The sequence below is a fragment of the Lissotriton vulgaris genome, chromosome 6 (genome assembly GCF_964263255.1).
Source record: "Lissotriton vulgaris chromosome 6, aLisVul1.2, whole genome shotgun sequence".
Taxonomy (NCBI): Eukaryota; Metazoa; Chordata; class Amphibia; order Caudata; family Salamandridae; genus Lissotriton; species Lissotriton vulgaris.
The window spans coordinates 504,064,666-505,218,098 of NC_141694.1; the positions used below are offsets into that span (position 1 = coordinate 504,064,666).

The 1,153,433-nt window shown below is 45.1% G+C and overlaps 1 non-coding gene across 1 annotated transcript; it reads right to left on the minus strand.

The window, feature by feature from the left end:
- Positions 1–897,615: 897,615 nt before the first annotated feature.
- On the minus strand, positions 897,616–897,719 carry LOC147707495 (U6 spliceosomal RNA). The gene has a single exon (XR_015296946.1). It is a non-coding gene; the product is annotated as a U6 spliceosomal RNA (small nuclear RNA).
- Between the last annotated feature and the right edge of the window lie 255,714 nt (positions 897,720–1,153,433).

Here is a 1,153,433-nt window from a genome sequence, read left to right on the forward strand (position 1 = left end):
GTATTGCTCACTGATGTAATATCACGCCCCACCTGATTTGTTAAGCGCTGCTCCACCCATACAGGTTAAATCCTATCGCAGATGTCCTTGGCTAGTCGCTATATGCGCCACGACTACCAGTCCCAGGATGCAATATTTTAGAGTCTTGCCTGGTTGATGCTGCGCAGGGTGGAATAACGCTATGTTGGTAAAGGAACCTTACAACCTGCTGCCCCAGGAATACGCCGCCTCGTCCAGTCCCCTGTACCATTTCAACCTCCGTAATTGTGGCGTCTTCTAGGCGGGGGCATGGATGAGACTCATATCGAGCCCAATGTAAAGGCATGTAATCCCAACACCGCCGCAATTTCATCCAGAATAGAAGGTGAGCTCTGACAATTCCGGGACCCCGGATTCCAAACAAACACCACCAAAGTAGTATCCAGCAGACCAGAGCCAACTTGATGAAATTGGGACCTCTTATGTGCGGCACTGGAACCCGCGCTGTAATACGAAACCAATCACCTCCTCCATCGAAGAGAGTAAAGAGGCCACACCAGAGGAACCAGTGAAAACAACATTTATTCCTTTTGCCACAGGTAAGGAAAGTCCACATTACCCGCCATTGGGCGAATGCATTTCGGCTTCTCGTAGCCTTCATCAGCGGCACGGGTGAATGTTAGTCAGGTGGCGGTATTGCTCATTGATGAAATATCACGGCCCACCAGAATTGTTAAGCGCTGCTCCACCTATACAGGTTACATCCTATCGCAGATGTCCTTGGCTAGTTGCTATATGCTAATCAAATGAGAAAGGATCACTCGTCCTGCACAACCTTAGGTATGCAGGAAGAACGGGGGGTGTCCCAATTAAAAGACCGCACTGAATCGGAGCAACGTGTCGCCCATGATGGATGCACAGCTTAATATACATTGCTTTAACAAATGCCAATCCTCTTTTAATTTTTTCTTCCAAATGTTTTTATTTAATCTTCGTAATCCACATTCCTTTGTTTGTCTTTATAATCCACATTTAATCCAAAATGTCATCATTGTGATGCAAGTCACACGAGAGACTCTTACGTTTTCACGATTTTCTAAAAGATACAAAAGTGCTTATCCAAGCTTCATACTGCACCCCGAGGGTGTACCTAAGTCTTAATCCACTAGCATGACTCTTAATTACCCAATGCATTTCGGGCCTTCCATTCGGCCCTTCGTCAGGGGTTAAATTTATCTTAAACTGAAAAACACATGGTTTAGCCAGAGCCTGTGTATGCCCCGCTTTCCCTAAATATTAAAATGCACATTTTCGCCCCGAAAAATCAGCGTCTACCCGCAATAAATTGCTGCTTCCCCCCTAGTCGGATATCTATGTTTTTATCTGTGCCTGTCTCCCCTTGTGCCTCCCTGCAAGTGCAAACATCATTCTTCTTCCACCCGGTTTGCCGCCTGCGTGACGTTTAATGCCTTACCCGTAATCCCATCTCTTTTAGCTTATCTCCTATCCACACATCTCTGTCCCTCCACCTAACTGCCAAGTTATTTAGACTATACAAGACTCTGCGCCTTCCTTCCATGCTCCGTACCTTTCACCATGTCAATACTCTTAATTTTCCATTGTCTCTTGCGAAAGTTTCCAACTCCTTGGCTTTCTACTTCTTGTACCTCCTTGTTGTCTCCGCCTCTCTAACACACCTGTTTCCCATCAAACCGTATCCACTCGATTGTCCTACTTCACTTTCGCCTTTGCTGTTTCCTACCATACCCACAATGCACTGAACCAGTTTTATTTGCCTCCAAGCACCTATACCCCTTTTGTCAATTACATTATTAACATATCCAACATTTATTGCCCGCCCTCCCTCAGATGATAAAACAGACGTTGATTAATATGTATGACTTCCCACAAGCCGGACATTATGTGCTACAAACAGATTTATATATATTGCTGAACTGTGATGTTTACTCTCAGCATGTTAATCTTTAAATATTTAAACATTATTCAAAACCACTGCAAAGAATAGCCTTCTTTCTTATAAGAGCTTCCAGCCCCGCCCTCTGAGGGAGAATTTACCATAGAGCCAGTTCCTCAGACTACGGCGAAATTGCAGCAATACCACTGAGTACAAATCGCAGGCTAACGACCTCTGCAGAGAATTGGAAGCCCGGGACTACCCAAAGAAGGTTATTAACAAATGCAAAAAATGTGCCAGAAACCAGAACAGAGAGGCACTCCTCGAAAATGTACCAAAAACGCCCTCTGAAGAAGTCCTAACGTGTGTGACTGCATATAGCCCAATGACGAACAGCGTCAAAAAGATCATCAACAAGAACGGGCGCATATTGACATCAGGTAACCTCTCATGGCTGAAACCGAGGTTTGCAAACAAGAGGAGTCGGAATTTAAAAGATATTCTAGTCCACACAAGACCTGCCCCAAGGATACCCAGAGAACACACAAATCTATGGGGCAATCCCCAAGTGACAGGACACTATCCATGTGGCTCATGCTCTGTGTGTAGCCTCACAAAACCCACCAAAGAACTACAGCTACTGGCAAAGTTCAAATGGACCCTGAGAAGCAACACAAATTGTAACACCAGCCACGTGGTTTATATGATCACTTGCCCTTGCAACCTTAGATATATCGGCATGACATGCAGGAAAGCTAAACAAAGACTGTGTGAACATCGGAGCAACGTAAAATGCAGAAAGAGTACCACGAAAATGGCCAACCACTATCTAGAAAAGGGCCACACAGTACAAGACCTACATTGGGTCATCCTCGAGACTTTACCCAACAGAGACAGAAATGCCGAAAAAATCCTCTTCGAGAAAGAGCAAAGATGGGTACATAGGCTCAGAACTGACAGTGAAGGGTTGAATGACCATATCCCCTGGCTCAGTCTAGTAAGAAGATAAAGTCTTAGCATCCAGTCTGAACGTTCTACGTATCAATGAGAAGTAAATGAATACTGCTGCTACTCACTGTCCTAAAACCAATAACCTACTGAACACTGTTCATCACATTTAAACCTGTTGATATGTCGGAACCTAAACATCAGACTAAAACACCATGTTTTGAAACAATGTCTCCGATGTGCCCACAATGCGCAAACAAGATATGATAATCATAAACACCGAAAAAACAATGTACCACACGTTGTGTTACAACTATTGTAGCCGAAACATTGATACTATATATAAAGCCCGCAAGCCGTGCTTCATTGTCCCTGCCGTGAAACAACACTATATCACTAATATTTTCTACACGGAGAACTAATTAAGTAAGAAGCTACAAAAATAACATCCAAGGTTCCCATAACAACACATAGAAGGGCCAATGGGATCACTTCCCAACGTAACCACCGCCCTATAAATACCCACCCGGAAACAGAATTGATTGTTTCCGGGTTGGCGAGAGCAGCACGTACACAGAGGACGCCAGGTAAGGACGCAATAGGTAGCGAGACCGAAGGACAGAGAACTCTGAAATCCGCAGGTACTTTGTAACACTTGACCTTAATTCAAGCTTTCTCTCCCTTTAGTCCTCCTGAAGCTCGGTCACCCGACTGGAGCGCGTTGGTATACGCGCGAGGTAACAATTCCCAAATGTCTTTATAACAGACTACGGTCTGTCAGTACCATACTTGATAAACAACACGCGTGAACATACACCATATTATGTCGCCTAAAATACCTTCACGTCAGATTAAGGGAAGGTGTGGATTTGTGTGTTGTTTATGATGCACGATATGAGAAGAACCAACCTTCGTGCACAATTACTGAATCGTAAAAGAGATGAAGCAACTACCTTGATAATACATGCATGCATCACCAACTCTAAGCATGCTATAGCCCTCTGCATGAGTTCGGAGTGTTGAAGAGAGAGTTGACTTTGCCATTTATATTTGTCGGTCCATGAAGTATTGCCATTTTTTAGTTGTTATGAAGTCTATCAATGGATAGACTTGTTAAGCAGATTTCTGCTTTGTTTGTGTCCCTTTGTACCCTCTCCCTTGTACGTTGAATGTTGAAAAGCGATTATGTTTATTCTCTTACAGGTACACTGAGACCTCCAATACAGAGAAACAGGTTAACATCCCTATTTCCTATCACTTGTTTGAAAGCACATTATGTATATCCTTATTTCACGTTACTCACTTAACGGTCCTGATGAATGCCCGTAAGTCCTAATCAAGGCGATCGAGGCAGAAACATGTCGACCAATTTTTTTAATTTTCCCCCACTTTTTTAAAAATGTTCCCCCACTATTTATGACTCCAATACTCTGAGTGCACCTTTTACTCATAACCAAGTTCACGAGATGCACTAATTCAGAGTTTACTAGACCCGAACCCAGATCCAATAAAACTTTCCTCTATCTGGTTTCCCGGGCCTTTTAACACCCCTTATCACTGGCTCACTACTGCATTAACCTAGGGTAAGAACCTCCTGGTGGAGGCTGCATAACCTGATCGACCTTATGATTATGCACACATGTGATTAGATAGCGGAGAAACAAGGTATACCGCTAAGACACCACCATACCCGTCACGTGCATGAGGGTTTTTTAATTGGGACACCCCCCGTTCTTCCTGCATACCTAAGGTTGTGCAGGACGAGTGATACTTTCTCATTTGATTAGCATATGTACCTTGGAAACTGAATGGATCAGCCTTCCATCACCCCCCTCTTTGATTAGAAGATAGTCGCTATATGCACCACGACTACCAGTCCAAGGATGCAATATTTTAGTGTCTTGCCTGGTTGATGCTGCGTAGGGTGGAATAACGCTATGTTGGTAAAGGATCCTTATAACCTGCTGCCCCAGGAATATGCCGTCTCCTCCAGTCCCCTGTACCGTTTCAACCTCCGTAATTCTGGCGTCTTCTTTTCATATTATATTGTTATTAACTAACGATGTGAAACTAGGAAATGTCAGTCCCATTTCTATGTTGATGTACACAAAAACTACAAAGATGGGGAGTGCAAATATGATAATCATGTGACCAAGCCACTTTGTGTGGTGAAACGCTTTGTGATTAAACATCCTTAGACACCTCCTTGGAGTTTCTGTGCCTACTTTCCTGAGAGCGCGCTGGATGGTTTGGATTTTTTGGAATATTAATTAGCCGGTTTTCTCCGCTGGCATGCGCGCCACTCTTCACGGGTCCTAAGAGGTCTAGAAGGAGTAACTTTGTGTTTGGATATATATATATATATATATATATATATATATATATATATATATATATATATATATATATATATATATATATATATATATATATATATATATATATATATATATATATATATATATATATATATATATATTTATTCACTGAAAAAACCATAGGTTTCACACCAGTTATAGTTAGGAATTAGCATTTAAAAAACCTATTAAATTCACTGACAAAACCATAGATTTCACACCATTTATAGTTAGCTGGAAATTTTACTGACATAAAACCATTGAAATTCCCACGTTATAGTTAGTTGGACTCACTATAACTTGCGCGCCTGTAATGCACTGCTGATGACGTCACATATTACATCACTCATGACATGGTCAGTGACATCACTCATGACATCACTGATGACACCATCCAGTGAATGTGTGTCTTTCTGAAAAATAAATTTGTTTTATATATGTATTTGTAAAGGTCGATGGAAGAATAAATGTTTAAATAAGTGTGTAAATGGATGTTTTTTAAAAAAAAAATTGGTTGGGTAACTGGCTTATTACGTGTATCTTAGTGAATACATATATTAGCGAGTATTGTTTAAATATTTAAATGTTTGTATCAGTGTTTCTCTTTGTGTATAAGTGGCTGCAGGGGTTGGTGACTGACTCACTGTTTGTATGTGTTTTGAAGACAGCATATGTGCAGGACTGTATGGGTGGATGAGTGTGTATATGTGTGTGTTAGTGAGTGAATGACTGTCTCACTAGTGTCTTCATTAGTAACGACATATGTTTTAATCTAGTATATGTGAGTATTGATGTATATAAGTGAGTATAGTATATATAGTGAGAGATTGTAGGAGTTCCTGTTTAAATAAGTATGTGTTTCTATAAGTGATTGTTTAAGAGAGTAAGTATGGGTAAGTTTCCTTAGAAGTAAGGTGGTAGTGTGTGTATAAATGTATATGCAAATAAATGGATGTTCAATAGTTTATTTGCATGTGTGAGTATGTGTGTGAGTAACTTTTGGATGACTGCTGATGTGTAACAGGATGTATAGGTGTATCACTACATATGATGAGTGAGTATATATATGAGTGACTAAATAGAACTGTTGGTGAATGAGTGGATGTGTATATAGATGGTGGAATTACTGAATTGGTTGTTGTTACTGGTTTGGGTATCTCCATTTTTTGAAAATGTTTGTTTCTATTTTTGAATATGTGTTTCAAGCGTTACATTACACTGAAATTAGGTCTGTCACTCTGTCACAAGGATGGTGTCATCAGTGATGTCATGAGTGATGTCACTGACCATGTCATGAGTGATGTAATATGTGACGTCATCAGCAGTGCATTACAGGCGCGCAAGTTATAGTGAGTCCAACTAACTATAACGTGGGAATTTCAATGGTTTTATGTCAGTAAAATTTCCAGCTAACTATAAATGGTGTGAAATCTATGGTTTTGTCAGTGAATTTAATAGGTTTTTTAAATGCTAATTCCTAACTATAACTGGTGTGAAACCTATGGTTTTTTCAGTGAATTTCAAAGGTTTTTTAAATGCTAATTCCTAACTATAACTGGTGTGAAACCTATGGTTTTTTCAGTGAATTTCAAAGGTTTTTTTAATGCTAATTCCTAACTATATAACACCTGAAAGCCCACCAGGAATCTCCAGTATGCGCCAGGGGACTGCATTGCAGAGAGGTGTAATGAAGCCACAACCCTTTTTACACCTCTCTGCAACGCAGCCCCCGTGCATGTTTGAAGAGGGGGAACTAATTCCCCTTGCATACTGGGGGCCCCTGGGGGCCAATTAGCCCACCTGGAACCTCCAGTATGCGCCAGGGGCTGCATTGCAGAGGTGTAATGAGACTATGCCCCTTGTTACACCTCTCTGCAACGCAGCCCACTGCCGCGTTTGCAGAGGGGGAACTAATTCCCCTTGCATACTGGGGTCCCTGGGGTCAACTGGTCCACCAGGAGCCTCCAGTATGCGCGAGGGAGCTGCATTGCAGAGAAGTGTAATGAGGCCACACCCTTGTTACACCTCTCTGCAATGCACGCCACTGGCGCGTTTGTAGAGGGGGGACTAATTCCCCTTGCATACTGGGGGTCCCTGGATCATATCTGCCCAAACACCGATATTCCGAACGATTGTAAATTACTTTTCTTGAGAAACATTTGGATTTGGATCATCATGTCCTATACTTTGGAATTTTTGAAAGACTGACTTTGAGGATGCTATAAATTACTCAAGTCTGCCCGAATTGTGTGGGTAAAATTGATACCTAGTCACTTTGAATAAGAATATACTTATGTCTCGTCTAACATTTGGAAGAAATATCTAGTTATATGACAACTGGATACCGACATAACTTGAAGGAAATAAGAACGCCCTGAAGAAGTTCTGTTGTACAGAACGAAACCTTTCGGCTGGCTGTGGTACATAAACTTAAGGAAAATAAAAGCATTTGAATATACACCAAGATTCAGCGCTTCAATAAGGACTCTAAGTGATATGATTTGATTGGACTCATTGTGAAAGTGGTGCTGTGCCAAACTTTGGAATATTCTCCACTACTCTCTACTACTTACTCTCTCCTACTCTACTACTCTCAAATACTCACTGTCTACTACTCATTCTCTACTACTCTACTACTCTCTACTACTCTCTCTCTACTACTCACTCCCTACTACTCGCTACTCACTACTCCCTACTACTCACTTTCTACTACTCTCTACTACTCACTCTCTACTACTCTCTCTCTACTACTCACTCTTTACTACTCACTACTACTCTCTACTACTCACTCTCTACTTCTCACTCTCTACTACTGTCTACTACTCACTCTCTACTACTCTCTCTCTACTAGTCTCTACTACTCACTCTACTACTCACTCTCTACTACTCACTACTATTCTCTCTGCTACTCATTCTCTACTACTCTCTACTACTCACTCTCTACTACTCACTCTCTACTACTCACTCTTTACTACTCTCTACTACTCACTTTCTACTGCTCTCTACTACTCACTCTACTACTTACTCTCTACTACTGTCTACTACTCACTCTCTACTACTCACTCTCTACTACTCTCTACTACTCACTCTACTATTCACTCTACTACTCTCTACTACTCACTCTCTGCTACTCTCTCTACTGCTCTCTACTACTCTCTACTACTCACTCTCTACTCTCTATTACTCACTCTCTACTCTCTACCTCTCTACCTCTCTCTTCTTCTCTCTCTACTAATCTCTACCTCTCTACCGCTACCTATCTACCTCTCTACCTCTACACCTCTACCTCTCTACCTCTCTCTACACGCACACATATACACATATATGCATATATATATATGCATATGCATTTATATATATATGTATGTGTATGTATAAAAAAAAACAACAAAACATTTTTTTTTAAACAGCTACTTTTAAAACTGTCATTCTTTTTCCCCATGGTACGCTCCCCGGTACGCTTACCGGTGCGCGTACCGGTGCGCGTACCGGGCGCTCACCCCGCGAAAATCAAAAAAATGTTTTCTTTTTTTTTTGCTCCGCGGGGCCCTTTTATGGCCCCCACATCAAACCTAGGGGGTCAAGGGGGGTCTACTCTGCCCCCTTATGGTCATTTCCCTCTTTGTTTTGGCCACCTCTCGTGTCTCGATCCTACCGAGACACAAGATGGCGGCCACTCCGGACTGTTTAGAATGTTTACAGACACCCCAGAGCCAATCAGCTTTCTGCGCGCAAGTCGCGGTAAGCGCCCGGTGCGCGTACCGGTGCGCGTACCGGAGCGCGGCTATAGATATATATATTTTTTTGAACCTTAATTACTCAAAATCCACTGGAGCACATATCTTGAGACATAGCAAAGGCACATCGGGCTACCAGTCCCTACAATTTTGCCAAGTTTGGTGGAAATCCATTCAGCCGTTCGGGCTAAAAGTGAAATCGACCGCCCTATGGAAATTAACATGGGGAAAACGCGTTTTGGGACCCCCCTTTTATCTCGGCCCCCGCTTGACGAATCCCCCCAAACTTTCAGGGAAGGACCGGAACGCCGCAAGGCCATTTTGAGGAAATTTTCAGGCAGATTCGTCAACCGGCGCCAAAGTTATTCCAAATAGAATTTTCAGATTTAACATTGAAAAAAATCCTAACTATAACTACCTACTGGCGGTCGCCATATATATCGGCAGCACTATACATGAAGTCAAGAAACGGGTCCTAGAGCACAGAAGAGCTATCTTCAACGAGGACAAATAATACCCGATAGATCGGCATTTTAAGGAAAAGCATAACAAAATGTTGATCTCCTTAAATTCTGTGCATTAGACCGAATTGCAACGGATGAAAGAGGGGGGAATCAACTGAAAGAACTTAGACACAGGGAATCAAAAATGATCATTAAATATGAAACAAGGTTTCCTGTAGGATTGAATAAGGACGAAGAGCTTGCGGTCCATCTAGGATAACGTGTTAACTGTTACATGAACTAAAGTAGCCTGAATTGATTTTATTTGTTTAGTATGACATTTTTAAGAAAACTATGAACTCACTTTATGTATATGTATATTTTATCATAGGAGAAGGAGACACCAGCATCTGTAAAATGGACACTATTGAGGAAGCCAGTATTGACATATACAACAGCCCACAGGGGCAGAATTGTACACAATATTTCTTATTCTGTTACTAAGCATATATGGTCAATGAATTAATCCACTGGGGCAGAATTGACAATTATATACAGTATCAATATTTTTGACCACCACTTGATAAATTGGAAAAAGCTTACTTTTTCTAAAAATTTAACTCTTAATGTAAAGTATATTAATTTACATTGGTCATATTATTTGCTTCAATTAATTCCATACAATGAACTGCAATCATGTTTAACCAAATATGAGATTGAAACATTGCTTTAGAATAGGAAATGTAATACTACTAAATGGCGCCCATGTTTCCTTAACCATTGATGTGGTGCAGTAGTCCTATGCTTATGTTGATTTTCTGTGATGTCCACACTTAGGTTTTTTTCATATATACTTTATTGAAACAAGAAAATAATGACCCGTGACCAAGGAGCTGGGCTCCGAAACGTGTCGGCAGGACTGCGGATTTATGACGTAATAAATCTAATTCACACGCAAAACAGAGTTTGGGCTCGGTTCTTTCACTCTTTGTTTACATATATAGGTCGCCAGTAGGTAGTTCTAGTTAGGACTTAGTTACCATAGGAAAATGGCAACATTCTATTCCCAATAACTTTGGCACCGATTGACGAATCTTCACGAAATTTGCAAAACAAATTATTTGTTGATATCCGCTCCTATTTTGAAAGTTTGGGGGTAATTCGTCAAGGGGGGCTGAGAAAAAGGGGGTCCCAAAACATGTTTTCTCCATGTTAATTTCTATAGGAATCTTTAGACAAGGCTATAGGTTGAACGGATGAACGGAATTACCCGAAATTTGGCAGGGAAAAGGGTCTTGGTTTAAGAAGCATGCTTTTGTTTATTTGGTGTAAATCCGTTCAGTAGTTTTTGAGAAATATCGAAACTTACAGATATCGATATTTGGGAATTCTGCCATTTAATACACTGAGGTGTTACAAGCAGGAGCTTGCTGTTTATTGGCTGTGAGCGGTGCAAGCGGTTGCAACTAGGAAGTGCTGACTGCCATTTTGTGATTCTGAAAAAAGGGGAAAAAAGTGGGAAATAGGAGGGTAGGAGCACTGTAATCTCTGTGGGGTGTTTAGGGTGTGATATAGAGGGGGTGCGAAGTGAAGTATTCACCCCCCACCGGTGTGAAAGTGGTGGGTTACAGAAATTAAATGAGGTATTGCCTAGAGTCTGTTGCTGCTAAGATGAGCTGGTGCGGGACTCCGGGATTAAAGCGTGAGCTCAAATTGTCTTATGCTATGAAGTCATGTGCCGTGGCCGCTGCACTACGCCTGTAGAAGTAGTGTCAACATGTGTTTATACCTACTAGGACGAACTACTGGCCCGTTCTCGTCTGAAAGTCCTGGGGTACAGAACATTTGTGAGGTATTGTCTAGAGTCGAAAGAAAGATTATGTTGTTCCTCAAAAAGTGATGGATTGATAGTCAGGGAAATTGAAGCCAACTATACCCCGGTGGGGGTTAAGAGTTGGTAATTCATATCTTGAATTTTAATGCCCTCACACACCCTTTCAGGTGTCATGCTTCATCATATGGGCTGCTCCTTGTTGGGTCGGCGGTGCAATACCCAACCGGCTCCCAGTAGTAGGGGCACTTTGCCTGAGATCTTTTATCCAATAGCCGTATGGTGAAGTGCGGGTGTGGGGACAGAATTGTGTAGATGTAGGGAAGTGCTTAAAATAGAGTTCAGAGCTCCTAGAGAACCAAACTTTATTCTGGGGGTCTCCTTTCCTAAGTAAAAACAAACAACAAGGCTAGTTCCCAAGTGTAATGTCTCGTGTTAGAGTGTCCTTACTGAGAAGGTTTCGGATAACATGTTTCTCGCTCTCAGTGTATTTTACTTTGTGATTCTTCAGGACCAGAAAGATGAAACTATCTACACCTAAAAAAAATGTTGTGGCATGGAACTTTCATCACAATCAATGTCTACTTATTAGTGTACCTGTTAGAATGGGATCAACCTGCACAGGGAGACAAAAAGTGGCAACATTCAGGCCATTTGTTGTACATAAGAAAAATCAGGTACATTCTTTATGGTGACCCTGACGTCTTTTAATTATTAATGTGCAGTGAACGTATTGCGTTGAGGACTCTACAAACTGTTAAACAGTGACAAGTGGTGAGTTCCCACAGCGAGCTATTGTAAAGTATTGCCCCAGTGGAACTTCAGTGATGCAGCAGTGATACATTAATACAAACTCACCCAATTCTGTAGAAAACCAGGCTTCAACAGTACCCGGTAGGTCACGCATAAGGCTTTCCTCCTATGTGTAACTAACTGTAAGTGGAGAAATACAAACAACAGCAAATGGCTCCAATGGATGTATGACGTTACAACGCATACTTTTACTCCGCATACCATTACAACGCGGTATTTACAACGCATACCGTTACAACGCATAGCGCTTTGGGGTGCTGGATAGTGGTAAGTATAATTTACTATTCTAACTCCAGTCCCCGTGGACCCTAGGGAAGGTGTTGGATAGTAAATTAAACTTACCTCTTATCCTAGAGCGCCCCCCAGCGCAATGCGTTGTAATGGTATGCGTTGTAATGCCTGCATTGTAGTGGTAGTGCGTTGTAAAAATTGCGTTGTAACAGGTGCATACCGGCTCCAATATCACTCAATATTTGGAGAGCTATCAAAATTGTTCGTGTATATTTACATGGATTGAATGCGCATTGGTTACTCCTGGAGGTACGGAAGTGATGGTTCTACCCCCTGGCATGTGAAAAAACATATCAAGCTGTACATTCTCTATTTGTTCTCCGTGTAAGCAAAGGTCTCAACTGTTGGTCATCCTTGCCCTTATATCATTATCATGCTTAGCAACAAGTTATACACCATCACTACACATACTTAGCCGTGTAGCCAGCTCATGTTAATGCTCAGCTGTACATTCTCTGTTTTCTTCAGTGTAATCAAATGTCTCAATTGGTGGTCATCCTTGCCCTTTTATCATTATCTTGCTGAGCAACAAGTCGTACACCATTGTTACACCTAATTAGCAGTGTAGGCAGCTCATGTTACTGCTCAACTCGCTCCATTGGTGTTGCACTAAATGCGTGCTGGTGTGTGTGTTTTGACTAATTGTGGGCCCCTTACTTGTTGTTTCAGCTAGTAACTGGCGCTTTGGAAAAGTAAGCTTTCCTGCTGGTAAAGCACATCAATCTAACAACTCGCCGCCTGTGAGGGACACGAAGTTCGTTGAGGTTATACTGCGCATGGTCAAAATGCACGTATTAAGTTTTACTTTTAGTTCAGTGCTTAGCCGATGGTAGGATTGCATTACTCCAGTGTACGCTCCTCTGCCGGTCAAAGAACCTATTGTGTTTTTATCTAGGAACCTAAATCAATATTTCTATTTTATGCCCTTGTACGGCTATAATCAATAATATCCCTATAATGGCATAGGAATCATATCCATATTTAGTTGTAGCGCATGCAGTCACATTAAGCAAAGCTACTTCCCCGGACTCCTAGAAAGCACAACGAGTTCTCTAAACAAACCAAACCTCCAGCAACCTGGGAAATCCCCATTTGCTTTTGTTTTGATTTCGTCCTAAAACTCCTGTGAAGCACTGTAAGAACGGCCAGTTCTTAGTGACATCTTTATTGACGTCTTATGTCCAAACCTTACGTCTAACCTGGCACCTTCCAGGTATAAATATACCAACGTTGCCTTAAGCAAACACACAGTGGTGGTTTTGGAGCCGAGCAGCTATCTACTTGCCCGAGAGCCCAGCTGATGCGAGAGCCCACGGACGCTGCCCCTCCCTTTTGACGCACTGAGAGAGACGCTGTCTTTTCTCCTGCCGAGAAATCCAGCTCCGGTGTTCTCAGCCGCCTTCGCAGGCTGCTGGGATATCTAGTCCTGAAAGAGAGATACCAGACCTCCTGCATTCTATAATCCAAGTACGGAGCTGACTAAAACCCTTAAAGAGAATTCTTGAGTCAGATTCTTGGCAAAACCAACTTAACTTAAACTGCTACGTACTTACTCCTTCCCACGTATTAGGCTTAGGTCAGGTACATCGGGGTAGGCGTATTTAGAAGCACCAGTTGAGTACGTTAGTCAATGTATATATGTATGTATATATTTTATCCATTTTAAAGTATCTTATGGCTAAGAAACCATATCAATGCTTTTACAGTATTATTTCATAATAGTCCTTTTACTGTACGCATTTTACTTTACATTAAGTATTGCAATTATGGCAATTCATTTCTCTTGCATGAGAAAGAAGACTGCTCAATAAATTACACCTTTTTATTGAAAACGCCCGTCTCTCTTTTCTCTGCACTCTGGTGAAACTAAGTACGCACGATTGACTGAGTGAAATAGCTGTGTATTGTTTTCAAACGACTCTAGAGACACACTCTTATTCTGAGGGAGCAAAGTTGTCATGTTATATGGTTGTCAGAAGCTAATCCCTTCTTGTCTATCCAGGGAGGTTAAACTCCTCCTCGTTTATTCAAGAAAGTTTCTAGTGACCTCTGAGCTAGCTGGCAAACCTTAAGTCTAATATAGTCAGTAGAGACCTAGTCGACCTCAGTCCTACGTCTACACTGCTGAATATATTATTCCAATGCGCAGAGCCTATTGGGAATATAGGAGTTCAAGTTCAAGTTTGTTTATTATGTTTTGGATCTCCAAGGAGGTCCACATAAAGAAAAGAAATACAAGATTCAAAATTTCTCATACAAATACTACAAACATTAACAAGTTTTTACCAAAATACTAACTAATCAGCACAACACAGTTAAATAAAACCTTCTAATAGATGTCTAAGAAACATTTTAAAAAATTGAAAATGCTAAAACAGAACATTTCATTTGAAGGATTATATAAAGCACATAAGAAAGAATTGGCTGTAAGGATATTCAATTTCAAACAAATTTGTCTAAACCACTTTCGACAAATTAAACGAAGTGCAGGACATACAAAAAGAACATGTATAAAGTCCTGAATTGACAAATTACAAGAATTACAAGTTGCAGAGCAACCATACAACTTAGCCATATGCTTATTAAGGGGGAGTAGATCCTGCCTCAAAAGAAACCAGAAACGCCGTATACCATGGGGTATATTCCAGGCGACATAGGGTTGCATGCGTTTTAATACATACGTATCAGTAAAGGGGGATACTCTTTTCTTTGCAAGTATAGATTCCCTGTCCAGCCGAAAGCTAAGATCCCACGAGGCCTGTTTCAAAAGTGATTTTACCTGTACGGTAGACAGAGATAAAAGAGTGCTCTCCTTGAATTGCAAAAGACCAACAGCTTTCCTGAAATTCTTTACAATAGAGGAGAACTCCCTCAAAGTACCGAACAGTTCCGACTTCATTAGATATCTCAAAGTACCCATATCTCCTCTGGCTAGGCAGGTTACCCAACACACCAGCCCTGCCAAGCCCTGCACCCAACTACTACAGATGCCAAACTCAAGTCTCAGGGATGCCACTGTGCAGGCAGTGTTAGTGGAGGCTAAAAACCGTAAAATTTTTCCTTCTGCAACATGTAAGAAACCCCATTGTCCTATATCAACTATTTCAATACCGTACAGAAGAGATGACGGGATTTTTGCCCTAAAAACCTCTAGCATATGTGGAAAATGTCTTTTCCCAGTGGCAGAGTACAATGCACTCAAACTTTTACCCTGTGACAAGGCCTTCCGGGAGTTATTATTGATGTGGACCTTGTCACTTAGGTTATCAGATATTATTTTCCCCAGGAAGACATAAGATTTGACCACCTCCAATTTATGGCCTCCTACGGACCAACAAAAGTTCTCATATTTAGTTTTTTTTCCTCCCTGAGATAATCATAATTTGACTTTTGGACGTATTTATCTTTAAATAATGAAGTTCTGCAAACTGGTGTAGGGCATGAAGACGATTATTTAACCCCTTGGGCGTAAGGTCCAATATCAAAATATCGTCTGCATATAACAGACAGGAAATTTGAGATCCCCCTATTGACGGAGCAATACCTTCACAAGCAGATAAGGACATAGGGAGATCTGAGATATATAAGGAAAAGAGCAGAGGCACCAAAAGACAGCCCTGCTTTAATCCATTATTAGTTGGAATAATGGGAGGAGCTACGTGGGCATCCAAGATGGTCGCGTGAGCAGAGAGCTCCTGAGACCCGCGCCGCCCTTCTTGATCTATCCTGCAGATATCCTGGTCACTTCGACGGGCTTTTGATGAGCTACTCTCACTGATGCGGTGGTTCCTTTCTTGGTCGGAATCGGACCTTGGGGACCATTTCTACACCGTCTCCAACTTTCTGGCCTAACCCCAGACGCGACCGGGGTCTCCACTGTCTAATATGGCCAAGCTGTAAGGCAACAACAACGGCTGCCTGGCATTTGCCCCACCGGTGGAGTGCCACTTTCACTTTCGGTTTCCAGTCCTCACATCTCGGACTCCTTGGGGACCTGCTACTCTACCCTGGTCTGCTGCTCTCACTGCCAACGTTTTCTTTTTCGGTGCCGGCAAGGGGACCTGTGGCATTCTTCCATGAAACTGGACTCTTGGGGTTCGAGACTTGCTACCATCCTGCAGCACCCGGGTCTCCCCGGCTGCTGCTGAACACAATATGGCTACGAAACCTGAGGCGGAGAAACGCAAGAAGACCATGACTCGCGCGGGGGTCGATCCAGTCCAACATGATCGAGCGCTATACCCAACCGAGGGGTTCCCCCGGCGCTGCCAGTCGTGGTTTGGAAGACCCGATGACTGACATGTCGTCTTCTTCAGAAGTGTCCCTTCAAGACCTGCTGGCCGCCATCTCAGGCCTCAAGGCCGATATGAGTCAACAATACGAGGCCATCGTGTCCAAGATAGACACGGTGGCGGTGGATGTTACTCTAATTCGAGCAGACTTGGCTAAAACGAACGAGAGGGTCAAGGCTTTGGACTTAAAGGCATCGAGTTTGGTGACGGACATGGCGGAGGCGCAATCCGAGATAGGAAACTTGCGTTCCTCACACGACCTGTTGCTCAAACGGATGGAAGACTATGATAATAGGGCCAGGCGGAACGACATACGCTTGGTTGGAGTGCCGGAAGACAATGGTGCCGCCTCGATCGATTTACTGGTCGAGGAACTCATTGTCGCCAAACTCGCTCCCGCAGGTCTCAGCAAGTTTTTTGCGGTTGAGCGTGCCTATCGCTTCCCAGGTGGTCAGGTGAAGCCCGGGGGCCCTCCGAGGCCTATCATCGCTAGACTGTTTCATTTTCGGGACAGAGACGCTGTCCTGCAGGCCGCTCGCAAACACGGCCCGTTGAAATACGATAATAACTCTGTCTCGATCTATCCTGACTTTACTCCCCAAGTGCAACGCCAACGTTCTGGGTTCCTTGGAGTGAAGCATCGTTTAAGGGACCTGGGACTAAAATACGCAATGCTGTTTCCTGCTCGCTTGCGGATTGAATTCAGAGACCGAGCCTATTTTTTCGAACAGCCTGATCGTGCTAGTGACTGGTTGGACTCGTTGCCGACTGATGACACCGAGAGTGGAAGACCCGGCGGCGCGGAAGGTGGTGCGACGGCCCAGGTTTAATGTGGCCCCCAGTGGTCCGATTCGAGACTATGAACTTTACAGAGTGCTTTCTATTGTGTGCTTTATGATTGTGCCCGTGGTGGTGCGGGTACGGGTGGTTTCTCCCTTCCTCCTCAGGGGGTTCTTTGTGTAGATCAGATGGGGCGACAGGCACACTGCAGTTTGGGGTGGCTTTCTAGTCAGCAGGGGTGCAGGGTGGGGGGTGTTGTAACGGGTTCTTGGTTGGGGGGTGGCTTTTGGGGCTCTGGTTGTGTTCCTGGTTCTTTGTTGTTTTTCTTTGTTCATGGTACATTACTATTTGCAAGTATTCTGGATCTGTGGTTATGGGAGGGGGTTGGGTTGGGTCGTATTTCCTGGGATGGGGGGGGGGGTGAGATGCAGGTTCTTTCTTGGAACGTCAACGGGTTGGGTGACAGGATTAAACGTGGCATTGTTTTGCAGTTTATTAGGCGCCATGCCCCTGATATTGTGTTCCTTCAAGAAACCCACTTGATCGGTAATGCCTGTAAAGCCCTTGACCGCCGGGGCTACCGATTGGCCGCCCATGCAGGTTTCACCTCCGGGTCCCGGGGAGTGGGCATAATGGTTAAATCCTCCCTGGCCCTTGAGATTGATGATGTTGTCTTGGATGGTTGAGGACGGTATACTGCTATCTCCGGGAGGTGGGAGGGGAAGCCTATCGTGTTAGTGTCTGTTTATATTCCCCCGGGGCTGCAGGCCACCACATACGCCGATCTTGGCAAGACTCTTCTTGGTCTCCCTGATGGTCGGTTGATCATGGGCGGAGACATTAACTCTGTGATGTCGGGCGAATGTGATCGACTGCCCCCTAGAGTTCTGCCTCAGTCCCAGATGTGGCTCAATGATATGGCCGAAACGTTTGGTCTGGTGGATGTGTGGCGCTCGCTGCACCCTACCCAGACGCAGTACACCTTCCACTCCGGTGCGCATGGCAGCCTCTCTCGGATAGACTATTTCTTTGTGCTGGCTTCCACCCTATCCTTGGTACGGGAGGTTCGTCATCTTCCCCTGGGTATCTCGGACCATTCCCCCTTGCTGCTTAAGATATCTGTGGGTGGTCCCTTTGGTAACAGAGTTCCCCCACGGTTCCCCCCTGGCACTTTCGGAACCCCCGGCTCCGCTCAGACTTGGTGAAGGCTATCAACTGTTACTTTGATGAAAATGTGGGTTCGGTGACTTCCCCTACGGTTCTCTGGGAGGCCTTTAAAACGGTCATTCGGGGAGCCGCACTGTCTCTTATCGCTGCTGAACGGAAGGCTAAGAGGGAGGCCGTTCTGGCCCTCGAAACTGAAATTACAGTGCTTGAGAGTGAGCTGGGTGGGGATGACACGCCTGCGCTATTGCATACTTTGGAACTGAAACAGGCAGACTATAGGGCTTGTGTTACTGATGCTGCTAAGTTGATGCGAGAGAATCAATTGGGCCGGCTATATGATGTGGGTGACAAGGCTAGCAAGCTTCTGGCGTGGCTTATTAAGGCAGAGAGAGCGAATCGCGTTGTGCCCGTTATTGTTCGAGAGTCTGGTGAAAGTGTGTCTGATCCCGGTGCGATTGTTGACTGTTTTGTTGATCTTTTCCGGAAGGTTTATACCCCGGTGAGTGACCGTGATGAGGCTGATTCCCGCCTGCTGTTGCGTGATATAGCTCTTCCTTGTGTCTCGGAGGAAGAGGTCCTGGCTCTGGAAGCTCCCTTTACGGTGGATGAGATCGCCCTTGCTATCCGATCTCTGAGATCGGGAAAGGCGATGGGGCCCAACGGTTTACCCATTGAGCTATACAAACTTCGTCCGGACAAGATGGCTGCCCATCTGCGCACCATGTTTCTGGACGCGTTCGAGGCAGGAGTTCTTCCGCTTGAACAGCGCCTGGCTACTATAGTGGTCATCTATAAGGATGGTAAGCCTCGTGATTGCTGTACCTCCTACCGCCCCATTTCATTGCTAAATGCAGAACCTAAAATCCTAGCTAAAGTCCTGACCAATCGGCTGTTGACGGTGATTTGTGACCTGATACATCCGGATCAATCCGGCTTCATACCGCATAGGAACACGGCCCTTAACCTGCGTAGGCTTCATGGTGTTCTCGCGAGAGCTACAACTCTCGCGGAGCCGGCGATGGTGGCCTCCCTGGACGCCACAATGGCTTTTGATACCATTGAATGGCCTTATCTCTGGGCGGCCCTCTCCAAGTTTGGCTTTGGCCCTAACTTTATTGCGTGGGTCAAGCTTCTTTATGAACAGCCGCTAGCCCAGGTCGTGGTAAATGGCAAAAGTTCTGACCCCTTCCCGTTGGGCCGCGGCACCCGCCAGGGATGTCCGCTTTCGCCGCTGCTTTTTGCGTTAGCACTTGAACCCCTTGCGGCGTAGCTCCGGTGGGAACCTTCGTTTAAAGGGATTCGGTGGGCGCCAGATCTAGAGGATCGTGTCTCACTGTATGCCGATGACATCCTTCTGTATTTTACCTCCCCCCAAAAGTCTTTGAATGTGCTCTTTGACGTTCTTACATCCTTCGGTAAGAACTCCGGGTTGGTCATCAACTGGACCAAATCCTGTCTCTATGTCATAGCCGGGGTTCTGCCGCCATTGCCTCGTAGGTTTCCAATTTTGGTGGCGGATGACGGTTTTAAGTATTTGGGGATCTATGTCTCTACAGTTTCTGCGGTGCGTTATGACCGGAATTTGTATGCTCCGCTTCGACGTCTCAAACAAGACGTGAGGCGATGGCGTGAATTGCCCTTGTCTCCGCTGGGTCGAGCAGCCCTTTTTAAAATGATGTCTCTCCCCCGATTTCTCTATGCGTTGCAGAATTTGTTCGACCCGGTCCCTGCACGCTACTTTCGCGAGATCGAAAGTTTGCAGCGGCAATTGATCTGGGATGGTCGCGCCCGTATTGCACTGTCTAAGCTCACCCTTTCCTGGTACGATGGGGGTATTGCTTTGCCAGATATCAGACGTTATTATTGGGCCTCGCACCTGAGCGCCATTAATCACGTGACGTATTCATCAGAACCCGCTCCTGCTTTTGCCCTGGACAAATTTTTACTGCCCGGTGGAAACTTTAATAGGGCTTTGTACTCGAAGTCGCCATTCCGTCTCCTTACGGGTCCTACGAAGTGTACAGTGTGGGCCTGGAGAGATGCAACTGTGGCTACGGGCTGGGGTGGCAAGCTGACGCGAATGACCCCATTGTATGACTCAGATCGACTGGGCAACCTCTGGCAGACGAAAGGGTTTGACAGGTGGGACGTGATTGGGATCAGTACGATTGGCGATCTTTGGGCCAGGGGCGCCGTGAAGTCCTTTGAGGCCTTGAAACTTGAATACCAGCTTGATGATAGGGAATACTTCCGGTATATACAGGTTCGACACGCCTTGTCCTCCACCTTTCCCCCCGGGACTGATATCCCACAATCCTCCCCCCTGGAGGATCGTATCCTAGACGGTCACGTCCCCGATAGTACGATTTCCTTAATATATAAGAAGCTCATCAACAACAGGGCAGACCAACTGGGGAAACTTCGTGCTTCCTGGATAGCTGATGGGCTTGAACTAGATGACGAGGACTGGCAGTCAGCTGTTTCCTCCCCCAAGGAGGTGGCTATTCCGGCTCGGCTTCGTTTTGTCCAGCTAAAGATCCTCGACCGTGTGTATGTGACTGGTACGCGTCTGGTGCGCATGGGGCTTGCGACGGATGGACGGTGTAGGCGTGGGTGTGGTATGGATGGTACTTTTATTCATGTTCTGTGGGAATGTCCGATGGTCTCGTCCTTCTGGTCCAGGGTGCACGATGTAATGGAACGTGTCACTGGGGTCCCCCTTCTTCCTGAGGCACGACGTTGTTTGCTTAATGTGTGGGAGCCCACAGATTGTACTGCTGCTCAGACGTTCTGGGTCACTCTGGGCAACATGGTCGCTAAGAGAGACATAGCTCAGCTCTGGGGCTCCGCCAGACCACCACGACTTAGTGCCTGGAAGGATAACATGGACTGGTGCATGTTTCGAGAAAGGACGGTGTATGAGGCACGGGATCGTTCCGGGAAATAGTCCAGGGTCTGGGCACAGTGGAATTCCTACCGTGGCGATATTTGTTCTCCTCCGCTTGATTACGAGATTCCTGTCCCTTCCTCCCCATGATTGGCGTTCCGTTTTCTGTTTTCCATATCATCTGTCTCCTTCCTTCCTCCATGTTCGCCTCCCCTTACCTGATTTGTTCCTTCTGTATTTACTCCTTTTCCCTTCCCCCCCCCTCTTATGACCCTTGCCAGTATGATACCATGTGTTTGTGTGTTGTTGTTTTTTTTGACAAAATCAAAAAAATTAAACCTTTAATATCCTTCTACCACAATTCTTTGCTCCACACTATAATGTGCATTCAGAGATCGTCCTAACAGTGCACAGTCTTGCTTTATTCTTCGATATGTGTCATAGCGGCCGGCCCTGAGGGGTTGTAGGCAGACGCTGTGTAATGTGCATTTCATAAATAAAGGTTTTTCAAAAAAAAAAAAAAATAGTTGGAATAATTTGGAATAACCCCCTTTCCCCCCCTTGCAGGACTTGACACCAAGTATCCGAATGCAAGGCCTTAACCAATTCTAACAGGAGCGGAGGCATACCCAAAGCTGCTAGTTTTCTACACAGCAACGGCCGATCCACTTTGTCGAACGCTGTGGAGAAATCTATAAACGCCACGTATACTCTTCCTCCTCGAACCCTGACATATTTATCAGAGATTATCTGCAGTGCGGTGAGGTTATCCAATGTACCATGGCTCTTACGAAAACCTGTCTGTTCTAGAGGCAAAATATGATTCCTCTCCACCCAGTTGTTTATAGTATATAGAAGACATTTGGAGAAAATGTTTCCAATTGCATCAAGAAGGGCGATTTGCCGATAGTTCTTAGGTTCATTCCTATCTCCCTTCTTGAACAATGGCACCAAAATGCTCCCTTTCCAGGACAAAGGGACAGATTTATTCAGGAAGCAAAATCTAAATATGATGAACAAAATTTTACTCCAGGAAACTGGGTCCTGCTTCAGAACAGATATCGGGAGCTCATCAGGCCCCATTGCACCTGAAAGACGGAGTTCTTTTATAGCCAATTCGATGTTTTTTTCGGACGGGAAATCTATTAAAGGATCTCTATCATTGCAAAGACTCACATTCTCTGTCGGGGGCCCGTTACTGGCGTATAAATTTACAATATAATTGACCCATATTTGCTCACATATATGGATAGGGCGGGGACTAACTCTTGTTCCACAGCCCTCCCAAATTATAGACCAGAACAATCTAGCGTGCCCGTTCACTGCAGCCTCACGCAGATTGATCCAGAGAGAGTCCTCTTTATCTTTTTTTATTTTAAGCTTGGCCCTTCGTCTCCTTCTTTTTAAGAGGGCTATTTTTCGATATCTTTCGGGGGATCTGAACAAGTATTGTTCCCTCACCAATTTATTTATTTCTTTATTTAAGAAAATGACCGAACTAGGGAGTGTGGTTTTTTTTATAATTGAATTAGATTTCCTTGCAGCCAAAGTAACCTCCTTCATAAAAGCCTCAAAAGACATCAGTTCGGCCCCTAGCCAATTACGGAGATCACTAAGAGCTTTATCTAGAAAGTGTTCCAGACCCTTCATGGCTTTTGAGTTCCAGAAACATCTTCCAGATTTAGCCCCGAAATTGACCAGGTCACTGTTAAGAGTCCAAGGGTCCGTCTGAGGCGGAGTTATAGAGAGAGTTAAAATGATTGCCTTATGGTCACTAAAAGAAGTCTGCAAGACCACTAAATCTCTTAGAAGATAGAAAAAGCAATAATCAACAATTATGTAGTCCAATATTAACTCGCTATTATTGGATTTATGCGTAAAAAGTGCCGGTGTATCCGAGGGAAGCCTTCCATTAGCTATAATACCCTCGGTTTTGGATAATTCTTTTAGGAGCAATTTCCCTCTCTTATTCGTTCTGATTTTTACTGGAAACAGAGCTTGTGGAATCTGAAAGTATTCCTCCTTAAGCCTGTTTCTAAATAGATCCATACTTAAATTAGAAACCTTACAGTTAAGATCACCCAGCAAAATTACATGGGGGGAGGGAACTGTATCCTTAATTTGTTTAATAAAAACAAAAACTTGTTTTAGCACTCCATTAAAACAATCATCAGGGGGGATATATGCATTTATTAATACCAGGGGGTGTTTCTTTTCCATATTGTCAAAATTAAATAATGTCACAGCCTGGAAAAGGTTACTGGGATCTAAGTGGTGTGAATATTTCCACTTTATCTGATTGGATAACAGGCATGCAATTCCCCCTTTAGCGTGTCCCCTCTTAGAGGCTACTGCCCCTCCTTCCAGGACGATATAATCCCTACCCACGATCAGTTTGTCCACACACCACGTCTCCTGGATACAAATCACATTAGCCTCCAAGGAATAAAGATACTGCATTTTTTCAGGGTTGTTCTTGATTCCAGCAGCATTCCAAGAAATAATTTTTAAGCTGCTGCTAAAGATGAGAAAATAGTTTGGGATTGTCCATGGGTTTACCTGATAAAGCGCCAGGTAACCAGTTCCATTGCTGACCATCATCTACTCTATTTTCATTTAAGGATAAAGGGGGAGGGATTACATGTGTTACTAGACGTTTAGATTTAGAAAAGCTGATCCTTAAGTCCTCGAAAGGGAAAGAAGGACCGGCTTGTCTCGAGCCAGAGGACCTCTTATCAGAGGAATCAACTCTAATGATGGAAAAAAAAGGCATTACATCTATCCCACGACTCTGAAGATTCTCAGCCTGCTTCAAAATGAGGTACACTATAAGTTTGGAATAGAACCTTACCCTAGTACAAGAACCTGCCTCAGCATTCAAAATAGAGACCGGATCAATGGGCCCGATTCACAGAATGAACTTACTACTTTTGGCATTCACAGAATGCACTTACTACTTTTGGTATTCACAGAATGAACTTACTCATTTCGGTATTCACAGAAGTTAGGACTACTAACTTTAGGACTCCTAAATTCCTTCTGTGAATACCGAAAGTCTTAAAATTAGGATTTTTCTCAATTTAGTAGTAGTAAAGTTAGGACTACTAACTTTAGGACGCCTAAATGCCTTCTGTGAATACCAAAAGTCTTAAAATTAGGATTTTTCTCAATTTAGTAGTAGTAAAGTTAGGACTACTAATTTTAGGATGCCTAAATGCCTTCTGTGAATACCGAAAGTCTTAAAATTAGGATTTTTCTCAATTTAGTAGTAGTAAAGTTAGGACTACTAACTTTAGGATGCCTAAATGCCTTCTGTGAATACCGAAAGTCTCAAAATTACGATTTTTCTCAATTTAGTAGTAGTAAAGTTAGGAGTCCTAACTTTACTACTACTAAATTGAGAAAAATCCTAATTTTAAGACTTTCGGTATTCACAGAAGGCATTTAGGAGTCTTAAAGTTAGTAGTCCTAACTTCTGTGAATACCGAAATGAGTAAGTTCATTCTGTGAATGCCAAAAGTAGTAAGTTCACTCTGTGAATCGGGCCCAATGTCACTAGTTTGGATTAACTTCAAACTCTCCATCTCCTTAAAACATCTAAGGAGCCAAAATCTATTTATTATTAATTCAGTGTCAAAGAGAGGGAGAAAATCCAACGTCAACGTATCTATACTATCCTCTATTGGGATTCCAGAGGATTTATTGGAGCAGACTGCATCTTCTATCGGGGCAAAAAAGGGGGGGGTGCAGTAGGATTGAGGGCAGATATCAATCCCGGAGCAGAATTTATCATCCTCACTATCGGAAAAGGGTTTGTTACCCTCCCTGATCCGATAGTGAGGCTTCCTAGATTAGGATTCGTACAACTGGAAATAATATCATTGTTCTCAGCAGGGGGAACTAGAGCCTCATCTTTTTGCCTATTGGTGCCCTGCTTCGGGCTTACATCTTCAGCCCCAACAATAACCGGCAAGGACACATTATCATCATTCTTGCCATGCTGATCTTAAACTTCGTCAAAGATTATTTGTCTCTGCCTCTTTTTTTTGATTCTGCAGAGAGGTTTCCTCTTTTTTCCTCTACGCTTTTCTGGTTTTTCCATTTTTTTCTTTTTCCCCCTTCTTCTTAGACTCTTGGGCAAAGATTGGAAAAAACTCTTTACCAGAATTTAAATCAACTCCTTTACTAGTATCTTCTGCAATTTCAAGAGCCACGTCCGTAATACAATTGTATGCTGAAGATTTAGGGACTGACAAAGGCACATTTGATAAAAGCTCGTTTCCAATGAAAACAGGCGGGATGTTCTGGGTTGAATTAAGATGGGAGTCTACGGGCCCCGTTCCAGTCGAAACATCACCACCGGTTTTAGGCCCTTCCAAACCACATCGAGGATCAATACTAGGTATCTTTTCCCAAGTTAAAAGGACCTTCAATATCTGGGTAACTGATTCCAGAACACAATTATTACTACCCACAAATTTACCCAATAGCAGTAATATAGAGGACAACAAATGTTCCAAAACAATCAGGGACTCAGAGATCGGTTTATCAAGCCTCTCTGGGCAAGGAGAGACATTTGTGTGGATGCCAGATATATTCAGCTCAGGGCTATTTGAATTGTTAGATTGGGCGGTAATATCTTGGGATTTAATAGAAGGGGTGCTACTATAGAGTCAGAGACCTGAGGGAATGGTGCCAAGTGGGGCTTTAGTAGCCTCGAGTAGCTTTGAAGATCCATCTAATAAATAGCGCCCAAAAAGATCCAGATCAATATCCAACATTTGAGAGTCCTCATTTCCCAATTCACTTTGGTTGGAACTAACTACAAATTCTTGAATCAGGTTAACCCCAGACATAGAAGGAGTATTATTCTGCAACATACACTCGGCTCTCGGGCGAGTAATTTAGGAGAAAGGGAAGCAGTAGATTTTATTAAATTAATTTCCTCACAAATCAGTGAGCTCATATCTGATTTTTCCCCCATATGTGGACGCTCCAGTGAGAACTTGGGAGACCCCACACGGGAACCTGCTTCATCCATATCCGTAGACATATTCTTATCTTTAGGCTTCTCCCATAATTGGAATAATTGACACTGGCCCTTTAGTTGCAGGTTTTGGACCTCCTTGTTTCTAAGAGGGTTAGATTTGGTTTTAGCACCAGCCCTTCCTACCAAAAGTCTCACTGAACTGAGCTTTTTTGCTGTCATTATTAATATGAAAAAATAACAGAGGCAGTACTTAATGCAAATGCAAAGATATCTAAAGCGGATAAAACAAATAAACTATGTGGAGCTGAAACTAAACAACAAAAAACTATATCTGATACATGAACAAAATTAAAAGCAGTGAGATAACAATTTAAAATGAAAAAGAGTGGGCCCAGCCCAGCCTACTTCGGCCTCTGAGGGTCTAAGAGGGCCCGCCCTTTGCCTGGGCTTCTCCCGGGACGCTCCTGTGCGCTCCCGCGCAGCCGATATGACGTGCGCTATTTATAGGGGAATTAGTTAAGGGGGCATGGCAAACAGGGAGAGCGGCCCAGGTGACTCGGGTCAGGTCAGCAGCAGGGACTCCTGGGAATCGGAGTCCGAGTACCGACACGCTCGCAGCCCTGCTTTTTTCACCGCCCACAACAGTCTTTGAAGGATTCCTGCTCCCTAGCGCCCACAGAGAATAAGTGCCGCGAAAGCGGGACCCGCGAAGCTGGTCCGGCAAGAAGTAGCGCTTCAGGGAAGGTAAGGCGCTCAAGATGTCAATAGCGCAGGTGCACTCCAGCAAGAATGGGGATCCAGTCACAACAGGCAGGAACAAAGGCTGAATGAAATCCACGCAGGTTAGGCACAAAGGCAGAATGAAATCCACGCAGGTTAGGGGTCCGATGATTTTAACAGCGTTAAGGGGGCGTGGCAAACAGGGAGAGCGGCCCTGGTGACTCGGGTCAGGTCAGCAGCAGGGACTCCTGGGAATCGGAGTCCGAGTACCGACACGCTCGCAGCCCTGCTTTTTTCACCGCCCACAACAGTCTTTGAAGGATTCCTGCTCCCTAGAGCCCACAGAGAATAAGCGCCGTGAAGCGCGCTTCAGGGAAGGTAAGGCGCTCAAGATGTCAATAGTGCAGGTGCACTCCAGCAAGAACAGGGATCCAGTCATAACAGGCAGGCACAAAGGCTGAATGAAATCCACGCAGGTTAGGCAAAAAGGCAGAACTACACTACAAACCGTTGATAATACACAGTGGACCGTGCAAAATTGTTGCGTGCATATAGTAATCACGCTGTGATTGCTTCGGAAGGGCTGTCTGAATCTCCCTAATTTGGGCACTCATGATGTGAAGCCGCCGCTTTTTAACCTATTCTAGGTGGTTTGGGAACCCCGCACGTTACTATCTTCAGGGAGGTACGCTTTGTGTCATTCCGTTTGCTATGGTGTATGTTGAAGTGCCTTTGCCTTACCTGAAAGGGTGTGTGAAGAAAGATATGAATTCCCAACTCTAAACCCCCTCTGGGGTATAGTTGGCTCCGATTTCCCTGACTATAAATCCATCACTTTTTGAATAACAGCATAATCTTTCTTTCGAATCTTGACTTTGGGGCTGTTATGCTGAACATCCTACCTCTGTGAGAGAGTAAAAAGCCTTACCCGTTCCTTAATTTGTGTAAACAAGCATTGTCTAGAGTCTCATGGTGCTAAGCTGAGCTGCTGTCGGACCCGGGGATGAAAGCATGAGCCCAAACTATGTGTGCTATGCTGTGAAGGCATGTTCTCTAGGCGCTGTGCCATACCTGTCCAAGTAATGTGAGCATGTAGTTATAGCTACTTGGATGAACTTTTGTTTAGAAACCATATCAATGCTTTTACAGTATTATTTCATAATACTCCTTTTACTGTACGCACTTTCCTTTACATTAAGTATTGCAATTATGGCAATTCATTTCTCTTGCATGAGAAAGAAGACTGCTCAATAAATTACACCTTTTTATTGAAAACGCCTGTCTCTCTTTTCTCTGCACTCTGGTGAAACTAAGTACGCACGATTGACTGAGTGAAATAGCTGTCTATTGTTTTCACACGACTCTAGAGATACACTCTTATTCTGAGGGAACAAAGTTGTCATGTTATATGGTGGTCAGAAGCTAATCCCTTCTTGTCTATCCAGGTAGGTTAAACTCCTCCTCGTTTATTCGAGAAAGTTTCTAGTGACCTCTGAGCTAGCTGGCAAACCTTAAGTCTAATATAGTCAGTAGAGACCTAGTCAACCTCAGTCCTACGTCTACACTGCTGAATATATTATTCCAATGCACAGAGCTTATTGGGAATATAGGAACTACACTACATGGCGCCCAACGTTTGGTAAGGCGATAAATCTAACGCAAGACGTTAGAGTAACTCAGTCGTGCTTTTTCACACAGACCCTTTTTCCCATAAATACTCCAAAAGACGTCTGGAGTGGGTAAGAGGTTAAAATCTGCCGGTACTTAGTAGGAAGAGATTCCTATGTATAGTTTTTGGTTTAGTCAATGTTGAAGGATACAGTGTTCCAAAATATTGTTCACCTACAGCTAGATTCATGAAGCATTTTTGCGGGTGCAAACGGTGGGAATCGCAGAATTCGGCCCGTTTGCGCCCGCAAAAATGGCATTTGGAATTCATCAATGGGTCATGAACTCGCAATTTGAAAAATCGCAAAAAATTGCGATTTTTCAAATTGCGATCGCATTTAAGGAATCTCAATTTGATATTCCTTAAATGCTATTCATGAACCATTAACAAATTGCGATTTCGCTATTTTCTGCCTCCATTTACCGCGAAGTCTGACTTCGTGGTAAATAGCGAAAACTGAGAAAAATGCACTTTTGTGCATTTTTCTCAGTTGTATGTTACACACACACATGTCCTTTGGATATGTGTGTGCGCAACATAAGTCTAAATTTACATTTCAGGGGTGCTTTGGACACCCCTAGCACCCTTGAAATCGCATCCGTATTTGCGATTAGCAAATTGCTAGTCGCAAATAAGGAATGTGTAGGATTCGGAATTCATTTAGCGATTCCTATATGAATCCCGTTTTGCAAGTCCTTAATAGCGATTCCTTAATAATAGCTATTAAGGACTCGCAAAACGGGACTTTGATGAATCAAGGGGCTAATCTTTGTTTCCTTGGAAACCTGCTCTGCAAACTTTCATTAAAACAATGTTAACTAACGGCGACAGCAACGAAACCGGTGAAGCTGCAGTAGATGCGAATCAACAGGGTTTCGATGTTACAGGGTTTAATGAAAATGAACCGGGTGCAATTATCATCCTGGCAAATATAAGAAGAACTATAACTCAAACTTACAGAAAACGGACTGACATCACTAGGTGGTACAGTCATATTCGTGGTAGAGGCCCATGAATATCGTCAGACAGAGGTATTCTATTGGATAAACTTTCCAGCAGCAAACGCTGTAACACACGAATTCCACTATTACAAAATAGAGGAACCTCCGGATGAATACACTCCTTTCGAGGAGGTTGAAATCCCATTAAAATACCAAGAGCACCTGCTCTGGTTTAAAGGTGCCCAAAAACATAATAATCACATCACCAGGCTTGGTCCACTAGGTAGACCAGGAGCAACGTGGCCGGTTCTAGCCAGCTACACACCACATCCAGACATCGAAAAAATGTCAGACCGGGAACTTTTAGCCCAGCTAAAAGTACTAATTAAAATACATAGACAATTAGTCCAATATGTAATGCGGACTTCAACAGTCCAAACAGCTATTAACATTCCACAGCTGACCCCTCATCAGGGAAACACAAACAAAATTACACCACAGAACATACAATCATGTCTTGGTAAAACACCCACAAAACGGGAACAAATTCCATTCTGGCTAGCACAAAAGATAACTCAAATAGAGGCAGTATTTCCGGATACTACCCCTGGTGAGAAACACAGAATTCTGACTATCTGCCTTCCAATGGGGATCGCACCACATGTGGAGGATTGTGACACTTGGGGCACAGTCTTTGCTTCCATTTACACAAAAACACATAGTGTTCCATCCATGGCGGTAATACCAGATGTACTAAGACAGATTCAAAATGAATACAGCCCAGAACCTGCTTTAACTCTGGGTATGAAATTACTGAAAGACTTCAAGCAGGTCTCGGCTATATTATTAGCCAACATAAAAGGAGAAGCATCATCTGTGGCGATCCGTCAGAAACTGAAGGAAACAGATATAACAGCCCAACCATTGGAACTTGCCAGAATCATAGAAAAATCCTATGAAGAACTAGGTAGAGATAGTTTGGGTGGGAAACCGGTAAAACCCCAACTAACTGAAAATCCTTAAAAGATATTTATTAAAAATAATCTAAACACTCCAAAAAAGAGCTGGGATGGAAATAAACAATCCACTCCAGTCCCAAAGAAAAAAGATTCCAGTCCAGAGGAAGGTCTCCTCGGTGGAGAGAAAGATCTCCGGACCAAGGACATAAGCCTCCCCAGAGGGAGCCTCCTGAGAAAAGATACAACCTTAGAAATAGGGATAATTTGAAAAAGCCTGATAGATATCAAGATATTTATACACGTCCCTCTCAATCTTTTCAGACTTTTTTGCAGAAATCAGAAAGAAGAGGACGGTCAGAACACAGGGAAGAGCACGTCAAGTCCAAAGACAAGGAACCTGCTCAAAGTAAAAAAATTACAATTTCCAAGAAAGAAGGTAGCCAGCATTAAAATAATCAAACATGCTGAGGATACTGAGGACACAGCTGAAAAACGGAGAGTGGGCCCAGACAATGCTAGACAGCGCAGCAGAAGTGACAATAGCTCGCAAGACCCTGATGAATCATCTTGAGACAGTGGACACGAATGAATACATTCAGGTGGAAACTGCAGATACCAGAGTTAGCAAACCTCATAAAAATATACGAAATAACATTGCGTATAGAGGGAGATAAGACTAAGAAAGTAAGGGGTCTGTTTTGGGATAACCTTTCAAAAGGCTATGACATCCTATTAGCTGAGAAAGACTGGCCACCAGAGTTTGTCAGGGAGTGCCCTCATGGCGAAGAAATGATTATGCCTGCCTTCTCAAATCATATTCCAATTCATAGAAAATACACATATGCAAGAAAATGGGCAGTAGCTCAAGCTCCTGCATTATATAAAATTCATGTAGGATGGGATGAGGACTCCCCTCCTCACAAAATCCAGTTAAAATGTCAACCCACTGCACAAAGGCAGTACCCAATTAAGCAAGAAGCTAAAAAACAAGTCAGGGAGATCTTAGATCAACTTGAATACCAAGGGGTGATCGAAACATGCACCTCTCAAATGAACAATCCAACAATCCTTTGTTTCCTGTCTCCAAGCCAGACGATTCATATCGTCTAGTCTTGGACTACAGACACCTTAACTCATGTTGCAAGACTTTTGCAGTACAAAACTCACACAGTGCAGCACTAATGAATAACATCGTTCACAAAAAATACAAAACAACATTAGACATCTCTAATGGATTCTTTTTTCAAAACATTGCACCTGAAAGCAGGTATTAAACCGCTTTCTCAATAATGGGGTCACAGAAAATTTCTGTCGACTCCCACAGGGATTCAAGAATAGCCCAGGATTATTCTCAGCAAGGGTAACAGAGTTACTACAAATATATGATGATGAGGCATTATCTTATGTCGATGACATCTATCTCACAGATGATGACCTGGATACTCACTTGAAAAGAGCAAACACCATAATACTTGGGTCCGCTTCAGAGGGTTACAAATTCAACTTTTAAAAGTCACGAATTGCCCACCTAACTGTCCTATTTTTAGGATATGAATTATCAAGTGAAGGCAAAAGCCTAGCAGACAACTTCTTAGAGAAGTGCACTGTACTCCAAGCACCAAAAACGCTGAAGAACTAACAATCAATACTAGGTTTCCTGAATTTCGGAAGAACTTACATTCTAAATTATGCAGAGAGGGTTAAACCTCTCTATGAATTAATAAAACCTGATTTTAAACCAATCAATTGGACTCAGAAACACACAGAAATTTTTAGATCATTGCAAACAGACATGTTAGCTAAAATAAAATTACAAACTCACGACAACACACGCAACCTTGTAATCCAAGTCATCCCAGGACGATGCGGATTCATGTACCTGACCTCTAATGAGGGAGAAACGATACCAATAGCTTACAAATCACATTTGTACACATAAGCTGAAAAAACATTCAGTCTTACAGTCTTACAGAAAATATTGTAAATGCGGTTCAAACTGCTGTAGCAAAAGAAAGAGCCCATGCCCAAGGCAAAAGAAGAACAAAAGAATAACTGTTTATACAGCAGAATCAGCCCTTGAGGCGCTATTAAGCCCAGTTAATCTAAAAACGGTGGCATTAGATACAAAATGGATACAGTGGGAAAATTCTCTTGCTGCAGAAGACGTGAAATACTATTTTGACCCGAACATGAAAAAACTGAAAGATCTAAAATATGAAGAAGAATATCCTCTGCCAATCGAAATTCTGCCTCTCCAACAGTACTCTTGTGTAATCTATATGGACAGATTTGCACAACATTACGATGTGGATAATAAATCCTACAATGCAGCGTGTGCGATTATTAAAGGTTGCTGGCGCTGTGCTAAATTCAGACCAAAAATAACAAAAACTGAATCAATGAGAAACTGTTCGGCTCAGCGAGCTGAAATCAGATCTTCAAAGATGGCACTTGAAAATGCTGATCGTGAATTCCCGACACTAATAGTGTGCGATTCACTTTTCTGCGTCAAATCTTACAATAATGACTTGCAGAACTGGGTTCAAAACAATTACAAAGATGACACAGGTGCCACAATAAAGCATAAGAAGCTTTGGGAACAGGTAGTTCTTCTGCAGAAAGAACTACGAAAAACTCATGTGATACATACACTGAGTCATCAATGTGATGGCGTTCACGTTGCAGGGAATTCATTGGCTAATACAGCCACAGCGGAAGCAGCTCAAACGGCTTCCGTAGCCACAAAAAAGCGTTCAGAAAAATACATAGACTGGGAAACCATGCTGGCGGTAAAAACGTCTTCAAAAGGCGACTGTGCAGCACTACCCGTGAACTATCCACTCAATTATACATACATAATTGATGCAAACTCCGTTCCTTTTGCTCGAATCCCTGGAGTGGGGGATAGAGTAATTCCAAACATGAACAGGAGAATCTTCTTAATAGCGGACGCACACATAGGATTGGGTCTAAGGCACCAAGAGATCAAAGAATCTCTGAAAGAATTACAATCAGAATACTGGTGGCCGGGGATGAGCCTGCAACATTACAAATTTGCAAAGAGCTGTCCAAACTGCAACAGAGATCGCAGAAGCGAACTGACCAGAGTATTGCCATGCCCCTTCTTGCAGTTAGCATAAGGCTATCTATACGTAAAATTCAGCGTCCCATTCATTTCTTTTTAAGACTAGATTCACTTAAAAATACAGACACCAGCGCTCGGCTGACGCCAGAACTGTTATAAAAGATTTGCGAGTCTTTATTGGCACATACGCAATTGGCATGCTAGATTCTGACCAGGGTCCTGCTTTTAGCTATCGAGCTTATAAGGAGGCCATGACCAGCATGGGCATTGCACTGCGGTACTCTTGTCCCTTCCATCCTCAGGGAAATGGGATTGTGGAAAGAAAAAAACGGGACATAAAGCAATCTATAACGGCGAGGGTATTACGTTCAGGTGATAGGTGGGTCCAACATTTAACAAGTGTCCAACGTAGTTTTAATAATCTGCCAAGAAATTCTCTAAAAGGTTTCAGTCCGTACAAACTATTGTTCGGTACTAGAATGCATATTCAGGACTTAGATAGTCAGACTTCAGTGATAGAAAAAAAATGCTTTGATATCAAAGATCGTTTGGCTGTTTTACAGGACTTAAATGAAACAAGAAAAGCCCTGAGCAACATAAAGTTAAAACAGCAGGCAACAGCCACTGAAGATAAACCACCTGTCCCAGCAAGGCCTGTCTGGATTCCAAAGATTGGGAATCTGGTCAGAGAGAAGATCGCGGTGAAGAAGGAATTTGGGCTTTCTTACAGAAAAGCAGTACCTGTCTTAGCTGTCAGCGGAACAAGATCAGTTGTACTATCGCCCCTTGCTGGTAAAAAGGAGAACCAAGTTGTATCCATCGGCCTGGTAAAACCACAATCATGTGGCCAATAATAAGTAGTAGGCCCAGTGGACTCCCAAGAAATAGCAGAATACCAATATTTGCTACAATCCAAGAGGTTCAAACTGAGAGACTAATCACATTTGATAAACCTGCAGTGAATAAAAAAGGACTATGCAACAATGCCATGGAACTTGTGCCTCTTGAAACCCAAATTGCAACAGTTCGTCAAGAAACACCTGTCTACAACGATGTAGCCTCAGACTATGCTAATGAAAGAAAAAATGAAAAAGCAAAGGAAAATTCGGAAGCAATTCCAACAATTGACAGAACTGCATCTGGCTATTTCGATAACTTTTCTGAAGATCCAAGTGAACCTGAAGAAACGCCAACAACAAAAACTTTCAAAGACAAATTAACTAAACTCTTTCATCAACTCAAAGAAACCTATCTGATTTCTTCATGGATTGAATTTTGGATTGTGTTAGGTGTACTTTTTCTCCTGCTTTGGCTCATCATGGCACTTTGTTTGGGAAAATTCATTGAGGGAAAATACAGTACAATGGACACAGCAAGTCAAAACATCAACTTGGTCCTAAAGCCACACAAGTCATCTCACATCAAGAAAAGAGAACTATCATCAGTGAATGTCACAGCCATTCTAATACCCGGTGGGGTAGCTTGGGACAAAACGGATTACGAAATCTATGGCCCGGTTGAACTCTTGAAATATCCACATCAGTTCAAGGTTTCATTAGTGGCTTTGTAAAACCAAGTACATTCTCTGATGATTGGGACTTTGAAAGCATAAATAATATGATGTCAGATTTAGTAATGTCAGCAAAATTTACAGAACATGATTACTTACAGGGTTCGTCGAATTACGAACAATTGTACTGTTACAATCACTTTGCACATCACTATTTACATAAATCTGCTCAACCTAGAAATGTTTTTAAGTATAATCAATGGGAACATTGTGCAACTCCACCTAAAAGCAGTTTGAAAACATTTTATGAGAAATTCCCATACTTCTCAGGGTTTAACACAAGTGATGCAGAAACGTTATATTTTAAACTGTTAAATAAGACAGGGATAAAAACAATGTTGACAAATACTAAATTGATTTATTCTGAAACATTTTATGAAAAAATGATTACATTTGGTTTTGAATTCTGGAAACACAACATTGAAAAGAAAACCATCTGGGGTACAAAAGTGGCAGGTCCAAGGTTTAGAAGCATTATTTAGAGCCTGCATGATCCCAGAACAAATAATATTCTTGAATGACACCATTCAACAGACTACTTGTCTTGGCCTAGCTAAGATTAAAGACTTAAACAAACCATCTATTCCAAAGCCAATACCTGATAGTAATACCACTACAGATGTTGAGATAGACGTATCCCATATTTTACACCAAAACTGAACACATCCTGAGTGGAAAAAGTGGTTGATCTGGCCAACAGACACAAATAACTGTCAAGATAGATTCCTAAACAAAATACAGGGGGTCAAAATGACCAGACCAGACCCTAGATACTCCCAGAGACAACATCCAGGGATAGTAACAACATACAGTGTAGGGAAACTATGCCTTGAGTGGCTACAGAAATCCACACTGGCTGAAATTAAGCAACACTTGACTTTACTTAAAGACGGTGCTGACTTGCGTGATTTCATAATGGGAACACGCAAACAGCGTCAAAAACGTTTCATAGCGGCCGGTATATACGCTGCATACAACGAAGCTTGGAAAGTAACTCAAATTGAGACAGCAGAAACAATACGAGAAATTGATCGTATTAATTTGGAAAAATCACTTTCTGTTGTGGACAATGGGTTAATGACTCTGTCCTCCAGAATATATTCACTGGACAGTATTGTATCATCTGCTATCGATATAATAGATCAGGACTTACTAATGTTACAACACGGTCAGTCCCAATTACGTTTTATTGTACAGCTCGCTGGACCTTGCAAAATCTGCGTTCAGGCTACGTGCCATGGCGTTTGATAAACACAACGTCATTATTCTCTATCTTTAATGTTACTGATAAACAAATCAGTTTGGCACAAAAAGGAGCAGACAATACGATTCTGAGCATTGAAAAACTTGAGAGATTACCATTGACAATGTCAAAAAGACCTGTCATTGAATGGATAATACACGGAATAATTACAATTCCGATAACAACTTTCCAATTCAAATACTGCCAAGAGTATATACCAGCGGGCCAGTATGAAAGGTTGGGTAAAGGGTACATTAAGTCATCTTGGAAATTACCTTACACACACTCATGTTATAGTGAAAAGAAACAGAATGTATTTCTTAGTGGTAACAATTGTAAACAATCACTAAGCGGTATACTTCTGTGCCAAGGTATTAATTTGCATGGGGCCTGTGAGGGGACTTCAAATAACCTTTCATGTCACCAGCACGGCAGACCTGCAACACAAATAGAGCCTTTCTTTAGATGGCTTTCTAACAGGAGCTATATACTAATAGTGGACCACAGCTGTTGTGGCATGGTGCCAGGGAAAGCCTAACTCGTAAGCGTTAGTTCCATGGTCACTTGCTGTATGCAAGTATTGTATCCAAATAGCACTCCAGATACGGAGGCAACGATGTGTCCTTCTTTGAATATCTCTTCTATTCGAATTGATACTTTAAGCAGAATGAAGTCTGTTCTTTTACAGACAACCGTGCCTTTAACGTCATCAAAAGAAACGTATGATCTTCTGGTTGCAAGGACAACGGCAGAGATACATACCCTTTTATCAAAAATTGCCCCGTGCATTTCGTAGAAATGCTAAGCCAAATCCGAAATATGTCTGATACCAGTGGTATCCCACATATATTTAAGACAATTTTTTCGGGGCTGTTAACACCCTTCGAAACAGTTCTGGGCATTTTTCTCAATTTTGTCCATTCTGTCTTTGGCGGCCTACCACTACTTTTGGGACTCGTAGCAGGAATTTTATTTTTGATCCTTCTGCTCCGATATGGCAAGCCAAGTCGCAGACAAGACTCCAGCAACGATGGAAGAAACGATCCTAGCTATATGCTATCGGACCGCATAACTAAAGTCCTTGGATTAGCCCGGCTAAGAGATCTGAATATGACCTGGTTTCTTTCATTCAGACTAATCTGGCAAAATTGCATCCTACCTGTGCTTCGATGTATGCAATGCGGAGAAGAATGCGTGTTGGACGTCTGTCTTACACTACCATCAGCAGTACCATTGGATACAGATACTTTGCTAAGTCCTGTAATGGCTCATGCATCGTGTTGTCCCCAGCGGCTACCCATTCTGATGACAGCATTCGTTGAGACTTCACCACTACGAATAGGTGGCAGTGAAGTACGAGATGAGAGCAGCATCACCCAGGTACGACCTTCTGTGAGCATTGCTGATCATGACATCGATGATAGCAATCATTCTCACGACTGCACTGTTGCGGCACTTTCAAACTTGGTCGAACTTTCACCTGATGTCGTAGACCAATTTTTTGCGAGTCTGTCTGAAATGATGTTCTCCCCTGAACAGAGAGAATAACTTTTTTAAGCAACGAGCACACAGCGTTCCCCTCAACTCTGAATTCGGCCTTCAGCTTTGATAAACAAAAGCTACTAAAAACATTTGGAACTATTTTCTCCCCTGAAAGCGAAATCATTTTTTTCAAACTCCCAAAATATTTACCTTTTTCTGGCACATGTACTCTGCTTAAAGTAGAACTATTTTTAAAGAACAGAGCTTCTATTTTTAGGAACTCTAGAGATAATATATTACCTCAGCCTCGAGCACATTTACAGCAACTGTATTCTTATGTGATGGAATGGTCTCCACCTTCTTTTCTGTATTAAGAGCCATTTCATGTGTAATTTTCGCAAATCTTTCAGCTAATATATATAAGCATATTTAACTGAATGATTACACGGCTTGAAAAGCGTACAGTACCAATAATCATTTTCGTGTATTTCGCATACACCATTTTGAATGAAAAAATGTATTTTGGGGTGGGTTGGAATACACATGCACCTTTAAATGATTACTATTGCTTAGTTTTAGTAATGATGGACATTAGATCGTGGAGTGGGTATTGTGTTTTTATCTAGGAACCTAAATCAATATTTCTATTTTATGCCCTTGTACAGCTATAATCAATAATATCCCTATAATGGCAAGGGAATCATATCCATATTTAGTTGTAGCCCATGCAGTCACATTAAGCAAGGCTACTTCCCTGGACTCCTAGAAAGCACAAGGAGTTCTCTAAACAAACCAAACCTCCAGCAACCTGGGAAATCCGCATTTGCTTTTGTTTTGATTTCATCCTAGAACTCCTGTGAAGCACTGTAAGAACGGCCAGTTCTTAGTGACATCTTTATTGACGTCTTATGTCGAAACCTTACGTCAAACCCGGGAACCTTTCAGGTATAAATATACCAACGTTGCCTTTAGTAAACACACAGTTGTGGTTTTGGAGCCGAGCAGCTATCTACTTGCCCGAGAGCCCAGCTGATGCGAGAGCCCACGGATGCTGCCCCTCCCTTTTGACGCACTGAGAGAGACGCTGTCTTTTCTCCTGCCGTGAAAGCCAGGTCCGGTGTTCTATGCCGCCTTCGCGGGCTTCTGGGATATCTAGTCCTGAAAGAGAGATACCAGACCTCCTGCATTCTATTATCCAGGTACGGAGCTGACTAAAACCCTTAAAGTGAATTCTTGAGTCAGATTCTTGGCAAAACCAACTTAACTTAAACTGCTACTTACTTACTACTTCCCACGTATTAGGCTTAGGTCAGGTACACCGGGGTAGGCATATTTAGAAGCACCAGTTGAGTACGTTAGTCAATGTATATATATAGGTATATGTTTTATCCATTTTAAAGTATCTTATGGCTAAGAAACCATTTCAATGCTATTACAGTATTATTTCATAATACTCCTTTTACTGTACGCACTTTACTTTACATTAAGTATTGCAATTATGGCAATTCATTTCTCTTGCATGAGAAACAAGACTGCTCAATAAATTGTACCTTTTTATTGAAAACGCCCGTCTCTCTTTTCTCTGCACTCTGGTGAAACTATGTACACACGATTGACTGAGTGAAATAGCTGTCTATTGATTTCACACGAGTCTAGAGATACACTCTTAGCTAGCTGGCAAACCTTAAGTGTAATATAGTCAGTAGAGACCTAGTCGACCTCAGTCCTACGTCCACACTGCTGAATATATTATTCCAATGCGCAGAGCCTATTGGGAATATAGGAACTACACTACATACCGTTGATAATACACAGAGTACCGTGCAAAATTGTTGCGTGCATATCGTAATCACGCTGTGATTGCTTCGGAAGGGCTGTCTCAATCTCAATCTCCCTAATTTGGGCGCTCATGATGTGAAGCCGCCGCTTTTTAACCTATTCTACGTGGTTTGGGAACCCCGCACGTTACTATCTTCAGGGAGGTACGCTTTGTGTCATTCCGTTTGCTATGGTGTATGTTGAAGTGCCTTTGCTTTACCTGAAAGGGTGTGTGAAGAAAGATATGAATTCCCAACTCTAAACCCCCTCTAGGGTATACTTGGCTCCGATTTCCCTGACTATAAATCCATCACTTTTTGAATAACAGCATAATCTTTCTTTCGAATCTTAACTTTGGGGCTGTTATGCTGAACATCCTACTCCTGTGAGAGAGTAAAAAGCCTTACCCGTTCCTTAATTTGTGTAAACAAGTATTGTCTAGATTCTCATGGTGCTAAGCTGAGCTGCTGTCGGACCCGGGGATGAAAGCATGAGCCCAAACTATGTGTGCTATGCTGTGAAGGCATGTGCTCTAGGCGCTGTGCCATACCTGTCCAAGTAATGTGAGCATGTAGTTATAGCCACTTGTATGAACTTTTGTTTAGAACATTGTAGCTTGTTTATGGTGCATAGGGGGTGTTATAGAGGGAGTGCAAAGATAAATTTCTGCGTATCAAATCAATTCGGTATTTGTGAAGTGCTAACTATTCACTCCTATGGGTCTGATGGCGCTAGGGGTGTAAGCTGAGATGCTGACGGACTCTGGCCTACAGTATGGTCCAGTAGGTCTTTAAAATGAGACAGAAATGAGACTGAATCAGGTCAGAGATCACATCATTATGCACAGCAATATCCTTTGCTCGCACCTGCACAGCCAGAGTGATGCACCCCACCGGTCCCGTTGCACCTCGCTCAATTGGAAGCTCTGGGTACCCAAGCTGCTCTGCTTACCTGCTGTCATTGTTGTGTGAGCAAACACTAAGGGCAGCAATGCTCACAATTCAGGTGGACTGATGATTGCAGGATAGTGCACACCTCATGGATCCCTTTCGTATTTGACGGGCAGTAGGGCTCACTATTTAGAGCCCGTGTTGATTGCCAAGATGGTGTACACCTCATGGATCCCTTTTTTTGTATTGCGCATTGAAATATGCAAGGTAGATGCGGCCATATTACCTGAGGCAGTGTAAAAGAAGAGGGACGTGCATTGTCGTGATTATCCTATTTATGCGTATGCAAAGTGGGCTGGGCTTGCGTACACCAGGACAGCGTAGGGGTGTGAATAATTATTCCGGGGACCTGGGCGTTGTTCAGTTCCTGTCTGGCCAGGAAGTGTACTTATGTGTGTTTCTTTTGTAGTTTTGACCTTGCAGAGTGTGCAATTTACATAAGTGCAGCATGTGTCGGGAGGGCAGAAAGTATAATTAATGAGATGGTGTTCGAAAAGATTGAATGGTGAACATTACATGTCGTTGTTAAGGTTGTGGATATGTGCAGACACGCATGTCAATGGTGTGCGGTATTATTGAAAGTGTTGCTATCACGAAGCATACACATGTGAATGTGGTTGGATGGAAGGAGGATCAGCAATGAGGCTACGCCATACACAGTGATAACACCTATTACAATCTGGAATACATGTCAAATGTTAATCTGAAAGTCTCATATATAACACATTAGTGTATTGGTAAAACCTGACAACAGAGCGTACAGCAAAAGAAATATAAACATCGCTAATTACTGTTTGTCACAGGTGATCTAGAATGTGCACTCAGCCTGTGGCTCCTGATACTAATTAAAGCTTCGAATACCCAGGCCGAAAGGGAGCACAATAATGTGCACACACACACACACCAGGGGCATCGTGTAACACACGTTTGTTTTTTAATGGAAAGTTTGAGATGCATGGCAATCACACGTGGAAGGCTAATGTACAGACGAAGAATATTGATCAAGATGATCGTTGCATGTTGTGTGTAGTATAAGATATGTGTACACATCAAAAAAACTTTTCAAAAAAGCTCTCTAAACAGAAGAGGAGTCTCTCATCAAACGATGTAGAGAGAAAGAGTAAAATGGCTGGGGTCGTCCAACTGCTACAATGGGAAATGTTATGAAGCAATCAAATGCTTTTTTTTATGGTCACATGGCAATCGCCCACCGAGCGCGCAAGGAGGCCACACCCGACGCGATTTTGACAAAATATATTTATCAAAATATAAGTTTATTAAAGTTAGAAATATATAAATGTTTGAAATATTTTAGATTATCGCTTGCTCTCATATGCTGTTTAAAGTTATTTCCATATACTTTGAGACAAAATAAAACCGAGGGAATGGCATAACTGGCACAACACCATTCCTCTGTGACGTAACAAAGAGCCTGGCAGCCTGTACTTGTCGCATACGCAACGTGCAGCGGGCGCGACCCCATACGTACATAACGTAACACGTGGCTTGGTACTGTGTACCCGTCGGATAGCAAAGTAGCAGCTGGGATGACTTCATGCGTATACGATGTTATGCTGGATGCAGTGCCATGAAGTCGTCGGACACGAAATGCGCATCATTTATGAGTTTAGCAATATTGCGGATAGCATTAGAAATTGGACACATCAGGTGCTAATCATCAAAAAACTACTTAAACAGTCCCAGAAGACCTCAGAATGGATCCCAATGGCAGCACTGTACGTCATGGTGAGGAGAATGAGGCTATGAGCAGCAGCACAGAGAAGAAGGAGGATACAGGAGCGCATTTTCAGAGTGCGCTTTACTTTGCTAGGGCAGACAGAAAAAGAGATCTATTATAAATATAGCCTGAATGCAGACATAATCTATGCTTTCACAGCTGAATTAGATCCACTACTGCAGCGTCAGACTCGCAGGACACATGTCATCCCCACTCATGTGCAGGTTCTATGTTCCCTGCACCTCCTAGCATCAGGTAGCTACCAGGGAGTAATAGCCACAGCTGGAGGTGTCTCTCAAAGTGCACTATTGCACTATTTGTGATCTCATTCCTTGATGCCATGCACTCCACACCACTGGATTCAAGCAAGCCGGGCTGAAGACGTCTGGAATGCCAGAAACCGGTCCTCGGAAGCTTTTTTCCGGTCCAGAGAGGCATGGCTTGGCAGTTCGGGCTGGACTGTTCCGCATGAGGCACAAGATCAGACTGATTTGCATAAGGCCATGTCTGAACTGGGGTGGTGTTGAGTGCAAAAAAACGATGGATTTAGGCCCAGATCTCTGTACTGGGTTAAATCTATGACATTGTTCTGCATTCTGTCCATCAACTGTGGTTTTTGCATTTGTCACCCGAGTGGGAGGGGTATGCTCAGACGTGAGTCCCATGCACTCCACACCACTGGATTCAGGCAAGCCGGGCTGAAGACGGCTGGAATGCCAGAAACCGGTCCTCGGAAGCTTGTTTCCGGTCCAGGGAAGGCATGGCTTGGCAGTTCGGGCTGGACTGTTCCCATGAGGTTACAGGGTCAGACTGATTTACATATGGCCATGTCTGAACTGGGGTGGTGTGGAGTGCAAAAAAACGATGGATTTAGACCCAGATCTCTGTACTGGGTTGAATGTATGACATTGTTCTGCATTCTGTCCATCAACTGTGGTTTTTGCATGTTGCACAACATAGCCACTAATAGGAGCGTACACCTGTACAATCTAACAGTGAGCCTGAGGTAGACAATCAGCCAAGACAACCACCACACACGGCATGCGGTCTAAATGCAACCGAGGGGAGACAGAGACATGCAGAAATCACTCAACATTACTTTTAAGGTGGGTAATCAGAAGACAACACAGTAGGTGCTCAATGGTTTAGAGGAACAACATAGTGGTTGTGTTCATGCACACATACCAGGTGCAGACAACTGTAGTGTGAAGTAAGTACATTATATCCCATTGCAATGGCAATTACAAGTCAGTACAAACAATGTACATACTGCTGGGTACCTCACCAGAATACTACATGTCCATGTTTTCACGTTTTCCTGCCATGCATGTCTGGGGGCTCTCAGTTGGCTCAGTCACATCCCTTGTTGAGCCTTCTGTGCCAGTAGTGCTCCTAGTACTGCACCTCCTGGGATGAGTAACAAGTGCCAGTAATCTACTGAGGCTGGAGGCCTCTTCACTATCTCCCCCTCCAAGAATGTTTTTGCCACCTCTGCAGAAGTCTGGAGTTGTTCCACTGCATTGGTGACCTGGATGAGGCCCCTTGCCACATCCCCGAAGCAGTGGCTCATCTCCACTTGCATGCTGACAGCATGACGTGAAAGCTGAGCTGTTGTTGTACTCATCCTAATAATGGCCATGATGTAACTATGTAGGGGCCAAATCAAATTGTGATGCCTCCTACGATGGGATGCATGGTCTTCCTGCATGACCCTGCACAAGTCATGCATAGCTTTTGTGACATTACCAACGTTCTCTTTGCTTGCCCTTTGCCCTTCCACAACAGCAGTGGTGAGCTCTTTCAGGCAGTCACGTATGTCTCCCAGGTTTGTTGCCATTGTCCCAAGTTGGCCTTGCAGACGCTGGACCTTGAGCATCTTGCCCTCCAGCCCACTCCAGGCAGCAGCCCATTGTCTTCTCCAGCTGACATGATGACTTAGCCCTTAGTATGTGTAAATGGATGAACCTGCACCGCATGGGTTCCTTTGTTGGTGGTGGGGGCAATTGGCTAGCCTGTTGTGTAGGAGTTTTTGTTTGGCTCTCTTCCTCACTCTCCAAATCAGGCCGTGGTGGGACTATTCTCCTGAGTGGTTGCAGGTATAGGTGAGGAGGCTGGCACGTCTGATTCCTTCTCAGACTGTGCATCATGTCCCTGTGAGTCGTGGTAATCAGCCACGTCACTCTCCTGCTCAGCGGCATCTGTGATTTGAAACAGTGAAAGTTCACTATTTTCTGTTGTAAATGTATGTGACAAAGTGCATGCCATTTTTTAATAAAGTTATTTTGTCACAGACAGAGTCTAGTTTGTCACTAGCTTCCTGTATTCTGCTGCACTTAAGCTGTTTTGATCCCTCCTTACCGTACCCTTACATTTGTGTGTTAACTGCTCCTATAACGCCTTAGGGTGTTGCAAGTAAAATGTGGACTGGTCTCAGGGTTACTACAATACGCATGATCTGCATTGGTGGCTATTTTAGTTAGATGTAACATTAAAAGATATTTTGCTGTGATCTTACCTTGTGAGGTTCCAGCCTGTTCATAGGTGTAAATCTGGGTGATGCCGACAACTGCCTCTGGCTGCAGTGTGGATTCTACCATGTCCTCCAGGGGTGTGTTGCCACGTTCCTCAGATGGTCCTCCTCCAGTTTTTTCGCCTCTGCAAGCCTTGCAGCCACGCTCTCCTTTGCTCGGCTGCGCAGGTCATATCAGCACTTGTGCAGGTCGGCGATTGAGCATTGTGTGACCCCCCATTACACTTACCTTATCTTGGATAGCCAGCCAAATCTTTCTTTTTACTGCCTCTGCTACCTGCAGAGACAGTTTTCCAAAGAGTTTGTCGCGGCTCAGCATCACTTCCTGAATGAGGATTTCCAGTTCTTTTTCTCTGAATTCCAGCTTTCTTTTCCTTCCTTCACCTTTCTTGTCCCTTTTGTCTGTAGCCATGCTATTGTTTTCACACATAAGTTGCTTTCCAACAGCTAGTTGCTGCTCAGCTCAAACAATCTGCCTCCCCCTCTGACACTCTCTTTGAACAGGTGTGTGCATTCCCAAATTCAATTCCTGGTTGTGATGTCATCCGAATGCAGCAATATGGGTAAACCGCTATTTATGATTCGGTGTTAGGGGATCCAGTATTAGCAATTGAGTAATAGCGGAATCGCTTTTTGAGATAGCGATTTTTAACGATTCGTAAATGTATTGCGAAATTATTGATGCATTGGTTTTTTACGATTCTGTAATAGCGATTTTTTAAAAGTCGCTATTACGGAATCGCAAAAATGATTCTTGATGCGTGTGCCCCTAAGCCTCTTTTCAAATTAGTTATTAACATATCCTTGTTTTATGTTTTCCCCCTATACACTTTGGGCCCCATTCTCAATTTCCTTTCCTCTCCCCTTTTCCTTTTCAAACAGCAGTAAACCGTAATATGTGTAATCTCTACCCTGATGCTGACCTGACATAATACAAGTTGAAACGCCGTCTACATATTCCAGTGGATTTACGTGATCTGGCACTTAACATGCTTCTGTAGAATGATTCCCTCCGGCATTCATGTTTTGTATCATTTTAAATTACACCCTCTCACTGTTTACTTTCACTTTGTCAAATACCTCGAATGCACTGTTCACTTTTTTCATGAGCACTATGTGTGCACTTAATATCTACTACACATACATAAACTAGTTATGTTATTGCTGTCCATACTTATTCTTGTCAAAGATGACATTATAAAATAATAGGGTAACCCATGATATGCGAAAGGACTTGGGTAAAAGTGATACAGAAAACAGAATCGTCCTAATGGCCCTGTTTAAGTAGCAATAAAGTGAACCCAAAAGTATTGGGTCTATGGGTCTACTATAAACCTGGTTCTTACGAGAGAAAGCTAGATATATGTATACAGAAGACACAACACTACTTTATGAGGAAAAAATACACATTTTATATTTTCTTTCTTTGAAAGAAATAAATAATGCATATCTATACAAACAACAATTAATTAGATGGTATGGACTTTGAATAAAGACAGTTTGTCTCCCGAACAGGTCTGTCTACACTGGTCTTTTCTCCTGAATTATACCAGCCGGTGATCATGTAAAGGATTATACAAAATTGTTCCCTCCTTATTATCTGGATTCTTCTTTCTATTTTTCACTCTGCACATGAGCACTTCTCTACGAAACCTTTCTGAGCAACTGTCGAAATAATTGTTAGTTGTGTTCATATGCATTATTGATTTATTTCAAAGAAAGACAATATAAAATGTGTATTTTTTCCTATATAGTGGTGTTATGTCTGGTGTATATATACACACGTATATCTATCTCGCTCGCAGAAGATTCAGTTTGTTTGATAGTAGACCCAATACTTTTGGGTTCTCTTTGTTGTTAATTAAGTAGGGCTATTAGGGCCATCCTGTGTTCGGCGTCAATGAATACAGACCACGATTGTAAATGTAAATGTAAATTGATACATGTATAGCACACTACTCATCCGCAAGGGTCTCAAGGCGCTTGTACGAATACCGCTGTGGAACCCATCCTGGCTTTCCCTGTGAGGCGTCCACTCCTGGGCACCCCCAAGGTGGAGGCCAGGCATCCTTAGCGTTGTGGGGGCCGTTGTGGAGATTAAGCAAGCTATTGCCCAGAGTTGAAGAGTGGGACTCCATGATTGGAATAGGCACCGAGGCGAGAATTATCAGGTCCGTGGAATTTTGAGCCCAAGACCCGCCGAGGCGGGGAATTGAACCCTGGTCCCAGGCTGGACCACTGCATCAGGGTCTGCCGCTCTAACCATTGATTCAGAAAAGGGCCACACTTCTCCACAACACTTGGTGTTTTCATCTCCTTTTTCCATGAAATTAATTTACTTTGCACAAACTATTGCTAGTGTAATACCTGTTGAAAAATTGTTGAATGCTATTACACTCACCCAGGTTTCAACTGGGTATATTGGTTTTCTCCCGTTGTTGTTTACTGTCTCAGTGTAGTCACAAGCTTGTGCCTGCCCTTGTTGAAGCGTATTTGTGAAAGGCAGACCAGCTATTTGAAGCCGTCGGTCTGCCTTTCACTGTGTAGGCAGTGACCCAGCCAGCTTTTGAAAAAGGGGACAGAGAACCTTTGCAGGCAGGTGCAATGAGTAACCTTGCTTTACCCCTTTCTAATATCGCCCTTGGGGTACATTAACTCCATGCCACCTCTTTGTGGTGTGCAGTTAGTGCATCTCTTGACAGTGCCTATTGTGTAAAGTGGTGTGGGTGCAAGTGTTTTCTCATTTTCATAGGGCCATGCCCCCATGAAAATGAGGGAATACCCCCTTTGAGATCGCACTGGCACATGTAATGGCTGCACAATCTGTACTACAGAAAGGGTACTCACGCATGTGCACCCTTAATGGCCTCATTTATGAGAAAGTCAGTCACTTTGCTGTGCTGCTCTGTGCTGCACTGCAGGAATATGCCATATTTGAGGCAATACAACACTTTCCTGTCCTTTGCCCTTGCGCTGGTGCACTTTTGGCAGCCCAACAGCAACACAGCACCCTTGCATCGTGCAAGGGTACATGTATTGCATGCAGGATTCTTTTTGTACTGAAAGGGGCACCTTCTTGAACAACTCAATCCTGGGAGGCATATTTCTCTTTCCATATGTGCTGCAGAATGCAGCACATATAGAAAGAAAAAGATAAAATCTTTACAAGCTCTTGTAAATCTGGTGATATGTCAAAAGCCATGGTATTGCATAGGAACATCTATGCGACACCCATGAAATGCCTACCCAGGGCACAGTAAAGCAATGCAGTCATTTGCATTACTCCAGATTGTTGAAGCCTCGCAGAGCCTCGCAAAGTGGATTTACATGGTTTTAAAAATGTGATGTATAGGTTATGTCACACATGTACCATGTAGTGCTGTTCAAACATGATGCAAGCCTCTCATAAATGAAGCCCTAAGTGTATTACAGCTGCAGTTGCTCACTAGCAAAGTATGCACTGGTTCAGCTGTTAGGGGCTCAGTTTATGCATGGAGGTGACCTCACTGTATACATTATGTGGTTTCAGTATGAAATGACAATATCCTAACATGTGCTTGCGAATGGAATTGTGTTTATGCTGTCACTAAAAAGTGTTCCTTCCAAGTGTGAAGCAATGAGCCTCTTTCTCAGTTTCACACCTTCTTTTACAGTGTCTAGACTCATTTATTCCAGATTTGATCTTATGCTTCATTTCTTCACTTAGCAGGCATACTAGATTTTGAATGAAGTCCGTATTAGGACATTCAAGCCTGGTAGTTTCTATTTTATTCTACAAATCTTTGAGAGCCCAGCCAACCTTGTTTTCTGCCAATGCACGCCCTGCCATTAATGATGGGATGCATTGCTTTTGTCTTTGTCTTTTTTATTTGAACATGAGGTAAATATTAATATTGTGTTGATTAATTAAGCTTCGAGCGGTCTGCAGTTTTGTAATCTCTGGTGTATGTTTCTGTATTGTCATCTTTTTTCATGCATACGTCCATGAACAAAGCACTTTGAGTACTTAGCAAATAAGAATTTTTTTAATAACAAGTTTTGGAAGGGCCACAGTAAAATAATGCTGGGATGAATTATAAGTGCACCACTGTGCAATTCCCACATCTACGACTGCAGCTGCTTCAAATTAATTAAATGCTCTGTCCAGCAACAGTTGGAAAAAAAACTACTTTGCAGAAATAGTTTTTAACTTGTCTATCCCCAGACTAGATCTCCACTTCGACTTCTCAATTCAGAACGTGACAAAGATTTTAGGGCCAGATTAAAAAAATGCACACAATGCAGCACAGCCCCCAAAACTGAGCTGCATTCCATGACAGGGAGGGAGATTTAGATTTTGATTTGATTTTGATATTTATATAGCGCAACAATCACCCTAGGGCATCAAAGCGCTAGAGAAAGACCGCAGATAACACATCGACCAGAAGAGGCAAGGAGGAGCTTCAGCTCACTGTGTGCCTGAGAACAGCCAGGTCTTAAGAGCTTTTCTAAACCGGAGCAGAAGAGAAATCGATCTAAGTGCCAGTGGCATGGAATTCCAAAGCTTCAATGCTGCCACTGAGAAAGCCCTATTCCCCCACCTTAATGCCATAGTGCTAGGGTGTGATGTGAGTCTTGCATAGGTTTTGTACAGGAATGCTAGCCTTCCTATACAAAATGTCATGCCTAGAAAAGTTTAGAAGCTTTTCCCATTTTGTGTGTGAAAAATCGGAAAAAAGGAGAAATAAAAACATGGCATTAACTTTTGGCTCAAACCCCTCTCTAAAATCCTTAGAAGATGGTGGTCTTGCATCACAAGGCATGGGTGGTTGCATTGGAATGCCCATGTAGCAGCCACGTAACGCCCTCTTGGCACTGAGTAATGCAAAGCAGTGCTCTATGCTGCTTTGCACTTCTTTTAGGGTACTTTCCAGCACAAAACAAGTACCCACAAGATTTTCTAGCCAATCGCAAGAGCCACAAGATTTGCAAGCCACCCAGGAACATCTGTGAGATTTTATAGACGGTCACGCGGCTTTAGGTCTCGCCAGAGATTTCTGACGCTTGTTTTGTGATGTACGCGAGCGCAATTGACCACAGCTGCAACCTGGGAAGTTTTCTCTCCTTGAGAAGAATCGAAATCGCCCCAAAATGGCAATTTGGAGTCAAAAACCTTTTTAAGTGGACCATTCCCATTGATTTTTTGTGTGAGGGTCCTTTTTCTCTTTACTTTATTTTCCAACAGGAAGGACCTGCCCCAGAGTCTCCAACTTCCTTTCCCTGTCCAGCAGGCTCCTCCCAGTCCTTTGTCCATCTCCTGGTCACTTTTCATTTGGATTTGGAACTAGAAGGATCACTCTTTCTGTCTGCTAAATATACTGTTGTATTTAGGGACTTTGTATTCGTGATTTTACAAGTTTTCATTTGGATTTGGAGCTGGAAGGATCACTCTTTGTCTCTGCTGAATATAAAGTTGGATTTAAGGACTTTGTATTTGAGATTTTAAATGTAAGTCAAAAAACTGTTGTATAAGGGTTTTCTTTGTTTAAAAGAAGGATTGCACCAGGATTTAGTTCTATTTTTATTTGATTCTTAAAATGTATTGCAGTGGGGGTGGCCTGCAGTTTTACTAAGGAACTGTTTTTTTTAAATGTTATTTTGCTTTTTTTCTAAAGGAAAATTGTTGCATGGTGTAGTACATTTTCTCCATGTTTTTGTTTATAAATTTGCAATATTCTCTTAATTTAGCATGTGGCCTAGTCTGCCAATCGGCCTTCCAGCCTGTAGGCCCAGTACTAGTCATGGGTGCATAAAACAACAGTTTTTGTGGTGGCTGTTGAAATTGAAACATCATTTAGGCCATGGATGGGATTGGGTTAAAATACAAAATATGTTTTTTGTCGTATTTCACATTTGTTTTTCCCTGCAAACAGTATATAGGTGGGGTAATGTCTCTGGAGGATGTGTGTTATGAAAAAAAAATTGACCTGTTAATTTTCGTTTTCGGCATTGCTGAATTAATGCTGTGTTCTCTGTGTCACCATGCCTTCGATGTCTGACCAGTTTGTGAGTGTGTTTGTCCTAGGCCACCGTTTGTCTTTGTTCCCCATGTCATGTGGCCAAGGGCCATTTTGTATGGTAAGTGTCCTTGGGCCTGAATGTTTTCTTTGTTTTTTCAGGCCTCTTGCTTGTTGTTGTGACCATGTGACTGATGGCCATTTTGTGTTGGCAGCCATTGTGATTTTTCCATAAGCCTGTATGTGTTCTGTGTTGTGGCCATGCCTTCTTCCAGGTTGTTTTTATGACCATGAGGCTGCGGGACATTTTGTGTAACCAGCCTGTGTGCTTTTGCATAGTTCAACATGTATTCTTCATTTTAGGTCATGCCTTCTTGCTTACTGTTTGACAATGTGGCTAGCGAACCTTTTGTGTGTTATGCTTGAGACCTTGTAGCTCAATGCTCATACTAATGTACTGTAAGAACAGTGTTTTATGTATACTATTACGTAGCACACACTTATACACCACTTCTAGTCTCCCAAATCCCAGTGGGTTACAAATTCAATTATTGTGGTAGTAAGTAGTACTCTTCTTCTCCTAGTACATCAGTAATTGAATTATATTTTAAAAATATTTATTTTCTGATTTTTTCCACAAATATTTTTGCTTTTTTGATTTGTTTAATATTTTTTTAATTTGTAATTGCAAATTAATTGCATTTTTAAAATAGTTTGAATATGATTTCATTTTTTTAATTTTTTCAATTTGTTTTTCAATTTGTAAATTTTGTACATTTTTTAAATATATTTTTTAATCAATATTTGTTTCTTTTGACATTTCTTAACATTTTGTTTAATTTTCCCCATTTTCCTAACATCTGGCATCAACACCATGTGCTAGTGGTGCTGCACAGCAGCACTAATTTTTCAAGGATTATTCCATTGTCAGTTTTCTATTGTCACCTGCTCCTCCCTGAGTCTGTCATCTTAGTCAATCACGCAATCAATCAAGTGACTTGTAAAGCTTGACTGCTCACCTGTAAGGGTCTCAAGGCACTTGGGGGTGGGGGGTGAGAGACTGCAGATCTGTCACAAGGCACTGCAGTTCAGTCGAAGAGCCAGATCTTGAGGTCCTTCCTGAATTCAGGCAGTGACTGTGAATGCCTTCTGTGGAGAGGCAAGGTGTTCCAGGTCTTTGCTGTCAGGTAGGAGAAGGATTTTTCTGTGGCCATGGTCTTGCGGATATGTAGGATGGCGGCCAGAGTCAGTTGGGCAGAGCGGAGGTCTCTGGTGGGAGAGTTGAATCAGAGGCGATGGTTGAGGTATGCAGGTCCTGTGTAGTGTGGGGCTTTGTAGACGTGTTTGAGGAGCTTGAAGGTGATTCTTTTGTTGACTGCGAGCCAGTGGTGGTCTCTCAGGTGGCTGATGACATGGCTAAAGTGGGGGATGTTGAGGATGAGTCTGGAGGAGGCATTCTGGATCCTTAGCAGTTTCTTGAGGAGTTTCTGGGTGATGCCGACGTAGAGTGCATTGCCGTAGTTGAGTCTCCTACTGATGAGTGCTTCTGTATTCGGTGAGGTTCCACTTGAAGAACTTTCAGAGCTGGCATAGCGTGTGGAAGCAGGAAGATGAGATGGTGTTGATCTGGGTTTTCATGGTGAGCGAGGAGTCTAAGATGATACAGAGATATCATGTCGGGGAGGTCCAAGATCTGCGGGCCACCAGAAGTCATCCGAAGCAGAGAAGGCGGAGCCCATGATGAGGACTGTGGTCTTCTCTGAGTTCAGTTTTAGACAGCGGTCCTCCATCCAGGAGGCGGCAGCCTTTATGCCATTGGGGAAGATGCTCTTGGGGACTCGGGGTTCGTCGGTGAGGGAGAAGATCAGCTGGGTAACACCGGTGTAGGAAACTATGTTGGGTCAGTTCTTCCTGACAATGGCTGCGAGTGGGTGTCATGGCACCCCTTGATTGACAATAGCAACATGGTTAGAGACTTTAATATGCATGCTCCCATAGATGCGTATTTCCCAAATTGAAACCCACCCCTGTCCTGTGTATCCAGGACACCATGGTCTTTTATATGTATGAGTCTGTTTATTGGATTTGGGCTAGGGTATGTTTATTGTATTTAGACTTTTTATGTATCATGTAGTTTTTGCTAAATGTTTTCATTATAAGGTTTTTGTCCAAAAGTGAATTAATCTATATTGAGCACTGATTCAGTGAAATCACATTATTAGTCAGTATTGAGCAAAATTGCAGTGAATCGCACTATCGAGTGGGACAACATCCTTCCAGGCAAAATGCAGTAAATGTTATGACTATTGCTCGAAGAAATGCTGTTTAATGAATGCGCACGATACGGAACATCCAAATTTTCAGCGGCCATCTTGGGTGTGGCAAGGCTATATATTTATTGCCACACCCATCTTCCGGAAACCGCCTTGCCTTTCGCCGGATTGACGAGAAATCAACCTCGCTTACCTGCTCCTCGCCAAGGGATCGCCGCTTCTCCCAAAGTTCTGTTTTCTTCTCCATTGCAGTCCTCTTGCACAGCCGCATCACCGGAGCTGCAAAGAAAGAAAACAAAAAGCTAGGTGAACATTTTCTTATGTTTATGTTCAGGCACGCAACGCAAGAAAGCAGGAAACAAGTGCACAATACTCACCTTTAATTTTTCTTGGGACAATTTTTGGAGAACCTTACCTGAAAGGATAAAGACAGTATTTAGCAACATCGAACATTGTAATTCCATAGAACTTGGAAAGATAAACATTTTTTTGCGCATTTAGTGGAAAACTCTAGAAGAACAATGTTTGAAAATGATTTGCTGTGAGTTTGGCATATGTTATTTCTTTTCATTAATACAGGTTGTGAAGAATAATAGTGTTGGAGCTAATAGAGAGTAAGTGAAGTATAAAACAGGGTAGAAGTTATCATGTAGTACTAAACAACAAAATTAGAAAATCAGTAACTTATTTGATATTTGCATTCTCAACACAAGTACAAGCAGCTTTCTCCTAAAAAGAAGAACACATCAAACCATCTAACCTGAAACAAACTTCACGACGACTGTAAGGACGCAACGCCCAACATTTCTAGATCCCAGGTAGGAAACCATTTAGTTAAATAGCTAGGGTTTCTTTAAAAAATAGTCTATGTTTAAAATCCAGTTTAGGAAGAAAGTTAGTTACCATTTTTCCTTGTTGCCTCACAGGTTGACAACTAGAAACAGCTAGCATCCACAATCCGGCCCTCCTCCCTGAATCCCTACAACATAGCCTTAGTGTGTAATTACTAAACACATGTTATAAGTTAAGGTACTGGGAAGTCGGTCCATAACGTCTCTGCGAAATCATCTTACAAGCAACTGACAGGTAAGATCGCTTTTGATTCTGACAGCGGGGCCATGTAGATGTTGAAAAGTGTGGAGCTCAGGGAGGAGCTCTGAGGCACTCAGCAGGTGATTTCTGTGGGTTTCGAGTGGAACAGTGGTAGCCTGACTGTGTTCAGCCGGTGAGGAAGGATCAAATCCATTCCAGGGCATTTTTGTGGTGCCGGCGTCATTGAGTCTTGTGCATAGGGTGCGGCTGGAGACGAAGGCGGGCGAGATTTCCAGGAGAATGAGGGCTGCAGTTTTGCCTCAGTCGCGGAGGGTGTGGACATTGTCTGTGACAGCAAGGAGGATGGTCTCCGTACTGTGATTGCTATGGAAAATCGATTGAGAGCGGTCCAGGATGTGGTTCTTGTTGATGATCTTGGAAAGTTGGGCATTGATTGCCTTATTGATGACCTGGGCTGGAAAGGGGAGAAGACAGATGGATCTGAAGTTCTTGAGGTCTTTTGAGTCGGCAGAGGGTTTCTTCAGCATGGGGTTGATCTCTGCCTGTGATGTGGAGGAGCTGATGGGTGCGTTGTTGTTGCTCTTTCTTATCCTTTCTGAGTGCACTTGAAAGTTTATATTGGTGTGGTGTTTAACAAATAGATATTGGATACACTGTATTTTTATTTATAAGAAACATCATTCTTCACTGATGTTCTTCTTGCTTCTTTGCTTTTGGGTGTACATGAGACAACATCACCCACGGTACTGCCAGACAGAAGGCCTATGTACGACATCTCTTCAGCTTGTCATGCTAAGTGCCACTGCCAGCTTCAAGATAGCCCCAAAGAAAGATGCAGCTCAGAAAGTGGACTTTGGTGAGAAGAAGAATCTGATTTCTTCCACTGGTGTGCTGGCCAGGACCTTTTTCAGCAAATGTGTGCCTGCCAATCTGGCCTCCGGGGAACAAGCTGAGAGCAGCAGCACCCCCACAACAGCAGATCCACCCCAACCTAGGCCTAAGTCCATTTTTGTCACAGAGGCATCAGTCTAATCATGGAAACCCTGACATGCAGTGACGTAAACATGGATGTATCTCTTTGGCAAAGTAGTACCCAATTGTTGCAGGAAACTCAGATAAGTGGACAACAACAGCAGGAGCCAGCTATAGTAGTTTCTCCCAAAGTAGGAGCAGTTCAGGAGTTTGAGCTTCATGCTGAGGAAGTAGAAGAAGCAACTCTTTTAGAAGATCAATTGTCTTACAGATCTCTAGCAAGAAAAAGGAGAGTTATCCACTGTCTTGTTCTCCAAGCTCCCCTTCTGATGATCAAGACTTCACTTGGATCCTGCCACAGTCTGAGAGTGTCACACGCCTAGAGAGACTAGGGAAAAGGAAGTTTCCTGAAAGTCTTAGAGTTATGGATGTAGAAGCGTAGGAGGATGTAGAGCCTCTCATTATGGATGTTAGCCCAGCCCCAGTGGAGACTGATATTACCCCATCTGAACCTGCTAGGGAGATGTGGCACAGATACCACCAGCGCTGCCTCCAGATGCCAAATTCGCACAGCCCCAGCCGCAACATACATCCACAATCAGCTCAGTAGAAGTAGGTACTGTAGGGAGGTAAACGTTAAAACGCCCAGCTGCCGCCAGTTCATCCGACATTGGCAATGACACCAGCGTCAGAAAGTGGACTTCCCCAGTTTGGGACTTCTTTAAGGTTAGCAAGAAGGAGCCAAACATTGCCATATGTTCCAATTGCAGAGCTAGTTTTAGTCTACCAGAGGGAGGAGCACCTTAGGGGCCAAAAAACTGCAAGTGATGTTGATGAAGGGGGTGAAAGGCTGAGCAGGAAATCTGATACGATTTTGGTGGAAGGAGAAGAAGAGGAAGGCATGTTCATTATGTAAATCAGCCTGTCCCTCATAGGGCAGTAGTATTGCCCACATCAGCAATATTGCAATGGCACAAGACTCAGGCTGAGACGCCAAGACAAGAGCGTACAGTGACTGCCCCACTGAGATGTAGATTGAGTTTAACACCATCTGCTTTCAAGAAGTCACCTGCATCAGTGGTGCCAGAAAAGAAAGTAATCCATGCTACTATTCCTGGCCGCCATTACAAAAATGGGTTACTCAATAATGGCCACAGACCTGGGTACAAAGTGATAGAAAAAACAATGGTCCTAGACAACTATTTCAAGATTGATATAAATCAAAATCATACAAACGTATTCGGGAACAATTTCATGAGCATCAACAAAGAGTTTTAAGCTCATAGTAATCAATACATTGTTTTAAATTAAAAAATTGCAATAACAAAGGTATACTTCACCAAGAATTTTTTCTCATATCATATGGTGAATAGTAAATAAATATACTCTATCAATTAAGGGGCAATAGGAAAGTGCTCTGGTGTGGAGAGGGTGAAATGGAATTTGAAAGCAGTGGGATAGAGGGTAATTGGAAGCATTCAAATGTTGGACTGGTTACAAATCACAGTCCATTCAGGCCTGGCCACGTAAAAGCAATCCAACTTCTTTATATACAATTTGAATTTACACAGAAATGTATCCTTATGTGGCACGTTGGGGGTAGGCTCATGGTCCGGGCAACTTATGGGGGTGTCGATGTTTCGACCCAACTTAGTGCTATAAGGGTGATTCGGGACCTCAGCCTTGCGGGTCATCTTCAGGACTGTATGGGGTAACCTGAGTAGGTATGACGCTGAGAGAGCGCAATTTGAATAAAACATATATCCGAGTCATATTTAGAGGTATATCGTATAAACGTAGGAATGAAATGTATATCGAACGTGAAGTTGACGCTTATAGCATAAAGTTAACAGACGTAACCAAAGTAATATAGGGAATATAACTGTATTCACTTTAGAATGTATTAGATTTAGAAGGCCCGTATACGTAGTGGGCTAATGTAGAAATGCTTACGAACAGAAGAACGTGCAAAGTAGAATTCATGTACGTGTGTAACTTTAAATGCAGAAACGGCGAGAAATGTAACATGGAGAAATGTGCAGAGAGCATACACATAACGATGTAACAAATGAGAATATAAAATTATATTCTACGTAATTGTATACTATGTAAAATGTATTCACACATGAGCAAGGGATTTGCTAAATGCGTTCATATATAAATGTATGTTAAAGGTTATACTGTGTAGAAGAAGTTTGTAGGAATGTTAGAAGAGTTTTAGGTCATTTGTGATTATAACCTGACAGACCAAGGGTTCGCAGGAGTGTAGTCCGCTGTTGGTAATTTAGTGGGCTCACAGGAGTCGTGAATAGCCTTCACTTGAAGGTGCGAGCCGAAGAGTCTAGTTCTTGTTAGATTTAAGGTGACAAATGTCGAACGAGGTTTATTGCCTAAACATGAGAGGAGACGATTGGAATTTGAGTCTTGTTTTGAAATGACCATTCACAGGACCAAGAAGGGTTACAATCATAGCTGTAAAGAAAAGTTAGCTGATAAGTTGATAGGTTTGTTCCGAAAATGTCAAAGGTAAAGTTGAATGAAGTCACCAGCAAGAAGACGAAGATGGCGTCTAAGGAGAAAGTTCAACTTAACGGACGGCGAAGAGACGAAGCCATGGAAAGAGCTAGAAAATGACATCATGGGGGAAAGTCCGTGGTGGGCGTCGAAGGGGCGTTCCACCCACACTGTGATTGTGTATTTTAGGGACAGCACCCCGGGGAGAAGATAGCGATTAGCGGGAACAGCGAAGAGCTCAGGCCAAGCAAGAGATCAGATGACTTGAGCAGATGCGCTTGGAGAGATCAGAGCGCAAGGGAGCAGTAGGCCGAGGACCCTTAGAAGAGCGGATGGGTAGGCAGAGAGGGTACTGCTTCTTAAACTTAAGTTACCTTTAGAGGCTAAGAGAGTTTGAACTTCTTAGGGAGTCAAACTGCTGACACCTTTTTAGGGTTTAGAAACTTGCGAAGTAGGGATGTCACCTAGTATAGAGTAGGGACAGATTTAACTTGATTATTTTTTTCCTTTCTATAGATGACGCAGAAGAACCACTTCATATCGATGCTTTTTAATTTGCTGATTTTGGAACTGACTAATTGTATTCGTTTGTAGACTGAGGTTCTTTAGGGAATACATGTTCCTATTAGTTCCTGTATATTTGATGAATTTGATCCTGAGAGGATTGTATATGCAACTTTTCTTAATTTTATATTAAACCTTTTAAACTTTATCCGTTGTAAGTGGTTCTTCAGAGTGGCGTCAGTTAATGGGGTTTATCTAACCTATGCAGAGGCTGTCTTTTACTCAATGACAGACAACAACCGATCCAAAATTGACGAATGAGATAAGTTATCAAATTGATCATAAAAGATATTAAAATCTCATTCCCCGCAGTTGGTAGCAGAGAAAGATGGTTTTCTTCTTGAGGAAGACAACCTAGGTCAGGTTTAGTTTACCCCAAGGTCCCTAGTCATCGACGACCAGAAGAAGAATCCCTGCCAAAGAAGGTGCTGACGGTGCGTCGAGAGAAAAACAGCAGAGTCGGTCGAGAGTGAGTATAAGGGTCATGCGTTGTAAGGTTGCGGTGTTTTATGTTGTTCCTGTGTTGTAATGTCAAGCGGAGTTGAATGCCTGTAGTGTGATTGAGGGAAGGTTGTGAGCGCGCGCAACCGGATAAAATCTTATGTCCAGAGGGGGCTTAAGTGGTTCGGGTGTATCGAACACCCAGAGTAATTTGTCTACCATTTAAAGGGGGTCATGAGGTACCATTGATCGCCCGCAGACCGATGATAGGGGGAGCGTTTGAGTGAGTGTATGAGTAACGGACGCTGGTCGTACGTTTACTGTGTGTAAGTAACCTATCAGTTGAGGTGAGCGTCTGACCGTAAGAGGAAGACGTTTCGCCAGTTGAGGTGACAATTACAGTTAGACTGTGGCCGTACAGTCAGAGAAAAGTGATCGCTTGGACGGAAGTAGTCATTTTTCGGCGTATGAATGAAACGGATGTAAGACCGCGAGACGAGTTGAGAAACGAAGGAAACTGCTGCAGAGGGGAGAGTGACGTCAGCGTAGAGTCGCGCTGAGATTGGTCGGTTAGCGTAGAACCGAATTGGGATAGGCTGATTAGCGAGAGTCGCACAGGGATTGGTAGTTATCATCGGGACATAAACAAGGAAGAGAATTAATAAGAGAAAATCGTAGTTTATCAAAAATGAAGTGCTTTAAGGGTTTAAGAAAAATCTTTAGGAGGAATAGAAGAAACTTATATGCTGGAGAAGAAGCTCCACCAGAAGGCACACCAGCTTATCATATGGCAGTAAATGTAGGCTTACACTCGATAATGTGGATTTCCGAGTGGAATAGGCTAACGGAAGGGGAAAAGGAACTGACGTTTCCGAGATTCGGGACATTTAAGCTAGACGTGTTGAACCAACTGAAAGCAGTAATGCTTGCAACGAGACCTCTACCTAGGCCAACACAATTCGAAGCACTTAGTGCATGGTTTAGAGCAGCACACGAAAAGAGCGTAAAGAGGCGCCAAGAAAGAGTGAGACGATCAGTAAAGGCAGTACAGGATGCCAAATGGGATGAAGAAGCTAAGAAGTGGAGAGTGCAAAAGATAGAAGCAGACAAACTGTTCACCATGATAGAAGCTACGGGAGAAAAGAAACCTCCAGAGGAGGAAGATGAGGAAAGCGAGACGGAGGAGGATCTAATAGATAGGCTGTTAACAGTTAGACCACCTCCATATAGCGGTGAATCCGCAAGTCCCATATTACAGCAAGGGGACGGAGCTAGGTGGGGAGAATATAAATCGATCCCAGTAACGGAGTGGGACTCCAACAAGAGTGAGGAAATACCCCAAGCTAGTGCCGAACAGAGAGTAGTGGGAAGATTCGTGGTCCAGAAGGTGCCAGAGACGCAATGTGCAAGGTCGTACCAAATGCCAGACGCTCTACAAGTACCTGTTACCATAGGCCCTATAGTGTCAATCTACAACCCAGAGGGGGTCCAGCAGGAGGAACAGGCACGATGGGACAGGGAAAGGGCAGAGATGAAGAATAGGAATAACACGATGAATCCTCAAAGACAGAGATTAGCACCAGTGAGTCGGAGTACCCCATTAGATTCCGCAACGGGTCCCTGGATCGAACAAGGGGGTCAAAGAGGATCAATGGATTTGAGGGGACCAAAACCGAAATCCTATAAGGAATTAAGGGAATATCTGAAAGAATGGGATACTGCCGAAGAGGCTCGGAATAAAAGTTTAGAAACAGGAGCAGAGTGGAGAGATCAGGATAACAAGATCCTCTCTCATTGTGGAGCTGGCGAAAGCAGCCCGGAGTGGGAGAGAGGGAGTCAAGGAAGCAGGGGAGATACTTGCCCTACTACTAGTGGCAATCGGCAAATGTGTAACGACAGGAGTGCAGGGTGTGGCGAAGTGCCTCGCGTCACCTTTAGTGAGGGAGAACGAAGGACGCAGGAGTACCGAAACACTTTCAGATGCACACACCATACTCCGGATGAAAATGTGCAACATTGGAATCACGGGAACATGGAGAGTCGTGAAACGTCTCGACATGCCTCCGGTGATTACGGACGGAATCACGGGTACATGGAGAACCGCGAAGGGTCTCGCCATGCGTCCGGTGAACAAGAACGAAGTCTTGAAAATGTAGGGAGTCGCGAAACGTCTCGCCATACATCCGGTGATCACGAACGAGATCGCGGGAGCATGGAGGGCCATGAAGGTCCTTATCGGTTGTTGAGTGATACCAGACAGCAAGCGAGTTACAGTGGTTTAGAACAGCATGGAGGATCCTATCTCGTATCTGGTGAAACTGAGCCGAAAAGACAGAATGTAGGGTTGAGGGATGGAGCATTGTTCCACCACACCCCAAGGGAAGATGGAAAAGCTTGGGATCTAGAGAGGTAGGAACAAAGAGATGGAAGAAAATTCCTCATAACTCACCTGTGCTTAGGCGTAGGGCGCATAGTGGAGGTGAGAGGGATGTAAGAGAACAACCTAGGACTGACGTACTGAGAGCTGAAATAAAAGCAAAACGCATAGATGTAATGAGTTTAAAATCAGACTTGGACGAAATAATTGACGGCACAGTGGCAATCGAGAGGTTAGAGCTGTACGCACCAGATGAGATACTGTTCTTATCTAAAGACGTTACTCGGAAAGCGAGAGCAGCTCATGAAAAGTTATCTGAATTGGCAGAAAAGTACATGATAGACATATCACGAACTAAGGCTTTACAGGCCAACCATAGGCTGAATTGCACGGATCAAGATTTAGATGAGCGCAGAACAATTGGGCTAAGAGTACACATAAGGGAATTGGTCATGTGCATTAGGATATGGAGAGATCTGGATAGATGGGAGGAAAGATGGTCCAAGAAGGGATCTGTCAGACGGAGTACACTTATAAAGTCTCAGGATACAGACTTAATGCGAATGGAAGCTTTCCCTTTGCGAGAAATCGCGAACGGAAACTACGTGCATGTACCATGGAGTAGGGGGGATTTAGCGGCATTCACTAATTCCTTCCCGAAGCTCAGAGAAAATCCCGTGGAGTGGTACAAGCAGGTAGAGAGATTCGTGAAGATCTCTAAGGTACTGTGGATTGATTTGAACACATTGTTCGATATCGTGGTACCCGGAGATTTGTGGACGGCATGTAAACTTAGTATTGAATGGCCCACTTGCGAGCCTCCGAGAGATACCCAGACAGGTGGTCCATCAGATAGAGTCATGGAAAAATACGAGAGAGTAATAACATGGCTAAAAGAGAAAGTGCCGGTGCAGGACATGGACTGGGTTAAGATAGATCGAACAACTCAGGAGCCTAAAGAAACAGTTCACGAGTTCCATGAGAGGTTACTGAAAGCATTCAAACAGTACAGTGGATTAGACGTAATGGATCCTAAGGACATAGGACAGTTTGTGTCGAAGTTTGTTCTCGGATTGAGACCAGACATAAGCCTGATGATTCAACAGCATTTAATTTGCTGGCAGAACAAACCTTTAGATGAGATTCTGAGGTATGCAAGGTACTGTAGCGATGAGATAGATACGAAGGCAAAGAAGCTTAAGGAAAAGCTGATGTTAGTACAGATGCAAGCAGCCGGAAAGAGTGGACAGCGGCAGCAGGGAGCAGGAACGCAAGCAAAGAAACAGAATAATCAGAGCAGAGAAGAGGAAGAAAGATCGAGACCGAGAATAGATATCGCGACACTGAAAAGGACAACCAGGTGTCATCAGTGTAACGAGGTGGGACATTGGAGACGCGAGTGTCCTTATAATATTGAGACAGGGGAATTAGAACAGGAGGAGGAAGAGGTACAGAACAACGTGGTTAAGGGAGCAACAGTCCCGAAGGGAAAGTTTATCAAAGGGGGGACTCAGACTCCTCGAGCCCCGTTTCCTCAACCGCCTCGCATTACGAATGGAGGGAAAACCTATAGACAAATGCCATTGTTCGTAGGAGGAGAAGAATGCTACTACGTTGATCCTCTTACAGGGCAACGAGTGAATAGGGAAGAAGACTGTACTTTAGGAGCAGCCCTGGAAGTAGATCAGAGAGGACCATACGTAGAGGCTGAAGTAGCTGGATGTCCTACGACCTTTTTGGTGGATACGGGAGCCACTAGATCCACGTTGAGATCAGCGGTAGTCCCAGGTCTGCCGATATCAGGAGAGATGATTCAGGTGGTAGGAGTCGCAAACAAGAGGATGACGAATCCTCTGACAGAACCAGTGTCAGTAAAGATAGGGAATTACAGTGACGAACATCAGTTTGTGATCTGTGATTCTAGCCCGGTGTGTTTGTTAGGAAGAGATCTGTTGTGTAAACTGAATTGCACAATACATTGCACACCTGAAGGAGTAGAAGTGCAGACCAATGATGAAGATGCCGATTTTAAAGTTGTAAATTCGCAGGAATGAGTGGAACTATATCCTACCTTAACAGTGGAGGAGCTTCCACAGGATTTGAGGGAGAAAGTGTCAGCTGAGGTGTGGGATTTTACTGGAGAAGAAATAGGATTGATCAAGGGGGTAGAACCAGTAAAGATCATGGTAAGACCCAATGCTGAATACCCAAGAACACCACAATACAAGTTGACACCGGAGACGATTGCAGGAATAAAGCCTGTGATCGAATACATGATTAAACAGGGAATACTAAAGAAGATCGTGGGTAGTCCATGTAACTCACCGATTATGGGTTTGCAGAAGCCTAGTGGAAAATACAGAATAGTGCAGGATCTTCGAAAGATTAATAATATTGTTGTCTCATGTTGTCCAGTGGTACCGAATCCATCAGTGATATTATTTCAGATACCGTTCCAAGCTGAATGGTTCACCGTGATAGATTTGTGCCAGGCTTTCTTTTCAATTCCTTTAGATGAAGATAGCCAGTATCTTTTCGCTTTTAAGCTGGAAGATCGCGTTTTAACATGGTGTCGTATCCCTCAGGGGTATACAGAAAGCCCATCGATTTTTAACCAGCTTTTAAAGAGAAATCTTGAAAGTCTAGTGCTGCCCAAGAACTCAGTTCTAGTCCAGTACATAGACGACCTCCTAGTTGCGTCAGAAACAGAGGAAGCTTGCAGAGTAGACACCATCACCTTGTTAAATCACTTGGCCGAGAACGGGCACAAGGTGTCTCCAAGTAAATTGCAATATTGTCTTACTGAAGTGCAATACTTGGGCCACAGGATTGAAAAGGGGAAACGGAAGGTGTCTCCAGACAGAATAGAGGCGATTATGAAAATGAACGCGCCTACAACACAAAGAGAGGTCAGGATGTTTCTAGGCATGGTCGGTTATTGTCGGCAGTGGATAGCTAACTTCTCACTGAAGGCAAAACCTTTATTACAACTGACGCACAAGGGAGTGAGTGATCCGGTACCATGGGACAAAGACTGTTTGATGGCGTTTTTGCAGCTGAGGGAGGACTTATGTCGCGCCCCGGCTTTAGGAATGCCTGATTACACAAAACCATTTTTGCTTTTCTGCTGCGAAAGAGAGGGATGCGCTTTAGCAGTTTTGGCCCAGATTCATGGAGATGCGCGTAGGCCAGTAGCGTATTTTTCGGCTACATTAGATCCAGTAGCCGCAGCGTTGCCCGGATGTCTCAAATCCGTAGCTGCAACGGGTGTCAGCATTGAAAGATCTGAAAGTGTGGTGATGGGACATCAGTTAGTGGTATACGTACCGCATTCTGTGGAATTGTTAATGACCAGGACTAAGACTCAGCATCTGACGAATAGCAGGCTCACACGCTACGAGCAAGTCATACTGGCTGCCGAGAATGTGACCCTAAAAAGATGCTCCGTCTTGAATCTTGCTACGTTGATGCCACTTCCAAATGAGGTGGATGATGAAATTTGTACAGATCATGATTGCCTTGATGTGACTGAACTATGCACCAAACCGAGACCCGATATCGTAGATGAGCCATTGACTGACCCCGATGAAATTTTCTTTGTTGATGGTTCATGCGTAAGAGACGATATTGGTCAGCTGAGAGCAGCTTATGCAGTTTGTACAATTACCAGAGTTGTAGAAGCCGCTTGCCTGGAAGGAGTACACTCCGCTCAGGTAGCTGAAATTATTGCTTTGACGCGTGCCTGTTTAGCAGGTAACAAAATTCGAGTCACCATATACACCGATAGCCAGTATGGTTTCGGGGTAGTTCACGATTACGGGCAGTTATGGTCTCAAAGAGGTTACATGACCTCCTCGGGTTCTCCCATTAGGAATGGAGAATTCGTGAGATTATTGTTAGAGGCATTGCAAGGCCCGACAGCTATCGCAGTAGTCAAATGTGCTGCGCATACAAAAAGTATAGATTTTGTGTCACAAGGTAACCGCTATGCGGATGAAGTAGCGCGTTACTGCGCAGAACAAGGATATTCTCACACTGATGTGAAGGTGGGGGGAATCCAAGAAAGAACTGAATTGACAATGTTGTTAGATACTGTAGATACGTGGGATGAACTGAAATGCGTTCAGGAAAATGCATCAGATGATGAGAAAAAGGGCTGGGAAACAGCTGGGTGTATAAAAAGTGAGATGAACTTTTGGATCTCCGCCGATGGGAGAGCAGTTTTACCAAATGAACTTGTTAGTCCAATGGCAAGGAAATTGCATGGATCAGCACACATAGGGAGAGATGCCATGGTGAGAGTATTCAGACAAACGTGGTTTAATCCTAAGTTTAGAGTAGCGGCAGAAGCAGTATGTCAGCGATGTGCGATCTGTCAGCAACTAAACGTGGGAAAGAGAACACCAGTCACATTGAGTCACATTGGGAGGTCTGGGGGGCCTTTCAATAGGATGCAGCTTGATTTTATAGAAATGCCTAAATGCAACAAACTTAGATACGTTCTTGTGATTGTCTGTATATTTTCTAGATGGGTTGAAGCTTACCCTACACGTAGATGCTGTAGTGTAGTTCCTAGTTTCCCACTAGGCCCTGTGCATTGGAATAACATAAACAGTAGTATCGACGTGGAACTGGCTATATTCCAGGCCTCCACTGACTATGCTAAACTTAATTGGGTTGTGTTACCAACTAGCTCAGAGGTCACTGGAAACTTTCTTCTCTGCATAGGAAGTGATCAGCTTCCCTGGCACAGACAAGAAGGGATTCAGTTTTCCAACAACCGTGCAACATGACAACTTTGCTCCTCAGATCAAGAGTCGATCTCTAGGGTCGTGTGAAACAATAGACATAGATTTCACTCAGTCAGTCTAGTGCAGTTTACTTTCACAGTATGTAGAGAATAGAGAGACGGGCGTTTATCAATAAAGGTTAACATTTATTGAACAGTCTTTCTTCTCGTACAAGAGAAATGTATTGCCACAATTGCAATAACTGTTATTATAAAAAGTACGTACAGTAAGATAAGAATTGCGAAATAGAACTGTAAAAGCATTGATATGGTTTCTTAGCCATACAATGGTTTAAAAGTAATAAAACATATATACAGTCATATATACATTAGGCTAATCATACTCAACTGGTGCTTCTAACTAAGCCTACCCCGGTGTGCCTGACCTAGGCCTAACACGTGAGAAGGGGGAGTAAGTAAGTAGCTTAAGTTAAGTTGGTTTTGCCAAGGTTTGTTTCAAGAATTCTCTTCTAAGGGTTTAGTCAACACCATACCTCTGAATAGAATGATGGAGGATTGGTATCTCCTTCAGGGGTCTCTCTCGATATCCCAGTCACCTGCGAGGGTAAACTGGAAGCGCCGGGACTGGATTTCTCTGCACGAGAAAGGCAGCGGCTTCTCTCAGCGCGTCGGGAGGAAGGAGGGGTGACAGCGTCCGCGGGCAGCTGGGCTAGATGTCTTCGCAGAGGACGGCTGCACGGCTCCTCAAGCGTACTGAACCACAGTTCGCGCTGTAGCGGCGATAATGGTAATCAGTAGCTTCACCACCACAGGATAGCAGGCTGCAGCGACAGAGTGCTAGTTTTTACCAACACTGGTCATGCAGGCAGCTGGCATCAGCAACAGTAGCTCTCGCTCAACAGCAGCTAGCTTCGCTTCTTGCTTAAGGCAACGTTGGTAATATTTATACCTGACAGGTGCCGGGTTTGACGCAAGTTTGCTGGACATAAGACGTCAATAAAAGATGTCACTAGGAAGTGGCAGCTATCAGTTGCTCATTAGAGTTCTATTACTAATCAAAACATAGCAAGCGGGGATTTCCAGGTTTGCTAAGTTTTTATCTTGTTGAAGAACTCGGAGTGTTATCTAGGAATATCAGATAGTGACTGCTGCTCTGTCATTGCACTAATTGGTCGCAAAGGAAGTAGCAGGGAGTCATGCTGGAATGTGGCTCTGTGGCTCTGCTCGTGTGAGGCCAGAGATGACTTTTCAGAAAATCGTACTTGAACGGTTATGCCAATATAGGGAATAAATGGATTTATAGCCGAATAGGGGCATAAGGTCACAGTATCGATCAGGAACCTAGATAAGTACATGACACCCACTCCACGAATTCATGTCCATCAAAATTACTAAAACTAAGCAATTAGATGCATGTGTAACATTGTGTAACATAGCCCACCCCAAAATACATAAATGCATTCGAAATAGGCGTACTTGTATACATGGAATTTAGGTACTGTACGTTTTTTAAAGCATAGTAGTCATTCAAAAGGTATTGCATATAAAATCAATGAACGATTATGCAAAAAGATTTACACATGAAGTATCTCTGACAGAAGAAATGCGAGATAAATCATCACATAAAAATGCATTGTAATAACATGTGTGCTAGAGGCTGGTGTAATGTTGTTATGTCTCTAGATGTGTTTAGAAATAGAAGTGTGAAGCTTCTGTTCTCTTAGAATAGTTTTTACGTTAAGCAAAGAATTGTTCGTGCCGAAAAAGAAAAGGGTCAATATTTGAAAAATTGTCCAATTCAAAGAAAAATCAGTTTACCAAAGCTCCTGGCAGTTTTTGTTGATCAAAACTGAAGGCCGAATCCAGAGTTCATAGGAACGCTGTGTGTCGGAAAGCTTCTCAAAAGTTATTGTTTCTCTATGGGTGAGAACATCGTATCAGACAGGCTCGCAAAGAATTGGTCTACAAAATCAGGTGATAGTTCAACCAAATTAGATAGCGCTGTAACTTGGCAGGTGTGAGAATGATTGCTGTCATCGAAGACAGTACCAGTCCCGCTCACAGAACGTTGTACCTGGATGATGTTGCTTTTGTCACTCGCTCCACTGTTACCACTTGGCTGTAGTACAGGAGTCTCCACAAATGCCGTCATCAGGATTGGTAGCCGCTGGGGACAACACAATGCGTGAGCCGTTATTGGACTTAGCAAAGTATCGACGTCCATTGGTACTGCTGATGGAAGTGAAAGACAGATGTCCAACACGCATTCCTCGCCGCAAAGCATACACCGTAGCACAGGTAAAATGCAATTTTGCCATATCGGTCTGAATGAAAGGAACCAGGTCATGTTTAGATCTCTCAGCCTGGCCAATCCGAGGACGTTAGTTATCCTGTCCCTGTAGCGCATTGCTAGGATTGTCTCTTCCATTCCCATGGGAGCTATGTCTGAGCCGAGGCTTGCCATAACGTAGCAGGAGGGTCAAAAATAGAATCCCTGCGATGAGTCCAAAAAATAGTGGAATACCACCAAAAATGGAGTGCACAAAATTAGGAAAGATTCCCAAAATTGCCTGGAAGGGTGTTAGCAGTCCTGTAAAGACTGTCTTAAATATGCCTGGGATGCTCGTGGCACTAGACATGTTAAGGAGCTCGTCGAGCATTTGTACGAAATGCACGGGGCAATTTGTTGATAAAAGGTCATGGACCTCAGTAGCCGTCCTTGCGACTAGAAGATCATACGTCTCTTTAAATGACGTTATAGGCACTGTTGTCTGTAAAAGCACAGATTTCATTTTGCTTAATGTATCAATTCGTATAGAATAGAGATTCAGACGAGGCCAAATGGGAGTCACTATGTCTGGAGGCCCGCTCGGAAACAATGCTTGCATACAGCATTTGACCATGGACGTTACTTCTACTAGATAACTTAGTCCGGGCGCGAGGCCACAGCACCTGTGATCCGTTCTAAGAATGTAACTCCCGTTTGCGAGTTGCATAAAGAAGGGCTCTATCTGAGTTGCAGGTGTGACTAGCTGGTGGCATGAAAGGTTGTTTGAATTCCCATCACATGCTCCGTGTAAATTAATACCCTGACACAAAAGTATACCGCTTAGTGAGTGTTTACAGTTGTCACCACTAAGAAATACATTTTTGTCGCTGTCACTGTAGCAAGAATGAGTGTATGGTAATTTCCATTCGGATTTTACATATCCCTTACCCAATTGTTCATATTGGCCAGCAGGTATGTATTCAAGGCACTTTTTAAAGCGGAAAGTTGTTATCGGAATTGTGATAATTCCGTGTATTATCCATTCAATGACAGGGCTCTCTGACATTGTCAATGGTAATCTCTCCAGTTTCTCGATGCTCAAGATTGTATAGTCTGCTCCTTTCTGTGCCAAACTGATCTGTTTATCAGTAAGGTTAAAAGTGGAAAATAATGACGTTGTGTTTATCAGACGCCAAGGCACATAGCCTGAACGAAGGTTTTGCAGCGTCCAGCCTAGTTCTATAATCGAGCGTAATTGAGATTGGCCATGTTGTAACATTAGCAAATCTCTGTCTATCACATCAAAGGCAGATGATACAATATTGTCCAAAGAATATATTCTGGAAGACAGAGTCATTAACCCATTGTCTACCACAGAAAGTGTTTTCTCCAAATTAATACGATCAATTTCTCGTATCTTTTCAGCAGTTTCAATTTGCTTTACTTTCCAAGCCTCGTTGTATGAAGCATAGATGCTGGTCGCTATGAAACGCTTTTGACGCTGTTTGCGTGGTCCAAGAATGAAATCGCGCAAATCAGCACCATCTTTTAATAAAGACAAGTGTTGCTTAATTTCAGCCAGTGTGGATGTAGCTAGCCATTCTAGGCAGAGTTTACCTACACTGTATGTTGTTATAATCCCTGGATGTTGTCTCTGGGAATATCTAGGGTCTAATCTGGTCATTTTTAACCCCTGTGTTTTATTCAGGAACCTATCCTGACAGCTATTTGTGTCTGTAGGCCAGATTAACCACTTTTTCCAATCAGGATGTGTTCTGTTGAAATGTAAAATGTGTGACACGTCTAACTCATTATCTGCAGTTGCATTCTCAGCTATTGGCTTTGGTATAGACGGTGTTTTCATTTCTTTGTTCTTAGCTAGGCCAAGACAGGATGTTTGGTGTACAGTGTCATTTAAAAATAACATTTGTTCTGGTATCATGCAGGTTCTAAATAGTGCTTCTATGCCTTGCACCTGCCAATCTTTTGTACCCCAAATTGTTTTCGTTTCAATATTATTTTTCCAATAATCAAAACCAAATGTCATCATTTTGTCATAAAATGCTTCTGAATATATCAATTTAGAATTTGTCAGCATTGTTTTCATTCCTGTTTTATCCAACAGTTTATAATAAAACGTTTCTGCATCACTGGTGTTAAACCCTGAGAAATATTCGAATTTCTCAAAAAATGCTTTAGAACTGCTTTTAGGTGGTGTAGAACAATGTTCCCATTGATTATACATAAAAACATTTCTAGGCTGTGCAGATTTATGCAAGTAGTGATCACCATAGTGGGTATAACAGAATAACTGCTCATAACTAGATGAACCTTGTAAATAATCATGATCTGTGAATCTAGCTGACATTACTAAATCAGACATCATGTCATTAATACTGTTAAAGTCCCAATCATCAGAGAATGTACTAGGTGTAACAAAGTCACTTAAGGAAACCTTTAGTTGATGAGGATACTTCAGGATTTCGACCGGACCATAGATCTCATAGTCTGTTTTCTCCCATACTACCCCACCAGGTATTGGAATTGCTGTGACATTTACTGTTGACAGTTCTCTCTTCTTCACGTGGGATGATCTGTGTGGTTTCAGGACTAGGTTGATGTTCTGACTTGCTGTGTCCATTGTAATATATTTTCCTTCAATGAATTTTCCCAAACACAGTACCATGATGAGCCAAAGCAGGAGGAAAAATACACCTAGACCGAACCAGAACTCTAGCCAAGGGGAAATGAGGTAGATTTCCTTCAGTTGATGAAAGAGTTCCTTTGCTTTTTCTTTAAAAGACTTTTTTGTTTCTGGCATCACTTCGGGCTCATTTTCATCTTCAGAGAAGTTGTCGAAGTTGATGAAATAACCAGAGGCAGTTCTGTCAATTGTGGGGATTGTTTTTTCAATCTGTCTTTCGGTAGCACTTTCTGATGCCACATTAGTGTAGACTGGTGTTGTTTCTTGACGAACTGTTTCAATCTGTGTTTCAAGAGGCACGAGTTCCATGGCATTATTGCATAGTCCTTCATTGTGCACTGCAGGCTGATCGAATGTGATGAGTCTTTCAGTTTGAACCTCTTGGATTGTTGCAAGTTTGGGTATTCTGTTGTTTCTTGGGAGTCCACTGGGCCTACTGTTGATTATAGGCCACATGCTTGTGGTTTTACCAGATCGATGGACACGATTCTGTTCTCCTTTTTACCAGCAAGGGGCGGTAGCACAACTGATCTTGTTCCGGTGACTGCTAAGACAGGTACTGCTTTTCTGTAAGAAGGCCCAAATTCCTTCTTCACCGCGATCTTCTCTCTGACTAGATCCCCAATCTTTGGAATCCAGACAGGCCTTGCTGGGGCTGTTGCGGGTGGTGCCTCGTCAGTGGTATTTGGCTGTTGCTTTAACTTTATGTTGCTTAATGATTTTCTTGTTTCATTCAGTTCCTGTAAAACAGCCAAACGGTCTTTTACTTCAAACTGCTTTGTTTCTTTTTGTACCACTGACATCTGACTATCGAGGTCCTGAACGTTCATTCTTATTCCGAACAATAGTTCGTATGGGCTGAAACCTTTTAGAGAATTTCTTGGCATGTTGTTAAGACTAGTCTGGACACTTATTAAATGTTTGACCCACCCAGCGCCTGAACCTAATACCTTCGCTGTTATAGATTGCTTTATGTCCCGACTTTTTCTTTCTACCACACTTGTGCGACGGACAAGAATACCGCAACCCAATTCCCATGCTGGCCATGGCCCCCTTATAGGCTCGAGAGCTGAAAGCAGGACCCTGGTCAGAATGGAACGTGGTAATTGCGTATGTGCCGATAAAGACTCGCAAATCTTTTATAACAGTTCTAGGCGTCAGCCGAGTGCTGGAGGCCTCATTATTTAAGTGTATTTCGTCTTAAACGTTGTACACTGGGACGCGCTTCTCTTCTTTGATTGCGCAGATAGACCGCCTTATGCTGTCTAGAAGGGATCCTGAAACTACACTGGCCTGTTCATTACTGCGATCTCTGTTGCAGTTTTCACAATTTTGAGCAAAACATTGAATATCTATACTCATTCCTGGCCACCAGTACTCTGATTGCAATTCTTTCAGAGAGGCTTTGATTGTTTGGTGTCTCAGTCCCAACCCCATGTGTGCTTCCAGTAAGAGGAAGCCCCTCCTGCTCCTGTTTGGAATTACTCTATCCCCCACTCCAGGGATTCGAGCAAAAGGAACGGAGTTTGCATCGATTATGTATGCATAATTGAGTGGATAGTTTACGGGTAGTGCTGCACAGTCGCCTTTTACGGTCGTTCTTACTGCCAGCATGGTTTCCCCGTCTATATACTTATCTGTACGCTTTTTTGTGGCTACGGAAGCCGGTTTAGTTGCTTCCGCTTTGGCTGTATTAGCCAATGAATTCCCTGCAACGTGAACGCCATCACGTTGAAGACTCTGTGCGTGAATCACGTGAGTCTTTTGTAGTTCTTTGTGTAAAAGAGCTACCTCGTTCCAGAGCTTTTTATGCTTTATTGTGGCACCTGTGTCATCTTTGTAGTCGTTTTCGATCCAACTCTGCAGTTTGTTGTTGAAAGAATTGACGCAAAAATGAGAATCGCACACTATAAGTGTGGGGAATTCGCGTTCTGCATTTTCGAGCGCCATCTTTAAAGATCTGATTTCAGTTCTTTGAGCCGAACAGTACTTAACTGATTCAGTTTTTGTTATTTTCGGTTTGATTTTACCGCACAGCCAACGACATTTAATGATCGCACATGCTGCATTGTAGGATTTGCTCTCTACGTTGAAATGCTGTACAAAGCTATCTGTATAGATTATACAGGCGTATTGTGGGAGAGGCAGGATTTCGATTGGCAGAGGATATTCTTCTTCATATTCTAAATCATTCAGTTCTTCGTATTGCGGGGCGAAATAGTATTTCACATCTTCCGTTCCTAGAGAATCTATACACTGTATCCATTTTGGATCCAGTGACACTGTAGGCAGGTTTACTGGGCTGAATAGCGCTTCGAAGGCGGATTCCGCTGTAAGGATATTAATCCGTTTGCCGTGTGCTAGTTCTCTTTCATTTGCTAATGCGATTTGCACTGCGTTCACAGTTCTTTCTGTGCGACTGAATGTTTTTTCTGCTTGTGTGTACAAGTGAGATTTAATTGAAATAGGTACCTTTTCTCCCTCATTAGAGGTTAGGTACGTGAATCCGCATCTTCCTGGGATGACTCGGATTACAAGATCACGTGTGTTGTCACGTGTATCTAATTTAGTTTTTGCTAACATGTCTGTTTGCAGTGATCTCAAAATTTCTGTGTGTTTTTGAGTCCAATTGATTTGTTTTAAATCAGGTTTAATTAGTTCGTAGAGAGGTTTAACCCTCTCTGCGTAATTTAGAATGTAAGTTCTTCCGAAATTCAGAAAACCTAGTATGGATTGTAAATTCTTCAGCGTTTTTGGAGCTTGGAGTACAGCGCACTTCTCTAAGAAGTTGTCCGCTAGGCTTTTCCCTTCACTTGATAATTCGTACCCTAAAAATAGTACTGTCAGATGGGCAATTCGAGACTTTTTAAAGTTGAATTTGTAACCCTCCACTGCGAACCCAAGTATGATGGTGTTCACTCTTTTCAAGTGAGTATCCAAGTCGTCATCTGTGAGATAAATATCATCTACGTAAGATAATGCTTCATCATCATAGATTTGTAGTAACTCTGTTACCCTAGCTGAGAATAGTCCTGGGCTGTTCTTGAACCCCTGTGGGAGTCGACAGAATTTTTTCTGTGACCCAAATGCGGAGAAAGCGGTCAAGTATCTGCTTTCCGGTGCAATGTTTTGACAAAAGAAACCATTAGAAATGTCCAATGTCGTTTTGTATTTTTTCCTAACTATGTTATTCATTAGGGCTGCACTATGCGAGTTTTGTACTGCAAAAGTTTTGCAACATGTATTAAGGTGTCTGTAGTCCAAAACTAGACGATATGAATTGTCTGGCTTGGAGACAGGAAACAAAGGATTGTTCATTTGAGAGGTGCATGTTTCAATCACCCCCTGGTATTCAAGTTGATCTAAGATCTCCCTGACCTGTTTTTTAGCTTCTTGCTTTATGGGATTCTGCCGTTGGGCAGTTGGTTCACTTTTTAGTTGGATTTTGTGAGGCGGAGAATCCTCATCCCATCCTACATGATTTTTATACAATGCAGGTGCCTGGGCTACTGCCCATTTCCTGGCATATGTATATTTTTTGTGAATCGGTATGTGATTCGAGAAGGCAGGCATAATCACTTCTTCGCCACGAGGGCACTCCCTGACAAACTCCGGGGGCCAATCTTTTTCAGCTAACAGAATATCATAGCCTTTTGAGAGCTTATCCCAAAATAGACCCTTAATTTTCCTAGTCTTATCACCCTCCATACGCAATGTTATTTCGTATATTTTATGGGGCTCGCTAAGTCTGGCGTCGGCAGTTTCAACCTGAATGTATTCATTCGTGTCCACTGTCTCCAGATGACTCATCAAGTTCTTGCGCGCTATACTGATTTCTGCTGCACTGTCCAACATTGTCAATGCCCACTCCCCGTTTTTCAACTGTGTCCTCAGTATTCTCGGCATGGTTGATTACTCTAATACTGGCTACCTTCTTTTTCTGAAATTGAGATTTCTTATTTTGAGCAGGTTCCTTGTCTTTGGACTTGGTGTGCTCTCCTGGGTCTGACCGTCCTCTTCTTTCCGAATTCTGTGGAAGAGATCGAGAGGGACGTGTATCAATACTTTGATATCTATCAGGTTTTTTTAGATTATCCCTATTTCTAAGGTTATATCTTTTCTCAGAGGGATCCCGTTGGGGAGACTGGCGTTCTCGAGTCGGAGTTCTTTCCCTCCGTCGAGGAGACCTTCCTCTGGACTGGAAAACTTTTTCCTTGGGAGTGGATTGTTTGTTTCCATCCCAGCTGTTTTTAGGAGTATTTAAATTATTTTTAATAAATAATTTTTCAGGATTTTCGAGCAGTTGGGGTTTAACTGGTTTTCCACCCAAGCTGTCTCTACCTAATTCTTCATAGCATTTTTCTATGATTTTTGCAAGCTCAACAGGATCTTTTATATCTGTTTCCCTCAACTTCTGGCGAATCGCCACAGATGCTGCTTCTCCCTTTACATTGGCTAATAATATAGCCGTGACCTGCTTGAAATCTTTCAGTAATTTCATACCTAGATTTAAAGCTGGCTCTGGACCGAATTCATTTTGAATCTGTTTTAGCACGTCTGGTATTACCGCCATAGACGGAACACCGTGTGTTTTTGTGTAAATGGAAGCAAAGACTGTACCCCAAGTGTCGCAGTCCTCCACGTGTGGTGCGATTCCCATAGGAAGGCAAATGGTCAAGATTCTGTGTTTCTCAATAGGGGTAGTATCAGGAAATACTGCCTCTATTTGAGTGATTTTCTGGGCTAACCAGAAAGGAATTTGTTCCCGTTTTACGGGTGTTTTACCAAGACATGACTGTATGTTCTGTGGTGTAATTTTATTTGTGTTCCCCTGATGAGGGGTCAGCTGTGGTGTATTAACAGCTGGCTGGACTGTTGCAGTCCGTATTACATATTGGACTAGTTGCCTATGTATTTTTATTAATGTGTTTAGCTGTGCTAACAGCTCTTCTCTAGACATTCTTGCAATGTCAGGATGTGGTGTGTAGCTGGCTAGAACCGGCCACGTGGCTCCTGGTCTACCTAGTGGACCGAGCCTGGTTATGTGATCATTGTGTTTTAGGGCGCCATTAAACCAGAGCAGGTGCTCTTGAAATTTAAGTGGGATTTCAACCTCCTCGAAAGGAGCGTACTCTCCCGGAGGTTCCTCTATTTTGTAATAGTGAAACTCTTGTGTTATAGCGTTTACCGCTGGAAAGTTTATCCATGAATAGAATACCTCTGTCTGCCGATACTCGTGAGCCTCTATCACGAAAATTACTGTACCACCTTGAGGTGTCAGTCCATTCTCTATAAGTTTTAAAGTTATAGATCTTCTTAACTGGACCGGGATGATAATAGCATCCGGGTCTGCTTGTTCGGGACCTTGCTGAGTCGCATCTACTGCGGCCCCAGAGGTGCCGTTTTCTGGCATTGTAAAAATGCGAGGTTTGCAGAGTAGGTCTCCAAGGAGACAAAGATTAGATGCACAATATTTTGGAACACTGTATCCTTCAACGTTGAATAAACCGGAGCTTTACATAGGAATCTCTTCCTACTAAGGTCGGGCGGATTTTAACCTTTCACCCACTCCAGACGTCTATTGGAGTATTTACGGGTGAAAGGGGTGTGAAATATGCACGACTGAGTTACTCTACAAGTCTTACGTTAGTTTATCGCCTTACCAAACGTTGGGCGCCATGTAGTGTAGTTCCTAGTTTCCCACTAGGCCCTGCGCATTGGAATAACATAAACAGTAGTATCGACGTGGAACTGGCTATATTCCAGGCCTCCACTGACTATGCTAAACTTAATTGGGTTGTGTTACCAACTAGCTCAGAGGTCACTGGAAACTTTCTTCTCTGCATAGGAAGTGATCAGCTTCCCTGGCACAGACAAGAAGGGATTCAGTTTTCCAACAACCGTGCAACATGACAACTTTGCTCCTCAGATCAAGAGTCGATCTCTAGGGTCGTGTGAAACAATAGACATAGATTTCACTCAGTCAGTCTAGTGCAGTTTACTTTCACAGTATGTAGAGAATAGAGAGACGGGCGTTTATCAATAAAGGTTAACATTTATTGAACAGTCTTTCTTCTCGTACAAGAGAAATGTATTGCCACAATTGCAATAACTGTTATTATAAAAAGTACGTACAGTAAGATAAGAATTGCGAAATAGAACTGTAAAAGCATTGATATGGTTTCTTAGCCATACAATGGTTTAAAAGTAATAAAACATATATACAGTCATATATACATTAGGCTAATCATACTCAACTGGTGCTTCTAACTAAGCCTACCCCGGTGTGCCTGACCTAGGCCTAACACGTGAGAAGGGGGAGTAAGTAAGTAGCTTAAGTTAAGTTGGTTTTGCCAAGGTTTGTTTCAAGAATTCTCTTCTAAGGGTTTAGTCAACACCATACCTCTGAATAGAATGATGGAGGATTGGTATCTCCTTCAGGGGTCTCTCTCGATATCCCAGTCACCTGTGAGGGTAAACTGGAAGCGCCGGGACTGGATTTCTCTGCACGAGAAAGGCAGCGGCTTCTCTCAGCGCGTCGGGAGGAAGGAGGGGTGACAGCGTCCGCGGGCAGCTGGGCTAGATGTCTTCGCAGAGGACGGCTGCACGGCTCCTCAAGCGTACTGAACCACAGTTCGCGCTGTAGCGGCGATAATGGTAATCAGTAGCTTCACCACCACAGGATAGCAGGCTGCAGCGACAGAGTGCTAGTTTTTACCAACACTGGTCATGCAGGCAGCTGGCATCAGCAACAGTAGCTCTCGCTCAACAGCAGCTAGCTTCGCTTCTTGCTTAAGGCAACGTTGGTAATATTTATACCTGACAGGTGCCGGGTTTGACGCAAGTTTGCTGGACATAAGACGTCAATAAAAGATGTCACTAGGAAGTGGCAGCTATCAGTTGCTCATTAGAGTTCTATTACTAATCAAAACATAGCAAGCGGGGATTTCCAGGTTTGCTAAGTTTTTATCTTGTTGAAGAACTCGGAGTGTTATCTAGGAATATCAGATAGTGACTGCTGCTCTGTCATTGCACTAATTGGTCGCAAAGGAAGTAGCAGGGAGTCATGCTGGAATGTGGCTCTGTGGCTCTGCTCGTGTGAGGCCAGAGATGACTTTTCAGAAAATCGTACTTGAACGGTTATGCCAATATAGGGAATAAATGGATTTATAGCCGAATAGGGGCATAAGGTCACAGTATCGATCAGGAACCTAGATAAGTACATGACAATGCGATACACTTACAGTAGCAAAACTGTTACTTAGAGAGTTAATACCGAGGTTTGGGGTGCCATCCTCTTTGGAATCGGACAGAGGAACTCATTTCAATAGCGAAATAGTGAAGATGTTGTGCTCAGCTTTGAGTATCGATCAGAAGCTCCATTGCAGTTATCGACCAGAAGCTTCAGGGATTGTAGAGCAAATCAACAGCACAATTAAGTCCAGACTTGCCAAAGTTTGTTCATCAACATCCCTGAGTTGGCCAGACGCACTACCAGTGGTTCTTATGAGCATACGTAGCACACCAGATAGAAAAACAGGTCTCTCTCCACATGAAGTGCTAATGGGGAGAGCTATGAGATTGCCATTGGTTCCGACTGCAGCGTTATTGAACATCACAGACGACTTGATCTTGGACTATTGCAAGGGACTATCTGATGCCATTAATTCTGTGTCCCTCCAGGTCCAGGCTGCAGAGGTTCCATCAGCACAGGACTTGTGCCATGACCTGAGTCCAGGGGACTGGGTCTTGGTGAAAAAGCATGTCAGGAAGAACTGCTTAGACGTGCGTTGGCGAGGACCATTTCAAGTCATACTTGTTACGAACACTGCAGTGAAGTGTGGAGGCCTGCCAAATTGGATACATGCTTCACATACTCGAAGAGTGCCAACACCTCTAGAAGAAACAGCTCCTCTCTCGGATGAGAATCCAGCGGAAAGCGGAGAAGACATAGAGGGGGAAAGCCAAGCTGTAGAGGTGATCGAAGAGGCTGAGATTGTGGCAGAACAGGTCGACGAAGGTCAAGACACCAGTGAGACTGAAGTCGCCTCAGGAGAAGAAAGTAACTGGGAGAGTGAATCGGATACTGAACAAGCTGAGAGTGACTAAGAGACGGGTCCAAGAACAAGGAGCAGGAGGACAAGGAGTGAAGAAGCCAGTTGGCTAGAGAGAAGAAGGAGGCCAAGCTTAAAGGCACAACCGGAGAAAAATCTTGTCCCAATCTCTGAAGAGTCAGACCAAGAAGAGGAAACTACAGACTCAGGAACTGAGAGTCCAAGAAGATCGAGAAGGGTACGTGTGCCCTGCAGAAGGTACGCCACCCCAGAGTGGACTTATCTAGCAGATGTCTTGGGGACAGAAATCTGGGAGAGTGAAGAACGTGAGAGTAATCGATCTCGATCCATTTGTGGCAGTGGAGATATGGATGTTGACTCCTGGATTAGAGACTGAGGGATTACTGACTTTCACACTTCCCATACCCCCATACTTGAGTCAGATCAAAGATTTAGTGTTAAACAGATTACAATTTCCAACATTTGGTCATCAAATCCCGGAAGAAGAAGAAAAAGTCATTCGTTTTGAATTATTGGAACTTGTTGCGAGAGCTGCAGGTACAAGAATAATTGTTGATGTATAAAGACTTTTGTATATAAGCTATAAAGAAGAAGATAACCTAGCGCCGAGTGGAAAGAAGAATAAAATTATGGATTACATTTAGAGGACGGAGAAGGGTTAGGGTTGTCTGTTGTTAGAAATAAAGAGACATTGTTGCGAAAAAGAGACTTTGTTGATAAAGAGCACTTTATAAACTGAGAAGAAAGCAAAGCAAGCCAAAGACTGGAAAGGAAAGGAAAACTTTTTCGCAAAAGAAAGAGTTACGCTGTTTCTGACAACATGGAGAACGGCAACCCAAACAGAAAGGCTAAATGCATAATAGGCACACTTATAGCAGTAGTAATTTTTCTTATAATTACAGTAGTGACAATATCATACATAATAGGACATGAAACTGATAAAGAAATAGCAGATGTAAAGCCTGTAACGACTTTGAAACCTGCTCTTGATGGGAAGACAAAGGAGAGCAATGTTATACGTGAAAAAGCGTTATTGGCAGATGAAGCTCGTAGATTACATGTAGACGAGTCACAGGGAAACTTTAGGTCAAACGCATATGCTAAACTGTTATACGAATATATCGATGCCATGGAGGCCAAAGATTGCTACGTTTGTATGCAATTGCCGGCTTCTGTAGATGAGGGCATCCGATATCATCATCTCCCATTAACTTATGGGATAACATGTAGTTTACTGCTTAGTATATTTTATGGTAGAGAAGGATTTGAGTACTACTTTTCAAATTATGATTCGGTACTGCCTGAAGTTCCGAATTATAAGCAAATGAATAAGTGGGACTATTATAAAAAGGAGGATAGACTAGCTAAATTCTTCCTTCCTTGGGATACATTAGATACATCATACGCACGTAGAAATAATTTGACTTGCAAAGTGTCAGAGATTGAGAAAAAGTTTATAGGACAAGTAGATGACCGATACAGAAGGCAGAAGATTCTAAAAATGTCAGGACAGTGGAAAACTGATTGGACCGAAGAAGAGAAGGCACATAAAAGGAAAGGTAGCAATGGTCCAATAGCATTGGATAGAACGCAGAAGGGAAAGTTATGTTTAACTCGAAGCAAGACATATTATGAGAGTGTATTTGTAGGTGAAGTAAATTGCGAACATGCTTTTCGATTAGAGTACTACACGAAGGATTTCATGAAGGAGATGCAAGTGATTCCTAATGTATATTTTGTATGCGGGAGAAATGCCTATGTAAAACTGCCTGACCATTGGTATGGTTCGTGTTACTTGGCAATTGTCTTCCCCAAAATATACCATGCAAAGGATTTAGCGATCATAGAAGGAAAGGCTTCGACAAGAACGAAAGGAGAAGTAGGAGATGCAGAAGTAGTAGGAGACGTATTTGGAGCAATGTTTCCTATGTTAGGTTTAATACTTAACGATGTTAAGATCAGGAGACTAGCTACAGTCGTAGATAGATTATCTGCAAGTACTGCAAGGTCATTAATGCTAATAGAGGGTGAGATGCAATCGATTAGAGCAATGGTTCTTCAGAATCGACTTGCTCTTGATGTGCTATTAGCAAAAGAAGGCGGAGTTTGCAAGGCTTTGAAGGTCCAGGAATGTTGTACTTATATTCCTGATAATTCAAAACCACTTGAGAAGGTCATAAGAAACATTACACAGATTCATCAAGAAATCGAAGATTTGACAAAAATAAATGTTTGGGAAAAAGTAGGTCATGGAGTAGGAAAGGTTGGAAGTTGGTTTGCCAACCTTGGTAAAAGTATAGTATGGTACATATTAAAACCTGTATTAATAGTACTGATTTGCATAATCACATTGTTAGGATTAGTAAAACTATATAAATGGTATAGGACGAACCGGTTACAAAGGTCTATGAGAGAACAAGAAAGGAGATTAGCTGCTTTACAAGATCAACAGTACAAAAGCTTGAGAGCACTTGAAATGATGAAAAGAGGGAATGATGTAACTAGTTCTGTTTAAAGGTATTATTCAAATTGCATTTAGTGATGACTCCTAAAAGTCATCAAAGGGGGGAACTGAGAGAGCGCAATTTGAATAAAACATATATCCGAGTCATATTTAGAGGTATATCGTATAAACGTAGGAATGAAATGTATATCGAACGTGAAGTTGACGCTTATAGCATAAAGTTAACAGACGTAACCAAAGTAATATAGGGAATATAACTGTATTCACTTTAGAATGTATTAGATTTAGAAGGCCCGTATACGTAGTGGGCTAATGTAGAAATGCTTACGAACAGAAGAACGTGCAAAGTAGAATTCATGTACGTGTGTAACTTTAAATGCAGAAACGGCGAGAAATGTAACATGGAGAAATGTGCAGAGAGCATACACATAACGATGTAACAAATGAGAATATAAAATTATATTCTACGTAATTGTATACTATGTAAAATGTATTCACACATGAGCAAGGGATTTGCTAAATGCGTTCATATATAAATGTATGTTAAAGGTTATACTGTGTAGAAGAAGTTTGTAGGAGTGTTAGAAGAGTTTTAGGTCATTTGTGATTATAACCTGACAGACCAAGGGTTCGCAGGAGTGTAGTCCGCTGTTGGTAATTTAGTGGGCTCACAGGAGTCGTGAATAGCCTTCACTTGAAGGTGCGAGCCGAAGAGTCTAGTTCTTGTTAGATTTAAGGTGACAAATGTCGAACGAGGTTTATTGCCTAAACATGAGAGGAGACGATTGGAATTTGAGTCTTGTTTTGAAATGACCATTCACAGGACCAAGAAGGGTTACAATCATAGCTGTAAAGAAAAGTTAGCTGATAAGTTGATAGGTTTGTTCCGAAAATGTCAAAGGTAAAGTTGAATGAAGTCACCAGCAAGAAGACGAAGATGGCGTCTAAGGAGAAAGGTCAACTTAACGGACGGCGAAGAGACGAAGCCATGGAAAGAGCTAGAAAATGACATCATGGGGGAAAGTCCGTGGTGGGCGTCGAAGGGGCGTTCCACCCACACTGTGATTGTGTATTTTAGGGACAGCACCCCGGGGAGAAGATAGCGATTAGCGGGAACAGCGAAGAGCTCAGGCCAAGCAAGAGATCAGATGACTTGAGCAGATGCGCTGAGAGAGATCAGAGCGCAAGGGAGCAGTAGGCCGAGGACCCTTAGAAGAGCGGATGGGTAGGCAGAGAGGGTACTGCTTCTTAAACTTAAGTTACCTTTAGAGGCTAAGAGAGTTTGAACTTCTTAGGGAGTCAAACTGCTGACACCTTTTTAGGGTTTAGAAACTTGCGAAGTAGGGATGTCACCTAGTATAGAGTAGGGACAGATTTAACTTGATTATTTTTTTCCTTTCTATAGATGACGCAGAAGAACCACTTCATATCGATGCTTTTTAATTTGCTGATTTTGGAACTGACTAATTGTATTCGTTTGTAGACTGAGGTTCTTTAGGGAATACATGTTCCTATTAGTTCCTGTATATTTGATGAATTTGATCCTGAGAGGATTGTATATGCAACTTTTCTTAATTTTATATTAAACCTTTTAAACTTTATCCGTTGTAAGTGGTTCTTCAGAGTGGCGTCAGTTAATGGGGTTTATCTAACCTATGCAGAGGCTGTCTTTTACTCAATGACAGACAACAACCGATCCAAAATTGACGAATGAGATAAGTTATCAAATTGATCATAAAAGATATTAAAATCTCATTCCCCGCAACGCCCTGTCACACACCTATGGGGTGAGGGGTCAGGTTGTTGCACTAAGTAATTGCACACAGGCAACCGTCAAATTGGTGCTAGCTTACCCGCAGACGCTTGCAGGATGTAGATTCCTCACTTAATGTATGATCCTAATGGGCGCAATCATCGTTATGTGAAGATCGTATATTCAACTCCATGCAATGAATGCAATTCCATGCAATAAATGCAAAAACTGTAAAAAATAATAATAAAGAATAGAGGGAAGAGTTAGGGTTGAGTTTTACTTAAGTGTTAAAAACTCGTATTTAAGCCTATGGGAATTACCAAGACTAATGGGGTTAAATACCTTGAATCGGCCAAGCAGGTGTCCGTGTTCCACACAATTCGGCTGGAAACTGAAGGCAGCTGCCACAAGGACGTTCCTTAAGAAGTCCCTCTGGCATGAAACTCATGCCGGCGAGGCATGTCTGGGAAATGGTTGAAAGACTTACATTGTGTGATATAGGCAAGGGTGTATCATCAATTTAATTGTGCCGTATGTAAACATTGACAGAGTGAAGGAGTGACATTGTGGGCTCATTAAACAATCATTCACAATGCGGTAAAAACTGGGTGGTTAGTTCACAGTACATGAAATGGATTGCAGACATTATTAAAAAAATAACAATGGACATGGTGAAATTATACACAATGATACCAGTTTCATTAATACTGTACATGGTGAAATTAACAATGTTATTAAAATGGCTCGTACATTGGGTACTGCTGCAGTCAACAGTCACAACCATATGTGCGCAGTGGTGTATTGTATGTGTTAGGGTTAACTGAAGTTAAAAGACAGCACATAAGAACTGTCAGTTATACATAGATACTATTCCTGGCTAGCAGGAGCAGTACGAACACAACCACCCAAGGGCATATTTGTACAGCGCGAAGCTGGCTAAAATGTTGGTTCTGGAACTCCTCCCTTTTTCTTTTGTGGGAGGAGTGGGATTGTTAGAATTTGAGGCAGCCATCTGCCTAAAATGGAAGGTTCTCAGCCATTCCTATTTTGCCACAGTTGCTGTTCCAAAACTAACTCATGATGTGCTGGAATTGCTTGAACAAACTTTGCAGCAGAGTGCTGTTTTAACTGATGACAGACCTGTGGCCAGTTGTCAAGCCCCTGATTACATGTGCATCATTACATGCAGCAGTCTGTGGTGGAGGTTAGAGAAAGAAAACCTGCAGGGGTTGACACTCCTGAGATTTTTAATGGGGCTCTGAAGCATGCAACAGTAGCCATGTTTGTCATGGAGAAATTCCATACTGTTGCATACATATTGGAAGACTTTAACATCAAGGTCTTTGAATGACTTCAACCAAGAGGGCTCAACATTGGATGTGTTGCCATGGACAATGGCACTAATATAGTTAAGGCCATGGTAGATGGTGGCTATTTCAGGCTCCTGTGATTGGCGTACTGCATCAAAATCATTATCCAGGACATTCACAAAAAAGAAGATTTAGTCAGCAACTTCATGTCCACCTACAGAAGAATCTGCACTCATTTCACCCATTCTTTTAAAGCCCGGGAGCAGCTGAGGGTCATTCAGCATGATAATGGATTCCGGTTAAAGCACTCATACAGGAAGTGCCAACACATTGGAACTTGACTTATTAGATGTTGCAACATATGATTGGTTTACTAAAGTCAGGGCTTAAGTCTAGGAAAGGGCAGAATTTGCATAGTTGCCCTACGCAAAATTCTGCAAAATGGCAAGAAATCTCCACAAGCATGTGGAATGTTGCGTGCTCGCGGAGATTTCTGGTTGCGCCTGTTATAACCTATGCAGGGTCTCAGGGGCAGACGAGCATTGTGCCAGAATGAATCCTGCCCTACATATTTATCCAAGAAGATGCCACCGTTTTGTGCAATTCCTCTACTCAGCTGGAGTACTTTCTGCTGTCTAATTCATTGCTACTGCTACTTCATTGGGAAAATGTATAGCGCTTTTCCTACACAACAGCTGCCTAAAGGGCCAGTAACCATGTGTGTCTATAACATTGCCACCGCGGCGAAATGCGCCGGGGATCCTTGAGTGAGCTGTCCACAATAGTGGTTAAAGGGCGTGAAGAAGTTGCATACCGCTAGTGTGTGTGGGGGTGGGGCTTCTATGCAAGTTCACATGCCTCTTGGTCAAAAGGTCAGAGACTGATCATAGCAGCTGATGAGGAGAAAGAACCTCCTAGTCACAGGAACTACAAGGAGACTGTGCTCTAGTAAGTCATGGATACAAAAACCTCCTTCAAGCATTGCAGCAAATTTACGACGGTAGATATGGAGAGAAAGCACACCCGCCCAGCCTCGACTGAGCCCACGAGGTTTTTGGGCTGATTAATGCGTTACAGAATTTGAGCTTTTACTTGGGCTCCTGCTTTATTTATATCTGTAAGTGCTTCTTGGTGAGGTTAATTAATACCTCATGCCCCCGAATTCCGTTCCGCTGTGGATCGCGGAACTTTCGACATTTCCGTGCGGAATGCAAAAATGTAGAAAGTTTGAAAGTTCCGCAAGCAGAACACGATTTTTCACCCACCCTTAATTAAGTCCAGTGCAGAGGCGAAGGCAAAACATGATGAGCGAGGTGGAGCACCAATAACCATTGAGAGGATGGTCCAGGCCTATCTGGAAAACTGAACATTGATCTATTTTGATCAAAACCCAATGGTGTATTGTATGGGCAGAAGCTCAAATGGCTAGTGCTCAGCAGGCTGGCAATAAAGTATCTGGCTTGCCCAGTAGCCAGTGTGTCCTCTAAGTTTGTGTTCAGTCCAGTTGGTAAAGTTGTCACAGTGAGAAGGGCCAGTCTCTTGCCCCAAAATATAGAGAGATTAACCATGATCAAAATGAGTCATCACTTTATACCACCGAATTACACTGTACCTGAAGTACAACAGGAGGAGGATGAGGGATAATAGTCTGGCTGAACGACCTGAGTTTAAGGATGAACTCTACTTCCCTGACTACTAGGCCTGGGCCACTAACCATAGAACTTTCTATATCTATTGCTGAAGTGCTTTGACAACAAAAAAAATAAAATGAAAATTTATATAGCTAGCTAGAGGAAAATTATTTTATTTTGTTTGTTTGAGTTTGCTGAGTAATGCAGCCCCACTGTTTTAGACACATTTTATTGCAGGATTGGAGTTGGACCAGTGTGCAGTGAAGAAGCCTCCCCCCTATTCACCTCAAGGACATTGGAGGGACAAATTTGTGCCTGCCTTCATCCCGTGCATATCTATCCTTTATTTATTCCCAGAGCCAACTGCCCCATATTATTTGTTTTCCAAGAATAGCCAATGTGTGTTTCATGAAACACTGGTTTGGCAATGTACCACTGTCACCGTGCTTGAATTAGAACAGATAAATGGCATCCACGTACCAAAGGTTGATATATATTAAGAGTGATTGTTGTTTGTGAGTGTGTTGAGATGGTTCAGGTGGCAGGGAGTGAGACTAGGTGTTTATTGTTTAACTATAACTATTAATCTTGATTGTGTATGTGATGATTGATTTACACTGTTGGTAGCCTAACGAGGGATTATCATTCTTTTCCTGAAAGGATTGTTTCCTTTCTCTTTGACACTTAGCAAGATCTTTGCTTTGTTTTCTGCTTCAAACTCATCAAAGACCCAAACACTTCCTTTAGCTAACACACAAATCTAGTCTACACATATAAGTACTCAATGTTTCTCTTGTTGTTCATCAACAGCATTCCACTACAGGTTGAACTATCGCATTTGGGTCAGGACTCAGTCTATATGAAGTTGGACGCGTTACTTGGAATCAGGAGAATGATGGAAGGACTCAGGGGGTGACTATTTCAACAACTGCCACCAGAAGAGAGCAAGGTATCAACTTCACAGAAACCAACATTTGATTATGACTCTAAGATGCCTACTCAACTCAGTGGAGTGGTGGTGATAGAGGTGTGTTGATTTAACTTGATTTAAGAAATGCAATGTTGCTGAGTGTATGTGCTGGCTGGCTCAAATTTGAAACTATGTGCTGGTTTGGTGGGGGACCTTTTGTAGGTAACTGGAGACCGAAATGTGCTGATCATCACATTATGCATGTCTCGGCTACATATTATTATGATGAGGAACATTACATTTGCGAGTTTAATCAGCCTGATACATGCAGCTACTTGGCTGTGATTGCTGGTTTGTCGTAACTGCTCTCACATAATTGATCGCACATCAGTCATAAAATGAATGATTGCAAAAAGGACTGTTCTTCTCTCTTATGCAGCCTCTGAGCCTCCTTGGTGCACTCCTTATGATGTTTACCTCATGTCCTTCTTCTTGATTCTACAATATCAATTTTGTTTCACAATCCACATACCTTCTCTTCTCATGTACAAAATGGCAAAAGCAAAATAACACTTATGCTAACCTTACTGGACTGCATCAGCCAGGCACCCAGGATTGATCAACAATCAAAGAAGAATGCTCATGAACCTCCCAGTTTGGCAATACAGTATCATTTTTCTTTTATTAATACTTTTTTTAAGTGTGTATGTTGTTCGCTTCACTCCTTCATAATTTGTATTTACTGTTTTTCAAACCTAGGTGACTGAACATTTAGATATATAATAATGTAACTTGGATCTCTCTGGGGCTGACAGACCACATTTGGTTTGCATTGCATTTAAGTGAATTGTGTCAAAGTCATTCCGTCATTTCTTTTCCTCCCACAACTGATTCATGATGTCTGCCCAGGTGAATATTGCCTTTGTGTAGTGTTTGTCTTTGTCTCACCTTTCCCCAAATCACCTTTCCCATCCATTATTCAAACCCCTAGTCCTCTTACCCCGGGCTGTGTGATTTATTGAGGTATGACTTTATCATTTATGCCATTAATTGTTCACACATTTGGTGGGGCGGATGTGGTAAAAGCAACACCAACTTAGTGAAAGATCTTCAGCTCTACTTCTCTTAACAAAACAATAGCCCACACCGCTCCCATTTACCCACCCAAGCATAAAAGTGATTGATATTTTAGACATAGATGAACATCATTTGCAAGCATCACCATTTTGGTATTGTGTTGCATAAATGCTTAACCTTATCCCTTCGTAACCCACTGACTCAGTTTGTATATAAATTTATTTGGCTGTGATGAATAATCCTTCTGATTAATCCTACAGTTGGAGTTCACCTAGGTGGGAGTGGGATCTCACTTCTCCTTCACTGTTGGTGTACTAGCCTCTACCACCACCATGGCACCATGGGAAACCATGCAGCCCTCACTGCATCTTTTCAAGTAAGAGAACTATGGAGCTTTGTTGTTTTAGGCAATATAGGCAATGGAAAGTGGAAAGTTGGAAACCCCCCTTCTTATTGGTCAATTTAGTTGCAGACTGTAAGGATTAGGAGAGTAGTAGTAGGTCGAGGGTACCACATAACTAATTTTTCTAGGCTATAAGCGGATTTTAATAACAGACTCCTGCTGAGCTAAATGGTAGCAGGAATGGCGAAGTGAGCTAAAGAACGATGATGGATTCAACCCAAATCTGTGACTGGGGGTGAGAGTCTGGAAATTTTCAGCACTCCATACATCATCTCCTTGTGTTTGCTTTGTTCACCCTATGTAGGCAGGGTATGCCCAGACGCAGGTCTCTTGCTCACTTTGCCACTGGATTCAAGCTAGACTGGCTGATTGGGGTTGTTAGCCTGAAACTGGTCCCAGAATGGCTGTTTCCGGTTCAGCGAAGACATGGCTTGGCAGTTCGGGGTGGACTGTTCCCATGAGGCACAGGGTCAAAACGGATTTGCATGTAGTTGTGTCTGAACTGGGGTGGCGAAGTGAGCTAGAGAACGATGTTGGATTCAACCCAGATCTGTGACTGGGGGAGAGAGTCTGAAAAGTTTCAACACTCCGTCTATCGTCTAAGTTGGCAGGGTATGCCTAGACGTGGGTCCATTGCTCACTTTGCCACTGGATTCAAGCTAGCCTGGCTGATGACGGCTGCTAGCCCAAAACCAGTCCCAGGATGCTTGCTTCCGGTCCAGCAAAGACATGGCTTTGAAGTTCGTGCTGGACTGTTTTCACGAGGCACAGGGTCAAGACTGATTTACATATAGCTGTGTCTGAACTGGGGTAGCGAAGTGAGCAAAAGAACGATGATGATTCAACCCAGATCTGTAACTGGGGGTGAGTGTCTGAAAATGTTCAGTGTTCCGTCAATTGTCTCCTTATGTTTGCATGGCACTGGCAAAATGCCTTGGGTAGGGAGGTGGTGATTGATAATGCGTGAGATACAAATATCTGCCTCACTTAAAAAAAGACTGTGAGTCAATGTAGTAGTAATGAATACCACCCCAACCCTTTGAATCAAATATATGATAAAACTATTCTAAACAGTTGATACAGGAGACCATGTCTCATCCTAATGCTCCCTTGTTTCTTCATCCACGCAATTACCCATTCATCATTTTGTTGTACTAGTAATGCTCACCCTCGGCCTGGAGACACACCATTTAAGCTTTTCATACATTCTCTCATCCAGTCTTTCACCATTAAAAACGATCCACCCACATATATCCATCCCTCCAAACATTGCTCTCAATGCAAATTTCATCAATATCCAATCAACCACCCACACCTCTTTTCATCCATTCACCCATCCTGCTTTTACCCACAGTAGCATTCCTTTCACCCGCCCACGCAGGCATCCTTTTACCCATACCCTTTCACCACCCAGGCAGGCATCCTTTCACGGCATATATACTTTCATACATTCCTCATCCACCCATGCATCCTTTCACCCACCTATATACATCCTTTCACCCACATATTCACTGACGCATCTTTCCTTTTACTCATATTACATTTCACCCATCATTTCTCTTTTCATCCTTTTTTCCCTTTTCCATCAACCCATTGTTGTTAAACTTCATTATCAACCTTTGTCTGTTGAGTTCTAGATAGAAGAGGATATTAACTACTCAGGTCCTGCTGTATCTGCTAAAGCATGATGTTCATGAGTCAACAGCCCTGCAAGCAATGTGACTTTCCACAGCCTGTCCCTGTCGCCACTGGGACCCCCCTCAACTGCCGGTGCTACATCCTCTCCACTGGCTCCGGCACTGGTATTCTGTGTGGCTAGGAAAAGATTTACATGTTTTAGTGCCAGAGACGCCTCTCCCATTATTATTTTTCTTTCAGGAAAATACAACCATAATACAGCACTACAGTTCATTTAAGTATCTTCTATCAAAATATCATGCATTTATTTGGTTAGCAATGTTTGGAAATACAGTAGTCAATTCAACCAAAACCTTTTTGTAGTAGAGGGACATAACTATGATGAATCTAAGTCAAAGAAGAGCAATGAAGGGGTGGACTAATTCATCAACGAAGGTATGTGTTCCTGGTTGGCAAATGCAATGAAGCCATCCTCATTCTTTGAGCAATGCTGCACTGTCATCAACTGCTGGATACTATGATAATAATGCATACACAACATTGGGGAGTGCACCATGACTCTGGCCACTCTCTTGTTGCACTGTATGAGCATCAGAAAGAAAAGGAAAGCCTTTTCAGCAAACATGCATACAATACCTTACTTGGGCATGCAATCTTCACAATAGAGTAGTAGTACCTGACCTTAAATGGTTTCCCCGAGTCTTACAGTGCCACCAGTTCACAATATATATATATATATATATATATATATATATATATATATATATATATATATATATAAAATCACCTCCTGGTTATAAACTCTTCACAGAAACCAGAGTCGAGACCCCAATAGTGCGCAGAAAAGGTTTATTGGCACAAAGAAAAAATTACACTACGCGTTTCGAGGTCAGCAGACCTCTTGCTCACGGGTTTCAATATTTAAAAGTTACTTGCTAATATATGTATTCAGTAAGATACACTTAATAAGGCAGTTAACCAATCAATTCTTTTAAAAACAAACATCCATTTACACACTTATTTAACCATTTATTCTTCCATTGTCCTTTACAAATACATATATAAAACATATATATTTTTCAGAAAGACACACATTCACTGGATGGTGTCATCAGTGATGTCATGAGTGATGTCACTGACCATGTCATGAGTGATGTAATATGTGACGTCATCAGCAGTGCATTGCAGGCGCGCAAGTTATAGTGAGTCCAACTAACTATAACGTGGAATTTCATTGGTTTTATGTCAGTAAAATTTCCCGCTAACCATAACTGGTGTGAAACCTATGGTTTTTTCAGTGAATATATATATATATATACATATATATATATATATATATATATATATATATATATATATATATATATATATATATATATATATATATATATATATTCACTGAAAAAACCATAGGTTTCAGGCATTATATAGTTAGGAATTAGCATTTTAAAAACCATTGCATTTGCTCCTATATAGTTAGTTGTACTAACTATATTTCGCGCACCCGCAATCCACTGCTGATGATGTCACAGATTACATCATGCATGACATAGTCAGTGACATCACTGATGACATCTCAAATGACATCACTGATGATATCACTGATGACATCTCATTTGACATCACTGATCACATCACATGTACAAATAACCATATAGGAGCAATTTCAATGTTTTTTTAAATGCTTATTCCTAACTATATAAGGCCTGAAACCTATGGTTTTTTAAGTGAACTTGCAAGGTTTTTAAAATGCTTATTCCTATCTATATAAGGCCTGAAGCCTATGTTTTTTTAAGTGAATTTGTAAGATTTTTTAAATGCTAAATCCTAACTATATAAGGCTTGAAACCTATGGTTTTTTTCAGTGAATTTGCAAGGTTTTTTAAATGCTAATTCCTAACTATATCAGGAGTGAAACCTATGGTTTTTTCAATAAATTTCAAAGGTTTTGTAAATGCTAATTCTATTAGCGGATAACGTTTAAATATGTTATTATCCTTCTGGGACCACCTGAGCAGCCATCTTGTTTCTCAGGAGAAGTGAGGCACAAGAGAGCTCAAAACAAGAGTGGAAAACGAGAAAAGGGGGCAGTGCTGAGACACTGTGACCCCCTAGCCCTTCTCAGGGGGTCCCAGAAGGACAACCAATTGCAAAAAAAAAATATTTTTTTCAAATCGCGGGTTAGGCGCACTGTACACATACCCTACGCGTACCCCGCGATTTATGTTTTTTTTTCTTTTTTTTTTGCCCTGGGGGTCTTTTTGGGACCCCCTGAGAAGGGCTAGAGGGTTGGGGGGTCTCTACCCTGCCCCCTTTTCGTGTTTTCCACTCTTGTTTTGGGCTCTCTTGTGCCTCAGTTCTCATGAAAAACAAGATGGTGGCCAACACTTCCTGGTTTGGACAGTTTGGAATGTTGACAGTCGACTGCCAGCCAATCAGAAACTCGCTCGCGCACGTAAGGGTACGCACACGTACGCGTACGGTATGCGTACCCTACGTGTACGGTGCACGTACGGTGAGCGCATATAGATATATAATTTGATCAAATTCAATTTTCTCAACAACTACTGGAGGGATTTTCACCAAATATAGAAAAGGCACTACTGCATACCTTTCCCTACCATTTTGCCAAGTTTGGTGTAATTCTGTTCAGCAGTTCGGGCTGTAGCCGTGTCTAAAGGTCCCATAGAAAATGCCATTTGAAAAATTTCAAATTCAATTTTCTCAAGAACTACTGGAGGGATTTTCACCAAACATAGCAAAGGCACACCTGCATACCAGGCCCTACCATTTTGCCAAGTTTGGTGTAATTCCATGCAGCCGTTCGGGCTGTAGCCCTGTCTAAAGGTCCCTATAGAAATTAACATGGGGAAAACACGTTTTGGGACCCCCTTTCGGCCCCCGCTTGACGAATCCCCCCGAAACTTTCAGGGAAGGAACGGAGCAGAGCTGGCCAAAATTCTTGAAAATTACAAACAGATTCCTCAATTGGCGCCAAAGTTATTCCCAATAGAATGTTGAGCGCATATAGATATATCATTTGCTCAAATTCATTTTCTCAACAACTACTGGAGGGATTTTCACCAAATATAGAAAAGGCACTACTGCATACCTGTCCCTACAATTTTGCCAAGTTTGGTTTAATTCCGTTCAGCCATTCGGGCTGTAGCCGTGTCTAAAGGTCCCATAGAAAATGCCATTTGAAAAATTTCAAATTCAATTTTCTCAAGAACTACTGGAGGGATTTACACCAAACATACAAAAGGCACTGCTGCATACCAGTCCCTACCATTTTGCCAAATCTGGTATAATTCCGTTCAGCCGTTCCAGCTGTAGCCTTGTCAGAATGTCCCTATGGAAATTAACATGGGGAAACACGTTTTGGGACCCCCCTTTTTTCTCGGCCCCCGCTTGACGAATCCCTTCAAAACTTTCAGAGAAGGAGCGGAGCGCAGTGAGGCAAATTTAAGGAAAATTACAGGCAGATCCCTCAATTGGTGTTAAAGTTATTCCCAATAGAATGTTCGGAATTTCCTATGGTAACTAGGTCCTAACTATATATACCTACTGGCGACCGCCACTAGGTAATATATATATCTATATATATATATATATATATATATATATATATATATATATATATATATATATATATATATATATATATATATATATATATATATATATATATATATATATATATATATATATATATATATATATTACCTACTGGCTATCGCCAGTAGGTATATATAGTTAGGATTAATTCCCTATGGGATTTCTGAAAATTCTATGTCTAATAACTTTGGCGTTTGTGGACGGAATCGGCTGAAATTTTCAGGAAAATGGCACATTTTGTTTCTGAGCAGCCCCTGAAAATTTGGTGGGGTTTCGTAAAGGGGGGGCCGAGAAAAAAGGGGGGTCCCAAAACGCGTTTTTCCCATTCATTTTTCCATAGGGCCTTTGGCCTCACTTTTAGCTCGAACGGCTGAATGGATTTGCACGAAACTTGGCAAAATTGTAGGGACTGTTAGCCCGATGTGCCTTTGCTAGGTCTCAATATATGTGCTTCAGTGGATTTTGAGAAATTAACGTTTAAATCAAGATATATATCTGTAACAGCGCTCCGGGCAGCGATCCGGTCCGCTTACTTTTCGCTTATCGGAACTTTGCGCGCAGAAAGCTGATTGGCTCTCCGGTGTCTGTCAACATTCTAAACAGTCTGGAGCGGCCGCCATCTTGTCTCTCGGTACGATCGAGAGAGAAGAAGAGGTGAAAAACGAAAGGGGAATTTAATGAAAGGGGGCAAGGTATCCCCCTCTTGACCCCCTAGGAATGTTGTTGGGGTTATTAAAGGGTCCCGTGGGGAAAATTACAAAAAAAAATGATTTTTCACGGTAGAAGCGCTTCCCGGGCCGCAAACTGGGCTGCAAACTGGTAGCGAAACGGGAATTCGCCATTTTGTGCTTCGTTAATTAAATTACTAGGTATAAGGGGGTGCGGGAGACGTATCCTAATCCCCTATATTTCCTGAGGGTGGCTGAGGAGGCTCATATATGTTGATACATCTCTTCCAGCGGCTGTGCGTGAGCTTTTTTTTTTTTTGCTGCGTGACAGTCCGGAGCGGCCGCCATCTTATCTCTCGGTAGGATCGAGAGAGAAGAAGAGGTGAAAAACGAAGGGGGAATTTAATGAAAGGGGGCAAGGTATCCCCCTCTTGACCCCCTAGGATTGTTGTTGGGGTTATTAAAGGGTCCCGTGGGGAAAATAAAAAAAAAATTATTTTTCACGGTAGAAGCGTTTCCCGGGGCGCGAACTGGGCCGCAAACTGGTAGCGAAACGAGAATTCGCCATTTTGTGCTTCGTTTTAATTGTTTAGAGACAAAAATTATCGCCGCACATCGGCCACAATGCATGAATATCGTTGAAAAGTCAGCGATATTCATGCATTATCCAGCAAATGCTCTTAGCCGTGTTATCCACCTTCCATTGGATAACATGGCTAAAAACTGCTCTGTGCGTGTTTTTTTTTTTTTTTTTTTTTTTTTGCTGCGTGACGTTTGTTAACGTTCGATTCGATGGAAATCAGGAAGTGGTGACCACCATTTTGTCACTGCGAGTAAAAATTTTGTTATAAATGAATCCTTATTGATAAACATTGTCTGCGCCATCTTGCGTTTTGTCCAATGCCACAATTTTGTCGTGCACGGCAGCCATTTTAGATGCCTTGACCAGGGCCACTCTCTGCACGCCGCCGATTCTCAGCATGGCTCCCCACCCTCGCACGCATCTCCCCCACGCAATGGTCACCCCCGCTCTCTCTCTCATGCATGGGCCATATACTTCCCCCCATCTGCGCTGCTCTTCTCTGAGAATCACACCCTGTGCCTGCCCGACACCTCCCTTTCACCCTATTCACTACCGCACCCTCTGACACTCCTCTTCCTCTGTGTCCGATTGTCCAGGCCGGACCTAGGCTATCACCTAGCCCTGCGAATGTAGTTTATGACCCCAGCTGTAGAGTATCCAGACATGCCAACCCTCCCGATTCAGGCGTGAGACTACTGATTTCAGTGCTAGTCTTTCGCTTCCTGATTCCTGCAAGGAAAAACCCGGGGGCATATTACCAACAACTAGCGGTAATTTTGTCTCTAACTTGTTTAGAGACAAAAATTATCGTTGCACATCGGCGAATTATATCGCACATAAACTTGCTATTAGCAAGGTTTATCGCAAATGCGATAAAAAACGGCCGCAATGCATGAATATCGTTGAAAAGTCAGCGATATTCATGCATTATCCAGCAAATGCTCTTAGCCATGTTATCCACTTCCCATTGGATAACATGGCTAAAACTGCTCAGGGCAGGTGTTAGGTTTTGGAGATATTCGCTCTTAGCGCGAATATCTCCAAAAGTTGGTAATAGGAGATAGCGATGGTTAGGGACTGTTTCCAGTCGCTAAAATCTTGGCACGCCCACTTTGCATGTCATTAGTGATAAATATCACTGATATGCAAAGCGGGGCTCAAGATGGTCGCTATCTCCTTTTAGCTGTCACTAACTGGTGTTAGCGACAGCTTGGTAATAGGGAGATAATTTTATCTCTTTTTTTTTGGCTTTTAAAGCCAAAAAAGTGGAAATAAACCCCCTTGATAATATGCCCCATGATTTCTCGGGGGTTTTAGCTGACAGGGCTTGGTATTGTGTTACGTGCTAATTCTTCCAGGAAACGTCAGAGGGTCGATGCAGGGGTTATAGAAGGGGTGATAAACCATTTAAGCCTCATGAACAAGCGCATGGTCTTTTAAAGATTTGTGAAGTACTCGGGGCGGCTGTGTGTGTGTGCCCTCTTTCAGGAGCGGGCGGGGGGCACTGCCAGCAACTTGCCAGGCCAGGCAGTGTTCAACACGTGCATCACCCTTTCTCTGCCTGCTATTGCGCTCCATGCTTCGGAAAGGTAAGAAAAAGAATGTGCATTTGAGTTTGAAATGTCCGATCTTGTAGCAGTACACTTGCAAAGCCCACACATGACAATAACCCGATTCAAGGCCCCATTCATCCGATTTTTTAAACATATATAGCACTCCAACAAAGTTAGATTTTAAAACTTTATTAACATTTAACTATAACGAACGCAACAAAAACTGTAAATATATTTAACCATTTTTTGAAATTAACCAGAACTATAACGATAACAACAACAAGAACAATATTATAACTTTTATGCCTAAATTACACAAACATTTAGCTAATCTGCTAAAGGGGGGAGTCGCCATTTCTTTACAATAATCAATAATGAAAAATCCACATCAATAGGGTTGTCCGTTTTCTCGATGCAGCACTATAGTGCAACATAGACAGCACCTGGGGTGTCAAGAGTGAACAGGTCTTTCTTTGTTCCTTAAGATGTTTTTGTGTCAACCTCTTCCGAGAATGCTGATGCGTTAGGGATTTCCTTGTGACAGCTGCTTCATAGACAGACGATATCTTTGTTAAGTCATTAGTGTTAAGTGTGTCTGAAACTCCAGTGCCCTTCTGTTTTACTTTCCACAGACACTACAGAGTTTTGTGTGTTGTTCTTCTGAGCGACAATTATTCCAGAGGTTTCAGGTTTACTTGTTTTGTCCTGCAGTGAGTTAACAGCTTTAGAGACTTCATGTTTATTTGCTATGTCCTGCTGTTCGTCAACTGCTTCAGAGACGTCAGCCTCATTTGTTATGTTTGACTAGATCCTGGACCTGCCCGGCCGCGCCCAAAATGGCGCCGGTGTAAATGGGACTCGTAACTGCTTGTTGTGTACTGGTTGCCCAATCTTGATATCACGAGATACATATGCAGTTTTGAAGCACATGGCGGAGGCTCGTCTACTGTAGTGGGGCGCCCCTTTATCGTTTCAGTCGCCATTCCGCCCGCTTTTGCTACACTGTGCATTTTCCGCCATTCAGCTGTTTACCACCCGCTCTTACGGCTACAGCGTCTCGCTCACCATGTAGTTGAGTTGCTCCCACTCTTGCTGTGCAGCGATAGGCGGCTTCCACAGGACTCTTAAAATGGTGGCCGGCTCTTCGGATTTGGGCCTGGTCCGGTACAATGGCCCTGGGACACCTTGGAACTCGGACGCTTGTCTGCCATGGCTTGGGTTCCATTCTCGAAAGCGTCCCCTCAGCCTTGAAGATTGTACAAAAGTCTTGGGGGCCGTCGACTCCCGCAGGCTTCCGGTGGGGAGCGGCTGCCATGATTGCTTGCGAAATGGCCATGACGGAGCTACGAGATGGTGGTGCTCTCATGGTGACGCCAGCTTCAGTCTGAAACATCCAGAAACAAGGTGGGGCTTTCATCGTTTGGGAAAAAAAATGTTTTAATCCAATGAAAAGTGTTATTTTTAGGTCACATGACCTAGTCTTACATCATTAGGAAAAGAAAAGTAAAATGAACCAATGAAAAGTTTTATTAACAAGTCACATGACCTGTTATGCTTACGTTACGCGCTGCGTGGCGCGCTCTGGATCGTTTCCGGGAAGCTGCGCCTTGCGCACCGGAGCACTTCCGGGTGCGCTAACGCGTCGCGTCATATGACGCATTACGCGACAATGCAGGTCCAGAATATAGTCAAAATGTCTCCACCAACCAGTGGTCGGAATACAACCGCTTTCAGCAGTCCAAAAAGTTCGGTTAAATCTTAAGAGCGGGAGCAACTCAACTACATGGTGAGCGAGACGTTGTAGTCGCAAGAGCGGGCGGTAAACAGCTGAATGGCGGAAGAGGCACAGAGTACCAAAAGTGGGCGGAATGGCAACTAAAACGGTAAAGGGGCGCCCCACGACAGCGTGTCTTCAGGTCAAACGGATTGTGGGACAAGGTCCAGAATGGAAGATTCTTCAAAAGGGAAAAAATTCCGCCGGACCCCGGGAGCCGGCCGCCTATGCCGGGGGCGATCTCAGGCGTCACCAGGGCAACACGACTTGGGGAGGGGGCAGGAGCCAAGCGCCCCCTCTCAGTCCGCGCCATCTCACCGCCTCTCAGGGGCCTCCGTCAAGCGGTTTAGGGAGGCACCGTATCACATTGTTTTCCAATGCAGTCAGGTCCACAAATGGACCCCACTTACTTTGAATAGTGAAGCTGCAGCAGGTGCAAATAAGGTTTAAACAGTGTTACAAGAGCTGCTTCGAACTCTGAAGTATGGCACTCAACAACCAGGACTTATGCCATTTGTGTAAGGCAGTGACATGGAAGCAACTTAGGGACTAAAAGCATGAACGAACATTCACGTATGAAAATCTTATTTGGGGAAGGGGTAGAATCCAAACGCCCCCTGCCAGTTCGCGCCACTACACCGTATGTGGAAAATCTGAAGCCATCGTTCTACAAACTCTCAACGCTTGCTATCAGTGCATGAGTTTCATGCTCGATCGATTGAGCTAGCCGGATCGGGCAATAAAAAGTATAAAATAGTTATGTAAATAGTTATTTAATAAAATGTTTTACTCTGTTTCTTTGCTGGTGTGTTGTGTATATTTATAATATTTGCATAGGGTTTGTCGTTATTTTGGGCGGTGTGGGTGGCGGAGTCGAGCTGTCTTGCAGCCCTCATGGTGTGGAGCTCAGTTCATTTCACTATTTTCGTATTTCTCATGAAGGGTTGTTCCTAATGTTTGTATTTTACTGAGGTCAAAAAGAGATCGAATTAGTGGTCTACTGATTTTGCTCGATTACTTTTATTTTTTTACACGATTTTTCACTATCTGCAAAGATTAAACAGAGTATTGTGACTTTGTGCTTGTTTGTAAATAGAGAATGATCCAAAGAGAACCAATTGTAAAACAGTAAATGCTTGGATAATAATCAATCAAATGGAGAGACAAGCAAGTACGACGGATTACAACGGGGGCAAAGGTCTGCGTTAACTACCGTTCACTATCTGCAAAGAGAGAGTACTACTAAGAGAAAAGAGGGGAGTGGGGGGGGGCGTTCAAAGCACATCAGCGTGCATAAATACGAAATGTTTTTACTGATCACGTACTTGACATTTGACAGCTTTTGATATTAGCTTTTAAAAAACCATTGAAATTCAATGAAAAAACCATAGGTTATAGTCCATATATAGTTAGGAATTTGCATTTACAAAACCTTGAAAATTCAATGAAAAAACCATTGGTTTTAGGCCATATATAGTTAGGGATTTGCATTTACAAAACCTTATTTTACTCGCATAAAACCATTGAAATTCCATATATAGTTAGATGCGCTAACTATATACCGCGCACCCGCAATCCACTGCTGATGATGTCACATATTACATCATTCATGACATGGTCAGTGACATCACTGATGACATCACTGATGACATCACTCATGTGATAATACAATGAACCTCTTCAGACTCTAATATAACCTTACATACACTCAGTATAAACAGACACTCACAGACTGTCACTCATCCATGGAGTTACTCACACACCTAGTCAGTCATGCAAAGAATCAATCACACCTCCATTTCCTCAACTATACAGTTATACACACCTTACTTATTCAAACATATTCTAACACATATTTACTCTCTTATACAATCCCTGATACAAGCTCACAGTGATCCATACAGCCACTCACACATTCACTGGCTCTTATCCACAGTTATTTATATATGTCAACTCTCACATGTATTGTGTTTTACATACGTATTTACTTGCACATGTAGCACTGAGATATCCATTCACTCACCAACACACCCATGCACAGTCAACCGCCCATATAGCTGTTTCCACATGCACTCTTGAACTCATACACCTAGTGAATCAACTGCTTACACATCTATGCAGAGAGTCACACACCTCCCAGCCACCCACACACACACTCAGCCTCCCATTCAAATACTTGGGCAACCAATCAATAACCCATATAGCCACTCTTATAGCTACTGATCAACACATGCAGCAGCTTACACAACAACAGACATACTGATGCACAAATTAAGACAGTTTAGTCACTAACCCATGCACTCAGTGAGACACATTTAATCACTCTTTCATACAGTCAGTCATGCACCTACTAAATTCTTCATCCAGACACTTATACATCCACTCATTCTTCAATATGTAAAACATATTTAAACTTTACAGAAACATAGTCACTGGATGTTGTCATCAGTGATGTCATCAGTGATGTCACTGACCATGTCATGAATGATGTAATATGTGACATCATCAGCAGTGGATTGCGGGTGCGCGATATATAGTTAGCGCATCTAACTATATATGGAATTTCAATGGTTTTATGCGAGTAAAATAAGGTTTTGTAAATGCAAATCCCTAACTATATATGGCCTAAAACCAATGGTTTTTTCATTGAATATATATATATATGTATATATATATCTATGAGGCAAGAGGGAAGCTTACTAACAAAGAAGAAGAAAGGAAGCTATAGAACAGACAGACTAGTATAGACAGTTTGAAGTCAAGTACAGTAACTTGAAATATAGATGTAATGCAGGGATAAGAAGAATTTAGGAAACAAACAAATAGAACAAAGAGGTGCTAGAAAAGAATTCGGAGACAGGCATAGCAAAAAGGAAAAATAATTCCAATTGTAGAGTGGTAAAGCTTTGGGAAATAATCATATTAACAAAAGGAGGAATCACTGGGCCAAACAGAGCCATCGGCCGAGGCACTTGTGGAGGCCATGGAACCTCAGGCTACCTTGCCTGCCTCGCTGGATCCTCCATGCCCATTTCTCTTCTTGCCACTGGATGCTAATGAGAGAAATAAATAACATAAGATTAGTGGTACAGGTAAAAATAATCTGCACAAAAATATTTTGACTGAGACAGACAAATACAGTAACATTGAACATTTGATTGCTAATAGTACTAGTAGCATTGTGGACCTTTTCCTAATTTCCTAATCCTAACCCTATTTTAGATTTCTTAAATTACATTTTGGAATTATTAATAACTTGTAATGAATGATCTTTGCTTCTCATCGCATTCTCAATTTCTCAGTCTCAAACCCCTTTGATGGGCCAACTCAGTTGGCATTTTTTTCCATATGCATAGAGACCCCTAAGAGATGGAAAGAGGCGATCACCATCCCCTTAAAAAAGAAACCGAACGTTAGCATGAGCCAACTGGAAAATATATGTCCTATCTCACTGCTGTCTTACTTTGCCAAAATTGCAGAGAAGGTGGTTAACACCCAACTGAAAGCTCATATCAATAAACATAACCTACTTCACCCCACTCAATCGGGTTTTTGTGCTACATACTCTACTGAATCGGCACTGCTCCTATCTACAGAAATTATTCGCCAACAGAGATAGATGGTTGCCTTAGTCCTACTAGACCTCAGTGCTGCATTTGACACTGTTGCCCGTCAAACTCTACTCCAGCGCCTTGGGAAAGGAGGTATGGCTGGTTGAGCCATGGAATGGCTAAGGTCCTTCATACAGGACCGTAGCTTCCAGGTGAGGTTCCGTGACAATTGTAAGTGGTGTTTTTTGACTCGCACGAATATGGTCGAGTCTGGTATCTATGAACCGCAAATGACGAGTTTAGTAAGTGTGCGCAGTTTCGCTGTGCTAACTAAAACCGTTCGTTTGTTATGTGGGTTTTTCATCTGTACCCACGGGTTCCATCTTAGATACGGCATCCATTTTGTCTCTTGCCCTCAAGTAGCCAGCGAACGGACGATGTCCGCTTCGCGACCCTGGGACTCCCAAGATATTTGTGGAAGACACATGTCCTTTGTAAGTGTCTTTATGACGAGGGGGATGTTACTGTAAGGCAGATGGCGCCGCTCAAGGCTCATCTTGCTGCACGGACTTATTGTCTCAGCCGTGCATCTCATTAGGCACGTCCCTTTGATGCCTGTATCTCGTGTTTCCCGATACCTCCCCTTTTACACCCTTTCCGATCTCCCCACTGTCTCCGTCTTCCTCTGCACCTGTTTTTGTTCCTATTTCGATCTGTTTTACTACCGATTGGAATGCACTAATGTTGGGAAGATGGGTTTTTACAGTTGGGAACCGCCAAATGTTTCCGCACTTATGATCCGGACCTTGTGTGTTTTAAAGTGACCAAAGCGACCCCTCTGGGGGATGATGGTGGGAACCGGGTTGTAAACTTTTGTGTGCCATGTTGTCTTATGGGTAAAAACTGTATAAAAGGAGCGATCCACAGAACCAATTTGAAGCAGTCTCCCCAAGTTGCACGTGTGTTGCTTGTCGTGACTACTGTATTCCCTGCAGTAAATAAACCTTGAATCTTTGACGTCGAAGGAAGTGTCCCGTGTCTCTGTGATTCGTACGCCGGAGCAGGTTACCCACGAAGGTTTCAGGTGTTGTGCCCTGGCACCGCTGGGTCCTACCGAACCCAGTCCTTCAGTTGGCGCCCAACGTGGGGCTGCATCAGTGGTACCGGTCCAAGCCCGACGATCGTGAGGAACTTCGTGTGAAATCTCCGAGGGAAGGTGCACCCCGCTTCATCGATCCTGTTGTCGAAATAAGTGGCCCGAAGACTTTTCCCGCGAAGATTCCCGCCTCCTGACGGCTGCGACGGACTGCTGCCCTGACTGTAGACCTGTTTTGGCGCCTGGCGTAGACCTTGGTATAGCGAGACGATTGACGGGCCTTCCTGGTGACGCCATTGATCTTTGAGTTAAGTATTTGTGGGTCGCTCCCAGAGTTCTTGGTTGTTGACACTTTAGCGAGTGTTTTTGTTGTTAACGCTGTGTGAGTGTTTTTGTCGGTGACACTTTGCTAGCGTACTTTGTTGTGTTGTTTGACGACTGCAGCCGCCAAAAACCGAGGGTTTTTGTTCTTTGCTGGGACTTGGTAAATCCCGTAACCCTTGAAGTTTGTGAAACTCGGCTAGTGTGCAAGATGCCTGGTCGCAGTACTTTGTTTAGTTGTTTCAGACCTTGTGGTACGGATTCCCGACTGGAGGACTCGTGTCCGATACCTCTGGTTGGAACTCCCACTTATGAACTATATAGTAAGCATGGGCTAGGCCCGATTACCTTTAATGATTATTGGATTAAATACACAAAGAAGGACGGTGACCTTCGTTGGCCACCTCATGGTAGCTTCGAGGCCCCGATCTTAGATAATTTAGAGATTAAACTGTTCGAAAGAAAATCAAGGCCGGCCATGTTTGATGCCTTTCGGTTGTGGCGCAAGGAAGCCCGACAGAAAGAAATCAGACAGAATAAACGTAGTCAGCGAGATAATGTTGCTACTATAGTGAAGAAAGCAGAGCAGTTTCAGCGTGATAAGGAGGATAAGGATAAGGAAGTGTTTGATAGACTACAGCGTATGACCGTTGATAAATGTTATCCCGCTCTGCCTACGGAGTCGGAAAAGAAGGAAGAACTAGTTGAGGATCCTTTAATGTCTTATCTCATGAAGTCGCCACCTCCGTACGTACAGGGTACCGCAGCTGCAGCTCCTGTGGTTCCTGCCGTACCTATTCTTCCGCCTATTCTTCCTGTGCCTGTTCCTCAGCCTGTACCCGCTCTTCCGACTGTTCCTGCTCCTTTGCCTGTTTCTATCCCTACTGCTCCCCCGCTTCCACATACTCCTGCTCCCGCTACTGCTCCTGTTTTGTTAACTCCTGCTGTTGCTACTGTTTCTACTCCTTCACTTGTTAGTCCTGTGTCCTATACTTCTCCTTCGATTCGTTCTCGTACTACTCCTCTAGCAGCTAGCTTCTTTCATTCGCTCGGACCTGTTCATGGGTCCGCTAGCTCCGATGGTCCTCAGAGACGTAGTCAGCTTCCTGGAAACAGAGAACGTGTTGCGCTATATAATATGGCGATGGGTTGGATGGTAAACCCTTTTAGAAATCCACCCCGTGTGGTACTCGAAACGTTTTGTCAATTCAATATACCAACCCAAAGATACGTGTTTGATGAAATGTGTAAGTTCCTTCGTGATCAGATATCGGCCGATGCACCTGACGAGGTGCTGACCGCTTTGTCTGATCTTCAGCTTCAGTTCTCGAATGGACTGATAGTGGATACTAATGTTCGACGTGCTGTTGAGCGGTTGCTATCCTTTCGCCCCGCTCCGATCCCTCATGCATTATTTGTTGAGGATATTGAAAGACTGCCAGATGAGTCTGGTCAGTTTCCCATGCGTGAAGTGCCACCGGTGTGGATGCCAGGTAATCCTGCAGCTGCTCCACCCGTTCCGCCTTATTTCCAGAGAGTATGGATACATCTCCCATGGAAACGCTCGGAAGTGCTACAGGTGAAGCAATCTTTGCCTGACCCTCGCAAAAATCCTACAGGGTATTACAAAGAATTATCGCAGCTTGTAGACGCTACGATAATGAATCTTGCCGATATTGATATGTTGTTCGGCAATGTCGTACCGCAACCTGTTTGGGCTAAGATTCGGCAGGAAAATCATCCGAATGAATTAGGTGGTGATTGGGCTGCCATTGTGGCGGCGGATGGGTTACAAACTGGTGGGGCTAAACCTGAGCAGATGATTACTGCTCTTCCTCAGCGAATAATAACGTTAATGAAAACTCTTATGCCAGCCATGAGGGTAAATTGGGACAAATTATCAGCTTGTAAGCAAAAGAAGGACGAGAGTGTTTCCGACTTCTTTACGAGGTTCGAGGAAGCATTCATTGACCATAGTGGACAGGATATGGGTACCGAAGGTGGTCAGCGATTGTTTGTGGATAAATTTGTTTCAAACTTATTGCCCGATTTGAGCAATAAATTAAAGAATTCGGAAAGTGCATGGGCCGTTTCTACTTCAGCTCAGATATTGGCTACAGCACAATATTATGAGAATAGAGAGAAAGAAGAGAGCGACCGTGCTGATAAAAAGACGAAAGAGCTGAAAACTAAAGTGTTGCTTCAGCAAGCATATCCCCCGCGTTCAAATCAGAGTAATTCGCAACAGAATACATCGCAGTCGCAATCGAATAGATCTCAGAATCGTAATGACTCCTCTTCCCAAAGATCTTCACTGGGGTACAATCAATGTGCTTATTGCAGACAAGAGGGTCATATTAAATTCAATTGTCCTGTCCTAAATGAGCGAAATAGTGGCAACTCATCTGGAGGAGGTCGTGGTGGTTCGCAGCAGGCATCACGTGGTAGGGGTCGTGGGACTCAGAATGACCGTTCTGATAACTTCTCTAATAATAATAATTGTTTCGATCAACGTGGATCATCGCAAGGACGATCTGCGCAGTATAATGTAGACGACTATTACGTCGATCAGGGAACTGACGACAGTAATTACTAGGACAGCCGAAGACAAGGAGAGGGAGTGGTATCAGTTCCGGTTAATCAGAGAGGGCCTTACGTCGCAGTTGCTACATCGGGCGTCGTTGAGCCTTTTCTGTTGGACACTGGTGCAGCGAAAAGTTCTATTCAGCATTCGAAACTCCCTGGCGCACCTTTGTCTGGCTTAACAAATGTTTCCGTTGGATTCTCTGGCGCCCCCGTTCGCAATCCAGTTTCGTGCCCTTTGCCCCTTACAATTGGGCCACGTGAGCTTCAGGCTCCGTTAATTTTGACTACTGGTTGTGGTGAAAATCTTTTGGGCCTGGATTTGCTTAAACGTTTGTATGCAACTCTGTATTGTTCTCCGGCGGGTGTAAAGCTTACGTTAGGAGAAAGGGTTGTCTCTCCCATGTACTTGTCTCTCGACAAGCTCCCACCGGAATTGAGTTCTCTTCCTGCGTCTTTGTGGGCAACAGGTCCAAATGATGTGGGCCTACTTGATATCTCCCCTTATGTTGTTCAGTTGAAATCTAATGTGCGATTGCCGCGTATTCCCCAGTATCGTATCTCTCTTGATGGTGAACGAGCGTTGTTAGCGATCATTTATGATTTGATCGAGAAAGATGTTATTGAAGAGACTCGGGGAAACGTGTGCAACAGCCCTGTGCTGCCCATTCTTAAACGCACGGATCCTTCAAAACCACCTGTTTATCGTTTTGTTATCGATTTACGGGAAGTGAATAAAATTGTGGTTCCCCAATTCCCTGTTGTGCCTGACATCACGGCATTACTGACTCTGATTCCGGCTTCTGCATCGTGGTTTTCGGTGATTGACTTGAAAAATGCGTTTTTCAGCATCCCGATTGCCGAGGAGAGCAGAGACCTTTTCGGTTTCTCTCTCGGTGGACGCAGCTTCCGGTTCAAACGCGCTCCTCAGGGCTACTGTGAGAGTCCATCGATTTACAGTCAAGCCTTGAAGGGTCAACTGGATGCGTTTAGGTTGCCGGTTGGTGCGGCCTTAATCCAATACGTCGACGATTTATTGGTGGCTGCCGATACTCAGGACATTTGCAAAATTGCTACGGTGTCGTTGCTGCAACATCTCTGTGAGTTGAATCACAAGGTGTCACCTACTAAACTCCAATATTGTTGTCAAGAAGTAACCTACTTGGGTCACTTATTGTCAAAGGAGGGAAGGAGGTTGACCCCAGAAAGAATTGCAGCGATTGCGCGAATGGCTGTGCCAACAACCCAAAGAGATGTGCGTGCCTTTCTAGGTATCACGTCGTACTGCAGGCAATGGATTCCTAATTTTTCATTGCTAGCGAAACCATTGGTGGCTCTTACGTGCAAGGATGTTTCAACTCCTTTACCATGGACGGAAGAATGTCAGAAAAGTTTTTCTGAACTGCGTGATTCATTGTGTTCGGCTCCTGTGTTGGGTACTCCCGACTACAGTAAGCCGTTTACATTATATGTTCACGAGAGAGAAGGCTGTGCTTTGAGTGTCTTAACGCAACCTTTTGGTGGTAAGCAACGTCCATGCGCATATTTTTCCTCGACCTTGGACCCAGTAGCTAGAGCATTGCCGAGTTGTTTGAGAGCAACTGCGGCAGCTGCGGTCTCCATCCGACAATCAGCAGGATTGGTCATGGATAATATGCTTACGGTGATGGTTCCGCATGCAGTCGATACTCTTTTGAATCGTACGAAAACTCAGCATTTGACGAGTGCGAGGTTGTCTGGGTACGAGTTGACGCTGTTGGCAAGCCACATTCAGATAAAACGTTGTAATGTTCTGAACCCGGCAACTTTGTTACCAATTAGCGCAGAGTCAGATGAAGTAGCAGAACATGATTGCTACTTGAGGACCGAAGAAGAAACAAAAGGTCGAGTGGACCTTAAAAACACCCCATTGGAAGATCCGGATGGTACATTGTATGTGGATGGGTCATGTTTTAAGTTGCCGAATGGTGATGTGACTACTGCTTATGCTGTTGTAACGTTGAATACTGTTGTTGAGACTGCAAGGTTGAATCAGAATTCTGCCCAAGCTGCAGAATTGATTGCTCTCACTAGAGCATGTGTGTTAGCAAAAGGGAAACGTGTGAATGTGTTTACCGACAGCCAATACGCATTTGGCGTCGCACACAGTTTTGGACGATTGTGGAGAGAGAGAGGTTTCTTGACGTCGCATGGTACGAAGATTCAGCATGGCCAGCTTGTGAATGACCTTTTGGATGCACTGACGTTGCCTAAGCAAGTAGCGATTGTTAAATGTAGTGCGCATCGTAAGGTGACGGATGATGTTGGTCGTGGTAATGCGTTTGCAGATGAGATTGCTAAGGAGACTGCCCGGAACCTTAGCACTCGAATGTATGTGACGAGTTCAGTTAGGTGGCCTACAGAATCGAGCATGTGTGAGGATACTATCGAAAGTGTGAAAGAAATTCAGAATGAGGCCACCGAGACTGAAAAGATGAAGTGGAAAGAAAGCACGGGAAAGTTGGATACGAATGGTTGTTGGATTGACTTGTCGGATCAGAAAAGATGGTTGTTACCCGATGCGTATGTGCTGGCCGTTGTGACAATGGCACATGGGTTGGCACATATTAGCGCGAAAGGTATTTGTAAGTTGCTGTCTCCTGTGTGGAAGAATGATGGTATCACGAAATGTGCTGAACGTCTGGTGAAGAATTGTATGGTGTGTATGATGTACAATCCTGGCAAAGGAACCCCAACTCCTCCTGGCAGTTTTGCTCCCCCTTCATGTCCCTTTGAGGTGATCCAATTGGACTTCATCCATATGGAGCGATGCAATAACCTGAAATACGTTTTAGTTGTGGTTTGCGCATTCTCCCGATGGATCGAGGCCTATCCTCTCAAAGACAATACTGCTTTGTCTACTGCAAAAATCCTACTGAAGGAATATTTTCCTCGGTATGGACTGCCTAGAGTCGTGTGGTCAGATAACGGAAGTGAGTTTGTGGGTAGTGTGATGAAGAGTGTGTGTAAGGGCCTTGGAATTAGTCAGAAATTCCATAGCGCCAATCATCCCCAGTCAGCTGGTTTGGTTGAAGGGTACAACGGCACCCTTAAACTAAAGCTAGCGAAGATTCAGGCTACGACTGGTCTTTCGTGGCCTGACGCTTTACCTCTAGCATTGCTGTCAACTAGGGCGACTGTACACTCCCGAGTAGGGCTTAGTCCCTATGAAATAGTGTTCGGCCGTCCTGCGAATGTGTGGGGGATTCCTAGGCCAGGAATGTTCTCTGATCTTGAGTACCCAATGTTGATCGATTATCTACATGACCTGACTGCTAAACTGAGGTTAATTCACCAACAGGTTTACGACGCATTACCGACGCAGACGGAGGGTCCAGGCCACCAGCTCCAGCCCGGAGATTGGGTGGTGACGAGAAATTTTTCACGCAAGAATAACCTGGACCCGAGGTTTACCGGACCCTACCAAGTGTTCCTGGCCACGAGGACTGCCGTTCGTCTCGAGGGACGTAAGAATTGGGTGCATGCCACGCACACCAAGAAAGTCCCTATTCCTTTGCCGGCAGACCCGTGGGTAAGGAGAGGCTTTGCATCATCTGAATCTGAAACATTGCCGGCGTTTGTACCTTTTAGCGACGCACAGCCTGTTGGAGAATCATCGGCGCAGCAGAAAGACACTGTCGAACAATTAGCATCAAAGGACTCAAGACCAGAACACCCAACTGATCAGCAGGACGCTGCCTCTTCAACGGATCCTTTGTTTGACGAGCAGACACGTCCTGGGAAAACCCGATACTTTCTGCGATCTCGTACTAAGAACTAATAAAAGATCCTGCTTTTGTTGTATTGACAACTGCATTATCCCGTTTTCCGTGATCAGTTTTGAACATTTGTATTATTGTAATTATTCTTGTATATATATATATATATATTGAGCTTCATTCCATATACTTTTTGCTTCCACAGCTGAGAGACTTTGTTTTTGCATATATATATATACATATTGTGCATTAAAGGCCGTAGGGCCGCGCGCGTACTTCCTTCTGGATAGTAGGTCTTGACACTAGGTTAAAGGCCGTCGGTTCCTGGGAACTCCTAGGGATTGACTATTGCTACACAGAACGAAGTGCGTCAAGAAACGTTGCGGACGGTCGTAGGGAATGCCATTCTCGAAGCTGAACGATTTGGAAGGAGCACAGGCTCATAGATTCAAGTTGCAGCAACTCAGTCGTACCAAATGTTTTATATTCCAATTGTTTGTATTGTTTCTGACTGCTTCTGCACTTATGGCGGGTGGGGTGTATTACACGATGTCTTACTTCTTACCTTCTGCTACACCTACTCCTACTCCTGATCCTAACCTTACCTCTACTGTTTCTCCTCATTCCTTTCATATGTTACCGGAACATGAGCAGGCTAGACGTGTAGAATTCCGCAACAATTCCTTTATTCAGCTCCTTCATCAACATCAGTTAGTGGTTAACACTACTAATTGTTGGGTGTGTGGGTTGATGCCACATACTACGGATAAGGGAATCCCATATCTGGTGTTACCGTATAGTTCCCAAGGGTCCGCTCGAGCGTTTCAGACAATGTTTCGAAGCGCACTGGGCTTCCACCCCATTCGAGAACCACGTTCCCCCTACTCTGGTCCTACCTCGTATCAAAAACCTTTGTCGATAGCTATAGAGGATTTAGATAGTGATATCTATGATCCCTCGCTTATTCCCAAAGAAGAGATACAAGCTTATAGGGTCCTAAGTAGAGGTGAATATAGTGCGTTCACTAGCGAAAAGCAGCTTAAAAGCTCGCCTCCAATATGGGTCGTACCCCACACTGGTAATTTTTGTCTTATGGGTCGTGGCCGAAGATCACAAGCCCGACTTGGAGCAAGTGCTTGCACTGAAAATTACATACTGCCGATGGTCTCGTCCCCTGTGTTTCTGGCTGCCAAGGGTACATACTTTATTTGCTATGATCGTGGATATGCATGGTTGCCCGCTGACTTCATGGGCTCATGCTTCATTGCAAATCTGTTGCCTCCGACGTTTACTGTAGATGCCGATTATCACAAGACTAGAGTTGTGAGAGGCGTAATTAGCGAAGAGGATACTGCCGGTCAAAAGGCAGGAGACTTTTTCAAGGGTTTCCTCCCGTTTTGGGGACCTATGGTTAATAGTAGGAACCTGAGACAGTTGACTCGAGTGGTAGAATCGACAGCTAATATTACTGCCAGTGCCCTTGGTAATATCACCACTGAACTTCAGGCGGAGAGACTTATGACGTTACAAAACCGTATGGTTTTAGATGTCATTTTAGCAGATCGAGGTGGGGTATGTAAGGTGATCCATTCGAGCTGCTGCATTTTCATTCCGGATAATGCTCCAACTGTTTATCAAGCCATCTCGAGGTTGCATAAGATCTCCGAATCCATACACGTGGATGTAGGGGATTGGACGTTACTTGGATGGTTTTGGGGCCTGATGTCGACGTGGGGTTGGAAGATTCTGATGATCATCGGGGTCGTTGTGGTGTTCCTGTTCACGTGTTGCCTTTGTGTACAGTGCGGTCCTGCCTTATGTGGCCTCTGTGCTACAACGTGTATGAGACAGCCGCCTGTTACCAATGGGACTCGATTGGACAGAGCTATGCTACAGCAACATCTCGATGGTCTGATGAATATCGATTATGATTCCGACTAGTGCTTGCCTACATGAGGGCAAAAGGAGCGTCTGAGGTTCCGTGACAATTGTAAGTGGTGTTTTTTGACTCGCACGAATATGGTCGAGTCTGGTATCTATGAACCGCAAATGACGAGTTTAGTAAGTGTGCGCAGTTTCGCTGTGCTAACTAAAACCGTTCGTTTGTTATGTGGGTTTTTCATCTGTACCCACGGGTTCCATCTTAGATACGGCATCCATTTTGTCTCTTGCCCTCAAGTAGCCAGCGAACGGACGATGTCCGCTTCGCGACCCTGGGACTCCCAAGATATTTGTGGAAGACACATGTCCTTTGTAAGTGTCTTTATGACGAGGGGGATGTTACTGTAAGGCAGATGGCGCCGCTCAAGGCTCATCTTGCTGCACGGACTTATTGTCTCAGCCGTGCATCTCATTAGGCACGTCCCTTTGATGCCTGTATCTTGTGTTTCCCGATACCTCCCCTTTTACACCCTTTCCGATCTCCCCACTGTCTCCGTCTTCCTCTGCACCGGTTTTTGTTCCTATTTCGATCTGTTTTACTACCGATTGGAATGCACTAATGTTGGGAAGATGGGTTTTTACAGTTGGGAACCGCCAAATGTTTCCGCACTTATGATCCGGACCTTGTGTGTTTTAAAGTGACCAAAGCGACCCCTCTGGGGGATGATGGTGGGAACCGGGTTGTAAACTTTTGTGTGCCATGTTGTCTTATGGGTAAAAACTGTATAAAAGGAGCGATCCACAGAACCAATTTGAAGCAGTCTCCCCAAGTTGCACGTGTGTTGCTTGTCGTGACTACTGTATTCCCTGCAGTAAATAAACCTTGAATCTTTGACGTCGAAGGAAGTGTCCCGTGTCTCTGTGATTCGTACGCCGGAGCAGGTTACCCACGAAGGTTTCAGGTGTTGTGCCCTGGCACCGCTGGGTCCTACCGAACCCAGTCCTTCACAGGTGTCGCAGGAACCCTTCTATTCTAAAAAGTATCGAGTTGGACCAAGGGGTCCCACAGGGCTCCACACTCAGCCGTACCCTCTTTATTCTCTACATCACCCCCCTGGCAGAAATTATTGGGAAATTTGGTGTCAGTGTTGTGTCATACGCTGATAACACACAATTGGTGGTGTCCCTAACACAAGATCATGATAAGGCAGCTATTAATTTCTCGGCATGCCTACAAGAACTGGTGCCCTGGATGGCTAATAATTGCCTAAAACTTAATGGCAATAAAACAGAAGTACTAGTGATAGGCAAAGCACCCTTGATCTGGTCCTCAGCATGGTGGATTCAGACGTTGGGACCAACCCTCCCCCTAGTGATCAGGTAAAGAACCTAGGGGTGTGGCTGGATACCAAAGTTGAGATTCATACCAGGTGGGTGGCGGGAAAACATTTTGGGGTTCTGCGAGGACTCCAAACACCTTAGATGTACTTCCTGTCACAGCAAGGAAAACTATGGTCCAGACCCTGGTGACGTCATGCTTGGAGCAAGTATCAAATGTGTACAGAGACTCCAATGCATTCAGAATGCTGCGGCTTGTCTCGTTCTAATGCTACCCAGGAGAACTCCCTCTAACAAGGCCCTGGCTGCCCTTCATTGGCTCCCGGTTAGGGAACGAATTCTTTTTAAAGCTCTGTGTGTCATCCACCACATCCTACAGAGGAAAGGGCCTACCTATCTGCATGACCTAATTACCCCATATGCTCCGACTCACCAATTGAGATCAAGTGGGACAGGGCAGGTCAGCATTCGGACCATCAGAAGAGCAAGGATGAGAGGACGCTCCTTCTGCTTTTTAGGAGCCAAACACTGGAATAACCTCCCCCTAGGGCTCCGGCTGGAGTCTTCGGAGACAATTTTTCAGAGAAAGCTTAAGACCTGGCTTTTTCCATCTGTAAGCCCCTGTCTAATCTCTCATTTGTTTTCACTGCTCTGCCCGAAACTGGGTCTTTTCTGCCGCAGCACATGGACACACTACTTAGTGTAGCCATGCGCTTTATGAACTTGTTTATTATTATTATTAATATTATTATTATTATTATTACACATGCTTACTGCACATCACTGGGAAATTTCTTGGGATTTGGGACTGTACAAGCTACAAAAAAATAAAGACACAGAGAAGTGAGAGAATGCAGGAACCTATAATACTAATGCTACCACTATCTTATCTCTGCATGACTTTTTAAATAAACAGCCCAAATAAGTGCCAACAAGTAGGATTAGGTAGTGTCAGCAAGCACCTGTCTACTCTATGATCACATATTATGTGTAATATAAACTTAACTTACCTGAATGTCATCAGAATGCTTGCTATTTGGGAAGCAATTTAGTATGCATAGAACACAACAAATTAACAAATATTATTTACCGAGCCCAGCAACCTCCAGAGGCACAGCAGGTCGAGCAGGTCCTGAGCCCTATCCAGGATGTCATCCCGCTGGTACGTAAGCTGCTGTTTGGTGCACCGGACCACAGAGCAGTGGCACAGCCCGGCGCACTGTCTCCCAGCACTGCCTATGCTCCTGGAGGGCCTACACACTGCCAGGCCTGTGGCATACTGCCACGATGAGGGAGGGTGATGCTGCACATAAAAGACAAGTTCAGCGACCTCCACTTCTGAGAAGATGGCACAGAGCTGCACCCTTTCATGGTGCGGCCGACCGCAAGGTAGGTGGTTGCAGCAGGTGGTGCTGGTTTGGGGAGGTCTGGTGCTGCTGCTCCTCTGCTCTGCCATCGGGATGGGTGGTAGGAAGAGAATAATAGTGTAGGAAAGAAGGAAAGACAAGGAGAATGTTAAGCAAAAAATCTAAAAAGTACACAAGTCAAAGAAAAACAAGAACAAATTAAAAAAAAGCTTAAAATACATAAAAATACAAAGTAAGATAATAAATAAAAATGAGAGGAGTAGGATAAACAGATAAAGGAAGGATTCAAGGACAGGACCCAACAACATAACAGAGCAAAAAACAGGATGGCCGCACCCATGGGAACTGTGAGATTTCCAAAATGAGAACGCACTTTGCGTGGGGCATATCACACAAACAGGCGCAGCGAGCGACTCCGCCCACTCATGGAACCCCACATTTCGCTGCAGAGTTTTTTGCCACTTTGCTGACTTCCGTGTAGCACAGGTACGCAAACTCCGCCTGGGCCTAGTTACCACTCTTCCCTTTGCAATGTAGTGAAGAATACGGCCTACATCTGCAATGACTCCTGGGCTCAACTAATCTCGCCTTACAATAAATATAGCCACCATATTTCAACAGTCTGTTTCCTCGCTTTGATTGACCGTAGTTCGCCTGCTTAGGGTTTCTATCTTTTAGTGACCTGACTAAAAAAAAAAGAAAAAAATAATTGTAAATGCAATGGTCTAAATCTTTGAGTTATTTTCATTGTGAACAATCTGACTGCTATGGGGAAAAAGTATGCATGGCGATTTTAGATATTCTGTTAAAGGATTTTTAAACTGTTATCTTTCCTGTTGAAAAAGAAAGTAAGTTTAATGCTATTGGTTTTATTTTTTTAGGAGAAAGTTGTTAGATTTGGCAATTTATATTATAGAACGCATAGTAATTTTGTCCCTTAGGCACTGTCCTGCACCTTCACTGAGGTTAGGGCTTAGCAGAGTTCGAATAATAACTTTCACCCAGTCACTGCCCAGCAGCTTCCCTGAGGTTATTATCCGATGGAGTAAGAATAGTAATTTTGCCCCTTGCTCACTGTCCGGCACTTTCCCTGAGGTAAGTACTCGGTGAAGTTAGAATATTAATAGTGCCCCCGAGACACTGTCCAAAACCTTCCCTGGGGTAAATACTTGGCAGAGTTAGAAAAGAAATTTTGCGCCCACTCAGTGACCAGCACCTTTCCTGAACTAAGTACTTGGCCGAGTTAAAATAGTAATTTTGCCCCAAGTCACTGTCCAGCACTTTCCCTGAAGTAAATACCCAGTAAACTTCTAATACTGATTTTGCCCCCCAGCACTGTGCACCCTGAGGTAAGTGCCCAGTGAAGTTACATTAGAAATCTTGCCCTGTCACTGTTCAGCACCTTCCCTAAGGTTAGTACCCAGTGGTGTTAGAATAACACTTTTGTCCCCAGTCACTGTCCAGCACCTTCACTGAGGTAAGTACTTGGCAGAGTTAGAATAGTAATTTTCCCCCAGTCACTGTCCATCACTTTCCCTGAAGTAAGTACCTAGTGGAGCAACAATAGTAATGTTACCATCTAGTCACTTTCCAATACCAAATCTGGGTATGTGACATGTTTAATTTTTAATAAATTATATTCTCATAATTTTCTTATAAATAAGGATACCTTTTTACCTTTCATTTGTGTAAAAGTAGAAACTCAACCAACAATAAGGACTGTAATAACTTTCACAATGTCTGTAAATGATCAAACATTTCTAAATAAATATTTGTTTCTGGGATATCTAGTATTGTTAGAGAACATTAATGGTGAACGTTCTACTTACTTGTCTAGCTGGATGGCAATGTTTTGAACTGGCTGTAGATCTCTCTCTCTCCTTGTCTCAGTCCTGTGAACTGGCTGTAGATCTCTCTCTCCTTGTCTCAGTCGTATGTGGTCATGTCAGAAGGCAGTGTACCACTGGCGAAAAAAGGTGGATGGCTACTTTTAAATGTTTTTAGAGGGTAAACAATAATTTACAATAGAATATCTGTTGAAAAGTGTATTGTTTCATGAATTCAACCTTGGCGAAATGTATAATTATTTTGCTTTTTGAAAAAAATTCATTTTTGACCTTCACAGTATGGGACAGCTATCTTGGCTGGGTACAAGAGAGATTGTATTGGTTGCAATGAAAGAAAGACAAAAGTGTATATGGTGTACTTGTTAATTTGTTGCATACACTGTATACTAAGTTGAGATGCATTTTAATGTTTTATGTTTTGATGTAGATAATGTGGAGAACAGTTTCACAGTGCTGTCTTGGTTTACGTTGTGTTGAGTTGCAATGTAGCTTTTTTTTTGTGATTTGCACAGCGTTATGTTGCTCTGGGATGAGTTGCGTGGCACAAAAATGTAGGAAATTTGTGTGTGGTGTGGTGTGGCGATGCATTGCGTAGTTTTGTGGCACATTGCATCATATAGTGCGCCGGGACGCTCCTTCGCTGGAGCAGCCGTGCGCAATACAAATAGCACTAACATAACATAACATAACATAACATATTCTGTTATGGTTTATGCATTTGCGTCACACATTTTACCAGTTATATTAATTTTCATTCCTTAATATTTATTTTAAATTTATGTATTCATATTTTTCCTACAGAGAATAAAAGTGATTTGTAAATGTTAGCATGGTGGTGGCATGTATGTTAATTGTATGCATGGTAACTGTACTTATAATGTACCTTTATGTATGTTCGTAGTAATAACGTGTGGTAAAGACGTGTGGTAGTGGTTGATGTGTCGTAAAGACTGCATTGAAAAGGCATTAGTAGTAAAGGAATTATTTCTTTCCTTATAAATCCCGCACAGAAATGTCAACAATCCACATCTCCTGTCTGGGAGCTGCCTCCACTAGCCTTCCCATTGCCTGGGCACAGTTCTTTATATTTTGTACCATGTACAGGCTCAAATACATCCCAGCACGCACACACAAGTATCATGTGCTGCCTGGAGCTACACACTGTAACCATTAAGGCTAAGGGTGAATTAAGTACACATTAACTGAACTTTAAAGGAGTGAGCTAGTAGGCACTGCTCCAATGACACTGGTAAAAATGCCTGTTCACAATATGAATTCTTCCTAAACAGAAAATGAGCATGCTATCATCACTGTGTTCGTATCACTTAACTCCTGGCAATGGCAGTAGACATCTACCACTATTAGGGTCGCGTTTGTTGCACGTCTCGGGGTCTAACAAGATCGCATTACCATGAGACAATCCTAGGTCATAGCACACACATATGATCCATATTTGTTCGTGATCATGAATACTGATATTCATGCAGCTGGGTCACTCAGGTAGGTTTGCACATCGTTCACCATGCCGGCAACTTTTGCATCCCAAAAATCTAGGGGTTAGCAGCCTTTTGAGTAAAGGGTGAACAATTTGGTTTCGACAGTATTTAGGTTCAATGAGAACTTCATACAATTCACTAGCTACTCGGATTGTTTTTTTGGGTCATTATGTCTGATGGGTTAGAGATGCTCAAGTTGAGGTTACCATATTACCTTCCATCATCAAATCAAGTGAATCCATTTGGAGATGAAAAAGAGAGAGGGAGAAAAGGCCTCACACAAGACAGCGGTAGACCTGAAGACCTGAAAGAGTCTAACTTTATTTGTTTTGATTAGGATGAGAGGAAGAGGGAAATCCATTCTGTTAGTCCTTTCTATCCTGCCTGTCAGGAGTGAATAGCAAGTACTGATAGAGAATTACTTGCTTTAAAAACAGCTGGTGTCAAGTTCAAAGATGTGAGGAGTGCCGCCATCTAGAACTCCTAGTCTATCACCCAGAAAACAAAATGCTGCTGTTTGCGAGCTGTATCTCAGGAGGAAGTCAGGTAAAAACGGGATTACCTGTTATCAAGTGTGATATAGAAGCTAGGAGTTGTGAAGCTACAGCTTTAATTATTTTCTTCCAGAAACAGAAGCTTTGAAAAAGGCCGAAGAATTTGGAGGTCCAGTGAGGTAAAAGTAGATTTCTTTAAAAGCCTAACATGATGTAAGCTGATTTCAACTGAAATTGTTGCTCTTGTTGCCTGCTATGTATCATTGTATATATAGTTGCTAATTATAATTGATTCTTATATAATTGCTATTTATAATTAAACACTGAGTAGATGAAGGTCCATGTACACTATTGAAATCCTCGTTTGTATGTCTATTCTCCATATGTAAATTTTTTCGTGACAATACTCATATACCATTGCCACAATAGTGACAGTAAACTCGCCTAGGGGCAGCTTTCCACGTGTAGTCCTGGGAATATTTGTGATATCTACAATTTAGTCATTCTCTACCCGTACACACTTAAAACTATGAGTGCAGATTTGTTTTTCTTTCATAAACCTAGCCTAGAATATTAACTTGAAAGAGACACCTATATTTGATAGGAAATATTGGATAAGGCAATGTGCGAAAAATGTCTTGGCATTTTGATTCGCTTGCATTTATTTGATTAGATTAGAAAGCAGCCATATTGTTTATCCTTCATTTTAAGGCATTTACCAAAGAGGAGTGGCAGCCAAGATACACGTCTGAGTTCTCTGCACTTGGCCTGGTCTTTATAAAGTTACCTCTAGACCCTACCAATACCGGACAGGTGATTCGTCAAAGATCAAACTAGTCTTATGATATCCTTTTCGAGTCTGAGGAGAATGAAAAGGGAGCTCTAGAGGGTGGAGCGTAGCAACCAACGAATCTTCATAGAAACATCTTGGGCAGATTCATCAAGGGCTTGCCTTTTTCTTGCCTCACACAAGGTGACGCAAGGCCTTAAAGAGGAAAATGCCTCAGAGGATTGTTTTCGTGCAGAAAGGTGCCCGTCCTGCACAAATAATTCCTTGCTGTTCCACTATGGTGCAAGGGTGCCTGTGTTGGCGTTTTGCAGCTGCAAGTGCACCAGCACAGAGGGAGAGCAGGAATGCACCATACCTTTGTATATATGGCGCACTCCCATCCGCTCCAGTTGACCCAGAGCAGCAAATTGTCTTGCTGCCTTGTGCCAAATATTAGTAAAGCTGCCCACTTGTATTTAGCCATATCGAACGGCTAGTAGATTCTGTAAAAACAAGTATTAGGCCTCATGTTGGCCAATTTTTCTGAGAGACTTTTGCTAATACTCCAGGTCTTATATGCAAGGCATTTTTGAAGATGCACATTGTTTTTAAACCGTTTGCTCCCCTACAAGTCGCAATTGTAGTGCCAGTGCCTTCAGCTCTGGGTGCTATGAAAAAATGCAGAATATTCGAGGATTACGTAATTGGCGTTTCCAGGGGCCCTTGATAGGTTTTGGCTGGTTGCCCATCACACATGACGTTGCAGTAGTCTAGTGACCGGTGCACCATGGACAGACAAGACAGCATAAGAAAGACTTGTTAGAGAGAGCATGGATGCTGAAAGACACACGTTTTAACCTAATTAAGCTCGGTGATGATTCTCAGGTGGTAGTCGAACCTGAATCGATGGATATTAGCCTTTTGGAGTAGATGTTTCCAAGTACTAAAATATTCGATGGAACTGATTGAAATAAATAACATTCATTGCGCCGTATAGTTCTCCTTTCTCTTTGACTTACCTCACGCTGAAGAAATATATCGTCATGGAATGCTCTCTTTACTCCAGATGTGCTTATTTTTGCAGGCTTTGTTCAGGAAATATGCTCTTTTTTTGATTTTCCACTCTCATATTTCCTGGAGGTTGTCCTTTGTATCCCATTCTGGATGATGTATGGGAGACACACGTCAGATGTTGGCACTTTTCGCGTGTGTGATGTGTCCTGCAGCCACATTAGACCGGTAGGAGCCTGTAAGTATTATTCAAAGTGATTTCAATATCTGGTTTCACCGAGATGGCATTCTTGGCTGAAGGACGGTAGCATCAGTGCTTCAAGGGAGTGCTGGCTGGACATGATTTATGAGTGGAACAACTTTCCTATAGAAACTTACTCTCTGCCTCGCACAGAAGACTCCTGGCACCTGTGTGATTGCTGGCGATAAGGAAGCGTGAAGGTGGGGGTTTAAGCATCACGGTGACTGCTAGGTTTATAATCTTTCTGCTCTATTGAGAACCAATCTAAAAGTATTGTGTCATTTTTTCATTGTTAAAGTTTTTTTTTATTTCAAAATTTTTTATTGAAGACATTTTGTAATACAGTACCGTGGTAATGCGGGGGCGATACAGGTGAGATACAAGCGCCTTGTAATCGTTTTCACTTCTATATCAGTATCAGATCATGGTCATCAATTTACCTGTGATTGTGCGTACGTGAATATTTCAAAGGGGCCCTTGCATTTCCATGCCAGAAACGGTTGTATTTTGGCTGTCATTAGCAATTAGCTTACTTCTTTCCCTAACAGAAAATTCAGTGGATTTAATACAATTGACAGTCACTTCTTCCTATAGTACAGTAATAATGGCTGTTTTCCTCTCTCCTAATTAATTATTATGAGTTTTATAGAGCACGTCGTATCACCTGTTACTTTAGAGTTCTACAGCAATAACAGCATGAAATGACATGAAACATAAACGATGTATGAGAGGCTGACGTCCAGTTAAATGTGCATGACCTGCTACTGGCCTTTTTCTCTTTCGACCCCTAATGGTGGTGAAGTCAGTACAATGTCGTTTTGAACAGTTCAGACTCTAATCGCTTCTGTATGAAAACTGTATAATCTTTCTCACCAGCATTAATCAGTCGCTTAATAAGGGCGCCTTGGGCCCTAATGCAAGCAAAGAAAATGGGTTAAGCTATATATTTGGGTTGCAGTGGGCCCTTAACGCCCTGGCTCCAATACCAACGCACCTGCTGCACCACTGATAGCTAAGTACCAGTGCTTAATGCTATTTGACATTTAAACCTAGAGTTTGGAAGCAAGTGCCTAGAGCTTTAGGCTCGCTTACCAGGGTCTCCGCCTCTAGGCACTTGTTTTACAATAGCTTACCTTTCACCTTCGGCGAAGCCCCAGTTAACATGAGAGTGACTTGACATTTGGCAGGTCTGCTAGTCGTAGCCGTGCAGCATGAATTATTTATGACAACTTTACGTTTAAATGATTTCTCAAGTACAAGGATAATACAAGGATAATCTAACTGGTCAAGCAATCAAATACTATTTGTAAGCGCTGATTATCACCCGGAAGGGTATCCAGGCTCTGTGCTGCGGAGTAAGTCGAAGAGCCAGGTCTTGGGTTGCTTCCTGAAGTAGGTAAGTGAGGGTAAGGTACGGTGGTGGCGAGGAAGGGTGTTCCAGTACTAGGCAGAGAGGGGAGAAAAAGAGGGTCCTCCAGTGCGGTAGCAGCAGATGCATCGTACCTGTGCGAGGTGACTGGAGGTTATTAGGAGGTAGATGGCAATCAAGGCAATGGTTCATGTAGATGGGTCCTTGGTTGTGGAGGGCTTTGTAGGCATGGGTCAGAGCGTCTTTCAGGTGCTGGGTGATGTGGATCCTCTTTGTCAGGTTGAGGATCAGTCTGGCTGCTGCACTGCTGCATTCTGGATTGTCTGGAGTCACCTCATGAGTTCGGTGGTGATGCCTGCACAGAATGCATTGCCGTAGTCCAGTTGGTTGCATCACAGTTTTCATGGTGCTGATAAGGAGCCACTTGAAGAGTTTGTGGAGCATTTGGAAAGCGTGGGAGCAGGATGAGGAGACACTGTTTACCGGACATTTCATTGAGAGTGTGCTATCCAGGATGATGCTGAGGTTTCAGTTATAAACCATCTGTGCTGTAATTCAGTGGACAGAGTGTAACATTTTCCCCAATAATTCCTATGTGTAATTTTCCACATCAGAAATCTTTGATGCTTCCTCATGTCTACACTTTGCTAAATTAATTTTAACTTTAAATTCTAGCTTGGTATTAGCTAAAAGCTTTTTTATTGGAATTCCGGATTAGTCCCATTTATGAAACAGCTATTTTGTTTTATAATTGGCAATATAGGTTGGGGAGTTAAATGTTTTATTTTGTATTCAGTCACTGTTTGGAAAGCACACATGACTAATGAAGATTCTGAAGTGAAATCCTGCAATATAAAATGCAGATCTCCGCTTGCCAGTAGCATATGTAATCCTTCAAACTAGGATCGGAAAAAAAAGCAATGGCCAGTTACACAGCGAACAAACATATTGCACATAGGACATTGTTATTTTACTCTTCAGAAATAACCCTCCACTTTAGGGGATTGTTTCTAAAAAGTAATACAAAATGACTAATGGACCAAAAAAAGATGGCTGTCCACTCAGCAGGTACTTTCATCACTGAGAACCCCACTAGTTAGACATGTCACCACTTTCGTATTCAAAAAATGCACAGAAGTTCGGCTTAATAGAACAAGTGTCATGGACAAGTATGTTAAAATATTTATTCTTCATTTCTTTCTAGAACAGTGCAACATGGATATGGACACAGCTAATGCGTTTCATCCCTAAGCATTGGAATTCTTCAGGGCATGAGCACGTTTCTTAGTTATAATTGCCCATTAGATACATCACAAGTTTTACATTCACTGTATGGAAGACACGAGTTCCTGCTTACAACACATTAATCTGTGTACACTGTAATGTCTCAATCCTTCCTCATAATAGCCATCCAGAAACTGTCCCACAAAATATTCTTTGATTTTCGAAAATATAGGTAAATTACTCCAGTGCTTTTAAATCAGCAACCCTCACGTTTACGGCTGTGATTAAGAAAGACCTGAAGTGGGAATGTCATGAACCCTGCCCAGGGGAGTGTGGACAGTGAATATAAAACTAGTCACCTGCCTGCATGGTCCCAGTAGGTAATATAGCTTTGCTGGGTGCTGGCTGAGGAAGTGTCAGAGACTGCGGGGCCTTTGGGCTCCCACGTGACACGCAACATTTTAGAATGTTGCGGGTTCCCGGAATGAGAATAAGTTACATATCTACAAAAATGAAAATGGCGGGCTCCCGTTAGCAACCAGGATGGGTGCTGGCCGGGGAGCCTTCATGGACAATGGGGGCCTTGGTGTTCACCCCAGAGTCGCCTCTATGAGAGTAATCCTTATTGCCCTGATCACCCCCATTGTGTGACTGATACTGTTGGTTGCTGATTCTGTGCCCTGGGCTCTGCTCACCAGTCCCAGGCCCTGTGCTCTGTTTAAAAAGTATATGGTAATTAGGTGTAATTTCAATTGGTATGAAAACCTACTTGTAAGCCCATCATATATGGTAGGAATGTACATTTAAAGGCCCAGCAGATTGTATGCACTTAGGTATGCTCTGCTGTGTGGCCTGCTGTCAATTCATTAGTCAGCCCTGCTTTGTAGGCTGCTTTCAAATTAAAATTGCATACAAATTCAGCTTTGGAATTAAAGCCATTCCAAAGTCTTAAACGACCTTATTTTTACATATAATTTACCCCTTAGGTCTCCCTTTGATTCCCCAGGGGTAGGGTGCCTTGTAACTATTAGAAGGGACATTATAAAAGATGTTTTATATGCTCTGGTGAGGGAAATAATAATAATAATAATAAAGGAGTTTGTAAAGCGCCTGGTGACGCCATCCCGGCGTATCCCCGCGCTGTGGAGAGAGTAGCAAGAGAGAGGGCGAAATTAAAGGGTATACAGGTAGGTTTTTAAGAGTTTCCTGAAAATTGTTTCTGTTCCAGCTAGTCTGATGTTCATGGGGAGGGAATTCCAGTTTTTTGCCGCCAACACACGAAAGGAACGTCCTCCCATCCTGGCCTTCCTTATACGAGGAATTTTGAGGAGGCCAGTTCCCCTAGAGCGAAGTGCTCTATTTGGCTCATAGGGTATGGCTAGGTCCTTGAGGTATTCAGGGGCTTTCATAGAGTTAATCCTGTAGCATATGAGCAGTGCTTTGAAGAGGATCCTTTTTTTTATAGGAAGCCAATGGAGAGCATCCAAGGTGGGTTTAGAAGGAGCTCTTTTGGGTAGCCTAAGGACTAACCGTGCTGCCGTATTTTGAAGGACTTGTAGCTTTTTCATATTCTTTTCTGTTGTCCCTAGAAGTAGCACGTTTCCGTAATCAATACGGGAGGTGACTAGTGCTTGGGTCAGGGTGCGTCTGGCCTCTAGAGGAAGGAGGTCCAGAGTTCGATTTAAGGTTTTTAGCACACCAAAGCACTTCCCTACTACTTTGTGGACGTGGCTGTCAAAGGAGAGTTTGGGATCAACCCAGACCCCCAAATTCTTGGCTTCCTTGCCAGGGGTAGGTAAAGGTCCCAGACAAGGGGGCCACCAATCCTGAGTCCAGCTGGTATCGCTACCACCTATCACAAGAACCTCTGTTTTGGAGCCATTGAGTTTCAGGCAGTGTTGGTTCATCCAACCTGCCAGCTCCTGCATGCAGCTTTTGAAGTTGGTTGCAGCTAAGGTAGGGGCTTGGGATAGCGAGATGAGCAGTTGGGTATCGTCGGCGTAGGATACTAATTTTATGCCGTACGATTGTACCACATCTGCCAGTGGGGCCATATAGAGATTGAACAGGGTGGGGCTCAGGGCGGAGCCCTGAGGGACCCCCTGTTCCAGAGCAATGCTATCTGAGAGGAATGTACCTCTTTGGACCTGAAAGCTGCGGCCTAAAAGGAAAGCTTTAAGCCAACCTAGTGCTGTCTTGATGACCCCAGCTTTGTTTAGACACTGTAGCAAGATGGAGTGCGCTACAGTGTCAAACGCAGCACTGAGGTCCAGCAGGATGAGTGCCATTGTGTGACCCTCGTCAGCTCCTGCCCGAAGAGTTTCAGTCGCTCTCAGGAGGGCTGTCTCCGTAGAGTAGTTCGTTCTGAAACCAGATTGGGATCCATGCAGGGAATTATTGGTTTCTAAGTGGGCCATAAGTTGCTTGTTTGCAATTTTCTCTGCCACTTTCGCGAGGTAAGGAAGGAGTGAAATAGGTCGCAGATTTTCTAATGTATCCTGACTGACGTTAGGTTTCTTTTTAATGGGCAAAACTATAGCTTTTTTCCAATCCTCCGGAAGGCAAGCCGAGGAAAAGGATACTTGAATGACATGCCTAAAATAAGGTTCCAGTACTTGAAGGCTAGTGGTTAGAACTTTTGGAGGAGCTGGGTCACGGGGGGAGCCAGATTTAACGCTTTTGCAAATGTTTATAAGCGTTTCCGTGGGAGGTACCGAAAATTGTTGGAGACACTGCTCCATAGGATCAATTTCTGAGCTTTCCTTAAAGTCGTGACCGGAAGTCAGGTGTCCAGAGAAGTTAGCATAAATGGTGGTGATTTTCCCGGAGAAATAATGCGCTATTTTATTGCAGGTTTCCACCGAATCATTGCAGGATTGGTTGTCATTGGTAAGCACCGAAATTTCTTTGAAAATTTTGAAAAGCTCTTTGGAGGAGTTCTCAGCCTCCCCTATGCGGATTTTATAGTGGAGAGTTTTGGAGGAGCGGATTTTTTTATTATATTGTTTTTGTGCATTTTTGTACTGTGTTTTAATAGTAGGACAGAAATTGGTGCGCCATTCACGCTCCAATTTCTTGCATGCAGATTTAGTAGCCTGAAGTTCAGGCGTGTACCACGGGCTTGATTTCCTCGCAATGTTGGGGTTTTTTATTTTCCGAATAGGAGCGATGCTGTCTAGGGCCTTTAAGATGTGATTCTGCAAGTGACTATAGGCTGTTTCACAATCTGTGCCTCCCAGGGGACCTCCTATTTCGAGTAGCTTTTTAAAAGTCTCATGGGAAAATTTTTTCCAGTTCCGTCGCAGGTAACGGTGATTGCAGGCTGGCTTAGGATCAGATCCAGATAGCTGAATGACAAATGGAATAATAAAATGATCAGTCCAGGGGACCGGAATAGGGGAAGTGGCTTGTACTCCGGACCATTCATAAAGATAGGGTCTAAGAGGTGGCCCAATCTGTGAGTGGGATCATTATTAATAAGGTCGAGCTGTAGAGAGAGAAGTTCAGACCTGATGTCCTTAGCCTCTGTATCGAGGGGATCGTCAAAGTGGACGTTCATATCACCAAGCACCAACAGTCTGCTTTTCCTTATTGCTAGGTGTGCTGTGGCTTCTGTCAGGCTGGTTGTGAAATCATACAGTCTGCCAGGAGGTCTGTATACAAGAATGCCTGACAGGGAGAGTTGAGGTCCGATGACTATAGTGAAAGAGCCTGCTTCACAATGGTCAATTGTAATGGGGGATAGGGAGCAGATTACGGGAGATCTAATGGCTATAGCAATTCCTCCTCCCCTACCATCCTTTCTATCTATTCTGGAGAGGGAGTAGCCAGGAGGCATAGCCTCTATAATGTCAGGGCCTGAAAATTCACCTAACCAAGTCTCAGTTAAGAACAGGATATCAAATCCTTCATCTTCGAGTAAATGATATATTTGAATGCTGTGTTTGCTAAGTGAGCGGCAGTTAATTAGTCCAGCCTTAATCTGCCTAATGATAGGAGCCTTAGTAGGTGACTGAATCGGCGTAAATGAGCACGAAGGGCAGCTGTGCAGGGAAAGTGCCTCCATAGCGTGTTTGCATGGAAGAGGGACATCGGGACATAGATCTAGCAGTGCCTGCCTATCATATCGTAGCGGTGAAGAATGAGGGAAAACATTCCAAACATTCCAATTTCATTGTTCACCATTGTGGTACATTAAATCAATAGGCTAACATAGGAGGGCTTTATTAAACTTTATTAAAGCCTAATTATTGACAGGAGTGACCTAAAATATTACTTCAAAGAGTCTTAATAATAATTAGAATAAATCCAACAACCTGCCAGAGTTGGATTTATTATAACAGAGACAGATAAGAAGTTATAGAACATGTCTTTCCAATGTGCCTAAATCCAGCTCTAGTGTAGCCTCCTATGATTTTCCAGGCTTTGACAGGCTGGGCTGGGCTGCTTTGATGAGGTGTGAAGTGGCCAGAAAAGAAACAAAGAGACATCTGGTGGGAGGATATCTGCAAGCTGCTGCGCAAAAGGCATGAAGGGGGGTGGGTAGCCAAACTGATCTTCAAAAAGGGAAACACACTGAGGACAGGACACAGGCCCACCCCTACTTCCTGCATCCCAAGTCAGATGAGAGCCCTAGTAATTGAATTATCAGTGGGGCTAGAAGGGTAGTGTTAGGTAAAGTTAGCCACACCTGTAGGTTGGATTAGCCAGACCCTAATCTCCAGGAGAGAATTTCTCCATTTAGATTTTTAAAGGACAGTGCTTTCTGGGACAAACATTTGTCACATGTCAGGGGACGTGGTCATCACTGACAGTGGCCCCCTGTACCCCATAGGTCAAGGGTGCCCCCCTGCTTGCCTACCCAGAAGCCTGGATAAATATAGGAGAGCTGCAAAGCGATTCAGGTCCCTGCCTGAAGAATTCAGAAGAAGAAGGACTGGCCTGCTGGAACTACTGGCCTGCACCAAGAGGACTGCATTTTGAATGACTGCACCTGCAGCACACTTTGGAATTACAGCAAAAGAAGTACTTTGCCTTGAACTAAAAGTTTAAGAAGTGGATTCCCTCAAATGGATCATCTCCACCAAGAAGAAACAGGCTGACCACCTTCAGATGGACTTTAAAGGATTTGGCTGGGTAAATTGTGGGAACTGTCGATCCGGTTCTCCATGGAGTAGGGGAGATTGCAGGGGAGATCAGAGCTTCTGGAACCTTGGTTTGTGTAGTGTATCTATCAAGAACCCAAAAGAACCTTCTGGACTCATCTCCAGAATTTTGAAATCATTTGGAGCATTTTGACGAAAAAGGTCTATAAGTTGACCAAACTGTTGTTGAGAGTCAAGCTGGCGAAGTCGATCCACGACGAGGCCTGAAATTCAGCTTTGCCCTAACCCTGGGCGAAGGACTTCGCTGCACCCACGGAGTGGGCGTAGTGTTGCCTACTTTGCCCTTTGCAAAGTTGGCATAGCAGGCAACACTACGCCCACTCCGTGGGCGTAGCGAAGTTGCCCACCACCCGCCTCCCTTCCGCCCTCCCCTACATACCTAATTTTTGTAAATTCAAGAAATAAAAGTAAATAAAAGGCACTTACCTCGTCTGTTGTGTCCCCGGGTTCCCTCTGCTTGTTCGCGCCGCCGTCGCCGCCATCTTGGATACCAATGCGCATGCACGGCCGCCCGCGCATGCGCATTTCTCATGAGAAATCAGAGAGGCTGAAGCAAGAAGGAGACGCCAGGAGAGGGTCTACAGAACACACATCACCCTCTTCCAGCGCACTGAGGAGGACATCCATGTGCACTACAGGCTGCATCCAGAAAGTATCCTGGAGCTGATGGAGGCGCTGACACCCATGCTTGAGCACCCCACCATTCCCACTCACATACAGGTGTTGTGCTCACTGCACCTCCTAGCGTCAGGGAGTTTTCAGGGGGTAATAGCCACAGTAGGAGGGGTCTCCCAGAGTGCACTTTCGCACTTTTTTCACGCTTTCCTCAATGCTATGATGCTGAGTATGCATCAAAACATCAAATTCCCAACACACAGCAGGAACTTGACCAGACCAAACAAGTTTTTTAGCAAATAGCTCAATTTCCCCACGTTATTGGCTGCGAAGACGGAACCCATTTTGCACTGTCCCCCCATCAAACAATGAGTATGTGTTCAGAAACCGAAAATCTTACCATTCTTTAAACATCCAGGTAGTCTGCAATGCTAAACATGTAATCACAGATATAGTAGCAAAATTCCCAGGAAGCACTCATGATTCCTTCATTTTCCGACACTGGTTTACATCGCGGACTCACAAATGGCGAGTTTGGAGAGGGATGTCTGCTAGGAAATTGTATGGCACACACACTAGTATGAAATGTCTGAACTGGCAGTATATCACTAAACATCAACATACTTTATCCCTGCAGGAGACAGTGCATATGCTGTGCCTGACTACATCCTCACACCCTACCTCAATCCATCCACAGCAGCAGAGCGGAGGTACAACACTGCCCACAGGGCCACAAGATCCACCATTGAGAGGACCTTTGGAATTCTCAAAAGCCGTTTCCGGTGCCTCTATAAGAGTGGACTTACCCTACAGTACAGCCCGGAGACGTGTTGCGAAATTGTGGTGGCCTGCGCAATGCTACACACCATCGCTACCAAGAAGGGCACCCCAGTGGATCTGACAGATGCAGATACATCAGATGAGGCTGCAGACGGGGCAGCTGATGTGCGACTGAGACGTGATGACATCACACAGAACTACTTCTAGGTGAGAATAAATAACACAATGTCAAATGTTGATGCAAATGAAATAGGTTTATTCCCTTACCAGCAGGATGTGTAATGTCACACAGTGTGACTGTAACTAAGTTGGTAGCACATGGTATTGCCCTCACTGTGCCATCATAGTAGTGAGTCAGTTAGTCCTTTTGGCATATTTTGCCTCACACACTGCCATAGATGAATGCCACCCCTTCACCTCCGGCGTGCACGACCTGATGCCCCTCCTTCAGCCTGTGCACTTGCCTCACTGTCTTCCCCAGCTATGGCCTGACGCCCACTCCTGCGCCTTTCAGCAGTGATTGGTGGAGTCGGGTGCTCCTGCTGGACTGCCCATCAGTGTCCAAGTTCCCTGGTGTACCAATTCTACCGGTAACTACTGCACACAGTTGATCTAGTGCATGTGTGACCTGCACCAGGCCCGGCCGACAACCTGGCAGCAGAGTGCCATCTCATGTTGCATGCTAATGCATTTCCGAGCGAGCATGCAGATTGCTGTTGATTGGTGGGTGACAGCCCATGTTGTTCCCTGCGCCTGGCCAGCCTATCTCTTCTGCTCTCCCTCAGATTAGCCTCTGAAGCTTGTGCGATGGTAGTCATCCCAAGTCTCAGCTCTGACATGTGGCGGTTTTGTTGTGCAAGTTGGAGCTGGATTGACATTATCCTTTCGCCTTGCAGGCGCTGTGCATGCAACATGTTGCCCTCCAGGCCTGCAAAGACCGAGTCTGTTCCTGAGGAGGCATTGCTACTGGTGGCCCCTGCCCTGTGTCTTGCACCACTGCCAGTTGCGGTTGGTGCGCAGGATTGTGTTCTGCTCTGCCTTGGGATTTGGGTTGGAGCAGCCTGTGAGTCCTCATCAACATCTGTTGACTCAGACGCCATTGGTTGTAGTGCAGGAACAGGTCTGCACCATTTGGGTGGCGCTGATCGTGTGTCCCTTGTTGCACCCTGCCTCTCCTGCACTGCACAGTCCTCATCTGTTGCTGTCTCCCCCACTTCAGCCACTGTGTCCTGTGTTGTTGGTCCAGATAAAAAATTAATAGCACATGATTTGTGTGTCATGTTTTTTTTACAAGACATTTAATTTCTTGATACTAATAATGACATGACTACTTGCCCATTGCTAGTATGACTGTTCCCTATGTCCCCCTTGTATGTGTCACAGGACCAAGTTTCAGTGCATGGGACTACATTTCCCATAATGCAATTCTGGGTGACTCTGAACACATGGACTGGATTTATAATCATGCATGTGTGTTTTGGGTTGTGAGTGGGATGGGCATGTTTTGGGGATAGTGGCATGCATCTTACCTTCTCTGGTGTCTCTATTTTCGCCCGTCACTGACTCAGGCATGAGTGTGCCCTCCACCAACTCCTCGAGGGGCGTCGGCTGGGGTGCAGTTGAGGTCCCACCTCCAGTTGCCTTTGCCTCTGCCAATCTGGTGGCCACCCTCTCCTTTGATCTCTGCCTCATGTCGTACCACTTATTCCTTAAGTCCTCAGTGGTGCAGTAGGTTACGCCTATGGCACTGACCTTTTCTTGGATGTCACTCCAAATTTTCCTCTTCCTGGCCTCAGGAACACGGAGTGAGGCTTTCCCAAACAGGAGGTCATGTTGCCTCACAACCTCCTCTGTCAACACCTCGAGCTGCCTCTCTGAGAACTTTTGCTTTTTCTTCCTGCTGTGTTCCTCAGCCTTCTTCTCCCCACCCTGGGAATCCATTTCAGCTTGTATGAGATGCAGAGACAAAACCAGACTCCCTCCTCACTGTCTGTCAGGCAGCAACTGACTCAGGACCAGGTGCAGGCAATCAGGTAAAGAATGGGCAGTCACACTTCCTGGTTGTGATGTCATCATTATGCACCTGAATGGTTTTTTTCCCGTTTTTGCGATTCCTTAATAGCGAATTTGCTAATAAGGAATCGCTATTTGAGTAATCGCTTTTTTTCTGTGATTTTTTGGGAATCTCTATTTTATTGCGATTTTTTATTTACATCGCGTTTTGCAATTCCGAAAGTGCGAATTGCAGAAAATTGCATTTTCAGAATCGCTAAATTGCATTTACCTACATATGCCCCATTATGTGTATGAGTAACTCTATGAATGAGTGGTGGTGTGTAGCAGGATGTAATGGTGTAACAGTACATATGATGAGTGAGTACATGTATGAGTGACTATATAGGACTGTTAGTGAATGAGTGGCTGTGAATGTAGATCTTGGAATTACTGAATAGGTTGTTGTAACTTGTAATGGTATGTCCATTTTTTGGGAAATTTTAGTTTCTATTTTTGAATGTGTGTATGAAAGGTTATATAGGGTGAGAGGAGGTCTGCCACTCTATCACAAGGATGATGTCATCAGTGAAGTCATCAGTGATGTCATTTGAGATGTCATGAGTGATGTCATGAGTGAGGTCACTGACCATGTCATGAGTGATGTAATATGTGACGTAATCAGCTGTGCATTGCGAGCGCGCAAGTTATAGTTAGCTGAGCTAACAATAACAGTGGAATTTCAATGGTTTTGTACGAGTGAAATGTCCAGCTAACTATAACACCCCTAAAACCTCTGGTTTTTTTACTGCAAATTTCTAAGGTTTTTTAAATGCTAATTCCTAACTATAACGTGCCTGAAACCTATGTTTTTTTCTGTGAATTTCAAAGGTTTTTTAAATGCTAATTTCTAACTTTAACGTAACTGAATCTATGGTTTTTTAAGTGAATTTCAAAGCTTTTTTAAATGCTAGTTTCTTACTATGCCCACAGAGGTAGGACATGTGAAGAAAGAAGAAAAAACACACAGAAAGAAGAAAAAGAAATGCATAAAGAAGCAACAGAAATCCTCAAAGACGAAGAAAAGTGCAGGCAGAAGGACGATGTGCAGAAAGAAGAAACAGAGGAGCAGAAAGAGGATTTGTTTCAAAATCATCCTGTACCCTCTACTTTTTCAGTTGGGTACTACTGATGGTAACTGACTCTGACTAACCAGTCCTAGAGCAAGTGCTATGCTAAAAGACACTTAGAGTACAGTTAAAACACCTACATACATTAGGGAACACTATGCGTTGGGGTACCCCTATTATGAGCATTACCTCCTCTGTGAGCCCCTATTATATAATAGGGCAGGGGGTTAAAACTACCTCTTAAAATGAGCTACAGGGTGCTTTTGCACACTGGTGAAGGGGGGCTGAGCTGACGTGTGCAAACACGCCCTGTGGCCGTTTTATTAGGGGGACAAAGCCCCCTTGAATCCTGGGTGTCCCTTGAATACAACTAGCCCATCAGGTATCTCTAGTTAGCACCACAGAACTGTGTTGTTGACAAAATGGGCAAGGCCTGGACCACCTCTCTGCAACGCAGCGCAGTGAGGCTTCCTGGAAGCACCTGGTGGACTAGTTGTCCCCCATGGACCCTCAGGATTGAAGGGGAATTATATCCCAGCCTAAAACGTGCCATAGGGCGTGTTTTCACATGTCACCTCAGGCCCCTCCCCCTCCCTTCCCCACTGTGTAAACACGCCCTGTGGCCGTTTTAAGTTAGGAGATTAACTCCCCTTGAATCCTTAGGGTCCCTAAGGGCAAATTAGCCCACTAGGTACGCCCAGTAAGCACCATTGCAGAGAGGTGTAAAAAGGGGCATGGCCTGAACCACCTCTCCGCTACACAGCGCAGTGGTGCTTACTGGAAGCACCTGGTGGGCTAGTTGGCCCCATGGGTTCCTCAGGTTCGAAGGGGAATTATTTCCCCAACTTAAAACGCGCCACAGGGTGTGTTTGCACACGTCACCTCAGGCCCCATTCCCTCACTTCACCACTGTGTAAACGCGATCTGTGGCCGTTCTAAGTTGAGAGATTAAGTCCCCTTGAATCCTAAGGGTCCCTAGAGTCAAACTAGCCCACTAGGTACATCCAGTAAGCGCCACAGAGCTGCGTTCCAGAGAGGTGTAAAAAGGGTCGTGGCCTCTGAACACCTGTCTGCAATGCAGCTGCTTGGCGCATACTGGAGATACCTGGTGGGCTAGTTGGCCCTCAGGGACCCTCAGTATTGAAAGAGAGTTAATCCCCCATCTTAAATCGCTCAAGGGGTGCGTTTGCACAGTGGTGAAGAAAGGGGGCGTGGCCTGTGGTGAATTGTCTGCACACAGGCCCTGTGGCGTGTTTAAAGTTAGAGAATTAATTCCTCCTCAATCCTGAGGTACCCTGAGTGCCAACTAGCCCACCAGGTACCTCCAGTATGCGCCAGAGAACTGTGTTGCAGAGAGGTGTTCAGAGGCCACACCCCTTTTTACAACACTCTGCAACACAGCCCCGTGGTTCTTACTGGAGGTACCTGGTGGGCTAGTTGGCCCCCAGGGACCCTCAGGATTGAAGAGGAATTAATTCCCCAACTTAAACCGCACCACAGGGTGTGTTTGCACACATGTCAACTCAGGCCCCACCCTCTCTCTTCACCACTGTGAAAACGCACCCCGTGGTACATTTTAAGTTGGGGGATTAACTTCCCTTGAATACTGAGGGACCCTGGGGTGCAACTAGCCCACCAGCTACCTCCATTAAGCGCCACAGAGCTGCATTGTAGAGAGGTGTAAAAAGGGGCGTGGCCTCAGAACACCTCTCTGCACCGCAGCCCCCTGGCGCATACTGGAGGGAATTCATTCCACAACTGCAAACGTGCCCACCTGCACTATTGGCCCGGGCGTATTTTTGCAGATGCGACATGAAGCCCTTCCGATTGTAACGACAGGAGTGGATTCTGACTCCATTCGGCTAGGGGTGTCGTTGGTAGTTAAACACTACTGTGATCTGATTTCTTAAATTTACTTTTTGTACAGAGATCTCTATGGACGTACGCTTTTTATAGATAAACATGTAAATTCTGGCGTATGTGATACACTGACTGCAATTCCAAGGACACTCACGTGCTCCGGCTGGAATCTGACACTTAACTAACCACATCAGAGTAGTTGACCTTCGCCTTGCTTAAGAAAGTGGGACCTGTTCAATACAGAAGTTTCTTGCCCTGACAAAGTTCCTAAAAAAGGAACGAAATGCGTTGGCTGTTGTCCTGTTGTTTTAACCTAGAGAAGAATAAAGACATCTGAATAGAACATATTGGCTATTGTGACTTCATTCTTGGTGCTGCCTCAATTCATTCACCAGGAAAAAAAGCATTGAACTTCGCCTTGCTTAAGAAAGTGGGGCCTGTTCGATACAGGAGTCTCTTGCCCTGACGAAGTTCCTAAGAAAGGAACGAAATGTGTTGGCTGTTGTCCTGTTGTTTTAACCTAAAGAAGAATAAAGTCATTTGTGTAGAACATATTGGCTATTGTGACTCTATCCTTGGTGCTGCCTCCATTGTTTTAATTTACTCCAGCCCGAACTGCCAAGCCAGGTCCTCCCTGGACCGGAAAAAAGCATCCTAGGACCGGTTTCAGGGTTTCAACCCTCATCAGCCAGGATAGTTTGATTCCAGTGGCACAGTGAGCTCAGGACCCACATCTTGGCATACCTGGCAAACTTAGGGCAAGAAAGAAAAAGACACACAATTGATGTATGGAATGCAGAACACATCAAAGCAATATTCCCCAGTCAAGAGACCTGGGTTAAATCCATAATTATTTTGCTCACCATGCCACCCCAGTTTAGACATGGCATATGCAAATCAGTCTTGACCCTGTGCCTCATGGTAACAGTCCAGCCTGAACTGCCAAGCCAGGTCCTCCCTGGACCAAAAACAAGCATCCTAGGACAAGTTTCGGGGTTTCACCCCTCATCAGCCAGGATAGTTTGATTCCAGTGGCACAGTGAGCCCAGAACCCACGTCTGGGCATACCTGGTGCACTTAGGACAAGAAAGCAAAAGAAATACAATTGATGGATGGAATGCAGAAAAGATAAAAACAGTAACTCCCAGTCAAGAGATCTGGGTTAAATCCATCATTCTTTTGCTCACCATGCCACCCCAGTTTAGACCTGGTGGGCAAAGAAACAATGGAATGAGACCCAGATCTCTGTACTGGGGTGAGTGTATGACATTGTTCTGCATTCTGTCCATCAATTGTTCTTTTTGCATTTGTCACTCGAATGGGATGGGTATGCCCAGACGTGGGTCCTGTGCTCTCCATGCCACTGGAGTCAAGCTATCCTGGCTGATGATGACTAAAAGCCCGAAACCGGTCTTAGGATGCTTGTTTCCAGTTCAGGGAGGACCTGGCCTGGCAGTTCAGGCTGGACTGTTCCCATTGGGCGCAGGGTCAAGACTGGTTTGCATATGGCTGGGTCCAAACTGGAATGGCATGGTGATCAAAAAACGATGGATTTAGGCCCAGATCTCTGTACTGGGGTGAATGTATGACATTGTTTTGCATTCAGTCCATCAATTGTTCTTTTTGCATAGGTTCTGATTGGAGCCAATGATCAAGAGCTGCAAGGTGCTTCATCAATATGCATCACACTGTGTTGGTTGCGGTGAAGCCGTCTATCAGGAGCAGTGAGGTCCTGCATTTAGATCTGTCGTGCAACACCAGTTTCAGTTAGGCCATTGATCAGGAGCAGCAAGGTACTGCAATGCGAGGTCATGCATTGAAATGGGTTGTGCTGCGTTGAGTTGCGCTGTACTGCGTATGTTCTGAGGGAATCCACAGTTGGGCCAGGAAGAGTACACTCTGATGCTGGTCAATGGTCTAGAACCTCAAAAGCACCACTCAGGTATCAGAACTTATTCCAGCAGCAGAAGCAAGCAAAAGGCCACAGGCAGTTCCAATTGAGTCTGGGCAGCTAGGCAGGTTCAGGACAGGTCTCTAGAGCTTGTTATGTCCCTGTAGCTCAGAACAGGAGATCCGTCAGCTAGCCCTTGGAGTAAATTGCAAATAATAAAGGGGAACAGGGACACCTCTGCCTTGTACCTCTCAGAATATTGATTATACATGTCTGAATTCCCATAACCGAAATTTGAGCCGTAGGTTGTTTATACATGCTCTGGATTGCACAGATAAATCTCTCCCCGAGACCATAGTGCCTCAGTACGGCCCATAAAAAAGGCCAGGAGTCCCTATCAAAAGCTTTCTCCGCATCCAGCAGGATTAAAGCCATAGGGTCTGCTGAAACCTTAGAATAATCAAACAATGCGATTGTGCGGCGTATGTGATCAATCGTTTCGCGACCAGGCACGAAACCATGTTGCTGGGGCGACACAAGCTTTTTAATCACCCCTGATAGCCGGTTTGCAAGGATCTTAGCATATCTTTTTGTATCACTATTGATAAGTGTAATTGGGCGATAGGACCCAGTATCTGATGGTATGTTGCCCTTCTTTAAAAATGTAACAATTCTGGCTCTTCACCACGATTCAGGAGGCATATCCCCATTTTGAACCCTGCGGAACATCTCCAACATGGCAGGAGTAAGCTGAAATCGAAAAAACGTATAAAATTTGCCCGGTAGAAAATCTGGGCTAACAGCCTTGCCAGCAGGGAGACAGTCTATAGCTAGCCAGAGCTCTTCGATTTTAATTTCCGCATCTAGCACATCGATCTCTTCTGAGGATAGTGCATCTACCTCAATTTCCTTGAGATATTTTTGGATATCAGCCTGCACTACCTCATTTTCACGGATGTATGACGTTACAACGCATACTTTTACCACGCATACCATTACAATGCGGTATTTACAACGAATACCGTTACAACGCATAGCGCTTAGAGGTGCTGGATAGTGGTAAGTATAATTTTATATTCCAACTCCAGTCCCCATGGACACTAGGGAAGGTGTTGGATATAAAATTATACTTATACCCTATTCTAGAGCGCCCCCCAGTGCAATGCGTTGTAATGGTATGCGTGGTAATGCCTGCGTTGTAATGGTAGTGCGTTGTAAAAACGTAGTTGTAACAGTTGTATACCCATTTTCACTAATATCTTCATTATAAAGATTTTTATAGAATTTTTGAAAAGCTAGAGCTATGGCACCTTCTTTAGTAACTAACCCTACTTCCAGGTCGAGAATGCTTTTAATGCGCATGGCAGACTCTCTCTCTCTAATTCTAGCGACTAGCATGTGTCCCGCTCTTTCGCTATTCTCAAACATTTTGGACAGCCAAGCTACAAATTTACTTGCCGCTTTAGCCTGAGATATTTCTGTTATAGCTGACTTGGCTATAATGATCTGTGTTTGAGCAACATCACTATCCTCACCCCCCAATATAACCCGGGCCAGATTAATCTCAGCCTCTTCTAGATTACTATACAATGCCTGTAGTTTCGCTTTTTCTTTTTTCTGATTTTCCCATCCAAAGCGAGTAGTCTCTCCCCTTATCCAGGTTTTAAGTGTGTCCCACACATTTTGTATACCGGTACTGCCTATATTTTCATTAAAAAATCTTGTGATCCATGAAGCCATGGATTCAATGTACTTGCTGTCCCTTAGCAGACCACGATTAAACGTCCATACATCTGGTTTGCTACCACTAAATTGTAGGTTGACCTCGAGTAAAAGCGGATTGTGATCTGACATTACTCTCGGATATCTAGTGATGCTACAGCCTTGAGCAAGGGATGGAGAAATAAAAAAATAATCAAGTCTGGAATATATTTTGTGAGGTGCAGAAAAAAAAGTAAATCCTTCTTAAAAAAAGGCCCAAGCATCAATCAAGCTATGGAGATTGATCATTTGCCGTAAGGCCCTATAACCCTTTGGTTTTCTACCCGCATATGCTATCTCCGATTGGTTCATGAGTTCACAGTCAATATTTATGTTAAAATCACCACAGACTATAAACAGAGCTGGCCAGCCGACCAGCTCCTGATTCAGCCATTTATATATTTCTGGATCATCGAGCACTGGGCCATATAGTGAACATAATGTAAGATTTTATTCCGGAATTTGCCATGTACAATGACCCAGCGGCATAACTATCGGCAGAAGAACGCACTATATTGACCCTTTCCCGTCGTGCTAAAATGGCAATTCCTTTAGTCTTTGCCTCTAATTTAGTCCATGATACCAATTGAAAACCCTCAAACTCCATAAGTTTATGCCGACTGGCTTCAATGTGAGTTTCTTGAAGGCAGATAATATCTGCCCGCAAGAAACGCAAATCCTCTCTAATCCGACGCTGTTTTAATGGGTCATTGAGCACACAAATGCTCATAGATGCTACTCGAATGTTTGCCATAACTCTAGAAAAGGCATTAGGAGACGCCTAAAACAAAAACAACTAACACTTTGTGCCAATCCTGGCAAGGCTAAACTATTCCCAAGAACAGACCCCGATCCGGACCTTCCCTCCCCCTGTAGTTCATCCCCCACCCTAACCCTCCCTTCCACCATCACCCCCCAACCCACGAAACAGGCAAAAAAGGTCCTTGGACCCATGTGATGCCTCCCACTTCCTGAGTATCCCCTGGTCACTCCCTGTCTGCGTAACCACCTAATGAAAGAGAGAGAAAGAAAACACGAATACAAAGTCCATAAAGAATCAGAAGGAAAAAAAGCAAATGTAGAGAACAACTTAGAGATAAAAAACAAAGCCTCCACAAGGGTATTTCAAGGCTTAAGCCAGAAGTCCATTAGCCATTGGGAAGTTCCTTCAAGTACTCTTCGGCTTGGATTTCAGAGGAGATTACTCGTATCTTGCCGCAAAAGATAACCTTTAACCGTGCAGGGTTCATCAAGAAAACCTTGCATCCCTTTTTTTGAAAAGGAGTAATCAGCAGACGGAGTCGCCACCTCCGTTCCACTGTTGCGTGGCAAAAATTGGGCGCACGAAGAATATATTGCCCTCTGCATATCTCTTTTTAATTCGGGCAGGCTTTTTCAAAGATAGCTTGCCGCAAAAGAAAATTGCCGAAGAATATCAATATAGCCCGGGGTTTAGCTTCAGGGCCAGGGTTTTTTTCAACATAAGGGGAAACCAATGCACTCTCTGTATCTTAGTCTCCCAACACCAATGCTAGAGCTCAGGAAATGCAGATTTAAATAACTTCAAAACAAATCCTCTAATATCCTGTCCCTCAGACTTCTCCTCAATCCCTAAGAGTCTTAAATTGTTCCTGCGGAGCCGGTTTTCAGAGTCCTCCAACTTCCAGGTTATGCCAGCGATCTTTACGTCGTTGGCCGTAGTCTTTGTTTCAGTATTCTGTAGCCCAGCCTCGAGCCCTACGATCCATTCCTCTAGGGCAGCGGTCTTGGCTATAACCTCTGAGCATGCCTTAGTGTTTTTCCGAATAGCCACTTGTATTTTCATCGTGGCTAGCTGAGCTCTCTTATGCTCCTGACGCGCCTCACTTTGAATAGACTTAAGCATGGCATAAATCAGGGTGTTGGAGGGAGGTGTGTTAGTTTCATCCCTGGGCCCCCTCGTATCTTCTTCCTGAGCTCTTGGCACCCCTGAGCCTGCAAGGCTGGTTGTAGCATAGTCCCACTGGAGGTTATTACTTGCCTCAGAGCCATCGCTTTCACAATTCCTTGGCCGTCTTCCTAGATTTACTATATTTACTATGGCGAGGTGTAGCCCTTTTCAGAGTGTCAGCTGTGTTTGGTGGGCTTCCACGCTCTTTGCCCGAGGTGAGATCTTCATTAGCAGAGTCCACAGTAGATTCTATATCACACTCCTCAGCAAGGGAAAAAAAGCTATCGCCATCCTGGACGTCAGATATACTGCCAGCGCCGGATCCTATACCTGATTTCCCTTCAACGGGAGTTTGAAAGACAAAAGTGTCCCCCTGCTCCATCCCCAAACTTTGAGGAAGTTTTTCTACAGTATCTTTAGTCCCTTCAGCCCCGCCGGAGCCAGCGCACACAGTCAGTGAGACCTCAGGTGTCATAATTAGATCAATCCCAGTCTTCACACCACCGTCTACCTCGGGTCTTTCTAACCCGCGAGTATCATTTTCTCCCCCACCGCTGTCTTTTTCTGGCACCTCCCTATTGCCGGTAGCATCCATGCCAGAGAGTGAGGTTTGTGACAGTGTTTTTGCCGCTGCCGCTTTTCCTGCAAACATCCCAGGGACAGTCACTACTTTCCCCCGACCCGTACCCTCAATCGTTAGTACAGTAGTCCCCAACCTTCCGAGATCCTAACTCCTAATCACCTCATTTGTGCCAGATGGAGGCTGCACTGTCTCCGTAAGTTTCCCCTTTACAGTGCCCACTTTTTTAGCACTCACCGCCATTGCTCTGGGTGCGGGTTTCTCTGCCTTGTCCAGCTTCCCCGGCTTCTCCGGGACAGGCGGTATCTTCCTCATCCACAAGGCTGGTGTGTCCCCGGCAGCTTTAGAATTTACTACGGGTGCATTCCCGTTCATACGGGGCGGCATAGAGCTTCGCAAGCCGCAAAGCGCGGCTAGTTCACGCTGAAATCTCTCCGCTAACCACACCCGCCAGGTCCACAGGTGTGCTCGACTCCAGAGGGCGGTTGTTACGAGCCACGCAGACTGCAGCCAAAGTTTCTGTTTTTCCCGGTCCGCAAGCATAGGTCTCCTTTCGCCCAACAATCGTCAGAGTTTACTCCTGAAAAACTACAATAATTACTGATCCTTCATTCAAGAAAAGCTCTCTTTCTCACTTACAAGAACAGCCGATACTGCCAGACTGGACAGGGAGTGACGCTCACTCGGCTCAAGCGGCCACCATCTTGCCTCTTCAGTTTAAATGTAGCTCAGTGAATCACAGAGTTTTTTTTAGAGTTTAGTACAGCCAACTTCTGAAAGTGTTACCTTCCCGATGTGCAAAGCCTTTGGCCAGCCGGGCCCTGTGCCTAACCCACAATTAAGCCTGGGCGGAGTTTGCTTCTGACACTTCTTTATTATAACTTTTCAGCATGCTGCAGACTTCTGTACTTTTTTGAAAAAAGCAGGTGCTGACCATACAAAAAAGTGATCTCCTTCTTTGGAGTGACAAATAGAGAAAATTTCAGAATTTGTCTGGTATTATTTTTTTTATACCCTTTACTTTTAGTTTTTTAGATTTAGAAATGCATTTGTCCGAAAAAGACATACCATGTACATTTAACATACACTTATTCAAAAAAACATGTACAGAAAGACATTAAATGTAAACAACAGAAACAACAGAACATAAATCTGAACATTTCATATATACATTTGAACAAATATTTGTGCATCACCATAAATATTCATTATTTACACTATCTTCCTTGAAAAAGAAGTGTATTAGTACTCAAATAAAGAAGAAATCAGATGGAGAGAACGGTAAATGTTCAAAGCAATTCAAGAAAGACTGAAGGACTAAATCTCAATCTCAGTCAAACAAGGAACAACTCATTGCTAGCTGTCATCAGATACTTGTCTCGATTTGGCCGACGCGTTTCAAACTCGCTATTTTACTTTGCGTGTTCTTGTCAGGGCTTTATGACTTTTTCCTGCAGAGGGTGTGTAAAATATGAATAAGAAGGAAGAGGAACGTCAGTTCCTTTTTTGGTGTAAGATAGCCTTATTAAATAGCTCTAATGTCTGCATTAACTTGGTGAATGCATACCTTACAAAAATCGTCACGGATTGGTGGGGTTCAAAAATTGTCTACGGAGGTCCCCGTCGTAGTATCTAGAAGAGGGGGAGACCAATGGAATGGGTTCAATTGTCTGTTCCAATAACAAGCCTGGTTCCTGATGTCAAAAAACACACTCCTCATTCCTACCTTATTTAAGTGTTCTTTCTTTCTAATTCAGTGATAGCGTTCACCCTTTATTTATGGACGCCCCCGTGGGTCCCGTGTACCTGCCCAGGGAGAGAAAGGTAGGTGACTGTCCCTCATTTTCTCAGTTCAAATCTAATCATATGGCCCGCGAAGCTTAAAAGGTACCTGTGCTTCGAGCTTGGTAGCGTAAGTTCTTGGCTGGGCAGGGTCCGCTTGTTATTTATTTACGCGGTCCGCTTCAGTGGCGTTGGTTCTTGCAGTTTACGGCGGGGGTCCGCTAGGTGCTTGAAAACGCGGTCCGTTTCTAAGAAAATGACACGCGTTCGATTACATACTGCTTATCAATAAAGCTGCAACTAAGCTGGCGGTTCAAAAAGCGGGGTGTGGACCTACCCGGTAACTTCTGGTCAATCTGCAGACATTGCTTGCAGTGGCTTGCCATCAGTGCGCCATGTTTGGAGGGGGCGTGGATATTTCAGTGTATCACATGCTTCTTGGAATTCTGGGATATGTAGTCCATATCTGATATCTTGAATAGGGGTGAATTCGACTTTTTATTTTACATTTTACGTGGCATCTACAGTCAAGAGATTTCGGACATGGAGTTCAACCCAGTTTGCAGGCTATTAAATCGCAATATCAAATAGGCTTCTTTTCTGAGTAAGACATCATCTACATCCTGAACTCTTTTCATATGCCCTATTGTGTACAGGACTGTCCATTTAAAATCCATCTCAGAATGACCTTGTTCAATAAAATGTTGAACCATCGGTGCAGACACAACTTTATTTTTAATGCGTGATCTGTGTTGTGTGATGCGAGTGTTGATTTGCTGGTTCGTTTTACCAATATAAAATTTCTCACAGCTACAGATAATTGCGTAAACCACATTCTTGGTTTTGCAATTGCTGAAACTTTCATTTCTCCATCTGATATTCCTGTGGATGAATTCACTGCCCTCAATTGTTGTCTCGCACGATACACAATTACCACATCTATGGTGACCTCTTATCTGTTTCATGCCCCATATCGAGAGCAGGTCGTGTTTGGGTTTTTCAATCATTACATCTGCCCGCACAATTTGTTGACCTATGCTCCATTTATTTTTAAAGCAAAAATTGGTCGTGGAAATGAGCATTCCAATTCTTCTAATAGGTGCCAATTTCTAAGTATTGTTTGTCGCACCTGATGAGTATGGGGGCCAAACGTTGTGACACAGACTAGTTTGTCCAGATCATGTTTCTCTTTGCGTTCAAGAAGGCACTCACGTGGTGTGTATCGTGCCCTTTTGCGTGCATGTTTCAGCAGTTTAGTGGGGTATTCCCTAGTGATCATTTCTTCGCAAAACCTTTGAGCGTGTAAATCATAATCTCCAACCTCTGAGCAGTTTCTTCGAATACGAAGAAGCTGCCCGTAAGGTAGATTGGTCCGCAAATTTCTGGAATGTGCACTCCGAAGGTGAAGGATGGTGTTTCTGTCTGTCTTCTTTTTGAAGAGAGAGGATTTTAAACAACCATCCACACAGCCTATTTTAACATCTAAAAACGTCATTTTTGAGTTGCACTGTTCAATGGAAAACTTGATGTCTTGATGTTTATTGTTTAGCCAGTGGTGAAATTCTACCAGTTCCGTGTGGCTCCCCTGCCACAGGAGCCACACGTCGTCAATATATCTAAGCCAATGCTTTATGTGTTTTTTGTAGGGGTTGTTGTTCTCCACAAACTTATTCTCATATTCTGCCATAAACAATATGGCCATCTCCGGCGCATAAGGACAGCCCATGGTTGTCCCTTTGACTTGTGCAAAAAACTCGTCATTGAAGCGAAAATAGTTTCTCTTCAATGTCAATTCCGCAATTTCCAGGATAAATGACGTAGGGACCCTGTGGAGTCTCACCCTCATATCCAGGTATAATTCAATTACCTCCAGTGCTTCACTTTGGGGAATTTGTGTATATAGTGAAGTCACGTCTATAGTGACCATGATCTCAGTGGAAGGGTTAAATTCTGTGCCCTCAATTTTGATCAAGAAGTCAGTGGTGTCTTGGAGATACGACTTCACATTGCTCACAAAAGGCTTCAGGAAGTAGTCAACGTACTTCGATAATGGTTCCAAGCACGAGTCACACCCTGAAACGATTGGTCGTCCAGGGAGCTCGGCAGAGTTTTTATGTATTTTGGGAAGGAAGTATAACAGTGGAATTCACTGAGGCCTTTCAATGCTGCCTGTTGACCTTTAAAGGTCAAAGGTCAACAGGCAGCATTGAAAGGCCTCAGTGAGGACAAGACAATTATAGTGAAACCGGCCGACAAAGGCGGAGCAACTGTGCTGTGGCCTAGGGATAAATATCTGACGGAAGGTGAATCTCATGTTAACAACCAAACCTGGTATAGGAAATTATCAGTGGACCCAACCAAAGAAATTCAATCAAAAATAGCTGATTTGATCCAAATGGGATTTAACTGTGGGTATGTGGGACAGAAGGAACGGGATTTTCTTCTCAAAAAATTCCCCCGAATTCCACTGCTATACTTTCTTCCCAAAATACATAAAAACTCTGCCGAGCCCCCTGGACGACCAATCGTTTCAGGGTGGGACTCGTGCTTGGAACCATTATCGAAGTACGTTGACTACTTCCTGAAGCCTTTTGTGAGCAATGTGAAGTCGTATCTCCAAGACACCACTGACTTCTTGATCAAAATTGAGGGCACAGAATTTAACCCTTCCACTGAGATCATGGTCACTATGGACATGACTTCACTATATACACAAATTCCCCAAAGTGAAGCACTGGAGGTAATTGAATTATACCTGGATATGAGGGTAAGACCCCACAGGGTCCCTACGTCATTTATCCTGGAAATTGCGGAATTGACATTGAAGAGAAACTATTTTCGCTTCAATTATGAGTTTTTTGCACAAGTCAAAGGGACAGCCATGGGCTGTCCTTATGCGCCGGAGATGGCCATATTGTTTATGGCAGAATATGAGAATAAGTTCGTGGAGAACAACAACCCCTACAAAAAACACATAAAGCAGTGGCTTAGATATATTGACGACGTGTGGCTCCTGTGGCAGGGGAGCCACACAGAACTGGTAGAATTTCACCACTGGCTAAACAATAAACATCAAGACATCAAGTTTTCCATTGAACAGAGCAACTCAAAAATGACGTTTTTAGATGTTGAAATAAGCTGGGTGGATGGTTGTTTAAAATCCTCTCTCTTCAAAAAGAAGACAGACAGAAACACCATCCTTCACCATCGGAGTGCACATCCCAGAAATTTGCGGACCAATCTACCTTACGGGCAGCTTCTTCGTATTCGAAGAAACTGCTCAGAGGTTGGAGATTATGATTTACATGCTCAAAGGTTTTGCGAAGAAATGATCACTAGGGGATACCCCACTAAACTGCTGAAACATGCACGCAAAAGGGCACGATACACACCACGTGAAGGCCTTCATGAACGCAAAGAGAAACATGATCTGGACAAACTAGTCTGTGTCACAACGTTTGGCCCCCATACTCATCAGGTGCGACAAACAATACTTAGAAATTGGCACCTATTAGAAGAATTGGAATGCTCATTTCCACGACCAATTTTTGCTTAAAAAAAAAAACGGAGCATAGGTCAACAAATTGTGCGGGCAGATGTAATGATTGAAAAACCCAAACACGACCTGCTCTCGATATGGGGCATGAAACAGATAAGAGGTCACCACAGATGTGGTAATTGTGTATCGTGCGAGACAACAATTGAGGGCAGTGAATTCATCACAGGAATATCAGATGGAGAAATGAAGGTTTCAGCAATTGCAAAACCAAGAATGTGGTTTACGCAATTACCTGTAGCTGTGAGAAATTGTATATTGGTAAAACGAACCAGCAAATCAACACTCGCATCACACAACACAGATCACGTATTAAAAATAAAGTTGTGTCTGCACCGATGATTCAACATTTTATTGAACAAGGTCATTCTGAGATTGATTTTAAATGGACAGTCCTGTACACAATAGGGCATATGAAAAGAGTTCAGGATGTGGATGATGTCTTACTCAGAAAAGAAGCCTATTTGATATTGCGATTTAATAGCCTGCAAACTGGGTTGAACTCCATGTCTGAAATCTCTCGACTGTAGATGCCACGTAAAATGTAAAATAAAAAGTCGAATTCACCCCTATTCAAGATATCAGATATGGACTACATATCCCAGAATTCCAAGAAGCATGTGATACACTGAAATATCCACGCCCCCTCCAAACATGGCGCACTGATGGCAAGCCACTGCAAGCAATGTCTGCAGATTGACCAGAGGTTACCGGGTAGGTCCACACCCCGCTTTTTGAACCGTCAGCTCAGTTGCAGCTTTATTGATCAGCAGTATGTAATCGAACGCGTGTCATTTTCTTAGAAACGGACCGCGTTTTCAAGCACCTAGCGGACCCCCGCCGTAAACTGCAAGAACCAACGCCACTGAAGAGGACAGCGTAAATAAATAACAAGCGGACCCCGCCCAGCCAAGAACTTACTCTACCAAGCTCGAAGCACAGGTACCTTTTAAGCTTCGTGGGCCATATGATTAGATTTGAACTGAGAAAATGAGGGACAGTTACCTACCTTTCTCTCCCTGGGCAGGTACACGGGACCCACGGGGGCGTCCATAAATAAAGGGTGAACGCTATCTCTGAATTATAAAGAAAAAACACTTGAATAAGGTAGGAATGAGGAGTGCGTTTTTTGACATCAGGAACCAGGCTTGTTATTGGAACAGACAATTGAACCCATTCCATTGGTCTCCCTCTCTTCTAGATACTACAACGGGGACCTCCGTAGACAATTTTTGAACCCCACCAATCGGTGACGATTTTTGTAAGGTATGCATTCACCAAGTTAATACAGACATTAGAGCTATTTAATGAGTCTATCTAACACCAAAAAAGGAACTGACGTTACTCTTCCTTCTTATTCATATTTTACACACCCTCTGCAGGAAAAAGTCATAAAGCCCTGACGAAAACACGCAAAGTAAAATAGCGAGTTCAAAACGCGTCGGCCAAGTGGAGACAAGTATCTGATGACAGCTAGCAATGAGTTGTTCCTTGTTTGACTGAGATTGAGATTTAGTCCTTCAGTCTTTCTTGAATTGCTTTGAACATTTACTGTTCTCTCTATCTGATTTCTTCTATATTTGAGTGTTAATACACTTTTTTTTCAAGGAAGATAGTGTAAATAATGAATATTTATGGTGATGCACAAATATTTGTGCAAATGTATATATGAAATGTTCAGACTGTTGTTTCTGTTGTTTACATTCAATGTCTTTCTGTACATGTTTTTTTGAATAAGTGTATGTTAAATGTACATGGTATGTCTTTTTCGGACAAATGAATTTCTAAATCTAAAAAACAAAAAGTAAAAGGGTATAAAATAAATAATACCAGACAAATTCTGAAATTTTCTCTATTTGTCACTCCAAAGAAGGAGATCACTTTTTTGTATGGTCAGCACCTGCTTTTTTCAAAAATATTATATATGGTCCAGCTGACCTTACGTCCCAGGACCTATCTCCCGGTTTTACAAAGCAGACTTCTGTACAGCACAGCTTAAAGACATAGGTAAAGTCAGTATCTCTGGCTAAACACCAAAGGCGAGATCTAATGGCTATGCCAATGCTTGTTCTTTCAGCCCCACCTCGCCCCTGCTTCTAAATTTAAAGAGGACTGTAATGGAAATACTCATCTGATAGAGTCACAGAAGTGAGGACTGTACCACTGACCCTCCCGGGGGAGACTCAGCTGGAATTCAAAAAGTGTGTTGCCTAGACAAAATAATCAATTATATATCACTGGTCACCAGGTTGACAAAGTAATATATTTCTGTTTGGGGATTAATTTGCACACAAACAAAGACCTATTCCCCTGCTGACTTTGAACAGAGCCGTCCTGTCATGCGAGGTCGACCTCAAAACTGGTGAACCAGGTTTGCATCTCAGCAGGGATGCACAACATCCTGTGATTCTGGGCAAATCATCTCCTAATGCCTAACAAAAATTAATTTGTCTATCTGTAACAAAACTGGTGGTCATGTGAAGTGCTCTGATACCTGATATTCGGATTTATTTTTTGCTATATATAACTCTTAAAAAAATGATTTACTGGTCTGAACTTGCAGGAACCAGCTGCTAGGGTCTTCGGGGAGCTACGCGCTGCCCCTGTGTAAAAATCCTATTTGTGTATGCCTGAACGGTTGTGGAATATGCTCTCTTATCCAGACCACTTAATAGACACTGTGTAGCCTTTGTGGTTTGTTGTTGACAGGGGATGGAGGCAGTGGGCACCTTAACAGGAGAGGGTCTTGCCAGGTGCCATGCAAGACCTCTCTAAAATATGCCTTAACTGCACTGCTCACCCATTGGTGGTAAAATGGCGTTCTATTATCTGTGACTAACGATCATGCCTAACAGGTGTTGATGGTAATTGGAATAGCATTGTTCCGCGATCTTGCTGAAACAATATGCCTCCTGTGCAGATACCATACTGCCATCTCTTGCACTTCCATGGGGAACTCCTAATATAGGTCTTAAATTTGCTCTATACACTGGACTCATCTATTTGTGTACTATCTTGTTAGAGATTTCACATTGGTTGCTTCTTGGGGCATCTCTTGCTTATAAAATGCTTCATAAATGTATAATATGTTTAGTCCTTTTTAAACAGTGGAAAGGTAAACAAGCTAATAATTCAGTCATTCAGCCTGTTTCTGCAAGGAAGGGTCACCAATTGTAGCCCTGAATTGAGAACATAGAGGTGCTGCTATGGCTGAGAGCAGGAGCCTTGTACTAATGAATAATACTCCGCTGTATGCATACATGGCCATGCCAATGGACCCAATTCAGGCTGTCTCCCGCCTGAAATTGCCTCTGCTTCAATAGACGTAATTGGAGGAAAAACATTCTCCCAAACATTTCTTTAAATAACCCACTTTCCTCTTTTAAAATGTTGGCATGTATGTGTATGCATTTCACTATTCCCAATGTCACATCAGCAACTCATGCCATGTCCCATGCTGCCAGGAACCACACAGGAAACTTCTGTGACACTCAGGTGTAAATTGAATCTCAACCTCAACACAGTTACAGTCAGTGTGTAGCAGACAAAATTACTTTCTGAAGTGTTCTCGCTTAACTCCAACCCTGATCATATTTTCCCATATTATTGTGCGAACCTCTCCGTGCAATCAACAATGGACAGCTTCCACAATGGAGGCCAAATTACTTGTTTAGTTAAACTGAGCAAATGGAATTATCTTGAAGCAGTGTACATAAGATTCTCATATCCATGCATGTGATTTGCTAGTGTCCTCTGTGTGTTCAACAAGTGCTGATACAGTGTTAAAATCTTCTTACAGGTGCTGCTTCATCGCTAAACATCAAAGCATATGTAGCATGGAAACATCTGATGAGGGCAACCTATAGTAGGTAAAGTAGTGAAGGTCTACTACGTGCCTCACCAAATAGCCTTGATAGAAATTGATTCCATAACCTGCTGTGAAATAGACTTGCCATTTGTATCCTAAACATAAGAAAGATAGATCGATGGCTAAACCTTAAGCGGAAAGCCACTGAAGAAATCAATGAAGGGCCATCCTGCTCAAAACAAAGCTATTTAAGTGAAAAGAAAAGGAAGTATCACAAATACAATGGGGAATATTACTAATGGGTTTCACATGTTCAGGTTCAGAATATGAAATGCAACCACAATGCGTGCTATATTCTGAAATTTTGTCAAATGAGACCTTCTAAAGTACGAAGACACTTGGAAACTAAGCATAAAGAACATGCAAATAAATCCATAGAAATCTTTAAGAATTAAGAGCAAGAGCTCCTAAAAAGTAGAAACATAATTAATAAAACTGGCACCAGTTCTAAATGACCTGGTAAATCCCATCCTGAATCTGTCACTCTCTTCCGGGGTAGTTCCCAAAGCTTGGAAGAGCGCCATGATCCTGCCACTCATTAAAAAACCAGCGCTCGACCCTTCAGTCCATGCCAATTACAGACCCATCTCCCTACTCCCTGCTCTGGCGAAAGTCACTGAGAGGTTTGTTCACAGATCTCTAATTTCATCGAGGAAAAGGGTCTGTTGCATAGCACTCAATCTGGCTTCCGTGCAAATTTCAGCACGGAGACTGCGCTCCTTGAAGTCACAGATGCCATCAGGGAGGAGTTGGATGTTGGAAAAAAAGTGTTACTGATTATGCTAGACCTGTCGGCGGCTTTCGACACCGTTCCCCATGCACTTCTTCTTTCCAGACTCTGGGATTTTGGTCTGCGGGGAACAGTGTGGAATTGGCTTAAATCCTTCTTAGCCGACCGCCGGCAGACAATCTGGGCGCCTCCCTACTCCGCCGAAATGTCACCGCTAGAAGTGGGGGTTCCCCAAGGTTCCATTCTGAGCCCCCTCCTCTTTAACATCTTTATGGCCCCCCTGGCGGTGACGGCGGAGTCTTTCGGCGCCCGGATTGTCACTTACGCTGACGACACCCAGCTCCTCTTTGTAAGCAACAAGGATGGCCTGTTTGACGATGTCCAGGTCAGGGGCTGTTTGAGCGCTGTTTTTGAGTGGTTTGGACGTCATGGGCTGAAGTGCAACTCCGACAAGTCGGAGTTGCTCTTCTTTGGTTGTACCTCTGAGCCTGATTGGAAACCCTGGTGGCCGCAAGATATGTTTCCTCCCACTAGTTCGTCTTTGAAAGCCAAAAACTTGGGAGTTTTGATTGACAACGAGCTATCTTTCGGACCGCATATCTCATCTCTTACTGGGAAATGTTTCGGCATCCTTCGGATGCTTCGTAAATTCCTCCCTCTAGTCTCCATCCAGCACAGAAAAATCATTGTCCAGGCACTGATTGGCTCTAGGCTTGATTATGCTAATGTTTTGTTCCTGGGACTTCCCAAATATTTGGTCAGGCGTCTGCAAATCGCCCAGAATTCTGCAGCCCGAGCTATCTTTGGTCTTCCAAGAAAAGCCAGAGCCACTGATCTTCTCTCAACACTACACTGGCTTCCTATTGCTAAAAGGATTCTGTTTAAAACTTTGACCACGACTTTCAAGGCCCACTATGGCATAGGCCCCAAATACATTTCTAAACGATTGTCCTGGTATAACCCCCCCAGATCTCTCAGATCTTCGTCCCTATCGAAAATGAGTGTTCCCATTATCAAGCGTGCTAGAGCAGGAGGACGGTCTTTTATCTACTTAGCTCCTCATGCTTGGAACAACCTCCCAATCTCTTTGAGACAGACCTCTAGCCTTCTGTCCTTCCGAAAGGCCCTTAAGACATGGCTTTTCCCATAATTTGATGCTGCTTCCTGTTGTCTTCACGTCCTTTCAGTGTTATGTTCTCCCTTCTTCGGTTGGGTTTTCCTTCAATAAAGCGCCGGGATACTCCGTGGAGTGGCTGTGCGCTATAGAAGTATAAAAATAACATAACATAACATAACAAAACTGCGACAAGATCTGTTAATGAAAATGCTCTGAAAGCTTCATATGATGTGTCCATGCTCATAGCAAAAGCTGGAAAATCTTGTACAATTGCTGAAGAACTAATAATACCTGCTGCTAAAGCCATGGTGACAGCAATGGTTGGAGAAAAAGTTGCAAAAGATTTACATTTGGTGCCATTATCTAACAACACTGTAAGAAAGCGAATTGACAACATTTCAGACAACATAAAGGAACACTTGATTGAAAGAATTTGTAAAAGTCTGCACTATAGCTTGCAAGTTGATGAAAGTACAGACATAACAAATAAATTGCATCTCCTGTGCTATGTTTGATATGATTTTGAGGGGAACATTATTGAATATTTACTGTTCTGCTGCTATTTGATTCATACCACTGCTGAAGAGGTCTTCAGTAGTTTCAATGATTTTCTGACATCAAATGGAATTCAGTGGTGCAAATGCATAGGAATCAGAACAGATGGGGCACAATCCATGTCTGGGAGACTAACTGAACTTGTAGCACGAATAGGGGAAATTAACCCATCAGTTGTATGGCATCATTGTTGCATTCATTGAGAATCATTAACCCCTAAGAAGATACCAGAGGAATTGAAAAAGGTCTTGAATGAGTCAGTCCATGGATAGCGATCATCATCAGCTTTTGCTGCATACAGATGTCTGATGGCTGTCTTGTGGTAGAGTTTTGTCTCTGATTTTTTAATTAAGAGATGAAATCAGAGTTTTCTTCACTGAACTGGAGTCTCCATTTGTACTTCATGAGTGCTTACATCACTATACTTGGTTAGCTATGCTGGCATATATGGCAGCCATCTTCACACATTTAAATGCACTCAATGTGAGTATGCAAGGAGTAGGTATCACAATTGTTAATGTCGAAGACAAGATTGAGGCAATGATAAAAAAGTTAGACTTATGGGCTCGTCGCATATCCACAAATAAATTTTGATTCTTTTCAGAACCTGAAGACATTCTTGGAATCTTCTGAGGATGAGTTATCAGACAAAGTCTTAGAAATTTGTATCCAGCATATCCAAGATATGTGGTGTAGTTTTCGTAAGTACTTTCCACTTCCGGATGAAAGCAAAAAGTAGATTAAAGATCCTTTTAATGTAGATATTGAAAATTTATTGGGGCTGACCCCATCTGAGGAAAATGGTTTGATTGAAATCTCTACAGAGAGTCCACTTAAACTTCAATTCAAGGAAAAGTCTCTGAGTCTGACAAATTTTTGGCTGCATGTACGAACAGATTACCCTGATTTATCGTACAAGGCACTTAAGGTTTTACTTCCTTTCCCCACCACATATTTATGTGGGAAAGCTTTTTCAAATCTTATGTACCTCAAAAATAAGTGCAGAAATTGCTTGCAAAATGTTGAATCTGAATTGAAATTGTACAAATTGCTTGGGGGTCCCCGGCTTCCAGTAGTGATTCACTGGGGGTCCTCAGGAGTCAAAAGTTTGGGAACCACTGATCTAGAGTGTTCACCCACAGATGGTCCTAGAATTTCCTGCCTCCATGCCCAGGCTCCACTGAGTCTAGGGTCAGAAAATGCAAGTGTGAAGGGTATGTGTTCTGAGGCAGCTCCTTTGAAATGTAAGTGGGGATGTGGACAGCCCCACTCCTCCCATCTTTCCATCCTAGCCCATTCAGTCATCACCTACTCCCTGATTTTGTTACTCTCTGGGAGGAATACACAAAGGTCAATTACACCTAGTCATGTAAACCAGGATACAGGCTGCAGGCATCAAATGGTTTGGGCAAGAAAATGCTAAATACCAATGCCAAAATTATGGCTTAAAATCTGACTTTTCTATTCAAGGGGATTTTAAATTGGAACCCCTTAGACACTAAACATGATATTTCTTCCTGTTCTTAGACAGGTTATCACTTAATAAATGTAATGAGGTAATCCAATGTTATCCTACAGAAGAGGGAGGCCTCCCAGTAGTGAAACACAAAACTGAGTTTTTTAATACAAGGACATGTAAAACTTTAAAGTGCATGTCCCACTTTTTTAAATACAGTGCACCCTGCCCTGTGGGTGGTGTAGGGTATTCACTAGGGATGAATGAGATGCATTAAAAAGGGAGTTTTAGGGTTGGCCAAAGGTTTATTTTGCTAAGTAAAATTGGAAGTTTAAAACTGCATGCAGACTACAATGGGAAGCGTGGGATACATTGTAAGGGTCTTCTTAAGTGGGTGGCATAATAGGTGCTGAAGACCCACTAGTAGCATATAATGTATCAGCCCTGGGCATATGGAACGCGACTTTGCTTTGGAGGCTTTGGGATGTGTGGTGTGTTGATTTGGTACTTACCAACGAGCTGTCCTGTTCCATATGTGCCATCTTGTAAGTCCTGGTTGGTGAAGGACTGTCGGAAGATGAAGGAATCTTGCACAATGCCTGGGTAGTTGGCGAAGACATTGGTGAAGAGTCCCGGGTGGTACACTATTGCCTGCACATTGATCATTGATGGAATGCGTGTGCTTTCTGTTGCGGTAGTGGTGTGCAGTATCCGCAGGGGGCACAAGTTGGACATGTGTGCAGTTCATTGCACCCAACACGTCCGGGAATCCGGCTATGGCGTAGAAGCCTTGCTTTGCCTCCAGCTGTTCCTGCGCAATGTTGGGGAAGTAATGGTACTGGGGCTGGGGTATGAAGCTGAGGATGGCATCCAGTACAGGTTTGATGAACTTTGATTGGGCTGCCTGTGAGACCCCTCCGACTCTGGCAGTTGTTGGTTGGAAAGTACCAGAGACCAACAGGTGCAGGACAGCCAGCAGCTTAGTCTGCGGAGGGATGTTGGTTCTCCGCTGTGTTGGGACTATCAGCCTGTGGGCAATGTGGGTCATGATGCGGTGAATGATTGTCCTTTTGAGCCTGTAGTGGGCAATGTCTTCCAAGGGCTTCAGGCCAGTGAGAGTGGTGCCTTTTCGGTAGGTCTGCTGTTTTACTCTGCGCTGCCTCTGTGGTGGTCTGGGGGGGTGAGTCCGGGTGGTGGCGGTTGGGTGTTGTGGCCCTGTTGGGACTCCGAGCTGCATGATGAGTAGCTCCATGGTGGCATTTGTTCTTCGGGTGTGACTGTGTGCGGAGTTCGTTGCCTCCTGCAGGTAGTCGTCTGTCTTTGCAAATACCTGCGGCTCGTGCGGCTTATCGCCTGTTTTCGTTTCGCATTGTGGATCTGTCAGTTCGTTGTGAAAGTGGTGTTTTTTTTTCATTTGTTTCTGCATGGGAATGCCTGCTCTGCATCTCATTAGCGTTAGTTGGTGGTGTCCGTCGTGGTGTTAGGTTTTTGGGCTGTTATCGTGGGAATTCTGATGATGTCTGGTGTTTGCACCAGCTTGTGAATGGGGTGTTCGCTCTATTTCCACTTTTGATGCGTTAAGGTGGTGATAAATCGGAGGTAAGGCCTTGTGAATATCCCCCTTTATGTGTCCCGAGGCTTGCTCAACGCTTCATCAGCCCTCAGCTGAGTTGTGGGAGCAACTGGTGTTCTATTTTATAAGAGGATTTCGGTGATACAAGCTAGCCTTTCCTCCTGTTCGCTTGGTACCCAGTCTGAAGTAGTTTTGATGGATTTAAAACAACCTAACATAGCTGCCACCTCGGTAGCAACTCTCTCTAGGTTCAAACACATCCCGAGCAGTGTGCAGCATTAAATCTGGGTCTCCTGCTGATCTCTGCCCTCTTAACCAGTTACCACTAGTAGCAAGCATCATTAACGCTTTGGCTAAAAAGCTACTGAACAAATCGCTGTCTACAGCAAGAGTACCCCGCTCCAGGAAGCTGGCTAAAATCCTGACCATGCTTAAGAAATCTAGGCCAGACCCAGGAGAACAATTCAATTACAAACCCATATAATTACTCCCAGCTCTGTCTAAAGTGCTGGAAAAGCATCTCAATCAGCCGCTCTACTAATACTTGGAAGAAAATGACCTGCTCCACCCCAGCTTGTCAGTAGGAGACAGTGCTAGTGGAGGTTTCTTATCACATCAGAGGCACATTAAATTCTGGTGGGAAGGTAGTGCTGATTCTATTAGATCTGTTAGTTGTCTGTGATTCGGTCCCCCATGCCAACTCCTGGCACATCTCCAATCCATCTGAATAGTTAGTTAAGCCCTGGATTGGTTGACCTCGTGTTTGGAGGGTAGAGGACAAGAGCTTTGGATCCTTCCCTTCTCTTCAGAGTCCTGTGAACTGTCAGTGGGAGTGCCACAGGGTTTGAACCTGAGCCCTACATTATCCAATGTATATCTCAGTCCATTAGCTAAACTAGTTGAAGCCTTTGGAGCAAAAGTGATCTATTATGCTGATGACACTCAGCTGTTGTTTCTCCTGGGCAGAGAAGCAGAGTTCCCAGGGAAATCCCTCAGATCTTGCCTAACAGCAGTCTTTCACTGGTTAACCTACCATCTGATTAAACGTAACGCACACAAGACTGAATTATTATTCTTTTGTCTCAAAGCCCCAGAGACATAGCAGACTTTCTGCCCAGTCGAGGCACCCCCTGGGCCCTTAGGGAAGTACAATGAAGAACTTTTGTGTTAAATTTGACGACTGTCTCTGTTTCCAATCTCAGGTTAAAATGGTGGTGGTCACATACTTTGGGCTACTATGTATTCTAAGGAAGTTTTTACATTTCCTGTCATTCATAGCATGGAAGCTGTTCATCCAGGCACTTACAATTTGGTACTGGATTACGGAAATGCCCTTTATTTAGGCAATCCTGACTACCTTATTATTAGATGACAGGTGGTCCAGAATACAGTGGCAGGCACGTTTCTGGGCCATCCTCTGAAAACGCTTGTGTAGGCTCTTCACTGGCTCCCAATAAAGAAGAATTTTATTTAAAACACTTGTGTTGATTCACAGGGCACTTCATCACACATATACAGGCTATCTCAGGGCAAGTATTAGCTTCTACATCCCCCCCAAGAAACCTGTGATTAGCCAATAGCCTACTGGCTAGAATTCCCAGGATTTACTGTACCAGAGTTAAGGGAAGGTTTTTCTCTTTTCTATGGCCATTAGCTTGAAACAAGCTCCCATTAGAGGTGGGGACAATTGATGCAATTTCATTGTTCAGGAAAAAAAATGAAAACATGGCTCTTTAAACAAGAATAGATGGCTTATTTGCACTCTGTATTTGTGGCCTTTGTGCAGAGGTCCAGGACACTCCTCAGAGTAACTGTGAACTATACAAGTCATTTTTCATTCATTCATTTTCTCTAACTCATTTATAGGTTTAGCTTGAGGCAGCTGTGGAGGATTTTGATTCCCAGTTGACTTTTTTCATTTCTGTCAGTCAAGAGGGGTGGCCCAGCCTCCTTCAGGCTCTGATTGGTGGAGATGGGCCCTCTATTGGTCTGGTCTTTGCTAGGGCAATGCCTAGGTGCATCCCTCATTGCACAGTGCTGAGAAACACTACATGTGTGCCGCACCCCACCTTCTCCGCCTTTCTGGCAGGCTTACAGTCATAGGTGGATTATGGGCAAGTGAGTCCAGGCCCCTAGCAGCTGGTGAAGAAGATTCCTGCACTGCAGGATGCTGAGGAGGATCCTACGGTCAATGTCATTCTTGCCTCCTCTCTTCTCCTCCCTGTGGGTTGAGCAGTTGAGCAGTTGTTGAAGAGTCCCATGCTGTGGGACACAGAGGAGAGCTATATGCACAATGTATCCTCACCCACTTTCACCTCCTCCTGACGGACTAACAGTCAGAAGTGGATTATGGGCAAGTGAGTCTATGCCCCTAGCAGCTGTAGAAGATGTTAGGTCATTTCAATTACCTTGATCATTTGTAGGGCTGCTTCCTGCCCTAGTGGGTTGGTCCGTCCAGACTTGGGGGGAAGGAGGGTTGTTCAAAGATGCAGAGCCATGTACTGTATATGAAGACCTTGCAATAAGAGCAGGTCTTCATGGAAAGGCTGACATAAATACATTTTTAGTGTAATATGGACCATGTATAAAGGACCGATTTAGTTAATTTGAGAGGTAGGTGCATGAAGGAGACAATTAATTCCATTTTGTTGCCTGTTTAGTAATAAGTAATATGTGTGTTGCATTACTAACTAAGAAAAGAGGTAGACCCAATCTATCCTAGCTTTTAAGAATCAAGACAAGCAGAACTTTCCTTAATTTTGATGATTTAGATCACAAGGTACCCAAAAATATATTCTTCATTACAGAAACTCTGAATGAACAGTTTAGAGCGCAGGTGGCGCGCTTCCATATTGAAGTTTATTGTTTCCTCATACCCCATTAATTGTGTTTGATTTATGCATCTGATGGGCTGGAAGACATTAATTAATAATATAAGCAGACAGCTAGACACTTAAGATCCACAACCGAACTCAGCATTGGAATCACCTAGGAAATCTAAAATCAATCCGTATTTAACCCAACATATTAGGCTAATCTCCCAGGGTTGTAGAAATAGCTGGGACCACTAGTGAATACAACTCCAGGTCTTACCATGTTAACAGTGGCTCCTTAGTCTTGCACCTTTGAAGACATCTGGAACTCGGAGCTAAGCTTGCGCTGCTCCGTGTTTAACCTTAAGTTAGTCTTTGATGTGATGAAATCTAAGCATATTTCCATTTCCACAAAACATTTGATTTTCAATTCTCTGGAATTTGACATGTGCTGAAGGTTTAGAAATATGTTCTGGGCCTCGCTACCTCCTCATTTGTTTATTTACAACCTGATGTGTAGCCACTTTACCTTAAAATAAAGTTTAATAATTTCACATGTTAGTCAGATGCTAAAGGCACGTTGCAGTTAAATATTATTACGCACCTGAAAATAATTTTTATCCTAAAGACAGTAGGGTGCCTTCAATTCTCATAAATCTACAGAAAATGTGATTTTAAAACAAATGTAGCGTTGCATGTTCCATAATCCAGATATATAGTATAGTGTGTACGTTTATGACTATGTATTCGTAAAGTACCCATTCTACAGTGAAGTACTCTGCTTTGCCATTGTGCTGTGTCCCATGTAATAATTCTATCATAGCCTTTGAAAAGTGGCCAGAACCTATAATAATACTTTTATAGGGACTTATTTCATTATTTTTAATTATAATTAATAAGAACAAAGGACGATATTCACAAACAGCATTTTGTAGTATGTTTAATAGTACTACAATTGTTCCGCAGTTATAGGAAAAAGAACACTGACTGACTAAAAGGTATTTAGAAATGCATGCAACAAACGCTGTATGCTCTGTGAATGTGGAAAGACACAGGAACAAACACTTTCCGGCCTTTACATTTAACCAACAAACTAGTAAACAATAAGGGCCAGATGTAGGTCGGTCGGTAACGACCGAAAATCGGTATTTTCGTCCCTTACCGATCGGTAAATAGGTGATAGGTATGTAGGGGGCATTATTTTACCGAATCGGTAAAATTACCGATTCAGTAATTTTACCGATTCTGTAAAATAAAAAATCGGTAAATTTACCGAATCTGAGCCACCCAGATGTAGGTGGGACTCTTCAGAGTCCCAGAGGCCTTACCGAATCGGTATTTTACCATCAAATCCAATTTGATGGTAAAATACCGATTCCGGTGTGCATGCACATGTGTGCATGCACACCTATGCCATGTGACAGGCAGACCTGCCCTTAGGGCATGTATGCCTGCCACATGGCACCCAAGCCTGTTTTGGGGGTGCCAGAGGGTGTCAAAGTGACACCCCCTGCACCCTTGTGAAAATCGGTATTTACCGATTCGGTAAATACCGAATCGGTAATGCCCATTCATTCCTATGGGCTTCAAAGCCCATAGGAATGAATGGGCATTACCGATTCGGTATTTACCGAATCGGTAAATACCGAAATCATCCGATTCGGTATTCCAGCACATCTGGAATACCTACATGTCCACCCCATAGATTTACTGATTTTTAATTACCGAATCGGTAAAATTCGGTAATTAAAAATCGGTAAATCTATTTCACCTACATCTGGCCCTGAATGACTGAAACTCCCATGCAGTAAGCAAGACGGCAGCAGAATAAAGGAAACGGGTTGCCGGTAAACGCTGAGGCAACTGTATACAGTTACATCAGTGTACTACTTAGGTCAAAAGAGCTAAATGAAGGCTTAATGGCAAAAATTCCAATTCCGTTTTCCTTCAGTAAACACGGATAGGCTCAGCTCGAGCACAGCTCGTAAATGAACAGAAAAAAGTCATCAGCCAAAAAAGGTAACTGTGTCTTGAATAGAGAAAAAAACCTTAAAAGTTAACATTTCATCGATTTCCTCTATTTTAATTTGTAGTCAGAAGCGGCCTTGGTCCTGAGGAGGCGTCCAAACAAAGAGGTCGAAACACTGTGACTTTTAACCGCCCTCAGAGTTATAATCAAGCAAAGAAAAGTCTGCAATTTGAGGCAGCAAGAAACTGTGTTATGTGTCTCACTGTCTAAATTGAGTAGGACATTCAACCCCATCAAAATTGCGGTCAATTATGATACTTATCTAAATAACAAATTGAATCATGGACTCCAGTATAAAAACATTCAAGGCAGGTTTATTTAAAATTATTTAGAACATTTTTCTTTTGTTCATGTATAAGTGTTTTGTGTAAATATGTGGGGCCTCATTTATGAAAGCCTTGCGCCACCGGTGCGTCACTTTTTCCCATGTTAAAAGTGACGCATCGGAGGCGCAAGACCTTCATAAATAAGGCCCGTGATGTCTATATTTGTCGTATAGTTTACTTTAATTTAATCTTTGGAAAATCACTATTGATGGGCATACAAACTCTGACAAATATGTGATCTAATGTGTTGGCTTTTTTGAAAAAGATGGTAAAAATGATCTAAAAAACTGGTAGCAAAATTAAAAAGCAAGGTATCAAGAATTTATAAGTTTGAGCCAATCAAGACAAAAGTATTGTGAATACATCCAGCCTAGGTACATTTATGATTGAAACAAATCGTTTTTTATTTATGTAATTTGACCAACTACGGTCTTCCTTCTGTTCATTGGTTTATTTTTCATTTATTATAACACAGGTCTTAAGGTCCACTCCTGTGTTATACCTTGGTTGACACCAGGTGATACAGGTTTGGAATCAGAAGGTTTGAGAAGGTGGGAATTCGACTCGTGCCAGAGCACAAATGATTTGTTCTCCTTTTTGATCAATAATTGCCTGGCTTGTGCTGCTCCTCTGAACTGCAGGAGCTGCAGCAGCTCCTCCCCAAGCTAACACAGACTGCCAGCCAGCCCATTGTCACATACAACATGGCACTGAGCCAGCCCAAGCAAGCATCTCACGGGGTGCCTTCCTCCTACTATGGCATTAAGGCATGACATTAAGCCCTTATCTCAGAAGACCCTCCTTCTGCACAAATATGTTTACCCTCACCTTGTAAAGGGAAACGGTGGGGGCATTGAGGGAGTTCTGCTTTTGCCTAGGCGGGTGACTATCACTGCCATGGAATGTACAACGATACACCAAATAAAACTCTCGCCAGCCCCTGCAATGGCTCATACTTGTCTTGCTAATGCAGCCACCTGAAGATGTTGCGTAGCATGCAAAGGGTGTAGAAGCAGGCAGATGAGAGTGTGTTGACTTGTTTCTTCATGGATAGCTTGATATCCAGGATGATGCCTGGGTTGGGCAGAGTCAAAGAAGCTGCCATGGGAACACTGACAGTGCGCCACCCAAAAGATCATGCACGGTCAGTGAGCCTCCTGACTGCAGTCCTCTGGAGGGGGAAAGCGGGTCCCATGGACCCCCCAGACATCCCCTTGCAGGCGAGTTGTGTCACTCACTGCATCTACCTGCAAGGGGATCTCTTTTCCCTCCTGAAAGTGCAGGCGGGTTGCATGAACACATGCAGCAGCTACAAAGCTGCTCTGTTTTTACAGGAATACGATTCCATGGTGAAAGTGTGAGTTTTTGGCTACCCTAGGGGCAGCACATTCACAATAATGTAGCGCGTTTTCATTGTTTGTGATGGGTTGAGCTTTTCAAAGGTGCACCAAGCGCACAGATTGAAAATATTCTGTTTACATAATACAGCCCCTGGGTCCATATTCTACAAGTGCCCCAGGGACTCAGCAGCCATTTGCACCTGATTTGTGGAAAGGGGCGACCATTCGGTCCCCCCGAACGTATGGCGGAGTACCACGAGCCCCCCGGGAAGCCATTTTTGGGCGGGAGGCGAGCCTCGGCTGGTATGCCCGAAGCGGCGTAGCCGGGGCACGTTTTTTCCCGCCCTAGAGTGGGCTGGCCTAGACGCTGACGCGGCCAGTCACGCCCTAGGGGCAGGCAGGGGCGGGTTTACGCCCGCCCTGAAGACGGATAAAAGGAGCAACAAGCCAAGAACGCATCCTCTTGTTCCTGTGCTCGGAAGCTGCACCTCTCGCGACACGTGAGCTCGAGACGGAACGAAGAGCCAATTTTGAGTGTGGTAATCTTTCTTGTTTGTCTTACAGATACTCTGTTGGAGAATACCTAAGAAAGTTGGAAAGCGAATGACTACCGACCAGATGCTGCGTGTTCTTATGAAAGAGGTGACCGACCTAAAAAAGCGAATGGCGGATAAAGACGGGGAAGATGGACCGAAACGTCCTCTGGCTGGAGCAGCTCCGGGAGGAAAAGATAAGAGGCCCAGAAGGGGACCAGCTGGGGGAAGCATCCCGGTTCCATGTACCCCGCTCGAAGAGCCAACTCCGGTGCCGGTAGAGGGGAATCCGATTCCCGTAGTCGTCACCCCCGTGTCCGGGGAGGATATGCCGCCTGAGCTGGCAGCACAATTAGCAGCATGGTGGGGTAAAGGTAGCGAGGGCACCACGGCTGACGACGCACGGGTGTTGATGAGGCAACTGCGTGAAACAAGGGAGGCGGCGAAGGCAACATCGCCCGTTATCACGCCGGCTGCGGCTGTAGAAAAACCACCTGGGACAGGCTCAGCGGCAGATACAGCTTCCGGTTCAGGTAAGCGGCCATTGCCGATTGCGAGGGATGAGTCTGCACCTTCACGAAGGGAAAAGTTGGGTCAACATGTCCCTCTGGCTATTAAGGAGAAGATATGGGCAGAGGAGTATGTAAACATCTTCTCGTTGCTTACCGATCATTATGAGATGGAGCATGTTAAGACCCAAAAGGACCTCATGCATCCGAGTGTTTGGCGCGCAAAGATGGCCGCCTTTAAGGTAAATGAAAACATTGGCAACTGGGGCAAGGCGTGGGGGATTTTTACGTCCATCCTGGGCGAACGTAGGCCCGAGTTGCTGTCCGAATTGCCGATTTATCAGTCACGGATCATGGGGTATTCTGTGTCATATGGGGGCAATCAGTGGTTCTGTTACGATAATATTTTTAGAAAAGCGAAAGAACATGATAAAAACTTAACTTGGGATTGTTACGATTCTGTGTCATGGTCAAAAATGGAGGATACTGGTATGTTGAATTTGCCATTGGTAGGGAGTAGTGTGGGGGAATCCTCCCGCCAATATGCTGGGACGCCCTTTCGATCAGGTACGAGTAACGACCACCACTCGAGGCTGAACGCCACCACAGGTAAAAGGGGGATTTGTTGGAACTTTAACAGGGGTAAGTGTACGAGACCCCATGGGTCCTGCAAATTTAGGCACGAATGTAGTGGGTGTGGGCAATCATCCCATCCTGAGTCCATGTGCAGAGCCAAAACGGGTGAAAACGGGGGTAGAGGAGGCGCCAAACAGGTCTGAAATGGTCCGAGGGGCGCCTTTACCTACTCCAATTGATACCATGGCAATGATTCCTTGGCTCAGCGAATACCCGGATCACGCTTCCGCTGGGGTGTTGCGGAACGGTTTTTCGAATGGTTTCCGCATCCCAGTGGGGGAGTTTCAGGGTGTAGCGAAATGTAAAAACCAGATATCAGTCTTGCAACATACGACCGTGGTACAGGAGAAGTTCGGGAAAGAGGTCGCTCGTGGTCGAGTCGCCGGTCCGTTTAACGTGCCACCGGTTGCTAACTTGGTTTGTTCCCCTTTAGGGGTGGTCCCCAAGAAGGACCCGGGTGAGTTTCGGATGATACATAATTTGTCAGCCCCACGTGGTCTTTCCGTAAACGATGCGATAGACCCGGAAGTGTGTTCAGTGCGGTACGCATCCTTCGATGAGGCCGTAGCCATTTTGAATCGCCTAGGGCCCGGTGCGCTGATGGCGAAATCTGATATCGAGTCAGCATTCCGGTTGCTCCCGGTAGATCCAGACGATCAGCGTCTTCTGGGTTTCATGTTTCAGGGCCACTATTACATGGATAGATGTATGCCGATGGGGTGCTCTATATCTTGTGCCTACTTTGAGCAGTTCAGTTGTTTCCTGCAATGGGCCTTCACGAGGAAGACGGGGTTTCAACAGGTTATGCATTATCTCGATGACTTTTTGTTTCTGGGGGCAGCCGGGGATCCGGAATGTGGTCAGGCGTTGAATGACTTTTGTGTTTTGATGAATCATTTTGGTGTGCCATTGGCACCAGGTAAGACTGTGGGTCCTTCGACTTGCCTCGAGTTTCTGGGGATCGAGCTCGACTCGGAGGAAGGTTGTTTTCGTTTACCAGGAGACAAAGTGCTAAGGTTCAGGGCATCCCTGGAAACGTGTATTAGTCAGTCTAAAGTTAAGTTACATCAGTTACAACAATTGGTAGGACAGTTGAATTTTGCACTAAGAGTAATACCGATGGCCCGCCCCTTTTCCCGCTCGATCGCTCAGGCCATGGTCGGCCTTAAGGAGGGTCATCACCGCACGAGGCTCTCGGCAGAGGTTCGCCAGGACATGCGCATTTGGTTGGCATTTCTGGCGGATTTCAATGGTCGAATTGTCTGGAACAAACCGGCGGTGTCCTCCGAGGAGCTGGGACTGTGGACAGATTCGGCAGGGGGTATTGGTTTTGGTGCCATATTCGGCACACAATGGTCGGCTCAAAAATGGCCGTCATGGTGGCATGAGGGCGGGCTGACAAGTAACATTGCTTTTCTTGAACTTTTTCCCATTCTAGTGGCCCTGAAAACTTGGCCCGAGGGGTTCAGAGATCACTCTGTGGTGTTCTGGTCTGATAACATGACCGTGGTTGAGTGTATCAATAGCCAGTCAGCACGATGCAAATGGATTTTGAGACTGCTCAAAGAAATTGTGTTATTATGTATGCAATTGAATGTGCTATTTAAGGCAAGACATGTGCCGGGGGTGATGAACCAAGCGGCTGATGCCCTTTCTCGTTTTCGAATGCAGGCCTTCTGGGGTTTTCTGCCCACAGCGGACCCGGTGGCGGCACCCTTTCCCGAAGCTCTCTGGTCTCTCGGTGCCCCGAACTACGAAACCTCGTGGGAGAGAGTTTAGCACCCAGGACGAGGAAGGCATATGAAGGGGCGTTCCGTTCCTATTGGGCCTTTTTGGGGGCTGCTAGGGGGGAGCTTTGGGGCCAGGAGGAGTTGGTAGTGAAATTTCTGCTGTCTTTACGTCAGGCAGGCAAGTCAGTGGCCACGGCCCAGAGGCATCGGGCCGCCATTTCCTTTGTGGCAAGGGCTCATGGGATCCAGGAGCCAACAGCGTCTTTCGTTGTGCAAAAAGCGTTACGTGGGTGGCAACGCCTTGAGGGTCGCAGAGTAGATGAAAGGCGCCCGATAGGTCTGGATAGGTTGGCCCTGTTATTATCTGTACTTCCTGCAACATGTTCATCCCGGTATGAAACTGTGTTATTCCGAGCCGCTTTTGCGCTGGCATTCCATGGGGCTATGCGGGTGAGCGAACTAGTGGCGAAGAACAAGCAGGATGCGATGGGGGGACTGTGCCGAGAGCACGTTCAGTTCAGAGGGGAGGCAATGACTGTCTCGTTTGTCAGGTCCAAGACCGATCAGGGTGCGATGGGGGACTGCATAATCATACAAAGGATTCCCGGGTCCTCCATGTGCCCGGTGAGTTGCGTAGAGGAATATTTAGCGCAAAGGGTGGCATCATGGGGGGGACCTTGTTGAGACACGCTGACGCCACCCCACTGACGAGGTTTCAGTTTCAGCGGGTGCTTGCGATGTCGATTTCCGCCGCGGGCTTGAACCCCGGCGAGTTTGGGACCCATTCCTTTCGGATAGGGGCTGCTACAGAGGCTACAGCCAGGGGTCTGAATGTCGAACAAGTTAAACGTGTGGGGCGTTGGTCCTCGAACTGTTATAAAAGGTATGTGCGGTTGCACATGTTGTGAAGCTGTAATGATGTACTCACGCTTCTTGTTTTTGTTTGGTTTTCAGTTGCGCAAGCCTACGAGGCGGGCGGACTGTGCAGTCGACCCAACACCGGGCCAGCGGTCAGACATCACCAGCTGTGAAAAAGGAGGTGTGGGTCGTGGGCCACTCATACGTGAGGCGTGCCGCGGACGTATTCAAAGCAGGTGACATGATTCACGTGGCTGGGGAATACGGGTACAGTGTGTCCTTCTACGGAAAGGGCGGGCTCTGTATTGACCAGTTTCAATCATTTTTTGAGGGTTTGTTAGGGCGGACGAGGTCACCGCCGGCTATAGTCATAGTACATCTTGGGGGCAACGATTTGGTGACCACTGGTAGACGACTTCTTCTTGAGGCGATGCTTTCCACGGTAAGTTGGTTAGCGAGAAGAGTTCCAGGGTGCACAATCGCATGGTCCCATATGATCCCACGAAAAGTGTGGCGGGGGGCTCTTTCAGTTTCTGCTCTGAATCATTCAGTAAGGAAAATTAACAATAAAATGAGTAGATTGTTCCGTTCAAGTACACTGCATTCTATTTCGCATGGTTGTATTAAAGGGGACAGTATGTATTTGGGTGATGGTGTTCATTTGTCCCGGGTGGGGAACGAGTTACTCATAGGAGACCTGATAGCTTGGCTGAGGACGTTGTGACATGACCTTTAGGTAGGAGTGTGTGGGGGGTCCGGATAGCCGGTCAACTATCCGGCCTGTGGCGGTAAGGTCATGATCGGTGAGCACTAATTGGTAGATCCCTATGAGTGGGCGTCACCCATTACGGATGGGAGCGCACGAGGGAGGTGGCCATCGGCCCCTCAACGGGTAGGCGGTCCCTTCTAAGGATGGGCCGCCGAAAGGAAAGGAAAGGCGGTCAAGGCCCCTTCCTGGGTAGGAGGGGCTACAGCCCCCTCCTGGGGAATTTCCCGGGGCCAGGATATCTGCGACGGCAGATGTGGTAAGTTGTGTGGGGTTTGGGAGGGGGTCTACGCTACCTTCTAGATACCTCACACGAGTCCTCGGACGACCTTTAAGTGGCGTCGAGTTTATTGGGGCCCCCGTCAAGTCAAGGGAAATTGGTAGTTGCACTTGAGGTACACCTCTGTGCGGTCGCCCCTCACAAGTGAGGGGGATATTTCTGGTTTAGGGATCTTGACACCGGTTACGACCTTGCCGTTGGCCCTTAAACGTTAGGAGGTACAATTTCAAATTTTCAAGTTAATGTTTTGTAGGATGTTAGTTCGGCTAGGAGAACCTTTGTATTAGAGAATATGTTAAGGTTAGCCAAACATCGCAATGTGGTAATGAAATTGTACATAATATGAAACTGTTATTTTTAATGTTTTAATTTTGTTTCATATTTTAATAAATACGGCCGGGAGGGTCACTCCCTCCCGTCTTCCAAAAGTTCAGAACTGTTTCCGGTTTCCCATCCTTGGGGAGTGTGTTGAGAGGGGGTGGCGGGTATCTCAGCCATATGGAAAGGGGCGACCATTCGGTCCCCCCGAACGTATGGCGGAGTACCACGAGCCCCCCGGGAAGCCATTTTTGGGCGGGAGGCGAGCCTCGGCTGGTATGCCCGAAGCGGCGTAGCCGGGGCACGTTTTTTCCCGCCCTAGAGTGGGCCGGCCTAGACGCTGATGCGGCCAGTCACGCCCTAGGGGCAGGCAGGGGCGGGTTTACGCCCGCCCTGAAGACGGATAAAAGGAGCAACAAGCCAAGAACGCATCCTCTTGTTCCTGTGCTCGGAAGCTGCACCTCTCGCGACACGTGAGCTCGAGACGGAACGAAGAGCCAATTTTGACCTGCCCACCAGCCCCTGAGGACAGCAAGTGGTTTTGAATAAAATTTGATGTACTAACGCTATTTCTTCCAGGTTGTGATGATTATCGTGGTAATTCTGATTATGCAATAAAGAATGGTCATTTCGTAGTATGTTCTCAAATAAAGTAATCTTGCACTAGTGTTGATCCATGATCTTGCGTGTCGTTAAGCTGTAATTGTGTACTGTTTTTAGGAATTTAGTCATGTTAGTAATTTAGCATTTTAGTAATTTAGATAATATCGTCGTATTTATTTTGGTCGGGCGGTAAGGTCATGATCAGTGAGCACTAATTGGTAGATCCCTATGAGTGGGCGTCACCCATTACGGATGGGAGCGCACAAGGGAGGTGGCCATCGGCCCCTCAACGGGTAGGCGGTCCCTTCTAAGGATGGGCCGCCGAAAGGAAAGGAAAGGCGGTCAAGGCCCCTTCCTGGGTAGGAGGGGCTACAGCCCCCTCCTGGGGAATTTCCCGGGGCCAGGATATCTGCGACGGCAGATGTGGTAAGTTGTGTGGGGTTTGGGAGGGGGTCTACGCTACCTTCTAGATACCTCACACGAGTCCTCGGACGACCTTTAAGTGGCGTCGAGTTTATTGGGGCCCCCGTCAAGTCAAGGGAAATTGGTAGTTGCACTTGAGGTACACCTCTGTGCGGTCGCCCCTCACAAGTGAGGGGGATATTTCTGGTTTAGGGATCTTGACACCGGTTACGACCTTGCCGTTGGCCCTTAAACGTTAGGAGGTACAATTTCAAATTTTCAAGTTAATGTTTTGTAGGATGTTAGTTCGGCTAGGAGAACCTTTGTATTAGAGAATATGTTAAGGTTAGCCAAACATCGCAATGTGGTAATGAAATTGTACATAATATTTTTAATGTTTTAATTTTGTTTCATATTTTAATAAATACGGCCGGGAGGGTCACTCCCTCCCGTCTTCCAAAAGTTCAGAACTGTTTCCGGTTTCCCATCCTTGGGGAGTGTGTTGAGAGGGGGTGGCGGGTATCTCAGCCATATGTGACCCGGGGGCAGTTTGGTATTACAGAAGGGGCCGCAGATGCTTGTTCATCCCCTTTTGTAATACCGATAGCCCTGGTGCACATAAAGCGTCAGGACAATCTTCAGAGGGCATACCCTTATTTGCATGAAGGCATGGTCCCATGCAAATGAGGAAATCCCTTTGCCTCTACACCTGCATCATATTACCAATGCGGGCGCTGAGGCAAAGAAGCTCTCAGGAGGTGCACCACCTAAAAGATGGCGCACTCTCAGTGAGCCCCCTGATGGCATCCCTCTGGAGGGGGTAAATGGGGTCCGATGAACCACCCACACATCCCCTTGCAGGCAGGTGCAGAAACTCACTGAACCTTCCTGCAAGGGGATCTCCATTCCCCCTTCAAAGTGCAGGGAGGTTGCCGCCTGCACTGTGAAAACACGGAGTGGCTTCAAAGCAGCTGCTCTGTTTTTCACAGGAATGCACTGCCCCCAGGGTAGCACAAGTTTGCTGCTGCCTTGGGGGCAAAGCATTCACCATAATGCAGCACATTTTCATTGTTTGCATCATGTGCACCTTTTAAAAGGTGCCCCCAGCTCAAACAATGAAAATGCATCATTAGCACAATGCGGGCTCTGGAACTAAGAGCTAATCTTGCGCTGCTTGCTGATAAACCTTAAGTTTGCCTTTGATGCTGTGAAATCTAAACATATTTCCTTTCTCACAAAACATTTGATTTTTAATTCTCTGAAATTGGGAATGTTCTGAAGGTCTGAAAGGTCTCGCTACCTTATTTTTTTTCTTTAGAAACTGAAGTGCAGCCACTTTACCTTAAAATAAAGTTTCATCATTTCACATGGTAGTCAGATGCTAAGGCCACGTTGCAGTTAAATATTATTGTACAGCTGAAAATCATTTTTATTCCAAAGACAGTAGGGTGCCTTCAATTCTCATAAACCTACAGAACATGTGATTTTAAAACACATGTTGCGTTCTTTGTTCCATAATCCAGAAACGTAGTGTTGAGTGTGTACGTTCATGCTTATATATTCGTAAAGCACCCATTCTACAGTGAACTACTCTGCTTTGCCATTGTGCTGTCACATATGTATTCATTCTAAGATGGCCCTTAACAGGTGACCAGAACTTAAAATAACACTTATATGAGGACTTCTTTAATTATAATTAATTAAAACAAAGGGGCATATTCGCAAACGGCATTTTGTATTATGTTTAATGGCATTACAATGTACCTACTAATGTATCACAAAATACTATTCAATAACCTGCATGCAGAGATCTAAGTGCCTCCACCTCTCCTATTTTGTAAGTGCAGAGATCTCTACACACCTAAGTATACTTTTAGTGATAAATGTGAGAGGGATGGGGGAGTGGCTGGGAAATGGGGAAAATATGGGAGGGCATAGGGAGAGGTTTTTGGAGGGACATACAAACACCTACAAAGAGAAGTCCATTGCTATTCACAAAGTTGCCATCTATAGCTAATACAGCCATAAAGAACATACATCAGTAGTAAATGTACTCAAGCACAGATCTTTAGTAAGTCCAGCACCACACACGGCCAACCACTGGTACTGTAAATCCCACCCATAGAAAATGATGGAAGTAAGGACTTAAAATAAAAGCGTATATTTCATTTCATGTTTATAAAAACGCACATATATAAACTTGTTTTAAGTGGATTGTAGTCCCATTAGAAAGAAACATTGGCCAAATAAAGTAGAGTTGCAAATAAAGTAAGGAAAGGGAAAACAATAAAATTAACATACAGGGGTAAATAATAATACCATCATGACAATATCAGCATGTACCACAACAATGACTAATACATTCAAGATTGACTAACATATTAAAATAAAAAAACATAGGTCAGAGGGAAGCCTATTAATTGCCAAATTTATCTGCCGGCTATCTGGAGACCACTGGGGTTGTGTATCTGCAACTTAAAGAGGAGATCAGTTGATCTACACTCTGACCTCCAAGAAAAAAGTTAGCGTGTCTCTCTTTCCTAGTAGTGCATACATCAATGTATCAGTATGCTACTACCAAGTTGCAGTCTGATCAGCCAGCTCCATCTGTATGTGTCAATAGATAGACTTGCAGTGGTTGCCATATATTTTTTGCTCTGGCAGTGAGTGGTTGTAACTTGGCATAAGTGGTGTCACAATACATTAAATCACGGAACCATGCGTTGTCTGTTGGACTAGTAGATCCCCCCCAGTGTAAAGAGATCTGTCTTTTAGCGAGGAGCAGTGCAATTGCAACAAATCTCCTCACCCCCATGGGCAATGGTTTTTCATAGCCCAGCAGGGCCCGCAGTGGGGTTGGGTGCAATTCTGTTTCAACACCTGGCTTAGATAGCGACATATCTCCTCCCAATATGCCAGTATAGGGGCACAGCTCAATGCTAGATGTGAAAAATCAGCATTATCTGTTACACATCCAGAGCATCCAGGTGACCTCCTGGGGTCTATCCCCACCAGTAGACACGGAGTGAAATAGGCTCTGTGAATATATTCAAAATGTATTAATTTATGGCGAAGGTTACCTTATATATAACTTGTTTGTTTGCAGCAGTAATACCATGTCCGATCTGGCAAGGGAGAGCCCAAATCTTTTTCCCATGCCGCCCGGACTCCCATTCCAACCGACGGTCGAAGCAAGAGTGTTAAATGATAGAGGCGGGAGACAGGATGTGACTCGCTAGCTAATGTAATAGTCGTGCCGCTCGCAGCAGTTGTTTGCGGGATTGCCAGTGCCATCAGTTTTATCTCTCTGACCCAGTTTTACTGTGTGGGACCACTTCAGCCTCTTTGGAGCTAGGACCCCCGTGCGGGACTGCGAGGGCCAGCAGCCGTAGCGCCTCATCACCGGCCGCAGCTGGGGACTCTTCTTGCCCATTCCTTGCCTGATTCCTCTTAACTGCTCGTGGCACGCGCTCCGCGGGCGCCGCTCGCAGCAGTTGTTTGCTGGTTTGCCTATGCCATCAGTTTTATCTCTCTGACCCTGTTTTACTGTGTGGGACCACTTCAGCCTCTTTGGTGCCAGGACTCATGGTGCAGGACTGCGAGGACCAGAAGCCGCAGCGCCTCATCACCGGCCGCAGCTGGGGACTCTTCCCGCCCATTCCCTGCCTGTATTTAGCTACCCCCATTTCCGCATATCGCGGGACGCGCACGCGCGCGCCTGGGGAAGCCCGGGACAAGGGCCGGACCATCTGAGGCCGTCCAAGGACGATTGAGGCCGGGTGGGCCACCCCCCTTACTCTTGAATTTCTAAGAGTGAGACATTGTGCCTTATAATCCTTTACTATTCATAAACATTTATTTATTTGTAGTGCATGTAGATAAATGGCGCTTCGTTCAGGGAAAGGTGGAAATGTTATGACTAGTACTATCGGGGGGGTCAGTGAGCGGGACTCTTGACCAGTTCATTACTAGGGCAGCAGTAGTATTAGAACACGAGATAGCATTAACTGAAAAAAGAATATCTCTGGATCCTCTATTTACCAAACAATCATTGTTGGGTAAAATCAGGTCTGCTGTTACCCCTGAGCAGCCTCTTACTCACCAACCCAATGATGTTCCTAATATGAGTAATAGCTTAGTATCGGTGGTGTCCGTAGGCTCGATTGTCTGTATCCCATTGAATATTTCTAATGATAGCAATACACCGCCTGATAATAAGAGGGTGGATTTAATCGTGCCAACTTCACCAACTACATCAAGTACAAAGGTTATTACAGAGTTGAACCTAAGGAAAGGCACTAAAGCGCAACAGTCCACTGGTAAAAGAAAGCGTTGGGGTAGTGCTCAAAAGGGTAGATGTGCTAAAGTCATAAAAACGACTAGGCCAACACCCACTACTCCCCCTTCAGTGAAATCCCTTACTCCTGCTATTGATAAAAGAAGTTGGAATCCCAAGCAACCACCTAGCCAACAAGTCATTACAGGAGCTAATGAGGGTCTTTTGGGACAAATTGAGCAGCTCGTGAAATCCCTGATGTTGCCATTACTAGAAAGGATGAAACTAATAAGTGAACATCTGGGGAATTTAGAAAAAGTTGTAACGTCGAGTTCTAGTTTGTTAGAAAAGGCTGTGGAAAGCATGCAGGGCCGAGGCTCCCTAATACATCATATAGTGGCCCCGGGTCCAGTGAGCTCCACTATTGACATCCCTCAAGATTTAGCTGGTAGTGTGGATAATTGCCAAATCCAACCTAGTATTGAGCTCTGTCCTGACTCTAGAAAGTCTAATTTTAGTAGTAGTGAGGGAACAAAAACGGCTGGTAGGGATGATTTATTTTATTTATTTATTTATTTATTTATGTATTTATGCAATTTATATAGCGCACAAATACCCTAAGGTGTCTCGGCGCTGTTCAGATCAAGTGCAGAGAGAGATCAAGTTCTTACTGATTAAAAAGCCATGTTTTTTCTCTGGAACGTGATCAGGGAAGGGCAGGATTTTATATGGAGGGGGAGAGTGTTCCACAGCCTGGAGGCAGTGACTGTGAAGCGCCTGTCCCCCCAATTCACTTTTTTAGTGCAAGGAATTGGAAGCAAATTAGCTGTAGAAGAGCGCAAGGCTCTTTTGGGCATATCAATAGACAAGGCTTTCTTTAAAAATTCTGGCCCTATGCTATTCCTAGCCTTGTAGGTGATACATAGCGCCTTGAATTTGGTACGGCTCCTAACCGGGAGCCAGTGCAGTTGTCGGATAATTGGAGAGATGGACGAGAATTTTGGAGTATGGGTCAGGATTCTGCCAGCAGCATTTTGGACAAGTTGTAGCTTATTCAGAAATTGTTCTTGGGAATTTAGTAGTAATCCATTACAGTAGTCAACCTTAGATAAAACTAAAGTTGACATCAAGGTTTTGCCAGCGCTGGCTGGCAGAAACGGCAGTAGTTTCTTGATCATCCTCAAAGTATAAAAAGATGCTGAGACTACCGCATTGGCATGGCTTTCAAATGACAGCTTGTTGTCAAATAGAACCCCTAAATTCCTGACTTTATTAACCGGTGTCGGGGAGGGCCTAGGTCAGAAGGCCACCATGTTGGAGACCAAGACGGGGTCAAGCTACCAAATATCATGACCTCCGTCTTGTCTGAGTTTAATTTTAAACAATTGTGGTCCATCCAGGAACTGATGGCCATCATACCATCCTGAAAATTGGCCGCAACTGCTCCTCCATTGTTATGAACAGCCAGCACCAACTGGGTATCATCAGCATAGGATGTTAACCCAATACCGTATGATTTAATGACCCTCGCCAAGTCCGACACATAGATGTTAAATAGCGTCGGACTTAGCGAGGATCCCTGAGGAACACCACACGGTAAGGTGAAAACAGGGGAGAAGAAATCACCCAGTTTAACTGATTGCTCACGGCCAGAGGGAAAAGAAGTCAGCAGTGATTTGGCTTTGTTCTGAATGCCGATCTTTCCAACACGGTCGATCAAGATGTTATGATCGACCGTGTCGAAGGCCGCAGACAGGTCCAATAATATCAGGACTGCTGCGCCTCCTTGATCCATGATCACTCTGGCCTCATCTTCCGACCTTTATCAGGGCAGTTTCAGTCCCATGACCCTTCCTGAATCCGAATTGGGTATCATCAAGAAGATTATTCTGGTCGATGTAATTGGCCAACTGATGATTCATAATTTTTTCGAATATTTATGACGGAAAGAGGAGGGATGCGATAGGTCGATAGCTTTTGGATTCTGAGGGGTCCAGGCTTGGTTTTTTCAATAAGGGTTTGATGATTGCTTTCTTCCAAACTGAAGGATAAGAACCTGAATGAAACATAGCGTTACAAATGTTTGTCAGAATGAGAGCTATCAGGTTGGTCACTGGCTTAATGATCATAGGTGGACATGGATCCAGTGGTGATCCTGATTTGATAGTTGTTATAATTTCCTTTATCTGTGTAGGGGTGATTTGAGTAAATTCAGACAAAGCTGTGGAAGTAGGGGTGTGATTTGTACTGGTGGGTTCTGAAGTTAATTTTGTGGAAAAGTTAGAAAAGATGTCATTAATCTTAAGTTTGAAAAAATCTGCCAGTTCATTACACAGATTTTGGGATAGTTCTATGGTAGTGCACATAGGTGGGGTGGACAGATTCGAGACCACTTGGTAGAGTTGTTTGGTGGAATTTTTGGATAACTCTATTTGCTCCATATAATATTTTTGTTTTTCTGTAGTTAACAGCATTCTGTAAATGGCTAAAGCTTTTTTGTAGGCATCTCTATCGTTGTTATCATAGAGTTTACGCCAACGTCTTTCAAAATTTCAATAACGTTGCCTTTCCAGTCTGAGGGTTGCGGAAAACCAAGGAGCAGAGGGTGTATTGCGATTTGGCTGTATAGATTTTAAAGGGGCCAACGCATTGAAGGCATTATTAAGTCAGGCCGTGTAATTTTCTGAGGCAATGTGGGGATCTGCTGTATCCCCTGGTTGGGTGGACTGTAAAGTTAGATCATCCAAATTCTTCCAGTCTCTGAATTGTGTAGAACGGTTTGTCAAGTGTGTGTTTTTTACATTCCTGGTTATAATGGTGAACATTAATGCAGCATGGTCTGTCCATGTTAATGGTTTTACTGAAAGTGAGGTGATGCGAGGATTATTGGAAAAAATGCCGTCCAATGTATGCCCAGCCTGATGTGTAGGAGCGGTAATCAGTAATTTGAGACCTGCTGAGGAAAGGTCAGAGACTAAAGTTGACGAATCTCTGTCATTGAGATTTTCTAGATGAAAGTTGAAATCACCTAATATTGTGTAGTCCGGATTAGCTGCTATGGGCTCTAATAGGGTATTAAGGGATGCTAGAAAGGGGGTTCGAAGGCAGGGTGGGCGGTAAATAAGAGTGCCATTGAAGGATTGCATGGGGGAGAGTCTAATGCAGAAAGTTAGTGCTTCAGCTGAATCAAGGTTAGTTCGTTCTATCCTTGTGACCAGATTGTTTCTATATACAATGGCGATACCGCCTCCTCTTTTCCCTGGGGTCTATCCTGCCTGACCACATAATATCCATCCGGGACTGCTGTGCGGAGATCGGGACCGGATGATTGATCTGTCCATGTTTCTGTTATAAAGAGGAAGATCTAGGTCTTGGCTTAGTATGAGTTCATATATATCCTCTTTATGTTTTGTAAGTGACCGAGCATTAATAAGCGCACATTGGGTAGGTTTGGCCATGGTGTTTAATTCGGGTAAATTTTGTATTTGTTGAGGAAACGGGAGTGTCAATTTATATATGCAGTTTGGACATTGTACGGATTGTAGGTTGAATGAAAAGTCTGCCTTAAAGTGGGGACAGCGCGAGCCTCCCATAGTGTTCCTTATGTCCCTCAAATAATTGCTAGAGTAAGTGATAGCCTTACCTCCTTGATGGGGTCTAGGAGGGCCATGAGGAATGGCGCTCAGCGCGGTCTTAGCGCGGATGGGCGCAGACGGACTTGCCTTAGGCGCGCCTTCGGCGCGCTGCCGGCGTGCCCGCTGCGCCCCCCCCGCTGCGCCGTCGGCATTGGTGTTCATTTGTAGGAGTAGTAGAGGAGGGCGGGAGTCAGCCAGCAACTGGAGCGCTACCCCTGCCTTCCCCCAAGATGGCATAAGCCTTCTTTCGCCCAAGTAAGTAATGTGCTGTGTGAGGAGTGTGTGTAGGTACAAGGGAGAGATTGGGGCTTGAATAAAGTGCAAATGTCAGTTTAAAATCACCAAACAAGAACACAGAGCGTAGTATTACAATTTAAAAATCGATTGTGAGTCACTGGGTTAAAAACGTGGATAGCAGCAATGGTACAACAATGATCCCTCCTAGCCTAACAGCCCCCGGCTTCCGCCTCAGGGGTGTGAGCACACTAGATCTGTGCCTCGCGTCGTTCAATGTGGGTTTTAAATCAGCCGGGAGGGCATGAGTCAGCAGCAACTGGAGCGCTGCCCCTGCCTTCCCCCAAGATGGCGTCCACCTTCTCTCACCCCAGCAAGTAATCTGCTGTGCAAGGAATGTGTGTAGGTACAAGGGAGAGATTGGGGCTTGAATAAATAATGATGAAAAAGAGCCTGGGATTCCGGTTGTGGCTGGGGAGATACTACCCAAAAGGGAATAATGTTTTAGGCAAAACAGGTGTTAATCTCCCCCCAAATCCGAACCCATCACGGTAGTATTGACTGGTGTCCCCGGGTTACAAGATGACATGCTGGAAACCCATAGAGAGTTGAAAAATAAGGTCATCTATTGGTTGAATAGGAACAGATCTCTCCCAGCCTACACTAATGCAGAGATTATTCACGTCAAAAGGGTTAGCTGGTTGGGTTGTAGACCGAAGGACAAAGAGGGGGATTGTATAATAGTGAATTTCAGGGACCCCAGGGTGGTAAGATTTAATTGTAACAGTACAGGGCCGGGTGGGGAGGGTGGAATACAACCTTTTAACTTGAACTATTTTTATGTCCGTACATCTCTCCCCCAGTCTTCCATCCCGCAAATATGGCGAGAAAATAAATCCAGTAGATCTCATCCAGTGTCATGTGCTTATCTAGGTTCCTGATCGATACTGTGACCTTATGCCCCTATTCGGCTATAAAGCCCTTTATTCCCTATATTGGCATAACCGTTCAAGTGCGATTTTCTGAAAAGTCATCTCTGGCCTCACACGAGCAGAGCCACAGAGCCACATTCCAGCATGACTCTCTGCTACTTCCTTTGCGACCAATTAGTGCAATGACAGAGCAGCAGTCACTATCTGATATTCCTAGATAACACTCCGAGTTCTTCAACAAGATAAAAACTTAGCAAACCTGGAAATCCCCGCTTGCTATGTTTTGATTAGTAATAGAACTCTAATGAGCAACTGATAGCTGCCACTTCCTAGTGACATCTTTTATTGACGTCTTATGTCCAGCAAACTTGCGTCAAACCCGGCACCTGTCAGGTATAAATATTACCAACGTTGCCTTAAGCAATGCGAAGCTAGCTGCTGTTGAGCGAGAGCTACTGTTGCTGATGCCAGCTGCCTGCATGACCAGTGTTGGTAAAAACTAGCACTCTGTCGCTGCAGCCTGCTATCCTGTGGTGGTGAAGCTACTGATTACCATTATCGCCGCTACAGCGCGAACTGTGGTTCAGTACGCTTGAGGAGCCGTGCAGCCGTCCTCTGCGAAGACATCCAGCCCAGCTGCCCGCGGACGCTGTCACCCCTCCTTCCTCCCGACGCGCTGAGAGAAGCCGCTGCCTTTCTCGTGCAGAGAAATCCAGTCCCGGCGCTTCCGGTTTACCCTCGCGGGTGACTGGGATATCGAGAGAGACCCCTGAAGGAGATACCAATCCTCCATCATTCTATTCAGAGGTATGGTGTTGACTAAACCCTTAGAAGAGAATTCTTGAAACAAACCTTGGCAAAACCAACTTAACTTAAGCTACTTACTTACTCCCCTTCTCACGTGTTAGGCTTAGGTCAGGCACACCGGGGTAGGCTTAGTTAGAAGCACCAGTTGAGTATGTTAGCCTAATGTATATATGACTGTATATATGTTTTATTACTTTTAAACCATTGTATGGCTAAGAAACCATATCAATGCTTTTACAGTTCTATTTCGCAATTCTTATCTTACTGTACGTACTTTTTATAATAACAGTTATTGCAATTGTGGCAATACATTTCTCTTGTATGAGAAGAAAGACTGTTCAATAAATGTTAACCTTTATTGATACACGCCCGTCTCTCTATTCTCTACATCTCGTGAAAGTAAACTGCACTAGACTGACTGAGTGAAATCTATGTCTATTGTTTCACACGACCCTAGAGATCGACTCTTGATCTGAGGAGCAAAGTTGTCATGTTGCACGGTTGTTGGAAAACTGAATCCCTTCTTGTCTGTGCCAAGGAAGCTGATCACTTCCTATGCAGAGAAGAAAGTTTCCAGTGACCTCTGAGCTAGTTGGTAACACAACCCAATTAAGTTTAGCATAGTCAGTGGAGGCCTGGAATATCCGCAGTTCCACGTCAATACTACTGTTTATGTTATTCCAATGCGCAGGGCCTAGTGGGAAACTAGGAACTACACTACATGGCGCCCAACGTTTGGTAAGGCGATAAACTAACGTAAGACTTGTAGAGTAACTCAGTCGTGCATATTTCACACCCCTTTCTCCCGTAAATACTCCAATAGACGTCTGGAGTGGGTGAAAGGTTAAAATCCGCCCGACCTTAGTAGGAAGAGATTCCTATGTAAAGCTCTGGTTTATTCAACGTTGAAGGATACAGTGTTCCAAAATATTGTGCATCTAATCTTTGTCTCCTTGGAGACCTACTCTGCAAAAACTGCATTCATACAATGTCAGTAGAAAACAACGGCACCTCTGGGGCCGCAGTAGATGCGACTCAGCAGGGTCCCGAATACACAGATCCGGATGCTATTATCATCCCGGTCCAGTTAAGAAGATCTATAACTTTAAAACTTATAGAAAACGGACTACCACCTCAAGGTGGTACAGTAATTTTCGTGATAGAGGCTCACGAGTATCGGCAGACAGAGGTATTCTATTCATGGATAAACTTTCCAGCGGTAAACGCAATAACACAAGAGTTTCACTATTACAAAATAGAGGAACCTCCGGATGAGTACGCCCCTTTCGAGGAGGTTGAAATTCCACTTAAATTTCAAGAGCACCTGCTCTGGTTTAATGGCGCCCTAAAACACAATGATCACATAACCAGGCTCGGTCCACTAGGTAGACCAGGAGCCACGTGGCCGGTTCTAGCCAGCTACACACCACATCCTGACATTGCAAAAATGTCTAAGGAAGAGCTGTTAGGACAGCTAAACACATTAATAAAAATACATAGGCAATTAGTCCAATATGTAATACGGACTGCAACAGTCCAGCCAGCTGTTAATTCACACCAGCTGACCCCTCATCAGGGGAACACAAATAAAATTACACCACAGAACATACAGTCATGTCTTGGTAAAACACCCGTAAAACGGGAACAAATTCCTTTCTGGTTAGCCCAGAAAATCACTCAAATAGAGGCAGTATTTCCTGATACTACCCCTATTGAGAAACACAGAATCTTGACCATTTGCCTTCCTATGGGAATCGCACCACACGTGGAGGACTGCGACACTTGGGGTACAGTCTTTGCTTCCATTTACACAAAAACACACGGTGTTCCGTCTATGGCGGTAATACCAGACGTGCTAAAACAGATTCAAAATGAATTCGGTCCAGAGCCCGCTTTAAATCTAGGTATGAAATTACTGAAAGACTTCAAGCAGGTCACGGCTATATTATTAGCCAATGTAAAGGGAGAAGCAGCATCTGTGGCGATTCGCCAGAAGTTGAGGGAAACAGATATAAAAGATCCTGTTGAGCTTGCAAAAATCATAGAAAAATGCTATGAAGAATTAGGTAGAGACAGCTTGGGTGGAAAACCAGTTAAACCCCAACTGCTCGAAAATCCTGAAAAATTATTTATTAAAAATAATTTAAACACTCCTAAAAAGAGCTGGGATGGAAATAAACAATCCACTCCCAAGGAAAAAGTTTTCCAGTCCAGAGGAAGGTCTCCTCGACGGAGGGAAAGAACTCCGACTCGAGAACGCCAGTCTCCCCAACGGGAGCCCTCTGAGAAAAGATATAACCTTAGAAATAGGGATAACATAAAAAAAACCTGATAGATATCGAAGTATTGATACACGTCCCTCTCGATCTCTTCCACAGAATTCGGGAAGAAGAGGACGGTCAGACCCAGGAGAGCACACCAAGTCCAAAGACAAGGAACCTGCTCAAAATAAGAAATCTCAATTTCAGAAAAAGAAGGTAGCCAGTATTAGAGTAATCAACCATGCCGAGAATACTGAGGACACAGTTGAAAAACGGGGAGTGGGCATTGACAATGTTGGACAGTGCAGCAGAGATCAGTATAGCGCGCAAGAACTTGATGAGTCATCTGGAGACAGTGGACACGAATGAATACATTCAGGTTGAAACTGCCGACGCCAGACTTAGCGAGCCCCATAAAATATACGAAATAACATTGCGTATGGAGGGTGATAAGACTAGGAAAATTAAGGGTCTATTTTGGGATAAGCTCTCAAAAGGCTATGATATTCTGTTAGCTGAAAAAGATTGGCCCCCGGAGTTTGTCAGGGAGTGCCCTCGTGGCGAAGAGGTAATTATGCCTGCCTTCTCGAATCACATACCGATTCACAAAAAATACACATATGCCAGGAAATGGGCAGTAGCCCAGGCACCTGCATTGTATAAAAATCATGTAGGATGGGATGAGGATTCACCGCCTCACAAAATCCAGCTAAAAAGTGAACCAACTGCCCAACGGCAGTATCCCATAAAGCAAGAAGCTAAAAAACAAGTCAGGGAGATCTTAGATCAACTTGAGTACCAGGGGGTGATTGAAACATGCACCTCTCAAATGAACAATCCTTTGTTTCCTGTCTCCAAGCCAGACAATTCATATCGTCTAGTTTTGGACTACAGACACCTTAATACATGTTGCAAAACCTTTGCAGTACAAAACTCGCATAGTGCAGCCCTAATGAATAACATAGTTAGGAAAAAATATAAAACGACATTAGACATTTCTAATGGTTTCTTTTGTCAAAACATTGCACCAGAAAGCAGATACTTGACCGCTTTCTCCGCATTTGGGTCGCAGAAAAAATTCTGTCGACTCCCACAGGGGTTCAAGAACAGCCCAGGACTATTCTCAGCTAGGGTAACAGAGTTACTACAAATCTATGATGATGAAGCATTATCTTACGTAGATGATATTTATCTCACAGACGACGACTTGGATACTCACTTGAAAAGAGTGAACACCATTATACTTGGGTTCGCAGCAGAGGGTTACAAATTCAACTTTAAAAAGTCTCGAATTGCCCATCTGACAGTACTGTTTTTAGGGTACGAATTATCAAGTGAAGGGAAAAGCCTAGCGGACAACTTCTTAGAGAAGTGCGCTGTACTCCAAGCTCCAAAAACGCTGAAGAATTTACAATCAATACTAGGTTTTCTGAATTTCGGAAGAACTTACATTCTAAATTACGCGGAGAGGATTAAACCTCTCTACGAACTAATTAAACCTGATTTCAAACAAATCTATTGGACTCAAAAACACACAAAAATTTTGAGATCACTGCAAACAGACATGTTAGCAAAAACAAAATTAGATACACGTGACAACACACATGATCTTGTAATCCGAGTCATCCCAGGAAGATGCGGATTCACATACCTAACATCTAATGAGGGAGAAAAGGTACCAATTTCAATTAAGTCTCACTTGTACACACAAGCAGAAAAAACATTCAGTCGCACAGAAAGAACTGTGAACGCAGTGCAAATCGCATTAGCAAATGAAAGAGAACTAGCACACGGCAAACGGATTAATATCCTTACAGCGGAATCCGCCTTCGAGGCGCTATTCAGCCCAGTAAACCTGCCTACTGTGTCATTGGATCCGAAATGGATACAGTGTATAGATTCTCTAGGAGCGGAAGATGTGAAATACTATTTCGCCCCTCAATACGAAGAACTGAATGATTTAGAATATGAAGAAGAATATCCTCTGCCAATCGAAATCCTGCCTCTCCCACAATACGCCTGTATAATCTATACAGATAGCTTTGTACAGCATTTCAACGTAGAGAGAAAATCCTACGATGCAGCATGTGCGATCATTAAATGTCGTTGGCTGTGCGGTAAAATCAAACCGAAAATAACAAAAACTGAATCAGTTAAGTACTGTTCGGCTCAAAGAACTGAAATCAGATCTTTAAAGATGGCGCTCGAAAATGCAGAACGCGAATTCCCCACACTTATAGTGTGCGATTCTCATTTTTGCGTCAATTCTTTCAATAACAAACTGCAGAGTTGGATCGAAAACGACTACAAAGATGACACAGGTGCCACAATAAAGCATAAAAAGCTCTGGAACGAGGTAGCTCTTTTACACAAAGAACTACAAATGACTCACGTGATTCACGCACAGAGTCTTCAACGTGATGGCGTTCACGTTGCAGGGAATTCATTGGCTAATACAGCCACCGCGGAAGCAACTAACCCGGCTTCCGTAGCCACAAAAAAGCGTACAGATAAGTATATAGACGGGGAAACCATGCTGGCAGTAAGAACGACCGTAAAAGGCGACTGTGCAGCACTACCCGTAAACTATCCACTCAATTATGCATACATAATCGATGCAAACTCCGTTCCTTTTGCTCGAATCCCTGGAGTGGGGGATAGAGTAATTCCAAACAGGAGCAGGAGGGGCTTCCTCTTACTGGAAGCACACATGGGGTTGGGACTGAAACACCAAACAATCAAAGCCTCTCTGAAAGAATTACAATCAGAGTATTGGTGGCCAGGAATGAGTATAGATATTCAATGTTTTGCTCAAAATTGTGAAGACTGCAACAGAGATCGCAGTAATGAACAGGCCAGTGTAGTTTCAGGATCCCTTCTAGACAGCATAAGGCGGTCTATCTGCGCAATCAAAGAAGAGAAGCGCGTCCCAGTGTACAACGTTTAAGACTAAATACACTTAAATAATGAGGCCTCCAGCGCTCGGCTGACGCTAGAACTGTTATAAAAAGATTAGCGAGTCTTTATCGGCACATACGCAATTACCACGTTCCATTCTGACCAGGGTCCTGCTTTCAGCTCTCGAGCCTATAAGGGGGCCATGGCCAGCATGGGAATTGGATTGTGGTATTCTTGTCCGTCGCACAAGTGTGATAGAAAGAAAAAACCGGGACATAAAGCAATCTATAACAGCGAAGGTATTAGGTTCAGGCGCTGGGTGGGTCAAACATTTAATAAGTGTCCAGACTAGTCTTAACAACATGCCAAGAAATTCTCTAAAAGGTTTCAGCCCATACGAACTATTGTTCGGAATTAGAATGAACGTTCAGGACCTCGATAGTCAGATGTCAGTGGTACAAAAAGAAACAAAGCAGTTTGAAGTAAAAGACCGTTTGGCTGTTTTACAGGAACTGAATGAAACAAGAAAATCATTAAGCAACATAAAGTTAAAGCAACAGCCAAATACCACTGACGAGGCACCACCCGCAACAGCCCCAGCAAGGCCTGTCTGGATTCCAAAGATTGGGGATCTAGTCAGAGAAAAGATCGCGGTTAAGAAGGAATTTGGGCCTTCTTACAGAAAAGCAGTGCCTGTCTTAGCAGTCACCGGAACAAGATCAGTTGTGCTACCGCCCCTTGCTGGTAAAAAGGAGAACAGAATCGTGTCCATCGATCTGGTAAAACCACAAGCATGTGGCCTATAATCAACAGTAGGCCCAGTGGACTCCCAAGAAACAACAGAATACCCAAACTTGCAACAATCCAAGAGGTTCAAACTGAAAGACTCATCACATTCGATCAGCCTGCAGTGCACAATGAAGGACTATGCAATACAGCCATGGAACTCGTGCCTCTTGAAACACAGATTGAAACAGTTCGTCAAGAAACAACACCAGTCTACACTAATGTGGCATCAGAAAGTGCTACCGAAAGACAGATTGAAAAAACAATCCCATCAATTGACAGAACTGCCTCTGGTTATTTCATCAACTTCGACAACTTCTCTGAAGATTTTAACGACCCCGAAGTGATGCCAGAAACAAAAAAGTATTCTACAGAAAATACAACAGGACTCCTTCAACAAATCAAAGAACTATATCTGGATTCACCGTTGATTGAGCATTGGATAATTTCAGGGGTATTCATACTCCTACTCTGCCTAATTTTAGTTTTAATTTTAGGGAAGTTCATTTCAATTGAATGGACACAGCAAGTCAGAACATCAACCTAGTCCTGAAACCACACAGATCATCCCATGTGAAGAAAAGAGAACTGTCAACAGTAAATGTCACAGCAATTCCAATACCTGGTGGGGTAGTATGGGAGAAAACAGACTATGAGATCTATGGTCCGGTCGAAATCCTGAAGTATCCTCATCAACTAAAGGTTTCCTTAAGTGACTTTGTTACACCTAGTACATTCTCTGATGATTGGGACTTTAACAGTATTAATGACATGATGTCTGATTTAGTAATGTCAGCTAGATTCACAGATCATGATTATTTACAAGGTTCATCTAGTTATGAGCAGTTATTCTGTTACACCCACTATGGGGATCATTACTTGCATAAATCTGCACAGCCTAGAAATGTTTTTATGTATAATCAATGGGAACATTGTTCTACACCACCTAAAAGCAGTTCTAAAGCATTTTTTGAGAAATTCAAATACTTCTCAGGGTTTAACACAAGTGATGCAGAAACGTTTTATTATAAACTGTTAGATAAAACAGGAATGAAAACAATGCTGACAAATTCTAAATTGATATATTCAGAAGCATTTTATGATAAAATGATGACATTTGGTTTTGATTATTGGAAAAATAATATTGAAACGAAAACAATTTGGGGTACAAAAGATTGGCAGGTGCAAGGCTTAGAAGCACTATTTAGAACCTGCATGATACCAGAACAAATGTTATTTTTAAATGACACTGTACACCAAACATCTTGTCTTGGCCTAGCTAAGATCAAAGACCTTAAAACACCGTCTATACCAAAGCCAATACATGAAAATGCAACTGCAGATAATGAGTTAGACGTGTCACACATTTTACATTTCAACAGAACACATCCTGATTGGAAAAAGTGGTTAATCTGGCCTACAGACACAAATAACTGTCAAGATAGGTTCCTGAATAAAACACAGGGGTTAAAATTGACCAGATTAGACCCTAGATACTCCCAGAGACAACATCCAGGGGTTATAACAACATACAGTGTAGGTAAACTTTGCCTCGAATGGCTTACAACATCCACACTGGCTGAAATTAAGCAACACTTGTCTTTATTAAAAGATGGTGCTGATTTGCGCGATTTCATTCTTGGACCACGCAAACAGCGTCAAAAGCGTTTCATAGCGACCAGCATCTATGCAGCTTACAACGAGGCTTGGAAAGTAAAGCAAATTGAAACTGCTGAAAAGATACGAGAAATTGATCGTATTAATTTGGAGAAATCACTATCTGTAGTAGACAATGGGTTAATGACTCTGTCTTCCAGAATATATTCTTTGGACAATATTGTATCCTCTGCCTTTGATGTGATAGACAGAGATTTGCTTATGTTACAACATGGCCAGTCTCAATTACGCTCTATTATAGAATTAGGCTGGACGCTGCAAAATCTTCGTTCAGGCTATGTGCCTTGGCGTTTGATAAACACAACGTCATTATTTTCCATTTTTAACCTTACTGATAAACAGATCAGTTTGGCACAGAAAGGAGCAGACTATACAATCTTGAGCATCGAGAAACTCGAGCGATTACCATTGACAATGTCAGAGAGTCCTGTCATTGAATGGATAATACACGGAATTATCACAATTCCGATAACAACTTTCCGATTTCATAAGTGCCTTGAATACATACCTGCTGGCCAGTATGAACAATTGGGTAAGGGATATGTAAAATCCGAATGGAAATTACCATACACTCATTCTTGCTATAGTGACAGCGACAAAAATGTATTTCTTAGTGGTGACAACTGTAAACACTCACTAAGCGGTATACTTTTGTGTCAGGGTATTAATTTACACGGAGCATGTGATGGAAATTCAAAAAACCTTTCATGCCACCAGCTAGTCACACCTGCAACTCAGATAGAGCCCTTCTTTATGCAACTCGCAAACGGGAGTTACATTCTAAGAACGGATCACAGGTGCTGTGGCCTCGCGCCCGGACTAAGTTATCTAGTAGAAGTAACGTCCATGGTCAAATGCTGTATGCAAGCATTGTTCCCGAGCGGGCCTCCAGACATAGTGACTCCCATCTGGCCTCGTCTGAATCTCTATTCTATACGAATTGATACATTAAGCAAAATGAAATCTGTGCTTTTACAGACAACAGTGCCTATAACGTCATCCAAAGAGACGTATGATCTTCTAGTCGCAAGGACGGCTACTGAGGTCCATGACCTTTTATCAACAAATTGCCCCGTGCATTTCGTACAAATGCTCGACCAACTCCTTAACATGTCTAGTGCTACAAGCATCCCAGGCATATTTAAGACAGTCTTTACGGGACTGCTAACACCCTTCCAGGCAATTTTGGGAATATTTCCTAATTTTGTGCACTCCATCTTTGGTGGTATTCCACTATTTTTGGGACTCATCGCAGGGATTCTATTTTTGACCCTCCTGCTTCGTTATGGCAAGCCTCGGCTCAGACATAGCTCCCATGGGAATGGAAGAGACAATCCTAGCAATGCGCTACCGGGACAGGATAACTAACGTCCTTGGATTGGCCAGGCTGAGAGATCTAAACATGACCTGGTTCCTTTCATTCAGACCGATATGGCAAAATTGCATTTTACCTGTGCTACGGTGTATGCTTTGCGGCGAGGAATGCGTGTTGGACATCTGTCTTTCACTTCCATCAGCAGTACCAATGGACGTCGATACTTTGCTAAGTCCAATAACGGCTCACGCATTGTGTTGTCCCCAGCGGCTACCAATCCTGATGACGGCATTTGTGGAGACTCCTGTACTACAGCCAAGTGGTAACAGTGGAGCGAGTGACAAAAGCAACATCATCCAGGTACAACGTGCTGTGAGCATTGCTGGTCCTGACTTCGATGACAGCAATCATTCTCACACCTGCCAAGTTTCAGCGCTATCTAATTTGGTTGAACTATCACCTGATTTTGTAGACCAATTCTTTGCGAGCCTGTCTGATACGATGTTCTCACCCATAGAGAAACAATAACTTTTGAAAAGCTTTCCGACACACAGCGTTCCTATGAACTCTGGATTCGGCCTTCAGTTTTGATCAACAAAAAACTGCCAGGAGCTTTGGTAAACTGATTTTTCTTTGAATTGGACAATTTTTAAATATTGACCTTTTTCTTCTTTTTGGCACGAACAATTCTTTGCTTAACGTAAAAACTATTCTTAGAGAACAGAAGCTTCACACTTCTATTTCTAAACACATCTAGAGACATAACAACATTACACCAACCTCTAGCACACATGTTATTACAATGCATTTTTATGTGATGATTTATCTCGCATTTCTTCTGTCAGAGATACTTCATGTGTAATTCTTTATGCATAATCGTTCATTGATTTCATATGCAATAATTTTTGAATGATTACTATGCTTTTAAAACTACGTACAGTACCTAAATTCCATGTATTACAAGTACGCCTATTTCGAATGCATTTATGTATTTTGGGGTGGGCTATGTTACACAATGTTACACATGCATCTAATTGCTTAGTTTTAGTAATTTTGATGGACATGAATTCGTGGAGTGGGTGTCATGTGCTTATCTAGGTTCCTGATCGATACTGTGACCTTATGCCCCTATTCGGCTATAAAGCCCTTTATTCCCTATATTGGCATAACCGTTCAAGTGCGATTTTCTGAAAAGTCATCTCTGGCCTCACACGAGCAGAGCCACAGAGCCACATTCCAGCATGACTCTCTGCTACTTCCTTTGCGACCAATTAGTGCAATGACAGAGCAGCAGTCACTATCTGATATTCCTAGATAACACTCCGAGTTCTTCAACAAGATAAAAACTTAGCAAACCTGGAAATCCCCGCTTGCTATGTTTTGATTAGTAATAGAACTCTAATGAGCAACTGATAGCTGCCACTTCCTAGTGACATCTTTTATTGACGTCTTATGTCCAGCAAACTTGCGTCAAACCCGGCACCTGTCAGGTATAAATATTACCAACGTTGCCTTAAGCAATGCGAAGCTAGCTGCTGTTGAGCGAGAGCTACTGTTGCTGATGCCAGCTGCCTGCATGACCAGTGTTGGTAAAAACTAGCACTCTGTCGCTGCAGCCTGCTATCCTGTGGTGGTGAAGCTACTGATTACCATTATCGCCGCTACAGCGCGAACTGTGGTTCAGTACGCTTGAGGAGCCGTGCAGCCGTCCTCTGCGAAGACATCCAGCCCAGCTGCCCGCGGACGCTGTCACCCCTCCTTCCTCCCGACGCGCTGAGAGAAGCCGCTGCCTTTCTCGTGCAGAGAAATCCAGTCCCGGCGCTTCCGGTTTACCCTCGCGGGTGACTGGGATATCGAGAGAGACCCCTGAAGGAGATACCAATCCTCCATCATTCTATTCAGAGGTATGGTGTTGACTAAACCCTTAGAAGAGAATTCTTGAAACAAACCTTGGCAAAACCAACTTAACTTAAGCTACTTACTTACTCCCCTTCTCACGTGTTAGGCTTAGGTCAGGCACACCGGGGTAGGCTTAGTTAGAAGCACCAGTTGAGTATGTTAGCCTAATGTATATATGACTGTATATATGTTTTATTACTTTTAAACCATTGTATGGCTAAGAAACCATATCAATGCTTTTACAGTTCTATTTCGCAATTCTTATCTTACTGTACGTACTTTTTATAATAACAGTTATTGCAATTGTGGCAATACATTTCTCTTGTATGAGAAGAAAGACTGTTCAATAAATGTTAACCTTTATTGATACACGCCCGTCTCTCTATTCTCTACATCTCGTGAAAGTAAACTGCACTAGACTGACTGAGTGAAATCTATGTCTATTGTTTCACACGACCCTAGAGATCGACTCTTGATCTGAGGAGCAAAGTTGTCATGTTGCACGGTTGTTGGAAAACTGAATCCCTTCTTGTCTGTGCCAAGGAAGCTGATCACTTCCTATGCAGAGAAGAAAGTTTCCAGTGACCTCTGAGCTAGTTGGTAACACAACCCAATTAAGTTTAGCATAGTCAGTGGAGGCCTGGAATATCCGCAGTTCCACGTCGATACTACTGTTTATGTTATTCCAATGCGCAGGGCCTAGTGGGAAACTAGGAACTACACTACACCAGATCGCTGGCAAGAGTTTTCCCCCCTCTTGTCTAACTGCTATGACATACTTTCTGGCTTGGAGGGAGTGGACTGACTTGGTCAAAATCCCAAAGGTATTCCATTGATACAGGGTTTGGTAAACGTAAAATCCATCTTGTGCAAGTGTATTGCTAACAGAAATAATCACACGGAGGAGGGAGCTGACCCATGTTCGGTGTCCTTCAGTAGAGATCGGTTTCTGACTGAAGAGGGCGTTGGTTCGCATTCGAGGTACCCCACATTGGAAAATGGGGAACCTTGTATTGAGCACTTAGTGTGGGGTTTACCGCAGGAAAGCTGCAATTTAAAAACGTTGGCCTCCGGGCCCCAAGAGTATGGGGGTTCCGGCTTTGGTGGGGTGTCGACCAAGATTCCCCAACAAGTTTTGGACCCCAACCCGTCTGCTTTAATCACTTTAATGCATAAGTGAAAAATAGTCTCTTGGAACATTGCAGGCTTAATGAGTAAAGTTTCGATAGCTGAGTGGATCAAATTTGTGGAGGATCATGATATGCTGATCTTCCAGGAAACATGGGCTGTGGACCCTATCCACCGCCCAGGTTTTTTTAATTTGTATAAAGCGGCTGCAAGAGGAAAAAAAGGAAGACCATCTGGGGGCCTAACTATTTGGGTAAGGCAATCTATTAACTATAGTCTGATGGAAATAATTGTAGACAGCCCGGACATCCTTGCTGTAAATCTCAAACGGCCTGATCAGTTAGATATCTTAATTGTAAATGTGTATATTAGGAGTAAGCCAGGTGGGAGGGGTTCCCCAACCGTCATAGATTTGGACACCTTTTTTGACTCCACCAGGTTAGATTGCTATAGGATTGTAGCTGTGGATCTAAACTGCTCGTTTGAACCTCTCAACACTGATGGCCCAGCCCAGCTTTCCTACGCCGTGGTCCCCCGCACCAGAAAGACCAGATCGGGAGGCCGCTCCTTCTCCTTCCTCGCGGCCAAAGCATGGAATGCCCTTCCGCTCCACCTCAGACAGACAACATCGCTCCCCATCTTCGCAAGAAACCTCAAAACCTGGCTCTTCGACAGACCCCCTCCTTGATGGAATGGAACCTGCACCCCCCCACCCCCCCCACCCCTAGCGCCTTGAGACCCTTACGGGTGAGTAGTCGCGCTTTAACAAACTCCTGATTGATTGATGGAGAAACCCTCTGGGTTGAGGAGGACGTACAATGGAATATTCCTTCACTTGACGTTAAGCCTATTAAGAAATGGACAGAGGCAGCCATGCAGTGGATGGGTTTTTGCCTGGAGCGTGGCTTTAGGGCATTCAACGGACGTTCCACCTCCAACAAAATCGGTAGGGCAACATTTGATAATGGAAAATCTACTAGCCGTATCGATTATATTCTCCTTAAGATTGAATATTGGTCAATACTCGATGACATGGTGATTCTTGACCGCCTTGAGAGTGAGCACAACCCACTCTTGTTGAGCCTAATCTTAAATGGAGGTGAAAGGAGTATTAACCAAATCGAGATAATGACTGCGGATGCCTTGCTAACCAATGATATGCGAAGTATTCGCTGGTCAAGGATCATTGAAGATCCCGATGTCCTAGTAAAGATAAAGTCGGAGGTTTCTAGGATCTTGTGTGCCCTGCAGTCGCTCCCGTCACAGGAAGATATTATTGGTAAGACATCTGTATTTCATGAAACACTCTTCCAGGAGTTAAAATCGTATTTCTCTAAAACTAGAAAACCACAAAAGACCCAATCCCAGGCCTCCGGAAAAGCTTGGTATAACAAATCCTGCCGTGCATCCTATGGTTTACTGGCGGCAGCTATAAGGTCATGTAATATACCAGACATCAGGAAGGCTAGGAGTAACTATCGTAAAGTGCAATGCCTTGCCAAAAAAGAGTGGGATGACCATCATTGAGAGAAGCTTTTAGATGCTAGTAGGTTGAAAAATCAGACAAAGTTTTGGCATATAGTCAAGTGGGGTAACACTTCCCATTCCCAAGATCCAGGTAACCATGTCTCACCTGAGGACTGGGTTGGGTTTTTCGAGGTTCCTGAGGTGCTGGCAGAGTTAGGGTCTGAAATCCATAGCTGGGCACATTGTAAAAAAAGTGTTTGTTTTCACTGCAACAATTTAATTTGTCCACATTGCATTTTGGGCTGTTTCCCGTCATGGCTCCCAGGCCTACTCCCACAAGTCAGGTTCCATTTTTATTGGGAGACTTAGTGGGACACGGAATAGTACAAATGTTATTACCCATTTACTTTCTTTGCATTTTTGCCTTCCAAATGTAAAGGGAGAGGAGGTAGCCATATGGCTAGAGCGGTTGACCTTGAAGCTGGGGAACTGGGTTTGAGTCTTGGCAACAACGCTCTACATACTGTGATTTTGGGCAAATCACTTAATCTCCCCATGCCTAACAAAAATGAATGTGTTCATCTGTAACGAAACTGGTGCCCATGTAAAGCGCTCTGATACCCATTGTCTCGGGTCTAGTTTGCGTTATATAAAACTCTAAAAAAAGACATTGTGCAAAAAAGAAGTCATTTTGAAACATGTCCTAATCACATGATTGTATGGGTACCCACAATTTTGGACATGTGCAAATAGCCAATGCTTCTAAACTGCATATTTTAGTCCAATTTCAGAAATATATAGGTTTCCTAAGTACCTACTTTTCACTCTTTATATTTTACCTAATGAATTTCTACATACCCAGTACATAATGAAAAACCATTGCAAGACGCACCTCAGTTATTGGCTCTGGTTACCTCGAGTTCTTGGTAAACCTGCAAGTCCTATATATCTCCGCAACCAGAAGGGTCCATCGGACGTAACGGTTTATTGCTGTAAAAAATCTGCAATACTTAAAAGAAGTTACAAGTGAAAACGTTGGCACAAATTGCTGTTTTTTTCCAACTCAATTTCAATATATCTTTTTATTTCAATTGTTAGTTTCTATAGAAAAACCTTGAAGGATCTACACAAATGTCCCTTTGCTAAATTCTGAATTTTGTCTACTTTTCAGAAATGTATAGATATCCAGGACTCATTTTTGCTTTCACACCCGTTTCTACCACTAACTGGAAGGAGATTGAAAGCACAAAAAATAGGAAACAGGCAGTAAAATGCCAAAACCGTGTAAAAAATGTTGGTTTTCTGACAAAAGTTGATCTGTTCCTGAAAGATGGGAAGATGGTGCTATTAGTGCCACAAACCATTTGATGATACCTTTTGCAGAGGAAAAAACAGACGTTTTCTTCTGCAGCACTTTTTTCCTAAAAAAAACAAAATAGCTATATTTTTACCAATAGCTCAGCCGCCTCCAGGGGAATCCACTAACCCTGGGGACCTTTAGAATCCTCATGATGTTGGGCAAAAGGGCCACATATATTGGCAGCAAGTTACAGGGGTCAAAGCGCAAACTACTCCAAATAGCCTAAAGAAGGCTTAGCACAGATGGGGGTGGGGGCTGGCAGTCAAGGAGTTAAGCACATATGCATGCTTTTCTCCCTTAGTCTACCGCCCTTGCAGTTCGTTTCATTTTTTAGACTTTCAGGAGACATATTGTAACTTATTATCTCTTTGAGTATCATTTATGTGAGCTCTTCATATCTATCTTTAGAGGATTACAGCAACTCATTATCCATATATCCATGATAACAGTTGTCTAAATAAACCAATTTCCATAAATGTACACTTAAAAGATACACGATTCGGCATTTTCACACATAAATAGGAATTCTATAATGCTAAAAGAGATTTCAGAATTTGATTTCTTCAAGAGCGGATAATGACATCCTTTGCATTAAATAGTGTTCAATAGTTAATTGCCTCACTTTCTTTGCATTGGTAAAAACGCCTCGTGCCTCTGTTCTAGTGATATACATTAATTGACTATTGAAGCAAGTCCAGCATGCATTCAGCCTCTGCTTCAAATAAGTGTGCTTCACCACCCCTCCTTCACGCTTGTATCACTTGTAATTTGCTAAAATCGTATTTTAAAACACGTGAGCCGTGTTCCACAATGTTCCTACACATACATTTCTTAATGAAAGAACAATTGTTTTCAATTTATCTTTTTTCTGCAAACGTTTTGATTTTGTTTTTTCCAACCGCCAGGAAAATGTCATAGGCCGATGCACCCAAAAGGGAGAACCAACCTTTTGGCTGGACGACTCATAAAAACCAAGCTTGTCAAAATATTATATTTTCTTAAAAAATTCAAATTGAATGTAGTGCAAGAGAAAACTAAATAAACATATCATTTTCATTTATGCCCACAAGCATCCATGTTTGTTGCCAATGAGTTTGCCTTCAATTTAAAATAAAAATGTATATCTTGAAAACCGTTGTCCAATAATTATTATGGTATATGCGTGCACCTGCTATACTTATTAGCAATAACTAGGTTAAAAGAGGAGAGCAGGGCTTTTACCTTCTTACAAAACTAAAAAAATAGATGTAAGGCTACAAGATTCAACATTCACAAAAGGATCATTCACATCTACTCAATAAATATTATAAGACATGCACGTTTAATCCTACAGCCACCCTGTCTTGACGTGACAGTACATATACGCCTTGGACTGGAAATGCAATGGAAACTGTACAAATGGACACAGAATACCAGAAGCCAAGCAAAAATCGGCCCTACAACATCAACACATTCACCCAAAAGCAAACTTTGTTTAAAAAATATATCAACTTTGAATCAAACTGAAAAATGCTATTTATAAATATTTATTAAAAATGTAGTGCACATCTGACTTCCCAAAGACAGGCATAGTAATGTTCCAAAACATCAAATCACAGCATAATGCAAAATCAAAACGCAACATCCTTTACAAAATGTACATCTATTAAGACATGTATATGTGAGCCCTCAATTATGAATCCAACAAGCGAGGGGTGGCTCAGTGAGCACAAATGTGCCACAAAATGCCTCGGCTAGAATTGAGTAATAATCTGCTAAATGGCTGATCACACACAGGCGAGGTCCTCCCTGGACTGGAAACACGCATCCTAGGATCAGTTTCATTGTCTCACCCCTCATCAGCCAGGATAGCTTGACTCCAGTGGCATGGACAGCACAGGACCCACGTCTGGGCATTCCTGTCCCACTCGGGTGACAAATATATATTTTTTAATTTGACCTGCATTCCATCCATCATCTGTATGTCTTTTGCTTTCTTGCCCTAAGCACACTGGGTATGCCCAGACGTGGGTCCCAGGCTCACTGTGCCACAGGATTCAAGCTAGCTTGGCTGATGAGTGGTGATGCTTGTTTCTGGTCCAGGAATGACCTGAAACAAGGGCTGGACTGTGGAATCATTTTTGTCCACCATAAGCGTGGAAGGGTATACTCAGATGTGAGTCCCTAGCTCATTGCACCATCAGGATTCAAGCAAGCCGGGCTGAAGACGGCTGAAATGCCAGAAACCGGTCCCCGGTAGCTTGTTTCCTTCCCAGTATAAGAATTGGCTTGGTAGTTTGGTCTGCCCTGTTCCCATGATGCACCGGGCCAGGGTCAGACTAATTTGCATATAGCCAAGTTCTGAGCTGGGATGGTGCAGTGAGCTGAAAAACGGTGATGGATCAAGCCCTGATCTTTGGACTGGGTAAGAGTGGTCTGCTTAATTCAGACACTCTGTTCATCACCACCCCCTTTTCTGAATCATTTTTGTCCACCATAAGCGTGGAAGGGTATACTCAGATGTGAGTCCCTAGCTCATTGCGCCATCAGGATTCAAGCAAGCCGGGCCGAAGACGGCTGAAATGCCAGAAACCGGTCCCCGGTAGCTTGTTTCCTTCCCAGTATAAGAATTGGCTTGGTAGTTTGGTCTGCCCTGTTCCCATGATGCACCGGGCCAGGGTCAGACTAATTTGCATATAGCCAAGTTCTGAGCTGGGATGGTGCAGTGAGCTGAAAAACGGTGATGGATCAAGCTGTGATCTTTGGACTGGGTAAGAGTGGTCTGCTTATTTCAGACACTCTGTTCATCACCACCCCCTTTTCTGAATCATTTTTGTCCACCATAAGCGTGGAAGGGTATACTCAGATGTGAGTCCCTAGCTCATTGCACCATCAGGATTCAAGCAAGCCGGGCCGAAGATGGCTGAAATGCCAGAAACCGGTCCCCGGTAGCTTGTTTCCTTCCCAGTATAAGAATTGGCATGGTAGTTTGGTCTGCCCTGTTCCCATGATGCACCGGGCCAGGGTCAGACTAATTTGCATATAGCCAAGTTCTGAGCTAGGATGGTGCAGTGAGCTGAAAAACGGTGATGGATCAAGCCCTGATCTTTGGACTGGGTAAGAGTGGTCTGCTTAATTCAGACACTCTGTTCATCACCACCCCCTTTTCTGAATCATTTTTGTCCACCATAAGCGTGGAAGGGTATACTCAGATGTGAGTCCCTAGCTCATTGCACCATCAGGATTCAAGCAAGCCGGGCTGAAGACGGCTGAAATGCCAGAAACCGGTCCCCGGCAGCTTGTTTCCTTCCCAGTATAAGAATTGGCTTGGTAGTTTGGTCTGCCCTGTTCCCATGATGCACCGGGCCAGGGTCAGACTAATTTGCATATAGCCAAGTTCTGAGCTGGGATGGTGCAGTGAGCTGAAAAACGGTGATGGATCAAGCCCTGATCTTTGGACTGGGTAAGAGTGGTCTGCTTAATTCAGACACTCTGTTCATCACCACCCCCTTTTCTGAATCATTTTTGTCCACCATAAGCGTGGAAGGGTATACTCAGATGTGAGTCCCTAGCTCATTGCACCATCAGGATTCAAGCAAGCCGGGCCGAAGACGGCTGAAATGCCAGAAACCGGTCCCCGGTAGCTTGTTTCCTTCCCAGTATAAGAATTGGCTTGGTAGTTTGGTCTGCCCTGTTCCCATGATGCACCGGGCCAGGGTCAGACTAATTTGCATATAGCCAAGTTCTGAGCTGGGATGGTGCAGTGAGCTGAAAAACGGTGATGGATCAAGCCCTGATCTTTGGACTGGGTAAGAGTGGTCTGCTTAATTCAGACACTCTGTTCATCACCACCCCCTTTTCTGAATCATTTTTGTCCACCATAAGCGTGGAAGGGTATACTCAGATGTGAGTCCCTAGCTCATTGCACCATCAGGATTCAAGCAAGCCGGGCCGAAGATGGCTGAAATGCCAGAAACCGGTCCCCGGTAGCTTGTTTCCTTCCCAGTATAAGAATTGGCTTGGTAGTTTGGTCTGCCCTGTTCCCATGATGCACCGGGCCAGGGTCAGACTAATTTGCATATAGCCAAGTTTTGAGCTGGGATGGTGCAGTGAGCTGAAAAACGGTGATGGATCAAGCCCTGATCTTTGGACTGGGTAAGAGTGGTCTGCTTAATTCAGACACTCTGTTCATCACCTACCCCTTTTCTGAATCATTTTTGTCCACCATAAGCGTGGAAGGGTATACTCAGATGTGAGTCCCTAGCTCATTGCACCATCAGGATTCAAGCAAGCCGGGCCGAAGACGGCTGAAATGCCAGAAACCGGTCCCCGGTAGCTTGTTTCCTTCCCAGTATAAGAATTGGCTTGGTAGTTTGGTCTGCCCTGTTCCCATGATGCACCGGGCCAGGGTCAGACTAATTTGCATATAGCCAAGTTCTGAGCTGGGATGGTGCAGTGAGCTGAAAAACGGTGATGGATCAAGCCCTGATCTTTGGACTGGGTAAGAGTGTTCTGCTTAATTCAGACACTCTGTTCATCACCACCCCCTTTTCTGAATCATTTTTGTCCACCATAAGCGTGGAAGGGTATACACAGATGTGAGTCCCTAGCTCATTGCACCATCAGGATTCAAGCAAGCCGGGCCGAAGACGGCTGAAATGCCAGAAACCGGTCCCCGGTAGCTTGTTTCCTTCCCAGTATAAGAATTGGCTTGGTAGTTTGGTCTGCCCTGTTCCCATGATGCACCGGGCCAGGGTCAGACTAATTTGCATATAGCCAAGTTCTGAGCTGGGATGGTGCAGTGAGCTGAAAAACGGTGATGGATCAAGCCCTGATCTTTGGACTGGGTAAGAGTGGTCTGCTTAATTCAGACACTCTGTTCATCACCACCCCCTTTTCTGAATCATTTTTGTCCACCATAAGCGTGGAAGGGTATACTCAGATGTGAGTCCCTAGCTCATTGCACCATCAGGATTCAAGCAAGCCGGGCCGAAGACGGCTGAAATGCCAGAAACCGGTCCCCGGTAGCTTGTTTCCTTCCCAGTATAAGAATTGGCTTGGTACTTTGGTCTGCCCTGTTCCCATGATGCACCGGGCCAGGGTCAGACTAATTTGCATATAGCCAAGTTCTGAGCTGGGATGGTGCAGTGAGTTGAAAAACGGTGATGGATCAAGCCCTGATCTTTGGACTGGGTAAGAGTGGTCTGCTTAATTCAGACACTCTGTTCATCACCACCCCCTTTTCTGAATCATTTTTGTCCACCATAAGCGTGGAAGGGTATACTCAGATGTGAGTCCCTAGCTCATTGCACCATCAGGATTCAAGCAAGCCGGGCCGAAGACGGCTGAAATGCCAGAAACCGGTCCCCGGTAGCTTGTTTCCTTCCCAGTATAAGAATTGGCTTGGTAGTTTGGTCTGCCCTGTTCCCATGATGCACCGGGCCAGGGTCAGACTAATTTGCATATAGCCAAGTTCTGAGCTGGGATGGTGCAGTGAGCTGAAAAACGGTGATGGATCAAGCCCTGATCTTTGGACTGGGTAAGAGTGGTCTGCTTAATTCAGACACTTTGTTCATCACCACCCCCTTTTCTGAATCATTTTTGTCCACCATAAGCGTGGAAGGGTATACTCAGATGTGAGTCCCTAGCTCATTGCACCATCAGGATTCAAGCAAGCCGGGCCGAAGACGGCTGAAATGCCAGAAACCAGTCCCCGGTAGCTTGTTTCCTTCCCAGTATAAGAATTGGCTTGGTAGTTTGGTCTGCCCTGTTCCCATGATGCACCGGGCCAGGGTCAGACTAATTTGCATATAGCCAAGTTCTGAGCTGGGATGGTGCAGTGAGCTGAAAAACGATGATGGATCAAGCCCTGATCTTTGGACTGGGTAAGAGTGGTCTGCTTAATTCAGACACTCTGTTCATCACCACCCCCTTTTCTGAATCATTTTTGTCCACCATAAGCGTGGAAGGGTATACTCAGATGTGAGTCCCTAGCTCATTGCACCATCAGGATTCAAGCAAGCCGGGCCGAAGACGGCTGAAATGCCAGAAACCGGTCCCCGGTAGCTTGTTTCCTTCCCAGTATAAGAATTGGCTTGGTAGTTTGGTCTGCCCTGTTCCCATGATGCACCGGGCCAGGGTCAGACTAATTTGCATATAGCCAAGTTCTGAGCTGGGATGGTGCAGTGAGCTGAAAAATGGTGATGGATCAAGCCCTGATCTTTGGACTGGGTAAGAGTGGTCTGCTTAATTCAGACACTCTGTTCATCACCACCCCCTTTTCTGAATCATTTTTGTCCACCATAAGCGTGGAAGGGTATACTCAGATGTGAGTCCCTAGCTCATTGCACCATCAGGATTCAAGCAAGCCGGGCCGAAGACGGCTGAAATGCCAGAAACCGGTCCCCGGTAGCTTGTTTCCTTCCCAGTATAAGAATTGGCTTGGTAGTTTGGTCTGCCCTGTTCCCATGATGCACCGGGCCAGGGTCAGACTAATTTGCATATAGCCAAGTTCTGAGCTGGGATGGTGCAGTGAGCTGAAAAACGGTGATGGATCAAGCCCTGATCTTTGGACTGGGTAAGAGTGGTCTGCTTAATTCAGACACTCTGTTCATCACCACCCCCTTTTCTGAATCATTTTTGTCCACCATAAGCGTGGAAGGGTATACTCAGATGTGAGTCCCTAGCTCATTGCACCATCAGGATTCAAGCAAGCCGGGCCGAAGACGGCTGAAATGCCAGAAACCGGTCCCCGGTAGCTTGTTTCCTTCCCAGTATAAGAATTGGCTTGGTAGTTTGGTCTGCCCTGTTCCCATGATGCACCGGGCCAGGGTCAGACTAATTTGCATATAGCCAAGTTCTGAGCTGGGATGGTGCAGTGAGCTGAAAAACGGTGATGGATCAAGCCCTGATCTTTGGACTGGGTAAGAGTGGTCTGCTTAATTCAGACACTCTGTTCATCACCACCCCCTTTTCTGAATCATTTTTGTCCACCATAAGCGTGGAAGGGTATACTCAGATGTGAGTCCCTAGCTCATTGCACCATCAGGATTCAAGCAAGCCGGGCCGAAGACGGCTGAAATGCCAGAAACCGGTCCCCGGCAGCTTGTTTCCTTCCCAGTATAAGAATTGGCTTGGTAGTTTGGTCTGCCCTGTTCCCATGATGCACCGGGCCAGGGTCAGACTAATTTGCATATAGCCAAGTTCTGAGCTGGGATGGTGCAGTGAGCTGAAAAACGGTGATGGATCAAGCCCTGATCTTTGGACTGGGTAAGAGTGGTCTGCTTAATTCAGACACTCTGTTCATCACCACCCCCTTTTCTGAATCATTTTTGTCCACCATAAGCTTGGAAGGGTATACTCAGATGTGAGTCCCTAGCTCATTGCACCATCAGGATTCAAGCAAGCCGGGCCGAAGACGGCTGAAATGCCAGAAACCGGTCCCCGGTAGCTTGTTTCCTTCCCAGTATAAGAATTGGCTTGGTAGTTTGGTCTGCCCTGTTCCCATGATGCACCGGGCCAGGGTCAGACTAATTTGCATATAGCCAAGTTCTGAGCTGGGATGGTGCAGTGAGCTGAAAAACGGTGATGGATCAAGCCCTGATCTTTGGACTGGGTAAGAGTGGTCTGCTTAATTCAGACACTCTGTTCATCACCACCCCCTTTTCTGAATCATTTTTGTCCACCATAAGCGTGGAAGGGTATACTCAGATGTGAGTCCCTAGCTCATTGCACCATCAGGATTCAAGCAAGCCGGGCCGAAGACGGCTGAAATGCCAGAAACCGGTCCCCGGTAGCTTGTTTCCTTCCCAGTATAAGAATTGGCTTGGTAGTTTGGTCTGCCCTGTTCCCATGATGCACCGGGCCAGGGTCAGACTAATTTGCATATAGCCAAGTTCTGAGCTGGGATGGTGCAGTGAGCTGAAAAACGGTGATGGATCAAGCCCTGATCTTTGGACTGGGTAAGAGTGGTCTGCTTAATTCAGACACTCTGTTCATCACCACCCCCTTTTCTGAATCATTTTTGTCCACCATAAGCGTGGAAGGGTATACTCAGATGTGAGTCCCTAGCTCATTGCACCATCAGGATTCAAGCAAGCCGGGCCGAAGACGGCTGAAATGCCAGAAACCGGTCCCCGGTAGCTTGTTTCCTTCCCAGTATAAGAATTGGCTTGGTAGTTTGGTCTGCCCTGTTCCCATGATGCACCGGGCCAGGGTCAGACTAATTTGCATATAGCCAAGTTCTGAGCTGGGATGGTGCAGTGAGCTGAAAAACGGTGATGGATCAAGCCCTGATCTTTGGACTGGGTAAGAGTGGTCTGCTTAATTCAGACACTCTGTTCATCACCACCCCCTTTTCTGAATCATGTTTGTCCACCATAAGCGTGGAAGGGTATACTCAGATGTGAGTCCCTAGCTCATTGCACCATCAGGATTCAAGCAAGCCGGGCCGAAGACGGCTGAAATGCCAGAAACCGGTCCCCGGTAGCTTGTTTCCTTCCCAGTATAAGAATTGGCTTGGTAGTTTGGTCTGCCCTGTTCCCATGATGCACCGGGCCAGGGTCAGACTAATTTGCATATAGCCAAGTTCTGAGCTGGGATGGTGCAGTGAGCTGAAAAATGGTGATGGATCAAGCCCTGATCTTTGGACTGGGTAAGAGTGGTCTGCTTAATTCAGACACTCTGTTCATCACCACCCCCTTTTCTGAATCATTTTTGTCCACCATAAGCATGGAAGGGTATACTCAGATGTGAGTCCCTAGCTCATTGCACCATCAGGATTCAAGCAAGCCGGGCCGAAGATGGCTGAAATGCCAGAAACCGGTCCCCGGTAGCTTGTTTCCTTCCCAGTATAAGAATTGGCTTGGTAGTTTGGTCTGCCCTGTTCCCATGATGCACCGGGCCAGGGTCAGACTAATTTGCATATAGCCAAGTTCTGAGCTGGGATGGTGCAGTGAGCTGAAAAACGGTGATGGATCAAGCCCTGATCTTTGGACTGGGTAAGAGTGGTCTGCTTAATTCAGACACTCTGTTCATCACCACCCCCTTTTCTGAATCATTTTTGTCCACCATAAGCGTGGAAGGGTATACTCAGATGTGAGTCCCTAGCTCATTGCACCATCAGGATTCAAGCAAGCCGGGCCGAAGACGGCTGAAATGCCAGAAACCGGTCCCCGGTAGCTTGTTTCCTTCCCAGTATAAGAATTGGCTTGGTAGTTTGGTCTGCCCTGTTCCCATGATGCACCGGGCCAGGGTCAGACTAATTTGCATATAGCCAAGTTCTGAGCTGGGATGGTGCAGTGAGCTGAAAAACGGTGATGGATCAAGCCCTGATCTTTGGACTGGGTAAGAGTGGTCTGCTTAATTCAGACACTCTGTTCATCACCACCCCCTTTTCTGAATCATTTTTGTCCACCATAAGCGTGGAAGGGTATACTCAGATGTGAGTCCCTAGCTCATTGCACCATCAGGATTCAAGCAAGCCGGGCCGAAGACGGCTGAAATGCCAGAAACCGGTCCCCGGTAGCTTGTTTCCTTCCCAGTATAAGAATTGGCTTGGTAGTTTGGTCTGCCCTGTTCCCATGATGCACCGGGCCAGGGTCAGACTAATTTGCATATAGCCAAGTTCTGAGCTGGGATGGTGCAGTGAGCTGAAAAACGGTGATGGATCAAGCCCTGATCTTTGGACTGGGTAAGAGTGGTCTGCTTAATTCAGACACTCTGTTCATCACCACCCCCTTTTCTGAATCATTTTTGTCCACCATAAGCGTGGAAGGGTATACTCAGATGTGAGTCCCTAGCTCATTGCACCATCAGGATTCGAGCAAGCCGGGCCGAAGACGGCTGAAATGCCAGAAACCGGTCCCCGGCAGCTTGTTTCCTTCCCAGTATAAGAATTGGCTTGGTAGTTTGGTCTGCCCTGTTCCCATGATGCACCGGGCCAGGGTCAGACTAATTTGCATATAGCCAAGTTCTGAGCTGGGATGGTGCAGTGAGCTGAAAAACGGTGATGGATCAAGCCCTGATCTTTGGACTGGGTAAGAGTGGTCTGCTTAATTCAGACACTCTGTTCATCACCACCCCCTTTTCTGAATCATTTTTGTCCACCATAAGCGTGGAAGGGTATACTCAGATGTGAGTCCCTAGCTCATTGCACCATCAGGATTCAAGCAAGCCGGGCCGAAGACGGCTGAAATGCCAGAAACCGGTCCCCGGTAGCTTGTTTCCTTCCCAGTATAAGAATTGGCTTGGTAGTTTGGTCTGCCCTGTTCCCATGATGCACCGGGCCAGGGTCAGACTAATTTGCATATAGCCAAGTTCTGAGCTGGGATGGTGCAGTGAGCTGAAAAACGGTGATGGATCAAGCCCTGATCTTTGGACTGGGTAAGAGTGGTCTGCTTAATTCAGACACTCTGTTCATCACCACCCCCTTTTCTGAATCATTTTTGTCCACCATAAGCGTGGAAGGGTATACTCAGATGTGAGTCCCTAGCTCATTGCACCATCAGGATTCAAGCAAGCCTGGCCGAAGACGGCTGAAATGCCAGAAACCGGTCCCCGGTAGCTTGTTTCCTTCCCAGTATAAGAATTGGCTTGGTAGTTTGGTCTGCCCTGTTCCCATGATGCACCGGGCCAGGGTCAGACTAATTTGCATATAGCCAAGTTCTGAGCTGGGATGGTGCAGTGAGCTGAAAAACGGTGATGGATCAAGCCCTGATCTTTGGACTGGGTAAGAGTGGTCTGCTTAATTCAGACACTCTGTTCATCACCACCCCCTTTTCTGAATCATTTTTGTCCACCATAAGCGTGGAAGGGTATACTCAGATGTGAGTCCCTAGCTCATTGCACCATCAGGATTCAAGCAAGCCGGGCCGAAGACGGCTGAAATGCCAGAAACCGGTCCCCGGTAGCTTGTTTCCTTCCCAGTATAAGAATTGGCTTGGTAGTTTGGTCTGCCCTGTTCCCATGATGCACCGGGCCAGGGTCAGACTAATTTGCATATAGCCAAGTTCTGAGCTGGGATGGTGCAGTGAGCTGAAAAACGGTGATGGATCAAGCCCTGATCTTTGGACTGGGTAAGAGTGGTCTGCTTAATTCAGACACTCTGTTCATCACCACCCCCTTTTCTGAATCATTTTTGTCCACCATAAGCGTGGAAGGGTATACTCAGATGTGAGTCCCTAGCTCATTGCACCATCAGGATTCAAGCAAGCCGGGCCGAAGACGGCTGAAATGCCAGAAACCGGTCCCCGGTAGCTTGTTTCCTTCCCAGTATAAGAATTGGCTTGGTAGTTTGGTCTGCCCTGTTCCCATGATGCACCGGGCCAGGGTCAGACTAATTTGCATATAGCCAAGTTCTGAGCTGGGATGGTGCAGTGAGCTGAAAAACGGTGATGGATCAAGCCCTGATCTTTGGACTGGGTAAGAGTGGTCTGCTTAATTCAGACACTCTGTTCATCACCACCCCCTTTTCTGAATCATTTTTGTCCACCATAAGCGTGGAAGGGTATACTCAGATGTGAGTCCCTAGCTCATTGCACCATCAGGATTCAAGCAAGCCGGGCCGAAGATGGCTGAAATGCCAGAAACCGGTCCCCGGTAGCTTGTTTCCTTCCCAGTATAAGAATTGGCTTGGTAGTTTGGTCTGCCCTGTTCCCATGATGCACCGGGCCAGGGTCAGACTAATTTGCATATAGCCAAGTTCTGAGCTGGGATGGTGCAGTGAGCTGAAAAACGGTGATGGATCAAGCCCTGATCTTTGGACTGGGTAAGAGTGGTCTGCTTAATTCAGACACTCTGTTCATCACCACCCCCTTTTCTGAATCATTTTTGTCCACCATAAGCGTGGAAGGGTATACTCAGATGTGAGTCCCTAGCTCACTGCACCATCAGGATTCAAGCAAGCCGGGCCGAAGGCGGCTGAAATGCCAGAAGCCGGTCCCCGGTAGCTTGTTTCCTTCCCAGTATAAGAATTGGCTTGGTAGTTTGGTCTGCCCTGTTCCCATGATGCACCGGGCCAGGGTCAGACTAATTTGCATATAGCCAAGTTCTGAGCTGGGATGGTGCAGTGAGCTGAAAAACGGTGATGGATCAAGCCCTGATCTTTGGACTGGGTAAGAGTGGTCTGCTTAATTCAGACACTCTGTTCATCACCACCCCCTTTTCTGAATCATTTTTGTCCACCATAAGCGTGGAAGGGTATACTCAGATGTGAGTCCCTAGCTCATTGCACCATCAGGATTCAAGCAAGCCGGGCCGAAGACGGCTGAAATGCCAGAAACCGGTCCCCGGTCGCTTGTTTCCTTCCCAGTATAAGAATTGGCTTGGTAGTTTGGTCTGCCCTGTTCCCATGATGCACCGGGCCAGGGTCAGACTAATTTGCATATAGCCAAGTTCTGAGCTGGGATGGTGCAGTGAGCTGAAAAATGGTGATGGATCAAGCCCTGATCTTTGGACTGGGTAAGAGTGGTCTGCTTAATTCAGACACTCTGTTCATCACCACCCCCTTTTCTGAATCATTTTTGTCCACCATAAGCGTGGAAGGGTATACTCAGATGTGAGTCCCTAGCTCATTGCACCATCAGGATTCAAGCAAGCCGGGCCGAAGACGGCTGAAATGCCAGAAACCGGTCCCCGGTAGCTTGTTTCCTTCCCAGTATAAGAATTGGCTTGGTAGTTTGGTCTGCCCTGTTCCCATGATGCACCGGGCCAGGGTCAGACTAATTTGCATATAGCCAAGTTCTGAGCTGGGATGGTGCAGTGAGCTGAAAAACGGTGATGGATCAAGCCCTGATCTTTGGACTGGGTAAGAGTGGTCTGCTTAATTCAGACACTCTGTTCATCACCACCCCCTTTTCTGAATCATTTTTGTCCACCATAAGCGTGGAAGGGTATACTCAGATGTGAGTCCCTAGCTCATTGCACCATCAGGATTCAAGCAAGCCGGGCCGAAGACGGCTGAAATGCCAGAAACCGGTCCCCGGTAGCTTGTTTCCTTCCCAGTATAAGAATTGGCTTGGTAGTTTGGTCTGCCCTGTTCCCATGATGCACCGGGCCAGGGTCAGACTAATTTGCATATAGCCAAGTTCTGAGCTGGGATGGTGCAGTGAGCTGAAAAACGGTGATGGATCAAGCCCTGATCTTTGGACTGGGTAAGAGTGGTCTGTTTAATTCAGACACTCTGTTCATCACCACCCCCTTTTCTGAATCATTTTTGTCCACCATAAGCGTGGAAGGGTATACTCAGATGTGAGTCCCTAGCTCATTGCACCATCAGGATTCAAGCAAGCCGGGCCGAAGACGGCTGAAATGCCAGAAACCGGTCCCCGGTAGCTTGTTTCCTTCCCAGTATAAGAATTGGCTTGGTAGTTTGGTCTGCCCTGTTCCCATGATGCACCGGGCCAGGGTCAGACTAATTTGCATATAGCCAAGTTCTGAGCTGGGATGGTGCAGTGAGCTGAAAAACGGTGATGGATCAAGCCCTGATCTTTGGACTGGGTAAGAGTGGTCTGCTTAATTCAGACACTCTGTTCATCACCACCCCCTTTTCTGAATCATTTTTGTCCACCATAAGCGTGGAAGGGTATACTCAGATGTGAGTCCCTAGCTCATTGCACCATCAGGATTCAAGCAAGCCGGGCCGAAGACGGCTGAAATGCCAGAAACCGGTCCCCGGTAGCTTGTTTCCTTCCCAGTATAAGAATTGGCTTGGTAGTTTGGTCTGCCCTGTTCCCATGATGCACCGGGCCTGGGTCAGACTAATTTGCATATAGCCAAGTTCTGAGCTGGGATGGTGCAGTGAGCTGAAAAACGGTGATGGATCAAGCCCTGATCTTTGGACTGGGTAAGAGTGGTCTGCTTAATTCAGACACTCTGTTCATCACCACCCCCTTTTCTGAATCATTTTTGTCCACCATAAGCGTGGAAGGGTATACTCAGATGTGAGTCCCTAGCTCATTGCACCATCAGGATTCAAGCAAGCCGGGCCGAAGATGGCTGAAATGCCAGAAACCGGTCCCCGGTAGCTTGTTTCCTTCCCAGTATAAGAATTGGCTTGGTAGTTTGGTCTGCCCTGTTCCCATGATGCACCGGGCCAGGGTCAGACTAATTTGCATATAGCCAAGTTCTGAGCTGGGATGGTGCAGTGAGCTGAAAAACGGTGATGGATCAAGCCCTGATCTTTGGACTGGGTAAGAGTGGTCTGCTTAATTCAGACACTCTGTTCATCACCACCCCCTTTTCTGAATCATTTTTGTCCACCATAAGCGTGGAAGGGTATACTCAGATGTGAGTCCCTAGCTCACTGCACCATCAGGATTCAAGCAAGCCGGGCCGAAGGCGGCTGAAATGCCAGAAGCCGGTCCCCGGTAGCTTGTTTCCTTCCCAGTATAAGAATTGGCTTGGTAGTTTGGTCTGCCCTGTTCCCATGATGCACCGGGCCAGGGTCAGACTAATTTGCATATAGCCAAGTTCTGAGCTGGGATGGTGCAGTGAGCTGAAAAACGGTGATGGATCAAGCCCTGATCTTTGGACTGGGTAAGAGTGGTCTGCTTAATTCAGACACTCTGTTCATCACCACCCCCTTTTCTGAATCATTTTTGTCCACCATAAGCGTGGAAGGGTATACTCAGATGTGAGTCCCTAGCTCATTGCACCATCAGGATTCAAGCAAGCCGGGCCGAAGACGGCTGAAATGCCAGAAACCGGTCCCCGGTCGCTTGTTTCCTTCCCAGTATAAGAATTGGCTTGGTAGTTTGGTCTGCCCTGTTCCCATGATGCACCGGGCCAGGGTCAGACTAATTTGCATATAGCCAAGTTCTGAGCTGGGATGGTGCAGTGAGCTGAAAAATGGTGATGGATCAAGCCCTGATCTTTGGACTGGGTAAGAGTGGTCTGCTTAATTCAGACACTCTGTTCATCACCACCCCCTTTTCTGAATCATTTTTGTCCACCATAAGCGTGGAAGGGTATACTCAGATGTGAGTCCCTAGCTCATTGCACCATCAGGATTCAAGCAAGCCGGGCCGAAGACGGCTGAAATGCCAGAAACCGGTCCCCGGTAGCTTGTTTCCTTCCCAGTATAAGAATTGGCTTGGTAGTTTGGTCTGCCCTGTTCCCATGATGCACCGGGCCAGGGTCAGACTAATTTGCATATAGCCAAGTTCTGAGCTGGGATGGTGCAGTGAGCTGAAAAACGGTGATGGATCAAGCCCTGATCTTTGGACTGGGTAAGAGTGGTCTGCTTAATTCAGACACTCTGTTCATCACCACCCCCTTTTCTGAATCATTTTTGTCCACCATAAGCGTGGAAGGGTATACTCAGATGTGAGTCCCTAGCTCATTGCACCATCAGGATTCAAGCAAGCCGGGCCGAAGACGGCTGAAATGCCAGAAACCGGTCCCCGGTAGCTTGTTTCCTTCCCAGTATAAGAATTGGCTTGGTAGTTTGGTCTGCCCTGTTCCCATGATGCACCGGGCCAGGGTCAGACTAATTTGCATATAGCCAAGTTCTGAGCTGGGATGGTGCAGTGAGCTGAAAAACGGTGATGGATCAAGCCCTGATCTTTGGACTGGGTAAGAGTGGTCTGTTTAATTCAGACACTCTGTTCATCACCACCCCCTTTTCTGAATCATTTTTGTCCACCATAAGCGTGGAAGGGTATACTCAGATGTGAGTCCCTAGCTCATTGCACCATCAGGATTCAAGCAAGCCGGGCCGAAGACGGCTGAAATGCCAGAAACCGGTCCCCGGTAGCTTGTTTCCTTCCCAGTATAAGAATTGGCTTGGTAGTTTGGTCTGCCCTGTTCCCATGATGCACCGGGCCAGGGTCAGACTAATTTGCATATAGCCAAGTTCTGAGCTGGGATGGTGCAGTGAGCTGAAAAACGGTGATGGATCAAGCCCTGATCTTTGGACTGGGTAAGAGTGGTCTGCTTAATTCAGACACTCTGTTCATCACCACCCCCTTTTCTGAATCATTTTTGTCCACCATAAGCGTGGAAGGGTATACTCAGATGTGAGTCCCTAGCTCATTGCACCATCAGGATTCAAGCAAGCCGGGCCGAAGACGGCTGAAATGCCAGAAACCGGTCCCCGGTAGCTTGTTTCCTTCCCAGTATAAGAATTGGCTTGGTAGTTTGGTCTGCCCTGTTCCCATGATGCACCGGGCCTGGGTCAGACTAATTTGCATATAGCCAAGTTCTGAGCTGGGATGGTGCAGTGAGCTGAAAAACGGTGATGGATCAAGCCCTGATCTTTGGACTGGGTAAGAGTGGTCTGCTTAATTCAGACACTCTGTTCATCACCACCCCCTTTTCTGAATCATTTTTGTCCACCATAAGCGTGGAAGGGTATACTCAGATGTGAGTCCCTAGCTCATTGCACCATCAGGATTCAAGCAAGCCGGGCCGAAGACGGCTGAAATGCCAGAAACCGGTCCCCGGTAGCTTGTTTCCTTCCCAGTATAAGAATTGGCTTGGTAGTTTGGTCTGCCCTGTTCCCATGATGCACCGGGCCAGGGTCAGACTAATTTGCATATAGCCAAGTTCTGAGCTGGGATGGTGCAGTGAGCTGAAAAACGGTGATGGATCAAGCCCTGATCTTTGGACTGGGTAAGAGTGGTCTGCTTAATTCAGACACTCTGTTCATCACCACCCCCTTTTCTGAATCATTTTTGTCCACCATAAGCGTGGAAGGGTATACTCAGATGTGAGTCCCTAGCTCATTGCACCATCAGGATTCAAGCAAGCCGGGCCGAAGACGGCTGAAATGCCAGAAACCGGTCCCCGGTAGCTTGTTTCCTTCCCAGTATAAGAATTGGCTTGGTAGTTTGGTCTGCCCTGTTCCCATGATGCACCGGGCCAGGGTCAGACTAATTTGCATATAGCCAAGTTCTGAGCTGGGATGGTGCAGTGAGCTGAAAAACGGTGATGGATCAAGCCCTGATCTTTGGACTGGGTAAGAGTGGTCTGCTTAATTCAGACACTCTGTTCATCACCACCCCCTTTTCTGAATCATTTTTGTCCACCATAAGCGTGGAAGGGTATACTCAGATGTGAGTCCCTAGCTCACTGCACCATCAGGATTCAAGCAAGCCGGGCCGAAGAGGGCTGAAATGCTAGAAACCGGTCCCCGGTAGCTTGTTTCCTTCCCAGTATAAGAATTGGCTTGGTAGTTTGGTCTGCCCTGTTCCCATGATGCACCGGGCCAGGGTCAGACTAATTTGCATATAGCCAAGTTCTGAGCTGGGATGGTGCAGTGAGCTGAAAAACGGTGATGGATCAAGCTGTGATCTTTTGACTGGGTAAGAGTGGTCTGCTTAATTCAGACACTCTGTTCATCACCACCCCCTTTTCTGAATCATTTTTGTCCACCATAAGCGTGGAAGGGTATACTCAGATGTGAGTCCCTAGCTCATTGCACCATCAGGATTCAAGCAAGCCGGCCCGAAGACGGCTGAAATGCCAGAAACCGGTCCCCGGTAGCTTGTTTCCTTCCCAGTATAAGAATTGGCTTGGTAGTTTGGTCTGCCCTGTTCCCATGATGCACCGGGCCAGGGTCAGACTAATTTGCATATAGCCAAGTTCTGAGCTGGGATGGCGCAGTGAGCTGAAAAACGGTGATGGATCAAGCCCTGATCTTTGGACTGGGTAAGAGTGGTCTGCTTAATTCAGACACTCTGTTCATCACCACCCTCTTTTCTGAATCATTTTTGTCCACCATAAGCGTGGAAGGGTATACTCAGATGTGAGTCCCTAGCTCATTGCACCATCAGGATTCAAGCAAGCCGGGCCGAAGACGGCTGAAATGCCAGAAACCGGTCCCCGGCAGCTTGTTTCCTTCCCAGTATAAGAATTGGCTTGGTAGTTTGGTCTGCCCTGTTCCCATGATGCACCGGGCCAGGGTCAGACTAATTTGCATATAGCCAAGTTCTGAGCTGGGATGGTGCAGTGAGCTGAAAAACGGTGATGGATCAAGCCCTGATCTTTGGACTGGGTAAGAGTGGTCTGCTTAATTCAGACACTCTGTTCATCACCACCCCCTTTTCTGAATCATTTTTGTCCACCATAAGCGTGGAAGGGTATACTCAGATGTGAGTCCCTAGCTCATTGCACCATCAGGATTCAAGCAAGCCGGGCCGAAGACGGCTGAAATGCCAGAAACCGGTCCCCGGTAGCTTGTTTCCTTCCCAGTATAAGAATTGGCTTGGTAGTTTGGTCTGCCCTGTTCCCATGATGCACCGGGCCAGGGTCAGACTAATTTGCATATAGCCAAGTTCTGAGCTGGGATGGTGCAGTGAGCTGAAAAACGGTGATGGATCAAGCCCTGATCTTTGGACTGGGTAAGAGTGGTCTGCTTAATTCAGACACTCTGTTCATCACCACCCCCTTTTCTGAATCATTTTTGTCCACCATAAGCGTGGAAGGGTATACTCAGATGTGAGTCCCTAGCTCATTGCACCATCAGGATTCAAGCAAGCCGGGCCGAAGACGGCTGAAATGCCAGAAACCGGTCCCCGGTAGCTTGTTTCCTTCCCAGTATAAGAATTGGCTTGGTAGTTTGGTCTGCCCTGTTCCCATGATGCACCGGGCCAGGGTCAGACTAATTTGCATATATCCAAGTTTTGAGCTGGGATGGTGCAGTGAGCTGAAAAACGGTGATGGATCAAGCCCTGATCTTTGGACTGGGTAAGAGTGGTCTGCTTAATTCAGACACTCTGTTCATCACCACCCCCTTTTCTGAATCATTTTTGTCCACCATAAGCGTGGAAGGGTATACTCAGATGTGAGTCCCTAGCTCATTGCACCATCAGGATTCAAGCAAGCCGGGCCGAAGACGGCTGAAATGCCAGAAACCGGTCCCCGGTAGCTTGTTTCCTTCCCAGTATAAGAATTGGCTTGGTAGTTTGGTCTGCCCTGTTCCCATGATGCACCGGGCCAGGGTCAGACTAATTTGCATATAGCCAAGTTCTGAGCTGGGATGGTGCAGTGAGCTGAAAAACGGTGATGGATCAAGCCCTGATCTTTGGACTGGGTAAGAGTGGTCTGCTTAATTCAGACACTCTGTTCATCACCACCCCCTTTTCTGAATCATTTTTGTCCACCATAAGCGTGGAAGGGTATACTCAGATGTGAGTCCCTAGCTCATTGCACCATCAGGATTCAAGCAAGCCGGGCCGAAGACGGCTGAAATGCCAGAAACCGGTCCCCGGTAGCTTGTTTCCTTCCCAGTATAAGAATTGGCTTGGTAGTTTGGTCTGCCCTGTTCCCATGATGCACCAGGCCAGGGTCAGACTAATTTGCATATAGCCAAGTTCTGAGCTGGGATGGTGCAGTGAGCTGAAAAACAGTGATGGATCAAGCCCTGATCTTTGGACTGGGTAAGAGTGGTCTGCTTAATTCAGACACTCTGTTCATCACCACCCCCTTTTCTGAATCATTTTTGTCCACCATAAGCGTGGAAGGGTATACTCAGATGTGAGTCCCTAGCTCATTGCACCATCAGGATTCAAGCAAGCCGGGCCGAAGGCGGCTGAAATGCCAGAAACCGGTCCCCGGTAGCTTGTTTCCTTCCCAGTATAAGAATTGGCTTGGTAGTTTGGTCTGCCCTGTTCCCATGATGCACCGGGCCAGGGTCAGACTAATTTGCATATAGCCAAGTTCTGAGCTGGGATGGTGCAGTGAGCTCAAAAACGGTGATGGATCAAGCCCTGATCTTTGGACTGGGTAAGAGTGGTCTGCTTAATTCAGACACTCTGTTCATCACCACCCCCTTTTCTGAATCATTTTTGTCCACCATAAGCGTGGAAGGGTATACTCAGATGTGAGTCCCTAGCTCATTGCACCATCAGGATTCAAGCAAGCCGGGCCGAAGATGGCTGAAATGCCAGAAACCGGTCCCCGGTAGCTTGTTTCCTTCCCAGTATAAGAATTGGCTTGGTAGTTTGGTCTGCCCTGTTCCCATGATGCACCGGGCCAGGGTCAGACTAATTTGCATATAGCCAAGTTTTGAGCTGGGATGGTGCAGTGAGCTGAAAAACGGTGATGGATCAAGCCCTGATCTTTGGACTGGGTAAGAGTGGTCTGCTTAATTCAGACACTCTGTTCATCACCTACCCCTTTTCTGAATCATTTTTGTCCACCATAAGCGTGGAAGGGTATACTCAGATGTGAGTCCCTAGCTCATTGCACCATCAGGATTCAAGCAAGCCGGGCCGAAGACGGCTGAAATGCCAGAAACCGGTCCCCGGTAGCTTGTTTCCTTCCCAGTATAAGAATTGGCTTGGTAGTTTGGTCTGCCCTGTTCCCATGATGCACCGGGCCAGGGTCAGACTAATTTGCATATAGCCAAGTTCTGAGCTGGGATGGTGCAGTGAGCTGAAAAACGGTGATGGATCAAGCCCTGATCTTTGGACTGGGTAAGAGTGTTCTGCTTAATTCAGACACTCTGTTCATCACCACCCCCTTTTCTGAATCATTTTTGTCCACCATAAGCGTGGAAGGGTATACACAGATGTGAGTCCCTAGCTCATTGCACCATCAGGATTCAAGCAAGCCGGGCCGAAGACGGCTGAAATGCCAGAAACCGGTCCCCGGTAGCTTGTTTCCTTCCCAGTATAAGAATTGGCTTGGTAGTTTGGTCTGCCCTGTTCCCATGATGCACCGGGCCAGGGTCAGACTAATTTGCATATAGCCAAGTTCTGAGCTGGGATGGTGCAGTGAGCTGAAAAACGGTGATGGATCAAGCCCTGATCTTTGGACTGGGTAAGAGTGGTCTGCTTAATTCAGACACTCTGTTCATCACCACCCCCTTTTCTGAATCATTTTTGTCCACCATAAGCGTGGAAGGGTATACTCAGATGTGAGTCCCTAGCTCATTGCACCATCAGGATTCGAGCAAGCCGGGCCGAAGACGGCTGAAATGCCAGAAACCGGTCCCCGGCAGCTTGTTTCCTTCCCAGTATAAGAATTGGCTTGGTAGTTTGGTCTGCCCTGTTCCCATGATGCACCGGGCCAGGGTCAGACTAATTTGCATATAGCCAAGTTCTGAGCTGGGATGGTGCAGTGAGCTGAAAAACGGTGATGGATCAAGCCCTGATCTTTGGACTGGGTAAGAGTGGTCTGCTTAATTCAGACACTCTGTTCATCACCACCCCCTTTTCTGAATCATTTTTGTCCACCATAAGCGTGGAAGGGTATACTCAGATGTGAGTCCCTAGCTCATTGCACCATCAGGATTCAAGCAAGCCGGGCCGAAGACGGCTGAAATGCCAGAAACCGGTCCCCGGTAGCTTGTTTCCTTCCCAGTATAAGAATTGGCTTGGTAGTTTGGTCTGCCCTGTTCCCATGATGCACCGGGCCAGGGTCAGACTAATTTGCATATAGCCAAGTTCTGAGCTGGGATGGTGCAGTGAGCTGAAAAACGGTGATGGATCAAGCCCTGATCTTTGGACTGGGTAAGAGTGGTCTGCTTAATTCAGACACTCTGTTCATCACCACCCCCTTTTCTGAATCATTTTTGTCCACCATAAGCGTGGAAGGGTATACTCAGATGTGAGTCCCTAGCTCATTGCACCATCAGGATTCAAGCAAGCCGGGCCGAAGACGGCTGAAATGCCAGAAACCGGTCCCCGGTAGCTTGTTTCCTTCCCAGTATAAGAATTGGCTTGGTAGTTTGGTCTGCCCTGTTCCCATGATGCACCGGGCCAGGGTCAGACTAATTTGCATATAGCCAAGTTCTGAGCTGGGATGGTGCAGTGAGCTGAAAAACGGTGATGGATCAAGCCCTGATCTTTGGACTGGGTAAGAGTGGTCTGCTTAATTCAGACACTCTGTTCATCACCACCCCCTTTTCTGAATCATTTTTGTCCACCATAAGCGTGGAAGGGTATACTCAGATGTGAGTCCCTAGCTCATTGCACCATCAGGATTCAAGCAAGCCGGGCCGAAGACGGCTGAAATGCCAGAAACCGGTCCCCGGTAGCTTGTTTCCTTCCCAGTATAAGAATTGGCTTGGTAGTTTGGTCTGCCCTGTTCCCATGATGCACCGGGCCAGGGTCAGACTAATTTGCATATAGCCAAGTTCTGAGCTGGGATGGTGCAGTGAGCTGAAAAACGGTGATGGATCAAGCCCTGATCTTTGGACTGGGTAAGAGTGGTCTGCTTAATTCAGACACTCTGTTCATCACCACCCCCTTTTCTGAATCATGTTTGTCCACCATAAGCGTGGAAGGGTATACTCAGATGTGAGTCCCTAGCTCATTGCACCATCAGGATTCAAGCAAGCCGGGCCGAAGACGGCTGAAATGCCAGAAACCGGTCCCCGGTAGCTTGTTTCCTTCCCAGTATAAGAATTGGCTTGGTAGTTTGGTCTGCCCTGTTCCCATGATGCACCGGGCCAGGGTCAGACTAATTTGCATATAGCCAAGTTCTGAGCTGGGATGGTGCAGTGAGCTGAAAAACGGTGATGGATCAAGCCCTGATCTTTGGACTGGGTAAGAGTGGTCTGCTTAATTCAGACACTCTGTTCATCACCACCCCCTTTTCTGAATCATTTTTGTCCACCATAAGCGTGGAAGGGTATACTCAGATGTGAGTCCCTAGCTCATTGCACCATCAGGATTCAAGCAAGCCGGGCCGAAGATGGCTGAAATGCCAGAAACCGGTCCCCGGTAGCTTGTTTCCTTCCCAGTATAAGAATTGGCTTGGTAGTTTGGTCTGCCCTGTTCCCATGATGCACCGGGCCAGGGTCAGACTAATTTGCATATAGCCAAGTTCTGAGCTGGGATGGTGCAGTGAGCTGAAAAACGGTGATGGATCAAGCCCTGATCTTTGGACTGGGTAAGAGTGGTCTGCTTAATTCAGACACTCTGTTCATCACCACCCCCTTTTCTGAATCATTTTTGTCCACCATAAGCGTGGAAGGGTATACTCAGATGTGAGTCCCTAGCTCACTGCACCATCAGGATTCAAGCAAGCCGGGCCGAAGGCGGCTGAAATGCCAGAAGCCGGTCCCCGGTAGCTTGTTTCCTTCCCAGTATAAGAATTGGCTTGGTAGTTTGGTCTGCCCTGTTCCCATGATGCACCGGGCCAGGGTCAGACTAATTTGCATATAGCCAAGTTCTGAGCTGGGATGGTGCAGTGAGCTGAAAAACGGTGATGGATCAAGCCCTGATCTTTGGACTGGGTAAGAGTGGTCTGCTTAATTCAGACACTCTGTTCATCACCACCCCCTTTTCTGAATCATTTTTGTCCACCATAAGCGTGGAAGGGTATACTCAGATGTGAGTCCCTAGCTCATTGCACCATCAGGATTCAAGCAAGCCGGGCCGAAGACGGCTGAAATGCCAGAAACCGGTCCCCGGTCGCTTGTTTCCTTCCCAGTATAAGAATTGGCTTGGTAGTTTGGTCTGCCCTGTTCCCATGATGCACCGGGCCAGGGTCAGACTAATTTGCATATAGCCAAGTTCTGAGCTGGGATGGTGCAGTGAGCTGAAAAATGGTGATGGATCAAGCCCTGATCTTTGGACTGGGTAAGAGTGGTCTGCTTAATTCAGACACTCTGTTCATCACCACCCCCTTTTCTGAATCATTTTTGTCCACCATAAGCGTGGAAGGGTATACTCAGATGTGAGTCCCTAGCTCATTGCACCATCAGGATTCAAGCAAGCCGGGCCGAAGACGGCTGAAATGCCAGAAACCGGTCCCCGGTAGCTTGTTTCCTTCCCAGTATAAGAATTGGCTTGGTAGTTTGGTCTGCCCTGTTCCCATGATGCACCGGGCCAGGGTCAGACTAATTTGCATATAGCCAAGTTCTGAGCTGGGATGGTGCAGTGAGCTGAAAAACGGTGATGGATCAAGCCCTGATCTTTGGACTGGGTAAGAGTGGTCTGCTTAATTCAGACACTCTGTTCATCACCACCCCCTTTTCTGAATCATTTTTGTCCACCATAAGCGTGGAAGGGTATACTCAGATGTGAGTCCCTAGCTCATTGCACCATCAGGATTCAAGCAAGCCGGGCCGAAGACGGCTGAAATGCCAGAAACCGGTCCCCGGTAGCTTGTTTCCTTCCCAGTATAAGAATTGGCTTGGTAGTTTGGTCTGCCCTGTTCCCATGATGCACCGGGCCAGGGTCAGACTAATTTGCATATAGCCAAGTTCTGAGCTGGGATGGTGCAGTGAGCTGAAAAACGGTGATGGATCAAGCCCTGATCTTTGGACTGGGTAAGAGTGGTCTGTTTAATTCAGACACTCTGTTCATCACCACCCCCTTTTCTGAATCATTTTTGTCCACCATAAGCGTGGAAGGGTATACTCAGATGTGAGTCCCTAGCTCATTGCACCATCAGGATTCAAGCAAGCCGGGCCGAAGACGGCTGAAATGCCAGAAACCGGTCCCCGGTAGCTTGTTTCCTTCCCAGTATAAGAATTGGCTTGGTAGTTTGGTCTGCCCTGTTCCCATGATGCACCGGGCCAGGGTCAGACTAATTTGCATATAGCCAAGTTCTGAGCTGGGATGGTGCAGTGAGCTGAAAAACGGTGATGGATCAAGCCCTGATCTTTGGACTGGGTAAGAGTGGTCTGCTTAATTCAGACACTCTGTTCATCACCACCCCCTTTTCTGAATCATTTTTGTCCACCATAAGCGTGGAAGGGTATACTCAGATGTGAGTCCCTAGCTCATTGCACCATCAGGATTCAAGCAAGCCGGGCCGAAGACGGCTGAAATGCCAGAAACCGGTCCCCGGTAGCTTGTTTCCTTCCCAGTATAAGAATTGGCTTGGTAGTTTGGTCTGCCCTGTTCCCATGATGCACCGGGCCTGGGTCAGACTAATTTGCATATAGCCAAGTTCTGAGCTGGGATGGTGCAGTGAGCTGAAAAACGGTGATGGATCAAGCCCTGATCTTTGGACTGGGTAAGAGTGGTCTGCTTAATTCAGACACTCTGTTCATCACCACCCCCTTTTCTGAATCATTTTTGTCCACCATAAGCGTGGAAGGGTATACTCAGATGTGAGTCCCTAGCTCATTGCACCATCAGGATTCAAGCAAGCCGGGCCGAAGACGGCTGAAATGCCAGAAACCGGTCCCCGGTAGCTTGTTTCCTTCCCAGTATAAGAATTGGCTTGGTAGTTTGGTCTGCCCTGTTCCCATGATGCACCGGGCCAGGGTCAGACTAATTTGCATATAGCCAAGTTCTGAGCTGGGATGGTGCAGTGAGCTGAAAAACGGTGATGGATCAAGCCCTGATCTTTGGACTGGGTAAGAGTGGTCTGCTTAATTCAGACACTCTGTTCATCACCACCCCCTTTTCTGAATCATTTTTGTCCACCATAAGCGTGGAAGGGTATACTCAGATGTGAGTCCCTAGCTCATTGCACCATCAGGATTCAAGCAAGCCGGGCCGAAGACGGCTGAAATGCCAGAAACCGGTCCCCGGTAGCTTGTTTCCTTCCCAGTATAAGAATTGGCTTGGTAGTTTGGTCTGCCCTGTTCCCATGATGCACCGGGCCAGGGTCAGACTAATTTGCATATAGCCAAGTTCTGAGCTGGGATGGTGCAGTGAGCTGAAAAACGGTGATGGATCAAGCCCTGATCTTTGGACTGGGTAAGAGTGGTCTGCTTAATTCAGACACTCTGTTCATCACCACCCCCTTTTCTGAATCATTTTTGTCCACCATAAGCGTGGAAGGGTATACTCAGATGTGAGTCCCTAGCTCACTGCACCATCAGGATTCAAGCAAGCCGGGCCGAAGAGGGCTGAAATGCTAGAAACCGGTCCCCGGTAGCTTGTTTCCTTCCCAGTATAAGAATTGGCTTGGTAGTTTGGTCTGCCCTGTTCCCATGATGCACCGGGCCAGGGTCAGACTAATTTGCATATAGCCAAGTTCTGAGCTGGGATGGTGCAGTGAGCTGAAAAACGGTGATGGATCAAGCTGTGATCTTTTGACTGGGTAAGAGTGGTCTGCTTAATTCAGACACTCTGTTCATCACCACCCCCTTTTCTGAATCATTTTTGTCCACCATAAGCGTGGAAGGGTATACTCAGATGTGAGTCCCTAGCTCATTGCACCATCAGGATTCAAGCAAGCCGGCCCGAAGACGGCTGAAATGCCAGAAACCGGTCCCCGGTAGCTTGTTTCCTTCCCAGTATAAGAATTGGCTTGGTAGTTTGGTCTGCCCTGTTCCCATGATGCACCGGGCCAGGGTCAGACTAATTTGCATATAGCCAAGTTCTGAGCTGGGATGGCGCAGTGAGCTGAAAAACGGTGATGGATCAAGCCCTGATCTTTGGACTGGGTAAGAGTGGTCTGCTTAATTCAGACACTCTGTTCATCACCACCCCCTTTTCTGAATCATTTTTGTCCACCATAAGCGTGGAAGGGTATACTCAGATGTGAGTCCCTAGCTCATTGCACCATCAGGATTCAAGCAAGCCGGGCCGAAGACGGCTGAAATGCCAGAAACCGGTCCCCGGCAGCTTGTTTCCTTCCCAGTATAAGAATTGGCTTGGTAGTTTGGTCTGCCCTGTTCCCATGATGCACCGGGCCAGGGTCAGACTAATTTGCATATAGCCAAGTTCTGAGCTGGGATGGTGCAGTGAGCTGAAAAACGGTGATGGATCAAGCCCTGATCTTTGGACTGGGTAAGAGTGGTCTGCTTAATTCAGACACTCTGTTCATCACCACCCCCTTTTCTGAATCATTTTTGTCCACCATAAGCGTGGAAGGGTATACTCAGATGTGAGTCCCTAGCTCATTGCACCATCAGGATTCAAGCAAGCCGGGCCGAAGACGGCTGAAATGCCAGAAACCGGTCCCCGGTAGCTTGTTTCCTTCCCAGTATAAGAATTGGCTTGGTAGTTTGGTCTGCCCTGTTCCCATGATGCACCGGGCCAGGGTCAGACTAATTTGCATATAGCCAAGTTCTGAGCTGGGATGGTGCAGTGAGCTGAAAAACGGTGATGGATCAAGCCCTGATCTTTGGACTGGGTAAGAGTGGTCTGCTTAATTCAGACACTCTGTTCATCACCACCCCCTTTTCTGAATCATTTTTGTCCACCATAAGCGTGGAAGGGTATACTCAGATGTGAGTCCCTAGCTCATTGCACCATCAGGATTCAAGCAAGCCGGGCCGAAGACGGCTGAAATGCCAGAAACCGGTCCCCGGTAGCTTGTTTCCTTCCCAGTATAAGAATTGGCTTGGTAGTTTGGTCTGCCCTGTTCCCATGATGCACCGGGCCAGGGTCAGACTAATTTGCATATATCCAAGTTTTGAGCTGGGATGGTGCAGTGAGCTGAAAAACGGTGATGGATCAAGCCCTGATCTTTGGACTGGGTAAGAGTGGTCTGCTTAATTCAGACACTCTGTTCATCACCACCCCCTTTTCTGAATCATTTTTGTCCACCATAAGCGTGGAAGGGTATACTCAGATGTGAGTCCCTAGCTCATTGCACCATCAGGATTCAAGCAAGCCGGGCCGAAGACGGCTGAAATGCCAGAAACCGGTCCCCGGTAGCTTGTTTCCTTCCCAGTATAAGAATTGGCTTGGTAGTTTGGTCTGCCCTGTTCCCATGATGCACCGGGCCAGGGTCAGACTAATTTGCATATAGCCAAGTTCTGAGCTGGGATGGTGCAGTGAGCTGAAAAACGGTGATGGATCAAGCCCTGATCTTTGGACTGGGTAAGAGTGGTCTGCTTAATTCAGACACTCTGTTCATCACCACCCCCTTTTCTGAATCATTTTTGTCCACCATAAGCGTGGAAGGGTATACTCAGATGTGAGTCCCTAGCTCATTGCACCATCAGGATTCAAGCAAGCCGGGCCGAAGACGGCTGAAATGCCAGAAACCGGTCCCCGGTAGCTTGTTTCCTTCCCAGTATAAGAATTGGCTTGGTAGTTTGGTCTGCCCTGTTCCCATGATGCACCAGGCCAGGGTCAGACTAATTTGCATATAGCCAAGTTCTGAGCTGGGATGGTGCAGTGAGCTGAAAAACAGTGATGGATCAAGCCCTGATCTTTGGACTGGGTAAGAGTGGTCTGCTTAATTCAGACACTCTGTTCATCACCACCCCCTTTTCTGAATCATTTTTGTCCACCATAAGCGTGGAAGGGTATACTCAGATGTGAGTCCCTAGCTCATTGCACCATCAGGATTCAAGCAAGCCAGGCCGAAGACGGCTGAAATGCCAGAAACCGGTCCCCGGTAGCTTGTTTCCTTCCCAGTATAAGAATTGGCTTGGTAGTTTGGTCTGCCCTGTTCCCATGATGCACCGGGCCAGGGTCAGACTAATTTGCATATAGCCAAGTTCTGAGCTGGGATGGTGCAGTGAGCTGAAAAACGGTGATGGATCAAGCCCTGATCTTTGGACTGGGTAAGAGTGGTCTGCTTAATTCAGACACTCTGTTCATCACCACCCCCTTTTCTGAATCATTTTTGTCCACCATAAGCGTGGAAGGGTATACTCAGATGTGAGTCCCTAGCTCATTGCACCATCAGGATTCAAGCAAGCCGGGCCGAAGACGGCTGAAATGCCAGAAACCGGTCCCCGGTAGCTTGTTTCCTTCCCAGTATAAGAATTGGCTTGGTAGTTTGGTCTGCCCTGTTCCCATGATGCACCGGGCCAGGGTCAGACTAATTTGCATATAGCCAAGTTCTGAGCTGGGATGGTGCAGTGAGCTGAAAAACGGTGAAGGATCAAGCCCTGATCTTTGGACTGGGTAAGAGTGGCCTGCTTAATTCAGACACTCTGTTCATCACCACCCCCTTTTCTGAATCATTTTTGTCCACCATAAGCGTGGAAGGGTATACTCAGATGTGAGTCCCTAGCTCATTGCACCATCAGGATTCAAGCAAGCCGGGCCGAAGACGGCTGAAATGCCAGAAACCGGTCCCCGGTAGCTTGTTTCCTTCCCAGTATAAGAATTGGCTTGGTAGTTTGGTCTGCCCTGTTCCCATGATGCACCGGGCCAGGGTCAGACTAATTTGCATATAGCCAAGTTCTGAGGGGATGGTGCAGTGAGCTGAAAAACGGTGATGGATCAAGCCCTGATCTTTGGACTGGGTAAGAGTGGTCTGCTTAATTCAGACACTAAGTTCATCACCACCCCCTTTTCTGAATCATTTTTGTCCACCATAAGCGTGGAAGGGTATACTCAGATGTGAGTCCCTAGCTCATTGCACCATCAGGATTCAAGCAAGCCGGGCCGAAGACGGCTGAAATGCCAGAAACCAGTCCCCGGTAGCTTGTTTCCTTCCCAGTATAAGAATTGGCTTGGTAGTTTGGTCTGCTCTGTTCCCATGATGCACCGGGCCAGGGTCAGACTAATTTGCATATAGCCAAGTTCTGAGCTGGGATGGTGCAGTGAGCTGAAAAACGGTGATGGATCAAGCCCTGATCTTTGGACTGGGTAAGAGTGGTCTGCTTAATTCAGACACTCTGTTCATCACCACCCCCTTTTCTGAATCATTTTTGTCCACCATAAGCGTGGAAGGGTATACTCAGATGTGAGTCCCTAGCTCATTGCACCATCAGGATTCAAGCAAGCCGGGCCGAAGGCGGCTGAAATGCCAGAAACCGGTCCCCGGTAGCTTGTTTCCTTCCCAGTATAAGAATTGGCTTGGTAGTTTGGTCTGCCCTGTTCCCATGATGCACCGGGCCAGGGTCAGACTAATTTGCATATAGCCAAGTTCTGAGCTGGGATGGTGCAGTGAGCTCAAAAACGGTGATGGATCAAGCCCTGATCTTTGGACTGGGTAAGAGTGGTCTGCTTAATTCAGACACTCTGTTCATCACCACCCCCTTTTCTGAATCATTTTTGTCCACCATAAGCGTGGAAGGGTATACTCAGATGTGAGTCCCTAGCTCATTGCACCATCAGGATTCAAGCAAGCCGGGCCGAAGACGGCTGAAATGCCAGAAACCGGTCCCCGGTAGCTTGTTTCCTTCCCAGTATAAGAATTGGCTTGGTAGTTTAGTCTGCCCTGTTCCCATGATGCACCGGGCCAGGGTCAGACTAATTTGCATATAGCCAAGTTCTGAGCTGGGATGGTGCAGTGAGCTGAAAAATGGTGATGGATCAAGCCCTGATCTTTGGACTGGGTAAGAGTGGTCTGCTTAATTCAGACACTCTGTTCATCACCACCCCCTTTTCTGAATCATTTTTGTCCACCATAAGCGTGGAAGGGTATACTCAGATGTGAGTCCCTAGCTCATTGCACCATCAGGATTCAAGCAAGCCGGGCCGAAGACGGCTGAAATGCCAGAAACCGGTCCCCGGTAGCTTGTTTCCTTCCCAGTATAAGAATTGGCTTGGTAGTTTGGTCTGCCCTGTTCCCATGATGCACCGGGCCAGGGTCAGACTAATTTGCATATAGCCAAGTTCTGAGCTGGGATGGTGCAGTGAGCTGAAAAACGGTGATGGATCAAGCCCTGATCTTTGGACTGGGTAAGAGTGGTCTGCTTAATTCAGACACTCTGTTCATCACCACCCCCTTTTCTGAATCATTTTTGTCCACCATAAGCGTGGAAGGGTATACTCAGATGTGAGTCCCTAGCTCATTGCACCATCAGGATTCAAGCAAGCCGGGCCGAAGACGGCTGAAATGCCAGAAACCGGTCCCCGGTAGCTTGTTTCCTTCCCAGTATAAGAATTGGCTTGGTAGTTTGGTCTGCCCTGTTCCCATGATGCACCGGGCCAGGGTCAGACTAATTTGCATATAGCCAAGTTCTGAGCTGGGATGGTGCAGTGAGCTGAAAAACGGTGATGGATCAAGCCCTGATCTTTGGACTGGGTAAGAGTGGTCTGCTTAATTCAGACACTCTGTTCATCACCACCCCCTTTTCTGAATCATTTTTGTCCACCATAAGCGTGGAAGGGTATACTCAGATGTGAGTCCCTAGCTCATTGCACCATCAGGATTCAAGCAAGCCGGGCCGAAGACGGCTGAAATGCCAGAAACCAGTCCCCGGTAGCTTGTTTCCTTCCCAGTATAAGAATTGGCTTGGTAGTTTGGTCTGCCCTGTTCCCATGATGCACCGGGCCAGGGTCAGACTAATTTGCATATAGCCAAGTTCTGAGCTGGGATGGTGCAGTGAGCTGAAAAACGGTGATGGATCAAGCCCTGATCTTTGGACTGGGTAAGAGTGGTCTGCTTAATTCAGACACTCTGTTCATCACCACCCCCTTTTCTGAATCATTTTTGTCCACCATAAGCGTGGAAGGGTATACTCAGATGTGAGTCCCTAGCTCATTGCACCATCAGGATTCAAGCAAGCCGGGCCGAAGACGGCTGAAATGCCAGAAACCGGTCCCCGGTAGCTTGTTTCCTTCCCAGTATAAGAATTGGCTTGGTAGTTTAGTCTGCCCTGTTCCCATGATGCACCGGGCCAGGGTCAGACTAATTTGCATATAGCCAAGTTCTGAGCTGGGATGGTGCAGTGAGCTGAAAAACGGTGATGGATCAAGCCCTGATCTTTGGACTGGGTAAGAGTGGTCTGCTTAATTCAGACACTCTGTTCATCACCACCCCCTTTTCTGAATCATTTTTGTCCACCATAAGCGTGGAAGGGTATACTCAGATGTGAGTCCCTAGCTCATTGCACCATCAGGATTCAAGCAAGCCGGGCCGAAGACGGCTGAAATGCCAGAAACCGGTCCCCGGTAGCTTGTTTCCTTCCCAGTATAAGAATTGGCTTGGTAGTTTGGTCTGCCCTGTTCCCATGATGCACCGGGCCAGGGTCAGACTAATTTGCATATAGCCAAGTTCTGAGCTGGGATGGTGCAGTGAGCTGAAAAACGGTGATGGATCAAGCCCTGATCTTTGGACTGGGTAAGAGTGGTCTGCTTAATTCAGACACTCTGTTCATCACCACCCCCTTTTCTGAATCATTTTTGTCCACCATAAGCGTGGAAGGGTATACTCAGATGTGAGTCCCTAGCTCACTGCACCATCAGGATTCAAGCAAGCCGGGCCGAAGAGGGCTGAAATGCTAGAAACCGGTCCCCGGTAGCTTGTTTCCTTCCCAGTATAAGAATTGGCTTGGTAGTTTGGTCTGCCCTGTTCCCATGATGCACCGGGCCAGGGTCAGACTAATTTGCATATAGCCAAGTTCTGAGCTGGGATGGTGCAGTGAGCTGAAAAACGGTGATGGATCAAGCTGTGATCTTTTGACTGGGTAAGAGTGGTCTGCTTAATTCAGACACTCTGTTCATCACCACCCCCTTTTCTGAATCATTTTTGTCCACCATAAGCGTGGAAGGGTATACTCAGATGTGAGTCCCTAGCTCATTGCACCATCAGGATTCAAGCAAGCCGGCCCGAAGACGGCTGAAATGCCAGAAACCGGTCCCCGGTAGCTTGTTTCCTTCCCAGTATAAGAATTGGCTTGGTAGTTTGGTCTGCCCTGTTCCCATGATGCACCGGGCCAGGGTCAGACTAATTTGCATATAGCCAAGTTCTGAGCTGGGATGGCGCAGTGAGCTGAAAAACGGTGATGGATCAAGCCCTGATCTTTGGACTGGGTAAGAGTGGTCTGCTTAATTCAGACACTCTGTTCATCACCACCCCCTTTTCTGAATCATTTTTGTCCACCATAAGCGTGGAAGGGTATACTCAGATGTGAGTCCCTAGCTCATTGCACCATCAGGATTCAAGCAAGCCGGGCCGAAGACGGCTGAAATGCCAGAAACCGGTCCCCGGCAGCTTGTTTCCTTCCCAGTATAAGAATTGGCTTGGTAGTTTGGTCTGCCCTGTTCCCATGATGCACCGGGCCAGGGTCAGACTAATTTGCATATAGCCAAGTTCTGAGCTGGGATGGTGCAGTGAGCTGAAAAACGGTGATGGATCAAGCCCTGATCTTTGGACTGGGTAAGAGTGGTCTGCTTAATTCAGACACTCTGTTCATCACCACCCCCTTTTCTGAATCATTTTTGTCCACCATAAGCGTGGAAGGGTATACTCAGATGTGAGTCCCTAGCTCATTGCACCATCAGGATTCAAGCAAGCCGGGCCGAAGACGGCTGAAATGCCAGAAACCGGTCCCCGGTAGCTTGTTTCCTTCCCAGTATAAGAATTGGCTTGGTAGTTTGGTCTGCCCTGTTCCCATGATGCACCGGGCCAGGGTCAGACTAATTTGCATATAGCCAAGTTCTGAGCTGGGATGGTGCAGTGAGCTGAAAAACGGTGATGGATCAAGCCCTGATCTTTGGACTGGGTAAGAGTGGTCTGCTTAATTCAGACACTGTGTTCATCACCACCCCCTTTTCTGAATCATTTTTGTCCACCATAAGCGTGGAAGGGTATACTCAGATGTGAGTCCCTAGCTCATTGCACCATCAGGATTCAAGCAAGCCGGGCCGAAGACGGCTGAAATGCCAGAAACCGGTCCCCGGTAGCTTGTTTCCTTCCCAGTATAAGAATTGGCTTGGTAGTTTGGTCTGCCCTGTTCCCATGATGCACCGGGCCAGGGTCAGACTAATTTGCATATATCCAAGTTTTGAGCTGGGATGGTGCAGTGAGCTGAAAAACGGTGATGGATCAAGCCCTGATCTTTGGACTGGGTAAGAGTGGTCTGCTTAATTCAGACACTCTGTTCATCACCACCCCCTTTTCTGAATCATTTTTGTCCACCATAAGCGTGGAAGGGTATACTCAGATGTGAGTCCCTAGCTCATTGCACCATCAGGATTCAAGCAAGCCGGGCCGAAGACGGCTGAAATGCCAGAAACCGGTCCCCGGTAGCTTGTTTCCTTCCCAGTATAAGAATTGGCTTGGTAGTTTGGTCTGCCCTGTTCCCATGATGCACCGGGCCAGGGTCAGACTAATTTGCATATAGCCAAGTTCTGAGCTGGGATGGTGCAGTGAGCTGAAAAACGGTGATGGATCAAGCCCTGATCTTTGGACTGGGTAAGAGTGGTCTGCTTAATTCAGACACTCTGTTCATCACCACCCCCTTTTCTGAATCATTTTTGTCCACCATAAGCGTGGAAGGGTATACTCAGATGTGAGTCCCTAGCTCATTGCACCATCAGGATTCAAGCAAGCCGGGCCGAAGACGGCTGAAATGCCAGAAACCGGTCCCCGGTAGCTTGTTTCCTTCCCAGTATAAGAATTGGCTTGGTAGTTTGGTCTGCCCTGTTCCCATGATGCACCAGGCCAGGGTCAGACTAATTTGCATATAGCCAAGTTCTGAGCTGGGATGGTGCAGTGAGCTGAAAAACAGTGATGGATCAAGCCCTGATCTTTGGACTGGGTAAGAGTGGTCTGCTTAATTCAGACACTCTGTTCATCACCACCCCCTTTTCTGAATCATTTTTGTCCACCATAAGCGTGGAAGGGTATACTCAGATGTGAGTCCCTAGCTCATTGCACCATCAGGATTCAAGCAAGCCAGGCCGAAGACGGCTGAAATGCCAGAAACCGGTCCCCGGTAGCTTGTTTCCTTCCCAGTATAAGAATTGGCTTGGTAGTTTGGTCTGCCCTGTTCCCATGATGCACCGGGCCAGGGTCAGACTAATTTGCATATAGCCAAGTTCTGAGCTGGGATGGTGCAGTGAGCTGAAAAACGGTGATGGATCAAGCCCTGATCTTTGGACTGGGTAAGAGTGGTCTGCTTAATTCAGACACTCTGTTCATCACCACCCCCTTTTCTGAATCATTTTTGTCCACCATAAGCGTGGAAGGGTATACTCAGATGTGAGTCCCTAGCTCATTGCACCATCAGGATTCAAGCAAGCCGGGCCGAAGACGGCTGAAATGCCAGAAACCGGTCCCCGGTAGCTTGTTTCCTTCCCAGTATAAGAATTGGCTTGGTAGTTTGGTCTGCCCTGTTCCCATGATGCACCGGGCCAGGGTCAGACTAATTTGCATATAGCCAAGTTCTGAGCTGGGATGGTGCAGTGAGCTGAAAAACGGTGAAGGATCAAGCCCTGATCTTTGGACTGGGTAAGAGTGGCCTGCTTAATTCAGACACTCTGTTCATCACCACCCCCTTTTCTGAATCATTTTTGTCCACCATAAGCGTGGAAGGGTATACTCAGATGTGAGTCCCTAGCTCATTGCACCATCAGGATTCAAGCAAGCCGGGCCGAAGACGGCTGAAATGCCAGAAACCGGTCCCCGGTAGCTTGTTTCCTTCCCAGTATAAGAATTGGCTTGGTAGTTTGGTCTGCCCTGTTCCCATGATGCACCGGGCCAGGGTCAGACTAATTTGCATATAGCCAAGTTCTGAGGGGATGGTGCAGTGAGCTGAAAAACGGTGATGGATCAAGCCCTGATCTTTGGACTGGGTAAGAGTGGTCTGCTTAATTCAGACACTCTGTTCATCACCACCCCCTTTTCTGAATCATTTTTGTCCACCATAAGCGTGGAAGGGTATACTCAGATGTGAGTCCCTAGCTCATTGCACCATCAGGATTCAAGCAAGCCGGGCCGAAGACGGCTGAAATGCCAGAAACCAGTCCCCGGTAGCTTGTTTCCTTCCCAGTATAAGAATTGGCTTGGTAGTTTGGTCTGCTCTGTTCCCATGATGCACCGGGCCAGGGTCAGACTAATTTGCATATAGCCAAGTTCTGAGCTGGGATGGTGCAGTGAGCTGAAAAACGGTGATGGATCAAGCCCTGATCTTTGGACTGGGTAAGAGTGGTCTGCTTAATTCAGACACTCTGTTCATCACCACCCCCTTTTCTGAATCATTTTTGTCCACCATAAGCGTGGAAGGGTATACTCAGATGTGAGTCCCTAGCTCATTGCACCATCAGGATTCAAGCAAGCCGGGCCGAAGGCGGCTGAAATGCCAGAAACCGGTCCCCGGTAGCTTGTTTCCTTCCCAGTATAAGAATTGGCTTGGTAGTTTGGTCTGCCCTGTTCCCATGATGCACCGGGCCAGGGTCAGACTAATTTGCATATAGCCAAGTTCTGAGCTGGGATGGTGCAGTGAGCTCAAAAACGGTGATGGATCAAGCCCTGATCTTTGGACTGGGTAAGAGTGGTCTGCTTAATTCAGACACTCTGTTCATCACCACCCCCTTTTCTGAATCATTTTTGTCCACCATAAGCGTGGAAGGGTATACTCAGATGTGAGTCCCTAGCTCATTGCACCATCAGGATTCAAGCAAGCCGGGCCGAAGATGGCTGAAATGCCAGAAACCGGTCCCCGGTAGCTTGTTTCCTTCCCAGTATAAGAATTGGCTTGGTAGTTTAGTCTGCCCTGTTCCCATGATGCACCGGGCCAGGGTCAGACTAATTTGCATATAGCCAAGTTCTGAGCTGGGATGGTGCAGTGAGCTGAAAAATGGTGATGGATCAAGCCCTGATCTTTGGACTGGGTAAGAGTGGTCTGCTTAATTCAGACACTCTGTTCATCACCACCCCCTTTTCTGAATCATTTTTGTCCACCATAAGCGTGGAAGGGTATACTCAGATGTGAGTCCCTAGCTCATTGCACCATCAGGATTCAAGCAAGCCGGGCCGAAGACGGCTGAAATGCCAGAAACCGGTCCCCGGTAGCTTGTTTCCTTCCCAGTATAAGAATTGGCTTGGTAGTTTGGTCTGCCCTGTTCCCATGATGCACCGGGCCAGGGTCAGACTAATTTGCATATAGCCAAGTTCTGAGCTGGGATGGTGCAGTGAGCTGAAAAACGGTGATGGATCAAGCCCTGATCTTTGGACTGGGTAAGAGTGGTCTGCTTAATTCAGACACTCTGTTCATCACCACCCCCTTTTCTGAATCATTTTTGTCCACCATAAGCGTGGAAGGGTATACTCAGATGTGAGTCCCTAGCTCATTGCACCATCAGGATTCAAGCAAGCCGGGCCGAAGACGGCTGAAATGCCAGAAACCGGTCCCCGGTAGCTTGTTTCCTTCCCAGTATAAGAATTGGCTTGGTAGTTTGGTCTGCCCTGTTCCCATGATGCACCGGGCCAGGGTCAGACTAATTTGCATATAGCCAAGTTCTGAGCTGGGATGGTGCAGTGAGCTGAAAAACGGTGATGGATCAAGCCCTGATCTTTGGACTGGGTAAGAGTGGTCTGCTTAATTCAGACACTCTGTTCATCACCACCCCCTTTTCTGAATCATTTTTGTCCACCATAAGCGTGGAAGGGTATACTCAGATGTGAGTCCCTAGCTCATTGCACCATCAGGATTCAAGCAAGCCGGGCCGAAGACGGCTGAAATGCCAGAAACCAGTCCCCGGTAGCTTGTTTCCTTCCCAGTATAAGAATTGGCTTGGTAGTTTGGTCTGCCCTGTTCCCATGATGCACCGGGCCAGGGTCAGACTAATTTGCATATAGCCAAGTTCTGAGCTGGGATGGTGCAGTGAGCTGAAAAACGGTGATGGATCAAGCCCTGATCTTTGGACTGGGTAAGAGTGGTCTGCTTAATTCAGACACTCTGTTCATCACCACCCCCTTTTCTGAATCATTTTTGTCCACCATAAGCGTGGAAGGGTATACTCAGATGTGAGTCCCTAGCTCATTGCACCATCAGGATTCAAGCAAGCCGGGCCGAAGACGGCTGAAATGCCAGAAACCGGTCCCCGGTAGCTTGTTTCCTTCCCAGTATAAGAATTGGCTTGGTAGTTTAGTCTGCCCTGTTCCCATGATGCACCGGGCCAGGGTCAGACTAATTTGCATATAGCCAAGTTCTGAGCTGGGATGGTGCAGTGAGCTGAAAAACGGTGATGGATCAAGCCCTGATCTTTGGACTGGGTAAGAGTGGTCTGCTTAATTCAGACACTCTGTTCATCACCACCCCCTTTTCTGAATCATTTTTGTCCACCATAAGCGTGGAAGGGTATACTCAGATGTGAGTCCCTAGCTCATTGCACCATCAGGATTCAAGCAAGCCGGGCCGAAGACGGCTGAAATGCCAGAAACTGGTCCCCGGTAGCTTGTTTCCTTCCCAGTATAAGAATTGGCTTGGTAGTTTAGTCTGCCCTGTTCCCATGATGCACCGGGCCAGGGTCAGACTAATTTGCATATAGCCAAGTTCTGAGCTGGGATGGTGCAGTGAGCTGAAAAATGGTGATGGATCAAGCCCTGATCTTTGGACTGGGTAAGAGTGGTCTGCTTAATTCAGACACTCTGTTCATCACCACCCCCTTTTCTGAATCATTTTTGTCCACCATAAGCGTGGAAGGGTATACTCAGATGTGAGTCCCTAGCTCATTGCACCATCAGGATTCAAGCAAGCCGGGCCGAAGACGGCTGAAATGCCAGAAACTGGTCCCCGGTAGCTTGTTTCCTTCCCAGTATAAGAATTGGTTTGGTAGTTTGGTCTGCCCTGTTCCCATGATGCACCGGGCCAGGGTCAGACTAATTTGCATATAGCCAAGTTCTGAGCTGGGATGGTGCAGTGAGCTGAAAAACGGTGATGGATCAAGCCCTGATCTTTGGACTGGGTAAGAGTGGTCTGCTTAATTCAGACACTCTGTTCATCACCACCCCCTTTTCTGAATCATTTTTGTCCACCATAAGCGTGGAAGGGTATACTCAGATGTGAGTCCCTAGCTCATTGCACCATCAGGATTCAAGCAAGCCGGGCCGAAGACGGCTGAAATGCCAGAAACCGGTCCCCGGTAGCTTGTTTCCTTCCCAGTATAAGAATTGGCTTGGTAGTTTGGTCTGCCCTGTTCCCATGATGCACCGGGCCAGGGTCAGACTAATTTGCATATAGCCAAGTTCTGAGCTGGGATGGTGCAGTGAGCTGAAAAACGGTGATGGATCAAGCCCTGATCTTTGGACTGGGTAAGAGTGGTCTGCTTAATTCAGACACTCTGTTCATCACCACCCCCTTTTCTGAATCATTTTTGTCCACCATAAGCGTGGAAGGGTATACTCAGATGTGAGTCCCTAGCTCATTGCACCATCAGGATTCAAGCAAGCCGGGCCGAAGACGGCTGAAATGCCAGAAACCAGTCCCCGGTAGCTTGTTTCCTTCCCAGTATAAGAATTGGCTTGGTAGTTTGGTCTGCCCTGTTCCCATGATGCACCGGGCCAGGGTCAGACTAATTTTCATATAGCCAAGTTCTGAGCTGGGATGGTGCAGTGAGCTGAAAAACGGTGATGGATCAAGCCCTGATCTTTGGACTGGGTAAGAGTGGTCTGCTTAATTCAGACACTCTGTTCATCACCACCCCCTTTTCTGAATCATTTTTGTCCACCATAAGCGTGGAAGGGTATACTCAGATGTGAGTCCCTAGCTCATTGCACCATCAGGATTCAAGCAAGCCGGGCCGAAGACGGCTGAAATGCCAGAAACCGGTCCCCGGTAGCTTGTTTCCTTCCCAGTATAAGAATTGGCTTGGTAGTTTGGTCTGCCCTGTTCCCATGATGCACCGGGCCAGGGTCAGACTAATTTGCATATAGCCAAGTTCTGAGCTGGGATGGTGCAGTGAGCTGAAAAATGGTGATGGATCAAGCCCTGATCTTTGGACTGGGTAAGAGTGGTCTGCTTAATTCAGACACTCTGTTCATCACCACCCCCTTTTCTGAATCATTTTTGTCCACCATAAGCGTGGAAGGGTATACTCAGATGTGAGTCCCTAGCTCATTGCACCATCAGGATTCAAGCAAGCCGGGCCGAAGACGGCTGAAATGCCAGAAACCGGTCCCCGGTAGCTTGTTTCCTTCCCAGTATAAGAATTGGCTTGGTAGTTTGGTCTGCCCTGTTCCCATGATGCACCGGGCCAGGGTCAGACTAATTTGCATATAGCCAAGTTCTGAGCTGGGATGGTGCAGTGAGCTGAAAAACGGTGATGGATCAAGCCCTGATCTTTGGACTGGGTAAGAGTGGTCTGCTTAATTCAGACACTCTGTTCATCACCACCCCCTTTTCTGAATCATTTTTGTCCACCATAAGCGTGGAAGGGTATACTCAGATGTGAGTCCCTAGCTCATTGCACCATCAGGATTCAAGCAAGCCGGGCCGAAGACGGCTGAAATGCCAGAAACCGGTCCCCGGTAGCTTGTTTCCTTCCCAGTATAAGAATTGGCTTGGTAGTTTCGTCTGCCCTGTTCCCATGATGCACCGGGCCAGGGTCAGACTAATTTGCATATAGCCAAGTTCTGAGCTGGGATGGTGCAGTGAGCTGAAAAACGGTGATGGATCAAGCCCTGATCTTTGGACTGGGTAAGAGTGGTCTGCTTAATTCAGACACTCTGTTCATCACCACCCCCTTTTCTGAATCATTTTTGTTCACCATAAGCGTGGAAGGGTATACTCAGATGTGAGTCCCTAGCTCATTGCACCATCAGGATTCAAGCAAGCCGGGCCGAAGACGGCTGAAATGCCAGAAACTGGTCCCCGGTAGCTTGTTTCCTTCCCAGTATAAGAATTGGCTTGGTAGTTTGGTCTGCCCTGTTCCCATGATGCACCGGGCCAGGGTCAGACTAATTTGCATATAGCCAAGTTCTGAGCTGGGATGGTGCAGTGAGCTGAAAAACGGTGATGGATCAAGCCCTGATCTTAGGACTGGGTAAGAGTGGTCTGCTTAATTCAGACACTCTGTTCATCACCACCCCCTTTTCTGAATCATTTTTGTCCACCATAAGCGTGGAAGGGTATACTCAGATGTGAGTCCCTAGCTCATTGCACCATCAGGATTCAAGCAAGCCGGGCCGAAGACGGCTGAAATGCCAGAAACCGGTCCCCGGTAGCTTGTTTCCTTCCCAGTATAAGAATTGGCTTGGTAGTTTGGTCTGCCCTGTTCCCATGATGCACCGGGCCATGGTCAGACTAATTTGCATATAGCCAAGTTCTGAGCTGGGATGGTGCAGTGAGCTGAAAAACGGTGATGGATCAAGCCCTGATCTTTGGACTGGGTAAGAGTGGTCTGCTTAATTCAGACACTCTGTTCATCACCACCCCCTTTTCTGAATCGGACTGTTCCAATGAGGCAGGGCTTCAAGACTAATTTGCATATGACTAGGTCTAAACTGGGGTGGCATGGTAAACAAAAGAGCAATGGATTTAACCTAGATCTCTTGACGGGAGGTGAATGTTTGATTTGCTCTGCATTCCATCCTTCATCTGTGTGTGTTTTGCTTTCTTGCCCTAACTGCGTTGGTTATGCCCAGACATGAGTTCCGGGTTCACACTGCCACTGGATTCAACCTAGCCTGGCTGATGTGGGATGATGCCCCTCAACTGGTCCTAGGATGCTTGTTTCCGGTCCAGGGAGTACCTGGCTTGTCAGTTCGGGCTGGACTGTTCCCATGAGGCAGAGTGTTAAGACTGATTTGCATATTGCTGGGTCCAAATGTGGGTGGCATGGTGAGCAAAAGAATGATGGATTTAACCCAGAGCTCTTGACTGGGGGTGAATGTTTGATTTGCTTTGCATTCCATCCATCATCGGTATGTCATTTGCTTCAACAAAACAACGTACCTACCTTCCAGGTAAAAGTTCCTGGAAATGGGAGACCACTCGGTCACCCCGAACGTATGGCTGGATGCCCCGATCCCCCGGGAAACCTTTGCGGGCAGGGGGCGTGTCCCGGCCGGTATGTCCATAGTGGCGTGGTTGGAGCACGCCCCCGCCGCCTAAAAGGGTTGTCCTAACACCCGCCCGGAAGTCTGTGCACTTCTGGGCGGGATGGGGATGCTGCCCCGCCTTCCCGCTGAAAGATAAAAGGCGCGGAAATCCAGGCAGGCGTCCTCTTGTTCCTGCGCTCTGAAGGCTGCACCACTCGTCGCTCGTGAGCCCTCAAGGGAACAAGCTGCGCTTTTTTGAACGTGTAATCGTTGTTTTTCTGTTTCAGTCGTCAAAGCGTAGCTGGAGTTCGAGTGGCAACTGGAATACAGGCAGAGACAAAAGCAGAACGCAAATATGCCTGGTAAGAAGAGTGGAAAGAGCTCCGAGATGGAACGAATGCTGCGCACACTAGTGAACCAAGTGTCGGCGATGGACAGGAAATTCGGTAAAGTAGACCAGCTGGGTCGCGGCCTAGCGGCCCTCCGGAAACAAGTGAAGGCCCAAGCGGGGCCCTCAGGGCGACCTAAGAGGATCTTGGGGCCTGCTTTGCCAAACATTACCCCAGGGGGGGATAAGGGGAAAAAGAGGAATGGGAAAGAGGGTCCTAGCGAGGCCCCAGTCCCGATGGAGGTCCCGCTGGTCCCAGTAGCACCAGCGTCCAGCCCGGTACCTACACCGGATGGGGGATTGCCAATCCCCGTGGTTATCACACCGCTGGATAATGACCAAATGCCTCCTGAGCTAGCGCTTCAATTGGTGGCTGTGTTACCCTGGTTGAAGAAGGGAGCAGGGGGATCCGCGGCTGTGGAAGACCCAGCCGAAGAAGCTAGGCAGATTGTCGAGCAGCTCAGGCAGTCAAGGGGCGCTGGGGCAGCAAACGTGCCTTCTATTTCTCCACAGGTGGCGACCTTGGCCGCGGTCGAAAACCGGAATAAGTCGACGGACACGACCGGAGGTACAACAGAGACCGGTAAGAGATCGCTCCCAATAATGGGGGAGGGCGCTGTACCCTCAAGGTGGGAATACTTGGCGCAACATGTCCCTATGGCAACTAAAGAAATGGTGTGGGCAAACAAATATATCAATATGTTTTCATTGTTGACAGATAATCGTGAGTTAGAATATGCCAGGACTCAGAAGGATTTATGGCACGCCAGTGTATGCAGGGCAAAAATGGCAGAATTCAGGGTAGAAGAGTCTATGATGAACTGGATCAGGGCTTTTTCTATTTTTGTAGCAATTATAGGTGAGCGATCACCAAAACTGTTGGGAGACCTTGCTTGCTACCAGAGCAGGATTACGGGCTTCCATGAGAAGTATGGAGGAGAAGAATGGAAAGGGTATGACGTGGCATTTAGAAAAGCGAAAGAGTTTAATGAAACATTGACTTGGGATTGTTTGTATACTGTATCTTAGCATGCGCAATTCTTGCCGGGCTCAGTGGGTGGATCAGGGTCGAGTGCAAACGGCTCCAGGGCCTTTCTGCAGAAGCATCCACAGCCCTTTTGACCAACCTATGGGGGAGATACTCAGTCTAGACCGGGCGGGAATGTTGGGTTTCAACAAAGGAACGTGTAGTAGGCCGCAGGGAACATGCAGGTTCAGGCATGCCTGCGCAGGTTGTGGTAATACCTCCCACCCCGAGACTAGCTGCCGATCCAGAGGCAATAGTGCAGGAGGAAAAGGGGGTACCAAACAGGATTGACACGGTACCCCAGAGGTCCAAACAATCGCCCGTGGATATTATGGCTTTGACTCCCTGGCTGAACAAATACCCTGATCATGTGTCCGCTGGGATCCTGCGAGATGGCTTCTCGTATGGCTTCAGGATCCCGGCAGGTGATTTTCGGGGGGCCCCCTCATGCAGAAACCAACTGTCCGATAAGCACAACCCCGCGGTGGCTGCCACAAAAATCGCAAAAGAGGTTCGCTTGGAGCGGGTTGCAGGACCGTTCGGTGAACCACCAACGGCCAATTTTGTGTGTTCCCCATTAGGGGTAGTTCCCAAGAAGGAGCCAGGAGAATTCAGGCTCATTCATAATTTATCTGCACCAAGGGGAGCTTCCGTTAATGAGGCGATCGATGCAGACATTTGCAGTGTGAGGTATGCATCATTCGATGACGCAGTGGTAATGTTGAATCGCCTAGGCCCCGGTGCATTGTTAGCAAAATCAGACATTGAATCCGCATTTAGGTTGCTTCTGGTGCATCCCCAGGATCAGCACCTGTTGGGTTTTGCATTTTAGGGGAAGTACTACATGGATATGTGCATGCCAATAGGTTGTTCAATTTTGTGTGCCTATTTTGAAATGTTTAGCTCATTTCTGGAGTGGGTATTCTCAAAGGCCTCAGGGCACTAACATGTAATGCATTATCTCGATGATTTCCTGTTTCTTGGCCCAGCGGGCTCTCGGGACTGTGCATGGGCATTGCGGGATTTCTGCGTGCTCATGCGGGGTTTCGGGGTTCCGTTGGCGCCAGGTAAGACAGTGGGTCCGACTACCTCCCTGGAGTTTCTGGGTATCGAACTAGACTCCGTGGAGGATTGCTTCCGTTTGCCGGCGGAGAAGATCACCAAATTCAGGGCCTCATTGTTGCAATGTCTCCGGAACGACAAAGTGACACTGCACCAACTACAGCAAACAGTGGGTCAGCTTAACTTTGCATTGAGGGTTATACCGATGGCTCGCCCCTTCTCCCGATCAATTGCCCAGGCCATGGCGGGCCTCAAGGAAGGGCACCATCGTACGAGGCTGTCGGCAGAGGTTCGCCAGGACATGCTCATTTGGCTGGCATTCCTGGCGGATTTCAACGGCCGAGTAGTCTGGAGCAAAGCCCCGACCTCGTCAGCAGAATTAGGTTTATGGACTGACTCTGCGGGCAGTGTGGGGTTTGGCGCGATCACTGGTAACAGATGGTCGGCCCAGAAATGGCCAGCATGGTGGGAAACAAGTGGTCTGACGAGCAACATTGGTTTCCTAGAGTTATTTCAGGGATTGTTTACCCTCAGCGGAGCTAGTGGCAGCGATAAAAGGTGCAGGAATCCAGGCAGGCGTCCTCTTGTTCCTGCGCTCTGAAGGCTGCACCACTCGTCGCTCGTGAGCCCTCAAGGGAACAAGCTGCACTTTTTTGACCCACCCACCAGCCCCTGTGGCAGAAGTTTGGGAGTAAGCAAAATTTGAATTTGTAATTGAATGCAATAAATAAAGCGTCTTGTTGGAATCGTTTCTCTCATCTTCAATGGATGCCAAGAATGTGCATGCAACTGAATACTCGCCTAGAGGCCTTTTTTCCTTTGTAGAAATGTAATGAACTTACAGGCACATGCATCAAGCAATTTAGGAATCGCAAACGGTGCGAATCGCAAAATTCGGCCGTTTGCGATTCCCAAATCACTATTTGGGATGCATAATCCAAAAAGTGAAGTAATCGCTATTTTTGCGATTCTTTTAAGTGCGATTGCTTTTTAGGAATCGCAATTTTGCGATTCCTTAAAAGCAATGCATGAAACTGAAAAAAATTGCGATTTCGCAATTAGAGAGAAAAAATTACCATGAGGTTGGACCTCATGGTAATTTTGCGAAATGTTAGAAATATGCAATTTTGTGCATTTTTCTAACTTTCATGTTGTGCACACACATGCCCTTAGGGCATGTGTGTACACAACATATGTGCATTGTTTGATTTCAGGGGTGCAACAGGGTGTCCTTTAGACACCCCTGCACCCTTGAAATCGCAATCTAAATTTGCGATTAGCTAATTGCGAATCGCAAAATGAGATTGTCTTCCCATTCATTCCTATGGGCCTCTAGGCTCATAGGAATGAATGGGAAGGGATTCCTTAATTGCGATTCGCAAAATGCTAATCGCAGTTAAGGAATTCTAAGAAATCGCAATTTATTTAGCAATTTCTTAATGCAAAGGCATTTGCACATCCTTAATTGCGATTCCTTAAAAATCGCAATTAAGGAATCGCAAATGCCGAGATTGATGCATGTACCTGTATATGCAATAAAAGCGTTCTCTGTTGTGGGACCTTTTTTCCTTTGTAGCAATGTTATAGTTTATTGGATATATCTAGCTGTAATTTGAGATGAAGCATTGTTTTTTTCCCCTTAGTAGGTAACTAACTGTCGTATTTATTTAGTCTTCGGTCGGGCGGTAAGGTCATGATCGGTGAGAAGTGATTTCAAGGTCCCTAGTGGGGGCGCCACCTACGGATGGGTCGCCCAGGAGGAGACGGCCATAGGCCCCTCCCAGGGGGAGACGGCTATATGCCCCTCCCACGAATTTCCCGAGAGCCGGATATTCGCTCCGGCGGAAGAGAGTGCGAGGAAAGGGGGGAGTCCACGCTGTCCTTCTTACGGATACCCCGCACGGGAACTCGGATGACCTTAAGATGGCGTCGAGTGAAAGGGGACCCCCATGACAAGGGAAGTTACAGTTGGCTACGAGGGTAAAGCCCTCTGCGCATGCGCCACTCACACGTGAGGGCGGGAATTTGGTGATAGGGATCTGACATCGGTTAAGACCTTGCCGTTGGCCCCTAACGATAGGATGTACAAAATTTGTATGCAATGCATTATGTCATGATGTTAGACTCGGTTAGGAAAATCTTTGTATTAGAGATTTGTTAAGGTTAGCCTGGATACCTGTCTTTATCAAGTGTAATGAAAGTTGAATTTTGTACATGATACATGAAACGTTTTAATTTACATTTTTACATTTTGTTTCATATTTCAATAAATATGGCTGGGGGGGTAGTGAGGCCCCCCTGCCTTCCAAAAGCTCAAACTGTGTCTGTCTCCTACCATTGGGATTGGTGGTGGAAGGGGTGGCGGGCATCCCTGACCATATTGCTGGCACATTCTTGAAGACCAGCAACACCTGTACTTTTATATTTTTGGCATCTTTTTTTCCTTCCGCATTATAAATGTTGAAGAGTTGACTCAGTTTGAAAACGAACATTTAATATAATACATCTTGATTGATTTGTGTTTTGGCCTCCTTCCTCTGCTAATTTTTTTAACGTTTCATAAGAAAATATTATATTTTTAAGAAAGTGAAAACAAGCAAGAACAATAAATGCAAACTATCATAGCAAAAACATCATGCATATCTTTAATATTATTGAAATAAGCTTATCACAATGTACTAGTTGAATAAAATCAATAAATACATCTAATAACTCAACCGATTTTATTTGAGTGACTCGTACTTTTTGACATTCCAAATAACTTTCCTCTTGCTGTCTCACCTATGAAAAGCATTGCATTTTCAATATAGCTACCTAAAGTGTTCTGTTGTCTGTTTTATGCTTCTTCATGTTAGGAGTGACGTAGTAGGTTTGTAGGTGAGTAAACGGGGAGATAGACACTATCTATCACAGGAAAGGCATTAGAGGATATGACAGAGAAGTTTTTAAAGTTTTATGGGAGTTGGTGGAGAGTTAACAGTACCACATGCCTTCATTAGGTCAGTGCTAATATTCAAGGGATGTGGATTGAAGATGAGAGCTGCCTGTATCTAATTAGGTCATACTGGACAACATCTTTCCAATCACCCTAACACTATCTTTGTACCTATTTACACCATTACTGTCAACCAGTATTTGTATTTAAAGATTATAGTTCATATGTGTCTGATTTTGCTGATTACAAATCAATAAATATAGATGGTAAATGTATTTATGCATAAGAATAAAAACGTTAGTCAGTTAGTCTAAAGACAGTACTGTAACTGAGAAATGTGTGCTGCTAGAGGGGGTCGGACTGGCATTGGACCAGGATCTGATATAACTGTTTGGATATATGCCTTCATGTGCCTAGTCACTTCACTCACTGCCTTGTAGCAAGGTACATTTGGTAAAAGTTGCCTAAAATGCAAGTTCGAAGCCTCCCCTTGTACAACAGTCCAATGTTGAAGGGTTTAGCCATCTCCAAGGAGAGGGAGAGGACAGGGTATAAATTTGGATATGATGAATAGCTGACTCCCTCTGACAAACCTGGGCATATTTATCTCCCAGAGACAATGATGAGCAGGCATACATTTGGTACCAGTCACTAGAGTGGTTTCCTTTGAAGGTCTGTGTGGAAGAAACAGCTTTTGCCGGGAGGAATCAGGCTTTACATATGTAAAAAAATCCTGCATATCCTGTGGTTTGCCAATAATTATCACAGTTATAGTACATGTACTTCTGAAAAACTGAACCAGCAGTAAAGTATGTATTGTTTACAGAATGGCAGGTGTGTTTTATCCTTTTAAATATGATATGATATGTAAATTGCAAATTTTATGAAGCCTTTTCTAAATCAATTTGCCATGTTGATAACAATGATATTGTACTATTTAAATCAACGTAGAAGATTTTGAGCTATATTAATTTTTATTATGAATTTCTTAAGGTTTCCACTAGGCCAATGAACTAGCAATTAGATTCTACTAGTTATTAGCATATTAATAGTATAATCTGCATGACCAAACTGCAGTGCCATATTTACAATTACAATATTCCATTACATGTAAAGAGCATTGATGTCCAGGAATTGTCAAGGGATTCATGATGTTTGCTGAGGTAGAGGATCTACGTCAGTGGGAGACAAATTCACAGGATCTTAATGCTGTCCTTCTTATGGCTCTTTCTTTCTGACCAGCAGAAAGATTACATTTCTACAGAAGCAGGAAGTCATTTTTGTTTCCAGGTTGTCAATGTTAATTAGGCTTGGATTGCACAAGCACAATAGTTTCTAAAGATGAACACACTTCAGGGTGATCCAGCAACCCAACCAAGAATTCTACAATATGCTCTGCTCATCCCGAACATTAGCTATATAACCAACATTCACAGAGTACCTACCCTCTAACATACTGTGATGGCTGAGACTGACTGTGAGTATATTATTGATTGTGGAATATATTTGTATTAATATATTTGATTCCAGGGCCGAGACACCATGGAGATGGAATCTAGTACTGAGCTGTGGCACATGGAACTGCACCTATACTACTGTGTTGGCTGGCTTGGTATAAGGGTTATACAACACCTCCAACTCATCGTCCTGAAGATGGTCTAACGTATGTATATGCCATTAAGACTGAAACGAAAACAACTTCATCTATTTCCCCTGTGATTTATTTTCTCAGGGAATTGTTTTCTGTTTTCATCAGATTCATTTTCCGTTGTGTTATTTGCAAGGCAGACTGAATTTTTCTTATCTCTATATAGCAGGCACCACTCCAAGAGCCAATACAGATCACCAACTGATGATGTCATGATACTTTAAATAAGTAACATAATTTTGCCAACAATGAGGTGAATGTGTTGATATTCAGTAACTTCACTGCTTCTTTCCAGTAGTCAACAAGAACATTTATTGAAATTATACTATGATTTTAGGGGACTATATTTAAAACTACTGGGAGTGTAGTGGATAAGCTCCTATATTGTTAAACAATCTGATACCTAGAAATTAAAAGCAGGTTTCTCTGAGGAATGCAGTATTTACCTGTGTTCTCTGTGACCCACGTGATATGCCTCTAGAAAAAAGAAATGTGAGCAAATATTGTGGCAGCACCTAAAAAATACTATAGTAAAAAAAATAACATTCTAAACAAATTTAGTGAAAGTAAAGAAAGAAAAAACATTTTAATGAACAAAATAAAACAAAAAGGGATGTTGGTAAAAGCGATCAAGAGTTACATGCTTAAAATAAATGGCAAACATGACCCACAGTGAACAGAAGGGGCCAACACCCACTGTAAGTGAATCAGACTCATTAGAGTATTGCATAGGCAGCTCCACTCCTAACCAACAATTGAGCATGGTCTTATATATGCAGCAGGTTTACCCAGGTCAAGTTCACCATCGCCATCCTGTGATTCTGCATTTGAGCTAGAGTAACGTAAGACTGAATGATTCATTCTTGCCAACAGTTTTCCTTTTGACTTAGAAATATTTTTGGAGCCAGATAGTTCAGCAAGGCCAATCAAGATTTTACTGTCTAGAATACCTTCTTTTTGCAATTCCCTTGGACTTCTTGCTCAAATGGTCCAAGCAGGACAAAAGTGGAAAATATTATTAAGAAGATTCCTTGTTTTCAGGTAGGCTTGGGCATATTGCCTTGCACTTTATTAGTTGAAAGTGTCTAAGTCCCAGCTTTACCAAACTTTGCATATCTTTTGCCTGTATTTCTTCTCAAATTTCCCCCAAACTGATTAGAACTTTCCTTGCGGACTCAAGCAATAAATTCTCGGAGATACACTTGTCAACCACATTCCAGGATCATGACCAGAAGTCCAGTTCTCTAGAATACAGTTTTAGTGCTGTACATATCATGTCTGTGATGTCCAGTAACCCCCTAGCTGAATACTGATTTCACTGCTGTCTAAGCTGAGATGGGTGCCACCCACCCCATATGGGGTGAACATAGGTTTCGGGTCCTTGGTGTCACTGGTCACCCGCAGATAGGGATCATTGATAGCCTTCACTTTGCTGAAAGCGATGAAGGTGACTTTTGTAAATTGTTCTTCAATGGGATCTATGTGGGGTTGGCCCTTTTGTATAGCAGGTCTCTATGTATGGCTGAGCTTATTGTATGAAAGTTTGTGGTGACTTTAGGTTGTGTTTCAGGATGGTTATGTGATTGACTCTCTCTCAAGTTCAAAAGGTTTTATTTATTTTTGTATAAAGACAACAAACAGGACAATACAGAAAATAATATTTTATAGCGAAAATACCTACACACAATTCATAAAATACCCAAGTCCTCAAAATATTACAGTACGCGAGAAAAAGATACTTATTCATATGAAACATTGTCAAAGTGCTATTAAATCTTACCGCTACAGTCTTGCGCAAGAGCAGAAGTTGGCGATAAGCTGACTATTCCCAACTCCCTCTCAAAGACCCTGCAGAGCCCGTTATATAACTTGACTCCCCAAGACCTCCACGGGGGAAGGGGGAGTGGATAAAATAATAAATCAAAGAAGAGACTGCTCTGGAACTCTTCCTCAGCTTCTCTTGAGTCGTCCGACCCGCAGACTTCTTATTCAGAGAATACCTAAAGCACAGTGTAATGATTATTATATTCCTACTCTTGTCTTACTTGCTAATCTAAATAATAGACTCCCTATTTACCAATTTGTCCAGAGACTATAGCTCCTCTTCTTGCCTTTAGGTTGTGTGATTCTTTCTCTCTCTCTCTCTTTTCTTACATATGAAGAACCCTGGATAAACACACTAGCAATAATTAGCATAAACGTATCTCTATGCATAAATCTAGGTTCTTATTTTTATACCTAATGTTTTCCTTACCTCATATTTTTTAAGAGTTGATTTTTAATAATTCCTTGCTAATTGAAGATTAATCTTGACAGTTCTAGAATATTATATGTACCTGTCAATAACCTATCTAAACTAATATTAGCCTATAACCCCTAATAACTCTAGCTACTGTGTAAATTAAATTGCTTGTTGTCTGCCAAATATTCTCTCTTCTAATTGCAACTGAATTCCTTTACAGAATGAACTTCCAATATTGCTCATTCTATAACCAAGCAGGAGGATTAATTAAAAAGGAGTGACTAAACCATATTGAACTTTTTTTTAAAATAAAGGCTTTATGATAAAGAAGAAAGTCAGGGATACCGAATCCAGCATTATGTTTAGGTATTTTTAATTCTTTGTATCTAATACAGGGTGATTTGTTGTTCCATAAAAACTTAGATAAAAATGTATCAATATCCTTGTAAAACTTTAACGGAAAGTGAGTAGGAATCATGGCTAGGGTATAAACTTTTTTTGCGCTATTGTCATGTTGATAGAGTCCTTTTTACCCCACCATAAAAGATGTAATGATTGCCAATTAGATGTTATGTCTTTAATATAATTTAAGATGAAGTCACAATTTAAAGTTATTGTTGATTTTATAGAAGAAAATAAAATACCAAGATATTTTAACTTATTCTTTTGCTAAATTATTCCATTCATAGGAAGCATATCAGGAGTACAATAAATATTTAAAGGAAAAAAATCAGTGTTGTTGATATTTAAAGTGAATCCAGAAACAGTAGAATATTTTGCTATAATAGCCATTAAAGAGGGAAATGAAGATATAGGGTCACTAAAAAATATATGCAAGGGTTTCAATAATAACATCCTTAATATTAATTCCTTTAATTATATCACATTTTCTTATAGAGGTAAGGAAAGGTTCAATGCCAATTAAAAATAAAAGTGGAGAAAGGGGACAACCTTGTCTTGTACCCCTTAAAAGTGAGAATTGGTTAGAAACTTGGCCATTGATGTATAAATGAGCAGTAGGGGCAAAATATAAAGCTGAAATCGTACGTATAAAAGAATCCCAAAAATTAAATGATGATAACATAAGAAATAAAAATTGCCAATAGATTTCATCAAAAGCTTTTTTAGCATCTAAAGGCCATAATACCTAAAGGTAACGTTAAAGTAGAACTTTGTTCAATAATGTGCCGCAAAGTTCTTGTATTATTGGCAGAATATCTATTCTTCATAAAACCAGATTGGTCAGGGTGTATAATAGAATCCACTATAGGGCCTAATCTAATAGCAAGTATGTTTGCATACAATTTATAATCTTGATTAATTAAAGATATAGAACGATAATTAGACACAAGAGTGGGATCTTTATCTGGTTTTGGAAGTACAATAATTAAAGCATCAGTAAAGGTACCAGAGATACTACCTGTAGACCCAAAAACATAAAAAGTTGAGATAAAAAAGGTAAAAGGTGTGATTGAAATTCTTTGTAGAATTCCGCTGGGATTCCATCTTGACCAGGATATTTTTTTTAAAGAGATTTTTTGGCTGATAATATTTCATTCTTAGTTATGGGTGCATCAAGTCCAATTTTATCTGATTGTGATATCTTGGGTAATCCACAGGAGGTTAAAAAAGAATGAATTAAGGAAGCATCTTGCAAATCGAGTTTGTTATATAATTTAGAATAAAAATTCTAAAACTCATTAACGACTTCAGTGTGAGATAAAGAAACTTTACCATAAGGACCATGAGTTGCATTGATTTGAGTTTTATCCTGTTTTATGCATAAATATTTAGCCAAAAGTCTTCCAGATTTGTTGCCATTAAAACTAAATCTGTCTTTAGCATTAGAGATCTGACTGCCAGCTCGTTTACTAAGGATTGAGGTAAATTCACAACGTAGCTTTTGTAGCATAAATCTATATTTAGGGTCATTAGATAAAAAGTCGTTCAAATGTTGCTATTTCTTTTTGTAGGTTTTTAATGTTTGCATTAAAGTTTTTGTTTTCGTGAGCCATAATAGAGATTGTCACACCCCTAATATAAGCTTTAAAAGCATCCCATCTATTAATCATTGAAGTGGCACCTTCAGGGTTAAGTACAAAATAATCTTGAATGGCGGCTAAAAGTTTTGGTTTGTTATAGTCATTTAACACTATACCAGTGTTCATTCGCCATCTGGTCTGTTTAGTAAAAGTTAATTCTAAATTCAAAACCAAAGAAATCATAGCATCATCCGAGACATCAATGTTGCCATGATGAAAATAACAAACAAAAGACATAGATGTCATATGTGAAACGCACACACGCTTTACAAGCATGACCGGAACCCCTGGAGCCCATTATAAGAAAATATCAGTAGTGTGTCAGAAAAGACATAACTGGTAGTAGTCAGGAAGCAGAGTCAGTAGTATCCATTGAATGCTGTGACTGTTGATCTATAAAGTGTCTCAAATCTTCAGGACCTTGAAAGGATTTTGAGAAGTTATCTTTCCAAATGCGCCTCTTCGATGGATCAAAAAGTCCATATTTGTATCCAAGACTTTGTATTTGAGGACAAAGAGCAGTGAATTCCTTGCAGATTGAAACAGTTTCTTTGGCAAAATCTTGATGAATAAATATTGTATTCCCATTTACCATCAGGGAAGGAATTTCCTGTGCTGCTTTTCTGAATAAAACCAAATGATGATGCCGAAGAACTTTAAAGATCATCTGTCGCGAATGTGTGTGCTGAGGGTTCCGATGGGAGGGAATCCTGTGTGCGTTATCATTTTCAAACTTTTAAAAACTTGTAAAAGACCAGGAATTAGATTTTCCATATACAATCTACAGTTAGATCCCTCAACATCCTCTGGTAAATTAAATATGTGTAGATTATATTGTCTATTGTGATTTTCTAAGTCCAACAATAGTGAGCTCATATGTGACATTTTTGTGTTCAGTCATACTCAGGACTGCCATATCATTCAATAAAATATCATAGAATTAACAATTTCCAGCTTCAGGAGGCATTTCCGGCCCCTTTGCTGCATGGGTTTGCAATGAGACAGGGTCCACCTATATTTTTTTTAGTTTAGCATGCCATCGTTTCGAGTGCAAAGAAACCACTTGATTCCTTGAAGTGGGTTTCCAAAATGAAGTTCCTAAAATACTGTTACTTGATACAACTGACATGCCTGTACTAAAATCCAATAGCCAAAAATGGGTCAAAGGTCAATATCATAATACACTGCTATTACCATATGAGAAAGAGGTTATGATTTCAGACTATAACACTATGCAATCCTGACACCTTCTGCTAGGTATTGGTTTCCTGCAGCTCCTCCTCGCCAGTCCTAGCTGTTAGCAAGACAGAATTGATCTCAACTTCCTGCCACATGAGCAAAGTAATATATACATATGCAGTATATACATATGGCATCATATGGTATCATTTACATTCTTGCCTAGTGTTGGACCGTGTACGTGGTAACACATAGTTGTTGACATTCGAATAATACTGGAATAATGGACACATCAATTCCACTTGAACCCAAAACTGAACTAGGGCCACATTATTTTTGGTTAGGGAAACTGAGGAAACAATTTGTTAATGCGCAAATCATGAGGCAAAAGAGGATTATTTCAATGGCAAGAATGAGCAAGGTCAGTCATATTAAGGAATACAGTGAGTCACGTGATGCACAGTATATTAACCTTTCCAAAAACCAGTTCAGGCAAAATGGCCACTCAAGAGTGAGGCATACCATGTGACACTCAAGGCTTAGAGCGGATAGGAAACCTCATACACAGAACAGTCCATAGTCCTCCTTTTCTTCCTCCTTTTTGTTTTCTGTTTGTTTTATTAAACAAATCAGATTGCTGAATTGCTGGAGACGTGAATACCTGAACACATCTTGGAGATCAAGAAATCAGGGGCGCTCACCCCTTATCTATCTAGTGCGTGCTGCAGACGCCAACATGATCCATGCCAGAGTAAAATGATGGAAAATTGGTCGTAGAGAAACCCACTTGTTGCCAATTTGTAAAGTAAAGACACTGAAGACAGAGTGCTTATATTATCTTCTTTAATTAGTGAGAACATAATTGACCACCAGCACCTCACCTCGAAGGAACAAATCTTCTTCCACTCAACTGTCACCCTCAGACTTCACACCATGTTCCATATTCCACCTACACCACTAAACATAAAAGACCAAAACCCCACTACAGCATACTGAGAAGAACTGTTGACTCTGTTCTTTTGAAACCTTTACACTGTTTGATACCCTCACAAATTGCAAAAACCACTACATATGGCCGAGATACCCGCCACCCCCTCTCAACACAATCCCCAAAGGAGGGAAACCGGAAACAGTTCTTGAGTTTTTGGAAGTGGGATGGAGTGACCATCCCGGCCGTATTTATTAAAACAAAATTAAAACATTAAACGTTTCATGTTATGTACAATTTCATTACCATAATGCGACGTTTGGCTAACCTTAACAGATTCTCTAATACAGAGGTTCTCCTAGCCGAACTAGCATCCTACAAAACATTTCTTGACATATTGAAATTGTACACCTAACGTTTAAGGGCCAACGGCAAGGTCATAACCGGTGTCAAGATCCCTAACCAGACTTACCCCTCCCACTTGGGCTGGGCGACAGCACGGAGGCGTACCTCAAGTGCAACTATTACCAATTTCCCTTGACTTGACGGGGGCACCTAAAAACTCGACGCCAGTTAAAGGTCGTTCGAATACTCGTGTGAGGTATCTAGAAGGTACCGTAGACCTTATCCCAACCCCACACAACTTACCGCATCTGCCGTCGCAGATGTCACTGGCCCCGGGAAATTCCCCAGGAGGGGGCTGTAACCCCTCCTACAAAGGAAGGGGCCTTGACCGCCTTTCCTTTACTTCCGGCGACCCATCCTTAGAAGGGACCGCCTCCCCATTGAGGGGCCAATGGCCACCTCTCCCGAGCGCTCCCATCCGTGTTGGGTGACGCCCACTCATAGGGATCTACTAATTAGTGCTCACCGATCATGACCTTACCGCCTACCAAATAAATACGACAGTGCTAACTAAAATTCAGAATACAGTGGCCACTATGACCGAAAGGGCATGCATAAAATTCAACACTAAATCTGAATCTCCTTAATGGTAAAACGTACTCAAACAGACCATTCTTTATTAACTCAATATCAACATGATACTCCAACCTGGAAACGAGAACACCAACAAAATGAATCAACTTTATTAAAAACAACTGGCTGTCTTCAGGGGCTGGTGGGTGGGTCAAAATTGGCTCTTCGTTCTGTCCCGAGCTCACGTGCAGCGAGGAGGTGCAGCTTCAGGGCACAAGAACAAGAGGATGTCTTCTGGTCTTGCGTCCCTTTTTATCCGTCTTCAGGGCGGGCGTCTACCCGCCCCTGCCTGCCCCGAGGGCGTGGCTGGCTGCGTCAGTGTCTAGGCCAGCCCACTCTAGGGCGGGAACAGGCGCGCCCCGGCTACGCCGCTTCGGGCATACCAGCCGAGACGCGCCTCCCGCCCCAAAATGGCTTCCCGGGGGGATCGAGGCACTCAGCCATAAGTTCGGGGGGACCAAGTTGGTCGCCCCTTTCCATATGGCCGAGATACCCGCCACCCCCTCTCAACACAATCCCCAAAGGAGGGAAACCGGAAACAGTTCTTGAGTTTTTGGAAGTGGGATGGAGTGACCATCCCGGCCGTATTTATTAAAACAAAATTAAAACATTAAACGTTTCATGTTATGTACAATTTCATTACCATAATGCGATGTTTGGCTAACCTTAACAGATTCTCTAATACAGAGGTTCTCCTAGCCGAACTAGCATCCTACAAAACATTTCTTGACATATTGAAATTGTACACCTAACGTTTAAGGGCCAACGGCAAGGTCATAACCGGTGTCAAGATCCCTAACCAGACTTACCCCTCCCACTTGGGCTGGGCGACAGCACGGAGGCGTACCTCAAGTGCAACTATTACCAATTTCCCTTGACTTGACGGGGGCACCTAAAAACTCGACGCCAGTTAAAGGTCGTTCGAATACTCGTGTGAGGTATCTAGAAGGTACCGTAGACCTTATCCCAACCCCACACAACTTACCGCATCTGCCGTCGCAGATGTCACTGGCCCCGGGAAATTCCCCAGGAGGGGGCTGTAACCCCTCCTACAAAGGAAGGGGCCTTGACCGCCTTTCCTTTACTTCCGGCGACCCATCCTTAGAAGGGACCGCCTCCCCATTGAGGGGCCAATGGCCACCTCTCCCGAGCGCTCCCATCCGTGTTGGGTGACGCCCACTCATAGGGATCTACTAATTAGTGCTCACCGATCATGACCTTACCGCCACAGGCCCGGATAGTTGACCGGCTATCCGGGCCCCCCACAAAACTCCTAGCTAAAGGTCATGTTTCAACGTTTTTAACCATGCTAAGAAGTCTCCTATGAGTAACTCATTCCCCACCCTAGACAAATGCACACCATCCCCCAGATACATACTGTCATCATTAATACAACCGTGCGAGATAGAATGCAATGTCCTGGAACGAAACAACCTACTCACTTTGTTATTAAGTTTTCTAACAGAATGGTTCAAAGCAGGAATCGAAACAGCCCCCCGCCAGACTTTTCGTGGGATCATATGAGACCACCCAATTATGCACCCCGGAACTCTCCTCGCCAACCAACTTACAGTGGAAAGCATTGCCTCCAGGAGAAGTCGTCTACCGGTGGTGACCAAATCATTACCCCCTAAATGTACTATGACTATAGACGGCGGTGACCTCGTCCGCCCTAACAAACCCTCAAAGAATGCCTGAAACTGGTCAATACAGAGACCGCCCCTTCCGTAGAAGGACATTCTGTACCCGTATTCCCCAGCTACGTGAATCATGTCACCTGCTTCGAATACGTCTGCGGCACGCCTCACGTATGAGTGGCCCACGACCCACACCTCCTTTCTCACAGCCGGTGATGTCTGACCGCTGGCCTGGTGTTGGGTCGACTGCATAGTCCGCCCCGCCTCGAAGGCTTGCGTAACTGAAAACCAAACAAAAGACAAGAAGCGTGAGTACATTATTACAGCTTCACAACATGTGCAATCGCACATACCTCTTATAACAATTGGAGGACCAACGCCCCACTCGTTTTACTTGTTCCACATTAAGACCCCTGGCTGTAGCTTCAGTGGCAGCCCCTATCCGAAAGGAATGGGTCCCAAACTCACCCGGGTCCAAGCCCGCTGCGGTAATTGACATCGCGAGCACCCGCTGAAACTGAAACTTCGTCAGTGGGGCGGCGTCCGCGTGTCTCAACAATGTCCCCCCCCATGATGCCACCCTTCGTGCTAGGTAATCTTCTAAACACTTCACCGGACACATGGAGGACCCTGGAATCCTGCGAATGACTATGCAGTCTCCCACCCCACCTTGATCGGTTTTTGACTTGACAAAGGATACAGTCATCGTCTCACCCCTGATCTGAACGTGTTCCCGGCACAAACCCCCCACCACATCCCGCTTGCTCCTTGCTACCAGCTCACTTATCCTCATTGCCCCGTGAAATGCAAGCGTAAAAGCAGCTCGGAACAAACAGGCCTCGAACTGAGACGAGCATATGGCGGGGAGTGTGGCCAGCAACTGGGACAACCTATCCAGACCTATCGGGCGCCTCTCATCTACTTTGCGACCCTCAAGGCGTTGCCACCCACGCAGCGCTTTCTGTACCACAAAAGACGCTGTCGGGTCCTGGATATTATGCGCCCTGGCAACAAAGGAAATGGCAGCACGATGCCTCTGGGCTGTAGCCACCGACTTCCCAGCCTTACGCAAGGACATCAGAAAATGTACTACCCAATCCTCATGCCCCCAAAGCCCCCCTCTCTCAGTCCCCAAAAAGGCTAAATAAGCCCGAAACGCCCCTTCGTATGCCTTCCTCGTCCTTGGTGCTAGACTCTCTCCCACGAGGTAACGAAGTTCGGGGCACCGAGAGACCAGAGAGCTTCGGGAAAGGGTGCTGGCTCTGGGTCCGCTGAGGGAAGGAAACCCGAGAAAGCCTGCATTTGAAAACGAGACAGTGCATCAGCAGCCTGATTCATCACCCCTGGGACATGTTTTGCTCTGAATACCACGTTCAGTTGCATACACAGTAAGACAATTTCTTTAAGCAGCCTTAAAATCATTTTACAACGTGCTGCCTGACTATTGATGCATTCTACAACGGTCATATTGTCCGACCAAAATATGACAGAGTGATTTTTGAATCCATCGGGCCAGGTTCTGAGGGCCACCAAAATGGGAAACAGTTCAAGGAAAGCAATATTACTCGTCAGCCCCTCTTCATGCCACCATGTTGGCCACCTTTGTGCCGACCATTTTGTGCCGAAGATGGCGCCGAAACCCATGCTTCCCGCTGAATCCGTCCATAGACCCAGCTCTTCAGAGGACAAGGCCGGTTTGTTCCAGACGACTCGACCATTGAAATCCGCCAAAAATGCTAACCAAATACGCATGTCTTGGCGGACCTCGGCCGATAATCTCGTGCGATGATGACCCTCTTTTAGGCCGACCATCGCCTGGGCAATTGAACGGGAGAAGGGGCGGGCCATCGGCATCACCCTTAGGGCAAAATTCAACTTCCCCACCAATTGCTGCAATTGATGCAGCGTAACTTTAGATGCAGTAATACACATTTCCAGGGCTGCCCTGAATTTCGACACTTTGGCAGCTGGTAAACGAAAACAACCCTCACTAGAGTCCAACTCGATCCCGAGAAACTCGAGGCAAGTCGTGGGACCCACAGTTTTACCTGGTGCCAATGGCACGCCAAATTGATTCATTAAAACACAAAAGTCAGTCAAGGCCCTGGCACATTCATCATCCCCAGCGGCCCCAAGGAACAGAAAGTCATCGAGGTAATGCATCACATTTCGAAAACCCGTTTCCTTCGTGTAAACCCATTGTAGAAAACTACTGAATTTCTCGAAATATGCACAAGATATAGAGCACCCCATCGGCATACACCTATCCATGTAATACGAACCTTGAAACATGAATCCCAGAAGACGTTGGTCGTCCGGGTGTACCGGGAGCAAACGGAACGCTGACTCGATATCTGATTTCGCCATCAGCGTCCCGGGCCCCAAGCGATTCAAAATGGCTACGGCCTCATCGAATGATGCGTACCGCACCGAACATACCTCTGGATCAATTGCATCGTTCACAGAAAGGCCATGAGGAGCTGATAAATTGTGGATCAATCGAAACTCACCTGGGTCCTTCTTGGGGACCACCCCTAAAGGAGAACAGACAAAATTCTGTACCGGGGGAACACTAAACGGGCCGGCAACCCGACCTCGGATAACCTCTTTCCGGATCTTATCCTGCACTACAGTCGTATGCTGCAAGACGGAAAGTTGATTTTTGCACGTCCCGACACCCTGAAAGTCCCCCACCGGGATGCGGAAACCATATGAAAAACCGTTCCGCAGCACCCCAGCAGAAGTACGATCTGGGTATTCGCTGAGCCAGGGAATCATCGCCAGGGTATCAATCGGGGTTGGTAAAGGCGCCCCTCGGACTATATTAGACCTGTTTGGCGCCTCCTCTACCCCCATTTTCACCCGATTTGGCTCTGCACGAGGACTCAGGATGGGGTGCCCCACAACCACTACATTCGTGTTTGAATTTACAAGATCCCGGGGGCCTAGTACATTTACTTCTGTTGAAATTGAAACAGAAACCCCTCTTCCCTGTATTGCCGGCGGGTCTCGGGTAATCGTCTGTACCCGTACCCGACCGAAAGGGCGTCCCCCCATTTTGGCGGGAGGACTCACTAACAATACTTCCCACCAACGGCACTTTCAACATCCCCGACTCCTTCATTTTATTCCATGTCAAAGAATCGTAACAGTCCCAGGTTAAACTTTTGTTATGCTCCATCGCTTTCCTGAAAAGGTTGTCATAACAGAACCATTGGTTACCTTGGTGCGATGTCGAGTACCCCATAATTCGTGACTGATATACTGGAAATTCAGGGAGCAATTCAGGCCTACGTTCCCCCAAAATTGACGTAAAAATTCCCCAAGCATTACCCCAGTTGCCAATATTCTCATTCACTTTAAAGGCGGCCATTTTGGCGCGCCAAACACTCGGATGCATCAGATCCTTTTGACCCTTAACAGTTTCAACCTCATAGTGATCAACGAGCAGGGAGAAAATGTTTACGTATTCCCCCGCCCAAATCTTTTCCTTTATTGCCAAAGGAACATGTTGCCCCAATTTTTCTCTACGAGAGGGTGTTGACTCATCCCTTGCGATCGGCAATGGCCGCTTACCTGCACCGGACGCTACTTCCGCCCCTCGTGGCTTGTTTATCACCGCATCCGGCGCGGGCACCTTGGCTGCATCACGTTTCTCGCGCAGCTGTTTCATGAGTGCTTGCGCTTCGGCAGCCGTGGCGCCCTCGGTACTGTCCCCCAACCATGCTGCTAGCTGTGCCGCCAACTCGGGAGGCATACCCTCAGCGGATGTCGGGGTGACTACGACCGGAATCGGGTTCCCTTCCTGCGGTACCGGGGCCGGTACCGGGGCTGGCGGCTCGAGCGGGGAACAGGGAACCGGGACGTCTCCCCCGACCGGCCCCCTTCTCGGCCTCTTAGGCCTCCCTCCGGCCGGTGGACGCCCCGATCCCTCCTCGCCGTCTCGCCCCGCCAATTGCTTCTTTATCTCGGACATTTCCTTCATGAGAGCCCGAACCATCTCGTCAGTCGACATTCTCTTCGCGCCTTTCTTGGGCATCTTTCAAACGAAGTATCTAGAAGACAAAAAGAAAGATTAAAACGCTCAAAATTGGCTCTTCGTTCTGTCCCGAGCTCACGTGCAGCGAGGAGGTGCAGCTTCAGGGCACAAGAACAAGAGGATGTCTTCTGGTCTTGCGTCCCTTTTTATCCGTCTTCAGGGCGGGCGTCTACCCGCCCCTGCCTGCCCCGAGGGCGTGGCTGGCTGCGTCAGTGTCTAGGCCAGCCCACTCTAGGGCGGGAACAGGCGCGCCCCGGCTACGCCGCTTCGGGCATACCAGCCGAGACGCGCCTCCCGCCCCAAAATGGCTTCCCGGGGGGATCGAGGCACTCAGCCATAAGTTCGGGGGGACCAAGTTGGTCGCCCCTTTCCATTCTAAATGAATAGTGTCCTGTACACACAGAACTCCTAAATGTTAAATACAATGTACAGATGGCAGTTAGAAGGCAGTGGGGAGCAACAATTGGGGTTACAAGGCTGAGGAATAACCAGTGTTCCACAGTAGCATGAAAATCATGCTTTTATCCCAATACACAGAATGTCAACTAGCTTTTTATTAACACTTACACAGGCGACACATTTGGAGACCACAGTGAGAGCTCCAGTGCCTCAATCCACGTGCAAGAGGTTGAATGCCTGCACCATTGACAAAAAACCCACCAAAGTAGATGCCTACTTGATATAAAAAAGGTTGGCTTGTTCTCAAAAGTATGAATGTAAAGTATGAATGTATTTTTTTTATGTTTTTATTTTTAATTGGCTGTTTGCATATTAACAGTACAGTGTCAAGCAGGTGCGTCATAGCAGCTTACACGATCTTTGTCTCTGACTTGTAGAGATACAAATTTCACATTTAACAGGCTTCTATCCTCAAGGTCTCCTTTGGGACATTAACATCATGTATTTTACATGTAAAAGTATGAATGTATATTGTTCAGTCTTGAGTATTTTCGTAGCACAGTGTAAGCATTTTGTAGAATCCATCTTGCAAGCACAATCTTCAATCAATCAATAATTTTTTATTTGGTCAGATAGGCCATAAAAGAGGAAAAAGACAACATTGCACAGCATATTAATACAACAATGTTAAAAGAAAATTCTGTAATTGAAACAGCAAATTAATAAAATTTCTTTAAGCAGCAAAATATCTTACTCAATGAATATCTTCAACGAGAAATAAACTGTTGTAACTAACGTACAGATTATAAAAAGAAAATGAGTACTGCTACCTTATCCAGAGGTACATGAAGAGGTAGCTTTGCAGCCACAGCATTGAGCCAAGGGACTGGGCCTAGCCCTGCCTCTTCCAGTCGATGACCGTCGCAGGACGGGCATGCCTTGGCCCAGGCTTTTCCCAGGAGTGGCCCACATGTGTCCCGCGCTACTGGAAGAGTGAAGGCACTATTAAGGCTTTACAAGGGTTCCAGCCCCCAGCCTCATCTGGGTCGCCTTGAGGTGCGGTGATCCCTGAGACTACGAGTCCTACCAGGTAGATGTCTGGTGGCAGCAGACGGCAAGAAGCAATCCAGAGGGAAAAGTGAAGGTGCTATAAACACTTTGGGAGCGCTCCTCCCCCCAACCTCAGCTAGATCGTGTTGAGGCGAGGTGATCCTTGGGACTTTGAGTCCCGCCAGGGAGAAGTCTGGTGACAACAAGCAGCAGGAAACAGTTGCAGTGCAATATTGCAAGCACAATCTTATTTTTTGCCATACTAAAAGTAAGACCACACAATATGTCTCCCAATAGATAAACAGAAATTATGTTTTTGTCCAGTTACATTTTCACAAACCTGTTATCATCCAAGCTTCAACTTTAGAGGTGTCAGTCTTCAGGCTGTGAACATCAGCCAAAGATGGCACACAAAGATATAACTGGATGTCATTTTTGAAAGAAGACCCCACAGGCAGTCAACTGATATCCCAGTAGATGCTTAAACATGTAACTGACAATCGATTAAGAAAAGCATATGAGGGCAACCCTTTAGAGCACAGATCATGTAGTGGATCTTAAGATGCCCATCTGAACAAGTCAAAACAAAAGAGGAAAAAGCAGCCAAGAACTACCATGTCTGTGCAGATGTGCTTAGATTAGGTGTTTCATAGTTTGCAAAGCACCCACCTCCAGCAGCTAAAACAAATGTTGCCTTCACTTCAAGAGTGGCTGTCTCTGTGCCATGCGTTGGATGTAAGTCTGATTGATAAGGATGTGAGAGATCTTTTCTTTTACCACAGTGTACTTCATATTTTTAGGACACCTGAGGTCCAAAATATTGCTGTGTTAGAGTTGGATAGCCAGAATCGGCTTGAATCGGCGCCCGCTTGCTGATGGATCCCCACAATCTCCCCAAGGCCTCCCATTGGTATACTGATTCCGAGTGAGGAGCGGGCTTAAGGTGTTGTGGCAGCCCAGAAACCTTACACATTCTAAGACTGGCACAGAGAGGCTGCATAGCACGGAGTTTGCGACCCCCCTCTCCACCCACTACAGGTGAGCGATTCCAGGGGGCCGATGAGGGACAGCTGCAGGCGTCAATGGGTCAATGGAGCTGGGGAGCCACAGTGATACCCATGCATCCTTGTCCACCAGAATACCATTTGGGAATGCCTGACTTTAACATGGCCGCCGGGGCCTATGCCTGATACTTTGAATGTGGCACTACTCCTGGGGCTGCTCTCCCTTCACAGGTCTGAGCAGTGAGAAGCGGTGAAAGCGGAGGTGAGGACAATGGACCTTGCTCCCCGTACGGTGGTTGTACCATCTGAGACGTCTGGGCTGAGGCTCACATTAGGTTCCCCGAGAACAGCTCTGCTTCCATTGGTACCAGGGTGAAACGAATAAAAGCTGCGATTCTTTGCCTAGCATGCCAAGCCTGACACTCTTATAGTGGCCCGCAGTCACCTTTGGGCGCTCTCCGATACCGTCACCCCACACAGTGATCGCTCCTGATATTCTGCCTGTAGCTGCCTAAAATGACAGCCGCAGCAAACCCTCCTGCGTCTCTCCTGACCTTATCTCACTCCTCCCCTAGCCCCTCCGCGCTCTACTCTTCTCACTTTCCTGCTACTGACCTTTGCCCTCACCTGTCCTGGCCCTTAGTTCCCACCCTCTTTATCTGTGAATTTTCCCTCGTCAATTGAGATCTAGCTATTTTGTCTGATGCCCGATGGAGCTACCTGGTTAAGCTATAGGGGAGACAGTTCGGAGATTCCCTCCTTGGACGTCACCTACCAAGTCGGTCTTTAGACAGACTTCCTTTCGTCTCTCTTGTCGTCTCTTCCCGCATCCTTCCTCTATTTATGTCTCTCCTTTCTCTCATCTCTCAATGTATTGAGACTGAACTATTTTGTCTGATGCCCGATGGAGCTACCTGGTTTGGGGGAGATGGGCCGTGGATTCCTTCTTTGGTCGTCACCTACCCAGACGGTCTTTAGACAGACTTCCTTCCGTCTCTCCTTGTTGTCTCTTCCCTTATCCTCCCTTTCTAACCTCCCCTGACCCCTCCACTACTTTTCTCTCTCCTTTCTCTCCTCTCCTAATGTATTGCCTATTTTTTGACGTGTTGTAAAATTGTTGATCTTTTTCTGTTACATTGTTGATTCTCAAGTAAAGCGCTCTGATACCTTTGGGTCTAGCCAGTGCTATATAAAACTCTTTAAATAAATAAATAAAATAAATAAAAATACTCACTTTAGGCACTTGTTTCAATTAAGGTAACCATGCCAAACAGATATGGCTTCCTTGTGCAGTGAGAGTAAATTAGAAGCTTAGAATCTGTAAAAGAGACTAAAAAAGACTCGGGACATCAATATACAACCATTATTTTACTTGAAGAAAAGAAAATGAGTTTATGTAAGAGGAAAGTATATACTTCAGTTATAGAGTAGATACATGTAAACAACAGAAAAGTTTACTAACTTATGGGATTCTGGTATGACCCAAAATGTTACTACAGTGCTTTAGTGCTATGTGCTACATTTTTTCTATAGTGGTCCCCTATGTTCAATGTTATACAACAGGACTTTATTTTTGGATGACACTGGAAATCTCTAATTATTACCCAGAACTACAATCTCAGAAAATTGTCTAAAAATTGGATAAGAGATAGAAGCGCAAGGACTCCCGACCCAAGTAGGTTTTTGAGTACCGTGACTTCAGAAGCTAATCACTGATAAGTGGCCATTTTAACACACTTTCACACTTCCTACTTCTCGGGACAGCCCCATTGCCTCCGAGAAAAGAGTCATGAACAGCCAGACAGAAATCTGAATTTAGTTTCTGGAGAAGAGGCACTTGGCAAACCAATTCTAAACCAGTTTGGTCTCAGGCAGTTGAAGATACATTTTTATAAATCTCATTTATTTTCACTAAAGGTATGAAAAGTCTACTTTCACCATTAATTTAGCATTTTAGTGTCACGTGAAAAACAAGTGTAAAAGAACTTTGATTGACAGTTCAATAATTTCACCCTGCAAAGACAAAATAAAGACGAATTTATTTGTAACTAGGCCTCTTCATGGAAAATGTAGCTGTACCTACACTGTGACAAATAGCTTTGTCTGTGGGCGGAATATTTTTACTTAGTATCTTTTTTATTTATTTATTCATTCATTTATAGATTTTGCAGTTCACTGAATGTTGTCTTTCAGTCTCTAGAGATGTAATAGATTTAACCACCTCTGTCCTTTGGAATGTGAGAGAGAGTTCAATTGATGAAGGTGGGTTCAGTTCTAAATTCTTCATTGTAGTACGTGATTGCAAGAATATCAATGGAAGGTGATTAGGAATGTTTGTGCTCTCAGGTTTCTATTAAAGTGTATGTAGCTGGGCCCTGCCCTTATGCAAAGCAATGTTTGTTAGAATTCCGGAGTGGTTGAGAGTGTGATCACATAATATAGGGCTCCTAACCATTCTCACAGTATTTTGGTCATAATTTAAACTTCTAGGAAAGTGACCGGAAAACGTACACAATTTCAGTAAGTCTATTCACGATTCACCTCCTTTGCTTGAACCTGCTTTTTTACCTTTTATCTTATCATTAGTTGGCATCACTATTAATTCTCCAGAGCAAAAAACGTCATAAAGTGGTGTAAATAAGCGAGTATCCTATATTTGTCTGTGTTTGTTTTCGTAGTGCGGGGACACACTGATTAGTGTAAACATGCGCTGTATAAGCTCAGGATTATTAATATTTATTTACCTCTAGGAATCTGCAAGACCTCTCTTTTGGTTTTTGCAATTTAATTCCATCCTGCTGCTCATCAAAAGTATTTTCAGTCTAGCTTCATTGTGATCCCAGGTAGGCTAACAGGAAACATTGCTTACCCATTTTCAACTACACAAATCAATATAGCAATTTTTAGTTCAACTGTCTCACTCGCTATTCTGATTTTCATATTATTCAGGTCTATTTCAAGTATGTTATGAATGTGTAAAGTGTTAGTAGGAAATATTTGCCTTTTACGTAGAAAGATGTAGACATATGTTAAGGATGCATCTTTACAGTCAGCATATGAACTGCAATTTAGAACCTTCTGCCTTTTCACCTAGACTTGGCTGGAACTTATCCTATTCTTTTTCATCTTCTTGCTTTCAATTTAATTTCATGCTCTAGTTTTAAATGTAATTGACTGATTTCATATCAAGCTATTTTGAGTACGACATAATTTGGTTTTTATTATTCTCAGTAGTAGGTTGAATCTATTTTTTGTGTAAACATAAGTGTTATTGGGAGACCGACCAATAAGCTTTTGTTTTACTATTGTTTGTAATTCTTTATGTTCCTACTTGTACCATTTTCATTTCTCGCTAGACAGCCTTAGTTGTCAACAGCTGTACTGAATCCAATACTTTCTCTTCAATCTCACCACCCTGCTTGTCATTGAAAGGTTTGCTTCCCTATTATTCTGTTTATCCTGCTCAGACAAGCGTTGCTCACATTATGTTGTGACTGCATGTTGCATTGCATCATTCCTCAGTTGATGTCAGGAACTATTTTTTTCTTATTGTCTAGCCTTTATTGTAGCCTGGACACAATAAACATGAGTGCCCTCAGCACGCCGTCACCACCCACTGCATATCATAGTTGGTATTCGCTTTACGAAGTCATTTTGCTTTAAACGTGTCTATTTAGTAAAGTTATACTAGTTCAAGATGGCAGTCAGATTGCATTGTATGCAACTTCATGCCTATCTTGGAATGCTATATCTATTAAATATTACAAGAAAATATACTCTCAGATGGCTTCCATGCTGCATTGCATTGTGCATAGATGCAACATTGTGCTACCAGTGTTGGCTTTATAAAAGCCCATTATATTTATTAAACGAATGTTGGCAGTGGTGAGCAGCCCTCATCATCTTTACCACTAAAACTGCCAAGCAGCTTTTTTATCATTTGGCCATGGGCTTTTTGACAGCTCCGTGTGTATGCTGCTATCACAAAATCACAGTGCAACTCTAAAACGTTTATATCAGCATTGGTGTTTACCAAAGATGTTTAGACTGATGAATGACTACACGAGTCACTGTTGTTATATAGTTTTGCCAGATATCAGATGTCAGAGGCGAGGTGTTGGGAGGTACGGTCAAAATGATGTAGGATTTTGAATGGGATAGATGAGGAATACAAGAGGGCTGCCTCCCACCTAAGTATGTGGGCTGCGCTTTCCAATTTCTCAATAAGGGAATGTCTCTCGGCAGTGCCTCAAAACTACACCATTGCTAGCCTTTTATTTATTTATTTATTTAGTGTTTTGTATAGTGCGAACAAGACCCAGAACTGGGTATGAGAGTGCTTCAAAGTACAAAAGCACTGTAATTCCAAACAGTTTAGTTGAGTCCTATAGATAGTTACCAAGCATCTCCATACATTTAACGAGTAGGTAAGTGTACATTCGATAAAACCGACTAAAAGAAAATAGGTTGTTAATTTATAGTACAGTTGAACATGTTCTAAATAACAATAGATCACATTTAGAAAGGCTGCACTCAAAAGGATATCACAGTACAGAGTTTAGTATAGAGGATTGATCATGGCAAATATTTTTTTATAGAAAGTAGAGCTCCATCCAGGAGTCAGATCAAGTATAAAATTATCAGGGAGTATCACTCCAACAAGAAGAGCAGGGTGAGATATTATCTGTTTGAATTTATAGAAAAAATGTGATTACAGGCTACTGAGGTTTTAATGGAGAAATTTGCTAATCAGAAACGATTTAGCTACCTTTTTTAATACAGAAGTTGATGGGATTTATCTGATGCTCGGACGGGGGAGCGAGTTCCAAATTCTTGGTGCAGCTCCAGAGATTTCTCTATCATATGTTTTATTGCTTAATGTAGATGTAAGGTTTCAGTAGAAGATTCCTGGCACTCAGAGAGAGTCTGCTTCCTCCTGAAATCGTACATTTCTGGTCTAGGTACAGGGGAGTTTTGCTTTATGTGTGATACAGACCATCTTTAGTTGTGTTCTCGCTTTGGATGGTCAACTTTTCTTGATCCTGTTATGATTTTTGCAGCTGCATTAAGACAGGCTTTTAAAGGGGATGTTGAAATCTTGGTAAGACCTGATAGTTGTACATATGTATTCCAACCTCGAGATGGCTAATGCCTGAACTGCTGTTTTGAGGTCTGGTATTTCGATGAAAGGTTTAATATTTCTAAGATAGCTGAGGTGAAAGTGGGCATTTTTCGACATCATGTTGATGTGTATTTGCATATTTAGGTTCTTATCCAGAGTAATTCCTAGCGATTTGATAGAGTCCATTAGGATCGGGGTACAATTTAGTGCAGTGATCAGCTTGGTCCAATCCTTTATCAGCATAGAGTATTTTAGGTGGGATATTAGAAAGAATTCAGTTTTTTGTGAGTTTAGTTTAAGGTGACTGTTTGTTAGCCATTGAACGTTCTTTCTAAAGCTTGTTTTCAGGGCACCTCTAAGAATCTGCGAGACCTCTCTATTGGTTTTTGTAATTTGATTTCATTCTGGCAGTACGATTGCTGCCCAACAAAAGTATTTTCAGTATTTTCAATCTAGCTCTAATGTGATCTCAGGTAGGATTGACCTCTTCTAGGGATGTAATCTTAGTATACAGTTGTGTGTCATCCATGTACATGTGGAAGGAAATATTCGCCTGCTGTAATATTTCAGTTAGGGGTTCGATATAGAGGGTAAATAGTAATGGGGATAGTGTTGAGCCTAGTGGTACTCCTACTAGATAAGGGGATGGTGTAGATAGATTTTGATTCACCACAAACCTTTGCATTTTGTACTCTAAGAAGGATTTGAACCATTGAAGGACTGAGCCAGATAATCCCATCCTGTTTTCTAGTCTCTCAAGTATTTTGCCGTGGTTAACAGTATCAAAAGCGGACAAGAGGTTGAGCAGCACCAGCAGACAAGCTTCATTATGGTTGTGTGCAAGTAGGGTGTTGTCACTGAATGTGGAATTGCAGTTTCGGTGCTGTGCCCAGGTCTTGACTCTTAATCCTAATTTGCAGTTGTCCTGTAGGTTGAATTCCGTGATGTGTTGGCTCAGTTGTTGTAGAACACATTTTTCCATAACTTTGGCTACCATGGGTATTTTGGTTATTGGTCGGAAGTTGTTAGGGTCTGAAGGGTTTTCTGTAGGTTTGGTTAGGACGGGGTTGACGGGGCCAATTTTTAGGCAATCTGGATGAATCCTTGCGATAGCGATGCATTGATATTCTTGGTCCAGAGAGCATGACAATATGGTTCATAGGAGACAGGCATTTTGAAGGGAGAGGGTCATTAAAGTGGTTGTTAGGTTTGATAGTCAATAGGGTTTTGGAGATATCTCTGTGATGGTATAGTTTGAAGGTTGACTTTTGAGCTTTATTTTTGGGCATTGGCGGAGCAGAGTGGGTTGGACAATTGACTAGAAAGTTCTTTGGGGTTGCTGAGTTATCTGTGGCAGTCTTAAGCTCTTTCTCTAGTGAGTTGGCTTTAGCTGTAAAGAAGAAAGAAAATTCTTCATTGATTAATTGTGAATATTAAGTCAAGACAGCGGATTTGCCCATTTTGTTTGATTGCTGTTTTAATATTTTGAAACGTTTATTCGATATGTTTTTGACATTGTCAAGTTTCGATCTAAAGAAGACTTTTTTAAATTTTAGAGTACTTTTGTTATAGGTGTTTCTGGACTTTCTTAGCAGTTTTAGTTGTGGGGATGAGGGATGTTGTTTTCATTTCTGTTCAGCTAGTCTCAGTTTACGCGTTTCTTCATTAAGAGCTCCATTGAACCACAGATTTTTGTCTTTGTCCGGTATTCTTTTGAGTTTAGTCAGAGCTAAATGGTCAATTAATTTAGTCATCATGGAGTTGTAGTGATCCGTAAGTTCATTGACATCTGCCATATTATTAGGAGGATGAAGTTCTTTTTCACAATAAATTGCTAGATTCTCTAAGTTCTGGTTTCTCATGTCTCTAACCCATTGTCTGGATTTGATTTGCTCCAAGGTTGGTTTCTTTTTTGTGGTGGATATTTGAAAAGTAATAATATGGTGGTCTGATCAATCGAAGGAGATGATTGAGATAGTTTCAACCATTTTTTCTTTGGAGTTGATCCAGTCTAGTGTAGCACCTTGTGTGTGGGGTGGTAGAGACCAGGCTTGGACCAGGGATTGGTCTGCTAAGAAATATTTAACACCATTGACCTGCTTATCCTAAGGGTCTTCACAGAGAAAATTGAAGTCCCCATAGGAATATGTAATTGGAGTGAGGGGCAGATTTTGTTGTAATGATTTCCATTAGTTGGTCAATAAATAAGGCATTTTTTCCTGGAGGATAGTAAAACATATGTAGTTTGCAGGGTTGATTATCTATAGATTTTATAGAGAACCCGAGATATTCACAAGATTGAAGGGAGTCAGAGTGAAATTTCAGTATAGGGATGTCGAATCGATGTATACAGGCGATACCTCCACCTGTTTGCTGTGGTCTGCCTAGCCTCAGATTGTTGTAGTTTAGTGGGACAAGCAGGTTCAAGTATGGGGAAGATGATTTCGTGAGCCATGATTCCGTTAGGATGATTATGTCCACTTTCCAGCTCCGAATTTGGTCTGTGATGTTACAGGCGTGTTTCATTACTAAGCGGCAGTTGAGAAGAAGGCAGGAAATCTAATTTTAAGCGTTACACAGAACAAAGTCAAGATTTTTGGGGGTTAAGTTTACTCTTTTTAGGTTATTAGGGTTTATCAGTGAAGTTCTATTTGAATTATTAGAACATTGGAATGTTGGGAGCTCCATTGAAAACAATGGAGTGCTCTGGGCTTATAATGGCTGGTATAAGCCTGGAGCTCCAACATTCCAATGTTTCTTTGTTCACAGCTCTGGCTGTGAACAAAGGCTTCAGGGAGCCTGAGGGGATTCCAATCCCCTCACGCTTCCAAAAGGCTTTGTTTTTTTGTTAGAACATTCTGCCCTCTGGTGACAGAATGTTCTAATAGCCTTATAGCCCTTCGTAGATGGGCTATACCGCTATTAAAGTCCCTCTCCCTTGTTAAAGGCCCTCGCCTTCGGCTCGGGGCCTTTAACGCTGGAGAGGGCCTTTAATAGCCGGTATAGCCCTCTACGGCGGGCTATAAGGCTATAATAGAGACTGCACAGATTGTGAACTCATCCACATTGGTGGGGAAACAGTGTTTATTCGTAAGATTGTAATAAGGTTTGCATTTCAAAGTCAGTTAAGTAACTATGGTGTTTGCGTGTTGGGTATTGACAATTTGACAGAGGCAAAGGAACAGTATTTAGCTTGCTGTGGGATGAGACTAATGATTTTTGAAAACGGTTGATTTTAGAGAGATACTTTTCTGAGAGGTGCGAAACATTCTTAATTTCTAAGATAGCGTTTTGAATGTTCCAGTATATCCTGTCCGTTTGGGTTCAGAGTGTTTTTAGTTCTACTCAGGATGGCAGATGGTTGGAGTAGAGTGCAAGGAAGTCTGGGGATTGGATTGCTAGGAGGTTCAACATCAGGATATGAAGTGAGAAAGGTTTGTGTGGTAGTGATATTAGTTGTCCTTGACGAGTGGGGTTGAGCCGGGTGAGTAGATTTTTTCTGAATTTATTCTAGGAGATTATTGCTGTGTGATCTAAGAGAGGTCGGAGGTGAGTTAAGGGGACCAGAGCCGGATCTAGAGATGGGGCTAGGAGCAATTGAAAAGGGTTGCAAATTGGGTTCTAAGTGTGATGAGTTGTTTCTTCTTTCGGTTGTTCTAGCCAAGGATGTAGGTTGCTGAAACGTCTGAGAAATTGTAGAATCGATCTTATCCCAGTGCCATTTGGGTTTTGTATTGGTTTGTGGAATCCCAAATATGGTGTGTATGATGGGAATAGTTGTAGACAAGATCTTTTAGCGTAACAAAATATTTGTCGAATTTTTCTAAATCCTTATTGGCTGCTTGGATAAGGAATGTGCCATTCTTGTAGGATGTTATATTCAGATTTGTTTCTAAGGTTTTGTAAGGGTGCTGTCAGAATCTTGGTGCCATACGGAATGCTTTTCCTTTCCTGTATGATTAGTAATTTTAGTGAAGGTAGTGCGACATTTAGCCATTATCTGGAGAGTCCTCTTTCTATTTCTTATGGTCTTTTGCTCAACAGTGACTGCAAAAGTGATAGGTACAAATGGTTCTAAGCATACCAGATATAGTTAGAAAATTACTTGACCCAGTTACTATTGACAGGCCTTACCTGAACACTCAGTGAGGCATCCACCCAAAAGCATGGCAAACCAATGCATGCATTGCCAAAGGGTGAGTGATTGGCTTTGCTTGTTTGTAATGCAGTCATAGCTGATCTCTAAAGGCAAGAACTAAATTACATCAACATGTATGTTTCTTGTTATAACCATTGTGAACAATTGTGTTACATATGAGTCTTTGTCTTCATTGACCGGGGGGTCATACATATGGTCACAACGTCCTATTGCGTGAGTCATCCTGGACCAGGGTAGGGCAAACCCATGATCATAGTTGCCATGCTCAGAAAGATGTTTCCTTTCATGGCAGGATCATTACTTGTTTTACTCAAATAACCTTCCACTTTTGAAGTTTTTGTGTGCAACAAACATGTACTGAGGGGGAAAACAACCTTGCATCCACTCAGTATTTCACTGATCCTTACGTGGGGCCACCAGTGCGGCTACCCTCAGGGTTTAATTTGCTGTGCTCGGAAGGCAGGTCAGCGACTTTTGTCCCTGCACCGAATACGAAAGCGGGGTAGTCCTGAATCAACCTCGGGCCTCTTTATTCCATTGCCAGTCACTCTCTTCCCCTTTACCTCACTCTTGCTGGTCCTGCCTCCACCTTAGCTGACACATTTTTCGTCTTTATCTTCCTCCTTTTTTCTCATTTGTGTATTTATCTCTGGGAAATGCTTGCTTAGGATAAATAAGTGTCAGTCCTCAAAAATGAGTGCTGGTGGCCACCACAGGCAACCACTGGCTCAAATTAAGTGCAGACTGCTGTACCATAGGCTTCGAGTTCCCCCACCAGGCAGGAATGCCCACCAGGGTAGGTGTGACAGATGACCAGCCATCCATCTTTGAACCATAATGTTAGCCTTGTCTAGTTGCAGTTTGCAAGGAGATCATTTAGTATAGATATACCATCAATTTGCGAAGTAGGTAGCCCTTTGGAAGGTTGTTCTGCTTCTCTCATCAATCCGGATGGACAAATATATCAGTACATGGTTATTTGCATGTAGTTCTGGCATTAGAATCTTTTGCCTTAACTCAGAGCCTGTGGTTAATACTTAATTGATGTGCTCACTACATGATAGTTGGTGATCATTCTCAGGCGTTTGGCATGTAAAAGAAAAGGTTTTCACTTTCGACGGTGAGACACTTTTTTTGTCCCAGAAATGGCAAAGAAATATGCTAGAAAAAGAGGCCTGCAGAATGTATGTATAGGCAGGAATTGCCAAACCTCCTTATAACATTAGACTGGAATTTTTCTTTAACCTGTACATATTATTACATATTTGATGTCCTGACAGTATATTAATCCTTTGTATAAAAATAGAATGCCTATTTAAAAAAGGAAGCAATTGCCTAATGATGGTCCCAAACTGGAAGTATAACATCTCAACTTGAATAAATTCCAGTATTCATAATTTATTTACTTTAAGTAGGAAAGCCTGTAAACAAACACTGATATTAAATGCAAGGTGGCACTGCAGAAGCTAATGACAAGTCTCTAATCTTGTGTTACATTTGCAATTGGCCCACACCTCGATTGAATTCAGTAAGTTATAACTTTTCTGCACCCTTGTTCAATGATTTGCAAGAACATAAATAATTAGTCTGTCAGACAAAGTATGTGTAGTATATATTCCTTCAAGAAAAATGCCTGCATCTTTTGAGTGAATTAACCTAAGTGTATGTGATGTAATAGACTATTCACAAGTGCCTGGTTTGTATCGGTGCCAGTTGTAATGAGTGTGGTTGAGCTGCTCTCGGTGGGGCATACTTACTATCTTACATGTAACTGTAACTGAGTCTGAAGAGACCTGTTCTTATTATCTACATTACTGGCTGCTGTTCTGATTACCTACAAAGGCCTTAGTTTGTTTATAAAAGTGGCAACAATTGAGAAAAAGTACTGCATGTGAGGAGCTAAGTAACTGCACAAGAAACTAAGAGAAGCTTGTTGGAGTCTGAAGAGAAGTCTGAGTAATGTTCAGGATGCCCCACCTGTGTCTTTTAGAACAGACAGCCCACACAATTGAAGTTTTGGGCATTTAACCTTTATGGATTGAAGTCAGACAGCCTGCAGTCATCTGACAATTGTAAAGGTCAACATATATTTTAAGTCCTGTAACATTAACAGTACAGCAGGCTGTGGAGAACGTGAGCTGTGAGCAACTTTAGGTGTTATGACCTGCTTTGACACAGTTGGCAGCAAGTGAATACTTTCAGAAATGTGTGATCCCGAAATGAGACCGATGGGGCCATTGTACTGTCTGGTTGGATTAGTACTATCAGGATCGTCACGTCACGATTCATGAATTCAACTGCTTCAATTTTGACTGTGGGAATTGGAAGATTCGCTATGTGGCAGTGCAACCGAGGATGTGAGCCAGTAGTTGGGCAGAGTAGAACAGAGTATGTGTAGGGAAAAGTTGATCTACTGTGTACCTTTCAAACTTTGAAGGCTGCCTTCAAAGGCAATGTCACAGATACAAGATCCTGTTGTGATGTGGCAGCGCCCATTCTTGAAGCAGCAAGTGAGTGCAACATTGCAGCTGGAGGACCCTGCTTTCACATGTGTACGGCCATTTTAGTAGCAGTACTGTGGGCACAATCCGACTGCGAGACCCTGCTGGGGCATCAGTGCAACCATGCTTAAAGCTGCATTGTGTCAAATAGCAAGGTCTTAGTGTCTTCCTGAAGATGTTCAGGGCAGGGGGCATGTCTTATGTTGACCTGTAGCTCTCGTTCTTTCTCCTGTTCTGGCTTTGCGGATGCACTGGGTTTCAGAGAGGTAAAGGTCGGCGGAGCAGAGGTTTCTCTTGGGTACGTGGAAGGAGATTTTCTCGTTGAGGTATTGGGTTCCGGTGTTGTGGAGGCATTTGTAGGCATGTGTCAGTATCTTCAAAGTGATTCTCTTCTCTATGGGGAGCCAGTGGAGGTAGCATAGGTGTTGGGTGATATGTTCCTGTCGAAGGATGCAGAGGACAAGCCTTGCTGAGGAGTTCTGTATGGTCTGTAGTTTGTGGATGAGACACTTGTTGATCCTGGTGTAGAGGGTGTTTCCGTAGTCCAGTCTGCTGGTGATGAGTGCATGGGTGACTGTCTTTCTTGATTCGGGGGTATCCATTTGAAGGTCTTTTGGAGGATGCAGAGGGTGTTGAAGCAGCTTGAGGCGACTGCGTTGACCTGTCGGTCCATTAAGAGGGAGGAGTCAAGGATGATGCAGAGGTTTCAGGCGTGGTCCATGGGTCTACGAGGGCTGCTGAGGGTGGTGGGCCACCATGTGTTGTCCTTTGTAGAGGGGGAGGGTCCGAGGATGATGAATTCTCTCTTCTCCGAGTTGAGCTTCAGGCAATTGTTGCTCATCCATGATGCAACGTCCTTCATTGCTTCCTGGTGACGGGGTCCTTGGTGAGGGAGAGGATAAGTTGGGTGTCATCGGCGTAGGATACTGTGCTGAGTTCATGGTGTCTGGTGAGGGAAGTGAGGGGGGGCATGTAGATTTTGAAGAGTGTGCGGCTGAGTGATGATCCTTGGGTACTCAGCAGTTGATATCCGTGGGATCGGAGAGGAAGGGTGGCAGTCTGATTCTTTGGATTCTGCTGGTGAGGAAGGAGATGATCCATTTGAGGGCAGTTCCCTGTATGATGGCCTCGTGGAGCCTGGGGATGATTGTGCGGTGGGAGCCGGTGTCGAATGCTGTTGAGAGGTCGAGTAGGATCAGGGCCGCAGTGTGTCCTTGGTCGAGGAGGTTGCGGATGTCATCTGTGGTGGCAAGTAGGGCAGTCTCGGTGCATCGAAGAATATTGTTAGTTGGGCATTTACAATCTTCTCTGTGACTTTGGCCGTGAAAGGGAGGAGGGAGATGGATCAGTAGGGTCTGCTGACGGTTTCTTCTGCACAATGCCAGGTGTCGGGGAATGTGCTGGTCTCGAAGGTGGTGTTGATGGTGCGTTGTAGTTTGGGAGCAATGGCGGCTCTGTGGTAGATGTGCCGTGGTCTGTAGGGGCTCCAGAGTGGATGCCTTTCAAGGTCGAGGTAATGTACTCAGTAGCGGCTGGGGAACAGAAGGAGATGGTAGGTCTGTTGGTGTTTCTGGAGAGGGCGGTGGCTTTGGTGTCCGGTGTTTGGTCGTTGAAATGATCATAGAGTCCCTTGATTTTCAGATGGAAGTAGGATCCGAGCTCGTCGCAGAGATCCTGGGAGGGAGTGGTGAATTCCTGGATGACGTTGAAAAGTTCTTTAGAGTTGCTGGAGTTGATCTTGTTTCAGATGAAGGTTCTTTTGGTGGATCTGATGTGTTGTGGCTGTCTTCTAGGTGGTGTGGTCTACCGGGTTTTAATGTTTCTCCATTTCTTCCCAAGATGTCTGCAGGTGCGTCTGGATTCTTGGAGGCCGGTGGTGAACGGGGTGGCTTGTCTGTGGCGCTGTCTGTTGGTGTTGCATAGAGGTGCAAGTTCGTATATGAAGTTGGAGATCCATGCGTGGGGTTCTTTGGCTGCGAGGTTGGCGTCAGTCAAGGAGATGGGGGCCTCACAGTTGAGGGTGTGGTTGAGCTGTTCCTCTGGATTTTGCTCCAGTTTCTTCGTAGAGGGCACATTGCAGGTTTGGAGATGGTGGTGGTCAATCCAGGGGGGTTGTGTGGTGTGGCTGAAGTGAGCGTTGTTGCCTCCTGTGAGTTTGTTTGTTTGATTAGTTCAGATGCTCCGTCCATTACCACTCCCTTTTGTTCCGCTTTTGGCCGCCATAAGTGTAGCAGGGTATGTTCAGACGTGGGTCTCTTGCTCACTTTGCCACTGGATTCAAGCAAGCCGGGCTGAAGACGGCTGGAATGCCAGAAACTGGTCCTCGGAAGCTTGTTTCCGGTCCAGGGAAGGCATGGCTTGGCAGTTCGGGCTGGACTGTTCCCATGAGGCACAGGGTCAGACTGATTTGCATATAGCCATGTCTGAACTGGGGTGGCAGAGTGGGCTAAAGAACGGTGATGGATTAAACCCAGATCTTTTGACTGGGTGTGAGTGTTTGATTGTTTCAGATGCTCCAGATGGTCCATTAAAACCCCCTTTTGTACCGCTTTTTGCCGCCATAAGTGTGGCAGGGTATGCTCAGACGTGAGTCCCTTGCTCACTTTGCCACTGGGTTCAAGCAAGCCGGGCTGAAAAATGCTGGAATGCCAGAAACCTGTCCTCCGAAGCTTGTTTCCGGTCCAGGGAAGGCATGGCTTGGCAGTTCGGACTGGACTGTTCCCATGAGGCACAGGGTCAGACTGATTTGCATATAGCCATGTCTGAACTGGGGTGGCAGAGTGGGCTAAAGAACAGTGATGGATTAAACCCAGATCTTTTGACTGGGTGTGAGTGTTTGATTGGTTCAGATTCTCCGTCCATTACCACCCCCTTTTGTACCGCTTTTGGCCGCCATAAGTGTGGCAGAGTATGCTCAGACGTGAGTCCCTTGCTCACTTTGCCACTGGATTCAAGCAAGCCGGCCTGAAGACGGCTGGAATGCCAGAAAACAGTCCTTGGAAGCTTGTTTCTGGGCCAGGGAAGGCATGGCTTGGCAGTTCGGGCTAGACTGTTCCCATGAGGCACATGCTCAGACTGATTTGCATATAGCCATGTCTGAACTGGGGTGGCAGAGTGGGCTAAAGAAGAGTGATGGATTAAACCCAGATCTTTTGACTGGGTGTGAGTGTTTGATTGGTTCAGATGTTCCATCCATTACCACCACCTTTTGTACGCTTTTGGCCGCCATAAGTGTGGCAGGGTATGCTCAGACGTGAGTCCCTTGCTCACTTTGCCACTGGATTCAAGCAAGCCGGGCTGAAGATGGCTGGAATGCCAGAAACCGGTCCTCGGAAGCTTGTTTCCGGTCCAGGGAAGGCATGGCTTGGCACTTAGGGCTGGACTGTTCCCATGAGGCACATGGTCGGAATGATTTGCATATAGCCATGTCTGAACTGGGGTGGCAGAGTGGGCTAAGGAACGGTGATGGATTAAATCCAGATCTTTTGACTGGGTGTGAGTGTTTCATTGTTTCAGATGCTCCGTCCATTACCACCCCCTTTTGTACCGCTTTTGCCCGCCATAAGTGTGGCAGGGTATGCTCAGACGTGAGTCCCTTGCTCACTTTGCCACTGGATTCTAGCAAGCTGGGCTGAAGACGGCTGGAATGCCAGAAACCGGTCCTCGGAAGCTTGTTTCCGGTCCAGGGAAGGCATAACTTGGCAGTTCGGGCTGAACTGTTCCCATGAGGCACAGGGTCAGACTGATTTGCATATAGCCATGTCTGAACTGGGGTGGCAGAGTGGGCTAAAGAACGGTGATGGATTAAACCCAGATCTTTTGACTGGGTGTGAGTGTTTGATTGGTTCCAATGCTCCGTCCATTACCACCCCCTTTTGTACCGCTTTTGACCGCCATAAGTGTGGCAGAGTATGCTCAAACGTGAGTCTCTTGCTCACTTTGCCACTGGATTCAAGCAAGCCGGGCTGAAAATGGCTGGAATGCCAGAAAACGGTCCTCCGAAGCTTGTTTCCGGGCCAGAGAAGGGATGGCTTGGCAGTTCGGGCTGGACTGTTCCCATGAGGCACATGGTCAGACTGATTTGCATATAGCCATGTCTGAACTGGGGTGGCAGAGTGGGCTAAAGAACAGTGATGGATTAAACCCAGATCTTTTGACTGGGTGTGAATGTTTGATTGGTTCAGATGTTCCGTCCATTACCACCACCTTTTGTACGCTTTTGGCCGCCATAAGTGTGGCAGGGTATGCTCAGACGTGAGTCTCTTGCTCACTTTGCCCCTGGATTCAAGCAAGCCGGGCTGAAGATGACTGGAATGCCAGAAACCGGTCCTCGGAAGCTTGTGTCTGGTCCAGGGAAGGCATGGGTTGGCACTTTGGGCTGGACTGTTCCCATGAGGCATATGGTCAGAATGATTTGCATATAGCCATGTATGAACTGGGGTGGCAGAGTGGGCTAAGGAACGGTGATGGATTAAACCCAGATCTTTTGACTGGGTGTGAGTGTTTCATTGGTTCAGATGCTCCGTCCATTACCACCCCCCTTTTGTACCACTTGTGGCTGCCATAAGTGTGGCAGGGTATGCTCAGACGTGAGTCCCTTGCTCACTTTGCCACTGGATTCAAGCAAGCCGGGCTGAAGACGCTGGAACTGCCAGAAAACGGTCCTCGGAAGCTTGTTTCCGGGCCAGGGAAGGCATGGCTTGGCAGTTCGGGCAGGACTGTTCCCATGAGGCACATGGTCAGACTGATTTGCATATAGCCATGTCTGAACTAGGGTGGCAGAGTGGGCTAAAGAAGAGTGATGGATTAAACCCAGATCTTTTGACTGGGTGTGAGTGTTTGATTGGTTCAGATGTTCCGTCCATTACCACCACCTTTTGTACGCTTTTGGCTGCCATAAGTGTGGCAGGGTATGCTCAGACGTGAGTCCCTTGCTCACTTTGCCACTGGATTCAAGCAAGCCGGGCTGAAGACGGCTGGAATGCCAGAAACCGGTCCTCGGAAGCTTCTTTCCGGTCCAGGGAAGGCATGGCTTGGCACTTAGGGCTGGACTGTTCCCATGAGGCACATGGTCGGAATGATTTGCATATAGCCATGTCTGAACTGGGGTGGCAGAGTGGGCTAAGGAACGGTGATGGATTAAACCCAGATAGTTTGACTGGGTGTGAGTGTTTCATTGTTTCAGATGCTCCGTCCATTACCATCCCCTTTTGTACCGCTTTTGGCCGCCATAAGTGTGGCAGGGTATGCTCAGACGTGAGTCCCTTGCTCACTTTGCCACTGGATTCAAGCAAGCTGGGCTGAAGACGGCTGGAATGCCAGAAACCGGTTCTCGGAAGCTTGTTTCCGGTCCAGGGAAGGCATGGCTTGGCAGTTCGGGCTGAGCTGTTCCCATGAGGCACAGGGTCAGACTGATTTGCATATAGCCATGTCTGAACTGGGGTGGCATAGTGGGCTAGGGAACGGTGATCGATTAAACCCAGATCTTTTGACTGGGTGTGAGTGTTTCATTGGTTCAGATGCTCCGTCCATTACCACCCCCTTTTGTACCGCTTTTGGCCGCCATAAGTGTGGCAGGGTATGCTCAGACGTGAGTCCCTTGCTCACTTTGCCACTGGATTCAAGCAAGCTGGGCTGAAGACGGCTGGAATGCCAGAAACCGGTCCTCGGAAGCTTGTTTCCGGTCCAGGGAAGGCATGGCTTGGCACTTAGGGCTGGACTGTTCCCATGAGGCACATGGTCGGAATGATTTGCATATAGCCATGTCTGAACTGGGGTGGCAGAGTGGGCTAAGGAACGGTGATGGATTAAATCCAGATCTTTTGACTGGGTGTGAGTGTTTCATTGTTTCAGATGCTCCGTCCATTACCACCCCCTTTTGTACCGCTTTTGCCCGCCATAAGTGTGGCAGGGTATGCTCAGACGTGAGTCCCTTGCTCACTTTGCCACTGGATTCTAGCAAGCTGGGCTGAAGACGGCTGGAATGCCAGAAACCGGTCCTCGGAAGCTTGTTTCCGGTCCAGGGAAGGCATAACTTGGCAGTTCGGGCTGAACTGTTCCCATGAGGCACAGGGTCAGACTGATTTGCATATAGCCATGTCTGAACTGGGGTGGCAGAGTGGGCTAAAGAACGGTGATGGATTAAACCCAGATCTTTTGACTGGGTGTGAGTGTTTGATTGGTTCCAATGCTCCGTCCATTACCACCCCCTTTTGTACCGCTTTTGACCGCCATAAGTGTGGCAGAGTATGCTCAAACGTGAGTCTCTTGCTCACTTTGCCACTGGATTCAAGCAAGCCGGGCTGAAGATGGCTGGAATGCCAGAAAACGGTCCTCCGAAGCTTGTTTCCGGGCCAGAGAAGGGATGGCTTGGCAGTTCGGGCTGGACTGTTCCCATGAGGCACATGGTCAGACTGATTTGCATATAGCCATGTCTGAACTGGGGTGGCAGAGTGGGCTAAAGAACAGTGATGGATTAAACCCAGATCTTTTGACTGGGTGTGAATGTTTGATTGGTTCAGATGTTCCGTCCATTACCACCACCTTTTGTACGCTTTTGGCCGCCATAAGTGTGGCAGGGTATGCTCAGACGTGAGTCTCTTGCTCACTTTGCCACTGGATTCAAGCAAGCCGGGCTGAAGACGACTGGAATGCCAGAAACCGGTCCTCGGAAGCTTGTGTCTGGTCCAGGGAAGGCATGGGTTGGCACTTTGGGCTGGACTGTTCCCATGAGGCATATGGTCAGAATGATTTGCATATAGCCATGTATGAACTGGGGTGGCAGAGTGGGCTAAGGAACGGTGATGGATTAAACCCAGATCTTTTGACTGGGTGTGAGTGTTTCATTGGTTCAGATGCTCCGTCCATTACCACCCCCCTTTTGTACCACTTGTGGCCGCCATAAGTGTGGCAGGGTATGCTCAGACGTGAGTCCCTTGCTCACTTTGCCACTGGATTCAAGCAAGCCGGGCTGAAGACGCTGGAACTGCCAGAAAACGGTCCTCGGAAGCTTGTTTCCGGGCCAGGGAAGGCATGGCTTGGCAGTTCGGGCAGGACTGTTCCCATGAGGCACATGGTCAGACTGATTTGCATATAGCCATGTCTGAACTAGGGTGGCAGAGTGGGCTAAAGAAGAGTGATGGATTAAACCCAGATCTTTTGACTGGGTGTGAGTGTTTGATTGGTTCAGATGTTCCGTCCATTACCACCACCTTTTGTACGCTTTTGGCTGCCATAAGTGTGGCAGGGTATGCTCAGACGTGAGTCCCTTGCTCACTTTGCCACTGGATTCAAGCAAGCCGGGCTGAAGACGGCTGGAATGCCAGAAACCGGTCCTCGGAAGCTTCTTTCCGGTCCAGGGAAGGCATGGCTTGGCACTTAGGGCTGGACTGTTCCCATGAGGCACATGGTCGGAATGATTTGCATATAGCCATGTCTGAACTGGGGTGGCAGAGTGGGCTAAGGAACGGTGATGGATTAAACCCAGATAGTTTGACTGGGTGTGAGTGTTTCATTGTTTCAGATGCTCCGTCCATTACCATCCCCTTTTGTACCGCTTTTGGCCGCCATAAGTGTGGCAGGGTATGCTCAGACGTGAGTCCCTTGCTCACTTTGCCACTGGATTCAAGCAAGCTGGGCTGAAGACGGCTGGAATGCCAGAAACCGGTTCTCGGAAGCTTGTTTCCGGTCCAGGGAAGGCATGGCTTGGCAGTTCGGGCTGAACTGTTCCCATGAGGCACAGGGTCAGACTGATTTGCATATAGCCATGTCTGAACTGGGGTGGCATAGTGGGCTAGGGAACGGTGATCGATTAAACCCAGATCTTTTGACTGGGTGTGAGTGTTTCATTGGTTCAGATGCTCCGTCCATTACCACCCCCTTTTGTACCGCTTTTGGCCGCCATAAGTGTGGCAGGGTATGCTCAGACGTGAGTCCCTTGCTCACTTTGCCACTGGATTCAAGCAAGCTGGGCTGAAGACGGCTGGAATGCCAGAAACCGGTCCTCGGAAGCTTTTGTCCGGTCCAGGGAAGGCATGGCTTGGCACTTCGGGCTGGACTGTTCCCATGAGGCACATGGTCAGAATGATTTGCATATAGCCATGTCTGAACTGGGGTGGCATAGTGGGCTAGGGAATGGTGATCGATTAAACCCAGATCTTTTGACTGGGTGTGAGTGTTTCATTGGTTCAGATGCTCCGTCCATTACCACCCCCTTTTGTACCGCTTTTGGCCGCCATAAGTGTGGCAGGGTATGCTCAGACGTGAGTCCCTTGCTCACTTTGCCACTGGATTCAAGCAAGCTGGGCTGAAGACGGCTGGAATGCCAGAAACTGGTCTTCGGAAGCTTGTTTCCGGTCCAGGGAAAGCATGGCTTGGCAGTTCAGGCTGGACTGTACCCATGAGGCACAGGGTCAGACTGATTTGCATATAGCCATGTCTGAACTGGGGTGGCAGAGTGGGCTAAAGGACAGTGATGGATTAAACCCAGATCTTTTGACTGGGTGTGAGTGTTTGATTGGTTCAGATGCTCCATCAATCACCACCCCCTTTTGTACCGCTTTTGGCCGCCATAAGTGTGGCAGAGTATGCTCAGACGTGAGTCCCTTGCTAACTTTGCCACTGGATTCAAGCAAGCCGGGCTGAAGACGGCTGGAATGCCAGAAAACGGTCCTCGGAAGCTTGTTTCTGGGCCAGGGAAGGCATGGCTTGGCAGTTCGGGCTGGAATGTTCCCATGAGGCACATGGTCAGACTGATTTGCATATAGCCATGTCTGAACTGGGGTGGCAGAGTGGGCTAAAGAACAGTGATGGATTAAACCCAGATCTTTTGACTGGGTGTGAGTGTTTGATTGGTTCAGATGCTCCGTCCATAACCACCCCCTTTTGTACCGCTTTTGGCCGCCTTAAGTGTGGCAGGGTATTCTCAGACGTGAGCCCCTTGCTCACTTTGCCACTGGATTCAAGCAAGCTGGGCAGAAGACGGCTGGAATGCAAGAAACTGGTCCTCGGAAGCTTGTTTCCGGTCCAGGGAAGGTATGGCTTGGCAGTTCGGGCTGGACTGTTCCCATGAGGCACAGGGTCAGACTGATTTGCATATAGCCATGTCTGAACTGGGGTGGCAGAGTGGGCTAAAGTACAGTGATGGATTAAACCCAGATCTTTTGACTGGGTGTGAGTGTTTGATTGGTTCAAATGTTCCATCCTTTACCACCACCTTTTGTACGCTTTTGGCCACCATAAGTGTGGCAGGGTATGCTCAGACGTGAGTCCCTTGCTCACTTTGCCACTGGATTCAAGCAAGCTGGGCTGAAGACGGCTGGAATGCCAGAAACCGGTCCTCGGAAGCTTGTTTCCGGTCCAGGGAAGGCATGGCTTGGCACTTCGGACTGGACTGTTCCCATGAGGCACATGGTCAGACTGATTTGCATATAGCCATGTCTGAACTGGGGTGGCAGAGTGGGCTAAGGAACGGTGATGGATTAAACCCAGATCTTTTGACTGGGTGTGAGTGTTTCATTGGTTCAGATGCTCCGTCCATTACCACCCCCTTTTGTACCGCTTTTGGCCACCATAAGTGTGGCAGGGAATGCTCAGACGTGAGTCCCTAGCTCACTTTGCCACTGGATTCAAGCAAGCTGGGCTGAAGACGGCTGGAATGCCAGAAACTGGTCTTCGGAAGCTTGTTTCCGGTCCAGGGAAAGCATGGCTTGGCAGTTCAGGCTGGACTGTACCCATGAGGCACAGGGTCAGACTGATTTGCATATAGCCATGTCTGAACTGGGGTGGCAGAGTGGGCTAAAGGACAGTGATGGATTAAACCCAGATCTTTTGACTGGGTGTGAGTGTTTGATTGGTTCAGATGCTCCATCAATCACCACCCCCTTTTGTACCGCTTTTGGCCGCCATCAGTGTGGCAGAGTATGCTCAGACGTGAGTCCCTTGCTAACTTTGCCACTGGATTCAAGCAAGCCGGGCTGAAGACGGCTGGAATGCCAGAAAACGGTCCTCGGAAGCTTGTTTCTGGGCCAGGGAAGGCATGGCTTGGCAGTTCGGGCTGGAATGTTCCCATGAGGCACATGGTCAGACTGATTTGCATATAGCCATGTCTGAACTGGGGTGGCAGAGTGGGCTAAAGAACAGTGATGGATTAAACCCAGATCTTTTGACTGGGTGTGAGTGTTTGATTGGTTCAGATGCTCCGTCCATAACCACCCCCTTTTGTACCGCTTTTGGCCGCCTTAAGTGTGGCAGGGTATTCTCAGACGTGAGCCCCTTGCTCACTTTGCCACTGGATTCAAGCAAGCTGGGCAGAAGACGGCTGGAATGCAAGAAACTGGTCCTCGGAAGCTTGTTTCCGGTCCAGGGAAGGTATGGCTTGGCAGTTCGGGCTGGACTGTTCCCATGAGGCACAGGGTCAGACTGATTTGCATATAGCCATGTCTGAACTGGGGTGGCAGAGTGGGCTAAAGTACAGTGATGGATTAAACCCAGATCTTTTGACTGGGTGTGAGTGTTTGATTGGTTCAAATGTTCCATCCATTACCACCACCTTTTGTACGCTTTTGGCCACCATAAGTGTGGCAGGGTATGCTCAGACGTGAGTCCCTTGCTCACTTTGCCACTGGATTCAAGCAAGCCGGGCTGAAGACGGCTGGAATGCCAGAAACCGGTCCTCGGAAGCTTGTTTCCGGTCCAGGGAAGGCATGGCTTGGCACTTCGGACTGGACTGTTCCCATGAGGCACATGGTCAGACTGATTTGCATATAGCCATGTCTGAACTGGGGTGGCAGAGTGGGCTAAGGAACGGTGATGGATTAAACCCAGATCTTTTGACTGGGTGTGAGTGTTTCATTGGTTCAGATGCTCCGTCCATTACCACCCCCTTTTGTACCGCTTTTGGCCACCATAAGTGTGGCAGGGAATGCTCAGACGTGAGTCCCTTGCTCACTTTGCCACTGGATTCAAGAAAGCTGGGCTGCAGACGGCTGGAATGCCAGAAACCGGTCCTCGGAAGCTTGTTTCCAGTCCAGGGAAGGAATGGCTTGGCAGTTCGGTCTGAACTGTTCCCATGAGGCACAGGGTCAGACTGATTTGCATATAGCCATGTCTGAACTGGGGTGGCAGAGTGGGCTAAAGTACAGTGATGGATTAAACCCAGATCTTTTGACTGGGTGTGAGTGTTTGATTGGTTCAAATGTTCCGTACATTACCAACACCTTTTGTACGCGTTTGGCCGCCATAAGTGTGGCAGGGTATGCTCAGACGTGAGTCCCTTGCTCACTCTGCCACTGGATTCAAGCAAGCCGGGCTGAAGACGGCTGGAATGCCAGAAACCGGTCCTCGGAAGCTTGTTTCCGGTCCAGGGAAGGCATGGCTTGGCACTTCGGACTGGACTGTTCCCATGAGGCACATGGTCAGACTGATTTGCATATAGCCATGTCTGAACTGGGGTGGCAGAGTGGGCTAAGGAACGGTGATAGATTAAACCCAGATCTTTTGACTGGGTGTGAGTGTTTCATTGGTTCAGATGCTCCGTCCATTACCACCCCCTTTTGTACCGCTTTTGGCCACCATAAGTGTGGCAGGGAATGCTCAGACGTGAGTCCCTTGCTCACTTTGCCACTGGATTCAAGAAAGCTGGGCTGAAGACGGCTGGAATGCCAGAAACCGGTCCTCGGAAGCTTGTTTCCAGTCCAGGGAAGGCATGGCTTGGCACTTCGGACTGGACTGTTCCCATGAGGAACATGGTCAGAATGATTTGCATATAGCCATGTCTGAACTGGGGTGGCAGATTGGGCTAAGGAACGGTGATAGATTAAACCCAGATCTTTTGACTGGGTGTGAGTGTTTCATTGGTTCAGATGCTCCGTCCATTACCACCCCCTTTTGTACCGCTTTTGGCCACCATAAGTGTGGCAGGGAATGCTCAGAGGTGAGTCCCTTGCTCACTTTGCCACTGGATTCAAGAAAGCTGGGTTGAAGACGGCTGGAATGCCAGAAACCGGTCCTCGGAAGCTTGTTTCCAGTCCAGGGAAGGCATGGCTTGGCAGTTCGGTCTGAACTGTTCCCATGAGGCACAGGGTCAGACTGATTTGCATATAGCCATGTCTGAACTGGGGTGGCAGAGTGGGCTAAAGAACGGTGATGGATTAAACCCGGATATTTTGACTGGGTGTGAGTGTTTCATTGGTTCCGATGCTCCATCCATTACCCCCCCCTTTTGTACCGCTTTTGGCCGCCATAAGTGTGGCAGAGTATGCTCAGACGTGAGTCCCTTGCTCAGTTTGCCACTGGATTCAAGCAAGCCGGGCTGAAGACGGCTGGAATGACAGAAAACGGTCCTCGGAAGCTTGTTTCTGGGCCAGGGAAGGCATGGCTTGGCAGATCGGGCTGGACTGTTCCCATGAGGCACAGGGTCAGACTGATTTGCATATAGCCATGTCTGAACTGGGGTGGCAGAGTGGTCTAAAGAACAGTGATGGATTAAACCCAGATCTTTTGACTGGGTGTGAGTGTTTCATTGGTTCAGATGCTCCGTCCATTACCACCCCCTTTTGTACCGCTTTTGGCCGCCATAAGTGTGGCAGGGTATGCTCAGACGAGAGTCCCTTGCTCACTTTGCCACTGGATTCAAGCAAGCTGGGCTGAAGACGGCTGGAATGCCAGAAACCGGTCCTCAGAAGCTTGTTTCCGGTCCAGGGAAGGCATGGCTTGGCAGTTCGGGCTGAACTGTTCCCATGAGGCACAGGGTCAGACTGATTTGCATATAGCCATGTCTGAACTGGGGTGGCAGAGTGGGCTAAAGAATGGTGATGGATTAAACCCAGATCTTTTGACTGGGTGTGAGTGTTTCATTGGTTCAGATGCGCCGTCCATTACCACCCAGTTTTGTACCGCTTTTGGCCGCCATAAGTGTGGCAGAGTATGCTCAGACGTGAGTCCCTTGCTCACTTTGCCACTGGATTCAAGCCAGCCAGGCTGCAGACGGCTGGAATGCCAGAAAACGGTCCTCGGAAGCTTGTTTCTGGGCAAGGGAATGCATGGCTGGGCAGATCGGGCTGGACTGTTCCCATGAGGCACAGGGTCAGACTGATTTGCATATAGCCATGTCTGAACTGGCGTGGCAGAGTGGGCTAAAGAACAGTGATGGATTAAACCCAGATCTTTTGACTGGGTGTGAGTGTTTCATTGGTTCAGATGCTCCGTCCATTACCACCCCCTTTTGTACCGCTTTTGGCCGCCATAAGTGTGGCAGGGTATGCTCAGACGTGAGTCCCTTGCTCACTTTGCCACTGGATTCTAGCAAGCTGGGCTGAAGACGGCTGGAATGCCAGAAACCGGTCCTCGGAAGCTTGTTTCCGTTTCCAGGGAAGGCATGGCATGGCAGTTCGGGCTGGACCGTTCCCATGACGCACAGGGTCAGACTGATTTGCATATAGCCATGTCTGAACAGGGGTGGCAAAGTGGGCTAATGAACGGTGATGGATTAAACCCAGATCTTTTTACAGGGTGTGAGTGTTTGATTGGTTCAGATGCTGCGTACATTACCACCCTTTTTTGTACCGCTTTTGTCCGCCATAAGTGTGGCAGGGTATGCTCAGACGTGAGTCCCTTGCTCACTTTGCCACTGGATTCAAGCAAGCCGGGCTGAAAACAGCTGGAATGCCAGAAACCGGTCCTCGGAAGCTTGTTTTGGTCCAGGGAAGGCATGGCTTGGCAGTTCGGGCTGGACTGTTCCCATGAGGCACAGGGTCAGACTGATTTGCCTATAGCCATGTCTGAACTGGGTTGGCAGAGTGGGCTAAAGAACGGTGATGGATTAAAGCAAGATCTTTTGACTGGGTGTGAGTGTTTGATTGGTTCAGATGCTGCGTCCATTACCACCCCGTTTTGTACTGCTTTTGGCCGCCATAAGTGTGGCAGGGAATGCTCAGACGTGAGTCCCTTGCTCACTTTGCCACTGGATTCAAGCAAGCCGGGCTGGAGACGGCTGGAATGCCAGAAAACGGTCTTCTGAAGCTTGTTTCCGGGCCAGGGAAGGCATGGCTTGTCAGTTTGGGCTGGACTGTTCCCATGAGGCACAGGGTCAGACTGATGTGCATATAGCCATGTCTGAACTGGGGTGGCAGAGTGGGCTAAAGAACTGTGATGGATTAAAGCCAGATCTTTTGACTGGGTGTGAGTGTATGATTGGTTCAGATGCTCTGTCCATTAGCACCCCCTTTTGTTCCGCTTTTGGCCACCATAAGTGTGGCAGAGTATGATCAGACGTGAGTCCCTTGCTCACTTTGCCACTGAATTCAAGCAAGCCGGGCTGAAGATGGCTGGAATGCCATAAACCGGTCCTCGGAAGCTTGTTTCCGGTCCAGGGAAGGCATGGCTTGGCAGTTCGGGCTGGACTGTTCCCATGAGGCACAGAGTCAGACTGATTTGCATATAGCCATGTCTGAACTGGGGTGGCAGAGTGGGCTAAAGAATAGTGATGGATTAAACCCAGATCTTTTGACTGGGTGTGAGTGTTTGATTGGTTCAGATGCTCGGTCCATTACCACCACCTTTTGTACCACTTTTGGCTGCCATAAGTGTGGCAGGGTATGCTCAGATGTGAGTCCCTTGCTCACTTTGTCACTGGATTCAGGCAAGTAGGGCTGAAGATGCCTGGAATGCCAGAAAACAGTCCTCGGAAGCTTGTTTCCGGGCCAGGGAACGCATGGCTTGGCAGTTCGGGCTGGACTGTTCCCATGAGGCACAGGGTCAGACTGATTTGCATATAGCCATGTCTGAACTGTGGTGGCAGAGTGGGCTAAAGAATAGTGATGGATTAAACCCAGATCTTTTGACTGGGTGTGAGTGTTTGATTGGTTCAGATGCTCTGTCCATTACCACCCCCTTTTTGTACCGCTTTTGGCCACCATAAGTGTGGCAGGGTATGCTCAGACGTGAGTCCCTTGCTCACTTTGTCACTGGATTCAAGCAAGCCGGGCTGAAGACGGCTGGAATGCCAGAAACCGGTCCTCAGAAGCTTGTTTCCGGTCCAGGGAAGGCATGGCTTTGCAGTTTGGGCTGGACTGTTCCCATGAGGCACAGGGTCAGACTGATTTGCATATAGCCATGTCTGAACTGGGGTGGCAGAGTGGGCTAAAGAACGGTGATGGATTAAACCCAGATCTTTTGACTGGGTGTGAGTGTTTGATTAGTTCAGATGCTCCGTCCATTACTACCCCCTTTTGTACTGCTTTGTGGGTGGGCATGGTGATGAGCTGTTTCAGGCCGATGTTGGAGTGGCTGTCCAGTAGGTGGTGGAGCTGGGGTCGGTGGGGTTGTCGAGGTGAAAGTTAGGGTCTCCGATGAGTATGTAGTCCATGGAGGCGATGGCATTGGATGCAATGATGTTGGGGATGGTTGTGGAGAACGAGGTGCAAGGTCAGGGGGGTCTGTAGGCCAGGGTGCCACGGAGAGTGGTTCTCAGGCTAGTCTGTATCTGGAAGTGAAGGTGCGACGCTGGTTATACAGGCCTATGTGCTGGTGTGTCAGCATGAGGAAGAGGTATTCAGCGGCATGTGACTGCACAGGGGTTGCATCCTGTTACCTATTACTACCCTGCTGGCCTGCCAGTGTGTATGAGATGCAGTAGAATGTTCATGAGTGTCTGGTTTGTATGAGTGTCAGTTGGAATGAGTGGGGCTAAACAGCAGGGGGCTGCTCCTGGTGGAGCATACTTAGCATCTTCTTTGTAACTGTAACTAAGTCTGAATACACCTCTTCTCATAGTCTACACTACTGGCTACTGGACTGATTACCTCAAAGACCTTACTTCGTTTACAAAAGTAACAAATTATGAGCTTGATATTTTTTCAAGAGTTAAGCAGTAGAGAGGTCATGAGTCAGTCAGGCAGTCAGAAGTACTTTATTCGACAGTAATGTGACCGTTGCCTCAGCCCATGACCTAGGGACCTGCCCCCCCCGGAGTAAGACTTCATTAAACAAAAGAGTCAGGACCCCTGCTATCTGCTCTAAAACAATCTTAAACAGCTCCACTGGAAGCCCATCTGGGCCTGCGGCTTTGCCCTTAGCCATTTTCGCCAACTGAGCCCTGACTTCCCCTTCTTTAATTTCTGAACTAAGGTAAGAGCTGTCTGACTCAGACAACTCAGGGAGCTGTTGAAGCCAAATAAGGACCCGAGTAGGATAGAGTCCTATAGGTCCATTTCATTACTAAATGTGGACTATAAAATATTTTCGGGGGTGCTGGCTACAAGATTGGCAAAGGTAGTAAAATCAGTAGTTCATTGTGACCAAAGGGGCTTCATTCCAGACAGGCAGCTCAATGAGTTGACCTTTCAAGTGGTGGCAGCGATTGATGTAGCTCAAGAAAAGAAGCAGCCTCTGACCATAGTAGCAGTAGACGCCGCAAAGGCATTTGACCAGGTAGACTGGGACTATCTTTGGTTGGCGATGGAAAAATGTGGCTTTCCGATGAACTACATAACAGCCATTAAGCTTCTATACTCAGCCCCGACAGCAAAGGTGCTAGTAAATGGTTCACTGACTGAGCAGTTTTTTATCTCCCGAGGCACGCGACAGGGATGTCCCTTATCCCCCCTTTTGTTTGATCTATATATAGAGCCTTTCGTTTGTTTATTAAGAGCAGATCCAATAATTAAACCCTTCAAGATTGCGGATATGGAGATGAAGCTGGCATTGTATGCTGATGATTTGTTAATGTATACAACAAATCTGGATGAAGCGATTCCCAGACTATTAGATCTTGCAAAGAGGTTTGGTAATATTTCGGGGTATTCAATTAATGCCGAAAAGACTGAAATAATGCAATGGAATCAGCAGACCAGCTCGAAGGGGAAGAAGAATAAAATGAGGTATCTGGGAATCCATCTGGTCAATAATATAGAAGAAATCCCCAAAATCAATTTAGAAAGGGTCATGAAAGACACAATCGCTTTATTACATCGCTGGTCCTCTCTACCGTTAAATATTCATGGGAGAGTGAACCTCCTGAAAATGATAGTGCTCCCGAAGGTAACTTTTTTATTTAATGCCATCCCATTATCTTTTCCAGTACCTTTAATTATAAAACTCCAAGGAAAATTGGGCTCATTCATCTGGAATGCTAAAGGCCCTCTAATAGCATGGAAGAAATTAAGAAGAGGTCTCAAGACAGGAGGGCTTGCCTTTCAAGACTTAATGTTGTATTGCCACGCTTTTCATTTTAAGCATATTAGAACTATGGCGGGCCGTATGGACCAATCATCAATGGGTTTGCTATTTTCTGCTCTATTAAAGGAGGTTTCTCAGGGATCAAGTTTCTTCCTTTACAAGTTTGGGGACCCAACATTTTTCAAAAAAGTGAGGTTGAAGATTTTAAGGTCAGCTTTGAAAAATTGGGTATTTGTAAGGAACAAACTAAATATTTCTTATTATGCCCCGCAGGCACCCACATGGGATTCACCGGGCCTTCCAGCCTGTCTAAACGATCAATTATCATTACCTTTGAAGCAGGCAGGGTTGGAGAGATGGGGAGACCTGCAGGGAGATGGCCAACTTTTAAGCTGGGACATACTGTCGAGCCTAACTAGGGGGTCTCTGACGCGGTTTAAATATTACCAATTGTCAGGTTGGTGGGCAACGAGACCTGGGACACCCAATGATAATAACCCCCCTAACCCCAAATTTGATGAGGTAGCCAGAAGGGGTAAGTGGAAAAGTCAAATATCTTTCTGGTATACGGCAATGTTAGAGGGGGAGGATGTGACTGAGGCTGAAATCAGTAAATTGTGGTGTAATGCTCTTACCTTGGCCAACCGGTCCTTTATGGATATCTGGCACAACTCCTTTAGGGTGTTAAACGCTGAAATCAAGCCGGCTGCGCTGAAAAGAAATCACTTATACACCATGTACTGGGTTTATATAACTCAGAAGAAACTGGCAACATTTTCAAATATAGACTACAACTGCCCCAGGTGCGGCCTCTTGAGAGCAGATGATGTACATATGTTTATGGATTGCCCTGAACTGGCGGAATATTGGGGGAAGATAAAGGAATTTTTGGAAGAAGTCCTCTCAATGCCTATATCAGTACCAAAGTTTACAGTAATGTCTGGGCTTGTCACGAACTATCAGGTGAATGACCTTCCCCTGAAATTTGTATTTTACACCATCCTGTTAGCAAGGCGCGAGATTTGCAGGGCATGGAAAGATCCAACTCCTCCTACCTTTGCTAACTGCCTGAGACAGATTATGTTAACTAGCAAATCAGATGTGGCATGTGATCTCAGAAGTGAGTCGAATGTTTGGGCAGCCTTGGTGGCATGGCAATCTCGATGATTGGTTTTCCAATGATTTGTCTGGAGCCCTGCTGGTACCCCGTACTCCTAAGTAGCATGGGGCGCTCACAGATCGGCGAAAAAAAGGAGTTTGGAGGGGAAGGTAGTGGCTACTTGAGGGTACGGGTAAACCAACTTGCATCAGGCCAAACCAACGAGGGTCGGTGCAGAACGGCCAGCAGTGCATGGAGGAGCCAGTGTCCCATCAAGAGTTCCATTTGTGATATATGAGGATTACCAAAAAAAAAAAAAAAAAAGAAGTACTTTATTCGGTTCATAGCAAAAACCATAAAAGTATACAAACATCAGGAGTCAAGACCAAAATGCAATACGACATTAAAAACTAACAATTCATACAATGCATTATCATATTTAAAAACATCCACTAACAGTCATTTTGACACAAAGAAACACAGTTTTAGAAAGAAGAAAACAGGACTTTCCAATACAATTCCTAAAATCCACTATTTACAATAAGTCCACTTGATTTTTTTCCTTAATCTCATAGCTATTGTCAAGAAGTTCGCTACATTAAAAATTTCCCAAGTGTTGGACAGCAGCTGAAGGTACATGAGGGCCGGTTTAACTTGTCTGAACCCTTTGTCTTGAATTAGAGGTAAAATGAACTTTTTTCGTATTAAGTTAAAATGTTTACAGAAAAGACCCTTGTTGAGTTTACATGTATCTTTTACCCATTTCACATCCCCCTTAACTAGTTTAGACGGCTGATCAAACAGTTCTGGGCGACCTAGAATATCAGCTAGTTTTTTAACATAGTTCAGCCATGGGATGGAATTGCTATACTCAAGGGCTAAACAGTCCCTCAGAACCTCATGATTCAACTCCAGTTCGGGGTTCAACCAGACTGTAATCCAGTTTAAAAGCGGTGCTATAGCTATTCGATCTTCCAGATATTCCACCCCACATTACTGATGGACAATATAGCCAGGGGTCGATTGGGGGACCGATAAAATAGTTTTCAAAAACTTGTCCTCTGCCACCTGCAGCGACTTTTTCATTTTTAATGCCACATAAGTCTGCTCCATACATAGCTAAAGAAACACATTCAGGTATTTTAATTAGGTCTATGAGGCTGAGAATCATTGGGTTATGGTCACTATACTGTGACCAGACCACAGAATACCCGCTAATTTTGTTCCCCAGCGTAAGGCAAATAAAGATGTAGTCAACGGTTGAACAGCTACAGTTGCCTTTGAAAGTGGGTGTCTCCTGCTCTTCCCTTAGCGGAAGCATCAAACCATTGTCAGCCAGAATTTTTTCAAGGAGATCTCCCTGTGCAGAATGCTCAAAATGAGTATCACCTTGTTCAAGGGGGCCTAATTGGTCTAATGACAAACATTTATCTCCTGGCCCGTTGGTTTCTGGGCCTTGTAGTTTATCCTCCCTCTTGGCCACTGGTCCTCAACAGCGAGTGTTTCCCGCGGAGCCGGAAATGCGAGAGGTGGTGTAATGGCAAGCAGCAAGGCAAGTAGCAAGCAGGGATGCGGTGTCAGGGAGTATAGTTCACCTCCTTATCGTGGAACCATTTCACTTGTAGCAATCCGCAATTTCCAGTCCTCAATCCAATGTCTCCCGCGATGCGCGGTGCTGGAGCCCGATTTACAGCACCTGTGGAGGGCGTGTCGGGGAGGTGCCTCCTTGCCCCATTGGTTTCTGGGCCTTGTAGTTTATCCTCCATCTTGGCCACTGGTCCTCAACAGCGAGCTTTTCCCGCGGAGCTGGAAACGCCAGAGGTGGCGTAATGGCAAGCAGCGAGGCAAGTAGCAAGCAGGGATGCGGTGTCAGGGAGCCTAGTTCACCTCCTTATCGTGGCCCCACTTCACTTGTAGCAATCCGCAATTTCCAGTCCTCAATCCAATGTTTCCCGCGATGCGCGGTGCTGGAGCCCGATTTACAGCACCTGTGGAGGGCGTGTTGGGGAGGTGCCTCCTGGCCCCGTTTTTTTCTGGGCCTTGTAGTTTATCCTCCCTCTTGGCCACTAGTCCTCAACAGCGAGCGTTTTCCGCAGAGCGGGAAACGCGAGAGGTTGCGTAATGGCGTAATGGCGTAATGGCGTAATGGCAAGCAGCGAGGCAAGTTGCAAGCAGGGATGCGGTGTCAGGGAGCCTAGTTCACCTCCTTATCGTGGCCCCACTTCACTTGTAGCAATCCGCAATTTCCAGTCCTCAATCCAATGTTTCAGGAAGTCAAAGTTCAAATTCCAACAACAAAATGTTCTCAGGTGCTTGAATCTTATCAATGTGACAATTATTCCATTCAAATCATTTGTTCCAAGAAAAAACAACTTTTAGTTATACGCAGCCTGCGCGTTTTGCCCTCCTTAGGACATCATCAGGGCTTGAGATCTCAGTAAATCTGCTAGCTCGGGTTCCAACAGTCTCTGTCAGCGGGTCCTGATACATCTCCTGAGTCATTCTCATGCAAAAGATGCTGTTCAGCAAGACTCTGTGGGGAAGAATTATTAACACTGAGGTTTGTCTCAAAAAAGTGATGCAAACTGGAGCAAAATGTTGTTCTGAGTCTTACTTTTCAGCTGAAATCCTTGCTTTCATCTGAAAAAAGGCATAACATTACGCAAAGTAGTGCTTTGTGCTATGGCACTACTTTGTGTGAAAGGGACGCTCCAGAATGGTACATGAGCATTCCCATGCAATCATCCATCAACGTAAAGCCCTACCTACTAAAAAATATAGACATGAATTTGCCCCAAAAATGAACAACTCCTCTAGACATATATATATGTATGTAGATAGATAGATAGATAGATAGATAGATAGATAGATAGATAGATAGATAGATAGATAGATAGATAGATAGATAGATAGAGAGAGAGAGAGAGAGAGAGATAGCTAGCTAGATAGATAGATAGATAGATAGATAGATAGATAGATAGATAGATAGATAGATAGATAGATAGATAGATAGATAGATAGATAGATAGATAGATAGATAGATAGATAGATAGATAGATAGATAGATAGATATTTATTCCGTATTCTGGGCTCCCGTTTTTTTTTTCTGAAAGCATGGAATGAGTATTTTTCGCTTACATGAGGGGCAAAAACAACAAGAAAATCATAATGTACTTAGTCCTGGAATGAAGCAGGCTATTCTATGTAAAAAAAAGAGGGTTCACTCTTCACTCACTACATAAATAAAGTCAGTTTTTAAATTACAGGCCGGAAAGGCAGATTTACAGTGTTCCTGATAGAAAACCTTCTTGCAAAGATTTGTGAAAGATAAATAACGGAACAACTGTTTCATCTCATAGAATACTATAAAATGTAGGAATGAGCTCTAGGCGGTTAATGACAGTGGGAAAGTATGCAGCGGCCTGTAAACGGTCTATATGTAAACTACAGAACATAAAAACTAATGTAAGGGAGGCGCCAGAGCTCAGATATACAACATTTAGTAACTCAGTAAGATAGTGACTCTGACATGGTGTAGGCTACAAAGAAAGGCCGATGTTTATCTTCTGGATCCTTACAAGGGCATACTGAAATGTGAAACTGCAAATCATCTAGGCCTTGAATCTAACTGGCATAACAAGAACGAACTAGTCAATTACCCTGTAAGGCGATTGTGGTGTCCAGTCCTGATTATTGCTAAACTAATACTAGCTGTAAAAGTCCAATTGTTGTTACAGATAGCACATGTGGGCATATAGCTCCCACGTCAGCTCGTGTGGTCTTATTACAACTATGTTCTGACACTTAAAAGAAAAGAACAAGCAAAACTCAAAATGTCCTGCTGTATTTTGGATTATTATTCCAAACTGACATTAAATACAACTTTCACGTTTGCAAATGTTATTTAAAGTATATGTGTATTCTTTATACATGTTGGAGATACAAAATGATTGCACACGGTAGAGAAAACTATCCACATCAAAACCAGGAAAAAGCCTATCCTTCTGAGCATCAATAAATATAGAATACAATGTGGAAGCACTGGGACTTATTCACAAAGGTAGATTTGGTCAGCAACTTAGATTTATGACCACATTTACATTTGTATGTTTTGCTTGCACAGCGATTGCGCTGTGCTTGTGAAATATATTGCATTCAATGTATTTTTAAAGAGACTTACAGACTGCCTTCACTACGTATTTGTCTTTGTGCTTGTCACTTTTTTCTTTTCCTTGTTTCTATTGGCTGTAGGCTTCTATTTCCTGTTTTTTCGTGTGGGCTTCTCTTATCAGTTTCCCATCTACAAGCTTCTTTTGAGTATCTCAAGCAACTGTGAAAACAAAAAAAACCTAACAAAAGCTACATCATTGTTTTAAAGTTACATCGCTGCCGGAGTGCCGTGGGCTCAGCGCGCTGTTATATATCTTGGTGGTAAAACACTGACCTGCCCTTTATTTCCTCTTTGTGCTCCGGAAGAAGCACACACTACCTAGTGCCCCCAGGGCACAACCAGGAGCCCTCTTGTTTTGCCTGCCAGAAATTGTCAAACGTTTATTTACAGATGTGCAACCATGTATGAGTGCAGATTTCTCCACCACACATCCAAGTCGAATCTTGGTATATGATCAATACAACGCATAGTTAATCAGCAAGTTAGGGAAAAATAACAAACATACTTACACATGCATCCCAAAACCCTCTCCCTTCCCTTTCCGCCATGGAAGGAGTCATACATTTACTCCAACTAGAAGCTGTTCTTATTCCTCTTCCATGAAGGAAGACAAACGGCTCACCCACAGATTTGTGGGAAGTACGGGGGAAGCACTTTCTTCAGAGGGAAGAAGGTTTTCACTGCAGAGAAAAAAGTGTGTGCTTGAACATAGAGCTCCTATTTGCCCATGCAGGCATTTCTGTTGTGGAGGTCTTTACACACCGGGAAGACGAAACATGGGGAGAGTCACCTGGCACTCCCACAGGCTTGTCAGTAAACCTAGTAGTCTAGCTTTACAGGTGTATTCCAAGAGAATGTTGCTGTATGGCAAAACATATTAGATCTGCAGCCTCATGTAGATGTAAATCAAGGTTTCTACAAGAGGAAGGGTGCGAAGAACATATGTTGCATGTTATGCAAAGTGCACACATTTATAAAATTAGGCTTGTTCTTTTTAATATTTGTTAGGTGGCTGATCAATATTGAGAGAGGGATTTAGAGAGCACATTAAAAATGTCATGCAGGGTCTTTTCCTGCACCCGAAAACCACACAATATGATTAGATGTTTTCAGAACAGATGCGCTGGTTCCTGCACCGCAAACCTTTCAGCTCGACCCCTTCATTCAGAACAGTGTCATTAGGACTGTAATAGCTTAAAAAGTGCAATTTGTTAAAAGTAATTGTTTCTTTTGTGGGTGGGTGTTTTTGTTAGCCTTTCCCTCTCTAAACTCCTTACTGAATTTCACTAACCCCCTCCCATTTATTTTCAAGAAATCCCCATTTTCCAGCCACTCCCTACTGTCCCTACATCAATGACTACAAAATGTATTATCCACTATAAGGATCAACAGAGGGAATTACAAAGCAGGTCACCCTCCACTCATAACAACAATATAGCAATAAAGACCTACTCTGGACTCGGATCAATAATCTTTCCAAGGACCCATGTGCAAAGTAGTAAACTCTCCGCCCAAAGAATAGCTTCTAAAAATTGCTACTCATAACCGGGCCTTGGTGTCCAAATTTAAATGTTTGTCAATCGCCCCTGTGTATATCCACATATGTAAGTGCACATGGAAAAAATGTGTGAGAGGTCTGAAAGTGACTCACGTAAGCACCACCAAGGGAGCTGCTAGTAGATTCTCACCAGTCTGCTCACGTTTTATCATCATTGGTGAATTTCTTGAACAGAAAACGAAATCAGTGACAACTTAGAAAAAAAAAAACTAGTGATGTGTAAAAGGATAAACATCGAATGCTTGTCATGTGCTATCCCACTACGACCCCATAGTTATTAAAAAGGAAAACTCACTTCTCCATGCTAAAATGGAATATCGCTCACTCGCAACAATGCTAACTTTATTCGATGCTGGGAGCCCACTCAGATTAAACAAGCATTTGCAATGCAAGAGGTCTCGCATTTGCCAGAGATTAAGCTATTGGCATAGTGAAAGACAATGCCTTTCATTGCCATTTCCAATGCCAATCGCTCAAACTCTAACAACTGCGAGACCTATTGCATTGCAAATGCTTATTCACTTTGCAAGTGGACGTGGCCTCACTGGACTTGCCTGCTATAAGCGCCATAAAAAATACATATAGGAGTCCAATACAAAGATATGCTGGTTGCAAACACAATATGGAGACCGGGACACACCGAATGCACATGCTAATACAAACACACCAGATGCACATCCTGAAACAAGCAAATTATACAAAATTCACACACTTGGGAAAATATTCTACCATTTTCATGTAATATTGTGGATATTTTAAACTTGTGTCCAAAAGACTGACAAGCCTAGATTTTTATATAAAACACCCCGTTTTTGTCACAAAACCCAATTTAGCCATCCTTTCAAACAGCTGACCCGGTGTGAGCACAGTAAATTATACGCTTTTGTATTATTTTTCTTTAAAATCAAACAGATATTGCCTATTATAATTAGAAAGTACCTTTCATTAAGTTATTGCAAAAGCAGTAATGGCGTCTCCCAGATGGAGGTGAAGGGGAGCTCACAGTAAGTCACGGACAGCATAGAAGATATTCAGGGAAAGAGCATATGAACACTGGACACTTGGCCTCGGAGGGGTGGTGAGGTGGGAGGGGATGCACAGGGTGATTAAACGAAAGCAAGCGGCCTGCTAGCAGTATTGCGGAAGGGTAAGGGGGAGCCACACGAAGATACGTGGCCTCATTTGAAACTTCTGGACGTGCTCACTGGACTCGTCTGCTATAATCGCCATAAAAATGAGCAAGTAACTGAATATTCTATGCATACTGCATTGTTAGTGATTTGGTAGATATTAAACTATAAATATTATGTCTTTTATGTTTGTGTAAGTGCTTCACCGTCCTTTTCGAATGTGTAGGGCTAAGAGCAGAGTTGAAGGAATGTGATGATGACAAAAGGGGCAGAGAGGGAGGCCGGGGGGACAGAGAGTTAGCAGGTGACAGGGTGTAGTAAACGCAAACAGAGGAAGCTGTTCCTTTGAACTGGGCGCCTGGACGCTGGTCTTCAGAGACAGCAAAGGAGTGAGTCAGCCGATCCCACCAAACCCGGATAAGTTTATGCTATATTAGAACATTGGAATGTTGGGGGCTCCATTGCAGACAATGGAGTGCTCCCTGCTTCTACGGGCCGGTAAAGGTCTGCAGAGCAACATTCCAATGTTCTACAAAGGCTTCTCGAAGCTCGAGGGGATTTATATCCCCTCGAGGGGGAAACATCATTTACTACGAAGTCTTTACCACGCGTGACGTTTACTATGGTTCACTTACCACGCAAACGTCTTTTCAGCGCAGGTGCATTCCACGACCGTCTTTACCACACAACGTTCATTCCTTCCTGTCTTCGTTCTTTCGTCCTGCATGTTCATCATTAAGAAAAAGGAACTATGAGAAAAGGGGGCTTGTGGTGGCTGGGAGAGTCTCCCCCCCCCAAAAAAACAAGCGGATTGAAAAAATAAAAGAAGTAAACTGAGAAAAAAAACGATATTAAGTGCCTCTGACGATCAAGAAAAGAGCCTCCCCAGCGACGTGGCGTGTACGTCATTATAGTAGTCCTATCTCTATTTTTCAAAACGTGTTTTGACGCTTGTTTCCGTGAAGGGCAGCTTGTGAAAGGCATGGAGAGGTGAGATAAGGATATAATGTTTATACATAAAAAAATATAATTAAAGCGCATTATAAATTAAAAAATTAAAAAAGAAAGGTAATCTGTAGTATTGGTTTGTTATAAACATCGATATTTTGCTTTGTTCGGCAGTTTGGAAAATATTTTTTTTAGCCTATCAGTATCATTATGTACAGGACGTAAGAGGTTAAGTAACGTAAATTTTGCGGTGTATAATCGTGCGTTGGAAAATGCTGTGTGGTAAAGACTCCTGCGAAGTACAATTCACATGGTAATGCCGCGTGAAAGCTTGTAAATAGATTGTGCCCCTCCCCTCCCCTTTGGTAGCATTAAATTGTCGGACTGATAGACCAGAGTATGGTCCCGCCCACAACTAGTCAGAGTTGATTGAAGGTCAATGTGTGTCCACGCTCTGTGTGATTAGGTGAATAGAGATTTTGCCATGGTTGAAGCTCGTTGAGAGCGCGCGAAAGAGGAAGTCTCCTTTGGTATCTGGCTGTTTATGCACGAGGGCCTGCCCGACATGAATGGCGATTAACTAGTAAAAAAAATACTACCTGCAGCTGGGCAAAAAAGGCTGACTACACTAGTAGTACACGACAGGTACGGCGTCTGTGCTATTCATTCGCAGTGTAAGTCTTGTCGTGGCACGTTTCCCAAAATACATTGCACCTGCAGATAATAAGCAGGGCATTAGTGGGCTGGGTCCTGTGTTCTCTAAACCAGGTGCTGGGATGGGGTCCCTGTCAGGCTCTTCATTTTGCCCTCTGTGTAAAACTAGAACTTGAAACAGAGCTGAAGACACAACGTGTGAGGAGCAAGCAGTGTACTGAGCCCGCGAGGCAGCAGAGCTCGGGTGGGCAGGGGAGGAGGAGGGGCAGGCGGTGACCTCACCACAGCGACTCAGAGGGAAGAGAGACTGCGTGCCGTTCTCTCTCTCCATAAACAGAGGCGCGTGATCTGTCCCTACAGGTCCAATCAGAGAGCCGGAGTGGCGCCTGCTCCAGCCATGAAGGCAGTATGATGGAGCCACTGATAACAATTCTTTTTTATGACAGAAGAAAAGCAGGCCACCGTGTCCGGAGGGGCGGTCTAAAAAGCAGACAGGGCTGCAACCAAAGACCCTCCTTTTCAATGGGAAGCCAGCGTTTACCCTAAACGCTGACGCTACCCAATGAAAAGGAGGGGCGGGGCTTACAGTACCCTTTTATCTTACAATATCTCTCGCAGGGCATGGCAGCAGTTTCGCTACTCCGCCCACGCCTCTGCAAGACCTAAACACACAATGTTGCAAACCACTTCAATTAAGGAAGGCCAACATGTTTCATTGCCAAATACCTCATGGCAATTTCATTAGGGCTCAAGGTCAGTCTTCACCTCACTAGTGTTTCATTCTAAACCTAGGGAATAGACAAATAAACAAGACAAATACACTGCCACACAGTCAGGATATCAAAACATTTTAAATGTTAACACGCATATCAGCATAACGTGTAACAATAATTGTTCCGAGGTCATCGTGTATTTGCCAGGTGGTTGCACCCAGCGTTCATACCAGCAACCCACCTTGAGGGGGGTTTGTTCAGCAAACATTGCCACACCACCCCTGTGTGCACGCACGGTTGCTGCCTGTCAACCTGTGGATATATGTGCTATATTAACGGCTTGTGGCTATATGCGCAGTCTCGATTCGCATTACCAAGAATATAATGGATAGGAATTGCCTAGCATTTTCCAATGAGCAGATGGTCCTTATCTTTTCAGGCCCCTAATTATTACCAGATGCCCCGTTAACTAGCACTACGTCAGTTAGAGAGGAGAGGGATACGCTTACTAATACCAGAAAACACCAGATTCGGGCAGCCCTTCATGGTGCATTAACGCCTGAATATTTGCGGGTAGGTGCTGCACCAGCGAGTTTGATAGTAAGGATTTAGCCAAAGATAATCCTTGAGGCCAAGCAGTTCCAGGTGGATTGGAGTTATATTGCAAATAAGTGAACCCGGGATTGGCTAATCTTTATTATCAATACAGCAAAAAGGCTTAGAGAAGAGCTATTAAAGGAAATTGTTGAACTAGAGGAGGCAATTAAGGTTGATACTACCATCACTGACACCAAGGAACAACTGGCATAAATTCAAGGTGACCTAGCTGATTATAAAAACTACATGGTCAACCAGAAAATCAAAGGTTTGAAGCGTAATATATGTCGGTTCACCAACGAATGGGCTTTCCCTTATGTGGAAAATAAATAATGTAATAATAATAATAATAATAATAATAATAATATTAATAAAACCATTTTTAGAGCGCCTGGTTACACTCAAGACAGTGTGTCCCCGCGCTAAAATTTCTGCTGCTCCCAGAGGTCCGGAAACGAATCGCCTAGGTCAAAGGAACCTGAAAGCTTTATGGGATAGTGGTTTGAATGGCGCAGTTGTTAAAACCAGGAGGAAACAGTGATCTAGGTGGGGTTTCCTCCTGGTTTTAACAACTGCGCCGTTCAAACCACTATCCCACTGGTTTATAAGGTACACCTGTTCACCCGCCATAAGACCATTAAACAAGCATGTGCATTCATGGGTTGCCAACTAGAAGAATATTGTTGTAATATTTAAGCATACATGTATGTTTCTTTTGGGTTAGTTCCATATTCTAAAAGTGTTTACAATTACGTTTTCAGCGCTCCTTGAAAAAGGGCTTTTCCTGCCCGAAATGCATTGGAGCATTTGTTTTACGTGAAGCCTAACATCGTTGAATCATTTCACCATATGCATTAATATGGATAATATGAATTTACAAAATGCAACCAAATGAACTATGAGAAACTTGAACAAAAATTAAAAGCAACTCATTTTTGAAATTCAAAGGAGTCTGTCGTATTTTTGACGAACCTGACGGTGTGCCCAAACACAAGGATGAGTTACACACCTCGTAACGCACTCAACCAGCCACAAATCTACGGCGTATAGGGACGGTTACGCCACTTGTTGGAGCACCCTAAAAATCTCACAAAAACTCACCTTCAAATTCAAATAACCACATATCAACCTTTCAAGAAACTACCCACGCTGTGCGCCTTGCCCCTTGTCTACAGTCTGTTAGGAAGAGCACATCAAGGTCCCCCTCTTGCAACAGATCATGCATCTCTAGTTTGTGCTTTTTCATGGATCTGCAGTTTAATAATGTCATTCTTGTTTTAGTCGGCACCAACTCATCGCTCTTCCGCCGTTGGGTGAATGAAGCAATGGCAAGTCCACTGACAGTGTGTGACAACAGCTATCTGGACGAAGGGCAAGTTGTTCATTTGTAGTATAACGAATTTTTTCTCTATTGTTACTATCACTGTCAGTGAGGGCATGAGGATCAGAGGGTCCGGCCCCGCGCCCCGTTCGGCCGCGGACGGGCAGGACTCTGGCACGACTCCGGCGCGATTGCGGCGGGACCGCTGAACGCGTCCGCTGCGCGGAGCCATACCTAGTTCTTTAAGTACTGGCGACTAGAGCGCCTATCGAAGAGTGCCCAATGTAAGATGGCCACCGCTGATTTACACAGCCCCGGAGCCTCAGCCCTTCAATCGGCCGAGGACCGCCTGAGGTGTGTAAGTAAGGGAATTGATGCTAATTATAGGTCCGTGTCACAACAAAGAGTGGTAAGAGGTAAATAGAGCGTGACGCTAAAATCTGTGAGCTCTAAGTGACAGGAAGGGGGGGAGCGGACACAAAGGGGCAACAGAACTGCAACAGAACTGTCAGCCCGGTACTGAAGTTTTCAAAGAGGGGAGCGCCGTCAGATTAGAAGAACCCCACAAACCTGAACCTTTGACAACACAAGTAGTCAAACCAAAATAGAGTCAGATTCAATCCCTACAACAGAACCAACGAAGACCTAGGGGCACTACCGAGGTCTTTCTTAGGCCAGAATCAGAGAGGCAACATAGGGGGTGGCCAGAACGAAAGGGGCTGAGCACACCAGAACACAGACCAAACATGTCCAATGTATTCATCTGGATTACTCACAGCAGGGGCAGAACGCCCCATGAACGATATAGTAGTAAATCAGTCTGACTTTCGACTGACTGCTGGGGAGCGTCAGGTTCTTAATAAAGGCCAGGGCTATGCGCCAACACTTAAACATGACAACTTTAACTTCAGGACAGAGTTTTTTGAAGTAATGAGAAAAATCAAACTACAAATGTTTTTTGCAGCTAAGAGCCATGCTCCCCCTTTGTTGTTTTTGACAAATTTACATCGTCCCTCAGAGTACTGCCCTCCTAGTTTATCTGTATGGCCTGAAGTTCTGGTTTTTGAACAGCTGGTGTTCCAAGATATTGCTGCCCTAGAACAGTCCGAGAGTCAGCACACTTTTAACAACATGAGTGGTGAGGACTGGCAAGCAATAAAATCCCTACAAGATAACAATCTGTTAAATATAAAATCAGCTGACAAAGGCGGTGCAGTGGTGGTGAGGAATACAAAGCACTATGAGGCAGGAGTTTTGAGACTATTAGAGTCACACGAGAAGTACAGACCATTGACAAGGGGGATCTCCAAGACCTTATTATGACCTTGGTGACTAACACATAAGTGAAGAAGTGCATTATATACAAGGAAGCTGATTTCCTTGTGAATGCTAAACCGAGGACGCCGGCATTTTATATCTTATACCGAGGACGCCGGCATTTTATATCTTGCAGAAAATTCACAAGGCACAGCGGCCTCCGCCCGATAGGCTGATGGTATCGAGGAACCAATCAGTTCTGGAGCAGTTGTCCCAGTTCGCAGATTTTAGAGAGTCTATCATAACCCAAGTCTCCTGTGTCCAAGATGCCACTGATGTCTTAAATACCATAGACACTTTTGAGTACGACCCTGAACACCAGTTTCTGGTAACGATAGATATTGAATCTCTACATACCAGCGTACCCCAAGACACTACGCTGGTGACAGCAGCGCATGCGCTTGGGTCTAGAGAATGGTTCTTCGGCACATCGCAATTGATTGTATTACAGTGTGTAGCGGTAGCCTTGACAAAACATGTCTTTGCCTATAAAAAACAGCTGTATTTACAGGTGTCTGGAACATCGATGGTGGGACATTTGCACCCAGTCTGGCCTCCATTTATGTTGGCCAGTTTGAGCAGAACTTCAACTATCATATCTCCAGAGGGAATATTTCCCTCTGGAAGATGTTCATTGATGATGTGATATGCATCTGGACTGGGCCTGAGGTCAGCCTGTTGAATTTTTTGAATTGGCTCAATGGGTTGGACAGATGCCTCAAATTCACTTGGACAATTAGTAGGCATAAGGCCACCTACTTAGATTTGGACATCAATGCATTGGGCAATAAACTCCTTACTACTGTCCACCAAAAACCAACTGACTGGAACTCTCTGTTACACTACCGCTCTTTCCATCCCAGGGCAAAGAAAGGTTAGGAATTCTTGCGATATTGTAGGAATTGTATGACTACACAAATGTATATGTAGCAATCCGCTGAACTAGTGGTCAAACTTGAAAATAGAGCATATCCCGCTCAGGTGGTGAAAAGAGATTGCAAGAGAGCTCTTAACTCCCCTGTGCTGCCGTTTTAGAAAGAAATGTGAGGCAGAAGGAGAATTGCTTGTCAGTGGTTACCACTTGTGACCCAATGTCAACCAGAATTCTCCAGATTATTAAAAAGCATTGGTCATTGCGAAATAGGAGCAAATTTAAAATGCCACCACCTAGGTTTGCTTTTAGAAGAGCGACCAAACTGAGAGATCATTTGGTTCCCACCTGCCCCATCCAACGGATTAAAGACTCTTGTATTCTGTCTGGGTACTATCCATGTGGGGGATGTTCTGTGTGTGACTTAACAGAGCCAACCAAAAGCGTGCAGCTGGCCAATGGTAAAACATGGTACCTAAATAAGTTTAGTAATTGTAACACCTCTACAGTGATATACAGACTGACTTGTGCCTGCGGTCTGCATCATATTGGATTAACATTCCAAAAAATTCAGGTGAGGATCCAGGAACATGTGAGCACACTGAAGGCAGGGAAAGTAACCACCCGCCTGGTCCATTTTCAAGAACAGCGACATAACTTCAGGGATGTTAGATGGACAGTGCTAGAAAGAGTAAATGGTGACGGTTGCAATATGGAAAGTAGATTGGCGCGGATGGAGTCACATTGGATTCAAGTGGGTCTGAATGATTATATTGAGTGGAATAAAGTGATCAGGTAGCTACGACATGGCTGGGGTACAACCGCTTCCTGCTTGCCTATTCAGTAAACAACACAATATTGCCAACGATGAGCATGCAGCCGGATCTTTGGTGACAGTGATGGTTGTTGCCGCAAAGACTAGTGATATTTTTCTCTGTCATTCTGGAGAGACACTTGGGCTGGCCCAGGGGGTGTTGAACCACCTTTCTTTTAGTTTGTATAGATTGAGTTGTTGTAATGGAAGCCTTGTTGGCTTTTGGCAGAGAAACGTGGCAGGAATCGCCTTGTGAATGAAGGCTTATTTGGAGTGTGATGATTATTCCTCCATTCCTACACCAGCAGTCACGTTTTTGTAACCGATGGATCAGAAACTCCATCGTATCATCAGGATAAAGCACCCAATAGGATTTCGGGGTCCATGTTACATAGCCAACAACAGAAATGAAAATAAAAAGTTTTTATTGCCAATTTATGAAATGTACAAAGGGATTATTTCCCTGTCTAGTCTGTCCCTGTGTGTTTGATTTGAGGCTAAATATTTAGTCTATTCCAACAGTAGCAATATATCCGCCTGGCACCGCTTTAAGATGGCGCTCATGCTCATGCTTACACACCGAAATACACGATATAGACAGGAAGACAGTGGGCATGGTCCTGCTGGAGGAGTGCAGCATATGCTCTTGAAATTGAGCACGGCAGTCATGTGTGGGTGTGTAGAGTGAAGTCAGATGCAGTAGCTGAACCGGTAGGAGTGTGAATGTGCCGGTTTTGTTCTTACATAGAATGAGAGAATGTTGATTTCCTTGAGGAAAGAGGTGGGTGACAGCAAAGACTGGAGAAATGTCCGATGAAGGGGCTCAGAATCAGAGAGGCTATCTCTGTTTTGTTACCAACCAACAAACATCTATAAGTCAGTTGGTAATTTGAATTTTCTAAGAATTTCTAAATGGATCAGATGGGACAAATGAGTGGATGAGGGGTGGATATCCTGAACCCTCCGCCTGAATTCTCTACCTGGACTCTACTTGCTGTGAGTGTTGTGTCTTACATTAATATAGCGCTTATGTCCACACATTGACGGGCAGCAAACGTGCGTGCACACAGGGGTGGTGTGACCAACGTTTGGAGAATTCACCCCCTACGAGTTGGGTAGCCAGTATGAATGCTGTTGGCAGCCATCTGGTAAATACACGATGAGCTCTGAACAATTTTTGTTACATATTATACTGATATGCATGTTAACATTTTAAATGTTTTGATAGCCTGACTGTGTGGCATTGTAATTTGTCTTGTTTGTTTGTCTATTCCCCAGGCTCAGAATGAAACACTGGTGAGGTGAAGACTGACCCGGAACCCTGATGAAATTGCTGTAAGGTATTTGGCAATGAAACAGTGAGTGATATCTCATTTTAGCTTAGATAAGTACGTTTTTCATTTTTTGTCACTATGGGGTCGTAGTGGGATAGCATAAAACAAGCATTTGTTGTGCATCCTTTTGCACATCACTAGTTTTCTTTTTTCACAGTTGTCACTGATTTCATTTTCTGGTCTTGACAGTCACCAATAAGGATAAAACGTAAGCAGACTGGTGAGAATCTTCACTTGGTGGTGCTTACGTGAGGTACTTTCAGAACTCTCACACATCTATTCCATGTGCACTTACATATGGGGATATAAGCGGGGGTGATTGACAAACATGAGTAGCTGTTTTTAGAAGCGATTTTTTGGGAGGAGAGTTTACTACCTTGCCCGTGGGTCCTTTGAAAGATTAATGGTCTGAGTCCAGAGTAGGTCTTTATTGATATATTACACATGAGAAGTAATCAGCAGGGTTTTGATCTTTTCCTGGGTAATGCACAATCATGGAATCATTAGGGGTGGGCAATAGACTCCTCTGGCAGAGTTCTCAGAGTTTTGCCACTCCGCTCTCTGCTTGGAATGCAGAGTTTGGTAAAAACTCTGCCATCCAAAATGTAGAGGTGTTTACTGGCCCATTTGCTACAGCCACCACATGTTTTTCCCATCAACACGCCTCAACAAAACATATGGCAGGACAATGGTTTGGATGACACCAGGTATAGCTGATCTTTGAGTGATGACCACGTCAGAGGGCAGACACAGCGGTCATCTTTGAACTGGAGCATGATACAGGTGTAACATTATTCTAGGACATGCAGTAGCCATTTTATAATTAGTTTTGCCACACACACAGTGGAGTATTAGTCTTTGATATACCTGCATATTTTGTTAACAGTTTTACAGGCAATTATGACTAGAAACGAACATTAAAAATAGAGTTATGCATGGATTCACCATTATTCTACTGGTGTGACACTAATAACTTCCAGACAACCAGCCAGAGATTTGTCTTCATTCATAGAAGCATACATATTGATTAGTTGGTCCTGTGGGATTATACAAAATGTAAACACTAGAGCGTATGCCCTACAAGGGTAGGATGCATGGACCTTGCCCGTACTTTTCCATTGGACTTTGACAAGGTGGTGAGTTATGAGATTCGTGTTCAACCGGATTTATGATGCTCTCGGGCTGTCCGAGGTTGGACATGCCAAGCCACCAATATTTGGTAGTTGTTAGCAGAGTATGCACCCTCTACCCAATGAGTGAACAGTTCCCCTCCCTCCATCTTCCCCACTGCACAGTACTGGCAGCTCGGCTGTTGTGAGCAGTGTGAGGAATTTCCAAAACTCCAGAAGTTCGGAGGGAGGCAGGCGCTGATGTCAGCCCTGTGTCTGGCAGGTGCAGATAGCCGGGAGTGAGGTTAGTGAGGGTAAGTGAGTGCCTGCAGTTGGGGAGGGTTTGGTGGTGTGAGGGAGCTTCCCGTACTCCCCACTTTTTTACCAGTTTGAGGGTGGATAGGTGAATAGGCCCCAACGTGGCTGAATGGATCTTTCCTTTGTAAGATCTCAAGATAGGCCCTTATCCACATACCTATTTATTTGTGCTCTCCTTCTCTGGCAAATGATCTGAGGGGGGTCTGGGAATGAATGCAAGTAGACCCCCATTTTAGATCAGCTGTCCTTTGTTCTGCCAGTTATCCCATAGGTCTTCTCAGATGGCTAATCCCAGCAAAGTGGCCACTTGTTGACAACAAATCTGTGTTTTTGGACCCAGAGACTGGGCTATCATGGCAGGAAGATTCATCAACTCTAGCCCAGAGCCTAGTCTGTTCTGAAGGTGTGCTGAGTGGCAGAATTTGTTTTAAGCCAGTTCTGTTTCAGGCAGGGCAAAATCTATTCAAAAAAAAAGTTTGTTCCCCACTACAGTAATCAAAAACCTGATTTCACTTTGAAGTCACATTTTGAAAATTAAGTGATAAATAATTGTGGATTATTTCCTTTGCACATATGTAAAAATAACATTTAATCACGCACTGGCTTGTCTTATGGAATGGTCCCTGAGCCTCCATAGTGGAAATATTTTTTAAATCTTCAGTCAATATTAGGGTATGTACTTCAAATGTATAGAGTGACACTTTTTCATATATTAGGCACCCTACCTTGTGGGCATACAAAGTACACTTTAGAGGTGTTTTATTAATAGTTAAAACATATTTTCTTAAATGGTAAAGGCGCTTTTTAGCTAATGCAGTGTGTTTAGACTGCTGCCCTACCATATATTTTTGTTATAAATGTGGGGGTCGCAAAAACATATTGCTACGCACACATGACAGTTAAAGTCAATGTGCTAATTTTCTGCTCCCTTTACTATGGCTTTACTGGGAAGTTTAAAAAACAAACAGGGTTATCAAATATAAAGCACAAGTTTTAGGTTGAAGGGATGCGTGCTGTACTACTGTTTAGCAGTGACATACAAACAGTGCGGCCAGCAATAAAAGGGCAAGACAAAAATGGTGTCAGGGGTGCTTGAAAAGAATGATGTTCTTTCTGACAGACATTAACATGGAGGGACACACATAGATAGGTACTCATACAGGGGAGTACTTTACATTGGAGCACAGTCACCATAGCTCAACTAAGCAGACACACACCTTTTCAAGGATACTCAGCGACCTTAAAAGGGAGGCAATTACACAGTAGTGCACAGTGGCACTAATACCTAAGGACACATAGGGGCTTCTGGTGACTCTAATACGGAAAGACAATCAAACATAGGCAGTGATATATAGGGGGATGATAAATACAGAAGACGTCATACATGTGAGCATACTTAAGGGAGGGCAACTGCACTGAAGTAGACCTGCAAATAACTTCAATAACTAGGCACTTACACAGGAGTGCACATCAGTAGTAGTATGCAAACACATACCCAGGAGTACGCAAGATTATAAGTATACTGGGCACACATAGGATCACACAACAACAATCATACACATGGTCACACATAAACAGGGTTTTTGAAAGTGGACTACTACCTAGGGACATATGCATAACCACACAGAGGCCCTGAAACACAGTGACAATAATAAAATCACACATTTACTCAGAAGCAAAAAGAGATGCTAATGCAGGAGCACACTCAGAACAATGCAATTCCAATTTCAAGCATTTATCACTGATGCAGACACATGCATGAGTATTAATATTCAGACACACATAAAATTGCTGGTACTCAGGGACAGAAACAGGACTGAACAACGGCACACTTACATAGAAGCACACAAGAGCACTGGTACACATGGACACAGACATGGCTATACAAGTATACTTATACAGAGAAACACACAAAAAGACACACTAATAATGAGAAGTTTGAGGGACAGACCACACATAATCTGTAACATACTTGCGCTGACTAATATAGGAGCTTAAAGATACATCAACACATAGGGAGGTACCTACTTAATGACACATTTATGCAGGGAGACTCTTACACAAGGACATGCTCAAATAGCTTAGGAATATACTGTGCCATAAGTAGGCTCTTATCCTTGATTCAGTCCTTGAGTAATCCACTGCACCATCGAATCAGGTACTGGGATTCCTCCTCTCTAGTCCCTGCTCCCCAGATGATCTGGGCCTTTAGTACGTGGCCAGCCTTGGAAAGCTCAGAACACCTCCACTGGGTTACTGAAGCAAATGGCACAGCAGCTACACATTCACCGTGACAACGCCACAGAGGGCCTGCTGGCCTGCTCTGCATCAGGCTGAGCCCACCAAGCAGGACCTTCATATTAAGCAGAGTACACACCAGAGATAACTCAGGTTGCTTAGCATCCACCTGAGTCTCCTGTATCAGCTGCAGGATTGGTAGAGTGCACCAGACAGTCCATGAAAGAGCAGAAGTGGGAGCTGGAGGTAAGAAGGACAGGGCTGAGTCAGACGATCAGACCACTGGTACCAAGGGGAATTGCCCTGCTGAAGGAGAAATGTCATCATGAAAGAGCAGAAGAGGTAGCTTAAAGGACGATGGAGAGTCTCAAATGGAAATCTAGAGGGAAGGATGAGGGATTAAGGTAGTGCCCCTCTCCAGATGAGCAACATTCTACAATCAGGTGAGCCCCATCAAACATGGTCATCTGGGATCCAGGCAGGGTGAGTACAGGCTAACAAACCTTTCACCAATGTTCAGAAGGACTCTGGGAATGACTATGCCATTTATGTCATTCATTGACACACGGTGAAAGGCATGGAGACATCTGGATGTGCTCTTTTGTCCCTCCAAAGATAACATGTCATAGAAAAGAAAGACAGATCTGGAGTTGTGCTTTGATCCCGGCGAGTGTCCAATATAAAGGAAGTCTGTGCATGTATGTAATAAGGGTTTAGGGTCGTGCAGTGGTGTTTGGGTAGTGTAGGGGGTTGTTCTGGGGGTAGTATTTTTGGGTTCAGGGTAGTGCAGTAGTGTTTGAGTAGTGAAGGGGCTCGTGCTGGTGGTAGTGTTTTAGGGTTTAGGGTAGTGAAGTTGTGTTTAGGTAGTAAAGGGGGTCATGCTGGGGGTAGTGTTTTAGGGTTTAGGGTAGTGCAGTGATGTTTGTGTGGTGTGGGGGGTCATGCTGGGGGTAGATTTTGGGTATAGGTTTGTGCAGTGGTGTTTGTGTAGTGTAGGGGGTCATGCTGGGGGTAGTGTTTAAGGACTTAGGGTAGTGCAGTGGTGTTTGGGTAGTGTAGGGGGTTGTGCAGGGGTAGATTTAGGATTTAGGGTAGTGCAGTGGTATGTATGGAGTTGTGCTAGTGGTAGTGTTTTAGGGTTAAGGGTAGTGCAGTTATGTTTGGGTAGTGTAGGGTGTCGTGCTGGGGGTAGTGTATTAGGGTTTCGGGTAGTGCAGTGGTGTTGGGTAGTAGAGGGGGTAGTGTTTTAGGGTTTAGGGTAGTGCACCAAACAAGCCACAATATCTGTGGACAAAGGGGATCCTGAATCTTTTGAGCGGTCCGCCAATTTAATAATTTGGGTCAAGGACCCTACCACGTCCAAGACCTATCAATTTCTATCTTCGGATCACTCATATACTTGGAGAAAGAGGTACATAGTTTCTCATCAATTTCAGGCGTGTGTGCCCCCTTCCCCTTCAGTGAGGGCCTGGGGCATTCTCCCCTCTTGACTTGATGGATTTTCCCCACCACATACTCTGCCACTTTGGCATCAGGGGTCCACTCCACTGACCTAGGATGGTAAATTTGGGTAAGCTCGAACATGTCCGAATAGACCCCATCCCCAACCGGGAACTGAGAGGAGTGGGACTCTGGACGCCAGGGACGCCCCGAATCCTTATCCTCATCGGAGGAGAAATCGTCCTCCGATACACCCTCTCCTCTAAGGGAAACCCACCGTCGGGGCCTACAATAGTGGTATTAGCATCACAATTTTCTCCAGACTGCTCCTCCTCCCGGCAGGTTGCATGTTTTAGTGTTCACGCACTCTTGAGGAAGGTTTCGTAAGTTTATCAAATGCTTCCAAGTGCCTCGAGTTATGCTTAACGGCCCTTTTATTCCCCATCTGGGAGTTACTAGGACCCGCAACCACCAGATGTGGGTCACTGAACACCCTAGGGATGCTTTTCGCTAGCTTATCAACCTGATCCCTTAGAGGAGCCTGCGCCCTAGAAATAGCCAGAAGAGGGCTTGGTCCGCTGCTGGTGGGAGAAGTTGGGGGGGGGGGCATTCCTTCTCCACTTCCTAATATGAGGAGTCAAAATGGTCTTCTGGAGAAGACATGATAGCAGAGGATGTAAGCACAGAACTAATCCCCATAAAATCCTTAAGGCAGCCCCCTTGCTGGTGCTCCAACAGGTGGGCTTTCCCCGAAGCTGTTATAAGAATAGACTGAGGGGCAATATCAATTACCACCACCAGGTGGCGCTGATCACTAACGTGGCCGTGTGGAGAAATCACCACGTAGCGGTGTCAAAATTAGGAGAGGGTTTGTCGGGAATCAAGCGGACACTAAAGGAGTGACTGGATTCCCAAACGCGCGTAAAGATCAGCAGGAGCGCTCGACGAAGCTGCCTCGCTCGGACCAGACGCGCCTGACAGGGTCTCACTGCACGCAGAGCACACAGCAGGAGAAACTGCAAGGGGAGAAAGCACTCTAGCAAGAGCCTGCTGTGCAGTGAATATGAAACAATAACAAGGCAATAATGGTAATAACGTGCACAAGAAACTGCTATATAAGTAACAACAATGTCAGATTAAGCCAAGAATGTAAGGAATGCACTTAACTGACGAGCAGTGAAGAAATAGGAAGCGGAAGGGACATCACAATATTATATATGATGGACTTTGATATGATTGGAATATAGTTGCCTTGGAGACTACCCACTCTAATGGTTCATGGGTTGTTTAGTCTTTTGTTGAATAATTGTTGTGTTACGTTTTCTTTGACCTGCTATGCAAATAAAGTGAGAAAAGATATGCATATGCCTCGCCTCCATCCTGCCATAGAATTCATTACACTTTATTCTATCTGTTTTAGAAACATAGATCATAAAAGTGTGCATAAAAACAGTACATCCTATTTCCTAATACAATACAGTGAGAACTAATTCAAACCAGTAGGTAAAAACGGGTGTTACAAAGCCCGTTTCAGAGTAACTTCAGCTTAACACAATCCTAAATTCAATGTTTCGCAAGATCAAGCTCATATATTTCGCGCAAAATACGCAATAAGGGGTCCAAGTAAGATGTAACGCTCCAATACTTGACCAGTCTGCTCTATATAAAACTGCAGAAAAACTACAAATAAAAAGTGTTTTCCACACTTCTGTCATTGGGCTATATGTGGGCTACATCTGGGCAATATTTGTGCTACATTTGGGCTCTTGTTTGTTATGAAGTTTCCTAATTTCCTCATTTACTGCAGTCTCCTCAGTAGGAAATGCTTTCAGTCTTTTACTTTGATTCCATCAAGAAGGCATTCAGATGTGTCACACATTTGCCATAAATTTTCTTTCTGCAGCACCAACCACATTTTTTATGGCAAAATGAACCCCCTCATTTTTTTCCTTTTTAACTTAAATGTTTTAAGGTTTACCAGTTTATTCCAATCAAGATGGCTTCAGGTGTGCCATAATGTTGTCATAAGTAAGACTGTTAGTTCTCTAGTTGTTCTTTAGAACACCCTGGGTAGCTGCAGTAGAACACAAAGGCATCAACTGACAGGCTGCTCCTGTTGAAATATAACAGGAAGATATTTGAGATCTCACTTAAAACATGTCCTAATTTTTCTTTCTATAGCACTAACCATAATTTCCATGACAAAATGAACCCCCTCATGTTGTTCCTTTTTAAATTAAATGTTTTAAGAGTTGTCAGTTTATTTCAATCAAGATGGCTTCAGGTGTGCCATAATTTTGACATGACTCATAAGTAAGACTGTTAGCGCTCTAGTTGTTCTTTAGAACACTCTGGGAAGCTGCAGTAGAACACAAAGGCATCACCTGACAGGCTGCTCCTGTTGAAATATAACTAAAAGATATTTGAGATCACAACTGAAACATGTCCTAATTTTTCTTTCAGCACGAACCATAATTCCTATGACAAAATGAACCCCATCATTTTGTTCCTTGTTAAAATAAATGTTTTACATGTTACCAGTTTATTCCAATCAAGATGGCTTCAGGTCTGCCATGTTTTTGTCATAAGTAAGGCTGTTAGTGCTCTAGTTGTTTTTTAGAACACTCTGGGAAGCTGCAGAAAAACACAAAGGAATCAACTGACAGTCTCTGCCCTTGTTGGATATACATGTTTTGCTGGGAATGTCAGACTTTATTCTCACATGACTGAGAAAGATACTGTGAATTTACAGAAAATATACTCTCGTTTTAGCTTCTGGAGCAACTTCCAAAACTCTTTTTTTTCTCAAGCATGATTCATGATATCCCAGCAGAAGGTTTTTCACAGGGTAAAATCCCCTTAGAACACACCACAATTCCTGAAATTAGTATGGTACCATCAACAAATGAATTCTAATGTAACTAAAGTCTGTTATCACCCTTTATAGTTCTCCTCAAAATCTTCGATTCACAATGTATTTCAATGGGGTACTATCATGTATATATGTCCCAAGATGGCTGCCAGCAATTCCAGGATGTAGAGCTGACAGCCAATCAGATCTTGCGATGACATGTGTTGTTAGGCTCCGCCCAGATATCAATATTTTTTTCTTCAAATTCCTCAGCAACTACTGAATGGATTTACATCATTTAACAAGAAGAGGTCTTTCTGAACCAAGGGATACTTTTTTGCCAAATTTGGTGAAATTCCATTCAGCAGTTCAGGCTGTAGCCATGTCTAAAGTTTCCTATGAAAAATAACATGGAGAAAGGACATTTTGCCCCCCCTTTTTTCTCGGCCTTCGCTTGTTGAATCACCCCAAAACTTTCAAGATAGGAGCGGACCGGAGCGCCCCATGAGTTTTTAAAAATTTCGCGAAGATTCGTCAATCGGCGGCAAAGTTATTGGGAATAGAATGTTGCGATTTTCCTATGGTAACTAGGTCCTACCTATAACTACCTACTGGCAACCCCGCCAGTAGGAAATATATATATATACATATATATATATTTATATATATATATAAAGCTTGGAGGCCCTCTCAAAACACAAATACTTTATTTCAGCAAAGCAGCATTTTACCACAGGAAGGTAGGTACAGTGATTGCTTCTGCCAAAAGTCCCAACGCGTTTCAGGCTCCTTTCGCCTTTCTTCTAGGAGATGGCTTGTGAGGAAAAGCAGCTCGCAGGTGTTGTAGATCATGCGTCAGTCAATAGTCCTGCCAAGTGGGCGTGTGCAGGCGATGCACTATCCTTGATGTAGTCTATGCTATATTTGAACCTGTAGTAGGGACAGCCGCTTTCATTTTCCTAAATGTTTGTTGTACCACAGTGGGTTCACTGCATCTCGCCATACCGTAGTTATGCCAGTGTTCACCTTGCTGAGATTGCGATGCTCATTGTAGCCCCGTACTAGTGATGGCGCTTGACCTGCTCGTCCGCAGGGAGGGGCTCTCGGCGACCGTGGCAGGCCGCAAATTATTCCATAAACAAGACGCCAAAAGCTTGCAGGCCCTCTCACAACACGAATACTTTATTTCAGCAAGGCAGCATTTCACCACAGGAAGGTAGGCACAGTGATTGTTTCTGCCAAAAGTCCCGACGCGTTTCAGGCTCCTTTCGCCTTTCTTCTAGGGGATGGCTTGTGAGGAAAAGCAGCTCGGAGGTGTTGTAAATCATGCGTAAGTCAATAGTCCCGCCTAGTGGGCGTGTGCGGGCAATGCACTATGGTTGATGTAGTCTATGCTATATTTGAACCTGTAGTAGGGCCAGCCGCTTTCATTTCCCTAAAACGAGCAGGTCAAGCGCCGTCACTAGTACAGGGCTACAATGAGCATCGCAATCTCAGCAAGGTGAACACTGGCATAACTACGGTATGGCAAGATGCAGTGAACCCACTGTGGTACAACAAACATTTAGAAAAATCAAAGCAGCTGGCCCTACTACAGGTTCAAATATAGCATAGACTACATCAACCATAGTGCATTGCAGCTTCCAAGTACAAAAGTACAGCACTCCCAGGGAACAGTTCACCCAAACTTTATTGGGGATTCAAACAACACAAATATATATTCATTGAAAAAAACATTGGTTTCAGGGATGTTATAGTTAGAAAATAGCAATTAAAAAACCTTTGAAATTCACAGAAAAAAAACAGGTTTCAGGGACGTTATAGTTAGTTGGACATTTTACTCATAGATAACCATAGATATGTGACCGTTATAGTTAGTTGAGCTAACTATATCTCCCGCCCCCAATGCAATGCTGATGACATCACATATTACATCATTCATGACATGGTCAATGACATCACTGATGACATCACAGGAAAAGTACAGTAAGAAGCAAAAGTGGTGCATAAAGAGGCAAGAGAACTGCAGAAAAAGGCAAGAGAGGTGCATAAAGTGTCAGGAGGGGTACACAAAGAGGCAAAAGAGGTACAGAAAGATGCAAGAGGGGTGTAGAAAGAAGTAAGAGAAGTGCAGAAAAAGCAATAGAGGTGCTTAAAGAGGCAAGAGGGGTACAGAAAGAGGCAAGAGAATTGCAGAAAGAAACAACAGAGGTGCCGAATGAGGCAAGAGAGGTACACAAACAGGCAGGAAAGGTACAGAAAGAGGGAACATGGATTCAGAAAGAGGAATACCGAATTTTACAAAAAAGGCGCAGAAAGAAGCAAGAGCAGTGCATAAAGAACCCTTAGAGGTGCAGAAAGAGGCAAGGGGGTGCAGATAGAGATAGGAGAGGTACAGAAAGAAGCAAGAGGGGTACATAAAGAGGCAAGAGGGGTGCAGAAAGAAGGAAGAGAATTACAGAAATAAGCAACAGAGGTGGTGAGAGAGAAAGGGGTGTAGAAAGAGAGAAGAAGGCTGCAGAAAGAGGCACAAGGGGTACAGAAAAAAGCAAGTGAGGTCCAGAAAGAGGCAACAGAGGTACAGAAAGAGTCAAGAGAGGTGCAGAAAGTAGAAGAGATTTGCAGAAAGAGGCAAGAGAATTGCGCAAAAAGAAAGAAATGTGCATAAAGAAGCAGCAGAAAGGGGCAAGAGAGTTGCAGAAGGCAGCAAGAGCTGTTTGCACACCATTAGTACCAATTTAACACCTACATTTAACAATACATTCTAGGTGTGCAAAGGGCCTTCCACCATGCTGTAACACTTGGTGCTGCAATTTCGGTAATGTCTGAGCTAGAACCAAGACGTTTTTTGTTCAAATCTGCAGATTAGGGAGCAGATGATGGATTGTGTGGCTAATGCAGAAAATGTATAATCATGTGAAAGTCGATGCAGCCAAACATTCACATAATTCCAGTGGCCCTGCTCACATCTCTGCCTAGGTCCACAAGTGCTCCTCAGTTATTTCTTATTTTTTTGTCATTAGTTCATAGTTTAGCTTCTATGGAAATGAGGAAGACTAAACCTGAGGTTACCACTCCACAACAAAGGCTGCCATACCACATAATTACTCTCCATAACACATAATCCCACTCTACATAATTTCTACACACTAAATACCACATAATTTCACTGCACAATTTACAACATAATTCCACTACATACAACGTACATCCACTCCACTCCACCAAACATTAGTAAAAAACATTTACATTTACAACGCCAATAGCTCTAACTCTCGCAAATGCGAAACATATTGCATTGCATATACTTCTTTAGCTAGTAGACATGTTTGCAGAGTGGAGGAGAAAGGGTGCTGGGCCTCGGACCAGCACTCAGGAATTCCACTGTGTAGGACTTACAAGAGGTACCAGGAGGGCTTCTTGCCCCCCAAAGTCCCTCAGGAGTAAAGTGGATTTCATCCCCCATCCCGTAGTCTGCTAGGAGACACATTTGCAGAGTGGTGGAAAAAGGAGGATGTGGCCTCCAAAGACGTCTTAGCAATCCCACAGTATGGGATTCACTGGACGCACCAAGATGGGTAGTTGGTCCCAACTACCCCTCCTATTACCCCCAGTAAGTCCCCCACAGCTGGATTGCTAAATTTGCATAGCAGGCTGGAGACTTGAGCGTGTGCCTGTGCTTGCACCTTAAAATATGTATGCAAAGAAGTGGTAACCCTGAAGCTGGCCAGTTTATTCTGTTTGCTTCTGATGACTTTTTTCCTTTCTGTGGGTGGCAATTTGTCTGCTTGCAGCTTTTTCTTTTGCGATGCACAGCCAGAAATAGAAGGTTTTGGGAAGGGCTGCAAGGTTGATAGGGTACAAGCTTCAGGTGGAACCTCAGTGGGAGACAAGTTCTTCTCCCAGAGACCTCTGCTCCTTAATGTATATCTATTAACCCTGGGCGTATTACGCGTAGTCGTGCTATGCGAAGCTATGCAAAGACATTCTCGCACTACGCGAGCTTCGCGTCGCTTTGCGAGCGTGCGTAGTATCTTGCTGGACCCGTTCGTGAGCCGTTTTTCTCGCTCCGGAGCACATTGTGCGTGTTCAGGGCGCTGTCTGCGTGCTCGGGGGATTGTAGCATGCGACCTTACCCATGTGGTGGGCTATGGGCGCGGCCATCTTGTTTTTTCAATTGTCCCGCCCGCTCGCGTCCCCTATTTCCTCTTCCGAGTCGCGAATAACGTATTCGCGTTGTGCACGTCTTGTTCGGGAACACAACTACTTGTTCACGCTGACAAAGTGCGTGTTCGCGTGAAATTGCGCACACAATTACCCACGTGGTCGCGATGGGCGTGGCCATCTTGTTTTTCACACTTTATGCTATGGTTCTGGGCCTAGTTTTCTATCCACCTTTTATCTATGCAATCTTTACCTATTTTCACAGCTTTTTTTACTTATCATCTATCTCTCTCTGTCCTTAAGTTTATATTTTGCATTTCATTTCTACTTTTCCACCTTTTTTTAACTTTTCTACTGTTTTATTTTACTTCTTTATTTAAGCTCCTACTTCTTCCCCCTAACTTTTTTTCCTTTTGTTCTAACTTTTCTTTTCCACCGCCACCTCCACCCCAGAACAATGGCAAAGGGGAGCAGCAGAACCGGCTCGAAGGGCAAGGTGCCTGCGCCCAAGAGCCGGCTGCCTTGCCGCAGAATGCGACCTGCAGGGGTGCAGGCCCGGAAACTTTTCGGGTAGGCGGAGGTGGCCGCCCTGGTTTTTTTCTTCCAGCCTCACCTCCCCTTGACCTTGGCAGCAGGCGGCAGGCCAGGCTCCGGTTACCTTCCAGAGAAGCGTCACCTCCGGTGGGCGAAGGTGCACCGGGCAGTCTTCGCCGCTCGGATATCGGGTGCACCCACCAGCAGCTGGCCCACCGGTGGGCAGACATTCTGGACAGGGAGCAGGACCTGTTGGACCTGCTAGGTGTCGAGGTCATGGGGCTTGGTGAGTAGCTAGTAATATTAATATATATATATAATAGTATAAGTATTGTGTATAATTCTTGGACGAATAAGTAGCACGATTACTGTGGCACTTAGGTACACTGCAGATCAATTCCGTCTCAAAATCTTCTGTTATTGTATGACACAGGTGCTGCTCGCCATTTCTCTTACTAGTTTGTAGCTTTGCGCTAGCTTGGGCTGGTGATTATTGATGTTAGAGTTTTTAGAGAACTGAAGTTAGTTAATGCTATTGCTAGAGTCTAGTCCTTACATTGTCCTTTAGTGAAATAGTGGTGGATGGATAGTATTAGTTCATATTTTTTTAACGGTCTGCATGACGCCTCCTCTGTCACTGAATGCTTAGTTAGTTCTTATTTATCCCACCCCTCCATAGAAACGGTTTGAAGTTTGTTTACTGAGTGGTAGGCTTAGCAGCAATAGCATGGTCGCGTCAGTCAGTAGCAGTTCATATGACGCAAGCAACCAGCAATTCCAATTCCGTGTATGCACAAATTTATGCATTATTATTATTATTATATTCTTATATAGCGCAAGAATCGACCCCCGAAGGGGTATCTCCGCGCTTGCCTTGGGAACCCGTCCTGGTTTTTCCCTGTGAGATAGCCCCTACAGGGCATCCCCAAGGTGAAAGCCAGGCATCCCGCCGCGGGGGGGGGCGTTGTGGAGATTAAGCAAGCTTAATGCCCAGAGTTGCAGATTGTAAACCCATGATTAGGTCAGGCACCGAATCGAGAATTATCGAGTCCATGGACATTTGAGCTCAAGACCCTGCTGCGTCGGGAATTGAACCCTTGTCCCGGGTCTGACCTCTGCTTCAGGGTCTGCCTGCTCTAACCAGTGAGCCACACTTCTCCACTGCATGTGTCCTCCATCTCATCTATGCATGTTTGCGGGCAAAAATAAAATGGAAATGCCGACTTACTGAACAATTGGCCCATCTGGATTCTGGAATAGGTGGTGTAGGTCAGGTGGCACTGGCTTCGTTAGTATATTCTGAAATCAGAATGTTTATGGAACATTTGATTAGTGTTCTATAAGTAGACGGTCTGTGAATCCTGCAAGCCAGTAGTCATTTAGACTTCGAAGTCCATTTTATTGGAATTGTTGTTTCCTAAAATGTTTGAGAGGTTTTTTGAATGATGTATTCGTTTCACAGCACTCAAGGTTTCTCTTTCTTTATTATTTCTTATATGATCAACACCACCCAGGGGCAAGAAGACGGGTTCCGAGTTGGCAGGACAACCACGAGAGGAGCGCTCCTCTACCGAGGATCCTGGTGCTGGCCTCAGTAAGTCCTACAGTGCTTTTTTTTATTAACAATGATATTTCCCTAACTTTTTAATGCACCTTATTTTTTCCAACCTATTAAGCCTCATTCCTAATTCAATGTTAGCAAAACCTTCTTTGGTCTTCAATTTGTTTTCCAAATTTTGGGTATCCAATGCCATCCCTGACTTTCAGTTCCTTCAAACTGCCTCTGCCCTATGACTCTCTGTGCTACTACTATTAGACTGTCTGTAGCTAAGCTTGCCCTGTTGGCCACTCTTTAGTTAAGGTATTCTTTTGAATAAAGCTGTGATAGAATAGCTGTAGCCACTGGATCCACTCCTGTCTCTTGCATTGTCCTCTGTAATCTCTCGTCTTTGTCAATTCCCACCAACAAAATATGAAACCAGATGTTTGCCTACTAATTTTTGTTCGGTTAGTATACTACTACTACTGTTGTGGTTATTATTCTTTGCACATCCACATACAGAACTATGCACAAGAAAATAGGATGTTGGTGATAGGGAGGTTGGACCTTACTCATACCTTACACCCTAGTCACAGAACTCAGTCAGAAGAACCCACAATCCAATGACCGTCTACCTACCTAAGTGTCTCAGTCTTAGTCATTTGTCCCACTCCCGACAACCACACGAAGATAGTTAGGTATATATACCCAATGATTTTATTACAGAACCCAGAACAGAAGAACACCCTTTCACTCACTCACTCGTTTCAGTCCACAACACCTCAGACACTCAAAATATACCACAGAGTCTATGTGCAAGTTCAAAAACTTTATTTTTTTAATAACAAGCTTTGTATTGTTGTAACTTGTAAGTATTTCCATGAAAAACATCCAGCTCTACCATGCAAAATGAAGAAGATTAAATACTATACATTTTGTACATCTAGTGCACGATAGAGAACTGTGGGAATTGTGGGAGACCCCTCACCGTTGAAAGTATACTGGTTACAGATGCATCTTTCGAAAGCTCTGCAAATCTCTGGTTCGTAGAAGGCAATCTTCTTATCTGCCTATGAGAAAAATGTTGCATGTTAGACAGTGAATACAACAATGCCAGTTTTTAGCAGTCATGGTAAAAAGTGCAACATTATGGATAAGCAAAAGGGACTAACAATACTGGTTGTCAACCTCTTTAGTTGTATGCAACACTCATGTGGCCTCGAAGGTGTCTTTCTTACTGTGCAACAAGCTGCGAGGTAACATGGGCAAAACAGTAGACGTGGATCTAAAATGGTTACATGGCTCAGGCTAACTTTCCAAAGACTAGAGTAGGATTAGAGATTAGATGACCCTAGGGACCATCTAATAAATTAAAACTAAACTCTGTCTAATGTGACTGCTGTACAGTAGGACGCAATTTGGACTAGTTACAATGATTTATGTTGTACTTAACTGTTTTTTCAATCTTCCTTCCTGGTGAAAAAAGTACAACTAGTAAAATAGGGGGAGGTGTACAAGCATCTAAAAAGGTGTACTTGCTTTTATAGGTGCACAATCACTACCAACCACCAGTGCCGACAGGGCCAACGGCGATGCTAATGCCATCCAGGGGACAGTGGCTGCGGCACCTGCAGGAGCATCAGTGGGGGAGGAAACTTCAGCGGTGGGCGGTGGTAAGTTATATTCATTACTTATTTGCATTACTAGGTGGAAGGGGAACATTTCCCTCACTGTTCTATGAGACTTATTAAGAAAGTATGAATTTGAAGTTGTACTGGACAACATACAATGGTTGAAGAAGACACCCTTTGCAGCATTACCAGCGTGAGTTGAGTAAACAAGCCCTCTTCTATCAGACTCCAACTCAGCTGTGAAAGTTATGGAGAAGACTAAAAGTCAGATCAGATGACCTTGAGGGATGTGTTGAACAAAAAGGGAAAGAAGTGAACTAGGGTGGAAGGAGGAAGGACTAAAGAGATGTGATAATAAGACTACCATAGAAGGATACTTTGGAAGGTTCATGCAGGTGGCTGATATGAATCCGATGCATGGGTTGTTGAAGGATAGGTAGAACTGGAAGGTGAAAGAAAATGCATGGCTTGTTGGGCAAAACAATATGGGTGCATGGATATAGTGGATAGCAAGAATCATGAGTGGAGTTTGTGTCAATGAAACCCAAGGCAAGGAAGGAGTGGATGCATGGGTGGTTGCTGGTGAAAGTGAAACCAGCTAAGGCGATAATAAAGCATGATAGACATTTACTTTTAATGGGTGGATGCCCCCTAAATGTATTGTATTCATCATAGGTGGAGACTGTCACTGGAAGCAGAGTCTTACTTTGAAAATATAACAGGAGATACAAAAAAGACTAGTGTTCTTCTGTGTACTCAAGTCCAATCATAGTACTAGGGCAAGTAAAATCCCGGAAAAAACTTCAAAAATGCTACAGGCAGGGGAAGCAGGAGGATAGATTAGATAGATACTAAAAGTTGCCACCAATTGTATGTACTGCACTTGGTAGTGCTACTATGCCACAATGTGTTGAATTAATTTTGAAGAGTTTCAGTTACAATTCTGTTTCTTTTTTTATAGATACTCATACTCCTTCCCAAAAACCATCACGGAAGGAGTTTACAGCCAGGGCCCGGCAAAGGAAACTGCAGGCCATTGTGGAGGAGTACCGCCGGCTGGTGGCTGAGGCCGAGGAGGAGGAGGAAGAGGCGGCGGCAGCAGCTGCTACCTCTTACAATACGTCAGGCCCCAGCAAGTCCCTACCTGCAGGAGTACAGCGCCGCAGTCAGGCAGCCGCTCACCACCAGCATTTAACATCTGCCACCCCCCTACAGCATGGATGCAAATGTAGGTGCCGTGCATTTCGGCAACAACTTCTCCTCCGGGTGGCCAAGCTGGAGGACTAATTAGAGGAGCGCATCAAAATAATAGTGGACAAACACCTCAAAGCCCACCAATTTTAATGGACCCTGTTCATTTGCCTCTTTTTTAATACTTTTTTTGGTGGGTGGGAATTGGGTGTTGGGATTATTATTTTTGTGGGACATTCTTTGGACTTGGACATTGGTTGGGGTTAGGGTGAGGATAGGGGTGGGATAGGACTAGGAGGGTTTTTTTATGTACATGAATAAATGTTATTTATTTTCAACGTACACATATGATGTTGTTTTGTGGTGGGGTTACTGTTGTACGTCACAAGGTTTACTCTAGATGCAGGGCAACGGCCAGTGTTTGATTGAAATAATTTATTAATTGACCACATGTGTAACATGCAAACAGATAGATGTGGTACCCCTCACTCAGTTATATTTGTCCTATTAGTACTACCAGCCTCTCCTCCATTATACCTTCCAGCAAACTTCTCTTCTTACCTGTGATTGATGATGATTAAGTTTGGCACCGCAAGGGCTGCATGGTTTCCCAAGACAACGGAGAATATGCTGTGGTTGTGTGAACGGTAGTAGTAGACTAGACATTGGCACTGGCATTGGCAAACAAAAACAAAGAGACAGTCATTTGGCTGAGAGAGAATTTTGGAGAAGTAGGAAAAATACAGTAGATAAGACTGGCAAAAAAATACAAACAATATTGCAACTGCTAAACGAACTCAAAGAAATCAATGGTGTCGGTGACTGCCAAGTACAAGAAGATAACTGCAGTTGTGTTTGGAGTCAGTAAAACACAATCCAATTCGTAAACTTAAATGCTCTAAAATTAAATTCAAACAATGCCAGCAATTATTTAGATTTATTCGTTGGGTCACTTTGGGAAATTAATTGCCTTGCACACTAGTACATAAAGTGAGCAAGCAGAAGAAGATCCTCGCCCTGCCTAGTTGACATTTGATTTCATTAGTGTTGCTTTCACCACATCTGCCCCAGCAAGCGTGTGATCAATTGTTGGTCTAGATTTAATGTAGTAACATCACACCTCAATATAAAACCACACAGCCCTGGGGAAGAGGGTTAGGGTTTGATGAATGGATGGGAACGGGGTTTGGGGAAACGTTTGACAAAGAAAAACAGTACGCATGGAGACAACAAAAGCAAAACAATGAAGACGATGATTGATGATCCACTACCCAATAAATCTAAAGTTCAGAAAAACAAAATGCATGATAAGTTATAACTTGATGGTTACTAATAAGTGGTACTTAACTACTACTACACAATTCAAAGGAAGTATTTCTTATATATGATATGAATATGACTTTTGCCTAGGCTGTATGCCCTCTGAGCAACCGTAATACCTGCTGTAGCGGGCTGAAAGCTAGCAAAGAAAAGTAAGCAATAGTTTAAGTGAACAATCAATTACCAAACACAAGCGTAAAATAAATGAAGAGGAAAAAGGAATAAAAAAAATTACAAAAATGATACTAAAGTTGATGTATTATCCAGGTCCATATGTGTAGTTGTATATCGTCATTCATATTTGTCCTCCCTTCCATGGACACTGTGACTGAATATCATTCTTGTGCGACTCTGGCTGGATGATGAGGAGGATTGGTGAAAGGCCGGCCTGTAAGTATTGATGAAGAAAGAAATGGGGAATTCCAAAATAAGTTAACTGAATGAAAACATTAAAAAAATCAATTACGGTGTAGTGCAAAAAAGAAAAGACAAGACTCGTGAGCGAGAAGATTTTCAGACTGAGGCGGCTTGGATACATTGATTAACTCTACGCTTCTAGTTGCACAGCAGCCAACGAAAAGAACAACAAGATAGGAGCCAGCAGAGAACAGTTACAGGACTACACCACAACACCGGGCCGTGAGTCTGTGGCCCAAACTCCATTTACCTAAATTTTTCACAGTTCCAGACAAAAGGCATATATAGGAACCTAGCATTTTCCAACTCAAGTGATTAAATCAATGCGCCATTGTCAGTCAATCATACCACTATTCTATTCCATCACTGCACACACATGTAGCCTAGGTCTGCTGTGGTTCTTGTTGATTGGTTGTGTTTACCTTATATTCTACTTCCTGAATGTATTCCATCAATAATCACAGATCAAACAGACTGACAGCGTGTAAAGATGGTATGGTGGTCATCATCATCATCCGGTGTGGCACGTGTATGTGTTGTCCAACAGACCACCAACAGCAACTCAGTCTGTAGTGAGTGACTATGATTAAGTCCAGACTGCACCTGCAGTAGTAGGAGTACAATTGGATACATATTATTAAACAACATGGAAACATTAACCATCACTTGAGACACAAGTACTTTGTTATTATATCAAACTACTAGTATAGTTCTACTTCATGCACATTTGCTCTGAGTCAGCAAGCATCCAATGCAATGTATGGCATCATTAATTTCATATACCTGTCTTTCTCTTCTTTGTGGCTGTCAGATCACAGATGCAGCAGAGCCTTCTGAAAGTGATGACGAGTTTACTTTAATTTTGGAGCCCTGCTCAAGTTCTGACATTGAAGAGTTGTGTATGCCAGTGCAGACTGAGGTGGTAGCCTTAAGACAGTGTTGCGTTTCAAATTGGAAACAAAACAGAAGATGGCTATAGTCACGTATGTTTCACTTGTTATGGCGGGACTGTTAGACGCTACATTATTGTACTATTCTCCATCTCCATCCAATGTATGGCAAGATGGAAATTTATTTAGGGTGAGTCAGGAAGATGGAGCAGGACTGTGAGGACCGGAGTGCACAGTTAAATGCACATATGTGCAACTCCAATAGGTAATTAAAAAAGTAAGAGAAAGGATGGTGTTGGTTTTGAAGTTTGAACCACAAAGATAGATACACACAAATAAAGGAAGGGAGAATGTAACAATTTAAAAGCCTAGTTGTCAGGGAAGAGGAGTTCGTCCTCAAACCCTTGTGGCTCTTCTGACAGAAGTAGGCCATGTAACCCAGTAGGTATGTCATCCGACTCGCTCTCCTCTTCCAGCTGTGATTCAAGTATTTTGTGCTCTGGTGGTATGAAGTGCTGATTCATTTTGATCATGGTTAACCGCTCCATGCTTTTGGGGCGAGAGACTGGTCCTTTTCACAGTTACAATAGCACCAGCAGCACTGAAAACACGCTCAGAAGAGACACTTGCAACAGGGCAAGCCAGATACATTATCGCCAGCCTGCTGAGCACTGGCCAGTCACTTCTTTTCCTATACCAATACACCAATGGGCTTTGCTCCATGAACACCTCTGTTGTGTCATCCAGATAGGCCTGGACCATCCGCTCAATGTTCAGTGGTGCCCCGGTTTGCCTGTCTTCTTTTTGCTTTTCCACATCCCTTTCTTTAGAAACCAAGCAGTTATTTTTTTGGTTGTGTCTGATGAATCAGATCCTGTTCACAAATAATTTGTACCGTGGGTCCAAAATTGTGGCAGTGATGTAATGTTGATGTGACACAATCTTATTTTAAATCCTTGTATTCTCCGATAAGCGGCCGGCTAAGGCCTTTGCCAAATAACATGCTTTAAGTTTTCCTTCAACAACTTTGTATGCTTCAGACACCTCTTCAGCTCTTGCTCTAGCATGTACAACAATGGGATAGTTTGGCCCATAGTACAGTCCTCCCTGCTGACTGCACGTGTGAAGACCTCAAAAGGAAGTAGCATCTCTGTCAGGCATTTATTGAGGCCCATTTGCCACATCTCAACGGTCATGGCTTTAACAGTAGGATCCCCTGATCTATTTGTCATGACATAAGCATTAAGTGGTATATACTGCTCAAACAGCCGATTAAGCATGTAATAAGCAGAGTTCCAACGTGTTGGGACCTCCTAGATGAGTGCTTTGACTGGCATTTTATAGTTACGTTGAATGACCCGGGCTGCTTCTGGGCTTTAAAAGAATGGTTGAAATGCGTGTAGATTCTTCTGCAAATGGTCAGTAAGTTGTTGGCTTTGCTTTAATTTTTCAGAAAGTCTTGAACAACAATGTTAATGCAGTGTGCCAAACACGGGACCCTGAAATAGCGACCATCTTGCATGGCCTTAGCTACATTACGGCCATTGTCGGTGGCAACAAAACCAATGTTTAGGCCTCTTGGTCGCAGCCATTCAAAGACCTTGCTGTTAAACTCAGTCAAAATGTTTGCAGCAGTATGCGATTTCTCCATAGCAAACATGGCTATAGTTGAATGTCTGCGAGTATCTTTAAAAATCTCAGCAGTGTCAATGCCTGCAGATACCTTGTCCCTAACACCTGAAAAAGAGATCCAGTGTGCAGTGATGCACAATTAATCAGTGGCTTGGCAACTGGTCCACATGTCTGTTGTCAGGTGGATACTATGAACAGCACTCTGCTGCAAGGTTTTCCAAGCAATTCCAGCACGTCGTGGTGTAGTGCTGGAACAGCAACTTGGCAAAATAGTAGCGGCTGGGAACATTCCATTTTGGGCAGAGGGTTGTCAAAAATTCCAGGAAACCCACCCCTTCAACAAAAGAAAAAGGGAGAAGGTCCAGTGCTAACATTTTAGCAAGCTTAGCATTGTACAAACATGCTATTGGGTGGTTGCGCTCGTACTTTCCCTTCTGCCTAAACATGCTAAGAATGGTACGCTGCTTGGTATTTCCTTCAGTTATGCTCGATGCAGTACTTCGGGTCGCAGACTTCGCACCGGCACTCCTTGGTGTCTTCGGGTTACTCTTACTCTGGTGCCACTGAGATGTTGCTGATGCGGAGGATGGGGGCTCTACCACTGCAGTGCTGGGGACAGGGGTACTTTGTGTACCACTACCAGATAGAATGTCTCCCTCTTCTTCCTGTTCGACCATGAGTGGACCGTTTACTACTTCCCCACCAATATTAATGGTTCCTGCTTTCATGCTACATAGGTGGTCCTCCCACTGGATTGCGTGGTGTTTTTTCAAATGGGTCATTTGGCCTCTGGTACCATAGTTTGTACCAAGCTTACCACGACTAACAGAGGAATGACAAATGGAGCATATAGCAATGTTGTCCTCATTTGCGCTAACTGTAAAGAAGTCCCACACTGGGGAGCTTAACTTTTGTCTCCTGCTAGAGGTGCCACTTCCAATGCCGGATGAACTGGAGGTTGTGTGTTGAATTTCATTATGTGGCTGCGCAGCAGTACCACTACCTACTTCTGCTGAGGTGGAACTTGTGCTGGATGTAGGACGCTGCCGGCCCTGTGCAAATGTAAAAATGGAAGCTGGAGGTAGTTTTGCTTTTGGTGTGGCCTGTGTTGGAGGTATGTGTGCTACATCCCTACTAGTCACAGCCATTCTCGCTAGGGTTAAAATGTTGGTCTCCATGTTCTCAGGCCCAGGAGTAATGCTTGTGATGACTGGGTCTGACTCGTCATCACCATCATTATCCGGCTGTTCAACATCGCACTCCATAAGTGTAAGGCTTCCTGGAACTTTCCTTTTCCCTAGCCTGGTCTTCTTGGGATGTCTCTCCCTCTCATGCTCAGATTGTTGTGGCTCCTAATTGAGATCAAGATCATCAGAAGGGATGCTTGGCGAAGAACTCGAAGAACTAACCCTCCTTTTCCTTGGTGGGGATTTGAAAAACAATAGATCTCCTGCATCAGGTGCTTCCTCTTCTTCTTGCTCTGCATCAGGCTCAATTTCCTAAACTGCCTCGACTTCGCGAGGAACAACAACTGCTATTGCGGGTGGTGGTTGTTGAATAACAACTATTGCAGGCGGAGGTTGTGGTTGTTGTTTTCGAGGAACATCTACTATTGAGGGTGGTGGTTGTGGAACAGCTACTATTGCAGGCGGTGGTTGTGGTTGTTCTTTTCGTTGAGCATCTACTATTGCAGGCGGTGGTTGTTAAACAACTGCTATTGCGGGTGGCGGCTCAGGTTGAACATCTACTATTGCGGGCAGTGGTTGTGGATGCTGTTTGGGAATATCTACTATTGCGGGCGGTGGTTGTTGTTCACCACTTTTCTGCTGTGTTCCCTATTGCATGGATTGTGTATTACTTTGAGATAGTGCTAAGTTTAGGTCAGGCTCAGTATCGCTGCTATCCACCATTAGGCTGGCTACCTCTTCCCCACTAATCTGCTTGGGCCTGGGTTGGTGGCTTGGGCCCACTGATGCGGAGGTGCTGGCCCCAGCTTGGACCCCGGTCACCGATGCTGCAGGCATACTTTTTTTCCGTAAAAAGGTTTTCGGGTCAACACCAGACTTAAATGTCACTTCCTTCTTCTGTTCTTCCCTCTTCTCAGCAACTTTCTTGGTCTTGGAGGACCTGGTACCTGCTTTCTTTGGGCCGATCTTCTTCAGATGTCAGCAGCAGCCCTCAGTTGCACAAGTTGCTGAGAATGATGTCTGGTCAGGTGAGTCACACCACACGTGACGTAGTACAGAAGGACGTCCGTCTGGCAGTAGAACAGGCAATGAATGATGACGGACACCTCCCCTCAGTCTTCAGTCTTTTGTGCACCTTCAAGCAAAAAAGGCAGAATAACATCAGTCGAATGTGGAATTTTTTTAGCTTTAATTTTAATTACTACTAGAAGTATTAGTACACTCAGTAAGAGTAAGAATAGCAAATAACTAAAATGCAAAGGTAGTGGAACTTGTTTATCCTTAATATGTGCATCATTTTGGATGGATGCAGCATCAGTGACCTGCAGCAGATAGCAATGGGAATGTGAACAGTAGTAAGCCAACAGGAACAATGGCAAGACACAGGCCAATTTGTCATAAACAAAACAGCACACTACCACCACAGCTCCCAGCCACATGGGCACATATAACAGGTACATGGGTAAAGGCCAGAAAACAATAAACTCAAGCAGGCCTATATACCTATATTGCCAGAAAAAGGAGGATGCCTGTTACACATCACAGCTTAATGCACAAAAAAGAAAATCCCCATGGCTAAAAGGTTTGAAAATTACACAACAACAAAGGCATTTACAGTTTTTTACACATAACCAAACAGTTAACTACACACCAAACACCACATTTGGAAATTCAATGTATTGCCATCCACGCCCTAAATGATGTTAAATTCAATAGACAAAATGGAAACCGCTACATCAAGCACCCCTGCTGCCCTTACTACCTCTGGGACTCTAGGCCTACAGACAGAAGAAATCACAAGTTTGTAGGCCTGCGACAAAACTAAAGCACGATGGAAGGTCACACAAAATGGTGACCCCCACATGGCCTGGCCATCCCCAACAACATGAAAAGAAAGAGAAGACAGACAATACATGCCTACGGCAAAAGGACAATGCTTGGCTTCACAAAATGGCCGCCCCGCCAGCCACATGGTCAGGCCACCCTCAAACAACAAAGTACATAGAGGACAGAAACAGTATAAGTGGTCCATGCTCCAAAAACTACAACCAAATGACAACCTGAGGACTTTCTTTAGTAAAATGAACAGCATCAACATTTTCAAGAAGGTTTTATGCAACTCGAAACATATTGCTCGCGAGATTGCAAAATCGGCATGTTCGGCAGCGCAAATTGTACAAAACGTCGTTATCGCGAGGCCGAGCACGCACATTGAGCGCGCGAAGAAGACAAAACTGTAAGGTTGCGTTGTCGGACTGTGCAAAGTTACCAAAACTACGCAAGCTGAATTCTAGGGTTACCTAGTGCGCCCAAAAAGCCATATTATTCAACACACACCCAAAACCTGCAATTCAACACCAAACACACATTTGGCTAATCAATCCAAAGCCATCCATGACCTACATGATGTTACACTTACAACTTAAACACCACAATAACAGTTGAACAACTTTCATGCACCCATGATGATGACTCTAGTACTACCCTTGGGCCTACTGGCAGAGTAGACCACAAGCTTGGAGGCCTTTGGCAAAAACACAGTGGCTACTAGTACCAGAAAATGGCCGCCACAACATGGATAGGCGGTCACAAAATAAAATAAGAAAAGGAATCAAAAAAATAAGGAAGGAATAAAAAATAGACAAAGCAGGCCTATGGGAAAAGCAAAATGCATGGCTTCACCAAATGGAAATGGGCACCAGCCCCATGGTCAGCCCACCAACAAGAAAGTACATACAATTTAAATAAACTCAAGCAGGTCTATCTATAATAACCCTATATGGCCAGAAAAAGGAGGATGCCTGTTACACATCACAGCTTAATGCACAGAATAGAAAATCCCCATGGCTAAAAGGTTTGAAAGTTACACAACAACAACACAAACAACAAAGGCATTTACAGTTTTTTACACATACCCAAACAGTTAACTACACCCCAAACACCACATTTGGAAATTCAATGTATTTCAATCCACGCCCTAAATGATGTTAAATTCAACAGACAAAATAGAAACCGCTACATCAAGCACCCCCGCTGCATTGACTACCTCTGAGACTCTAGGCCTTCTGGCAGAAGAAATCACAAGTTTGTAGGCCTGCGACAAAACTAAATCACGATAGAAGGTCACACAAAATGGCCGCCCCCACATGGCCTGGCCATCCCCAACAACATGAAAAGAAAGAGAAGACAGATAATACATGCCTACGGCAAAAGGACAATTCTTGGCTTCACAAAATGGCCGCCTGCCACCCACATGGTCAGGCCACCCTCAAACAACAAAGTACATTGAGGACAGAAACAGTAAGTGGTCCATGCTACAAAAACTACAACCAAATGACAACCTGAGGAGTTTCTTTAGCAAAATGAACAGCATCAACATTTTCGAGAAGGTTTTATGCAACTCGAGACATATTGCTCGCTAGATTGCAAAATCGGCGTGTTCGGCAGCGCGAATTGTACAAAACGTTATCGCGTGCCCGAGCACGCACATTGGCGTGCGATGAAGACAAAAACTGTAAGGTCGCGTTGTCGCACTGTGCAAAGTTACCAAAACTACTCGAGCTGAATTCTAGGGTTACCTAGTGCGCAGAAAAGCTATATTATTCAACACACACCCAAAACCTGCAATTCAACACCAAATACACATTTTGCTAATCAATCCAAAGCCATCCATGACCTACATGATGTTACACTTACAACTTAAACACCACAATAACAGTTGAACAACTTTCATGCACCCATGATGATGACTCTAGTAGTACCCTTGGGCCTACTGGCAGAGTAGGCCACAAGCTTGGAGTCCTACAGCAAAAATTGAATCCAATGCCATCCATGATGTTTTACAGACACCACAGAAACATGGTTGGACCAGTGGGTACCTCTAGGCCTACTGAATGAAATTTCAAAGACATACAACTTGGCCCCTCATGAAAGTATAGGCCTCCCTCAATAATAATTTTTAAGAAAGATTGAGAAGCACAGAAAACTGTAGTTAAAAAAACCCAAACCAAACAAACATTTACAGTACACCAATTCTCAAACTTAATTGTAAAAGAATAGTTCGAATCCAAAATTCCTCAATAAATCCAATCAAATGCTATGATGCAGCAGACATGCACAAAGAGTGATCCTTCCAGCTCCAAATCCAAATGAAAGTGAACACCACCTGGACAAAGCACTGGGAGGAGCCTGGTGGACAGGAAGAGGAAGTTGGAGACTCAGGGGCATTAACTTTCTATTGAAAAAAAAGTAGAAACAAAAAGAGGACTCCTTGCCCAAAAAAATACAGCCAAATCACAATCTGAGGGGTTTTCCTGAGCAAAATGATCATTTTTGAGAAGGTTTTAACATGCTCGAGAGATATTCTGTGCCAAATTGCAGTTTCTGCGTGTTCGGAAACGCTATCTTACCTACATGGCGCTGCAAGGAAGATCGCGCGTCCTAATGACGTGTTCGCGCGTCCGAATGACGTTATCGCGTGGGATTGTGCGGCCGGATTTTAAACATCGTAGCGAACGCGACCGGGAGAGAAAAGCTAGAAAGCGAACGCAGAACCACAGTAAGCCATTACCGCACATGCGAGAATGCTACTGAGCACGCGAGGAAGAAAAACTACAACGCTACGCTGTAGATTGCGAAGTAGTCGACAACTTCACGCTCGCCGCGAAGTACGAAGTTGCCGAAAATGTGCAAACTCCACGAGCGGAGCGTAGTTCTCCGCCCAGGGTTAATATCTATTCAGTTTGTTGTTCTGAATTGTGTTTTTTTCAGGCTCCCCTGATTCTCCCAGTTCTCCAAGCCCCCCGTCCCACCTTCGGTCTGCGGTACTCTATGATCACCCTTTCCCCCTTTGGAGTTTGTCCCGGTGCCCCCTGCCCTCTCTTCCTTACCGGGGTCATTGAGGGGCGCCACAAATCACCTGGAGCCGTGCCACTGCCACTGCTATCTCCCAGCTCTACCTCCCGGTCAAAAGCAGTTGAAGCGAGGAAAGAGCTCCTGCCTCCCTGGAACCCGATCCTCGCTGCTACACGCTGGCCTCTGGCTATCCGTAGTGCAGCCTCCACCATTTTCCGCCTTGTGGTGGGCTGGCTGCTTCTGCTGCCACCACGGGTCGCCTTTCGAGTTCTACTCAAGTAGACAGAAGGACCACAAGGGAGAACGAAAAAACATCAAAACATCAAAATGGAAACCGAAGAAAGACCCTTTGCCTAATCAGTGCACAGCGCTGGCCCCCTGTAATGATACAGCTACATCCAAACAGCGTAAGCATGCTTTTTTTCTGTCTTGAGTAGAGAGAGTCCGCGGCCACTCTAGCTAAAGGCCGCCATGTTCCCCCGTCTCCGAACAATCATTGTTTTCTGATTTTTCCATCCCCACAATGCACTGTTGATGACGTCACATATTACATAATTCAGGTCATAGTCAGTGATATCACTGATGAAATCACTGATGACATCCTAAACAACATCACTGATCACATCACTGATTCCCCTCCTCACACTCTAATATAACCTTAGATACACCACTGTAAAATACAGACTACCATTTTCGAAACCTTCGACACACCAATACTAATTACTACATACACACTCACTGATTACTTGGTCTACACACACATCCACTCATTCATACATACAATTACTCATACCTATGGTCAGTCATCAATAGAACTCTATCATATGCACTCATACACCTATACAGACACTCACGCACCGCCACTCATCCATGGAGTTACTCACACACCTAGTCAGTCATGCAAAGAATCAATCAAACTCCCATTTACTCATCTATACAATTATACACACACCACCTCACCTATTCATACAGATACTAATGCATACTTACACTCTTATACAATCACTGATACAAGTACACACTCATCCATACAGATACTCTCACAATCACTGACTCTCACGTATAGTCATTTATACACTCCAACTCTCACATGCACTGCCTTTTACATATGTATTTACTTGGACATGTACCACTGAAACCTCCATTGACTCACCAACACACCTATTTACACACTCACCCACCCATACAGCTGTTTCACATTCTTGAACCCATACACCCAGTGAATCAACCACTCACACATCTGTGCACAGTCACACACCTCCCACCCACCCACAAACGGCACAGTCTCCCACACAAATACTCAGGCAGCCAATCAATAACCCATTTAGATATTCATGTAGCGACTGACCAACCCATGCAGCAGCTTATACAACAGACACAGGCTGATACAGACAATCACACAGTTTAGTAACTAACCCATGCATTCAGTAAGACACATTTAATCACTCATTTAGACAGTCAGTCACGCACCTACTAAATCCTCCATCCTGACACTTATTCACCCACTCATTCTTCAATACACCTTGGCATATATATATATAAAACATATTTAAACTTTAAGGAAACACACAGTTACTGAGTGATGTCATCAGTGATGTCATCACTGATGTAATTTGAGATGTCATCAGGGATGTCACCAGTGTAGCCACTGACCATGTCTTTTTTTCATTTTTTTTTTTTTTTAGTCCTCATCAAGCAAAAAAGATTTAGATTTTGGAGGAGTCAGAGGCCCCGCCTCTTAGTTTTGACCCATTCTTCTCTCGGGGGGGGGAGAGCGGTGTAACTTGTCCTCCGGGCCCCCTTTTGTCCATATCTAGGCACATGATTGTCGGGGGGAGCTAGTCATTTTGACTACTCTGTTCAAGACTCTGCTTGAAATCAATGTTGCCATTGCCTTAATCATTGGGCCCCCTTTCGGTTACCGAATTATAAATTTCCCAAATACTCCAGAATTAGTTTTTCTTGCTCTGCCTCCCTTGTTTATCCAGTTTGTATACCCTTAAAATTGAATTTAACCATTCGGAGTGACTTGGAGGTGTTTGTTTTATCCAATTTATACATATTTCCCTCCTGGCTAAGAGGATTAATAAAAAAAGGATACTTTAGTGGCCCTTTGACATTGTGATAATATGCGAGTTATTTCTGGCCCCAAAGACAATTAAGTCAATGCTTACCTCGATGTGTTGCTTTAGTACCTCAGAAAGAATCTTACCGATCTGGTCCCAGTAATCCTCCAACATCACGCACTCTTTGAACATATGTAAGTCGTCCGCTTTCTCTGTTCCACGCTTTGGACACTTCTTTACTGTACTGTTTTTAAATTTTGACAGCTTTTTTGGGGTCCAATATGCTCTGTGTATTGTGAGCAAGTGTTTTTTTTTCAATGGAGCGGATTTTACCACCCTGCCAGCAATGATGTTCGAGAATTCCCAAAGGTTTGCAATGTCGAGGTCTGGCATTGATTTTTCCCAGATATCTTGGGGTACTTTGTAATCTTCCTCGCCTGATCTTATCAAAGTCCAATACCAGTAAGATATCTCTTTTTTGAATGGCTCTGTGTTCAAGAGCTTTTGTTCGATGATTTCATCTCCTTGTAGATCCTCTTTTACTCCTTTAAGCCAGTTGCTTAATTGTTAGTATTTAAATCTAGATAGCTTCCCCTGGGTTTCTCTATCCAGGATCCCCCAGTCTATGATCTCGTTGCCTTTTCTCAATTGGCCCCAGAAGTTTATATTGGCTTTCTTTAGAGGATTTATTAGGCTGTCTTTTAGACATTCCGGTGTGCCTGGGGATTCCCAGATTGGGGAAAATTTACTATAATAAGGTATTGCCAGGGTGGTTCTTATGTCGTACGAGGTTCTTGCTGCTGATCTTATTATTTTTAGTTTGATTTTTTTGAAGTATTTTGGGATGGCCAAATTTGTATAGGTAGTGATCTTTTCCAGGTCCGATTAAAACTCTCCAGTGCATAGGCCACTTTTCGCTTTTGCCTAGCAGAATCTTTATGTTTTTGAACTGGAAAGCTTTATAATACTCCAAAATGTCAGGGCTGGCTATGGCGCCTTGCATCTTACTTCTTCTCAATTTTTTCCAGCTAATCCTTACTCTTTTTGAGGCCCATATATAACCAGATATCTCTCCCTGCAGCTTCTTGATTTCTACCTTGTTAAACTCTAGGGGGCGCGAGTTAAACAGACAAGTGCATTTCAGCATCACAGTTATTTTTATTAGGTTGGACTTACCTAAGAAAGAGAGATTAAGGCCCGACTAAGCCTGTAAGAGAATGCTTATTTCCTTGGGTATTCTCTTGAAGTTTAAACAATTCCCAGATACTTTATTTTGTTCTTTACTAGAGGGTTCCCAGGCTCACCATTCCACTCCATCATTTCAGATTTTAATTGATTTACTTGGTAGCCTGAGACCGCCCCATATTTACTTATGATATTTTCTATCTTTGGAAGGGAGGTGGTTAAGTTTCCTGTAAATATCGTTAGGTCTTCTGCAAATAATGCCACTTTCTTCTCCCATCCTTGATATGTGAAAGGAATAATCTCTTTATTACTTCTTAAAAGACATGCTAGGGGTTCTATGTAGAAAATAAATATTAGGGGGGACAAGGGACAACCCTGTCTGGTTCCTCTTTTTATTTGGAAACTTTCTGTAAGTGCCTCATTTACCAATATTCTAGCTGATGGATTTTTATATATGTTCTTAACCGCATTTTCAAAGTTATTCCCTAGATCAAATTTAGCCAAAGTGGCACTCAGAAATGGCCAACTGACCCTGTCAAAAGCTTTGGCAGCGTCAAATGTTATGACTGCCAAAGGTATATTATGTTGGGTCGCGATGTCTATAGTGGCTATAAATTCATGAGATAGTTCAGATATTTGTCTGCCCTTAATAAATCCCTTTTGGCTTGAATGGATTAGGGACCCTGCCACTGCCCCTAGTCTTTTTGCCAAAATCTGTGTATAGATCTTATAGTCACATTTCAGGAGTGAGATAGGTCTATATGACTCGCATTTGGTTGGGTCTTTTCCTGATTTTAATAGAATGCTGACTGTAGCTTCATTCCATGATTTGGGGAGATCTTCATTGTTGACAAATATTTAGTTACAGAGATCTGTGAGTGGAGTCAAAACGCTTTCTTGGAGAGCCAGGTATAATTCATTTGGTAGGGAGTCTGGGCCTGCGGCCTTCCCCCTTTTCAGGGATTTTATTGCATCTAAAACCTCCTTCTCAGTTATTTTTTGGTTCAGACCTGTCTTGTGTTCCTGGGAGGATTTAGGAATCTCTATTTTGTCAAGCAGGCACTGTATTTGTGCGCCGGAACAGGTGGATTCTTCCGTATACAGCTTTGAAAAAAATTCAGCGAATACTTTCCTTATTTCATGGTTTTCTGAGAATTGTCCCTGATGGCCTTCCTTTCGTATTTTGTTTACCCGGTTTCAGGTTCGCTCCGTTCTTGCCTTCCAAGCGAGAATCTTTCCGCATCCTTCACCATATTCATAGTTCGAGAGTTTGCTGACATCCCATCTTTCTCTAACTATTGTTTCCAGGTAATCATTCATTTCCATCTTCTTGGATTTTATCCTTTCTCCTATTTCTTCGCTGTCTTGAGTAGTCCTGGCCCTTTTTATTTCTACGTTGAGCCCTTTCAGATCACTTTTAATATTTTTTAAGAAAGCTTTTTTCTTTTTATTTTTATGGTCCATTATACTCGTAATTTTCCCCCTTATATAAGTTTATATGCGTCTCACGTCATTTGTTCTGTTGTTCCTTCTTTGTTTAGAACGAAGAACTGCTGGGTTTCTTCCACTAGGTTAGCCACAAAAGATTCATCTAGTAGAATCTTCTTATCCACTGTCCACCTTTGTGGAGTGGGTAATTCAGGTAGCATCAGGTTTAGTTTTACAGCGGAGGTGTCTGAGATATGTTCCGGAATGTGTTCCACATTTCTTGTAAGTTCAGCGATGCAACTGCTTATTGGAAAAAAGTCAATTCTGGAGTCGTGTCTAAGCCTTTTGTTTTTAAACATGAATTTGTGCTGTTTATTCCCTTTTTCTTTCCATATGTCTACAATCCCAAGGTCCCTCATACAGATTCCGATCCACTCTCTTATTTTTGGAGCTGATGGTAGTTTTCCTATTGGGTGTCTATCTTCTTTTGAGTTTAATAAGATATTGAAATCGCCTCCCATTATTATGGGTGAATCAACTAACAGTAGATGAGAATACAGGTTTTGAAGCGGTTCAGGGTCGTCCGCATTTGGCCCATAATAGCCCACCACCGTGTATAAGTTGTTATGGATTTTTGCCTTTACGCATACTCATCTTCCCTTCTTATCTACTTCTGATCTCTCAATCACTGCCTTGAGGGATTTCTTAAATATGATCGCCACTCCTTTAACATTGCAGCTTTGATTTGTGCAGATGCAATGTTTTATCCAGCTTTGATTTTTACACAAACGCTACCATTCTTCTTTAGTTAAGTGGGATTCTTGGATTATTATTATCTCACAATCACTGTTTTTTAGATATTCCAAAATTCTTGATCTACGTTTTCTTATTCGCAGCCCATTTACATTCCATGTTAAAACGGTAAGCTTTTTTCCTTTCCCTCCTATTTTTGTATTTGTCATTCTTGGTCATTTTCTTGTATCTTATTTGGCGGCCACTGAACAACTCTTGGCTTGCTTTTAGGACTTTGTTGTTTTTTTTTCCCCAATTTGCTCCCTACCCTGTGAAGAAATTTTTTTTTTGTTTGTTTTTTAAGTTTTCTTGGTGAGAAGATTTGTGGTGTCCCCCCCCCACCCCCTGGAGAAGCCTCCCTCTTCTTTCTTCCTCTGGGCATGATTACCCATGTTTGAGCTCTCTGTCTTTCAATGTTAGTTTAGTGATCCTTGCATTTCCACCTTTATAAAACTACTGAAGGTTATCAGCCCTTTATTTTTAACATGTGCGCCTTGTTATGGGTGAGGGTGTGTATGGGCACGGTCTTCCTGCTGGGTCTTGATTTGCTCCATGAGTTTTTCCACCTCCTTTGGGTCTCTTATATTGAACATTTTATTGCTCCACATGATCCTTCAAGAGACTGGGAAACGCATTTGGATGCTTGCGCCTAGTGACCTTAGCTGTTGTATAAATTGGCCCAACTCCCACTGCCTGTCCTGGGTAGTTCTAGAAATATCCAATCTAATCCTGCAGGTCCACCCATCTTTGGAGAAAGACACCGCTTTTAAACCTTCGCTCAGGATCTTTTCCTTTAGTGCATACGTCATGAAGTTGATCAGTATTTTTCTTGGATTTTTCCTTTGTTTGTCTTTCCTGAATGGGTCACGATGTATCCTTTGGATACCTTCAGCTAGATTTGATGATTTGGTCCGGGGATTAGTTATTCCAGGAGCTGGATTGTAAATACCTTTATGTCCTCCCCTTCCAAGCCTTCCGGAATATTTAAGATTTTAAAATTATTTCTTCCAGCATGGTTTTCTAAGGACTCCATTCTCTCACTGATCTCTGCCTCTCTAGTTTTGAGATTGTTTATTTCTTTGAGGTTCGCTTCTGTTTTTCTGTTCAGAACTATTATCTGTCCTTCTACGTGGGTGACCCTTTCAATCAGAGTGTTACATTTTTGATCTAGCCTTTCACACGCCTCCTTGATCTTGGTCTGGTTCCTTTCAGATGTCGTGAATTTTTCTCTTAATTCTTTCATCATCTCTCCCAAGATTTTTTCTGCTTGAGATCCTCCCGTGCCATCAGTTTGAGACCTGTTTATGTGGATTTGCTCTAGTCCTGGTTCTGCTTTACTAGATCTTGAGGTACTCTTGGGTGGTTTGCCACTTTCGAGGATTCACCACCACCCTCTACATCTTGGGTTTCCAGAGTTTCGAGAGCTTGATATTGGTTACTCATTGGTATTCCATAACCTCCTTCTTTTGATTTCTCTACCATATTTGAACCTTTTTGTATAGCAGCTGTTATTTGAGGATCTTTTGCTCTCTCTTCGCTTGCGCTCTTCTTCTCCTGTACCTTGAAAAAGGATTGTAGTGATGGGGTGATTTTTTGAGCACTTGTACCTCCTGGCTTTGTTAGACTAAGCCTGGTGGCCCGTGATAGGGGTGCAGCACACTTCTTGCTTCTCTTTTTGAATTCTCTCAGGATAACGTGGGTCTTGCCCTTTCCTGTATCTTTGTCTTGGTCATTATCTTTATACTTTTTACCATCCCTGGCTAAGTTTGCAAGAGTGTTTATATCTTTTGTGCTTTTTAACCCCCTGGTATCCTTGGGTTCCTGATGACTGTGTTTCAGACTTCTCAAGCTGTGTCCCCCCAGTGGGTCTCCCTTCTCTCAGACTCTTCTTTTCCGTGAGGGGGCCTTTGGATCTATCCAGTTTTACCAGGTTTGGCGCTACCTCCCCCACTCCTTCACCCTCAGTGCTCACTGCTGCAGTGCTTACATCACCCCCAAACGTACCCAGCCTCCCAACTTAATGTATAAGAGCAAGCAGAGGTAGCACTTACCGGGGGGTCTCAGTGGATTTCCCGCTTTACTACGCCTTTTCTCCCCTTCAATCCTCCTAATTCCTGCAGGCACGATGCTTTGGTTATTGGAAATTGCAAAAACAACAGGTGATGGACCGAATGTGGATCAATGTCACACACTCAACCCAGTCCAAAGATCTGGGCCCAAATCCATCGTTTTTTTGCACTCCACACCACCCCGGGTTAGACAATGGCGATATGCAAATCAGCTCTGACCCTGTGCCCCATGGGAACAGTCCAGTCCGAACTACAAAAGCCATGTCCTTCCCAGAACGGAATCAAGCATCCGAGGACCAGACCGGTTTCGAGGTAACACCTCTCATCAGCCCGGCTAGCTTGACTCCAGTGGTGTGGAGTGCCTGGGACCCACGTCTGGGCATCCCCAGCGCACTTAGGGCGGAATTTGCAAAAACAACAGGTGATGGACCGAATGTGGATCAATGTCACACACTCAACCCAATCCAAAGATCTGGGCCCAAATCCATCGTTTTTTTGCACTCCACACCACCCCGGGTTAGACAATGGTGATATGCAAATCAGCTCTGACCCTGTGCCCCATGGGAACAGTCCAGTGCGAACTACAAAAGCCATGTCCTTCCCAGAACGGAATCAAGCATCCGAGGACCGGACCGGTTTCGAGGTAACACCTCTCATCAGCCCAGCTAGCTTGACTCCAGTGGTGTGGAGTGCCTGGGACCCACGTCTGGGCATCCCCAGCGTACTTAGGGCGGAATTTGCAAAAACAACAGGTGATGGACCGAATGTGGATCAATGTCACACACTCAACCCAGTCCAAAGATCTGGGCCCAAATCCATCGTTTTTTTGCACTCCACACCACCCCGGGTTAGACAATGGCGATATGCAAATCAGCTCTGACCCTGTGCCCCATGGGAACAGTCCAGTCCGAACTACAAAAGCCATGTCCTTCCCAGAACGGAATCAAGCATCCGAGGACCGGACCGGTTTCGAGGTAACACCTCTCATCAGCCCGGCTAGCTTGACTCCAGTGGTGTGGAGTGCCTGGGACCCACGTCTGAGCATCCCCAGCGCACTTATGGCAGCAATTGCAAACAAAACAGGTGATGGACAGAATGTGGATCAATGTCACACATTCACCCCAGTCCAAAATCGGCCCAAATCCATCGTTTTTTTGCACTCCACACCACCCTGGGTTAGACAATGGCGATATGCAAATCAGCTCTGACCCTGTGCCCCATGGGAACAGTCCAGTCCGAACTACAAAAGCCAGGTCCTTCCCAGAACGGAATCAAGCATCCGAGGACCGGACCGGTTTCGAGGTAACACCTCTCATCAGCCCGGCTAGCTTGACTCCAGTGGTGTGGAGTGCCTGGGACCCACGTCTGAGCATCCCCAGCGCACTTATGGCGGCCATTGCAAACAAAACAGGTGATGGACAGAATGTGGATCAATGTCACACATTCACCCCAGTCCAAAGATCTGGGCCCAAGTCCATCGTTTTTTTGCACTCCACACCACCCTGGGTTAGACAATGGCAATATGCAAATCAGCTCTGACCCTGTGCCCCATGGGAACAGTCCAGTCCGAACTACAAAAGCCATGTCCTTCCCAGAACGGAATCAAGCATCCGAGGACCGGACCGGTTTCGAGGTAACACCTCTCATCAGCCCGGCTAGCTTGACTCCAGTGGTGTGGAGTGCCTGGGACACACGTCTGAGCATCCCCAGCGCACTTATGGCGGCAATTGCAAACAAAACAGGTGATGGACAGAATGTGGATCAATGTCACACATTCACCCCAGTCCAAAGATCTGGGCCCAAATCCATCGTTTTTTTGCACTCCACACCACCCTGGGTTAGACAATGGCAATATGCAAATCAGCTCTGACCCTGTGCCCCATGGGAACAGTCCAGTCCGAACTACAAAAGCCATGTCCTTCCCAGAACGGAATCAAGCATCCGAGGACCGGACCGGTTTCGAGGTAACACCTCTCATCAGCCCGGCTAGCTTGACTCCAGTGGTGTGGAGTGCCTGGGACCCACGTCTGAGCATCCCCAGCGCACTTATGGCGGCAATTGCAAACAAAACAGGTGATGGACAGAATGTGGATCAATGTCACACATTCACCCCATTCCAAAGATCTGGGCCCAAATCCATCGTTTTTTTGCACTCCACACCACCCTGGGTTAGACAATGGCGATATGCAAATCAGCTCTGACCCTGTGCCCCATGGGAACAGTCCAGTCCGAACTACAAAAGCCATGTCCTTCCCAGAACGGAATCAAGCATCCGAGGACCGGACCGGTTTCGAGGTAACGCCTCTCATCAGCCCGGCTAGCTTGACTCCAGTGGTGTGGAGTGCCTGGGACCCACGTCTGAGCATCCCCAGCGCACTTATGGCGGCAATTGCAAACAAAACAGGTGATGGACAGAATGTGGATCAATGTCACACATTCACCCCAGTCCAAAGATCTGGGCCCAAATCCATCGTTTTTTTGCACTCCACACCACCCTGGGTTAGACAATGGCGATATGCAAATCAGCTCTGACCCTGTGCCCCATGGGAACAGTCCAGTCCGAACTACAAAAGCCATGTCCTTCCCAGAACGGAATCAAGCATACGAGGACCGGACCGGTTTCGAGGTAACACCTCTCATCAGCCCGGCTAGCTTGACTCCAGTGGTGTGGAGTGCCTGGGACCCACGTCTGAGCATCCCCAGCGCACTTATGGCGGCAATTGCAAACAAAACAGGTGATGGACAGAATGTGGATCAATGTCACACATTCACCCCAGTCCAAAGATCTGGGCCCAAATCCATCGTTTTTTTGCACTCCACACCACCCTGGGTTAGACAATGGCGATATGCAAATCAGCTCTGACCCTGTGCCCCATGGGAACAGTCCAGTCCGAACTACAAAAGCCATGTTCTTCCCAGAAAGGAATCAAGCATCCGAGGACCGGACCGGTTTCGAGGTAACACCTCTCATCAGCCCGGCTAGCTTGACTCCAGTGGTGTGGAGTGCCTGGGACCCAAGTCTGAGCATCCCCAGCGCACTTATGGCGGCAATTGCAAACAAAACAGGTGATGGACAGAATGTGGATCAATGTCACACATTCACCCCAGTCCAAAGATCTGGGCCCAAATCCATCGTTTTTTTGCACTCCACACCACCCTGGGTTAGACAATGGCGATATGCAAATCAGCTCTGACCCTGTGCCCCATGGGAACAGTCCAGTCCGAACTACAAAAGCCATGTCCTTCCCAGAACGGAATCAAGCATCCGAGGACCGGACCGGTTTCGAGGTAACACCTCTCATCAGCCCGGCTAGCTTGACTCCAGTGGTGTGGAGTGCCTGGGACCCACGTCTGAGCATCCCCAGCGCACTTATGGCGGCAATTGCAAACAAAACAGGTGATGGACAGAATGTGGATCAATGTCACACATTCACCCCAGTCCAAAGATCTGGGCCCAAATCCATCGTTTTTTTGCACTCCACGCCACCCTGGGTTAGACAATGGCGATATGCAAATCAGCTCTGACCCTGTGCCCCATGGGAACAGTCCAGTCCGAACTACAAAAGCCATGTCCTTCCCAGAACGGAATCAAGAATCCGAGGACCGGACGGGTTTCGAGGTAACACCTCTCATCAGCCCGGCTAGCTTGACTCCAGTGGTGTGGAGTGCCTGGGACCCACGTCTGAGCATCCCCAGCGCACTTATGGCGGCAATTGCAAACAAAACAGGTGATAGACAGAATGTGGATCAATGTCACACATTCACCCCAGTCCAAAGATCTGGGCCCAAATCCGTCGTTTTTTTGCACTCCACACCACCCTGGGTTAGACAATGGCGATATGCAAATCAGCTCTGACCCTGTGCCCCATGGGAACAGTCCAGTCCGAACTACAAAAGCCATGTCCTTCCCAGAACGGACTCAAGCATCCGAGGACCGGACCGGTTTCGAGGTAACACCTCTCATCAGCCCGACTAGCTTGACTCCAGTGGTGTGGAGTGCCTGGGACCCACGTCTGAGCATCCCCAGCGCACTTATGGCGGCAATTGCAAACAAAACAGGTGATGGACAGAATGTGGATCAATGTCACACATTCACCCCAGTCCAAAGATCTGGGCCCAAATCCATCGTTTATTTGCACTCCACACCACCCTGGGTTAGACAATGGCGATATGCAAATCAGCTCTGACCCTGTGCCCCATGGGAACAGTCCAGTCCGAACTACAAAAGCCATGTCCTTCCCAGAACGGAATCAAGCATCCGAGGACTGGACCGGTTTCGAGGTAACACCTCTCATCAGCCCGGCTAGCTTGACTCCAGTGGTGTGGAGTGCCTGGGACCCACGTCTGAGCATCCCCAGCTCACTTATGGCGGCAATTGCAAACAAAACAGGTGATGGACACCACTTGGAGTCAAGTTAGCCGGGCTTATGAGAGGTGTTACCTCGAAACCGGTCCGGTCCTCGGATGCTTGATTCCGTTCTGGGAAGGACATGGCTTTTGTAGTTCGGACTGGACTGTTCCCATGGGGCACAGGGTCAGAGCTGATTTGCATATCGCCATTGTCTAACCCAGGGTGGTGTGGAGTGCAAAAAAACAATGGATTTGGGCCCAGATCTTTGGACTGGGTTGAATGTGTGACATTGATCCACATTCGGTCCATCACCTGTTTTGTTTGCAATTTTCAAAAATAATGTCGCCATCTTTCATGGCAGCTGTTGCTATACCAATTATAGCATGAAAAGTTCATTGAAAGATTGATTTTACTGTCACACAATCCCACCACTTCCCTTACCTCTTCACTATCACTTCCCTTCTCCTTCCTGGGGCACTGTATGACCTCAAATACAGCTAACTGTTTGCTATGCTATGTGTATTCATTACACTGGATCCCACAGTGAATAAAACTTTGCGGATCAAAATAATTGTTTTTGATTATTCATTGAATTGTGTTATATGTTCGTTGTTCACACTGGGACCCCTTCCTCCTAGTACCTACTGAACCCAGGTCCCAGTGACTACTATTGGGTAACCCCCTCATTTATAACCGAACTAACTATAAAGGCAGAGTTTTTATAGTTTTTGTAATAGTGAAATGTCCAACTAACTATAACGCCCCTGAAACATATGGTTTTTTCAGGGATTTCTAAGGTTTTTTAAATGCAAATTTCTAACTATGACATGCCTGAAACCTATGGTTTTTTCAGTGATTTTTAATGGATTTTTAAATGCTAGTTTCTAATTATAACGTCACTGAAACCTATGGTTTTTTCTGTGAATTTCAATGTTTTTTTAAAAGGAAATTTCTAATTATAATGTGCCTCAATCCTCTGTTTTTTTTAAAGTTAATTTCTATGGTTTTATAAATGCTCATTTCTAACTATGACATCCCTATTAAGTCGCCTTGAATCCTAAAGGTCCCTGGTGGGACCCCCTGAGCAGACCTTGGGGGTCAGGGTGTTTCTACCCGGCCCCCTTGTCTTGATTTTTAACCTTAGTTTTACTGTTACAGTAGAACCAAGTCACAAGTTGGCTGCCAACACTTCCTGGTTTGGAGTGTTGACAGCCAATCAGAGTGAAGCTCGTGCCCGGGAGAGTTTGAGAACCCACTGCTGCCACAGATATTGAACATTTTTCTTTTTCAAATTTCTCAGGAACTACGTAATGGATTTACACCATTTAGCAAAAAGGCCTCTTTCTAAACCAAGGGCTACATGTTTGCCAAATTTAGTGTTATTCCATGCAGCAGTTCGGACTGCAGCTTTGTCTACATTTTCCTATGGGAAATTATATATATATATATATATATATATATTACCTACTGGCGGTCGCCAGTAGGTATATATAGTTAGGATTTTTTCCCTATGGGATTTCTGAAAATTCTATGCCTAATAACTTTTGCGTTTGTGGACGGAATTGGCTGAAATTTTCAGGAAAATGGCACATTTTGTTTCTGAGCAGCCCTTGAAAATTTGGGGGGGTTTTGTGGAGGGGGGGGCCGAGAAAAAAGGGGGGTCCCAAAACGCCTTTTTCCCATGTTAATTTCCATAGGGCGGTTGGACTCACTTTTAGCCCGAACGGCTGAATGGATTTTCACGAAACTTGGCAAAATTGTAGGGACTGTTAGCCCGATGTGCCTTTGCTAGGTCTCAATATATGTGCTTCAGTGGATTTTGAGAAATTAACGTTTAAATCAAGATATATATCTGTAACAGCGCTCCGGGCAGCGATCCGGTTCGCGAACCTTTCGCGTATCGGAACTTTGCGATGCGAAGCTGATTGGCCCTCCGGTGTCTGTCAACATTCTAAACAGTCCGGAGCGGCCGCCATCTTGTCTCTCGGTAGGATCGAGAGACAAGAGGAGGCCAAAACAAAGGGGGAAATTACCATAAGGGGGCATAGTAGATCCTCGTTGACCCCCTAGGTTTTATGTGGAGGTTTTAAAAGGGCCTAGGAGGGTCCAAAAAAAAAAAAAAAAATTTTTTTTTGCGTGGTAAGCGCCAAGTTCGCGAACCGGAAAGCGTTCTGGGCAGCGAACTTTATGGATAAAAGAATGAAAGACTTTTCTAATACTGTATGTTAATTGTTTGTTGTTTTTCTTGTTTTTTTTTGTTTTCTTTTTTTTTAAAGTGTTTTTTTTATTTTGATTCTTTTTCATAATTTATTAAACTTTCTAACATTTCAGTGTCTGAAATGTCATTATTTTCTTGAAATATTGTTTGCAATCTGTGAGGTTGCAAAATGTCCTCATTTGCAAGGAGGACATCTACTGCTTGGACACATTGCAGCAGTTCATTATCCAAGCTTTCATCCATAAATTCCATGTCAATTTGTTCAATTAATTCCTGGCTGCTCTCTTGCAGGTCCATCTCAAAAGAAACTTGCTGCTCGCCTTCCATTTTGCCTGAAATTTGGATTAAAAAAATATATATTAGTAGAGATAGGGCACTGTTGGGATTAATTTTAGATAGGCAGTTTTTATCAGTGAATTTATCTTTTGGCAGTGTATAGTATGAGAGTGGAAATAGGACTATAAAAAAGTGTATGTGATTTAACCAAGACAAGCCTTACTCCATTCATAACTATAACAGAGAAGTCTATCTAAATACATTACTACTACAGAGGGATAGTGTATATCTAGCAGAAAAAGTCTACTATATTAAGTTATAGTGCACAATATATTAAATTATAACTTACCTTCACAAAGAAGTTGAAGTTTTTTGAAGCTATTGAAATAGGAGGTACAACAAGAAGTAGTAGTCAAAATGGCTGTGTTTCCTTCTCTCCCTTTATATATATACAGGTATATAACCAATCAAATGTCAGGTAATAAAAGTAGAAAATGAAAGTAACATTTTCATTGGTTGTCAATTCCAACAATTCAGATGTGTTTTGTGAAGTAATTTACCTCACGGTACTTGGAGAGGTCTACAGGCTAAATGGCTAAATGAAATTTCAATGAAATTTGTGAGAATGGAAGGGATTGTTATGTAGTATGAGCTAATCTATATTTGGTGAGAGTGTCTCTAGTCGTTTTTCTGTAAATTACTTTCCCACCTTTTTTTTTGGACCGCTTTCCGGGAAGCGGCCCGGTTCGCGAACCTTAAGCGTCACGGGAGTCCACCATTTTGTGTTTCGGTCGCATTAAGATACAAGATGGAGGGCAAATAATGTTTAGAATGGGTAGAAGGGGTCATGGTAGACTTATCTTGACCCTCTAGGTTTTCTGAGGGTGGCTGAGGAGGCTTATATGTGCGGAAAAAAACATTTTTTTAAAAAATTCCGCGAGGTTAGCTTTCGGTTCGCGAACCGGGTAGCGCCCCGGGGAGCGAATTTTGTGGAAAATTAATGAAAAAAGGTAGAAAAAAATAATAATTGTGAGTGATCAGATGAAGGGTAGCTCTGAGAAGAGCTTTTGGGTTTATGGTACATTTAGGTACTTATAAGTAGGTACCAATGCACAGTCTTAAATTCAGAATGAAAATTCTGTTGCCCTCATCTGAGAAGTGAACTCCATCTCCTCTGTAGATATCTTGCATGTAGTAACGCAAGTTATTGTTGTACAGAGAGCCCATTCCATGGTCTCTCATGAAAGCTGAAACAGATTTGTTTACATGCTTCCTCGCTTTCTCAATTTGTGGACAAAATTGGTTGGACCACTTCCATTTCTGTCTTTGGCATATATTGGAATATACCAAGGCAGTTTGAGGAAAAAGTGCCATTAATTGCTCAAAGGTGTCCTTTAAAAGCATTTCCAGACCTACCCCTGTCAAAGTGCCCAAATCATTACCTCCACAGTGCACAATTAACAGGTCAGGTTTTGGCAAATGCATAAAGGTTTTCACCAATGGTATCAATTGGTGACATTTTAATCCTCTTTGGCCCAACCACTTAATTTCCACATCTTGTAAATTGAGGTTAGGTAAATTTCTGTTCTCAGCATACCTTTGAGCCCAGTGGATGTAACTATGTCCAACAATCCAGACCTTAAACATGGTGGGAGAAGGTTGTTCTGCAGTCAGATGAAGTGTGGTAATGAAAGGGCAGTTGAAACAGTAGGAGTTTCTAAAGAAAAAAAACTGTGGATTTTTACAATGCTAATGATTCATTAGCAGTGATTGGTGCATTTCCATTTCTGAAAACAGAAAGTTAGGGTGCATGGATGTGTTCTTTGAAACATGTAATTTGAATGGTCAAGGAAGAAACATTTAATGAAAGATTGCACTGGATACGCAGGTGCACTGAGAGTTCAGAGTTCAATTGAAACATTGTTGTGTGAATTTGCAAACATGAGAGGTCTTCCAGGAGGTGGTTGCTATGGAAACAAGGCAGACAGGGCAGAGGGGGGAAGGGTTTTGATTTTAAAAAAGTGAGGGAAGAGGTATGATTGGCTAATATGAGAGATATGTGAAATGAATATCTGTATTTCTGTGCTTTCAATAGCTGCAGCCTTTGGAGTGCATCCTTTTTCTTCTGCTGAAGACAATTTGGTGTATTTCTTAGACTGTTTTCAAAACTCAAAAAATATTTGCTAAGGTGAGAAAAGATTTATTTAATTTAGATAGAGAATAGTATGATTTAAGGAGAAAATGATGAAGAAAGCTGTGTTTTTAAAATGTGGTTTTGTCTCTAGTGATATAGTAATAGAATTAGTTTCATAGAGAAATTGTAATTGCATATTTGGTGTAACATTCTGGCATGCAGTAACACAAGTTATTGTGGTACATGGAGCCCATTCCATGGTCTGTTATGTAAGCTGAAACAGATATGTTGCTTTTAAAAACGATTTAAGAAATCAATTACATTTCTGGATATGTACTGCTAGAGCTTCATAGGTTGTTTTGAGCCATATTTATAAGGTATTTGAGTGTCTAAGATGTTATGTTTTTCTTTTAAAATGTAAAGTGTTCCTCATGGGGCAAGTGTCTTTTAAATACGCTCCCACTTGTGCTTGGCAAATTTAGATTTTGATTATGGGAGTTACCTAGCCATGTTAATAGTGTCCCAAAAATGGTGCTAGGGAATTGCAGAAAACACTTTCATGTGTCTCAAGGACATTTTTAGTCATTTCTTCATGAATGCAGGTATACAATTGATTTATATGCTGTGTTTAAAAACGAATTTTGAAATCAATTAAATTTCAGGATATGTACTGTTAGAGCTTCATAGGTTGTTTGGGGTCATATTTAGAAGGCATTTTAGTGTCTTTGATGTTATTTTTCCCTTTTTAAATGGAAAGCGTTCCTCATGGGGCCCTGAGCAGTTCTTAGCCATGTTATTTAATAGGAAGTGGATAACATGGCTAAGAGCATTTGCTGGAAAATGCATGAATATCGCTGACTTTTCTGCGATGTTATGTTTACCTTTTTAAATGGAAAGCGTTCCTCTTGGGGCAAGTGTCTTGTAAATACGCTCCCACTTGCGCTTGGCAAATTTAGATTTTGATTATGGGAGTTACCTAGCCATGTTAATAGTGTCCCAAAAATGGTGCTAGGGCATTCCAGAAAACACTTTCATGTGTCTCAAGGACATTTTTAGTCATTTCTTCATGAATGCAGGTATACAATTGATTTATATGCTGTGTTTAAAAACGAATTTTGAAATCAATTAAATTTCAGGATATGTACTGTTAGAGCTTCATAGGTTGTTTGGGGTCATATTTAGAAGGCATTTTAGTGTCTTTGATGTTATTTTTCCCTTTTTAAATGGAAAGCGTTCCTCATGGGGCCCTGAGCAGTTCTTAGCCATGTTATTTAATAGGAAGTGGATAACATGGCTAAGAACATTTGCTGGAAAATGCATGAATATCGCTGACTTTTCTGTGATATTCATGCATTGCGGCCGTTTTTTTTCGCATTTGCGAGCAGTTCTTAGCCATGTTATCCAATGGGAGGTGGATAACATGGCTAAGAGCATTTGCTGGATAATGCATGAATATCGTTGACTTTTCAGCGTTATTCATGCATTGCGGCTGTTTTTAATCGCATTTGTGATAAACAATTACATTTCTTGATATGTACTTTTAGAGCTTCATAGGTTGTTTGGGGTCATATTTAGAAGGCATTTTAGTGTCTTTGATGTTATGTTTACCTTTTTAAATGGAAAGCGTTCCTCTTGGGGCAAGTGTCTTGTAAATACGCTCCCACTTGCGCTTGGCAAATTTAGATTTTGATTATGGGAGTTACCTAGCCATGTTAATAGTGTCTCAAAAATGGTGCTAGGGCATTCCAGAAAACACTTTCATGTGTCTCAAGGACATTTTTAGTCATTTCTTCATGAATGCAGGTATACAATTGATTTATATGCTGTGTTTAAAAACGAATTTTGAAATCAATTAAATTTCAGGATATGTACTGTTAGAGCTTCATAGGTTGTTTGGGGTCATATTTAGAAGGCATTTTAGTGTCTTTGATGTTATTTTTCCCTTTTTAAATGGAAAGTGTTCCTCATGGGGCCCTGAGCAGTTCTTAGCCATGGTATTTAATAGGAAGTGGATAACATGGCTAAGAGCATTTGCTGGAAAATGCATGAATATCGCTGATTTTTCTGCGATATTCATGCATTGCGGCCGTTTTTTTCACATTTGCAAGCACTTCTTAGCCATGTTATCCAATAGGAGGTGGATAACATGGCTAAGAGCATTTGCTTCAAAGGTTGTTTGGGGTTATACACCATTTTTGGGAAATTATTAACATGCCTATCTAACTCCCATAATCAAAATCTAAATTTGCCAACCGCAGGTGGGAGCGTATTTACAATAAATTTGCACCATGAAGAACGTAAAATAGCATACTAGACACTCAAATGCCTTATAAATATGACTCAAAACATCTTATGAAGCACTAGTAGTGCATATTTCCAGAAATGTATTGGTTTTCATTTAATGATTTACTTCATTGGTAGGCCTTCACATGTTTTTTTACCTTGGTTTTTTTCACTGAAAATCTTATCTTCAACCATGTGTTGGCCTCACCTCAAATAAACAAAACAGGTGATGGACTGAATGTGGATCAATGACACACATTCACCCCAGTCTAAAGATCTGGGCCTAAACAAATCTTTAGATAGGCTACATCTTATCGTCATCCTGAATTAATGATTTAAAATATTAGGGAGTGATTTATGAGTGTTGTATGCCTGTTTTGTACCATTGAGTGTCATTTTTGTGATGCAGTGCTGGTGGAAAATATTTGCTATGTTAAATAATTAGTACGGCATTAAGTTTTAGATGACTGTTATTTATTTACTGTTTGGTAATAGTGGTTAATAACATTTTATATTATATTTTTCCACAGATTCAACTGCAGATTCTTTCATAGTTTGGAAAATGCCTTCAAAAAGAAGAATAAGAAAGGCTAGAAAACGTCAAAGACAGCAGGATGATGTTTTATTGCAGCAGTCCTCTTCCCCAAATACTTGTCAAAACACCAAGAAAGGTCCGGGTAAGAGCACGAAATCATTCTTAAGAAATATTTGTAGTAAAAAAAGTTTTGCTCAAAAAAATGTTTCAGTTCACAAAAAGAAAAGTAATTTAAATGGAAAGGAGAGACCCATCACAAATGTTACTGGTAGAGGAAGAGATAACTCTGTGCATGATAGTAGAAGGAAACAACAGTTTAGGGACATTCGAAATCGAATGTTCCGTAATAGGATATTAGTTAATTTATTGAAAAATATTAAAAAGAAAGGCCAACAGAAAGCGGCATTTTATAAGAAGAAGAAAAATGTAGAGAAAATTATTGATCATGCTTTTGAAATTAAGCGAAAGTTGTTTATTTTGGTAATCAATAGAATTAGGAAACTAAGCAAGGTAATTTCTGATTTCAAAACAAAAAGTAGATGGAAGAGAGTAGTAAATCGTACTAACTTTTGTGAAGTTTTTTCCGGAGAATGGATGCATAGTTCAAGTTCTGAGGCATTTTTTAATGAGGAGACTTATTTTCAGGATAATGATTTGGTGCATGCAGTTGACATCAGTGGTCGAGCTTATGAAGTGAAGGATGGTTGTCCAGTTGAAAAAGAACAACTTGTGACAACAGAGACAGAAGAGGCGCTAAGTGATGAGGTTTTAGGAAGACGTCCTAAGGGTCCTGTGTACATTTGGAAGTGTAGTTCTATTTGCAGTGTGCGACAGGTTTCCATCAATTTGCTTTGTGATTTTATACGGACATTTAATAAGAAAAGTTTGAAGCAGAAAATGAAGTTGTTGCAAGATTTAGATCCTTGCAGAGTGAGACAAATGACAGGTTTGCGTGGTCATTCACTGGCTTGTCTTTCCAGGAGAGTATGCCAGAGTGTTTTTCATCATTTCAGGATGCTAGCAGTGCATCATAATAAAGTGAGAAAATTAGTGAGAATGTTGTATTATGCTAAGAGTCCAGAAATTATGCTTAAACAATTATGTGCTGCTCTTTTGCATGGTTCTGAAATAGATGTGAAGAATATTTGTGAAGAAATTGAGTTTTGTTACTTTGGTAGTAAAGATGAGAATGTTCAAATTGACCCTGAAGTAGAGGGTAATGTGGAAGATAATGTACAGGTTTCCAGTACAGATAATTTTCAGAAGGAAATTGCCACGTTTCAGATGAAATCAAGTGAGAGGCCTAATTTCACTTGTGTATGTTGTCGACGCACTTATTATAAGAATCAGACTAAGGTAGTGGATTTATATGCAAAAAGTGAAAGGGAAAATAATAGTGAATGGAAGGATTTTGCCACATACTTGATGGTAGAAAATTATTTTGATTTGGGATCGGATCAACGTGTGTGTACTTATTGTTGTAATAAATTAAACCAAAACCAGATGCCTGCTAGGGCGGTTCATAATAATCTGGAATTGGTTGAGATTCCTTCTGAATTGAAGGATTTAAATACTTATGAATCTATTTTGATTCAAAGTATCCATCCCTTTCAGGCTATTGTAAGAATGGAGCCAAAGACAGGGAAGTTGCCTCCAGCAGATTTACAGAGAGGATTAAAGGGAAGAGTTGTTTATTTGCCTCTAGATTTGAACAAAAACATTAACACAATTGGAATAGAAAAAGTGGAAGAGGAACCTCTGGTTATCTTGGTTAATGGGGTTCCGACAAAGAATAAGAAAATATGGCAAGATTTAGTGGATGTTAGGAAAGTCAAAAAGGCAACAGTGTATTTGAAGAAAAATAATAAGTACTATAAGAATGTATATGTTGCAGAAGAGGAAGTAAGTGATGAAGAGGATAGCGATTTGTGTGCTGGCCAAATTGAGAAAGTAGAGGCCTCTAAAAGTGAAGAAATATATGAACATTATAGTGTTCATCCTTTGCATTCCAAGGAAGTCATGGCGAATGCTATTGAGTTGTTTCAAATGAAACAAGCCAAAGGGAGTCCCATTAGTGTTTGGGAGGAAAGTTTGGAAGCTCGGTGTTTCCCACAGCTATTTCCCACAGGTCAAGGAGGAAGATATGATGAGCGACCTCATCAAATTCCTGCGTCTGAATACCGGACTTTACGATTGTATGCAGAAGATCCTAGGTTTCGGCAATGCATTCCCTATTTGTTTCATCTCCTGTTTGAAAGCGATCTGTCTGGACTGTCATATGCAGTGAACCACATCTTAAAAAGTGGTATACAGATGCGAAACATCTCGGCAAGTGACTTTATGCATAAAGTCAATGTCCAAGACAGTATTTTGGATTCTCACTTAATTAATCTCATGGCGTGTCAGCGTGGTACTAATGAGTACTGGTACCGTCGTCATGGTGATTTAAAATGTATGCTGAGGAACTTAGGAACTCCAACATGGTTCCTCACTCTGAGCTGTGCCGAGTATGGCTGGGAAGACTTACTTGAATTTCTACGAGAGGCAAATGGAAATATTGAAAACATTGAATTCAAGACACCTGGAGAACTGTGTTCTTTGGATCCAGTGAATGTATGCAGGTACTTCAATCATAGATTTGAAGCTATGATGTCTTTCATCACAAATAAAAAGAATCCACCTCTTGGAGAGGTGTTGGATTTCTTCTGGAGAAAGGAGTACCAAGCAAGAGGTGCCCCTCATATACATATGTTGTTGTGGATCAAGGATGCACCTAAATTTGGAACAGATCCGGATGACTTAGTGATGAATTTCATAGAACAGTATTCTACGTGTGCTGTTCCAAACGCAACGGAGAAGAAAAGTCTAAGAGAACAAGTTCTACGTTTCCAAAGCCATCGTTGTGGAAAGTACTGTCGTCGTAAATTCAGAAACAAGGACAAGTTCTACACCAAATGTCGTTTCAACTTTCCACGACCGGTGATTTCTAAAGGAAGAGTGAACAGTTTGATGTCTTCGCTGCGACATAATGTGACGAGGAAATCACCCAAGAATACATACAATTTGAAAAGGAACGAAGAGTCCAAGTACATCAATGACTACAACCCAGTGATTTTGTCCATGTGGAATGCTAACATGGATATACAGTTTGTGGCTGACAACTGTATGGCTGTGGCTCGGTATGTGACATCTTACATCACCAAAAAAGAAAAGACCGAACTGAAGGATATGTGGGAGGACATTTCCCATGAAAAGAGCCTCAGCAAGAAGTTGTACAGTTTCAGTCTGAAGATGTTGTCGCATCGAGAAATCGGAGTTTACGAATGTTCTGATCGATTGTCTTCAGCAAGTCTCTATGCCAAATCCAGGAGTCTCGTTTGGGCGAGTCTTGGTCTTGCTGCAACGCGAAATCGAGTTCTAAAACCTGTCCGGGAAATTGAGTATTTGGCAGAAAAGGAACCAAACAGTACCGACATTTTGAAGACCAACATGTTGGATACATATTATCCAAATCGAAGCAGTCACCTTGAGAATGTTTGTCTATATGAGGTTCTCCAAAATTATATATTCAAGAGGAACATCAAAGAAGATATTGAGAAAGGAGTGTATGCTGTAATTGGAAGTGAGGGATGCCTGGTCAAGCAAAGAAAATGCCAATTAGTAAACCATCGAAAATTGAGTGGTGAATCTCCAGAAAAAAAGGAGTTTTTTTATTTAGCACTTTTGCAACTTTTCAAGCCTTGGCGTGCAGAAGAGGAACTGCTTGGAGATTTCCTCTGTTACGAAGACTCTTTCAATGCAGCCAAGGAGTCCATAGAATGTCCTGCTTTTTCTAAATATCAAGAAATGCTAACTTTGGAAATTGAGCAGGAAGCAACGATTGCAGCCGAGATTGCCAGAGACAGTTCTCAGGACAGTCAGAGTTCTGTTTCATTGAGTCAAGATCCACTTGGAGGACCTATTATCGAAAATGAAGCTGCCACTGCTATGAATGAAGTAGAAAGAGCCATGGCACATGCTCAGGAGGATTCAGTTAACTTAGAAGACTTGGAAAAACAACTCAACGTTGAGCAGAGGAAAATATATGATGAAGTTACCAAGGAAATTGAGCACGGATTAAGTCATGAGAAGAACAAGTGCTCATGTACATCGTTGAAGCCTGTCCGACTGTACGTGAGTGGAGAAGCGGGAACTGGAAAAAGTTTCCTCATTAAAGCAATCTCTTGTTATTTGCAGGAAAGGACTGAGTCATCGCTGTCTTGTGTTGTCACCGCTCCTACTGGACTGGCAGCACATAACATTAAAGGTATTACTTTGCATCGTCTACTGATGCTGCCGGTGGAGCATGACAACAAATTACAATACAACAAGTTATCTGGAGATGCTTGCTGTGAAGTTTCAAGAGTCTTGAGGAAAATGAAACTACTTATCATTGACGAAGTAAGCATGGTTTCCAATGTCATGCTTGCCTTTGTGCATTTGAGAATGCAAGAAGTACTTAAAACTGAATATGATGTGTTATTTGGTGGGAAACACATCATTGTTTTCGGAGATCTTCTGCAGCTGACACCAGTAAAAGGTCAACCTGTGTTCAAAATACTCACGCATGAAGATACCAGGAAGTGCCTAGGGAGCATTGGCAACGTCAATATATGGTTAAACTTCAATTATGCAGAACTGCATCAAAATATGCGTCAGGCAAAGGATGAAGATTACAAGAATATTCTACAAGATATTAGAATTGGAAAAGTGACTGAGCATGGGAAAGAAGCTTTAAATGCACGATTACTGTCAAATTTATATCCCAAACAAGAGATTGTGCCTGAGAATATTTTTCAGAAAATTACTGAGAAGAAATCCGGGATATGTCTCATGCCAACTCTTGCAGAATGTGCCATCTTCAATAACAAAATGTTGAATTTAGAAAAGCAAGAGATTGTGAAACTTGAAGCTATCGACAAATTAGAGCATATGGGATCAACAATTATTTTGTCAGACAATTTGAAATCAAAATTGGATTCATTAGAGAAGACTATATCTAAAACAGCGGGTTTTGAAAAGACTTTGAATGTGTGTTTAAATTGCCGAATCATTTTGAGAAGGAATTTACATGTAGAAAGAGGTCTGGTAAATGGATCAATGGGTAATGTTGTTGATTTTGAGAAATACAGAAATAGAGATGGAATAGAATTTTTAAGAATTAAATTTGATGGCATTGAGGAAGTACAGCAAATTGGTCGTTGTTCTGCTAGGTTTTTGCTTGTTAAAGACTTATATGTTCGCCGTAAACAGTTTCCTGTTTGCTTGGCATATGCGGTGACAATCCATAAATCGCAAGGTTTAAGTGTAGACTGTGCATTGGTGAATATTGGCAGTTCTGTGTTCAAGGAGGGTATGGCATATGTGGCATTGTCACGAGTTAGAACTTTATCGGGATTGTACTTAATTGACTGTGATGTCAGAAACATTTGTGCGGATCTAGATTGTGTTAAGGAATACAATAGGTTAAGAAGAGAGTATGCGCCACATTTGCCTCAATATCCTTTGTTTGAGAAACGTGTGGTAGGCCGGAAACGTAGAAATAGCAGTAATAGTAGGGAGGTTGTTGCAAAAAGACTAAAAGTCAATGAACCGAAAATTGTTAGCAGAAAGAAAGTGGATTCTGTTGAAGATGTTGTTGGTTTTCAATTTGAAAACAGTTCTGGTGTCAACTGCTATGCAAATGTAGTGGTTAATGTTCTCTTTTCACTAGAGAGTTTAAAAGAACAGATTCTGTTGAATTCAGAACAAATTTTATGCTGTTTGTTGAATTCTGTTTTCGAGAAATGTAGCACTGATCGAACAAAAGTAGAAAGTGTGTCTGAAGTTCGTTATCTGTTAGATGAATGTTCAGGTCAAACAGACTTCTCTGAAAATAATCAGCAAGATTGTCAGGAGTTTTTAATGTATATGCTTGATGAATTGCAAGATGAGGGTGTAGATGTAGATCAACTGTTTGGGCTTTCTTATCAATGGCAGCATGACTGCGAGAATTGTAGGGTATCAAGTACTACTAGTGTAGACTCAGAAAGATTTATATATTTAACTTTGCCAGACAGTAAATCAGTCTCCTTTAATAAGCTAGTAAATGCAGCTGATCACAACATGGAGTGTAGCCAATGTAAATCTGAAATGATGTCAACATTACTTATACGTAGATATGGCCAGTATGTCATTTTAATGATGCAACGATGTAGGCCTGATGGATCAAAATTGTCAACTTTAATAAAAAAATTTGTGGCTTCTCAGCTTTCAATATCAGGAAGGACTTTTGTAACTGTAGCAATTATCTATCACGATGGTCCTTCAACAACTTCAGGACATTATACAGCTTATTTAAAGTCTCGAAACGGCTGGTCATTCTGCAATGATTCCGTTGTAACTTTCAAAAAAAAATTGCCGTTTGACCTTAAAAATTCTTACCTGGTGTTTTTAAAACCAAAATTTTAAAGAAAGAATCTCGAGATTTCCTGTGAAGAATTGGAAAAGGTTCATCAAGTTGAGGGAATGTAAGTCTGCAATGCTGTCTAGATTATTGGTCCAAAACTTTTAATTATAATGTTATTTTGTAAAATCCGACTATATAAACCTGATGCAAGTAAGTCTGCTTCATAGTAAGCAGTATCAGTGTCATAGGAAAAGGAGAACATGAGTGACAAAGAAGGGTAAGATATTAGTAGTCCAGGATTGTGAAAATTATCTTAAATGTTTTCTTTTTGAAAGTTGCGAATATAGAAAATGACGGGATTTGATTCGAAGAATTACAAGACTTGTGAATAGCTGCAACATGATTTGGCCAAGTGGAAACATGTGGTAGAATGTGAGAAGTCTTTTCTTGTATGTAGCATATTTTTCGAATCGTTGGAGGTTTTCTTTCAGAAAGTGGCGGGCTGACAATATTTATAGCACAACACAGTGGACGCTGTTCATAGGACATCCTTCGACGTCATTGAAAGTAAGTTAATTTTAAGGAGTTTTGAATTCAGATTTCTTATGTTGAATGGGTTTTTTAAACACAATCATTTTGATTGTGTTTTTTTTTCCCCGCTGTTACATGATGAATACCTTCAAGTCACTGATTTAAGTGAAATTTGATACATTCTGAGAACAGCAAAAATAAACCATTTAACATGTATAATTAATGTTTTGCTTTTTGTACTTATGATATACATTTAGAAATGTGAAGTAGATATGGAGAAACTGAGTCTTCTGTAAGTGTCAATTTTAATGCTTACAGTGCTGTACTTCTGGGTACTGATTTTTTTAAAAAAAAAATGAATAGGCCTCACCTCAAAGAAAGCTGTTGAAAGCACACATCTTATTTGCATCCTGAAACAATCATTTAAAATGTTACACACAATTTTATGATGGCTTTACATCTTTTTTGCGCTGCAATTGCATCACTATTGTGAGACATTAGCAGTGCAAAAAAAGCACCATGTTCCAAAATAGGCCTCAGTTCATCAACATCAAGATACAGTTTCTTTAAAATATATATTTTTAGGATTGTGTAGGGGACGTAGAGAAGCAGAGACTTCTGTAAATGTCAAAGTTGTTGAAAAACTGTTTGTTCTTGAACCTTTTCCCTTGTCTTTTCTAATTTTTAAATACATGTTTTAATATTTTTGGAAATGTTTGTTCTCTGTTTTACAGATTGAAAGTATGAAAAAATATTTTAAAAAGGTAACAAGAATTATAAGGTAAATGTTTTCTACTCTTTTTACCCGCAATGCACTGCTGATGATGTCACTGACACTATCTCTCATTTACTCTCTATAGCTGTCTTTCTTTTTAAATTATTCTCTGTTTACTTCCCTTATACTAACTCTTCTTTTTTTTAAAAAAATATTTTTTTTGGTTCGCTTCCAGTTCGCGAACCGGTCAGCGAACTTGAAGCGAACCAAAAGAAATAGAGCTTGCCAGAGTGATAAACATTCTAGCAATTTTATTTGAAAGGGGAGGTAGTTCTGAAAAGAACTTTTTTTTTTGGTTTTTGTTGTTTTATTTATTTTTTTTTTTTTTCTGAACATTTTTTGATTTTTTTGTATTTTTAGAACAGTTTTATGTTTTTTTGTGTTTTTTATGGAGGGGAAACAACAAAAAAACAGGAATTGAAAAGGGCTCAACAGGAGCAAAAAAAAAATTACTGCTGGGTGCATTAGGGCACTTATGGTTTTCGAACACCATATTTATCAAGTTGACACTCATGTTCCCATACGAAAGCATTGCACCACAGTATATACAGGTGAACTTCATATGTTTAAAATTTGGCTGAATGTTTGGCACAGTTTCCTGTGCCTCTCTTCCTGTCAAAGACATTGTTGAGGTAGATCTGGCCACAGGAGTTGTCGGGGGATTGTCTTGTAGGTCCCTTAACTCAGCCCGGCTGTAGTTTAAGGGATGCCACCTGGTCATATGTCGATGCATAGTATAGTTGCCCATACTATATTTTTTCTCTGTGCCTCTAGACAATCTGTAATCACAGATGAGGCAGGTGGCATATTTAGCATTCACCTTCTTCTCTCCTGGAGGGATGGAAAAAAACTGCCAGATGAAACTTGTTTTTCTCTTAGAAACACGGGGCAACTCCGGGATAAATTGTGGTTGATCTCTATCCTCTTCTTCTTCTTCCTCCTCTTCCTCCTCTCTGTTGGAGGTAAATTGACTTGGTGGTCCTCTCTTCTTATGAGGAGGTGGAGGTGGTGGTGGGGGTGCACCAGCTGCAGCAAGTATGGAAGCCATTGTTGAACTCCAGGTAAATGGTCTTTCTCTCACCAAGATGAAAGTCAGAGTGAGGAAAGAAGGAGGGGTTTACATGATTTGGGAAAAGCAAAAGTTCTGAACCAATGAAAAGTGTTATTTTTAGGTCACATGACCTAGTCATACATCATTTGGAAACCAAAAGTGAAATGAACCAATGAAAAGTTTGATAAACAAGTCACATGACCTGTTCCGCTTACGTTACGCGGTGCGCGCCGCGTCCCGGATCGCTTCCGGTTCGCGGTCCGGAGCACTTCCGGGAGCGCTAACGCAGCGCGTCAATAGACGCATTACGCGACAACGTGATACGTCGCGCTTCCGCGACGCGTCACAGTTCCGCTAACGTAACGTTGACCGGTTCGCGGACTAGGTCGCGGCATCAAGATGAGCTAACGGAAAGCTTCCCGGTTCGCGAACTAGAAGCGAAGAAAAAAAATATTTTAAAAAAAATTATTAATAAACATCTAAAATATATTTTAAGATTTAAAGAAGAATACATTTTACAGCTACAGATGTTAGCTTTTAAAAAACCAATGAAATTCACAGAAAAAACCATAGGTTATAGACCATATATAGTTAGGAATTTGCATTTACAAAACCTTGAAAATTCACTGAAAAAACCATAGGTTATAGACCATATATAGTTAGGGATTTGCATTTACAAAACCTTATTTTACTCGCATAAAACCATTGAAATTCCATATATAGTTAGTTGCGCTAACTATATATCGCGCACCCGAAATCCACTGCTGATGATGTCACATATTACATCATTCATGACATGGTCAGTGACATCACTGATGACATCACTGATGACAACATCCAGTGACTGTATGTTTCTGTAAAGTGTAAATATGTCTTACATATTGAAGAATGAGTGGATGTATAAGTGTCTGGATGAAGGATTTAGTAGGTGCATGACTGACTGTATGAGTGAGTGATTAAATATGTCTCACTGAGTGCATGGGTTAGTGACTAAACTGTCTTAATTTGTGCATTATTATGTCTGTTGTTCTGTAAACTGCTGCATGTGTTGATAAGTAGCTATATGAGTAACTATATGGGTTATTGATTGGTAGCCCAGGTATTTGTATGGGAGACTGAGTGTGTGTGTGGGTGGCTGGAAGGTGTATGACTCTGTGCATAGATGTGTGAGCAGTTGATTCACTAGATGTATGGTTTCAAAAGTGCACGTGGAAACAGCTGTATGGGCGGTTGACTGTGTGCATGAGTGTATTGGTGAGTGAATGGATATCTCAGTGCTACATGTCAAAGTAAGTACATATGTAAAACACAGTACAAGTGAGAGTTGACATATATAAATAACTGTGCATAAGAGCTAGTGATTGTGTGAGTGGCTGTATGGATCATTGTGAACTTGTATCAGGGATTGTATAAGAGAGTAAATATGTGTTAGTATATGTTTGAATAAGTAAAGTTTGTATAACTGTATAGTTGAGGAAATGGAGGTGCGATTGATTCTTTGCATGACTGACTAGGTGTGTGAGTAACTCCATGGATGAGTGACAGTCTGTGAGTGTCTGTTTACACTGAGTGTATCTAAGGTTATATTAGAGTCTGAAGAGATTCATCGTATTATCACACGAAGGATGTCATCAGTGATGTGATCAGTAATGTCAAATGAGATGTCATCAGTGATGTCATCAGTGATGTCATTTGAGATGTCATCAGTGATGTCATCAGTGATGTCACTGACCATGTCATGAATGATGTAATATGTGACATCATCAGCAGTGGATTGCGGGTGCGCGAAATATAGTTAGTGCAACTAACTATATATGGAATTTCAATGGTTTTGTGTGAGTAAAATAAGGTTTTGTAAATGCGAATTCCTAACTATATATGGTCTATAACCTATGGTTTTTTCAGTTTTTACTTGGGCTACATCTGGGTGATATTTGGGCTACATTTGGGCTCTTTTGTCTCTGGTGGCCATTTTGGGAGACTGCATGTCAGAATGTTTTAATGAAATAGAAAAGGATTTGAGAAGTCACTCAAAATGTGCCCTAATTTTTCATTCTGCAGCACTAATCATACTTTCTATGGCAAAATATACCCCCTCATGTTGTTTCTTTTTAAATTAAATGTTTTAAGAGTTACCACTTTATTCCAATCAAGATGGCTTCAGGTGTGCCATACCTTTGTAATAAGTAGGACTGTTAGCGCTCTAGTTGTTCTTTAGAACACTCTGGGACATTCTGTCATTGGGCTATACTTGGGCTACATCTGGGTGATATTTGGGCTACATTTGGGCTCTTTTGTCTCTGGTGGCCATTTTGGGAGACTGCATGTCAGAATGTTTTAATGAAATAGAAAAGGATTTGAGAAGTCACTCAAAATGTGCCCTAATTTTTCATTCTGCAGCACTAATCATACTTTCTATGGCAAAATATACCCCCTCATGTTGTTTCTTTTTAAATTAAATGTTTTAAGAGTTACCACTTTATTCCAATCAAGATGGCTTCAGGTGTGCCATACCTTTGTAATAAGTAGGACTGTTAGCGCTCTAGTTGTTCTTTAGAACACTCTGGGACATTCTGTCATTGGGCTATACTTGGGCTACATCTGGGTGATATTTGGGCTACATTTGGGCTCTTTTGTCTCTGGTGGCCATTTTGGGAGACTGCATGTCAGAATGTTTTAATGAAATAGAAAAGGATTTGAGAAGTCACTCAAAAGGTGCCCTAATTTTTCATTCTGCAGCACTAATCATACTTTCTATGGCAAAATATACCCCCTCATGTTGTTTCTTTTTAAATTAAATGTTTTAAGAGTTACCACTTTATTCCAATCAAGATGGCTTCAGGTGTGCCATACCTTTGTAATAAGTAGGACTGTTAGCACTCTAGTTGTTCTTTAGAACACTCTAGGAGGCTGCAGTAGAACACAAAGGAATCAACTGACAGTCTCTGTCCTTGTTGGATGTACATGTTTTACTGAGAATGTCAGACTTCATTTTCACATGACTGAGAAAGATAATGTGAATTTACAGAAAATATGCTTTCAGTTTAGCTTATAGATCCCCTTCCAAACCACTGTGGGAAAATCATGAGATATTAGTTTTCTTTCAAACAATATTCATGATATCACAGCAGAAGGTTTTTTCACATGGTAAAATCACCTTAGAACCCACCACAATTCCTAAAACGAGTATGGTACCATCAACAAATGATTTATAATGTAACTAAAGTCCTAAAACCCTCTATTAACTACAATGCTTTTTAATGAGGTGCTATCATGTATATTGGTCCCAAGATGGCTGCCAACACTTCTTGGATGAAGTGCTGACAGCCAATCAGATCAGATGTGTGGTTAGGCTCCGCCCAGATATATATCTTTTTTTGAACCTAAATTACTCAAAATCCACTGGAGCACATATATTGAGACCTAGCAAAGGCACATCAGGCTAACACTCCCTACAATTTTGCCAAGTTTCGTGCAAATCCATTCAGCCGTTCGAGCTAAAAGTGAGGCCAACCGCCCTATGGAAATTAACATGGGAAAAACGCGTTTTGGGACCCCCCTTTTTTCTCGGCCCCCCCTTGATGAAACCCCCCCAAATTGTCAGGGGCTGCTCAGAAACAAAATGTTCCATTTTCCAGAAAATATCTGCCAATTCCGTCCACAAACGCCAAAGTTATTAGACATAGAATTTTCAAAAATCCCATAGAGAAAAAATCCTAACTATATATATATATATCCGGTCCGGTCCTCGGATGCTTGATTCCGTTCTGGGAAGGACATGGCTTTTGTAGTTCGGACTGGACTGTTCCCATGGGGCACAGGGTCAGAGCTGATTTGCATATCGCCATTGTCTAACCCAGGGTGGTGTGGAGTGCAAAAAAACAATGGATTTGGGCCCAGATCTTTGGACTGGGTTGAATGTGTGACATTGATCCACATTCGGTCCATCACCTGTTTTGTTTGCAATTTTCAAAAATAATGTCGCCATCTTTCATGGCAGCTGTTGCTATACCAATTATAGCATGAAAAGTTCATTGAAAGATTGATTTTACTGTCACACAATCCCACCACTTCCCTTACCTCTTCACTATCACTTCCCTTCTCCTTCCTGGGGCACTGTATGACCTCAAATACAGCTAACTGTTTGCTATGCTATGTGTATTCATTACACTGGATCCCACAGTGAATAAAACTTTGCGGATCAAAATAATTGTTTTTGATTATTCATTGAATTGTGTTATATGTTCGTTGTTCACACTGGGACCCCTTCCTCCTAGTACCTACTGAACCCAGGTCCCAGTGACTACTATTGGGTAACCCCCTCATTTATAACCGAACTAACTATAAAGGCAGAGTTTTTATAGTTTTTGTAATAGTGAAATGTCCAACTAACTATAACGCCCCTGAAACATATGGTTTTTTCAGGGATTTCTAAGGTTTTTTAAATGCAAATTTCTAACTATGACATGCCTGAAACCTATGGTTTTTTCAGTGATTTTTAATGGATTTTTAAATGCTAGTTTCTAATTATAACGTCACTGAAACCTATGGTTTTTTCTGTGAATTTCAATGTTTTTTTAAAAGGAAATTTCTAATTATAATGTGCCTCAATCCTCTGTTTTTTTTAAAGTTAATTTCTATGGTTTTATAAATGCTCATTTCTAACTATGACATCCCTATTAAGTCCCCTTGAATCCTAAAGGTCCCTGGTGGGACCCCCTGAGCAGACCTTGGGGGTCAGGGTGTTTCTACCCGGCCCCCTTGTCTTGATTTTTAACCTTAGTTTTACTGTTACAGTAGAACCAAGTCACAAGATGGCTGCCAACACTTCCTGGTTTGGAGTGTTGACAGCCAATCAGAGTGAAGCTCATGCCCGGGAGAGTTTGAGAACCCACTGCTGCCACAGATATTGAACATTTTTCTTTTTCAAATTTCTCAGGAACTACTGAATGGATTTACACCATTTAGCAAAAAGGCCTCTTTCTAAACCAAGGGCTACATGTTTGCCAAATTTAGTGTTATTCCATGCAGCAGTTCGGACTGCAGCTTTGTCTACATTTTCCTATGGGAAATTATATATATATATATATATATATATATATATATATATATATATATATATATATATATATATATATATATATATATATATATATATATTCCAAGGATAATCCGGCAAGGCACAGACTTCTTCCAGGCTGTAAGTACGGACACGGACCCAAAATCAGTGCAAAAGTTGATTTATTTATTTGCGGTGCTCCCAGTCATCACAACGCGTTTCGCGCTTCCCAGAGCGCATGTTCACATGACACAGATAATCACCCAACATTGGTTTAAATACATACAACACGTGATTCAATTAGCCTACAAATGATATAGACACAGAAAAGTTACCGTGTTACAGTGTTTAAAATTCAAGATTTTTTAGAAATAATTTCTTTACGAAAGTGCAGCAAGATTTTTGATGTTCATATAAACTCATGATCTATTTACAATGCACGCAAATAAATCTGCATTGATTCAATTTGTCCACAGGTGCATAAAATGGATACGATATGGAGCCCCATATGTTGGAAATGTCCTAATGTTATACATAAGCACTCTGGAAGGAGAGAAAAGTGCGATGTGCAAACTGAGTCACCTTATAGGTTAGGGTTTATTGACAATTATTTTGAGTTAAATTAATGTCAGTCCTGGGGGGAGAAAAAATTATATATATATGTAAAATATATATATTCACTTAAAAAACCATAGGTTTCAGGCCGTATATAGTTAGGAATTAGCATTTAAAAAACCATTGAAATTGCTCCTATATAGTTAGTTGTACTAACTATATTTCGCGCACCCGCAATCCACTGCAGATGACGTCACATATTACATCATTCATGACATGGTCAGTGACATCACGGATGACAAAACTGCTGACATCTCAAATGACATCACTGATGACATCATCCAGTGACTGTGTTTCTGTAAAGTTTAAATATGTTTTACATATTGAAGAATGAGTGGATGTATAAGTGTCTGGATGAAGGATTTAGTAGGTACGTGACTGACTCTATGAGTGAGTGATTAAATGTGTCTTACCAAATGCATGGGTTAGTGACTAAACGGTCTGAATGTGTGCATCAGTATGTCTGTTGTTGTGTAAGCTGCTGCATGTGTTGATCAGTAGCTAAATGAGTGGCTATATGGGTTATTGATTGGTTGCCCAAGTATTTGAATGGGAGACTGAGTGTGTGTGGGGGTGGCTGGGAGGTGTGTGACTCTGTGCAAAGATGTGAGAGCAGTTGATTCACTAGGTGTATGAGTTCAAGAGTGCATGTGGAAACAGCTATATGGGCAGATGACTGTGTGCATGGGTGTGTTGGTGAGTGAATGGATATCTCAGTGCTACATGTCCAAGTAGGTACACATGTAAAACACAGTGCATGTGAGAGTTGGCATACATAAATGACTATACATGAGAGCCAGTGAATGTGCGAGTGGCTGTATGGATCATTGTGTACTTGTATCAGTGATTGTATAAGAGAGTATGTGTTAGTATATGTTTGAATAAGTAAGGTTTTGTTTGTATAACTGTATAGTTGAGGAAATGGAAGTTTGATTGATTCTTTGCATGACTGTTTAGGTGTGTGAGTAACTCCATGGATGAGTAGCAGTGTGTAAGTGTCTGTATAGGTGTATGAGTGCATATGATAGTGTTGTATTGATGAGTGACTGTATGTATGAGTGATTCCATAGGTGAATGAGTGAATGTGTGTGTAGACCTAGGAATCAGTGAGTGCGTATGTAGTAACTGGTATTGGTGTGTCAATGGTTTCAAGAATGGTAGTCTGTATTTAACACTGAGTGTATCAAAGGTTATATTAGAGTGTGAGGAGGTGCATCGTATTTTCTGATCATCAGTGATGTGATCAGTGATGTCAAATGAGATGTCATCAGTGATGTCATCAGTGATGTCATTTGAGATGTCATCAGTGATGTCATCAGTGATGTCACTGACCATGTCATGAATGATGTAATATACGACATCATCAGCAGTGGATTGCGGGTGCGCAAAATATAGTTACTACAACTAACTATATAGGAGCAATTTCAATGGTGTTTTAAATGCTAATTCCTAACTATATAAGGCCTGAAACCTATGGTTTTTAAGTGAATTTGCAAGGTTTTTTAAATGCTAATTCCTAACTATATAAGGCCTGAAACCTATGTTTTTTTAAGTGAATTTGCAAGGTTTTTTAAATGCTAATTCCTACCTATGTAAGGCTTGAAACGTATGGTTTTTTCAGCGAATTTGCAAGGTTTTTGGAATGCTAATTCCTAACTATATCAGGCGTGAAACCGATATTTTTTTCAATAAATTTCAAAGGTTTTGTAAATGCTAATTCTATTAGCCTATAATGTTTATATATGTTATTATCCTTCTGGGACCACCTGAGCAGCCATCTTGTGTCTCAGGAGAAGTGAGGCACAAGAGAGCACAAAACAAGAGTGGAAAACACGAAAAGGGGGCAGGGTTGAGACCCCCTGACTCCCTAGCCCTTCTCAGGGAGTCCCAGAAGGACTACCAAGTGCAAAAAAAAATATTATTTTTTTAAATCGAGGGGTACGCGCACGGTACACGTACCGTACGCGTACGGTACGCGTACCCCGCAGTTTTTTCCAATTTTTTTCTTTTTCTTTTGCCCTTGGGGGTCCTTTTGGGACCCACTGAGAAGGGCTAAAGGGTTGGGGGGTCTCTACCCTGCCCCCTTTTCATGTTTTCTACTCTTGTTTTGTGCTCTCTTGTGCCTCAATTCTCCTGAAAAACAAGATGGTGGCCAACACTTCCTGGTTTGGACAGTTTGGAATGTTGACAGTCGACTTCCAGCCAATCAGAAACTCGCTCGCGCACGTATGGGTACGCGCACGTACGCGTACCGCACGCGTACGGTGAGCGTACGGTGAGCGCATATCTATACTACTATTATAAAGGGAGAACTGTGAACCTTTGAGGCGGGTAAACTCGGGAACCACAGCGCCAATCCAAACACCCAATACATCATTGGAATTGTCAGGGTCTGCAGAGTGACATAGGCTATATACCACAAAACAATATACGTTCCTTAAAAAATATACATTCCAAAAAAAAGTAGTCCCTTGGAAGTAGCGCCGGCCGTGGGGGCTAACGACGTGCGTGCTGACATCATCAGGAGCGCTTGGAGGAGCGGCGGACAGGAGCGCGGGGAGGAGCGGTGAACTTTGGCGGACTGGAGCGTGCTGAGGTAGGTCAAGCAAGGGGAGGAGCGGTTAACTTAGAAGCGCAGGGAGGAGCGGTAAAGTTTGGCGGACTGCCAGCGCAAAGCCTGATTGCCCCCGGACAACGTCGGGGCGGGCTGCTAGTAGATATATAATTTGCTCAAATTCAATTTTCTCAACAACTACTGGAGGGATTTTCACCAAATATAGAAAAGGCACAACTGCATACCTGTCCCTACCATTTTGCCAAGTTTGGTGTAATTCCGTTCAGCCGTTCGAGCTGTAGCCGTGTCTAAAGGTCCCTACGGAAATTAACATGGGGAAAGCACGTTTTGGGACCCCCCTTTTTTCTCGGCCCCTGCTCAACGAATCCCCCCGAAACTTTCAGAGAGGGAGCGGACCCGAGCGAAGCAATTTTAAGGAAAATGACACGCAGATTCTTCAATCGGCGCCAAAGTTATTCCCAATAGAATGTTGGGGATTTCCTATGGTAACTAGGTCCTAACTTTATATACCTACTGGGGACCGCCAGTAGGTAATATATATATATATATATATATATATATATATATATATATATATATATATATATATATATATATATATATATATATTCACCACAACTTCCCAGCAGAATGAGGCCGCACAACACACAAGTAAGGAGGCTCCTTTATTTCTGTCAACAGGCAGCTTACGATCCCGTTTTGGTTATTTCTTTGCCTGACGCATTTCAGAGGGTGTCTCCCTCCTTTCTCAGAGGCTCTTGAACAGTCCGTAGCTTGCTTGCGTCCCCACAGGATACCAGGCGTGTCTATGAAACAAAAAAAATTGCTCTCAGGTGTGCCTTTTTAATGTAAAGTTCTTTTGCAATGCACGCTGGTCCCTGTGGTTCTAATCATGCATATTTACACCCTCCAATGGGTCCAGATTGTTCAAGTCTTTTTTGAAATATTTTTTTAACCCTCCATTGGGCCCCCGGATCGTACTGCTGGGAAGTTGTGGTGAATATTTGACGCGGTCCCCAGACCGCGGAGGGAGCGCACCATCCAGAAACTTAACGGATGCTTGCAGGGCCTTCCCCTTGCGCGGAGGCACATGAGGACGTCATTGAACAGGCAAAGTACGATCCGGGGGCCCAATGGAGGGTTAAAAAAATATTTCAAAAAATACTTGAACAATCTGGACCCATTGGAGGGTGTAAATATGCATGATTAGAACCACAGGGACCAGCGTGCATTGCAAAAGAACTTTACATTAAAAAGGCACACCTGAGAGCAATTTTTTTTGTTTCATAGACACGCCTGGTATCCTGTGGGGACGCAAGCAAGCTACGGACTGTTCAAGAGCCTCTGAGGAAGGAGGGAGACACCCTCTGAAACGCGTCAGGCAAAGAAATAATCAAAACGGGATCGTAAGCTGCCTGTTGACAGAAATAAAGGAGCCTCCTTACTTGTGTGTTGTGCGGCCTCATTCTGCTGGGAAGTTGTGGTGAATATTTGACGCGGTCCCCAGACCGCAGAGGGAGCGCACCATCCAGAAACTTAACGGATGCTTGCAGGGGGAACCCTTCCCCTTGCGCGAGGGGCACATGAGGACATCATTGAACAGGCAAAGTACGATCCGGGGGCCCAATGGAGGGTTAAAAAAATATTTCAAAAAAGACTTGAACAATCTGGACCCATTGGAGGGTGTAAATATGCATGATTAGAACCACAGGGACCAGCGTGCATTGCAAAAGAACTTTACATTAAAAAGGCACACCTGAGAGCAATTTTTTTTGTTTCATAGACACGCCTGGTATCCTGTGGGGACGCAAGCAAGCTACGGACTGTTCAAGAGCCTCTGAGGAAGGAGGGAGACACCCTCTGAAACGCGTCAGGCAAAGAAATAACCAAAACGGGATCGTAAGCTGCCTGTTGACAGAAATAAAGGAGCCTCCTTACTTGTGTGTTGTGCGGCCTCATTCTGCTGGGAAGTTGTGGTGAATATATATATATATATATATATATATATATATATATATATATATATATATATATATATATATATATATATGTGTGTATATATATCCACAAACAGTTCTCTTCGTGAGCGGGAGCCCATGACCCTGCAGGGCAGCCTCAGGCAGAATACGGGCACGAAGCACCCCGCAAAATTGCAACCAGAAAACATGGCTGAGGCACCGGTAGAGTTGAACAGAGCATTTATTGTGCTTGTGGGCGGCAACACAAATTATATCAAACAAAAAGAGAGTGTCATGCGCAAAAGGGTCTGTGTATGAACACTGAGGCAGAGACTGTGAAAAATTCCCTTCTAAGAACACACTGGAAATCTTTTTGGGATTTTTTGGGAAGCCCTCACTCACCAACCTGGTTGGTGACATGCTTCATCATCGGGCCCACCAGGAGAAGCCGAATGCCTCCCTAGTGTACTACAACGCCAGGTTACTGCGGAGCTAGTTTTTCATGTCAGTGATGTGAATAAAGGAAATGTAATTTAAAAATGTCTGAAACTGTACCAAACAAAAATATTTTATTCACTGGTCAGTCAGACATGGTTAAAAGATAAGTGTGGGAGAACTACCATAAATTATGATGGAAGTTTCCACTTATAGTGGGGTTGACATGTTTCTGCCCGTTTATGTGTATGATTTACTGGGCATTCTTCAGGACCGTATTGCGTGTAGCTCGGCGGTATGGGCGCGCTAAGGCCCACCCTGACTAGAGGACGTGAAAGTTAAAATCAAGATATTGATGTAAAAATTAGTGCAAGAAAACAAACCACAAGTTGTGGGAATTGCCTCCGCTATGAGGAACCTGTGTAGTTTGTAGTTTAAAAGATCCACGCCCCATAGGTCTCGGGAGGGGGTGGAGGCGACAATGGCACTCCGCCCACAACGCCTGGCACCCGCTCGGCACCTAGCTTCTCCTGTAATAAGACCTCAAGGTCCGGTTACAGACTGATAAAAAATAATAATTGTAATGTTAATATCTCCTGTACAATGGCAGACACTTGGCTGAAATCTCCATCACCACAACACAGTTAGGATCATTCTGAATATAACCACGGGTGAGTATCAAATAGGTGAAGTGCCAGGCAGCTGTGCTAACTAGAGAATCTCCATGCTGCATAATTGCACTCCAGTGGGCTTGTACAGTCTTGGAACTGAAAAAAAGAGGTAGTATGAAAATATGTGATAAAGGCGCAGAGAGTGAAAGGTGCATGCAGCCCCAGCGGGCAGTTGTCATTCAGTCTATAATGGAAGAACAAAGTGCTGTCCACGTATGTACAGTAACAATAATCCATACTGCAGCAGTGCAGAGCAAAAAGAACCAAAATGCAAGAGTGGGGGAGTGTGGACTATGTATCAATAATATTCTGATCACAACACTAATTGTAGATTATGAAACCGCACTGTGCTCAAACTAGTATCCCATCACTCAAATAGTTTGAAGGCTTCCAAGTGCCTCAGTTTCCCCGATAAGCAAGTGGACCCGTCTACTACTTGTTTAAGAGCCAAAAGCAAACTGCCACTTCCTGTGGCAGGCACTAGGCCTACCCAAACGAGTGAGGCAGCCTTTTTATTGGGAGACTTAGGGGAATGCTGGATGGGTAGAAGTTTATGGCTCCCAGCTGATTCCAGAACTTTCCATCACAGAAATGTGAGGAAAATGTGTTTTTTGGACAAAGTTTGAAATTTCCAACAGATGCCAGGTAACATAACCTGGTGAGAGCCACACAAGTCTCCCCTTGCTGGATTCTCCTGGGTGTTTAGTTTTTAGAAATGTACACATGTGCTTGGTTTCTGAATTAGGGCCAAAAATCGACAGGTAGGCACATTACAAAAAACGGGCAGTTTTCAGTGGAAAAATGTGATGTGTCCACATTGCGTTTTGATCCATTTTCGTTCACGGGCACTAGGCCTACCCAAACAAGTGAGGGGAAAAGCTGGGTGGGTAGAAGTTTGGGGGCTCCCACCAGATTCCAGAACTTTCCATCACAAAAAAATGATGAAACGTTATTTTTTTAACAAAGTTTGAGGTTTGCAAGGGATTCTGGGTAACATAAACTCGTGAGAGTCACAAAAGTCACCCCATCCTAAATTTCCCTGGGTATCTAGTTTTCAGAAATGTACAGGTTTTGCTAGGTTTCCTCAAGTGCCAGCTGAGCTAGGACCCAAAATCCACAACTAGGCACATTGCAAAAAAAGGGTCAGTTTTCAGATGAAAAATGTGATGTCTCCACGTTGCGTTTTGACCCGTTTCCTGTCACGGGCCCTAGGGTTACCCACACAAGTGAGTTACCATTTTTATCGGGAGACTTAGGGGAACACACACTAGCAGAACAAGTGTTATTACTAGTTGTCTTTCTATACATTTCTGGCTTCCAAATGTAAGACTGTGTAAAAAAGAAATCATTTTGAAAAATGCCCTCTAAATCACGTTATTAAGGGTACCCACAAATTCAGACATGTGCAAATAGCCACTGCTTCTAAATTTCATATCTTGTTCTCATTTTGGAAATACATAGGTTTCCATGATACCCCTTTTTCATTCTTTATATTTTATTGAAAGTATTGCTGTATATCCGGTACACAATGAAAAACCATTGCAAGGTACAGCTCAATTATTGACTCTGTGTACCTGGGGTTGTTGGTGAACCTACAAGTCCTATATATCAGTGCTACCAGAAGGGTCCATTGGACGCAATGGCATACTGCGTTCAAAAAGCTTTCCAGGTTTCATTGTTATTATTATTATTAGTTTCACACCTATTTCTACTATTAACTGGTAGGACTTTGAAAGCACAAAAAATAGGAAAAAATAGGATGTGTTCCAGTAAAATGCCAAAACTGAGTAATACATTTTTCTTTTCCTACAAAGGTCTGCCTGTTCCTAAAAGCTGTGAAGATGGTATTTTTTATCACCGCAAACTCTTTGTTGATATCATTTGAAGGGACAAAACCAGTTGCAGCACCATCCACCCCCCTCAAAAACATGTATTTGTGTTTAGAACAATTTCTCAGCCCCATTTCAGGGAATACACAAACTCTGGGCACCTTTAGAAACCGCGGGAAGTGGGGAAAAACAGGGTGCAAATTTGGTGTGGATACCTTGCGTGGAAAAAATGTTACAGGTGCCCCAGCATGAACAACCCCATATAGCCAAAAAACAGGCTAGCCCAGGGGGAGGTGGGATGGCCTAGCAGTGAGGGGATTAACCCCTTCGGTGCTCATGACGGAACGGTTCCGTCATGAGCGTCGGTTGGCCTGTGCTCATGACGGAACCGTTCCGTCATGAGTCCATTGGCTCAATAGAACCTTCAGCACAGTTTGAGAATTCTTGCCACGCTGAAGGGGTTACGTTCCTTACATAGAGGTATTATTCCTGCAATTCTTATTTGAATATTAAAATATCATAAGTGTTTAGTTTTTCAAAATGTATTTCACATTTTTTATCTATAGATAGCTAGGCTTAATCTAAGCGTTTACCTTTGTACAAACTAATGCACATTTGTATATGCACTTACTTTCAAATGCTTCATACATGTTGATCCTCATTACAGGATGGCCACCACCGTACCATTGTCTGGTGTCCCTTGTTTCCTCATAACAGGGTAAATAAAGGAATTTTTCATATTATTTATCCAGCTTGCAGTCAAACTGTACATAGTCTCTACTATTTAGCTTGTAGCTGGCTAAAAAGCAGGGATTATGTACAATTTGGCATGTGGCCGGGTGAATATCCACTTCTTATCTTACACATATCCTTATCCTGCCCCATTCTTTATATTTTGTTTAACTCGGGACACAGAGACTAAGTCCCCTAGTCCTCAAATGATGGCCACTGAATGCTACAACTGCTTAGTCCAGGGGGAATGGTACAGGTCCCACAGGACAGTAGAGACCTCAGATAAAAAAAAACTCAGCCAATCAGATGTGCTTATTCTTTGAATTTGTGGTATCACAAAAGTACTGTGGTATCAACTATGCAAATATCACTACATACTGACCTTTTATTTATCAAAAACAGCAGCATAGATTTACACCAAATGACAAAAGGCATGATTCGTGGGAAAAGGTCTAGCTTTCTGCCAAATTTTATGTCATTCTGTTCAGCAATTTTTCATGATTCGCTTACAAAAATTCCTATGGAAAATTGCATGAGAAAACGGCCCAGCCTCAATCCTACTTAGAAACTCCTTGGTCCATAAATCAATATTTTTTTTTTACAAGTACGATTTGGCCTTTTCCATGGATCATCTCACTCAATTCCATGGCTGCGCACCACAGAACTTATACCGTCTTGATTATGCCAAAAGAGAGAAGAAACTATTATACTTTTGCTTTGTATATACCCAAAGTTGAAGGAAGAAACAAGCGCAATGCTTAAGAGGCATTTTAACACTCACGGAATACAGTCGTGCAGATAAGCACTTATAAGATGTCTTAAATCAACTGACATAGTTTTTGACAATTCTTTTGAAAAATGTATAATAATGATGAAAAAGAAACTGAACTCTGATAATTTGACATCAGCAATACTACTGTGAACTATAATAAGAGGACAAATGGGACATGTCTAATAGTAAAATTACACAGTAAGATTTGCACTAGAAGAAAATTACTGTTATTTAGTTGAATTTTATCAGTGTTATGACGATTTGTTACTTTTTAAAATGTGGAATTTTAAATCCAAATAATGAATAATACGTCGTAAATGTGATTTTTTTAATATGTATTGTTAGTATTTTTACATATTTTATGATTGTAAACAAGAAAAATAAATAATAATAATGATTTGCATGAGAAAAACGCGTTTTGGAATCCTGCATTTTTCATTGCCACCACTTACCATTCTAGCTCTTCGCTCGCATTATCTATTTGATGTTACTCAGAGCCACATGGTGAAAACAACTGTGTGATTCACTGTTACTCATCTAAAGCGCTGATATTCTGAAAGTTTTTTTTCAATTAGTTTTTTTAGCAATAATTATTGACAAAGTCAATAACCTATATCTCAGGGGTCTCCAACCTTTTCTGTACTAAGTGCTACTTATGTTCAATGAAACGCATTATGAGCTACTAATATTATTAGTGTTGTATATTTATTTATGTGTAATAATTCAACCAAGCAAAAGCTTTCTAATTTAATTAGCTGGACTGCAGATACGTGAGCTACTCAGAGGTAGCTGGAGAGTTAGACCTTTTTACTTTACCAGTGCTTGTTAATTTATCTCCTGTTCACCATTTTCTTTCTTTTACCCTCTCAATACTATTGTAATAAGCATAATCTCCTTTATGATAATGTAGTAATATTTGTCTTTTCCGGTTTGTGCTGTTTTCCTTCCTAGATCATTTTGCTATTTCTTTCTGACCAATTTTCCACTCTCCTGTTTTCCCATTTTCTTCCTTTTCTGGTTGTATAAGGTCAGGGCTGAGTAGCTCAGTGTCCTGTATTTATTTTTGCATTCTGGAGCATGCAGTCTTCTTTTGTGATGGTACTACAAAAATAAGAATTCCGACACAAAAGCAGGCCCAGTTGAGCTACTAACAAGAACAATGTGGAAATGGTATGACAGGATGAAAGAGGAGAAATAAAAAAGTGGAGTGACTAGAGAGGGAGTGCAGTGGGTTGAGAGAAGAATTGAGAAAAAATCTTAGAGAAAGCAGAAAGAAGGAGAGTGTGAAGGAGAGTGTGAGAAAGACAGGGAATGAGAGAGATGCAGAAGAAGGGAATGAGTGTGTAGGAGAAAGACTTGGAGAGAGAGACAACAAGGACGAAAAAGGAGGAAGGATAAAAATAGAGCAGGGAAGAAACAGAAATAGAATGCAAGGTAGAAAACACAAGAAAGAGACAGTGGGCGAGAGAGAAAGCTAAACGTTATATGTGACTCTAAATGGGGATGCTGGCTCTGCAGCTACTCTAAAGAAATGTCATTAATGTGGTCTTCATCCAACAGGAAAATAGAGATATTTACAAAGGCGCAACCCTTGACTACACTCCACTAATTAATGACTCATTGGCATATATATGACTGTATTGGGAAGGTTTTTGCTGCCCTTGTACCCCTAGTGCACAGGGTAGAAACCTATTTAAGTTTACATTTTTATGGATTTGTTAATGCACCATCCAATTCACAGTGACATAAGAGAGCCACAATAAACATGTGAATGCAATAAATTCTGTACCATGTGTCAGTCTTGACACATGCAGGAAACTAGAAATCTATAGTAGGTATATTGGTGTCTTCCTTGTCTGTTTGTTACATTTACTGGTGGGAGAGAAGGTGAGGGGCATTATTGTTAGTGCATTTGAACAAATGTAGTTACACTTCTTATGTTCAGAGAGTGTTACTCATTATGATTGTATAATGTAAACAGTGATGCATTGAATATATTAGTGATTTACATATAAGAGAAAAAGAAAATTTGTTTAAACAAACTATGGTTGTTGTTGTTCCGTATTTATAATTTTGAATGGTTTAGGAGAGTTTTGGGTCACAGAACCTAGTGAACAGTGCACAGCACTAGCAAGTTCATCGACTTGTAACAGTTTTCATTGTTTTACACTTGGGTTGACAGTAAGTGTAGTGCTGTTGCACCAATTTTTTTCGTAAATTGTTTTTGGAATAAGTGAGTGCTCCACCAACCCTTTTTATTATACTTCATTCATCTGCACTCAAGATAAAATGTCGTTTGACGCGATCACAAACATTACTGATAACCGGGCAACAATCAAGGCATATACCTCAGATGAAGCCAGCGAAATATATGCTTTATAATACATGAGGTCAAAAGAACGGATATATATGGAGGCTCTCAGCAGTTAAGACAACTTGAATATATTATATTACCAGACGTCAGTTAAACCCGAAATTACATGCCTACACACTGGTGAAATATCATAAAGTTAAACGAATTACAATAAGTAACCGGCACAATTGATACTTGAGAACACATGTTATATTAGCTCAAATCACAATGTCGATGTAATGCCTGGGGTAATGTTGCCAACGTGTAGTATATTTAATTTGCGAGAAAAGCTTGTTAATAATATCCTTTCTTTGTAGGTTGGACCTTGAGGAAGGGACTTTTACGTCCCGAAATGCATCGGGCACATAAAAGATTGATGTTTCTTATGGTTTGTGCATTTAAACAAATGTAGTTGCACTTCTTATGTTCAGAGATTTTTACTCATTATGATTGTATAATGCACACATTGATGCATTGAATATATTAGTGATTTACATATAAGAAAAAAAATGTGTTCGAACAAAATATGGTTGTAGTTGTTTCGTATTTATAATTTGTAATGGTCTTTGAGACTTTTGGGTCAGATTACCTAGTGAACAGTGCACAGCACTAGCAAGTTCATCGACTTGTTACAGTTTGAAATACATTCTGTACCATGTGTCAGTCTTGTACTATCTCCACAGCAGGACACTAGAAATCTATAGTAGGTATATTGGTGTCTTCCATGTCTCTTTGTGACAGTTACTAGTGAGAGAGAAGGTTAGAGGCATTAACTTTATGAGGGCATTAATCGTATATCCTTAGGCGACGTGTAATTGCAAGACTGCATATTCAATATGTGAGAAATTGGGTTAGTCGTTGTACAGGATGTGAGTCCTGCACAAGTAATAGGTCGACAGTTGATTGCTGGCTAGAAACCAAGTGCCCCAATGTAGTTATTTACAATCTCAGGGTAGCAGAGCAGAGCATTCCAAGGCCTACTAAGAGGAAGTGGTGTGGGCTAGTAATCGTCATTCACTGCATGCAATTGCAAATGTCCAGTCACTTATTTTTCTTTACAAAAAGAAAATGTACATTTATTGCACATACATACTACTAGATACTGCACATCAATTTACAAATGGATACATCATGCAGATGGAATTATTTCGATGACATTGTGAATTCACATTTGACCCCCCACTGGGTTATGAAGCCCAGGTTTACAGTTAATCCCCCCTTTTTATACCAGGCAAAACATCACACATTAGGGTGGTATCATTTTAAACAAAACAGGTCTATTGGCTGTGTCAGGGATCACAACATTAATACACAAACAAAGCCTAATGACTGTCAAGGGGTCACCACGTCAATGTATTATGCAAATCTATTGCTTTGTTTATGGGCCACCACATTTATATCGAATAATAACCACATTAAATGCCATCATCATGCCAATTAAATTCAACCATAGGCCCAACCACTATATGGGCCCTACTCCTCAGCTGAAGAACAAAAGCTCTACCTCTGGAGTGCTTTGAAAATAAATTAAACCTTTTCTGGTGTCATGATTGCAATGACCCAGAAGACTTATTGATAGCATTTGGATTGCTTCCCACAGAACCAGCTTGCAATCAATGCAACCTCCAAAACATGTGTAAAGTATGTTGGTGGTGCTCCTGTCCCTCTGTGGGACACCACGAGAGACAAATAGGACAACAAGCCTTTGCTGGGTGTTGTGGAGCATTTCCAACCCCAAATCTGGTTCAGGAGCTGTGCATCTTTCCTTTTATGATTTTCTAGTTTTGAGTTTGGGTACCTACTCAGGCACCCAAAGCGTCAAATTGTATTGGAGGACTCCCCCGCATGCACTGGTCTCCTTCTGCCCTCAGTCCCTGAGCAGTGTGTGACTGGGAGTCATGCAGTGGAGTGGTTCCTGACCGCCCACCCACGCTTCCCTTTCTGCCTCCTGGTTACTGGTGATGGGGTCCCAGGAACATTTCATACCAGCACCAGTAGCAGGGGATGTGGTCCCCAAGCTGAGAATGAGTCTGGGAAACAGGGCCCATGTACACCTCCTCCCTGGGAAAAATAATTAACTACTCTTGTACCAACCCATGGGACTGGCCCCTGCTGGGGATATTTTCTAAAGATTAAGCAGGGTCACCCACTCAGTTTTGTCCAAAGGGTAAAATTTCAAATCCTTTAATCAGCCATGTCTCAGTTCCGTTGAGCCAATTGTAGTGATCTTTGCCTTCTTTCACTCTGGGTGGCATGTCCTGACCACCTGGAGCATTTCAAGCAGGCTTCCTAAAATCAATTGGGGTATATTCTTAAGGAAGCTGGTTTCACTGGCTGTCTGAGCCAAATTTCTCCTTTACCTGGCTCCTAGTGCTTCTTTAATCCTGCTCGAGCACAAAGTCCAGGTCTTTCCCTAACTGGTCATTAGGGGATCCCTTTGAAGCAGGGTATGGTACTGCTTCTCCCCAGCCATCCTATCAGCAAACCCCACTCCTCTCTACAACAAAGGCCCCTTTGTCTCGTTGTGTATTCACAATAAGCTTTTTACAGTATGAGAGCCATCACTGGCCGAGGCATCTGACCACTCATAGAAAGGCCATCGAAGATATAAGCAGGGAAAAGGCGATTTTTTAAAAGTGGCACTTCCAAAATAATATTTTAAAGTCTGGCTTTACTATTACAGAGGATTAAAAATGAATTAAAAAATACTGCTGAATCCCACTATTTACTTACTGTTAAAGCTACTGGTAAAGCTGGTAGGCTTGATCTGTTTATTATGAAATGTTTTCACAAAAGCTCTAGGCATGGCATATTCACTGTTGTAAGCATATGCGAAAAGTGTGTATTGTTATTACTTTACATTAAAACCCAAAAAGGGGCGGATTATTCTCCGGTTATAAACTTAATCTAGAGAAAACGCAGATCCTTTGTTCGGGGGATAATCCACCACTGAATATCTCTACTACTCCAGAGGTTACATATTTGGTTATTAAGATTTCTCTGCCTACAGAGAAAATTCTGGAACTCAACATAAATCCTGTGATAGTGCAAATTAATTATACGTTACAGCGCTTGGATCATTTACACCTATCGCTGTATGGCAGAACTAATATTCTAAAAATGCTGATTTTACCAAAAGTGCTGTATTTGTTCCGCACTATACCGTTAGAATTTCACTCTCTTTCTTTTAAAAATTTAGAAAGGACTACTTCCCGCTTTCTGTGGGGCTACAAACGCCATCATAAATCCCTTAAGAAAATGATAGTCAGTAACGAGTGTGGTGGCTGGAATGTCCCTTACTTTTTATTTTATTATTTAGCTGCTGCATTACAATTTATAAGTCCTCTTATAATGGGAGATAGAGTAAATGTACCGATTTGTCAAATGCCATCGATATATGAAATGATTATGGGCAAGAAAGTGAAGGGTAGCTTTCTTAAAGTTGTCGAGCCCAGTTACCACAAAAAAACAAAGTATAAGACATTGAAGGCAGCCTTTGGAGTCTGGCAAAAAGTTCGAAAGCATTTAGCTCTATCTAAATAACACTTCTATACTCCTTTAACATCGTCAGGTCTTTCACCAGCCATTTTCTGTGATTTAACGATGTATAGGTGGGAGCAGAAAGGATTACGATATTTGGGGGACTTATTCCTTAATGGCCAAATTGCTTCATTTCAGGAATTAGAGAACAACTTTTCATTGGCAAGAAACAATTTTTTTTTAATTTCTTCAACTTCGAAGTTTTTTACAGAGTTATCTATCTACCACCTCAGTTAGAATGATGAAAATTCCTCTATTAGAACTTTTGCAGAAAAAGCCTTGTATAGGAGCTCTTTATCTAAGTTTGATCCAAGAATGTGGGGATGATCTGGGACAATGCCAGTCGAAATGGGCTAATAAATTAGGCATCCCTGATATTGATATTTTGCTTTCTATTAAATTTGCTTCAGACTGTTTGATTACAGGGATGATGAAATCTCAGCATTTTATGTGTATTCATAACCTTTATTATACTCCAAGTAAAGTCGCTATGTGGAGTACGACTACTGGAACGAATTGCAGTCGCTGTGGGTTATTTGCAGCTGATGAATTACATATGTTTTTTTCCTGCCCCAAACTTAGGGCGTTTTTCAACAAATTGAAAGCTTTCTTTCTGTCGTTCTTAAATGTGAGATTACTGTAACTATTGAGCTGGTGTTATTGGGTATCGAGTATACCCATTCTAGATTAAAGCCAATATCTTATTTCTTATTTATATGTATGGCGGCAGCCAGGTCCTGTATTACTAAGGAATGGATCAGTCCAGATCCCCCTTCATTCTTTACTTGGCATGAAAAATTATTGTTTATGTATAATATCGAGTCTGCTATTTATAAGTAAAAGGGGGTCAAAAGAAGAGCTTTAGGGGAGAACATTTGGGCACCTATTGCTGAATGGATTTCATCATATCGTTTGAATTGTATAAATTGTGTATATTGTTTGTATTTAATGTGTATATTTTCTCATTTATGTATTTCTGTACTGCTGTATTTCCTTGCAAGAAAACAATAAACTAAAAATAAAAAAAAATTAAAAAAGGGGTATATCGTTACATAGATTCTCAAAAATTACTGTAGAAGGTGATGGTTTTGGTGTTGATCACCCGTGTGACAAGCATTGAAGATTATTGGGCCTTCTCAGGAGACATAGTAGTTTGCTTACTCATCTTTATTTTGTATACCTTTATAATTGTATAACTGTTTAAGTGCTAGTTCCCTTGCGATATAGTTGTGCTCAAAACTGTTGGCTTGAGTTTGTTATGGTGACAAGCTATATGCCCAATTGGTGCACTAGGAAATGATATGTCCAATGTCGTAGGTTTGGTCCACTTATTTTGCAATGTTATGACAAAGATAGTTGCTCTAGCTTATTATTTGAGAAATGCATTTGTTGAAACAAGTAGGTCCTTAACAGTTATTTTGATAGCATTGTGTCACAGGCTATTGACAAGTGTTTTGTTATATGTAATCTCATAGATTGCCATACTAGGCAATGAGTTTGGCATTGGACACATCCTCTCACTCACAAACCCTGAGGATTTCCATTGTGCATATTCTTGTTGAAACGTGATGCGTATTATTTTGCAAGCTGTATTTTTCTACCTATTTGTAAGTTTAGAACTGTGCGCATAATGGTCGGCAGTTTATTTTCACTTGAATAGGCGTGTGTTGGTTAAGGGGCAAAGCCAATGGTACAGGGTATAGATGTTTTCTGTTCATTGGAGAAGTCATGCCATATTTCATGTGTTTGATCTGTTCGTTATAAAATGGTACAATAAAGCCAGTAGACCTGACCTACTTACTGTGAAAAGCATGTCGTAACCCCTTCGCTGCTAGGCCTTTTCCCCCCTGTGCTAAGACTTTTTTTGGCTATATCGGGGAGTTTGCGCGTAGGCCTCTGTAACTTTTAGACCACATAAGGTATCCACACCAAATTTGCGTCCTTTTCTTCCAACATCATGTGGACGCTAAAGGTTCCCAGGGTTTGTGGATTCCTCTGAAGGGGACCCGGAAATTAGACAAAATACAGAAAAATTTAGTTTTTGGGGGAAAAAATGGGAAAAAACTGCTGCAAATGGTATCGAAAAAGGGTTTGTGGGGCTGGAATCACCATTTCCCCAGGTTTTAGAGAATTACATACTTTTGTCAGAAAACCAGCATTTTTTACACAGTTTTGGCATTTTTCTGGGACATAGCCCATTTTTACTATTTTTGTGCTTTCAACCTCCTTCCAGGTAATGGTAGAAATGGGTATGAAAGCTATAATGGATACTGGAAAACTATGTCTTTTTTTAAAGTAGACAAAATTCTGAATTTAGCAAGGGGTCATTTGTGTAGATCCTTCAAAGTTTCTTTATAGAAACTAAGTTAAATATAGGAAAAATTGAAAATTCATTGAAAAAAATAGCCTTTTTTTGTCAACGTTTTAACATGTAACTTCTTCTCATTTGAAAGCAATATACCGTTACATCAGCTGGACCTTACTGGTTTTGGAGATATATAGGACTTGTAGGTTCACCAAGAACCCAGAGCCAAAAATTGAGCAGCGTCTTGCAATGGTTTTATATTATGTACCGGTATATAGCAATTATTCTGGGAAAATGTATAGATGGAAAAAACGGTATGAAAGACACCTATGTATTTCTGAACTCAGAACAAAATATAGAGATTAGAAACAGTAGATATTTGCACATTTGGGAATACTCATACTATCATGAGAATTATCGGTCATTTTTCAAAATGACTTCTTTTTTACTCATTGTCTTTCATTTGGAAGGTAAAAATGCATCGAAAGTCAATAGGTAATAACATTTGTATTACAAATCTGAATTACCCTAAGACTCCCAATAAAAATTTTTCCTCACTTGTGTGGTAGGCATAGTACCCACAACAGGAAATGGCTCAAAGCGCAACGTGAACACACCACAATTTCACAATGAAAAATTACCTTATTTTTGCAAAGTGCCTAGCTGTAGTTTTTAAAACCTAGCTCTGCTGGCACCTAGGGAAACCTAGCAACCTATACATTTTCTTTTAACTAGACACCCAGGGAAATACAGGATGGGGTGACTTGACTGCCTCTCACCAGGTTCTGTTACCCAGAATCCCTTGCCAACCTAAACAATTGTCAAAAAAAGCGCATTTTCCTCACATTTCTGTGGTGAACAGTTCTGGAATCAGTGTGGATCCACAAATTTCCACTCACCCTGCGTTCCCCAAAGTCTTCTGAGAAAATTGTACCTCACTTGCGTGGGTGGGTCAAGGACCCGTGACAGGCAAAGGCCCAAAACCTATTGAGGCAACATCAAAATTACCTATCACAAACCAACCTGGTTTTGCAAGGGGCTCCCATGAGTTTTTGGCCCCGGGCTTGGAGCCATCTAGGGAAACCTACCATATCCACACCTTTCTGAAAACTAGACACCAAGGGAAATCCAGTGAGGTATGACTTGCATGGGTCCCCTAATGTTTTCCTAACCAGAATCCCCTGAAAACCTCAAATTTTGCTGAAAAAAAATCACTTTTTTCTCAAATTTCTGTGTGGAAAAGTTCTGGAATCTACGTGGATCCACAAATTTCCTCCCACCCAGCGTTCCTCCAGGTCTCCGGATAAAAATGATACCTCACTCGCGTGGGTGGGTCAAGTAGCCGGGACATCCAAGGGCTTTGTGATTGCCAATTTTGATGTCGCCTCAACAGGTTTTAGTCCCTTGCATTTTGCGGGCACTAGGTCTACCTACACAAGTGAGGTACCATTTTTCTTGGAAGGCTTTGGGGAACGTGGGGTGGGTGGAATTTTGTGGATCCACGCAGATTCAAGAACTTTCCTCCACAGAAATGTGAGGAAAATGTGTTTTTGGGGCACAGTTTTAGGTTTGCATGGGGTTCTGGGTAACAGAACCTGGTGAGAGCCAGTCAAGTCACCCCATCCTGGATTCCACTGGGTGTCTTGTTTTAAAAAATGTACAGGTTTGTGAGGTTTCCTTACTTGCCGGTTGCGCTAGGGCCCAAAATTTACAGGTAGGCATATACTGCTAAAAACAAATATGTTCCTAGTCAGCTTTCTTCTACTCTGGGGGGGATATCGGGGGTGGGGGTACCCCGATATGGCCCCAAGGGGGCAGAAAAACTGGGGCTATTTTGTTTGGGGGTGGGGGCATAGGTATGCCCATTCTGGGCAGCCCCCACCCCACACATAAAAAAGCCAGCGTAATCGTTGGCATCGAGTGGGCTTTTTGGCCCTCGTTGAAGGTGGCAGATAGGCTGTAATTGTTGCAGTTGAAGAGTGTAGACATTGACATGCCTGTTTTGGGCAGCCCCCACCCTAATAAAAATTTGCCCCAAAAAATCCCTGGCATCTAGTGGGCTTTTTGCCTCCCTGGGGGGGCAGATAGGGGGCTACTGCCCACATATTCTCCCCGGGGGGGGGCATGAATGATGTAATTGTTGCGGGTGAAGGGTGTGGGCATTGGCATGCCTGTTTTGGGCAGTCCCTACCCTAATTCAAATTTGCCCAAAAAAAATCCCTGAGGACTAGTGGCTTTTTTGCCCCTCTGGAGGTGCAGATTGGGGGCTAAATAGGGGTGGGCGGAATTTCATGAGTTCCCCAGAGTTACCCCTCTACTTAAGGGAGGGTAATGCAAGCGCGCAGCCATTGTGTGTGTGATTTTCATCTCATGCTTAAAATTGTTTAAAATTGATTTGAACACATTGGAAAATTTGTTTTAGTAACCTTTTGTTAGAAACTGTTTTTAAAATCTGTATGGTGATTTTTTTTAGCGTCCAGACACGGGACAGTGTGCATTGTTTAAAGCGGTCAGAATTCCGCTTTTACTTGTACTTGTTGCAATACTTAGCCCTAATTACTTACTCTGCATTCTGCACTCTCGCTGACCAGGGTGAGCTGGTGTACTTCCACCTGGTAAAGCGGGTCACCGAACACACGCCATCTTGGTCAGCATTCTAGCTGATCTTGTTGAGAACGCCCCGCCTCTACTTAAGGTAGGGTAATGCAAGCGAGCTGTGGGCGTGCCGTATGCACGCCAGAGGCATGCCATTCTGCGCCCATCTGCGCACCGACTGCACACAGCGCCAGCCACTCTGCTGGTTAGGAATAGCACCAACCCAGAGATATCAGAATCCACTACTCAAGGGAGCAACTCCTACATATAGGCGAGCGAGATGTTAAAAGTTCTGTTTGTGATTAATCCGGGCAAGGGAAGCATCTCCTTGGCGAGGTCACCTCCAGATAGCCTAAAATGGTCCCTCGGCGGATATCTGGGAAACCTACAAAACCCACACATTTCTAAAAACTAGACACTCCAGTCCAGCGAGGTATGGCTTGTTTGGGTTCCCTAATGTTTTCCTATCCAGAATCCCCTGCAAACCTAAAATCTAGCTGAAAAAAATGACTTTTTTCTCAAATTTCTGTTTGGGAAAGTTCTGGAATCTACGTGGATCCACAAATTTCCTCTCACACAGTGTTCCCCCAGGTCCAAGTACCAGCGACATCATGTTTCAGATACGGAACGATCTAAATATTCTCAGATCTTAATACTACCTCCCGGGTGACTCATAAGAGCGCATTACGCTTGTCAGGTAATTTGAAAACACTTTCAATTCACTTATATTTACGTCATGTGTGGATACAGTTTCCACACAGTGGGAGCACTAGACTAGCAGATCAATGTGAGATGTGGTAAATACGGGATTCCTCTATCTCACCATTTTTCAATGTTCAGTCTAAATAAAGTTAGATGTTGCAAACTCTGTCGGGCACACAAGTACCAGTGCTACAAATAATTGATTGAATAGCAGAGCTTAGATATAGATTTTGCTTTTGACAATTAGTTACTTTCGCCACTAGTGCCTACAGACATGATATGAGCCTCACCAGTCTACTCCTTTAACGCCTGAATCTATTTTTTTTCCTTAACTTTGTTGCAGCCAATTAACTCAACCCGACCTTTGAATTTAATATTGGTCTTGGGCCCCTCCGGGTCGGAAGTATCACCGGAAGAGCGGTGAGCCTACCCCATCATTGTTCATTTACTCTATTTACTAATTTACCCTCAAGATTAACATTATCCTTGATGCAATAGATAAGATCAGATCTTGAGTCTGCGCATAGTAACTCACTGAGTGCTAATTCTTTCCTTGTTTTTTCCCCTTTTTTTCCCCGCTTCTCTTCTGTTCTTATTTCTCTTGCCCCTTTTCCTTCTCCTGTCTTTTGTCATTTATCCTCAAATCTAGACCTCTTGGTCTACACACAACCATTCAAAGGTATGTGTGGAAATGTTTTTTATTTAATCACGGTGCACCTATTATCTTGCATGATTTTTTGAACTTCACCGTGAACCAAACTCGGCACTTTACCACAAATAGTCTCGGCATGGAATCACAGAAACACAGAGTATTATATACAGACCGAACACCATTTGTTTGGGGTGTCATCGTGCACTAGTGCCCGTCCAATCGCATGAAATATACACAATACCAGTACAGAGCGAGGGATATAACTAAGGGCACCTCGGCACACTAAAGGATGTCTTCCTCAAACCTTCTCAAGGACATATACTTATGCATGAAATTTTCTGCTCCGATGCTTGTCTCGATAGTCGGCCATAAGTGGATTACAGGCTATCAGTAGCCATGTTGTTTTGTATAAATTCGCAAGAATAGCCCCTTTTTTCTGTATTGTTTCCTGCCCTGAAGATTCGCGAGATGCGATGAAACACGTGTCGGCTGGTTGTTTTCAAGCTATAACAAATTAAATCAAGACAACAAGACCTTTTCTGCCTATATATGTTCATTCTTTCACACTAACTACGTAATATTGTATGCATTACTGTTGTTCCTCTGCATCTAACTGTCAAATTGTCCAGGGCCACATCGTGACCTTCTTATACTTATTAAGTGTGTGCATAGGGTATGCCTCTCATTTAACGTTGGATTAGTACAGCTAGCTTACTTCTCCTTTGGGTGGTTATATGGTTATCCACTCACCCAGTTGCACCACCATTCACTCTATCCTATAGTGCTTCCATTCTGGCAGTGCGCCCATCTTCTGACCTCTAAAAACCATTGTTTTCCCCATAACTGTTGCAGTCAGTCCAGGGTTGCCGCCTAGCACTCTTCAAACAAATCTTACTCGATTTGTTTGTCCCAAATAAGACCTTAACCAGTTCTGAGTTCACATGGATCGCGGGAAAGCGGCAGAGGAACTCTTTGACAATTTAGTGAAAGGCATGTCCACCATAACTGCCACCACCAGTACCAATCCCCCACGTAAGGAAGGCTTAAGAGACAAGTTTATTAAACTTGAACGTCTCAAAAAACAGGAGAATGCCAAGTGGTGGGACGGCACCACTCTCAAACAGTACCAGAGATTAAAAAGAATACCTAGGGGCCTTAGGGGTCAAATTTTCCCTACCTATGATGACTTGGACACTGATCTCATGTCCAAGTGGGAAGATTCACTTACTGTTAATTCTATGACCCTTATGGACATATTGATAGAGAGTGCTGACCGCAAAGTGACTAAATTACAAGCAGATATTGCAGTGGTAGAACAAGAAATAAAAGATCTTAATATACCCGAAGCAACAATGAAGAACTATGATATTCTAGACGATATTCTCCTGAAACAACAAAATGATATCAAAAGTAGAAAAGCCAGACAGATCAGACACGATGAGATTGATTATCAACAAGGCAGGGTATTCACCTACGCCAGTAAATATGATTCACTCATCCCTATACTAAGACTAGAAATACCAACAATCCATCTACAGCAGGAGCAAGCTCAGTTTCATCCAGCAATGCTTCCATCAGCACAGCTGGGATTAGTGATGGAGAACCAGAAACCTTAACCACTGGTAGTGTGGCTACTTTTTCTCAGGAGGTCCAGAGAATAAGACAAGGCAACAGATTTACGGTCCAGAGAGATCCACCCGATCCAAAACCCGCAGGGGTAGGAGACCAAAATGCAGGATACAGAAGCAAACTCAGATCAGGAATGAACAGGAATTGAACACTGTCAACCCGACAGAGGTTCAAGTGATTAATCTTTCTTCCTATGAATTAACTCCGGATATGATCTCACTGTTGAGCAAGGGTCTGAGTTTCAATCCTTTTGCTGTAGGTGATCTTTGTAAACTCAAAATCGATCTCTTTAAATTCATTAGAAATTTAAAGCTTAAAAAACATTTTTCTGACAAAACCAGTACTGATGTGGGTAGTAAGAATATTCCTGTGTTGACGAATACAGACAATTTTTTGTCAATAAAAGATGTACAAGCAACGCATTTATTGTTATCAATTACTGACATGGAAGATTCCCCACATGACATGAATAGACTTCTGATGGAACTCGACATAGACCCAGACTATAGTCTTTCTAGCGGTCTCAAAAGTAAATCTAGATGGATACCTACACTTTCAGGGGGGTAACGCCATAGATCAGTTTCACAAACAGGTGCTAGAAGACATTGATAAAATCAACACCAACAACTCGCTTAAATCATTTAAGTATCATGACAATCTGACCATGGGAGAACGTGCAGCTCTGTCATCTCTCAGCAAAAACGAACACATCACTATTAGAGAGGCCGAAAAAGGCGGCAATGTAGTAGTTATGAATCGAACTGACTACGAAGGAGAAATCCACAGCCAACTAGCAGATGCCACCTGCTATGAATCAATACCCTCCAATCCTATTGGTCCGTTAACAATTAAGATCAATGATAAACTGTTGATATGGAAACAATCAGGTCTGTTAAATGACCAAGAATACCTTTATCTAAAAATTTTCAGACCAACGTATCCCTGGTTGTACACACTCCCCAAGGTACACAAGAATCAGCCCTTCCCTCCTGGCAGACCAATAGTCTCAGGTATAGGGGGTCCGACAGAAAGAATGGCGGAATACATTGATCTTTTTCTAGGCCCACTGGTACACAACCTGCCCTCATATATACAGGACTCCAGACACATCCTGAGTATTCTATCAGATATTCAATGGCAACCTGATACATTTCTTGTCACTATGGACGTTGTGTCCTTATACACAAGCATCAACATTGACTTGGGTCTCATTGCTATGAATAGATTTCTACACAACTGACCTGCTTCACTGTATCAACACACTGTAATGCTATCAGAAATGATGGAATTGGTCTTGAATAACAACTTCTTTGTTTTTGACAAGAAATGGTATCGCCAAAAGAAGGGGGTGGCGATGGGATCCAAATTTTCCCCATCGTTCGCCAACCTGTTCATGGGCAATTTAGAATCTGATCTCATCTGGGGAGAGAAGGGCTCACAATACATCAACTCTATAATCTTCTGGGGACGATACATAGACGACTGCATTCTCCTATGGTCAGGCTCGGAAGAACTACTCATAGAATTTTTCACCTACCTCAACAACAACACGTGGGAAATTAAATTTACTATGACATATAGCAAAACCAGAATTGAATTTCTAGACATTGAGTTGTATGTGGTCAATGACATCTTACACAGTAGACTTTTCAGAAAATCCACCTCATGCAACTCTATACTACACGCTGATAGTTCACACCCACCGCATCAGATTAAGTCTATTCCATATGGGGAACTTTTAAGAGCTAGAAAGCTTTGCAGTGAAGAATCACAATTCAAAGACTGCATACATGACATGAAAAACAGGTTCTCTAAAAGAGGATATGACAGTAAAATCATCAAACAGGCAGAAACAAGAATTAAAAAGACGACAAGAACTGAAATTCTACAGCCCAAAAAACAACCTTTATCCACAGATAACACAATTAGGTTGATTACAGAATTCAATTTCTTTCATCACACCTTGCGAAAAAGTATGAGTAAACATTGGGGGATATTGAAGAATGAGAAATCCCTAATGCCATTTGTCACTGACAGACCCCAGATATGTTTCAGAAGAGGTAATTCTCTCAGAAACAGACTCAGCCCTACTGTACCACATGGCCTACTTGCAACAGATTGGCTGTCTATACGTAACAAAGGTTTTTTTAAATGCGGATTTTGTGCAATGTGTAGATGGGCTAAACACAACACCACACAATTCTGTAATCCCAAGGGTGAATGTTTTTCTATCAACACCAACATTAACTGTCTCACCAAATATGTAGTATACATCATAGAGTGTAAATGTGGCAAACAATACATAGGGAGCACTATACGTGCTCTTAATGATAGAATTTCAGAGCATATGAGGGCTATCATTAAACAAGATCCCAGGTATCCTGTAGCTTTACATGTGGCGGGATGCCAAAATTCCGAACACGCGAAAGCTGTCTCCTTCTTTGGCATAGATGTTGTCAATTTGGGAGTCAGGGGAGGCAATAGAGAACTGAAATTGAGACGTACAGAGGCCATGTGGATTATGAAAATGTACGCAGTTGGCCTAGGTCTTAACTTCGACTCCGAGCTTCAATTTTTCTTGGGTAACTGAAATTTATGCAACAATAGCAAATATCAAACTTGCATATTTTGTTCTCGCAATTCACGATGTAATCTCATGATGAATCTTTACACAATGACTTATCTCAAAAGAATATGATGTTTGTTATGGAAGTATCTACGGAATATCATGTTCATTATTTATATCTCATCAAACGTAAACACATTAGCACATATACGTTGGTAAATTAGAATGTGTATTATGTAAATAACAGCTATACCAGTTGTAAGCAAGTATCACTATGTCATGAAATCCAGCAATGTACTTAGAATTGTAAGAGAAGTTGGGAAGATATCGTTTTACTTCTCCAACAATCTATAAGTCAACTGGTTTTGCATGCGTGGCTTTTTGCAACATCTTCTGCGCCACACGTACATGATATCACGATGGCATGGAGCATGTATTGATGCATGCGCGGTAACTGAGAGATTTTTTCACACCACACTTTATATTCACTGCGCATAGATAGTGCTTTTAGAATATGAGGCACAATACCACAGCATGATCGATAGTTTATGCCCCATTATCACGTATAGTTGCAACTGTCCAAGGAATATGAATGTTTTTTCTTTTTTAAATAGATTGCACACTTCTCTGCGAGTTTACACGCCACTGTTTAATGAATACGCCAAACCTTTTCTTACACTTCCATCATGTATCTGTCAATTTCCCGGCTTGCAATCTTTTCTGCTGTCTCTTTAAATCTTTTTCCTTTGGGACGCCGATTGCGCAATTCAATGGGCCGGACGATTTAAAATGAACAGCCACTTCCGGGTCACGTGATCGCACTACGAACACAGACACCCGGCAGATACGAAGCGAACTAGACGTCTGCAGGTAAGCGCAGGAACTCGGTTTGATTCGGGGGCTAAACTACTTCACCCGTCTCGTTACAGAGCATAACGGTGTACTCATACTGTTTGCTTTTCAGACGGCCACTTGCACGAGGCGATAGAGCGACCTCTTTCAGCCCTCGCTTAAGAAAACTTGGGTAAGCGATTCAAGCTACCATCTTTTACGTGATATAATACATGCTTCTTACAACGTGACATGATTTTATCATAATACTGCCTATGTACATCATGTTTCAGATACGGAACGATCTAAATATTCTCAGATCTTAATACTACCTCCCGGATGACTCATAAGAGCGCATTACGCTTGTCAGGTAATTTGAAAACACTTTCAATTCACTTATATTTACGTCATGTGTGGATACAGTTTCCACACAGTGGGAGCACTAGACTAGCAGATCAATGTGAGATGTGGTAAATACGGGATTCCTCTATCTCACCATTTTTCAATGTTAAGTCTAAATAAAGTTAGATGTTGCAAACTCTGTCGGGCACACAAGTACCAGTGCTACAAATAATTGATTGAATAGCAGAGCTTAGATATAGATTTTGCTTTTGACAATTAGTTACTTTCGCCACTAGTGCCTACAGACATGATATGAGCCTCACCAGTCTACTCCCTTTACGCCTGAATCTATTTTTTTTCCTTAACTTTGTTGCAGCCAATTAACTCAACCCGACCTTTGAATTTAATATTGGTCTTGTGCCCCTCCGGGTCGGAAGTATCACCGGAAGAGCGGTGAGCCTACCCCATCATTGTTCATTTACTCTATTTACTAATTTACCCTCAAGATTAACATTATCCTTGATGCAATAGATAAGATCAGATCTTGAGTCTGCGCATAGTAACTCACTGAGTGCTAATTCTTTCCTTGTTTTTTCCCCTTTTTTTCCCCGCTTCTCTTCTGTTCTTATTTCTCTTGCCCCTTTTCCTTCTCCTGTCTTTTGTTATTTATCCTCAAATCTAGACCTCTTGGTCTACACACAACCATTCAGAGGTATGTGTGGAAATGTTTTTTATTTAATCACGGTGCACCTATTATCTTGCATGATTTTTTGAACTTCACCGTGAACCAAACTCGGCACTTTACCACAAATAGTCTCGGCATGGAATCACAGAAACACAGAGTATTATATACAGACCGAACACCATTTGTTTGGGGTGTCATCGTGCACTAGTGCCCGCCCAATCGCATGAAATATACACAACACCAGTACAGAGCCAGGGATATAACTAAGGGCACCTCGGCACACTAAAGGATGTCTTCCTCAAACCTTCTCAAGGACATATACTTATGCATGAAATTTTCTGTTCCGATGCTTGTCTCGATAGTCGGCCATAAGTGGATTACAGGCTATCAGTAGCCATGTTGTTTTGTATAAATTCGCAAGAATAGCCCCTTTTTTCTGTATTGTTTCCAGCCCTGAAGATTCGCGAGATGCGATGAAACACGTGTCGGCTGGTTGTTTTCAAGCTATGACAAATTAAATCAAGACAACAAAACCTTTTCTGCCTATATATGTTCATTCTTTCACACTAACTACGTAATATTGTATGCATTACTGTTGTTCCTCTGCATCTAACTGTCAAATTGTCCAGGGCCACATCGTGACCTTCTTATACTTATTAAGTGTGTGCATAGGGTATGCCTCTCATTTAACGTTGGATTAGTACAGCTAGCTTACTTCTCCTTTGGGTGGTTATATGGTTATCCACTCACCCAGTTGCACCACCATTCACTCTATCCTATAGTGCTTCCATTCTGGCAGTGCGCCCATCTTCTGACCTCTAAAAACCATTGTTTTCCCCATAACAAGTACCAGCGACAGTCAAGGGCCCAAAACCTTTTGAAGCGTCATCAAAATTATCTATCATAAAACAACCTGGTTTCGCAAGGGGTCCCATGATTTTTTGGCCCCGTGGGACCCCCCCTTGCAAAACTAGGTTGTTTTGTGATAGGAAATGTTGATGTCGCCTCAACAGGTTTTGGGCCCTTGTCTGTTGCGGATTCTTGATCCACCCATGTGAGTTAGGTATGATTTTTATCGGGAGACCTGGAGAAATGCTGGGTGGGAAGAAATTTGCGGATCCACGTAGATTCCAGAACTTTCCCACACAGAAATTTGAGAAGAAAGTTAGTTTTTCAGCTAAATTTGAGGTTTGCAGGGGATTCTGGTTAGGAAAACATTAGGGTACCCACGCAAGTCATACCTCGCTGGACTCATCAGGGTGTCTAGTTTTCAGAAATGTGTGGGTTTGGTAGGTTTCTCTAGATGGCTGCCAAGCCCGGGGCCAAAAACTCGTGGGACTCCCCTTGCAAAACAAGGTTGTTTTGTGATAGGAAATGTTGATGTCGCCTCAACAGGTTTTGGGCCCTTGTCTGTCGCGGATTCTTGACCCACCCATGTGAGTTAGGTATCATTTTTATCGAGAGACCTGGAGGAACACTGGGTGGGAGGACATTTGCGGATCCACGTAGATTCCAGAACTTTCCCACACAGAAATTTGAGAAGAAAGTGAGTTTTTCAGCTAAATTTGAGGTTTGCAGGGGATTCTGGTTAGGAAAACATTAGGGTACCCACGCAAGTCATACCTCGCTGGACTCCCCCGGGTGTCTAGTTTTCAGAAATGTGTGGGTTTGGTAGGTTTCCCTAGATGGCTTCCAAGCCCAGGGCCAAAAACTCGTGGGACTCCCCTTGCAAAACAAGGTTGTTTTGTGATAGGCAATTTTGATGTTGCCTCAATTGGTTTTGGATTCCTTGCCTGTTGCAGGCACTACATCTACCCACACAAGTGAGGTACCATTTTTTCTCGGAAGGCTTTGGGGAACGTGGGGTGGGTGACATTTTGTGGATCCACGTAGATTCCAGAACTTTCCAGAACTTTCCACCACAGAAATGTGAGGAAAATGTGTGTTTTTGCACACATTTTTAGGTCTGCAAGGTATTCTGGATTACAGAAGCTGGTGAGAGCCAGTCAAGTCACCCCATACTGGATTCCCCTGGGTGTATAGTTTTAAAAATGTACAAGTTTGCTAGGTTTCCCTGCGTGCCGGCTGTGCTAGGGTCCAAAATCCACAGGTAGGCATATTGCTAAAAACAAATCCGTGCCTAGTTGGCTTTCTGACGGCCTAAGGGGGATATCGAGGGGGTGGGATTGCCCTGATATGCCCCCTTGGGGACAGAAACACTGTGGCTATTTTTTTTTGGGGGGTGGGGGCATTGGTATGCCCATTCTGGGCAACCCCTACCCCACACATAAAAAAGCCAGCGGAATCGTTGGCACCTAGTGGGCTTTTTGCTCCTCGTTGAAGGGGGCAGATAGGGGGCTACTTTCCCCATATTTCCCCCAGGGGGACAAAAAGTCTGTAATTTTTGCGGTTGGAGGGTGTGGGCATTAGCATGCCTGTTTTGGGCAGCCCACACCCTAATAAATATTGGCCCCAAAAATTCCCTGGCGTCTAGTGGGCTTTTTGCCCCCTGGGGGGCAGATTGGGCGCTATTGCCCCATCTCTCCCTAAGGGGGGCAGGAAGGCTGTAATTTTTGTGGAGGAGGGGGTGGGGGAATGGGCATGCCCGTTTTGGGCAGCCTCCACCCTAATGCAAATTTCCCCCCAAAAAATCCCTGGTGACTAGTGGGCTTTTTTCCCCCCGAGGGTGCAGATTGGGGGCTAAATGGGTGTGGGCAGAATGCAAGCATGCAGCCATTGAGACTAACCGATGTGTGTGTGATTTTCCTCTCATGCTTAAAATTGTTTAAAATTGATTCTGAGCACATTTGGAAAGTGTGGTTTAATAACCTGTTGTTAGAAACTGTTTTTAAAATTTGTATGGTGATTTTATTAGCGTCCATAAAACGGCACAGTGTGCACTGCTTAAAGCGGTCAGAATTCCGCTTTTACTTATACTTGTTGCAATTCTTAGCCCTACTTACTTACTCTGCATTCTGCACTCTCGCTGACCAGGGTGAGCTAGTGTACTTCCACCTGGTAGAGCGGGTCACCGAGCACATGTTATCTTGGTCAGCATTCTAGCTGATCTTGTTGAGAACGCTCCCCCTCTACATAAGGGAGGGTAATGCAAGCATGCAGCTGCTGCGCTGTATGCACGCCAGAGGCAAGCCCTTCTGCACCCGTCCACGTACCGACTGCACACAGTGCCAGCCACTCTGCCGGTTAGGAATAGCACCCACCCAGAGATATCAGAATCCACTACTCAAGGGAGCAACTCCTACATATAGGTGAGCGAGATGTTAAGAGTCCTGTAGTGATTAATCCGGGCAAGCAAGCATCTCCTTGGCAGAGTCACCTCCAGATAGCCTAAAATGCAATCCAATTAATGTTACATCCTTAGTTAAACATCATTAACAGGTTTTCATTATTCTGGGAAGTCATGATTTTGATGGTCTGTTTCTAACGGAAACTTGGACTCGAATCGAGTCAACAGTGAAATTAGGGCTAGCCTGCCCTCCGGGATACAAAGCCTTTCATTAACCACAACTAAATGGGAGAGGTGGGGCGGGGTTTGGAGTAATATTTCAAGAAAAATTTAATTTTACTCCACTTCAAATAGATGATGTTGAGGGTACAGAACTTTTAGGATTCTTCCTTAAGGATGATAGGGGACAAATGTTCACAGGTATTGTGTGCTATAGGCCCCCCAGAGGACTGAGTCCCAATGTCAGGCGCTGATTTACATTGTGTATAATATGTCACTGACCCACTCTGGAATGATCTTATTGGGTGACTTTAACCTCTGGGACAATTGGGATCTTGGCCCGGCTATGGGAGAACGAGTATAAGCATGTGAGAGTCTTAACATGCTATAATTAGTGGCACAACCTACACACCAAAGAAGACATGCCCTAGATCTAGTATTTGCTAACTCCACTGAGGTTAAAGTGGTCAAAGTACTGCCACTATGCTGGACTGATCACTTTGTAATCCATTTATTGCTAGCACTACCTAGAGTGAACAATACAATGACTCACCCTGGTAACCTCCAACAGGGAAGGGAATGGAACAGACTACTAAAAAACAAACAAATCCTACTATTAATGGAGAAAAATCTATTTGATTCCAGTAAGTCAGTGGAAGAAAACTATCAATCCCTCTGCGTTCAGATAAACCAAACTTTGGATCAGAGAATACCATTAAAGAGGTTGAAAAATAGAGATAAACCCTCGGCCCCTTGGTATAGTGAGGAGTTGAGATTACAGCGGAAGGAATGTAAACAGGCAGTAAGAAAATGGAGGAGGCTCTATGATGACACAGATAAAAGAACCTTCAAAACTCAATTGGGCATATATAAAGAAGCAACTGCTAGATCAAAAGCCGATTAGTAATCAAAAATCATCTTGCCAGCACCGAATAGGTCTAGAACTATTTTTAACATACTAAAGGATCTATCTAAGCCAGTTTGTGTAAGTGATAACATCACAGCTACGCAAAAGCTGTGTGACAATCTGGCAAATTAATATGAAACAGGACAAGAGTACAGACAAAGGGGGTCAGGCAACTCTGGAGTGTTTCCTGATTCCCTCTGAGGAAATGTTCACTAAGGTAGCCTTTACTGTTTCCTCTGGGTCACTGTCAGACCCTCTTCCGCAGAGGATTTGAAGGGAAATCAAGTCAGAACTCTTTCCTTGGCTGCGTCAAATATGTTGCCAATCATTGAATAATGGAGAGGTCCCAGAATGCTGGAAACAGGCAATGGTGACCACGTTACTCAAGAAACTGACACTCGATCTACTCTGCCCGTCTAACTATAGGCCTATCTCCCTGTTACCTTACCCGGTAAAAATCCTTGAGCAAGTAGTTAGTAAATCCTTGTCCCATTATTTAGAGGATAATCATCTAGTGGATGAGCTGCAATTTGGTTTCCGTCCTGAGCTTGGAACAGAAACAGCCCTAGTGACTGTGCTTGAAGATCTGAGAATGTTAGCTGACAATGGACAATAGGTCGTATTAGTGCTGCCGAACATGTCAGCTGCATTTGACATGGTAAACCACAGTATTCTGCTAAAAGAACTTAGAAACATTGGAGTTAAGGGTCAGGCATTAAATGGCTTCAGTCCTATCTATCGGACAGGACACAGGCAATGAGTATTCAACCTTTCACATCCAGGAAGATATCCGTCCAACATGGGGTCCCGCATGGATCGGCAATTAGTACAATCTTATTCAATATATGCCTGTGTCCACTCATTCCTATCATTAAATCTTTTGGAGTAGAATTAGTCAACTAAGCTGACGATACACAGCTTGTGTTTTCGCTGGAAGGGAATCAAACAATATCCATGGATACATTTTACAAGTGCATGCAAAGAACCACAAATTGGCTTAGAGATAGCTTCCTCCAATTTGATGAAGAAAAGACAGAATTTGTATACTGCACCACGTGTAAAAAAGCTCGCCCCCTACCTGTTGACTTCCGGCTTAACCCTACAGATACAATGTTAATTCAAGCTAAAACAGTACGCAATCTGGGGGTAATGATGGATAACAATCTTCAGCTGGACTCACAAGTAAACAAAACAGTTAGTACCTGTTTTGCCCTGATTAGAGCTCTACGAAAGATTCTCCCACTACTGCATAGCTTCTGCCAGAACACAAGTAGTGAGGAGCGTTATTCTGAGCAGGTTGAATTACTGTAATTCTCTGTACCTTGGAGCAACAAATTCCTTGATTCTGAAATTGCAAAGAATCCAAACAATAGCAGCAAAGTTAGCTCTGAATCAGCAGCCAAAGTCCTCTACATTCCTGGCCCTAAGAGATTATCATTGGCTGCCAATCCAGCAGAGAATACCTTTTAATTCTCTTTGAATCATTTTTAAGGCAGTACATGGTCGGAGTGCTAAACCACTGCAGAGAAAGTTCACATGGTATACTCCCCAGAGAAATCTCCATTCGTCAACAGCAAACTTGGTGAACACTACAAAATTTAAAAGATCTAGGACAGGAGGGGGAGGCTTTAGCTCTGCTGCCTCACGGCTGTGGAATGAACTTCCAATTGACATCTGGCAAACTGAGAACTTAATGCAATTCAGGAAGAAGCTGAAAACCTGGATGTTTCCAAGGGAGGAGTAATACACAAATTTATTGTCACTGACCTATCCTGATGTCCTATTCTGTTTCCCTCCCCCTCAACCGTCTGCTTTATTTTGGGTTGGCGATGAAATACGGACTATAACAACTAGGTAACTCTCTCAGCTCCAGGATACATGTCGAGTGACAGCGCGCTAAATAAATCTAGTCTACGTTACATTAAAGAAAAACTCTGTGAGACTCAACGGAGTTCTGCTAGCAGCAGAGTTGTGGCACATCGTGCTGATTTTTAGATCTGGGAGCTTTTCTAACACTGTAAAATCCGTGCAAACTGCACCACACAGCGCACTAGAGGATGCTACTTCTTTTTGCGGCTCAAGAAGATTTTCAACTCGAGCATCAGCTTTCTTACCGCGAGCAGCAGTTTTCTCAACATGAGCATTAGTGATCTGCTGGGACTGCCCGCGTTGACAAATCTGGCAGTGAGGCATTCTAGCGCTTCATTTTCTCACTCAAGCTCGCCAACTTACCATTTTTCTCCAAGCAGAGCATGAAGTGAGCAAAACTCTGTGAACTCCACCAGAGGAGCGAAGTTGTGCTATAGCCTGTGGGAAAGTATTTTGTTCCATCGAATTTCACAAATAGCCATAGTAGGCATGGATTTTGCTGTTGATGAGCCGGCTGAAAAAAACTGTGGGGTGGGAGAAACGAACTGCAATAATACTTATTAGGCTCCCTTAAGTGAGAAAGTATTTTGATTTTGCCAGCTGCAATTTTGTATGTATTTTTATGTCTGTATACCGGATAGTTTCCTTCTGGTAGCTTATGCTCTGTACAGTAGTCTTGACATTGATGATAAACACTATAGGCCTGACTGTTAATTATTACATTTATGATAGAGGCAGTAGGCCTGGCATCTTGAGTGTGTAAAGCGCATGTTAAAAATTCAATAGGCAATTATGGGTGGATTTTCACCAGTCTGAATTAAAGTCTTTCTGTTACATGGAATCTCACTTTTTACCTTAGTAGGCAAGGGTTTTGGGGTAGGTGACCCTCTCTAAATCGATGGATATAGAAGAATTGCACCAAGATAATCCTTGTTAATCCCTGTAAGGAAATATAGTATTTTGCTTTGTCAGCTGTGATTTTGTATACATTTGCTGTTTTGTAAGTGTATGCCTGATGGCTGTCTTTAGGGGAAAGCGTACTCACAGTACAGTAGGCCTGCGTTAGTTATCGTGAAATACCAATAATATTGTAACATGTAATCATACCTCGCATGCAATGGAACACTAATTACGGAAAACAAAGATTTGCGTTATACACTTGTAAATTGTAATTCTGTATACTTGGAATAGTCACTTAATACCAGTGAGGATGTTTCTTGTGATTTGGGGTTTTGTGTGTTTTCCTTATGTATTAAAGGGTGAAATAGACCATGAGGGCAGTTTCTAGCTGGGCATAGTAAACAAACATAACGTTGACATAATCTCACATCGAACAGGGGAAAGAGCAATTAAAAGTAATATTATCTATTACAAATCATCACGTAATGTTTCTACAGAATAAGTGGTAGTTGCACGTATACATTTTTTTTTAAACTGTTACCAGATTTGAAAACAAAGGCAAGTTAAACTGGGTGATTAAAATAGCCATTCTGAATAAGTAAAACAAATAATATAAAATGGCAAATTCAATTAGTAAAACACATATACTTAAAGAATTTATTTAACCTAAGAAGACATTGGTGCTACTGCTAAGACGGTTTTAGCAGTGAGCATATGGCTTTTAATTTCAGGCTTGTATATGTATTCAGAGCAGGTTTCAACTATTCTCAACCTTTTAAAAAGCTTCTCAGGTTTTTCAAAACCCAGATGGCGCCTCTTAATATTGAGTGGACCCGGAGATGAAAGGTGTCTGTGTGTGTTTCTTTTCTTTGCAGAAGCAAAATCACTTTTAGAATCCTTTGATGTGGTGGCGTCTTCGCTTTTCTTTTTTGAATTCCCTGTTTGGGGGATGTGTGGTTTTTTTTTATTCGCTGGTTTATATTTGAAGTTTCATTGTTTTTGAATGTGTGAATTGTGAATGCGCTGTTTTATCAATATTGTCCTCAAAATGTATAATGTATGTGCAGCCCTCAGATATTATTGCAAAAAGCATCCTGCTCAAATATAAATGTGATTACATTTATCTTGGTTTTGGGAATGATGCAAGATAAGCTGTCCAGAATCAACTATCACTTGGCTCAAGACAACAACCCCCAAACTCCTGGATAAACAAGAGAGCCTATGTAATTCATCAGGTTTGGCTAGCCATCAAACTGCAGCTCGGGCTAGCCAACAGGTCAGTCTTCAGCTCCTGTTTAATCCTCTCACTAGGGGCCAGATGTAGGTAAATTGTATTTTCCGACCTCTTAAATACCGAGTCATACCGACTCGGTATTTCAGAGGTCGGAAAATAAAAGTACCGAGATGTAGGTAAATGCAGATGTGCAATTACCGAATCGGAAACAGTCGGTATTTTCCGATGCGGGAAATACCGACCAGTTAATGCCCATTCATTCCTATGGGCTTTGAAGCCCATAGGATTGATTGGGCATTTACCGGTCGGTATTTACCACATCGGAAAATACCGACTGTCACAAGGGTGCAGGGGGTGTCACTTTGACACCCTCTGGCACCCCCAAAAGAGGCTCGGGTGCCATGTGGCAGGCATACCTGCCCTAAGGGCAGGTCTGCCTGTCATATGGCATAGGTGTGCATGCACACATGTGCATGCACACCAGAAACGGTATTTTACCATCAAGTAGTATTTGATGGTAAAATACCGATTTTGTACTGCTTGTGGGACTCAGAAGAGTCCCACCTACATACCAATTTACCGGAATCCGTAATGATACCGACTCGGTATTTTACATACTCGGTAAATTTACCGAGTCTGTAAAATACAGGGACCTACATGTCAAATTGCTCTTACCGGTCGGTAACGGCCGAATTCGGCCGTTACCACCCGGTAAACGCCTACCTACATCTGGCCATCGATGTGGGCAATTTTAAATGAAACAGTTAAATTTGAAAACATTTTAATGTCTCAAAAATTCACATCACCCAGTTTCATTTCATTTTTACCCATTGGAGTATGCTTCGCACAGAAATGGTCAAGCTCAGACACTTTTCCCTCAAAGTAGGCTCCTGCCAATATATAGCATTACTTTTGTTACCATGATGTCCATCCTGTCATGACAAATGTAATGTGAGAGGCTGGTAAACCACATTAAAAAGCATAATTAGGCAAAATGTTAAAACAATTTTACTAAATTTATTGACAAAAAAATTAAATTTTGAACAGCATTCTGCCATCCCAATGATGGTATCAACTACCTCTGCCTGCAGATCCTGGTCATTAACAGCACATATACAATACCTGCTTGAAAAAGAATGAGTTAAAGAATTCTGTACAGACCGGTGACACAGGACACCACATTGGGGTGCAGCAGAAAACGCTGTCTAAGGTTATGACATTTATATACAATGAGGTCATTATACCTACTGATTTATCTAAATTTATCAATGTCTCATCGTTGTTTGTCATCATACTTTGGACCACCATGGATCTGGATGTCATCATCAATATGAGAGCCCTCATTAGTAAAGTGTAGACATTTGATCTTGCTTTGTACTTCACAGAGTACGTTTCAAAAAGTGTGTTATTCTTTAGGCCTGTTTCATTGAAGCAATAGTATTTTTAGCAATGGTGCTAAGAGTATGAAGAACTTTTTTTTTTAATGTTTTTTATGTTTTGGGGTTTTAGAAAACATTACTAGTCATGTGATCAAGGGCGATCACCCGAAACGCGTCATGGAGGTGAAGCGGGAGGTTTGAACGAGTTGAAGCATATATATAGTGTTAGACCTGGCATCCTTGGCGTGGTTTCCCCCTATCTTTTTGCCTCTACCTCCTGTATTTTTGATGCTGTGCTGGATTTCGTTTTTGCTGGTTTAGATGCTTTGGGCAATTTTCCACTGCTGATCAGTGTCAAAGTGCAAGTGCTCCCTGTGTGAATTGTGATTGTAATTGCTTATCCATGATTGGCATATTTGTATCACCTAGAAGTCCCTAGTAAAGTGCACCCAGTGTGCCAGGGCTGGTGATACAAATGCTACTAGTGGGCCTGCAGCACTGATTGTGCCACCCACATGAGTAGCCCTAAAATGTTGTCTCAGGCCTGCCACCACAGTGCCTTTGTGCAGTCTGTGAACTGCCATGTCCTCCTGGTCGGTGTCCCCACTGGCCAGGCTCAACCCTTCCTTTTCTGTGCACATTGGCCACCCCTATGGAAGGCCCAAGGTACCCCCTTGGGCAGGGTGCAATGTATGTGAGAGGTAAAGCATGTACTAGTGCAGGTGACATGCTCTGGTAGTGAAAGGCAGCCATTTTCGTTTTTCACTATTGTAAGGCTACCTTGCCCCTAGGTTATCATGTGGAATGCTGGCTACAGTGGCTACCAGCATATCTTCCCGTAGGAGCAAGGTAGGACATAAAAGTCTGGTATCCCTGAACTCAGAATTTGATAACACATCTTTTAGAAAATGTGTTTTTTAAATCCTGTTTGAGAACAGCACTTATAGAAAGTTGCTGTTCTCTTGTCTGACCTTCCTGTGTGCCTTGGCCTGTTTGTGATTTGACTGTCTGGTTTGTGAGGGGCAGGAGCTGGGTGGCTCCCAGAGTCTGAGTGGGCCATCCCTGGCCTGAATAGCTCCATCTGCATCTAGAATGGTGGGAGGAGGTAGCACCTGGGCCTGAATAGGGCTGTGCCTGCCTTCCACAATGCTGGCTCCACCTCCTGCTGGGCGGTTGACAACCCTGCCCCTCTCTCTGAAAGGAAAGGAGAGGCCAAGAAAACAAAGTGCTCAAGGAACACCCAGAACTAGTTCAGACCGGTCTTAGAGCCCTCCTGCACAAAGGGAACAAAGACTTTTAGGGTTATAAGTACAGGACCCAAGAATATAGAAAATTAAATCATCCTGGAATCAAGAAGGAACCTCTGCCAAGGAGAAAGCTGAAACGGAAGAAGGAAGACTGTCCTGATGTTGCTCTGCTGGACTGACCTGCTGTTGCTTTGCTGCCAAGGAGAGGGGAAGGACTTTGCTTTGTGCTGTGTCCCCTTACTTAAAGGAATCTCCAAGGGCCTGAGAAGAGCGGGCTCCCTGTTAAAAAGTCCCAGGAACAGAAGGACTTCACCCCCAGCTTCCCAGAACTCTGCTGAGAGAGTTCTGTCCTTCCTAGAGTGCGTGGGCAAGTAGTGGTGCCTCTGGAAGGTGTACCTGTGTTGGGAAGCTGGAAACCAAGATTTTAAAGACTGTCTGCAAGTTTCATCGCATCGCTCGCTTGCGGAGCGCATCCCCGTCAGTGCGAGGAAATTCCCGCCACTGCAAAGGCTGAGATCGTCGCAGCGCCTGTTGCCGCTGCCGAAGTCATCGCATCCTCCGTTGCGGGATGCACCAGTCCGGTGCAGGAAGATTACCATTGCTGCAAGCATAGTCGCAGAGCCATCTCATCGAGGAGCTGAGAGAGGAAGATCACCGCTGGACCGCGCATCGTCGCCCCGGAGATCGTCGCAACCCACCATGTCATGAGTGATGTAATATGTGATGTCATTAGCAGTGCATTGCTGGCGCGTGAGTAATAGTTAACTGAACTAACTGTCACGGGGGAATTTTTATGGTTTTGTACAAGTAAAATATCCAGCTAACTTTAACGCCCCTGAAACCTATGTTTTTTTCAGTCAATTTCAAAGATATTTTGAATGCTAATTTCTAACTATAACGTGCCTGAAACCTATGGTTTTTTAAGTGAATTTCTAAGGTTTTTTAAATGGTCATTTCTATGTATAACGTGCCTGAAACCTATGGTTTTTTCAGTGAATTTCTAAGCTTTTTTAAATGCTAGTTTGTAACTATGCCTACAGAGATAGGACATGTGAAGAAAGAAGAAAAAACGCAGAGAAAGAAGAAAAAGAAATGCAGAAAGAAGCAACAGAAGTCCTCAAAGATGAAGAAAAGTGCAGGAAGAAAGAAGACGTGCAGAAAGAACAAACAGAGGAGCAGAAAGAAGCCTTCTTGCAAAATTATCCTGTACCCTCAACTTTTGCAGATGGGTACTGGTGATAACTGCTTTCTGAAGATGATCAGCGTTGGACTGGATTTTATGTTAAAAGGAAGGGAGTTCCATAATTTTGCGGCTGCGATGGTAAAACATCTGTCTCCCCAGTTAACTTTCCTTGTTCTGGGTACATGAAGCAGATGAGCAGTGTTGGAACGAAGCGTTCTGGAAGTTGCCAAAGGCTTGAGTGAACTCCTAAGGAATTTAGGTCCCACATTATTTATTGCCTTGTAGACAATACAAAGGGCCTTGAATTTCATGCGACTTCTGACCGGAAGTCAGTGCAGTTGGTCCAAATATCTAGAGACAGAGCTAAATTTTGGAATGCCCAATAAAACTCTGGCTGAGGCATTTTGTATCATTTGCAGTTTGGAGATGACCTTTTGTTGTGCGTTGAGGAGGAGGGCATTGCAGTAGTCAGTGCGTGAAAACACCAGTGTTGATATTAGTGTTTTCCTGTAGTTGTAGGAAGATATGGGAGAAGTTTCTTTATTTTCCTTAAGATGTTGAATGATGATGATACTACAGCATTCACATGATGATGGAAAAGGTGTTTATCATCAAATATTACTCCCAGGTTTCTGACTGCTGCTTTAGAGCCAAGGGACCTGGTCAGCAAAGCTGCTCTAGAGCCTAAGAACTTGGTTGGCAGAGCTGCTCTAGAGCCAGAGAACCAGGTCATTAGAGCTGCTGTAGAGCCAGAGAAACCAGGTCAGCTGAGCTGCTTTTAAGGCAGGGAACCAGGTCAGCAGAGCTGCTTTATAGTCAGAGAATCAGGCTAGCAGAGCTGCTTTAGAGCCAGAGAACCAGGTCAGCAGAAGAGCTGCTTTAGCGCCAGAGAACCAGGTCAGCAGAGCTGCTCTAGAGCAAAAAAAGAACAAGTCAGCAGAGCTGCTTTAGAGCCATAGAACCAGGTCAGCAGACTGCTCTAGAGCCAGAGAACCAGGTCAGCAGAGCTGTTGTAGAGCCAAAGAAACCAGGTCAGTGAAGCTGTTTTAGAGGGGGAGAACCAGGTCAGCAGAGCTGCTTTAGAGGAAGAGAACCAGGTCAGCAGAGCTACATTAGAGTCAGAGAATCAGGCCAGCAGAGCTGCTTTAGAGCCAGAGAACCAGGTCAGCAGAGCTGCTCTAGAGGGAGAGAACCAGGTCAGAAGAGCTGCTCTAGAGCCAGAGAACCATGTCAGCAGAACTGTTTTAGAGCCAGCAGAGCTGCTTTAGAGCCAGAGAACCAGGTCAGCGGAGCTGCTCTAGAGGCAGAGAACCAGGTCAGCAGAGCTGATTTAGAGGGAGAGAACCAAGTCAGCAGAGCTGCTTTAGAGCCAGAGAACCAGGTCAGCAGAGCTGCTTGAGAGCCAGAGAACAAGGTCAGCAGATCTGCTATAGAGCCTAAGAACCAGGTCAGCAGAGCTGTTCTAGAGCCAGAGAACCAAGTCAGCAGAGCTGCTGTAGAGGCAGAGAAACCAGGTCAGAAGAGCTGCTTTAGAGCAAGAGAACCAGGTCAGCAAAGCTGCTTTAGAGGGAGAGAACCAGGTCAGCAGAGCTGCTTTAGAGCCTATGAACCAGGTCAGCAGAGCTGTTCTAGAGCCAGAGAACCAGGTCAGCAGAGCTGCTGTAGAGTCAGAGAAAACAGGTCAGTAGAGCTGCTTTAGAGAAAGAGAACCAGGTCAGCAGTGCTGCTGTAGAGGGAAAGAACCAGGTTAGCAGAGCTGCTTTAGAGCCAAGGGACCAGGTCAGCAAAGCTCCTCTAGAGCATAAGAACTTGGTTGGCAGAGCTGCTCTAGAGCCAGAGAACCAGGTCCGCAGATCTGCTGTAGAGCCAGAGAAACCAAGTCAGCAGAGCTGCTTTTAAGGGAGGGAACCAGGTCAGCAGAGCTGCTTTAGAGTCAGAGAACCAGGTCAGCAGAGCTGCTTTAGATCCAGAGAACCAGGTCAGCAGAGCTGCTTTAGAGCTAGAGAACCAGGTCAGCAGAGCTGCTCTAGAGCAAAAAAAAACCAAGTCAGCAGAGCTGCTTTAGAGCCATAGAACCAGGTCAGCAGAGCTGCTCTAGAGCCAGAGAACCAGGTCAGCCGAGCTGTTGTAGTCAGAGAAACCAGGTCAGTGAAGCTGCTTAAGAGGGGGAGAACCAGGTCAGCAGAGCTGCTTTAGAGGATGCGAACCTGGTCAGCAGAGCTACATAAGAGTCAGAGAATCAGTCCAGCAGAGCAGAGCTGCTTTAGAGGGAGAGAACCAGGTCAGCAGAGCTGCTCTAGAGCCAGAGAACCATGTCAGCAGAACTGTTTTAAAGCCATAGAACCGGGTCAGCAGAGCTGTTGTAGAGCCAGAGAACCAGATTAGCAGAGTTGCTCTATAGCATAAGCGCTAGGTCAGCAGTGCTGCTCTAGAGCCAGTGAACCAGGTCAGCAGACCTGCTGTAGAGCTAGAGAAACCTGATCAGCAGAGCTGCTTTAGAGGGAGAGAACCAGGTCAGCAGAGCTGCTTTTTAGCCAGAGAACCAGGTCAGCAGAGCTGCTCTAGCTGACACTGACTGACTGACACTGACTGATTGACACTGACTGACACTGATTGACTGCCACTGATTGACTGACACTGGATGACACTGATTGACTTACACTGACTGACTGAGACTGTCTGACTGACACTGACTGACACTGATTGACTGATACTGACTGACACTGATTGACTGACACTGACTGAATGACACTGACTGATTGACAGACTGACTGACACTGACTGACACTGACTGACACTGACTGACTACTCTCTACTTCTCTACCACTCACTCTCTACTACACACATGCTACTACTCTACTACTCTCTATTACTCTACTACTCTCTATACTACTCACTCTCTACTACTCTCTCACTACTACTTTACTACTCTCTACTACTCTCTCTACTACTCACTCTCTACTACTCACTCTCTACTACTATCTACTACTCACTCTACTACTACTCTACTACTCACTCTCTACTACTCTCTCTACTACTCTCTACTACTCACTCTCTACTTCTCTCTATACTACTCGCCATATACTACTCTCTAATACTCACTCTCCACTACTAACTCTCTACTAATCGCTCTCTACTACTCTCTACTACTCACTGTACTACTCACTCCCTACTACTCTACTACTCTGTACTACTCTCTCTACTACTCACTCTCTACTACTCTCTACTACTCACTCTACTACTCACTCTCTAATACTCACTCTAGTACTCACTCTTTACTACTCTCTACTACTCACTCTCTAGTACTCCACTACTCTCTACTACTCCCGCTCTCCTACGCTTTACTACTCTCTCTACTACTCACTCTTTAGTACTCACTCTCTACTACTCTCTACTACTTACTCTCTACTACTCTCTACTATTCACTCTCTACTACTCTCTCTCTACTACTCACTCTCTGCTACTCACTCTCTACTACTCTTTCTCTATTACTCTCTACTGCTCACTCTCTACTACTCTCTGCTACTCACTCTCTACTACTTTTTACTACTGGCTCTTCTACTCACTCTCTACTACTCTCTACTGCTCTCTACTACTCACTCTCTACTACTCACTCTCTATTACTCTCAACTACTCACTCTGTACTACTCTCTACTACTCACTCTACTACTCACTCTCTGCTACTTTCCCTACTACTCTCTACTACTCACTCTCTACTCTCTACTACTCACTCGCTACTCTCTACTACTCACTCTCTACTACTCTCTACCTCTCTACCTCTCTACCTCTACCTCTCTACCTCTACCTCTACACCTTTACCTCTACACCTCTACCTCTACACCTCTAGCCTCTCTACCTCTCTCTATACGGACACAGATGCATATATATGCATTTATATATATGTATGTGTATATATATATATACATACATATTTAGACATATATATATTCCGCATATCCATATAAATACAAATATAAATGCATGCATACATATACATATACATCTATGCATACATATGTATGTTATGTACATGAAAGTTTGAAAAACCCTAATAAAAGCACAGCTAAAAAGCCACCTAATTATAATCAGTATTGCTTTAACTTAAACGAGGGCAAGACCTATTGCATTTTCACAGCTTGTTTACTTTGGTTCCATCAAGAGGGCATTCAGATGTGTCACACATTTGCTATACATTCTGAATGTTAGTTGCTCATTAGATCACTGTAGTAAAGCTAGTGCTCACAAGGGAATACTGCTGCTGGTATTCAAAGTGCATATTTCAGTCTGCATGTTAGAATTTGTTTATGAAATAGAGGAAGATTTGAGAAGTCACAATGTGCCCTAATTTTTCTTTCTGCAGCACTAATCATATTTTCTATGGCAAAATGAAGCCCCTCATTTTGTACCTTTGCAATTTAAATGTTTTAAGTGTTACCACTTTATTCCAATCATGATGGCTTCAGGTGTTCCATACTTTTGTCATAAGTAAGACTGTTAGCGCTCTAGTTATTCTTTAGAACACTCTGGGACATTCCGTCATTGGGCTATACTTGGGTTACATCTGGGTGATATTTGTGCTACATTTGGGCTCTTTTGTCTCTGGTGGCCATCTTGGGAGACTTATTTGTTATGAAGTTTCCTAATTTCCTCATTTACTACAGTCTCCTCAGTAGTAAATACTTTCAGTTTTTTACTTACGTTCCATCAAGAAGGCATTCAGTTGTGTCACACATTTGCCATAAATTCTGAATGTTAGCACTCTAGTTGCTCATTAGATCACTGTAGTAAATCAGTTGCTCACCAGGGAAGTCTGCTGCTGGTATTCAAAGTGCATGTTTCAGTCTGCATGTTAGAGAATTTTTTTATGAAATAGAAGAGGTTTTGAGAAGTCAAAATGTGCCCTAATTTTTCTTTCTGCCGCACTAATCATAATTTCTATGGCAAAATGAAACCCCTCATTTTTTCCTTTTCAAATTAAATGTTTTAAGTGTTACCACTTTATTCCAATCAAGATGGCTTCATGTGTTCCATACTTTTGTCATAAATAAGACTTTTAGCGCTCTAGTTGTTCTTTAGAACACTCTGAGACATTCTGTCATTGGGCTATACTTGGGCTACATCTGGGTGATATTTGTGCTACATTTGGGCTCTTTTGTCTCTGGCCGCCATCTTGGGAGACTTATTTGTTATGAAGTTTCCTAATTTCCTCATTTACTACAGTCTCCTCAGTAGGAAATACTTTCAGTGTTTTTCTTTGGTTCCATCAAGAAGACATTCAGATGTGTCACACATTTGCCATAAATTCAGAATGTTAGCACTCCAGATGGTCATTAGATCACTGTAGTAAAGCAACTGCTCACCAGGGAAGTCTGCTGCTGGTATTGAAATTACATATTTCAGTCTGCATGTCAGAATTTTTTTAATGAAATAGAAGAGGATTTGAGAAGTCACTCAAAATGTGCCCTAATTTTTCTTTCTGCAGCACTAATCATACTTTCTTTGGCAAAATGAACCCCCTCATTTTGTTTCTTTTCAAATTAAATGTTTTAATAGTTACCACTTTATTTCAATCAAGATGGCTTAAGGTGTGCTATACTTTAGTCATAAGTCATAAGGCTGTTAGCACTCTAGTTGTTCTTTAGAACACTCTAGGTGGCTGCAGTAGAACACAAAGTAATCAACGGTCAGTCTCTGTCCTTGTTGGATGTACATGTTTTACTGAGACTGTCAGACTTCATTTTCACATGACTGAGAAAGATAATGTGAATTTACAGAAAATATGCTCTTGGTGTAGCTTATAGATCACCTTCCAAACCTCTGTGGGAAAAGCATGAGAAAATAGTTTTCTCTCAAACACGATTCATGATATCCCAGCAGAAGGCTTTCTCACAAGGTACAATCACCTTAGAACACACCACAACTCCTAAAATGAGTATGGTACCAAATCAAATTTCAAAGCTTTATTCGACAGCATGTCGTAAAAGCTGTTATACATCCTAACACTACACAATAAATACTACAATAATAAAACCATTATTTTTAAAAAACTCATTAAACCATAATGCTGTCATATTCCAGATAAAAGGACAATTGATACATGATAATTAAAAATAGTTCAATAAAACATGAATTTTAAGAAATTGATCTACATTAAGTGGTGTCGGTTAATACATTGGGCAGTATCTAACTGTTGTAAAGTGCGGGTGCGTATTGTCCATGCCCACCCTAAAAATTATGCAACGCCAATCGCCACGCAGGGTGTACAATCTGATTCCAGCACTCTTAACGCCTCTATGTACCTACGTGTACATAGGTTTAAACACACAGGTTTTATCCACTTCCGTCGGGGGCTTGCATAAAGGGGACAAACAAACAGTAGATGAGCAATGTTCTCGATCAAGTCTTTACAATAGTGGCATTTGTCATCCTGATTAGCTGACCATTTGTGGGTAAATGCCTTTAAAGGAAGGGTCCCGATTCTGAATTGAAAATACAATTTTCTATCCAACGGCCTTTCAATAATGTCCCAGTATGGCTCACAAGATGGTATAAGTTTGATATCCAGAAAACGTCCTGTTAGATTAGTGTTGGATCCAGTACTATAAGCAGTCAACCATACCATTTCCAATACATTTTTTTCAGTGTTACCTTGGGTGGAAAGCTTAAGGCATTGGGAGTGTTCCATAAGTGGTCTAGATCCAATTTAGTTAGCATACCCCTAATTTCCTTTAACCACGGGATCAAATGAAAACAATCTGCCCTGATGATGTCCTTCAGGGCAGTGGCATCGTGAGCTAGTTCAGGGGTAGTCATAATGCGTCTCCAGTATAATAAGGGTCGCAATCGTGCCAAATCCTCAATGTTCTTACTGCCAAGATCATATACCAGTGGGACGGTAGGGGTACTTTGGGGAACCCCAACAAGACTTATGGTACCATCAACAAATGATTTATAATGTAACTAAAGTCTTGAAATCTTCTATTAACTGCAAAGCTTTTAATGAGGTGCTATCATGTATATTGGTCCCCAGATGGCTGCCAACACTTCTTGGATGAAGTGATGACAGCCAATCAGATCTCAAAATGAGATGTGTTGTTAGGGTCCGCCCAGATATATATGTATTTTTTCCTTTAATATCTAAACTACTGAACAGATTTACATCATTTAACCAAAAGGCACGAGTGTGAACCAAGGACTACCTCTTTGCCAAATTTGGTGTAATTCCGTTCAGCAGTTCAGGCTGTAGCTGCGATTAACGGTCCCTATAGAAAATTGCAGGGCGAAAACATGTTTTGGGACCCTCTTTTTTCTCGGTCCCCGCTTGACGAATCATCCCAAGACTTTCAAGTTAGGAGCAAACCGGAGGGGGCCATACGTTTTAAAAATTTCGAGAAGATTCGTCAATCAGTGCCAAAGTTATTCAAAATAGAATGTTGCGGATTTCCTATGGAAAACAGGTCCTAACTATAACTACCTACTGGCGACAACCAGTAGATAATTTATATATATATATATATTCACTGAAAAAACCATAGGTTTCACACCAGTTATAGTTAGGAATTAGCATTTAAAAAACCTATTAAATTCACTGAAAAAACCATAGGTTTCACACCAGTTATAGTTAGCTGGAAATTTTACTGATATAAAACCATTGAAATTCCCACGTTATAGTTAGATGGACTCACTATAACTTGCGCGTGCAATGCACTGCTGATGACATCACATATTACATCACTCATGACATGGTCAGTGACATCACTCATGACATCACTGATGACACCATCCAGTGAATGTGTGTGTTTCTGAAAAATAAATATATTTTATATATGTATATGTAAAAGTTGATGGAAGAATAAATGTTTAAATAAGTGTCTAAATGGATGGTTTTTAAAAATTGATTGGTTAACTGGCTTAATAAGACATCATCAGCAGTGCATTGCACGCGCAAGTTATAGTGAGTCCATCTAACTATAACGTGGGAATTTCAATGGTTTTATATCAGTAAAATTTCCAGCTAACTATAACTGGTGTGAAACCTATGGTTTTTTCAGTGAATTTAATAGGTTTTTTAAATGCTAATTCCTAACTATAACTGGTGTGAAACCTATGGTTTTTTCAGTGAATTTCATAGGTTTTTTAAATGCTAATTCCTAACTATAACTGGTGTGAAACCTATGGTTTTTTCAGTGAATTTCATAGGTTTTTTAAATGCTAATTCCTAACTATAACTGGTGTGAAACCTATGGTTTTTTCAGTGAATTTCAAAGTTATTTAAATGCTAATTCCTTTGTATATCGAGTTTCTAACCTTTTTTTTTTTTACAATTTGCTGTTTTTTTTTAAGTATTCATTTTTTTTATAATTTTTTTCTTTTGCGCTCTGGGTGCGCGCTCGGGGAAGCTTTCAGCTAAGCTCTCCTGTAAGCTTTTCCGTGCGCTCATCTGAAAGCGCACCCAGAGCGCAACTGTCGTTCGTGAAAAAAAAATATGAATGAAAAGTTAATAATAATGCAAAACATTTCGTACCATACAAATAAAATTTGTTTTTTTTAATATGGAAAATGATTATGCATTTCTATTAAAGATTGATGACGTCACTTCGGCGCGCAACGTACGTGCCCTCGGAAGCGCCTCCGTGCGCGGCGCCTAAACGCACGCAAAAGCGCCTACGATCGCGCCACGTTTGCGCCCCGGAAGCGCCTACGATCGCGCTGCGTAAACGCACCCGGAAGTGCACCTGAGCGCGCAACGTAAGCGCGTCGGGTCATGTGACCCTAAAATAACACTTTTCATTGGTTGCTAACAGTTTTTTTTTACAATGAATGAAATCCCCACCCATTTCCTTCACTTCTTCTTTCACTTTTGTGACTGAAAGACCTGCCTTTTTTGCTGCTCCATATTCCTGGATTCATCATGGCTGCCAGACCATCCAGCAGTGAAGATGACTCCAATGATTTCATTGATGAAGAGCCTCCTACCCCAAAGGTGAAGGAACATTTCATCTGGAAATTTTTTAAGTTTCCAGAAGGCCAGAAGAAGGTGAATGCACCAAAAGTAGAGTGCAGGATCTGCAAACATGTCCTGTCACGGGGTAACCCCCTAAAAAAATACTCTTTTGGCAACTTCACCATGATTCGCCATGTGAAGAGCAGGCACCCCCAGAATTTTGCCCGGGAAAGTGTCAGGGCTCTGGCACAGGAGGTTCCCAGAGATGGGGCCTCTACATCAACAGGAGGAGCAACTTCTTCTGGAAGAGAACAATCTCAGGGGCAGGTAGCAAACATTCAACCTGCATTCAACCATGGGGTCGTCAGATGCAGATACTGCAATCAACTCCTCACCTATGGGGAGCAAAGTGTCCTGCTCATGGTTCGGGCATTAGAGAACCATCACTGCCCTTCCCACCCCTAATTTTTTTCTTTTCTTTTTGCTCCTGTTGAGCAGTTTCTATTCCCTGTTTTTGTTCCTCTTCAGTTAAAAGAAGAAAACCAAAAGTTCTTTTCAGAACTACCTCCAATTCTCATCAAAGAGCTATAATCTTAAAAAATGAAGAGTAAGTGAAATATAGTGCATTGATAATTGAAAGGAGAATGAGTAAGAAAGAACAGAAAGGTATGAGAGGTGAAAGGAAGTGAAGTAGGAGGACTGAAAGAAGGTGAGTGTTAGAAAAGAAAGTTATGACACAGTGAATAAACTGGAGGCCTCATTTCTGAAAAGTGACGCATCGCTACGTGAAAATAGCGATGCGTCACTTATCTGGACGCACTCCTTATGACATTCCAGATGTGTCATATTTAATGTATAACGAATCATATCGCAAGGAGTTACAGATACGTCAGTATTTCTGACATATCTGTAAACACAAAAGTAACGCATTGCAGGAGTGCGTCACAAAAGTGACGCAACTCCAGTAATGTGTCCTTTCACATGGAAAAAGCACCATGTGAAAGGTTTGCTCTGAAGCAGGCGCAAGATTTTGGCGCAACTGCATCCTAAAAGTGACGCACTGCGTCATTATTACCAAGCTTTTTGCAAGGAACACCCCCTCTGCATGCATTATACCTGACACTATTTTTTAAAAAGTGACGCATCTAGGTACATGGGTCACTTTTTAAAACTCTGCACCATATTGTATCTGCATCAGGTATAATGTATGCAGAGGGGGCAATCCCTCGCAAAAAGCTTGGTAATAACAACGTACTGAAATCTATGAGATTTCCCTGCGTCACTTTTAGGATGCTATTGCGTCAAAATTTTGCGCCGGCCTCGCATCACTTTTATGTTTACACATATGTCAGAAATACTGACGTATCTGTAACTCCTTGCAACATGATTCGTCATACATTAAATATGACACATCTGGAATGTCATAAGGACTGTGTACAGAAAAGTGACGCATCACACCAGCAGTGTAATAAAATGTGCCTCGTTGCACTATATTTAAAGGATGCAACAGCATCCTAAAAGTGACGCAGTGAAATCTCAAACATTTCACTGCGTCGCTATTACAAAGCTTTTTGTGGGGGAACACCCCCTCTGCATGCATTATACCTCACGCAGATATAATGTGGCGCTTGATTTTAAAAAGTGACCCATCTACCTAGATACCTCACTTTTTAAATATAACGCAACGCAACACATTTTTTTACACTACTGGTGCAATGCGTCACTTTTCTGTGCGCACTCCTTATGACATTCCAAGTAACGCATTGCTGGAGTGCGTCACAAAAGTGACGCAACTCCAGTAATGTGTCCTTTCAAATGGGGAAAGCAGCATATGAAAGGTCTTGCCTCAGTCTAACACCTGCTGTAAAGCAGGCACAAGATTTTGACGCAACAGCATCCTAAAACTGACGCAGTGAAATCTCAAAGATTTCACTGCGTCGCTATTACAAAGCTTTTTGCGGGAGAACACCCCCTCTGCATACATTATACCTGACGCTATTTTTAAAAAGTGACGCATCTAGGTACATGGGTCACTTTTTAAAACTCTGCGCCATATTGTATCTGCAACATGATTCGTCATACATTAAATATGACACATCTGGAATGTCATAAGGAGTGCGCACAGAAAAGTGACGCATAACACCAGCAGTGTAATAAAATGTACCTCGTTGCACTATATTTAAAAAGTGACGCATCTAGATAGATGCGTCACTTTTTAAATATTGCATAACAATGCGCATTTTTTTACACCGCTGGTGCGTCACAAAAATTGACGCACAGGAAGCGCAAAACTAACAGCGCAGGGCCTTCATAAATATGGTCCTGAATTTTCCCCGTGCTTCCGGTGCGCGTACCATGCGCTTCCCCCGCGCAAAACGAAAAAAATTTTTTAATGCCCTGCAGGACCCTATTTTAGTCCCTACATCAAACCTAGGGGGTCAGAGGGGGTCTACTCTTCCCCCTTATGGTCATTTGCCCCTTTTTTTTTCAAACCCCTTGTGTCTCGATTTTACCGAGACACAAGATGGCGGCCGCTCCGCACTGTTTAGAATGTTTACAGACAACTGAGATCCAATCAGCTTCCTGCGCGCAAGTCGCGTGTCGCGCCTGGAGCGCACTCCCGTGCGCGCACGGGAGAGCGCCTATAGATATATATATTTTTTTGAACCTAAATTACTCAAAATCCACTGGAGCACATATCTTGAGACATAGCAAAGGCACATCGGGCTACCAGTCCCTACAATTTTGCCAAGTTTGGTGGAAATCCATTCAGCCGTTCGGGCTAAAAGTGAAATCGACCGCCCTATGGAAATTAACATGGGGAAAACGCGTTTTGGGACCCCCCTTTTATCTCGGCCCCCGCTTGACGAATCCCCCCCAAACTTTCAGGGAAGGACCGGACCGCCATGAGACCATTTTCCTGAAAATTTCAGGCAGATTCGTCAACCGGCGCCAAAGTTATTCAAAATAGAATGTTGAGATTTAACATTGAAAATTATCCTAACTATAACTACCTACTGGCGACCGCCAGTAGGTAATATATACTAGCAGCCCGCCCCAGCGTTGCCTGGGGGCAATGAGGCTTCAGGGCCAACCGCCCGCCCAGGCCCCCGCCCGCCCGACATTGTCCGTGCATGCCCATGCACGGACACGGACCAGGCCCCCCTCCTGCCCCGACTCACTCCCGCCCCCCTCCCGCCCCGACTCACTCGCGCTCCGAAATTTTCCTTTACTGCTGCCTCTTCCAGCTAATAGCACTGTGAAGGTCGTTCTTGCCTCCCCCTGCATCACACAGTCTCGCACTGAACTTTCCCTTTCCTTACCTCTGCCGCCGCTCCTCACTGCACAGCCGCTCGTCACTGCACCGCCGCTCCTCCTTCGTCGTCATCAGGCACGTCGCGGCCAGCGCTAGGTCCCGGCCGGCGCTACTTTCAGGGGACTACTTTGTTTTGAAACGTAATTTTTTTTATTTAAATTTTTTTTTAAATTTATATAGCCTATGTCCATCTACACACCCTGACATTTTCATAGATGTATCGGGTGTGTAGATTGGCGCTGTGGTTCCCGAGTTTACCTGGCCAAAAGGTGCAAGTTCTCTCTTTATAATAGTAGTATAGATATATATATATATTTCCAAATCGTATGCAAATCAGCGTGCTCTCAGGCAAGAAGACAAAGCAACTCCAAGAAGGTGCCTAGGATGTTTAATCCACAACGCGTTTCACCACACAAAGTGGCTTGATCACATGAATCTCATGCATACTAGTCACCACATTTGTAATCCTCGGGAACATAAACATAGAAATGGGACTACAATCCTTATTGACACATGCAAAGTTAATGTAGCGATACTGTTGAGTAAAAGGTGTCCTAATGCCCCAAACATGTGTGGAGAAGTGTGGCTCACTGGTTAGAGGAGGCAGACCTGGAAGCAGAGGTCAGCCCGGGACCAGGGTTCAATTCCTGGCGCGGCAGGGTCTTGAGTCCAAAAAAATGTCCATGGACTTGACAATTCTCGCTCCGGTGCCTACTCGATTCACGGGTTCACACTCTGCGACTCTGGGCAATAGCTTGCTTAATCTCCACAACGGCCCCTCGCGGCGGGATGCCTGGCTTTCACCTTGCGGATACCCTGCCGGGGTTATCTCACAGGGGAATACCAGGACGGGTTCCCTAAGCAAGCGCTTAGAAACCGCTCGGTGATTTGCGCTATATAAATTCCTGTACATTTACATTTACATGTACCGAGATGCATAATAACAATAATCATACAATACATGCTAAATATGCTGGTGAATACATTCATATACAAAACTAACTGAATCCATACAGAGGCATTACTGTCACAGTCTTACATGTAAATAAAATAAATAAAAACAGTCACTTCGGCATAACAGTTATCTTGGAACACGGAGAATAGTACTGCCTACAAGCGTAATGCGCTGCCGGACGGAGCAAAGAGTTGCATAGTAACATCCATCGGACCACGTCATCACTGGTTCATGACAAACCCGCCCCCCGCTGAGAATACCGCATCAGGCGTGAGTGTCAGAAGTGGATTGTACAATAAAGTTCACAATACAAAAAGTGCAAGCTTTGCCAAATGAGTGCCCACAATGCGGAGATAGAAAATAAAGAAATCGTGTTTTACACCACCTGGGTGTCTCTGTGTTGGCCAGTGCCAAAATCGTATGTAACCTCAGTCATGATAACATACCGACTAATCCAAATTGATGATCAAAGCGTCATGTAGAAACATCAATAATATCGAAAAACCAACACCAGTGCTGGCAAGTGCCAGACTGTGATAGAAAATACTATTCATAGTGGAACGGATTAGAAATCCGGAGGCCAGCTGTCCACTCTGAACACAACTACAGCAGTTAAAGGGACAATAAAGGAAAGTCCAGGCATGTGTATGTTACCCGTAGTATAAAAGTGGTATACGGTTAGTGCAAAAACGTCCTGGTGCTCGTGATTAATGGAAGAAAAGAAAGGGGGAAAAACGCCTGTAACAGGTGAGTGCAGGTGACTTGGGCCCCTCTCTTCCCCTCTAAAAAGAAAACACAGAAAAAAGAAGAATTAAAATAGGCTGAAATAGATGCTCATCCATTGCAAAATACACATCAATGAAAAAACTAGGGCACACAGTTATAAAACATATAACAACATTGTCATTAAACATGGAGGAAATTTGTCAACAACACAAATATATGTCCCCACCATTATTCTTTGAGATGGACTGATAATTCTTCCTATTGTTTGAGACCTCCCGGAGCCTTAGTCTAGAAATCTATGATCATCTTTGACTCCCTTTGTCTTAGTGTGAGGACCCTGTTCCCTCCCCTGGGCTTTTTGATGATCTGTTCAAGGATGATGTAACTAAGATCTCTAGTGTTAGAGAAATGTTTTTCCCTGAAATGGTGTGCCACAGGGTATTTGGGGTCAAAATTGGTGATGGCTCAAGTATGCTCCAAAATATGCTTTTTGGCCATACAAGTGGTACTATCAATGTACCACTTGTTACAGGTACACACAATGGCGTAGGCCACGAATCTGGAGGTACACGTCAGAAATTGGGCGATGTTTTTTGTGATCCCATTATAGCAAAACTGTTTGTAACTCTTGCTGTGGGAGCAGGCTTTGCAGTGGCCACACGGAAAACACCCGTTAAGGCCCTGTATGTTGGATGGGGGGAGTTATGTCACTGTGTACCAGCATAACTCTGATGTGGCTGCTCCGCCGGTAAGTGATGCTGGGTCTCTCCGGGAGACTGTTCCCAATCACATTGTCCGACCTCAGTACCCCCCAGTGTTTCGCAATGATTTTCTTGATAGCCTAGGCATCTGAACTGTAAGTGAGTACCAGTCTAGTGGTATCATTCTCATTGTTGGTGTCAGTGGGATTGTAAGCCAGGGTCTGTTGCCTCTCTACCTTGTTCACTCTTTCAAGAGCTTTTTTCAACACCGAATTAGGGTAACCCCTTTCTCTGAACCTCTCCAGGATAACCTCACTCTCCAAAACATACGCCTGATTGGTATTGCAGTTGCGTTTTGCCTTCAGCAGTTCCCCGTACGGAATGGACCATTTGAGATTGTCAGGGTGACTGCTGAGGGCATGCAGAATACTGTTCCCAGCAGACGATTTGCGGTGTAGGAATGTATGTACTTTGTTATTCTTGATCTCCAACTTGACATCAAGATATTCGATTTCTGTCTTGCTCATGGTGCCGCTGAGGACAATGTTGAGATTATTGTTAATCATCAACAAACTTCCTAATGAACTTGTCAGCCTCATTAGTTGACCCTTTCCATACAATGAATAAGTCCTAGATGCAGCGAAGCCAAATCGACACATTTTTGAAATCCTGATGAAATGTGGGATCAGACCGTATGTCTTCCTCCCAGTTTCCTATGAACAGATTTGCGAAACTGGGAGGAAAACACGACCCCATGGCTGAGACATTGACCTGCCGGTAAAGGTTGCCATTGAACAGAAATATATTGTTACTCAAGCAATACTCCATCATGACGAGTAGCATCAGTGTGTGCTCCCAAAACCTGATATGTCTGTTGGCAAGATACCGTCTGCATGCCTCTAGTCCCTGCTGATGGTCAATGAAAGTTTATAGGCTCTGTACGTCAAGCGTTAAGAACATAGGGCCTTATTTATGAAGGGCTTGCGTCAGTTTTGCGCCGCCGGTGCGTCACTTTTTGTGACGCACCAGCGGTGTAGAAAATGCGCCTCGTTGCACCATATTTAAAAAGTGACGCATCTAGGTAGATGCGTCACTTTTTAAACCCCTGCGCTACATCATACCTGCGTCAGGTATAATGTATGCAGAGGGGGCGTTCCCCCGCAAAAATCCTCGTAATAGTGACGCAGTGAAATCTATGAGATTTCACTGCGTCACTTTTAGGACGCCGTTGCATCAAAATCTTGCGCCTGCCTCACAGCAGGCGTAAGACTGACGCAAGCCCTTTCACATGGGGCTTTCCCCATGTGAAAGGACACAGTGCTGGAGTTGCGTCACTTTTGTGACACACTCCAGCAATGCATCACTTTTGCGCTTACAGATACGTCAGAAATACTGACGTATCTGTAACTCCTTGCGACATGATGCGTCATACATTAAATACGACGCATCAGGAATGTCGTAAGGAGTGCGCAGTGAAAAGTGACGCATCGCTGTTTTCACGCAGCGATGCGTCACTTTTCATAAATGAGGCCCATAGAGTCAGTGTCCCATTCCAAAGTGTCTATCTTGTTCAAGAAATCCTTGGTGTCCCTCACAAAGCAGTCTAAGGTGATAACAGACTCCTTAAGGAAATGATCAATGTATTTGGACACCCGTTCTGATGCACTCCCCCTTAAAGACACTATGGGTCTGCCTGGTGGTCTAGTGACTTGTTTGTGAACCTTGGGTAAGAGGTACAGTACTTGTCTCTCCACTCTAGTAGGAGTTCCCAATAAGGGTGGGCCTAGTGAGCGTAGTGGGGCTACGTGAAGCTTCGTGAAGTGGGGAGGGTGCTACGCCCACCCACACACTTCGCGTAGCCCCACTACGCACCGCCCTCCTCCCTCCCGCCCTCTTCTACATGGTTCTATTACTTTAAAATACATTTTAAAGTACATTAAAGCACTTACCGTCTCTATGCAGCGTCCCGGGCTCCATCTTCAGATGACGCGGTGAGTTCTTCTAGCCAAATGTGCATGCACCACACATGGGGATACCTACACCAGGGAAGCCTGGTGCATGGGTGCAAAGTGACGTCGAAAACCGCCGTAGACCACAATGTAGGACTTCTGTGACAATGCGGCTGGTGAAGAAGGCGAAAGAGTCCGGTGTAACCGAAAGGTGGATTCAAGATGAGAGGTACCTGCAAGCAGAGGGGATAGAGTCTATGTGACTGAGGAGTGACCAGGAGGCATGAAAAACGAATGCCCACTGATGTCAGAGATGCAGGAGAGTTGACGGTGCCCTTGAAGTTTCAACTGAACAGGCCTGGGGAAGACCAGGAGCTGTTCACGAATTGTCCCACGTCAGATGTCAAGAGCCAGGGAGTCAGTGTCTGGCAGGGGCAACAATAAGCCTTGGCAATGACAACAAACGTAACATGTAAAAAGTGAGGTTTCGGGACCAGCAAGGTCTAAGTAACTCACCATGAGAAGGTAGGTCAGAGAAGGCCCTGAACAAGCAGGGGAGCCCACTGGAGCCAAAGAAGACTCTCAAGAGGACCAACGGGCCGAAGGCACAGGAGCCGCAAGAGGACCACCAAAGGATGAAGGCCCATGATTCAGGGGAAGCCGTGCAGGTGAAGATCTTGGCTGCAGGAGATGCTTGGGTCTGGAGCTTCTTGGAGCCCGAAGATCTCCGGCTGAAGAGAGTAAACACGCCTTGGCAATGGCAAGTCAGTGCAGTGCACAGGGGTACTGCTCAGCCTTTCCTGCAAGGGCTACTGGCTTCCAACATGCTGTGTGTACAGTACAGGCCTTGTGGGTGTTGCAGAACCACCACCTGTGTTGCTGAATCTTTTGTAGTCCATAGGAGCTTAGGAAAAGTAGACTGGTCAGCTTTGTTGCGGTACCTGCAGATGCAGGGAAGTTACTCCTTCACTTCAAGGGAGATTCCCTCGGGTGTCAGGAATGTCCACAGCCCGGTAGAAGAACCTTTAGGGAGCACAGACAATGCTGAAGACTGGCAGGACGATGAGGGCAGAAGCAGCAGGAGTCTTACCAGTTGCAGTCTTGTTTCCCAAAGGTAAGTCCAGCGAAGTCCAAAGTACCCAGACAGTTGAAGATGAAGTGGCTTTGGATCTGAATATTGTCCCATGACTAATCTAAGGAATCACCCACAGGTAAGACCTTAAGTAGCCTAAGCAAAGGGTTGAGATGATTTGCGGGTCCCTCCCACAGAAGGGGCTGAACAGTGGAGAAGATACTCTCATGTCATTTGTCCAGTTTCACGTCATTGCATGAGCTAATGGCTCCCTGACCTGGTTCCAACTAGAGTATGCAAGAAGGGTACCATATGTGCCCTATAAAGCAGTCTAGTGCTGCTGGCAAGTGCCCCCACCTTGACCCAATACACTAAATCCTGTTTGAGAGGTGGTCACGCCTCCCTGTGACTGGAAACCTATTGTCTTGCCTTCCCCTGCTTGAGCTTGGCTCAGCAAAAGACACACAAGTGATGGATGGAATGCAGAACAAATCAAAACATTCCCTCCAGTCAAGAGATCTGGGTTAAATCGATTGTTCTTTTGCTCACCATGCCACCCCAGTTTTGACCCAGCCAAGTGCAAATCAGTCTTGCCAAAGTTCCTCATGGAAATAGTCAAGCCTGAACTGCCAATCCAGGTCCTCCCTGGAAGATAAGCAGCAGCAGCAGCAGCAGGAGGGCAGAATTGTGTCTCCGGTCGGCAGCAGCCATAGTTTGCTATTCAGGTCTAGAATGAAAGCACGGTCTAATGTAGGGGCAGTTACTCCCCCTTACGTACATGTTGCCCATGTCATGGGACTTGAGACACAGGGTGCATCCCTGCATCAAGGCGGCACATATCAGAGCACAAAAGAATCCTTGTTGTAACTTGTAAGCCACATACGACTTCCAAAATGGAATTATTTGGGACACATGTGAAACGCCTAAGAGTGGGATACCTTAACAACTGTGACACACCCACCATCCATTAATAAATCCCTCAATTGACAGCACAACATGTCACACACATAATTGTCTGAGTGAAGTGCCTGTACAGATGAGTGACATGCACGCAGGGAATGTGTATCGGAATGCCTTTATTAGCACATACAGTGCTTGTGGTCAGTCAACGTAAATGTGTCATGACTTCTAAGGACCCACACAATATAACGTCAACCAGAAAAGAAATTGTCAATGATGTAGTCCCTACAGAGTATTCCTGCTGCGGCTGCAGTGGGGTGTGGTCCACCTGCCTCATCTTCATCATTATCGTCCTGTGCATCTGGCGCTCATATCCATGGGGCCTTGCTGTGTACACATATGTTGTGCAACACACAACATTCAGCGATCAACTTACACAAAAGGTCTGGGCTGTACAGGAGCTTGCCACCTGTGACGTCCAGACACTTGAAACGTGACTTCAACACGCCAAATGTGCGCTCCATGATGCCCCTGGTGCATTTGTGGGTCACATTGTACTGCCTCTAGGCCTGTGTGTTTGGGGCTGTCATTATCCAAACGCAGAGTGCATATCCTTGGTCACCTGTGACAGTGCAGAGAGACATGAGTCACGACTACGTACTGCATGATGTGTTGGAAGGCTCACTGGTTCATTGGTGTGTGATATGTGTGACCTAGTGATTCCTGTATGACATGTATTGCGTGTTGCACATGAGCTGCATCACTGTGTACTATGTAGCATCACTGCTGCACCTCCCCCATGTGCGCAGCGCAATTACATCACATGCACCCCTACAGCACACCATTGACATGCCTGTCTGCGCATGTCTACAAGCCTGAATAAGACATAGTGCAGATGTTTCGTAGAATGTGGCGGGCCACGTGTGTGTAGACCCATTTCAAGGACAGGGCTGACACGGATGTAGAACACCTGCCTGGCTGCACACAACATGCAATTGAGGGTAAATGTTCTCTGCCATGGTGTAATTAAGACTTAGTTCCAAATATGTGTCCTACTTGTCTGCTGTGTATGCTGGTGGAGTACATCAATGAGAATGCGGGACTGTGTCGCGGAGGCCCTGATGGTACAAGGAGCCTGCCAGGGTCATGGGCCTCAGGCCTGGAGCCTGCATGAGCACTTGGTGGGCCCTCTCCGACTCACGCCGGTGTCAGCAGTTGGGCATTGAGGCCTAGGTGCACAGGGGTGGCCAAGATGGGTTCCGGGACCAGCAGCCCGAGGTGCAGCAGGCGCACAGGATCGCAGGTAACACCGCTCATGGTGTCGGCCTGGTGGTGGGGTGAGAGGCACCACCTTGGCAGAGATGTTGGGCATTCCGGAAGAGATCCACGCACAGAGCTACATGCTTTTTATTCACACCCCTACGCTGGCCTTGTATACGCCGGCCAGCCCTCTCTGCTCACACTTACAGGGGAGGACATAACAACCTACATTTCCGCAATCTTCCCCACTGGCTGGGGTGACTTGGTCTTTCCACTGTCCACTACACTCCAAACACCAGCAGTGTGTGTCGACATGGATATGTGTGTGGTCTGCATACTGCAGCCTGCCCAGCACATCCACGTCACACTTGGTATTGTGTACTTTCTCAGTCATGGGTCACTTGCCTCCCAGGCACATGCCTTGTTCCCACCTCTCCCCAAAAACTGCTATTGTGTGGCTAAGGTGCCATGCCGTTGATGGCTTGTGTTCATGACTAGCCCAAGTTCCCACAGTAAGTTGTGCTGTTGTGTCTGGTGGGTGGGCATGCTGTTTGGCATGTTGTATCTGAGTTTGTAACATGTGCATTCCCAAAGTTGTGAGTTGCATGATTGTGAAGTTGAGGTGTGTGGTGTGTTCATTTGGTACTTACCAACGAGCAGTGCTGTTCCGTAGGTGCCATCCTGGAAGTGCTGGTTGATGATGGACTGTCGGAAGATGAAGGAATTATGCACACTGCCTGGATAGTTGGTGATGACATTGGTGAAGAGTCCCCAGTGGCCCACTATTCCCTGCACATTGATGGAATGCATGTGCTTTCTGTTGAGGTAATTGTGTGCAGTGTTGGCAGGGGGCACAAGTAGGACATGTGTGCAGTCTGTTTCCCCCAAAACATGCGGGAATCCAGCTATGGTGCAGAAGCCTTGCTTGGGCTCCAGCTGTTCCTCCGTGGTATGGGGAAACTATAGGCATTGGGGCACAAACTTATTAAAGCATCCAGGATAGGTCTAAGGAACTTTGATAGGGCTGGCTGTTAGACTTCTCCGACTCTGGCGGTTGTTGGTTGGAAGGTAACAGAGGCCAACAGATGCAGCACAGCCAGCAGCTTTGACTGCGGAGGGATGTTGGTTGTCTGCTGTGTTGGTACCGTCAACCTGTGGGCAGTGATATTTAGGATGCGGAGGATGGTTATTCTTTTGAGCCTGTAGTGGGCATTGACATACTCTGGTGTCATGTCTGTGAGGCTGGTGCATTTTCAGAAGGACCGCGGTCTGTGTCTGCACTGCCTCAATGGTGGTCTGGGATGGTGCGGGCGGGGTGCAGGGGGTGGTGGCGGTGGGTGTTGTGGCCCTGTTAGGGCTCTGAGCTGCATGATGAGTAGTTCCATGGCATATGTTGTTCTTCAGGTGTGGCTGTGGGCTGGGCTCCCTTTTGTGTTGAAGGCTGCCATCCGGATTTGCACCAGGTAAGGGCAGGTGTTAATTTCCTGCTGCCAACGTGCCTTATCACCTGTTTTGTGGTTGTATTCCCTATTAACAATCTCTCTCTCTCAGAGGGATATGTCCCACTGGAATGGAAGGTTGCCCAGGTCAGACCCATTCCCAAGAAATCCAATATTCTGTGGACAGATCTCTCTAACCTTTGTCCCATCTCTCTTCTTCCATTCTGGAGCAAGATAATGGAGAAACATGTGAACACCCACTTGTCCAACTATGTAGAACTGTCTGGATGTTTAGACCATTCCCAGTCCAGTTTTAGGCCCAAATACAGCACCGAATCTGCGTTATTTACATTAACGGATAACATCAGAATGACCCTAGATAAGGGCCATTCTATGATTCTGGTGCTGTTGGACCTATCCATGGCGTTCAACACAGATTCCCACAGTGTCTTGCTCAGAAGATTGGAGAAAACTGGGTTAAGAGATTCACCTCTGTCATGGATGAAAGTTTCTTGTCGAATCGCTCTCAGATCGTTAACCTGGGCTCGTATCAGTCAGCTCCGGTGGGTTGGACCAAGGGAGTACCTCAGGGCTCATGTTTGAGCCCAACCCTTTTTAACATCTATGTTGCTCCCTTGGACAACCTTATGAGACGTATGGGTTTATCCCCATATCATATGCCGATGATACTCGGCTTCTTTTTCCATTCAATACATTTACATCTTTGGTACAACTGGCATTCTCGAATGGGATGAGGGCCACATTACACTGGATGCGGAATAACTTCCTCCAGTGCAATTTAGGAAAAGCTGAGATCATGCTTCTGGGAGAAGCTCCCCTCCTTTGGACACCGGATTGGTGGCCAACAGATTTGGGCCCTCTTCCTCCCCCTAAGCTCACAGTTAAAAACCTGGGGATTTGCCTTGACCGTGATCTCAGTCTGAAAGAACATGTTAATAAAACACCAGGTTCCTGCTTCCATGTAATCAGCACGCTACACCGAGTGTTCCCCCTACTCCCAGACTCAGCTTGGAAAACCTTAGTCCAGGCAATGGTCTTGAGCCGCCTGGACTATGTTAATGGTCTGCTGATCTCGGCAAATAATGCCCTGCTCAGCAGACTGCAGGTGATGCAGAACACGGCAGCCCAGCTGGTTCTCAATGCTCCACCTTGGACCCCTTCACTACTCCTTCTTACGGAATTGCATTGGCTCCCTATCCATCAACGTATTAAGTTCAAAACCTGTTGTGCCATCCACAAGGCTTTGGTTAATTTGGGTTCCTCCTATCTCACCGAAAAATTCCTGCCTGACGTTCCCCCCAGATTCCTACGTTAAGGTGCTAAACACCTTTTGGTGGTAGCGTGAATAAAAAGGGCCAGATTAGGAGGAAGAGCTCTCTCCTATCGTGGACCACTCCTATGGAATGAAGTTCCGCTCCACTTAAGACAATGCTATGAACACTTGCAGTTCAGGAAAATGCTTAAGCCCTTTCTCTTCTGTAGTTGCTGATCCTGTTGAATGTGCGGCTATCCCTTCATAGTCCTGCTGAAGTGCAGTGATACCCCTTCGGGGGTCGATTCTAGCGCTATACAAACAATAACAAACAAACAAGCAAACAAATCTGGCTGGTCGATGAGAACGCGGAGAAGTGGTGTTGTCACGGCTTTTGGCACAGGAACGCCTATTCCTCATCTCATCATCGATAGTTGCTGGGGTCATCGGCGGAGATGTTTTTTGCGGCTGCCAGCTTGTGAATGAGGCGATACATTTCTCTCGACTTTGGCTGCGATAAAGTGCCGTGCCGTTAACTAGGCGATAGCTCCTTGAGAATATGCCCCTATATGTACACATCTCCTCCACCTCACACAGGGGGTGGAGCCATATACCCAAGTATTAGTTACTACTGCTAAAAAGAAATAGCAGAAAGTCCGGTACCACACATACCCACGCAAATCAGTTGGGGGAGGGAAGGATCACTTGTCCTGCTAACCTGGATTTTACAGGTAGGTGGTATGTCCCTTGGTAAAAAACTCTCATGTACCTGAGTAGATGTTTTCTGGTAGCGGTATATCTTGGTTCTCCGCTATATTTCTCTCGTGTCTGCATAATCACAGGGTTAGTTGGTATGCAGCCTCCACCTGGAGGTTTTAACCCAAGGTTAAAAGCAGTAGTGTCCAGTGATAAGTGGTGATTGTGAGATTAAAATAACTCGGACAGCCAGTTAACAATATTTATTGTTCTGGATTTGAGTTAGTGGTGAAAATATAATAGATATGCGTGAAGAGAATTGTTAAGATTCTCACGCTATCCATTCTCGTGATATTAAAAGGTCAACATGTTTCGCCTAGAAAGGTGGGTGGGCTTTCTTCAGGACTGTGTGGTGTGTGAGTGGTAAAGTGAAGTATTAGTCCTTTATGCCTTGGAGGTCAGTCTTGTGCCAGTAAATACAAATGATGTGGGTAACGTTGGGGAAGGTATTGGACATAAGTCAAAAGTGTGCATTATATATTAAAGTGCAACATATAAAAATGGGAATACTTTATCGATCACTACATCTTGCAGTCAAATACCACATACTCAAGTGCCTGGTTTACAACAATGCTCATTGTTCGTTTTCTTCGATCAGGTGGCAAATTTCCCTTCTCATTATCAGTATTTTCATACATACCAGTTGTGGTGTGTATACTTTTGTAAAATTAAATATTAAATTATATACAAGCCTCTGGCTGTTTGCTCATAGTTTCGTAAGGGGATTGGGCGCCTTAGCGCAAAATTGTAATTTCCTTTGCTATCTAATTACTACGAGCCCTTTTAGGTGTCATGGTAATGCGTTTTTATGTGTGTGCATATTTGTGCTGGCGTTGCGTAAAAATTGGGGTGCTGTTAGTCTCATACACAACGATAAGTTGTGTTCGTGCAGTTATGGGAGCTCACAGTATTTTTATATTTTTGTTATTGATAAATATCGTGTGCGATATGTGTGCTCATTGGCTTAAATAAAACCTTAATTCGCCTTAATATGGTGTCGGTGTACTCACCACTATTTGGCAATATCATTCACTGTCTTTACCCATAGCTGTTTTGCGGATAAAAGTTAGTTACTGAAGTATCGGCAAATAAGTGTTGGTCGATGCTCAAAGCACGCTTCTATCTTTTAAAGCGTCTGATTATGAACTGAGTGCGGGGCTTTCGCTCACGTTTTTATCGTTTTGGAGGACAAATGCACGACCCGTCAATATGCAGTCACACGCATTCCAGGGACTAGTCTTACTTTAGACAATGCAGCCACGTACCTCTGCACAGTGATTATGTGCTTTCACACATACCCAACCACATATACTGCAACAACCTCCCTAAGAAAATAATGGTGGTAGGGACCTAAAATAAAACCCTATAGAAAATATTGTTACATTTAGTTATTTAAAATAGTTCAACTATAAATAAATATAATATAGTGTTAAAAATATATTAAATTATATTTTAAAACAACTTTTATTAAAAAATAAATGCAACATTTAATAAAAAATATAACTAAAAATGTTTTTTGAATGTATTCCATGCATCACTTGTCATAAATATTTATGCATAATAAATATTACTTTTTTACTTTTGGTGAGAATTAGTTCCTTTTAATTTTAAACTCAGAAAAATAAATGGAAGTTAATTTAATATTGTTAGAAATGGGGGTCTCCAGTTGGCAGAGGAGGGATCTTTGTCCAAATAGGGACTCTTGCTTCCAGCCAGGGTAAGGGGGATACACACTTTAGATAACCCCTGCTCACCCCCTGGGTAGCTTGGCACGAGCAGACAGGCTTATCCCAAATGCAATGTGTAACTTTTTATACTCAAAATACACAGTAATACAGTGATGACACCACAAATGAACACCACACCAGCTCAGGAAAAATAAAGTATCTTTATTTAAACTCAACAAAACCAAAACAACAAAAATCCAACACACATGTAATAAGAATATGACTTTCAAAAGGTTTCAAACAACTAGGTCCAAAGAAAACTATAGATGCATGATTTCTCACAAAGTACCTTTGGATGCGTCAAAATTGACAAGGCCAAACAGCTGCAGAGATGGAAAGTGCTGAAAAGAAAGACAGGTGTCAGTTCCTGAGACCTTGGGGAGGCGATGCAACAGTTCTGCTACACGGAGGAGAAGTGATGCATCAAATCCAATCTGTAAGGGGATGTGATTAAGGGTGGGCGTAAAATCCGTTTTGCGGGCGAATTTGCGGATTTTCCGCGATTTCGCGATCCGCGAATTTCACAAAATCCCGGTAAAAACAGCGAATCAGCGGGGACGAATTTTCAGCCAAGCAAGGGTTACAGCAGCAGGTGCAAAAGTTGAACCTAATTTCTTTGTAACCTTTTACAAAAGGGTTACAAACAAATTAACTTCAACTTGGACACCTGCTGCTCATTGCTTCCTGGCGCCTCGTTGCCTACTTGCAACTATTCTCTGACCCTGCTCTGACCCTTGAAGCAGGGTCAGAGAACAGTTACAAGTAGGCAACGAGGCACCTGTCCAAGGAATTAAACCTCACCAGGAAGCACTTACAGATATAAAAAACAGGAAGAAGGGAGAGGATGGCAAATACACCCATTTTGAGTTGTCAGGAGGGGTTAAACTAAAAGAGACCTTTACAGCACAATTTTCATATGCATTTTGCTAAAAATAAAAAGCTGTATGTTCTGTAGGGGCAACTCAGGAATCTGGCCCTTCAGAGATCCGGCCTCTCTTTCTTTCTCTCGTTCTCTCTCGTTCTCTCTCTCCCTCTCTCTTTCCCTCTCTTTCTCTATCTATCTATCTATCTATCTATCTATCTATCTATCTATCTATCTATCTATCTATCTATCTATCTATCTATATATCTATCTCTCTCTCCATCTCCCATAAACGACTGCATGGGTAACTTCGCTATGCAAGCGGCTCGCGAAGACGCAAAAAGCCCCGCGAACACGCAAAAAACTCAGCGAACACGCAAAAAAACAAAAATCCGCAAATTCGCACAAATTCGCGAATGTTGCGGATCGCAAATTCACAAATCTGCAAATTTGCGGATTTGCAAAATTCGCCCATGCTTAGATGTGATGCGTCGACTCCAAGACGATTCTGGGCCGTGGGATATGCATGGGGTAAACTTGCTGCACAGGTACGATAAGTCGGAAATCGATGCGGCAGCGTCGAACAGCGCTGCATCGGTTTCTTCAGCTGCGATCCCTCGATGCGTTGGTTCTTGCACCCTCAACAGGTGCTGCGTCAGTTCTGCAGCTGTTCGGTGATGCATGGAGATTCTTCTCGCACAGCGGTGCTGCATCGAAAAAACATTCGCTTGAAGAGCGATGTGTCGGTTTATTCAGTTTTTAATCTCCTCCAACTCCCAGCAGCAGGAACAACCTCCAGAGGCCCAGAACCAGGATAGGCACCTCCTGGCAGGTCAGAAATCTCAGCAGTAGAGTTCAGGAGAGCTGGAGATGTAAGTATTTTTGTTCCTGAGACTTTAGAAAAGGAGGCCAGCACACACAGGCCCTTGGAGATCTTCATCAAGAAAGTTCACAGCAAAGCTCAAGTCTTTGTCCTTTCTTTAACAGGAACAGCAACTGCAGGCCAACCTCACACAGCACACAGCAAAGGGGCAGTACTCCTCCTCACAGCTCTTCAGCTTTTCTTCTTGGCAAAGGTTCCTCTTGAGTCAAGAAGTAATCTAAAGTTCTGGGGTTTAAGGTCTACTACTTATATCCTATTTTGTCTTTGTTTGCTTTGTTCAAGGTTCTTTGACTCCAGTTCAAACCAATTCTGTCCTCACTGGTGCAGTACGACCACAGAGGGTTGAGACAGCATTGTGCAAGGGAGACAGGCCCTATTCGGGTGCAAGGAAATCTCCTTCCACTACTTGAAAATGCAGCCAAGCCCCATTCAGCTCCGCTCTCCGTCATCCAGGAAGGGCCAGGCTCATCTAACCACCCAGTGGTTGTTTACAGTGAATGTATAGTCCCAGACCCTTTCACTCCAAAACCAGACAGTCAGTCTACAGACAGGCAGAGGCACACTGAATGGTTAAAAGTGGCATTTTCAAAAACACAATTTAAAAACCATCTTTCCTAAAAGATGTGTTATTAAATTCTGAGTGCAGAGAACCTAAACTTTATTTCTCTATCTTGTCCCATGGAAAGTTATACTTGTAAGATGTTACAAACTATTTCCCATTCTATCCTATGGGGCAAATAGCCTTTAAATAGTGAAAAACGAAATTGGCATTATTTCACTATCAGGACATGCCACACACACCAGTACATGTCCGACCTTTCACATACACTGCACCCTGCCCAGAGGGGGTACATTAGGTCAACCATAGGGGTGTGTTACATGTCTTACATGTAAGAAAAGGGGAGGTTAGGGCCTGGCAAGATGGTGCACTTGTCAGATAGATATGGCAGTGAACAAACTGCGCACAGACTGTGCAGTGGCAGGTCTGAAATACCTTTTCAGGGCTACTCTGGTGGGTGGCACAATCAGTGCTGCAGGCCCACTAGTAGCATTTGATTTACAGGCCCTGGGACACTTAGTGCACTTCACAAGAAGCTTACCAGTAAATTAAATATGCCACTCATGGAAACACCAATTCATAATAATTTACACGGAGAGCATATGCACTTTAGCACGGATCAGCAGTTGTAAAGTGTCCAGGGTCATATAGACAACAACAACAACAACAGGTCATGATAAAATAGGAGGAAGAAGTAAAAAGGTTGGGGATAACTCTGCAAAAAGGGCCAAGTCCAACACATATATTTAGGGTGAATCACAAATTCACCAAATTAACCTGTGCTTCACCCTCTGGTAGCTTGACACAAAGGCAGTCACACTTAAGTGAGAGACAATGCGTAAAGTATTAATGCAGCATCAAGCAGTAATAAAGTGAAAACACAACACATGAAAAATCCTAAACTAATTCAGACCAGGTAAAGCCAGCTAAGAAATGTACCTTATGTTCTTGATGTGGGGAATTGTGCTGTGCAGCTGTGTTCCAGGGTATGATGCAGGGTCCTGTCAGAAGATGAGTCACGCAGCATCAGTTCTGATAAGCGATGCGGGGTCCTGTGTTCATTTGAGCTCCCCTGTATCGTTTTTGATGAAGAGTAGTGAGGATTGTGAGGCAAGGTCCATGTTGACTTGTGTGGCACTGCTTTGGTTCCCATTGGAAACTGAAAGGGCAGCAATGCGAGGTCCTGCATCCTGTTGGGTGACATCGCTCCACATTGGTTCTGATGGGGACAAGAGCTGGGCTGGCAAGGCACCTTAATTCCCATTTCCAAGTGAGCCGGGTATTGCCAGATGTGGGTCTCGGGCTCACTTTACCACTGGATTCAAGCTAGCCTGGCTGATGAGGGGTGATGCCCAAAAACCTGTCTCAGGATCCTTGTTTCCGGTCCCGAGAGGACCTGGCCTGGCAGTTCATGCTGGACTGCTCCCATTGGGTTCACGGTCAAGACTGATTTCCACATGGCTGGGTTCAAACTGAAATGGCATCAGGAGCAAAAAAATGATGGATTTAGGCCCAGATCTCTGTACATGTGGTGAACGTATGACATTGTGCTGCATTCTCTCCATCAATTGTTCTTTTTGCATTTGTCATCCGAGTGGGACAGGTATGCCCAAACATGGGTCCCATGCTCTCCATGCCACTGGACTCAAGCTATCCTGGCCAATGAGGGGTGAAAACCCGAAAACAGTCCTAGGATGCTTGTTTGCAGTCCATGGAGGGCCTGGGCTGGCAGTTGGGGCTGGACTGTTTTCATTATGTGCACGGTCAAGACCAATTTGCATATGGCTGGGTTCAAACTGGAATGGCATGGGGAGCAAAAAAACGATGGATTTAGCCCCAGATCTCTATACTGGGGTGAATGTATGACATTGTTCTGCATTCTGTCCATCATTTGTTGTTTGTGCCAAAGCCCCCAGAGGGCTGTCCTGTTGCTTGAGATCTGCCTTGCTGCTTGAAGCCAAGACTACCATAGTGACTCCAAGGGCTAGTTAGATGACCTGCTTTTCAAAGTTACTGGGACATAACACGCTCCAACAACTTGACTCCTGAACACGAATGCTGTCTGAAGTGGGTCCTGCCTCCCAAGAGGTGCTCACCAACTTCTGGATCGTTGAAAATGGTGCTAACATTGTCCAAAAAGCCAAAATACAAAATTTGGGACAGAAACATTTCAGCCAAAAAGTGCCCTGAGAGGAGAACGGGACCTACCTGCTTGCCAAATCGCTCAAGGTGCATCGCTGGTCAGCCTGACTTTGCTGTAGCTCCCACTACATTTTCGCCGAAGCAGTAAATCTGGTTCACCAGCTCCTCACAGAAGGGGTATCTGGACTCGTGGATCCCTCAACTGCTACAGCCTCCATCTTCATCCAGCTGGAGATTTTCTCCCTCCAAAAAAGAGGCTTAGAGGCTAATTACCCTCACCCCAACCAAAGGTGACAAACCCAAGGAGGCACCTGCCGTGGGCCCCCAAAAACTACTTTCCGACATGGTTTCTATGTCGGACAGGCCGACAGGAAAACCATGCCAGAAACCGTGCATCATAATCCAAGGGCGGAAAGGCCCGCCCTTTGGGTTTACAAGCCCATTCCGACTGGCCGACAGGCTCTTGAGCCCGTTGGAAGCAATCTAAAATGACAGTCTGGTTTACTTTCCGACTGCCAGCACTGTAATACAGAGGTCGGAAAGTGAACCGAGTGGCTGATTATGATGCAGCCTGGAAGGCTCTGACCATGAATTGGAGCCTTTACAGGCCTGCTTTGTAATCACCCAATTTCTAACAGCCCGTTTCCACAGTCAATCATACACTCAGGGATTGACTCACAACAGCATTTATGAGTAAGAGAAGTAGTGCTACACAGGTACTCTTACATGCTTTTGGGAAACAGGTCTGAGTTGTCAATCTCCCTTCCCTATCAGTGAAAGTGCAATGAGGACACTGTCTTTCCTAATTGTACCAATCTGTATATGAATATTTCCTGAATTTTCCCATTTAAAGGCATGTAAAAATGCATATGAGTATCACAAAAGTGCGGCTTTACGTACTGAAAAGTACCTTTGTGAAGAGGCTCCTTCCAATACATATCTGAGTTAAGCCAAAGCTCGTGCTGCAGTTCTGTTCTCATTGTGGAAACATGCTAACTAGAAACCCCTTATGCGAATTGGTGAGGCACTTATAAATCGCTATCCCTGATTCAACAAGACAACTCTGCTAACATATGGGATGCAGACAAGGACACGCGCCCATGTGGCATCCAGACTACTTCATAAAATACATATGATCCTGCTTTACATGGGTTGGTTGTCTAAACAACCCTTTGAAGGCATTTTAAATAAGTTCCCCTGCAAGGTAGAGAACTAATTCCCCCTTTCTTCTTTTCGAATCCAAGTAACCTTTGCATTGACATTTTTAATCTAATGTTGCCACAATAAACCTTTTGTTCTTTGTCTTTTCCCCGTTCTCATTTGGGCACCTCCGTACTGTTCAGGTGAGTGTCAACAAGGTTTTTCCTCCAAGGTGTACAAAACGGCAAGTGGGCACGCGTGGAATTACGAGATGGAACGTGCACCCCGCGCCAGAGGATTCATTCATGTGTTTTCAGAGCACGAGATGTCCGGGGCTTTCTAAAAAGCATTCAGATTCAAACCTCTGCGCTTTAAACGAGGTCACATAAGGATATTTGAAATAAAATGCAACGGTTTATATTTTTGATGGACTGGTTTCAGTCTTTTGCGTAAGAAGTATGCAAGCTCTTTGCTGTGAGAAAAATGTTAAATTGTATCTCTTGCAGGCATATGACTGGTGAATAAGTCGCAAATTCAGCTTGGAAAATACAAATTAATAAATATGTTCACACTGCCATTTATGAACCGCTATACAATACAGAGCAGCCACCTAAATAAATAAATGATACATTACTTAATCGCACAATTAAAAGCTTGAGGGATTTTAATTAGGCGCAAGGTTGTTGGATGAAGTAACAGACGCTGCAGGGTTTAGAGCAGGCCGCCGCGTTTGAGGAATGACTGACCGTATTTCATTTCATAAACAATCATTGAACATTTAGGTTTTATGATCTGCTAATAGAAATGTGACCAGTAATATCTGTTGGCAACATTAAATTGCTACGCTCATTGCTAATCTGTTGATTTTTCCCTGTGTAATGTTGCAGTGTTCTACTAGTACTGTACTTTTTCTATGTTCATAAAATACAGTGATGATTAGGTTAAAATATATAAGGTTTCAGTTCTTATTGCTCAACCACCACGCTCTTCGCTCCGCTGGCGATTGCCTCTGATCCCATGATCTCAAACACATCCGAGCCCATCTGGATTTGGTAGACTACACCCAACAATTATTCCTTTGATCCTCATAAGGAAACGCATTTCTCGTTGAAACACGCATTGTGTTGGTCCACCTCCCAGATGTGGTTCATCGCATACAGTTTGGCATGTGATGCCTCTCAGTATAATGCGCAGAATGCAGTTATTGATTAATTTTTACAGTTTATTATATTCTTTAAAAGGTCCCAGCTCATTTCGGAGGTAGGCTAAAGACACACATCACTATTTGGTAGGGGCATGCTTAGGGCATCTCCTATAAATAGTGGTTTGTTAAGGGATGTATTAATGTGTTACGACTATAATCTGATTGCAAAATATTGAAAAGTTATCATCTCCTGAGTTGGGGTTGTAACGCATTCGCAAAAGTGAATATAAATTGAAAATGGATGGGGAGTAGGCAGAAGTCCATGAGACAACCACCAATAAACTTCTTTTCAAATGCAGGGTTGCTTCTTTTAAGTAAAAAGGGGTTGCATTTAAAAAACAAAAACTTTTTCTAAAATGCAGCCACAGGAAAGGTGCTCTGCTGACCCCAGCAGGCAACTATTCCTGTGATGGCATTCATGCAAAGTGTTTCAATATTCTATTCACAACCTACCTCATGAATATTGAAGAAGTATTGCAGATTGCAACACATTCAGAATGTTGTGAACTGACCTATTAGAACATAAGTCAGTTGGTAGCATTTTTTTACATTCTCAAAAAGTCAGTGCGCAATTTGCTACCACTTTTTGGGAATGGAAATATTGTATATCAGACCCCCTGTCTCGAAATTTGTACTTTATGACACACATGGTTCATAATATCTTTTTCAACTAAACTAAGCAACAAAGGATAATTAAGGCAGCACAGCCCAGAATGTCACTCAAATGCAAAATTTGCAAAAGTAGGACCAGAAAAGACTGTTGCCCACCTCTAAAGTCCACTGCTTACAAACCATACAATAATACTAGAAATACAACAACAGAGAGGCAACACACAATTTCAATTCAACCAGCAAGAGCACAAGATCTTGAGTCTTCGAGTGAAGTTTCAAATTCTTCTTTATTTGCTTGAACTTGACAAACATGCAGCCAACGTGTATCTCCCTAAACAGGGCTTCATCAGGGCTATCACAATACCATGAACCAGTACTTATTTAAGGTGTAGATAGTTGCTTGGTAACAATTGTCTCACTCAAACTGAGTAGTCTACTTTTAGGAGATCCGTAGTAGATCTGAAACATGCTACAATCAAATGGTGTCAGGAAGATGTCTAAAGAGATGTCGTATACGAGTTAGGTTCTTTGAGAACTTGCGTGGACCCTCTGTACTCCCACACAAATAGGAGTCGTAAAATATAGGGTCAAACCCACAACAAGGGTTCTAACCTTGATGCAATCATAGCCAAAAACAAAACAATAACCATCAATAGCATCCTACCAATCGACTAGTCAGACCATCACATCATTATATTCCACATCAATCAAACTCCTAGTCCTCTAGCCAAAACTCAAATTATCCATCAAAGGAGCAGAAACCTCAATGCCATCCCCCTCCCTGTCCTCAAAGAAACAATAACCTCACTTCTCCCTCCCTCCACAGACAACTTCAACACGGTTGAGCTCACAACACTGTACCACAGTACAATGACAACTGTTCTTGACCAACTAGCCCCCCTGAAACTGAAAAGGGTTAGAGACACCCCCTCCAGAGCCTAGTTCCACAAAGACCTCAACTCCGATAGAAGAAAGGTAAGAGCCGCTGAGAGCTTCTGGAGAGGGGCCACCTCCACCACCAACCTCCCAGATGGTGAGGAAAGAACGCAGCAATTACAAAAAACACATAATCGAGGAAAAAGCCTCCTTTCTGGAGTTCACTAGACACAACCAAGAACCCCCCCAAAGAACTTTTCAACATCATCCAGAAACAGACTTCGAAGCCCTCCAAAGCAAACCACCCAACCTCCAAACTTCAGTGTAACAACCTGGCTAAATTCTTCGATGACAAAATCTCCAATATCGAGCTCTCCCTTGTCCGGCGCCCTCACTCCCACCACAGCAAATCCTCTCCCACAACCAAACCTAACTCAACCCCAGTTTTTGACACACTCCCAGAAGACGAGACCACTCCTCCATCAACCACCAAAATACACCTTCCCTCTAAACCCTCATCTTACCCAAAGTGTTGGAAAGACTTCAAATCATACTCCAAAGAGGACATCTCCAATGTGATTACCAATTATAATCCCTCCAACCACTATGCTGACCCTCTACCTGCCTCCCTGGCTAAGAACCTCAACCTCACCCTAACCCCTCTGTGGACAAAGATCATCAACAGCTCCCTAAGCAACGGATTGATGCCCGACTGCCTCAAACAAGGCCAAGTCACCCCCTTCTAAAAAATACTGATGCCGACCCGAATGACCTCAAAAACATCAGGCCCATCACCAACCTTCTCTTCCTATCCAAAATCCTGGAGAAATGTGTTCTCGCCCAACTGAACCAACACCTGGAATCCAACAACCTACTTGACTTACACCAATCCAGATTCAGAAAGGGATGGAGCACAGAAACCGCGATACTGAACATAACCAATGACATTCATAACTCCCTTGACTCAAACAGATGTTGCCTACTTGTGCTCCTTGACGTATCAACTACCTTTGACACGGTAGACCACAAAATACTCTCAAACACCCTACAAAAATGCATTGGAGCAGATGGTAATGTCCTGAAATGGTTTTCCTCTTTTCTACATAACCGCTCTCAATTCAAGAATACAATGTCCGACACCTCCCCCTCAACTCGAGGTGTCCCCCAAGGCTCAGTCCTCTCCCCCACTATCTTCAACATTTACATGGAACCACTCACTACTATTCTAAAACAAGCAAACATCTACTATCACCTCTATGCTGATGACACCCAGCTATACCTCTAGATCTCCTCCCTCAATGACATCCTATGACTCAACTCCTCACTAGCAAAAGTAGAAAATTGGCTAACACTCAACTACCTCAAACTCAACCAAGAAAAAATCTAAATCTTTCTTTTCTCCCATCACGAACAACTCCCTCAAATCAAAGAATTGATGAACAACCTTGACTCTCTAAACTATAAACTAACTCCCGCAATCTCAGCCAAATCCCTAGGGATCTCTCTAGACCCAAGTCTCAACATGAGCTTCCACATGAACTCTACAGCAAAAGGCACCCTCTACAACCTAAGACTCCTCAACAAAATGAAACCTTTCATACCCCCCAATGACCTAAAAATCGCAACCCAATCTCTAGTTCTCTCCAGACTGGACTATGGAAATGCCACACTAACTGGGACAGCTAAAACATACCTTGTCCCCATAAGATACACCCTAAATGCAGCTGCAAGAATGGTCACTGGAACCAAGAAATTCGACCACATCACCCCTGCATTAAAGGACCTAAAATGACTTCCAATCGAAGCTCGCTGCGCTTTTAAAATGCCTGTCTCACCCATAAAGCCCGACACTCAGGCAAACCAGATTGCTTTGCAGCCAAACTCATAAAAGCAGGTCAATCAAGAAACCTGAGAAGCTCTAACTCGCTCCTCTTAATCCCCCCAAAAAGACAAAAACAAAAAGCCCTTTCCCGCTCTTTCTCTGGGAATGGCCCTAAAATCTGGAACTCTCTCCCTACCCACATCAGCACTAATCCCTCCTTCGCGATCTTCAAGAGACAACTAAAAGAATTTCTCCTCAACTGTCATCTCTTTGCATCTGGCCAATGACCTTGATCTGTGTGACCTCCAGTACTTTGGATACTAGTCGATGTACTCAAATGTCTATTTTTCTATTCATGTTATGCTGCTCTAATGTCTATATTTCTGTTAGACCTGGCATCTTTGGCTTGGTTTCCCCCTATCTTTTTACCTCTACCTCCTGTATTTTTGATGCTGTGCTGGATTTAGTTTTTGCTGGTTTAGATGCTTTGGACACACTGCCACTGCTGATCAGTGCCAGAGTGTAAGTGCTCCCTAGGTAAATTGTTATCATGATTGGATATACATGATTGCCATATTTCTATCACCACGAAGTCCCTAGTAAAGTGCACTGGGTTTGCCAGGGCTGGTGATGACAAATGCTACTAGTGGGCCTGCAACACTGATTATGCCACCCACATGAGTAGCCCTAAAATGGTGTCTCTGGCCTGCCACTGCAGTGCCTGTGTGCAGTCTAGGAACTGCCATGTCCTCCTGGTCGGTGTCCCCACTGACCAGGCCTAACTCTTCCCTTTTTGTGCACATTGGTCACCCCTATGGAATGCCCAAGGTACCCCCCCTGGGCAGGGTGCAGTGTATGTCAAAGGTAGAGCATGTACTAGTGCAGGTGACATGCTCTGGTAGTGAATTCAAGCCATTTTCGTTTTTCACTATTGTAGGGCTATCTTGCTCCATAGATTAACATGGAGATGTTGGCTACAGTGGCTTCCAGCAGTGCTTCCCGTAGGAACAAGATAGGACATAAGTATCTAGTATCCCTGAACTCAGAATTTAATAACACATCTTTTAGGATTTTTTTTTTTTTAAATCCTGTGTTTGAGAACAGCACTTTTAGAAAGTTGCTGTTCTCTTGTCTGACCCTTCTGTGTGCCTTTGGCCTGTTTGTGTATTGACTGTCTGGTTTGAGAGTGACAGGGGCTGGGGATTCCCCAGGAGGTTGGCTGAGTCAGCCCTAGGCTGAATGACTGCATTTGCAACCTGAGTGGTGGGAGGAGTTAGCACCTGGGCCTGAATAGGGCTGTGCCTGCCTGCCACAATGCTGGCTCCACCTCCTGCTGGGCGGCTGACGACCCTGCCCCTCACTCTGAAAGGAAAGGAGAAGCCAGGCAAACAAAGTGCTCAAGCAACACCCAGAACTGGTTCAGACCGGGCTCAGGGCCCACTTGCACAAAGAGAAGAAAGACCTTTAGGGGTGTAAGCACAGGACCCCTGACAACAGAAGATTAGATCATCCTGGAATCAAGAAGGAACCTCTGCCAAGGAGAAAGCTGAATATGAAGAAGGAAGACTGTCCTGCTGTTGCTCTGCTTTGCTGCCAAGGAGAGGGGAAGGACTTTGCTGTTGTGCTGTGTCCCCTGTCTTGAAGGAATCTCAAAGGGCCTGAGAAGAGCTGGCTCCCTGTTCTGAAGTCCCAGGAACAAAAGGACTTCACCCCAACTTCCCTGAACTCTGCTGAGAGAGTTCTGTCCTTCCTAGAGTGCTTGATCCAGTTGTGGGGCCTCTGTAAGTTGTACCTGTGCTGGGAAGCTTGAAACTAAGCTTGAGAGACTTTTGCAATTGAAAAGTAACGCATCGCTCGCTGCGGATTGCATCCCCGACAGTGCGAGAAGTTTCCCGCTGCTACGAAGGTCGAGATCGTCGTAGCGCCTGTTGCCGCTGTCAGAGCCGTCACATCCTTCGTTTGCGGGACGCACCCGATCGGTGCGGGAAGCCTAACATCGCTGCGAGTGTCGTCGCAGAGCCTGTCGTCGCTGGGTGAGATCGCCGCACTGCTTGCTTGCGGACCGCATTATGTCGCTGCGAGTGTCGTCGCAGAAACCATTGCGTCGAGGAGCTGCGAGAGAGAAGATCACCGCTGGTCCGCGCATCCTCGCCCCGGAGATCGTCGCACCTCCAAAGATCGTCGCATCGTACCTTTGCGAGAACAAACTTCCTACAGAACCTACGCACTGGAATCCATACAAGTGGCCTTCCTCCCCATACAGACCGGATTCATCGCAACACGCCCGCTGCTGCAGCGGGGCTGTTGCATCGCATCCCCAGGGTCTCAGGAGCAACGCATCGCTTATTTTCCACCGAACCAGCTTCTGCATGTGGAACTTTGTCGCAACTAAAGGTACTGTGTCTAAAACGTGACGCAACTGTGAACTTTTCACGCAACTGTGGATTATTTTATGCAACCTAAAGAACTTTTATTACAACTTTAAGAACTCTTTTGAAACCATATTCTTGAACTGTATATGTGGGATTTTTGCCGTTTTGGCCTTGTGTAGTTTAGATTAAATACCTTTATTTTTCTAACCTGTTGTGGAGTCAGTTTGTGGTGTTTTCACTGTGTTACTGTGAGTGTTAGTACAAATACTTTACACATTGCCTTCTGAATAGCCTTGACTGCTCGTGCCAAGTTACCTAGAGGGTGAGCAGGGGTTATCCCAGAGGGTTTCCTCCTTACCCTGACTAGAATCAAGGGTCCCTATTTGGACAGTGGTACCTACCCTTGCCAACTTGAGTCTTGTAAGCGCTATATAAACCCCCCCCAATATATATTTATATAGTAGGTGTGAGCTGTGTTTGGCTTGGATTTCGGTAGCCGTGATTCAGAAAGAATTCATCCAGCTCAGCAGGATGGATGTCTTCTTACTGAATCACTGATACCGAAATCCAAGCCGAACATGGCTCACACAAACAATATTTTACAACTCCAATTTATGGGGGAGTACGGAGTTACTGAGTGTTCACGCAAGTTCTCACGGAACCTAACTCGTATACAACGTCTCTTTAGGCGTCTTCCTAACACCTTTTGATTGTAGCGTGTTTCAGATCTACAACAGATCTCCTAAAAGTAGACTAATAAAGTAATAATACTAATAGTATAAAAAAGTAATATACTAATAGCAGTGTTCGAGTGGGATATAGTTACCAAGCAACTATGTACACCTTAAATAAGTACCAGTGTGTGGTGTTGTGATAGCCCTAATGAAGCCTTGTTTAGGGAGAAACACGTTGGCTGCTTGTTTGTCTGGTTCAAACAAATAAATAATTTGAAACTTTACTCGAAGTCTCAAGATCTTGTGTTCTTGCTGATTGAATTGAAATTGTGTGTTGCCTCCCTGTTGTTGTATTTCTTGGTTCATAATATCTGTTGCTGAGGTTGAGTTAAGTGGTGACAATTAGCTTGAAAACAGGTTGGTTCAGTCCTAATGACGTCTCCCAGTAGGGAAAAAAGGCCAAAATGCATAGACCCCATAATCCTTACATTTAGGTGTTTCTTAATAAAACTTAGTTTCGATAGCAAAGGAAGTGGGGTATGGCTATATTATTTTTTGTATCCACTTGTTTTCCCAAATAGAGATCTCTCTCACATTTGCACTAATTGCATTGCAAATGCATGACTAGTTAACATGCCAGCAAAAATTTAGACAAACCCAATTGTCTGTCTAGATAAAAAATATGTAATCGACCAGACGTGTATCATTGTTGAATTGCCCTTCTGCATCCGTGTTTAAGAATAGAACTTTGTATAATTTGTGCAAATCTATAATCTGCCATTTTATTTATTATTACCGTAACACTTATCTATATAGCACACAAATAACAAAGGGGCATATTATCAAGGGGGTTTATCTCCGCTTTTTTGGCTTTAGGCTTTAAAAGCCAAGAAAGCGGAGATCAAATTATCTCCCTATTACCTAGCTATCGCTAACACCAGTTAGCGACAGCTAGTAGGAGATAGCGACCATCTTGGGCCCCACTTTGCATGTCAGTGATATTTATCACTAATGACATGCAAAGTGGGCGTGCCAAGATGTTAGCGACTGAAAACAGTTGCTAACATCGCTATCTCCTATTACCAACTTTTGGAGATATTCGTGCTAAGCGCGAATATCTCCAAAAGCTAACACCTGACCTGAGCAGTTCTTAGCCATGTTATCCAATGGGAGGTGGATAACATGGCTAAGAGCATTAGCTCGGTAATGCATGAATATCGACGACTTTTCAGCGATATTCATGCTTTGCGGCGATTTTTATCGCATTTGCGTTAAACCTTGGTAATACCAAGGTTTATTTGCGGTACAAATCGCCGCAGCTCAGCGGTAAATTTTTGTCTCTAACCAAGCAATAGCGATAATTATCGCTATTGCTTGGTAATATGCCCCAAAAGTTTTAAATGCTAGTGAAATAAATGAACACACTATTTATTTGCTGTTATGATCTATTCCTCTTGCGAAAATGACAAAACACCATTCAGACAGCAAACACAAAGGGGAAACACTACATGTAAAAGCTTTTATATGCATCTTTGTACTTTGAACAGAACTGATTATCCATTCTGGAATAAAAAGAGACTAAAAGAGTTGCTCGCCAGGGGCTGTATTACAGAGAGTACTCTGGGGTGCAACAGGCATGAGTGCTCACTTTGTGTGCCCCTGGGGGCATGTTGGTATTACAGAAGGGGCCGCAAATTCTTGTGAGCCATCTTCTGGAATACAGATAGCGCTGGTGCACATGTATCTCAAGTGCTATTGTTAGAGGATGTTTCCTCATTTGCATGGAGGCGTGGCCCCAAGCAAATGAGAGAATCACCCTGCTTCTGTGCCCGTGCCACATTATGGATATGGGTGCAGAGGCAAACAGGTGTTACAGTTTCAGTGCACCTCCTAAAGGCAAAAGCCCTCTGATGGGGAGAAAGGGGGTCCCCTCAGACATCAGCTTTCAGGTGAATGCAGTCACTCACTGTGCCCACCTGCAAGGGGGTTCCCCTTGGAAGTACAGGCTGGTGCTACCTGCACATAGAAACATGACATGGGTTTGCAGCAGCTACTCCGAATTTCATTTGAATGTGCAGCCCCAAGCGCAGCAAGACTTTACAGCTGCCTTGAGGGCAGCGCATTTATCATAATAGGGTACTCTTTCCTGGTTTGAGTCAGGCGCACCTGTTTTAAGGTGCGCCGTGGCGCAAACAGGAAAGGTGCACCCTTATGGTAATAAGGACCCAGGACATTTATTTATGTACAAGTACTATAAGCTTACGGGGTTGCCACTTCTTATATCACTGTAATCAAATGTGGCATCTTATAAGATTCCCACTGTTCCTTACCCATGTGTCATATTCAATATTTACTTGTTACCACTCATGCATTTGCTATAGGACTTTGGCCTCTCCTACTACTCCCCTAACAGTAAAACTCAGATTTAACTGCACATCACTAGATTTCCATATCCCTTCACTGAGAATGCTATGGTATTGAGTACACTGAAGCAGGCTCTAAACTTAAGTGAGCCCTGCCAAAATTGAATTAATGTTCCTTGATCGAAATATTTGCTCAATGTAATAACTTTGTTGATACAAAGAATTTGCATACCCATTTAAGCTTCTCATGTTAGCCAACATTTTGAAAGTTCTCCCTAATTTTTCATTTTGTTTTATATGTCTTTATTGGCATTTACATATCATGACATTCTACATACAAATGACTGCAAATACATGAGCACTGAAACGCTCACAAAGACATACCTGCAATTATAATGGCAATACATATATTAAACCTTTTCTCCTTATAGGACCGGTGCTTTAATGGTGTGGCGACTTACATGCCCAGAAGAGTCCAGGCCCCTCTGGGGTATTGACAGCAACATATAGACATATCTACAACATCCGCACATTCAACAAAACTAGTTCCTGAGGGGAGACAACACTGCTCATGAAGAATATTCCTATGATAAACACAGTATTGTGAAGGAGCACCAGGTTATGAGTGGTTTGTAGTTCCTGAAAGCTCAGCAGGATTCCCTTCGCATATAGATCTCCTACTTGAGTCACCTCCACCTCGCACCACAGAGCCAGGTCATGAACGGCCAACACATCCCTTACCTCTGGTATGCTCCACAACAGCAGCTGTTGAGCTTGTGTCACCTAGTTGCACCTGTGTTGGAAATACTTGTTCCAACAGTGCTTAGGCATCTGGGCCAATCTGCTCAGTCATCTTGACAGGCGGCTATGAGTCAACAACCAATCCAGCACCATGGTGTCTCAGAGTTAGTCCCAAATCGCCCCACTCCCTGCTATTTCATCACCAGCCAGCCATTGATTAGGGTACTGAAGTTGCACCGTGACAAAATCTAGCTGTACGCACCCATAAACCCCTCCATTGGCGACTTCTGGAGGGAGCGTGGTAATTGATACTCTCTTCTGATCACTCCCTCACATTAAATCAGAAATCACTCTCCTCAATTCCCGGAAGAAGGGCCATGTGGGCACCTCCGGAAGGACCTTAAAGAAGTACAGCAGTGGTAAAACTCTCATCTTGGCTATGGACCCCCGGCCCAAGGGTGATAGGGGGAAGACGCAGCCAGATTATCAGGGACTAACGCACTGCCATAAGCGCTTTACCATGGTTAGCGTCCAGGAGATCCCTGTCAGTGTGGTAGACATTCACCCCAAGATAATTGAAGTTTTCAAGATGCCAGGGAAAACTCCCGGGCTCCAACCCACTCTCTCTACCTGCCACTACCTACACAGAGGGAACACACACGACTTCCCCCAGTTGATCCTGAGGCCCCTCATCTCTCCAAAAAAGTCCAGTTGTTCATATAGGGCTTGCAACACCTGCCTATGATCACATATGTAAATAAGGGCAATATGCCAGTTTATCCATATTGCCACTCCCCAGTCTGGTTCCCGAGCTCACATCAAACCGGCAAGGGGCCCTATTGCCACAGCATAAATCACGGGCGAGAAGGAAGAGCCCTGCCGGGTACCCCTCTGATCTCAAATTGGCTTGACACCTATTTTACCCAACTGAGAAACCCAAGTCCCATCCCCAGGCCCTCCGTTACCAGCAACAGGTAGGACCAGCGGAGTGTATCGAATGCCTTCCCGATGTCTAGGGACACCGCTATCCGAAGGTCAGGGGATAAATCCAATGCCCCTGTGATGGGAAACTGTGAACGATATAAAAAGTGGCCCTTTGGAGAATGAATCAACTCTGATCCGGGTGCACCAGTGTCTGTAACAAGGGTGTAGCTTATATGCAAGCACCTTACTTAAGATCCTTTAGTCAGCATTGAGCATTGACAGTGGGTGATAGCAGGTCAACTCAAGGGGGTCTCTGCCAGGCTTAGGTAACTCAACAATAAGTGTCTCTTGAAGAGAGGCTGGTAATATTCCTTGCTGGTGTGCCTCTAGATATACTTTGAGCAGTCTGTGGCTTGATGGCCACACTGTGTGTGGCATAAAATTCCACAGGAAACCTGTCAGTGCCCGGTACTTTGCTCTGAGCCATTTGGCGGATCACTGCTGTCACCTCTTTTAACTGCAAAGGTTTCTCCAACTCCTGCATTAGTAGGGGCATCAAGGGAAGAGGTGAACTAAATGTGCATTTTCCTTGAAATGGTCTAGGGTTGGCCGGGGTGCGGGAGTATAACGCCTCATAGTATTCCACGAAGAACGTGTTTATGCCAGCCTGCGTGTTCACTGTGTTACCAGTAGCATCATGGATCACACATATCAGGGTAAGCCGTGCTTTGGCCTTGACCACTGTCACAGCAGCCTTCTGGGCCACACAAATTGTGCCACCAGTGTCAACAGACTGTGGAGTAGGAATTACCATGCTCCCCAGTTTTTTTTATGCAGTGGCCTCTCATGACCACTTTCATCGAGTCCAATTTAGCCCCCTTTCTCCCTAGCGGCCCCTCATTGTCCTCAAAGTAGTCACTCAAGTGTGATCTGATGGTGTCTCAGAAGACAGTGTCAGGGGGGCTTCTGACCATAGCCTCCATGTTGGGATCGGAGCATGCTCTCCCCCTCATCGGAATGTATCCCGGAAGGGCCTATGGTCAGATTAGTTCCATCCTAGGTATTCGAAATCGAACACCATGGGCCAGAATTTGGTATTACCAAAAATATAGTCTAGTCTAGTGCCCCTCTGATGTACCAGGTGTAAGATTCCTGTAAAGATGAGCTGACACAGGAAGTTGAAGTCTTCAGAAAAGTTTATTCCTTAAAGAATCCCATCCAACCTAAAGCTGGCAGGCAGTAGCAGTTAATCAGAGTACTGATCTAGTTTACATCTGAATACTCCCAGTAGATGCTATGACATCAAACTAGTACATACTTAGCATTCTGTACATGACATACTTAACATTCTGTACATGACATGACATAGTGACATTCTGTATTTGACCTACAAACATTCTAAGAGAAGGAATACCACACACCTTCAATCTTAACCAAACAAAACAACAAGATTGAGCATTGACAGTGGGTGATAGCAGGTCAACTCAAGGGGGTCTCTGCCAGGCTTAGGTAACTCAAGATGGAAACTATTATCTTTCAATTTCTGCATGGGAACATCTTCCACTTTACCTTCAACTGTTTTTCCTCTCACCACAACTATTCTATTGAGGTTCCAGATGCTGTGGTCTTGCGTCTTCACAGCATTATTAAACACCTTGATTACTTTAATAGGTTTCATGAATTTAGAAACAGAACTTTCTAATAAACCTGGGCGTTTGACCATCACCACATCACCAACCTCCACTTTTGTTTTCTTAACTCTCTTATTCACATCGAAGTACTGTTTCCTACGCTCAGCCATCTCCTCATTTTTCTTCTTTATCAACTCATTATCACACGTATTTTCTTTTCCTTTAATCAATTCATATTTGTTCACCCATGCAGGTTCAACCTTAGTATTAGGAATTCTACCTCTAAACAACAAGAAAGGAGTCTTTCCAGTTGTACAATGAGGTGTCAGCCTATATTCTTCAATTTTCTCTAACACCACACTTTTCCAATCCAATGCTTGAGATTTAGCCAAAGATATAGGGCCAGATGTAGGTAGCCCTTTACCGATCGGAATCGGCCGAAAATACCGATTTTCGGCCGTTTCCGATCGGTAAAGGGCTAGGGAGATGTAGGTGCACATATTCGGTAATTTTACCGAATCGTTATTATTACCGAATCGGTAATAAGTACCGATTCGGTAATAATTACCGAATCGGTAATATTTACCGATTTGGTAATATTTACAGATTCGGTAAAATTACCGAAAATGCTATGTGGGTAGCCAATTTTCTATTGGCACATGGCTTACAGAATCGGTATTTTACCATGGAATACAAATCCATGGTAAAATACTGATTCCTGTGTACATGCACATCTGTGCATGTACACATGTGCCATGTGACAGACAGACGTGCCCTTAGGGCATGTCTGTGTGCCACATTGCACACATGCCCGTTTTGGGGGTGCTAGAGGGTGTCAAAGTGACACCTCCTGCACCCTTGTGAATTCTTTAATTACCGATTCGGTAAATACCGAATCGGTAATGCCTAATCATTCCTATGGGCTTCAAAGCCCATAGGAATGAATGGGCATTACCGATTCGGTATTTACCGAATCGGTAATTAAAGAATTGTTAAGGATTCGGTAACGAATCCAGATGTTGGGACCTACATCCCATTTACCGATTTTGAAATACCGAATCGGTAAAATTGGGTATTTCAAAATCGGTAAATGGGCTTTACCTACATCGGGCCCATAGTCTCTTTCCTTACTCTGTTGAATCTCTCAACCATGCCATTAGCCTCTGGATGGTAAAGAGAACAGGTTCTATGTACAATGCCTTTAGAGGAGAGAAAATGTTCCATCTCACCTGAAACAAACTGAACCCCATTGTCTGTCAAAACAGATTCAGGAATACCTTCTCTTGAAAATTATTTTTTTAAACAAATGACTCTATGTTTAGTGTCAATGTTTGGAAGAAAAAACACCTCCGGCCACCTTGAAAACATATCTATAACCACTAAAACAAATGTTTGTGACCCATTAGAATGCATTGGACCAAGTATGTCCAAAGCAATACCTTGCAAAGGATTGGAGGGATGTTTTCTCAAAACCATAGGTTGAACACGTGTGCATTTGGATGTTTCACTTAAGGTGCATGGAATGCAATCACGTATAACTCGTTCAACCATCTTGTCCATCCCTGGCCACCAATAAGATAAACGTAATCTTTCTTTACACTTGGAGAATCCAGAATGTGAAGAATGAACTAAATCAACGAGAAGGTTCCTAAGACTGACAGGAGGAACCAGTCTTGTCCCACGAAATAATAAACCATTAACTGTAGACAGTTCATTCTGCACTGTCCAGTACTGCTTTGAATCATCAGAACCCATCTTGTTGTTACTCCACCCTTTTTTTTATCAAACCGACGATCTCATTCAAAACAACATCTTGAGACATTTCATCGCACCACTGCTTCTCAGAAATCATTCCATCATCAATTGCACATACCCATTCCTCAGAGTCATCTAAATCATCCTCCACAAATGATGTTCTAGGTGTAATGATGTTCTAGCTACTGTATTCTCAATTCCAGGAATGCACTTTATTACAAAATTATATTCCTGCAAACCTATTACCCACTTAGTAATCCTGCTTGAAATTAAATCCAGACCCTTTTTGCTAAATATCTCAGCCAAAGGTTTGTGATTGGTTCTTATCTCAAAATCAATACCCCACAGGAACTTCTTTAATTTTCTAACTGCCCAAAACACTGCCAGAGACTCTCTTTCGACCACTGAATATCTAGTCTCAGGATCTCTGAGACTACGTGATAAGAACATTATTGTTTGCAGAACTTCAGGACTTTGCTGTTGCAATACTGCACCTAAACCCCTTTCGCTAGCATCTGTGACCAAAATGGGTTTAATCTTTGGATTAAAACTTTTAAGAGAAGGTGCAAATTTGAGATTCTCCTTATTCTCCTCGAATTCTCATTCACAAGCATCCGACCAATTAAAATCAACACCCTCCTTCAACAAGTACCTCATGTTGACTGCTCCTTCTGCAAAATTCTTTACAAATTTTGCATAGTACTCAACTACACCTAAAAATGTCATCAACTCACACTTATTTGCAGGAGAACTCATTTCTTGAATGGTATTTATCAATTCAGCTTTAGGTTTGACACTATCACTGGGAATGGTGTGGCCTAAGTAATCTATAGAACTGGTTTTAAATTTACACTTCTCAGGTTTAACCGTCAAATCATGACTAGATAATCTTCTTAAAGTTGCATGCAAAGTTCATCATGTTGTTTCACATCATTGCCAAAAACCAGAATGTCATCTTGATACACATTGACAAACCTGCAAGCAGACGTAGGACGCCACCTGAGTTTTCGTTCTAAAAACGACTTGGTTACGCTGTTCAATTGATTGCTACCCGAGATTCGGCCAACTGATGTGGCCCTATCAATATACACTTAAGATTCCACTTTTGGTTAACACTGTGCTCCACATCTATTGCCGTTCACTGCCATTCCAATACGGCTTTCTTTCAGAAGTTCCAGGGAGTTTTTTCAGCATTGAAATATTCTGTCCTGATGATGATCTACATGATGACTGCCCTCTAGCCCGAAACGTCAACACTTCCATCATCTCCGGAAACGTTGCATTGGCACAAACTCACGACCATTCTTTATTAATTAATTTTGGTTGTCTGCTTTATCCACGAGGAGCTGATGTTTTTGGTTGTAAACTGTAGAGAAAATATTGCCTATCTCTGTTCATGACTTTTGCTTGAATTCATTTTTCTGTATTTGTCTCCCCAACTTTGTGTTCCTTTAGGAAACATAAATGTTCTGAATATATTTCTCTTCTCTGTGGGTTCTCTTTTTACCTTACACCAATTTATTTTGATTATGTACTAAGACTGATATCATGTGGATACATCTGAGTGTGTTACACTTGTACAACTCACAAATTAGACCGACTATTTTCTTAAATAAGTCCCTTGTAGCATACTTTGACCTTAACCATATAGTGCCCAAGCCTACAAGGGTTGATTGGGTTTTCCCCTGCCTATAACATCTTGGTACACATACATTCCTGTGAGACCATGAAGTACATCCTCCATCTCTCTTTAGAACACGGGTGACGCTGAAACTAAGCTAAAAGGCATGCGCCTGAATCTAAACGTTTCTAAAGGAGAAATGAATGAAGGTAAAACCATGCATGATTCCTCTGACTCAATTTGATGATACGCTGAAGTAAGATCAATTGTACTAAAAACCCTGGCCCCACTCAACAAGGTCAGCAACTCATTTATGTTTGGCAAGGGATATTTGTCAATAATTACGCACTTATTCAGTTGCCTCAAATCAATGCAAAGTCTCAGATCGCCATTGGACTTGCGCGCTGCCACAACTGGGGCCTTCCATTCCGTGCCTTCCACCTTTTCTATGATTCCCCCATCTCTCAACTTGTCAATTTCCTTCCTCATGTCTTCTCTCACAGATAAAGGAACACTCCTCACCTTGGAGCACACCGGTATAGAATCTTATTTCAGCACAATCTTATGTTTATAACCTCTCAAACAGCCTAAATTCTTACTAAATACATCGGGATAACACTTCATTATATTGGATGCAAAATTAAAATCTTTGTTAGTTGCTACTGCATTCACTGAGTTCTTCAATTGAATAGGAGGATCAGCATTTGGATCAAGGAAAATTCCCATACCGCCTTGATGAATCCAACTTATGATGCTGTCTCCTTTCTTTGAAACGTAAATCTTTCCTGATAAAAACCTACCCTTATATTCCACCAAACCTAAAAAGTATCCATGTAATTTGATAGGTTCACCACCGTATGCTAGCAGTATTATACCAGGTTTTAACAGTTTCACTTTTCTTTTTAAATTGTTCATATAAAATTCACTAGAGATAATCGTAATCTTAGCACCTGAGTCAATTAAGAATTTTGTCATTGCTCCCTGAACAAGGATGCTGTCTACAGGAAAATTTTTCTTTCTATTATCACTTACTGCTTGCACAACAATTTGACCACACTCGTAATCATCTATGCCTAACTCATCATTATCACTCTCATACACTTCAACCTCTTTAACTTTAGACATGGGTTTGCTGTTACATATTGTAGTCAAATGTCCTTTCTTTTTACATATCATACAAGTTATGTTAAAAGCAGGACATCTTTTGTTATTAGCCAAATGTCCAGCTTTTCCACATCTGACACATTAGACGTCAGCCCACTTCCCATTTGTCTTCTCCTTGTCAAAAGTGTAACTCTTATAAGTCTTTTCTTTTACATTTCCCTTTACATTTTCTTTACTTTTGCTTTTAAATTCTTGTATCCTACAGTCTTTATCAGAGTCCTTTTTTAAAACTGCTACACATTTAATAGAATGATCTATTCTTTTAGCAACACTGAGCACTTCCTCTAGAGTAGGATCGTCACGACGCCACAATTTATCCCTTACCTTTTCCATGCTACAGCCAAACATGAATTGGTCACGAATCCTCTCGTCTGTTAAGGTACCAAACTTGCATGATGATGCCAATTTTCTTAAATTAGTGACATAACTCTCCACTGTTTCATCCTCACCTTGCATCCTCTTTGCAAAATGATAGCTCTCTAATATAGTACTAACCTTGAGAAGGTAATGCTTGTCAAGTTTCTTAATACACATTTCATAATCATTAAGACCATTTGAATCTTCTCCAGATAAATCAGGTAAGTTGTCAAATACATTGACCCTCAGACCCAAGACAGTGTAACAATAAAGATTACTTCCTTTCTGCACTTAATGGTCCACATACTCTTGCATACCTTTCAAAAACCACTTTCCATTTTTTCCATGGTATTGTAGGATCCCCAGGACTAGAGAGAAAAAACTGAGCAGCTATAACATTCTGCATGATGCAAGTGATGTAGTACTAAAACTATTAATATAAAATGAGTTGATGTTAGAATAGCAATAGATACTATTTGTAGCGAAGTGTCTTAAAAAAAAAGAAATATATATAACACACCAATGTATATGCCCTCAAAAGACTTACCCCTAGATTCATCCAAGTAACGTTTTGCGAGTCCTTAATAGCGAATTTTAAGGAATCGCTATTAAAGACTCACAAAACAGGCTGCATGTAGAAATCGCAATATTTTATGCGATTTCTATAGCTTCCTTATTTGAGATTGGCTAATTGCTAATCGCAAATAAGGAATGGTTTTCTCATTCATTCCTATGGGCCTAAAGGCCCATAGGAATGAATGGGGAGTCATTCCTTATTTGCGATTAGCAATTAGCAAATCGCAAATAAGGAAGCAATTTCAAGGGTGCCAGGGTGTCCAAAGGACACCCTGTAGCACCCCTGAAATGGCAATGTACACTGGTGTTGCGGACACACATGTCCAAAGATTAGTTAATCTGTTTCCATTTAAATGATAACCAATGAACTGTTTCTCAACTCTGTTTTAGTAAATGTCAAAATCGCAAAAGAATTGTTTCCACCAGGCTGCGAGCCAAATTTACTTTGATGAATCTGGCTGTTAGACACAACACCAACATTGACCTCAAAGAACAAAGTCAGGATACTGGTCTTCAATTAGTTAATCTGTTTCCATGTAAATGATAACCAATGAACTGTTTCTCAACTCTGTTTTAGTAAGTGTCAAAATCGCAAAAGAATTGTTTCCACCAGGCTGTGAGTTTCATCCAAAATAAAGAAATAATTATGTATTTACCCATAATGTTTTCCTAATATTTTCAACTTGCGATGCCTGCTCTTCAAAGATGGCCGCCACCTTACCTCACGCAACTTGATGACATCAGCCAGCGTGATGACATGTCCAAAGGACATGTGTGTGTGTAACATACAACTTAGAAAAATGCACTAAAGTGCATTTTTCTCTTAGTTTTCGCTATTTACCACGTAGTTAGACTTCACGGTAAATAGCGGCCCCAGATTGCGAAATCGCAATTATTAAATGTTTCATGAATTGCATTTAAGGAATCTCAAATTGAGATTCCTTAAATGCAATTAATCGCAATCTAGCGATTTCTAGAATTGCGAGTTTTGCATTTGGGATGATGAAAACCAAATGCAAAAATAGCGCTCGCAAAGGGCCAGATTCTCAGAATCTGGCCCTTTGCGAGCCAAATTTACTTTGATGAATCTGGCTGTTAGATACAACACCAACATTGACCTCAAAGAACAAAGTCAGGATACTGGTCTTCAATTAGTTAATCTGTTTCCATGTAAATGATAACCAATGAACTGTTTCTCAACTCTGTTTTAGTAAATGTCAAAATCGCAAAAGAATTGTTTCCACCAGTCTGTGAGTTTCATCCAAAATAAAGAAATAATTATGTATTTACCCATATTGTTTTCCAAATATTTTCAACTTGCGATGCCTGCTCTTCAAAGATGGCCGCCACCTTACCTCACGCAACTTGATAACATCAGCCAGCGTGATGACATGTCCAAAGGACATGTGTGTGTGTAACATACAACTTAGAAAAATGCACTAAAGTGCATTTTTCTCTTAGTTTTCGCTATTTACCACGTAGTTAGACTTCACGGTAAATAGCGGCCCCAGATTGCGAATTCGCAATTATTAAATGGTTCATGAATTGCATTTAAGGAATTTCAAATTGAGATTCCTTAAATGCAATTAATCGCAATCTAGCGATTTCTAGAATTGCGAGTTTTGCATTTGGGATGATGAAAACCAAATGCAAAAATAGCGCTCGCAAAGGGCCAGATTCTCAGAATCTGGCCCTTTGCAAGCCAAATTTACTTTGATGAATCTGGCTGTTAGATACAACACCAACATTGACCTCAAAGAACAAAGTCAGGATACTGGTCTTCAATTAGTTAATCTGTTTCCATGTAAATGATAACCAATGAACTGTTTCTCAACTCTGTTTTAGTAAATGTCAAAATCGCAAAAGAATTGTTTCCACCAGGCTGTGAGTTTCATCCAAAATAAAGAAATAATTATGTATTTATCCATAATGTTTTCCTAATATTTTATACTTGCGATGCTTGCTCTTCAAAGATGGCCGCCACCTTACCTCATGCAACTTGATGACATCAGCCAGCGTGATGACATGCTACCAGCGGGCTAGCGTGATGACAAATGACGCTCAGAAAGTCCACCAATGAAGATCCAAGATGAAGATGCGCTCCAGGAAGCAAAATTCCACCACACGAAGACTGAATCTTGCTACAACACGTGAAGCTGTAGATTTTCAAAAGGTAACACCAAGAAACACCGTTACCATTACAATGAATGTCAAAGATGCGTCGTTTTAAATGTCACCGTTACAATGAATATTGTTATTAAAATGCCACTTTCATAGCAATCATCTGTCTAAATTCATTGCTTTTGCCATCATAAAAAAAAAAAATACAATATTGGCAAGAAAGTTATTCACACTGAAACGGTGCCAGAAATGAAGATGAAACCAAGTCCAACGATGCAGGTTGACTTCACTTAAAGCAAATTAAACTCCCAATGATAGGATGAGCCATATCGATACACATCAATAGTTACTACGGTGAAGCTCACAATCCTACAGCACACATGTGAAAATGTCTTTTATAAGGAACTATAAAAGAGGCATCACATACATGTAGATAAAATCCTTGCTGTATCAAGAGTCAGAGTCTTTTCCAGATCTTTTAAAATAAAGAATAGCTTGATAGATGAAAGTAAAAATTTCCTTTGAATAAGAAATCTCTCCCCAATATTTCCTGTTGGGATTCTTAAGGACTGCCGACTACGCCAGTGTAAGATTCCTGTAAAGATGAGCTGACACAGGAAGTTGAAGTCTTCAGAAAAGTTTATTCCTTAAAGAATACCATCCAACCTAAAGCTGGCAGGCAGTAGCAGTTAATCAGAGTACTGATCTAGTTTACATCTGAATATTCCCAGTAGATGCTATGACATCAAACTATTACATACTTATCATTCTGTACTTGACATACTTAACATTCTGTACATGACATGACATAGTGACATTCTGTATTTGACCTACAAACATTCTAAGAGAAGGAATACCACACCAGGGCATAATATGAGTACTCTGCCTTCCCTTGCTTTCCCAGCCACCAGATGTCATACAGCTGCACTACCTCCGTGAGCACTAGAAATGTCTCTTCGCATGAATTCCCAGTCTCAGGTAGGTTGGCCATTGAGTACTCAACTTCTATGCAGTGTATGCATTTAAAATCCCCACCTCAGATCCCCAGTGACTGGGGATCTCTGAGCATAGTCAGGAACAAGGACTCGAAGAACTCACCCTGAAGTGCATTCGGCACATATAGTGATACAACCGATAGAGGTCAGCCATCAAGCACACCTTCTTATAATACATACCAAAAATTGTATCTACAACCACTCTGTTGTGCACAAAGGGCACTCCCAAGGCTTTCCAGAAGAGGACCCCTCTTGCATATGCCGAGTATCCAGTCCCAATCACCTGCCCACTCCATCACTTGTACACCTTCTCCAGTTCTGCTTGTGTGCGATGGAACTCTTAAATACATGTAATATGTATGTGCCTGTATTTGAGATATGCATGTGCCCTGTGGCGCCTCACTGGTGTCACAATTCGACTGAAATTCCAGATCAGCACATTATAGGTCACAGCCATATCCTCCCACAGTACACTTCAGGCAAAGAACCTATACACAAAAGTCTGCCCATGACCACTGTTAGATTTGGGAGTCTCTAGTTGGCAAAGGTAAATTCTGGTGACAAATAGGGACCCTTGCCTATAGCCAGGATAAAGGGATTACACTCCTAAAATAACCCCTGCTCACCCCCTTGGTAGCTTGGCACGAGCAGACAGGCTTATCTCAGAGGCAGTGTGTGAAGCATTTGTGACCACATACAGTAACCCAGTGACAACACTACAGATGGACACCACACAGTTGTATATTAAATATAGGTATTCTTATATTCTTATATATTATAGTATTCCTATATAGACTTATCACAAGACCATTAAACGGCAAAAATACACAATACTATACTTAAGATGGTAGTTTTTAGCTTAGTTCAGTTCAGTTCGATGCGACACTTTGCATCAAAGTACCTTACAATGCGTTGCGCTCCCACAACATGTAATGTTGCAGCGATGAAAATGCAGCAAAGTTCTGGTGCAAAGAAATAAAGACGTGAAGATCTTCCTGATGTGGCACGCTTCTTCGAGGATGCGAGAAGCGTCCGCACGATGCGACAACTACAGCGCCAACATTCAAGATGCAACGGCAGTAACTCCGATGGCGGCGTGCTTCTCTGGGGATGCGGGAAGTCTCGGTTCGATGCGTTAGCTGCTGCGGCGATATCCTTGTTTAGCGATGCGACAGCAACAGCCTTGGCTGCGGCACTCTTCTCCGACGTTGCGAGAAGCTTCCGCACAATGCGACAACTACAGCACCAACATTCAAGATGAGACGGCAGTTGCTCCGACGGTGGTGCGCTTCTCTGGGGGATGCGAGGCGCTTTTCTCGATGCGGTGCAATACGACAGCGCTGATATCCACGATGTGATGACAGCAACAGCGATGGCGACACGCTTCTCTTTCGTTGCGAGACTCTTCTCCTTGATGCGGTGCAATACGACAGCTACAGCGGCGACACCCTCCCTTGGAGTTGCAATGACAGCAGCAGCGATGGCGACACGCTTCCTCTTAGTTGAAATAAGCTTTTCTCGATGCGGTGCAATACGACAGCTACAGCGCCGACATTCACGATGCGACGGCAGCAGCAGTAACGGCGACAAGCTTCTTCGATGAGTCGTGCTTCCAGCTTCTTGTGACACGCAGTCCCTCAAAAGGACCAAGACAGCAGCAGGCACTTCCAAAAGAACTCTGGGGGACTTGGGGTTGAAGTCTGTTGTCCCTTAGACTTCAGCAGGAGGCAAGCTCTTTTCCAAGCCATTGGAGATCCTTCACAAGATGAAAGAAAATTACACAAAGTTTTTTCCCCTCTCTTTGGCAGTAAGGCAACCACTGCAGGCCAATCCCCTAAGCAGCACTTCAGCTTAGGAATAGTCTCTCCTTAGTTTCTTCAGGTTCCTCTCCTCAGCAGAGGTTTCTTCTTGTAGTCCAAAAGTGATCTAGGTTCTTGGGATCAGGGTCCCAATATTTATACCCCAAAATCCTTTGTACTCTGAGGGCAGAGGGGCCTTTTCCCAGTCCAAACCAGTTCTGGAGCACTCTGTCGACAAGACTCCTTCTTTCCTTTCACAGTGCAGGGCAGAAACATCAGACGCCCCACAGTAGATGGAGCCGGCATTGTGGAGGGAAAGCACAGCCCTGGAGCCCCTTGTTGACATGATTCCTTCTCTTCTTTCAGGGAACGACGTCCTCATAGAGCACTCAGAAAATAATGTTCCTTAATGTTCAATTCTTTTCAATAAAGTTTTATTCAAAGGTTTCTTTTTGTTGATAAATCATACTTTCTTCAACATTATAATCATTTTAGCAAATCAAACAATCGAACGCCCAATGCATTTCGGGCAATGTGCCCTTCTTCAGGGACATAGTATTCTGTTGAGGACAAAAACACAAGTATGATGCAATCGTCAAACCAACAAAAGTATCAAGCAAACATTTTTAAATCAGGGCTCTCACTTGGAGTGCCTTATATCCCTTCTTAGTGCAATATGTACAATTCAAAACTCGATTTTTGTGGACCCATGAAAGAGAATCATTTAGACCTGTGAATTGATGGTGAAGAGTATGTTTAGTGAGTAAAACCGGTCTTGTGGCACAATTCACGATAAGTCCATTGTTGTGAATTACTTGAGGAGAAACAAACGGTATATAGATTAGCGGTATAAAGGTTGTAATACCTGGGTTGTCGCAGCAATTAACTCTTTATAGTGGTGTTTTGAAAATCGACCTGTCAATAGCCTGCAAGGTATACGTGATCACAGATTAGAACTGCAATGGGTAATTACAAAACAGTATCTTGAATTACGATTTAGAAAATTTACATACCGGTATCAATGACCAGCTTGTAGGATATTTAAGGAATTGATCAGTCGTTTTTCTAAAATACAAAATAAGGCAAAAAGTTGAATAGCGGTATGATTGGCAGCTTAGAGATACGCACTTAGCGTATAGCTGGTCTCTCAAAAATCTTACCGTAAAGATAATGGAATTCAACGGTGCAGGTACCGGTGTCCGAACTGGATGCGGACAACGTTAGAAAACGCGGGTGAAAGCGACACACGGAACTACCGTATTTAAACCCGGAAGTTCCTGTCAACAAGCATACGCTTGTGTGTCATGGGCATAGACAATGGACAACTTCATAGAAAGATTGTACCATCCTAAAATGGCGGAACTCCAAATCGGAGTGTTAAACGAGTAACAGGCCACATATATATTCGAAGTGTGTAATGATTATAAATTTCGGGTCAACTTAAGTCGGGTGAATGGAAAGGGGCGACCACTCGGTCCCCCCGAACGTATGGTGGAGTACCCCGATCTCCCCTGGAAACCATTTTGGGCGGGAGGTGTGTCCCGGCTGGTATGCCCGAAGCGGCGTAGCTGGGGCGCGCCTTTTCCCGCCCAAGAAGGGGTTGTCCTAGACACCAACACCGCCAGCCACGCCCGGGGGGCGGATTGGAGGAGGGTCTACGCCCGCCCAACGAAGGATAAAGGAGCGACCTCTTGTTCCTGTGCTCTGAAGCTGCACCCCCGCGTTGCACGTGAGCTCGAGACGGAACGAAGAGCCAATTTTGAAATTTGTAATTTCTCTTTTTTCTCTTCTAGCGCTGCAAGTCTTGTCCCGGACCTTCCTTATACGTGAGGAGAATGCCGGGCAAAAGGGTCGCGAAGAAAGTTAGCACCGACCAAATGCTCCGTATGCTGATGAAAGACATGGCGTAGATGAAGAGGAAAATGGCGGCCAGGGATGGTACAGGACGACCAAAAAGAACCATCCCATGGGCGGCCCCTGCCGGGAGAAGAAAGAGGGCCAGGAACGGGGCAAATGAAGACGAGGTCCCAGTTCCGGAGGCTCCCCCGGCGAGCCCTCCCAGACCGGTGGAGGCTCCCGTGTCGGTTCCCGTCTAGGGGCAGCCGATCCCTGTGGTGGTTACCCCGGTGAACGAGGGGGACATGCCCCCGGAGTTGGCCGCCCAGCTGGCGGCATGGTTGGGTAGTAACAGCGTGGGTTCCGTTGCTCCAGGAGACACGGCCGAGGAGGCCAAGCAATTAATGAGGCAGTTGCGGCAATCACGGGAGGCCGCAAAACCACCTTGTCCTTTTGTTTCCCCGCAGGCGCCCGTGGGTCAACCAGGATCAGGCGTTGGTACGGCGGGGTCGACAGTTACAGCGGCAGCTTCAGGTAAGCCATTGCCGATGGTTGGGGAGGGATCGGTACCTTCAAGGAGGGAGAAAATTGTGCAGCATATCCCGAAGGAGGTAAAGGAGAGGATATGGGCAGATAAATATGTAAACATATTTTCCTTGTTGACCGATCACTACGAAATCGAGCATGTAAAAAACCAGAAAGAGTTTCTGCATCCAAGTGTGTGGCGAGCCAGGATGGCCGGTTTTAGAGTCGATGAATCGATAGGCAATTGGGGCAGAGCGTTCGGAATGTTCACTGCAATTATGGGGGAACGTAGGCCCGATTTGTTGGGGGAATTGGCTGTGTATCAGACACGTATCATGGGTTTTTATGAAACGTATGGAGGAAATCAATGGTTTGCCTATGATAATATATTTCGTAAATCCAAGGAACATGATTCATCCCTGACATGGGATTGTTTTGACTCCATTTCATGGCAAAATATGGAAATGGGGAAGTCACCAGCGTTGGGGGGTGAGATGGCCGGATATTTCCGCCATTCGTCAGGGACGCCCTTTAGAGCAAGTTCCAGCAATGACCGGAACTCAAGGACTAGCGGCAGCACAGGGAAAAAAGGGGTCTGCTGGAGCTTTAACAGGGGCAAATGTACTAGGCCTCAGGGTTCTTGTAAATTCAGGCACGAATGTTCAGGGTGTGGCCAGTCCTCCCATCCAGAGAATACGTGCAGAGCCAAGACTAGTGATACGGGGAGTAGGGGTAGCGCCAAACAGGTCTGAAATAGTCCAGGGGGCGCCGCTACCGACCCCGGTTGATATCATGGCAATGATCCCTTGGCTAAACGAATACCCAGATCATATCTCCGCTGGGGTGTTGCGAGATGGTTTCTCATATGGTTTCCGCATCCCGGCGGGGGATTTTCAGGGTGAAGCACAATGTAAGCATTAACTATCAGTGCAGCAGAATGCGGCGGTGGTGCAAGCAAAGATTGGTAAAGAGGTGGCCCGAGGTCGGGTTGCTGGACCATATGATAACCCGCCAGTTGCTAATTTTGTTTGTTCACCCCTCAGTGTAGTCCCCAAAAAAGATCCGGGGAATTCAGGTTGATACATAATTTGTCAGCTCCAAGGGGTCTTTCGGTGAACGATGCGATTGACCCGGGAGTTTGTTCGGTGCGGTACGCATCTTTCGATGAGGCCGTCGCCATTTTGAATCGCCTAGGGCCCGGAGCGCTGATGGCTAAATCAGATATCGAGTCAGCGTTCCGGTTGCTCCCGGTACACCCAGACGATCAGCGTCTCCTTGGTTTCATGTTTCAGGGTCGCTATTACATGGATAAATGTATGCCAATGGGTTGCTCCATCTCTTGTGCTTATTTTGAAGGATTCAGTTGTTTTTTGCAATGGGCATTCACAAGAATAACAGGGTTTACTCATGTGATGCATTATCTTGATGATTTTCTGTTCCTGGGGGCAGCTGGGGACATAGAGTGTGCACGAGCTTTGAATGAATTTTGTGATCTCATGAGGCGCTTTGGCGTGCCATTGGCACCCGGTAAGACAGTGGGGCCGTCTACTTTGCTCGAGTTTCTTGGAATAGAGCTCGATTCCGGAGAGGGGTGCTTCCGCTTGCCCAAGGAAAAGGTGGCGAAATTCGAGGCATCGCTTAAAGCATGTATTAGCGCGACCAAAGTGAGATTACATCAGTTACAGCAGGTCGTGGGTCAACTGAATTTTGCCCTGAGAGTGATCCCAATGGCGCGCCCATTTTCCCGCTCGATTGCGCAGGCCATGGTTGGCCTTAAGGAAGGCCACCACCGCACAAGGCTCTCGGCTGAGGTCCGGTAGGACATGCTCATATGGTTGGCATTTCTGGCGGATTTCAACGGTCGGGTCGTGTGGAGCAAACCCGGGGTCTCCTCGGAGGAGTTGGGGTTGTGGACAGACTCAGCAGGGAGTGTTGGATTTGGCGCCATTTTTGGTAATCACTGGTCGGCACAAACCTGGCCGGCATGGTGGCACGAGAATGGGCTCACAGGTAACATAGGATTTCTTGAGCTTTTCCCTATTCTGGTGGCCTTGAAAACATGGCCCGAGGGATTTCGTGACCGCGCTGTGGTGTTCTGGTCTGATAATATGACCGTTGTTGAGTGTATCAATAGTCAGGCTGCCCGCTGCAGATGGATCTTGAGATTGCTGAAGGAAATTGTTTTACTGTGTATGAGGCTAAACGTCCACTTTAGGGCAAAACATGTGCCAGGGGTGCTAAATCAGGCAGCTGATGCGCTTTCTCGTTCCCGTATGCAGGCCTTCTGGGGTTTCCTACCCTCAGCGGACCCGTTGGCGGCACCTTTTCCCGAAGCTCTCTGGTCTCTCGGTGCCCCGGACTACAAGAGCTCGTGGGAGAGAGTCTAGCTCCCAGAACAAGGAAGGCATACGAAGGGGCGTTCCGTTCTTATTGGTCCTTTTTGGGTTCTGCTGGGGGGGAGCTATGGGGCCAAGAGGAGTATGTCCTGAAGTTTCTGTTATCCTTACGTCAGGCAGGCAAATCAGTAGCCACGGCACAGAGGCACCGGGCCGCTATTTCTTTCATGGCACGAGCTCATGGTCTCCAGGACCCCACAGCGTCTTTTGTGGTTCAGAAGGCGCTGTGAGGGTGGCAACGCCTTGAGGGTCGCAGAGTGGACGACAGGCACCCGATAGGTCTGGAAAGGTTGGCCCTGTTGATGTCAGTACTCCCTGCAACATGTTCATCTCAATATGAGACAGTACTGTTTAGAGCCACTTTTTCATTAGTATTTCATGGGGCTATGAGGGTAAGCGAGCTGGTAGCAAGGAATAAGCAGGATACGGGGGGGACTGTGCCGAGAGCACATCCGCATTACAGGGGAAACAATGGTAGTCTCGTTTACCAGGTCCAAGACCGATCAAGGAGCAAACGGCGATTGTGTAGTAGTCCGCCGGATTCCCGGATCGCCCATGTGCCGGGTAGCCTGCGTTGAGGAATATTTGGCGCAGAGGGCGGCAGCATGGGGGGGAAGCCTACTGAGGCACGCCGATGCCACCCCGCTGACGAGGTTTCAGTTCCAACGGGTGCTGGCGATGGCAATTACAGCCGCAGGGTTAAACCCATGTGAGTTTGGGACCCATTCCTTCAGGATAGGGGCTGCGACTGAGGCCACAGCCAGGGGTCTGAGTGTTGATAAAGTGAAACAGTTGGGGCGTTGGTCCTCGAATTGTTATAAACGGTACGTGCGGTTGCACATGTTGTGAAGCTAATATCATGAACTCACGCTTCTTGTTTTTGTTTGGTTTTACAGTTTTGCATGCTTACGAGGCGGGGCAGACTGTGCAGTCGACCCGACACCCGGGAACCAGCGGTCAAAGGACACCGGCTGTGGACAAAGTGGTGTGGGTCGTGGGCCACTCATACGTGAGGCGTGCCGCAGACGTATTCAAAGCAGGTGACATGATTCACATGGCTGGGGAATACGGGTACAGGGTGACCTTCTACGGAAGGGGCGGGCTCTGTATTGACCAGTTTCAGGTTTTTATGGAGGGTTTGTTAGGGCGGACGAGGTCACCGCCATCTATACTCATAGTGCATCTTGGGGGCAATGATTTGGTGACCATTGGTCGGCGAGTGCTTCTCGAGGTAATACTATCCACTGTAAGTTGGTTGGCAAAGAGGGTCCCTGGGTGCACAATTGCATGGTCCCACATGATCCCACGAAAGGTGTGGCGGGGGGCTAATTCTGTGTCTGCTTTAAATCATTCTGTGAAGAAAGTAAATAACAAACTTGGTAGATTGTTTCGTACGAATACATTGCATTCTATTCCGCATGGGTGTATCAGGGGGGATCAGATGTATTTGGAGGACGAGGTTCATTTGTCCCGGGTGGGGAATGATTTACTCATAGGAGACTTCATAGCTTGGTTGAAGAATTTGTAGCCATGACCTTTAAGTAGGAGTTTTGTGGGGGGTCCGGATAGCCGGTCAACTATCCGGGCCTGTGGCGGTAAGGTCATGATCGGTGAGCAGTAATTGGAAGATCCCTAGAGGTTTGGGCGTCACCCATTACGGATGGGAGCGCCCGGGGGGAGGCGGCCATTGGCCCCTCAAACGGGAGGCGGTCCCATCTAAGGATGGGACGCCGAAAGGGAAGGCGGCCATAGGCCCCTTCACTGGGTAGGAGGGGATACGGACCCCTCCTCGGAATTTCCCGGGGCCCGTACATCTGCGACGGCAGGTGTGGTAAGTTGTGTGGGGTGGGAGGGGGGTCTACGCTACCTTCTAGACACCTCACACGAGTCCTCGGACGACCACTAAGATGGCGTCGAGTTAACAGGGGGCCCCCGCTAAGGCAAGGGAAATTGGAAGTTGGCACAGAGGTACAGTCCTCTGTGCGCCCGCCCCTCACAAGTGAGGGGGGAATTGGTATGGGGGATCTGACACCGGTTACGACCTTGCCGTTGGCCCGTAACGTTAGGATGTACAATTTCAATGTTCAGAAATGCATTTGCAGGATGTTTAGTATCGGCTAGGAGAACCTTTGTATTAGAGATGTGTTAAGGTCAGCCAAGAACATCGTACTGTATAAATGAAATTGTACATGATATGAAACTGTTATTTTAATGTTTTAATTTTGTTTCATATTTTAATAAATACGGCCGGGAAGGGTAACTCCCTCCCGCCTTCCAAAAGCTCAGAACCGTTTCCGTCTTCCCATCCTTGGGGATTTGTGTTGAGAGGGGGTGGCGGGTATCTCAGCCATATGGAAAGGGGCGACCACTCGGTCCCCCCGAACGTATGGTGGAGTACCCCGATCTCCCCGGGAAACCATTTTGGGCGGGAGGTGTGTCCCGGCTGGTATGCCCGAAGCGGCGTAGCTGGGGCGCGCCTTTTCCCACCCAAGAAGGGGTTGTCCTAGACACCAACACCGCCAGCCACGCCCGGGGGGCGGATTGGAGGAGGGTCTACGCCCGCCCGACGAAGGATAAAGGAGCGACAAGCCAAGGAAGCATCCTCTTGTTCCTGTGCTCTGAAGCTGCACCCCCGCGTTGCACGTGAGCTCGAGACGGAACGAAGAGCCATTTTTGACCCACCCACCAGCCCCTGTGGACAGCGATTTATTGGAATAAAAATGATTGACGTGAATTGGTTTCGCTTACAGGTTGTCTTGGAATAAAGTTGATAACGTGTGTATAATAAAGGATGATTTTCGTTTTTAACATGTCTTCTTAGCAGAAATGTTTTGCGAAGAAGTTTAATGATGATGCGCAGTAGAGTTGGTTTCTCTTACAGGTTGTCTTGGAATAAAGTTGATAATGTGTGTATAATAAGGGATGACTTTCGTTTTAACATGCTTTCTTAGCTGAAATGTTTGCGAATAAATTTAATGATGATGCTCAGTAGAGTTCTACGAGAAATCGTTTGAATGTGATAATTTCCTTTTCGTTAGCTTAGTTTAGAAATGTCGTATTTATTTCTGGTCGGGCGGTAAGGTCATGATCGGTGAGCAGTAATTGGAAGATCCCTAGAGGTTTGGGCGTCACCCATTACGGATGGGAGCGCCCGGGGGGAGGCGGCCATTGGCCCCTCAAACGGGAGGCGGTCCCATCTAAGGATGGGACGCCGAAAGGGAAGGCGGCCATAGGCCCCTTCACTGGGTAGGAGGGGATACGGACCCCTCCTCGGAATTTCCCGGGGCCCGGACATCTGCGACGGCAGGTGTGGTAAGTTGTGTGGGGTGGGAGGGGGGTCTACGCTACCTTCTAGACACCTCACATGAGTCCTCGGACGACCACTAAGATGGCGTCGAGTTAACAGGGGGCCCCCGCTAAGGCAAGGGAAATTGGAAGTTGGCACAGAGGTACAGTCCTGTGTGCGCCCGCCCCTCACAAGTGAGGGGGGAATTGGTATGGGGGATCTGACACCGGTTACGACCTTGCCGTTGGCCCGTAACGTTAGGATGTACAATTTCAATGTTCAGAAATGCATTTGCAGGATGTTTAGTATCGGCTAGGAGAACCTTTGTATTAGAGATGTGTTAAGGTCAGCCAAGAACATCGTACTGTATAAATGAAATTGTACATGATATGAAACTGTTATTTTAATGTTTTAATTTTGTTTCATATTTTAATAAATACGGCCGGGAAGGGTAACTCCCTCCCGCCTTCCAAAAGCTCAGAACCGTTTCCGTCTTCCCATCCTTGGGGATTTGTGTTGAGAGGGGGTGGCGGGTATCTCAGCCATATTGTACCAGAAGCGTATAAGTGCAATTATCTACCCTCAAAGGCAATAGTCAATACCTTAGAAAAAGTAAAAATGGTGAAAAGAGAACGTTACAGTTATTTAGGAAGCACGACCTAATGGTAATCTGTACATCATGTTAACATGTGTTACATTATTTAAATGAAACAATTTAAATCCATACGGTCATTGAGACCTTTTGGTTGGCAAGTGTTCAAATACGATATCCAAAACACTTCTCTCCGCAAGAGGTGTTGTGAATTGTCTCGGCCTGGTAGTATTGGAACAGTTTCCAAAATCAAAAAGCGAAGTTGACTGGGAGTGTGGTTATTGTTGTTGAAGTGACTTGCCAATGGTGATTTAAGATTCTTTGTTCGAATACTACTCTTGTGTTCGATTATGCGTGTCTTAATTTTACGCTCAGTTTTTCCGACGTATGCCAGTCCACAAGGGCATTTGATGAGATATATGACATTGCGACTGTGGCATGTAGCCGTTACACGTAAAGGAATGGTGGTGCCTTTACTCGGATGTTTCATTTCTTTTCCCTTTATTATGGCATTACAATTTCCACAGTTTAAACAGGGGATAGTCCCCTTAAACAGTTCTTGTCTTCCTGGTGTCTTTTTATTCAAAATTTCTTTTATGTTTCTTGATCTTTGGTAGGCAAATCTCAGAGAATGTTGAAAGATGTTATTGAAATAATTTTCCATTGATAGTAAAGGCCAGTTTCTCAATATTGCTGGCTTGATTTTAGAACTTTGGGTTGAATATTTCGAGACGAACACCATTCTTTCTTGGGTAATTGGTTTGGGTTGTGATTGTAATAGAACTCGTTGGTCTGTTTTATTCATTTTTGATGTTGCTTCCTCTAGAATGTCTCGAGGGTACCCTCGCTCGCTGAATTTGTCCATGCAATTTTCCTGGTTTTGGCTTTGTGAATACATTTTAATGAAAAAGCAACTGGACTATATTAAAATAATAAAGAGTGAGATACTGGAAGGGGAGTTACGACCTACGTATCTCAATTATGTGTTCATAGTGCATTGGTCAACATGTTTCAACCATCTGGGAAAAATTCCCGGTATTCATCAGGACCAAAGGAGATAGAAGGTATGAGTCCCCTAAAAGACTCACCCTGTCCTAAATCCTTAACAAACCAGTGGTAAAATGTACCATTGGTAGGACTCTCAGTGCATACATACTGCATACCACAGTGGTGTTTGGAAAAGGCTTCTAACGTTGATTAGCGTGATCATAAGGTGGGAGTGGACGCTTATCATGAAGGCTGGGATACTGGTTGTATCAAGAGCTATAGGTGCGTGCGACTTTGCATGCAATAATTCTATATTGATATTTATCTAGTAGTAGGGTGCGCATTGAAGATCAAAATCGAATTTCTGGGGTGATATGCGCAATAGTTCGATTATAATGAGGCTATAGACGAACGCGCATTGCGACATGAGAAAGACCATATTGTGGCCCTTAGTGCTAAAACATAGACATACAAGACTCACAAACACGTAACATGGAGGTGTTCACAAACGTAGTATGGCTGAGGGCAGGCTTACTTGAGGCGTTTTCCTATTAGGCTTCAACGTGCAGGGGGTAGGTGCATCAAGTGGTACAACGTATTCTAGATAAAGAAATATTGTACCCGTGATTAGGTAGGGGAATGCGATTAGTTTCAAGGTAACCGCTGGTTAGTGTCAATGTAACCGCTGAGGAACAGGTGAGGAGTTTGGCATCTGTTCGCGTCAGGATTCTGTGGGGGAAGTTAGATTTACTTACAGTTTCCTTGCGTGGCAATAGGCCTGTCACCTACGTCTACCGTCCGCTGCTCGGCTATGAGTGCCGTGCAGTGCGAGGCTAGTAAACGTGTGGTTTGCTTCCGGGTATGGTCACGTGGTTTGCGCGTCACCAGTACGGAAGCCTCTGCGGCCAGCTGTTGCCAGGGGGACGGGGCGTTCAGAATGCCGCACGTGCGCAATGGCGCGAACGGGGCTTTATCAATGTAAAGGGGCTTAAAAATAGAAATTAAAGTATAAGGCATCACGGAAAAGATTAGTTGGAATTAATGTATTAAAGGACAAGGGTAGTAGCTTCCGAGATTAGTTAGGTAACTATGGTGTCACCGGAGTATCTGCGGGCGATGGACATCAGTTTAAAATGGGTCCTCTGGTGTTTTGCGCTTGCGTTATAGCGCCTAAGGAATTCTGTAGGCCATTAAACAATGTGATGGTCAAGACGGGGGTGACGCCCAATTGGGATGATTGGTCATATAAGGACTGAGTTAGAGGGTATCAGAGAGGAGCATTCATGGTTCAAGATTCAAAGCCCGAAGGGGGCTGTAGGACAAAGTAGAGGGTTCATGGTTATTTCAGCACAGAGCCCCACGGAATGTTATTATTCAGGCCCTTCTTGTGGGTGGAAAGTCTGTAAATCCACCGCTGCTCTTTTTCAAAAAGGCGGGATTGTATGTTTGGACCAGGCTGCAATTGTTCTATCACAGTCCACCTCATATCATTAGGGGTGTGGTGAACGGTGAGGAAGTGATCTGTCAATTTTGTAATGTTTTTCTTGCAGTGTATGGTGCTTCTGTGCTCACAGATGCGTTGTTTTATCTTGCGAGTAGTCATTCCTAGGTAAGGTTTCCCACAAGTACATGTGATGAGATAGATGACATTGCTGCTATTGCAATTGGTGTGGGATCTCTGTTCCCACACTTTGCCTGCTTCCAGATTTAGTGTCTTAGTGTTCTCAGTAAGGTGGCAGACACTACAATCCCCACATCGTGAGTGTCCAGTCACAGGAGGCAGGCCCCACATCTGTGTGAGGGTGGGATTGTTGGTTGTTGTTGTTTTTTTGGGTCTAGTGTTGACCAAACTGTTTTTTAGGCTCTGGGCTTGTCCTGTAGGAGAATAAGGGTTTTTCCCAACTGAGTGTTCCTGAATTCACTATGGACCAGTGTTTGCTGGCCTGGTTTGAGATTGCGTTATATGTTGTTACGCATGTGAGTGGTATAGTGTCTCTGTTTTTAGTAGTTTCTTCCAGTAGGGCTTGTCGGGGTTGGTTCCTCGCCCGTTTTTGACACTTGTGTGTGATCTTGGATGGATAACCACGTTGTACTAGTTTGGTAGTGAGCTCTCCTGCTTGGCTTTTATAGTCAGTTAATTTACTGTAGTTTCTCCGTAGGCGTAAGTATTGACCATAGGGAAGATTCTCCCTCAGGGGTCGTGGATGGAAGCTTTCAAATCTTAAGAGATTATTTTTTGCTGTTGGCTTGAAGTAGGTTTTGGTGGTCAGGATCTCATTTTCCTTTTGGATTTGTATATCCAAGAAAACCATTTTTTCTCTATCAGCACTATGGGTGAAGTGCAAATGTGGGTCACAGTTGTTGAGCCAGGTTATGAATGTTGTTAATGTTTCTTGGGGACCCTGCCAGATAGTTAGCACGTCATCAATATATCTACGCCAGAATTTGATGTTTTCCAAGTAAGGGTTGTTAGGTGATAAGATGTATTCCTATTCGAAGTCGAACACATAGAGCCCCGCTACACTAGGAGCGAAAACGCTGCCCATGGATGTGCCCCCTATTTGGAGGTATAAGGAGCCTTCATACTCGAAAAAATTCCTTTTTAGGGCTAGGGTAGCGCATCTGATGATAAATTCTTTGGGCGTTCGGTGTTCCAGGTGGTTTGTTCCAATATTACTTTGAGTACATTAATGGTGGCATCCTGAGGAATGTTAGTGTAGAGGCTTTCTATGTCAAAGCTAACTATAATCATGTTCTCCTCCATCTTGATGGTCTCTAGGAGTGTCAGTAGATTGTTTGTATCCTTGAGGTAAGTGGATGTTCCTTGTACAATGAGTTTTAGGAAAAAATAACAGAACCTGGATAAAGGTTCTAATAATGAACCTATGCCGGATACTATTGGTCTTCCGGGAGGTGGTAATTTGTCCTTATGCATCTTTGGTACCACATAGAAATATGGTATTTTGGCCTCAGTTTTGGTCAAGTAATCAGCTTCTTGTTTGGAGATATGTCCTGCTGCTTCTGCTGTTTCCACCAGATCTATGATCACTGTCCATAAATCATCTGTGGGGTCGTTTGTGAGTGGCAGGTAGTTCTTTCTGTCATCAAGCAAACGTCTGCATTCTATGTTGTAGTCTGTTTTATTCATTACTACCAGACCTCCACCTTTATCCGCTGGATTTATAGTAATTGTGGCATCATTCTTGAGGTCAGATATAGCTTTCTTCTCAGACCTGCTGGTATTGTGATAGAGAGTAGGGACTGGCATAGATTCAATGTCATTGAACACCGCCTGTTCGAAAGTGTTTATATCTACTGGGATGGTGTGTGGGGGCGGTACAAATGTCGATTTGGTTCTCAATCCGGTTTCATTTGTAATTTCTTCTGTATTCTCAGTGTTTGTTTTTTCGAAGAATGCTTTGAGCTTCAGTTTTCTAAAGAAAGCTGCTAGTTCGCATTGCAGTTTGAATTTGTCCAAGGTGGCTGTTGGTACAAATCCAAGTCCCTTGTTTAGAACTTGTCTCTCCGTCTCAGTTAATGTTCGTGATGACAGGTTTGTCACTAATTCCTCATGTTGCTGGGGCCTGCCCTGTTGGCCCCGGTCTTGTTCCTGGTGTTTCTGCTCACCGTGTCTTCCTCGTCCCAGTGAACATTGTTCCCTTGTTTGTTGCGACCTCTCCCGCGCCTGCCTCTGTTCGGAAAAGGAGGACGGAACTGGTTGGGTGGGAAAGGGAACTGCTGAAAAGGTGGCTGCCATCCGTACATTGGGAACTGTTGGGGTTGTTGGTATGGGTTCTGGAAAGAAGGGTGGCTGTATTGTGGCCATTGATAATGTCCTCGGTATGCTCCTCTCTGTCTTTGTCGTGGAGTACTGTTGTTGGATCCCCCGCTACTGTTGGAGCTGTGGGAGGTATTGCTTGAAGCGTCCGAGTCTGGGTCTTATGTTGTTGTTGCTTTGTAATCAGGATCTGAGTACGGATAAGCCTTGACAAAGGTACATTTTTTGGGGTCTTTTTGAAATTTGAGCACTTTCTGTTGGGTAAGGTTGTCTCTATATTCGTGTACCCTGTGATGGTGGTTTTAATTTGACTTTCGGTTAGTTGGATCTCTATCTGGATTTTTTCTGATAATCGCACTGCTGTTTTCAATATAAGCATAATCCAGTCGTGCGTGCAGTGCCACGCTATGAGGGCCCAATCCTTCCTGAACTCAGCATCATCTAGGAATATTCTTGGGGCATTGGTAACAAGCAAGCCCTTTGGGGCTATGTTGTTTGTTACATATTCTTTAAGTATGGTCCCGTGCAGGATTGTCCTGATGCGGTTGCGTTTCATTTACGTGAGTTTGTCCCATTCAGAGGTCTGTGATATGGTGTTGCTGATGTTGGCATCAGCAAATACATTGAGATTGCTCATGATTGAGTCTATTTCTTCTGTTGAGAAGGATAAGCCTGGGTTTTCTGCCATGTCCGTATCGTGTCTAACCTCCAATGATACTGTTGAAAGTGTGAATAATATCCCTGTTGGAAATGGCCCTTGTTGCAGGGCTATCCCCAAACATTTTGCTTCTTCCTTCTTTATTTTTCCTGACCTCTGGTTGTTGGCTATAGGACTCTGGGCACTTTACCACTGCTGATCAGTGCTTAACTGCATATGCTCTCTGTGTAAATTGTTATTGTGATTGGTTATCCATCAGTGGTATATTTGTTTTACCAGTAGGTCCCTATTAAAGTGCACTGAGTGTGCCAGGGCTGGTAATCCAAATGCTACTAGCAGTGCATATGCGCAGTTTACTAACTGTCATGTTGACCTGGCCAGTGTACCCACTTGCCTGGCCTTACCCTTCCCTTTACTTACACAAAGGACACCCATATCGTAGGACCAAGGGACCCCCGTGGGCAGGGTGCAGCGTATGTAAAAGATAGGACATGTACTTATGTGTGTAACATGTCCTAATAGTGAACTACTGCCAATTTGTTTTTCACTATTGAAAGGCTTTCTTGCCCATAGGACAGAATGGGGAATGCTGTGTAACATGTTTACCTGCATATCTTCTCATAAGAGCAAGATATGTAATTTGGATTATGGTATCCCTGAACTCAGCATTTAATAACACATCTTTTAGGAAAGATGGCTTTTTAAATATGGTGTTTAATAATAGCACTTTTAGAAAGTGGCTATTTTCTTGTTCAGCCTTTCTGTGTGCCTCTGCCTGTTTGTGGTTTGACTATCTGGTTTGAGAGTGTTGGGCTGGGGTGGCTCCAGGAGTCCGGGTGAGTCATCACTAGGCTGAATAGAGTGATCTGCATTTGGAGTGGTGGAAGGAGCAGCACCTGGGCCTGAATAGGGCTTTGCTTGCCTTCCACAATGCTGGATCCACATCCTGTGGTGTATCTGATGATCCTGGCCCACACTGACAAGGGAAGGCGTTGTGCACTGCCAGAGTGCACCCAGAACTGGTTTGGACTGGGTTCAGGACCCCTCACACATAGAGAGCAAAGACTTTTTGGGTATAAACATGAGAGCTGAAACCCCTGAACTTTAGACTACTTTGGAACCAAGGTGGGACCATTGCTGAGGAGATAAGCTGAAGAGCTGAAGGAGAAATACTGCCCTTATTGTGTGTCTTGGGTTGGCCTGCAGTTGCTATTTCTGTCAAAGGAAGGAGAAAGACTTTGCTGTGCTGTGTCCCCTGCTTGAAGAAAGGACTTTGCTGTGTGCCATGTCCTGAAAAGAAAGTCTCCAAGGGCCTGAGAAGAGCTGGCCTCCTGTTGTGAAATAACAGTGATGGATCAAGCCCTGATCTTTGGACTGGGTAAGAGTGGTCTGCTTAATTCAGACACTCTGTTCATCACCACCCCCTTTTCTTAATCGTTTTTGGCCACTATAGGTGTGGCAGGGTATACTCAGACATGAGTCCCTTTCTCACTGCACCATCAGGATTCAAGCAAGCCGGGCCGAAGAAGGCTGAAATGCCAGAAACCGGCCCCCGGTAGCTTGTCTCCTTTCTGGTGAAGAATTAGCTTGGTAGTTTAGTCTGCCCTGTTCCCATGATGCACTCGGCCAGGGACAGACTGATTTGCATATAGCCAGGTTCTGAGCTGGGATGGTGCAGTGAGATAAATAACGGTGATGGATCAAGCCCTGATCTTTGGACTGGGTAAGAGTGGTCTGCTTAATTCAGACACTCTGTTCATCACCACCCCCTTTTCTTAATCGTTTTTGGCCACTATAGGTGTGGCAGGGTATAGTCAGACAGGAGTCCCTTTCTCACTGCACCATCAGGATTCAAGCAAGCCGGGCCGAAGAAGACTGAAATGCCAGAAACCGGTCCCTGGTAGCTTGTCTCCTTTCTGGTGAAGAATTGGCTTGGTAGTTTAGTCTGCCCTGTTCCCATGATGCACTGGGCCAGGGACAGACTAATTTGCATATAGCCAGGTTCTGAGCTGGGATGGTGCAGTGAGATAAATAACGGTGATGGATCAAGCCCTGATCTTTGGACTGGGTAAGAGTGGTCTGCCTAATTCAGACACTCTGTTCATCACCACCCCCTTTTCTTAATCGCTCCTGTTGTGAAGGCACAGGGATATAAAAGTTACAAGACTACTTTGTGATCAAGAGGAATCCCAGCCAAAGAAGATCAACTGAAGAGACTGAGAAGTACTGCCCTTGCTGTGTGTCTGGGGTTGGCCTGCAGTTTGCTGTTTCTACTGAGGAGAGGACCAAGGGACTTTGCTGTGTGCTGTGTTCCCTGGTTGAAGAAGGACTTTGCTGTGTGCTGTGTCCATCGAAAGATATGTCTCCAAGGGCCTAATGTTATTAGTTAGTTTGTAAGAGCGCGACAGCTGCCCCAGCAAAGAGGCGTCCCGGCGCTAGCAATCAATAAAGGTGGTATGGATGGAGCGGGCCAAACAGGGCACAAGCCTTAAGAGGAGGAGAACAGGAAGGTCTTCACAGCTTTACAAAAAGCAAGCAGAATCTCAATACCGCTGATGGCAACCGGAAGGGAATTCCAGAGCCTGGCTCCCAGCACCCGAAAAGAGCATCCACCCATACGGCAGAGCCTGCTCCTATGGATGATTGCAAGGTGCTGACCAAGGGAGCGTAAATTGCGTTGCGGGACATAAGGAGCCAAGAGAGGGCGCAAAATGGCCGGGCTCTGAAGTTTAAGAATTTTGAATGCCAGACAAAGTGCTTTAAATTTAATACGAGATTCCACTGGGAGCCAGTGCAATTTTTTAATAGTAGCTCTGGCAGAGCATCTCCGGGGAAGACCAACCAGGGTCCTAGCAGCCGAGTTCTGAACTCTCTGAAAACGGGCTACTTCAGTTTTGTTGGCACCAAACAGTAAAACGCTGGCATAGTCTAAGCATGAAAAGATGATAGCTTGAACCACAAGCTGACGCATAGCGGGTTCAAAGAAGCCCAGGATGGGGCGAAGGTTCCTTAACAGGCCTACACAAGTCACTGCCACTCTCTTGGTGTGGGTCTGGAGGCCCAATGAGGAATCCATCCAGACACCCAAGTTTTTCACTGAAGCCTTAGGAATAGGCATCAGACCTAAAGAGGGAGGCCACCAGTGCTCGTTCCACAAGGCCATATTCTTCCCCAACAGCAGAATCTCCGTTTTACCGGCATTCAGCTGGAGACAGTTGTTGGTCATCCAGTGAGCAACTGCAGCTATTCCGTCCCTAAATCTTGTAGCAGCGACAGATGGACTCTTAGAGAGTGTGACGACCAGCTGAGTATCATCAGCATATGATACCAGCGTCAAGCCCCACTCTCTGGTGATCGCAGCAAGCGGCTGCACATAAAGATTAAAAAAGGGACGCCTTGGGGGACACCCTGACCGATATGGTGAGACTTAGACAGGAAAGGAGGGGCAGTAACCCAAAAAGATCTGTCCCGAAGGAATGACCGGAACCATTCCAGGGCACGATCCCTAATACCAAATTCCTCCAGGCGGCAGAGCAGGATCCCTTGTGACACAGTGTCAAAGGCAGCGCTGAGATCAAGCAGGATCAGCGCTGCACTCTGATCGGCATCGAGGATCTCTCTGAGTTACTAAGAAGAGTTGGCCTCCTGTTTCTGAAGTCCCAGGCACAAAAGAACTTCACCCCCAGCTTTCTGACTTCCTTGCTGGGAGTTCCAGTCTGCCAGAAGGGCCTGTAACTGTGTGTGAGGCCTTTTTGCTGTGGGAAGCTGGAAGTGCAATGCAACAAGAGAGAAGTTTGATGCCGTCGCAGCAGCCACTGTCGCATCATTGAGGAAGCGTGTCGCCGCTGCTGCTGTTCGCGTCGCATCACCGGAGAAGCGTGCAGCCGCCACAGAGGGTAATGTTGCATCACTGGAAAAGAGTGTCGCAGGTTCTGGTTAGGTGACAGAATTTTTTTTATACAAAACAAAAAAATGTTTGAATGCTTTTGTTTAACTGTACATTACTTTTCTAAATAAATTAATGCACCCACTTATAGGGCCAGATATAGGAGCCCTAATAACGGTCGGTAACGGCCGAATTCGTCCGTTACCGACCGGTATTAGGGTTTCCAGATGTAGGGGGCCTATATTTTACCGATTCTGTAAAGTTACCGAATCGGTAAATTTACAGAATCGGTAAAATACCGAATCGGTATATTTACCGATTCGGAAAAACCATATGTAGGTGGCACTCCTAAGAGTGCCACAGGCCCTTAAAAATCGGTATTTTACCACCCAATCCCATTGGGTGGTAAAATACCGAATTCAGGCCCTTAGGGCATGTCTGTGTACCACATTGCACACAAGTCCAGAATTGGTGTGCTAGAGGGTGTCAAAGTGACACCCCCTGCACCCTTGCAGGATTCGGTATTTACCGATTCTGTAAATACCGAATCTCTATTTCACATTGATTCCTATGGGCTTGGCCCATAGGAATCAATGGGAAATACAGAATCGGTATTTACAGAATCTGTAAATACCGACTCTTACAGATTCGGTAATTTTTTACCTACATCTGCCTCCTTCCAATTTACCGACTTTTAAATACCGAATCGGTATGACTCGGTATTTAAAAGTCGGTAAATCGGATTTACCTAAATCTGGCCCCTAGTGTTCCTGTGTACATGATCATGAAGACACGTTACATCATTTCATTTGTCGGTCACTAGACTTGCGAAGAAGCGTCGCCCTATGCATTTCGGGAAACCCTGTTCCCTTCTTCAGGGGTGAGTGTCTGTAAAATAATAAATTATAAGAACATGAGATGTCAATACCTCATATTATATTCTCAAATACATCTACCATATTTATTTTCTACACACTAGGGGGACACTAACTTAGTTAGTTAACAGTACGACACATGACCAATTATTTCGTTATGATGTTATGCACCTGATTATGGGCGATAGAGGAGTCTACTGAGTTGTCTGTTGTAAATAAACAACCAACTTTGAATAGCTGTACATGTTTACTCAGGATGATATAATACGAAAAAACAAAACATGATAGTAAATAGACAAACATAGAAATAAACATGAGCACTGTTGCGCTTACTCGTGAACTCATTGTTAAACGAACGCATTAGACTAATGTGATATTGCCGTGCTACCAACGTCACGGAAGAAATATCCAGATTCATGAAAAACTTAAGCCAACATTGTCATAAATAACGTTAGAGACACATTACTGTCACTTCACTTTCAAATGTGCCTCGTAATCAGTTATTCCCCAACGGAAATTTCTAGACAATATATAGGGTGAGCAACGTTGAATATATGTATAACCTGATCTAAGTTAAATGATCGCTAATGTAGTGATAATGTTTACCTTCGACCCCGTTACTGAGGACTATATGTGTTCTGCGTTCATCAAGTCTGTTCTAGCGACAGCATGCACGCGGAGATGTGACACAAGCAATCCTGTGGATAAAACCACTCGTTAACTGACAGTACGTGAAAAGAATATGACACTTCTAAAATCTCTAGCAATATCGGGCAGTTAAACAAAGGCATTCAATTTTTTTTTGTTTTGTATAAAAAAAATTCTGTCACCTAACCAGAACCAATTGAAAATAATGGTTACAGGTCAGAATATATTCAACTGCAAATAAATGTGATTCTTTGAAAGAGAAAATGTTTTGATTACATATCATTTAGAACACGTAATGTGTAAGAAAGTGTGAGAAATATTCTCCCCAGGAACAGTGCACTCTGCATGTAGGCCTAGCTTACATTTCTTTAGAGTTTCCATTATATTGCCAGTGGCCTTTTACTAAAAACATTTGCAGCAGGAGATCTCGGTCTCTATAGTTTTACAGTCACGTTATCACGGGGTGCAGTGGGGCCCCTAGGGGTGGATGGTGGATGTCAGACACTTCTCTAAGAAGTGCCTCATATTAGGCCCCTCAGATCTCTCGGGGATATCCAGAAAGTGAATATTATTACATCTGGAGAATTCCTCTGCATTCCCTGCTCACACCCTAAGCTCCCACACCTAAATTTGTAAGGACTTCAGTTGGTCCTGCATGGACACCATGGAAAGCTGCATTGTTGTCAGGGAGGATTCCCCCTTGTTCATTCTGTTCACCAGCTTGGCGTGATCCACCCACAGCAGGCCAGTCTCTACTTGTATCAGTCCTAGATGGCATAGCAGTTTCTGAGTCATTGATGGTTTGTAGAATCTTGTAAAACATCCCAGTGTGTTTTTCCAAGGTGGTTTCTAGCTGGCAGATCGGGTCCACCACTGGTGCAAAGGGGCTGGCAACATGTCCATGATGGGTTTGAACGGTGGAGCCTTGGGGACCTGAGGCTAAACTATGTCCCGACTGCGCCTGCCTGCTGCATCACTGTGTATTAAGAGTGGGACTAAAGAGGGCAGACCCTCCTCTTCACCAGCCAGGAAAACTCCAAGGGACCAGTAGAGAGCAAGGTACCCCAGCAATTGTGAAAAGTGAGTCAGAGCAGCAGGTTCCTCTGCTTGTTGCAGCCTCCCTAAAGCCAAATGCAAAAATCGCTATTTAAGTAATCATTAAAATTGTGATTGCTTAAATTGCGATTACATTTAGGGAATCGCAAATTGCAATTCCCTAAATGCAATGCAACAAACAAGAAATAATTGCGATTTCACAATTGAGAGATGCAAAGTACCATCAATTCAAAGTTGATGTTAAGTTGCAGGAACTTTGAAAAATGCACAAAAGTGCATTTTTCAAAGTTCTATGTTACACACATACATGTCCTTGGGGGATGTGTGTGTGCAGCATGTGTTGAAATTGCTATTTCAGGGGTGCATCAGGGTGTCTTTTTGGCACCCTTGCACTCTTGAAATTGAATGCACAATTTGTGAACACCTATTTGGTACTCGCAAATTGATCATGCAATTCCAATTGATTCCTATGGGCCTCTAGGTCCATGGGAATTAATGGGAAGCAATTCCTTATTTGCGATTCGCAAATGCACAGTTTGATGCATGTGGCCCTTAATGTGCCCTCTCGATAGAATCCTACACAGTGACCTGCCCTATTAACATTACTTGGACAAATCATTTTATACATATAAAACATTTATTGAGATCGATACCTTATATGGATTAAAGAGTCAAGCTTTCATTTTCAACGGATCACTTTACCAGATTCTCAAATTACGCATTTTCTTTAAACTCACAAGACAGTGATACAGTGTAGCATTGAATTATGCTTCTTAAATGACGCATGTTCTTTAATCTCACACGATAATTATACAGTGTAACCTTAAATAAAGCCTCATGCGGAACACTTTCTCTACTAATCACTGAACAGCTGACATTAAGTGTATTTAAAAAATCTATGTGGTTAGTGTAGTTTGCAAATATCGGGTTTAGTAAGCCTAATTAAATTATCCATGCGGTGCTTTATTTCGAATCTAATACCATTGTAATAAAAAGGAGCGCAAATGATTTTATTGTGGTTGCTGAGCGGTTGTTTGAATGTTTTGATGGATATGAAACATTAGATCGTGCTGTAAATGAGGATAATACTTACATGATTTTATCTACTTCTCTGTCATTTGAAGTTCAATCTTAGGCTGTCTGGCCCGGAAGAATCCATTACAAAAGGCTGTTGACTTTTTAATACATACCACATGCTTTTAGTGAAGTCATACAAATGAAATAAGTGCCTTGTGAAGCATACATAGCAAACGCATTTATGAAATGTGGCATACTGCATGATTTCGTGTGACATGGTTCAGGTTTCGCTGGCATTCCACAAGGTCCAAAGTGTGACGTGACTACGACGATATGAGCATCATCATATTATCAATAATTCTTCGCTGACATTGGTTATGTTGAATTGAGAGCGTGCACTGAACGCATCAGAGTTCTATCAAATAAGCATAGGCATTGTTATGCTTTTATCTTTTTCACAATATCGTTTCCCTCTAATGCCCTTGCTTTTGTCTGACAGTAATACATTATATACACTTTTCTGTCCCATTAGATCGCTAGAACATAGCTTTGCAGTGTTCCCCAATTTTGCTCTCAATTACTGCTCACTGTAACTTTTATTAACCTCCCAGCTCGCTTTCTCCTATATTTCCAGAGTCATTAACCTCTACTGCACTTATAAGGCGCTCTTCTTTTCATTCAACTTTCTTACATTGCCTTTCAAAAGATTAAGCTGTTCAAATCTCCATTCGTTTACTGGAACCAAAACATTAGCTATTCAAATTCTTATTATTTCCTATTTTTTTCCTACTAACACCTGTCTCATCCATTGTGAGTTCTGATCGTATTTTATGACGTGTATTGAACAATTGTTTTTGATAATTGTTGACCTTTAATGGAATATTATTCACGATTTGGTTCTTCTGTCCTCTGTTTATGTAAGAGAGGTATTTTACTCTCCTTGGTTTTGTTTATTGGAATACCTGCTATCACTGTTTGGTTTAGTAGCACTATATAAGATTGTAAATAAATAAACACATGGATAAGCGTCCATGAGCAAGACTAAGAAATATAGGAAATGGCCATTCAGTGGGTGTATCATTGTATCTGGCTTGAATTTATCACCACAATCAGAAAGAACAAAGAATGCATTCATAGTTACAACAATTCTCTGAACATTGGTGGGGTGTGCTGATCAGCATACAGAGTGACACGAGGTGCGGTTGCACTCACAAGTTAAAACCAAACCACTCTGTGCAATGGCTTGTTTCCTGACCCTTCAATGAAAACTTCCATATTAACATTACAAGTTTAGAAATGTTGGTAAAGTGTAATCTACAACAGGAGGAAAATATAAATCTACCAACAGAAGCACAACATGTGGTGCCAATGACGCAAAACTCATTCTCTCCCTCACAGATAAGACCAGTACCCAGATCAAGTCCACTGCCTCCATCACTGAAATCCCCTACTAGCTGAAGATCAGCGATCTGAAGCTGAAAATTACAAGACCAAAATTGTGATCTTCGTGAAGCGCAATTCACCTTGGTAGTCCATCTAGTGGCCAACGGAGCTAGAACTGACACCCACCCGACCATCCAAGTCAAAAATCTTGGGATTGCTACGAACAGCAAACTCAACATGACCGCCCAGGTCAATGACGTTACCATCTCAAGCTTCATATCCCAAAGATGCTCAGGAAGATTTTCAAATGGTTCCCAATCAGCAGCCAGAAAAGCATCAGGCATGCCCTTGTCACAAGCAAACTGAACTGCGGGAACACCCTCTATGTTGAGATCAGCAAAAAAGTTACCAGAAGACTGTAAACTATTCAGAGCATGGCAGCCAGAATCATTCACAACCTCCCACACTGCATTGACTACACATCAGACCTAAAGGAACACCACTGACTTCTCATACACTAACAGGAACAACTGAAACTCCTCATCACACTTGCACTGCATAACCGTGGCCCAGCACACCTCAGCAATCACATCTGCTTTCACAAACTTTCCAGACACTTCCAATCCTCCAGACTCCTGCTTGCATACATCTGACACTTATGGAAAATCAGATCTAGCAGTCAAGCCTTCTCTTACAATGCTCGTAAAACATGGATTGACCTGCTGATACACATAAGAGCTGTTGTGTGGCGTTTTAGGCTCCGAGTGAATTTTCCCGTTTCATGCCCTTATATTGGTACAATTCACATTGCCCTAACATAGGCATAGAAATCAAGCCCTTATTTAGACATAGCCCATGCAGCCCAATTACCGCCAGGTGAGGAACTCTGTCCAGGGGCTCCCGGCCAGACTTAGCCTTTTTGGCTAAATATCCCTAGATTCCCACCTCCTCCGGGGTTAAACCTACTCACCTGGGTTTACGTCCTCATCTACGGTCCTCAATGTTTTATTCCTGCACTTGGGGGCATGAGAATTCTCGTCAAAAGTGGCACTTCTAGCTTTCTCCCGTGGAGTTCCAGGACCATCATGGCCGATGTCCGGTGGAGGCGCTCTGTTCAGCTATAGGGGAGTCTGGCCCAGGTATCTCGCTGCAGCCAACACCTACCCAGCCGGGCATCGGGCATGGCTCCCCTCTCAACTCCACTGCTCAGGTTCTTCCTCGCCCGCCTTCTCTCTGATGTCCCTGGCGCCCAACGTTTCGGCGGAATCCTTTCAAAGCTTATGATGCCTCTCTGATCACTCTGGATGGCTGCAGAGGAGACGGGCGGAGGTTCTCCCATCCTGACTCTCCTCCTGCCTCTGGGCTTGCTTACTGCTGCCTTCCCCTACAGTTATCTCACCTCCAGCTTGTCAACTGGGACGATTTTGAGACTTACAGGAGGTAAGAACTATCGGCGCTGCGCTACGTGGCGTTTTGAGTTACTCTCCCGTCCTTGCCGGAGAAGCACCCACGCTGGTTTTCAACTTGCTGCCTCCTGTTAACTTGATCTACAGCCCTGCCACCCATAACAGTTCCTCTCGAGACATATCGACAACGGATCAGACACCGCTGCCGAGAACACTTGCTCATGGACTGCATGGCTGTGACTCAAAAATAGACTGCTGCACCCCTAACTTTCGGATCTTTTCCCCCTTCTAGTGCCTCTCCATGAAATCAGAACTTATTTTTCTTTTTTTCCGGACTTAGCCTATTTGGTGCTTGGACCCTTATGCTCTCTGCCATTTTGGGACTATTTTCCACTGCCTCTCCTACCCTCAACCCACCATTTTAGCAATCTATGTTTCCTGCTGAATGACTTTGAAATTGTCTCTTGTTCGCCACGACCTACTTCTCATTCTTCTGATTTTGTTAACATCTCTAGTGCCTTTTCCGTTTTGTTCTCCTTGCACTTCCCTGTCTTTATCTGTTTTTCCATCCCCTTTCCTTTCTGTGCTCCCTTTTTCCTCGTCGGCCCCTTAGGCTGTTTCTTGCCTCCGTTTTTACCGTTATATCTTCTGCTGTTTTCTGCCTCATCACGCATCCACTTATTGCCATCCTCGAGTTTTCTAATTTTCCTAACTCGTGTTTTCTTTTGCTACTGTGTAACATTATGTAATTGTTCTGTAACCTGTGTAACTTTCTTCGTACTGATACTCTGTAAAGCGCTCTGTTACCTACGGGTCTAGCCAGGGCTATATAAAACCCAAGTAAATAAATAAATAAATAAATAAACCCGTACCAAACGTCACAACGATTTCTTGGAAAATCGGCTTAAGCAGTAAGGGACCTTCCCTTGCTTGAATATTGATTTGTCCAAGAACTCATATACTTTGCAAAGAACGACTATTCCCTAAGGGTTCTTTACTGACGTTATTATGCCCGACTTTACGTCAAACTATGCTATTCCTAGACACCTTCAAGGTATAAATATATCTTCACTTGCTCTAGCAAGACACGGTCGTTCCGAGCAGTTTAACTATCGACTTGCCCGACGCAGCTCCCTACAGCAAGTGCCGAAGGGAGCCGACCCTCCAGCTGATGCATTGATCATGAGACTGCCTTTCTCTCGCCGAGAATCCAGCTCCAGTGTTTCCAAGCTCCCCTTGCAGGGTGTTGGGAAATCGAGCCCTGAGACAGAGATACCAGACCTCCTTCATTCTAAACAAAGGTATGGAGCTGATTAGAACCTAGAGAAACCTTTGGTAGATTCTTGGCAAAAACAACTAAAACCTATGCTACACAATACTTACTTCTTCCCTCGTACTAGACTTAGGTTAGGTACATTGGGGTAGGCGTATTTAGAAGCATCAGTTGAGAAGGTGAGTATTTTAGTCAATGTAATTTATGTATGTATTTTTATATGGCTTAGAAACCATACAATGCTTCTACAGTATTATTTTCTAATACTATTATCCAGTGGTGGCTGGTGACATTTGAAAGTGGTAGGGCATAAAAGTTTTATATGAGTGCCTGGAGGCGAGCAAGTGTAACGAGCGAGTGCAGCCACCCTATGGTGGGGTTCAGGGAGATTCTCCTCAAACCCCTGCTCTCCTCCCCTGAGAGTTTGAAAACAGAGCATGCACATATGCATTTATGTAACTTTGAGGAAGCAAGAGAGTTGATAAAGCAATTGTGAAAGGGTAGTTATGACATAAATAAAGAGATTTTATATGATAATGGTGTAGGTAGCTTAAAAAAGAATGCACCTTTAATTCCAGCCACATTCCCATCATGTTTGCCCACTTAAACAAGCATGTTTTGCTTTCATGATGCCCGCACGTTCCCTTTTGTGCAATGAATGGGTGCTTTTTTCCTGCTGGGGATGCCCAGACGTGGGTCCCAGGCACTCCACACCACTGGAGTCAAGCTAGCCGGGCTGATGAGAGGTGTTACCTCGAAACCGGTCCGGCCCTCGGATGCTTGATTCCGTTCTGGGAAGGACATGGCTTTTGTAGTTCGGACTGGACTGTTCCCATGGGGCACAGGGTTAGAGCTGATTTGCATATCGCCATTGTCTAACCCAGGGTGGTGTGGAGTGCATAAAAACGATGGATTTGGGCCCAGATCTTTGGACTGGGGTGAGTGTGTGACATTGATCCACATTCGGTCCATCACCTGTTGTGTTTGCATATTCCGCCCTAAGTGCGCTGGGGATGCCCAGACGTGGGTCCCAGGCACTCCGCACCGCTGGAGTCAAGCTAGCCGGGCTGATGAGAGGTGTTACCTCGAAACCGGTCCGGTCCTCGGATGCTTGATTCCATTCTGGGAAGGACATGGCTTTTGTAGTTCGGACTGGACTGTTCCCATGGGGCACAGGGTCAGAGCTGATTTGCATATCGCCATTGTCTAACCCAGGGTGGTGTGGAGTGCAAAAAAACGATGGATTTGGGCCCAGATCTTTGGACTGGGGTGAGTGTGTGACATTGATCCACATTCGGTCCATCACCTGTTGTGTTTGCATATTCCGCCCTAAGTGCGCTGGGGATGCCCAGACGTGGGTCCCAGGCACTCCACACCACTGGAGTCAAGCTAGCCGGGCTGATGAGAGGTGTTACCTCGAAACCGGTCCGGCCCTCGGATGCTTGATTCCGTTCTGGGAAGGACATGGCTTTTGTAGTTCGGACTGGACTGTTCCCATGGGGCACAGGGTTAGAGCTGATTTGCATATCGCCATTGTCTAACCCAGGGTGGTGTGGAGTGCATAAAAACGATGGATTTGGGCCCAGATCTTTGGACTGGGGTGAGTGTGTGACATTGATCCACATTCGGTCCATCACCTGTTGTGTTTGCATATTCCGCCCTAAGTGCGCTGGGGATGCCCAGACGTGGGTCCCAGGCACTCCGCACCGCTGGAGTCAAGCTAGCCGGGCTGATGAGAGGTGTTACCTCGAAACCGGTCCGGTCCTCGGATGCTTGATTCCATTCTGGGAAGGACATGGCTTTTGTAGTTCGGACTGGACTGTTCCCATGGGGCACAGGGTCAGAGCTGATTTGCATATCGCCATTGTCTAACCCAGGGTGGTGTGGAGTGCAAAAAAACGATGGATTTGGGCCCAGATCTTTGGACTGGGGTGAGTGTGTGACATTGATCCACATTCGGTCCATCACCTGTTGTGTTTGCATATTCCGCCCTAAGTGCGCTGGGGATGCCCAGACGTGGGTCCCAGGCACTCCACACCACTGGAGTCAAGCTAGCCGGGCTGATGAGAGGTGTTACCTCGAAACCGGTCCGGTCCTCGGATGCTTGATTCCGTTCTGGGAAGGACATGGCTTTTGTAGTTCGGACTGGACTGTTCCCATGGGGCACAGGGTCAGAGCTGATTTGCATATCGCCATTGTCTAACCCAGGGTGGTGTGGAGTGCAAAAAAACGATGGATTTGGGCCCAGATCTTTGGACTGGGGTGAGTGTGTGACATTGATCCACATTCGGTCCATCACCTGTTGTGTTTGCATATTCCGCCCTAAGTGCGCTGGGGATGCCCAGACGTGGGTCCCAGGCACTCCACACCACTGGAGTCAAGCTAGCTGGGCTGATGAGAGGTGTTACCTCGAAACCGGTCCGGTCCTCGGATGCTTGATTCCGTTCTGGGAAGGACATGGCTTTTGTAGTTCGGACTGGACTGTTCCCACGGGGCACAGGGTCAGAGCTGATTTGCATATCGCCATTGTCTAACCCAGGGTGGTATGGAGTGCAAAAAAACGATGGATTTGGGGCCAGATCTTTGGACTGGGGTGAGTGTGTGACATTGATCCACATTCGGTCCATCACCTGTTGTGTTTGCATATTCCGCCCTAAGTGCGCTGGGGATGCCCAGACGTGGGTCCCAGGCACCCCACAACACTGGAGTCAAGCTAGCCAGGCTGATGAGAGGTGTTACCTCGAAACCGGTCCGGTCCTCGGATGCTTGATTCCGTTCTGGGAAGGACATGGCTTTTGTAGTTCGGACTGGACTGTTCCCATGGGGCACAGGGTCAGAGCTGATTTGCATATCACCATTGTCTAACCCAGGGTGGTGTGGAGTGCAAAAAAACGATGGATTTGGGCCCAGATCTTTGGACTGGGGTGAGTGTGTGACATTGATTCACATTCGGTCCATCACCAGTTGTGTTTGCATATTCCGCCCTAAGTGCGCTGGGGATGCCCAGACGTGGGTCCCAGGCACTCCACACCACTGGAGTCAAGCTAGCCGGGCTGATGAGAGGTGTTACCTCGAAACCGGTCCGGTCCTCGGATGCTTGATTCCGTTCTGGGAAGGACATGGCTTTTGTAGTTCGGACTGGACTGTTCCCATGGGGCACAGGGTCAGAGCTGATTTGCATATCGCCATTGTCTAAACCAGGGTGGTGTGGAGTGCAAAAAAACGATGGATTTGGGCCCAGATCTTTGGACTGGGGTGAGTGTGTGACATTGATCCACATTCGGTCCATCACCTGTTGTGTTTGCATATTCCGCCCTAAGTGCGCTGGGGATGCCCAGACGTGGGTCCCAGGCACTCCACACCACTGGAGTCAAGCTAGCCGGGCTGATGAGAGGTGTTACCTCGAAACCGGTCCGGTCCTCGGATGCTTGATTCCGTTCTGGGAAGGACATGGCTTTTGTAGTTCGGACTGGACTGTTCCCATGGGGCACAGGGTCAGAGCTGATTTGCATATCGCCATTGTCTAACCCAGGGTGGTGTGGAGTGCAAAAAAACGATGGATTTGGGCCCAGATCTTTGGACTGGGGTGAGTGTGTGACATTGGTCCACATTCGGTCCATCACCTGTTGTGTTTGCATATTCCGCCCTAAGTGCGCTGGGGATGCCCAGACGTGGGTCCCAGGCACTCCACACCACTGCAGTCAAGCTAGCCGGGCTGATGAGAGGTGTTACCTCGAAACCGGTCCGGTCCTCGGATGCTTGATTCCGTTCTGGGAAGGACATGGCTTTTGTAGTTCGGACTGGACTGTTCCCATGGGGCACAGGGTCAGAGCTGATTTGCATATCACCATTGTCTAACCCAGGGTGGTGTGGAGTGCAAAAAAACGATGGATTTGGGCCCAGATCTTTGGACTGGGGTGAGTGTGTGACATTGATCCACATTCGGTCCATCACCTGTTGTGTTTGCATATTCCGCCCTAAGTGCGCTGGGGATGCCCAGACGTGGGTCCCAGGCACTCCACACCACTGGAGTCAAGCTAGCCGGGCTGATGAGAGGTGATACCTCGAAACCGGTCCGTTCCTCGGATGCTTGATTCCGTTCTGGGAAGGACATGGCTTTTGTAGTTCGGACTGGACTGTTCCCATGGGGCACAGGGTCAGAGCTGATTTGCATATCACCATTGTCTAACCCAGGGTGGTGTGGAGTGCAAAAAAACGATGGATTTGGGCCCAGATCTTTGGACTGGGGTGAGTGTGTGACATTGATCCACATTCGGTCCATCACCTGTTGTGTTTGCATATTCCGCCCTAAGTGCGCTGGGGATGCCCAGACGTGGGTCCCAGGCACTCCACACCACTGGAGTCAAGCTAGCCGGGCTGATGAGAGGTGTTACCTCGAAACCGGTCCGGTCCTCGGATGCTTGATTCCGTTCTGGGAAGGACATGGCTTTTGTAGTTCGGACTGGACTGTTCCCATGGGGCACAGGGTCAGAGCTGATTTGCATATCGCCATTGTCTAAACCAGGGTGGTGTGGAGTGCAAAAAAACGATGGATTTGGGCCCAGATCTTTGGACTGGGGTGAGTGTGTGACATTGATCCACATTCGGTCCATCACCTGTTGTGTTTGCATATTCCGCCCTAAGTGCGCTGGGGATGCCCAGACGTGGGTCCCAGGCACTCCACACCACTGGAGTCAAGCTAGCCGGGCTGATGAGAGGTGTTACCTCGAAACCGGTCCGGTCCTCGGATGCTTGATTCCGTTCTGGGAAGGACATGGCTTTTGTAGTTCGGACTGGACTGTTCCCATGGGGCACAGGGTCAGAGCTGATTTGCATATCGCCATTGTCTAACCCAGGGTGGTGTGGAGTGCAAAAAAACGATGGATTTGGGCCCAGATCTTTGGACTGGGGTGAGTGTGTGACATTGATCCACATTCGGTCCATCACCTGTTGTGTTTGCATATTCCGCCCTAAGTGCGCTGGGGATGCCCAGACGTGGGTCCCAGGCACTCCACACCACTGGAGTCAAGCTAGCCGGGCTGATGAGAGGTGTTACCTCGAAACCGGTCCGGTCCTCGGATGCTTGATTCCGTTCTGGGAAGGACATGGCTTTTGTAGTTCGGACTGGACTATTCCCATGGGGCACAGGGTCAGAGCTGATTTGCATATCGCCATTGTCTAACCCAGGGTGGTGTGGAGTGCAAAAAAACGATGGATTTCGGCCCAGATCTTTGGACTGGGGTGAGTGTGTGACATTGATCCACATTCGGTCCATCACCTGTTGTGTTTGCATATTCCGCCCTAAGTGCGCTGGGGATGCCCAGACGTGGGTCCCAGGTACTCCACACCACTGGAGTCAAGCTAGCCGGGCTGATGAGAGGTGTTACCTCGAAACCGGTCCGGTCCTCGGATGCTTGATTCCGTTCTGGGAAGGACATGGCTTTTGTAGTTCGGACTGGACTGTTCCCATGGGGCACAGGGTCAGAGCTGATTTGCATATCGCCATTGTCTAACCCAGGGTGGTGTGGAGTGCAAAAAAAGATGGATTTGGGCCCAGATCTTTGGACTGGGGTGAGTGTGTGACATTGATCCACATTCGGTCCATCACCTGTTGTGTTTGCATATTCCGCCCTAAGTGCGCTGGGGATGCCCAGACGTGGGTCCCAGGCACTCCACACCACTGAAGTCAAGCTAGCCGGGCTGATGAGAGGTGTTACCTCGAAACCGGTCCGGTCCTCGGATGCTTGATTCCGTTCTGGGAAGGACATGGCTTTTGTAGTTCGGACTGGACTGTTCCCATGGGGCACAGGGTCAGAGCTGATTTGCATATCGCCATTGTCTAACCCAGGGTGGTGTGGAGTGCAAAAAAACGATGGATTTGGGCCCAGATCTTTGGACTGGGGTGAGTGTGTGACATTGAACCACATTCGGTCCATCACCTGTTGTGTTTGCATATTCCGCCCTAAGTGCGCTGGGGATGCCCAGACGTGGGTCCCAGGCACTCCACACCACTGGAGTCAAGCTAGCCGGGCTGATGAGAGGTGTTACCTCGAAACCGGTCTGGTCCTCGGATGCTTGATTCCGTTCTGGGAAGGACATGGCTTTTGTAGTTCGGACTGGACTGTTCCCATGGGGCACAGGGTCAGAGCTGATTTGCATATCGCCATTGTCTAACCCAGTGTGGTATGGAGTGCAAAAAAACGATGGATTTGGGCCCAGATCTTTGGACTGGGGTGAGTGTGTGACATTGATCCACATTCGGTCCATCACCTGTTGTGTTTGCATATTCCGCCCTAAGTGCGCTGGGGATGCCCAGACGTGGGTCCCAGGCACTCCACACCACTGGAGTCAAGCTAGCCGGGCTGATGAGAGGTGTTACCTCGAAACCGGTCCGGTCCTCGGATGCTTGATTCCGTTCTGGGAAGGACATGGCTTTTGTAGTTCGGACTGGACTGTTCCCATGGGGCACAGGGTCAGAGCTGATTTGCATATCACCATTGTCTAACCCAGGGTGGTGTGGAGTGCAAAAAAACGATGGATTTGGGCCCAGATCTTTGGACTGGGGTGAGTGTGTGACATTGATCCACATTCGGTCCATCACCTGTTGTGTTTGCATATTTCGCCCTAAGTGCGCTGTGGATGCCCAGACGTGGGTCCCAGGCACTCCACACCACTGGAGTCAAGCTAGCCGGGCTGATGAGAGGTGTTACCTCGAAACCGGTCCGGTCCTCGGATGCTTGATTCCGTTCTGGGAAGGACATGGCTTTTGTAGTTTGGACTGGACTGTTCCCATGGGGCACAGGGTCAGAGATGATTTGCATATCACCATTGTCTAACCCAGGGTGGTGTGGAGTGCAAAAAAAACGATGGATTTGGGCCCAGATCTTTGGACTGGGGTGAGTGTGTGACATTGATCCACATTCGGTCCATCACCTGTTGTGTTTGCATATTCCGCCCTAAGTGCGCTGGGGATGCCCAGACGTGGGTCCCAGGCACTCCACACCACTGGAGTCAAGCTAGCCGGGCTGATGAGAGGTGTTACCTCGAAACCGGTCCGGTCCTCGGATGCTTGATTCCGTTCTGGGAAGGACATGGCTTTTGTAGTTCGGACTGGACTGTTCCCATGGGGCACAGGGTCAGAGCTGATTTGCATATCGCCATTGTCTAAACCAGGGTGGTGTGGAGTGCAAAAAAACGATGGATTTTGGCCCAGATCTTTGGACTGGGGTGAGTGTGTGACATTGATCCACATTCGGTCCATCACCTGTTGTGTTTGCATATTCCGCCCTAAGTGCGCTGGGGATGCCCAGACGTGGGTCCCAGGCACTCCACACCACTGGAGTCAAGCTAGCCGGGCTGATGAGAGGTGTTACCTCGAAACCGGTCCGGTCCTCGGATGCTTGATTCCGTTCTGGGAAGGACATGGCTTTGGTAGATCGGACTGGACTGTTCCCATGGGGCACAGGGTCAGAGCTGATTTGCATATCGCCATTGTCTAACCCAGGGTGGTGTGGAGTGCAAAAAAACGATGGATTTGGGCCCAGATCTTTGGACTGGGGTGAGTGTGTGACATTGATCCACATTCGGTCCATCACCTGTTGTGTTTGCATATTCCGCCCTAAGTGCGCTGGGGATGCCCAGACGTGGGTCCCAGGCACTCCACACCACTGGAGTCAAGCTAGCCGGGCTGATGAGAGGTGTTACCTCGAAACCGGTCCGGTCCTCGGATGCTTGATTCCGTTCTGGGAAGGACATGGCTTTTGTAGTTCAGACTGGACTATTCCCATGGGGCACAGGGTCAGAGCTGATTTGCATATCGCCATTGTCTAACCCAGGGTGGTGTGGAGTGCAAAAAAACGATGGATTTGGGCCCAGATCTTTGGACTGGGGTGAGTGTGTGACATTGATCCACATTCGGTCCATCACCTGTTGTGTTTGCATATTCCGCCCTAAGTGCGCTGGGGATGCCCAGACGTGGGTCCCAGGCACTCCACACCACTGGAGTCAAGCTAGCCGGGCTGATGAGAGGTGTTACCTCGAAACCGGTCCAGTCCTCGGATGCTTGATTCCGTTCTGGGAAGGACATGGCTTTTGTAGTTCGGACTGGACTGTTCCCATGGGGCACAGGGTCAGAGCTGATTTGCATATCGCCATTGTCTAACCCAGGGTGGTGTGGAGTGCAAAAAAACGATGGATTTGGGCCCAGATCTTTGGACTGGGGTGAGTGTGTAACATTGATCCACATTCGGTCCATCACCTGTTGTGTTTGCATATTCCGCCCTAAGTGCGCTGGGGATGCCCAGACGTGGGTCCCAGGCACTCCACACCACTGGAGTCAAGCTAGCCGGGCTGATGAGAGGTGTTACCTCGAAACCGGTCCGGTCCTCGGATGCTTGATTCCGTTCTGGGAAGGACATGGCTTTTGTAGTTCGGACTGGACTGTTCCCATGGGGCACAGGGTCAGAGCTGATTTGCATATCGCCATTGTCTAACCCAGGGTGGTGTGGAGTGCAAAAAAACGATGGATTTGGGCCCAGATCTTTGGACTGGGGTGAGTGTGTGACATTGATCCACATTCGGTCCATCACCTGTTGTGTTTGCATATTCCGCCCTAAGTGCGCTGGGGATGCCCAGACGTGGGTCCCAGGCACGCCACACCACTGGAGTCAAGCTAGCCGGGCTGATGAGAGGTGTTACCCCGAAACCGGTCCGGTCCTCGGATGCTTGATTCCGTTCTGGGAAGGACATGGCTTTTGTAGTTCGGACTGGACTGTTCCCATGGGGCACAGGGTCAGAGCTGATTTGCATATCGCCATTGTCTAACCCAGGGTGGTGTGGAGTGCAAAAAAACGATGGATTTGGGCCCAGATCTTTGGACTGGGGTGAGTGTGTGACATTGATCCACATTCGGTCCATCACCTGTTGTGTTTGCATATTCCGCCCTAAGTGCGCTGGGGATGCCCAGACGTGGGTCCCAGGCACTCCACACCACTGGAGTCAAGCTAGCCGGGCTGATGAGAGGTGTTACCTCGAAACCGGTCCGGTCCTCGGATGCTTGATTCCGTTCTGGGAAGGACATGGCTTTTGTAGTTCGGACTGGACTGTTCCCATGGGGCACAGGGTCAGAGCTGATTTGCATATCGCCATTGTCTAACCCAGGGTGGTGTGGAGTGCAAAGAAACAATGGATTTGGGCCCAGATCTTTGGACTGGGGTGAGTGTGTGACATTGATCCACATTCGGTCCATCACCTGTTGTGTTTGCAAATTCTGCCCTAAGTGCGCTGGGGATGCCCAGACGTGGGTCCGAGGGACTCCACACCACTGGAGTCAAGCTAGCCGGGCTGATGAGAGGTGTTACCTCGAAACCGGTCCGGTCCTCGTATGCTTGATTCCGTTCTGGGAAGGACATGGCTTTTGTAGTTCGGACTGGACTGTTCCCATGGGGCACAGGGTCAGAGCTGATTTGCATATCGCCATTGTCTAACCCAGGGTGGTGTGGAGTGCAAAGAAACGATGGATTTGGGCCCAGATCTTTGGACTGGGGTGAGTGTGTGACATTGATCCACATTCGGTCCATCACCTGTTGTGTTTGCAAATTCCGCCCTAAGTGCGCTGGGGATGCCCAGACGTGGGTCCGGGGGACTCCACACCACTGGAGTCAAGCTAGCCGGGCTGATGAGAGGTGTTACCTCGAAACCGGTCCGGTCCTCGGATGCTTGATTCCGTTCTGGGAAGGCCATGGCTTTTGTAGTTCGGACTGGACTGTTCCCATGGGGCACAGGGTCAGAGCTGATTTGCATATTGCCATTGTCTAACCCAGGGTGGTGTGGAGTGCAAAAAAACGATGGATTTGGGCCCAGATCTTTGGACTGGGGTGAGTGTGTGACATTGATCCACAATCGGTCCATCACCTGTTGTGTTTGCATATTCCGCCCTAAGTGCGCTGGGGATGCCCAGACGTGGGTCCCAGGCACTCCACACCACTGGAGTCAAGCTAGCCGGGCTGATGAGAGGTGTTACCTCGAAACCGGTCCGTTCCTCGGATGCTTGATTCCGTTCTGGGAAGGACATGGCTTTTGTAGTTCGGACTGGACTGTTCCCATGGGGCACAGGGTCAGAGCTGATTTGCATATCACCATTGTCTAACCCAGGCTGGTGTGGAGTGCAAAAAAACGATGGATTTGGGCCCAGATCTTTGGACTGGGGTGAGTGTGTGACATTGATCCACATTCGGTCCATCACCTGTTGTGTTTGCATATTCCGCCCTAAGTGCGCTGGGGATGCCCAGACGTGGGTCCCAGGCACTCCACACCACTGGAGTCAAGCTAGCCGGGCTGATGAGAGGTGTTACCTCGAAACCGGTCCGGTCCTCGGATGCTTGATTCCGTTCTGGGAAGGACATGGCTTTTGTAGTTCGGACTGGACTGTTCCCATGGGGCACAGGGTCAGAGCTGATTTGCATATCGCCATTGTCTAAACCAGGGTGGTGTGGAGTGCAAAAAAACGATGGATTTGGGCCCAGATCTTTGGACTGGGGTGAGTGTGTGACATTGATCCACATTCGGTCCATCACCTGTTGTGTTTGCATATTCCGCCCTAAGTGCGCTGGGGATGCCCAGACGTGGGTCCCAGGCACTCCACACCACTGGAGTCAAGCTAGCCGGGCTGATGAGAGGTGTTACCTCGAAACCGGTCCGGTCCTCGGATGCTTGATTCCGTTCTGGGAAGGACATGGCTTTTGTAGTTCGGACTGGACTGTTCCCATGGGGCACAGGGTCAGAGCTGATTTGCATATCGCCATTGACTAACCCAGGGTGGTGTGGAGTGCAAAAAAACGATGGATTTGGGCCCAGATCTTTGGACTGGGGTGAGTGTGTGACATTGATCCACATTCGGTCCATCACCTGTTGTGTTTGCATATTCCGCCCTAAGTGCGCTGGGGATGCCCAGACGTGGGTCCCAGGCACTCCACACCACTGGAGTCAAGCTAGCCGGGCTGATGAGAGGTGTTACCTCGAAACCGGTCCGGTCCTCGGATGCTTGATTCCGTTCTGGGAAGGACATGGCTTTTGTAGTTCGGACTGGACTATTCCCATGGGGCACAGGGTCAGAGCTGATTTGCATATCGCCATTGTCTAACCCAGGGTGGTGTGGAGTGCAAAAAAAAACGATGGATTTCGGCCCAGATCTTTGGACTGGGGTGAGTGTGTGACATTGATCCACATTCGGTCCATCACCTGTTGTGTTTGCATATTCCGCCCTAAGTGCGCTGGGGATGCCCAGACGTGGGTCCCAGGTACTCCACACCACTGGAGTCAAGCTAGCCGGGCTGATGAGAGGTGTTACCTCGAAACCGGTCCGGTCCTCGGATGCTTGATTCCGTTCTGGGAAGGACATGGCTTTTGTAGTTCGGACTGGACTGTTCCCATGGGGCACAGGGTCAGAGCTGATTTGCATATCGCCATTGTCTAACCCAGGGTGGTGTGGAGTGCAAAAAAAGATGGATTTGGGCCCAGATCTTTGGACTGGGGTGAGTGTGTGACATTGATCCACATTCGGTCCATCACCTGTTGTGTTTGCATATTCCGCCCTAAGTGCGCTGGGGATGCCCAGACGTGGGTCCCAGGCACTCCACACCACTGAAGTCAAGCTAGCCGGGCTGATGAGAGGTGTTACCTCGAAACCGGTCCGGTCCTCGGATGCTTGATTCCGTTCTGGGAAGGACATGGCTTTTGTAGTTCGGACTGGACTGTTCCCATGGGGCACAGGGTCAGAGCTGATTTGCATATCGCCATTGTCTAACCCAGGGTGGTGTGGAGTGCAAAAAAACGATGGATTTGGGCCCAGATCTTTGGACTGGGGTGAGTGTGTGACATTGAACCACATTCGGTCCATCACCTGTTGTGTTTGCATATTCCGCCCTAAGTGCGCTGGGGATGCCCAGACGTGGGTCCCAGGCACTCCACACCACTGGAGTCAAGCTAGCCGGGCTGATGAGAGGTGTTACCTCGAAACCGGTCTGGTCCTCGGATGCTTGATTCCGTTCTGGGAAGGACATGGCTTTTGTAGTTCGGACTGGACTGTTCCCATGGGGCACAGGGTCAGAGCTGATTTGCATATCGCCATTGTCTAACCCAGTGTGGTATGGAGTGCAAAAAAACGATGGATTTGGGCCCAGATCTTTGGACTGGGGTGAGTGTGTGACATTGATCCACATTCGGTCCATCACCTGTTGTGTTTGCATATTCCGCCCTAAGTGCGCTGGGGATGCCCAGACGTGGGTCCCAGGCACTCCACACCACTGGAGTCAAGCTAGCCGGGCTGATGAGAGGTGTTACCTCGAAACCGGTCCGGTCCTCGGATGCTTGATTCCGTTCTGGGAAGGACATGGCTTTTGTAGTTCGGACTGGACTGTTCCCATGGGGCACAGGGTCAGAGCTGATTTGCATGTCACCATTGTCTAACCCAGGGTGGTGTGGAGTGCAAAAAAACGATGGATTTGGGCCCAGATCTTTGGACTGGGGTGAGTGTGTGACATTGATCCACATTCGGTCCATCACCTGTTGTGTTTGCATATTTCGCCCTAAGTGCGCTGTGGATGCCCAGACGTGGGTCCCAGGCACTCCACACCACTGGAGTCAAGCTAGCCGGGCTGATGAGAGGTGTTACCTCGAAACCGGTCCGGTCCTCGGATGCTTGATTCCGTTCTGGGAAGGACATGGCTTTTGTAGTTTGGACTGGACTGTTCCCATGGGGCACAGGGTCAGAGATGATTTGCATATCACCATTGTCTAACCCAGGGTGGTGTGGAGTGCAAAAAAAACGATGGATTTGGGCCCAGATCTTTGGACTGGGGTGAGTGTGTGACATTGATCCACATTCGGTCCATCACCTGTTGTGTTTGCATATTCCGCCCTAAGTGCGCTGGGGATGCCCAGACGTGGGTCCCAGGCACTCCACACCACTGGAGTCAAGCTAGCCGGGCTGATGAGAGGTGTTACCTCGAAACCGGTCCGGTCCTCGGATGCTTGATTCCGTTCTGGGAAGGACATGGCTTTTGTAGTTCGGACTGGACTGTTCCCATGGGGCACAGGGTCAGAGCTGATTTGCATATCGCCATTGTCTAAACCAGGGTGGTGTGGAGTGCAAAAAAACGATGGATTTTGGCCCAGATCTTTGGACTGGGGTGAGTGTGTGACATTGATCCACATTCGGTCCATCACCTGTTGTGTTTGCATATTCCGCCCTAAGTGCGCTGGGGATGCCCAGACGTGGGTCCCAGGCACTCCACACCACTGGAGTCAAGCTAGCCGGGCTGATGAGAGGTGTTACCTCGAAACCGGTCCGGTCCTCGGATGCTTGATTCCGTTCTGGGAAGGACATGGCTTTGGTAGTTCGGACTGGACTGTTCCCATGGGGCACAGGGTCAGAGCTGATTTGCATATCGCCATTGTCTAACCCAGGGTGGTGTGGAGTGCAAAAAAACGATGGATTTGGGCCCAGATCTTTGGACTGGGGTGAGTGTGTGACATTGATCCACATTCGGTCCATCACCTGTTGTGTTTGCATATTCCGCCCTAAGTGCGCTGGGGATGCCCAGACGTGGGTCCCAGGCACTCCACACCACTGGAGTCAAGCTAGCCGGGCTGATGAGAGGTGTTACCTCGAAACCGGTCCGGTCCTCGGATGCTTGATTCCGTTCTGGGAAGGACATGGCTTTTGTAGTTCAGACTGGACTATTCCCATGGGGCACAGGGTCAGAGCTGATTTGCATATCGCCATTGTCTAACCCAGGGTGGTGTGGAGTGCAAAAAAACGATGGATTTGGGCCCAGATCTTTGGACTGGGGTGAGTGTGTGACATTGATCCACATTCGGTCCATCACCTGTTGTGTTTGCATATTCCGCCCTAAGTGCGCTGGGGATGCCCAGACGTGGGTCCCAGGCACTCCACACCACTGGAGTCAAGCTAGCCGGGCTGATGAGAGGTGTTACGTCGAAACCGGTCCAGTCCTCGGATGCTTGATTCCGTTCTGGGAAGGACATGGCTTTTGTAGTTCGGACTGGACTGTTCCCATGGGGCACAGGGTCAGAGCTGATTTGCATATCGCCATTGTCTAACCCAGGGTGGTGTGGAGTGCAAAAAAACGATGGATTTGGGCCCAGATCTTTGGACTGGGGTGAGTGTGTAACATTGATCCACATTCGGTCCATCACCTGTTGTGTTTGCATATTCCGCCCTAAGTGCGCTGGGGATGCCCAGACGTGGGTCCCAGGCACTCCACACCACTGGAGTCAAGCTAGCCGGGCTGATGAGAGGTGTTACCTCGAAACCGGTCCGGTCCTCGGATGCTTGATTCCGTTCTGGGAAGGACATGGCTTTTGAAGTTCGGACTGGACTGTTCCCATGGGGCACAGGGTCAGAGCTGATTTGCATATCGCCATTGTCTAACCCAGGGTGGTGTGGAGTGCAAAAAAACAATGGATTTGGGCCCAGATCTTTGGACTGGGGTGAGTGTGTGACATTGATCCACATTCGGTCCATCACCTGTTGTGTTTGCATATTCCGCTCTAAGTGCGCTGGGGATGCCCAGACGTGGGTCCCAGGCACTCCACACCACTGGAGTCAAGCTAGCCGGGCTGATGAGAGGTGTTACCCCGAAACCGGTCCGGTCCTCGGATGCTTGATTCCGTTCTGGGAAGGACATGGCTTTTGTAGTTCGGACTGGACTGTTCCCATGGGGCACAGGGTCAGAGCTGATTTGCATATCGCCATTGTCTAACCCAGGGTGGTGTGGAGTGCAAAAAAACGATGGATTTGGGCCCAGATCTTTGGACTGGGGTGAGTGTGTGACATTGATCCACATTCGGTCCATCACCTGTTGTGTTTGCATATTCCGCCCTAAGTGCGCTGGGGATGCCCAGACGTGGGTCCCAGGCACTCCACACCACTGGAGTCAAGCTAGCCGGGCTGATGAGAGGTGTTACCTCGAAACCGGTCCGGTCCTCGGATGCTTGATTCCGTTCTGGGAAGGACATGGCTTTTGTAGTTCGGACTGGACTGTTCCCATGGGGCACAGGGTCAGAGCTGATTTGCATATCGCCATTGTCTAACCCAGGGTGGTGTGGAGTGCAAAGAAACAATGGATTTGGGCCCAGATCTTTGGACTGGGGTGAGTGTGTGACATTGATCCACATTCGGTCCATCACCTGTTGTGTTTGCAAATTCTGCCCTAAGTGCGCTGGGGATGCCCAGACGTGGGTCCGAGGGACTCCACACCACTGGAGTCAAGCTAGCCGGGCTGATGAGAGGTGTTACCTCGAAACCGGTCCGGTCCTCGGATGCTTGATTCCGTTCTGGGAAGGACATGGCTTTTGTAGTTCGGACTGGACTGTTCCCATGGGGCACAGGGTCAGAGCTGATTTGCATATCGCCATTGTCTAACCCAGGGTGGTGTGGAGTGCAAAGAAACGATGGATTTGGGCCCAGATCTTTGGACTGGGGTGAGTGTGTGACATTGATCCACATTCGGTCCATCACCTGTTGTGTTTGCAAATTCCGCCCTAAGTGCGCTGGGGATGCCCAGACGTGGGTCCGGGGGACTCCACACCACTGGAGTCAAGCTAGCCGGGCGGATGAGAGGTGTTACCTCGAAACCGGTCCGGTCCTCGGATGCTTGATTCCGTTCTGGGAAGGCCATGGCTTTTGTAGTTCGGACTGGACTGTTCCCATGGGGCACAGGGTCAGAGCTGATTTGCATATTGCCATTGTCTAACCCAGGGTGGTGTGGAGTGCAAAAAAACGATGGATTTGGGCCCAGATCTTTGGACTGGGGTGAGTGTGTGACATTGATCCACAATCGGTCCATCACCTGTTGTGTTTGCATATTCCGCCCTAAGTGCGCTGGGGATGCCCAGACGTGGGTCCCAGGCACTCCACACCACTGGAGTCAAGCTAGCCGGGCTGATGAGAGGTGTTACCTCGAAACCGGTCCGGTCCTCGGATGCTTGATTCCGTTCTGGGAAGGATATGGCTTTTGTAGTTCGGACTGGACTGTTCCCATGGGGCACAGGGTCAGAGCTGATTTGCATATCGCCATTGTCTAACCCAGGGTGGTGTGGAGTGCAAAAAACGATGGATTTGGGCCCAGATCTTTGGACTGGGGTGAGTGTGTGACATTGATCCACATTCGGTCCATCACCTGTTGTGTTTGCATATTCCGCCCTAAGTGCGCTGGGGATGCCCAGACGTGGGTCCCAGGTACTCCACACCACTGGAGTCAAGCTAGCCGGGCTGATGAGAGGTGTTACCTCGAAACCGGTCCGGTCCTCGGATGCTTGATTCCGTTCTGGGAAGGACATGGCTTTTGTAGTTCGGACTGGACTGTTCCCATGGGGCACAGGGTCAGAGCTGATTTGCATATCGCCATTGTCTAACCCAGGGTGGTGTGGAGTGCAAAAAAAGATGGATTTGGGCCCAGATCTTTGGACTGGGGTGAGTGTGTGACATTGATCCACATTCGGTCCATCACCTGTTGTGTTTGCATATTCCGCCCTAAGTGCGCTGGGGATGCCCAGACGTGGGTCCCAGGCACTCCACACCACTGAAGTCAAGCTAGCCGGGCTGATGAGAGGTGTTACCTCGAAACCGGTCCGGTCCTCGGATGCTTGATTCCGTTCTGGGAAGGACATGGCTTTTGTAGTTCGGACTGGACTGTTCCCATGGGCACAGGGTCAGAGCTGATTTGCATATCGCCATTGTCTAACCCAGGGTGGTGTGGAGTGCAAAAAAACGATGGATTTGGGCCCAGATCTTTGGACTGGGGTGAGTGTGTGACATTGAACCACATTCGGTCCATCACCTGTTGTGTTTGCATATTCCGCCCTAAGTGCGCTGGGGATGCCCAGACGTGGGTCCCAGGCACTCCACACCACTGGAGTCAAGCTAGCCGGGCTGATGAGAGGTGTTACCTCGAAACCGGTCTGGTCCTCGGATGCTTGATTCCGTTCTGGGAAGGACATGGCTTTTGTAGTTCGGACTGGACTGTTCCCATGGGGCACAGGGTCAGAGCTGATTTGCATATCGCCATTGTCTAACCCAGTGTGGTATGGAGTGCAAAAAAACGATGGATTTGGGCCCAGATCTTTGGACTGGGGTGAGTGTGTGACATTGATCCACATTCGGTCCATCACCTGTTGTGTTTGCATATTCCGCCCTAAGTGCGCTGGGGATGCCCAGACGTGGGTCCCAGGCACTCCACACCACTGGAGTCAAGCTAGCCGGGCTGATGAGAGGTGTTACCTCGAAACCGGTCCGGTCCTCGGATGCTTGATTCCGTTCTGGGAAGGACATGGCTTTTGTAGTTCGGACTGGACTGTTCCCATGGGGCACAGGGTCAGAGCTGATTTGCATATCACCATTGTCTAACCCAGGGTGGTGTGGAGTGCAAAAAAACGATGGATTTGGGCCCAGATCTTTGGACTGGGGTGAGTGTGTGACATTGATCCACATTCGGTCCATCACCTGTTGTGTTTGCATATTCCGCCCTAAGTGCGCTGTGGATGCCCAGACGTGGGTCCCAGGCACTCCACACCACTGGAGTCAAGCTAGCCGGGCTGATGAGAGGTGTTACCTCGAAACCGGTCCGGTCCTCGGATGCTTGATTCCGTTCTGGGAAGGACATGGCTTTTGTAGTTTGGACTGGACTGTTCCCATGGGGCACAGGGTCAGAGATGATTTGCATATCACCATTGTCTAACCCAGGGTGGTGTGGAGTGCAAAAAAAACGATGGATTTGGGCCCAGATCTTTGGACTGGGGTGAGTGTGTGACATTGATCCACATTCGGTCCATCACCTGTTGTGTTTGCATATTCCGCCCTAAGTGCGCTGGGGATGCCCAGACGTGGGTCCCAGGCACTCCACACCACTGGAGTCAAGCTAGCCGGGCTGATGAGAGGTGTTACCTCGAAACCGGTCCGGTCCTCGGATGCTTGATTCCGTTCTGGGAAGGACATGGCTTTTGTAGTTCGGACTGGACTGTTCCCATGGGGCACAGGGTCAGAGCTGATTTGCATATCGCCATTGTCTAAACCAGGGTGGTGTGGAGTGCAAAAAAACGATGGATTTTGGCCCAGATCTTTGGACTGGGGTGAGTGTGTGACATTGATCCACATTCGGTCCATCACCTGTTGTGTTTGCATATTCCGCCCTAAGTGCGCTGGGGATGCCCAGACGTGGGTCCCAGGCACTCCACACCACTGGAGTCAAGCTAGCCGGGCTGATGAGAGGTGTTACCTCGAAACCGGTCCGGTCCTCGGATGCTTGATTCCGTTCTGGGAAGGACATGGCTTTTGTAGTTCGGACTGGACTGTTCCCATGGGGCACAGGGTCAGAGCTGATTTGCATATCGCCATTGTCTAACCCAGGGTGGTGTGGAGTGCAAAAAAACTATGGATTTGGGCCCAGATCTTTGGACTGGGGTGAGTGTGTGACATTGATCCACATTCGGTCCATCACCTGTTGTGTTTGCATATTCCGCCCTAAGTGCGCTGGGGATGCCCAGACGTGGGTCCCAGGCACTCCACACCACTGGAGTCAAGCTAGCCGGGCTGATGAGAGGTGTTACCTCGAAACCGGTCCGGTCCTCGGATGCTTGATTCCGTTCTGGGAAGGACATGGCTTTTGTAGTTCAGACTGGACTATTCCCATGGGGCACAGGGTCAGAGCTGATTTGCATATCGCCATTGTCTAACCCAGGGTGGTGTGGAGTGCAAAAAAACGATGGATTTGGGCCCAGATCTTTGGACTGGGGTGAGTGTGTGACATTGATCCACATTCGGTCCATCACCTGTTGTGTTTGCATATTCCGCCCTAAGTGCGCTGGGGATGCCCAGACGTGGGTCCCAGGCACTCCAAACCACTGGAGTCAAGCTAGCCGGGCTGATGAGAGGTGTTACCTCGAAACCGGTCCAGTCCTCGGATGCTTGATTCCGTTCTGGGAAGGACATGGCTTTTGTAGTTCGGACTGGACTGTTCCCATGGGGCACAGGGTCAGAGCTGATTTGCATATCGCCATTGTCTAACCCAGGGTGGTGTGGAGTGCAAAAAAACGATGGATTTGGGCCCAGATCTTTGGACTGGGGTGAGTGTGTAACATTGATCCACATTCGGTCCATCACCTGTTGTGTTTGCATATTCCGCCCTAAGTGCGCTGGGGATGCCCAGACGTGGGTCCCAGGCACTCCACACCACTGGAGTCAAGCTAGCCGGGCTGATGAGAGGTGTTACCTCGAAACCGGTCCGGTCCTCGGATGCTTGATTCCGTTCTGGGAAGGACATGGCTTTTGTAGTTCGGACTGGACTGTTCCCATGGGGCACAGGGTCAGAGCTGATTTGCATATCGCCATTGTCTAACCCAGGGTGGTGTGGAGTGCAAAAAAACGATGGATTTGGGCCCAGATCTTTGGAAGGGGGTGAGTGTGTGACATTGATCCACATTCGGTCCATCACCTGTTGTGTTTGCATATTCCGCCCTAAGTGCGCTGGGGATGCCCAGACGTGGGTCCCAGGCACTCCACACCACTGGAGTCAAGCTAGCCGGGCTGATGAGAGGTGTTACCCCGAAACCGGTCCGGTCCTCGGATGCTTGATTCCGTTCTGGGAAGGACATGGCTTTTGTAGTTCGGACTGGACTGTTCCCATGGGGCACAGGGTCAGAGCTGATTTGCATATCGCCATTGTCTAACCCAGGGTGGTGTGGAGTGCAAAAAAACGATGGATTTGGGCCCAGATCTTTGGACTGGGGTGAGTGTGTGACATTGATCCACATTCGGTCCATCACCTGTTGTGTTTGCATATTCCGCCCTAAGTGCGCTGGGGATGCCCAGACGTGGGTCCCAGGCACTCCACACCACTGGAGTCAAGCTAGCCGGGCTGATGAGAGGTGTTACCTCGAAACCGGTCCGGTCCTCGGATGCTTGATTCCGTTCTGGGAAGGACATGGCTTTTGTAGTTCGGACTGGACTGTTCCCATGGGGCACAGGGTCAGAGCTGATTTGCATATCGCCATTGTCTAACCCAGGGTGGTGTGGAGTGCAAAGAAACAATGGATTTGGGCCCAGATCTTTGGACTGGGGTGAGTGTGTGACATTGATCCACATTCGGTCCATCACCTGTTGTGTTTGCAAATTCTGCCCTAAGTGCGCTGGGGATGCCCAGACGTGGGTCCGAGGGACTCCACACCACTGGAGTCAAGCTAGCCGGGCTGATGAGAGGTGTTACCTCGAAACCGGTCCGGTCCTCGGATGCTTGATTCCGTTCTGGGAAGGACATGGCTTTTGTAGTTCGGACTGGACTGTTCCCATGGGGCACAGGGTCAGAGCTGATTTGCATATCGCCATTGTCTAACCCAGGGTGGTGTGGAGTGCAAAGAAACGATGGATTTGGGCCCAGATCTTTGGACTGGGGTGAGTGTGTGACATTGATCCACATTCGGTCCATCACCTGTTGTGTTTGCAAATTCCGCCCTAAGTGCGCTGGGGATGCCCAGACGTGGGTCCGGGGGACTCCACACCACTGGAGTCAAGCTAGCCGGGCTGATGAGAGGTGTTACCTCGAAACCGGTCCGGTCCTCGGATGCTTGATTCCGTTCTGGGAAGGCCATGGCTTTTGTAGTTCGGACTGGACTGTTCCCATGGGGCACAGGGTCAGAGCTGATTTGCATATTGCCATTGTCTAACCCAGGGTGGTGTGGAGTGCAAAAAAACGATGGATTTGGGCCCAGATCTTTGGACTGGGGTGAGTGTGTGACATTGATCCACAATCGGTCCATCACCTGTTGTGTTTGCATATTCCGCCCTAAGTGCGCTGGGGATGCCCAGACGTGGGTCCCAGGCACTCCACACCACTGGAGTCAAGCTAGCCGGGCTGATGAGAGGTGTTACCTCGAAACCGGTCCGGTCCTCGGATGCTTGATTCCGTTCTGGGAAGGATATGGCTTTTGTAGTTCGGACTGGACTGTTCCCATGGGGCACAGGGTCAGAGCTGATTTGCATATCGCCATTGTCTAACCCAGGGTGGTGTGGAGTGCAAAAAAACGATGGATTTGGGCCCAGATCTTTGGACTGGGGTGAGTGTGTGACATTGATCCACATTCGGTCCATCACCTGTTGTGTTTGCATATTCCGCCCTTAGTGAGCTGGGGATGCCCAGACGTGGGTCCCAGGCACTCCACACCACTGGAGTCAAGCTAGCCGGGCTGATGAGAGGTGTTACCTCGAAACCAGTCCGGTCCTCGGATGCTTGATTCCGTTCTGGGAAGGACATGGCTTTTGTAGTTCGGACTGGACTGTTCCCATGGGGCACAGGGTCAGAGCTGATTTGCATATCGCCATTGTCTAACCCAGGGTGGTGTGGAGTGCAAAAAAACGATGGATTTGGGCCCAGATCTTTGGACTGGGGTGAGTGTGTGACATTGATCCACATTCGGTCCATCACCTGTTGTGTTTGCATATTCCGCCCTTAGTGAGCTGGGGATGCCCAGACGTGGGTCCCAGGCACTCCACACCACTGGAGTCAAGCTAGCCGGGCTGATGAGAGGTGTTACCTCGAAACCAGTCCGGTCCTCGGATGCTTGATTCCGTTCTGGGAAGGACATGGCTTTTGTAGTTCGGACTGGACTGTTCCCATGGGGCACAGGGTCAGAGCTGATTTGCATATCGCCATTGTCTAACCCAGGGTGGTGTGGAGTGCAAAAAAACGATGGATTTGGGCCCAGATCTTTGGACTGGGGTGAGTGTGTGACATTGATCCACATTCGGTCCATCACCAGTTGTGTTTGCATATTCCGCCCTAAGTGCGCTGGGGATGCCCAGACGTTGGTCCCAGGCACTCCACACCACTGGAGTCAAGCTAGCCGCGCTGATGAGAGGTGTTACCTCGAAACCGGTCCGGTCCTCGGATGCTTGATTCCGTTCTGGGAAGGACATGGCTTTTGTAGTTCGGACTGGACTGTTCCCATGGGGCACAGGGTCAGAGCTGATTTGCATATCGCCATTGTCTAACCCAGGGTGGTGTGGAGTGCAAAGAAACGATGGATTTGGGCCCAGATCTTTGGACTGGGGTGAGTGTGTGACATTGATCCACATTCGGTCCATCACCTGTTGTGTTTGCAAATTCCGCCCTAAGTGCGCTGGGGATGCCCAGACGTGGGTCCGGGGGACTCCACACCACTGGAGTCAAGCTAGCCGGGCTGATGAGAGGTGTTACCTCGAAACCGGTCCGGTCCTCGGATGCTTGATTCCGTTCTGGGAAGGCCATGGCTTTTGTAGTTCGGACTGGACTGTTCCCATGGGGCACAGGGTCAGAGCTGATTTGCATATCGCCATTGTCTAACCCAGGGTGGTATGGAGTGCAAAAAAACGATGGATTTGGGCCCAGATCTTTGGACTGGGGTGAGTGTGTGACATTGATCCACATTCGGTCCATCACCTGTTGTGTTTGCATATTCCGCCCTAAGTGTGCTGGGGATGCCCAGACGTGGGTCCCAGGCACTCCACACCACTGGAGTCAAGCTAGCCGGGCTGATGAGAGGTGTTACCTCGAAACCGGTCCGGTCCTCGGATGCTTGATTCCGTTCTGGGAAGGACATGGCTTTTGTAGTTCGGACTGGACTGTTCCCATGGGGCACAGGGTCAGAGCTGATTTGCATATCGCCATTGTCTAACCCAGGGTGGTGTGGAGTGCAAAGAAACGATGGATTCGGGCCCAGATCTTTGGACTGGGGTGAGTGTGTGACATTGATCCACATTCGGTCCATCACCTGTTGTGTTTGCAAATTCCGCCCTAAGTGCGCTGGGGATGCCCAGACGTGGGTCCGGGGGACTCCACACCACTGGAGTCAAGCTAGCCGGGCTGATGAGAGGTGTTACCTCGAAACCGGTCCGGTCCTCGGATGCTTGATTCCGTTCTGGGAAGGCCATGGCTTTTGTAGTTCGGACTGGACTGTTCCCATGGGGCACAGGGTCAGAGCTGATTTGCATATCGCCATTGTCTAACCCAGGGTGGTGTGGAGTGCAAAAAAACGATGGATTTGGGCCCAGATCTTTGGACTGGGGTGAGTGTGTGACATTGATCCACATTCGGTCCATCACCTGTTGTGTTTGCATATTCCGCCCTTAGTGAGCTGGGGATGCCCAGACGTGGGTCCCAGGCACTCCACACCACTGGAGTCAAGCTAGCCGGGCTGATGAGAGGTGTTACCTCGAAACCAGTCCGGTCCTCGGATGCTTTATTCCGTTCTGGGAAGGACATGGCTTTTGTAGTTCGGACTGGACTGTTCCCATGGGGCACAGGGTCAGAGCTGATTTGCATATCGCCATTGTCTAACCCAGGGTGGTGTGGAGTGCAAAAAAACGATGGATTTGGGCCCAGATCTTTGGACTGGGGTGAATGTGTGACATTGATCCACATTCGGTCCATCACCAGTTGTGTTTGCATATTCCGCCCTAAGTGCGCTGGGGATGCCCAGACGTGGGTCCCAGGCACACCACACCACTGGAGTCAAGCTAGCCGGGCTGATGAGAGGTGTTACCTCAAACCGGTCCGGTCCTCGGATGCTTGATTCCGTTCTGGGAAGGACATGGCTTTTGTAGTTCGGACTGGACTGTTCCCATGGGGCACAGGGTCAGAGCTGATTTGCATATCGCCATTGTCTAAACCAGGGTGGTGTGGAGTGCAAAAAAACGATGGATTTGGGCCCAGATCTTTGGACTGGGGTGAGTGTGTACCATTGATCCACATTCGATCCATCACCTGTTGTGTTTGCATATTCCGCCCTAAGTGCGCTGGGGATGCCCAGACGTGGGTCCCAGGCACTCCACACCACTGGAGTCAAGCTAGCCGGGCTGATGAGAGGTGTTACCTCAAAACCGGTCCGGTCCTCGGATGCTTGATTCCGTTCTGGGAAGGACATGGCTTTTGTAGTTCGGACTGGACTGTTCCCATGGGGCACAGGGTCAGAGCTGATTTGCATATCGCCATTGTCTAACCCAGGGTGGTGTGGAGTGCAAAAAAACGATGGATTTGGGCCCAGATGTTTAAACTGGGGTGAGTGTGTGACATTGATCCACATTCGGTCCATCACCTGTTGTGTTTGCATATTCCGCCCTAAGTGCGCTGGGGATGCCCAGACGTGGGTCCCAGGCACTCCACACCACTGGAGTCAAGCTAGCCGGGCTGATGAGAGGTGTTACCTCAAAACCGGTCCGGTCCTCGGATGCTTGATTCCGTTCTGGGAAGGACATGGCTTTTGTAGTTCGGACTGGACTGTTCCCATGGGGCACAGGGTCAGAGCTGATTTGCATATCGCCATTGTCTAACCCAGGGTGGTATGGAGTGCAAAAAAACGATGGATTTGGGCCCAGATCTTTGGACTGGGGTGAGTGTGTGACATTGATCCACATTCGGTCCATCACCTGTTGTGTTTGCATATTCCGCCCTAAGTGCGCTGGGGATGCCCAGACGTGGGTCCCAGGCACTCCACACCACTGGAGTCAAGCTAGCCGGGCTGATGAGAGGTGTTACCTCGAAACCGGTCCGGTCCTCGGATGCCTGATTCCGTTCTGGGAAGGACATGGCTTTTGTAGTTCGGACTGGACTGTTCCCATGGGGCACAGGGTCAGAGCTGATTTGCATATCACCATTGTCTAACCCAGGGTGGTGTGGAGTGCAAAAAAACGATGGATTTGGGCCCAGATCTTTGGACTGGGGTGAGTGTGTGACATTGATCCACATTCTGTCCATCACCTGTTGTGTTTGCATATTCCGCCCTAAGTGCGCTGGGGATGCTCAGACGTGGGTCCCAGGCACTCCACACCACTGGAGTCAAGCTAGCCGGGCTGATGAGAGGTGTTACCTCGAAACCGGTCCGGTCCTCGGATGCTTGATTCCGTTGTGGGAAGGACATGGCTTTTGTAGTTCGGACTGGACTGTTCCCATGGGGCACAGGGTCAGAGCTGATTTGCATATCGCCATTGTCTAACCCAGGGTGGTATGGAGTGCAAAAAAACGATGGATTTAGGCCCAGGTCTTTGGACTGGGGTGAGTGTGTGACATTGATCCACATTCGGTCCATCACCTGTTGTGTTTGCATATTCCGCCCTAAGTGCGCTGGGGATGCCCAGACGTGGGTCCCAGGCACTCCACACCACTGGAGTCAAGCTAGCCAGGCTGATGAGAGGTGTTACCTCGAAACCGGTCCGGTCCTCGGATGCTTGATTCCGTTCTGGGAAGGACATGGCTTTTGTAGTTCGGACTGGACTGTTCCCATGGGGCACAGGGTCAGAGCTGATTTGCATATCACCATTGTCTAACCCAGGGTGGTGTGGAGTGCAAAAAAACGATGGATTTGGGCCCAGATCTTTGGACTGGGGTGAGTGTGTGACATTGACCCACATTCGGTCCATCACCTGTTGTGTTTGCATATTCCGCCCTAAGTGCGCTGGGGATGCCCAGACGTGGGTCCCAGGCACTCCACACCACTGGAGTCAAGCTAGCCGGGCTGATGAGAGGTGTTACCTCGAAACCGGTCCGGTCCTCGGATGCTTGATTCCGTTCTGGGAAGGACATGGCTTTTGTAGTTCGGACTGGACTGTTCCCATGGGGCACAGGGTCAGAGCTGATTTGCATATCGCCATTGTCTAAACCAGGGTGGTGTGGAGTGCAAAAAAACGATGGATTTGGGCCCAGATCTTTGGACTGGGGTGAGTGTGTGACATTGATCCACATTCGGTCCATCACCTGTTGTGTTTGCATATTCCGCCCTAAGTGCGCTGGGGATGCCCAGACGTGGGTCCCAGGCACTCCACACCACTGGAGTCAAGCTAGCCGGGCTGATGAGAGGTGTTACCTCGAAACCGGTCCGGTCCTCGGATGCTTGATTCCGTTCTGGGAAGGACATGGCTTTTGTAGTTCGGACTGGACTGTTTCCATGGGGCACAGGGTCAGAGCTGATTTGCATATCACCATTGTCTAACCCAGGGTGGTGTGGAGTGCAAAAAAACGATGGATTTGGGCCCAGATCTTTGGACTGGGGTGAGTGTGTGACATTGATCCACATTCGGTCCATCACCTGTTGTGTTTGCATATTCCGCCCTAAGTGCGCTGGGGATGCCCAGATGTGGGTCCCAGGCACTCCACACCACTGGAGTCAAGCTAGCCGGGCTGATGAGAGGTGTTACCTCGAAACCGGTCCGGTCCTCGGATGCTTGATTCCGTTCTGGGAAGGACATGGCTTTTGTAGTTCGGACTGGACTGTTCCCATGGGGCACAGGGTCAGAGCTGATTTGCATATCGCCATTGTCTAACCCAGGGTGTATGGAGTGCAAAAAAACGATGGATTTGGGCCCAGATCTTTGGACTGGGGTGAGTGTGTGACATTGATCCACATTCGGTCCATCACCTGTTGTGTTTGCATATTCCGCCCTAAGTGCGCTGGGGATGCCCAGACGTGGGTCCCAGGCACTCCACACCACTGGAGTCAAGCTAGCCGGGCTGATGAGAGGTGTTACCTCGAAACCGGTCCGGTCCTCGGATGCTTGATTCCGTTCTGGGAAGGACATGGCTTTTGTAGTTCGGCCTGGACTGTTCCCATGGGGCACAGGGTCAGAGCTGATTTGCATATCACCATTGTCTAACCCAGGGTGGTGTGGAGTGCAAAAAAACGATGGATTTGGGCCCAGATCTTTGGACTGGGGTGAGTGTGTGACATTGATCCACATTCGGTCCATCACCTGTTGTGTTTGCATATTCCGCCCTAAGTGCGCTGGGGATGCCCAGACGTGGGTCCCAGGCACTCCACACCACTGGAGTCAAGCTAGCCGGGCTGATGAGAGATGTTACCTAGAAACCGGTCCGGTCCTCGGATGCTTGATTTCGTTCTGGGAAGGACATGGCTTTTGTAGTTCGGACTGGACTGTTCCCATGGGGCACAGGGTCAGAGCTGATTTGCATATCGCCATTGTCTAACCCAGGGTGGTGTGGAGTGCAAAAAAACGATGGATTTGGGCCCAGATATTTGGACTGGGGTGAGTCTGTGACATGGATCCACATTCGGTCCATCACCTGTTGTGTTTGCATATTCCGCCCTAAGTGCGCTGGGGATGCCCAGACGTGGGTACCAGGCACTCCACACCACTGGAGTCAAGCTAGCCGGGCTGATGAGAGGTGTTACCTCGAAACCGGTCCGGTCCTCGGATGCTTGATTCCGTTCTGGGAAGGACATGGCTTTTGTAGTTCGGACTGGACTGTTCCCATGGGGCACAGGGTCAGAGCTGATTTGCATATCGCCATTGTCTAACCCAGGGTGGTGTGGAGTGCAAAAAAAGATGGATTTGGGCCCAGATCTTTGGACTGGGGTGAGTGTGTGACATTGATCCACATTCGGTCCATCACCTGTTGTGTTTGCATATTCCGCCCTAAGTGCGCTGGGGATGCCCAGACGTGGGTCCCAGGCACTCCACACCACTGGAGTCAAGCTAGCCGGGCTGATGAGAGGTGTTACCTCGAAACCGGTCCGGTCCTCGGATGCTTGATTCCGTTCTGGGAAGGACATGGCTTTTGTAGCTCGGACTGGACTGTTCCCATGGGGCACAGGGTCAGAGCTGATTTGCATATCGCCATTGTCTAACCCAGGGTGGTGTGGAGTGCAAAAAATTGATGGATTTGGGCCCAGATCTTTGGACTGGGGTGAGTGTGTGACATTGATCCACATTCGGTCCATCACCTGTTGTGTTTGCATATTCCGCCCTAAGTGCGCTGGGGATGCCCAGACGTGGGTCCCAGGCACTCCACACCACTGGAGTCAAGCTAGCCGGGCTGATGAGAGGTGTTACCTCGAAACCGGTCCGGTCCTCGGATGCTTGATTCCGTTCTGGGAAGGACATGGCTTTTGTAGCTCGGACTGGACTGTTCCCATGGGGCACAGGGTCAGAGCTGATTTGCATATCGCCATTGTCTAACCCAGGGTGGTGTGGAGTGCAAAAAAACGATGGATTTGGGCCCAGATCTTTGGACTGGGGTGAGTGTGTGACATCGATCCACATTCGGTCCATCACCTGTTGTGTTTGCATATTCCGCCCTAAGTGCGCTGGGGATGCCCAGACGTGGGTCCCAGGCACTCCACACCACTGGAGTCAAGCTAGCCGGGCTGATGAGAGGTGTTACCTCGAAACCGGTCCGGTCCTCGGATGCTTGATTCCGTTCTGGGAAGGACATGGCTTTTGTAGTTCGGACTGGACTGTTCCCATGGGGCACAGGGTCAGAGCTGATTTGCATATCGCCATTGTCTAACCCAGGGTGGTGTGGAGTGCAAAAAAACGATGGATTTGGGCCCAGATCTTTGGACTGGGGTGAGTGTGTGACATTGATCCACATTCGGTCCATCACCTGTTGTGTTTGCATATTCCGCCCTAAGTGCGCTGGGGATGCCCAGACGTGGGTCCCAGGCACTCCACACCACTGGAGTCAAGCTAGCCGGGCTGATGAGAGGTGTTACCCCGAAACCGGTCCGGTCCTCGGATGCTTGATTCCGTTCTGGGAAGGACATCGCTTTTGTAGTTCGGACTGGACTGTTCCCATGGGGCACAGGGTCAGAGCTGATTTGCATATCGCCATTGTCTAACCCAGGGTGGTGTAGAGTGCAAAAAAATGATGGATTTGGGCCCAGATCTTTGGACTGGGGTGAGTGAGTGACATTGATCCACATTCGGTCCATCACCTGTTGTGTTTGCATATTCCGCCCTATGTGCGCTGGGGATGCACAGACGTGGGTCCCAGGCACTCCACACCACTGGAGTCAAGCTAGCCGGGCTGATGAGAGGTGTTACCTCGGAACCGGTCCGGTCCTCGGATGCTTGATTCCGTTCTGGGAAGGACATGGCTTTTGTAGTTCGGACTGGACTGTTCCCATGGGGCACAGGGTCAGAGCGGATTTGCATATCGCCATTGTCTAACCCAGGGTGGTATGGAGTGCAAAGAAACGATGGATTTGGGCTCTTTGGACTGGGGTGAGTGTGTGACATTGATCCACATTCGGTCCATCACCTGTTGTGTTTGCAAATTCCGCCCTAAGTGCGCTGGGTATGCCCAGACGTGGGTCCAAGGGACTCCACACCACTGGAGTCAAGCTAGCCGGGCTGATGAGAGGTGTTACCTCGAAACCGGTCCGGTCCTCGGATGCTTGATTCCGTTCTGGGAAGGCCATGGCTTTTGTAGTTCGGACTGGACTGTTCCCATGGGGCACAGGGTCAGAGCTGATTTGCATATCGCCATTGTCTAACCCAGGGTGGTGTGGAGTGCAAAGAAACAATGGATTTGGGCCCAGATCTTTGGACTGGGGTGAGTGTGTGACATTGATCCACATTCGGTCCATCACCTGTTGTGTTTGCAAATTCTGCCCTAAGTGCGCTGGGGATGCCCAGACGTGGGTCCGAGGGACTCCACACCACTGGAGTCAAGCTAGCCGGGCTGATGAGAGGTGTTACCTCGAAACCGGTCCGGTCCTCGGATGCTTGATTCCGTTCTGGGAAGGACATGGCTTTTGTAGTTCGGACTGGACTGTTCCCATGGGGCACAGGGTCAGAGCTGATTTGCATATCGCCATTGTCTAACCCAGGGTGGTGTGGAGTGCAAAGAAACGATGGATTTGGGCCCAGATCTTTGGACTGGGGTGAGTGTGTGACATTGATCCACATTCGGTCCATCACCTGTTGTGTTTGCATATTCCGCCCTAAGTGCGCTGGGGATGCCCAAACGTGGGTCCCAGGCACTCCACACCACTGGAGTCAAGCTAGCCGGGCTGATGAGAGGTGTTACCTCGAAACCGGTCCGGTCCTCGGATGCTTGATTCCGTTCTGGGAAGGACATGGCTTTTGTAGTTCGGACTGGACTGTTCCCATGGGGCACAGGGTCAGAGCTGATTTGCATATCGCCATTGTCTAACCCAGGGTGGTGTGGAGTGCAAAGAAACAATGGATTTGGGCCCAGATCTTTGGACTGGGGTGAGTGTGTGACATTGATCCACATTCGGTCCATCACCTTTTGTGTTTGCAAATTCTGCCCTAAGTGCGCTGGGGATGCCCAGACGTGGGTCCGAGGGACTCCACACCACTGGAGTCAAGCTAGCCGGGCTGATGAGAGGTGTTACCTCGAAACCGGTCCGGTCCTCGGATGCTTGATTCCGTTCTGGGAAGGCCATGGCTTTTGTAGTTCGGACTGGACTGTTCCCATGGGGCACAGGGTCAGAGCTGATTTGCATATTGCCATTGTCTAACCCAGGGTGGTGTGGAGTGCAAAAAAACGATGGATTTGGGCCCAGATCTTTGGACTGGGGTGAGTGTGTGACATTGATCCACAATCGGTCCATCACCTGTTGTGTTTGCATATTCCGCCCTAAGTGCGCTGGGGATGCCCAGACGTGGGTCCCAGGCACTCCACACCACTGGAGTCAAGCTAGCCGGGCTGATGAGAGGTGTTACCTCGAAACCGGTCCGGTCCTCGGATGCTTGATTCCGTTCTGGGAAGGATATGGCTTTTGTAGTTCGGACTGGACTGTTCCCATGGGGCACAGGGTCAGAGCTGATTTGCATATCGCCATTGTCTAACCCAGGGTGGTGTGGAGTGCAAAAAAACGATGGATTTGGGCCCAGATCTTTGGACTGGGGTGAGTGTGTGACATTGATCCACATTCGGTCCATCACCTGTTGTGTTTGCATATTCCGCCCTTAGTGAGCTGGGGATGCCCAGACGTGGGTCCCAGGCACTCCACACCACTGGAGTCAAGCTAGCCGGGCTGATGAGAGGTGTTACCTCGAAACCAGTCCGGTCCTCGGATGCTTGATTCCGTTCTGGGAAGGACATGGCTTTTGTAGTTCGGACTGGACTGTTCCCATGGGGCACAGGGTCAGAGCTGATTTGCATATCGCCATTGTCTAACCCAGGGTGGTGTGGAGTGCAAAAAAACGATGGATTTGGGCCCAGATCTTTGGACTGGGGTGAGTGTGTGACATTGATCCACATTCGGTCCATCACCTGTTGTGTTTGCATATTCCGCCCTTAGTGAGCTGGGGATGCCCAGACGTGGGTCCCAGGCACTCCACACCACTGGAGTCAAGCTAGCCGGGCTGATGAGAGGTGTTACCTCGAAACCAGTCCGGTCCTCGGATGCTTGATTCCGTTCTGGGAAGGACATGGCTTTTGTAGTTCGGACTGGACTGTTCCCATGGGGCACAGGGTCAGAGCTGATTTGCATATCGCCATTGTCTAACCCAGGGTGGTGTGGAGTGCAAAAAAACGATGGATTTGGGCCCAGATCTTTGGACTGGGGTGAGTGTGTGACATTGATCCACATTCGGTCCATCACCAGTTGTGTTTGCATATTCCGCCCTAAGTGCGCTGGGGATGCCCAGACGTTGGTCCCAGGCACTCCACACCACTGGAGTCAAGCTAGCCGGGCTGATGAGAGGTGTTACCTCGAAACCGGTCCGGTCCTCGGATGCTTGATTCCGTTCTGGGAAGGACATGGCTTTTGTAGTTCGGACTGGATTGTTCCCATGGGGCACAGGGTCAGAGCTGATTTGCATATCGCCATTGTCTAAACCAGGGTGGTGTGGAGTGCAAAAAAACGATGGATTTGGGCCCAGATCTTTGGACTGGGGTGAGTGTGTACCATTGATCCACATTCGATCCATCACCTGTTGTGTTTGCATATTCCGCCCTAAGTGCGCTGGGGATGCCCAGACGTGGGTCCCAGGCACTCCACATCACTGGAGTCAAGCTAGCCGGGCTGATGAGAGGTGTTACCTCAAAACCGGTCCGGTCCTCGGATGCTTGATTCCGTTCTGGGAAGGACATGGCTTTTGTAGTTCGGACTGGACTGTTCCCATGGGGCACAGGGTCAGAGCTGATTTGCATATCGCCATTGTCTAACCCAGGGTGGTGTGGAGTGCAAAAAAACGACAGATTTGGGCCCAGATCTTTAAACTGGGGTGAGTGTGTGACATTGATCCACATTCGGTCCATCACCTGTTGTGTTTGCATATTCCGCCCTAAGTGCGCTGGGGATGCCCAGACGTGGGTCCCAGGCACTCCACACCACTGGAGTCAAGCTAGCCGGGCTGATGAGAGGTGTTACCTCAAAACCGGTCCGGTCCTCGGATGCTTGATTCCGTTCTGGGAAGGACATGGCTTTTGTAGTTCGGACTGGACTGTTCCCATGGGGCACAGGGTCAGAGCTGATTTGCATATCGCCATTGTCTAACCCAGGGTGGTATGGAGTGCAAAAAAACGATGGATTTGGGCCCAGATCTTTGGACTGGGGTGAGTGTGTGACATTGATCCACATTCGGTCCATCACCTGTTGTGTTTGCATATTCCGCCCTAAGTGCGCTGGGGATGCCCAGACGTGGGTCCCAGGCACTCCACACCACTGGAGTCAAGCTAGCCGGGCTGATGAGAGGTGTTACCTCGAAACCGGTCCGGTCCTCGGATGCTTGATTCCGTTCTGGGAAGGACATGGCTTTTGTAGTTCGGACTGGACTGTTCCCATGGGGCACAGGGTCAGAGCTGATTTGCATATCGCCATTGTCTAACCCAGGGTGGTGTGGAGTGCAAAGAAACGATGGATTTGGGCCCAGATCTTTGGACTGGGGTGAGTGTGTGACATTGATCCACATTCGGTCCATCACCTGTTGTGTTTGCAAATTCCGCCCTAAGTGCGCTGGGGATGCCCAGACGTGGGTCCGGGGGACTCCACACCACTGGAGTCAAGCTAGCCGGGCTGATGAGAGGTGTTACCTCGAAACCGGTCCGGTCCTCGGATGCTTGATTCCGTTCTGGGAAGGCCATGGCTTTTGTAGTTCGGACTGGACTGTTCCCATGGGGCACAGGGTCAGAGCTGATTTGCATATTGCCATTGTCTAACCCAGGGTGGTGTGGAGTGCAAAAAAACGATGGATTTGGGCCCAGATCTTTGGACTGGGGTGAGTGTGTGACATTGATCCACAATCGGTCCATCACCTGTTGTGTTTGCATATTCCGCCCTAAGTGCGCTGGGGATGCCCAGACGTGGGTCCCAGGCACTCCACACCACTGGAGTCAAGCTAGCCGGGCTGATGAGAGGTGTTACCTCGAAACCGGTCCGGTCCTCGGATGCTTGATTCCGTTCTGGGAAGGATATGGCTTTTGTAGTTTGGACTGGACTGTTCCCATGGGGCACAGGGTCAGAGCTGATTTGCATATCGCCATTGTCTAACCCAGGGTGGTGTGGAGTGCAAAAAAACGATGGATTTGGGCCCAGATCTTTGGACTGGGGTGAGTGTGTGACATTGATCCACATTCGGTCCATCACCTGTTGTGTTTGCATATTCCGCCCTTAGTGAGCTGGGGATGCCCAGACGTGGGTCCCAGGCACTCCACACCACTGGAGTCAAGCTAGCCGGGCTGATGAGAGGTGTTACCTCGAAACCAGTCCGGTCCTCGGATGCTTGATTCCGTTCTGGGAAGGACATGGCTTTTGTAGTTCGGACTGGACTGTTCCCATGGGGCACAGGGTCAGAGCTGATTTGCATATCGCCATTGTCTAACCCAGGGTGGTGTGGAGTGCAAAAAAACGATGGATTTGGGCCCAGATCTTTGGACTGGGGTGAATGTGTGACATTGATCCACATTCGGTCCATCACCAGTTGTGTTTGCATATTCCGCCCTAAGTGCGCTGGGGATGCCCAGACGTGGGTCCCAGGCACTCCACACCACTGGAGTCAAGCTAGCCGGGCTGATGAGAGGTGTTACCTCGAAACCGGTCCGGTCCTCGGATGCTTGATTCCGTTCTGGGAAGGACATGGCTTTTGTAGTTCGGACTGGACTGTTCCCATGGGGCACAGGGTCAGAGCTGATTTGCATATCGCCATTGTCTAAACCAGGGTGGTGTGGAGTGCAAAAAAACGATGGATTTGGGCCCAGATCTTTGGACTGGGGTGAGTGTGTACCATTGATCCACATTCGATCCATCACCTGTTGTGTTTGCATATTCCGCCCTAAGTGCGCTGGGGATGCCCAGACGTGGGTCCCAGGCACTCCACACCACTGGAGTCAAGCTAGCCGGGCTGATGAGAGGTGTTACCTCAAAACCGGTCCGGTCCTCGGATGCTTGATTCCGTTCTGGGAAGGACATGGCTTTTGTAGTTCGGACTGGACTGTTCCCATGGGGCACAGGGTCAGAGCTGATTTGCATATCGCCATTGTCTAACCCAGGGTGGTGTGGAGTGCAAAAAAATGATGGATTTGGGCCCAGATCTTTAAACTGGGGTGAGTGTGTGACATTGATCCACATTCGGTCCATCACCTGTTGTGTTTGCATATTCCGCCCTAAGTGCGCTGGGGATGCCCAGACGTGGGTCCCAGGCACTCCACACCACTGGAGTCAAGCTAGCCGGGCTGATGAGAGGTGTTACCTCAAAACCGGTCCGGTCCTCGGATGCTTGATTCCGTTCTGGGAAGGACATGGCTTTTGTAGTTCGGACTGGACTGTTCCCATGGGGCACAGGGTCAGAGCTGATTTGCATATCGCCATTGTCTAAACCAGGGTGGTGTGGAGTGCAAAAAAACGATGGATTTGGGCCCAGATCTTTGGACTGGGGTGAGTGTGTACCATTGATCCACATTCGATCCATCACCTGTTGTGTTTGCATATTCCGCCCTAAGTGCGCTGGGGATGCCCAGACGTGGGTCCCAGGCACTCCACACCACTGGAGTCAAGCTAGCCGGGCTGATGAGAGGTGTTACCTCAAAACCGGTCCGGTCCTCGGATGCTTGATTCCGTTCTGGGAAGGACATGGCTTTTGTAGTTCGGACTGGACTGTTCCCATGGGGCACAGGGTCAGAGCTGATTTGCATATCGCCATTGTCTAACCCAGGGTGGTGTGGAGTGCAAAAAAATGATGGATTTGGGCCCAGATCTTTAAACTGGGGTGAGTGTGTGACATTGATCCACATTCGGTCCATCACCTGTTGTGTTTGCATATTCCGCCCTAAGTGCGCTGGGGATGCCCAGACGTGGGTCCCAGGCACTCCACACCACTGGAGTCAAGCTAGCCGGGCTGATGAGAGGTGTTACCTCAAAACCGGTCCGGTCCTCGGATGCTTGATTCCGTTCTGGGAAGGACATGGCTTTTGTAGTTCGGACTGGACTGTTCCCATGGGGCACAGGGTCAGAGCTGATTTGCATATCGCCATTGTCTAACCCAGGGTGGTATGGAGTGCAAAAAAACGATGGATTTGGGCCCAGATCTTTGGACTGGGGTGAGTGTGTGACATTGATCCACATTCGGTCCATCACCTGTTGTGTTTGCATATTCCGCCCTAAGTGCGCTGGGGATGCCCAGACGTGGGTCCCAGGCACTCCACACCACTGGAGTCAAGCTAGCCGGGCTGATGAGAGGTGTTACCTCGAAACCGGTCCGGTCCTCGGATGCTTGATTCCGTTCTGGGAAGGACATGGCTTTTGTAGTTCGGACTGGACTGTTCTCATGGGTCACAGGGTCAGAGCTGATTTGCATATCACCATTGTCTAACCCAGGGTGGTGTGGAGTGCAAAAAAACGATGGATTTGGGCCCAGATCTTTGGACTGGGGTGAGTGTGTGACATTGATCCACATTCTGTCCATCACCTGTTGTGTTTGCATATTCCGCCCTAAGTGCGCTGGGGATGCTCAGACGTGGGTCCCAGGCACTCCACACCACTGGAGTCAAGCTAGCCGGGCTGATGAGAGGTGTTACCTCGAAACCGGTCCGGTCCTCGGATGCTTGATTCCGTTGTGGGAAGGACCTGGCTTTTGTAGTTCGGACTGGACTGTTCCCATGGGGCACAGGGTCAGAGCTGATTTGCATATCGCCATTGTCTAACCCAGGGTGGTGTGGAGTGCAAAAAAACGATGGATTTGGGCCCAGATCTTTTGACTGGGGTGAGTGTGTGACATTGATCCACATTCGGTCCATCACCTGTTGTGTTTGCATATTCCGCCCTAAGTGCGCTGGGGATGCCCAGACGTGGGTCCCAGGCACTCCACACCACTGGAGTCAAGCTAGCCGGGCTGATGAGAGGTGTTACCTCGAAACCGGTCCGGTCCTCGGATGCTTGATTCCGTTCTGGGAAGGACATGGCTTTTGTAGTTCGGCCTGGACTGTTCCCATGGGGCACAGGGTCAGAGCTGATTTGCATATCACCATTGTCTAACCCAGGGTGGTGTGGAGTGCAAAAAAACGATGGATTTGGGCCCAGATCTTTGGACTGGGGTGAGTGTGTGACATTGATCCATATTCGGTCCATCACCTGTTGTGTTTGCATATTCCGCCCTAAGTGCGCTGGGGATGCCCAGACGTGGGTCCCAGGCACTCCACACCACTGGAGTCAAGCTAGCCGGGCTGATGAGAGATGTTACCTAGAAACCGGTCCGGTCCTCGGATGCTTGATTTCGTTCTGGGAAGGACATGGCTTTTGTAGTTCGGACTGGACTGTTCCCATGGGGCACAGGGTCAGAGCTGATTTGCATATCGCCATTGTCTAACCCAGGGTGGTGTGGAGTGCAAAAAAACGATGGATTTGGGCCCAGATATTTGGACTGGGGTGAGTCTGTGACATTGATCCACATTCGGTCCATCACCTGTTGTGTTTGCATATTCCGCCCTAAGTGCGCTGGGGATGCCCAGACGTGGGTCCCAGGCACTCCACACCACTGGAGTCAAGCTAGCCGGGCTGATGAGAGGTGTTACCTCGAAACCGGTCCGGTCCTCGGATGCTTGATTCCGTTCTGGGAAGGACATGGCTTTTGTAGTTCGGACTGGACTGTTCCCATGGGGCACAGGGTCAGAGCTGATTTGCATATCGCCATTGTCTAACCCAGGGTGGTGTGGAGTGCAAAAAAAGATGGATTTGGGCCCAGATCTTTGGACTGGGGTGAGTGTGTGACATTGATCCACATTCGGTCCATCACCTGTTGTGTTTGCATATTCCGCCCTAAGTGCGCTGGGGATGCCCAGACGTGGGTCCCAGGCACTCCACACCACTGGAGTCAAGCTAGCCGGGCTGATGAGAGGTGTTACCTCGAAACCGGTCCGGTCCTCGGATGCTTGATTCCGTTCTGGGAAGGACATGGCTTTTGTAGCTCGGACTGGACTGTTCCCATGGGGCACAGGGTCAGAGCTGATTTGCATATCGCCATTGTCTAACCCAGGGTGGTGTGGAGTGCAAAAAAACGATGGATTTGGGCCCAGATCTTTGGACTGGGGTGAGTGTGTGACATTGATCCACATTCGGTCCATCACCTGTTGTGTTTGCATATTCCGCCCTAAGTGCGCTGGGGATGCCCAGACGTGGGTCCCAGGCACTCCACACCACTGGAGTCAAGCTAGCCGGGCTGATGAGAGGTGTTACCCCGAAACCGGTCCGGTCCTCGGATGCTTGATTCCGTTCTGGGAAGGACATCGCTTTTGTAGTTCGGACTGGACTGTTCCCATGGGGCACAGGTTCAGAGCTGATTTGCATATCGCCATTGTCTAACCCAGGGTGGTGTAGAGTGCAAAAAAATGATGGATTTGGGCCCAGATCTTTGGACTGGGGTGAGTGAGTGACATTGATCCACATTCGGTCCATCACCTGTTGTGTTTGCATATTCCGCCCTATGTGCGCTGGGGATGCACAGACGTGGGTCCCAGGCACTCCACACCACTGGAGTCAAGCTAGCCGGGCTGATGAGAGGTGTTACCTCGGAACCGGTCCGGTCCTCGGATGCTTGATTCCGTTCTGGGAAGGACATGGCTTTTGTAGTTCGGACTGGACTGTTCCCATGGGGCACAGGGTCAGAGCGGATTTGCATATCGCCATTGTCTAACCCAGGGTGGTATGGAGTGCAAAGAAACGATGGATTTGGGCTCTTTGGACTGGGGTGAGTGTGTGACATTGATCCACATTCGGTCCATCACCTGTTGTGTTTGCAAATTCCGCCCTAAGTGCGCTGGGTATGCCCAGACGTGGGTCCAAGGGACTCCACACCACTGGAGTCAAGCTAGCCGGGCTGATGAGAGGTGTTACCTCGAAACCGGTCTGGTCCTCGGATGCTTGATTCCGTTCTGGGAAGGCCATGGCTTTTGTAGTTCGGACTGGACTGTTCCCATGGGGCACAGGGTCAGAGCTGATTTGCATATCGCCATTGTCTAACCCAGGGTGGTGTGGAGTGCAAAAAAACGATGGATTTGGGCCCAGATCTTTGGACTGGGGTGAGTGTGTGACATTGATCCACAATCGGTCTATCACCTGTTGTGTTTGCATATTCCGCCCTAAGTGCGCTGGGGATGCCCAGACGTGGGTCCCAGGCACTCCACACCACTGGAGTCAAGCTAGCCGGGCTGATGAGAGGTGTTACCTCGAAACCGGTCAGGTCCTCGGATGCTTGATTCCGTTCTGGGAAGGCCATGGCTTTTGTAGTTCGGACTGGACTGTTCCCATGGGGCACAGGGTCAGAGCTGATTTGCATATCGCCATTGTCTAACCCAGGGTGGTGTGGAGTGCAAAAAAACGATGGATTTGGGCCCAGATCTTTGGACTGGGGTGAGTGTGTGACATTGATCCACAATCGGTCCATCACCTGTTGTGTTTGCATATTCCGCCCTAAGTGCGCTGGGGATGCCCAGACGTGGGTCCCAGGCACTCCACACCACTGGAGTCAAGCTAGCCGGGCTGATGAGAGGTGTTACCTCGAAACCAGTCCGGTCCTCGGATGCTTGATTCCGTTCTGGGAAGGATATGGCTTTTGTAGTTCGGACTGGACTGTTCCCATGGGGCACAGGGTCAGAGCTGATTTGCATATCGCCATTGTCTAACCCAGGGTGGTGTGGAGTGCAAAAAAACGATGGATTTGGGCCCAGATCTTTGGACTGGGGTGAGTGTGTGACATTGATCCACATTCGGTCCATCACCTGTTGTGTTTGCATATTCCGCCCTTAGTGCGCTGGGGATGCCCAGACGTGTTCCCAGGCACTCCACATCACTGGAGTCAAGCTAGCCGGGCTGATGAGAGGTGTTACCTCGAAACCAGTCCGGTCCCCGGATGCTTGATTCCGTTCTGGGAAGGACATGGCTTTTGTAGTTCGGACTGGACTGTTCCCATGGGGCACAGGGTCAGAGCTGATTTGCATATCGCCATTGTCTAACCCAGGGTGGTGTGGAGTGCAAAAAAACGATGGATTTGGGCCCAGATCTTTGGACTGGGGTGAGTGTGTGACATTGATCCACATTCGGTCCATCACCTGTTGTGTTTGCATATTCCGCCCTAAGTGCGCTGGGGATGCCCAGACGTGGGTCCGAGGGACTCCACACCACTGGAGTCAAGCTAGCCGGGCTGATGAGAGGTGTTACCTCGTAACCGGTCCGGTCCTCGGATGCTTGATTCCGTTCTGGGAAGGACATGGCTTTTGTAGTTCGGACTGGAGTGTTCCTATGGGGCACAGGGTCAGAGCTGATTTGCATATCGCCATTGTCTAACCCAGGGTGGTGTGGAGTGCAAAAAAACGATGGATTTGGGCCCAGATCTTTGGACTGGGGTGAGTGTGTGACATTGATCCACATTCGGTCCATCACCTGTTGTGTTTGCATATTCCGCCCTAAGTGCGCTGGGGATGCCCAGACGTGGGTCCCAGGCACTCCACACCACTGGAGTCAAGCTAGCCGGGCTGATGAGAGGTGTTACCTCGAAACCGGTCCGGTCCTCGGATGCTTGATTCCGTTCTGGGAAGGACATGGCTTTTGTAGTTCAGACTGGACTGTTCCCATGGGGCACAGGGTCAGAGCTGATTTGCATATCGCCATTGTCTAACCCAGGGTGGTGTGGAGTGCAAAAAAACGATGGATTTGGGCCCAGATCTTTGGACTGGGGTGAGTGTGTGACATTGATCCACATTCGGTCCATCACCTGTTGTGTTTGCATATTCCGCCCTAAGTGCGCTGGGGATGCCCAGACGTGGGTCCCAGGCACTCCACACCACTGGAGTCAAGCTAGCCGGGCTGATGAGAGGTGTTACCTCGAAACCGGTCCGGTCCTCGGATGCTTGATTCCGTTCTGGGAAGGACATGGCTTTTGTAGTTCGGACTGGACTGTTCCCATGGGGCACAGGGTCAGAGCTGATTTGCATATCGCCATTGTCTAACCCAGGGTGGTGTGGAGTGCAAAGAAACAATGGATTTGGGCCCAGATCTTTGGACTGGGGTGAGTGTGTGACATTGATCCACATTCGGTCCATCACCTGTTGTGTTTGCAAATTCTGCCCTAAGTGCGCTGGGGATGCCCAGACGTGGGTCCGAGGGACTCCACACCACTGGAGTCAAGCTAGCCGGGCTGATGAGAGGTGTTACCTCGAAACCGGTCCGGTCCTCGGATGCTTGATTCCATTCTGGGAAGGACATGGCTTTTGTAGTTCGGACTGGACTGTTCCCATGGGGCACAGGGTCAGAGCTGATTTGCATATCGCCATTGTCTAACCCAGGGTGGTGTGGAGTGCAAAAAAACGATGGATTTGGGCCCAGATCTTTGGACTGGGGTGAGTGTGTGACATTGATCCACAATCGGTCCATCACCTGTTGTGTTTGCATATTCCGCCCTAAGTGCGCTGGGGATGCCCAGACGTGGGTCCCAGGCACTCCACACCACTGGAGTCAAGCTAGCCGGGCTGATGAGAGGTGTTACCTCGAAACCGGTCCGGTCCTCGGATGCTTGATTCCGTTCTGGGAAGGATATGGCTTTTGTAGTTCGGACTGGACTGTTCCCATGGGGCACAGGGTCAGAGCTGATTTGCATATCGCCATTGTCTAACCCAGGGTGGTGTGGAGTGCAAAAAAACGATGGATTTGGGCCCAGATCTTTGGACTGGGGTGAGTGTGTGACATTGATCCACATTCGGTCCATCACCTGTTGTGTTTGCATATTTCGCCCTTAGTGAGCTGGGGATGCCCAGACGTGGGTCCCAGGCACTCCACACCACTGGAGTCAAGCTAGCCGGGCTGATGAGAGGTGTTACCTCGAAACCAGTCCGGTCCTCGGATGCTTGATTCCGTTCTGGGAAGGACATGGCTTTTGTAGTTCGGACTGGACTGTTCCCATGGGGCACAGGGTCAGAGCTGATTTGCATATCGCCATTGTCTAACCCAGGGTGGTGTGGAGTGCAAAAAAACGATGGATTTGGGCCCAGATCTTTGGACTGGGGTGAGTGTGTGACATTGATCCACATTCGGTCCATCACCAGTTGTGTTTGCATATTCCGCCCTAAGTGCGCTGGGGATGCCCAGACGTGGGTCCCAGGCACTCCACACCACTGGAGTCAAGCTAGCCGGGCTGATGAGAGGTGTTACCTCGAAACCGGTCCGGTCCTCGGATGCTTGATTCCATTCTGGGAAGGACATGGCTTTTGTAGTTCGGACTGGACTGTTCCCATGGGGCACAGGGTCAGAGCTGATTTGCATATCGCCATTGTCTAAACCAGGGTGGTGTGGAGTGCAAAAAAACGATGGATTTGGGCCCAGATCTTTGGACTGGGGTGAGTGTGTACCATTGATCCACATTCGATCCATCACCTGTTGTGTTTGCATATTCCGCCCTAAGTGCGCTGGGGATGCCCAGACGTGGGTCCCAGGCACTCCACACCACTGGAGTCAAGCTAGCCGGGCTGATGAGAGGTGTTACCTCAAAACCGGTCCGGTCCTCGGATGCTTGATTCCGTCCCGGGAAGGACATGGCTTTTGTAGTTCGGACTGGACTGTTCCCATGGGGCACAGGGTCAGAGCTGATTTGCATATCGCCATTGTCTAACCCAGGGTGGTGTGGAGTGCAAAAAAACGATGGATTTGGGCCCAGATCTTTAAACTGGGGTGAGTGTGTGACATTGATCCACATTCGGTACATCACCTGTTGTGTTTGCATATTCCGCCCTAAGTGCGCTGGGGATGCCCAGACGTGGGTCCCAGGCACTCCACACCACTGGAGTCAAGCTAGCCGGGCTGATGAGAGGTGTTACCTCAAAACCGGTCCGGTCCTCGGATGCTTGATTCCGTTCTGGGAAGGACATGGCTTTTGTAGTTCGGACTGGACTGTTCCCATGGGGCACAGGGTCAGAGCTGATTTGCATATCGCCATTGTCTAACCCAGGGTGGTATGGAGTGCAAAAAAACGATGGATTTGGGCCCAGATCTTTGGACTGGGGTGAGTGTGTGACATTGATCCACATTCGGTCCATCACCTGTTGTGTTTGCATATTCCGCCCTAAGTGCGCTGGGGATGCCCAGACGTGGGTCCCAGGCACTCCACACCACTGGAGTCAAGCTAGCCGGGCTGATGAGAGGTGTTACCTCGAAACCGGTCCGGTCCTCGGATGCTTGATTCCGTTCTGGGAAGGACATGGCTTTTGTAGTTCGGACTGGACTGTTCCCATGGGGCACAGGGTCAGAGCTGATTTGCATATCGCCATTGTCTAACCCAGGGTGGTGTGGAGTGCAAAGAAACGATGGATTTGGGCCCAGATCTTTGGACTGGGGTGAGTGTGTGACATTGATCCACATTCGGTCCATCACCTGTTGTGTTTGCAAATTCCGCCCTAAGTGCGCTGGGGATGCCCAGACGTGGGTCCGGGGGACACCACACCACTGGAGTCAAGCTAGCCGGGCTGATGAGAGGTGTTACCTCGAAACCGGTCCGGTCCTCGGATGCTTGATTCCGTTCTGGGAAGGCCATGGCTTTTGTAGTTCGGACTGGACTGTTCCCATGGGGCACAGGGTCAGAGCTGATTTGCATATTGCCATTGTCTAACCCAGGGTGGTGTGGAGTGCAAAAAAACGATGGATTTGGGCCCAGATCTTTGGACTGGGGTGAGTGTTTGACATTGATCCACAATCGGTCTATCACCTGTTGTGTTTGCATATTCCGCCCTAAGTGCGCTGGGGATGCCCAGACGTGGGTCCCAGGCACTCCACACCACTGGAGTCAAGCTAGCCGGGCTGATGAGAGGTGTTACCTCGAAACCGGTCCGGTCCTCGGATGCTTGATTCCGTTCTGGGAAGGATATGGCTTTTGTAGTTCGGACTGGACTGTTCCCATGGGGCACAGGGTCAGAGCTGATTTGCATATCGCCATTGTCTAACCCAGGGTGGTGTGGAGTGCAAAAAAACGATGGATTTGGGCCCAGATCTTTGGACTGGGGTGAGTGTGTGACATTGATCCACATTCGGTCCATCACCTGTTGTGTTTGCATATTCCGCCCTTAGTGAGCTGGGGATGCCCAGACGTGGGTCCCAGGCACTCCACATCACTGGAGTCAAGCTAGCCGGGCTGATGAGAGGTGTTACCTCGAAACCAGTCCGGTCCTCGGATGCTTGATTCCGTTCTGGGAAGGACATGGCTTTTGTAGTTCGGACTGGACTGTTCCCATGGGGCACAGGGTCAGAGCTGATTTGCATATCGCCATTGTCTAACCCAGGGTGGTGTGGAGTGCAAAAAAACGATGGATTTGGGCCCAGATCTTTGGACTGGGGTGAGTGTGTGACATTGATCCACATTCGGTCCATCACCTGTTGTGTTTGCATATTCCGCCCTAAGTGCGCTGGGGATGCCCAGACGTGGGTCCCAGGCACTCCACACCACTGGAGTCAAGCTAGCCGGGCTGATGAGAGGTGTTACCTCGAAACCGGTCCGGTCCTCGGATGCTTGATTCCGTTCTGGGAAGGACATGGCTTTTGTAGTTCAGACTGGACTGTTCCCATGGGGCACAGGGTCAGAGCTGATTTGCATATCGCCATTGTCTAACCCAGGGTGGTGTGGAGTGCAAAAAAACGATGGATTTGGGCCCAGATCTTTGGACTGGGGTGAGTGTGTGACATTGATCCACATTCGGTCCATCACCTGTTGTGTTTGCATATTCCGCCCTAAGTGCGCTGGGGATGCCCAGACGTGGGTCCCAGGCACTCCACACCACTGGAGTCAAGCTAGCCGGGCTGATGAGAGGTGTTACCTCGAAACCGGTCCGGTCCTCGGATGCTTGATTCCGTTCTGGGAAGGACATGGCTTTTGTAGTTCGGACTGGACTGTTCCCATGGGGCACAGGGTCAGAGCTGATTTGCATATCGCCATTGTCTAACCCAGGGTGGTGTGGAGTGCAAAGAAACAATGGATTTGGGCCCAGATCTTTGGACTGGGGTGAGTGTGTGACATTGATCCACATTCGGTCCATCACCTGTTGTGTTTGCATATTCCGCCCTAAGTGCGCTGGGGATGCCCAGACGTGGGTCCGAGGGACTCCACACCACTGGAGTCAAGCTAGCCGGGCTGATGAGAGGTGTTACCTCGTAACCGGTCCGGTCCTCGGATGCTTGATTCCGTTCTGGGAAGGACATGGCTTTTGTAGTTCGGACTGGAGTGTTCCCATGGGGCACAGGGTCAGAGCTGATTTGCATATCGCCATTGTCTAACCCAGGGTGGTGTGGAGTGCAAAAAAACGATGGATTTGGGCCCAGATCTTTGGACTGGGGTGAGTGTGTGACATTGATCCACATTCGGTCCATCACCTGTTGTGTTTGCATATTCCGCCCTAAGTGCGCTGGGGATGCCCAGACGTGGGTCCCAGGCACTCCACACCACTGGAGTCAAGCTAGCCGGGCTGATGAGAGGTGTTACCTCGAAACCGGTCCGGTCCTCGGATGCTTGATTCCATTCTGGGAAGGACATGGCTTTTGTAGTTCGGACTGGACTGTTCCCATGGGGCACAGGGTCAGAGCTGATTTGCATATCGCCATTGTCTAACCCAGGGTGGTGTGGAGTGCAAAAAAACGATGGATTTGGGCCCAGATCTTTGGACTGGGGTGAGTGTGTGACATTGATCCACAATCGGTCCATCACCTGTTGTGTTTGCATATTCCGCCCTAAGTGCGCTGGGGATGCCCAGACGTGGGTCCCAGGCACTCCACACCACTGGAGTCAAGCTAGCCGGGCTGATGAGAGGTGTTACCTCGAAACCGGTCCGGTCCTCGGATGCTTGATTCCGTTCTGGGAAGGATATGGCTTTTGTAGTTCGGACTGGACTGTTCCCATGGGGCACAGGGTCAGAGCTGATTTGCATATCGCCATTGTCTAACCCAGGGTGGTGTGGAGTGCAAAAAAACGATGGATTTGGGCCCAGATCTTTGGACTGGGGTGAGTGTGTGACATTGATCCACATTCGGTCCATCACCTGTTGTGTTTGCATATTTCGCCCTTAGTGAGCTGGGGATGCCCAGACGTGGGTCCCAGGCACTCCACACCACTGGAGTCAAGCTAGCCGGGCTGATGAGAGGTGTTACCTCGAAACCAGTCCGGTCCTCGGATGCTTGATTCCGTTCTGGGAAGGACATGGCTTTTGTAGTTCGGACTGGACTGTTCCCATGGGGCACAGGGTCAGAGCTGATTTGCATATCGCCATTGTCTAACCCAGGGTGGTGTGGAGTGCAAAAAAACGATGGATTTGGGCCCAGATCTTTGGACTGGGGTGAGTGTGTGACATTGATCCACATTCGGTCCATCACCAGTTGTGTTTGCATATTCCGCCCTAAGTGCGCTGGGGATGCCCAGACGTGGGTCCCAGGCACTCCACACCACTGGAGTCAAGCTAGCCGGGCTGATGAGAGGTGTTACCTCGAAACCGGTCCGGTCCTCGGATGCTTGATTCCATTCTGGGAAGGACATGGCTTTTGTAGTTCGGACTGGACTGTTCCCATGGGGCACAGGGTCAGAGCTGATTTGCATATCGCCATTGTCTAAACCAGGGTGGTGTGGAGTGCAAAAAAACGATGGATTTGGGCCCAGATCTTTGGACTGGGGTGAGTGTGTACCATTGATCCACATTCGATCCATCACCTGTTGTGTTTGCATATTCCGCCCTAAGTGCGCTGGGGATGCCCAGACGTGGGTCCCAGGCACTCCACACCACTGGAGTCAAGCTAGCCGGGCTGATGAGAGGTGTTACCTCAAAACCGGTCCGGTCCTCGGATGCTTGATTCCGTCCCGGGAAGGACATGGCTTTTGTAGTTCGGACTGGACTGTTCCCATGGGGCACAGGGTCAGAGCTGATTTGCATATCGCCATTGTCTAACCCAGGGTGGTGTGGAGTGCAAAAAAACGATGGATTTGGGCCCAGATCTTTAAACTGGGGTGAGTGTGTGACATTGATCCACATTCGGTCCATCACCTGTTGTGTTTGCATATTCCGCCCTAAGTGCGCTGGGGATGCCCAGACGTGGGTCCCAGGCACTCCACACCACTGGAGTCAAGCTAGCCGGGCTGATGAGAGGTGTTACCTCAAAACCGGTCCGGTCCTCGGATGCTTGATTCCGTTCTGGGAAGGACATGGCTTTTGTAGTTCGGACTGGACTGTTCCCATGGGGCACAGGGTCAGAGCTGATTTGCATATCGCCATTGTCTAACCCAGGGTGGTATGGAGTGCAAAAAAACGATGGATTTGGGCCCAGATCTTTGGACTGGGGTGAGTGTGTGACATTGATCCACATTCGGTCCATCACCTGTTGTGTTTGCATATTCCGCCCTAAGTGCGCTGGGGATGCCCAGACGTGGGTCCCAGGCACTCCACACCACTGGAGTCAAGCTAGCCGGGCTGATGAGAGGTGTTACCTCGAAACCGGTCCGGTCCTCGGATGCTTGATTCCGTTCTGGGAAGGACATGGCTTTTGTAGTTCGGACTGGACTGTTCCCATGGGGCACAGGGTCAGAGCTGATTTGCATATCGCCATTGTCTAACCCAGGGTGGTGTGGAGTGCAAAGAAACGATGGATTTGGGCCCAGATCTTTGGACTGGGGTGAGTGTGTGACATTGATCCACATTCGGTCCATCACCTGTTGTGTTTGCAAATTCCGCCCTAAGTGCGCTGGGGATGCCCAGACGTGGGTCCGGGGGACACCACACCACTGGAGTCAAGCTAGCCGGGCTGATGAGAGGTGTTACCTCGAAACCGGTCCGGTCCTCGGATGCTTGATTCCGTTCTGGGAAGGCCATGGCTTTTGTAGTTCGGACTGGACTGTTCCCATGGGGCACAGGGTCAGAGCTGATTTGCATATTGCCATTGTCTAACCCAGGGTGGTGTGGAGTGCAAAAAAACGATGGATTTGGGCCCAGATCTTTGGACTGGGGTGAGTGTTTGACATTGATCCACAATCGGTCTATCACCTGTTGTGTTTGCATATTCCGCCCTAAGTGCGCTGGGGATGCCCAGACGTGGGTCCCAGGCACTCCACACCACTGGAGTCAAGCTAGCCGGGCTGATGAGAGGTGTTACCTCGAAACCGGTCCGGTCCTCGGATGCTTGATTCCGTTCTGGGAAGGATATGGCTTTTGTAGTTCGGACTGGACTGTTCCCATGGGGCACAGGGTCAGAGCTGATTTGCATATCGCCATTGTCTAACCCAGGGTGGTGTGGAGTGCAAAAAAACGATGGATTTGGGCCCAGATCTTTGGACTGGGGTGAGTGTGTGACATTGATCCACATTCGGTCCATCACCTGTTGTGTTTGCATATTCCGCCCTTAGTGAGCTGGGGATGCCCAGACGTGGGTCCCAGGCACTCCACACCACTGGAGTCAAGCTAGCCGGGCTGATGAGAGGTGTTACCTCGAAACCAGTCCGGTCCTCGGATGCTTGATTCCGTTCTGGGAAGGACATGGCTTTTGTAGTTCGGACTGGACTGTTCCCATGGGGCACAGGGTCAGAGCTGATTTGCATATCGCCATTGTCTAACCCAGGGTGGTGTGGAGTGCAAAAAAACGATGGATTTGGACCCAGATCTTTGGACTGGGGTGAGTGTGTGACATTGATCCACATTCGGTCCATCACCTGTTGTGTTTGCATATTCCGCCCTAAGTGCGCTGGGGATGCCCAGACGTGGGTCCCAGGCACTCCACACCACTGGAGTCAAGCTAGCCGGGCTGATGAGAGGTGTTACCTCGAAACCGGTCCGGTCCTCGGATGCTTGATTCCGTTCTGGGAAGGACATGGCTTTTGTAGTTCGGACTGGACTGTTCCCATGGGGCACAGGGTCAGAGCTGATTTGCATATCGCCATTGTCTAACCCAGGGTGGTGTGGAGTGCAAAGAAACAATGGATTTGGGCCCAGATCTTTGGACTGGGGTGAGTGTGTGACATTGATCCACATTCGGTCCATCACCTGTTGTGTTTGCAAATTCTGCCCTAAGTGCGCTGGGGATGCCCAGACGTGGGTCCGAGGGACTCCACACCACTGGAGTCAAGCTAGCCGGGCTGATGAGAGGTGTTACCTCGAAACCGGTCCGGTCCTCGGATGCTTGATTCCGTTCTGGGAAGGACATGGCTTTTGTAGTTCGGACTGGACTGTTCCCATGGGGCACAGGGTCAGAGCTGATTTGCATATCGCCATTGTCTAACCCAGGGTGGTGTGGAGTGCAAAGAAATGATGAATTTCGGCCCAGATCTTTGGACTGGGGTGAGTGTGTGACATTGATCCACATTCGGTCCATCACCTGTTGTGTTTGCAAATTCCGCCCTAAGTGCGCTGGGGATGCCCAGACGTGGGTCCGGGGGACTCCACACCACTGGAGTCAAGCTAGCCGGGCTGATGAGAGGTGTTACCTCGAAACCGGTCCGGTCCTCGGATGCTTGATTCCGTTCTGGGAAGGCCATGGCTTTTGTAGTTCGGACTGGACTGTTCCCATGGGGCACAGGGTCAGAGCTGATTTGCATATTGCCATTGTCTAACCCAGGGTGGTGTGGAGTGCAAAAAAACGATGGATTTGGGCCCAGATCTTTGGACTGGGGTGAGTGTGTGACATTGATCCACAATCGGTCCATCACCTGTTGTGTTTGCATATTCCGCCCTAAGTGCGCTGGGGATGCCCAGACGTGGGTCCCAGGCACTCCACACCACTGGAGTCAAGCTAGCCGGGCTGATGAGAGGTGTTACCTCGAAACCGGTCCGGTCCTCGGATGCTTGATTCCGTTCTGGGAAGGATATGGCTTTTGTAGTTCGGACTGGACTGTTCCCATGGGGCACAGGGTCAGAGCTGATTTGCATATCGCCATTGTCTAACCCAGGGTGGTGTGGAGTGCAAAAAAACGATGGATTTGGGCCCAGATCTTTGGACTGGGGTGAGTGTGTGACATTGATCCACATTCGGTCCATCACCTGTTGTGTTTGCATATTTCGCCCTTAGTGAGCTGGGGATGCCCAGACGTGGGTCCCAGGCACTCCACACCACTGGAGTCAAGCTAGCCGGGCTGATGAGAGGTGTTACCTCGAAACCAGTCCGGTCCTCGGATGCTTGATTCCGTTCTGGGAAGGACATGGCTTTTGTAGTTCGGACTGGACTGTTCCCATGGGGCACAGGGTCAGAGCTGATTTGCATATCGCCATTGTCTAACCCAGGGTGGTGTGGAGTGCAAAAAAACGATGGATTTGGGCCCAGATCTTTGGACTGGGGTGAGTGTGTGACATTGATCCACATTCGGTCCATCACCAGTTGTGTTTGCATATTCCGCCCTAAGTGCGCTGGGGATGCCCAGACGTGGGTCCCAGGCACTCCACACCACTGGAGTCAAGCTAGCCGGGCTGATGAGAGGTGTTACCTCGAAACCGGTCCGGTCCTCGGATGCTTGATTCCGTTCTGGGAAGGACATGGCTTTTGTAGTTCGGACTGGACTGTTCCCATGGGGCACAGGGTCAGAGCTGATTTGCATATCGCCATTGTCTAAACCAGGGTGGTGTGGAGTGCAAAAAAACGATGGATTTGGGCCCAGATCTTTGGACTGGGGTGAGTGTGTACCATTGATCCACATTCGATCCATCACCTGTTGTGTTTGCATATTCCGCCCTAAGTGCGCTGGGGATGCCCAGACGTGGGTCCCAGGCACTCCACACCACTGGAGTCAAGCTAGCCGGGCTGATGAGAGGTGTTACCTCAAAACCGGTCCGGTCCTCGGATGCTTGATTCCGTTCTGGGAAGGACATGGCTTTTGTAGTTCGGACTGGACTGTTCCCATGGGGCACAGGGTCAGAGCTGATTTGCATATCGCCATTGTCTAACCCAGGGTGGTGTGGAGTGCAAAAAAACGATGGATTTGGGCCCAGATCTTTAAACTGGGGTGAGTGTGTGACATTGATCCACATTCGGTCCATCACCTGTTGTGTTTGCATATTCCGCCCTAAGTGCGCTGGGGATGCCCAGACGTGGGTCCCAGGCACTCCACACCACTGGAGTCAAGCTAGCCGGGCTGATGAGAGGTGTTACCTCAAAACCGGTCCGGTCCTCGGATGCTTGATTCCGTTCTGGGAAGGACATGGCTTTTGTAGTTCGGACTGGACTGTTCCCATGGGGCACAGGGTCAGAGCTGATTTGCATATCGCCATTGTCTAACCCAGGGTGGTATGGAGTGCAAAAAAACGATGGATTTGGGCCCAGATCTTTGGACTGGGGTGAGTGTGTGACATTGATCCACATTCGGTCCATCACCTGTTGTGTTTGCATATTCCGCCCTAAGTGCGCTGGGGATGCCCAGACGTGGGTCCCAGGCACTCCACACCACTGGAGTCAAGCTAGCCTGGCTGATGAGAGGTGTTACCTCGAAACCGGTCCGGTCCTCGGATGCTTGATTCCGTTCTGGGAAGGACATGGCTTTTGTAGTTCGGACTGGACTGTTCCCATGGGGCACAGGGTCAGAGCTGATTTGCATATCGCCATTGTCTAACCCAGGGTGGTGTGGAGTGCAAAGAAACGATGGATTTGGGCCCAGATCTTTGGACTGGGGTGAGTGTGTGACATTGATCCACATTCGGTCCATCACCTGTTGTGTTTGCAAATTCCGCCCTAAGTGCGCTGGGGATGCCCAGACGTGGGTCCGGGGGACTCCACACCACTGGAGTCAAGCTAGCCGGGCTGATGAGAGGTGTTACCTCGAAACCGGTCCGGTCCTCGGATGCTTGATTCCGTTCTGGGAAGGCCATGGCTTTTGTAGTTCGGACTGGACTGTTCCCATGGGGCACAGGGTCAGAGCTGATTTGCATATTGCCATTGTCTAACCCAGGGTGGTGTGGAGTGCAAAAAAACGATGGATTTGGGCCCAGATCTTTGGACTGGGGTGAGTGTTTGACATTGATCCACAATCGGTCTATCACCTGTTGTGTTTGCATATTCCGCCCTAAGTGCGCTGGGGATGCCCAGACGTGGGTCCCAGGCACTCCACACCACTGGAGTCAAGCTAGCCGGGCTGATGAGAGGTGTTACCTCGAAACCGGTCCGGTCCTCGGATGCTTGATTCCGTTCTGGGAAGGCCATGGCTTTTGTAGTTCGGACTGGACTGTTCCCATGGGGCAAAGGGTCAGAGCTGATTTGCATATTGCCATTGTCTAACCCAGGGTGGTGTGGAGTGCAAAAAAACGATGGATTTGGGCCCAGATCTTTGGACTGGGGTGAGTGTTTGACATTGATCCACAATCGGTCTATCACCTGTTGTGTTTGCATATTCCGCCCTAAGTGCGCTGGGGATGCCCAGACGTGGGTCCCAGGCACTCCACACCACTGGAGTCAAGCTAGCCGGGCTGATGAGAGGTGTTACCTCGAAACCGGTCCGGTCCTCGGATGCTTGATTCCGTTCTGGGAAGGATATGGCTTTTGTAGTTCGGACTGGACTGTTCCCATGGGGCACAGGGTCAGAGCTGATTTGCATATCGCCATTGTCTAACCCAGGGTGGTGTGGAGTGCAAAAAAACGATGGATTTGGGCCCAGATCTTTGGACTGGGGTGAGTGTGTGACATTGATCCACATTCGGTCCATCACCTGTTGTGTTTGCATATTCCGCCCTTAGTGAGCTGGGGATGCCCAGACGTGGGTCCCAGGCACTCCACACCACTGGAGTCAAGCTAGCCGGGCTGATGAGAGGTGTTACCTCGAAACCAGTCCGGTCCTCGGATGCTTGATTCCGTTCTGGGAAGGACATGGCTTTTGTAGTTCGGACTGGACTGTTCCCATGGGGCACAGGGTCAGAGCTGATTTGCATATCGCCATTGTCTAACCCAGGGTGGTGTGGAGTGCAAAAAAACGATGGATTTGGGCCCAGATCTTTGGACTGGGGTGAGTGTGTGACATTGATCCACATTCGGTCCATCACCAGTTGTGTTTGCATATTCCGCCCTAAGTGCGCTGGGGATGCCCAGACGTGGGTCCCAGGCACTCCACACCACTGGAGTCAAGCTAGCCGGGCTGATGAGAGGTGTTACCTCGAAACCGGTCCGGTCCTCGGATGCTTGATTCCGTTCTGGGAAGGACATGGCTTTTGTAGTTCGGACTGGACTGTTCCCATGGGGCACAGGGTCAGAGCTGATTTGCATATCGCCATTGTCTAAACCAGGGTGGTGTGGAGTGCAAAAAAACGATGGATTTGGGCCCAGATCTTTGGACTGGGGTGAGTGTGTACCATTGATCCACATTCGATCCATCACCTGTTGTGTTTGCATATTCCGCCCTAAGTGCGCTGGGGATGCCCAGACGTGGGTCCCAGGCACTCCACACCACTGGAGTCAAGCTAGCCGGGCTGATGAGAGGTGTTACCTCAAAACCGGTCCGGTCCTCGGATGCTTGATTCCGTTCTGGGAAGGACATGGCTTTTGTAGTTCGGACTGGACTGTTCCCATGGGGCACAGGGTCAGAGCTGATTTGCATATCGCCATTGTCTAACCCAGGGTGGTGTGGAGTGCAAAAAAACGATGGATTTGGGCCCAGATCTTTAAACTGGGGTGAGTGTGTGACATTGATCCACATTCGGTCCATCACCTGTTGTGTTTGCATATTCCGCCCTAAGTGCGCTGGGGATTTCCAGACGTGGGTCCCAGGCACTCCACACCACTGGAGTCAAGCTAGCCGGGCTGATGAGAGGTGTTACCTCAAAACCGGTCCGGTCCTCGGATGCTTGATTCCGTTCTGGGAAGGACATGGCTTTTGTAGTTCGGACTGGACTGTTCCCATGGGGCACAGGGTCAGAGCTGATTTGCATATCGCCATTGTCTAACCCAGGGTGGTATGGAGTGCAAAAAAACGATGGATTTGGGCCCAGATCTTTGGACTGGGGTGAGTGTGTGACATTGATCCACATTCGGTCCATCACCTGTTGTGTTTGCATATTCCGCCCTAAGTGCGCTGGGGATGCCCAGACGTGGGTCCCAGGCACTCCACACCACTGGGGTCAAGCTAGCCGGGCTGATGAGAGGTGTTACCTCGAAACCGGTCCGGTCCTCGGATGCTTGATTCCGTTCTGGGAAGGACATGGCTTTTGTAGTTCGGACTGGACTGTTCCCATGGGGCACAGGGTCAGAGCTGATTTGCATATCACCATTGTCTAACCCAGGGTGGTGTGGAGTGCAAAAAAACGATGGATTTGCGCCCAGATCTTTGGACTGGGGTGAGAGTGTGACATTGATCCACATTCTGTCCATCACCTGTTGTGTTTGCATATTCCGCCCTAAGTGCGCTGGGGATGCCCAGACGTGGGTCCCAGGCACTCCACACCACTGGAGTCAAGCTAGCCGGGCTGATGAGAGGTGTTACCTCGAAACCGGTCCGGTCCTCGGATGCTTGATTCCGTTGTGGGAAGGACATGGCTTTTGTAGTTCGGACTGGACTGTTCCCATGGGGCACAGGGTCAGAGCTGATTTGCATATCGCCATTGTCTAACCCAGGGTGGTATGGAGTGCAAAAAAACGATGGATTTGGGCCCAGGTCTTTGGACTGGGGTGAGTGTGTGACATTGATCCACATTCGGTCCATCACCTGTTGTGTTTGCATATTCCGCCCTAAGTGCGCTCGGGATGCCCAGACGTGGGTCCCAGGCACTCCACACCACTGGAGTCAAGCTAGCCGGGCTGATGAGAGGTGTTACCTCGAAACCGGTCCGGTCCTCGGATGCTTGATTCCGTTCTGGGAAGGACATGGCTTTTGTAGTTCGGACTGGACTGTTCCCATGGGGCACAGGGTCAGAGCTGATTTGCATATCACCATTGTCTAACCCAGGGTGGTGTGGAGTGCAAAAAAACGATGGATTTGGGCCCAGATCTTTGGACTGGGGTGAGTGTGTGACATTGACCCACATTCGGTCCATCACCTGTTGTGTTTGCATATTCCGCCCTAAGTGCGCTGGGGATGCCCAGACGTGGGTCCCAGGCACTCCACACCACTGGAGTCAAGCTAGCCGGGCTGATGAGAGGTGTTACCTCGAAACCGGTCCGGTCCTCGGATGCTTGATTCCGTTCTGGGAAGGACATGGCTTTTGTAGTTCGGACTGGACTGTTCCCATGGGGCACAGGGTCAGAGCTGATTTGCATATCGCCAATGTCTAAACCAGGGTGGTGTGGAGTGCAAAAAAACGATGGATTTGGGCCCAGATCTTTGGACTGGGGTGAGTGTGTGACATTGATCCACATTCGGTCCATCACCTGTTGTGTTTGCATATTCCGCCCTAAGTGCGCTGGGGATGCCCAGACGTGGGTCCCAGGCACTCCACACCACTGGAGTCAAGCTAGCCGGGCTGATGAGAGGTGTTACCTCGAAACCGGTCCGGTCCTCGGATGCTTGATTCCGTTCTGGGAAGGACATGGCTTTTGTAGTTCGGACTGGACTGTTTCCATGGGGCACAGGGTCAGAGCTGATTTGCATATCACCATTGTCTAACCCAGGGTGGTGTGGAGTTCAAAAAAACGATGGATTTGGGCCCAGATCTTTGGACTGGGGTGAGTGTGTGACATTGATCCACATTCGGTCCATCACCTGTTGTGTTTGCATATTCCGCCCTAAGTGCGCTGGGGATGCCCAGACGTGGGTCCCAGGCACTCCACACCACTGGAGTCAAGCTAGCCGGGCTGATGAGAGGTGTTACCTCGAAACCGGTCCGGTCCTCGGATGCTTGATTCCGTTCTGGGAAGGACATGGCTTTTGTAGTTCGGACTGGACTGTTCCCATGGGGCACAGGGTCAGAGCTGATTTGCATATCGCCATTGTCTAACCCAGGGTGTATGGAGTGCAAAAAAACTATGGATTTGGGCCCAGATCTTTGGACTGGGGTGAGTGTGTGACATTGATCCACATTCGGTCCATCACCTGTTGTGTTTGCATATTCCGCCCTAAGTGCGCTGGGGATGCCCAGACGTGGGTCCCAGGCACTCCACACCACTGGAGTCAAGCTAGCCGGGCTGATGAGAGGTGTTACCTCGAAACCGGTCCGGTCCTCGGATGCTTGATTCCGTTCTGGGAAGGACATGGCTTTTGTAGTTCGGACTGGACTGTTCCCATGGGGCACAGGGTCAGAGCTGATTTGCATATCACCATTGTCTAACCCAGGGTGGTGTGGAGTGCAAAAAAACGATGGATTTGGGCCCAGATCTTTGGACTGGGGTGAGTGTGTGACATTGATCCACATTCGGTCCATCACCTGTTGTGTTTGCATATTCCGCCCTAAGTGCGCTGGGGATGCCCAGACGTGGGTCCCAGGCACTCCACACCACTGGAGTCAAGCTAGCCGGGCTGATGAGAGATGTTACCTAGAAACCGGTCCGGTCCTCGGATGCTTGATTTCGTTCTGGGAAGGACATGACTTTTGTAGTTCGGACTGGACTGTTCCCATGGGGCACAGGGTCAGAGCTGATTTGCATATCGCCATTGTCTAAACCAGGGTGGTGTGGAGTGCAAAAAAACGATGGATTTGGGCCCAGATCTTTGGACTGGGGTGAGTGTGTGACATTGATCCACATTCGGTCCATCACCTGTTGTGTTTGCATATTCTGCCCTAAGTGCGCTGGGGATGCCCAGACGTGGGTCCCAGGCACTCCCCACCACTGGAGTCAAGCTAGCCGGGCTGATGAGAGGTGTTACCTCGAAACCGGTCCGGTGCTCGGATGCTTGATTCCGTTCTGGGAAGGACATGGCTTTTGTAGTTCGGACTGGACTGTTCCCATGGGGCACAGGGTCAGAGCTGATTTGCATATCGCCATTGTCTAACCCAGGGTGGTGTGGAGTGCAAAAAAACGATGGATTTGGGCCCAGATATTTGGACTGGGGTGAGTCTGTGACATTGATCCACATTCGGTCCATCACCTGTTGTGTTTGCATATTCCGCCCTAAGTGCGCTGGGGATGCCCAGACGTGGGTCCCAGGCACTCCACACCACTGGAGTCAAGCTAGCCGGGCTGATGAGAGGTGTTACCTCGAAACCGGTCCGGTCCTCGGATGCTTGATTCCGTTCTGGGAAGGACATGGCTTTTGTAGTTCGGACTGGACTGTTCCCATGGGGCACAGGGTCAGAGCTGATTTGCATATCGCCATTGTCTAACCCAGGGTGGTGTGGAGTGCAAAAAAAGATGGATTTGGGCCCAGATCTTTGGACTGGGGTGAGTGTGTGACATTGATCCACATTCGGTCCATCACCTGTTTTGTTTGCATATTCCGCCCTAAGTGCGCTGGGGATGCCCAGACGTGGGTCCCAGGCACTCCACACCACTGGAGTCAAGCTAGCCGGGCTGATGAGAGGTGTTACCTCGAAACCGGTCCGGTCCTCGGATGCTTGATTCCGTTCTGGGAAGGACATGGCTTTTGTAGCTCGGACTGGACTGTTCCCATGGGGCACAGGGTCAGAGCTGATTTGCATATCGCCATTGTCTAACCCAGGGTGGTGTGGAGTGCAAAAAAACGATGGATTTGGGCCCAGATCTTTGAACTGGGGTGAGTGTGTGACATTGATCCACATTCGGTCCATCACCTGTTGTGTTTGCATATTCCGCCCTAAGTGCGCTGGGGATGCCCAGACGTGGGTCCCAGGCACTCCACACCACTGGAGTCAAGCTAGCCGGGCTGATGAGAGGTGTTACCTCGAAACCGGTCCGGTCCTCGGATGCTTGATTCCGTTCTGGGAAGGACATGGCTTTTGTAGCTCGGACTGGACTGTTCCCATGGGGCACAGGGTCAGAGCTGATTTGCATATCGCCATTGTCTAACCCAGGGTGGTGTGGAGTGCAAAAAAACGATGGATTTGGGCCCAGATCTTTGGACTGGGGTGAGTGTGTGACATCGATCCACATTCGGTCCATCACCTGTTGTGTTTGCATATTCCGCCCTAAGTGCGCTGGGGATGCCCAGACGTGGGTCCCAGGCACTCCACACCACTGGAGTCAAGCTAGCCGGGCTGATGAGAGGTGTTACCTCGAAACCGGTCCGGTCCTCGGATGCTTGATTCCGTTCTGGGAAGGACATGGCTTTTGTAGTTCGGACTGGACTGTTCCCATGGGGCACAGGGTCAGAGCTGATTTGCATATCGCCATTGTCTAACCCAGGGTGGTGTGGAGTGCAAAAAAACGATGGATTTGGGCCCAGATCTTTGGACTGGGGTGAGTGTGTGACATTGATCCACATTCGGTCCTTCACCTGTTGTGTTTGCATATTCCGCCCTAAGTGCGCTGGGGATGCCCAGACGTGGGTCCCAGGCACTCCACACCACTGGAGTCAAGCTAGCCGGGCTGATGAGAGGTGTTACCCCAAAACCGGTCCGGTCCTCGGATGCTTGATTCCGTTCTGGGAAGGACATCGCTTTTGTAGTTCGGACTGGACTGTTCCCATGGGGCACAGGGTCAGAGCTGATTTGCATATCGCCATTGTCTAACCCAGGGTGGTGTAGAGTGCAAAAAAACGATGGATTTGGGCCCAGATCTTTGGACTGGGGTGAGTGTGTGACATTGATCCACATTCGGTCCATCACCTGTTGTGTTTGCATATTCCGCCCTATGTGCGCTGGGGATGCACAGACGTGGGTCCCAGGCACTCCACACCACTGGAGTCAAGCTAGCCGGGCTGATGAGAGGTGTTACCTCGGAACCGGTCCGGTCCTCGGATGCTTGATTCCGTTCTGGGAAGGACATGGCTTTTGTAGTTCGGACTGGACTGTTCCCATGGGGCACAGGGTCAGAGCGGATTTGCATATCGCCATTGTCTAACCCAGGGTGGTATGGAGTGCAAAGAAACGATGGATTTGGGCTCTTTGGACTGGGGTGAGTGTGTGACATTGATCCACATTCGGTCCATCACCTGTTGTGTTTGCAAATTCCGCCCTAAGTGCGCTGGGTATGCCCAGACGTGGGTCCAAGGGACTCCACACCACTGGAGTCAAGCTAGCCGGGCTGATGAGAGGTGTTACCTCGAAACCGGTCCGGTCCTCGGATGCTTGATTCCGTTCTGGGAAGGCCATGGCTTTTGTAGTTCGGACTGGACTGTTCCCATGGGGCACAGGGTCAGAGCTGATTTGCATATCGCCATTGTCTAACCCAGGGTGGTGTGGAGTGCAAAAAAACGATGGATTTGGGCCCAGATCTTTGGACTGGGGTGAGTGTGTGACATTGATCCACAATCGGTCTATCACCTGTTGTGTTTGCATATTCCGCCCTAAGTGCGCTGGGGATGCCCAGACGTGGGTCCCAGGCACTCCACACCACTGGAGTCAAGCTAGCCGGGCTGATGAGAGGTGTTACCTCGAAACCGGTCCGGTCCTCGGATGCTTGATTCCGTTCTGGGAAGGCCATGGCTTTTGTAGTTCGGACTGGACTGTTCCCATGGGGCACAGGGTCAGAGCTGATTTGCATATCGCCATTGTCTAACCCAGGGTGGTGTGGAGTGCAAAAAAACGATGGATTTGGGCCCAGATCTTTGGACTGGGGTGAGTGTGTGACATTGATCCACAATCGGTCCATCACCTGTTGTGTTTGCATATTCCGCCCTAAGTGCGCTGCGGATGCCCAGACGTGGGTCCCAGGCACTCCACACCACTGGAGTCAAGCTAGCCGGGCTGATGAGAGGTGTTACCTCGAAACCAGTCCGGTCCTCGGATGCTTGATTCCGTTCTGGGAAGGATATGGCTTTTGTAGTTCGGACTGGACTGTTCCCATGGGGCACAGGGTCAGAGCTGATTTGCATATCGCCATTGTCTAACCCAGGGTGGTGTGGAGTGCAAAAAAACGATGGATTTGGGCCCAGATCTTTGGACTGGGGTGAGTGTGTGACATTGATCCACATTCGGTCCATCACCTGTTGTGTTTGCATATTCCGCCCTTAGTGCGCTGGGGATGCCCAGACGTGTTCCCAGGCACTCCACATCACTGGAGTCAAGCTAGCCGGGCTGATGAGAGGTGTTACCTCGAAACCAGTCCGGTCCCCGGATGCTTGATTCCGTTCTGGGAAGGACATGGCTTTTGTAGTTCGGACTGGACTGTTCCCATGGGGCACAGGGTCAGAGCTGATTTGCATATCGCCATTGTCTAACCCAGGGTGGTGTGGAGTGCAAAAAAACGATGGATTTGGGCCCAGATCTTTGGACTGGGGTGAGTGTGTGACATTGATCCACATTCGGTCCATCACCTGTTGTGTTTGCATATTCCGCCCTAAGTGCGCTGGGGATGCCCAGACGTGGGTCCGAGGGACTCCACACCACTGGAGTCAAGCTAGCCGGGCTGATGAGAGGTGTTACCTCGAAACCGGTCCGGTCCTCGGATGCTTGATTCCGTTCTGGGAAGGACATGGCTTTTGTAGTTCGGACTGGAGTGTTCCCATGGGGCACAGGGTCAGAGCTGATTTGCATATCGCCATTGTCTAACCCAGGGTGGTGTGGAGTGCAAAAAAACGATGGATTTGGGCCCAGATCTTTGGACTGGGGTGAGTGTGTGACATTGATCCACATTCGGTCCATCACCTGTTGTGTTTGCATATTCCGCCCTAAGTGCGCTGGGGATGCCCAGACGTGGGTCCCAGGCACTCCACACCACTGGAGTCAAGCTAGCCGGGCTGATGAGAGGTGTTACCTCGAAACCGGTCCGGTCCTCGGATGCTTGATTCCGTTCTGGGAAGGACATGGCTTTTGTAGTTCAGACTGGACTGTTCCCATGGGGCACAGGGTCAGAGCTGCTTTGCATATCGCCATTGTCTAACCCAGGGTGGTGTGGAGTGCAAAAAAACGATGGATTTGGGCCCAGATCTTTGGACTGGGGTGAGTGTGTGACATTGATCCACATTCGGTCCATCACCTGTTGTGTTTGCATATTCCGCCCTAAGTGCGCTGGGGATGCCCAGACGTGGGTCCCTGGCACTCCACACCACTGGAGTCAAGCTAGCCGGGCTGATGAGAGGTGTTACCTCGAAACCGGTCTGGTCCTCGGATGCTTGATTCCGTTCTGGGAAGGACATGGCTTTTGTAGTTCGGACTGGACTGTTCCCATGGGGCACAGGGTCAGAGCTGATTTGCATATCGCCATTGTCTAACCCAGGGTGGTGTGGAGTGCAAAAAAACGATGGATTTGGGCCCAGATCTTTGGACTGGGGTGAGTGTGTGACATTGATCCACATTCGGTCCATCACCTGTTGTGTTTGCATATTCCGCCCTAAGTGCGCTGGGGATGCCCAGACGTGGGTCCCAGGCACTCCACACCACTGGAGTCAAGCTAGCCGGGCTGATGAGAGGTGTTACCCCGAAACCGGTCCGGTCCTCGGATGCTTGATTCCGTTCTGGGAAGGACATCGCTTTTGTAGTTCGGACTGGACTGTTCCCATGGGGCACATGGTCAGAGCTGATTTGCATATCACCATTGTCTAACCCAGGGTGGTGTGGAGTGCAAAAAAACGATGGATTTGGGCCCAGATTTTTGGACTGGGGTGAGTGTGTGACATTGATCCACATTCGGTCCATCACCTGTTGTGTTTGCATATTCTGCCCTAAGTGCGCTGGGGATGCCCAGACGTGGGTCCCAGGCACTCCACACCACTGGAGTCAAGCTAGCCGGGCTGATGAGAGGTGTTACCTCGAAACCGGTCCGGTCCTCGGATGCTTGATTCCGTTCTGGGAAGGACATGGCTTTTGTAGTTCGGACTGGACTGTTCCCATGGGGCACAGGGTCAGAGCTGATTTGCATATCGCCATTGTCTAACCCAGGGTGGTGTGGAGTGCAAAGAAACGATGGATTTGGGCCCAGATCTTTGGACTGGGGTGAGTGTGTGACATTGATCCACATTCGGTCCATCACCTGTTGTGTTTGCAAATTCCGCCCTAAGTGCGCTGGGGATGCCCAGACGTGGGTCCGAGGGACTCCACACCACTGGAGTCAAGCTAGCCGGGCTGATGAGAGGTGTTACCTCGAAACCGGTCCGGTCCTCGGATGCTTGATTCCGTTCTGGGAAGGCCATGGCTTTTGTAGTTCGGACTGGACTGTTCCCATGGGGCACAGGGTTAGAGCTGATTTGCATATCGCCATTGTCTAACCCAGGGTGGTGTGGAGTGCAAAAAAACGATGGATTTGGGCCCAGATCTTTGGACTGGGGTGAGTGTGTGACATTGATCCACATTCGGTCCATCACCTGTTGTGTTTGCATATTCCGCCCTAAGCACGCTGGGGATGCCCAGACGTGGGTCCCAGGCACTCCACACCACTGGAGTCAAGCTAGCCGGGCTGATGAGAGGTGTTACCTCGAAACCGGTCCGGTCCTCGGATGCTTGATTCCGTTCTGGGAAGGACATGGCTTTTGTAGTTCGGACTGGACTGTTCCCATGGGGCACAGGGTCAGAGCTGATTTGCATATCGCCATTGTCTAACCCAGGGTGGTGTGGAGTGCAAAGAAACGATGGATTTGGGCCCAGATCTTTGGACTGGGGTGAGTGTGTGACATTGATCCACATTCGGTCCATCACCTGTTGTGTTTGCAAATTCCGCCCTAAGTGCGCTGGGGATGCCCAGACGTGGGTCCGAGGGACTCCACACCACTGGAGTCAAGCTAGCCGGGCTGATGAGAGGTGTTACCTCGAAACCGGTCCGGTCCTCGGATGCTTGATTCCGTTCTGGGAAGGCCATGGCTTTTGTAGTTCGGACTGGACTGTTCCCATGGGGCACAGGGTCAGAGCTGATTTGCATATCGCCATTGTCTAACCCAGGGTGGTGTGGAGTGCAAAAAAACGATGGATTTGGGCCCAGATCTTTGGACTGGGGTGAGTGTGTGACATTGATCCACAATCGGTCCATCACCTGTTGTGTTTGCATATTCCGCCCTAAGTGCGCTGGGGATGCCCAGACGTGGGTCCCAGGCATTCCCCACCACTGGAGTCAAGCTAGCCGGGCTGATGAGAGGTGTTACCTCGAAACCGGTCCGGTCCTCGGATGCTTGATTCCGTTCTGGGAAGGACATGGCTTTTGTAGTTCGGACTGGACTGTTCCCATGGGGCACAGGGTCAGAGCTGATTTGCATATCGCCATTGTCTAACCCAGGGTGGTGTGGAGTGCAAAAAAACGATGGATTTGGGCCCAGATCTTTGGACTGGGGTGAGTGTGTGACATTGATCCACATTCGGTCCATCACCTGTTGTGTTTGCATATTCCGCCCTAAGTGCGCTGGGGATGCCCAGACGTGGGTCCCAGGCACTCCACACCACTGGAGTCAAGCTAGCCGGGCTGATGAGAGGTGTTACCTCGAAACCGGTCCGGTCCTCGGATGCTTGATTCCGTTCTGGGAAGGACATGGCTTTTGTAGTTCGGACTGGACTGTTCCCATGGGGCACAGGGTCAGAGCTGATTTGCATATCGCCATTGTCTAACCCAGGGTGGTGTGGAGTGCAAAGAAACAATGGATTTTTGCCCAGATCTTTGGACTGGGGTGAGTGTGTGACATTGATCCACATTCGGTCCATCACCTGTTGTGTTTGCAAATTCTGCCCTAAGTGCGCTGGGGATGCCCAGACGTGGGTCCGAGGGACTCCACACCACTGGAGTCAAGCTAGCCGGGCTGATGAGAGGTGTTACCTCGAAACCGGTCCGGTCCTCGGATGCTTGATTCCGTTCTGGGAAGGACATGGCTTTTGTAGTTCGGACTGGACTGTTCCCATGGGGCACAGGGTCAGAGCTGATTTGCATATCGACATTGTCTAACCCAGGGTGGTGTGGAGTGCAAAGAAACGATGGATTTGGGCCCAGATCTTTGGACTGGGGTGAGTATGTGACATTGATCCACATTCGGTCCATCACCTGTTGTGTTTGCAAATTCCGCCCTAAGTGCGCTGGGGATGCCCAGACGTGGGTCCGGGGGACTCCACACCACTGGAGTCAAGCTAGCCGGGCTGATGAGAGGTGTTACCTCGAAACCGGTCCGGTCCTCGGATGCTTGATTCCGTTCTGGGAAGGCCATGGCTTTTGTAGTTCGGACTGGACTGTTCCCATGGGGCACAGGGTCAGAGCTGATTTGCATATTGCCATTGTCTAACCCAGGGTGGTGTGGAGTGCAAAAAAACGATGGATTTGGGCCCAGATCTTTGGACTGGGGTGAGTGTGTGACATTGATCCACAATCGGTCCATCACCTGTTGTGTTTGCATATTCCGCCCTAAGTGCGCTGGGGATGCCCAGACGTGGGTCCCAGGCACTCCACACCACTGGAGTCAAGCTAGCCGGGCTGATGAGAGGTGTTACCTCGAAACCGGTCCGGTCCTCGGATGCTTGATTCCGTTCTGGGAAGGACATGGCTTTTGTAGTTCGGACTGGACTGTTCCCATGGGGCACAGGGTCAGAGCTGATTTGCATATCGCCATTGTCTAAACCAGGGTGGTGTGGAGTGCAAAAAAACGATGGATTTGGGCCCAGATCTTTGGACTGGGGTGAGTGTGTACCATTGATCCACATTCGATCCATCACCTGTTGTGTTTGCATATTCCGCCCTAAGTGCGCTGGGGATGACCAGACGTGGGTCCCAGGCACTCCACACCACTGGAGTCAAGCTAGCCGGGCTGATGAGAGGTGTTACCTCAAAACCGGTCCGGTCCTCGGATGCTTGATTCCGTTCTGGGAAGGACATGGCTTTTGTAGTTCGGACTGGACTGTTCCCATGGGGCACAGGGTCAGAGCTGATTTGCATATCGCCATTGTCTAACCCAGGGTGGTGTGGAGTGCAAAAAAACGATGGATTTGGGCCCAGATCTTTAAACTGGGGTGAGTGTGTGACATTGATCCACATTCGGTCCATCACCTGTTGTGTTTGCATATTCCGCCCTAAGTGCGCTGGGGATGCCCAGACGTGGGTCCCAGGCACTCCACACCACTGGAGTCAAGCTAGCCGGGCTGATGAGAGGTGTTACCTCAAAACCGGTCCGGTCCTCGGATGCTTGATTCCGTTCTGGGAAGGACATGGCTTTTGTAGTTCGGACTGGACTGTTCCCATGGGGCATAGGGTCAGAGCTGATTTGCATATCGCCATTGTCTAACCCAGGGTGGTATGGAGTGCAAAAAAACGATGGATTTGGGCCCAGATCTTTGGACTGGGGTGAGTGTGTGACATTGATCCACATTCGGTCCATCACCTGTTGTGTTTGCATATTCCGCCCTAAGTGCGCTGGGGATGCCCAGATGTGGGTCCCAGGCACTCCACACCACTGGAGTCAAGCTAGCCGGGCTGATGAGAGGTGTTACCTCGAAACCGGTCCGGTCCTCGGATGCTTGATTCCGTTCTGGGAAGGACATGGCTTTTGTAGTTCGGACTGGACTGTTCCCATGGGGCACAGGGTCAGAGCTGATTCGCATATCACCATTGTCTAACCCAGGGTGGTGTGGAGTGCAAAAAAACGATGGATTTGGGCCCAGATCTTTGGACTGGGGTGAGTGTGTGACATTGATCCACATTCGGTCCATCACCTGTTGTGTTTGCATATTCCGCCCTAAGTGCGCTGGGGATGCCCAGACGTGGGTCCCAGGCACTCCACACCACTGGAGTCAAGCTAGCCGGGCTGATGAGAGGTGTTACCTCGAAACCGGTCCGGTCCTCGGATGCTTGATTCCGTTGTGGGAAGGACATGGCTTTTGTAGTTCGGACTGGACTGTTCCCATGGGGCACAGGGTCAGAGCTGATTTGCATATCGCCATTGTCTAACCCAGGGTGGTATGGAGTGCAAAAAAACGATGGATTTGGGCCCAGGTCTTTGGACTGGGGTGAGTGTGTGACATTGATCCACATTCGGTCCATCACCTGTTGTGTTTGCATATTCCGCCCTAAGTGCGCTGGGGATGCCCAGACGTGGGTCCCAGGCACTCCACACCACTGGAGTCAAGCTAGCCGGGCTGATGAGAGGTGTTACCTCGAAACCGGTCCGGTCCTCGGATGCTTGATTCCGTTCTGGGAAGGACATGGCTTTTGTAGTTCGGACTGGACTGTTCCCATGGGGCACAGGGTCAGAGCTGATTTGCATATCACCATTGTCTAACCCAGGGTGGTGTGGAGTGCAAAAAAACGATGGATTTGGGCCCAGATCTTTGGACTGGGGTGAGTGTGTGACATTGACCCACATTCGGTCCATCACCTGTTGTGTTTGCATATTCCGCCCTAAGTGCGCTGGGGATGCCCAGACGTGGGTCCCAGGCACTCCACACCACTGGAGTCAAGCTAGCCGGGCTGATGAGAGGTGTTACCTCGAAACCGGTCCGGTCCTCGGATGCTTGATTCCGTTCTGGGAAGGACATGGCTTTTGTAGTTCGGACTGGACTGTTCCCATGGGGCACAGGGTCAGAGCTGATTTGCATATCGCCATTGTCTAAACCAGGGTGGTGTGGAGTGCAAAAAAACGATGGATTTGGGCCCAGATCTTTGGACTGGGGTGAGTGTGTGACATTGATCCACATTCGGTCCATCACCTGTTGTGTTTGCATATTCCGCCCTAAGTGCGCTGGGGATGCCCAGACGTGGGTCCCAGGCACTCCACACCACTGGAGTCAAGCTAGCCGGGCTGATGAGAGGTGTTACCTCGAAACCGGTCCGGTCCTCGGATGCTTGATTCCGTTCTGGGAAGGACATGGCTTTTGTAGTTCGGACTGGACTGTTTCCATGGGGCACAGGGTCAGAGCTGATTTGCATATCACCATTGTCTAACCCAGGGTGGTGTGGAGTGCAAAAAAACGATGGATTTGGGCCCAGATCTTTGGACTGGGGTGAGTGTGTGACATTGATCCACATTCGGTCCATCACCTGTTGTGTTTGCATATTCCGCCCTAAGTGCGCCGGGGATGCCCAGACGTGGGTCCCAGGCACTCCACACCACTGGAGTCAAGCTAGCCGGGCTGATGAGAGGTGTTACCTCGAAACCGGTCCGGTCCTCGGATGCTTGATTCCGTTCTGGGAAGGACATGGCTTTTGTAGTTCGGACTGGACTGTTCCCATGGGGCACAGGGTCAGAGCTGATTTGCATATCGCCATTGTCTAACCCAGGGTGTATGGAGTGCAAAAAAACGATGGATTTGGGCCCAGATCTTTGGACTGGGGTGAGTGTGTGACATTGATCCACATTCGGTCCATCACCTGTTGTGTTTGCATATTCCGCCCTAAGTGCGCTGGGGATGCCCAACACGTGGGTCCCAGGCACTCCACACCACTGGAGTCAAGCTAGCCGGGCTGATGAGAGGTGTTACCTCGAAACCGGTCCGGTCCGCGGATGCTTGATTCCGTTCTGGGAAGGACATGGCTTTTGTAGTTCGGACTGGACTGTTCCCATGGGGCACAGGGTCAGAGCTGATTTGCATATCACCATTGTCTAACCCAGGGTGGTGTGGAGTGCAAAAAAACGATGGATTTGGGCCCAGATCTTTGGACTGGGGTGAGTGTGTGACATTGATCCACATTCGGTCCATCACCTGTTGTGTTTGCATATTCCGCCCTAAGTGCGCTGGGGATGCCCAGACGTGGGTCCCAGGCACTCCACACCACTGGAGTCAAGCTAGCCGGGCTGATGAGAGATGTTACCTAGAAACCGGTCCGGTCCTCGGATGCTTGATTTCGTTCTGGGAAGGACATGGCTTTTGTAGTTCGGACTGGACTGTTCCCATGGGGCACAGGGTCAGAGCTGATTTGCATATCGCCATTGTCTAACCCAGGGTGGTGTGGAGTGCAAAAAAACGATGGATTTGGGCCCAGATCTTTGGACTGGGGTGAGTGTGTGACATTGATCCACATTCGGTCCATCACCTGTTGTGTTTGCAAATTCTGCCCTAAGTGCGCTGGGGATGCCCAGACGTGGGTCCGAGGGACTCCACACCACTGGAGTCAAGCTAGCCGGGCTGATGAGAGGTGTTACCTCGAAACCGGTCCGGTCCTCGGATGCTTGATTCCGTTCTGGGAAGGACATGGCTTTTGTAGTTCGGACTGGACTGTTCCCATGGGGCACAGGGTCAGAGCTGATTTGCATATCGCCATTGTCTAACCCAGGGTGGTGTGGAGTGCAAAGAAACAATGGATTTGGGCCCAGATCTTTGGACTGGGGTGAGTATGTGACATTGATCCACATTCGGTCCATCACCTGTTGTGTTTGCAAATTCCGCCCTAAGTGCGCTGGGGATGCCCAGACGTGGGTCCGGGGGACTCCACACCACTGGAGTCAAGCTAGCCGGGCTGATGAGAGGTGTTACCTCGAAACCGGTCCGGTCCTCGGATGCTTGATTCCGTTCTGGGAAGGCCATGGCTTTTGTAGTTCGGACTGGACTGTTCCCATGGGGCACAGGGTCAGAGCTGATTTGCATATTGCCATTGTCTAACCCAGGGTGGTGTGGAGTGCAAAAAAACGATGGATTTGGGCCCAGATCTTTGGACTGGGGTGAGTGTGTGACATTGATCCACAATCGGTCCATCACCTGTTGTGTTTGCATATTCCGCCCTAAGTGCGCTGGGGATGCCCAGACGTGGGTCCCAGGCACTCCACACCACTGGAGTCAAGCTAGCCGGGCTGATGAGAGGTGTTACCTCGAAACCGGTCCGGTCCTCGGATGCTTGATTCCGTTCTGGGAAGGACATGGCTTTTGTAGTTCGGACTGGACTGTTCCCATGGGGCACAGGGTCAGAGCTGATTTGCATATCGCCATTGTCTAAACCAGGGTGGTGTGGAGTGCAAAAAAACGATGGATTTGGGCCCAGATCTTTGGACTGGGGTGAGTGTGTACCATTGATCCACATTCGATCCATCACCTGTTGTGTTTGCATATTCCGCCCTAAGTGCGCTGGGGATGACCAGACGTGGGTCCCAGGCACTCCACACCACTGGAGTCAAGCTAGCCGGGCTGATGAGAGGTGTTACCTCAAAACCGGTCCGGTCCTCGGATGCTTGATTCCGTTCTGGGAAGGACATGGCTTTTGTAGTTCGGACTGGACTGTTCCCATGGGGCACAGGGTCAGAGCTGATTTGCATATCGCCATTGTCTAACCCAGGGTGGTGTGGAGTGCAAAAAAACGATGGATTTGGGCCCAGATCTTTAAACTGGGGTGAGTGTGTGACATTGATCCACATTCGGTCCATCACCTGTTGTGTTTGCATATTCCGCCCTAAGTGCGCTGGGGATGCCCAGACGTGGGTCCCAGGCACTCCACACCACTGGAGTCAAGCTAGCCGGGCTGATGAGAGGTGTTACCTCAAAACCGGTCCGGTCCTCGGATGCTTGATTCCGTTCTGGGAAGGACATGGCTTTTGTAGTTCGGACTGGACTGTTCCCATGGGGCATAGGGTCAGAGCTGATTTGCATATCGCCATTGTCTAACCCAGGGTGGTATGGAGTGCAAAAAAACGATGGATTTGGGCCCAGATCTTTGGACTGGGGTGAGTGTGTGACATTGATCCACATTCGGTCCATCACCTGTTGTGTTTGCATATTCCGCCCTAAGTGCGCTGGGGATGCCCAGACGTGGGTCCCAGGCACTCCACACCACTGGAGTCAAGCTAGCCGGGCTGATGAGAGGTGTTACCTCGAAACCGGTCCGGTCCTCGGATGCTTGATTCCGTTCTGGGAAGGACATGGCTTTTGTAGTTCGGACTGGACTGTTCCCATGGGGCACAGGGTCAGAGCTGATTTGCATATCACCATTGTCTAACCCAGGGTGGTGTGGAGTGCAAAAAAACGATGGATTTGGGCCCAGATCTTTGGACTGGGGTGAGTGTGTGACATTGATCCACATTCGGTCCATCACCTGTTGTGTTTGCATATTCCGCCCTAAGTGCGCTGGGGATGCCCAGACGTGGGTCCCAGGCACTCCACACCACTGGAGTCAAGCTAGCCGGGCTGATGAGAGGTGTTACCTCGAAACCGGTCCGGTCCTCGGATGCTTGATTCCGTTGTGGGAAGGACATGGCTTTTGTAGTTCGGACTGGACTGTTCCCATGGGGCACAGGGTCAGAGCTGATTTGCATATCGCCATTGTCTAACCCAGGGTGGTATGGAGTGCAAAAAAACGATGGATTTGGGCCCAGGTCTTTGGACTGGGGTGAGTGTGTGACATTGATCCACATTCGGTCCATCACCTGTTGTGTTTGCATATTCCGCCCTAAGTGCGCTGGGGATGCCCAGACGTGGGTCCCAGGCACTCCACACCACTGGAGTCAAGCTAGCCGGGCTGATGAGAGGTGTTACCTCGAAACCGGTCCGGTCCTCGGATGCTTGATTCCGTTCTGGGAAGGACATGGCTTTTGTAGTTCGGACTGGACTGTTCCCATGGGGCACAGGGTCAGAGCTGATTTGCATATCGCCATTGTCTAACCCAGGGTGGTGTGGAGTGCAAAGAAACGATGGATTTGGGCCCAGATCTTTGGACTGGGGTGAGTATGTGACATTGATCCACATTCGGTCCATCACCTGTTGTGTTTGCAAATTCCGCCCTAAGTGCGCTGGGGATGCCCAGACGTGGGTCCGGGGGACTCCACACCACTGGAGTCAAGCTAGCCGGGCTGATGAGAGGTGTTACCTCGAAACCGGTCCGGTCCTCGGATGCTTGATTCCGTTCTGGGAAGGCCATGGCTTTTGTAGTTCGGACTGGACTGTTCCCATGGGGCACAGGGTCAGAGCTGATTTGCATATTGCCATTGTCTAACCCAGGGTGGTGTGGAGTGCAAAAAAACGATGGATTTGGGCCCAGATCTTTGGACTGGGGTGAGTGTGTGACATTGATCCACAATCGGTCCATCTCCTGTTGTGTTTGCATATTCCGCCCTAAGTGCGCTGGGGATGCCCAGACGTGGGTCCCAGGCACTCCACACCACTGGAGTCAAGCTAGCCGGGCTGATGAGAGGTGTTACCTCGAAACCGGTCCGGTCCTCGGATGCTTGATTCCGTTCTGGGAAGGACATGGCTTTTGTAGTTCGGACTGGACTGTTCCCATGGGGCACAGGGTCAGAGCTGATTTGCATATCGCCATTGTCTAAACCAGGGTGGTGTGGAGTGCAAAAAAACGATGGATTTGGGCCCAGATCTTTGGACTGGGGTGAGTGTGTACCATTGATCCACATTCGATCCATCACCTGTTGTGTTTGCATATTCCGCCCTAAGTGCGCTGGGGATGACCAGACGTGGGTCCCAGGCACTCCACACCACTGGAGTCAAGCTAGCCGGGCTGATGAGAGGTGTTACCTCAAAACCGGTCCGGTCCTCGGATGCTTGATTCCGTTCTGGGAAGGACATGGCTTTTGTAGTTCGGACTGGACTGTTCCCATGGGGCACAGGGTCAGAGCTGATTTGCATATCGCCATTGTCTAACCCAGGGTGGTGTGGAGTGCAAAAAAACGATGGATTTGGGCCCAGATCTTTAAACTGGGGTGAGTGTGTGACATTGATCCACATTCGGTCCATCACCTGTTGTGTTTGCATATTCCGCCCTAAGTGCGCTGGGGATGCCCAGACGTGGGTCCCAGGCACTCCACACCACTGGAGTCAAGCTAGCCGGGCTGATGAGAGGTGTTACCTCAAAACCGGTCCGGTCCTCGGATGCTTGATTCCGTTCTGGGAAGGACATGGCTTTTGTAGTTCGGACTGGACTGTTCCCATGGGGCATAGGGTCAGAGCTGATTTGCATATCGCCATTGTCTAACCCAGGGTGGTATGGAGTGCAAAAAAACGATGGATTTGGGCCCAGATCTTTGGACTGGGGTGAGTGTGTGACATTGATCCACATTCGGTCCATCACCTGTTGTGTTTGCATATTCCGCCCTAAGTGCGCTGGGGATGCCCAGACGTGGGTCCCAGGCACTCCACACCACTGGAGTCAAGCTAGCCGGGCTGATGAGAGGTGTTACCTCGAAACCGGTCCGGTCCTCGGATGCTTGATTCCGTTCTGGGAAGGACATGGCTTTTGTAGTTCGGACTGGACTGTTCCCATGGGGCACAGGGTCAGAGCTGATTTGCATATCACCATTGTCTAACCCAGGGTGGTGTGGAGTGCAAAAAAACGATGGATTTGGGCCCAGATCTTTGGACTGGGGTGAGTGTGTGACATTGATCCACATTCGGTCCATCACCTGTTGTGTTTGCATATTCCGCCCTAAGTGCGCTGGGGATGCCCAGACGTGGGTCCCAGGCACTCCACACCACTGGAGTCAAGCTAGCCGGGCTGATGAGAGGTGTTACCTCGAAACCGGTCCGGTCCTCGGATGCTTGATTCCGTTGTGGGAAGGACATGGCTTTTGTAGTTCGGACTGGACTGTTCCCATGGGGCACAGGGTCAGAGCTGATTTGCATATCGCCATTGTCTAACCCAGGGTGGTATGGAGTGCAAAAAAACGATGGATTTGGGCCCAGGTCTTTGGACTGGGGTGAGTGTGTGACATTGATCCACATTCGGTCCATCACCTGTTGTGTTTGCATATTCCGCCCTAAGTGCGCTGGGGATGCCCAGACGTGGGTCCCAGGCACTCCACACCACTGGAGTCAAGCTAGCCGGGCTGATGAGAGGTGTTACCTCGAAACCGGTCCGGTCCTCGGATGCTTGATTCCGTTCTGGGAAGGACATGGCTTTTGTAGTTCGGACTGGACTGTTCCCATGGGGCACAGGGTCAGAGCTGATTTGCATATCACCATTGTCTAACCCAGGGTGGTGTGGAGTGCAAAAAAACGATGGATTTGGGCCCAGATCTTTGGACTGGGGTGAGTGTGTGACATTGACCCACATTCGGTCCATCACCTGTTGTGTTTGCATATTCCGCCCTAAGTGCGCTGGGGATGCCCAGACGTGGGTCCCAGGCACTCCACACCACTGGAGTCAAGCTAGCCGGGCTGATGAGAGGTGTTACCTCGAAACCGGTCCGGTCCTCGGATGCTTGATTCCGTTCTGGGAAGGACATGGCTTTTGTAGTTCGGACTGGACTGATCCCATGGGGCAAAGGGTCAGAGCTGATTTGCATATCGCCATTGTCTAAACCAGGGTGGTGTGGAGTGCAAAAAAACGATGGATTTGGGCCCAGATCTTTGGACTGGGGTGAGTGTGTGACATTGATCCACATTCGGTCCATCACCTGTTGTGTTTGCATATTCCGCCCTAAGTGCGCTGGGGATGCCCAGACGTGGGTCCCAGGCACTCCACACCACTGGAGTCAAGCTAGCCGGGCTGATGAGAGGTGTTACCTCGAAACCGGTCCGGTCCTCGGATGCTTGATTCCGTTCTGGGAAGGACATGGCTTTTGTAGTTCGGACTGGACTGTTTCCATGGGGCACAGGGTCAGAGCTGATTTGCATATCACCATTGTCTAACCCAGGGTGGTGTGGAGTGCAAAAAAACGATGGATTTGGGCCCAGATCTTTGGACTGGGGTGAGTGTGTGACATTGATCCACATTCGGTCCATCACCTGTTGTGTTTGCATATTCCGCCCTAAGTGCGCCGGGGATGCCCAGACGTGGGTCCCAGGCACTCCACACCACTGGAGTCAAGCTATCCGGGCTGATGAGAGGTGTTACCTCGAAACCGGTCCGGTCCTCGGATGCTTGATTCCGTTCTGGGAAGGACATGGCTTTTGTAGTTCGGACTGGACTGTTCCCATGGGGCACAGGGTCAGAGCTGATTTGCATATCGCCATTGTCTAACCCAGGGTGTATGGAGTGCAAAAAAACGATGGATTTGGGCCCAGATCTTTGGACTGGGGTGAGTGTGTGACATTGATCCACATTCGGTCCATCACCTGTTGTGTTTGCATATTCCGCCCTAAGTGCGCTGGGGATGCCCAGACGTGGGTCCCAGGCACTCCACACCACTGGAGTCAAGCTAGCCGGGCTGATGAGAGGTGTTACCTCGAAACCGGTCCGGTCCGCGGATGCTTGATTCCGTTCTGGGAAGGACATGGCTTTTGTAGTTCGGACTGGACTGTTCCCATGGGGCACAGGGTCAGAGCTGATTTGCATATCACCATTGTCTAACCCAGGGTGGTGTGGAGTGCAAAAAAACGATGGATTTGGGCCCAGATCTTTGGACTGGGGTGAGTGTGTGACATTGATCCACATTCGGTCCATCACCTGTTGTGTTTGCATATTCCGCCCTAAGTGCGCTGGGGATGCCCAGACGTGGGTCCCAGGCACTCCACACCACTGGAGTCAAGCTAGCCGGGCTGATGAGAGATGTTACCTAGAAACCGGTCCGGTCCTCGGATGCTTGATTTCGTTCTGGGAAGGACATGGCTTTTGTAGTTCGGACTGGACTGTTCCCATGGGGCACAGGGTCAGAGCTGATTTGCATATCGCCATTGTCTAAACCAGGGTGGTGTGGAGTGCAAAAAAACGATGGATTTGGGCCCAGATCTTTGGACTGGGGTGAGTGTGTGACATTGATCCACATTCGGTCCATCACCTGTTGTGTTTGCATATTCTGCCCTAAGTGCGCTGGGGATGCCCAGACGTGGGTCCCAGGCACTCCCCACCACTGGAGTCAAGCTAGCCGGGCTGATGAGAGGTGTTACCTCGAAACCGGTCCGGTGCTCGGATGCTTGATTCCGTTCTGGGAAGGACATGGCTTTTGTAGTTCGGACTGGACTGTTCCCATGGGGCACAGGGTCAGAGCTGATTTGCATATCGCCATTGTCTAACCCAGGGTGGTGTGGAGTGCAAAAAAACGATGGATTTGGGCCCAGATATTTGGACTGGGGTGAGTCTGTGACATTGATCCACATTCGGTCCATCACCTGTTGTGTTTGCATATTCCGCCCTAAGTGCGCTGGGGATGCCCAGACGTGGGTCCCAGGCACTCCACACCACTGGAGTCAAGCTAGCCGGGCTGATGAGAGGTGTTACCTCGAAACCGGTCCGGTCCTCGGATGCTTGATTCCGTTCTGGGAAGGACATGGCTTTTGTAGTTCGGACTGGACTGTTCCCATGGGGCACAGGGTCAGAGCTGATTTGCATATCGCCATTGTCTAACCCAGGGTGGTGTGGAGTGCAAAGAAACAATGGATTTTTGCCCAGATCTTTGGACTGGGGTGAGTGTGTGACATTGATCCACATTCGGTCCATCACCTGTTGTGTTTGCAAATTCTGCCCTAAGTGCGCTGGGGATGCCCAGACGTGGGTCCGAGGGACTCCACACCACTGGAGTCAAGCTAGCCGGGCTGATGAGAGGTGTTACCTCGAAACCGGTCCGGTCCTCGGATGCTTGATTCCGTTCTGGGAAGGACATGGCTTTTGTAGTTCGGACTGGACTGTTCCCATGGGGCACAGGGTCAGAGCTGATTTGCATATCGCCATTGTCTAACCCAGGGTGGTGTGGAGTGCAAAGAAACGATGGATTTGGGCCCAGATCTTTGGACTGGGGTGAGTATGTGACATTGATCCACATTCGGTCCATCACCTGTTGTGTTTGCAAATTCCGCCCTAAGTGCGCTGGGGATGCCCAGACGTGGGTCCGGGGGACTCCACACCACTGGAGTCAAGCTAGCCGGGCTGATGAGAGGTGTTACCTCGAAACCGGTCCGGTCCTCGGATGCTTGATTCCGTTCTGGGAAGGCCATGGCTTTTGTAGTTCGGACTGGACTGTTCCCATGGGGCACAGGGTCAGAGCTGATTTGCATATTGCCATTGTCTAACCCAGGGTGGTGTGGAGTGCAAAAAAACGATGGATTTGGGCCCAGATCTTTGGACTGGGGTGAGTGTGTGACATTGATCCACAATCGGTCCATCACCTGTTGTGTTTGCATATTCCGCCCTAAGTGCGCTGCGGATGCCCAGACGTGGGTCCCAGGCACTCCACACCACTGGAGTCAAGCTAGCCGGGCTGATGAGAGGTGTTACCTCGAAACCGGTCCGGTCCTCGGATGCTTGATTCCGTTCTGGGAAGGACATGGCTTTTGTAGTTCGGACTGGACTGTTCCCATGGGGCACAGGGTCAGAGCTGATTTGCATATCACCATTGTCTAACCCAGGGTGGTGTGGAGTGCAAAAAAACGATGGATTTGGGCCCAGATCTTTGGACTGGGGTGAGTGTGTGACATTGACCCACATTCGGTCCATCACCTGTTGTGTTTGCATATTCCGCCCTAAGTGCGCTGGGGATGCCCAGACGTGGGTCCCAGGCACTCCACACCACTGGAGTCAAGCTAGCCGGGCTGATGAGAGGTGTTACCTCGAAACCGGTCCGGTCCTCGGATGCTTGATTCCGTTCTGGGAAGGACATGGCTTTTGTAGTTCGGACTGGACTGATCCCATGGGGCAAAGGGTCAGAGCTGATTTGCATATCGCCATTGTCTAAACCAGGGTGGTGTGGAGTGCAAAAAAACGATGGATTTGGGCCCAGATCTTTGGACTGGGGTGAGTGTGTGACATTGATCCACATTCGGTCCATCACCTGTTGTGCTTGCATATTCCGCCCTAAGTGCGCTGGGGATGCCCAGACGTGGGTCCCAGGCACTCCACACCACTGGAGTCAAGCTAGCCGGGCTGATGAGAGGTGTTACCTCGAAACCGGTCCGGTCCTCGGATGCTTGATTCCGTTCTGGGAAGGACATGGCTTTTGTAGTTCGGACTGGACTGTTTCCATGGGGCACAGGGTCAGAGCTGATTTGCATATCACCATTGTCTAACCCAGGGTGGTGTGGAGTGCAAAAAAACGATGGATTTGGGCCCAGATCTTTGGACTGGGGTGAGTGTGTGACATTGATCCACATTCGGTCCATCACCTGTTGTGTTTGCATATTCCGCCCTAAGTGCGCCGGGGATGCCCAGACGTGGGTCCCAGGCACTCCACACCACTGGAGTCAAGCTAGCCGGGCTGATGAGAGGTGTTACCTCGAAACCGGTCCGGTCCTCGGATGCTTGATTCCGTTCTGGGAAGGACATGGCTTTTGTAGTTCGGACTGGACTGTTCCCATGGGGCACAGGGTCAGAGCTGATTTGCATATCGCCATTGTCTAACCCAGGGTGTATGGAGTGCAAAAAAACGATGGATTTGGGCCCAGATCTTTGGACTGGGGTGAGTGTGTGACATTGATCCACATTCGGTCCATCACCTGTTGTGTTTGCATATTCCGCCCTAAGTGCGCTGGGGATGCCCAGACGTGGGTCCCAGGCACTCCACACCACTGGAGTCAAGCTAGCCGGGCTGATGAGAGGTGTTACCTCGAAACCGGTCCGGTCCGCGGATGCTTGATTCCGTTCTGGGAAGGACATGGCTTTTGTAGTTCGGACTGGACTGTTCCCATGGGGCACAGGGTCAGAGCTGATTTGCATATCACCATTGTCTAACCCAGGGTGGTGTGGAGTGCAAAAAAACGATGGATTTGGGCCCAGATCTTTGGACTGGGGTGAGTGTGTGACATTGATCCACATTCGGTCCATCACCTGTTGTGTTTGCATGTTCCGCCCTAAGTGCGCTGGGGATGCCCAGACGTGGGTCCCAGGCACTCCACACCACTGGAGTCAAGCTAGCCGGGCTGATGAGAGATGTTACCTAGAAACCGGTCCGGTCCTCGGATGCTTGATTTCGTTCTGGGAAGGACATGGCTTTTGTAGTTCGGACTGGACTGTTCCCATGGGGCACAGGGTCAGAGCTGATTTGCATATCGCCATTGTCTAAACCAGGGTGGTGTGGAGTGCAAAAAAACGATGGATTTGGGCCCAGATCTTTGGACTGGGGTGAGTGTGTGACATTGATCCACATTCGGTCCATCACCTGTTGTGTTTGCATATTCTGCCCTAAGTGCGCTGGGGATGCCCAGACGTGGGTCCCAGGCACTCCCCACCACTGGAGTCAAGCTAGCCGGGCTGATGAGAGGTGTTACCTCGAAACCGGTCCGGTGCTCGGATGCTTGATTCCGTTCTGGGAAGGACATGGCTTTTGTAGTTCGGACTGGACTGTTCCCATGGGGCACAGGGTCAGAGCTGATTTGCATATCGCCATTGTCTAACCCAGGGTGGTGTGGAGTGCAAAAAAACGATGGATTTGGGCCCAGATATTTGGACTGGGGTGAGTCTGTGACATTGATCCACATTCGGTCCATCACCTGTTGTGTTTGCATATTCCGCCCTAAGTGCGCTGGGGATGCCCAGACGTGGGTCCCAGGCACTCCACACCACTGGAGTCAAGCTAGCCGGGCTGATGAGAGGTGTTACCTCGAAACCGGTCCGGTCCTCGGATGCTTGATTCCGTTCTGGGAAGGACATGGCTTTTGTAGTTCGGACTGGACTGTTCCCATGGGGCACAGGGTCAGAGCTGATTTGCATATCGCCATTGTCTAACCCAGGGTGGTGTGGAGTGCAAAGAAACAATGGATTTTTGCCCAGATCTTTGGACTGGGGTGAGTGTGTGACATTGATCCACATTCGGTCCATCACCTGTTGTGTTTGCAAATTCTGCCCTAAGTGCGCTGGGGATGCCCAGACGTGGGTCCGAGGGACTCCACACCACTGGAGTCAAGCTAGCCGGGCTGATGAGAGGTGTTACCTCGAAACCGGTCCGGTCCTCGGATGCTTGATTCCGTTCTGGGAAGGACATGGCTTTTGTAGTTCGGACTGGACTGTTCCCATGGGGCACAGGGTCAGAGCTGATTTGCATATCGCCATTGTCTAACCCAGGGTGGTGTGGAGTGCAAAGAAACGATGGATTTGGGCCCAGATCTTTGGACTGGGGTGAGTATGTGACATTGATCCACATTCGGTCCATCACCTGTTGTGTTTGCAAATTCCGCCCTAAGTGCGCTGGGGATGCCCAGACGTGGGTCCGGGGGACTCCACACCACTGGAGTCAAGCTAGCCGGGCTGATGAGAGGTGTTACCTCGAAACCGGTCCGGTCCTCGGATGCTTGATTCCGTTCTGGGAAGGCCATGGCTTTTGTAGTTCGGACTGGACTGTTCCCATGGGGCACAGGGTCAGAGCTGATTTGCATATTGCCATTGTCTAACCCAGGGTGGTGTGGAGTGCAAAAAAACGATGGATTTGGGCCCAGATCTTTGGACTGGGGTGAGTGTGTGACATTGATCCACAATCGGTCCATCACCTGTTGTGTTTGCATATTCCGCCCTAAGTGCGCTGGGGATGCCCAGACGTGGGTCCCAGGCACTCCACACCACTGGAGTCAAGCTAGCCGGGCTGATGAGAGGTGTTACCTCGAAACCGGTCCGGTCCTCGGATGCTTGATTCCGTTCTGGGAAGGACATGGCTTTTGTAGTTCGGACTGGACTGTTCCCATGGGGCACAGGGTCAGAGCTGATTTGCATATCGCCATTGTCTAAACCAGGGTGGTGTGGAGTGCAAAAAAACGATGGATTTGGGCCCAGATCTTTGGACTGGGGTGAGTGTGTACCATTGATCCACATTCGATCCATCACCTGTTGTGTTTGCATATTCCGCCCTAAGTGCGCTGGGGATGACCAGACGTGGGTCCCAGGCACTCCACACCACTGGAGTCAAGCTAGCCGGGCTGATGAGAGGTGTTACCTCAAAACCGGTCCGGTCCTCGGATGCTTGATTCCGTTCTGGGAAGGACATGGCTTTTGTAGTTCGGACTGGACTGTTCCCATGGGGCACAGGGTCAGAGCTGATTTGCATATCGCCATTGTCTAACCCAGGGTGGTGTGGAGTGCAAAAAAACGATGGATTTGGGCCCAGATCTTTAAACTGGGGTGAGTGTGTGACATTGATCCACATTCGGTCCATCACCTGTTGTGTTTGCATATTCCGCCCTAAGTGCGCTGGGGATGCCCAGACGTGGGTCCCAGGCACTCCACACCACTGGAGTCAAGCTAGCCGGGCTGATGAGAGGTGTTACCTCAAAACCGGTCCGGTCCTCGGATGCTTGATTCCGTTCTGGGAAGGACATGGCTTTTGTAGTTCGGACTGGACTGTTCCCATGGGGCATAGGGTCAGAGCTGATTTGCATATCGCCATTGTCTAACCCAGGGTGGTATGGAGTGCAAAAAAACGATGGATTTGGGCCCAGATCTTTGGACTGGGGTGAGTGTGTGACATTGATCCACATTCGGTCCATCACCTGTTGTGTTTGCATATTCCGCCCTAAGTGCGCTGGGGATGCCCAGACGTGGGTCCCAGGCACTCCACACCACTGGAGTCAAGCTAGCCGGGCTGATGAGAGGTGTTACCTCGAAACCGGTCCGGTCCTCGGATGCTTGATTCCGTTCTGGGAAGGACATGGCTTTTGTAGTTCAGACTGGACTGTTCCCATGGGGCACAGGGTCAGAGCTGATTTGCATATCACCATTGTCTAACCCAGGGTGGTATGGAGTGCAAAAAAACGATGGATTTGGGCCCAGATCTTTGGACTGGGGTGAGTGTGTGACATTGATCCACATTCGGTCCATCACCTGTTGTGTTTGCATATTCCGCCCTAAGTGCGCTGGGGATGCCCAGACGTGGGTCCCAGGCACTCCACACCACTGGAGTCAAGCTAGCCGGGCTGATGAGAGGTGTTACCTCGAAACCGGTCCGGTCCTCGGATGCTTGATTCCGTTGTGGGAAGGACATGGCTTTTGTAGTTCGGACTGGACTGTTCCCATGGGGCACAGGGTCAGAGCTGATTTGCATATCGCCATTGTCTAACCCAGGGTGGTATGGAGTGCAAAAAAACGATGGATTTGGGCCCAGGTCTTTGGACTGGGGTGAGTGTGTGACATTGATCCACATTCGGTCCATCACCTGTTGTGTTTGCATATTCCGCCCTAAGTGCGCTGGGGATGCCCAGACGTGGGTCCCAGGCACTCCACACCACTGGAGTCAAGCTAGCCGGGCTGATGAGAGGTGTTACCTCGAAACCGGTCCGGTCCTCGGATGCTTGATTCCGTTCTGGGAAGGACATGGCTTTTGTAGTTCGGACTGGACTGTTCCCATGGGGCACAGGGTCAGAGCTGATTTGCATATCACCATTGTCTAACCCAGGGTGGTGTGGAGTGCAAAAAAACGATGGATTTGGGCCCAGATCTTTGGACTGGGGTGAGTGTGTGACATTGACCCACATTCGGTCCATCACCTGTTGTGTTTGCATATTCCGCCCTAAGTGCGCTGGGGATGCCCAGACGTGGGTCCCAGGCACTCCACACCACTGGAGTCAAGCTAGCCGGGCTGATGAGAGGTGTTACCTCGAAACCGGTCCGGTCCTCGGATGCTTGATTCCGTTCTGGGAAGGACATGGCTTTTGTAGTTCGGACTGGACTGTTCCCATGGGGCACAGGGTCAGAGCTGATTTGCATATCGCCATTGTCTAAACCAGGGTGGTGTGGAGTGCAAAAAAACGATGGATTTGGGCCCAGATCTTTGGACTGGGGTGAGTGTGTGACATTGATCCACATTCGGTCCATCACCTGTTGTGTTTGCATATTCCGCCCTAAGTGCGCTGGGGATGCCCAGACGTGGGTCCCAGGCACTCCACACCACTGGAGTCAAGCTAGCCGGGCTGATGAGAGGTGTTACCTCGAAACCGGTCCGGTCCTCGGATGCTTGATTCCGTTCTGGGAAGGACATGGCTTTTGTAGTTCGGACTGGACTGTTTCCATGGGGCACAGGGTCAGAGCTGATTTGCATATCACCATTGTCTAACCCAGGGTGGTGTGGAGTGCAAAAAAACGATGGATTTGGGCCCAGATCTTTGGACTGGGGTGAGTGTGTGACATTGATCCACATTCGGTCCATCACCTGTTGTGTTTGCATATTCCGCCCTAAGTGCGCCGGGGATGCCCAGACGTGGGTCCCAGGCACTCCACACCACTGGAGTCAAGCTAGCCGGGCTGATGAGAGGTGTTACCTCGAAACCGGTCCGGTCCTCGGATGCTTGATTCCGTTCTGGGAAGGACATGGCTTTTGTAGTTCGGACTGGACTGTTCCCATGGGGCACAGGGTCAGAGCTGATTTGCATATCGCCATCGTCTAACCCAGGGTGTATGGAGTGCAAAAAAACGATGGATTTGGGCCCAGATCTTTGGACTGGGGTGAGTGTGTGACATTGATCCACATTCGGTCCATCACCTGTTGTGTTTGCATATTCCGCCCTAAGTGCGCTGGGGATGCCCAGACGTGGGTCCCAGGCACTCCACACCACTGGAGTCAAGCTAGCCGGGCTGATGAGAGGTGTTACCTCGAAACCGGTCCGGTCCGCGGATGCTTGATTCCGTTCTGGGAAGGACATGGCTTTTGTAGTTCGGACTGGACTGTTCCCATGGGGCACAGGGTCAGAGCTGATTTGCATATCACCATTGTCTAACCCAGGGTGGTGTGGAGTGCAAAAAAACGATGGATTTGGGCCCAGATCTTTGGACTGGGGTGAGTGTGTGACATTGACCCACATTCGGTCCATCACCTGTTGTGTTTGCATATTCCGCCCTAAGTGCGCTGGGGATGCCCAGACGTGGGTCCCAGGCACTCCACACCACTGGAGTCAAGCTAGCCGGGCTGATGAGAGGTGTTACCTCGAAACCGGTCCGGTCCTCGGATGCTTGATTCCGTTCTGGGAAGGACATGGCTTTTGTAGTTCGGACTGGACTGTTCCCATGGGGCACAGGGTCAGAGCTGATTTGCATATCGCCATTGTCTAAACCAGGGTGGTGTGGAGTGCAAAAAAACGATGGATTTGGGCCCAGATCTTTGGACTGGGGTGAGTGTGTGACATTGATCCACATTCGGTCCATCACCTGTTGTGTTTGCATATTCCGCCCTAAGTGCGCTGGGGATGCCCAGACGTGGGTCCCAGGCACTCCACACCACTGGAGTCAAGCTAGCCGGGCTGATGAGAGGTGTTACCTCGAAACCGGTCCGGTCCTCGGATGCTTGATTCCGTTCTGGGAAGGACATGGCTTTTGTAGTTCGGACTGGACTGTTTCCATGGGGCACAGGGTCAGAGCTGATTTGCATATCACCATTGTCTAACCCAGGGTGGTGTGGAGTGCAAAAAAACGATGGATTTGGGCCCAGATCTTTGGACTGGGGTGAGTGTGTGACATTGATCCACATTCGGTCCATCACCTGTTGTGTTTGCATATTCCGCCCTAAGTGCGCCGGGGATGCCCAGACGTGGGTCCCAGGCACTCCACACCACTGGAGTCAAGCTAGCCGGGCTGATGAGAGGTGTTACCTCGAAACCGGTCCGGTCCTCGGATGCTTGATTCCGTTCTGGGAAGGACATGGCTTTTGTAGTTCGGACTGGACTGTTCCCATGGGGCACAGGGTCAGAGCTGATTTGCATATCGCCATCGTCTAACCCAGGGTGTATGGAGTGCAAAAAAACGATGGATTTGGGCCCAGATCTTTGGACTGGGGTGAGTGTGTGACATTGATCCACATTCGGTCCATCACCTGTTGTGTTTGCATATTCCGCCCTAAGTGCGCTGGGGATGCCCAGACGTGGGTCCCAGGCACTCCACACCACTGGAGTCAAGCTAGCCGGGCTGATGAGAGGTGTTACCTCGAAACCGGTCCGGTCCGCGGATGCTTGATTCCGTTCTGGGAAGGACATGGCTTTTGTAGTTCGGACTGGACTGTTCCCATGGGGCACAGGGTCAGAGCTGATTTGCATATCACCATTGTCTAACCCAGGGTGGTGTGGAGTGCAAAAAAACGATGGATTTGGGCCCAGATCTTTGGACTGGGGTGAGTGTGTGACATTGATCCACATTCGGTCCATCACCTGTTGTGTTTGCATATTCCGCCCTAAGTGCGCTGGGGATGCCCAGACGTGGGTCCCAGGCACTCCACACCACTGGAGTCAAGCTAGCCGGGCTGATGAGAGATGTTACCTAGAAACCGGTCCGGTCCTCGGATGCTTGATTTCGTTCTGGGAAGGACATGGCTTTTGTAGTTCGGACTGGACTGTTCCCATGGGGCACAGGGTCAGAGCTGATTTGCATATCGCCATTGTCTAAACCAGGGTGGTGTGGAGTGCAAAAAAACGATGGATTTGGGCCCAGATCTTTGGACTGGGGTGAGTGTGTGACATTGATCCACATTCGGTCCATCCCCTGTTGTGTTTTCATATTCTGCCCTAAGTGCGCTGGGGATGCCCAGACGTGGGTCCCAGGCACTCCCCACCACTGGAGTCAAGCTAGCCGGGCTGATGAGAGGTGTTACCTCGAAACCGGTCCGGTGCTCGGATGCTTGATTCCGTTCTGGGAAGGACATGGCTTTTGTAGTTCGGACTGGACTGTTCCCATGGGGCACAGGGTCAGAGCTGATTTGCATATCGCCATTGTCTAACCCAGGGTGGTGTGGAGTGCAAAAAAACGATGGATTTGGGCCCAGATATTTGGACTGGGGTGAGTCTGTGACATTGATCCACATTCGGTCCATCACCTGTTGTGTTTGCATATTCCGCCCTAAGTGCGCTGGGGATGCCCAGACGTGGGTCCCAGGCACTCCACACCACTGGAGTCAAGCTAGCCGGGCTGATGAGAGGTGTTACCTCGAAACCGGTCCGGTCCTCGGATGCTTGATTCCGTTCTGGGAAGGACATGGCTTTTGTAGTTCGGACTGGACTGTTCCCATGGGGCACAGGGTCAGAGCTGATTTGCATATCGCCATTGTCTAACCCAGGGTGGTGTGGAGTGCAAAAAAACGATGGATTTGGGCCCAGATCTTTGGACTGGGGTGAGTGTGTGACATTGATCCACATTCGGTCCATCACCTGTTGTGTTTGCATATTCCGCCCTAAGTGCGCTGGGGATGCCCAGACGTGGGTCCCAGGCAGTCCACACCACTGGAGTCAAGCTAGCCGGGCTGATGAGAGGTGTTACCTCGAAACCGGTCCGGTCCTCGGATGCTTGATTCCGTTCTGGGAAGGACATGGCTTTTGTAGCTCGGACTGGACTGTTCCCATGGGGCACAGGGTCAGAGCTGATTTGCATATCGCCATTGTCTAACCCAGGGTGGTGTGGAGTGCAAAAAAACGATGGATTTGGGCCCAGATCTTTGGACTGGGGTGAGTGTGTGACATTGATCCACATTCGGTCCATCACCTGTTGTGTTTGCATATTCCGCCCTAAGTGCGCTGGGGATGCCCAGACGTGGGTCCCAGGCACTCCACACCACTGGAGTCAAGCTAGCCGGGCTGATGAGAGGTGTTACCTCGAAACCGGTCCGGTCCTCGGATGCTTGATTCCGTTCTGGGAAGGACATGGCTTTTGTAGCTCGGACTGGACTGTTCCCATGGGGCACAGGGTCAGAGCTGATTTGCATATCGCCATTGTCTAACCCAGGGTGGTGTGGAGTGCAAAAAAACGATGGATTTGGGCCCAGATCTTTGGACTGGGGTGAGTGTGTGACATCGATCCACATTCGGTCCATCACCTGTTGTGTTTGCATATTCCGCCCTAAGTGCGCTGGGGATGCCCAGACGTGGGTCCCAGGCACTCCACACCACTGGAGTCAAGCTAGCCGGGCTGATGAGAGGTGTTACCTCGAAACCGGTCCGGTCCTCGGATGCTTGATTCCGTTCTGGGAAGGACATGGCTTTTGTAGTTTGGACTGGACTGTTCCCATGGGGCACAGGGTCAGAGCTGATTTGCATATCGCCATTGTCTAACCCAGGGTGGTGTGGAGTGCAAAAAAACGATGGATTTGGGCCCAGATCTTTGGACTGGGGTGAGTGTGTGACATTGATCCACATTCGGTCCATCACCTGTTGTGTTTGCATATTCCGCCCTAAGTGCGCTGGGGATGCCCAGACGTGGGTCCCAGGCACTCCACACCACTGGAGTCAAGCTAGCCGGGCTGATGAGAGGTGTTAACCCGAAACCGGTCCGGTCCTCGGATGCTTGATTCCGTTCTGGGAAGGACATCGCTTTTGTAGTTCGGACTGGACTGTTCCCATGGGGCACAGGGTCAGAGCTGATTTGCATATCGCCATTGTCTAACCCAGGGTGGTGTAGAGTGCAAAAAAACAATGGATTTGGGCCCAGATCTTTGGACTGGGGTGAGTGTGTGACATTGATCCACATTCGGTCCATCACCTGTTGTGTTTGCATATTCCGCCCTATGTGCGCTGGGGATGCACAGACGTGGGTCCCAGGCACTCCACACCACTGGAGTCAAGCTAGCCGGGCTGATGAGAGGTGTTACCTCGGAACCGGTCCGGTCCTCGGATGCTTGATTCTGTTCTGGGAAGGACATGGCTTTTGTAGTTCGGACTGGACTGTTCCCATGGGGCACAGGGTCAGAGCGGATTTGCATATCGCCATTGTCTAACCCAGGGTGGTATGGAGTGCAAAGAAACGATGGATTTGGGCCCAGATCTTTGGACTGGGGTGAGTGTGTGACATTGATCCACATTCGGTCCATCACCTGTTGTGTTTGCAAATTCCGCCCTAAGTGCGCTGGGGATGCCCAGACGTGGGTCCAAGGGACTCCACACCACTGGAGTCAAGCTAGCCGGGCTGATGAGAGGTGTTACCTCGAAACCGGTCCGGTCCTCGGATGCTTGATTCCGTTCTGGGAAGGCCATGGCTTTTGTAGTTCGGACTGGACTGTTCCCATGGGGCACAGGGTCAGAGCTGATTTGCATATCGCCATTGTCTAACCCAGGGTGGTGTGGAGTGCAAAAAAACGATGGATTTGGGCCCAGATCTTTGGACTGGGGTGAGTGTGTGACATTGATCCACAATCGGTCTATCACCTGTTGTGTTTGCATATTCCGCCCTAAGTGCGCTGGGGATGCCCAGACGTGGGTCCCAGGCACTCCACACCACTGGAGTCAAGCTAGCCGGGCTGATGAGAGGTGTTACCTCGAAACCGGTCCGGTCCTCGGATGCTTGATTCCGTTCTGGGAAGGCCATGGCTTTTGTAGTTCGGACTGGACTGTTCCCATGGGGCACAGGGTCAGAGCTGATTTGCATATCGCCATTGTCTAACCCAGGGTGGTGTGGAGTGCAAAAAAACAATGGATTTGGGCCCAGATCTTTGGACTGGGTTGAGTGTGTGACATTGATCCACAATCGGTCCATCACCTGTTGTGTTTGCATATTCCGCCCTAAGTGCGCTGGGGATGCCCAGACGTGGGTCCCAGGCACTCCACACCACTGGAGTCAAGCTAGCCGGGCTGATGAGAGGTGTTACCCCGAAACCGGTCCGGTCCTCGGATGCTTGATTCCGTTCTGGGAAGGACATCGCTTTTGTAGTTCGGACTGGACTGTTCCCATGGGGCACAGGGTCAGAGCTGATTTGCATATCGCCATTGTCTAACCCAGGGTGGTGTAGAGTGCAAAAAAACAATGGATTTGGGCCCAGATCTTTGGACTGGGGTGAGTGTGTGACATTGATCCACATTCGGTCCATCACCTGTTGTGTTTGCATATTCCGCCCTATGTGCGCTGGGGATGCACAGACGTGGGTCCCAGGCACTCCACACCACTGGAGTCAAGCTAGCCGGGCTGATGAGAGGTGTTACCTCGGAACCGGTCCGGTCCTCGGATGCTTGATTCCGTTCTGGGAAGGACATGGCTTTTGTAGTTCGGACTGGACTGTTCCCATGGGGCACAGGGTCAGAGCGGATTTGCATATCGCCATTGTCTAACCCAGGGTGGTATGGAGTGCAAAGAAACGATGGATTTGGGCCCAGATCTTTGGACTGGGGTGAGTGTGTGACATTGATCCACATTCGGTCCATCACCTGTTGTGTTTGCAAATTCCGCCCTAAGTGCGCTGGGGATGCCCAGACGTGGGTCCAAGGGACTCCACACCACTGGAGTCAAGCTAGCCGGGCTGATGAGAGGTGTTACCTCGAAACCGGTCCGCTCCTCGGATGCTTGATTCCGTTCTGGGAAGGCCATGGCTTTTGTAGTTCGGACTGGACTGTTCCCATGGGGCACAGGGTCAGAGCTGATTTGCATATCGCCATTGTCTAACCCAGGGTGGTGTGGAGTGCAAAAAAATGATGGATTTGGGCCCAGATCTTTGGACTGGGGTGAGTGTGTGACATTGATCCACAATCGGTCTATCACCTGTTGTGTTTGCATATTCCGCCCTAAGTGCGCTGGGGATGCCCAGACGTGGGTCCCAGGCACTCCACACCACTGGAGTCAAGCTAGCCGGGCTGATGAGAGGTGTTACCTCGAAACCGGTCCGGTCCTCGGATGCTTGATTCCGTTCTGGGAAGGCCATGGCTTTTGTAGTTCGGACTGGACTGTTCCCATGGGGCACAGGGTCAGAGCTGATTTGCATATCGCCATTGTCTAACCCAGGGTGGTGTGGAGTGCAAAAAAACAATGGATTTGGGCCCAGATCTTTGGACTGGGTTGAGTGTGTGACATTGATCCACAATCGGTCCATCACCTGTTGTGTTTGCATATTCCGCCCTAAGTGCGCTGGGGATGCCCAGACGTGGGTCCCAGGCACTCCACACCACTGGAGTCAAGCTAGCCGGGCTGATGAGAGGTGTTACCTCGAAAACCAGTCCGGTCCTCGGATGCTTGATTCCGTTCTGGGAAGGATATGGCTTTTGTAGTTTGGACTGGACTGTTCCCATGGGGCACAGGGTCAGAGCTGATTTGCATATCGCCAATGTCTAACCCAGGGTGGTGTGGAGTGCAAAAAAACGATGGATTTGGGCCCAGATCTTTGGACTGGGGTGAGTGTGTGACATTGATCCACATTCGGTCCATCACCTGTTGTGTTTGCATATTCCGCCCTTAGTGCGCTGGGGACGCCCAGACGTGTTCCCAGGCACTCCACATCACTGGAGTCAAGCTAGCCGGGCTGATGAGAGGTGTTACCTCGAAACCAGTCCGGTCCTCGGATGCTTGATTCCGTTCTGGGAAGGACATGGCTTTTGTAGTTCGGACTGGACTGTTCCCATGGGGCACAGGGTCAGAGCTGATTTGCATATCGCCATTGTCTAACCCAGGGTGGTGTGGAGTGCAAAAAAACGATGGATTTGGGCCCAGATCTTTGGACTGGGGTGAGTGTGTGACATTGATCCACATTCGGTCCATCACCTGTTGTGTTTGCATATTCCGCCCTAAGTGCGCTGGGGATGCCCAGACGTGGGTCCGAGGGACTCCACACCACTGGAGTCAAGCTAGCCGGGCTGATGAGAGGTGTTACCTCGAAACCGGTCCGGTCCTCGGATGCTTGATTCCGTTCTGGGAAGGCCATGGCTTTTGTAGTTCGGACTGGACTGTTCCCATGGGGCACAGGGTCAGAGCTGATTTGCATATCGCCATTGTCTAACCCAGGGTGGTGTGGAGTGCAAAAAAACAATGGATTTGGGCCCAGATCTTTGGACTGGGTTGAGTGTGTGACATTGATCCACAATCGGTCCATCACCTGTTGTGTTTGCATATTCCGCCCTAAGTGCGCTGGGGATGCCCAGACGTGGGTCCCAGGCACTCCACACCACTGGAGTCAAGCTAGCCGGGCTGATGAGAGGTGTTACCTCGAAACCAGTCCGGTCCTCGGATGCTTGATTCCGTTCTGGGAAGGATATGGCTTTTGTAGTTCGGACTGGACTGTTCCCATGGGGCACAGGGTCAGAGCTGATTTGCATATCGCCAATGTCTAACCCAGGGTGGTGTGGAGTGCAAAAAAACGATGGATTTGGGCCCAGATCTTTGGACTGGGGTGAGTGTGTGACATTGATCCACATTCGGTCCATCACCTGTTGTGTTTGCATATTCCGCCCTTAGTGCGCTGGGGATGCCCAGACGTGTTCCCAGGCACTCCACATCACTGGAGTCAAGCTAGCCGGGCTGATGAGAGGTGTTACCTCGAAACCAGTCCGGTCCTCGGATGCTTGATTCCGTTCTGGGAAGGACATGGCTTTTGTAGTTCGGACTGGACTGTTCCCATGGGGCACAGGGTCAGAGCTGATTTGCATATCGCCATTGTCTAACCCAGGGTGGTGTGGAGTGCAAAAAAACGATGGATTTGGGCCCAGATCTTTGGACTGGGGTGAGTGTGTGACATTGATCCACATTCGGTCCATCACCTGTTGTGTTTGCATATTCCGCCCTAAGTGCGCTGGGGATGCCCAGACGTGGGTCCGAGGGACTCCACACCACTGGAGTCAAGCTAGCCGGGCTGATGAGAGGTGTTACCTCGAAACCGGTCCGGTCCTCGGATGCTTGATTCCGTTCTGGGAAGGACATGGCTTTTGTAGTTCTGACTGGAGTGTTCCCATGGGGCACAGGGTCAGAGCTGATTTGCATATCGCCATTGTCTAACCCAGGGTGGTGTGGAGTGCAAAAAAACGATGGATTTGGGCCCAGATCTTTGGACTGGGGTGAGTGTGTGACATTGATCCACATTCGGTCCATCACCTGTTGTGTTTGCATATTCCGCCATAAGTGCGCTGGGGATGCCCAGACGTGGGTCCCAGGCACTCCACACCACTGGAGTCAAGCTAGCCGGGCTGATGAGAGGTGTTACCTCGAAACCGGTCCGGTCCTCGGATGCTTGATTCCGTTCTGGGAAGGACATGGCTTTTGTAGTTCAGACTGGACTGTTCCCATGGGGCACAGGGTCAGAGCTGCTTTGCATATCGCCATTGTCTAACCCAGGGTGGTGTGGAGTGCAAAAAAACGATGGATTTGGGCCCAGATCTTTGGACTGGGGTGAGTGTGTGACATTGATCCACATTCGGTCCATCACCTGTTGTGTTTGCATATTCCGCCCTAAGTGCGCTGGGGATGCCCAGACGTGGGTCCCAGGCACTCCACACCACTGGAGTCAAGCTAGCCGGGCTGATGAGAAGTGTTACCTCGAAACCGGTCTGGTCCTCGGATGCTTGATTCCGTTCTGGGAAGGACATGGCTTTCGTAGTTCGGACTGGACTGTTCCCATGGGGCACAGGGTCAGAGCTGATTTGCATATCGCCATTGTCTAACCCAGGGTGGTGTGGAGTGCAAAAAAACGATGGATTTGGGCCCAGATCTTTGGACTGGGGTGAGTGTGTGACATTGATCCACATTCGGTCCATCACCTGTTGTGTTTGCATATTCCGCCCTAAGTGCGCTGGGGATGCCCAGACGTGGGTCCCAGGCACTCCACACCACTGGAGTCAAGCTAGCCGGGCTGATGAGAGGTGTTCCCCCGAAACCGGTCCGGTCCTCGGATGCTTGATTCCGTTCTGGGAAGGACATCGCTTTTGTAGTTCGGACTGGACTGTTCCCATGGGGCACAGGGTCAGAGCTGATTTGCATATCGCCATTGTCTAACCCAGGGTGGTGTGGAGTGCAAAAAAACGATGGATTTGGGCCCAGATCTTTGGACTGGGGTGAGTGTGTGATATTGATCCACATTCGGTCCATCACCTGTTGTGTTTGCATATTCTGCCCTAAGTGCGCTGGGGATGCCCAGACGTGGGTCCCAGGCACTCCACACCACTGGAGTCAAGCTAGCCGGGCTGATGAGAGGTGTTACCTCGAAACCGGTCCGGTCCTCGGATGCTTGATTCCATTCTGGGAAGGACATGGCTTTTGTAGTTCGGACTGGACTGTTCCCATGGGGCACAGGGTCAGAGCTGATTTGCATATCGCCATTGTCTAACCCAGGGTGGTGTGGAGTGCAAAGAAACGATAGATTTGGGCCCAGATCTTTGGACTGGGGTGAGTGTGTGACATTGATCCACATTCGGTCCATCACCTGTTGTGTTTGCAAATTCCGCCCTAAGTGCGCTGGGGATGCCCAGACGTGGGTCCGAGGGACTCCACACCACTGGAGTCAAGCTAGCCGGGCTGATGAGAGGTGTTACCTCGAAACCGGTCCGGTCCTCGGATGCTTGATTCCGTTCTGGGAAGGCCATGGCTTTTGTAGTTCGGACTGGACTGTTCCCATGGGGCACAGGGTCAGAGCTGATTTGCATATCGCCATTGTCTAACCCAGGGTGGTGTGGAGTGCAAAAAAACGATGGATTTGGGCCCAGATCTTTGGACTGGGGTGAGTGTGTGACATTGATCCACATTCGGTCCATCACCTGTTGTGTTTGCATATTCCGCCCTAAGTGCGCTGGGGATGCCCAGACGTGGGTCCCAGGCACTCCACACCACTGGAGTCAAGCTAGCCGGGCTGATGAGAGGTGTTACCTCGAAACCGGTCCGGTCCTCGGATGCTTGATTCCGTTCTGGGAAGGACATGGCTTTTGTAGTTCGGACTGGACTGTTCCCATGGGGCACAGGGTCAGAGCTGATTTGCATATCGCCATTGTCTAACCCAGGGTGGTGTGGAGTGCAAAGAAACAATGGATTTGGGCCCAGATCTTTGGACTGGGGTGAGTGTGTGACATTGATCCACATTCGGTCCATCACCTGTTGTGTTTGCAAATTCCGCCCTAAGTGCGCTGGGGATGCCCAGACGTGGGTCCGAGGGACTCCACACCACTGGAGTCAAGCTAGCCGGGCTGATGAGAGGTGTTACCTCGAAACCGGTCCGGTCCTCGGATGCTTGATTCCGTTCTGGGAAGGCCATGGCTTTTGTAGTTCGGACTGGACTGTTCCCATGGGGCACAGGGTCAGAGCTGATTTGCATATCGCCATTGTCTAACCCAGGGTGGTGTGGAGTGCAAAAAAACGATGGATTTGGGCCCAGATCTTTGGACTGGGGTGAGTGTGTAACATTGATCCACAATCGGTCCATCACCTGTTGTGTTTGCATATTCCGCCCTAAGTGCGCTGGGGATGCCCAGACGTGGGTCCCAGGCATTCCACACCACTGGAGTCAAGCTAGCCGGGCTGATGAGAGGTGTTACCTCGAAACCGGTCCGGTCCTCGGATGCTTGATTCCGTTCTGGGAAGGACATGGCTTTTGTAGTTCGGACTGGACTGTTCCCATGGGGCACAGGGTCAGAGCTGATTTGCATATCGCCATTGTCTAACCCAGGGTGGTGTGGAGTGCAAAAAAACGATGGATTTGGGCCCAGATCTTTGGACTGGGGTGAGTGTGTGACATTGATCCACATTCGGTCCATCACCTGTTGTGTTTGCATATTCCGCCCTAAGTGCGCTGGGGATGCCCCGACGTGGGTCCCAGGCACTCCACACCACTGGAGTCAAGCTAGCCGGGCTGATGAGAGGTGTTACCTCGAAACCGGTCCGGTCCTCGGATGCTTGATTCCGTTCTGGGAAGAACATGGCTTTTGTAGTTCTGACTGGAGTGTTCCCATGGGGCACAGGGTCAGAGCTGATTTGCATATCGCCATTGTCTAACCCAGGGTGGTGTGGAGTGCAAAAAAACGATGGATTTTGGCCCAGATCTTTGGACTGGGGTGAGTGTGTGACATTGATCCACATTCGGTCCATCACCTGTTGTGTTTGCATATTCCGCCCTAAGTGCGCTGGGGATGCCCAGACGTGGGTCCCAGGCACTCCACACCACTGGAGTCAAGCTAGCCGGGCTGATGAGAGGTGTTACCTCGAAACCGGTCCGGTCCTCGGATGCTTGATTCCGTTCTGGGAAGGACATGGCTTTTGTAGTTCGGACTGGACTGTTCCCATGGGGCACAGGGTCAGAGCTGATTTGCATATCGCCATTGTCTAACCCAGGGTGGTGTGGAGTGCAAAAAAACTATGGATTTGGGCCCAGATCTTTGGACTGGGGTGAGTGTGTGACATTGATCCACATTCGGTCCATCACCTGTTGTGTTGCATAGAATATAGATGGCATCCGTCTAGTAGAGAGTGGTGGGTGAGGGGAGAGAGAATGTAGAGTCAGCAAAAGGGATCAGGGGGACAGAGAGCTAGAAAGGATGTGGGTTAGAGAAGAGTGTGCAGAGAAATGAATGGGGAGCTGGGTGGACAGAGAGAAAGGTAGAGGGAGTGTTGGATGAGAGGAGAAGGGAGAGACAGGAGAGGGGATGCTGGAGCAGAGAGATCGAAAGGTAGAGGGAGTGGTCAGTGAGAGAAGAGGGGAAGGTACAGGTGGTCAAGAAGATGAGTGAGTGGGAGAGAAATAAGCAGGGAAGTGGTAGAATAACCAAAGGCAGGGGAAGGAGTTGGTGACAAGCATAGAAGTGAAAGAGAATGAAAGGAGGAAACTTGGTGGGAAAGAGGAATGGGGAGAAGTGGAGCGTGAGTGTCAGAGAGAGGACAGAAGGGAAAAGTGGAGTGGCGGGTGAGGCAGTGAGGAGAGAGACAGAAGTTGTGGGTGAGAGGAGAGAGAGGGGAGAAGGGAATGGAAGAAATAGGGTTGTGGTGAATGAGAGAACAGGGAGAGAAAGGCAGATGTGGTGGCTGAGAGGCAGAGAGGGGAGGAAGGAAAGGCGAAGTAGTGGGTGAAAAACAGGAATAAAAGGCAGAGGTTTTGGGATGAAACTTAGAGAGGGAGTGGGGAAGGAAGGACGGGTGAAATAGAGGAGGGAAAAGAAGGTAGTGGTGGGTTGAGTCTTGTGAGAACATCTCTTCGCAGAACCAACGTGTCCCTTCCTTCGGAAATAATCTGTGTGCTAAGAATATTCTGCTCTGGTTTTTATCTCGTCCCTGGAGGGGAGTTTCTGCAATAAGAGCTGTTAAGACTCTTGCTGAGAAAAGAATCCCAAAGCTGCCCCCACCCCCTTCTCAGTTGTACGTCGCCTTCACATCGGTCTTGTTGGAGTCTTGTTTGTGCTTGGGGAATAAAACCTGGGGTAGGGGTGTGGATGGGGTGGGGTAGGGGCTACTGTGTCGAGAACTAATGTCAGTCATTGAAAATCTGAATCAGTGGTGTCACTTGTGGCTATCGAGTAAGCTATTGCCATGATGAAATTTGTACATTCTGAAAATCTCCCACACAAAAACACACTGATCCTTTCTTTGTGATCTGGATCAGATAGTGTGCAAACATCTTTCTTGTGCTCTCTTGTGAATCTCCCTGCTTCAGTAGTCTCTTGGGGACAGACCCGGAGAATAACGAAAATCATTTAAAAAGGCAGACTCATAGAATTTTTGGATGTTAACAACTTGGTCACTTTGATCTGCATTGAACTCGTAGCCGGTCTCCTTCATGCAAGGCGCCAAGAAGAGGTCCTGTCACGAGCTTGCTGCTCATCATTACAAGGCAAACAGCGGCCCAAGGTGTTTAATAAATTAGAACAAAAACTCAATCCACATCAAATGACGCGCTTGCTTGATGATACTGTAAGCCAGCTCAGTGGGTTAACAGTGGGCTCATCTACATATAATATGCAAATCGAGGATCTGACCAGTGGCATAGTTAGTGTGTTGTGTGGTGTAGTGGACCCCAAAAAGCACACACACATAATGATTTGTGGGGGAGGGGATGTTATTTGTATTGATAAAATAGATTTATAAAGGGATAGCAGCAAACCAGAGCGTACAGAAACATTAGGAATCGCCATTAAGCAGGTGGTGACCCCATTGTGCAGCGCAATTAACATTACTCATTGATAGTGAAAGTCGAAGCTCGCTAGACATCTTGAAATAAACTAAACATGGCATGGATGTGGTTTCTACCCCACCAGGTGAAAAACACCATTGGATGTAATTTGTGGCTGACCTCCAAAGTGGAACGTTTAAGTACTGGAGCACAGTTGTGGCTCCCGGGCCGGGGTCACGCGGGGGGGGGGGGAGCGGGGAGTTAAATATAAAAATGAAAACTTACTTACCTCACAGCCAGTCCGCGCCACCTCTGCTCCCCTTGGCGCCCTTACGTTGGCACTGGAATGGACTGGCAGCCCCTCTCAGCCAATCCTGGCGCTGCCAGCAGCGCCAGAATTGGCTTAGGGCACAGTTATTCTTTGCCTGCCTCCTGCCCATTAGGAGGCCGAAGGGCTCCTAATGGGCATTTGCAAACAAGTGAAAACACAAGTGCGCATGACTGGGCAAATTCGCCCTCCGTCCTCACTCATGCACATGTGTGTTGTGCTGCTGACTGTTGCCCCCAACGGGTCTGACAATCATGTCAGTCAACATGACGCCAGACCCCCCACCCCCTTCAGACTCTGAACTGATTCAGTTTAATTAAGTTCTAACTGATTCAGTTTAATTAAGTTCAAAGATGCCGAGGGACCTGCGGGCGGGGGGGCTACGCCCCCACACCCCAATGGACGCACCGCACCTGCTTTTCTCGCTGTACGCATTATACTTTGCAGTCTGCTTAACGATTGTAGCAGTTCACTTCTTTTGCATGAGAAAGAAGACTGTTCAATAAACCTTTTATTGAAAATGCCTGTCTCTCTATTCATTGCCACTCTGTAGAAACAAAGCATGCACCATTGAGTGAGTGAAATACATATCTATTGTTTCCGCGACTCTAGAGATATATTTCTTATTCTTGGGAAACAAAGTTGTCATGTTTATGCGGTTATCAGAAACTAATCCCTTCTTGTGAATTTGAAAAATTTTCTAGTGACCTCTGAGCTAGCTGCCACTCACTATTAAGTTTAGTGTATTTAAGAGACCTTTTCGACCTCAGTCCTATGTCTAATCTATAGTATATGTTATTCCAATGCGCAGACCCTATTGGGAATATAGGAACTAATCTACATGGCGCCCAACGTTTGGTAAGTCACTAATTTAACGCTAGATACTAAAGTAACTCAGTCGTGCTTTTCTCTGAGACCCCTTTTTCCCCGCAAAATACTCCAATAGACGTCTGGTGTGGGTAAAAGGATAAAATATCTGCCATAACTGAGTAGGACAAAAATCCTATGTATTAGTTTTTGGTTTGTTCAACGTTGAAGGATACAGTGTTCCAAAATATTGTGCACCTTATCTTTGCTTCCTTGAAACTTGCTCTGCAACTTTCATTAAACAATGTTGGTTAACCACTTGGCTGCTAAGGTACAATTACTCTTACACTGTAATTTCCATTGAAATCAATGGAAAGTCCATGACGAGTTACCCTTGTCATTAGCAGCCAAGAGGTTAACAGCGACAACAAAGCAACCGGTGGAGCTGCAGCAGATGCAGCCCTACCAGGCTTTGACATTACAGGTTTCCTAGAGACCAATGTGGATGCTATTATCATCCCAGAAAATTTAAGGAAAGCCATCACTCTAAAACTTATAACTAAAGGACTATCATCAAGAGGTGGTAGGGTAATTTTTGTTATAGAGGCACATGAATATCTTCAGACAGAGGTATTCTATTCATGGATTATCTTCCCTGAAGCAAATCCAGTATCACATGTGTTTCATTTCTACAAAGAAGAGGAGCCTCCAATGGGATACATTCATTTCGAGGATATTGAAATTCCACTAACTTACCAAGAGCATGCGCTCTGGTTTAAAGGCACCCTACAACATCAAAATCACATTACCTGGCTCGGTCCACCAGGTAGACCAGGAGCTACATGGCCGGTATTAGCCAGCTATACACCACATCCTACCATTGAAGAAATGTCAGGTGCGGAACTATTAGTTCAACTGAAACAACTAATAAAAATAAATTGACAATTGGTTCAATATGTCTTGCAGACTCTAACAGTCCAACCTGCTATAGGGAAACCACAACATACCCCTTACCAGGGGAACACAAATAAAATCACACCACAGACTATACAATCAGTCATTGGTAAATTACCCGCAAAAAGGGAACGAATTCCATTCTGGATAGCTCAAAAACCTACTTAAATCGAGGCTGTATTTCCTGATACTACCCCTCATGAGAAACACAGGATTTTAACAATCTGTTTACCAATGGGGATCACACCACAACTGGAGGACTGCGACACTTGGGTATAGTCTTTGCTGCAATCTACACCAACACACATGGTGTTCCATCTATGGCGGTAATACCAGATGTGACATAGCAAGGTTTCGCTCGTAAAGAGACTTGCTTGGATTTAATCCTCTCGAAATTAAATGTAATGCACTAATAAACACGTGTTGTCTCACTAATAATGCATCACTTGACATTTCTAGTATCTAGGGGAAGCTTTCCTATGTTCCTTTACTAACCGTAACTCGAGTGTCCTAAAATGGCCGTAGCAATGTGGGTACTTTTCTGCTCATGCGTCCGTCACACTCACGTGACATGATGTATTCTCTGCTTTGGTGGGAAATCTTTGCTTCTGCGCACTAAAACTAAAGATAGCTGCTCTATGTTTTCACATGCTAATGCTTGCATTGCTGCTTTTACTAAATTGTTTGTTCTGCTTAATTCCGAATGCTGTAGTTAAAATAAAGTAATGGGAATAGAGTAGAGATAATTGGTATATAGTGCATTTATTTATTCTTTGTTCTAAGACTGTTCTTTTTGACTTTGCTATTAGCTCGTGTTTGGACCAATCGAGTACAGAGTTGCTCTATCTTGGGTCCCGTGACGGCGCATGTGTCCACAAGCTATGGCATTGAACCAATGCAAGCAACAGACTTGCCTGAGAAACTCATGAGAATCTCACCCTTCGACCTCTCGAAAGGAAGCTCAACTGTACACATTTTATACATTGTATTTGTTATTGAAACATCCATTGTTGGGTAGAATAAAAGTGCATGGGAAAATAAAAACTATGGGAGGGAACATTAATTTGAATATATAACCTCATAACTGGTATAGTTTGATGACCTTTCCTCGTCTTTTGACCAATCAAATCGAGGGAATACATAAACTTGCAACATTGGGGGTGGTATACTGCCCTGGAAAATGGTATATCTAAGGTAGGCTTAGCCAGTTAGATTGTCCGACTTGTCCGAATAGCTGACCTGTCACTGACCCAACGCACTCAATAGGCGATCAAGAGCAGAGGTGATGGCGGAGAACTCTGTCAGAAGAATCGATAACCCAATCGGGGTTCTGGAAAGGAGTACGATAACCCAATCGGGGTTCTGGGAAGGAGTTCGATAACCCAATCGGGGTTCTGGGAAGGAGTTTGGTAACTCAATCGGGGTCCGACTGTTAGCTGCAGAGAGGGTTGCGACGCTGGCGTTGCACTTTAGCTGTGGGTGCCAGTCCTGACCTGTGGTGGTCCTGTCCTGATAAAATTTGGTCCATATTTATACTGATTCTGGTCTGCACCTGTCCTGTCCTTTTGGCACCTGAACTATCGGGGTCCTGTTCTTTATCCCAGCCCGAGGCCAGGGTTGGTCTCCACACCATTCTAGGTAATTATAAATCAATGTGGGTATGTCATTGTATTATTTCCCTTTGTTTAATCTTCCTATGTTTCAATGCTTCAAGAAAGACTCATACTATTTTCACATCATCTTGCTTTGATCATTTTCTTCCTAATTGAACGAGCCTTAAATGAATTGGTATGAACTCTGTCATTTAAGAATTTACATGGATAAAGTGTTTAAATCTTTCTGTGGTTATTTTGTAAATGAAATGTTTATTACTGCCTATTATTCTAACAATCAAGATGGATACATCTGGCAAGAGAGACATCCGGCAAGATTGTCGCGGCTGGATCGTAGCGGATAGTCGCAATTCTTCCATCTCCCTCTTGATCCTAGGATGGTGCTTTAAGCAGAATTCTGTGGTCCGCCTGCTTGGATTCCCTGATTACTACAAGGCAGGGTGGATGCGGGACGGAGAACAGGCCGGCATCGCCAACAGATTGAATACTCTCTGCCATCAAGTTAGGACTGGCGAAAATTGCTGCGTTTCTCCCACGTAGGAGAACAGCAGCTGCGATGCCCCCACGTGCGCCCAAACAAGTGTAGGAGTAGAGCGAGATGGGCGTTAGTGCCGAGAAGTTACTGAAAAAGAGTTTTCCGGCCCCGGAAGCTCCCGAATGCAACAACAAAGAAGAACACTGAAGTGCATGGTAGAGCCGGCGAGGCTTCTGAAGTCGATCCGACACGGTGCACTCTGCTACAGAATCCCCCGAAAGATGGTGGCAGAACTAAAGATACGGTGATGAGACTACCTACAGAGGCGGAAGCTTTTAGTGTCAACCCCCTGGAACAGCTCTGGAACAGCCTGACGCCAACGTACAAGGAAATGAGGAAAGCGCCGTCCTCGAGGACGCTGACAGAGCGGTTGCCAGGCAACACCCAACAACTTCAGCGGCGCAAACTCCTCCAGCTGCTTCGGCTTGGCAGACGAGCAGGCAGGCAGGCAGCGGAAGGGGCGATGGAGCCCAGGAATTGCTATTGGATTGTAATGGCACCCAGGACACATCAGCCATGTGTAATAAGGACATGATGAGAGCTCTCCTTATGGTGGAAGCTGGACTAAACACCCCACATCAAAAAGTGAGTACATGGGGGAGTGACTCTAGCCTGACAAGGCACGAAGATGGTGTAAAGCCAGGGCTGCAGCAAGAGGCTTCAGGGCGAGGGGGCGGCTCACCTAAAGGAGATTGCTTTTTTCCCTCAACGAGGACTCAGAGTCCCTCTCGCCAAGTGAAGTAAGCTCAGGGAAAGGCTCGGATACAGGGACCAGTGCTTCTGACAGGAGGAGTACGTAGAATAAGCGAAGGTCCTAAATTAGAGTTACCGTATTTGGAACCCCCTCAGAGGCTAACAAGAAACTGTTTTGCGAATACTCAGCTACCTCACAACTGTATCAGGATGGCACTAATCGAATTGCTGTCTTGGTTGATAACGATTGTTTACCGCCGCCATCACCTCGCTCGAGGGAGCCACCAGGCACGCCCACCTCGGCTGGCCACGCCTCCTCTCTGACGCCTGAACATCCACTATATAACATGAGTCAATACCGGAAGCGCAGCGGACGAGCGCAGCGGGCGCGCCGGTGGCGCGCCGAAGGCGCGCTTAAGGCAAGCTCGTCTGCGCTCGTCAGCGCCGAGGCAGCGCCAGACGCCAGACACCATGCTTCGCGCCTAAGCGGTAAGCCTACATACTCTAGAACTGAGCTACTTAATTTTCGACACCACAGGCAAGGATGCGCTATCCTCAACCCCTGCCTTATAGATTCCCCCCAAGTATGCTCATGTGGGTTCTCCCTCCTGATTCCCCACCGGCAAGCCCCCCTTGCCACAGCTGAATGCCCAATAATCAAAATCGGCCACTTGAATGTCCGATCCTTGCCCAAACACCACGCTGAAATCTCTGACTTGGTTTCTAACCACGCCCTGGACATATTATTTCTCACTGAGACATGGCTGTATGATGACATGGACTCCGTACTGAACCTGGCAACCCCTACTGGCTATACGACTCACACTCTCAACAGAAACTCCAGAGGCGGTGGTATCGCCGTGATGACCAAAACAAATATTACATGCCAACTAACAAAAACTGACATTTCAGATAGCGAATGTACACGCTACAACATTAAAATCAACCCTCAGTTCAGCTTGGTAGGTTTTCTGATTTATAGACCCCCAGGAAATGATGGTAAATTCATCGCCTCACTCCTTGAGAACCTATGCTCCCAGATTACTGATACCACCAACTTCACTATAATTGGAGATCTGAATATCCATTTTGATCAAACGGGAGACTCTAAAACTAACACTCTACTAGCGGACCTGGGGGCTCTACAATTAGACCAACTCATAAAGGGCCCCACTCACACAGGTGGTCATCTCCTGGACCCCATCTTTTCGAACATCACCAATGCACGGGTCGAAATGCCCATCCCCATGACCTGGACTGATCATTATCTAGTATCCATGTCAATTCCCTGTAAAAATATCTTGCTCAATGTTCCCTCCCAGCAGGTCCGGAAAAGACCCTGGAGGAAGCTCCGTCTTGAGGACTTCCACGGTCTCCTCACCATGTGTCCTCCCCAACTTAGTGAAAACCCTGACCATGATTACGACCAATTCTGCAATTGGATCAGCCAAGCCCTGGATAATCTGATCCCCACTAAATGGATCAAAGCACGTACCCATGAATCCAGTCCTTGGTATAACAAAGAACTTGCAGCTCTAAAAAAGGAATGCAAAAAAGCGGAAAGATGCTGGAGAAAAAACTATGACCCCGCCCTTAAGATTCTATATACAAAATCCCAAAAAACCTACCATCGTAGTATATGCAATACCAGGGCAACCTACTACACCACGGAGATCAAAAATAGCCACAACGCATCAAAAACCGTCTTTAAAATTCTTAAAGAATTGAGCACCAAAAAAACAACGGCTAACCTAAACTCCTCACCTACGTTATGTGACAATCTGGCCTCTTATTTCTTAGAAAAAATCCGAAAAATATACAGCACCTTTCCCCCTACCCCAGAACTTACCCCTTCTGATGATCTTAACAAACCCAACCTCGCTAGTATCCCGGCCCTTAGTCAAGAAGACTTTTCGAAAATCTGCAACAAAATCAAGTCTGGCTCTCCAGCAGACCCCCTCAAACCTGAAAACTTTCGAGAAGCAGATGAAATCGTTTTAGGCCCTCTGCGAGGGATCATCAACAAATCCTTCTCCACTGGTATAATCCCCTCCAAGTGGAAACAGGCCCGGATATCACCTATCATCAAGAAGCCTACACTTGACCCCAATAAACCCGAAAACTTTAGACCTATATCCCTCCTCCCCTGGCCAGCCAAGGTAGCAGAAGCCCATGTAAACAACATCCTGACCAATCATTTGACATCTAATGACATCTTGGACTGGTCTCAACATGGCTTCAGGGCTGGCCACAGCACTGAGACAGCCCTACTAAGTGTGACTGAACACCTCCGCACCATTCTAGACTCTGGTGGAACGGCAGCACTGATTCTTTTAGATCTCAGTGCTGCCTTCGACACGGTGTCACACGAGGTTCTGATGTTCAGGCTAAAAGAGGTCGGGGTAACAGGGTTAGCCCTTGAATGGTTCAGAGACTTCCTCTCGGGCCGGTCCTTCCGAGTCTCCACCCCCCCCCATCTCTCCAGGGAATGCCCCATTGAACAGGGCGTACCCCAGGGCTCGGCTCTTAGCCCCACCCTGTTCAATGTGTATGTTCAGCCCCTGGCTGAGGTAGCCAGAAGACACGGATTATCGCTTGTATCCTACGCTGACGACACTCAGCTGGTGGTGGCACTAAACGATGAAAGTGGACCTAGTACCCAAAAATTCCAACGCACCCTCGTGGACATCACAGAATGGATGACAGCGAACTACCTTCAGCTCAACGCCGGAAAACCGAGGTGTTGGTAGTAGGAAAAAACACTAAAGCTTGGGGGGACAACTGGTGGCCAGCAGACCTAGGACAGCCACCAGAACCCAAGGACTGTGTAAAAAACCTGGGAGTCTGGGTAGACTCCGCCCTTAAATTCACTCAGCATACAAAAAAGGTGGCAGCTACCTGCTTCGGTATTCTAAGAAATCTCAGACCCATCCTTGGATTCTTCGACAACCAAACCCGTCAGACGATAGTACAGGCAGCCATTCTCTCCAGATTGGATTATGCCAATTCCCTTCTCCTAGGGACCAACGTAGCTGAAAAAGCTAGACTCCAACGAGTACAGAACGCTGCCGCCAGGGCTCTGGTAGGCACCCCCCGCCACACGTCTGTAACCAGTACTCTCACTAAACTCCACTGGCTCCCAATGGAGAAACGAATTCATTTCAAAACACTGTGCCTAGCATTTAAAATTCTAAAAATGGCTTCTCCACCCATGCTCAGCCCCCTCCTGTCTAACTACGTTCCCCGTCGTTCGTTACGTTCAGAAGGCCAAAATCTGGCAACAGTGCCTCGTATCAAATTATCCAGGATGGGCGGCCGTTCCTTCAAGTACCTGGCCGCAAAGCTCTGGAACGACCTCCCTGACCCTATCAGAGGGATACAGGACCTGAAGTCCTTTAGGAAAGCGATAAAAACTCACCTCTTTTGCTAGTCTCCTTCCTTCTCCTGACCCCTCCCTCTGTTCACGTCTCTTACAGCAAGCACCGGGACGCCCCTTGGCTGGGGCAGCTGTGCGCTATACAAGCCCATATAACATTAACATTAACATTAACTAACCCACCCACCCTAGAAGGGAAAAATGCCTCCAACACTCCTCCCCTACCTCAGCCTGCCTCGCTAGAATTATTGCTTAGCACTCTTAAACAGATGCAGGGAGAAGCAAGGGTGGAGAGCCGAAGTGCTAGGCAAGCAACAAAAAAGATCCAGAACACGCTTAGAAAAGTGAACAAACTTTATGAAGAAGTAGCAGACAGGATGATGCAGGTTGAGGAAAGAACAGGAAGGCTGGAAAACGACATTGGTAGCCTGCAGACTTTTAAACAGGCACAGGAAAAGATTGCAGATGATGTACAGTGGGAGCTGGAGGACTTTGAAAACCGACAGCGTCTGAACAATAACAGACTATTGGGTGTGGCGGAGGGGGCGGAGAAGCAGGATGTCAGACTGTTTGTTATTAATTTATTGAAGGGTGCCATTCCCGAATAACTAAGCTGGCAGTGGGAGAACGAGGTACAAAGGGCGCTCCGATTCCCATTTACACTGAAGAAAGGGTGGGGAGGAAAACAGGAGAGTATACCCATAGCAATACTGGTCTATTTGGGCAAATACTTGCTCAGAGAGAAAATCATGGATAAGGCAAGGCCAGAGTCTAAGCTCTCATTTAATGGCATTACCTTTTTCGCCAGGCCCGACTTCTGCCACGCAACAGTGTAAAGAAGGTGGAGGTTCAGTCAATTAATCAGTTCATTTTAGGCCCTTGGTTCAGAGGCTTACCTACTGTACCCCGCTAGGCTTAGGGTGATCATAAAGGGTCAAGTGAAAATGTTCTTCTCTGAAATTAAGGCACAACAGTATATGGAGGAGTTAAAGGAGCGAAGGGTGGCTAAACGGCTCGAATTGATGTACAAGTTAAGGGATCTTGGGACACCTAGAACATTTAGGGACTTGTACCCGCTAACCCTAGGTTACAAGATGATGGTGGTGGGTAACTATAGAGACCAAGGGGCAAACTCAGCAGGGACTAATAATCATAAGAGAGGGGGAGGGATGCGATAGCTGCAATTCAAATGCGGTCACACATAGGTAATATATGACCTATTTGCCTGTAAAGGGGGTGGGGGGTCTCGCGGGGAGGGCGCTGGATGGGTCAGGAGGGGTGGAGGGTTGGAGGAAGTGGGATCAAGGGGGGAACGTAAGACATACACACTTAGGGCATGCACAGCACAGCACAGCTATGTATAAAAACTTGGATGAGAAAGTCAGGACAGCAATACGACACATTCTAATGAGTATCAGAATTGCATCGATAAAAGTATGTGGCTTCAACGGGAATAAAAGACAGCGGGTGGCAGCACGCCTCAGGTCAATGCATTTATATATATCATGTTTACAAGAGACGCACATGGAGGGGACAAAAAGGTATCTATTGGAGCAGATGGGTTTTTCAGTATTGGCGTGTACAAAGCAGGGAGGAAGGTGCAAAGGGGAGGAAGAAGGAAGACCAATGGGGGAGGTGGGTGTTATTTGAGTGTATTACTAATGGCGAGACGTTTACTCTAGTATCAGTATATGGGTCTACTGAAGATGACCCAGATATCTTCGAATTTCTGGACTCAGAATTACCCTTATGGCCAGAACCCATTATTTGTTGTGGAGATTTCAATTTTAACAGGCTGACCGGATTAGGGTTAGAGGCAGGGGAGGCATATACTGGCCGTAAGAGGAAGACTTGTCGAGCAATAGTGAACCTGGCATATCACAACTCTCTAACGGATTTATGGGCCTGGTTCAACCCGGTGGGCACCGGTAGTACATTCTTCTCAGCACCACACAGGACCTCCGTAAGATTGGATTACTTTTTGATCTCAAACTCACTAGTTGCAAGGGCACGGATAGAAAAACAACTGCGAATAATATCCGACCATAACCCTTTAATATTCATGCTTAAAACGGGGAGGGTTCTTAACAAACAGCACAATTGGACCTTTGAGAGGGCATTATTAAAGGAGGAGGGCTATCTCAAGCATATGAAGGGTTGGATCAGCACATACTGGGAGATCTGCAGAGGTAACACTTCCCCAGGCATTGTCTGGGACGCGTTCAAAGCAGGGGTAGGGGGCGAGACTCTGAGCTACTCACTACACAAAGGAAAACAGGAAAAAGAAAGAGTAGAAACAATTATAAGAAAGTTGGCAGAGGCAGAGGAGGAACTGAATGTAGCAGATAAAGGCGCCCCTGGAGGATATTCTTCATAGGATCCCAGTAGATAAAGCAGAGGCATGCAAGAGTATTGCTAATAAGGCAGCAGCTAGTTATTTGGGTAAAAAAGAGAGGTGCTATGAATTCAGTAGGAGAGTAGGGCACATTCTAGCGATTCACACAAGACAGGAAATGGCGGCAGGAGAAATAAAGGAGATCTTAGATGGTAAAGGAAATGTAGTTACAGATGCTGGGGAAATACGGGAGGTCTTTAGACTTTTTTACGCGGCACTGTATGACTAAACTCAGATAAGCGATGTAGCATCTAGTCAGGAATACTTAAAAGATATTTTACATCTGGTTCTCTCTGAGGAAAAAAAGGTAGCGCTGGATCTCCCTGTAACCTTAAAGGAGACGGCTACAACATTAAAAAACCTCCCCTCTGGTAAGGCGGCAGCCCCGGACCAGATCCCGTTTGAATTTTATAAAGTCTTTCAGGATGATTTAAGCAAGGATATACAGGCTACTATGACACAAGCTCAGCAGGGAACATCCATACCAAATTCCTGGTGGGGGGGCGATATAGTAGTTATCTTGAAAAAGAACAAACCATCATTAGAACCAGGCTCCTACAGACTATAACACTCATGAACGCTGATGCGAAAATCTTTTCGAAAATACTGGCTATGAGGTTAAGCAGGGTGATCGGGAGCTTGATTAGCCCCAAGCAGCATGGTTTTATACCAGGAAAGGGAACCACACAACACATAAGGCAAATGTTCACACTATCTGACGCAGCAGAGGTCTCAGGGAATCCTGTTGCGGCCTTACTGCTAGATGCAGAGAAGGCATCTCCTGGGACTACCTCTGGACGGTTATGAGCTGGTGCGGTATAGGTGAAGGATATATAGGGGCTATGCAGGCTTTATACAGGGATCCGACTGCACAAGTAAGAATCAATAAAGGATATACTGACCCGCTGCAGATAAAGCGCGGGGCAAGGCAAGGATGCCCATCCTTGCCTCTTCTATTCGCCTTGTATATGGACCCACTAATATGCAGGTTGGAATATAACAATAGGATCCCCCCGTTGTTGTCCCTGGACAGGGGTTTAAGACTTTTGCTTACGCAGACGACGTTGCGAGTGTTACATCAGCACCAGTCGCGGCTATCAATGAGGTAGAGATAGAAGCCCAGGGATTCGGGCTGGTTTCGGGCTATGCAAATAATAAGGTTAAAACCCAGATAATTAAGAATGCTTTTACGAGCTGCGAGGATCACAGGGTGGTAAGATGGGCCATATATCTAGGAATTAGAATTTCAGCAGACTTAAGTAGCTCAGTAAACCTAAATATTGAGCCATTAATAAATAAAGTCAAAAGAGACCTTGAAAGGACGCATAATATACAGTTGTCACTAGTGGGCCGTACGCATGTTATCAAGATGATTATCTTGCCTAAATTTCTCTATCTGTTTAGAGCGATTCCACTTTTTTTTAGGCGAAATGGTTCCGTATATTAGAACATATTCTGAATAGATTAATCTGGGCCCATGGCAAAACAAGGAGAGCTTATCGATAAGTCACCCTCCCCGGGAGAGAAGGGGCTGGGGGGCCTCGGACTTCAGAATGTACTACTGGGCGGCGGCACTTCAGTACATGCAGGGATTAATAGGTGGAGCAGTAGGTGCAGAAAAGGGCCCGGGAGGCAGGCCCAGGTACACTAACTTGTATACCACTGTGCTGGGGAGCGAAGCAGGGAAATGCTTTCTTAATTGTATAGAATACAGTTATTGCAAATAAAAAAAATTCAAGACATTGCAAGCGGCATACAAGATTTGGGCAGCCTTCTCGAAGAAGTTTGGACTTGGTAAGTTTAACAATTACACACGCTTGTTAGAGAATCTTACCCTGCCAGGAGAGATATTTAGGGATTCAGTGATGAGGGATTGGGCGGAGCATGGAATCCAGAAATTAGGAGATCTTATGGGCCCCAGTGGAGTACTTCAGTTTTCTGAATTACAATCCTTGTCTGGCATTGATAGAAAGAGCTTTTTTAAATATCTACAGGTACGAATTTACATCTCTAATAAACATGGTGGGCCACTAGGGTTTGGGCACAACAATATCCTAGATATCATTAAAAGCAGCGGAGACTGCATGATTCACAAATTTTATGCAGAACTTACCACAGATAAGCTTGATGATGTTGGTAAATTTGGCTCAAAATGGGCAGAGAAACTAGGTATCACTCAGGAGCGCTTTCAGGATTCACTAGACCTGGGCAGGACAATACTTTGTTCGGCTACACTACAAGCACAGCATTATAAGACGGTATACTCTTTGTATCGCACCCTGCAATAATAGCCCAGAGGGGGGGCACCTCAGGAACTACCTGCCCTCGCTGCGATACTCCGGAAGCAGACATAATTCACATTTGTGCTTCCTGTCAGCAGTTGTACACACTTCACAGGGCGGTCGAGCGGTTCCTGAATAGGTCCTTGGGGATCAAAACTACCCTTTAACCAGTTGTGATTATCCTTGGGGTCAATGAAGACACGGGGCGCCCATGAGGAATTCTTATTCATGGCTATGGCAGTGCTGCGCATGTGTATTGCTAAGCCGTGGTTAGATAAGGTGCCCCCTACCATTCAACATTGGCTAGCCAGACTGCTTTCTGCCTATAATTTGGAAAGTGCAATTTATGCAAGGAAAGGCCGAAAGGGTAGAATACTTGGGAAGAGAATCTGGAGACCTATTTAGCAGTGGAAAGAGGGATTTAATAATATACGTTAGGAATGTTGCTTCTATATCCTGCTCTTAGCTGTTTCTTTTTTTAGTAACTCCTGTCTTATTTCCTTTATTTTTCTTTATTTTTTTTTCTTCCCCTTCTCATGAAGGTATTTTTTTCAACTTCATATATTGTGATGTTTAAATTATGTAAAAGGAAAGTATATAATGCAAGGTAATTTACAATGTGCTGTGCTCTAACATTGGAAACAAATATAAAAACTTTTAATAAAAATATTTAAAAAGAAAAAGATAAAGTGTTTAAATCCATCCCGAGTCTGTGGTTATTTTATAAATGAAATGTTTATTACTGCCTATTATTCTAAGACTCTTGATCCATTAGGAATCTAGGTACTGGTAACAAGGATTGGTAAGTCAATTGGTATAGGTCCTAGATGGTTAATTAAAATTCTGATTAGCACAGGTTTACCTGTTCAAAGTGTGCATTGTTTTAGGGGCCCAGGTGAGTATGGTAAAACGAGCAGTTGAACCTGCGTTCTATCAGACGTCCTGAAACAGATTCAAAATGAATACAGGACAGAGCCTGCTCTAAATCTAGGTATGAAACTACTGAAAGATTTCAAAAAGGTCTCAAAAATAATATTAGCTAATATTAAAGGTGACGTAGCATCCATGGCGATCTGCCAAAAGCTAAGAGAATTTGATATAACTGAGCAACCACAAGAACTAGCCAGAATAATCGAAAAGTCTTATGAAGAACTAGGTAGAGACAGTTTGGGTGGTAAACCAGTGAAACCCCAACTAACTGAAATCCTTAAAAAGTTTTTTTATAAAAAACACTCTCACTCTTCCTAAAAAGAAATGGGAGAATACTAAACAAAATTCTTAAGAGAAACGTTCTCAATCCTGAGGTAGGTCTCTTCAAAAGGAGCCCTCTGAAAAGAGGTATAACCTCAGGAATAGGGATAATTTGAGAAAACCTGATAGATATCAAGATACTGATACAAGTTCCTCTCCTACCTTTAAGACTTCATTGCAGAAATCCGAAAGAAGAATACGGTCAGAATAAAAGGAAGAACGCGTGAAGTCCAAAGATGATCAACAAGTTCCAAAAAATACGAAAACTCAATTCACCAAAAAGAAGGTAGCATGTCTAAAAATCAGACATGCGGGGATCTTGAGGAGGGCTTCTTCTTTCCGGATCTTCGGCCGCCCCGCGGGGACTTTTGAAACTCAGCCCACAGGATAATGGCATGATTCATTGTGCCTAGTCGGCTCCTTGACATTCGTTGCTATGGTGCCACAATGGCAATGGTGATTTTTCCTAAACCATCCTCTTTTCCACTGCAGATACAGTCCTTCAACATTGTTCCCATTGACTTCACCGTGTTACTTCAGGACTCGCCCCTCTACCCCTAGCCCTGTCCTGAGGTAGACCCCCTTTTAGGGTTGCACTACACCTATCCTGTTGTGGGGTCGAAACGTTGACAGCCGGTCCAATTGCCAGCTTCCACCCAAAGCGTGATTTAGACTCTTTTCTTTTGGAAGCATGGCATAATGTTATTTTTGGAACATGAATGAACATATGTTTGGCTCTGTTTGATAGCCATTCTGAGATATCACTGTAATTGAGGTCGTCTGACCTTCACTGTACCACCAGCACCAATCCAGCACTTACTTCCCTTCACGTACTTCCCTCCCTTCCTCCATCCGAATGGGGCAACCAACTTTTATGATGTTTAATCATGTATACATTAATACATTTTGCTTGAGCACGTTGTGATTAAACAACAATGTTGCTTTGAATTGTATGCATTTGTGTTTCTTCTTTTTTCATACTTTCTCTTTACCTTTTGATATTTGAATGTTTACAGTGTTCTGGGACCATTTCCCTTTGTAATGAGGATCTTGAGGACACAACTCAGGAACGGGCAATGGGCTCAGATAATGTTGGCCATCGCAGCAGAAGTAACCGTAGCTCGCAAGATCTTGAAGGATCATCTGGAGACAGTGGACTTGAATGAGTACATCCAAGTTGAAACTGCTGATACCAGAGTTAGTGTCCCACACAAGGTATATGAAATAACAGTCCGGACGGAGGGGAATATAATTAGAAAAATAGAAGCACTCTTTTGGGAGAAGCTCTCTAAGGGGTATGACATTCTTCTAGCTGAACAAGACTGGCCACCTGAATTTGTCAGGGAGTGCCCACATGGCGAAGACATCATTATGCCAGCCTTCTCCAATCATATTCCAATTCATTAAAAATATACTTATGCCAGGAAATGGGAATTGGCCCAGGCTCCTGCAATATATAAAAATCATGAAGGATGGGATGAGGATTCTCCTCAACAGAAAATCTGGTTAAAAAATCAACCAACTGCACAAAGGCAGTACCCAGTTAAGCAAGAAGCTAAACAACAGGTCAGGGAGATATTAGATCAACTTGAATACCAAAGGGTGATTGAAACATGCAACTCGTCCATGAACAATCCTTTGTTTCCTGTCTCCAAACCAGACAATACATATCGTCCAGTTTTGGATTAGACATTTAAACTCTTGTTGCAAAACCTTTGCAGTTCAAAATGCAGACAGTGCAGTACTAATGAATTACATTGTGCGTAAAAAATATAAAACTACATTACATATTTCTAACAGTTTCTTCTGTCAAAACATTGCACCAGAAAGTAGGTATTTGACCGCTTTCTCAATTATGGGGACACTGCGTCAATTCTGTCGTCTCCACTAGGGATTCAAGAATTACTACAAACATATGAGGATGAAGCATTATCATATGTCGATGACATCTATCTAACAGACAATCACTTGGATTGGCACTTGAACACTGTGAACACCATAAGATTGGGCTTCGCCTCTGAGGGCTATAAATTAAATTTAAAAAAATCACGAATTGCCCACCTTAACGTCCTTTTCCTAGGAAATGAGTTTGCAAAGTGAAGAAAAAAGCCTAGCAGCAAACTTTCTAGAGAAATGTGCGCTGCTCCAACCTCCGAAAAACACTGAAAAACTTACAGTCCATTTTAGGTTTCCTAAATTTTGGAAGAACTTACATTCTAAATTACGCAGAAAGGGTTAAACCTCTCTACGAAATAATCAAACCTTATTTAAAAACAGTTATTTGGACTCAAAAACACACAGAAATTTTACGTTCAGTGCAAACAGACATGTTAGAAATAACATATTCACAAACACGTGTAAACATACGCAACTTAGTGATCCGAATCATTCCAGGAAGATGCAGATTTATTTAATGAAGTAGAAAAAGTACCCATTGCTTATAAATCACACTTGTACACACAAGCAGAAATTAAATTCACTTCTACAGAAAAAATTCTGACAGCAGTTCAAATTGCAGTAGCAAAAGAGAGAGCCCTGACACAGGGTAAGCGCATAATGGTCGTTACTCCTGTACCTGCCTTAGAGTCAGTGACAAAAGTGAGCATTCCAAATGCAAAGGCTTTACATCCGAGATGGATACGATGGGTTAATTCCCTTGCTGCAACAGACGTTGAATACCTTTTTGACCCGTATTTGAAAACACAAGAATTTCTACAATACGAACAAGAATGTCCTCTGCCTACTGAGATTCTGCCTCTAGAACAGTACGGATGTATAATTTATACAGACGGTTCAGCACAAACCCGCAATTGGAGGTAAACAAGCTTATAGTGCTGTGTGCACAATCGTTAAAGGCTGCTGGCGCAATGGTAAATTCCAACCTATAGTCACTAAAGTGCAATCTCTAGGAGATTGTACAGCTCAGCGAGCTGAACTACATGCATTCAAGATGGAGCTTGAAAAACCGATCGCAAATTCCCCACACTGATAGTTTGCGATTCGTATTATTGCTTTCAATCTTACAATGAATACTTGCAGAACTGGATTAAAATTGGTTCAAAGATGCTAAAGGTGGCACAATCAAGCATAAGTTGCTTTGGAAACAAGTAGTTCTGTTACAACAAGAACTACAAAAAGCTTGCGTGATCCACACACTGAGTCATAAACGTGAGGGCGTTCACATTGCAGGGAATTCATTGGCTGATGAAGCCGCGAAGGCAGCTGTGCAAACGGCTTCCGTAGCTGCAATCACTCATTCAAAAATGAAAATAGATGGAGAAATAATGCTAGCTGTCAATGCGACAAGCAAAGGCAGCAGTGCAGCGTTACCTCAAAACTATCCACTCAATACATAATTGATGCAAACTCCGTTCCTTTTGCTCGAATCCCTGGAGTGGGGATAGAGTGATTCCAAACAGAAAACGTTGAGTAGCTTTGATGCACGAAGCACAGAGGGTCTAATACATCAGGGGATCTATAAATCTATACTACAATTAAAAGAGACGTACTGGTGGCCAGGGATGAATGGTCACATTCCCACATTTGCAATTAATTACCATGACTGCAACAGAGATCGCAGCAGAGAAAGCTGCCAGATACATGACTACAGTGTAGCCAGCCCAGTACGGACACCATTGTTAGACAGCACTAAACTATCTACATGCAGACGTCCCTATGGACAAATGCTGTCCCACAAATATTAAGACAAGATTCATTTGGATGTGGCCCCAGCGCTCAGCTGATGCCGAACTGTTATGAAAGATTTGCTAGTCTTTATCGGCACATACGCAGTCGGCGTGTTTCATTCTGACCAGGGTCCTGCTTTTCCCTCAAAAGCTTACAAGGAGGCCATGGCCAATCTGGGCGTTGCATTGCGTTATTCCAGTCCATTCCATCCAGAGGAAAATTTGGTAGAGGAGAGAAAAAACCCAGACATAAAGCAATCAATAACAGCTAGGGTATTAGGCTCGGGTGACAGGTGGGTCAAACATCTAATAAGTGTCCAACGTAGTCTTAACAATCTGCCAAGAAGTTCTCTAGGGGGAATCACTCCATATGAAATACTTTTTGGAATAAGAATGATTGTCCAGGACCTTGATTCCAATTTCCAATTTAAAACATTTATAGAGCGCAGCGTGCACCGTATGGTTTCTTGGCGCTAGTAGAGAGTTCGGCAACTGAGGCAAAATAAAACCTGTCATAGAGAAGAAGGGAAGTTACACGGGGAAGGCCTGTTTGAAAAGGAACGTTTTTAGATCTTTACGGAAAGAAAGATAATGAGTGGCAGAACGAAGGTGATCGGGGAGGGAGTTCCAGAAAGTGGGAGCTAAGGTAGAAAAGGTGGTTCCACCCCACTTTTTACGTTTGAAACGTGGGATTTGAAGGAGAGACTTGGAAGAAGACCGAAGCTCTCTGGTGGGGACGTATTCTTTTATTAGCGAGGAAATGAAGGCGGGGGCAGTGCCTTGACGGGCCTGGAAGACCTACAGCCGGTCTTGAAAAGGGAACGTTCCTTAACCTCTTGGCTGCTAATGACAAGGGTAACTCGTCATGCACTTTTCATTGATTTCAATGGAAATTAAATGAGAATAGGTAAATGGCCTTAGCAGCCAAGGTGTTAACAGGAAGCCAGTGAAGCTCCCTGAGGAGGGGTGTGGAGTGATGATAACGTGAGAGACCATAGACCAACCGGGCCGCCTGGTTCTGGACCATCTGGAGCCTCCGCAGGCTGTATGCTGGGATGCCGTTGTAAAGGGCATTGGCATAGTCCAGCCACGATATCACCAGTGCGGCCATGATCAGCTTAAGTGCCTGGGGGGAAAAGAAACGGGAGACAGTGAGGATGGTTCGGAGGGTGAGGAAGCAGGAGGAGACTAAAGAGCTGATTTGTGAATGGAGGGTGAGCTGGTTGTTCATTTTAACACCCAGTGTTTTGACCGTGGTTGAAGGAGTGGGGGAGGTACCAAGAGTGGGGGGCCAGAAGAGAGAGTTCCAGAGACTGGAAGAACCACCGGTGAGAACCAACTCGGTTTTATCCGGGTTCAATTTGAGATGGTTGTGGTTCATCCAGTCCCTGATGAATGTCATGGTGGACTGGAAATTAGAGACAGAGAAGGGAGAGGAGGATAGATCAAAGATGAGCTGGAGGTCATCCGCATAATTGTACACGGTGACCTCCAGCTGCTGAAGAGCGAAAATGAGAGGAAAGATATAGAGATTGAATAGTAAGGGGGAAAGAGAGGAGCCCTGGGGAACACCACAGGTGACAGGGAGTGGGGTGGTCGTAAAGTCTCCTAGCCGGACCGCCTGGGTGCGGTCCCTCAGGAAGGAGGAAAGCCAGATCAGGGCTGAACCCTCAATTCCAGCGGCCTTGACACGGGACAATAAGATGGTATGGTCCACCGTGTCAAAGGCGACGGAGAGATCGAGGAGTACCAACGCCTGGTGTTTGTTATTATCCATACCCTTCCTGAGGTTGTCCAGGACCGAGACCACAACTGATTCGGTCGAGTGCCTGGGGCGGAAGCCGGCTTGGCGGGAGGCCAGTCCCCCATTAACCTCTACATGGGCGCTGAGGACCGCGGTGACATGGCGTTCCAGCACCTTGCCCAAATAGGGCAGCAGGGAAATGGGGCGGTAATTGGCTGAGATGGACGGGTCAGCGCCAGGCTTCTTTAAAATAGGCACTACGGTGGCTGATTTAAGCGCAGGGGTCACTACTCCCTGCGCAAGGGAGCTGTTGAGGAAAGTAATGGGGGGTTCAGGGCAAGAGGAATAGATTTGTTGCAGGATGCGTGCCGGACAGATGTCTGCCGGAGAACCCGACTTTACTTTGGGGAGTATCTCCAGGAATATTGCCTCAGTGAGGGGGGGAATGGAGGTAAGATGACATTGACCAGTGGGAGGGGAGGGATCAACAAAGGCAGACGAGGGGGGGGGGGATGTTGGCCTTGATGGTAACGATCTTATCCAAGAAGTAAATGTTAAGTTGGTCGCATAGTGACTGGGATGGAGGGATTTGGGGTAAAGCTCTATCGGAATAGGCCAGGTCCTTCACTATACCGAAGATTTCCCTAGGTTTGTTTTCGGCTGACATTATTTTTGTTGAGAAATAGGTGGTTTTGGCGGAGAGGATTGCAGTTTTGTATTCGGCAAGTGATGTGAGATAGAGGGTTTTTAGTGAGGGGCAGTAATTTTTTCTCCACTGCCTCTCTGCCTGTCGGGCGGTCAGTTTCAGCTTTTTTAGGTGGTCGTTGAACCATCTGTTGGAGTCCTTGGGTCGCCGTGTGGAAATGCGACGCAGGGGAGCCACTGAGTCACAACCTCCAGCCAGCCAGGTATTAATAGCGTTGGCTTGAGAGTCGGATGAGAGACCAGAAAGGGTTGGAGTGGAATTCCGAAGCAGGGAGGACAAGGAAGGAAGATCAATTCTGTTCCAATTCCGCGCCCAGGTATTTTTGGCGTGTGGGGCTTTGGACACAGGGTTGAGAGAGATGGAGAAAGAGATAAGGGCATGGTCGGACCAGGGACAAGGAGATACAGTCACCGAGGAGACTGGAAGGTTGAGGGACCAAACCTGGTCAAGTATGTGACCGTGAGAATGAGTGGGGACAGTTATGTGCGGGACAAAGTTCAGAGAAAGAAGCGATTCTGTGAACTCTTTCGAGGCAGTGCACTCAAAGGGGTCCGAGGGCCAGTAGTTAAAATTCCCTAGCACCAAGACCGAAGCGTAGTTGACCACCAAGTTGGCCAGCAGGTCTTGAAATGCCGGTAAGAACAGAGACGAAGACTGGGGTAGGCGATACATTAGAAGGCAAGTAATAGGGGGGGAGAAGAAGAGGTAGCGGACTACAAGGAACTCAGTGAGGGGGATGGGGGAAGAGGGAAGGGTTTGAAAGTTCAATTCAGACCGAGCGATTAACGCCACACCACCGCCAACCCTGCCTGCCGGGCGATCGGCACGTAAGGCAACGTAGGAAGGGGGAGGGTAGCCAAGAGAACGGGGAGGGAAGAATCACAGAACCAGGTCTCGGTCAAGAGCAGTAAGTCAGGCTTCTCAGTGTCGAGTAGGACAAACAGCTCGTGATGGTGCTTGACCGCTGACCTGGTGTTGAGTAAAAGAACAGATAATGACGGAGTAGGGGGGGGGGATCAGGCGGGGAAAAGCAAAGTGGCGGAGAGGCCGACCGGCAAGGCGGCGATGTTGGAGTAGAAGGAGGGACAAGCCCTAATGAGGCGATGTGCCTACGGACGGTTTCTGAGAGTGGCCAGTGGCCTTGGAGGGTGGTAAGCTCCTCAGAAGTGTATGATGTAAATTTGGCATGGAGTCGTGCCCCTGGCCCCGTCCGGCCGCGGACGGGCGCAGACGGGCTTGCCTTAGGTGCGCCTTCGGCGCGCAAACGGCGCGCCCGCTGCGCACGTCCGCTGCGCGTTCTGAAGTTGCACATTGTTATAGGAGGCTCAAGGGCGGGAAGGGGGCGTGGCCTCGAGGTGGGCGTGGCCAGCGGCGATGGCAGCCGGTGCAAGGGGGTCACATGAGCGCTAGGTCCGCTCTACCGTGCCCTTAAAGTGCGAGGTGCTTGAGGAATAGTAAGTAAAGTTTTAAAAAGCAAGTAAAGTTTTTAAAAAGACAAACAATTCAATAACGCTTCTGCTCCCGGCTTTTTGCCTCAGGAGAGTGAACCCAACAGAGCGCTAGCGTATCAGCGCTTATGAAGGGCGGGAAGGGGGCGTGGCCTCGAGGTGGGCGTGGCCAGCGGCGATGGCAGCCGGTGCAAGGGGGTCACGTGAACGCTAGGTCCGCTCTACCGTGCCCTTAAAGTGCGAGGTGCTTGAGGAATAGTAAGTAAAGTTTTAAAAAGCAAGTAAAGTTTTTAAAAAGACAAACAATTCAATAACGCTTCTGCTCCCGGCTTTTCGCCTCAGGAGAGTGAACCCAACAGAGCGCTAGCGTATCAGCGCTTATGAAGGGCGGGAAGGGGGCGTGGCCTCGAGGTGGGCGTGGCTAGCGGCGATGGCAGCCGGTGCAAGGGGGTCACGTGAGCGCTAGGTCCGCTCTACCGTGCCCTTAAAGTGCGAGGTGCTTGAGGAATAGTAAGTAAAGTTTTAAAAAGCAAGTAAAGTTTTTAAAAAGACAAACAATTCAATAACGCTTCTGCTCCCGGCTTTTCGCCTCAGGAGAGTGAACCCAACAGAGCGCTAGCGTATCAGCGCTTATGAAGGGCGGGAAGGGGGCGTGGCCTCGAGGTGGGCGTGGCCAGCGGCGATGGAAGCCGGTGCAAGGGGGTCACGTGAGCGCTAGGTCCGCTCTACCGTGCCCTTAAAGTGCGAGGTGCTTGAGGAATAGTAAGTAAAGTTTTAAAAAACAAGTAAAGTTTTTAAAAAGACAAACAATTCAATAACGCTTCTGCTCCCGGCTTTTCGCCTCAGGAGAGTGAACCCAACAGAGCGCTAGCGTATCAGCGCTTATGAAGGGCGGGAAGGGGGCGTGGCCTCGAGGTGGGCGTGGGCGTGATCGTCACACTTCAGTGGTAGAACAAAAACCTTTTGATATCAAAGACCGTTTGGCTGTTTTCCAGTACTTAAATGAAATAACAAAAAGTCAAAGCAAGGTATTTCTGAAGCCAACGACCACTGAAGAGAAACCACCCGTCTCAGCAAGGCCTGCCTGGATTCCAAAGATTGAGGATCTAGTCAGAGAAAAGATCGGGTACAAGAAGGAATTTGGGCCTTCTTACAGACAACCAGTACCTGTGCTAGCAATCCACGGATCAAGAACAGTGTTACTGCAGCCCCTTGCTGGAAGAAAGGAGAACAGGTTCGTGTCTAACGACCTGGTCAAACCATATCATGTAGCTGATCATAAGAAGTATGCCAAGTGGACTCCAAAGATGTAGCAGATGCCAAAATCTGGCTAATATCCAAAAGGTTCTAACTGAGAAACTCATCACCTTAGAAGACTCTGCAGTACAGAATAAAGGACTATGCAACAAAGCCATGGAAATTATGCCTCTTGAGACCCAACTAACAGTTCGTCAAGAAACACCTGTCTACAATGAAATAGCATCTGACTATACTAACATGACAAGTGATCAAGTGGTTTCAGCGATTTCGTTGAATCCTGAAGCGATCCCTACAATTGACAGAACTGCCTCTGGCTATTTCATTAACTTCGATACGTTTTCCGAGGATCCCAGCGAACATGAAACAAAGCCAGCTAAAAGAACTTTTAAGAAACAAGCAACAGAACTTTTTCATTAACTGGAAAAGACTTATATGGTTTCACCTTGGATTGAACTTTGGATTGTGTTGGGTGTACTTTTTCTTCTACTTTGGTTGACTCTGGTATTTACCTTGGGATTGCTCATCAATGGGAGATATAGTACAAAGGACACAGCAAGTAAGAACATCAACTTACTCCTCAAGCCACACAAAATCATCCCATCGTGAAGAAAGAGACTTGTCATCAGTGATCATCACAGCCGTTCCTATACCTGGTGGTATAGCTTGGGACAGAACTGATTATAACATCTTTTATCCTGCAGAGCTGTTGAAGATTCTACACCAATTCAAGGTTTCCTTGAGTGACTTTATTTCACCCTGCACCTTTTCTGATGATTGGAACTTGGAGATTGTTAATAATATGATGTCAGACTTAGAAATGTCTGCAACATTTAAAAATCATGAATACTTAGAAGGTTCTTCGGATTGTGAACAAATGTGCTGTTATAATCACTATGGTCCTCATTTCTTGCATAAATCTGCAAACCGTAGAAATGTTTTAACTTATAACCAATGGGAACATTGTCCAATGCCACCGAAAGGTAGCTCAAAAACATTTTATGATAAATTTCCATACTTTTCAGGTTTTAATGTTTCAAATCCAGAAACATTTTACTTTAAAAATATAAATAAGACAGGTATGAAAAGTATGCTGACTAATACCAAGCAAATTTATTCTGCAGCCTTTTATGCTCAGCTGTCTACTTTAGGCTTTGACCTTTGGAAAGACAACATAGAGACAAAAACTGTCTAGGGCACAAAAGACTGGCAGGTGCCGGGATTAGAAGCTTTATTTAGAGCCTGCATTATCCCAGAACAAATACCTTCACCTACACCGGATAGTAATAACACTACAGAAGGGGTGGTCGACATACATACTATTTTTCTTCACAACAGAACAGATCCTGATTGTAAAAAATGGTTAATCTGGCCCACATACACAAACAACTGTCAAGATAGATTCCTGAATAAAACACAAGGGTTCACATTTACTAGGCCAGATCCAAGATATGTCCAGAGAAAACATCCAGGGATAGTAACTTCATACAGTGTGGGAAAACTGTGCCTTGAGTGGCTGCATAAATCTACACTAAAGGAAGTAAAAAAACACTATTCTTTACTTAAAGATGGCGTTGATCTGAGGGACTTCTTACAAGGACCTACTGAACTGTGTCATAAACATTTTATATACGCCGGTATCTATGCCATTTATAATGAAGCCTGGAAAGCTACGCAAGAATAGACTGCAAAACGAATACGAGAAATTGATCATAATTATTTTGAGTAATCTCTCTCTGTAGTTGACAATGGGTTAACGGCTCTGTCATCCAGAATATATTTTTCGGACAGCATAGTATCCTCTGCCATAGACATAATGGACCAGGACTTGGTCATGTTACAACATGGTACGTCACAATTGCGTTCTATAATGCTTTTGGGCTAGACGTTACAAAACCTTTGTTACGGCTATGTGACTTGGCGTCAATCAACACCACGTCATTGTTTTCTGAATTTAACCTTACAGATAAACAAATCACACTGGCACAGACGGGAGCAGACTATAGGGTGTTGAGCATTGAAAAACTGGAGAGATTACCATTAACTGTTTCTCAGAAACCAGCAACAGAATGGATCATACATGGTACAACCACTCTGCCTGTTACAATTTTCCATTTTCAGCATTGTTTAAAACATATACCAGCAGGCGTATATGAAAGGTTGGGTAAAGAATACCTCAGGATTTACCTTATACACACAAATGTTGTAGTGGGGGAAAAGAAGTGTTTCTTAGTGGTACAATTTGCAAAAATGCACTAAGCAGTTATTATTATTATTTTTTATTATTATTATAGTCCTTTATATCACGCACAGCTTCCTCCAACGGAAGTGTCCCGGCACTAGTTCACTCCTATGTCATGGTGTTAATTTACACAGGGCCTGCAATGGTTCCTCGAACAACTTATCCTGCCACCTGCAATGTTCTCCAGCTGCAGTGATTGATCCAACTTTTAGGCAGCTTTATAATGGAAGTTATATTATGTTGAATGATCACAGCTGCTGTAGCATGTTGCCAAGAACCCCCTATCTCGTAACTGTGTCAGCCAGGGTCACTTGCTTTATGCAGGTATTGTTTCCTTAAACTAAGACGGACGGAAGTCGCCATTATGGCCTTCACTGAACATCTCTGCTATACGAATTGATACTTTAAGCAGACTGAAAGCCATTATTTTACAAAAAACTGTGCCACTGACCTCGACAAAAAAACGTATGATCTGCAAGTTCCAAGGACTTCTGCAGAGATGCATGTGCTTTTATCGACAAACTGCCCTATACAGTCCTCGGAAATGTTAGGTCGTATCTTAAACATGTCTGATACGAGTGGTGTACATGTATTTAAGACAATTCTTTCGGGACTGTTAGCACCCTTTGAAGCAGTCCTAGGCATATTTCCAAACTTTGTGCACTTTGTGTTTGGCGGACTGCCTCTCGTTTTGGGACTCACACCAGGGATACTATTTTTGCTCCTTCTGCTCCGATATGGCAAGCCAACTCACCATCGATACCCAGATCACCTTGGAGAACACTCTCCTGGCAATGAAGTGTTGTGAGAGCAGAATACAAATACTGGTATTGACTTGTTTAAGAGATTTGAACACCACGTTGTGAGAAGTTGGCCTGGTATATGATGTTCACTATTCTAGTGAGCACCAGTCCAAACAACCCTTATGGTGATGGTTGTAAAGTCAACCTTATAGACCAGCTATCCTAGTGGTAGCATGGACAAAGCAGTCTTAGGCTAAACTCAAGAGGGCATGTGAAGCCAGCTGGTTTACCATATGTAACCCCTTTAATACCAAATGAAAGGACACCACACAGGATATATATAAAATATTTATGTTATTTATTTCTAGGCTATCCCTCTGAACTCTTTATGAGGTCAGAGGCACAAGCACAATACAAGATATTCAATTAAAATACAATAGGTTGCACAAATTACAGTAGGGTTCTAGGGGCACGCTAAACCATATACTAAAATAGTGGTATAAGGACCACTACACAGAAAGTGAATAGGCCTAGGGCCTAAGCATGGGCGGAAAATCCGTTACGCTCGCGGATTTTGCGGATTTTCGGGAAATCCGCAATCCGCGAGATTTGCGGATTTCCCGCAAAATCCGCAAATTCGCACGCAGCGGATTTTTTTGGCGGCGCGCGGCGTTGGTGATACAATTTTTGCGGCGCGCGGCGTTTATCATCGTTTGCCGAGTTGTTTTTTTCGATAGTTTGCGAGTGCTGCGCCATTTTGGATCTTGCTGTGTGATCCCGCGGGAATTGGCGAGCGCGATTACGTCATCGCGGCTTGCCAGCGATAGTTTGTCAACGCGAGTACGGCGAGATCACGTCTCGCGGTACTTCCCAATTGCGAGATTTGAGATGCGGCGAGCGAAAATATAAATTTGCAATTCTGCACAAGAAATCCACCAGCAAGCAGCATAAACCTTCTAGAAATGATGATTTTTATGTGAATAACTCCTTAGTTTGACATTTGCCTGCACTTTTTTAGCGAGGAGTCCATTTTGGGGAGGGGGGCAGGGGGGTGGGAGGAAGGAAGTGCCCCATAGTCTTCAACTTCCTGTTCCTGTTCAGCAGGCTCCTCCCAGTGCTTTGTCCATCTCCTGGTCACTTTTCATTTGGATGTGGAGCTGGAAGGATTACTTTTTGTGGATGCTGCTGGATCTTTGGATTTGAGGCCTTTTTGACTTTCTTTGGATCACTGTTGGATTAGAAATTTTACAACTAAGTTTGTTTGGGGCATTACAGTTGCTGCAACTAAAATTTTGGACTTTTCGATTTTTGGGCTGTTTTGGGGCCTTTTGCCCAGGGGTACTCAGTGGTGGGTGGACTGATTCTTTCTGTGGGTTGGCTTGAACTTAAACATCATGGAGGCCATAGATGAATTGGGATTGTGCTGATTTTTCTGTGTTTTTCGATTTTTGACCTGTTGTTGGGGCCTTGACCAGGGGTAGTGAGTGGTGCATGGGCCTAGTCTTTCTGTGGGCTGTCTTGAACTTAAACATCATGGAGGGCATAGATGGAATGGGACTGTGCTGATTTTTCTGTGTTTTTCGATTTTTGACCTGTTGTTGGGGCCTTGACCAGGGGTAGTGAGTGGTGCATGGGCCTAGTCTTTCTGTGGGCTGTCTTGAATTTAAACATCATGGAGGGCATGGATGGAATGGGATTGTGCTGATTTTGCAGTGTTTTTCGATTTTTGGGGGTGTTCATGGGGAGGGACATGCCATGTGGCTGGTGGCCATTTTGAGTGCAGCTACAGGCACTGGCCATGTGCTGGCAGGCAAGTGGCCATTTTGAATGCAGGCTTTGTTGTTAGGCCTCCAACCATTTTGCCTACTTTTCAACCTTTATTTATGCCCAGGGGTAGTGAGTCTTGCATGGGCCTAGTCTTTCTGTGGGTTGTCTTGAATTTAAACATCATGGAGGCCATGGATGGAATGGGATTGTGCAGATTTTTCAGTGATTTTCGTTTTTTGGGCCTGTACTTGTGGCCTTTTCACCAGGGGTATTTGAGTCTAGCATGGGCCTAGTCTTTCTGTGGGCTGTCTTGAATTTAAACATCATGGAGGCCATGGATGGAATGGGATTGTGCTGATTTTGCAGTGTTTTTCGATTTTTGGGGGTGTTCATGGGGAGGGACATGCCATGTGGCTGGTGGCCATTTTGAGTGCAGCTACAGGCACTGGCCATGTGCTGGCAGGCAAGTGGCCATTTTGAATGCAGGCTTTGTTGTTAGGCCTTCAACCATTTTGCCTACTTTTCAACCTTTATTTATGCCCAGGGGTAGTGAGTCTTGCATGGGCCTAGTATTTCTGTGGGTTGTCTTGAATTTAAACATCATGGAGGCCATGGATTGAATGGGATTGTGCTGATTTTGCAGTGTTTTTCGATTTTTGGGGGTGTTCATGGGGAGGGACATGCCATGTGGCTGGTTGCCATTTTGAGTGCAGCTACAGGCACTGGCCATGTGCTGGCAGGCAAGTGGCCATTTTGAATGCAGGCTTTGTTGTTAGGCCTCCAACCATTTTGCCTACTTTTCAACCTTTATTTATGCCCAGGGGTAGTGAGTCTTGCATGGGCCTAGTATTTCTGTGGGTTGTCTTGAATTTAAACATCATGGAGGCCATGGATTGAATGGGATTGTGCTGATTTTGCAGTGTTTTTCGATTTTTGGGGGTGTTCATGGGGAGGGACATGCCATGTGGCTGGTGGCCATTTTGAGTGCAGCTACAGGCACTGGCCATGTGCTGGCAGGCAAGTGGCCATTTTGAATGCAGGCTTTGTTGTTAGGCCTCCAACCATTTTGCCTACTTTTCAACCTTTATTTATGACCAGGGGTAGTGAGTCTTGCATGGGCCTAGTCTTTCTGTGGGTTGTCTTGAATTTAAACATCATGGAGGCCATGGATGGAATGGGATTGTGCAGATTTTTCAGTGATTTTCGTTTTTTGGGCCTGTACTTGTGGCCTTTTCACCAGGGGTATTTGAGTCTAGCATGGGCCTAGTCTTTCTGTGGGCTGTCTTGAATTTAAACATCATGGAGGCCATGGATGGAATGGGATTGTGCTGATTTTGCAGTGTTTTTCGATTTTTGGGGGTGTTCATGGGGAGGGACATGCCATGTGGCTGGTGGCCATTTTGAGTGCAGCTACAGGCACTGGCCATGTGCTGGCAGGCAAGTGGCCATTTTGAATGCAGGCTTTGTTGTTAGGCCTCCAACCATTTTGCCTACTTTTCAACCTTTATTTATGCCCAGGGGTAGTGAGTCTTGCATGGGCCTAGTCTTTCTGTGGGTTGTCTTGAATTTAAACATCATGGAGGCCATGGATGGAATGGGATTGTGCAGATTTTTCAGTGTTTTTCGATTTTTGGGGGTGTTCATGGGGAGGGAGAGGGACATGCCATGTGGCTGGTGGCCATTTTGAGTGCAGCTACAGGCACTGGCCATGTGCTGGCAGGCAAGTGGCCATTTTGAATGCAGGCTTTGTTGTTAGGCCTCCAACCATTTTGCCTACTTTTCAACCTTTATTTATGCCCAGGGGTAGTGAGTCTTGCATGGGCCTAGTCTTTCTGTGGGTTGTCTTGAATTTAAACATCATGGAGGCCATGGATGGAATGGGATTGTGCAGATTTTTCAGTGATTTTCGTTTTTTGGGCCTGTACTTGTGGCCTTTTCACCAGGGGTATTTGAGTCTAGCATGGGCCTAGTCTTTCTGTGGGCTGTCTTGAATTTAAACATCATGGAGGCCATGGATGGAATGGGATTGTGCTGATTTTGCAGTGTTTTTCGATTTTTGGGGGTGTTCATGGGGAGGGACATGCCATGTGGCTGGTGGCCATTTTGAGTGCAGCTACAGGCACTGGCCATGTGCTGGCAAGTGGCCATTTTGAATGCAGGCTTTGTTGTTAGGCCTCCAACCATTTTGCCTACTTTTCAACCTTTATTTATGCCCAGGGGTAGTGAGTCTTGCATGGGCCTAGTCTTTCTGTGGGTTGTCTTGAATTAAACATCATGGAGGCCATGGATGGAATGGGATTGTGCTGATTTTGCAGTGTTTTTCGATTTTTGGGGGTGTTCATGGGGAGGGACATGCCATGTGGCTGGTGGCCATTTTGAGTGCAGCTACAGGCACTGGCCATGTGCTGGCAGGCAAGTGGCCATTTTAAATGCAGGCTTTGTTGTTAGGCCTCCAACCATTTTGCCTACTTTTCAACCTTTATTTATGCCCAGGGGTAGTGAGTCTTGCATGGGCCTAGTCTTTCTGTGGGTTGTCTTGAATTTAAACATTATGGAGGGCATGGACGGATTGGGATTGTGCTGATTTTGCAGTGTTTTTCGATTTTTTTGTGCTCTATAACTGAACTGATGTTCCTTTGTCTTCCATTTTTTTTAGGTGCACAAGACTCAAGAGAACCACCAGTGCCAGGAAGAAGTCCTGCAGCGGTGTGTGTGTGCAGCATAACGTCACGCGACGTCACGTCTGGCCTCAGACAACTCTACAATTCGTGCAACTGCGGCCTGCTGTCTGACCTGCTCTGAAGAAGATGGCCCCGCCCCCAAAGAAAGTTCTCCGTAGCTCCTCTAGCAAGAAAGTTGCTAGTAAGGAGCAGAAGAAGCAAGTTACCAAGGAGGCTGGTGTGCCACCCGCCACTTTTTTTGGGAGCAAAAAAAAAAGTACGCCTGCAGCAGCAGGATCTGCTGGGGACCAAGCTGGGAGCAGCACCCCTGCTCCATTGGGTTCAGTGCCTCCACCACCACGCCAACTTAAGTCAAAGCCCTTGAGTGCTTCAGAGGCAGTCAGTGTACTTCTCCAATCACCATCGACCAGTGATGTTGGCTCATCGTAAGAAAGTAGCAGCAATGTCCCTGAATCAACACAGGTTGTTGTAACTCATCTGACAAGTGTTGAACAACCACAGCCGCAACAACAACACCATGTGCAAGTACACGCCCAAGTACATGTGGAAGGAGAGGCAGCAAAAGGAGATGCGCAAGCAAAGGTGCATGGAGGTTCACAAGTGCCCACAATAGTTGTTCCTCCCGAAGTAGGGGCACATTTGGAAATCGACAATGAAGCCGAGGTATCATTGGAAGCCACTCCTCCTGATGATCATTCATTGTCTTCCACATCTCTAGCAAGGAAAAGATCAAGGGGGTGTCTACATCTTCTTCAAGCCCACCTCGTTCTGATGCAAGTGATCTGTCTTGGGAACCACAACTGCGGTCTGACAGTGAGGCACACCATGATCTGACACCGGTACCTAAGCGTAAAAGGAAGGTCGTCCAAAAACTCAAACCTATGGAGTGTGATGAGGCTCAACAAGAAGTGACAGATACTGCTGGTGATGAAGCCTCTCACGATGACGACGAGCCAGTCATCACAAAGGTCACTGCAGCCCCACCGGGCATGCAGCAAAGAGACATTTTGACCCTATCCCGAGAAGCTGCTGAGCGTGATGATGATGTCGGCGAGGAGGCAATGGAAATGGAATCATTAGATTTGGAGTTAAGTAGTACACCAAAACCTACCGCTTCCATATTTCTTCCTCGCAAGAAGGTACCCACCTCGTCCTCGACCTCAATTCGTGGTGGTGAAAGTGCAAAATGTACTGAAGTTCGGCAATCCACATCCTCCACTTCATCTGGCATTAGCAGCAGGACCACCACCACCAGTATCGCCGCCTCCTCCGGCCCCCGAAGACATTTCAAGTCTCCAGTTTGGGACTTCTTTAGTGTTTGCCCAAAAAATGAAAACGTAGCCATTTGTAGCATTTGTAAGCTTCGAGTTAGTCGTGGTAAGTTGGGTTCCAACTATGGTACCGGAGGCCAGAGAGGTCATCTTAGGAGAACGCACGATGTCCAATGGTTTGCGCACCTACACACGATCAAGGAAGCCGCAATTGCACGCAATGAAACGTTGTTTTTTCATCTGGTGATGACGAGGAGGTAGAAGACGATTCAAACACTTCACTTACACCCAGTTCCCCTGTCAGCAGCACACCCCATGGGAGCCACACTAAGAGTGTGGGAGAGAGTGAGACATCAATGCGGAAAAGTTCATCAGCGAGCGTAACTGGGTCGAAGAGATCATCATCATCCCGTAAATCCTTGGTCCAGGGCAACATTAAAAAGATGTTGTTTACAGAAGCGCAATATGAACGCAACCACCCAATGACCCGTCTGTATAACACTAAGCTGGCTAAAATGCTAGCTCTGGACCTTCTCCCTTTTTCTTTTGTAGAAGGGGTTGGTTTTCTAGAATTAGTGACAGCGCTCTGCCCTAAATGGAAGGTTCCTAGCCGGTTCTATTTTGCCCGAGTTGCGGTTCCAGCACTACATGAAGATGTTCTGAAGGTGATTGGGGCAGCTTTGCAGAAGAGTGCTGTTCACACTATACATCTGACAACAGACATGTGGACCAGTGGCGCAGGCGCTGATTACATGTGCATCACTGCACACTGGGTCTCTTTTTCAGGGGCTAAAGCAAAGCTAAACTCAGGTGTTGACACTAACATTGTTTTTAAAGGTGCTCGGAAACATGCAACACTAGCCATGTTTGGTTTGGAGAAACGTCACACAGCAGAAAACATTTTGGATGTCTTTGACATAAAGGTCCTTAACTGTCTGTCCCCACTAAAACGCAAGGTTGGTTATGTTTCCACGGACAATGGCGCCAATATAGTTAAGGCCATGAGGGACGGTTACTATTTCAGAGTGCCGTGTTTGGCGCACTGTATAAACCTGGTTGTCCAAAAATTCTTGGGTAATAAAGGCAGTGCAGCGTACAGTGTATTGGAGACCTGCCGAAAAATTTGCAAGCATTTCAGGCATTCTTTTAAGGCCCGGAAGCAGCTGAGGAGCCTGCTATATCAACGTCAAATGCCAGTGAAAGCACTCATCCAGGAGGTGGTAACACGTTGGAACTCAACCTTCTACATGCTTGAGCGTCTGTATGAGCAGTATACGGAACTCGATCAATATTTCTTGAAAGAGGGTATAGAGGAGCTGAGGATGGGTGGACCGCAATGGAACATAGTTGAAAGCCTGACACGCATGCTTCGTCCTTTTGAGTTCTTCACGCGTGCAGTCAGCAAGGAGGACTCTAATTTGGGAAAAGCTATCCCATTGTTGTACATGCTGGAGGACCAACTGAAGGAGGTGTGTTCTGTGTTTGGAAAAGATGACAAAAAGCAAGACTCTTTGCTTCTGGCTGAGCAATTATTAGAGCTCCTACAAGGTGATGAACGTCTTAAAAAGATCCACTCAGAACAGCATTACATTTGTGCTACTATTCTGGATCCACGCTACAAAAAGGCGCTGGCAGGCCAAGCATTCTTTCCTTTTGATGATGAACATGTTCCAAAGTACAAACGTTGGCTAGCCTTGTCAGCCAAGAAGTTTGAAACAGAACGGCTGGAAATTGAAGGAAATGGCAGTACATCAGCAGGCCATCCCCAGTCAAAACAATCCACTTCTGCACCTGTGGCTGTGGCACAAGTGACCTCTCAGCCGTTAAAGACACCGGCAACCGGATCATCTGCACGAAAGACAACAGAAACATTGGAGGCTGAAGAGGATTGGCTAGCTCTGCGTGGGTTTGGTTCTCAAAAGGTCAGAGGCACAGCAAGAGCTAAGCAAAGTGGAGGAACCTTGGATGAGGACCTTGAGTCGATGGTGAAGGACTATCTGAATGACTCAACAGAGGTCTATGTTAATTCTGACCCATTGGCGTATTGGCATGGGAAAAAAGAATTGTGGCCACAGCTCACCAACCTGGCTTTAAACTACTTGTCTTGCCCACTCGCAAGTGTGTCTTCTGAACGGGTTTTCAGTGCGGCTGGTGGGATTGTAACTCCCAAACGGAGCCGCCTCTCGCCCAAAAATGTGGAGAGGTTAACAATGATCAAGATGAATCAGCACCTCATACCACCAGATTTCAGAGTACGAGAGAGCGTGCCGGATGAAGAGGAGGTGGCCAGCAACATAGATGAGGGAATTTCTACTCTGTCAGGTGACACTGACCTCACCCTGCCTGAATTCGCAGAGTATGATGACGAAGCCTTATTCTTATTCCTGGACCGTGATACCGACTTCGAGCCCTGAAAATGAGACAACGAATCAATAACTTTCTTTTTCATCCTTATTCACTTTTATTCCTGTGTGTCTGTCTTTCTTTGTTGTGCACAGTTAATATAATTCAAACTTTAATCAGATAATCACAAAAACAAGCCCATCAGCAGAACTGTCTTCACTTGTTTGCTAATTTATTTGAAGGTGCCGCAGTCTGCATTCCTCAGGTTCACAAGTTCAGAAGAACATGCTCCTCTATCCTCCTCCTCCAGACTCCTATTTCCATCAAAGCAGAGGGCTGGTTTACGCCCAATGAAGAAAGACTCAGCACTTGTGGGGGTGTTGTTCTACCTCTTTGCAGGTGAGTTGACGGGTCTGGGGCCATTGCTGGGAAGCACTAAAAGTGGTTTGGACCAAATCCGAGGCGGAATATTTTTTGTGTTTTTGATGACTTGCTTGCCTTTGAGGTGCTCTTAGGGGGGGTTCCGTCTGTTTGTGGGTGAGTTTCGTGGTCTGGGAGCATTGCTGGGACACTCTAATCTTGATTGCATTTGCTTTTCAGGAAATCCGTCGTGCCAACCCCGACTTATGGCCTAGCTACGCAGCGCGTTTGGACCGAAGGCCCAGAAATATTGCAAGTATGAGATTTTGCTTTTGGCCTGTTTGGGGGTGTTATGCTTCTTGGCGGGTGGGTTGACGGGTCTTGGGGCATTCCTGGGAAGGTCTAATACCGGGTAGAAGTGGTTGGGACAAAATCCAGGCCGATTTTTTTTTTGGCTATTTCTGACATTTTGCTCTATGTAGCGTTTTCGGGGGTCCTGTTTGGGGGGCTTCCTGGTGTTTGTGGGTGAGTTTCGTGGTCTGGGAGCACTGCTGGGACACTCTAATCTTGATTGCATTTGCTTTTCAGGAAATCCGTCGTGCCAACCCCGACTTATGGCCTAGCTACGCAGCGCGTTTGGACCGAAGGCCCAGAAATATTGCAAGTATGAGATTTTGCTTTTGGCATGTTTGGGGGTGTTATGCTTCTTGGCGGGTGGGTTGACGGGTCTTGGGGCATTCCTGGGAAGGTCTAATACCGGGTAGAAGTGGTTGGGACAAAATCCAGGCCGATTTTTTTTTTGGCTATTTCTGACATTTTGCTCTATGTAGCATTTTCGGGGGTCCTGTTTGGGGGGCTTCCTGGTGTTTGTGGGTGAGTTTCGTGGTCTGGGAGCACTGCTGGGACACTCTAATCTTGATTGCATTTGCTTTTCAGGAAATCCGTCGTGCCAACCCCGACTTATGGCCTAGCTACGCAGCGCGTTTGGACCGAAGGCCCAGAAATATTGCAAGTATGAGATTTTGCTTTTGGCCTGTTTGGGGGTGTTATGCTTCTTGGCGGGTGGGTTGACGGGTCTTGGGGCATTCCTGGGAAGGTCTAATACCGGGTAGAAGTGGTTGGGACAAAATCCAGGCCGATTATTTTTTTTGGCTATTTCTGACATTTTGCTCTATGTAGCGTTTTCGGGGGTCCTGTTTGGGGGGCTTCCTGGTGTTTGTGGGTGAGTTTCGTGGTCTGGGAGCAATGCTGGGACACTCTAATCTTGATTGCATTTGCTTTTCAGGAAATCCGTCGTGCCAACCCCGACTTATGGCCTAGCTACGCAGCGCGTTTGGACCGAAGGCCCAGAAATATTGCAAGTATGAGATTTTGCTTTTGGCCTGTTTGGGGGTGTTATGCTTCTTGGCGGGTGGGTTGACGGGTCTTGGGGCATTCCTGGGAAGGTCTAATACCGGGTAGAAGTGGTTGGGACAAAATCCAGGCCGATTTTTTTTTGGCTATTTCTGACATTTTGCTCTATGTAGCGTTTTCGGGGGCCTGTTTGGGGGGCTTCCTGGTGTTTGTGGGTGAGTTTCGTGGTCTGGGAGCACTGCTGGCTATATATACTTTACTTTGCAAGAGGTTTGAAGCAAATCCATGGTGGCAGAGGGGACTTAGGGCCTAGCTGCAGAGCGCGCGCGGAGTGATTTGGGAAATTTGTGAAAAATTGACTAAGTCCCCATTTTTGTACTTTTGCTCTTTGGCTGTTTGGGGGTCTTCTACGCGTTTTCTCCTGGGTTGACGGCTCTGGGGCCATTGCTGGGAAGCTCTAATACCGGATAAAAGTGTTTTGGACCAAATCCCAGGCGGAATTTTTTTTGTGTTTTTGATGACTTGCTTGCCTTTGAGGTGCTCTTAGGGGGGGTTCCGTCTCTTTGTGGGTGAGTTTCGTGGTCTGGGAGCATTGCTGGGACACTCTAATCTTGATTGCATTTGCTTTTCAGGAAATCCGTCGTGCCAACCCCGACTTATGGCCTAGCTACGCAGCGCGTTTGGACCGAAGGCCCAGAAATATTGCAAGTATGAGATTTTGCTTTTGGCCTGTTTGGGGGTGTTATGCTTCTTGGCGGGTGGGTTGCCGGGTCTTGGGGCATTCCTGGGAAGGTCTAATACCGGGTAGAAGTGGTTGGGACAAAATCCAGGCCGATTTTTTTTTTTGGCTATTTCTGACATTTTGCTCTATGTAGCGTTTTCGGGGGCCTGTTTGGGGGGCTTCCTGGTGTTTGTGGGTGAGTTTCGTGGTCTGGGAGCACTGCTGGCTATATATACTTTACTTTGCAAGAGGTTTGAAGCAAATCCATGGTGGCAGAGGGGACTTAGGGCCTAGCTGCAGAGCGCGCGCGGAGTGATTTGGGAAATTTGTGAAAAATTGACTAAGTCCCCATTTTTTTACTTTTGCTCTTTGGCTGTTTGGGGGTCTTCTACTCGTTTTCTCCTGGGTTGACGGCTCTGGGGCCATTGCTGGGAAGCTCTAATACCGGATAAAAGTGTTTTGGACCAAATCCCAGGCGGAATTTTTTTTGTGTTTTTGATGACTTGCTTGCCTTTGAGGTGCTCTTAGGGGGGGTTCCGTCTCTTTGTGGGTGAGTTTCGTGGTCTGGGAGCATTGCTGGGACACTCTAATCTTGATTGCATTTGCCTTTCAGGAAATCCGTCGTGCCAACCCCGACTTATGGCCTAGCTACGCAGCGCGTTTGGACCGAAGGCCCAGAAATATTGCAAGTATGAGATTTTGCTTTTGGCCTGTTTGGGGGTGTTATGCTTCTTGGCGGGTGGGTTGCCGGGTCTTGGGGCATTCCTGGGAAGGTCTAATACCGGGTAGAAGTGGTTGGGACAAAATCCGCGCGGAAAAGCCTTTAGTTTTGGCACTTTTTGTAACTTAGGGTTCGTTAGGGTTAGCCCTAGCAGCAGGATTGCATGTGTTTCGGGGTGTTCTAGATTTTTCCAACTGAGTTCTGGGGTCTTAGAGCACTCGTGAGAATGTGTAATTTTGGTTGCAAGTCATTTGAAGAAAATCCATGGTGGGAAAGGGGGGATTTGGCATAGTTAAAGAAAGCCTTTGCCACTATTCTTAACTTAGGGTTCGTTAGGGTTAGCAGTATTTCTATTGCATGTGTTTGAGTGGGGGGGATTTCGAGTCTTGGAGCGATGCTGGCTATGGCTACTTTTGCTTGGTTGCTTGCAAGTGGTTTGAATGCAATCCACGGTGGGTAATGGGTAATTAGGAAGGGGGTACTTCGGCCTACTTTTACTTTCAAAGTAAGTTTTGTCACCAGTTTTCTGCTAGGCCTCGTTTTTTGAGATTTGATTGGGGGTCTTCTACATTTTTGCGACTGGCTTTAGTAAGGGTCTGGGTGGGAGCACTGCTAGGAAGATCTAATTTTGTTCTAAAACACAGTTTACAGTACACCTAGCTTGAGGGGCAAGATCCGCTACATTAATTTGCCCATACTTATTTATCCTTCAAAAGGTGACTCAGAGTACGCACTTTCAAAAATATTGTACTGTCTACTAGGAAAATCAAATTGTGACTTTTTGCACTCCACAGCCTACATACCTTATATTTATTTATCAGTGGTGTTGTAATATTATATCACTTCCTGTTTTTCGTTGAATAATTACAGGCCGGGTTTCAGTCTCTGCAATGGGGAAAAAAGGATGGAGTCAGGCTTCACAGTAGCGAGCCACAATTCAGCATCAGGCAGGCAGTGGACAGGGTGTCTTCTGGTGACTAACATCGATGGACGAAGCGTCGGCTGCAATGGAGGAGTGCCGCTAATAGGAGGATTTATTTTCTGCAGGCAACTTACTTACCACTTCCAACAGGACCACTACAACCACATAGATACAGTATCCCTTGCCTTTTTCTCTGACTGTGACTGCATTTCTTGGCTCTCTCTCGGCTTCTTCATTGATCCCTTAACACATCACTTAGTCCACTCCACTATCACATCTGCACCACACATAGTCATTTGTAAGTGCTCCTACGTAATTCGCAAGTCGCAGCACGCCCCAGGCCGTAGAGGACTGGGATGGCCCCAATGATGAAGCATGTCACCAAGGGGCAACCCTGGTGAGTGAGGGGACACCTAGAAAAAAAGCAATTTCTCCTTTTCTATCTACTATACCTTCCAGACCAACCCCACTGAGTGTTGTTGTGAATGGATTTATAGTGACCAGCAAGGCTCTCGGGTATCTGGCTACAGAGACCTTATGTTGAATATCGTTATCAATAATTTACACATAGGCCCTTTACTGTTGCATTCTTTCTTCCACAGTTGTCGAATGTACTACTTACTTTTCACTGACATGCATGCAGTAGTGCATGCACTTTCAAAGATTGATGGATAGGTTTGTACCCAAAGAATTGTTTATGTTCAATTGTTTGTCTATGCTGTGCTTTTTTTTACAGGGTGTCTTCTGGTGACCAACATCGATGGACGAAGCGTCGGCTGCAATGGAGGAGTGCCGCTAATAGGAGGATTTTTTTTCTGCAGGCAACTTACTTACCACTTCCAACAGGACCACTACAACCACATAGATACAGTATCCCTTGCCTTTTTCTCTGACTGTGACTGCATTTCTTGGCTCTCTCTAGGCTTCTAAATTGATCCCTTAACACATCACTTAGTCCACTCCACTATCACATCTGCACCACACATAGTCATTTGTAAGTGCTCCTACGTAATTCGCAAGTCGCAGCACGCCCCAGGCCGTAGAGGACTGGGATGGCCCCAATGATGAAGCATGTCACCAAGGGGCAACCCTGGTGAGTGAGGGGACACCTAGAAAAAAAGCAATTTCTCCTTTTCTATCTACTATACCTTCTGTCAGGTTACGCAGCCCCTAAGCGCCTACCGTACTATGAAACTACATTTCCCATGAGTAGGCGGGAGACTTGCAGGAAGTTTATCTGGGGAACAGACGCGCTTCCTGTTGCGCGTTATTCTGGTTTCTGTTCTGCACCGGCATGAGAGCGGACGCTCTGCATGCTTTTCTATCGTGTCTCCTGTGGACTATCACCTTCCCCCCCCCCCCCCCCCCCTGAGGCTCAGTGGGGATCGCTTCCGTGTTCTGTCCTTGGCGGTAGACGGACTTCACGCGTCTTCAGGTAAAGCCGCTCTAAACTCTTCGGCCGCCCGTGCGGTCAGCTGATTACTGCCTGAACGGATTGTTAAGGGAGGTTCTGTGACTGTTTTCTAACAGAATTCTACCTTTGATGAATTCCTGTTTGGTTGAATTGTGTGTGGCGGAGCACAGTGGCGGTCTATACCACGTGTTAGCGTTCACATCGGGGATCGTTTTTGTACTATTAAAACGGAGCGCGGTAGTAAGGACAACTACGCGTCTCCGTTGTATAACTGTGTATTTCAAAGGACCTCCATAACTGGGCATGTAGTGAGGTAACTACAGGCTACCCCAGTTCTCTTTGTGTAGTGCACCGTGGGGTGTGTTGTTGGCAGAATTCAGTGGTGGTCGCAACTACGTTTTTCTGTTTGACCTTCACCAAAGATTCTCTACTGGGTCATTACTTAGAGAGCGCAGTGTTGTAGTTCTTGCTTCCTACACACTACCGTTTCCCTCTTCCTTTTTGTTGGACCATACATCTTTGCTTTGACTATTTGGAACCCCCTTTGTACATTGAGTCCTCTACTATGTTTGTGGTATGTTGTGAGTAGTGGGTTTGATGTCTTAGTATAACGCGAGTGTGTTTGGTGCGACAGGAGTGTGTTCGTTAACTATATGTTTATGTGTTTCTTAGGCCTTCCTCACAGATTGTGGCAGAAGGGCTATAGTATTTCCTATCCAAGGTCATGTTTTCTTGGTGCTCAGGTACTTGTCTACTTCCTTGGTTATTTAGTGAGACTATATGAGAGTACCCTTGTATGTTAGGACAGCACTTCACTGATGCCTGTCTTGTCTTCTGTTACAGGTATCCTTTCCCTGCTGACCCTACCTTTACCCATCCCACATTTTTTATTTTAGTTTGTTATTTTTCTCCCCCGCCTAATGGCTCGAACACCCTGTGTTTACACTTCTGGGTGTTGGTGACATTTGGAGGTGGAACCATATTTGTATCGACTGGATCACGGGGAGTAAACCTGACACCTTCCAGACCAACCCCATTGAGTGTTGTTGTGAATGGATTTATAGTGACCAGCAAGGCTCTCGGGTATCTGGCTACAGAGACCTTATGTTGAATATCGTTATCAATAATTCCACACAGGCCCTGTACTGTCGCATTCTTTCTTTCCACAGTTGTCGAATGTACTACTTACTTTTCACTGACATGCATGCAGTAGTGCATGCACTTTCAAAGATTGATGGATAGGTTTGTACCCAAAGATTTGTTTATGTTCACAATAGTTTGTCTATGCTGTGCTATTTTTTCTTGTCTCCCAAAACCTTTCCCAAAAACCCCCGTACCCATCCATTTTTCAAACCCTAACCCTCTTCCCCCGGGCTGTGTGGTTTTGATTGATGTGTGACTAAATTATTATGACAGCAATAAATCCACACACTTGCTGGGGAGGATAAGGTTATAGCAACAGGCTGGTGAAGAAATCCGAGGATATATTCTTACTCTGCTTGACAAAGAACCATTGCTAATGTGAAAGAACTTCAACCGAATTAGTAGTTATACTTTACCATTTGTTAGGCTACAATGTGGCACTGCTCTACTGTACTTCTGTCACCTGCTATATTCTCAGTTGTACCGTTGAATTGCTCAGGAGGACAAACCAGATTTCATTTTCTTTTTTTTCATAGGCATGCAACTGCCACTGTGTCACACCACTAGTACCACCGCTATGAGGAAATTTTATCCGACCAAGATTGCCAACCTTATTCGGTGTTTCCCGTGGAGCCAGCCCTGGGTCTAGCCCTACTTTCAAACACAAATTACAGGTAAGATAGGCGTTTGGTGGTTTGGGGGTATAATGGAGTATTAGTACGAGAGACGAGAGACTGAAGGTAGTACTACTAAAGTCCTAGGACTCTTGGATTCACTTCACTTAGTCTGTGAGAGGCACTTAGTGTTGAAAACATTTGGGCATTTACACTTAAAGGAAGAAAATGGAACTAAACTTTCAGGAAAACAGTCAACGTTAATCCCCCACCCACCAGGCAAGCAGTAAAAAACAGGTATGCTCAGATAAAGTTTGAAAAAGTATATTTATATCCCTAACAAAATAATCTCCCGCAAGACCCTCCCTAACCCCAACGATTGTCCTTCAAAAGTCCCCAAAAACCCAACTCCCAAATCCCACCCCCCAAAAGTCTCTAAAAAAGGGGCAAGGGACACTATGGGTGGATGCTGTTAACTTTTTGGGCCAGGGCATCATGCTCCTCGCGGAGCAAGGCGAGCTCCTGCTGAAGGCGGGACACCATCAGGGTAGTGCGGCGCAGGCGTGCCTTCACTGCCTTGCAGGTGCAATGCCTGTGAGAGGCAGCTGTTGGCCTTGCTGCTCGGCGGTGGCGTTTGCCTTTGGCAGCCCGGCTCAGTCTGGGTGGACCACTGTGCTGGGTGGCAGCCCGTGGGGCCACGGAGGCCGATGCAGACGACGTTGTTGTTGTTGTCGACTGCACACTTTCCTCGTCCTCCAGGGCCACCAGCCGCCGATATTCCGCAACAGTGGCCTCGCTCCTCCGTTGCCGGGCCGCTCTAGCCAGCTCCTTCCTCCTTGTTCGTTTGGAAGGAGAACCTATATGAAGAAAGAAAGACATAGTCTGTAACCAATGCTCTTTAAGATTAACTCAATCATTCAGCAGAAATTTGTGTTGCACTACAACTAGCAACTTGCAAGCGCATTACATAACTATTGAGGCCAGTATCTATCTAACCTCACACTTCTTCATCCTTGCTCTAACATTAGTGGGAGTTTAAGGAACAAATTCTACGAGCACTGTGGACTTCCATTGGAGTCGACTATGAAAGTACACCAGTCTTATTCTTCTTCTTATCTCTTGTTTTGGAAAATTGGTACGTTATTTTCTGCAAGCCGGCATAATGCCAGCGCAGTAAACTTGCACCCGAGAAAAAGAGACGCACGCCATGAGGAGTGACCTAGACTTGCGTTGCCGTTGCGTTACTGTACCCGTCCAGTACATGCAGGTGGTGAAGCTCTTACTTTTCTATTACGGGTGGCACTGAGAATACTCTGTTACAACTCAAGGGCTACTGCTTAATTAATGTAACTTTCACCCTACAGTGGAAATGAGTACTAGAAATGGAAAATTGAAGAAGATAAATAATCTGATTATCTATCACTTCACATGGGATGTTTTTGCTTATATATGGGATGACTTTAGGTGCTTTGCTTTTTATTGAGTGACCAGTGATACATCCACACATGAATGACTGAGTACTACTAAACTTATTAAGAGAGGTAGGGAGTGGCCACCATAATAACCGGATCTATGCAGTGCTTGCAATACAAACTACTGCTACTATTTATGGTAGTATTTGGACAAAATTAAAAGTTCTTTTCCTTGCCTTTCCTACACTGGAACGGACGTGCGGGTGCAGTGTTACATACTCTTCAAAGTTACACTTAGTTCATCCACTGACCGTCTACTCTCTCTAGATCATGGGTACTCACAAACTTTCTCTCAGGGGCTACATTTACAGTGTAGTTTGGGGCCGAGGGCCGCACTGGTGGGGGCGGAGTCAGAGGGGGCGGGGCTAAAGCAAAACGATAACTTGTGACCATGAGGTTGCACACAGGTCCCTGCAGCAGATGCCCTCATCCACTGAGCCACCAGACCCAGCATTTACATACATCTCTCTCCCTCCTGCTCTCCCTCCTGCCCTCCCTCCATCTCTCTCTCCCTCCTGCCCTCCCTCTCCCTCCCCCTCTGTCATCTCACTGTGTGAGTGTCTATCTGTGTCAGCCTTCAGCCCGGGTTGAGACCGCTTCCTCAACGCGCACACACAGACAACAACACCAAAGTACTTAACAGGTCTTTAAAAGACCATTAACATATTATTGAGGCTTTGTTTGTTGTAGCGCCCCTGCTTCTCCACCCTGACAATCACTGCTTGCCCGGCCCCACAGAGCAGAGGCTTTGTTCTATTTCACCTCTTTTTGGCCTTGCATCTCCACTCTGCTCTGTGGGGGCCGGGGGAGCAGTGATTGTCAGAGTGGAGATGCAGGGGCGCTAACAGGTGAAATACAAAAAAGCCTCTGCTCTGTGGGGGCCGGGGGAGCAGTGATTGTCTGCAAGGTCTGCGCACCGCCAAGGAAGGCTTGCCGGGCCACCACCGGCCCGCGGGCCGTACTAGGAGTACCCCTGCTCTAGATACACATATGCTATCTAAGAGTCAGATAGTAGCATGATCCAGGTATATGGACACATACAGTTTCTGTGTCACCCACCCAGGCTGTTGTCCTTCCACCCATCATTGCTTCATCATTCACCCAGCCATGCATCTCATATTCTTGCCTTCCCAGCTAGTCTTCAATCTCAATAAGTAAGGAATATATAAGAGCTTACCTCTGGCCGCCACCACCACCGTCTCAACTCTCACAGCCGCCGCCGCCGCCTCCTCCCCTGAAGAATCGCCCTCCCCCTCCGTGTCGAGCACCACCACCTCCACACTGGCCCCGCCACCAGATGTTCCACCTACAAAGTACATTTAAGAATGTTAGAATAAAGCACTCACTAGTCACTAGTCTTTGGTCTAGGAATGAAGACATGTGAAAACAATGTAATTTGTGACTGTCTACGTGAAAGTTAAAAAAAATGTCCCTTTTTCCAGGGAAGGTTGTCTTGCTGCACTTTTTGGCACAACTGATGAAGGCTGTTTTTTTAACACGCACCATTTTTCTCCACACAGACAGAAGATGGACTTCTAACAACAAGATCAAGTTGAAACCAGGTGAGAGCTCGGCTCGACCACAAGAAATGTCTTCAATTAATCGTCAGCACTAACCACTTTTCCATTATCAGTTAAACGTTTAGTTTTATTATGACTTCATTTTAATAAATGTGTTTACTTTTAATAAAGCTTTTAAACTTAAATACAATCTGTGTTTTTTGGTCCAGACTAGAGTGACTGAGCGAAAGGTTTTGCAATTTTTGCAAGCATGAGTCCAGATAGAACACTTCAAAAGACATTATGGACAATCCCAGAGGACTGCACTAAGTTGATAGAGCTATTGCTGACTAGAATCATGGGAGTTTCGCCAACCGTGCAATCTTAGTTAGCTACACAGACAGACTAATAAGAATAATCTAGTAATACCACAGGGAGTCATAGTAGAGGCAGGATAAGAATTTAGATACAGTCTACAAGAAGAGCAAAGACAATTTTGAAAAAAGTCAAATGAGGAACGCTAGGAAAAATAGGTACTAGTCTAAAATGAAAACTTACTGGGGCCAGCAGAGGAGCCCTCGCCTGCCCGATCCTGGCCCTGTTGAACAGCATCCGCCGCCTGCTGCTCCTGTGTCCTCCTCTCGCCCCTGGGGGGAGCTGACGTACAACATGAAAGAAAGAACAAAAAACATGGATGATTGTTGCTTGTCAATGTCAACCAAATCAAACATTTCAAAAGAACAATAACAAAATATTTCCGCGAAATTATATTGATTATGGTTACTTTTCATTTATTTGCGGACCTGTGACTTCGAAAGTCACGTAACTCACTAAACAAAGTACTGAAACGTTCACCTAGGACTGGCAGGCAGCAGTCCGCAGGCAAGACGCAAAGTGACAGACAAACTCCATTGTGATTTCAGTCAGATCAGTGACAACACTAACAGTTGCCTGCTACATTACCAGTCATTTAAATAGTCAAACTATCAATCCACCGCCACTATTTTTCTTATTGTCAGGGGTACAAAGGAAGGGGCAGATTTAAGCCCTTGCGGCTCTTTTGCGCCGTTCTTGCGTGACTTTTGTGACGCAGCAGCTAAACAAAAAAGGGCGCCATGGTGCGGCGTATAATATTATAACAACGTGACGCATTTGGAAGATGCATCCCGTTATAAAGCCCTGCGCCATCAGGGGGCGTTCCGGCGCAAGGGAGGGCATTCCTGCGCTGGAACACATCCTAATAGTGGCTGAGGGAAATCTACAAAATATCAATCAGTTACCTTTAGGACAATGATGCGTCACACAAACCCTGCACCTGCTTGAAGCAGACGTACGGCTTGACCCAGCATTGGGGAGATAGGGTACCCCAGAGCATTGATGGAGCTGCGCCATCGTTGCGACGCAACTCCAGCAGTAAAGCTTCGGTGACGTTTTGGGCCCATGGTGCGCCGCATTGCAAATACGGCGCACCATGTTTGGTGGTGGTAGCGGGCCGCACAATTAATGGCGCATCCCTGCTACTTTGCAGGGATGCGACGGTAATTGCAATTCTGCCCCTTAGGGGCATACTTACTTACGCGTTCTGGCGCATCTCCAGAGATGCGCCAGATCAAATGCGTCACGCAAAACTACCCTTGCGACACGGCAGATGTGCCTCATTTACAATGCGGCGCGCCCTGGCGCAAGGGTAGGCACTTGCGTGACGCATCTCGTCACGTAAGAGCGGCGCATCGCTGGAGTCACGTCGCCAACGCAATGCAACTCCAGTAATGCTCAGGGCCACCCAATACTTAACATGCTGTGTCAGTCCTTTTGCCTGCTTCGAGCAGACATAAGGAATTGAATTGACGTAGCAGCGTCGCAGAAGTGCCTGCGTTAAATCTTGTACATTTCACGCAGGCAATTTTGCTAGGCGCACAGCCGCTGGACCGCCCACCCTGCGTACTAGGAACGCACCCATTGTGGTGCAGGCCCATGGCTTTATAACGTGACGCATCTCCCTAGATGCGTCATGCTGTAAATGACTCGCAGGGATGCGGCACATTTACGCCGCTGTTGCGTCACGCAAGGCAACGTAAACGTGGCGCAAGGGGCTTGTAAATGTAATCTGCCCCCTAGTGTCTAGCATTACGCAGTTCTGTAAAGTACACTCATACATAATAGTTACTCAGGCCAATGAGACCACGAAATAGAAAACAAATAAGCATAGTAGCAACGCCACTGAGAAGGAGAGCAGTGCACCTGAAATGCACAGAAGATTTTGAAATATAATTTAACTACAATGTAATCGTCATCAGCGGCATTATTGGCTTGCTCCATGTAAAAAACAAATATTTGCAATACAACAACACAGAGCAGGAGAAAACATCATAGTAGTGAGTGATTAAATGGCTACTACTACTCACCAAGCCCGGGGATCTCCAAGCCGAGCTGGTCCAGCAGGTCGCGCTCGCGGTCCAGGAGGTCCGTCCAGCGATGGGTGACCTGGCTGTAGGTGCGCTGGACCCCGTAGAGGTGGGATATGGCCCAGCACACCTTCTCCCACCGCTTCCGGCGCTCCCGCATGTTGTAGCCGCCGGCCGCGATCCTGCCTCCTCCAGCGATGGTCCTGGGCAGGCGGCGCTGGACGAAGTAGACCAGCGCGCCCACTTCCTCCGGGCTGAATATCTCCCGTCGCGTCACCTGCTCCCCCCTCAATCTCCCGCATGCTGTCCTGCCACTGGGTCCAGCACTACTCCCCGCCGCCGCTGCGGCCCTCAAGTGCCTGGGCAGCTTCACGGCGCCTGGCTTGACCATGGTCTGGGCAGGTAAGGTAGGAAGAAGTAGAAAATTAAGAAAGAATAGGATAGGGAAGAAGAAAAGAAAAGAGTTTAAAAAAGTAGTTTAAAAGTAAAGAAAAATAGCAGAAAAGACAAAAATATACAGCTAGGAAAAGAGAGGGATAGATAAGAAGCAAAATCGTAAAAAAAAAACTGAAAACAAGCAAAGGATGGCAAAGATACCAAGAGGATTAAACACCATGCCCAGACACAGGAAATGAATGAAAAACAAGATGGCCGGCGCCCGTTCACGAGCGCGAAAGTAAGTTCACGCGAGATTTTCCTCGCGATCTCGTGCGAACCTCTAGATTTCCCGCGCGATCTCGTGCGAACCTCTACTCGCAATGCGCTTACTGCGCGAGATTATACATAGCGGGCGGAAACGGAAATACGTCACGCAAACAAAATGGCCGCGCCCGTACTCGACCTTGGGGTAAATTCGCGTGTTGCGCTGCAAGCGGCTCGCGAATACTGCAAAAAAACTCGCGAAACAACAAGCCGCAAAAAAATAAAATGCTCATTCGCACGAATTGGCGGCTTCCGCGGTCGGTTTCGCACGACGCCGCGCCCCGCGAATAGCGCGAAAAAAACCGAAAAACGATTTCAGCAAAAGCAAAAGCAATGAGCAGGTGCAAAAGGTCAACCTCATGATTTGTAACGATTCTTTGTAGTGCTTCCTGAGGGGGCCCTCCAGTATTCGGTTGCCTGCTTGCAACTATTGTGTGACCCTGCTCTGACCTTAACTGTATGCCACAAAGGTCCTGATTTACAGCTAAAGGAGCAGACAAGCAGGTGCCATGCTGGAACTTTAAATTCTTTCAATGACACATTAATTAGCCCCTAATTCATTATTGTCAGTTGGGGCAGGGCAGGTGTTGTTAATAAACTAACCCCAAATTAATTCATGTCAGTTCAAGCAGGGCAGGTGGGCTTGCTTTTCCCCCCCATCTTCTACAGTGATGATGAACCAGAGGGTGGCATTGCTGTAACAGAGGGTGGCATGGGTCAAAGAGAAGGTGCCAGTGGTAAAACAGAGGGTGCTGGGAGGCTGTGATGATGAACCAGACGTAGAAACAACATAGTCGCGACCGTTGCGAGCCGACAAGTAAGTTCGCAATTGCAAACTAGTACCAAATCCTCGCGAACTGGCAGAAACAATTGCGAACACAAAAAAAAAAAAATCTGCAAATTCGCGGGAATTCGCGGATTTTGCGGATTGCGAGTTCGCAAATCCGCAAAATTCGCGAACGCGAGATCCGCAAAATTCGCCCATGCTTACTAGGGCCTAGGGAATCAATGGGGCTACGCTGACCTCCCAAGAGTTAGGAAGCAGGAGGCCCACGGAATGCGTGTGCAGTATCTAAACACACATGCAGGTTACCATAGAGAACGAATGGGAACGTAAAAGATGGAAACTAGTTCTTTTAGGGCACTTCTGACTGGACTCAGTGAAAGTTACTTGAAACCTAGACAGTTGGATAGTTAATACCCACAGGCGCACTGGAGTACTCGCGTTACCTCACCCACAGGAAGCGGGCGCATAGGTGTCAAAGTCTGTCGGGTTTCGTCGTCGAATCTTATGGAGCCTGGAAGAAAGATGTTGCAGGCGACTAGGAGAGAAGTGTCCGGGTGGATCCAAGGGCGGATCAAAGATGAAGAGGACCTGAAAGCAGAGGAGACAGAGTCTGGGTCACTAGCCAGTGACCAGGAAGGAACCAGGTGATGTCGCGAAGCAATCAGGTGCTGTCATGAAGCTTGTGTCTGCAGCCACGTGGACCAGGAGGCGTTGACGACAATCAGGAGTCAGGCACGGACTGTTCCACGAAGGCTCTCGCTGTCTGCTTCAGGATTGGAGTCAACAACCCTTGGAAAAGGCAACCCATGCAGGAAACAAAGTGGGCTTCTTACTCAGACCAGCAAGGTCTGAGGGGCTGCTTCTTTTGAGGGAAGCAAGGTCCAGCGGGAGCAACCAGACCAGCGGTGCAAATTCAAAGGTTCGTCGCCAAGATGGCCACTAGCCAATGGGCAAGTGACCGGGCAGATGCGTCGAGCAGGAAAATGCAGAAGGGCCCCACGCAGAACTCGTGGAGTGTGCAGGGCCGATCTTCAGTGCAGATGATGCTCGGGCTGGGGTTCTAAATCCCTAATGCACAGCTTCAAGGGTGCCTCGGGTGCTGCACAATTAGCAAGTGACAGACTTTTCAAGATGGCTGGTCCCACGTCTCTCGTCGCCTCCACGAGTCTCAGCTCTGCTGGGACTGTGGATCGGGCTGTTGGATATCTAGAAGTCTGGTTCTAATCAGGCTCTATGCTCGGGCTCCGGGGGAGCGTCGACAAAGCAAGCCGTTGATCGCTGGATGGTGCCTGCTTGTGCAGGGTGGTCACTCCTTGACCACAAGGGAGATTCTTCAGTCGTCTTCTTGCAAAGTAGATCGTCGAAGGTCCAGAGTTTCGGTTCAGAGTGTCAGTCAGGATAAACCTGCTAGGTCCCTCCGATGGGTGGGACTAGGGAAGGGGTGGTTACACCCCTTTCCCTTTGTCCAGTTTTGCGCCAGAGCTGGGGCTGGAGTGCCACAGCACCGGTTTGAACTGGACCATGCAAGGGACACCTTGTATGCTCCAGGCAGTGTCTCCTTTCTTTCAGCCCTCCCTGCCCCAATACACAAAAGCCTGTCTGGGGTAGTGCTAGCACCTCCAAAGACAGGAAACCTATTGTCCAAGCCTCCCTCGCTGGAAGGACTCCCAGCAGCAGGAGGTCAGACTTGTGTCTGTGGCAGCAGCATCCATTTTGTGATGCTGAGGCTCTGGTTAACTTTAACCGGGAATAGTAGGAACAACATGTCTTCTCCCTCTAGAAGGGTGGAATGCTACCCCCGTCGCTAGAACTGGTGAGAGGGTAGTATTCCAAAATGTATGACACCTTACTCGACATGTTTTGATAAAGCCAAACCAGAGTTAGCATTTAACCGTGAGGTTCATAATGCACTTAAGAGTATATGGTATCGCAATATCCTAGAACAGCTATAAGGACATGGTTCTGAAAGCTGCAGACAGGCTCAGCTCATGCTAGAGGATCATCTCACATAAAACCAAGCACTCTGCCTCCAGGATTGTTAAGGCCTGCCATAGGAGTGACTTATAGGTGTATATTTGTCTAGACATAAGGTTAGATATAGGTATACTATATCTAAAGCAAGGGGTGTTTACACCACCTTGCCCCAGCTGAGTGATCATCCAGTTGTGTCATTTTGGGTGGCCAGCCAGGGGTGGCATAATACATGCTGCAGCCCCTGGTAGGCCTTGGAATGCCCTGGGTACCTATAGTACACTGTACAGGAGCTCATAAGGTGACCCAGTATCCAATTGGAGATGTACCTAAAGTACATGGAGTCCATTTTACAGAGAGAGCAGATAGCCTGGGGCCCTGATTAGCAGGATCCCAAGCCAACTAAGTGAATAACCAGCTAAACACTAGGCAAAAAATCAACCATAGTCAGGTATCCACCTTCCTACACACGTGGTTTCTATCATTCCAAACAATCTGGCAAGATTGGATCTTACCTGTTCTATGATGCCTGCTATGTGGAGAAGAATGCGTGCTAGACATCTGTCTGACACTTCATCAGTCCTGCCAACGGAAGTTGATACTTTGCTTGAACCAGTAACGGCTCATGCACAGTGTTGTCCCCAGCGGCTACCAATTCTGATGATGGAATTTGTTGAGATCTCACAGACGCAAAATGCAGACGGTGAGATACGTGGAGCAACAGGCGCATAGGTACCATCTACTTCGAACATTGCTAATGCGACTGACGCTGACGGAGATGCTTCTCATCTATGGGCGATTAATCTGCTTAACGAGGTAGTCCAACTTTCACCTACAATAGTAGACGAATTCTTCACAAGCTTAGAAGATTTGATGTTTTCTCCAAACAATGACACTGACTTTTAAAGTAGGCACACAGTGTTCTGTGACACTCTGAATTCGTCCTTCAATTTTTCAAAACAAGTTCTAACTTTAAAACTCTATTTTTTTATGATCTGACTTTTATTAAAATTTGTACTTTTTTTGGTACATTTTGGTACAAAGTAATCTGCTTAAAGTAAAACTATTCCTAGAGAACTAGAATTCTTTGAAAACTTCCAAGAGACAATATTTGACCTTGTCCACACTGAAACAGTTTATAAATTCTAGTTCTCTAGGAATAGTTTTACTTTAAGCAGATTACTTTGTGCCAATAAAAAAGTACAAATGTAGATAAAAGTGCCATAGAATGGTCTCGACTTTTCTTCTGTAATTAAGAGCCATTTCATAAATATATTTTCATTATTCATTCAGATAGCGTTTTCAAATGTCATCCATATGCTTTGAATGAAACATTGATTTTAATTGCATACAGCACAAATGCTCTTTTCATGTACAACCAATTCCAATGCATTTTTCTGTATTTTGGGTGGGGTTTTAATGCTTCATGTTTAAATATGTTTTATGTGTTTAGAACTTAGTAATGTCGTACATAAAAAAATGGAGTGGGTATTGTGTGTCGCTTTAGGCGCCGAGTGAATTTTCCCGATTCATGCCCTTATATAGGTACAATTCACATTGCCCTAATATAGGCATATAAATCAAGCCCTTATTTAGACATAGCCCATGCAGACCAAATACAGGCAGGGCTACTTCCACCCGTACCAAACTTCACAACGATTTCTTGAAAAATTGGCTTAAGCAGTAAGGGATCTTCCCTTGCTTGAATATTGATTTGTCCCAGAACTCATGTATTTTGCAAAGAATAACTATTCCCTAAGGGTTCTTTCCTGATGTTATTATGCCCGACTTTATGTCAAACTATGGCATTCCTAGAAACCTCCAAGGTATAAATATATCTTCACTTGCAGACATAGTGGTTCGGAGGAGTTCGCTATCTACTTGCCCGACGCAGCTCGCTACAGCAAGTGCCGAAGGAAGCCGACAATCCAGCTGACGCACTGATCAAGAGGCTGCCTTTCTGTTGCCGAGAATCCAGCTCCAGTGTTTGAAACCTCCCCTTGCAGGGTGTTGGGAAATAGAGTCCCGAGATAGAGATACCAGACTTCCTTCATTCTAAACCAAGGTACGGAGCTGATTAGAACCTAGAGAAACCTTTGGTAGATCCTTGGCAAAAACAACTAGAACCTATGCTACACATTACTTACTTCTTCCCGCGTACTAGACTTAGGTTAGGTGCATTGGGGTAGGCGCATTTAGAAGCACCATTTGAGTATTTTAGTCAATGTTATTTATGTATGTATTTTTTATGGCTTAGAAACCATACAATGCTTTTACAGTATTATTTTCTAATACTATTCTTGCTGTACGGATTATACTTTGCAGTCTGCTTAACGTTTGCAGCAGTCCACTTCTCTTGCATGAGAAAGAAGACTGTTCAATAAACCTTTTATTTAAAATGCCTGTCTCTCTATTTCTCTGCCACTCTTTAGAAACGAAGCATGCACGATTGACATTTCATATTCTTGGGAAACAAAGTTGTCATGTTTTTGCGGTTGTCAGAAACTAATACCTTCTTGTGAATTCGAGAAAGTTTCTAGTGACCTATGAGCTAGCTAGCACTCACTATTAAGTATAGTGTATTTGATAGAGACCTAGTCGACCTCAGTCCTATGTCTAATCTATAGGATATATTATCCAATGCGCAGAGCCTATTGGGAATATTTGAACTACAATACAGAGCCTCCTCTTCACTTCTTGAATTCCGTAAAAAGCTGAAGACCTGAGTTTTTGAGAAATCCCAATAGGCCCTAGGTTTGGTTAGACTCGCACTTGCTTAGTGCCCGAATACCAGCCCAGGTGATAATGTGGTCTAGAAATCTCAATCAATCAATCATTGACACTTATAAAGCGCGCTACATACCCGTAGGGTCTCAAGGCGCTGGGGGGGGGGGGGGGGGTGCCGCTACTGCTCGAACAGCCAGGTCTTCAGCTTCTTCCTGAAGGCGAGGTGGTCTTGGGTCAGGCGCAGGTCGGACGGGAGGGAGTTCCAGGTCTTGGCGGCCAGGTAGGAGAAGGACCTTCCTCCTGTAGTCGCTCTTCGGATGCGGGGGACGGCGGCGAGGGCGTGGTTGGCTGATCGGAGGTGGCGTTTGGGAGCGTAGAAGTTGACTCGGCTGTTGAGGTAGCTCGGGCCTTGGTCGTGTAGGGCTTTGTGTGCGTGGGTGAGGAGGCGGAAGGTGATTCTCTTGTTGATGGGGAGCCAGTGAAGGTCTCTGAGATGTCCGGAGATGTGGCTGGATCGTGGGATGTCGAGGATGAGTCTGGCTGAGGCGTTTTGGATCCGCTGGAGTCTCTTCTGGAGCTTGGCGGTGGTCCCGGCGTAGAGGGCGTTGCCGTAGTCCAGTCGGCTGGTGACGAGGGCCTGGGTGACGGTCTTCCTGGTCTCTGTGGGGATCCACCAGAAGATCTTCCGTAGCATGCGTAGGACGTTGAAGCACGCCGAGGAGACGCTGCTGACTTGCTTGGTCATGGAGAGGGAGGAGTCCAGGATGAAGCCCAGGTTTCGTGCATGGTCAGTCGGTTTGGGAGCGGTGCCCAGGGCGGGAGGCCACCAGGAGTCGTCCCAGGCGGAGGGAGAGGAGCCCAGGATGAGGACCTCCGTCTTGTCCGAGTTCAGTTTCAGGCGGCTGGTCGTCATCCACTCGGCTACCTCTTTCATCCCTTCGTGTAGGTTGGCTCTGGCGGCGGCGGGGTTGTTGGTCAGGGAGAGGATCAGCTGGGTGTCGTCGGCGTAGGAGATGATGCTGAGGTGGTGTTTGCGTACGATGGCCGCGAGGGGGCTCATGTAGACGTTGAAGAGGGTGGGGCTCAGGGATGATCCTTGGGGGACGCCGCAGATGACTTCGGAGGCCTCTGACTTGTACGGTGGTAGGCGGACTCTCTGTGTTCTTCCGTCGAGGAAGGAGATGATCCATTCCAGCGCCTTGTCCTGGATTCCGATGTTGCTGAGGCGCCGTATTAGGGTGCGGTGGCAGACCGTGTCGAATGCCGCGGAGAGGTCTAGGAGGATGAGGGCCGCTGTTTCTCCATTGTCCATCAGGGCTCGGATGTCATCGGTGGCGGCGATGAGGGCGGTCTCGGTGCTGTGTTTGGCTCGGAAGCCGGACTGAGAGGGGTCGAGGGATCCATTCGTCTCGAGGAAGGCGGCCATCTGCTTGTTGACGGTCTTCTCGATGACTTTGGCTGGGAACGGGAGAAGCGAGATGGGGCGGTAATTCTTGAGGTCGGTGGGGTCCGCTGTTGGTTTCTTGAGTAGAGCGCTGAGTTCGGCGTGTTTCCAGCTCTCGGGGAAGATGGCGGTGTCGAAGGATGTGTTGATGATGTCTCGCAGGTGGGGTGCGATGACAGCGTCGGCCTTGTTGAAGATGTGGTGAGGGCAGGGGTCGGTTGGTGATCCGGAGTGGATGGAGTTCATCGTGCGGATGGTGTCTTCTGTGCTGATCGGGGTCCAGGCGTGGAGGGTGGTGGTGGGGGGGGGTGGCTGATCGGTCGTGGTGTGCGTTGGTTGGTTGTTGAAACTGCTGTGTATGTCTGTGATCTTGTTGTGGAAGTATGAGGCGAGGGAGTTGCAGAGGTCTTGCGATGGGGTGATGTCGTTGTTTCCTGCGTTGGGGTTGGAAAGCTCTTTCACGATGTTGAAGAGTTCCTTGCTGTTGTGTGCGTTGTTGTCCAACCGGTCCTTGAATGCTGTTCTCTTGGCGGCTGCATAACATAACAACACAGGACCACACCAATAAAATTTGAACTGTAATTGAATGCATTAATGAATCACAGGCTGGCAAATACAAATATTGTACAGTATGTCCACACAAGTATTTCACAACACTCAATGTCTTGGCACTGAAAGTTGAAATGTTAGATGGTATTCCAATAATGTATCTCCTTATTACAAGATGGCCAATTTTATTTCGATTCACAGAGCATTGACAATTAATTTATTTATGATCTTGGAACTCCGAAGAGATCCACATAAAATTTAAAATTTACATTTTTTGAAACATTCAGCAATGATGTACAAATGATTATAAATATAAAATCATCAGATGAAAACGAATTTTAACTAAAGTACCCAGCAGATAAATCTTTCAATATATATCTAAAAAGCACTTAAAAAAGTTAAAAATTCTATGACAAAATATTGTATTTGGTGGTACATAAATGGAATCTGTCAGAGTCCGGGCAGAGAGAATAGATAAAGATAAACAGATAGGCCTTCTCCATTCACGATGACATGATAATAAAGCAGGACAAGTAAACAGTACATGCATAATGTCCTGTACTGGATTATTGCACAAATTACAGGCTGGGGAGGAACCATACCATTTAGATAGTAAGTTGTTTAAAGGGAGAAGACCTTGCCTCATTAATAACCAAAAACAGCGCACTCCATGAGGCAGTTTCCAAGTAATATATGCCTGTGCTTTGTTTATCATACAGGAGTCAATAGACGGGTCGGTGCCTCTCTTTAAAATGCGGGCTTCCCTATCCCTTGAAAAACTCAATTTCCAGGTAGCCTGTTTCAGAGTGGCTTTTAATTGATATGGTGTTAGAGTGAAAAGTACGGTTTCATCCAGTTGCAGTAAGTCAACCGCAGCTCTAAAATTTTTAACAATTAGAGATTTCTCATTTAAACTTCCCAATAATTCTTTCCGGATAAAAGATCTTATTGTCCCTACCTCACCCTTTACAAGACTTATAACCCAACGTACTATCCCCGCAAGTCCCTGTACCCAGGTGCTTCTTAATCCAAATTTCAACCTTAAAGCGGGCACAGGACAAGCAGAGTTAACTGAGGCTAGGCTCCGTAAAATGTTGCCTTCTGTTATATTTAGGAAACCCCATTTTCCTAGGTCAAGTAATTCCATACCATATAACAAAGAGGCAGGAATTTTAGCACGAAAGACCTCCAATAGCATTCCAAAGTGTCTCCTTCCAGTTGACCTATAGAGGGAACCTAAACTTTTCCCATGTGTATTTTCTATGTGTGCTTTATCACTTAAATTCCTACACACCGTTTTTCTCAAGAAGACATAGGATTTTACAAGTTCTAGTTTTTGCCCACCTACAGACCAAACGAAGTTTCCATACTTCACCTTTTTTCTACCATGCATGCACATTACTTTGCTTTTAGTTACATTTATCTTGAATGCACTAATGAATCACAGGATGGCAAATACAAATAATGTACAGTATGTCCACACAAGTATTTCACAACACTCAATGTCTTGGCACTGAAAGTTAAAATGTTAGATGGAATTCCAATAATGTATCTCCTTATTACAAGATGGCCAATATTATTTCGATTCACAGAGCATGGAAATGTGTTTTTAATTTGAATGATGTGTGCCTGTTTGTAAAATACATGCAGTAATCGTGCTGAGGTCTGTTGTTCTCAGCTTTAAAATGATTGCTACACTGTTTTTATCTGATTTTATGTGATACCAGTAGCAGTCACGCACTTTTCCCTGACTTTTGCCCTGTTCCATCACGGCTGAGTGCTGATTGTGAGGAGGGCGTGTCAACAGGGTCAGCTGGTCGGGCACGCATTTGAGGCATTTCCGGGTTGTCTGCATTTCACCCAATGCCCTGGTGTGCGTGCTGCGGACGTGCAGAGGTCTGTTGCTCTCAGCTTTAAAATTATTGCTACACTGTTTTTATCTGATTTTATGCCTATTTACTCTTTTGGCGTACTCTGCCTGCACGGTTGCTCATAAGTGGGGCGTGGGGTCAGTTTTTGGGCTTCTCTGTTTTTGGGGCTGTGCTTCTGTCTCCCCCTGAAACCAGTAGGAGTCACGCACAAATTTTTCTCAGACTTTCACCCCATGCCATCACGGCTGAGTGTCGATTGTGCGGAGGGGGTGTCACCGGGTCAGCTGGTCGGGCGCGTGTTTGAGGCATGTCCGGGTTGTCTACGATTAAACGGATGCCCTGGTGGGAGCGCCAAAGGCAAGCCCGCCTGCGTCTGCCCATGCCTGGCCATCGCCAGACACCAGTCACACTGCCGGGTCCACCAGAGGTAGGATTACCTACTCTGAAGCTGATCTCCTCGCTTTTCAGAGAGGTATATGTTCTTGCAGACACCCTTCACATATCACCCCAGAGGGGCCTTTCTACTGTCTACACTGTGGCTTTAACTCTTGCGCGTCCACTGTTCTCCCCAGCCCTGTACTCAGCACCAGCCCCAGTATAAAACTTCTTAGTCTTAACTGCTGTTCCTTAGTTAAACATCACGCCGATGTCTACGACATGTTACAGAATGAAGAGCCAGATGCCCTTTTTCTAACTGAGACATGGCTGTCGGATGACAATGTGGCAGAACCGGGCCTGGCGCTCCCTCAGGGTTTTAGTATCAAGACACTCAACAGAGGGTCTAGGAGGGGTGGCATTGCAGTTATTGGTAAATCTTCTTATTCATGCAACTTTGTGAGGGAGTCACTTGCCGGGTACGAAGTTGCTCACTTTAGGATCTCATTTAATGCCAATCATACTCTGTCGGGCTTATTGATCTATCGTCCGCCTGGGCCTTCCAAAGCGTTTAGAACTGCCCTCATTGATGTTGTGGGACCTTTGGCTATGAGAGCGGCTAATTTTAGTATACTTGGGGACCTGAATCTGCATTTGGACAAATCTCAGGATGCTGACATGGGCAAATTTGTTATATCTCATTCTCTGTGTGAGAATGTAGCTTTTTCATTTACTACAAACTTTCTGGACAATCTTACGGCAATTCAGCTAGTTCAACTAGTGCCAGGCCCTACACACTCTGCAGGTCATTTACTGGACCCAGTTTTTACTAATCTTGCCCTACAGACTGTTCACCCTTCTTCCCCTATGTGCTGGTCGGATCATTTTCTGATAACAATGACAGTTCCTGGGGTTGTGCCTTTGTGCATGGCATCCCAGAAGCGTACATTTAGGCGCCCTTGGCATAAACTTAACATTGCGCAATTCCAAGCCCTTCTTTACTCATCTTTGCCTAGTTTTCCAGCTGATCCAGATTCTTCCGATAAACTGTTGTCAGACTGGATTTTTGGTGCCCTCAACCTCCTTATTCCAGCAAAATGGTCTAAAAGCCACATCTCCAAATCTAGTCCCTGGTACCATTCTACGCTTACTTCCATGCTCAAAGAGTGCAAGAGGCTGGAGAGAATATGGAGAAGGGACTATGACCCCAGCTTGAAGAGGCCATATCAAACTGCGATCAATCAATACCATATGTCAATACAGTTGGTACGGGCCACTTATTATGCTGAGGAGATTAAGAGCAGTGTGAATCCTTCTAAAAGGATCTTCTCGATACTGAAGGAACTGAAAACATCTACAGCCCTGACTGCTACGCCGTTATCTTCGGACGAGCAATGCGACACTCTAGCTTCCTTTTTTAACGAGAAGGTAGAGTTGATCTATCAATCCTTCCCCCAGGTGGCGTTAGACTCTGACCCAGTGTCTAGCCCCCCTACTCTATGCCTTCTGACTACTTGCCCTGCTATCTCTCAAAAGAAGCTGTCAGAGCTTTGCAGTAATGTCAAATCCGGTCTCCCCACTGATCCTCTTAAGCCAGCCTACTCGTTGAAAATCCTACCTGCGCTCATCCCTCCTCTAAGTCATGTGATCAACCTATCCCTCTCTTTGGCTGACATTCCGAGCACCTGGAAACATGCAAAGGTCGTTCCCTTGTTAAAAAAACTGAATCTGGACGCAGCCAAACCTGAGAATTTTCGTCCCATCTCCCTCCTGCCCTGGGTCGCTAAGATCGCCGAGGCCCATGTCAACACCGTCTTGACGGGTTATCTGGAGGAAAATAATATACTGGACCCCTCTCAGAATGGCTTCCGTCCTGGGCACAGCACAGACTCTGCTCTTCTTGCTGTCACCGAGCATCTGAGATGGGCCCTAGACAAGGGTCGTACTTCAGCACTGATTTTGCTCGACCTCTGTGCCGCATTTGACACGGTCTCCCACCAGATTCTGCTGAGGCGCTTGTAGGAGGTGGGTATTTTGGGTTCGCGGAACCCTACCCTCTTCAACCTTTATGTCCAACCACTGGCGATGGTTGCTAAGGACAGAGGGCTTATGGTGGTATCATATGTAGACAAATACTCAGCTGGTAGTCACACTCACCGACAACGTTACTCGGGACACCTGTAAGTTCCGGAGCGATCTTGAAGCTGTTGTGGGGTGGATGACGGCCAACTGTCTCCAGCTCAATGCCAGCAAGTCTGAGATACTGCTGGTTGGGAGAGAGTCAGGGCTGTGGAGTGAGATTTGGTGGCTGACCTTGTTGGGGCTGGCACCTGCCCCTAAACAGGTAGTAAAAAACCTGGGGGTGTGGATTGACATGCTCTTAGCTTCCACACCCAAACCAAGAAAGTGGCCGGGACTTGTTTTGGACTTTTGCAGGGGCTCAAACCTTTGCTTGGATTTTTTGATCCCCCAATCAGGCAGGTTATTGTCCAGGCTTTGATTATGTAAAAACTGGACTATGCCAGTTCCTTGTATCTGGGGTCCAGCCAGACTGAAATTGTCAGACTACAAAGGGTTCAGAATGTGGCTCCCCGTGCTCTCTTTGGTCTGCCTAGGAGGTGCACCACTTCTAACGCCATCCGTCGCCTCCATTGGCTGCCTGTGGCCAAGGGTATAGAATTTAAGGCCCTCTGCATTATGTTTAAAATCTTGAATTTTTCTTCTCTGCACACCTTTTACATCCCCTCCCGCCTACTCCGGTCTATGGGACAGAATCTTGTTGCTGTCCCTAGGGTGAGGAGGCTCCGTGCTGGAGGGTGCTCTTTCTGGGTGTTGGCCTCGAAACTTTGGAATATGCTCCCTTCTTCCATCCGCAGTATAAAGTTCTATCTGCCTTTTCGCAACGCTGTCAAAACATTCCTCTTCCCTCCGCTGTATGTTGCCTTTGGCCACTAGCAATGAAGTTTTCTGCTTTCAGCGCCGGGAAGCCCCTTTGCGGGGGCATCCATGCGCTTTATAAACCTTTATAACATAACATAACATAATCATTCCCATTCCCTAGTCTCAAAAGAAATTACTGCAGATGAACTACTGTGACTACGAGTAACACAGTAAATGCAAAATATTACAATAAAAGGAGAATGTTATGATTTTTAATATCATTGCATATAATCAATGTGTTGGAATTGTGATGATTTAAATATGAATTAGATGGTGGCCACAAACAACCATGCCAGTTTCTCTCCTCATCACGGTAATAATTGAATGGAATTAAACAACTACTTGTGGAAACTGGAATCTCATATCATTGACTGGTCCCACTAGCATGAGTTGAAAGTACTCTCTTTACTGCTGGGTGCAATATTGTAATTGTAATTGCATTTATATAGCGCTTACTACCCCTGACGAGGCGTCGAAGCGCTTTTTCGGCGGGTAGCACGCTACTCCGGGACCAACAGAGAAATTAGTGTTGAATTAGTATAGTGAAACATGCCAGTACATTTTAAGTGGTGGATAGGTTAATCAGTTATTTGGATTTGGAATGATAGCAGAAGGATAGAGTAGGACAAAGGTTTGTATTTATTTATCGCTCGCTTGTTGACGCATGCTATTCAGGGAGCCTATAGAGGATTAGTGGTGAATTAATATGGTGAAATATGAGGTAATTTCAGTGGTGGATATTAGTCTGTTACTTGGAGTGAGAAGGATAGCGGATGGGTAAAAGGTGAAGAAAGATTTGCATTCATATAGCACTTGTTACCCCTGATGGGCGTTGAAGCGCTTTTCTGGCGAGTAGCACGCCACTCCGGAACCCATAAAGGGTTAGTGTTGAAAATGAGTATAGTATAAATATGAAGTAATTTGTGTAGTAGATATGTTATTCAGTTATTTGGGCAGTATATTAGTATAGTTGAATATGGAATATGGAATTTGAGAAGTGAAACATGTTAGTCTGTTAATTTTTATTGAAAAAGAATAGTGGAGGGATAAAAGAGTGAAGGATTTTTTTTTTTTTTTTTTTTTTTAAAGTCTTAGCAGTAGGAAGAAGCTTTTGGATGAGTAAAAAGGAGTTTTGGAGGGAAGGGGTCAGAGGGGAGAGTTTGTAAAAAGAGGTGTCAGATGATGCAAGGAGGTGTAGAGCAGGAGAGAGTCTAGAAAAGGTTATTTTGGCGATCATAGTAGTGGTGTGGGGTTTGGGCTAAATGAGAGAGTGGATGTAGATGATATGTTGATAGATCTATAGGATGAGAGGTAGGGTGTTGCATTAGAAGGAGTAGTAGAAAGAAGTTTGAGAGGAGTCAGAAGGTTGGGGTAGAAGATATGAGTGAGGTATAGGCTGAGAAATAGGCTAGTGCATTGGAAATGCTAAATTAGAAGAAAGAGATAAGTATATAGATCCATAAGTACATTAAAAGTATATAGATATATAAAAAAGTAAGTATATTTAGATTAAATATATTGATAGAGGCACAGGATGAAAGATAGGGTAGTGCATTGGATATAGTTTTTCAGGAGAAAAGTAACAGACACACAGATCCAAGTACATGGAGGTACATAGATGTACAATGGAAGTATGTACATGTAGACCAAAAATGATTTTTATTTATTGATGATGATGATTATTATTATTATTATTATTTTTTCCTTCTCTTAACAACATAATTGTTTTACATGTTTTATAAAGAAATACACAAAGATAGGTACATATCTATAGTGAAAACAAATGCTTACATACAGAGGGATATGCTGTAAATTTCTATTTCCGTATGGTGCTTATGTGGGGAAGAGCCAGATCTTGAGTAGTTTTCTGAAGATAAGGTGGTTGTCGGTGGACCTTATGTTGGGGGTAAAGAGTTCCATAGTTTGGCTGCTTGAACAGAGAAGGATGTGCCACCCATTGTTTTTTTCTTGTATGGTGGGATTTTGAGGCGAGATGCTCCTTTAGAGCGCAGGTTCCTTTGTTGAATGTGTTTGGTGATTTTATTCCTGATGAAGAGTGGTCCTATTCCATGTATTGCTTTGTGGGTAATACAAAGCAGCTTGAACGTGGATCTTCTGGCAACCGGTAACCAATGCAGGGCTTTCAAGGCAGGGGAGATGTGGTCTTGTGGTTTGATATGCAAGAGTAGTCTGGCAGCCGAGTTCTGAATCCGTTGTAGTCTTTTCATGGTCGCTAAAGGTGATCCGTGGTAGAGGCTATTGGCGTAATCGAGTTTGGATAGAACAAGGGAGATGGTAGCTTGGACCTTGTGTGGAAATCCCAAATGAGGGAAAATTCGTCTCAGCGTTTTTATAGTAGCAAAGCTTGATCTTGCTAGTTTATTTACTTGGACATTCATCGACAGCTTGGAGTCCATAGTCATTCCGAGGTTTCTTACTTCCTTCGATACTTTAGGCAGTGATCCCAGTTCATCAGGCCATGCGGCAAGCGGGTTGTAATTTTTCCAATCGCCACACGTGAGTATTTCAGTTTTTGAAGCATTCAATTTGAGATGGCTCCAAGTCATCCACTGATCCACGGCTCTGAGACAGTTGAAAATTGGTGATTTTACAATGTCTTTGGGGCATTCCAGTTGAAGGAGTATTTGTGTGTCATCTGCATAGTTGTAGCACGTGAGGTGAAATTTATTGATCAGTATTGGTAAAGACTTCATGTAGATGTTGAAAAGCATGGGCGAGATGATAGAACCTTGAGGGACCCCTGCTTTTGTGGCGTCCGGTTTGGACGAGAAAGGTGGGGTGTGGATGACATTAGTTCTGTTTCGAAGGTAGGACGTGATCCAGTCTAGAGCAGTTCCCTCTATGCCGGCTTCATAAAGTCTTTGTTTCAGAGTGTCATGGTCAACCGTGTCAAAGGCAGCAGAGAGGTCCAAGAGGAGTAGCGCAGCAACCCCGTTGCGGTCAACTGTATTCTTTAGGTCATCCCAGATGGCAAGGAGGGAAGATTCTGTGCCTCTTCCCGGACGGAATCCTGTTTGGAAATCTGAAAGTATGTCATTTTCTTCAATGAATTGTGACATCTGGGCGAACGCTGCTCTTTCTATCAGTTTGCCCAGGAAAGGTCCATTTGTAATGGGTCTGTAGTTGTCGGGGTTCAGCGGGTCCAAGTTTGTTTTCTTCAGTAAAGGGCGTATGTATGACTTTTTGAGTTCTTCCGGAAATATTCCAGTAGTTAAGGAATCGTTGATGATTCTTCTTACTGGAATGGCAGCAGAGGTTGTTAAAAGAATTGTCTTGAAAGTTTGTGGCGGACAGGGGTCAGAAGGGCTGCCGGCAGGCCTGCTTGCTTTGACCAGGTCCATAAATTTATCGTGTGAGATGTGTTGGAAGGAACGGAGAGGCTTGATTAGAGCATTCTTGGATAGTTGTTTTGTACAAGGGTTGGTGCTGGTGCTTTGTTTCTGTTGTAAGTACGAGTCCAGCGTGTCTGCTTTGTCCTTGTAATGATTTGCCAGTTTGTCTGTGAAATCTTGAGTAACAGGATGAGTTCCTTCTAGGCAATTTGGTTTTTGAAATTCATTGAGTATTTTATAGAATTCTTTATTTGCACATTTAGCGTTTTGAATTCTGTCTGAATAGTACTTTTTCTTAGCTTTTTTGATAGCCGACTTATATAATCTGTTAATTTTTTGTAGGTTAAGTTTGTCTTGTTTGGCATTTGTTTTGAGCCAGGTGCGTTGCAGCTTTCTAATTTGTTGTTTTATGTTTTTTATTTCTATGTTTCTCCAAGGCGCTTTTTTCCTTTTGTTCTGTTGTGTGGTTTTGAGTGGTATCAGGATGTCAAACGCTTCATGTAGCCACTCATATAGATTCTGAACAGAATTTATGGTTTCCAGATTTATACTGGATGTTAGTTGTGTTTCCAAGTGTTCAAAATTGAGTTTGTTCCACGGCCGATAGGTGGATGGATGTAAGGTAGTTTTAGTTGAGTCGCTTAGTGTTGTTTTATGTTGGAAAGCAAGCAAGTGGTGATCTGACCATGTGACTGGAGTTATCGTTTGAAAGGTAACTAGTTCAGTATTAGCAAAAATGACATCTAGGATATGTCCAGCGATGTGTGTTGGATTGGGGACAATCTGATGTAGGTTCAATGCGTCTAGGCCATTGATTATTGTTTTTGGATGGGTCATATTGGTTTTATCAAACCAAATGTTAAGGTCACCCAGAATGCACAGGTTGGAGTGTATTGTTATCAGATTTGAAACTGTGTCTAGAAGTGCGTCTGGGAATGTTGCCTTGCTAGGTGGAGGTCTGTAAAGGAGCAGGAAATTACAGGTGGAAGACGGTGTAGGATTGCATCTTGTTAGAAGAGCCTCACAATTCTTTATGGAGATGTTGTCAACTTTAGTGATATGTATTGTTTGCCTGAATACAACAGCTAGACCACCTCCTTTTTTGGCTATACGATTTTGGGTGATTATTTGATAGCCTAGAGGAATGGCTTCATGCAGGACTGGAGCCATATCCTCTCCCAACCATGATTCGGTTATGAATAGTATGTCTGGTTTTGCATCGGTGAGAAGGTCGTAGATGTGATGCTTGTTTTTAGAGAGGGATCGAGCATTTATTAGTAGACAGTGTAGATAGTGGCCTTTGTTGATAGTGGGACTTTGTTTTGTAGAAGAGTGATTAGTATTGTGTGGGTGTTTAGCAGGTGTGTTTTTAGTGCTGGTATTAGCTGTATTAGGATAGCAATTGTGTAGCTGTTCTGTATCGTGTTCCTCATCCAGCATGCTAAGAAGGCATTTTGATGGGTCTGCATGTGTATGTGTTGGAGATGGTGTTTGAGAATGAGTTGGAGTGCTCTGTTACTTTTGTGGTGTAACGTTGTGCGGTAGACTTGGGGAAGCAAAGTTGTGAGGTGTGGCATGTTGCTTATATTTTTTGCGTATGTTGAAGGCGGAAGGTGTATGAGTCAGGGGAGGTAGTGCAGCATGTGGGTCATGTCGTAATGTTTTAAATTGTCCAATGGATGAGAGGCGGTTAGAAGAGAGGTGCTGCATTGCTGTATCTGTGTTAGGTGTGGTGGAAGAGTGAAAGCTTGGCATTGGAGTTTGTTCCTTTGTGTGCTTTGAAAGGTGGGTATATGTATGTATTTTGTGATGGTAAGTATTATGAGGTGTTGCGCTCTGAAGATCTTGTTGTGCTGGTGTGTGTGAAATGTTTTGCTTTTGAGGTGTGGTGAAAAGGGGTGCTGATGTATATGTTTCATGCACCTGATTTGGTCGTGTAGTATTGTTTGTGAGAGGAGGGTGTGACGTAGAGGGGGTGGTGATGTGTTTATTTGTAAAGTGTATGTTGTGTGTAGGGGGGAATGAAGTAGAGGTGAGAGTGTTTATCTTAGACTGGTTTGTTTCAAGAGTTACAAAGTGTGGTGGTGTGCAGTGTGTGTGTTGTGTGTTAGTATTATTACGGTAGAAATGAGAGGAGGGTGTTTGTTGGACAACTGATGGAAGAATCATTCTATATTTGTTAGTGATAAAAAGTGGACTGTTAGGTGTAATTATAGCTGGGAGAGTGTGTCTGAGTGGGATGTAGTTATTTATGGTGTTGATTGGCGTTGTGTTAGTGATGAGTGTATTGGTTAGTGGTAGAGGATAGAGTTGTGTACTGTTTGTGGGTAATGGTGGATATGTGTGGTAGTTGGGATAGTAGGGTGTGTAGATGTGGTTTGGTTGGGTTTGTAGTGCAGGCTGGTACATCAATCTGTGCATAGTGCTGTGCGTGGTGTATATTACAATTAATTTTTTGACAGAATGATGACTGTTTCTTCTTTTAACCAGGGTCGCCTTCTGTATATATTGGATTCAGTGTGGTTTGACTATGGAACTGTAGCCACTAAAGACCAATCTGTTTACTTATTACTAAATATAGGCCTGGTAATGCTTCATGCATAAATTTCCATTTTCAGAGCTTTTTTCATTCTGTTTTGATAGCATGCTGTCCGAACACGTGGTACGATTTATGATAGAGATAGTGTATTTATGTGGCAATTACTGTTATTTCTCTTTATGTACTCAGTACTCACACATCTTTATCTGTTTATGTATTTATGTTGTGAACCACTTATCTTGACTGAGGTGCTTGCTTTGCAATGGAACTCTTAAACAGGAATATTGGGCACTGTCAATAATGAAGTAATAGTGATTGGATACTGTTAGAAATGGGGGTCTCTAGTTGGCAGAGGGAGACACCTTTGTCAAAATAGGGAACCTTGCTTCTAGTTAGGGTAAGGGGGATACACACTTTAGATAACCCATGCTCACCATCTGGGTAGATTTGCACAAGCAGACAGCCCTATCCCAAAGGCATTGTGTAAAGTATTTGTACTCAAACCACACAAAAAAACAGTGATAACCCCAAATGGACATCACACCAGTTTAGAAATATAAAGTATCTTTATCTAAACTCAACAAGACCAAAATGACACAAATCCAATATACAAGTATTAAGAATATGACTTTAGGGGTAGTGGTTTCGACGCCAAACAAGATGGCCGCATAGGGGTTTTGTTCCGCCGCAACGGGACCGTCTTCGAGCTTTTCGCAACATTTCCTGTTACTTGCGGTGACATTCACTACCCGCATCCTGTTTCGGAAGATGCGGTGCCTGCGGTGAGATGTTTCTTTTCCCCTAATGGGACGCGCTTTCCTGAACTTTGGCTTCGCCGCTTTTCACCTCAGCGTGTCCGCCATTTTAGATGCGTGTTCGGCTGTTTTGCCGTTTTCCACACTCGAAATGCCTAAAACACTCTTTATGCTGACTATCTCCGCTATTCTTTAATTCTGCCTCTCTGAAAATGCACTGCAGTTCTTTGCCTTATCAACCAGCTTCTCTTTACAACAGAGCTTTGTGTGAAGTATACACCCGACCCTCAAGCTGCCGCATTTGGTTATACAGCCTCTTTTATCTTTTTGGCACGGTTTCTTCATGACACCCACTCTCAACACGCCTGTTTGAATGTTTGCATCTCATTTCCTCTGGAAAATGTAGCTGTTATTTACCCTTGAGTGCTCTCTCACTTCATTTACTATCATTTCTTCAGAGCAACACGGACTTGTGTTGTGTTGCAGTGTTTTCCATATATGGGACGATTACGTAAACCTAAGTTTGTTTTTGTTCCATTGGAGAGTGCTTCACAGGTTATACCTCCGTCCTGTACACCATTTTCTTCGAAATCTTCTCATTCTTCCACTCAAATGGCAGGAGTGCCGCCTGGTCGGTCCTCTTCGACATCTTCCACCTAAAGTAAATCCTCTCCTCCAGTTTCTTCGACGAAATGTTTAAAACAAGATCCTCCGTCACCTGAGAAGCCTTCTTCTCTTGTCTATATGGAGTTGATTTTGGACGAGATATGTGCTTTGTGCCCATTTGTGGAAGAAACCAATAACAAGATGTAACTTCTTGGGGAGATATGGCCTACATTGGACACTAGAGTGACTTCCTTGGAACAACAAACGCCTGAGGTCCAATCTAATTCTCAACGTATTTCTGTTCTGGAAAAAACTGTCTGCAGCCTCCAACAACACTCTGAGGATTTGGAAAATCGTAATTGAAGGAACAACCTACGTATATATGGTTCACCAAAATCTCTTGAGGGGGAGGACCCTGTGTCGTTTTTCTCCTCATTTCTTCCCAAGCTCTTGGAGATGCCTTCGACCACTTTCCCTTAACATTAAAAGGGCCCATAGGCTTGGTCCAAGACTTACCTCTACTTCTACACCGACTAAGCCACGAGGGGTCATTATTCTTTTCCTAAAGTTTACAGACCTTCTCTCTGTCCTTTCTTCAGCTAGATCTAAACGTCAACTTTCCTGGATGGGTCAGAGGGCATATCTCTCTCAAGTTGTTTCTAATGCTACTGCCTCCAGAAGGAAGGAATTCCTCAATCTTCGGGCTCCCCTTCACTCACTTGGTGCCAGATATGGTTTATTCCACTCTTGTGTCTTCAGAGTGACTTACCAAAATAAAACATGGTCCTTTCAAGATCCAGCTGAACTTAAAAACGTCATCCTTATTCATACCAAAAGCGCAATGGATACTGCTACTTCTTCCAATGGTTGACTATTTAACTTTTCTTTTTTCTTTCCAGAGTTCCGGCTGTTTTCTCTTATGCATTTTTTCCTCTATGTTTACTAGTCGCTGATTTTTTTTCAATAACAGTCATCAACGATTTACGTATATTTCTCTCTCTTATATTGCAGCTCGTATTTTAATGCCATATCTATTTCATTTGTATGGTCTTTTCCAATTTTATTCCCCTGTTTTGCTTGTAAACATGTTTTATATTCCCTGATGTATTTCCCCCATCTTCATTGTTTCCTTTTGTTCATTTACACAGATTAGTTGGGATTACTCCGTCACCCATGTGGCTTCCCCTCTATTATCCTTGTCCTGGTGCGGTCTGGATTCCCCTTTCAAGTGGCGCGTCTTGTTGAGTATCATCATTACCCCACTGTTCTTTTTATATCCCCTTCAGGTATGTTATCCTTAGTCATCCCTTCAGGATATGTACTGTCTCTTCTTATACTTTCTTCACTCCTTCCTTTCCTCCTTTCCTCTCTTTTTCCTTTTTATTCAATGACTCTATGCATAGATTTTCTCATCTTCCTCTTCTTTTATGCCTTCTTCTGTGCAAGCATCCTTTCCTTTGTTCTGTCTTAAATTATTACCTTTCCTGGTGCTTTTTTCCTTTCTTATCTCTTCTTTCTTTCTATTTTTCACATAGTCTCTTTTTTATTCATTATTGTGGTTTTTCATTCTATTATGTATATGTTGTTTGAAAATTCAGAGTTATTTCATGGAATATTAAAGGTTTTGTTAGCCCTATTAAACGACAGAGAGTCCTTTCCCACCTCGCCTCTTATAACCCTGATATAGCTCTTTTACAAGCGACCCATCTTTCAGAAGCTCAATCCCTTAAGTTAAAAAGGAGATGGGTGGGTACGGTTTTGTTTTCTCCTTCTACTGATAAAAAGAATGGAGTTGTTATTTTATGTCATAAAAAACGTAAATGTAAGGTTTTGTCTCAGGAATGTGATTCTGAGGGTAGGTGGATATTAGCTAAGTTATTAATTAATTCTGTACCTTTAACTGTTTTTAATGTTTATGGCCCTACGAAACCTAACTGTTCCTTTTGGCCTTTAATTACACAGAAATGTATTCAGCACAGAGATGATATGTTTATTTTAGGTGGTGATTGCAACCAGATTTTTGATCCATTCCTTGATCGTAAGTCCACGGTTCGTTTTATACCTCACAAAACTCACAAGCAATTTCTTGACACTATCTTGCAATCATGCCTCACTGACTCTTGGCGACTATCTCATCATGATAACTTGGACTACTCTTTTTTTTGCACTACGACTGAATCCTTGGAGCGAGTTGTGCTGCTAGAGAGCAGCAGTGAGCGGAGAGATACGCACAAGCCACAGAGTGTGGACAACCGCCTCGAGGGGAGAGGAGGTAGCAGCGGTTTGTTCGGCGTCCTGTAAAAAATCTCCTGAAGTCCTCTGAAGCTACGAGCTGGAAGCCGCTAGCTGTAGCAGGGCACAGCAGGGCACAGCGGCCGGCTGCGCAGGCAGCGTGGGCGTTTTCAGGCTCCTTGCCACTGCCGCTGCCGGAGTTGCTGCAGAGCTCGAGGCTTGAGCAGAGGGCGTGCAGAGGTTGAAGAATCGGAGAATCAGAGGTTGGAGAATCGGAAGAGTGTGCCTGGGAATCACCTCCTGCTCCCGCCCCTCCCTACGGGGAGTTACAGCCACAGGTGTTTGGTCAGGTTTTCAGCAGCTCTCTGCGCCGGTCTCTCCTGGAATACCGCACCCCGACTACTGGTGACTGCTGGACTGCAGGACTCGGCAAAACCAGCTCCCGAGGACCCGTTGACCCTCCCAAGCTGCCTCCTCAGTGGCTGACCGGTGCTCTACGAACCCCCAGAGCCAGAATGGTGCTGCACCTTGCTCGGACCTGTGGTGGTGAAGGAGGGGGAGGAGAGGCGATGCAGGCACAGTGGGGAGGTGAGCTACCCCTTTCCTCGTCCCCCCCTAATGCCCAATGAGAGCAATCATACCAACAAACTCCCGGCTTGTACTGCCAGCGTGTGAGCCCGAGGACTCATCGCTGTCTCTGCCTTACCACTGTCCCCTAGTGTGTGTTGTCTCGTCTGTGTGCTCGCCTACATGTTCAACAAGGCTTTATGCAACTGTCAAACTGTCACAGACGTCACAGCACCTACAAATTCAACATAGCCACTAGACACTAAATAATCAGGCGGTCCTGTCAGTCAACCGCAGCAGTGAACAATTGAGTCATTGACGGAGCAAGCTGCAGACGCCGCTGCGTCACCTTTCGCCCAGACTAGCGAGGACCAGCGACTGGCACTGAGCGATTCTGGAGCCCATTCTCCTGTCTCTCTCCCCAGCGAGTTCAACCCCTGAACGAGCCCCTCGGAGTAACAGTCGGCAACAGTCAGCAACAGTCAGCAAAGCACAGACAATCTTACAGTCACGGCCGTCTGCAGCCCACCAGGCCCACGATTGGACGACAACGGGGTCATGTCTGCCCCACAGTTACCTACATCTCCTATGTGTATCAATTCCCGTCCGCTATTAACTACCTCACCTGCACTAGGCACCAGTCAGAACTCAAATTATGTCTCGCACAACCCTACAATTTGTAGCGGTAAGGACCACTCCCAACGGCAAGAAGCCTTAAGCAGCGATAACCTACATAATGCAAACAACTCTTTGACCATCGACAAAAGTTTTCTAGACCAATCGGTTCATCCGGACAGCTCAATACTTCACCCTATGCCAAAGGATGGCACTGGAAAAGATCAGATCTCTGAAGACCATCTAACAGAGGACAGGGATAACACGACAAACCCTGGGAGTGACGGCCCGCCAATTTAACCTATCTGGGCTCTAAGGAATGGGCCAAACTAGTTGCCTCATATATTCCGATCACATCGGCGAATCCATCCTCGCTCACAGAGGTACCAACAAAAGAAAACCAGCGAACAAAAAGGGGCCACGACTGTGGGGGCGTCCTGCAGGACCTAACCACCTTACCGAATTCCTCTTTGTCGTCTACCCCCAACAAAAGGACAACCCAAAAAAGACTCTACCAAGGATTTAAGTATCAGATACGGCAAACACGTGGGATATTTTGCTAAACACCTTCCAACGAACTGTAGACACTCTTCATTTTCAATCCGACAAAATGGACTTGCAGCTGACCCTACTTGACACTCTGGCTGTTTTTGTTGGGCGAATAGATGAGAAACTTGGCCAACTCAACTCGCTAATCATCAGAGCCCAGCAAGAGGCAAAGCTAGTGTGCAGCTGTGGGCCTATTATCGACAAACTGTCAGCCCTCCCCGAAATAGTATCATCCCTTATTGAAGGGTTACCAAAAGGGCAAAATCCAAGGCATGAGCACATCAATTCCAGTGAAACAGTCTTCTCCGGACAGTTAAACAGAGTGCCTACAGCAGCCAGTTCTGCCGATAAGGGGGGATTGACACCGCCATCAGCTGATCAGGTGTTACCAGAGGGCCATCCGACAACAACTACCACGCCTCCCCTAAAGAATAACACTCTGCCCCTGAACGCGAAAGGGAGACGGCAGCAAAGGAGGAAAGGCCGCAATAAACTGACTACTACAAGCATGCCAGAAGTGTATCCGCTTTTTAAGCCAGTGAGAAAGCAGGAGCAGCTAGCCAACGGCTCGACGACAGGACTAGACACCACCGGAAAACCTACCCCTACAGGGCCAAGACCCTCCGCAAATGAACCACACCCAGTAAACCCCACTGGGGTTCTCTCACAGGTGGAGTGGACGGCCCCGCCTGGCACCGACAATGTCAACCATCGCACTCCGGGAAACCGCTACCCGAATAACGAAAAAGTCAATAGTCCCATCAACCCACCTTCAACATCTGAAACTAGAGGGGCACAGTCTAAGCATAGCTCGGACTGGGCACAAGTAGGTCTCATCAGCACCTACCGGGAAACACCCGAGCTCAAGAACGCAGGACAACAGCACATCCGAGTCCCCAAATTCAGCTATACTCCACCATAGCGAGCGCCCCTCTTGCTCCAGCTGCTCCCATTTTTAAGAATTTTTCCCTCTGGGGTACTCGCCCAGGAAACCCATCCCAGCCTGACAATAGCAAGCTAGGGACCCAAAGTCATCCCCACCTGCCAACCGTTCAGGTGACTGATCCAAGCAAGACGCCTACCATTGTTCTCTTCACCCCAGAGTACGTTTCAAAAGGATCTTTTGATATTCTGATTAGAGGCAATCTCATACGATTACTCAGGACAATGCCAGCATTAAATAACCTATCCTCAGCCGACCTTCTCTCTATAGAATTTCTCGAATCTGACAGACCACACGGTAACGAAGCAACAAAAGCAACATGGATTTCATCCGAAATCGCTAGTAAAATCTTAGAAGAGCAAAATCTCCTCAAAAAATGGGGATTAAATCTGCCCTTCATCACAACTTCAGATACCCGCTGCCCCTGCTTGAGAGACCTAAGAAGGGAGAACCTATAACAACTTCGAAAACAAGGTCGGTGCTGAAAGGTGCACTGGGTCGATCTCCAACAACCTGCCAGGTGTCAGGGTTTAAAAACAGTTCATTGACAGCAAATCCCCACAGCATGGTAGAAGACCGACTCTTCAGAATATGCAATACATCTCATAACCGCCATTGACTAGGACACCTAACTGAGTCAGGCCTATGCCCGGCTACACCACGTTTGAAGTTATGTTTGTGGAACTTAAACGGCCTTAACAATAAAGCAGCGGACACCGACTTCCTACAATACCTGAAATCGTTTGACATCATTCTCTTCCAGGAGACATGGCTGGAGGAGCCGGTCCACTTAGAGGGCTACACCTGCCATCATTCCCCAGCCATAAGGAGAAGTAAGTTTGGTCGGTTGGCAGGCGGCCTAGCAACTTACACTAAAATCTCAACTGTTGGTAATGTACAGGTGCTCACTTCCAATTCTCCATCCATAAATACTGTTGAGTTGGTATTAAATCTTGGGGGTAACAAGAAAGAGGTCCAGCTGATCAACACCTACATTAACCCAAAAAAGAAAAATCAAGAGGCAAAGCGTTTAACGGACCATCTACATCATGTCTTGATAACGCAAACTACACCCTACTTAATTGTCTCTGGTGACTTCAACCAATGTATTCTAGGGTCATCCTTGAACAGTGAAATTCAGACCCAGTCCTACCATTGGAACATCCCAAATCAAACTTGGAGCAGCCAAGGGAAAACCGCCAAGTCGGCAAAGGACCTGTTGGAAGACTTGGAACACATGGGCTTGAGGGTCCTAAATAGAAGATTTCCTGAAGACTCTCCACCCACGGCCATGTTCAACTTAGGCAACGTAACCTCGACAATTGATTATACGCTGGTCTCTCTTCCTCTTTTCCACAACATCTTGGGCTTTAATCTAGGGGACAAGGGAGACAGTGACCATCGCCCTCAGGAAGTCTCTCTTTGCGCCCCCCCGGACCTAATACTTCTAAATCCAACAGGCCCACATGCTAGCCACACCATAGACGTTAAATGGATCAAAACCTCAGTCGCCAACACGCCGGAGGTACTACAAGCTGCAAAACACCAACTAAACAGCTTAAACTACCCCTCAGGCAATCCTGTAGCAGGCTGGGAACAATTTACGGCTGATTTTGCAAATCAATACTCATCTATCGTACGGCACAGCTCATCTGCTGGCTCGGGTGCCCCAACAAAGATCTCAAGCTCCCAGAAATCAGCCCTAAAAACTCACAAAAAAGAGATAACAGACAGCTAAGAATGCTAAGAAAAAGCCCGGGGATCAAGGTCCTTCTTGCAAAGCTTCAGAAGGTTCGGACGGACCTAAAAAAACTGAAATGGACAGTCAAAAGATCTATCGAAGAGGACCTCTTGGCAAAACTTCATTACGACTCAAAGGGCAACAATAGCTCCCAGTTTTGGTCAACCATAAACAAAATTATAAATTCAAAAAACAGCGGAATAACGTCCCACATCACCAAATCTTCATGGGAATCCTTCTTAGACTCGCACTTTAACCAGCAGGTCGCCACCATAAGCAAGCCCAAGGAAGTCCCAGAGGGCCAACCGTCACAAACAATAAAAACTTGGTTAGAATCCGAATCTGGAATCTCCGCGGCTCTGGTTAAGCTTATTGCGAAGGGAAGGAAGGACGGTACAGCAGGGCCAAACGGGATTCCTCCGGCCCTCTTCAAACTTGAGCCAGAATACTGGGCAGAAACGCTGACCTCTCTTTACATATCTGTGAGCCGATTTAGAACTCTTCCTGCCTCATGGAGGGGTTCAATCATTTCACCAATTTATAAGGCGGGGGATAGAACGCTGCCCAAAAATTACCAGCTGATAGCATCCTGGACACCGAGGCCAAATATTTTGCGGGGCTCGTACTGACCCACCTGTGCGAATGGGCAACACATCACAATATAATTCCTCCGAGTCAAACTGGGTTCAGCAGAGAAACGGGAACTACGACAAACTTGCTGGCAATTTCGCAACTTATCGACAAAGCAAGGGTGAATAAACAGGCTCTCCACCTTTGCTTTGTCGACTTTAAGGCGGCGTTCGATAACGGTAACCGGGGTTTCCTCTGGAGAAAATTGGCCTTCTGGGGGATCCCCGATCCCCTATTGCACCTTTTGATCAAACTGCACACCAACACGTGAGTCCAGGTAAAACTCGGCAATGGCACACACCTTTCCAGGCGCATCCCGACCACCAACGGCCTAAAGCAAGCGTGCGTCTTAGCACCGACCCTTTTCAACTTATTTACAGCCGATCTACCACCTGCCCTAGAAATCTGCAATGGGCACGCCCCATGTTTGGGAGGCAAAGCGTTGCCCAGTATATCTTACGCAGATGACGTGGTCCTGGTCAGCCACACCAAAGTAGGTCTCCAAAACCTCATCAACGCACTGCATGGATATGCCGAAGCGAACCTGTTAGAAATAAATCTTGACAAGACCAAAGTTCTGTCTATAAATGGGAACAAAAAGCTGCATACTTGGTTCCTTGGAACAAAGGTTGTCGCAAACTGTTCAGAATATAAATACCTCGGAATATTGTTCGACAAAGGAGGTCGCTTCTTGAACCAACTAGAGGGAATCAGGAGGAAAGGGATGCTGATAGCTACCACGCTCAAACAGCTAAGGTCTAATCTGAATGGTCCAACTCTTCTCCCACTGCTCCGTGTGGTACAAGTTAAGCTAGAGTCATCTATTACATACGGCAGTGAGGCTCAAAAGGCATAGACGCGAAACTGCTGGACACAACAATTGCAAAGGCCTATCGACTTCTCTTTAACCTGCCAACCTATACCTCACAGGCCCAGATCCGGCTAGAGTTTGGACTGACCTCCCAAAACCTTGCAAGAAGAGGCTCATACATAAAGTGCTGGCAGAAAATCAAGAACTCGCCAGAAAATTCACTTAACCATCTGCTATGGCTAGACTTAAGCAGCTCTCTTCAATTGCCGGCAAAAACTTTCCTAGAGGAATCCCTGACTGTCACAGGTCTTAAAGAACTATGGGAAACTCCTTTACTGCATGTGCAGTTCAAGCGTGTTGTAAAGAAGAGCATAAAAAGTCAATCGCACTTGGAAGATAAAGCGACTTTTTCACAAAGGCGACACCCATGGATGACTCTGTCCACATACAAATCGCCTGGGCGACAGGCATACTTTGGTTTGGGGTACGGCAGGAAATCAAAAGAAGCCTTTTTAAAATACAGGCTAGGAATTTTACCCTCTATTCCACATCTGCAACCATGGCTGAGAAGGGACTGTGGGACAAAATGCAGGCTGTGCGGGGCAGAAAATGAAGAACTCGAACACCTACTATGCATCTGCCCAAGGCTGAAAGAGGAAAGAGCAGCCCTGTTAAAAACTGCTTTCAACGAACAAAAAATCCGCACATGTAAACAAGCGGTTCTTGCTTGTTTTGACCCAGGCCTTCCCCCATTAAACAGGAAGTTGGTCAAATTCTTGAAATGTCTGGAACTGAAAATAAAATATCTGGCAGAGAGCACCAGACCGGACTAGTTGAAAATTGGCCAAGACATTATACTATGACCACACACCCGCACCAAATTGTTTTTATCAAGTTCTCTTGTTTTAAAAAAATAATATATCTTTCTTACAATCTTTTATCTGAAGGCATGAGCTATCAATGTACTTTTGTAATGGTTTTAATTAACCTAAAAACAATAAAAATACTTACTTACTCCTTTTTCTCTCCTCCCCCATTTCTCCTTTTCTCGTCTTGACTATATTTTTCTCTCTCGTTCTCTTTCACAACATTTATCTTCTTCCTCTATTGAACCCATAGAAATTTCAGATCATGCTCCCATTGTGATAGACCTTGATCTACTCCCACCATTTCCCAAATCCTCTCGCTGGAGATTCAATAGTTCCCTTCTTACTGATCCTAATTTGTCTTCCTCTTTTCGCTCTTTTGTCACAGAATTTTTCCTGCTTAATAACAATCCTACTATTTCCCCTCATATCCTCTGGGACTCCTTTAAAGCCACTGCAAGAGGTTTCATTATTGATTTTGTATCCAAGAAGAAGAAACAGTATCCCAGAAACGGAAGTCCGCATTGTGCCACATAAAGTATTTGGAACATAAGTTTTATACCTCTTCAGATACATCCATTTCCCCAGAACTTCTTTGGGCTAAATTTCAGTTTAATAAATCTACTACGGATAATGCATCTTCTATACTTCTTCGTAGTAGTGCTCGCTACTATGGTGGTCGTAACAAATCAGGGAAACTTCTCGCTAACTATCTTAAATCACGTAGAGAACGCACGTTTATAGAATCTATATATTCTTCTGACAACACCCTTCTCCATACAGATAAGGATATCCTTACTCAATTTCAATTATTTTACCAGCATCTCTATACTCCAGAATCTCCCCTTACTCCTTCTCTTATCCAATCCTACTTTGACAAATTACCAAAACCCCTTCCTTCTCAACTTAATTTTTCAGACTTGGATCTTGACATCTCATTACATGAACTGTCTTTGGCTTTATCATCTCCTACTAAAGGTAAAACACCTGGTCCTGATGGATTCCCAGTTGAATTTTATTTACACTTTTCTGATCTCCTACTCCCCCGACTGATAACACTTTTTCAATCATTTTGCGCATCTGGCTAAGCTGAAGGTACCTTTCAAGATGCTATCATTTGTTTGATCCCTAAGGAAGGTCGTGACCCTCAGTTCTGTAAGAATTATAGACCGATTTCTTTAGGTAATGTAGACTCTAAATTATTCCCTAAATTACTTGCTTTATGTTTGGATCCTTTTGTGTCCCATCTTATTGGCAAGGAACAATGTGGTTTTATTAAGGGTAGGCTTACTTCAGATAATTCTCGCCTTTTTCTTAAAGTGTTAAATAAGGCATCTTGGCCCAGATGTAGGTAAAATAGATTTACCGAAATTTAATTACCGAATTCTACTGATTCGGTAATTAAAAATCGGTAAATCTTAGGGGTGGATATGTAGGAGCATCCAGATGTTCCTTTTACCGAATCGGTAAAAATCGGTATTTACCGATTCGGTAAATACCGACCGGTAATGCCCCATTCATTCCTATGGGCTGTGAAGCCCATAGGAATGAATGGGGCATTACCGGTCGGTATTTACCGAATCGGTAAATACCGATTTTGACAAGGGTGCAGGGGGTGTCACTTTGACACCCTCTAGCACCCCCAAAAAAGATTCGGGGGCCATGTGGCAGGCATACCTGCCCTAAGGGCAGGTCTGCCTGTCATATGGCACAGGTGTGCATGCACACATGTGCAAAAACAACAGGTGATGGACCGAATGTGGATCAATGTCACACACTCTCCCCAGTCCAAAGATCTGGGCCCAAATCCATCGTTTTTTTGCACTCCACACCACCCTGGGTTAGACAATGGCGATATGCAAATCAGCTCTGACCCTGTGCCCCATGGGAACAGTCCAGTCCGAACTACAAAAGCCATGTCCTTCCCAGAACGGAATCAAGCATCCGAGGACCGGACCGGTTTCGAGGTAACACCTCTCATCAGCCCGGCTAGCTTGACTCCAGTGGTGTGGAGTGCCTGGGACCCACGTCTGGGCATCCCCAGCGCACTTAGGGCGGAATATGCAAAAACAACAGGTGATGGACCGAATGTGGATCAATGTCACACACTCTCCCCAGTCCAAAGATCTGGGCCCAAATCCATCATTTTTTTGCACTCCACACCACCCTGGGTTAGACAATGGCGATATGCAAATCAGCTCTGACCCTGTGCCCCATGGGAACAGTCCAGTCCGAACTACAAAAGCCATGTCCTTCCCAGAACGGAATCAAGCATCCGAGGACCGGACCGGTTTCGAGGTAACACCTCTCATCAGCCCGGCTAGCTTGACTCCAGTGGTGTGGAGTGCCTGGGACCCACGTCTGGGCATCCCCAGCGCACTTAGGGCGGAATATGCAAAAACAACAGGTGATGGACCGAATGTGGATCAATGTCACACACTCTCCCCAGTCCAAAGATCTGGGCCCAAATCCATCGTTTTTTTGCACTCCACACCACCCTGGGTTAGACAATGGCGATATGCAAATCAGCTCTGACCCTGTGCCCCATGGGAACAGTCCAGTCCGAACTACAAAAGCCATGTCCTTCCCAGAACGGAATCAAGCATCCGAGGACCGGACCGGTTTCGAGGTAACACCTCTCATCAGCCCGGCTAGCTTAACTCCAGTGGTGTGGAGTGCCTGGGACCCACGTCTGGGCATCCCCAGCGCACTTAGGGCGGAATATGCAAAAACAACAGGTGATGGACCGAATGTGGATCAATGTCACACACTCTCCCCAGTCCAAAGATCTGGGCCCAAATCCATAGTTTTTTTGCACTCCACACCACCCTGGGTTAGACAATGGCGATATGCAAATCAGCTCTGACCCTGTGCCCCATGGGAACAGTCCAGTCCGAACTACAAAAGCCATGTCCTTCCCAGAACGGAATCAAGCATCCGAGGACCGGACCGGTTTCGAGGTAACACCTCTCATCAGCCCGGCTAGCTTGACTCCAGTGGTGTGGAGTGCCTGGGACCCACGTCTGGGCATCCCCAGCGCACTTAGGGCGGAATATGCAAAAACAACAGGTGATGGACCGAATGTGGATCAATGTCACACACTCTCCCCAGTCCAAAGATCTGGGCCCAAATCCATCGTTTTTTTGCACTCCACACCACCCTGGGTTAGACAATGGCGATATGCAAATCAGCTCTGACCCTGTGCCCCATGGGAACAGTTCAGTCCGAACTACAAAAGCCATGTCCTTCCCAGAACGGAATCAAGCATCCGAGGACCGGACCGGTTTCGAGGTAACACCTCTCATCAGCCCGGCTAGCTTGACTCCAGTGGTGTGGAGTGCCTGGGACCCACGTCTGGGCATCCCCAGCGCACTTAGGGCGGAATATGCAAAAACAACAGGTGATGGACCGAATGTGGATCAATGTCACACACTCTCCCCAGTCCAAAGATCTGGGCCCAAATCCATCGTTTTTTTGCACTCCACACCACCCTGGGTTAGACAATGGCGATATGCAAATCAGCTCTGACCCTGTGCCCCATGGGAACAGTCCAGTCTGAACTACAAAAGCCATGTCCTTCCCAGAACGGAATCAAGCATCCGAGGACCGGACCGGTTTCGAGGTAACACCTCTCATCAGCCCGGCTAGCTTGACTCCAGTGGTGTGGAGTGCCTGGGACCCACGTCTGGGCATCCCCAGCGCACTTAGGGCGGAATATGCAAAAACAACAGGTGATGGACCGAATGTGGATCAATGTCACACACTCTCCCCAGTCCAAAGATCTGGGCCCAAATCCATCGTTTTTTTGCACTCCACACCACCCTGGGTTAGACAATGGCGATATGCAAATCAGCTCTGACCCTGTGCCCCATGGGAACAGTCCAGTCCGAACTACAAAAGCCATGTCCTTCCCAGAACGGAATCAAGCATCCGAGGACCGGACCGGTTTCGAGGTAACACCTCTCATCAGCCCGGCTAGCTTGACTCCAGTGGTGTGGAGTGCCTGGGACCCACGTCTGGGCATCCCCAGCGCACTTAGGGCGGAATATGCAAAAACAACAGGTGATGGACCGAATGTGGATCAATGTCACACACTCTCCCCAGTCCAAAGATCTGGGCCCAAATCCATCGTTTTTTTGCACTCCACACCACCCTGGGTTAGACAATGGCGATATGCAAATCAGCTCTGACCCTGTGCCCCATGGGAACAGTCCAGTCCGAACTACAAAAGCCATGTCCTTCCCAGAACGGAATCAAGCATCCGAGGACCGGACCGGTTTCGAGGTAACACCTCTCATCAGCCTGGCTAGCTTGACTCCAGTGGTGTGGAGTGCCTGGGACCCACGTCTGGGCATCCCCAGCGCACTTAGGGCGGAATATGCAAAAACAACAGGTGATGGACCGAATGTGGATCAATGTCACACACTCTCCCCAGTCCAAAGATCTGGGCCCAAATCCATCGTTTTTTTGCACTCCACACCACCCTGGGTTAGACAATGGCGATATGCAAATCAGCTCTGACCCTGTGCCCCATGGGAACAGTCCAGTCCGAACTACAAAAGCCATGTCCTTCCCAGAACGGAATCAAGCATCCGAGGACCGGACCGGTTTCGAGGTAACACCTCTCATCAGCCCGGCTAGCTTGACTCCAGTGTTGTGGAGTGCCTGGGACCCACGTCTGGGCATCCCCAGCGCACTTAGGGCGGAATATGCAAAAACAACAGGTGATGGACCGAATGTGGATCAATGTCACACACTCTCCCCAGTCCAAAGATCTGGACCCAAATCCATCGTTTTTTTGCACTCCACACCACCCTGGGTTAGACAATGGCGATATGCAAATCAGCTCTGACCCTGTGCCCCATGGGAACAGTCCAGTCCGAACTACAAAAGCCATGTCCTTCCCAGAACGGAATCAAGCATCCGAGGACCGGACCGGTTTCGAGGTAACACCTCTCATCAGCCCGGCTAGCTTGACTCCAGTGGTGTGGAGTGCCTGGGACCCACGTCTGGGCATCCCCAGCGCACTTAGGGCGGAATATGCAAAAACAACAGGTGATGGACCGAATGTGGATCAATGTCACACACTCTCCCCAGTCCAAAGATCTGGGCCCAAATCCATCGTTTTTTTGCACTCCACACCACCCTGGGTTAGACAATGGCGATATGCAAATCAGCTCTGACCCTGTGCCCCATGGGAACAGTCCAGTCCGAACTACAAAAGCCATGTCCTTCCCAGAACGGAATCAAGCATCCGAGGACCGGACCGGTTTCGAGGTAACACCTCTCATCAGCCCGGCTAGCTTGACTCCAGTGGTGTGGAGTGCCTGGGACCCACGTCTGGGCATCCCCAGCGCACTTAGGGCGGAATATGCAAAAACAACAGGTGATGGACCGAATGTGGATCAATGTCACACACTCTCCCCAGTCCAAAGATCTGGGCCCAAATCCATCGTTTTTTTGCACTCCACACCACCCTGGGTTAGACAATGGCGATATGCAAATCAGCTCTGACCCTGTGCCCCATGGGAACAGTCCAGTCCGAACTACAAAAGCCATGTCCTTCCCAGAACGGAATCAAGCATCCGAGGACCGGACCGGTTTCGAGGTAACACCGGAATCAGTATTTTACCATGAAGTTGGATTTCATGGCAAAATACCGATTCTGTAAGGCTTGTGGGACTCAGAAGCGTCCCACCTACATCTCATTGTTACCGAATCGGTAAAAATACCGATTCGGTATTTTACAGAATCGGTAAATTTACCGATCGGTAAATTTACCGAATCTGTAAAATATGTGGCCCTACATACCATTTTGTGAATCTCGGTCGGTGACGGCCGAAAATACAGATTTTCGGCCGTTACCGACCGACCTACATCCGGCCCTTACTCTTTTAATTCCCCTTGCTGCTATTTCTGTTGATGCAGAAAAAGCATTTGATTGAGTTGACTGTTTTTTTTTGTTTGCCTCACTACGATGGCTTGGCTATAGTTCCAAATTCATATCCCTTATTTCTCTTTTATATTCGGCACCCAAAGCTTCGGAGCTTGTGAATGGTCAAGTTTCTTCATCTTTCACTCTTCAACGTGGTGTTCGTCAAGGTTGTCCCTTATCCCCACTTCTTTTTGTTTTAGCACTTGAACCCTTTTTATCTTCTATTCGTAATAATCAATCTATCTCTGGCTTCCCATATGGAGATAATCAGTTGAAATTATCTGCATATGCACATGACATTCTCATGTTCATTTCTGATCCTGAGATATCTGTCCCCCCTTTATTATCTGAATTCGACTTCTTCTCACAGGTTTATGGTTATAAGATTAATACTGATAAAACCAAAATCCTTCCTTTAACAAAAACCTGTCTTCCTCATCTATTTGTTTCTACTGGTTTTGCTTGAAATAGTTCAAAGATCAAATACTTAGGTATCTGGTTTTCTAATTCTATCCCTTCTTCAATTAATTTAAATATATCCGCCGTATTGTCCCGTATTGAAAAGTCTTTCTCTACCTGGAACCCTTTGTTTCTCTCCTGGTGGGGTTGTTTAGACTCAATTAAAATGATGATCACTCCTATTTTACTCTATACTTTCTCTATGTTACCTGTTCACATTCCTGCGATCTATTTTAAACAAATTGACTCTTCTCTTTCAGTGTTCCTTTGGAAGAATAAAAAGTCTAGAATTTCCCGTTGCTTCTCTTCGGAAATCCAAAGCTAATGGAGGTGTCAACTTTCCAGATTTCCGTCTTTATCATTATTCTTTTTCATTGCGTCAAGCCTCTAATTGGATACCTTCAGAATCTTCCCCTTTTGTTCCGCTTTGGCTCCTTATTGAGCGGTCACTATTATTACGGTTTTCCTTTGATGAACTTATGCGCTTTTCTGCCAAGTATCCCCATACCTCACTTCCCTTATTCAAACATATGTCCCCTATTTTAAAACCCCTCATTTCTTCTACCACTGTTACGCGTGAATCCTTTTTAAATTCCCCTATTTGGTATAATTCATCAATCCTTTTACATAACAGACCTATTTTTTGGAATGCTTGGAGATTAAAGGGTATTATTTGGGTTAATCAACTCTTTAATGGAGTTCTACCTTGTTCTTTTCCCCAATTTAAACTCTTATTTCAGTGCCCACGCTCTTTTCTGAAGAAATTCACCATGCTCATGGCAATCATTCTTGACCTTTATTATTCTCTACCATCTTCCTCCTTATCTGTGCTCAGTTCTCCTCTCCTTAAAATTCTCAGTACTCTTCCTAAAGCATCTCTTATTTTCAATTTTTTCACCTCCCCTAATCCAGACCGTATTAAAACTAAGCTAGAACTTTCTTGGGGACTGGATCTTGGTTGCAACTGGTCTGTTGCTCTCTGGGATAAGCTATGGTCACGTTCCTTAAAAATCTCTCGTTCTGCTTCCCTTACTCAGTCTTTATTTTTCTTATATCATCGACTTTATCTCTCTCCTCTTTCTTTGTCACGTTTTTCAACCTCAACCCCATCTGATTCTAAATGTTGGACATGTGGTACTCCTAATGCTGATCTTCTTCATCTCCTTTTTCTCTGTCCTGTTGTGTCTACTTTCTGGAACAAAATCTGGTCCTATCTTACACAAATGTTTACACTTACTGTTCCTTATTCTAATACCTTTCTCTTCTTGGGCAGTCTTTCTGACTCTTTAGACCTTCCTGCTCATTCTCATGGCCTTTTTGACCTCATGCTCGCTCTTGCATTTCAACATATTTCCTCTACTTGGAAATCCCTCACCAATATATCTTTACAAGGCTGGTGGATTACTCTCACAGATTGGATGTTGCATTTGCCTCCTCCTGTAAGCCAATTCGTAATACTGATCTCTTCTGGTTGCCTTTCACCTCCTATTTAGATCGTTTGGCCTTAAAGAAATCTCTACGTATCAATTCAGAGAATTTCAAACCTCCTTGAACATTTGTCTCTCTATTTTAATGTCCTTTATATAGGCATCTTGTTACATAACTTTCATGTTGAAGCCTATGTATGGTTTATTTAGTTTCTTTAATATATATGCCTTTATTCATAGTTTCATTGCTATTTAATTTCTGATGATTAATAGTTATGCTTCACTTTATTATTTTCCTATTCTTTCCACCCCTTCCCCTCCCCCATTTTTTCCATTCTCTTTCCCCTTCCTTTCCTCTTTTAAAAAATCTATAAAATGCTGTTTGTTTCTTAAATTGATATCAGCACTGCTTGTCTTTCATATTACATTTGATCATATTTCAGTCATGTTCTTGCTGATGTATATGTTTGTTAATATTTTCTGAATAAAGCTTTTCAAACATAAAAAAGAATATGACTTTAAAAAGGTTTTAAGCAACTGGGTCCATAAAAAACTATTGATGCATGATTTCCCTCAAAGTACCTGTATTTGCGACAAAATTCACGAGGCCAAACAGCCGCAGAGATGGGAAGCGTCAAGAACACAAAGAGATGCATCAGTTCCTGAGACCTTCGGGAGGCGATGCCACAGTTCTGTAGCACGCAGGCGAAGTGATGCATTGGATCCAGTCTGTAGGGAGAAGTGCTGCGTTGACTCCAGGATGATTCTGTTCTGCGGCAGATGCATCTGGAAAACTTGCCACACAACTACAATGTGTGGAAATGCAGGATACGTCGTCGATCGATGCAGCGGCGTTGAGCGGCCATGCATCGGTTTCTTTGGCCGCAATCCCTCGATGAATCAGTTATTACAGTGGCAAGGAAAAGGAAGGCACCAATCCTAAGTTCACCAATCAGTATAGTCTTCAACCTCTGGCGTGCTATTTCCAAATGCTCCCTGTCCTAAGAGCATCACCGAAACTTGGGGTAAAGAGTCAATTTTTGTCCAGTTTGGAAAAGCACCGCTTTATAAGTCAATCCAATCCAAGTGGAAAAGACTAGACAACTCTCTTAGTGTCTTCGCATACAGACGCTGAGTCTTGGTATACATTTTCAGTGCTTATTTAATGATCCAATGTATGAGAATATCCAATCACAAGGAAGGGGAAGGTCCTTTGTATCCTTATAATCCTTTATATTCCTTATAATCCAAATTCCCCAAACAGAGCTCCAAATCAGAAATAGTACATTTGCCCAACTCGGATGATAATCATTTTGATGGGTCACGATTGTACTAAGACCCAGTCGGTTTCAACGCAATTCTTTATCTAATTGCAAAGATCTTAGGACGACTGGTCCATCTTATATGGTACGATGTGTATTTTTTCTGTATTTCACAGTCCCAAGCAATGGATAATGAACCGGTAGTCACCCGAAGTGTTGATCTCGATGAATCAACGACGCAGCATTCCGCAGTTTCAAAGAACCGCCGTCTCTGCTGTGATGCGTTGTGTCCAGTCTGTAGGGAGAAGTGCTGCGTTGACTCCAGGATGATTCTGTTCTGCGGGAGATGCATCTGGAAAACTTGCCACACAGCTACGATCAATGTTCCCTCTAATTTTTTTCCTCTGTGTGCGGCAGTGGAGGGTCTCTGTGCGCTGCAACCATGGCTATGTGCGCCAGGAACCAAACCGCGCGTGTCTGCGGCGCCAAATGCCACTCGTTTTTGGTGCCCTTCTGCCCTCTGTCCCACTCGTTTTTGGTGCCCTTTTAATCTCTCTCCCACTAGTTTTTTTGCCATTCTGCCCTCTGTCCCACTCGTTTTTGGTGCCCTTCTGCCCTCTGTCCCACTCATTTTTGTGCCCTTCTGCCCTCTGTCCCACTCGTTTTGGTACCCTTCTGCCCTCTGTCCCACTCGTTTTTGGTGCCCTTTTGCCCTCTGTCCCACTAGTTTTTTTGCCTTTCTGCCCTCTGTCCCACTCGTTTTGGTGCCCTTCTGCCCTCAGTCCCACTTCGCTTTTCCATGTTTTCGTGCCCCTTTTGCCTCCTGTTCCGCTCGGTTCCCCAGCCACTCTAGCCTTTTGTTTAAGTATTGATGTTAATCAGAGCCCCTTCACAGGCTCCGATTAACAGTAATACTTAATCAAAAAGCCAGAGTCTGCAAGTTGGGGTCATTTTGGGAACTGGGCCAGGAAATGTAGAAGAGATCAGTGTATTGTTCTACTAAAGACCTCAGAAGTCATCTTACTGGATTTCCCAATTACGGATCAATTCCAGCTGTGTTTGGAAGCAAGTCCTGCAGCAGCTTCTGAAGGCCAAACAATGGTTGTATCCCACTGGGGAAAAGATAGACTGCAAACACCTGAGGCCTAACTACACAGAGAAGCCTTACCATAGCTAATCTCCTGTAACTCCTGTATTAATACCACCAACCATGTGCCTGAGCTCACCTCACCACTAAGGACAGCAACCATCCACTATTACTTTAGTACACCATAACAAACTGAAATGACTGCATGCAATGGTTTGCTTTGAGTGCACAAGACTAACCCTAATAACAAACAGTAACCAATAACACTGAACTAACCATTAACCACGGGTTCCGAGCAATGTGCTGCTCGGCATAAAGCGCTTCTCCGCCTCATCAGGGGTAGTAAGAAATATATAAAAGCAATAACAGTTAAGATTGAGAATTTGATCTGTTCTCTGGCAGAAGTGCAGGGGCAGGTGCTTAAACTCTCACCTTTATTCATCAAAATCAATTATTGTCCCAAAAGAAAAATGCGATCAGTGATGCAAGACATGGGTATACATACAGGAATGGTGTCAACTCCATCTAACAAGTTATTTATTGATGTTGCAATTGAGGAGGTGTGTTACCTTGTAACACAAGTGTATAATAAATGCACCTCAAGTTGTTTCACCACAAATAGTCTGTGGTGGTTCTTTTGCACCAGGTGAGTCATCGCTTATAACTTCTGCTCTGGGGAGGGGGTGGGCATATAATGCAACATCACCGACATCTACACTATGCATCGAATGAATCTCTCATAATGCAGTCTGCATACACAACTGTTAAGAAAAGACCCATTCTCAGACTCTGCGATGCCCCCCTGTCCCTACATGCAGTGCACTTGTGCCTCAGATCCAAGACACTCCAAGTGCTCTCACAATGCATCTCTATCCTGACTAGTAACGTGCCCGGCACCTCAAGACTTAGAAAATCAATAAATAGATTTTTTAGATTTAATAGATTATTTCAAATTCCATTTGAACTTCTTCTGTTATATGTATTACATTTATCCAAAGTATGGTAAAAAGACCTTTTTTTTACATAAATACTATTGCCAAATTGAAATTAATATTCATTTTACATACTTCAAAAGGATGTGAAGTCCTTTTGAGTATTTGAACCTGTGACCTATGGATCAATAACCATTTACTCGTCACGACAGCACACACTACCTGTTGAGCTTTCTTCACACATTGTGTATTTTTTCTACTCAGAACTCGCAGGCATGAACCTCCTAAAGAGAACTCCATAAGCAGCAGAGTCTTAGGGAAAAATACTGGCGGGAACAACTCGCCATTTCGTCCTTCTGAGGTTGATAAAATGAGTACCAATGAACTGGAGTATCACAGCCTCTTAATCACCTTAAGGTAAATTTGAATCAGCTGCACAAACTTGGTCCCTTTTATCTACGAACCCCACTGAGCCGGTTACGTGAATTATCTTATTGGCGCTAATTGGGAACGAGGAGTTATTTGCCAGCACCTGCGGATTATAATGGTGTCCAATATATTATTCAAATGGTCAGTGCTTTTCTACAGCAGCTAAAATCAATATTCATATTTTTTTCAATATGGACTTTCTGGAAAACAGCACTGGCCCAAATGGAGTAAAATAGCACCCCTTAAATAATGAAATAATGTATTGCTGCAAAGTAGCGCCACGCGGACAGGTACTTGCATAAAAAAACTATATAGCATTGGCCAAAAAGAAGCTATCAACCTTCAAGGGTCTGTGTGCGAGGCAAAAACGAACTGAACAAAAAGTTCAATGGGTTCAGCACATGCTGCACTGATTTCTCCATAACTTACAGGCCAAAGACTTTTGCAACAGAAACATGTGCGATGTGCAGCTCTCATGATTCACTCCAACTGAGACAGCTCAGTGGGTTTGTGTCCCTACGGCAGAGATGGGGATGAAAAGTGCAGGTCTGATAGCCCGGACAGTTAATGCCACTGCTACCGAGATGTTCCTGAGGCCTTCATTCACGTCACATTTCTATCTCAGCATGAAGGTTTGGCTGGCCTGCTGCAGGGACCTGTGCGCCTACGTCACACAAAGCAATCTGAAACCTTGGAAGCTATGAAACCATGTGGCCCTTTGTGAAAACATTTGTTAATTGCAGCCCCGTCATGCGCTGCAATTAACAAACATTTTCACAATGGTTCACAATCAGCCCCCAACCGCGCTCCCTTAAGAGAAGACATTTAGCAAGTCCAAAAGCACGGACTTGCTAAATGTCTCCTCCCAAATCTACTGTGGAAAATCAGCTGTGATGCTGGATAGAGGCCTTTGCATCCTTGACTTTCCCGAGCACAATACCCGTGCTGTTCCTGTGACCAGAACCTTCTTTCTCTTCATCTGCTGAACTGATCTTTCTCTGACCTTTTATACACACAAGAGGCATGTGAACTCGCATGGAAGCCCCGTCCGTTTGCCCCCGCCCACACACTCGCGGTTTGCACCGTCTTCCCGCCATTCACCCACTATGATGGACAGCTCACTCAAGGGACCCCTGCGCCCTTCGGGGCGATTGCATAGTAATACATACATGGTCGCTCAAACTAGTTGATGCTCAAATTCAGTGACTCATTCATTAGCCCAAAAACAATCGTGAGCGTCGTCGAGGCTGGACAGGTGTGCCTTCTTCCCAAATCTACCGTGGAAAATCAGCTGTGATGCTGGATAGAGGCCTTTGCATCCTTGACTTTCTCGAGCGCAATACCCGTGCTGTTCCTGTGACCAGAACCTTCTTTCTCTTCATCTGCTGAACTGATCTTTCTCTGACCTTTTATACACACAAGAGGCATGTGAACTTGCATGGAAGCCCCGCCCGTTTGGCCCCGCCCACACACTCGCGGTTTGCACCGTCTTCCCGGTATTCACCCACTATGATGGACAGCTCACTCAAGGGACCCCTGCACCCTTCGGGGCGATTGCATAGTAACAGACACATGGTCGCTCGAACTAGATGATGCTCAAATTCAGTGACTCATTCATTAGCCCAAAAACAATCGTGAGCGTCGTCGAGGCTGGACAGGTGGGCCTTCTTCCCAAATCTACCGTGGAAAATCAGCTGTGATGCTGGATAGAGGCCTTTGCATCCTTGACTTTCACGAGCGCAATACCCGTGCTGTTCCTGTGACCAGGACCTTCTTTCTCTTCATCTGCTGAACTGATCTTTCTCTGACCTTTTATACACACAAGAGGCATGTGAACTCGCATGGAAGCCCCGCCTGTTTGGCCCCGCCCACACACTTGCGGTTTGCACCGTCTTCCCGGTATTCACCCACTATGATGGACAGCTCACTCAAGGGACCCCTGCGCCCTTCGGGGCGATTGCATAGTAACACACACATGGTCGCTCGAACTAGATGATGCTCAAATTCAGTGACTCATTCATTAGCCCAAAAACAATTGTGAGCGTCGTCGAGGCTGGACAGGTGTGCCTTCTTCCCAAATCTACCGTGGAAAATCAGCTGTGATGCTGGATAGAGGCCTTTGCATCCTTGACTGAAACCTTGGAAACTATGAAACCATGTGGCCCTTTGTGAAAACATTTGTTAATTGCAGCCCCGTCATGCGCTGTAATTAACAAACATTTTCACAATGGTTCACAATCAGCCCCCAACCGCGCTCCCTTAAGAGAAGACATTTAGCAAGTCCAAAAGCACGGACTTGCTAAATGTCTTCTCTTAAGGGAGCGCGGTTGGGGGCTGATTGTAAACCATTGTGAAAATGTTTGTTAATTACAGAGCATGACGGGGCTGCAATTAACAAATGTTTTCACAAAGGGCCACAAACAGCCCGCAGCCACAGCCGGAACTACCGTTTTCGCGCCGCTCGCGTTTTAAAAGCGGCGGTGCGAAAGCACTCGCAGGATGTTTGCGCGCTTCCCTCGGGACTCTGCGCGCTCGGGGTAATCAACGTGCGCGCGCGCGCGCCTTACAGGGAACACTGGCTACGATGCGTGGAAATGCAGGATACGTCGGCGATCGATGCAGCGGCGTTGAGCGGCCATGCATCGTTTTTTTTTGGCCACAATCCCTCGATGAGTCAGTTATTACAGTGGCGACAGATGCTGTATCTGTTTCGACAACAGCACAGAGATGCATGGAGATTCTTCATGCACAGAGGTGCTGTGTCGGAAAAACGGCTGCAAGATCAGGGATGTGTTGATTTTCTTTTAGTTGTGTTGCTTTTCCAGCTCCCAACAGCAGGAACAATGTCCAGAGGCCCAACACAGTTACAGACACCTCTTGGCAGGTCAGAACTCCCAAGAAGGAAGTTCAGGGGAGCTATGTGTGAAGTCTTTGGGTCCCTGAGACTTTAGACCAGGAGGCACGTCCTTGGAGATCTTCCTCAAGCAGGGGGACACTGCACACAGCTAAGTCTTTGTCCTTTCCATGGCAGAAACAGCTACTGCCAACCCCAGATAGCACACAGCAAAGGGGTAGTACTCCTCCTCCAATTTTTCCAGCTATTCTCTTTGGCAAAGGTTCCTCTTGATTCCAGAAGTAGTCCAAAGTTCTGTGGTTTTAGGTCTAATACTTATACGCTAAACTGTCTTTGTTCTCTTTGAGCAAGGGTCTTTGAGCCCAGTCCAAACCTGTTCTGTCCTCACTGGTGTAGTATGACTGCAGGGGGTGGAGACAGCAAGGAAGACAGGCCCTATTCAGGTGCAAGGAAATCTCCCCCCACTACTCTAAATTCAGCCAGGTTCTATTCAGCCCAGCTCTGAGTCACCCCGAAAGGGCCACCTCAACCTACTAGTGCCGTGTTCCAAGTGGAAGACAGTTTCTCCCCCAATAATCCAGTGGAGGACAACTACGAGGCTCTCTGCACCAGGACATCCTCAACTACTGACACCCATGTTCCCTTAAAAAGATGCAAGCTTAAGGGTAGAGCATCAGCCCCGTGGTTCGACGACTCTCTGAAGGCCCTTAAATTAGCATGCAAACAAGCTGAGAGGAAATGGAGGCAAGGATACTCCAATACTAGCAAGCTACTCTGGAAAAACAAACTCCTGGAATATAAATCTGCAATTATTAAATGTAAATCTACTTACTTCTGTTCCACTATAGTTACAGCCGCCAACAGCTCCAAAAGCATTTTCCAGATCCTTAACAGCCTCACCCACACTGATTGTGCCAAAATAACAATCCCTCCGACACAAGCACTCTGCGACAATCTCGCACTGTTTTTCAAGGACAAAATTGAAACTATTATCCATAACCTGAGCACCTCCCCCTCACTGGGCTGCCTCAATGGCCTTGGGGTTGACACTACTGACTACGATACGGTGAGCCCAGGGTGCCAACCTATGGACTGCTTGCGGAAATTCCCCCCCATTTTGGAGGCGGATTTCGACAGCTTGGCTCGCGGGATTTCTTCGGGTTCCCCTCTCGACCCTTTGCCCCCTAAGACCTGGAATGCTTTCGGAGAGGAACTCTTCTGCACTGCCTGCAGGATCTGTAATCAATCCCTGTGCAGCGGATTTGTTCTGGCTCCCTGGAAGCAGGCCCTTATTACACCTCTGCTGAAGAAACCCTCCTTGCACCCCGAGTGTTTACTGAACTATCGGCCTATCTCCCTGCTACCATTCCCGGCGAAAATTGCCGAGCGCTGGGTAAGCTCTTGTCTCTCTAAACATCTGGAGCAGAATCACTTCCTGGACGAAATACAATTTGGTTTTCGTCCGGCCCATGGCACTGAAACAGCTCTTCTCTCTGCCATGGAGGGCCTCCGTATGCGCGCAGACAGGGGCCAGGCAGCAGCCCTGATCCTGCTGGACCTGTCTGCCGCATTCGATACGGTTAATCACGTGATTCTATTGAAGAGACTAAGAGAGGCAGGGGTTGACGGCACCGCCCTGCTCTGGTTTCATTCCTACCTGCGGGATAGGAAGCAGGCTGTGTCCCTTCCCCCGTTTCAATCTGCCTTCTTCCCAGTCCCCCATGGGGTGCCTCAAGGCTCGTCCATCAGCCCTATTTTATTTAACGTCTACCTTAAACCTTTGATTACGTTAATAAAATCCCGTAGGCTAAAAGCCATAAACTATGCTGATGACACTCAGCTCATCCTCTCTTGGGAGGGTGAAGAATCGATTCCTCAGGAATCGTTTCACGACTGTCTGAGAGATACAGCTGGTTGGCTGCACAAAAATTCCCTGCAGTTTAACACCTCCAAAACCGAGGTTCTGTTCTGTGCCGGAAGCCGGATCCCACGCCGGATCCCACGCCTGTTCCCAGCCGAATTTTGGCCCCCTGAAGCCCCGGAAAAGCCACAGCCGGTTACCACCGTCCGCAACCTGGGTGTCATGATGGACAACAAACTCAGCATGGAAACTCAGGTTGCGAAAACAGTATCCACCTGCTCGGCCCTCTTGCGCTCTCTACGCAAGATCATGCCACTTCTCCCCTCACAGGCCCGGGCGTTAATAGTCAGGTGTACTATTCTTAGTCGCCTTGACTATTGCAATGCGCTGCTGCTCGAGGCCCCAGCTGTACTGCTAGACCGACTCCAAAGAGTTCAAACTGCTGCTGCCAAACTGGTCCTCGGCTGGACTAGGAGATCTTCGGCCACTGCGGCCTTTGCCGAGCTTCACTGGCTACCTATGAAACAGCAAGTGGCTTTTAAATCACTCTGTCTTGTTTTTAAAGCACTGCATGGAGTCGGGCCTAGCTCCCTGCAATCCATGTTCACCTGGCACATCCCAACCAGAGGCCTCCGCTCCTCCACAGCCTGTCTTGTCACAGTACCAAGATTCAGCAAGGTCAGGACTGGGGGGAGATCTTTTAGAGTTGCAGCCGCAAAACTTTGGAATAGCCTGCCCCTTGATATTCGCCAAACAACTGAACTTCTCCCTTTCAGGAAGCGGATCAAAACCTGGCTTTTCCCCAAATGTTAAACCCTGGTTACCCTACTGTTCCCCCACTGCCTTCTACCTTAGGAGTTACTTCCAGCGCCAGGATACCTGCAAGGTGACAGCCGCGCTATACAAATGTTTTAAATAAATTAAATAAATAAACCTCTCTCCCCCTGTGGCTGTCTACAGTTAATGCACATCCCCAGCCCCTGTCACTCCAAGACCAGACTGTCAATACACAAATAGGCAGAGGCATTTCTAAAAATTGCATTTTTAAGCACACCATTTACAAACCATTGTTACTAAAATATATGTTATTAAATTCTGAGTTCAGAGAGCCTAAACCTCTTATCCCATTGGGAAGTAATACTTGAAAAATGTTAGAAAGCATTTCTCATTCTATCCTATGGGGCAAAATAGCCTTTCAATAGTGAAAAATGAAATTGGCATTGTTTCGCTATCAGTACATGTCACACACACCAGTAGATGTCCTACCTTTAACATACACTGCACACTGCCCAGGGGGGTACCTTGGGCCTACCATAGGGCTGCCCTACATGTAAGAAAAGGGAAGGTTAGCACCTGGCAAGTGGGTGCACGTGCCAAGTCGACATGGCAGTTAGCAGCTGCACACAGCCACTGCAGTGGTAGTAATGAGATACCTTTTCAGGGCTACTCATGTGGGTGGCACAATGAGTGCTGCAGGTCCACTTGTAGCATTTAATTTACCAGCCTGGCACACTTCAGTGCACTTTACTAGGGACTTACCAGTAATTTAAATATGCCTATTAGTGAGAACCAATTTACGCAGGGAGTACTTGCACTTTAACTCTGATCAGCAGTGGCAAAGTGCACAAAGCATGTAAGCCAGTAAAAAGGAAATACGGCACATACGGCAATACAGGAGGTAGAGGCAGAAAGTCAGGGGAAACCACGCCACAGATGCCAAGTCTAATGGATACATCACCTTGATGAGATGGTTCTGAACAGGATGTAACAACTTTTATAAATAAAATTAATGTGAATGACTTACATTTAGATTGTACATCAAAATGTATTCCCAAATCTTTGGACTTCTTAGATCTGACAATCCAATAAGAAACCTCAATTCATGGGAAAACAGCAGGGAATAGCACATTGCACGTCCCAGATGAAAGTTAAGGCAGATCAAGGGCCCAGATAATTGGTACATTAGTTCCCAAGAAACCCTCCGTTACAGACAGAAAGGTTAGGTGACTGGAGGACGAATTAGAAAAAAGTATGTTGGTAGCCACAAAAAATGATGGGCTAAACCTGCCAAAGGGATTTAAAGGCAGTCATAAATCTCTTGCTTGGAAATGTAGACATGATTGCACTACACGCCATATTCCTCTCTCTAACCGAATCTAAAAAATAAACCACCATTTAACCCGTAGAACTGAGTTTTCAGTCTACGTGTTGATCTGCCCATGTAATACAAAAATATATGAGAAACACAAATCTGAGGGTACATAAATGATTATTACAACAAGATAGGTGCTATCAGCAATGTGGACACAGCTGCCCCATAGCAATTCCATCTAAGTGATGTATGCAATCTCTGCTCTCCAAACGTTGCCACGGGGAGCTGATAGAGTATTCTGTGAAAATTGGAATCAAAATATGTCATCCTCCTCAACACTGAAGAATCGAATGGATTAAACATTAAAGAGAATCAACGTTATTTACTCTATAAGAGGTTTTTTTAGCAGTCATAAATGAGTTTTTCTTTTTCTTTTTAGGTTTCCACAACGTTGTTTGATTCATTATCCTCTAGATGACGCCGTGGACAAATAGTACATGTATTTCTTTTATGTCTTTAACAAAGTTTTGAGAGCTCATGACATAATTTACAAAGAGTCAGCCCACTTGGGCTTAACAACGTATGATATCTGATTACCGTACTCTCTATGGATCTATTTGATCATGAGCAAGAAATTAGTATACTGGTTAGGTAGGAGCCTACCTACATATTGTTTATTGCAAACTGTGTGTGTGATTAATGTCCTAACATACCGCTACCCCGATTATAGTCATCCTGGCAACGTATTACCAATATGTATGAACAAGTAGAATGCATTTGCGTCATTAATATCAGCTTGATTATCGTTGTCTTTCATTGAGGACAACATGATGTTTCATTGTAGGACATGATAACATTTGAAGGAATTTTTCATCTCTATTACTTAAAAAGTTTTGGTGGTAAATTAAATGTAAACCATTGCAATAAATAGCTGAGGAGTTTGTTTTCATCATCATTCAAACTTTATTTCGGTCAATTGACCATAAAAGATACATGTTAAAACATTCCAATTCGTACATTTATTGGTCAGTTGATTTTAGCATTTGGTGGGGCATTTGAGCACAACTGCATGATCCGTTCTAGATATACAATTTAAAAAACTAGGTAAATTCAATAAATACAATAAAAAAAATGTAAGAACATAAAAAATGACATATTTTTAAAGTAAAACCTTTTAAAATCCTTTAATTGCCAGCCTTAAATTTAATACATTCAATATTTTCCTAAGTTCTTTGATATCTCCACAGAATATTGACCTTTTGTTACATCAGCAATACGTCACTGGGTTATCACAGATTATTAAAGTACAAAGTGCAAAACTATATAAAAACGTTTACTACAATATTATACTCTTCACTGTTACAATTTCGATCCAATTTTCACTCTTATATTATTCACATTAAATAGGATTCTGCTTACACAAAAAACCACCAGTTGAGTTGTTTCTGTCCTCAAAATATGCTCAGCCTCTCTGTAGTGCCTAACAGTCAAAATTTTGCAGAAAGGTTTGATCCATTTTTCCCTCGGTATATTATATTGAGGGCAAAAGAATAATATGTGTAAGGCATCTTCCTTAACCACATTTGTGCATAACATGCACTGTTCATGACTTCTATCATCACAGTTACTCCCCCATCTGGATTTGTTGGCATTTGTTTGGAGGACCCCATATCTGAATTTCAGAAACAAAGATTTCGCTAGTTGGGGTCGTACCTCATCTAGAAATGGTTCAAACTGGGCTATATCTTTAAATAGAAGGAATCTTGATGTTAAGGGAACCATGCTAGAATTGTGTAGCACATTAGCATTATTGTAAGCCCAAAAAGATGACTTTACTAGCTTGCTACATGGCATGGTCAATTCAGATGGCTCATCCCAAAAGTGGAGTAAGCTTATCTTTTCCAAACACGTTGACACGTGTTGGAGCCATGGTTTGACCAATATTCATAATCTCCTTGAGACCTTCTTTGTAGTATAATAGCTCTGATGTTGACCAAACCCTCACCCAAAATAAGAGGGGGCATAATAGAGCGTTATTGTCTGTTCGCCTGAAATTTTAATCCATAACAACTGGAATCAGAGGTGTCCTACATGGGCGAGCTAATAGTTTCTGAAATAAATTATTTTCTATCACTTCAAAATTCCCTTTACAGTGAGGCCCCCATATTTCTGCTCCATATAGGGCAGCTAATTGGGCCTTAAATTTAAAAACCTCTAGAGCAGGTGACACTGCCCTTGAAGTACTCCCCCCATGCTTTTTTAAAATGGGAGTGGAATTTTTAAGCAGAATAATTCAGTTTTTTCCAGTTGTGGCTTCCAAGTTAGTTTTGTGTCTAATGTAATTCCTAGAAAGTTGAAACTTTGTACGTACTCTAGTCTCTGTTGATTTAACTCTAAGTTCTTTTTGAAAGATTTGTGTGGATTTATGGACATATATTTAGTCTTGCTGGAATTTATTTCAATATTTAAAGAAAAAGGGGGTAACCCTGTGTCCCTCAGAACCTGGGTAAATAACGGTTAATAAAACAAATGGTTCTGTCGGGTGAAAACCAAAAGTGATTTAGAATAGTCCTGACTCTATTAGAAGAGCCCCCTCTTATGACAACACAATTCCAAACCTCTCAATTAATGACTCGAGGTCTTATCCATTGCATTTCCATATTTTTATGAATTAAAGTAATTCAATTATTTCATGATTACAAACAAACAGACTGTCCAAGTGAATTCATGTGCAAAAGTGTGACAATAGTGAATGGTGAATAGTGAAAAGGACTTCATATATATGTACAGTGGAGATTCAAATCTATTACAATCGATATATACATACATACACAATTATTTTTTCCAAAGCCGCTCTTGACAATTTTCTAGGGATTTTCCAATATTTCTTTAAGTATTTAAAATCCTAGATGTCGAAGGCCTGTTGTGGGGTGTCGACGTTTCGACCCTTCTGCGCTTGTATCTAAAGTCGCGGCGGGTCTTTCTCAAGACAAAGGTCTGTTGCACAGTAGTCCAATTGGATAGCAGGTCGTGTTGAATCGCCTGTAAATACTGTGACCCAATGGCCGTAGAATCAGTTTTCTATGATTGTCTGAGGTGATCACTGGCTCAGGGGTCCCGGGATCAGCTGCAGAGTGTCAGCTTGAATTTATTTCAAGGCCCTTCTTAATATAATACAAATAAAAAGAATGTATCAAATTGTGAAGTCCCCTAGGCGTTTGCGAGATTAAGATAGTGTCATCAGCAAACAATAATGCTGGTATAACTTTGTCTCCCAACCTAGGGGAATCATTATTGCAACCTTCCAAATATTGGGGTATATCATCCCATAATTTCCTTGCTTTTTCCAAGGTCTGCTTGTAATTATGCTTTTTTTCCCTTATTGCAGTTATTGCAGTTATACTATTGCTTTTAACTGCCTGGAAAAGCTCTTTATTAGCCACCCGGCAATTCTTATTATACCAGGGGTTCCCAAAATTATTCATATTATTAGTTCCAACATTCCCCTCTTTCGGTAGATTACTTAGAACCGGGTTTAAGGCATTTATTAATGCAACATGCAGGTCTAGCATCGGGATTCTATGTCCAGGTTGTTCTAAAAATGATTTAATAGTATCTGCAAAAATAGTGTAAGTACTAGTCATGGCTTTGGTGTTCCCTAGAATATACGGCCAGTTTACAGCTTGATGATTATTACTTCATATAATTCCATCTCCAATGGTATCCATTCCATTGTTGCCATCTTGTAATGGAATGAAAAACTTCGATGATACTGTCAGCCGTAAAGGGCGATGATTGTTCTCCATTCTCGGGTCATTTTTTAATCAAGCACATGCGATCAGAACCCTAGTGTCACTATTATATAGTCTATTTTAGACCAGAAACTACTTCTGCAAAATGTATATGCATTTGGTCTGTCGGAAGGCTGTCGACCATTGCATGCTCACAGGCTATGTCCCGTTGTGAGCTTCAAAATTTGGACCACCGCTACTGTACACTTCACCTCCTTATCACTCTCTACAGCAGGAATATTATTTGCCATATCTTCATCCTCGAATATATTACCAAAGCCCAATACATGTTTGAAATTACAATTGAAGTCTGCTCCAATTATTATCCTGGGTTTATGTCCAAGTGTGTCTAGAAAGGATTCAAGCAGTCCAATTACTACTGATTTTTGATTAGCGGGACTTGGTCTATTATAAATATTAAATAGAAACAGGACCTCTCTATCCCGTGAGATCAATTTTAATCCCAACATGTCTTGAGATGGTACATTCAGTGGGACGATATCCACTTTCAAAGAGATCCTTGTCCATATCACCAAGCCCCCCAGCAAGCAGTCTTCCTTTTCTTGAAGGGCTGGCATCCACAATAAATGTTTTATAGCCAACTCTATGGGGTGTTTCTAATGACCAGGTCTCCTGTAAAAGAGTAATGTTGCTCGGTTCTATATATTAATTCCAGGTTATATCATTTATGTTCTTGTTTAGACCTGCTATGTTCCACGAGGTGATGCATATTTCAGAATTCCTGTGCAGCTCCGTGTTCCAAAGTAGCCCTCTTCCAATATTTCTATTGGATGAGTTGAGATCATGGCTTCCTATTAGCGTGTCTGTCTGCACCTCAATGCTAATAACTTTTTAATTCTGGATTTCCCCTGCTTTCTCTAAGTTTTCCCATCCACTAATAAATCCCGTTGGAAAACTTTACACTGAAAGGTTCCAAGACCAAAAGCCGAACTATAGAATCATTAGTCTGGGATGTTGCTGTAGCATCCGCTCCATCGTAAGGATACTTTGGATGTCAATCTAAGTCCTCCAGAGATGACAATCCCTCAAATCTATTAAAGAGTGAAACCAGGGAATCTGTACCGTTTCTATTTTCCCTGCCCATCGGTCTATAGAAGTACTCCAGTGGGAGTACACAAACATTGGTGTCCCTAGATGAAGCTTCCGCTTTGATAGCTAAAATATCCCTAACCATCTGTGGCCCTCTGAAATTTATCACCACACAATCACCCTTAATGTTCTTCCTTGATTCTCCCACCCACCCTACCCTACACACCATTATAATATCTTCAGTTCTTAATAGATTACATTGCTTAAACTTTGCTAACCAGTCAACTGTCTTGTTCCTTAAGTTAACCCAATTCTCATTCTCATTCCTTCCTAGGACTGGAACTCCAGTTAAGATTATCACACAAGGACATGAGGCAGGGGGTAGGTGTAAAACATCGCTATTCAGTAGTAAGTCTGTGGTTTTTGGGCTGTATACTACTGCCTTTCCTGATTGGATACCTGTCCTATCGTATGTTGAATGTCGATGATGATTGCCAATGGTGTTCCCTTTATTTTCAGCGCTAGCCAGTGTTCCACCCTCAATTATATCCACCCTGTTGTTTACCATAGGATTAAAGTGTGACCTGTTGAAGTCCACAGGCGCATTACACCTGGTACAACAATTCACTTCAGCCAGTACAATCCTGCTATCTACCTGTGCTATTGATTGCAGAGGTGGATAATCTTGTGTTTTTTTGGGTCCTCCCTCCTGCCCTGGATAGTTGATATAATGACTACTATTCTACAATTGTCCTATGGCAGTGTGTAATTGTCCCATCTTCACTTCCAAGGACTTTCTATTTTCACTCATATATTCCACTGTCTGGGTTACCATGGCCTCCTTTGTGGATCTTAGGGACATTTTTACTATTTGTTCCAAATCCCCAGAAAAATTCCCCAAATAAAAATGATTATAATCATAATTGGCCTCAGCCTGAGTTCTGGCAGTTTTTTTAATCACCCTCTGTGCATCAATGCTGGAATTAGATCTTGCTCCTTGAGCCGGCCCCCCCACTGTCTTGGCCCTAGTTTTCCTAGCAGTGTTGTGTTTCTATCTAGGACCCTAATTCGATATTCCGGATTTATGCCCTTGTGAGGTTATAATCAATAGTATCCTGATAAAGGCATAAGAATCAGATCCATATTCAGTAATAGCCCATGCAGTCCAAAGCACAGCACGGCTACTCCCATTGACTCCTAGAAAGCACAACATGTTCTTTAAACAAACCAAGCCTCCAGCAGCCCGGGAAATCCCCCCTGCTTTTGTTTTGATTTGAACAAGAACTCCTGAAGTCCAGAAAGAACAGTTAGTTCTTAGTGACCTCTTATGTCCAATCTTACGTCAAACGGCACCAAATACCAACAGTTGCCTTAAGCAAACAGACGGTGGTTTGGAGCAGAGCAGCTATCTACTTGCCCGAGAGCCCAGCTGATGCGAGAGCCCACAGAAGCCGCCCCTCCCGTTTGAAGCACTGAGAGAGACGCTGTCTTTCTCTCCAGCCGATAAAATCCAGCTCTGGTATCTCCAGCCTACCCTTGCGGGTTGCTGGGAGATCGAGTCCTGAGGAAAGAGATACCAGACCTCCCACATTCTATTACCAAGGTACGGAGCTGACTAAACCCTTAAGAGAATTCTTGATGCAGATTCTTGGCAAAACTATCTTAACCAACTTAACTTAAATTGCTACTTACTCACTCCTTCCCAAGTATCAGGCTTAGGTCAGGTACACCGGGGTAGGCTTAGTTAGTAGCACCAGTTGAGTACGTTAGTCAATGTATTTATGTATGTATATATTTTATCCATTTTAAAGTATTATATAGCTAAGAAACTATATCAATGCTTTTACAGTAATATTTCATAATACTACTTTTACTGTACGCACTTTACTTTATGATAAGTATTGCAATTGTGGCAATTCATTTCTCTTGCATGAGAAAGAAGACTGCTCAATAAATAACACCTTTTTATTGAAAACGCCCGTCTCTCTATTTCTCTGCACTCTGGTGAAACTAAGTATGCATGGTTGACTGAGAGAAATAGCTGTCTATTGTTTTCACACGACTCTAGAGATACACTCTTATTCTGAGGGAGAAAAGTTGTCATGTTTATGCGGTTGTCGGAAACTGAATCCCTTCTTGTCTGAGCCAGGGAAATTCATCCCTCCCGATCCATTCAAGAAAGTTTCCAGTGACCTCTGAGCTAGCTGGCGCAAACCTAAATTAAGTTTAACATACTCAGTAGAGACCTAGATGACCTCAGTCCTACGTCTTCACTGCTGTTTATGTTATTCCAATGCGCAGAGCCTATTGGGAAAATAGGAACCACACTACAGCAGCGGGGATAGCTTTCTTTTTTACTCGCTGATCAGCCCCCTTTTTCCCTAGTCTCAGATTTTGCTTCCTTAGTGTAGGTCCCATTACCGGGCTTGGTGTCCTATTTGTACCATTTTGCCCGGGGGGTAGGGAAGCAATAGAGCAGTTTAATAAGGATCCATCATTAGGTCCTGCTTCTATAGGCTTGGGTGTAAGTGAACGCTGGGTACCAAACAGTTTGGGGGAACACAGGTGTCTATGTACAGTAATGTGGGCAGGTTCAAGGGATAAGCGCCTTTCAGCTATTTGAATCTCATGATTTAATAGAGATTCTGCCCTAATAATGAAGTCACCCAATGAAGCAGCAGGGCCCTTACATTTACTCATGTTTTATCAGCGACTCGCTACACTGTATAGGGAGTAGGGAGGACTAACTTATTAATTCACAAGCCACTTCAGGGTACAGAGGGGGTATGAACAATACAAGAATGTAGGCTTACCACAAAGCTACCAATGTCCAAATATCAGAGGGGTGGCCCAGTCCAGTCTCTGTCAGTCCCTGACGGGCGCGGACGGGCCCGCCCTAGGCTGCGGGAGCCCTGGATCGTTTTTATATGCCTCCTAACGCTTGGCTATGACGCTGGTCAAGGGCGCCTCTAGGGGACGCTGGTATCTGTAGTCCTCGGCACCAGTGTCCCGTGGAAAGCGTAGAAGGCGTCAGCTGGAATTCCGTAGCAACATGGGCTGTAAAGAAAGTGTTGCAGCCCCCAAGATCTGAATCGGCAAACAGGTAAGGGAGAAGCAAACACGGGCAGCAGCAAGTTCAAACAAGGGACCCGCGCTGCTGGAACCCTGGAGCGTTCTTAAGCGCCTCCTGGTGCTTGACTATGACGCTGTTCAAGGGCGCCTCTAGGGGACGCTGGGATCTGTAGTCCCAGGCACCTGTGTCCCATGGAAAGCGGGGAAGGCGTCAGCTGGAAGTCTGTAGCAGCTTGGACTGTAAAGAAAGCGTTGCAGCCCCCGAGGACTGAATCGGCCCACAGGTAAGGGCGAAGGAAACACGGGCAGCAGCAAGTTCAAACAAGGAGTTTGTTTTGTCATTGATCATGTTTGTGTGAGTTATATGTAAAATATTGGTAAAAGTAAATGAATGTAATTTGTATTTCTTTGATTTTCATCATGCTAATGTCGACATGTGTCAGATTGTTTAAAGATGTACAAAAGATGGCCTATCGTTGCGAAATGGCCACATTTGGTCGAAACATGCAGGGGTTGTCTCCCACAATAGGTTACAGGGCACAAGATACAGTTGAATTCCACGAGGGAGACCTGACCTTTTTTTCAATGGCTGATTGGTAAATGTGCTTAATTTGAGCAGGTAGTTTCCTGTGCACTTAATTGGCAGCACTAGCACTTATGACTGTCTGCCTGGTTTAGAGTGAGCACAACAACAGTTGTCTAATATTTCAATATACATTCAAAATGACTGCTACCTGCAGGCCTTACTAATCTTGTAGCTTTGGGTGCCTGAAATAGTCTGAAATATCGCATTTGTAGGGGTGTGATGGTTAGTAGCTGTTTTGGTACTGTCATTCGTAGGGCTAGCTAGGGCAATGTGTGGTGTAGGCTGCAGTGGCTCCCTGAAAAGGGCCCTTGCACTTTTTTTCTCAAATTGAGCCCTGGTTTTCATGAGTGTGACGGAGCACGTCCTGGTGTGCACCCATCGAGTTCAGGCACCCGGCCATGCTCGGTGGACTGCAGAGCATGTTGGATCAGTTTATAACTATCAGTGCATGGTAAATCAGTTTATACCAACGCACCGAAACCTTTTGTGCTAGGCTGCCGCAGACCCAAGCAAATCTTTTTTTGCACGTGCTGCTGCGAGCTCACTGACACCTAGGCGGACTAAGATACTGAGATGATGCACGGTGCAATATTCACTAGGGGCCTCATTTATGAGGCTGTGCGTCACTTTTACGCCACTGGTGCGTCACTTTTTGTGACGCACCAGTGGTGTAAAATAAAAGCCTTGTTGCGCCATATTTACAAAGTGACGCATCAAGGTAGAGATGCATCACTTTGTAAACCCCTGTGTCACATTATACCTGCGCCAGGTACAATGTATGCAAGGCCCAGCTCTCCTACGCCGAGGTCCCCCGCATCAGAAAGACCAGATCGGGAGGCCGCTCCTTCTCCTTCCTCGCAGCCAAAGCATGGAACGCCCTTCCACACCACCTCAGACAGACAACATCGATCCCCATCTTCGCATGAAACTTCAAAATCTGGCTCTTCGACAGTCCCCCTCCTTGATGGAATGGAACCTGCACCCCCCCCCACCCCTAGCGCCTTGAGACCCTTACGGGTGAGTAGTTGCGCTTTAACAAACTCCTGATTGATTGATTGATTGATTGCAAGGGGGGCGCTTTGACGCAAGAAAGGGTCTTGGAAGTGACACAGTGAAATCTATAAAATGTCACTGTGCCATTTCTTGGCTGCTAATGCGTCAAAATCTTACGCCTGCTTCATGGCAGGCGTAAGACTGACGCAGGCACTAACAACATGGGACTTGCCCATGTGAAAGTACGCATTGCTGGAGTTACGTCACTTTTGTGACACACTTCAGCAATGCGTCACTTTTGCGCCTACAGATACGTCAGAAATACTGACGTATCTGTAACTCCTTGCGACATGATGCGTCATATTATAAATATGATGCATCAATCATGTCACAAGGAGTGCGGACTGAGAAGTGACGCAACGCTGCTTTCACGCAGCGATGCGTCATTTCTCATAAATGAGGCCCCAGATATTTATGTCACCAAATGTTCATTTAATACCTATGAAACATTGCTCGAATAGATGCAGCTTTAAAGCTGAGAAACTCTTAGATTCTTCTGAACAAATCCAATTAAAACAATAAATGTTTGCTTTCAATTACCATAACGGGTCATTATTTCCAAATTTTTAACCAACATCCGTATGCTCGATGCCATTAATAAAATATGATAGAAGCCCCAGACTTATTGCCATATTAAGATATATCAGACATACTGTGAAAAGAGCTCGTTTCTTTTGAGTCGTTCGGTGCTTTGCCCTGAAGGAACACATTTTTAACATACTGCTGTTTGCATTAGTTGCCGAAGAGGCGCCGCTACTTTATTAATTTCAAGGTGTCAAGGCAAGTTAGGCGAGAGGTAGAAGAGTGCTTTGATGTAACAGGTAAGCACCTATCATCTATGCTTTACAAAGATTCTTATCTATGTAATCAATCTTCCATGTGTCTTCCCTCGATGTATATGTGTGCTCAACATGCATTAGTCAAAATACAAAAAAAATAAAAAATTGAGCAGCCAGTAAAACTACTTTTTCTTGTTGAACACAAAGCTTTAGGTGTGGCCCCTATATAACTAGATAATGCTTGTTTTTGCACAGAGATTCCGATCCATGGGTGATTATGAAACTGAATAACATTAACGGTTGTTATTTACCTACATTAGCGAAAGGTTGACCATTTTCACAAGAAACCTAGGGGCATATTATCAAGCCTGTGCGCTAAAATTATCGCCGCTTTATCGGCCGAAAACGGCCGATAAAGCGGCGATAATGGGCTTGATAACATGCTCTGTGGAATTCCAATCGAAGCCAATGTTAGATGTCTTCACATCTAACATGTGCTTCGATTGGAATTCCATAGAGCATATTATCAAGCCCATTATCGCCGCTTTATCGGCCGTTTTCGGCCGATAAAGCGGCGATAATTTTAGCGCACAGGCTTGATAATATGCCCCCTAGGTTTTAGAAAGGTGTTCATGATTTGCATGCTGCACTTCTCTCGGGACACATCATCCATTTGCTATTTTAGCAATCTGAGGGTGAATATGTATTCCGTTCAGAATCAAATAAGACCCACCTGGTCGAGTTTAAATAAACTTGTTGGGGCATATTAGCAAGAACCTCGTTAAAATTATCAATGTTTTAGCAGCAGGAAACTGCCACTAAAACGGCGATAATGGGCTTGCTAATATGCGTTATAGAATTCTAATAGAAGCCCAGGTTAGATGTCCTGACCATCTACCCTGGGCTTCTATTAGAATTCTATAACGCATATTAGCAAGCCCATTATCGCCATTTTTGCGGCAGTTTCCTGCCGCTAAAAAGGCGATAATTTTAACGAGGTTCTTGCTAATATGCCTCGTTGTTTGTAAATGTTGAGATTTACTACCTGTAATTTACAGTGTTTTCTGCACGTGGATCTTCCAGTTATAACGAGACTTTTGGTCACCTTTGAAATTGTTTTGAGAACAAATACATGGCCAATATCGATCTGATTTCAAACCCACGTGGAACACATCATATTCATTATCATCAGGATGTATTGTCTGTTGCCAAGAAAAAACAAGCATTAACAATGTAATAGGTCTCGCATTTATGAGAGTTTGAGCTATTGGCAGTGAAAATGGCAATGCCTTTTATTTTTGTGTTGTTTTTAAAACAGATAAATGAAAGCCATTATCACTTACACTTGTCCTCAGTTATCTATCTAAGTGCACTACACCATCTTTTATCAAAGCAAATCTGAAACTCCTGGTGCTGTTCCAGGAAAGGGCCACATACTAGAGGAGCGAGTATTATTCGCTCTCGAGCTGGTGGGCAGTGTGACATCCTGGCACCGGTGACCAGTGGAAGAGGAGACTATTTGCAGTGTTACAACCTGTGCCAAGTGAGCAGTGTAAAAAGTTGGCATTGCTGGACAGTGTCAGCATAATAAACTGATCCTGCTCTGCAAATGGCTGGTGCCAGTTTAGAGATGTAAATGCTGACATAAGTGGTCATCGTAAAAAGCTTACAATGCCCTTGATCACCACATCAAACCACATTAGCCATGCCTTCATCAAACACTCCATGGCCATCACACGCTGCCAATATAGTCATCAGCGTGCGTACAGAGACTGTCCGTTAAGGCACAAGATGCACACAGAATAATGCTTAGTGATTCAAGACCGAATTTCTCAAGAAATCACCCTCCACTCAGGGAAAGCCATCATTCTGCTTTCAGATGCCTATTGGAGTGAGCAGTGAACGTGGACCCAGTGTACCTTAAAATGACGCTGGGAGGAGGGAAAGGGGGCAGTGTGTAGGGAGCGCCGTCGGAGGGAGTGTGATTTGAGTAGAGAGAAGTAACAGCACGTGCCATTGGTCAGCTTGGGTGGGCTTCAGCAGCTGGCCCATGTGGACAGTGTGAGAGTTGGAGGTGTTGACAGACAGTGCAGGGAAGTGTGAGAAACTAGCTCTTTGTGCAGTGCAAAGTGTGCAGGCAAAGGTGAGCATCTTATGCTGATGGCAAGATCCTATGCCTCATTTCACCAGCGCGATTCATGGCAACTGAGAGTGTATTTTAACATTACGCTGATGGAGGCCATCTAGTTGGGCTCCTAGCGGATTAAAAAAAATGTAATTTTATTTCTTTCTGCACCACTATTCAAGCACAATATTTTGCACCACTGTAATTTGAATGCTAATTTACTGTGTGAACTGTTGGCTCAGGCGCGATCCCCGGTCCACCACTGAATGATTCAGTTTGATGTGGAGGGATAGACCTCCATAACAGGATGTGCGACATTCACTCACTTCCGGTTTTTGAGAGGTTAGCAGTCTAGCTGCTCGCCTCCACAACTACTTAAACCCCTGATCAAGCTCGCGCTCTGATTTCTTTGGACATCTTACGCTGAAGGCACGATCCTATGCCTCATTTCACCAGCGCGATTCATGGCAACTGAGAGTGTATTTTAACATTACGCTGACGGAGGCTCCATAGTTGGGCTCCTAGTGGATCTAAAAAAATTTAATTTTATTCTTTCTGCACCACTATTCGAGCACAATATTTTGCACCACTGTAATTTGAATGCTAATTTACTGTGTGTACTGTTGGCTCAGGCGCGATCCCCGCTCCACCACTGAATGATTCTGTTTGATGTGAAGGGATAGACCGCCATAACAGGAAGTGCGACATTCACTCACTTCCGGTTTTTGAAAGGTTAGCAGTCTAGGTGCTCGCCTCCACGACTACTTAAACCTTATGCCCTCTCGTCCGCGCAGCAGGCGGGCGCAGCGAGCGGGCGCGCCTATGGCCAGCACGTCTGCGCCCGTCCGCGCCAGGACCGGGCCCAGGGCCACCCCCCCTGTGCAGTTGTCTATCCACATTCTGGTCCTCGTATTACTTACACCTCGGAGCAGCTGGATCAGATTAAGACTTCAGTCTCAATACCTTGCTGCGGGCCGCTGCCATTTGCAGATGTCTACCAGGGTCTAACTACACGGTGTTCATCATGTACTTTTACTTTTCCTGCACACCGCACTTCTTTTCACCTCCCTCTACCTAAGGCACACGCCCCTTATCGCGCCGCTCTTATAAATGCGCGTTCCTTACCTAAACACAATTTGGAAATTTCTGAGCTAATTATCAATCAACAACTAGACAGAAACTTGGGGTGATTTATCGTCAGGTCCGGCCTTCTGTGCAGCACTACCGGAGGGGTTTTGTGTAACCAGACTAGACAGACCGTCAGGCAAAGGTGGAGGTCTCGCTATAATTCATAAAGATCTACACCCTATTAAAACGGAACCGATCTATAACCTGAACTGTGAGGCACTTATGTATTCTATTGCTCTTAACAACAATCAAGCATTCAAAGTACTCTCCTTTACCGACCCCCAGGCCCCCGCAAATGCTTTCTCACAGTCCTAGATAAGATCACAGAACCCCTGTTTGGACCTTCAAGCTACACCATTCTAGGAGACTTTAACTTCTACTTAGAATCTCACAGTGATAAAGACACTGTTCAACTCATTTCCGATATGTCAGCGGTTGGCCTACACCGGTTAGTATCAGGCCCAACTCACCAAGCAGGCCACACTCCGGATGGCCTGTTTACCAACAATACTGACCTATCGTTGCTTGAAGTGCTCCCCTTACCTTGGTCAGACCACACCGTAGTTATCTTCAGTCTCAAGGCTCACCAACCTAATTCGCCATATCCCAAGCCACATACCCCTCAAGTAATTCAAGATTGGAAACATTTAGATATTCCCTTTCTCACCCACACCCTCACTTCATCTCCTTACGAGGCATCCTCTAATCCCACCACAGTCTCCAACAGCTATCAAAAATGGCTTCTGGATGCTCTCAACTTAGTAGTCCCCACTAAATCTATCTTTCCCAATCGCTCTACTCCTTCGGCCCCCTGGTTCTCTGAGGATCTTAGACTGCACAGACAGCACTGTAGGAACCTGGAGCGACGGTGGCGCAAACATTACAGTATTCAGGACAGACAATGCTATAAAGACGCTTTAGCCATCTACAAGCATTCTATAATCTTTCACAAAAGCGCGTTTTTTCAATCTCAAATCGAGTCTGCCCAAAACTCTTCAAAAAAATTGTTTCAAGTTGTTACCGCTCTTTCAATGCCCCCAGCAGCCCCCTCAATAGAGCCATCTCAACAGCTATGCGATTCTTTGGCCGATCACTTTGCCACCAAGGTCATCAATATATTCTCGTCCTTTTCCTCCTTTCCAGAGGGATCTTCCCCATGGTCAACACCTACCTCCTACTCCATCCTTTTCCCTCTTCGCCCCTGCCACGGCAAAAACCATCAGTAGATATGTGTCGACTATTAGATCAGGTTCCCCGCTAGATCCCTGTCCACCTTCGGTATTAAATCATCTCCCTGACGCCATTACCTCACCTCTGAAAGAGCTCTGCAATTCCATGTTCCATACAGGAGTCTATCCGGAGATTTGGAAAAGAGCAGTGATTAAGCCTCTAATAAAAAAACCCTCTCTGGATCCCTCGCAGCTAGCAAACTACAGACCTATAGCCTGCCCCCCTTTCCCGGCCAAGATCTTTGAATCCCTTATGAACCATCAGCTCTCTGAATATGTCAACCAACTTCACTTACTGGATGACACCCAGTTTGGGTTCAGGCAGGGTCACGGTACCGAAACTGCATTAATAAAAGCAGCAGATGAAATAAGGACAATACTAGACCAAGGTGGAGCGGCGGTCCTCATATTGCTGGACCTATCTGCGGCATTTGACACGGTTGATCATTCCATCTTGATCGACTGTGTCTCCGCCTTGGGGGTCAACCATCGAGCGAAGGATCTTTTGGCCTCTTTCCTTGCCAACCTCTCACAATCTGTTAAACTGAGCACATTCTACTCACCCACTTTCACAGTGCCTTGTGGAGTACCTCAGGGATCATCGCTAAGTCCGACACTATTTAACATCTATGTGTCGGACTTGGCGAGGGTCATAAAATCTCATGGCCTGAGTCTAACCTCTTATGCGGACGACACCCAACTGGTGTTGGCCGTTCACAAGGATGGGGCAGCGGTTGCCTCGAGATTCCAGGACGGCATGCGAGCCATCAGCCACTGGATGTCGAGGAACTGTCTGAAGTTAAACTCGGATAAGACCGAGGTCATGATCTTTGGCAACCTCTCCCCGGGATGGTATGACAACTGGTGGCCACATGACTTGGGCCCCCCTCCAGAACCAGTTACCAAGGTCAGAAACCTTGGAGTCATATTTAACGACAAATTAACATTCCATCATCATGTTAATACAGTGGTCGCCTCCTCCTTTCTGGTTCTAAGAAAAATTAAAAAGCTGCTTCCATACCTACCAACAGATGCAGGAAAAACTCTCATGTCCACCTTGGTTTTCTCCAAATTGGATTACTGTAACTCTCCCCTGCTTAACGCTCAAGAACAGGTTCTGAATAAATTACAGTCCATCCAAAATGCTGCAGCCAGGGTCCTACTTTCCACTCCCAAGTGTCACTCAATTGCTGCGGGAATCCGGCAATTCCACTGGCTGCGTGTCAGATGCCGCATTAAATTTAAGGCGCTTTGCATTGCCTACAAGGCATTGCACAACTCAGGACCACACTACTTAAGAAAAGCTTCTGTAACTTACAGCCCCATCAGACCCCTTCGCTCATCCCTGACTTTTCTCCTACCAGTGTCTCGCTCCAGGACAGTCTCTTAGGAAGACAGACGCTTTCAAGTGGCCACGGCGAGACTTTGATAGACTCTCTCCATCAAGACCAGTCCCATACTTATCATCTTCTGCAGGCAATTGAAGACCTGGCTCTTCGACTAATGACCTCCTTCTGTACACTATGTCCTCTGGTAAATCTTAGGCGCCGAGACACCTTCGGGTATTTGTGCGCCATACAAATTTTAAAAACATAAACATAACATAAACATAAACATTGTGAGAAGTGGCAAGGAAGGGCAGTGTGAAAACGCTGGCACTTTGAGTGAAAAGCTCACATGTCTAGTTTGAGATGTGTAGTTGGGTGGGATGTAGGATAATCAAAAGGGAGAGCAAGGGTTTTTAGGGGCGCGTCCTGTCCCCAAATGTATTATGTAGAATCCATGTGGACTGGCCCACTATGTGTAGAAGTATTCACTGCTATTTAGGGTCACTTTAAATAATGGCCTTCTGACTGGACCCGATGGGTCTTATTTATAAACCCCTCACACACCAACCTGGTTGGTGTCATGCTTCATCATCGGGGTCCAACCAGGCAGCAGAGTGCCGCCTGGTTGTGCTTCCACGCCTGACTACAGTGGAGCAGGTGTCGTGTAAACGTGTGATGTGGATGAAGGTGGATATTAAAAGATACCTCTGGGAATCCTTATCTACAATTTTATTCTTGGCGGCCCAGGGTATTGTTTAAAATATGTGATGCAACCACAATTAGAAAAATTGTTACTAAGAGTTGACTTATGTGGTCGACATGTTTCAGTCCCTTTTGGAAAAATGAGCGGGACTTTCTTCAGCACCAAGGGTAAGTGAAGTGAATGGCAAAATTTAGTACCACGGGTGATTTTTGTCCTACACACGCGCTAAGGTGTGTGGAAAAAAGTGAAAAGTTAAAATTAAAAATTAGTGACTGTATACTCACAGACACTGCACAGCTGCAAGAAAAAAACATTGCTTTGACTTGCTGTTCCAGTAATTCAGGGCGCGGGGGAGTTTGAGATGTGTAGTTGTGTGGGATGCCTGCACAGGTATATAGTGTGACAAGCAGTTACTTAGGGCAGTGAGATAATTGATGACTACAGAATCTGGCACTGACGGGCAGAACATAATGTGAAGGTAACTACAAGGCACCAGCCAGTAGTGTTAAAAGCGTGACCTCATGTGTCCTCCCAGGGCCGGCCCTAGGCATGTGCAAAGTGTGCACCTGCACAGGACCGCCAAACCCCAGGGGCCGCCATGACGATGATCGGATCGGAAGGATCTACATCGGGGCAATGGCGGCCCCCTGGCAGGATTTGGCGGCCTCCGGCTCCGACCCCGGTCCGCAATCTGCACGGATGGGTCACACACACTCACACAATCAGCCAGGTTGAATTCTTCTGGCGAAGCCGGCCCGACCCAGTTATGCATACCATGGCAGAGTTGTTGTTTTCAGTTTCACTTGCCCAGCCAGCCAGCAGTTTGGGTCCCAGGGCCGTCAATCTTAGCCCTACTACCAATGACGTGACGACCCTGGGACAGCCCCCGCGCGCTGTGTGCAGTGCGCAACTGTGCACCTGCTGCTTTTAGCCACTCTGATGCGTCACAGTGGTCACGCTCCCGCCAGGGAGAGTGCGTGATGTGAGTGAGCGGTGGTGCCACCGTGCGTCGTCATCGTGTGAGAATAAAGAACAATTAATACCAACGCCACCGACGATCATCAGAGAACACCTGTCCGACTCCGCCACTATCTCGACTCTTCCCCGACCCTTCAAATTTGGAACGGTGAGAGTCTGACTCTGAGACGAGACTGCTAGAGAGAGTCTGAGAATTAATTAAATAGTATCATTTCAATTTATAATATATAATATACTGTATATATGATATGATATGACTATACTGACTAAGTAGTAAGTTTAAGTTAAAAATGTGGCAGTGCAGTGGCGGCACACAAATGAAAACACGGCCCTGAGGGCCCTCTTCGGGCGGGTGCACCACCAGCCAGGCTCGAGTCAAGCTGGCTTAATTCTTCCTAAATCCTATGCCCCACACATGCCCTTTTTGAGGCAGCCCAGCCCACCCCCAACTTCCAGTGCTGTAACGGGGCGCCCGGGGCCTGGCTCCCCGTTCCGAGTTCGGACTCTAGGCAAGAGCGAGTGTCTCGGAACAGTGCTTGCACTAACCCCTCTTCTATCCCTCAGCAGACGGACTATCGAGGGTCTGGGGAAGACTTTGCGGTGATACAGGAGGAAGAGAGTGACTGGCCCTTTAACTGTCCAGGAGCTGCTGAGTGGGCGGAGTCACAGAGTGAACGTTCGCCGTCAAAAGATGACGTGAGGAATGACGAGGTGTGTTTGTACACCTGGAGTGAGGAAGCGGAGAGAGGAAGACGAGTGAGAGAAGCGAAGGAGATGAAAGACGCGCCAGGAAGAGGACGAGGAGCCTTGACGGACCTGGAGACGCCAGGAGGCCAACGACCCCACGTGTCGCCCAGCCACTCACCCGGGGGAGGTGCGTGGCTCGTGCAGGTGCGTAATCATCTCAGGGGTTGGGTGGTATGGAAGAGAGGTACTACTGTTCCTTGAAACTTCCCTGGGTCCCGGTTTACCCCCCCCCCTTCCTGAGCACTGATCCCTTCCCATCACGCCACTTCCCTGGTACTGACGAGCGGGAGCACGCGTGGTTTGAACTCCTCACACCCTTTTCCCTGATACGGCGGCTTGCCGAACAGCTCTCTCACGAGTGCCCCTGTGTTTGTTTTCTTTCCGATACCTGGGAGGAGGCGAGTTCAAGACGGACCCCGAAGAAACCCCTGCCCGACGGAGCCTGACAGGATATCGGAGGACGTCCCTACTCGAGAACCGCCGAAGGCGAAGGTCGAGAAGCAGATCCCCCTTACGAGGCATCCTCTAATCCCACCACAGTCTCCAACAGCTATCAAAAATGGCTTCTGGATGCTCTCAACTTAGTAGTCCCCACTAAATCTATCTTTCCCAATCGCTCTACTCCTTCGGCCCCCTGGTTCTCTGAGGATCTTAGACTGCACAGACAGCACTGTAGGAACCTGGAGCGACGGTGGCGCAAACATTACAGTATTCAGGACAGACAATGCTATAAAGACGCTTTAGCCATCTACAAGCATTCTATAATCTTTCACAAAAGCGCGTTTTTTCAATCTCAAATCGAGTCTGCCCAAAACTCTTCAAAAAAATTGTTTCAAGTTGTTACCGCTCTTTCAATGCCTCCAGCAGCCCCCTCAATAGAGCCATCTCAACAGCTATGCGATTCTTTGGCCGATCACTTTGCCACCAAGGTCATCAATATATTCTCGTCCTTTTCCTCATTTCCAGAGGGATCTTCCCCATGGTCAACACCTACCTCCTACTCCATCCTTTTCCCTCTTCGCCCCTGCCACGGCAGAAACCATCAGTAGATATGTGTTGACTATTAGATCAGGTTCCCCGCTAGATCCCTGTCCACCTTCGGTATTAAATCATCTCCCTGACGCCATTACCTCACCTCTGAAAGACCTCTGCAATTCCATGTTCCATACAGGAGTCTATCCGGAGATTTGGAAAAGAGCAGTGATTAAGCCTCTAATAAAAATACCCTCAGCTAAGACAAATTTCCAAACTCTTTTCCTTTAGGAAGAAATTAAAAACTTACCTGTTCACACAAGATTAATTTAGCTCTTCCCTTTGTCACCCCCTCAATATAGTTTGTCCAACTCTTACAGAAGCTACGCGCGGAGATACCCCTTCGGGGCTGATTCAGGCGTGCTACAAGAATATAAATAAATAAATAAATAAATAAAATAAAAATACCCTCTCTGGATCCCTCGCAGCTAGCAAACTACAGACCTATAGCCTGCCCCCCTTTCCCGGCCAAGATCTTTGAATCCCTTATGAACCATCAGCTCTCTGAATATGTCAACCAACTTCACTTACTGGATGACACCCAGTTTGGGTTCAGGCAGGGTCACGGTACCGAAACTGCATTAATAAAAGCAGCAGATGAAATAAGGACAATACTAGACCAAGGTGGAGCGGCGGTCCTCATATTGCTGGACCTATCTGCGGCATTTGACACGGTTGATCATTCCATCTTGATCGACTGTGTCTCCGCCTTGGGGGTCAACCATCGAGCGAAAAATCTTTTGGCCTCTTTCCTTGCCAACCGCTCACAATCTGTTAAACTGAGCACATTCTACTCACCCACTTTCACAGTGCCTTGTGGAGTACCTCAGGGATCATCGCTAAGTCCGACACTATTTAACATCTATGTGTCGGACTTGGAGAGGGTCATAAAATCTCATGGCCTGAGTCTAACCTCCTATGCGGACGACACCCAACTGGTGTTGGCCGTTCACAAGGATGGGGCAGCGGTTGCCTCGAGATTCCAGGACGGCATGCGAGCCATCAGCCACTGGATGTCAAGGAACTGTCTGAAGTTAAACTCGGATAAGACCGAGGTCATGATCTTTGGCAACCTCTCCCCGGGATGGTCTGACAACTGGTGGCCACATGACTTGGGCCCCCCTCCAGAACCAGTTACCAAGGTCAGAAACCTTGGAGTCATATTTAACGATAAATTAACATTCCATCATCATGTTAATACAGTGGTCGCCTCCTCCTTTCTGGTTCTAAGAAAAATTAAAAAGCTGCTTCCATACCTACCAACAGATGCAGGAAAAACTCTCATGTCCACCTTGGTTTTCTCCAAATTGGATTACTGTAACTCTCCCCTGCTTAACGCTCAAGAACAGGTTCTAAATAAATTACAGTCCATCCAAAATGCTGCAGCCAGGGTCCTACTTTCCACTCCCAAGTGTCACTCAATTGCTGCGGGAATCCGGCAATTCCACTGGCTGCGTGTAAGATGCCGCATTAAATTTAAGGCGCTTTGCATTGCCTACAAGGCATTGCACAACTCAGGACCACACTACTTAAGAAAAGCTTCTGTAACTTACAGCCCCATCAGACCCCTTCGCTCATCCCTGACTTTTCTCCTACCAGTGTCTCGCTCCAGGACAGTCTCTTAGGAAGACAGACGCTTTCAAGTGGCCACGGCGAGACTTTGATAGACTCTCTCCATCAAGACCAGTCCCATACTTATCATCTTCTGCAGGCAATTGAAGACCTGGCTCTTCGACTAATGACCTCCTTCTGTACACTATGTCCTCTGGTAAATCTTAGGCGCCGAGACACCTTCGGGTATTTGTGCGCCATACAAATTTTTAAAAAATAAACATAACATAAACATAAACATTGTGAGAAGTGGAAAGGAAGGGCAGTGTGAAAACGCTGGCACTTTGAGTGAAAAGCTCACATGTCTAGTTTGAGATGTGTAGTTGTGTGGGATGTAGCATAATCAAAAGGGAGAGCAAGGGTTTTTAGGGGCGCGTCCTGTCCCCAAATGTATTATGTAGAATCCATGTGGACTGGCCCACTATGTGTAGAAGTATTCACTGCTATTTAGGGTCACTTTAAATAATGGCCTTCTGACTGGACCCGATGGGCCTTGTTTATAAACCCCTCACACACCAACCTGGTTGGTGTCATGCTTCATCATCGGGGTCCAACCAGGCAGCAGAGTGCCGCCTGGTTGTGCTTCCACGCCTGACTACAGTGGAGCAGGTGTCGTGTAAACGTGTGATGTGGATGAAGGTGGATATTAAAAGATACCTCTGGGAATCCTTATCTACAATTTTATTCTTGGCGGCCCAGGGTATTGTTTAAAATATGTGATGCAACCACAATTAGAAAAATTGTTACTAAGAGTTGACTTATGTGGTCGACATGTTTCAGTCCCTTTTGGAAAAATGAGCGGGACTTTCTTCAGCACCAAGGGTAAGTGAAGTGAATGTCAAAATTTAGTACCACTGGTGATTTTTGTCCTACACACGAGCTAAGGTGTGTGGAAAAAAGTGAAAAGTTAAAATTAAAAATTAGTGACTGTATACTCACAGACACTGCACAGCTGCAAGAAAAAACATTGCTTTTACTTGCTGTTCCAGTAATTCAGGGCGCGGGGGAGTTTGAGATGTGTAGTTGTGTGGGATGCCTGCACAGGTATATAGTGTGACAAGCAGTTACTGAGGGCAGTGAGATAATTGATGACTTCAGAATCTGGCACTGACGGGCAGAACATAATGTGAAGGTAACTACAAGGCACCAGCCAGTAGTGTTAAAAGCGTGACCTCATGTGTCCTCCCAGGGCCAGCCCTAGGCATGTGCAAAGTGTGCACCTGCACAGGACCACCAAACCCCAGGGGCCACCACGACGATGATCGGATCGGAAGGATCTACATCGGGGCGGAGGCGGCCCCCTGGCAGGATTTGGCGGCCTCCGGCTCCGACCCCGGTCCGCAATCTGCACGGATGGGTCACACACACTCACACAATCAGCCAGGTTGAATTCTTCTGGCGAAGCCGGCCCGACCCAGTTATGCATACCATGGCAGAGTTGTTGTTTTCAGTTTCACTTGCCCAGCCAGCCAGCAGTTTGGGTCCCAGGGCCGTCAATCTTAGCCCTACTACCAATGACGTGACGACCCTGGGACAGCCCCCGCGTGGTGTGTGCAGTGCGCAACTGTGCACCTGCTGCTTTTAGCCGCTCTGATGCGTCACGGTGGTCACGCTCCCGCCAGGGAGAGTGCGTGATCTGAGTGAGCGGTGGTGCCACTGTGCATCGTCATCGTGTGAGAATAAAGAACAATTAATACCAACGCCACCGACGATCATCAGAGAACACCTGTCCGACTCCGCCACTATCTCGACTCTTCCCCGACCCTTCAAATTTGGAACGGTGAGAGTCTGACTCTGAGACGAGACTGCTAGAGAGAGTCTGAGAATTAATTAAATAGTAGGCGAGTTCAAGACGGACCCCGAAGAAACCCCTGCCCGACGGAGCCTGACAGGATATCGGAGGACGTCCCTACTCGAGAACCGCCGAAGGCGAAGGTCGAGTGAGAGAAGCGAAGGAGACGAAAGACGCACCAGGAAGAGGACGAGGAGCCTTGACGGACCTGGAGACGCCAGGAGGCCAACGACCCCACGTGTCGCCCAGCGACTCACCTGGGGGAGGTGCGTGGCTCGTGCAGGTGCGTAATCATCTGAGGGGTTGGGTGGGATGGAAGGGAGGTACTACTGTTCCTTGAAACTTCCCTGGGTCCCGGTTTACCCCCCCCCTTCCTGAGCACCGATCCCTTCCCATCACGCCACTTCCCTGGTACTGACGAGCGGGAGCACGCGTGGTTTGAACTCCTCACACCCTTTTCCCTGATACGGCGGCTTGCCGAACAGCTCTCTCACGAGTGCCCCTGTGTTTGTTTTCTTTCCGATACCTGGGAGGAGGCGAGTTCAAGACGGACCCCGAAGAAACCCCTGCCCGACGGAGCCTGACAGGCTATCGGAGGACGTCCCTACTCGAGAACCGCCGAAGGCGAAGTTCGAGAAGCAGATCCCCCAGGAGAACCCCCGTCTTAAGAAAGACTTGTTCAGACCATCTTTTGAGTTCAATAAAACCCGTTATCACTAAGACCCGTCTATTGCCCTTCACTGTTAACCCCGCAAGCACCGAAAAGCTTACAAGTGCCTTGCTTTATTGCCAAACAGTCCAAATTTGCCAAACATTGCATTATAAATCCAGTAGAAAGCGTGCAGCCGGTTTCGTGATTTCTAACCCTTCAAAGATAGGGATGGGTTTTTAATGAGCTGCTGCTGCGTGCCTATTAAGCTCTCTTGGGAAAGGTTGCTTCCTCTTTGTTATCTTCATTGAGGCGGACAGCGGACTTGCAGGTGTGTTAATAGACACAACAAAGATAGATTCAATCTGTGAATATTATTTGACAGGCACTGTTGTGCAATGTGCAGGCCTCGAGTGGGAACAGTCTTACAATGACAGCCTGCTGCAGTGCTGCCTGATTGTGCCGACACCGGCAGTGACGCACGCCATAATTCTATATTAGGCATTATTTAAAAGGCTCATCCCTGGTCTCAGGCTTCATCTCAAAAACACGGATCCCTGTGCGTCCTGAGCCCAATCCCTGTACTGAGTCGAGAACAAAGGAGCAAGGTGACAGACGACCAAAATACGCCTTGTTCAGGCCTCAGTGCGTGAAATGGAAATACTGAATTGCAGGCACTCACTAATTAGAGTACCTGCTTGCTCCTGAGACGTGCCAGTGCTCTCCCATTAAATATGTTACATCAGTGCTGAGAGGTGCAGATACTCTACCCTTCACATTCAGGAAGTGCAGGCACGCAGTACCGGGTAGTATCTTACTATTTAAAGCACTTCCTTTTCCCTTTTCTCTAACCACTTCACGGAGCCCCTAGAGAAGACTCCACCCCCCCTGCCTTCTATTTATTCCCTGCGTAGCATGCCCCGAGAGATGACCTCTGCCTTCTACTCTCGGCACAGCACTTCCCAGAAAAGAAGACGCCTTGCCTTCTACTGCCTGAATAGAGCCCCCCCCCCAGAGATGACCCCTTGCCATCTACGCCTTGCATGGCATGGTGTGCCCAATGGGGGTGATGCTCTGAAGACTATCATATTTTGTGCACTTGATCCTCTTCAGATTAATGCATTGGGCGTGTGTGGACAAATCTACCTGGCTGGGTGGGAATATAATGATGCTCTCCAGTTGACAAAAAGGGCACCTTGGCAGATCTTTCGAGTGAGTGTTGACGGGGACTGCGTGGTAATGGCATTTTGTTTGCTTTGATACTTGCACAAGTGCCACCATTGCCTTTGCCTACAAACGTAACGTTTGTTCTTGTGCTCGAGTGTCTACCATATATTGCTGTATTATGCCTCCTCTAATTATACTTTGTTTTCTCTCGAGCAGGCTTCACTTTAAAATAGTTTATTGCAGGGGATTAGACTGTAGACACCTAGATCTTTGTTTATCCAACAAATTCCAAATCCGGTGCCCCTGTCATGGCCCTGGCACTGCAGCTGTCTGTGCGCCCAGTCCCTCATGTCGTGTGTCACAATGCCCTCCTCCTAAATTGTATAATTCTGAGACGAATTCGGAAGGGTAGGAGCAGCCGCAGGTACTGGTCAATCATCTGATGACTTTTCTGGACGTATTATTAAAACACCGTCCTGAGCTCCGCCCCGTCCGGACCCCCTCTTCCGGGGCCCCCACCTACGCTCCCTGCACAGGGCCACCATGAGTCTAGAGCCGGCCCTGGTCCTCCTATTACCAAGGTAGTTCTGCGTAAGATATAAGTCGTACAAAAAGGGTCTTATCCATGCAACGCCTCGGTGCATAGCAAAAGATTTTCACACATTAAACAGATTCACTTTGTTTAAACAGATTGAAAATAAAGGACAAACATAAAAGAGGGGCGCTTTATAGACAAACGGCAGCACGCATACAAAATAAAAAACAACCGGCCGCCATTGTCCCGGCTGCGCTTGGAAAGTGAAAGCGGCAATGGCCCTGAATACAAGCAAAGCAGGTCGTGGTGCCAAAACAAAAAAAATAACACATACAGTGCAACAACCAAGTAAAGGGGCAAGTAGTTATGGAAGGATACAAATGACGACATGGCCATAATAAGGAGGTACTAACAAGCCTATTAAGGAATCAGAAGCCAGCAGTTACGAAGGACAAGGACACAAGCCAATGAAAAATGTGGTGGAGCTTCACCTCTGTACAGTACCTACCACAGATCGCCAGAGAAGCACTTGCACGCTGGCTCAGGCTCAACCTAAAAAGCAATGCTTGAAGGGGGTGAGGGGCCGGTGACCCTAACAAGCCAATGAGTGGGCGAAATGAGAGAATGCGAAGCTCCTGTTTGTGTATGTTGATGCTACGAGGCCTCACAGGCAACCAAAGCAGTCTATTGACAGACCATGTTATGTTTGTGATGATGACGGCTGGCGAACAGTGAAAGCTATTGCTGCGGTGGGGGACGTTAACAATCAGTCGGGCGGAGGCGTTTTAAATGTGTTGTAGTCGTTGCAGGTGTTTGTCTGGGATTACTGCATAGAGTGCGTTGCCGTAGTCCAGTCTGCTGCTGATGAGGGCCTGTGTCACCGTTCTTCTTGTTTCGGTCGGGATCCACTTGTAGATCCTGCGGAGCGTGCTGAGGGTGTTGTAGCAGGAGGAGGAGACAGCATTGACCTGCTTAGACATGGAGAGGGAAGAGTTGAGGATGAATCCTAGGTTGCGTGCATGGTCGGTGGGTGTTGGTGCTGTTCCCAGTGTGGTCGGCCACCAGGAGTCGTCCCCGGCTGAGGGGGTGGGTCCAAGGATGAGGACTTCCGTCTTGTCCGAGTTCAGTTTCAGACGGCTGCTCCTCATCCAGTTGGCAACGGCCTTCATTCCCTCATGGAGGTTTGTTTTAGTGGTGTGTGGGTCCTTGGTGAGGGAGAGGATGAGCTGGGTGTCGTCGGCGTAGGAGATGATGTTGAGGTCGTGATGGCGGGCCACTTGTGTGAGGGGGGCCATGTAAACGTTGTACAGCGTCGGCCTGAGGGATGAGCCCTGGGGATGCCGCAGATGATGTCGGTGGCTTTGGATCAGAAGGGTAGGAGGAGGCACTCTGGGTTCTGCCGGAGAGGAAGGACGTGGTCCAGTCAAGGGCCTTCTCTTGGATTCTGGCTTCTTGGAGACGTGTCTTTGAAGTGCGATGGCAGACCGTGTCGAAGGTGGCTGACAGGTCCAGGAGGATGAGGGCTGAAGTTTTGCCGTTGTCTAGTTGGCGCCTGATGTCTTCTGTGGCAGCGATGAGGGCTGTCTTGGTGCTGTGGTTTCATCTGAATCCGGACTGGTATGGGTCCGAGATGTTGTCGACTTCGAGGGGGCGGGCCAATTGCAAGTTGATGATTTTCTCGATGAAGTTCGCTGGGAACGGGAGCAGGGAGATGGGCCGGAAGTTCTTGAGGTCCTTGGAGTCCGCCTTGGGCTTCTTGAGGAGGGAGTTGATTTCGGCGTGCTTCCAGCTTCCCAGGAATGTCGCTGTTTCGAAGGAGATGTAGATGACCTTCCGTAGTTGGGGTGCGATGGCTGCGACTGCTTTGTTGAATACGTAGTGTGGGCACGGGTCTGACGGAGATCCTGAGTGGATGGAGTTCATGTTGTTTCATAAGTAGTGGACCCCTATATATTAGATATACTAGCTATACATAGGGAAAAACAATTAATTTGAAAAAGGTCTATAGCTAAGTAAACAAATGACATAAGGCAAACTAAACTGATAACCTTCACATTTACAGAAAAAGCCCACATGAAAAGAATAATCACCAAAATGATAGAAAAAAGCTTTAAGTTTATATTTAGTTTTTAAGTCAATATTTTAGTTTTATAATTATTTGATAAATTACAGGCTGTTAGATATTTTATAAATACTGATCAATTATAAATATAACAGCAGCATAGACATTCATAAAAAACATATAACACACATGAACATAGCATTAGACATGAATAAAGAACGATGGAGGTAAAGCGGTAGATGTTGAACTACACGGGTTTTGGCTTTTGAGCCTTCATCAGGTGCTCGTCTATTGCACTACAATTAAAAATAGGTGATAATCATTAATATACAGTGGGCAATACTAAAAAAATGATGAATCCGCCTAGAAATGGAAACTCACTCGAACAACATATATAGATACAAATTCACACACTATTTACATAGAGATCCAGGAGCCACATAATATATACATATACAGTAGTAAAATATATACATTACACATAAATAATATGTGTGAGATGAAAACATAAGAAAAGGCATAAGAGAAAACACTAATCTATTGTAACAGGGCCATACACATCATATGCATATAAAGAACTAATAAATACATACAACGTAAGAGCACATATAAAAACAGATATTAACGTGCATGATTTAATTGCACATAATAATTTCATATATAAACAGATATCATAAACAACAAATAAGGTAATGGATAACCGAAAAACACATGAGCTGCTACATACCTAAAGAAACATGTCTGAATTGTTACAGATGGATGGAAGCATATGAATACACTTTTGTACTGAACAAATTAATAATCATGTTAGAAAAGGAGAAAAATAATACTTACACACAAAAAACACGAGTAAAATCAGCAAATTCGAGACAACAGGGAAAGGAGAGAGAAGTCGCCAGTCAGGTTTGATATTGGCTCCTGGGTAAGAAAAGTGAACAAGAATAGAAAATGGAAACACACACTGCATTGGTGTGTTAAAATAATGAACCCAAATAAAAGGAACAGGCATTATAAGCAAAACACCATCACATATACCAGGGAAAAAAAGAAGAAACAAGAAAAGTGAAAAAACCAAAGCCCAAAGCCCAAAAGACGGGGTAAAGAGAGTATAGTAATGTGACTAAATATAATAATAAAAGAAAAAAGAGAACAATCGAATATTCGAATAAAAAAGGTGGTAAGTGAAATGGAACATTTAGATACTGATCCTGAGTAAATAATAAAGGGACAAGTGCAGGGAAAAAGGAAGAACACTAAATCCAAAACTTACCAGTTGGTGAATAAAGTAGGAAGATTAATGATAAATTTGATGTGGATGGAGTTCATGACCTTGCATGTCTCGTGGTCGTTGATGTTGGACCAGGAGGTCAGGTGGTTGGCGCTGGTGGTGTTCGCAGGGGAGGTGGAGTCTGGCGTACCTGGGGCGGTCATGGTGTTGAAGCTGTCGTGGATGTTAGCGATCTTGCGGTGGAAGAAGATGGCCAGTGAGACGCACATTTCTTGTAAAGGCAGGATGGCGTTGGCGTTGGGGTTGAAGAGTTCTTTTACGATGCTCTTTGCTGTTGTGTGCATTGTTATCCAGGCGGTCTTTGAAGGAGGATCTCTTGGCTAATCTGATGAGGTGGTGATGTCTGCGGGTGGTGTCCTTGTGGGCTGCGTGGTTGTATATTTTTGGAAAGTTTGACTATTTTTAGATAGTCAGAGCAATGAAGACATTCGGCCCAACTCACAAAATGAGTTGCAGTAGAATGTAACCTTTTCCAAGAAAAGAAGGCTTGAAATCACTTTACTAGCAGGAAGTTCTCTGGGGCACCTATGAAGTGACCTCCTGATCTTCCACCTCCCACCCACTCTTTCAGAACAATTTCATGGCAAGGTATATCTGTCTACATCTACTGAAACTTCAAAGGAGAAAGTGTCATGTTTCCAAAATTAAAAAAGCAGTTATGGAGCTTCCTACTCAGGGGCTAATAGTACACATACGACTGAGGGAATTTTTCATCACACAAGCAAAATGCCACGAAAATTAGCATATTTTGCACTGTACAATTGTGTTAAACTTTTTCTCAAATTGCAGTTGCGCTATTTGCTATATTCTTGCTAACTTTTGATGGGTCTGGTAGAAAATGCCTCAAGGAAATTGTAAAACCGATGTCAGTCCGGACTAATAGGCATTTTCTGCTCGAAACACAGTCCTTGCATAAAAGGGGGCATGCATTATAAACAAATGGCCGCACGCATACAAAAGAAAAAAAAACTTACAGCTGCACTCATGCAAAATAAAAAAACAACCAGCCATCATTGTCCTGGCTGCACTTGGAAAGTGAAAGCGGTCTTTGCCCTGAATGTAAGCAATTGTAACACACAAAAGATTGCCCCCTCTCAAGTTATTTTAAATTGAGGACCAAATAAACTATTGTATTAAATCTGGTCCGGTATATTTATTTATACCTTTTAATCAAGTTCTTTCATACAAAAATCATTTCGAATGGCAGAAAGAGAATACACAAAACAAACAATTACTGACAAACCTATTACATGAACAATTGACAAAAAAGCATATTACGAAAATATCAAACAATAAACATCAATATTACATCCAACAATCAATATAAATTGCAGTTCAACAGTTTTGCAATATATCAGATCAATTCAATGATCAAAGTTCTTTACATGAAAGAGAATGAAGTTACTACATTCAAAGAGCAAATAGAGGCATGTATATGTATCACTATTATCCTGAAACACTCTAGTTGTTGCAATTCGCTCTTGCTGGGGTAGCCGACGCGTTTCAAGTTCGGACCATGAGTGTCCAAACTCTCATCAGGGCTGTGTATTATTCTGTTGGGATGCAGAAAAACGTAGTTTTAATACAACCAATTGGCCTCTGTTGTTGAAACTCAACCGTTTGGATAAAAACAAATGTACCTGTGTGATACTATGTAGTTTAGCTTCTATCACTGGACACAACTCTTTTCTTCAACTGTCAGGCTGGGCGACTTATTCCACAAGAAACAGTCTGTGAAGCAAACAACATATTGTCTATATTTGCTCAACACAATATCAGGGGTTTGAAAACCACCTAATACTGTTTTTTGGAGTGATTTTTCATACCTTGGCCTGCGCTATCTTGCGGTGCACCGGGGGGCGGAGGACTGTCGTGTTCTTTGTTCTTGTGATCCTAATTAAATGACATATAACCTGCTTTTAGATAGCCCTTGTATGTAAGTAAGAATATATGGGTACGTGTCATTACCAAACCCATCCCGTACCTTTAAATCACGTGATGGTACCATTCAATGGACTTCGTTTTTTCTTTTTCTCTTGTTCTTTGAATCCTGCCACGTCTACCTGTTTATATAACACACACTTGTAAGTGCCCAATAGTTAAAATAATTCTCAAATTCTTATGCCACTGACCGCCTAGCTGTTAAAACAGGTTTTCATACCTGTGCCTTTAGTGGAACGAGGCGTCGCCTCTCGCCTCCCGTCTACCGCCCCGTCCAGGGCTGTAGGAATATCGGCCTCGCCTTCTATTTAGTGCTTGGCGGGTTCCGGTTAGGACAATAAATCTCCCATTCTGTGGGGAGAAAGAAGCGCATTGTTAAGTTTTTAATTTAATTTAAATGTATATGTATTATGTTTTTATGTTTTTATTTAATATTTGTAAAATTATATGTATTTGAAAATTATTTTTACATTATTATTAATACATTTAAAAAAACGATATTTTTAATTTCGATATTTTTGTACTACGATATTAATTTTTCGATATTTTTGTACTTACCTTTATGAAGATATGACTCCGATATTTTTGATTTCGATATTTTTGTCTCGATATTTTTGTATGTAGATATTCTGTCTGTCGATATTATGTCAGACATTCGTTACAATTATATAGGGCCCAGCCCTCCCTCAGCCCCACCAAGGGCCTACCTCCTTTTTGTGTGCTGAATGTAAGCAAAGCACGTTGTGGTACCATTAAAGAAAATAACACACGTACTGTGCAACAACCAAGTAAAGGCACCAGTAGCCATGGGAGGATACAAATGAGGACATGGCTGTACTAACAAGCATTTGCAATGCAATAGGTCTCGCATTAGGAAAGTTTGAGCTATTGGTATTGGAAATGACACATTTTTTATTTATGTGTTGGTTTTGAAAATAGCGAATTTAATAGCTTTGTCATTTACAATGCCAATAGTTTTAACTTTTGTAAATGTGACACCTATAGCATTTGTAACGCAATATGTGTTTCATTTAGGTGACTTAGATGTATTGATATTACAAATAGCAATAGTTTTACAAACAATTTAATAATTAATACTTAAATAAAAGTTATTGTAATTTATAATGACAGTAGCTTAAACTTTTGTAAATAACTTTTGTGAAGATTCTGTTCATTGTATTTTATTGTGACAAAAATCCAGGAACAGAAGTGAAATATTAACATCTTTTTGTGACATTTGTAATCAAGCTTGAAACATTGAGAGAACATTTGAACCAGTTGTTGAATGGTTGCGCAGATTGATGCTGTGGTGGCGCAGAGTGATGTTTTGGTGGCGACGAGTGATGCTGTGGTGGTGCTGAGTGATTCTGTGGTGGTGCGATAGAGTGAGTGCGATAGATAGAGGGAGGGAGGGTGGGAGGGCGATAGTAAGGGCGATAGATAGACAGATAGAGTGTATTTATGTTGCATTGAGTAGAGTGTAAGTATAAGGTGTGTAATTATATGGCACGGAGTTGTATTATGTGGATCGATTTGCGTTGCATTGAGAAGAGTGTAAGTATGTGGCGTGTAATTATGTGGCACTGAGTGGTAATATGGGGAGTGTATGTTGTATTCCGTAGAGCGTAATTATGTGGCGTGTAATTATCTGGCACTGAGTGGTATTTGAAGTGTATGTTGCATTGAGTGCAGTGTAATTATTTAGCGTGTAATTATGTGGCACTTAGTGGTACTTGGAGTGTATGTTGCATTGAGTGCAGTGTAATTATGTAGAATATAATTATGTGGCACTGAGTGGTATTGTGTGGAGTGTATGTTGTATTCAGTAGAGTGTAATTGTGTGGTGTGTAATTATTTGGCACTGAGTGGTATTAGGAGTGTATGTTGCATTGAGTGTAGTGTAATTATTTAGCAGGTAATTATGTGGCACTGAGTGGTATTTGGAGTGTATGTTGCATTGATTGCAGTGTAATTATGTAGAATATAATTATATGGCACTGAGTGGTATTGTGTGGAGTGTATGTTGTATTTAGTAGAGTAATTGTGTGGTGTGTAATTATCTGGCACTGAGTGGTATTAGGAGTGTATGTTGCATTGAGTGTAGTGTAATTATTTAGCATGTAATTATGTGGCACTGAGTGGTATTTGGAGTGTATGTTGCATTGAGTGCAGTGTAATTATGTAGAATATAATTATGTGGCACTGAGTGGTATTATGTGGAGTGTATGTTGTATTCAGTAGAGTGTAATTGTGTGGTGTGTAATTATCTGGCACTGAGTGGTATTAGGAGTGCATGTTGCATTAAGTGCAGTGTAATTATTTAGCGTGTATTTATGTGGCACTGAGTGGTATTAGGAGTGTATGTTGCATTGAGTGCAGTGTAATTATGTAGAATATAATTATGTGGCACTGAGTGGTATTGTGTGGAGTGTATGTTGTATTCAGTAGAGTGTAATTGTGTGGTGTGTAATTATTTGGCACTGAGTGGTATTAGGAGTGTATGTTGAATTGAGTGTAGTGTAATTATTTAGCATGTAATTATGTGGCACTGAGTGGTATTTGGAGTGTATGTTGCATTGAGTGCAGTGGAATTATGTAGAATATAATTATGTGGCACTGAGTGGTATTGTGTGGAGTGTATGTTGTATTTAGTAGAGTAATTGTGTGGTGTGTAATTATCTGGCACTGAGTGGTATTAGGAGTGTATGTTGCATTGAGTGCAGTGTAATTATTTAGCATGTAATTATGTGGCACTGAGTGGTATTTGGAGTGTATGTTGCATTGAGTGCAGTGTAATTATGTAGAATATAATTATGTGGCACTGAGTGGTATTATGTGGAGTGTATGTTGTATTCAGTAGAGTGTAATTGTGTGGTGTGTAATTATCTGGCACTGAGTGGTATTAGGAGTGCATGTTGCATTAAGTGCAGTGTAATTATTTAGCGTGTATTTATGTGGCACTGAGTGGTATTAGGAGTGTATGTTTCCTTGAGTACAGTGTAATTATGTGTAGTGTAATTATGTGGCACTGAGTGGTATTTGGAGAGTATGTTTGCTTGAGTGCAGTGTGGGTGGGGGGTGGTATTTGTGTGTGTGGGTGTGAGGGGGTGTGTGAGGGGGTGTGTGAAGGGGGGAGTGTGAGTGGGGGGGGAGTGTGAGTGGGGGGAGTGTGAGTGGGGGGGTGTGAGTGGGGGGGAGTGTGAGTGGGGAGGAGTGTGAGTGGGGAGGAGTGTGAGTGGGGGGGAGTGTGAGTGGGGGGGAGTGTGAGTGGGGGGAGTGTGAGTGGGGGAGGGGAGTGAGTGGGGGAGGGGAGTGAGTGTGGGGGAGGGGAGTGTGTGGGGGGAGGGGAGTGTGTGTGGGGGGGAGGGGAGTGTGTGTGGGGGAGGGGAGTGTGTGTGGGGGAGGGGAGTGTGTGTGAGGGGGAGGGGGGGTGTGTGTAGGGGAGAGGAAAAGTGTGTGTGTGGGGGGAGGGGAGTGTGTGTGGGGGGGAGGGGAGTGTGTGTGGGGGAAGGGAGTGTGTGGGGGGGAGGGGAGTGTGTGTGTTGGGGAGGGGAGTGTGTGGGGGGGGGGAGGGGAGTGTGGGGGGGGGGAGGGGAGTGGGTGTTGGGGAGGGGAGTGTGTGTGTGGGGGAGGGGAGTGTGTGTGGGGGGAGAGGAGTGTGTGTGGTGGGAGGGGAGTCTGTGTGGGGGGAGGGGAGTGTGTGTGTGGGGGGAGGGGAGTGTGTGTGTGTGTGTGTGGGGGAGGGAAGGGGAGTGTGGGTGTGGGGGAGGGGAGTGTGTGTGTGGGGTAGGGGAGTGTGTGTGGGGGGGAGAGGAGTGTGTGTGGTGGGGAGGGAGTCTGTGTGGGGGGAGGGGAGTCTGTGGGGGGAAGGGGAGTCTGTGTGGGGGGGAGGGGAGTCTGTGTGGGGGGAGGGGAGTCTGTGTGGGGGGGAGTCTATGTGGGGGGAGGGGAGTCTGTGTGGGGGGGGGGGAGTCTGTGTGAGGGTGAGTCAGCAAAGCGGCAGCCTGATGGTCAGGGCTGCCCTGAAATGTCCTGGTGTTGAGGTTAGTGGGCACAGTCAAGCTCGGCTGGCGGCAGCATTTCCTGGGGGCCCAAGTCTGTTGGAACTTGGCAGGATACTGAAAACACATCCTGCTATCGCAGCATGCGCTGACTCCAGACCCTGCAGAGTAGCGAGATAGTCTGCCCACATGCACACTTAGACGGCAGGAAAAAAATATGCATCCTCAGGTAGAAGGCCTCAGACACACACTTTCCCACACTTAAATGCATGTGGCAAATCACTGCACCTTCTCACCCCCCGGGGATACATCACCGCTGCGGCACCATGTGTTCACATCACAAGAGCCCCCCTCCCTCCTCCCTCGCCCCCCCCTCCCTCCCTCCCAGGGCAATCCAGGCCCGGGCGGGCAGCCAGACAGCACAGTCAGACCCAGAGCCGTTGCACCACCAGCCGGTGGTGCGGCTCTTACGTAGGCTTCATTGCGGTGCTCGAAATTTGCACATTTTATAATTAAAACTTTTTTGAAGTAATTTGCCACGATCTTCCAGGCGCACAGCTGCACACAGGCACTGACGCCAGATCCCTGGGGCCCCACTACGGCATGTCCCTCTTAGCCTCACTCACCTCACTGGCTAGCAGCGGCACTGCCTCCGCACCCACTCCGGATCTCCCACCGCAGAGCAGGATGCCTCACCAGGGTCTGCCACCTGCTTCCATCTCGCTGGCCCCATCATCGCGGGTGGTTCTGTTGTTTTACTGTATTTGGCGCACGTCTCTTCTGCGCCTGGAGCGCAGAAGAGACGCGAGAGGGCAGGAGCGTGACGCCGTGAGCGTGCACGTTGGCGTTCTCTGTGGCTCGTGACAGTGGCGGCGCCTGCAGTCTTCGCCCACTGTACTTGAGGAGTGCTGTGAGGCTATGGGATGGGGAAGAGTATAGCAGACCCGGTGAGGGGGGCTTCGGGGCACATTGACGGTGCCTGCCCCCCCCCCCTCAGTGATGGAAGCCCTGCGTGTGCCCGGTGAGCGGGGTTGGGAGTGTGTGTGTGCGCGTTTGTGTGTATGTAGGCGGGGGCGGCGGCGGCCGGGGCGGGTGCGCTTGTATGTGCCTGCGTGTGTTGTACCTGTGTGTGTGCCTGCCTGTGTGTACGTGTGCCTGTGTGCAGGGGTGTGGGGGCTGGCTGTGTGCACACGGGAATATAAGGCACGAGAGGGGCACGGCGACGTGCGTGCTCACGAGGTCAAATCTGAGCAAATCTGCGCTCGTGCACCCTCTCGTGTCCACATTCCCAAATACGGGTAACATTAGGTCTGAAGCAGACACCATCAATGCTCACGCATTAAGGGTAGGTCTGCTCGACCTAAAAAGGGACTAACAAGCCTATTAAGGAATCAGACGCCAGCAGTTATGAAGGACAAAGACACAAGCCAAAGAGAAATGTGGGCGGGGCTTCACCTCCGTACAGTACCTTCCCCAGAGCACCAGGGCAGCGCTTGAGTGCTGGCTCAGGCTTGACCTAAAAAGCAAGAATAAATAAAGTCCGTTTTTGGAGGCATTGTGATGAAGAGGCGTGGCAGGGATGAAACCTGCAGGACCCGATCTATATTCTAACATTGTTGAACTGTCCTTTCAAGGCAAAACGGGAACGGGGAGGGTGAGAGGGGAGATGTAGGGGATGCGTTTGCCACATGGCCAGATGGAAACACTGCACTTGTGGAACTACCTTTAATCTTTATGGCTGCCTCCTGTGAGAATCAGACTGGTGCCCATGATCACAGGTTTCTGCAGGAGATGGCTTGGGATGCATGTGTTCCACTGATAGCTAGTTTGTGACAAGGTCACATTTTAGAGAGGCTGCTTGAAGGCAGAACAGATATATTTGATTATTCTTGTCCACGTTGAAGGAGAAGACCATTGAATAAAAGATGGGGTACAGAAAATATGCACAATTCTGTACTAAATGTAAAATTATTTAAAACATGAGGATTACAATTTTGGCTTTTCTAAAATGTGATAAAACACAACAATCGTGTGAAAAGCATGTTTTAGTCTGAAGTATCATATACAAGTTGCCGTATGTTGTATATAAATTATCTTTATAAGATGATGTCATTGCTTTGGCTCCGACTATGCTTTTAGCTATTTTGGTGCTGTGACAACTGATGTTGCTATTGTCACTGGTGTGGTTCCACTTGTGGCCACTACTGTCGTCTCTGCATTTCAGCCGGCTATAATTACTACTATTTTCCGTTCTAGGTAGTAGCAACAGACAATGCTGTGGATGCTGCCAATGCTGTGTTGTGCTGGTTACTATTGTTTTCCTTGCAGTTGTGGTTGCTGCTGTGATAACGTCTCTTGCAGCAGCAGTGGTTGCTGCTTTAATTAAAGCTTTTGCTTTTGTCCTAACAGTGGTAGTGGATATGGTTGCTGATGTAGTCGCTTGTCTTCATGTATGTTGACACCAAAAGGATGTGCTGGAGGTCTAATTGTGCTAGTTATATTTTGTGAGCGACTAACATGTGTTGGCCCTCTCCAACCCAAAAACACATAGCAACAACAAAAAAAACATAACCGTTCAAATTTGCACTGAACACCCCCCCCCCCCCATTCCCCATATTATTTTTTTGCAATCACATGAGTTCAGGCGTATATCTATAGTTATCGGGAAAGAACTGTAGCAATTAGAGACCTAAATTCTTCAATCTTCTACCCCAGTCCCCATTGTCTCGCTTGTAGCTCTCGAAATATACCTGATCGAATAGTGAAATTCAGCAACTTGAATTCATTTCAGCTTAAACTCTTCCAATAAATTCCTCTCCTTAGCAGTGAGGCACGGAAAATTCCCTACAACTGTTCTAGGCTTGGTTCTCCTTGGGTTAAGGTGAAAAGTGTCTGCTGACCTCACTGAATTTCCATATGAACGATTTGATCAGTCTCTAAAATATGGCGTTAGATGAGATTTATTGTAAAATATTTTATCTTCTGCCAAGTCACCTCTGGAATATTAATAACGCGCTAAATTATTCCAATATGGGCTGTTTTTTAAGTTTTCAAATCTGTCTTACATATCACTGTAAGAGTATTTTGACGGCAAAATAGCTTTAATGGTATGTGCTACACCTAGCCTTTAAGTTTGTTTCCAAAGCCTGTGTTCTGGCCTTACATTGCATTTTTCTTTAAATAATTAATCACACGATCGGTGCATTTTTCTTTGCTGAGTGATAGGGCTCTAAAACCTAACACAAATTTTCTCTTGCATGGTTTTTAATGTGCTCTAGACTACTGTATCTGCACCCGCCTCATTTCAACGTTTCAGGAAGTTTTGTGTGCCTTCTTCTCCTGGCTAAATTGGATAGAGCTTTGCTTATGCCTCTTGTAATGGAGTTCCTGGATTTTTCAGCAACCGTATTTTCTCTGTTGAGACATGAGTGGAAATCTTTTGGAACTGGCTATCTCTTTTAAGGGTAGCATTGTGTCGCTGACATATGGTTAGAGGTGGCTGATGCCACTGGCTGGGCATCGCGGAGGGGGAAGGAAAACATGGCTAGAGTAAAGGATTAGATTAAGAGTAACATATACTGCTGGCTGAGCAGATTCTACCTCTAGAAAGAGCACCTAGGCGTCATCTTTACTGTCAAGGACAGCCTCAGGTATAAATGCCTATTGTATTCATTTGATAAATATGCACTAGTTTTTGGAGGACAAAAATTGAGACTTATATCAGCCCAGATTCTATTCAATGTTTAATTCTATCTTCAACATTGCGCTAGAAGACTTTTTCTTGACCTATAAGGTGTGTTTTATTGAGTTAACGTTGTGTTCAAATAACCTGTTTCTTGAATTCTGCTTTTCACTCTGCCAGATACCTAAATCTGTTTGAAAAGAGCTCTATAAAAAAAGTGAACATCTGACCTTGTACAGCTCTGCTGATCATACACTTCTCTTCTTAAACTAGAAGATAGGTCTCTGTAGGGCTTTCAGTTCTTCAGTTTTTTGTCATGCAAGGTGTAGCTTAGAGCACCAGTTTTATTATGAGGAAGGCTTAGAGCAGTTGGGAACACATACGGATGAATAACTGTCAAAGGCATTGAGCATTCACAAGAAGTAAATGTCTCCATTGGAGTGCCTAGGACTACTCCTGACGCTTTACTCTCGTGGGTGAGGATGAGAGTATTCCTAACTTTGAGTTAAACAAAATGAGGTGGATTTCCTGAAGCTTACTGGGATGCAAGTGGCTAGGACCGATACATTTGTCCATAATGGTTGGTGTTGCTCACACACAATCCATACTTCACAACAGTTGAATAGGCAATTTAGGACAGAACAATATATCTGACTCAAACCAGGAAGTGTGTGAGATAAACGACCTTTCTCAGTTTTATCAAGACTACGACTTCTTTTAGTTGGTTCTCTGCCATTGAGGGTCAAAATAGTCATTTTTATTGTGGGGGATTTGGCAAGGTTTGAGTCTTTAACATGGAACAATGTGTGTACGTGAAGACTTCACTGGCTGCAAGTACGTACCACTAAAACCAATGCTGTCGAACAGTGCAGACTGCTAAGGATGCTGAAAATGCAATAGAGGAACTGTTCTTACCGTGTCTGCAGTGTATCTGCAGAGATTCAGACCGTACGGTCATGGAACTGCATGTCCCAAAGAACATGTTCTGTCTCACCCTCCCAAAGGAGTCACTTCTGATCCTGCATCATGTCACGTTTTCTGGACTCCCTATGACTAAGTCCTGGGTCTCAAAGCTGACCTTCTCTACCATCCTATGACCTTTATTGCGCACAGACACCTGCTTCATTCACCAATTTATCATTTAATTGTTTTATTTATTTTTATTTACTTGTAAAGTGCCCGAATCACCCCCAAAGGGACATATCCATGCTGGGGAGGTGCAGCAGTCAGAGCAGATTAGACGCAGGCAGTGTAGAAAAGCTCAGTTTTAAGAAGCTCGCTAAATAAAAGGTATTCTGGGCATTTCTGGAGATTAATTGGAAGCTGATTCCAGTAATAGTGGGCAAAGTGGAAGAAGGCTTTCCCACCCTTACAAGATTTCTTGGAGCGAGGGACAAGGATTTTTCTCCTGAGCGGAGATGTCTGTGTAGCTGGTATTGATGAGTTTCTTTCTAGATAATCAGGACCTTTACCATTTAGTGCTTTATGTAAAATTCAAAATATCTTAAATCTAGCCAGCTTACATATCGGTAGCCAATGCAAAGATTGTAATAGTGAGAGAGAGTCTGTTCTGGCTAGTGACTTCATAACAAGACTAGCCGCTGTGCTTTGAACTACCTGAAGTCTATTTAGGGAAGACTCACATGCCGCCATCCTAAGGGCATTGCAGTAGTCCAGGCGACTTATCACAGTAGCCTGGATGAGTGTTTTATGAACGGTAAGGGGGAGAAAGGGAAATATCTTGCGTAAAAGGCTTAACATATGAAAGCATGAACCCACAGTAGTTCTAACTTGCTCTTTCTTAATGAGTTTCTGGTCCAGATGTATGCCTAGGTTCTTGACTACAGTCTTGAGGACCGGGGCAGTGCCTAATTTGGGTGGCTACCACTCTGGGGCCCAGAGCAGAGGTGCATCTCCGAACAGCATGATCTTAGTTTTCCCAGCATTTAGCCGTAGGAGGTTATTCCTCATCCAGGCAGCAATAGCAGTCATGCCTTCTGAGAAAGTGGTCTGAGTGTTATTGGAGTTTTTATTAAATGACAGTAAGAGCTGGGTGTCATCAGCATACGAAATAGGAGTAAAGCCACGCTTTCTGAGTAACCCTGTTAGCGATGCCACAAAGATATTGAACAAAGTGGGGCTAAGGCAAGATCCCTGAGGCACTCCTTTGGTAAATTCTATAGTCTGTGAGGGGAAAGAGCCGAGATTAATGGTCTATGTCTGATGGGTAAGAAAACACGAGATCCATTGAAAGGCTTGCCCACGAATGCCGATTTTTCTGAGTCTACTGAGTAGAATGGAATAGGATACTGTGTCGAAAGAAACAGACAAATTCAGCAGCACTAATAGTACTGCCTGCCCATTTTCAGGGGAGTGTCTTATATTATCAGTGACGACAATCAGTGCTGACTCTGTGCTGTACATTGGCATAAACTCATACTGTGAGGAGTCAAGGCATCCAGTGGATTCAATGTAATTAGAAAGTTGTTCATTAATATCTTTTTACAATAGATTACTCAGAAGTTGTAAAAGTGAAATCAGGTGGTAGTTAGATAGATCCTCCAATGGTTCATTAGCTTTCTTTTGGATGGGAATTTTTTTTGCGGCCTTCCACTGTAGTGGTAGTTGGCCCTGTCTCATAGAGAGACTGAGAATTGAATAGATAGATGGAGCCAACTGTTAGTAAAATAGAGAGGAGATTTTAGCTGGGATAATAGCCATAGGTGAACCACATTTAGCGGTTTTCAACAATGTCTCCACTGTATCGACTGTAAGAGGAGTAACACTTTCCAAATGGTGCCCTTTGGTCAAAGATGGAGGACAGAGGATTAAAGTGTCATTTGAAGGGCTCCGGTCTTTAGTGATTTTGTTATAGATAAGTTCGATTTTCTGTTCAAAATGATTAACAATCGGATTGCAAAGCTCTTGAGATGGTGAAACTTCATTGTTGCAGACCTTCGGGTTGGTAAAAGATTTGAGGATCTGTTATAGTTCTTTAGGAGCATTCCCTGCCTGGTTGAGTTGCAATGCAATATGGGCTCTACACGCATTTTTTAAGTTCTTATGATAACGAGCTATAGAGATCTTATACCTTTCTTTTTCATTTAAATTATGGAAGTGACGCCAAAGTCTTTCCAGATTTTTACAGAGACATTTCTTCTTACGCAGTTCCTGAGAATATCACACTGCAAGTGATTGTCTGGGCGAATTAGGGTATTGTTTCAACGGCACCAGCTGATCTATGGTTGTTTTTACTATGGTGTGGTAGCTGGCTAAACAATCCTCAATATTACAAGGTTCCTGGTTAACAGTTGTCGGGAATATATTCATAAAAATGTCAGGTAAAATTTTCGACCACTGTCTCCTGAAAATATAGGGGGACATAGAGGGGGCAGGGTTGACTCTAGGCCCCCTGATTTGGAAGCCAATTAGAGAATGATCTGACTATATGAGAGGATGTGGAGCCTCACAAAGCATGTTTGGGAAGTTGGTCAGGATAAGATCTAACGTATCTCCCGCTAGATGAGTAGGACCCTTCTTGATCTTTCCTAATCCTAAAGTGGTATAGTCAGCAAGAAACATAGAGGCATCCAAATTAGACGTAATGTCACTATGTATATTGAAGTCCCATAATAACAGTAAATGTTTAGTGGAGATAATATGGGAGGAAATTAGTTCCATCAATTAAAACGAAAAATCTTTGAAGGGAGCCGGAAGCCGGTACACAAGGGCACCTTTCCAGCAGTAGTGTGGTAGAAAATAAATTCTAAAAATAGAGATTTCTATTTTATCATTACACCAATGCTCAAGCATTGATACCTTAATAGTGTCTTTATGGATTATGGCTATACCTCCACTGACCTTAGACTGTCTATCCAGCCTTTGAATAGGGTAGCCAACAAGGAGTGCCACCACAATAGCAGGGGTGGTGCTAGATTTGAGCCAGGTTTCAGTAAGAAACCCGAGATTGGGATTTCCGGAGGAAAGTAAATCCCAGATTTCAATGGCATGCTTGGGCAATGATCTAACATTGGCCAGAAAGCAATCCCAGCCCGGACCGGGTTTGTCAGTCAAAGAATCTGAGGAGTGAGGGAGACTATCTAAGTCACAGCCTTTCAAACTTTTTATGTTGGTTACACTCTTTTTGAAGATGCATCATTTTGGTACACAGTAAGGTAGTGTAGAGAGCGAGCATAGCGAGCAATCCCAAACCACTTAAGGGGATTTCGGGAGGGGGGGTTCTCGTCCTGGCCAAACATTTTGAAATAAAAGTGGTCAAATCATGCATTTTCAAGCAAATTTGAGACCACTGAGCCACCAGACCCGGCATACACACATCTTTCTCTCTCTCTCTCTCTCTCTCTCTCTCTCTCTCTCTCTCTCTCTCTCTCTCTCTCTCTCTCTCTCTCTCTCTCTCTCTCTCTTTCTCTCTCTCTCCCTCCATTTCTCTATCTCTCCCTCCCTCTCTCTCTCTAACTCCCTCTCTCTATCTCTATCTCTCCCACTCTTTTTCTCTCTCTCTCTCTCCCTCCCTCTCTCCCTCACTCTATCTTCTCTGTCTCACTCACTCAGTCTGTTTCCCTCTGTCTCCTTTTTAACTGTCTCCCTCCCTTTCCCTCCCTCTGTCTCCCTCTCTCCCTCCCCTCTCTCTCCCCCTCTGTCTCCCTCCCTCTCTTTCCCTCTGTCTCCTTCCCTCTGTCTACCTCTGTCTGTCTTCCTCCCTCTGTCTCCCTCTATTTGTCTCGCTCCCTCTGTCGCCCTCCTGCCTCTGTCCGTCTCCCTCCCTCTTTCTGTCTCCCTCTGTCTCCTGCTCTCTGTCTCTCTCTGTTTTTGTCCCTCTGTCTCTCTCCCTCTGTCTCCGACCCTCTGTCTCCCTCCCTCTGCCTCCCCCCTCTGTCTCCCTCCCTCCCTCTCCCTCTATCTCTCCCTCTCTCTCCCTCTTGCTCTGTCTCCCTCTGTCTGTCTCCCTCTGACTGTCTCCCCTGTCTCCCTCCCTCTGTCTCCTTCTCTGTCTCCCTCTCTCTCTGTCTCCCTCCCTCTGCCTCCTGCTGTCTCCCTCCCTCGGTCTCCCTCCCTCTGTCTGTCTGTCTCCCTCTCCTTCCCTCTGTCTCCCCCTGACTCCCTCCCTCTGCCTCCCTCTGTCTCCCTCTCTCTCGGTCTCCCTATCTCTGTCACCCTCCCTCTCCCTCTCTCTGTCACCCTCCATCTCCCTCCATCTGTCCGCCTCTGTCTCCCTTTCTCACTCACCCTCTGTCTCCCTACGTCTCCCTCTCCCTCTCTGTCTCTCTGCCTTTTGTCTGTCTCAGTCTCTGTCTTTATCTGTCTGCTCCTGTCCCTGTCTCTGCCTCTATCTGTCTCTGTCCCTGTCTCTGTCTGTCTCTGTCTCTATCTGTCCCCCCCTCTCCCTCTGTCTCCCTTGGTCTCCCTCACTCTGTCTGACTCCCTTTCTCTATGTCTCTCTCTCTCTGTGTCCCTCCCTCTCCCTGTCTCCCTCTGTCTCCTTCCCTCTCTCCCCCTCTGTCTCCCACCCTCCTTCTGTCTCCATCTGTCTCCCTCATGTCTGTCTCCCTTCCTTTGTCTCACTTTCTCTGTCTCCCTCTTTCTGTCTCCCTCTATCTGTCTTTCTCCCTCTGTCTCCATTCCTCTGCCGCCCTCCTCCCTCTGTCCGTCTCCCTTTGTCTGTCTCCCTCCCTCTGTCTGTCTCCCTCTGTCTGTCACCCTCTGTCTGTCGCTCTCAGTCTCTGTCCCTATGTCTCTTTCCCTCTGTTTCCCTCCCTCTATCTCCCTCCCTCTGTCTCCCTCCCTCTGTCTCCCCCTCTCTCTCCCTCTGTCTTTCTCCCTCTATCTCTCTCTCTCTGTCTCACTCTCTCTGTCTCCCTCTCTCTCTCTGTCTCCCTCTCCCTCTGTCTCCCTCCCTCTGTCTCCCTCCCTCTGTCTCCCACCCTCTGTCTGTCTCCCTCTATCTGTCTCCCTCTCTCTGTCTCTTTCTCCCTGCCTCTGTCTACCCCGGACTACCTCCCTCGGTCTCTCTCTTGCTGTCTCCCATGGTTTCCCTCTCTCTCTGTCTCCCTCCAACTGTCTGTCTCTGTCTATCTAACTCTGTCTGTTTCCCTCCCTCTGTCTCCCTCTATCTGTCTCCCTACCTCCCTTTGTCTGACTCCCTTCCTCTGTTGCCTTCCTCCCTCTATCTCCCTCTGTCTGTCTCCCTCTCTGTCTCCCTCTGTCTCCGTCCCTCTGTCCCCCTCCCTCTGTCTCCCTCCCTCCCTCCCTCCCTGTCTACCTCCCTCTGTCTCCCTTTCTCTCTGTCTCTCTCATGTCTGTCTCCCTTCCTTTGTCTCACTTTCTCTGTCTCCCTCTTTCTGTCTCCCTCTATCTGTTTTTCTCCCTCTGTCTCCATTCCTCTGCCGCCCTCCTCCCTCTGTCCGTCTCCCTTTGTCTGTCTCCCTCCCTCTGTCTGTCTCCCTCTGTCTGTCACCCTCTGTCTGTCGCTCTCAGTCTCTGTCCCTATGTCTCTTTCCCTCTGTTTCCCTCCCTCTATCTCCCTCCCTCTGTCTCCCTCCCTCTGTCTCCCCCTCTCTCTCCCTCTGTCTTTCTCCCTCTATCTCTCTCTCTCTCTGTCTCACTCTCTCTGTCTCCCTCTCTCTCTCTGCCTCCCTCTCCCTCTGTCTCCCTCCCTCTGTCTCCCTCCCTCTGTCTCCCACCCTCTGTCTGTCTCCCTCTATCTGTCTCCCTCTCTCTGTATCTTTCTCCCTGCCTCTGTCTACCCCGGACTACCTCCCTCGGTCTCTCTCTTGCTGTCTCCCATGGTTTCCCTCTCTCTCTGTCTCCCTCCCACTGTCTGTCTCTGTCTATCTAACTCTGTCTGTTTCCCTCCCTCTGTCTCCCTCTATCTGTCTCCCTACCTCCCTTTGTCTGACTCCCTTCCTCTGTTGCCTTCCTCCCTCTGTCTCCCTCTGTCTGTCTCCCTCTCTGTCTCCCTCCCTCTGTCCCCCTCCCTCTGTCCCCCTCCCTCCCTCCCTGTCTACCTCCCTCTGTCTCCCTTTCTCTCTGTCTCCCTCCCTCTGTCTCCCTCCCTCTGTCTCCCACCCTCTGTCTGTCTCCCTCTGTCTGTCTCCCTCTCTCTGTCTCTCTCTCCCTCCCTCTGTCTACTCCGGACTCCCTTCCTCTATCTCCTCCCTCGGCCTCTCTCTCTGTCTCCAACGGTTTCCCTCTCTCTGCCTCCCTCCCACTGTCTCTGTCTGTCTCCCTCCCTCCCTTTGTCTGACTCCCTCCCTCTGTCGCTTTCCTCCCTCTGTCTGTCTCCCTCTGTCTGTCACCCTCTGTCTCCCTCTCTGTCACCCTCTGTCTCCGTCCCTCTGTCTCCCTCCCTCTGTCTCCCTTCCTCCCTCTGTCTCCCCCTCTCTCTGTCTCCCTCTATCTCCCCCTCTCTCTGTCTCCCTCTATCTCTCTCCCTCTGTCTCCCTCCATCTCTGTCTCCCTCTCTGTCTGGCTCTAAGTCTCTGTTTGTCCCTGTCTCTACCTCTATCTGTCTGTCTGTCCCTGTCTGTTTCTGCCTCTATCTGTCTGCCCCTGTCCTTCTCTCTGCCGATATATGTCTCTGACTGTCTCTGTCTCTGTATGGCTCTGTCTCTATCTCTGTCTCCCTCCCTCTCTCTGTCTCTCTCTCTCTGTCTCGCTCCCCCTCTCTCTCTGTCTCCCTCCCTCTCTCTATCTACCTCACTCCCTCTCTCTCCCTCTCTGTCTCTCTCTGTCTCCCTCTCTCTGTCTGTATCCCACTCTCTCTGTCTCCCTCTCTCTGTCTCCCTCCCTCTCTCTCTCCCTCTCTCTCTCTCTGTCTCCCTCCATCTCCCTCTGTCTCCCTCCCTCTCTCTCCTTTTCTCTGTCTGTCTCTGTCTGTCTCCCTCTTGCCTGTCTCCCTCCCTCTGTCTCCCTCCATCGGTCTCCCTTTATCTGTCTCCCTTTATCTGTCTCCCTCTATCTGTCTCCATCCATCAGAGCCCATCCCTCTGTCTCCCTCCTCCCTCTGTCTGGTTGTCTCCCTCCCTCTGTCTGGTTGTCTCCCTCCCTCTGTCTGTCTCCCTCTGTCTGTCACCCTCTGTATCCCTCTCTCTGTCACCGTCGCTCTGTCTCTGTCCCTCTGTCTCCCTCCCTCTGTCTCCCTCCCTCTGTCCCCCTCTCTCTCTCTCCCTCTGTCTCCCTCTGTCTGTCTCCCCCTGTCTCCCTCTCTCTGTGTTTCCTCCCTCTGTCTCCCTCTCTCCCTGTCTCCCTCTCCCTCTGTCTGTCTCTCTCTGTCTCCCTCTATCTGTCTCCCTCTCTCTGTCTCCCTCTCCCTCCCTCTGTCTCCCTCTGCCCCCCCTCTGTCTCCCTCTCTCTCAGTCTCCCACAGTTTCCCACTCTCTCTGTCTCCCTACCTCTGTCTGTCTCCCTCTGCCTGTCTCCCTCTATCTGTCTACCTCCTTCCCTCTGTCTGTCTCCCTCTCTCTGTCACCCTCCTCCCTCTGTCTGTCGCCCTCTGTTTCCTTCTCTATCTCCCTCTGTACCCATCCCTCTGTTTCCTTCCCTCTGTCTCCCTCCCTCTCTCCCTCCCTCTCCCCCTTTCTGTCTCCCTCCCTCTGTCTCCCTCTCTCTCTGTCTCCTTCCCTCTGTCTCCCTCCCTCTGTCTTCCTCCCTTTATCTACCTCTGTCTGTCTCCCTCTGTCTGTCACCTCACCCCAGCTTCCTGGGCACACACACAGCCACACCTGAGTACTTTGCAAGTCTTTAAAAAACCATTCACTGGGAGACGTTATGCAATAGATGAGGCATATTGAGAAAAAAGCTTTCAAAGGAATGCCTCATAATTAGTAGCAATTATGTGCTAAGTGCCCGTTAATACTAGTGTCATCCGGCGACACACCCACAGTTTGCAGTCGACACAGTACTGTGTAATGACACACAGTTTGGAAAGCTCTGTAATAGCTCATTTCCTAATCAGATAGCAATTGATCCCCATTCTTATGTCTCAATTCCAAACTGTAAAATTGACAATGTCTGCAAGCGAAAGGTCCCTCTATGTTAATGAAGGCCTCAGATGTACTATGTGGGCAATTGATACATTTGGTTGTACCTGAACATCTACTTTCAAGGACTTTCAAGGTCGAGTAGGAATGTTTCTGCCTATGTCCCAAGTCTACAAAAGACACACAGGTGATGGACGGAGTGCAGAACAAATCAAACATTCACCCCTGGTCAAAATATCTGTGTTAAATCCATTGTTCTTTTGCTCGCCGCCACCCATGTTTAGACCTAGCCATATGCAAATCAGTCATGACCCTGTTCCTCATGGGAACAGTCCAGCCCGAGCTGCCAAACCAGGTCCTCCCTGGACTGGAAACAAGCATTCTGGGACCGGTTTCAGGGAATCACTCGTCATCAGCCAGGCTAGCTTGAATCCAATGACACAGTGAGCCCGGGGCCCACGTCTGGGCATACCTGGCGCACTTATGGCGAGAAAGCAAAAGACACACAGATGATGGACAGAATGCAGAGCAAATCAAACATACATCCCCTAGTCAAAACATCTGGGTTAAATCCATTGTTCTTTTGCTTACCATGCCACCCCACTTTAGACCCAGCCATATGCAAATCAGTCATGACCCTGTTCCTCATGGGAACAGTTGGGCCCGAACTGCCAAGACAGGTCCTCCTTGGACCGTAAACAAGCATCTTGGGTCCAGTTTCAGTGCATCACCCCTCATCAGCCAGGCCAGCTTGAATCCAGTGACACAGTGAGCCCGGGACCCACGTCTAGGCATACCCGGTGCACTGACAGCGAGAAAGCAAAAGACACACAGATGATAGACAGAATGCAGAGCAAATCAAACATTCTCCCCCAGTCAAAAGATCTGGGTCAAATCCATCATTCTTTTGCTCACCATGCCACCCCGGTTCAGACCCAGCCCTATGCAAATCAGTCATGACCCTGTGCCTCATGGGAACAGTTCAGCCCAAGCTGCCAAGCCAGGTCCTCCCTGGATGGGAAACAAGCATCCTGGGACCGGTTTCAGGGCATTACCCCTCCTCCGCCAGGCTAGCTTGAATCCAGTGGCACAGTGAACCTGAGACCCACGTCTGGGCATATCAGCGCATTTACAGTGAGAAACCAGAAACACAGATGATGGACGGAATACAGAGCTAATCAAACATTCATCCCCGGTCAAAAGAACAGGGTTAAATCCATTGTTCTTTTGCTCACCATACCACCCCACTTTAGACCCAGTCATATGCAAATCAGTCATGACTCTGTTCCTAAAGGGAACAGTCTAGCCCAAACTGCCAAGCCAGGTCGTCCCTGGACTGGAAACACGCATCCTGGGACCAGTTCCAGGGCATCATTCCTCAACAGCCAAGCTACCTTGAATCCAGTGGCCCGGTAAGCAGGGGACCCACTTCTGGGCATATGTGGTGCACTTACTGCGAGAAGCAAAAGACACACAGATGATGGAATGCAGAACAAATAAAACATTCACCCCCAGTCAAAATACCTGGGTAAATCTATTGTTCTTTTACTCACCGTGCCACCCCAGTTTAGACCGCCATATGCAAATCAGTCATGACCCTGTTCCTCATGGGAACAGTCCAGCCTGACCGGAAACAAGCATACTGGGACCGGTTTCAAGGCATCACCAATCATCCGCCAGGCTAGCTTAAACCCAGTGTCTTAAGTCTAGCTTTAAAGAAGCAGGGGTCCTGGCTCCTGGGGATGGCTGGGCGGGAACAGGCTCAGACAGGCTTGCCTTTGGTGCACCCTCAGGGCTCCGGCGGTGTTCCCTCTGCGCGTCAGGGCAGGCTTGTGCTTAAATAACGTTGGGTAGGAGCTAGACTCCTAACCCTGTGGCTCCACCCCATACCAGAGGTAAGAAAAAAGTATGTCCGCTTGCTCCCTCCATACAATCTGGAAACCCCGTGCTGGGCGAGGGATCTGACGCGGTACTGTCACAGCAGATAGGGGAAAAGTGAAGTAAAAAAGATTAAAAGGTTTGATTACATTTAAATCAATATTGGGTCATAAAATAACCAACAGCCCAGCAGAAAAATTCGATTAGATCAGCAGCATCAAACAAAATATAGCAACTAAAACAGCTGTACTGCAAAGCACGTTCCTTCAGAGCCCCACAGGGTCCAGTGGGGACCTCAAGAAGTCACCACAGACACTGAAAAGCTGATTTCAACCTTGCACCCTGAACCAACCAGCCACAGCACTCCAGTTAAGAGTCCCATAGAACTACACCAAGCACACACTGGGCACTGAAAGCATTAAGGATGTTTGCAGAATACTGGGGAAATTCCCTCATTGTGCACTCAGAATTCTCTTGATAATCATTACAGTTGGTCATGGTCGTGTTCTGAGACTGCCTCAGAGACTGCCAAATGTAAGAAAAGCAAATGGAAGAGGAGGGCCCCCTGCAGAATGCTATTGTTTAGAACTTACTGATTTAATAACTATGAATGTCTGCCTACTTACAGCAATGCTTTTTGTGCTCCACAATCTCAGACTGCAACACAGTCTATGCCATGTGTGTCCAGTCTTATTGTTATCTGTCACTATTCATAAGCCAGGGCTGAGCTTACCCTCTGTAACTATTCCTTTGAGGATATACCCACCTAGGATAAGAACCATTTTGCCATTCCTTTGGCTGTTATGCATTTGTTCAATGGCAAAGAAACTCACAAGGGGGCAGTTGGATAGATGATAGTCCTGGAAATGCCTGGCTATCGGATAGTGAGTGTCTCTGTCTCTGTTATTGATGGCTCGCATATGTTCTAACACCCTTTTCGTAACCATGAATGTGGTTCTCCCCACATATCTCAGCTTGCACAGGCATTGAAAGAAAGATATCACGAAGGTGGAACTGTAAGTCAGAAATTTTGAGCTTTTTCTTATGTTGTCAGGGTGTGGTGTATTCTTTTTTTTCATGTAGCTGTTGCAACATGCCTTGCAGTGCCCACATGGGAGAAAACCTTGTAGTTTGTGTTCCTTAGAGTGGTGTGTAAGGAATATGTCACCATGGACAATGATGTCTCTTAGGCTTTGGCCCTCTCTGTATCTGACCCTAGATCTTTTGTACAAGGTTTGCTCAATACCCAGGGACTCTAGTAAGGATATCCCAGTTCCGTGTTAGGATTTTATGTATCACATGTGAATTCACGTTATATGTCAGTAAGACCCTAATTTCCAAATAACCATTTGCGCTGTCTTTCTTGGTTTGTTCAATGAGAGTTTGCAATCTATTAACATTACTGGCTTTGCTGATGTCATGTTTCAAGACCCAAATGGGATACCCTTCCTCTTTAAATCTGTAAATCATGTTTTCTTGTTCACTCATGAAAGCTTCATTGGTGCCACAGTTCTCCTTGCCCTTAGCAATTCCAAGTGTCGAATGCTCCATTTCAGATTATTAGGGTGGCTGCTAAGAGCATGGAGAAGACTGTTGCCAGCCGTGGCCTTGTGGAACAGGCTTGTGTGTAATGATCTGTGGCTTACGACCACTCTGACATCCAGAAAATCTATAGTTTTCTTGCTTATATTGTAAGAAAACTTTATGTTATACTCATTGTGATTCAATTCGTAATGATTGCTATGGTGTTCTCTTTAGTGCCATTCCAAACTATGAACAAGTCATTTCTGTAGCATAGCCACAGAACTACCTTATTGAAGTTTGCAAGTTTGTCTGTATCTTTGTAAATTTTCTTCTCTCATATCCCCAAGCACAGGTTAGTAAAGCTAGGGTCGAAGCACATCCCCATAGCCCTCCATCCAGTATTCGTGACCATTGACACGCACAAATCAGTCACCCATATTTTCGATGTCTACTTTACATAGAGTTATATCCACTAGTGCACTTTTATGTCCTATATGCAGGGCTATCATTGACACGATCCCGCAATCTTCATTTTGTGATTGTATGCAATTGTATATATTTTACATTGTCCTGGGGTTTTTACAATAACATTCCATATGAGGCATTTGAGCATTGCAGTTGTTTTTGTGATCCACTTTGTCAATTACAATTCTGTATCATGAACATGTTACAAGATGGCCACTACCAATGTATTGAAACTTATGCATGCATTAGCCTAAGTCCTTTGTTTATAGCACAACAAGACTATGTAATGAACCGGATCTTTTAGTCCCTGCGTGATCAAGACAGCTTGCTGTCGAAACACGTAAAGGGATTCAATAAACTTGCACTTCACCTTATTCCCTGTGTGTGCGCATCATTTTGGACTCTCTGTGTGAACAAAATATTAGCTCAGGCCAAAAACAAACTTCAGGGCATAGCACAAGATCATGTTTTGTTTGGAAAAAAATATATAGATATATAACCAAAAATACAACTACCCCAGACTGATTACACCATATAATAAAAGAGGCAATCAATTCAAAAGAACTTTAGGACATCATTGGAGTCTACTAAAAACTGATCCGGTGATATGATGGGCTAATTGGTGCTTTGTCTCTTATGATATAGGAGACCATGATCATTGCAAGAGCTTTGATACACAGTTATCAAGAAAAATCCACATTTGCCTCTTGGCTAGGGGGCCAAAGAGGGTTTTTAAAATGCAATAAATGCAAACCCTGCAAGAGTAGTCATAGCCACAAGAGTTATACCACCTATAATGGGCGTCCAAACAGATAAATAAATTCATCACATGCACTACTGTATTTTCAGTATACGTTTTGAAGTGTCCTTGAGGCTCTATATATGTAGGGAGCACAAAATTGTACCTAAAAACAAGAACCCCTTATCACACGCGAGCTGTAAGCAATCACGACTTTAGTTATGCTGTAGTCAGACACTTCTGGGAGAGGCACAACGGTGATCGTATCGTGCTACAATTTTTGGGGAATTGATTGCATTACTAAACACATTTGGGGAGGCGACAGAGAGAAACAGCTTTGCATTTTGGAATTATGATACATTATAGATCTCAACAGCAAAATACTGAATGGACTTAATTGCAGAGAGGAACTAGCCACACACATTGGACTAAAGTCCAAGAAGTGCAGGGCTTTTGTTTCAGCCATACATACCAGTACGATCCTTCGAATGTGTTATCTTTATTGATTATGATCAGGAATAACATTAAATACATTTTCAATGCGGTATCCTATTACGAATATTATGGTATTTTATCATGAGCAAAAGAAACAACATTGATTGATTTTTTTTGAATAATGTTTGTGATGAGGAGAAATCTTATTGCATATGAAATTCTGACTTTACATTTACTGTGATCAGAATCTGGTCGATATTGTATCCGCAGTGTTTTGTCGAAGTCCATGGACACACATATATTATTTCTATGGGAGGTGGGGCGTGCACTCACTTGCTTGACAAAGTCTTTCGCAGGACGCACTGCTTGCACAGTAAAGGAATGTGCTTTCTTCAGGTGTGCCACATTCTTCATTTCCTATCGGATTGGGACTTACTCTGCATACTTAGATGCAAGCTATCGCCGCCGCTGGCACTGACACCGTTTAGCAGGTAGAATGTTAAACTAGCAGCAATTGGAGTAGAATATATATATATTCACTGAAAAAACCATAGGTTTCAGGGGTATTATAGTTAGCAGGACATTTCACTCATACAAAACCATTGCAATTCCTCCGTTATAGTTAGTTGTACTAACTGTAACTCGCGCCCCCGCAATCCACTGCTGATGATGTCACATATTACATAATTCATGACATGGTCGGTGACATTACTGATGACATCGCTGATGACATCTCAAATGACAACTGATGACATCATCCAGTGAATGTGGTTTGGTTCGTTATTTAAATATGTAATATATATATAGCAATCCGCATTGAAGAATGAGTGGATAGATAAATATCTGGATGAATGATTTAACAGCAGTGTGATTGAATGTAGGGGTGGGCGGCCAGCTACGCTCCGTGCACGGAGTGTGCGTAGTGCCGCCTACTCCGCATTTTGCGGAGCGGGCGTAGCCAGGCGGCACTACGCACGCTCCGCAGACGGAGCGTAGCTGGCCGCCACCCGCCTCCCTCCCGCCCTCCCTAAATACTTTCAATTAAAGGAATCAAATAATTTAAAACGCACTTACCTTGCCCGCCGCTGCCCGCCGCGTCCCCGGGGCTCGCTATCTTCCGTCTTCTTTACTAATGCGCATGCGCGGGCGGCCGCGCATGCGCATTAGTAAAGAAGACGGAAGACGGAAGATAGCGAGCCCCGGGGACGCAGCGGGCAGCGGCGGGCAAGGTAAGTGCGTTTTAAATTATTTGACTCCTTTAATTTAAAGTATTTAGGGAGGGCGGGAGGGAGGCGGGTGGCGGGGCTGGCGGCCAGTGGTGTTTGCGGAGTGGGGCTACGCGGAGTGCGGAGGTGGGCGTAGTTTCTCGCCCACTTCGCATAGCTCCGCGAAGCCCCACTCCGCCAACTCCGCCCAGGGTTAATTGAATGTTTACTTGACTATTTATAGTGCCTCACTAAATATATTGAATAGTGACTAAACTGTTTGAATATCTGTACGACTTTGTCAGTTGTTGTGTAAACTGCTACACCAGTTGGTTACTAGCTATGTGAAAGTCCATATCATTTGTTGATTAGTTAACCAAGTGTTTGTATGGGAGAGTGAATGTGTGTGTGGTTGGGTGGGAGGTGTGTGACTGTCCAAAGATGTGTAAATAGTAGATTTAGTAGGTATATGAGGTTAAGACTGCATGTGAAAACAGTTGTTTGGGTGAGTGAATGTCTTTATGGGTGTAGTGATGAGTAAATATGTTTCTCAATGATACATGTCCAACAAAGTAGAAATATAAAAGGCAGTGTATGTGACAGTTGTTGTATATAAATAAGTATACATAAGACTCAGTGATTGTATGAGTGACTGTATGGACAACTTTATACTTTTAATAGTGATTGTATAACACATTATATAAATAAATGAAGTGGTGTTTGTATAAGTGTGTAGCTGACTAAATGTAAGTATGATCCATTGTTTGCATAAGTGAGTAGGATGAGTGAATAACTGAATAGGATGTGTGCTGGTGTGTAATGTCGATATAGGTGTATAAGTATATTTGATAGTGTTTATTTGATCATTGACAGCATGTATGAGTGAATCTATAGGTAAGTGATTAGATGTGTGTGTAGATCTAGGAATCACTGAGTGGGTTTTTAGAAACTTGTATTGGTGTGTCAATGGATTCAACTATAGTACTCTGTATTTTACAGTGAGTGATGAAAGGTTATACTAGTGTATGATGAGGTGTATCCGATTGTCACATGGATGATGTCATCAGTGATGTCATTTGAGATGTCATCAGTGATGTCACTGACCATGTCATGAATGATGTAATATGTGACATCATCAGCAGTGGATTGCGGGCACGCGAGTTACAGTTAGTGCAACAAACTATAACAGAGGAATTTCAAGGGTTGTGTATGAGTGAAATGTCCAGCTAACTATAACACCCCAGAAACCTATGTTTTTTCCCTGAATTTCTAAGCTTTTTTAAATGATAATTCTTAACTATAACATACATGAAACCCATGGTTATTTCAGTGAATTTCGAAGGTTTTTTGAATGATAATTCCTAATTATAATGTTCATTAAGCATATCAGTTTTTTCTATCTTTTTTAATTATCAAAGCATTCTCAACCTATTAAAATCTGCAAATATTACCACTCTTCAATTAATTCCTTCCTCCAACAAAATTGCCACAAACCAGAACCACAACTAACGCTAATAATTTATAAACTAGGCATTCCCGTAGAAAAAAACACCACTTTCCCATATTTTCAACAACAAGCCAAATCTGCAATGTTACCTAAAAAAACAGGCGATAGTTCCACTTACCACTAACAAATTAACATCAACATTTAACTAGTGTAAGGATGTTGATTATGTACTTTGTGAATTACATCCACTCACACCCACATTTAAAGACGAATATGTGATAGAGGTACTCATTATGCAATTCCAACACCCGAAAAAACACCCAGCGCCACCACCTCCACAGCCACCCCTCCTGACCCCTCCCCATCTACTACCTCAGAGGCAGCGCAAAACAGGACAACAGACCTTTCCAAAATAATATATCCCCTCAACAGCACACTAGCTGAATGGTAAGAGATGTGGCAACCAACTATGTATAAGGGAGGGAACTCGCACAACAACAATAATTTACACAATGCCAAGACTACCGGTGATTTGGTATACCAAACTCACTATACAAACCAAAAACTTTTGCATGAGTAGATATATTATTGATACGTGTAGTGTACTGCACATTGGACGCAACCATATTATCTTAAACACTTGGGAATATCTCGGTCATGCAGCTGTGTTGACCCCCCTGGAAGTGGAAGCAGAGTGGGCTGGTCCAACGTACGCAACTTCAGCGTAAGAGTATAAATAATTAGGCTACGCCTTGGGCGTGGTTCACTTGTGCGAAGACCAAAGACTCTGCCACAGCGAAGGTCCTCACCCTGCAACGTGGCTGCCACCATGACCACGTGCCTCCCCGATACAGGCCCTTTGTGAACTCAGCACCACAGCGCTGCAGACCTATGTCTCTATCGACTACAGCCTTTAATCTACACTGTGGACAGCAGGGTTCACAACTTAAATTCTGCTTTGGATCTACACTACGGACAGCATTGAAAATAGCCTTGTTTTTTTAAGGCAGAGACAATTGTACTATATGTCTTCAGATTTTGTTACAGGATGTGGCAAAAAGCATTCCTTGATGTCTGTACTGACTACTACCTTTGATCTACACTGCAGACAGCAGGGTTCACAACTTGAATTCAGCTTTGAATCTACACTACGGACAGCTTCAAATTAAGCCTTGCTTTATTTAAGGCAGAGGCAATTGTGAAATGAAATGAAATGAAATTTGATTTGTAGAGCGCATGGCTGCCCGAAAGCGTCCCAGCGCTTGCTTAGGGAACCCGTCCTAGTATTCCCCTGCGAGATAACCCATTACTGGGCATCCCCAAGGTGAAAGCCAGGCATCCCGCTGCGAGAGGCCGTTGTGGAGATTAAGCAAGCTATTGCCCAGAGTTACAGAGTGGGACTCCATGATTGGAATAGGCACCGAGGCGAGAATTGTCAGGTCCGGGGAAATTTGAGCCCAAGACCCGCCGAGGCGGGGAATTGAACTCTGGTCCGGACCAAACCTCTGCATCAGGGTCTGCCACCCCAACCACTTGAGCCACACTTCTCCATTTATTTAAGCCAGAGGCAATTGTACTGTTTGAATTCAGATTTTGTTAAAATAAGTGACAAAGAGCATTCCTCGATGTCTGTGTCGACTACTGCCTTCGATCTACAGTGCGGACAGCAGGGTTCACAACTTGAATTCAGCTTTGCATCTACACTACGGAAAATAGGGAATTCAGCCTTGATTTATTTAATGCAGAGACAATTGTACTGTATGTCTTCAGATTTTGTTAAAATAAGTGACAAAAAGCATTTGTCGATATTTGTGCTGACTACGGCCTTCGATGTACACTGCTGACAGCAGGGTTCATAACTTGAATTCAGCTTTGGATCTACACTATGAACAACATTGAATCAAGCCTTACTTTATTTATTGCAGAGACAATTGTACTATATGTCTTCAGATTTTGTTAAAGGAGATGACAAAAAGCATTCCTCGATGTCTGTGCTGACTACGGCCTTCGATCTACACTGCGGACAGCAGGGTTCACAACTTGAATTCAGCTTTGGATCTACACTACGGACAGCATGAAATGCAGCCTTGCTTTAATTAAGGCAGAGACAATTGTACTATATGTCTTCAGCTTTTGTTAAAGGATGTGACAAAAAGCATTCCTCGATGTTTGTCCTGACTTCAACCTTCGATTTACACTGCGGACAGCGGGGTTCACAACTTGAATTCAGCTTTGAATCTACACTATGGACAGCATTAAATTTAGTCTTGCTTCATTTAAGGCAGAGACAATTGTACTGTATGTCTTCAGATTTTGTTAAAATAAGTGATAAAAGCATTCCTCGATGTTTGGTCGACTACTGCCTTCGATCTACACTGCGGACAGCAGGGTTCACAACTTGAATTCAGCTTTGCATCTACACTACGGACAGTAGGGAATTCAGCCTTGATTTATTTAACGCAGAGACAATTGTATTGTATGTCTTCAAATTTTGTTAAAGGATGTGACAAAAAGCATTCCTCGATGTCTGTCCTGACTACTACCTTCGATCTACACTGCGGACAGCAGGGTTCACAACTTGAATTAAGCATTGGATCTACACTATGAACAGCATTGAATTTAGCCTTGCTTTATTTAAGGCAGAGTCAATTGTACTGTATGACTTCAGATTTTGTTAAAATAAGTGACAAAAAGCATTCCTTGATGACTCGGTCGACTACTGCCTTCGATCCACACTGCGGACAGCAGGGTTCACATCTTGAATTCAGCTTTGCATCTACACCGCTCCTCCTTCTGTTTTGGTGTAAGTCCCAGTCCCCCGCCTGCCCCGACCCCCGCCTGCCCGACATTGTCCCCCAGAGCCTTACCTCAGCCGCCGCTTCTCAGTTCACCGCTCCTTGCCGCTGGTCACCACACCTCCCGCCGGTCCGCTGCTTCTCACCTCCTCCCCCGCGCCATGTCCGCCGCTTGTCACCACTCCTCACCCCGCGCCATGTCCGCCGCTCCTCCTCGCGCTCCTGGACGCCACACCTACCCGCGCTCCTGACGTCAGCACGCAGGTCGAGGCTGGCGCTACTTCGTGGGGACTACTTTTTTTATAATGTACATTTTTTTAAATATAACGTATTTTTTAACTTTATATAGCCTATGTCCATCTGCACATCCTGAGGATTACAACGATGTATCGGGTGTGTGGATTGGCGCTGTGGTTCCCGAGTTTACCCGCCTCAAAGCCTCAAAGTTCTTCCTTTATAATAGTAGTATAGATTTTGTGTCACTAACCTATACCTCACCAGGAATCTAGTGCTAGTTGAATGGTTTAGTTATGATGGTACTTCAACAAATTAAAAAAAAAGAGGATTCAGCACAAATGCCATTTATTTAATCAGTTTGAAGTTTTGAGGCCTGATACCTTATTGGGTCGTCCATGTATATGAACTATTGCTGAATTATTGTTCAATAATATGTGACGGCCCTGGAGTGAAGCTATTGAATATATCTATGAATGCTCTTTGCTCTTTTATCATTTGTATTGTATCCAGTGAGACCCTCGGAAAGGGTAATGTTAGTCCAAAAACTCATGTGTCAGGTTTTGGCATGGCATTATGTAATGTTTGGAACTATCTAGTGCGGGTACTTTTTTTTAAGTAGAACATGAATTTATAATAAGAAAATTACGGTGAACTCCACCAGCTTAAGGAACTCTGCTGCATTTTGCAGGGATTTTCAGTAACTTCTTGAAACTCTGCGAACTCCTCCCAGGCCAAATAAAAAGCAGATTCTAACTGTGTGTCAGTAATGTGACTGCAGCTTGTTGTTACACTCTGACATTTCTGTGGGAGACAACACACTGCTCATTATACCATTGCAGCAGTTGTACTTGGTGTAGGTGCGTATCCAAAGACAGAATGAGCAAATTACTTTAGCTCACTCATATTGAAATGCAAAAAGTAGGTTGGGATTTTACACTCACACCATGGGTATATGTAGTCCGTTCAGCCCAAAAACTACAATACACAGTATGGATGAACAAAAAAAGTTATTTATGAGAAAGTTATAGTCAAGATTGAAGGTCCCTCACAATGTTTATTTTGAATACAATTGTAGATTTTGGGGAAAAAACAACATTTTTTGGAAGCTAATGATGACCAGACAGAGTTCATTTGGGAGACATGTCAAAGGACATGTGGAGGTGAGTAGTATTTCAGGGACGAGGTACAAATTGCCATTAGGGAAGGTAGGCTTCTTGAAAGTCCACAAGTGGATATGATTAAAAGGTGCAAAAACACAAAATACAGTACTGAATGACAAAGGCGGTGGCATGTTAAACAAAGGATCATTAGGAAACTGGCCAGGAGGCCCTGATAAATTTTATCTGGCAGTTCGTCGACAGAAACTGGTGAAGTCCACATCTTTCCCCTCTAATGGGCTTTGTGCCTCCCTTGAACTTGGTGGTGTTTGTATGGGAGGCCTATGAAGCACATTCACATCAGAGACAGGAGATGTGACTATCCTGTCCCCACCAGCATTTGACTGTTCAAATAATGCATCCTGTAAATCTCTGGCTAGGGTCTGGTGGCTTGCCAACAAAGCAACAACGTTGAATTTGAGGGCACCCATTGTTGTCATGTAGGACTCCAACCTACGCTTTAAGGATTACATGATGTTATGGATGGCTCCCAGCTGCATGGCAACTTAACAGGCGACAGATGATAAGGGCTATTGTTGACCCTCTGCATCATGACACCAGCGGTGTCAGCCAGGGAGTCATCAATTCCATGGAGGCAAGAGTAGGTGTCTCTAATAGCCTTGTTATACTCTTATTAGGCCTCAGACTACTATGGACTCCTTTTAGCATGCCTACTATTGTCTCCACCCCTGCCCGCAAGTCGTCAACCATTCCCTACTGGACTCTTACCAGTCACAATTGAAATTCAATTTGGGGTCCTTGAAATCTTCCGTTGGGATTATACAACTGGATGGGGCATGTCCTGTAGGTGAAGGTTCCTCTGGAGACCCTGCAATGTTGTCTTCCTTTGCCATGACCATAGGAGAAAATTCAAAGGAGTACAGGAGTTGTTGGAAGGTGTCATCATCCATGGGGGCAAGACGGCATCACCAAGGACCAAGGCTGCCCTTCATGTGGTGTTGTTGGTCCCTCTGGAGAGAGATAGAAGTATGTCAATTATGAACCATGATAAATGTATACCTAGATGACTTTGGTGACGTTCAGACTGATTTTGTATCCAATTTCAAGTACACAGGGTTATATGGAACATATGTTATTACAAGTAAATGAGGCCATGCTATACTTTTGTTGCCATTCACATGCCAAAACCTTTACATCGTTCACACAATCTCTGTATAAACAAGGGGGGGGCACTGTCGGAACAACGCAGGCTCAGCCACGTGTTTTCCGACAATACAAGCGCTAGTACACTTCCATTACCTACGCGTATGCCTTAACCACTAGTTTGCATTGTTAAGGCAGTGTGTGGTCTAGCAGCTGCAGGGTGGAAACAGGAAGGATCAGGAGAGCCAGAGGACCAGTGAGGTAAGTGGGGCTGGGGCTGGGTTTTGGAGGATAGTTTGTATCGGTATGGAGGGGGCTTTCAAGGGTTGGTGGGTTCGGTAGTTTTCAGGGCTCGGGGGGTTGGGGTAGTTGGGGTAGTTTACTGGACTGGGGGGGGTCAGAGTAGTTTTCAGGGCTGGGGGGTCGGGCAGTTTTCAAAGCTGGTGGGGTCGGGGTAGTTTACAAGGCTCGGGGTCAGGGTTATTTTCAGGGCTGTGGTGGGGTCAGGGAAGTTTTAGGTTTCAGGGGCTTGGGTTTGTTTTTAGGGCTTTGGGGAGGGCAGGGTAGCTTTTCGGGATGGGGCAGGGAAGTTTTTAGGGCTGGAGGGGAGGGGGTTGGTTTTTAGAAGGGGGTAGTTTTAGATGTCAGGGAAAAATTGATACTTGTATAGCGCACTACTCACCCGCAAGGGTCTCAAGGCGCTTGTACGAATACCGCTGTGGAACCCATCCTGGCTTTCCCTGTGAGGCGTCCACTCCTGGGCACCCCCAAGGTGGAGGCCAGGCATCCTTAGCGTTGTGAGGGCCGATGTGGAGATTAAGCAAGCTATTGCCCAGAGTTGCAGAGTGGGTCTCCTTGATTGGCAGGGTAGGTTTGAGGGATCAGAGGGGTTGGTTTAAAGAAGAAGGGGTCAAACTTACCTGTCAAGTCAACCACAGATATGTTTTTGCTGTACATGCCTTAACAAGCCATATTTTGTTGTGTGGTAAAGGCTTATGCGTGGTTACGACTTAGATGGTTGAGACTATGTAGAACCGGCATGCGTGGTAAAAACATATGTGGTTCCATCACACAACCCCAAACCACAACAACAAAGGGGCCTATTTGTGTAATGACACACAACACAATGTGGCTAGGCAGCTGGCAGGCTTGCCCTGGCTGAAAGAGTGAGTGCAGGTAAGGGCAAAATTTGACATATGATGCATTTCTGGTTAGTCCCTACACTGATGTGACAGTATCTTTTTGACACCCCTGCTGAGTCCATGGAAAGATGTAACCAGGGTGTCTGTAATCCTTCTAGCCATAGTTAGCACAGCACCCTACCAAGTAATGTTATGTTATGTATGCCATATAATCCTGCACTTTTCCTTTTACACAGTACCGCCTACCAATCTGGCTTACTGCACTGTCTTGCATGCAATTACTGCAATATTGTGGCCTAGAGGTCATATTTGACACACATCCACTCAACTTTCCACAGCAAGCAACCTGCTACACTGCAGGAATGGGGGAGGGCTTTTATATGCCATACTTTGCTTATTTACGTGGAATCCATACTTTCCTAGCAAACACACAGTCATCTCGAGGGTCCACAACAGTAGACACTGAGACGCATCTCTGAAGGTGATAGCCACAGTCACACTTGGAAATATGCAACTGCTCAAGCTCAATCTATTTGCCCCGAAACCATGATAGTAATCTCCAGAGACACGCAAATGTCTTCACTCAGCCCCACTCACATGTACTTGTACATGACACCTCCTGCAATCATCATTCAGATCCGGGAACTCTATTCCATCTTTTAGAGGAAGAGGTATGCAGTTCCTATGGAGGAAGGAGGTAGAGGCTAGGTCAGTCAGCACCCTTATCCTAAGGTGGAGATGGGATTTCTCCCAATTTGGGAAGTGGGCCCTCAAACACCCGGTTGGGTGTCATGCTTCATCATGGGGCTTGTTCCTCGTCAGGCCGGCGTCACAATGCCTGACAGGCAACCTATGAGAGGCTCTTTGTCGAAGATCTTTTTCTCAAGCCGTTAAGTGAGGTGCAGGTGTAAGGCCTCGCAGTGTAGATGGGAAAGGGTGTGTGAAGGGATAAAGTGAGGAGCAGGGGTGCTCCAAAATGAATTTAATCTTCAAGCCCACTTGACCCAATTAAAACCGCTGATATAATGGTCGGAGGTGGCTACAAGTGAGTGGTCAATATGTTTCTCTCCTATTGTGTTATATATCACGTGGCGATTCATCAGGACCAGCACAGGGTAATCTACACTATCTATGCAGTGGTTGGTTCGGTGAATCTCTCAAAAGTGAACCAAGCACTCTGCAACCTAACATTGAGGTACCTTTTTCTTATATATGAGATGGACCGACCTGATTTGGGTGGTGGTAAGACTCCCTCGAGTTACAGGCAGAAGGTGTGCTTCACAAAAGTTAATGCCAGCTCAGCCGGAAAACGTTCCGGGAACCTAACCCTCACTCTGCCTGCTTGGAAGAGTGGACTTCATCTCACATACTGATGACACTCAGATCATATATTGACTCTCAGGAGACATCAACACCACCAACATTTGTTGCATTATGTATAATTCTGTGCAGCCTTTTTTGAGAAATGTGCATTTACTGCGGTGCTCGGAAATGTCATAAAATGTTAAAACAATAATGAATTCCGGAGGGTTAGTACCACACCTTTTTGAAAAAGTGGGCTGTCTTGATTAGCACCGGAAGCATTTTCCCCCTTGGGCTATTTTGGTACCACAGTACATAGGCTGATACCACAGTACACAGGCAGATACAATGGTACAAAAACATTTGATGGGCTAGCCACAGCTAGAAACGAAATGCCACAGGCACCATTACAGGCCTCAGGGACTCGGTTCCTCAGTCATGAATTTGTATTTTTAAAACACATAGAAGGGCTGTTTGGTGACATACTAAGCCCCTTGTATATGTAATGGCGTACCATAGAGAACTCCCAATAAATAAAGGAAAAAACACGCAACTGGTGAGCACGCAGTATCAAAGAGCTGGTACCATGTTACCCAGCACAGAACACAGTGTAGTAATGTGGTACATGCACCTGTACCACTGTCATGGTCATTAAAAAAAACTCAACCCTGCCCAAAGGGGAAGCAACAGAGGTCCGATTGGAGGGTCAGTGGGAAGACAAAATACAAAGGAGGTAGATGACAGGGCACAAATATCGAGAATGTGGTGGGAGGAAGGAAGTGGCAGCAACAGAGAGCAGTTTGCAGAACAAGGACATGGAAGCACAATATACCAGGGAGAGAGCGGTACAAGCATATAAAGAATGAGAGGACAGGGGCAGCATAGGATGGTATTGGCAGCACAGGGGCAGTGGCAGTTAATCAGGCTATGGAGGGAGGAGGCAGAGGCACACACAAAAAAAGTGAGAGGGAAGGGCTGCAAAGGCAAGGACAACAATGGAGGGCAGTGGTAGTGGCAACTCAATGGGGAAAGAGGGGCAGGTTACACTCATGGAAAATGGGAGCAGGGGCAGCAGCAAAGGACAGTGGCAGCACAATGGACCACACAATGGACCAGGATAGGAAGGCGCAATGTAATGCACACAGAAAACGAGGCAGGAGGGGGTGAAGGCACAGGCAGCACAATGTGGATGGTTGCAGGGTCACCCCTCCTGTTTTGCTGATTTTTTTGGGGGGGGCTTTAGTACTCTGTACACTTCACCACTGTGTGGTGATCTTGTCTCGATGTGATGAGGCAATGGAATGTTTCGCAGCAGTGGTCGTGTTAGCTACATTTCACCAGTGACAGTTGGTGTAGGCCTGAAGCAGCTACACTGGGGTGAGATTTTTGTCCAGACAAGAGAAAATAAAGTCACAACTTTGCAACTTACTTTTAGTCCTGGTTGTTTGTACACAACATATTTTGTTGACAAACTGAGGAATCACTACCGTGAAGTACCCTTGCGTCTTCAATTCAACATTTGGCAACCCCTTAGAGTTGTGCCAGTGAATGATGGTGTGTTTTGATGTTTTTTGCTATTGCACCACGGTGACGAGTTTCGCTCTGGGCTTGTGTGAGGAGAAGCCGTTGGGAGTAGTGCATACTTCTGTTGATGCTCAGCAGAGGGGCAGAATTACGATATACATCCTCAATGGTAGAAGACCGGTAGATGGGCAGAGTGAGAGGTGGAGCTCTTTGATTGGCAATTATTATTTTACTGTTACAGCATGATGTGTCCCGCCCTACCGCTGCCATTAACCTTTATTGACAGCCCAACTCAACTCTAATCCGGCATTGGATGATCAGGCAGTTCATTGGCATTAGGCATTGGTTTATCTGTTGATATTCAAAGTGCATGTTGTCACGTGGTACACTGCCGAGTTGAGTTCATGATACGTGCTCTACAAAAATGCAAAGGCAACTAGAGTTTCATTACTGTGAATCTTTCTTGACAGCCCAGACCTGACAGGGCATTACAACAATGCTATATATGTGTGGGGCTTTTCCCTCCAGTTTACTGTCGAGACAGCGTTAGAGCCTAACGTGCGTTTCAATATGCTTTGATGAGTGCACATATTTAAAACGTGCAATTTAAAAGCATGCTGAAGGATAGTGAGAAGCACCCCATTCAATTCAATGTAAAAGCATGGTGAAGCACTGTGACATACACACCTCTCTCTATGTGCGTACTGGCATTGTACTGTGTTACCAGTATCATGCTAAAGCACGGTGACCCCCACACCTTTTCATCACCAGGGTGACATTCACACCCCTGAGAGGCAGAATACAGAGCACCATTTTTTTTTTAACAACAAAGGCATGTACAGTTTATACTATAGGCTTTTCTAAGTAATTATTTAGAGGAGACATAGTTATAGTGCTTATATAGTAATATTTTATTAGTTTCAAGTGTATGCCATGTTAATCATTTATTGATATCACACTTTTTCTTAGTCTTTGGTATTTGATAAAGTGTGTGAAATGCAATCTGTAAATAGACCACCACCATTTCTGGATTCACTGGTGAATCCGGCAATTCCATGGAAATAGTGGTTTGGTGTATTTGGAACGTATCTGGGAGCCATTGGTGTATCACTGTTCAGAGCAGGGAGAAAGACATTTTTACGATTACATTCCCTGGGATTTGAAGGTAGGGAAATTTTCAAACACCTTCCGGATTTACCAATAATGGGGGTGGCTGCTGATTTAGAGGAGTACCAGGAAGTTGTCAAAGAATTGGAAGCAAGGTTTGACTTCATACCTAACTTAGTGGTACTCTGTCATAGGTTTTCCAAAAGCGCGCAAACACAATGTGAAAATGTAGATGCGCATATAACTGTTCACATTGTCAATTTGGAGAGTACACCAATCAATTAATTACATATCAGTTTATTGGCAACTGTTGTGCCAAATACATGCAACAAAAGTTACTAACGATGGCTAACGCATTGTTAGAAGAAATAATTAAGGTTACAAAAAGTGTCGAGTTGGCTCAATTATTGTTGAAGGAATTGAATGTATCTACTCCAGTAAAAGAGAGTGTTAATGTAGTCCAGAGTAATGCATGGGTGTGGAAGGATATGAAGAATAGCAAGAAAAATGTCTTTAAATGAACAAACATTTGCTTCAGATGAGGCTACAATCCCCATAGAAGGGGAAGTAAAGGGTGCCCAGCTAGCATGTTACATTCCTCAAGTGTGCTTAATTGGGTAATTTTGCTAAGATTTGCCAAAGCAGTTACACAAATGTCCCTAAAGTTGGATGTGTTATTGAAGAGTGTGCTACTGAGGATGTGGACCAAATTTAATAAAGAGTTTCAAGATATGATCCTTGTGGTGTCTGAGGAGGAGGTGGTGAGTGGAGATCCCAACGAGTGCGCCAATCAGTACATTGATGTCTTGGTGGGTGACAAATTAATCCACCTTTGGGTAAACTCAGGTGTGACAATTACCATGATAACATCTGAATTTTCCAAAGAACAGGGAGTGACAGGAAATTGTTTACACCTGATAGAGCTCCTGTTTTGTGCAAAGGCAGGAAAACTGAATTGGAGGCCTTCATTGAAGAGGTATTAGACTTCAAGGGATGAAAAATCTAAGGTAAAATATATGCCCTCAACATATTAGGATGGTTCCATCAGGGACTATTTGGATTAGTGCTAAAACGTGTAACAAGTGAGCAGGTGCTTGTGGCTTAAGAATTGTCAGCATCAGAATTTGAAGTTGAGTTTCCTAGTTTTTTCATCTGATCGGGGGGAAAAAAAGGTATTAAACATGATAAAAATGAAACAGGGAGTCATCTCAGTTAAGCTTAAGATAAAGTCGGTGTCGTTCAGTTTACAAGATAAAAGAAAGAATTAGTCAGCTTGGAAAGTAAAGGTGTGATTAAACCCATCATGTTTAGCTATTGGCTGTCACCTTTGGCAGTGGCGCATAAATGCAGTGGTTACATGTGGCTCTGCATGGTTCTTCGGAGCTTGAAAAGAGAGATCTGGGTGGATTCCTTTCCCTTGCCTAGAAACAGTGATTTGTTAGAAGAACTAGGTGGAGAAATGTTTTTTTCTAAGATTGATCTACCTTCTACCGAGCATCAGGTGGTACTAGAAGAATCTTCAAGGTATTATACTGCTTTTAATTTTCCTTTTAACACATATAAATTCTAGCCGATGCCTTTTTACTTGCCATCTGCTGCCTCTGTCATATGAAGCGCATCATGCACAGCTGCTGGGTAATATACATGGAGTCCTTCTGTTTCAGGATAATGTGTTGGTCTATGCAAAGGAGTTGGAGGAGCACAACAAGGTGCTTAGATCAGTTCTGAAGGTTTTTGCTGAGAAAAGAGTAGCTGTGAAGAAGGAAAAATGTGAATCGAGCTATGCATATTTTATGTCAGGTTCATTCCAGGATGGTTAGGAAAAAAAGAAAAGTCTTAACTAACATCATGAGAACTGTTGGGAAATGTCTGGTGAAGTAAAAAAATGACTAATGTTAGGACATTGCGTTTATAAGAACCTAGTCTCTCTTGCACTATTGTGGTGGATGACAGTAAATATTGGTTGTGCTTACCAAAAATACTACAAAGGGGGAGTCACTTTGAGCTATGCATCCAGAATTCTCCATAAACTGGTGCTTAATTATTCAGTGTTAGAAAAATATTTATTGGTTTGTTATTGGGCTTTTGAAAAGTTGAGAACATATGGTTGAGGTAAAAGGTTTAAGCTCCAGACTGACCATAAACCTCTAATATACATCTTAAGTGGTGAAAAGATTAAATGTGCCACACCGGGTATAGCTCCTCTTACCTCCAAGCTTTTACAGAATGGCGTTGACTGCCCTGCTGCTTGAGGCCTGCCCTGCTTTCTGAGAAGGAAGACTAGATCTGTACCCTTCATCCCAGGCAGAAGTGACGTTAAGGGTCAGCTGACTGACCTCCTGGTCTGAGCCCTGATAGCCTCTGATGGCCTCAGCTGGAGTGAATTACTGATCCCCAAAAGGTGCCTCTAAGGTTCTGGACCATTGGTGTGCTATTGGTTGGAGGAGAAATCCTAAAGTTTTTTTCTCTTCGCAACCGCAATGAGCCCATTTGAACGAAGATCTTGCCGCTAGTGCTGACCCCTAATGCGAAGCTCCAGTGAACCTAACTTGTTGCCCTAGAGCAACTACCAGCAGTGACAAGCAATGCAAGATATATACTTCCCTCTACAGCATTGAAACCCGCGTAGACTGCCAATATGAAGCTCCAGCAATAACTATTCACGACCTCCGACAGGCGATGCCTGACCTGCTCAACCTGCTACAACGGCACATAAAGAATGGGCGTATGAAGAAGGGCATAGGGGCAGAACCAGAGGTCAGTGGCAGTGAAGTGTCAGTGGTAGCACAACAGACCAGGGAAGGAGGGGGCAGGGGTATCTATATAGAGGGCAGTGGGGGAGGAGTGATGGGGTAAGGGCAGAAATAGAGGGCCTTGTCAGCACAGAGGCAGTGGCAGCACAGAAGACTGAAGACAGTGGGGGCAGGGGAATGCACAGGGAAATGGTGGTCAGGTAGATGGTGCAAGGGCAGCAACAGAGTACAGTGAGACCATAGGGGCAGTGGCAGCACAAAGGGGCAGGGAGGTAGGAGGCCAGGGCATGCACACAGAGAAATATGGGCATGGAGAGGTGGAGGGGCTGGAGCATCAAACTGACAAGGGAGGTCAGGCTAGAGGGGCAGTGGCAACAAAACAGACCATGGAAGGCAGGCAGGAGAGGGAAGGGGCACACAAATGGAGAATGGAGGGCATGGAGGAGGTGGCAGGGCCAGAATGCTGACTTTGGGGGCAATAAGGATAGGGTAGGGGCTGCAGATGGAGAACAGAGGGCAGACAGGATGGGGTCAGGGGCAGCAAGCTGACCATGGAGTGCAGGCTGCAGTGAGTTGGCCACTATTCAGGTATTCCTGAGCCAACACCCTATTGTGGCTAGCCAAAGGCCATGTGCAGTGGGGTTGTTTGACGAATATGATGAATAAATCCTAGAAATACACTGAAAAAAACAGTTTGAAGTGACTAGTATGTTACTAAGATCTTACTTTGCAAAAACACTGGAAATTCACAGATAGATAGATAGATAGATAGATAGATAGATAGATAGATAGATACATAGATAGATAGATAGATAGATAGATAGATAGATAGATAGATAGATAGATAGATAGATAGATAGATAGATAGATAGATAGATAGATTGTTTGATTGATTGATTGTTTGATTGATTGATTTTTGGCTTCAAGTTTTTTCAGCAATATTTTATGTTTCAATTTTCTTGTGGTCGATATTTTCGGTCATACAACTCTCTTTTTTCTGCTATGCTAAATAACGTGGGACATTCCTGTGTTTGACTGTAAACTAATGCATTTTTAAACACAACCCTTATTACATATTTCATTAGCTAGCCAACTACAAACACAATCTGTGCTGCGCAGCAATCTTATTAAAAGAGGAGTGTTAGTGGAATTCTTGAGTTACCTTAGCCTTACATTATCCTTACTCTTTGTTTCTGACCTTTGCGTGAACCAGCGCTCTATCACTTTACGAATAGCTTTGGGTGGTGTATTTATGCTTTTCTTCCGGACTTCAATGTCATTGTTAATCATTGGTTGAGGAAAATGTTGGAGCACAGGTTAATATGTACTTGTGAATGTCAGGTTTAAGAACCATCCCTATTTTTTTCTTAGTCATAACATCGAATTAGACAACGCCCCTATCCATCTTGCAGCTCAAGTTCCTGAATATATTAACATATGTTCACATATTTCCTTATATTATGTATCGTTATGAAGGAAAAATAATGATTTTAAGCGGGACTAACCAGGTAATGAAGATAATTAGTGTTGTACATTATTTTCTTACTATGGACAGGTTTCAATGTCAGGCCGCACCTATAATAAAAAATACATCACTATTCGTTAGCAAAAATTTCCTGAGGGTAGTGACATCACTCTGCCGGTACTCTATGGTGTTACAAAACATGAAGCATTCGCTTTCCTCAGATACCAAAATGCATTCTTTTGGAGGTGGAAGAAGGAGTAAACAGTAAACTCTGACTTCTTCCAACTAAATGTGTTTCAATGACTATGCACCGTCTCCTTCACAAAACCACTGTAAATGAGAGCAAACCCCTCGTGGCCTCGAATCAGAAGTCAATCACTGCTAATGGCGGGGAGCTTTGGCATGGACATGGCAAAAAGCAGCACTAGCTTCACTGGAACGAAATGCGCAGCAGCTTTTAGAGAAGCTGTTATACATAGGAGTGGATAAAAAAAAAGTTCACTGTGGCAGCCCTTCATTAATATGTGAGCCATACCTTTAGAGATTAGTTTACATTATTGTATGATAAATCAATCAAAAATGTTGTTTTCAGGCTAATTTTCAGCTACAACAAACATTTTAGCCAATGACCAGTGAAATTCACCTGTGACTGTTAGCTCTGCTACCTATGACGTGCACTACAGCCATGCAAATGATAACTTTCACACTAAATGCAAAACATCTGACCGTCAAAGCACATCAAAATGTAACAACACATGATCAAAACAATTTTTAATGGCACATTTATAGTGCTCTTTTTCATAGTGCGAATAGTAATATTTAATCAAATCTGTAAGATTACTCATGACTTCTGCAATTATGTCTGTCATATCAAGAGAGCGTTGAATTTGGTGTGCAAGGTATGTTTTGCATGGCAGTTGTGCAAACAGTAGATTGTGGTGCTAACCATAAGTGATACATTTAAGTGTTTTTAGGTATGGCTTTGTAAACATAATTTCACTTTAATAGTGCAATTGTGTACTCTTGATCGCTATTTTGTTTGTTTCTGAACCTTTGCCGAATTGGTGTTTTGAGGATTGAGGTTGGTGTGGATTGTACCATGTGCTGTGTGTTGCTAACCATGAGTGACACATTTCAGTGGTTTCACAGGATTGAGCTAGAACGATAACTCACTTTTTTTAACTGCATTTTTTACAGTGAACCTAATTGTTTTTATGATGTACTTCCTGTTTAATGATTTACTTAACTTTCAGCTCCCGTTATGAATGGAAAAATGCCAAGCCCTGTTTCTAGCCCACCATAGCCACCCAACCTACAACGTGCACACCCTTTGGCCATGCACAATGTGTGTTGGCACAATGTCATCCACACAGAGCTAGAAAAGGACAAAGGGTATATTCACAAGAACGTGTGCTAAACATCACCCAAAAAATCAAACGCACCTTTACACATCACAGCTGATCGCGGGAAAATAACTCTGTGTTAACGTGGACTTCACAGCACGGTTGTAGCATGCAATAGTCTGCTGAAACCGCGGCCAATATCCGTGATATACCCTCCTCCATGGAGATAAAAACACAAAACACAATGTGGAAAAAGATGCAATGTGCCCAAACGTGATAAGAAAACAGTAACAACCAGCGAGAGGCCAGCAATACCCACGAGTAATGCGGGAAAAAGCACAAGAACAGCATATGGAAAATGCCATTAAAAAACGACATCAACTGCGGAGTATCACGGATGCCGCCTTACCCACTGGAGAGGACCACATGAACCCCAGAATCCCCATGGAGGAACAATCAGGAATACAGGTCCAGTAGAAGGCCAATGAGAAGAGGAAGAGGAAGACGGGGTACAGTCGCCAGGAAAACCCGATTATCTCCACCGATGAGCCAGAACACCACCACCAACTGTATGTCACCTGCAATGTGTCATTAGCAACAAAAAGGCGAAGTTGACACTGCACCCCAGACCAAGTGAATGCCGTCGCATGGCAAAGGAGGACAATGGAAGAGGACAAGAGGCCCTGGACTGATGTTAATGGCAAAACCAAGCAGAAACTCGCTGCCAACACGGAAGCAGCAATGCACGCCGGAGGAGGGGGGGCAGCAGAACACCAGGAGCTGAATGACATGGAGAAGATGATGGCCACAGTCACCAGGCGGGAGACGGTGACAGGAGTCGGGGTTCCGGAAACTGTCCGACATGACCCGACACCACATCAACAGGGTGCGCACAGACCAGGGAGTGGGTGGACGGGGGGAGACTGGCCCAATTACACACAATTAAGCAGAGCATACTGCACACCCACAATGACGCAGGATCAAGCTCCTGATCCCACGGGAACACTTCAGCACACACACAAACACCAAGTAGTCCCACGTACACCATGTGCCCAAAGGAACACCCACACAACACATCCACAAGCACACAACAAACACATGCACACATACGAAACACAGCAAACTTGCATATACGTCAGATACACTGACAATGCAAGAGACAACACATGACGAGTAGCATGGCTGCAGTCCAATCACCATGACAATGTACACCGCACTATTCAGGTGGCTGAGTGAGGATCACAACTGGAAAGGAAGAGGTCACACTCGGACACGATCACCCGCACAAACCACCCCTGACGTCAACAACACATCTGTGGACAAACCATGCCCAAGAGGCCCAACTCGACAAAGAGCACAAGTTACCCAAGTCTGCAACATCTCAGCACATTGGAAGCACAGAACTGACAGGCACACCGTATGAAAGGGACCAGTGGCAGACAAATCAGAGCAGCAGTAGCGAATTAACAACCATGCAGAATACACACATAAGTATAAGTGCACCTCGACATTGACAATATCCTGGTGCAAACAGCAACACCTCCACAAAAGAACACAGGACACTACTGGTGCCGCAAATGTGCACAACATGGCAAATCACATCTGGCACAGCAGGAAACTGTGACATGACAATCTACAAGTACAACCTGTAACCTGAAAATGTGTTTTATTCACACATGCTGTGTTTTTTTATATTTTGTAGTGCCGGATGATTGCCAGGGAAGGCCACAATGCCATGTGCTCATGAGAAGTTATTGTCAATGATGGTGTTCCTGCAGGCCATTTCTGCCGCAGCTGCATTGGGATGTGGGCCACCTGCCCCATCGTCCCCATCTTCGCACGGTACTTCTGTAACTGGGATCCATGGGGCATTGGTGCGTACACAGATGTTGTGAAACACACAACATGCAACGATCATCTTGCATGCGATCTCCAGGCTGTACAGGAGCTTTCCACCTGTGCCATCCAGGCACCTGAAACGTGACTTCAACACGCCAAATGTGCATTCAACGATGCCCCTGGTGCGTATGTGGGCCACATTGTACTGCCTATGGGCGGGTGTGTTCGGGTCTCAGAGGGGTGTCATCATCCAAGGGCAGAGTGCACATCCTTGATCACCTGTCACAGTGCAGGGAGAAAAGAGTCAATACTTGGTTCGGCAGGATGCGCTGGCAGGCCAACTAATCCAGTGACGCCTGTGCTGGCTGTGTGTGGGGTGAGTGTCGCGGAGTGTCTCAGTGGACAGTGGAAGGTGTACCCCCAGGGCATGATGCAGAGGGCATATGCCAGCTGTGTCTGGCAACATGGCTGATATGAATGCCACAGACTCATGCCAGACACCAAGTCCGTTGCTGATGACAACCCCCAGGCCACAGGCTCAGACACCAACGATGTTCCGCCAGAGGCTGACGGTCACTCACGGCGCACAGGGTTAGTGCCACCATGTGTCGCCATCTTGCGTTGAACAGGGTTAGTGGCACCACATGTCGCTGGCTTGCGTTGAACAGGGATAGTGGCACCACATGTTGCAGGCCTGCCATATGGAATTATGCCTCACTGACCGAAGGGTGTCTGGCGCTGTGGTCGCTGCCATGGACTTGGGGTCACTGCCATTCAGGACTCAGCACACAGTTCCTTATGTGGGACCTATTGTGTCGAAGGGGACGCCAGTGGAGTATGTCAATGAGAAAGGAGTAATGTGGGCCAGCATTGTGGGGGCCAGCAATGGTCTGCGGAGGCTTTAGAGGTTGCAGGACTTCGGCTTGGAGCTTTCCCCGGCACGTGGTGGGTCCTCTTTGACACACAACGGTGTTGGCAGGTGAGGAGTGCGGCCTTGGGGCGCTGGGGCTGGCAGGCCTGGTCTGAGTATCAGTGTCCTGGGGTGCAGCAGGTGCACATGGTCGCAGGCACCACTGCTCACGGAGTTGGCCTTGTGGCAGACTGCGAGGCACCGCCTTGTCAGTGACATTGGCCTTTCCGGGAGAGGACCACGCTCTGTGCCACAGGGTTTGTGTCCACACCCCTGTGCAGCCATGGCATACTAAGGGTCCATCCACTACACCCATGCACACGGGGAGGCAGTGAGGGACATTTCCGCTATCTGAGCCTTGGCCTTGGGTGACTTGATTGCGCCCACTGTTCACTACTCTCCAGTCACCAGCAGTTGTGGTCAGCATGGACCTATCTGTGATTTGCCTACCTATGTCTGTCCTGCACATCCACGTCTCACTTGTCGTTGTGTACATTGCCATTCACAGGTCACTTGCATCCTTTGTACATGGCTGCATTCCGCATCTACACAGGTTCAGCTGTTGTGTGACTGTGGTGCCATGATATGGCTGTATTGTGTGCAGGGGTAACCCAGGATCACCATGAAGTGGTGTTGTCGTGTCTAGTAGGTGGCCATGTTGATTGCCATGTTGTATGTGATTTGGTTATGTGTGCATTCCCACAGTTGTGCGTTGTGTGATGGTGGCTTTGAGGTGTGTGGTGTGTTGATTTGGCACTTACCAACAAGGAGTCCACTTCCATATGTGCCATCCTAGAAGCGCTGGTTGATGGTGGACTGTCGGAAGATGTAGGAATTATGCACACTGCCAGGGTAGTTTGCGGTGACATTGGTGAAGAGTCCCCGGTGGTCCACTATTGCCTGCACATTGATGGAATGCTTATGCTTTCTGTTGCGGTAGTGGTGTGCTGTATCTGCAGGGGGCACAAGTGGGAAATGTGTGCAGTCTATTGCCCCCAACACGGTTGGGAATCCAGCTATGGCGTAGAAGCCTTGCTTGGTCTCCTGCTGTTCCTGCTCAGTTTGAGGGAAGTCAAGGTACTGGGGTATGAAGCTGAGGATGGCATCCAGGACAGGTGTGATGCAATTTGATAGGGCTGGCTGTGACACCCCTCCGACTCTGGCAGTTGTTGGTTAGAAGGTACCAGAGACCAACAGGTGCAGAACAACCAACAGCTTTGTCTGCAGAGGTATGTTGGTTCTCTGCTGTGTTGGGACCGACAACCTGTGGGTGATGTGGGTCATGATGCGGCTGATGGTTGTCTGTTTGAGCCTGTAGTGGGCAATGACTTCCTCGGAGGTTAGGTCTGTGAGACTGGTGCATTTTTGGTAGGTCCGCTGTCTTAATCTGCGCTACCTCTGTGGTGGTCTGGGGGGTGGGTCTGGGTCCTGGGGGTGGTGGCAGTCCTGAGGGTGGTGGCGGTGGGTGTTGTGGCTCTGGTGGGGCTCCGAGCTGCATGATGAGTAGCTCTGTGGAGTTGTTTGTTTTTCTGGTGTGGCTGTGTGCCGGGCTCCGTTGCCTACTGCAGGTAGTCGTCCGGCTTTACACCTGCAGGAGGTAGGTGTTATATACCTGCTGCTACCGCAGCTTATCGCGTGGTTTTGACTCGCATCACGGATCTGGCATTTCGTTGTGAAAGTGGTGTTGTGGTTTAGTTGTGTGTTTTTGCACTGGAACGCCTACTCTCAATCTCATTAGGTTTAGTTGGTAGTGTCCACTGTGGAGATACATTTTGGGACAGTTATCGCGGGATATCAGGTGAGATCTGCAGTTTGCACCAGCTTGTGAATGGGGTGTTAAATCTATCACCACTTTTGTGTCCGGCATGAATCGACAGGCATGCTGTAAAATGGATCCAGTCGCCGATACGGCTTTTACCTCATGAAGGTTGCTGCAGTGGATGTCAGAGTGCGTCTACAACTGATGGGAACCTTGGAGCTTTGATTTATACGCAGCCTCCCAGCCGCGGGAGATGCACCAACCGAATATTTGGGGCCACGGAGCTCAGTATCATGGAGTCTCAATGTGGAGGCATCCATGGAGGATTGACAAGCCGGATGTGCGAGTGGAGGCCCATTGGTGGGCTTGAAACAGCTCAGACAGTGGCACATAACTGAGGCACTCACTACAAGACCCACAAACCAACGCAGACTCATTCGAGTCGCCCATTGGAGGGCTAATATTTTTAAATGGGAGGTGTGGCCTCTATGCCAAAATGACTGTCGCGCAGCTGAAGAGTGCAATGAGCACGAAACGAGTCCGGCGTGAATCAACAGGCATGCTGTAAAATGGATCCGCTTGTGGATCTGGTTTTTACCTCATGAAGGTTGCTGCAGTGGATGTCAGAGTGCGTCTCCAACTGGTGGGAACCTTGGAGCTTTGATATATACGCGGCCTTTCAGCCGTGGGAGATGCACCACACAGAAATTTGGGGCCATGAAGCTTCATATCATGGAGTCTCAATGTGGAGGCATCCATGGAGGATTGACAAGCCGGATGTGCGAGTGAAGGCCCATTGGTGGACTTGAAACAGCTCAGACAGCGGCACATAACTGAGGCACTCACTACAAGACCCACAAACCAACGCGGACACATTCGAGTCGCCCATTGGCAGGGCTCATATTTTTAAGTGGGAGGTGTAGCCTCTATGCCAAAATGACTGTCGTGCTGCTGAAAAGTGCAATGAGCATGAAACACGTCCGGCGTCAATCGACAGGCATGCTGTAAACTGGATCCGCTCGCCGATGCTTTTACCTCATGAAGGTTGCTGCAGTGGATGTCAGAGTACGTCTCCAACTGGTTGGAACCTTGGAGCTTTGATTTATACGCCGCCTCCCAGCTGCTGGAGATGCACCACCCGGAAATTTGGGGCCACGGAGCTCAGTATCATGGAGTCTCAACGTGGATGCATCCATGGAGGATTGACAAGCCGGATGTGCGAGTGGAGACCCATTGGTGGGCTTGAAACAGCTCAGACAGCGGCACATAACTGAGGCACTCACTACAAGACCCACAAACCAACGCGGACTCATTTGAGTCGCCTATTGGAGGGCTCATATTTTTAAGTGGGAGGTGTGCCTCTATGCCAAAATGACTGTCGCGCAGCTGAAGAGTGCAATGAGCACAAAACGAGTCTGGCATGAATCGACAGGCATGCTGTAAAATGGATCCGCTCATGGATCCGGTTTTTACCTCATGAAGGTTGCTTCAGTGGATGTCAGAGTGCGTCTCCAACTGGTGGGAACCTTGGAGCTTAGATTTATACGCGGCCTCTCAGCCGCGGGAGATGCACCACATGGAAATTTGGGGCCACAGAGCTCCGTATCACGGAGTCTCAATGTTCCATGGAGGATTGACAAGCCGGATGTGCGAGTGGAGGCTCATTGGTGGGCTTGAAACAGCTCAGACAGTGTTACATAACTTAGGCACTCACTACAAGACCCACAAACCAACGCGGACTCATTCGAGTCGCCCATTGGAGGACTCATATTTTTAGTGGGAGGTGTGGCATCTATGCTAAAATGACTGTTGCGCCGCTGAAGAGTGCAATGAGCACGAAACACATCCGGCGTGAATCGACAGGCATGCTGTAAACTGGATCCGTTCGCCGATCCGGCTTTTACCTCATGAAGGTTGATGCAGTGGATGTCAGAGTGCGTCTCCAACTGGTGGGAACCTTGGAGCTTTGATATATACTTACTTTGAGAAATTCGCGAAGATTTCGTCCACCGGCGCCAAAGTTATTCCCAATAGAATGTTGCGGATTTCCTACCTTTACATATACATATATAAAACATATTTATTTTTCAGAAAGACACACATTCACTGGATGGTGTCATCAGTGATGTAATGAGTGATGTCACTGACCATGTCATGAGTGATGTATTATGTGACGTCATCAGCAGTGCATTACACGCGCAAGTTATAGTGAGTCCAACTAACTATAACGTGGAATTTCAATGGTTTTATGTCAGTAAAATTTCCAGCTAAGTATAACTGGTGTGAAACCTACGTTTTTTTCAGTGAATTTAATAGGTTTTTTAAATGCTAATTCCTAACTATAACTGGTGTGAAACCTATGGTTTTTTCAGTGAATGTATATATATATATATATATATATATATATATATATATATATATATATGTATGTATGTATGTATGTATATATATATATATATATATATATATATATATATATATATATATATATATATACTGAAAAAACAGAGGTTGCAGCAGAGGTCTTCAAACTTTTTGATGCCCGAGACCCACTTGTCAAACCTTTTTAGGCGTAAGGACCCCTTCTGACAAAAGTTTCTAAAAACTGGTACTCCTCATCATCAACAACAATCGACAACCATAAATGCGCCAGTTAGACCTGCCATCTTTTGGCATGTTTCCCCTGGTTTTTTTCTGACATCCTAATTTTGACTCTTTTTTTCTGGTTTAGTGTCTCTGGTCACTTTCTCACTGCTGTTCAGTGTTAAAGTGCAAGTGCTCCTATTGTAAATTGTATTATGGAATGGTATTTCCATGATTGGAATGTTTGACTTACTAGTAAGTCCCTAGTAAAGTGCAGTGAGGGTGCCAGGGCGTTAAGATAGCCAATGCCTCATCCCTACATCCATCCTTCATCCATCCACCCTTTCATCCTTCCATCATACATCCATCCTTCACTCATCCACCCTTCCATCCATCCATTCCCCATCATTCATCCACCCACCTTTCCACACATCCATCCATCCTTTATTCATCCATGCAACCTTTTATCTATCCATACACCCATCCTTAACCCATCCACCCTTCCATCCATCCACCCACCCATCATTCATCCACCCACCTGTGCACACATCCATTCATCCATCATTCATCCATCCACACATCCATCCTTCATCCATCCAACCTTTCATCCTTCCACCCATACATCCATCCTTCATCCATCTACCCTTACATCCATCCATCCATTCACCCATCATTCATCCACCCACCTTTTCACACATCCATACATCAATATCCATGCATCCATCCTTCATCCATCCACCCTTTCATCCATCCATGCATCATTCGTCCACCCACCCTTTCACACATCCATCCACCCATCCATCCTTCATCCATCCACCCTTTCATCCTTCCATCCACACATCCTCATGGGGGGGTTCAGTATCTCTCTGCGCCTTCTTCTTCCTTCTTCCTCTCTCATGGGAGGGCATCTTTGTGCCTCCCTGCTGAGGGCGGGGGACAGACAGGCTGTAACAACATCTCACAGTGAAGAGCAGACTCTCAGGCACATTACCCCTGCACAGGCGCCAGGTATGAGGGCTCGTGGGACTTGAACCAATGATTTATGGGACGTGTCAGAGCGGGGGGCCTTTCATGTGTTTTACTGGCGGGACCCACAGCTCCAGGTGCGCAATGGCCATTGAACTCAAAGGGCTACAGGCTCCTACTCCAGCCCCGCCCCCTGCCCCCTCCCCCTTCGTTTATGTGAACCTGGCTAAAACAGCTTCACGGACACACACAAAGCCACACCTTCACAGGTCTTAAAAAAACCTTTTTCTTGTTAATGAGGCTTTGATGTTATTCAGCCCCCCGGTGTGAATTAGTCCTCTGCCGTGAGCACCCTAAAACCAGCCCAAATCCACCTGCTCTTGACTGGCCCTTTTATTTGTGTACAATGAGCACTGCAACGCTGCGGGAACCTTTAAAATATGCATGTATGGCGCTTATGGGTTAAGGCAAACCACGTGTTTCAAGGAACTGCACGCTCTGACAGAATCTGCGACCCTCTTCCCAGGACTCCACGACCCCCTTGGGGTTCACACCCCACAGATTGAAGACCTCTGGGTTACAGGGACATTATATTTAGGCTGAGGTTTGACTTGTACAAAGTAAATATAAGGAGATGGCGGAGGGAGAGCGCTGAAACGTTTCAGACACTCACTCCCAGTCACAGATCAGGGTTGAATCCATAATTGTTTTTTAGTTCACTTCGCCACCCCACTTCAGATTACGGGTGAGCGGAGTTTGCGTAGCCGTGTTTTGCAAAGTTCCACAAAACAGTAAAAAATCTCTGCGAGCTTTGCAGAATTCCGCGAGCATGCAGAATTGCTTGTTCCGTCCGTTCGCGATGTGTTTTTCCTGTTCGGGGACTCTGTTTGCGTGCTGGGGGGAAATATCTCGCAAACGTACCCATCTAGTCACCAATTGGCACGGCCATCTTGTTTCACTTTTCCTGCAAGCCCGCAATGCGTGTTTCCTGTTCGTGAACGTGGATGTCCGGTGGCGCGTCCAAATGCCGTGTTCGTGCTCGCACACTCTTGCGCGCAAGTGAATGGATGGATAAACTCGTCGGCAAACGTAGGGCTCCCAATAAGTCGCTTCCACTCTAGCGAACCCACATTTTGAAAGCGCGAACAAGGAAAACATTTTTCTACGCCGCAGATCACGGAATTTAGGGCAATGTCACATTCTCCGCGGAATGCGGTATTGCCATAATTCTGCAAATTCCGCAAGTGGAACGGAATTTACTGGCCGGGACTTGTTCAGATCCAGCTATATGCAAATCAGTCTTGAGCCTGTGTCTCATGGGAACAGTTCAGCCACGAATTGCCAAGCCAGGTCTTCCCTGGACTAGAAACAAGCATCCTGGGACCGGTTTTCGGGGTAACACCCCTCATCAGCCAGGCTAGCTTGAATCCAGTGGCAAAGAGAGAATGGAACCCATGTCTGGGCATACCCTGCCAACCTATAGTGACATATATCAGACACTCACCCCTAGTCACAGATCTGGGTTGGGTCCATCATCATTCTTATGTCTACAAAATTAAGAAATATACAAATGATGTCTAATGTAAAAATTAGAAATATGTATGACCAAAACAGTGACTTTAGACAGGTGGTGAAAAAGTGGAACATGGATGAGGAATGCATAGTGAGGCCATCTCAATCAGGGAGTTTTTTTAAGCATGCTACTCACCCGTGAGGCTCTCAAGGCACTGGGGGGGCAGCACCGGTCAGTTGAAGAGCCAAATCTTGAGGGTCTTCCTGAAGATGTGCAGGGTGGGGGCGTGTATGATGTCAATCGGGAGCTTTTTCCTGGTCTTGGCAATCAGATGAAGGAGGAAATGGAATCCTCTGGGAGAAACACATGTATATGTCATGAGCATATTTACAGCTCAATGACACAAAATGCTACATGAGAATTTCTAAAGTTGAATATGAAAGTGTAAGAAATGAGTATTACAGAGAGTGCAGGAATGCTGAGTTACTCAACTGGGATTAATAGAACTACCTCTAAAAACAGAGCCCAAAGTGTCAGTGTTCTATCTCATTCCCCAAGTTCATACAAATAAGACAAAACCACCAGGGAGACCCATAGTGGCCACCATTGATAGTTTGTTTGAAAACACGTCTATTTACATAGACCATATCCTACAACCGCCGATACAAAACCCCCCATTTTACATAAAAGACACAACAGAATTTCTAACAATAATTTTTGATGCAATTTGGGAGAAAAACATGCTTATGATATCTCTAGATATGACATTACCCCATACAGGCATAGGACACAGGTATGGTCTAAAGGACACACATTTTCTAAGAGCAAGGGCAATAAAATGCTCCATAAATAAAAAGAGAAGATGTTACAAATGATGGAATGGTGTCTGTGACAAAATACCAATTTGTTAAATTCTGAGCTTTTTCAGCAACAGAGGGTAACTTTGATGGGTACCTGCTTTACCCCAAGCTTTGCAAATCTGTATATAGGCTGGTGGGAGGAGCAAGTACTCAAAGTACCGTAGTTAAGATAATGGTCGTAGCAGGTAATTCCATGGGGGCGTTATATAGATGATGTATTTGCACTATGAAAGGCAGATGAGAGCACTGCCAGAAAGTTCTTAGAAGAAATAAAACACAAAATCTAGAACCTAAGCTTTTCAACTGAGATAAGCAATACACAAATTAATTTTCAGGATGTGCAGATCATTGTCAAATATTCTAAATTGACCACTACAACGCTCAGGAAATCAACTGCAGGGAACAGTATACTACATGCAAAGAGCTTTCACCCACAAACACTTAAGAACAAAATCCCCTTTGGTGAGTTATTGAGGGCACCACACATTTGTAGCAATGAGGATCAAATGAAAAGCATGAAAGATAACATGAAGACAAGACTGAAGCATCATTCATGCCATTTGAGAGGTCATCAGTGATGTCACTGACCATGTCATGAGTGATGCAGGGGTGAAAGTTATAGTTAGCTCAGGTAACTATAACTGCTGAATTCACTGGTTTTGTGTGAAAGAAATCTGAGCCTAAATATAACGTCATTCTAAAATTTGTGTTTCTTCAATGAAACTCATAGGTTTTTTAAATTATATTTCCTAAGTATAACTTCCCTGTAACATTTGTATTTTTAGTGAATTTCTACGTTTTTAAAATCCTATTTCCTAACTATAATCTCGCTGTATCCATTGTTTTTTAAGTGAGTTTGTAAGGTTTCTTTAATTTTATTCACTAAGTATAACTACTAACCTTTTATACTGAGTGTGTGAGTGAGTGCATGAGTGTCTGAGTAAGTTTGTAAGTGGATTTGCCAGAGTATATGTGGGTATGTGAGTGTATGAGTTGGTCTGTGAATGGGTGTGTAAGTATCTAAGAGGGTCTGTGAGTCGGTGCGCGAGTCTCTGAGTAGATCTATAAGTGGGTTAGAGAGTATGAGTGACTCTGTAAGTAGGTGCATGAGTGTCTGACTGTGTCTGTGAGTGAGTGTATGTGTCTGAGTTCATCTGTTAGTGAGTGCATGAGTGAATGGGTCTGTGAATGGCTGTGAGAGTGTCTGGGTTGTTCTCTGAGCAGGTACATTTGTGCCTGAGTGGGTTCTGCTCATTGTCTGCTTATTTTCTGCAGGCCTGGGTGGAGCTCATGAAGTTTCACTCTGTGGAATTCCGCTGAGTTGCCCAAAAAGTCGCCAAATTCTGTGGAGTTTGGTGAGTGGGGAGAGTATTGCTTGCCCACCCTTAATGAAGTCCCCTTGGCTGCTAAAGGTCGTTGGGGGCCAATAACCCCTATTGTTGCCACAAGTAAGTCTCCCACAATGAGGTTGCTGAGACCTCGTCAGAGGCCAAATCCCCTTCCTTAACCACACTGCAAACTCACCTCCTAGCACACTACTGGTTGGGGAGATTTAGTTTAGGGGTGAGCACTATGTTCTGCCAGTAGCTGGCAGAGTTTTAGCTGGGACCAGCTAGGCTGAGACCACAGGGGCCTTAAGGCTCCCACGGGGTCCCCAAAGAAAGGCCATGCCCTGGAGCATGGGGTCCCCGGGAGGGGGGTGCTCTGCCCCCTCCCTTAAAAAATAAGAACTGGCCAGACCCCGTGAAATGGAGTCTCCGGGCTGAAATCAGAAAAGATGCCCTGACGAGTGAATGCATTCTTATGAATTTCACATGGTATTTGCTACTGTATGGAGGATGATGGGTGTTATTTTTCCCTTTAATAGTAGTTTTGTGGGAATATAGGGTGGGTGAGTGGAGTATGATGATTGTGTGGACATATGATGAGTGTTTTGAGATATGTTAGTTAAGCTGATGTGTGAATATGGGAGTGGCTCACATTCCTGCCTTGTGTGGCCTCCACCTCTCATATATAACCTCTCTGTGACTTCTACCTTTTTTAGGTCTCTCTGTATGTCCACACCCCCCTTCAGCCCCAAAGTCCCCCCCCTGTCACTCATGTGATGTCCTTTTACACTTCTGGAACCCGTGTTTAGTGTCCTTCTCAAACTGGATCCCCTTCCTTGTGCCTGCAGCCCACACCTGTGCTCTCACCTTCTCCTGTGTCCCCTCTCTGTACTACTATCCTCCTATGGCACCTATTTGTACTTCTACACCCCTGCTACCTCTTTTCTGGCCTCTTTCACCCCTGAGGCCCTTTTCTGGGTATCTTTGGTTTTACCAAATTTACGAATCATGCAGCTTTCTTGCTTTTAATATTCCATTATGTTTCCTTGTCCTTTGCTCATAGGTTGTCAAACATTTTGAGGAAAACACTCATGAGTGCCCCATGCACATGCAAAGAGTATTGTGCATGCACACTGGGTTCCTAGTCAAGCATTTGCAAACTTTATGAAAAATAAGTAAACTTTGATTTCTGCACTTGGTTTTCTACCTCCAAGCCTCCCGATTATCACTAAACAAAAGAAGGCACAGAGGGGCATATTACCAAGCATAAGCGATAATTATCGCTATGCTTGGTTAGCGGCAATAATTTTATCGCCGCGCTTTGCCTATTTTTATCGCTTAGGAGCCTTGCTATTATCAAGGTTTATCTCCTAAGCGATAAAAATCGGCCAAAATGCATGAATATCGCTGAAAAGTCGCGATATTCATGCATTACCGAGCTAATGCTCTTTGCCATGTTATCCACCTACCATTGGATAACATGGCTAAGAACTGCTATGGGGCAGGCGTTAGCTTTTGGAGATATTCGCGCTTAGCGCGAATATTTCCAAAAGTTGGTAATCGGAGTTAGCAATGTTAGCGACTGTTTTCAGTCGCTAACATCTTGGCACGCCCACTTTGCATGTCATTAGCGATAATTATCGCTGACATGTAAAGTGGGCCCCTAAATCCCCGCTAGCACCTACAAGCTGTCGCTAGCGACAGCTTTGTAATAGGGCGATAAAATTATCGCCGCATTAGCGGGAAAAAGTCCGGCTAATGCGGCGATAATGGCCCTTGGTAATATGCCCCAGAATGTCTAGGAGGTTGTTGTACCATAACCATTTTGTAACCATGTTTCCTGTGGGAAAATCCATGTTTAAAGGTCAATGGAAAACATAACTAGTATCCCCTTCTAACTTGTTAAATGCACTAACATTCTTTACTAAACTTGGCATGTTAGAAGATATGCACCCTTACTAAGGCAATAAAAATAAGATTTTTTTAATGGCGTGTGCTATCAATCTTAACTACAAAGGTATGACTGTGATGCTCCCATTAGTGAAGTTATCTGAAAAGATGACTATGACAGTGACATTTATAATATCAAATGCGATTTTTGAAGAAATCTCTGATGGAATATCATCAATAGAAGGACTTGCATGTGCATGGCCCGCAACTGCTTTCAGCTGGAGTTGCCTAGTTGTCATGCACAACCTTTAATATGTCCACTCTGCATAGCCTCTGGTCATCTATGGGAGTTTTTAGTTGCAGAGCCTGGTTCGTACCCTTGCTAGGCAATCGTGTGCCAAATCCACCATGTAGCTGAACCTCACTGTTCATGGTCTTCGCCTGGACACTATGCCCAGCATTCATTGCAGCCAACCCTGCTGTGCAAGTCTTTTGTCCATGTGAAGTGTAAATTGGGTGAAGAGTCTTGAATTTCTCTGACTGATCCACCCACATCTCTGGGATAAGTGGATCCTCTCTCATTCTCCGTATACCCCCAAAACCTTTCCTCAGAATGCAGATTCAGTGCTTCACATTGACACTCCCAAAAACGTTTCTGTGGCTGCAATCTGTCAGGTTACATTGACCCTGAAATCCTCTGCGAATTTGTAGAACCGGCCTCGGACGAAGGAAAAAATGCTTCTCCTTCCAAGGGAATGTGATTATTTTTCAAATTTTAGATTTTCAAGCCTTCTGCTGATTTGCACATGTAGAGGGTCTGCATATTCAGGCATTGCAAGAGTCCCATTCTCTATAACTATTTAAAGGTTGTTGTACACATTTTTGCAGCGCTATTATCTCAAAAAGTACTGGACTGATTTAAACCAAACCTCTGAAAAACTACTTAGATTACATTTATAATGTTACACATAGGGTTTCTGGTTTGCTAGGCAAGGCACCTAAGCCAGGCAGAACCCTCCACTCTAGTCAGGGTAAGTGACTAACACACCCAAGATAACCCCTGCTCACCCCCTTGATAGCTGGCAGAGCAGTCAGGCTTATCTCAGAGGCATTGTGTAAAGCGTTTGCGCAACACACACACACACCAGCAACACACTATGCACACTACAAAAAGAGACTTCACACAAGGTTATGTAAAAATATACTTTGTATTATACACCAAACATACTAAATCACAAACACATACATTACTGTGCCACTAGACACCTGTCATAGAACGGCATATAAGGCACACACAGTTACATGAATCTCTTTGCCACTAGGCCCTTGTCATAAAAACATTATCACTGTACATCATATATATCTCCTGCAACTGTCCTTATTATTTTGACCATGCAGGGAAATATTACATGCACAAGGCATAAAAATGGAGTAGATTACAATATACCATAAGTACCACATTTCTCCCATAGCACATAGGGTGCAGCAGACTTGCACTCCTATTAGGCATTATAAAGTACTGTTGTTATTGTCACTGGGGATCGGGCCTGTGAAGAATTTCCACCCATCCCGAAAACAAAATTGCCGTGCCCCAGGTATGTACCCGATCAACAAAAGGAGCGGGCCCATTCAGGCTCTCAACAAGGGAGACCTTAACTGGTCTCCACCATCAACTGTCCCCCTGCAGCTGCCATCAGCCTGCGGCGCAGCTGTCAACCATATCAGGCAACCCGGTCCAGCGTGCGAGGAGCTGTTCCCTTGCCCTGCGTACTGCAGGACTCCTGGACTCACCAAATGGCTGGCAAAGGGGCAGTGGAGCTTCTCCGGCCTCTTGCTCCCTCGATAGGTCTCGCTCCCGGGCCACCAGGCGGCCCTTTCAAATCACAGTGGCCACATTGCTGACTCTGCCCTTCCTCTTTAGTGCCTTACATTAGCAGCCTTGTTGATCCCGGGGCTGGCCAGGCAGGACGGGACAGAGCTCCCTCCTGAACTGGCGCCGCAGGCCAGTTGCCAGGCATCACCTGTGGCTTCTTGTTGCCCTCACTCAGCTGGCAAGTGGGTTGTAGTGAGATTCTGAAGAACTTCTCTCTCCTGAGGGCCTTATGATGCAGCACTTTGAGGCAGCTCCTCCTGCCCTGCACCCCGCTGCAAAGTGGGGAGCGGCTCCACAATCAGGTTTGTAGTTTCAGAAAAACCTCAGAAAGTTTTCCCACACCGTAAGCACCTGGCACATTCCTGATAGTACAGCACTCTTCACTTGCTTGGGCACCAAATAGAGCAGTCAGCATCCGCTTTCTTCTTTGCAATGAAAAAGGTACCAGGACAGTCTAGTCCTTCTCCTACTCCATGGAGGAGTAGCCACTGCATGCGTTCCTACCCCACACACACATCAGGGGCAGCTTTCTTCACACAGCTTCTCCAGCTCTCCCCCCAGGCAGGTACTTTTTGAATATAGCAAGTATATTCCTTGAAGTCTTTTATCTCCACGAGACTACTAACAGGAGGCAAGCACGCACAAGCCCTTAGAGATACTTCCCAAGCAGGATACCACATCAGTGTAAAAATAGTCAGTCCTTTTCCTCCACCACAAACAGAAGCAGCAACTGCAGGCCAACCCACCCTCACACAGAAAAGACAGTGCTGCTCACTCAGTTCTTCTTCTCTTCTTTGTGGCGGGTTCCTCTTGTTTCTTGAAGTAGCCTAAAGTCCTGTGGTTTTATGTGCAATACATATACCACATTTTTTCATTGTTCTCTTTGTTGTAAGAGTCTCTGGACCCAGTCCAAACCGGTCCTGTCCTCCCGGGGCAGTATGACCACAGGGGGCAGAGACAGCATTCTGAAAAAGGAGACACAGCCTATTCACGTGCAAGCGAAACTCCTCCCACCACTCTAAATGCAGACCAGGTCTATTCAGCCCAATGAGGAGGCACCCAGGCAAGGCAGGGCACACCTCAATGCCCCTAGTGACTGTCTAAAGTGAATGCAAATCCCCAGCTCCTGTCACTCAAACACCAGACGCTGAGTACACAAACAGCCAGAGGCACACAGAATGGTAAAGTAAGAAAATGCTAAAAGGTCTCTGGGTCTGATCAGTTTGATTGCATGCTTGTTTCTCAAATGGAGGTATCACAAAGGGGAGGACCAGAGAGATTTTGAGACCAGCAGGATTTTACTCCCCAATATGCTAATAATAGAACACAAACAACTGGGTCTAAACAAAGAAAGAGAGCAGGCCAGTGAGCCTAGCTGGAGTGGTGTATTCCTTTTAATGGATGATTTCCCTCACCTACCATCGGTGGCATGTTTCGTCATCAGAAACCTCCTCACACCGTGATGCCTAGTCACGGTGCGGCCTACACAACATCTCACTAGAGGTAGGAGCACAGCGGATGTTTTTCAGAGGTATAGTAAATATGATTAAAATGAGCAAGATAATGGTGAGGTAGGCAGAGCATGTGTGAAAAATATTATAATTAAAACTGGCTACAGGGTATGCACATAACTCTAATTGTGCTTCCCTGGGTCAGGATTAAATCAAGCAAGAACAGCAAGATATATTATACCCACTGAAGGTTACCATCAAGGTAGGTCGACATGTTTCTGCCTATGTCCCTCTACAGGAGTGTTACAGTATTTATCAGGCTTGCTTACTTGTATATATTAATATGTGGAGGCAAGCCAAGACCCCTCTGACTCCCAAAAAATCAGCATTATGGCATTCAAACTGGATTCAAATAGTAGAAACATAATTTCTGTGAGCTACTACAGCAAAAGGTCTATGCATACATTGATTAAAATAGGCAGAAAAAAACAGATATATTGAAAACTAACTTTAATGGCGCGCACAAAAAACACAAGAAGGTCATGCATCATGGCATTACACAATCAATGCAGTAAAAATAGGATTGTCAGTAATAATATCAGATTGCCAGCCAGAACCCCAGCTCTCCCGCTTCTCCAATAAGAGCAATGAGGAGGCATGAAAAGTAAATGAAATTATGGAAAAGTAACATCCGTGGCCTATATACACTGGAGGGGCAGACTTACTTACATTTCACGCAGTGCAATGTAGCAAAGCAACTTGCTATGCTGCATTGCATGAAAAGGGAGATATCAGAAAAGTGGCATATTTACAAAGATATGACATTTTTTATGCTTCCTTGTACTGGCCCATTGATTGATACCTAGAGCCAGCACAGGCAATCTTTTAACATGGTGCAGAGGTGCCTGTGGTACAGCAGGATTGTTTTTGTGCAGGAAGTAACTCCTTCCTGCACTAGAACAATTCTTAAAGGTATTTTCCTTATTCTATGCGTTATTAAAAATAGAAAAGGGAAGTATCGTAGAGAAATAAAGATATTTCTCTTTGTTATGCATGGACCTGGGAAATGCACAGTTTTGCGTTACCTTGGATTTACTAAGCACGCAAAGCCACCCACGATGGCTTTGAGTGGTGGTAGAGCAGAAATGTAATTTCATCTGTAAGGGTGCATCAAAATCCCATGTAGAAAGCATATATAATCTTGCAATTATGTTAACGTGAAGTGTTAGGATCCTGAAATGTATTAACCACATCCGCGCTCAGAGAATTCTCCTCCTGTGCTCAGATTTACAAAATCCCATGCTTCATGACGAGCTGGGCTCGGCATCAGCGTGCGAGGAGGCTACGCCATGACGAGCCCAGCTCGTCATGAGCCTGGAAGGGGTTAATGTAACAGTCAGGCACATGCATCATTGTTGGCTTTTGCGATTTCTTAATTGCGATTTTTAAGGAATCGCAATTAAGAAATCGCAAAAGCCTATGCATGAAGAAATTGCTGAAAAATTTGCGATTTCCTAAAATTCTTTAATTATGACTCGCAAATTGTGAATCGCAATTAAGGAATACCTCCCCATTCATTCCTATGGGCCTAGAGGCCCATAGGAATGAATGGGAAGACATTCTCAATTTGTGATTAGCAATTAGCGATTCTCAAATTGAGAATGCGATTTCAAGGGTGCAGGGGTGTCCAAAGGACACCCTGTTGCACCGCTGAAATCAATCTGTGCACATATGTTGTGCACACACATGCCCTTAGGGCATGTGTGTGCACAACATGAAACTTTGAAAAATGCACAAAAGTGCATTTTTCAAAGTTTTCGCAAATTACCATGAGGTTCAACCTCATGGTAATTTGCTCCCGCTAATTGTGAAATCGCAATTTTTTAAGGTTTCATGCATTGCATTTAAGGAATCGCAAAATGTGATTCCTGAAATGCAATCGCAATTTGAGAATTCGCAAATATTTGCGAATTCTCAAATTGCGAGGGCCTTCACCCTTCATGCATTCCAAAAGCAGATTTTGCGATCAATCCTTTGATGCATGTACCTGTATGTGACATGTTTTAGGTTATTGATAAATAGTATGGAGAATGAACATAGGAAATTTGTGTAACTAGCAGAAAACGCTAACATGAAGAACCCGTGTTGTGAAGTTAACACCAGTCATTTTCTGAATGTTATTAACAATGTTATTTCTATCAGTAGGTAAAGGTGTTAGTCAAAATGCCATAATGTTCATACAAACCGTAATGCTTAAGGTGCCATGTTTTTTGTTAGCTAAAAGTTGTAGGCCTGAAATGCAAGTCCCTGAAAACTCTTGTTTACAATGAATAGTTTGAATTTCCTGTGCATTGTAGAATCTGTTCTTTTTCAAGTTTGCCCTGCAGGTGGATGACAGTTCTTTTAGCTAGAATAATGCCTTTGTTTCAGTAGCTCTGCAAGGAAAGAGAAGTTACAATTACATGGTTCGGAGGTGATAAAGACGGAGATGGATTCATACTGGAGAAGGCATGGGAAACAAGGACGAAATATTATGAGAAATGCACACCCTTGGAAGAGTACCAACATGGCTGTGCCCATTGAGAATTGTGTGCGCGCTGTGCATTTTGGGAGGTTTGAGCTCGAGATAACAGTTTGTTGGAATTAGGGAAAGTGCCTTCTTTCTTACTTCCAGAGAGAGAGCATCTCAGAGCGAGCTCTTTCTAATGATAGTAGCCTTATGCTCCTTGACCCATTGATGGTGGAGAGACTTCTTAGGAAGGCTCCATGTACTGACACCTTTTTCCTTTTCATTTAAAGTGCTTCGGTAGAGATGTTATCTTAGTACAAGAGTAGGAATAGATGTAATGCTTTTTACTCATCAACCCCCCGATGCAGGGGAATTTGGACTCATGCTTCCTGATTTTCTGCATCCTACGTCTTGAATTGATAGTCTTGTTTATGCTGCACTGTCCAGAATTGGCTTTGAGCTAATTCCTTTATATTTCTATGTACTCATGCTGATGTGTCTCTATGTTCAGTTATTTTTGGTTTTGTAATAAATGAACACTCTTTATATAGTCATCCACGAGTCATTATGTATCCAGTGCAGTGATTGGCTAATTGAATATGTACTAGCGTTTTTATCCCCTTGACATTTCTGTGCTGCTAAAAAGAAACATCAGATTGCATCTTTAGAGAAGGTCTAGAACTAATGGGAGCGGCCCTTTCCGTGGTTTAGTAAATGACTGTTAAAGGCTTTTGTTGCCTTGCATCACCTGCGTGAATCATGGGCAATGCAAATCCTTAGTAAAGCTTACAATTTGCCAGACTACCACATGGCAAGAAGAAGGACATGAAGAAAAAAGGGGAAATTTACACAAAATTACTGTCGACCCACAGGCACTTAACCCCCATCAGTGAGCCCATGAAAATATACTTCAACAAAACTAAACCATATGTTCATGGTCTTCCCACTGGCACCAGCCCTCACACATAATACAGAATTTAGTTAGAACATGGTGTAAATCCAGAAGTGATCTTTACTTTTGCAAATGGCATTGATCAGTTCCATAGGTCAATCAAGAAATTTACTAGTTGAACCATGTCTTATGTGCATGATCAATGTAATAGGTGAGAAAAATAATTTATCTGTGATACTTTTATCAAAATAATCAGGGTTTACATACAATTTTTCTCTTGTGGTGGCAATTACACATTAACCTAATACCATGCGGTAAAACTGAATTAAAAATGACTGTTACTTCAGTGTGTGTTATCACCCAACGGGTGCCAAATGCACTAAGTAGTGAGCTGAGGAAACTGTTCCAAACTTCATTACCATCAAAATGCATCATAATGCGTGGGAATCCACATTTACCGCCAGATTAAACTTCAAAAGAATATTTATCAAATAGAACTCCATGAAAAGATAGTATATCTATATTCACAATTAGGACTGAAAATAATTATAAAATCGGCTTAGATTGTAACAAACAGGGGAATCAAGAAAATGTCCTTTAGTAGATAGTAATAACGCCCAGCCCACACATAGGAAGATAGTGTGCTCTATCTTTTCCTATGGAGAATTGAGTAACAATTGAACAAATAACAGAATGCAAATATTGAAACATATAGCAGACCGAAGCCCACAGAATCTGCCAAAGATATAATGAAATGAATCCTGGGTTTCACTCAGGAATAAATCACTAAATTGGGTAATTGCGAGGCTGGGGCTGGGTGGAGTATTCTGCAGATCTTAAGATGATCAGGATAGTCAAATGGTTTGGCTTGGGTGCAAATTATTTCAGGGTGAGTGTGTAGTACTTTCTTTTACATTTCCTAAATTAGTTGAGACCATTCTAGAGAGAGCCAGTAATGTATCCCTGACCGCACAACAAATTGCAAGTTTACCCCTTGGCTTCTTTTACCAGCCCCTGTCTCTCAACAAACTTTCCAACAGCCAGCCCACCTTAACCAGACACAGTTTCCTGCTTCCTTATTTCCCATTGTAACTTATAAAAGGTTTGATTGCCTGCCTACTCTCAACAATGTGGATTGACTGATGGCCCCTACCAAGCCTAGCAAGGGTCTCTCTTTACCCTACCTGAGCCTAATCTTGGTTCTCATCCAGATGCAATGGCTGAATGCGATTCCTCGTCTTTACAGCCCAGCCCTCATAGGGACCTTATAGCCCCTCAATTGGTAAGATCCGAGAACAACCCCCCTGTTTTAACTGACACTGCCTTGTTTTGGAATGTTGTCGGGTTGGTCATAAATGTACCATGACTCAGTGGCTTGACTTTGTGCCTAAGTTTCATATCCTATGCTTACAAGAAATATGGTCTATGGACCCAATTCATCTCAACGGTTTCAAAACATTTCACTCCCCAGCAATCTCATTTACCTGTGGGAGACCCAAAGGGGGCTTATGCATTTATGTATCAAACATGATGGCTCCTCCAAATATTGCAGTGATTGTGACCAGAGTATACTATCAAATCATCTCAATTCAGATCACACTGCATATAATTATGGCTATAGGAAACCTTTATAACAATGCCTGTGTGCTGGATAACAGTTCCGCCCTCCACCAATTAGACACAGATCTTGAGCGAGTTTTTCGTACTGGATGCAGGTACTCAGTCATCCTAATGGGTGGCGATTTTAGCCTCCGCATATGGCTCCAAACATTCAACAAGGTCTGTGGGATGGTTGCCCCAGATAATGGCAATATCACTCATTTTCTAAATACAGATTACAGGGATTTGTTAAATGATTTACTTTTTCAATACAATCTGAGTTTCTGCAATGAACTGACTAGTTCAAGATTGCTTTTAATGTTAGAGGGGACAACAGTGTCATTGCCTGTTGTTCACTCCACGTTACTCAGCGTTGGTTTTAGATTTTGTTATCCATGGCTCTGCAATTAGCGATCACTTTCCTCAAAGTGTAGCTTTGAATATAAACCTCTTCTCGCAACTGGGGATAATCAAAGTGTAACAACAGTCAAGAGTATTGAAATCTCACGCCACAATGGGTATTCTTTGAGATGGTCCATGTTAGACCTGGCATCTTTGGCGTGGTTTCCCCTGACTGTTTGCATCTACCTCCTGTATTTTTGACGCTGTGCTGGATTTCCTTTTTGCTGTTTTAGATGCTTGGGGCACCTTACCACTGCTGATCAGTGTCAAAGTGCAAGTTCTGCCTGAGTAAATTGTTATTATGATTGGTTATCCATAATTGGCATATTTGTATTACCAAGAAGTCCCTAGTAAAGTGCCCTGAGTGTGCCAGAGCTGGTGATTTAAATACTACTACTGGGCCTGTAGCACTGATTGTGCCACCCACATGACTAGCCCTAAAATGGTGTTTCAGGCCTGCCACCGCAGGGCCTGTGGGCAGTTGCTAACTGCCCTGCTGACCTTGCCAGTGCCCACACTGGCCAGGCATTACCCTTCCCTTTCTGTACACCTTGGACACCCCTATGGAAGGCCCAGGTACCCCCCCCCCCTGGGAAGGGTGCAGTGTATGTGAAAGGTAGAGCATTTACTGGTGTAGGTGACATGCTCTGGTAGTGAATTACATCCATTTTCGTTTTTCACTATTGAGAGGGTTATCTTGCCCATAGGCTATAATGGGGAATGCTGAGTATAGTTTTTACCTGCATATCTTCCCATAGGAGCAAGATAGAAAATTAAAGTCTGGTATCCCTAAACTCAGAATTTAATAACCTATCTTTTAGGAAGGATGGTTTTTAAATCCTATGTTTGAGAACAGCACTTTTAAAAAGTGGCTGTTCTCGTGTCTGACATTTCTATTTGCCTTGGCCTGTTTGTGAATTGACTGTCTGGTTTGTGAGTGACAGAGGCTGGGGAGCCCCCAGGAGGCTGAATGAGTCAGCCCTAGGCTGAATGACTGCATCTGCATCTTGAGTGGTGGGAGGGGATAGCACCTGGGCCTTAATAGGGCTGTGCCTGCCTTCCACAATGTGGCTCCACCTCCTGCTGGGCCACTGACGACCCTGCCCCTCTCTCTGAAAGGAGAGGAGAAGACAGAAAAACAAAGTGCTCAGGAACTGTCCTGAACTGGTTCTGACCAAGCCAAGGCCTCTCTGCCTCTAGAGAACAAAGGAAAGACTAGTATAAAAAGGGTTACCCAGACTACAGAAAATTAGATCATCCTGGAATCGAGAAGGAACCTCTGCCAAGGAGAAAGCTGGAAGACTGAAGAGGAAGGACTGTCCTGCTGTGTGTTTGTGGGCTGACCTGCAGTTGCTTTGCTGCCAAGGAGAGGGGAAGGACTTTGTTGTTGCGTTGTCCCATTGCTTGAAGAGTTCTCCAAGAGCCTGAAGAGAGCTGGCCTCCTGTTAAGTAGTCTCAGGAATGTATGTATGTAAATGTAAATGTATAGGCATTTATATAGCGCACTACATACCCGTAGGGTCCCAAGGCGCTTCGACCGCTGCGAAACCCTTCCTGGTTTCCCTGAGAGATGGTTCCTTAATGGGTATCTCCAGGGTGAGACCAGGCATCCCCGGCGGTCTGGTGGGGCCGTTAGTGAAGATGAGGCAAGCTAATGCCCAGAGTTGCCGAGTGTGATCGCTGATCAGAGTGGGCACCGAGGCGAGAGAATTATCGAGTCCGCTGACCTTGGTCCAGAAACCTGCCGGGCCGGGAATCGAACCCTGGTCCCGGGCCGTCCTCTGCTCTCAGGTCTGCCGCCTCTAACCAGTGAGCCACACTACTTCACTCAGGAACAAAAGGACTTCACTCCCAGCTTCCCCCTGAACTCTGCTGAGAGAGTTCTGCTCTTCTTGGAGTGCTTAATCTGACTGAGGGGCATCTGGAAGTTGTGGCCTGCTGTTTGGGAAGCTGGACAAGGAGAACGATAGACAATCTGCAATTTTCACGCATCGCTCGCTTGCGGAGCGCATCCCCGACAGTGCGAGGAAATTACCACCGCCGCGAGGATTGAGATCGTTGCAGAGCCTGGCATCGCTGGGTGAGATCGCCGCACCCCATTGCTTGCAGACCGATTCACGTCGGTGCGAACATCGTCACAGAGCCATCGCATCGGGAGTAGTGATGGGAGAAGATCGACGCTGCGCCGCGCATCACCGCAGCACCTGAGATCGTCGCCGCCCCGGAGATCGTCACATCGTGTCAGTGCGAGACGCTTCCTACCAAACCTGCGCACTAGGATCCATACAAGGTATTGCATCCCTCCTCATACAGATCGGATTCATTGCAACACGCCCGCTGCATCTAGCGGGTCTGTCGCATCGCCTCCCCAGGGTCTCAGGGGTGACGCATTGCTTGTTTTTCAATGCTGCAGCTTAATTTTGGAACTGTGTCACATCTACAGGTTATTTGGGCTAAACGTGATGCAACTGTGGATTATTTTAACGCAAACCCTAGAACTCTTTGCAAATCACATTCTTGAACTGTGTATGTTGGATTTTTGTCGTTTTGGTCTTGTTTAGTTTAGATTAAATACTTCTATTTTTTTAAACTGGTGTGACGTCCATTTGTGGTGTTTCCACTTTGATACTGTGAGTGTTGGTACAAATACTTTACACATTGCCTTTGATAAGCCTGTCTGCTGGTGCCAAACTACCAAGGGGGTGAGCAGGGGTTATCTAAAGAGCGAATCCCCCTTACCCTGACTAGAGGCAAGGGTCCCTATTTGTCACAAGTGCCTACCTGTGCCAACTAGAGACCCCGAAATCTAACAGTCCATGATAAACCCAACCATTATCCTACAAAATGTAATCTAAAATCAGAGAGCAGCTTATCATGGCCTTCGAACAAATGAAAAAAGGTATCAGAGAAGGGCTTACTGCTAATGGGAACTAAGCTGATTTCGGGAATTGCAGTGGGTTTGACTCGGCCTGCACTAGTGCCCTAAAGAGCTTAAAGTTAAACAACCTTGGTCTACTCAGGAAGTCCAAGAGTGCAGACACGTGTATAAGCTTGCCATCAAACACTGTAATAAAAATCTAAAGGTGGAGTACTGGAATCAATTACTCGAGGCAAGCCTGATGAATTGCAACACAACTTTCTGGCCCATTATTAACTCCCCTTTTTTAGATACAGCTGACAGTTCCCGTATTGAGATCACCATCCCAGAGGCAGAATGGCCAACCCACTTTTCTAATCTCTATTCAAACCAGGAGGCTACTGTGACCACCTTTCCTACATCAGCTCCCTTGAGTGATCCTGCGACAATACTACCCCTGAATGATCAGATTTATCCCGACTTTACCTTAGATGAGGTAGGTTTGGCTCTGAAGGCGAGCAAAGGTGGTAAAGCAACAGGCCCTGATGGGATCCCCATCAACTTATTTAAATCTAATATCGATCTTTGGGGCCCCCTTTTAACACTGCCTTTCTGAGCCTGTCAGAGTGAAGGACTTCTTTGTACCTGGTCTGAGTCCTCTCAAAGTCCCCATTTACAAGAAGGGAGATCGTAATAGTCCAGAACAATATAGACCTATTTCTCTGCTGGTTCAGAAAAGGGGGGGGTGGTGATGGACAGAGTATCTGAATTAAGCGGAACACTCGTACCCAGTCAACAGATCAGGGCTTGATCCATCACCGTTTTCTAGCTCACTGCACCATCCCAGCTCAGAACCTGGCTACATGCAAATTAGTCTGTCCCTGGCCCAGTGCATCATGGGAACAGGGCAGACCAAACTACCAAGCCAATTCTTTTACTGGGAAGGAAACAAGCTTCCGGGGACCGGTTTCTGGCATTACAGCCGTCTTCGGCCCGGCTTGCTTGAATCCTGATGGTGCAGTGAGCAAGGGACTCATGTCTGAGCATACCCTTCCACGCTTATGGTGGACAAAACGATTCAGAAAAGGGGGGTGGTGATGGACAGAGTATCTGAATTAAGCGGAACACTCGTACCCAGTCAACAGATCAGGGCTTGATCCATCACCGTTTTCTAGCTCACTGCACCATCCCAGCTCAGAACCTGGCTACATGCAAATTAGTCTGTCCCTGGCCCAGTGCATCATGGGAACAGGGCAGACCAAACTACCAAGCCAATTCTTTTACTGGGAAGGAAACAAGCTTCCGGGGACCGGTTTCTGGCATTACAGCCGTCTTCGGCCCGGCTTGCTTGAATCCTGATGGTGCAGTGAGCAAGGGACTCATGTCTGAGAATACCCTTCCACGCTTATGGTGGACTCGTTAGTCAAGTTGGCTGGATGCATTCTTCTAGGTAAATTGCAGGACTATGCTGAGTCCAATAGCAGTATTTCGGATTTGCAGTCTGAGTTTCACCCGGGTGTGGGGACCATTGAACAGGCCATTAATTTGAAACTACTTATAGGGAAATATGTGCATATTAAAGGAGGCAGCATGTTTTTGGCATTTGTAGATTTATCCTCTGCTTTTGATTTTGTTATGCATGATAAATTATGGTCAATCATGGTCAGCATGGACATAGATTATACAATTGTGAACTTCCTTAGACATTTGTACGCATCAGGTCGGGCAGAGTATGCTATGGTTTAAACTGTGAATGTACTCAGCCATTTAACATATAGGAGGAGTTTGTCAAGGCTGCCTACTTGCTCCATTCCTGTGTAATCTCTACCTTAACAGCTTAGGTAGAACCCTTGAAAGTAAATGTACTGACCTACCTCAAGTTGGGCTTCGACCAAACTAGGTACTTTTATATGCTGATGATGCTGTTTTAATGGCCTGTACTCCCCTGGGCTTACAGCGATTACTCAAATGAATTTTCCCAGTTCATACAAAATCATGGTTTAAAAATAAATATTAGCAAAATCTTGATAATGAAACTTGAGAAACGAGCTAAAACTGTTGTGACATTTTTGTCGAGGGTACTAGGATTTTGTTAACACCTAATTTTTCAAACCTAGGTATTTTATTTACAAAGAAGGGAACTGGAACAATGCGGTTAAGTCAAGGAGGCTCCAATTTGTTAAAAGCACTGTGGCCTTGCTAAACTACTCTAGGAAGTTGAGCATTAAACATCCGAGGGAAATGATGATCATTTATAGGCCAAATGCAGACCAATCGCCGCAAATGGGTCAGAGCTTTGGGGATATTCAAACATTGATTTACTTTAGTTAGCAGGGAAATGCATTCCTACGGACTCTCCTTGCCCTCCCTAAATCTGTTTAACCTTTGTTAGTCACTCTTGGGAGCCCCCTATTTGGCAGACATGATCAAGATTAAGCCAGTCTTCCTCTGGCTTAAGATCTGGTCCTCCGAAAATACGGAGCATAACCGTTGCATTGTAGAAGATTGCCTCAAATCTACGTCTGCATTTAAAATTCCTCGGCTCAAATTTGTGTGTGACTCTCTGAGCTTTTGATTAGTATTCCCAGGACAGCCCTGAAATCGAAATGTTATTCGCTACTTGAGGAATTGAAGCTATTCAGTGAGATTAAGAAACCCTCTGTCCTGAAGAACCAATTGATTCTGACAAGCTATGACATGCAACCTTAACTAGCTATGTGCACAATCCATGTCATAGGTTTGTGCTCACCCGGTTTTTGGCTGGATAGTTTCCACCATTTAACGAGTTTCCCCATCATTAATAATTGGAGGCACGATCCTATGAAATGCCCATGTGACAATGCATCCTTGCAGAGTACCATTCATATTCTCTTTTTTGTGTGAATTTTACTCAGACCTGAGGAAATGTTACATTAAGCCTCTATTAAAACCGCTTGGTTTCGTTCAATGTCAACCAGCCTTTATCTACCTGCAATCACTCCCAAGTTTGTATATATGTGCTGTATTTTCACGCTTTTTACTGGCTGTTATAAGAAGTAGGAAGCAGCTGTAGAATTTTACTGACAACAAGAGGATGTTCTTGTCTGGTTTTATATATGCATTTGAACTATCCTTTTAACTGTTTTTTAATTCAGATAATGTTATATTTTTGTAGCTTTTATGATTCGCCATGTGATTTCTAATAAAGCTTATTTGACTTGACTTGATTCAATGGCAGCGGGAAAAGTAAAGCATCATGTTGGGTCTACTACAGACTTGGTGTTTCTGTCACTAGCTTAGAACTTGGGGGCAGAGTTATCAAAATGTCAAGCAACACAGCAAGACAAAATGCTGTGCTGTGTGGCATGACAGGGAAAGAGCAGAAATGAGCCATATCTATTAAGATTTGATGCATGTCATCTCGCTCCTTGTAATGGGGCACTGATTGCTACCTAGCACCAATGCAGGCACCCATGGGCCATGGTGAGTTAAAAGCAGGAATGATTTTGTGCAGGTAGAGACACCTTCCAGCACTAAAACAATCCTTTGAAGTATTTTGCTATTTCTACGTGTGCTGCAAAATGCAACACTCATAGAACGAGGAAATAATGAGCAGAAATAAAGGTATTTCTCCTCACTGCACCTCTGTTGGGAAGGGATACCATTTTGATGCAATCCCAGATTTATTACCCTTAGTAAATCTGTGACTATCAAAATCTATGGGTGGATGCACAGGAAGGTCCATACTTCATCCATGGAATGCCTTCCCAGTGCTACCTTCTGCTACTCTGAATTTACAAAGCCACGAAGATCCACACAGGTGGCTTTACGTGGCTTAGTGAATTCTACCAAAGTGCCTGCAATGCCTTGCATCACCTTGCATGAAGCTAGGGCAATGCAAGCCCTTTGTAAATCTAGGCCCTGTACCCTTATTCATTTATTGACATGAACCACCATTCAACCTACCTAAACCCCACAAGAGACCTCCGCTCCACCCAACTGGCCCTTGCCACCATCCCTCAGATAGGCAAGACCAGGACCGGAGGAGGATCCTTTTCCAACCCCGCCGCCAAAACTTGGAACACCCTGCCTCTCCACGTAAGGCTATCCCATTCGCTGATCCAATTCAGGAAGGATCTCAAGACCTGGCCCTTTGACTGAACCTCAGTGCCAAGACAGACCTTCAGCTCCCCCACTTCTAGTGCCTTGTCACCTTTACGGGTGAGTAGTCGCACTTAGCAAGCATTGATGGATTGATTGATTGATGGTTTGTAACACTGGAGTCTAGATCTCCTGCCAATGTAATTACTTCTAGTGTTTCCATCATGATCAGGTAATTATTGGCCTCCTTCCTCTCCCTGTCAGCCAATACAGCAAGATTGTTAGCGCTGTCATGGTCATGGAAGTGTACACACCAGGAAAATTAGGAAAATAGTAAAGGAAATATTGAGTAGGGAACTATACACCTACTCCAATGTTATTGAATTAGGGTTGGGAATTTCATCAAGGGTCACTTTGCATTAAAAAAAAATGTGGGGGCAAGCCGATAAATACCACAAATTAAACCGTAAGACACTGGGAAAATGATATGATTTTTCTTGCAAGCTTGCAGTGTGGCATGCCAAAGAAAAGTAAAAGTTTATTAGTTAGGGCAATCAGCAAACCTTGGACGTTTAATTGCAATGCTAATTTTAAATAAATATTATTGTATTTCAACGGTCAACTTACTTACTCTTGGAGCAGCAGTAATTTTTTTTTCAGCTACTATCCTACCTTTGAGGCAGCTGTTCCCTTAAGGCAGTCAGATAGCATGTATATTCCAAAGTAAATTTTGATTTTGTTTGTTTAAAGAACATATTGTTAGATGTGGAATCACGAACGATTTTTTAAAGACAAAATAAGAGGTAGTTAAGGAGAAAACCAAAGTCTGCAAATACACTTTTGTACTAGAACAGTTTGTAGAGCTATTAAGTTAACCAATTAGAATAATTGTTACACCAATAAACTTTGAGGTGCAGTTCACTTACTTCAGTAACTATACCACGGGTTTATACAGTTAGCTATTTCGATACTTCCTGCCTTCATATGTAAGCAATTCCTCCTCTTAATGAAGTTCCTATGAAAACAAAGTCCCATTTGAGTTCCTCACTTAACCACAAAACATTAACATCCTTCTTTTCATTTTTTTAGTGTCGTTTCAGTGTGTTCTTGTGGCTCTTCAAAATGCACATTAGTCGGTGTTGATTTTAGGCCTTACTAATAACAACTTTAGCTGTCTGGAAAACCACCTGCTACCAATTATTAAAAAAAGAACAATAAAAAATAGAGAGTGAGAGTCGTCTTTGAGTCAGCACCATTTTGCAATTAACTTTCATGTGTTTTTCAGGGTTTGTATTTACTTGGTGAGCTGTATTTCACGGCCAACACAATTTGTGGATAGGTTCATTGGTTCCTTTTGTGTTCTGCTTAGGTTTTGAAGATGGGGCATTACATATTCCGTTTAGAGTGCAGATGAGAAAGGATGGATAGCTTGATGTTTGAGGACTGAGTGTGTGTGCTTTCATATATGCACTTTCCTGTCATGATAACATCTTGCTAGAGTTATAGTTTTATGAAGATGCAACAAAATAGTGACCTTTTGTGTATATTCTATTCCTATTCTTACTTGATAAAGTAAGTATATCTGCACATATAGGGGTATATTCTCAAGGACTTATTGCTGAGTTATTGGCACTTTAGCGCAGCAAAAGTGGTTACAGAAATATCGCCCTATTCTCAAGCTGGTGCAAAGTGCCGATATTGCCAGTTTTCCAGCGATAGCTTCAGCAAAGAACATCGCCACGGATGAGAGTGACAAATAATGCTTATGATATGCAGGGTAGGCGTTTCCGTACAAAAATATACGAAAACACCACTTCTCGATATTCTCAATGACCAGCCAGATCTGCGATGCAATCAAAAAACAGGCGAGTTGGCAGCAGGGATTTAATACCTGCCTTTTACTGGTGTAAAGCAGGACGACTACCTGCAGTATGAAAGGGAGCCCAGCCCAGAGCCAAATCTGAAGACCTGTCATGGAGACACTGATCATGCAGCTTGGAGACCCAAGAGGTCCAGAACACCCACCGCCATCACCCCCATACATCCCCAGATAACCCCCCCTCCTCACTACTACTGAGGCGTCGCAGAACAGGACAGCAGATGTCTGAAAATGGCATGGCCCTCAGCCACACAATAGCACAATGTAGAGAGAGGTAGGAACCAAGTATGTGTGAAGGAGGCAAGTCACCCATGAATAAGTACTGCCAATGCCAAGTGTAGCGGTGATGTGCTGGACAGACCTCAGTATGCAGAGCACATACCTGTCCATGTGGACATATACTGCTGGTGTTTGTAGTGTTGTGGACAGTGGACGCAACCATGTTACCTCAGACAGTGGGGAAGACCTCGGTCATGTAGCTGTGTCATTCCCCCTGTAAGCATAAGCAGAGTGGGCTGGTCTGGCGTACGCCAGTCCAGCGTAGGAGTGTGAATAAATAGGCTGGGGCGCTGGGCGTAATTCACTTCCGGGTTGGCCAACGCGTCTGACAGGGCGGCGCCCCTCACCTTGCCAAAAGTCTGCCGCAGTGACCGCCGACCTCCTCGACACAGAACCCCAGCGAAAGCAGCGGCACAGCACAACGGAGTTATGTCTGTGCTGACTACTGCCTTCGACCTACACTGCAGTCAACAGGGCTCACAATACAGATCGAGTTGCGATTGCAGAAGGCGCAGTCCAGTAGGTAACAGACATTGCTACCAGTGCGGCCCACCCCGACCACACATCATCTCAGGCTACGCACACGCTGCACGCCACAGGTGCCACTAACTCAGTGTACCACAAGTCAACGCCATGTGGCCTTATTGAGGCAGAACTCATTAGGCAAAATACATTGCTCCCAGTGCGGCCCACCCGGATGACACATCATCACTGTCTGCGCATCCCCTGAGCGCTTCAGGTGCCACTAACTCTGTGCACCACAAGTCAATGCCACGTGGCTGTGGGCCTCTGCTGACCTCTGCCTCCGACCTACACTGCGGTCAGCAAGGACCACAGACATCCATTCCATTCCTGAACTTCATGGACGATACATCATCGCAGGTTGTGCATTCGCTGATCACCACAGGTGCCACTAACTCTCTGCACCAAAACCTATGGACCCTTTATGATTGAGTTACGTACTGCGGATGCAACAATGTCACTTCAGGCAGTGTGGAATACCTGGGATGATGAGGACGAAGGTGAGACCAGTGTAACACACCCTACTGCAGCTGCAGCAGGAATATCCCGAAGGGAAACAATCATTGACAATTTATCCACATGAGCACGCTCAGCTCTGGTGCCCCTACCTCAGTGCACCACAAGTCATGGCCCCTTCTGATTGAACATTGGGTGACCTCTGTACTTGCTCCGGGTACCTCCATGAAGCTTCGCAGTTGTTTGGGTTATGTTGCTGTTTTCTGTTTCCGCTTTAATATTGATCACCAGGATCATACATGCCAAGTGTTGTGTGTATCTGTATTCCCGCAGCATGAGCCAAATGCCTTCCCACATTAGCAGCGCCAGTTCAGCCAGGCATGTACATCTGTCCCTGCTCTATCCTTAACATAGGCCTACACTCATGTGGCCCACCACCTTCAACGGCCAACATCACAGTGTCGTAGTCAGGCTTGTGGACATGCGCAGACAGGCATGACAACACTGTGCCGTAGGAGTGGAAGTGATGCAATCGCGCAGCGCACTTAAGTAAATGGGTTCGGGGGAGGGAGAAGCAGCTGTGAGGCAACATAACACACAGTGATGCCGCTCATATGCCACATGCAAGACATGTCAAACATGAATCCCAAAGTCACGCACATTTCAATCCCCACCCCCAACAAGCCACATTGCATTTCCAGAATGCAAGCAGATTAGTAACTAACATTAGGTATGAAAGCTCCTTTGTTTGAACTATCCGGCAGTAGCACATCTGCACCTCCGACCTCGGAATTGCATGTGCTTGGCACCCCTGACAGATACCATAGCAACTGATGACGACTCCCACAGACAGAAGTCCTTGCTCGAAGTTATCTTGCATGGAATGCCCTTCACACTTACTCCTACACCATCCCAAGCGTACAACCGTTGCACACTAAAACAACTCATTGATCTGAGCTGTGGCATTTCATCCACAGAACTGGCGCAGGTCACAACATTTCCGCTTCAACCAGAGCCACTGACCCAATGGCTGAACATCCTGGACACATGCACAACCCCTGTCACGTGGAACTGTACTGTGCATGTTTGCTGCATTTACTGGGTGCATTGCCATTGGCAGTGATGCGGATCAGTTACCGGCTAAGCTTCCACCTTTCCAACGTCACCTGCGCTCAGCCTGTGTTGCATTGTCGATTGTGCATATTCGAGTGGTGCACGTATGACTGCCTATCCAACAGGACTCTAGCTGAACTGGATTTTGACATGTGTGTGCGCCCCCTGTTGGCCCACAACCAGGAGTGTCACTGTGATACCCGTTTATGGGATGCCTTGATACTTAACTAGTGGGATGGAGGCTCATCACAACCGTGCTCTCATCCTGTAAGATTTCTAGATGCCTTGATACTTGGCATACATCCTGGCAGCTGGACCTGGGAAATTGCACAAATCCTCGTGTGCAGTGACCACATTGAACCACTACCCTATTGGGCTGTAGTGCAAATTGGTGAAAGGAGGTCAACGCAGCACATCTGTCCGGACCTGCTAATGGATGAACTCGCATTCCTGTTTGATGAAGTCGACAACGACCTCATGTTGGAAATATTAGTCTACGAAGCTGCAATTGCTTTCATGGACGAGTAACTATGTACCTGCAGCCACAACAGATTTGAACACATTGCACATGTCCCAAAACCTTGTTGCATCTTGGAGATCTGGTCACATATCCTACGATAACAGTGGACATGGCTACATTTGCCTGGACTCCAAATACATGAGAGGACAACAACGTGGCTCAACACACACCTGTGAAAGGTGAGGCACTCCCCCGGAGTTAACAGCAGCGCTTGGCAGCGTTCCTCATTCTGACATACTGCTGCATTGGTCTGCGTGTTGTGGCACTTATCTTGCATGTACTGACACACATATGCTAATAAAGTCTACGCACCTTCACTTGTATTCAACTGTAATGAGTGTTCATTTGAATGACAATGTGTGTCTCATTGCCTATCTGGATCACAGCCATACATGGTATTGATAGCATTACTCAGGGAGTACCTTTTTCGATACATTCATCCATACTTTCATTCTTGATTGATCATGGCAATGACTCATCTGTGTGAATTGGAATGTTTTATTCACATTCAGTGGAGTGTTAAAGCTGGACCAGTACAGGGCCATGCAAACCCCACTTTCCATTGTTAGCCCGTGGAAGGCCAGCCAGAGTCCTTTGGGGATTGACAAGTTCATAGGGAGTGGAAGGCTACAGTCTGCAGTGTGATTGCTGTGTCATTGTAACCAAACCAAATATAACAGTCCATGTCGAGGTCCAAGATATGTGTCGCTCAGTGTATAGGGGACAGTGGGAGGTGTTATTCCAGGGCATGATGAAGAGGGCAGAACCAAGCTGAACCCGGCCATATGGCTGAGATGAATGCTACCACTTTATTCTTACCACAAAGCCAGATTCATCATCATCTTTGTCCTCTGATGTGTCAGGTGCCTCACATGTGGGTGGTGATGTTTTGTCTGCATCACTGTGTGTCAGTGAGACATCAGGGGGTGGAGGTGGAATGTCTGCCACACTGTGTGGCACTGACACTTCAGGGGGAGGGGATATGGATGTAATAGTAGCACCATCATCCATCTGTGCCAGGCCTTGTGGTGGCAATGACATGACGAGGATCTGCAGGGCATGGAAGATCACAGCCGTGGTGTTGGGTGTCGATTTACATACCGTATATAAGTTTCCCAATTTAAGCCCTTATATAGGCACAATTTGCATTGCCCTTATGTAGGCATAGAAATCCTACCCTTATTTAGGCATTATCCATGCTAACCAAATACAGGCATGGCTACATACATCCGTCCATCCACGTCACAAATAGTTCTTGGACAACCAGACTCTTAAGCCTTTAGGACTTCCCTTTGCTTGGATTTTTGATTTCTCCAAGAACTCATTTATTATGCATGAACATCTATTCCTTAGGGGTTCATTCATGACGTTCCTCTGCCCGGTTAGTTAGTGCTGAACAAAGATGTGCAGGTAAGCCTAAAATGTATACCATGAGGACATGCTTGCCTAGATAGTAATGACAAGAGGGATAAGTATATGGTTTGAGAATGTTAGATAACCATGAATCATATAGTTCTCACATACTAACTGTAATAGTCTAGAAATGGACTTGGTCTCACTAAAGAAATTAATTGAATTGTATTGCTTGCACCCAAGGTATTTCCATACTTAATCCTTTGGTGGCGGTACCCAACTGGAAAATCCAACAGACCTCTCTCATTTTGCGTATGCTTCCTGAGATTTGCCTTTCTTCGGGTATATACGTTCTAAAATATACCACCGAAAGTCATCTGGTGTATGGTTGTTATCTCTGTAATGACTGACCAGAGGAGCAGCTGTTTTGTTGGTTCTGACAGCAGATCTATGTTCCGTCAGTCTCATATTGAAGGGCCTACCTGTCTCTCCGACATAGCCCAGATTACATGGGCAAATTAACAAATAAACAACACTGGAGGTTCTGCAGTGATTAAGCTCTGTGGGTACGATCACTTGACCATTAAAGGTAAACGTGGATGCTTCTATGGCAGTCTCACATGATTTGCACTTGTTGTATTTATAATTCCCCGTGACTGTTGTCAGTCCTGTGATGCTTTGTTTGACCTGGCTTTTGGTGCTCATGCGTGAGCGTACTACATAGTCCTTCAGGTTTTTATTCCGTTTATATGCAAACATGGGTTTCGGGATTTTATCTTTGTCCATGTCTGCATTTAAAACTTGCCAACTTGAAAACACTGCTTGCTTAACCCTTTCATTCAGCATGGAATGACTTGTAATGAAAATTGGTCTGGTATTTTGGGATTCTTGCTTGGTGGTATGAAGCAAGTGTTGTTGGTCATAAAAACGGCCCCTCTTGTATGAGTCCCTAATTATTTTATTCGGATAGCCCCTGGCCAGGAACTTCTGCTTCATGTCCATTGACCTGATATCAAAGTCTTTGATATCTGTACGATTGCGCCTAAGGTGCAAAAATTCGCCGAATGGTATGCTTTTTTTTTTGTACACTGGGGTGGAAGCTATCATAGTGCAGAAGCGTGTTCCTCGCAGTCGGCTTGACAAACAAGTCCACCGAGAGGAACCCTCCACTGCACTTGATAAGGATATCCAGGTATTCTACCTTCTGCTGAGTGATAGTATGAGTAAAATGTATATTTTCATCAGTCAGATTGATCCACTCTAGGAATTGAGATACTTAATACCAGATCCATGGGGAAACATAGTCTTGATATATTCGACCTGCTCATAGATATGAAACTTGATCTCCTGTTTCTTACTGAGACTTGGCTTGATTCCAACTCAGAGCCGGATATAGTTGCTTCTCTTCCTGCTGGCTATACCGTGGTACGCCTGGACAGATCTGAAGGCAGAGGTGGGGGGATAGCGATAATATCTATACAGCCACTGTGTTGTCAACTTGAACCTCTCGCTATCGCTGATAGTGAGACAGGAGCCTTTTCCATTAAGGTTAACGCTGGGAACACGCTGAAGGGCTTCTTGATTTATCGCGCTCCTGGTCCCTCTACCCACTTCACCACCAGCCTTGCCGAAGGAATAACGGAAGCCGCTCTGCGTAGGGACAAGTTTATGCTCTTAGGTGACTTGAACATCCATCTGGACGATCTATCAGACAAAAGAACTACTGACTTTTATCAGCAACTACAGTCCCTCCAACTATATATTAGATCTAAGGCCCGACCCACCAAAAAGGCCACTTGTTGGATCCCATCTTTGCCAACTGGAAAGATATAGAAGTTAAGTCCCCCGTCCCTGTCCCCTGGTCAGACCACTTCTTAGTACCTTTTATAATAACTATCCCTGCCAGTAATACCCAAAAGCGTTCTAATACTAAATACTTGAGTCGCAAATGGACTGCGTTTTCCAAAGTTAAGTTCGATACTGCTCTGACCAAAGGCGGCAGACCAGGAGGTGAGGATGCTGTTACTGCATCAGATAGATTAGATGGTCGCATTACTAATGCTTTGGATGACACAGCCCCTCTTTGTCACAAAAAACCCTGTAGTAGACCCCATAAATCCGCCCCCTGGTTTAGCGAAGAACTTCGCCTAGCTAAAGCAGAATGTAAACAACTAGAAAGACAGTGGAGGGTGGCCTACCTTGATCAAGCAAAACTGAGATACATAGGCAAAAGCAGAGAATATCATAGCTTGATCAGGCGTGCCAAAACTAATTACTTTTCAGGTAGGATAGAAGAAGCTCAAAACTCTACCAAGGAGCTATTTAAAATGTATAAGGAAATCCCTCTGTGCGGCTCATCTGTTGACCCATCCTTGGTCTCAGAAGAATCCTGCAACCGCATTGCCGCTTTCTTCTCTGATAAAGTGGCCACTATCTACTCCGCTTTTTCAGGGGGAAAGGAAAAGGTAACAGAGTTCAGTGAGAATATATTGGTCGATGTAGGTGTTAATAGGCTGGGCAACTTTGTCACCCCATCCCCTAATGAGCTTCAGCAGATATGCCGCTCCATTAAGTCAGAATCCCCCCGTGATCCGGCATCACCGAAACTTCTTGGAGAGAGTATTGAAATCCTTGAACCCTATATTAGGGATGTTCTGGATCTTTCTTTTGGGTCCGGGACCGTACCCAAAAGCTGGAAGCAAGCGATAGTGCTCCTGGTTAAAAAAAAAACGAATCTCAGTTGGGACAGGCTGGACAATCTCCGTCCCATCTCCCTCCTCCCCTACCTGGCCAAAGTGGCAGAAAAGGTGGCAAATCTTCAACTTATGACATTTGTGGAGAAAGCCAACCTTTCCATCCTACTCAGCTTGGCTTTCGCTCCCGCCACTCCACGGAGTCCGCGCTGCTCATGGCCACTGAGACCATCAGGCAAGGGGCAGATGAGGGGCATACTATGGCTCTCATCTTACTTGACCTGAGTGCCGCCTTTGACACTGTATTTACAACAAGGGGTGGTGAGGGACAGAGTCTCTGAATTAAGCAGAAAACTCTCGCCCAGTCAAGAGATCAGGGCTAGATCCAACACCGTTTTTTAGCTCACTGCACCATCCCAGTTTCAGAACCTGGCTGTATGCAAATTAGTCTGTTCCTGTCCCAGTGCATGATGGGAACAGGGCAAACCAAACTACAAAAGCCAATTCTTACACTGGGAAGGAAACAAGCTCCCGGGGACCGGTTTCTGGCATTACACCCGTCTTCGGCCCGGTTTGCTTGAATCCTGATGGTGCAATGAGCAAGGGACTCATGTCTGAGTATACCCTTCCACGCTTAGGGTGGACAAAAATATTTACAACAAGGGGTGGTGAGGGACAGAGTCTCTGAATTAAGCAGAAAACTCTCGCCCAGTCAAGAGATCAGGGCTAGATCCAACACCGTTTTTTAGCTCACTGCACCATCCCAGTTTCAGAACCTGGCTGTATGCAAATTAGTCTGTTCCTGTCCCAATGCATGATGGGAACAGGGCAAACCAAACTACAAAAGCCAATTCTTACACTGGGAAGGAAACAAGCTCCCGGGGACCGGTTTCTGGCATTACAGCCGTCTTCGGCCCGGTTTGCTTGAATCCTGATGGTGCAATGAGCAAGGGACTCATGTCTGAGTATACCCTTCCACGCTTAGGGTGGACAAAAATATTTACAACAAGGGGTGGTGAGGGACAGAGTCTCTGAATTGAGCAGAAAACTCTCGCCCAAGTCAAGAGATCAGGGCTAGATCCAACACAGTTTTTTAGCTCACTGCACCATCCCAGTTTCAGAACCTGGCTGTATGCAAATTAGTCTGTTCCTGTCCCAGTGCATGATGGGAACAGGGCAAACCAAACTACAAAAGCCAATTCTTACACTGGGAAGGAAACAAGCTCCCGGGGACCGGTTTCTGGCATTACAGCCGTCTTCGGCCCGGTTTGCTTGAATCCTGATGGTGCAATGAGCAAGGGACTCATGTCTGAGTATACCCTTCCACGCTTAGGGTGGACAAAAATATTTACAACAAGGGGTGGTGAGGGACAGAGTCTCTGAATTAATCAGAAAACTCTCGCCCAGTCAAGAGATCAGGGCTAGATCCAACACCGTTTTTTAGCTCACTGCACCATCCCAGTTTCAGAACCTGGCTGTATGCAAATTAGTCTGTTCCTGTCCCAGTGCATGATGGGAACAGGGCAAACCAAACTACAAAAGCCTAATTCTTACACTGGGAAGGAAACAAGCTCCCGGGGACCGGTTTCTGGCATTACACCCGTCTTCGGCCCGGTTTGCTTGAATCCTGATGGTGCAATGAGCAAGGGACTCATGTCTGAGTATACCCTTCCACGCTTAGGGTGGACAAAAATATTTACAACAAGGGGTGGTGAGGGACAGAGTCTCTGAATTAAGCAGAAAACTCTCGCCCAGTCAAGAGATCAGGGCTAGATCCAACACCGTTTTTTAGCTCACTGCACCATCCCAGTTTCAGAACCTGGCTGTATGCAAATTAGTCTGTTCCTGTCCCAGTGCATGATGGGAACAGGGCAAACCAAACTACAAAAGCCAATTCTTACACTGGGAAGGAAACAAGCTCCCGGGGACCGGTTTCTGGCATTACAGCCGTCTTCGGCCCGGTTTGCTTGAATCCTGATGGTGCAATGAGCAAGGGACTCATGTCTGAGTATACCCTTCCACGCTTAGGGTGGACAAAAATATTTACAACAAGGGGTGGTGAGGGACAGAGTCTCTGAATTGAGCAGAAAACTCTCGCCCAAGTCAAGAGATCAGGGCTAGATCCAACACAGTTTTTTAGCTCACTGCACCATCCCAGTTTCAGAACCTGGCTGTATGCAAATTAGTCTGTTCCTGTCCCAGTGCATGATGGGAACAGGGCAAACCAAACTACAAAAGCCAATTCTTACACTGGGAAGGAAACAAGCTCCCGGGGACCGGTTTCTGGCATTACAGCCGTCTTCGGCCCGGTTTGCTTGAATCCTGATGGTGCAATGAGCAAGGGACTCATGTCTGAGTATACCCTTCCACGCTTAGGGTGGACAAAAATATTTACAACAAGGGGTGGTGAGGGACAGAGTCTCTGAATTAATCAGAAAACTCTCGCCCAGTCAAGAGATCAGGGCTAGATCCAACACCGTTTTTTAGCTCACTGCACCATCCCAGTTTCAGAACCTGGCTGTATGCAAATTAGTCTGTTCCTGTCCCAGTGCGTGATGGGAACAGGGCAAACCAAACTACAAAAGCCAATTCTTACACTGGGAAGGAAATAAGCTCCCGGGGACCGGTTTCTGGCATTACAGCCGTCTTCGGCCCGGTTTGCTTGAATCCTGATGGTGCAATGAGCAAGGGACTCATGTCTGAGTATACCCTTCCACGCTTAGGGTGGACAAAAATATTTACAACAAGGGGTGGTGAGGGACAGAGTCTCTGAATTAATCAGAAAACTCTCGCCCAGTCAAGAGATCAGGGCTAGATCCAACACCGTTTTTTAGCTCACTGCACCATCCCAGTTTCAGAACCTGGCTGTATGCAAATTAGACTGTTCCTGTCCCAGTGCATGATGGGAACAGGGCAAACCACACTACAAAAGCCAATTCTTACACTGGGAAGGAAACAAGCTCCCGGGGACCGGTTTCTGGCATTACAGCTGTCTTCGGCCCGGTTTGCTTGAATCCTGATGGTGCAATGAGCAAGGGACTCATGTCTGAGTATACCCTTCCATGCTTAGGGTGGACAAAAATATTTACAACAAGGGGTGGTGAGGGACAGAGTCTCTGAATTAAGCAGAAAACTCTCGCCCAGTCAAGAGATCAGGGCTAGATCCAACACCGTTCATCACCACCCCCTTTTTCTGAATCATTTTTGTCCACCATAAGCGTGGAAGGGTATACTCAGATGTGAGTCCCTAGCTCATTGCACCATCAGGATTCAAGCAAGCCTGGCCGAAGACGGCTGAAATGCCAGAAACCGGTCCCCGGTAGCTTGTTTCCTTCCCAGTATAAGAATTGGCTTGGTAGTTTGGTCTGCCCTGTTCCCATGATGCACTGGGCCAGGGTCAGGCTAATTTGCATATAGCCAAGTTCTGAGCTGGGATGGTGCAGTGAGCTGAAAAACTGTGATGGATCAAGCCCTGATCTTTGGACTGGGTAAGAGTGGTCTGCTTAATTCAGACACTCTGTTCATCACCACCCCCTTTTTCTGAATCATTTTTGTCCACCATAAGCGTGGAAGGGTATACTCAGATGTGAGTCCCTAGCTCATTGCACCATCAGGATTCAAGCAAGCCGGGCCGAAGACGGCTGAAATGCCAGAAACCGGTCCCCGGTAGCTTGTTTCCTTCCCAGTATAAGAATTGGCTTGGTAGTTTGGTCTGCCCTGTTCCCATGATGCACTGGGCCAGGGTCAGGCTAATTTGCATATAGCCAAGTTCTGAGCTGGGATGGTGCAGTGAGCTGAAAAACTGTGATGGATCAAGCCCTGATCTTTGGACTGGGTAAGAGTGGTCTGCTTAATTCAGACACTCTGTTCATCACCACCCCCTTTTTCTGAATCATTTTTGTCCACCATAAGCGTGGAAGGGTATACTCAGATGTGAGTCCCTAGCTCATTGCACCATCAGGATTCAAGCAAGCCGGGCCGAAGACGGCTGAAATGCCAGAAACCGGTCCCCGGTAGCTTGTTTCCTTCCCAGTATAAGAATTGGCTTGGTAGTTTGGTCTGCCCTGTTCCCATGATGCACTGGGCCAGGGTCAGGCTAATTTGCATATAGCCAAGTTCTGAGCTGGGATGGTGCAGTGAGCTGAAAAACTGTGATGGATCAAGCCCTGATCTTTGGACTGGGTAAGAGTGGTCTGCTTAATTCAGACACTCTGTTCATCACCACCCCCTTTTTCTGAATCATTTTTGTCCACCATAAGCGTGGAAGGGTATACTCAGATGTGAGTCCCTAGCTCATTGCACCATCAGGATTCAAGCAAGCCGGGCCGAAGACGGCTGAAATGCCAGAAACCGGTCCCCGGTAGCTTGTTTCCTTCCCAGTATAAGAATTGGCTTGGTAGTTTGGTCTGCCCTGTTCCCATGATGCACTGGGCCAGGGTCAGGCTAATTTGCATATAGCCAAGTTCTGAGCTGGGATGGTGCAGTGAGCTGAAAAACTGTGATGGATCAAGCCCTGATCTTTGGACTGGGTAAGAGTGGTCTGCTTAATTCAGACACTCTGTTCATCACCACCCCCTTTTTCTGAATCATTTTTGTCCACCATAAGCGTGGAAGGGTATACTCAGATGTGAGTCCCTAGCTCATTGCACCATCAGGATTCAAGCAAGCCGGGCCGAAGACGGCTGAAATGCCAGAAACCGGTCCCCGGTAGCTTGTTTCCTTCCCAGTATAAGAATTGGCTTGGTAGTTTGGTCTGCCCTGTTCCCATGATGCACTGGGCCAGGGTCAGGCTAATTTGCATATAGCCAAGTTCTGAGCTGGGATGGTGCAGTGAGCTGAAAAACTGTGATGGATCAAGCCCTGATCTTTGGACTGGGTAAGAGTGGTCTGCTTAATTCAGACACTCTGTTCATCACCACCCCCTTTTTCTGAATCATTTTTGTCCACCATAAGCGTGGAAGGGTATACTCAGATGTGAGTCCCTAGCTCATTGCACCATCAGGATTCAAGCAAGCCGGGCCGAAGACGGCTGAAATGCCAGAAACCGGTCCCCGGTAGCTTGTTTCCTTCCCAGTATAAGAATTGGCTTGGTAGTTTGGTCTGCCCTGTTCCCATGATGCACTGGGCCAGGGTCAGGCTAATTTGCATATAGCCAAGTTCTGAGCTGGGATGGTGCAGTGAGCTGAAAAACTGTGATGGATCAAGCCCTGATCTTTGGACTGGGTAAGAGTGGTCTGCTTAATTCAGACACTCTGTTCATCACCACCCCCTTTTTCTGAATCATTTTTGTCCACCATAAGCGTGGAAGGGTATACTCAGATGTGAGTCCCTAGCTCATTGCACCATCAGGATTCAAGCAAGCCGGGCCGAAGACGGCTGAAATGCCAGAAACCGGTCCCCGGTAGCTTGTTTCCTTCCCAGTATAAGAATTGGCTTGGTAGTTTGGTCTGCCCTGTTCCCATGATGCACTGGGCCAGGGTGAGGCTAATTTGCATATAGCCAAGTTCTGAGCTGGGATGGTGCAGTGAGCTGAAAAACTGTGATGGATCAAGCCCTGATCTTTGGACTGGGTAAGAGTGGTCTGCTTAATTCAGACACTCTGTTCATCACCACCCCCTTTTTCTGAATCATTTTTGTCCACCATAAGCGTGGAAGGGTATACTCAGATGTGAGTCCCTAGCTCATTGCACCATCAGGATTCAAGCAAGCCGGGCCGAAGACGGCGGAAATGCCAGAAACCGGTCCCCGGTAGCTTGTTTCCTTCCCAGTATAAGAATTGGCTTGGTAGTTTGGTCTGCCCTGTTCCCATGATGCACTGGGCCAGGGTCAGGCTAATTTGCATATAGCCAAGTTCTGAGCTGGGATGGTGCAGTGAGCTGAAAAACTGTGATGGATCAAGCCCTGATCTTTGGACTGGGTAAGAGTGGTCTGCTTAATTCAGACACTCTGTTCATCACCACCCCCTTTTTCTGAATCATTTTTGTCCACCATAAGCGTGGAAGGGTATACTCAGATGTGAGTCCCTAGCTCATTGCACCATCAGGATTCAAGCAAGCCGGGCAGAAGACGGCTGAAATGCCAGAAACCGGTCCCCGGTAGCTTGTTTCCTTCCCAGTATAAGAATTGGCTTGGTAGTTTGGTCTGCCCTGTTCCCATGATGCACTGGGCCAGGGTCAGGCTAATTTGCATATAGCCAAGTTCTGAGCTGGGATGGTGCAGTGAGCTGAAAAACTGTGATGGATCAAGCCCTGATCTTTGGACTGGGTAAGAGTGGTCTGCTTAATTCAGACACTCTGTTCATCACCACCCCCTTTTTCTGAATCATTTTTGTCCACCATAAGCGTGGAAGGGTATACTCAGATGTGAGTCCCCAGCTCATTGCACCATCAGGATTCAAGCAAGCCGGGCCGAAGACGGCTGAAATGCCAGAAACCGGTCCCCGGTAGCTTGTTTCCTTCCCAGTATAAGAATTGGCTTGGTAGTTTGGTCTGCCCTGTTCCCATGATGCACTGGGCCAGGGTCAGGCTAATTTGCATATAGCCAAGTTCTGAGCTGGGATGGTGCAGTGAGCTGAAAAACTGTGATGGATCAAGCCCTGATCTTTGGACTGGGTAAGAGTGGTCTGCTTAATTCAGACACTCTTTTCATCACCACCCCCTTTTTCTGAATCATTTTTGTCCACCATAAGCGTGGAAGGGTATACTCAGATGTGAGTCCCTAGCTCATTGCACCATCAGGATTCAAGCAAGCCGGGCCGAAGACGGCTGAAATGCCAGAAACCGGTCCCCGGTAGCTTGTTTCCTTCCCAGTATAAGAATTGGCTTGGTAGTTTGGTCTGCCCTGTTCCCATGATGCACTGGGCCAGGGTCAGGCTAATTTGCATATAGCCAAGTTCTGAGCTGGGATGGTGCAGTGAGCTGAAAAACTGTGATGGATGAAGCCCTGATCTTTGGACTGGGTAAGTTGGTCTGCTTAATTCAGACACTCTGTTCATCACCACCCCCTTTTTCTGAATCATTTTTGTCCACCATAAGCGTGGAAGAGTATACTCAGATGTGAGTCCCTAGCTCACTGCACCATCAGGATTCAAGCAAGCCGGGCCGAAGACGGCTGAAATGCCAGAAACCGGTCCCCGGTAGCTTGTTTCCTTCCCAGTATAACAATTGGCTTGGTAGTTTGGTCTGCCCTGTTCCCATGATGCACTGGGCCAGGGTCAGGCTAATTTGCATATAGCCAAGTTCTGAGCTGGGATGGTGCAGTGAGCTGAAAAACTGTGATGGATCAAGCCCTGATCTTTGGACTGGGTAAGAGTGGTCTGCTTAATTCAGACACTTTGTTCATCACCACCCCCTTTTTCCGAATCATTTTTGTCCACCATAAGCGTGGAAGGGTATACTCAGATGTGAGTCCCTAGCTCATTGCACCATCAGGATTCAAGCAAGCCGGGCCGAAGACGGCTGAAATGCCAGAAACCGGTCCCCGGTAGCTTGTTTCCTTCCCAGTATAAGAATTGGCTTGGTAGTTTGGTCTGCCCTGTTCCCATGATGCACTGGGCCAGGGTCAGGCTAATTTGCATATAGCCAAGTTCTGAGCTGGGATGGTGCAGTGAGCTGAAAAACTGTGATGGATCAAGCCCTGATCTTTGGACTGGGTAAGAGTGGTCTGCTTAATTCAGACACTCTGTTCATCACCACCCCCTTTTTCTGAATCATTTTTGTCCACCATAAGCGTGGAAGGGTATACTCAGATGTGGGTCCCTAGCTCATTGCACCATCAGGATTCAAGCAAGCCGGGCCGAAGACGGCTGAAATGCCAGAAACCGGTCCCCGGTAGCTTGTTTCCTTCCCAGTATAAGAATTGGCTTGGTAGTTTGGTCTGCCCTGTTCCCATGATGCACTGGGCCAGGGTCAGGCTAATTTGCATATAGCCAAGTTCTGAGCTGGGATGGTGCAGTGAGCTGAAAAACTGTGATGGATCAAGCCCTGATCTTTGGACTGGGTAAGAGTGGTCTGCTTAATTCAGACACTCTGTTCATCACAACCCCCTTTTTCTGAATCGCCTTTGACACTGTAGCACACTTCACCTTGCTACAGTGTCTTAACAAAGGCGGAGTAAATGGGGCAGCGCTGAGATGGATCCAATCTTTCCTCACTGATAGGGGCTTTCAGGTCAGACAGGGAGAACACTACTCCCGCGTGTTCAACCTTGATCAAGGGGTCCCTACCTTGTTAAACCTATACGCTTCCCCTGTAGCCACCATTGTGGAAAGTCATGGTATACAACTAATGTCGTATGCCGATGACACACAGATGGTCATCTCACTGTCACGGGCACCTGAAGTTGCTACATCAAGCTTCAGTGCTTGCATGCAGGATCTTGCTTCCTGGATGTCTAACAACTGCCTGAAGCCGAATGGGTCCAAAACTGAAGTGCTCGTGGTGGGAGGTGGTCCGACTGTGTGGTCCTCGGCATGGTGGCCAGACTGCCTGGGCTCTACTCCAGTACCTTGTCAACAGGCCAAAAATCTCAGGGTATTATTTGACTCCGATTTGTCATTTGCTCCCCAGGTTAATCGGGTGGTCGGAATGTGCTTCGGTATACTCAAGAGCTTACGTAAGGTCCTGGACCTACTTCCTGTTGGTGCCAGGCAGACCCTTGTGCATGCCTTGGTCACATCCAGGCTCGATTACGCTAACCTTCTATATCTTGGTATAACAGCTAGAAGCCTCAACCGTCTCCAGGTACTTCAAAATGCCACAGCCCGGCTGGTGCTGACGTTTCCTAGGAGAACGCCCTCTAAAGCTGCTCTGAAGTCCCTTCACTGGCTTCCGATCGGAGAAAGGATTACCTTCAAAGCACTATGCATGTGTCATCGCATCTTTAGAGGCAGGGCGCCCGCCCCCCTAAATAGCCTCATTACCCCCTACAGACCAGAGCGGATGCTTAGATCCTCTGGCACCGGTCTGGCAGTTGTCCCCAAAATTCGTAAAGCTCGCATGGGGGGCAGATCTTTCAGGCTCCTTGCAGCCAAGAACTGGAACCTGCTTCCAACAGAACTACGCCTCGAATCTCCTGAGGCCAAGTTCTGAAGAGCCCTAAAAACCTACCTCTTCCGCCTAGCACTGCTGTAACCTCTTGATCTGAATACTCCATACTTCGCTCTCAGCGCGGGGACACGCCGGGGCGCGTAACCATGAACTTTATAAAACTCTATAATAATAATAATAATAAGTTCTCCCTGCTATCCGTCCAAATTAAAAAAATATCATCAATGAACCGTGACCACTTGGGCACGGATTCAAAAAAAGGAGCGATCTCATTAAACACAAATTTGCTTTCAAAGAAAGTCATGTAGATATTAGCAATCGTAGGGGCACAAGAGGCCCCCATGCTGACTCCTTGTTGCTGTTTGTACAGTTTTTGGTTGAACTCAAAACATTGTCTTTTAAGACAATTTTGAGACACTCAAGCACAAAAACGGTGGGGCACTCAATGGCATATGCATGCATGAAACAAAGACTGTAAGGCTCCCTCAATAGGGATATTGCTATACAGTGCTTCCATATCCATGGTGACTAGATATTGGTTCATGGGGTTCAACTGGATGTTCTCCACCAAATTCATGATATGCCTAGTGTCATGAGGGCAAAGTAAGGCATCTACGTATTTAGCTAGAGGCTCAGTCACGGAACCAATAGTTGTGACTATTGGTCTGAGCGGAGGGTTAACTGCATCCTTGTGCACTTTCGGTATACCATAGATGCTGGCCATTCTGGGTGATTCCTTATTTAAATAGAGGTATTCCTTTTCACATATTTCACCTTGTCTTAAGGCTAAATCCGTGATTTTCTTATTTTGGTAGCTGTTTGTCGGGTCGGATCTCTATCGACCACTGCATAAAATTTGGTATCTTGTAGCATATCCTACATCTTGGTTATGTACACAGACGTATCATATACTACTATGCCCCCTCCTTTGTCGCATGTTTTTATAACCTTGTCTGTGCAGTTTTTCTAATTATTTAAGGCTGCATATTCGTCAGGTCCCAGATTAAAAGCTGTTTTTTGTACATGTTTTGTCAAATTAATGAATTTGTTATATAGAACCTTCTCGAAAACAGCCACCTCTGATGGTAATTGATCTAGGGTGGGGGAAACGTGGATTTTAAACATAAACCCAATCTATTTTCAATGTCCTTGTCTCTGTGACTATTAGAAAAACAGACTTGCAATCTTATTTTTCCGAAGAACATGTTAAGGTCTCGAAACTTGTTGAGCCTAGAATGTGGCTCAAAGGTTAGACCTTTGGATAGCAATGAGACCACATTAGGGGAAAGATGGGAACTGCTCAAATTGAAAATGGGTACAGTATTTATTCTCTCCAATACCTTTTGTTCCTGGGTTCTAGGTACTGATTGTATCCCATTTGGAGACTGGGCTGAAATTGATTGAATTCCAAAGGTGGATTCAATTGGAATCTGGGTTAAAATTGTGGTCTCCAATTCAACCTGCGGCTCTGGCGCCTCCCTAAAAAATTGCTGAGAAAGAGGGGTCCCAGTAAACACACAGAAAGTTATTTACAAAACATCAAAAGAAGTTATAAAGACAAACAAGTCAATCTGCTACCACTGTTTTTAATTACAATGAAGCTATGCCTATTGATAGGGCAAACATACTTGATAACATTTACAAATTTAATGTAGTGCCCTGGAAAGGGGGAGAGGAGGTGTGCAGTGAGTGTAGGAAGGGGTAAGTGACATAAAAAGCCAACAGGCTGCACATTAATGAAAAACAAATAAACAATTTGCATAATCAATGACCACAGGTTCAGGTATGGTACTACAAATTCACATGCTTCATAGATGTACTTAATAACCTAATTAATGGGATGAAGCTGAAAACACAAAGAACAGTCGACGTTTCGACCCCTGTTAAGAAGGCAGGCTAGAATTGATCCCTTGCATTGGGGTCTTCATCAGGACGGGAGACAGGGACACAAACCTGTTTAGTACAAAAAGGGGGGTTGTTGCCATTAGGAATAAATCCACACTGTTGAAATGTTAGGAAAGGCTAAGCACATCAAAGTTAGAGAAAACAAGACCTACCAGGGATGCTTGTTTTCAAGGGCGGAGGAAGAACCGTTACTCCTACAAAGCAGGCTTGAAGGAGCCTCTGCTGAGGGGCCAACCTCTGGTAATAAACACGAGTATTGAATGGGTGATTACATTTGGAGAAGAGACGTCTTCCTGAATAGGGAAGAATTAAGGACATTTAAAACTGGTGCCAGGAGGTACAATTAGTTACCAGCCGTAGTGAGATAAATGCACTTACAATGGGCACCACTTGTAATTCCCAAGCAGATTTCGAAAAATCGGGAACACCAACCTCCGTGTAATTCAAAATGGACCCACCGGGTTACATCAATATATATATCGGCAAAAGGTCTCTAAGAAAAAGGAGGGGACCATCACTACATGTACCACAGATTGGGCGGGCCTTGTTATCAAACACATTGAATGGGGCATACCGGTTGAGAATTGAAGAAATCACTGCGCTTGTATAATGCACTCTGTAGGGTTCCCGCTGGGGGACGTGTGACTAATTGTTCCAAACGGCACCTGTCAACAACAGAAACCGGAGGGCACCATTAAAATTAATTCCAGGATAGTAGGGCCAACACGGGCGGGCCTTGTTGTAAAACCAATGAATGAGGCATACCGGTTAAGAGTTGAAGAAATCACCGAGCTTGTTTAATGCAATTTCAGGGTTCTCGCAGGGGGACGTGTAACTAATTGTTCCAACCGGCACCTGTCAACGACAGAAACCGGAGGGCACCATTAAAATTCATTCAAAGATAATGGGGCCAGCATGTACGTAACCTAAAATACAATGAAAGGTATACCTGATGCCACGGAGTCAATCCGAATATCAACAGCGGCCGCGTAGCGAACGTCGCGTAGCGGAGGCCGCCAGGGGAGTGAAAGCTTAAGTTGTGATCACATGGTTTGGATCGACATGAAAATAGAGGAGGGCAAATGTATGATGCCTAGAGGAGGAACTTTAAGCGGCCATCATGGAGTGGCTCGTAATGTAGATAAAACGGACTGAAATCATTCCGGGACAAAAATAGACATAATCATAACACCACATTGTTGATAATGGTCAGAGTATCAACAACAGCCGCATAGCGGAGTTCGTGTAACGGGTTCCTCCAAGGGATTACAAGCTGGGGTTAAGATCACACGGACAATCCCTAAAAAAGGCGGTGGACCTCTCATTCTATTTCCCCCAAATCTTGGTGCTGAATAACCACCTCCACTAAATTGCCCTTCTCCATCTGAATCCGAGGAGTCCGAAAAAGCGGTAAACTTTTTCCTTGATATTGTCCATACATAGATTGATTGTACTGATTATCCTGTTGGTTGTAATAATGATCCGTAAGGTAAGGATATGCTATCTCTTTTCTAAAGAACTTAACATCCTTATTGAATTTATCTAGCTTACGTTTAGTTAGGTAATCAGTGTATGAATTAAGGTGTTTTTCTATGTCCTCCAGCTTCTTTTTTGCATCTTCCACTATATCAGATGCCTGTATCTCGCTTTCTAGTTCTAGAATTTCTTTAGCTAACTGTTCGAGAACATCCTTGAATGTTTCAACTATCAACATCATATAGTCGCATGAGCACCTATTTGAAATCATAGCCCACCTCTCTAAGAAGGCTTTTATTTGTGTAAAGAGTCCAGGTACATTCCTTACTCTTAACCCCTGAGGGATAACTCCAGCCTTGAGGTAGTCTAAAATATACTTACCATGTAGCTCTATACACCTCATTTTCTTCTTAAGAGCTAAAAGTGCAATTGCATTTTCATTTTTATCTGTTGTTAGTTGTGCTTGGTTATAAAAACCTACTGTACTCCCTACCATATTGGCGAACTGCTCATCAGAAAAACCAAAAGTGGGTAAGTTGGCCATGGTCACCCTTGGAATGGTCGAAATTCCCAGTAGATTTAGTAATGTACAGACATTCCAGACAAACACCCACTGTGAAGAAAAAAAGAAAGGGAGGAAAATGAAAAGTGATAAAAGTGCAATATGAAGGCCAAAACTGTGAGACTGCCTCAAAAAACCCAATAGTGATAGCACAATGAAAATAGTCAATACAATGATACAAATAAAATCCTAAAATCTAACATCCCTCATAGAAAGTCTATGAGATAAGATATCTGGAAAAACTCTCGGGCCACCTGTTATAAAGGATAATACCCTAACAAGGAATGACAACTGAATTGGAAAAAAGGGTTAGCACTGGGCAGGAGTGCTACTCGTATATAAGTGTTACAACTATATCATAGCAATATGAACAAAAACTATACTCCACACACAAAATATGCAAAAATATATTTTTTTTATTATTTATTTTACTATTTCTCTCATTTGGTTTTTGGTTATTATCAAAAAGTCTAAGTTGAAATATCATACAAATAAACAACAATAAAATCACAAGGGAATTTTTTTGTTGCAAAAGGTGGCACAATCAAGCACAAAATGCTCTGGGAACAACTAGTTCAGTTGCGAAACGGACTACAAAACACTCACAGGATACATATGCTGAGTCATCAACGTGATGGCATTCACGTTGAAGGGAATTCATTAGCAGACGAAGCCACAAAGGGGGCTGTGCAAACGGCTTACATAGCTGCAATCACACATTCAAAAACAAAAGTAGCCAGTGAAATAATACTGGCTGTCAATGCTTCAAGCAAAGGTAGCGGTGCAGCGTTACCTACAAAGTTTCCACTTAAATACTTATATATAATTGATGCAAACAATTTTCCGTTTGCCTGAATTCCTGGAGTGGGAGATAGGGTAATACCAAACATGGAACAAAGATCAGGACTAATCCTAGCAGCACATGAAGGGATCGCCTCTGCTCATGCAGGTGTTTCCGCCACAGTATCATTAATAAAACAGAGATACTGGTGGCCCAGCATTAGGAAACAGGCAAGAAACCATGTTTTGGACTTCTGTTGTGGGAAGAAAAATACGGGTCATAAAGCATTCTATAACAGCTAGGGAATTAGGTTTGGGTGATGGGTGGGTCAAACACTTTTATGCGGTCCAACACCCAATAAACAATTTACCAAGAAGTTCTCTAGGGTGTGTCACTCCATATGAGGTCCTATTTGGGACCAGAATGTTGGTACCGGACCTTGACATGAAAGGCACAGTGGTGGAAAATAAAGAATTTTATATCAAAGATCATTTGGCTGTTATACAGGACTTAAATGAACTAAGATCGAAACAAAGCAAAGTGTTCCTGAAGCCAACCTCCACTGGGTAAAAGCCAGCCATCCCAGCAAGGCCCGTCTGTATGCCAAAGCTTGGGGATCTAGTCAGAGAAAAGATCGCGGACAAGAAGGAATTTGGGCCTTCTTACAGACAACCAGTACCTGTCCAAGCAATCCACGGATCAAGAACAGTACTTTTGGTGCCCCTTGCTGGTAAAAAGGAGAAAAGATTTGTGTCCATCGATCTGATCAAACCACACTTTGTGGCCGATACTAAGCAGTAGGCCAAGTGGCCTCTGACAATGTAGCAGAAGCATTCCTCTAGCTACAATCCAAGAGGTTCAAACTGAGAGACTCATCACCTTTGAAGATTATACAGTGAGAAATGAAGGACTAAGCAACAAAGCTATGGAACTCGTTTCTCTTGAAACCCAAATAACAGTTTGTCCTGATACACCTGTTTTGGGAATATTTTTCTTTCTACTTTGGTTAGGTAATAACTCTGGGTATGCTGATAAATGGAAGATATATTCAAATGGACACAGCAAGTAAAAGAGTGAACTTACTTCTCCAGTGACACAAATCATCCCATCGTGAAGCAAGAGACTTATCAGCAGTGAACATCACAGCCGTGCCTATACCACATGGTATAGTTTGGGACAAAACTGATTAAGACATTTTTGGCCCGTCGGAACTCTTGAAGATTCCACACCTGTTTAAAATTTCATTAAGTGACTTTATTCCCTCTAGTACCTTTTCTGATGATTGGGACTTCGAGATTGTTAATAACATGATGTCTGATCTTGAAATGTCTGCAGTATTCACAAATCATGAATATTTGGAGGGTTCATCAGACTATGAACAAATGTTTTGTTATAACCACTATGGCCATCATTCTTGCATAGAACTGCATCACCCAGAAATGTATTTATGTATAACCAATGGGCACATTGTTCTACACCTCTAAAGGATAGCTCAAGAAGTTTTGCAAACAAATTTCCATATTTTTCAGGGTTCACCTTGTCAAATCCAGAAACGTTTTTCTTTAAAAATGTGAATAAGACAGGAACGAAAAATATGTTAACCAATACAAAACAGATTTATTCTGTAGCCTTTATTGCCCAACTGCCTAGACAAGGTTTCGATTTTTAGAAAGAAAATATTGAGACAAAATCTGTCTGGGGTACAAAAGATTGGCAAGTGCAGGGGGTAGAAGCTTTTTTTAGAGCCTGTATCATCCCTGAACAAATTATGTTTTTGAATGACACTGTCCAACAAACGTCTTGCCTTGGGATAGCCAAGATCAAAGACATGAACACTCCGTCCATACCTGCACCTGCATGTAATAGCACTACACAGGGGGAGGTCAACTTACATACTAGTTTGCATCACAACAGATCAGATTCAGATTGGAACAAATGGTTGCTCTGTCCCACTGACAGAAACAACTGTCAAGATAAATTCCTGAACCAAACACAGGGTTTCACTATCAATAGGCCAGACCCAACGCTATGTTCAAAGACAGCATCCAGGGGTAGTAACAAAATACAGTGTAGGGAAACTTTGCCTTGATTGGCTACAGAAAGCTACACTAGAGCATGTGAAACAACACTTAACTTTACTTCAAGAAGACGCAGACCGTAGGGAATTCTTGCTAGGTCCAAGAAACCTGTGTCAAAAATGTTTCATATATGCCGGTATATACACTGCTTATAATGAAATATGAAAGGTTTCCCAAGCAGAAACTGCAGAAAGAATACAAGAAATTGATCGTAATATTTTAGAGAAATCTCTCTCTGTAGTAGACAATGGGTTAACAACTCTGTGTTCCAGGATATATTCATTGGACAGCATTGTATCTTCTGTCATAGACATTATGGAACAAGACTTGGTCATGTTGCAACATGGTCAGCCTCAACTACTTTCTATCATTCTATTAGGCTGGATGCTACAAAACTTGTGTGGAGGCTATGTGCCTTGGCGTTTAGTCAACACTACGTCACTGTTTTCAGAATTCAATCTCACTGATAAACAGATAAAACTGGCACAAAGGGGAGCAGGCTACACGGTGCTGAGCATTGAAAACTGGAAAGATTACCATTCACGGTGGCAGAAAAAACAGCTACCGAGTGGATCATACATGGTAACATTACTCTGCCTGTTACAACTTTCCGTTTTCAGAATTGCACAAAGCATATACCAGCAGACAAATATTAAAGGTTGGATAAAGGATACATCAAGACATCCGGGGATTTACCTTACTCACACAGATGTTGGAGTGGGGGGCGTGAAGTGTTTCTAAGTGGTACAAACTGTTAAAACACACTAAGTGGTTCTCTCCTATGCCAGGGTATTAACTTACACGGGGCCTGTGATGGTTCCACTTCAAACTTATCCTGCCACATGCAAGGTTCACCAACTGCAGTGATTAATCCATTTTCTGGACAACTCTCAAATGGAAGGGACTTTACTTGTGTGTGGGGGGTAGCGGTTCAGAATGGAGACACTGTGTTTGATGAGGGATAGTCTCTTTGTTTCAAGGATAAGAAGGATCGCCGCGTTTAGCAGACTGCTAAGTGTAAGCTTGGTGTACTTACTGGTAGCAGCAAGTACGGACCTTGGAGTATGGCTGCTTAGGTTTTTCGTGGTTGCAGGAACATTGTGGGTCTTAAGGAGGCGAGCTCTTAAGGTGTGACCTGGTGAAAGGAGCAGAAACTGTGTAAGAATGCTGCGGGGTGTTGTAAGTTGTGGTCTCGGGGGTGCTTTGGAGATTGGGAACCTTGTGTATGTTGGGATTGGGTTGCTGTGTGGAAGGTGTTGGGCTCGAGATTGGTCGTTTTACCATATGTTCTCCTAACTCCCTTTCTTTTGCGGTTCTCAGCTGACTTAAGGGTTCTGGAGCAGGCTGTGGGCTTTGTGTGTTTTATGTGGTTCTTGGATGTAAGGCATGAGGAGAAGTCTCGCTGGGTGCAAGAAGTGGGGTCAGATTCAGGTGCTGGGCAAAGGAAAGTTGTTTTCTGTGCGAGTGGTGCATGTGGCGCTGCTGTACATAGTGCATGTAGTTTAGTGATTATTCAGACTTGGGCCTGCAGTGGTGTGTGCCCCTTAGTTTGTTCATTCGATAATGTATTTACTTGAGTATGGCAGTGCACATCACATAGTTACCATTACATTTGGGACGGTTAAGGCTCCCCATTAATCCCATAGTGATTTTGGAGCAATATGGTACCTGCAAGTCCACTTGAATTATGCAACAGGAAAGGAGCCAATTAGGTTGCAGGGTTGACTAAATTATGGAGCACTACAAGGCACGTTATGCATCATAATGCAGTGCATTTTGTGATGGTATTACTTCATTAGTTTGTCATTTTTACATGTTAATACTGCATTGACAAAGGTTTTACACCAGTAGTACCAGTTTAACAAGTGAGCACAGCCATAAGCAACAAAGAGCCCGGTTAACATTTAAAAAGGTCCTTCTAATTTGCAGAAAAAGTTGCTGCAGCATTTGTTTCTTTTAGTAACTTTTGACCTGTTTCAGCTAGAACCTACGTTTCTGCATATTGTGCAGAAGATGATGCGTTATGTGGCAAATGAGGCAAACCCATAATTGTGGAGGAAACTGCACTGCCTATGAATCGTATCATTAGAGTGGCCCTGGGTACCAGCCCTTTCCACCGATATTTGCATTGACATTGTGGTGCAAACATAGATGGGATGCATCTTTTGATATTTGTCCTGTGTGATTGGGGTTCACAGTTATGGTATTTTGTTTTTGCCATTTCTATTTCTATGTATTTGGTTTTGCTACTGGTATATATATTTATCCATATTTAATATGGGTTTTGCGAAGAAATACATTTGAAACTAGTATATTTCCACATTTATGTAACCAATAAATGTGCCTTCATGCTTTAATGATATGACCACCACCAGATGATAAATCAATGCACGTATATGAAAACATGAACATTTTAGTATCAAGGTTGTGCATATCTACTGAAAATTCCTTTTTTAACCCCTTACCTGTCAATCTGCACAGCTATTGGCCAAGCAGTCATGATGGACAGTATTTAGAATCACTCGAAAGAATCCAGAATCTGTTTTTATCCACATTTAAAAATAGTCTTAAAATAGTTTTCGGTCTGTATCAGCAAACATTCGAAATTAGGGAGCCTTTGGTAGAAAGTAACGGTAGACCAGGAACACCTTTCCCTGAGGTTGGATACACAGGTAATAGAGCATTGGAGGCAGGGGTCAAAGTAACTTTTGCTTATGAATATTTGTTTCTATTTTGTAACTTGGAGTCTTTGTAATTTGGGGGTCTTGTCTAGGGTCTAAGAGAATTTATTTTTTTCCGTAAAAAATCACTTTTGCCTAATCTACATGTCCAATAGAATAGGAAGTAGTTGTATGTAATATGTATACTGGTGACATTTCTATAACCTTTCTGGGGGTTTTGTCTTGCGTAAGGTGTCCGTTTATAAGTCAATTGTTAAAATGCATGCATGTTGGGCATAGTGTGTGTTGTGTGATGACTGACTAATATCCACCACTGAGATTACTTTCAGATTTTACCATACTAATTCACCACTAATCCTTTATGGGCTTCCGGAGTACCGGGATTCAAAACCCCATCAGGGGTAACAAGCGCTATATAAATACAAACCTTTTTCCTCCTCCATCCTTCTGCTATCATTCCAAATTCAAAAAACTGACTAACCTATCCACCGCTTAAAATGTACTTGCATGTTTCACTATACTAATTTAGCACTAATCCTCTATGAGTCCGGAGTAGCGTGCTACTCGCCGAAAAAGAGCTTCGACACCTCATATGGGGTAGTAAGCACTATATAAATGCAATTACAATTACAATATTGCCAGGTATCCCATATCTAGTAATGGTTACATCCAGGGTCACCTGCTGTATGCAAGTCTTGTCCCCCCAAATAGAGACAACCAGGGAGTCACCTTTATGGCCTTCGATGAACATCTCTTCTATACGAATTGATACTCTAAGCAGAATGAAAGCCATTTTTTTTACAACAAACAGTGCCTCTGACCTCGGCCAAAGAAACCTATGATCTATAAGTCGCAAGGACTTCGGCTGAGATATAAGCCCTTTTGAATACAAACTGCCCTATACATTCCCCAGAAATGTTGGAATGAATCTTAAACATGTCTTATTCGAGCGGTATTGTACATGTATTTAAGAACGTGTGTTCAGGACTGTTAGCACCTTTTCAAGCAGTCCTCTGAATACTTCCCAACTTGATGCACTCTGTATTTGGTGGACTGTCACTAATTTTAGCACTCGTTGCAGGGATACTATTTTTTCTCCTACTGCTACGATATGGCATGCCAAATCACCAGTGTCACTCCAAGCACCTTAGAGAGAGCTCTACTGGAGATGAAGTGTTGTGAGCTCATCGTCCAAATTTTAGGTTTACCTCAGATAGGAGAATTAAATACCACATGGTTTCTGTCATTCAGACCAATCTGGCAAGATTGCATTTTACCTGTTCTACGCTGCCTGCTTTGTGGTGAAAAATGCGTGCTAGACATCTGTCTAACACTCCCATCAGTCATGCCTCCTGATATCGATACTCTGCTTGACCCAGTAACGGCCCATGCTCTGTGCTGTCCCCAATGGCTACCAATCCTGATGACGGCATTCATTGAGATCCCACAGACGCAAATTGCTACTGCAGAGGTACGAGAGGAAACAACAGGCAATTGAACATTGCTGATGGGACCAATGCTGAAGGCGATGCTTCTTATCTTTGTGCGGTTAGTCTTCTAAACGAGGTAATCCATCTTTCACCTACAACGATAGAAGATTTTTTGTCTACAGGCTTAGAAGATTTCATGTTATCTCCATCCCCATACACTGACTTTTGATTCAGCACACGGCGTACCAGGAAGACTCTGAATTTGACCTTCATTTTTCCAAACACAGACAAAACCTGGAACTATTTCCTATGATTATTTTTTTTCTCCAAATTTTTCTTTTTTTGGGGGCAAAGTAATCTACTCACAGTAGAACTATTCATAGAAAACAGAATTATTTGAAACACTTTCAGAGACATTATGTCACCTTCTCAATAACGATTGTTTTATGTAACTTGACATGAAATGGTTTTGGCCTTTTTTGTCTGTATTTACGAGCCATTTCATCATGTGTATATATATATATGCATGTTCATTCATTTAGCATTCAATGCCAACTTATTGCTTGGAATGAAACATTGCTCTAATATGTACAGCACCATTGCATTTTATGCATAGCAACAGTTTTAATGCATTCTTACAATGTATTTTAGACTTGTTTTTAGAAACTCATGTGTAGCTATATCTTAGATATGTTCAACATGTTTAGAATGTAGTAATGTGGTTCATACGAAACTGGAGTGGGTGTTGTGTGTCGATTTAGATACTGCATATAGGCTTCCCGATTAACACCCTTATATAGGCACAATTTGCATTTCCCCTTATATAGGCATAGAAATCCTACCCTTATTTAGGCATTATCTATGCTAACCAAATACAAGCATGGCTACCTACATCTGTCCATCCATGTCACAACGAGTTCTTGGAAAACCAGACTCTTAAGCCTTTAGGACTTCCCCTTGCTTGGATTATTGATTTCTCCAAGAACTCATTTATTATACATGAACATCTATTCCTTAGGGGTTCATTCACTATGTTCCTCTGCCCGACTTTTACGTCAATACTGGCATTCCTAAACACCTTCAAGGTATAAATATACCTTCACTTGCCATGGCAAACCACAATTCGGCTGCATACTGGCACGGCACGTGTCGCCCCGGCAAGTTTGGAAGGAAATCAAGTCCCAGTCTGATGCACTGACCAGACGCTGCCATTCTCCTCACAGAGAATCCAGCTCCAGTGTTTCTCCAGTGTTGACTCCACTTGCAGGGTGTTAGAGATCGAGATCCGGAAAGAGATTCCAACCTCTCCCTTTCTAAGATATGGGGCAGACTAGAACATCGAGGGACTCTTGACAACTCTTGGCAAAACTAATCTATAGCTAGCTATACTTTAGTGTACAACACCTACTTCTTACCTCATGCTACACTTAGGTTAGGTACACTGGGGTGGAACTATTTAGAAGCACCAGATGAGTATTCACATTTTAGCTTGTGTTATTTATGTATGTGTTTTTATGAATATATGTCATAGCTACAAACCATGCTATTGCAATATTATTTTATCTTACTGCTAACGTTGTACATATTATATTCTCATTCTGTCTTACAATTGTAGCAGTTCATATCTCTTGCACGAGAAATGAGACTGTTCAATAAACCCTTTTTATTGAAACGCCTGTCTACATATTTCTGTGTAAACTCTGTAGAAACTAACCATGCACGATTGACTAAGTGAATGAATGAATGAATTCGGATTTCTAAAGCGCGGGTAGCTGCCCTGAGGCGTCCAAGCGCTAAGCATATCACTGAGGTTTGAGTTAGGAGGAAGGCAGATTCAGTACCATGGTTATGTGGTGAACAGGAGCGTTTTTAGCTGTTTGCGGAAGGAGAGAATGTCGGGGTTTAATCTGAGATGCTGGGGCAAGGCGTTCCACTTTTTAGCCACATTATAGGAGAATGAACGGCCTCCGGACCTTGATTTCTTTATTTGAGGTACAATGGCTAGATTTGCAGAGGTGGAACGCAGCTGTCTAGTGGGTAGATAGGATGTGATGAGAGGGAAATTGACAGCCGGGCCTCGAGACCAGAAAGTCTGGTGTGCGATGCAGAGTGATTTGAAGTCTACTCTTTCCTTTACGGGGAGCCAGTGCAGTTTCCTCAGTCCGGGTTTTACTGAGGATCTGCGGGGATTTGTAAAAGTGTTCTGGCTGCGCAGTTCTGTACTAATTGTAGTTTGCGTAAGGTGAAGTCAGGAGGTCCCAGATACAATGAATTTCCATATTCCAGCCGCAATTGGATCAGACCCAGGACTACGGTTTTCCTTGCTTCAAAGGGGAGTAGAGGCAAGATCTTCCTGATGACTCTCAGGATAACAAAGCAAGTGGCAGAAAGTTTTGTAGCCTGTTGGTCAAAGGACAGGGACCTGTCGAGCCAGACACCAAGGCTCTGTTATCTATTGTTTCCATGATTTTGAGACTGTTCTGTTTCTAAGGGAAACAAAGTTGTCATTTTAATGCGGTTGTCAGAAACGAATCCCTTCTTGTTTATTCAAGAAGTTTCTAGTGACCTCTGAGCTAGCTGGCACACACAAGTAATTAAGTTTAATGTACTCGATAGAGGCATACTGACCTCAGTCCTATGACAAACTATAGAGTATATTATTCCAATGTGCAGAGCCTATCAGGGATATAGGAAGTACACTACAGTGGCAGACATTCTCTCAGCCTGCATTCGCTCCATGTGCTCTATGATCCTCCGAATGTGTCCCAATTCCCGGGTGACATCTCTGGAGCCACTCTGACTAGACAGTTGTTCTTGGCTCAGATTCATGACTCCAGCGATGTCAGCCATGGCTTGTTGTAGAGCAAGTAGCGGACAATGGGTGTCAGTTAGGGACTGTGAGTGGTCCCTGATGGGACTTAGACACCCACATATGGCATCTAGTTTGGCAGCCATGAGGTCAAACTCCACACGTAGCTGGTCAGACATCTCCTCCTGGCACCCTTGCACACAGCATTGGAAGGCCGTGTGTTGGTTGTGGGGGTCCTGGGAGACAGCCGTGGTGGAAGGTGCTTCCTGCAGTGTGGTCTTGTGCAGGGGGTGGGGTTTCATGGATGCAGCTGGGCTGCCCTGCTCCTGGAAGTGGGTTGCCGGAGCTGACCCTGAGCTGTTGGAGTCTGTCGGTGTAGATGTTGGGTAGGTTCTCTTCATCATCAATGCTGTGTTGTTGGGTCTGCTCTGCAGGAGGTGTTGATTCTCCCTCTGCAATGTGAAGGGGAAATGCAGATTGACGTGTTCACATGTATGTTCACGCATTTTACAAGTTTATTGTCAGACTGCATAGCAATGCACATTGTGACTGTTTATGGAGACGCCTATTTGAAGCGGGACACTTGGCATTTTTACACCATCAGTAATGTGAGGTTGCACTTGTACATTGTCATCTCACAGTTACCTGCTATGCCAAATGCGAATAGCCATTTTCTATACACGGCAGCAGTTATGTCCTCTGTTCTGTTGTGAAAGTGTTGCAGTTTTTACTACATTGTTGTCAATGTTAGGGCACTCTGCATCTTATGTGTGTGTGCTGCATTGTGGGTGAGTTGCCCCTTCGGCTCAGATTTGGCTGCCCCTTATCCCTTTCAGGCGGTGTGCCTTTCACTTCTGTGCTTATACAGTGCTGAAATGTTGCACACTTGTGTAAATTGGGCTCTGGGTCGGAGTTGTGACTCTTGGGCATGGTTTGTCAGCTGATGCTCTATACTTATTCGTGCATGTGTTCCATTGTGCCCATCTGCCCCGTCCCCCCAGTCCCTAGTCATTACTCAACCTGTTGCTGTTGGCTCAGGTCATGTTGTGCAGTGTTCATTCTTCAATGGCTGGTCCTCCGTGGGGCTTGTGGGGTTATGGTTGTACTCAGTACTTGCCCCAGCTACCTTCATGGTGCTCCGCATTTTGTTTGGGTCTTGTTTGTGTATTTGGTTGCCGCTTTTATAGTGATTTTGGCTGCCTGACTTGTGGGACTTGCAGGCTGGGCTGCTTCTTGCTGGATTTTTTATTGCAGATGTGCCCATCACAAGTATTTTCATGTTGGGGTTTAGATATTTATCGCCGTCCAGGGACTTTTATCCTGGACATTTGATGCATTGTCGGGATACTATTGCATGTTACCGCCGTATTGAGAATACGACGTTGATACAGAGTTATTTTTACCAGCGATAGACGGCGATATGAATGATTGCATTAACCGATTCTGGCAATGATTATCGCATGTTCCTGAGAATACCCTGTGGAAAATTAATACGGTTTAGTAAACATTATCTGCTCCATCTTGCCTTCTCTCCCGATGCCACACTTTTTGTCGTGCACACCCGCCATTTCATGTACCTTAGTCAGAACCACCCTCTGCACGCCACTGACCCCCAGCACGGCTCTTCGCCCTCACAAGCACCCCCACGCACTGGTCACCCCCGCTCTCTCATGCATGGGCCATAAACCCTCCCCATCTGCGCGGCTCTGCCTCGGAATCCTATCCTGTTCCCTCCCTTCATCCCTTTCATAGTCCCAGGTCCTTTGATACAAACCCCCTTTTCCTGTGTGCCCGTTTGTCTTCCTCGTTCCCAGGCCACCACCTGGCCCTGCGGATACTGTTTATTGCCCCCCCCGTACAGTAGGAAGCTTCCCCCATCAAAGGACCCTCAAATTGATCAAAGCCCCCACCCTATGAGATCCGATCAACCCCACACATTCCGTGAATCGGCAGAATGTCCAGCTGTGCGATAATCATCACCTGTTGTGACCAGGGTGGGGACTTCAACTGTAAATGTGTGTGGGAACGGGCCTGAAGGGGAGATTCCGAGGATGTCCTTTCATACTTCAAAGCATTGCAAGAATGTGTTACAAGCAATAAAGTTCGTAAACCTGTGTATAAGAGGCCAGGCCTCAGAGATGCGGTTAGAGCACCTCGTGATGATACTTGCTGTCCGAACTGATGGGTTTCTCCTCCGGAAAGAATAAAACTTCTGTTTCCTGCCTTCCAGTCTCCAGCGCCTGCCTCTTTGTTTGGTAAACTTGAGTGGGTATGGAGGCGGCTAACGCTGGGCAACTTCGGAAAAGGTCTTCTGCCTGTACCTTTTTCAACAATTGGCGTCCCAAACGTGGGGCCCATCAGCGACACGTGGAGTCCACTGCAACGATCGGGAGAACTCCTGCCCAATAGACCCTCGTCTGGCAGCCGATCATCCGAACTTCACTGGTTCCGAACAGACCTCTCTCGAGTGATCTACGGTCCTGACTGGGAACCATCTGGAGTGCCGCGAGGAATACGAAGAAAAGAGGACGATCGGGCGCTGGATTTGGAAGACAAGAAACTGACCATGCGGTCCGGGTAAGGTCATGTAAACACGACAAATTGCGAAATGATTGTTTGATTGTTTGGAAAATACTAGTATTACTCTTTGTTGATTTGTTTGGAGATTCGCTGTCTGCAAACGGAGAAACAACCGGCTCTCTCTTTGCAAGCAGTGAAGGATGGGTAACGCAGCCGTCGTGCCTATCTTTCTCCCCCACTGATTGATTGTTTGAACCCGAACTACGGTTCGTGGATTGTTTTCGGGAGATTTCCCTCTCCCACACTGATTAATTGATTGAACCCGAACTACTGTTCGGGGATTGTTTTCTGGAGATTCTCTGTCTGCAAACAGGAAAGAACAAATTCCCTCTTTGCAGATAGTGAAAGGGTAGGTGACGCAGACCTTTGCGGGCCTACTTATTCTCCCCACTGATTGTTTGATTGACCGAACATTGACTGTTTGATATTGGTTCATGAGGTATTCACTGCCTGCAAACAACGTAGAATAGAAATATTCTGTCTAGTCTTTGCACGCAGTGATAAGATAGGTAGTGCTGACTTTTGTCCCCATTGTGATCCGTCATGTCTATCTTCTCCTCACTGATTGGTAGCTGGTTCAACCCAGACCGTTTATTAGAGGTGGACCATCTAGCTCCGCTGGAAGGCACCCCTAATAAAGACATGTTCACAAAGTATGGATTAGTTACCATAGCTTATAGTAAGCTATGGCACAAGTATACCAAAGAAAATCAAGAGAAACAGTGGCCACTGATAGGATCCTTCGACCTTGATAAAATAGAAACGTTAGAAATAGCCCTTTGTAGTAGTAAGACAACGCCTATTATGCTCGACAGTCTCGGTATGTGGCGCAAAGAAGCAATGCAACAAAAAGAAAGAGACGAAGTCAGAGTAGGTAAAGAAACGCGACAGACAACCTTCCAAGCATCTGATAGGCCAAAGGAAGGGATAGCGGCGACACGGTTCCAAGGAGTAAACACAGGAAGGGAACGGTGTAAAGGAATGTACCGACAGGACAACCCCAAGACACGACGACCCGAACGTAATCCCCCGACATTATGCGCAGGACGAACAGACTTAGGACAAAATCAATGTGCTTTTTGTAAATATTCCGGGCACTGGAAAGCCCAATGCCCGACTCTACTGAACACGGGTAAGAGCAGAGGGCCGACAGAGATAACAGGCCGGCAGAAAGGGAAAAGGCGTGAGACAAAGATGAATCAGACTGACACAGACAGGCCGGATAGAACCACCACGTTTGATTATGCCCGATGGCACAGATTTCGCCAGACCGATTTCAGCGACATGTTTGAGTTCTCATAGATCGAACAGCGCTAAGACGGGAAACCCAGTCAAGCTCTAAGTTACCCGGTAACGAACCCCGTACTACCGCTACTGTTCCCGAACACAAAAGCCACCCTTTCGGATAACGTACAGGAAAACTGTTCTTGTGGACACCCCACCCCCCCATTACCCAGGCATAAATACCTACCCCCACTGCAGTGAGGTTCTCGTAGTAAAAGGATTCAAGGAAGCCAAGTCTCTGTCATATAATTTAAGATTTAATTCCAGTAAAGTAACACCGTACTAATAGGAACAATACAATACATATTACACCCACTCCGGAAGTTCCCAAAATGCAGCAGGTCACCGGTCACGCCCATCCGGAAGGTGAAACACACAGCACGTGTGGAGCGGGGTCCTGCTGACAGCCGTCGAGCGAAGAGGTCGCCGGTGGGATGTCCAGGAGGCACCGCGGGCCCGGCATGAAATGGCCTTCCCCATCCTCTTCTTCCTGGGGCGGCGTCCCCCGGGCCACGAGTAGGGAGGGGACGAATGCAGATGACCCCCTCCCTCGTATCTCCTGGTCCGGCCATCACAAATACCTCCGCTGAAAAATTGGTGCAGGGTGGGCTGGGAGAGGGAGGCGGCGCGAACGAGCCTCCCTCACCTCCCCAGGTGGAGGTTTCCCAGCCCGGCCCGGCGCCGACATCCTCCAGCCAGGCGACGGACATACTTGCGCAGCACAGGACATAAAATGGCCAGCAAACCCTACTTGCGCAGCACGAGACATATGATGGCCATCATGTATACCCACGCAAGGGGACGGCGTGGGGTGCACTGGGAGAGGGAGGCGGCGCGAACGAGCCTCCCTCGCCTCCCCAGGTGGAGGCGCCACAGCTACACCCTAACGCCCCGAGCCGAATGTCCTGCTCCTACGGCACGGTGTTCCATTTTTCGCCCCAAGAAGTCTCATCCACTCTTGCAGACACGACGAAGGGCGACTGCTGCGGAGTCTCAAAATGGCATCTGGGCCCCCTGGAAGTCGAGTCTGGGCCGCTAGAATAACTTTGCCCCCACCTCCGACAACATCCCCACAGCTTTGAAGATTCTACAAGAGTCCCAGGAGCCCTCGACCCCCGCAGGCTTCCGGTGGGGAACAACTGCCTTGATCACTCAAACAAGTTCTGGCTGAATCTCAACGTGACCCGGTAGGGGAGATTTTTGCCTCCCTCCCCTTTTTGATTGACGGTCCACATTGCCTGCCCCTTCTGTTAGCACAAGTTTTGAACTGCCGAAAAGGACTCTGGTCCAACCACCGGTTGTTGGAAACATTTTGTCCCTGATGCTACTTCCGGACTAACCCGGCCTCGCCCAAAACGGCGCCGGCGTCAACAGGGACTCACGAACACCTCGTGGTGTTTTTAGTTAATAAGACTTGATGTTCTGAGATATGTGTATGATCCTTTGTACACTTGACGAAAAAGGGGGAGGGTTCACTTGGCAAACATGTAAAGGGATTCCGTTAAAATGTTGGTTTCAATGTACGATTTATTATGATATTATTGTAACTGATACATAACGTCGCTTATGACACACGCCCACGGTATGCATCTAGGAAATTTGATTGCAACTAGTCTAACTATGCTTCCAATTTTGAAACGAATTCCCCCTGATCCCTCAACTATTGATAGACGTTTTTAGTTTCCTGCAAAATGACAAAACAAACCCTTTTTAGATGTTTTATTAATGCTGAAAAATAGCCCCCTACTGTACGTGCTTCAACCAACGCCGTGTCGGGCCAAATACGATTGCACTCTCATATTTTACATGCTGATCAAATCGTGTTAATAAAGGTTTTTCAAACTATGAACAGGTATCGCATACTTTTGTAAATGTGGGATCAGCGGGAATGTTTTTTTCTGTGCAATCTGTTTTGTTCTCTTTTTAAGGTTATTAGAAAATGGTTGCTCAGCCCTGGATTAATGATCGAATCTAAGGCACGTTACGTTGCCTCCAAATGTGCGACTGACCCAGGAACAAACGTATGAAGAAGGACCTCGACTTCTGAGAACGGGTAAAGTGACGCGGTGTAAATGATAAAATGTTATAAAGGCATGGTACTCAAAGGTACTAGGGAACAGGGTTGGCCGAAGAGCCGATATGCCTTAGGACATCACAGCATGGGGAATGATTTAAGGATCCCGATAGCTAGATACATCTACAAACTAGATACCTCGCACTAAGCGCCTCTGATTTTTAACGTTTCCCTACACATGACCTATAATGCCACACTCGGACCGTCTCCCTCATGAACAACCTATCGCTTGCCATCCTTACCACACTGCCCGCCCCCTGGCTTTGTAAACCAAGACCTCAGGGATTATATCCCGAGGAGATAAGACGAGTAGGTGGTAAGTAAAGGACTTTCGTGCCCGTACATGTGATATGCTCGAATGTTGTCCCCCTCCCTCTTTTCCTCCCACTACAGGTTACATTGGAATCACGACTGGGGTATAGTGAAGATCTGAAACCACGCCATGTCTGATACATGAAGCGGACTAACGCTGCAAGGTGGCCCCTAAAGACGCCCACAACCTACTCTTGTAACGAAAGAGCCAATAGTTGTACGATATGATGAGACGCGATCACCCCTAACCTGTATTGCGTGAATGAGCACATGTCACGTATGTCTGAAACTATGAGAAAAAGTTTTCTGTGCGACTGAAGCATTGACTTAACTAGGCAAAGGACCGAGAGTGCGAGAAGTGCAACACAATGGTGCTTTTTACTCAATGCATGTCCCTCGGTACCAGACCTAATGCTCGTCCGTCCCAAACTGCATGCTTTCTATATTCTAACACAGACCTGTAATGTCTCATGTTGTGTAAAGCGCTGAATAGCCTATCTTAGTATACGGCCACTCTCCATGTCGCACGTGTACTGTTTAGCCTATTGTTGCACATCTCTCTCTCTCTCTCTCTCTCTCTCTCTCTCTCTCACTCTCTCCTCCACACTCCCACTCTTCCTAACGACTGGCACCTAATTGGCGAACCACCATCCCTGGTGCACCACCCAATTGGCTCCAAATACCGCAAGTATTTGCACAAATTTGCCTTAACTAAAATTACATTGATACCATGTTACTACCTCTCCTTTCTGCTAAATATTGATGTGATCTAGATTGGCCAAAAAGGAAAGGACAGGTAAGACGACTGAGGTTCCCTAATCTGACCCGTAATAAGGGAACTACATGTCAGTGGCTTCTATGATAAAAATGCCTCAGGTAACGCGACCTACCCCGTCCCGAATTGACTCAATGTCCAAACAGTAAAAAAGTGATCGAAACATCCCCGTCTTCCCAGAACGCCCCCAGTTTTGTATCAACTGCCCCGGACGAGAGTTTGAAAAATGTGGCTCACCCCTGGTTGTAAGAGATGGGTTGATTTACAACTGACACAGGCCAGCCGCTCTTCTTAGAAATGGTTTGTTGATGAACGAGCTCCAAGGTTCAGAATTCGAGAAATGTCCCTAAACGCTTACCAACTGAACTGTGGCCTTCTGCTAGATAACGCCCTCATGACACAAAGCGAGACGATAGTCCCTCACCCCAGTTTGCTATGATCCTAGTTGTTTTCCATAAAGACCCCGGTCGCCCCAAGGATGAGTTGAATAGTTATCGCAAGCCCCCCCGTTTTTAATGAAGTACCCAGGCTGTAAGAGACTATGTAAAAATTAGAATGATGTTTGCGAAGTTAAGATTAGATCGAAATGAAGAAGTTGTTGCAATAAACCCTGTTGAAAGTTAAATGTTTAGCTGAAAGATAGGATGCATTGATATAATGGAAAATTGTTTAGCCTATGTTCATTCCTCAGAAAGATACCTATCAGACCATGGTGGTAGCACGTTGCACTTTTTCGTAAAATACAAAGCCCTGAAGAACGGTATAGCTTTGTAAGAATCATATTAGAAAAGTGGGTGTCTGCCAGAAGAACTGATGTGACTGTAATAAACAAATGCAATGAACAGGTATCAGACCTCGTACCACGACAATGAATGTAATACCAACAAACGCCAAAGAAATAGTCACGAAGAAAAGTTGTAGGGAATCCAGCAAACCTATCAACAATTATTTACACGTTGGTCGTAAACCCCAGTGTAACGGATGTTTCCCCAGTTACTTGGAGTTGGGAGAGAAATAGACTTATGTGATTACCTTCTACTGCCAATTCTCTAAAGACTGTCTTTTCAAACTCATTTAAGGGTACCACCGTCGGAGAAGAGAGAGACCGGATATGGGAGCACGCGGCCTGACTGCTGATCGTGGAACATCTGCGACTTTGACCAAGGCGGGACCGCAACAGTAAGGAGTCGCAGGACGAGGCATTGTTTCCGACCAAATGAAAGGAAAGGGCTGACCTGATGCCCCTGTTCGATGATCAACAAATGCCGAAAGTCCCCGCCCTCTGAGCCCGATCATGGGCACACCTACCTGAAATTTTTCGTCCCCCTGGTCTGTTCCCGATCTGGCCTCGCTCCATCCCCTCTTCCTCCGACCTACCATAAGGACTACTCACACACACCCTTCTTCCACCTGAACTCTTTGACAATCGACTCGAAAAAGAAAAACTGCAATTAGATAGAATAGGGTTTTGTTGCAGACTCAAATAAAACTTGGGTGCCCTGTCTAAGGTACCCGTGAAAGATTAGTTAGGACACAGGGCGAAAAAAAAGGACCTTTGTGACCGGAAACACGAAGAGAAGGTCATGCCCTGCAACGCAGGACCTGGAATAGAGCTGGACGCATAGCTCATACGCCGGTGCTCAACAGTGCCAACAGAAGACGACAAAGAATGCTGAGAACTCACTAATAATAGTCCACGACAATGAGACACTGGAAAAAGCAACCCCCCTCCTCTCCGAACAATGACACCCCTGATTGTCGTTTTTACTACGTCTAATTTCTCTCCCAGCTACCATTGTAATGATTATGCTCCAACCAAGCACAAAATGAACTTACATATGTAATAACCTATCAGTTCATATTCCGAATGACTATAAGCACCTATGAAATGTACCCAACGCTCTCACTGCAGAATCCTTTTTGTCCGATATTGCATTACTATGACTTTCCTGCAACGAGCTCAGCGATGAGCCCGCCTCCTAAGATGAAAGATTTTAAATGTAATGTTTATGCATAGCTCCTTCACCTGGGTTCCTACTTCTTAACTTATAACTGCCACAGTAGACATGGTAGGAAATAGGCCAGCAAGATGTCTTAGGAATGTTAAAGGGAGGACTGTGGAAAATTAATACGGTTTAGTAAACATTATCTGCGCCATCTTGCCTTCTCCCCCGATGCCACACTTTTTGTCGTGCACACCCGCCATTTCAGGTACCTTGGTCAGAACCACCCTCTGCACGCCACTGACCCCCAGCACGGCTCTTCGCCCTCACAAGCCCCCCCACGCACTGGTCACCCCCGCTCTCTCATGCATGGGCCATAAACCCTCCCCATCTGCGCGGCTCTGCCTCGGAATCCTATCCTGTTCCCAGCGCGACACCTCCCTTCATCCCTTTCATAGTCCCAGGTCCTTTGATACAAACCCCCTTTTCCTGTGTGCCCGTTTCTCTTCCTCGTTCCCAGGCCACCACCTGGCCCTGCGAATACTGTTTATTGCCCCCCCCGTACAGTAGGAAGCTTCCCCCATTAAAGGACCCTCGAATTGATCAAAGCCCCCACCCTATGAGATCCGATCAACCCAACACATTCCGTGAATCGGCGGAATGTCCAGCTGCGCGATAATCATCACCTGTTGTGACCAGGGTGGGGACTTCAACTGTAAATGTGTGTGGGAACGGGCCTGAAGGGGAGATTCCGAGGATGTCCTTTCATACTTCAAAGCATTGCAAGAATGTGTTACATGCAATAAAGTTCGAAAACCTGTGTATAAGAGGCCAGGCCTCAGAGATGCGGTTAGAGCACCTCGTGACGATACTTGCTGTCCGAACTGATGTGTTTCTCCTCCGGAGAGAATAAAACTTCTGTTTCCTGCCTTCCAGTCTCCAGCGCCTGCCTCTTTGTTTGGTAAACTTGAGTGGGTATAGAGGCGGCTAACGCCGGGCAACTTCGGAAAAGGTCTTCTGCCTGTACCTTTTTCAACAACCCCAGTAGACTTTCTAAAAAAGGATTCAAAATATTTGCCTTTTATCTGTGTTTCACTTTTAACCACAGCCCTTCCCTAAACAATTTTCTTTCCATATTGTTATAATCTTCATATATTTTGATTCTAAGTATTTCACTTTTCAGTTTTATATTGTTGATTTATTCAGCTGTATATTTTAAAATATAAATGCACAATTGCAAATGTCATTGAAGTACTAATTTATTGCAATGTGATCATTTAGGATGCTAGAATGTATTGTTTACAGTTTATTTTAGCATGCTGTGATTTTTTGATTCCGTAATTCTTAGGCCAAGACAAGCTATAAGATTTCATAGAATTTGATATTTAGATTTTTCAGTCTGGCAACTGGAGCGCTGGTCATGGCCCTGAGGTTTCCTGACACCACTGAATCTTGCCTTGCCCCCATCCCCACCAGCCCCTGTCTTCTCTGGCTAGTGGGCCCTCATTCCACATAGGCAGTTTGCTGCCCCAAGAGAGGTGAGATGGGTAAGGCTGGTTGCCACTGGAACCACTAGAGTGCTAGAAGGTTGGACGGTTTAGGAAAGGCCAGCTGCTGCAGTAGGTGGTGAGGGACCCAAGGGAAACAGGCAGTCTCAGTGCAGCTTGTGACCTAACGACTTTGGACCAACCACCCCACAGGAATGTAGCTTGATTGATGAACAAACTACATGGACAATACAAACTCTTGATCATAAGATGAGCCTTCATTCCAAAGGTACAAATTCTGTGCCATCACAATGAGATTGGGCAAGCAGAGAGCCCTTGCGCCTATTAAAGCAAGGACAAGAAGACAAAAATGGCTTAACGTGCCAAGAAAGCTTACCCTTAAGGATCAGAAACATACATTTTGCACTAATCAAATGTTCCAAAAGAATCCCACTGGGATAACTACATTAGTTTTTTCAACTGTATGGGAAATTCATCATGGAGCAACATAAGTAAAAGAGACATGTTGTCTCCCTTCATCTTAACTTCTAAAAAGGAACAACTATCACCCCAGACAAAGGCTGTATGCAGAGTCTTATAATAAACTTCTTTACAGCAAGATATTACAAGGGAGGCTCAATTTAAACACTTTCCTGATATGTTTAGTGACCCGTAGAGGTTGTCGGTAGAATCAGATCCAACAAAAACACTTCTGTAGGGAAAAGCCTCTTCTGGGATACCGTAACATAGTATCACCCTTTTCTGGAACAAGACATAGGCCTATAGCTAAAATGTCCCATAATACCTATTGTGGTGGCCAATAGTGTAGTTTCCAGTGTAGGTAAAACAGGATCACTCAATTGTACACAGGGCCTTCAAGATCTTCTAGTTTGTATGAGCTGGAAAACCGTGCGACCAGCATCTTTTACTGCATCCAAAGGGATCAACTGAAAGCATTCTTTTACATACTTCTTTTTCACTCATCAACAACTGAGAATAAAAACAGACTACAAATAGACAAAATTCTCCAGTAATGAATATAGTGCATATTGAGCATTCAGACATAGACAGCCATACTCTAAAACTGGTTGTAACTACAAAAACTCAATCACCTGAGCACTTCCCAAATGTGATGGTAGTTCCCCAAAAGACAGCTACTAACTACTCTTCAAACTATAGTTGATGTAGTAAATTATCATTTAAATAAATTGGATGTGGTAAATATATTAGCCCGTTTTGCATTCAGAATCAATATCAAATTTGCAAATCTAAACAGTCTTATTATTTGTACTAAGCATGGGCGAATTTTGCGGATCTGGCGTTCGCGAATTTGCGTATTTGCGAATTCGCAATCTGCAAAATCTGCGAACCCTCACGAATTTGCGGATTTTTTTTGTGTTCGCAAGGGTTTCTGCCAGTTCGCAAGGTTTTTGTACCAGTTCGCAATTGCAAACTTACTTGTCGGCTCGCAACGGTCGCGACTTTGTTGTTTCTACGTCTGGTTCATCATCACAGGTTCACAGCACCCTCTGTTTCACCACTGCCACCCTCTGGTTCACCCATGCCACCCTCTGGTACATCACTGCCACCCTCTGATTCATCACTGTAGATTATGGGGGGGGAAAGCAAGCACACCTGCCCTGCTTCAACTGACATGAATTAATTTCTGGTTCATCACTGTAGATTATGGGGGGGGAAAGCAAGCACACCTGCCCTGCTTCAACTGACATGAATTAATTTGGGGTTGATTAATGTGTCACTGAATTTAAACTTCCTGTCTGGCACCTGCTTCCTTATCTGTAATTTGCTTTCTGTTGCAGTGCAAGTTTTTTTTCCCAGGACCTTTGTGGCCTACTTGTAGCTATTCTATGAGCCTGCTGTGAGGGTCAGAGCAGGGTCATAGAATAGCTGCAAGTAGGCAACTGAACTCTGGAGGGGCCCCTCAGGAAGCACTACAGGGAATGGTTACTAATGATGAGTTTGAACTTTTGCACCTGCTGAGTGCTTTCAGTTTTGCAAAATTTGTTTTTCTGTGGGGCACTTCCTTCCTCCCACCCCTCCCCCCCCCCTAAATGGACTCCTTGCAAACAAAGTGCAGGCAAATGTCAACCTGAGGAGTTATTCTGATAAAAATCATCATTTTCAGAAGGTTTATGCTGCTTGCTGGTAGATTTCTTGTGCAGAATTGCAAATTTTGTAATTTCGCTAGTGCGAGATTGTTGCTGCCCGCCGCATCTACATGTTTGCAATTGCGAACTCTCACGATGCGTCACCAAACTCCTGCGAGATCCGGCAGCAAGATCCAAAATGGCGCAGCACTCGCAAAATATCGAGAAAAACAACTCGGCAAACGCTGAATGACGGTAAGTGAACGCCGCACGCCGCAATATTGTATCACCAAGCAAAAAAATCGGCTGCGTGCGAATTTTCGGATTTTTGGTAAATTCGCGAGAGTTCGCGGATTGCGAATTTACAGAAAATCCGCAAAATCCGTGAGCGGAACGGATTTTCCGCCCATGCTTAATTTGTGCTCAGTCAAAGTCGAAATGAAACACTACCTTTTGCACCTGTTCACCTTCATTAATACATTAAGTTCACTTCCCACAGCTGTAAAGACTTTGATAAGTGTGATAAAAAAACAACTTAAGTCTTCCATGTCTAGTCTGTAATAATCAGAGATCCTTACTGCCAGCCGAAGCAGTCACTGCAAAGCCCCAGCAGTGCAGAAGTAGCCTAAAGGACCAATCTGCAAAGACATTAAATGAGATGCACATTAATGCAACAAACTGGTTTTAATGGTTAAATAATGTGACACCAATAAAACATTCAGTTAATAGTCAGTGTCATGTTCAACTTCATGTGGAAATTCACCAACCAGGGGCCAACTTGAATCCCCCTAAAACTCTTTTTTCTTCTGTGGGGAGCATTATTGAAACAAATCAGACACAGCAATCTCCCCCAAACCCACTATCTAAAAGAGATTGGTCAAAGCTAAGTAAGGCTAGGAAAAAAAAAACCTGGCCACCATAAAAAAGCATAATCTCAAACTTATTCTTGTCTTTGAAAGCAATAAGGACTTTAGAAAGATAACCTTAACCAGACTACAAATGAGGAACAGCAGAGAGCTAGTCCAATCTTGACTATAAGTCCACCGACCAGGATATTTAAAGTCCTTCCCGGTGAAAATCAGGCACTCAAACCAATGAACAGTAAAACAGCTCCTCCATTATCTTCAATGGTAGTAAACACAGAAAAGTACCCCACCACAGGAGATAAAAATTAGAATGCCTGAGTAGATAAAATTGAGCAACAAAATTAATTTCACGTTTAATCTTCCTTACCATCTCTAAGCAGAACAGAAGTAATCATCAGGAGGTGGATCAAACTCACAGTGTAATAAATTGACTAATTAGTAGATGGGGGTATTCACTTCTCACAGTCTCACAAAATTAATTCCTGCTCAACCCTTCGTAGCTTGGCAAACAAGCAGTCAGGAAAAACTTAGAAGATAGGTATATGTAAAGGATTTAATATCACCAAAACAGTAAATAAGTAAGAGACACAATGCAATAAAATTCCAACACCAATTTATAAAAATAGGGAATATGTGTATCTTTAACAAGATACCAGAATGACATAATTCCAATGTCGGGAATCAGATATATACATTTTTCATGAATAAATCAATAGTTGTGTATTCTTGTGCCAAGAAGCTTAATGTGCCACTCACGGCTATCTGGTTGCACTGGACTGGACAAAGTCCCGGTCAAAAGTTTACCTTCGGACTTAGGGCCGGATTTTGAACTTGGTAGACATGTTACTCCTTTACAACTGTGACGGATATCCTGTCCTCCGAAAGAATAAAGCTCATTAAATCCTATATTTATTCTCAATTTTGGGCTGCATAATGGGGAACCATAGCAAATATGGTTAAAGTAATCCCCCTCTGCTTTGCCTACTTTCTTCAAAGTGTGGCATATTTTTGACTCAGAATGCACTGTTCTCCAAAAATCAAAATGGGGAAAGACTCTACTTGGAGTGGGTGTCCGTGTAACCCAACCCAGAGGTGTGGCTAACATCTGACTAGACACCCCTTCCAGCCCCTCTTCATATCAAATTTGGGGAGTTCGTCAATTCAAGGAAGTGGGGGCTGGCCTAGGTCCTTTGACATCTGATGTCCAACCTTTGGAGTCCAGCTTATGTCCTCAGTCTTCTTCCTTTCCATGGCTTCGCCAGGAAGCAAATCTCCTTCCACCAAATGGCTGCCTTGTTGCAGCCCCTGGTTTCTTGATGCCTACTGAGGTAGAAGCTAGGCTCAGTCTGTAAAAGACTGACCAATCAGAAGAGGCTGCAACCGGGCATATTTAGGTAACTTCAGGATAGCAACATCTGCAACTACTTTCCCTATAACAGTTATAATAAATGCGCCCTTGGCAAGTTTTTGAGTTTATTGTACACATTATTTTGATGCTTAGAATGATATTGTTTGCTAGCTCCAAACAAAAGTTAGATTTTATTAAATGTAATAAAGCCTTCCCATGTTAGCCTATGGGGATAGCAGCACTACAATAGTGAAAAACAACTATGGTTGTTGTTTCCCTAACATGGCATACAAACAATATTTTATATTGTCTCAGTTTTTTTAACAATGCACCTTACCCTTGGGACACATAGGGCAGACCTTAGGGATGACTTAAACGTTATAAAAAGATGAGTTGGGGCTTTTTGAAGTAATTTTTATTCTAAATTTGGATATCATTTTATTTTAAAAATGGTCTGCAAAGAAGGCCTGGCTTTAAAAGGACACCAGGCACCACAGTTGTGCAGAATTGTGCATTAGATCCACTGAGGTCTCCAGACCTACATGCCCTACCATATACTAGGGAGATAGAGGTTGGCTGTCTTGGCCAATTAGAATTATAACAAATACCATACACCATTAGAGGACAGAGCACTGGCCCAGGGCCTGATTAGTGGAGACCAGGGCACTTTCAGAATTAGTAACCAACAGCATCACTCAAATGATAGGAGTGATCAGGGCAAAAAAGGATGACTTTCCTACATACAGTGACTCTCAAAACACTGGACTAAATGGCCCCTCAGAAAACCAACAGTAGTGGCTACTACCGAATGAGCGGAGGGTGGGAGGTGGTATCAGAGGGAGGGAACTGAAAATACATTTTTTCAAAACCATTTACCTAGATGCTTTTGGCCGCCACCTTTACTCCATCATCCCATCCTCTTCCTGGCTTTTGTGGAAGCAGGAAGCACCCAGACTCCCCTGCAGCGTTATGATTGGTCTGAGTGCCATGGTTCAGCACTCAGACAGGGAATTAACCCAGTCTGTAGTGCAGGCTGCGTGTAGAACATGCAAAGTGCACATGAATGTTTGCCCAGTCCCAGCGAGCAGGCCAAACATTCATGCGCACTTAGGAGCGTACTACCTCTCATCCCCCAGCCTATAAATAGTCCAGCCCCACCCCCAAACAATGGAGCCAGTACATTTAAATCAAATGATAATAATGTTAACTTATTATACATTTTTTACTATTTTTAATTTCTCACCCTGTGAGCAGTGGGGTGACGCTTCCACCCCACCTAGGCTTATGGATCCTCAGTATGTGCACGAGTCCAAGGGAGTCAGTCGGAGGGATCTGCCCTAGTGGTAAGCCTTAAGTCTACATCTCAAATACAGAGGTCCCTTGTTCTTCAAGTATCTACAGGCAAAGATTAGAGCCTTAAATGTGAACCTGCTGGTTACAAGGAGTCAGAGTAGCTGGCAAAGATGAGCAGACAACAGTTGATGTATGAGATGAGCAGCAGCATTTTAGATGATTTGTAGCCTTTGCAGAAGGTAAGCATGCAGTTCCAGGTAAAGGCTGGTGACACAGTCCAATTTAGCGGTGATTAGGGCATGGACAGTAGGCTTCTTTGACCTGTCTTTCGAATGACATAACGGATTCAAATTTGATGTCCACATTTCTAACACTGGAAGATGGGGAAGGGGAATCCCTCAATTCCGGCAGCCACCAGCCAAGTGGGTCAGAAATTGAGCATGTGTCAAAAAAGAGACTTATGTTTTTTTGTTGTTGTTTTTTTTAGTTCAAGAAAAGTTTATTAGTCATAATAAAAGATAATAATACAAAATATAGTAAGATAATCATGAGAAAGAGATATAGGGAGGAAGGGAAGAAGGGGGGTGGGCGTAAAGGACGATCAGTATGCAATAGGAGGATGAATAATAAACAATGAACTCATTCTATGTTTTATGAAAAGTAATAGGAAGAGTATAATCATTAAAAATAAGACAGCAAATGCAAATAAGGTTGTGCAGGTAAATATGTTAACATAGAGAGTGGAATGAAAAGGGGGAATCAAGGGGGTTTGGAAAGTTCCTGTTGGGCAGGTTGTGGATGAAAAGAACGGGTTGTACAATTATCTAAATACATCGTAACAGGAAGCCACAATTCTGCACGTTTAGCCGCCAACTGGGTGGGAAATACAAAAGCAGTGTCAAGCCTGTGATTGTGACAAACATTATACCACCATGTTTGGAAAGTAATAGTTGAGGAAGATTTCCAATTAATAGTAATTTGGTGAAAGGCAACTGCTAATAATAAATCAACAATACGAACAGTAGAATCAATAACATCCCAGCAAGGTGAAAGACTTCCCATGAAGACAACGGTGGGGGAAAAAGGAATACAGGTGTGAAAAATAACATTAATTTGTGCCCAAACCTGTAACCAAAAAGCATGTACATTTTTGCAAAGAAATAGCATGTAAAAAAGGTTAGCTTGGGTAAATTGCAAGACCAACAGGAATCTGGAGTGACAGGAAATCGCTTGTGAAGAGTAGTAGGTGTGTGAAGCAATCTATTGTAAATGAAGAACAAAGATTGCGTCAGGGACGCCGCTCTAGAAGTTTTACGAATTTTTATCCAAACCTTGTCCCATATAGATATCGGCCATGAAGTAGAAAAATCATTCTCCCATTGTTCCTCCACCTTGGATTTGGGTCTAGGAAGTGTGTGTACATGGAGGCGCTTGTAGATAGCAGAAGCTTTAGGAGTAACTTGCAGAATAGAGTGAAGATGAAGGGCAGGGTTAGGTGGAGTAGGGGTTGAGGACGTTTGCAAGAGTTTCGTATAAACCTCCATAACTGTTGTTTTGAGAAGAGGATACTTGGAAGCAAATGAGGAAGGTAAATCAAAATTGGAACTTAGGGCAGAGAAAGGTAAGAATGTGGAATGGGAGAAGAGCTGCGATATCCAAAGCAATCCCTTGGATCTCCAAGATTTCCAGTAAAAGGGTTTACCTCGAATTAGAAGAGATTTATTGTGCCAAATGGAGGAGGAAAGAAAGTCAGCAACTGTCATAGGGGGAGGAGGATTAGAAGATAGAAGGAGTTTGACAGTGTATCTATGAATGAGAGTAGGAATCAGGGAGGGTTTACGAGAAAAAGAGAGATATTCAGCAAAAGAGAAAGGGAAAAGAAATAGATGCTCAACCTTGGTCCATAAAGGGCAAGGCGAATCAGGATCTTGTAGCCAAAAGGAGGCTTGACGTAACAGAAAGGCTTTGTGATATGTTGGAAAGTCAGGAAAATTAACTCCTCCATCAGAGGCTGGGCGTATAAGTCTAGCAAGGGACATTCTAGGGTTTTTGTTGTGCCACAAAAAGGAGGATAACATTTTATTGATTTTCTTTAAGAACTTTGCCGGAACAGAGACTGGGATATTAGAGAGTGTGTACAAAACAATGGGGGATAACATCATCTTGATAGTGTCCAAGCGACCCCACCAGGACAAATAAAGGGGATGCCACCTGGTTGTAAGGTTGGATAATTTCTGAGTGCACTTAGAGAGACATAGAGAAATAGTGTCAGGAATGGAAGGGGTAATATGCATACCCAAGTATTTAATGTGGGAAGGGCTCCAAGTAAAATTAGAGGCACTAAAGTCAGGTTTAAAAGTGAATTTTGTAAGGGGGAGGATCTCGCATTTATCATTATTAAGTTTGTAACCAGAAATTGAGGAATATTGCGGAACTTCCTCCAGGAAAGCAGGAATGGAAACTATTGGGTTTGAGATGAAGAGTAAAATATCATCTGCGTAAGCAGCAAGTTTGATGGCAGTTTCCGAGGTCTGAAAACCGTGGATATCAGGGTTTTGGCGTAACTTGGACAAGAAAGGTTCTAGGGCAAGGTTAAAATGAAAATGGGAGAGAGGGCAACCCTGTCGAACTCCTCTGCCAAGCTCGAAGTAGGGGGAGATCTGACCATTGGCATAAACTGCAGCTCTTGGGTGAGAATAGAGTAGTGAGATTAGAGAGATAAAGTTAGGGCCAAATCCGAACCATCCAAAAGTATGAAAGAGATAAGGCCATTCAACCCTGTCAAAAGCCTTCTTGGCATCTAGAGCAATTGCTGCGAGGGAATGTTGGAGGTGGGAGGATTTTTATAAAATATTAAATAAAACCTGGTATTAACAAAGCCAGACTGCTCCTCACCTAAGAGGTCGGGGAGTAGGTGATCTAATCTTATAGCCAAAGATTTAGCGAAAATTTTATAATCTATATTAACAAGCGATATAGGTCTGTAGTTTTTACAATATTGCACATCTTTTCCAGGTTTAGGTATTAAGCAAATGTGTGCATCTGAAAAAGTCCCTGAAGAGGCACCTGACTGAAAAAAGGAGTGAGAAGGGAGTGTACCTTTGGAATTAGTATTTTGGAGAAATGAAGGTAAAATTCAATGGTGAAACCGTCTGGGCCAGGAGCTTTGTTGAGTTTAAGACGTTGAAGTGCAGTGAGCAGCTCCTTTTGTGAAATATCAGTCTCTAACGAGGAAAGATCAAGGGGGAAGTGTGCTGGTTTCTGAATAGTAGATAGGAAATGTGTAAGAGAGTGTGGAGAGGGTTGGGTATCAGAGGTGTATAAGGTCTCATAAAAGCGGGAAAATGTAGCAAGAATATCGGCATCTTTGTGCTGCAAATGCGCATTAGTGTCATAAACAGATTCAATATTCATTTTATTATGCTTAACCTTTAGGTAATTAGCAAGAATTTTCCCAGCTTTATTCCTACCCCCATAACATTTAGCACTCAACTTAAGTAAATATAAGAAGGCATCTTCAGTAGATTTTTCATTAAACTTGACTTTGGAAGCGACCAGAGTTGTCAAATTATCCTTGGAATGCGAAGTATAATAGACGTGTTCCAATCGTTTAATGTCAAGAAGGAGATTTTTAGTAGAGTGACGAGCAAATCTGCGTTTCTTAGCAACATAGTTGATAATGAAGTCACGTGCATCTGCTTTAAAAGTATCCCAAACAGTATGTTTAGAGATGGGCAGAATATCGTTCAACAGAAAAAATTCATCAAAGAATGCGGTGAAAGAAGTGGAAAAGTTGGGATCTAAAAGTAGGGCATTGTTAAAACGCCATCTTCTGGGTCCATCAAGTTTAGGGAGCACATCAAGACTAATCATAACAGGGGCGTGATCCGAAAGCAAAATTGGACCAATATCCGCCGAGTGAAGTGTTTGAGCAAGATCATGGGAAACAAAAATGTAATCAATCCGTGACTGTGAACAATGGTATGGTGAATAAAAGGTATACTCCTGCAAAGTCGGGTTACAAAGTCGCTAGGAGTCAACAAGCTTGTGCTGAGAAAGAGCTTGGGCAAAATATTTGTGTGGTTTAGTGGGGATATAGGTAGCATCAGATTTTCTATCAACAAATGGATCTAGGGGTTGATTACAATCCCCTGCAAGGATGAAGTTATCATCCATAAATTGGGTAATGCGTGGTGAAAATTTCGCCCAAAAAAGAGGTTCACCAGTGGTCGGACCATAAACATTGAGGAGAGAGATTAGAACACTCTAAGCCATAGTTTGACATGCGTCCATCTGCCATTGGTATCAGATTCTTGGGAAATAACTGTAAAAGGGAGAGACCTACGACATAAAATTGCAACACCATTGCGTTTACCATCACCTTGTGAGAAAAAGACTTCACCCACCCAACCTCTTTTAAGCTTGGCAGATTCTATGTCAGAAAGGTGAGTTTCATGAAGAAACGCAATGTCAACATTCAATTTGGCTTGTTGTGATAAAATGCATTGACGCTTAATTGGGGAATTAATACCCTTAACATTCCATGAAGTTATATTTAGTGACATAACATGTACAATAAAATAGCAAGTTCATAACAAATACAAGAGTATTGTTTAAAAAATAGGTTATAAAATATAACGAATATCAGAGTGACAGAAAAAGCAATGTAGGAAGAGAGGGAAAGGGGAGGAAAAGATAGAATGGAGATTAGGAAAGAAAAATATGGAAAGAGTACATCATAAAGATAATTGGAGCAATAGCTGATGGCGAGTGATGTGAGAGGTAGCAAAAAACACAGGAAGAGTAATGGAAGTGGAGGGATAGTATTAAGAGAACTACAACCTGTAAAAGAAGATGTTAACTTTCACATGAACAAGGGAACTCAGACAGAAATGGAAGGGTAAGGAAGGGAATAAAAGAACAAATAGGAAAAAGGGGAAAACATACCTACAAAAGGAGAAGGCAAAAATGGAGTCGGGGGGAGGAGCCACCGAGGCAAGGCAGCAGCATCATGCGCGGCCAAGCAGAAAGCTGGGGGGACATCATCAGATGGAGAAGAGAACCTGTGGAAGCAAAATCAGGAAATACAGAACAATTACACATTGGGAACATAGGGAAGAAAAGGTAAGTAACAACAATATGAAAAGGAGAGTAAAATCAATAGAGAAGCAAACTGGGAAGAAAGACAAACATGGTCAAAACAAGAACATCAGCAAGACAAAGCAATCAGAAGAAGTTAATCAGCCAGGATGGGATGAAGAAGGCCCAGAAGAGTCCATAGCAGTGGTTTTGTGCGCATTGACGAAGCTTTGTAGTCGCACTGGATCTTCGTAGGTAGTCGTCTTATTATTATAGGTGACTTTGAACAAGCAGGGATGGTACAACCCATATCTGGCACCCATGGAGCGAAGGACATCCCTCATGCCTAAGAAGGCCTTTCGTCGATTGGCAGTCACTTTAGCATAGTCGTGAGCAAAGAAGAAAGGAGAACCAGACCATGTTAGTTTTGGTGAAGCTTTAGCCGCCAGGAGAACTTTCAGGAAGTCAGTGTACTCCAAAAAATAAATGATGACACCTCTTGGACACTGCGACATGGAAGCAGACATCGGCAGACGACCCAATCGATGAGCACGTTGAATGTTAAGAGATGTTCCTTCTGGTAAATGGAGCAATTTAGGAATGAAGGAGCCAAAGAAAGCAATTGGGTCTGAAACCTCTAGACCTTCCACTAGTCCATAAATGCGTAGGTTATTGCGCCTATTCCTGTTTTCCAATTCTTCCACCTGCTTCTGGAGGGCGTCAAACTGTGGAGTTAAGTGAGAAACTGTGGTACGTGTTTCCTGGAATGAGGCAACAGACTGCTCGACTGAAGAAACTCTGGTTTTAATTTGTGACCAATTGTCCGTAAGAGTCTGAAGCTTAACATTAGTTTCCTCCATAAAAGGGCGCAAGATCCCAATTTCCTCCAGAAAAGGGCGGAAAGATCTTATTTCTTCAAGTAAAAAGTTCCATGGAGACAGGAGTAGATGATTTGAGAGGCGAGGGAGGATCTTTTTTTAGTCTTTTGGTGGTAACTTTCCCTGATGCTGACTGAGGTGGATCCATGGCAGTGTCAGAACTAGATGAGGTAAGAGAGTCCTCTAATTTGGAAAACTCTGAGAACAATTTGGAGTTTTTCACAAAAGCCACCTTTGTTTTGGTTTTAGAGGGTAAACGGGACATGATTTCAATTGTCCCATAAAAATTTTAGGAAGTTGTAACAGCTATGACAGTCCATGGAAAAGCGCACCGCTTTGGTGAAGTCAAGTTGGTACAAAAAGGCACTTCTAAGGATAAGAGGCTGCGCAATGAATCACAATGAAGAGTTCAGCACAACTTCTGTGATGCCCAAAAACAGCAATGCAAAACGATAAGCAGAGAAAGGGCAACCACCTTGAGGTGTACGGCCAGAGCATTGTAAATAAAGTCATAAGGCCATAAAGTTGATGGGAGCAATAATTATCATGCAGGGAAGAGCATTACGAAAGGAATTGCCTGAACATTGTTGCCATAGATCAGGTAGTAAGGCAGAAGGATAGGCGCGTATTGAATAAAGGAGATGTCCTTAAAGATGTGGTAAAGCGAACTAATCTCAGCTGTGAGCAAGCTTCTGGTAAAAGTCTGAGAAAGGAAGAAGCAGACACTCCGTGCAATAACAACTGCGCAAGTAGCGAGGCGAGTCAATGGTGACTGTAAGAAATGAAGTCAGCTACCACAGTAACGAAATCTAGGTAGTAAATCACCTAGATAACTTGAGTTGAAAAGCTTGCACTTCAATTAATCATCAGCATGTTAATAATAATAGCGCTATTTCCGGCATTGCTGACCACCATAGCTCAGATAAAACGTGAGAGAGTCAAAATGGTGGGTATTTAGATGCCAGGATGTGGAAATGAAGCCAAAATAGCGATATGAGCAGGGCGAGGAAGCAATGCGTAACTGCATGCTGGTAATTGAAGAGAGTTTATAAAATGAGGAGCTTGCATGCCTTTAAAGATAAGAAGAATTCAGAATGCACCGTGAAGCAAAGTCATAGCAGAGAGGGAGGTCGGCACAAAATGGCGGCCGCATCGTACCTGAGGCGGCGAAAAATACAAATGCTCAGTCCGGGTCCTCAGGGCATTATTTTGCGTCGGAAATAGCCGCAGCAACCTCCGGGGATGCTCCGATGTCGGGAAACGGTGTCCAACAGGTAGAAGACGGTAATTGAATCAGCGAAGCTCCCGAGCCTCTGCGGAGCCTCACGCCAGCGCCACCATCGCCATCGGGCGCCAAGCCACGCCCCAGAGACGTATGTTTTATCAGGGTATTCACCTGTTACAACGCATTTTTTACAACGCACTACCATTACAACGCAGGCATTACAACGCATACCATTACAACGCATGGCGCTGGGGGGCGCTCTAGGATAAGAGGTAAGTTTAATTTACTATCCAACACCTTCCCTAGGGTCCACGGGGACTGGAGTTAGAATAGTAAATTATACTTACCACTATCCAGCACCCCAAAGCGCTATGCGTTGTAGTGGTATGCGTTGTGAATACCGCGTTGTAATGGTATGCGGAGTAAAAGTATGCGTTGTAACGTCATACATCCTTTTATCAGACTTAAGAGTGAGGCAGCTGTCTCCCATCTACTTGCCTACTGCTTTGAGACATTTCTTTAAGAACTTAGGAGGCTATACTCCTCATACTTGAAAGCGAGCATTGGCTGCTTCTCATTACCTTCAAACAGCAGGATTCAACCTATGTGGCAGGGATCAAAGTAGATTTTAAAAAGAGTATGGCTCAGGGTGGAGTTCTGAGGCACCTCAAACTTGAGAGGTTTGGGGTCTGAAAGAAAGGAAGAGAGAAACACTGCCTGAGATCTACCCTCCAGGTATGATTTGATCCGGGCCAGTGTAAAACCTTGAATTCCAATCCTCTCTAGTCTGCTCAACAAGATGGGGTACAAGACCATGTCAAATGCTGATAACAGATCTAAAGAACAACCATAGCTGATGCACCCACATTCAAGTTGAGTTTGATGAATGCCAATACCACAAGTAAGGCGGACTCTGTTCTATAGCCTGGCCAAAAGCCAGACTGCGTGTCATGAAGGAAGGCTTTGAGTTCCAGAAACAGGCAGACCTGTTTCTTGACCATCTTCTCCAGCATCTTGCCTACTGCCTGAAGGAGGGAGATCGGTCAAACTTTACAGAGTAGCTTAGGATCTGCATTAAGCTTTTCAACCAGCAGAACTAGGAGGGCCTCTTTTCACTTATTTGGTACAGTAGATGACTTGAAGGCGGTGTCCAGTAATTTGTTGAGGGTAGGATTGACGATGAGCAACACTGACTTAAGCATGTCAGATCAGATGGGGAGCAATTCTGGGGTGAGCAGGACTTGCAGGTAGCCTAAAGTATGGCAGAGTCTTCCTGTGAGTTGTGTTTGAAAACCCTCAGAACCGAGCCAGAATGAGGCTTCTTCTCTAACGTGACATCCACTCTACCATGGTTAGGAAACTGATCATGTACCTAACTAAGAATAGCAAGGGGTCAAATATAATGCATTCCAAATTTCGTAACTAGGAAAAGGGGGAAACCTCCTTCCTCTCAAAACAAAAAACTAGTGATGTGCTACTCCAGTCACACACCGGGCCTCCCTCTTTGTGAGAAGATTCCCATCAGTCACCACTCGGATCCGCCCTTCATCATCTGGAATCCTTCGCACATGAAGGTAAGATGACAAAACCCAATGTGGACTGGCAGATGTTAAAGCCTAGACCTACATGTGGGACCCAGTGGTCAAGTTGTTGTATTAATGAGGGTGACTGAAAGCAGTGCTCTAAGTGTAGAATATAAATTGTGATGATAAGTGAATATAAGGGAGTTTAAAATTAGGTAAAGAAGAGAAAAACTCTTTAATACATTCTCTTCACTCCCAAAGTAATAAAAAGTGCGTAGTGGACTAAACAAATACCCACTATTGATGTAAAAAGGTCGACATGTTTCTGCAGACTAATTTGATCCCCATGGTATCATGCTGCTTCCTCAGGACCATATAACGCTACTGCTTCATGAAGATTATAAAAAGGTAAAATGTCGCCTGATTTATAGTGATAGCATCCTTCTCCTGACTGCAAAGTTCAGCAAGATATGGATCCATTCCCAGAAGGACACATGAATAAAGAAAAAAGAAACGTGTAATGCATACAATCAAACGTGGATCACTGAAGGAGAATAATTCATATAAACAGTGTCTCACACTTAAATTCATGTATCAAATTATTGACATCAATCAACATCTATTTTAGATGTTTACTCACCCTTGTTGCAGGAGAGAAAAACCCCACCTCACCTGGCTGCAGCTCAGGTAAAACGGAGCACCGCTCTATATAATGAGATTGGAAAAAAGGGGGATTTAGAACACATAGAGGTGTCAGTTCATTCAAAAGCACAACCATCTAGCTGCGGGTCGTCTCACATGTAGCCACTATTAATCTTAGTACATTCTTCTCTTTATCAATGTCGGCATGTAACCACTCTAAAAACATAACCGCTCATATATGGTGAAAGCGGTGTCGATCCTTCTCAATTGTCCCAGCAACCACGTAAGTGGTAACTTAGATAAAAACCGAGTAAGTACTCCGCAATCATGCCCCTTATCGTAAAAGCTGTTACATGCATACAGATACCATGGTTCAGGTGAGTCACGAGGTGTAAAACCTCCTACAATGCAAGCAGCTATTAGTTTCAAAATCGGGTTTCTTAATACATGTATTTTGCAATGTGTTACCACAATCATAAGCGCCTCAGATTAGCGAGAGGCGAACTAGTGCTGCTACAGCACCGAGCCAGATAGTATTACCATGGTTCAAGTAAGTCACAAGGTTAAAAACCCCCTTCACTACATACAGCCGTTATTTTGAAAATCGGATTTCCTAATGTGTGCATTTTGAAGAGCGTTACCGCAATAGTAAAATGCCTCGGATTGTCGCGAGGCGAACTAACGCTACTGCACAACCGAGCCAAACAATATTACTACAGCTCACCTGTCCGTCGGTACCCCGGGCGTCCCTCTGGGCTGTCGTGGGAGGTACCGACGCGGCGCTGAATGACTCCTTTTTTATTTGCTCCCTCTTGGCGCACGTCCGACGGCATAACGTCCGCGAATGATTAGGAGGAGCATGGGACATGTAGTTTTGGAATTTACTAGGGGTGGGCGGCCAGCTACGCTCCGTGCACGGAGTGCGCGTAGTGCCGTCTCCTATGCATTTTGCTTAGCGGGCGTAGCCAGGCGGCACTACGCGCGCTCCGCAGATGGTACGTAGCCGGCCGCCACCCGCCTCCCTCCCGCCCTCCCTAAATACTTCAATAAAAGGATAGAAAGCTTTTTAAAACACTTACCTTGTCCGGCGCGTCCCCGGGGCTCCCTCTCGCCGTCCCTGTATTCGCGCCGCCATTTCGAATACTAATGCGCATGCGCGGGCGCCCGCACATTAGTATTCGAAATGGCGGCGCGAATCCAGGGACGGCGAGAGGGAGCCCCGGACAAGGTAAGTGTTTTTAAAAGCTTTCTATCCTTTTATTGCAGTATTTAGGGAGGGTGGGAGGGAGGCGGGCGGCGCGTAGTGGGGCTACGCGGAGTGCGCGGGTGGGCGTAGTTTTGTGCCCACTTCGCGTAGCTCCGCGTAGCCGCACTCCGCACACTACGCCCAGGGTTACAATTTACTCGTCTTTATTTCGAGTGTGTCAATTGTTAAGATCAAAAGATGCGAAAACTATTAGTAATCGCAGGACCATTAGTGATGGTCACCAGTGCTCACTCGAAGACGCCCCGCATAGTATGGCCACTCACTGTTTTGAGTCCCAGTTTGAAATTTGGGAATAATATGATTGCGCTATGTTCGGGAATACGTTATTACTCCAGGTTTGTCTACACTAGGAATTAAGGACATTAAAGTTGCTCTTTCGATAATTTACATTAGGAAAAATTTTTAAAAATTCTCTGGATTATCAGCAAGCGGAGAACTTGCAGATAACCGCTGGTTTACTTGTTGGAACCACAAGTGTACAGTAATAGAGACTTCAGTCACCAGTGAGATATTAGGCATATATCTCAACGCAGGGATGCAACGAAGTGATATGTTTCAAAAATAATCTGACAGGGGTATTTAAATTTCATATTAGAGTGACATCCATGGGATGTCTTCATTTAACCCCTGCTTGTCCGACCTAAGCTTTTGGACCCATCTCTGTTCCTTTTTAAACAAAACATTACTGATATCAGTGACATGTGGAGGAATCAGTGGTTGTTCAATGACGGTCCATTTCAGTTCTGTAGGTAGATGTCCCATCTCAATAAAATGATTAGTGAGTTTAGTAGCTTGTCTGGAACATCTGATTGAACTTTTATGTTCTGAAATCCGGACCTTCACTTTACGTGTAGTCATCCCTACGTCTTGCTTGTTGCAGGGACATCTGATTAAATAGATCAAATTTTGACTATTGCAATTTGTGTAGCAACGTTGTTCCCACGGACGGTCAGTGCCAATGTCGATTTGTGTGGATTTAGTCGTTTGAGGGCAGGCTGCACAGACCCCACAAGGGTGGCGACCAGTCACTGCAGGCATGTCCCACAATGTTCCTATAGCTCGTGGAACACTGTTCTTTGGTCTAGTATGGACCAACTGGTCCTTTACATTCCGACCGCGCTTAAAAGCGAAAAGAGGTGGAGGTAAATCTTCATTGTCATTCCCTGTGTTGAGAATAGACCAATGCTTTTTGACAATTTTTTTAATGTGGTTGGACTGAGTACTGTAAGTGTTGACACATGTTATTCTTTTCTGTTCTGGTTTTGGGGGTAGTGGTTCTAATAAGCCTTCCCTATTGTTGTTTGAGGCGCGTTTCTTTGAAGACGTAATCAGTCGTTTAGGATAACTCTTTTCTATCAGATGTTTTTCAAGTGTCTTAGCATGCTCATCAAATACAGACTAGTATGGGAGGGCCCTAGGTCTGTTCAACGCAGAATTGATAGAAGGCACAATGAAAACTTTCTGATCACCACTGGCGGATTTGTGAAAGCTGGCAATTGCCTTCTTATATAATAATCCTTGTCATAGGCAGAAAGTCACACAGACTCCAGCCTCTTACAGAGCGCCTTTTCCTCAGGTAGAGATGCCGTAAACCATGGACTGGTGGGCTAGAATGGCTCTGGCATATAGATTTCACCAAGAGAACAAGAATCAGTACTTATGAGAGCCAATTGTTCATCAGCTCCAAATCTAGGTTGACAGGGCCAGTTAGAGTTGAAGGGGTTGCCAGCAATGCTTCCCCCAGCCGTTCTTGGGAAATTTGTCATCATGGTTTGCCACGACAAGGGTCACCTGCTTTGGGGACCGATTAGTGGCAATTGCAAAGGGGAGTATGAAGCGGTCAGACTACAGTAATGAAATGGCTGGCCTGACACAAGTAGATAAAGAGTTAGAGAAAATCAGGTCTAGTGTATGGACCGCAATATGAGTGTGTCCAATTTTGTGTTGCTCTAGGTTGTAACCCTCAAGGGTGTTTACAAACGCAATGCACTGGAACAGTTTGGGTCATCAAATAAAATCTCCTAAGATTAGGTTGTTGTCATGGAATATAGAGCGGATGGCCCAGGAGATCCGAAAGCCCAGCCCGGGAGTCATTGAAGCTGCTTGGGGTTCTGTAAATGAAAACTCCGTTCAGGTTAGACGCTGGATTAAACATGATAGAAAAGGTAAGACCTTTGATAGGCTTGCAATGAGTCAACTTAGAAATGGTGCAGGCCAGTGTGCATCTGCACATGACCACAGTTCTCTGCTCTTCTGATCTTATCTGTTGCTAACTTGAATGCAGAAGCCTTGCAGGATCACTAAAGCAATATCAGGCAAAGAGGATTCTAAAAGCCATGTCTCCAACAAAAACAACAGGTCAAACTTATTATCTGCAAGTAAGAAGTGAACTTTAAGCGTGTGTTACAGAAGTGACCTTCTGCAGACCTGCAGAGGTCATGCAGACCTGGCCTGGAGATCGCAACATTCCTACTTGCTCCTAATTGAAGTTATCACTAATTAAATGTAACAATGTTAACCCAATGTTACCCCAATGGAGAGGTAGGCCTTGCAGTTGTGAAAAACGACATGTTTTTCACTACTAGGACATTTAAAAGTTAAAAGTGCATGTCCAACCTTTTAAAGACAGGGCTGTTAATGGCCTACCCCTATGGGTGACTTCTATGTATTTAAAAGGAAGGTTTTGGATTGGCGAAAGGTTCATTTTGCAGAGTCATAAAAGCCAACAAAAATGGGTTAAGGAAAAAGGAGGCTGAAGGCAAAATGGTTGGGGTGACCCTGCAGAGAGGGCCAAGTCCAATTGAAATCACTTCCCTTTTTCGAATGGTTTAGCACCCTACCGTAGAATCTGCTCAATGGTTTGTGAAACAAGCCATTAATATGTATAGATTCGACTGGCTAACCATTAATATGCATGGATATGAATTGCTATTTGATAGGGAGTCCAACGTTGCAACTCTCCAAAAAGCCAATTCGTTCTCAATTTCTAAACCTATTTTAGGAGTTGGTAAAATTTTACATGCTCCTAAAATGGGTTAGTATGCTTTCAAAAATGTTTTTAAGGTGACAAACTCTGAATCGGAGTGTCTGCGACTGGCAAAACATTTAATAATTCTGACCCTGGTGCTTTAAAGTAACAAAATCCAGTGACCGTTATATAGTTGGACAATGTGTCCCTGGTATATTTCAGCAACTTTAACTTACCAAAATCAGAAAAGACCAGGCCACTCATAGTGAGGACCATTGAGTTTCCGGTCTTACATAATTTATGCAGCAGCCTAAGCTTGGGAGCATGCACGTTGAGGTGGGTGCATGTGTGTGCAAAGGATCGGCTCATTATCAGTGTCTACAAATATCACGCTTTGAGCACGTACACAGCTCTTTCCGCTAACCAAATCGTCGTCATCGAAGCTTGTTTACACGTTAGGCCCAAGGCCGTACAAAGTACACATGACGTTTAAGTTTATGTATTTGTTTTAAAACTAAGAAACTCATCTACGTCCTTGCCAGAGCTCCGAAAACAACTTTTAACGTGCTTTGCCTTGCTGTAATATCCTCAATGCAGGCCACGTTGGGAGATAATTCAATGCTTAAACAGTTTTCGAAGACTTTTTGTTAACAAAAAGCAGCCAGACTTCTGCTGTCTAATACAATCGTGTTGTTATTTTCGGGTGTCAGTTATATGCTTGCGGCACTTTGGCAAAGCCATGGCTGCATTTTCTAAATAAATCGATGTACTATTAGCTTACTTTGTGGCACGGAATCTGTGCGTAGAAATTCCCCTGTAGAAGTAATTTTATTAACTACAATGTAAAAATATAAGTTTATGCAAATGATATTCCTCTTCAATTAGATTAATAAAGGAACATACATATGGTAGTGCCTACCGTGATCCTTTACTCTTTTTTCAATATTATACCAGATGTCACTCATTGAAAAAAGATGGATGTCTGGGAAACATTAGGACTTCTGCATCCCCCACAGTTCCCTCATGCATACTTCTCTCCCCAACAACATCACTGCCATGTCTCTCTGACCATTGCTGAGCTTATAAAACTCCGCACAATAAGTAGTAAAGGAAAAAGACACAATTTATGTACAGACATTCAGTTTCCTTCCAACAGTAATCCGTGATAGAGGGCGAAAACATAAAAATGAATTGTTCTGAGAGCTGAGTACATTGCGGAACATATTTAGATTCAAGTAACATTAGTATCGCCCCATTTATGGAAATATATAACTTGCAGCTGGTATGTCCGGCTTGGGAACTCAAATCATCGCTAAATAAATGTTCAAGCCAGCCCCAGTCTGCAGGAAACCACCACTGAAATTGGTTCAGAAGCATATGTTTGGATCGTGGTAACCCATCCTTTTCTGAAACCAGGCGCCTATCCTGCGGTCGAGCGGGAATTATCAGCCTAGCATATTATCCAGCCGCCCCTGCAGCTGCATAGATTACTTCACTGTAGAGGAGGAAGGCCATGTCGGTGTTACAACAGCATCTTTTTACACTCAAGGCACATATAATGCTAAGCTTTAATTGATACTGCTTTTTAAAAACAGGATGACCGTGCAAATTGGTATAAAACAAACAGCGTTATGTAGGCCAAGCAGGAAAAATGTTTCTTCATGATGTTATCTATTATTTTACTTTTCTGATGCTGGACAAAGTAATAATCAAACATACATGATTTACTTAATAATAATAATGTTCACATTTACGTGCTCTTTCATTTTAATGACATACCTGGGAAAGAATGCACTTTGTCGCCTCTCTTAGAAATTGGATTGCTAGTTGGCACAGGTCACCAGTGGTGGTCATTGTAGGTAAGCGCGGTGAGGCGGAGGGGGGGTCCAGTGAAAGTGACTTACGGAGGGATAAGGAATATAAAATAAATAAATAGGTAAAATCACGTACCTTGCGTTTGCCACATCACAACTCGGCCCGACCCGTCGAAACACACCACCGGTATTCACTCTGTCCAAGTAGGGACCAAAAACCTAGTCAGAGTAAATCTGATGCACACCCTAAATTAACCTTTGCTCACCCTCTGGTAGCTTGGCACAGAGCAGTCAGGCTTAATAGGCAATATGAAAAGTATTTGTGCAACACATTAATTTAAATGACACAGTGAAAACACCACAAAAACTCCACACAGTTTAGAAGAACAGAGAATATGTATCGGAATAAAACAAGCTCAAAACAACTAAAATCCAATCAGTAGAAGTCAAGATATGATTTGTATAGATTAAATCAAAAACCAGCGCTTAGAAGTCAATAACGCTAAAGGTTTTCTTGAGGTTGGGCTAGACCGGGCCAAATCTGAAAAGTCAAGCTGACCGTGATGGAGCATGAGTTAAATACGGTTCCAAACAGGTCCTGCTAAAGTTTTACCTTCTCAATTTGAATCAAGTGTTCCGTTTTAATGCAAAGAGTTAGCTGGAAGCAGAGTGAGAATCCCTGGTGATGGATTTCAGGGTGCAGAGCGCAGCCGCGCATCACGGCCAGATGGACTGGACCCTTGCGGTCTCAAGCTTATCCATGGAGGGTCGTGATTCAATGTAATGAACTAGAGAGGGGGGAAGGAAGCCAGACTTGAGCTGGAAACCCCGCAACCAGCACGGGGGCTGTATTTGGGGCCACATAGTCATGGGCGCGACCTCAGAAGGAAGCAAAGCTTGGCTATATCAGAAAGAGATGGAGTGCCCTTAATCTCGGATTACAAGCAAACAGGGGGAGTCTCTCTGATAGGTAGCTGACCAGGGTGCTCCAAATGTAGTCGAAGCCCTGTTGGGAATCTTCAGCTATATATTTTAGGCGTTTCAGCGCCAGTGCTCTCCATAGGCTGGCATGCCATTGGGTGAGCGAAGGGGCTTTAGGCTTCTTTCAGGATACGGTCAATGCCATCTTCACTGCTCCCAAGCATAGTCACATGATGGATCTATCCCCATGCGTCTGGTATTTGAGCAGTGGATCGCGGGTACCTAGCAAAACATGTCCATAGAATCTCCAATGGGGTATCCCAATATGAGCTTGATTTGGGAAAGAATCTCTTTCCAAAAGGTCTGTATGACCGGGAAGTCCCACCAAATGCAAAATCTCCTATGAAGCCACACCCTCGCCAACATCGGTCAAAAGTGTCAGGGAAGATGCAGCGCAGTTTGTGTGGGTGGAGATACCAATCATATAGCAGTGTATAGTGGGCTTCTCTCAAATACATGGAACAATTAAACTTAGCTATATCTCTATATAGGGAGTCCCATTGTTTCTCCGAGGTCGGTGATTGCAGCATGGTCCCACAAAATATTCTATGATGTATGTGGAATCGAGACAGAGTGAGTAGTAAGGTCTAAAGAAAAGAAACACACCTCCTCCTGGTGGCACCCGACCGGACACTTTTTTCTATTGTGCGTAGCTCCCTTGTGGCCGCTTGGCGAAACTGTGGCTGCTAAACCCAATGTACCAATTGTGTGTAATGGTAGAGCTCAGTTTGCGGTAGGTGAAAGCGGGACATGCAGTCGGTGAAGGAGTGTATTTTACCCCCTTGGAAAAGATCTGATATATGATGCAGCCCCCCTCTCTCCAAAGATCAAATGGCCCTTCTTGGAGAGCCGGAGGGACGGCCTCCCCAAAATGAATGGGAATGTAAGGGGACGGGAACGTGGTCAAAGGCAGTATTTTGGTCACTGTATCCCATACTTGGAGGGTGGTGGAGGCAGGGACACTCAGGTATGCGTTGGCGGACCAGTCTGATGTTTGTCTCCAGGGTAAATCCCAGATAGTTCTCCCCGTTACTATTCTATCTATGTGGAGCCATAACTTGTCCGACTATCCACTCAGTTCTCGTAATTGGGCAGTCCTATAATAAATTAAAAAATCCAGAAGGGCTAGACCCCCTTTAGAGCTCGGTCTCGTCAATAGGTGATAGGAGAGCCGAGCTCGCTGACCTTGCCAGATGAACCTAATCAGCATAGTTTTCAAGTCGTGAAAGCGACTCTTATCTGGCAGGATGGGGAGACCCTGGAAGAGGTAGAGAAGGCAGGGTAATACTTTCAACTAGGTCGTATTTATCCAACCAATACAAGAGATATAGGCTGCACTCCATTTTTTAAAATCAGCGCCGAGTTGTCAGAGTAGGGGCGGAAAATTGGCCCTATATAAGTCACTGAGTTTGGAAGTAATTTGGACCCCTAGGTCCGTGATGGCTTTGCGGGACCACTGAGAAGGGGAAGTTCCTTCTAACATTTTCTGAGTCTCCAAGGGCAGGGGAAGGCTTTAGAGGGATTGACTTTGAAGCCAGACACAGTTTCAAATTGCTCTAATTCATGGCTAATTTCAGAGAGGGAAGTAACTGGGTAGGTGAGCGGTAGAAGGACGTCGCCTGCAAACAGGGCTATTTTATGGTCATCAGTCCGAATCTAATCCCGCTAATCTTCTGGTTTGCCCGCACCCGCGCCCCAAAGGGTTCGATACTGAAGGCAAAGAGTTGCGAGTATAAAGGGCAACCCTGAAAAGTCCCTATGGCTAAATCAAAAAAGTCAGAGGCCACCCCATTAACCAAAACCCTGGATCGAGGCGCTAAAGTTAGCTTGGATCATCCCTATAAAGGCCTCACGAATCCGAATCGATGCAGAGAAAGCTTCAGAAACGCCCAATCAACCCGGTCAAATGCCTTCTCTGCATCAATAGACAGCAAAGCAGCTGGGAGTCGCTTCTTGTGTGCCTTGTCTATAAGGTGAAATATCCGTTGGAGGTTGTTGTGAGTCTGGCACCCTTTAATAAACCTCGACTGGTCAGGGTGTATGAGGTCAGGGAGGAATTCCTTGAGCCTAGTGGCCAGTATTTTGCAGTAAAGTTTTGCGTCCAAATTGAGTAGGGCAATGAGGCAGTAAGATGAGCATTTTTGCGGATATTTTCCTGGTTTCAGGATGATAGAGAGCAGGGTTTCGCCCATGGTCAGTGACACAGCCTGGCGAATCGTAATATTGCTAAACAACACAGTGAGGTAAGGGGTCAGGTCAGACGAGAAAGTGCAGTAAAATTGAGTCATAAACCCATCAGGGCCTGGTGCTGTATGTCTTTTTAGGGAATCGATAGTAGCTTGCACTCCAGCGGCAGTGATCGCACTGCCCACGGTATCATTGGCAGAAGCAGTGACTTGGGGAAGATCTAAAGTGTCTAGATATTGTGTTTTATCAGTGTCGCTGAGAGTATCAGCCTGGTATAGTGTGCGGTAAAATCCATGAAATGCCCGTGGTTTCCCCTCTTCGCTAACGTATGTAGAGCCATGGTCGCCAATAATTTGCTTCACAAATTACTTCTCCTGTTTGACACATAACTGCTTTGCCAGGAGTGTGCCCACCTTGTCCTTCCCCTCATATCCACGGGCCTGAAGCCTTAGGATTATCTTCTTGGCTCTGTTTGTATAGATAGCATTAAGTTTCCCCCAAAGGGGCGTGACCTTTCTGAGAGAAGGAGCCGAAGGAGTGGCCTTGTGGATTTTTTCCGCCTCTAAAAGCTCTTGCTCCGAGGCTAACCGCTGCTCAGTCTGGAGCCTTCTGAGGGAGGTGGCTAGAAAATGCAGTAGCCTCTTATGTGTTTTTAAAAGCATCACAATTATTCGTCAAAGATGTGTCTGCTGGATCATTGAGAAGGATGAAATCACTAATTGCTTTGCGGAGGTCATCTCGGTGTAACCAATCTCTACATAAGACCTCCGGTAAATACCATACGGACAATTTGGATCTTGGGGCAGGCCAGTTTAGGAGGCAGGTCAGGGTAGCATGGTCCGAAATAGCCATAGGAAGAAGAAGGGATGTTGTGGCTGAGTGCAGAAGCGACTGGCTGAAAGAAATGTGGTCAATTTGCAAGTTTGATCTGTAAGCATGGGAGAAGAAGGAAAAGTCCCTCGCAGCAGGGTTGAGGCACCTCCAGACATCAATAAGGCCCAGTTGTTATATTGATTGTTTGAATGGTGTGGTGAACACCCCCCAGCTCTATGGGAATGTGTTGTATCCACGTGTGGATCCCAGACGGAATCGAAATCCCCCATGACTATCAGGGCTCAAGACGAAAAACCCGCTAAGAAATCCACAAAGGAAGAGATAAAGTCTGCCTGCCCTGTATTGGGGGCATATACAGAGTCTATTGTACAGGCCCTGTCCATTATTAACCCCTTGACCATGATGAATCTGCCCTCCCTATCTCTTTGCGTGGCCTCATTAATGAAATGTGAAGAGGTATAAAACAGAAGGGCATCACCATTTTGCTTTTTGGGATTGGTGGCCTAGTAGATCAGGGGGAAATGTCTATGCTTTAGCCTCTGCTCTTCTCCTTTTTTGAGATGGGACTCCTGAACCGCCACCACCTGCGGACCCTGGTCTCCTAAGTATTTCCAGAAGTGCTGTTGTTTATTAGGGGAGTTAAGGCCCCTAACATTCCATGAGAAAAGTTTAACCCCCCGTCCCTCCTCCCGTGGACAGCCAAGCAAAAGTAGGGCCCCCACCCCTCATCCCCCCTCAACCCCCTTCCCCTATTCCCTCTACGCTGTAAACCCTGGGTAAAACAAACGTGAAAGGATTTTAAAAAAAGTAAAAGACAAACATTGCACAAAGCTGGGTGCAAACCCTAAGGACTGCATCTTCGGGTGGTTGTTGGGGCAGACCATTTCTGCACCCAGAGTTCTGCAACCGTTCCAAAAATGACCTTGGCTATGGAGGCTCTCGAGTTAGAGCAAGTCAATAGGGCGTCTGTGCTCAACCATGCAACGAGGTGGGTGCTTCGCAGCAGACCTCTATAGTCAGATAGCGAGGGGGGCCACAGCAAGCCTCCTTCCATAGACCTTCCTTTGGGCCCTCCAAATAGGAACTTAAGAGGTGAAAGATTGCTCAACGTGGAGCAGCCCTTCAAGGTAGTGTGGTGAAGGAAACAGCATTTGCACAGACCGTTCAGGGCATCTTCTTGCTAGGCCCTGTGGCCTTCTGCCAGGCTCTGATGGCTCCTTGGCCCATCCACCACTTCCTGGCTTCCTCTTGAGATATGGGGATTTTTTGCGGCGATGATTGAACCCGCCCCAGCAAGCTTGCCGCCCCCACAACCTCAGAGAAGTGGTGTTTGTTGTTGAGCGAGAATGCAAGTCCGAAGGGGTATGTCCATCTATATTTAATTTGTTTCTCTCTTAGGGCGGTAGTAATGAGGCGGAACTTTTGGTGCCGCATCAGTGTGGCCTAGGTGACGTCCTGAAAGAGCGTACAGGTACCCCCTGATAGTCTATCGTGTCGCAACCTCAGGCTTTGCTGAGTACCAGTTACGTGGTTTTGAAGGAGGCGAACTTAGCCAAGATGTCCCTCGGGTGCTGATTCTCCCCGTCTTGGGCCGGGCCTACCTTATATACACGTTCCAGAAGAATTGTCGTAGAGTCCTCGCCAGTAATGCTGGTGAAGAGGCCCACCATGAACTGCTCCAGATCAGCTCCTCCACGTCCTTCCTCCAGGCCGTGCACCCTAATATTCTCCCGCAGGGAGCGGTTTTCTAGATCTTTGCACTTAAGAAGTGTGGAGTTCAGTTGTGCCACAAGGGTCTTCGAGCCTTCTTCAATCGGTTGGAGATCTTCCAGGTTCTGGCATTTCGCCTCAAGGGTGTGGGTCCCCACGGAATCCACATCTGCCCATCTCAGACTTTAACCCCTTGCATGCTCATGACGAGCTGAGCTTGTCATGGCCATTAGTATGCTCGCACGCTGGGATAATTCCCCAGCTGTGCTGAACGTTCTATTGAAATGGGTGTGGCCGTGATGAGCTCAGCTCGTCACGAGCACAGGAGCACTGTAGCTCATAAAGAGCTGAGCTCGTCATGAGCACCGGGGCCCTGTGCGCGCCCCCGCCCCCCAGCACAGCAGGATATTTACCTCAGCAGCCAAGGGGTTAAAGGCATCAAAGGAGGCATTTATATCTGCCTTGATGTCGTCATGCAGTTCTTTCTTGAAGTCACTGAGCGTCGCCAGAAGGTCTTCACGAGTGAGCGCCATCCCTTCTGCCACCTGACTTTGCTCTTGCTCTGATCCGTCCCCCACTTTCGAGGACCCAAAGTAGCTTGAAACCTTGTTGGGCGGTACATTTTTAGGAGGCATATGGGCAGCTCCAGGCCCAAAACTTTGCGCTGGCGTGCACACGTCTCATGCAATATAGCGGTTGATCTTCGTCGACTTGCTGCCACCAGGGCGGGCCCCATGATACAGGCTTCCCTCAGTCCTCGAAGTGCACCCCCTGATGCTTCCAAATGCCTTGGTAGTAAAGCACCCAGTCAACTCTGGAGCCTCAAGGGAAACCACTTACTCAGAATGCTCTGAAAGCCAAGCCTCACAATATCATCTTAAGGTCAGGTATGGGGGTAAGGCAGCTCGCCCCGCCGCCTCAAATTCACCTGGTTCCCCCCAAAATCCATCCACGACCCTACAGGCTGACCCCAACCAGTGCGCCTGCTGGGAAGGAGAAAACCCCCAAGAACATGTACGGGGGACTAGCGTCCTGAAGAGGAGGGGGCAGACGCTCTCACTGGATTGAATGTGTTCAAAAGTCCTCACAGGCAACCCTCGCCGTGAACACAGCTGCTGGGGCTCAGTTTAACCCCCGTGGTCATATGCATGCAGCAGGCTCACTCCGCTACTCCGGTAGGGCCCTCATCTCTGGGGCCGTGCTCCGGAGGCATCCGCCATTTTGTTCTTGCCGAGATGCAGCCCCCGATCTGACCAGGCTCCCTTTGTTGCTGCCTCCCCGTGTTCCTATCTGCAGGGTGGTCGTCCCTTGCCCTGGGAGATGCTGCCTCAATCTCGCCCCACTTTCCACCAGCTACAGCTTACCGCAGAGTAGCTGAGCTATCAGTATCGGAACCCGGCCACCAAGCTGACTGAGCGGCCACGCTCCGTGTCCGATCGGGCTGCGTGGCTCTGGGCGTGCTCCGCCTCTCAGCAAGCCTCCAGAGTGGTCTTTAGTCGTTGGGCATCCAGAGTCCCCCCATTCTGTAATCTGTGTGAGCCTTGATGCCGGTAAAATCAATTAAGCCAGGTGCAGGTGCGGGAGCCAAGCACGATAACGTCCTCGCAACTATGGTGGTTGGCCACGCCCCTGGGGCATGATATCTTATTGATTTGTGACTTTAATTGTGGTTGCAAACCATCAACCATGTACTGGCTCCCGAGTTGGGGTAGTAACTAATTCACAAACAGAAAGGGGTGTATTTAGGATGAGGACTACTTTCCTTTGGGAATCATGGTGGTAGCTTGTGGAGAATACGCAGATCCAAATCTTGGAGACTAGACAAAGTCCAGAGCACCAATGCCATCTCCACCTGAGGTTTACCAAAACCGAAGTCATTTTTAATATAGTCTTAGCTCCTTCAAGGAATGAGGGATACGTAAAAATAAAAAGATTTCTACTTTGAAAATTAATCACAGGAATGGATGTATGCTGCCCCTTGAAGAACAAGGGCTGACAAATTGTGACATGACTAATGACAATTCCTTAGGAAGGTTATTCTGCAAACCCTATACGATTTTATATTTTGTGAACTGACCTATTAGAATATAGGTCAGTTTACAAAATCAGTTTGTATTTTCAAAAGGTCATTGAGCAATTTGGCATTACATTTATGCAAATGTAATTTCTGTAGATCAAGCCCTAAATTACCTAAATCCAGTAATAACACAGGTAAATGAGCGGTATTAAAGGCTACGAATCAGACAAACTCATGCTTCGTCAAGACAATATATAATTCACTATGTATTATATCAGCTTGCTGTCTTCTGAAATTAAACAAAACTGAAAGCATTTGTATGTTCACTGGATAACTTACTGAGGAGTTGGAATGTCCATTGCCTGATGCGCCTTGGTCCTGCAAAGGCCACTGAGGGCCAGCTTCTTTCTTTGCCTCTTGTCCACTCCAGCTATGGTTTTAGTAGGTTCAGGAATTTTCAGTTTGCTGAGCTTGTTTTGTTGGCCTTAGGACTGATGACTAATGCAAAAGTGTGTGTGCTCTCTTCTTTTGCTTACGCCCAAATGGCACACTTACTTTATTTGTAAATCCCTGGTAAGTGGTACTATATGTAAGCAGGGCTGTATAATAATTGCTACTAGTAGGCCTGCAGCACTTCTTGAGGCACCCACTTAAGGAGCCTGTTTAAAATGCGAAAGGGCTGGAATTGCAAAATGTGTGTAGTTGTAAACTGCCAGTTCGACCTGGCAAAATAACTCTATTGCCAGGCCTGAACCTTCCTTTTTAATTCATGTAAGTCACCCAGAGGGAGGGCCCTAACCACCTTTAGAGGGCAGGGAGCAATGTCTTTAAAAAGTTGGAAATGTACTTTTAGGTTTTACATGTCCTGGTGGCAAGAACCCCTGCTTCAATGCTCACATCCCACATAGGGTAACATTGGGTTACCATATTACATTTAATACAGGATAACTTGCAATTGGGAGTGAGTAGGAATGTCGAGTTTGGTGTCTAAAGATTGTAATTTAAAATCATTTTCAATGATAAAGTCGGATTTTAAGTCACAATTCAGAAATTGCAATTTTTAGAAGAATGCCATTTTCTTGACCAATCTATTTAGTGCCTGCAGCCTGTTCCTGGGTCAAATGACTAGGTGTAGTTGGCAGTTTTCCTTTGTCTATTCCTCCCAGACTGCATCACAATATAGGGACTAATTTGTTGGCAAGATTTGCCATCTTTGACTAAATGGGTCGGGTAGAGCTGTCACCTATCACACACAAAGGACTTCACACTAGCCTATTGTGCCCCCAGACAGACTTGGACCAGGGCAGGAGGCAGGAAATGCCAGACACCTCCGGTAGTAGAAGACTCTAGAAGCTTCTCCAACTTCAAAACTAGCACCCGGTATAAGTATTGGTTCCTCAGACGCAATGTCCAGTGGTGAAGTCTGCCATGCTCGCCAAGCCCTGCTTTGCTGACTAAGGACTGCTTTCTACCCCAAGTCTGCTGTTGCTGCACCAGGACTTTTCTGCTGCACTCCCTGTGTCACCCACTTAAGTAGCCACTTAAACATAACACTGGCTTGCCATTGCAGCTTGGGTGTGCAGTTATAAAGTGCCATTTCAACCTGGCAAAATAAACCTTCCTATTTAATAAATCTAAGTTACACCTAGAGTTGGCCTCCCACACCTTTGAGGGCAGGAAGAAAAGTTGGAGGTGCAAATAATTGTTATTTAAAATCCTCATTAATTGTAAAGTCAGATTTTAAGTTAAAATTTTGAAAATGACACTTTTAGAGAGTTCTAAAAAGAAGAAAACCTGGTATCCTAATTAATTATATAGTATTTTTACAAAAAACACACTGTATTGTTTTGGTGATTGGGTTATTTATGAATAAATAACCCAATCACCAAATGAATATAGTGTGGCTGTTGTAATAATACTATATATTTAATTAGGATACCAGGTTTTCTTCTTTTTAGTATTTATAAGGGTTTACCTGGGTCCTGTCTATTGGGCCTAACCCCTTTGTGTATTCAACTTTTAGAAAGTTGGCATTTTCTAGTCCCAATCATTTGCTGCCTTCAGCTTGTTGTTGGGTCACACAAATAAGTGCAACTGGCAGTTGGCCTTTGCATATTACTCGAAGGCAGCCACAGAATAGAGGGATTAGGCATGAATGATAGGCCATCTCAGAAAGGATGAGGTGGAGCTTGGCGCAGCCCTACTTAAATATCAATAGGGCCTGCTCTCACACAAAAAACTTCAGACTAGCCCATGTGATTGTGGCCAGATTTGAGCCATGTCAGGGAGGCATGAAATTCCAGACTCTTCTGTGGGGAAGCCCCCAGAAGTCTCCCTAACTTCAAAGAAGGCACCAGGCAGGGATAAAAAGATGACTGTCAGATAGCCCAGATCCAAAACTTGGCACACAGAAGAAAACTTACCAAAAGGTGCTCTGGGAACTGAGAGGAGACCGAGATCTTCCTGTTTGTCAACCCACCCAGTGCAAATCACCAGTCAGCCTGACTTTGTGACTGTTCCTGCCACATTCTTTTCCACTGTGGATTTGGAAGGGCAACTGCACTCTTTTGGCTAGATGTAGTGAAACGTTAGTTCGATATGTGTGCTGTGCTGGTATGTAGCCTGCAAACTATGGAGTATAAGGTAGATTTGGCCTGGTTGAGAACCAGGACACCAGTACGCACTACTCAATTTGATTTTAGGCGTTAGTACATTTATTTAATTTTCATCAACAAATTATCTTAGATCAGCATAACATTCATCTTCATGTTACATTCGTTAAAACGCATGTTCATTTGCCAACATATACTTTGCTATTTTCAAGCATATATCATACATCATGATATCAATACATTTAGTGTTCACCCAATGCATTTCGGGGCGCGAGCCCCTTCGTCAGGGGTCTGTGTGTAAAGAAAAGAAAAATGAGGGAATAAGGAATCTCATTACTATTGATGCACTGTCATGAATGAACCAGAATCTATATCATGTATTCATCTTACCGCAAACTAGGTGAAGTGTATTGAAAAATTCTCCTGGTAGGATACTGATGTGATCTATATGACAAAGAGATTTGAGTCTAAGCATGTGAGGTTTGTTAAACCAGTGTCATGTAGAAAGAAACTTTGCATGAGGCATAAAGTTACCTGTATGCTTGTATTGAAAAAGTCTGTGGGGACAGAGAAGGAGCAAAATCAGGGGCGGAGAGGATATGACATATTTATATTGCACGATACCGAATTAGATGTTGGGTTATCATATATATATGAGTCCTCACCTTGTGTATGCCGACTTAGAAACAAGGAGCCTGTGTAGGAATAAATGAAATAACGATCAATGCTGCGAAATGGCAATGATCACGGTAAATCAACGTGCCAAAAGTAGCGGGGTTTACCTGAGAGTCCTACTCGGTGAACGTCGGACTCAGCAAGAACTCGAAGAGTAGGTGAAAAAGATCTGCCAAGTAAATAAAAACGATGTTTTTAGGCGTGCTGGCCAGCGTGTAAATCATTCAAATCGCAAAGCTGAAGAAGTGCTTTGTTAGCGGTAAAAGGAAAAAATCTTACCGGAGCAAAAGTGCTCAGTATTCCCGTCTCAGCGTCTTATCGAGTATTGACGTGAAGGCAACTAGTCCTTCCTTTATTCTGAAGATTGTATTGCGCGTAGCCATCGATGACGGACTCAAGTGGTCCCGACTCCCGACTCAGAGTATTGCAATGAAGGCAATTAGTCCTTCGTTTATTAAAAAGGTTGATATCAATTGCTGACTATTAATGGTTCTACAACTGAATGTAATGTTAAGGATTTTGGAGGGAATACAAAAACGCGCTGTGGGGTGAACTGCTTGTAAAAGTCCTTGTCTTACAAGTCCATTATTTGTGCAAGAGTGTGGATGGCGATGGTCGCCATCTTGAAGTGGTGTATAGGCGCTGGAAGTACCAATTGTGAGATGAGTAGAGTAATTCGAAACTCGACGAGTGCGAGATTTATGCGATATGATAAAAGAAGGTAAGGGAAAAATTAACAAGTGGGGGATAGAGGAAAGGTTAGGTTGTGAAACATATGGTGGGATTTTGGTTATTCAGGAATATCAAATCTTCTCGCCTCTAACATATTAACATCATATATCTAGCTGTGAACAATGTTCTACGTATATGACAACATTCCTGCCTATTTACATTCTACGGATAGTATACATTCCACATCCTTTAGGACTTGATTTTGTAACATGGAGATACTGTGTGGAGTGGAGTAGAGAAAATATGAAGAATCAGATGTATTCTAGTGTGTATTGATAGCAAGCTAGGGATGGAGTAGTGAATTTGTGTGACTATATGGGGGACCTTATTGGATAAGTAGTGTGATGTGTGCTGTGGGTTCCAATACTTGGTTTAAGAGTGGGTATCCTGAAGGGGATTGTAGTGGTTTGCGGTTTTATCAGATTTGAATACCTATAGAAAACATATAAGATCTAACTTATCATTCAGTCCGTTTGGGATGAGGGTTTGAAGTCTACGGATCCAGAATGTTTCTCTTTGAATTAGAGCTTTAGCATTGTCAATACCCAACTTTTGGGGAACCATTTCGATAATTTGGAATCTTAGTTGGGCGATGGAGTGTCCAGCTTCGTTCCAATGTTTAGCCAGGGGGGCAGTCAGAGTCTTGTTACGGATGCGGCTTTTATGTTCCATCAATCTGATCTTTAATTTTCTGTCTGTTTTACCGACATATAACAGTCCACATGGGCATTTTATAGAGTATACCACATGCTCTGAGTTGCAGTTTGTCGTGTGCCTCAGTTTTATTTTTTCGCCCGTGCGTGGATGCAGCAAAGTGTCTCCTGAGATAACATTGTTACAATTTTTACAATTGTAACATTTCTGGGTTCCTTTGTGTATTCTTTCTGATGTTATGTCATCATTGGTAACCTTATTCAATAGTTCTTTTAGGTTCTGCGATCTTTTGTATGCGAACAGTGGTTTGTCGTGAAAAAGTGTTTCAAAATCTTTTTCAGCTGTTATGATTTCCCATCTTTTGGAGATAATCCTTTGTATGTCTTTTGACACAGATGAGTATTTAGACACGAATACCGTCCTTTGGTTGTCTGTCTTGATCTTTTTTTGCAGTAAATTCTTTCTGGGCATACTTTTGACTTTCTCCAAATGGCCTTCTAGCAGCTTATCAGGGTAGCCCCTGTCCAGATATCTCTGTTTTTGCTGTTCAAGACTTTTCTCACATTCCTTCTCATTAGATGATATTCTTTTAATTCTCATAAATTGAGAAATTGGGAGATTATTTATGAGGTTGGTTGGGTGAAAGCTCTCATAAAGCAGTGCCGTATTCCTGTCCGTTTCTTTCTTGAATAGTTTGGTTTGAATCAATCCATTTTGAAGTTCAACAAGAACATCCAAGAAAGGGAGTGCCGTGCCACTGATACTGTGGGTGAATTGTATTCGTGGGTTGGCCAGATTTAGGCTCTTGATATTCCGTGATAGTTCTGTGGATGTGCGTCTCCATACGATGAAAATATCATCAATATAGCGCTTATAGTAGACTAGTCCAGCTTGCCATGTGGGATCTTCTAGTATGAAGTCCAGCTCGAATTTCGCCATAAAGATATTCGCGTAGACGCAGGCTCCTGGGAATCCCATAGCCGTGCCTGTTTGTTGAATATAGAAATTATCTTTCCATACAAAGTGGCTGTTTAAAAGGCAAAATTCAAGTAGTTGCAGTATGAAGCATTTCAATTCGTCCGGTATTTCTGATCTTAGTAATGCCCATTCCATCGCTTCTAACCCTTGTTTATGGGGAATTGATGTGTAAAGCGAGGTTACATCAATGGAGCATAGTATCCAATTTTCGTTGTCCACTTTTGTGATTTCTGTTAAGCTTCTCAAGAAGTCTGACGTGTCCTCTATGTACGTGGTCCATTTTTGCATGAACGGTTGCATGTGTGCATCTATGAAGATGCCAAGGTTTTCAAAGATTGAGGAACAACCTGAAACGATTGGCCTGAAGGGGGGGTTTTGTAGGCTCTTGTGAACTTTTGGTAGAAAGTATATTTTTGGTCTGCGTGGGAAAGGTTGCTGAAGGTACCTTTTCGTTGAATTGTCAATCCAGTTATATTCTTCCGCTTTGTCTAGAATGTTATCTAGATTCTGTGACATATTCGTGGTGGGGTCTTGCTCAAGTCTGGTGTATGTTTCGATATCGTGGACATGTTCATCACCTTTTTGTGTATAAAAAGTTGTGTCCATTAGAACTAACGCGCCACCTTTGTCAGCTCTTTGGAATGTCAAGTCCCTGTTGTTCGCCAGTCTTTGGAGGGCACTATATTCCGCTCTAGTGAGGTTTCTGCTTTTCCTTTTGAGTTGGATCCTGTTTATATCCGCTTTCACTAGAGTTTCGAATGTGTCGAGAGTTTTATGGGATGTTGGAGGCATGAAGTTACTCTTTGGTCTGAACCGTTTGTCTGTTTCCATGCTGTCTGTTACTGGATTCAAAACTGAGAAGAAATATTTAAGCCTTAAGATTCTCATGAATTTGAATAGTGCTACCTCCATTTCCAGAGCATTCGTGTGATACGTGGTTACAAAAGATGTGCCTTTATTCAGTATCTTTTTTTCAAAGTCGGAGAGAGTATAACGTGAAATGTTAATTATGAGGTCTTGGTCTGGCTTCTCAGTCCGGTTTTCTTCAATAAATCTCTGTCCTTCTCCCGTTGTTTTTCCCTTTCCCTGTCCTCTTTGCGGTTTTTTTCTCCAATTGTTGTTGTGGGGGCTTCTGGTGGTTTGCTTGGTGGAGGATCCATGGCTAAAAAAGGAGTAGATGGTGGTCCAATAGCAGCACTTGCTGAATCAGAGGATTGTGTTGTGGGTTTTTGTGTTTGTGTAGTTATCACCGGTTGCCTTCTTGAGCTTATGTCACTGTCTGAGACTACACTTTCATCTGAAGAGGTGGGTTGTTGTCTTGTCTTGCTGTTAAATCGTCGTTTCGTGTACACCTCCGCCCATGTGTAGGCCTCATTTAATTTATAGTCAATGGTGTCACGTTTAAATTTACGTAGCTTCGTCTCTTCAAGTTCTTTACCATATTTGTCTAATCGTGTGTTTATATCTTCAAGGGTCCTGCCCCATACGTCATCTTCAATTCTTTCTGATAGGTCACGTTTAAGGTTGTGTATTTCTTCTTCTAGGTCAGCTATAGTCTTGGCAAGTTCCTCAACTAGTAAAAGTATTAAATCCAGGGAGCACTTGTTTAAGATTTCGAACCATTTTTCCATGAACTTTGGGTTGTTGTTCAATCTGTACAGCATAGGTCTTATTGCTAGTCTGAGCCCTCTAGGTATACGCTTAACTCGATGGTACTGAATGAGTGTTGTTGCGTGTAGTCGCTGGTTTAGCTCACGTCGAGTTAAATATTCTAGTTGCTTCAGTTGTTGTGTAATTGTTCCTCCTTGTGCATCAAAGGTTTTGGATTCCTTGATCAATTTGTAGATCTGATTGGCATCTTCGGCAGTGTAAACTTTAGTGTTGGCTCTGTTATCTGTGATGGCCGCTATTGATTCAAACGACATTTTTCTCTGTTTGGTGCTAGTACCCTTTGGTTGCAGTAGAATTAACAGTGGATTTGGAAGGGCAACTGCACTCTTTTGGCTAGATGTAGTGAAACGTTAGTTCGATATGTGTGCTGTGCTGGTATGTAGCCTGCAAACTATGGAGTATAAGGTAGATTTGGCCTGGTTGAGAACCAGGACACCAGTACGCACTACTCAATTTGATTTTAGGCGTTAGTACATTTATTTAATTTTCATCAACAAATTATCTTAGATCAGCATAACATTCATCTTCATGTTACATTCGTTAAAACGCATGTTCATTTGCCAACATATACTTTGCTATTTTCAAGCATATATCATACATCATGATATCAATACATTTAGTGTTCACCCAATGCATTTCGGGGCGCGAGCCCCTTCATCAGGGGTCTGTGTGTAAAGAAAAGAAAAATGAGGGAATAAGGAATCTCATTACTATTGATGCACTGTCATGAATGAAACAGAATCTATATCATGTATTCATCTTACCGCAAACTAGGTGAAGTGTATTGAAAAATTCTCCTGGTAGGATACTGATGTGATCTATATGACAAAGAGATTTGAGTCTAAGCATGTGAGGTTTGTTAAACCAGTGTCATGTAGAAAGAAACTTTGCATGAGGCATAAAGTTACCTGTATGCTTGTATTGAAAAAGTCTGTGGGGACAGAGAAGGAGCAAAATCAGGGGCGGAGAGGATATGACATATTTATATTGCACGATACCGAATTAGATGTTGGGTTATCATATATATATGAGTCCTCACCTTGTGTATGCTGACTTAGAAACAAGGAGCCTGTGTAGGAATAAATGAAATAACGATCAATGCTGCGAAATGGCAATGATCACGGTAAATCAACGTGCCAAAAGTAGCGGGGTTTACCTGAGAGTCCTACTCGGTGAACGTCAGACTCAGCAAGAACTCGAAGAGTAGGTGAAAAAGATCTGCCAAGTAAATAAAAACGATGTTTTTAGGCGTGCTGGCCAGCGTGTAAATCATTCAAATCGCAAAGCTGAAGAAGTGCTTTGTTAGCGGTAAAAGGAAAAAATCTTACCGGAGCAAAAGTGCTCAGTATTCCCGTCTCAGCGTCTTATCGAGTATTGACGTGAAGGCAACTAGTCCTTCCTTTATTCTGAAGATTGTATTGCGCGTAGCCATCGATGACGGACTCAAGTGGTCCCGACTCCCGACTCAGAGTATTGCAATGAAGGCAATTAGTCCTTCGTTTATTAAAAAGGTTGATATCAATTGCTGACTATTAATGGTTCTACAACTGAATGTAATGTTAAGGATTTTGGAGGGAATACAAAAACGCGCTGTGGGGTGAACTGCTTGTAAAAGTCCTTGTCTTACAAGTCCATTATTTGTGCAAGAGTGTGGATGGCGATGGTCGCCATCTTGAAGTGGTGTATAGGCGCTGGAAGTACCAATTGTGAGATGAGTAGAGTAATTCGAAACTCGACGAGTGCGAGATTTATGCGATATGATAAAAGAAGGTAAGGGAAAAATGAACAAGTGGGGGATAGAGGAAAGGTTAGGTTGTGAAACATATGGTGGGATTTTGGTTATTCAGGAATATCAAATCTTCTCGCCTCTAACATATTAACATCATATATCTAGCTGTGAACAATGTTCTACGTATATGACAACATTCCTGCCTATTTACATTCTACGGATAGTATACATTCCACATCCTTTAGGACTTGATTTTGTAACATGGAGATACTGTGTGGAGTGGAGTAGAGAAAATATGAAGAATCAGATGTATTCTAGTGTGTATTGATAGCAAGCTAGGGATGGAGTAGTGAATTTGTGTGACTATATGGGGGACCTTATTGGATAAGTAGTGTGATGTGTGCTGTGGGTTCCAATACTTGGTTTAAGAGTGGGTATCCTGAAGGGGATTGTAGTGGTTTGCGGTTTTATCAGATTTGAATACCTATAGAAAACATATAAGATCTAACTTATCATTCAGTCCGTTTGGGATGAGGGTTTGAAGTCTACGGATCCAGAATGTTTCTCTTTGAATTAGAGCTTTAGCATTGTCAATACCCAACTTTTGGGGAACCATTTCGATAATTTGGAATCTTAGTTGGGCGATGGAGTGTCCAGCTTCGTTCCAATGTTTATCCAGGGCGGCAGTCAGAGTCTTGTTACGGATGCGGCTTTTATGTTCCGTCAATCTGATCTTTAATTTTCTGTCTGTTTTACCGACATATAACAGTCCACATGGGCATTTTATAGAGTATACCACATGCTCTGAGTTGCAGTCGTGTGCCTCAGTTTTATTTTTTCGCCCGTGCGTGGATGCAGCAAAGTGTCTCCTGAGATAACATTGTTACAATTTTTACAATTGTAACATTTCTGGGTTCCTTTGTGTATTCTTTCTGATGTTATGTCATCGTTGGTAACCTTATTCAATAGTTCTTTTAGGTTCTGCGATCTTTTGTATGCGAACAGTGGTTTGTCGTGAAAAAGTGTTTCAAAATCTTTTTCAGCTGTTATGATTTCCCATCTTTTGGAGATAATCCTTTGTATGTCTTTTGACACAGATGAGTATTTAGACACGAATACCGTCCTTTGGTTGTCTGTCTTGATCTTTTTTTGCAGTAAATTCTTTCTGGGCATACTTTTGACTTTCTCCAAATGGCCTTCTAGCAGCTTATCAGGGTAGCCCCTGTCCAGATATCTCTGTTTTTGCTGTTCAAGACTTTTCTCACATTCCTTCTCATTAGATGATATTCTTTTAATTCTCATAAATTGAGAAATTGGGAGATTATTTATGAGGTTGGTTGGGTGAAAGCTCTCATAAAGCAGTGCCGTATTCCTGTCCGTTTCTTTCTTGAATAGTTTGGTTTGAATCGATCCATTTTGAAGTTCAACAAGAACATCCAAGAAAGGGAGTGCCGTGCCACTGATACTGTGGGTGAATTGTATTCGTGGGTTGGCCAGATTTAGGCTCTTGATATTCCGTGATTATCTCCAAAAGATGGGAAATCATAACAGCTGAAAAAGATTTTGAAACACTTTTTCACGACAAACCACTGTTCGCATACAAAAGATCGCAGAACCTAAAAGAACTATTGAATAAGGTTACCAACGATGACATAACATCAGAAAGAATACACAAAGGAACCCAGAAATGTTACAATTGTAAAAATGTTAACAATGTTATCTCAGGAGACACTTTGCTGCATCCACGCACGGGCGAAAAAATAAAACTGAGGCACACGACAAACTGCAACTCAGAGCATGTGGTATACTCTATAAAATGCCCATGTGGACTGTTATATGTCGGTAAAACAGACAGAAAATTAAAGATCAGATTGACGGAACATAAAAGCCGCATCCGTAACAAGACTCTGACTGCCCCCCTGGCTAAACATTGGAACGAAGCTGGACACTCCATCGCCCAACTAAGATTCCAAATTATCGAAATGGTTCCCCAAAAGTTGGGTATTGACAATGCTAAAGCTCTAATTCAAAGAGAAACATTCTGGATCCGTAGACTTCAAACCCTCATCCCAAACGGACTGAATGATAAGTTAGATCTTATATGTTTTCTATAGGTATTCAAATCTGATAAAACCGCAAACCACTACAATCCCCTTCAGGATACCCACTCTTAAACCAAGTATTGGAACCCACAGCACACATCACACTACTTATCCAATAAGGTCCCCCATATAGTCACACAAATTCACTACTCCATCCCTAGCTTGCTATCAATACACACTAGAATACATCTGATTCTTCATATTTTCTCTACTCCACTCCACACAGTATCTCCATGTTACAAAATCAAGTCCTAAAGGATGTGGAATGTATACTATCCGTAGAATGTAAATAGGCAGGAATGTTGTCATATACGTAGAACATTGTTCACAGCTAGATATGTGATGTTAATATGTTAGAGGCGAGAAGATTTGATATTCCTGAATAACCAAAATCCCACCATATGTTTCACAACCTAACCTTTCCTCTATCCCCCACTTGTTAATTTTTCCCTTACCTTCTTTTATCATATCGCATAAATCTCGCACTCGTCGAGTTTCGAATTACTCTACTCATCTCACAATTGGTACTTCCAGCGCCTATACACCACTTCACGATAGCGACCATCGCCATCCACACTCTTGCACAAATAATGGACTTGTAAGACAAGGACTTTTACAAGCAGTTCACTCCACAGCGCGTTTTTGTATTCCCTCCAAAATCCTTAACATTACATTCAGTTGTAGAACCATTAATAGTCAGCAATTGATATCAACCTTTTTAATAAACGAAGGACTAATTGCCTTCATTGCAATACTCTGAGTCGGGAGTCGGGACCACTTGAGTCCGTCATCGATGGCTACGCGCAATACAATCTTCAGAATAAAGGAAGGACTAGTTGCCTTCACGTCAATACTCGATAAGACGCTGAGACGGGAATACTGAGCACTTTTGCTCCGGTAAGATTTTTTCCTTTTACCGCTAACAAAGCACTTCTTCAGCTTTGCGATTTGAATGATTTACACGCTGGCCAGCACGCCTAAAAACATCGTTTTTATTTACTTGGCAGATCTTTTTCACCTACTCTTCGAGTTCTTGCTGAGTCCGACGTTCACCGAGTAGGACTCTCAGGTAAACCCCGCTACTTTTGGCACGTTGATTTACCGTGATCATTGCCACTTCGCAGCATTGATCGTTATTTCATTTATTCCTACACTGGCTCCTTGTTTCTAAGTCGGCATACACAAGGTGAGGACTCATATATATATGATAACCCAACATCTAATTCGGTATCGTGCAATATAAATATGTCATATCCTCTCCGCCCCTGATTTTGCTCCTTCTCTGTCCCCACAGACTTTTTCAATACAAGCATACAGGTAACTTTATGCCTCATGCAAAGTTTCTTTCTACATGACACTGGTTTAACAAACCTCACATGCTTCGACTCAAATCTCTTTGTCATATAGATCACATCAGTATCCTACCAGGAGAATTTTTCAATACACTTCACCTAGTTTGCGGTAAGATGAATACATGATATAGATTCTGTTTCATTCATGACAGTGCATCAATAGTAATGAGATTCCTTATTCCCTCATTTTTCTTTTCTTTACACACAGACCCCTGACGAAGGGGCTCGCGCCCCGAAATGCATTGGGTGAACACTAAATGTATTGATATCATGATGTATGATATATGCTTGAAAATAGCAAAGTATATGTTGGCAAATGAACATGCGTTTTAACGAATGTAACATGAAGATGAATGTTATGCTGATCTAAGATAATTTGTTGATGAAAATTAAATAAATGTACTAACGCCTAAAATCAAATTGAGTAGTGCGTACTGGTGTCCTGGTTCTCAACCAGGCCAAATCTACCACATTCTTTTCCACAGCAGCAGATCCTGTTCAGCGGCTTCTAGAACGTAGGGTATCCGGCCTCATTGAGTCCTTGTCAGCTGCAGCCTACAGCTTTGTCTCGCTGGAGATTTTCAACTTCTAGAAAAGAGACAATGTTTGAACGTAGAAATCGTCACTATCTTCGTCCAGCTCCTTCTCGATGATGACGTTTCCCCCTGGGTCATCGCTGGCTGACTTCCCCCACTGAACTTTACCTTCTCAAACATGTTTCCATAAAATGTATTCTAAGTACAAAAATAAGCGCAGACCAGGCCTAATCCTCACTGTGTGTCCGAACATTGCTCCATCATGGTCAGACATAACTTTACATTGCTCCATCGTGGTCAGACATAACTTTTGACTCGGCCCTGGTCTTGCTGGCTAGATGTCTGTGGTTGGCTCTTGGATCTTTATAGGCTAGTTTTTACTTTAAACTTTAAAAATGTATAACTCTGCTTCTACCAATTGGATTTATGTTGTTTTGGTGCTAAATCATATATTCAAATGTACTCTATGGTTTTCTAAATTGGTGTGGGATTTGTCTTGTGTTGTATTTTAATTTGATTTCTGTTTGTGTGCTGTATAAACACTTAACACATTGCCTCTACGGTAAGCCTGTCTGCTTTTGGGCCCAACTGCCAGAGGTTTACGCACAGGTTAATTTAGTAACTTCACTGTTTCAACCTGATGATGAATCCTCAACGAACACCCCCATTTCTCACAAGGTTCCTGTAATCCTATATTGAATTTATTATGAATCTATAGTTGATGGGGATCTTGAATATTTTTGCTATAATTGGAGCCCTACGCCCAGCGACTCTACAAAGGCTACCCTGCTGTGCGGTTCTGACCTTAATATGGTCATTCCATTACATTCTTCTTTCTGAGATCAGAAATTTGATACAAAGATATATCCTCTCAAGTCTCGAGATTTGGGAGACTTTGGGCAGCAACTTTAAGTTTTGATGTATTAACCCCTCCCATGCTTGTGACGGAACCGCTCCGTCACAAGCCACGGGTGAGCTGTGCTTGTGACGGAACGGTTCCATCACGGCCCTCTCGCCGCGCCTGCGCGGTGCTGATTTTGCGCCTGCGTTGACGCTTTAATGGGCGGGCAGATTCGTGGCGGAACCGTTCCGTCACAAGCACAGCTCGCCCGCGAGCCGTGACGGAGCGGTTCCATCACTAGTATGGAGCCGCCGCGTGGGTGCCCCACCCCCTTAGCGCTGCAGCGGAATAGCCCCCGCAGCGAAGGGGTTAATCAACAAATGCTACATACTTCTCTCCTCTTACTAATCTTCGCTGCTACACATTCCCTCCTGCTCTCCACTCCATGCTGGGAGTTATCCTCACCCTGCCAGGAGCAGTAAGTCTGCTCTCCCCGGACTGCTTCACTCTTTTTTTCCCTCACGCCTGCTTCCTTCTTCTCTTGCCTTGATTGCAAGATTGCCACTTGCAGCCCCGCTCGTTAACCTCCTCTCTGGCTTTCCTCCAAAGCACCGTAATCTACCCGCACAATTCCTCTTCAGCACTGGGATCTCCCCTGCTCCTCTCCTCTCACATACCATACAGACCCGTTTTGCACAGGGGTGTGGACACGAAGATATCATGCACAGTGTTATAATGCTTCTGTGAACATCTGCATAATAACAGGCCTTTGCAAATGCGGAGTTTCAATCGACGAGACCTAGAAAAAGCCCCTACACTGTGTATGTCCATCAAGTCGAATCGCCCGTTTGTTGAAAGTGAGTGAGAATTGACAAAGCCAATAGACCTGCCTTTGATGTTGTATCCCTTAGAAGCAATATGTATGCTTTCTTGTATCTGTATTGATTACCATATTAAAGTTAGTATTGCTGGCTTTGGTAGTGCCTATTATAAATGTATAACTGTGTTTATGTCAAATTTTTATAGTTAACTACATCCATTATAAGTTTGATAATCTGTCTGAAGTCAAACACATTTTTCAGGATATGATGGTTCACTCATTGTCATAAGAAAGGTAGTCCTTTTATGGGGCTATAGGAATGGCGTGAATGCAGAGTATTTAATTATCAAGTATTTGATATAAATACTTTGATATACATATCCAAAATAATCTCATATCAGCCGATTCTTTTGCTGTACACCACTGTGTATTGCTTCATTTAACTTGGCCTTACTGAACATGAAGTCATGTACGTTTTGAAGATTGTTTGTGCAAGTTTGTAATGCTCCCAGCTGCCTACTGTTTCTCTGATCTATTATCCCATGCGGTCACATTTTCATACAATATAACTTCCCCGCATAGCAGCGTAGACTTGGAAAATCCATTATTTTATCGTGGAAATATTTACATCACTTAACTGCCAGATTGGAATGTAAACAGCCATAGTGGTGTGGTATTTCTGTTAGAACGTAGTTTATGATTTCATTCATTTTGAAACTTCTTGCAGTTGTCCTATGAGGTGATTCACGTGTTCAGATTGTTATGAAATATTCTATAAATAATTTCCCTTTACTAGCATACGTTTATACAGAATAATTATGTCGTAACTTGAATGAAAACGTTTTCATAGAGAAGAAAATCAAGGAAAACAGAATATGTGGAAGAAGGGTAGAGCAGTGATGAGACAGGTATGAATCACTGAAAAGGAGAAATTATATGAAACTGCAAGAATAATGAGTGGGCTTGTAAAATGGAGGCTTTATAAGCATGGACATTGATCCACCAAAATGCCAGGGGTAGCGAAAGTGACATCACATACCCTTTGACTTTAATGACACCCCAGAAGGGACATCACAAGGCCTCGGAACCCGACTCTTCGCAGAATATCATGTAGTATGATATTAACCATAGTGATACCACAATAAATAAAATTGCTGAAGTTGTATAATAACTGCAAGAATGTTATAATATTACAAAACAGACAAATGTCTATTTTAAATGCCACTTATATTGGGGTGCTGATGTATCTTTGAAAGTGATGAAGAGCAACTTTTGCCCTGAGTTGTAGCAAACAAGTGAAGTGAGTGAACCAGACCTTTTCTAGGTAGGTTCTAGGGGTTTCTTCCTAAGAACATTTAGAAACAGAATGGGTCTTAGAGTGCATTTATAGCATCATTTTTTTCACATACATTTGACAATAAACACAATTTTGCCATTAAAGCCATCTGTGCACTGGGCTTATGTCTCACTCATACCTTCCCATTCACTCACTCATATTATCACTCCTTCACATCACTCACTCTCCATCACTCGTCCTACCTCATTCATTCAATCTAGCTCACGGTCAATCACACTCACTCACTCACACACGCAATCAATGGTGCTCACTGTTGCTCTCACTTATTCTCCCACCCGATTCCACTCACTTATTATCTTCACTCTCAATTTACGACTCCCACACAATTATTTGAATTCATTCTCATCATCCGCTCTCACTCACCTTCAGTCCCTCTCACTCTCACTCATTCTCACTCACTTTATCATTCATACTTAAAGACACACAGTCTCACTCATTGCCACTCACTAACAGTCACTGTCACTGACTGACCCACTCACACTCCCAAGCACACTCTCTCTCACACACACACACACACACGCACTCACACACATTGGGGCTTCCTATGATGTCAGTCAAAGTTGTCTACGACCGACATCATCTCAGTCTCAGGACGGACCGACCACCGGTTGGCTGTTCGGAACACCTGATTACGATGCGACCGGAAAATGTTCGGTTGAATACTTCCATTTCTCTATGGGAGCTTGGGTTGCGTCCATAAACCGGCCATGATACAGGCTCTCATAGATAAATAGGGGTTTGTGTAAAACCCTGCATCCTCTGTCAGGCACCACATGTTGCCTGCCACACAGTGTAGGTATTTACAGGGGGCACCCTAGGTAGACCTTTGGCTGAAGGCCGCTGAAGCCCTGCTAGGGGCCTCCAAAGTATCTTTCCGACAGCCTTTCCTTGTCGGAAAGGCCGGCACGGAAAGGGCTCGAGAAACCGACATCATAATCCCGATGGTGGAAACGCCGTCCATAAGGTATTACAGTGCGGATCCGACCGGTTGAAAGACTCCAAGAACCGTCCTATATCGTATTGGAATGACCGCTTTACGCTCCTACCACTGATATGGCACTTTGGCGGTCGGGCTGCAAACTGACTGTGTCGGTCAGAAAGCCTCCGAAAGTGGTTGGAAAGTTTCCGACTAGCAGTCGGAGAATTTCCGACCAACATCGTAATCGGCCCCACTGTCTCTCACCCGCAAACATGCACACAACGTACATTTAAAAGTAAAAGTCTACTTAACTTAGATGCCAGCAAAAGTCTTGCTCCAGCTCCTGGTGTCCAATTTTTTAATACACTTAAAGTGAATAATAAAGTATTATTCTCTAATATTGTAATTTATAAAAGGGGCAGTAAGAAAAGAGAATGTGTACCAACGAATAAATAGGTGAACTGCCCCAGTGTTCTTGGCACTGATTATTCCATCCCTGAGGCCAGCAGTTGAAAAAGCAGTGCCAAAGGCCGCAAAGTTCATACCAAGGGTCGCTATTACGAACCCTAGTGGCCCCTAAATTACATCTATATTTATATGTGATTCAAAGAAGGGCAGGAGTGCCAAAATGTTATTGAATCTGACTGAAGAAGTCTATTTCATGTTGCTAAACAGTAGACACAAGGGCTGTATCATTAAAAGGAGTTTTGCTGGTGCTGCCCAGAGTCTAGTGGCACTAGCCCAGAAAGTGTATTTATTTAACCCGAAATTTCTCTGAGTGACTGCTTTATTTTTAGACAGTACAATTTGGAAATAGACAGCAGTGTGTGTTCCTTTCCGTTTCTGAACTGTGTTATTATAAAATAAAGCACCCACTCCAAAAAAATATATGGATAAATTAATTCAAAGTACACAGTGCAGGGGCATAGAACATGCGCTCAGTTCTGCGCTGCATCAGAAAAGCACATTAAGATATGGTCCAAAGTGATTGCCACAGCACAATAAAAAACTACAGACTTTCTTGCAGTTGCCAAAACAGAATATACTGAATTTCAAAATATTTAATGTTTAATGTTTACGGATTTCTAGAGCGCATGGCTGCCCGTGAGTGTCCCAGCGCTGATGATAGAAACAAGCGAAAGCAAAAGGGGAGAGTTACGAGTATAACGAGGTCTTCAGAAGTTTGCGGAAAGGAAGGAGGTTGGGTTGGGCACGTAAGTCCAGAGGGAGTGAGTTCCACAATTTAGAAGCGTTGTATGAGAAACGCCTGCCTCCAGAACGCGACCTCTTGATCCTGGGCGTCAAGGTCAGAAGGAGGCTCGTGGATCGGAGGATTCTGGTAGTGGTATAGGAGACAATGAGGTCTTTGAGAACGGGTGGAGCTTTACCATATAGTATTTTGTGTGTTAGGCAAAGGGCCTTGAAATGCACTCTTTCTAGTACAGGCAGCCAATGCAGTGCTCTAATGGCCGGTTTGGCCGAGCAGCGATTGTTGGTGTCAGTCAGAATCCGGGCAGCCGTGTTTTGCACTACTTGGAGTATGGCTGTCACTTTCTTCGGTGCACCCAGGTAGAGGGCATTTCCGTAGTCCAGTCTGGACAATATCAGGCCTTGGTTTAGGAGCTTCCTAGACTGAAAGGGGAGCAGCGGAGGGATCTTACCGGAAGTGCGGAGGAGACCATAGCAAGCTCGGATGTACCATGTTACAACGCATACCGTTACAACTACCTACCATTACAACGCGACCATTACAACGCATACCATTACAACGCATAGCGCTTTGGGGTGCTGGATAGTGGTAAGTATAATTTACTATTCTAACTCCAGTCCCCGTGGACCCTAGGGAAGGTGTTGGATAGTAAATTATACTTATTCCCTATCCTATAGCGCCCCCCAGCGCAATGCGTTGTAATGGTATGCGTTGTAAAAGTCGCGTTGTAATGGTAGTGCGGAGTAACGAATGCGTTGTAACAGGTGCATACCAGCAAGCTCCAGCTGTTTTCCTTGCTTGGGTGTTCAGAGTGAGCTCCTGATCCAACCAAATCCCAAGACTTTTGATATCGGATTTAGGAGTTGGGGCGGACCCATGCAAGGGGGCCACAAGGTCTCTGGGCGAAAATGGGACTGATTGCCCATCACCATTATCTCTGTCTTGTCACTGTTCAATTTAAGGTGGGACCTGTCCATCCAAATGACTATATCTCCTAGGCAGGAATACAAATCGATGGTGGTATTTTCCTGATGGCTAAGAGATACTACAAGTTGGGTATCATCTGCGTATGTCAGAAGTTTGATTCCATACGGGGTGACAATTTTTTCGAGGGGAGACATGTACACGTTGAAGAGCGTAGGGCTCAAAGAAGAGCTCTGCGGCACTCCGCAGTGTATAGGGATCTCTTTAGAGATGTAGTAACCCTCCGCCACCTGGAAGGAGCGGCTGTGTAGGAAAGATCTTAGCCAGGACAGGGCAAGCCCTGAAATGCCCAGATCCCTGAGCCGTTGGACCAGCGTACGGTGGTTGACGGTGTCGAAGGCCGCACTTAGATCCAGGAGGATCACTGCCACTGATCCTCCTGCATCGATGATCTTCCTGGCCTCTTCGACTGCCGCCACCATCGCGGTCTCAGTGCCCTGGCCCGGGCGAAAGCCTGTCTGTGATGGTTTGAGCAGTTCACCGGCCTCAAGGTAGTTGGACAACTGGCTGTTGATACATTTTTCTGCCATCTTACTGATGCTTGGCAGAAGAGAGATCGGCCTAAAGTTAGTCAAGTTTAGGGGTAGAGATTTGTTTTTTTTAGTAGGGCCTTGACTACAGCCTTCTTCCAGCTAGGGGGCACCGTTCCCTCCGATAGAGAGGCGTTGATCACGTTCATCATCGGGGAAACGATTGGTAGGTGCCACAAGTTTTAAGATCTTAACAGGGGCTGGGTCAAGCGGGGAGCCACACTTAATTGACTGTAAGATAGGAGACAGGGTGTCCTCGCTAATAGGGATAAACGTGTCCAGTCCTATATTGAGGTTCTGCGACTGTATCGGACACGGATTGGATAGGTCCGCAGCATAGTGAGGGGGAAGTTGTTTCATGATGTTTTGGATCTTTTGATCAAAAAAAGTAGCTAGCTCGTTACAGTGACTGTCCGAGAGATCACCCGGGCGTGTGGACTCCGGGGTTTTTAAAAGCTTTTTAACAATTTGAAAAGTTTCTCTTGACGAGAGAAATGGCTAACATTCTTTGAAATTTTGCATAAACCGTCATTGTTAGGGTGATTATTCCCCCAAAATGTAAATTCAAATAAATTATGAAAAATAGATGGAGTCTTAGGAGATATTAAGTGAGTATGATGTGGAGTAATTGGGCATTGAATAGGAGGGAAATTGATTTTAATTCCAGGAAGTAGTTACTCTGGTTTGAAATGATAAAACCACAACTATGGAAGCTGTTAGACAACCCCTACGATTAATCCCAAGACCTTCATGTTAGCAAGCACCAAATATGAACTGCCCGATTGGTAGGAGAAACAGAACAGGAGGAAGCAGTGGGAAAGGCAAAGAAGCGAAAGGGAATTTGAATACCAAGGCTAACATTTTAAGAGTCTCTGTTAAGTTATCTTTCAAATCGGTTACTGCTGGTGATGCTGTTGTTGATGTAAAGGGATATGCTCCTATCTCTGGTCATATTTGCTAAAATGTTATTAGTCAATGAAAGGTAAGTTGCTCTAAGGCGGTCTATGCCCCCTTTAGATATCTAAGGGGCCGATTACGAGTTTGGCAGTGCTGCGCCGGTTCTCCGCCAACACATCAATGTCAAAGCCCTGCAAGGACCGCCCGCCTTAGTACCAGTTGAAATCGTGTAAGGCGGATGGTCCTTTGCCTTTCCCACGTGCCTGTAAAACAAACACCACAAAGGGAACGGAAAAAACAGTTCCAGCACAGCATGGACAATGACGTCCATGCTGTGCTGGAACTTTGAAGGAAAACAGACAGGGGAGCATGTGTCGTGCCCCCCTGAATGTATCCCATAGTGGGGGCTGGGCACAGGGGCCCTGTAGGTTCTCTTTGTTCCTGCACCACCAGCCTTATCATGGTGGGGCTCCCGCCATGAAATGGTTGGCAGTGCAGGAACTTGTAATATGCTCAGTGGGACTGCGCCAGTCCTGCTGAACATGTTACATTGTGACGCTGCTCTACCATTGTCAGGGAACCACAGATCCCTGGTGCAGCTGGTGGTCCTCTGCCACAGCGACTTTTAAAGTCGTAATGCGGCAAACAGACCACCGCCAGTGTGAGTGCAATGGTTTTACTACCGCCACACTCATAATAAATCCCTTGGTTGTTTCTAAAGGGCTGTGGGGTAATATATATTTATGGAGAATTAGTGAGCACCTGGAATCCATGGCTATTTATTGGCTCAGAATAGGTGGTGGACATTGCCACTAGTAGGGTATCCCTCGCGATATTAACAAACAGATTTGTCCCTGAGGAATGAATGGATATTTATGTATTTAATGCACAAACAATGTGTCAAGAAACGGCAAAATATTACAGGTGACTGAGGCATGTGTCTGTGCCAGAGGGTTAGAAGTCCGTGCTTATAGTGGCTTTGCACCAGGTCATTAGGTACAAATGCAAAGATATGTTGAAAATATGTTGCTGTTCTGCGCGTCCCTTTGTTTTTGAAAACATACACTTGTTCCATTTTTATACTGTGTGTGTTTTAGAAAAAAAAAAAGCTGTCGCCAGCTGGTTAGAATAATTTGACAACCAGCAAATCTTCACTTTATTGTGTAGCCAGTAGGCAGATATTAATTGGGTTATGAATGTACAAAATGTCCCAAGTACTTCCCTTTCAAGGTTTTTATATCAATTCGAACATGTCTTTTTCTCACTCAGTTTAGCATTGAACAATGTAAGCCAAAAGTCTACTTAGTTTATAGGAAGTTGCATAACTCTGAACAACTCAAGATGTAACGGGTGCCCCGATGTAGAAACGATGCTGTGACTTCAACATTGCCTTGAAATGCTTTAGAATGAAGTCACAGCTTGAAATAACCATTTTCTCAGTGTAAAATGAGTGACAGACCTCTAAACTTGCATTATTCATCTTGAGAGCTATGAAATGTTCTCCATATGTGTTTGTGTCTGGCCGGAGACATCATTGTTTTTCAAAAGCAGACAATTTCCTAATGAAAGACACCCAACCTCTTTTTCCTTTAGTATCTCCTGAAAATGTAGTTTAGCCTTAAGATACAGGCTATGGGGAGCTGGGTTCTAGAAAGTGTTTTCCCACTTCGTCAAATTGTGTGTTCCTGGGCACATTTCTTTGTCTTCACATGCCTCATTGTCAACACGTGCGAAAACAATTAGGAGTGTCAATATACGTCATTCCATATACTGCTGTGCTATAAACAATCATTCACTCGGTGACATTTCTGAGCATAGAATGCATACTCTGATACCTTTTGTTAAAAATGTAAATTACATTTAAAAAGACCTTTCAAACATCTTAGATTCCTTCCTTTTCACACTGATCTCATGTTGCAATTACTTCCTGATTCCTCAGGTCAGTGCGTTTGAAAGGCAAATGCAGTGGCCTTGCTCTTCTGCGTATGCAGATTTTATCAAAAGGCAAGCCTGCCCTATTGATTTTGCTAATGCTTGCTTTTTTCTTCCTATAGTTTCTACCTGGGGACCGCTGCCAGCTTCCAAGGCTGCCCTCCGGGATCGCTATATGGTTGTGTCCTCACACGATGCAGTGCCTTACTCCAATATACGCAATACAATGGTTCCCTCGGGAGGAGTGTTGAGCCCAAAGCACCTTAGCTAGTGAGATTTGTACACAAAAAAAACGATGCAGTAACATTGTATTCACTGTATAGTCATCGTACTAGTATGGCAAAATCACCAATTCGTTCTGTAAGTGCTCCAACAAAAACGGTGGGGTAAAAAATGTGTAGGGATATAAGTGAAAACGTGTGCAATTGCTATATACAAGGTGAAGGTATAAACAGTAGGAAAGGTTTGATAACTGAAACTATTTCAACAACACAATTCAAAATCAGAGTTCAATGTACATGTCAATACAATTAATATCAGTCCAATAGCTCCCTACTCCATATGCTCTGTAGAAAAATATATCTTGTAAACAATACAGTATCACAAGCCTCTCTCGTCTGACCTTTAAAGTAACGTCATGAAAGGATTGTGCTGCCTGTTCAATGCCATATCTTGTTGTTTATTTTCACTCATCTTTACAATCGACCTGAATGTTTGGGAACAGATCCCAACTGCCTAACTACATTTGAATGCGGTCACATTTTGCCCTCCATTTGAGATGATCATACCAAGAACTCTAATTGCTGTTTTCTCGGTTTAATTCAACTTGAAACCACTAGCCAAGGGAGTGATTAAAATTAACAGATGGTTTTCAGAAGGGGTAACTGTTTCTAACACTGAGTAAATGTATGTTCTAGGCCACCTTCTCAAAGCGCGCAAAGTTTTTCACTATGGTAATTAATAAATATGTAATTGCTCAGATAAACAAATTTGTACACAGCCAATCAATTTCAATTTATTGGACTACAGCTACATTTCGATTATTTACGTTGAATTTCAAAAAATGATATTTCACTATTAGTGATGGTATATACTTTAAGTCATTGTTTAACATTTGTTTGTGGTATGTTGTGCGCACCTAGAAAGCCTAGGGTCTATCAAGAAAACCTGGACAAAACCCTAGTAATTCAAAAACCTGGAGATATACAAAATGCAGGCAAGGGGGCAGTCACCTATGGCGGCGAACTCTGGGGCTTCTCGTGTGGACCAGAGATCGTTGTCACTAAAAATAAATTTTTTAGACAGTTGCTGATCCTGCCATCCAGCACTCCTCTCTTAACACTGTGGCTTGATTTGGGCATCAGATCAATAGATGAGGATTTGGGCTTTAAACGGTTAAGATTCTGGCGGAGACTCTGGACTACACCGGAGCTCCTTAACTATAGGTAGGAACTCCAAGAAATTTTAAGCCTACCCAACGTGGGGAAAATTCCATGGTTCAAGTATATAAAGAATGAATGTGGGAAGTTGGGAATACCAACACTGTGGTCCGACCCAGAGACAGCTTGTAATATGGTCCCACGCAAGCATCTGGCCAGACTGTACTATGATAGCAAACTAACTGCTTCTTTACATAATTTACACACCGGCACCCTAATTGAATCTTTTTTTAAAGTTAAAGATTGTTATTATTTTGAGTGTGTCTTGGATGATATTTTCCCTATTTTAACTAGAAAATTATACCTACAATGGAGATACGGCACCTTACCAATTAGAGCCTTCACTAGTAAATGGTGCCCATCTTCGCCTAAAAACTGCCCTGGTTGTAACTGCGAACTAGAAAATGACTTGCATATTTTGTTTTTTTGTCCGGCTTATCAAAAGCCGAGAAGGGATTGGCTCATACCTCTTTGCAAAAATCAGAGATTCACTCATTGTATGAAAGCTAATAGAATCCTTAAAACCGATTTAACCAGTCCGATTGTTTTTGCTGTAGCAAAATTCCTGGCAGCAATGTGGCACAAGCGCAGGTTTTTAATAACTTGTGTATAAATCTATTTGCATGAGCACTTTTGTAACTGATTGCTATAGACATCATCATGTTTATACAGCAATTATCAGGTTTACTCAGTATTAATTCGTACTTTTTACGTTTACTTGTACCTGTATTGCTTTTAATTTGCTGGTGTGAAACCGAAACTATTTATCATCCATGTATATTGGTTTTTTTTTAAATTGCCTTGAACATCTTTTATGGCTAAGATTTGCAGAAATAAAGATATATGAAATGAATGAATGATTCAAAATTATTCTAATATTGGAGGAGCAGGGACTTTAAATAAATATCTGGTACATGGTATCAATTTTATTATCATCCAGAGGAAAGTTCCAGCTCATTACTGGGCCCAGGAGCCAAAGACCTTTAATGTAAGACAATTAATCAGGGGCTGTAATTCAAATCAATCTATACATCATGGTTCAGTTATTCTTTGCTTGTGAGTCAATAATGAGATCTGGAGTGAGTTTCCAAAGTATTTTTAAAATGTCTTTTAGTAAGTATCTCTTTATTCTCGAAATAGATAATCAATTCATCAATAACACAATACAGAGCAAAGTATCTTGTAGAACCCATAAAGAGCTCCAAATCGAGAGGAGAAATAATAAAGATTTAAGCATTTCTTAATCAATAAGCATTCCCATAAAGAGAATTTCACGAACTTCAGTAGTGTCTCGGAGCAGCACAAATTCAGAATTCAGACAAAGGAAATGAATAGGTCTCTGAGAAAGTCAGAGAATATCTCAGTACAGAGTTCTGCAGAGAGTCTAGAATGGTCTGAGAATCTCTACTCTCCAACCTACACTACTCTTGAAACACGCTCTAATATAACACTTTGATTTCTATCACTAAGATAAAATTTTATATTCTTCAGTCGTCTCAGCAAATGAAAGTGCAGTGTCATCATGGGAATAGGAAAGCTTCCACTGTCTGAGCAGTTCAGGACAAAAGGCTTAAAGTCATTAAGTGCTAGAGAGAATCATTTCATAAAATTGTACAAGTCAAGGTTTGGTTACCACTGTTATTTTGTACAACGAGACAAAACAGTTCATGGTTAGGTCTCCACATTACACAGATGAAATCATGCAATTATCACACATTCTAACTCGTGAATTTTATTCATGAAGAAACATTTTTACAGAAATTAACCTACACAATGTAATACATTATTGTATTCTATGAAAATATCTCAATAAGATGGAGGAAATCAAAATGTTTCCATTAGTTCATGTTCAGTTCAGCATTTTTGTGCCATTGAAAGTCTTGCAACATTACTGATCTTCCTGACCATAGGTCAGAGAAATGGAAAAGCAAAAAAAATGCATCCAAAAGTCTTTCTAACTTAATTTATGCAGCTATAAGAGCATAGTGCTCTCATTTGCCTTTTAAATGTGATTTTTCATTCTGATGCCTACATGTTATTTTTAGATTTTAATTGCATTCATTTTTATTTATTAAAAACGCTTTAATAACCTTCCTCATCTAATGGTTCCTAACCATCATAAAACAGTCACAGATCAACTTGACACTCACTCTCATCTTCAGTTTAGTCTTTTAATTTTAGGTTTTCTCTCTCCTTTAATTTGTTGTATTCTTTCTTATTGTGGTCATTCAGTTCTAAATCCTTATTTATTTTCTTGTTTGTTTCTCTATTCTTTTTCTTTTGCAGCATGATTTTGATAGCCCTATATACTCCTAGTGTGGTCAGGAAACAGACATCTATATTTAATACAGATACTGATATAGTTTTGAGGATTCCTCTTCCTGCTGTTGTAATTTGATTGACTATTGCAGAAACTCCCTTTGTGAAGCTTTATACTATACTAGTGGTTTCTAATGATTTCAGAGCAAGTTTGATGTCTGAAATGTTCTTTGCGTATTCTTGGATTTTCGTACTCATTTTAGGTATGTATGGGCAACAATGCTCTGATTTTAACATTTTACAGACTCTGATTCTTTTTGAAAGCACTTCTAAAGCATATTTATTTTGTAAAACCATTGATCTAACTGCCACTAATTCAGTGTTTGTAACTAGAAAAGTTCCATGTGTACTTGTTGCATGCTTGCCCACTATTGTTGACAGCTTTCTGATCTTCTGACTATCAGTATCTCTCCCACAGCTGGAATAATAGCACCAACAATGTATCTTACCACTTATGTTCCCTCATTTAAACTTCTAGTAGGTCTGTGTGTAGGTGTCATTGTTAAAGCAAGTGAACTATTCATGTGATACATCTTAGGAACAAATAAGCCTTAATAACAAATACCCTCCCAGTCAGCTGATAGTTTGAAATATGCATTCTGTTCACCAATGAAATAAACCTCCTCATCATCTACTAAAATGTACCATGTTCTTCCTGATACCTCAAAGGTATGATCCCAGTTATTTTTCCCTATGTCTCTTTCTATTTTGAGATTTGTTCCTAAAAGCACATAGAGTCCCTTTTTGTTTTTTGTTTTTTGTTCAGTCTTAACCTTAAATAAGTCATTTTCACTCCAAAGTCATCTCCTTCCTTTTTCCATTAATCCTTTAAAATATCTTTATTCAGATTTTTACTATGTTCAATGTGTGCCCTTATTTCGTCTAACATCATGATTAATGTCTTCTCAAATGGTCTCATTAAATAAGTTATAGTATTTTGTTAAGCCTTAACAGTATAAATAGGATGGAAAGGCATAAAATAATGCCAAGCAGTGTCCTTTTCTTTCACTTATGGTTGTAAATTGGCACTTTTGAAAGAATCATGTTATAATTTGAATAATTAAATTCACAGTGCTGATGCCTATTAAGTAAACAAAGCAATATGCTGCATGAGATTGCATATTACAAGGAAGGCATGTGCGCATACACATAACAATCCTTAGCATTCATAGCATATGTATAATCTTGAACTAATCTAGAATAAATCAAGCGAGAAAACCAAATTGCACAAGCACCCTCTTAACAGTCCATTAATCTATGAACATGAATGTGGTCATTTCCGAGGTTATTGCACCAACATTATTAAATGGTTCGATGTCAATGTAAAATATGGATCCAAAACCGAATCTTGTTCTTAAAGTTCTTTATTATTCAAATAGGTTAAAAGATTCCCAGCTTATCTTTGCCGACACGTGTTTCGCCCTCTCCAGGGCTTTTTCAAGGCTATCTTGTTCTGGTCTTATGCTGCTCTGGTCTTGTGCTGCTCTGGCATCGGACTGGTTTGTAATCAAAAGGGTGCTGGTACGAAGCGTTTTATGCGAAGCCTATTGAAAGTTTTTAGTCACAGCGAGCTCTTAACGTTGTTTCCGGGCGCCGAGTCTCCACTGCAAGGCACTGAGTCAGTGCCTTGCAGTGGAGACTCGGCGCCCGGAAACAACGTGAACAAGACTTATCAAGGTCTTTAAGAATTTCTCATCTAATGAGATAGGACGTATCTCCACACAGCGAGACGCACCCTCATAACAAAATTATCAAGGTCTTTAATAATCTCTCATCTAACGAGATAGGACGTACCTCCACGCAGTGAGACGCACCCTCATAACAAGACTAATTCAAATCAGCTCTGTTCGTTCAATGATCCATGAGGGATTAAACTAGATCCGTGTTACCTAAAGGGAACCTACTTGCTTAAGAGCTCGCTGTGACTAAAAACTTTCAATAGGCTTCGCATAAAACGCTTCGTACCAGCACCCTTTTGATTACAAACCAGTCCGATGCCAGAGCAGCACAAGACCAGAGCAGCATAAGACCAGAACAAGATAGCCTTGAAAAAGCCCTGGAGAGGGCGAAACACGTGTCGGCAAAGATAAGCTGGGAATCTTTTAACCTATTTGAATAATAAAGAACTTTAAGAACAAGATTCGGTTTTGGATCCATATTTTACATTGACATCGAACCATTTAATAATGTTGGTGCAATAACCTCGGAAATGACCACATTCATGTTCATAGATTAATGGACTGTTAAGAGGGTGCTTGTGCAATTTGGTTTTCTCGCTTGATTCATGGTTTTTGCATTCAGTTGCATTGCTCAAACACCCCTGGTGGTGGGTGTCTTATCAAGTTCTCAGTGCACCTCTATATCTTCTCTATACCTCACGTATTACGTACCCAGGGAGAATAACTAACAACAGTAGGTGCGGACGTTTTCTCTGTTGAGAAACACTACCACCATTTTGTTTGTATTAATCTAGAATAAACGTTAGTTGAATAATCATCTTTCGTGTAACCTACAAATGAGGATTTCAGTTCATCCTCATCCACAGCGTGTGAAAGTGTCATATTAGTAAATGAAAATGCAGATTTCTTTCCCTCAGATGTAAAATGAATAACCAATAAAAATGCTATGGCTACTAATACTACTATTAAGAATGGAAAGGGGCGACCACTCGGTCCCCCCGAACGTATGGTGGAGTACCCCGATCTCCCCGGGAAACCATTTTTGGGCGGGAGGCGTGTCCCGGCTGGTATGCCCGAAGCGGCGTAGCTGGGGCGCGCCTTTTCCCGCCCAAGAAGGGGTTGTCCTAGACACCAACACCGCCAGCCACGCCCGGGGGGCAGATTGGAGGAGGGTCTACGCCCGCCCGAAGAAGGATAAAAGGAGCGACAAGCCAAGGAAGCATCCTCTTGTTCCTGTGCTCTGAAGCTGCACCCCCGCGTTGCACGTGAGCTCGAGACGGAACGAAGAGCCAATTTTGAAATTTGTAATTTCTCTTTTTTCTCTTCTAGTGCTGCAAGTCTTGTCCAGGACCTTCCTATATACGTGAGGAGAATGCCGGGCAAAAGGGTCGCAAAGAAGGTCAGCACCGACCAAATGCTCCGGATGCTGGTGAAAGACATGGTGGAGATGAAGAGGAAAATGGCTGCCAGAGATGGTACAGGTCGGCCAAGGAGAACCATCCCAGTGGCGGTCCCTGCCGGGAGAAGGAAGAGGGCCAGGAACGGGGCAAATGAGGACGAGGTCCCAGTTCCGGAGGCTCCCCCGGCGAGCCCTCCCAGACCGGTGGAGGCTCCTGTGCCGGTTCCCGTCGAGGGGCAGCCGATCCCTGTGGTGGTTACCCCGGTGAACGAGGGGGACATGCCCCCGGAGTTGGCCGCCCAGCTGGCGGCATGGTTGGGTAGTAACAGCGTGGGTTCCGTTGCTCCAGGGGACACGGCCGAGGAGGCCAAGCAATTAATGAGGCAGTTGCGGCAATCACGGGAGGCCGCAAAACCACCTTGTCCTTTTGTTTCCCCGCAGGCGCCAGTGGGTCATCCGGGATCAGGGGTTGGTACGGCAGGGTCCACAGTTACAGCGGCAGCTTCAGGTAAGCCATTGCCGATGGTTGGGGAGGGATCGGTACCTTCGAGGAAGGAGAAAATTGTGCAACATATCGCGAAGGAGGTGAAGGAGAGGATATGGGCAGATAAATATGTAAACATATTCTCCTTGTTGACCGATCACTACGAAATCGAGCATGTAAAAAACCAGAAAGAGTTTCTGCATCCAAGTGTATGGCGAGCCAAGATGGCCGGTTTTAGAGTTGATGAATCGATAGGCAATTGGGGCAGAGCGTTCGGAATGTTCATTGCAATTATGGGGGAATGTAGGCCCGATTTGTTGGGGGAATTGGTTGTGTATCAGACACGTATCATGGGTTTTTATGAAACGTATGGAGGAAATCAATGGTTTGCCTATGATAATATATTTCGTAAATCCAAGGAACATGATGCATCCTTGACATGGGATTGTTTTGACTCCATTTCATGGCAAAATATGGAAGTGGGGAAGTCACCAGTATTGGGGGGTGAGATGGCCGGGTATTCCCGCCATTCGTCAGGGACGCCCTTTCGAGCAAGTTCCAGCAATGACCGGAACTCAAGGACTAGCGGCAGCACAGGGAAGAAAGGGGTCTGCTGGAGCTTTAACAGGGGCAAATGTACTAGGCCTCAGGGTTCTTGTAAATTCAGGCACGAATGTTCGGGGTGTGGTCAGTCCTCCCATCCGGAGAACACGTGCAGAGCCAAGACTAGTGATACAGGGAGTAGGGGTAGCGCCAAACAGGTCTGAAATGGTCCAGGGGGCACTGCTACCGACCCCGGTTGATATCATGGCAATGATCCCTTGGCTAAACGAATACCCAGATCATATCTCCGCTGGGGTGTTGCGAGATGGTTTCTCATATGGTTTCCGCATCCCGGCGGGGGATTTTCAGGGTGAGGCACAATGTAAGAATCAGCTATCGGTGCAGCAGAATGCGGCGGTGGTACAAGCAAAGATTGGTAAGGAGGTGGCCCGAGGTCGGGTTGCTGGACCATATGACAACCCGCCAGTTGCTAATTTTGTTTGTTCACCCCTCGGTGTAGTCCCCAAAAAAGATCCGGGGGAATTCAGGTTGATACATAATTTGTCAGCTCCAAGGGGTCTTTCGGTGAACGATGCGATTGACCCGGATGTCTGTTCGGTACGGTACGCATCTTTCGATGAGGCCGTCGCCATGTTGAATCGCCTAGGGCCCGGAGCGCTGATGGCTAAATCAGATATCGAGTCAGCGTTCCGGTTGCTCCCGGTACACCCAGACGATCAGCGTCTCCTTGGTTTCATGTTTCAGGGTCGCTATTACATGGATAAATGTATGCCAATGGGTTGCTCCATCTCTTGTGCTTATTTTGAAGGATTCAGTTGTTTTTTGCAATGGGCCTTCACAAGAATAACAGGGTTTACTCATGTGATGCATTATCTTGACGATTTTCTGTTCCTGGGGCCAGCTGGGGACATAGAGTGTACACGAGCTTTGAATGCATTTTGTGATCTCATGAGGCGCTTTGGCGTGCCATTGGCACCCGGTAAGACAGTGGGGCCGTCTACTTCACTCGAGTTTCTTGGAATAGAGCTCGATTCCGAAGAGGGGTGCTTCCGCTTGGCCAGGGAAAATGTGGCGAAATTCGAGGCATCGCTCAAAGCATGTATTAGCGCGACCAAAGTGAGATTACATCAGTTACAGCAGGTCGTGGGTCAACTGAATTTTGCCCTGAGGGTGATCTGTATAGTCTTCCTTACCCTATTCCATGTTCTACTAAAATGTTACCCCTACTCTGCTACTGCTACATCGGGGTTATGTACTCGTCTTAATTCTTTTTAGCAACTTATTAGTCTTTATTTATGTCTATTTGCAGAGTTAATTCATTGAGTTTGCCAACAACTGGTGTTTCTTTTTAAAAGCATGTTCAAACCTAAAAGTAAAATAGTTTCAAGGGGGTTCAGGAAAACACTCTCCTCCAGTCAAGCAAATCTGATATTGGGACACTTAACACTTGTCTTACACAGTAAGTAATTCAGGTGTAGAATACCTTAGGCTAGGTACTCTTAGCCTTTTGGATCTCCTTGGTTCTTGATGACTTTCTGTGCCATTTAAACCACTTGACTCTGGTTCTACACTGATTGTAGATGGTATTGATCCAATTGACACAACTGATTTAAACTTCTCTCATAGATTCCTGCTCATTCAGCATTGAAAGTTCTTTCTGGTCTCGATATACTGCTTGTTCCTTCTCCCGGATCTTCTTGTCCTCTGGAAGTATCTCAACTGTCACTTTTGTTGCACTATTCACTCCTCCTTCTACTCCAAGAGCCCCAGTGATACTCTGTGGGATATTCAGGAATTGGATAACTTCATCTGTCTCTGGTTCTCCACCTCTTTTTCTTTGCTGTTGTGGCACTTGCAGTACATAAGCAATATGCTTTGCGTGCGGTAGTGCAGTCACCAGTGTCTTTGGATCTGGCTCACAAAACACAATTTCTTCATCTGGATCTCTAGTTCTCTGGATATTTTAAACATGTACCCAGTTTAGCACTGTGGCACATTTTACAGCAGTGTTTGTGACTAAAATCAACTGGTTAGTGGTCTTAACACTTTGGCACCAGACTGTACTTTCTCACATGCTTCCTAATGAGTGCCCAGTCCCCTGGATTCAAGCCGTGACCCTGCTCTTGATATGGATTCACAGTGAGAGCTTCAAGCTGAGAGCAACACAGCAGCCAATCCTTTGCAGTAATCGAATGCCACGTCATATATTATGTTCAAAAGCACATTTTCAGGTACAGCAGGCAATCCCATCACTTCGCCCATCAAAATCTCATGAGGAGATAAACCTGTCTTCCTGTCAGGTGTACTTCAAAGGATCATCAACACCAAAGCATCAGGCCATTTCAGTGAAGTGGATGCACAGATTTTAGCAAATCAAGACTTTATGCTTCGATTCACCTGCTCTACTATCCCAGAAGCTTCTGACCAATAGCTATAATGCAACATCTTCTCCACTTGTAATGTTGCAGACAACATCTTCAGGATCTGAATATTACAATGAGTTCCTCGTTCTGGTGCCAGACTAAACCAGCATTCCAACCCATGGTACCAGTTCTCTCACCAGCCATTCATTTCTCAGTGTGTTGGGTAGGCTTCCACCCATCGGGAGAACATGCACACTATATCTACTACATATCCCAGCCCATTACAGACAGGCTTTTCAATAAAAATGCAACTGCATTTTGTTGAAAGGACCACCTAATCTCGCTATTTGACTCTGTAACTAATGTTCGTTTCCTTATGTTCATCTGTTGACATGTTAGACAACTGTGACATAGATCCTCTGCAAGAATGCTGATTCTTGACCATACCATCCCTCCCTAAATGTGTGGGACCATGGAAGTGTTGTGTCATGGGAGATGACAAACTATCTGGTAACACTGGCCTTCCATTTGCTGAAATACAAATATAATTTGCATTTTTTCCACATCCTACCCCAATCCAACTTCGCTGCTTGGCCTCAGTGACAGTTTCCTGCAAGCTCTTGAGTTCTTTACATGAGTCAGCTATAAACATCAACTTTGAAAAGACAGCGTCTTCCTGAGATTCTTCTGTCAATGTTCCATTAAAGGTGCAGTTCACCATGGCACAACAATGTGCTACCTCATCAGGACACTCTTGGACTTGTGGATACTACAGAGGAACGACTGCTGTGCTGCTTTGCTGCCAGAAGGACTGCCACTCTGCTGCCCTGCTACTCTGCAGCTCTGCTGCCTTGCTTACAGGGAAGGAAGATTGGGCCTGTACCCTTGAACCCTGTCTGAAGTGATTCCAAGACACAGTGAGCTGGCCTCCTCCTCCGAGCTAAAGGGACACAACAAGCTCCAGAGACTCCATGCAATTGAACAGCTGACCTGCTGCTTTGACCTGAAACTAGACCTACCTGAGCCGTGCTGTCCTCTGCTGGACTGGGTTCCTGGCCCCCACGTGATGTTCTTCAGGTCCTAGAACTTTGGTGTTCCTCAGTTGAGCTCCTATGAAGTTGTTGGGCTACTGTGAACATGAACTAGCTTGTTCATGCTAAGACATTGCTGCCTGCTGCCAATGCGAAGTTCCGGAGAACCACCTGTTCGTGGTACAGTACCTTTTTTTTTTATTATATTTATTAATTTTCCGTGTTGCACACACTTTAAACATTGTGCATAGTTCATCATTAATACTTCATGCTTCATAGCTATGTAAGCTCTATTACCAGATATACAAACATTTCATTATGCATTTCCACAAACCTTATTTATATTTCTTACTTTACCACTCTATTGCAAGATATACAAACATTTTGTTGCACATTTCTACAAACATTATTTATGTTTCTTACTTTACCACCATCAAACATTAAGCCCTTCTTGGGTATACCTGCAGCCCAAATCCTTCCTTCCACCTACTTATGGGTTGACATATTCTTAGACCTAATGTCCTTCCCCTTTTCCCTTTTTGTGCATAAATATTCTTCTCCATATTATATGCATTCAACAGATTAGCCAGCCAGGTTTGTATTGCCGGTGGATTTTTGTCAAGCCATGCCCTTGCTAAGGTCAATCTGTATACTGACATTGCCACAAACAGAAATTCCTGCTGTGTGTCGGCTCCTTCCATACCCAGACCTAAGATTATCCGAGCTGGGCTAAGTTTAATTTGAATCCCCAATGATCTGTCTAGAAAACCCTCGATGTCTCTGACTAGCGTATGTAGTTGAGGGCAGGTAGCAAATATGTGAATGCTATCAACTTCGCTAGCGTTGCATCGGGGGCAGTTTGTACCCATGGTCCCACCCCATTTAGCTATCTTGGCAGGGGTATGATATAGTGAATACAGAGTTTCATAATGTTGTGACTGCATGGAGGATGAACACAATATAGTACGGCCTAGGTCCAGTGATTTCTTAAACCAGCCTACTTCCACGTTAAGTTTTTCCGCCCATTTATTACCCACTTTTCCTAAGTCATCCGTTTTCCCTTTAACCAAACAGGCATAAAAGGACCTAATGGTGCGATGCCCCAAAGTCTGATTTTTTCCAGCATCTCATTCCTACTCACGTGGTACAGTACCTAATAATGCAGTGACCGCCAATGCAAAGCTCTGGTCTGACCATCTGTGATATAATCGTCACCATACAGCAAAGACCGCCCGTGATGCCCAGCCTATTCTTTGTGCTACTTCGATGGGCACCCACATCGCTCCCTCTGTTCCGGAGGTCTTGGCGTTGGATGGAGTATGTAATGTATTCAGCAGACCTAGCCTGGTCCCTGTGTCCAACCCACACTCCATCGCATTTGGCCTGACTTTGTGACTTTTTCTGGTCTCTCTTGACCAGACAGCCGAGAGTGGCACTTTGGGCTTTTTGGAACTATTCTCACTTAAATCTTAAAAATTGCATATCTTCGGTTATACTAATTGGATTTTTGTTGTTTTGGTGTCAAATTATTGATTAAGTTATTCTCTATTTTAATTTAATTTTTCTTGTGTTGTGTTTGCACTTTATTATAATATGAGGTGCTGCATAAATACTTTACACACTGAATCTAAAGCAGAGGTCTTCAAACTATTTTACTCTTAGCCCCCCCTAAGCAAAATGTTTTGAGGTCGGGCCCCCCTTCCAAAACTTTATGTCAAGGATTGGGGGAGTGGGATGGACATGGCTGCATGCAGGGAGCGGGGCTTATGGGATGATTTCAGGAATACTTTTTCTATAGCTTATGAACCACACCAAATATGAAACTTATAAAACAGCAAATGCATCAAACAAAAACAGATATCCCAAACAAACTGCTCCCCATAATTGGGGTGTTGTGAGCCCTTTGCAAAGACTGGTAATCTTGTGGTTGCTTACTGCTATATTTTGGTGTTAAACTGGTACTAATGAGGTGAAATATTTCCCTTGACAGTGTTCCCGTGAGTTAAAATGACAAAATATGGAAGTAATGCTAACTACAAAATGTGGCGCATTGTGCCGCATAATTTACCTTTTCTTGCTGGATAATTTAGTCAAACCTGCCGCATAATTGTGTTCTCTTGGGCTGAATAATTCCAGTGGATCTGCTTAAATCTTTATGGTGGCAAATATCTATTCTTTTTAAGATGTAATGTAACTGAGTTATCAGCTGGGATCTGGAATAGTTGAGACACTTACAAAAATGTCTGCATTAGATACAGTTTGATTACTTACTACTAAAATGTACATTTTGTAAGTACTTGTTTTATCTCAATCACTGCATCATTTTGCAGCAGTCTAGCTTAGAGTATGTAAATACTGTTTTAAAATAATGACTTACATATTCACAGTGCTTTCTGCCACAGGCTGGGACTTCTTAGCACTATAAATAGGGCCATTGGAATTATGCGACAGGAGAAGGCCAAATTATGCAGCATTGTTGACTAAATTCTGCAGCAAACAAAGGCGAATTATGCGGCATATTTTGTGATAGCATTACTGCACTATTTTGCTATTTTTACACTTGTTAACATTGTCCTGGCCTTTATTACTCCTCATAAGTACGACATTAACACCCACATATAGCAATAAGCAACAGAAAGGTGACCAGTCTACCTTTAGAAAGGGCCTTCCACTGTGAGGTAACATGTGTTGCTGCATTTTTTAATCTGCAATTTATGCAGCAGACGATGGATTATGTGGCAAATGTTGGAAAACCATAACTATGCACTGTAAGTTCAGGGTGAGCGTGAAAGTGAAGGGTGAGAATGAGGACTGAGTTGTCTGAATGCAGGGTGAATTCCCAGACACTTGAAGTTAATCAGAATGTTATTGGCGGGCGCATCGTTTCAGATATAAGTTAAACTATTGCTATTATGGAATTAATCAGGGAATCGAGGGTGAAGGTAATAAATAATGTGCTGATCCTGCAACAAACTTCCAGTCTTATGATTAGGGTTGCCAGCTCATTATTTTGATGTTGCAGACGGCACAAAAATAAACAGTCACCTTAAGCCCTATTTTCAGCACTTATCTGTGTGTACTTCGAAAATCTAATATAAAGTACTTTTAAATGTGTTCTAAGGCTGCCTGAATGATTCATGACTGAAAATAAAAGGAACAGACAGAAAGTCACATTACAAATGAATACATACTTTTTTATTTAAGACCCGATTTAGTGTCAAAGCAAGGTCTTTGCAGGCTCTTTAAACGTACATGGCTGGCATTTTTTCTATTGGCAACCCTTTTTTTTATTCCTTTTCATGAAATGCATCTTCACACTACAGCAGTAAGTTTAAAATGCAAATGTAAGGAATAGGAAAAAGAAAAAAAAACTAAGCTTAGGTAGCCAATTTCCAAATGTATGCAAATGATCCTTAAAGACCTGTGAAAAAATCGGCTGTGCTGGAGTCTTAATAAGATTCCAGACACTGCCCAGCCGAGCCCCCAGCAGCACACCCACTGACCTTTGGCCCCAGGGCACTCTGAGGCCATCAGAGTAAATGAAGACAGCCTGGAAATGCAGAAAATAAACATCGCTGCACTTCCAGACGTCTTCATTTACATGTGATGGCAGAGGCATTTACTTCCCCCTGGGAACCCATCCACGCCTCCCCAGGGGGGCACGCCCCACAATTTGAAGAACTGTGATCTAAGGTAAGCCTGACTGCTCTGGGTCAATCTACCAGCGGGGTGAGCATGTGTTAATTTGTGACTTCACTGTGACAAAGATTGTGGTTGCTTCTTGAGAAGGAATTCACCCCCCTCAACTATTAACCCACTTTCTTACAAGCTTGCTTTCCATTTCTGTTTGCACTCATACCTATACCTATAGCATCCACTTTTGTAGCTGGACAGTGACCGAGTAGGTATGAGCAGATGCCTGAGAGTACTGACCAAATACCCTCCTAGGAACCTCTTCCGAGGCTCTGCCAAATCTTCTCTCAATACATCATCCCTCCTCTTCCTGCATCAACTCCATCTTTTCTACAATGCATCACCTCTCCTTGACAGCCTCCTCCTCTTCCTAAATCATAATTTCTCTTCCAGAAACACTTAGGACCTCATTACTACAATGGCAGTCCTGGGACCGCTGCACTCAAGGAGGCAGTCTGAGAGCCACCTCCCTGGCGGTCCAACCCCTGTATTACGATGGTGGCAGTGGGACCACTGCCACCACCAGGATCTAGGATCCCACAGGAGCAGCAGTGGGCAAAGCAGGCAGTAATTGTGGAGGCGCCTATGCCGGCACCGCCAAGCAGATTCCAACCTGCCTTTCCACCAAACATTTTATGGTGGGGACCCTGACATAAAAATACTTGGCAGACATGTGTGGAAAGGGGCCCTCAACAGAGCCCCTGGGCAAATATACACATGGGGTGTATGCTGGGGGCACATGATGTGCCCTCCCAAAAGTATATGGTCATGCATGCACTGTGTGGCATGTATTACATGGTAAATGCTGCACTGTGCACGGGCGTGCTTGAGGCGCTGTCACAGTGGCAGTATTCTGTGTAGGCTCTCCAATGAGCCAAACCAACCCACCGCCACACCACCAGCCACGGATTCAACTCAGTATCCGGCGGGTGGATTTACCACAGGCTTGGTGGTCTTCCTGGGATTGCGGCAGTAGCAGTCCTGCAGGAAGACCGCCAAACTCAAAATCAGGGCCATATTCCCCTACTTCTCAGTTTTGTTCTAGGGTTGTGCAAAAATCATGTAATTTGTTTCTGCATAGTTATGCAAAATGTAGGGAAATTATTGTTTTTTCCCATTAAAACAAAAGCAACACAAACAACACCCGCTTGTTTTCTGTTGTTCCTGTGCATTCATGGCAGGCGTGTAATTGTACAAAGTGGAGTGATGGAATACTTTCTGGAATTTACTTGTCAAATGTAGCACAATGCTCGTGAAAATATGCAAATTACGATGGAGTAAGGTAAATTTCACCTAGCCTGAGTCTTCTCCATCTTTACACTGGTTATGTTTCTTATTCTGGTGCTGATTGGGAGCATTTGAAAATCTTCCTCAGCTTCTTTAGGTCATGGGAGCATGAGGTGGTGATGGCATTGACTTGGGTGGTCAAGTTTGCTGTCGTTGATAATCACGAGGTTCTTGGCCTGAGTGGTGGAGGTGGTTGTTGGTCCTAGCTCTGCTGGCCACGAGGTAGAGTCCAATGGCGAAGTGCTGTTGATGAGGATCACAAATTCACTAATGGTGGTGTTCAGCTTCAGACAGTTGCTCGTTATACAGTGTGTCATTTCAATCATGCAGACATTAAACTTGATCCGGTTATTGGGCGTTATTTTCATGAGGGAGAGAATGAGCGGTGTGACATCAGTGTAGGAGAGTATGCCAAGCATTTGTTGAAGAGGATCCTTTTGGAACTCTGCAGATGCGATCAAGGATGTCTGAGGTATATTGTGCCAGTAACTGACTGGGTCCTTCCAGTCAGGAAGGAGAAGATCCATTGCAGTGTGTGTCCTTGGATTCTGATGTCATACAGGCATTGGATGAGGATGGGGTAGGAAACTGTGTCAAACACTTTGGAGAGGTCCAGGAATATGAGGAGGGCATTGTCTCTTCTGTCCAGAGTCATGCGAACGTTATCCATGGCAGTGATGAGAGCAGTGTTCGTGCTGTAGTTGGATCCAAAACCACACTGAATGGTGTTGAGGAGTTTGTGGTCATTGAGGTATAATCGGTAGGGGTGGGCGGAATTTACATAGTTGCTAACAAATCTCAGCGAGGAGGCTAAATCTCCGCTGAGACGCAGAGATGCTTGACCCGCCTGTTTGCGATGTCTTTTTGCGTGTTTGCGGGAAAATATATCACTAATTTGACCATGCGGTCGCTAAAGGACGCGCCCATCTTGTTTTTCACTTGTCCAGCCGGCTGGCGATGGTTATTTCCTGTTCCGGGTCACGTATTGCATGCTCCCGCCCGCTCGCGGTGCGATAAGTATTTCCTGTTCAGGAATGCGTATTAAGTGTTCGCAGTGCTTTTTGCGAGCTCGGGGGGGGGGGGGGGGGGGTAATATCACGCAAACTTGCCCACGCGGTCGCAATGGCGCAGCAATCTTGTTTTTTACTCTATGGCTATGGTTCTGGGCCTGCTTGTCAATCCTTCCTCTATCTATTCAATCCTTTGTTTCTGGAAACTGTTTTTTGATCTTTTTTATTTATTACCTATCTCTCTATTTTCCGGATTCTATATTTTAATTTTTTTTCTACTTTTTGTGTATTTTTCAATACTTTTTCACTCTTTTTCTATTACCTGCTTTTTTCATTTCTTTCACTTACTTTTTTCATTTCTACCTTTTCTTTCCGCTCCCCTCACCTACCCAGAACCATGGAAAAGGGCTGCAGGGCTCGTAGCCAGATCCGCGATCGCCTTCCTTGCTCAAGGCGGTACCAACACGGGGTGCAGCCACAGGCCTTATTCGGTGAGGCGGAGGTGGCCGCATTGGTTCTTTTGTGCAGCTCCACCTCCCCTTAAACTGGCTGCAGGCGACAGGCCTGGGTCCCGGTACGGGCTCCGGGAGTATCGGCAGCGTTGGGGAAGGGTGCGCCGGGCAGTGTTTCGCTGCTCTGGTGTCCAACGCACCCATAACCAGTTGATGCACCGGTGGTTCGATGACCAGGAGCAGGAACTGCTGGACCTGCTAGGAGTGGAGGTTCCGGGGCTTGGTGAGCAGCTATTTAACATTAGTGCTTTGTATCTATTCTTCTGTTCTGTGTTATATAATGCAAATATATTTTTTTACAGTGCAGGCAAATTACGTTTAAAAATCTTCTGTGATTGTTATGACACAGGTGCTCTATGCTTGTAATCTTGTTTGCAACTTTGCGCTCACTTAGCGTGATTATGTAAGAGTTTCTTTTAGAGAACTTAAGTTAGGTAATGCTAGAGAGACTCTAGTCCTTCCTTTGTCCTCCTGTCACTAAGAGAGAGTGGTGGATTGATACTTAGGTTTAGTTACTTAATAGTATGGGTTGGTAATTTTTTAGTGGTCTCCGTGATGCACCCTGTTACGTCACGTGCTGCTTAGGCTTAGTTTGTATTCTGGAATCAGAAAGGAACACTGGATTAGTGTGGATAAATAATAACTAGTTGGTTCGCGAATCCTACTATTTGACCAGATTAGATAGGTCAATTTTATTGCAATTGTTGTATCCATAATTTTAGTTTGACCATTTAAAAAAATATTTTATTTGTTTCACACCAATCATCAATGTTTATCTCTTTCTTTCTTATATCTTTCATGATCAGCATCCAGGGGCAAGAAGACGGGGTCGAAGTTGGCGAGATCAGCTGGAGAAGAACACCGCGGACAGGAGGAACAGGACCAGGACCACTCCTCTATCGAGGGCTCTGCTGCTGACCCCAGTAAGTCTTCCTGTTTTTAATATTAATAATTATGATTCCCTAACTTTTACTGCATCTTATTTTTTCTGAACTATTGTTTCTGTTTCCTAATGCTATGTTTAACCAATTCTTCTTCGATCTAGACTCTGTTTCTAAATTCTTGTTATCCCTGCATCTAACTGCCTTTGCTTGACTCTCTGTACTACTATTATAAGTCTGTCTGTAGCTAAGCTTGCACAGTTGACCACTCTTTATTTAAAAGGTTTTAAATAAAACTCAGATTCACCAATAGCTCCAGCCGTTGAGTCCAGTCCTTTAGATTCTTCTCTTCTACTACTTCTAGTATTCTTAACCTTGAGGCTCTCTTAATCTTGAGGCTTTTTGACAATTCACACCAACAAAATGCCCTTCTAGGTTTGATTATTTTTGATAGGATAGGACATACTAATTAAGCATGGGCTGAAAATTCGTTCCGTTTGCAGAATTTGTGAATTTTTGGCAATTTCGCAATCACTGAATTGCACGAAATTGCCACACAATTCGCAATTCGGCGAATTTTTTTTGCTTGTTCGCACTTAAAAAATACAATCTCACGCGTGCGGTGTTGACTTACGATAATTCTGAGTTCGCCAAGTTGTTTTCCTCCCGGTTTGCGTGCGCCATTTTGGATCTGGCTGCGTGATCGCGCAAGACTTTTCGACCGTGAGTATGTCATGGAGTCCCGCCATCTTGCACTGCGAGACTTTGAGAACGCAAATACATCATAAGGGCCCGTGAGCACATATCGCGAGAGTAAACAATAGCGAATACATAGATGCGACGCGCAGCTGACATCCGGCGGGAGATTTGAACAGCTCGCTTTCCCGAAGTCACGAAAATTCTACCGCTGGCCACATAAACCTTATGAAAATGATGATTTGTCAGTTTGACATTTGGCTGCACTTTTTTGTGCAAGGAGTCTATTTTGGGGGGGGTGGGAGAAAGTAGTGCCCCAGAGTCTCCAACTTCCTGTTCCTGTCCAGCAGGCTCCTCCCGGTGCTTTGTCCATGTCCTGGTCACTGTTTTCATTTGAATCTGGAGCTGGAAGGAAGACTCTTTGTGGCTGCTGCTGGATATTTGCATTTGAGGACTTTTTGTTTGGATCACTTTTGGATTTGAGATTTTACAAGTAAGTTGGTGTTGTTTGTTTGGGGCATTGCAGTTGCTGCAACTCCAATTTATAAACTTTTTCACAACTTTAAAAAATATATATTGTGGGTAGCCACAGTATCCAGTAGGCCCAGGGTTAGTCATGGGTGCTCGATACAACTGTTTCTGTGAGTTTATTGGAACTTAAATATCATTTACGACATGTATGGCATGGAATTGAATAGCTTACTGTTATATGTGGAAGTTTTTTTTAATTTGGGGTGCGTGTCAAGGCCACACTAGCCAGTAGGCACAGGGGTAGTCAGTGGTGCATGGACCAAGTCTTAATGTGGGGTCTCTTGAATCTTTAGGGCATGGATGGCATTGGATTGAGGTGATTTTTGTGTGTATTTCTATTTTTTGGGTGTTGTTGTGGCCTGGTCCTGGTCCTGGCCATGTGGGTGGGGGCCATTTTGAGGCCCGGTCCAGGGCCTGGCCATGTGGGTGGGGGTCTAGGGGCCATTTTGAAGCCAGGCACTGTGCTTAGTGCCATAGGCCTGCACCCAGTCTGCCTTGATTTCATCCAGTATGCCCAGGAGTAGTCAGTGGTGCATGGACCAAGTCTTTCTGTTGGGTCTCTTGAATTTAAACATCATTTAGGGCATGGATGGCTTTGGATTGCGGTGATTTTGGTGTGCATTTTGATTTTTTGGGGTGTTGTTGGGGCCTGGTCCAGGGCCTGGCCATGTGGGTGGGGTCCATTTTGAGGCCTTGTTCAGGGCCTGGCCATGTGGGTGGGGGTCTAGGGGGCATTTTGAAGCCTGGCAGTGTGCTTTGTGCCATAGGCCTGCACCAAGTCTCCCTTGCTTTCATCCATTATGCCCATGGATAGTCAGTGGTGTATGGACCAAGTCTTTCTGTGGGGTCTATTGAATTTAAACATCATTTAGGGCATGGATGGCATTGAATTGAATTGGATTGAATTGAATTGAATTGCATTGAGCTTTTGTATAGCGCAACTGTCACCCTACGGGTATCCTGGCGCTCAGATTTAGAACAATCAGCCTACACGCAACCGAACAACCGTAGGGGCAGTGTTAAAGGTCAGTCCTAGGGAAGAGCCAGGTTTTCAGGCTCTTTCTAAATTCCGTCAACGAGTTGGCCTGTCTAATGTTCTGTTGCAGCCCATTCCATAGTTGGGCGGCCACCACGCTAAAGTCTCTCCCCCCCATGCTGGAGCGCCTAAATCTAGTAGTTGCTAACAGGCCTGTACTAGAAGATCGTAGTTGCCTTTTTGGATTATACCACGTAAATTTTTCTCGTAACGGGATAGGACCCAAGTTGTGCGCAGCTCTAAATGCAATGCAAAGTGATTTGAAATGCACCCTTTCCCTGATGGGCAACCAGTGAAGTTCTCTCAAGGCCAGCACTGTTGAGGACCTACGTTGTTTACTCAGCACCATCTTTGCCGCCATGGACTGGACTCTCTGCAACCCTTGAAAGATGTATTGCGGCGCTCCCAGATACAGGGAGTTGCAGTAGTCCAGCCTACTCAGCACTATGTTCCTCACTACCAAGGCGCGCGTATCTTTAGGGAGTAGTGGAAGGATCTGGCGTAGCATACGCATCAAGGATAGACATACCCCCACAGTCTTGTTAGACTCTGATTCCATTTGAAGGTTGCTGTCCACCCAGACTCCCATGTTTCCCACCGTTTTAGCTGGGGTAAGAGGTTCCTCTTCAGGTGTATGCCTGAACTCCAGGGGTAACAGTTGGGACAGTCTGGCCGTGGGGCAGTAAACCACCTCTGTCTTCCCACCATTAAATTGTAGAGAGTTACTCCTGAGCCATCCAGCCGTCTGCCACATACACTCCTGAAAGAGGTCCATCAACACTGCGTGTCTCCCCTCAAGGGAGAACACCAGTTGAGTGTCGTCGGCATAGTTGACCAAGTCAATGCCGAAAGATTTAATTATAGGGAACAGAGGCTGAAGGTAGATGTTAAACAGGACAGGGCTGATCGCAGAGCCCTGCGGTACCCCATATTGCACTGAAGACTTACTAGAGGTGAAAGGTGCCAAATTCACCATCTGCTGTCTTCCTGATAGGTAGGATTTCAGCCATTTTAAAGCCTGACCTGACACCCCTATACTCTCCAGCCTTTCCAACAATATTACATGGCTCACCGCATCGAATGCGGCCGACATATCGAGTAACACCAAAATGGTGTCACTCCCACTGTCGGCTCGCATCCACAGATTGTCCAACACGGTCGCCAAGGCAGTCTCTGTGCCATGACTTGACCGAAATCCAAATTGGTCCTTGTCCAGCAGATGGTTTTGCTCCAGATAACAAGAGAGGCTTTTGCTGACTACTTTCTACAGGATTTTGATTGGATAAGACAAGAGAGAGATAGGTCTAAAATTTTCTGGTGTATTGGGGTCCAATGATGTTTTTTTTTAGCAGAGGTGTTACTACTGCTAACTTCCATGCCTCTGGAACAACTCCCACTTCCAGAGATTGACTGCAAATCTGTTGTAACCAGGGGAACGTTCCATGGCCTACAGTTTTCCAGACTTTCTGCGGAAGAGGATCAAGTGGGGAGCCAGAGGACACACTGTTAGCCACGATTTCAAAAGTATCAGCAGTAAAAGTGGGAAATATGTCCAGGGAGATATTTGCCCGGAACACTTCAACTGGTCCCTGAACGGAATTATCCGAGTCACTGCTGTTATTAAGGTCCAGGTCTCCAACAATTTTCGCAATTTTATCCTTAAAATGAGCAGCAATCTCCTCGCAAAGTTCTTGAGAGGCAGCTACCTTCTTGCTTGTGCCCATTGGGCATGAGAGTTCCTTGACAATTTGAAACAGAGCTTTTGTACTGTTGGTGGCTTGTAGAATGGAATTAGCGTAGAAGTTTGATTTAGACAGGGCAATAGCCTTTTTATAGGTGGCTAATACCAGCTTCAAAGCTATCTTATCTGGTACAGAGTAGGTCTTCCTCCATTTCCTCTCCGCTTTCTTACAGGTCGAGCGTAGTAATCTTAGTTCCTCGCTGTACCAGGGGGCTGAGATTTTCTTCCTATTTTTTAAACTCTTTAAAGGAATTATGGGGTCTAAACAATTGGTTATGTTCCTACAAAATGCTTCATAATTCTCCTCTACCGTAATGGAAGGGGAGAAAAGATTTGTATTAGTGAAAGGCTGTAAATTGTCCCTATCCAGTTTGGCCCACTCTCTACCCCTTCTGTATGTAATAGAGCAGGTATTATCGCTCCTAGGGCTGGGAAACTTGATCCTAAAGTGGATCAGATGGTGATCAGTCCAGGTCTGTGGCAATACCTCTGTCATCTCTGTCTCTGTCTCCAGAGCAAATAGAAGATCCAGCATATGCCCCCCTAAATGAGTGGGTTGCTGAACCATTTGATGTAGGTTAAGGTTCAGACAGGAGCTTACCAGATCTCATAGATGGCTGCCCAGACTGCCATTATCCCATAGATTAAAATCTCCCATTATGACTTTTCTAGAATGGGTTAGACTCAGATTGGTAATTATATCTCAGAGTGCAGGGAAGTGTGTATCCTGTCCCAGGGGTCTGTAACATATCATTCCAGAGAGCAGCCTACCTTTGGCCGCTTGCACAGAAAAGCCCAGGATTTCTATTCCTTTGACTTCATCTATCTCTAGCGGCGCAAAGTTCCACTCCTCTTTAAAAATGACCCCGACCCCTCCTCCCCTCCCCACAAGCCTGGGTTTATGAAACACTTTATATACCTCTGGACATGCAAATCCCATTTCTACAGAGGAGTCAGGACTAGTCCAGGTCTCCGTTAGAAAGAGAGCGTCCAGGTTCATATCTTCAATCAAGCAGCAAACTTCAAGATGGTGCTTGACTAGGGATCTACAGTTGATCATTCCACAATTCAGATGGTTTTTGGCCTGACCTGTTCCTGAGGGACGCTGGATGTGCCCTCTACTTACTTTATTACCTATTTCCAGTAGCTGTACCCTGGAATATTTTATCCATCCTAGTTCTGTAGAGAGTTGAGCAGCATGGCAGACACTGGCCACGTTCGTGGCGAGGACGGGCGCAGAAGGGTTTGCCTCTGGCGCGCCCGCTGCGCGCTTGCATAGCCCAGTCCTAAATAGGCGGTCGCAAAGCAGTGAGTCAGCCACTGGAGCGTGAAGTGCAGTTCAGCCCCACACCCAATATGGCGCCGGTAGTCACTCGGGAGCCTGGAGGGGTTCAAATCCCGCTAAAGTTATACAGACGTGCCGTTGGGTGGTTGCGTTCCAATGGCGCCTCCGACCAAAACATGCTTTTAATGGTGGTCTGGACCGTTTTCATATGTGATGATGTTAATCAGCACGCCAATAAGGGTCTTTCCATCATTTCTCATGGGTGTCGTGGCAGGGGTAGCTTTACATTCTGTCTTACCCAGCTTCAAAAGTTGTTCTCTACCATAGGTTATCCACCCTTGACCAACTTCCAAACGGGCGGTATTGCCGGCGCCGGGTGCCTCTGAGGCGCGGACGGGCGCAGACAGGCTTGTCTGTGGTGCGCCTCCGGCGCGCCACCGGCGTGCCCGCTGCACGCATGCGCTGCGCGCTTGCATTCCCCCACTTAAATATGCTGGGCTGTGGGATCTGCTAAGCATCTAGAGCATCTAGAGCGCCTCCCAAGATGGCGCCTGAAGATGGCAGTGAGCCTGACCTCACTCAACCAAAATGGCGCAGTAGCTGCCCGGGAGTTCTAACCACGCTAAAGTAGCGGGTGATGAAGGTATGTTTTTTAAAATGCAAGTAAGCGGGTGACCTCAAGTAGCAGTGCAATCAATCAACAATTAAAATAAGTAAAGAATAATGACAGCAGAGAACACAGAGAATTTAAAAATATGCAAGCTCCTGTATTTCTCTGCAGTGCGTCCTGCAAGACCGCAGTATAATTCTATAATTTTGTCTATGTAACTTGTATAGACACTTTCATAGAAACACACAGATTGACCAAAATACACAGAATAATATGCATGTCTGTGAGTATGTAATTTTGACGCAGGCTGAAAAGTGCAAACTGGGGTGTAGGACCCGGGCACCTTGGTAGTTGTGGTTAAGCATCTCCCGAAGCAGGTAAATAAATGGGACATTGTGTGCTCTCACACTTGGGGATTGAATCCTCTGAGAGTTGACGTTAGAGATAGCAACTGGGGATCATTTGCATATAGATTGAAAGCCATCTGAAACTCATATAGGAAATGGGCTAGCACATGATGATATTGAACAGGAGAGATATTAGCAATCTCATAACATCCCCGAGCATAGAGATTTGAACTCTGAAACAAACTGCACTACTTTTATTAATCCCATTCATTCTGCCTGAAAAGATTGTAGTCATCAAAGGGCATTTGCTTGGTGAAACAAACCGTGAGCTTTTGTAACAGGATTTTATAGTATTGGTGTCAAATGCACCTTATAGGTCTAATAAAATCACAGATGTTCACATGAATTGAAAGGGTCTGTGAAGTGTGTGTTATAAAGCGCACAATTCACATTCAATAAACTACAGTGTCTCAATCTGCCTTTCTTATGGAGAAGTGATGCCTATTATATAAGCCGTTCACCATGTGCACTTGGTAAAAAGTAAGAGGATGTCCTGTTACCTTGACAGTAATATAGACTGGATCCCTGTTTGCACCCAAGGCTTTTTGCACTAAGGACGGAGAGCCGCTGTTGTTTGCCAGATCGCTTCTTCCCAGGTACATGCATCTCTCATTTGTCTTGGTTGTATATATTTATGAAAAAGTTAACAAGTTGTCGGGTCTTTGGAGGTCAGGTGATTTTCATGAGTTAGGCATGTCCAGTAGAAGATATCTGACAGAACGTGGGAGTTTTACACCAAAAATGAACCCCAGGACGTGCTCCTTGTCTTCCATTCGCACCCGTAATCGCACATACGCGATAAAGTGAAGGACTATTTCAATACAATTACACTGTTAGCTTGCGGGTCCCGTAAGCTAACAGTGTAATCACTTTATCGCGTATGTGTGATTACGGGTTACACATTGAGAATAGTTGGTCGGTTGGATGATTATTTGTTTGACCGGGTAGGCCCAGACGAGGAAGGTTACCAATCCCATTTAATAATACGTTTTACACGGCATATCGATTATAGAGCGAGCGGGTGCCTTTACCGCAAAGGGCTTTGATCTTGAGAATCCTAGGATTGGCTGTTGCAACAAACAGGATATAGTTGGAATCATATCCGGTGCGGACCTGATGGGGAACACTAGTGCAACAGTAGTAAGCAAAATTGGGGCCTGTGATTGGCTCGGTTCAACAGAGGATACCAGTAGAAGTATTTACAGTGCTCAGTTTGTAGATACTAAGGTTAGGTTTATGTTAATTAGGCACGAACCACAGAGGAAACAGGGGAAGAGTGATAGACTCATGACGTTGGCAGACATGGGTGAGGTGATTGGTTGATAGGGACATGAATTACATGGGTTGAAAGCTTGAAAAGTTACGGCGGGAGTTATCAGACCAGCTGTCGTAACTGAAGGATTCACCACTAGAACGGAGGGAATTGGAAGGTGAGTTTGCAGAGACGATGGGTTGAATAGTAGCAGGTGATTTGAGAATCCATTTTCAGTAATGGTAGTCTTTCATTTATTACAGGCTACTGGGTCAGGAGTGATACTTTATTATGCTATTGTGGCGGAATACAGACTAAGTAGAGGATGGTGCACACAAACATGTTAATCGAAGGGATTTGAATTAAGGTGAGCAACGAGTTTGCAGGTTAGAAATGAAAGGGAGTAGGATAATATCAAACCTATGGGTTAAAGAATAGCATGAAAGGATTCATCATGTGGAGTCAGATGTAGTCTTTAATATAGGGAAAGGGAAGTCTCCATATAACCATGGCAATAACAAGAGATGGCAAATTAGGCAACTCTGTGGGGATTTTGCTTATTTGAGGTTGAATTAATTACAGCTCTAGTATTGCTATGGTTCATAGGGCAAATGGTTTTGATACTAAGCAGGAAATTTAGGATATTTTTTTTCCCGTTGGTATATTACAGGTGACGTACCAGGACGACAATCAAATATTTTGACATTTTCACTTTGGTGCCTTTTTGAACTTAGATAGGGTGAGAACATGTGGCATATGGTATAACTATCATATGTAGTGTATAGAAATTGCAATTCAATTTGTGTATAACCAGAGTTTTGTGCTTTAATACTAGGTCCAGTTTCTGCCAAATTAAAGGACCTGTATTTAGATGTCAAGTTCACAGATGGACATTGGAGTTGAATGACTATAGAATATACATTTGAAGTAGGAGGTGAGTCGAAGCTTATAGGTATTTCATAGAAATTGAGTTAGTAGTTGACAGGCACGAGATCCTAAAGCGAGTTTCTTTTTCTTCTTTATATTTTGTTAAAATTTTATAGGTATTTACGAGCAAAGAAGACACAGATATAACGATTGTTTTGTGCTTTTAAAGACATCTACTTTGACTTAGATTTCAAGGTGAGATATGAAGTGTGAATTTATGGAAAAAGTGGTAGAGTATGAATTGTAATTGTGAATCACTGTTGGGGTCAAAATGATTAATTGAAAGGATCCATTTTAATGAATGGGGTTTTTGGACCACAAGGGGATCGGGTTCTGTTTTGACTTTAATTGGATTACAATATAGATTGTGATATAGACAGGACATTGATTTTACATAGAGATAGAATGTCATGTAGGCAGGCTGACTGAATGTCATAATAATTTCTAGAATGTTATATAGGCAGGTTGATTTTATGGAGACTAGAAATTGTGCTCAGAATGTGATTGACTATAATGGTGACTTTATGTTTTTTAATTTCACAGCCCTGATGATGTCCCGGATGGGACAAAACATGTAGGCTGTAGCTGCGGAAATTTTATTAACCTTACAATGGGTGTTTTTTGTGAATATGTTGTGAACATCGGTACAGTGAATTTTTTCCTCGTTTGAAATGAAATAATACAATTAAAGAACTGAACATTTTGACGAAGGAAGCCTGCATTGAATTTATTTTCTGGTGTTTGAGTAAATTGCATGATTTAATGATTTAATGCTTTAATACAGGGAATTGTGTACTTAGACGCTCCTTGGGGTTGTGTTTATTTGCATCACTCAACCATTGTACACAATCTCTGCTGCATCAACCAGCAATGGGATTTTATCTTTTGTTTCCAAAAATCAGGTATTGTCAGTGTAGTACTATGCAAAACATTTGTTGGATATGGGAGGGTGCTTGCTGCTGATTGGCCGGGAGCTTGGCGTAAAGTGTGGAGGTAGGCCTATATGGGATAAGGGATATGAACAGACGTTTTTGAATGGTGGCGGCTTACGGTAATATTTATTTCCTACTTTTCCATGTGATTTTTTAAATTTTGTGCATATTTGTCTAACTGTTGTTTTACTGCTTGGGGCGCCTCTTCTGCTGTGACCTACAGCAGACTAGATCCCAAACAGTAAACCCACCAATGTATGTTTATCCCACTAAGCCATAAACAGTAAAACCATGGATTTCATTCTAACAGTTTTTTCTAATTCTGATGTTTGGTGTGCTAGAGATTTTTTTATATTATATAGGCTTGTGAATGGCCTTGAAAACATGCAAAATATATTTTTGTCTGCATACACCTCAAGGAATCCTTGCCATGTATTCAGCCATTTTTCTTTGTTCTGAGCCACCTTTTCCTTCCTGAGATTACCCACCTTCTTTGTGTGTATATGTGATATGGGTGATTATTGTACGTATATTGCAACTGTTAAAAGTCTTTGGTTGAAGTAATGCCCCGGTTACTTACCGGTAATCTTCATTACTCCGAGTATAGTCTTCCTCGCCACATGACTTACATAGTGAGCATCAGCTCCACGACAGAACCCTCCAAAGCAAAAAAAAAAAAAGCCTCCCACCCCCTCCCAACATGGCCGACCAGTCACACCTGACCTCTATAAAAGGCGGACCGGCCCAACCAACAGCCTGATCTACCAAGCAAACAATGAAGCCGATAGCCAGACAGGGAGGGGGGGAGGGAACTCATGTGGCGAGGAAGACTATACTCGGAGTAATGAAGATTACCGGTAAGTAACCGGGGCATTACCTCCTCGTTAGTCTTCCTCGCCACATGACTTACATAGTGAGCAAATACCCAAGCCAACAAGGCTTCATTGACCACCCTAAGAACAACACCACACGATGATGCAGAGAAACCAACACAAGGTTGAATCAGAATAATGAAAAGAAAACAGGGATCACAGGAAACCCGAATCAAGACACAAAGAAAAAATAGGCCATCAAGGAGCCGCAGCTCCCGCACTCAGAACGGCCCCAGTGAAGTCCCCAGGGACAGCACCCCCCAAGACAAAGCGATAGTGTTCCATGAACAAGTGGGGGGACGACCACGTCGACGCCCGACAAAACTCCACAGCGGAGACACCCTGGAAGGGGGCCCAGGACACAGAGACACGCCCCGTGGACTGACCCTGGACCCCCGCCGGAACCATCGAACCCAGCGAAGCATAGGAAAGGATGATAGCCTGTGTAAGCCAGCGACTCAAGGTGGAAAGAGAGGGCATGTGGCCCGATTGAACTGGACCGAAAGTCACAAACAGGCAATCCCACCGGGAAAGGGAAGACGTGCGCTCAAGAGAAGCCAAAACAGCACGCCGGACAACCAGCAAGGACACGGAAGGATCCGTGACGGGAGGAAAAGAAGGTAATGACACCTCCCGAGACCCGAACACCAGGGAAGGAACCCTGGGAAGCAAACGGGGTACATGCCGGAGAAACAACCGGTCCGGCAAAACCCGCAAGAAGGGAGGGGAGCGGAGGAACGACCCCCGCACGCCCAATCGCCCAGCAGACACCACAGCCACCCGGAAAAAACCACTGTAAGGTGAGGAACCACAAAGCCACTGAGGCCAGGGGCACACCGGGCGGACCCTGGAGAGCTCGCAGAACGAGAGGGAGATCCCCAGGGGGAGACAGGCAGAGCGTCCGAGGGCGACGGAGAAAACAACACCGGAGCCAAGCGAGCCCTCAGGGAATCCAGCCCGTCGAAAACCGGACAACGGAAGGCCCGCAAGGCAGCCCACCGGGCCCCAGGGAAGAAGGGGCCAAGTCCAAGGCAAACCCCTCAGCCAGGAAAGCCAAGACCCGCAAGGGGTCCACGGCGGCGGGGACAGCACCAGGCCGACCGCACCAACGTGAGAAAGAAGCCCAGCGTCGGGCACAGGAAGAGAATGTGGAAGACCTGCGGGAGCCCAGCAGCAAAACCACAACCTCCAGAAGAACAACCCCGAGCAAGCAGCGTCATCCGCTCAAGAACCAGGCCTGCAGATGGAGCCAGGCCAGCAGATAGAGCCGGCTCAACACCGACTCCGGGAGCGGGGGTCCCAACAACGGAACGGGAAGATCCGGGATCGGCCAGTAGGCCTGAACCGCCAGCTCGCAAAGGAGAGGGTACCAGGGGCGGCGGACCCAGCCTGGAACCACCAGAAGCACCCCGGCCCAGCCCAAGCGAATTCAGCAGAGGACCCGTGGTAACAGTGGGAACGGGGGAAACGCGTACAGCAGACCGAAAAGGTCAAGCGAATGACAGGGCATCCACCCGGACCCGGGAGGAGAGAGTAGAACCTGGGCAGGAGGGCCGAGTCCCCGTCCGCGAACAGATCCACCGGAGGCAGACCGAGTCGAGGCACCAGGCGCCGAAACACCACCGGGGTCAGGGCGAGACAAGGCAACGAAGGAAAGATCCGACTCAGTCGATCCGCCTCCACCTAGTCGGACCCCGGGGAAAAGACAGCCCGAACGGCCAGGACCGGCGACTCCGCCCAAGAAAACAACCCCCGAGTCTGTAAACAAAAGGAGCGAACCTAGCACCCCCGCTGAAGGCTGACACTGCTCCACACCACCAGGGCGACTGACCCGACCAAGACATGGGGACCTTGAAGCACAGGTTCAAAAGCCGGCAGGCCAGGAGGACTGCCAGCAACTCCCGAAGCACGAGGAGCTGCGTGACTGCAGGAGATCCCAACGACCCCCAAACGACCCGGCGCCAAAGGACGCCCCCCCCTGAACGAACCAGAGGGGAGGACCGGGTCCAGGCACACGACCCCCGAAGGAGGACAAGCCCGAGACGGGAACCGAAGGGACCACCGCACATAGAGCAGGGAGCCGACGGAGGGGAGACACCGCCTGACGTGAAGCCTCACCCATGAAAAAGACGAGGCCGAGATGTATCACACGTCCAGACAGGGAACACCAAGACCCCCTCCCGGCGAAGAAGAACCACCAGGCGGGCCAGGAGCACAGGTCCCACCCACGGGCCAGAAGGCAAGCCCAACGGAAGTACCCGCAACCGAGAGTGGGAACCCCCACTCGCAGGCCGGCCTCACAGGCCAACCCATGGTCCCAGAAAACCCTTCAGTCGAGACAAGGGAAGGAGTAGGTACCCAAACCCGTCGAGAAGGTGGGACCCCGCGGAAAATCCGTAAGACCAGCTAGACCGGACACCGGCCAGCAAGCCCGAAGAGCCCCAGAACCGTGACAGCCATGTCCCAAGACGGGACGTAACGGAGGCGACAGCCCCCCCCCCCAGGGAACCCCCTGGAGTGAGATGGCCGAAAGCCAGGATCTAGGGGCGAAAAAGGGAGCGGCAGCACCAGTACGAGACCGGGAATAGCCGAAACTCGGACCTGGAAGTCAAACCTGAACACACCTCGCGAAGACCGACACCCTGAAACCGGGTGGAATGGCCGAAGGACCCCACCCATGCAAGGGCGGGACGCCCTCACCCACAGGCGGACGAGGAGTCCGCAGGAAGGTTGCGCCCAGGGGAGCGGGCCCCAAATGAAAAGACCGGAGACAGCCAGAGTAGGCCATTCGCCGAAAACGCCGTCACCGCCGACAAGGACGCAGCCAGACCAGACGGCCGAGCCAGCCTCGCGGCCACCAGAGCGGTAAAGGTGACAAAGCCCACCTCCACAACGCCCATCACAACAGACGCAGGCAGAGGGGGGGAGTCCGGAGACATGCGTAGAGAACGCACCCAGAGAAACCCCGGGAACAACCACCGTCGCCGGAGGAGGGAAAAGCAAGCCCTACTATGGAACGAATCACGAATAATGCGTGTCATCCCAGCGCAGGGGCCATGCCCAACTTCACTGTAGCGTAACTAGATACAAGAATAGCGCACTACACACCTGCAAGGGCACAAGGCGCTTGTACGAAAGCCGCTGTGGAACCCCTCCTGGCTAACCCCCTGAGGCGTCCACCCCCGGATACCCCCAAGGCGGAGGCCAGGCATCCTAAGCATCGTGGGGGCCGTTGTGGAGAAAAAGTAAGCCATTGCCCAGGGAAGCAGAGTGGGACTCCATGAATGAAATAGGCACCGCGGCAAGAACAACCAGGTCCGTGGACTAAATCGAACCCAAGACCCGCCGAGGCGGGGAACCGAACCCAGGTCCCCGCCAGACCACTGCCCCAGGGTCCGCAGCCCTAACCAGTGGGCCACACTCCCCCACTGGGGCCACCGAGAGGGAGACGAGGCGAGGAGGGAGCAGGGCACCCCGCCACGCAAGGACCCCTAGAAGGGACAGCGCCGTAAAACAGGGAGACCCCGCAGACGGCGACAAAAGGGGGGACATAACCCCCGCCTCCCTGAGGAGACCAGAAGGCACAGCAACCCAGCAGCGCAAACTCACTTGAGTCCGGCGCATCCTGACGGCCCAGGGCCGACTACACAGCCCACCTCCCCACAGGAGGAAAACACGGGCCCCCAGGGTGCCAGAAAAAGGACTACAGAAAGAAGTGAACAGTCCCCAATAGATCGCGCCAATCACTTCTGAGTCGAAAACAACATTGGAGAACCGGTAAATGAAAACCCACAGTCCCCATGCGATCACAAAAAGAAAACGCCCTTACCGAGGATCGAACACCGGACCCTCCGAGTAAGAGACAGACGCGCAGCCAACCGCCCAAGCATGCCGCGACCAATCGCAGCGCCAGCAGGAGAATACCGCGCAAGACCGATGAAGGGAATCATCGGCCGCACCTGGCAACCAAACCCCGCCCCGAGAGGCGGGAGGCGCCCGGAGCCAACTCCAGCACGGCAAACCGCCGCAGCCCGTAGGGGAGCCAGAAATACACGAAGGGAGGTGGCAGCGACCAGCGCCGCGTAACCGAGCCCCAGGCCGGCCGGAGAGGAGCACCCGGACCCGGCCAGCGTATGCAGAAAAAAGAGGTAGGACCGAGCCCGCCTCCAGACCGGTAGGCGCTGCACGCCGAGGCACACCACCCCGGCCAGGCTCAATGCAAGTACCGCCAGTAGGAGCGTCGCGTTATAGAACATGCCACACATTGAATGGAGTACAGGAGACAGTAAAAAGCATACACTAAGAGGCACTCAGTAAGTTAGGCTGTAGGGATTTAAGGAATTCAACCCAGCACGCCTGATTCCTATCCGTAGTGCTCACTGAAGCGCCCCATGGGCAAAGGCATGTGAATGAACCCCTACCCATAAACGGGTGTTGCACAACACACACAAGTCTACAAGCAAACCATTCGGGACCCAATATGCACGGCAATCACCATTACTCAGGAGACGCCTGTACAGCAATGGAAAAACCGGGAATAACCCGGGACCATCACACATGCGTCCAGCGCATTGAAAGCAACCAGAGCCCCAGCACACACACCGGAGAACCTCCAGCGCCGGACCCGAAGCCCACAACGGGCAAGGGCCCTTCAGTCATGACCGGGGGAGGCACGGGAATGCACCAACACCCCACACCCCCGGCCGCCCCCCCCCTGTAAACCCTTGGTACGCTACAGCAGCACCTAACCGGCCCCACAGGACCGGGGGAAGGAAGAGGGGGGGGGGATTTTCAGTCATAAGGCACCAGGGACCGCTAAAGCCGGACCCTCAACCCTAAAACCCTTGGGCCAGCTCACGCCGGCCCATCTTACCTGTACAGCGCCTCTGGAGAGAATCGCGCAGAACAAAAAAAACAGGCTGTTGGTTGGGCCGGTCCGCCTCGTATAGAGGTCAGGTGTGACTGGTCGGCCATGTTGGGAGGGGGTGGGAGGCTTTTTTTTTTTTGCTTTGGAGGGTTCTGTCGTGGAGCTGATGCTCACTATGTAAGTCATGTGGCGAGGAAGACTAACGAGGAGGTAATTGCTGCATATCATTTGTGATTGGGGCATTGTTCAAGTTTTTATTTATTTTGCTTTCTTTTTTGGCCTACATTATTCTTGATGCTTTACTGATGGTGTGCAAACGCTTAGCCAAAGGCCAACTCAGAATCTGTTTATATATATATTTGTGCAATACCTTCCCTGCAAAGCTGCAAGTTTTTGTTGGTAGAGAATGGGGCTACAAGCAAGGCAGTTCTGCCATATTCAATTTGTTCTCCATGTAACCATCTTTGCTTGCCATGTGGATAGCCATTTTGTGGAGCCTGTGTGTGTGTGGGTGTGTGTGTGCGCCTGTATGTGTCAAACGCATCCATTTTGTCTATTCCCTATATAAATTCTTCTTGCTTGTGATGTGTGTGGCAACAATTATGTGAAGCCAGTGTGCGTGTGAGTGTGTGTGTGACAGGTCATAAGTGCAACTTATGTTTGCTATTTGTGCTTTAACTTGTTTTAAATTGCACATAGACAGCAACATTTTCGTTAAACAAGTGTGTGTGTATGATGAATAGACAGTTTTTCTTTGATCTCTGTGCCATATGGGCTACCATCATTTTGTGGAGCCAATGTGTGTGCCTGAATATCAATCATTTCATGCAGCATTTAAAACCCTTTTGCCGCCAGCATTGATTTGTATGACCATTCAGGAGCCATTTTTGCCAACCTACTAGAGGGTGAGCACAAGTTAATTTATGGTGTGTATCTGACTTACCCTGACTAGGATTGTGGTTCATGCTTGGACAGAGTGCTTACCTCTTCCCAGCAGATACCCAATTTCTAACAGGATGGTATAATGGGACAAGCCATATCATTGTTGTACACGGTGCAGGATCATTTGCTAAAATGAAATACACCTACACAGATGTCAATTAAGAAGCAGTTTCTTTGGTGAACAGATTCATCCTTCATATGAGCACAAATTAATGGTTGCAAAACGAGGTTGTGTTCTCCGTAGAGGACATCTATGCCATAATACTGAATCCAAGGTACAAAAAGGGCTAATAACTTTTTTTCCTTTTTCATCAGAGAATGTTTCCATTTACAAGAATTGGAGACTTTAGTTTGTCGGGAATCCAAGTGACATTGCAACTTCCAGAGAATAATGGTGTGATGTCTCTAACTCCAGAAGCAGGACCTACCAGTAGTAACACAATTGCCTGCTGGTGAACCTTCATCACCCAACAGCTCACTTTCACTTCGAACAAGAAGACAGGATCAGGTAAATCTGAAACAGACAATGACCCTAAATATGACAATAAATAGGATTGTACAAGACTACTTAGATCCAGCAGTCTAATTGGAATACGATCTGTTGGACCTATTGCCATGGAAAAAGGAACAAGAAAAATGCCAATGCTAATATCTAAATTTAAACCCCAAGTTTCCTGGATTGCAAAGGCGAATGTACAATGCAACCAAATGCTATTTAATAGCTCTTTATTTAAACCAATCTTCTCTAAAAGGTCATTTGAAATTCAAACAAGAATCTCAATTAAATTATAAACCAACAGTGGAAGTGGACACTAGACATTGACAGAAATCACACATTCCTTCACTACACCTAACTCAGGCGTTTCACAATCATACCTCACACATCCGTACAAACAAAAGCTCACTCAAGTGGGGAATAAATAAACCAAATGAGGAGAAATGAGTCTGCCAACAACAATATCTACATTACAATAAATTTAAAATACACCATATTCAAATAAAAAAATTGTTTTCAATACATTCAAGAAAACCTGTGCACCAAAGAATTTCCCAACACAAATCGCAAATTAAAAACAAAGTCGAAACGGCACCACTAGTGAACCATTGGACTAGAAATAATCATGCAGTAAATGACTTGAAATGGACAGTTCTGTCTAAGGTCAAACGAGACCCAAGGGGCGGCAACTTGGAGTTAAAGCTATCCCAAAGAGAGGCCCATTTAATTGTCAAGTTCAACACGGCTGTGTCTGGGCTCAATGAGATGTCAGAAATCTATACACTATAGCTCCTGCCTTGGCCTTGTGCTTGTCACCCACTGATATGTTTCTGTTGCCATTCTAGCCACCAATTTTTCAGTCAATCCTTCATGTCCCTCATAAACTTGTTCTACTTTTTAGTTACTGACATCAGGCATTATCATCCACCCCTGACTAGAGGTAGCGTTCCATCTTTTGGAACCACGACTTCACGAACTACAATCCCCAGCATGCCTAGGCTGGTGTCCGCTTTGAGCCGCTATGTGTCCAAATTGAGGATACTTCTTGAGACCCTGCTTTTTTTATTGCCGGTATATTATTATTATCATTTATGATTTAGTCCATTTCGTGTGAGGCCCGAATTAGGTTTTCCAATATGTTACATGAAACCAGGTATCTATCTGCACATGTGTATCAAGATAGACTACATTACCCAGCATTCGCAGTGACCCCAACGTGACGGATTCTGGCATGTTGTCAGCGTCCCTGGCGATTCACGGCGCCATACCGCTGCTGATAATCCGGTTGTTATTAGTGGTAAAATGTTTAACTTTTTCCATTCACTCTTCCACAAATACTCATCTCGGTCAGGCTAATTAATATAATTTGCTACATTTGTTTTCAGAACAACGTGGCTCTGCGATTTGTGAACTAGCACACACTCCGTGTGAAGTCTACTCTGATGTAGTTACATTTCAACCCCCTTCACCTAGCGTCCCACTGCGAGGTAAGCCATTTGCACCTATGGGTAGCATTAGTCCAAACTTTCTATTGCACACCAGAGCATTTTTGTTCACCTCCGGTTTTTCCTTTTTTCCAGGCTCATTTAGTTTGGCGCAGGCTTCTCTGGGAGTGTCAAGTTAAACCTCTAGTCCAAAGGATCATTTGGTGATTTCATACTCAGGTGCTAGTCCCGGTAGGTAAGCGCAACTCTAGTTTGCAGTTTGGATGTACTCACAAGTTTTCTTAGTAGATACACTCATGGTTTCTTATTTCTTTATCTTTTCCACTTCTGTAGTTAATTGGAACATGTTTGTGGAGGACTAATCATGGTGGCATTAGTTGATGAAACTTTAGCATCCTACACTGGTAAACTGCAGCGCATTTCGGGTGTAGCAGCGCTTCCAGTTTCTTGATTCTTATAGAACTAAAAGATACATTTGTTTAATTTTTTCACAGGCTTTGTGTTGGTCCTGAGGAGAATCCCTCAAGTTGAAGGGATTCAAAATGCGTAGACCCTCGGGTCTGCCATGTTGCTTGTTTTTGCTAATTAATGTGTTTGCAATTACTTTGGTGGCAACAATACACCTAAATTTGTTTATTTGCAGGTTTTCTTGAATGTATTGAAAACAATTTTTTTTCATTTGAATATGGTGTATTTTAAATCTATTGTAATGTAGATATTGTTGTTGGCAGACTCATTTCTCCTCATTTGGTTTATTCATTCCCCACTTGAGTGAGCTTTTGTTTGAACGGATGTGTGAGGTATGATTGTGAAACGCCTGAGTTATGTGTAGTGAAGGAATGTGTGATTTTTGTCAATGTCTAGTGTCCACTTCCCCTGTTGGTTTATAATTTAATTGTGATTCTTGTTTGAATTTCAAATGACCTTTTAGAGAAGACTGGTTTAAATAGGGAGCTTTTAAATAGCATTTGGTTGCATTGTACATTCGCCTTTGCAGTCCAGGAAACGGGGTTTAAATTTAGATATCAGCATTGGCATTTTTCTCGTTGTTCTACTTTATTGGGCTCAGCCTTGCTGATTGGAGCCTCAGTCTGTCTTGTTACTAGCATGGAAAAAGGAACAGTAGCCACGGAAAAAAGGAATAGTGGCCAGAACTCAGTAGGCTCGGTTAAGGAGATATATGGACACTGCACTTGGAACAGGTGACTTTTAGCAGTGAATCCCATATGATGGATGTGACATGCTTAGCCTAAATAAACTTTCCTTGGCATTTCATGTTTAGGTGTTCATTTGATTTAGGATAAACACTTGGAGTGTTACTTTACTGATGTTTTGGTGCTACATCAATGAGAAACAAGAAGACTGAAGAGGCTTGTGCACTGGAAAGGTGTGAAGTATTTATACGTTTGCATATAGTGGCTTGATTCACAAATACTAGGTGGACATGATGATGGACATATCTAAACATTTTTACTATTTGGGAGATCAATCAGTACTTACATCTAGTTGTCTGGAATCAATGGCACTAGATTGGTCCTTTGTTAATTTAAAGTTAGCTCATGCAGTATTACCATTTCTATACACTATAATATTTTCTTATTTTGTTTTATAAATAATTGTGAACTGTGTGTATCATTGTCATTATGGATTCCAGCCTAGATTATTGAAACAAATTTTAAAGTCCTGTGACTGCCAAAGGCTGTTCCATTGAGTAAACTTAGGTGTCATCTTCTGTTCATGCCAGAAGCACAGCACTTATGGAGTTACTGGTTGCTTACCTAGTAAGCTCTGTTAGCGCCTCGTTACGATCAGCTTGTCTATTTCTGCTTTTAATCGATCACTATTGTGCTGAGAATGCCTTTTTAATTTTTGATGGTGATGTGTTGTATTTGCTGCTATTAATTCAACTCTGCTTTAACTTTTGCTGCTCATCTTTTAAAAGTGAATTTTTAACTACCAATACTTCATGGACTAATGCACATACCTTGAATCCCCAGAAAGTGCCGGCCCGGTCCGTCACGGCTGCTGTGCCGTTTGCACGGAGGGCGGACACACTTTCACCAGTTTGCCTCAGTTCTGCCCTAACTCACATCCGGTTGGGACGATTTCTAGTTGTCCACCGGAATTAACTTAAACTGCCTGATGGTGCGGAAGCGCAGCAGACGCATGCAGCAGAAGCGTGCAGCGGGCGCGCTGCTAGCGCGCCAAAGGCGTGCCTAAGTCAAACCCATCTGCGCCCGTCCGTGCCCGAACAGGACCAGGGACAGGCCCGTCTGCGCCCGTCCGTGCCCGAACAGGACAAAGGACAGGTCCCTATGCAAAACATCCCTCTTATTTTTCACATGAACTGAAACTCTTGCACTCTGTTATTCTCCCTCTCAGCCCCCATACTAACATGAGATTATTAAACAGTAGATTATGGATGTAAGGGCTTCCTTTCCAGAAATTATCGCCCCCCCCCCCTTTGCTATAATCACTCCTCAAAAACAGTCTAGAAACACTGACCTTAAACTTACCATTGTTGATCTCAACACACGCTCTTTGGTGAAACACCACCATGACATATTCCATCTCTTGGATTCAAGCCACCCTTGCCACCCTGACATCCTATTCCTAATGGAAAGTTGGTTGTCACAGAACTCAGCTCCTGACATCTTAGCAGCTCTCCCTAATGACTATTATATCCTTCAGGCAAATCGCACGTCAGGGTACGTTGGTGAGGCAGTAGTGGCCATTGTGTGTCAAGACTTAAAATTTACAAGCTTAATCCCACTTGATCTACCCTTGGATAATCTAGTCCTCAAATTGGAGGCAGTCTCAAACACTTTAATCTGTGTACTACTATATAGACCGCCTAGGAACATGCCCTAATTTCCCTACTCTATAGCTGGGCAGTTGGCCCGGCTAATCACTAACAATGCAATAATTTTACTGTGGTGATTTTAATTACTGGGTCAATGACCCACATGGTGGACCCCATGCTAAAGAACTAAATGATCTCCTTGCTGAATTAAGCCTTAGTCAGCAAATACCTATGGCCACTCATACTAAGGGACATCACAATATCTTCCTTGACCGTCTTCCCCTGCACCTGGTCTGATCACTCCCTAATTCAGTTTATTATCAACGACATCGCTACAATGAAACCCCCAAGTCTAAAAAAACTAGTGGCTAGAAACTGGAAAAATATTAATAGAACCCAATTTCATGCCACCCTAGCAAATACAGTTCCTATCCATCTGACGTCACTTAACGCAAGTGACAAAAATCTTATTGCATGGCTTACTTTGGCCATCAATGAGTATGCCCCACTAAAAACAATTCTGTCAGCAAGATGCCACAAGGCACAAAAATGGTTTTCCCTAGATCTACAAAGCCAAAAACTAGCACTTCGTCAAGCTGAAAGGAAATGGAGAATTAACTACTCTCTAGATAAAAAAGAGAGATATCTGATGCAACTGAAAGAGTATAAAAAAGCAATCTTCTCCCCTCAAAAATTATGAGTTCTACCAACAAGTCTAAATAAATATTTGCTATTTTGAACAAACTGTCCAATCCGGATAGAGTTACATTCAAATCTACCCCCATTCATGCTTTTGTAACACCCTCAATTCGTTCTTTATTGATAAAATTGCTAAAATAAAAGCTAGTATTCCTGGTTGCTCTGCTTCTGAGGAATTATCTTCAATGTTGGAAAGCCCCTGCTCTCTTGAACAGTTTTCAGCAATAGATAATCAGACTTTTTTGGACCTTTTGTCTAAAGTTAAGTCAGGATCACCTACGGATAGTTGCCCGCCCCACATCTTAAGAGAAGTTTTCACCATTTTACCCAGACCAGCTCTGGCACTCCTTAATGACTCTCTAACTCAGGGCTGTGTTCCAAGAGCTTTTAAAGAATCAACAGTGGTCCCTCTGAAAAAAAACCAGGTGTGGACCCTGGGGTATTGATTAACTAACGGCCTAGCTCCCACTTCCTTATTTGGCCAAATGTCTCTGTACCTTTATTGAGCAGTCTGAGTATCTTGGTTCTAACCAAGCAGGGTTCCTCTCAGGCCACACTACCGAGGTAGTAATTCTCACTGTATTGGATACGCTCTGAAAGGAAGCCGATAAGGGCTCCCCCCCAGGCATTGGTGCTGCTGGATTTGTGAGCAGCATTTGACACAGTCGATTATGGTATTCTGATAAACCGTGTCAGGATGGACGGTTTTAACTGGATGGCATCCAAATGGGTTGAGTCCTATCTTAAGGAACGCACTCAGTCAGTGTTTTACTTTCACAATTCTCTGCACGTAAAATGGCAACAACATGTGGAATGCCACAGGGTGCTTCATTGTCCCCTCACCTATTTAATCTTTACCTTCTTCCCTTACTTCACTCCTTGAACAACAGGAAGGTGTGCACGTATAACTGTGCAGATGATCTACAACTGGTGTTCTTAATCGATAATTCCTCTTATTTGATCTCTGACTTCCAGGCAACAATGCTACATATACGTGACTGGATGAATAACAACCAGTTAAAACTGAACCCAGATAAAAGAGAAGTGATTCTGATAAGTGGTCTCTTGAACCCCTGGAACACCCTTTGAAGAAATATAAACCTCCTAAGGGGTTCACAGATACACCTGGTCCTTTTAAACAAAGAAAAGATTGGCACAGAAGCTGTAATATCAAGAAAAAATATTTATTAATCTCAGATGAGGGAGACTACGTCACACAGTACCCTCAGGCCACCGTAGGAGGCATTACATGGAGTACAGAGAACAGGGGCCTTACATATGCATAGGTTTACATAGTCAGCATAAAACTAAGGGGAGGTCCTGGCACATACCAGCATGCAAAATGACTAATATGGGTATACAAAATTTGCTTGCTCAACAACGTGGGAGGAGAGACATTTCTCCTTCATCGGTATACTAGGAGCAGGTGCATTCTACTAGCTAGGCCCCTCTGAGCATGTGCAAGGCAGTGGCAGAACAGCTAGTAAACCGTGAATTTTGCCCAATTTCAACGTTGGTGTTTGGGGCACTTAAAAATGAATAACCTACAATGTTTTGGCATATTAGTCATCCCCAGAATGTTCCCCACATTTTCCAGAGATGGGGGTTCAGAAATGTATAAGGTACACCCTTGTATAAATGTGTTTTGTAGGCCTGTGTGAAGTGACATTTCACATGTAAGTTTCCCGCCGTGTGATAAAGTGTCGCTTAGATTCAACTTGAATTCTAGGAGTTCACAGTATGATTATTAGGCGTCATAAAGATTAAAAAACACATTTTTAATAAAAATGTTTTTTCATATAATGAACAACATTTTTTTTTTAATAACTCCAACCCATTTGATGGTTCCAGATATGAAAAGCAAGCTTCATTTCTTCCCTATCATATTTGAACGCATTCATTTATAACCCTAAGCACAGCAGCCTAACTTAAAACATGAAAATTCTGCGTCACTTTTTAAAGGACAGTTATTATTTAACATCAGAAACCCGGGCGTGCTTTTGTCAAAGGGCATTAAGAAAGGAAAATACCTCAATTTTGTTCTCCGTTATCCAAAATAATGAAAAATTACTTTTTAAAGCAGCAGTCTGCAATGCAGGCCTTTATACCAGATTTATACTGACTTAAAATCTAGTTGACTCAGCAGTTTCCTTCTGTGGCCATGTGCTATTCACGCAGTTGTTGCTGTTACCAGCAGGCGGCAAATTCTCATGCCTTTTTCAGGAGAGAAATCCTTTTTCTGTATTTGTAATGCCCTGACAAAGTGTCATCTCCGTTGGTTGTGTCAGACAGCTGCTTCTCAGTGAGACAGTTTAAACACAGCTGTTTGAAAGAATTTGTTTCTAGCGTTGAAATGTAAGCAGGTCACAGTCTATTTAAAAGTCAGTCTATTTAAAAGTCAGACATTCCAAGGCACTCAAAGTCTATTGTTCTATAATGTTAGTTCAGCAACAACCAATTTACTCAGATGATGTGAATGCCTTTAAATACGTAATACAATGTTTCTAAGAAAAATGCTCTAACATTTTGTATTTTAGTCATAATTATTGCAAAGTACACAATTTCGACTTTGAGGCCTATTTTAGTGCTATTGAATATGAATTCTAATTTTATCTTTAGCATTGTGGCAATTTGCACACATGTATAGTGTCTTACTCTGTCAATTTAATACCAACATGCAGCTATTGTTATATTATGTTATATAATTCATTTCTGGATTTTTATTTAATATGGGATTAATTAAATGACATTTTGCATAACAGCATAATGACAACAACAAAAAACACATTGAGCTCATTCCAGACATTTACAGAAGGGGGTCATATACTCTGAACACACCATACAGCACGCTTAAGGCTAGCCATTCTTACACAAAGAGCGCAATCGCTATTTACTCACACAAGTACCACCGATGTCAAACCACAAACCGCATAGACAATTAAACACACACTTAACCCACAAATCAACACTAAGGACAGAAACAAAAGACAGACCAGAGACTGTACTTAAAACAAACCATTTGTAAATACTAGCTGTAAGTCATATTTACAAGAAAAGCTTCTCAAAAGTAGTCCAAAAAACTGCAACAAAACACAGCCCAAAGACTGTTCCATGTTCAAGAAGCCAGAATACACCAAATTCGCTAGTTTTGGCTGGCAGAACACTCAAAAAGTGCTCTGCATATCATTACTAAGTACACAGAGCAGGATCATTTTTTATGTACATATTTTAATTCCATGGGGTACGTAGTCACCAAGGAAGAAATACGTTTTTATACCTAAACCTATCTAGGGGAGCCGGCTGATTCCGTACAAATTCCAAATGGTACCTCCAAAAAGCAACACAGTCTACAGTGTACACTTGAAACAGGCATGCCAAAAATATTGCAGAATATACAATATTATACAGCAGTGGCACTTAACACAAAATTTGCCGTTACATATTATTCAAAAGTTAGAGAAAAGTCTCCTCATTATATGCCTACACAAATTGCAATTCATATATTTCCATTTATTGGCCAATTTCCATATACATATTGTCGTATCAAACGACCTTACCAAGCAAAAGTCTCCAGATTCCAACTGCCGAGTTTTGAGTGACCTAATGGTCGTTTTAGAATACTCAAGCCAAAAGGTTCTCAGTCAGGAGCGGTATACATTTGGATTAGTCAAATCAGGAAGACCAGAAATCTACTGAGCTGCAGAGACAGAAAATCTCTGTGCAGGGTAACTCCTTAGTAGAGTTCTGTCCTGTCCTCCTCAGAATATTCCTGTCTCCTGTCAAGAACACTCCCTTGGATAGCCGCTTCTCTGATGAGGTCTACGTCGTGCGCCATTTGAAGAACTATGAACCTCCTAAGGGGTTCACAGATACACCTGGTCCTTTTAAACCAACATTGAAGAAATTGGCACAGAAGCTGTAATATCAAGAAAACATATTTATTAACCTCAGATGAGGGAGACTGTGTCACCCAGTACCCTCAGACCACGGTAGGATTCTAAGGAGTACAGAGAACAGGGGCCTTACAAATGCATAGGTTTACATAGTCAGCATAAAACCAAGGGGAGGTGCTGACAGATACCAGCATGCAAAATGACTAATATGGGTACACAAAATGTGCTTGCTCAACAAAGTGGGAGGAGAGATATTTCTTCTCACATCAGCAAGAATAGCCTCACAGTTGTATACTAGGAGCAGGTGCATTCTACTAGCTAGGCCCCTCTGAGCATGTGCAAGGCTCCGGAAGAGGGAGAAAACACATGGCAAGCACATTGCTAAGTAAGATGACTGCCAAGTACAAAATGGCTTTCAGCTCATGCTAACAGCAATCCCTGCACTCTTTAACACCATTTCTGGCCAAGTGATCTTGGCTACCCACCCAACCCCTCTCCTTCAGCTAAGAGTCTGGGAGTGATCATCAATAGTGATCTCACTATGAAATCTCAGATAACAGCTGTGACCTCCACCTGTTTCTTCCAGCTGAGGAAGATAAGGAAGATTAGGAGATTACTCACTCGGGAAACCTTAATCCTGGTGGTCCTCGCCATGGTGATATCTCACCTGGAATAAGCCAATTCTCTTTACTTTGGCATTCCGCTCTATCTTACAAATAAACTGCAGATGGTTCAGAATCAGGCAGCAAGGCTGATCTCTCAACAACCTAGATGCGAACACATCTCTCCCACTATGAAAGACCTACACTGGCTCCCCATTTTGCAAAGATATGCGTTTAAAGTTGGATGCCTTATATTTAAAGCTCTGCATGGTGATAGCCCAAAATTTATTTTCCAGACTTGTCCAAAAATAAGTACCTGCATGGAGCCTACGCTCTGCTCACAAGAATCTTCTAACCAATTCTCCCAATAAACGGAAATGAATAGGTGGCTGCAGGTTTGCAGTATTGGCCCCTCGTTTCTGGAACGCTCTTCTGTCAAACATTAGAACCTCTACGGAATTTGTGAGATTCCATAGACTTCCTAAGACCTGGCTATTTATTCAAGCCTATAATTAGACTTGTTGACAACTAATTAAATGAGGCCCCAGCAAATTGTTATTTCTAGATTCAGCGCCAAGAAACTAATCGGTGAACGAGCATTTTATAAGAAACTTTAACATAACATAACATTACCTCTAAAGCTTTCCCTAATTTCTGCTACCCATCCAATTATCCATCTTTTAACCCTATTCCCTTAAACTGTGAGATCTATTGTGCTTTTATTTATTTTCATCATCAACAGATCCCACACTTGGCTGGGGAGATGTGGTGTAAGGAACACTAAACTGTTATAGTATGAGCGGAGAATAATTTATAACAATGGTAGGACAAAGACAGATAGTGTGCACTTTTTTCTACAACTTAGACCCCAAGGACAATTAGTCTACATCCTGACTCTTCCGAAGCTAACCTTCTACTGTGACTTGAATGTTTGTATGCTTACTTTAGTAAATAACTGTATACACTACGTTGACTTATGCTGGTCTCTATCTCAGATTTTCCTCTCGCTATATATTTTCTTTTAGTTTAGTTTAGTTGCATGTTGCAGCACAAGAATCTTTTGTAAGATTCACCTGCTTCATTCAGAATTGGAAAAGCCTTGTTTTTTTCCGTAACATCTTCCTTGATTGGGACTTGTAGTGCCACCAGCAGAAAGGTCCTTTGGCAAAGCTTCTGCATCATGGTTTTGGGCCAATTAAGGGAGATAGCAAACAAAGCATTTTCTAATTAGCAAGAAATTCTAAAAACTAGTCAAAAGGAGGGTCACAGGTTGACAGTCAACATAAAAAACATCAAAAAAACATAATTACAAAGTTACACAGCCAAAACCAAGGTGACACTTTTTTCAACATTGCCTAATAATAGATAAAAGTTGAAAAGTACCTACAAAATTTTACAGTTCATGAAACAGTCTTGCAAGTTTACCATACACACATTCATCTTTCTATCATTTTGACATAAATGAAGTCCCTTGTCCCCAACCAAGATGGCTGTTACATATTGTGAAGGTCAACTACACTTTATTTATTACAAAAAAATTACTGTATCACAATTTAATTCATAATAAAATGTACTTTCAAATGCATATTTTATTTTGAATTATTGAAGACTCGATAAAAACATATAAAAACAGCTGTCTACCATTTTGTCATCAGTGGTACACTGCCTTCTAAAATGACCACACGCACCACAAAGACCAGGAGAGGTAAACACAGCCAGTTCTAAATACTTTCACTTCAGTATGCAAGTAAGTATAAATTTAACAATTAATGTCCTCTAAAACTACTAATGTTATAACGGAAGGAAATATTTATTCTTAAATGCTTTACATCTTCCAGACATTATTAAGGTTATCTGCGCAACCCACAATTTCGTTAGATTTTTTAAGTTTTACAACAACATAAGGTTAAAAAATCGACCTTATTTCTAATTACAATATGAATATGGTATTTGCTAAAATATAAAATGTTTCACTTATGCAGACTTATGCAGACTGGGTGTTGGACTGGGGGGGCAAAATTACCTTTCTGACTCCGCCAAATACTCACCTCAGGAAAGGTGCTGGTCAGTGACTGGAGGGCAAAATTACTATTGTAACTTTGCCGAGCACTTACATCAGGGAAGGGGCTGAACAGTGTTTGGAGGCAAAATTAATGTTTCTAACTCCACCAAGAATGTACCTCAGTGAAGATGCTAGATAGGGACTATGAGGGCAAAAATACTATACTACCACTGACGAGTACTTTCCTCAGAGAAGTTTCTGGACACTGTCTAGGGGCTTAAATTAGTATTCTAACTCTGCCAAGTACTCACCTCAGGGAAGGTACTGAACAGCGACTGAGGGACAAAATTGCTATTCCAACACTGCCAAGTACTTAATTCAGGGAAGGTGTTGTACAGTGTATTGGGGCAAAATTACTATTCTAACTCTGCCAATTACTTACCTGGGGAAAATGTATATTCTATTCTAACTCCGTCAAGTACTTACCTCCAGGAAGGTTTTGGACAGAGACAAGGGAGCAAAATTACTATTCTAACACTGCCAAGTACTTGCCTCAGGGAAAGTGCTAGACAGTGTCTAGAGGCAAAATCACTATTCTAAAATCGCCAAGTACATACCTCAGGGAAGATGATGGACAGAGTCTGGGGGCAAAATTACTCTTCGAACTCCACCAAGTAATTACTTATGGGAAGGTCTTGGACAGCATTTGGGGTAAATTACTATCCTAACTCTGCCATGTGCTTATCTCAAGGAAGGTACTCGACAGTGACTGGGGGCAAAAGTACTAATATAACTGCTTAGTACTTACCTCTTTTTCATTCCTTAGACTGTAAAAGAATATAACACATTAAAAAAATCAAATCATTTCCACATTCAAAAAACAGAAACCGTGGACAATCAATAACAATCATTGGAACAAAAGCACAAATACATAAGTAAGTATTTTCCAAAAAAACATAAAAAATACAAAGAAAACAATAATGCAAAAAAGCAGAAATTATTTTAACAATTTCTTTTTTAACCTTAAATGGATATCCAAGAAAGAAGATCACCAACATACCGAAAACCTGCAATTCACCCCTGATTGGCTGAGACCATATAGAACAAAATACTCCCCAAGTAATACCTTTTTTCCTAAAATATAAACTTCCAAAAAGTAACAACTTACTTTCCTCAGAATAAAACACTAACAAAAAAGAACTTTTCTCTCTGTTTCAACAGGTTTTACTAATATTTCCCCCAAACACGGTATATGAATTAACAATACCATTTGTTCCCATAGCACACATTTAATACACTGCAATCATGAATATCTTTTTCTCTTTTTTACCAACAGATCACTGTAAAATGGGAAACTCCATTCAACTAAGCTACATACAATGTATATGAGTAAACAGACTGTTAAAGTATGGTGGCTTCACTTATTTAAAGGAGAGATTAAATGACCTCAGGAGTCGTAAGAGGTGTGTTGAGTATTTTTCTGTGGAAAGTTTTGCGTAACATAGCAACTCTGCCTCTGCAATGGAGACCGAGGTTACGGAGAGCATCCAATCAATGAAAATACTAGCATTCACCACCTATGAACTCTGTAACTTAGTTTTCAGTGAGGTAGCACAAAATATTTCCATGCATGTTGCTAGTAGTATGCCCACAGTACCCATTTAAGGAGAATGGTTCAGAGACATAAACAGGTAGTCCCCAAAGAACAACACCACAATCCTATTCTGAAATTAACATCCCCCTGAACTTATAGTTACTTTTTCTAATGAACATTTAGGGCATGATTACGATATGACTCAGAAAGCATCTGACCACAGGTTGGAGGCTTTCCGAGGCACATTGTAGGTTTCCCTTCTGACGCCACATTACAAGGCAGGCAGGCAAAGTAAAACTCACCGGTCAACCCAGCTGGATACCGACGGCTCAAGAAGGCCATTAGCCAGTCGGAGGCCTCACTGTAATCCCTTTGGACTGCGTTTACGCCATCAGGATTATGATGTCTGTTTCTGGCAGGCTTTCCATGTCGGTCTTTCCTACATGGAAAGCCTGTCAAAAAAGGAACTTGGGGGCCCCCAGCAGGGTCTCCTTCTGCCTGTGGCCTCCGGTTGGGGCCCCCTTGAAATTCCTGCACTGTGTGGCAGGCACCACGAGGTGCCTGCCACACTGTGCAGAGATTAACAAAAACTCCTATTTTGGTATGGGAGCTCGTGCTACAGACAGTTTACTGCCGAAGCACAAGCTCCCATAGAGAAATGGCAGTATGCAACCGCACCTTGTGTGACTGCATTGTAATAGTGGTGTTGGGACCGCCGACTAAAGGTAGGTCACTCATGAGACCACAACATCGTAATCAGGCCCTATATACTGTATGAACATGAGAACTCTCTCAAACAATTACTAATCCTTAGTACAAATCATAACTTGGTAACCGTGGAGAACTGAAATTTGAATGATGGATGGAAACTTCAAGTCAACTCCCTATCAATTTTCAGTATTCATGCCAACATAAACAATATGATTGTCCCATTAATGTACAGATTACGCCCTGACAAGCAATATTCAACTTACACTCAATTGTTATCAGTAATAAAATCCAAAACAGTAAATAAAAGTCCTAGAAAAATTATAATTGATTTTGGATTATAGATAATTAATACTATTACTAAAAGTTTCCCTGACAAAAAACATCTAGTGATGCTTTTTTCTCTTTTCCCAGGCATATTGCTGAAAAATTCCAAAAAGCTTTGTCAGCTGAGGATTACATGTAAAACAGTCAACTTTAATATGAACAGCTTTGTGTTTTGTACCTCCCGACTGTGTGGACCACTTCTACACATCAATTATGCAATTGTAATACTTTAAACAAAATGAAAAAACTTGGCACCAATTCAAAATTATTTCCAGGACATTTTGATTAGCCATCTATACAGGTCAGGTGATAGGAGGAAGCCGAGGTTTCCTATTGACTGATTGTTACTCGACCTGCTTAGCAAAAACAAACAATGCCATAAAGGAATGGCATAATTCGTTCAACAAATCTATCGGAAGATCTCACTCTAACCTTCATTATTTCCTGGAAATTTTGAAGAAATAACAAAGAAAATAATTGTAAGGCAGTTTGAATTCTCGTATTTAAAAAAAATAGTCTTAGAGACTATTGGCAAAACTCCATCAATTTCCATTGATGGGAGCTTCAGGCTATCTAGACAATATTGCATACATCTTACTCTACTAACATTCAATCAATCAATCAATCAAAGAATTTATATAGCGCACTACTCACCCAGAGGGTCTCAAGGCGCTGGGGGAGGGGGGTCCACTACTGCTCGAACAGCCAGGTCTTGAGTTGCTTCCGGACGGCGAGGTGGTCCTGGGTCAGGCGGGGGTGGGTCGGGAGGGAGTTCCATGTCTTGGCGGCGAGGTAGGAGAAGGACCGTCCCCCTGTGGTGGCTCTTCGGATGCGGGGGACGGCGGCGAGGGCGTGGCCGGTCGATCGAAGCTGGTGTTTGGGTGCGTAGAAGTTGAGGCCGCTGTTGAGGTATCCTGGGCCTTGGTTGTGTAGGGCTTTGTGTGCGTGGGTGAGGAGTCGGAAGGTGATTCTCTTGTTGACCGGGAGCCAGTGCAGGTCTCTCAGGTGTCCGGAGATGTGGCTGCGACGGGGGATGTCCAGGATGAGTCATGCTGAGGTCTTCTGGATCCGCTGGAGTCTCTTCTGGAGTTTGGCGGTGGTTCTGGCGTAGAGGGAGTTGCCGTAGTCCAGATGGCTGGTGACGAGGGCCTGGGTGACCGTCTTCCTGGTCTCGGTGGGGATCCACCGGAAGATCTTACGTAGCATGCGTAGGATGTTGAAGCACGACGAGGAGATGGCGTTGACTTGTCTGGTCATGGAGAGGGAGGAGTCCAGGATGAAGCCCAGGTTGCGTGCGTGGTCTGTTGGTTTGGGTGCGCTGCCTAGGGCAGGGGGCCACCAGGAGTCGTCCCAGGCGGAGGGTGAGGATCCCAGGATGAGGACTTCCGTCTTGTCCGAGTTCAGTTTCAGGCGGCTGTTCTTCATCCATTCGGCTACCTCTTTCATCCCTTCGTGAAGGTTGGCTCTGGCGGTGGCGGGGTCGTTGGTGAGGGAGAGAATCAGCTGGGTGTCGTCGGCGTTGGAGATGATGTTGAGGTTGTGCTGGCGTGCGATGTCTGCGAGGGGGCTCATGTAGATGTTAAAGAGGGTAGGACTGAGCGAGGAGCCTTGAGGAACGCCGCAGATGACTTCGGTGGCTTCAGATCTGAACAGGGGGAGGCGGACTCTCTGTGTCCTTCCGGCGAGGAAGGAGATGATTCACTCCAGTGCCTTCTCCTGGATTCCGACGTTGCTGAGTCGCTGCACTAGTGTACGGTGGCAGACAGTGTCGAAGGTCGCGGAGAGGTCTAGGAGGATGAGGGCTGCTGTTTCTCCGTTGTCAAGCAGTGCTCAGATGTCATCGGTGGCTGCGATCAGGGCGGTCTCGGTGCTGTGGTTGGCCCGGAAGCCAGACTGCAAGAGGTTGAGGGATCCATTCGTCTCGAGGAAGGCCGCAGCTGCTTGTTGACGGTCTTCTCAATGACTTTTGCAGGAAACGGGAGCAGCGAGATGGGGCGGTAGTTCTTGAGGTCGGTGGGGTCGGCTGATGGCTTCCTTAGTAGAGCGCTGAGTTCGGCGTGCTTCCAGCTCTACGGAAAGGTAGCGGTGTCGAAGGAGGTGTTGATGATGTCCCGCAGGTGGGGTGCGATGACAGCGTCGGCCTTGTTGAAGACGTGGTGAGGGCAGTGGTCGGTAGGAGATCAGGAGTGGATGAAGTTCATCGTGCGTACGGTGTCTTCGGTGCTGATCGGGGTCCCGGCGCGGAGGGTGGTGGTGGGGGGCGGTGGTTCGGTCATGGCGTGCATCGGTTGAGTGCTGAAGCTGTTGTGTATGTCCGCGATCTTGTTGTGGAAGTAGGAGGCGAGGGAGTTGCAGAGGTCTTGCGAAGGGGTGATGTCGTTGTTTCTGGCGTTGGGGTTGGAGAGCTCTTCAACGATGTTGAAGAGTTCCTTGCTGTTGTGTGCGTTGTTGTCCAGTCGTTCCTTGAATGTGGTTTTCTTGGTGGCATGGATGAGTTGGTGGTGTTTTCGGGTGGCGAGCTTGAGGGCAGTCATGTTGTCCGGTGTTGGGTCTCTGCGCCAGGTTCTCTCGAGGGCTCTGCAGTTCTTCTTGGAGCTCTTGAGTTCGTCGGTGAACCATGGGGCTTTCTTGCTACCGGGTCTGCTAGGCGGGGTCTTCAGAGGGGCGAGGTCATCTGCGCAGTTGCTGACCCACTTCGCGAGGTTAGTGGCCGCCTGGCTTGGGTTCGTTGCGCTGGTGGGAGGGTTCATGCTCAGGAAGGTCGTGAGCTGGTCGGCTGTAATCTTGTTCCAGCTTCTGCATGCAACCTGTTGCTGGTGGTGGTGGATCGTGGTCCTTCTGAAGCTGAAGTGGACGCAGCTGTGGTCCGTCCAGTGGAGTCAGGTGGGTGGCTGAAGGCAATGTCCTTGCTGGATGAGAAGACGGGGTCGAGTGTGTGTCCGGCGTAGTGGGTGGGGGTGGTGACCAGCTGCTTGAGTCCCAGGTTTGCGAGGTTGTCCAGCAGGGTGGTGGTGTTGCGGTCGTTGTTGTTCTCCAGGTGGAAGTTGAGGTCCCCGAGGAGGATGTAGTCAGCGGAGAGGAGGGCGTGCGAGCTGATGAAGTCGGCGATGTCTTCGCTGAATTGTGTGCGTGGTCCCGGGGGTCTGTAGATGAGGGTGCCTCTGAGGGTGGTCTTGGGGTTGATGTGGACCTGGAAGTGCAGGTGCTCGGCGGGTGCGAGGGTGTCGTCGGTGTTGGTTGTGATGCGGATGGTGTTCCTGTGGATGATGGCGATGCCTCCTCGGGTCTGGTTGATGCGGTCCCTTTGGATGATCTTGTAGCCATCTGGGATGGCGATGGCGATGTCGGGCGCTGAAGAGGCGTTCATCCAGGTTTCCGTGAGGAAGGCGACGTCTGGTGAGGTTGTGTCGAGCAGGTTCCAGAGCTTGATGGTGTGTCTGTGGACGGAGCGGGAGTTGAGCAGGATGCATTTCAGGTGGCTGCTGCTGTTGCTCGTCTTGGTCTTGGTTGGTGCTGGAGTAGTGCAGGTCCGGATGCAGGTGAACTTGCAGATGTTGCAGCAGAAGGGTGCGTCTCGGGGTGGCTCGGTAGCATCCTGGGATTCGGCCGGCGTTGAGTGCGTTGAGGGTGGCGGTGTCGTACGTCTGGCGGGTGGGCTGGGGTCTGCGGTGGCCAGGGGTCCTGGTGCTGGGCGCGGTCCTGGCGCTGGGCGCGGTCCAGGCGCGGACGGGCGCAGACGGGCTTACCTTTGGTGCACCTTCGGCGCTCAGTCGGTGCTCCCGCTGCGCTCGTCCGCTGCGCGGTCGCTCTGGAGGGCAGGTCAGCTGGGCGGCGGGAGCGGCTCGGCCAATGGGCCGGTGGTGGGCGGGGCCTGTGGCGAGCTGCGGCGGGAAACTGGCGAGCGGGCGGCTCTGGTGAGGCTGAGCCGCTCGGGGGGCCAGGGGGGCGTCTGCGGCGGAAAAAGGCGGCAAGGCTGGCAGGCAGGAGCAGGAGGCGGCAGGAGGAGCAAGGGGGTGACCCGGCCAGGTGAGAGGCGCAGCGGTCACACATTGACTAATACTCTTTAAAATGACTTGCCTGTTTTAACAACTTTAACAAATTAAAATAGCATTTTTAATTATTTGCTTTTAAATTAAAGAGTACTTTACATTTCTACCTGTAGTTGTCTTCTTTCTTTTACTCTTGGTGATATTTATTAAATCTTGTCACCAAGAGTCCTGAGCAATCCAATAATTCAAAGTGTAAAATCCAAATCTCCATAAAGGCCTACAGGCATTTTCATTTTTGAAAAAACTATATCCCACCTTTCTGTAATCCACAGAAATGCAAAAAATTATCCCAAAACAAAAAGAAATTCTCCACAAAACACCATTGTTTAAATAATGAAAAGAAGCATCCATTTTCAAAAAACGATTCCCCCTCCAAAACCTGCAGCAATCCATCCACAAATTCCAAGTTTTTTTCATCAAAGCTGTGATCTTTTTCTTCAAAAATCACAAAATGATAAAAAACACGATACAAAAAAATAAAATGCTGCTTGTTTCCATTAGGTTTAAAAAAGTTACATTCATGAATTTTTACCAACTTTTTTTAACCTAAGCTTGAAAATCAATAACTGTCCTGATGTGCGCATACAAACCCAACCTGCATGGGGATGTAAAGGTGGCTAACAGAGCAATAAAATGCATTTATTTACTAAACCCCATCTATCTACCACCCCCAACTCTCCATACCCTAAACTTAGCCACCTATATGTTTAAAAATGTCAAGTAAATTTTCCTGTCATTTGATATTGACTGCGATGCTCCACCATCTGTAGAAACAGGTGTAAAACCGTTTACGTCAAACTGGAAAGTAGCCCTCCCCTTAAATGAGGCAAAAGGGCCAATCGCCCTTGTGATGCCCGGTGAATGGCTCACTTTAGTATAGGCCTGGGTGGTAAATTCCGTTCCATTTGTGGACTTTGCGGAATTTGGGTATTTTCACAATCTGCAGAGAACGTGAAATTGCCCACAATTCTGCGTTCCGTGACTTAGCAGAATTTTTTGCTTGTTCACGTTCTCAAATGTGGGTTCGCAAGATATATCCCCCCGAGCACGCACACAGCGATTGCCAACAGTAAAAAATCACAGCGAACAAGAAATTCCGCGTGTTTGCGGAATTTCTGCGTGTTCACGGAGATTTTTTACCGTTGCGATTACGCAATTTCCCTCCACCCCTGCTTTAGTACTCAGCCCTATCGTGATCTTGAATATACAAGACTAGAGACAACAAAATAGCAAGAAAATTAGTGCACATAACCACAAATTAAAATGTCTCATTACAGATATATGTTGTATCCCTAAGGAGATAGGCCCATAAACACGTGGTTCAGGTTAGGCCCTATTTAGATATGCTACACGAAACTTGCCTGGACCACACTTATTTAGAGAAAAACTTTTTAAAGGAATGGAAATATATTTATTTAATCCAACCTTTCAATTTTATTTATTGCCAATTATTTTGTTATTTTTCGAACATTACATTATGCTGTAAATGACAGAAAAAACACGATGCAATACACGCACCCACAACGGAAAGAAGACTGATAATAGTTTAAATTAATTTATTAACATCACACTCCACGCGTATGGAGAAACATCTCTTCGTTTAAGCAATTTTGTGTTTACAGTGTTGACAAATGTATACTTTAGTACTTCCAGGTATAGGTCATGTGCATTATTTCTCGTTGTTTCATTTATTGAATGTGTTAAAGAAATGTCCTAAATGCAGATTTGTTAATGTTTCGGAACGGTACGTCTAGTGTATTATGGGAACAGTAGTCTTTGCATATACATCAGTGGTTGATGGAGGTGTCACCAGGGAGACCATGTGACTTATCACGGAGCACAAACAAGGGAGGAGGGTTCTGGAGGGAAAGTTTGCTTTAAATATCAGGCAGTTTGCCCTGGGGTAACGTTTCCATGAAAAAAGCGAATGAAATAGAGGCTTTAAAAAAACTTGTGGCAGGTATGCGAAGGGTCCGTGCATTAGCAGCCGATGAATAGAGAGAATGATTGTGTATGTAAATGTCTAATGGTTGTGGGTTTTGTAAGCATTTTTGGGTCGTAAGAGTATGTTTAAACGGAGTATATGTGAGGGAGATAGGGAGGGTGTGTGAAGACAAGGAGGGAGAATGTTAATGTGCATGCGTGACCGGTCAAGACAGAGCAAATATTATGTGGCAATTTTAGAAGAGGAAAGGTCAAGGAAACTTGTGTGAATTAACTCGAGCAAGTTAGAGAAGTGGGGAATGGATACTGCGAGGACTTGGTAAAACCGTCAATAAAATGGCATGGGTATGAAACAGAATCGGGGTCCCAAAGGCCAGCCTAAGTGAAAATGAGCCATTATAAACGCAAGGACACAGGAGTTAAATTAGGTTAGGAAGGACGTCACTGGAGAAGGAACAAAAATGTGTGCTTTTTCGTTTTTTCATTGATGTGCAAATCGATTTTACATAACAGTTTTTTTAAACTTTGTGATAGCATAAACTTTCACTTCTACAGTAATGTACAATTATGTAATGGCATATGTTTCTGTTATTCGTAGTGACCCCTGACGAAGGGCTTGTCATAGCCCGAAATGCATTGGGTTTTTAATAAACACTGCTTGTGGATGAAGCATGCTTTGGTCGTGTTTTTGGATAGAGGTCCGGATGGGCACACCTCGAGCACAAGAAAACTTGAAAATTAGCATTACACCCCCACGTGTGGAGCGAATGGGATTAAAAGTAATACGCTGAATATTTTTTGGAGTACACAGATTAATATGGATTAAACTGAATTACAAGTATGGAACAATGGGAAATTTTCACCAAACATTAAATGAAATGAAACGATTACGCACTTGTATAGCGCACGACTACCCGTAGGCATCTCGGCGCTTATACAAATACCTCCGAGGAACCCTTCCTGACCTTTCCCTGTGAGGAGCCCAGTCCTGGGCACCCCCAAGGTGAAGTCTGGCATCATCAGCGTTGTTGCGGCCGTTGTAGAGGAAATTGAGCCCGAGACCCGCCGAGGCAGGAATTGAACCCTGATCCCGGCCAGACTACTGCATCAGGGTCTGCCGCTCTAACCATTGAGCCACACTTCTGCAAGCTGTGCGACTAGGAGTGAGGCAGAAATGCTTACCCCCACAGCACGATGGATACAACTTAACCACAGCTAATTTATCTTTCCACAAAAACCACTGCATTTGATTCCTGACTCTGCATCCCCGGTATCTAAAAAACATAATTTAACTTTTAAAGTATTTATTTCTTTTTTTAAAATTTAAAATGTTCTTCCGAATAATGTGCTAGCTTGGTGAGACTGCTTTGAAGTCCAATAGGAGTTAGATCCAATAGAATGGCGTCATCCGCATAAAGCAGGCAACTAAGCTTCATGGCTCCTAATTTTGGGGATTTCCTCTACAAGACCCTACCCTAGTTGGCAAATGATTTAATGAACAGGGAAAATAGAAGAGGGGCCAATAAGCACCCTTGCTTTAGGCCATTCTCGGTCTCTATTTTTCTTGACAAAACCTGGGTTCCACCCATTAGGACCTGGGTCCAAGTAGAGGAATGTAATGGGATAATGAATCTTAGGAGACTCACTGGTATTCCCATTATGGTCAGTTTTCTCCATAGTGTCCCCCAGTCAACCCGTCGAAAGCCGCGGCGAAATCTATGAAGGCTGCAAATAAGGACATACCCTTCTTCATAGGATATTTTTCTATTAACGTTTGCAGAGTTTTACTATTGTCAAGGGCACCGCTATGCATGCAGAACTCGGCTTGTTCTACAGGGACAAAACTGTTTCCAAAAGCCCAATCTTGAAGATGGACGAGTATGTTCAATTTTCCGGTCGCATCCAGCAATGCAATATGACCAAAACTTGCTTGGCAATTTTTGGGTTCCTTTTTATATAATGGGACCACTATGCTACTCTTCCAAGACAATGGAATGGTCCGAAAAGCATACCATTAAAAAAAAAAACTGACACAAAAATTGTGTCCATGCGGCACTGTCCTGATTAAATATGGCTATTGGTGCATCGTAAGGACCCATCGTGCCTGAGTACCTTGCCCCTTTAATGTAACCCTCAAGTTCTTCCCATGAGGGGGCACCATATTCGCTCCCCACCATGGAGTCAATGACCAAGTCTAAATTCCAACCAACCGAGGGTTTTTTGGCATATAACTAGGAGATATATATATACATTCTTCATCTGATATCGAGATTGGGTTAGCCTAAGTTCTGCCATCACAGAATTTGGCTACTAATGCCCAATACATGCGTGTATCTCCTGTCTGTGCAGCCTCTCTTAGTTTTATCTAGTTAGCATCTTCCACACCTCTTTGCACGGATTTCAGTTTTCTTACCTGTTGTAGTCTAGTGATTTCCCTTTGTCTAGCCATTAACGAATGCTTAAAGTGTTCCCTTATCATGGCATTGATCTCAAGGCTCAATTTTTTTTATCACGCAGGGTATCTGCACTAAGAGTTTAATGCTGCAGGGTTGCTTTTTACTTCCACACAATCTAATTAGGCCCAATCATCTCTTGAATTTGGGAATGGGATCTTACTGGCCAAAGCCTGGGTGTGCACTTTCAAAGATTCTCTTAAAACATGGGAGGTTTTTATTAGACCAAAAGGTGCACTCATTAGATCGATTATACAGTATACTAGCACCCCTTTGATTCCAGGGTTACAGTAGCTCAAGTTCCATGTTCACGTCTACTAATGGAACTCTATGATCAATGTGTAGGCAATACATTGAATTGCGCGCATGCCCCAAACAATTGGTAGGAGGCCGCCATATAATCCATCAATGAGTGTCCACATGCACCTTGAAAGGTAAATGAAGCAGGGGAATCATCTGGAAATCTACCATTCAACAGCACAAGTTCACACATTCCCTAATGCACTAGAGACAGACCCCGCCTATCTGACCTATTATGGTTAGGTAATAAGGATTCTGGGATAGACCATACATCCTCCAGCTCAGCGTTGGAAAAAGCCATCGCGGAAAAGTTCGAAATTTTTGCATTAAAGTCACCCACTATCAGTACAAAGGTGCATTCTTCAGAAATACTAGTCTTGTGCATAAAGGAGAACATTGATTCAACCAGTGAGTCTGAAGCTCTCCTAGGAGGAATGTACACGTTAGCCAAAAGTAATGATACGGTCTGACCTCCTATACCTTTACCTAACCTGAGTTTTACACCCTTACAGAGTTTAGAGGGATAGAAAAAAATGCAGGGTGCCAGTTTACAGTGCAATTTTGTAAAATGGCTAAGCCACCAAAAGCGTGATCTTTAACTGAAGGGTTTGCTGCGCTACAAAATCCAAAGAAGCTTTCAAAGTGGAAGTCCATGCAGCTCCATGTTTCCTGGAGATAAAATATTTCAGGGTCATGTGCTAAAAGCGACTTTAGTTTAAGACTAGAATTTCCTACACCCGCTACGTTCCAGGACAGGATTTTACTGAGTGAGTTTACCTACGCAGCATGGGCAAATTTGCCTTTTCCTTTGATCCATTCAGAGAGCCAGCAACCCAACTCCACTGCTCCGTATCATCGTCCCCTATGGGATTAATGGAACTTATAACCTTTGGTCCTTTAATATTAATCTCCCTTTTTTATAAGGTACTATTAACCAATATCTTGATGTCTTTTGGATTTATGGCACCCTTTGTGTTGTGAAACCTACTACCTTGTTCCTGATGTCCTACTATCCTATTAGATTCAAATTGGGACACCAGAGGGTCTGAAAAAGGGAACACATCTATCCCTCTTTTCCTGAAGTAGTCCGCATTAGCCAATACTAGCACTGTAATTATGCCTGAACTGAATGTGACTCTGGTATTTGGGATACTGCTGCTAAAATCTAAGTAGACCAACTTGATGTCTTTACTTGTAACTAATCTTAAGACATCTATTTCTGCTAACAACTCCAGCAAAGAGCTTCTGTTGACTGGCGCTAAGTCGGTATCAAACATGGAGGAAAAGGTCAAAATATTTGGTTATTCAATCCTATGTCTGACATCTGTCTTAGCACTTGCTGCGGAAACCAGCCAGGTACAGGAAGCAAGGTTGGAAACCCCCACCCCCGAAGGTATCCCTTGGCCGGGATCAAACCGTACCGGGAGAGTACCCAGCCCCAGAAGGAGGAAGGGGACATACTCTTTGGGCTGTTCTGTGTCTGGCACCGCAGCATGAGTTTGTACTAGTAAATTACTTATGTTATAATCGTTCCCAGTACCTTGGTACGCTGTGTCCAAATCAGTATGAATGTTAACATTCTCCCATTTATTTTGTTCATAGTATACATGCTAATTAAATGGGAAAACCATTGTTGTATAGTAGCTGGCTTAGAATACTCCCAGGCAGTTGCTATTAAAACACCTGCCACCACCACAGATATAAACATAAAATATAGCTGCCCCGCATCTCCCATAAGAGATGAATTAATCCCACATAGCATCAACGATAAACTTAGATGTACCATCTTTTTAAACATCTTACACCAATATTCCTCGATCCCCTCTCTTAGTGGCATCAGCTTAGTACAATCAGAGAGCATATGTCCCAGATCAGCAGGACCACTCCCAAACCAAGAGCAATTATTATCTGCCCTTCAACCCCAACTGAACAGCTAAGCTCATGTGTAATATAGCCTAAAATTTTTTTATAATGCTGAGCAGTCAGATTTGCAGTCAACTATTTCTGAAGATAACAATCCTGAATCCCCAATTTCGCTGCCCACTTTTCCACTTATGTTCTAAATCGTCCTCTGCCAGGTTGTTCAAGAGTGTATAAATCTGGCCAATCTTATCAGCAGGGCATAAGAACAAATCGATAAAAGGTATTTTTCCAGTGACAATTGATCACCTGGCAGCTCCAACAGACAATCTCTAATCAGAAAACACTTGATAAAGGATCCCTTTTCGCACTCAAAATCCTGCTGCAAATCTGAAAAAGAGCACAGATTGACTCAAGACCACATATTATCCATCCTGACTATTCCTGCCTTCTCCCTGCACCAGCAGATCCCATCATCAAAAACTATTGGAAATAATGGGGAATGTCACAATACGGTGTAGCGATTTATATTTGGTTATTTTTGAAAGTCCTTTTAATTTTGTGCCAAATCTTGCTCACTGCCCCAATCTTTTGGGAGAACCATGTATTACAGTGCTCATCCTGCCGGTGAATATTGACACAAAAATGAGAACACATTGCTTCCAACTTTGTGATCCACTGCCCTTCAAGCTCCAAAGGGATCATTCTAAACAAGTATAAACTCTTGAGCAAGACCATCATTTTTAAAACATTACATCTGCCAACCAAATTCAGATGTAACCTATCTATTCTCCTGGCTGATCTTTCCGAGCAAACAGCGGCGGCCAGCTCAGGTAAACACGGTGAGGCAGTAGGGCAGGGTGCAACAGGGGGCGGAAGCCGGCAGACGATAAAATATGTGTTATTTAATTATTTAATTATAGCAATTCCATTGTCTCTTAACTTTCCTCACCCCACCCCACCCCACCCCCATGCCCCCACCCCCACCAGGCCCCCATTGCCTCACCGCGTTCTGTGCCGGCTGCCGTTATGAGCAACGGCTCTGTATTCAATCTGTAAACAGAGTTCAATGGTGCTGTAATCTTGACTTTCATGTATGTGGAGTTCTTACCCTACAGTCATCAACCATGTCAATTTGCTGGTGCTAATCAGCTGAGTTTCCCCCCTAGTTCTATGATAGCCTGAAAATACTCCATATTTCTCCTCCAATGATTCCACCTCCAAAAGAGCTGTCTGAGTTTCCGGTGTTAAAAGCGCAATGTCATCCGCATAAGCTAATATTTTAGTTTTGTATCCATTCACCCTGACTGATTGAATATTCAGATCATTTACTATGTGTCTTATTAAGGTATCACTACACCATGCAAACAGTATCAGGGAGCAAGGACATTTCTGTTGTGTACCCCACAAAATGTATTCTTGATGATTCTTTGCCCATATTTGAAGTTGAGCATGGGGCATTAGTATAAAAACTTCAAAGCTTTCACCATGCCAGACCTAAATCCCCTTTTCTCCAGAACCTTCCAGAGATAACCCTAGGCCACACGATCAAACTCCTTCTCGGCATCAAGAAGTATCATGGCCAAGGGGGCACCTGTGGTTGCAGCAACATCAAATAAGGCAGTAGCATGTCTCACGTGATCAGCTAAGCTCTCACCTGGAATGAAACCGTGCTGCCAGGGTGAGACTAAACGTCCAATGACCTTCCCCAGGTGGATCGCTAAGATCCTAGAATATACCTTGGAATCTGCATTAACCTGACATATTGGTCTGTAGGACCTCGATTTCTCTGGGGGTTTTCCTTTCTTCCTAAAAACAATAATATATAGTCCCTCACCAGGAGGCAGGTGGAACCCCTTCTTGTTGAATCTCTCTAGCTGATCTTTTGCAAGAACTGAAAACAAATGTTTTATAAAATTCTAACAGGTTTAAATATGAGCCTGCCACTTTATTTATTTATTTATTTTAAGAAGCTTATAGAGCGCATGGCTACCTCCGACGGGGGTATCCCGGCGCTAAACGGGGGTGTCCCGGCGCTAATTCGGGACACCTGGGGCTAATGCCTTTAAGGCTTCCTCTACCTCCTCCATAGTAATAACAGAGTCATATTTCTCTGCTTCCCCCTATTCTAAAGAGACACTCTCACCCATTTCCAGGAACTCATCTAGCTGCCCTTCCAAGGGTTTTCTGTCTTCAGTATACAGCTTAGTATATTCTTAAAATATCTTAGCATATAACATCCAGTGTAGTAACCCTTATACCAACATCTTCCCAATCAACTCACTATACTCGTATGCTTCTGATTTATAAGCCTGAAATTCCTTTGCAAGAATGCTTGAGTAATAGCTATTAATCATAGCCCTCTTTATAGAAATTGCCTACTGAATCTCATGCCCATCTTACTCTGCCTTAATCAAGCCCATATGCTGCATATCTAGGCATGCCAACTCAATGGTTAGTTCTCTTACTTCTTTCTCCTGCGGCCTGCGGGATTGCAAAACAAAACTAATTGTCTCACCTCTCACAGCAGCTTTCAATGAGTCCCGTACCACATTGGTAGAGGCACTACTTCTGTCATCATTCATAAACTCCTGTATCCACCTTCTCATACACTCAACACAATTTGCATCTAGGAGAAGCTGTCTGTCAAATGTCCATTTACAATTGCATTTAACCATGTCTAGTCCCCTAAGTTCCAAAATTAAAGGGCTGTGATCAGAAAATAATTTTGGTAGCCTTCTAACAACTGCATTGCCCACCAACCACACAGACACAAAACAAACAAATAGACAAAGTGAAAACATTTCTGATGAGGAAATGCATTTTTTTATAGCCAGGCTCAGAAGGATTCTTTCTTTCCCGAATATCAACTAACCTGTGGCTTTCCTTAGGTTGAACTAATGCTCTAAATACCTGTAGCTTCCTCCCCAGATATGTAACTGTTCTCTCCCAGCAGACTAACACTGGATTTGGCCACCCATCTAGCTCTAGCTCTTAAAGTAAGAATATAAGTATAACACAGGTTACTACATATGTTCCCTTCTTCCACAACACAAAAATAGAAACAGCAAATAAGGAAAAGGTTACAACAAAAGGAACCCTAGAAATGGAAAAGTGAAATAGTAGAGGAAAAGTGAACCAAAACGTGAAGGGATTATAGCATAGATACCAAGAAAATCCAGGGTGAGCATTAAAGAAAATACACAGGTATGCAAGAGTAAGTACAAGAGAAAATGAAATAGAATGTTTAGACAGAAATGCAAGAGAGAGAAAATGCAAAGAGAATATATACAAGAGATGTATGTAGTGATGAGGTCCGTAGCCAAGATGTAGGTTCATGTAGATTTATTAAGTTCAGTTACAGGTAAATGAGTTGTGGAGATGCAGCCCCACCAGGAGCAGTCTGCCTGCTGCCCAGCCCATACTCTAACTGTCACACTGAACCATCTAGGCACCCAAGCATTCCATTCAAAACCATCACACCAACATTCCATGCATCACATTCACACTGGCTGAGCAGCTAGGGAGAAAGTTGCATAGACAAATATCCATAATAAATTACCCACCTATCCTCTAGTATGTAAAAATATAAAAGAACAGCAATAATAACTGAAGAACACTGGAATTAACTTTCCCAAAAACACAGGTGAATAGATGGACCAGAAACAAAACAACAACCTAAGAAAATAGTTATTGGGAAAGAAAGAAAAGAAAAGAAAGTCACTATGACCTAGGGTCCGACAACCATGAGTGTGGCACATAGTAAAAAAAAACAAATACAAGAAATACAAGAATACACGTACCACAGGGTGACTTCACCATAAACTTGAAGCCTTAAGTAAAGGCTAGTAGAGTGAACAAAACAATGGCACACATGGGACTAGAACCCATTAGAACCCAACGTGGGGTTAGTAGCATGAACCGAAAAATAGAACACATGGGACTCGTACCCATAAGAACCCCTATGTGGAGGTTAGTAGTGTAAACAAAGCAACAAAAAACATGGGACTTGTACTCATTAGAACCCGTATGTAGAGGTTAGTAGCAAAAACAGAGCAATAGAAAACATGGCATTAGTACCCATTAGAACCACAATGTGGAGGTTAGAAGCGTGAGAAACCATAGTATGTAATTGGTACCCATTAGGCACCCCTGTGCAGAGGTTGCTAGTGGTAGTGTTGGCACACAATGTACATATAAGGGACTATACCAATTAGACCACCTGCACAGAGGTTGGTAGAGCGAACACAACAATATGCAAATATGGGACTCATACCCATTAGAAACACGTATGGGGTAAAAATAATGTAAACAAACAATATTCAAACATGGAACTCAGTGTGTGGAAATAAGACTAACTCATTCCCATTGCTAATGTAAGGGAGACTATCAGGCAAAGAAACAGCACACTAAAAAATATTGCTGCCCATAACTAGGCTGCAGAACACACACAAGGAAGAAGCATACCTAGGTTGAAAGTACAACTAGGATGAAGGATAACAGAGATACCAACAAATTCAAAACTAATATCAACTTTCCCAGCACATATACAATGTAGGAAGCATACTTATCACATGTAGGATGCATAGACTTGAATTTAAAAAAAAAACATCCTTAGTGGGAACACAGGATACTAACACTAGAACTGTCAACTTGCCCAACATACTCCTCGCTGCCCATGTGTGATGTGATCTGCCCAGATGTTGGATATGTTGTGAAGAACTAAAGGTGTGCGTGTCACCGAGCTGGGTAAGAAAGAAGATACGGATCAAAAATACTTACAAAACTTGACGTTGCTTACTTGGTGAGATGATGTATGCTGTTCAGCTTGACAAACAACGCTAACATGCACCAACGCGTGGCACAAGCTAAAACCAGCACATGGGCAAATGATTGAAAGGTTGACAATGACAGGTTTACAAAAAACAACAGCGTCCAGGCGCGTCCATTCCAGATGGTGTCTCATAACAGCTTGAATTGGTGCCTAGGAAGTATGACAGCCTGGAAACACACGAGCTGAAGAGAAACCACGTACCTGCTTGTCATTCCATACATTTTTATGGTAGATTACGCGGTTGGCCGAAAGAGTCTAATGCTAGATAACTCCACAAAATATCTCATAACCCTTGTGATTGCATACAACCTCCAACCTGAAGATGGTGGCACGCATCCGTGACCCTGAGACAGATGGCTCCCAGCGTTGCAGCGCTGCACAGTGTCAGAGGCACCTCGCAGAGTAACAGAAGCGTCACGGAGGAATCACCACACAACTCCAGGAGAAGGTGAATTTGCATGCGGTAAAGAAAATCTTGTGTCTCCGTTTTAAAAATGGAAGACAGCGGATAAACTGCCTTAGTTTCCTCACCACAAAAATTTGTGACAACTCGCTGGTAAAAAGGATGCACTTCAATGTTTTAGATCCCATGAAAAGCAAAAAGTCACAGAGATGTTCCCATCGCAAAGGTTCCAGTCTTGCAGCTCGCACAGCGAAAATGATCCATTCACAATAGTGTGAATTCCAACAGTAAAACAAATTCAGAGAAGACTGCATGGTTGAACATGCTACTAAACCTTTCAGCACTAAAGAGCATAAAAATTAAACTTGTTCCTCAGAACCAAAACTGTCATTGTCAATATAAAAGGAACTAATATGCAGTGTGCTGAAATCTCTCATCCAGTGCACACATTTAGATGACAAACCAGCTTGTAAGAGCTACATTCGTGAATCTAGTATGCTAGTAAACACCACCAAAACCAGTTGATCCAAACTGATGTAGGAAGTATACATGTTAATATGTGGAAGTAGTGAGGATCACACCACTTACCCACTAGCATTAATGTCATTTTTGAAGACCAATGAAGCATGTCCAGGCTGGAGCTTTCCGCTGACAAGTACACTGGTGTGGCTGGCAAGCCTGGTACTTCAGAGTTGATGCTTTTTCTTGGTTGTGTAGGTTTCCTTAAAAGATTTCTTGTTTCAGGGTCTTTTTTAAAACACGCAGAGTTTTGTTTCATGAATCGTCGCCAACAATTTGTAGTGATGAGGTCCGTAGCCAAGATGTAGTTTTAAGTAGATTTATTAAGTTCATTTAGAAGTAGATGAGTTGTAGAGATCCAGCCCCACCAGGAGCAGTCTGCCTGCTGCTCAGCCCATACTCCAACTGTCACACTCAAGCATCCAGGCACCCAAACATTCCATTCAATACCTTCACACCAACATTCCCTGCATCACATTCAAACTGGCTGAGCAGTTAGGGAGAAAGTAAGAATATAAGTATAATACGAGTTACTACACCTTTCAAGTATTTCGAGATTTCCAACAAAAAGGGCCTAGATTGAATGGTGGCGGACAACTGTGACCTGTTGTTGGTCTGCACAAGATTGTACTACAATAAGTGGTCCCACCTTGGTCTCTGGCTGTGTGGTGGAATGCAGGTGAACAAGATGGTGACCCTGGCGAGGTTCACATATGTTTTAGGCATGCTATCCTTTCTCGTACCCCTCAGACTACTGTTGCCAGTAGATAAGGGCATAAGGTCCTTTCAAGGAGAGGGTGTCATGGGCCAAGTTGGCTAAAAGGAAACTTACAGCACCATTTGTGATGTGGTCTGGGCCACCTTTTCATTGAGCACGATGCCCTGGCCTTGAACTTGGTGCAGCTGGCTTACATGCTCCCCAGATCTCCTGCTATGGGTCCCGATCAAACACACCATCCTAGGTGCTCACAGAGACTGTACCACATCTACTGTTATGGTGCCTCCATCCCCGGTTCAGCAAATCTTATGCTCCAGGCAACATTTCCACTGACTTTTCTCAGCAGATGCTAACTTGCACGACCAGGCACCATTTCGGGGCAATGCCAGACTCCATGTTGGATGTGAGGTGCTTGACTGGGGCATTTGACGTGCTGCAGGGATCCTCACCCTCCATCATATGTATGCCCAAGGGGCCCTCAAGTCCTTTGAGGCGATTTGCAAGGAGAACAGTCTGCCACCAAACCAGCACTGATGGTACCTTCTGCTGAGTCACTGCCTCGCCGCCCCCGGGCTCTCCTGCCTTTCCTGGTGGTCTCCTATCTTAAAGGGTAGGGTCACGTCCATGGTTTGAAGTCAGGATTTATAGACTTCTGACCCATCATTTGTGTTCTTGGCCCATGCTGGACAGCCTGTGGACCAATTGGCAAGCTTGCTCCAGGTGCAGTAGGAGGAGGAGGAGGACTGGGTGGACCTGCTGGATGACCTGGGCTGTGGTGCCAGGGAGGCCAGGCTGAGGTTTTGCCTCTTGATATTGCTGCATAATTGGTACTGGACCCTGGAGAACCTTAGGCTGATGAGACTGCTGCCCTACTCCAGCTGCTGGTGCTGTGATGATGCACGCTGTGATCTTGTTCAAATGCTATGTGACTGTCTGCACCATACTGATGTACCAGCGATTCCTGGATAGCTAGCCTGTTGATTTATTCAGCTCCATGACTTCAGGGACTCTCCCAAACTCACCCAAAAAAATGATTATCAGTTGCTCCACATGGCACTTGCGATGATGATGATGAACTGCATTCTGCTGCATTGATGTCCCCCCACGCATGAGGAATGCCTCTTGGACATGTACCTGATGGCCTTGTGTGAGCAAGTCATTTATAACCTACAGGACACGGCAGAGACCTTTCCTCACACTTGGGCACCATTCTTGCAGGAAGGTGGATGCTGAGCATTGGTCGACTGGTGGGCAGTCCTGCTGGGCTTTAATGGTCCCCTGAGGTCTAGTCCCTTTCACGTGGGTCGCTCCATGGGTTCCCACTGCCGCCATGGAAAGGCTGGTGGAGATTTGCATTGAGGGCCCAAATTGTGGGCCCCTATGGGGGGTGGGGGATGCACTTGGGGGGTACCCAAGGTACCCCCCCTCTATTCCCATGCAGAAGTTGGCAGGTGCGATGCTGTGCCTGCCATGTTGTGCATGGAAATGCATACCATGACACTTTGGCATTGCGGCAGGTGCTGCTTACAGCAGCACCCGCCGCAATGTCAAACATGCGGAATGCGACCGCCAGGGTGTTGGTTGCATCCTATTTAGCGGTGCGGGACAACCGCATGTCTGGTGGCCTGTCCCAGCACTGTGAGGATGGCGATCCTAATCACCCCCTTTGTTTGCAATTGCACAGGTCAAGTTAAAGAAATGTTAATATTTTTGGGGTGTCTTTCCGAAGGTGGAGCTAGTTCTGGAGTTAATGGACTAAAGGCAACCTGTTCACTTCCGCGTTATACCAATATTACTTTGGCTCCAAAGGTCCTTAGGTGTGACTTTGGATGTTTCAAGCAGCTGTAAGTCCATGCACAGCATGCTCTTGTGACTTTATACTATTAGATCGAAAAACTTTGTGAGCCAGCAGTTTAGTTGTGTCTCGACTGGGTTGAAGCACAGTTTTACTGCCTGCCTGCAGGTTCAAATAACATGTTGCTTTAAAAATGGGCATAGTAGGCTTTGCCTAATATCCTTTAGGTTAGGACAAATGCAGACTACATGAATAATGTCCTCCTTGCCGGCTCCACATAAACAGCAGAACTACAACCTGTCTTTCCTTTCCCAGGGTGGCAGAGGAGGGGTGATCACGATTGCTCTGAGGCGTAACTTTAAAAACGTTTCTTTTGTCTTTATTTTCACTCCGGCTTTAAGATAAAATTGGTATTGCAGTATTCCGTAGTCATTAGGCATTATCCAGCCATGTGCCCTTTTAGCAAGAGCCTCCTTATCCTCAATGGAGGATATAATTTAGGTTGATTTTTTTCACGATTTTTTTAAAAGACAAAACACTTAGAGGGAATCAAACCAGTAGTACCTGGTAGTCGATTTTCTATGGTGGAGTAGCTCCTCCCAGAGATTGGAGTTTAAGGATCCAAACTCTGCGCTGCAAATCTTATGCCAACGGATTATGTACGCACCCCTTCTTTTTAGCGTTTGTTTTTGTAGGCCGAATTCCAGCCGTATTTGTGCTGGTGAAGCGTATTTTGGCAGGTGAAAGATCGATCTATAGGAGTTGGCTATCACTGTATCCAGGACTACAGTGTCCTTTCCTTGAAGGGATTCACTCCTTTATGTAAGAGTGGGCTGCAGCTTTGCACGCGGTACCTGTATCAAGGGGTCAATTGTTAAGTCTGGCAGTTTGTTCTTTATTGATTTTATCTCCAGATACGTTGCAGTTCCCTTCCCCCGCAGGGACTCCAGTTGAGATTTGAACATGTTTTTGTGGTCCATAAGTGTTTCCAAATATTTATAGCTGGTTACCATGTCCAACTTGTGTTCATTTAGATGCCAGTTGATCTTTTTCTTTTTTAAGAAATGTACTGCCATGATCTTTGTTTTTTTGAAGTTTATTTGCAGGGAGTTCTTTTCTGAGAAGGTATAGGTTACATTTAAAAGATGTTGAAGGCCTATGGGGGTTCGGCTTATCAATACCAAATCATCAGCGTACAGCAAATTTGACTGTGGTATTTTCCCCAGTTTTGGGGTGTCTGAGACGGACATTTATCGAGTTCTCTTGGCAGGTCTGCAAAGAAGAGATTGAATAATAATAGAGCTAAAACTCATCCTTGTTTTAGCCCTTTTGTAGTAGGAATTTATTTAGAAAGGTGCCTTCCAGCTCCTAGTTTGACCTTAATCCAGGTGTTTGTATGCAGTTGTTTAAGCAGTTTCGGTATTCCCCCAATTTTCCAGTTTCTGCCAAAGCTTAAGGCGATCCGCATGATCGAAGGCAGCAATGTAATCAATTGAACAAAGGAATAGAAGGGATCTGGACTATTTTGCTGCATCTATTAGTACAGTTAGTGCCACGATTTTTTTTATGGTACCTTGGCCCCGGCAGAACACTGTTTGATAATTGGGATAATGGAGTGTTCGGACGCCCATGATGTTAATTCATCCTGCAAAGTACTTTGCCTCCACCTCAATAAGGGGGATAAGCCGGTAATTATTTGGGAGTTACCTTTCGCCCTGTTTAAAAATTGGGCTGATTATTAATCCTTGCCAGGACTCTGGGATTAGTGCAGTGTCCTTTATATCTTTAAAGACCGGTGTTAGTACTGCACTCCATAATTCTGCATCGGCTTTGTACAGAATTGGTGGGATGTCGTTTGGACCGGGGGCACCGGTGGGCCTGCCCCTGGCTATTTGCCTCTTGATGTCAGTTGGTGTAGGGCCGTGGCGTTCTGGTTTGGTAAGGGGAGGAGAATTTGAGCCTTCCGCCTGTTCGCCCATCCTTGAGGGTTTTGCAGTTCAATGTGGATCATGGGGCGTAGCTGTTATATAGCTGTTTACCATTTTTTCACTGTTAGTGTCACAACTGCACTCCATTGTATTCCCTGTTTCCTTAACGATCTTGTCTTTATTTTTATTTTTTATTTTATTTTACAGAGTTTTGTATAGCACGAACTTGACCCAAATCGGGTATCAGAGCGCTTTACATAGCACCAGTTGCATCACATTAGGACACATTATTATTATTTTTTTTGTTAGGCACGGCAGCAGCTATGCTATTAAAATGTGCGAAAAGATATCCTGCCCAAGCTTCCTCCGTTATGTTGAAGTTTATTCCGGGATGATTTGGATTCTTGATTCTTTTGATTTTTTGCCAGAACCTGGCACTATATTTTTGTTTCACTTAATGGAGCAGCTTGGGCCATAGTTCTTTGTTTTTTAATTTTTTTCTTTTCCCATTTCTTCCTCTTCATCTGTGCCTTTGCTTTCCAGAGAGCAATTTGCAAACCCTGATTGAATGGATTTTTGCGAATCTGTCTCAATGTTAGATTTATGGTATGTTTTAGTTTTTTTGATTCCGGACTGGCTGGTGATCTTATTGATGCTCCCTCTAGTTGGCTCGGCCTTGCCGCTGTACCTTTCAATAGTTTTTCACCAACAGTCACTGTGAAGCTTTGCCATGCATCAACTGATTTTGTTGTAAGACCTTCCACTTGGGTATATAGGGCCATATGTATCAAGCCTTTTGCGATTCGTTAAGGCCGAAATTCGCTGAATTTCGGCCTTAGCGAATCGCAAACGGCCTTTTTACCGATTTTGGAATGTATGAAAAATTAGCAAAATAAGGAATCGCAAAAAATTGCGATTCCTTATTTTGCTTAAGCATTTAAGGAATCACAATTTTGCGATTCCTTAAATGCTATGTATGAAGCTTTTTAGAATTGCGATTTCAGGTTTAGAAATTGCAAATTACCACCAACTTGTAGGTGGTGGTAATTTGCAATTTCTTGTAAATATGCACAATTGTGCATTTGTGAGGGTGGCATATGACGCACATACATGCCCATTGGGCATGTATGTGCGCCATATGCACACACATGTAATTTACAGGGGTGCAGCAGGGTGTCCTTGAGACACCGCTGCACCCTTGAAATAATTCTCAAATTGCGATTAGCAAATTGCGAAATCGCAAATTGAGAATTATTTCACATTGCTATGGGACTCCTGGCCCATAGAAATGAATGGGAAATTATTCCTTATTTGCGAATTCGCAAATAAGGAATAATTGGGAATCGCTAAAAAATACCGATTTTGTACATACACACCATTTAGCGATTTCTAAATAGCGATTCCTTAAAATTCGCTATTTAGAAATCGCAAATGGTGATGATGATACATATGGCCCATAGTGTTTTGGCCGCAAGAGATACTGTGTCGATGTTGCTGGGGTTGCGCTGCAAACGCTTAAGTTTTGAGGCCCCTTCGATGTTGACCCCTGTATATGGCTCGATCTTGAGGACTGTATTGGCTTTTATTGTCATTATTTGAGGCAGGTAGTCGCTGCGTTCCTTAGTACCTATCCTAAAGGTTACGACTTTGCCAAGCATATTTAAAGAGGTAAATGTAAAGACTAGGTGGGAGGATTGTTTTGTTGAGTGAAATGTAGCAACTGGTGGATTGTCCCCCTGAAAGTGCCAATTCAAGGCTCTTAGGTTGAGGTGTTCGAGTTGGCGTAACAAATATTTTGAGCATCTTGTAGATTTTTAGATTTTTGGAGAGCCCTGATTTGGTACATCCCAGGCTGCGCTAAGATCTTAGTCAGGGGCTTCGTCTATTCCATAGCCAATAAGATACATGTTACAAATGCCTGCCAGAATAATGCAATCAGTGTCCTCCTCGTCCATTATCCTTTTTGTTGCTTATATTAGTTTCTTGGCCACTTTCGGTCTTTGTTTGGGGTGGACGTAGACGTTAATTATTATTACTTCTTGGCATACATTTGTAAGCTCAAGTGTTATCTTTCCCGCTTGTATGAAGCTTGGAGGTGCTATTTGTGCCTCTATTGGTGTATTTTCTCCTATTTTTGTTATGGATGCGCAAGGTCATTAAGCCCGGTGATCAATAGCTTCTCATTGCTGGTATGCAACAGGAGGTGTAGCCCTGAAGCTCAAAGGCATTGTCCACCCAGGTCTCTTGGAGCAATACCAAGTCAAATGATTTTAAGTATTGCAGAAGCCCCGGGTACTCTCTTTTGCTGTCTAGACGTTGATGTTCCCAATACATATGCTGGTTTCCCTGGTCTCAACCGGTGCTGGTCACGGGCTGCTCCCCCTCTGTCAGTTTGTTTGATCCATCATGATTGTACGCTGTATTTGCCTCCAGTTTTCCGATGCAGCAGATGAAGCATGGCATGATTACCTTGGGCCTAGATTCGAAGCAGATACCTTTATGTCTGAGGAATGTGCTCCTAGCTCCTTTTAATACTGAGGTTGTGTTTTTACGTGAAGCAATCGTGCTGGAGGATAGAAAAGCTGTCGGATAGGGAGGTTTTTGATCGACCTCCAATCTTTTCCCCCATTGTTTGAAGGTGTTATGTTCTATCATGATTTTGCTAACTATTTCGCTAGAATTCCAGGTTGTTTTAGTTGCTTCTGGGCATTGCGGGATGTTGGTTGGTTCAAACTCTACTAAGAGGAGATCAGCAGAGCTAATGCTGTCAAGGCTTGTGATGGAATGTAGAAGCTGAAGTATATTCCCTCTATTCAGTATATCTTCTATGCCCCGATATGTGTATTCGGGTGAATATAATGTGGTCATGCCACCACAGACCTGCCACTGGGACACCTTTCTCCCCTTGTGCCCCCTATCTTACCCCTTCTTTGCTTCCCCTCTTCAGGTTCCGTCTCTTCCTCCACTCTTCTGCATCTTTCTGCTACTTTCTTACCTCTCTCTTTTGTCTTGTTCTTGTTTGCTTTTCTCATTCCTGCCAGTGCTTCTGCCCCTTCTTTCCCTGAGGCTTGGCCCCCAGCACTGTCCTTTTCCATTCCCCCTTGTAGGAAAGTGGGATATTAAGTAGTGAGGCTAGTAAGCATCACTATGCACTACATTCACATTACCCCAAATAGGTCCTGTGGATTCACACTAATAAATCCCTAGCTCAGTCCTAAAAGTGTGGCATAGAGCAGTCAGGCTTTACTAGAGGAACATGTTTAAGCATTTCAGAGTATCAACATGGATGATAAGTAATTGACACAACTCAAAAGAAATGTTTACAAATATAGCGGATTTTTAAATAAATGTCGACACCAAATATGAAGTGAATTGGCTAAGTATAATCAGAGTTATGAATTTTTAAAGAAAAATAAATCAGTGTATTTAACTGTTGCAAAACAATAACATTGTGAAGAGGTAGAGGTATGTTTTTCTAATTGTGAGGGAAAAGAATGTAGGAGCTCCTTATACTTATGAATTATTTGTAATTTCTATATTCAGTTGCGGTGGATAAAGACACACTTTTCAACATAGTTCTTCTCCACAATCGAATTAGTGCATTGTGAAAATGCTTGAAACTTTTATTATCTAAATCCCAAAAATAATGTGTGTAGATTCACTCAATCTTTCCCACAGGACCATTAATGCAGATTACCTATCTTCTAAAAGGCCTCGAGACAAGTGTCAGATTATGATATGGGACAGTCGGACCAATGTCAGAAGTCTGCGGTCCGACTGACCAATTATTATATGACCGCCATGGTAGTGGTCAAGGACAAGGGCTGCAGCACAAGTCATAGTGTAAAAGAGCACTTTGTGCATATCTATGCACTGTGTGCCAAGCACCATGTGGTGCATCGCACACGGTGCATGGATGTGTATGGAGGCAATACATGTGCTCCCAGGGCAGAGGGATGGGGGCCCTGTTTGTTGCCTCCAAAGTCCCTTTCTGACAACCTTTTTGTGGCAGTTGGACAGCCATGAAAAGGCCGTCAGAAAGGGACATCATAATCCCGACAGCGGTGCCTGCCTCTGCACGGCCACCATTCGGGATCACGATTTCAACCACTGTCTCTTCGTCATCACTTTTCCTGGCAGAGGTGGTGACCCGTCCCCTGACAGATAGTTCAACTGTCATATTGTAATGCGGTGTTCGGCGCAACAGTCTGTCTGTCGGTGGGACCGCCACTGACGGCCTGTCGGTTGTAATACCCTCCAAGGGAAGTTTCCCAGGGCAGTCTCCCGGGATTGCAACATATTTCACACTTGAAAAATCGATTTTCTGCATTCGTACTACCTCAGGTGCCTGTGAAGTGTGAATTCCTTGAAAATGGAGGACAGATTACGTTTTTAAATACCTGGTCAACCTTATCCATCCAAACAAATGAAACTGTTTCTCCGCATTTTAGTCAAAGGAGAAACGACTTTACATTTTTTGCTTAAAAAAAATAATATTTTCGTGTTTTTCAGGTGTTTAGGTAGTTCCCAGTGTTTTGTGTTTGTAAGCTGTTTAACATTCTCTGTATTCCAATAGTAGTTTTGGTCTATTAATATCAGATATTCTACATCCATCAAAACCGACCATCGACAGTTGACTAAATAGAAGAAAGTTAGACCAATACTGTACCGGGCCAAATATTGTTGCATTGCTCCGAAAATCTAGTCCGTTTCTATTAACATAATTTTTAATATATCATTCTGCCACAGTGCTGCTTAGTGTATCAGAGCAGTTAAAGGTTACAAAATGTGCCACCTGGTAGCTTAGTAATAATGAAAGAGTTGTAGCAAGGCAAGAGCCTCACACACAATGCTCATCACATGACGCAGCTGCCTCCTGTAGCAGAAGACAGGTATGTATGTATTGGTAATTATATAGTGCAAACATCAATGAGGAGGAAGAGAATTGGTGTATGTTAATGCAGAAAGGGAGTGATAAAAAAAAGTATAACATAAAGCAATGTATTTGTCGCATATGGATTGAATATTTCACATATATTTGCAATATTAGACAGAGAAAGTATACGTGATATGCTCAAGACCACACAATTTCCAGTGACGTGGTAAAGCCAAGTTTAGAACCACATTCCCCAGCTTCCAAAAGAGCAGCAATGTAAGCCCAAAAGACATACAGCACATGATGAAGCTGTGCAAATTACTCACACCGGCATAGAGGTAACGAGTACAGGCAGTACTGACAGTTATAGGCACACACACACAAAATTCCAGCACAATGGAAGCTTGTCTCACACTAATAAGGCGCCTCTACCACATTGAACGATTACTGCAGCTTTGCTAAATTAACTTATTTGGGACATATACACTAGGCAGTAGAAAATAAGTTATCCCAACCAAAAATAACAGTCTACAACTTATGATATCACCTCTCGTATTCACGTCCATTTAATGTGTATGGGGTGCAAGAATTGAAACTGTGACCTTTCTACACACTGAAAACCTAATCGATCATCATCAGCTCTATGTGCTAACGCACGTTTTTTCTTTTCTTTTTTTATTAATAAACAAGGAACAATTTTTTACCCCCTGGTGATACCCTTTGCTCCCCAGGTTCTACGGGTTTGGATTCAATTTTCTCACTCTGGGAAGGGAGATACTCTAGCCATTTGATGGAGCAAACTCCATTTCGTGGGAGTTAAAAGGATGAAAGAGAGTTTGTCAATGCCAACAAACTCACAAGTTTGTGGGCAATCACAAATTTTAAAGGCAACCTACACCTTGATACTCCAACGTCTAAACCTTTGTGAGGGATTTTGTGAGGGGTTGCTATAACAAATTTCTTGCTCACACATGGCAGAGAAATATGCATTAGGAAAAACATTAATCCTGGCCGGAGTAAGTCTGTGAGTTTTAGGGGTATCCAAAATTCACATAATTTGCTTTTGCGTAATTGCATGAACTTTTGTGAAAAATATGGGAAATTATACCTAATTAGGAAACATACAAATCTGCCAATTATACTTTACTGATAAACGTATCTATACATCAATTTTTGATGCGAGGGAGCATTTTGCACTTAAAATGAGTGCAACAACACAATTGCTATAAATAATATATGCATGTTTTCTGGTTTCTTGTGCTTTTTGCACAGTCCTGCACTATAATTTTGTCACAAACGAATATTTAATCATGTAACACGGCATCATTTTAGGAATTTCATGTAATACGCATAACACTATATTCCCAAAATTACGCGAATTACGCTGGCGTAATTTAAATATTTCATGCAGGCCTAATGGGCATAATGAATTCTAGACAGACTTAAATGATGGGTGAGAGGGGAGAATGGGGAAAGTTTGAGCTAGGGGAGAGATCACAGGGAAATAAAAATTGAAAGAGTGATGCAGGGGAAAGAAAGAAGTGAATATAAAGGGAATTTCTAGAACTAGTGCAGAGCGAAACAATCAGAGTGAATAGAGAGAGGGTGAAGGGGAATGGTACAGATACAGGTGGGAATAGAGAAGAGTAAAGTGCGGAAGTAACTGTGATATAGCATACGTGAAATGAAAAAAGTGAAGACATCTACATGGAAGGATTTAGAAATAAGGAAAGAATAGAGTAGTTGAAAGTGAAGTGTTATAGGACATAATGACAGGGACAAAAGAAATACAGGAAAAGGGAGAGAGAGACAACTGGGGGTTTAACCATCAGCAGAGAATACACGAGGGGAAGTGATGTGGGCGGAATAAAAGTGTAGAATGAAACAGAGCATAAGTAATAGGCACGGAGGCAGCAGGCATATAGTTATCATTAGGGCGGTAGATGCAGTGACCCCAGTGCCAAGGATGTTGTGGGACTCATTGTGCCGTAAGTTTAGCTGCTGTATATTTAATTGTTCATTCACAGGATTCAGGGCACATTTTTTCTGCTCGAATTATTGTCCAGGGATCCTTACTAAGCCAGTGGGTTGAACTAACCCCTATATTAATCTCATAATTCAAAGACGTAGTATATAATGACCACAAGCATCGCTCAGGGAGCCTCATGGTAGATGTTAGCACTGTAAAAATGCCGAATAAAACAAACAATAAGTCGTTATGTTGGTCTTTATAGGGTGCATTGCTCTTACTTCGTTTGACAGTGTTAACATGCAGAAAATGACATAGATTGTATGCTGCTTTTAGTGTGTGCATAGTCGACATTTCATTAGTACTCAATGATTTTCACTATGTAGGAATCACTTCAGAAACTGCTGTATGCAAATTAAAGATGCTAGTCAAAACACAAATTGGTTTACGTGGTGGAGAGAGTTTACCAGTTTCCAGTATTGCTAATTTAGGCGAAAACAAAGAAGTGAGTTTGGTATACAGAACAATTTCATGCTTCATTTGCTTTTGAGCATTCCCAAGGGACTTAGCTAAACCTTTTCTAACTCCCTGCACCATTTGAGAGGGACCATAATAGTCTTATAGGCTGCTTCACAGGAGAGTTCATCTGCCCGTCAGACACAGAAAACTCAATCCGCTCCTCACAGGAACTCTGCGACGCCCTTGCCAACCACTTCCATAGCAAGATATCAAACATCAACAGTAATTTCGATCACCGCCCAATGCAGCATCCCATTGACCACTATAGACGACCACCCCTCACTGCATTGGAACAACTCAGCATAACAAACACAATTATTCTAATGAACTTGGAAGCTCCAACCGAACCATGCCACCACCAACTTTTTAACCTTGTAAGAGACAAGATCAGCCACTAGCTCACCATCATCCTTAACCTCTTCATCACCATGACCACCTTTCCCGATACCTGGAAACACACAGAGGTGCAACTTCTCCTCAAGGAACCCTCTGCCATCCCCAGCGAGCTTGAGAACTACCATCCCAACTCACTGCTCCTATTTCCCACAAAAAGTTCCTTGAGAAGGCAATCAGCCTTCAGCTCACCGAACACCTGGAGAGAAATAACCTGCTGGACCCTTCCCAATCAGTTTCCAGAGCCAATCACAGAACAGAGACAACCATGATTGTCACAGCAGATGACATCTGCACCCTACTCAACAGCGGAGAATCAGCTGCCCTCATCCTGCTTGACCTCTCCGCAGCCTTCAACACCATCTCCCACCACAACCTTATCATTCAATTGGAATCACAGACGATGAACTCAGATCAGGTAAATGGCATCCCTTCTAACTGGGCGCACCCTGAGAATCTGTATCTCTCCCTTCATCTCACAAGAGAAGCACACCATCTATGGTGTCCCTCAAGGCTGATCCTTCAGTCCAACCCTCTTAAACATCCACATGACACTACTTGCTGAGATAGTTGAAACCCACAACATCAACATCATCTCCTATATCGACAATACCCAGCTCATCCTGTCACTCTCAGTGGACCCCACCTAGACAAATACCCTGTTAGAAATGGCATTTACCAATTCTACGGGGGGTAGCATGGAGCAGAGCAGGCAGGCCAAACTCTTGAGGACACGTGCAAAGCATCCACGCTGTACCCACAGACAACACACCAGTCACACTACAAAAGAGGCACAACACCGCTTCTGGTTGGAAAAAGAATACGTTTTGTACTATCTCCAACCTGCAAAGGTAAAACACAATAACAGCAGTAATCACAATGGGGCGCCAACTGGCGCCAGAGCAAAGTATACCAGGGGGATTATTTACAAGGAAAAATGGGAGAAGTAAGAAAAAGGGTTAAGGAAGTCCATTAGTGTCCAGCTGAATTAAAAAGAATGTCAGGAAATGCATAAAACATAAGATCAATATTGCAGGGCAAACTCAGACCTTAATACTTGGCCTCACCTAGAAGTAAGCTGTAGGCGTAAAATAAATCATTAGGCATGAAGACCCCTCATGCATGGCATCAGCATACAAGCAATCAATAGTCGTAAAATATTGACCTCAGGGGTAACATCAGTCTTCATATAACAGCCCTATGCATAAAGATAAACATTAGTAATGGAAGCCCCTTGTGGATAAACTCCTTAGGCCAGCAACACTGAGCAAATATGAATGGCATCAACAGCGTTAACAACAGGAGGTAAATCTGAAACCTGTCAGGACTAAAACACCTTTAACAAGGGACCTCAACATCAGCACCTGGGGCATATATCTCCCTATACCTCAGGGGTGTACTGAAGATGACTCAATGGGCATACAACCACTAGGCTTAACTCAGGGCAAAGGGCATCTTCCTCGATGCGAGTACACCATTTAATACATCAACCCTAGGCATCTGTTCTATTGATGCCCAGCTCAGGAGCCTCAGTTCCTTTTGGGCCGCTTCAGTTTACCAGGGGCCAACGGGACCCAACTACAGACTCCAGGGGGCAGGACGGCCTCAGTTGCAGCCAAACACTAGTCCCGGGGGCAATGAGGGGTAGCCTCCCTCCTTGAACAACTCCGCATACAGGCGCCACAGCTCCTTGAGTGCACAATCCTCCCAACACGGCGCTCAGCAGGTACAGCACTTAGAGTACACAGCGGTGCTTTGGGGGCAGTCACAACAGCGCTGACAGTGCTCAGGCCAGCAGCAGGCAGTACAGTTCAGGTAGTTTAAGACCACCCAGGGCTCCTGCAGCACAGCGCTTCCACGATTATAGCCCTTAGCAGGCCCTCAGCAATTCAGTTCATTAACAGGCCAGCGATTCCCAGATTATAGCGCTTGGCAGGCAATCAGCAGGGTGGTCTTGGTCACAGCGCTCTTGGGACACAAGCAGTCTTCTGCAGGCCAGCACTTCCAGGCACACAGCGCAAGGGGGGCGGACAGTCCCAGCAGCAACCCCCGGGTTAACACTCCTCACCTCCTGGAGGGGGTCCAAGATGCTCCTTCCCTTCTAGGCACTTCTTTGCGCAGTGCTTCCGTGGCACAGGGTCCCGGCAGCTTCAGGAACCTGGGGGGGCCCTCCTTCCTCAGGGGCCCGGAGGACAGAGCAGTAGACACTACTGGGCCATGTCAGCAGGTAGTTGGGGCATCATCAAAGCAGGGTGGTAGGCTTTCACCATCCCCACTGCAGCATGGCCCTCCTCCCACACGGCAGCCGGAACTCCTGAAGTGGGGCTTCACAAGCCCTGGGGACAGTAGGGGGGTTCTGGATGGGTGCAGGGTCCAGCACACAGGCCCAAGTGGCGGTATCCCCTTGCAGCAGGTCCCCTCACATTCCTTACCCAGTTATGTCTCTGCACATCACATTTCTACTGCTCTCTCTATACCAGAACGGCTGGAAGCTTCTAGAAGGTCCCTCCAAATGCTGGGATTGCTGGGTACCAGACAACTAGACCGCTAACCCACCTCAGACAGGCCAACTAGTTCTAACTGGCTCAGGGGGAGGAGTAGAGCACCCTGGTTGCCAGGCTTTCCCTCCAAAAGCAGGGGTGGCTGGGTACCTAACAACTAGACTGCTAACCTCCTGCAGTCAGGTGGCACAACGCATAGCCTTGGCAGCCATTTTAAATGCAAAACACAAATGCAGCATTTCACCAGGATACATGTTTACAATGGGGGACAATAAATGTACACACCATTGCATTGCATTTAACATTAACATGGCGTCACATGGCCTATTCGGTAACCTTCACCATGGGGGAGACATCCTACATTAGGGGGGCGAAAAGCAAAAAATGTTGGGAAAAGGGGCCAAGTCTAACATACCCATTTCCACAACTGTCTGAAGAACATCTCAACCTGGATGAAGAACAACTGCCTGAAGCTCCACACTGAACTGAAGTTCTGATTCTTCGACAAACACACCTCCCTCTGGAAAAATTCCTGGTGGCCATTGGAACTTGGTCCCACCCCCGCCCCTAAAGACCACGTCTGCAACCTCTAAATCATCTTGGACAGCAAACTCTCGCTTCTGTTATTAATAAGGAGCTAGCCAAGAATCACAGCAATTCACTTGCCTTGCTTTTGATTGGGATTATACATGAAATCCCGGATATCAGCATAATATCCTCACATTACAAGGAGCTATCATATGATTCAAACTACTCCGCACCACTGCAGTGAGGATGCATCAATGCGAGCTGTGGACTGACCCAGTCTGCCATTTTGGGCACGATTTACGGTTACCTTATCCCATTGTCCCGATGAAGACCAACATGCAGGGGTCTGAATTTACCTTCTACGCCTACGTCAGGTTGAAATGTCAACACCACTTATCCCATGACATGGATTATGTTGTATTAGTCCATGGTGCATTTTGAGTAGACTAGCTTCATCTCTCGAAATGGACATGAAAGAATAAGACAAAGCTGATTTGAAGACAGGCCCAAGTATACTGGTTTACTGTTTCTGATAAATATGCCAGCCAGTGTCCATTGGATAAAATGATGAAATTATGATTTTCATATACTGTTCTCTGAAACTTCCTTTTTCTTATTCACCTTGCACACAAACACTCTTTCTTTGCACCCTCTTTTGGAGCAATTGTTGATTGATATATCTTTGGCATTTGTGTGTATTATTTACTTTGATATTTTGTGTAATAAGAGCACATAAAGGATTTGTATCTTTTTCTTTGGTGTGTAGAGAAGAATTTTCTTTTTTTTCTGTATAATGAATAATTTAGTGTCTGACCCAATTTAATTTAGGGGTTACAAGCTCTGTTGGTTCTTCCGAGAAGTGACGTCAGGACCACCTTGTATCTTTACTACATGAACCACCACCTGAATTGCCACCTGCTCTTAGGACCTTCTTCTCCACTCACGTCACTTTTGCACAGATACCATGCCTCAGCCGCTGCCACTACAGAGGACGCTCCTTCTCCCACCTGACCGCCAAGTCTTGAAACTCCATTCATACTTTACCCTCGCTGACCCACTTCAGGAAGGGACTCAAGACCTGGCTTTTCCACAGCACAGCGCCTTAATAACCTCTCAGGTGATAAGCTGATAAGCCACTCTATACAAGTTCCGCTTGATTGATTGATTGATATATCAGTTGTGAAATGCCCTAAACTGGAGATATAAGCCTGAGTTGCAGGTGATGTCCTCAAACATGGGAAAGGGTCTTTAACAACTATATTGTACTAATTTAAGAAAAGAGAAATAGAAACAATGGAATAGTGTCAGAAGGACTATACAAGCTATTATTTACTCCAAGTCACTTAATTGTCTTTAATGGAAATCTCAACAGATCAGTGCTCTAATCTATGTTAGCAAACATGTTTATTTATTTGGAAGACACACACATTTTACAAAATGACTAAGTATATTTGTAAATTATCTTGTCTCTGTTACATCTCTGGCTGCTGTTTTATGTTTCGAGTTAGAGCCATTTTGCTGAAAAAGCAGTGCCAGGACGTGGAAACATTCAGGAAGAAAGTAAAGAACAATGATGTGGAAATACAAATCATATTCCACTTTAGGGCATCTCACATAGACAGAAACACATCTACAGTGGAATTGGTTTAGCAGGCAGTTCACGTAGCCTGAGACATGACTTAAGATCAAAGGGAGAGAAGAGACATGCCTTGGAGGGAGGATACTTTAATTGACAAAACAAATTCTGAACTTGAACATCGTAGGACAGATGTGAGGCACATGTCATTGCTATGCACGCACCGCCCCACAAAACATCTGTTTCGTTTCGTCTTCAATTGAACATGCCACACATAGGCATACCCGCGGCATACACTGTTCTTTGAGGTTCACTCCAGGAGTTTTATGACCAGGGCGAATTCTTATCATATAGATTTTGGACAGGAGTCAAGTCTTTTTTTCTTAGGTCAGATACTACTGTGTGCCTGCTGCTTTCATAAGGATGTATTTATAATTCAGAAAAATGAGGCCATCTGTCGAGTTTCCAGCATAATGATTTTACTTATTCTATTGAAATGTGTGTAGTTTATACAACATGCATTAGAAAAAATAGAATGACTGCTTGTACAGACAATATTTGTGATGCTTGATTTCGCAACCAGTGTTTTTGCTGATGTAATTAACTAATTTACATACATTTTAGAGAAGAACTTAGCCCACGGGGAAAGAAAATGTTCGTCCCTTTCAGATCCTTATCAGCAGTTTAGGACTGGCAGAGTAATTGCACTTGCTTTGTCTCCAAGGTGCTCAACATATTCAGAGTACCTTAGTTCTGTACAAATCAGAGGAAAACAACATAACTGTAATAACATAAAATAAAACTATTTAAAATTAACCATACATTTCTCTTCAAAATCAGAAGTGCATCCACCGTTTGGTTTTTGTAGGAAACGCTTCAGTGCATTTTATACCCTAAGTTTGCCCATGTAATATATTTTGGGATGTATGTTTGTGCGTATGTTATAGTATTTTAGTGCACTCCTAGCCAGATAGTGGCACTGACGATGAGGCATTAAGCCATCATTTTATTCATGGTAGTTTTTCAAAGTAACAGGTCAACATAAGTTCCTAATGTGAGTTGGGGTAATGCTCTTTGATGAAATGTTTTTTCAGTTAGTTTCTTTCGAAATTGTAGGTGAGCTAGAGACATTCTGGTGTCTCAGATCTTAGGTGCATGAATGCAGAAGCCCTGCTTACTCTTTTTCATTCAACATTTCTTCATTTCTGCTCTGGCATTGTCCTGGGTCCTGGTTCGTGTCTGGTTGCCTGAGGTAGTTAGTTTCTCTGCCAAAATGCTGGGATACTGTTTCTGATGATCATGTATGTGGTGCCATTGTTTTTGAAGGTGTACAGGTTCAGAGGCAGAGTTTGTGTTGTTCCTTCACTGATGGAGTGATATGGTCAAACTTTGTTAGGCCACATGATTAGTCTGGTGAGAATAAATGTGAGATACTTAGAATTGGCCATCATTTGAGAGGTACAGCCATCTGATCCAGGTTCATCTCTGATAACCAGGCTTTGATCCGCAGTTTCGCTGTTTCAAAGCAGGAGGACGTTTGATCACGTGATCATTTGTATATGCACAAAGAGCATGGTAGGTTTAGTGAGTAGTTATTGGATATCAAATATTTACAGAATACGTTTCCCTTTCATTTCGCTTTTTGAAAAACAGGGGCTGGCTTAATTTCCTCAAACATTATGCATTTTTTGACTTGATACCAACTCATTGGATGAATATTAAAAAGGAAAACATTTACATTTTTCACTCAAAACAATGTTTTTTAAATTATTCCAAGACATTTTTTTTAACTCAAACTTTCTACGTTTATAACGTCCTCATAGAGTGCTGACCTTTCTAATTCATATGTCACTTCTGGTCATTTCGAACACTAATATTTGTTAATTTCATTGTACACCAACTGTGAGGTACCAGTCCATAAGCCAATGTCAGTTGATAACCAGGCGGAAGCTCTTCAGTTTCCAGATTGACAGCACTCATATTTATCAAGTGGGTACCCTGCTCGCTTTGGGACTGTGAACTATTGAATTATCGCGAGTAATTTGGGTAACAGTGGCTTATATCCACTGAGCTATCCTTCTAGAATCATGTGATGCACAAGAAACCAGAACACATTTACACATCAATAAGAACTAAAGGACATTGCTGCAACCCGTTGATTGTACAGTAACTCATACATCCAAGGAATTCCCAGAGTTAATTTAGAAATGATTTTGAACTGCAAGAGATAACACTTACCCACATTCAGTGTTCAGAGTGTAACCATTTTCATAGTGGATTTCATTCCTATGCACAATCATTTACTATTCACTAGAATCTTCTGAAGTCTTAGCGTGGTTCCGTAAAATGCTGAAATCCATAGATTTACTGCCTTTCGAGTGGTTCACAGTTACATTTTGGAATTTTCAAGGTTATGCCGTAAAACATGTGAAAGTCGTTGCTTTCTAGGTGTAATCACAGAAACGTTTTGAAAAACTCATCTACAAAACCAAAAACATACATGTATATTTTTACTTGAAACAATCCACTTGTAAATTGTTGTTTTCTTTTTTCAATCTATGGAGGAATCATTTCTTCACAACCATGCCAAATGCGCAGATGTTCTTTTTCTTTGCCATTAAAGAAAGGGGTTTACTCCAGCCCTTGACTGTATTAAATCGCATACCGTTTCTAAGATGGAAAGGCTTCAAAGAGGAGTTTGAGAATAGCCACAATGTGTAGGTTTTTGTAGTTCATAAAGTTCAAGGAAATGTCTGCGCCATAACAGCTATTTCTCTTACACAAGATGACATTGATTCACATACGTGTCATTTCACATGTGCAAAAATGACAACGTTCTTCAATTGCACAAGTCGGTTTGACGTGGTAAGTCATAAACAGCTTTGCAAACAAAGCCCTAAGGGACCTTTTTGTGAGCCGGTTTGCATCTCTCTTGCACCACACAAACCTTACACGCAATTTATGAAGCTAAGCAAGAACACTTTGCATGGCACTGAGTGGCTCCATAAATCTGGAGTAAGGCAACACCGCACAAATCGCTGCATAGCTTTACTCTGCCCTGGGAAGTTGTTTCATGGGCATCGCGTGGGGGTGTAACTCCGATGGTTCTTGTTGCATTGCCAGATTTTCCAGAACTGGTAGACCACAAAGGATGCTTGCCGTGCATGAATTGCAACAACTGCAATTGCATAATCACAGGAAATACCATCAGACACCCTATGAAAGGCCATCCCATCAAATTACAAGTTACCGCCACTTGCGATTCCACGAACCTGATCTATGCCATTAAATGTCCCTGCGGCAAATTGTACGTGGGCAAGACTGAAAGAAAAATCAAAGTGCGTATCAATGAGCACAAATCTAACATTCGAACAAGGCACGAGAAATCCAACGTCGCTACCCATTTTCACGAACTTCATCAAACCATTGCCCAACTTCGATTTATAGTACTGGAAATGATTACAAAAATTGAAGGCACTGACAATCGCAAATTCCTCCTTAAAAGGGAACTTGAATGGATGTATCGTTTACAGACACTGAAGCCACACGGACTCAACGATCGTGTTGAATTTAGTTGTTATCTATAACGCTGACATTGTATTATACACCTATTGACAGACATGCTGCATTGCTCTTTATGTTTTTACGTTTTCATGCATTTATGTTTTATGCTTTCCACTTATGGTGTTCACACTATATTACCCTCTCCGACCTTTCCAACATGGCCACCACTCCACTTTGCATCTCACCCCTTTTCTATGTTCATCCCACACACTCCATGCGAGTCCGTCTTCCACCTCCACGTTCACTTATTGACTTCCACGCTCCCTTCCGGGTTTCCTCACTCGGAACAGAACTACTTATTGACCGACCCAGCGCATTTCAGCACTTTAACCCTGAAGTAAGTCACTCTTTTATCGGGTAGGTTGCAAACTTCGCACCACCCGTACCGTTGTTACCCTTAGTCACGCTATTACATTTCATCACGTCTTTCACACTTGGTAAATTTCTCCATCACGCTCCCGCACTACCCCATGACCCTGGAACTTTTCTCGCCACCCGCACCTATCTCCTTAGTTCACCATGCGATTTACCTTTCTCAGTCCACATTTGATCTTCTGGCACTATCTTTTCCCGGTTTTTTCACACCCCTGCACTAATATGGTGTACATTAGCTTCACTTGTTGTACTTCCCTCACCCTAATTTCCGCTCATCTCCCCTTCTTTCAGCTCTCCTTGACAAAGGGCTCTCCGCCCGAAATGCATCGGAGTTTTCATCCAACAGCTAAATTGTTGATCTAACCTATTAATTTTGTTGATATGACGACAATATCACGAAGAAATTACCTATGATAATGATCAAAGAATAAAATAATTTTTCCCAAGAACACTGGAATCAGTTACTTTGACCCACCCCGGAGTGCCTCTTCCAGGGATGTACACGCATTTCTAATGCGCACACAACTTGTTCTAGACCTGGGAATGCGCCCAACAGATACACCTCAGATAAGGCGTAACAAGGAGAAATATCTTGTTTTCTCCTAGTTACTTCCTCTTTCTATGTGTAAATGTAAATGTGTTTGTATTTATATAGCGCCTTCTACCTAGAGGTCCCGTAGCCCTGTATTCAACCGCTGTGGAACCCTTCCTTGCTTTTCCTGTGAGATGTCCACTTCTGTGCACCCCCAAGGTGAAGCCAGGCATCCAAGAGCTGCTGGGGCCGTTGTGGAGATTAAGCAAGCTATTGCCCAGAGTCACAGAGTGGGACCCATGATTAGACAAGGCACCAAGGCGAGAATTATCAGGTCTGGGGAGATTGAGTCCAAGAGCCGCCGAGGCAGGAATTTGAATCCTGGTCCCAGGCCAGACCTCTGCATCCGGGTCTGCCGCTCTAACCATTGAGCCACGCTTCTCTATTCTGAAATGTTTTTGCTGTCGCTACTTATGTTGTACTTTTCCAATGTGATTTTTACCTTCTATGTTTGCAGGATATATGACCTGAACTGCTTTTTGTGTGTGAATACGTTTTGTTGCTTCCGCTTGTAGTGTGTCAGTTTTCTATATGCAAGGAAGCTTTTAATTCTCTTGCCTTTAATGTGCCTGATCTCTCAGGAGGAAAGTTAGCAATGACGCTACTTGTGCTCTTTCTTTGGGGGTTCGCTTGCACTGTCGGTGACAGGGGTATGCCGCTTCTGAGTGGTTGGGAGCAATCCATACAATGGAGATGAAAACTACGACATTTTTAAAAAGCGTCTACTCAAAGCTCATTAAAAGGTTTTTGCTTGCTAGCATTAGTTTAACTTGATTATGATGAGAGTATATTAGGAGTTTACGATCACTTGGGATCCACAATATTGTATTATTCTGATTCACAGTTCTGCATTTCATGTTTAAGGACCATAGACCTGATTCATGAAGCTATTTGTGCATATATGTTTAGCTAACATTCACAGAATGCGTACTTTCTGAACGTAAAATGATGTTGGCAATTCACAAAAGCCACATTTACACTCATGAAATAATTTACTCACACTGAGGTTTCTATGTGAATAAATGTTCTCTTGGAGAGGGGAGTGCCTTTTTTGGGGGAGAATGCTTTCAAGTGAATACACACTTTTCCTTTTGGGAATTTAAAAACGACACTCTGAGTTGTTCCCACTCTCAAATGGTCGAAGACTTATTTATACCCCTAGTCCAGGGTGAGAAGGGAAAGAAAATTCCTCCAGAATTATCTATGGGAAGGGCTTTCTCCAGAGGAAATATGTGTTCACCATGGAGAAAAAACATAAAAGTTAGCAAGATCATTTTCACTAGCTCTTTGTTTCTCTATTGCGAAAAATATATATGGCGATATTATCACATCAGAAATAAGACTTTTTAAATGGTGCAGATCCTGTGAGGCAGTAAACATGTGGGTGCAGATTTCTCCTGTTTCTGAGAATCAAGGTTAATTCATTTCCAGATTTTTACTGTGTCACTTGTTATTCTATGTTACTGTGTGAGGTTGGCATCGCCGATGTATGCTCCCTCCTTGACGTAGAAAAATGTTTTTTTCTTCTGCACTGCATTAAATTAATCATTGCTTGTGTTTTTTAACCAGCATAGCTTCCAAAATTGTGTATGTGTCTAATTAATGTAATAAGCTTTAACTGAGAAATTAGAGAAAAGAACAATGGCTGGAAGAGGATATGAGAGAAAAGGAGTACATGTAATTGTTCTTCTAGTATGAGGACATTTAAAAAAAATAATAATGTTCTTGCATTTGATGGAAACCAGATTTTTTTATTTTACCATTTTACCATGAGTACAATTCATGAGGGTATTGTCTTGAGCCTAAATGAGGAAATTGAATGATCTCAAATAAACAATAAAAGTATTGTAAAAATAAATACGGGAAATTATTTCCTCCTTTCAGTATATCTGGAGGCGTATTATATATACATAGCAATTCTCTGTTGGTGCTCCTTTCAAAAGGTGTGTAGGGCATACATAGGGAAACTGCACCCTATTATGTAGACTGTATTGCCCCCAGGTAAGCTGTGAACTCGCTCAAGTGAAATACTGAGTAGATGCTTCAAAGCTGCTCCATGCTTTGCAGTGCAGGCGGCATGATGGGTGCACTTTCAGCAGGGGAGGGAGATCCCCTTGCTGGCGAATGACCTAAGTGACTGCCCCCGACTGCAGGGGATGTTGGGGGGGCCATGAGACCTCCTTTCTTCCACCCGGAGGGCTGCCTTCAGGAGGCGCACTGAAACTTTGCCACTTTTTTGTGGCACACTTTCAGTGCACCTCCTAGAGGTATGTTTGCCTTTGCACCCACATCCATAAAATAATACAGACACAGGGGCAAAGTAATTCCCTCATGTGCGTAGGACCAGACACCCATGCAAATGAGGGAATGCCCTTTCATGAAAATGCTGGTGCTACATGTGCACCAGCGATATTAATAAAACAAATGGGGATGCACAAGTGTTTGCGACCTCTTCTGTAATTTCATTGTGCCTGTGGGGGTACACAAAGTGGGTGCACATGCTTTTTACGCCCCAGGCTCAATGTATAATACGGCCCATTGTGCATAAACCAATGTTGGATATCTTAGTGATAAAACATTCCTAACATTTTAGTATTGCTGACTTTTTAAGAAGAGAACCCAATTTCCTGTTGTTCATAATATATTACACCAACAAATTTAATAGGCACCAGCATAATTCAGCTGCTTATTTGTACAGATGTAAAGCAATTCAGTAATTAATGAGTGTTGTAGATACCATATTGGATGTATCATTGCAAGGTAAATGTTTTAAATAAGTCAATGTCTAGTTTCCTTAGAGAATTACTAGCAAACTACAAATTACAGTAAAGTCATTGGTCTACCTCCACGTAGAAACAATGTTATAAGTATTTCTTTTTCACAGATATATATAAGTAACAATCTAATGCTGGGCGAGTGTTCACAGATTTAACTTTTTTGCAATATAAGCAATAAAAAGTGTGGTTGAAAATATGCAACATGGACAGTAGTGTGATGGTAGGGAGTTGTTATGGATACCCAAAATAAATCAGAACCAATAGAATACATGTTTTCATAGTAATACGTCACTGGTTCAATATTAAGTTGTGGTTGAACTCTGTTGTTGTTCAGTTCAATAGAGTAGGTCAGAATCTAAGATATTTTGGTGGGCTCCAAGCATTACAGTACTTTGATTGTATAGCAGGAATGCTGCTTGAATTTGAATCTCTGAGTAACTTTAACAATGTTTGCATCACAAAATTGCAGTTGTATTAGGTTTCGCTGTTAGATGAAGGTTTAGTGTATCTTTTTAATTCTGAATATGATTACCTATTTTATTGAAACAATCAGCTTCATTTATGCCCTGTGTAAGGACCTGGGTCATTAGTGGTGAAGGGTGTTAACCCCGCACAAATAATAGGGCCACATTGTGTCCTTACTGGGACCAAGTAAAACATTGTAGCAATTGACTTTCTCAGGGTAGCCAAGCAGAGCAGTCCAACAGAGGCCTACTCAGTGGAGGTGGTGTGAGGTGGTGTGAACTAGTAATCACCATTTGCTGGCAGGCAGTAAAGAAACTCAACGAATCATTGTCCAGTCAGTGTTTTTTCTTTGAAAAAGGAGAAATACATTTATTAAACACACACTGCCAAATACTATGAATTAATTTACAAATATATACATCCGGCAGGTGTAAATATCGTTGGTGACATTCTGAAATCACATTTGACCCTTACTAAGTCATGACCTCCATAATTACAATATCCCCATCACCTATACTAAGCAGAACATCACAATATAAGGACCATACCTGACGCCCGGTTAGGCTGGTTTCAAAGATCTTGGGCTCCTTTTACTTTTGGTGGTGGTTCTAGACAACAGAAGTACAGTCAACAGGACTCTTGCACTCTAACAGAGCAGGTTTTACTAGTTCCCTGTGCCAGTCTTCTGCTCTCCTGGTGCTCCTGTCCAGTTGGTGGGGGCCATCTTGTCCAGTCCCTCGGCTACCAGCCAACAGAGCACCCTCTTGCCCAAACCCACAGGTCCTAGAGCCTCCTGGTTGTCTTACAGGGCACTTGGGGTGGCAGCGGAGAACAGATGTTTCCTCAACTGGTCCTCAGTAGCTTAATGGGGGTCAGCCCCACTGGCCCTGGAGTGACCCATTTAGACCTGTCGCCAGCTGCAGATAGAGGCCTTAGCAGGACATCACGAGGCTTCTCCTTCGAGTTGTTTGTGATTCTGCTATCATCACCATCAAGAGTTTTTTTACTGTCTATCCCCAGGAAAGAGGTTTATAATTGTGGGTGGAAAGCTATAGATGTCAGGCACCCCTAGACAATCTGTAGTGGTCGAGACAGTGTGGGCTCAACACCTCTTATTGGGAAAGCATTTTCTTGTGTTTGGAGGGATCAGTCATGGGGACCAGCAGGTCAATCTAAAAATGTCTCAAGGATCCCGCAAAATTTTAATGAAACTGAGGCAACTTTGACAGATTAAAAGCAATCAGGTGGGATACATTCGGAATGCCCATGTCACCTCATCCTCTGGTTGACTTGTTTCAACAAGCTTTACTAGCCATTAAGGTCATACAACATTCTTCAGTACCAACTGAGTCCCTAAATTGTTAAACTCAGTGAGTTGTATGGTGGCTAGCTAAATGTCAATAGATTCTTACAAGTGGTACAAAAGGGGGTGGTGATGGACGGAGCATCTGAATCAATCAAACACTCGCACCCAGTCAAAAGATCTGGGTTTAATCCATCACCGTTCTTTAGCCCACTCTGCCACCCCAGTTCAGACATGGCTATATGCAAATCAGTCTGACCCTGTGCCTCATGGGAACAGTCCAGCCCGAACTGCCAAGCCATGTCTTCCCTGGACCGGAAACAAGCTTCCGAGGACCGGTTTCTGGCATTCCAGCCCTCTTCAGCCCGGCTTGCTTGAATCCAGTGGCAAAGTGAGCAAGGGACTCACGTCTGAGCATACCCTGCCACACTTATGGCGGCCAAAAGCGGTACAAAAGGGGGTGGCGACGGACGGAGCATCTGAATCAATCAAACACTCCCACCCAGTCAAAAGATCTGGGTTTAATCCATCACCGTTCTTTAGCCCACTCTGCCACCCCAGTTCAGACATGGCTATATGCAAATCAGTCTGACCCTGTGCCTCATGGGACCAGTCTAGCCCGAACTGCCAGATAGATTCTTACCAGGCACACACCCATGCTACACACTAAGTAATTTTCACATTTTTCCTGTCATACTTATTTTCAACTGGGAACTACCCAGTGTCTTTTTTTAGTAAGGGGTTATATCACAAACTCCTGCACATTCAGTTGTTACAGGGCTGTAATAGGTACTATGCACAATCTTTAATGCAAGTTTGACACAAAGTTCTTCCCGCCTGTAATATCTGATGGAGCATAATAAGAAGTGGCGTAAAAAAGTGGCCCAGTGAAGGTAGGAGTCTTCAGCAGGGCAAGGCCACAGGTTGTGGTGGAAGAGGACTCCACATTGTTAAATAGCAGTGGCGCGAGGTCTTTGTTGACTTTTGGTAGGAACACTCAGATTGGATGAACTTTGAACTTTGCACCCAGAGAACTCCCTTCACCAGCCAGATATTTTTGCACCTTCACTTGGTGAAAACCCCTTCCTTTGGATTTAGCCAATTTTTTCTGGAGTTTGGATTCTTCCAGTAGAGAAAACCTGAAGGCTGTATTTGGAGAGGGCTCAACAAGGCCAGATACCTTCTCTCCAAAGTCCCGCAAGGATCACATTTAGTGCTGTAGAGAAGAATGTAGCAATAGCTCCTGAATCTTTGGCCCAGCGGTGATGCACCCTCATCAGAATGGCTTAGCAGTGTGGTCCTGGTTCCCCATTGGTTGTCAGAGAAAAAAGGTTGGCAAAAAGGTTCTAAGTCTCAGGTTTTGAAGAAACCTAAGGAGAATTACACTCTAACACCAGTCAAGGGTTGAGGACCACTAGGGGGTGCCACTTGCTGGGGGTAGTACTCGCTCCAGCAAAAGCCTGTGGCAAAATATATGGCAGGTCCAGTTGAAACTTGTCAACTGGGCAATTACAGGAAAGGCATCTGGAAAGCTTGTTGGGTCCCTATAGCTCAAACAGGAGGTCACCCAACTCACCCTTGGAGTCACACTGGGCTCCTAGGTTCTGTGAAAACGGGACTATCATTAGTCTACTTCCAAAGCTAGTTTGGGTAAGTTCTTCTCTCTTCCCTGGGTTTATCTCCAGCTTTGCAAGTGAATCAAAAGGCCCTTTTGAAGTGTAATCAGGGCAGGACACACCTCCTCACCAACCTTCCTGACCGAAAAATCCACTCCCCTACACACCCATGCCCTTTGTTCACTGTCAGGCTCTAATACAGATTTCTCAGTGGGAAGTCTTTAACAATTCAATCAGCTGCCTACTCACAGAAAGGCCCCAGAAACTTTAAAGAAAGCAACAAATCCTAAATAATATTTTAAACTCCAAGTTTACCATTAAAGAGGAGATTTATTCGCAATTAAAATGAGTGGAAGAAGTATTTTTTTGGCTGTTCCCAAACTGAATTTAGCACTTATCAAATGTAATAGGAGGCCAGCCTTGCCACAGAGAAAAACAGCTTTGGAGGTTTTCCAACACCAATCATGTTAAACATTAATCCCTTGCATGCGGCGTGAATTTTCGCGCGGTGCAGGTGTTTTTAAAAGTGGGCGGGATTTGGATGGCCTCTGGCCGTCCTACGCACATGTCCACCATGACGCATGACGACTAGGGGCCGTCATGAGCATGCTATGGGTTAAGGGTTAAATGTACAAAGGTTTTGCGACTCACAGATCAGTCGTTAATAGGTTAGTGAATGAGGACGTGGGGTTTTGGTATGTACGAAAGCCATTCAGAATTTAGTAATTGCAATAGTTTAGCAAATAATCTTTTTTTTTTGCGGCACAAATTTGTGAGTCACAGTTACTGATTCCATAATTGCGACTCAGGAATCTTATGTTCGAGGCTGTCGCGATTAGTGACTAGTTGCAAAAAACACTATTTTGCAAATGCAGTTTAACCTCAGTCAGAAAAAAAATCCCCTTTGGGAAACTTAAACCCCCATAGCATATACACTCAAACACATAACCATATCACCAGACCACAACACCGCCACCATAAAAAAGGGCGAAGTGCTCAACAATTTTGAAGTGCAAATATTTTATTAAAAATAACCAAACATGTGGTCACACATAGAAAATATTTTCCACAGAATTAACACAAATGATTTTGCATTACCACAAAGTAAAAGCATCACATATAACATATAATACAAAATAAGTTAAAAACAGATAAATCAGTGCAACATTGGGAGAACCTGAAAGAAAATTATTCTAGTCATTTAAAAGGAAAATACATCGTACCAAGATCATTTGTCCAATATTTGATTTTCGTATCTAAACTTCAATGATTACAACAAATGTCTCCACAGTCTAAAATGTGCCTTTTTACTAAAAAAGCATCAACGCGTTTCGGTGGTTGTAATTGTTTTTACGCCACCTTCTTCAGGACAGGAGACAATATCGCCCAAACCTCAAAACAAATCTTTTCTATATCCCAGGTGTCTTTCAAGTTCACATGGCAACTGTCACCTTACATCAACACTCTCGGGTGATGTAATGAAGCCTACCTAGAGAACATGCCAAATGAGCATGACTCTTTGACTGGCCCAAGAGAGCCAGAGAGAACCAGCCAAAGATTCATGTCCACTGGATTGGGCAAACCACTCCTCCCCTGCCTTGCTCTCCGAGCAGAGCACCCGGCCCGCCTGCAAAGCTGCACAGCAGGAACAAATACAATGATAATAACCCTGAGGTGTTATCATTGCATTTGTTGTTTTCTTTCACTGCTTTGCAGCAGTGGGGAGTTGCTCCTCCGCCTTAGCGAGGACCCACCACAAAGGCTCGATAAAGGGTGTGATAAAAATTGGTGACATGTGGCATTCCTGCGTTGTGCCTCTTCTAATTGTTACGTGTCCTACCACCTGTGAGTTAATTACAACTTCAGCCTCAGCCTTTCAATATAGGTGTTGCTGTAACATGGCATCGTTTAAAGGGAACGCATAGCATGCAAGAATAGCAAATATAACCTCCCACTGCACTAGATCAAACAATTTTTCTGCATCTAACATAATATTTTCAGCTGCAACTTTATTATGTGAATATAAGCCTCATACCTGGACTAAAAAATTAGTGTTGAGGAATCGATCTTTTGGGTAGAAAACCACTTATATATTTTAACTATAGTTTAAGCTGCAGAGGCTAATCTAGTTGCTAAACTTTTAGTTAGTAGTCTATAGTCAGTATTTAATAAACAGATTTAACGATATGTACCAAGTTATTACAGTAGTTTGTACTTTTTAAGGAAACTGACAATTGCTGCCTCAATAAAATAGAGAGGGACTGCACACCCTTCTAACATTTCGTTGAATAAGACTATCAAAATAAATTGTTTGATAGAAGTCTTGTACATTTCACCTGGCAGGCTGTCCTTGCCAGATGAATTGGCATTAGGTAAGGATTGAATGGCAGCTTTCACTTAATGTAATAAGAGTGGATTTTGAGGGTTGATAGTCACAGCTTAATACTGGGAGTTCAATTGGGTGGAGGAAATCATCTTTTATTTGATCCTTTAGGGTCAAAACTGTCAGGGTAAAAGATGAGCAAAGTGCTCAAGAAAAACGTTGCCAATTAATTGGGTTGTGTAATAGTCGAATTCCTAGTTCCATTAAACATGGACTTAATTACCTCTCTGTTTTGTTTGAGTTTGGTTGACCATGCTAAGAAATGCCCTGCGTGATCGCTTTCGTCATAATATGTCTGAAAGCAAGATCTCTGATGTATTATTTCTTTGGAGATATAGTGATCTTTTCATCACTGACTTGTTTGAATAACCTTAGCTGTGGATGCTGTTGAATTATATAAGAGATGTGCACTAACGTCCATGTAGTAACTAACAAGTCACAAGTCATAGGCATACACCAGATTAGTAAGCCTCAGCCGCCCCATGGGTAGGCTCTTGAGTACCATGTTAGGGCACTAACTCATGAGGTTTGGGATGGAGGGGTGGGGTATAGAGGCCGGAGGTGGCATGGAGGGGCACAAGGTTTGGGTGTTCCCCCAGGGAGCCTGAGATGGGTGGGGGTCTAGAGGCACAGGGAGCAGGTAGGCTGTGGGGGAGCATTGTAGGGGTAAAATGTCTGGTAGGCAGTCAAATAAAAGGAAACATAAAAGTGTTAAAGAAATGATAAGCAGTCGAATCTTCAGGATGATAATGGGTGATACAGTAGAGCAATTCGCACCAGTCCGGCAGGGTAGCAAAGGAGGCAGAATTAGGGAATTAACCCCCACAGTATGAACCTATATGTATAAAAATCCTTACCTGCAACATTAATGGTATTAATAATCAAACCAAATTCAGAGCTATTTTGTTATGGTTAAAAACTTTTAAAGTTAAGTGATATGTGACAGTACACACCCTGAACTGATGATAGCAGATTCAATGCAGCAAAGAAAAACAACCTTTATTTTCAGGCTGCTACTTACATTGCTTTAATATTTTCAACTGTATGACATCCTAATAGTTAGAAAAGTCCGAAAGAAATGTTGGCTACATCAGCAACATTACAATTACACTGCAAAAATGAAACTCATTATTCTGTGTCCTTAAATGCCTGTTGAGGCTACATTCCACATGAGCTGAACCTACTTGTTCTCCAGCAGGAGTAAGGATTCTGCTGCGTTGCAGGACACGTGCATCAATGGCAGAGATGCTGCTTATACTTGACATGTCCACACTATCTTGAGGTACATCTGCACCACTACTAGCTATTTGTTCCTTTTGTACCACCTCAACTGCAGAGGTGATCTGCCCTAAGCCCCCTGAAACGTCCCCACTAAAGTGTGCCATTTCCACCCACCGGATTACTGTGCGCCTGGATAGGGTGGAAGTGGCATCGACCAATCTATTAATGGAACTGGTTAACCCATTGGGTATTGCTACAGTACTCCAGTCTCAACAGCTATGATAGGCATGATCATCCACCATATCCTGGCATATTTTTTCTATAGCAGTGGTGAGGCTGTCCATTGTTTGTGCTCATGTTAGCAAACCCCAAATGACAAGCACTGCTGCATGTCCTGCATCTTTTCATTCATTACTTTTATGTACTATGTTGCACATGCAGAATGTGGATCATGGATACCTCAAGGCATTCAAATACCTGTGCATTAAATTCAGAAGCTACAGCATGACATGTTTCATGGCCAGACTGCAGACACACTGTGGGAAAGACTGCTGTTTTTACCTCACATCTGACTGCCGCATGGGACTATCAGGCAGAGTGACATCATCCATTAATGGTGCCTGTGGTGACAATGAAACAGTGCTACATTGCCCAGGAGGCATGGTTGCCTGAATGGCTATGGGAATCGATTCATCAGGTGCCTTCACTCACTCCACATTGGTCTCATCAATATGTTCCTTGGGAAGATCTTTGTAAAAATGAAATTGTATTTAATCACTGACATAATGACATATTAATGTTTCAGAGATAATAGCATTAGAATAATGCATCTATAACAGGGACCACAGGGCTAATGTTTTGACTACATACCCTATAATGCACTATGAGGGTAAATGTTTTACTAACTTAAAAACACCGGTCTGATGTATGCTAGAGCCTTAAATGGTCATTGGGCATAGATTTAGGTCAGACATGTAATAATGGTAAATATTTTACACTTCCTTTGTTATGTTCCAGGTGCGGTGGTGTCAATGTTTTTAAATCCCACAACAGCCTTAGGCTCCATGGAGGTCTTAACCATGGACTCAAGTGCATTGGGTGGGAGTACAATTGGGGGCCACCTCCTGTTGCCTGGGACTCAGTTGCATTGACACCTTCTCCTTTGCTCGTAACCTAAGGTCATACAACCTCTTTCCAATGTTATCAAGGGAGCAGTGGGTGACTCTAAGTGCATTGCTTTTGTGCTGCATATCCTGCTATATTTTATTATTTTGGGACTTCAGGGCCGACATGGAGCCCCTTCCAAACAGCGCTCTGAAATTTTGACACCATGCTTCAGTCAGGATCCACAGCTCCTTCTCAGAAAGTTCTAGTTTTCTCCTTCTGCCTCCTGCATCGTTTTCTGCACTCATGCTGGCTATTGCTGTTAAAGACACGTTGTGAACTTCAAATCTTATAAACTGGAAATGACAGCTGCTCTCCACCTCCACTTCACATCCACTCAGACTGATCTCGACGTATGTAGTGTGAAGCACTTCATGGTGTTATATTCCATATAGGTACCCCAATATAGGCTTCAGTAACATCCCAACCTTTCACCTTTATTCATCCCTACATTACATACATAATGAGCTGCTAGGACTGACCATGTACCTAGTTACAGTACTGCTTACAGAACATGGGGCTTTCCCTGGACAATAGCCTCATACATTATGCATGATGATCCTTGGATTCTTGGAAACTCAGCAGGACTACCATCTCCTGCATAATAACTATGTGCAAGGTTCATTCCAGATGTCATCCTAAGTCCGACAGTGGCACAGCAAGGTAGAACCCCTGGGGATACCTTCGGGTAAATCAACATCACGTCATGCTGGTGTCAGGAATTCCATGCAGACACACTGACGCGATAAGCTCAAGCCCCTGCAATCAGATACTCCAGTTCGCAGCGGTCTGACATCCCTTGCGGGGTGTCCAACCCGATACCAGGACAGGGTCCCACAGTTTCTCACTTCAGGTAATGGGGGGTGCCTTTATCCTAGAGGGATTTTTGGCCTAACACCTACATACATGCTAGGTACACCTAGGTACATCTAGTTAAGGCAGCATTGTAGAAGTGCGCATTTTATATAATTGACTTGATGGTTATTGCAAAATGGTAGAAATCTATCATCCTTTTACTTTCCTAGTGCTTCTAATCATTTATGTCTGTTACTGTCTAATGATTGTTTCAGCACACCTATTTTACACTAGAATTGGACTGCTCAATAAATACTTATTTAAAACGTCCCTACCTTTTATTCTGTGTAACTCTCTGAGACTAAGTGAGCATGAGTGACTGAGCGAAAACTGATATATCGTTTCCACGGTCCTGAGGAATCAGGGTTGTCATGTTCGATAGATGCCAAGAACTTTTCTCTCCTTAGTAAGAGGAGTTTCTAGTAGCAATGTGAGCTGGCTGGTATACAGGCCAACATATCCGGTGGGGGGTGTCTGGAATCAGTCTGGATACCAAGCCTGCAGTGTATGTTGTCTAAACACGCAGTGCCTGTATAGGTTTTATAGGAACTACACAACATGGCGCCCAACATTGATTGGGTATTTATTTAACAGTCAAATCTGAGTAGTTCACTCATGCTATTCTTAGAGAACCCTACTCACATTTCCTCAGATAGATCTGGAGTGAGAGGGCACAAAATCCACTGCAACTGAGTAGGCAAAATCCTATTTATTGGATGTTGGTTAATCAAGTTTGAAGGACACATTGTTCCTATTGTACATAAAACCTTATCAAAGTTCCCTTGAAAGGCTTGTCTTATTAAAACAATGACTGTACAGGAAGATCCTGTGGTTACAATGAACATCTCAGGAGAAGAAGATCCTGATGCAATACATATTGCCAAAAATGTTAGAAATGCCATCACTCTAAAACTAGTAGCATATGGTGTTACAGCTAGGGGTGGGTCGGTAACAGTTGTGATTGAGGCACACAAGTCATTTAGACAGAGGTATTCTTTTCATGGGTTACATTCCCACAGGCGACTGCAGTAACGAAAACATTTCATTACTATACATACAAACAGTTATTTTTCCAGCCTTTTCCGTCTGTAATTTTTCCAGTTTTTTCCGACCTCGTTCCCACACATTTAAAACACACATACACACAAGAGTACGCAGTAGCCCTTGCTCCTTCATTATATCGCAACCATGTTAGGTGGGATAAAGAATTAACTCACAATGTGATACCACTAAAGTCTACTCCAACTTCACAGAGACAGTATCCAATAAAACAGGAAGCAACAAAACAGGTCAGAGAGATCTTAGATCAACTTGAATACCAAGGTGTGATTGCAACTTGCACCTCATCAATGAATAATCCTTTGTTTCCCTAATGAAACCCGATAATTCCTATTCTTTACTTTTAGAATACAGACATCTAAACTCATGCAAAAAAATATTTGCAGTACAAAATGCACATAGTGCTGCAATAATCAATAACATTGTGCAGAAAAAACACAAAACAACACTGATCTCAAAAGGATTTTTCTGCCAATATATAGCGCCTGAGAGCAGATACTTGACAGCATTCTCGGTGCTGGGGTCCCAGCGGGAATTTAATCAACTAGGGTATAAGAACAGACAGGGGTTGTTTTCTGCCAGGGTAACTGAGTTACTTCAGAATATTGATGAGTAGGCATTATCCTATGTAAATGACATTTATCTGATGGATGACCTAGAATGATATCATTACCTCCAGTAAATTTTCTGATAATTGGGATTTTGAAAATGTGAACAACATGGTGTCTGATATAGAACAATCTGCCACATTTTCTAGCAATGAAATATTAGAAGACATATCAGACATTTTAACACAATGTATTGTTATCAACATTATGGTTGTCATTTTCTACACAAAAGCAGTACCCCTAGAAATGTTTTCACATATCACCAATGGGAACATTGCCCAAGAGTGCCGACAAGTAGTTTGAGGATCTTTGCACAAACATTTTCATATTTTTCAGGGTTTAATATTTCAGACCCAACCTCATATTACTATATGTTTGTACCTACACCTGCACAGAAAAGTATGTTTACTAACACAAAACAGATTTACTCTGCTTCCTTTATTGCTCAACTGTCTGAACAAGGTTTCGACTTATGGAAAGACACTATAGACTTAAAATCGGTCTGGGGTTCTAGAGACTGCCAAGTCCAGGGTACTGAAGTGCTATTTAGAGCATGCCTCATTCCTCAGTAAATGATATTTCTGAATGACACTGTGCAACAAACTTACTGCCTTGGAAAAGCCAAGAACAAGGATTTGAACACACCTCGAATTTCAACACCATCGCAGACCGAGGGTCATTTTACATCATTGAAAGGGGCTACATTTGATGACATCTTACAATACAATAGATCAGACCTCAATTGGAAAGGATGGTTAGTTTGGCCCACAGACACTAATGGATGTCAGGAAAGATTCAGGGGCACAAGCAAATGGTACAGGATCCATAGGCCAGACCCACACTATGTACAAAGAGAACATCCGGGGGTGGTTACATTACACAGTGCTGGGAAGTTATGCCTCGATTGGCTAAGAACCTCAACACTAACACAGGTGAAGCAACACTTATCCTTACTCACAAAAGATGTGGACCCACAGAATATTTTATTAGACCCTAGGACGCCACATCAAAAATGTTTCTATTAGGCTGTCTATCATGAAATTTGGAACATTTTCTCAACAAGAAGCAGCGGAGAGACTACGAGAAATAGATGGGGTCAATTTAGAAAAGGCGTGAGCCGAGCTGACATTGGTTTGACTACGTTAACATCCAGGATTTATTCACTGGGCAACATTGTGTCTTCTGCTATTGATGTTCTAGAACAAGATTTGTCCATATTATAGCATGCACGGACAATCACAATTATGTTTTATTATGTTATTAAGCTGGACGCTGCAATCATTGCACACTGGTTATGTCCCCTGGTGTTTTATCAACAGTACGTCACTATTTCCTGGATTAAATCTAACCGAAAAACAGATGAAAATGCCACACCGGAGAGCAAAATATACAATGCTGCGTATTGAAAATTGGGACATATTAGCCTTCACTGTGGCAGAATTTGCCGTCCTCAAAATGGTTGATCCATGGCCATATAACATTAACGGTCACAATTTTCCAGTTTCAGTATTTCCTGGAGCAACAACAAGCAGGCAGATATGAAGAAATGGGTAGGGAATTAATCAAGCAATCTTGGGAATTACCGTACAGATTTTGATGCAGGAGTGGGGATCGAGAAATGTTTCTAAGTGGTACAAATTTTGAGAACACTTTGGGGCCGATTCACAGAACTAATCTGAGACAAAATCCTACACTTACTTCTTTTGGTATTCACAGAAATCCCTTATGACTACTAACTTTACGTCTGCACTCTGGGCGGAATTTCCGCACTCAGAGCGGGGTTTCCGCACCCGGAGCAGAATCTCCACCTGCGGGCCGGAATCTCTCTTCTCCGGGCCGGAATAGCCACCTCTGGGCCAGAATCTCCACCTCCAGACCGGAATCTCCAAAATTGAAGCAGAACCCATTATTTCATACAGGAAATGACAAACAGGAAGTGGGAGACAGGGAATACATCATAGGAAGTTGTTGGCAGCCATGTTATGTTCATTCTGAGTCGTCCTCTCTCACAGATCAGATCGTCTCCCATCCTGCTACTCTTTTCGACCTTATTTCCCCCCAAATTGTAGAGGGTTATGCAGAGAAAGGACCCCCTTTCAGTGAAAGTGAATTAGACACCTTAGCTGAGGGGGTGATACTCAAATATTCTCAGCTATATGGGGGGCCAGAGGACCAGCTGAGTAATGCAGCACAGGCCAGACTCTGGGCTGACACTGATGAGCACTGCAGTACAGTGGGCGATCACACCAGGAACGCAAGGGCATGCCGCAAGCGATGGGATGACCTAAAATTCTGGGCCCGGCACATGGCTGATGAGCTACGGACCAGTCTCTCGAGCACCATGTTCATCATCCTCGCCTCTCCCCACTGTACAGGAATGTCCTGCGTGCAGCTCATTCGACCCTCAATGCTCAACTGGAGGAGCATAAGCAGCAAAGACCTGGTAAGTGCATTATATGCAATATGTGTCTGGAAGTATGATGTGAGTGAAGACAGAGCTGTACCATCATGTGTCCCATGTCTCTATTCACCTATTCTGTGTCTATGCAGCAGTCAGCATGAAGCAAAAGGCTCACTGTAGCGCATTGACTGTATAGGGCAGAGTGCATTCTGGGAGCTGTAGTTTCATCATGGCAACTGGGGAATTGAGCCACACACGTGCATTTAAACATAAATTTGAACTGCCAGCACCACTAACAGTGAACCAAGGGAATCATAACTGATGTGTGCATTGGATGAGGAATGGTACAGACACTTTCCAATGTGTGTATGAGAGGCCAATGGTATTGGATGCTGTGACTTGCATTGCTTTCGGTGAGTTTGGGTTTTGATTGAGACATATCATCGGGTGTAGCTCAATTCCCCAGTTTTCATGATGCTAAGCTAAGCTTCCTTAACACTTCCCTGTCAGCCCTCTTACTAATCTAATTACTTGAGCTCCTTTTTGCCTGGGGTTTCAGGATGTCGGGGGGTGGGGTGAGGCTGTGTCCTGCCAAACTCTCATTTCCTCTTTGAAGATCAGTTTGGCCCTCTACCCCATTCCTGCAATGTGCTTTGCAGATCTCCTCCTACTCTGTTGTGTTCCCCCTAAACTATTGGAGTCGCACACAAATCTCCTAAGCCCCAAGAGAAAACCGTGACTTTTTCAGGGTAAGGAAGAGCTGGCAGGAGTCAGTCACGTACTCCTCCCCTACTGTGTGTGGAAGATAGGAGTGTTAGGAGACAGACAACCTCTCCAAGGATCTTTTATCTTTGGGTGGCTTGTGTAGGGCCCAATATATCACACTCCAAAATCAGCATGCAAACACAGTATATGGTATTTTACTCACTATGCTTATTGTTCATCTACTGTTCATATGCATATCATGTACATTATAATGATTGTAACTATCATAAGAACTCAGCAGTTTTTACACACATGTCAAAGTTTAAAAAGACCCCTTTATATTTCATCACTGAGCCCTTTCCTATTTGTCTGAAACATGTTTAATTTGTAACCAGACAATTAAAAGCATGGTTATATTTGTTTTTTAAATGCCAAGTCATGTAACACATCTCCACATTTCTTCATGCATCCTTAGGACTAAAGTCGTAACTCCATATTCAACATTCACTGCAGCAATTTGCCCGTGAACTGCACTCCACCAAAGCATCAGTGTTTTAAACACCTTGCCTTGAGAAGGTTAGCCTGCTTTCTGGACCTTGCTCTTATACCGCAGGCTGCCTTATTTTTGCACAAACGGTAACCATGTTAGCTTACAGCTAGGAATAGATTATGGGTAAAAATAAAAATGCATAGAGGAGCCTTGCTACACAAGTCGTCAGGCCATCAGGGTGAATTTAATTAAAGTTTGAGATGAACGCCATCCACACCGTCTCACGTTTTTTTAACATTCATATAGTTGGTCAGAGAGCCATTTGACATCCCCTGCAATTCAGTTAAGAAGCGAGAAGTTGAAGGTCACCTATTGGCTTGTGAATACCAGATACCTAATGGCTGAGGATTGTCCCTTTCAGAATCGTATTGTAGTCATGTAGTGACAATGCTGCTTTAGCACATTACAAACTGTGCCTTTTGATAGCTTCACCTTTGTACGCATGAAAATGGTATTGCAATGAACAAGGAAGGTGAAATAGAATCAATCACTGGTAAACCCACGTAAACAAGCAGGCAATGCGCCAAACGTCATTCAGAATGTTAAAGGCGAATACATTTACAAGTAGAGGAAATGGCTAACATTTGCCATATTGACGTTTCATGCAGCCCTAATCCTTAACATTGACATAATAGGTGCAATTAAGTGTTGTCGGCCAGCACTGTATTCTCTGAGCTGTGCCAAAATCAAGAAGATGGAGAACATGTTCTAGGACAGCGGAAGTTACAAACAAAGCATTGAGCCAATGCACAATTGCTTCAAGCGTCATTTACATTCTTAACATTGCTTCAAGTCACATTGTGCAATTGAAACAACATAGGGCTAATAGCTGCAGATATCGATGATAAGTACCAGCATGCGTCTTTGGAATAATGCTGCCTTTTGTTCTTCATGCGCAGTCGCAGTTCAGCACGGCTTGCTTGTTCTCTTCTCTCCTTTAAAAACATCATGAAAATGGAGCCAAGTATGCTGCACTGGGAATGAATAGCTTTAAAACAATAGGTATATGCTGGCAGAACCATTAACATTCTGCACATTGTGGTCAGTGACACATTTTATCATCTTTATTATTTTATTTCATGTGGGGTTTTGTAAAGGGCTGGTAATCATCTTGCAGTGGGCTCGGAGTCCTTTTATATGAGTAGAGGTACATATAGGAGTGATATTGTAGCGGAGTATATTTTCAGGAACAGTGCTAAGGAATGGCAAAGCCTTGTAAAGAGCAGAAGCCCTGAGGCCTTCGATTGAAAGGGGGCATCATAGCCAGCCGTAGGCCTCTGGCCTTCAGGACCAGGGCGCCAACTAGAGGGGACGTTTGTGCCGAATATTGTCTTAATGCCCAGGTGAGACGGTGGATCTGCCACGCTCTTCTGAATTTTAACAACTCATATTTCAGGCAAACATTAGTAACATCTGATTGTTAATTTTATATAGCCTTACCAGCAGTGGATCGGGGAGAGTTACTACCAGATGACAGTTTTCCTTTTCAGGAGCCCACTGCTGCACGTTTCAAGGGGTGACAAGGTGTCAGTATTTCACTGGAAAATTAGGAGAGTGTGGTGATGGACCAACATTCCTTGCAAAGATTCAGTCAGTCAGTCAAAATACTTTAGTTCGGCTTTACAGCCATAAAAGCACATTAAAATATACATACATTGAATAAACAAAATAAAAAAAAGATGCACAATTTATGTTCCGGCGTAGAGATTATTGGAGCCATAAGGTTGGAGGAGGCACTAAACCTCACAGCCAGCCAAATGTGCTATGAAGTTTGGGCGGGCTAACACACCTCTGGAAGATATGAACTGTAATAGCTTCTCTCATCAGCCTTTGTTCTGAAGGGTTGTATCCACATGCATATTTATGGACTGCTGTATGTTCTCACTGTAAGAGTTTCTTGGAATCCATTACCTGAGCCTCAACTGGGAAGATATAGGTGTAAGGAACAGATGAGCAATGTGTTTTAGAGTGTTTTGCATGAGCTATGGTCAAAGAAGCAAACACGTCTTAGAACTTTAGAATCCTTAAGAGCTCTTTGCATCTGAGCGATGCAGCCCACGGAAACCAGAAATCTCTGTGAGTCTATCGTTTGAGACTGAGTGGCCTATCTCAGAGGCCAAGCTAAGTTTGCTCTCTAAAATCTTCAAGGGGTGGGCATGGCCAATATGGTGGCGTGATCGGACGCGTCTTTCCGGAGCTCCCGCCGACAGCACTACATAGCACGGGCCCGGAGGCCGGTAATTCAGCGATCGGTCAACCTGAACGGCAGTCTCCCCTGCACAACCACCAGTAGCACCCATAGCTGGGGACTGAGACATCCCGGAGGCCGTCTGCACCCAGGAGCGGCCGGAGACTCGGGGCGGCTGGCGGCAGTGGATGGCCGCGGGAGCGGTGTGTGCCGCTGTGGGGAGGGAGCTGAACGGAGAGGCGGCTTCGGCTGGCGCTTGCCGCCACGGCATCGGAGGCGGCGTGTGACGGTTCCGACAGAGAAGACAGACCGGCGTGGAGCTGGGAGGCCGCAGATCGTGGGCGGGGCTGCCATTTTGTGGAGGAGCGGCGGCAGAGAGCTCTTTAGCCTGGGCTCGTTGGACCTTAGTGAGTAGCCATGGGGCAGAGTGCAACGGTGAGGAGGCACGGGCGCGCGGAGCACCCCGGAGGACGCTGGTAACCTGGAGCACTGCATGGGGCTATCGAGTGTGCCTGAAAGGACAAAGTGGTGAGGAGGCGTGCCGCCATCTTGAGACAGGGCCTCAGGAAGCAAGGAGCGGTGGGGGTGCCTGCGGGACGCAGCCTGCATCAGTGGGGGAGCCTGCAGTGAGGCAGGACCCGGGGAGTGCTACGCACATTAAAGTGAGCTGTTTGCAGTGGGCATCGGAAGCCGGCGCGGGTTACATCGGCGCACTGGTGGGGAAACCCTGAAGCCCCCCGGACCCCTGGAAGCAGCAGAGAAGGCGCAGGGGGGAGGCACACCACTTAGGGCGACGTGGGCCTGACAGCCCACTGACCAGAGCTCGGGGTCTGAGGCCTGAACCCATAGAGCAGGTACCAGTGACAAGACGCACACGCCATTCCTCTGGCCGCTCGAGAGATAGAGCGGGGAAACACTGTCCTACACAGTAGAGATCAAGACGCTTTCTTGGGAGGCTGACCCTACAGCGTGCCACGGGGAAGTGCGGAGGTGCACGTGCCACTGACCCGGTGCGGCTCAAAGGTGTGTGAGAGAGGGGTGCGTCAATCTGGAAATAGAGGCCTCCCGGTCTTGCCGACTGCATGGTTCGGGGCCTTGCCGGGCCCGGTTAGCACCCTTGGTAGCAGTGCTGGGCCGTTATGTCCATGATGAGAGGCCGGAAGGACAAGACGGTCAGAGAACTTTTCAAGAAGGCGCAGGAAAATCAACAGGCCAAAGAAATTGTGGTGAATTCATCGCAGGCCTCTGGGAGGCAGGCGGAGGGGTCTGGACCTATTACTAGGGCCTTCCTAGAATCTCTCTTTACCACTCGACGGGATGACATTCACACCCTACAAAAGGAGTTCTCAGATGAGATAAAGGTGGTGAGACGGGACGTAGATGGCAATGGGGAACAAGTGGCGGACCTTGAGACCAAGAGGGAGAGTCGGGACACCGAGATAGAAACACTGAGGCAAGAAATAGTGAGGATACACTACCAACAAGTCGACTTACAATCACACATGGAGGACCTGGAAAACCGCTCCCGCCGCCACTACGTCGGCATTAGAATTGTTACGTGCACGGAGGACACCAGGGACCTGCTCAGCTTTACCTCTGATCTCTTAAACCACATCTTGGGACGTCCCGCGGGCTCGGAACTCAGGATCGACAGGGTCCATAGAGTAGGCCCCCCGAGATCGACGTCAGCGCCCCCCCCCCCCCCCACTCCTGACATCTTGGCCTGCGTGCAGGACTTTCACACTAAAGAGGATATCTTACAGAAGGCAAGGCAACAACATCCTCTGTCTTTTAAAGGCCAATCTCCTGTGCTTTATCAGGACCTGTCTGCACTTACACTACAGAAGCGCAGGACCTTTCGACCAGTCACAACCTATTTACAACAACATGGCATCTCTTACAGTTGGAGTCCCCCATTCCGCTTAATATTTAAGAAGGACAACAAACTCTACCAACTCCGCTCTCTGAAGGAAGCATGTCGGATGCTGGGAATAGACCCCCAGAAGAAAGCCCTGATGAGGATGTGCCCTCCACTGAGCCCAAAGATGGCAGACCAAGGTGGCGTCAACAGACCAGGCGAAGTAGAGTCCGGAAGCCTCCTGTGGCAGTGATTCGGGATGGGCAGCGGGCTGCTATGGAGGCAGTCTCCGCAGGGCAGATGTATCTCTGCCTAGCTGAACTCCTGGTGGCCTGAATGGCTGCATGGGCCCTCAGGTTTGTTTCTTGGTTCCTGCTGTCAGCGGGAGGAACGGCTTCTAAGCAGTGTGTAATATACCCCACTTCCGTGGTCTACCAATCACCTTCAGATGATGGACATTAAGTATGTTTTGAAATGTTGGATATTCTTGGTTTTCCTTACAGGGTGTCCTGTTGGGGTGGGGGGTTGGGGGTTGGGAGGGGGGGTTTCCAGGGGTTCCTCACGACTCACTCAGAGTTTCATCCCCTTTAGTTGGCACGGATCTTTGTACTGGGCTCTCCCCGAGAAGGGGCTAGCACTCTGGGAGAAGGGCTACGGTTAGCGCCATGCAACACCAGGTTGGGGGGTCCCCGCCAATATCGTGAATTATGTCTGATACTGAATTAGGAATCCTTACACTAAATGTGCGAGGACTTAACAATCTTGTGAAATGGAAAGCCGTCCTCTCCCTTCTAGAGGCCTCTAAGGCTGATATCTGCCTCCTGCAGGAAACCCACCTGCAGCAGAAGGATTGCTCTAGGATGCGATCCCGTTGCTTTCCGCATCAATTTTTTTCCTCGGCTCCCACTAAAACTGCAGGGGTGGCGATTCTGGTGGCCCAACGGTTCAGAGGGAAAGTCCTGCAGTGGGGTGTGGAGGTCAAGGGGAGGTTATTATCCTACAGATTCTCCCTTGGGGGGGGGCATTATTTTCGATTTGTACTGTGTATGCCCCTAACGAAGGCCAGGAGAAATTCTTTCACTCTGCCCTTACTGAAGTAGCCACTTTCCCCGACCGACATATTCTGGTGGGTGGGGACTTGAATCTAGTGATGGACACTCTCCAGGACAGGTCAGGCCAGCGCTCCTCTCAGGCGGGGACCCTCTCAGCTGAGGGATTGGCTAGAATGGGAGACATGGGTATAGTGGATCTATGGGGCAGCTTTCACCCAGGCACACGGGAATACACATACTACTCTAACGCTCAAAAGACCTATGCACACTTAGACTATTTCCTGGCTTCCTCTTCCCTGCACCCGCTTGCCACTGAGGTCGAAATAGGCACTGCGGCCCTGTCAAACCATTCACCCATGGTAGCGGTATTCTCTTTTCCTCCAACGACACGAGCTACACGCTGCTGGGGACTGCGAGACACGCTACTCCACCGAGTAGACATGGTGGAAAAGATTCGGGTGGTCATCAAGGACTACCTAACACACAACAGCACAGAAGACACATCGTTAGCCGCACACTGGGCGGCACTACAAGCGGTACTATGTGGTGAGTTTATCGCGGTGTCGGCGGCCGAGAATGCAAAACGGGCGCGTAAGAGAGACGAGCTCTCGCAAAAGAAGCGGGAACTAGAACATATGCACCAACTCACTGGGGCACCACAGATATGGAGGCATCTGAGGCAGGTACGGCAGCAATTGGCGGCACATGATCAAGACCTGGGGGAACACGCGCCGTTACGGGTGCGACACGTACTACACAGGGGGAGATAGATGTGGGCGACTGCTAGGACGGGCGCTCCGGGAGATGCGACAAAGACATACAGTAAAGGAGATTGTTACACAGGACGGGAGGGTGGTAACGGAAGACGCGGACATTGCGGCAGCTTTTAGAGCTTTTTACACCTCCCTCTATACGGGGTCATCGTTTGACCTTGCTGAGGATGAGAGGTTCTTGACGTCGATCCCCCACCCCTCGCTGACTTTGGAGCAAGCAGAACTATTAGACCGACCTATTCGACCGGAGGACGTGATCACGGCTATCTCACGTCTCAAGCCGGCAAAAGCACCGGGCCCTGATGGCTTCTCAGCTGTCCTTTAGGAGACGTTCTGTGCACAAGTGACGCCACTACTGACCGCCCTTTTTAATTATTTTGCGGATCTCGGAGTGATCCCGAGAGATCTACTGGATGCCACCATCTCGGTCATCCCAAAACCGGGGAAAGACCACGCCTGATGCGAAGCATATCGCCCTATATCCCTCCTCAATGTGGGCCTCAAGCTTTACACTAGCATTCTTGCAGCCAGGCTTGCGCCGCTGATGCCGGGTATGATAGACCCGGACAGGCGGGATTCATCCCTGAGCGCCAAACCGTGGACAATACCAAGAGGGTGCTACACCTCATAGAGAAGGCCTCGCGGACGGCCGTCGAATATATGATGCTCGCAATCGATGCCGATAAGGCGTTCGACTGCGTCCACTGGCCCTACTTGGAGCAGGTGTCGGTGAAGGCGGGGCTGGGTGACAAATTTCGCACTTGGGTCCTTAACTGCTATTCCTGCCCTACGGCGACGGTTAGGGTCAATGGCTGTACCTCGTTCTGATTCCTGATCAAATGAGGCACGAGACAGGGGTGCCCTTTGTCACCCCTTCTCTTCACACTGTAAATGGAGCCATTAGCGCAGTCGATGCGCCTCGACCCAGAGGTACGAGGAATTAAATTCGGGGCCGATATACACACTATTAGCCTCAATGCGGATGAGGAGGGAGCAGGAAAGAATAGTTGATCTGAATAAAGGGAGGTAAACAGTACTAGTTATTGGTGTATGGAGGAGAGTTAGGAAAGAAGGACTACTAAAGAGATGGCTGTGACAGCCGGGGGAGATCCAGTAACTCATACACTCAACCGACTCACAAAGGTTGTTATTCAAACAAGTAAACAAGCATGCATGCATTCCCACACAACATTACAGTGAGACAGCTCCCAAGCAGGTATTCATAGAGGAACCAGTGGATCAAACAACAGAATGAAGAATAGATGAAGGTGAGAGAGCACCATGTTATTTTGAAATTTGTAGGGGTGCACCATAATCCCGAGTAGTCCGCACCCACATATTTAGAGGGCTTACTAATGTAGTTTGACATATAACGTTAGGCTGAGAATCAGAACGATATATATTGGTGTGTTAATTAATGAGAGACTAATGTAGAGTTTTCATCAAAATGCAGTGTTGCCTAATGCAGAAATGTAATCACATGTGAAATGTCGTATTTCTAATGAAATGCTTTTGAAATATATGAGTTTATTAAAGAGTGAATTAACGTAGGCTTTTAAAGTGAAACGTATTGCTTACATTGAAGGCAGAATTAACGCGTTATAGTAGTGAAATGTAATGTCATGTTGTATTAGAAACGCATATAAACATGCAAGGGCCTGAGACATGTTGGAACCAGTAGGGGCCTAACTGTATTTTTCTCTTGTTAGCCTTAGTCGAGAAGGAATGATTTTCTCTCTTTGGGAAAGAAGCTGTCTTCAGCAAAAACATGAAATTGTAACTTTGAATGTTGCAGAGATGTTCCCATGTGTTTCAGCTTGCAGGTGCAAGGCCACAAGGCTCGTTAGGTAGAAGAGTCCATTGTTTAGAAGTTAGGATAGTAGGCGCGATCGGAGAAGAGCTGCCAAAGAATTTGGGAGTGCAACATTTAGTGAGAAGGTGCCTGGGATCCAAGGACACACCAACGGACGCTTGATGGAGAGGTGCCATCCTGGAAAAGTCCGAAGATCTTCACCTGCCAGAGGGGCGTACCTCTGGGCGTGTCAACTGTAATGGACAGAGCAGGATGTAGTAGTTGTAGAGGGAGAGTCTTGGGGAACTTAGGGCACAGTGAGGTGTAAGAAGGAGCATCTTAGAACGAGCTCGCTAGTTAGACTATCTGCCTAAAGAAAAGTGAATGTACCTCCTTGGAAGTTTTCACTGCTTACACCTTTACTCCTGTCTGATGGGAATGGTATGTAGGTATATCACTTTAGAGGAGTGTACGGACAGACTAACCAATTGTTTTCTTTTTGTAAATGCAGTCCAGACTTCAAGCTGGGACTGTTCTTGGTTGCCTAATATTACTTGAGTTGACTTTACTTTTTATCCTGATTCGGTTAAGAATCTTGCGTAGGATTATGTTTGTACTAGTGCCAGTGTATTTTCCGAACCTCTTGCTGAGATGCTTGTATGTTCAACTATTTTTGGCTTTGTAATAAATCTTCAAAATTTCAGTCAAATTCAGTGGTCCTTTGAGTTCAATTGAATTTGTTTGGAAGTTGTTTAAAGTCATCATTGCAAAATCTTTATTTCAACCTGGTTTGGTATTCTAGAGATGGGTAAGAAAATCTAGAGAAAAATCCCGGCTTTCCCAGTTGGTAGCAGTGTAGGATGGCTCCCTTTCTAGAGCGGGGAAAGATCTGATCTAGATTAGGATAAGAGTTTCCCAAGGCCCATAGAAATTAGAGGATGATTGCCCAGTGGTTTGTGGGCAGATGACAGCGCTCCATGGAAAGTGACGGAGTGTGACGGTGCGGCGAAAAGCAGCAGTTCGTAGGAGAGTGAGTATGAATAGTATTATATGTTGTTAGATTGCGGTGTTTATATGTTGTGTTGTAATGTCTTGCGGAGTTGGAATGCCTGTTGTATGAAAGGAGATCAGGATGTGAGCGCGTGCAGCCCGGGAAAATCTTAGGCTCAAGGAGTAGCTTATGTGGTCCGGGTGTATCAAACACCCATAGTAATTGTCGACCATTGTTAAGGAGATAGTGAGGTACCATTGATCCCCCGTTAAACCGAGATAGGGGGAACGAATGTGTGAGTGCATGAGTAACTGACGCCGGTCATGAGTTGCTGTGTGCTTGTAATCAGTTGAGGTGATTGTCTGGTCATTTCACAGACAGACAGTTACCAGTTCGGTGACAGTTACGCGACTGCGGACGTACAGTCAGCAAAGTGGTTTCTTGGTCGGAAGTGATCATTTCAGTAAGTATGGGCCGAAAATTCCATTTGCAATAGGGTTACAAAGAAATTAACTTCAACTTGGGCACCTGCTGTAACCCTGTAAGTGCTTCCTGAGCTGCACCTCGTTGCCTACTTGCAACTATTCTCTGACCCTGCTCTGACCCTCGAAGCAGGGTCAGAGAATAGTTACAATTAGGCAACAAGGCTCCTGTCACAAAAATTAAACCTCAGCAGGAAGCACTTACAGATATAAATAAAGCAGGTGCCCGAGTTCAAATTCAGCTCAAATTCAGTAACACATTATTATAATCAGCCCAAGAATCTAGTGAGCACGGTCGATGCTAGGCAGGTGTGCTATCTCCCCAAATCTACCATCTACAAATAGTTATAATCCGTGATGGAGGTCTAGGCATCCACGAGTTTCTCGAGGGCAATCCCCCTGTACTTCCAGTGACCAGGAGGCTGCTTTCTCCTCATCTGCTGCTCTGATCGGTCTCTGACCCTTTATAAACAAGAGGCATGTGAACTCGCACAGAAGCCCGGCCCCACACACACTAGGCTTTGCAACCTCTTCCCGCCCTTTCCCCCACTGTGATGGACAGCTCACTCGAGGGACCTCAGCGCCTATGGGCGCGGTTGCAAAGTTACAGACACACGTGGTGACTGACAAGGGGCATGTGAACTCTCACAGAAGCCTGGCCCCAAACACACTAGGCTATGAAATCTCTTCCCGCCCTTTCCCCCACTGTGATGGACAGCTCACTCGAGGGACCTCCGCACCTATGGGCGCAGTGGCAACATTACAGACACACGTGGTGACTGACAAGAGGCATGTGAACTCGCACAGAAGCCCGGCCCCACACACACTTGGCTATGCAACCTCTTCCCGCCCTTTCCCCCACTGTGATGGACAGCTCACTCGAGGAACCTCGGCGCCTTTGGGCGCTGTGGCAAATTTACAGACACACGTGGTGACTGACAAGAGGCATGTGAACTTGCACAGAAGCCCGGCCCCAAACACACTAGGCTATGAAACCTCTTCCCGCCCTTTCCCCCACTGTGATGGACAGCTCACTCGAGGGACATCGGCGCCTATGGGGGTGGTGGCAAAGTTAGACACACGTGGTGACAGACAAGAGGCATGTGAACTCGCACAGAAGCCCAGCCCCACACACACTAGGCTATGCAACCTCTTCCCGCCCTTTCCCCCACTGTGATGGACAGCTCACTCGAGGGACCTCGGCACCTATGGGTGTGGTGGCAAAGTCACAGACAGACATGGTGACTGACAAGAGGCATGTGAACTCGCACAGAAGCCTGGCCCCACACACACTAGGCTATGCAACCTCTTCCCGCCCTTTCCCCCACAGTGATGGGCAGCTCACTCGAGGAACCTCGGCGCCAATGGGCACGGTGGCAAAGTTACAGACACACGTGGTCACTGATAAGAGGCATGTGAACTCGCACAGAAGCCCAGCCCCACACACTAGGCTATGCAACCTCTTCCCACTCTTTCCCCCACTGTTATGGACAGCTCACTCGAGGGGCCTCAGCACCTATGGGCGAGGTGGCAAAGTTACAGACACACATGGTGACTGACAAGAGGCATGTGAACTCGCACAGAAGCCCAGCCCCACACATACTAGGCTATGCAACCTCTTCCCGCCCTTTCCCCCACAGTGATGGACAGCTCACTCGAGGGACATCGGCGCCTATGGGCGAGGTGGCAAAGTTACAGACACACATGGTGACTGACAAGAGGCATGTGAACTCGCACAGAAGCCCAGCCCCACACATACTAGGCTATGCAACCTCTTCCCGCCCTTTCCCCCACAGTGATGGACAGCTCACTCGAGGGACATCGGCGCCTATGGGCGTGGTGGCAAAGTTAGACACACGTGGTGACAGACAAGAGGCATGTGAACTCGCACAGAAGCCCAGCCCCACACACACTAGGCTATGCAACCTCTTCCCGCCCTTTCCCCCACTGTGATGGACAGCTCACTCGAGGGACCTCGGCACCGATGGGTGTGATGGCAAAGTCACAGACACACGTGGTGACTGACAAGAGGCATGTTAACTCGCACAGAAGCCTGGCCCCACACACACTAGGCTATGCAACCTCTTCCCGCCCTTTCCCCCACTGTGATGGACAGCTCACTCGAGGGACCTCGGCGCCTTTGGGCGCGGTGACAAAGTTACAGACACACGTGGTGACTGGACAACTCTTCTGGGCCTTTACGCAGCTGTAGTGTAGGAAAAGCGCAATACATTTACCCAACGAGGTAGCACTTACTGATTAGCCAGTAGAAAGTACTCCAGCTGAGTGTAGTGCAATTGCACAAAAATCAGCGATTTCGCTGGGAAATCCACGAATTTACAGATTATTTTGCGAATTCACGTGAATTTGCGAACCGCAAATTCGCATAATTCGCCAATAATTACATTTCAGTGTATGTTTGGGACGTGTGTGTGTGAGTGAGACGTGGACTGTAAAGGAGGGGAACTGCTGCAAAGCGGAATAGGGTGGTTAGTGTGAAGCCGCTTTGGGATTGGTGGAGTGTCATCAGGAAGTAAAAGAGCGCTGCAAGAGAAGAGATGCTGGGTTTTAAAGTGATGTGAGAAATGTTTAGAAAAGAAAAGAGATTAGAACCCCAGGTGGGGGGACGTTCAAGTTCAAGTTCAGAAATTTGTATAGCGCACTACTCACCCATAGGGTCTCAAGGCGCTTATTTATCGAATAGCCAGGATTTAAGTTCCTTTCTGAAGGAAATGTGGTTCTGTGTGAGGCGAAGGTGAGTGGGGAGAGAGTTCCAGGTCTTGGCCGCCAGGTAGGAGAAAGATCTTCCTCCCATGGTGGATCTGTGGATGCGCGGAACTGCGGCAAGCGCTTGGTTGGAGGATCTTAGTAGGCGGGTGGGTGTGTAGAAGGACAGTCGTGTGTTGAGGCATTCGGGTCCCAGTTTGTAGAGGGCCTTGTGAGCGTGGGTGAGGAGACGGAACATTATTCTCTTGTTGACGGGAAGCCAGTGGAGGTCTTTCAGGTGGCCGGTAATGTGAGCTTGGCGAGGGATGTCCAAAATGAGTCTGGCAGATGCGTTTTGGATGCGTTGGAGTTTTTTTTGTAATTTGGCTGTGGTTCCGGCGTAGAGGGTGTTTCCATAGTCCAGTCGGCTAGTGACCAGTGCGTGGGTGAAGAACCTAGGATGAGAACTTCCGTTTTGTCTGAGTTAAGTTTTAGGCGGCTGTTTTTCATCCATTTGGCTACTTCTTTCATGCCTTCATGAAGATTGGTTTTGGCGGTGTTAGGGTCGTTGGTGAGGGAAAGGATCAGCTGGGTGTTGTCTGCGTAGGAGATGATGTTGAGGTTGTGTTGTCAAGCGATGGATGTGAAGGGACTCATGTAAACGTTGAAGAGGGTGGGACTGAGTGATGATCCTTGTGGGACTCCGCAGATGACTTCGGTGGCCTCAGATCTGAATGGGGGGAGTCGGACTCTCTGGGTTCTTCCGGCGAGGAAGGAGATGATCCAGTCCCAGGCTTTTCCTTGTATTCCAACGTTGCTGAGGCGTTGTATGAGGGTGCTATGGCAGACTGTGTCGAAGGCGGCGGAGAGGTCGAGTAGGATGAGGGCAACTGTTTCTCCGTTGTCTAGGAGCGTTCGGATGTCATCTGTCGCTGCGATGAGGGCGGTTTCGGTGCTGTGTTTGGCTCGAAAGCCGGACTGTGAGGGGTCGAGGAGGTTGTTGGATTCAAGGAAGGCAGCGAGCTGGCTATTAATGGCTTTCTCAATGACTTTGGCCGGGAAAGGGAGGAGGGAAATGGGGCGGTAGTTCTTGAGTTCAGAGGGGTCTGCTGTGGGTTTCTTCAGGAGTGCACTGAGTTCGGCGTGTTCCCAGGTTTCAGGGAAGGTAGCTGAGTTGAAGGAGCAGTTGATGACATCACGGAGATGGGGTGCGATGATGGAGTCTACTTTGTTGAAGATGTGGTGGGGACAGGGGTCGGTTGGTGAACCTGAATGGATGGAGTTCATTAGGCGGATGGTGTCTACAGTGGTGATTGGGTTCCAGGCGCTGAGGTTGTTAGAGAGCTTTTCGGGATTGGAAAGGGGTGGGGGGGGCTCTTCTTTCGAGATGTTCTTAAAGCTGTTATGTATGTCGGCGATTTTGTTGTAGAAGAAAGAGGATAGCGAGTCGCAGAGGTCTTGGGAGGGAGTAATGTCGTTTGAGGCTGCGGTGGGGTTGGTAAATTCTTTGACGATGTTGAATAGTTCCTTGCTGTTGTGGGCGTTGTTGTCGAGTCGATCCTTGAATGCTGATTTCTTGGTGGATCGGATCAATTGGTGGTGTTTGCGGGTGGCTGCCTTGAAGGTGGTCAGGTTGTCAGTGGTTGGCTTTCTTCTCCATGTTTTTTCGAGAGTACGGCATAGTTTCTTGGAGTTCTTGAGGTCATCGTTGAACCAGGGGGCCTTTTTTCTATCTTGTTTGATCTGGTGGTTTTTTAGGGGTGCTACTTCATCAGCGCTGTGAGTGATCCATTGTTTGAGTTTGGTGGCAGCTTCGTTTGGGTCCGATGTGAGGGTTGGAGGGTTTTGGTTGAGCGATGTGAGGAGTTGGTCGGTGGTGATTTTGTTTCAGTTTCTTCGAGGAACAGGTTGTGGCGGGTTGTGAGTCGTGGTAGTTTTGTAGCTGAAGTGAACACAGCTGTGGTCCGTCCAATGGAGAGCTGTGGTATGATTAAAGGAGATGTGTTTGCTGGAGGTGAAGATAGGGTCGAGCGTGTGTCCAGCTAAGTGGGTGGGGGTGTCAACAAGTTGTTTGAGTCCGAGATTGGCCAGGTTGTCCAGAAGGGTGGTGGTGTTGCAGTCGTTTTTCTTTTCTAGGTGGAAGTTGAAGTCTCCCAGTAGAATGTAGTTCTCAGAGGGGAGGGCATGTGGGCTGATGAAGTCAGTGATGTCTTCGCTGAATTGTTTATGGGTTCCTGGTGGTCTGTAGATGAGGGTGCCTCTAAGAGTGGACCTGGGGCCCCACCAGAGGATACTCCGGCTCATTACATGGCTACAAATGTTAGGTTGCACACTATATTGTGGCTCGAGAACTGGGCTAAGATGACAGATGGAAATAAGGAGTTCACCTTCCCTAGGTACAGGACGTTCAGATTGGAAGTGTTGTATCAGTTGAAAGCGATTATGGCTTCTTTGCGCCCTTTCCTAGACCGACACAGTTTGAGGCATTGAATGCATGAATCAGGGTGGTGCACAAAAGATACAGGGACAGGCGACAAGAAAGAGTGAAGAGATCAGTCAGGGCAGTCCAGGACGCGAGGTGGGATGCATTGGAAAAGAGATGGCGGATACAGTAGATTGAAGGAGACAGGTTATACCCATTGTTTGTTAAATCAGGGGATGCACAGAAGAGGAGCACAGAAGATGATGACAGTGACACGGATGATAGCTTGATGGAAAGACTGTTATCAGAGAGACCACCCCCATACAACCTAGAAGCGGGGGAGGAGAAGTCGGCCCGATGGAGGAAGTGAGGGTACCACAAGTTCTTTGGACAGCACTGACACGGAATGTGCAAGTGTCTCCTAGGGCACTGGTGAATTGGTGCTGAAAAAACCAGCTGCAGTTGTTCAATAAAGTTTTTCAATTAAGTTTTTTTGTACTTCTTATCTTCAAAAGTATTTTATTCATACTCCTGAAAATTGTTCAATGTAATTACATGATCCCACGATCATTTGTCAGAGAGCGGACAAAGGTGGAGCTCTAGTTATTATGAACAGAGATTATTATAACTCGCAAGCCTTATTACACCTACAGGATGAAAACACATACATGGAACTCAATTCCAATCCAACCAAAGAAATCCAAGCAGTACTCCAAACCATCATACAAGAGGCCATGTCAAGAGGATGTGTGAATGACAAAATGAAGAATTATCTCATGACTGACCACCCTAAAGCACCTAAATTCTACCTCACTCCAAAAATCCATAAAGATCCAATTAAGCCTCCCTGCCGCCCTATAGTCTCTACTTGCGGGAGTATTCATGAACCTGTGGGAAAATTGATTGATAAATATCTTCAACCCTTCGTCACCACGATGGGCTCTTTCGTTAGAGACACCACAGATTTCTTGACAAAATTGGATAATCTAAACCTTGAAGCCGATGAGGAGATCATCATGTGCACCATAGATGTCCAAGCCCTCTATACCTCTATACCCCATCTCATGGGGATAGAAGCAGTGGAAGAAGCATTGCTTCAGATGGAATATGGAGAACCGAGGAAAGTGTTCCTGTTGGAGCTACTAAACTTTACACTGATGCATAGTTATTTCAAGTGGGAGGATCATTGGTATCTGCAAAAATCAGGTACATCTATGGGGAATCCGGCAGCACCTGCGTATGCTAATATCTTCATGCATCAATACGAGAACACACACATTCTACAAAAAGCTCAATGGACACAAGGCTTACATCTATACCTCAGATATATTGACGATATATTTATATTGTGGAATGGTACGAGGGAAAATTTGATTCTCAACATCCAACAACTAAATGAGATAGACCGGCAAATACAATTCACTTATGAAACTCATGACAGCCAAATCAATTATCTGGATGTAACGATCAAGAAAATAGACAACAAAATAGAAACCACGCTGCACACAAAGAAAACCGACCCCAACAACCTATTAGCATATCAGAGTTTCCACCCATCTCCACTCAAACAGCATTTACCGTACTCCCAACTTTTACGAGTAAAAAGAATTGTCTCAGACCAGGAGGAATCAATGGCGCAGTCACAAATCATGTTACAACGATTCAGAAAAAGAGGATATCCAGAGACGGTGTTGAAATCTGCACTAGGAAAGAGCCCAACTCAAAGAAAGAAGAACATTACTCTCAGCATCTAAAACTAGAAAGGAAGCCAAAATAACCTGTGTGAGTACATTTTCTACGGTGAGCCCATTGTTCAAAAAAACCATCAAGAAGCACTGGCGATTATTACAGACTGAACCAGATTTCAATAATATCTTTGCAGAAGAACCACTATTCGCATTTAAAAGAGCAAGAAACTTAGGAGAAAACATTAAATGCCCTACTATGACAGAGTTCAACACCAAATTCAAAGGTACAATCCCTTCCAGAAACTGCAGTAACTGCAACAAAATAAATGAAGGTAATACTATCACGCATCCTATGAGAGGAAATAAAATTAAGTTACATGTTAATGCTACTTGTGACCCGAAAAACATTATATATATGATGAAGTGTCCTTGCGGAAAAGCCTATGTTGGACAAACGGAACGCAAATTCAAAATAAGGCTCACCGAGCATAAAAGCAACATTAGAACCAAAGTCCTAAAATCAGCAGTGGCCACTCACTTTATTGAACATAATCACCAAGTGAACCAAATCAAGGCTTGCATACTGGAAGTTGTTGAGAGAAAATAAGAAAGAGACAATAAAACATCTCTTTTAAAACGTGAAAATCATTGGATATACCATTTACAGACTTTGAGCCCGAATGGTATTAATGAACGGACAGAATTCAGTTGTTATTTATGAACAACATGATACAGTGTTTTACATTTCGTTTTGTGCTGTGCCAAATAACCAATGTTAATATTATTGTTTTTCTAGAACATCACAGTCCAGTGTTTTTTTTACCTCAATTTGATTGTATTTTTCTCAATTTGATTGCATTTTCATGAATGATCAGGGTTACCCTCTATCACGTTAAGGAGCTCCTGGATAGATACTATGTTGCATACCATAGACGCTTTATTGAATCAGCGCGTTAGAACATTCTCAGCTTCAGCGTACGGTTACTTTAAAGAACACACGCGTAACAGACGTTTAAACTCACCGCCTGCGCGTCACACGCGTACTCCCCCGAACCGATGGTGGAACACAACACAGCACAATAAGATGCCACAAGAGATTCTTTATCGGTAAGAATTCCACACCGCAGCCGATGCGGAGTGCAGTAATTTAGGCATACAAGCGCGTAAATCCTCTTGATATTTGAATCACACGTTTGGGCACGAATTACAATAGTGATACCGATAGCTAATTACTCCCCCGATATTTTGACTGTTCAGTCATTAGGCTTCACAAAGCGAGATACGCGTTGGCGTACCATACACGGCATTAGCTTTCAATCTCACCAATGTGATACACCGCATGGAGGGTGGTTATACGAACAAGTACCCTGATTAGTGCATACATTTAAACATGGCAGCTTTTCGTTCGATTATTCATAGTATTTTTTTTGCTAACTAAGATAGAAGCTGATATATTCTTGTGTACTGTATGAAGGAGTGACAGATACATTCTCTGTTTTACAGACTTCCCTGATGAAGGCCACATGGCCGAAATGCATTGGAAGGAATGTTTTTTGACATATGAAAAAGAAGATCCGGCCCCCCCCAAAATACTCAATGCCAGTCTGGATGTGCTAGAGCCGCTGTTCAGACATGTTATCCAGCTGTCTTTCTCTTCGGCCACCCTGCCAGGTGACTGGAAGAAAGCCATAGTTTTACCGATAAAAAAAAACCTAATGTAAGTCAGGATATAATGGAAAATCTCCGCCCAATATCTCTTTTACCTTACTTAGCTAAAGTGACGGAAAAATTGGTAAACACTCAGCTCATGGAATATTTAGAGTCAAACAATATGTTTCATGGCTCTCAGTCTGGCTTTCGTAAGAACTACTCCACTGAGACTGCCCTGCTGAGAGCAACCGAAACTTTACGGATTGGTGCTGATGAGGGGAACACTATGGCACTTATCATGCTAGACCTCAGCGCCGCTTTCGACACCGTAGCACACTCCACCTTGCTACGGTGTCTGAGCAGCGCGGGGGTTACTAAGGCAGCTTGGGGATGGCTCAAGGACTTTCTCTCGGACCGTAGTTTCCAGGTTCAGAGAGGGATGTTCCTCTCCGACAGCGTGGCCTTAGAACAGGGGGTGCCTCAGGGCTCTGCCCTGAGTCCCACCCTGTTCAACCTGTATATGGCTCCATTGGCAGCGGTTGTTCAGTCATACGGCATAGATCTTGTATCTTATGCCGATGACACGCAGCTGCTCATCTCCCTGTCACAGTCACCTAAGCTAGCAGCGGCCAATTTTAAAACCTGCATGAAGGAGCTTGCTGGCTGGATGAATCAACACTGCCTTAAGCTCAATGGGGCTAAAACGGAGGTGCTAGTGATAGGGGGAGATGGGGCGAGCTGGACTCAGGAATGGTGGCCGCCCTGCCTTGGCTCTCTGCCCATCCCATGCAGTGAGGCCAAGAACCTGGGGGTCTGGGTAGATCCTAAACTCTCGTTTGAGAGTCATGTGAACAAAGTGGTGGGGAAATGCTTTGGGGTTATGAAAACCTTAAATCGCACTCTGGACCTACTGCCACTGGAGGCCAGACGTATTATGATCCAAGCGTTGGTTACTTCTCGCATGGACTATGCGAATGTGCTGCTATTAGGTACTACGGAGAAGAACCTGAGGAGACTGCAAGTGCTGCAAAATACGGCGGCCCGGTTAGCCCTCAGACTCCCCAAAAGAACAGCATCCAAGCCTACTTTGGCTGCCCTTCATTGGCTGCCTGTAAAGAAAAGAATCCTTTTTAAAGCCCTCCTCTTTTGCTACAGGATAGCCTCTGCAGAAGCGCCAGGGTATTTGAAGGATCTGGCCATCCCCTATCTACCCCAAAGAGCACTTCGCTCGGCGGGTATGGGTCTCCTGACAGTTCCTCGTGTTAGAAAGGCCAGGATGGGAGGCCGCTCCTTTCGGGTGCTGGCTACCACCTAGTGGAACAGCCTTCCACTTGGGATCAGACTAGCCAACAATGAAACCATGTTCCGGAAACTCTTGAAAACACATCTGTTTGCCCTGTAGGGATAGATGCCCCTCCTCCTTTCTGACTCTTACTCCACAGCGCGGGGACACGCCGTGATGGCGTCACCAGGCGCTTTAGAAATTCCTTTATTATTATTATTATTATTAAGAGTATGATATATATGGTCCATGAAGAAAAATAATGAGTGTGATCATGTAATTACATTGAACAATTTCCATGAGTATGAATAAAATACTTTTGAAGATAAGAAGTACAAAAAAACTTCATTGAAAAACTTTATTGAACAACTGCAGCTGGTTTTTTCAGCACCAATTCACCAGTGCCCAAGGAGACACTTGCACATTCCGTGTCAGTGCTGTCCAAATTCATTTTAATATACTCCTGAGCGGGGAGTAATCCCAAGGAGCACGGTACACGCCTTTAATTTACATATAAACTTTGCAGTGCACAGCCATCACCCACAGGTACCACACGTTCCTCCTAGAACTGAGGTAGTATGAAAGCTCTTGCCAGGAGAGGGACAGAATGTAGAGAGTGTCAGTTCTCAGAGGTTGCCAGATGCTCTTACAGTACCGGTCACTATTGGCCCTATAGTGTCAATGTATAATCCAGAGAAGACACGAAGGGGAGGTCCATCACAAATGGGTATGGAAGGGAGCATAATCAGTAAAAGAAAAAGAGTGATGGATGGGGTGGGTCAAATGCCAAGGCCTCCAGAATGGAGTACCCCATTGCCAGCGACAGCAGACTTGTCAAGAGGTCCGATGGATTTAAGGGGCCTGAGACCAAAATCTATAGGGGAGTTGAGGCCGGACTTGAGAACAAGGGAGACAATTGTAAGGGCTCAGAGTGACAGGCCAAGGGAGGACTTGGACAAATGGAGCGTCGAGAACAGAACGCCCTGCAGAGGCGTATCTGAAGTGAATAGGTGCAGAGGACAGTAAAGTCCTTGTGAAGGAAGGAGTAGTGGCTCCATTAGAAGTACTTTGAGTGCGGCAATAAAGGCAAAAAGAATTGATGTGGTGCAATTAAAAGCACAAGTAGATGAGATTGTTGAAGGAAAATTGCCTTTAGAGAGGATTGAGCTCTATGAACCAGATGAGTTGCTATTTTTTGGCGAAGGATGTGACTCGGAAAGCTAGGTCGACCCATGAGAAACTGACTGAATTAGCAGCCAAATATGATGTGGACTTGTCCCAAACAATAATGCTGCAGGGTAATCACAGATTGCAATATACTGACCAAGATCTAGAAGAGAAAAGGGTGATCGGATTCAAGACTCACATTCGAGAACTGGTTATAGGGATACGAGATTGGAGTAGACTTGTCAAATGGGAAGAAAGGTGGTCAAAGAAAAATAGTGTTGGAAGGAGTACTATTGAGACACCCCCTTCGGGAGGAGGAATTGCAGGAATTGAAGCATACCCTTTATGGGAGGTGGCCAATGTAGGGTATGTGCATGTGCCCTGGAGTCGGGGAGATTTGGCTGCCTTTACAAATGATTTCCCAAAGTTGCGAGAGAGCCCGGTTGAGTGGTGCAAACAGGTAGAGAGGTTTTTTAAGATCTCGAAGGTGCTGTGGATTGATCTGAACACTTTGTTCTCCTTTTAATGATCTTATTTGTTGTGCTCTCCTTTAAATATGTTGATTTCTACTGTACAGCAATGCACTTGTACTCCTAAGATGGTGCTGCCCTAACTCTGTACTCTGTTCCACTCCAGAGTCACGCGGGGCTCGCCAGACAGGGCAACACTCTTTCCGCCTCTCTCGTTGCTTTCTCTGCTTCAAATGGCGACCCTATGCAAGCGTGCCCGAGGCAAGCCCGTCTGCGCCCCTCCGCGCCCTGATGCGTCCAGCGGCTAGCAACTATGCTCCAAATGTTACAAATACTCCCAATTTATTTACTTATGCTGCTAAAGACCTTTTGCTACTTAGAGGAAATGTTTCCTCTTCCTGTACCGTGTGCAATCGTTTACAACGTAGTTTTAAATGTCCTAATTGTGACTTTGTGTTGGGTCATAGGCACACTAAATTGGTAACTGCTGCATCAAGAGAAATGGACATTTCTACACACAAAATTTCATTTCCAAAGGCAGGCAAGCACCTACATTTTTGGAGTATCAACTGCCGCTCCCTTCCTAAGAACAAAGCACACATATTTGATCTTTTTAATAGAGAGAAACCCGATGCTTTGTTTCTTACTGAAACCTGGCTCCATGACAGCTCAGGCCCAGATGTTGCCAGCGCCCTTCCTCCGGACTATGTCATTTCTAGAAGTGATAGAGAAACCAGTAAAGGAGGTGGGATTGCGGTAATTTTTAAAGCTAAATACTCCTGCAAACTTGAGCCTCAGCCCTTCCCAGATTGTGAAACCACCCTGTTTAAACCTGCTGTTTCTCCTCAAATGACCCTATCTGGCATGCTTATCTACCGTCCTCCCAGTAACCCCAAGAAATGGCTGTCCGCCTTCCCTGACTTAGTAGCCCCCTTTGTAATGAAGGCTGCCAATTTTACTATTTTGGGAGACTTGAACTTTCTTTTAGAGGACCGCAGAACAATGGGAGCACTACTCTTTTAGCCGATCTCGGAGCCCTTAATCTGCTGTTACAAAACCAGGGGCCCACTCATCAGGTGGGTCACCTGTTGGATCCAATCTTGTCCAATCTTTCGTTCAACTACAGTTTACCCGCTCTTCCTCTAAGGTGGTCTGATCATTATGCTATTCACTTTCAATTAGCCACCTCTGGGGATACTGCGCCAGCCCTCAGGGATGACTTAGTCAGTTGGAGGCCTTGGAACAATCTACATTTAGATTCCCTTAATAGTCTTCTAATGGTGAATCCTCCGGACACCAATCTACCTCTTTGATCTTTAAATCTTATGGTATCTAACTGGTTAGCTAGGTCCATTAACTCCTCCCTGCCTTTGGTACCGAAACGCAGTTTCACTCACCACCCTTCCTCCCCATGGTTCAATAATGATCTAAAGATCATGAGCACTTGGAAAGAAGATGGCGTAAGACCTATGCCCCCAGTTGTAAGTCAGATTACAAGGCCGCCCTTAATACGTACCACCTGGCCTGTAAGGTGGCGAAAGCCTCCTTTGTTTTGAACACCATCATTAACTCACTGAACCGTCTGCGGGCTTTATTTTCCATGGTTAATCAATCAATCAATCAATCAGTGACACTTATAAAGCGCGCTACATACCCGTGGGGTCTCAAGGCGCTGGGGGGGGGGGAGCCGCTACTGCTCGAACAGCCAGGTCTTCAGCTTCTTCCTGAAGGAGAGGTGGTCTTGGGTCAGGCGCAGGTCGGTCGGGAGGGAGTTCCAGGTCTTGGCGGCCAGGTGGGAGAAGGACCTTCCTCCTGTAGTCGCTCTTCGGATGCGGGGGACGGCGGCGAGGGCGTGGTTGGCTGATCGGAGGTGGCGTTTGGGAGCGTAGAAGTTGACTCGGCTGTTGAGGTAGCTCGGGCCTTGGTCGTGTAGGGCTTTGTGTGCGTGGGTGAGGAGGCGGAAGGTGATTCTTTTGTTGACGGGGAGCCAGTGAAGGTCTCGCAGATGTCCGGAGATGTGGCTGGTTCGTGGGATGTCGAGGATGAGTCTGGCTGAGGCGTTCTGGATCCGCTGGAGTCTCTTCTGGAGCTTGGCGGTGGTCCCGGCGTAGAGGGCGTTGCCGTAGTCCAGTCGGCTGGTGACGAGGGCCTGGGTGACGGTCTTCCTGGTCTCTGTGGGGATCCACCAGAAGATCTTCCGTAGCATGCGTAGGATGTTGAAGCATGCCGAGGAGACGTTGTTGACTTGCCTGGTCATGGAGAGGGAGGAGTCCAGGATGAAGCCCAGGTTGCGTGCATGGTCTGTCGGTTTGGGTGCGGTGCCCAGGGCGGGAGGCCACCAGGAGTCGTCCCAGGCGGAGGGAGAGGAGCCCAGGATGAGGACCTCCGTCTTGTCCGAGTTCAGTTTCAGGCGGCTGGTCGTCATCCACTCGGCTACCTCTTTCATCCCTTCGTGCAGGTTGGCTCTGGCGGCGGCGGGGTCGTTGGTCAGGGAGAGGATCAGCTGGGTGTCGTCGGCGTAGGAGATTATGCTGAGGTTGTGTTTGCGTACGATGGCCGCGAGGGGGCTCATGTAGACGTTGAAGAGGGTGGGGCTCAGAGATGATCCTTGGGGGACGCCGCAGATGACTTCGGTGGCCTCTGACTTGTACGGTGGTAGGCGGACTCTCTGTGTTCTCCCGTCGAGGAAGGAGGTGATCCACTCCAGCGCCTTGTCCTGGATTCCGACGTTGCTGAGGCGCCGTACTAGGGTGCGGTGGCAGACCGTGTCGAATGCCGCGGAGAGGTCTAGGAGGATGAGGGCCGCTGTTTCTCCATTGTCCATCAGGGCTCGGATGTCGTCGGTGGCGGCGATGAGGGCGGTCTCGGTGCTGTGGTTGGCTCGGAAGCCGGACTGTGAGGGGTCGAGGGATCCGTTAGTCTCGAGGAAAGCGGCCATCTGCTTGTTGACGGTCTTCTCGATGACTTTGGCTGGAAACGGGAGGAGCGAGATGGGGCGGTAATTCTTGAGGTCGGTGGGGTCCGCTGTTGGTTTCTTGAGTAGGGCGCTGAGTTCGGCGTGTTTCCAGCTCTCGGGGAAGATGGTGGTGTCGAGGGATGTGTTGATGATGTCTCGCAGGTGGGGTGCGATGACAGCGTCGGCTTTGTTGAAGACGTGGTGAGGGCAGGGGTCGGTCGGTGATCCGGAGTGGATGGAGTTCATCGTGCGGATGGTGTCTTCGGTGCTGATCGGGGTCCAGGCGTGGAGGGTGGTGGTGGGGGGTGGTTGTTCGGTCATGGTGTGCGTTGGTTGGTTGTTGAAGCTGTTGTGTATGTCCGCGATCTTGTTGTGGAAGTATGAAGCCAGGGAGTTGCAGAGGTCTTGCGATGGGGTGATGTCGTTGTTTCCTGCGCTGGGGTTGGAAAGCTCTTTGACGATGTTGAAGAGTTCCTTGCAGTTGTGTGCGTTGTTGTCCAACCGGTCCTTGAATGCTGTTTTCTTGGCGGCGCGGATCAGCTGGTGGTGTTTCCGGGTGGCAAGTTTGAAGGAGGTCCTGTTGTCCGGTGTCGGTTCCCTTCTCCAGACTTTCTCGAGGGCTCGGCAGTTCTTCTTGGAGCTCTTGAGTTCGTCGGTGAACCATGGGGCTTTCTTGCTGCCGGGTCTGCTGGGCGGGGTCCTCAGTGGGGCGAGTTCGTCCGCGCAGTTGCTGATCCACTTCGTGAGGTTGTCGGCGGCCTGGCTGGGGTTCGCTGAGCTGGCAGGAGGGTGCTGGCTCAGGGAGGTGGCGAGCTGGTCTGCTGTGATCTTGTTCCAGCTTCTGCGGGCGGTCTGTTGCTGGTGGTGGTGGGTCGTTGTTTTCTTGAAGGTGAAGTGGACGCAGCTGTGGTCCGTCCATTGAAGCTCTGTGGTGTGGCTGAAGTTGATGTCCTTGCTGGATGAGAAGACAGCGTCGAGTGTGTGTCCGGCGAGGTGGGTGGGGGTGGACACCAGTTGCTTGAGTCCCAGGTTGGTGAGGTTGTCGAGCAGGGTGCTGGTGGTGCGGTCGTTGTTGTTCTCCAGATGGAAGTTGAGGTCTCCCAGGAGGATGTAGTCAGCGGAGGGGAGGGCATGTGGGCTGACGAAGTCGGCGATGTCCTCGCTGAATTGTGTGCGTGGTCCAGGGGGTCGGTAGATCAGGGTGCCTCTGAGGGTGGTGTTCGGGTTGGTGTGGATCTGGAAATGCAGGTGTTCGGCGGTGGTCAGGGAGTTGTCGGTGCTGGTCGTGAGACGGATGGTGCTCCTGTGGATGATGGCGATGCCTCCTCCCATCTGGTTGGCGTTTCGGTCCCTCCGGACGATCTTGTAGCCCTCTGGGATGGCGATGGCGATGTCGGGAGCTGAAGAGGCGTTCATCCAGGTCTCCGTGAGGAAGGCAACGTCTGGAGCTGTGGTGTCGAGGAGGTTCCAGAGTTCGATGGCATGTCTGTGGATGGAGCGGGTGTTGAGCAGGATGCACTTGAGGTGGGTACTGCTGGTGTTCGGCTTGGTGGGTGCTGGTGCGAGGCAGGTCCGGATGCAGGTGAACTTGCAGGCGTGGCAGCTGAAGGGTCCGTGGGTACGTCGTGGAGAGGCTTGATGGCATTCTGGGAGTCGGCCGGTGTTGAGAGCGGTGAGGGTGGCGGCGGAGTACGTCAGGCGGGTCGGTCGGGGTCTTCGTGGGCCAGGGGTCCTGGCGCTGGTCGCGATCCGGTCGCGGACGGGCGTAGACGGGCTTACCTTTGGCGCGCCTTCGGCGCACAATCGGCGCGCCCGCTGCGCGTGACCGCTGCGCGTCCGCACGGTCGCCATTTTAAGAAGCTAGCAGGATCTAACACCTCACCTGTGCCACCCGCCCTAGACGAGACTCAATGCAATAATATTGCAAATTACTTCATCACAAAGGTCGAGACTATATACAGCTCATTAATGACCTCCACTCCCGTTAACAATGTGAGTCTCCTGTCTGATATGATCTGCGAGTGCCACCGTTCCCCAACAGCTAAGATCTCTATATGGTCTCCTCTTGATGACAGATCTTTATTTGACTGTCTAGCTAGGGTAAAATCAGGCTCTCATCTAGACCCCTTACCTGTTAACATCCTGCAACAGCTTTCGCCAGATGCCCTTGGAGTTCTTAAAGAACTTCTAAACTCTTCTTTGCGAGAGTCTTGCGTTCCTCTGGATTGGAAGCGTGCTATGTTTGTTCCCTTGTTAAAAAAGCCCGGAGCCGATCCCACGATTCTGTCAAATTTTCGCCCAATTTCACTGTTACCTGTGCTCTCCAAAATTTGGGAAAAACACGTGAATTGTCAGCTCACAGGTCACGTGGAAAGCTCGGGCTTTTTAAATCCTTCCCAATCAGGATTTGGAACAAATTTTTCTACAGAGACCACTTTGCTGGGGGTTACTGAGAAATTGCGCCCCTGCCTTGACCAGGGGGAGACTATGGCGCTCATTCTACTCGACTTGAGCACCGCATTCGATACAGTGTCACATACCATCCTCTTAAAGTCTCTCCAGTCGGCAGATGTTGAAGGCCCCGCTCTAACTTGGTTGGCCTCCTTTCTCAGCGATCGTACATTTCAGGTCTTTTCTTCCAAATCCTCATCTACTTTCCGGTCATCGGCGTACGGAATTCCCCACGGGTCCACTTTGAGCCCTTTGATCTTCAACATCTATGTGAGACCCCTGGCGACTATTGTGGAGGATGCGGGTCTATCCCTTTATTCGTACGCCAATGACACTCAGATTATCTATTCTTTGTCCTCCACTAAGGAAGAGCCCATCGATCTTTAATCAGATCTTGAAAAAGAACCTTGAGAGTCTAGTACTGCTGCAGAACTTCGTTCTTGTCCAGTACATAGACGACCTTCTTGTTGCATCAGAGACTGAAGATGTGTGCAGGATTGATACCATTGCCTTATTGAACCATTTGACAGCGAACGGACACAAGGTATCGCCAAATAAGTTGCCGTACTGCTTGAATGAGGTGCAGTATTTGGGGCACAGGCTAGAGAAGGGCAAAAGGAAGGTGTCGCCAGACAGGATTGAGGCAATATTGAACATGATGGTGCCTTCAACACAGAGAGAGGTCAGGCTGTTCTTGGGGGTGGTTGGCTACTGTCGCCAGTGGATTGCCAACTGCTCCTTAAAAGCCATGCCTTTGCAGAGACTGACACACAAGGACGTGAGTGATCTGGTACCATGGGACAAGGACTGTATGAAGACTTTCCTTGAGTTGCGAGAGGACCTTTGTCGTGCTCCGGCACTGGGACTGCCTGACTAAAACAAGCCTTTTTCATTGTTTTGCTGTGAACGAGAAGGTTGTGCATTAGCAGTCCTAGTTCAAGATCATGGAGGTGTCCGTAGACCAGTTACCTATTTCTCAGCCACTTTAGATCCAGTACCTTCAGCGTTGCCCAGATGTCTCAAACCCGTTGCTGCAACAGGTGTCAACATTGAAAGGTGTGAAAGCATTGTGATGGGTCACCCATTGACTGTTTTTGTACCAGTTTATCAAAAAGGAGATAGGACACTTGTAACCACTTTTTCCAAGAGATTTGAAAAAGCCCTCATAAACGCTGCGTTTCTCGAAAAGCGGTATATTTTGTTCTCCGCCCCACGCAAGCGTTATGGCAACAGTCATTGGGCTTATTCAGTCAGTGTCTTGCCAGCCTCACCCGAGGCAATCTCTGGTTTTTTGTGGCAGTATCCAGAGAAAAGCGAGTTACCCCACTGAAGCTGAGTGATAAAATAAAAAAGTGTGCAGGTGAATATAGGCTTTATTCAGTTCACTTGACCACTTATTAAAATTAGTTCGGTATGCTCTGGGGATAGTTAGGAATCCTTAGCATAGGTCAATTAGACAAAAAATAACGTCGACATGTTTCTGCTCTGTCGGCCCGAGGGTCTAAGAGCTTTCGTCAGGACAAATGTACAAAAAAACAAAGAGTGAGTAAAAATGATGTCACACTTTTGACATAAAGGGATTCTATTAATTAATAGTCTTACCCTTGAAGGTTTTCATATACCTATGGATTTGAGAGAAAAGAAAATGGGGGTAACTAATAGCCATTTGGCAATGAGATACTAGAAGAGTGGGCTTTCAGACATGCATTGTGTCGAAATGCCTATTGCATAAATTCTACAACCAATAGTGCAATAATGAGAAACACACAACAGAAGTGACATTAAGGTGAGTTAGGGGGAAGAAACGGCGATATCACAATTTTCTTTTCTCTCAAATCCATAGGTATATGAAAACCTTCAAGGGTAAGACTATTAATTAATAGAATCCCTTTATGTCAAAAGTGTGACATCATTTTTACTCACTCTTTGTTTTTTTGTACATTTGTCCTGACGAAAGCTCTTAGACCCTCGGGCTGACAGAGCAGAAACATGTCGACGTTATTTTTTGTCTAATTGACCTATGCTAAGGATTCCTAACTATCCCCAGAGCATACCGAACTAATTTTAATAAGTGGTCAAGTGAACTGAATAAAGCCTATATTCACCTGCACACTTTTTTATTTTATCACTCAGCTTCAGTGGGGTAACTCGCTTTTCTCTGGATACTGCCACAAAAAACCAGAGATTGCCTCGGGTGAGGCTGGCAAGACACTGACTGAATAAGCCCAATGACTGTTGCCATAACGCTTGCGTGGGGCGGAGAACAAAATATACCGCTTTTCGAGAAACGCAGCGTTTATGAGGGCTTTTTCAAATCTCTTGGAAAAAGTGGTTACAAGTGTCCTATCTCCTTTTTGATAAACTGTACCTTGCTTCGGGGAACCGATAGGACAGCCATTCCTCTTCCTTCCTATTGATAACTAAGTGTTTTTGTACCACACTCAGTGGAGTGACTAATGACCAGGACCAAGACGCAGCACTTGACGAATAACAGGCTCACACACTACAAGCAAGTTATACTTACTGCAGAGAATGTGACCCTCAAGAGGTGCTCTGTTTTGAATGGTGCTACTCTGATGCCGTTGCCAAACACGCTTGATAAAGATTGTGAGGACCATGATTGTCTTGATGTGACTGAACTTTGCACCAAACCGAGACCTGACATTGTTGAAGAACCATTGATTGACCCTGATGAAACTTTCTTTATCGATGGTTCGTGTATAAGAGACAGTGTTGGTCAGTTGAGAGCAGCATTTGCTGTATGCACCATTTCAGGAGTTGTTGAAGCTGCATGCCTGGAAGGAGTATTCCTCTGCTCAGGTGGCTGAACTCACAGCTTTGATGCGTGCCTGCCTGGCCGCAAAGGGATTTCGGATTACCATTTTTACTGAGCCAATACGGGTTTGGTGTGGTTCATGACTATGGACAGCAATGGTCTCAGAGAGGTTACATGACTTTGTCAGCGCCACCAATCCGGAATGGAGAGTTTGTTAGGCTGCTTCTAGAAGCTTTGCAGGAACCCTTAGAGATTGCTGTTGTGAAGTGCACAGCTCATGGTAAAGGGACAGATTTTGTGTCACTTGGGAACCACTATGCGGACGAAGTTGCACGGTTCTGTGCCGAGCAAAGTTATTCATTCACTGAACAAGATGTAGAAGGTTTTGAGGAAAGGACTGAGTTAGACATGATGCTTGCCATAGCAGATACTTGGAATGAGCTCAGATGCATGCAGGAACAGGTGTCCGACCATGAGAAACATGTGTGGATCAATTCAGGCTGTGTAAAAGAAGATGTGGATATTTGGGTCTCGACTGATGGGTGAGCGGTGTTGCCAGATGAGCTGTTGGGTCCGATGGTGAGACAAATTTATGGTGCAGTTCACTTGGGAAGAGATGCGATGATCCAAGTGTTCAGATAGACATGGTACAATCCAAAGTATCGTGCAGTGGCAGAAGCTGTGTGTCAAAGGTGTGTTACCTGTCAATAAATGAATGTTGGAAAGAGAACTGCAGTCACCATTAGTCACATTGGGAGGTCTGGGGGACCATTCAATAGAATGCAATTGGATTTTATCGAGATGCCCAGATGCAATCACTTGAGGTACATTCTGGTGGTGGTGTGTGTGTTCTAACGGTGGGTGGAGGCCAGTCAGTCAGTCAATACAAGCTTTATTCGGTTAAAATTTTAAACCATCAAAGCACAGTACAACACAAAATTTCTTAGCATAAAAATACATTACATACAATCATTAAATGTAATTGACAGTATACAAATATGCATATCTTATGATTAATGCAAAAAACCATTTAAATTGCGTAACCTCATGATAAAATAATACTTGGAGTTCAGATAAATAATTCTAAAAAATATATTGTCACCCATTGAGTGTGCTTTCTAAAATTCCCTAATCATTTAATACATTTCAAGTAAGTAAAAATTTCCTCTTTCAAAAAGTCACTATATGTACAAAGATGGGGAATTGATGTCACAATTACTGTCTAATTGCCCCCGTAATGTAGCTAGCTACCCCAAAGCACACCAACGGGGAACTCAGGCATTGCAAATATGCTAGGCCGGCCTAACCTGTTCAAAGTTGCAACCCTTTAACAATGGCAATATAAATTTCTTGCGTATTAAAACATAAAAATCGCAGAAAAAACATGTGTAAAGTATTCTGCACTGAAAAGTTATTACAGGGGCAGGGCCCAAGAACTCCCTCCTTAGAAAAACCTCTTGGGAAGGATAATAGCCATGGGAGCATATTATACTTGAATCTTGTCAATACAAACAAATGAAATGGATTGTTTATATAGGTCAAGTGTGGCTGAATTCCTCTTCCTGTGCTCAGCATTACAAAGCTCCTGACTGAAGGTTTGACCAGCTCCCCTTCTTCCCTCAATAACATTGACCTGTTTAGAAACTGGGATTTTATGGCTTTAATAGCCACCTTGCTTAACGCCCTCAGGTTTGTAAACAGGTCGGGACTGCCCAATATATCCATTTGTGTTTTAATATATCTGAGCCACGGGATGTCAAGGGCTCTGTCTAGAGACATACAGTCCTGGATTATCAATTGATTTAGGTTAGGTGATTGTTGCGCCCAAATTCTTAGTCAACCTAATATTGGGGCCGCAGCTATCTGATCTTGAATGTAACCAACGCCCACGTCCTCATGTATGTTAAAAGTAGCAGCAGATGCTGGGAGCGACAGCAATTTTCATAAAAAGGTATTTTCTGCTACTTGTATTTAACTAGCATCTGTGTAGCCCCATACCTCACTCCCGTATAAGGCCATAGGTACACACTTTGCATTATATATTTTCATGAGGGCTGGGAGTGGCTTTGAACCTATCCGCTTTTCAAAACCCAAGACGGCCCCCGTAGATCTAGATTGGCTATTCTTTTTAAGAGTACGCTGCATAACCCATGACCTTCTTTCATCAAATACTATCCCTAGTTATGGGAAGGTTGGCACTTTAGTGAGTTCCAGGCCTTTGCAGAAAAATCTTGCCTTCCTCTTGCTGTTCTAGCCACCAAAGCTGCATCGTCTGCATATAGTAATGCTGGGATCTTTTTTAAACCTACTCTTGGGATATCTTTGCAAGATAATATTAATGCATCTCCCAAGTTATTTATATAAAGCGAGAACAGTAAAGGGGCAAGGATACATCCTTGCCTTACTCCACGTTTAACTTGCCACGCTTCAGTTAAACTCCCATTTTTATTATAACGGACCGCTGCAGTATTGTTCGGATGCATATCAGCCAGGAAGTATACTAGAGTAGGTTCCAGCCCGATGTCAGAAAGAGAGGCCCATAACTTTTGCCTATTTACAAGGTCGAAAGCAGAGGACAAATCCATAAAAGCTAAATGGATGTTCCCCTGCTTTACAACCGTGTACTTTCCTATGTTATGTTATGTTATGTTATAAATTTGTTGAAGCGCACAGCTGTCCCAGTTAAGGGGCGTCCCGGCGCTGACCGTTCATTGTACAGGAGACTGATAGGCTGAAACAAAAAAGGATCCTAGTTCAGAGGAAAGAGAAAGGTCTTAATTGCTTTCCTGAATAATATTGGTTTGTCAATGCAGCGAATAGATGTAGGCAGAGAATTCCACAATTTGGCCGCAAGTAGTCGAAAAGAGTGGCCACCAACACGACAAAGTCTGAATTTAGGTATAGTCACCAAATGTTGGCCCAAGGAGCGAAGGTTACGTTGGGGAATATAAGGAGTTAAGAGAGGACAGAGAAGCTCAGGGCTAATACCTTTAAGAATCTTAAACGCCACACAAAGCGAATTGAACTGAATTCTTGATTGAATCGGTAGCCAGTGTAAGGCACTAATAGTAGCCCTGGCAGAACATCTACGTGGGAGTCCCACAAGAGCACGAGCTGCCTCATTCTGGACCCGCTGAAGTCGTGAGATCTCAGCTTTATTAGCGCCAAGAAGTAAAACGTGGGTAAAGTCCAGGCGCGATAAAATTGTAGCCTGGATAATGAGCTGTCGGATGGGCGCACTAAAGAACCTCAGAATGGGATGGAGGCCTCTCAGCAGGCCCACACATGTCGCTGCCACCTTCTTCGTGTGGCACTGAAAATTAAGGTCCTCATCCTGCCAAACTACTAAGTTCTTAACCACTGGCTTGGCTGTAGGTATGTGCCTAAGGAAGCCGGCCACCAATGTTCGTTCCAGAGGGAGATGTTCTTCCCTACTAACATCACTTCCGTTTTAGTGGCGTTCAATTGTAAACAGTTGTCAGCCAACCACTGAGCAACTGCAGTCATCCCATCTCTGAACCTTGCGGCAGCAGCGGAGGGGCCTTCAGCCAAGGTGACAACCAGCTCAGTATCGTCAGCATACGATACCAGTGTTACGATACCTATGACCGAATGTAAGTTAAGGCATTGGCCTACCGTACTTTTCCACTGTCTGAAACCATACTGCAAGTCAGAAATGATGAAGTTATTATCCAGCCAATCTGTGAGACGCGCTAGTATAACTTTTCCCATAATCTTAGCAGCAGAGTCTAAGAGTGAGATTGGCCTATAACAGGTCAGATCTTCTCTAGGACCCTTTTTATATATTGGGACTATGACTGCTTTCGCCCAAGACGCTGGGAAACCAGCTTTGGTGCCAGCATTAAAAACACAAGTTAAAATCTTTGCTCAAACACTTGGATCAGCCCTGTACAAATCCGCCGGAACCCCATCCGGGCCCGGTGCTTTCCCCTTGGCTGTGGATGCAATTGCCTCCATATCTTCCTCCTCTTGGAAAATAACTTTTGGGGCCTGATGAAAATCCCTATAGGTATCAGGTGAGTACTTACGGAGTACAGGCCACTAAAATGTTCCACCCATCTTTCTGGAGAGATGAGGCAGTCCTTGATAGTATTGTCCGCCTCATCAAAAACTGGACTATTTATTACTTTCCAAAAATGGGTACTACTTTTTAGGGTACTAGCTTCACTCAGCTCGTCCCAAGCCATCTCCTTAAGCTCGATTTTCTGTGATTTAATAGATTTTTTTTAAATCCTCCTAGCTTCAGTGATCCTAATAGTATCCCTTACAGGATCCTTCAGGACCACCATTAGGGCATTGTGTGCAGTTGTGCATACTTGGTCAAACCAATTTTTTTATTTCTTTGGCCTTGGTTTGCCCCACCGAGTCAGATTGACCGCTATTTGTTTAGTGATGCGGTCAAATGCACCTAAAATTTCTTTGGATTCAGCACCCATATTGGAACAGAGGCTAAAATCATCATGGTTACTATTATACAAGTTACCAAGAAAATCCACTGGAGCAATTACCTCCCATCTCTGCCTTCGACCCTGACAATTAGCAACTACATCGGATGAGGGGCGCACAGCAGCGTTGGTACTATTAGACCTAAGTGTGGCGTTTGACACCGTATCGCACACCACGCTGCTAGCACGTATGTCAGAAACTGGAGTAGAAGGGCTGGCCCATGATGGATAGGATCCTTCTTAGAGAACAAAAGTTTTCAAGTGCATTGTCCCCCGTTCAAATCCTCCCCTCGAGAGCTGAGGCATGGGGTTCCACAGGGCTCTAGTCTGAGCCCAATATTATTCAATCTTCATATGGAACCCCTTGCCCGCATTGTGTAATCATTTGGAGTAGACATCATCACATACGCCGATGATACTCAATTAATGATTACCCTTGCGCAGGGTCAGAGTGAGGCGGCAGCAAACTTTTCCACCTGTCTGACAGGCGTGGCCAGTTGGATGAATAACAACTATCTGCGTCTTAACGGGGACAAGACAGAGGTGTTGGTAATTGGGAGAATTCCATCAATTTGGTCATCGGCGTGGTGGCCGATCGAATTAGAACAGACACCTGCCCCTTAAGAGACAGTGAAGAACTTAGAGGTCCTGCTGGACTCCGGTCTGTCTTTTGGGCAACATATTGCTTAAGTGATGGGCAAGTGTTACGGAATCCGTAAAACTTTACGGAAAGTACTAGACCTCATGCCCATCAGTACTAGGAAATCCTTTATACACGCTCTAGTTACCCCTCACTTAGATTACGGAAATTCCCTGTTTATTGGTCTAAGTCAAAAAGGGCTAAAGCAGTTGCAATGTGCTCAAAATGCTGCTGCCCGCCTGGTGCTGAACCTGTCGAGTAGAGCATCTGGGAAGCAAGCACTGGCGACACTCCACTGACTGCCCATTAAGGAGCGTATTATGTTCTAAGCACTATGCATCTCCCATCGTATTGCCCATGGGAATGGGCCGGCATATTTGCAATAGCTTTTAACCATCAATCGCCCTAAACACAACTTGAGATCGCTAGGGAGTATACTGTTCAAAATGCCCCACATCTGTAAGGTAAGAATGGGAGGCCGCTCATTTAGATATCTGGAGGGTAATTATTAGAACAAACTCCCTATCGAACTTCGAATGGAACCGTCTGAGGGGAGATTTCGCCTCAAGCTCAAAACTCACCTTTTTCCACGCATCTGAAATAATTTTTCGATGAACCTAGTCCTGCTCTCAGTGACTCTTTAGTAGTGGCTGGCTCACGGGGTGGACTCTATCCATAACACGGGGACACACTGTCTGAGTGCAACCAGGCGCTTTACAAATGGTTTTATTATTATTATTATTATTATTACATTAGAATTTGAGATAAGAGTCAGAGGGGACTCACATTTAAGGGCTTCAATTTTAATGTCCATCCTAAGGGGATTGTGATCACTCATCCCAACCTTTCTAACTCCAAAAGAGCCAATACGGTCCATCAAGGGGCATGACACTAGAATTTAATCAATAATGCTGTCATGGCCTTGACCTATATAGTCCGGAATCGGGTTTAAAATGTCTGATGTAGTAGTGGGCAGCTAAAAAACTCTCTAGATACAACCCGCTTCTCGTATGATCAAAATGTTTGAGCCCCTGCAGGGCGAATTCATACTCAATACTTTGCAAGCAATTTAGGTGACAGACATGGATATATAAATCACCAAGAATTATAACATGGTAAGGAGCATAATTATTTGCTTTAAAGTCGTTTAAAAATGAGGACAGTGCTTTTAAATGATCTAGTTCATCTGCCCTAGTAAAAGAATTATAAAAGTTTACCACTAATAAGGCTGGGAGATTATTATTTCCCTCCAACTTAACTGCTAAAATATTTGGAGAATTTGATACAACCAACTCTGGGCTATATAATAATTTTAAACTAAAAAATAACAAAAGTCCCCCCCTCGATTTTCCCATCGACGATGGTTCAGCAAACTTATTAAAGGAGAGATAACCATCTAAATGATAACTATCTCTAGCCTTCTATGTTTCTTGCAACGCAATGATATAACATGTAGACAGAAAGCCCTCCCAATTTATATCCCCTCTTTTTGACCTCAACCTAGCGATGTTCCATGAAAGGATCTCTACTTTATTCGTGGTTGCGGTTTGCCCTGGTATATTTTCCCCCAAGGTCAGTGTACTCACTAAATTGGATTGGGAAGGCTGGTGAGTGGGGTCTGTATCAAGGTCAGCTATAATGGGCGTCAAACTCTCCTCTGTCATTTGTCTAGTAACTGGCTGTGGCATTTCGGGCTCATGCCTGTCCTGCAGTCAGCCTTGGTCGTCTAAACCAGATAGAACCTCAAATCTGTTTGATACCGGAGTTGGTAAATTAATCCCCCCTTGTAATCTTGCTTGTTGTTTATAGAAATATCCCAAAGGGAGAGCAGCAATACATGTGGTAATAAAAGAAAAATCCTGTGCTTCCAAAACCGTTTGAACAAAATCATATCTATTAAAATAATAATGACACAGTCGCCCCTTATTTTTTTAGGTGAGTTTCCAAGCCAGGCCACTCTGCGAACCATTACTATATGGTTTGAAAGAAAGGGTCTAAAGACTTTGTGCTTAATAAGCCAATCCACAGTTTTGTTCTTTAACTCGGCCCAGGTCTCAGTTTGGTCTACCCTCAATGGGGAAACGCCAGCCAAGACTACCACCAGAGGGCTTGCTGCTGGGGGTAAATCTATAACTTCTTGAGCTGGTTTCGGCCCACAGACGTGGATTTGGTTATCAGGCCCACATGCTTGCCCTGTTTTGGGCACGGTTTTCAGTCCAGTTGGGTTATTCACAGCTTGCACATGATTCACCCCTGGGTGTTGTAGATTACTTTTTTGGGCAGGATTCTGCTGTGATTCGCCAACTGCTCGTGTCTGACTATCAAGAGGTACACTCCCATCTGCACTAGTGGTTTTAGGGCAACTTTCCTAACATTCCCAATGTTCAGCTGTAAAATTTCCCTGCTTGCCCAAAGTCCCACCTAACTCTAAATTCCCTATAGGAATAGAGGGTATGCCTTCTCCCCTCGCATTTATTTGGTGTACGCTATTTCCTTCTTTAAACTCTTTGGCCAAACTACTAATCTTACTCTCCAAGACCTCTAGCTTGGACCAAAAGGGGGCGAGAGAAGACGATATCAGTGACTCCATGCGCACCCAGAAAGCCTGAGAGCCCCCTGGATCACATGGGTCACTTACAATAGAGGTAACAGCTTCCTCGTGATCATGCCTGGCATCAAAAATAATTGTTGTTTTAGCCTTAGGGGCTTCACTTTTCCTTTTGCTCTTATTTTGTGACCGAGTTGCTGGGCCACCCCTTGTAAGTTTTGCCAAGGGTTCAACCCGCCCCGGTGGAGCAACCCAAAACACATGTGCGACACATTACAGTAGCTAAGCTATTGTTGAGGGAACTAGTGCCTAGATTCAGGGTCCCGACCTCTTTGGAATCGGACAGAAGAACTCACTTCAATTGTGAGATCATGAAGATGATTAGTACAGCACTGAACATTGATCAGAGACTCCATTGTAGTTACCGACCAGAGGCTTCTGGGATAGTGGAGCAGATCAACGGAACTTTGAAAGCTCGGATGGCAAAGGTTTGCTCATCCACGTCTCTTAAGTGGCTGGATGCTTTGCCTTTGGTGCTAATGAGTATGCGCAGGAGAACAGGTCTCTCGCCTCATGAAGTGCTGATGGGGAGGGCAATGAGGTTACCAGCGGTGCCATCAACAGCCTTGCTGAGTATCACAGATGATCTGATCCTTGATTATTGCAAGGGACTCGCTGATGACATCCGTTCATCTGTTCTGTGTCCTATCAGGTGCAGGCTGCTGTCGTTCCGGCTTCCAGTGATCTCTACCACAACCTGAGTCCGGGGGACTGGGTGCTGGTTCGGAATCATGTGAGAAAGAGCTGCTTGGATGCTCATTAGAAGGGGCCCTATCAAGTCATCCTTATTACGAACAGTGCTGTGAAGCGTGGTGGGCTACCGAATTGGGTGCATGCTTCACACACCTGACGAGTTACCGCACCCTTGGAGGAGACAGCTCCTCTCCTGGATGAAAATCCAGCTGAAGTGGCAGGGCCACAGGAGGGGACAAGCCAAGCTGTGAGGGTGCCTGAAGAAGCTGGTGACTCACCAGATCCAGCTGAAGAGGGTCACAGCGGAAGTGAATTTGAGACGCTCTCTAAAAGTGGAAGTGACTGTGAGAGTGACCCGAAGCCAAATTCAGCTGAAGAAAACAGTGAGCAAAGTGAGCAGGTTGAGAGTAGGAGGACCAGCAGAGCAGGGGAGCCGTGGCCAGAAAGTGAAAGGCGGCTGAACCTGAGGTTGGTTTCCGAGAGGGATCTTGCTCTTGTGTCTGAGGAGTCTGAATCAGACGGACACGGGGAAGGGTAAGCTTGTGAAGGATTGAGAAGATCAAGAGGAAAGAGAGTGCCTTGTCGAAGGTACGCGACTCCTGAGTGGACCTACCCTGTGACAGATGCCAGGCATATTGAGATCAGGGAGGGTGAGGGCAGTGACAGTGATCAGTAACAGTCCTAACATCAAGTTGGACATGCTGTTGTTGGTACCAGGGTTTGAGATCGAAGGTATACAGACCACCACCGATTTTAAGCAGAATTCGTCATCTAATTTTGAGTAGATTGCTTTTTCCTACATTCGGCCCTGAAATATCAGCTTAAGAATCCATTTTTATTCGTCTTGAACTTTTGGAATATGTGTTAGAAGCGGTTGGAACAAATCTTATTATTGATGAATGAGACTGTTGTAAATACTTGCTGTAAATAACCTTGGTCCGAGTGGAAGGAGAAGAAATTTAGGGACTTCCCATATAGCACGGAGAAGGGCTAGGTTTGTCTATTGTTAGCTGTAAATATGGAACTGAAAATAAAAGGGGACTTACAGCCTCTGAGGTGTGGTTCCAGTGCTTCTACAGGAAGAAGGGGGAAAAGACTTTTGAACACTGCTGTTGAACAACTATATTGAAAAGTAAGTCCTGCGACCATGGAGGCTGGAAACCCGAATCGTAGAGTTAGGTGCATTGTAGGCACACTTGTAGGAGGAGTTATACTCTTCATTATTCTAGTAGTTTTAGTCTCGTATTTAGTCCCATATGAGCAGGCAGTAGAGGTCGAGGATACACCTACACCTCCTAGCAAAGAAATGGTAAAGGTAGAACGTGACAGAGCTTTGCTGCTAGAAGAAAGTCGTAGATTACACATAGATCTATCCAAGGGTAATTTCAAGCTTAATGCGTATGCGAAGTTGTTGTATGAATACATTGATGCAATGGATGCGAAAGATTGCTATGTGTGTATGCAATTGTCTGCTTCTGTAGACAAGGGTATTAGATACCACCATCTTCCATTGACATATGGAATTTCACGTAGTTTGCTGCTTAGCATATTTTATGGTCGCAATCATTTTGAATATTTCTTTTCGAATTATGATGCGGTGCTTCCTGAAGTGCCGGCTTACAAGCATTTGAACAAATATGATTACTATAATTTAGAGGACAGGCTTGGAACGTATTTCATTCTGACCCAGGAGTTGGATACAGCTTATGCACAACGTCTTATTTTGAAGTGCCTGTTGTCATACACAGAGAAGAAATTTATTGATCAGGTAGAAGATAGATACCGAAAACAAAAACAGTTACGAGATTCAGGACAAGGCAAAGTGGATTGGACAGATGAAGAGAAGTTGCACAAGTCTAAAGGGAGTTATGGTCCAATAGCTCTAGATGAGGTACATAAAGGGAAGTTGTGCATTCACCGACCACAGACATATTATGAGAATGTTAACGTAGGCCACACCACGGGTGAGCATACTTTCAGTCTGGAGTATTACGCGAAGGATTTCTTGCAGAGTGTGGTGCAAGTAATTCCGACAGTGTATTTTGTCTGTTGGAGGAATGCTTATGTGCGACTGCCTGAGAAATGGTATGGAACGTGCTATTTAGCGATAATTTTCCCTAGGATTTATCATTCAGAAGATTGTGAATTATTGGAAGGAGGACAACATGTGAGAGTGAAGCGAAGTGAAAGTGCATGAGCCATAGTTGGGGATATTTTTGGAGCAATGATACCAACTTTGGGAGTGATCATGAATGATGTGAAGATAAGATGATTGGCGACTGTTGTGGATGAGTTGTCAATGACTACAGCTAAGTTGTTAGTGGAAGGTGAGATGTTATCGATAAGGACTATGGTTTTGCAAAATCGTCTTGTTTTAGACGTCCTTCTAGCTAAAGAGGGAGGAGTCTGTAAACTTTTAAAGGTTCAGGAATGTTGCACTTATATACCAGACGATAGCAAGGATCTGGAGAAATATATAACCAACATTACCGAGATTCACTATGAGATTGAAGACTTGACTGGAGAAATTGTGTGGGAGAAGATTGGAAAGGGATTTGGTAAGCTTGAAAGTTGGTTTGCTAACCTTGGAAAGGGGATTCTTGGTTATATCTTAAAGCCCATAATAATAGTGGTGTGTTGTGTGATTGGATTGTGGGGATTGGTTAGAGCGTGCAAGTGGTACAAGTCAAGCCATCTGGAAAGGTCGATGAGAATGCAAGAGAGACAAATGGAGAGACTGCAGGACAGTCAGTATCAAAGTCTGAAGAACATGGAGATGCTTAGAAGAGGGAAAATGGCAACAAGCTCTGTATAAGTCGGTTCTTTCCTAAGGATGGTGTAGGGTGTGATGACACAGGTCATCAAAGGGGGGAACTGAGAGAGCGCCATGTTATTTTGTTATTTGTAGGCGTGCACCATAATCCAGAGTAGTCAGCACCCACATATTTAGAGGGCTTACTAATGCAGTTTGACATATAAAGTTAGGCTGAGAATCAGCACAATATATATTGTTGTGTTTATTAATTAGAGACTTATGTAGAGTTTTCATCGAAATGCATGGTTGCCTAATGCAGAAATGTACTCACATGTGAAATGTTGTAGTACTAATGAAATGCTTTTGAAATATATGATTTTATTAATGAGTGAATTAACATAGGCTTTTAAAGTGAAACATATTGCTTACATTGAAGGCAGAATTAAAGCATTGTAGTAGTGAAATGTAATGTCATGTTGTATTAGAAACTCACATAAACGTGCAGGGGCCTGAGCCATGTTGGAACCAGTAGGGGCCTAACTGTATTTTTCTCTTGTTAGACTTAGTCGAGAAGGAATGATTTTCTCTTTTTGGGAAAGAAGCTGTCTTCGGCAAAATTATGAAATTGTAACTTCTAATGTTACAGAGATGTTCCCATGTATTTCAGCTTGCAGATGCAAGGCCACAAGGCTCGTTAGGTAGAAGAGTCCATTGTTTAGAAGTTAGGATAGTAGGTGCGATCAGAGAAGAGCTGCCAAAGAATTTGGAAGTGGAACATTTCGCGAGAAGGTGCCTGGGACCCAAGGACACATCAACGGACGCTTGATGGAGAAGTGCCATACTGGAAAAGTCTTCACCTACCAGAGGGCCGTACCTCTGGGCGTGTCGACTGTTTTCGGGATTTTGTATTAGGGACAGCACCCGAGGGTGGAGAGCAAATTTTAGTTAGGGAACGGACAGAGTAGGATGTAGTAGTTGTAGAGGGAGAGTCTTGGGGAACTTAGAGCACATGGGGTGTAAGAAGGAGCACCTTAGAACGAGCTCGCTAGTTAGACTATCTGGCTAAAGAAAAGTGAATGTACTTCCTTGGAAGTCTTCACTGCTGACATCTTTACTCCTGTCTGATGGGAATGGTATGTAGGAATATCATTTTAGAGTAGTGTACGGTCATATTAACCATTTCTTTTATTTTTGTAAATGCTGTCCAATCTTCAAGCTGGGACTGTTCTTGGTTGCCTAATGTTACTTGAGTTGACTTTGCTTTTTATCCTGAGTTGGTTAAGAATCTTGCGTAGGATTTTGTTTGTACTAGTGCCAGTGTATTTTCTGAACGTCTTGCTGAGATGCTTGTATGTTCAACTATTTGTGGCTTTGTAATAAATCTTTAAATTTCAGTCATAGTCAGTGGCCCTTTGAGTTCAATCGAATTTGTTTGGAAGTTCTTTAAAGTCATCATTGCGAAATCGTTCTTCATATTTCTAGAACAGGGAAAAAGTTTCAGTCGACCTGGTTTGGGATTCTAGAGAGGAGTAAGAAAATATAGAGAAAAATCCCAGCTTCCCCAGAGGTATAGATACAAATTGTATGTACAGTTAATCTTTAAACACTTTGATTTACAAATAAAATTAGGAAATAGGAATGATTTATGTCCACTTCCAAACAATTCAAGACTCTCCTCTGACAACTTCTGCTGGGTGCAGGAATTCCTTGGAACCCCTGCCCATGTAATCATTGCCATCCTTGGCAGAATCAGCTAGGAATAATAATGTGAAAAACTCTCCTCATACCCATTCCGTTCTTTGCCTTTTGCTATAAGCCTTCATTTGTTGCATGTCAATTCGGTACTTTGATTTAAAATTAATATATGGGACTATTTGTTTTGACAGTCTACACCAAACAAAGTACTGGACATGCCCTTTTCAAATTTGTGTTATCATTGGTTAATTGGAACTAATAAAGGTGGAGGCGTAGCTTGAAGAGGCCCACAAGGGCTGCACTCCATTAGAGCTCTGTGATGGTGCTGGCTGAGCTTCCCTGCTCTGGAGCCTGGTAGTACCCACACTGGGGAGTGGATGGGGTGATAGACGGGGTACTGGACCCCCACAATTGCACTGACCTCTTAATCTAATGTTCATGGGGCCTTGCAAAGCTGAAAAGAAACCACATCTTGGAGCAGGATTGAGTGGCAGTGCTGGTCTGTAGTGCTGATAATGGGGGGCAGTGCTGGTCTGCTGGCACTTCAAGGCTTATGGGCCATAAACAATCTGCAATACTGGGGCATGAGGGGTGGGGTGCCACAGCCATGACAGGGGCATACTGAAGGACTCCATCTGGAGAGCACAGATAGTTGCATGGATCTGCGCTGTGGGTGGGACCTAAACCACGGCATGTTGTAACACAGCTCAGAACAGTGGATTCGTCATCGCCTAGAGGGAACCTCACCTGCAGAGGGAACCTCACCTGCTTACATCCAGAATGTGTGGCAGTGACACAGGGACTTGAGCCTGGGCCTCCCTGTTTCTCCACAGGGATCTATCCTGTGAGGGCCCCGATAGGGAGTTCTCAAAACAAAAGAGATGCCCACAGAAGGATCTGATAGGAATTAAATTCACAAAATGATTTCAGGTTACAACGCTAATTGTTCTGCGTAGACCAAATGCAAATCCAAGTTGAAAACAAAAACAAAGGTTGGGGTATAAATAAATTATTTTATGAATTAAGGTTGCATTCATAAGTGCCCTGTTTCAATATACAATTTACAAATTCGGTATTATTTACACAGTGGCGCATCAGAACAAGGTGATTGTGAAATTGAGTGCAGTGATCTAAAGTGCAGTTGTGATCAGTGACTTATATACAAGTGAGAGCTCGAGGGGAGGGGGGTAGGATGTTGGCCAAAGCAACGTTCGATTAGAGTTATTCCCTTTGACCACAATGTTTGGCAAGTTCTATGGAATACTCTCTGTTGGTCCAGGAGTTTATCGACGTTTCGACCCTAGTAAAGCCCGATTTTCAGGTCAGGGCGGGTCTTCATCAGGAAGGGGAGGTGCGGGAGGGGTGATGTCGCCTCTGGGGACCCAGGAGGGTCGCACCCAGACTTGACTTGTTCTGTGTCTTGTAGGCAATTCGATTTGCTCCGATAATTCACCAATTATTTAAGAGCATTTTTCAGGGGGGGGCAGCATTGCCTGATTCATGGAATGAGGTGATTATTGTTTTAATTCCAAAACCAGGGAAATCACCTAAATATCTGGACCCATATAGGCCAATATCGCTATTAAATTGCGATTATAAACTCTTTGCAAAGATTATGGCGGATAGGTTGAGTCTGGTTATCCCAAAACTAGTGCATGATGACCAAAAGGGGTTCATTAGGGCAGATTTTTTAAAAGAGCTCACTTCTTCCTTTATAGGTGCAGTAGATATGGCTTCGGTCTATAAACTCCCCTTAGCGGTAATAGCACTTGATGCCGCCAAAGGCTTTTGATCGAGTTAATTGGTCCTTTCTGAAGGCTCTTTTAGGTAATCTAGATCTAGGAACATGTTTTACTAGTACACTGCTATCTTTATATCACTCACCCACCTCTAAGGTACTGATTAATGGGACTTTAACACAGCCTATCAAGGTAATGTGTGGTACACGGCAGGGATGTCCCCTGTCTCCCCTGTTATTTAATTTGTATATAGAACCTATTGCCTGCAGGATTAGGAATGCGGAACATATACCACCTTTTGCGGTAAAAGGGTGGACAAAGAAAATAGGTTTATATGCAGAGGATATTAATATTTACACCCCCAACTTGCAGAAATCAATGCAAAGCTTATTAGAGCTAACTAAAGAGTTTGGGTGTGTCTCAGGCTATGAGATAAACGAAGATAAGACTGAGATTATGTCGTGGAATTTAGATACAGAAGGGGTAACGTGTAAAGCTGAGATGAGATATTTGGGGTTGAGGATTACACATAACATTGGAGAGCTAACGAAAACAAACTTCCTTAAGATAAAAATAGAAATAGGTGCCACACTGCGAGGTTGGGGGCATTTACCACTCACCCTGTATGGCCGCACGAATCTGGTAAAGATGGTGATCCTGCCAAAAATGACTTTTTTGTTTGAAACAATTCCTCTGGCATTTAACAAAGATTGGTTTAAGAGCCTACAAAGTGAGATTTATTCTTTTTTATGGGCCTCGAAAGGATCCCGTCTATCCTGGAAAAAATTAAGTAGAAGGTTTGTTAAGGGCGGATTGGCGGCCCCTGATTTTCAGTTATATTCATGGGCTTTTCAGTTAAAACATTTTAGAATGTTACTGGCTACACCGACGGGTACATCTATTGGAAGTATGTTTGCTGCTATGCTTAAGATCTGTAACTACAATGAGCATGGTTTCTTGTGCAAATTTTCTGATCCAAGGTTTTTAAAGAAAGTAAGGCTCAAGACTTTTCGGGAAGCAGCGGAGCTTTGGTATAAAATTAGGAGAGTATTAAAATTTCCCTATTATGGTTACATGGCTCCAATATGGGATGCTCCAGGGTCACCTCTTTGGACTCAAGATGCATTAGCCACGCCTTTGAGAACGGCGTTGGGGCGCCTTATTTTCAGATGGAAAGCTGATTGACTAGGGCAAAGGTGAAGTTACCTGGGGTCGGGGGTTGTCATAATTCAAGTATGTGCAAATTCATAGTTGGGCAAGTAAAACGGACACTGTTCTTGGACTTCAGAATAAGCTGGAAGATAAACTTTATTCAACCCAGTCCTACAAAAAAGAAGTTGCCCTCTGGTACTGGTCGATACTGGAGACGGAGGATGGCCCGTTTTTACTTCCTGAGGTCCTATTGGGAGACTGCTTGCCGGACATCGCGTCGGAGACTCAATGGCAAGTAACTATGGCTATGTTATATAAAATAGTAAAATCTGCAAATTTAAGGCGGAATCTCTTGTTTACAATTTACAGGGCTTACTGGTCTCCTCGTAGACTCTCGAAATTCAGGGCTGGTGGTTTGGTGGATTGCCCTAAATGCAAAAGCACTAACGAAGATGACCTGCATATGTTTGTGGACTGCCCGAACATCAGGGATTTTTGGGAGACTGTAAGTAATTGCCTGTCACAAGTTGTAGACATGAGGATTGAGGTAAGCCCCAAATTAATTATAACTGGAAGATATAACCTGCAAAGTAAGGATATCAATGATAAAGTTAAATTGGTTTTCTACGGTGTTTTGTGGGCCTGAAGGGACATTTGTAAATTATGGTTGTCGCCGACATCCCCTACTTTTTTGGACTGGGTAAGAGCCATGAGATATTTTGCTAAACTAGATTCCTTGGATCAGATAAAGAAAAAGGGTAAATTCTGGCTACCTTTTCTACAACATTTTGGGTAAGGGAGGGAAAATGTGGCTCGGAGTAAGCTATTCTAACAACAAAAATCCAATGATTAAGGTCTTGGCCTATCTCACCGGCTGTTTTCTCTCCTTTCGTTTAGAAGATAACTCGACAAGGTAGCGGTGCACTAGGGTTTTGATCCATAAATTTCCGGTCGGTTTGCACAAGAGGCCCATTACCTCTAGCAGCACTGTATAAGCCTTTGTTGTTAAAGCTGGTAAATGAGATAAAAAGCCCATGGGTGGTATCGTTCTTTTTGGAAATGGGTGGCGAAAAGGCTAATGAGGATTTAAAAAAAAAAATAATAATAAAAAAAAAGACACCGGACTTCTTTTGTAAGGCTAGAAGGGGCTTTTTATTTTAAACTCATGCCGTTTGGTTTGTCATCAGTCTCATCAGTGCTCAAAAGGCTTGTAGAAAAAATGTTCAAAGATTGAGTGGGAGTCAGATATATCCTGAAAGACATGCTCCTTTTCAGTGATTGTATTGATCAACATAATGAGACATTGACTAAAGTTTTACAAATCTTACACCAAAAAGGTATGATGCTTGGACACGAAGGGCCTCATTTATGAGGTTTTCCCGTAGGGAAGCACAGCAGGCCTTCCTGCTGCGCTTCCCTACGGCAAAAGAAAAAGGCAGGAATGCGCTGTATCTATAACATATGGCGCATTTCTGTCCTTTTTCCCTGCGCCAGTGCACAATGAGCTGCCTGCGCCAGTGCAGGCCCCTTTGCACAATGGTGCAAGGGGGCTGGCCTTGCAGGGAGGATTATTTCTGTACAGGAAGGGGAAATCTCTCTGCACAAAAATAATCACTAGAGGCTTTTCCTCTTTCTACATGTCCTGCAGAATGCAGCACACATAGAAAAAGGAAAAACGAGGAGATGTAAAGATTTTTCTCCCCATTGCGCCTCCCTTATACCTCCCCTAGGGAGGCGTAAGCTTTTGTCACTGCCTTAGATTTACGTAAATCTGGGGCAGTGTCAAAAGGCCATGGGCCTCATTTATGAGGCCTTGCGTCAGTTTTGCGCTGCGGATGCGTCACTTTTTGTGACGCATCGGCAGCGTAAAACATGCGCCTTGTTGCGCCATATTTAAAAAGTGACGCATCTAGGTAGATGCGTCACTTTTTAAACCCCTGCGCCACATTATACCTAAGTCAGGTATAATGTATGCAGAGGGGGCGTTCCCCCGCAAAAAGCCTCGTAATAGTGACGCAGTGAAATCTATGAGATTTCACTGCGTCACTTTTAGGATGCGGTTGCGTCAAAATCTTGCGCCTGCCTCACAGCAGGCGTAAGACTGACGCAAGCCCTTTCACATGGGGCATTCCCCATGTGAAAGGACGCATTGCTGGAGATGCGTCACTTTTGTGACACACTCCAGCAATGCGTCACTTTTGCGCTTACAGATGCGTCAGAAATACTGACGTATCTGTAACTCCTTGCGACATGATGCGTCATACATTAAATATGACGCATCATTGGTGTCGCAAGGAGTGCGCAGTGAAAAGTGACGCATCGCTGTTTTCACGCAGCGATGCGTCACTTTTCATAAATGAGGCCCCATGGATGTTGCTGGGAGCGCCCCCAGCAATACCCATTGCATGCCCCTTTAACGAAGAACACTGCATTAAAGGGACTGATATTTATCAGGCAGCAGTTCGCCCAAAAAATGGCTTAGTGCTGCCTGATAAATATCACGCTGGCTTCTGCGCCACGAAACGTCACAAAAAGTGATGTTCTGATGGCGCAAGGGGCCGCATAAATAAGGCCCGAAAGGTGTATGTTTTAAATAATGGGCATTGGTTACCTGGGTCACCACATATATGTTATGGGGGTCACAAAAAAAGTTAATGCTGGTGATAGCTACTGATAAATCCCCAGCACCTGCCAACAAAGGCCAATTGTGATTTGTTTGGGGTTTAGCTGAATTCTATTTAAATGTTGTTCCTCAAAACTAAACTTTTAACAAAATTACTTAAACAGGGCTTGGTTCATGTTTGGGAATGAGGTGTGCCAGAATGCTTTTGATGGCATATGAAAAGACATCATGATACCAAGGATGTTACCATCATATTTATTGATGCAAATAACTTTGGGTTGGGCGCTGTCCTGGTGCAAAGGAGAAAGAATGTTAAAGACGAAGTGGTAGTCTTTACCACAAGGACACTCGAGAGGGCAGGACAGATTTACTTTACTATTGAGAAGGAGGTTCTAGCCTTATGGTGGTGTGCTCAGTATTTTCACACATTGTATGGAAAGTGTCCTGCACTCTTAGAATGGATCACAAACACTTAATTGACATGTTCAGTAGAAAAGGTGCCTCCAAAGCCACCATGAATTGCCAAGTGGCAGTATTGTTTACAGGAATTTCACTACCATATTGAGCATGTTCGCCGTAAAAGAAACTTCTGGGCTGATTTTTTTTATCAAGGATGCTAGTTATGTCGAGGATGAAGAAAAGGTTTGCATTACTAGCAAGGTGGAAGAAGTCATGAATGGTGCATTGAAAGAAGATGAATGAAGGAAGTAACTGAAAACCGGTATAATTCTCAATGAGACTGTGGAGTGCGTGATACAGGGTTAGCCAAATGTCCAGAGTTTGAGTCAGGATACAACTCCCCACTTCCATGTAGCCTCTCAACTCATTTGTGGTAGGGAGTTATGGTGCATATTGAGCTAGTTGGTCGTGCCATCCAAGCTGCGGAAGAAAGTATTAACATTAGCTCATGAGGGCCTTATAGAGATTTGAGCCATGAAACAGAGTTTGGGTGGCCTGGAATAGACAGAGACATTGAGGGGCTGACTACGATGTTGGTCGAACAGCACTTGACGGCTAGTCAGAGGCTTCCTGACAGTGGTCGGATGCTTTCCGACTGACTCGATTGTTCGATGTTGGCGGTCAAAACGTAAACAGGTTCGAACCGGTTCTTGGAGACATCCTGTTGGTTGGAACGCACCATAATCCCCTATTATGAAGGGTGTTTCTGCTTTCGGGATTATGATGTCAGTTTCTCCCAGCCTTTCCATGCCGGCCTTTATGACACAAAAAGGCTGTCGGAAACCGACTTTGGTGGCCCCTATCAGGGCCCACTTGCCTCCGCTGTCTGCAGTTAGTAGTTGAGGGGGTATCTAGGGTACCCACTGTAAAACCCTGCACTGTCTGGCTGGCACCATGTGGTCCCTGCCACAGGGTGCAGGGTTTTACAAAGCCCCCCCCATTTCTCTATAGGCACCTGTACAAACTCCCATAGGAAACAGTGGCAATCCGACCTTAAAGTGTTCAGTCGCATCGTAATCAGGCAGTCGAAATCACCGACCTCAGGTCGGTTGGTCCTGAGTCCGAGACAGTGTCAGTTGGAGGCAATTCCAACCAACATCATAATAAGCTCTTGAATGTCTTGTTAGAAATTGCATTCCTTGTATTTTGAAGGTAAGACACAGGTGAGCCAGCCATTCCCTCCCAGTCTCATATAAGCTTAACTAGTGTCTTGGTCTAAACTGACCCTAGATGTGGCAGGCCCTATAAGAGTTTTGAGTGAAAATTCCAAGTGTGCCTTTGTGCTCATTAATTACATGTCCAAATGTCTGGAAGTCAGTTTTTTTAACAAGGTAAACACTGCTTCTGTAATTCCGTTCATACAGTGAGTGTTCATGAAGGAGGGATACCCTAATGGACTCATTACCGGTTTTTAAATGGTGTCTGGATATAGGGAAGTTTTCGTCAACTCCAATGTCATCAAGCTTCCTAGAATGTCCTTGTATCATCCTAGAAGAAATGGTTTGTTTGAGTGATTCACTCACACTTTAAAGGACCAATTACAGCTTGCTTTGACCAAAATGATGCAGTGGAAACAAGCAATGGTGGATATGTTGTGTATCGACTGGGGTGTTACCTTTGGTATGATTGAAGGGCTCTGTTCCAAGGTGCAAAGTAAATAGGGAATGGAAGAATAGAAATGAAGTTAATTGATTATCAAGGATGACTGTTGCAAGGTGGAAAGCACAGAACAAATATGAGAGTGTGTCCTAAAAGAATGGTATGTGGAAAGTGATAGCTGGGGCTTGGGTGAGGGTTAAAAAACAGTTCACAGTCCTAAGGGTGAATCCTGTTTCTCAGTTCCTGTTCAACTTAAACAGGTTTTGCCAAGTGTGGTATGCACCAGCGATGGCAAGGTGTGGAATAAAGACAAGATTGCTATTGTTCCCCACAGCAAAGAGGGTTTGTTATTAGTTCATTTGGGAAAAACAAATGCAGTGGTCATTGATAAGGAAAATAAAATCAAGCCCTGCTTTATTTAAACTCAGAATGATTGACACTGATCAGAGCAGAGCATGGATTCTGTTTTGAAGTAGGTGGTTTGTATCATTGTATCATTTCGGTGTATATATTGATCTCTTGTTTTATTGCCTGACATATATATTTGTCAATGTAGAGTAATACCTTTTGACGTGGTTTTCAGGTTCTGCAACAAGTGATTATTCGGTATAGTTCATTAGTATTTTTTTCAGGATGTTTTTTATTAATGTATTGATTCATCATAGGGGGGAGGATGTGTGTGGATTCCAGCATATGCTGGGATTTAGAAAGTTGTAAGGGGATGTTGGAAGAGGGCAATTCCGGGGATTGACAATTGGGGACACTCAGCTGGTGTTTTCTTTTAGGGAACACACAGAGGCAGCTTTTACTAATTTCAAGCATTGTCTGCTCAAAATCTCAACTTGGATGACAGACAGCTGTATGAAGTTAAATGCCGATAAAACTGAGGTTTTGTTTTTTAATCAATCTTCTCTCCCACAGTTTGAACTTTGGTGGCCAGCAGAGTTAAATCCTCCTCCTCTTCCATTGGTGTCGGCTAGGAACTTGGGGCCCGATGTAGGTAAATCTACATTTACCACTTCATAAATACCGAATCATACCGAATCGGTATTTATGAAGTGGTAAATTAGAGTGGGGGAGATGTAGGTATTTCAGATTCGGTAAATACCGAATCTGTAAGATTCGGTATTTACCGATTCTGTAAATACCGATTCGGTATCCCCCATTGCTTCCTATGGGCCTTGAAGCCCATAGGAATCAATGGGCATTACCGAATCGGTAATTACCGATTCGGTAATTACCGATTTGTGCAAGGGTGCAGGGGGTGTCACTTTGACACCCTCCAGCACCCCAAAAAAAGGCATGTGAGCCATGTGGCACACAGACATGCCCTAAGGGCATGTCTGTCTGTCACATGGCATGGGTGTGCATGCACACATGTGCATGCACACCTGGATTCGGTATTTTAACACCCAATTGGATTGGGTGTTAAAATACCGAATCTGAAGGGCCTGTGGGACTGAAAGTAGTCCCACCTACATCCCAAATTTAAAAAATCGGTAAAATTACCTATTCGGTATTTTTGCGATTCGGTAATTTTACCGAATCGGTAAAATACCGAATCGGACAAAAAAAAGTCCCCTACATCTCAGTAGGCCAAATACCGGTCAGAAACGGCCGAAATCGGCCGTTTCCGACCGGTATTTGGTACCTACATCGGGCCCTTGGGGTTTAAATTTGACTCTAACCTTTCAGGCCAAACCCAGATTTATCAAGTATCCTCATCATGCTTTTGGAAACTGAAAGCCTTGCAGTGAGATACCTGCATTTTGTGCCTACGGACTGCACGAAAACTGTTGTTCACGCATTAGTCACATCCCAGCTAGACTATGCGAACAGTTTCTATTTGGGTCTCCCAGACTATCTGATTAGGAAGCTACAGATTATTCAAATCACTGCAGCTAGGCTTATCAGAAACGTGCCACTCCACCACCCCATCTCCCCCCATTTGTGGAGCCTACATTGGATACCTGTTAAGAGAAGGATAGAGTGCAAGGCGTTGACCTTGGCTTACAGAGCAACAAGAGATATTGGTCCACAATATCTGAAGCAAAGACTCCTGAAATACCGCCAGACGAGGACTCTGAGGTGATATCACCAGGATCTACTTGTGATTCCTCGTTTTTCAAAAGGCAGGATTGCACTGTATAAATTGCAATAATAATAATAAGAAGAAGAATGAGGATTACATACTGGTGATCACTAGTCATAGAGGAGACTCATTAATAAATATTGTGCTTACCTGTATGTCCATCGTGGATTCTTCAATTCATTGAGGTACCATTCCAACCCATCATTCTTTTGCTCACCATTCACCCTCATTTTGTACTCAGCCATTTGCAAATCTGCCATGAGCCTACTCCAAAGGGAATAGACCAGGTCCTCCGTGAACCATAACACAAGCAACCCAAGACTGGTTTCACCCTTATGGGGCCACATTAGTAAGATGTAGCTGGGCTCCAGTACCGCAGTGAGCATGCGACCTACATCGGGCGTACCCTTGCCTCTAATAACCTTTATGTTAAGGAGAATCATCTGATTGCAAAGATGAGTGCTAAAATTGTAAGTTGCGGTAGATAACTTTTAACATATATGTTCAGGATTTATTTCCTCTCTAAAATTTGTAAAAGCGTGAACTTATGTTTGCCCGAAGAAATAGTTACTTTGGTTTCTCTTTTCAGAGTATATGGTAACAATGCTCGAAGGAAAGTGAAAGCTCCCAACACATTTTCTAGCGTGCACTAAATAAAACATTAAAACCATTTTCTAAAAAATGTATTTATCCTCCCCAATTCTCCTTGCCTTTAAAACCCGCCCATACTCTTTTCCCACAATGAAAAAAGACAAGTTGGCAATTGTTTTTGCAATGGAATTTAAAGGATGAATTCTTGCGAAATATTAATAAAGTATTCAACACTAACACGTCAGATGGGCTTATCTTCAACAGAATCTTTAATTTAATTGCTTCATTCCAGGAAAGGAGTAGCCACTCTTTAATGTTATTATGCTAATTTGTAATGCATTACGTTTGCAAGCATTGTTTTAATTTTAGATGAGATGCACATTTTAGCTAAAGACAGCTGTTGGTGTTTGGCCATTACATGGGCAATTCCGAAAAGAGGAATGTTGGCAATTTTTGCGTAGCAGCTCTCCCATTTATTGTCGATTTGGTAATCCCTCCACCGGAGTGCTTTGACAGGTTAGCACTTGTACTGGGCAAGTTATCAAGCAAAACTAAAATTGCATCATCTGTAACCTCATCTTTTATTTTTGTTGATCAAAATCATCCTTTTGCTATCTATATCAAATGTTGATTATTGAAAACCATATTTGTATTGAATTGAAGTATCAGGACCTGTTTGTCAAAGTGCAACCTCATTTTTACACATGTACATCGTACCTCTAGCAAGCATACCGGTACTAAAGTGCAAGGCTGTGTGCATTGGTTCATGCCAGCCTAAATTCCGAAGTGCAGGGAGAGAGAAAACAGCAGCATACCTTAATAGCTATGGCACACTGCAGCTTGGCACATTTCTGGGATTTTAATGGCAACTTTAGTTGCTGCACTGCATTGCATTAACTTATCAATCCACTGTCAACTCACACCACCTCCTCCTGAAAACCACCAAGAAAATGGCCCTCCAGGACAGAATCCACCTTAACACACACAACACAGAAGAACTCTTCTGCTCCCTCAAGGAGTTTGCCAGGCCTAACAGCAAGACCACATACGTTCCTCCATCACAAGACCTCTGCAACAAACTTAGCACCTTCTTCCACAACAAGATAAACATCTGCAACAGCTTTGACACCCTAGAACCGGCCACCACATCTGCCACCATTGCAGACAACCAAGGTGCTCCCAACAGAACGTGATCGACTGGACATCGCTCAGTACAGAGGGCACGCTCAGACCATGAAGAACATCCACTCAGGAGCCCCGACACACCCATGCCCATACTACATCTTCCACAGCGAAGGTGCTGCCATTGTCCCACAGCTTCTCCACACCAGCAACTGTTCCATCAAAACTGCCACATTCCCCATTGACTGGAGATACGTCAAGATCGACTCTTTGCAGAAGTAGTCATCCTGAGACCCGACGGACCTCAAGAACTTCAGACCAATCTCCCTGCTCCCATTCACTCCCAAGGTCATACAGAAGACCATCAATGCCCAGCTCTCCGAGTTCATCGAAGCAAACCACATCCTTTGCACCACCCAATCTGAAGCAACCACATCACAGAGACTGCTCTCTTCATCACCACAGACAACATCCGCTCCCTCTTGGTCTGTGCAAGACCAAAGCTCTGGTCCTACTAGACCTCTTTGCCGCCCCAACACCGTCTCCCACTGCACCCCACACCAGACTCCACAATGCTGCCATCCTTGACAAGGCTCTGGACTGGACCCACTCCTTTCCCACTGGCTAGAACCAGTGAGTCAGACTACTACCGTTCCTCTCAGAACCTATGGAAATCAGCAGTAGAGAGCACACCAGGGTTACTCCCTGAGCCCCACCCTCTTCAATGTCTACATGGCCCCTCTCACAGCCATTGTCAGATGTCACAAGCTCAAAGACTCCTATGCCGACATCACCCAGCTGATCCTCTCCCTCACCAATGCACCTACAACCACCACAACCAATTTCCACAGTTGGATGAAGCCCATCGCCACATGGATGAGAGACAGCTGACTCATGTTCAACTCGGACAAGAAAGAAGAGCTCATCCTGGGACCCACCCCTTCAGCCTGGGACGACTCCTGGTGGAAAGCCACTCTGGGATCTCCCCCCACACTGAAGGACCAAGCATGCAACCTTGGCATCATACTGGACTCTTCACTCACAATGAACTGCCAAATCAACACAATTTCCACAGTCTGCTTCCACATGCACTGCCTTCTCCTAAAAACATTCAGATTGATCCTGACAGAATCCAGAAGAATGGTCACCCATGCACTCATCACAAGCAGACTCCACTAGGACAACACACTCCACGCCTGTGTCACCCAGAAACAGCTCAAAAAACTACAGAATGTCCAAAACGCTGCCGTTAAAGTGGTCCTCGACATCCCAACGACAGCCACATCACGCAACACCTCCGACAACTCCACTGGCTTCCAGTCAACAAAAGAGAGTCACTTTCAAGCTCCTCACTAATGCCTAAAAAGCTCTGTAAGATGAAGGACCAGTGTACATGAACCACTACCTCACATTTCACATTCCCGCCAGACAACTCCCATCCTCACAACTTGGCCTCACTTCCATCCCCAGGATCAACAAGACCAGAAATGGAAGAAGATCATTCTCCTACCTCACCATCAAGAGCTGGAACACCCTGCCCTTGCAAACACACTGCCCTTGCACCTCAGACAATTAGCGTCATTGACTCAATTCAGGAAGAACCTCAAGAACTGGATCTTCAAATGATTGTCCTCCAAGTCCAACCAGCAGCCCCCACCTGCACCTTGAGACCCATATGGGTAAGTAGAAGCTCTTTACAATCCCTTTATTGATTGATCATAAATCTGGGCCTAACCATTTTTATACACCCATATATAATTGTTTCAAAACAGGATCATGCAAAGATCCACACACACACCCTGGGCGTGATTCACAGAACTAACTTAAGACAAAATCCAAAACTTACTACCTTTTGGTATTCACAGAAGGCACTTACTCATTTTGGTATTCACAGAAGGCACTTAATCATTTTGGTATTCACAGAAGTTAGGAGTCCTAACTTACTTTATGAAGCTCGTACAGTTCCAAACTATTTCATAGTGATATTTAGTATGCATCTATACATTGTAAAAAAGGGACACTGAATTGGTTCACCAAGGGGGTTGAGAAATAGGAATAGAATCAAAGATCATTAATTGTTATGCATAAGTTCCAAATGTATTTTTTGTTAAGGAAATTGATGGACCAACTCAGTGTCCCTTCTCGCAATGTATATGAAGTAGAGTTCATCCTCAGACTCAGGTTGTTCACCTGGACGTTGGTCAACTAACACACTTGATTCTGACCAATCATCCTTCTCTTCTTCCTGTGCTGTTTCAGGAATGGCGTAATTGTGTGATATGAAATGTTGGTTCATTTTGATCATCATAAAACTTTCCACATTTTGGGATGAGAGACTGGCCCATCAAACAGTAAAAAGTGCACCAGCTGCAATGAACACATGCTCTGCAGATATACTGGCTACAGGATAAGCCATGTATTTTATTGACAGCCTACTGAGCTCTGGCCAATAGTTAAACTTCCCATATCAATATATGAAGGGGTTTTGATCCACATGGACCTTTTTTGGATTATCCAGATACTCCTGTTATGTTATGTCATTAAAATTTGTAGAACGCACCTATACCCGTAGGTGTCTAGGCGCTATGAACGGGCAAGGTAGTCTGCACTGTCGGCTAGTTTTGGAATAGGCAAGTTTTCAAGCCTTTCCGAAAGCCAATGAGAGAAGAGGAATTTCTGAGCTCAAGAGGGAGTGTGTTCCAGAGTTTGGAGGTAAAAAAGTGGAGACTATGCCCACCCCATTGCAGGTGCGAGTTATTGGTACCTGTAGTAGTTTAGAGCCTGGAGACCGCAGATTCCTGGTCGGTTCGTTCCAGGAGAACAGATTTTGGAAAAAGGTTGGTCCTTTGTTGTTAAGGGCCTTGAAGGCTATGGAAAGAGCCTTGAATTGAATCCTTTGCTCCACCGGAAGCCAGTGTAACTTGCGGATTTCAGCAGAGATTGAGTGAGTTCCGGGGATATTGAGAAGCAGTCTGGCGGCCGAATTTTGCACACTTTGAAGTATTTTAAGACATCGTTTTTGGGAGTTGCCTAGTAATCCGTTGCAATAGTCCAATTTGGACTGGATCAACACTGTGACAACGGTTTTTCTGGCGTCTACTGGAATGTAGGGAATAATTTTTCTAATATTTTTTATGAGGAAGTGGCTTGCTGAAACAATAGCATTTGTGTGATGAATTAGGGTAAGCTTAGGATCAAGCCACACCCCTAAGTTCTTAACTTTTTCCGCCGGTCTAGGGGGTTCACCCATCTGCCCTGGCCTCTCCTGGAACATCCTCTAGATAATCATTGGTGTTGCCACTTGCTCGACCTCATTTGCCATCTCCTCTGCACTGGACCTAAGCCTTTCTGATTGAAATCAGTAAAATGTAGAGGTTGGGTCCGGTCCTTCTGTTGCTGTTGTTGCTGGTATTCAGGTTGATGGTGTTATTGCTGGCTGCTGTGAGAGAAGACTGCCCTGTCAGGAAGTTTAAGCAGGCACCCCGGACCTGTGGGGTGGAAATCTAAGTTCTAACTGTTGTGCTTCCAGGTCCCCAGCTTCATCAACAATCCACCTCTTGTATTTTGAAACATCTCCTTCAGAAAAAGGAAGGAAAAATAGCACAATTTTTTTGTACCATGGATCAAGTACCGTGGTACAGATGTACTGTTTGGTTAAAATGATGCTGTCATGCAGCCTTCCATTGGAAGCCCTTCAAAAGAGAAAGCTCTCAACCAAGGCATGCGCTTCTGTGCTTTTGTTCACTTCTGTGGGGCAAACATTTCAGCCACGCTCTTTATGGGATAGTATGGCCTTGTACTGCCCTCCTTCCTAATTTTCTGTGTGAAAACAATCAAAAGGAAGTAGCATCTGTGTCAGGCATTTGTCCACAACCATGGTCATAGCTTTCCCAACTGGATACCCATCCTCTTTGAATAACATAGACATGAATCTCTGCTTAAACAGACGTCGCAGCCCATCAGACACTTTGCTGGCTAATTCATCCAAGATGTCTTCAGCTGTATGTGATTTTTCCATGGCGAACCTATCCACTGTTGCATGCTACCAAATGCTCTTAAAACATTCTTCAAGGCCAAGACGTGTAGATATCTTTTGCTTTAGCCCTGCAAAAGAGAGTCAGTGTGTAGTGATGCACATTAAATAGGTCGCCTGACAACTGGTCAACATGTATGTTTTCAGATGGATAGTGTGAACAACACTTTGCTGCAAAGCTTGTCCAACCAATTGTAGCACATTGTGATGCAGTGCTGGACAGCAACTCTGGCAAAATAGGTCCAACTTGGAACCTTCCACTTTGGACAGATGGCTGCCACAAATTCTAAGAATCCCATTCCTTCTCCAAAAGAAGAAGCATTGGCATAGCCAATAGGTCTCACCTTTGGAACCTTGTAAGTATTTAGCCATACAACAGTTGATGTTGTTGCACCAAGGATATTGTGCTGCATAAGTAAAAACCTATAAGTTCCCAAAAGACCTATTGGCTATGCCATTGCTCTGTGCCCCCAAACACACTCTTTTTTTTGTTTTAAACTTTAATAAGCGCAGCACCATCTTCATGGACACCGCGCTGTGCAATGCAATAGGTGTTGCTTTTGGTATTGTAAATAAAAATGCCTTTTAATTTTTTTAAAGGCATTGCCATTTAAAAATGTCAATAGCTCAAAATAATGTCATTGTGAGACTGTGCAGAATGTACAAAATGAGGTGTGCAGAATGTACAGCACAAGCTATGCTCCCTGCGCAGACTGTATAGCACAAGACGTACTACCGGTGCTAAATGTACAGCACACGTTATGCTCCCTGTGCAGAATGTACAGTACAAGGTGTGCAGAATGTACAGCACAAGGTTTTCTCCCTGTGCAGAATGTACAGAACAAGGTATGCTCCCTGTGCAGAATGTACAGCACAAGGTATGCTCCCTATGCAGAATGTACAGCACTAGGTGTGCAGAATATACAGCACAAGGTATGCTCCCTGTGCAGAATGTACAGCACAAGAGGGCTCCCTCTGGACAAACCACAGCTCCATAATCTGCCAGGGTGCAGAATCCATAGCCCTGTGAGTTGCTCGCTGTCACTATTCCGAAACTGAAGCTGTACCCAGTGTGCAGATAGCGCATCTCCGAGATCTGTGTAAAAGCCATATTCACCAGGGAAAACATTGTACAAAAACTACAAGGTAAGTTAGACGTGCTCACTGAATGTTGTGCAGAAACTACAGCCCAAATCAGGCTCACTGTTACTGAAGCAGCAGTCCTTCGTCCTGTCACTGTGCAGGGAGTACACCTAAGGTATTCTCACGGAGATGAAATGACCCCCCCTAACATGTGCCTTCAGTGCAGAAACCACAGTAAGGTCTCCTGGGGTACCAATGAGACTTCCTCAGTATGCAGAGAACAGAATTCCCCTGAACAGCGTAGTATGTAGAAACAACAAGCCCAACATATGCTCACTGCATAGAAACTACGGCGCTATGGTCAGCTCTGTCTGAATAAACCACAGCTCTGAGATCTGTCACTGCTCATAAACCACAACGCCAGCACTGTCAGTGTGCAGAAACCACAGACCCCGAGCATGTCATTGGGTAGAAACTAACGTCCTACGATCTGTTCACTGGGTAGAAACCACAGCGCTCACTCAGATGGGGCACTGCGGAGACCACAGCACCAGGGTCTGTTAGTTTTGAAAACCACAGACCTAAGGTACATCCCTGTGCAGAAACCACAGCACCATTCTCTGGTTTCTACACTATGTCATGCTTTGGTCTCTGGTTCTGCGCACCGACAAGGTCCCATGATGTACTCATTGTGTAGCAATCACAGTTCCTGGGTGGGGCGCTGCACCCTATCACACCCACTGACTCTGTTGTGATGCAGCACTATTAATCACCACATGCACAACTCAGCCCTGCTCCAGTCTGACCTTTCAACTTTGCTTCTCCCTAGTACCACCCCTCCCCCAGATATTGTCTCACAGATGGATTCCTCCTGGCAGCAGAGATTGCTTCACTAAACGGTTCTGTTTCATTTGCCAGCTTCAGAGCCATGCTCGTTCTGCATCCGGGGACTGCGGCAGGAGACCCACAACTCCCTGCAGTTCTGTAATTTTTTTTTTTAAATGAGCGAGAAGGGGAGGGCTATTTCCGAATGTCCCAGTACACATGGACAATTTGGGGATCACAAAAATGGAATTGAGGCTAGCACAAGGAAGAGGTAGGAGTAATTCTTCCTGAGCCTGGGGTTTGCAAAGAGATGGGCTCTGATTTGTATGAATAAGTAACCAGACAGTAGAATGTTTGCCCATGCTGAGTGCTTGATACTACAGATATGACCATGGTCTAACTGTATTTTGAGAGCACCTTTCACCAGAGTCTGGCTTCCCCACCAGACAGCCTACGTGAACTTTCTCCACCCACTGTTTGCCCCTAGCCCTCGTCAGAGACACCCATTTAACGTTTCTTTCAAATATACTTGTTCGTGTTTGCAGCAAACGTTTTACTCTTTGCTCTAAATTTTGGTAAACAGTGCAAATTTGGTGAGAGGTTAGAGATTTCTTAAGGGTCTTATGGACTCCAGTACTCTCATGTGAGCCAGGCTTAACTCGATGAACATTCATGTGGCAAATGGTGCATATTGCAATGTGCTCCCCCCCTTTGCTAACTGCAACCTCCGAAATGGAGGTAGGTGGACGTGTCATTGATTGCCTCTCTGCAGTTAATACTCTACCGGGATAGGGGGTTGAGGCAGGTCTCAGCTGTGGCTTTGTAAATGTGGGAGGTGGTGGTGCTATCTGTGGCACATTCCTCGGACCAGGTTGAATAGCAATGTTGGACTCCGTGTAACCTTTCAAAATGACTAGCTCATCGTCGTCATCCTTAACATCATCCCCTTCCATAATTCTAAGGATTTTAGGAGCCTTACTTTTCCCGTGGCTCTCTTAGCATCTTCAGGTTTGTGCCGGGGTCCACTCAAGGTCTCTATCAGCATCATCAGAAGTGGTGCTTGCAGAAAACTGATATCACATCTATTCATACATGCCTCTGGTAAAGGCACACTGGCTGGATGCACAAAATGGCTGCCAGCTAGTACCTAATGGTCAAACAACAAAACTGAGCAAGGAGGCATGGGGAACAATGAATCCATGCAAGCCTATGGCAAAAGCATACTGACTTGATGGACAAAATGGCTGCCAGCTAGTCCCACTAGGTCAAACAACAACACTGAGCAAGGAGGCCTGGGGAACAAGAACACATTCATGTCAATAGCAAGAGCACACTTGCTGGATGCACAAAATGACTGCCAGCCACATAGCCAAACAATGACAGCAAGTATGGAGGCATGGGGAACAAAGAGAACTTATTTGGGCCTATGGATGTAGACTCCACAAAATGGTGCTCCCCCACATACCATGGAGAACAAAGACAAATCAATGGTGGCTAATGGCAAACACACACACACTGACTGACAAAGGAGGCATGGTAACACTGACGAAAACCCTACCATTAATTCAGTATTGCCAAAAATGAAAATTAACTGAGGCATAAAACATTTTTACAACACACATCCTCTCAAGGCATCAAATATTACCCCACATATACACTTTTGGCACACAAAAATAAATGTAAAATATCAAAATACTCACCACCTTTTTAACTTAATCCAATGCCGTCCCAGTTCTAAAAGATTTTTTAAAACAAACAAATACTGATGCATGCCCTCTATCAAACAAATAACACCCTTGTACAAGGGTTTTTGAAATTACTTGTGAAATCTCAAATACAAAGTCCTTAACTCCAATGGATACATGCAGCAGACAAGGAGAGTGATCCTTCCAGCTCCAAATCAAAATGAAAAGTGACCAGGAGATGGACAAAGCTCCAGGAGTGGGTGGAGCCTGCTGGACAGAAACAAATAGTTGGTGTCTCCGGTGCACTTCCTTCCTGCTGGTAAAAAAAAAAAAGATTACACGCACAAATAAAAGCAACTGAAATGGTCCGCTGGAGAAGAAAATCCTCTTGAAAAACCTTTTAAGCTGCTTCTTGAGCACAAAAGCTAACCAAGATCGATGCATTCATTACCGTGATTGGCACTACATTGATGCCGTCGCAACCAGATGCTGTGCGAGTGAGCACAAAGTCTCAGGACAGCCAGCTAGCAGTGCGAGCGCCCAAAACAATCTCAAGCATTTGAACAGAAAACAAATTCTGCTTCGCACCCAGAAGGCAGAATTCAGGACCTCCGCGCTCCTCTGCAGAATGTGAAGTGCCTGAATCCCACCGCACGGACCACTAATGATACATCTGACTCTGAAATGTTATGTTATTAACATACAACTCTACATTTAAAAAAGTAGTATTCTCATAACTGTAGTCCAGAGTAAAACTCATATTACATGAATTTGAATTCATAATGCTACAAATACAATCAATTCTTCAGTTTTACGATATTGTTGATATTACCATACCACCATGGGTGTTGCCATTTCACTCGTGTTGAGGGTTTTTGACAAGATTATTTATAACAATATATGATATGGCGACTGTCTTGAACTGGACCATTTGGGAATATGGCATAAATGTGTAGCTTATTGAATTTCTAATTATATTAACTTTTTCTGGAAGCATTAACTGTTGATTATTTAATTCTTCTAGATACGAGACACTAATATATTTATGGCTACAGCAGTCAATCGAATTTAAATTCATGGTGCAGTTGCTAGACTTGAGTTTATGAACACATGGTCGGTGAACAGGGGCCCTCTGTATTTCTCTAGCAGTATCACTTGCATGACCACATGTCTTGTTTGTTTAGACCTTTATGCAGTCAGTGTATAGGAATTTTGGATATAAATGTATATACTTTATTATATGACCTTGTTAATATTGATTTGTCCGTTGATTAGGACATTCATCTTGTTACTCTCCTGAGAATAGTGTATTGAATGATAGTAATATGGTAAGGTGAGCCTCTATTTTGACCATTTGTTGCTATTTATTCATTACACACTTCTTTGCATCTGCTACTACTACTGTCATGTTTCTTGCGGGTGTCAACAGCTCTGCTGTGCCACATTACAAGAGTATAGTTTTGTGTGCTAATATATTGTAATGGATTTATATTTATCACAAGCATGGATTCATTTCAAAATATGAATAGGTTTTTGTTTGTCACTAGCAAGAATGAACCTCATATTCATAATTGTAATGCAATATTCTTTCACTTCCTCTGTCAGTACACTTATTTCTTTTGATGTATAATTTATTTGACCATTGGCCTTTTTGTGTATAGTTTGTATACTAGACTTTCATCATTAGTTACATGATAATGCTCTGATGTTTGTTACTTTTCCTAGTCCTGAGGCAGTCGATCGGAAAATAATTATCCAGTGACGAAACAACTTGATGGCTAGTTTAATGAAAAAGCTTTACATCAAGTATATGATGCCTGTTCCTGTAAATAAAATATACAAAAGACTCTTCACTTAATATTGGAACTTTTTTGTGGTGCAGTGCTGGGGGAGTAATTACTTTGGCATGGACATTGTCTTCTTTAAGGGACATTTAGTGGCTTGTCTTCTTCCTAGAGCCCTGCGATCTTTTTTATAATTACATCATATTCTGTAATGATTAGTTTATTGCTAACATTAATAATTGATTTTTGTGCGCCACTTTTACCCAGTCACTGATTTTCATTTGTTTTAAACTATTTATTTAGTTCAGCTAAATTAAATTGAAGAGATCAAGGGATCAACCATTGCAATACATCAAAACATATTCAACTAAAACATAAAACGTTTGTAAAATAAAAATGTAATGTTAAACTAAGGGCCATAATGGACTGGTGCTTGTACAACCTTCAGGACAACCTCATGACAATAAAAAATGTTACTTTGGAAACAATAAAAGTTACTAGAGTGTAACGATATCCAGTTAGGCAGGGCTGAAACGTTCAGAAAATGTCCTGGAGTGTACCAGATGTCTAGTCAAACAATTAAGAATTCTATGCAGTATAATATGTTTTAATATAAGATAAATGAAACGTTTTAGTTCACCACACTGGCCTTCCAACCGGAATTTGGACTTTGTTACTTCAAGTCCTCCTGCACAAAAGTATTGGATACATCACATTTTCTTCCAATACCTAATGGCTTACTCTTGCATTATTCTAAAGACTTACTTAATGTCAATGTTCAATACTTATTTTTAATTTCCTTGTATGGAGCGAGAACATGCCTTGAAAAAGTCATCTCAGTCGCTACATTTGTCAGCTGTTTAAAGATCTTATAAGAAGACTGTTATTGGAAATGAAGGTCTTAATTGGATTATTTTATCAGTAGTAACTTGGCAGCTAGTTCAACTATCTGATTTCCTTTTTACCTATTCGAGTACTTACCACTGGCACTGTTGCTTGATATTTTTATTGAATTACATCATCTTATTCCCATACTTGTTAAAGTTTACATAGAATCCTTACTTGTTTGACAATACTTTTGGTGCACACAGGACCATTTTCTGATTTTTGCTGGGAGTAACCTTTGAGCACACCCCATAAGCACTTACTTGGCAGACTATTTAAGCACCCAATCACTTTGTTATTCATCTTTTATTTCTGTAGTTAGGGCCACAGTTCTCATTACCACCACTACCATCCACCACTACCATCTGTAAATTCAGGGGTGAAAGTTATTTTTGAACGGAATGGTGCACCAGGAGGATATATCACTTTCCAATGAAATTCAAGACGGTGTATCTTTACAGTAACAAATTCATTACTTTATTTCCTCCTTCATCACAAACATATATACATAGAAAATTGTCCAGCCAACACGTTAAATTCAGGGAAAAGATTTTTTCAGAACTACCTCAGGGCTTGTCAGTGTCTTGATACCAGTAACAGACTTCCTACGGTAAATTTCCAAATAGATGTATACTCCATGGGGAATGTGCTCCCATCAAATCGGCCCACAATATATAGTTCGCCCTCCACAGGTTTTGAAAAGGTGTAGCTAAGAAGGGTTCAGCAAGCGCGGATACATCTCTTAAGGGGACCCATTATAGCCGCAAACTTCAAACTAAAAAGCACAAAGAAGGAAAAACTGCTAATATGAAACAATTGAGGTTTTATCTTTTTCAGGAAAGCATGGCCACAAGGCAAATATCTTTTCTAAGTTCCAACGTTTTGAATAGATTCAATAATATCATTGTGGTGAATAAAATAGCTTGGAGAACTATGGTACAACCCTGACTCGGCCACCTTTCCACCCAAAAAGGAGCTGAGAAACCTATACTGGGAATGGGTTGTGGGTAAAAGATACTCTGAACTGACAGGAAGTTCTTTAACAACGACATTTGTTCTTTTGAAGGATGTCTCTTCCTTTGAAAAGTACTGGGATGACATCACCAAGCCCCTGGATCGCAAACTCTTCCATCAACTGAGAGTTGGCTTATTACCACTGAGGGGCTTAACTACATCATGGGGTAAGGGAGGGCAGGAGTATTGTCCACTGTGTATTAGGCAGGATGAAAGTGTGAGCCACTTTCTTTTTGTTTGCCCCCTTGTATGTTTCCCCTAGAAAAAAGTGGCTGCGTCCACTTTGTAGAAGGTTGGGCACTCGTTCAGCATCTACAGCCTGCAGAATCCTAAAATCTGATCTATCGCCCCTGATAGTAATAGGGGTTGCAAAATACTTAGGTTGGGCATGGATTCTACGCTTGAGGATGATTAACTTGCCTCAAGGCCCCAGCTAATTAAACTATAAGGTTCCAACTAGATTGTGTCACTCTGTATTAATTGTGTTTTTCATGTCAAGTATAACTTTTAAATTATGTAAATGAAGTCCGTAAAAACGATTTAATTCTGTCTTAGCTCATGTTTTTAACTTCACATTAAGTTATTTTTTTAAAACAAATAACAGTGCACTTTAGAAATGAAGAATTAATGTTGGATGTGTAGCATGTCTTTTAAGATGAATAATCGAATAAAGACTTCTTTTGACTTGAATAAAATAGCTTTAAATTCCCCAGGGATGGCTTTTGTAAACACTTTCTGTGTGAAAGTTTGAGGTGCATGTGAGACCTGAACATCTCTACAAGTTCACCTCCAAATGTTTTGCCTTCACCCACACTGTTTTCTGAACACATTTTCCTTGCTTTGAAGTCTCTGTGCACTTTAACACTTGTAACCATTGCTAAAGTGCTTGCGCCCCCTCCTTGAAACATGAAAAAACTGTCACACTCAATTGGCACATTTAAATTACTTATAAGTCTCTAATAAAGTAGTAATATGTAAAATGCTACTAGAGGCCCGTCTGCACCTATTTGGAAAGCAATTTACTTAGCCTACTTAAACATGTCTTAGGACAGCTATTGCAGCCTGTGTGTATACACAGACGTCCCTAGGTTAGGCCCCAAAGTGCCTTTAGCGCATTATATTTAAAATGCTGGGCATGTAGTTTTACATGTCCTGGTAGTAAAGAACTTACAAATTCATTTTCCACTACTGTGAGGCTACTGGGAGGCCTACCTTTCTCATAGGATAACATTGGGTTACCTTATTTAAATTTCTAAGTGATAACATTTGCTTGTTTAGTGCCTAAATTTTTTTAATTTAAAATCCTCTTTAATAGTTGGATTTTAAGTCACAATTCGAAAAATGGCACTTTTAGAAAGTTGCAAAAGGAACAGGTAGGACCTGGCTTGGCAGTTCGGACAGGACAGTTCCTATGAGGCACAGGGTCAAGACTGATTTGCATATGACTGGGTCTGAACTGGAGTTGCATGGTGAGAAAAAGAACAATGGATTTAACTCAGATCTTTTGACTGGGAGTGAATGTTTGATTTGCTCTGCATTATATCCATCATCTGTGTGGCCCCACGTCTTCTTGATCCAAGGCTGCCGCATTCACCACTCCAAGTCCTCTCGACCGGCCCTCACTAAGCCTGATGTTGCGTTTTAGAGCTGCAGTCTGTTGACGAACTCCCCGACCCCGGCAGCCGCTCTCACGCCGGGGGCCGCACAGCTGCAACCCGCACCAGTAACACTGCGCCTCTGCCACTTGGCTCTGCCTGAGCAATGGTCCGCTGTGCTCCTCGGTGCGGCTAAATTCACCGCGGGTCTTTTTGTGCCGCTTGTGGGACCGCACCCCCAAGGTGAAGAGGTCCAGTCACTTCCCGCTGTTAGACGCACCCAGAAGCAGACGCCGCTACGCCCCCGCCCGGCCACTCAAGGACGGGTATCACGGGCCTTGTGGGTCCCCCGCAGCACCCTGAGATATCTCCGATTACAAGGGGACAAGGAAGGTCAGAGCAGGATCTCCTTGTAGCGGGCGCACTGTGACACTTGGTTTTCAGGAGGGTGGAGGTGGAGCAGCAGTGGGCTGATGGATAGTAGAGGGCTATTTCGTTGGTGTTACGGAGCTCGAGACTCAAGCAGTCATCTTGGTCTCGAGCAAGCTCAGCCCCAGGAATGGAGATACATGTTACAGAATTATTAAAATGCATTCACAAATGGAGCAAATTAAAAAAAATGAAAACTATTGGACAAGAATACACGACAAGAGAAAGAAACAACCTCAGTCAGTAGGGGCAAATAATGATAAGCATGAGGAAGGAGCTTCAGCTTATCCATTAGGAGAAATAGTGGGAAGAGTATATGTCCATATACCGTAGAGTATAATTGATTTTGCAGCTTTTTCAAACATTTACCTAAAATTAAGAGACAAAAAGAACAATTGACTCCAGTGGTACGGAGAGCACGGGACCCACGTCTGGGCATACCCGTCCCAGACGGGGTGACAATGCAAAAATAATAATTGATGGACAGAATGCAGAACAATTGCATACATTCACCCCAGTACAGAGATCTGGGCCTAAATCCTCAGTTTTTTGGCTCACCATGCCATTCCATTTTGGACCCAGCCATATGCAAATCAGTCTTGACCTTGCGCCCAATGGTAACAGTCCTGCCTGAGCTAAGTAAGAGACAAGCCTGTGCAGTGATATACACCAGTTGATCAATTTATGAAGATTTCAAATGTGCTGTGGATTAATTTGAATACGTTGTTTGATATTGTGGTCCCAAGGGATTTATGTGCTGAATTTAAAATTGATGTACAATGGCCAGGTAAAGAGCCAATGAGAATGGTATCAAGGAATGCACCATAGTAGTTATATAGAAATCTTATACAGTGATTAGTTTCCTGAAAGGCAAAGTACCTCCAAAAGATTGTGATTGGTTAAAAATCAAACAAACTATCCAAGAAACAAAGGAATCAATACATGAGTTCTATAAGTGCTTGTTGCAGGTGTTTCAGCAGTACAGATGAAGAGAACATCTGGATGAGAATGAGATTGGGATTTTTGTATCTCAGTTTGTACTACAGTTGAGACCAGAGATTAGTGTGCATACACAACAAAGTGTAATCTGCATGCAGAATAGGTAATTTGATGAAATCATGAGGTACATGAAATATTGCTGAGATGAGCAAGAGAAGAAGCAGAAAAAGGTTAAAGAGAAAATCATGTTAGCCTAAACAAAGTTTGCCCAGCAAGGTTTTCAGAATTCTTCTTTTGCAGGAAATCAAGGAGGTATGCAAGGAGTTGCTGTTTCACAAGGAAATTTTCAGGGTAATCCAGGAGGATGTTTTGGTCTTTCATAAGCCAGAGGCAGGGGTGTTCCAATTGATCTAGGTTCAAGAATGGATGTTGTAATGCTGAAGAAGATAACTCTTGTCATGTTTGTAACAGGTGCAGGCATTGGAAGAGGGAGTGTATGTTTCATCCTGATAATGCTACTTAAAATGTACAGGTGTAGAGAGAAATGCAGATACAGAAAATACCAGTACAGCAGATGCAAATGCCCATGTGTTGGACCCGGCCCTTTAGGCAGGTTCACCCCGAGACTTTTTGCTTTTTCCTAGCCTGTTTCTGTGACCTGGTGTTGATGATTTTAGGCCTCTGCGCACTTTTTCACTGTGGTACAGTGTAAAGTGCTTGAGCTCTCTGTGTATGTGTGGTGAGTGACCTGCCCTCCCATAGGAATGAATGGGGAATATGTATGCCCATGGTAGTTCCTGATGTGTGGGGAGTGCAGGGGCGAGTTTGGTATGAGAGAACTCGTGAGACTGAATGCTGCAAAATGGTTTATGCAGCATGATTGTGTCTAGTCTAGAAGTGCCACTTTTAGAAGTTCGCATATTTGTGTAATTTGTGTCTGGCGTGTGATTGGCTGGTGAGCCTGGTCCAGGAGTGCCTAGGCCTGCTTGTGGATTGACTGTCTGGTTTGAGGGTGACAGGGGCTGGAGAGCAAAGGAGGTTGTCTGAGTCAGCCCATGGATGAAAGGCAGCATCTGCTGCCAGGGAAGTGGGAGGAGATGGCACCTGATAGTGAAGGGCTGTGTCTGCCTGACCACAATGCTGGCTCCACCTCCCGCTGGGCGACTGCCACCTCTGTCCCTGATACTGACAGGACTTCCCTATAACCAGTTCTAGCTGGTTCTCACACTGATTGCACAAAGACTTCAAAGACTTTTCTCTGTATAAGAAGGGGATGTGTCCCCTTCCAAAATGTTCTTGTTTTCTAAATTGAATCTGCCAGGGGCGTGCTGCTGCTAGGGCTCAGGGGAATCCCTGGGCCCTGCCCAGCCCCTGGACACCTGATGGACTTTCCTGGATGCCTGGAGGACTTCTGGGGGACCCCTCTGCCCTGCCTGGGCTGATTGGGGGGACTTTGCTTTGCCCCTTGAAATCTCTGGGACCTTTGGCAGCATGGAGAAGCTGCATTTCCCTGCAGAGAGCGCTTTATTTTTACTTGAACCCTCTTTGTTGTCTGCTGGTGCTTGGGAGCGCTTGATTCGTATTTCTAGCGCCTGGAAGCGCTGTGTTTCCCCCTGAGCGTCTGGGAGCGCTCTGTCTGGTTGCTAGCGCTGGGAGCGCCGTGGATTGCCCGTTGGCGCTTAAGAGCACTTTGTTTGCAGAGGCCGGTGCCCACCCGGCATTTCCAGCGAAACCGAGGACTTCCCGAGCGCTGGCAGCGCTTTATTTTTAAGGCCGGTGCCACCCGGCATTTGCTGCTTCTGCATTCTAAATCACCGCCGCTGCCCGGGACGAAGCACCGAAGGGGCCGCGCTAGGATTGGCCCGCTGTTCGGGGCTCGTCCCGGTGGGCCGCGCTGCCATTGGCTGGCCGGTCCGGGATTGTTTGGTGAGGTTTCCCCGGGCCGCGCTGTGATTGGCTGCCGGCCCGGGGAAGGTGGAAGAATGATGGCGGCAGCTGCTGCGGGGCTCCCGGGACCGAGAGGGAGCCCTGAGAGAAGAGGAGCAGGGTGGAGGGTCGTCGGGGCCCCCGTGTGCTGGAGGGAGCCCCGGGAGAAGACGTGCAGCCTGTTGTCCTGCGAGGGGGTGGGAGGCACGATGCCAGAGCCTGCCCGTCCGCGCTGCTTGAGTGAAGCCTCGAGTGGAGGTGAGCCGCCGCTCGCCAGTGAACCAGTGAGTGGGGCCGAGGAGAAGGGAGGGGCGCCGGGACACATTGTCGGGGTCCGCCGCCCCCAGTAGCGCGAGCTCGCGCTTATTGTCTGTATGAGGCCACAAGGGCTTCAAGGGCGTCCCCGGTTGGCAGAGGGTCGCCCCACCATATGTAGAGCCCAGAGAGGGCTCCTGGGCCATCCCCTTAAGGCTGAATCCCCCGAGAGGGACTCCAACCCCCGCATTTTTCTTTGGCGAGCCTAGATAGGCTGGGGGCATTTCCTTGATGTCGAGCCCCCGAGGGGGCTCCAACGACCCCCCACAGTTGGTTACAGAGCCTGCTAGGCTCAGGGGGCATATTTGTGTAAGGGCCTGTGTGGCTCCAACAATTGGGCGCAGTTTTTGTTGATTCCCAGCTGCCCAGAAATTAGTGGGCAGCTGCACCGTTTAGGTCTTGGGATTGCCCAGGTGCCCAGCAAGTAGTGGGCACCTGCTACGTTTAGGCTTGTGCTTGGACTGGCGCTGCATGGCAGCGCACCCTGACATTCGGACACAGGGCGTCCTAGCCCCAACAAGGCCAGTTGGCCTAGGGACTGCCACAGGTGGTGGCTTATGTAAGTTGTGCGCAATGTGGTTATCTGCTATGTCTAGGATGGTAACTGCCTGCTGTGTGTTTTTGCGCTATTGAGTTGTTGTGCACCTCTGAATGTATTTCTATGCGTCATGTGTCTTTCTTTCCCTTTACTACTCCTCTGAATGTAGGTTTATGCATCATGGGTAATCTGTTCCTTCTTAGACCCCTAAACGCTGTGTGATACTTAGGTGGTTGTCCTTACTACTCCTCTGAATGTATATTTATGCATCATGGGTAATGTGTTCCTTCCTAGACCCCTAAACGCTGTGTGATACTTAGGTGGTTGTCCTTACACCTCTGAATGTTTCAGGCATCATGTGTTTTCCTTTACTACTCCTCTGAATGTGTTTCATGCATCCTGAGTAATGTGTTCTTGTTTATACCCCTAAATGTATTTTATTCTTAGGTGGTTGTTCTTTTAGTACAGGTGGTCCTAGTGAGGTCCTGGTACCCGTTCCCAGTAGTTACTGGATGTGATCTATAATTGTTATCTTGTGCTATACTTATTCTAAGTTCTAAAAGTGCTATTTCTGATTCTGACAGTGGCCCATGTGGCCCTGTCCTGTACATAATCCCTTGTGAATATTGCCCGTGCCAGTTGGCACCATGTATTTTGTGTGATACTATCTGATGTATATTAACCTTGTGTGGAGTTCCTTTTGTGGTGGGCCTAGTATGTTGTTGCTGTTGTGTGCTGGCGCAAATGCTTTACACATTGCCTCCGAGTTTAGCCTTACTGCTCGTGCCAAGCTACCAGGTGGGTGAGCTGGGGTTATCTTGGCGTGTGACTCCCTTGCCCTGACTAGAATGGTGGTTTCTGCCTGGCTTTGGCGTCAGCCTTAGCCTACCAGAAATAGCCAGTTCTAACACCATGCAAAAACCAATTCAACAGATACAGGTCCCAGAAACCCCAATGATCCTGCAAAATGTGGTAAATCCCAGATGTTATTTCAACCAGCTTCTGAAAGCAAATTTAAACCAGTTCCAGAACCAAAATGAAAATATATTTCAGCAATTTCCTGTTTTTGATAATCGCAGTTAAGATTCTGATATTTCTCGATGTAGGTGCATGAGGGGAGAGGAGAATTGGGCACTCTTAGAGGTAGAACCGAGTTGCTCATTCGTAGAAGGTAAGATGAATTACCACCCAGTATCTTACCTTGTAGATGCAGGTGCTACCAGATCCACTACTAGGACTGTGGAAGTCCTAGACTTACATCTCTCTGGAAAGAAGATTTAAGTTGTAGGAGTTTCAAATTAACAAATTGCAACTTCAGTTTCATAAAAGATTCCTATACAAATAGGTTCATTTTAGGAAAATCACCACTTCTTTGAATGTCATACAAAGCCTGTGAATTTTTTAGTGAGAGTTTTAATATGAAAGTTATATTGCACAACTTACTGTTCACTTTACAGTGTAGAATTCTAGCCTCATGTTGAGGATGTGGCCTATTAGTGACATCAGAGACAGAAGAAGCTTGTATGCAGAATACCATTGCATTATCGAATCACCTGGCTGAGAATGGACATAAAGTGTCTCCAGATGAACTGCAGTACTGTCAGAAAGAAGTTCACTATCTGGGACACATCATTGAGAAAGGAGCTAGGAAGGTGTCACTAGCGAGAGAGGTAGCAGTTCTTCAGATGAATTTACCTCGAACTCAGAAAAAAAGTCAGCATGTTTTAGGGAATGGTTAGCTACTGTAGGCACCAAACTTCACCCTCGTGGTAAAGCCTTTCCTGAGGATGTCACACAAGGATGTCTCTGCCCTGCTTCCTTGGAGAAACAAATGTTTGAAATCCTTTGGAAAGGTAAAAGGAGCATATGTGCTCCCCCAGTACTAGGAATGCCTGATTACAGGGAAAGAATTACCTTATTTTTCAGTGAGAGGGAGGGCTGCACTCTCGCAGTGCTAACACAAATGAATGGTGATGCTCAGAATCCTGTGACATATTTCTTGAACACCCTTGACTTTGTTGCTTCAGGACTACCCCGGCTGTCTGAAAGCTCTTGTCTCAGAGAGCACTAGTCTTGTAAAGAGTGAGAGCATAGTGATGGGATGCCCTTTAACTGTAATTGCCTCTCACTACGTTGAATTATTGACATGAACCAACACCCAATACATTACTCAAGATAAACTCACAAAATAAGAGCAGAAGAATTTGTCCACTGAAATTGTGGTGCTGAAGAGATATCAAATGTGTAATCTGTCTACTTAGCTGCCAATAAATGATGCTGTTTGTGATGTAGTTGAACACGATTGCCTAGATGATATGGATTTATGCACAAAGCCTTGACCTGATATTAAGGGTGAACCCCTGAATGAGCCCGATTATGTACTTTTTGTAGATGGCTCATGTGTGAGAAACAATGAAGGTGCCCTGAGAGCAGCTTATACTATGTGTACATTAAACACTGTTGTCAAAGTTTCAGGGCTTCAAAGGGTTACCTCAGCACAATTGTTTTCTTTATTTATTTATTTATAACGTTTTATACAGTGCAAACATGACCCTTGAGGCTATTAGACAGCTTTACATATGGTCAAGAAAGAAGAAACAGGTAACCAAACAACAACATAATCAAGATCAGAACAGATTGTGGTAGCTCCCAATTTGAGGGAAGAGACCATCACAAGGTTCACACTGCCAACTCAAGAACCAAGATTATAACAGGAGAGTAATTTGCGTGGGTGTAGGTACTATGCACTTTTGGGACCCAGCGAGGTGAGTTTGTGAGCTCTAGAGCTGAAATGTGTTCAATAGAATAATTTTAACTTCCTTTTTTAAAGATGCAGTTGAGGGGCTCAGTCTGATTTCAGGGGACAGGGAGCTCCATATTTTTGGAGCGATACCCAAGAAGGCTTGGTTGTACATTTTATTTTTACAATCTTTCTTTTTTTTTTCCAATTCTTTATTGCAGAAATTACAGTAAATGTCCATATTTTTACAATCTTTCTGTAGTTTCAACAATAATGTGCTGGTGCTTCTAGAGGATTTGCAACCTCCCGCTAGCTCCAGTGTTTGTGATAGGTACCTCGGGTATTGAAGAGTAGGGCTTTATAGGTCATACAGGCAATTTGTAACTCAATCCTTGCCTCATATGGCAGCCAATTTAGAGATTGTGAATCAGGAGTGATAAGGTTGTATCTTTTAAATCCTGTGATGAGCCTTGCAGCAAAGTTACCAAATGCACTTAGTGGGGCCTCCTTAGATCTAGGTAGACCGCAAAGGGTTGCACTACCATTGTCCAACTTGTAAATCACTACGGTTTGATCAGCTGATTTGAAGAAGTCAAAAAGGAGGAAGTCTTTTCTTTTTCTTAAGATGCCCATTTGGAAGCTAGCTCTTAAGTGGTTGTGCTCCTGAATGTTCAAGTTCTAGTATAGCGTGACTCCTATTGATCTTGTGGAACCTATAATGTGTAGTAAACAGTTAAGAGCTGTTAGTTGCTTCATCCATTCTCCTACATCAGATGACATTTTTGGTGGGGCGATTAAAAGGAATTCAGTTTTGAGAGCATTGAGCTCGAGGCGGTTGCATGTCAGCCAGTTTTGAGTTTTTCGTAAAGTAATGTTGAGTGACCAATATCTTTGGGGGAAGAGATTTTCAAGTATATTTAGGTGTCCTAGGCACACATGTGATAGTGGATATTGGATCAATGAATAGGTTAAAGAGAGTGGGTGAGAGCGTTGATCCCTGTAGGGGCCCCTAGTGTGATTGGTGTAGAATTCAACAGGGACTGATTAACCCTGATTCGTAGGCTTTGGTTGTGGAAAAATGAAGTGAACCAAATTAGGACAGACCCTGGTAGCCCCAACCTATGCTCCAGTAATCTTGGAGGCTGTCATATTTAATCGTATCGATAGCTGACAAAAGGTTAAAAGGATTACAAAGCAGAATTTGTTTTGATCCTGCAATTCTTAACATATCATCTACTACTAAGTGTGTTAGAGTCGATTCAGTGCTATGGCCCTGGTGGGAGACAGATTGGAACTAGGCCTGGGTAGAGTTCGGGGAGTGAATGAAAATCTCCAACAAATTCTGCAGAGTTACGCATGCTGGCGGCGTTCACCATAGCCTGGCACCTCCTACTACTGCAGCAAAGTTGCAGCATCAGCAGCTGACACTTTTCATCCTTAAAGTCCACTTCTGCCTCCTGTCAAACTGACTTCACTCACGTCTAGGCTTAATGAGGTGTGCTCCTGGCGGAGCACTGCACATCCCCAGCTCCACTGAGACCAAAGTCTAGAATAAACTCAAGACTCTGGAAGGAGAGTGGGTAAGAGGTGCCTTGGTACAAGTAAGATTATTATTAATCTGTCACAATGGTCCTTAACAAAACATTTAGAAACATTAGATAAATATAGACCCAGATAAGTGCTATATTTCACGGTATCCAGCCAGACACACGATTTTGATTGGTTCAAGTAAGAGGCACGTGCAGTTGTGAAGCACGTCTCAACTGTGTGAGTGCACAATGTATGCATACATAGCTAGTGTCAGTGCCTGCAGCATTAGAATATCCACCATACTGATGTAGAAAGTAAGAAACCTCCCCATCGATATATTAACACCAGGCATCATACCAGGTAGTGAAAATTACAGGGGCTACTAATCACCTACTCCCATACCACACAGTTGGCTCTTGGGTCCAGGCTCCCTCCCATGAGTACCCACTTACTGATTTAAAACAAACTCCCCTACTATGCCCTCACCTCTTCCTGCTCTGCCTTCAATCCTTCTTTTAGTGTGTCCTATGCACATCCACGTGTGATTCCCCACCGACGTTAATGGCCCAAACCACTTTGTCTGCCAATCCGGTGCCTTCAGTCTGAAAGTTGGCCCCAAGCAGTATGCACGGCTCAGTGGTTTGAGTGGCACTATGATGGCACCATGCCACACTCCAGAATATCCCCCTTAGGGTTTAATCTTCCCTAGTAATCCAACACAGTGACGCCTACCCCGTGACTTCCACTAATTGCCAATAAAATTTGCCCCAGCCAGCCCGTTGGGTGGTATTACCAGCACGACGACCATTAGTGAGTCAACACTGGTCAATGGGGTGTTGCTTGTGAACCAAGCTTAACTGAGGCCTTGCATGTTCTGTTGGAACAGGTCGATTCAGGTTAAAGGTGTGTGCACACATATGAAAGGGCAGGGAAATTCCTTGTTACAGTGTCAGACATGGCGCAGGTGCACTACATCCCTCTCCTTTACCTTGAACATTGCTCTCTGCATTGCAGATTTTAGAGGTGAGCTGCTTGCCACCGGTAAAGTGCTCCTCTCTGCCAGCAGAAAATACTTTTTTTCTGAACTTCACGATCCAAGTGGAGCACACAGTGCTAAAGCTCAGTACACTCCACTGATGGAGTGGAGATTGAGGCACACCCTTAATTGGAACTTATCTAAATGTTTGAATTGTTCTATGTGGGTACATAATTGGGCCTTGACACATTTCTCAGGAGCTTCCCCAGGATTGGAATGTTGGAGATTGTACTGATAATATTTAGGTCTGTATGATCTGCTGTGGGCTTTTTCGATATAGGGTTACCTGCCCAAACTTTACCCAATCTAGAATAGTGAATTGGAGTAATGAGAATTTAATGTTTTGCCTGTGGGAGCAGAGGGTTGTTGAAGTGGTTTTAGGGCTTCAGTTCTGTTAGAATTTTGAGGATGTCATTTTCCTCAAAGGTTATTGAATATGTCCTATAAGGCATTGTTTTTGGGAGTGTGACCTGTGAGACGTGTAGAATCAGTGATCCGGTGAGGTGGGTTGCAGAGATGTGGTATGAGCAGAAGGTGCTCTATTGCTGTCTGCAAATCACTTTCTTTTTTTGGATTCTTCTGCAGGAAGAAAGAGGGCAAAATCCTTGCAGTTTATCTGTGGACCGGATCCTGTTAGGAAAGTATTGGGTGTGCTATTTGATTGTAGTTTGTCAAGTTCAAAATGTTTTTAGGTCGGTTTCAGCTTTATCAAGTTGTCTTTTGAAGAAATTCACTTTCTGGCTTCTAATGTGTTTGTCATAGATGTTACTCAGCTTACTCAGTTGATTAAGGTGTCCCAGGGACAGAGAGAACCTCCACAGATGGACAGCAAGTATGACGTTGCATCTTTCTACATTAGGGCTAACATTGTACCATGGGTTAGAGTCTTTGGTGGACAACACTGCACCACTTTCTTCCTTGGGAATTTTCATCTCCATTGAAAATACTCGACTGACTCTGCAGTGAACAGTCTTAAAACCTTCCTTCCTAGCTGATTTCAACTTGATCTAAATCTGCAACAGTCCTACTCACAACAAGGGTGTTACCTTGAATCTAATCATTGCTAAGGTAAATTCCATTCAACAAAAATGTATAGTCTCCTGTGACTAGACAGACCACCACCCCTAGCTGTAAGGGTGCAATCAAGTCTAGAATGTTTAGCATGGAATTATTGTAGTGCTCTGTAAAGGCATGGACATCCGACATATCCACCATAGGAGGCAAGATGTTATGGCTGAGGGATGTCAGATCATTCAGGTTTATATTTTCCATGCACCTTTTCTAGTATTTAGGTTTCTTTAGTTGAGCATTATTCATTATCATCAATTCTGTTTTGAGGAATATGATGCGGTGGTAGTCTGTCCAGTCACAGGAGATTGTAAATTTGAGTTGTACGAATTTAGCTTAGCATTATTAACCTATGTTAGGCCCCTTTTGGTTTGCACATGTTAAGTGTTTTTGTGCCACACTGTTATTTTAGAAACAGGCTGCACATGTTTTGTTAATCAGCTTTTCTTCTCGGATTTGGTCTGAACATTTTGTGAAACAAAATTGGGGCTTATTTACAGGCCCCTTGCACCACTGGTGTGTCATGTTCTGTGACGCACCGGTGGCGCAAAATGCTGTGTGATATTTACAAGATATGTAAAATCACGCAGGGTTGCTTTCTATGTGCTTGTTAGGGGCATGACATGGTTGTTGCTTTGGCTAATACCACGCGACACCCATGTTCACTGATGCATTTCCAGATTTACGAGCAATTGTAAACTTGGAACTGCATTAGACTGCTAGGCCACTTTAGGGGTGGCATAGCGAGGTGCAACAAGGAGAAATGTTTTAATTTCTCTTAGTTTTTTTCCTCTTTCAATGCGTTCTGCATTCTACAGCACACATTGGAAGAGGAAATCACCTCAATTGATTGTTTTTGTGCAGGAGGGTGCCTCTTCCTGTGCAAAAACAATCTCCCAATGATGCCGGCATCCTTGCACGATAGTGAGGGTATGCTTAGGCAGATTTGTAATTTGCTATGATAGCGCTCTTCATTGTATACAGTTTATTAATCATGCTAATTACATTGTTGGCTTGTATATGTTTTCTAATTGCAGCACAGTTGCTTCATGATAGAGCACAATAGTTTCAATAAATATTGTAAGCTTTCTTCTTGTCTCTTTTCTGTTTATTGTGGATACATATGAGTGAGAGGACAAAATCTGTCACCACAATCCCTGAGAGGTTCTCAGTATTGTATTGTCTTTATTGTATAATTACTTAAAATAATTTACAAAATAAAAACAACAGCCATACAGTATAACTCCGCATAAAACATTAGGGAAGTCAGCCTAACCACATTAGCTGTTAATATATTGCGAGGGCATGATAAGTACAAGAGACTGTAGTGCACGAGATGCTCCGCCATACATCTAGGAGTAAATGGTGTACTGTAATTTCATGCATAACTGCCAAGCAAAGTGGTTGCCTGAGAAACCTGCAGGGATGTGCGATGTTTGCAAAAAGCCATGATGCGCAAGATTGGGCCATGCATCTATAGCGCTGAATGTCGAGGAGTGAAAGATGTGCTGTTTTTTCATGCATACTTGCCAAGCATGCGTAAAACCCTGGTGTGCAAGTTGATCGTATAAGGCAAAAAGCCCAAAACAGGGATTTGCCAATATTTTAGCACCTCATGTTCGGTCATAAAATGACAAAAGTTCCTCTAAGAAGCGTCATGTCAACTTGCTCCAATTTTTTAGAATGAAATTCATCTGCATCAGTTCATGACCATAATAAGGCTTCACATTAAGTTCCGGTAGATGTGCAAAATGTTTTGACCTTAGCTTTTAAGTGGTGCACAGGAGCCTTCCATCTTCAGCATAGAACTTGCCGATCCATGCAAGTGCCATTGGAACGGCGATTGTATAGATGAATGTTAAGGCCTCTTTGCAAGCTCTCATTCGATTTTGATAGAAACGTGACAAGGCAGGACTGCAGCAGACAATGTGCGCAGCTGATTCTGTATGATATTGGCACAAGCGGCACTCCTTTTTACCTGCAGCGATTTTTTGAGTGTGCCCTATAATCCCATATAGATGGAGTTAAAAGCCTAGTCAGTAATATATTCTGTGGGGCTTGTCTTCCCAGTGCTGCATTAAGGTATGGCTGACACATGGTAACTTTGTGTAATTGGACAAGTCCCTTTGCACAGGGAGCATTTCAATCTGTTCACTGTCCTGCTCCCTTGAAGTGTGCTTCCATTGTGCATTTAATTATCTTTCTAAGCTGTCCATTGTCAGTGATTAATATGTTATGGTTTCAAAAGGTAGGCTAATCGTTTCCCTGGTACTAGTCAGGTACCTTGCTCAACTACTTTTTGTATCTTGAAATATCACCTTTAGTGCTTTCCCCACTGAATCTGGTTCCGCTTTGGTGACACGATGGTAGTATTTGACCTGGTCTTTTTACATTCAATGTCCATGGTTGCAATATTGAATTGAAGCCGGATCAATGTGCGCCTATTTTTTTTTGGTAGGTTAAATATCTTGCTAAAATCAGCGGTGTGATGATGTTGCAGAGTTTCAGTGAGCAGGCCAAGGAAAGCAAGATGTTCTTTGGTATCAATTTTGCCTTCAGAACCCATCAGATTCCCTCTGCTGGGTGACTTTGAAGCTTGTAATGTTATTTTCATAGTGCATATGTGGTCTTAGCAGTATTGACTGCCAATGCCTTGGCCTGCGGGGTTGGTTTTCCTGCATATGAAAATTGTATGCCCAGCTAATTGTATTTATTGGCAGGACCTATCCTTATGTGGTCAAGTTGCCATTCCAGCAGTTGCTTCTTAGGTTTATGGTTAAAAACCAGGACCTTACTTTTTGTGGCATTTCCCTGAAGGAAGTTATTTATGTTCTACAGATGTAATGTATCCAGAGCTCTCTTAATGCCAATTCTGGTTTGGTCCAGTAGCATCAAGTTGTCTGCATACTATATAATGGGAAATCTAAGGAGGCCTAGTTAAGGTGGGAAGATGTTTGCTTTCAGAGGTGCCTACCCCAGATCCACAGGGTATAAGTTAAACAGAGTTGGAGCAATTACACACCACAGTTTTATTCCCTCATTTGTGCAGATCTTTTCAGTTGCATGCATCTGTGTAAGCTTGGTTCAGACCCATTTACCAGTGTACAGTGATCTGATGGCTGCAAGTAGTTTCCTCGGAATTCCCCACTTTGCAAGTTTTGACCAGAGAGTGATGCGGTCAATGCCATAAAAATCAGCATTCTAGTCAATGAAATGAGCATAAAGTGGGAGTGATGTAGCCTCCATGGCCTTGGTTGCCAAGTAGAAAAGGGCAATAGCATTGTCCATGGTGGATGAATTGGGCCTGAACCCTCTCTGATTGTGGGGTGTAATGTGATTACAATTTATCCAACCTTCTAGCTCCTTCAAAAGCACTTTCACAAATGCCTTGCCATCAACATCCATATGGCAATCAGGCTTTAATTTTCTGGTCTTGGGGCATCTCCCTTTATATATATGGGGTGCAGGATGCAGCCTTTCCATGAATTTGGTACAGCCGATGTTCTGTAGCATGAGCTGAACAGGCCGTGCATATGTTTTCTGTGCATGTGCTCCTCTCTCTTCTGTATATTAGTTCTGCCTGGTGACACCTCCTTTTGCTCTGTTTGAATTCTTTATTGTTGAAATGCCAGGTGGACCTTCTTCCTTTGAGCAAGGTTTTGTGATTACATTGCTTGCAGGAACACAAGGCTTCGAATAGCTGTTCTACTGGCAGTGGCACAATACCTAATCTTTGTAAGGTTATTGAGTCTGCTTTCATTGTGGGCAAAGAGGTTTTTTTCTTGTATTGCCTTGCTGGGAGGTCTTTGTTTTGCTTGAAAGATGGGATAGTTCCCCGAGCCCTTTGGGCTGCTGTCTTTCCAGGCTTTGCCTGGTTGGTCTCAATGTTTAATTCTGATGCTGTTGTCACAGATTTTTTTGCATGTTATAGAGCATGCTGTTTTTCCTTTTGGCGTTTTCTGTGATTTCTGCAGTTTTTTCATTTGGCATCTGGAGAGATGCACATCGGCACTCGCTGTCATTTCTTTTGGCTCCCTTTCTTGTCTTAGTTTCCCCTCTTCTGTGCTGGTGACAGGACTCTTATTTTTCTTGTTGTTGCTGACCATATGAGCCTCTATGTTCTGGTTCCCGGAGTTCTAGTGCCTGTTATTTCTCCAGTTTTTGTTTTTGCATTGTTGCCTCTTGTAAGGGATTCATCCGTTTTGGGCATTTTCCAATTGTGTATTTAACTTTTCCAAGCTTCCCTGCAATGATCTATTAGGGTTCATAATAGTTTGGGCATTGTGGTTAACTTTTCAATGATAACTTCACTTGCGTTGATTGCTTTGTGGTTGCTTCCACACCCTTGTTTATACTTGCTCAATTATCTACCTTAGAATTGAGCCTTTTCACCTTGTTGTCAATTGTTAGGATACTCTATGCTAGCATGTGATTTAACTCTACTTGAAATTCTACTTTAGGAGATTGTCATGTGAGTACCTTAACAGGGTTAAAAAAAAGAGGAGAGGTGGTTTGCTGGGTCCCAGGGGGCTGAGCCTAGTATAAGGAAAGCAAGAAAGGTTCCCCTGGACTTTCTAATAGTAAGTAGGAATTAACATCCAATTCTCTTATTCTCGCACAAGTAATACTCCACACAACATCTACTCCTCTTTCAATTTACAGGATATTCCCCATTGTGGCATAGATCTATAACCAAACTAGAAAGTAGTGCTAAAATATATTTATTACCATTAAAAAGAAGTTTAAATAAATCTTTAGTTGTATCAATACACAATATAAAAAAGAACAGCTTCTGCACTTATATATATAAAGGACGCTAGTCCATTAAAAACATACAAGTTTTTTAATAAAAAAAGCAATAGCAGAATACATCATAAACAGTTCATAAAGATAAAATACAAGACACTATGGCCACTAACAACACAATAATAAGATTCAGTTGTAGCCAAACAGTAGATCCAAAGCTGATATATAATTAAAAGGTAATTCCGGCAAAAGACGTTTTTTTTAATTTTTTTGTCCTTAAAAAAACATTCGGCGGTGGATTCTCAACAAGAGCGTCGACGCGTTTCGGTGGTGTCTATGTCTATTACCTAACCACCTTCTTCAGGAGTAACATAAATGGATACAGGACTTATTGTTCCAATATGGCTTCTGATTAATCTAAACAAGAGAAAGGAAATGTCAGCCTTATCTCCCATAAATATACACACCAAAAGAAAAAGCAATAAAAAATGCACATTCCTATGTCACACAGATATATACAAGTGCATGGGCCTTTTTCTTGTTTGTATTTCATAGACCTTATTACTTCCATCCTATTTTTCAACCAGGACATCTAATTGAACATTGTTCACTTTTCCTTTAGCACTACATTCCATTCTGGGTTCCATATGTCAACCCGTTACCCCCCTTTTTTTTGGAGTCCCCCTTCTAGGAAGTTATGCTCCCTCCCATATGAACTGTACCTCCTCATCCTCTCATTCTCATTCATTCACACATCCTTTATAGTTATATAGACTTTTTTTTACTAACCATAGGATGGGGTACTTTCCCCTTTTTTTTGTATCTGTGTCTTATGTTCCCTTCTATTGAACGGATTTCCAACTCTAGTTCCACTTGTTTTAAGCTAGAATGACATAAAGGAGATAAAGGCCTTGTTATATTCCTTAATAATATTGTTAGTCCTTCTCCGCATTGGCTTCTCCATACAACTCTCTTACCTTACGTGTAAGTCTGATAATCGTGTTATCCTTATCCTAATTCCTTAGAACATTTCCTTCTCGATTGCTCGAAACCTTTTATTCTGGATATAAGTAAATTGTTCCCTGTATGGTGATATATATATGGGGTTTTTAGTTTTAAATAAACTTTTTCTCTTTGTTTGTGTATAACAAAGTTATTCAAAAAGGCTTACCTTAATATCGGTATGAATGTATTGAGCAATTATATTAAAATTCCCTTCTTTTATCTTTCGATTTGGGGTCAACTGGTATCCCACAGCTTCTGCTATGCTTATTTGTGGGTCATATGTCGTGTTATCTAAATGTTGATATTTAACAATATCTGTTGGGATCACAAGTAAGGAATCTTTTTGAACCAAATTATATAAGGAATTTTACTCTTTCACCTCATACGTTTTTCCAAGCGAGACTTACTCAGTTTAGGTGATAATCTAAAAATCGTATTTATATCGACTGTGAAGGGATATCTACATACGTAAGGTTCCCTTCTGTTGGAAAAATTATTTCCCGGGATTGCCACCCCGTATTCTATTGTACTGTGAACACCACTCTAGGGGCCGTTCTTCTGCATCCCCGATTTATATAGATATGACGTCTATACCCACTCTATTTTCCCCTTAAGTATTGGGGTAATCATTCATAGGAGTGCCACGTGTATATTAAAACAAAGCGCTATCTCTAGTCGTTCCCATCCTTCTAAAACCTGCGCTTTTTGTCATTCTAGCTTAAAACAAGTGGAACTAGAGTTGGAAATCCGTTTAATAGAAGAGACCATAAGACATGGATACAAAAAAAGGGGAAAGTACCCCATCCTATGGTTAGTAAAAAAAAGTCTATATAACTATAAAGGATGTGTGAATGAATGAGAATGAGAGGATGAGGAGGTACAGTTCATATGGGAGAGAGCATAACTTCCTAGAAGGAGGGACTCTAAACAAAACAGGGTAACGGATTGACATATGTAACCCAGAATGGAATGTAGTGCTAAAGGAAAAGTGAACAAGGAACAATTAGATGTCCTGGTTGAAAAATAGGATGGAAGTAATAAGGTCTATGAAATACGAAAAAGAAAAAGGCCTATGCACTTGTATATATCTGTGTGACATAGGAATGTACATTGTCTATTGTTTTTTTCTTTTGGTGTGTATATTTATGGGAGATAAGGCTGACATTTCCTTTCTCTTGTTTAGATTAATCAGAAGCCATATTGGAACAATAGACCCTGTATCCATTTATGTCAGTCCTGAAGAAGGTGGTAAGGTAATAGACATAGACACCACCGAAACACGTTGACGCTCTTGTTAAGAATCCACCGCTGATGGGTTTTTTAAGGACAAAAAAAGGGGAAAAAAGTATTTTGCCGGAATTACCTTTAATTATATATCAGCTTTGGATCTACTGTTTGGCTACAACTGAATCTTATTATTGTGTTGTTAGTGGCCATAGGGTCTTGTATTTTAGCTTTATGAACCGTTTATGATATATTGTGCTATTGCTCCTCTTTAATAAAAAACTTGTATGTTTTTAATGGACTACTGTTCTTTATATATATATTTGTGTGCAGAAGCTTTTCTTTTTTTTATATTGTGTATTGATACAACTAAAGATTTGTTTAAACTGCTTTTTAATGGAAAGAAATGTATGTTATTACTACTTTCTAGTTTGGTTATAGATCTATGCCACAATGAAGAATATCCTGTAAATTGAAGGAAGAGTGGATGTTGGGTGGAGTATTACTTGTGAGAGAATAAGAGAATTGAATGTTAATTCCTACTTACTATTAGAAAGTCCAGGGTAATCTTTCTTCCTTTCCAGTACATCAACAGGGGCCGGCAGTTAAGAATTGTGGTGTTTAAAATATGGTTAGGGCCCTCCCTAGAAGAGGAGACAGGACTTGGAGAGTGGTCTCCAAGATATGTGTCCCTTGTTGACCCTATAAGTTCCTCTGACCTCAGCTAGATTTGACTGTCTGTTTCCGCTGACTTAATGTTGATGAATTGCTGCCTGGAACCTTCCTTAGTTTCTGGTGTGTTAGGCTCTATGTCTGGGGAGCATAGTGTATGAAGTTGTTGCCATGGCGCCTTAATTCATGAGGTAGAAAAGTTCTGTCAAAAGTTTAGGTCAGCTACATTTGTGGTGTTTTCAAGGGCGTAGTATTGCTGGTTGTTTGGGAGATGTACATTGGCCTCTATTTTAAATTCATGCCTTTTTTGGGTAGTTTCGATTTGGCCTTGCCCTTACCATTATGCCCCTGCATCAGACTTGGCAATTCTTGTGTCATTTTTTTTCCAAGTATCTCCGCTTCATTTGTTGTATATGAGATCATAATTACCTTGACTGGTTCCATTGGTTCTTCCGGCATGCTGTGTTTGGAGAAGTTGTGAAGACATTTTTTGAGTTTGCTGTTTTCCATTGCTGTGTGTGGAAGCTTTACCATTTCTTCAATTATTGATTCCTCAAAACTGGGGCGGGCTGTGCAGTCTGTGATGTATGCAAGTTCCTTGATCCATTGTGCCCCTTTTGGGTTGGTAGGGATTAGGTCCATCCTGGTTTGTTCCAGTTCTCCTGTGTCTCCCATGTAGTCCCCTTGTGTTTCCGCCATGCCCACCTTCAGTCTGGTGAAGTCCTTCTGTATGGGGTTGCTTGCTCGGGCCAGGCTGCGGGTCCGAGATTTTAGGCCTGAGAGGTCCTGGCCTGCCTTTCCATTCACAACTGGGACCTGACTTATCTCTGTGATGTTTGAAGCTGAGTCCCCGTCTTTCATTGACTGGGCATACCTCTCATCCCTCTTTGTGGCCTTGCCCTTTTTACTTTCAGTACCTTGGACCATAAGGACTGCTTTTCTCTGAGCTCTTTTTGGAGTGGTAATGGTCCTACAGGCCTCAAAGACCCTGTGTGAGAGTTTACAGTTGGTGTAAAATTCAGAAACCACTTGCTTGATCATGTGCAACTGCTCTGTTGACTTTCATTTTCTGGTTTGCTTAATTTGCCCAGTTGACTTTGTTAGCCCAGTCGCTGTCACCAAGGGTGCCATGCTCATCAACGAGCATACAACCTTTCGAGTTGGTTTGGCTGGGATTGGTCCCTTGTTCATTGCTCCTTTTTCTTGCCCAGGCTTGGCTTGGCTTGGCTGTGTTTACTTCTCTGTGCAAATTGCCATGTGTGCCTTGTGATTATGCTTTGGCTTTCCAACTTTTGACTTTTTATACAGGGTTACAAGGTGTCAGTCTAAAGGCTCCATAAGGCTCTAAAGAGCATGTAAGGTGTAATGTTATCAGTCTGCAATTATGTGCTGTTGTATGCTGCGACTATACAATGTCTATGCAGTGTCTCTGGCTGTGTGTCTCTCTCTGGCAACTTGCAAATTGCTTACAGGTTGCAGTACAGCTTATGCCCTTTATTGTTATTCACGTTGCTTTTATTTGTTTTTCACACTGTGAGAACAAGGGACCCCAATACTATGGTGCAAGCTGTATGACCTAAAGCGGACTGCCTATGCACCACAGCTGGGGGCTCACCGCCTAATGCCAACCACTCACCATGTGGTTTTTTGCTGTTCTTTGCTGCTGCTGCTTCATGCCACCTCATCTGTTCCTGCCTTGCTATACTGCCTCCTGGATTCCCCCTCGTAGCACTCAGGCACTTTTTTGTGACATCTATGGCGGGCTCTCAGTGCTGAGTGTGTGCTGTAAGCCAATGCCAGGATGGGAGTCGTGTGGGGCTTGCCCGGGTCTGCACCCCCGCCCACACAAGTGTGGTCCAGGCCGTAACTGTTGTCTCACAAATGTTCCTGAATCTCTAGCTCACCACCGTCACGGGACTGCGACCACCGAGGTAAGCATCGGCCGTGCCGCCAAAGCCACTGTAGCTGTACTTGTGACAGAGGGGCAGTTCGATGGGACCTCAACAAACTCTGCTCTGTCTCCCGGTTGAGAACGTGACTCAGAACCCGACTCAGAGCTCACAAGATTCCTCAAAACTTCGTTCTGCACTCTGCATTGCTCTGCCCACTTGCTTCTGGATCGAAGTGTTGTGTTCTGAGGTGCTAACTTATCTGTCACTTTGGAAGGTTAGGAGGACAGATAAAGCGCTGTGAGCTAGTCTGGATTTGGGTCCATAGGTACTGAGGAAGTATGGTGAATAAGTGCCTACATACTGATGTACTGTTATCCCAAGCATAGTACTGTTGCTACTTGAACGGTTGCTATGCAGAATCCATGCAACAGATTTTACTTAACACCTGGAAAAGACAATAAGCCTATAAACATAACTAACACATATATATACATGAATGATGAGGAGCAATTGAAACCCTAATTTACAAGCTACAAAGAAAAAGATTACACAGCTAATATTTACTCTAGATTAGTATAGGAGTACACACACGCCGTGGGAGCTAACAGACTGATATGTCTGTGCCGGTTTGCCATCATCAATCAGCAACTGAAGAAGTCACATATTATCAAATACCATTATCATGTACAATTTCCTGTAGCATACTGTTTTCACCTGTAAGCAGATGAGAACATTATGAATATTTCTATTCAAACTATGATTTTATACTTTCTAGAGTACCTTTAATAGAAAGCATGAATTTACCTCTGAAAGCAAATGAAAAGGACACAGCTTGCTGCTACTTTATGCCACATAGATCTACAAATTGTGTTACATTTTATCAGAAACATTTAACCTATTTAATGGGACCAATAGAGAAAATTTCCATTATGGCTCTGGTTCGAAAGAAACACCAATGTGACACAAAGCAAAAATTAACATAGTGATGTTTAGAAAAAGTGTTTGGAAGAAGACACATTTATAAAGAAAATGGTTTACCCGAAATTAAGATTGGATATTCAAGATAAGGGAAACATGTATGTTTATGCCACCTTGCTATGCTGCACCGTGTAAAAGGACAGGAATGTGCTGTATTTAACATAATTCAGCACATAACTGTCCTTTCTTTGTGCTTGCACACTTTGGTCTGCCTAGCGTCAATGCCAGCACCCTTGCACCATGGTGCAATGGTGCCTGTATTGCAAGCAGGACTGCTTTTGTGCAGGGACACCTTCCTTCACAAAACAATCCCGAGAGGCATTTTCCTCCTTCTATATGTGCTGCATAATGTAACACTCTCAGAAAGAACTAGGAGAAATACAGATATTTCTCCTCATTACACCTCACCTGGGAAGGTGTAGTATTTTGATGCATACCAAGGTCTGCCCCTAATGGTAAATCTAGGAATGTGCCAAAATCCATGGATAGATGAATGGGAACACCCATGTTTTAGCTATGAAACACCTCCCTGGGGCACAATAATGCTAGGCAGCGATTTGCTCGGCTTTGTGTGACTCCAGATTTATCAGGCCATCTAGAGCCATACAAGGTGGCCTTGTATGGCTTGATAAATCTTACTTTAGGGCTCCTTCGCCCCTTACACCCCCTTGTGTGACACTAGAGTGACGCACAACTGTAATAAATATGGGTCTTGATTTCGATGCCCGTATTATGGGGCCAATTATGATTGCGGTGATTCCGCATCCTCCCGGCCGGCGGAAGCCACCGCCGGCCCGGAGGATGCGGAATCACTGCAGCAGTGCCTTCATAGACCCCCCGCCAGATTAGGATGGCTGGGGGGTCATCGGCGGACTGGAAAACCATCCGCCGCTTTTCCGCCGCGGTCCCCTTCCGACCATGGCGGAAAAGCTCTAATATGGTCTATCAGACACCGCTAGCCATATTAGGATGGGGCAGGAAACCTGCTTTTCTACGGGGGCTTTTCAGCCGTGGAAAAGCATGTGCTCTTTTGAGTTTGGGGGCCTGTTGAGGTCCCCCAGGGTGTCAGGGGGTGGGGGGTGCACATGGAGGGTACCTATGGTACCCCCCTGCATTTACATGCACAAAGCGGCAGGCACAGCGCGGTGCCTGCCGCTTTGTGCATGTAAATGCAATACATGCATTTTTAACCTTGCGGCGGGTGCTGCTTCAAGCAGCATCCGCCGCAAGGTTAAAGATACGGGATGCGACCGCCAGGGTTGCGGTCACATCCTGATTCCTACTGAGGGACCGCCGCTGCCCCTGCGGACGGTCCCTCCACTTCAGGGGTGGCGGACGGACGCAGGTCCGTCCGCCATCCTAATGGGCGCCTTTGTCTTTTTTTCTAAGTATTTACAAGTTGTGTGCCCTCTTGTAATCCAGAACAAAAATTACTAATAAATCTGGATCACGTTGTTTGCAAACATTTGTATGCAGTATGTAGTGTGGGACCAGTTTTGTCGTTTTTTTCGAGACAAAACAAAAGCAATATGCCAAATATAAGTGAGAAATCCTATTCAGTTTTACGATTGAGTTGGGTAATGCTACACTGACCTTTACAATGAATGACTAGTCAAAAAATGTAAATTTAATGTACTGATCATGACAAAATGTGTTTTTATTTGTCTTTGAAAATGTTGCCACTTGCATTACACCAGTGTAAAATTGACTGACACAGGTTTGCACGTACCCATCAGAGCTGGCTTTTATGTAATGTGACCCCATAAACGTTTCTCAATAGGTAGTAGAAAGTAAAAGAAAATGGTAGTAGATAACGATAAGCATGTTTTTTTCTTAAGCAACTGAAAGGCCCCGAAAGTGATATTATTTATGGCAGTAGGTGATTGCCAAGCTACGATCGTATAAATAATGTATACGTTCTTGTAATAAAAGCGTCTAGAGCGAAGAAGTCCATAAAAGGTTTTTATAAGGAAAAGTGTACATTCACACATTTTCCTCCAGTTTTATAGTTTCACTGCCTACTGATTTTTCAATTGCAGCTCAAGCTGATAAACTGTATTTTTCCTTAACTCTTGGGTCACTCACATACGCACGTGAAATTGCGTTGTTTAAATTATAATGCACATAAAGAATAATCAATGCACTTCGACAATGCTTTAAAAAAAATGAGCCCAGTAGAACAATAATAATGATAATGATATAATAATGATATAATAATGATAATAGTGATAATAATACAGTAATACAGTATTGTTCCAAACGATTATTCTGAAGGAGGGACATCTATAGATGGGGACTTTGGAAAATAGAGTTCCATTAATTTTCGTTTTTTAGTTTAAAGAACTATGCTATTAAGTAACAGAATCAAAATTAAATACAATAACCATAATAATATTAATTGTACCAATATAAAGAAACAAATAAATACATGAAATAATAATATAAAATACATTGATGTGCCAAAAACATATTGATAGAAGCAGCAACTTTTGGGAACATTGGGGTTTCCTATGGCTTATTGTCCCTGATCAAACAAGTATATAAGGGATTTTGCTAGGGTCAGAAGGGGTCCTGGTAGAGAAACAAACACTGACAACCCAATTAGGCGATTTATTTGCCAGGGATGTGTTCTGGCACCCACTTCATTTCTGTTATTCAGTAATTGATGCATTGTCTATCTCCATCGCTGTAAGAATGACTCCCCCAACATGGTTGGTTCAAAAGTGACAAGTCTGCTGTTTACAGATGACACTCTTCTCTTTTCCAAAATCATGTGTGGTTTAAACACCTTTCTGTGGATTTTCAGCTCGTTCTGTAAAAATCATGGCCAAGAAATAAAAAATAATAAATCGAAATTCATGGTATTCAGCCATCGCAAGAAAATTAGGAGGAATTTGGTCTTAGTGAGGGCTAATTTGATAACCCGGGTGTGAGACTTTATGACTCCAGCAAATGGTTTGACCAGATCGATAAACAGATTCTCAAACATAGAGCTGGGTCCATATTAAGGTTTCTTAACAGGGCAGCTTCATACTCAATTTTGCCAGCACTAGAGATTTATAAGGCCCAAGCCTGTCGGGCAGCACTATATGGGGCTGATGTGTAGGGCTATTGCAATCTCCATCCACAAACCATAGGTGAAAATTCATTTATTAAATCTCTGCTGAGGTTACCAAAATGTGCCCCCATTACCTTTGAATTTTGATCTCAATTTCAGATAATTTTCTGATATAGCCTGCTTAAAACCTATTTTGTATTAAATCTGGCTCAGTACGACAGAGGAACTGACTCCATACAAAGACTATCTCCGGCACGAATTCTTTGGTCTCCCATGAAAAAACCTGGGTGATCAAGCTTGGTTTGTCTAAAAACTGGCTGAATCATTCCTCTATAACCAAGAGGGATTTTCCAATAGCAGCATTCACTGTAGGTGGAGAAAAGGAAAGGCACTTCCAACAATTTATGTCCCCGGGGCTGCCAAACTCTGGAAAACTGAGGATATGTTTCATTGTTCTGCTGTGCCTATGCAAAACAATTTGCTCACTGGAATGCTCTAGACAACTATTTAAGCTTGAAAATCGACACATAGCTCTGAGGATCTGGAAGTCAGATAATAAGTGTAGCATTATATATTCAGAGACTTATTTACAATCCCCTTGCACCGCCGGTTCATGACTTTTAACATGGGGAAGTGTGACGTACCAGCGGTGCAAGGGGCTTGTAAATAAGCCCCCCAGTCTCCAATTTCTTACAATCAATCTGACAAATTAGATTAGAGGCTGTTGGGACAAACATCACTTTGTGAGTGCTACTTTTAAGGTTTTATTGGTATATATTGTATTTAGTTTGTATGCGCTATGCACTTTAAGCATATCTGTAACAGTTAGCGCTCTGTGGAAACCCCCAATTTAAACTGTAAGTCTAGGTGTCTGGACTGCATGACAGACCATTTTAGAGTTTATTCTTAGGTTTCTGTCTGAGGTTTCTGCCAATCTGGGAATCACATAGCTTTGAGGTACCCCAGTGTGTCTTTCACTGCAAGTATACACAATATGATTTAATTGCTTTTTCTTATGGATGGATGTCTGTATGTTCCCTGTACTTTTAGCATACTCACAATGATTTGCACTCTGTCGGAACCCCTAATATAGATTGGAATGTTGGATTTTTGGGAAGGCATAATGGACCCTTCCACTACTTTTAGATTTCTGTTGGAAGTTTTTTTTCCATTTAGAAATTAGTCAGCTTGGATGTAACCTATTGTGCTTGTTGGAAACTATGTATTTTCCTCATCATGTTTTTTTTATCTATCATGAGATGTGTTACTCTGTACTTTTATGGAGCCAAAATAAAGTTGATGATGTAAAGGATTACTGGATTCACACATATAATTAACTTGATTCCAAAACTGCTTCCACAGTTTAAGAACGAATGGGCATGTAAAGAGCATATGATTAAGATCACAAGCTTCATATTTAAATGACCACCAAGAAGCATCTGATATGTTATTATTTTTGTGAAGAGAATCTGGTGTTAAAAGCTATCTGTTGAACATAAACAATTGAATTGAATTAGATGTGTGTGTGGATTTATGTATTATTTTTATTATGCACCATATTTTACTTCAAGCCTGTGGCGCGCCTGCTCACCAGATTCTGAGTTGAATCCAGGTCGAGTGGGTGGTTCTTCGGGGGTCTCATGCTGGTGGCTGTGTTAGGCTCATAGGAGAGCTTAAACAGCAGACCGTTAATGTGACAGCCCCTAAAGTATGTTCCTGTACCGTGTGGCATGCGCCATGTAGTGCATGCCACACCGTGCAGGAACAGGGGTACAATTCTAGGGGGGGCACAACAAGCTCCGCCCCCAGCAGGCTCTCCCAGGTCCAGAAGCAGCGGAGGGCCCTGTTAGGCCCCCAAAGTTGCATCTCGCCACCATGAATACCACCATGAAATTGGTGGTGGATAAGCAACTCAGAATATGGTCGACAGTTCTGCAGCGGCACTACCAGCATAGTCCTGCCCTTACCGCCACGTCACCACCTTGGGATTCTAGATCTCGGTGAATGCAGTGACCCTGTGGCTGTCCGACCACCACACTAATGATACTGGGGGTGGACTTGCAGTGGTTAAAGTGGTTGGACAGCCACCGTGGGTACAGCGGTCCTAGGACTGCAGTACTCATATTAAGGCCCACAATCTTATAAGGGTTCCAGGCAAAATACATTTTTTTGAACATATGTTTAAAACGGTGTTTGTTTAATGGAAGAATTTTACATGCATCAGTTTTGAGCTTAGAGACAGAAATCTTGGGAAAAAAATAATTTACCTCATCTAAATGGGCTGGAACAGATACTCAGTGTTTGACATATATAAGAGAATATCATCAGCATAAACTGACAATTTAAGATTTAATTCCTTATGCATAAAACATTTAATAGTTGAATTTTGTCAGATTTTAGAGAAATTAGTCTAATGCTAAAATAGTGTGGATGATAATGAGCAACATTACCTCGCCTATGGCTAATAAAAAAATAATCATAGGTGTTAGCATTAATAAATATTAAGGCTTTGGTTGAAGACTATTAAAAATAAACAAATCTAATAAAACAGGCATTGAAATCAATCCATTTAAAGTGGAATATAAAATTCCAATATATCCTGTCTAAAGCTTTCATCAAAAGTAAGAGCTGCGAATGGCAGCCTACCAATTCAAGCTCTACTTATAACATTTAAAATTACTTAAGTGTTATCAGACATCTGTTGTCTTTTACAAAACCTGTTTTTACCTTTCAACTTAGGCAATCAACAAAATAGGTCTACGACTTTTACAATATTTGAGATCTTTGCCATCTTCAATAATTAAGCAGATTAATGTATCCTGAAATGTACCTTGTGAAGCCCAAATTTCTATAAAATGACTATATAAAAAAACAAGTTGTGTAGAACAAATTTTGAGAATTGGAGGTAAAGTTTTAGCAGTAAAATCATCCATCCATACTTACTGACATAATCTTATTTAATGAATTAATTGCTTTTGTTATTTCATCAAAGATAATGTCTTCAGCAAGTGAGATACAAAGAGGGTAAGTTAGATTTTTTCCCCAAATTCAAAGTCAAACAGCTACATAAAGGAAAATTATTGAGGATTAATTTCTGGGGTATATGGTTTCTTATAAAATTGAAGAAAACTACCCAAAAGCTCTGAATTCTTAAATAAGAGCGTATTTGTATAATCATAAACAGATTCTATTTTTTAGCAATCTTTCTTTTTTTTAAAGTAATTAGCTAATAATTTCCACATATGGTTTGAACACCACAATATTTAGTACTGGTTTTAAGTCAACAAAATGAGACATTGTCTGTCAGTTTATTTGTCTAAAATAATGTTCGAATTACATCATGTTAATTGTAAGTGTGATATAAATGTCCTATGTTTTATTTATATATATATATATATATATATATATATATATATATATATATATATATATATATATATATATATATATATATATATATATATATATATTATATTATAATTGATTTTTAATATTAATTTTCTTTTTTGCCATACATTTATGATATACTTTCGTGCAGGCATGTTAAAAGCATGCCATATACATTGGAAAATGAGCTCATTTGTAACGCATGAAAAAGAGCCCTTTTGCATGATCATTCCACTTTTCTTTAACTGATACTGCTGTTTTTTTGAGTCTGTGAACTAGGGCACTACTAAAGAGATCCCCGTGAATGTTCTCAGTCTTCACTTCTCGATACTAGTTGATTGGTCTAACAGTTGAGCTGATGAGAGATCAACAATATCAACTTCTTAGGGCAACTTCCAACTCAAAGTAATGACCTTTGCTTTGAAGAATACCCCTGCCACCTTTCAGATGTTGGTCAACTGGCTAATGTCTGGTCTGGAGACGTTGCTTGCTGCAGCATAATTAGATGATAATGGTGTCTAGCTCTACCTGGCAAAAATACCTCATCCAACTCAGAGAAGTGCTGACTGACTATCAATACCTGCAAGTGCCAGATAATATAGGAGTCACTAGTGTACTTGGGCCACCACATTTGTAGAGGACATCTACAGCAACTCCAGTCAAAGATATAGACTGTTATGGCTTGGAGCTTCCCAAAACTCAGACTCAGATCAAACTGTTCCTTGATCTGACAAGATACAATAGGAGATAATTCATTAGCATTGCCCATTTGACCACCTCATGACATAGCTGACTTCAAAGATGCAGTCTAAAAAGATCAAATGGAATGAGCCACGACAGACAGCCTTTGACAACCTAAAAGAGGCTCTGTGCATTGTACCCATTCTCACGGCTACTGACTTCAGCAAGGAGTTTGTTTTCTAGACAAATGCTTCAGAACATAATATTAGGGCAGTGTTATCACAGCCGAATAATTAGGGTCTGGATCAGTCACCTTTATCAGCAGGAATCCACTCACTAGACAGCAGAGTTGGCATAACATTGAGAGAGAGACACTTCTGTTGACTTGGTCCCTGAAGAAGATGAGACCATACCTGTCTCATTTCAGGGTTCAAACTGACCACTGACATCTCCGGTGGCTGATGCAGAAGACGGGGGAGATTACTTAACTGTTTAAGAGTCCATTTTCCTACAGGCTGTGGATTTTACAGTGGAAACAGACTTCAACTTTCATCTAGAGGGTGTATGTGTTTCCTTTTTGATGCGATCAACTCCATTTTGTTTGGACTGATGCTGCTGCAGGTTTTTTGACTCTGTGCAATGAGACTCTGTTAATCAGGCATGTGTTCTGACCCCTAAGATATAGTGAAGTTGACTAACTCTTAATTGGCATATTTAACTTTGCCCTAAGGCCTTGGTGCAGAAATACACCATATCATGGAAAGTACAATGTCGCTTGTGGGCTGCAGCACTTGTAGTGTCATTCACTAGAATGACAGCGAAAACATGGTTGTAGGCCTACCAGTGTAAATGGACCAGGGAAGTTAATCTTGCAATACGACCAGTCATAGTAATCCATATTTGATGTGAGACAAATGTCTCCTAAAATATTAATAGGTCACTGTTATGTATGCCTTGTAAGCCACAAGATAGGGTGTATGGTATTAAAAAAAGAGAGATGTGGAAATTTAGAGCTACCATTTCCGTACAGTGATAAGGCCCCAAAAGCTACTTGCACTTTGAAAGGCTCTGGCTGTCCTTCAAGGAAAACTAGAGTACATATTAACATATTAATTATGTTATCTTGAGTTTCTGACCTTCTAGAAAATAGTGCAACCACTGTTTTTAATTGCTATTGAAAACACAATATGATTATGAAGTTATATGTTTATTAATATTTTTTTTAAAGTAACTTTTAGAAAGTTACATTTACCCAGCCTGAAGTTCCTTGAGGTTTTATTTTATTAGCTGTCAGCAGCTGCCCAGCACTGCTTGACCTTAAGGAGGTGTAAAAAATGCTCCTAGAGCAGAAACAATGGCCTGGATGAGGGGAGGTGTTTTCTTGCCCTTACAGGCAGGCTAGTTAGGGTAGACCCAGAAACGTCATTAACTTGTAAAGGGCTTGCCCTTTTACAAGCAAATGTGAAGTGAGAGCTGAAGAAGGCAAGCTTTTGTTCCCCCCTCCAAGTCTAGTGGGTGAGCAACCTGACCACACAGGACAGGTGGGAGGAGCAGTGACAGGAGAACAATACATGGTGGGTTGGAGTAGGGTGGCCAGGCATCTCTGATTTTCCATTACAGTCCTAGTTTTTCACAGGCGTTTCCGGTATTTCAACACTTTTTTGAATGTAAATACATGTTCCAAATTTTGAAGAAGGTTGGATGAGCATAAACCTGACATTCGAATGCTTTAATTTTTATAGGCCATATTCTCACACAAGAGATTGAAGTTCTTGCTTGGAAGAGTCTCCTGCTGGACTGATCCCATGAGACACAGGGTCAGACTGATTTGCATAAGGCCATGTCTGAACTGGGGTGGTGAAGTGAGCTAAAGAATGATTATGGATTAAACCCAGATCAGTTGACTGGGGGTGAGTGTTTTATTTGCTTAAACGTTCTGTCTATCATCCCCTTTGGTATCGCTTTGTTCACCCTATGTTGGCAGGGCATGCCCAGAAGTTGGTCCCTTGTTCACTTTGCCACTGGATTCAAGATAGCCTGTCTGATGAGGGTTATAAAATCAAAACTGGTTCCAGGATGCTTGTTTCCGGTACAGGGAAGACATGGGTTGGCAGTTTTGGCTGGACTGTTCCCATGAGGCACAGGGTCAGACTGATTTGCATATGGCCATGTCTGAACTGGGGTGGTGAAGTTAGCTAAAGAATGATGAAGGATTAAACCCAGATCAGTTGACTGGGGTGAGTGTTTGATTTGCTCAAACGCTCCATCCATCATCCCCTTTGGTATCGCTTCATTCACTCAGTACAGCAGGTTATTAAGAGGGGTGGATCTGAATCCTGTGGATTGCCAGCCCAAGCAGGGACTACTTCCAGAATGGTAAAGTCATAAAGGCAGAGTTTGTTCCACAGTAAGTGACTCATGAGGTTGGTGGGAGTAGGCATAATGGGGAGTAGGAGGCATCTTAGGTCACACAGTCATTGATGTAGTAGATGCAAAAGAATAAATGACAGCTTATCCATTCCTGTTTTTTTTAAAATTTTCTTTCTGGTGATGGTAATATTTTTTTTATCATTATAGAATAGAATGCAAAGAAATCAGACCTACATATGAGTTAGTTTCAAATTTTGAAAATTGAACAAGCCTTACAACCTCTGAAATACTTTTTTGGTTTTACTATATGTAGCCTTTATAGTAGATTGCTAGATGATGCCTGTGAAGCCCCATGTCTCAGTTCATTGTGCTACTTCAACATCTGTGGTAGGTGTCAATGTTTACTACTATTTCTATATCCAGTACCATCCCAGGTTGTGGTTCTAAAAATCGGGTCACAATATGCTGGAGTGAGATGACAGGGGCATTGATTTGGACAACAAAGAGCAGGAAAAGGAGACAGGGACAGCAGGCTAACCACAGAGGGTTAGAGGGAAGGGCAGTGACACTACTTCGGATAATATAATACAGGAGGGAGGGTACAGGGGTATAGACTCGTACAACAGAGGAGATGGGAAGGTGCAGCAAGCTAAGCATGGAGGGCCATCAGGAGGGGCAGTGGCAATGCAAAAGACCAGATAGGGTAGGAGAGATGCGACATGGCACAGACTCAGAGAACGGAGGACAGGGACGGCAGGTAGGTGGCAGCAAGTTGACCATGGAGGTAAGGCCTTTATAGTCAGGGGAAGCACAAAGGACCATGGAGTTCAGGAGGGAGGGAGAAGGGGCAAAAGCAAAATGAATAAAGAGCAGAGCGAATGGGACGGGGGCATCAAGCTTACCACGGAGGGCAGGCTGTGAGTAGTTGGCAGATAACTGTGAGTTAGCCTCTGCTAACACCTGTTGCAAAGGGCCAAAGGCATTTCGGTGTCTGTTATGTCATAACTGATGTCATTTGAGATGTCGTCAGTGATATCATCGAAGAGGTCATTGAACATGTGATGTAATATGTAAGGTCATAAGCAGTTCATGGCGGGTCACATGTTAGAGTTAGCTCATTTCATTTGTAAGCAATGAGTTTTTAAACTCATTTTAACTCCTAACAATAACATTACTTTAGGCTTAGATTTTTTCAGTGATATGTGAGTCATAATTACCGTAGGAAGAGTAATTTTTGTTTTGACAATAGTAATAACATTGGTGCCATTTTACAAATACTCACAAAACATTCCAAGAAAAAGTTGATCCACCTCAGCTCCTTCCTGGTAAGTTTCAGGGTGATCTCTTAAGTGCGGGGAAGAGAAAAGTGGGGATCCCAAAACACTTTTTTTCCCATGCATTTTCTACAACAAAAAGTTGACAAGGATGAAACCAAAACAGCTAAATGGAATGACACCAAATTTAGCATGGAGCTTTTTCTTCCCCTGAATGCGTGCTTTTTGGGCCTGATTTACAAGTGTATCCGTGAGGAGTTAGGTTAGGAGTGTGGAGTCCTGTTACTCGTGATAGAGTTTCCACTCTTGTGGATAATTTCTTCACTCGGGGGAGAACCTCCACACGGCGCACTTTCTGCCGTGTTGTCTTGGTCCTGCACCAATTGGGACTGTCTAATCTAAACTGCCGGGTCAGGTCCTTTCAGATGGGAACACAAGCAACCAGTTTCAAACTACATCAGTGAGGCATACCTTAAGTCTTACAGTACAGTTAGCATAGCCATTGCATTCAGGGTATCAACTGAGAAAATAAATAAATTATGGAAGGAATGTTTGAATTAATCTCAGTGACTTGCAATCACTTGGAGCTGCATTCAAGGCCAACGTTTTCTGCCCTCTATATCATCCTTGACAGAGACCTATATTATGCTAATCAGTCTTGATCTGGCACCAATAGGAACAATCCAGTCTGAACTGCCAGTACAGATCACTTCCAGATGGGAACCCAAGCGACCAAACACTGTGTTCAACCTACTGAGGTCTCATTAGTAAGGTATAACTTGAGTCGTATGGTACAGTGAGCATGATACCCATGACGGGGAATACATTTCACACTTAAGGTTTCAGCTGTAAAAACAAGGCGATACGAGGAAGGCTTTACTGACTCTCTCTTGGGCCATATTCCAGGCCAATGTTTTTCACCCACTATGATATTGGGTTGAAACCAGTCTGGGGTTCATTAACATAATATAAAAAGAACATATTACAACATGTGTTTAATTTAAAGAAAAGAAGTGCATTTCATACAGTGTATTAGTCCATTTAATTGTTTACAATAATTGCTTTTATTACTTAACACAAAACACCAGGGGCACAATTCTATCATAAATCTCTTGCATGCTTGCACAATGGCATGGTAGAGAATTCCTGGTGGAGTCAGCGAGACCACGGCGGTCTTATGTCTATGCAATTGCCAACATCTAAATAGGGTGAGTGGACAGCCAAGCTGCTAGGTGGAAAGTTTGTCTTAAAAAGTGATGGTGGGACCTGTTCCACCAAGATCTAAATCAGGCCCTTAGAATGTATCTTCTTTTATTCCTATTGAAATAATTAGTTTTATCTTTTCATTTCAATAGGTTAAAATCTTTAATTTATGAAGATAATAAAATGTTCCCAAATTGTGTAAAATATAAATGTAATGCTTGCATTTAATACCCATGAAAACTATATTTTGAAACCATTGCTGAAATAACATTGGGCATATTAACAAGCAACAGGGAAAATTAACACTAAGGGCGCTTAGCGTTAATTTTGTTAACCCCCACTATCGTTGGATAATATCGCCTGATTATCGTGTTATTAACAACGCTAACCACCTAGGCGATAAAAAATCCAGTGATAGTTGCATTTTGGGAGGGTAATGCAGCAATAAAACTACAGGGACAGGGATATCCTTGTTAATAGCCCATGGTGGATTTAGCCATGTAATCCACCTCCCATTGGATTACAGTCTGGCTAAGTCTGAAAATTAGCATACGTAAAAAAGCAGCGTTAACCGTGGTTAGCGCTGCTTTTTTTGTCTCTAACGGGGTTAGCGTGAATCTTGATAATAGGAGAAATGTCGCTTAGCAACATTTCTCCTATTATTTTGCTCTGGAATGCCTACTTTGCATCTCATTAGAGATAGTGAAAAAGGGTGCTAACATGTGATTTTACATGTTAGCACTCAGTTGTTAATAGGGCGATATTTTTATCTCCGCTTCTTTGGCTTTTAAAGCCAAAAAAGCGGACATAAAGCCCTTGTTACCATGCCCCAGTATTCTTCTATTTAAACTGGAACGGGCAACCAGAGTTAACATTGATGGAGTTGATGAGTAAGCTATCTAGTCCAGGGGAGAGAAAGCTTTGATGGCTTCCCTTAACAGGCTGCCAAAAAAGTGGATAATGTACCAAGTACATTCAATGCTTCGGTGGGTGAACTGGATTGTATCAATGACAGAATGAGATATTCTCTGGAAGTGAGGACAACCACACAGCAGAAATGTATAATCTACCAATGTGAAATGAACCAAAAGACTACGTATTTTAAGCACTGTACAGTATTTCCTATTACTTAATTTTGGTGATTTGAGATTACAGAAAGGCTGCAAATCTCATACTGATCAGTGTGCATGAACCAGATTATGACAGAAACGTGTTTGTCTTAATTTTACAGCTTCTGATAAGGGAAATGGGCCAAGTGGTGCATTTTATCCCATCCAACTAAAGAGAGCTAGCAGATTGACAACAGGAAGAAAGCAAGATCCAAATGTGGCTTTTAAAAGATTGTTGGAGACATTACAGAATGTGGTTTATCACTAAAGAGCGTAATATATTTCTAGATATAATGACCAGGACCAAAAGTAGGGTTTTACAAGGTTGAGAAATGACTGTCAATCATGGTGTCTCTGCCTCTATGCCAAACTGTAAACTCCAAACAAAACAGGTGATGGACCGAATGTGGATCAATGTCACACATTCACCCCAGTCCAAAGATCTGGGCCCAAATCCATCGTTTTTTTGCACTCCACACCACCCTGGGTTAGACAATGGCGATATGCAAATCAGCTCTGACCCTGTGCCCCATGGGAACAGTCCAGTCCGAACTACAAAAGCCATGTCCTTCCCAGAACGGAATCAAGCATCCGAGGACCGGACCGGTTTCGAGGTAACACCTCTCATCAGCCCGGCTAGCTTGACTCCAGTGGTGTGGAGTGCCTGGGACCCACGTCTGAGCAACCCCAGCGCACTTAGGGCTGAATTTGCAAACAAAACAGGTGATGGACCGAATGTGGATCAATGTCACACATTCACCCCAGTCCAAAGATCTGGGCCCAAATCCATCGTTTTTTTGCACTCCACACAACCCTGGGTTAGACAATGGCGATATGCAAATCAGCTCTGACCCTGTGCCCCATGGGAACAGTCCAATCCGAACTACAAAAGCCATGTCCTTCCCAGAACGGAATCAAGCATCCGAGAACCGGACCGGTTTCGAGGTAACACCTCTCATCAGCCCGGCTAGCTTGACTCCAGTGGTGTGGAGTGCCTGGGACCCACGTCTGAGCATCCCCAGCGCACTTAGGGCGGAATTTGCAAACAAAACAGGTGATGGACCGAATGTGGATCAATGTCACACATTCACCCCAGTCCAAAGATCTGGGCCCAAATCCATCGTTTTTTTGCACTCCACACCACCCTGGGTTAGACAATGGCGATATGCAAATCAGCTCTGACCCTGTGCCCCATGGGAGCAGTCCAGTCCGAACTACAAAAGCCATGTCCTTCCCAGAACGGAATCAAGCATCCGAGGACCGGACCGGTTTCGAGGTAACACCTCTCATCAGCCCGGCTAGCTTGACTCCAGTGGTGTGGAGTGCCTGGGACCCACGTCTGAGCATCCCCAGCGCACTTAGGGCGGAATTTGCAAACAAAACAGGTGATGGACCGAATGTGGATCAATGTCACACATTCACCCCAGTCCAAAGATCTGGGCCCAAATCCATCGTTTTTTTGCACTCCACACCACCCTGGGTTAGACAATGGCGATATGCAAATCAGCTCTGACCCTGTGCCCCATGGGAACAGTCCAGTCCGAACTACATAAGCCATGTCCTTCCCAGAACGGAATCAAGCATCCGAGGACCGGACCGGTTTCGAGGTAACACCTCTCATCAGCCAGGCTAGCTTGACTCCAGTGGTGTGGAGTGCCTGGGACCCACGTCTGAGCATCCCCAGCGCACTTAGGGCGGAATTTGCAAACAAAACAGGTGATGGACCGAATGTGGATCAATGTCACACATTCACCCCAGTCCAAAGATCTGGGCCCAAATCCATCGTTCTTTTGCACTCCACACCACCCTGGGTTAGACAATGGCGATATGCAAATCAGCTCTGACCCTGTGCCCCATGGGAACAGTCCAGTCCGAACTACAAAAGCCATGTCCTTCCCAGAACGGAATCAAGCATCCGAGGACCGGACCGGTTTCGAGGTAACACCTCTCATCAGCCCGGCTAGCTTGACTCCAGTGGTGTGGAGTGCCTGGGACCCACGTCTGAGCAGCCCCAGCGCACTTAGGGCGGAATTTGCAAACAAAACAGGTGATGGACCGAATGTGGATCAATGTCACACATTCACCCCAGTCCAAAGATCTGGGCCCAAATCCATCGTTTTTTTGCACTCCACACCACCCTGAGTTAAACAATGGCGATATGCAAATCAGCTCTGACCCTGTGCCCCATGGGAACAGTCCAGTCCGAACTACCCAAAGCCATGTCCTTCCCAGGCACTCCACACCACTTGGAGTCAAGCTAGCCGGGCTGATGAGAGGTGTTACCTCGAAACCGGTCCGGTCCTCGGATGCTTGAGTCCGTTCTGGGAGGGATATGGCTTTTGTAGTTCGGACTGAACTGTTCCCATGGGGCACAGGGTCAGAGCTGATTTGCATATCGCCATTGTCTAACCCAGGGTGGTGTGGAGAGCAAAAAAACGATGGATTTGGGCCCAGATCTTTGGACTGGGGTGAGTGTGTGACATTGATCCACATTCGGTCCATCACCTGTTGTGTTTGCAATTTCCGCCCTAAGTGCGCTGGGGATGCCCAGACGTGGGTCCCAGGCATTCCACACCACTTGGAGTCAAGCTAGCCGGGCTGATGAGAGGTGTTACCTCGAAACCGGTCCGGTCCTCGGATGCTTGATTCCGTTCTGGGAAGGACATGGCTTTTGTAGTTCGAACTGGACTGTTCCCATGGGGCACAGGGTCAGAGCTGATTTGCATATCGCCATTGTCTAACCCAGGGTGGTGTGGAGAGCAAAAAAACGATGGATTTGGGCCCAGATCTTTGGAGTGGGGTGAGTGTGTGACATTGATCCACATTCGGTCCATCACCTGTTGTGTTTGCAATCTGTAAACTCCAGCGCCGAGACACCGGAAGGTATTTGTGCGCTATAGAAATTTTATAAATAAATAAATAAATAAATAAATAAATACATATGCTGTACCTATCATATGGAGGGTAGCAAGGTCTCATTATTCACTCAGTCGGAAGAATTTTCCGAGAATGTGAAAAGCCTCATAAGACAGGGGTCCTCTTAAGAAGTAGACGGAAGGATCACAATGTCTCTGTAGAATGTATTTCAATGACTCTACATTGGAAGGTGGGGGAAACATGGCGGCCGCTTAGAACGCGGTTGCAGAGGCTCCCAAGACGGAGAAGCATGATTAATGGCAGATTCGTGGAAAGTGCCGAATAGAGGTTTCTAAGCTATGTGAGCATTCAGGGTAGTTCAGCGTATGAGTAAATTGCGGTAAAACCGGCGGGAACTTACCAAGCGCCGCAGGTGTGGAGAGAGCAGGGTTTCGCTGTGCCTTGCCGGCTGAGCTCTGAGTGCGCTTAGTTTGGTCTTGGGTGCATCTGGAGGCGGAGGCTGCTGCTACGAAGGGACAACACGGCAGTACTGCCGGAGAGGCGATACAGATTTTGGGAAGGCGCAGAGGATGAAAGTGGATACTGCAAAATTTTCGATTCAGGACCCCTGCAGGGCCCGGGGGTGGCTCGAGAACTTGCTGGGGCCGGAGGGCATTATCACGGAGGGCGAGTCACGGGGGTCTACAGAAAGTGAGTGCAAAAGTGAATAGATGTAGTACTGATTCAGGGGGGACAGAGGAGGTGAGGGAGAAGAAGGGCGCGATATGTGAGGAGAGTAGGCTGAGAGAGGGGAGTGCAGAGAATACCGGCAAAGAAAGGCTGAGAGGTCAAAAAACTGATTTAAGCTCCTTAGTGAATAGGGTGTCTGGATCTCAAGCGAAGGGAGGTGCAGAGGGGGAGGACCAGCTCGTGGTTGGCTCGCTGCCTACACGGGGTTTAGGAGAGGTAAAACCCCAACAGAAAAGATATAATCTGAGAAGTGGCAAAGGGGGTGATCATACGAGGAGGGCAGGCCCTATTACGTACCCTAAGTGAAATAGGAAAAGCAACAACCTCACTTACAGTGGAGGGTGATAATGATCCCAGAGAGTGGGTGACCCCCAAAAAGAAGACCCCTAAAAGGAAAAATTATAAGACACAGAAAGGAGAGCTTCAAGCCTCTAATCGCAAGATAACCCCGTACCGAGAACCTTTTTTAAGGTAGTTCCAAAAACAGTACTTTTAAAAAACCCAACGTTAGTCCCCGCTAAAGTGATTGCAGAAGAGGAAAATATCGTAAGAACTAATAAGTATCAGATTTTGGCGGAGATTTCTGAATCTCAAGATAGGGTGAGCATAAAAAGAGAACGAGGACAAGCAGGGCCTGGAGAAGGGGTACTCTCTGGAATAATGGACCTGCAAGTGAGTCAGTGCCAGCCTCGATACAGCAGGAAACTATGCCACAGCAGGTTGGGTCACTTCCGATTTTGAATTAAAAAGGAGTAAAGACAGGAGGAAACCAGATGGTGACCTCAAGTATGGGAGGGGTAGATGCAATCCCAGCAGCAGGTATGCAGGAAGGAAATCAATCTCATCAACTACCTCAGACACAATCTCATCGGGTGCAGCACCCTAAGCTACAATCACAGCCTCTGCCTCGGTCTCCGCCTTTGCCTCCACCCCAGGCACAATCTTTATCTACGTTGCCGTTGTCAATGCCGCAGCCGTAGCTGCTGATGTCTGTATTACAAGACAACACTCAATCAGTAGTAGAGCTAATTCAGCTACTAAAAACCTAAGTATGGAGCAGATTTGAAATCTCTGAGCAGAATCAGAAGGAGATCACGTCGGTGTGTGATAATTTGGGAAGGAAGTTAGATGAGGTGACTACCAGGACTGCACAGTTGGAAGTGGAAGTGAAAGAACTAACTTCTCAAACAAAAGCTAATAAAAGTGAAATTACAGACCCTAAAGGGAGTGAGAGGCTATTGAAAAAAAAAATTGAATCGTTGGAAAATAATCAAAGGCGGTGTAATCTGCAGATTTTGAAGATCCCAGAGGGAGCAGAGGGAGAAGACATTATGTCTTTCGTGGTGCATCTGTTTAAAGAAGGTTTGCAAGGGAAATGGACGGAAGAAGAACTAATGAAATATATACAGAGGGTGCACAGAGATCCTTACAGGAGGAACTTGAACAAAAGTAAACCGAGGAAAATACTGGTGAACTTCCACACATATAGCTTGAAAGAGGAAATCCTCCTGAAAGCATTAAAATTAAGACTTTTGACAGTGAATGGAAATGATTTTGAGATCAGATCAGATATCTCACAAATCACTGCAAATAGACATTGGGAACTAGGAAAACTGATTGAGCCATTTAAGAGCCTGGGAGTGACGGTACAGTTGAAGTTTCCCGCCAGCCTGCGTGTTATGTATAACAATAAAATGCAGAACTTCCGTAGAGTCGAAGATGCAGAGAGTTTTTTATATCAATCTCTGAGACAGACACCACGAAGAATATGGGACGGGGATACGTTTTCAGTTTTCAGATTTGATTTCTCCAAGAGTGTAAAAAAGTGTAAAATATAGAGAACACAGCATAGAAAAGAATAAACTGTGGAAATATGCTTTCAGGTAATATAGGTACTATAGCTAATAGGAGTCAATCTCCCGAATGGCGGCCTCCCAAGGCTTTGAGCCATTAAGGAAGAAGAGGAGGTTTTCCCAAGGGGAGGGGGTGGGGATCACGGGTTGTTGTTAGTTCACGGGCGTGGGTGCATAGGTAAAAAAAGTCAAGAAAAAGTTTAACCTCTATATATAGCTTATCCCAAGATTTATTGGAGCCGGAGAAATTAAAAAGAGATGGCAGATAGTCAGAAGCCGCATTTAGAATTTCTTTCCTGGAATGTATATGGCCTGAGATGATCGCATAGGCGGGAGAGGTTGCTGCAGTACTTAAAGGATGCACCAGCACAAATTATTTTGTTACAAGAGACACATTTAACTTGTAAGGAGATGAAAGATCTATTTGAAAAAAGGAAATGGGTGCGAGCTCTGATTTGTACGGATCTGCAGCTCACAATAGGAGGGGTGGCAATATTGATAAAATCAAAAGCTCAAGTTGAAGTAATGGAAAGCAGAGTAGATAGGGCAGGTAGATGGGTAATTGTGAAGATAAAAAGCGACAATCAGTTATACACAGTGGTAGGGTATTATGGGCCCAATATTGATGACCCTCTTCCCTTTGGTCAACTGGTCTCAGAGTTATTGGATTTTCCCGACCCTGTCATAATGGCAGGAGATTTTAATGCGGTTTTAGATGGTAAATTAGATTGTTTCACTAAAAGTAGGAGTAAGACGCATAACAAGTTGAGGTCATTATTAGTAAATACAATTAAATCCTTAGGGTGGTGTGACATTTGGAGAGAAGAGAAAGGGTTGTTAAAAATCATTATGTTCAATATCAGAAAATATGGACATCAGTCTAGAATAGACTTCTTTTTAATGAACCAATGTATAAAACATCAAGTAGGAGACGTAAACCATGTGGGTGCACATTTGTCAGACCACTCCACCATAACGCTAACTCTGTTTCCACAGGATACGGGGGCACAACAGCGGTGGACTATGGATCACACCATATTGGTGGATGATTCCTTAATGGAAAGCCTGGGTCTGGAGTCCCAAGAGTTTTTTGATAACAATCTGGGAAGTGCTCCCTTAGGTATAGTTTTGGACACTTATAAGGCCTTTTTAAGAGGAAAAATTACCTCGGCACAGGTATACAAAAATAGGCAGAGGAAGTCGGAAATCCAAGATCTAGAAAAAAGATTCAGAGCTTGGAATATATGATACAAATTAATTAAATATGTTGTGAGGAGGGCCAGGCTCTTATCCAGACTCATAAATCAAATCTAGTAGCAGCGCTAGAAAAAAGGTTACAAGACAGATGGCGTGCTGGTAATTTGGCACATTTTAACTATATGGAGGGGAGTGGCAAGCTCCTAGCTTGGAAAATAAAAAGTGACCAGGCGAGAAGTTATATAAATGAGCTAAACTACGAGACAGCAGGTGGTCCAAGAAAAGTGGTAATAGTACGGAGGATACAATATTAAATTATTTTAAACAAGTATATACACAAGACTTAAGCACCACAGGGGCCGAGGTATTAGATTGGCTACACCAAGAGCTCCCGCTTAAAATGGTACACAGTCAAAATATCGAGTTGGAAATATTGACCTACCATAATATCGAGTATGAAATATCGAAGGAGCAAAATATCGAAGTCAAGAATATCGTTGGACAGAATATCGACCCTAAGGTAAGTAATATCGAAATTCTTTATATCGATGTAAGTAATATCGAAGTTACGAATATCGATAGCATATATATCAATGTTACTATTTTCGATGACATTAATATCGATATTTGTATTTTTTTATAGTTTTTTATTATGTATGTGTTTTATGTTTAACTTAAGTATTTAAAATAATTACTATTATATGTGTATTCATTTTATATAATATTAAATTAATTTATAAGAAAATTGTATGTTTTAGTGCCGGAGCGGGTTGTGGGTTTATAGGGGAATAGGGTGGGAAGTAATTTAATTATGGTAAATTGATTATTAATTAGTAGGATTTATTAATAAATTATAGTTAATTGTTAATTATTTGTAAATAATTGGAAATTAATTTTAATTAATTTATTAATTGATATATATGTTCTGTAGTGGGTTGTGGGTTCATAGGGGAATAGGGTGGTAAGTAATTTAATTATGGTAAGTTGATTATTAATTAGTAGGATTTATTAATTAATTATCATTAATTGCTATTTTTTTTAATTATTTGGAAAAAAAATTAAATTAATTGATTAATTGATATATATGTTCTGTAGCGGGATTTGGGTTTATAGGGGAATAGGGTGGGAAGTAATTTAATTATAGGTAATTAATTATTAATTCGTAGGAATTATAACATACATTTAATTAATTGGTAATTAATTTTAATTAATAGTTAATTATTTTAATTATTTGCTAATTAATTTTCATTAATTCATAAATGGATAAATGTGTTATGTTGTGGGTAGTTGTTTTAGTGGGAAATATAGTGGGAAGTAATTAAAATTTAATTAATTAATAATGTATTAACAATAATTGTATTGTTAATAATGTAAGTGTTAATTGATTATTAATTGGTAATAAAATATTATTAAATGGTAATATTTAAAATTTATTTTAGGTTAAATATATTTTTCGAATCATGTATTTTATAATTATGTATAGGTATTGTATATGGTTTATATTTATTTAATAGTTTATATTTTTATAATTACAAAAATCTTTTATTTATAAGTATGTTATTTTAACCCTTATACTATCCAACACTTTCCCTAGTGTTGCACTCTCTGGAGTTGGAATAGTATTTTTTACCCCTACGCTATCCAACGTTTTCCCTACTGTTGCACTCTCTGGAGTGGGAATAGTAATTTTTACCCCTACACTATCCAATGCTTTCCCTACTGTTGCACTCTCTGGAGTGGGAATAGTAATTTTAACCCTACGCTATCCAACGCTTTCCCTACTGTTGCACTCTCTGGAGTGGGAATAGTAATTTTTACCCCTACGCTATCCAACGCTTTCCCTACTGTTGCACTCTCTGGAGTGGGAATAGTAATTTTTACCCCTACGCTATCCAACGCTTTCCCTACTGTTGCACTCTCTGGAGTGGGAATAGTAATTTTTACTCCTACACTATCCAACGCTTTCCCTACTGTTGCACTCTCTGGAGTGGGAATAGTAATTTATACTACTATGCTATCCAACGCTTTCCCTACTGTTGCACTCTCTGGAGTGGGAATAGTAATTTTTAGCCCTGCGCTATCCAACGCTTTCCCTACTGTTGCACTCTCTGGAGTGGGAATAGTAATTTTTACCCCTACGCTATCCAACGCTTTCCCTACTGTTGCACTCTCCGGAGTGGGAATAGTAATTTTTACCCCTACGCTATCCAATGCTTTCCCTACTGTTGCACTCTCTGGAGTGGGAATAGTAATTTTTAACTCTACGCTATCCAACACTTTCCCTACTGTTGCACTCTCTGGAGTGGGAATAGTAATTTTTAACCGTTCGCTATCCAATGCTTTCCCTACTGTTGCACTCTCTGGAGTGGGAATAGTAATTTTTACCCCTACGCTATCCAACGCTTTCCCTACTGTTGCACTCTCTGGAGTGGGAATAGTAATTTTTACCCCTACGCTATCCAATGCTTTCCCTACTGTTGCACTCTCTGGAGTGGGAATAGTAATTTTTACTCCTACTCTATCCAACGCTTTCCCTACTGTTGCACTCTCTGGAGTGGGAATAGTAATTTATACTACTACGCTATCCAACGCTTTCCCTCCTGTTGCACTCTCTGGAGTGGGAATAGTAATTTTTACCCCTACGCTATCCAACGCTTTCCCTACTGTTGCACTCTCTGGAGTGGGAATAGTAATTTTTACCCCTACGCTATCCAATGCTTTCCCTACTGTTGCACTCTCTGGAGTGGGAATAGTAATTTTTACTCCTACGCTATCCAACGCTTTCCCTACTGTAGCACTCTCTGGAGTGGGAATAGTAATTTATACTACTACGCTATCCAACGCTTTCCCTACTGTTGCACTCTCTGGAATGGGAATAGTAAATTTTACCCCTACGCTATCCAACGCTTTCTCTACTGTTGCACTCTCTGGAGTGGGAATAGTAATTTTAACTCCTACGCTATCCAACGCTTTCCCTACTGTTGCACTCTCTGGAGTGGGAATAGTAATTTTAACTTCTACGCTATACAACGCTTTCCCTACTGTTGCACTCTCTGGAGTGGGAATAGTAATTTTAACCCTACGCTATCCAACGCTTTCCCTACTGTTGCACTCTCTGGAGTGGGAATAGTAATTTTTACCCCTACGCTATCCAATGCTTTCCCTACTGTTGCACTCTCTGGAGTAGGAATAGTAATTTTCACCCCTACGCTATCCAACGCTTTCCCTACTGTTGCACTCTCTGGAGTGGGAATAGTAATTTTTACTCCTACACTATCCAACGCTTTCCCTACTGTTGCACTCTCTGGAGTGGGAATAGTAATTTATACTACTACGCTATCCAACGCTTTCCCTACTGTTGCACTCTCTGGAGTGGGAATAGTAATTTTTAGCCATACGCTATCCAACGCTTTCCCTACTGTTGCACTCTCTGGAGTGGGAATAGTAATTTTTACCCCTACGCTATCCAACGCTTTCCCTACTGTTGCACTCTCTGGAGTGGGAATAGTAATTTTTACCCCTACGCTATCCAATGCTTTCCCTACTGTTGCACTCTCTGGAGTGGGAATAGTAATTTTTAACTCTACGCTATCCAACACTTTCCCTACTGTTGCACTCTCTGGAGTGGGAATAGTAATTTTTACCCCTATGCTATCCAATGCTTTCCCTACTGTTGCACTCTCTGGAGTGGGAATAGTAATTTTTACCCCTATGCTATCCAACGCTTTCCCTACTGTTGCACTCTCTGGAGTGGGAATAGTAAATTTTACCCCTACGCTATCCAATGCTTTCCCTACTGTTGCACTCTCTGGAGTGGGAATAGTAATTTTTACTCCTACGCTATCCTACGCTTTCCCTACTGTTGCACTCTCTGGAGTGGGAATAGTAATTTATACTACTACGCTATCCAACGCTTTCCCTACTGTTGCACTCTCTGGAGTGGGAATAGTAATTTTTACCCCTACGCTATCCAACGCTTTCCCTACTGTTGCACTCTCTGGAGTGGGAATAGTAATTTTTACCCCTACGCTATCCAATGCTTTCCCTACTGTTGCACTCTCTGGAGTGGGAATAGTAATTTTTACTCCTACGCTATCCAACGCTTTCCCTACTGTAGCACTCTCTGGAGTGGGAATAGTAATTTATACTACTACGCTATCCAACCCTTTCCCTACAGTTGCACTCTCTGGAGTGGGAATAGTAATTTTAACTTCTACGCTATCCAACGCTTTCCCTACTGTTGCACTCTCTGGAGTGGGAATAGTAGTTTTTACCCTTACGCTATCCAATGTTTTATATAATTAATTGTTAAAAAATTTAATGTTTATTTAAATTTTTATATTAGTTACATTTTATTTATGTTATTGTTTTATGTTTGTAAATGTAGTAGTAATTTAGAATATATTTTATTAATTTATAAATTAGTAAAATAATAATTAATACTTATTGTTCAGTACATATATATTATACATTTACTGTATATATTTAATTAATGTATTATTAATATATATGTATTATTTAATAATTTTAAACATTATTAGATACTTTTAACTATGTAGATTTTATTTATTAGTGTTATGTACTTTATTTTACATTCATATATTAAAAGAAAAAAAATCGATATTTTTAACATCGATATTTTTGACATATATACTATTTTTTCGATATTTTTGTACTTACCATGTTGTAGATAGGATGTCGATACGTTTGCTCTCGATATTGTTGACTCGATATTTCTGTAGGTCGATATTTAGGAGGTCGAAATTCTGTCAGTGATCCGCTTAAAATATCAGAGTTTCAGAAGGAGGGTATTAATGAGGAATTAACAGAGGAAGAAATTGTGAGAGCTATTAAATTGGGGAAATTGAATAAAGCGGGGGGTCCGGATTGCCTTCCTATGGAACTATATAAAAACTTAGAGAAAGTTTTAGCCCCAGCCTTAAAGAAACTATTTTCAGCAATATTTGAAAAGGGGGAAGATATCCCTCCCTCATGGAATGAGGCCACTGTTACGCTCATTCTGAAACCTGATAAACCACCAGACTGCTGCGACTCGTACAGGCCTATTTCACTCTTAAATTCCGATTACAAGATATACTCAAAAATGTTAGCGGATAGGCTGAATGGGGTGGTGGGAGCACTCCTACACGAGGATTAAAAAGGGTTCTTGAGAGGGAGAAATATTAAAGATCTTACATATAACCTCATAGGCGCTATTGATTTAGCAGCGGTAGATAAAGTGCCTTTAGCAGTTATCACTGTTGACGCGACTAAGGCTTTCGATCGCGTGAATTGGTGGTATTTGGAGGAAATTCTGTAGTGCCATAATGCAGCTGTACGAAGCCCCATCTGCAAAAATATTAATAAATGGAAGACTATCAAAAAAGTTTAACATTGGCAGGGGGACAAGACAAGGGTGCCTGCTATCCCCACTACTCTTTAATTTATATATCGAGCCCCTAGCGGAAAAGATCAGGAAGCATGCCGAAATCATTCAGTTTAAAGTAAGAAGTTGGGAAAAGAAAGTGGGCCTATACGCTGACGACCTGGTAGTGTATACATCAAACTTGGATTCAGCCTTACCAGTGGTGTATGAGCTTGCTGTAGGTTTTGGCAAGATTTCAGGCTATGAAATAAACCAGCGTAAAATGGTTATTATGGTCTGGAATATTGATACACGGGTAGAATATGTCAAAGAGGAAATGAGATACTTGGGTATAACAATAGTACAGAATATAGAGCAAATTCCTGAAACTAATTTCCAGAGGGTCAGTAAAGAAATTGGGAAACTGCTGCTGGGCTGGTCACCTCTCCCACTATCAATTTATGGAAGAGTAAGCATCATTAAAATGACTATCCTTCCAAAAATTACTTTTTTATTCCAACACATTCCGATGGCCTTTAAGGAAAAATGGTTTAAAAATCTCAGTCCAAAATTTCAAGCTTTATATGGGCCTCCAAAGGAGTGCGCATCTCCTAGAAGAAACTCAGAAGGCGATATGAGAAAGGAGGACTTAAGCTGCCGGATCTTTTGTACTACGCATGGGTGTTCTTGTTAAAAGGAGGAAAGAGTTTGTTTAAAGTTCCAGAGGAGTTGGATATAGGCAGAATGTATAAAGCAATGTTACAAATGTGCCCCGATAGACGACACCTTTTTAAACCCTCTTACTTTGCATTCCTTCCCCTTAATCACTCACCAAACCCTTCAAGATTTGCTCATTAGAGTTAAATCAGGATCTCCTCAGGATGCCTGCCCTCCCCAAGTAATGAGAGAAATTGGTCGGGCACTCCCAAGTAGCCTGATTCCACTGCTCAACAACTCCCTCACGTCAGGGAATGTTCCTAATAGTTTTAAACAGGCCTTATTGATTCCTTTGAAAAAGAAACCTGGCATTGACTCCTCAGACCTTTCTAATTATAGACCAATATCGTTACTGCCTTACTTATCCAAAATATTGGAGGCGCATGTAACCAACTGCCTATCAAGTTTTGTGGAAGCCTCTGGGTATTTACAACCCAACCAGGCAGGTTTCCGGCCTGGTCACTCTACTGAGGCAGTGATATTGGCCGTTCAGAATACTTTAAGGTCTAATGCAGACAGGGACTTGCACCAGGCTTTGGTGTTATTGGACCTGTCTGCGGCGTTCGACACGGTTGACTATACCATCTTGGTCAACCGTGTCGAACAGGCCGGTCTTCGGGACTCGGCCTTGGCCTGGCTCAAGTCCTTTATTTCTGGACGTACCCAATCGGTTCGACTAGGTTCTTTCACAGCCCCTAAAAAATTTTCCTTTTGTGGGGTTCCTCAAGGATCCTCCTTGTCCCCTTTATTATTTAATTTGTATATGCGGCCTCTGTTGTTCTCTCTACGAGAGTTTAAAGTTGATGTATATAATTATGCAGACGACCTGCAGCTGGTCTTTGTGCTAAACTCTCACAATGCTGCCGAGGAATTTCGAGCAACCATGTCTTTTATCCAGAGGTGGATGTCTCTAAACCACCTTAAGTTAAATCCGGGAAAAACGGAGCTCATTCTACCTGGGAAGAGTGAGATCAGTTGGAGTCCTAGTTTTTGGCCGTCGGACATGGGCTCGCCCCCAAAAAAATCCCGTACAGTAAAAAGTTTGGGAGTGACTCTTAGTGAGGACCTTACCTTGGTAAGTCAAGTCGGAACTGTGGTCTCCTCGGGGTTTTTTCAACTGAGGAAGATCAAGAAAATAGCACATCTTCTTACAGGTCTGGCCTTAATTCAGACAGTTAGTGCTCTAGTCCTGTCCCACATTGATTTCTCAAATGGCCTCTATCTGGGGGCGCCTATTGGCCAACTTAAAAGATTGCAATACTTGCAAAATCAAGCTGCGAGACTTATTTGCAAAGTCCCTAAGTGGGAATCAATTAGACACGGACTAGAGACCCTGCACTGGCTGCCTGTGGAACAGAGAGCCACATTCAAGGTGGGCTGCATTGTGTTTAAGGCTCTGGAGGGTAAGGGTCTCATGTTCCTTAGATTACTACTGCGCAAATATATACCTTCGCGCAGTTTGAGATCAATCCACAAAGACCTACTTGAGGTCCCCCGTTTCAAAAAGAAACGTCAGGGAGGCAGCAGTTTTCAATTTTTAGCCGCCTCATTGTGGAATTCCCTCCCTTTGACTCTGCGACATAGCAAGGACCTCCTTGCTTTTAGGAAGGCATTTAAAACGTTTCTTTTTTCCCAGGCTTATTGTAAACAGTGATTGTATTTCTTTTATGTATTGTTATGTTTGACTCTCTCACCAGCGCCAAGAAGCCCCTGGGCGTATGCGCGCTTAACAAATAATAAATAACATAACATAACATAACAAAATGTAAACGGAGGAGACATTGACTTTATACTTAAATATGGGGACCCTCGTTACTTTAAAAAGATTTGATTAAAAACTTTGAAGGGGTTACCTACAACCTGGTATAAAGTTGGGAATGAATTAAAGATCAGTTAATATAGCTGTAGAGGGTGCCAATTTTCGACTCGCCAGGAACCCCGGAATGGACGAAAGACAGTCTGGTGCAGCCACTAAAAGAAGCAGGAATCCTGCTCTGGGTTTCGGTGATGAAAAATGAGGCTTTAATCTCCTGGGAGGAGGCCCAAATACTAACGAATGGATGATTATCAAGATTTAAATATCTCCAAATATTGAGTTGGAGTCGTACTGAGGGACTCGGTGCAGGTCAGGTCAATAATCTGGAATCATCGCTGATGGCTGGAGTAAACCAGAAAAAAGAGGTGTTACAAGGATATTGGCTGTTGGTGGAGCTGAGTGATGGTGATTTTAACCTGCCGAAAGTACTGCGGGAGAAGAGCTTGCCTGGGGAGCAGTTGGAAGAATTATGGCAAGTATCTTGTACTACTTTATATTCCACAGTACGGCCTGCAAATTTAAGGCGGAACCACCAATTTTGTCTCCACCGAGTTTATTGGACGCCATACAAATTACCCAAAATAGGGAATGGAGCATTGCCTAAATGTCCTAAATATGGTAAAGCAAAAGGCGAGGATATGCACATGTTTTATGACTGTCAGATGATCCAGGATTTTGGTTGGAAGCGAGTAATATAATTTCGGTTAAACTTGGAGAGACACTCCAGGTAAGCATAATCATGATTTATTTTGGGAATTCCTGTTGACTATATATCACAGAGAAAAAATACAAATACATTGATTTTCCTCCTCATATTATTAGCCCGTAGGAAAATATGTAAAAATTGGGTGAAAGCGGCACCTCCCAGTAAAATAGAATGGTTGGCCTCTATACAACACACTAATGTTTTAGATAGATCTTCAATAAGTAAGAGAAACAATTTTTGGGTTCCATGTGAGAAATGTGTTAAATCTATAAAAGTCCTATGATTAGGCCTCTATACCATATTGCCTAATATTCTGACGGTGGCACGCAAGGGCCGTAAAGAATCAGCTATAGATGGGTGAATAAGGTGGGCACAGTGTACAGTGATCCATCCCAATATATGGACTATGGGGTAGTTTCAATCTTTTCTTTCATGATTGGGACTTGAGACCTAAAGCTCTGGTATACTTAGGCAATGAGGACGAAAAAAAAAAAAAGCAAGGTTAGGTGTGACTGATTGGCTATCCACATCCTGATAAGTCATCCTGAGCAGGATGGGAGGAAGGAGCTGACACTTACACCTGAATAGGCAGTGTCCTGTCCCCACATAAAGGGCTGCACACCTCCCTGTAGTGGGTCTGGAGCCAGAGCTGGGAGGGAGGACATCTGGGCACTTCCAAACACATCTTTGAAGTCACCTCCACTTCAAAGGCACAACAGGGTATAAGTACGGGGGACATTTTTACCAGGGCATTGCACCACTGGAACATCACTTTTTCTGAATTTCTGGGGGAGCAATTCCCTGCTCTATACTTATAAAGAGGCGTTAAGCCACTTTGCTTTGGCTTAACGCTGCTTTGTAACTATCATCCCCTTTCATGCAGGTATTTTCATGAAAGGAACATGCAGTGATTGTTGCTGTATGTGTTCCACTTTGCTTGTTGCAATTGAACAGACACATCCTATGCTGTGTGAGGCAGAATCGCTGTGGGAACAGAACCACTTTATAGTAGTTGCAACCAGCACATTGATTTTGGAACAGGTACATCCGAACCACTGCATTGCTGCCATTGCAGGAGAGATGATCAATACATCCCATTGACTGAGTGGAAAAATTTGGTACATTGCAATCTTATCAACACATCTCAGAACCGGCTTATCGTTTTCGGAACTGCCGCATCATCATTGTTGCATGGAGAAAATCGACGCATCACCTCGACTGCATGATCCACATCAATGCATTTCTCAACTGCATCATGCATCTCGTTATTGTGACCAGGATTGATGTACATTTTTCCAGCAGTTCTTGCAGGACTCCTGTTTCCAACCCACGCTCCATCGTGGTCAAACTGAACTTTACACTCTGCCCTGGTCCTGCGAGTCCGGATAACCCAGAGGGTGCTTTTTGCTTCCAAATGCTATTTTTTGTTATAATCGTTAAAAATTCATATTGTTATCATATTTGTCGTTTTGGTCTTGTTTTATTTATACAATCATGATCTACTTTTCCAAACTGGAGTCTTTTTGTGGTGTTTCCACTGTGTTATGGTTTCAAGTGTTACACAAGTACCTTGCACATTGCCTATTAAGTTAAGCCTGCCTGCTCTGTACCAAGCTACCAGAGGGTTATCACAGGTTAATTTATAGTGTCTATCTGATTTACTCTGACTAGGCCTGTGGCCCTGCTTGGACAGGGTCAATACCTCTGGCAAACAGAAACCCATTGTCTAACACAGTGTTACTATGGTAACATGGAGTTACTGACAAATTTGGACAAACACTGCATGATGGAATTTTGCTTCTATTAGAGCAATAAAATGACAACATGAATAACGCGAGGCTCCAGTGTTTTCTCATAGCGTGTGTGAGACTCTTTTGCACAGAGAATTTTTGATGCATAGAAATTAAAAGTTCACAACTGTTAAGAGTGTCCTTAGTTTTGCCTTACACTACTGACTTGTGTTAGGGTGTAATTACAGTGTGAATGGAGAGGTAAATTCTGTGCCTCCATGGAGGGCGGGATTTAGCGCTGGTGGTGCCCAGTGTTACTAACTTTGTTGGCACCCTCTCCCCGGTGACCTCCTCCTTCCCGGATTCCATCATAATTACACTCAAAAAGTGCTGTTCATCTCTCCACAGCCCACATCTCACATGTATTCATTTGCTTTATAGTGCTACTCAAACCAGTGTTAGGTATCAGAGACATAACACAGACAATGAATCATTTGTGTGCAAATCAATGTATAATAAATATTACATAAGACAATGCGGACTACAAGGTGAGGGAGTCACATGTCATCAATACTATTAGTATTTAAAGGGTGCTTGATCTGAAAAATCACAAACTCAGGTTGTAGCACAAGGGTTAAAGGTTGCTTTACAATTAATTATGAATTTCCTTCCAAACTATCTCTTTTTAGCAAATTCAGGATAATCAAAAAGTAGGGAAAAAGCTTACATTCTAACCTATACTTTGCAGTTTGCAAGCAACTCTTTGATGACAATTCATAGCTCACTGTGCTAAACTAGGATTGTGACTTTTGAACTGCAAGTAACAAAAGGAGCTCCATGACAAATACCCACTGGGCTTTCAACATTAGATAAAAATCTGTGATGTACATGGTACATTTTATTATGTTTGTTGCAGCCGGCACATTAATCCACTGTGCTACTTTATGATGAGTCAAACTTGCCACTATACAAAGCCCCGATATCTCTCCAATAGGTACACTAATTAACAGAGTTATCAACATGTTTATTGTTGTCTGAACATTGCTGGACAATCAAGGAACTCTCCAGTAAGTGCTTTCACTTACTGGAGAGTTCACTCGACTCAGTGCGATGGTACTGCTTACACTGCCCTAAAGCGGCCCTATCTCAAAGTGCTGTCAATGTGCAAGAAATGGGCAATTCACACGGGCAAGAACAGAAAAATCAAATAGAGGAGCTCCTCCCTCACTGTCTTACTGCCTGTCAAACTCTTTAAGCACCCTAAAAGTGCAGGTTATTTGGGTTATTACTCGGCAGGCTCTTCGTTGATGTCACTGTGCCTCCTGCAGGGAGACCATCATGGCCACCCCGTCATACGCATCATTGGCTGCATAAAAATAAGCTATTTTAGCAGCTAGATAATGTACTCTTTTGAGAATTTTCAATAGGGATTGTTTTGCCAAGTTTCAATCCTCAGTGGAAATATTTTGAGACAAGATTATCCCTGCAAGCATCTACCCCTCTTCCCTTGGCTCACAGGACCCTATGTTATAGTCTTCAGTTCTTACCTGTGATTTATTGCAGCAAACGATTGACACTGGAATGCCACTTCTTCTGCCAAAAGGTATTGTCACTTCTCTTTATGGAGCTGCTGGCAAAGCTCTTCTTGGCACCTGACTTCTTGTTACTGTCAAACACTCTTACCCGATGTTCGTTATTTTTCTCACCAGAAGAAGCAATCTTGTTGATGCCAGTTCTATTTCAGATGTACTTCTACGCTGTGGTAGGAGCTTTAACAAGTTTACCTAATATTGGTATTTTCAAAAACATTTACTGAGCAAGGTTCGACAGGCACTGCACCTAAGTATAACCCAAAGATTAACTGTCTACCCCCAGCAAATATTGTTTATGGAAGAGGCTGTATGTGCGGGCCGCTCGTGTATTTAATTATTGGTTATGATATATACCAGAAGTGTGTCAAATATTTACAAAACAGAACAAATCGGGTACTTCGGCACACTGGTTTCATTCTACGCAATGTGGGTGAATGTTCAAAGCCTGATAGAACATTACAGTCGTAAAGTATTGAGAAAGTGCCATGTTGTTTTGAAATTTGTAAGGGTGCACTATAGTTCCAAGTAGTCAGCACCCGCATATTTAAAGGATCTACTAAAGTAGTATAGCCATGTAATGTTAGGCTGAGAAACAGCATGGTATATATATGTTTATTAATCAGAGACAAATGGGTCTTAATCGAAATGCAGTGTTGCCTAATGCAGGAATGTAACCACATGAGAAATGTCATATTGCTAAAGAAATGCTTTGGCATAGGTGTTTAATACTGAATGAATTAATACAGGCTTTTAAAATGGAAGCTAAAGCTCACATTGAAAGTAGAATTAACGTGTTATAATAGTAGAATGCAATGTTGTGCTGTGTTAGAAATGCATTTAAAAGTGCAGGGGCCTGACACATGCTGAAGCCGGAGAAGCCTAACTATATTTTTTCTTTTGTTAGCCTTAGTCGAGAAGAAATGATTTTCTCCTTGGGTAAAGCTTTCCTCAATAAAAAATGAAATTGTAGCTTCAAATGGTTGCAGAAATGTTCCCATGTATTTCAACTTGCAGGTGCAGGGCCACAAGGCTCGTTAGGTAGAAGAGGCCATTGTTTAGAAGTTAGGATAGTAGGCGCGGATGAAGGAAAAGCTGCCAAGGAATTTGGGAGTGCAACATTTAGCAAGAAGGTGCCTGGACCCAAGGACACACCAACGGACGCTGGATGGAAAGGTGCCATGCTGGAAAACTTCAAAGATCTTCATCTGCCAGAGGGGCGTACCTCTGGGCGTGTCAATTGAATTTGGGATTTTGTATTGGGGACAGCAACCGAGGGTGGAGAGCAGATTTTGAGAGGGGATTGACAGAGCAGGATGTAGTAAGCTGTAGAGAGAGCGTCTTGGGAACTTAGGTAGAGTGGGGTGTAGAAGGAGCATCTTAGAACGAGCTCAATGGTAGATTATTGGTTTAGAAAGAAGTGACGGTACTTCTTTGGACGTCTTCGCTGCTGACACCTTACTCTTGTCTGATGGGAATGTAATGTAGGGATGTCACTTTAGGGTAGTGTAGGGACAGACTAACCACTTCCTTTCCTTTTTGTAAATGCAGTCCAGACTTCAAGCTGTGACTGTTCTTGGTTGCTTGATGTTACTCAAATTAACTTTGCTTTTTATCCTGAGTCGTTCACGGATTTTGCGTAGTATTATTTTTGTATTAGTGCCAGTTTACTTTTTGAACCTTTTATTGAGATGTTTGTATGTTCAACTATTTTTGGCTTTGTAATAAATCGTTAAAATTTTCAGTGGTTGTCAGTGGTCCTTTGAGTTCATTTGGATTTGTTTGAAAGCGGTTTAAAGTTACCAATGCCATATCTTTCTTCATACTTCCAGAACATGGAAAAAGGTTCAGTGGACCGGATTTGGGATTCTAGAGATGGATAAGAAAATCTAGATTAAAATCCCTCCTTCCCCAGTATAACATTGAAAACATCAGCAACTGGTGAAGTACGTTTTACCACCTCGTAACGCTGCTATTTGTCCTCCCTGTGAAGTCAGCGTGAGTTGGAAGTGTATCACGACATTCGAATATGTGGCTCGTTTGTTCTTTCGGAAACGACAAAAGTGAATTCTTTGGAAATGATTTTCCTTTCCAAGACCGAAATAGAATCTTCCACTTGTTTCTCACATGCAAGTAAAATTGTGTCTGGGAAAGCAAGCATAACGCAGTAATTGGAGCTGTCTGTGTGGCACTCACTTAGTTCAGCTGCAGGACACAAAGCAAAGGTTACTCACAATGCTGCTTTGTTTCCCATTCGATCCTTGTCAAAACAACATGTAACTAATTTCTTCAAGTGTTCAGAGGCGGCGGTATTATACCAACTAATAAGTGTGAAGATTCTGGAAAGCTTAAAAAATCAAATTCTCCTAAGTATTGCATTTTCATAAGAAACGGAGTGAGCACGGATGGAAAAGGCCTGTTTCAAGGTTGACAAGGGCAGTTTGCAAATGACAGGCATGCAACAGACTAACGTAGCATGCACAGTGTATAATTACGAGGAGATCCCGCTATCGCAGGAACACAAGTATTGAAGTATAGTATTGTGGCTCACTTGGCCTACCCAACCACCCTGAATAATTGTGTTGTGCAATGATTGTTTTTTCCGCCATCACGCACATGGCGGGTGGCCATGCCCAGCATGTCAGTTTTGTAAATAGTATTTTACTAAAAAAACAGAAATACGACATGGTACAAGGTCATGTTCAAGTATGTACTTTGAAAGCGCATTAGGTGACATATCAAGCAAACGTGGTAGCATCAACACCCAATGTTGTCCAGAGCCACTGATCTCAACCTCCCAACATACCACATTTAAAGCAATAGAATACTCTCTCAATTTAAAAAGAAATAGACTTTCCAAACACCAGTGTCTTCATGGCCCAGCACCCCTGTATTTCCCAGTTTGCCTGCACCCTTTTAGATCTCACATAGTACACCCAGCCATAGGGGGTGACATCATATGCCACCAGCCATCACAACTTCATAAGGTGTTCCCACCACAATCTCAAAACAAAGGTCCTGTCTTTGGACGTTCTACTACCTACTATTAAAAAAGATGACGACTGTACAGTAAACAGATTGAGGGTAATATTTGAAGGATTAATTGTAGTAATGTTTAGAGACATCAGAAATATAGGAATATTATGCTAACTGAGAATACAATTTCATAGGAGAGGTACAGCTTCAGCTATTCTCTCCATCCTCTGAGGTAACATGTATGAAGAAGTATCTAATTAAGGCCCGCCCCCTGCCTAATTTTCAAGTCAGTAACTGGCAAAGACCTTTAAAATTTCTCAGAAACTAATCCCAGGTCTCTTACATCTTGGGTATAAAATTAGGTGATTTGTATTTATTCTCCTCACTGCAGTCCATGGTAAACCATCTTTCAGCCACAGCTCGTTAATCGGGACTGCTCTCAGTCTCCACAGTCCCAGAATGCCTGACTGGACCACTGCCAAAGACGGAAATAACCATCTGCTATTTAGGTGAGGGATGTCAGGGGTGATGGAGGTATCATGGAGCTATCCATGCAGGCAATCCTTTATTTTGTACCAACCTGTTGTTTAATTGGTGCATTCTAATAGGATGTGTCGCGGGAACATCTCCAGTACATAGAATTGGGACGTGACTTCATTGTCTGTAATCTGGCCGGGGACGTATGCCAATAAATTCAGGGGCAGATTTATGAAGGGCTTGCGCCACGTTTACGCCGCCGTTGCGTGACGCAACGGCACGGAAACGTGGCGCATCCCTGCTCCCTATTTACAACGTGACGCATCTAGGAGATGCGTCACGTTGTACAGCACTGCGCCATGAGGAGGCGTTCCTGCGCAGGGGGGGCGTTCCTGCGCAGGAACGCCTCCTGAAAGTGGCTGAGTGAAATCTATGAGATTTCACTCAGTCACTTTCAGGGCAATGCTGCGTCAAAACCCTGCACCTGCTTGAAGCAGGCGTAAGGCTTGAGGCAGCATTGAAAGAATAGCCCCCCCCCAGACCATTGCTGGAGCTGCGTCGCGCTTGCGACGCAACTCTAGCAATGCGCCACATTTCCGGCACAGATGCGTCACGCATCTGTGCCGTTTTTGCCCCATGGTGCGCCGCATCATAAATGCGGCGCACCATGGGTGGCGTAGCTGTGGCGCACTGTGGCGCATGTTAACTGGCGCATCCCTCGGGATGCGCCAGTTAACATAAATCTGCCCCTCAAACTTTAAAACATCCAAATTTAAGACAAGCCTCTCTTTGTCCCTGGTAATGAAACTAGAGAAGCTTACCCCAGTTCTTCATCAGACAGTGATAACAACACATGAGTTTCACACCAGATTCTAATGTCACTAGCGGTATGCCATAATAACAGATGATCAAAGAGATGCCGATATAAAACAACAACTGCACTTGTGCCTCTCACACAGCAAAGGGGCGAGGTGAAAGATCTCCACATGTCACCATAGTTGTCTGTTCCCGCTATAGAGACTGAAAATCATGAATACAATTCGAACAACATCTCGCTTATCCAGCACGAAAAACAAAAGCCCCATTCCTTACAAACAACCGCACTTTTGACATTTATGGATATGGCCACATTTTCATCACCCTTAGCTTGCCAGATAATATGTAGTCACATTCTCAGATGTGTACTAGAAAAAAAAAACTGGACACATTGTAGGTCGAAGTGATGAACCAGGATCGTTATAAACTTCTTCGGCCTATTAGCCAGGAGCATGGCGAGGATTTTCATCTCAATATTTATTAATGAGATCAATCTGGAACTGACACATTGGAAGGAGTTTAGGGAGATCATGGTCCTGTTAAAGTTCAGGTTTAGGTCAACATATTTGCTAGTATCCTTAAACAACTTACATATTAGGGGAGCCACTTTCTGTCTATTAATTTTGCAGCATTCCACTGAAAATCCATCCTCCCCTGTTGCCTTCCAGGTAACCATGTCACATATTAAGCTCATCTTCAAAGGTTTTTTACGCAGAATCTGCCAATATTGCTCTGTGAGTGTCAAGAGATCAAGATTTGATAAAAATGTAAGTTTCTCTACAGTATTATCTACTTGAATCAGGGCATAAAGCTTACTAAACAAGGGAGCAATTTCAGCTGTAACATCAACCGAAAGAGTCAGAAGACACCCATGGTTGTTCAAGACCACAGGTGGGGTATGAAGAGATTCTATTTCCTTCAGCTGAGCCATCAACAAACTTTAAGATCCCCCTCGTACTCCTATTGCTTTTGCCACAGACATGAAAGAGCATATTCTGTGCGGGATGTAAACAGTGAACAAAACGTCATACTTATATCTGGTCAAGGATCATAGAATATCAGGTAAGTTTGCCTTAATGTAATCAGATGTAAGTTCATGAAGAGAGAGCATTCCACTCAGACTTGGGATTTTTTAGTTTTCTTTTTGGCTGAAGCTGAATCTCTTATAATTTTACCCATACATATATGCCTTCCTTGCTGCCCACATTGCTTTTTTTGCAATAGAAGATATAATGCCCTAAGTGCCATGTGTATGCCCAGACGTGGGACGTCTGTCACTATGCTACTGGAAACAAGGTGCACCTTACTGACAATGCCCAAATAGGCCGAACCCTCTCAGGGGTTGCTTGTGATCAGTACAGAGGGTATCTGGTTTTGCGATTTGGGTTGGACTGTTCATATTGTTGCACTGCAAAGGCTGTTTTGTACATGGCTGGTTCCTGTCTGAGTTAGTGTGGTGGGCAAACAAAAACAAAAAAAAGAAGAGAGGTGCAGCTAAGATTAATTACCAGTGTCAGAGATTAAAATCACACATTCCACCCATCAGTTTTAGTGTTTCACTGTGTGATGGCTATACCCAGACGTGGGTCCCATGATCACTGTGCAAATAGAACCAAGCTGTAATCTACTAATGAAGTCCACATGGGCCAAAATTGGTCTAGGAGCGCATGTGTTTAGGTTCAGATGGAACTGGCTTGTCAGTTTAGGTTGGACTTCTCCTAGTTGAGCAGATCCAAGGCAAATTTGCACATGGCTAGTTCCTGGCCAAGGTGGTATGATGGGCATTAAACAATGGACTGGGAATGGGCCCTATTAATTATTAGTGACTGAGGATAATTCAAGCATTTCACGCTTCACTTTTTGGTCTTCCCTCGTATGATATCATAAGTGACTATCAGCCTGATTCATCATTATCCCGTTTTGCGAGCCCCTAATAGCGATTCATAGCGAATCGCTATTAAGGACTCTCAAAACGGGATTCATGTAGGAATTGCATAAAGAAATGCGATTCCTACATAATCCTTATTTGCGATTAGCAAATTGCTAATCGCAAATAAGGAATAACTCGCCATTCAGTCCTATGGGCTAAAAGGCCTATAGGAATGAATGGGGAGTATTCCTTATTTGCGATTAGCAATTAGCTAATCGCAAATAAGATAGCGATTTGAAGGGTGCCAGGGGTGTCCAAAGGACACCCTGCAGCACCCCTCAAATGAAATTTTACACAGGTGTTGCACACACACATGTCCAAAGGACATGTGTGTGTGTAACATGCAACTCAGAAAAATGCATTTAAAAGCATTTTTCTGAGTTTTCGCAATTTACCACGAGGTCTGACCTTGTGGTAAATTGCGGCCAGAAATTGTGAATTCGCTAAACAAAATTGGATGATGAATTGCATTTAAGGAATCTCAAATAGAGATTCCTTACATGTAATTCCTCGCAAAATTGCGAGCTCGCAATTAGCGATTTTTGCATTTGGGATGATGAATCCCAAATGCAAAAATCGCACTCGCAAAGGGCCAGATTCTCAGAATCTGGCCCTTTGCAAGCCGATTACGCCTTCATGAATAAGGCTGTTAGATGGGTATACGTAGATTTTGTTCCCCTGCACACAGTACCACCAAGCTGTACCCCACTGATGATTTCCAAAGAAGCTGAAACCAGTCTAGAGCTGCTAGTTGTGGTCCAGTGGGGATATAGCCTGGCTAATTAAGGCTGACTGTTCCTTTCATTGAAAGACCAATGTTTATTTGTCATGACTTGTTCCTGTTCAAGGTGGCAGCAAGTTGGGCAAAAAATGATGGACTTACCATTGGCAGAAATTAAGTCAAGCATTCCACCCATCACTTTTTTGTGTTCCTCCGTGCAATGCCCATATGGCTCAGGCAGAGAATATCAATACTCCATTGTCATTCAGATACATTGTCCTAAAGGACACTAAGCATTCCTTATGAGCAGGACATTTATAGCGAGTGTTTGTCATGCACCATGTTCCACAAAACACTGCTACAAGGTCAAGATCTAATTGCAGTTCTGTCAAGAGAAGGTCTGATACGATGTAACATTTTGCAGCAGCAGCACCAAGTTTAAGAAAAAATCTTCAAGGGAGCACATCTCTTGGACACAAGAGGTTAAATTGTAGTTCCTTTCGCTGTGGTGGATCAAGGACCACAGTTCCACAACTGTATCGTCAGACACAAGGGTGCAACGTCCACTCCCCAAACAGTTGCTGTGGCTGGATGAGTGGAAAGATACCACTAGCCTGTAGCCCTTTGTAGCCACATTTTTTATTCATGATTGCAAAGCCTTTTACAGTTGGCGGTGCCTTTGTTTTTTTTCTATCACTATTTACCATGCCCTTTGCAGCCCCTCTCTCTACCTAATGGTTTAACTTTGATGATTACAATTAGTGACAAAGGGCTAAAGTGTCCAAGGGAACAGATGTGAAGTGAGCAGGGGTGCTGTTTATCCATCCAAAGTAAATGAAAAGGAAAGCCTTTGCAACACTCACCAGATAAAGACAGAGACTAAGACTCAACCACAATATGATTACAACCGAAATCTTTCTATTCCAAAGTTAAAGGATATGACATGAAAACAATGGTAGAAGCAGGACATACATTTCTGCAGCATGCTGTAAATTTTCGTAGTACTACTATGCCATTCCTAATATGCAGCCCAGAGAAACAAAGAATCGTAAAACAAATAGAGCATTCGGAGGGTAAACAAGGAATGTTCAATCAATCATTCAACCTAATGCCCATGTGTATAAAGGTACCTACCTATATTGTGACCTTTATATAGATGTATGTGGAAACTGCAGGGCATTTGAACCCTTGAAAAGGTATATGTTTTTTTTATAGAATCAGCATTTATATGGTGCTATAAAATCCCATGAAAGATCCAGAGCGAATTCTTGTTGGTCGAGCTGAATTATTTGTATATATGTATATATTATTTGTGTAAAGCAAACCTATGGAAAAGGCATTAGAGTGCTGTATATGGCAAGGGCTATGTAGTAGTCATTGAAAGGTTGCTCGTTTCTGGGAGCAGAAATGTGCTGTTAGTGTTTGCATGCAATAACAACAATTTGATGGATGGAATGCTTGAATTAATCTCAGCTGCTGACAATTCTTGGTGTCGCAACCCAGTCCATTATTTTTCACCTCCCATGACACCAAGGTTTGGGCAGGATGTCGGTGTCTGTGCACACTGTGTCACTGGAATGAACCGATACCTGGCTGATGAGCCCTAAATAGGGCAAAAACGGTCTCACGTAGCGACCTTTGACCCTGTCCTCAGGCAGGTCACCCCCCCAGCCGCCACACGGTCCTCCTGTGACGCCTGCCACTGCCGACCTTGCTGCCTCGCTCTTACCGCTGCCTGGGACACCCGTGTGAGTCCGTTGCCCCTCTGATTCTTTCTCTCCTGTCCACACTTGTTTGCCCGTTCTTTTGTTCTGTTATCCCCACTGTTGTGCCCTCTGTGCCCCCTGCCCCGTTTGCTCCTGTTTGCCCACTCTTCTGTTCTGTTATCCCCACTGTTGTGCCCTCTGTGCCCCCTGCCCCCGCTTGCTTCTGTGTCCCTTCCCGCCGCTATGTCCCTGCGGCCCCGCCCCTGCTGTCCCATTCGCCCACCCCACTCCCGCCTCCCAGCTGCTCCTCCCTCCCACAGCCCCTCATATGGAGGCTGCGCGGCGGTGAAGGGAGCGACCTTTGACCCTGTCCTCAGGCAGGTCACCCCCCAGCCGCCACACGGTCCTCCTGTGACACCTGCCACTGCTGACTTTGCCACCTTGCTCTCGCCGCTGCCTGGGACTCCTGCATGAGTCAGTTGCCCCTCTGATTCTTTCTCTCCTGTCCACACTTGTTTGCCCGTTCTTTTATTCTGTTATCCCCACTGTTGTGCCCTCTGTGCCTCCCTGCCCCCGTTTGCCCCCATTTGCCCGCTCTTCTGTTCTGTTATCCCCACTCTTGTGCCCTCTGTGCCCCCCTCCCCCGCTTGCTTCTGTGTCCCTTCCCGCTGCTGCGTCCCTGCGGCCCTGCCCCCGCTGCGCCCTTTTGCCCGCCCCGCTCCCACCTCCCAGCTGCTCCTCCCTCCCATAGTCCATCATATGGAGTCTGCACAGCGGCCGCGCCGCTGGCACGCCATAGGCAAGCCGGTATGTTCCCATTCATGCCTGGACCCCGCCCAGCGCCAGAACCCCTGGTCCTCACCGGAGCAAGGGCGCCCGACTGAGATACGACACCACCACCCTCAGCGCACTCAACACCGGTCGACCACCCGCCTGCTACCGAGCCAGCCCGAAGCCTGCAAATTCACCTGCCTCCCAACCTACACCCCGCCCGTCTAACCCAGCAACAACAACAACAAGAACCTCAAATGCATCCTCCTCAACACCCGCTCCGTACACAAACACGCCATAGAACTCTGGGACCTCCTCGACACAACAGCACCGAATGCCGCCTTCCTCACGGAAACCTAGATGAACGCCTCCTCAGCCCCCGACACCGCCTTAGCCATCCCGGACTGCTACAAGATCACCCGGAGGGACCGTGTCAACCAAACCGGAGGAGGAATCGCCATCGTCTACAGGAACACCATCAGCGTCACGACCAACGCCGAAGACACACTCTCCACTGCTGAGCACCTACACTTCCAGATCCCCACCGACCACCGATCCCACTGACCTCAAAACCACACTCAGAGGAACCCTTGTCTATAGACCCCCTGGCCTGCGCACACAAGTCAGCGAAACCATCACCGTCCCGCCCGCACGCACGCACTAACATCACCAGAATACATCCTCCTTGGGGACCTGAACTTCCACATGGAGAACAAAAACGACAGCAACACTACCAAACTGCTCGCCAACCTCGCCAACCTCGGACTCAAGCAACTGGTGAACACCCCCACCCACTATGCCGGCCACACGCTGGATCCCATCTTCTCCACCGGCAACCACGTCTCCTTCAGCCACTCCACCAGACTAGACTGGACCGACCACAGCTGCATCCATTTCACCTACAAGAAGACTACAACACACCACCGCACGCTACATATCCCCCGCCGATGCTGGAGCAAAGTCACCAAAGACCAGCTTACCACATCACTGAGCCAGAACCCACCAGCCGACACCTCTGACTCCAACGACTCAGCTCACAATCTCGCACAGTGGATCACCAACTGCGCCGACAACCTCGCTCCGCTGAAGAACCCCAGAGGCAAGACCAGCAACAGAAAAAGTACATGGTTACCAACGCCCTCAAAGACTCAAAGAAATCATGCCGCACGCTCGAAAAAACCTGGCGCCAAAAACGGACGACAGAAAACATGACAGCCCTCAAGAACGTCACTCGCGAACACCACCAGCTGATCCGTACCACCAAAAGGACATCGTTCAAAGAGCGGCTGGACAACAACACCCACAACAGCAAGGAACTCTTCAGCATCGTAAAAGAGCTCTCCAACTCCAACGCCAGCAACAACAACATCACACCATCACAAGACCTCTGCAACTCCCTTGACACGTTCTTCTACCGCAAGATCGCAGATATACACAACAGCTTTGACGGCCAGATGCCGCCTCCAGTCACCAAACCAACGACCCCCACCACCACCCTAAGCAACTGGACCCCCCATCAGCACAGAAGACACCACCCACGTCATGAACACCATCCACTCCGGCTCTCCCTCTGACCCATGCCCCCACCACATCTACAACAAAGCAGACGCCATCATCGCACCCCACCTGCGGAACTTCATAAACAACTTCTTCACTTCAGCCACCTTCCCAGAGAGCTGGAAGCACGCAGAGATCAACGTCCTCTTGAAAAAACCCACAGCTGACCCTAAAGACCTCAAGAACTTCTGCCCCACCTCTCTTCTTCCCTTCCCGGCTAAAGTCATCGAGAAGACGTCAATAAACAGCTGACTGCATTCCTCGAGGCAAACAACTCGCTCGACCCATCCCAATCCGGATTTTGAGCCAACCACAGCACCGAGACAGCCCTCATCGCAGCCACCGCTGACATCAGGACCCTGATGGACAATGGGGAGACAACCGCCTTCATACTCCTAGACCTCTCAGCCGCCTTTGACACCGTCTGCCTCCGCACCCTAATAACCCGCCTCTACAACACTGGGATCCAAGGAAAAGCACTGGACTGGATCACCTCATTCCTCCCCAATAGAACCCAGAGAGTCCGCCTCCCGCCGTACCGCTCCACAGCCACCAAGATCATCTGCGGCGTACCCCAAGACTCCTCGCTCAGCCCAACCCACTTCAATATCTACATGAGCCCCCTCACCGCCATCGCATACAAACACAGCCTCAACATCATCTCCTACGCCGACGACACCCAGCTGATACTCTCCCTCACCAAAGACCCAACCGCCGCCAAAACCAACCTCCAGGAAGGAATGAAGGACGTCGCGGAATGGATGAAGCTCAATCGGTTGAAACTGAACTCAGACAAGATGGAGGTCCTCATCCTCGGACAATCCCCATCCACCTGGGACAACTCCTGGTGGCCCACAGCGCTGGGCACGGCACCGTCACCCATGGACCACGCACGCAACCTGGGATTCATCCTGGACTCCTCCCTCACGATGACCAAACAAGTCAACGCCATCTCTTCTTCATGCTTCAACACCCTGCGCATGCTCCAAAAGATCTTCCGGTGGATCCCCACAGAAACCAGAAAGACGGTCACCCAGGCCCTCGTCACCAGCCGACGGGACTACGGGAACGCCCTTTACGCAGGACACACAGCCAAACTTCAGAAACGACTTCAGAGCATACAGAACACCTCTGCACGACTCATCCTTGACATCCCTCGCCACAGCCACATATCTGCCCACCTGAGAAATCTGTACTGGCTTCCCATCAGCAAGATGATCATGTTCACGCATCTCACCCATGCACACAAAGCGCTTCATGACATGGGCCCTAATACCTCAACAACCGCCTCTCGTTCTACACTCATACCTGCCAGCTCTGCTCCGCCAGCCTCGCCCTCGCCCTCGCAACAGTCCCACGGATCTGCAGAGCCACCACCGGAGGAAGATCGTTCTCCTACCTGGCCGGCAAGACAGGGAACTTCCTCCCCGCACAACTACGACTGACCCAGGACCATCTCACCTTCAGGAAACACCTCAAGACCTGGCTATTCGAGCAGTAGCGCCCCTCCCCTCTCTTCAGCGCCTTGAGGCCCTCGCGGGAGAGTAGCGCACTCTATAAATGTATTGATTGATTGATTGATTGATTAATTGTGTTCCAGTTCAGGGAGGCCTAGCTGTAAGTTCGGGGAAACTGTTCCTAAATGAGCATGGTCAAGACCGATTTGCATATGGCTGAGTTCAAACTGAGGTATATATATTTATATGTGTGTATCCTCACTTGATCGCACACTTCAAGTAACTTGTCCTGAGAGTGCGTTATTGAAGTGTGCAATCAAGTGATTATTGTTTCCCAGTGTGCTTCGCCTGCACATGCAGTACTTTCCAAGGGTCTTTAGTTCCGGAAGAAGCAACGTTGTGTATTAATATTAAAATTAATATATATATATATATATATATATATATATATATATATATATATATATATATATATATATATATATATATATATATATATATATATATATATGTGTGATCTAGGCCTCCTGAAGGCTGAAACGCGTATATATATAATAACGCTGCACGCCTCGTACCTTCCTCGTACAAAGCCAAGCACTCACTAGGAATAAGTCAGGATATTCGTTTATTTTCTGATTTGAACACCAGGTGCGTTTCGGCAGTCACCTTTCTCGATGGTGAATGGGCGCGCTGACAACTGCCATTTTTATTCACATCATCAGCCAGTATCACTGGCACAAAGAAGGGACAAGCATTCCATTGGAAAATGGTGGCGCCATTTTGTAACATATTTTTCATATATACATGGTGAGAGAATTCATCAATGCCCAATGTAAAATTACATTCATGTCATGATTTATACACTATATAAATTAAAAACTGTAAATATCCATGTTTAAAACACAGCAATCCAGTCCTATATGGGCCTTGGACTTCGCCCTAATCGTGCATGTACAATATTGCCCCAGTTCTCATAATGATGCCCTAAATAGGGCAGTCACTCCATTCAATCATGTTACAGTATTCTGCCCTGAATGGGCACTTAGACAAGTTCTTCCATGGTCTAACCATCTATAAACACTTATTCAAAGGATTACCCTTCAATTAAATAAAAGCTTTCAAGGACAAAATGATATACAGCTCTAAAAATATATTTTCATCACTTTCAATTCATTATACTACAGAAAACCAACTTTACAGTATCCTCTGGAGACATTCAGAGGCATTCAGTGTTATGCTAAATTCCCTTCTCACATTCAGATTATTTAGCTAGGTGTCAAAAATTCTCTCCCCAAGATGAACTGACGATTCCTCATTAGTGTACAGAGATCAATAATATATCTGGACCCCTTGAATTTAGTGGCACATGGTCCAAAGCAAAGTACGTCATGAGGTTACTGTCACTCCTATTTTTTGACAGAAAATGCCTCACCACTGGATATGTGGTGTCACAGTTCCTTATTCCCATTATGTGCTCTAAGATACTCATTTTAGTTTGGTTGATAGTACTTCCAATATATCTGAGCCCACAAGGGCAAGTTAAACAGTACACCGTGTATGGTGTACTGCAAGTGATACATTTTCTGACCCATCTCAGTTTTTAAAGCCCGGTACCATATATGACAAAACCCTTTTGCTATTAGCACAGGCTTTGCATCTTCCACAAGGGAAGAACCCTTTTAAATCACTGCCAAAGGATTTAGGTATGGGCTTAACTAGATGGCTGCTATTGAGAGATTCACTCAGGGCTTGCACTTTTTAAAAAAGCTATCAACGGACGTGCTGGAATGTCATCACCAATAATCGGATCTGCTTTCAGATTCCAATTCTTCCTCATTATAGTCCTCAATTCCTCCGCCCCATTAGAGAAAGTTGTCACCATCCTGAATTTGTTGTCTTTCTCTGATTTCCTTCCTTTTGTTTTCAAAAAGTTCCTGCCTGGGCATGGTCTTCACATTCTGTAGTGCTTCTCTCAAAGTGTTCTCCCTGTAACGGCGTGCACGGAATTTCTCCATGCACTCACCCGCAAATCTTTGGAAATCTATCTCTCTAGTGTTATTCCTTTTTATTCTGAGCAGCTCCCCATGAGGGATACTGCTGCTAAGTTTGGGTGGGTGACTGCTTGAGGCGCGAAGCACTGAATTACCCGCAGTGGGTTTGCGGTATAATCAAGTGCATAGCCTTTGCACTGACACAAAAACATCCAAATCTAGGAGGTTGACTGATGTGGCATTGATCTCTGCACTAAACTTCAGACTATAGTCATTATGATTTAGAACATCTATGAATTCCAATGCTGTCTCTTCATCCATTTGTCGTTGGCACCCGATCAGGCCACCTGCTCCTCCCACCAGCCAACAAGCATGTTTGCAGAGCTGGGGCAAAGCAGGTGCCCATCGCCGTGCCTGACATCTGTTTGTAATGTTGGTCCTAGTACAGAAAGATGTTATTCATGGGACAGAATTCTAGAAATTCCAGTAGCATATTGCTATGTTCATTCAACTTCATCGGACGATTTCTAAGGAAGGATTGTATTGCATTCATGCCATCCTTGTGTGCTATACAGGTATACAAGCTAGCTATGTCCATTACTATCAGGCAGTCTCCCTTTTGCCAATCCAACAGTTTAATATGTGTAAGGAATTCTTTCATAGCTTTGATATAGGATTTAAGAGACACCACAAACTCGGATCAAAAATAGTCTATATACACAGAAACATGTTCTAAAAGGCTACCTTGTGAGGAGACTATTGGTCTCCCAGGAGGTGAATTGCTATTCTTATGCACTTTCGGCAAATGGTCAAAACACAGAATATCAGGATTTAAGCGGAGCAAATAAAAATACTCAGATTCCAACATTCCTTTCTCATACCATTTACACAATAAAGAAAAGCATGCTGTGATACTTGCTGTGTAGTCATTTTTACTCACTGTCAGGTAACAAAAGGTGTCTGATAGTTGGCCAATAACCAACATGCCATGCTCCATTCCATGTGGAGTCTATGTCTATAAGTGAGACTTGCCTGCTTCTCTAGATGTTCACATGAGGATTGGAGCAGTTTCTTTCCCTCTCCCATGGTATACGCTTTGTCTAATCATGTGGTAGCACACCTTTTGAGGTGTGCTACTGTTGGTCCTTGTAACACCAGGTCCCATTCTAAGGTGTTCCCAATGACATTCCCACACCTCTAAGCACTACCTTCATTGCATCTCATTCCATAAATCTATGATGTGTGCTTTCCCAGTTGTAGTCAAAATAATCGGTCAGTGATTCCGTGATCATCCCCATATAGATGGGATGCATAAGGGACTAAGCTTTCATGCACCACAACGGGACTTCGGGCAATTGCCTAATCATTGAGTATTTCAGAAGGAGGGATGATTGGTCTGAAATATATCTAGCTAGATAAGTTGGCTCCTCATCCATGGATATGCTTCTGCCTATGTGAGGAAGTAATCCATCCTACTATATATATGTGCTGCCGGCGTATAGCAAGTGTGCACACAAGTGTGTAGTTGTTGACCCCTCCAAATGTCTATGATGCCTGCCTCTTGCATCAGCTGTTTCTGGTGTTTGTCAGCTTCGGCTTGATACCATGCCTTGGGGGAAGATGGTCCAAATCCCTGTCAAGCCCACAATTACAGTACCCAGCCATGATCAGTTGAGTGGGAAGGAATTTCTGTGTCAATCCTAGCATGTCACCATAAAAGGTCCCTTCATCAATATTGGGAGCATAGACATTGACTAGACAAAACTTGTGTCCATCCACTGTCCCATGAAGGATAACCTACTGTCCCTCTGGATCCACCCACACCTGTAGTTTCTGAAAAGAAACTCCTGGGCTCACCCATATGAGAGTTCCTCTTGTGGAGGCAGAGTATGAGGTAGCATGAATATAGCCTCAACATTTATGCTCCAGCGCTGGAATGGAGTCACCCCAGAGATGCATTTCCTTAGGAACTCAATCAATATGCGGTATCATTTGAGGAACGTGTATACTCTATGGCATGTGTCAGGTTTGTTTAGACCTACAACGTTGCATGTGAGGAACTTGTATGCTTGTCCCACACCTACCATGACCCCATACAGAGAATGCTATGGCCCTCCTACCAGGCCATATTGTGAGTAGTAATGTAGTATAAGAGTTATAAGCAGCCTGAGCACGACCAGTTAAACAAAGAAACCAAAAAACCATTATAATTTGAATGCCCCGATTCCCTCCAGGAAAGGTTCCATAGAGGGACCCTCCATGCATTCCCGAAAACCCACTAATCTTATACAATTGCATTAGGAATGCCACTCAGCTGCTTCCAAACATTCCTCCGCATGCGTAGCACTATATTTTTCACCCCAACTGTGGCTTTCAATGTTTTAACCGGAGGTTTCAAAGCATCTACATTGTCCTCCACTGCTGTGGTGTGGTCTGCAACTTTGAGGATGTCTAGGAGCAGGTGGTTGATATTGCTAGCCGTAGTATCCATCTTCCCTATTGATGCAACCTGAGAGCCCTGTATCGCTGCTAGGAGTTTCGCTGTGGTTGACCTCCGGTTCTTGCAACAGCCTAAAACTGATGTCATCTTAGAAATGTGCTGACTTTAGTATTATGTTCATTTAGTTCCTCTCACCCCATGTTAGATCATTTCCATTTAGAGTAATAAAAGGATTGAACTGCATCAAATAAATGGTGATGTAGACTTATAATGTTGCTTTAATTTTAACTCAATATATATTTTCACATTTGCTGACTAGTCTTTGTTTCTGCGCTGAAACTAACAATGCACCTTTTACCTTATGCAAGAGCTTCTCATGGGAACTTTTCTTCATGTAACAATTGTACAAAAGGACTGTATCAATACAGACGACGAGAGTGCAGACTGTTGGACTCAGAAGAAGGTGCATTGTATGACTAACAACTGTTCTAGTTGGACATCGAGGCAAGGCATCATTATAAATTGATACATATATTCAAAAGTTATACTAACGAGTATTTCTAGCTACTTCACACTCACACACCTTTACTTTCCCTCCTACCTGTCTGGTAGTCTTGCTGCTGGATTTTCACCTTTGTCCGAGACTCTTCTTCATGGAGACTTGAATCCTTATATCTTTGAGGTGATTTCTTTAATAATTTTGTGATCTATGCTACTACACAGATCACTACTTTGAACAGTTGTTACTTCAGCAGATGGGAATTCGGCTAAGTGTCCAGAACAAGTCTTGTCCTTTTATTTAGATATTTGAGATGCTAACCATATTAAATAAAGCCTTTAAAAACTACATCTCATAATTGACTCAATGTAATTCTAAATGCCCATGCTATTTGATGACTTTATTTTGTAGGCGGCTCTAATTTTGAGCATGGTGGAAAAGGCCCATCAACCTCTCCAGAGCCTGGAGAATTCCCCATAGTGCTATTTTGTTAAAGGGTGTAATTTAAGGTCTGAACCATCAAGGAGAGTCTGTATGGGCTCCAGCAGTAGTTGATGCATTTACTCTAGTAGGAGCCATCAAAACCTGTGTTGTGGTTCCTGAAGACTAGCGTTTTTTAAAAAGGTACAGCTGGCCCAATAGTAACCAGAACAGTAATTGCATTTGCAGTATTAGAAACATTAGAGGAGCACAAATTCCTTAACTCTCTCCCATAGGGTTGTGGCTCATATTCACTGGGGTGGTGGCTCCTTCTGAGCTGGCAACTGTAACAATGCCATTCATTTCTGCAGTTTGAATCTCATTATAAGGTGATGGATGGGTTGACAACAACACATCCAAAACGTTATCACTAGAATCGCCATCACTATCTTCGTATGTACCCTCTGCACTCTCTAACTTATCTTCCTTTTTTCTTTTCTCTTGCAGAGGTTCCTCGCTTGCCAATGCAGAGTATAACCTGGCTCCCTCAATCATGTTAGTTTTGAACCATTGATGTTCTGCATCCAATCTAGCTTCAGCAGAAGTACGTACTGCCTTCTTGACTCTACCCTCATATTTCTCTTTCTCTTTGCCATATGCAACATCCTACCAAGCTTTAAGTGCCTTGAACTGTGCGGGTCTAGGAGGAGGGTTCATCTTGTACAATAACCTTGTCAGATTTTCAATAATTCAACCTCTTTCTCTGTTGTCTAATGCCATTGACTCAAACAAATGCACATCTGGAGCCCACTTTTCTGGCCTTATAATGACCTGCTGAGTCTTTTGGGGGCGCCTCTTCTCCATTTCTAACAGGAACTCTCTCATCTTTCCTAAACAGATATTGTATATCTTTGAAAAACCTAATTTTCCAGCAATAATATCAACAATCACAGTAGACATTTTGTCTTGAACCAGGAAATAATTTCTTTATTCACAGTTCTTGTTTGGCGCTAACAACCAATCCCAGTGTGACACTCAGTGACCTTTTAACCAATAATAGCGAGACACAATCACCAACTAACCCTTCTCAAAGTGCTCAGTATGACAGGTTCTCACAGCGGTTCACCCTCCTTTACAATTTTCACAAGCACTCTTTTCTTAGCACTGATTCACGCACAACAAAATGCAAAGCAATTTCAACAAATACCTTTAGTCTTCTCCACTAAATATATCAAAGTATTCAATCACATAAGAAATGCTTCAACAAACAACTTTAGTCTGCTCCACTAAAGATATCAAAGTATTCAATCACATAAGAAATTGTTCGGAACAACTCTTTCCGACCAATTCAGACATTTCCTCGAGTGAAACATTGACCAGCGAGAATGTGTACAAAATGTGTATTTTTCTTTTATGCAGTTTTATTTTGTGCAGACTTGACCTGATGATATTGAAGTGCTCATTTTGATGTAATTAATGGTGCATTTTCTGAGCCATTTTTTACTATTTTATACTTAGTTTCAGGTTCTAATGCCATACTAGTTTCTAAAGTAATATGTACAAAAGAAGCTTGGATGACATCATCAGTGATGTCATCAATGATGTTATTAAGATTTCTTCAGTAATGTAATAAGTGATGTCATAGAGCATGGCATGAGTGATATAATATTTGAGGTCATAAGCAGTGCATTGCGTGGATGCAAGTTATGGTTAGCACTGCTAACCATAACTGGTGAAAATCTGTGTTTTTTTTAGTTCAAGGTGTTAATGTTCTCAATCATGCCTAACTATAACTTTATTTTCACCTTTTTTTTTTGGGAATTTCTTGTTTTAGTGTAAAGTATTTGTTATATACAATAGATAAAGCCAACACCGTAATTGACCCCAGGGACTCCAGCCGCCTACTTTTACCATCGCGAATCACATTTGAAATGCCATTATTGTTGGCAAAAATGTGCATTGCATGGGTGCGAGTTATAATTACTCTAGGCCGCAAGTTATAGTTACTTGAGATAACAATAACTGATGAATTTAATGTTTTTTTTTTTAGTTTTAAATGGTAAGATTTACATAACATTTTCACCTAACTATAACATCTCTTTAGCATTTGTTTTTTTCATTGAATTTCTGGGAAGTTTTTAACGTAAAGTAAGATGTCCTTCACAGGGAGGTTCAGATGCAGGGCCTGACCTGGCATTGGCCATTGTGCTATCCCTGTCAAAGCTTGGTAACCCCGGCCCCCTCCTCCTTGCTCTCCATTGTCAAAGAACATGCCAATGTCCTCTCATTCCAGCCCTTATTGGCCATTATTTTGCCTCTGCCCTTCCTGCCTGCATTGCATGCTTAGCTTACTGCCCGTACCTATGTTCTTCCTGCCTTCTTTTGTCTAAGTCCATGCATTTGCCTCCTCCCTTCTGCCATGCAAGGTCCAATGTGCTGCCACTGCACTCCAATCAGCTTGCTTCCCTTGCCCACTCCTACTGGCCCCCTATTTCCGTGTCACTGTGCTTAGTTTGCTGCCCCAACCCTGCTTCTTCCTGCCCTCTGATGTCTTTGTGTTTGCCCCTACTCCCTCTCTTTTACTCAACATGTTCCATGGATCAGCAACTGCCTTTCCTGTCCACTCTAAGTATTCAGTTGAGCTACCACTGACCCTCCTGCCTGCCCAGCATGGTCAGATGGTTACCACCTGTCCTTGCTCCCTCCACCCTGCCTTCCATTGTCTGAGTTTCATGCCCCTATGCCTTCCCTCCTGCCTTCCACAGTCCATTTTGTTGCCACTCCATTCTAACCTCTATGCTCTGTTGTGTTGAAACTGCTCTGCCTACCCATTTGCATTGTCTATTATGAAGCGTCTACCACCTTCCAGTACCCTCTGTTGTTTGTGTACAGCCCCTAGCCCTATTTTCTGCCATCCATGGTCTTTAGTGCATGTCCCTTCCCTCTTGGCCACTATATCCCACTAATCCTCCCATCTTCTATGCAAGGTATTTTGTGATGTTACTGCCCCTCCCACCAACCCTGTGTGGTTAGCTTGCTGCCTTGACCCGCCATCCTCCCTCTGTTGTCCATATGTATGCTCGTATTGGCTCTCTGTTGTCCTCCATGATGTGTTGTGCTTCCTGTTCCCATCCTTTCTACCTACCCTGCATGGCAAGTTTGCTGCCTCAGCACTGCCATTTTGCCCCCTGGCATCCGTTGCCCTTGTTTGGACCCCTATCCCCTCCACCAGTCTTTCATGGTCCCTTGGCATGCCTCTGCCTCTTACCTCTGGTCTGCCATTGTCTGTTGTGATGGAATTGCTCCTTCTATCAACCCTGTAGGGTCAGGTTACTGCCCTAGCCTTCTTCCACCCTGACCTCTGTTGTCCATGTGCATTACCCTGTTCCCTTCCTATTGCTTTTCATGGTCCATTTTGCTGCACAGCCCCCCTGACTTGTTCTGTGTGCGGTGTTGTGCTGCCACAACTCATGGCGCTTGCCTGATAAGGCCAGCGTGGTGCTCCTACCATCTCCCTCTTGCCCTCTCTTGGCCAAGCCTGTCTTACTACCCTATTCATCCTGCTCTCCGTGGACCATTGTTACATAAACAACAACATTTCAGACTTGGTAGAAGGGAGATTTTGAAAAGTAAACTGGGGGAATTGAGTTTCCCCACTGATGTACATTGAAAAACAGGAGATTTTAGGAAAGATATAGTTAAATAAAGCCATTTTGGACTTTAAAAAATGTGGAGTCTGCTGCCTGAATTTGGTCTGCTCTCATGTATGGTTGTACTGCCACTGTCTCTTTTTCCTGTCCTGTATAGATTGCTTTCCTGCCCCTGCCCCAGCTCCCCTTTCCCTGCCCTCAATGGTCTGTTGTGCTGCCACTGTCCCGTCTGCCTGCCCATCATGGTCAACTTGCTGCCTCTGCCCCAAATTCCCCGCCCTCTATTGTCCGAGTTTGTGCCCCTAACGTCTGCGTACACATAGTGTTCTAATGATTACCTAAATTGCTAATTACTATATTTATTACAAAATTATGGCATGCCTGAGGTCATCTTGATGTAATTAAAGCTGTAATACCTGAAGCATTTCCTTTAGAAATTTTGAACTTGAAGGGTCTTTCTCCCATAGATATTATGGTCAGTATTCTCAAAAAACTAAAATGAGGACCCATTTTCTAAGTTCTAAAATAGCGACAAAACTCTTAAATTGTTTGCTATTTTCATGTTGTTTTATCCAGTTGAACATTTGCATATTTTTTGCGCATAGGGGAGAAGATGTGGCGTTATGGCTAGAGCTGCCGACTTTGCGAATGTGGAATGAGGTTCAAGTTTCAGCGTCGGCCCAACATCTTGTGATTCTTGGCAAATCACTTATTCCCCTCTGCCTAAAAGCAGAATGAGTTTTTCCTTGTGTATGGTAACTGATGCTCATGTGCAGCTCTCCAATATCTTCAGGACAAGTCCATGCTATATAAAACTGAAAAAAAAAAATATTCGTTTTGCACACTTCCGTCTTCATGTTCTGCACACTTCTGTCATTGGACTACATTTGGGTGATATTTGAGCTACATTTGGGCTCTTTTTTCTTTGTTGGCCATCTTGGGGGACCTTTTTTTATGAAACTCTCTTATTTTGTAATTTACAGTAGTATCCTTATTAGGAAATGCATTCAGTTTTCCACTTCAATTTCATCCTTTTGAAATAAAAACAGAATGTAAGCACTCTAGTTTCTCATTAGAGCACTGTGGTAACCTGCTTTTGATCACCAGCAACACCACAAGTTAACCGTCAGTCTGCTGCTGCTGTTGTTGAAAGTGCATGTTTCAGTCTGCATGTTGGAGTGTTTTAATTAAATAGCTGTGAAAGATATTTGAACACTCAATTATATTGTGTCTAATTGTGCTTTCTACAGCGCTAAGCATAATTTCTATGACAAAAGGAACATCCATTTTTTTCCATTGTAAATTAAATGTTTTACATGTAACCAGTTTAGTCATTCAAGATGGCTTCCAGACTGTCACATTTTTGTCATAATTAAGACTGTTAGTGCTCTAGTTGTTCTTTAGAGCACTGGGGGGGGGGGGGACAGTAGAACACAGGGTAATCAACTGACATGCTGTTGCTGTTGGAAGTACATGATTTATTGAGGATGTCAGATTTCATTCTCACTTGGCTGAAAAGGATAGTGTGAATTACAGAACATATTCTCTCTTTTTAGCTTCTTGAGCACCTTCCAAACATATATGAGAAAATCATGAGAGAAAAAGTTTTTCTCAAACATGATTCATAAACTCCCAGCCAAGGGTCAGCATTTTTCACTGGGTAAAATCACCTAAAAACACATCACAATTCCTAAAAGTAGTATGGTGCCATCAACAAGTGATTTATATAGTAAATAAAATCTGTTAGACATGCTATTTTGTGTGATCCTTGAAACCTGGCATTCCCTACAATGCATTTCAATGGGATGGGGACCATGCCCCAGAGTGCTAGAGAGAAGCACAATTTAGACTGCACCCTTACATGTCACAGATAGGCAATTATATATGTGCACCTGATATTATATTTACTGTGTGCAATAATTTTATTAACAGGAGTGAAGCATTTAAACACATGACTGAAATTATTAACTTTGGAAACTAGAGATTTATATACATGTGTGCACTAAAATTTAGTTTATACATGACTCAAGTATTTTTTTAACGTTTTATACGTACAAGTTATATTGCATATGTAATATGCATTCTTTTGCTCAAGTTTTGCAGTTCATTTAAAGTTACATCTGTGCATGTGTAATCATGTATTTGAATTGCACATTAAATGCTCATTTAAGTTAGCCTGAGTGCAGGCTTCAGTTGGATTGTATTTTGTTTTGCCAGAATGCTTTTCCCTTGCAGGTTATTTATCAGGATTTACGTTAGCTAGTGAAAGGTTGATTATCTGTATTAGATTGCCATGGGAGAATGGTCGAAATAAGCTTTCTATTCACTGTGTACCAGCATGGTAAGATGTTCAATGTTGAGAACGGCAGCCTTAGCCAGATGTGTTGGGAATTCAGAGCAATGTTACAGAAACATGTGAATAGAGCTCTGATTGGATAATGGTGGTGTGAACAGAGAAAACATGGCTTAATCCCATGTTTCTTTTATATTAGTGCTCATGTGGTTTGTTTTGCAGTGTTATTGGAGTAAGGCAAGAGAAGTGATCCCCTTTATACTTTGAGAGGTACAGACTTCTCTGCTTGTCTTATTCTTGCAAGTGTAAAGCTTTATGCTAAACACTTATTTCCTTTTCTTTTGGAATTCTATTGAAGTCTAATAGCGCTGACACCTACCTATCTTATTGCTCATGAATTAGAAACCCCCAACAGATGATTCTACATTTGACCCATGTTAGTGTAGAGAAGGGAGATTACTTTAAGAAAAACCGTTTCACTTTTATTCGCTATTGTATGCTTGTGGCTGTCACAATTATGTATCTCACTTTATTGCATCTCAACCAACTGAGATATTTTTCTTTGCCTATCGTACTAATGTTCCTATTGACTCTGCATATAGTTTGAGTATTGACTGGATTGATTGGTAATCCAAATACAAGCCTTTAATCATATTCTTTGATTCCTAGTCCTCATGTGGAGTCACATAGGTTTCACAGGATAAATTATATTGTTGATGTTTTCTCTCTTTCAATGCTTCATGTCAGCAACAAAGGTCCAGAAAGTCTTGAGTAAAATCGTAGTTGACTTGCCTTAGAGATCACGGGTTGTAGGGCCCAGAACACTCCAGCAAGATGATAGCAGTGGATGGATAGCTTCTGAAGCAAAGGGAGTTTGGGTATATTTTGTAGAAATTCTAGACCTGCCCAAACGCAGCCCTAACCCTTCTTTGATGTTCTTTGGAGTGCATGAATGAAAATTCCTTCACACCTAAGAACACCCATGAACTTGATACTGAGCAAAACACTTTAGAACTTAGCGAATAGTATGACATGCTACAGAAGGGCATCCTAATCCCCTCAAAATTTCTCATCCAGGGCTTGAAGAAATATCATAGCAGGAATACTACGAATTGGGACCAGCGGGTATTGCGGATACAAGGGCCCTACGTTTTTTTGTGGACATGCATCCAAGACATGTGAGGACGTTTAATAAGGCTGGCAGTGAGACTCCTCTGACTCTCGTAGTTGTTAGTTGGAAGGTACCAGAGGCCAATAGGTGCAGCACAGCCAGCAGCTTTGTCTGCGGAAGCATGTTGATTGTCCGCTGTGTTGGTACCGTCAGACTGTGAGCAATGTGGCAGTGTGCACCAACTTGAGAATGGGGCAATAATTCTTTCTTCACTTGTGCTGCGCTAAAGTGCCAATTACTCAGAGATAAGTCCCCACTGTTGGGTTCTAGGGTGACTCTAAAACGAGTCCTTGTGTTTATTAGAAATTTGTTGTAGCTACTTGCAAATCACAAGAAAAAAGATGAAAAAACAAGAAAAGTGGGCACGGTACAAACAACCTGCTCAGGGGATCCCACAAAGACCCCCTGGCCAAAGAATTATTACTATTTGTTTTTTTTAAAAGCGGCTGGTTCACGAATACGGATGAAAAAAAAAATGATGGGGCGTATTCTCAAGGACTTATCGCTGAGTTATCGGCACTTTAGCCCATTCTCAACCTGGTGAAAACTGTCGATATCGCCAGTTTTCCAGTGATAGCTTCCACAAAAAACATCGCCACAAATGAGAGCGACAATTACTGCTAATATTATGCAGAGTAGGCATTCCCATGCAAAAAACCCACACAAACACTACTTCCCAAAAGCTTCTTCTGCGAAGTGATCCAAAAACAGGCTATACGCCACGTTAGCAGTAAGAATTTAACATCTACCTTTTACTGGTGTAAAGAAGGATGACTACCTACAGTATGAAAGGGAGCCCAGCTCAGAACCACATCTGAAGGCTAACACATGTCATAGAGCTACTGATCATGCAGCTCTGACACCCAAGAAGGCCACAACACCAACTGCCACCACCCCCAGGACCTCCCCCCCAGACCACCCCCCCTCCACTGCCACAGAGGCAGCGCAGAACAGGACAGCGGACCTTCCCAAAATGGCATGGCCCCTCAGCCACACAATAGCTGAATGTTTGGCGAGGTGGGAACCAAGTATGTGTGAAGGAGGCAAGTCACCCATCAATAACAATGCACACAATGCCAAGTGTAGCGGTGATGTGCTGGACTGACCTCACTATATTTAACAACAAGGGGTGGTGATGGACAGAGTTTCTGAATTAAGCAGAATACTCTCACCCAGTCAAGAGATCAGGGCTAGATCCAACACCGTTTTTTTAGCTCACTGCACCATCCCAGCTCAGAACCTGGCTATATGCAAATTAGTCTGTTCCTGTCCCAGTGCATGATGGGAACAGGGCAAACCAAACTACCAAGCCAATTCTTACACTGGGAAGGAAACAAGCTTCCGGGGACCGGTTTCTGGCATTTCAGCCGTCGTCGGCCCGGCTTGCTTGAATCCTGATGGTGCAATGAGCAAGGGACTCACATCTGAGTATACCCTTCCACGCTTATGGTGGACAAAATATTTAACAACAAGGGGTGGTGATGGACAGAGTTTCTGAATTAAGCAGAATATTCTCACCCAGTCAAGAGATCAGGGCTAGATCCAACACCGTTTTTTAGCTCACTGCACCATCCCAGCTCAGAACTTGGCTATAGGCAAATTAGTCTGTTCCTGTCCCAGTGCATGATGGGAACAGGGAAAACCAAACTACCAAGCCAATTCTTACACTGGGAAGGAAACAAGCTTCCGGGGACCGGTTTCTGGCATTTCAGACGTCGTCGGCCCGGCTTGTTTGAATCCTGATGGTGCAATCAGCAAGGGACTCACATCTGAGTATACCCTTCCACGCTTATGGTGGACAAAATATTTAACAACAAGGGGTGGTGATGGACAGAGTTTCTGAATTAAGCAGAATACTCTCACCCAGTCAAGAGATCAGGGCTAGATCCAACACCGTTTTTTAGCTCACTGCACCATCCCAGCTCAGAACCTGGCTATATGCAAATTAGTCTGTTCCTGTCCCAGTGCATGATGGGAACAGGGCAAACCAAACTACCAAGCCAATTCTTACACTGGGAAGGAAACTAGCTTCCGGGGACCAGTTTATGGCATTTCAGCCGTCGTCGGCCCGGCTTGCTTGAATCCTGATGGTGCAATGAGCAAGGGACTCACATCTGAGTATACCCTTCCACGCTTATGGTGGACAAAATATTTAACAACAAGGGGTGGTGATGGACAGAGTTTCTGAATTAATCAGAATACTCTCACCCAGTCAAGAGATCAGGGCTAGATCCAACACCGTTTTTTTAGCTCACTGCACCATGTATTCCATTCATATTTCATTGGTTGTTCCATTCGCCTACACTGCGGTCAGCAGGGCTCACAATTTGAATTCAGTCTTGATTTATTAATTGCAGAGTGAATTGTACTTTATATCCTCAGATTTTGGCAAGAGGTAGTGACTAAAAGCATTCCTCGATGTCTGTGCTGACTACTGCCTTCCATCTACACTGCAGATAGCAGGGCTCACAATTCAGATGAGTCGCAATTGCAGATGACAGAGTCCAGTAGGCAACAGACATTGCTCCTAGTGCGGCCCGCCAGCACCACACATCATCGCTGCTGCGCACACGCTGAATGCTTCTGATGCCACTAACTCAGTGCACCACAAGCCACCGCAACATGGCCTTATTGAGGCAGAATTCATTAGGCAAAAGACATTGCTCCCAGTATGGCCCGCGCGAACCACATATCAGCGCTGGCTGCGCACACGCTGAGTGCCACTGTTGCCACTAACTAAGTGCACCCCAAGTCAATACCAAGTGGTTGTGGGCCCTTGCTGACCGCTGCTTCCTGCCTACACTGCAGTCAGCAGGTCTCACACATATCCAGTCATATCCTGTCCTGCAAGGACACACCATCATCGCTTGCTGTGCACACGCTGATCTCTTCAGGTGCCACTAACTCTGTGCATCACAACTCATTGACACTTTGTGATTGACTTTCGTGCTGTTGACACCGGACGCAACAATGTCACCTAAGGCTGCAGGAATATCCCGATCGGACATTAACAATTTCTTTACATCAGTGCACCACAAGTCATGGACCCTTTACGAGACAAGATTTTGTATGTGATTTAAGATCTGTTGCCTCTACCTTAGTGCACAACAAGTCATGGACCCTTTATGATTGAATCTCTGTGTGTGATCCGATGATCACTGTTGTAGTTGCTTTCAGCACCAACCATTCCCTGGGGGTTGTCTTACACTCACCTCACACGCATCCAGCACAGACGTCACTGGACATGTGACCCTGGTAATAAAAAGGGGCAGAGCACAAGTGCCCGTAGCCAGTTGCACTATCTATCTACCTGTGTCCGTGTGTTAATTATGTATGCATGATGGCCCTGGGCCCTAACACATTACAGTGTGCTGTTGACTGCGAATGCAACCATGTTACCTCTGGCAGTGAGGAGCACCTTGGTTATATAACTTTGTCTGGGTCATTCTATGAGTACATGGGTAGAGACTGAATGATCAGAGTACTGCAAGGAGAGTGTATGGTGAATTTATACGTGTTTGGGGATTGTCAAAGCGATTGGATAAGTACATATGTTGGTGGAGCCTAACCCCAGAGCACGAGCTTGGCTCTAATTGGCTGCCAACCAGTGGCAACCCCAGCGGAGCATCAGGATTGAAAACCAAGCCTCGGGAGAGCCGACACTACGCATGAGCGTGAGTAGGCACCGCGCCGGTTCCTGAGCCACCTGTCTTCTTAGTTCTTTGCTATAGGATCCCCACAGCCTTTGCTCTAGTACCCTGGGTTCCCACACACTAAAATCTGGGCCACTGGCTACCGGGAATACCGCACGGATGCCTGGCAAACCGGGTCCAGGAGATTGGAATTCTCATTGTGGTATACTGCATTCTAATTCAGTGGGTACCCTCCCAGGTCATTAATCTCTGGATTAAGGAATTCTGACTGTTGGATCTCCAGAGTCCCTTCCACTGGACCCCTAAAACGAGCTGCTGGGTCTGTAGAGCACTGGTAATAAAAGGCCAAGAACGCTGTCTGCAAGATATTCTCAGCCCAACAGCTGGATCATTATATCGGATAGAATCTACGGAATTATGTAAGCATAAGTGGAGTGGGCAGAGACGGCGTACGCCAGTCAGGTGTGCAACTGGAGCCAAATTTCAGGGAAGGCTGATAAAAATTTCGGGGGGGGGGGCTAATTCTCCCAGTCATAGGCAGAGTGGAGATGCAGGGGCTCTAAGAAGGGGTGAAAACACAACAAAGCCTCATTTAAAAGTAAATGGTCTTTTAAAGACCTGTGAAGTACTCGGGTGCCGTGCTTAGAGCTGCGCACCCTGCTCGTTCACACTAAGTGGCCACGCTGAGAGCCGCGCACCCAGCACTTTCACACTAGGGGGCCGTGCTGAGTGCCACTCCAAACTTTTCTAAAAAAAAGGGTCCACTTCCATTCATTTATACTTGCCCCAAGGACCCCTTCCCCCGGGGCATGCCCAATTCTTGAATGTTTTATTAATCATTAGGAAGGGGGGCTGCATGGTCCTCCTTCCCATGTCCTCTTCTGGCTCCAGAGATTCCATTCCCCAGGGCCTGGCCTCTTCATTGGGGACTGTGGGGGGAGCCCCAATGCCCCTATGGTCACACCGGCTTCCTGCCTCCGGCGGGAACCGGCATTTTTTTTTGTATGTTCTTATATAGCGCTCGAATCACCGGGGAGGCATCTCAACGCTTGCCTTGGGAACCCGTCCTGGCTTTTTCCCTGTGAGATAGCCCCTAACGGGCATCCTCAAGGTGAAAGCCAGGCATCCCGCCGTGGGGGGCCGTTGTGGAGATTAAGAAAGCTTAATGCCCAGATTTGCAGAGTGTGAACCCATGATTAGGTCAGGCACTGAAGCAAGAATTATCGAGTCCGTGGACATTTGAGCTCAAGACCCTGCCATGTCGGGAATTGAACCCTGGTCCCGGGTCTGACCTCTGCTTCTGGGTCTGCCTGCTCTAACCAGTGAACCACATTTCTCCACTTGCATTGCATTGCTTTTGAGCAACATGCAGCTCCACTTGCCCAAAAACAATCCTGCTTTGCTTCATTGAAGTAAGACCAGGTTTTCCTGCTCTCGCTTCAATGAAGCAAAGCAAGGTTTGCTATGACAGGGCTGAAGTCATGCTCCCCCCCTGCCATAGCAAACAGCAATGTCCCGGGGGTGAGTACCCCAGGGCATTGCATGAGCTGGCCCCGGGAGCTGGCGGTCCACAGAGCCCTCAAGGGCTCCAGGAGGGGGGCTGCCCTGCCCCCTCCCTCTATTTTCAAAGCCCCGGGGAGGTGGTGGTCCCCAGGGCTTCAGGGGTACTTGAGGCCCCCTGCATATTCAATTTAAGCCCTGGGTGGTGGCAGTCCTCTGGGCTTAGGAGGGCCTCGAAGGCCCCCCTACCAGTTACAAAACAAGCCGTCCTCGTAGCAGTGCTCGGGGCTGTGGAAGGACCATGCACCCTCCCGCACCTAATTTACATACCCCAGGGAGGTGGCGGTCCCCGGGCCTGCAAGGGCATCAATATAATTATAGGATTGCCCCCAGGACCTGGCCCACCCTTCGCTTAGGTAAATGAAGTGGGGGAACCACCCAGCACTCATTCACTCTAGGGGGTCAGGTTGTTTCTACCCTGCCCCCTATCTTCTTTTTTAATCTTTTTTCTTTTGTTTTCTTGTGACTTGATTCTACTGAGTCACAAGATAGCAGCCAACACTTCCTGGTTTTGAGTGTTGGCAGCCAATCACAGTGAAGCATGTGGTTGTGGCAGCCAATCACAGCAAAGCTTGTGGTCTGGAGGGTGCTCGAACTCACCTTTGCCCAGATATCGAAAAAAAAATGTTTTATTTCTCAGCAACTGCTGAAAGGATTTACACCATTTAAAATAAAATCGCTTTCTAAATCAAGCACTACCTTTTTGCCAAATTCGGTGTAATTCCGTTCAGCAGTTCGGGCTGTATCCTTGGCTAAAGTTTCTTATGAGAAATTTATTTTTAGACTTTTATTTTTTGAATTTCTCAACAACTACTGAATGGATTTACATCATTTAAAAAAAAGGTCGCTTTCTGAAACAAGCGCTATCTTTTTGCCAAATGTGGGGTAATTCTGTGCAGCAGTTCGGGCTGTAGCCTGTAATAACATTTCCTAAGGGAATTCACATGAAGAAAACACTTTTTTGGACCCCCTTTTTTACCCAGCTTCTGCTTGACGAATCACCCCCAAACCTTTTGGGATAGGAGCTAATCTGGATAGACCTTTTTTTTGGGAGAATTTCAAACAACGCCAAAGTTATGTCACTGACCATGTCATGAATGATGTAATATGTGACATCATCAGCAGTGGATTGCGTGTGCGCGATATATAGTTAGCGCTTATAGTTAGCTAACTATATATGGAATTTCAATGGTTTTATGCGAGTAAAATAAGGTTTTGTAAATGCTAATTCCTAACTATATATGGCCTATAACCTATGGTTTTTTCATTGAATTTTCAAGGTTTTGTAAATGCAAATTCCTAACTATATATCCACTATAACCTATGGTTTTTTCTGTGAATTTCATTGGTTTTTTAATAGCAAATATGAAAAGCTTTAAAATGTCAAGTACGTGATAGATAAAAACATTTTCGTATTTATGCACGCTGATGTGCTTTGAACGCTGCCCCCCCCCCTCCCCTCTTTTGCCTTAGTAGTACTCTCTCTTTGCAGATACTGAAGGGTAGTTAACGCAGGCCTTTACCCCCGTTGTAATCCGTCGTGCCTCCTTGTCTCTCCATTTGATTGATTGTTGTCCAAGCATTTACTGTTTTAGAATTGGTTCTCTTTGGATCATTCTCTATTTACAAACAAGCACAAAGTCGCAATACTCTGTTTATTCTTTGCAGATAGTGAAAAATCGTGTAAAAAAATAAAAGTAATCGAGCAAAATCAGTAGGCCACTAATTGGATCTCTTTTTGACCTCGCTAAAATAGAAATATTAGGGACAACCCTTCTTGAGAAATACGAAAATAGTGACATGAACTGAGCTCCACACCATGAGGGCTGCAAGACAGCTCGGCTCCATCACCCATCCCGCACAAAATAATGACAAACCCTATGCAAATATTAAAAATATAGACAACACACCAGCAAAGAAACAGGGTAAAACATTTTATTAAAAAACTATTTACATAACGTTGGTTTATAAGATGATGTCAGTAGTGGACCGATGTGTGAATAGATCGAAAACAGCACAAGGCTCCAAGATCCGGATAGCAAGCTCCTGGATGTTGGGTGCCATAGTTTAGAGTTCTGAATTTCAGCCTTTTTCAATGCCTGTGCTTTGTTGAATCAAAATGGCGGCTTGACACAAAGCTGACTCAAGCGTTGTTACTGATGCTATGCAGACCAAAACTGGTTTTCAGTTTGTACATTTTTCTAGATTTTTCAATCCAAGTTTGGTTGACTTTGTAGAACGATGGCTTCAGATTTTCAACATACGGTGTGGTGGCGCTGACTGGGAGGGGGCGCTTCGCTCCTGCCCCCTCCCCAAGTAAGATTTTCATACGTGAAAGTACGTTAATGGTTTTGGTCCCCGAGATGCTTCGATGTCACTACCATTCTCAAATAGCATAAGTTCTGGATGTTGGGTGCCATAGTTAAGAGTTCTGAGCAGCGCTTGTAACACTGTCTGAAGCTTATTTCCACCTACTGCAGCTTCACTATTCTCAAAGTAAGTGAGTGTCGTTTGTGGACCTGACTGCATTAGAAAACAATGTGATATGTTACCTTCCTAAACAGCTTGACGGAGGCCCCTGAGGGGCGGTGTGATGGCCATGGACTCGGAGAAGACGCTTGGCTCCGACACCCTCCCCAAGTCTTATAGCACTGGTGTAGCCTGAGATCGCCCCCGACATAGGCGGCCGGCTCCCGGGGTCCGGCGGTACTTTTTGCCTTTTGATGACTCTTCAATTCTGGACCTTGTCCCACAATCCGTTTGACCTGAAGACAAGCTGTAGTGAGGCGCCCCTTTATCGTTTTAGTTGCCATTCCGCCCGCTTTTGCTACACTGTGCCTCTTCCGCCATTCAGCTCTTTTCCGCCCGCTCTTGCGACTACAGCGTCTCGCTCACCATGTAGTTGAGATGCGCCCGCTCTTGCGCTGCAGCGATAGGCGGCTGCCACAGGACTCTCAAAATGGCGGCCGTCTCTTCGGTTTTGGGCCTGGTCCACTAAAATGGCCCTGGGACACCTTGGAACTCGGACGCTTGTCTGCTAGGGCTTGGGTCCCATTCTCGAAAAGCGTCCCCTCAGCCGTGAAGATTCTACAAAAGTCTTGGGGGCCTCCGACTCCCGCAGGCTTCTGGTGGGGAACGGCTGCCATGATTGCTCGTGGAATGGCCACGACGGAGCTACGAGATGGTAGTGGTCTCATGCTGACGCCAGCTTTAGTCTGAAACATCCAGAAACACTGTAGACTACCAATTCGATCAGTTCCGGTAGCGCCCCAACATGACCCGGAAGAGAAGAACTTGCCCTCCCCTCTTTGACTGATGGTTCTTGTTGCCTGTCCCCTCTGTTGTCATTTAACAGAACTTTTTGGACTGCTGAAAGGGGTTGTGTTCTGAACGCTGGTTGGTGGAGACATTTAGACTATATTCTTGACCTACGTTGTCGCGTAATGCGTTTTATGACACGCCGCGTTAGCGCACCCGGAAGTGATCCGAGGCGCGGCGCGCAGCGCGTAACGTAAGCATAACAGGTCATGTGACTTGTTAATAAAACTTTTCATTGGTTCATTTTACTTTTGTTAATTTAATGATGAAAAGCTTGGTCATATGACCTAAAAATTACGCTTTTTATTATTTTCGAACAATATTTTTTTTTCAAACATATGTTATAATATTCCAGGCTAATGTACTTTCCCGGAAAATTTACAACTGTCTGGCAAGTAAAATATATTCCTTTTTCGAGAAAAAGGGCGTTTCTTCCTTCCATGACGGAGCCGTTGAGTAAAAGAGATTCGGCCTGCTGTCTTAGTCGCCGATGCGCCTGATTATCAGATTCTTATCGATCACTTTATGTTGCAGACATGAAAAACACAACTGCCCTTGACCATTTATCTTTACTGCGTTCCTACATATTATACCTTTTATCCGTCATGTAATTGGACTGCTTTATTTCACTTGCCTTTTACTGATTCGAAAACAGTCACTAAAAGTAAAAACTTTACAAATGAAAATACTACTACCGTGTTTTGTTTTAAAAACCTTTATTGTGAAAATGTCAGTATACAAATACGGGCCTATAACCACGTGGGCCGGCCACGGAGCAAACTCAAATCGTATATGATGAGGAGACATTTACACTGTAGAAGAACGTAACGAGCGGGCCATTAGGTGACAAGAACAAAGGTGTCTAACAGTTGCGGAATCGGTGGACGTACATTTTGTAATTAAAATACGACAGGGCCACTTACAATAACATTTTCTAGATATACATTTGCGGGCAAAGAGTTACGAGTCCCATTTATACCGGCGCCATTTTGGGCGAGGCCGGGCAGGTCCAAGATATAGTCAAAATGTCTCCACCAACCATCGGCCAGACCAGAACCCCTTTCGGCCCTTTATGTTACAAGATGGTGTCTTCCATTCAGAAAATATTGGTGGCAGCATTTTGAAAGGAAACAGAAACAGCCGTTCTCCTAGTGAGTTTCACATTGTTACATTTAGGAAGAATGTTGAAGAGTAGTATGTGGAAAATCTGAAGCCATTTTTCTACAAACTCTCAATCAGACTTGGATGGAAAAAAAAACCTGAAGAATGTACAAACTGAAAACCAATTTTTGTCTGTATAGCACCAACAGTAACGCTTGAGTCAGCTTTGTGTCAAGCCGCCATTTTCATTCAATCAATAGCGTCCCCCTGCACACATTCAGGGACCTGGTCGTGTCTTTAGATGAAACGCATTGTAGGAAAAGATGCAGAAAGGAAAAGGAAAAAAGTTCCGCCGGACCTAGTGAAGCTGCAGCAGGTGCAAATAAGCTTCAGACAGTCTTACAAGCACTGCTCAGAACTCTCAACTGAGGCACTCAACATCCAGGACTTGCCATTCGGATCTTGGCGCCTTGTATTTTTGTTTTGTTTTTGATGGAGGGGAAAGAACAAAAAACAGACATTGAAAAAGGCTCAACAGTGCAGGGCGCCTTGTGCTGGTTCCGACCTATTCACACATCGGTCCGCTACTGACATCACCTCATAAACCAACGGGGCACCCCACGCCGACTTTCGGCGCAGCATTGTAGGATGGCCACACCAGTGCGGCAATTTGCTGGACACCACCTCGGTGCCATCCAGATCTTGGCGCGTTCATTCATTCAATAGCGTCCCCCTGCACACATTCAGGGACCTGGTCGTGTCTTCAGAAGAAACGCATTGTAGGAAAAGAAGCACAAAGGAAAAGGCAACAAGTTCCGTCGGACCTAGTGAAGCTGCAGCAGGTGCAAATAAGCTTCAGACAGTCTTGCAAGCACTGCTCAGAACTCTCAACTGAGGCACTCAACATCCAGGACTTGCCATTCGGATCTTGGCGCCTTGTGCTGGTTCCGACCTATTCACACATCAGTCCACTACTGACATCACCTCATAAGCCAACGGGGCACCCCACGCCATCTTTCGGCGCAGCATTGTAGGATGGCCACACCAGTGCAGCCACTTGCTGGACACCACCTCGGTGCCATCCGGATCTCAGCGCGTTCGAGTCACTGTGCCGGAAGAGTAACCGGAACTCAGCAGAACACGCCGTCTTTCGGCGCAGCATTGTAGGATGGCCACACCAGTACGGCAATTTGCTGGACACCACCTCGGCGCCATCCGGATCTCGGCGCGTTCGAGTCACTGTACCGCAACAGTGACCGCAATTCTGCTGGACACGCCGTCTTTCGGCGCAGCATTGTAGGATGGCCACACCAGTGCGGCAATTTGCTGGACACCACCTCGGTGCCATCCGGATCTCGGCGCGTTGTGCTGCCTTCGGCCTATTCGCACATCGGTCCGCTACTGACGCCGCCTCACGTGCCAACGGATTTTCTACGCTTTTTGTAGCCCTATGTCGCATAACAGGTCATGTGACTTGTTTATAAAACTTTTCATTGGTTCATTTTACTTTTGGTTTCCTAAAGATGGAAGGCTTGGTCATATGACCTAAAAATAACACTTTTCATTGGTTTAGAACATTTTTTTTTCCCAAACGATGAAAGCCCCACCTTGTTTCTGGATCATTCAGACTGAAGCTGGCGTCAGCATGAGAGCACCACCATCTCGTGGCTCCGTCGTGGTCATTCCGCGAGCAATCATGGCAGCCGCTCCCCACCGGAAGCCTGCGGGAGTCGGGGGCCCCCAAGACTTTTATACAATCTTCACGGCTGAGGGGACGCTTTTCGAGAATGGAGCCCAAGCCCTAGCAGGCAAGCGTCCGACTTCCAAGGTGTCCCAGGGCCATTTCAGTGGACCAGGCCCAAAACCGAAGAGCCGTCCGCCATTTTGACAACCATGTGGCAGCCGCCTATCGCTGCACTGCAAGAGTGGGAGCAACTCCACAACATGGTGAGCGAGACGCAACTCAGCTAGATGGCCGCCACCTGGGGAGGCCCGTTCACGCCGCCTCCCCCCCCCCCCCGGGCCGCCGCACGCCAATTTTCGGAGCAGCATTGTAGGATACCAAAACCAGTGCGGCAGTTTACTGGACATCACCTGGGTGCCTGTCGTACATGTTGTGTCAGCCATGTGACACTGGACACAGACCGCTACTGACGAGGCCTCCCCCCGCACCACCCGGGACGCCCCACGCTGTTTTTCTGTGCTGCATTGTAGGATCCCTAAACCAGTGCGGCACCCAGGCGACATCACCTGGGTGCCGTCCAGAACTCTGCACGTTCTGCTGCCTTGGGACTATTCGCACAACAGACCGCTACTGACGAGGCCTCCCCCCGCCCCACCCGGGACACCCCACGCCAATTTTCGGAGCAGCATTGTAGGATCCCTAAACCAGTGCGGCACCCAGGCGACATCACCTGGGTGCCGTCCAGAACTCTGCACGTTGTGCTGCCTTGGGACTATTCGCACAAAAGACAGCTTCTAACCATTGTTGCTTTTTGTGTTAATAAATGTTTAAATGTTTTTAGTTTTTGTTCTGTTCATTATCGTTAAAAGTTAATAAAGTTTTATAACCTTACTTTGTTGGACTGTTATCTATTTTTTAAAAACGGGTGAATGGGGCCTTGAATCGGGTTATTGTCATGTGTGGGCTTTGGAAGTGTGCTGCTGCAGGATCGGACATTTCAAACTCAAATGCACGTTCTTTTTCTTACCTTTCCGAAGCATGGAGCGCAATAGCAAGCAGAGAAAGGGTGATGCACGTGTTGAACACTACCTGACCTGGCAAGTTGCTGGCAGTGCCCCCCCGCCCGCTCCTGAAAGAGGGCACACACACACCGCCGCCCCGAGTACTTCAGAAATCTTTAAAAGACCATGCGCTTGTTCATGAGGCTTAAATGGTTTATCACCTCTTCTAGAACCCCTACATCGACCCTCTGACGTTTCATGGAAAAATTACCATGTAACACAATACCAAGCCCTATCAGCTGAAACCCCCAAGGAATCGTGGGGCATATTAGCAAGGGGGTTTATCTCCGCTTTTTTGGCTTTAAAAACAATGAAAGCGGAGATAAAATTATTTCCCTATTATCAAGCTGTCGCTAACACCAGTTAGTGACACCTAAAAGGAGATAGCGACCATCTTGGGCCCGGCTTTGCATGTCAGTGATACTTATCACTAATGACATGCAAAGTGGCGTGCCAAGATGTTAGCGACTGGAAACAGTCCCTAACATCGCTACCTTCTATTACCAACTTTTGGAGATATTCGCGCTAAGCGCGAATATCTCCAAAATCTAACACCTGCCCTGAGCAGTTCTTAGCCATGTTATCCAATGGGAGGTGGATAACATGGCTAAGAGCATTTGCTCGATAATACATGAATATCGCTGACTTTTCTGCGATAATAGCAAGGTTTATCTGCGATAAAAATCGCCGATGTGCGGCGATAATTTTTGTCTCTAAACAAGTTATAGACAAAAATTATCGCTAGTTCTTCGTAATATGCCCCCGGGTTTTTGCTTGCAGAAATCGGGAGGCGGGAGACTAGCACTGAAATCAGTACTCACACGCCTGAATCAGGAGGATTGGCATGTCTGAATTCTCTACAGCTGGGGCCATAAACTACATCCGCAGGGGTAGGTGATAGCCTGGGACCAGCCTGGCATCTAAAATGGCTGCCGTGCACGACAAAATTGTGGCATTCGAAAAAAGGCAAGATGGCGCAGCCGCTGGAAGAGATATATCAACATATATCAGCCTCCTCAGCCACCCTCAGGAAACATAAGGGATTAGGATATGTCTCCCGCACCCCCTTATACCTAGTACTTTAATTAACGAAGCACAAAATGGCGAATTCCCGTTTCGCTACCAGTTTGCGGCCCAGTTCGCGGCCCGTGAAGCGCTTCTACCGTGAAAAATCATTTTTTTTTTATTTTCCCCACGGGACCCTTTAATAACCCCAACAACATTCCTAGGGGGTCAAGAGGGGGATACCTTGCCCCCTTTCATTAAATTCCCCCTTAGTTTTTCACCTTTTCTTCTCTCTCGATCCTACCGAGAGACAAGATGGCGGCCGCTCCGGACTGTCACGCAGCAAAAAAAAAAAAAAAGCTCACGCACAGCCGCTGGAAGAGATGTATCAACATATATCAGCCTCCTCACCCACCCTCAGGAAACATAGGGGATTAGGATACGTCTCCCGCACCCACTTATAACTAGTAATTTAATTTACGAAGCACAAAATGGCGAATTCCCGTTTCGCTACCAGTTCGCGGCCGCGCTTCTACCGTGAAAAATCATTTTTTTTTTATTTTCCCCACGGGACCCTTTAATAACCCCAACAACATTCCTAGGGGGTCAAGAGGGGGATACCTTGCCCCCTTTCATTAAATTCCCCCTTCGTTTTCCACCTCTTCTTCTCTCTCGATCCTACCGAGAGACAAGATGGCGTCCGCTCCGGACTGTTTAGAATGTTGACAGACACCGGAGAGCCAATCAGCTTTCTGCGCGCAAAGTTCCGATAAGCGAAAAGTAAGCGGACCGGATCGCTGCCCAGAGCGCTGTTACAGATATATATCTTGGTTTGAACGTTAATTTCTCAAAAACTACTGGAGCACATATATTGAGACCTAGCAAAGGCACATCGGGCTAACAGTCCCTACAATTTTGCCAAGTTTCGTGCAAATCCATTCAGCCGTTCGAGCTAAAAGTGAGTCCAACCGCCCTATGGAAAACTCAATGCAAAAAACGCGTTTTGGGACCCCCCTTTTTTCTCAGCCCCCCCTTGACGAAACCCCACCAAATTTTCAGGAGCTGCTCAGAAACAAAATGTGCCATTTTCCTGAAAATTTCAGCCGATTCCATCCACAAACGCCAAAGTTATTAGACATAGAATTTTCAAAAGTCCCATAGGGAATTTATCCTAACTATATATACCTACTGGCGAACGCCAGTAGGTAATATATATATATAACCTACTGGTGGTCGCCAGTAGGTAGTTATAGTTCGAACATAGCTACCATAGGAAATCTGCAACATTCTAGTGGGAATAACTTTGGCGCCAGTTGAGGAATTTGCGTGTAATTTTCCAAAATTTAGGCCAGCTCCGCTCTGCTCCTTCCCTGGAAGTTTTGGGGGGATTCGTCATGCGGGGGCCGAGAAAAAAGGGGGGTTCCAAAACATGTTTTCCCAATGTTAATTTCCATAGGACAATTAGACACGGCTACAGCCCGAACGGCTGAACGGAATTACACCAAACTTGGCAAAAGTGTAGGGACTGGTACGCAGAAGTGCCTTTTCTATATTTGGTGAAAATTGCTCCAGTGTTTTTTTCGAAACTTAACTTCAAAAATACATATATATCTATATGCTTGCTTCGAGTGCTTACAGGTACGCGTACAGGGGAGCGCACCCGGCGCGACACGGAGGTGCGCGAGCAGAAAGCTGATCGGCTCTCGGGTGTCTGTCAACATTCCCAACAATCCGGAGAGTTCGCCATCTTGTGTCTCGGTAGAATCGAGACACAAGAGGTGAAAAAAAAGAGGGAAATGATTAAAAGGGGGGCAGGGTAGACACTCCCTGACCCCCTAGATTTTGTGAGGGGGGCCTAGAAGGACCACAAAGGGCAAAAAAACTTTTTTTTTGGTTGAAATTTTCGCGGGGTAAGCGCTGGGTGCGTTTCCATGTACGCGTACCCAGAGCGTACCACAGGGAAAAACATTGAATGAAAATAGTGTAAAATAAGAATTTGGAATGCTTAGAGGTGGAGTAGCTCTAAAAAGAGCTGTTGTGGTATGTGGGTGATTTAAGTACCTACAAGTCGGTACCGATGCAAAGTCTAAAATTCAAGTGAAAGACTCTGTTCCCCTCATCTGCGAAATGTACACCGTCTCCTCTGTAGATATCTTGCATGTTGTAATGCAAGTTATTGTGGTATATGGAACTCATACCATAGTCTCTCAGGAAAGCAGAAACAGATCATTTTGGGATCCCCTGAGGAGGTCTAGGGGGTGAGGAGCACTCTACCCTGCCCCCTTTTCATGTTCTGAACTATTATGTTTCACTCTCTTCTGTAACTACACAAAATGGCAGCGATAGGGTGCATCAGAGACAGACAGTGAGAGAAAGGAGGCAGGTGATGAAGAAGATATGTCAAATACACATTGGAGAAAATATAGTGGGAGAAGGGAGGTAAATATGAGTAAACTTACTGTGCAACATAAAAATGTTGCACTTTATACTATAAGTCTCACATTATACTACAATCACTTCGCTACTACCTCATAAATTAGAAATAAAAATGAATAATATGTCAACCAATTTTTAATTTCTAAAAATTAATTTATTGTTCAGAATTTTCACAATTTAAAAGAGCTTGTAGCATGTCCTCATCAGGAATTTCCTCTTCAATCATATCATCAGGAATCTCCTCATGAAAAGTCCGCAATGATGATTGTTGAAATTCTATGGTATTCATACGTTCGATAAATTCTTCGTCAAGAGATTGATCAAAAAAATCATTTATGTCATCTGCTCCTTGTGAAAAAATTTCATTATTGGTGCTGTCAATATCCGTGACATTTAGAATTTCAATAAATGTAGTTGACAATTCAAAAGAAATTTCCTTGGTCTCCTCATTCTGATCCATTTATTTTTAAATTTCTTGCTGTAAATTGCAGAAAAAAGTAATCACTTTCATTTATCGTTTTTAGTAATACATAATATAAAACTAGCTTAATCAAGTATTTAGTTCTTTAAAAGTAATTGGGCAATGTATAGTATCAGGCAGGACCTAGAAATATAAAGCATTGCATGTGATGAAGCCTATCCTAATCCATAATTATCACAGAATGACTGTAAATAACTAAGAGAAAACATTTTTCAAATCATCTTAAAGGGTATAACATAGCTCCTCTTACAAATTAACAACTCACCTTTTTGAAAGTAGGAGAAGTGTTAGTACTGTCTAAATCAAACACCAGAAATTGAACACCAAAAATTCCTCACAAATGTACCTCAGACAGTAGTATCACAAAATGGCTGTGTTTTCCTCTCATTTAAGATATATACATAACCAATCAAACTTCATCACACATAAATTCAAAACCAAAGTAATATTTTAATTGGTTCTAAATTTCAACACTTTCAAATGTGTTTTCCCCATGCAATTTTCCATAGGACATTTAGACAATGCTACAGCCCGAACGGCTGAACAGAATTATACCAAACTTGGCAAAATTGTAGGGACTGGTGCGTAGTAGGGCCTTTTCCATATTTGTTTAAAATTGCTCCAGTGGTTTTTATGAAAAGCAACTTCAAAATCACATATATATCAAATTGCGTGCTTCGAGCGCTTACCGGTACGCGTATCGGGGAGCGCACCCGGCGCCCCATGGAGGTGCGCGAGCAGAAGGTTTATTGGCTCTCGGATGTCTGTCAACATTCCAAACAGTCCGGAGAGGGTAGACATCCCCTGACCCCCTAGGTTTTCTGAGAGGGGCCTAGAAGGACCCTGAAGGGCAAAAAACCTATATTTTTTAAAAAAACATTCGCGGGTAAGCGTTTTTCCCTCACTCCCTCTCTCTTAGCCTCACTCTCTCCATCCCCTCACTCTCTCACTCCTCTTTCATCATGCTCACTTCCTTTAACTCACCTACACTCCCTGACTTACCTTTCAATGCTCCCTCTCTCAGTCCCCTTCTCTCACTCTTTTCTTCACTTCCTGTGTCTCCTCACTCCCTCATTCCCCTTGTCTCACACTCACTTGCCTTTATCCACCACTCTTTCCTCATCAGTGATGTCATTTTGAGATGTCATCATTGATGTCATGAGTGATGTCACTGACTATGTCATGAGTGATGTAATATGTGACGTCATTAGCAGTGCATTGCGGGCGCGCCAGTTATAGTGAGTACAACTAACTATAATGTGGGAATTTCAATGGTTTTGTATGAGTAAATTGCCCGGCTAATTATAACTGGTGTGAAACCTATGGTTTTTTCAGTGAATATATATATATATATATATATATATATATATATATATATATATATATATATATTACCTACTGGCTATCGCCAGTAGGTATATATAGTTAGGATTAATTCCCTATGGGATTTCTGAAAATTCTATGTCTAATAACTTTTGCGTTTGTGGACGGAATCGGCTGAAATTTTCAGGAAAATGGCACATTTTGTTTCTGAGCAGCCCCTGAAAATTTGGTGGGGTTTCGTCAAGGGGGGGCTGAGAAAAAAGGGGGGTCCCAAAACGCGATTTTTGCATTGAGTTTTCCATAGGGCGGTTGGACTCACTTTTAGCTCGAACGGCTGAATGGATTTGCACGAAACTTGGCAAAATTGTAGGGACTGTTAGCCCGATGTGCCTTTGCTAGGTCTCAATATATGTGCTTCAGTGGATTTTGAGAAATTAACGTTTAAATCAAGATATATATCTGTAACAGCGCTCCGGGCAGCGATCCGGTCCGCTTACTTTTCGCTTATCGGAACTTTGCGCGCAGAAAGCTGATTGGCTCTCCGGTGTCTGTCAACATTCTAAACAGTCCGGAGCGGCCGCCATCTTGTCTCTCGGTAGGATCGAGAGAGAAGAAGAGGTGAAAAACGAAAGGGGAATTTAATGAAAGGGGGCAAGGTATCCCCCTCTTGACCCCCTAGGAATGTTGTTGGGGTTATTAAAGGGTCCCGTGGGGAAAATAAAAAAAAAATGATTTTTCACGGTAGAAGCGCTTCACGGGCCGCGAACTGGGCCGCAAACTGGTAGCGAAACGGGAATTCGCCATTTTGTGCTTCGTTAATTAAATTACTAGGTATAAGTGGGTGCGGGAGACGTATCCTAATCCCCTATGTTTCCTGAGGGTGGCTGAGGAGGCTGATATATGTTGATACATCTCTTCCAGCGGCTGCGCCATCTTGCCTTTTTTCCAATGCCACAATTTGTCGTGCACGGCAGCCATTTTAGATGCCAGGCTGGTCCCAGGCTATCACCTACCCCTGCGGATGTAGTTTATGGCCCCAGCTGTAGAGAATTCAGACATGCCAACCCTCCCGATTCAGGCGTGTGACTACTGATTTCAGTGTAGTCTCCCGCCTCCCGATTTCTGCAAGCAAAAACACGGGGGCATATTACGAACAACTAGCGATAATTTTTGTCTCTAACTTGTTTAGAGACAAAAATTATCGCCGCACATCGGCGATTTTTATCGCAGATAAACCTTGCTATTATCGCAGAAAAGTCAGCGATATTCATGTATTATCGAGCAAATGCTCTTAGCCATGTTATCCACCTCCCATTGGATAACATGGCTAAGAACTGCTCAGGGCAGGTGTTAGATTTTGGAGATATTCGCGCTTAGCGCGAATATCTCCAAAAGTTGGTAATAGAAGGTAGCGATGTTAGGGACTGTTTCCAGTCGCTAACATCTTGGCACGCCACTTAGCATGTCATTAGTGATAAGTATCACTGATATGCAAAGCGGGGCCCAAGATGGTCGCTATCTCCTTTTAGCTGTCACTAACTGGTGTTAGCGACAGCTTGGTAATAGGGAGATAATTTTATCTCCGCTTTCAAGGCTTTTAAAGCCAAAAAAGCGGAGATAAACCCCCTTGATAATATGCCCCACGATTCCTTGGGGGTTTCAGCTGACAGGGCTTGGTATTGTGTTACATGGTAATTTTTCCAGGAAACGTCAGAGGGTCGATGCAGGGGTTCTAGAAGAGGTGATAAACCATTTAAGCCTCATGAACAAGCGCATGGTCTTTTAAAGATTTGTGAAGTACTCGGAGCGGCGGTGTGTGTGTGTGCCCTCTTTCAGGAGCGGGTGGGGGGGCACTGCCAGCAACTTGCCAGGTCAGGTAGTGTTCAACACGTGCATCACCCTTTCTCTGCTTGCTATTGCGCTCCATGCTTTGGAAAGGTAAGAAAAAGAACGTGCATTTGAGTTTGAAATGTCCGATCCTGCAGCAGCACACTTCCAAAGCCCACACATGACAATAACCCGATTCAAGGCCCCATTCACCCGTTTTTAAAAAAATAGATAACACTCCAACAAAGTAAGGTTATAAAACTTTATTAACTATTAACTTTAACGAACGGAACAAAAACTAAAAACATTTAAACATTTCTCAACACAAAAAGCAACAATGGTTAGAAGCTGTCTTTTGTGCGAATAGTCCCAAGGCAGCACAACGTGCAGAGTTCTGGACGGCACCCAGGTGATGTCGCCTGGGTGCCGCACTGGTTTAGGGATCCTACAATGCAGCACAGAAAAACAGCGTGGGGCGTCCCGGGTGGTGCGGGGGGAGGCCTCGTCAGTAGCGGTCTGTGTCCAGTGTCACATGGCTGACACAACATGTACGACAGGCACCCAGGTGATGTCCAGTAAACTGCCGCACTGGTTTTGGTATCCTACAATGCTGCTCCGAAAATTGGCGTGCGGCGGCCCGGGGGGGGGCGTGGGGGAGGCGGCGTGAATGGGCCTCCCCAGGTGGCGGCCATCTAGCTGAGTTGCGCCCGCTCTTGCGGCTACAGCGTCTCGCTCACCATGTTGTTGAGTTGCTCCCACTCTTGCAGTGCAGCGATAGGCGGCTGCCACATGGCTCTTAAAATGGCGGACGGCTCCTCGGTTTTAGGCCTGGTCCACTGAAATGGCACTGGGACACTTTGGAACTCGGACGCTTGCCTGCTAGGGCTTGGGCTCCATTCTCGAAAAGCGTCCCCTCAGCCGTGAAGATTGTACAAAAGTCTTGGGGGCCCCCGACTCCCGCAGGCTTCCGGTGGGGAGCGGCTGCCATGATTGCTCACGGAATGACCACGACGGAGCCACGAGATGGTGGTGCTCTCATGCTGACGCCAGCTTCAGTCTGAATGATCCAGAAACAAGGTGGGGCTTTCATCGTTTGGGAAAAAAAAAATTTCTAAACCAATGAAAAGTGTTATTTTTAGGTCATATGACCAAGCCTTCCATCTTTAGGAAACCAAAAGTAAAATGAACCAATGAAAAGTTTTATAAACAAGTCACATGACCTGGTATGCGGCATAGGGCTACAAAAAGTGTAGAAAATCCGTTGGCACGTGAGGCGGCGTCAGTAGCGGACCGATGTGCGAATAGGCCGAAGGCAGCACAACGGGCCGAGATCCGGATGGTACCGAGGTGGTGTCCAGCAAATTGCCGCACTGGTGTGGCCATCCTACAATGCTGCGCCGAAAGACGGCGTGTCCAGCTGAGTTGCGGTCACTGTTGCGGTACAGTGACTCGAACGCGCCGAGATCCGGATGGCACCGAGGTGGTGTCCAGCAAATTGCCGCACTGGTGTGGCCATCCTACAATGCTGCGCCGAAAGACGGCGTGTCCAGCTGAGTTGCGGTCACTGTTGTGGTACAGTGAGTCGAACGCGCCGAGATCTGGATGGCCCCGATGTTGTGTCCAGCAAGTTGCCGCACTGGTGTGGCCATCCTACAATGCTGCGCCGAAAGTCGGCGTGGGGTGCCCCGTTGGCTTATGAGGTGATGTCAGTAGTGGACCGATGTGTGAATAGGTCGGAACCAGCACAAGGCGCCAAGATCCGAATGGCAAGTCCTGGATGTTGAGTGCCTCAGTTGAGAGTTCTGAGCAGTGCTTGTAAGACTGTCTGAAGCTTATTTGCACCTGCTGCAGCTTCACTAGGTCCGGCGGAACTTTTTTCCTTTTCCTTTCTGCTTCTTTTCCTACAATGCGTTTCATCTGAAGACACGACCAGGTCCCTGAATGTGTGCAGGGGGACGCTATTGATTGAATGAAAATGGCGGCTTGACACAAAGCTGACTCAAGCGTTACTGTTGGTGCTATACAGACAAAAATTGGTTTTCAGTTTGTACATTCTTCAGGTTTTTTTTTTCCATCCAAGTCTGATTGAGAGTTTGTAGAAAAATGGCTTCAGATTTTCCACATACTACTCTTCATCATTCTTCCTAAATGTAACAATGTGAAACTCACTAGGAGAACGGCTGTTTCTGTTTCCTTTCAAAATGCTGCCAACAATATTTTCTGAATGGAAGACACCATCTTGTAGCATAAAGGGCCGAAAGGGGTTCTGGTCTGGCCGATGGTTGGTGGAGACATTTTGACTATATCTTGGACCTGCCCGGCCTCGCCCAAAATGGCGCCGGTATAAATGGGACTCGTAACTCCTTGCCCGCAAATGTATATCTAGAAAATGTTATTGTAAGTGGCCCTGTTCTAATTTAATTACAAAATGTATGTCCACCGATTCCGCAACTGTTAGACACCTTAGTTCTTGCAACCTAATGGCCCGCTCGTTACGTTCCTCTACAGTGTAAATGTCTCCTCATCATATACGATTTCAGTTTGCTCCGTGGCCGGCCCACGTGGTTATAGGCCCGTATTTGTATACTGACATTTTCACAATAAAGGTTTTTAAAACAAAACACGGTAGTAGTATTTACATTGGTAAAGTTTTTACTTTTAGTCACTGTTTTCGAATCAGTAAAAGGCAAGTGAAATAAAGCAGTCCAATTACATGACGGATAAAAGGTATAATATGTAGGAACGCAGTAAAGATAAATGGTCAAGGGCAGTTGTGTTTTTCATGTCTGCAACATAAAGTGATCGATAAGAATCTGATAATCAGGCGTATCGGCGACTAAGACAGCAGGCCGAATCTCTTTTACTCAACGGCTCCGTCATGGAAGGAAGAAACGCCCTTTTTCTCGAAAAAGGAATATATTTTACTTGCAAGACAGTTGTAAATTTTCCGGGAAAGTACATTAGCCTGGAATATTATAACATATGTTTGAAAAAAAAATATTGTTCGAAAACAATAAAAAGCGTAATTTTTAGGTCATATGACCAAGCTTTTCATCATTAAATTAACAAAAGTAAAATGAAACAATGAAAAGTTTTATTAACAAGTCACATGACCTGTTATGCTTACGTTACGCGCTGCGCGCCGCGCCTCGGATCACTTCCGGGTGCGCTAACGCGGCGTGTCATAAAACGCATTACGCGACAACGTAGGTCAAGAATATAGTCTAAATGTCTCCACCAACCAGCGTTCAGAACACAACCCCTTTCAGCAGTCCAAAAAGTTTTGTTAAATGACAACAGAGGGGACAGGCAACAAGAACCATCAGTCAAAGAGGGGAGGGCAAGTTCTTCTCTTCCGGGTCATGTTGGGGCGCTACCGGAACTGATCGAATTGGTAGTCTATAGTGTTTCTGGATGTTTCAGACTAAAGCTGGCGTCAGCATGAGACCACTACCATCTCGTAGCTCCGTCGTGGCCATTCCACGAGCAATCATGGCAGCCGCTCCCCACCAGAAGCCTGCGGGAGTCGGAGGCCCCCAAGACTTTTGTAGAATCTTCACGGCTGAGGGGACGCTTTTCGAGAATGGGACCCAAGCCCTATCAGGGAAGCGTCCGAGTTCCAAGGTGTCCCAGGGCCATTTTAGTGGACCAGGCCCAAAACCGAAGAGCCGGCCGCCATTTTGAGAGTCCTGTGGCAGCCGCCTATCGCTGCACCGCAAGAGCGGGCGCAACTCAACTACATGGTGAGCGAGACGCTGTAGTCGCAAGAGCGGGCGGTAAACAGCTGAATGGCGGAAGAGGCACAGTGTAGCAAAAGCGGGCGGAATGGCAACTAAAACGATAAAGGGGCGCCCCACTACAGCTTGTCTTCAGGTCAAACGGATTGTGGGACAAGGTCCAGAATTGAAGAGTCATCAAAAGGCAAAAAGTTCCGCCGGACCCCGGGAGCCGGCCGCCTATGTCGGGGCGATCTCAGGCTACACCAGTGCTATAAGACTTGGGGAGGGTGTCGGAGCCAAGCGTCTTCTCCGAGTCCATGGCCATCACACCGCCCCTCAGGGGCCTCCGTCAAGCTGTTTAGGAAGGTAACATATCACATTGTTTTCTAATGCAGTCAGGTCCACAAACGACACTCACTTACTTTGAGAATAGTGAAGCTGCAGTAGGTGGAAATAAGCTTCAGACAGTGTTACAAGCACTGCTCAGAACTCTTAACTATGGCACCCAACATCCAGAACTTATGCTATTTGAGAATGGCAGTGACATCGAAGCATCTCAGGGACCAAAACCATTAACGTACTTTCACGTATGAAAATCTTACTTGGGGAGGGGGCAGGAGCGAAGCGCCCCCTCCCAGTCAGCGCCACCACACCGTATGTTGAAAATCTGAAGCCATCGTTCTACAAAGTCAACCAAACTTGGATTGAAAAATCTAGAAAAATGTACAAACTGAAAACCAGTTTTGGTCTGCATAGCATCAGTAGCAACGCTTGAGTCAGCTTTGTGTCAAGCCGCCATTTTGATTCAACAAAGCACAGGCATTGAAAAAGGCTGAAATTCAGAACTCTAAACTATGGCACCCAACATCCAGGAGCTTGCCATCCGGATCTTGGAGCCTTGTGCTGTTTTCGATCTATTCACACATCGGTCCACTACTGACATCATCTTATAAACCAACGTTAAATAGTTTTTTAATAAAATGTTTTACCCTGTTTCTTTGCTGGTGTGTTGTCTATATTTTTAATATTTGCATAGGGTTTGTCGTTATTTTGGGCGGGATGGGTGACGGAGCCGAGCTGTCTTGCAGCCCTCATGGTGTGGAGCTCAGTTCATCTCACTATTTTTGTATTTCTCATGAAGGGTTGTTCCTAATATTTCTATTTTAGCGAGGTCAAAAAGAGATCCAATTAGTGGCCTACTGATTTTGCTCGATTATTTTTATTTTTTTACACGATTTTTCACTATCTGCAAAGACTAAACAGAGTATTGCGACTTTGTGCTTGTTTGTAAATAGAGAATGATCCAAAGAGAACCAATTCTAAAACAGTAAATGCTTGGACAACAATCAATCAAATGGAGAGACAAGCAGGCACGACGGATTACAACGGGGGTAAAGGCCTGCGTTAACTACCCTTCAGTATCTGCAAAGAGAGAGTACTACTAAGACAAAAGAGGGGAGGGGGGGTGCAGCGTTCAAAGCACATCAGCGTGCATAAATACGAAAATGTTTTTATCTATCACGTACTTGACATTTTAAAGCTTTTCATATTTGCTATTAAAAAACCAATGAAATTCACAGAAAAAACCATAGGTTATAGTGGATATATAGTTAGGAATTTGCATTTACAAAACCTTGAAAATTCAATGAAAAAACCATTGGTTTTAGGCCATATATAGTTAGGGATTTGCATTTACAAAACCTTATTTTACTCGCATAAAACCATTGAAATTCCATATATAGTTATAAGCGCTAACTATATATCGCGCACCCGCAATCCACTGCTGATGATGTCACATATTACATCATTCATGACATGGTTAGTGACATCACTGATGACATCTCAAATGACATCACTGATGACATCACTGAAAACATCTCATTTGACATGACTGATAACATCACTGATGATATCATTCATGTGATAATACGATGAACCTCTTCAGACTCTAATATAACCTTAGATACAATCAGTGTAAACAGACACTCACAGACTGTCACTCATCCATGGAGTTACTCACACACCTAGTCAGTCATGCAAAGAATCAATCACACCTCCATTTCCTCAAATATACAGTTATACAAACTTTACTTATTCAAACATATACTAACACATATTTACTCTCTTATACAATCCCTGATACAAGTTCACAATGATCCATACAGCCACTCACACATTCACTGGCTCTTATGCACAGTTATTTATATATGTCAACTCTCACATGTACTGTGTTTTACATATGTACTTACTTTGACATGTAGCACTGAGATATCCATTCACTCACCAATACACTCATGCACACAGTCAACCGCCCATACAGCTGTTTCCACATGCACTTTTGAAACCATACATCTAGTGAATCAACTGCTCACACATCTATGCACAGAGTCACACACCTCCCAGCCACCCACACACACACTCAGTATCCCATACAAATACTTGGGCAACCAATCAATAACCCATATAGTTACTCATATAGCTACTTATCAACACATGGAACAGTTTACAGAACAACAGACATAATGATGCACAAATAGTGACAGTTTAGTCACTAACCCATGCACTCAGTGAGACACATTTAATCACTCACTCATACAGTCAGTCATGCACCTACTAAATCCTTCATCCAGACACTTATATATCCACTCATTCTTCAATATGTAAGAGATATTTTAACTTTACAGAAACATACAGTCACTGGATGATGTCATCAGTGATGTCATCAGTGATGTCATTTGAGATGTCATCAGTGATGTCACTAACCATGTCATGAATGATGTAATATGTGACATCATCAGCAGTGGATTGCGGGTGCGCGATATATAGTTAGCGCTTATAACTATATATGGAATTTCAATGGTTTTATGCGAGTAAAATAAGGATTTGTAAATGCAAATCCCTAACTATATATGGCCTAAAACCAATGGTTTTTTCATTGAATATATATATATATATATATATACATATATATATATATATATATATATACATATATATATTACCTACTGGCGGTCGCCAGTAGGTAGTTATAGTTAGGATAATTTTCAATGTTAAATCTCAACATTCTATTTTGAATAACTTTGGCGCCGGTTGACGAATCTGCCTGAAATTTTCAGGAAAATGGTCTCATGGCGGTCCGGTCCTTCCCTGAAAGTTTGGGGGGGATTCGTCAAGTGGGGGCCGAGATAAAAGGGGGGTCCCAAAACGCGTTTTCCCCATGTTAATTTCCATAGGGCGGTCGATTTCACTTTTAGCCCGAACGGCTGAATGGATTTCCACCAAACTTGGCAAAATTGTAGGGACTGGTAGCCCGATGTGCCTTTGCTATGTCTCAAGATATGTGCTCCAGTGGATTTTGAGTAATTTAGGTTCAAAAAAATATATATATCTATAGGCGCTCTCCCGTGCGCGCACGGGAGTGCGCTCCAGGCGCGACACGCGACTTGCGCGCAGGAAGCTGATTGGATCTCAGTTGTCTGTAAACATTCTAAACAGTGCGGAGCGGCCGCCATCTTGTGTCTCGGTAAAATCGAGACACAAGGGGTTTGAAAAAAAAAGGGGCAAATGACCATAAGGGGGAAGAGTAGACCCCCTCTGACCCCCTAGGTTTGATGTAGGGACTAAAATAGGGTCCTGCAGGGCATTAAAATTTTTTTTTCGTTTTGCGCGGGGATAGGCGCTCTCCCGTGCGCGCACGGGAGTGCGCTCCAGGCGCGACACGCGACTTGCGCGCAGGAAGCTGATTGGATCATAAGGGGGAAGAGTAGACCCCCTCTGACCCCCTAAATCCAGGACTATATTTATGAAGGCCTTGCGAATTTTCAATGTTAAATCTCAACATTCTATTTTGAATAACTTTGGCGCCGGTTGACGAATCTGCCTGAAATTTTCAGGAAAATGGTCTCATGGCGGTCCGGTCCTTCCCTGAAAGTTTGGGGGGGATTCGTCAAGTGGGGGCCGAGATAAAAGGGGGGTCCCAAAACGCGTTTTCCCCATGTTAATTTCCATAGGGCGGTCGATTTCACTTTTAGCCCGAACGGCTGAATGGATTTCCACCAAACTTGGCAAAATTGTAGGGACTGGTAGCCCGATGTGCCTTTGCTATGTCTCAAGATATGTGCTCCAGTGGATTTTGAGTAATTTAGGTTCAAAAAAATATATATATCTATAGGCGCTCTCCCGTGCGCGCACGGGAGTGCGCTCCAGGCGCGACACGCGACTTGCGCGCAGGAAGCTGATTGGATCTCAGTTGTCTGTAAACATTCTAAACAGTGCGGAGCGGCCGCCATCTTGTGTCTCGGTAAAATCGAGACACAAGGGGTTTGAAAAAAAAAGGGGCAAATGACCATAAGGGGGAAGAGTAGACCCCCTCTGACCCCCTAGGTTTGATGTAGGGACTAAAATAGGGTCCTGCAGGGCATTAAAATTTTTTTTTCGTTTTGCGCGGGGATAGGCGCTCTCCCGTGCGCGCACGGGAGTGCGCTCCAGGCGCGACACGCGACTTGCGCGCAGGAAGCTGATTGGATCATAAGGGGGAAGAGTAGACCCCCTCTGACCCCCTAAATCCAGGACTATATTTATGAAGGCCTTGCGCTGTTAGTTTTGCGCTTCCTGTGCGTCAATTTTTGTGACGCACCAGCGGTGTAAAAAAATGCGCATTGTTATGCAATATTTAAAAAGTGACGCATCTATCTAGATGCGTCACTTTTTAAATATAGTGCAACGAGGTACATTTTATTACACTGCTGGTGTTATGCGTCACTTTTCTGTGCGCACTCCTTATGACGTTCCAGATGTGTCATATTTAATGTATGACGAATCATGTTGCAGATACAATATGGCGCAGAGTTTTAAAAAGTGACCCATGTACCTAGATGCGTCACTTTTTAAAAATAGCGTCAGGTATAATGTATGCAGAGGGGGTGTTCTCCCGCAAAAAGCTTTGTAATAGCGACGCAGTGAAATCTTTGAGATTTCACTGCGTCAGTTTTAGGATGCTGTTGCGTCAAAATCTTGTGCCTGCTTTACAGCAGGTGTTAGACTGAGGCAAGACCTTTCATATGCTGCTTTCCCCATTTGAAAGGACACATTACTGGAGTTGCGTCACTTTTGTGACGCACTCCAGCAATGCGTTACTTGGAATGTCATAAGGAGTGCGCACAGAAAAGTGACGCATTGCACCAGTAGTGTAAAAAAATGTGTTGCGTTGCGTTATATTTAAAAAGTGAGGTATCTAGGTAGATGGGTCACTTTTTAAAATCAAGCGCCACATTATATCTGCGTGAGGTATAATGCATGCAGAGGGGGTGTTCCCCCACAAAAAGCTTTGTAATAGCGACGCAGTGAAATGTTTGAGATTTCACTGCGTCACTTTTAGGATGCTGTTGCATCCTTTAAATATAGTGCAACGAGGCACATTTTATTACACTGCTGGTGTGATGCGTCACTTTTCTGTACACAGTCCTTATGACATTCCAGATGTGTCATATTTAATGTATGACGAATCATGTTGCAAGGAGTTACAGATACGTCAGTATTTCTGACATATGTGTAAACATAAAAGTGATGCGAGGCCGGCGCAAAATTTTGACGCAATAGCATCCTAAAAGTGACGCAGGGAAATCTCATAGATTTCAGTACGTTGTTATTACCAAGCTTTTTGCGAGGGATTGCCCCCTCTGCATACATTATACCTGATGCAGATACAATATGGCGCAGAGTTTTAAAAAGTGACCCATGTACCTAGATGCGTCACTTTTTAAAAAATAGTGTCAGGTATAATGCATGCAGAGGGGGTGTTCCTTGCAAAAAGCTTGGTAATAATGACGCAGTGCGTCACTTTTAGGATGCAGTTGCGCCAAAATCTTGCGCCTGCTTCACAGCAAACCTTTCACATGGTGCTTTTTCCATGTGAAAGGACACATTACTGGAGTTGCGTCACTTTTGTGACGCACTCCTGCAATGCGTTACTTTTGTGTTTACAGATATGTCAGAAATACTGACATATCTGTAACTCCTTGCGAATTGATTAGTCATATATTAAATATGACATATGTGGAATGTCATAAGGAGTGCGTCCAGATAAGTGACGCATCGCTATTTTCACGTAGCGATGCGTCACTTTTCAGAAATGAGGCCTCCAGTTTATTCACTGTGTCATAACTTTCTTTTCTAACACTCACCTTCTTTCAGTCCTCCTACTTCACTTCCTTTCACCTCTCATACCTTTCTGTTCTTTCTTACTCATTCTCCTTTCAATTATCAATGCACTATATTTCACTTACTCTTCATTTTTTAAGATTATAGCTCTTTGATGAGAATTGGAGGTAGTTCTGAAAAGAACTTTTGGTTTTCTTCTTTTAACTGAAGAGGAACAAAAACAGGGAATAGAAACTGCTCAACAGGAGCAAAAAGAAAAGAAAAAAATTAGGGGTGGGAAGGGCAGTGATGGTTCTCTAATGCCCGAACCATGAGCAGGACACTTTGCTCCCCATAGGTGAGGAGTTGATTGCAGTATCTGCATCTGACGACCCCATGGTTGAATGCAGGTTGGATGTTTGCTACCTGCCCCTGAGATTGTTCTCTTCCAGAAGAAGTTGCTCCTCCTGTTGATGTAGAGGCCCCACCTCTGGGAACCTCCTGTGCCAGAGCCCTGACACTTTCTCGGGCAAAATTCTGGGGGTGCCTGGTCTCCACATGGCGAATCATGGTGAAGTTGCCAAAAGAGTATTTTTTTTGGGGGTTACCCCGTGACAGGACCTTTTTGCAGATCCTGCACTCTACTTTTGGTGCATTCACCTTCTTCTGGTCTGCTGGAAATTTAAAGAATTTCCAGATGAAATGTCCCTTCACCTTTGGGGTAGGTGGCTCTTCATCAATGAAGTCATCTTCACTGCTGGATGATCTGGCAGCCATGATGAATCCAGGAATATGGAGCAGCAAAAAAGGCAGGTCTTTCAGTCACAAAAGTGAAAGAAGAAGTGAAGGAAATGGGTGGGGATTTCATTCATTGTAAAAAAAAACTGTTAGCAACCAATGAAAAGTGTTATTTTAGGGTCACATGACCCGACGCGTTTACGCTGCGCGCTCCGGTGCACTTCCGGGTGCGTTTACGCTGCGCGATCGTAGGCGCTTCCGGGGCGCACACGTGGCGCGATCGTAGGCGCTTTTGCGTGCGTTTAGGCGCCGCGCACGTAGGCGCTTCCGAGGGCACGTACGTTGCGCGCCGAAGTGACGTCATCAATCTTTAATAGAAATGCATAATCATTTTCCATATTAAAAAAAACAAATTTTATTTGTATGGTACGAAATGTTTTGCATTATTATTAACTTTTCATTCATATTTTTTTTTCACGAACGACAGTTGCGCTCTGGGTGCGCTTTCAGATGAGCTCTCGGAGAAGCTTACAGGAGAGCTTAGCTGAAAGCTTCCAGGAGCGCGCACCCAGAGCGCAAAAGAAAAAAATTATAAAAAAAATGAATACTTAAAAAAAACAGCAAATTGTAAAAAAAAAAAAGGTTAGAAACTCGATATACAAAGGAATTAGCATTTAAAAAACCTATGAAATACACTGAAAAAACCATAGGTTTCACACCAGTTATAGTTAGGAATTAGCATTTTAAAAACCTATGAAATTCACTGAAAAAACCATAGGTTTCACACCAGTTATAGTTAGGAATTAGCATTTAAAAAACCTATTAAATTCACTGAAAAAACCATAGGTTTCACACCAGTTATAGTTAGCTGGAAATTTTACTGATATAAAACCATTGAAATTCCCACGTTATAGTTAGTCGGACTCACTATAACTTGCGCGTGCAATGCACTGCTGATGACATCACATATTACATCACTCATGACATGGTCAGTGACATCACTCATGACATCACTGATGACATCATCCTTGCGACAGAGTGACAGACCTCCTTTTAGTGTAATGTAACCCTTGAAACACATATTCAAAAATAGAAACTAATATTTTCAAAAAAGTGGATATACCCATACCAGTTACAACAACCAATTCAGTAATACCACCATCTAATACACATCCACTCATGTGTATGTATATGGGTTATTAGATATTTTTATTAGTATCAGTATGAGTGTCTATATGGTTTGGTGGGGGTATTACTTAGCACATAGATGCATGAGTGACTGACTCTTTGTTTGTATGTGTTTTGAAGACAGCATATGTACAGGACTGTATGGGTGGATGAGTGTCTATATGTGTTTGTTAGTGAGTGAATGACTGTCTCACTAGTGTCTTTATCAGTAACTACATATGTTTTAATCTGTGAGAGTAAGAGATTGTAAGAGTTCCTGTTTAAATAAGTATGTGTTTATATAAGTGATTGTTTAAGAGAATAAATATGTGTAATTTTAAATAGAAGTAAGGTGGAAGTATGTGTATAACTCTATATTCAAATAAATGGATGTTCAATAGTTTATTTGCACGTGTGAATATGTGTGTGAGTAACTTTTGGATGAATGTCGGTGTGTAACAGGATGTATAGGTGTATCACTTCATATGATGAGTGAGTATATGTATGAGTGACTATATAGAACTGTTGGTGAATGAGTGGATGTGTATATAGATAGTGGAATTACTGAATTGCTTGTTGTAACTGATATAGGTATCTCCATTTTATTAAAAATTTCAGTTTCTATTTTTGAATATGTGTCTCAAGGGTTACATTATAGTGAAAGGAGGTCTCTCACTATGTCACAAGGATGGTGTCATGAGTGATGTCACTGACCATGTCATGAGTGATGTAATATGTGATGTCATCAGCAGTGCATTGCACGCGCAAGTTATAGTGAGTCCGACTAACTATAACGTGGGAATTTCAATGGTTTTATATCAGTAAAATTTCCAGCTAACTATAACTGGTGTGAAACCTATGGTTTTTTCAGTGAATATATATATATATACATTACCAGTAGGTAGTTATAGTTAGGATTTTTTTCAATGCAAAATCTCAAAATTCTATTTGGAATAACTTTGGCGCCGGTTGACGAATCTGCCTGAAAATATCCTCAAATTTGCCTCGCAGAGCTCCAGTTCTTCCTTGAAAGTTTCAAGGGGATTCGTCAAGCGGGGGCCAAGATAAAACGGGGGTCCCAAAACGTGTTTTCCCCATGTTAATTTCCATAGGGCGGTCGAACTCACTTTTAGACCGAACGGCTGAATGGTTTTCCACCAAACTTGGCAAAATTGTAGAAACTGGTAGCCCGATGTGCCTTTGCTATGTCTCAAGATATGTGCTGCAGTGGAGTTTGAGTAATTTAGTAATTGATTGGCTCACGGGTGTCTGTAAACATTCGAAACAGTCCGGAACAGTCGGTAGGATCGAGACACAAGAGGTGGCAAAAAAGGGGGAAATGACCATAAGGGGGCAGGGTAGACCCCCCCCCCCCGACCCCCTAGGCTTAATGTGGGGGCTATATTAGGGTCCCGCGGGGCAAAAAAAAAAAATCGATTTGCGCGTGGGGAGCACCCGGTACGCGCTCCGGGGAGCGGACCGGGTAGCGTAGCATGGGGAAAAACCAGTTTATTCACTGTGTCACCTCTACGACCCTTTCTTGCGTCAATACGTCCCTTTTGCATACATTACACCTGATATAGGTCTAATGTGGCGCAGGGGCTTACAAAGTGACGCATCTACCTAGATGCGTCACTTTGTAAATATGACTGAATAAGGTGCATTTTTTACAGCACTGGTGCGTTACAAAAAGTGACGCTCCGGTGGCGTTAAAGTGACGCATGGCCTCATAAATGGGCCAGGCCCCATGTGAAAGGGCCTGCACGCCTGCTGTGAAACACGTGTAAGATTTGGACGCAACAGCGTCATAAAAGTGATGCAGTGATATCTCATAGATTTCACTGCGTCACCTCTACGACCCTTTCGTGCGTCAAAACGTCCCTTTTGCATAAATTACACCTGACGTAGGTATAATGTGGCGCAGGGGTTAGCAAAGTGACACATCTACCTAGATGCGTCACTTTGTAAATATGACTGAATAAGGTGCATTATTTACAGCACTGGTGCGTCACAAAAAGTGACGCACCGGTGGCGTTAAAGTGACGCATGGCCTCATAAATGAGGCCTTCAGTCTTCTAGTCATGCTTCATATTAAATTTACGACGTATTATGTCGGAAGTACTTACAGATACGTCAGTATTTCAGACGTATCTGTAAGCGCAAAAGTGATGCATTGCTGGAGTGTGTCACAAAAATGATGCAACTCCAGCAATGTATCCTTTCACATGGGGCCAGGCCCCATGTGAAAGGGCTTGCATCAGTCTTACGCCTGCTGTGATACAGGCGTAAGATTTGGATGCAACAGCGTCATAAAAGTGACGCAGTGATATCTCATAGATTTCACTGTGTCACCTCTACGACCCTTTCTTGCGTCAATACGTCCCTTTTGCATACATTACACCTGACGTGTGTCACAAAAATGATGCAACTCCAGCAATGCATCTTTTCTTACCCTTCCACACCCCCGTTCCTTTTCAACATTTTCTTTGAATATCCACATTCCCCATATTCACTCTCCTTCTCCTTACTTTCCTTCCCATTATCAATGCACTCCACTTCACTTACTCTTTTTCATGTTTTTTAAGAATATACCTCTTTGATGAGAATTGGAGGTAGTTCTGAAAATAACTTTTTTTTTTCTTTTTTAAGAACAGAAACAAAAACAGGGAATGGAAACTGCTCAACAGGAGCAAAAAAAAAAAAAAACTTAGGGCTGGGAACGGCAGCGATGGTTCTCCAATGCTCGAACCATGAGCAGGACACTTTGCTCCCCAAAGGTAAGGAGTTGATCGCAGTATCTGCATTTCAGGACACCTTTGTTGAATGCAGGTTGAATATTTGGAACCAGCTCCTGTGATCACCCCCTTACAGAAATAGTTGCTCCTCCAGTGGATGTAGAGGCCCCATCACTGGGAACCTCTTGTGCCAGAGCCCTGACACTTTCCCGGGCAAAATTCTGGGGGTGCCTTCTCTCCACATGGCGTATCATTGTGAAGTTCCCAAAAGAATATTTCTTTTTGGGGTCACCCCGTGACAGGACTTTTTGCAGATCTTGCACTCCACTTTTGGAGCATTCACCTTTTTCAGTCCTTCTGGTATGGAAAATAATTTCCAGATGAAATGCTCTTTCACCTTTGGCTGAGGAGGCTCTTCATCGATGAATTCAGGCTCATCTTCACTGCTGGATGGTCTGGCAGCCATGATTAACCAAGAAAGATGCAAGAGCAAAAAGGCAGGTCTTTCAGTCACAAAAGTGAAAGAAGTGAAGGAAATGGGTGGGGATTTCATTCTTTGTAAAAAAAACTGTTAGCAACCAATGAAAAGTGTTATTTTAAGGTCACATGACTTGACGCGCTGACGCTACGCGCACCGGAGCGCTTCTGAGTGCGCATACGCGGCGCGAACGTAGGCGCTTCCGGGGCGCATACATGGCGCGAACGTAGGCGCATACGCGGCGCGAACGTAGGCGCTTCCGGGGCGCATATGCGGCGCGAACGTAGGTTCTTCCGAGGCGCATATGCAGCGCGAACGTAGGCGCTTCCGGGGGCGCTTACGCAGCGCGCCGAAGTGGCGTTTTGATAGTTTCACGGAAATGCTAAATTATTTTCGTTTCCTTATTCAAAAAAACTGCTTTTATATGTATGGTACTAAATGTCTTGCGTTATTATTTACTTTTCATTCATATTTTTTTACACGAACGCAAGTAGCGCTCTGGGTGCGCTTTCCGGAGAGCTTACCGGTGAGCGGACCCAGAGCGCCCCCCAAAAAAATGTTTAAAAAAAATAATAATATTTTAAATATTATTATTAAAAAAAATAATACTAATTAATACTCACACAAATCAGCAAATTAAAAAAAAATCGTAGGTTACAAACTCGATATAGAAAGGAATGAGCATTTAAAAAACCTATGAAATACACTGAAAAAACCATAGGTTTCACACCAGTTATAATTAGGAATTAGCATTTAAAAAACCTAATAAATTCACTGAAAAAAACATAGGTTTCACACCAGTTATAGTTACCTGGAAATTTCTACTGACATAAAACCATTGAAATTCCCACGTTATTGTTAGTTGGACTCACTATAACTTGCGCGCCTGCAATGCACTGCTGATGACGTCACATATTACATCACTCATGACATGGTCAGTGACATCACTCATGACATCACTCATGACACCATCCTTGTAACAGAGTGACAGACCTCCTTTCAGTGTAATGTAACCCTTAAAACACATATTCAAAAATAGAAATTAACATTTTCAAAAAAATGGAGATACCCATACCAGTTACAACAAACAATTCAGTAATTCCACCATCTATATACACATCCACTCATTCACCAACAGTTCTATATAGTCACTCATACATATACTCACTCATCATATGTAGTGATACACCTATACATCCTGTTACACACCGACAGCCATCCAAAAGTTACTCACACACATACTCACACATGCAAATAAACTATTGAACATCCATTTATTTGCATATAGAACTATACACACACTACCACTTTACTTCTATGGAAATTTACACATACTTACTCTCTTAAACAATCACTTATAGAAACACATGCTTATTTAAACAGGAACTCTTACAATCTCTCGCTCTGACATATAGTCACTTATATACATCAATACTCACATATAATAGATTAAAACATATGTAGTTACTGATAAAGACACTAGTGAGACAGTCATTCACTCACTATCACACACATATACACACTCATCCACCCATACAGTCCTGCACATATGCTGTCTTCAAAACACATACAAACAGTGAGTCAGTCACCAGCCCATGCAGCCACTTATACACAAAGTGAAACACTGATACATATATTTCAATATTTAAAAGTTACTCGCTAATATATGTATTCACTAAGATACACTTAATAAGGCAGTTAACAAATAATTTTTTTTAAAAACATCCATTTACACACTTATTTAACCATTTATTATTCCATCGACCTTTACAAATACATATATAAAACAAATTTATTTTTCAGAAAGACACACATTCACTGGATGGTGTCATCAGTGATGTCATGAGTGATGTCACTGACCATGTCCTGAGTGATGTAATATGTGACATCATCAGCAGTGCATTGCAGGCGCGCAAGTTACAGTGAGTCCAACTAACTATAACGTGGGAATTTCAATGGTTTTATGTCAGTAAAATTTCCAGGTAACTATAACTGGTGTGAAACCTATGGTTTTTTCGGTGAATATATATATGTATATGAATATTTGTATATATATATATAGGAATTAGCATTTACAAAACCTTAAAAATTCACTGAAAAAACCATAGATTATAGACCATATAGAGTTAGGGATTAGCATTTACAAAACCTTATTTTACTCACACAAAACTATTGAAATTCGCATATATAGTTAGTTGCACTAACTATATATCGCGCACCCGCAATCCACTGCTGATGATGTCACATATTACATCATTCATGACATGGTCAGGGACATCACTGATGACATCATCCAGTGACTGTATGTTTCTGTAAAGTTAAAATATGTCTTACATATTGAAGAATGAGTGGATGTATAAGTGTCTGGATGAAGGATTTAGTAGGTGCATGACTGACTGTATGAGAGAGTGATTAAATGTGTCTCACTGAGAGCATGGGTTAGTGACTAAACTGTCTTTATTTGTGCATCATTATATCTGTTGTTCTGTAAACTGCTGCATGTGTTGATCAGTAGCTATATGATTAACTATATGGGTTATTGATTGGTTGCCCAAGTATTTGTATGGGATAGTGAGTGTGTGTGGGTGGCTGGGAGGTGTGTGACTCTCTGCATAGATGTGTGAACAGTTGATTCACTAGATGTATGGGTTCAAAACTGCATGTGGAAACAGCTGTATGGGTGGTTGACTGTGTGCATGAGTGTATTAGTGAGTGAATGGATATCTCAGTGCTACATGTCAAAGTTAGTACGTATGTAAAACACAGTACATGTGAGAGTTGACATATATAAATTACTGTGTATAAGAGCCAGTGAATGTGTGAGTGGCTGCATGGATCATTGAAAACTTGTATCAGTGATTGTATAAGAGAATAAAAATGTGTTAGAATATGTTTGAATAAGTAAGGTGTGTATAACTGTATAGTTGAGGAAATGGAGGTGAGATTGATTCTTTGCATGACTGACTAGGTGTATGAGTAACTCCATGGATGAGGGACAATCTGTGAGTGTCTGTTTACACTGAGTGTATCTAAGGTTATATTAGAGTCTGAAGAGGTTCATCGTATTATCACATGAATGATGTCATGAATGATGTAATATGTGACATCATCAGCAGTGGATTGCGGGTGCGCGATATATAGTTAGTGCAACTAACTATATATGCGAATTTCAATGGTTTGTGTGAGTAAAATAAGGTTTTGTAAATGCTAATCCCTAACTATATATGGTCTATAACCTATGTTTTTTTCAGTGAATTTCAAAGGTTTTTTAATAGCAAATATCAAAAGCTATAAAATGTATTCTTATTTTAATGGAAAAATATATTTTATATGTTTTTAATATAATTTTTTTATGTGTATATTTTTTTTTGTTTCGCTACCGGTCCACGCACCGGGTAGCTTCCCGTTAGCTCAATTTGGTTCCGCAACCCGGTCCGCGAACGGGTAAACGTTCCGTTAGCGCAACTACCGCATTAGAAAACAACATTGTGACGCGTCGCGTAAGCGCGACGTATTGCGTTGCCGCGTAATGCGTCTTATGACGCGCCGCGTCAGCGCACCCGGAAGCGTTCTGGAACGCGAACCGAGGCGCGAAGCGCAGCTACCCAGAAGCGCTCCCGGTGCGTAGCGGGACGCGCAACGTAAGCGGAACAGGTCATGTGACTTGAAAATAACACTTTTTATTGGTTGATTTCACTTTTGGTTTCCTAATGATGTAAGGCTAGGTCATGTGACCTAAAAATAACACTTTTCATCGGTTTAGAACATTTTTTTCCCCAAATGATGAAAGCCCCCTCCTATTTTTCTCACTCTGACTTTCAACTTTGTGAGAGGAAGACCTATTTTGCTTATTGGGAGATGGCTTCAATTTTAGCTGCAGCTGGTGGACCCCCACCACCACCACCACCTCCTAGGAAGGATGGACCACCTCCCCATTTCATTCCCAACCCTGAAGAAGAGGAGGAAGAAGAAGAACAGGATGTACATGACATAGTATTTTTGCCTGAAGAGCCCCGGGAATCACACCGCAAGGACAATTTCATTTTGCAGTATTTTACATTTCCTCAAGGCCAAAAAAAGGTGAATGCCCGTCATGTTACATGCCTGATATGCAAAGAAGTTCTGTCCCGAGGTACAGATAAAAAGTATAGCTTTGGGAACTTTACTATGCATCACCACATGCAAAGGTGGCATCCAATAAATTACAGTGTGGTGGAGGTGCGTAACCTACGTGAAAATCCACCAACTCCTGTGGCCACCACCTCAACGCATGAAAGTCTTTCGGGACCAGAGGCGAGGGAGACGGTCCCCACTATCCAAACTAATTTTCAACACATCAAGCTGGTGTGTATTTATTGTGCGGGTTTGCTTTCTTACGGCGAAATGATCATAAACTTAATGAACAGACCATTTGAAAATCACAAGTGCTCCAAACGCCCCAAAAAGTGATTTTTTTTGTTGCTCCTGTTGAGCCGTTTCTAATGCCTGTTTTTTGTTGTTACCCCTGAAAAAAACAAAAAAAAATTAAAATTGTTCAAAAAATACAAAAAAAATAAAAAATGTTCAGAAAAATAATAAAAAAAATATAAAACAATAAAAGAAAAAGTTCTTTTCAGAACTACCTCCCATTTATAAAAAATTGCTAAAATGTTTAGCAATCTTGCATTCTCTTTTTTTTTGATTCGCTTCCTGGTTCGCGCCCCGGTATGCGAACCGGAAACGAACCAAAAAAAAAAAGATAAAAAAATAGTGTATATAAGAGAAGGAGACAGAGAGAATAATGTTAAAAGAAAGACAGCTAGAGGGAGTAACACAGAGATACTGTATAATAGATAATTATACAAAAAAAAGTTGTAAGCGGGAAAAATTGAGAAAAAGAAAATAGAAAAGGAAGTGAAAGAAAAAAAGAGTGTAGAAGAATAATAAACAAGGGTTACTTGGAGAATGTGAATGAATTTTCAAATTAAAAAGAAACAGAGTAAAGGATGTGGAATAAGAAGTAGGGATAGAACCGGACTAAAACAACAACCCTGAGGGAAGGTGTTAAAAAAAAGAGAGTGTTAGTAAATAGGATTAAAACAAGGTGTATCATAGTGAATAAAATAAAAACATGTGCAATGACAGAGAGAAAAAACAGAAAGAAGAAAAGAAGAAGTGATAGAAAAAGAATAATTGAAACAGCAAAGAAATGAACATAAGATACTGTGCATGAACTACAGAGAGAAAGCATAAAGAACAACTTGTAAAAGAGTGAAGAGACAGTGACAGTTTGTGTTAGAGAAACGGACTGAGTGAAAAGGTGTGAGGAACTGTGAGAACAGAGGGACTGAGAAAAGGAGTGGACGGAGTAGAATAAGTAAGTAATAGAAAAGGAATGAGGGAAGTAGCAAAGGCAGGAAACTGAGGGTTAAAGAAATGAAGCAGTGGAACTAATAAAAGTTAAATGTGAAAGAGATGTAACGGAATGAGTACTAAACCCTTACCTTATAATTGTTGTTAACTTAGTCACTTGTTATTTTTATACTTTCAATCTGTGAATGAAAGAACAAAAATTTAAAAATTGATAGAAGGTAGTAAAAGATGAGTGAGCATGAGACAAGATGAGTACATATTAAAAATCACAATTCAAAGTACAGAATTAATTATACATATTAAACAGTTTATTTTTGCTGTTCTCAGAATATATCAAATTTCACTAAAAACAGTGAGTTGAAGGTATTCATCATATAACAGCGGGGAAAAAAAACACAATCAAAATGATTGTGTTTACAAAACCCATATAATATAACCAATCAGAAATCA